This window comes from Carcharodon carcharias, chromosome 5 (assembly GCF_017639515.1).
Source record: "Carcharodon carcharias isolate sCarCar2 chromosome 5, sCarCar2.pri, whole genome shotgun sequence".
NCBI lineage: Eukaryota > Metazoa > Chordata > Chondrichthyes > Lamniformes > Lamnidae > Carcharodon > Carcharodon carcharias.
The window spans coordinates 74,540,976-75,627,443 of NC_054471.1; the positions used below are offsets into that span (position 1 = coordinate 74,540,976).

At 44.2% G+C, this 1,086,468-nt stretch overlaps 5 protein-coding genes, 2 long non-coding RNA genes and 1 pseudogene across 13 annotated transcripts in view; 4 read left to right on the plus strand and 4 right to left on the minus strand.

Annotated features, from left to right (window-relative positions):
* Window positions 1-59,238: 59,238 nt before the first annotated feature.
* msh5 (mutS homolog 5) lies at window positions 59,239-62,174 on the minus strand. The gene has a single exon (XM_041187355.1). It carries the CDS (start codon window positions 62,172-62,174, stop codon window positions 59,733-59,735), a length of 2,442 nt encoding a protein of 813 aa, XP_041043289.1. The 3' UTR covers window positions 59,239-59,732.
* Window positions 62,175-283,264: 221,090 nt separating this feature from the next.
* dst (dystonin) lies at window positions 283,265-859,400 on the minus strand. 4 transcript variants are annotated; one of them, XM_041188904.1, is made up of 101 exons: window positions 859,200-859,400; window positions 753,267-753,328; window positions 691,408-691,497; window positions 690,582-690,617; window positions 684,622-684,699; window positions 682,981-683,073; window positions 624,346-624,512; window positions 607,723-607,835; window positions 607,401-607,507; window positions 607,141-607,260; window positions 606,866-606,961; window positions 604,624-604,751; window positions 598,540-598,633; window positions 598,280-598,434; window positions 596,157-596,616; window positions 595,301-595,429; window positions 593,435-593,512; window positions 593,161-593,322; window positions 592,434-592,538; window positions 592,179-592,274; window positions 591,953-592,078; window positions 590,162-590,314; window positions 587,108-587,262; window positions 583,151-583,277; window positions 580,305-580,488; window positions 579,015-579,172; window positions 576,893-577,068; window positions 576,578-576,716; window positions 575,587-575,780; window positions 575,099-575,255; window positions 574,006-574,089; window positions 572,443-572,550; window positions 569,663-569,761; window positions 564,549-567,275; window positions 540,600-540,752; window positions 532,905-532,993; window positions 531,578-531,713; window positions 523,115-530,839; window positions 521,814-521,963; window positions 518,042-518,248; window positions 515,920-516,069; window positions 512,354-512,587; window positions 509,416-509,571; window positions 505,002-505,235; window positions 495,349-495,624; window positions 494,106-494,651; window positions 489,551-489,727; window positions 489,328-489,451; window positions 486,486-486,694; window positions 484,260-484,577; window positions 476,014-476,180; window positions 469,139-469,295; window positions 465,824-465,950; window positions 464,061-464,114; window positions 458,291-458,526; window positions 454,418-454,547; window positions 445,824-446,023; window positions 443,442-443,937; window positions 440,584-442,055; window positions 389,410-389,571; window positions 389,145-389,315; window positions 387,175-387,341; window positions 384,648-384,807; window positions 384,137-384,463; window positions 383,874-383,958; window positions 382,281-382,522; window positions 379,739-379,945; window positions 365,640-365,759; window positions 359,490-359,597; window positions 357,844-358,062; window positions 346,435-346,638; window positions 338,499-338,730; window positions 337,632-337,858; window positions 336,315-336,437; window positions 334,821-334,922; window positions 331,691-331,792; window positions 331,357-331,530; window positions 330,499-330,654; window positions 328,650-328,847; window positions 327,407-327,535; window positions 324,388-324,549; window positions 323,493-323,648; window positions 323,183-323,389; window positions 321,842-321,961; window positions 321,056-321,225; window positions 313,185-313,344; window positions 311,395-311,589; window positions 310,482-310,610; window positions 307,566-307,709; window positions 305,917-306,105; window positions 303,868-303,994; window positions 300,586-300,746; window positions 299,414-299,576; window positions 297,865-298,019; window positions 297,536-297,610; window positions 292,036-292,053; window positions 291,546-291,663; window positions 289,618-289,811; window positions 289,008-289,118; window positions 285,828-285,951; window positions 283,265-284,544 (listed from the first exon to the last, which is right to left on the minus strand). In XM_041188904.1, exons 1-101 carry the CDS (start codon window positions 859,297-859,299, stop codon window positions 284,270-284,272), a joined length of 27,747 nt encoding a protein of 9,248 aa, XP_041044838.1. In that variant the 5' UTR covers window positions 859,300-859,400; the 3' UTR covers window positions 283,265-284,269. The 4 variants fall into 4 exon arrangements, with proteins under 4 accessions (XP_041044838.1, XP_041044840.1, XP_041044839.1 ...); XM_041188906.1 differs by lacking the exons at window positions 564,549-567,275; window positions 690,582-690,617 and having other exon boundaries at window positions 859,200-859,385; XM_041188905.1 differs by lacking the exons at window positions 564,549-567,275; window positions 682,981-683,073; window positions 684,622-684,699; ... (2 more) ...; window positions 753,267-753,328; window positions 859,200-859,400 and adding an exon at window positions 659,666-660,604.
* A 117-nt stretch (window positions 859,401-859,517) lies between these two features.
* LOC121278458 lies at window positions 859,518-863,578 on the plus strand. The gene is made up of 3 exons (XR_005943152.1): window positions 859,518-859,551; window positions 861,251-861,359; window positions 863,522-863,578. It is a non-coding gene; the product is annotated as an uncharacterized LOC121278458 (long non-coding RNA).
* Window positions 863,579-863,583: 5 nt separating this feature from the next.
* On the plus strand, window positions 863,584-874,495 carry LOC121278459. The gene is made up of 3 exons (XR_005943153.1): window positions 863,584-863,628; window positions 870,652-870,696; window positions 874,227-874,495. It is a non-coding gene; the product is annotated as an uncharacterized LOC121278459 (long non-coding RNA).
* A 29,264-nt stretch (window positions 874,496-903,759) lies between these two features.
* On the plus strand, window positions 903,760-983,647 carry znf451 (zinc finger protein 451). Of its 4 annotated transcripts, none has more exons than XM_041188167.1 (15): window positions 903,760-904,316; window positions 906,283-906,367; window positions 911,453-911,536; window positions 918,448-918,564; window positions 940,914-941,025; window positions 953,154-953,301; window positions 954,908-955,034; window positions 956,555-956,714; window positions 960,739-960,886; window positions 966,094-967,703; window positions 972,543-972,707; window positions 977,003-977,133; window positions 979,773-979,959; window positions 981,801-981,887; window positions 982,725-983,647. In XM_041188167.1, the coding sequence occupies exons 2-15, from the start codon at window positions 906,299-906,301 to the stop codon at window positions 982,769-982,771; spliced, it is 3,192 nt and encodes a 1,063-aa protein (XP_041044101.1). In that variant the 5' UTR covers window positions 903,760-904,316; window positions 906,283-906,298; the 3' UTR covers window positions 982,772-983,647. The 4 variants fall into 4 exon arrangements, with proteins under 4 accessions (XP_041044101.1, XP_041044103.1, XP_041044104.1 ...); XM_041188169.1 differs by having other exon boundaries at window positions 906,283-906,361; XM_041188168.1 differs by having other exon boundaries at window positions 903,761-904,316; window positions 972,546-972,707.
* On the minus strand, window positions 925,060-925,178 carry LOC121278489 (annotated as a pseudogene).
* Window positions 983,648-990,235: 6,588 nt separating the features above from the next.
* Window positions 990,236-1,003,436, plus strand: bag2 (BCL2 associated athanogene 2). The gene is made up of 3 exons (XM_041187301.1): window positions 990,236-990,487; window positions 993,714-993,823; window positions 1,000,250-1,003,436. Exons 1-3 carry the CDS (start codon window positions 990,366-990,368, stop codon window positions 1,000,642-1,000,644), a joined length of 627 nt encoding a protein of 208 aa, XP_041043235.1. The 5' UTR covers window positions 990,236-990,365; the 3' UTR covers window positions 1,000,645-1,003,436.
* Window positions 1,003,437-1,011,542: 8,106 nt separating this feature from the next.
* Window positions 1,011,543-1,086,468, minus strand: part of rab23 (RAB23, member RAS oncogene family) — a 99,306-nt gene continuing 24,380 nt past the window's right edge. Inside the window, exons 2-7 of the mRNA XM_041188485.1 lie at window positions 1,029,852-1,030,116; window positions 1,024,973-1,025,058; window positions 1,023,948-1,024,104; window positions 1,020,291-1,020,373; window positions 1,016,923-1,017,015; window positions 1,011,543-1,012,617 (exon numbers count right to left, since the gene is read on the minus strand). Of these exons, the coding sequence (XP_041044419.1) occupies window positions 1,012,478-1,012,617; window positions 1,016,923-1,017,015; window positions 1,020,291-1,020,373; window positions 1,023,948-1,024,104; window positions 1,024,973-1,025,058; window positions 1,029,852-1,030,006 (714 nt within the window). The 5' untranslated portion in view covers window positions 1,030,007-1,030,116 and the 3' untranslated portion in view covers window positions 1,011,543-1,012,477. The remainder of the gene's footprint in view (window positions 1,012,618-1,016,922; window positions 1,017,016-1,020,290; window positions 1,020,374-1,023,947; window positions 1,024,105-1,024,972; window positions 1,025,059-1,029,851; window positions 1,030,117-1,086,468) is intronic.

Genomic DNA, 1,086,468 nt, shown 5'->3' on the forward strand with positions numbered 1-1,086,468 from the left:
TTATTTTCAAACTGTGTCCCTTCTAGTCTGTCCCACAAGGGGAAACATCTTTTCAGAATCCACCCTGTCAAGCCCCCTCAGGATCTTATATGTTTCAATAAGATCACCTCTCAATCTTCTAGACTCCAATGGATACAGGCCCAGCCTGTTCAACCATTCTGCATAAGATAACCACCCCTCATCCAGGTATCAGTCAAGTGAACCTTCTTCTAAACGCACTTATATCCCTTCTTAAATGAGGAGATCAAAATTGTACACAATAACCTAGATGTGGTCTCACCAATGCTCTGTATAATTGTAGCAAGACATCCCAACTTAAATATTCCATTCCCCTTGCAATAAGCAATAACATTCTATTTGCCTTCCTATTCACTTGCTGTACCTGCATACTAACTTTTCCTCATTTATGTACCAGGACACCCAGATGTCTCCTGTACCTCAGAGTTCTGCAATCTCTCTCCATTTAGATAGCATGCTGCTTTTCTATTATCTTAGCAAAGTGCACAACTTGACATTTTCCCACATAATACTCTATCTGCCAAACTTTTGCTCACTCACTTATCCTATTTATGTCCTTTTGCAGACTCCTTATGTCCTCTTCACAACTTACTTTGTTTCCTATCTTTGTGTTATCAGCAAATTTCGCAACCATACATTTGGTCCCATCATTTATGTCATTGATATAAATTGTCAATAGTTGAGGCCCCAGCACTGTCCCTATGGCACTAGTCACTGGACTAGTACTCCAGAGATACAAGCAAGATACTGCAAATGCTGGAAATCTGAAACAAAAGCAGAAAATACTGGAAAATCTAGCAGGTCTAACAGCATCTGTGGAGAGAAATACAGAGTTAATGTTTCGAGTCTGTATGATTATTTTTCAGAGCTAAAGAGAAGTAAAAATGGGTCTCACAGACTAGTCAAGCAACAGTCTGACATAGTCATCTTCACGGAATCATAACTTACAGATTATGTCCCAGACACCACCATCACCATCCCTGGGTATATCCTGTACCACTGATAGGTCAGACCCAGCAGAAGTGGGGGCACAGTGGTATACAGTCGGGAGGGAATTGCACTGGGGGTCCTCAACATTGACTCTGGACCCCATAAAGTCTCACAGCATCAGGTCAAACACAGGCAAGGAAACTCCTGCTGATTACCATGCCTTCTCTCAGCTGATGAATCAGTGCTACTCCATATTGAACACCACTTGGAGGAAGTACTGAGGGTGGCAAGGGCACAGAATGTACTCTGGGTAGGGTCTTCAAGTCCATCACCAAGAGACCAAGAGTGGCTAAGTAGCACCACTACTGACCGAGCTGGCCAAGTCCTAAAGAACATTGATGCTACACTGGGTCTGTGGCAGGTGGTGAGGGAACCAACAAAAGTGAAAAACATACTTGATCTCATCCTCAACAACCTGCCTGCCGCAGGTGCATCTGCCCATGACAGTATCAGTAGGAGAGACCACTGCATAATCATTGTGGAGACAAAGTCCCGCCTTCACATTGAGGATACCCTTCATTGTGTTGTGTGGCACTACCACCGTGCTAAATGGGATAGATTTCAAATAGAGCTAGCAACTCAAGACTGGGCATCCATGAGGTGTTGTGGGCCATCAGCAGCAGCAGAATTGTACTCGAACACAATCTGTAACCTCATGGCCTGGCATATCCCCCCCACTCTACTGTTACCATCAAGCCAGGGGATCAACCCTGGTTCAATGAAGACTGCAGGAGGGCATGCCAGGAGCAGCACCAGGCTTACCTAAAAATGATGGAACATCACCACCTGGAAGTCCCCTCCCAGTCACTCACCATCCTGACTTGGATATATATTGCCGTTTCTTCACTGTCACTGGGTCAAAATCCTGGAAATCCTAACAACACTGTGGGTGTTCCTACACCATGTGCTGCAGCGGTTCAAAAAGGCAGCCACCACCACCTTCTCAAGGGCAACTGGGGAAAGGCAATAAATGCTGGCCCAGCCAGCGAAGCCCACATCCCATGAATGAATAACAACAAAATTCACATCTCTTCACTGCTTGGAGTCATAGATTATACCTAGAACCAACCATCTTCAGCTGCTTCATCTATGAAGTTCCTTCCATCACAAGGTCAGAAGTGGGGATTTTCATTGATGATTGCACAATGTTCAGCACCATTCATGACATCTCAGATGCTGAAGCAGTCCCTGCCCATAAACAGCAAGATCTGCACAACCTGATAAGTGGCAAGTAACATTTTTAAAATTCATTCATGGCATTTATTGCCCATCCCTAATTGCGCTTGAGAAGGTAGTGAGTTGCCTTTTTGAACCGCTGCAGTCCCTGTGGTGTAGGTACACCCACAGTACAGTTAGGGAGGGAGTTCCAGAATTTTGATCCTGTGACAAAGAGCAGCTATATATTTCCAAGTCAGAATGGTGAGTGGTTTGGAGGGGAACTTCTAGGTGCTGGTGTTCCCATGTGTCTGCTACCCTTGTCTTTCTAGATGGTAGCAGTCGTGGGTTTGGAAGATGCTGACTAAGGAGTCTTGGTGAGTTCAGCATTTGACCAAGTGTGGCATTGGGGAGCCCTAGCAAAAATGGAGTCAGTGGGAATCAGGAGGAAAACTCTCTGCTCATTGGTGCCATACCTAGCACAAAGGAAGATGGTTGTAGTTGTTGGAGGTCAATCATCTCAGTTCCAAGACATCACTGCAGGAATTGCTCAAGGTAGTGTCCTAGGCCCAGCCATCTTCAGCTGCTTCATCAATGGCCTTCCTTCCATCAATAGGTCAGAAGTGAGGATGGGGATATTTATTGAGCCTCCTCCTACAGTGAGTTGTTTAATTGTCCACCACCATTCACAACTGGATGTGGCAGCAATGCAGGACTTAGATTTGATCTGTTGGTTATGGAATCATTTAGCTCTGTCTAATGCTTACCGCATATGCTGTTTGGTATGCAAGTAGCCCTGTGTTGTCACTTTACCAAGTTGACACCTCATTTTTAGATATGTCTGGTGCTGCTCCTGGCATGTCTTCCTGCATTCTTCATTGAACCAAGTTGATCCCCTGGCTTGGTGGCAATGGTAGAGTGGGCTATGCCGGCCTTGAGGTTACAGATTGTGGTTGAGTACAATTCTACTGCTGCTGAAAGCCCACAGCACTTCATGGTTGCCAAGTCATGAGTTGCTAGATCTGTTCGAAATCTATCCCACACAACACGATGGAAGGTATCCTCAAAGTAAAGATGGGACTTCATCTCCACATTGCACCACACAAGCACCAGGCAATGACCATCTCCAACTAGAGGGAATCCAACCACCTCCTCCTGACATTCAATGGCATTACCATTGTTGAATTTCCCACTATCAAAATCCTAGGGGTTACCACTGACCAGAAACCAAATTGAACTAACCATACAAATACTATGGCTACAGGTCAGAGGCTAGGAATTGTCTGGAGAGTAACTCACCTTCTGAATCCTCAAAGCCTGTCCACCATCTACAAGGGACAAGTCAAAAGTATGATGGAATACTCTTCACTTGCCTGAATGAGTGCAGCTCCAAAAACACATAAGAAGTTCAACACTATCCAGGACAAAGCAGCCCATTTGATTGGCACCCAATCAATCACCTTCAACATCCATTCCCTCTACCACCGATGCACAATGGCAGCAGTGTGAACCATCTACATGATGGGCTGTAGCCACTTACCAAGGCTCCTTCGACAGCACCTTCCAAACCTATGACCTCAACCCAGCTAGAAGGACAAGAGCAGCAGATGCATGGGAACACCTCCAAGTTCCACTTTAAGCCACACACCATTCTGACTAAGAACAATGTCACTGTTCCTTCCTTGTTGCTGGATCAAAATCCTGGAACTCCTCCCCTAATAACACCACATGAGCTGCAGCGGTTGAAGAAGGTGGCTCACAACCACCTTCTCAAGGGCAATTAGGGATGGGCAATAAAAAGTCCTGGCCTGGCCAGTAATGCCCACAAATTGAACAAATAAAAAAATAATTTAAAAAATCTTGCCAACCCAAAAAAGACCATTTCTCCCTACTTCCATACACATATGCAGTTGTAACAATGGAGGATCAGATCTTCATTGAGACATCATACTTCACAATTCCAGTATGAGTGCTCAGGTACAACATGCTTTAAGATTCCAGTATAGGTACAGCACAAGAACATAGGAACATTAGTTGGCCATTCGGCCTGTTGTGCCCATTCCACCATTCAATTAGATCATGGATGATCAACTACCTTAGCACCAATTTCCTGTGCTATCCCCATATCCCTTGATGTCATTAGTATCCAGAAATCTATCAATTTCTGTCTTGAACATGTTCAGTGATTGAGCTACCACAGCTCTTTAGGGTAGAAAACTCCAAGGGTTCACCACCTGTTGAGTGAAGAAATTTCTCCTCATCTCATTGCTTGGTGGTCCTCATCTCAGTCTTAAATGGCCATCCCCTTAATATGAGACTGTGTTCCCTGGTTCTAGACTCACCAGCCAGGGAAAACATCCGATCTACACCTACCCTGTCATGCCTGTGAGGATTTTGTAATCTTCAATGAGATCACCTCTCATTCTTCAAAACTCTAGAGACCACAGGCCCAGTTTCTTCAATCTCTCATAGAAACATGGAAACTAGGAACAGGATTAGGCCATTCAGCCCTTTGAGACTGCTCCACCATTCATTATGATCATGACTGATCATCCACTCAATAGCCTGCTCCCGCTTTCTCCCCATACCCTTTGATCCCTTTCACCCAAGAGCTATATCTAACTCCTTCTTGAAAGCATACAATGTTTTGGTCTCAACTACTTTTTGTGGTAACGAATTCTAAAGGCTCACCACTCTCTGGGGAAGAAATTTCTCTTCATCTCAGTACTAAATGGTCTACCCCATATCCTCAGACTGTGACCCCTGGTTCTGGACTCCTCCAGCATCGGGAACATCCTTCCTGCATCTACCCTGCCTAGTCCTGTTAGAGTTTTATAGGTTTCTATGAGATCCCCCCTCATTTTTCTGAACTCCAGCAAATATAATCCTAATCGGCTCAATCTCTCCTCATATGTCAGTCCCGCCATCCCAGGAATCAGTCAGGTAAACCTTTGCTGCACTCCCTCTATAACAAGAACATCTTTCCTCAGATAAGGAGACCAAAACTGCACACAATATTCCAAGTGTGGTCTCACCATGGCCCTGTACAATTGCAGCAAGATATCCCAGTTCCTGTACTCAAATTCTCTGGCTATGAAGGCCAACATACCATTTGCCTACTTTACCGCCTGCTGCACCTGCATGCTTACCTTCAGTGACTGGTGTACAAGGACACCCAGGTCTCGTTGCACATTCCCTTCTCTCAATTTATAGCCATTCAGATAATAATCTGCCTTCCTGTTTTTGCTACCAAAATGGATAACCTCACATTTATCCACATTATACTGCATCTGCCATGCATTAGCCCACTCACTCAGCTTGTCCAAATCACACTGAAGTATCCTTCCCTCAGCTCACCCTCCCACCCAGCTTTGTGTCATCTGCAAATTTAGAGATATTACATTTAATTCCCTCATCTAACTCATTAATATACATTGTGAATAACTGGGGTTCCAGCACTGATCTCTGCGGTACCCCACCAGCAACTGCCTGCCATTCGGAAAAAGACCCTATTATTCCTATTCTTTGTTTCCTGTCCGCCAACTAGTTTTCTATCCATCTCAATACATTACCCCCAATCCCATACACTTTAATTTTACTCTTATGTGGGACTTCGTCAAAAGCCTTCTGAAAGTCCAAATAAACCACATCCACTGACTCCCCCTCATCAACTCTAATGGTTATATCCTCGAAAAATTCCGGTAGATTTGTCAAGCATGATTTCCCTTTCATAAATCCATGCTGACTCTGTCCAACTCTGCCACTGTTTTCCAAATGCTCAGCTATTAAATCTTTTATAATGGACTCTTGAATTTTCCCCACTACCGACATCAGGTTGACTGGTCTATAATTCCCTGTTTTCTTTCTGCCACCCTTTTTAAATAGTGGGGTTACATTAGCTACCCTCCAATCTGTAGGAACCGTTCCAGAGTCTATAGAATCTCGGAAGATGACCACCAATGCATCCACTATTTCTGGGGCCACTTCTTTAAGCGCTCTGGGATGTAGATTATCAGGACCCGGGGATTTATCGGCCTTCAATCTCATCAATTTCTCCAACACCATTTCCCTACTAATACTGAGTTCTTTCAGTTCGTCCCTCTCACTAAACTCTGTGTTCCCCAACATTTCTGGTATGTTATTAGCGTCCTCCTTTGTGAAGACAGAACCAAAGTATGTATTTAATTGGTCAGCCATTTCTTTGTTCCCCATTATAGATTCCCCTGTTTCTGACTGTAAGGGACCTACATTTGTCTTCACCAATCTTTTTCTCTTCACATACCTATAGAAACTTTTACAGTCAGTTTTTATGTTCCCTGCAAGCCTACTCTCGTACTCTATTTTCCCCTTCTTAATCAATCCCTTGGCCCTCCTTTGCTGAATTCTAAACTGCTCCCAATCCTCAGGTCTGTTGTTTTTTCTGGCCAATTTGTATGCCTCTTCCTTGCATCTAATACTATCTCTAATTTCCCTTGTAAGCCATGGTTTGGCCACCTTTCCTGTTTTACTTTTGCGCCAGACAGGAATAAACAATTGTTGCAGTTCACCTATGTGCTCTTTGAATGTTTGCCATTGCCTGTCCACAGTCATCCCTTTAAGTAATGTTTCCCAATCCATCATAGCCAACTTGCACCTCATACTATTGTAGTTTCCTTTATTAAGATTCAGGACCCAAGTCTCAGAATCAACTACGTCACTTTCCATCTTGATGAAGAATTCTATTATATTATGGTCGCTCATCCCCAAGGGGCCCAGTACAACTAGATTGCCAATTATTCCTTTCTTATTACACAATATCCAGTCTAGGATGGCCTGTTCTTTCAGTGGTTCCTCAATGTATTGGTCCAGAAAAACATCCCGTATACACTCCAGAAATTCCTCCTCTACGGTATTGTTACTAATTTGATTCGTCCAATCTACAAGCATATTAAAGTCACCCATAATTACAGATGTTCCTTTATTACATGCTTCTCTAATTTCCTGTTTAATGCCATTCCCAACATCACCACTACAGTTTGGGGGTCTATATACAACCCCCACTAACGTTTTTGCCCCTTAGTATTTTTCAGCTCTACCCATACAGATTCTACATCGTCGGAGTTAATATCTTTCCTCACTATTGTGTTAATTTCCTCGTTAACCAGCAATGCAACTCCACTGCCTTTTCCTTTTTGTCTGTCCTTCCTAAATACTGAATACCCCTGGATGTTCAGTTCCCACCCCTGATCACCCTGCAGCCATGTCTCCGTAATCCCGACTATATCATACCTGTTTACATCTATTTGCGCAGTTAATTCATCCACTTTATTGTGAATGCTCCTCCCATTAAGGCACAAAGCCTTAAGGCTTGTCTTTTTAACATTACTTGCCCCGTTTCCACTATTTTTCACTGAGGCTTTGTTTGATTCTTGCCCTTGATTTCTCTATTACTTTTCTTATTCCGCTTTCTGTCTTTTATTCTTGTCTTTGATTCCCCTTCCTCTGACTCCTTGCATAGGTTCCCAACCCCCTGCCATAAGACAACACTGCCATCCCAGGGTTTAGTCTGGTGAACCTCCATTGCACTCCCGCTATGGCAAGTATATCTTTCCTCAGATAAGGAGACCAAAACTGCACACGATACTTCAGGTGCGGTCTCACGAAGGCTCTATACAATTGCAGCAAGACATCTTTACTCCTATACTCAAATCCCTTTGCAATGAAGACCAAAATACCACCTTCCTCCCTAATTGCTTGCTGTGCCTGCATGCTAGCTTTTAATGACTCCTAAACAAGGACAACCAGGTCCCTTTGGACATCAACATATCCCAAGCTCTCACCATTTGAGAAATACTCTGTCTTTCTGTTTTTTACTATCGAAGTGGATAACTTCACACTTACACATTATATTCCATTTGCCATGTTCTTGCCCATTCACGTAGTCCATCCAAGTCCCTTTGAAGCCTCCTTGCATCTTCTTCACAACCTACATTCTTAACTAGTTTTGTGTCAGCAGCAAATTTGGAAATATTACATTTGATCTCCATATCCAAATCATGGATATAGATTGAGAACAACTGTTGGCACAGCACTGATCCTTGTGGCACCCCTCTAGTAACAGCCTTCCATCCTGAAAATGACCCTTTATCCCTTTTCTCTGTTTTCTTTTTGTCAACCAATTCCCAACCCATACCTGTATATGACCCCTCAATCCGATGTGCTCTAACTTTGTTTACTAACCTCCTGTGTGGGATCTTATCAAAAACCTCCTGAAAATCCAAATACACCAAATCCACTGGTTCTCTTTTATTTATGCTACAAGCACCATCCTCAAAAAAGTCCAACAGGATTGTCAAACATGACTTCCCTTCCATAAATCCATGTTGACTCTGCCTAATCATATTATTTTCTAAGTGTCTAGTTATCACATCCTTTATAATAGATTCTAACATTTTTCCTACTACAAGCGTCAAACTAACTCCATTCTTAAATAGCAGGGTTACATTTGCTCCTTTCCAATTTGCAGGAACCTTTCCAGAATCTTTGGAATTTTGAACAATAAGCACCAATGAATTCACTATCTCTATAGCCCCTTCCTTCAACATTCTGGAATGTAGCTCATCAGGTCCAGGGGATTTACCAACCTACAATCCAATTAATTTTTTGAGTACTACCTCTTTACTAATACTCATTTCTTTCAGTCCTCGTTTTCACAAGCCCCTTGTTTCCCTAGTATTTCTGGGAGACTTTTTATATCTTCCTCCATGAAGACAGACACAAATTGTTTAATTTCTCCACTATTTCCCTATTCTCAATTATAAATTCTCCTGTCTCAACCTGTAATGGACCCAGATTTGACTTTGCTAATTTTTTCCTTTTCACATACCTAAAGAAGCTTTTACAGTCCACCTTTACGTTTCTCGCCAGCTAGCATTCATATTCTTTTTTTCCTTTCTTTATCAGTTTCATGGCCCTCCTTTGCTGGATTCTAAATTGCCCCTAATCCCCAGGATTACCACTTTTTCTGGCAAGTTTATAAACCACTTCCATTGATCTAATGCAATCCTTAACTTCTTTTGTTAGTCATGGTTGATTCATCTTTCCTGTTGAGCTTTTGTGTCTTAGAGGAATGTATATTTGTTGTAAACAATGCAATACTAGCCATTGTCTGTCTATCATCAAGTTTTTTGGTGTAATTTCCCAATCCACCATACCAACTTGCCCCTCATAGTTTCCTTTATTCAGATTTAAGGTCCTTGTTTCAGAATGAACTATATCACTTTCAAACTTAGTGTAAAATTATATCATATTATGGTTACTACTTCCTAAAGCCTCCTTTAGAACAAAGTTATTAATTAGCCCTTTTTCATTACATAATACGAAATCTAAAATAGCCCAATCCCTAATTGGTTCTTCAACGTACTGTTCCAGAAATCCATCTCATACAAAGTCCAGGAATTCATCCTCCACAGCGTTTGTGCTGATTAGGTTTAGCTAGTTTATATGCAAATTGAAGTCACCCATTATTACTGTATTACCCGTGTTACATGCAGCTCTTGCTGTTTCTTAGCTCTACCGAAAATGATTCAACATCTTGATCCTTCATTCTAAGATCCTCTCTCACTAACATACTGATCTCGTCCCTTATCAACAGCACTACTCCACCTCCTTTTCCTTTTTGCGTATTCTTTCTAAATGACGAATATCCTTGAATATTCGGTTCCCAGTCTTGGTCACCCTGTAACCACATCTGTGTAATGACAATTAAATCATACTTATTTACTTCTATTTGAGCCTTCAAATCATCTACCTTGTTGCAGGTGAGTGCTGCATGCATTCAGGTAGAGTGTCCTTAACTGTGTCTTTTTAACATTATTCCGCATTCTGATCCTATTAGATGCTTACCTTCGCTTCATTAGTCTTCTAATTTTGCTTAATACTTTTCTACTTCCTGGTACCAGTTTTGCTTCCCTCCAATCTATGCTCCTTCTCAGGTTCCTATCCAATGCCATTCTAGTTTAAACCCTCCCCAACAGCACGAGCAAATCTTCCTGAAAGGATGTTAGTTCCAGTCCTGCAAAGGTGCAACCTCTCCATGTATTCCATGCACGTGTTCCACCAGAACCAGTCCCAATGCCTCAGAAATCTGATGCTCTCCCTCCTACATCAGTTGTCCAGCCACGTGTGCAAATGCTCAATTTTCCCATTCCTATGCTCACTAATATGTGGCACTAGGAGCAATCCTGAGATTACTGCATTTGAGGTCCTGCTTTTTAATTTCTTTCCTAAATCCCTAAAACCAGCTTTCAGGACCTCATTCCTCTTCCTGCCTATGTCATTGGTACCAATGTGGACCACGACCTCTGGCTGTCCACCCTCCCCCAAAAGAATGTCCTGCAGCCGCTCTGTGACATCCTTGACCCTGGCACCAAGGAGGCAACAGACCAGGCTAGTTTCATAATTCCAGATTTTTTATTAATTGAATTTAAATTCCACCAGCTGCTGCAGTGGTGGGATTTGAACCCATGACCCATTAACCAGTTGACATTACCACTATACCATCTCCTCAAACAGTCACACTCACAATTTCACACTTCTTATATCAACTTTAACTGTGATTTACACATTCCATACACTACCAATAAATCATTGTAAATCAAAGTACAAGTGACATCAGAATAACAACATGGAGCCAGTAAAATGCACTTAGCATTACTCAATCTTTTCTAATTATTCTGCTGCAATAGTTATATTCTTAAGCATTTCCCATCATTTTATTGCCATTAACATGAGTGATCAAATTAACATATTCCAGTCGATCACAGATATGACTGAGTGACTTTTACTCATTCCATGATCCTCCTTTTCAGAGGTATCCTTGCCTTATGCGCACTTACTCATCCCATACTCAGCAAAAAGCTGATATAACTCATTGTGTGCTGATCCCATAAACGGTTCAGGATATTGAGCAACTCGGTAGTGGTAGCACCACTTAAGGCCCGCCTGCACAGTTTAACATTCGCCTGCGTGTCTTAAAGGGGAGGTACACTGTGGCTTAAGTAGGTGCCATCAGTCATGCAGGAAGTGAATCTGACCTGCAATATATTGAAGATTGCCACAACATGGGGTACAGCAGGCATTAAGGTTTTTGGATGCTGTACTGGAGGCCTTGGTAGGGGGAGAGATTTTCTATATTCACATGGGGCCAGAAGGTCCTCCAGACACATGATCATAAGGGAAGGGGAGCAGAAAACCATGGAGATTAATAACCGGACTCAAGCTCTGAGGATGCTGTGCCACAGAAGTTCATTGACCTATATGAGTGGTCAAGGTCAAAGAATGCATCCTCAAAAGCCATATACGATTAACATCACCAATAGTCTCAACCACTGCTCAAATCAACATAACTCATCACTCAGCTAACCAGCAATCTCTATCAATCAGGCTTCATGCCTAACATTCATTTGTTTCACCTGACCCTTACTTACTTGGTACTACTGCAAGCCTCAAACACGCATTTCTGAGATTGCACATACTGCCAGTGATTCAACCAAGACAGCCACATCACCCAAACACATTGCAATGACACTCACTAACACACTTCTCTCTCTGTTGCAGGGAAAAGTTGCACACAACCAGAAGCAGCAGGGAGTAACTGGAGGAGGGCAGGTGTGCCTGACTGTCCTAATCCCCATGGAGGAGACAGTGCTGGTAATTATTGTGACGACCACTGTTGAGAACATGACCAGCCGAGTCACTGAAACCACTGAAGATAATGGTATCCTCATATCCAATCCTCCTTCTAACAACCTACTTCTCCCTCATCCCAGACTCTTCTAATTTACAAGCAGCAGATAAGTAAGTATGTACCTGTTACTTTCTCCACTCTCATCCTGACACCATAAACTTACCCTTGTGCTTTTCACCATTTTAAAAAAATTCATTTTTGGGATGTGAACACCACTGGCAAGGCCAGTATTTATCATCCATCCTTAATTGCCCCGGAGATATCCAAGAACTGCAGCTTGTAATGATGAAGATGCACTGTCCCTGAATTTCACATTCACAGCCACCAGTTCAGGCACTAACATTGCATGTAATTTAAAGGATAGCCTAGAAGTGGGATCTGCACAAAGTGAGACACCAAGCAAGACAGACTGCAGCCAGGGAAAGGGACAAGGGTAGCACAGATGCCAACACATCAGAGAGCAAATTGCAAATGAGTTGTTCTTAGATACAAAGATGGTGCCAGAGGACTGGAAAATTGTTCAAAAAAGGGTGTAAAGATAAGACCAGAAACTACAGGCTGGTCAGTGGTGGGGAAACTTTAAGAAACGATAATTCGGGAGTAAGTTAACTTGTCACTTGGGAAAATATGAAGATTTGTTAAGAACAAAACGTGTTTAAATAACTTGCTTGAGTATTTTCATGAGGTAACAGAAAAGGTAGATTTGGGTAATACTGTTGCTGTGGTGTACATGAGTCCAAAAGATTAAACTGCCACATAACAAACTTGTGAGCAAAATTATATTCGTGGAATAAAAGGAATGATAGCAGCATGGATACGGAACTGGCTGAGTGACAAGAAAAAAAGAGTAATGGTGAACAATTACTTTTTGGACTGCAGATGTTGTTGGAGGAAGGTTTCTCCAAACGTCAGTGCTAGGAGCCCTGCTTTTCTTCATAAATATTAATAGCCTAGACTTTGGCGTACAAGACACAATTTCAAAATTTGTGGATGACAAAAAACTTAGAAGTATTGTGAACTGTGAGAAGGATAGTATTAAACTTCAAAAGGACAAAGGCAGACTGGCGAAATGGGTGAACAAGTGGTAGATTAAATTTAATTCAGAGAAGTATGAAGTGATTCATTTTGGAATTAAAAGGCAACATAACATAAAGGGTACAATTCTAAGAGGGTGCAGTAGCAGAGGAACCTGGGGTATATGTGCACAAATCATTGAAGGTAACAGGGCAGGTTGAGGAAATTGTTAATCCTGGGCTTTGAAATAATGGCAGAGAGTACAAATGCAAGGAAGTTCTGCTAAAACCTTCATAAAACACTATTTTGGCCTCAACTGGGGTATTGTGTTCAGTTATGGGCACCATAATTTAGGAAAAATGTGAAGAATTAGACAGGATGCAGAAAAAATTCATGAGAATGGTTCCAGGGGTGAGGAACATCAGTTACATGGATAGATTGGAGAAGCTGGAGCTGTTCTCCTTGGAGATATGAGAAGATTAAAAGGAGATTTAATAGAGGTGTTTCCTTTGGCAGAAGGATAGAGAACCAGAAGACACCTATTTAAAGTGAATAGCAAAAGAATCAACAACTACAATCGGATAAATCTTTTTATGCAGTGAGTGGTTAGGATATGGAATGCACTGTCTGAAAGTGTGGTGGAGGCAAATTCAATTGAGAACTTCAAAAGAGAATTGGATAATTATCTGACAAGAAAATATTTGTAATGTTATGGGCAAAACACAGGTGTGGGATTAGGTGGGTTGCTCTTGTAGGGAACTGGCTCAGACACAGATGCAGGCAATGGTCTTCTGTTCTGTAACCATTCTGTTATTCTGAGATTCTATGAGTGTGCTGTCAAGCACTCAGATGAGTACTTTGATGGATCAACCTACAGAAGAACACTATTAGTTATGCACAATGAAATGCACAGTGCATTTCAGTGCCAGAAATCCTGCAGCCAATGTCAAAGAACATAGATGAGTCCAGCACCAACTTGGCACAAGCTGGGAGCCCATACTTTCCAGTGTTGAAGTGGTGGCCAATTCCACTTGCACACTTGCAGACCCAATTATGATGCAACATCTAATGATCAGTGACACAATTTCCAATGCAGCACAAGCAAACTGACCACTGCAGTAGAAGCTCAGAATGTTGTCATGTAAGGTGAGCTTGCTACTTTGTAAGCCCAGACTGCTGTCATCATGGCTGTGGATTAGAGTGTGCAAAGAGGCTTGCAGGGTGTCATAGCAGCCCAGAAATCTGTCTTCCAAAGATTTCTAAGATTGCTGAGCCCCACCCCAGGGGTGTGACACTGATGCCATGAAGCATGAACCTGATGTCCTCTCTCAGGATAACGGCAATCGTCTTCCCACCTCTGCCACTTTGACGATGCCCTTGCTATGGCATATCAACTAGCCAGCCCAGACTGACACCAGCCAAGATGGTGTAGTCACAGTCACACCTTCTAGGGCCAGAGCTGCTTGAGGATATCCTCCAAGGCAATATTCTTCCACTGATAGCCAGCAGCCTTCCACCAGCCATGTTGCAGCCAAGGAACACAGAGCAGGCAAAGGCTCAAAAAAGCCATGAAAAAATTGGCACAGGACACTGTATGGAACTTGGACCCCATCCTCTCTGTCATGGAAGTGGTAGCTAACTTCACGAGAACACTTGTAGACCCATCCATGATGCATTCCTCGATGGCTGATGACTGAATTTTCATTGCAGCATAAACAGAAAGCACCCAAAGTTTAAGTGCTGCAGCAAAAGCTCAGACTGAAGTCATGAAAGCTCAACATGCTGCCATGCAAGCTCAGACAGCTCTCATGCAGGCTCAGACTGCTGCCATTATAGCTACAGATTACATTGTTCAAAACAGCTTGTAGAGTTTCACAGCAGTATGCAATCTGTTATTTGATATCTTGCAAGCGTTGCTGAAGCATTATCCCAGGGGAGTGGCAGTGAAATGCAAACCTGTTTTCCCCTCTCAGGATGATAGTATTTGTCCTCCCACTATTGTCACTTTTCCAGTATCCTTGCTGTTGCCTGTCAGTCAGCTAGAAAACACTGCTGCTGTCCATGCTGAGGTGGTGCAGTCAAAAGCCAGATCTTAGAACCAGAGCTGGTCAAGGCCACTTGTAGTCTCCTCAATTAAAAGTCAGCAGCCTTCCAATAAATTTTGGTCCTCTAGAAGGAGGGAAAATTACCATGGGAAATGAGGGCATGGCAGAGATATTGAACAAATGTGTCGGTCTTCACAGTAGAAGACACAAGTTATATACCAGAGATGGAGGGTAACCTGATGGCTTACATCCCAGGTTCTGAAAGAGACAACTACAGAGAACATGGATGCACTGCTAATAATTTTCCTAAATTCCCTAGATTCTGGAACGGTCGCAGCAGATAGGAAGTTAGCAAATGCAACTCCACTCTTCAAGAAAGGAGGGGGAAAGAAAACAGGGAACTACAGGCCATTTAGTCTGACATCAGTCATCGGCAAAGTGCTGGAATCTATTGGGGTTTGGAGTACATGAATTTGGAAGTCTTGCTACAATTGTACAAGGTTTTGGTGAGACCATACATCGAATTGTATGCAGTTTTGGTCGCCATATTTAAGGATTGCATTAGAGAAAGTACAGCGAAGGTTCACTACATTGGTCTCTGGGATGAGAAGGTTGTCCGATGATGACAGACTGAGTAAATTGGGTCTATATTCTCTGGAGTATAGAAGAATGAAAGGTGATCTCATTGAAACATACAAGGTTATCAAGGGGCTTGACAGAACAAACACTAAGCAATTGTTTCCCCTGACTGGGGAATCTAAAACACAAGTGCAGTCTCAGATGAGGAGGTGATTACTTAGGACTAAGGTGAGGAGAAATTTCTTCACTCAAAAATTTGTGAATCCCTGCCACAGAAAGTTGTGGATGTTCCATCGTTGAACATATTTAAGATTGAGATAGACTGACTTTTGATCTCTCAGGGAATCAAGGGATATGGGGAGCAGAAAGCAAAGAGGAATTGAAGCCAAAGTTCAGCTATGATCATATTGAATGACAGAGCAGGCTCAACCATCCACATGGTATACTCTTACTCCTATTTCTTATTCTGTACTTATTAATATGTTTCACAAGACATGCTGCATTCATTGGGTTGGCATTCCATAGGAGCATAAGAATATTCAAAGGCACGTGGAAGTTAAGCACTAAGAGAATGCATGAGTGTGATAAGTTGACTTTCAAGTGCAATATCACATGAATATATTTATAAATTTGGTTTGGAGTATTTATTTTGTGGTGGATTTTATTTTTTCAGTGCAGTCAAGTGGTCGCTGTGATGGTCAGTTTCAGCAGGAAGGTAAGGCGTGGGACTGTTAGTTCACACTTGGATGCATTATTTACGGATATTCGTGGCCAGAAAAGAACTGTCCATGTTGTCTCCCGCCATTTTTTTCCTCCTCAGCTACTCACCATATAGCTGGTGGCAAGGGCTGACTCTTATAATTGCAAGGTTGTGCAGTACGCACAGACCACCACATGTTTTGACACCGTCCCTGCAGGGCTCCTCCAGAGCGGCCCTGGCTGCCGAAGCATTGTTTCAGCTTGCCAATGGTCTGCTCTATTGCATGGCTGCCACTATATTTTTGCTGTGGAAGGAATCATGACTTCTGTCAGGACGCCAGGCAATGACCCGCATGATTCTCTGCCCATGGTCACACATCAGCTCGACATGGGGTGTTGAATCCCAGTTTCATGCAATAAATGGCACCCTGCAACATGGGGAAATTTTCAATCCTAGCAAAGAAACATGCTTGCTTTTCTCCAGTAAGAGAGAATGAAATGTAGTTATATCTCAAAGAATAGACAGTTTCAGTGACATCCTTTACTCACTATTGGATGACAAAGTGCAAATGGCCCCTGTTCCAGCCTGGAAGGAGCCAGATGCACAAAGTTGCAAGGCAACGGTCACATTCACAGCATCTGACAATGCAGTCTTTTCACTACTCTGGGGTTGCATTGTGTCTGCAGCAGCTGGCAAATTTCAGGGAGGATGTCCTTCCTGAAGTGCTGATGTCTCACATAGTTTTCCTTGCTGAAGTTCAGACAGGAGAATTTCTCCATGAATAGTGTGGGCAAAGATGACCTTCTGCTGAGAGCCCTTCTTCCTCCTTCCTCTTCTAGCAGCTTGTCCTGCTTTGCATGCTCTTTTTTCATTCTCTAAGTGAAGTTGTATTCCAAGGGAAATGGCTACCAGCACATCTTTGGGAGCAACAGGTTTGTACGGAGGCCTTGAAATCAGCAAAAACTCCTTGAGCACTTACCATACCACTCCCTGTAAACTTTTGCCGTTATCAAAAACACCAAATACTTGTAGAATCATAGCCAGAAGAAATGAACCAACTTGTAAGTAATTGGTGATCCAGGGTCCTTCTTGCTGGTGAACATATGTTCAGCTGTGCGAGAATAAGAGAGGGTGTTAGCTGGAGCGTTTAGCTCCAAAATGGCACTGATAGTGTTAATTCAGTGTTACACAATCATTAAGATCTAACTACTCTGGGTACTTGTGGCAGTCATTTACTCACTACTTGCGCTAATATTCTCGCCAATATGGCATCCAGTGAGATTCACCCCAAAAGCCTGTGCAAGTGCCATGGACACAATTTTAGAACTTTAAAGGCACTCATAAGACAGGATTTTTAGGTTGGCAGGTCCAGGATCGGCCGGGGAATGGACCGCCGACTGTGATTGGCCCCTGACCGCGAATTCACACTGGCTGGGCAATTAATGGCCAGCCAGTGTGAAGTGCGCGCTGAAATGCTCAGCGCTGCCAGGGTGGGGGTGGGAGGAGGGCAGACACTAAAGTCAGTGCGGGTGTGGGCAAGTGCTCACAGAAAGTTCCTGAAGGCAGAGAGCTGCCTCAGGGAGCTGAAGACCTGAACAGCTTAAAGTAAAGGTCATGGAAACCTCAGAAAAGTGTCCAAGCTTCATAGTCAGTCGCCTGAAAATGTAGGTAATGAAAATGTTGCCCACAGAAATTTAGTTTTATTTTAATTTATCATGGAAACTCATCCCACCTGTGGATGAGGTTTCATGAAAAATGCAAAGGTCACCTGGCTGATTCATCCACCCACCAACCGTAACATTAGATGGGCAATGAAAAATCTCTGTTAATTGCACCGTTAAAGGGCTTAATTGCCCTCTTAATTATTGGCGGGCACACTTTCGAGTTTAGCGTGCGCATGCTGACCAAAATATCGCACGAGTGCGCGATGATGTCGCCAGATGTCATCACGCGCTATTTTATGCTCGAGCAGGTGGGGCGCGCACCCAACTGCTCAGCGAAAAATTCTGAGCATAATCTCCAAAAAATGGGCATAAACAATTCCAATTTCTCAACATAAACGCCTTCTTTTCTTTGTATTTTATTACTATACCAATCTTTTTTAACTTCCATGATTATGGCAATTTAAGTGCATGCAAACAAATGTTAAATCACGGGCCTGAAAGAAACAAAAGTTTACCTAGTAAATTTGAACCCTGGCTGCAAAATCAAGGACTGAACTGATTGAGTAACCATATTTTTATGTATGCTTCTGATAAAGTTACTCAGGTTCCAATGAGGCTACCTTGGCAACTCAGAACAACAAAATTCAGAAATAGATCAACTAGTCAATTCCACCCCAGCCCCCAAAATTGATCATGAGTTCAGGAATTGGAGCACTAATAAGTTATTCTAGTAAACACGTAGAGCAGAAAATCAGGCACAGGAGGCAAGGTAACAATAGCCCTTATTTCTGCCAACTGAGCAGAATACAGGGATCAGAGTAAAAGACAGCATTTAACCTGAAATGACCCCACTGAGCAACCACTTCAAACACCTTCTCCTTCCAAATGGTCTCCTCTACTTGGTCATTTCTCCAACTAGCCATCTGCTTTTCTTCTATTTGTTCTTGGGATGTGAGCTTTTATTTCTCATCCCTAACTGCCCATGAGAAGATGGCCGCAGCCCATGTAGTGTAGGTACATCAACCAGTGCCAATAGGGAGGGATTTCCAGGAGTTTGACTCAGCATCAGTGAAAGAATGTCAATATAGTTCCAAATCAGGGTGGTACGTGACTTGGGGGGGAGCTTGCAGGTGGTGGTGTTCCGATGCATCCGCTGCCCTTGACCTCCTAGGTGGTAGAGGTTGCAGGATTGGAAGGTGCTGTCGAGGGAGACCTGGTGAGTTGCTGCAGTTCATCTTGTAGATGGTACAGTGTTCCCACTGTGTGCCAGTGGTGTAGGGAGTGAATTTTTAAGCTGGTGGATGGAGTGCCAAGCAAGTGGGCTGCTTTGTCTTGGATGGTGTCAAGCTTTTTGAGTGCTATTGTAGCTGCACTCACCTAGGCAAGTGGAGAGTATTCCATCGCACTCCTGACTTGTGTCTTTCAGATGTGAACAGGCTTTGGGGAGTCAGGAGGTAAGTTAATCGCTGCAGAATTCCCAGCCTCTGATCTGCTCTTCATTTTTAATCTTTCATGGGATATGGGCATCACAGGCCAGGCCAGTATTTGCTAACCCTCACTAATTGCCCATGAGAAGGTTTGTGGTGAGCCACTTTTTCGAACCGTTGTAGTCCATCTGGAGTACATACACTCACAATGCTGTTAGGAAGGAGTTTCAGGACTTTGACCTAGTGACAGTGAAGGAAAGGTAATATTGGCCAGGATTTTATGGCCACTCTGCGGCATCTTCCCCCGGCAGATGTGGCGAGCTAATTAAATCTCCATTCAGTTCGGCGGGACCGTAATATCCCGCCGGGCAGGAAGGGCTGTAAAATTCTGGTCATAGTTCCAAGTCAGTGTGGTGTGTGGCTTGGAGGGGAACTTGCAGGTGCTACTGTTCCCATGCATCTGCTGTCCTTGTCCTTCTCGGTGCTGGAGGTCATGAGATTGGAAGGTGCAGTTGGAGGAGCCTTGGTGAGTTGCTGCAGTGCATCTTGTAGATTTCAGTTTGTTTCATACTGCTGCTACTATGCATCAGTGGTGGCAAGAGTGAATGTTTAAGATGAGGAATGAGATGCCAATCAAGTGGGCTGCTTTGTCCTGGATGGTGTCAAGCTTCATGAGTGTTGTAAGATTCCAGGCAAGTGGAGAGTATTCTATCACACTCCTGACTTGTGTCTTGTAGATAGTGGACAGACTTTGGGGAGTTAGAAGGTGAGTTACTTGCCACAGAATTCCCACAGTATTTATGTGGTTGGTTTAGTTCAGTTTCTGGTCAATGATAACCCCCAGGATGTCGATAGTGGCGGAATTCAGTGATTGTAATGCCAATGAATGTCAAGAAGAGATGATTAAATTCTCCCTAGTCAGACATGGTCATTGCCTAGCGCTTAAGTGGCATGAATGTTACTTGCCACTTTTATGCCCAAGCCTGAATGTTGTCCAGGTCTTGAAGCCACAGTATTTATATGGCTGGTCCAGTTTAGTTTCTGGTCAATGGTAACTCCAAGAATGTTGATGGTGGATGATTCAGTGATGGTAATGCTGTTGCACTTTAAGGGTGATAGATCGATTCTCTCTTGCTGGAGATGGTCATTGCCTGGCATTGTGTCGTGTAAAAGCTACTTGCCAATTATCAGCCCAAGCTTGAATAAATTCCAGGTATTGTTTCACGTGTGCATTGTCTGCTTCCGTATTTGAGGAGTGGCATATGATATAAACACTGTGCAATCATCAGTGAACATCCCCACTTCTGACCTTATGATGAAGGGAATGTCACTAATGAAGCAGCTGAGCATGATTGGAACTAGGGCACTGCCATGAGGAGCTCCTGTAACCATGACTTTGAACTGAGATGATTGGCCTCCTACAACCACAACCATCTTCCTTTATACTAGGTACAACTCCAGCCAGTGGAGAGTTTTCCCCTGATTCCCATTGACTTTAATTTTGCTCAAGCTCAGTCAGATGCTGCCTTAAGGCAGCAAGGGCAGTCACTGTCACTTCGCCCCTGGAGTTCTTCTGTCCATGCTTGGACCAAGGCTATAATGAGGTCAGGAATTGAGTGGCCCTGCAAACTGAGCATCGGCGAACAGGCTATTGCTGTGTAAATGCCACTTGATGGCAACGTCAGTAACATGTTCCATCAATTTGTTGATGGTTGAGAGTAGACTGGCAGTAATTGGCCAGATTGGATTTGTCCTTTGTTTGTGTGGACAGGGCATACCTGGGCAATTTTCCACATTATCCAATAGATGGCAGTGTTGTAGCTGTACCAGAACAGTTTGGCTAGGGGGGTGGCTAGATCAGGGGTCTCCAGTACTACAGCCAGGTTGCTGTCAGGCCCGTTGCCTTTGCTGTATCCAGTGCTTTTTGCCATTTTTTGCAATCAGGTAGCGCGATTCGAATTATCTGATGACGGATTTCTGTTATGGTGGGGAGCTCAAGAGATGGCCGAGATAGATCATCCACTTGGCATTTCTAACTGAAAAGGGTTGCAATTGCTTCAGCCTTGTCTTTTGCACTGACGTGCAGGGCTCTCCCAACCTTGAGGATGAGGATGTTTCGGAGCTTCCTCATGTTAGTGCTTCAGTTGTCCACCACCAATCACAGCTGGATGTGACAGGAATCTATTGGTAGTGAGATCCCTTAACTCTAACTATAGCTTGCTGCTTCCTCAGTTTAGCCTATGTGTAGTCCTGTTTCAGAGCTTTACCTGATTAGCACCTCACTAATGTTGCTCCTGGCATGCACTCCTACACTCCTCATGGATCCAGGGTTGGTTGCCTCACTTGATGATAAAGGTTGAGTGAGGGAAATGCTGGATCATGAGATTACAGATTGTGGTTCATTGTGTTATCAAGTCACTTTTGGTGATGGGCATTGAAGACCCCCTTTGGACAGAATCACCTGTACCCGCTGGTGTCAGGTATCATGGCGGGCGTGAGTGGACTATACTGCGGGAAGGCTAAAAACCAGTTTCACACCATTGTGAAACCAGTTTGCAACCGTCTGCTCTGCCTGTCAATGGCAGGTCACGTTTCCTGCCGTCAGACATCGGGAACGTCATTGTAATATGCCTGTACATCATTATAAATCCACTTTGCCGGAGTCATCCTCCCACGCTGGATCATCCAAGCAATCACGCCAATGTGTTTCAGAAAAGTATTTATAAGGCATGCACCTGGCAAGCTGCATTTCGAGGGGTACGCAGAGGTGAGTGCACAGTAATGTTGCGCAGCGCTTGTGACGGTCACCTGTTGGACCTCAAGGTTGAGGCGCCATGCATTCAGGCGAGGGCACAGGCAAGTTGCTTTTTCCTGGTTGGCTGACAGTGAGGTGCCAGGGCAAGGGCTGCCCCGCGGTTGAGGTGAGTTGCAAGAGGCTGCACTCCTGTTCAGGTGAGTTTGGTGGGGAAGCGGGTGGAGGGGGGGGGGCAAAGGTTGATGGTAGTGCACAACAACATGCGCGGGGTGGTGGGGAGGGGAGAGGCCACGCATTAGGGAAACCTTGTATAAAGTGACCATGCATCCCCAGCTAAGACAGTTCAGGCTTCATTAGAGCTATTTCACACACTCCTGTTAGATCTTACATGGCCTTCTCCCACATAGCCTTGTATTCTCCTTTATATATATTTCTCTCTTTTTAATATGTAAATTCTATTGTTCCATACGTCTTTGAAACGATATGTTCATCACAATATAAAAACTTTCATGTTGCCAATATTGTCAGTAACTTTTGGGAAAAATAAACACACTCCTTAGCCTTGCTTGTCTGGCTAGTTGTAAACGGACTAAAATCCCTTTGAAATCCAAATCCCTTCATTTATCTAAAAATGCAAATTCCCTTCATATCTTACATGCTAAGCCAGCGTCCATGTTTACTCATTACCATATCAAGCACCTAATTTCTTTTGATGATTTTAAGCTTGCAGTTTACTTGACTTCAAATGTAATTAAAACACACTGAGACAGACCCAGCTATACTTACCCCCATAAACCTACTTCACAATAAACATAAAAATATCATGAAAATTAGTATACTTTTGTTGTAAGCGTCAGCAGTAAGTGCAGAACCCTGAAGACTCAGAAGCATATTTATCAGTGGTGTGTTAACACAGCATTAGCATCTGAGTTTGTGGCCAATTAGTATGAGTGGGCATGATGACAATGTGCATCAGTCCAGTTCAGTTCAACTATTTTAAGGGACACAGCTAGGATAAAACTTGAAGCATTGTACATGTTCATACAGAGCAAGAACCTGAAGCAAGGGATTGACAACATCACACTCCTTCACTGATGAGTCCTAGAGGATTGGGAAGGGGAGCTTGAAATAAAGGCAATGTAATAATTGTGGGAGACTTTAATTTTCTTATAGGGCAGAATTTTTCCCTTGGCGTGAGGGCTTGGCAGGGCAGGTGGGGGCAGTCGGGAAGCCAACTGCCACCCACAATCGGGTCCAGAAGGCAATTTCATGCTGGCGGGCCAATTAAGGCCCACCCAGCTTGAAACGCGAGCAGAAGCGCTCCACACTGCCTGTGTGGGCAGGGGTAGTAGTGTGAGCCAGACAAGCTCGACCTTCGCGCATACTTGCGAGTGCGCGATACATATTCTCCCTGAGGCAGAGAGCTGCTTCAGGGAAGTGAACTGATTTTAAAAAAAATTAAAGATTTTATTAATGTTATGTAACATGTCCTCTCATGTGACTATGTCACATAAGCAGGGACATGTTATTAATGAAAAAGTAAAGTTTTTGTTTGATTTTTATTTGCTTTTGGAAACCTCATCCTGCCTGTGATGAGTTTTTGAATGTTTTTGTGACAGCTTCCTGGAGCAATGCATGGTGGAACCAACTAGGAATAAAGCTATCTTAGATCTAGTATTGTGTAATGAGGCATAGTTAATTAGTAATGTCATAGTAAAACATTCACTGGGAATCAGTGATCATAATACCATTGAATTCCATGTTCAGTTTTAAAGTGACATATCCAATTACAAACAAAAACCTTAAACTTAAAAGCCAATTATAAAGGTATGGCTAAGATTGATTGGGTGAACAGCCTAAAAGGTATCGTGATAAATGAATAGTGGGGAACATTTAAAGAGACAATTCAAAATGTTCAACAAAAATACACTCCATTGAAAACTAAAAACTGAGCAAGAAAGACACGTCGGTGGCTCATTCAGGAAGTTAAGGGTAGGTATTTAGATTAAAAGAAGAGGCTTATAATGTTGCAAAGAACAGTAGCAAGTCTGAGGACTGGGAGTGTTTTAGAAACCAGCAAAGAGACATGAAAATTGATAAGAAAAAGGATAAAATAGCATGAGAGTAAATCAGCCAGAAATATAAAAACAGATTGTAAGAGCTTTTATAAGAATATAAAAAGGAAGAGAGTAGCTCAAGTAAATGTTGGACCCTTAGAAGCAGAGACAGGAGAATTACTATGAAGAAATGGCAAAGGCATTGCACAAATACTTTGTGTCTGTCTTCACAGAAGACCAGAAGTTGCATACCAGAAATAGAGAGCAGAATTTCTCCGTCAGCGAGCTGGGGGCAGGGCCTGTTCACCGACGCGAACATGACACGGGATGACGTCAGGGGGAATCCCAAATGTCATCCCACCCCATTTAAATATTCAGGAAGGCTGGAGGACAGTGCGATCAGCTGTCCGCCCGCTGACCTGTCAATGGCCAATTGAGGCCATTGAGAGGGTAGTTAAATCAATTAAAGGCCCTGCCCATCCAACCTTAAGGTTGGTGGGCAGGCCAGGAGCCCCGGCGGGCTTCTGAAAAAACATGAAACCTCATCCACCGGCAGGATGAGGTTTCATGTCAGTTTTAAAAAACTTTTAAGAAAGTTTCTGTGAATGTATTAACATGTCCCATCTCATGTGGCATTGTCACGTGAGAGGGACATGTTAATATTTTTTTTATTTTTCTATTTTTAAACTTTCAAAAACTTTCAGCGCTCTCCCTGAGGCAGCACTTAGTCTCAAGGAGATGTGTGCTCTTTTGCGCACATACGTGAAAGAGCGCATTCTGGCAGTTGGGGAACACCCCACCCCCGCCCGCACAGGGAGCACATAGCGCTTACCGCCTTATTGGCGGCAGCGAGCAGCTGCCCGCCCGCCCATCAAGGGCAAAATTCTGCCCAGAGAGTAACCTACGAGCTAAACGAGTGAGGAAATTAAGATAATTAACACCAGGAGAAAAATATTATTGGAGAAACTTAGGGGCCTGAAATCCAATAAATCCCCGGGACCTGATGGCCTACACCCTAGGGTTCTAAAAGAGACAGCTGCAAGAGATAGTGGATACACTAGGTATGATTTTCTAAAATTCTTCAATGTTCAGGAACGGTCCCAGCAGATTGGAAGTTAGCAACACTACTTTTTAACAAAGGAAGGTGAGAGAATTCAGAACAAAGTTAATAGTCACATGGACTAATGCGGATTAATTAAGGAAAGTTAGCATGGCTTTCTTAAGGAGAAATCATGACCAGAATTTTATACTCCCCCACCAGTGCATTTTTAGGTGGAGGTGGGAGGAGGGGGTGGGGGGGGTGTTGTGGAGCAGGAAATTGAAGGGACGACATTCCTTCTGGGTTCCTGCCACACAGCGATTTGACGCTTAGGTGGGCAAGGCCTCGGGCAGGAAATCCGTCCTTGCCCCAGTTGAGGCCCTTAAGAAGCAAATTAATGGCCACTTAAGGGCCATTTTCCACCCAGCCTCAATTTTTTGGTTAGCGGAAAGATTGAACCTCCATGGAGGAAACCCAAAAAACAACAAAATTACATCTAAGGCGGGAAGTTGGGGTGGGGACACCTCCATCAGAAGCTCCCTTCCAAAGTCGGGTGCTCCCCCCCTAAATGTCCAGTGGCCTCCAAACCTTACTCCCCCCAATCTCTCCCCCAGACCCCGATTACCTGTCTCACGATCCCCCCCAAGGTCTTCCCCTACCCTCTCTGGCTTGGGACCCCTTCAACTTACCTGCGCCTCTGGTTCCAAATTAGCCTCTGACGTCTTCTTGAACCTCCTCTTCTGTCCACTGTCAGTGCAGGTACTGGAGAGTTGCTAGCCAATTGGATTGGCCAGTAGATTTCTAAGGTGGCACTTCCTCCTGGCTGAGAGGCGGAAATCCCACCTGCAGCCAATTAACGCTGTTGAAGCATAAATTGGCTGCAGCGCAGTCAGTGTCAGCGTTGATCTGTTCCCCGCTGACTCTTCAGATAGTGGAAAACAAGACCTGCCATCCAAAAAATTCAGGCCAATGTTTAACTAACTTGGAGTTTTTTGAAGAGGTAACAGAGAGGGTTGATGAGGACAATGCTGTTGATGTGGTATACATGGACTTTCAAAAGGCGTTTGATACAGTGCCACATAACAGAATTATGAGCAAAATTATAGCCCATGGAATAAAATGGACAGCAGCAATATCGATACAGGAATGGTTCAGTGGCAGAAAACAGAGAATCGTGGTTAATGGATGCATTTCAGGCTGGAAGAAAGTTTGCAGTGGAGTTCCCCTGGGGTCAGTGTTGGGACCCATGCTTTTCCTGATATATACCAATGACCTAGACCTTGGTGTACAAGGCATAATTTCAAAGTTTGCGCATGATACAAAACTTGGAAACATTGTGAACTGTGAGGAGGATAGTGTAGAACTTCAAAAGGACATAGACAAGTTGGTAGAATGGGCAGACAGGTGGCAGATGAAGTACAATGCAGAGAAATGTGGAGTGACTCATTTTGGTATGAAGAACATGGACAGACAGTGTAAAATGGAAAGTACAAGTCTAAAGGGGGTGCAGGAGCAGAGGGACCTGGGTGTATATGTGCAAAAGTCATTGAAGGTGGCAGATCAGATTGAGAATGGTTAATAAAACATACAGTACCTTGGGCTTTATTAATAGGGGCATAGAGTACAAGAGCAAGGAGGTTATGTTGAACTTGTGTAAGTCACTAGTTCGGCCTCAGCTGGAGTGTTGCATCTATTTATGGGCACCCCTCTTTAGGAAGGATGTGAAGACATTGGAGAAAGTGCAGAAAAGATTCACAAGAATGGTTCCAGGGATGAAGAACTTCAGTTATAAAGATAGATTGGAGAAGTTAGGATTGTTTTCCTTGGAGAATTAAAAGTCTAATGATGATCATGAAACCATTGTCGATTGTTGCAAAAACGCATCTGGTTCACTAATGTCTTTTAGGAAAGGAAATCTGCCACCCTCACCTAAACAGGGCAAGGGGCCTATCATTTGGAACTGAGATGATGAGAAATTTCTTCACTCAAAGGATTGTAAATCTTTGAAACTGTCCACCCCAGAGGGTTGTGGATGTTCCATCACTCAATACACTTAAGACAGGGATGGACAGATTTTTGGTCTCTCAGGAAATCAAAGGATTTGGGGAATGGGCGGGAAAGTGGAGTTGAAGCCCAGATCAGCCATGATCATTTGAAGAACGATGCAAGCTTGACAGGGTGTATGGTTTATATCTACTCATATTTCTTGTGTTCTTATGGAAATGATGCTGCTGGTTGCAAGGACCTGCAGGTAGAGTCTCTTCCATACCAACAGTGGGAAGAAGCTGCCATAGAGAGCAAGGTGTGGTTTGAAATTGCTGAGGAGGTCAGCACTAGGTGTGTGATGCCACGCTACTCCTGGATACAGTGCTGGAAGAGGTTTAATACTTAAGCAGGGCAGGATAGGTCATAATCCTGGGTAATCCCTACTTTAGATTTTCTTGCTAATTGACGAGAAGCAACTAAATACCATGGCTTACTATACACTTCTTTAATTTAATTGTTACATTGAACTAAATTTTGAATGCTACTATTTAATGCACATGGGCAAGAGTAGTTGAGAGGAAACTTAGTGGGAGAAATTTGGTTTTGGCCTTCGCTGACAAAAAAAACTTCAGAAGAAATCATGCAGTGTGAGAAAAGACAGTGTGGGAACTAAAAGGATAAGAACCTCCCAGATGCTGAGATGCCAGCCCCAGCATTGAAATGTTTCCAAGCTGATATAAGAACGCATATGAAAAGGAGTTCTTGGGTTGAGAATTATTCAAACCTTCTAACAGAGAATTCGCACGTGAATGTTCCCCTTTGACTGGTACAACCAAAATGATTACATGGTGATCAGGCTCCTTTCCAGGATGCAGTGACAAAGCTACTGTGCTTTAATATTGTTATTCAGACATCAGCATGTGTCAAGTTTTATTTGTACTGAATAAAATATAGTCATTGTCACCAATAACAGTTATCATGTCGAATTACTCAGAGTTTGGGAAAAAGAAATAAAGGGTTAATTAACTCCCTGAACTCTATTTTTCAAACAGAGTGGCACAGAACATATACTTAAATATGCTGATCTGCATTTTACCCCAACCCTCCCGATTCTGTCTTCCTAAGCTTCTTCCTGTACCTCAATTCTCATGCCAATTTGCAGGCGCAAGCATCCCTCTCAGTGACACTCACTTTCACTTTAATGCAATGTCACATCTAACCCTTTACAGTGACCTTTGTTATGACCAATAACCGATCTTAAATGCTACTCAAACCAAATCCCAGAGGGAATCTCAGCTTATGAGCCCTAATTTCTTTTTGCATTCTTAAAACAAGAAGAAGATGTACCTATCTCAGCAGGAAGACATCCAGTACCACTTTTGGGATTTTAAAAATTAAAAATAAAAGTTTTATTAACAAGAAGAAAAGAAAACTTAAGCACACAAGATTACAGTTGCACAATTAAGGTTAGTCTTACAAACATTCCCCAAAAAAGACTCTCCACTTGGTCAGACCCACAAGTAAACGCCTTCCAGACAACTCTTCCTTCTAGGACATGTCTGTCCTTGGCTTGCTGCATTGTTCCAGTGAAGTGCAACGCAAACTGGAAGAACAACACCTCATCTTCCGACTAGGCACTTTATAGCCTTCCGGACTGAATATTCAATTCAACAACTTTAGGCTTGAGCTCCCTCCTCCATCCCCACCCTCTTTCTGTTTCTTCCCCCTTCCTTTTGTATTTTCCAATAAATTATATAGATTTTTCTTTTCCCACCTACTTCCATTATTTTAAAATATTTTTAAATCTTTTATGCTCCCCCCACCCCCACTAGAACTATACCTTGAGTGCCCTACCATCCATTCTTAATTAGCACATTCGTTTAGATAATATCACCAACTTTAACATCTATGTGTTCTTTTGTTCTGTTGTCTGTGACATCTTTTGATGATCTGCTTCTATCACTGCTTGTTTGTCCCTACAACCACACCACCCCCCTCCACTTCTCTCCCCCCACCCAACCTCCAACACACACCTTAAACCAGCCTATATTTCACCCCTTCCTTGGATTCATCTAGTTCTGTTGAAGGGTCATGAGGACTCGAAACATCAACTCTTTTCTTCTCCGCCGATGCTGCCAGACCTGCTGAGTTTTTCCAGGTAATTCTGTTTTTGTTTTGGATTTCCAGCATCCGCAGTTTTTTTGTTTTTATCTTCCTTCTAGAAATTTAACTATAAGAAATCCAGTAATATTACCCAAGGCAAACTGCTGTAGCTTCAATAAAGGCATACCGCATGACCTGTAACTCTCTTCCACTCTGTTGTGAAAATTTCAGAATAAAACTGTTTGTTGTAGCCTGACTTTTCTGGCTTGACTGGATGGCTGGTTCAAATGGCATCTTCTCCCAACAAAGAGCTAACAGCTCCCAACTCAACAGTTCAAACAGCTCCAGCTGCTACCTCAATGGCTCAAACAGCTATCTCCCCAGCTCAACAGCAACTCTAAAATATTTTTTCACCACTTTCATCTCAGGTTCCATTGTTTTCACACCTCTTTGAACCCTTCCAAATATAAGATCTTTCATGTTTCCATCTTTGTTTCAGGTCAATAAAAAATGACATCCCTCCTTCTATTTACCTATGGAACTCCTGCAAGATGCAAACATGTTTCGTACTACCACTGACTCCCCTTTGATATTCAAACAAACTCTCCACTTATCTAAAAATGCAAATGTTGGATCTAACTTATTTATTTCTACTTCAAATCTAACATCTCTATCCTTTTCATGTTTTAAATCACCCCTCCTCCAGACAATCTATTAATCTCTGCCCTACTTAATTAAATCATATACATACACACACAGACACACATAGCATTTTCCACAGAATAACACAATATCCCAGTTTTGAAAGAAAATATCCATTTCTGACACCACCCTCCTTGGCAAAAAATGACTTCCAAAAAGATAGTTTCATTTTCCAACCCATTTCTTATTCTTTACTACATTTTACTTTACAACCAAAAGTTTATGCTATAGCATACATGCATTAACCGGGAAAATATACACAAGTCTTTTGCAAAAACAGAGTTCATTCCAGTCCATTCTCCACATGCCAATATCCAAATTCTTTTGAACTTTAAATTCTTTACAATGCATCTGCAATCAAAGTTTCTCATCCAGCCACACAATTTATAAATTGAATGGTTGCAATAATAAACTCCACTGAAACAGTCTTGGTGTTTTTGTTCCGAAACTTTTCCAGAAACTTCAAAGGATTGTAGTCCATATATATATAAAACTATCTCTGAATAATTGTTTGCAACATATACTTCAAAATGCTGCAAAGCTAACACCAAACTTCAAGGGCAGAATTTTCTGCCTGTCGGGTGGGTGGGCCCGACCCAATCTCTGGCAAGCAGGTAGCCGATCCCTGCCAGCGAAGCGGACCGCATCGCCATTTTACATGAGCGCAAATCTCCCTGAGGCTAAGTGCAGCCTTAGGGAGATTGCTTCCACTTTGAAAAATATTAAAAATAGAAAAAAAAGAATTCCCTAACATGTCCCCTTCAGGTGACAATGTCACATGAGATGGGACATGTTCATAATTTACAGAAAAACTTTGTTAAAATTTTTAAAAACCTGCATGAAACCTCATCCCACCGCTGGATGAGGTTTCATGTTTTCTCTATTTGCCACCTGGCCTGTCCACCAACCTTAAAGTTGGACGGGCAGGTCCTTTAATTGTTTAAATGATCCTTTCAATGGCCTTAATTGGCCATTTTATGCGTTGGCGAGTGGGTCCCGCACCCTGCTTGCCAACGGCAAAATTCTGCTCCAAGTCTTTTTCTCTGTAGTTGAATATTTCTTCTGGTGTACATTCAGCTTCCATGAGAAATGGCCTACCAGCTTCTTAATTCCCAGTTCACTTTCTTGTAGTAACACAGCACCAACCCCCACATCACTAGCATCAATAACCAACTTAAACTTCTTTGTATAATCAGGTGCTGATAGAACAGGTGTAGTTGTTAGGACAGCTTTCAAGCTGTCAAATGCATTCTGACATTCCTGTGTCCATTGGAATTTTTTGTTCCTTTTTAACAATCCAGTCAGGGGAGCAATTACACTGTTGGGGCAGAATTTTCCCCCCTATCCGGGGGGTGGGGGAGTTGATGGCCGGGCGCGGTGCCATTTTATGTGAGCAGGCCAATTAAGGCTTGCCCAGCGTGATGTCCACAGGGAAGCACTATGCGGTCCCTGTGCGGGCGGGGGGGGGAAGCCTAAAATTGGAAGTGCGCTCTTTCACGCATGCGCATGAAAGAGCACACTCATCTCCCTCAGTCTAAGTGCAGCCTCAGGGAGATCGCCTCTACTTTTAAAAATATTAAAAAAATATTCCCTTACATGTCCCCTCATGTAACAATGTCACATGAGTTGGAACATGTTCATAATTTCCAAGAAAACTTTATTAAAATTTTTAAAACCTACATGAAACTTCATCCCGCCTGTGGATAAGGTTTGATGTTTTCTCTAGTTGCCACCGGGGCTCCTGGCCTGCCCGTCCAACCTTAAGGTCCACTAATGACTTTAATTGATCTGTCAATGGCCTCAATTGGCCATTGACAGGTCAACGGGCATGTAGCTGATTTTGCTGCGCCCCCGCCTTACTACAAATTTAAATGGGGCACGGTGACATCAGGAGTTCTGCCCGACATTACCACGCATCATTTTACGAGTCAGCGAGCGGGCTCCGCCTCCGCTCGCCGACGGTAAAATCCTGCCCTTGAAGTTTGGCACGAATTTCCAATAAAATCCCCATATGCTTAGAAATCTCAAAACTTCCCGTTTTACTGCAGGCACTGGGAATTCCACAATAACTTTTATTTTTGCATATTGTGGGGTCACTTGGCTATGTCCAACAGTATGGCCTAAATATGTAACTTGCACTTTCGCAAATTCACTTTTAGCCAAATTTACGGTCTGAATTCTGCCCATAGTCTTTAAAGTCTGATGCCACCTTTCTAATGCACCTTGTGATTCAAGGTGATAGGCTGACAGCCTAAACTGTTTTATAAGGAAAGGGGTGAAATATAAGCTGGTTTAAGATGTGGGGGTGGGTTAGGGGGAGAGAAGTGGGGTTGGTGTAGTTGTAGGGACAAGCAAGCAGTGATAGGAGCAGGTAATAAAAAGATGTCACAGACATAAGAACAAAAGAACACAGAGGTGTTGAAGGTGGTGATATTATCTAAATGAATGTGCTAATTAAGAATGGATGGTAGGGCACTCAAGGTACAGCTCTAGTGGGGGTGTGGTGGAAAGACGGCAGGGCATAAAAGATTTAAAAATAATGGAAATAGGTGGGAAAAGAAAAATCTATATAAATTATTGGAAAAAACAAAAGGATGGGGGAAGAAACAGAAAGGGGTGGGGATGGAGGAGGGAGTTCAAGATCTAAAGTTGTTGAATTCAATATTCAGTCCGGAAGGCTGTAAAGTGCCTAGTCGGAAGATGAGGTGCTGTTCCTCCAGTTTGCGTTGGGCTTCACTGGAACAATGCAGCAAGCCAAGGACAGACATGTGGGCAAGAGAGCAGGGTGGAGTGTTAAAATGGTAAGCGACAGGGAGGTTTGGGTCATTCTTGCGGATAGACTGTAGGTGTTCTGCAAAGCAGTCGCCCAGTTTATGTTTGGTCTCTCCAATGTAGAGGAGACCGCATTGGGAGCAACGAATGCAGTAGACTAAGTTGGGGGAAATGCAAGTGAAATGCTGCTTCGCTTGAAAGGAGTGTTTGGGCCCTTGGACGGTGAGGAGAGAGGAAGTGAAGGGGCAGGTGTTGCATCTTTTGCGTGGGCTTGGGGAGGTGCCTTAGATGGGGGTTGAGGAGTAAGGTGTGATGGAGGAGTGGACCAGGGCAGAACACCTGCGGTCTGTCCGCAAGAATGACCCAAACCTCCCTGTCGCTTGCCATTTTAACACTCCACCCTGCTCTCTTGCCCACACGTCTGTCCTTGGCTTGCTGCATTGTTCCAGTGAAGCCCAACGCAAACTGGAGGAACAGCACCTCATCTTCCGGCTTGTCCCTACAACCACACCACCCCCACTTCTCCCCTCGCCCCCCCAACATCCCCACCTTAAACCAGCTTATATTTCACCCCTCTCCTTATATTCACTCAGTTCTGTGGAAGGGTCATGAGGACTCGAAACGTCAACTCTTTTCTTCTCTGCCGATGCTGCCAGACCTGCTGAGTTTTTCCAGGCAATTCTGTTTTTGTTTTGGATTTCCAGCATCCGCAGTGTTTTATTTTTATAAACTGTTTTATTCCTAGGCTATTCATTATTTCTTTAAATAGCCGTAACATGAAATTCGATCCCTGATGCGACTGTGATTCTTTTGGTAATCCATATCCTGTAAAGATTTTGGTTAATTCCTCTACAATCACCTTTGCTGTAATTTTCCTTAAAGGTAGCGCTTCTGGAAATCTCATGGACACATCCATGATTGTCAATATGTACTGATTCCCACTTTTAGTCTTAGAGAGGGGTCATACACAATCATTTAGGACCCTGTTAAAAGGTTCCTCAAATGCTGGAATTGGAATTAAAGGTGCAGATTTAATTACTGCTTGAGGTTTTCCTATCAATTGACATGTTTGACAGAATTTGACTATGGCTATGATTTTCCCCTTGGCAATTTGGGGGTGGAGCCCATTGCCGCAGGGAAAATGATGCGGGATGACGTCAGGAGGAACCCCTGTTGTCATCCCGGTCCATTTAAATCTTCAGAAAGGCAGGCAGACAGCGAAATCAGCTGTCCGCCTGCCGGCCTGTCAATGGCCAATTAAGGCCATTGACAGGTTAATTAACCTTGTTAATGACATTGCCCGTACAGGCTTAAGGCAGGTGGGCAGGCCAGGAGCCCCAGTGGGCTCGAGGTTATTCATGAAACTTCATCCACTGGTGGGATGAAGTTTCATGTCCGTTTTTAAAAAATTTAATAAACTTTATGTGTTTCTTATTAACATGTCCCATCTCGTGTGACATTGTCACATGAGGGGGATATGTTAATTTTAATATTTCTCTATTTTTTGACTTTTCTTACCTGTCAATGCAGTTGGGGATTCCACCACCCACCCCTCCCCCCCACCGCACAGGAAGCACATAGTGCTTCCTGTCGGGCAGGCCACTGGGCGGGCCTTAATGGGCCCGCCCACTCAAAATGGTGGTGGGCCCCATTTCGGCGGCGGGTGTTGGTTGCCCACCCGCCGCCAAGCCGGTGAGGCCCGCTCACCCACCAAAGGCAAAATTTTGCCCTATGTCTTTATGTAGTCCAGGCCTATAGAAATGTTTTTGTACCTTAGCTTAAGTTTTCCTAATTCCCAAATGGCCAATCATTGGAATTTCATGAGCCACTCTCAAAATTTCATTCCAGTGACCAGATCGTATCATTGTTTGGTGCACCATTGCATATTTTTCATCTGCCAGAACATAAGGCAGTCTCCATTTCCTCATTAACACATTGTTCTTAATGTCATAACACTCTGGAATGTGTTCTGCCTCTGCTTCAGAATAAACTGTCTGAATTAAATGCTTCAAGTCTGAATCCTGCTGTAACTCCACTAACTTCCTGAAATAAACACCTCAACCTCATCCTCTTTAATCTTCTCCTGAGTAATCTTTCCAAAAATTGATCCAGCCAACTGAATTTCAGCATCCTCCCCGTCTTTTAGATTCCTCCTTTTCCTGCTTAAACTTGTGCATTTGTGATCTCGTCATCCACACAATCTGGAAACAACCCAGGATGCTCTTTCTGTAAAACCTCTGTTGATAATGTCTCAACAGGCTGCTCTACTACAGTAGGCATAGTCAATATCGGTGCTTTAGCTATATCACTCCCTAGAATAAATTGAACCCCTGTGATGGGCAATTTCTCTGCTACTCCAACAATCATCTCTCCTGTTTTCAAATCACTTCTTAAATTCAAATTACATAATGAAATAGGTTTGACTTCACCATAAATTCCCTTAATTAATATTTTGTCCTGCAATAACCCTTCTGGACAACAGGTAGCACTATCCCATAATATTAAGGACTGGCTAGCCCCAGTATCCCTTAAAATTTTGACATTCTTTCCTGTTCTTCCCTGTATACAAGGATACACTCTCCCTTCGCATATAAAATCTTTAAACATCTCTGCAACCTGCCCTTCAGAACTCCCTTGGTATTTTGTGAATATTCCCACTTCCCTAGCTATTACTGATTCTTCCTGCTCCACCTGTACGAAAGCCACTGGTTTATCTTGCTTCAGGATCTCAGCCCACAGTACACTTACTTCCAGAACTTTTCTGAGTTCCTACCAGATCAATCCGGTTCCCATTTAACCTCCAACAACTTGATCTTGTATGACCTGCCTTATTACAATGGTAGCACATCAGTTTCCTTCCTTTAACTCTGCATTCCACCTTTCCATCTTAAATAGGCTGGAGTCCTTCAGCTTGATCCTTATTATTAACATTTTTATCATCACTAGGTTTTCTAAAACTCCAATTTCCTTGCTGATTTCCATATGACCCTTTTCCTACGAATGACTGTGTGAAATATCATGCTAAAACAGCAGCTTCCCAAAACTTTCTGCTTTGTCTTTCATGTTTGCTGGAATGCTTTTTCTAAATTCTTCCATAATCATAACCTCTCTTACATTTTCAAAAGTCTTATCTAATTTTAATGCCCTGAATCATTGATTGCAGATAATTTTGTCTCCTCTTTCAAACTCTACAAATATCTGATGGGGTCCTAGCCTTAAAGTTCTAAACTTCAACTCATAAGCTTCAGGGACAAGCTCATAAACATTCAATTTTGCCTTCTTTACTACCTCGTAATCTGCAGACTGTTCCTCTGATAAGCTTGCACACACATTCATTACTGTAACTGAAGAAATACTTTGTAACATGATAGTCCAAGCATCTCTTGGCCAATTCAATTTCATAGCTATTGTTTCAAATGAGGTGAAATATCTTTCAACTCCATCCTCTGTAAATTTAGGCACTAACCAAAGATTTTTAATTAAATCAAACTCCTCAAAGGAATCAAAGTCACCATCTGAATCACTTTCTTCCTTTATTCCAAGTTTCACTTTAGACAATTCATATTGTCTGGCTTCTTTCTCTCTCTGAAGCTCTCTATCTCTTTCCGTCGCTCTTTCATCGATTGCTAATTTCTCTCTCTGAAGTTCACGTTCAAGCTTTTGCATTTCTATCTCATGTAATATTTTCTTTCCCTTTTCCTGTTCCTTTCTTTCCCATTGAAGATTTTATATTTCTATTTCTTTTAATCTGTCTTTTTCTTTTTCTGGTCTTCTCATTTCTCTTTCTTTCTAACTCGAGTTTTTTCGTTTCTCTTTCTTCCAATTCAAGCTTTTGCCTCCCTATCTCTTTCTATATCAAGCTGCTTCATTTGCAACCGAAGTCTTACTAAATCCAGCTGTGACACACTAGGTTCAAGTTATCCCTTCCTCCAACTTTAAATGCTGGTACTCAAACCATATCAGCCTTACGAAATTCCACTTTTATCTCTACCTGTACTTGATCTGCTAATCCTTTCAACTGAGTTTTAATCAGAGATTTCAAATGCTCCACTATATTTCCATCTTAACAGTAACTCCAAAATACCTTTTTTTCCCCCTTTCATTTCAGATTCCATTGTTTTCACACTTCTTTGAAACTCAAACCCTTCCAAATGTAAGCTCTTTCATGTTTCCATCTTGTCTTTGCTTTTGGTCAATAAAAAATGATATCCCCCTGCTATTTACCTATGGAGCTCCTGCAAGATGCAAACATGTTTATCATCTCTGCTGCCCCTTTGATATTCAAACAAACTCACCATTTTATTAGATGTTAGATCTAGCCTATTTACCTGTACCTCAAACCTAACACCTCTATGCTTTTCATGTTTTAAACCCCCCCAATCTGCCTCCTATTAATCTCTGTCCAGCTTAATTAAATTACGCATGCACGCACATACACACACACCCTTTTCCACAGAGCACACAATATTGCCCAAAATATTTTAAAAACACATCCATTTCTCACTCCTTCCAAAAATGTTGTCCACCCATCCTCTCAACACATTCCATTTCTCATACTCATAGATCTCTTCTTCCACTCCTTGCAGAAAAGAGCACTGAGCATCAGGGAGAGGAACAGAGCCAAAAGTGATCCTCTGGCCATCTTCACACTGATAGCCGTGGAGGAGAAGACGCTGGATGTGGGGATTTCCAAGCTACTTTGTGATAGAATTAAATAATTCTCAGTGACATTTTTTTCTTTATTCTTTCATGGGCTGTAAGCATTGGTGGCAGGTCAGCATTGTTGCCCATCCATTATTGCCCTTGAGACTGAGCTAAGCCACTTCAGAAGGCATTGCTGTGAGTCTGCATGAAGGCCAAACCGGGTCAGAATAGCAGATTTTTTCCCCTAACAGACATTAGTGAATCGGATGTTTCTTTTTTTCAACAATCAAGAGACTGGCTTTACGTTCCAGATTTATTAACTGAATTTAAATTCCACCAGCTGCCGTGGTGGGATTTGAACCCTTGTCCCCAGAGCATCAGCCTGGGCCACTGGATTACTAGACCAGTGACATTATCACTACGTCACCATCTACCTTATGGCATCACAGACTCATGCATATTATCTAACAGCACAGATACTCACACCTTTGCGGATGGGGATGGGGGAACACCAAAACAGGCGGTTGGCTTCTCATAAGTGAGTGAGAGCCGGTAGTGGAGATCGATACTGCATTCAAGTGTTCCCGGCAGAGGGTGCACTGGATGAGACGCTAAGCAGTCAACAAGTACGATAATTCTAAAGCAGGAGTAGAAAATATGTTATGTGTGATCAGCCTTTCAGCCACCCGGTGCGCAACTGGAGAAAGATTGGAGAGCTTTCTAACATGAGTATTATGTTGTCTCAAGCCGTTGCGCTGCTGTTTTTGCCCATTGTTATGATGTAGCAGGTGATTTGTGCCAGGTGGACCAAATCCACAAGGGAAAGTGGCCACACTATTCCAACAGTTTTACAATATGTATTTATTATGAGAAGATATGTGCATTGAATTCAGAAGTAATGAGTCCACTAAGACCTTTAGAAATTTTAAAAATTAAACCAACATATTTATTAACAAAAGAAAAGATTTCAAGCACATACATAAGATCACAGTTACTTAATACTGTAACAAATCCTAAAATTCTAAGTGACCTAACTCCCAACAACACACCCCCTTTAAGGCAAGTCCAAAATAGATTTTAAATTTAAAGAGCAAGCCATCAAGTTACCACAGCTTCCACTCGGTAGTGGAATCCCAAAGGCTTTTCTCCAACTTTAGTTACTGCACACAGCAGGCTTTTGCAAAAATGGCTGGAGGCTTCTTCAAGGCTGTTTCACACACATCTCTCAGATCTTACTTGGCACCCCTCAGCATGGTCTTTTATTCCCCTTTATATATGTTTCTCTCTCTTTAATCTGTAATTTTCATTGTTCTCTTTGCAAATTTACTTTTCCCATAATATAAGAATCTTTCATGTTGCGGAAAAATAAACATGCTGCTTGGCCTTGCTTATCTTACCAGTTGTAAACAACCTACTATCCCTTGAAATCCAAACAATTCCTTCACTTACCTAAAAATAAAAATTTCCATCACACCTTATATGCTAAGACCTCACCCACATTTACTCGTTAGCATTTCAGGTACCCTTCTACACCCAACTTCTTTTGATAATTTCAAACTTGTAGCCCCGCTGATTTCAATTCAATTAAATCACACAAAATCATCTATACTCACCCCTATAAACCTACTTTACAATAACCCACAATAATATTATGAAAATTATTATAGTTTCATAACACTGCCCTTCTCAAAAAATGTACCGTCATAATTTTAAAAGAAGTATTAATTTTCTAAACACAGCTTACATTACTTACTATATATCTATATACACAAACCATTACATTACCAGGTGCATGCATTAACACAATATACACAAATCCTTTGTATCAACAGAGGTCATTTTCGTCTAGTGTCCAGGTTTTAAATCTTCAATTTCCTTTGAGTTTTAAACCCTTGACAATGCATCTACAATTAGATTTTCTCATACAGCCACATGTATAATCTGCAAGTTAAATAGTTGCAGTAATGAACTCCATCTGAACAATCTTGCATTTGGTCTTGAAGTTTGTCCAGAAATTTTGAAGGATTGTGGTCTGTATAAACAATTGTTTCTGATGCAAAAACAGAATTACCTGGAAAAACTCAATTGTTTCTGATGAATCATTTGCAACATAAACCTTGAAATGTTGTAATACTAACACCAGACCCAGAGTCTCCTTTACAATTGAATATCTTTTCTGATGTACATTCGGCTTTCGTGAAAAATATCCTATTGGTTGCTCAATTCCAGCTTCATCTTGTTGCAACAGTACAGCACCAATGCCTACATCACTCGTGTCAACTGCCAACTTAAATTGCTTGCCATTATTAGGTACTACAAAAACTAGTGTCATAGTCAATACAGTTTTCAAACTGTCAAATGCCTTCTGACACTCCTGTGTCCATTGAAACTTCTTATTCTTTTAATAGTTCAGTCAATTGAGCAACCACCCTGCTAAAATTTGGTACAAATCTCTGGTAAAGTCCACTCATGCCCAGAAATCTCAAAACTTCTCATTTTGTTGTAGGCATGGGGAAATTCACAATGGCTTTGAAATTCACATCTCTCAGAATAATCTTACCAGAAGAAGAACAAGAAGTTTCAACGGACACAGGAGTGTCAGAATGCATTTGACAGTTTAAAAACTGTACTGACTATGACACCAGCTTTGGCAGTACCTAATTACGCCAAGCAATTACCATGTCTTAAAGTATGGCCTAGATATGTAACTTGCGCTTTTGTAAATTCACTTTTAGCCAATTTCATCACCAAATTAGCTCCTTGTAATAAATTAAATAATTCTTCCAGGTGTCGTAAATGTACCTCCCACTTTTGACTGAAAACTATCAAACGTCAATATAAACAGCACAATTGCTCAGTGCTGCAATTACTTTGTTTGCCGGTCTTTGAAATGTTGTTGTATTTTGCATACCAAATGGCATGACTTTAAACTGATATCATCCATCTAGCCTCACAAAAGCTGATATCTCCTTTGCTCTCACTCTGATAACGGTACTTGTCAATATCCTCTCAGCAAGTCAATCTTTGTGATAAACTTTGATTTTTCCAAATTCTCAGTGCAATCTTCCAACCATGGTTTAGGATATTAATCTGCTTTCGTCACTGCATTTACTTATTGATAATCCACACACAGTCTTTGTGTTCTATCCAGTTTCGGTACCATCAGAACAGACCAACTCCAGTTACTACAACTAGATTCAATGATATCATTTTGAAGCATGAAATCAATTTCTTTCTGCACTTATGATAATTTTGCTGGACTTAATGTATAAGGATATTACCTGATCAAAACTTCATCACCCACATGTACATCATGTGTAGCTAAATTTGTCCTCCCCAGTTTATTCCCAAAAATAGCGTTGTGTGGCTGCAATACTTCTCCAAATCACTTTGACACTTGTTTGGAAGGTAACCCACTGTTGTATTTACATTTTTAAGTACCCCCTCATTATCCAATTTGATTAGCGGAAAATCAATTTCAGAATCCTCCATTCTTTCTCCTCTTTCTCCTTTTCTACCACCACTAATACCTCATTTTGGCCATCTTCCCTGTCAAAGTACTTTTTAAACATATCTACTTGGCACACCCTCTGCTTCTTTCTTCTATCTGGAGTATTTATTAAATAATATACTTCACTCAGTTTCTTTTCAATTCTGTAAGGTCCACTAAACCTTGCCTTTAACAGTTCACCCAGCACTGGTAATAAAACTAACACCTTTACCCCAGCAACAAAACTACAGTCTGTGGCTCCCTTATCTGCTTTCACCTTCATGACCTGCTGTGATATCTTTAAATGTTCTTTAGCTAACCCACTGCTCTGTTCAATTTTTCTCTGAAGTTTGTCATGTAATCCAGGAGAGTAGTTTCCGAATTTTGACCCACTAACTTCTCTTGAATCAACATAAATGGTCCCCTTACCTCATGACCATAGAGTAATTCAAAAGGAGTAAATCCTGTTGATTCATCAGGAGCATCCCTAACAGCGAATAACAAGGATGGAATTCCCCTATCCTAATCCTGTGGATGTCTTGACTATAAGCCCTCATCATAGCTTTTAAAGTTTGATGCCATCTTTCCAAAGCACCTTTGATCAGCTGTTGACTTAAACCGTTTTATCCCCAAACTGTTCATTAATTCCTTAAACAGCTGTGACATGAAATTTGAACCTTGAAGCAATTATATTTCTTTTGGCAAACCAAATCTGGTAAAGAATTTAGTCAACTCTTCCACAATTCTCTTTGCTGCATTATTTTGCAAAGGTGTCATTTCCAGAAACCTTGTAGAAACATCTATTATTGTTAACAAGTACTGATTTCCACTTTTAATCTCAGAGAGGGGCCCTACATAATCATTCAGGACCCTCGTAAAAGGTTCCTCAAATGCTTGAATCAGAATTAAAGGTGCCGATTTAATCACTGCTTGAGGTTTTCCTGTCACCTGACATGTGTGACATGTTCTACAGAACTTGACTACATCTCTATGCAGTCCAAGCCTTTAAGAAATGTTTTTGTATTTTTGCCTGACTCTTTTTAATTCCTAAGTGATCCCCTATTGGAATTTCATGAGCTCCTCTCAATATCTCATTTCTGTATCCAGATGGTATAACTATTTGATTCGCTACGATCCATTTTTCATCTGCTGAAACATGGGATGGCCTCCACTTCCTCATTAACACATTGGGCAGAATTTTCTGCCTGGCGGGCAGGCCCGACCCAATCTCTGGTGGGCGGGCAGCCGATCCCTGCCAGAGAAGGGGGGCCCGCCGCCATTTTAAGGCCTTAATTGGCCCACCCAGCGCTTCCTATGCAGGTGGGGTGGGGGGGGGTTGGGGGGGGGAATCCCCAAATGCGAGAGTGCGCTCTTTCACGCATGCGCACGAAGAGTGCACATCTCCTTGAGACTAAGTGCTGCCTCAGGGAGATCGCTGACAGCTGTATAAACATTAAAAATAGAGAAAAAAAAATCCTTAACATGTCCCCCTCATGTGACAATGTCACATGAGGTGGGACATGTTAAAAATTTTTATTAAAACTTTATTCAAATTTTTAACTCCCTACATGAAACATCATCCCGCCGGTGGATGAGGTTTCACGTTTTTTCTAGTTGCCGCTAGGGCTCCTGGCCTGCCCGCTAACCTTAAGGTTGGATGGGCAGGTCCTTTAATTGTTTTAATGATCCTGTCAATGGCCTCAATTGGCCATTGACAAATCGGCGGGCCCGCAGCTGATTTGGCTGTTGGGCCGCCTTCCTGAAGATTAAATGGGGCAGGATGATGTCGGGGGTTCCCGCCAACATCATCCCGCGTCATTTTGCCGCCCTGCTCACCGACAGCAAAATTCAGCCCATTGTTTTTAAGGTAATAACATTCTGGAATACATTCTGCCTCTGTTTCTGAATAAGCTTTCTGATACAACTGCTTTATTTGTGGATCCTTCTGTTGTAACTCTACCAATTTAACTGAACTAAACACTTCAGCTTCATTCTCCTTCAATCTCTCTCCTTGAACGATCTTATTAAAGATAGTATCAGCTAATTGAATATCAGTATCTTTTCCCTGCTTTTTAAATTCCTCCTCTTCCTGTTTTAAACTGTGAGCTTGTGATCTCGTTACTATACAAGCTTGAAACAATCCAGGATGCTCTTTCTGCAACACCTCTGTTGCATGCACCTCCACAGGCTGCTCGATTACAGTAGGCATTATCAACATCTGTGATCCAACTATATCATTACCTAAAATAAACTGAACCCTGCAATGGGCAATTTTTCCACTACTCGAACAATCACCTCACCTGTTTTCAACTTACTCTTTAAATTCACCTTACACAATGGAAAACTTTTTGTTTCTCCATGAATTCCCTTTACTTTCACTTTTTCCTGAAATACTCCCTCTGAACAACAAACATCATCACTATCTCATAAAATTAAGGATTGACTAGCCCCATGTCTCTTAAAGTTTTAATATCTTTGCCTACACATGGAAAGACTTCCCTTTCATATGCAAAATCTTTAAACATTTGTGTAACCTGCCCTTCAGCGCTCCCTTGGGTAAATTGTGAACACATTCCCACTTCTTTACCTATCACTGATCATTCCCAATTTACCTGTATGCAAACCACTGGTTTTTCTTGTGTCTGGATCTCAGAACCCATAGTACTCTTATTTCCAGAACTTTTATGCATTCCAATTACTGCAACAGATTTTCCGTGTGTTAGAGGGAAATTAAAAATGCTAACAGAGAATACTATGAGAAAAACCCTTAAAATCTCCAGGCAGACATGGCTGTTACCAGATGAACATTGCACAGCCTTGAGAGTCAGACTGGAGACAAAAGAATGATATAAATTAGATTAAGTGTACCCCCTCACGCATAGGGAAGAGGCAGATGGTTTTAGCTTAGATATGGGAAATCGAACAAGGGACAAAGAGGGGGCTTTGATGCAATACAAACAGTCTTGAGCTGTAAGAACCAAGGTCTTTGCGTATGTGTTTTAATTTTGATTGGATAATATAATTATGTATACATCCTTTAGAATAATTGGTTAGCAAAATTACATGTTTATGTACTCAAAAGGATTGAATTAGCATGAGATCAGTGTGTCAGTTACCAATTGGATGTATTCAAATGTATTATGATAAGAAAAAGTACCAAAGTAATGAAATGTAATCCATCTGGGCGCAGGGTCTTCATTCTTAGGAATGATTGCAGCTCCCTTGCATATACTTGAATAAAACCGGTTAAAAGGGAGCCTGAGTCTCTGTGGTCGTTGCAGGACTGGAGAGTGTACCATCTTAACCTGGAACCTCTAACACATTGACTAGGTATTGGACACCTTATTACAATGAAAGTACCTCAGTTTTTGAGTGTCACTTCTACCCTCAGCACCTGCTTCGTCTGAAAAAATACTTCCTGAGAATTTCCAACTGCTTCTTCTCTTCCCTGACTACCTACCTTCCTTTCACCTTCCCACCTTTGATCCTTCTCTGATTTAAAAGGGTGATGAAAAAAAGATTTAGATCTATGAACTAATTCCTAATCATCAACTATCTCTGCTGCTTGCCTTGCCGTTTTAACCCTTTGTTCCTCCACATGAGTTCTCACTACCAAAGGAATTGAATCTTTAAATTTTTCCAAAAGAATTATTTCTCTAAGACCTGCATATGTTGCCTCTATCTTTAATGCCCGTATTCACCGGTCAAAATTACTTTGTTTTAAACTCTCAAACTCAGTATAAGTTCGACTAGGCTGTTTCCTTATATTCCTAAATTTCTGCCTGTACGCCGCAGGAACCAACTCATATGCAATCAAAATAGCCTTTTTTTACTGCATCACAATCCACAGATACTTCTTCTGACAGTGAAGCATAAACCTCATGAGCTCTACCCACCAACCTAGATTGCAAAAGCGATGTCCAGATTTCCTGTGGCCATTCATCTGCTTAGCTATCCTCTCAAATGAAATAAAGAATGCCTCAGTATCTCTTTCCTCAAACTTTGGAAGAGCCTGCACAAATTTAAACATCTCCCCCAATGGGCTTTAGATTAGAAGTGGTAATTTCATCCTCAGAACCTCCATCAGCATCTGAGATCTCTTTTTTAACTTCCAGCTTTTTAAGCTGGTATTGTCTCTCCCTCTCCTCTCTTTCCTCCCTCGCTAGTTTCTGCGATTCCAATTACCTTTCCTGTTTTCTTTCTTCCTCTTGCCTTATTGCTTGCTCCCTTTGAAATGCCTTTCTCTTTCCTTTTCCTCTAACCTTTTCAATTCCAGTTGTTCCATTTCCATTGCTTGTTCGTGTTCAAGCTTCTTCATTTGTAACTGAAGTCTCACTACCTCCAGCTGTGACTCACTAGTTTCAGGTATCCCTTCCAAATGCAAATGCTATGCTATCACTTCAATTATGTCTTCTTTCTTTGCCCTGCAGTTAACCTCAACTGCAACTTATCTGCCAATTCTACTAACTTACCCTTAGGTACTTTTTGTAAACTAATCAGAGTTATGTCTTTTACTCCCAGAAAAGTCTTGGCTATTGATAAAGCCATTTTTGCAGTGTCACCAGTTTAAAATTCCTCAACACCAACTCCTGAGTTCAATGTGCTTTTTGTACACATAGCCTTAAGATTCACCAACCCCAAGCCAATCAAGGAATTCCAAATATCCCACGAAGAGTCCCCAGTTATTATGACATGGCAGGTGATGTGTGCCAGATGGACCAAATTCACAAAGGAAACTTGGCCATGATTTCAGAATGGTTTTGCAATTTGTATTTATTAAAGAAGATGTGTGCATTGAATTCAGGAGTAATGAGTCCACTAAGACCTTTAGAAATTTAAAAAATTAAATTATTTAACAACATTTCAAGCACATACACAAGATTACAGTCACTTAATACTTTAACAAATCCTAAAATTCTTAATTAACCTAATTCCCAACAACACACCCCCTTTAAGGCAACAGTCCAAAATAGATTTTAAATTTAAAAAGCAGGCCAGCAAGATATCACATCACCCACTCGACTGTGGAATTCCAAAGGCTTTTCTTCAACTTTAGTTACTGGACACAGCAGACTTTTGCAAAAAATGGCTGGAGGCTTCTTAAAGGCTGTTTCACACACTCACCTTAGATCTTACATGGCCCCCTCAACATGGTCTTTCATTCCTCTTTATATATGTTTCTCTCTCTTTAATCTGTAAATTCCATTGTTCCATGTGCCTTTGCAAATTTACTTTTCCTATAATATAAAAATCTTTCATGTTGCCAATATGAACTATTCCTTTTGGGGAAAAATAAACACACCGCTTGGCCTTGTTTATCTTACCAGTTATAAACATCCTACCATCTAAAAATGCAAATTTCCTTCACATTTTATATGCTAAGGCCTCATCCTCATTTACTCATGAACGTTTCAAGAACCCTTCTACACCTAACTCCTTTTGATAATTTCAAGCTTGCAGTCTAGCTGACTTCAAGTCAATTAAATCACACAGGCAGAATCATCCATACTCACTCCTATAAACCTACTTTACAACAACCCACAATAATATTATGAAAATTATTATAGTTTGTAACACCATGAAAAGAATGGCCCCCTGCACGAAACATCAGACATGGCAGGTGATCAAGTACTTCATCCACTAATCCTGCACACTCAGAATGCCACCTCCTGCCGAGACAGCATAAAGAAGAAAAATATCTAAAAGAAATTTATTTCTCTTCCATATTCTCTTGCTTAAATTGTTTTTTTCAAATTGGACAAATGGTTGGTGTGATAAAATGGTCACCACTGATCACATGATGGTACTTCTGAAAGTTTCTGAGCAGTTTAAAAATGGACAAAGGCTAACAAACGGAACCCCTGGAATGTAATACTCTTTGTATTGTACAAACATTCCAGCTAAGCCAACACAAAGGATAGTGAACAAGAATTCTGTACCAGTCAGCTATGGACAAAGGCCGAGCTATTGTTGACTCCTCATCCCCAACATTGTGCTAATGGTTCTACAGTTAGCTGCTTGAAACACAATGGGTTTTAACCTCGTTAGCCAAATAGCTCGACCCAAAACCTGTCACATGACCAAGACTTGAGCTGTTTGAATTGCTTTAATTATACCGCTTTTAGGTTTTACAATCAGTCACTGTTTAACCTCAGGAGAGAAACAAGACTCCAGACTCTGCCATTTGCCACCTAACAAAACAACAGAAACAGGGATCTACCCAGGTTTTAATTTTTTTTAACTCATTCATGGGATGTGGGTGCCACTGGCTAGGCCAGCATTTATTGCCCATCCCTAATTTCCCTTGAGAAGGTGGTGAGCTGCCTTCTTGAACCGCTAAAGTCCATGTGGTGTAGATAAACCCAGATTGCTGTTAAGGAGGGAGTTCCATGATTTTGACCCAGTGACAGTGAATGAATGGCAATATACATCCAAACCGGAATAGTGAGTGGCTTGGAGGGGAATTTCCAGGTGGTGATGGTCCCAAGAGTCTGCTACCCTTATCTTTCTAGATGGCAGTGGTCATGGGTTTGGAAGGTGCTATCTAAGAAGCCTTGGTGAATTCCTGCAGTGCATCTTGTAGATGGTACACACAGCTGCCACGTTGGTCGTGGAGACAGTGAATGTTTGTGAATGAATCAAGCAGGCTACTTTGGCCTGGATAGTGTCAAGCTTCTTGAGCGTTGTTGGAGATGCACTTAGAGGCAAGTGGAGAGTATTCCAACACACAACTGGCTTATGCCTTGTAGATGGTGGGCAAGCTCTGGGGAGTCAGGAGGTGAGTTACTTGCTGCAGATTCTAGGCCTCTGGCTTGCTCTTGTAGCCACAATTTTTTTATGGCTGGTCCTGTTCAGTTTCTGGTCAATAGTAACCTCCAGGATGCTGACAGTGAGGGATTCAGCGATAGTAATGCCATTGAATGTCAAGGGCGATGGTTAGATTCTCTCTTGTTGGAGATGATCATTACCTGGTACTTGTGTGGCGTGAATGTTATTTGCCACTTGTCAGCCCAAGCCTGGATATTGTCCAGGTCTTGCTGCATTTAGACATGGACTGCTTCAGTATCTTGAGGAGTTACGAATGGTGCTGAACATTGTGCAATCATCATCAGCGAACATCCCCACTTCTGACCTTATGATGGAAGGAAGGTCATTGATGAAGCAGCTAAGTTGGGCCTAGGACACTACCCTGAGGAACTCCTGCAGTGATGTCCTGGAACTGAGATGATTTACCTCCAACAACCACAACCATCTTGCTTTGTGCTAGGTATGACTCCAACGAGTGGAGTTTTCCCCCTCATTCCCATTAATCCCATTTTTGCTAGGCTACTTGATGCCACACTCAATCAAATGCTGCCTTGATATCAAGGGCACTCACTCTCACCTCACCTCTGGAGGCCAACTGTTTCGTCCATGTTTGAACCAAGGCTATAATGAGGTCGGAATCCAAACTGAGTGTCAGTGAATAAGTTGTTGCTAAGCAAGTGCTGATTGGTAGCACTGTTGGTGACCCATTCTATCACTTTACTGATGATGGAGAGTAGACTGACGGAGTGGTAATTGGTCAGGTTTTGTGTACAGCACATACCTGGGTAATTTTCTACTTTACTTGGCCCTCGTCTACTCTGTGTACTACTGGAACATCTGAACTTCTATATCTGTGCCTGGAAGACTAACTCATTTCTACATGCCTTCTTCCATTGTGGAAGTCATCGCTTCTGAAAAAGCGGATCATCCTGCAACAGTCTCAGCCTACTAAACCCTGAAGGAATGCACCATTGGACTTTTTGATTCTGGGCTCAAATGAAACAATAATTCTTATTTATTTTTGTTGTAGTCTTTGCCTTGAACCCCTTTCTTTCCCTTATCCCTCTTATTGTATGCATGAAAAAGGGGCAGACGTTGCAAAGCCCCTTCCTGCGTTTTGTGTATGTGTAAAATAAACTACCCCTCTTATTTTACCTTACCTCGAGTTTACTGTGGGGTTATTAATAGAGGGTTAGATAACTCCAAAACTGAAGGGCTTGGGAAAATACTTATAAAGAGGGAAATCAGAAACCAAAAACACCTTTCTGTTTACAGACAGTTAGTGAGTGGAGAAATCAGAGCTGTTCTAAATTAACCCCTTCCTGTCCATAACACAGGACTGATAAAAACCTGGCCTTAGCCCTTCAGTGCCTCACTGAAGTGTAACAAAGTACACTCTAGCTCATTGCTAGCAGGGAAGTGAGGGTGGGCTATGAAAAGGGAAGATTAGAAAGGGGAGATGGAAGTCGGGATTCCGCTCAAAGCACTTTCCCTTCTGACCCGTTTCCAACACTATCACCATCTCCTTCACAGACCCACATGCTGCCTCATGTCCCGATGGCCAAGTCTTCCCTTGCACAGGTGCAGAGGGGACAGTCTTTGCCCAGGCCCGCATGGGCTCTAAAGCTCAAAGTACATTCGTGATGAGCATCTAAGTAGTCTATCCAGGGCTATGAACAGCCTGCCATTACCTCTGGTGAAGTCACATGTGTGACAAGTAGAAGTAATAACAAAAGGAAGAGTAAGGAATTGTGGTTGCACAAGGGTATGTGCTTGGGTGTTGAAAAGTGTTGGGTTAATTTTCCGCTCAATTCTTCTGAACAATAAAAATTATTTGTTTGCTTCATTTCCAATTTTTATCTGCTGTCTGGTAAATGGCCTTCTGCCTTGTGAAGAATAGTAAAAAAGAGTTAAGGATGTGCAGTGAGTGTCTGTGAAAGGCATGGATTGGTGATTGTAGGATTACTTCGTGCTGTGGGTGCTGGGAATGCATGGGTGCTTAGTGTGTTCAGAATTTGGTTGTCAGATGGGACCAGTGCCTCACCCTAAGTGAATTCTGCCTGAACCAGGCTGTCGTACACATCCCAGCAGATATGTGTGCAGCTGCTGGTGCCCTTGTCACATCATGTTCCTTCTCCTCTGAAGGAACAGCGCATTCAGCAACTTCTTCCTCCTGAAGGGTCAGTCCTTGCTGCCTTACAATGTCTTACAAGGTGCAGCAGACTACTATCATCCTGGATATTCCAGCTGATGTATACTGAAAGGCGCTCCCAGATCTGTCGAAACACCTAAAGTGCATTTTAATCATCCTGGTTGCTTGCTTGATGACAACTCTAGTGGTCAGCTGGCTTCTATTTCACTTCTCCTCAGCATCATTCTCTGTATTCTTAACAGGTGTCATCAGACACATCTTCAATGGGTAGACCTCATCTCCAAGGAAACATCCTCTAACTCTGCTTTGAGATGTCAAGATTTCAGGGAGGCTCCAGTGGCTAGGATGAAAGCATCATGGCAGCCCCTGAGAGTCTTGGACTGGCACATGAGTGAAGCCGATGAATGTCTGGACCTGTGGGAAGCCAGCCAAAGTCACAAAGTTGAGTGCCTGCTTATTCTAACTGGCTTCATCTGTTAAGAAGTGCACATAATTTCTGGCCCTGGCAAGCAAGGCATCGGTCACCCACGAGATGCACTTGTGGACAGCAAATTGCAAAATTCTGCAAATATCACATGCAGAACCCTGGAAGGAGCCAGAAGTAAAGAAATCAAGGTCAATGGTGACCTGCTTGGGAGGAGATCTTCCTGGATGCTGCTAATGTCTATGACCACCTGACACAATATGCTAACCTTCCTGAGGCACTGTTGCTCAGTCATGACCAGCACATGTATCCCTAATTGTAAGCTGTGTGTTGGGGGCATTGCTTCCTGTGAGCTGGATCTTTGTGCTGATCCCCTCTCTCCTGTACAGTGGAAGATGGTTGGGGAGAAGATTGCTGCTACTCCTGCTCGTGATGTTCTTGTTGCTGGTGCTGTTGCTGTTGCTGTTGCTGATCTTGCAAAGCTGTGTAAGTGACAACCTTGCTGAATTGAAGGTTGACAGCTGGCAAGTATAGTTAAATTCCAAAGTAATAGAAATAATTTCCAAAGTAATGGAAATCACCTCTAAACAATGAAAGCATACTTTCAACACAAGTCCTGTGAGCAAAAGCCTTTCATCTAGGTAAAGAAGTAGGTGTGAAGCCTCAGTATTTAAAGCATTTCTTGCCTACCAATTGTTCAGTCCCCTCAAATCCCATTATCCTCTTGAATTGATTTCCCTGGCGAATTACATGAAGCCCCAGAAATCTGCAAAGTTAAATTCAAATATTCCAGATAAAAAGCTGATAATGAGTTTGTTGCATATTATAAATATGACAGGATTTTCCCAAGCACATCAGGCCATGGTGAGGTTAAAGGTACAGATCAGAAGGTTGCTGCTGGTCTGTCTGCAGACTGTCAATTTCAGTTGCTCATTCACAGTTTAACCAGTTGCTCATTCACAAACTCACTCACTCTTTCAGGTTAAAATTCCCCTCTCAAAATAATTTATGTATCCTGGATCACCAGATGCTTCCAAGTAAAACTGGTGTTAGCTCCAGCTAGCAAAAATACAATCTCAATATCAGTAAGGGCATCTACCTGCTTTGCATTAGATGCTAGGAAAAAGGAAAGTGATGTAATACCTAATTTGAAGTCCTGTCCTTCATTAAACTTTTAAGATCTGGCAATTATAGTTTTCAATTTATGTGTCAATTTGAATGACAGTTTGCAAAAGGACCCATTGGCCCAAAACTTCTGAGATCCAGAGCAGCAAAATCAGAACTTAAGTTGTAGTTGCAGGTCGGACTCTGCGGAAATCCTGATACACACATGCGCTGAAATTGCCTGCTAAGTTTAAACTTGCTATGAGCTGATTTGTGTTGCCCTGGACCCTCTGTGAATGTCTCCAAGACTGCTCAAGGCTAGAGGCTTGGGCCAGATCTGTGGGATTTCCCTGGATACTTAGCCTGGAAATGCTACACTGATTAATATCTGGTAAAACTCAGTGATTAGCCAGCATAACTGAACTAAGCACTACAACTGATGCACCACCGAACCCCCGCAACCAATCACCCCCACAATCTGACTACCTGACCTGACCCAACTACCTCCTTGACCTGACCACCCCTCTGACCAATCCAACTGTCGACCCAACCTGAATACCCCTGAGCTGACTACCCCCCAACAAATCCGACCACCAACCCCCTCCCCCACCAGCACAACCCTTTTTCCCAGCACCCAGTGCAAAGCAGATAAACACCCTTTCCGATTTTGAGCTTGTTCCAAGCTCCTCTTTGGTATTACCATTTTCAGTTCGGCAGGTTGAGGTGTGAGCTTGTTCCAAGCTCCTCTTGGGCATTACCCTTTCCTGTTAGGCAGGTTGGGTGGGCAATCGGGTCAGTGGGTGCAGGGATGCTAGTCAGGTCAGATCAGGGCGATAGTCGGGTTAGGTAGGGACGGGGGTTGGTCAAGTCGGGTCAGGAGCGTAGTCAGATCAGGTCCATCATAGTAGAGTCCGGTTAAGAACATACTTGGGTCCAGGGGTAGTCAAGGAGGATCAGGGTTGGTGGGGGGGTGGTTGTCAAGTTAGGTCTGGTGGAGGAGTAGTTCTGTTGGGTCATGGGGTGGAGTTAGGTCATGTGTGGTAGTCGGCTCCGGGGGTGGGGGGTGGGGGGGGGGATGGGTAGTGAGGTTGGGGCTAGTTGGGTCAGAGCACATGATAGAGACATGCGATTATGCAGGGGGGCAATGTAGGTTGTGGTGCTCAATTCAGATATGTGCAAGTAAATGATGTTAGTTTCTACTAGCAAAAATACCTAACTAGCTCCTCCCAACCCAACTACCCCTCCCGACCTGACCCAAGCACCCACCCTCCCAACCCAAAGATCTTCCCCGCTATCCCTCGACCAGACTACCTCCCCACTGACCTGACCCAACTACTCCACAACCTAACCCGATACAACTAGCCCCACCCAACTCAATTACCTCCAACCTGACTACACACTCCCATCCCAGTACCACTGACCCACCCACCTACTCACTCATTAACATACCCACTCATCCATGAACTCACTGACCCACTCACTCATCCACTTACTAATCTACCCACTCAGTCACTCACTAACCTACTCATTAACCCACAAAAAGACTTGAAACCTTTAAAAACTTACCTGAAAATGGCATCCATTGTCATAAAAGGGGTCCTCTCTTTTTCTTTCTTCCCCTGCACTCACCGGTCTTCTATGGGCATAGCTGTGCAGCTGCAACTGGAATCAGAACTCCTGGCTGAAATTACGCAATGGGCCGTAACTTCTGAGCTCTAGTGCAGTATAATTGGGGGCGGGGGGGTACCCAAAAGATGAGCTGGCAAAACTCCCCCCTTCCCCCACGAATTTTCCAGGTAAGGAATGCATGGCAATTGCCTGGGAAGTGCAAACTTCCGATGGGCCATTGCCCTGCACTGGGATCCATCCAAACATGCAATTTAAGTCACAAACTTCGGATGGTTCCAATTATATTACGTAAATAGTTACCCAGAAAAAGTTAGAAGAATTAAAACCACTTATAACTTCTGGGTAACTATTGTACAGACCCACACCTAAGCCCCCACAGGTCTCCCCCCCACACCCCTCATGGACTCCCCCCACTCCCTGACTACCCTCAAATGGGACGCCCCCAACTTCTCATCCCCGGCTACCCATGCCCCAAGGGACTTCACCCCCCCCTCCCAATCCTGACCACCCCCACACCAATGGGGGCTCCCCGCCTCCACAGGATTCCCTCAACGTCATGGAATCCTGCCCCACCCTCTCTCCTCCCCCAATACCACTTTCCGGCTCTTACCCTCCAACTATGGCCTGACCTGACCCACCCAACTCCCAACCTGACTCTTCCCCACCAAAGCCCAATCTAACACCCCACTCCCAAAATCCCACCCCCATACCTCCCAAATCCTACCCTCTTACCTTAGACACTCACCTTCTCCCTGGCTTGTCAAATACCTTTAAACTTGGCTGGACCTTTAACTTACCTGGTTTACAGCAGCTAATGCCTCAAAAAAGAGGGTCTGGCCTCCTTATATCCAACTCTGCAGCACTCAACTGAAGGCCTCAGGAGCGTGCTGCACTGCACAGGTCTTGCCCAACCTGAGTCAGAGGGTCGAGCAAGAGAGCTGAAATTTTTTCGATCCTAAGAAAATAGGAGCAGAGTGGCAATCCAACTTTGATTGCCGCTCCGTGGAAGTTCAGGTCCAATATGGTCGGGATGCAGAAATCTTTGTGGGCAGCAACAATGCATGCAGCACTGATAGTGACTGGAAGATCTGTGTCTGAATTGTGGATAATGGTAAGTCCCTAAGGATCACATCCCTAGGTGTGATACCTTCGATGGATTTAAATATTAACTGCAAATTGCCCACCAAAAGAAAAATCAGAAATTCTTCAGAGATAGAAAGAAGGTAAAGGAAGTGATGAAGGACTTTTTAAATAATACTTTGCTACTTTAGTTTAATGGCTTATGTTTCTAAGCACAAAGAAATAAAATAGTAAAACAATATAAAAATCTAAGTACATGCAAGATTAATCAAGCTAAGATGAAAAGGCGAGTGATGTGGTAAGGCAAGTACTGTACGTGCTGTGCAATAACATACTGCAGAGATCCCTACAGGCAAAGCCTGAGCAACCCAAAGAGAGGCAGTACCATCAAACACCACAACAGTCAACCTTCTACGAATAAGATCGTATGAGATACATGCATGACACATATTGCCAGCCACAATTTTGGAAATTTATCAATACATTAATAGCAGACTGTAAACTTAACCTTGCTAAAATACTGAAATCTTGAACATTGCACAGTTATGCTGTGACAAAGCAAAGATGTTACGATATTCCTAAATTATTACATTGTTAATACAGATTTAGGCTATTAATAGCAATTATCCAATTATTTCTGCAATTTTCAACACCTAAACTTGTGATTATGTTATTTGTGCTATCACAGATGTTAAGTAGTTCATGTTAGTTGATGCAGTTCTGATTCTAGCTTCATTTTTGATGATTCTGCAAGTAGAATTTAATTACACTTCACTCAGTGCTGTACTGTAGTCCTGTTGAAATAAAACTAGCCTAGATAACTAGCAATATATTTTGACCAGATTATGTGAGATAGTCCACAGGTGAGGTCATTTCAGCATCTAATAAACTTCAAACATTAACAGTTAATCCCACACAATGCAAACTCCCAATGTATACATGCCACAAAAAATGTACAAGATTCACCTGATACTCTTTGCTGAGATAGTTAATATATTTGAATCCTGGAGGGATATTTCTTGTATATTACACCAAACACAATTCAAGAACTAGGTTAAAATGTCAGATTTATTCTTGTACAAAAGGTTGTTGAACTCATTTCGATTGTCTTCAGGGGTTGAGGAATTTTGCAATTTTTTCCCCTGCATTAGCTTACTTTTTCTAAATCTTCTTTAGCTGCCCCACAAGATTACCTTTCTATAAGTGTACGGGTACACTGGGAGTCATGATGCTAGGTTGCATTGTGATTGTTTCAGATAGACTTGTCTTTTCCTGTCCACTTTTTCATATGTTCATATGTTTAGCACTTGCCTCATCAACATTAACATGGATGCACGAAAAGATGAGATAATGATGTTTGCAAAGCAACATAAAGACCAGAGTGGGAATTTTTCCTATGGCGGGCAGGCTGGGTGGGAGCAGGCAGGGGTGGGCACGGAGCCGCCATTTTATGAGGCCAATTAAGAACTGCCCAGCGTAATGCGCAGCTGGTAATGCTCAGCACTATCTGTGTGGGCAGGAAGAGAGAGAGTTGCATGCACGCGAAAGAGCGCAGCAAGAGGAGCTGCCTCAGAGAGATTAAGCAGAGAATAAAACTTTTTTAAAAATAAAGTAAAAAATTATTTAAGCATGTCCTCTCGTGTGACAGTGTCAGATGAGCTGTGACATGTTTGTGAAGTTTGCAAAATTTATTTAATTATTTTTTAAAACTTTCAGGAAACCTCATCCCGCCCGTGGATGAGGTTTCCTGAAAAACACGATGGCCGCTTGGGCTCTTTGCCTACCCACCAACGTTAAGGTTGGATGGGTAGCATTGTTAATAAGTTAAATTACTTTTTTAATGGACTTAATAGGCCGTTGACAGTTTGGCGAGTGCGCAGCCGCCTCCTGCGCGCGCTTGCCGATTGAAATATTGAAATGACACACGATGACATCAGGACGCATGCCCGACGTCATCTCGCGTCATTTTATGTGTTGGAATGTCAGCCCCACCCCCGCACACCAATGACAATATTCTGCCCCAGATCACAAGTACAAAAATTAAGCACATTACTTCAAACTTGATCCAGTTCATTTGCTTCAAGAAATCAGATAACAGAAGAGGGAGTAGTTTTTGGGAAGTATTAGCAGCTGATTGGATTTTAAGAAAAATCTTAGCTCTTCCTCAACATTTCTAGATCCAAAGATTTGAGCAATTTGAAACTGTACCATTGGACTGATAAAAATTACAAATATTTGAAATAAATATTTTACTGAATAGCAATACTCCAAAAAACTAAAGTCAGCGTTAGACAAGCAGTCTGTGGGAGCTGAGTGATAAGGGTGTGTTTGAATGCCATTTCTCCCCATGATTCTAGCTGGATTTAAATCTAGGGAAGTTAGAAATGTACTTAAAGGGGTTGTGTGAAGCCAATAAAATGATTCCCAACTTATTTTCCTAGATCTGTAAATGAAAGAATAATGTTTGATTATGTATTTTCCATACCTGGTCCAAAGACGTTCTAATTTAAATAAAATTTAGCAATTTACTTAATAAATGGAACAAGTTTGCAAAATTTATTTAATTATTTTTTAAAACTTTCAGGAAACCTCATCCCGCCCGTGGATGAGGTTTCCTGAAAAACACGATGGCCGCTTGGGCTCTTTGCCTACCCACCAACGTTAAGGTTGGATGGGTAGCATTGTTAATAAGTTAAATTACTTTTTTAATGGACTTAATAGGCCGTTGACAGTTTGGCGAGTGCGCAGCCGCCTCCTGCGCGCGCTTGCCGATTGAAATATTGAAATGACACACGATGACATCGGGACGCATGCCCGACGTCATCTCGCGTCATTTTATGTGTTGGAATGTCAGCCCCACCCCCGCACACCAATGACAATATTCTGCCCCAGATCACAAGTACAAAAATTAAGCACATTACTTCAAACTTGATCCAGTTCATTTGCTTCAAGAAATCAGATAACAGAAGAGGGAGTAGTTTTTGGGAAGTATTAGCAGCTGATTGGATTTTAAGAAAAATCTTAGCTCTTCCTCAACATTTCTAGATCCAAAGATTTGAGCAATTTGAAACTGTACCGTTGGACTGATAAAAATTACAAATATTTGAAATAAATATTTTACTGAATAGCAATACTCCAAAAAACTAAAGTCAGCGTTAGACAAGCAGTCTGTGGGAGCTGAGTGATAAGGGTGTGTTTGAATGCCATTTCTCCCCATGATTCTAGCTGGATTTAAATCTAGGGAAGTTAGAAATGTACTTAAAGGGGTTGTGTGAAGCCAATAAAATGATTCCCAACTTATTTTCCTAGATCTGTAAATGAAAGAATAATGTTTGATTATGTATTTTCCATACCTGGTCCAAAGACGTTCTAATTTAAATAAAATTTAGCAATTTACTTAATAAATGGAACAAACACATTCCAGTAGCTATTGACGTGTTGCATTTATTGCAACACAAATTACCCAGGCAGCCAATAAAGGAGTTCTGAAGCAATTTCACAGGATGAAACAACTCAAAATCCCCTATGACATAACACTGCTTCTTTAGATAAAATTAATTTTCAATTTGATCCAGGTTTGAGAGTCAAATAAACAGATCTGTAATTAACAAAATAAAAATTCAGAAGACAATGGTTCCGTACCTCAGAGACATTTGTGGGAGATGGAACTATTCTATTTAAGCATGTTATGGCCTTATGCTGATATCAATATCCCAAAAGAAATTTAACCTAACTACCTTTTCAGCAACAAAGCTAATTTTCTCCCTCCTACTCTCCTGAAAGTACTAAATTCTGCTGGGTACAGTTCCACAGTTGCCTGGTATCCTCTAGCATTCTGTCTGTTTTAGGCTATTGAATGTAATTAATTGTAACAGTACTTGCAGGGTCAATTTCAGTGTAGTTTGAGAGTTGTTCCTATATGGTGTAAAAATTATTTTATTTAGGTAGGTGAAGCAAACAGGTGCCCTGATGAGTGCACGATGAAAAGCTTTGACATGTCTCTTTTCTCAGCAATACTCAAGTTCTGTACTACCAAAGGACTGACTGTATGTCAATTACAGGCAAAATTGGAACCCTGACCTCTGTTGGTTTGATACGTTGTAAAAGGCTTGTAAGTTATTAAATGCATATGATTTTACACAGAATATTGTTCATTTCCCTGTTCTAATTTAGATAAATTACTGATTTATAGCCCAGTCTGATAGGATTTATATCCAACCTACCCACTGAAAGTGTAGCAAATAATGCATTCTACTAAGCCGAAATACTGCAGCGGAGGTCTCCGCATGATCTCAAAATCCTCAGTATTGTCAACCTAAATATAGTGCAGGTAAAGTCATATTCTGGTTTATAGGGGACACAAAGTCCACTTACAGGAGTAGTCTGTAATACCATACTTTGGCTTGCTGGAATATGTCATTTGCCATGTCTATGGCATGGCAGACTGAATATAGACACGATCAGATCACGGTTCAGACAACAAACCAAAAAATTTACCATAAAGCAGGTAATTCAATTCTATTCAGTACATATCTGTATTTTTATATATAAATGGGTTGATGGACTGAAAGGCCTCCTTCTATGTTATAATAATTCTATGCCATTTCAAAAAAAAAATCCTAAACCCAAACAGTAACAGTCCAATACTTTGCCCAAAATGCAGTTTTTCTTGTGTGGACAGTGTGTTAAGAAGGCTATTTTACCACAATGGACAGCATCTGATCCTGCTCTCATATGTTCACACTCATGTAATTTTTAGCAAGGTACATTATATATGAATCTGAAGTAGGACTCTCACGATTCAGCTATCTTTTACAACTTTATTCCACAAAGATTTTGGGAAAGAGCGAAGTTTAAGTGTTGTGTTTTAAAATTAAGTGAGTTCACACAGGTTTAAAAATCCACCTGGGAACAGCTGCAACAAAATTCAGTCCAGTGTTGTCTAGGAAGGGAGCATGGTCTAGCAAGAAAAAAAATCCTCATCATAAGCTGAGGGTTTGTTAGAATCAGAAGCGTAACCAAAATAGTAAGGTGAGTAGGACATGTCTTTCTTCTGATTCATGAGTATCAGTTTGAAGTTAAATGCCGAGTTTTTAAACTGTCATTTTTATAGATTTACTTACTATCTGTAAAAATAAAATACTTTATCAATTACTAACTGGCCCCTTTTCACTTGGCTGAGGGAGGGTTTGGAGAAGTTGAATGAGGCTATATGTTAAATATGTGACGTTCAGCTCAAGGGGGTACCACTTGCTTTTGTATTCAATAGTGGATTGTACAGGCAGAATACTGAACTCAAGATTCATGAACTACTTACAGGAGTAACCAAAACAATAATTTAGACACCCCCATAATTTTTAATGGAAACTCGACTGAATTTTCCATTCCTTACACAGGGGTGCTGGAGCCATCTGTAGCATCATGACTGTCACAACGCTGAGATCAACTAACCAACACATTGGAGCAACAAAGATTTTTTCATGTTATCAGTGCATTTTTGATAGGCTCACCTCAAACCTTGGGCAACTATCAATCCCAGAAAAGGCTGCTGTTTAACCATTACAAACCACTGGGAAAAAGGATAAAATTCATAGACTCATCAGTAAGTTATCCAATTTGCTTTTCACCTCAGGCTTTATCCTGATGAATGTAGTTCACCACAAGTAATGTTAAAGCTCAGATGTTGCAAATGACAGCACCTCTTTGTTCAAAAATTCCTGCAAATCCATGCTGGGGTCACTGAGGTCCAACTGAAGAAACTTATCAACAAATGCCTTATACCCCTCAAATTGGTTTGCTTTTGAAGGACAGTCAACACGATGAATAGGTTCTCCCCTGCGGTACAGCTCAGAAACCTGTATCCCTCGCTGCACCACTTGTGGTGGCATCCCAGCTAGTATAGCTATATTGGCAGTTTGGCTGTTCGTGGACACACCCTCTTTCAGCTGGTAGAAAAACACCAGTTCCTCTCCATCCAGGATGGTCTCTAGCGTTAGGTACCGTATAAGGGTACTAGAAGGGAGGAGATTAAGTTGGACCAAACTGTGAAAGTTGGTAGAGAGAAAGATGTGGGGACACTTCACATCTTCCTGCACCCAGTGTCTCAAAACAGCTGCAAGGAGGGACAAGCCATCAACACTATTAGTTCCTTTCCCAAATTCATCAATTAGCACCAGGGCTCTCTCTGTAGCATTGTTAACTGCAGCTGCCAACTGGTTCAAGTCTATGATGAAGGTTGAGAGTCCCACAGACACAGATTCACGGCTTTGGATCCTTGTGTAAATTCCATCTATTAGACCAATATCTGCCTCTGTAGCAGGGACATAACTACCTATCAGTGCCATGAACACTATTAGCCCAATCTCCTTGAGATATACACTTTTGCCACTGGAATTTGGACCAGTGAGAACTCGAATCTTTCCATGTTCCTCACCGCTACTGATGGGGTTTGAAACAAACGTTCTTGTACACAGTTCCATTAGAGGATGTCTTCCATCTTTGATATTGACTATATTCTTGTTGGTTAGTCTTGGCCTTGTGTAGGTGTTCTCTTGGGCTACAACAGCCATGGCAATTAGACAGTCCAACTGGGCTGCATACTCCATCACATCATAAAGGACTGCAGACTTTTCTAAAATCTTTGCCTGCAATTGATACATAACAGCTGTCTCAAGGTCCCGGATTTCGCAGTGCAAGTCTCCCAACATTGTATCAAGCTCCTTAGTTCTAGCACTTCTATAATGAAGTCTATCCTCAGAGAGAAACATGAAATCTAGTCCTTCTATCTCAAAATCATTCTTGTTTACCATGCTTGGAAGACGTGGAATAGTTAGAAGAAATCCAATCAGTGGGATGTAGATAACACAACATGAAGGAATCCTGTTGTCCAATAGTGTTAGTTCATTTCTTGCTACTTCAGTTAAGAAATCTGACAGCCCCATCAGTTTACGCTTTTTTTCATCTATGGCTGGGTCCACATTTGGCTTAACTGTGAATCTGTTCTCTGTATTACTACCTTCAAAATCCACCACTTTATTGATGAGACTGACAATATAATGAAGATCATCTGTGAAAGTCTGAGAAACCTTTGCAAACAGTTCCACAGACCTGGAGAGGGACCTGCAAGTATCTCCAATGCACACAGCATTGTACACAGTCTTGTAAAGACCTTGCCAATCGTTCACTTTGGTGTAAGATAGCGTCATCCTCTTCAAAATTAGTGGGATATTTTTGATGTGCTTTAAGCAATCTTGAAGTGTGTGCATTAGCTCGGTGTTTCTGGCCAGCATGAAAAACTGGATGACATCCAGCCGTTTGTTCAACTCGCCCAGGTTCTTGGTAGGACGCATAAACCATAACCTCATCAGCTTTGTCCCCCACTGAGATTTGCAGCGATTCATAACTCCGAACAAGCTGAGCCCCTCTTTCAATCCAGATGCCAGTTTGTACACGGATGGGTGCACTTCTGACTTGAAAATCTGCAACACGCAGTAGGCGTCCTGGTCAATGTGCACGATGTCATTCAATGCAAATTTCCTTAGTGCCAAGATGGGGACGCTCACGCTGGGATCTTCCAACTCCACTCCAACCCTCCTCCTCTCTAGAAACTTCAACAGGCCCCCAAGGGCTCGCAACATGGTGGCGCACTCGAATGGTATAACTGACGCCAGATACATGATTCTTTCTGCTTCGGTCAGGTGCGTGGGGATACAGGGCAGGTTCACCGACAGCACCCGCTGCTTGCTGATATTCAGCCCGAAGTCCACATTGGGGAAGATTGCTATTTCTGGCTTCCCATCCTCTCCGTTGTCGGCGGTCCCCGCCGCCTTGAGGAAATCGGCCATGTTACGGTCTTGCTTTGCGCTTGTTAAAATGCACCGGGGCTGCAGCTCTTCTATCGCCTTCCTCAGCAACCTGAGATCCTGTGCGTCTGGGGCATCCGGCATGAAGTAAACGGCGCAATCGTTGGCGCTGTAGTAAGCGAGCCCCAGCTGCCCGCCATGCCACAATACACTCGCGTACACGTCGGGCTGAGAGGGAACATCCGCATCGCCCGCCGCCCCATTCACAGCAGCTAACTGCTGCTGGGCCGGGGTGGCAAAGTTACTCATTAGGCTCAGTGAACTCTCGCCATTGCCATAATAGCCCTCCCCCGGATGTTTAACACACCCCAGCCTCCCTCAACGGTTTTTATTTAATCGCGCCATTTTTGCGCACAATCCCCCATTTCCCGCTCGAGGCGGCGGTTAGCAGCTGCCCCGTGCGGCTCCGATCTCCCGCTCGAGGCGGCGGTTGGCAGCTGCCCCGTGCGGTTCCGATCTCCCGCTCGAGGCGGCGGTTGGCAGCTGCCCCGTGCGGCTCCGATCTCCTGCACGAAGGAGCGGTTAGCAGCTGCCGTGTGCGGCTCCGATTTCCCGCTCGAGGCGGCGGTTGGCAGCTGGCGCGTGAGGTTCAGCTCCTTTAGACATAGAGCAAGAAATTTGCCAGTGACTTTCATTCAACTCAAAAGACGTGAAACTGTGTAAAACAGTAGTTTCAATCTCATGACAGGAAGGTATAAATTTCTCAACTTTTTTTCTTAAGGTCTGGTTGGAGTTTAAGAGCCTGGGCAAAGTTGGTGCCAAGGAGAAGAAAGCAATGAGAGTTGTATTTCCTTTTTGCCGATAAATGCACCACTGCTTTTTTGGCCTGGTGCTTGGGATCCATGAAATAATTTTTGGCCCAAATCTTCCGAGCATCGGAGATTGGACATACGATGGAATATACGCGTCAGGAACTTGCAGATGTCCTGAGGCACAAGTCTTTGCAGGAATTACCTGGGATGTTTAAACTTCGGATGGACTGCTTCCCTACCGCTCGGGACCCTGCATGAATGTTTCCAACTCTGAGCTGAGTTGGAGACTAGGGACAGTTTCCCTGTGACTTAGCTTGATAGTTATGCAGGAAATGTTAGACAGAATAAACCTGATCTAACACTTGGAAAACTGCAACAGCCCCCCCCCCCCCCGCCTCCACATCGCGGCACCCCCACCCCCACATCCCCACTCATGTTCTCCAGACTAGACCTGACCACCCCAACCATCCCTGGCTACCCCCTTGCAGCCTACCCCATCAACCAATCCGAATTAACCCCTGTCCAATTCCACCCCCCCTGCCACCAATTTGACCTGACTACTCCCGGCGACCACCCAACTAGCCCCTGACGCAACCACCACCCAATCCAACCTGATTACCCCAACCACCCGACTTCCCCCGGACCCAACCAAACTACTCCCTGACCATCTGACTAGACCCCCCACCCACCCCGCCAACTCCGTTCTCCAACCTGACTACCCAATCACCCACCAACCCACCTCACCATCTTCTCACTCACATTTCAGGAGATTCTGGCAGAAATGCACAGTAGTGTCGGATTGGGAAAATCTTCATGGAGCAATGCCACTAACTGGAGGATTCAGACTAAGGTCTCATAGTTTGATTTGATCATGGTGTGGGTGCCAGATAGTATACATAAGATTGCAGCTATTGCAGAACTTGACAGTGAAGTTTACAAAGAGGTGACCTTTAATATTGCTGATGAAGAAAACCCAGATATACAATTTTAGAAGGGCCAACTTCTAAAAAGAGTTCAAACTGATAAAAATTGTTTATTGGTGTAACAATCCAAAACTTATTGAACGCTTTTGAAGCTACTGGAAGAGCTTGCAAGGTAATAAAATTATATACAGGTATATACACGCGTATAAGTCTAGCAAAAATAATTGCAATCCTAAATGTTTATGCAAGATCTTTGAAAATAAAATAACAACTTGCCTTTATATGGTGCCTTTAATGTGGAAAATTGTCCCCTTGTTCATTTCAGGATATTTGACTGGCCTACATGAGATTTTGTTTTGGAACTTTAAATTGATTATGATATGATTTTGATGGCTTTATTCCCAAGAGCCCAGCATTTTAACAGCTGGAACTGTCTTAATGCTCTCCTGAAAGGTAAGTGAGCAGCCATCAAACTGTTATCCTTATTAATTTGAGATAAAAGGCAGATTCATTGTTTACACATTCCAATATTTCCAGCAAGCATTCGCATGACATTAAGAGTTGTATTTAAGTGGACTTACCATGGGGTTGGCACTCAGATGACAGTAACTTTGGCTGTCAGCTGAAATGGCCATTTCCCCAGCATAGAGAGTCTGAGGAAGATTAGCACCCATGCTTTAGTTTTCTTGTCCAGCTAAGAAAGAAATGTAAGAACAGCTGTTCAACATTTTGAGCTGTTCCACCTTTGAATCAATGGGTGATCTGCAACCAAGGACGGAATCGTCCGTGCCCGCTGGTGTCGGGCATGCTTGGGGTGGCGTGAGCGGACAATATGATGAGAAGGCCAAAAATCGGTTTCACGACGTCATGAAACCAGTTTGCAATCGTTTGCTCAGCCCATCGATGGCGGGCCACGTTTCCCAGCATCAAACGTTGGAAACCTCATTGTAATACATCTGTATATCATTATAAGGCCATCCTGCCAGAATCATCCTCCCCTGCTGGATTGTCTAACATGTTTCACAACAGCATATATAAGACATGCACTTAGCAGGCTACACTTTGAAGGGAACTCAGAGGTGAGTACACAGTAATGTTGCACCATGCTCATCCAGGTCACCTGTTGGACTTTAAATTGAGCCACATTGGAAGTGTAGGGGCAAGGGCTGCCCTGCGGCTGAAGGTAGTGCACAGCACGTACAGGGTGGGGGGAGGGAAGCAGCTATGCATTAGGGAAAGCTTGCAAAAAATTACAATTCCTCTGCAGCTGAGACAGTTCAGACACAGCCACATTGACATGCATGGAGTCGGGCCTCCAGTTTATCTGCCCACTCAAGCAACACAGAGGCATGAAAGTGCCACCAGAGCTTTTCGCCCATTGGGCACAAACTGGAAACTAATGAGCGTTTTAGTGGAATGCTGAACAGTTGGATGACTGGACACATTGTACAATCTCCTTGCGAAGTCACTGGTGGAGGCACTCATAGCCCCATGCAATGTCATCATCCTGGTTTGGACCAGCCTTCCTCATGGGAGCTAACCGTGAAGCCTTGCAGTGTGGGCTAGGAGAATGCCTACACCTGAACAGAGAGCACAACATGCAGTCCAATGGACAAGGCTGCTGCCAATTGGTCAGGTGGGGTGGAGGTGGTTGGGGTTTTGGGCAGCCATGCAGCGGTCTAATCTCTGGCTATCCAAGTGGCGGCTAGCAATCTCCGGGATGCGTTAAGGGGCCTTCAGACAACCAAGAGGGGTTCTTAATATGCCCAAGCGAACCCACGCTTTTCTCTCTTTCATCCTGCAGGAGGAGTACATCAGGAGCATGGAGCCTGGTGAACTAGCTGTATGCCTCGTGGCGTACAGAGAGCGGAGACAACGGGAAAGAGAGCGACAGAGGCGCCTGACTGCGTAGAGGGAGGAGCAGCACCCTCAGGGAAAAGGGGAGGCTTGGGCTCCCGCACATGCTGCTCAAGAGCCACAGTGTGTCATCGTTGGTCGGCGCCTATCTAGACCCAGGGTCTATAAACACACTTTTCATCCCTGCAGCTGTCCAAGAACCAGTGCTGCTGAAGAACGTGTATGTCTAGGGAACTGGTCGGTCACATCTGCCAGCTACTGCAGGGAAGTGGAGGACATCCAATGCCAGTGGCTCCTTTCAGGGATCCACAGGTGACCCCTGTGGAATATCACAATCTTCCACCCACAATTGTATCCATGAGGCCACGGATTCCATATTTGCGAGTGCACACAACTTTGTGCATTTCATCCGGGACCAAGAGAGCCAGGGATATTAGAGTGATTGGATTTGCCCGGACCTCAGGTTTTCCTACAGGTGCAAGGTGCCATCCACTGCATTCACATGGCGCTCAGACCTCCGTCGCAACAAGGGGTCAACTTTGTCAACCACAAGGGCTTCCATTTGCTGAATGTGCAGCTGGTAAGTGACCACCACAAACACATCTTGCAGTTCTGTGCACGGTTTTCAGAGAGTGTGCACAACTCATAGGAACAAGGAGCAGGAGTAGGCAATTCAGCCCCTCGAGCCTGCCCTGCCATTCGATATGATCATGGCTGATCTCATTTCAGCCTCAATTCCAATCTCCCACCTTCTCCCCATAACCTTTCGACCCGTTACTAATTAAAAATCTGTCTTAAATTTATTCAGCGTCCTGGCATCCACTGCAGTCTGAGATAGTGAATTCCACAGATTCACGACCCTTTGAGAAAAGTAATTCCTCGTCATCTCTGGTCTAAATCTACCGCCCCTTAGCCTAAAACTATGGCTTCTCTTTCTAGAATGCCCCATAAGAGGAAACATCCGCTCCACGTCTACTTTGCTGATGAACAGAACAGAACATACGACCTCAAGCAATCCGACAACCTCAGCATCCCCTTTAGCATCTTATATACCTCAGTTAGATCTCCTCTCAACCTTCTAAACTCTAGTGAGTACAGGCCTAAACGGCTCAATCTCTCCTCATAAGACAAGCCCCGCATCTCTGGAATCAATCTAGTGAACTTCCTCTGAACTGCCTCCAATGTAACTACATCCTTCTTCAAGTAAGGGGACCAAAACTGTGCACAGTACACATCTCACCAGTGCCTTGTACAGTTGCAACAACACTTCCCTAGTTTTATACTCTATTCCTTTAGCAATAAATGCCAAAATTCCATTTGCCTTCCTTATTACCTGCTGTACCTGCATATTAGCTTTCAGCGATTCATGCACAAGGACACCCAGATCCCTCTGCACTGAAGCATTCTGAAGTTTCTCTCCATTTAAATAATAAATACGCCTTTTTATTCTTCCGACCAAAATGGATAACCTCACTCTTATCCACGTTAAACTTCATCTGCCAAATTTTGGCCCATTCACCTAACCTGGCCATATCCATTTGTAAATTTTTTATTTCTTCATTGCAACTTACTTTCCCGCCTATTTTGGTGTCATCTGCAAATTTAGTGATAGTACCTTCTATCCCTGAATCTAAGTCATTAATATAGATTGTAAATAGTTGGGGCCTAAGGATCGAACCCTGTGGCACGCCACTAGTTACAGCTTACCATCCAGAAAAAGACCCATTTATCCTGACTCTCTGCTTTCCATGGGCTAGCCAATCCTCTGTCCAAGCTAATATATTACCCCTAACTCCATGTGATCTTATCTCCTACTTTCTCAGTTGGTCAAAGATCCCTGACATCTTCTAGGGTCCACAGAGGCTGCAGGGATGGCTCATCAGGGACAAGGGCTACCCGCAGAGTACGTGGCTGATGACACCCATGCGGTGGCCTAAGGCTGCAGCAGAGCGAAGGTATAGCGGGGCTCATGCTACAACTTGCAACTTGGTGGAGCAAACCATTGGGGTGCTGAAAATGAGGTTCCGGTGCCTGGACTGGTCTGGTGGAGCCCTGCAATATAGTCCACAGAGGGTGTCACGCATCGCTGTCGCCTGCTGCGAGCTTTACAACCTGTCACTGCAATGGAGAGAGAAGCTGGCTGAGGAAGAGATGCAGGAGCTGGAGGTCTCCTCCAATGAGGAGGACATTGATGACGATAAGGGTGAGGACGTCCTCGAAGGCAGTGATGGGGCCCTCACACTGGCCAGACGAGGCAGGCGCGCTTGGGAGGCCCTCATAGCTGCGAGATTTGTGGAGGATGATGACGACACGCGGTGAGGAGACTCCATAGATCCTCACATTGCATCCATGAATATTTGACTCGAGTCTGGCTAATGGCAGTGCACATACCCTCTGTGATAATGCTCCTGTCATGGAGATGCAATGGAGGCCCTAATACTTGTTCGATTGCAGAAGGATGATAACGACATGCAATGAGGACACTCCATAGATCTTCACGTAGCTTCTGAGAATGTCTGACACCTGTCTAGTCAAGGGCAGCTCGCTTGTGCTCTGTGATCAGGGTCATGAAACTTTAAAAGCGTCTGATCCTTTTGTCTGCCTTCAGCACCTGAGCCCTTCAGGAGCACAGTTTCACTGGTCACAGATGCAGATGAAATGGGGGCCAGCCCCACCTTAATGGTGCTGACAGCACACAGAGAATGACAGAAGTCTATGACGCCTGCCCATGATATTCTGGCAGCAATCACAAGCACTGTTGGGGTGCAGGCATCTGTAACGTGCCCAGGGAGTGTGAGGCTGGACCGTCACTTTTGTCTGAAGGCTGCACAAAGCACAGGGAAGAGGCACTGGACTGAGACAACTGCCTTTATCTTGTGCAGAAAGGTTTCACATCTGAGTGACACGAACACTGCTCATCAGAAAAGGAGCCATAGGCAGGGAGACATTCTTGGGAGTTCATTTACAATAGTGTACATTATGTACAAGTGATTAACACCTGTGCTCAAGCTGTGCAACTAATTCTTCTAAAACTTCCTAATGCTGCCGCTACGTCTTGGTGCTCCCCCGCCATCCACAGTGGAGGTGAAAGCAGCCTGCTGACTGCTATGCTCTGTTTGTGATGACCTTGGTAGGCTTCTTCTGGAGGGCTGAGACCTGGAGGGCCCCAACCTGCTTTCGGAGTCCTGCTCTGTGGCAGTAGCACCCTCCTTGGCCCGTTGAGCCAGGGCTGCTGAGGTCACAGGAAAATATGATTCGGATGGGCTGAACATTTCTGGAGTCACCTGAGTGGATGGCCCCGGGATACACCTGCTGATCCTCTTCCCTGTGGGTACCCAAGTGCCCCTGGCTGACTCCTTGAGAAGAAGGGGTAGCTGGAGTGAGATCAGGCAGCCCTGCACCCCTCTCGTGTAATCACTGTTGAAGGCAAACTATGGCGTCGACAGTGGAGTTCAGCCTTCGCAGAAGTGCAGGAGCGACGTCCTGGACTAAGTTCTCCATGGCGGCCGCCATTTACCAGTATTGACCTTAGTGTGTTGGCATGCTGGCGCTATCACCTTAGCCTGAAGGCAGACGAACTTCTCCAACGTGCCTTGCAATCTGAGGAGTGCAGCAGACATCCCTTGATGTTCCCGAGCTTGCCTTTGCAGCTCCAGCAATTGTGACATGACCAAGTCCACAGGCTCGTCACCTGACTCGGATTCAGCAAATTTCTGGCCTCCAGCAGTCCTCCGAGTGCTGGACAGTTGGGAAGCCCCTGCCGCCGCCGCCTGCTGTCGATCAGAAATGCGATGTGCTCACCAGATTGTGATCCCCGAGCTATTCTAAAGCTAGGTCTCACCGAGGTGTGTGTCTGGCTCACTCTGCCTGGCTGGCCTCATCTGTACAGTAAAGAATAAATGTCAGTATCTGCCTGAACAGCGCTTCTGTCACCAGCTTGACATAACTGTGGACAGCTGGTTGGGAGACTCCACACAGATCCCCCACCGACCCCTAGAAAGAGCGAGAGGCATAGAAGTTGAGGGCCACTGTGACCTTCACAGCCACTGACATGGGATGTCTATCCACACAGTTGGGGCTGATCTCAGTCCCAACCATCTAACAAACGGAGGTCACTGTCTCCCTTGAGAGGCGGAGCCTCCTTCAGCATTGCACCTCCGACATATTGAGGTAGCTGCATCACCACCTGTAAACCCCAGCAGCAGGATAGTGCATCTTCTGCAGCCCCTTCTGCCTTGGATTTCCTGCTGACCCTGTGCACCTTGTGCTTGTGCCTCTCCCTTTGGCCCCTCTCTTCCTCCTCAGAGGAGGTGCCAGCAGCAGAGGCCACAATCCCCATTACCATGGTAGCGGAAGGCAGTCTGACACCTGAAATGGTCCACATGATCTGAATCCTCCAGGGGCCTTGGAGACGCCAATAAGTCCTGAAGTGAAGCCTGGAAATGTTAACAATAAAGCCCTGAACAAGGATGAAGCTGCCAAGTACTAATAAGCAACCAGCAGCAAACTATCTCCAAACTCCTCACTACTCACATTGGCAATGCTGCGGACCCTTTTTATCCCGTCCTTGGATGAGGTTTAGCAAAATATCGGCTGCACCGCTTGTCCTTTATGCCGTGCGACAAGCGCAAAATCGCACAAGAAACGTAAAATTTAATTTAATTGCCTTTTTAATGGCCTTAACTGGCCTCGTAGTTGATGGTGAGCGCGGCTCCAACTTCCACGCAGGCCCACTGACCGAAATATCGCACAAGTGCGCAATGACATTGGGTCGCTTACCCAATGTCATCATGTTTGACGTTTGCAATTTTATATAACTTTAACCACTCAAACAAAAATGTATTTGCAGAACTTAGTGAAACAGCAATTTCTCAAAGGAAGTTTGGTGTTGCTAACAAGTTTAAATTGTTGTCATAAAAATAGTTCAAAATATTTTCAGAGATTGGCTGCCTTGTTTCAGTAACAGCTCCATCTTTTTCTGTTGTGCTAGCAACAAATTAAATTTAGGAAAAACACTAAATGGAGTTTGCTTCTGATCATTTTTTCCCTTCCCTCCCTTGGTATTGGCACTCAGAAGATATAGCCTTGGTTCTTGAGAGGAAAACAATACTGTTCTGAAATGCCCTTGAGGATGTGTGTAAGAGCAGTCTGGAAATTACTACATCCAATTTTTTTTCTTTAAGTTCACTCTCAGCTTAGCTTTTTCCCACAGCTGCAGAGTTTAGATCCAGGACTCAGCAGTGTGGGGAAAATTGTGTTGTGCAAATCTTATGGAGCAGAACTTGAATAAGACCTGAAAACAGGCACATGGATCACAGTGTGCAGTTAACCTATGTCTGGTTATAGTATTGCGGGCAGCATGTTAAAATCCTGGGGCAGCATATTACAGAGGGGTGGATGGCTCACAGCTCACCCCCCCACCACCACCACCACCACCACCTCTTGGAATCAAAGTCGGCATGGAGCCAACTCACACCACGCCAGCCAGCCTTGCAGCCATAACACTCTGCAACACGCTAAATAGTCTGCCAGTGGGACTGGGGAGGAAGTTCCACTCTTGGAAGCTGCTGGCCAATCCAATTGGCCGGCAACTCCAGCAATCCTGGCAGCACCAAGAGCGCATTAGTGGGCACTGCTAGGGCTTGCAAGCAGGCCCAAGAAGAAAGCTCCTAGATCCCAGGACCAGCTAAGTACAGGGTATTAGATATGAAGGGTTTGGGCAGTTTAGGGAGGATATGGGGGCACTGAGTTTTACTGAGCAGGCGGATAGGAAGAAAGGGCTGGTACTATCTTATGGGGGCTGCCGCGAATGCACATAGGGCACCCCCCAAAGATAGTACCCCCTTTCTTACTGCCCTTTAAAAAAATGCCCTATCCTCTCCTACCTGACTGCCCACACCAACCTATTATGGTGTGGGCAGCATATTATCAGGGTCAATTGGTTTGTTAACAAGCTCAATTAACCCTTGATTATTTATTTAAATATAGCAGGCAGGCTGCTGATTTCAGCACCTGCCCACTGCCCGTATTATGGGGGTGAGCTCAGGTGTGGGCAGGAAGGTAGTGGAGTTGGCACCCACCCTATTTTATGTGCCCTCTGCCAAAAACACATCTGGCATAAAATGCAGCCCCTGCTGCCTGCTCTTCTAAATTTTCTGTGTGCACATTATTCATTGGCCAGAATTTTTAACTTGTCGGGCAGGTGTGCACCTGACCCGAACGAGTGTAAAAATGACATTGGGCGAACATCCTGACGTCATCGCGCACTCTCGTGATATTTCGGTGGGTGGGTACACACAGGAGTCGGCAGCGCGCCCACCAACATTTAACAGTCCATTAAAGCCATGAAAGTCCCAACTGAATTAAATTTTTTGCTGCCCATCCAACCTTACGGTTGGCAGGGAAGTGAAAAGACCAAGCGGCCTTTGGATTTTTTAGGAAACCTCATCCACAGATGGGATGAAGTTCCCAAAGCAATTAAGAATAAAGTAAGAATGTAAACATTTAATTAATAATGTGTCCCTGCTCATATGACAGAGTCACGCGAGGAGACATGTTTTTTAACAGTTTAAAATTCTTTAATTTTAATTCTTAAAATCTTCATCTCCCTGAGGCAGCTCTGTGTCTCAGGGAGCTTTTCTTGTTCACACCCACATGCATGTGCAAAGTTCCCTGCTCGCCCTCCACCCCCGCTCCCTGCACCTCCACACAAGCAGCGCTGAGTGCTGCAGCATAAATTTCACGCTCTGCTGGCCTTAATTAGCCTGCCAGCATGAAATCACGGTCAGGCCCCCATCACGGGCAGCAGGCAACTTCCTGACCGCCCCCGCCGACCCCGCCCCGACGAGGGCAAAGTCCTAACCATTGGCTGCACACATCAACAGGCTGCCCAATATCCCAAGTGTCTAAAGCTGCTTAAAGGCAGCCTGCACCTTTTAATGGGGTGTGCATTATGGCTGCAACAAGTGGTGGGAGTTTTTTCAAAACTGAATTAGTTCTGTGATATTTTGAGAAATGGCTGAACATGCAGAGAGAGCACACAGCATGGTTTTCAGAAAATGAACTGGAAAGAGTGGAATAGGTGAAAAGGAGAGATGCACAGCCAGGGTTGGGGGGGGGGGGGGGGGCGGATTCCTCCAGGTACATGCTCAGCAGGTAATGGGAAGGAATAATGGTGAATGTCAATGAAAGAAGTGTTACTCATCAAACACACACAGAAACAGACCAGCCTGAGTTGTAATGTGGCTGGCCTAAAGGAGAAAGCTAAGTTTCCTGATATGTGACAGCCACTTCTACCTAAACATTAGATATGACACACTTTTCTCTTTCTTGCAAGAGAAACTGGAGGAGGACTAGCAGCCTTCAGTTTTAACATCCATGCAGGAGACAGTGCTGGCCATCATGGGAAGGGACATCACTGAGCCTGTGGCCGCTGGTGGCACTGAAGTACCCAAGCACCTAATCCTTCCTCATTCCTCGTTCTCTTCATCACAAACAAACCCTCCCCTTTTCATTTCCCAATAACTAGAACCATCTCAGGAAATGGAGGAAGACAGTGAAGATTAATAAACACCATCATGTGATTTTACAGTAGCAGCTACCAGCTCAGATACTGATATTGTGTTTCTTTTAGAGGGTAAAATAGAGAAGTATCTGCATATGGTGAAACACCGGGCACACATGTGCAGGGACAGGCCTGGGAAAGGATAGTGCAGGTGCCAACTGACCAGAGACCAAGGTCACACACTTATTCTGCTTCAGGGAACTCAGATAAAGACTTTGATGGACCAAGCTTATAACCAGGGTCATGTTATGAAAGTTGGACCTATATCCATTCGAGTTTAGAAGAATGAGAGGTGGTGATTTGATTGAAACATCTAAGATCCTGTGGGGATTTGACGGTGGATGCTGAGAGGATATTTCCCCTTTTTAAGACAGAGATGAGGAGAAATATTTTTGCTCAGAGGGTCATTTGTGGAATTTTCTTCTCCAGAGAGTAGTGGAGGCAGGGTCATTGATTATTTTTAAGGCTGAGTCAGATAGATTCATGATTGACAAGAGAGTCAAAGGGTATGGGTGTAGACAGGAAAGTAGAGTTGAAGCCACAATCAGATCGGCCATGATCTTATCAAATGGTGGAGCAGGCTCGAGGGCCAATGGCCCACTCCTGCTTCTAATTCGTACTTATGTATGTATTTATATTTAGGCTACTAAAGAAGACTGATGGCCTTGGTTTGATGTAATTATAGACCAACTGATAATAGGGTATTTAAGGAAAGGCCAACAAGATAGTCTGAGGGTGAAAATTGAATCATTTACATGGGTGTTTAAGGGGGTCACAGAATTATAGCTCAGGAGAAGTGTGTCTCTTTGAGTGACTTGCATGCCTCCCTGGCAGTTAAGTCAGTGCACGCTGACAGTGGTCCCATAGTAGATTGCCATTGTCCCCTTGGTCTGCAGGCCCTTCTAAGTATTCCTCCTCCTCGGCAGCTCACTCAAAGGAAGTCCACACTCTCTGAAATTTCTCCCCTCCGGAGTGCCAGATTGTGCACAGCACAGCACACCACCACAAGGCTCCCCTATTCAATCTAGGAATCAGAACTGCATTTTCAGAAGATCTATAAACTGTTCAATGGTTGTCCTTGTTGACGCATGGCAGCGGTTGTAGGTGTCCTCTGCCTCTGGCGTGGGTTTGCGCGCAGCCATTAGTGGGGGAGGCAGTGGCATAGTGGTATTTTCATTGGACCAGTAATCTGACCCAGGGTATTACTCTGGGAACCAGGGTTCGAAACACACCATGGTGGATGAGGATTGTATAAAAATCTGGAATTAAAAGTCTAATAATGACAATGAAGCCATTGTTGTTAAAAACCAATCTGGTTCACTAATGCCCTTTAGGAAAGGAAATCTGCTGTCCTTACTTACTCTGGCCTACAAGTGACTCCAGAACCACCGCAATGTGGTTCACTCTTAACTGCCCTCTGAAGTGGCCAAGTAGCCATTCAAATGTATCAAACCCCTAAAAGGAATGAAACCAGCAGACCACCTGGTCTGAACCAAGGCACCAGAAACAACAATGGCAACTGTCAACCCTGAAAATTCCTGTGCCAAAATTGGGAGAGCTGCCTCACTATTTGTTTCTGTGAGTATGACTATGTCAAGCAACAGCCTAACATAGTCATACTCACAGAAACATACCTTACAGACAATGTCCCAGGCACCACCATCAGATCCCTGGATATGTCCTGATTCACTGGCAGGACAGAGGTGGTGGCAGAGTGAAACACACTCTGGAGGGATTTGCCCTGGGAGCTCTCAATATCAACTCTGGACCCCATGAAGTCTCATGGCATCAGGTCAAACATGGGCAAGGGAACCTCCTGCTGTTTAACACGTACTGACCCTCCTCAGCTGAAGAATCAGTACTCCTCCATGTTGAACACAACTTGGAGGAAGCACTGAGGGTGGCAAGGGCACAAATTGTACTCTGGGTGGGGGACTTTAATGCCCATCACCAAGAGTGGCTTGTTAGCACCACTACAGACCGAGCTGGCCAAGTCCTAAAGGACATAGCTGCTAGACTGGGCCTGTGGTAGATGGTGAGAGAACCAACAAGAGGGAAAAACATATTTGACCTCATTCTTGCCAACCTGCCTGCCGCAGAAGCACCTGTTCATGACCGTATCGGTAGGAGTGACCACCGCACAGTCCTTGTGGAGATGAAGTCCCGTCTTCACATTGAACATACCCTCCATCGTGTTGCGTGGCATTACTACCATGCTAAGTGGGATAGATTTTGAACGCAAACTAGAAACTCAAGACTGGGCAATCATGAGGCACTGTGGGCCATCAGCAGAAGCAAAATTGTACTCAACCACAATAGTAACCTCATGGCCAGCATAATCCTCACTCTACCATTACCACCAAGCCAGGGGATGAACCCTGGTTGAATGAAGAGTGCAGGAGAGCATGCCAGGAGCAGCAGCAGGCATACCTAAAAATGTGGTGTCAACCTGGTGAAGCTACAACACAGGACTACTTGCAGGCCAAACAGCATAAGTATCAGGCGATAGACAGAGCTAAACGATTTCACAACCAACAGATCAGATCTAAGCTCTGCAGTCCTGCCACATCCAGTTGTGAATGGTGGTGGACAATTAAACAATTTGCTGGTGCAGGAGGTTGCACAAATATCCCCATCCTCAATAATGGGAGAGCGCAGCACATCAGTACAAATGATAAAGCTGAAGCATTTGCAACAATCTTCAGCCAGAAATGCCAATGGATGATCGGCCACAACCAGAGGTCTCCAACATCACAGATGCCAGCCTTCTGCCAATTTAATTCAATTCACACAATATCAAGAAATGGCTGAAGGCACTGGATACTGCAAAGGATATAGCCTTGGACACTATTCCAAAAAGCAGGACAAATCCAACCCTGCTAATTTTTGGCACATCAATCAGTCTACTCTCAACCATCAGTGAAGTGTTGGAAGGGAGTCAACAATGCTATTGAGTGGCACAAAAAAGCTGGACTCCAGAGATGAGATGAGAGTGACTACCCTTGACATCCAGGCAGGATTTGACCGAGTGTGGCATCAAGAAGCCCTAGTAAAACTGGAGTCAATGGGAATCAGGGGGAACCTAGCACAATGCTGGACTAGCCAGTGGCGCCCACATCCCATCAATGAATTTTTAAAAATGGGCCATGCCATGTCAGCGGCTGCAAAGGTGACAATTTCCCTGAACTTCTTTGCCTCAGACTCATTTTGAGATGCTACTGCAGATATCTCACATGCTTTACAGTAGCTGGGTTGAAGAAAGTGACATTTATGATTTTAAATTTGGATTTTACAGGTGACAGAACAGGAAGGAAAAGTGCCTCTATTTCTCTCCGCCAAGCAGTGTCAGATGGGAATTCTACAATCTATTCAGATCTCAGGATTTGAAAGAATCCATATGCTCTTTTAAAAAGCCTGCTTTTAACATGTAGATGTAAAGCCATTCTTGTGGGAGATTTCAAATATTGGTTGGAATTTTAGCAGCCCTGGGAGATCTGATAAAATGGTGGGAGAACTTGTTGGAGTGGAAGCCCGACATGTTCCTGATGTGTGAAAGTTTCCCAGAGGTGACTGGACTGCAGGGTCAAGAGCACACATAGTGGTGGCAGGCAGACAATTGAACTTGTTAAGAAGCCAACTGACTGATTCTGATCACTATCTCCATATCCCTTGATCTCATTGGTCTCCATAAATCTATCGATTTCTCCCTTGAACATGCTGAATGATTGAGCTTCCACAGCCCTCTGGTATAGAGAATTCCAAAGATTCACCATTCTCTGAGTGAAGAAATTCCTCCTCATCTCAATCTTAAATGGCCAACCCTTTTACCTGAGATTATGTCCCCTGGTTTTAGACTCACAAGCCCAGGAAACATCTCACCTACATCCACCCTGTTGTGCCCTGTAAGCATTTTGTAAGTTTCAATAAGGTCACCCCTCATTCTTCGAAACTCTGGGGAATATAGACCCAGTCTCCTCAATCGCCCCTCATAAAACAATCCACAATCCCAGGGATTAATCTGGTGGACCTCTGTTGCACTCCATCTATGGTAAATATATCCTTCCTTAGACAAGAGCACCAAAACTGTGCACAATGCTCCAGGCATGGTTTCAGTAAGGCTCTATATAACTGCAGCAGGACCATCTTACTCCTATACTAAAATCCCCTTGCAATGAAGGCCAACAATGCATTTGCCTTCCTAGTTGCTTACTGCACCTGCATGCTAGCTTTTAGTGACTCATAAACAAGGACACCCAGGTCCCTTTGGACACCCGCACTTCCCAACCCCTCATCATTTAAGAAATACTCTGCCTTCTTTTTTTACCAGAGTGAATAACTTCACACTTATTCACATTACATTCCATCTGTTGTGATCTGGCCCATTCACTTAATCTGTCCAAGTCCGCTTGAAGCCTCCTTGCATCCTCCTCACAATTTACATTCCCAACCAGTTTGGTGTCATCAGCAAGTTGGAAATATTATGATTGGTCCCCACATCCAAATAATTTATACAGATTGTGAACAGCTGTGGACCTAGCACTGATTGGTGCAGTACACCACTAGTACCAGCCTGCCATCCTGAGAATGATCTGTTTATTCGTACTCTCTAACTTTCTGTCTGATAACCAATTCTCAATCCATTCTTGTATGTTGCCCCAATCCCATGTATTCTAATTTTATTTACTAACCTCCTGTGTGGGACCTTTATCAAAAACCTTCTGAATATCCAAATACACCAAATCCACTGGTTCTCCTTCATCCATGCTACAGGTAACATCCATAAAAAACTCCAAGTTTGTCATGCATGATTTCCCTTTCATAAATCCATGTCGATTCTGCCCAATTTTACCTTTCCTTTCTAAATGTCCAGTTATCACATCCTTAATAATAAATTCTAACATTTTCCCTACTACTGACGTCAAACCAACAGGCCTGTAGTTCTCCATTCTCCCTCTTCCTCTGTTCTTAAATAGTGGAGTTACATTTGCTACTTTCCAGTCCACAGGAACCTTTCCAGAATCTAAAGAATTTTGAAAGATAACCACCAATGCATCCATTGTCTGTGTGGCCACCTCCTTCAACACTCTGGGATGAAGTTCATCTGGTCCAGGGGATTTATCCAGTTAACTTTTCAAGTACTACCTCTTTACTAATACTAATTTATTTTAGTTCCCAGTTTCACTGGTCCCTTTGTTGTCTAGCATTTCTGCGAGATTTTCTGTATCTTCTTCCATGAAGACAGACGTAACTGTTTAGTTTCTCTGCCACTTCCCAGTTCTCCACTATAAGCATCGGGGTTAGCGACAACTACATCTGTCCAGGGAAGCTGTCATGGGGCTTTGTGCTATGCTGGAGAAGGATCTGAGCTCAAGTGATATGCAGGCCATCTATTCATTGCCTGAGGCAGTGAAGGTCACTATGGCACTTAACATTTATGCCTCAACATTATTCCAGGGATCATATGGAGACATCTGTGGGATATCCCAGTCCACGGCCCATCGCTGCATCAAACTGGTTACACGCTACTACAAGAGGAGCAGCCAATACATATAGGGCAGGATTTTATGCCTGCAGGCGGGCAAGCGCCCAACCCAATCAAGCAAACGTCCTGAATTCATTGTGTGCTCATGCGATATTTTGGTCGGCAGATGCGCATGAGAGTTGGCAGCGTGCCCACCCACAATTAAGAGGCCTATTAAGGCCATTAACATATTTATTATAAGTTATTTTTCGCTGCCCAGCCAACCTTACAGTTGGCGGGTGGATGAATCGGCCAGGGGGCCTTTGGATTTTTTAGGACACCTCGTCCAGGCGTCAGATGAGATTTCCACAATTAAGTAAAAAATACATAAAAATTTTTGGGCAGAATTTTTATTCTGTTTATGTGATTGTGTGTGACTCCTATGTTGGGACATTTTTTCCAGCTTTTAAAAATCTTTTGTTTTGAGTTTAAAATTGTTTAGCTCCCTGAGGCAGCTCTGTGCCTTCAGGGAGCTTTCAGTGCATGCTCCCCCACTCATGCGCAGACTTTAGCGCTCGCACTCCTCCCGCCCCCACCCTGGCAGTGCTGATCTTCTCCACTTTCCTGGATGAGTACAACTCCAGCAACACTTAAGAAGCTAGACTCCATCCAGGATAAAGCAGCCCACTTGATTGGCATCCCATGTATAAACAATCACACCTCATTTTTAGGTATACCTGATGCTGCTGTAGGCATACCCTCCTGCACATTTGATTGAACCAGGATTACTCCCCTGGCTTGATGGTAATGTTAGATTGGGGGATATGCCAGGCCATGAGGTTACTATTGTGGTTGAGTACAATTCTGCTGCTGCTGATGGCCCAAAGTGCGTCTTCATGATTGCCCAATCTTGAGTTGCTAGATCTGTTTGAAATCTATCCCATTTAGTACTGAGATAGTGCCACACAACACGATGGAAGGTATCCTCAACATAAAGCCAGGACTTAGTCTCCACAAGGACTGTGTGGTGGTCACTTCTACTGATACTGTCACAGACAGATGCATCTGCAGCAGGCAGGTTGGTGAGGATGAGGTCAAATATGTTTTCCCCTCTTGTTGGTTCCCTCACCATCTGCTGCAGCCCAGTCGAGCAGCTATGTCCTTTAGGACTCAGCCAGCATGGTCTATGGTGGTGCTACCGAGCCACTCTTGGTGAGGGACATTGAAGTCCCCCTCCCAGAGTACATTCTGTGCACTTACCACTGTCAGTGCTTCCTCCAAGTAGTGTTCAACATGGAGGAGTACTGATTCATCAGCTGAGTGGAGGGGGGGGCTGGCAGGGAACAGGGGGGCAGTACATTGTAATCAGCAGGTGGGTTTCCTTGCCTATTTTTGACCTGATGTCATGAGCCTTCATGGGGTCTGGAGTCAATGTTGAGGACTACATATCACTGTGCTGCCACCTATGCTGGTGGGACAGGACATACCCAGGGATGGTGATGGTGATGTCTGGGAAATTATCTATAAGATACCATTCTGTGAGTATGACTATGTCAGGCTGTTGCTTGACTAGTCTGTGAGACAGCTCTCCCAATTTTGGCACAAGCCCCCAGATGTTAGAAAGGAGGTCTTTGCAGAATCAACAGGGCTGAGTTTGCAGTTGTCATTCCCGGTGCCGAGGTTGATACCGGGTAGTCCATCCGGTTTCATTCCTTTTAGACTTTTTAGCAGTTTAAGAGAACTGAGTGGCTTACCAGACATTTAAGAGTCAACCACATTGTGTGGATCTGGAGTCACATGCAGGCCAGACATTGTAAGGATGACAGGTTTCCTTACCTAAAGGACATTAGCAGTCTTCTTGCAGGAGATTGCAGAGTTCAAAACAGCCTGCCTCGACAAAGAAAACCTCCTCAAGCACTGGCCAGCAGAAATACCTAAAAATGTAACCCTTGGCCTATAGACTCTGATGGTTGTGTAATACCTTCTGCAAGCAGGCCCTCTCACCTTCTCTCTTCTCAGCAAGAGTGCTGCTCATCATAAGTTGTCACTGCTTATTGAAGGTTATAAAGCAATAGAAAGTATTACAAATAAGCAATATGGAAAGTGTCAAATTAGTCTGACTCCCACAAGCTCATTAGCACACAAATGCCAATGATCCATGTCCCTGGAACTTATGAAGCCTTTAAATCCTGCTGGCTCTGGAACCAATGCCATTGGATTTTACCTACGGGTTCCTGATGGGAGGGACTTATGATTTTTTGTTGATATTGCATTGGGGTCCTAATTGCATTATGGAACCTGTTACAATCCAGTTAGGGACCATTAACATTTCAAATGAATTCTGAATATCTTGTTTTAACCAATAGAAATATGCCACAAGATTTCAATTTTTAAAAAAACAAAATACAAACTTTATTGTAGAAAACAGATTTAAACAAAACAAGAACTATTAACTTACAGTATGGTTCATAACTACGTATGTTATGGACTTAGGTTTAATTCTTACTTCTACCTAGAATTCTCTTATAATAACATCATTGTTAAAAGTTATTTACATCTGTAGGGACCAGCCTTAAGTACACCACAGCCCTCTGGAGATTTCTCCTCAGGTCCCAGAGGTAAAAGTTTTGTTTGCCATTTCTTAACTTAGGAAGCCTTAGTTCCTTGTTCTGGTTATTTTTCAATACTTTCAAGGAAGTTCATCTGATTACTTTTGCAATAAGACACTGTGAGGCCCATTGTAGATTCTCCCACTAGCTTCAAACTATGCAATCTTTGAGTTTCTGGGCCCTCACAAGCTTCAAACTGAGATTAAGCTTCACCTGTCTTCCACCCAGTCAATGATAAAGTTAGTGTTATACTCTGCTTACAATAGAAATATATCTAACTGCCATTTACTTTGGCTAACTCCTCTCTTAGTGAGCTGCAAACTGCACACCCCAGTCCCACGCTGCAACTAACTCTCAGCAAAAACACCTAGATAACTTGAAACCAGAGAACTTTCTTAAGCTCCACCCATCTCCATGACAAATTAAGATAAAAGCAAAATACTGCGGATGCTGGAAACCTGAAACAAAAACAGAAAATGCTGGAAAAACTCGGCAGGCCTAGCAGCATCTGTGGAGAGAGAAAGTTAACATTTTGAGTCCGAATGACCCTTCTTCAGAGCTGAATTCTGAATTTATTAAACAAACATGGGCCACCTTTTGAACTGCCATTTCTTTAAGTGTTCTGGCAATCTCTAAAGCCCAGCATTTTAATTACCTTTCTTGCTGTTAACCTCTTATGGCAACATGGCCCCAACCTTTTAAGTGTAATATGCCCCAAGGCTGCTTTAGTTACATTTATCCCATTTTCTACAGTTAACCTTTAATTTCTAAAACTAAAGTTATATGCCAACATGTGAACCATGAACTAGATATTTGCAACAAACCCTAATGTCTGAGAGAGATCTGTTGTACAGCATTGATTGCAAAACTTTCATTGCAACACAGATCCCTCTTTTATTACCTCACTCAAAAAGCTGTCTGTTCGGCCAGCCAATTTTACATTTCCATGTTTTGACAGAATAATTCAGAAGGGTGACTCAATTTCTAATCATTCAAGCCTCTAGGGTTTTTCTCCAACTCTAGTTTTTAGTTGCCTCATTTTAGCAATTCATTAACTATTTTGTAGTGTTGTAATGGTCCTTTTATTTGCTTTTAACCTTGTAGTTTCACTTGGGACTTAATACTGAAATGAGGAAATACCAATGTCCTTCTAACTATGTGGTATTAATACAATGCTGTTTTTGCATTTTAGAGGATAGTCCTTTACCCATATGTTTATGCCAATTGATAGTATTTAGTTAGTACACAAATTTGAATTATCTGTCAAAAACAAAATCAATCAAACAGCAGAATGTAATTATGGAAGGTCATGGTTTATACATATACTGGACCTGCTGGAAGATTGACTGAATGAGTAATGAGAATCAGGGGGTGGTAATATCATGCAATGTTGCTGAACTAGTACTCCAAAAACCTGGACTAATGCTCTCGAGGCATGAGTTCATATCCCAACATGAGAGTTGACGGAATTTAAATTCAATTAATTACTAAAAGCTAGTCTTAGTAATGATGATTATGAAACTACTTTTCTTGTCTTAAAAACCCATCTGGCCTATTTGACTTGAGGTCTACAGCAATGTGGTTGACTCTCAGCTGCCCTTTGAAATGACCTAGCAAGACACTCGGTCATGTCAAGCCACTATGGAAAAGATAAAGAAGAATAAAACAGGATGAACCACCAGGCATTGACCTAAGCATCAGGAATGACAAAGGCACTGCCCAGTCAACCTTACAAAGGCCTCCTCACTAACATCTGGACAAGGCACAAGTCCCACGGATTAGTCAAGCAACAGCCTGACATAGTCATACTCAAAGAATCATACCTCACAGCCAATTTCCCAGACTCCTCCATCACCATATGTCAATGTGTCCTGACCCACAGGAAAGACCTACTAGGGTAGAGGCACAGTGGTATACATAGATTTGCCAGCCATCCCGGAATGGCAGGGACTTTCCTGGAATTGGCATCAGTCTCTCAGTGGCCAAAGAAATCCTCCTGGGAGATTTTAAAACAGTATTTTATCCTGACACCATTGGATGAGTTGGGCCAGTTTTCTCCACAAGTATCAGCCCCCCAAATCAGGAATGAGAATTCCTGCAGTGCTGGCTGGGAAATGTCTCTCTATCCCTGTGTGGAGGACAGCAGGGAACTGGGCGCGGAGCAGACTACAACTCCCAGAGGACACTGCGGCCAGCGGGGAGATGGAGAGGTGTGAGGTGGTGGGGGTTAAGAGCAGTGATGTGACTTATTAAGTGAAATGCTAAAAGTTGAGATATAGGGTGAGAGTAGTGGCTGAATACGGCTGTGACGGAAAGTAAATAGTTCAATTGAGATTTTCCTGTTGCTGATTTTTCCAGTATCCCTTTACCTCCATCCCCAATTATTACACATCGACAACAGTAAGAGGAGGCGGGGCAGGAATCATATTTCAACTCTTCCTTGGACTCGAACTCAAGTTCTGTCGAAGGGTCATGAGGACTCAAAAAGTCAACTCTTTTCTTCTCCGCCGATGCTGCCAGACCTGCTGAGTTTTTCCAGGTAATTCTGTTTTTGTATTGTATTTATGTACCTCTGTTCAGAGCCAACTGATACACCTAGAACATGCAAGTGCCATGGCGTCGGATTCCATGACATCACTTCTGCCAATATATCCAGCCAGAGTTGGCTACCCTAGGTATACAGTGGGGAGTGAGTGGCCCTGGGAGTTTTCAACATTATCTCAACATGAAGTCTCAAGGCATCAGATCAAACAAACCAAAGAAACCTCCTGCTGATTATCACATACCGTCCTCCCTCAGCTGATGAATCTGTGCTTCTCTATGTAAAACACCACTTCGAGGAAGCACTGAGGGTAGCAAAGGTAGAAAATGTACACTAGGTGGAAGACTTGAATGCTTTTTTTTAACTCATTCACGGGATGTGGACATTGCTGGCCAGGCCAGTATTTATTGCCCATCCCTAATTGCCCTTGAGAAGGTGGTGGTGAGCTGCCTTCTTGAACAGCTGCAGTCCATGTGGTGTAGATACACAGCACTGTTAGGGAGGGATTTTCCAAGATTTTGACCCAGTGACAGTGAGGGAACAGCAATATATTTGCAAATCAGGATGGCGGGTGGCATGGAGGGAAACTTCCAGGGGGTGGTGTTCCCATCCATCTGCTGCCCTTGTCCCTCCAGATGGTAGTGGTCGTGGGTTTGCAAGGTGTTGCCTAAGGAGCCTTGGTGAGTTTCTGCAGTGCATCTTGTAGATGGTACACTGCTGCTACTGTGCATCGGTGGTGGAGGGAGTTAATGTTTGTGGATGGGGTGCTAATCAAGAGAATTGCTTTGGCCTAGAAGGTATCAAGCTTCCTGAGTGTTTTGGAGCTGCACTCATCCAGGCAAGTGGAGGACATTCCATCATACTCCTGACTTGTGTCTTGTCGATGATGGATAGGACTTTGAGGAGTCAGGAGGTGGGTTACTCACCTCAGGATTCTTAGCCTCTGACCTGCTCTTGTGACCACAGTATTTATATGGCTGGTCCAATTCAGTTTCTGGTCAATGATAACCCCCGGATGTTGATAGTGGGAGATTCTACGGTGGTAATGCTATTGAATGTCAAAGGGCATTGGTTAGATTCTCTCTTGTTGGAGATGATCAGTGCCTGGCACTTGTGTGGCGCGAATGTTACTTGCCCCTTGTCAGCCCAAGCCTGGATATTGTCCAGGCCTTGCTGCATTTGGATATGGCCTGTTTCAGTATTTGAGGAGTTGCAAATGGTGCTGAACATTGTGCAATCATCAGTGAAGATGCCCACGCCTGACCTTGTGAAGGAAGGAAGGTCATTGATGAAGCAGCTGAAGATGGTTGGGCCTGGGAACCCTGAGGAACTCCTGCAGTTGTTGGAGTTCAAACTGAGATGATTGACCTCCAACAACCGCAGCCATCTTCCTTTGCGCTAGGTATGACTCCAACCAGTGGAGAGCTTTCCCCTGTTTCCCACTGACTCCAGTTTTGCTCAGGCGTTTTGATGCCACACTTGGCCAAATGCTGCCTTGTTGTCAAGGGCAGTCACTCTCAGCTCACCTCTGGAGTTCAGCTCTTTTGTCCATGTTTGAATCAATTTGAGATCAGGAGCTGAGTGGGCCTGGCGGAACGTAAACTGAGGTCAGTGACCAGGTTATTGCTAAGGCAGTGCTGCTTGATAGCACTGTTGATGACCCCCTCCATCACTTTACTGATGATGGAGAGTAGACTGATGGGGTGAAAATTGGCTGGGTTGGATTGTCCTGCTTTTTGTGTACAAGACATAACTGGGCAATCTTCCACACTGCCAGATAGATGCCAGTGTTGTAGCTGTACTGGAACAGCTTGGCTAGGAGCGCAGCAAGTTCTGGAGCACAAGTCTTCAGTACTGCCAGAATATTGTCAGGGCCCATAGCCTTTGCAGTATCCAGTGCCTTGATATCATGTGGAGTGAATTGAATTGGCAGAAGACTAGCATCTATGATGCGGGAGACCTCCAGAGGAGGCCAAGATGAATCATCCACTCATCACTTCTGGCCAAAGATTGTTGCAAATGCTTCAGCCTTATCTTTTGCACTGATGTGCTGGTCTCCCCCATCAGTGAGGATGGGGATATTTGTGGGTTGTTTAATTTTTCACCACTACTCATGACTGGATTTGGCCAGACTGCAGAGCTTAGATCTGATCCATTGTTGTGGAATCGCTTAGCTCTGTCTATCACTTGCTGCTTATGCTGTTTGGCATGTATGGAGTCCTGTGTTGTAGCTTCACCACATTTTTAGGTATGCTTGGTGCTGTTCCAGCACTCTTCATTGATCCAGGGTTGATCCCGTACCTTGGAGGCAATGGTAGATAATGGTAGAGTGGGGGATATGCCGGGCCATGAGGTAACAGATCGTGTTCGAGTACAATTCTGCTGCTGCTGATGGCCCACAGCACCTCCTGATAGCCCAGTCTTGAATTGCTAATCTGTTCAAGCCCTATCCCACTTTGCACAGTGGTGATGCCACACTGCATGATGGAGGGTATCCTCAAAATGAAGATGGGACTTCATCTCCACAACGACTGTGTGGTGGTCACTCCCACCAATACTGTCATTGACAGATGCATCTGTGGCAGGCAGGTTGGTGAGGATGTTTTTCCCTTTTGTTGGTTCCCTCACCACCTGCCACAGATCCAGAAAGCAGCTATGTCCTTTTGGACTCGGCTAGCTCAGTCAAAAGTGGTGCTATCCCTCCATCCATGGTACATTCTGTGCCCTTGCTGCCCTCTGAGATTTCTCCAAGAGGTCTTGAACATGAAGGAGTACTGATTCATCAGCTGAGGGAGGGGGTGTGGTATGTAGTAATCAGCAGGAGGTTTCTTTGCCCTGATGCCATGAGCCTTTATGTGGCCCAGCATTGATGTTGAGGACTCCCAGGCCAACTCCCTCCTGACCGTATATCACATTGCTGCCAGATGGTGGGTCTGGGACACTGTCTGTAAGGTATGCTTCTGTGAATATGACATGTCAGGCTGTTGTTTGACCAGTCTGTGAGACAGCTGTCCCACTTTTGGCACTAGCCCTCAGATGTTAGTAAGGAGGAATGAGTTTGCCATTTTTGTTTCCAAAGACCTAAGTTGATGCTGCATTGTCCGTCTGGTTCCGTTCCTTTTAGGCTTTTTAGCAGATTGATGTGACTGAGTGGCTTGTTAGGCCATTTCAGAATTAGCCACATTACTCTGGGTTAACAGTCACATGTAGGCCAGACCAGGTAAGATTTCCTTTCCTAAAGGGACCAGATGGGTGTTACGACAATTGACAATGGTTCCATGGTAATCATTAATTCCAGACTTTTATTGAATTGAAATTTCACCATGTGCCATGGTGGGAGTTGAACCCAACTCCCTACAGCATTACCCTGGGTCTCAGGATTACTAGTCCAGCGACAATACCACTATGCCACTGCCTCCCCTCATCCATTACCAAAGCTGGTTCAGTGGCACCAATACTGACAAAACCTGCTGAGTCATGAAGCCATATCTGCCAGACTGGGCCTGTTGATGAAAGAACCAACAGCAGGGAAAACTTACTTTAGCTCATCCTCACTAATCTACCTGTTGTAGATGCATCTGCCCTTGACAGAATTGGTAGGAATGATCACTGCACAATCCTTGTGGAGACAAAGTCCCATCTTCATACTGACGGCATGCTCCATCATGTTGTTTGAAACCAATTTGGTTAGATTCAGACCAGATTTAGTAGCCCAAAATTGGGCATCCAGAGGTGCTCTGGGCTATCAGCAGCAGCAGAATTTTATTCAACCACAGTCTGTAACCTCATTGCCTGACATTTCTATCACTCTACCATCAACCAAGGGACCAACCCTGTTTCAGTGAAGAGTGTAACTCTTTTGAGTACAAACCCGTTTCCATATGTTTCAGGTGAAGTTATATTGTTTCATAGGTTACCATTGTGAGATTTGAACTCTTGATCTTGGGGTTACAAACCCAGTACCATAACCACTTGGCTATTTAGGCCAAGCAGTGAAGAGTGTAGGCGGACATGGCAGGAACAGCACCATGCTTACCTAAAAATTAAATGCTAACCTGGTGATGCTACAACACAGGACTATGTACATACTAAACAGTGGAAGCAGCATACTATGAGTCGAATCCAAGTGATCCCACAACAAATGGATTAGGTCAAAGCTCTGCAGTCCTTCCACATCCAGCCATGAATGCTGGTGGACAATTAAACAACTAACCAGAGGAGGGGGGCCTCCAAAAACATCTGCAATAATGGTGGAGCCCAGCATTGTTAGAGTGAAAGATGGACTCAAGCATTTGTAACTACCTTCAGCCAGAAGTGCCAAGTGAATGATCTATCTTGGCCTGCTCCTGAGGTCTCCATCTTCACATATGTCTGTCTTCAACCTATTCTTTTCACTCCATGTGATATCAAGAAATGGCTAAAGGCACCGGGTACAGCAAAGGCTATGGGCCTTGACAACATTCTGGCTGGAACAAGCCATGCCCCCAGCCAAGTTGTTAAAGTGCACAACATTGGCGTCTACCCGGCAATGTGGAAAATTTCCTAGGTATGTCTTGTCCGCAAGAGCAGAACAAATTCAATCCGGCCAATTATTGACCATCAGTCTGCCTTCAATCATCAGTAAATTAATGGAAGCTATTGTTCACAGTGCTATCAAGTGGCACTTACTCAGCAATAACCTGCTCACCAGTGTTCAGTTTGGGTTCCACCAGGGCCACCTGGCTCAAGACCTCATTACAGCCTTGGTCCAAATAGGGACAAAAGAGCTGAATTCCAGAGGTAAGGTGAGAGTGACTACCCTTAACAATGTCCTAGGCCCAACCATCTTCAGCTGCTTCACCAAAGACCATCCCTCTTACATAAGGTCAGAAATGAAGATGTTTGTTGATGTTTGCATGGTGTTCAGTACCATTCACAACTCACACAGAATCACACAGTGCAGAAGAGGCGGAAACACCTGACCTACCTACCTAATCCCATTTACTAGCACTTGGTCCATAGCCTTGAATGTTATGATGTGTCAAGTGCTCATCCAGGTAATTTTTAAAGGATGTGAGGCAACCCACCTCCGCCACCTTCCCAGGCAGCAGTCCAGACTGTCACCACCCTCTGAGTAAAAAGGTTTTTCCTCACATCCCCCCTAAACCTCATGCCCCTCACCTTGAGCATGTGTCCCCTCATGACTGACCCTTCAATTAAGGGGAACAGCTGCTCCCTATCCACCCTGTCCATGCCCATCATAATCTTGTACACCTTGATCAGGTCGTCCCTCAGTCTTCTCTGCTCCAATGAAAACAACCAAGTCTATCCAACCTCTCTTCATAACTTAACTGTTTCATCCCAGGCAACATCCTGGTGAATCTCCTCTGCACCTCCTCTAGTGCAATCACATCCTTCCTATAATGTGGCGACTAGAACTGCACACAGTACTCCAGCTGTGGCCTCACCAAGGTTCTATACAACTCCAACATGATCTCCCTACTTCTGTAATCTATGCCTCGATGGATAAAGGCAAGTGTCCCATATGCCTTTTTCACCACCCCACTAACATGCCCCTCCGCCTTCAGAGATCAATGGACACACATGCGAAGATCCCTTTGTTCCTCAGAACTTCCTAGTGTCTTGCTGTTAGCATTTGCCTTCTTTATAAGTCTCCGATGTGGGACCTTGTCAAAGGCTTTGCTGAAATCCATATAAACTACATCAACTACACTACTCTCATCTACAAACCTGGTCACCTCCTCAAAAAATTCAATCAAATTTGTTAGGCATAACCTCCCTCTGACAAAGCCATGTGACTATCCCTGGTCAAACCTTGCTTCTCCAAGTGAAGATAGATTCTTTCTTTCAGAATTTTCTCCAATAGTTTCCCTACCACTGACGTGAAACTCAGTGGTCTGTAGTTCCGTGGCTTATCTCTACAATCCTTCTTAAATAGTGGAACCACATTAGCTGTTCTCCAGTCCTCTGGCACCTCCCCCATGGCCAGAGAGGAATTAAAAATTTGGGTCAGAGCCCCTGCGATCTCCTCCCTTGCCACCCTCAGCATTCTGGGACACAAATCATCCGGACCTGGAGGTTTGTCCACTTTTAAGCAGCCAACACCTCCAATACCTTGTCACTCTCAATGTCAATTTACTCATGATCCTCGCAATCTCTCTCCCCGAGTTCCATACCTTCATCCTCATTCTCTTGGGTGAAGATGGATGTAAAGTATTCATTCAACACTCTACCGATGACCTCTGGCTCCACCCATAGATTGCCCCCTTGGTCCCTAATGGGCTCACTCTTTCCCTGGTTATCCTCTTCCTATTGATATACTTATAGAATATCTTGGAATTTTCCCTACTTTTACCAGCCAGAGCTTTCTCATATCCCCTCTTTGCTCTCCTAATTGCTTTCTTAAACTCCACCCTGCACTTTCTGTACTCCACTAATTTGCTTCCCTTGTACCTGCTAAAAGCCTCTCTTTTTCTTCTCATCGTAACCTGAATATCTCTGGTCATCCATGGTTCTCTGGGCTTGTTACTCCTTCTTATCACCCTAGAAGGAACATGTTGAGCCTGTACCCTCCCCATTTCCTTTTTGAATGCCTCCCAGTGCTCCTCTGTAGATTTCCCCACAAGTAGCTGTTCCCAATCTATCTTGGCCAGATCCTGCCTTATTTTACTAAAATCTGCTCTCCCCCAATCCAAAACATTTTTTTGCAACTTGTCTATTTCTTTGACCATAACAAGCTTAAGTTGTAACATGTTGTGGTCACTATCACTAAAATGCTCTCCCACCACCACCTCAGCCACCTGTCCTGCATCATTCCCCAGAATTAGGTCCAGCACTGCACCATTCCTTGTTAGACCCTCTACATATTGACCTAGAAAGTTCTCCTGTACACATTTCAAGAAATCCACTCCATCCAAGCCCTTAACACTATGTCTATCCCAATTAATGTTGGGAACGTTGAAATCATCTAATATAATTACCCTATTGTTATTGTTTTTACACACCTCTGCGAATTGCGCACATATTTGCTCCTCAATTTCCCGCTGACTATCTGGGGGTCTATAATAAACCTAGCAATATGGCTGCCCCATTTTTATGCCTAAGCTCTACCCACAAAGCTTAGATATTAACTCTTTAATGTTGAAGCTGTCTGTCCCCAGATGCAGCAAGACCTACACATCATTCAGGCTTGGGCTCATAAGTGACAAATGAGATCATTAACAATTGGCAGGCAATAACCATCTCCAGCAAGAGAGAATCTAACCATCTCTTCTTGACCATCACTGAATCCCTACCATCAATATCCTGGAGATTACAATTGACCATAAACTTAACTAGACTAGCCATATAAATAATGTGGCTACAAGAGTAGGTTAGAGCCTGGGATTTCAAGTAATTTACCTCCTGACTCCTCAAAGCCTGTCCACTATATACAAGGGTCAAGTTAAGAGTGTATTGGAATACTCCCCACTTGCCAGGATGAGTGCAGCTCCAACACTTAAAAAACTTGACACCATCCAGGACAAAGCAGTCCACTTAATTAGCACCCGGACCTTCCACCCTAAACATTATAAGCCCGTGACCTCTACCACCTCAAAGAACAGGGCAGCAGACGCATATAAACACCACCACCTTAAATTACCTTTCCAAGTCAGTTATTTGTCCAACCAGTGAGCATCTCCAGATATTTGATTAGTAACAATCACATTGCATTTTGCCAAATATAAAATTTTGTATCATTCAAGAGTTTGACCTCTGAGGAATTATTAATCAGCTCTAGGGTTCAATCAATGCATACTTCAATAATTCTTTCTTTCCTATTTGGGAATGAAACAATTGATGTGAAACAATATCATTGCCGTAATTGTGATCATCTTCAAAAAAGGAGACAAAACTGACTGCGGTAACTATAGAGGGATATCTCTGCTGTCTGCCACAGGGGAGGTCATTGCAAGAGTCCTTCTCAATCATCTTCTCCCTGTGGCTGAAGAGCTCCTCCAGGAGTCACAATGCGGATTCAGTCCATCGAGAGGCACAGTGGACATGAACTTCACAGCAAGACAAGTCCAAGGAAAATGCAGAGAGTAGCAGCAATCTCTATTTCCTGACCTCACAAAAGCCTTCAACTCTATCAACTGGGAGGGATTGTGGAGCACCCTCCTCAAATTTAGCTGCCCGCAGAAATTCGCCACCGTCCTTCGCCTGCTGCACAATGACACGCAAACCATGATCCTTACCAGTGTGTGTGCAAACTGGATCATTGCTCCAACACTCTGCCATCTTCCTCGCTACAATACTCATCTCATCTCCATGAAGCTCCCCACCAGAGTGGTGCTACTTGGAAAACAATGACAGAATCGGACAGAGTCAGCATGGATCTACGAAAGGAAAATCATGCTTGACAAATCTACTGGAATTTTTCGAGGATGTAACTAGTAGAGTTGATGAGGGGGAGCCAGTGGTTGTGGTTTATTTGGACTTTCAGAAAGCTTTCGACAAAGTCCCACTTAAGAGATTAACGTGTCAAATTAAAGTGCATGGGATTGGGGGTAGTGTATTGAGATGGATAGAAAACTGGTTGGCAGACAGGAAACAAAGAGTATGAATAAACAAGTCTTTTTCCGAATGGCAGGCAGTGACTAGTGGGGTACCGCAGGGATTGGTGCTGGGACCCCAGCTATTCATAATGTAAATGATTTAGATGAGGGAACTAAATGCAATATCTTCAAATTTGCAGATGACACAAAGCTGAGTGGGAGGGTGAGCTGTGAGGAGGATGCAAAGATGCTTCAGTGTGATCAGGCCAACGTCCCTAGCACTGGTTATGGTTAATCAGCTATGTTGAGTGGCCACATGGTCCACATGCCTGACACAAGACTCCCAAAACAAGCTCTCTGCTCTGAACTTCGTCACGGCAAGCGGTTACCAGGAGGACAGAGGAAACATTTCAGGGATGTTCTCAAAGCCTCCCTGAAAAAATGCAACTTCCCCATCAATTTGTGGGAATCTTTTGCTCGAGACAGCCCAAACTGGAGAAGAAACATCTGCGAAGGTGTAAACCATTTCAAAAATCTCCAACAGGCCCAGATGGAGGCCAAGCACTAACAGCAGAATGTGTATACCAAAATCCAAGCATCCCACACAACCGTCACATCAAACACTACCTGTCCCACCTGTGCGGTGTGTGGATCCAGCATTAGATTTTTTAGTCACCTCAGGACCCACAACCCTGGAGTGAAAGAAAGGCATCCTCAGTCCCAAGGGACTGCCTAAGAAGAAGAAGAAGACAGTAGCAAAATCTGCCTGCTTTTATAGATAGTTGGCAACTCACACCCAATTCCCAACTGCTAAATCAATTTTCTGCTGCAATAATTAACCTATTAAAGTAACCACTTTCAATTGATTGGCAGATAACTGCCAATAGCAGGCAACTTCTGTTAAACTCGTCTTAGAGTATGACTGTTAATTTAAATTATAACTTGAGAAAAACTTACCAGAGATATACAACCTCTACCAAATGCCCAGTTTAGCACTCATACATTGAAGCACTCTGTCCTTGGCTCATTCCATGCTCCCACACTCACTGAAATGTTTAGTGCAGTTTGTTTAGAATTCAAATTCAAACCATCTGAATTTTGACATTGAAAATCTGGATAGATCCAAATGTTAATTCCTTCGAACAAAAGTGCATTGTCAGAGAATGGAAGACAAATCCCAGCACCTAACATCAATTATATAATATGCTTTACTCTGTTCATTCTATTGCCAAAGGACCATGCATGCATGAGTGAGTAACAGATACAGGTGAGGTGGCCCTTTTGACTTTAGGGTAACTAATTAGTGTAACACATTGGCAAACAAACAGTCAGTTACATCAGGCTTGTGGGCTGTGGGGTGCCAAGGAGCCTTATGCAAATAATCGATAAAGTGCCAGATTAAGGCTTGCCAATATCAAACTACCATCAGATTAAATGTGTGGGGGGTGGTGGGATGTGTTCCCAGGCAGGGAGTGGCTCAGATTATTTTTGTGGATCCCAGTTGGTGATTTGCTCAAGATCCCATATATCATGACCTTTTCATCTCTAGCAGCCCTTGAAATAATCAGGGCCTGCACGGTGCACAGCCTGACAATTGTCAACATAAAGTGGCTGTCAAGGAAGAAGAGGGGGCCCAAGGAAACAGATTTGCATATTTGAAATGAACTACGCCTGAAACAAGAGGGGACTTTAGATGCCCAGTGATATAACGATTTCAAAAGGGCACCAGCCACACCAGCATTGTTAACTGGGATGTGAACGTTATCAACTCCATTTTGAGGCCTCATAACACAAATTAAAACTGGGCCTGGATCACTATTACAGAAGTTGGCTAAGTTATTTTGGTTTTGTTCTTTCCATACTTCTTCACGATATTTCCTGGGCTGGATAATTCAGATCCAGGCACATGGTTTCACTATACTTACATTGGTTCTTCTGTGACACCTATGCCTTAGGGATTACTTTCACAGTCCACATGCTTTTGGATAGGTTTGACATGAAGCCATATCTCTGGAATATGGCAAAAGCAGATGATTTTTAAAATTTGTTTTTAAGTGAAAAACTGTAATAAACAATAGGGCTAATTGACTGATAATGCACCCAAGTTCATACATGTGTGTACATTACAGAGTCAGGGAGGTAGGCCTGGGCGCTCTCAATTCACTATATTAAAATTTTAACTTTACTTGGGGACCACACTGAAGCTATGCAGATGTCATTACCCCTCCAAATTTTAAGCTGCAATTAATTGGTCTCATAATGAATCCCATTTGCTCTCTGCCTTTTTTCCTACTATAATACTAAGTCTCAATCTAACTTAAGTGCTGAGGGGGTTCCACACTGTGCAGGGAGGTGGTGACATAGTGGTATTGTCACTGGGCTAATATTCCAGAGACCAGGGTAATGCTGTGGGGACCTGGGTTTGCTTCCCATCAGGGCAGGTGGTAAAATTTGAATTCAATAAAAATCTGGAGCTAAGAGTCTGATGATGACCATGAAACCATTGCTGATTGCTGTAAAAACCCATTAATGTCCTTTAAGAAAGGAAATCTGTTGTCCTTACCTTGTCTGGCCTACATGTGACTCCAGACCCACAGCAGTGTGGTTGACTCTTAAATGCTTTCTGAACAAGGGCAATTAGGGATGGGCAATAAATGCTGGCTGATCCAGTGCTGGCTACTTCCCATGAATGAATAAAAAGAAAATCAGAATTTAGATTGTGAACTTTGAACTGACAGATTGTTAATAATTTGGCTCATTAGTTGTTTGTTTGAGCTGCTTTATTGACATTATTTAATATTAATTCTTTCTGTTTACTGCTGACTGTTTTCAGCTTAGGACTCGTTGCAATGCCCCAGCATTGTTACTGCCAGCAGCCACAAACCAGAACTCAAAACACATTGCTATGCATGGGCATTCTACTGGGCCTCCTAATGACTGTAAAGAATTTGGAGGAGGCAGAAGAGCACAAGCAGAAGAAAGAAAGGCAACTGGCACCCGCTCAGAATTGGCCCAGAAATTAAGTAATTCAGATCCAGGCACATGTACTTGGCCATGTCTGAGAAGAATTGCTTTCACTATTTCGGCTTCACACGGGAGGCTGTGAGTGAGTTACGCCACCTACTGGACCTGAATTGCATACAACGCCCACACTGGACAACCTTGTTCATTGTTGTGAAGGCTACCACAGCATTAAACCTTAACACAATATCCTCTTAAGGCACCACTGGTGACACTTGCTTTGTTAGTCTTATTTCAGTCCACCAATGCATCAAACAAGTGGTAAAAGCCTTGCTGGTTGGGGCAATACCACTGTCCATTTTCCTATACACTGACAACATCAGCCCGAGAGGATGTAGCACTTTTACCAAGTGGTAATTTCCCTAAAGTCAAGAACCTCATTGATATCACAAACATCCACCAAAACCCCCATCAAGAATCCCACAGAATTTGTGAAGAGGAAAAGCTTCAGTTTCGTCAACTTGCCACTTGGGCTGACAAGTGGCAGGTAACATTTACACCACACAAATGTTAGGCAATGACCATCTCCAACAAGAGAGAATCTAACCATCACCCCTTGATGTTCAAAGGCATTACCATCACTGAATCCCCCACTATCAATATCCTGGGGGTTATCATTGACCAGAAACTGAGCTGGACTATAAACACTGGCTACAAGAGCAGGTCAGAGGCTAGGAATCCTGCAATAAGTAACTCACCTCCTGACTCCCCAAAACCTGTCCACCATCTACAAGGCACAAGTCAGGAGTGTGATGGAATACTCCCCACTTACCTGGATGAGTGCAGCTCCCACAACACTGAAGAAGCTGGACACCGCCCAAGACAAAGCAGTCTGCTTGATTGGCACCACATCCACAAACATTCACTCCTTCCACCACCAATGCACAGTAGCAGCAGTGTGTACCATCTACAAGATTCACTGCAGGAATTCACCAACGCTCCTTTGACAGCACCTTCCAAACACATGACCACTGCCATCTAGAAGGACAAGGGTAGCAGATAGATGGGAAGGTCACCACCTGGAGGTTTCCCCCAAGTCACTCACTATCCTGACTTGGAAATATATCACCGTTCCTTTATTGTCGTTGGGTCAAAATCCTGGAACTCCCTATCAGCACTATGGGTGTACCTACACTACATGGACTGTGCGGCTTAAGAAGATAGCTCACCACCACCTTCTCAAGGGCAGCTAGGGATGTGCAATAAATGCTGGCCCAGCCAGCGAAGCCCACATCCCATGAATGAATTTTTAAAAAACTAGCCTCTACTCAACACCACACTGACCTCTGGTTCTGGGTCATGTGCCTTCTTACATCACTGTGCGGTTAGTACTGTACTTAATCCCAGATTAACACTGTATTTGCCAGAACCTTATACAACACATACAATAGCATATTTAGGAGCTTAGCTGAATGCAGTATCAGTGTTGAAGTTATTGCCTTTTTGAGAAGCAGTTCCGTATATCTTGAACTATGCGCTATATTACAAAACTTTCAAAAGGTCTTATTGATTGTTATGAAAAATTATGCTTTACTGAGAAATGTAAATACTCTTTGGATCTGACATCAAGGACATAGTGATAAGGGCCATAGAATGTATACTACAGAGGCACCATATAGAGTTAAATTTATTATGTTTTACTTTCACCTAAACAACATTTGTACATTATGAAATCTACTTGCTGAGAATGTGGCAAAGGCCCAAATTACCTTTAAAAACTAGAGTCCCAAATCTACAGGTTTTTAATTATGTTTATATTTTTAACACAAATAGTGTCATAATATCTGCCACATTCAGATAGAAACAATGATGTTATAACAGAAACTATTTAAAATTACATTCTGCCAGAATGCATATTATAATGGGGCATAGTATTTGGTGAACTTTATTCAGATGTACTGGGGTAAATGTTGGATGGTTCCACTTTTTGGCTGTGGGTCACGATTCACAACCTGCCAGTTTGAAACAATGGACGGAATTTTACAACCCCGTCACACAGGGCAGGGCCAGAAAATGTGGTGAGCCATTCAAAAGTCCACTGACTGTGGCAGGACCGGAAGATCCCACCAGCGGGAGGGGTTGTAAAATTCCGCTCAATGTGGGTAAGTCATAACATTGGTGTATCCATCTCATCTTCATGATTTTAGCATGGTCTTAAGTAGCCCCCGTGTTAATCTAAGGGATGTTCATCTTAGTGAATCCATGTGGCCTTTCAATGAAGTTCATCGTAATTGCAGTGAAGCCCTACTATGTGGTCTCTCAATCACTCTGTCCAGTTACATGTGGTGAATGTGACCTCCTCCCTCCTCCTCTTCCTCCTTCTGCCAAGATGGCCTTTGGATCCCAGGAGGTCGTGGTGGGCCCTCAGAAATTCTATGTTGTGGAGGATGTAACACATCACCACAAGCAAATCACCCCGAATAATCTAAGCAGAGAAACTGTTGCTGAGACAGCCTTTAACTTGCTCCACAGTCTTGCGGTAGGTTCATGGCTTTCACTGAAGGCCCTCCGACCTTGCGTGGCTGGATGACCGAAAAAGTTCATGAACCATGTGTGGAGGGATAGTCCTTATTACCATGAAGCCATCTTGCAGTGCATTTTGGAAGCCCAAAAATGGTTCATATTGTAGACTGGTACATGATAAAAAGATCCATGTGCGAGTTGAGTTGAATGGGATATGAATGCTACCAGAACATTGGTTATTTACTGAGGTGAACCTCTCGGTGTGGTCACACTCCAACTGCATGTTCAACAAGTGATGGTTGTGATATGGCTCCCCATTGACTTGGAGGCCCAATGAGCTTTGTGCATGCAGTCAATTGCGTGCATCATTAGGAATCCTATTATCATAGTGAATCTATGTGACCTTTCATCCTGATGTTCCCCCCTCAGGGAGAAGAGGATGAAGTGCCCTTTCCTTGCTTGCAGTACCTCTGTGACAGCCCTGATACACCTATGCAAGACAAAGATCTTCTTGCTCCTTAATGCTTGTTTCAGGACTGATTAACAAAGATACTGCCTGCACATTTGTTGACTAAATTTGGTATTCTACCATTGCAACAGCCACCTTGGATCACTGACACCATGGCAGTGTCCATTTGAAATCCTCAGGAGCAAGGTGGCAACACACATGCGTGCGCCATTCCATTTGTAAATGCTGCATGGGTCACACAGGAAGCAGCCAGCACAACATCATAGAAATGGGAAAACCAGGTAGGCCTCTGTTCAACTGAATTTCTTGCCCATGTGATTCTGATTCAGATTCAAAATGATTCAGATTCAGATTAATTCAGAATAAAATTGAGGTTGATTCAGATTTCAAATGATGGAGATTGAGATTCAGAATGATTCAAACTCAGATCAAATTGATTCAGATTCAGAGTGATTCAGAATCAAAATGATTAAGATCCAGATTCGGACTGATTCAGGTTCAGATTCAGAATGATTAAGATTCTGAATTATTTAGATTGATTCAGATTTCAAATTATTCAGGTACAAATTCTGATTCATTCAATTTCAGAATGATTCAGATTCAGAATGATTCAGATTCAGAATAATTTGGATTCTGTATTACTCAGATTTAGATTCAGATTTAGAATGGTTCAGATTCAGGAAAAGAAGGATTGTCCAGCATGGGGAAAGCAGTGTTTTAACTGCAAGAAGCAGAATCATTTTGCACACAAGTGCTTGGCCAGAAAAAAAGCAAAACAAGCCTATACAGAAGGCCACTGGAGAGATATCAGCAGATGAATCTGATGAAGAACTATACACGATACAGCAGATTGGATCCGTCAAGTTCATAGGCGACGAGTAATATGTGACTGTTACAATGATTAGCACAGAGCGAGAGTATCAAGCGAACATGAAGTGTCAGATACAAATTAAAAATACCTGGAAAAATTGAGCAGGTTTGGCAGCATCTGCGGAGAGGAACACAGTTAATATTTCGAGTCCATATGACTCTTCAACAGAACACACTGGTACACCATGCAATATAATGACCTACACAGACCTGTGCAAAGTGGCTCAACATGGCAATCCAAAAATGAAGCCCTCAAAAGTAAGGTTGAGACTATATGATAGCATGATACTTATACCGCGAGGACAAATTAGTTTGAGAGCCCAATGCAATCGCAAGAAGGAAGATCTGGAGTTCCAGATCATGGATGGGTCACAATGGCCACTCATTTCAGCTGAAGCAAGTCTAAAGCTTGGACTAGTAGCCCCGAACAGAGATTCACAATGTGTCACAGCGCACAAAACCATTGACGGCTGAACAGATCCGCGAGGAATACAGAGCTGTGCTTACAGGGTTGGGATGCCTAACAGGAGAATGTCATCAATAAGTGGATGAGAGTGTAAGACCAACTCAGCAGCAGCCTCGAAGACTTCCAGCTGCCCTCAAGTCAAGCCTAAAAGACAAGATAGAAGAGCTGGAAAAGAGGGGAGTAGTCAAAAAATTTAAGCTAAGACTGGATTAACAGCATGGTAGCAGGGAAACAACCTGCAAAACTGTGAGTATGCTTAGACCCAAAGGATCTAAATAAAGCGCTGAAGAGATTTCACTACCCTATTCCAACCATCGAAGGAATTCTACCGCAACTTACCAAGGCAAAGATATTCACTACACTAGATGCGAAGGATGGTTACTGGCAAATGAAGCTAGATGAAAGCTTTCTCATGAAATTCTGGATGCATTTGGGAGATGCAGGTGGTTGCGCATGTCATTTGGCATTTTCACGACTCCAGAAGAGTATTTACACAGACAACATGTGATCTTCCCAGAGTGGAAGCCATAGTGGGTGATCTGCTAGTCTATGGATATGGAGACACAATGAAAGAAGCCTAAGCTGACCACGTTCAGAATTTAATATGACTGCTAGAGAGAGCTTGCCAGATGAATCTGAAGTTGAACAAGAACAAATTGTAACAGAAAATACCTGAAGTCAAGTACATGGGCCAGGCACTGACAGCAAAAGGTTTTTGCCCAGATCCTGACAAGGTGAGAGCTGTAACAGCGATGCCACGGCCATCAGATGTGAAAGCAGTGCAACAATTTGTTGGATTCGTGAACTATTTAGCTAAACATTTGCATAATTTGTCAGCTGAATGTGAACCATCATGCGAGCTCACTGCCAAGGAGGTGCAGTGGTATTGGGGAATAGAACAAGAAACAGTGTTCACTAAAATGAAACAACTAATCATAAGACCATAAGACATAGGAGCAGAAATTAGGCCATTCGGCCCATCGAGTCTGCTCCGCCATTCAATCATGGCTGATAAGTTTCTCAACCTCATTCTCCCCGCCTTCTTCCCGTAATCTTTGATCCCCTTACCAATCAAGAACCTACTTATCTCGGTCTTAAATACACTCAATGACCTGGCCTCCACAGCCTTCTGTGGCAATGAATTCTATAGATTCACCACTCTCTGGCTAAAGAAGTTTCTCCTCATCTCTGTTCTAAAAGGTCTTCCCTTTACTCTCAGGCTGTGCCCTTGGGTCCTAGTCTCTCCTACTAATGGAAACATCTTCCCCACATCCACTCTATCCAGGCCTTTCAGTATTCTGTAAGTTTCAATCAGATCCCCCCTCATCCTTCTAAACTCCACCGAGTATAGATCCAGAGTCCTCAAATGTTCCTCATATGTAAATCCTTTCGTTCCTGGGATCTTTCTTATGAACCTCCGCTGGACCCTCTCCAGGGCCAGAACATCCTTCCTGAGATACGGGGCCCAAAATTGCTCACAATATTCTAAATGTGGTCTGACCAGAGCCTTATAAAGCCTCAGCAGCACATCCCTGCTTTTATATTTTAGTCCTCTCGAAATAAATGCCAATATTGCATTTGCCTTCCTAACAACCAAATCAACCTGCAAGTTAACCTTAAGAGAATCCTGGACTAGGACTCCCAAGTCCCTTTGTACTCCAGATTTCTGAATTCTCTCCCCATTTAGAAAATAGTCTATGCCTCTATTCTTCTTACCAAAGTGCATGACCTCACACTTCCCCACGTTGTATTCCATCTGCCACTTCATTGCCCATTTTCCTAACCTGTCCAAATCCTTCTGCAGCCTCCCCGCGTCCTCAATACTACCTGTCTCTCCACCTATCATTGTATCACCTGCAAACTTAGCCCTCAGTTCCTTCATCTAGATCATTAATGTATAAAGTGAAAAGTTGTGGTCCCAATACTGACGCCTGCGGAACTCCACCAATCACCGACCGCCATCCTGAGAAGGACCCCTTTATCCCAACTCTCTGCCTCCTGCCAGACAGCCAAATCTTCTATCCATTCTAGTACCTTGCCTTAACACCATGGGCTCTTATCTTACTGAGCAGCCTCCTGTGCGGCACCTTGTCAAAGGCCTTCTGGAAGTCCAAGTAGATAACATCCATTGGCTCTCCTTTGTCTAACCTACTCGTTACCTCCTCAAAGAATTCTAACAGATGATAATGTCAGTGCTGAAGTACTATGATGTCAATGATGAAGCCACCTTGCAGTGGGACACTAGCGAGACAGGCATGGAAGCAACTCTGATGCAGCAAGGGTTACTGGTTGCATTTGCATCCAGGGCAGTAAGGCAAACAGAACGATGCTGCGCTCAGATTGAGAAAGATGCCTGGCTATTGATTTTGCCTATGAGCATTTTCATCAGTACCTGCTTGGGCGACCCAAGTAACAGTGGAATCTGACCACAAGCCCCTTCAAAGCATTTTTCGCAAACCGCTACTATCTGCTCCAAAGCGTTTGCAAAGAATGTTACTTCGTTTTACCAGGATCTCATCTGGATGTGATATACAAGCAAGAAAAACAGATGTACATGCTGTCGAGAGCAGCACTCCCTGGGCATGATTTTCGGGCCAGTGGGCGGGTGCGGCGCGGCGGGCCTGGGAGTGGCCTGGAAACTGCCTGCCACCCACGATCGGCCCCCGTCCGCAATTTCACACTGGCTGGCCAATTAATGGCCAGCCAGCTTGAAAGCTGTGCTACGAAGCTCAGCGCTCCTGGGGTGGGGGCAGGAGGAGGGTGAGCACAAAGTCTGGGCACGCATGAGGGAGCGCGCACTGCAAACTCCCTGAAGGCAGAGAGCTGCCTCGGGGAGCTGAAGAATTTTAAAATGAGAAAAAGATTTTGAAAATCCAAAAATAATGCCCCCGCATAGGACTCACTCACATGAACAGGAACGTAATAAAAGTTATGTCAAAACGTTTTAATTTTTTAAAATTAATGCCAGAAACCTCAACCCGCCTGTGGATGAGGCTTCCTCAATAATGCGAAGGCCGCCTGGCCAATTTGCATGCCTGTCAACCATAACATTGGACGGGCAGTGAAAAATCACTGTTAATTAATACTTTAATGGCTTTACTAGGCCTCTTAATTGTTGGCAGGCATGCTGCTGACTCTCGCACGTACTGGTCGACTGAAATATTGCACGAGCAATGCTTGCCCAACATCATCGCGCACTATTTTATGCCTAAACAGGTTGGGCGCGCGCCTACCCACAGGATATAAATTCTGCTCCGAATGAAGAAAGGCTGAGGAGGCTACAACAGAATGTGACATCTTCCAGATTCAATGTGAAGCAGCAGCTAGACATCTTCTGAAAGCCATGATGACTATGTGAGGGTTAGGATTAGGGAGTTTGCAGATGACACAAAGATTGGCCGGGTGCTTAACAGTGAGGTTGAGTGTCTTGGGCTACAGGAAGATATAGACGGGATGACCAAATGGGTAGATAAGTGGCAGATGGAATTTAACCCTCAAAGGTGTGAGGTGATACACTTTGGAAGGAGTAATTTGACAAGGAAGTATTCAATGAACAGCATGATACTAGGAAGTTCTGAGGAACAAAGGGACCTTGGCGTGTGTGTCCATAGATCTCTGAAGGTGGAGGGGCATGTTAGTGGGGTGGTGAAAAAGGCATATGGGACACTTGCCTTTATCAATCGAGGCATAGATTACAAAAATAGGGAGATCATGTTGGAGTTGTTTAGAGGCCACAGCTGGAGTACTATGTTCAGTTCTGGTCCCCACATTATAGGAAGGATGTGATTGCACTGGAGGAGGTGCAGAGGAGATTCACCAGGATGTTGCCTGGGATGAAACATTTAAGTTATGAAGAGAGGTTAGATAGATTTGGGTTGTTTTCGTTGGAGCAGAGAAGACTGAGAGGCGACCTGATCAAGGTGTACAAGATTATGGACAGGGTGGATAGGGAGCAGCTGTTCCCCTTAGTTGAAAGGTCAGTCACGAGGGCACACAAGTTCAAGGTGAAGGGCAGGAGGTTTAGGGGGATATGAGGAAAAACCTTTTTACCCAGAGGGTGGTGACAGTCTGGAATGCGCTGCCTGGGAGGGTGGTGGAGGCAGGTTGCCTCACATCCTTTAAAAAGTACCTGGATGAGCACTTGGCACGTCATAATATTCAAGGCTATGGACCAAATGCTGGTAATGGGATTAGATAGGTAGGTCAGGTGTTTCTCAAGTGTCGGTGCAATCTCGATGGGCTAAAGGGCCTCTTCTGCACTGTGTGATTCTGTGATTCTCCCCCCTACTCCCGCCCCCACTCCACCCCACCATGTCTCTCTGTTCCTGCACCTGATTTAAAATTATACTGTTTAGTTTATATTGCCTTTTATTCTCTTTCCTACCAAAATGTAACACTTCACACTTCTCTGTGTTAAATTGCATCTTTCAGGTTTCTGTCAATTCTGCTAGTCAGTCTCTGTCCTCCCGAAGTTACTATCCTTTTCACTGTTTATTATCATTCCTGAGTTTCCTACCATCTAAAATTTTGAAATTACCCTTATATGAATAGGCCCATGACATTAACATAAATCAAAAGAGTAGTGGTCCCAACATTGACCCTCAGGAACCCCACTGCATACTTCCTTGTAATCTGAAAAACAACAAGTCTCGACTGCTTTCTGCTTTCTGTTGCTAACCCCATTTTCAAGCCAGGCTGTCATCAGTCCTTTAATCCCATGTGTTTCAATTTTGGTAACATATTTGGTATGTGGCACTTTACGAAATGGTGTTTCAAAGGATAAGAAAATTGGGAAAGCACGGGCAGGAACAAACATAAATCATCAAATAGAACAGCACCTAAGGATTTAATTTGGCCCGCAGAGCCTGCATTGGCTTTCTCCTTGGCTATTTCCCAATATGCCTGTATTTTTCTCCTTCAAATATTTATCCAGCTCCCTCTTAAAAGGAACTATGAAATTTGATTCCACCATCCTATTAGACAGTGCATTCCAAATCCGAACCACTTTCTGTGTAAAAATAGGTGTTCCTCACGTAACCCCTGCTTCTTTTTCCAATCACCTTAAATCTGTGTCCTCAGGTTATTAACCTCTCAGCCATTGGAAATAGTTTCCGTTTATTTACTTAATCAATGCTGAACACCTCTATCAAATCTCCTCTTAATCTTCTCTATGGAGAACAACCCAGCTTCTCCGGCCTATCCGTGTAACTGTAGAACCCCTCCTCCCTGGAACATTCAATAGCCTCTCCTAGGTTTTCACATTCTTCCTAAAGTTTGGTGCCTAGTATTGAACACAATATTCCATGTGGGGCCAAACTAGTGGTTTATACAGGTTTACCATAACTTCCTAGCTTTTGTAGCTGTACCTCTATTTATAAAGCCCAGGGTCTCATATGCTTCATTAACAGTTTTGTCCACCCGTCTTGGCAACTTCAGAGATTTTTGCACAAATACTACAGGTCTCTCTGTTCTTGCATTCACTATAAATTTGGACCAGATAACTTGTATTGCCTCTCCACATTTATCCTCCTAAAATGTTTTACCTCACACATCTGCCATTTCAATTAAATAGACTGAAGCCATTGTTTTTTTTATCCCACTCCAAACTCTGTTTCGAAGCTCTCAACTCCATCCTTCTCCCTGGCAACTGTCTGAAGCTGAACGAGATTGTACACAAACTTGGCATCATATATTCACACCATCACTAAGACCAATTATCTACACCTCCATACATCTCCTGACTTTAACCCTTCCTCAGCTTTTCACTGCTTGAATCCTCTTCCATGCCTTTGTTACTTCTAGACTTGACTATTCTAACATTCCTTGCTGGTTTTCCACATTCTGCCCTCCATAAACTTGAGATCATCCAAAACTCTGCTGCCCATGTCAAAATTCGCAGCAATTCCCAATCACCTATCACCCTTGTGTTTGCTGGCCCCCAGGCAAGCAATGTTTTGATTTTAAAATTCTCATCCTTGTTTTCAAACCCCTACATTGCTTTGCCCATCCCTATCTCTGTAATCTCTTCCACCCCGATAATCCTCTGAGAGTGGCTCAGTAGCACCACTACTGACCGAGCAGGCTGAGTCCTAAAGGACATAGCTGCTAGACAGGGGCTGCGGTAGGTGCTGATGGAACTAATCAGAGGGAAAAACCTACTTGACCTCGTCCTCACCAATCTACCTGCCACGGATGCATCTGTCCATGACAGTACTGGTAAGAGTGACCACTGCACAGTCCTTGTGGAGACGAAGTCCTGTGTTCACATTGAGGATACCCTCCATCGTGTTGTGTACCACTGCCATCATGTTAAATGGGATGGATTTGAAACAGATTTAGCATCTCCAAACTGAGACATCCATGAGGAACTTTGGGCCATCAGCAGCAACAGCAGACTGTATTCAACCACAATCTGTAATCTCATGCCTTGCGTATTTCCCACTCTACCATTACCATCAAGCAAAGGAATCAACCCTGGTTCAATGAACATTGCAAGAGTGTATGCCAAGAGCAGCAGCAGGCATACCTAAAAATGAGGTGTCCACCTGGTGAAGCTACAATACAGGACTACTTGCATGCCAAACAGTGAAAGCAGCATGCAGTAGACAGAGCTAAGCCATGCCACAGACAATGGATCAGATCAAAGTTCTGAAGTCCTGCCACATCCAGTCTGAATGGTGATGGACAGTTAAACAACTAACAGGAGAAGGAGGCTCCACAAGTATTACAGTTCTTAATGATGGGAGAGCCAAGCACATCAGTGTAAAAGACAAGGCTAAAGCACTTGCAACCATCTGGAGCCAGAAGTAATGAGTGGATGATCCATCTCAGTTTCCTCCGGAGGTCTCCAGCAATGCACTTGACAGTCTTCAGAAAATTTGATTCACTCCACATGATATCAATAAATGGATGAAGGCATTGGATACTGCAAAGGCTATGGGCACTGACAACATTCTGGCAATAGTACTGAAGACTTGTGCTCCAGAAATAGCCAGGCCCCTAGTCAAGCTGTTGCAGTATAGCAACAAAACTGACATCTACCTGGCAATGTGAAAAATTGCCCAGGTATGTCTCATCCATAAAAAGCAGGACAAATCCAACCTGGCCAATTACCGCTTCATCAGCCTACTCTCTATCATCAGCAAAGTGATGGAAAGGGTCATCGACAGTGCTATTAAGCAGCAGTTACTCAGCAATAACCTGCTTACTGACATTCAGTTTGGGTTCTGTCAGGACCATTGAGCTCCTGACCTCATTACAGTCTTGGTCAAAACATGGGCAAAAGAGCTGAACTCCAGAGGTGAGGTGAGCGTGACTGCCCTTGACATCAAGGCAGCATTTGACCGAGTGTGGCAACAAGGAGCCCTGGCAAAGCAAGAGTCAATGGGAATCAGGGGGTAAACTCTTCAGTAGTTGGAGTCATACCTAGCACAAAGGAAGATGGTTGCGGTTGTTGGAGGTCAATCATCTCAGTGCCGGGACACCATTTCTGGAATTCCCCAGTGTAGTTTCCTAAGCTCAACCATCTTCAGCTGCTTCATCATAACTTTCACTCTATTATAAGGTCAGAAGTAGAGATGTTCTGCTGATGATTGCACAATGTTCAGTACAATTCTGATACTGAAGCTGGGATCTAAATATTGAGGAAGTAACAAGCAAAGTGGATAAGGGGGAACATCAGGATGTGGTGTACTTGGATTTCCAAAAGGCATTCGATAAGGTGCCACATCAAAGGGTACTGTACAAAATAAGAGTTCATGGTGTGGAGGGTAACATTTTAGCATAGATAGAGGATTGGTCAGGTAACAGGAAGGAGAGAGTCAGAATAAATTAATCATTTTCAGGCTGACAAACTAACTATTGGAATGCCATAGGAATCAGTGTAGGGGCCTCAAGTATTTACAACTTATATCAATGACTTGAATGAAGGGACTGATTGTATGGTGCCTAAATTTGCTGAATGCACAAAGATAAGTAGGAGAGTAAGTTGTCAAGAGAACTTTCGGAGTCTACAAAGGAATTTAGATAGGTTAAGTGAGTGGGCAAAAATTTGGCAGATGAGTATAATGTGGAAAAATATGAACTTGTCCACTTTGGAAGGAAGAATAGAAAAGCAATATATTATTTAAATAGAGACTGCAGAACTGTACCCTACAGTGGGATCTGGATGTCCTGGCATATGAATCACAAAAAAGTTAGTAATCAGGCACAGCAAATAATTAAGAAGGCAAATGGAATGTTGCCGTTTGTTGCAAGGGGAATCGAGTATAAATGTAGGGAAGCATTGTTACAGCTGTAAAGGCCCTGAGTGAGACCGCATCTGGAGCACTGTGCACAGTATTGGTCTCTTTACTTAAGAAAGGACATAATTGTATTCAAAGCAATTCAGGGAAGGTTTGCTCAACTAATTCCTGGGATGAGTGAGTTATCTTAAGAGGAAAGGTTGATCAGGTCAGGCCTATATTCATTGGAGTTTAGAAGAATGAGAAGTAATCTTATTGTAATATAACACCGTGAGGGGATTTGACAGAATGAGACGATGTTTCCCCTTTTGTTGGAGCCTGGAAGTAGGGGATAGAGTTTAAAAATAAGTGGTCTCCCATTTAAGACTGAGATAAGGAGATTTTTTTCTATCAGAGGGTCATTGGTTTATGGAATTTTCTTTCCCAGAGAGTGTAGGATGGGTCATTGAACATTTTTATGGCAGAGGTAGATAGTTTCTTGTCCAACAATGGAGTCAAAGGGTACAGGGGTATTGAAGAGTGGAGTCGAAGCCACAATCAGATCAGCTATGATCTTATTGAATGGCTCAGCAGGCTCAAGGGGCCAGATAGCCTTCCCTTGCTCCCATGTCCTGTGCACTTGTATGTTCTTGTGCAACCCGAAAGTAGTTGATGATCTCTTTAAAATAACGCTGGTGGCAGGTGAGCTTTCTCCTCCTGAACATGTGTCAGCACCATGTGTGCATTACAAAAAGAACATTTTGGAGTTGAAATGGCACCCGTGGTGCTGAAAAAATGGATGCTAAGCATTCGAGTTTTGTGGGCCCTCTACTTTCTTCGAGTGTTGGATTGGAATTGGAAGAGTACTTCTGCCCGAGGATGGGAATATTCAAAGGAACACCTAAAGTCTCTCATTTACTTATAGAATGGATGCTAAATTGAGTATTACTGCCAGCAGAATTTGAATTGGATCTCTTCTCCTGTGTTTTTCCAGTCATACACTAAAGACATGGTGATGTTTGTTGTATTTTTGCTTAGGGCATTATTAAGGGTTGGTTAAGGCAGAACATAAAAATTTGAGAGTAGGTGGTGACTATGACCTAACTTTCCAAAATTTGCCACAAAAAAGGTTAATCATTTAGCAGGAAATGGAAAACAATGTGCCAACAGTAGCTTATTTAGTCACTTTTAATCACTTTGCACTTTGATTCTAGAGTCTCTCCTTCACATATAGCTATGCAGTTAGGCCTGTCGACTACTGTATCTGCATTAGTTTTCAATATATATGTAATTTACCATGTATACATGTAAAATAGTTATCAGGTTGATATACTCTATAAATTTTTCAAGACAAATTGAGAACCATGAATAGATCATTTAAGACAACATTTTATTGCTGCATTTCAAAATGTTTATTTATAGAATTCCTGACATCAGAACATTGGTTTTTGATTTATTCTTTTTTTGCCACTGACTTTACATTAATTTATAATACACAGAAACATAAATAGCTTTTAAATCCAAATGCTAGCACGTAATTGAAAAGAGGATTCATGATAAAAATATTTAAATACATTTATTTGTTTAGTTGCTTCTAAAAATGCTCTTTTTCTTGTTATTTAAACATACTCTTCCTGATCAATGAAATTCTGTGGGAGTGGGATACGCTGTGGCTGAAGGCGCTGATTTTCAGTATTAGGAACTGGTGCACTAGGAACACCATTCCAGTCACATGCTGTTGCAATACATACACCTGGAGGTCCCCTGTGTCCTTGATGTCCTCTTAAGCCTGGTTGTCCTGTTTGACCTCGCGGACCTTGTTGCCCTGGTTGTCCGGGTATGCTGGATCCAGACTTTCCACGCTCACCTACATGGAGAGCAACAAAAATAATTTTAGAAAACACACAACCACTAGTAAAATGCATATTAACTAATCTATAATACACCTTACCTCTTGAGCCTTGTGCTCCTATAAATCCAGGGAGCCCAACACCTCGAGAACCTTGATCACCTGTGTCTCCACGTTCACCTGAAGTAAGAAATGCAGCAATACTGTGAAACACTTTGCAGGAATTTTTTTGCCGCAAACACTTTAGTTAATATGATTAACAAACAGCAGCTATCTTTCTTGTTCTTATAATATTGTAAATAGTTCGTCTCTTTGATCAAGCAGTTTGAGTAAACAACACATGGATGTGAAATTTAATCACCTGGCTTTTCTCAGGCTTACCTCCATGGTTGTGGGAGGTGCTACTGGCCTTTTCTCATGACGTGCTACACACTGTGCACCCAAAGACATTGAAAGGGCAAGATCATGATGTCACAGATGGGCTGATTCAACACACAAATAGTAAAATTGGCCAACAAATGTGCAGGGAATGCCTTCCTTATTTGTTCCTCAGACAACAAGCATTAGCAAACAAGCTGGGATCTGTTCCAGGGCTATTTAAAAGGCCACTCAATACATTGCAACTGAGGAGTTTTTGACTTATTTGTGCTCAGGCTAAGTTGGCGGAAATGCGACTGAGAGTTTCTGGAGGGGTGTGAAGGTTTCTGTTGACCCCAGGAAGACTGAGAGAATTATGTAACTTTGATAAAAATGGGAATAGTAGTTGCAGTGTTATTTGCTCTCTTGCATGAACTGGACAGACAGAGAAGGAGGAAGAGAAAGAAACTTCTGTGAGGAGAAGAAAGGCTGTCCTTAAAAGGCCTTATCCTGAGAGAGTCTTCCAGAAGCATCACTCTCAGCTTGGGATGAACCAAGAAGATTGCCTCAGGAGGCTTCACTTTACTAAGAATGGAGTTGTTTCACCTCCATCATAAAGACTGGGAGACTCAAACCAGATTGAGGATACCCCATCCCCCACCCCAGTACCAGTGAAGATCATTATCGTCCTTTTCTTAAAGAACTAAAATAGCCTGGAGGTGACAGAACCGTTTGAAAGTAGAAAAGGGGACTTCATCCTCTTCTTCCGGAGGAAGGAAGATCAGGCTGAGAGGGCATGTGGATTTGCCAGGATGGTAGGTTTCCCAATAGTGGAGGGGACCATTGACTGAACACATATGGTGCTCTACAGCACCCCAACCCCCAACTACCATGACCATTCAACAAATGTGCAGTTGAATGTCCATTGGCAGCCTCAGTGCTTTCATCCATTGACAATCTGCACTATGAGATGTGTTCTTGGAGACAAGGGATATCCCCTCCACATTGGCTCATGACCCACTTAAGATCATAAGGTCATAAGAAATAGGAGCAGAAGTAGGCCATTTGGTCCATCAAGCCTGCTCCACCATTCAATAAAATCATGGCTGATCTGATTGTGGCCTTAACTCTGCTTTCCTGCCTGCCCCATCATCTGTGGCTTCCTTTTTGATCAAAAATCAATCTAACTCAGCCTTGAATATATTCAATGATCCAGTCTCAACTGCTCACTGGGGAAGAAAGTTCTAAAGTCTAACAACACTCCAAGAGAAAAAATTGCTCCTCATCTCCATCTTAAATGGAAGATACTTTATTTTTAAACTGGGCCCCCTAGTTCTAGACTCCCCCACAAGGGAAAACGTTCACTCAGCATCCACCCTATCAAGTCCGCTCAGAAACTTATACATTTCAATATGACACAGCAGAACACTGGTCCCAGTGCAGTTCAATACACTTCTGCCATCCCACTATGCAATGAGAGCCACGGATCCACACATAAGACCGTGAAGCAAGACATTGGTGTGCTAAAGCAGAGATTTTATTTCCTATGTCACTCCAGGGAAATCTCTGCAATACACTCCTGAGGGTCTCTGCAATCTTGGTAGTGTGCTGCTACCTCCATGGAGGGAGTAGCTTTAAGGAGAAAAGAAAGGCAGATATAGGGCTGGGAATTCTGGCTCAGAAATCCAGCCACCAATTCAGTTCCAGGTCTTGACCTCATCTCATGTACAAACAAGGAGCAAGAGTAGGCCATTTGGCCCCTTGAACCTGCTGCACCATTTAATAAGATCATGGCTGATTTGATAGTAATCGCAAATCTCCATCCTGCCTACCCCCGATAACCTATCACCCCTTTCTTACCAAGAATTTATCCAGCTCTGCTTTAAAAATATTCAAAGACTCTGCTTCCACTGCCTTTTCAGGAAGACGGTTCCAAAGACTCACCACCCTCAGAGAAATAATTTAGCCTCATCTCCGTTTTAAGTCAGTGCCCCCTTATTTTTTTAACAGTGTCCCCTAGTTCTGGATTCTCCCACAAGAGGAAATATCCTCTCTATACCCACCCTGCCAAGACCCTTCAGGATCTTATATGTTACAATCAAATCACCTCTTACTCTTCTGAACTCCAGTGGATGCAAGCCTAGCCTGCCCAACCTATCCTCATAAGACAACCTGCATATTCCAGTTATTAGTCTGGTCAACCATCTCTGAACTACTTCTGACGCATTTACATCCTTTCTTAAATAAGGAGACCAATACTGTAAACAGTACTCCAGATGTGGTATCACGAGTGCTCTTTATAATTAGAGCATAACCTCCCTACTTTTGTATTCAATTCCAAGCTCTGCAATCTCTCACCATTTAGATAGTATGCTTCTCTTTTATTCTACTTGCCAAAATGGACAATTTCAAATTTTCCCACATAATACTCCATTTGCCACTTACTTAACCTATCTATATCTTTTGGAACCTCCTTATGTCCTTTTCACAACTTACTTCCCAGCTTTGTGTCATCAGCAAATTTGGCACTCATCCCATCCATCCCTTATCCAAGTTATTAGTATAAATTGTAAATAGGTGAAGTCCCAGCACTGATCCCTGTGGCACACCTTCCCAACCTGAAAAAGATCCATTTATGTCTACTCTCATTTTCCTGTTAGCCAGCCAATATTCTATCCATGCCAATATGTTACCCACTATACCATGAGCTTTTATTTCCGCAATAGCCTTTGATGTGGCACTTTATCAAATGTCTTCTGGAAATCTAAGTACAGTACATCCACCATTTCCCCTTTATCCACAACATATGTTACCTCCTTCAAGAACTCCAAATAGTTGGTTAAACAGGATTTCCCACTGATACTGACATCACTGAAAAACACAATTTTCAAACATAAATGGCCAGATTGGCCCGGGATGGGTTTGGCGTCCAATCGGTGGCACTGAAAGCAGCCTGGAGGCAGGACACAGTCATTAAGGGCCCTTTGAAAAGGTGAGTGGCAGCCAAGACTGTGCTTGCCACTCACCATGGAGACGGCTACCCAGGGAAAAGCACAAAATCAGGCCAGCACTGCTCTGAGGAAGAGTCATACAGGCTCGAAATGTTAACTGTTTCTCTCTCCACAGATGCTACAAGACCCGCTGAGTTTTTCCAGTATTTTCCATTTTTATTTCAGTTGTGGGCAGTCCACTTCAGAAGTCTGGGTACAGACACAGACATGCTCTGCAGGAGATGCTGGGCCTTGGGTGTCACAGACAAAGAGGGTCAGAACATTAAAGGCAGATGAGAGCCCAAATGTCGGAGGTCCCTGAGTCACTGCAGAGTCATGGGCAGTCAGTGGAGGAGTCCATGCAGTACAAGTGCTCTGTCATGGCTCGGGGATATGAACACATGAGCTCCTCCATTGGGACAGTGGCCAACCTCATGGAGAGCCATGTGCAGCGCCACTCTGAGTGGGTGCAGAAGCAACACGCTGACATGCGCATAAAGAGTTAGACTTTCAGCATCGCTAATGGTGCAAAGATGCAAGGAGTGGATGCCAGCTGCATCCCAAGCGGTGGGCTGGTCTGGCAATTGATAGTGCCATGAAGTAGCTGAGGAAGTTGCAGAGGCTGATAAGGGAGTGCTCCTCAGGGAGTGCTGTTGTTATCTCTCACTTCCTCAGCCAATCCAACCCAGGAACCATCCCTGCTGCAAGGCCCTGTTACAGAGGCTGCCTCTGCAGGCTCAGAAGCTTGTGGAGGAGCCCCCGCAGGCAACTCGAAGACACGGATGGAAATCAAGGGCATCTCACCCGGATGCAAGTACAATGAAGCAGGCTGCCTCATCTTCAATTACAGGGGGGCATCATGTAGGAGTGGGCTTGAGCACAAGGTGCCGTGCTATTAATTTCACTTTCTGGATCACTGTGGGGATGTTGACTCTGAGTTTTGTCATTGATTTGCATAGTTATAAAAATATTGTTTGCTGGTTATCTACTCAGACCTCTGTGTGCTAATGGATTATGGTGGGACTGAGAAGAAAGCTCAGAGAGAAGGGGGAATGCAAACAATGTGGGGGGATGGTGTTAGTGGACTTATGGATGTCAGATCTGTGAACTGGGACGATGATGGTGGCAGAGACTTCGTGCTCCATGGCAGCTGGTGGCAGTGGGGTTATTCAGGTATGTGTACTGGCTGGAAAACTTGTCTCGGTGGTTCAAGTTCAGATTGGGAGTCATGTGACATGGAACTGGGAGTCATTCAGGTGAAGCATTGACAAATCCGTGTAGTCTTTGCGGCCATGGCAGTGCACTGAGTGCCATGAAGCTTAGGTTGGTGTTGGAGATCTCCCTTCAATATATGGCGTCGGGCCCATTTACTGCATCAGTTTACAGCCCCCACTTTGCTTTCCTCTTCCTGATCCCCATCATCCTCCAAGGAAGAGTGGTAACTCAGTCCCTCCTCCTCATCCAGCTCCAGGCTGCTTTGCATAACCATGTTGTGGAGCCCGCAGCAGATGGCCACAATACAGAAGACCCAAGCTGGTTCATACTGGAGGGCACCACCTTACTGGTCAAGGCAACAGAACAATGCAGTTCGTGTAAGTTGATGGCTCTGGTTGTAGCATCTGCATCTCTCTGTATCTGTGTCTAAGTACCGAATGGGTGTCAGGAACCAGTTCCTCAGAGGATAACCCAGCAGCCACCACAGAGTCTGGAGGTTGGCCTGAAGAGGTACAGCACATGGGATTCTCGCAGGATGAAGGAATCATGGCAGTTGCCTGGGAACCGAGTGCAGACCTGCAAGATGTGCTTCCTGTGCTCACAAACAAGCTGGGCATTCAATGAGTGGAATACTTTTCTGTTGAGAAGTCTGGCTGACTTGTCCATTGGTGAGTTGATAGGTGGTACAACTGATGACACCCTTGATCTGGGGAAATCTATTTATGGCAGCAATGACCAATGCCCTCTGCCTGCCCTGGCCCTTCTATGTCAAAATGAATGTAATCCTCCCCCGCATTGGACTAGGGTATCCCTGATCTGCCTGACAGTGTGATGAGCTGCCGAGTGCAAAATGCCACCGAGGTCCATGGCTAATCCCTGGAATGAGACAGATGCATAAAAATTCAGCATCACATTGGTCTTGATGGTTGCAAGTTGGGGACTGCCATGGGACCATGAGGCACCATGTCAGTGTGCACTCTGCGATTATCTGCCTGGATAGGATCAGTCTCCTCTGGCACTGGCGCTCTGTCATCTGCAGGTAGCTGATTCTTGTGTGGTACACCCAATGTCATGGGTAGCACATTTTTGCAGCCTCCCTGAGCTCTTCTGGCCTTCTCTTGACCAGTAGAATACCTCTGCTGAGGCTCCTCCTTACTGCTCTGCCTGATGTCAGAGTAGCCTTCCCATTGCCTATCCCTCAGCTGCCAATGGTTTGTGTCTGTTTTATCTGCCAACCACTGCTGCCCATGTGATGCCTGACGCCACTCTCAGGACTCCAACCTCTCACTAGTGAGAAATATACAGCACCAACAATGGCAGCTCTGTGCCACTGGTTGAGCAGCATGACTGCCCATCATTTATGAGCCCCGGTGCCTCCATTATCCCTGAATGTTCCCTACCATGTGCATGCCAGATTCACCTTGACATATTCTAAACACTGCATGCTCCCCATGCCTGCCAAATGAAAATCTCAAACTGAACAAGTGAGGCCTTTTAATTGGCTTCTTACCTTAAGAGCCATGTAATTGTTGTGTGGCAGGTTTCAAACACCACTACCCCCCACCCCCCCAAGCCCCCCATTGAAAATTGCATTGCACACCAGGCGCAGTGGGATCCAATGCCTCACTCCAGGAACAGGATTTTAAAATCATGCCCACGTCCATTCCCACCCCCAACAGCAATTGAAAATCTGCCTCAATGAAAGGGAATTGCAGAGCATGGAGCCCAGGTAACTAAAGGCATGGCCGCCAATGATGGAGTAATTAAATTCAAGAATGCACAATAGGACAGTATTGACGCAGGATAGAGATCTAAGGAGCTTGTATAAGATTCTGAAAGAGTTTGACAGGATAGATGCTCAGAGATTGTTTTCCCCTGGTTGATGAGTCTAGAACTAGGGGCATAGTCTTAGAACAACAGAATGGGCATTTCAGACTAAGATGAGAAATTTCTTCACTCAGAAGGTCATGAATTTTTGGAATTCTCTATCCAAGAGGGTGGTAGATGCTCAGTTTTTGAGTATATTCAAGGCTGAGATTGTTAGATTTTTGAACTCTAAGAGAATCAAATGATCAAGTGGGAAAAACTCAGGTAGACTTAAGGGGCATACAGCCTGCTCCGGTTCCTATTTCTTATGTTCTTTCTGTCTCTTTAGATCATCACTGCTTCTATCCTTCTACCACTGTTATTCTGATCTATCCTTTTTAGGTCCAAAGCAGGTGACATATACTTGCCTATATTGAAGACCACTTACCACAGCTTTGCCCATTCACATAATTTTTTTAATTCATTCATGCGATGTGGGCTTCGCTGGCTGAGCTAGCATTTATTGCCCATCTCTGATTACCCTTGAGAAGGTGATTGTGAGCTGCCTTCTTGAACCGCTGCAGTCCATGTGGTTTGTGTACACTCACAGTGCTGTTAGGGAGCGAGCTCCAGGATTTTAACTCAGCAACAGTTAAGGAACGGCGATATATTTCCAAGTCAGGATGGTGAGTGACTTGGAGGGGAAATTCCAGGTGGTGGTATTCCCATCTATCTGCTGCTCTTGTCCTTCTAGATCGTAGCGGTCGTGGATTTGGAAGGTGCTGTCGAAGGAACCTTGGTGAATTCCTGCAATGCATCTTGTAGATGGTACACACTGCTGCTCCCTGCATCGGCAGTGGAAGGAATGGATGTTTGCAGATCTGGTGCCAATCAGGTAGACTGCTTTGTCCTGGATGGTGTCAAGCTTCTTGAGTGTTGTGGGAGCTGCACTCATCCAGGCACGTGGGGAGTATTCCATCACACTCCTGACTTGTGCCCTGCAGATGATGGACAGGCTTTGGGGAGTCAGGAGGTGGGTTAGTTGTCGCAGGATTCCTAGCCTCTGACCTGCTCTTGTAGCCACAGTATTTATATGGCTAGTCCAGTTCAGTTTCTGGTCATTGATAACCCCCAGAATGTCGATAGTGGGGGATTCAGTGATGATAATGCCATTGAACATCAAGGGGCAATGGTTGGATACTCTCTTGTTGGAGATGGTCATTGCCTGACACTTGTGTGGCGCAAATGTTACTTGCCACTTGTCAGCCCAAGCCTGGATATTGTCCATTTACTGCATTTGGACATAGACTTCTTCAGAATCTGAGGAGTCGCGAATGGTGCTGAACATTGTTTAATCATCAGCGAACATCCCCACGTCTGACCTTATGATGGAAGGAAGGTCATTGATGAAGCAGCTGAAGATGGTTGTGCCGAGGACACTACATTGAGGAACTCCTGCAGTGATGTCCTGGAGCTGAGAGGATTGACCTCCAACAACCATAACCATCTTCCTTTGTGCTAGGTATGACTCCAACCAGTGCAGAGTTTTCCCCCTGATTCCCATTAACTCCAGTTTTGCTGGGCTCTTTGATGCCACTCTCTGTCAAATGCTGCCTTGATGTCAAGGGCAGTCACTCTCACTTCACCTGAGGAGTTCAGCTCTTTAGTCCATGTTTGAACCATGGCTGTAATGAGGTCAGGAGCTGAGTGGCCCTTGTGGAACCCAAACTGGGTGTCAGTGAACAGGTTATTGCTAAGCACATGCCACTTGATAGAACTGTTGATGATCCCTTCCATTATTTTACTGATTATGGAGAGTAGACTGATGGGGCAGTAATTAGCTGGGTTGGATTTGTCCTGCTTTTTATGTACAGGACATAACTGGGCAATTTCCCAAGCTGGGTAAATGCCAGTGTTGTAGCTGTACTGGAGCAGCTTGGCTAAGGGTGCGGCAAGTTCTGGAGCACAAGTCTTCAGTACTATTGCCGGAATATTGTCAGGGCCCATAGACTTTGCAGTATCCAGAGTCTTCAGCCATTTCTTGATATCACATGGAGTGAGTAGAATTGGCTGAAGACTGGCACCTGTGATGCTGGGGACCTCTGGAGGATGCCGAGGTGTATCATCCACTCGGCACTTCTGGCTGAAGATTGTTGCAAATGCTTCAGCCTTATCTTTTGCACTGATGTGCTGGGCTCCTCCATCATTGAGGATGGGGATATTTGTAGAGCCTCCTCCTCCAGTGAGTTGTTTAATTGTCCACCACCATTCATGACTAGATGCGACAGGACTGCAGAGCTTAGATCTGATCCGTTGGTTGTGGGATTGCTTAGCTCTGTCTATCACTTGCTGCTTATGCTGTTTGGCACACAAGGAGTCCTGTGTTATAACTTCACCAGGTTGACACCTCATATTTAGGTATGCCTGGTGCTGCTCCTGGCATGCCCCCCTGCACTCTTCATTGGAATAGGGTTGATTCCCTGGCTTGATGGTAATGGTAGAGTTGGGGATATGCTGGGCCATGAGGTTACAGATTGTGTGCGAGTACAATTCTGCTGCTGCTGATGGCCCACAGCGCCTCATAGATGCCCAGTCTTGAGTTGCTAGATTTGTTTGAAATCTATCCCATTTAGCATGGTGGTAATGCCACACAACATATTGGAGGCTATCCTCAAGGTGAAGGTGAGACTTTGTCTCCACAACAACTGTGCGGTGGTCACTCCTACCGATACTGTCATGGACAGATGGATCCATGGCAAGCAGGTTGGTGAGGATGAGGTCAAGTATGTTTTTATCTCTTTTTGGTTCCCTCACCACTTGCCGCAGACCTGGACGAGCAGCTATGTCATTTAGGACTTGGCCAGCTCGGCCAGAAGTGGTGCTATTGAGCCACTCTTGCTGATGGACATTGAAGACCCACGCCCAGAGTATATTCTGCGTCCTTGCCACCCTCAGCGCTTCCTCCAAGTGGTGTTCAATATGGAGGAGCACTGATTCATCAGTTGAGGGAGGGCAGTATGTGATAATCAGCAGGAGGTTTCCTTGCCCATGTTTGACCTGATGCCAGGAGACTTCATGGGGTCCAGAATTGATATTGAGGACTCCCAGGGCAACTCCCTCCCAACTGTACACTGCTATGCCATCACCTCTGCTGGGTCTGCTGGGACAAGACATACCCTGGGATGGTGATGGTGGTTTCTAGGACATTATCTGTAAGATATGATTCCATGAGGTTGACCATGTCACGCTGTTGCTTGACTGAGACAGCTTTCCCAATTTTGGTGCCTAAGTCGATGACAGGTGGTCCGTCCAGTTTCATTCCTTTGTTGTGACTATTAACAACACTTCGTAATTTCCATCCACACTGCTTACAGTGTCACCTATCTTTGTGTCATCAGCAAACTTGGATATGTAGCTTGCTGTCCCATCATCTGAGTTGTTAATAAATAGTGAAATGTTCAGGCCCCAACACAGATTCCGGTGGGATGCCACTAGTCATACCCTGCCAATTGGAGCACCTGCCTATTATCTCTCTGTCTCCTACCAATCTTAGTAATCTCCTAATCAAATCAATACTTTGCCCTCAATTCCATGAGCTCCAACCTTAGCTAACAGTTTCTAATGAGGAACTGTATCATCCTTTTTCTGGACACCCATATAAATAACGTCCATAGACATTCCCCAACCACTACTTTAGTCACCTCTTCAAAATAAACATAATCAGGTTTGTAAACCACAACCAGCTCTTTACAAATCCATGCTGGCTCTCTCTGATCAGCTGAAAAATTTCAAGGTGTTCAGTCACTCCATCCTTAATTAATCACTCTTTGTTGGCAATATTACCATTATCAGTTTTCAAACAGCCCACATTGCTCTTAATTACCCACTTTTATCTGTTATATTTGTAGAAATTTTTACGTGAATTTTTTTATATCCCTTGAAAATTTCTTTTCATACTGCCTTTTTACAGTTTTGTGGTACTTTTGCATTGTTGTATTTTTTTTTCTTGCCTTAGGAGCAAGAGTTCCATTTGTCAAAAAAACAACCATGGTCAAACCAAAAAGGTAAGGTACAACAGAAACTAAAAAAAAACATACAACAATGCAACATCTACAACATGTGTACATTCCACATCTGCTATTATATAACAAGCAGAGGTAGCAGCAGACCAGAGGGAACCCTTCCAATTACTTATTGACTAGAGGACAGTAAAGAGGAGCAAGCCAGAGGCTTTCCATGAGGTTTGGGCTAGTACCACCTATTGAAAATTAGTGTTTTTCCCATTATTCACTGCACTCAATCATTGGTACTGCACTGCAGCATAATATGCAATCATCTTCGTGTGCCTTTTGGCCTTTACACTGGTGGACATGTGACACACTGGAAGTTGCACTCATCGCAAGGATGCAGTATAGAGCACTATTATTTTTCCATATGGCAGGTTTTTCTCAAACTGCAGGACTTTATTGAAGGCCATATTAGTCCCTACACACAATCCCAGACTTCATTCTTATAAGGGTTTCATTATATTAATGTGCATAGATTATGAGAGAATGCATGCTACTCTGGAAACCGCTATAATGCCTTTATTCTATCATGCCACTACTGTTTGAAGGGCCAAGAAGAAAAACCATCTTGAAACTGTAAAGAACAAGAGCTGAACAATGCCATAATGAGGTGCATATAACCACCATCAAATGGAGAAATGTACCATGTTAAAATAAAAGTTTCAATGCTTGGATAGTTATGGGGATATTGTCATTAGAAATTGAGAATCAAAAGCGCAAAAAACAATCAAGCAAAAAGTGAATTAGAATGAGAAATAGGAGTTGTCTATACTTGCCTATATCAAAAATTCCACCAATGAGTGTGAGCCTAACAACTTGCAACTATATTGGCCACTTCAATGTAACCTCATAACATCGCAACATGGTACTTTCCCCTTTGCTGTCCTTTTCTAAAATACATACACCTCAAAAAAAAATCTTGTTTTTTTCCCATTTCACTACTGCGGAGGTGAACTTTCAACTCACATCCAAAAAGGGACTGAAGTAGGCCAAGAGATTGCCCCAGTTGCTGGGGACCATCAGCAAAAGGCATGAACCCTTTTCAGGTTAATGTTTCATTTAAATTTGAGATTTTGGGTGTACCTATCATAGGTTCCTGGTGGCCTACGCCTCTTAAGTATTCATCCTGGAGCTGAGTTTGTTTGATGAGCATATGATGATTGCACAATAGATTAGAAATATGGTTCCATGCTATTCAGGTACTTAAGTGTTCAATATGGCAGGCAGGAAGCACTTGAATAGAATGATTAGAAGTAACACCCGCAAAATTAGAATAGGCCAAAAAAAGGTGCCCAGGCTCTGGGCTTGTAACAATTGTTAAACTCATTGCATAAGCAAATAAGGGGTTTTGCATATGTTTGGGTTTCCCTCTGCAAAATGGCATTGCCTTGGAGCAGCCAGCTGCATTTAGTAAAACTAGTTTTATATGCGGCCAAACAGGCAGACTTTAAAAGAACCATTGCAAGCCACCACTGAAGAGGTAAGTTCATTAAAAATGCTTTCCTGAACATGGAGCCGGGAGAAGGAGTGCTCCTCTTAAACTCAGATTATAACTGTGGGCTATTGATGGCCACTGTTCATCCCACCCTCCCCCTCCTCCCCATCCTGGTTGCGATCTTGACTTGCCCCCCATCTCCTTCTTCTGCCCCCCACCACTGCCCCATCTCACTGTGCTGTACCTCAGAGAATATTTTTCTCATGAATAGGATTAGGCATTTCATTACTACCATGTGATTGGGTAGAACTTGGTTGGTACAATATGGCTGGGAGGAAATTGAAAAGGGCGGAGGGTGTGGGAGAAACATTTTACTTAACATGATTGGTGATTGAAGAAAGTAAAAAAAAATTACCAAAGTAACTGATTAGAAAAAGGAAAACAGAAAAAACTCATCTAATGAAAATAAAGAAAATTGAAACAGAGAATCGACTATCGCAGCAAATGACATCCAGCATGGACAAGAGATACAGCAAAAAAAGTGTCCGATCTTTTTAATCATTGTCATTAAGCAGACCTTTCAGCCCTTGCAATCCTGGATCACCCGGTTCTCCATAAAATCCTTCAAGGCCTTGTTCTCCATCTTGTCCATTGATTCCTGGTTTACCCTTAAAAACAAATTGAGATTTAATCATAGTTAAAAGTCTTTTATCCAGATTAAACCTACCAAAAATGACAAATAACAAAAATTCGTTAACACTTCATGCAGTGATGTATGCAGAGAACGATGCAGTTGGCTAAATTTGATTTTTCATATTATTTAATGGCTCAGTTTACAAAATTGCACAACGTTCATAAGTGAGAATAACTAAAACATGGGTGTCCTGTAAGGGTAGCTGCTGTTGAATTAATATATTGTATCACTGCAATTCTACACACAGCGGGTTGCCAGGAACTTTCAGAGGAGCTCTTGGGAGCAAAATGGATCTCACTCTTTCTGTTTTTTACCCAGAAAAAAGTCCAATTTGTTTGGGGGGTGGGGGGGCAACCTCCTGAATCTGAACAATGTTGGAAAGATGCCCAATGTCATATTGGTTTGAGTGTTGTAGAGCCATCTTTGGTAGCTGCAAAAAACAGGCATCAAACTCCATATTTATGCCAATAAGGGGCCTTACATCTGATTCAGAACCAAAACCTAGAGTTTTTTTTGCCCTGTATGCAGCAGTGTCAGGACCTTCATGTTTATCTGGTTTAGCTGCAACCTGACTAGTTATTCAAAAAGGGATTTCTGGAGGCCATTACCAAAAAGTTAGATTCTTTTAAAAGATGCTTACCTTAGATTGGCATCACTAGGTTCTACATCAAAACTGCCAATGCTGCCACCACCACTTCTACCCTTTCTGACTGCATTCCCCTTATTTGACATACCTTAGACCCTCCTTAGTCTTGCTCCCCTGAGTGAGCTGTCTCTCTGGCCAGATGATGCTCACAGCTTGCTGGTACTCCCATATGAGGCCAACAGATCAATTTGTCATTTTCCTGCCACCAGCCTCATTAGGCCTGTCCAGCATGCCCTGTACCAGGATCATGCCCCATTTTGGGTATGATTAAATTTCCAGGCTACTGTGCAGAAAACAACTACAGGTTGAGTCATAAAAACAAAAAAACTGCGGATGCTGGAAATCCAAAACAAAAACAGAATTACCTGGAAAAACTCAGCAGGTCTGGCAGCATCGGCGGAGAAGAAAAGAGTTGACGTTTCGAGTCCTCATGACCCTTCGACAGAACTTGCAAGTTCTGTTGAAGGGTCATGAGGACTCGAAACGTCAACTCTTTTCTTCTCCGCCGATGCTGCCAGACCTGCTGAGTTTTTCCAGGTAATTCTGTTTTTGTTACAGGTTGAGTCAGCTTGCTTTGCCCTAGGGCATCTCCAGGCAGCTGGTTCAACTGTAGCATAAAAGCCTGAGAATAGAATAATTTTTGCTGCCTTAGTCAAAATAGAGCATGATGTTGAGAGAGTGGGAGAAAATAACATTAAATAAAGGGCGGGGAATGATTTTTTTAAAAAATCATTTTTTGAAAACCAGGAAGGAGATCTAAAATCCAGAGAGTTCAAGTGTACTTAAGCAAAGAAATAAAATCACTTGTTAAAGAAAATGAAACCAACAATTTTAGTTAAAATGTACAGTTCCAGATGTCTTGACTTTTACACAGCTAACAGTTATTATGATTTGTAACTCAAAAGGCGAGATAATTCCCATGTGTTAATGAATCATGGATCCATGCCAAAATGTGTTCAGTAGTTGAAAGCAGGAATGAGTTCTGAACTGAAGTTAATATTAGAACCAATAAGTTTCAAATACATTTTGGAAGGATCAAATATTTGACCTGAGAAGAATACTGGTTTTATTGCCTATCCTGCTTGTTTGCATTATACTGACAGAAACACGGCAGTGCTGGTATCCTGTGATTTCTGTGTGACCGTCTGGTGTCAGCAACAGAAGACAGGAGCATGTATATTGCTTCTGAAATAACATACAATATGATCTTGATCTCCTTATCAGTGCATTGTTTGTATGCTAATAGCATCTACTGTAATCTCTCGGTTGTATTTTCAGAGTGACTGTCAAATTTTTGCAGTAGTCTACTCCATCTAAGCTACTTAGCAAAATAAGGATCTGTAAATTGAAAAATACCAGTTTCTGCAATGACCTGGTGGTTATATGTCCAAGGAACCCACTTTCTTAGCAACTCATGAAAGATCTGTATATTCAAATGACGATTTTGGTTGTTGGATATCTGATTTTTATAAGGTATCCACAGGGTCATCACTCAACAGCTTAGGGAGGCTTCTTCCTCCTACCTCTTTCATGCACTGAATGACACCTACCCTGCCCCTCAACTTTATCCATTATAAGGTCTGCTAAGATTACTAAACTACCATTAAAGCTGTGGCTCAGTTTGGCTTGGAGTCAGAAGGCTGTGGGTTCACATACTATCCCAGGACTTAAGCAAAAAATTCTAGGTTGACTCTCCAGTGTAGTACTGAGGAAATTCTGCACTGTCAGAAGTGCTGTTTTCAGATGAAATGTTAAACTGAGGCCCTGCCTGCTCTCTCAGGTGGATGCAAAGATCCTTTGGCACTATTACAATGAAGAACATGAGGGTTATCCCCAATATTCTAGCCAATATTAATTCTTAATCAACATATCTAAAATAAACAGATTATCTGATCATTATCTTAGACTTAGAAAGCTTCCCAAATCTAAAGACCTGAGGCAGACAAAGCATATGCTTACATTTGTTTACAGAGCTCATGTTTCCTGGAACAGGTTGCTAGCATGAAGGCAGACACTATAGCTTGAGGGATGCCACTACACATCAAGTGAGATTGACTGCTCTTACTGCCTGCCGTAGGTATATTGGAAGTATTGATTATCTTCCTGTAAAAAAATCTGTTGGGTCATGTTATAAATGTACCTTCCATAATCATTAAGTCCTGGAGTGGGACTCAAACCCAGAGCTTCTGGCTCAGAGGAAGGGATGCTAACCACTGCGTCACAAGACCTCCTGGTTATTATCCCAGAGCTGTTTAGTGGATAGGGTCAGATGCAATTAGCCATAGAGGAAAGCAGTGTCTTATCTTGCTCTCTTTTGTCCTTGCAGGAGAAAAGGGCACATAATGCCCATGAAACGATGCAAACAGAGCAGTGGAGTGCTGTGCTTCCAGAGGATAATGCCAATGGAAGGCTGAGCGATGGGGATAACCAGGATTCTGGATGAAGAGGACAATGGCCCTGACAAGATGGGAGCTTATGGTCTAAATTACAGAGCACAGAGCGCTCATTAGAGGGTTGCCTCCCACAGGTGCAAGCATCCACCCAATGCTACCCCCTCCCTTTTTGGTCACAGAAGAGCAGCATGAAAACAAAGAAACACCAGATTTGGCAAGTGCACCGACCACCAGTCCAGATACTCTCAACTCGGTCAGTCCTGGCGTGCATATAGATATGGTGGCACTGGAAGAGAAGCTTGGTACTGGTGGGCAGGAAGAGGTGCCAGAGGCAGTGGCAGAGCAGTGCTGGTCTATAAGAAGGGAGGACAGACACAGCTTTAGTTAGCTGAGCACAGATGCAGGACCTCAAATCACAAGAAATAAAGCTCCACCTAGAACAGCAGCAGATGTGCTCCCATATTACAGAGTTTCCTGAGGCAGCTGCAGGTGTTAGTCACAATAAGAGGTTATGGTGGAAAAATTAATACAGGCGGGTCTCTTGGTTAAAGCCAGTTTATTTCCAAGACAATTTCTCAATGCCACTAACTTCCTAGTAACTTCTACACAAAGTATTCCAGCTGTACCTTTTTATTCTATTCAGTTGGAATAATTAATGCCCATCACCTGTTTACCTACCAATTGGTTTTAACAAGATGATTGCCATATTAACAGGAGGGAAATGGGCAAAGGATGAAGGAGCCAAGGCTTCCACAACAGTACTTTCCAAACACACGACCTCCAGCACTTAAAAGAACAAAGGCATCAGACACATGGCAACACCATCGCCTGCAAGTTCCCCTCCAAATCACTCACCATCCTGACTTGGAACTATATCACCATTCCTTCACTGTCGCTGGGTCAAAATCCTGGAATGCCCTTTCTAACAGCATTGTGGGTGTACTTACACCACATGGACTGCAGCAGATCAAGGGTGTGGCTCACTACCACCTTCTCAAGGGCAATTAGGGATGGGCAATAAATGCTGGCCTAGCCATTGATGCTAGCAATGCTCACATCCCAAAAACAGATAAAAAATGTATGCCCCATGGCTCAGGCAGAGCTATGGGTGCATGAACTCCTCCACTGAGAGTGGCCAATCTCATGGAGAGTCATATGCAATATCACTCTTAGTAACTGCATGAGCAGCACATTGACATGCAGAGCCCACACTGTAGAGGCTGGAGCAGTCAGTGATTCTAGGGGGAGTGGGGTGCAGAGATATTTGGAGTTGATACTAGTTGTACCCTTCCAGCCATCCAGTGTGCCTGGCAAGGGCTGAAGAAGTCATGGAGGAGGTTGAGAATGCTACCCCTCAAGGGATGCTATCATCATCCTCAGCCTTATGGCTCCTATGTTTGTTGGAGCCTTGTGCAGGGGCAGCCTCCATCACTTGGCCATGGTGCAATGATACAGGTGCAATAGTCTGGAGATACCACTATGACGAGGATGACTTCCACATGCATCTCAGGCACAGGCAGAGACAAATGAGAAACTGCCTCTATCTTTTCTGAGACAACCGCATACGAGTGGTGGAGTACAGAGGCCACCACTGAGTGGGTCACTAATGTGTCTTCTTACTGTCTTTGTGTGCTTACCACTATATAAGTAATGACACTTCAATGCATAGTCTGAGACCACTTTTATTGCAGGTGTGCAGAACTTATGAGGTGGTGAAGGAAATCAAGGCTTTCTATACCATGATGAGGAAAGGCCCTGGGCAGAAGTGCATCCTTCATTGGCGGTGAGAGAGTTTTGACGTTCCAAGCTGCATCTTCAATGGATATGTTGGCGCAGGTATCTCAGAGTGGCTTTCATTCCATGCCCTTCATCCTGGGTCAGTAGGAATCAGTTGAAACATTCTGAATCAAATGCTCCCTGACATCATGGCATCCTGATGAGGTCTTCATACCTGATGCCATGCTCAGCCACTTCCCTGTGCAGCCGCGGCACCTCAGTGTTCTGTTCCCTCCCCTTCCACCTCCACTAGCTTCTCCTCTCCCATCTCCTGTTCCTCCTCTTCCTCTGATTAGCTACCTCCTTCCAGCATATCACCGTCCTCAGGGTACAAACCTCTCTGGAGCACCTTGTCATAGAGAGCACAGCAGACCACCACAAAGACCAAGACTTTTGCAGGAGGGTATTGAAGATTGCGACCCAACTGCTGCAGGCACCGGAACCTCAACTTGGGGAGCCTGATGGTCTGCTTAATGGTTGCCCTAGTTAGCAGATGGCTTTTGGTTATTGCAGAAGAGTCAATAGCCATGTCTTCAAGGGATATCCTTTGTCTCCTAGGATCCATCCATGCACTTTGGGGGTTGGAGTGAAGATCTGTGGCAGCTTGGACTGCCTGGATTGAAGGAGTCATGGCAGTTGCCAGGAAAGCAAACGCATACATGAGGAAGTCCTTGTGGTCGCAGGTCAACTGAGCGTTTAGTGAGCCCTTCCTGTTGAATTTTACTGGCTCATCACTAGGTGCCTTGATGACTACAGGGCACAATAATAATAATATAATAATAATTAATGATAATTCATAACGCCTGGGGGAATCCAGCAACATTTTCACTCCTCCAGAGCAGTCACCTAAGACAAGCCTTTTAATGCAGGGTCTCATGTTTTGTGTCCCCTTTGAGAACTTGGGCTACTTTGATTGGCCCTGCTTTGCCGGCAGGATTACATAAGCATATTTATCAATTTGGATGATTACAATGCTCCCTAGTCCATGGCACTTCTGACAACTGAGATCACCTTTCTACAGCCCGCCACCTCCCCACACTTACACACTTCTGGGATTTACACAAGGGTCTCTGTCCTCAAGGCAGCCGGCCCCACAGCTTGCAATTATTTTGATGAGGCTTCCTTAAGACTCTCGGACCTCCACGTTTGGGCACGGGGAATCATTTCCTGCCCTTATTAGCTCCTTGAAAACTGGCCTTAAAACCAACAGGCTACTGAACAGTAGTACTGGTCTACAATTAGATTCTTTCAACAAATATCTGATTACTCACAGATTGCCCAGATTGTCCATTCTCACCCACTGGTCCAGGAGGTCCCATTGGAACATTTCCATAAAGAGGGCATGCACTGGAACACTTTCTTCTCACTATACTTGTATATAGTGATATTTGTTCAAGCACGAGTCTTTTGCAGACATCAATCACATGACTGGCTGGCAAAATTGGACCCTAAAATACAAATAAAAATGGACAAAAGGATGGTCCAAATATTTCAACTGCTGTGTGATATGCTGAGTCAGATCTGTGTTAGATTATGAACTTGGATGATAATGTTCCAATCATGCTCAGTGACATGTTGAAAATATCAGTTAAGATTTTTTTACATTTTAATTTATAAAACACCTATTGCTTTCCACCTGAATAAAAAAGCAGATTATTGTTTTCACAAGACTCTTTCAGAAGATATTCACTTGGCTGAAAATTTTGCTGTCATCTCATTTGTTATTGTAAAATAACTTTTGTAATGTACACGTATTGTTGGATCTCACATTTAGTAGCTACTTAAAATATAACTGCCCACATTTATAAGATTATTAGGTTACTAACAAAAATACTAATTGTTAAAATCTGACTTTATTTTAAGAAACTAACATCTAACTTGGTGGTTTACTAACACTTGACTTTATAGGTACCTTTCTTTGTAAGATAGTAAAGTGAAAAAACTAAAAGTAGGGCACAGTATAGAAAAGATGCCAAGGGAGAGGGGTTCTGGGATTTTATGTCAAGTTATAAAGAGCTTGCTCGCGGAAAAAATAGATGAGATTTTGAAGGCTGTCTGTGGAAAAACTGTTTGTGTGAAAATGGAATGTAGATGTCTTTCTCCACCAGTTAAGGAACCACAGCATATAAAAGCATAGAGATTCAGTATTACGTACAACAGACATTACTTACCTAAAAGTGAGGTTAGCAATGGCCACATAAACTATTTCTGGTTGGTCAAGGAAAGTGTCCTCATACAGGGCTGAAGATGATTGGGATCAGGGAGGTGTCAATTGGATAACAGCCAGAATAAAGGATGTTTGCCTTCTTCACGGCAGAGAGAAAGACCATCCAGGGACAAGAACAAGACAAGGCAGAGAGACAGAGGCTCGAAGACCAAAAGACCAAAGCTGTGAGAGAAACTATTTTGTGCGCTCTGCTGTCCAGATCTTGACATGGGAGTAGATTCTGCGTTAAACTGTAAATCATCGTCCAGGTTTGTTGACGTATTTTATCTGAGAACTTAATAAACTTATTAAAACTTTATCTCAATAAAGTCAATTCACAACAAAGCTTTGCTGCCAAGTCTGAAAGACCCCCAAAACCTTACACTTTGCAAACTTATATTTCTGCACCACTAGGATTTCTTCTTATATTAATTGGCATTTGTAGCAGAATATTTTTAGATCCAAAAAGCACCAAAGATGATTATATTTACAGTGTGAATGCACATAGTTTTGTACATCACATTTCATTTTACTTACAGGAGGTCCAGCAGCTCCAAAGGATCCAGCCAGGCCTGTATCACCAGTTATACCCTGCTCTCCAACTGGGCCCCGATCACCTGGTTCTCCAGGAGGCCCTGGTTTACCTTTGAGACCCTCTGGCCCAGGATCCCCTTCATCTCCAGGCTAGAAAGTAAAGTGAAAGGCTTCTGAAGAAAAATACAAACTTAAAATAGTAATAACTTGTAATGATATTGTGCATTTAAAGTAGAAAGTGTCTCAGGCGTAATCAAACAAAAATTAATGCTGAGCCAAAGAAAGAGATACTGGGGAGAAGGAACAAAAGGTTTGGTCAAATAGCTGGGTTTTTAACAGGGTGGAGAGGCGAAGGGACGTAGAAAGGAATTCCAGAGTATGGGACCTAGCCATCAATTATGGGGTGAAAGGAGGCAAAGAAGGCTCTACTTCCCAAAGAAACAGAGCAATGAATACAGAATCCCCCATTTAGAACATCATCTAATTTTGTATTAGACTCATTTTGAAAATAGGAAACTTTCTCGAATAACGCTGCTGGCTACAACCTCGATTTTCAATTTAGTGCAGTTGCTATGCATTAAGAAATATGCATGCGTTAAGAAATGCGCCAAAATTTAGTTTCAGTTTCAATACTTTCAGCTTTCACAACTATCTTAATTTTTGTAAAATACTGGATAGTGCACAGTGAGCTGCTGATCCCCCAAGGTTGATGATATCCCGTCTTCCAGTAGCTGGCCTGGCTACACAATTTTCACTCAGAAGGAAAAAACAGTTCAGACCAGCACTCTTATTTCCCAGTTTTTACTGGTATTCTGTCTTAAGGTGTTCAAGACCAGTTCAGACCAGTATTCTTATTTCCCAGTTTTTACTGCTTTTTCCTTCTGGGCACCATGTATCCACCAGCTGGGCTGTGGCCTCCTGCTGATCTTCCACTTGCTCAACCAGGTTATCGTCTCCAGGTTTTCCCCTGGGATAGGGCCACAGCACAGTGCACAGCCACACTCTCAAATTGATGCAGACCGCCAGAACGGTCAAAGTGGATGTGGGTAGCGATGGTGAGGAATGGCAGGAAGCCAGCCAGGCCAACTGGTGTAGGTGCTCATGAAGGCTGTTCAGGCCCAGGCTTATGTCCACATCCAGGTTCTGGTGCAAGTCCTGAAGCAGGTAGATGCTAACCCAGGTACTTGAATCAAAGAAACGCTCAAGAACATTTATAGACCATCCCACCAGCTACTGCTCCACTCCCAGTCCTGTAAGTGTGTTCCCGCCCTTATAAGAAATATTTTTGACAGCTTCCTTTGCGCTGTGTTGGTTCAGATGTCATTCAGGTTTTTTTCAGGTCGTGTTTGCAGTGTCTGGTGTGGTTGAAATTAGTAGGTAGGAAGCAGGCAGCACTATCCAGGGCAGGAACTAAGCCAACTTTTTTACATGTTTTCTTATATGAAAAGATTATTTTTGTTTGGCTTGTTTTCATTGAGCACGCCATTTTTAGGGAACATGTTAGTCACACTAAATGAAAGATAGCTGTATCACAGAGGAGACAGGGCTCTTTTTTGCTATATTTTTCTCCAAAGTAGGAATTAAGTTGCAGAAATAACCACAGGGAGGATTTTTCCCTCGTCAGGTGGGGTCTGCGGGGGCGTTCAGGAAGCCAACCGCTGTCCGGGATCGGGGCTGGGCCATGATTTCAGTGCTTAGCGCTGCCTGTGTGAGGGGGGAGGAGGGCGAGAGCGCAAGTTCATGTATACACGCAAGTGCGCACTGGAAAAGCTCACTGAGGCACAGAGCAGGGACATGTCATGAATTAAATGCTAAAATTTTTATTTTATTTTTATTTGCTGTTGGAAACCTCATCCCACCTGTGGCCTTTTCGCCTGCCCGCCAGCCATAAGGTTGGACAGACAGCGAAAATTTTAATTCAATTACTTTTTCAATGTCCTTAATAGGTCTTTTAATTGTTGGCAGGCACACTGCCAACTCCCGTGCATGCCCGCCGACCAAAATATCACGCGAGTGCGCGATGATATCGGGATGCTCGCTCGACATCATTGCACGTCATTTCACGCTCAGTCGGGTTGAGCATGCTCCTGCCCAACGAGCATTATATTCTGGCCCACATTTCAAATATGTGAGAATATACATTCATCATAGGTATTTAGAAAGTAAAAAATCATGTTGCACCTACAATAGGGATCTTCTAATACTTCTCAAGCATTTAACAAGCCATTTAACCAGTATGAATGCCAAGTTTAATAATCCCATTCAGTAGCATGCACCTACTTAAAAAAATACTTGAATACGAACAAAATAAGTTGTTATATTAATATACATTCTGTGATTTGGGGGAGGTGATGGCACAGTGGTATTGCCAGTAGTAATCCAGAGACCCAGCGTAAAGCTCTCAGGATCTGGATTTGAATCCCGCCACAGCAGATGGTGGAATTTGAATTCAATTTTTAAAAAAATCTGGAATTAGAAATCTAATGATGACCATGAAGGCATTGTTGATTGCTGTAAAAACCATCTGGTTCATTAATGCCCTTGAAGGAAGGAAATCTGCTGCCCTTACCTGGTCTGGCCTACATGTAACCCCAGACCCACAGCAATTTGGTTGACTCTTAAATGCCTTCTGAACAAGGGCAATAAGGGATGGGCAATAAATGCTGGCCAAACAGCAATGATGTCCATATCCCATATGGAATAAAAAGAAATTCACGCAATGTTACATCAGCTTTTTTGCATGCATTCATTGACAAAACCACACCCAAATGGTATGCTTATGTAATCACAATGCACCATTTGCCACTTTCACAGTGCAAGGAGAACCATCAAAGAGTATTACATACTTGAGTGCCAGTCATCAACATATGCACTTGAACCAAGCAGCAGCACAGATGCAGACATGGGAAAGAAGTAATTAATTGTATTGAAAAAAAGCACAGAGTAAGTAACAATTCTTGGTGAGAAAGGGGTGGCACTAGTGGTTGATGAGGAACATGGAACTGTCTGTGGATGCAAACTTTAGTTGGTCTGCTTTTAAGTAAAGATTGGCACAATAGCTACCTTGACTGAATTCACACTGATGTAATGTTTGAACTGCAGTTCATCATTCAGCACATGGTAACAATAGTGGCCTCTGCACTGGAAACTTTGGGCAAAATTTTAACAGCCAACGGGTGGAAGCAGGCAAAGAATTAAATCCCTGAAAAATACCAGTGTATCTGAAACCCAACATGATCCTGCTCACTGCTGGATTTTACTAGGGCATGGTCCAAGGTGAGTAGAAAACCCCAGTGGAGCTGTCAGGTCAGTCATTTAAATATTTAAATGCCCTATTAATTGAGCTGTTAACCCAGAATTCTGGCTTTAACAACCAATGCATGACTTTCCCGAGCTGTATATAACTCGCCAGGATCAAAAAGTTGAGAACACAGCAGGGAGTCATTGATAGATGAAACTGACAGGCTGAAAAGTCTTTAAACAGTGAAACTTTATAGCTGCTGCCCATCATTTATGAAAGACGTGTGCTCGCAGTATTTCTGAGAGGATGCTTTCATTACTTAACAGATGATTTCCAACTTTTCACCTACCTTGGACTTTTATTCATTTTGATCTGCATTTCCCTGATGTCTGCTGTCACTGCAGATTGGGAGCAGCTTATGCAGCTATACCCTGGGCTTCTGTTGAGGAACAACTGGGGCAACCATACCATCACCAACAGCAGGATGAGAAACAATTTCAACATCAGGAGCAGCAACAACAGCACTAACAGGAGACACACCAACACCAACAGTAGGAGCAGCAGCCTTCTCTGCAACTATAGGCCACTCTGCAGGACAGAGGGGATGGACACAGATCTCCAGCTTTAAGGAGACAATATCCCCCATGCCCTGGGTACACAGAGAGAGGATCAGTTTCTTCAACACAACAGAGCAACAGTGTCTCAGGAGGCTAAGGCTTTTGTAATAGGTTGTTGTTGGCACCTATAGCTTCCTGGAACAAATTCCTTCCAGAAAGACCAGGTGGGCTTATATTGCCCACCCAAAAATATTTTGCCCCCCAGTTCCTTCCAGGGATTTACTAGTGACATCTGATACTTTCATTCTGCAAAAGTTACATCTCCCACAGGTATTTGCACCTCCACACAGAGTGAGCAGATGGCCCTGGAGACAAGGGCTATCCTCTGAGAACCTAGCTAATGACATTTGTGAGGAGATCTACCACTGATGAAAAGGAAAGGTGCACAAGAGTCACATTAACTCAATGTCAATCATTGAACAAGCCTTTCAGTTGCTGAAGATGCAATTCAAGTGCCTGACCAGATCTGGGGGCACCTTTCAGTATGCAACAGTGAGGATTTCAAGAATGGTAGCATCTGCTGTGCCTTGCACAACATGATACTGCAGAGAGCAATGGAGATGCATGAGCACAAAGGTGCTGACCGTTTGGTATCCTCTGAAGAAGAAAGAAGGTGGAGGAGCCAGCCGGAATTGGAAACAGTTCCTGCAGCCAATTATCTGATTGCCAGGGAGGCCTGCAATGGACTCCTGCAGACATGGTTCAGATAACCCCAACCCCCTCCTCTTCCAACACAAATCATTCTACTGTCATAAAACCTTTAGTCACATTCACACTCTTTGCTCACTCTCCACTCTGGTCATACCATTCTGAAGGCTAATGTCTAATTGCAATTTGGGATGAAATAATGGAGATAATAGGACAATGGAGATTTCAAAAAGTTCTTGATTCATTTAAATTTCTATAGAAGTAATGACATTGAAATTGTTATAGACAGATAAGTGAATCCTGCTGTGCAACTAAGAAGTCTTCCTCTTCTACTTTCTATTACTCCAATGTGGTGCTCAACCAGGGCTTCAACAGAGCTAGAAGCAGGTTGCTCGTTCCTCTGCTCTGACAGCTGAGATGCCTGTGGCAGACATCATTTGGGCTTTGGAGCTCATGAGGGCCTACCACAGACTATCCCACCCACAGCAGTGTAGGGGCAGACTCGGTCATCAGGGCAGGAGACAGCATATAGGACTGAATTTGTAGCAGGAGGGAAGGACAAGGAATAAGAAGTGGGAGCACTTTGAGATGAGTCCCACTTCCTTGTGCTCTTTCTCCATTGTCCCTCGAATCACAGCAAGAGTGTATTCCCTAGAATATGAATACAGTGTCACAAGAGGTTCAATGACCTCATAAAGGCAGGAAGGGTGAGAGGCATAGTACTTTCAGGTGCCAACCTCCCACACTCTGCCTTCCACAGCATTCTCCTGCACAGAACATTCCTCTCTCTCAAGACGCCTCCTCCAAATCCCCATCTGGACACCCAAAAATCACCCTCACCTTATTGCCATCTTGCACCCATCCATCACAGCCACCATCACAAATACTGTCATTCCATCCTCTCCACATGTTCCATTTCTTACACTCATTACTCTCTGTTTTCTCTTGTTGCAGCAGAGTGGACAGAACTCCAGGGAGAGGCAGAGAACTTGGTGTGATTCTACAGTCATAGTCACCCTGATCGCTGTGGAGGAGGTGCACTGCACTTTCCTGCTACTCGAGTTGAAGAGCACTTCACTGGGCTTCAGTGAGGTGTTGAGCAACCAAAGCGAGACTTCCCCTCATTCTGTTTAAAGCAACAGGCTGAGTGTGCAGGACAGTGGTAAGGGCAAGTATGTATGCCACGTCTGATTCTACATGTGGGTGGCCTCTCTTTCCATGAAGATGGACGTCAGCACAAATGTCCATGGAACTCTTGCCAGAGATGGACTCCTCCAATCTCTCTTCAAGAGTGCACAATGCCTCTGAAAATGGACCATACATATTTCCCGTTGCTGCTCCAGAATTATCCACTTCATTGATGACCCTTGAGGGTCAGCATCTGCGTCAGCTAAGCAAAACTTAGTGTGCCTGCCCCTTCTAATGGGGGTTCTCCAGCATCTGCTCCAGCACCTTCTCACATATAATGTATGTGCCTCACCATGTGACAGACCAGCTATCTTTATTGGAGTCTCCACTGTGGTGTGTAATGCAGAGCTGGTGGAGGGTATGCATGAGTCCTGTGATGGTGCTCCCTCAGTATCTGCACTTGCCTCTGAAGGTTCATCAGCCTCCTCCTGCTCCAGCCACTCTTTCACATTTGGGAGATTAAAGACATGAATTGGAACTGGCATGCAGTAAGGATTCAAAGTCTACATTGTGCAGATATTGATATTCCTGCCAGTGGTGACAGCAAACCAACATGAGTGTCTGTTAAATGCCAGGTGACAGCATAATATCTAATTCTGTCACCAGGTATCTGGGAAACTCCCACCTCACCATCACCTACGCCATAGACTATGCTGCCTAGCTAATATCCAACACCTCCTCCACAGCGATCAGGGTGGCTGTGACTGCAGAGTCACACCAAGTTCTCCGCCTCTCCCTGGAGTTCTGTCCTCTCTGCTGCAACACGAGAAAACAGAGAGTGGTGAGTGTAAGAAATGAAATGTGTGGAGAGGATGGAATGACAGTATTTGTGATAGTGGCTGTGATTGATGGGTGCAAGATGGCAATAAGGTGTGAGGGTGAAAGTTGGGTGTCCGGATGGGGGATTTGGAGGAGGTGTCCTTAGAGAGAGGAATGTTCTGTGCAGGAGAATGCTGTGGAAGGCAGAGTGTTGGAGGTTGGCACCTGAAAGTACTATGCCCCTCACCTTTCCTGCCTTTACGAGGTCATTGAACTTCTTGTGACACTGTATTCATATTCTAGGCAGTACACTCTTGCTGCTGATTGCTTAATTCAGAGATTTCCATACTGACTTGCTTAATTTTCATGGTTGGCCTCTTTCCTCACACTCTCTGCAACCAACACATCACTTCAGGCCCTCACCACCTCCAGCATCGCCTCCAAGGAAGAGAACCAGAGGGCAGCCTTCCCACATGTCTCACTTCCATCTTTTTTCCTGAAGCCGTCAGAAACAATGTTGGATGCAGCCATTCTGACCTCCACCAAGGTCCTTCTTAAATATAAATCATTTTATTGACAAATGTGGATCATCACCACACTGATTGGTCAGGAAAGCAAAAATTGGATACTAATGCCATGATTGAGTTAATCAGCCATGGCAAAGTCTGATGTTGCAGCAATCAGGTTCCCAACTCACTGTCAGCAACTCTCCCTGCTTCCAGGCGTATGTTTTGATTCCATTAAAATATTAAAATTCTGCCCTTCATCTTTCACTGATGCTACACTGCCACAATAGAGGCTTTGAGATCCAAACATCAAGATAAAATCATGTCTGACTTTAACTTATTTAGGGAAAAGTTATATGCAAATAATAGTGATCCTAAAACTTCATTAGTGTTCACATTTCAATATTTATACAGATCAGGAGAAGATGCACCAGGAGAAGATGCCTCCATAGGTACAGGGTCTGCTAGTGGCAGTCATGTCAGTAACAGTTCTGTGCCATCACATAATCCTGCATGCTGGCACATCTCTATGAAATGAGCAATATAAATCCCTGGCACTAATACAGGTCTATTATATTAGCCTCAAATATAAATAGCAGATATTCTGTAGGTCATGAAGCTTACTAGTTGGACATCTACCATGGCAATACTTCAAGAAAGGATACAAAGCACACAAGGTACATTTTTTTTATCCATTCATAGGATGCGGGCGTCGCTGGCTAGGCCAGCATTTAGTGCCCATCCCTAATTGTCCTTGAGAAGGTGGTTGTGAGCTGCCTTTTGAACTGCTGCAGTCCATGTAATATAGGTACAGCCAGAGTGCTGTTAGGGAGGGAATTCCAAGGTTTTGACCCAGTGACAGTGAAGGAACTGTGATATATTTCCAAGTCAGGATGGTGAATGGCTTGGAGGGGAACTTCCAGGTAGTAGTGATCCCATGACTCTGCTGCCCTTGTCCTTCTAGATTGTAGTGGTCGTGGGTTTGGAAGGTGCTGTCTAAGGAGGCTTGGTGAATTCCTGCAGTGCACCTTGTAGATGGTACACACTGCTGCCACTGCATGCCGATGGTGGAGGGGATGAATGTTTGTGGATGGGGTGCCAATCAAGTGGGCTGCTTTGTCCTGAATGGTGTTGAGCTCCCTGAGTGTTGTTAGAGTTGCACTCACCCAGGCAAATGGAGAGTATTCCATCACATTCCTGACTTGTGCCTTGGAGATGGCGGACAGACTTTGGGGAGTCAGGAGGTCAATTGCTCACTCCAGGCTTCCTAGCCTCTGACCTGCTCTTGGAGCTATTGTATTTATGTGACTAGTCCAATTCAGTTTCTGGTCAATGGTAACCCCCCAGGATGTTGATAGTGGGGTATTCAGCGAAGGTAATACTATTGAATGTCAAGGGGTGGAGGTTGGGTTATCTCTTGTTGGAATTGGTCATTGCCTGGCATTTATGTGGCCTGTGAATGTTGCTTTCCACTTGTCAGCCCAAGCCCGGATATCATCCAGATCTTGCTCCATTTGGCCATGGACTGGTTCAGTATCTGAGGAGTCATAAATGGTGCTGAACATTGCGCAATCATCAGCGAACATTCCCACTTCTGATCTTATGATGGAAGGAAGGTCATTTATGAAGCAGCTGAAGTTGGTTAAGCCAAGGACATTACCCTGAGGAACACCTGCAGTGATGTCATGGAGCTGAGATGATTGACCTCTAACAACCACAACCATCTTCCTTTGTGCTAGATATGACTCCAACCAGTGAAGAGTTTTCCCCCAATTCCCATTGACTCCCAGTTTTGCTTGGGCTCCTTGATGCCACACCCAGTCAAATGCTGCCTTGATGCCAAGGGCAATCACTCTCACCTCACCTTCATCATTTTCTTTTGTTCCTAAAATGTCACCACTCATTACCCAAATTTACTCTTTAAGTCAGCTCTGAAGAAGAGTCATACGGACTAGAAACGCTAACTCTGTCTTTCCACAGATACTGTCAAACCTGCTGATTTTTTACAGCATTTTTTGTTTTGTTTCACATTTCCATCATCTGCAGTATTTTGTTTTTATCTTACTCTTTAAAGTGCTAAGTGAGCATAAAATTGTAAGGCCCATGATGTTTTTACTTACTTCTCCTTTTGGTCCTTTTTCTCCCTTTTCACCCTCAAATGTGGCAGCAAAACCAGGAGGAAGGGAAGAGAAAAACCAGCTAACCGTAGACATCAACACAATGTCAAATATGGAGAATTTTCTGGAATCAATCATCAAAGACAGAGTGCCTGAGCACTTGATCAGTGAGATCAGCACAAATTTGTGATGGTCATTGAACCTTTTGTGGCACTGCATCCACTGGGGACCATACTCCTGCTGCTGGCCGCTTCCAAGATTTTCAACCACACCTAGTTTGTCATGTGTGACTAATCTAGTTTAATTTTTTGAGGGGATTACTGGCATGGTGGATGGGGGACTGCTGATGGAAGTTGTCAATATGGACTTCTGGAAGGCATTTAAGAAGTTTACACACATGAAACTATTAACGAAAGTTAGATTTGAGGTTAGCTTGTGATATGGATTGCTAATTGGTTAGGAAGTAGGAGATCGAACTCTAAGCCTAATTTTAAGATTTTGCTCTCATGTTTGGATTCCTGCGTGAAAGGAAACAGTTTTTCAGTATCCTTCAAATCCCTTTATCATTTGCTTTTGTTCCTAAAGTGTCACCACTCACTACTCAAATTTACTCTTTTAAATGCTAAGTAAGCATAAGAATAGGCCCATAGGACAAAATTTTACATTCGTCGTGCGGGAGCAGGCCCAACACGCTGGAGCGCAAAATGTCACATGATGACATCAGGCATGCTGTTTCGCAATATTTCGTTTGGTGGCCGCGCGCCAGAGTCGGCTGTGCGCCCACTGATAATTAAAAGGCCTATTAAGGCCATTAACATACTAATTAACTCCAAATTTACGCTGCCCGTCCAACCTAATGGTTGGCGGGCAGGCAAAAAGGCCAAGCAGCCTTTATGGTTTTCAGGAAACCTCATCCATAAATGGGTTGAGGTTTCCTAAAGCTTTTGCAAATTGAATAAAAACTTTTTTGAAAAACAAAAACGTGTCCCATCTCATGTCACATGAGGGGACATGTTTCATTAAATTTTTAATATTTTTAATAATTTCTTTAAAGAGTGCTTCAATCTCCCTGAGGCAGCTCCATACGTCAGGGAGATTGAAGCGCTATTTCAAATGCATGCGCGAAAGAGTGCTGGACCCGACTCTCCCTCCTCCCCCCGACCGCACAGGTCAGCATTACCGCTCGCAACACATGCTGGGTGGACCTTAACTGGCCCACCCACGTGAAATCGCAGTGCCAAGCCGATCACGGGCGGCAGTTGGCTCCGCAACCGCCCCTGCCCGCTTCCGCCGAGCCCGCCCGACCAATGCAAAACCCTGGCCATAATGTTTTTACTTACTTCTCCTTTTGGCCCTTTTTCTCCTTTTTCACCCTTAAACCAAAATAAATTGGAAAATGTCATTAATATAAAGATTACTCACTGTTATCCTTCAAATAAAATTTTAAAATGACATTTTTATGTTACCTTTAGACCTTCAATACCTTGTATTCCATCAGGACCCATATCACCCTGACAGACAACAAATGGTTAACATTCAATATCTGGTTTTTCAGTCTTACAGAAAATAAACAGTACATTGAAAAATCTGCATTCATATCAATAGCAGCAATATTTACTATTTCAGATCTTTTACATAAACATTTACCATATGATTTTTATGTCCTTACAAGGAATGTGTGCTAAAATTCAGCTTTGACAATAGTGTGACACTAGCGGTAATGAATCAGCCATCTGTTACACACGTCACCCCATTTTCCTGTTCATTAGCTTTAATGCAAAAGAAAATTGGGTGATGTGTATAATAGGTGACCAATCCAAGACAAACTTGTGTCCCTGCCAAAGTTGAATTTTAACCCCAAGATATCTAGCTTAACATGTTGGAAGCTAATATTAGTACCAAGTAACATTAATAAGAGAAAAGAAAGGATAGCATATTCTTAGATCCTTGCATTTCCCAAAGCCTTTTACAATAAATGGATTACATTATTTTTATTCATTCATGGGGTGTGGGCTATTACCCATCCCTAATTGCCCAAGTGGAGATGGCGGTGAGCTGCCTTCTTGAACAGCTGCAATATGTGATTTGGCATACCCACTGCTGTTGGGGAGGGAATTCCAGGATTTTGACCCAGCAACAGTGTAAGAACAGTGATATAGTTCCAAGACAAGATGGTGTGTGATTTGGAGGGGACTGTGCAGATGGTGGTGTTTGCATGCATCTAGGTGGTGGAGGTCATGGATTTGGAAGGTGCTGTCAAAGGAGCCTCAGCGAGTTGTTGCAGTACACTGTATAATGGTGGAGGAGTCAATGTTTAAGGTGGTAGATGGGATGCGAATCAAGCGGACTGCTTTATTTTAGATGTTATTGAGTTGCTTGAGGACTTACTGATTACTTATGAAATTCACTATTGTTGTATAGGCAAATACGGCAGCTAATTTGTACATAGGAAGGTCCCACAAACAATAAATCATAAATGACTAGGTACTTCTATTTCTCTGAATGTTGCTTGAAGGAGATTGGTCAAGACAATGCCATGGAACCTTTTAGTGTCATCTGAGCAAGCAATGAGGCTCAATTTAACAGTTGATCTGGAAGACAGCACTTTCAACGGTGCAATACCACTTCTTCAGCCAAGATTATGCATTCATGTCTGCAGTGAGGCTCAAATTTAGAGCTCTCTAACTCAGTGTTGAGCGGTTTAACAATTTAGAGAACAGGAGCATAGTGACAGTGTTCCTGGACTAGTAATCCAGTGCCCGGGGCCAATGCTTTGGAGACATGAGTTCAGATCCCACCATGGCAGGTGGGAGCATTTAAAGTCAATTAATAAATCTGGAATAAAATGCTAGTCTCCATAATAATTATCATAAAAACCCATCTGGTTCACTGATATCCTTCAGGGAACAAAATCTGCTGTCCATACCTGTTCTGGCCTACACGTGACTCTAGGTCCATGGCACTGTGTTTGACTCTTAACTGCCCTCTGAAATGGCCTAGGAACAATTCAGTTCAAAGGCAATTAGGGATGGACAATAAATGCTGACCTTGCCAGTTTTGCTCACATCCCAAGGATGAATACAAAAAATTAAGCTAAGACTATAAAATGTTTTGTTAATGCTGAGGTGCTTCAGCACAAGTCAAACAAAATCCATACCTTTGATCCATTCATTCCTGGGTATCCTATATGACCCTATAGGAAATTTAGATTCATCAAAATAGGTAGATACATAATAGATGATGTAAAGTAAAATTACTGCACATTAGAAAGATTAATATTTGGAGGTCACAATAAAACTTACATGAGTTCCAGGATACCCAACAAACCCAGGCCAGCCAGGTATTCCTGCATCCCCCTTCTGGCCTTTTGGTCCCTGTATGGTGGGTTTATAAAATCATGTAAAAATTAACATATAATTCATTAAGAAGGAATTCAGAAATTATTATAACTTTTGTTAAATCAAGGAATATTTTAATGAGTGCCTTGTATTTTTCAAACATGGTGCTTTTGCAATTGAGCCTTAATTTTCTATAACCTTGTGTTGTTTATCTCCAGTTCTAGACTGGATTCAGGAATGACTTCATCTTTATATTTTGATCAGGTTCAATCCAATCCTACATCTAGTTGAATCACTTTAATCTTAATGGTTTAAATTTTAGCTCATCAGGCATAACTTCAGCAGTGGAGCTATGGAAATTCTGGAGAAGTGCTGCAAACATTGTCGGCAGGCATTTCTCCACTGTTAATGTATCATTTGCCAAAGTTTCAGCAGATGAGTGGAAAAGCCCCACATGAATTCTATGGTAACTATCCACATTTTACCTTCCCAAAACTGACAATTTATATTTAAATAAGTATTGATTTAAATTTACTGAACTTAAATGGCTGTTAGGCTAAAAACTGGCATTTATCAATAATTTTATATTATAAAACCAGCAGCACATTAAGTATCATCTGGTATAGATATTATTGTTAATCACAATATCAGTGTACAGAGGATAGTGACTTCTGACAAGAGTCATACCAAATTAAAAAATGGATCTTTAAGACAGTATGGAATTTTTTCATCCTGAATCTGAGCTGAGAGGAGCAATACAAACTCCACAGTAAAAAAGTTATAAAGGAAATTGTTTGTATTTGCTTTTGGATTATGTTTAAATTTTAGAGTTTGGAGGTTCACTAGTAGTTAACTAATACCTCTAGAAACCTGTTCCTACAATTTAATTTAATTTCCTTCTCTAATTTCAAGCAACATATCTACATAAGCTGGAAAGTAAGTCATGAGGTATAAGCTCAAATCAATATCAGAAAATTATCCTTCATGCAGAGTTATTAACACTTAGAATGAATTTATGGGTAGGAGTAGTGACGAAAAAAATGAGTGCACAAAATTGAGCAAGTTATTTAACTTGTTGAGTTGTTGTGATATGAGGACTATGTTATTCAAACCAAGCTGGCCCACACTGTCTTCCTCTTCGATATTGTCATTCTGTACTGTTACATTAACTACAATAGATTTCCACCTCTGAACAGGCAAAGGCAGTGCTGCATTACCTAAGTATATTCATATAAGTATCTAGAAAAGAGAATACAAGAACATAAGAAATGAGCCTGCTATTCACTATGATCATAGCTGATTGTCTGCCTCAACTCCACTTCGCTGCCCGCTCCCCATATAGCTGGATTCCCCAAGAGACCAAAATCCTGCCTATCCCAGCCTTAAATATATTCAATGATGGAACACCCACAACCCTCTGAAGTAGAGAATTTCAAAATTTCGCAATCCTTTGAGTGAAGAAATTTCTCCTCACCTCAGTCCAAAATAATTGGCCCCTAACCCTGAGATTGTGCTCTTGTGTTCTAGATTCTGCAGCCAAGGGAAACAGCCTCTCAGTGTCTACCCTGTCAAGCTCCTTCAGAATGTTGTATTTTTCAATGTTTCAGGAGACATAAGAGAGATCTTTAAGATTATAAAAGACTTTAATATGGTATATGTAGAGAAGCCATTTCCACTAACAGGGGAGAGAAAAACTAGGGGCTGGAAATATAAGATAGTCACTAATAAATCCAATAGGGAGTCAGGAAAACCTTGTTAAGAGTGGTGAGAATGTGAAACTTGCTACCACAAGAACTAGTTTAGGTGAATGGCATTGATGCAATTAAAGGAAAGCTTAGATAAATACACAAGGGAGAAAGGAATAGAAAGTTATGCTGGTGGGGTTAGATGAAGAATGATGGGAGGTGGCTCGTGTGGAGCATAAATAGTACGGTGCAGTTGGACGAAATGGTCTGTTTCAGTGCTTAAGCTCTGTATAATCACTGTATAATGTGGAACTTGCTGCTACAAGTACTGGAGGCAAGTAGCATAAATGCATATAAGAGGAATCTAGGCAATTACATGAGGGAAAAAGGAGTGGGATATGCTGACAGGAATTGATGAAGAAGGTGTGAGGAGGCATGGATGAGTTGGGCTGAACAGTCTGTTTCTGTACTATACATTCTTTCTAATTCTAAGTACCTCTGTGCTTTTCACAGGTGCTAGGTGGGTAAAAGCTGCAAAGCAGCTTGCTCCTTATCATCTTTTATCATCACTTGTTATATCAAATAGAGAAGTTCTTCCTGCATTCTAACAAAGACTTATTCAACACATGGGGCCAGATTTTCCCATTCAAAGCAGGGCCGAAGTGTGTCAGATGGGCTTTAAAAATGGCAGACAGGTTCCAACTCCCAAAAGTGCGTGAAAGAGCGCACTCATCTCCCTACGGTTAAGTGCTGCCTCAGGGAGATCGGCTCTTGTCTGAAAAAATTTTAAAAACAGGAAATAAATTTCCCTGACATGCCCCTCATGCGACACTGCCACATGAGTTGAGACACGTCCATCACTTTCATTGACAATTTTATTAAAAATTTTAAAGCCTACATGAAACCTCATCTCGCCCGTGGCTGAGGTTTCATGCTTTTTCTTAAGCCCGCCAGGCCTCCCGGCCTGCCCGTCAACCTTAAGGTTGGACAAGCAGGTCCACTGATTACTTTAACTATTTTGTCAATGGCATCAATTGGCCATTGACAGGTCGATGGGTACACAGCTGATTCTGATGAGCCCCCGCCTACCTGAAAATTGAAATGAGGCGGGGTGACGTCGGGAAATCCTGGCCTTAATGTTTTTAATATGTACAAGTTTATCGGTCTCATTCTTGAATATATTCAATGGCTAGAAGATTATGGCCAGTGTCTCCAGTTTCCTCCTTTACTGCCCTCAGTATCCTCAGGTACATCCTATCTGATCCCAGTGACTTAGCAACTTTAAATACAGCCAGCCTTTCTACCACCTATTCTGTATGAATTTTAGCCCATCCAGTATCTTAACTACCTCCTCTTTCGCTATGACTTTGGCTTTGTGAAGATAGATGCTAATTTAGTACTTCAGCCATGCCCCCTGCCCTTCATGTGTAGATCCCCTTCTGGATCCCCAACAGGCCCCAACCCTCCTCTTACTACCGTGTTCCTATTTCTATGCTTATAGAAAACTTGCGGATTCCCTTTTATGTTAGCTGTTGCTCTCTTCCCTACTCTCTCTTTGCCTTGCCTATTTCCATTTACATTTCCCTTCTGAACTTTTTATATTCAGCCTGGTTCTGATTTGTATTATTAACCTGACATCTGCCATATGGACATTTTTTCTGCTTCCTCTTAATCTCTATCCCTTTCATCATCCTGGAAGCTCTGGTTTGGCTTGCCCGACCTTGCCCCCTCATGGCAATATACTTTGACTGTACCTGAACCATTTCTTCTTTAATGGCCACCCATTGTTCCATTACAGTTATGTCAATCAATCTTTGATTCTAAATTGTCTGGATCAGGTTTTTCCTCATCCCACTGAAATTGGTCATTCTCTAATTAAATAGTTCTAAACTATCTTGCTCCCTCCCCTTTTCCACAGCTAATCTAAACCTTATGATACTATGATCACTGTTGCCTACATGATCCCATACTGACACTTGATCCATTTGACCCACCTCATTCCCGAAATCCAACAATGCCTCCTTCCTCACTGGGACAGATACTTATAAGAAAATTATTCTGAACATGGTCAAAACCTCTTATCTCTGTCTGCCCTTTACACTATTATTATCCCAAACTACATTAGGATAATTGAAGTTCTGCAGTATCTCTTCTATAGTGCTTTCTGTACTTCTCTAATTGCCCTGCAAATTTGCTCCTCTATATTTTTCACATGAGTTGGTGGCCTATAGAATATTCCCCATAGCGAAACACTACCTATATTGTTTCTTAACTCTAACCAAGTAGATTCTGTCCTCAACCCTTTAGAACATCCTCTCTCTCCAATGCTTTAATATTACAACCAATAAGTCCACCTCTCCTCCTGTCTGTCCTTCCCTATCTTTCATGAACAGCTTGTATCCAGGAATGTTTAATATCCAATTCTGGCTTTTTTGAAACAGGTCTCCATTATTATCACAAGATCATATTTGCACTGTGTCTGCAGCTCATCAACCTTATTTACTATGTTTTGAGCATTAACATAAAATACTACCTCACATTTCCTTTTACATTTTGAATATTATTTGAAATATTTCTTTTATTTTTCTGCCTTGAGTTTTTCCTTGTTAGCACTACAAAGGCAAACTGCTCATAGACCTCTGACATGTGCCATTGTGATCTAAGATGATTGATATGTTAATTATCCCTAACAAAAACAGAATTACCTGGAAAAACTCAGCAGGTCTGGCAGCATTGGCAGAGAAGAAAAGAGTTGACGTTTCGAGTCGTCATGACCCTTCAACAGAACTAATTATCCCTCCCTCATTGTAAAGTGTATGACCAGTAAATGATGTTTCTCACTGACTAATCAGGGATGTTTTCTCTGGTTGTTCACCATTAGTTACAACATAAACATTGAGCAGATTTCTTACTTGTTCAACATTTCTAGCAAAACCTAAATCTAATTTTTTCTGGTTACTGCACTCAGTAACCAGAAAAAATATTCATTCACACATGGAGTTGAAATGATGAACCAACATCACAGTTGTTTTGTGCTCCACTTACATATTTTTATTAATATTAAATCATTGAACAGATGGGAGTTAAAACACAAGGATCACAATTTACCACAACAAGTAATCAAACTCCAGTTTTAACTACTTACAAATTTCCCCATTGGACCCTCATGACCTCGTGGTCCTGGAAATCCTTTCTCTCCCTTTATAAAAATAGAGAACTCACAATTATTAAAGTCCTGTTGTTTGCAGCATTGTTCAAATTATCCAAAAACATATACTAATGTTTCATTAACCTTGGGTCCGATAATGCCTTGTGGCCCTTGTAGTCCCTGTGGTCCTTGATATGCCTGAAAATAAGAAATAAGATTAATTAATACAATCTACCTGTGCATTTAATGTTCAAATACAAATTGAATGGCATATTATTCACTTATGTATTCACTAAAGTATACCTCAATGCCTGTCCCTCCATCCCTTCCTGGTTGACCTGGATCTCCAACTATTCCCTGCAAAGGAAATAGAATGTATATGCTGTAAGTAAGAGTATACAGTTAGGATTTAGAAAAGTTGATGTAAATAGCTATGACAGCACTCCAATAAAATTGTACCTTATGTCCAGATTGTCCCTTTATCCCATAAACTCCTGGAACACCCTGTTGAAGGACATAATTTTGCTTATTTTTGACAACACATTGTTATGGATGATCTCAAGTTTCAGAGGATATACTTTTTGTTTTAAATTTGGCTATATTGTAGTTATTATTAGTTTTTTCTCCTTCAACACATTCTATGTCACGTTACAAACAAGTTTAAAAGATTGTCAATAATAATTTTATTATTAATTCTGATCATTGTGACAACAGGACAGATTTCCTCAATCAGGATGTCCCAACAAAAAGCCGAACTCATAGCTGGTTAGGAAATTGCTGCCCTTTAAATCTTCATTTTCCATTCATTTAAACCAATAATAGAACACAGGACACTAGCAACTTATAACATCCTGGTCAGCACTCCCTGTAAGGGTTGCTTCTCACCAGGAATGTTGGATCAGAGAATCAGCCCTAACACCTCAAAGAACATGTTTGCATGTTGTCTTAACTATCCATTGTCCATAACAGTAAAACTGTGGAGTTCAACACTAACTGCGAGAGTCAATGGAAACCATGGAGATGGCTGACATAGAAAGGTAAAATGCCACAAAAGTAGGCTTGCTATCTGAAGCTGAAGTTAAAGATTAATTAAGGAGACATGGTACGCAGAGCTTGATTCTGCATCTAATATATCCGATACCTGTTCCGGAATTACTTTATACTGACAGTAACTCTAACATAGAAAAATGTTCTTTTCTTGAGCATGGGCACCCCTCACCTCAAAAATCACAGAAGTTTAATGAAATAGTTAAATAAATTATTATACATAATGTTACTCACAAGTTTTCCTTTTGTACCTTTTCTACCGGGTAACCCTGGATCACCCACAAGACCCTGCAAAATATGTTAAGTAATGTTGTAGAAACCAAATTATTTTAAGTAAATACCAAACTTAATAATTTTAGATATTAAGAAGATAATAGAAAAATTACTCACTCTGGGTCCTTTCATACCAGTTCTGCCTTCAATACCAGGGAATCCCTTATCCCCCTTAAGATGTGAACAGTTAAAATTACAAGTGAAAAGAAAAAGTGTAATTAGCATTTTGAGGACTGCATTAATGTTTTCTAGTCACAATGAGAAAAGGATACAATTGCATACTTCACTTTATTAAGGGAATAGTGTTTAAGCAAATCTACAATTTGGTTCTTAAACATTTATTTCCTCATCATTTGCTTATGATTATGTTTTACTCTCACACTTGACTGAATAAAAACACTGGTGACTTAGCCCTAAGCCTTTTCCAATGTCTGAAATCAGTTGCTGTGATTTTGTCAGTGCCGCATTTTGGGATCTTCTGACCATTTTCTACATAGAATTTGAGAAAGATAACTTACTTTAATATTGTTAAGAACATAGGACTTAGGAGCAGAAGTAGCCATTTGGCCCTTTGAACCTGCTCCACCATTCATTAAGATTCTGGCTGATCTGGTTGTGCTCTCAACTCAGCATATGTTGTACAGCATATTTTGGTGAGTAAGGAAGAAAGTGATCTGAGATAGTTGATATTGAAGATTTTAATTAAATAAGATGTTTTTGGTAGTGCTGCAAATAATAAGCCATTCTGAGGCTTGATTCTGTAGTCTGCAATAGACTGATACCTCATGCTCATCGTGTTGGATGATCTTTGATCTCTTGCTGACTGTGAACAGTGATAAAACAGAATATTTTTCATATTCTTTCATGGGACGTAGGTGTCTCTGGCAAGGTCAACATTTATTGCCCTTCCCTAACTGCCCTTGAGAATGTGGTGGTGAGCTACCTTCTTGAACCACTGTGGTCCAAGTGGTGCAGGTACACACACAGAACTATTAGGAAGGGAGTTCCAGGATTTTGTCCCTTGAGCTTTCTTTGCTATTCAATAAGATCATAGCTGATTTGATTGTGACCATAACTTCATGATTTTTGCCTGTCCCCCACCCCCTATAACCTTTGACTCCTCTGTCAATCAAAAATCCATCTAACTCAGCCTTGAATCTATTCAATGACCCATGTCTCCACTGCTCCTGGAGAAGAAAATTCCAAAGATTAATGACCCTCTGAGAGAAATTCCTCCTCGTCTCTGTTTTAAACTTATTTTTAAACTGTGCCTCCTAGTTCTAGATTCCCCCACAAGAGGAAACATCCTCTCAGCACCTACCCTGTCAAGCCCTCTTTTGTGTTCAATAAGATCACCTTTCACTCTTCTAAGCTCCAATGGGTATGGGCCAAGCTGCTCAGCTTATCTCATAAAACAGCATCTTCATCCTAGGAATTAACCTAGTGAACATTCTCTGAGCTGCTTCCAGTGCAAGTATATTGCTTCATGGGCAGGACTTTTAGGTCGGCGTGCGAGCGCGATTGGTGGGCCCAGGAGCATCCGGGTAACAGACTGCCGACCGAAATATCACACGAGTGCACGATGACATCGAGACGTTCGCCCAACATCATTGTGCATCATTTTATGTTCATTCGGGTCAGGCATGCGCCCGCCCAAAGAGCACAATATTCTTCCCTTAAGATGGGACTTGATAGGATACGTACTGGGAGGATGTTTCCACTTGTGGGGGAGACTAGAACTAGGGGCTTGGTAAATGAACAAGAGATCTCCCTTTTAAGACAGGGATGAGGAGAAATTTTTTCTCTCAGAGGGTCATTAATCTATGGAATTCTCTTCCCCAGATGGCAGTGGAGGCTAGGACATTCAATTCATTCAAGGCAGGGCTAGACAGGATTTTGACAGACAGGGGAGTCAAGAATTATGGGGGGCCGACAGGAAAGTGGAGTTGAGACCACTACCTGATCAGCCATGATCTTATTGATTGGTGGAGCAGTCTTGAAGGGCTGAATGGCCTCCTCCTGCTCCTAAGTCCTATGTTCCTATGATGTTGGGGAATGAGGTGGAGTCAACCAAGTGTTTGTGGGTGAACATTTGTGTAAGAATGATCATCTTATCATATGATTTAGGCTAATAATGGGGAAGAACAAGGAGCAATCTAACATAAAACTTCTAAATTGGAAGGGGCCAATTTCAATGTGGTGAGAAGGAACCTAGCCAGGGTAAAATGGAATGAAAGGCTGAGGAAAAACTGTAATGGAAAAATAGGTAATCTTTAAGGAAGAAATACTTCAGGTTTTCACACAACAAGTGTGAAAGGTAGGACAACCTAAAACAGGGCTCCTTGGATGTCGAGGGAGATAGAGATTATGATGAAACAAAAAAGGAGGGTCTATGATACATGTCGGGTGAAATCTACGAGTGAAAACCAGGTCACATACAATAGGTTGAGAGGGGAGATGAAGAGGAAAATTTGACTGGTAAAGAGAGAGTATGAGAATAGAATGGCAGCCCAATGTCAAGGAACCCAAAAACCTTCTACCAGCATGTAAATAGTAAATGAGTAGTAAGAGGTGGGGTGGGGCCTATTCAGGATGAAAAGGGTCACATATGCTTAGAGGCACAGGGTAAGGCTAGGATGTCTAATGAATTCTTTTTATCGGTGTTTAGAGGGATCTGACAAAATATCGGTGAAAGCAGAGATAGAGCAAGCAATAGATAGTGTGAAAATTGAAAAGGAGGCGGTACTAGAAAGATTGGTTTTGTTAGGGTCGATAAGTCACCTGGTCTGGATGGTTTACATCCCAGGTTGCTTAATGAAGTGGGGGTGGAGATAGCAAAAGTACTTGTCATAATCTTCCCTAGATGGGGCAGGTGCTAGAGGATTCTGGTAAATCTGACACCCTTATTCAAGAAAGGGCTTAAGGACAGTCCTAGCTATTATAGTTGGTTTAACAATAGCAGTAGGGAAGATTTTGGAATCTATATTTAGGGAAAAAATCAACAGGTACTTGGCGAGATTTGAATTAATTAAGGAAAGCTAGCTTCAATTTGTAAAAGGCAGATTGTGCTTGACTAACCTCATTGATTTTTCTTGATGAGATAACAATGAATGTTAATGATGGCAATGCAGTGGATGTTGTCTTTACAGATTTTAAGAAAACATTTGACAAAGTATCACATAAAAGATGGTTAAATTGAGGCTCATGGAATAGGATGTTCAGTGTCCTATTGGATGAAAAAATTGGCTTAAGTATAGAAAGCAGCGAGTTGTGGTAGATGGTTGTTTTTCAGACTGAAAGATGGTAGACAGTGATCTTCTTGAAGGGTCAGTGCTAGGACCATTGCTTTTTTTGCTATATATAAATGACTTGGATCTTGGAATATGGAGTAAAATTTCAAAATTTGCTGATGATACCAAACTTGGAGGAGTGGCAAACAGTGAAGATGATATAAATTGCCTGCAATAGGCTAGTAGACTGGGCGGAAAAATGGAAGATGGAATTTAATACAGAGAAGTATGAGGCGATGCACTTTGACCTAAGGGAGAGGGAGAGGCAATAAAGACTTAATGCCACAATTCTAAAGATTGTACATGAACAGAGGGACCTGGGGATTCATGTGCATCTATCTTTAAAGAAGGCAGGACATATTGAGAGTGTGGTTAGCAAAGCCCATGGGATCCTGGGGTTCATAAATAGAGATATTGAGTACAAAAGCAGGGAAGTTATGCCGAACATGTATAAAGCACTGATTAGACCCCAGCTAGAGTACTGCTAGAGTACTGAGAGGGTGCCATAAATGTAGTGTAAAGGGTTAACCGATGAGATATGCTGATGTATAACAGAAATGATGATATACCATTGACATCAGTCAGTCATGTGTTAAGACTCTCTTAGAGAGACCTAGGAGCAACATGCCTACTGTGTAACCTCTTTAGATGTAGTACTAATAACCAAGTGTTAAGCAGATACCAGAGCATGTCTATAGTCTGTCTACGAACCAAGTCCCATGGCTAGGGTCCAAGAGAGGACGTATCTCAGAACAATAAATGACTCTATTTAATGTAGGCAACAGGGATCTTGCCTGTTAGCTGGAGAAGCTGGCAAGAGCCCCACATCACCTACTTTCGGGATGGCCTGCCAAATTAAGTTCCAATTTGGCACTTAAATAGGCAACGGCAAGCCTTCCCTGGAATCAAGGATGCCGATGGCAGAAATCCCACCCCTCCCACCCATCCAGAGGCTGGCAGCTATGCATTGCTGGTCAGTGCCACCAGGGGAGTAGTGGCTGCTGCCAAAAATGCACTCACCCAATGCTCAATATCACCAAGGGACCCAGGCCATAGGTTAGTGCTGGCGGGGGTCGGGTATGGGGGGGGGTAGGAGGATCAGCAGCAAGGGCAGGGAGTTGGCTCATAGCAGGCCCCTCCCACCCTGGAAGCTTGCAAGAAACCCTAACAGGGTTTCCTTTCCAGACTCCCTGCATGGAGAGTCCTCTGCCCGCTGCTGGGTTAATACCAGTGGCAATGGGTTCAGGCCTTTAAATGGGCATTAATTTCCCACTTAAGGACCTCAGTTGCCAACGGAATGAGATGGTCATCCATGAGCATTCCCACCAGGAACTTAACTGGGGCAGAGACAAGGAGGGGGAGCTCCCTCCCCCCACCCCCCTCACCTTCCCACCTGATTAAAAGCCCTCCTGTCACCAAACAGGAGGACATTAAATCCCGCTCCATGACTCTATGACAACAGACACAAATAGTAACCTGATAAGTTAATTACTGAGTATAAAACTGAGTGCTTAACACTTTGAGTGCCACAGACAAGATTATTTTTCTGGCTGTGTTTGAGCCAAGGGAGCCACAAACAGCATCTGTATGTCCTGATCACAGCTTTCACATCATAACTTTACTTGATTGTATCTACTGGATGATCATATTAAATTTCAACTATTTGTTGGGAAATTAACATTTAAAGCTCAATTCTAGACAACACAAAACTTTTTGAGGGGAGATTTTCCAGTTAGCTGCCAAAAGGGAAAATATTTGCAGTGAACCCATCACATCCAGGAGGCTGAACCATTTTCAGTTTTGGGTTTCATTAGCATTCTTCTAGTGAGCTATGGGTGACAGAAGGGCAATCTGAAAATTATCCATTGGTAACATGCAGCCAGCCAACAGATAATGCTTGTTGGGAAATGCCAGGAAGGAGATTGTAAATAGACCTGCTGCAGACCTGAAGAGTTTTGTGGGGCACTCCTGCTCATCTAAACCCATAAAAACCCTTTGGGCTGAATTTTGCCGTCAGCGAGCAGGGGGCGGGGCCCACTCGCTGACACGTAAAATGACGTGGGATGATGTCGGGGGAACCCCCGACGTCATTCCACCCTATTTAAATCTTCAGGAAGGCAGGCCTGCAGCAAAATGAGCTGCGGGCCCGTCGATCTGTCAATGGCCAATTGAGGCCATTGACAGGATCATTAAAACAATTAAAGGACCTGCGGGATGAGGTTTCATGTAGGGTTTTAAAAATTTTGATAAAGTTGTTATGTAAATTATGAACATGTCCCATCTCATGTGACATTGTCTCATGAGGGGGACATGCAAAAGATTTTTTTTCTCTATTTTAAATGTTTTTAGAACTGTCAGCGATCTCCCTGAGGCAGCACTTAGCCTCAGGGAGATGTGCACATGCGCAAAAGAGCACACTCTCGCTTTTGGGGAATCCCCCCCGCCCGCACAAGAAGCGCATAGCACTTCCCGGCGGATGTCACACTGGGCGGGCCTTAACTGGCCCACCCACATAAAATGGCAGCTGGACCCGCTTCTCTGGCGGGGATCGGCTCCCTGCCCACCGGAGATTGGGTCGGGCCTGCCTGCCCGGAAGGCAGAAAATTCTGCCCTTTAAAATAAGCAATAAACATATTTTCAACATGACCACCAGTGCTTTCTATAAGGGCTGTCAGTTAAGCCCTTAGTTTTAGCTGCTAACACCTCCAAAACTGAAGCAGAGAAATACAAATTATTTTGGCAGGACTTGAGTATTGTTGAAAAAAGAGAAATACTACTGAAGCTGCACCCATCAATACAGTTATGTAAGACAAACCAACAGTAAAGGGAACAACAATTTATAAAGCATGAGAAGAGAGTGCTATAGGTTGGCAAGTGGTCTCTGAGTGGTAGAGGTGTTGCCAAGGAGAATGCAGCTGAGAACAATTAACTGTTAACTGCCAAGCTTTCATTTCAAATTCAAATCAGGCAGGTCGACTCTGATTGGTCAAGGCATTGCCATGGGGAATGAACCAGGGAATAGTGGTCCCCAAACTTTTGTTTAGTAGGAAAAGGCTGTGTGGACATGCTCTTTGTGTTTGCAAAGACAGGGCCCTGTGTGTGAATATATGTTGTTTCTAGTAAGCATAAGTGAGCCACACTGTGAGCTCGACTGTTGTTCCCTTAACTATTGAGTTTATCTTGCATAGTTGTCCTGATGAGTGCAAGACGAAAAGTTTCAATATTATATCTTTTTTCAGAATTACTGATTATTTTTATAGCACAAATATTTAGAATTTTCTTTTTTATTTTTCAATGCTTTACGATCCATATGTTAACAAAGACACAGCTTAATTGACCTGGCTATCACAATCCATTTTGCCAATTTCATTGGGTCAATTATCTTAGAACCCCCCTTTCCATCTCCCTTTCTTCAAAATTGTATAATTTGTATTCCATATTTGTCAGATGCTTTAAAAATATAAGCAATATTGAAGAAGACAACTTACTTTTTACTAGTGGATCTATGTTAAAATTGAGGCCATTGACAGGATCATTAAAACAATTAAAGGACCTGCTTGTCCAACCTTAAGGTTGGCGGGTAGGGTAGGAGCCCCAGCGGCAACAAGAAAAAACATGAAACCTCATCCACCGGCAGGATGAGGTTTCATGTAGGGTTTTAAAAATTTTAATAAAGTTGTTCTGTAAATTATGAACATGTCCCAACTTATGTGACACTGTCACATCAGGGAACATGTAAGGGATTTTTTTGTTCTATTTTTAATATTGTTGATAGTAGAGCTGATCTCCCTGAGGCTGCACTTAGCCTCAGAGAGATGAGTCCGCTCTTCCATGCGCATGCTTGAAAGAGCGCACATTCGATTTTAGGCATTCCCCCCACCCGCACAGGGAGCGCATATTGCCTCCCTGCGGACATCACACTGAGCGGGCCTTAATTGGCCCGCCCACATAAAATGGCACCATACCTCCAATTGGGGGCGATCGGAAGCGTGCTGGCACGCACCCACCCATCAACATCCCCCCCCAACGGGGGGAAATTTCAGCCCTGACAATTTACTGGATCCAGCATTGGTTTGCACAAATAAAACTCACCAGGTTTTGAAACAGAAATTGTCATTACCTTCACTCCCTGTAATCCCCATATGCCTTCATGTCCTGTTTCACCTTTGGTTCCCTAAAAATTATAAATAATAATTCATTATTTTATCAAAACATCTTCTGGATCATAAAATATTATCAATTTACTTGTAGATGCTATGTCAGTCATTGTGTCGTTTTCTATTCAAATTTGTATTACAGTTCAAAAAGGCTATTTTTTCATGTTATTTCACTCAATGACAGGCATAATCCGACGAATAGTAATGTCTTCAGTTGTTTCTTTCTTGTGGAAAAAATCCTTGGGGGGTAATTACCACTTAACTTACCCAAAAGGAAGCTAACAGGATTGCCTCAGGCACATCTTTTTACAGATCCAACCAGTGGAAAGTAATATTTCAGCAGGGTATAAACCGTGCACCAAAATTGATCGTTAGGTTCGATTAAAACTTATCCCAGTCTTGATTTTGGAAAATTCTTTAACTGATCTCAATATTTATTGTTAAACTCTATAAACATTTCAATCCTTTTCTGTTATGAGTTTATTCATTCTTTCATCATTCCCTGCCAATACAACTCTGTAACTGTTGGCAGGTATGATCAAGTTTGAGGATGACTTCTCTTCTATTTGTATTTTGTCTCCGCTCAGTGCTTAAACCATGAACCTGACTGAGATCTGAAAATTGATCAATTGTGGCTACATACTGATTCCAGTATTCCAAGGTAGGCCATACTGGTAAATGCCATACAGCACCAGTATTCTTCACCCATAAACATTTAATTCCTTGCTTAAACGTACCTTTTCACCTTGTGCTCCTGTCTGTCCTCTCAGTCCAGGTGGTCCTGAAACTCCCTGAAACAAAATGAAATCATTTCTCAGAATTGTTTTTTCTATTCAAACTTAAATAACAAAATTCTGTGTGTAGAAACCTAAATCATCTACCATGAATTCACCTTAAATCCCATGGATCCTTGCAATCCTTTATATCCTTTAGGACCATCTATACCCTGAGAGGATGAAAAATGTATTCCATGAATATGGAATAAGTGCAATCTCAGTAATTATTTAGGAAACAAAAGAAAAGTCAAGCATTATAAAATTGGATGGAATGTTTAAAATTTATATACCCTTTGGCCTGGCCTTCCTTCTACTCCCTTGTTTCCTTTTGTTCCAGCTATACCCTGAAACAAAGGAAAAGTAGATACATGAGCTAATTTAAATAGTTGTACATACTCAATGCTTAAGGTGAAGTAAAATAATGAAAGTCTTACTGAAGGTCCGGTGTCACCAATTCTTCCATAGGAACCAATGCCACCCCTTATACCCTAAAACAACAGTCACAAATCAACAAGCAAGAATGCACAAAAATAGTTCAATATATTAATCATTTTCAGAGCTCTTAGTTGCTATAAAGATGTTAGATTATTTTTCCAATCTTTTCATGCAAAGTTTCACGCTGGCAAAAGCTATTTAGGCACTGGCCACAGCACACATTTCCTATTACTCCCAAAACGATAGATTTAGTCAGTTATAGAGTGAAGGAAAATGAAGGAGATGACACAATAGGCACAGGGTTTTATTGCTGCACAGGGATCCCCGTAGCCCAAATTTGCCAGAGAAAAGATAAAAATGTGCTGAGAAAAGAAATTACATTTTATCCCTGGGCTCACACAAAATATTGCTCTGTGTGTATTTGAAGAGGCCCCACCAGTATTCAAGGTTACTTTGTTCTTTTCTGCTGATTGATGGATGCTGAGTGCCTGGACGTAACAGGACCTCTTGTTTCATTGTTCAAACACAACAGATAGCAGAAAATACAGTGGAGGCCATATTTCCATTATTTAAGCATCCTTTTCGTGAGTCTGCCAGCAACTGAGTGGGCGCATTTTATAGGAATATGGAGGGTGGGGAAAATAGGTATGTGGCAGAGTGTGTCCCCAAGCTAGTTTCTCTCTGCACCCACACCACATCTGCTAAGAGGCAAATCTATTCCAAGATATGTTTGTGCACCCTTGGACTAAACTTACAAGAAGAAATTATTGCAATCATTTTGCACAAATGAGCCTATTTTCTGTAACATATGAATGGTAAAAGTCATCTTTTTTCCCCCATGCCACAAATTATTAAAGACAAAAGTCTACTGATAGCCATTTTCAGGTATTGCTTAGATGCATTTTCTTAATGTGGGACTTATCCTTCAGACACTCAGAGATAACATTTCAATTTAAGGATGTTATAAGCCGGACTACTTTGTTTTTACCTGAGACCCGGGTCTCCCAGGCTCTCCAGCTGTGCCTTGTTCACCTTTCTCCCCCTGGTGTGGAGATGAAAATATTTCAAATTACTTGTGTGAATGAATTTTTTTTTATTCATTCATGGGATGTGGGCATTGCTGGCTAGGCTAACATTTATTGCCCACCCCCAATTGCCCTTGAGAAGGTGGTGGTGAGTTGCCTTCTTGAACCACTGAAGTCCAATAAATGAAGTGAAAGATACAGGTCTACTGTGACACCCCGTGGATGGATGACATCCCTGCTCCTATCTCCACTTCCTGCACCAAGGCTTCCAGTGCAGGCCATGAACACCAATAACCCCTGAAAATGGACATAAGAATCATGATGTATGGGTATCCCATACATGTTGTTTCCAAAACAGGCAACAGGAAAACTTCGTGTTGCCTGCTCATTGATGTGATTGTAGTGTGCAACAAGTGGTGAGTGCGCTTTTGAACAACGGCATGCCTGAGAAGGTGGTGCAAAATTGTGAGAGGTTAGCAGGAGAGTTTGTAAGCCTTTGCTGCCTAAAACCAGCTTGCACCTCTTAAAGGAGAGGTGCATTTTGGCTGGAGCTGGAGTTGGAAGTCACTCTAAAAGTGAGTTTGACCTGAGATCAGTGCAAGAATGGCACAACAATGGCAGAGAGCAGGCTCCAAGATTTTCCAACTTTGCACTGGAAGACTTGATGCAGATGGTGGAGAGGAGCAGGGATGTCATACATCCACAAGACGCCATCCAGACAAATCTTGCAAAGGAAACAAATAACTGTAGCAGTCAATGCCAGAGCTCTCGGCTGTAGACCTGAATGCAGTGCCACAAAAAGTTCAATAACCTCATACAAGCACAAGCAGTCAAGATCAGTGAATATGGATTTTCGCGGAGTCAGAAGGACTCCAGGATGATTTTAAAATGATGGATAGGTCCTGATTCCGGCATTCCTGCCCCCATTCCCTGCGCCCCCCATTCTCACTGGAGCAGGATAAAGGTGTGGGTTGTGAGCCCATGCCCTGCATTCTGAACCTGACCAGCCCCATTGCAGGGGTAGGCACTCCTGCAATTTTCATGGAGTTGGTCGAGCTTCTCCATGGCTCGTGGCTCATGGATCTCAGAGGAGTTGTGAACCATAGACTGAATTCAGGAACCCTTAGAAAGGTGAGTTCCAAAGGTCTTACCCATGGCCCCTTCCAAGCCAACTCAATTCCAATTTATTCCCCCCACCCACCTCCAATGAGCCCTTATAGCCCCAAGCCAACTCATAGCCCCTCGATGCTGATTCATCCAGTTTACACTATGTACAGAACCAATGAACCCAAAGTAAACAATGGCATGTGTGAAACTGCTTAGAAAAGAAACACCAATTCATAATTCTTTGAGGAAATAAAACTGGTGTCTTACAACTGTATGCAAGTGTTCATTAAACAGACCATTAAAGTATCAAAAACAGAAGCATTAAGCACTTCATACCTCTTAATTTTGTGCAAATAAACATTGAGACATTGACAAAAGCAATCACAGAAAAAATAAATTATTATAACCACATAAAGATGTCAATCAAGCTAAGCCAACATTTTTTTCCAGCTGTGTAAACAACCTCCCACTCACATAATTATTTTACGGATCTCGGCTCTCAGCCAAGCATGCATAATGTGATGGGAAATTTCCGGGCTCAAGCTATCAACCTCAGTAGTGAAAATCCAGGCCAATATCTTCAAATCCCATATCCCTCCAACTTAGCTTCACACTTTGTTCAATGCACCATATCCATCTCACCAACAGTCTCCATCGGTCATGATTCATACCTAACACCTGACCCTCACACAATTACTCACACTGCCATTTCACACCAATACCCATTGTCAGATTTTCAACTGTGGCACATTACCCAAACACATTGTAACACACTCACTGAAACACTTCCCCTTCTCTAGCAGGACAATATTCTGCATAATTGGAGGCAGCAGTCAGCAATCAGTAATGTCCTTACTGTATGGAGGAGATGGTGCTCATCATCATTGGAACAGAAAAGACTGAGTCTGTGGTCAGCGGTGGTTACTGGAACCACTGAAGATGACAGAATCCTTGTATAAAATCCTCCTTCTCATATTCCATTTCCCTCTCATTCCACAATCTCTTCTGATTTATGAGCTTCAGATGGTTGAAACATGCACCTCTTACTGTCCCTCCCTCCCCTCACTGTAACCCTACCCTTGTACCTTTCTCTGTTCAAATACCCAAGAACTACAAACTGTCCAGGCGATAGTGGAAAAGCAAGAGGTGGAAGAATAGGAAGACAATGATGAAGAAGAAACACCATCACATACCCTCAAATCTCAGCCATCACCTCAGATACTGACACAGTGCTTACTTTACAGGATAGCTTGAACGTGGAATCAACACATTGTGAAATGTGGGGCAAAAGTGACCTGCAGCCAGGGCAGGGGCCACGAGTAGCACCAGTGCCGGATGTTGAGGTCTCACACAAGTTCTGCTGCAGAGGGCTCAGGTGAATACTTCGATGGAGTGGCCGATGGGTTTGTATGATGAAATGTTTAGTGCATTGGGAAGCCTGCGAGAAAACTATGGTGAATGTTAAGGACCATGGGGGAGTTTGGCACCAGCTTGGGATAGTGCTCTGTGTCAGGCCTGGAGCCCATCCTTTCTGGAATTGAAGCAGTAGCCAACTCCATAAGGACACCTGTGGACCCAACTATGATGCAGCACCTGATGGCCCATATCTCAGTTCCCATTACCGCATAAGCATAAAGCACCCAATGTCAGGATGGAAATTTAGACAGCTGTCATGCAAGCTCAGCTTGTTACCACACAGGCTTAACTACTGCCATCAAAGCTGTGGCTATCAAAAGGTCTTGCAAAGTGTCACTGCAGTCCAGGAATCTGTCCTCCAATGCATTGCTAGGATTGCTGAGGCACTGTCGTTTGGGAGTGGTGAAAGCACCGTGGAGCAAGAACCTGTTTTCCTTTGTCAGTATGACAGCAGGAGTCCTCCTTCCACTGCAGCTACTCCAGTGCCCTTGATGTTGCCTATCAGCCAGCCAGTACAAACTGCAGTTACCTAAGCCAAGGTGGTGCAGCCAAAGCCAGGTCTTTTTGGGGCCAGAGCTATTCAAGGTTGCCTCAAGGCCTTTGCAGTCTGCCCTCTGAAAGGCAGCAACCTTCCACTAGGCATGTTGTGTTCACTTGGCAAGGATTGCATAAATGTATAGGAGCAAAGGACAGGCAAAGGCATAGATGACAGGGACTAGGGGAATGCACAAGAGTGATTAATTGACATTTTTATGCAGTGTGGCATGGTTTCAATTAGAAATTGCTTCGTATTTTTTTGTGGTGCCTTTGTTCCAGCATTATGTTCATGCAGATACCGTGGTGGTCAGTTCAGGAAAGGTGAGGACTGTTGGTGGATGTGGAATAGGGATTGCGTTTACTGCTATTCAGTCAGGGGAGATGATCATAGCCAGTCTGGCCAGAAAGGGGTTATGATGTTAGCCCTTTTCCGACTTCCTCCTCCTGCTCCTTCTCAGCTGCTTTACCATATAGCTGGTGGCAAGGGCTGTGTCCTCATGATGGCGAGGTTGTGCCACATGCAGTATACCCATATGAGTTTTGACATGCTTTCTTGCCAAGTACTGCAGGGTTCATCCAGAGCAGTCCGGATTGTAGCAGATCTCAGTGCTGATATGTGCCATCCCGCAAAGCAACATCAATAAAAATCTGCAATCCTGCAAAGCCATGTGCTTGTTGCACCTGCTTCTCACTGGTAAAAGAGAATAATGTGTTCAGCTCTCTTTGAATACAGAGCCTCAGTGATCTCCCTTATGCATTTAAGTGTATTTAAGACCAAGATAGATAGGTTCTTGATTGGTAAGGGGATCAAAGATTATGGGGAGAAGGCGGGAGAATGGGGTTGAGAAACTTATCAGCCATGATTGAATGGTGGAGCAGACTCCATGGGCCGAATGGCCTAATTTCTGCTCCTATGTCTTATGGTCTTATGGTCTTATACAGGGGGATGGCAAACTGAGAGATGTTGCAAATGTTGCCTGCTCCAATCTGGAAGGAGCCTGTCACATAAAATTTCATGGTGACATCACCTTCACAACCACCAACAATTCCACCCTTGCCCTACTTTGAGGCTGCATTTGTGGCTGCAGTAGGTAGCAGATTTCAATGAGGATGTCCTCAGTGAAGCAGAAACTGTTCCTGCACCTGAGGTTGGAGAATTGCCTCCTGAACATTCAGGGCAGAAATGGCCTCTCACTGTCAGCTCTTCTCCCCCTCCTTCTTCTCCCTTTCAAAAAAAAGTAGCTTGTCCTTCTCTGTGTTGCCTCTGCTCATTCTTCCTGTCCTGCTGTAGGCCAAGTGGGTGCTTGCTTCCCATTTCTGGAAGCAAGTAGATTACACAGAATCCCTGAAGTTAGGACAAAGCTCCTAATATGTCCAACACCAATCCCTGTAAACTTCAGTATCTTTAAACCAACAAACCGTTCTACAATCACAGCAAGAGCCAGTAGAAATCAATCAGCAACTAACCTGAAAGAAATTGATGATCCCTTTAAATAGCACTGGTGTGGAGGTTTTCCTCCCTGATGCTGAACATGTGTTCAACTCTTGGGACAGTGTAAGCTGGAATGTTGAGTTTCAAATGGTATGTGAATGGCATTATGTGCTGATTAAAGTCACAATTTGCCAATGTTTCAATCTTCAGGTTGATGTCCTCCGCGCATAGGTGTCGCTAGGACCAAAGCTTGCCACAGAGTTATTTAGGAGGCAAATGGCACTTGTTGCACTGAGCACTATGGAGGCAAATTTTGCAGCCGTAATCTATAATAATGTAATTGTGAAGAAGAACAGTTTACCTGCGGGCCTGTGTTACCCTGCTGCTCTGGTTGTCCATGGGAACATTTGCAATGTGATGGATTCCCAGTAAGACTGTATTCTGCAGTTCTGTCACACTGAAATAGATCAATTGGTTATTTGTATTCTAAAATATTAGATGGATCAGAATAAGCAGAAAGGTTAGATTGCAGTTTACACTAAATGTTTACTTTAGTTATACAATGAACACAAATAAACAGCACAAAGCAAAAATATCAGAATATTTAAAATGGAAAGCAGCAAAGAAAATTATGTCAAAAGTAATTCTGACAATAGTAATACACTGCAAATAACTGAAATTCCCATTTTCCTTAAATTGCTAGCAAGTGAGGGATTCATTTTTGGAATAGAGTTCTTAATGTTTACTATCTTCAAAAAATTAATTGCTATTGTTATGTTCTTTGAAGTAAACGTATCAAACATTTGATCAGGATTGTTGAAACAATAATGTGGGTTCTTTCTTTGAAGATAAGACAATGTACAGATAATGTTCACTGGGAGATTGCGAGGAACAAGTCTGACCTCAAACACTGCTGTTTGCAGAATGAACATAAGTCATGGGACTAATATATGGTGGCAGTGAGTGAAGCAGTTTAAGATACGTGTCTTTAAAGGTATATATATCTCATATTACTACAGCTATACAGAGTGTATGTCACCTTTTCAGCATTATAGCAATGCAATATGATTTATGATACAGGAAATCGTGTCTTTTTTCCCACTTTAATAGGAACATAAGAACACAAGAATTAAGAGGAGCGTAGGCCATTTGGACCTTTGAACCTGCTCCACCAGTCAATAAGATCATTGCTGATCTGATTTGGCCATAATTCCACTTTCCTGTCTCTCCACCACAACCCTTGACTCCCTTGTCAATTAAAAATATGTCTAACACAGCCTTGAAAACATTCAATGACCTAGCCCCTACTGGTCACTGGCAAAGAGAATTACAAGCATTAACAACACTCTCAGAGAAGAAATTCCTCCTCATCACAGCCTTAAATGGGAGACACCTTATTTTGAATCTTCACTCCCTAAGTTCTAGATTCCCCCATGAGGGGGAAACACCCTCTCAGCACCTACCCTAACAAGCTCCCTCATTATCTTGTATGTTTCAGTGGAGTGAAATGGAAATTATTGTATGTACACAGCAGGTTAATCCACCTCTAAAAGACATGTTTACAAGTAGGGTAGGACTCTTCATTGATTCAGATTCAGAATCCTACCTTAAGAGTTAACCTTTCAACTCTGTATACTTCTAACATTTTCTATCATTTCAAACTGGATTTTACTTATATTTTTGAAATTGAACAGAAACTGGCATTTATCTGCAAGGCTGTTACTTGGTTGTTCCTGCCTAAATATTGAATGTTTTGCAAAAAAAAACTATAGCAAAAATCAATTATTTTTCATTATTTTACTGAAAATGGGCAGAGGTAATGTTTACACCCCTGATTGTCTATAAACAATATATCTCAAAAACTAGCAGACTGGTTTCACCAAAACTTGGTACAAGAAAGGGTATGGCCCAAGGAAGAACTGATTAGTTTTTGACAAAGATGCAGATCCAGATCCTGAAAGTTTTAAAGGATCTGTTAAGATTGGGAGATAGGGCGGATTTACTCCTTTTTTTAGAATGTTGTGAGTTGTTTTATTCAGAATGTTGTTGATTGTTTTAGAATGTTGTGGATTGTCTCAGATGGTGATGTGGAATTTGTCACAGCTGTCAAAATGTAAGCAGAGTTTTCAGAGCAGCTTGTTGGATGGGGATTGGCCTGGAGCCTCCTCAGTAAGATGGAAGCTTTTAATAAAAATATTCATTTTCAGCTGCAAAGTTATAGAGCATCAACTAGGCAGGGAAAAGCCACATGGTGGAGGTATGCAGTCTGCTGAGTGCCCTCTTCACTTTTTATTGTTAAGTCTCAAATTTGAATACTAATATGCTGAATTGTGCTTTCTCAGTTGAAGAGGTTTTCTTCACTTAACCCCCCAAACTCCACCCAAACAAGTGACAGGTCATACCTATCACAATACCTTTCTCTGTATTGAGTGTATTGCATGGTCATAATGCTGAAGCAGCACATATAACTGGAATGTTGTTGCTGTATGTCATCAAATGGATTGATTTAGTTTTCACTGATATTTTTCTCATAACTGAATACAACGCTATTTTAACATGTTTATTCTCCTATTTTTAGAAAATACTTTTTCTAAAAATGAAACTATTTTACCTTTTCACAAATAACTTGCCCTTTAATTTGGATAAGCAATCTCTAAATATTATGCTTATGGATTTAATCTCATTTGTGAAACATGTCAGGCTGGTGTAAAGTAGTGTAAACACAGCACACTTACAAGATCAGATAATTCACAGCATCCTTCCAAAAAGGCTTTGTCTGGATCACAATGTAGCTCTAGTTGTTGCAGATCAAGCTGATGTATAAAAAAAAGGCTTGCATTTATATATCATTTTTCATGACCACTTGATACATACATGATGTATCAAGGCACTCTACAGCCAATGAAATACAGTCACTGTTGTAAATGCTGGAAATGCACAACCAATTTTGCACACAGCAAGCTCCCATAAACAGCAATGGGATAATGACCAGATAATCTGCTTGTGTCATGCTGATTGAGGAATAAATGTTGGCAGGACACCAGGGAGAACTACACTGCTCTTTTTCAAAATAGTGCCATGAGATCTTTTACATTCACCAGAGCAGGCAGATGGGGCCTTGGTTTAACATCTCATCAAAAAGACAGCACCTCTGACAGTGACATGCTGCTTCAGACAGTGCAGTTATGCCTCAAGGGGAGGGGTCAGCAGGGCACACGTAGAAGGCTACTGCAGCAAGAACTTGGGAAGGTGAGGGGATATTGCAGGGAGCAGGGTGGGAGGAGGATAGATTTAGGGGTGGACGAAGGTGGTGGGGATGTTACTAACCTGTTTCCCTGCAACCACATACGCACCTACATATGATCATACACACACTGTGCTAATGTTTCACAGCAGAGCCTGGCCTCCAATTGTCTTGGAATCCCTTTGCCACTCGGCTCTGCTGAGACCATGTGGTGATCAGTGTATAATGACCAGGCTACATTTAAAAAATCATGCATAGGCACCTTCCACTCATCAAAATTGAAATTTGGGACCTGGAACATCAGGACAATCCCTAAAGTGACATACTGAGTGCCACCACACCATCATAGCTCAGCAGCTCAGGTTCCTTGAGATCAACATTGCCAACATTCGTGATCTCCATTTAGAAAAAGGAAATAAAGGCACTGGAGAAGGTCTCACATAGATTCACAAGATCAGAAAGCATTTAACTCTCAGGAAAGGTTTCACAGCTTTGGGTGCTTTTCTATAGAAAAGAGAAGACTGAAGGGTCACCTAATGGAAGTCTTTAAGATTATGAAAGTGTTCAATAATTCAATAGGGATTTCATGAGAAATCTCTTTACCCAGTGAATGGTGAGAATGTGGAACTCGCTACCATGGAATGGTTGAGGTGAATAGCATGAATATGTTTAAGGGAAAGCTAGATACATACATGATGGAAAAGGGAGTAGAAGGATATGCTAATGGGGGGAGATGAAGAGGGGTGGGTGGAGGCTCATGTGGAGCAGAAATACTGACATAAACCAATTGAGCCGACTGGCTTGGCTCTGTGCCATAGGGCAGCATTTTCCAGTCTGCGAACGGGGGCGGGGCCCACTTGCCGACACGTAAAATGACGCAAAGTGACATCGAGCACCCGTTGACCAGTCAACAGCCTATTAAGGCCATTAAAAAAGTAATTAAAATGATTAATGGACCTGCCCATCTAACCTTAAGTCCAAAAAAGCATGAAACCTCATCCACGGGCGAGATGAGGTTTCCTGAGTGATTTAAAATGTTCGGAAAATGTTTAAAAAGAAGTAATGGACATGTCCCAGCTCATGTGACACTGTCATATGAGCGGACAGTCAAGAAAATATTTTCCTACCTTCAATAAATTTTTAAAAGTTCAGGTTGTAGAAGCAATTTGCCTCAGGGAGATCTGTGCGCTTTTCCATGGCATGTGCGAAAGAGTGCACAGACCCACTCAGGGAATCCCCTCGCCCGCACAGGGAGCGCACAGTGCTTCCAGGCGGATGTCACGCTGGGCTGGCCTTAATTGACCTGCCCATGTAAAATGGCGGCGTGCCCCCAACTGAACCCGCCCGCTCGCACCCGCACAACACCCCCCCCCCCCCCAAATGGGGGGAAAATGCTGCCCATTGAGTTAATGGAACAGAGACAAATGTATTTAATTTAGATCTACCTATAATAGTAGGAAAAACACTAATTACTGATCAGGATATCATGACGTGCAGGAGAATGTCGCTGAGGATGTCAAGTGAGACGTGCAGGAGAAAGCCAACTGACGGAACAAAGCAGGGGATGCACCTTTTTCTGAAAAGGCCTTCTGCTTGGAACTTGGCCATAGCAGAAGACACTGAGGAGGACAGCAGAAATGCTTTAGGGATGTCTTTAAATCATTCCTGAAGAAGTCAAACATCCCCGCTGGCTCATGGGAGTCCCTGGCTGGTGACGAACCAGAATGGAAAAGATTTATTTGGAAAGGCAACAAACACATCAAGAGACTTCGTCAGGAATGTGTAAAGTCAAAGTCGAGGCTTTGGAGTGAGTTCACAAACCTCCAAACAGCCCATCCACCCGACCCTCCAAGCACCATCTACCATCTGCCACACACGTGGCAGAATCTGCAGATCATGCATTGGACTTATCAGCCATCTCAGAAACCATCGAACTGGAGTGGAAGCAAGTCATCCTTGATCCCGAGGGACTGCCTATGAAGGAGAAGTGGAGGAGCCTAGTTTTTTGTGCTCAAGCCCTGGAGAGGGACTTGAAAACAGAACCTTGTGACTTCGAGGCGAGAGTGCTACCAACTGAACCACAGATGACAAAAAGATGAACAAAAGGAGTAACTTAAACAGAAGGTGACATTTTCCAGTGTGATTTGTTCCTATTTTCAGTACAATAATGGCAAATATTTTGGTGCTTCAGAAAGGTGCTGAATCTGGAATGAAGAGATTTTTCACTCCTGCAGTCACATTTTATAAAGCATTGAAATGATTGCCAAGGGTATCAATATAAAATGCCATTAATTTGGAAACTGTAGTTTAGTAATGTTAATATGCAGAGAGAATTCTATTGTCAATTACTCGTGATATAGTCACAGGAAATTATATCCTGTTGAAACACACAATGTCAAGCAGAAGATAGGATCTAATCTGTGATTTTAAAGTTCAAGGATTTGTGGTTATGTTCATTAGGGTGAGTTAAAAGAAAACTATTCTTCTCTGAAATATTTGTCAAGTTAGTATATTAACTGATGGTTAAGTTATGCTGGAAAGGATTCCTACACTGTATTTGGGCTTTCCTTTAACTTACTGAAACCGTGGAATTGTCCAGCACCCTTTTTGCTATTGAGGTGTAACCATTCCCATTAATCGCCTGTTGTTCACTAATCAGAATCTTGCTGGCTTGCATACAGTCAATTAGCAATTTGGCCTCTTTTCCATTTACACTAAGTGCTAATTTGTGCCAGGAACCATCAAAAAATATATCCACATTGGTGAATGTTTGGAACATGATGGTATTATATGGAGTTCTATAGAAAAGGTCTAAAGATTTTGAGTCTCCAAAAAAACGAATGCCAACTTGTTCTCTTCCATTGGTATCACTGATTTCCCATAGATTCCAAATGCTTTGTGAAGTGTCTCCCAACATTTTGAATGTAGCGATGATTGAATATTCAGAAGGAATTCCATTTGGATGCACATCTCTGAAATAAACATTTGGAACATTGCCATTTCAGAATCTGCTTTTATTTTATAGAGTAGCAAAACAATAATATTTAACAAATTGGCATATTAAATGCTTACTTACTTCAGATCTTAAACAAAAATTAACACTAAAGGTGAATCACTTCTAGTTATTTAATCCGTTCTGGAATCAGTTAAATACCTTTTATTATTAAAACAAAGAGATAATTAATGTTCAAGATCAACTGTCCAAATTGAACCAGTACTTGAACACTAAGGAACTTATTTTTTATAGGATGTGAGTGTCACTGGCAAGGCCAGCATTTGTTGCCCATCCTTAATTGCCCTTGAACTGAATGGTTTGCTAGGCTATTGCAGGGGGCAGTTAAGAGTCAATCACATTGCTGTGGGTCTGGAGTCACATGTAAGCCAGACTGGGTAAAGATGGCAGATTTCCTTCCTAAAAAACATCAGCGTAGGACATGGGTTTTTATGATCAATGATAGTTTCATGGTTACCATTACTGAGGCTAACTTTATGTTCTAGATTTTATTAACTGAGTTCAAATTCCACCAGCTGCTATGGTGGGATTTGAATCCATGGCCCAAAAACATTAGCCTGGGTCTCTGGATTACCAGTGCAGCAACATTATCACTATGCCACCATCTCCTCCTGGAACCACTTGGCTTCTATAAATTTTTAAATAGTTATTGGGCATACCTATTACTTCAATAGGGAGACACAGCAAAAATTCATCCCTAGGAAGTAGAAGCATAATAAAAGGAGGACGAGGCAACCATGGCTGACAAGGGAAGTCAAGGACAGCATAAAAGTTAAAGAGAAAGCATACAATGCGACAAAGAACAGTGGGAAGCCTACAAAGACCAACAGAGGACAACTAAAAGAGAAATAAGGAGGGAGAAGATTAAATATGAGAGTAAACTAGCCAGTAATATAAAAGAAGATTGCAAGAGTTTTTTTTAGATATATAAAGGGTAAGAGAGAGGCAAAAGTGGACATTGGGCTGCTGGAAAATGACGCTGGAGACGTAGTAATGGGGAACAAAGAAATGGCGGAGGAACTGAATAGGTGCTGTGCATCAGTCTTCACAGAGGAAGGCATGAGTAACATCCCCAAAATTCAAGAGAGTCAGGGGGCAGAGGTGAGTATGGTGGCCATTACCAAGGAGAAGGTGCTAGGAAAACTGAAAGGTCTGAAGGTGGATAAATCACCTGGACCAGATGGATTACACCCCAGAGTTCTGAAGGAGATAGCTGAAGAGATAGTAGAGGTGTTAGTGGTGATCTTTCAGGAATCACTGGAGTCAGGGAGGGTTCCAGAGGCCTGGAAAATCGTTAATGTAACCCCCCTGTTTAAGAAGGGAGTGAGGCAAAAGACGGGAAGTTACAGGCCGATTAGCCTGACCTCGGTCATTGGTAGATTTTAGAGTCCATTATTAAGGATGAGATTTCAAAATACTTGGAAGTGCATGGTAAAATAGGTCAAAGTCAGCATGGTTTCATCAAGGGGAGGTCATGCCTGACAAATCTGTTAGAATTCTTTGAGGAGGTAACAAGCCGGTTAGACAAAGGAGAGCCAATGGATGTTATCTACTTGGACTTTCAGAAGGCCTTTGACAAAGTGCCGCACAGGAGGCTGCTCAGTAAGATAAGAACCCATGGTATTAGAGGCAAGGTACTAGCTTGGATAGAAGATTGGCTGTCTAGCAGGAGGCATAGAGTGGGGATAAGGGGGTCCTTCTCAGGATGGCGGCCGGTAACTAGTGGAGTTCCACAAGAGTCAGTGTTGGGACCACAACTTTTCATTTTTTATACATTAATGATCTAGATGAAGGAAGTGAGGGCATTCTGGCTAAGTTTGCAGATGATACAAAGATAGGTGGAGGGACAGGTAGTACTGAGGAGGCGGGGAGGCTGCAGAAGGATTTAGACAGGTTAGGAGAATGGGCAAAGAGGTGGCAGTTGGAATACTACGTGGGGAAGTATGAGGTCATACACCTTGCTAGGAAGAATAGAGGCATAAACAATTTTCTAAATGGGGAGAGAATTCAGAAATCTGGAGTACAAAGGGACTTGGGAGTCCTAGTCCAGGATTCTCTTAAGGTTAACTTGCAGGTTGAGTCGGTAGTTAGGAAGGCAAATGCAATTTATTTCAAAAGGACTAGAATATAAAAGCAGGGATGTGCTGCTGAGGCTTTATAAGGCTCTGGTCAGACCACATTTAGAATATTGTGTGTAATTTTGGGCCCCGTATCTCAGGAAGGATGTGCTGGCCCTGGAGAGGGTCCAGAGGAGGCTCACAAGAATGATCCCAGGAATGAAAGGCTTAACATATGAGGAACGTTTGAGGACTCTGGGTCTATACTCGATGGAGTTTAGAAGGATGAGGGGCGATCTGATTGAAACTTACAGAATACTGAAAGGCCTGGATAGAGTGGATGTGGGGAAGATGTTTCCATTAGTAGGAGAGACTAGGACCTGAGGGCACATCCTCAGAGTAAAGGGAAGACCTTTTAGAACAGAGATGAGGAGAAACTTCTTTAGCCAGAGAGTGGTGAATCGATGGAATTCATTGCCGTAGAAGGCTGTGGAGGCCAGGTCATTGAGTGTATTTAAGACCAAGATAGATAGGTTCTTGATTGGTAAGGGGATCAAAGATTACAGGGAGAAGGCAGGAGAATGGGGTTGAGAAACTTATCAGCCATGATTGAATGGCGGAGCAGACTCGATGGGCCGAATGGCCTAATTTCTGCTCCTATGTCGTATGGTCTTATGGTCTTCAGATTCTCAACTAGATGGAGTTTCAAATTCCTGTCTTGATGACAATTGAATTTGATCTCCCAAATAAGGCCATTTTCCTGCTTGCTGTCAAGGCTTCCATTTCTTTATGGGTGGTGGTCCTTCCTCCAAGGTCTGCTGGCCAATCAGAGGGCCACTAGCTCCTGGTCCAGCAGGATCATTGGGAGCTAGAGGTGGTAGTGCAGTGGCCTGGACCAGCCATGATAGAGGATGCGCACATTAAAGTGAGTTAGCGGAGATTGCTGGGGCCACTCAGGGGTGTGGGGTATCGATTGTTAGGGTGGGGTGGTGTTTCAGCTGGGGCAGCCCTTGCTGCTGCGTGGGGGATGGGGAGGGGCCCACCATGGGCCACTGCGTGCCCGATCTGGATGGCCTCTCTCACCCGCTCTTGAGCCCACAAGGAGATTGCCAGCTTTTACTGGGTGGCCTCCCATGTGCACACACCCCTTCCCCACTCCAAGCTGTTCCTAGAACACCAGCAGCGGCAGGATGAGGCCCTTAAGTGGCCATTAATTAGCCAGTTGAGGGCCTTAATTGGCCTCCAGGTGGGAAGGCTGTTATTAACCTACCCCACCCCTGACTTACTCATGGCAGCTGGGAAGGTGACGGGGTCTCCAATCCTGACCTTCCCTCCTGATTCTTTGCACCCTCCCCTGGTCCCACCTCCTGGACTGTTTCTGTTTGTGGAATTGAACTCTGCCCATGAAGTGATGCATTTTGGAAGGACAAGGGAGGAGAGGTATAATGCAAACTATATGGTACAATTTTAAATGGAATGCAAGAACAGAGTACCTGGGTCTATATATATAGGGCAAAATTTTATGAGTCGGCGAGCGGGAGCGGTGCCCACTCACCGACGTGTAAAATGATGCATGGTGACGTTGGGGGGAACTCCCGATGTCACCGCATCTGATTTAAATTTTCAGGAAGGCAGGAGTGCAGCAAAATCAGCTATGTGCCCACCGACCTGTCAATGGCCAATTGAGACCATTGATGGGGGTCAATTAAGTAATTAAAGAACTTGCCCGTCCAACCTTAAGGTTGGCGGGCAGGCCAGGAGCCCCAACAGGAAATAGAAAAAACATGAAACCTCATCCACAGGCGGGATGAGGTTTCATGTAGGCTTTAAAAAATTTTAATAAAGATTTTGTAAAAATTATGGACATGTCCCAACTGACATTGTCACATGAGAGGACATGTAAGGGAAATTTTATTTTTCTATTTTTATCTTTTTTACATTTACAGCTGATCTCCCTGTGGCTGCACAGGGAGATGAGTGCACTCTTTCGTATGCATGTGTGGAAGAGCGCACTCTCAATTTTGGGATTCCCCCCCCTCCCCCCCCAGCCCGCACAGGGAGCACATAGCGCTTATGTGCATATGTCACACTGGGCGGGCCTTAATTGGCCCGCCAATGTAAAATGGCACCGCGCCTCCAATCAAAGGCGCCAATAGGAAGCGCGCCCGTATGCGCCCACCCATCAACTTGCCCACCAAAGGGGGGAAAATTCAGCTCATAATCTTTGAAGGTGGCAAAATAAATTGATAAGGCTGTTACAAAGCATATGGGCTCCTTAGATTTGTAAGTTAGAACATTTATAAATCACTGGTTAGGCTTCACTTAGAGTATTATGGCTAATTCTGGAGACACCACACTTTAAGAAAGTATGAAAAAGGATGTGAAGAGATTTACCAGAATTACACGAGAGATGAAGGACTTCAGTTATACGGTGTGTTTTGTGAGAGGCTATTTCTAAAGCATCCCTTTTGGACCCTCTTGATGACATCGTCATACCCACCTCTTTCCTGTATGGGGCTGAGCCAGGTCTCTAAAGTAGTCAAAGCACCTTCACATTCTGAATCACTGTGAACCTTCAAACTGATTGTAATGCTGATAAAAAAGGAAAAATAATGGAGTGCTCCCAGTCCTGATTATTTTCCAGTTACCCCTACTATATTATGCATATGTGGGTCTTGGAAGGAAAGCAAGCTCTGACTGGCTATGGCACGCTCCATAGATGCATATCTTATTGTAACTCACTCTACTGAATCATAAATGGAACAATTTTTTTGGAAGGGTGCTGATGTTACTACTAGCACTTGTTGAACCATATTGATTACTGATTTCAGAAGAAAATAGGGAAAAACATTGATTTAAAAAGCTTTTTTTTTTAAATGTATGTGAAACAGCCAATTTCTACCAGTCATCTTGTGATACCATTAGGCCGTTGTTGTATATTCTTTCAATACAAAATAACCTACCTCTTTGGCCAAGCTTTTGGTCACCCATTCTGCTAATTCTTTAAATGACTTGGTGACATATTTTGTGTGAAAACACCTTTGAGAAGCACCTTGGGACATTGTATTATGTGCTAAAGGCAATATATAAATAGAGTTGATATTGCTGTTGAATATATACCTCATCTCAACAATCACAACAGGTTTTCATATCTGCCATAGCAGATGACAACTGCTTCTACAGTTTTAAATCTTAAATTCAGCCTTTGTAAAGTGGTCTCCCTTAGGGGGAGACTCAGCATCTGTTATCTGTTACCATTGCAAGATGTTACTGGGTGTGACCGGAACCCCATTTTGCAGCAATGAAGGACTAGTGTCTTCATTGCACAAACTCTGCAATTAAGAAGGCATAAACATAATTGCTATGCAGGGTATGAAATACCATACCCTATTTCCTTTTTCAGCTGTACTGAAGGATTAAGGCGAAAGGCTGAGCTATGAGGCTGTGATCCTTCCACTTCTGCTACAGCTCCTGATGATAGTACTTGGAATTCTTTGAGAAAGTCAATTCCTGAGTAGCAAACAAAAAACAATTTTTAACCTAAAAAAAAGGTGATTTTCCTTTTTGTTTCTGATTAGTGTGACCCATTCTTAAAAAAATAAATATCCTTGAGTACTCTAGATTAATCATCATTTTCATTATTTCAGTCAAGGAGGTTTTATTAACAAAACTGAGATATTAGAGGTAAAGCAGAGTTTATCACCTTGCTAAATATCAGCTCATATATTCCTTTCCAAATTGCACTGGAGAATAAAATTTTATATTCTTTAAGTTATATTTTTATTTTTTGATTTAGTGTATGGAGATAAAATTTAGTTGCTCTAAGACTTCAAAACCACTTTGGGGAAACATGAGAACATTGTGAAGTAATATTGTTATTAAACTAATTCCATTTTGAAGTTACACAACACAGCAATAAAGACATCAGAAATAAAACATACATTGGCACACAGACACCAATTGTGCAGAGAAAAACTAATGGCAAATATGTTAGTTACATATCTAGTGTACATTGCATGCAAACTCAAAGATTCTTTCTGCACATTTCTAAAAATGATCAAGTTCTTACACTGAAGAAAACTTACATTGTATGAGTAAGTAAGGAAACAAAAGGCAGAAAATGTACAATAAATTCATTTTGTCCAGAGAAGACAGACCACAAAGTTACAGTAACAACCTTTGCAATGTCAGTGAACTGGTCATGCAATTAAGTAGTACTAGTTTTGGAAAGGAGTCCAATAGCACTTGCAAAGACATCCAGCTGAGAAAATATCTGAATTATTCTCTCTTGCTATGGGTCTCCAACATATGCTTTTCTTACAGCTGATGTTCATGAGTTGTAATTTGGGGTTTTACAACAAATGAAAGCCATCAGCAATATATAAATAAAGATTATGTGGCTTGGAAGCCATTGTATGCAATTCTGCCTTAGATATATTCTCAGTAACATCAATCATGAACAAATGGTGTCCAGCCTCATGCCCAACACAAGCAGATGCTATAAAGTCATCCGCTGATTGTCCATCTGTAAGTACAAAAGCCCCTTTGCACAACACAGACTGGGTTATCTGGCACCTTTGTCCCTTGAGAAACTATTTAGAATAAGATGTCTAAAGCTCCTGCTAATGGCTGTCCCTTACTGCATGTGTGAAAGTCTTCTCACTACAGCTTTGATCTCTTCCTTGGTACCATACTGGTTCAGTGTAAGCTCGGTCTTCTCTTTACTGCTGTACTGGACAAATGCAACTCTGGAGGCTCATGATCCAATGTCAATGGCATCAATGCCATTGACAAAAAGTTTGATTTTCTCTAAGTTGTGAGGGAAAACAGTCTTCAACATATCCAATAAAAAGACAAGCTCTGCAGTCATCTAAATTCCCTCCAAATATAAAATATGATTAAAACAGAACTTTAGACATGAATAATGAGAAAATAAACTTTCAAACATTTCAACCTGTGATTTAGAAAATATTCCCAATCTGCTCAATAGTGGGAAAATATTTTAATTATACTTCTAAAATTTAACATTGTAATTGTCATTGCATTTATTTTTTGAAAAACAGTTCATTAAAAATTCAGATGAAAGTATCATTTAACTTGTGCACTGGGAATTCCCTCCGGGGAGTCTCCTACTCCACTGCCATAGAACAGGTGGAATTTTGGTGGAAACCCCTTTTATGTGCAGAAAAAGGTCTCAGAGGGTTGTGTGACTTTGGAATTCTCTGCCTCAGAAGGTGGTGGAGGCAGGGTCATTGAATATGTTTAAGGCAGAGGTAGATAGATTTCTGTTAGGCAAGGGAATCAAAGGTTATCTGGGTTAGATGGGAATGTGGAAATTGAAACACAAGAAGATCAGCCATGATCTTATTGAATGGCGGAGCAGGCTTGAGGGGTCAAATGGTCTATTCATGTTCCTATTTCTTATGTTCTTATGGTGGTGGATTAGGAGAAACCTCAGGAAGTTCAAACCCACAGTCAAGAGAGGACAAGATGAACTAAGACCAAGGGCTGAATTTTCCTGTCAGGGGTGTGAAACATAAGTCAAGCCCTTTCCTGAATTCCAAAATGCACAACTGATTGATGACTGAATTTGCCCAGGATTTTCATTTTTTCACAAAGAGTTTCAGTTTATGGTGCAGTTTGCAAGCCATGATGCAGTGTGGGTGTGGACATGGGCTGGGTAGAAAGCCTGCCTTTGTACTTGAAGACTACAGTCCAGCTCCCAATAATGTTTATATGCCCCCTAAACCTCACCCCCTTATACCCCCATGCTCCCTCCATGTCTCCGCAGTCCCCCATGTCATCCTATACCCCCTATGGCCCCTTATACCTCCTCCATGCTCCCTCAGATTCCCATGCCCCCCACATATCCTCCACTCACCTGGTATTCACTATGCACAGTCCTTAGGAGACATGCAATAGCAATGGGAACTCTTTTAAATACAGGTGTAAAAAAATTAAACCTGTAACAATCTAATAAAACTCTCATTTAAACCTCTGTCATTGATACTGCAAAGGAAAAAAGATCTGTACTCCTATTGAGAAAAGTCTGATCCCTTTAGTGTTCATTAAGCTGTTTAAGTGGGTAGTACTGCAATAGCTTTTGGAACTCAGCCAAATATTCATAATAGCTACAGGTATCAAAACATTATCTTGCAGCTACAAGGCCTAAAATTGAAAGAACGGATGGTGTTACATTTCTATTTCAAAGCAGGTCGCCCATCAATTAATGGTGGGGGGGAACAGGTGCTTAGATTTTTTTTAACTTTCAAAAACAGGAATTTTTTTTTCCAAAACCAGGGCTATCTGTATATTTAAATCACAGTACCAAACATGACAGGAGTGTTTACCAACACATTTTTGGACAATTTTAAATGTATTATGGCACTTTTTCCAATGGAAAAAGTACTTCAACACATGTCAACACATACACAATGCTTGTCATTGTAACATTCAACTTACCTTTGCAGAATGATGAATCAATCCATTAAAAACACATCTACATTACAATATAGCATCTAATAGTGATATTTGAAGGTGTCAAAACATTTTACACTTACCTGTCAGAATGTTCCTGACTCCTCAGCAGGCTTCTCCCAATGGTCATGAACACTTCAGGGAGTTGAATTTTGGGGGGGGGGGTGCTTGCAAAACCTGTACCAGCACATGAAATCAGTGCGTGGGATAAACAATTTTCCTCTGGTCTCACAGTGGACCTTGAACTTGAAAGAAGTATGTGTGTGTTTTGCAACCCGCAAAAAGGAGGCATAAAATAGTCTGGGGTTGGGAAGGCACAGGAAAATTGTTTTCCTTGCAAAAAAAACTATGTTCTGCATTTTGTGAGCTGATTCCCACCTCCATGAAGAGATAAAATTCTTACTCAAAGTTTCTAAGTCACTAAGAGATTTTGTTAAAGAGGATTCTTCATTCAGGAAATTGGATAGTCTTTTTTTGTCAAATTGACCAAAAAGGATGAAAGTCAGAATGATCCATATTGAAGAAAGGTTAGAAAGGATAATGAAAGGGAGAGGAAGAAGTGGAATGGTGGTACTCCCAAGTATTATATAAGAGGTTTAAATGTCTCCTACACAATAATGGTCACTCAATTCAAAGATAAGGGATGCATTGTAATGTTCTTTATTGTGATTCCAATGTTTAGAAAAGTTAGAAAATTTACCAAGAAAATTGAGGATGCAAATGAATGGTTGGAGTGTGAATAATGTTGTCCTCATAAATAACTAGGAATATTTTCAGAACAAAATAAAGGCTGCATCTAAACCAATAGGAGTAACATTGACTTGCTGAAATGGGGAGAGTCTAATGTCCTAGAGCCAGGACATTCCAGGCTGATATCAGGAAGCATTTCTTCACACAAATGTTAGTGGAAATCTGGAACACACTCCCTCCAAAGTTCATTACTTTGAGTGATGAACTAATATCGGAAAATAGACTTGTTCATCCATAAGTATCTCATAATATTGGTCCAAATTTTCCTGTCTCCAAATCATCAGAGATGGGACTTACGTCAAAATGGAATATACATTGGGTTATGCATGTCAGGACATTGTGGAAGTTGTGACGTGCATATGTGGGAATTGCCCAGGAAGTTTAAACTTCTGATGGGTTGATTTACTGCTGCCCAGGATCCTCCACAAATGTCTCCAACCCTGAGCTTAGGGCAGAGATGTGGGCTAGCCACATGGGAATTAGCTGGATACTTATCCAGGAAATACAACACCTTGGCTTCATGATCAGTACAAGGAAAACTAAAGTAATGTATCAGCCTGCTCCAGAAAAGCCCTATCTCAAGCTCAAGGTTTCAGTCCATGACCAGGATCTGTTGGCAGTGAATAAGTTCACTTATCACAGCAGCACACTCGCTTGAGCTGTCTTTATTGACAATGAGACACATACAAGAATTGCCAGTGAGCGTAGCCTTCGGCAGACTTTGAACGTCAGTCTGGGAATAAAGAGGAATAAGTCTACCTGCCAATTGAAAGTTTATGGAGCAAACAGTCCTGTCAACTCTGCTCTACACATGCAAGACTTAGACTGTATAAGCATTATGTAAAGAAATCACTTCCACTTGAGTTGCCATTGAAAGCTTCTGAAGACCAAATGGCAGGACAAAATACCAGATACTGAGTGGTTCACTGAACTGGCATGCAAAGCATCTACATATATTGGTACAGTCACAATTGAGTTGGCCTGGTCATGTATTTAGAATGCCTAGCACTCACTTACAAAAGCGAATCTCATATGGAGAGCTCGAGTCTGGGGTCATAGTGGTCAAAGGAAATGCTACAAGGACACATTGAAGGCTTCATTTAGGAGCTTTAATACCAATTTTGGATCCTGGGAGAAGCTCACCCAGGATTGCTGTACCTGCTGCAATTAAATAAATAGTGGTGCAACCTCCTCCGAAAGCAAGTGGCATATCAGAGGCAGAGAGAAATTGCAAAGGGAGGAAATCCTGACCCAGCAACTTTTTCAAAATTCAATCATCTGCAGTATCCTGTCCTTTTTGCAGCAGAAGCACCAGGGTGCAGATTGGCCTTAGCAGTCACCCACGCATTCACTGGAACCCTACCAAATGCTCCAGACAATGAACATGGTCATCTTTGCCTCGAAGGATGAACAAGACGAGGATGTTGCTTGGACTGGAGAGTTTTAGTTATGAGGAAAGATTGGATTTTCTTTGGAACACAGGAGGCTGAGGGAGACCTAATTCACAGAATCACAGAATTGTTACAGTAGAGAAGGAGGTCATTCAGCCCATCTTGTCTGCACCAGCTCTCCCAATGAGTAATTCACTTAGTGCCGTTCTCCCAAAGTGTATAAAATTATGAGGGGTCTAGATAGGAAGCCCCATTCCTTCCATTCTCCTTGGTTGAGTTGTCCATAACCAGATAAGAGAAAGGAGGATGAGAGCGAATTTGAAGTGAAATTATTTTAGCCAGATGTTGGTGGGGATCTGGTACGCACTGCCTGAAAGCTTGGTAGAGGCAGAAACCGTCATCACATTCAAAAAGTACTTGGATATGCACTTAAATGCTATAACCTACAAGGCTACGGATCAAGAGCTAGAAAGTGGGATTCGGCTGTATGGATACTTATCAGCCAGCAGAAACATGGTGGGCAGAATGGTCATCTTCCATGCTGTAAATTTCATTCATTCAAACTTGCACCTTTTAAATCTGCATTTTGACTAGAGCAGATGTTGGAATTGATTGCAGAAGTGATTTTGACAGAAAAGACACAGGGCGGAGTTTTCCAAGAATTGAACTGAGTGCGGTAGCGGGCGGGTAAAATGGAGTCCCACCTGCTGACAAAAATGGCGGGTTTTCACACTGTACCTTCCCTAGCCTGTTAAATTATTTATTCATTCCCAGGGAGCATGCAGTTTCCATAGCGGGTAGGCTCTCATTCGCCCGCTTGCCATCACTCCGCTGTTGCATCATGCCAGCCGCCATCTTTAAAAGTCAGCCACCCAGCAAAGCGCTCATTGCCACCAGCTCACCACTGCTGCCCGGGAGACATGGCCAGCAAAGGAAAAAATGCTGCAGCCCCTCTGCTTCAATTTGGGGTCCCTCCAGTGACAGCTGGATGCCGTGGAGGCCCGACAGGGTGTTCTCTATCCCCACCCTGGCCACAGGATGGGCAGCAATGTCACCAACCCGGCTTGGGAGGCAGTGGCAGTGGTGGTCAGTGCAAATGCCCTGCAGAGGAGGACAGCCACCCAGTGCCGCAAAAGGATGAATGATCTCCGTTCCACCAGGGTAAGTCACTCTTTTCATCACTCCCAACTCAACATAAACCCATCACAAATCCACAGGGCACTCACTCACTGCCATTTCAAGGGACATCACTATTCACCCTTTCACACGCACCAATATTGCCCTCATCCCATCTATGGGACCACCCACCACCCACACAGGCCAGGCATACTTATCATCTGGCCCAGCAGGCGTCCTGATACACTCTCTCCCTCTCTATCCATGCTGGACAAACTGACACACAACAGGAGGGAAAGGTCCCAGGCAAGTGGAGGGATGCTGGAGATCAAAGTTTTGATAGAATTCGAAAACAGAGCCTTCCAGCTGGCTGGCAATGACTGGGACCAGTCCTGTGCTGACAGTGAGGTTGGTGCTGCTGCACCAAAGGAGGATCCAGCAGTGCAACATTTATCAAATAACAATGCCGTGAATGATGTATCTTCTTTCACAGGCCACTGCCATGCACTAATTATCTCCCCTTGCTTTTGCAGGCACTTCTGCCAAACAGCCAACACAGCCTCCAGCCAAGCCCTGAAGAAACCTCTGAAGAGGAATCTGAAGGTACCATCCCTGAAGTCCCGTCATAGCCGCTCACCCACACCCTCCACCAGTGCAGAAACACACACCTCGGTGGGACCTAGCTTTAGTAGCCTTGAGATCACACTCTGGAGAGCACTTTCTGATCCATAGCAGGCGGAGGCAGGGACTTCCCTGGTCCCCGGCACTCAGAGGACTTCTGGAGGCCAGAAGGTTGCTGAGTCCAAGTCAGATGGTGACCCTCTGGACTCGATCATGTCACAGCTGCAAAGGCAAGCAAGGGAACGCAGGAAAGTATGTCTGCTTCACTCCTCGGATTGCAAGTCATGATGGAGGAGTCTGTATGCCTTCACGCTGAGGTGATAGCGTCGGCATTGCAACACACCGAGGTCAACACTGGTAGAATGGCGGCTGCCATAGAGATCTTGGTCCAGGACGTTGCTCCTACACTGCTGTGCGGGCTCAACTCCATCGCCGATGCCATAGTTGGCCTCCAACAGTGTGTACCCGAGAGGAGTGCTGGGAAGCTCGATCTCACTCCAGCCACCCCTTCCGCTTACGGAGTCAGCCAGGGGTCCTCAGGCACCCATAGGGAGGAGGATCAGCAGGTGCACACTCCGGGGCCATCCATCCAGGTGTTCTGGGATTGTCTGGCCCATCCATATCCCCAAGATATTGAATGCTTGGTGGCCTCAACGTTGCTTGCTTGGGTAGGCAGGCAGTCTAGGAGCCCAAGCCCAATCATATCACTGTGGCTGCGCCTGATCTGTCTCAGTTGCAGAGGCATGTTCAGTTTATACGGGTGTCCCTGATGCAAGGCCACTTCCCTCGCTTACCCTGACCCCCACCTCGATCCTCTGTGCACGGGATGCAGTGCCAGGGCAGCACTTGAGCACCCTCCTCACCAAAAACAGTCACCTCTGAGGCTGGCCAGCACTGCCCCTTCCCCCGGTGCCCCTGAAGCCTGGAAACAACAGGCAAGCTCTGGAGAACGCTGCTGCTCACTCACCCCAGTTCCCCCAACGTGAAGGCCGCCAAGTGCACGTCACCTGTGTGCTGTTGTGAAACGGACGATATGGCAGAGTTCCAAGAGCCTGGCAGGATGGCCTTTTAATTATGCTGATATATTACAATTAACTCCCTGCCAACCGATGGCAGGAAACACGGCCCTCCATCGGTGGTCTGAGCGGAAGATCGCGACTTGCCTTCACACCATCATGAAGCAGGTCATGCCATTTTTTCCACACATGCCATCTGTTACGCCCACCGCCATGGGGCTTGGAAAATTCCACCCACAATGCGGGAGACATTAGTTTTCAAGATTTTCCGACACAATATGTACATCCCAATTCTTCCCCACCCACAATCTCTTCTGATTTCCAAGCTGCAGATAGTGTCAGCATATGCCACTTGCTTTCCTTCCTTCCCTCGCCAAACCTTTCCTTTATGGATTCTTTTCTTTCAGATACCCAAGAGCTGCCACCTAGCCAGGCAGTGGGGCAGGAGCATGAGGTGCAAGGGGAAGAAGAGACTGACAATGATAAAACAGCATCACTTGATCTCACATTCGCAGTCACCAGTTCAGATACTGTGCATACCTTATAGTATAGCATAAAGGCAGGATCTGCATGTGGTGAGACACTGGCTACAAGGTACGGCCAGGGTTGGGGGAAAGGATAGCACAGGTTCCAGCATTACAAGTTGCGCACAAGGGGCAGAATTTAATTCCGCGCTCAGGAGCGGGCTGAGGCTGGGTGGGTGATTGAATTGGGAATGAAGATAAGGATGGAGTCTCCATCGCCTTTCTGATTCCCTCCAATTCAGACAGAGGTGGGGAAGGTTAAGTTTGACCCTCCCGCCATGGGGTCAATTGAGGCCCTTAAGTGGCCAATTAGGGAATTCCACCAGCATTGGGGGGGTTACACCACATTGGGTGTTCACCCAGTAAAAGGTGGTAGCCTCTTTGTGGGCTCAGGAGGGCCTTCCTATTCAGGCAACCTGTGACCTATAGAAGGCCCCCTGCCAGCAGCAAGGGCAACCCCCTTAGAAAGAACCCCACTTTCCTCAATAGAAAAGCCCCTCCCTCCACCAGGGCTTGCCTGACTGGCTTGGGTGAGCCCAACACACATCTCCATTCCAGCGTCTTCATTGTTGCTGATTCTGGGCAGTTGCAGTGGCCACTGCTCCCAGTGGCACTGCTGGGACAAGAGCTGCTGGTCCTCTAATTCTCAGAGGTGGATCTTTGCCCAAGTTCTGCGGTGTATTCAGAAAATAAAATGGCTGATATGTATGCAGAATAAAGTGCTTGCTGCATTGGTAGGCTTGCAAAAAAGCTGCAATCACTGTCAAGGAGAATGAAGAGCCAGCGCCAATCTGGCTCAGAGTTTGAAGAGCATATGTAAGTGGTAGCCAACTACATAAGAAGACTTGCAGTCTTAACAATGATTCAGTGCCTGATAGCTGATGTTTCAGTTTCCATTGTAGCACAAGTAGAAACTACCCAACAGCTAAATGCTGTAAGGGAGTTCAGACTGAAGTATGCAATTTCAGTGTGTTGTGATGTAAGCAAAGCATACTGAGACTGTTTCCATCATGGCTACAGACTCCGGTGCTCAAAGGGGCTTGCAGGGTCTCACAGTGGTCCAGCAAACTGTCCTTCAGCAGATTACTAGGAATTTTGAGTTGCCGCCCTTGGAGAGTGGCTTTGACTCTGTGGAACACAAACCTGCTATCCACCTTCAAGAAGACAGCATTTATCCTCCAACCACTGCCAGTATGCAGTGCCCTTGCTGTTGCCTGTCCAGCAGCCAGCCCACTCTACTGCTGCCCATGTCAAGGCAGTGAAGTCTGAAGTTGGGCTTTCAAGGCCCACAGTTGGCCAAGGTCATCCTGCAAGGCCATCTGCAGCCTTTCCCACTGAAATTCAGCAGCCATTCTCCAGCCTGATGCAACTATTGGGGTGGCACTTCCTTGGAGCACTAAGATAATCAAAAAGCCAACTAAGTATTGTCTTGACCTTTAATTCAGCATGAACAGGGTACTGTTTCCCAACATGTCAGCAACTCACCAGGGTAATTGAGGCAAGTGCACAGCGGGAAGAGCTCCTTCACTGAAACTGAAGAGTTCCAGCCATGGCCATTGAGAGACTGCTGTTCATTGCACGTCTTCTCTCAGAGAGTGCTATCCTTGCCTGCCAAGTGATTGTCAACTAGTTAGAAGGCACTTCACTCCCGTTCAATCACAGTTCCCTACTGTCAGCCTTCACCACAGCATAGGAGCAACTTTTGCAGCTCAGCTTTGTGCCTCTGATGAGGGGCAAGAGTATAAGTCACACCAATGCCAGCAGCAGCAGGAGCAACACTAGCAGCAGCACCAGCTGCCTTCCCCTCAGCCATATAGCCCTCCAAGGTGCAGGGGGGCTGGGCACCGAGATCCAACTGGAAGGACACAACATAGGATTTACAAGCAGATGATCAGTTCTGTCATCATGAGCACCAGTGCCCCAGGCTCTCACAACAGGTTGCTGCTGACATCTGCAACCTTCGGGAACAAGCCTCTTTTCCATTGGAGCTGGTGTACTGCCAGTGGCTGAAAAGGTGCCTGTCACTGGAGGGTAAATTCCATCCATACCTGCTTGGTTGTAGAGGTTGTCCTCTTCTCCCTTCCTTGGAAGAGCTCACCTCACTGTAGCCACTCAGATCCCACAGCACAACCTTCAGGTAAGAATGAGATACCTGCGGAGCAGTCTTTCCAGGTCTCCTCTCCATTCCGTGGTTACTGCAGCCTCAAAAATCCAAGTGCTGGTGAGCCCTTGAAACCCATGCCATGCTCATTTTGCCAAGGAGAAAACAGATAAGAAGGTAGCGTGGATTCATTATTGCCAGCAATGACAAATGGAAGACAAATAAGGAAGAAGTATATCGTTTGCAGGAAGGAAACAACAAGCAAAGTCAACTCAAAAGCCAAGATTTCACTGGAATGTGCAGGCAAATGGTGGGACCAGAGGAGGCCAATTAAGAGGTTCCTGCTGGGACTGCTGTCCGATAAAGAATGGCTGCCTGCCTCTCTGAGCTAACAGCTGGCAGATTTTCAGCCTTGGCAACACTGCCGATTGAAGTAGCTATCCATGACGGTAAGACAGTCATGGATGCAGCAAGGCCAAGCAGGCAGGCCCTGTTGATAAGATGGGTGAACACTCCAGCAGTAGCATCGGGTCGCAGGGGTGGCCATTGCCACTGGAGGGTCCCTACGTGGACCATGGAGTCTTAGAAAAGGAAGGCCCACACTCCCTCCGAGAAGCTGCTGGGAGATCATCTCGATGTAGCTGGAGGTCACACCATGTGGTGGGGGGGTGGGGAGGTGGGCTGATTCCAGGCTCATAAAATGGTGGTCAATAGGCCAATTAATTGAGCTGCTTAGATCAGGGGAGCAAAGGCATGGTAGCTAAATTTTCAGATGACACAAAGGTAGGTAGGAAAGTATGTTGTGAAGAGGACATAAGGAGGCTGGAGATGGATATAGATAGGTTGAGTCAGTGGGTAAAAATCTGGCAGATGGAATATAATGTGGGAAAATGTGAAGTTGTTCACTTTGGCAGGAAGAATAAAAAAGCAGAGTATTACTTAAATGGAGAATGACTGCAGAATTCCGAGGTGCAGTGGGATCTAAGTGTTCTAGTGCATGAGTAACAAAAAGTTAGTATGGAGGTACAGCACATAATCAAGAAGGTAAATGGATTGCTATCCTTTATTACAAGAAGAATTGAACATAAAAGTAATACTTCAGTTATACAGGGCACATGGGAGATCATATTTCGAATATTGTGTGCAGTTTTGGTCTCCTTATTTAAGGAAGGATGTAAGTGCATTGGAGGTGATTCAGAGGAGGTTTACTAGATTGATACCTGCACTGAGCGGGTTGGCTTATGAGTAAAGGTTGGACAGGCTGGGCTTGTCTCCACTGGAGTTTAGAAGAGTGAGGGGTGATTTGATTGAAGTATATAAGATCCTGAATGGTCTTGACAAGGTGGACGTGGAAAGGATGCTTCCTCTGATGGGTGAGTCCTGAATTAGAGGGCACTGTTTTAAAATTAGGGGTTGACATTATAGGACAGAGGTGAGGAGAATTTTTTTCTCTTAGAGGGTTGTGTGACTTTGGAACTCTGCCTCAGAAGGCAGTGGAAGCAAGGTCATTGAATATTTTTAAGGCGGAGGTAGATAGATTCTTGTTAGGAAAGGGAATCAAAGGTTATTGGGAATAAATGGAAATATGGAACTCGAAACACAAACAGCTCAGTCATGATCTTATTGAATGGCGGAGCAGGCTTGAGGGGCTGAATGGCCTACTTCTGCTCCTATTTCGTGTGTTTGGATGATCGTATGTTTCTATTAAGTAGCTGGCTGTCTCCAGCTAGCAGACAACCAATCCACTGTCATTTACACCATTGGGAATATCCGTCCCCAAAGGGCTGGCAAAATTCTGACCAAAATCTTATAAAAAAACTGAAAATGCTATCAGTATCCATCAGATAAGAAAAAATAGAGTGTACCAGATAACAGCCCACTTTATTCCCTGATCTGTTGTAGCACAAACTATTCTAATGCAGTTTTTAATACCACCTTAATTTTAGTTGACTGTTTGAAAACAATGGAAGTGTTTGACAGAGTCACAGTGAGTTATCACATCATCAATGACATTGTTCAGTATTTTGTTTAACAAATAAATGGTAAAATATTGTATAATTACATAAATATGATAAAGGTAGCATATTTATCAGGCTAGTGGCTTAAATTGACTTCAGAGTTCACCATACCTGAAGGTTTTTCACTTTCTTGAACTAATGTTTCACTAAGTGGTTTATTTAAACTTTCTTCATTTTGCCAAGAGGCTGATGTCATTGGTGGCCGGGTTGTTGTGTATATCAAAACTGATGGAGGTGCAGTCATTGCCATTTCTGGAATACTATCTGTTGACATCATGTTATCCTCTAGAAGTGGCTGCTCACTGCTTTTCCATGATACATTGTCAGGTGTTTGAAATGATGCAGCAGTTGGATATTGATTGAGGAGTGGTCGTTCTGATACATTCTCAAATGAAAGGACGTCTGAAGAGCCAGAGATAATGGCAAGTTCAAAATAAGCAGTTGGGAGCTCAGTGGGTGGAGAAATTTGTGGCAAAAGCCCCAATGTTGTGCCCGTGATATATGGAGCCTCAGTCGCGATGACACTGTGTATGTGTTTTAATTTTTCACTCCCAGCTGAGAAAGACTCAGACACTTCATCCACTATAACAGTAGGTGGACTTGTTGAGATAAATTCAGACAACACTTCACTCTCTTTGACAGTAGATGGACCCGTTGAGCTAGACTGGGATAACACTTCACTCTCTTTGACAGTAGATCGGCCTGTTGTGCTAGACTGGGATAACACTTCACTCTCCGTGACAGTATATGGACCTGCTGAGGTAGACTGAGATAACACTTCAGTATCTGCACTATCTGTTTGAGTAGTAGATTGAGCTGTTGAGCTAGGCTGTAATAATATTTCATTTTCATTAGGAGTAGGAGATGAATTAGTTGAAGTAGCCTGCAATATTTCACCAGGTAAGACTGTGGCAGATGGTTCTGTTGGAGGAAGACGTGATAACATTTCACTGTCTTTTAGAGTATCAAATGAATCTATGGAAACAGTTTGCAGTAAAATTTGGCTATCTGTGGGAGTAGGAGATGTCTGTGTTGATACAGACATTGACATGATTTCACTAGCTGCGAAAGGAACAGCTGGATCTTTGGAGATGGACTGCAATAGTACTTCACTATCTGTTAAAACAACAGACAGATTTGTAGAGGTAGAAGGCAATATCTCAAAGTTATCTGCTGGTTCTTCATGAGGTAACGATACGCCATGCCCTGTGAATAAAATAAATCTTTAAAAGCAAGCACAATTCAAAAAAAGAGGATATATTACAATGACAGTTGTTCAAGTAATGCACTGTTCTGGATAACATTTCAAATAAAATGAGCATTTATCTTGAGATGATGAAGACGTTTTGGGCCTGTCTGTGGGCTCTCTACATGTGACAGCACTGAGTATGGAAATTAGCCTACAAGGAAATTTTAGTTATAAATTTTGTTCTCTGAATCTGTGTGAGTGAACTATGTAATCAAATGAACATTTTACCTGAGGTAAATATTAATTTAAGAGATGTGCTCTGCATTTATCTTTAGGGCAACCTCTAGACAATGCAGCACATTTTAAATTGAAGTAACATTTAAAACAATAAACTATTGACCTCAAAAATTGGCAGCAATACAGAGGATTATGGCGTAGTCATAACTGTGATATTTAGAAGCTGACCAGCTAACTAAATGGTGACAAATTTTAAGTGTACAGAAAACTTTGTGGTATCCAGAGCTCTACCAATGGGAATTCTCTACTAACCGGAATTTCTGATGTTCCCCTAATATGAATCATAATTTTGCCAATTAATGAAGTTATCAGGAACCTATATCAGTATATTGTAGCATTTTAAATATTAATTTATGTTTTAATATACTGTTAAAGATTAGAAGTAAAAAGAATACTGTATTTTACTTCCTGAGTGCTCACATGTTAGTTCATGCTACAAGTATTGCATGCTATTCCATTGGTAAATGGAGCCCTTCATTAATGAAGGTGGGCATGGAAAGGATGTTTCCTTTTGTGGGTGAGTCCAGGACTAGGGAGCACAGTTTTAAAATTAGGGGTCACCTTTTAGGACAGAGATGAGATTTTTTTTTCCTCAGAGGGCTGTGTGACTTTGGAACTCTCTGCCTCAGAAGGAGTGAATATTTTTCAGGCGGAGATAGATAAATTCTTGTTAGGCAATGGAATCAAAGGTTATCGGGCATAGATGGGAATGTAGAATTCGAAACACAAGAAGATCAGCCATGATCTTATTGAATAGCGGAGCAGGCTCGAGGGGCAAAATAGTCTACTCTTGTTACTATTTCTTATGTTCTTATTTCTTATGTTAACTATTTCTTATGCTCTTATTTTTATGTTAATCTTGGTGAAATATAAACAACCAACAAACTGACACAACACCGCCATTTCAACTGATGACTTTCAGCTATTAAACCTCACTAATGGACTTATCCACTTGAATATATTTCTGCAGGTGTTATATTATAACCATCAGTGTTATAGACTGACTATAATATCATACAGCTGTAATATCCAGCATGAGCTGGGAATTGGTGGTGCCGGTTAATCAAAATTTTTTGATTAACTGGCCCCACCAATTCCCAGCTCATGCTGAATATTACAGCTGTACGATATTATAGTCAGTCTAATTGGATGGAATGTGCAATGGGCAGCAAAATACCAGCCTGTTTTGTGCTGCGCCAGAGTAGAATTTTAATTCTAATGGATAGTACTTTTTTATTGAGCATTTTATTTTTATCCAGCATTCCAATGTGCTAGCAATCTTCCACAATCATTTGTATAGCCAAATCAAATTATCAAACCAATTTAAAAAAAGTAGTGACTGTTTTGTTCTTCACTAATGGCATTTTCTACTGTCCAGAAAATTCTGCCTTTCATCACTATATAAGCAATAAAACCATAGCTACAGTACTTTTCAGTTGTATTTTGTGCTTTTTTTTTGTCAATTTATTTCAAAAAGAGGTCGTTGGCTTGATTGTCTCTTTTTCAAATCAGGTACATTCTTTTTATGGTGTGTTTGCTTTAGCACATACTTATAGCAGCACCAAGCCAGATTTTATAAATTCCTAATTGAAAAAAAATCCAGAAAAATGCAGGGCACAAGAGTCCCAAGAAAGAAAGCTCAACCCCTCAAACCTGTTCAGTTACTTATCAATGTGGGTATGGTACAGTGCTTAGTGGACACTAGGCTTTGTTGCGTTTCGGAACCGTTTGATCACACCCCACCCATCACCTTGAACATGCACGCCTTCCACCACCATTGCATCTACAAGATGCACGGCAGCAACTTGCCAAGATTTCCCTCAACCCGCAAACCCTACCATGTAGAAGGACAAGGGCAGCAGGCACATGGGAACACCACTGCCTGCAAGTCCCCTTCCAAGCCACACACCATCCTGACTTCAAAGCACAATTGCGTTCCTTCACTGTTGCAGAGTCAGAATCCTGGAACTCCCTGCCTAACAACAGTTGGGCATCACATGGACTGCAGCAGTTTAAGAATGTGACTCATCACCACCTTCTCAAGGGCAACAAGGGATGGGCAATAAATGCTGGCCTTACCAGCTGTGTCAACATCTTTTAAATGAATGAAAATAGGAAGAAAGGACAATCAGTCAAATGATCATCTTAGGGGCTGTTCAACCACAGCCAATTTATGATGCCATTAATGGTCACCCGAAAGTAGTTTGTTCACCTTTCTGTGTTCTGTCTAGCGCATGTTGAATTTTGCAAGTAGGTCAAGGGAATTGGAAGGAAAGAGGAGGAATTGATACTCTCACAAAAAATCTTTTTAACAGTTTCTGCAGCCTGAATTCGAAGTAAAATTATTGAGTTGTAAGAAAATCTGAGGATAGTTAGAAGAAAGTGAAGAGGTATAATCCAGGTTTGTGCCACTCTGCTAAATTTCTTGTTTACTTGTCAGATAGCCACTTTGCCTCCCATTAGGGTTGTGCCTAATAATCCAGGCAAAGTTGTCAGCTCAAAGCCTCAAAAGAAATGTCATAATTAGATCTGCTGAATATGAAGAAACATTTTCCTGCTCTTAACAGTGTGCAACTACTTCTCCTCTCAATATACACAATGCATTTACATGGATGTAGCTTTAAGCATTTATTTTCCCATTTTTGGAGCTCCAATTTAAAATTAATGCATCCAGTACATCAATATATTGTTTCTAAGTTTCAAAGATTCTTATACGAGCATACTTTTCCCTTTAATCTCCGTTTCTGCCCTCGTTCCTCTTTGTAATATGGTACTTGCTTCTTCAGTTTTTGTTATAGTATGCCTTTAAAGTATAGCAGCATGACATCACTAGAAGGGAAGAATATCATGCAATCCAATCTTAGTTTCAATTTTGAGCTGAGCACACACACACGCACACACACACACAGCTCTGCTGCTGATGTCTTCAAGCTTTCTATTTATGTATAAATGTTCCCATGTACCTAGTTTAAATAAAATAACCTACAACATGTTTAAATAATCCATTATGAGCAATTGGTGCCCTTTTCATTATAAGAACACAACACGGTACTCACAGGTGGTCAAACAGCGTGCCAACAAAATTAAGTACAGGTACGACATGATGAACAGCCTTAGTTCATGCTACATGGCATGAGACAAACCTTGATTTTTGGCCAGACCGCAACAGAATCACAGCATTGGAGAATGTTGAAATTGCAGCATTGTGACGAAAAGCTTTGGGATAGTGCTCAAGTAAAGAACTGATAAACAGCTGGATCCCTTGAGGTGAGATTGCAGCACATAATACCTGGATGATTGCAGCTCCAACAACACTCAAGAAGCTTGACACTGTCCAGGACAAAGCAGCCCGCTCAGTTGGCACCACATCCACAAATATTCACTCCCTCCACCACCGACGCACAGTGGCAGCAGTGTGTACCATCTACAAGATTCACTGCAGGAACACATCAAGGCTCCTTAGGCAGCACCTTCCAAACCGACGACAGCTACCATCTAGAAGGACAAGGGCTGCAGATACATGGGAACACCACCACCTGGAAGTTCCCCTCCAAGCTACTCACCATTCTGACTTGGAAATATATTGCCGTTCCTTCACTGTTGCTGGGTCAAAATCCTGGAACTCCCTTCCTAACAGCACAGTGGGTGTACCTGCAGCACATGGACTGCAGCGGTTCAAGAGGCAGCTCACCACTACCTTCTCAAGGACAAATAGGGATGGGCAATAAATGCTGGCCCAGCCAGCGAAGCCCACACCCCATGAATGAATAAATAAAAGTTCACCAAATGGGACAGCTCATCAAGTGGACCATCACCGGGTTATCTCAGTCAGGAAAGGCGAGAGGCCAGGGTGTAGGCTGGATCAATAGTGAGCAAGGGAGAGTCAAACAAAAAAAAACTAAAACCATCATAAGATCGGGCCAGAGAAGGTTGCTATTATAATGGGTGGCTTTGGGAGTTGCTAAACGATAAATTGAATAAAACAAGAAGGAAGGTGAAAGGAATATTGTGAATATTCAGAAAATCCCCCAGTTTGAATTGGGTTGCAGCTGACCTACTATCCAAATTCAAAATGTTTAAACAGCATACAGAGCTATGGTTTCTTGATTCAGGTTTTCTGAACCAGACAAGCAAGCCATAAAAATTTGCCTAGCAATTGGGAATGAAGATCTACACAGGCTGAATACATGAGGGTGAACAGAAGAAGAGCTAAAGGTTCCCCAAATGATATGGGCCTGAATTTTACCCTTGGCAGGCAGGCATGATCGGTGGGCCCGCAACTGGTTGGGAAACAAGCCGCCGCCCGCAATCGGCTCCGACCGCAATTTCACGCTGGCTGGCCAATTAAGGCCTACCCAGTGTGAAACGTGTCCTCCCAATGGTCGGGAAGGAGCAGGCAGGGGCCTGTTTGGCACCGGGTCCAACAGCGGCCAGTTTGAAAACAGCAAAGGCAGCTCCTTGAAGGCTGCCAGGGATGCGTTGTGATCATTGAAGTTATGGCGTCAAGTGTGGTGGAGATGCCAGGCGGGAGGACAGGTCGGGTGGGCACTCGTGTCCCCAGTTTGTGGTGCCTCACTGTCCTCCTGGAGGAGGTGGCTGCCAAGAGGAACACCCTTGTCCCCAGAGATGGGAGATGGAGGCCACTGCACCTAACAAAAGTAGCTTGGGAGAAGGTGGCAGCGTAGGTCAGCAGCTATGACGTTGTGCGGCACACATGGGTGCAGTGCTGCAAAATGCTTAATGACCTGCAGTGCTCAGGAAGGGTGAGTACCATGTTGGCATGGATCACTGTGGTGAAGTGTTAAGGTCTGGCCGTGCCCCCATAGAGCTCAGGGGTGTTAGAACCTGAGTGCCAAACGTCAATTATGCTGGAGCTGGCCAAGGGGGTGAGCCCTGGCTCTTTGGACTGAGAGCCTTGTGGCCCGAGGGCCACAACTCTGGTGTGCCCTCTAAGGTGCTCCTCATGTGGGGTTGGACTGGCTGCAATGGCGCTGCAGTTAGAGAGGGGACTAATCATTGCTCCTCTGTCCTTTCAGGAGAAGACGACTGTTGACAAACGGACCACAGAAGTCTCAGGTACAGGTCTTGATCATTTATTTGAGCAATTGCAAGGAGAACACCATCTCAATACAGCTTGAGATAGCACTCTGCTAAATTACAAGTGTTCAATATATTTATACATTATTGGTCACATACAAGAACAATTTTCAGATTCTGATCTCGTCAACATATAGGTCTACATTACATTAAACAGACACCTCTGGTAACAGGTATATGCATTGTATGTCCCTATTTTTCACCCAGGCAGAGACCTTCCCTCCTACCTAAACAAGGACCATATGTTCTTCCCCTATCTGCTGAAGAGCACACTTAATCTTAGTTGTTACTGCCAATGCTCTAACTGCAGTCCAGCTCCCAAGGCCTTTCTGTTGTTTGCGGACCCTAAGGCTGTGCAAGGTTCATCTGGTAACCTTTAACTGCCAATGTGCTTGGTAGCCCTGGTTGCCTGGAGATTTTAAGTAATTCATTCCTTTTCAATAAATTCTCGCTAACCATAAATTCTTACTTATTTTCTTCCCCCTAACAGTCCCCCCTTTTGGCCCTTGGCCTAGCCCAAGGTAGCCAACTATACTCACTGCCGCCCATTGATGCTGGCCAGTCATCCAGCTTTGGGTTGTAAAAGGTATCGTCAGACCACCTGTATCATCCGGCCATTCAATTCAGGCCTCTGGCTTACAAAATTTCATCCCCACTGCTTCTAAACTGTAGGGGCAATCTTCCCCAAATATCCCCTGGGCACTTTGCCTTCACCAGTATGTGGATATCAATGGGGTGCATTGCATGGAAATATTGCATTTCCCGCAGTTTGGTCCAAAAATCTGGGTTGCTATGCCAAGTTTAAGCCTCAGCAGTTCTTTAAGCAAAACTTACTTCTCCCCCAGGCTGAATGGTACGTGCTTAACTTTCTCCGTAACCCTCTCAATCTCCTCATCCTCCCCCCATTCCTCAGCCCCCTTTCTCCCTTCGGTTTTTAATTTGCCTTTCCTGACTTTACTTTTCCTAACAGTTACTGCTATGGGGGCCATGGGATTCAACGGGCACAGTGGGGTGGTTGGTTCATATGACGGCGGTTTTGTCCCAGCTTCATCATAGGCTTCTCCTTTGGAGCTCTCCTCCCCTTGATCAGTATCACTACAAGCTGCTGCCACTATTCTGATCTGTCCTGTATCTGACTTTGTCTCTCTCTCTCTAATCGATTGGAACTTAGTATTAACCTGTCTGCACAACTGCAGGTACAAGATAATAATAACCATCACCCCTTTCTTTTCCTTATCCTTTTTCTGCTCTATCCACCACGTTTTTGTTCTCCGGGGGCTCCCTGTGGATTCTACACCTCCTTCTGCATTTTTGTGATTAGTCTTGACTGTTGTTCCACTATGAACCTCGTAATGAGTCCGCGGTTCCCCAATCAAGTTCCATAGCACTATTCTGTTTCCCTGACAGCATTCTGTTCTTATTCCCGTCTATCTTTGTGCGGTACATTCACACGGCCCTAACAACTTAGTTACTTGCGGTATGTACGGTTTCACTTATTGCACTGGGGTCTGGCCTTCCTGCGCAGCTTTGATTATGGTTATATTTCAAACTGTAACCCCCCAGCATGGCTCCGCCTCCTCTTAACTGGGGTTTGGCCTTCCTGCGCGGCTTCGGTTATGGTTATATTTCAAACCGTAACCCGCCAGCATGGCTCTGCCTCCTATTTTCAGTAGTGGTCTGGCCTTCCTGCATGGCTTCGGCACCACTAGCCCACCTGCGCGGCTCCGCCTCCTACCCTGGCACCTCCTATCTCCTGTCCTGAGTCCTCCTCCCGATTCTTTGATACTTGACTGGACCGTTCTCGGGTAGGCTTACTGCATTAATTATGGGTGGTAAATAAATATACTCACCCACTTTGCAGAGCTGCCCCAAGGATCTGATCCAAATATCCTGCCAACTACGCCAAACTGTTGTGGTCACTTTGACAAACGGACCACAGGAGTCTCAGGCACGGGTCTCGATCGTTTATTCGAGCAATTGCAAGAACACCATCTCAATACAGCTTGAGATAGCACTCTGCTAAATTACAAGTGTTCAATATATTTATACATTATTGGTCACGTACAAGGACAGTTTCCAGATTCCGATCTCGTCAACATATAGGTCTACATTAACAGGTACATGCATCGTATGTCCCTATTTTTCACCCAGGCAGAGACCTTCCCTCCTACCTAAACTAAGACCATATGTTCTTCCCCTATCTGTTGAAGAGCACACTTAATCTTAGTTGTTACTGCCAATGCTCTGACTGCAGTCCAGCTCCCAAGGCCTTTCTGTTGTTTGCATGCCCTAAGGCTGTGCAAGGTTCATCTGGTAACCTTTAACTGCCAATGTGCTTGGTAGCCCTGGTTGCCTGGAGATTTTAAGTAATTCATTCCTTTTCAATAAATTCTCCCTTACCATAAATTCTTAATTACTTTCTTCCCCCTAACAATGACCCACAACAACATTGAAAGGTCATGGACATGCAGAGGTCCCCCAAACCTCCTAATCCTATCCAGATTCCAGCAAGATGCCTTGGAGCTGGAGAGGCACCACACATCTCGGTCAACTGGCCACAGAGAGATTGGGATGTCAGGCAAAGGTAAGTGTGTAGTGCACAGAGATGGGAGTTTCAGATGGTGCAAACATTCTTGTGTAGTCTCATCATTGATGGGAGCCTCAAAACTGGATTCTTCTTTGATTATTGAAAGATGATGGCACCATGATGCAGACCTCCATTGTCTCACCAGGGTTACCTGGCATGCACAGTGTCAGTGTGATGACTTAAACTAAAGACATGTTAGATTTGCCAGCGCACACTCAATTGCAGGACCCTGAAGAGCCACTCCTCATGCCAGAGGACTGCCAGGCTTCACATGCACCTGCGTCACAGCTGCTCTCTGAACCAGGCACCAGCACAGATATCAGCATTTCAGTGGGCGTCCATGTACCTGGCAACTAGCTGAGGTGACATGGATTTGTTCGGAACCAAGGTCCTATGAAGTCATTACACACAAAGGTACAATGGTGAGGCACAGCAGAGAACAAATCAGATCCATTCCAGTTCCTCAACCACTGTGCAGTCCTATTGCAACCAGCAACAACATCCAAGAATTACAATCCCATAGATCACTGTGAGCAATTAAAGAAACCTCCAGACAAGGTTAACATTACAAGATCTAGGTGTACCAGCAGATTACTTCTACGCCTTATAGAGCCTCACATATTCATCAGTTCTATACTCTCTTATAATGATAACTAAACATGAACATGTATTAGAGCTGTACTTCTTTAGAAAGGGGGAAAGCAACTTTAAAAAGCAGGGGGCATGTTGTAATATGTCTTTAAGGGATAGCAGCATAACATCACTGGAAGGAAAGTGTGTCATATGATCCAGGATTAGTTTCACTGTTGCTTTTGAGCAGAGCACACACACACAACACTGCTGCTGATGCCTTCAAGTTTTCTACCCATGTATAAATGTTCTCTGTGCCCAGTCTAAATAAATAAACCCACAGCGTGCTTACACAATCCGTTATGAGTGATTTGTGTCTATATCGTTATAACAACTTAAGAGTTTTCAGCTATAGCTTGTTGCATCTGAACCTCAAAGTAGGACTGCAAAATTCAATGCAATTGACTAGATAGTTTGCATCTGATTACGTGAAATAGTGAGATTAGAAGCCCTGAGGGTGTAATTTTGGTCATGGGTGATAGTTTACACCAGGCAATATAGATCAGCCATGTATTAAACACAGCACTTGATCGTCACTTCTATTCCATTGCAGTCAGTGCAACTGCTGCACACAACAAGTGGCTGATCTGACGTCGTCTGGTACAACTCCAGGGGTGGAATTTTTACAGTCCCATCATGGCGGGGGCAGGGCCGTAAAATGTGGCGAGCCAGTCAAAAGTCCAGGAACTTCGGCAGGATCATAAAATCACGCTGGCATAAATTCCGCCTCAGGCTTCTCTCTCTTAGACAAAGGAAGGAGATTTGGGTTAATTATAAATCAAGACCAGAATTAATTTTTATTTGCTAAAGCAAAGAAATACTGGGGAAAATTTTTACCCTAAAATCAGGTGGGTTTAGAGTGGGTGACATGTAAAAAATGCAAAAAATTTCAAACCTGATCCCAACCCAGATCCAACCTGCCCACTTTCGGTTTTAATGGAGGCAATGCAGGGAATTGGCAACCAACCTGCTCACAGGTAATAGGTTGATCATTTAAATATTATAATGAGGCTGTGTGATTCAGAATTAACTATCTTTTAAAATTTAACCCTGTTTGGCCAAATTTCCCAGGCTTCGGGAAACCCAGCAGCTAAAGGGAGCTGAAGATTGCTGGATCCAGAAGGGAAGTCCCTTTCCACTTACCTGCTGGAGTCCAGTTTACCTGTTTCATCCACACTCCCAAAATCAGATATCTTCTGACCCTTCCAATCTCCCCAACTCTTCCCTGCGACCCCCGCCCTGAGGCCTCTGAACTGCATCACCCAAGGCCTCCTCCTCCTCCTCCTCCACTGACTCTTCTCATTTATCCCATGAGGCTCTCTCATTTTTCCCTGCTGAGGCTCTTGTGATCTCCAGACACAGATGCTTCTCATCTCCCCTCCCCCACCATGCAGAGATCCTCAAACTCTGTCAAGGTCCTCAATTTCTCTCCTCCTCCCTGACCTGGGGCCTCCCATCATCCCCAAAGCCAATCTTTCTGATCTACTGATAAGGCCTACTCACCAGGCTGTGCTAGGGGTGAGTATCCTTACAAATTGCACAACTAGGGAAGTAGAGAGGGCCTTAAACTAAACAAGAGGAGTGAGAGGTAGCAATTCAAGGTGTAGAGTCAAGACAGGAGAGCAAAATATTAATATGAGAAATGAGAGTCAGAGAATGGCAGTCAGGGACAGAAAGGAAAACCTAAGAATACATCCACAGTCAAGACTAGATGTTACAAAGGTAACAAAAAGACAAAACTGAAGGCTCTCTAGCTGAATGCATGTGGCATTCATAACAAAGTAAATGAATTGATGGTCCACATTGAAGTAAATAAATATGATCTGGTAGCAATTACGCAGATGTGGCTATAGGACAACAAAGATTGGGTCCTTAATATTGAAGGGTACATGGCATTCAAGAATAGGAAGCTAGGTAAAGGTGGAGGAGTAGCACTGTCAATCAAAGAGGGTATTGGTACAATAGTTAGAGATGACCTTGGTTCAGGAGATGGGGATGTGGAATCGGTTTGAGTGGAGATGAGGAATAGTAGGCGAGAAAAGTCATTAGTGGGAGTGATCTACAGACCCCCTAACAGTAGCCTCAATGTAGGACAAAATATTTAAGGGAAAATATTGTGTGCTTGTGATAAAGGGATGGCAATAATCATGGGTGATTTTAAACTACACATAAACTGGAAAAATCAGATTGGCAGTAGCAGCCTGAATGAGGAGTTCTTAAAATGCTTTTGAGATAGTTTCTTAGTGCAGCATGTTCTGGAACCAACCAGAGAGCAGGATATATTAGATTTGGTATTGTGTAAGTTAACAGGATTATTTAATGACCTCAGAGTAAACACACCCCTAGGCAGCAGTGACCACAATATGATTGAATTTTACGTCCAGTTTGAAAGAAAGAAGAGTAGGTCTAAGACTAGTAAGGGCAACTATATGGGGATGAAAGCTAAGCTAGCTGAAGTGAACTGGGAAACTAGGCTAGAGGATAGATCAATAGAGAAGCAGTGGTAGACATTTTAGGGGATATTTCAGAGTATTCAGAATAAGTATATTCCTACTGGAAAGAAAAATTCTTAGGAGAGGACCTACCATCTGTGGTTAACTAGAGATGTTAAGGAAAGCATCAAACTTAAGGAAAAACATACAACTCCACAAAGGTGAATGGCAGGATAGATGATTGGACAGAATATAAAGAATGGCAGAGGATTATAAGGTTAATCGGGAGAAAGAAATTAGAGTATGAGAGGAAGCTAGCTAGAAATGTAAAAATGGATAGCAAGAGTTTCAACAGATACATAACAAGGAAAAGAGTTAGTAAAGTGAGTGTTGGTCCTCTAGAGAATGACAGTGGGGAGTTAATAGTGGATAATAAGGAAATGGTAGAAGAAATGAACAAACATTTTGCTTCTGCATTCACTATAGAGGATGCAAAAACATTCCAGTAATAGCTGCAAAACAGGAGGTTGAATGGGAGAAAGGAACTTGGTGAAATTATAATCACTAGGGAAACAGTACTGAACAAACTGATGGAGCTGCAGATTGGCAAGTCTCCAGGTCCCAATGGACTACATCATGGGGTCTTAAAAGAGGTGGCTAATTAGGTACTCAATGTGCTGGTGTTAATTTTCCAAAATTCGCTAGATTCTGGAAAGGTTCCATCAGATTGGAAAGTAGCAAATATAGAAAGGAAGGTGGCAGAAAACAGGAAAGTATAGGCCAGTTAGCTTGACATTTATCATGGGAAAGTTATTAGAATCAATCATTAAGGTGGTTATAGCTGGGCAATTAGAAGAGCTCAAGGCAATTGGGAAAAGTCAACATGGTTTTGTGAAAGGAAAATCATATTTAACCAACTTATGAGAGTTTTTAAAGGAGTAACATAAGCAGTGGATAAAGGGGAGCCTGTAGAAGTACTGTACTTGGATTTCCAAAAGGCATTTGATAAGATGCCACATCAAAGATTATTACAGAAAATAAAAGTGGTGTAGTGGGTAACATACTAGCATGGATAGAAGATTGCCTGGCTGGCAGAAAGCAGAGAGTATGCATAAATAGGTCTTTTTCGGATTGGCAGGATGTGATGAGTGGCATCCCACAGGAATCTATTCTGGGGCCTCAACATTTTATGATTTACATCAGTGACTTAGATGAGGGTAGTGAAGACATGTTAGCTAAATTTGCAGATGACACAAAGCTAGGTAGGAAAGTATGTTGTGAAGAGGACATGAGGAGGTTGCAGATGGATATAGATAGGTTGAGTGAGTGGGCAAAGATCTGGCAAATGGAGTTTAATGTGGGAAAATGTGAAGTTGTTCACTTTGGCAAGAAGAATAAAAATGCAGAGTATTACTTAAATGGAGAACAGCTGCATAATTCTGAAGTGTAGAGGGATCTAGGTGTTCTTGTACATGAGTCACAAAAAGTTAGTATGCAGGTACAGCAAGTAATTAAGATGGCTAATGGAATGCTATCCTTTATTACGAGAGGGATTGAATATAAAAGTAAGGATGTTATGATTCAGTTATACAGGGCATTGATGAGAATGCATCTCAAATACTGTGTGCAGTTTTGGTCTCCTTATTTAAGGCAAAATGTAAATTCATTGGAGGCAGTTCAAAGGAGGTTTACTAGATTCATAACTGGAATGAGGGGGTTGTCTTATGAGGAAGGTTGGACAGACTGGGGTTGTTTCCATTGGAATTTAGAAGAGTGAGGGGTGACTTGATTGAAGTATACAAGATCCTGAACGGCCTTGACAAGGTAGACTTGGAAAGGATGTTTCCTCTTGTGGGTGAGTCCAGAACTATGGGGCACTGTTTTAAAATTAGTGGTCACTCTTTTAGGACAGTGATGAGGAGAAATTTTTTCTCTCAGAGAGTTTGGAATTGTCTGCCTCAGAAGGTGGTGGAGACCTTGAAGAGGGTCATTGAATATTTTTAAGGCAGAGGTAGATAGAAATCTTGTTAGGCAAGAGAATCAAAGGTTATCGGGGTTAGATGGGATTGTAGAAATCGAAATGCAATAAGATCAGCCATGGTCTTATTGAATGGCAGCGCAGGCTGGAGGGACTGAATGGTCTACTCCTGTTCGTATGTCTTATTTTCTAAATGTTAATCAGGTCCTGTCATTCAGTTTAGCAGGTATTGAGGGAAAGCCCTTCTTCTGAATTTCCCAACCCCAAAATAGCCCCTGCACCCTCCCCACCTCTGAGATAATAATGGGGCCACTATTTCAAGTTTTAAAAGTACTTTATGTGAAAGGGTTCTTATCAACTTAAGCACTGCTAAGCATTAATGGCAAGATAGAAGTGAAGACACAACATTAGTAAATTATAGAAATTAATTCTCTGTACTAATTAAAGTGTTGCTCACAACCAAATCCGACTTTCCTCAGCCAAGCAAATCATCTTTGAACTTGTCTAACCCCTTTACTCATAAACTCATCTGTTATGCAGCACAAGCTTAAGAGCTTTTTTAGGTCTGGATCAGATCTGTGCAAAGTTATTTTAATTTTCTACAGATGTGCTTCCTTAGATATGTAATGAATCTGACTTATTAAATTCAAAATGGATATATATAAATGGATATATATATATATATATATATATCTGAATGGATATATAGTGACAGGTACCTTCCATAAAGTTGATACTATCAAGGTCCAGACAATTTCTATTTTCCTAGCAAATTCTAAAGGCACACTTGCACCGCTGTAACCAGCTGAAATTAGTTTGAGTTCCGTCTAGACATCACCACATTTGCATTGCTTGTCTCCTGCTTGTCTGAAACTGCTGCCCAGGAGAGAGCTCTGCACATACCTGCAATAGGAACTTATTGAGAATGCACTCCCAACAGTTTGAAATTTAAAAACCTAGAGTGTAGTGAGAAGGAGGCACTTGTTCCCTAACATTTAAACTACTCTTCTGCACTGCAAGGCGGAAATCACTTTACACCCACATTGGACTAGCGGTACCATGTAAATGTATAGGTTGTTCTTTCACAACTGTCTGATGTTTCACAAGCCTTTGAAAGTGGATTTCTATTCTTTTAACTTTTCTGTTCTGAAACTGTTATTCTTTGTGGATTGAAGTCAACTCAGCCATACATTTCAGTAAGAACTTGTGGAATTTTTACAGCAAGTAGTATAATCACAGTGCAACACACCTACCAAATTGTTACTAGCTTTAAGTCCATCCAATCAAAAAGTAACATGGTTCAAATCTGACCTGGAGACCAACACCAGATTAATTGTGTATGTAGGCTCAGCCTTGTCACTGTTTCACACTTTCTGTATGGATCACTGCTTTTCTTATTATAAGTTAACCAACAACAGGTTGTGTGCACTTAAGCCAAACTTTACCTAGATGGAGTTGTATAAAACAGAAACAGCTACCTTAGCAATATCAAAAATAATGTTTTGTGCAGTTTTAAAATGGTCTGTGTTTGTTACAGTTGTTGTGCTGAAGGAGTTCCAGTTCTTAGTCTGAAGCTATCATAAGCTGTCCACTACATGGGTCTACCTACTTGCATGAATGTCATTGAGCCAGCAGAATTAAGTTTATGGGCTTTGTCAAGAAGATATAATAATTCTCATAATCTTATTGTAATTTATTGTAAAATAGAGTAATAGTGGGATATGTCTATGGGTAGAATTTAGCCCTTGCCAGGCGGGCTCAGTGGGGGTGGTTGGGATGCTGACCGCCAGCCGCTGCCCGCAATCAAGGCCAGAATGCGATTTCACACTGGTGGGTCAATTAAGGCCTGCCCAGTGTGAAACGTGAGTGGCAGTGCTCAGCGCTGCCTGTGCGGGAGGGGGGAGGAGGGCGAGCGTGGTGAGGGTGAGCCTCGTGCTTGCACACAAGTGCTTGCTTGAGAACCTCCCTGAGGCACAGAGCTGCCTCAGGGAGACGAAGAGTTTTTAAAAAGAAATAAAGATGTGAAAAATGTTATGAAACATGTCCCCTCATGTGACTCTCAGTTTTATTTTATTTTTATTTGATGTTGGAAGCCTCATCCCGCATGTGAATGAGGTTTCCAAAAAAATGCAAAGGCTGCTTGGCCTTTTCACCTGCTCACAAAAATTTAACTTAATTGATTCCTTAATGGCCTTAACCGGCCTTTTAATTATTGGCGGGCACACTGCTGATTCCTGTGCGCACCTGCCACTCAAACTATTGTGCGACTGCACATTGACGTTGGGATGCTCACCCGACATCAAAATGCATCAATTCATGCTCAAGTGGGTCAGGCACACACCCACCCATCGAGGTGAAAATTCTGCCCAGTGTGTTTATTTTTCCCAAAAATTACTGGTAAAACCTAGTGCTATGAGAGGGTTTTATTATCAGGGAGATAAAGTCCAAAGACATAGTGAAACAATGGGTATTTGCATTCAAAGAGGGAATATGTATAAAGAAGAGAAGGCTGCTTGTAAAGGAAGACATTTTTAAGATCTTACAAGTGTGTGAATAGCCTTCAGCACCTATGCCTCAAGCTGCTGTCTTCAAAGGGGTGAAATTAAGGAAACTCATTTGGAAGTCAACTTGTCAGGGTATTATGTTTCTTTGCCTTGGTCTTTTAAAATCTATGTGTCTTACTGTTGCCTTAACAAAAGTGTAACTGGGAGTTAGATTGATGAAGGGGATTTAGAAGCTATCTAAATAGTAATTTGTAGATTTATGTATGTATTTAAAATCACTTCTCTTATTAATAAATGTTTAATCTAGTTTTATAAAAACCTATAAGACTTGGTGGTCTTATTACTACTGAATTCAAGGCACACATCTCGAAATTCATACAAATTAAAAATTGGTTGTGACAGTTGTTTCAAGTTTCCCTCTGGGATATGAACAGCTCAGCATTTACCATCGGCTGTGTCTTAGCAGCTTTGTTTGTTCCATATTACAATTTTTGCATTAAATATATATCAATATAGCTATAAGCTAAGCCTAATTTATGTCATAACATAAAACATTAGAACACCAACACAATCAAACATCTATTGAAAAACAACCTGAAGAATTGGAGAAAAAATTAAAAAGTTACCATCATGAATAAAGTTACTGTAAACGCTGCATTTTTAAATTCAGCAGCAAAACAGATGTACATATAATTCCAGTTTCAGTTTTAGCTAACAGTTCCCCTCCAAACTACACACCATCCTGACTTGGAAATATATCGTCGTTCCTTCACTGTCACTGGATCAAAACCCTGGAACTCCCTCCCTAACAGCACAGTGGATGTACCTACTTACTTAAAGTGCCTGATCAAGGTGCCTAGCATCGAGAAAGAAGTAGGCCTGCTGAGAGCCAACCCCTTGCCCGGCAACTTGCCCACCCCCCTCACCCCTCCTATCCCACAACCCCCTTCCCGCTATCATTCACCTGTGGCCTGGGATTCAGCGATAATCCTATGCCTTGGGTGGTTGTTGTACCTGCAGCAGCCACTGCCTCCTTCTCTGATTGGCTGGCAACTCTTGGCGGATAGCCAATTAATTGTTCGAGTGGCACTTAATTCAGCAGGTGATTTGGGTTCTTGCCAGCTCACCAGCTGACAGGCAAGACCCCCATCGCCACCATTAAAAATGGCCCTATAACTTGCTTTTGCATCACATTCTTTGCCATTTGCCCATTCTGGTCCAGTCTGAACTCCTTGCCTGTACAGTAGAAATGACAAGGTGCAATGTAGGAAGGAGAGTAATGATCAATGTTTTGCCTCATTCATGATTTCATTTGCAATGAGATGGGGCTAAAAATCACATCTCATTGGTGCTATGTAGCTGAATGTACACTATGTGTTGGGTGGGCCGCTGTGTTAGGAGGAGTCAGAAATCAGGATAAAGCTGAAAGCAAAGCCAATTTCACTTAACCCAGCTTTGTTCACGATATGGGATAGCAGGAGAAAGGCCGTCATGTTCTCCATTTTGGAGTTTCCATTACTTATATCCTCTGTACATTGAATCAATACAGAGCCTTCAGCTTTCTATTAGAGTGTGAGAACTATTCCTGATTAGGTAAAAACAAAAACAGAATTACCTGGAAAAACTCAGCAGGTCTGGCAGCATCGGCGGAGAAGAAAAGAGTTGACGTTTCGAGTCCTCATGACCCTTCGACAGAACCAGAACCTAGTTCTGTCGAAGGGTCATGAGGGGTCGAAACGTCAACTCTTTTCTTCTCCGCCGATGCTGCCAGACCTGCTGAGTTTTTCCAGGTAATTCTGTTTTTGTTTTGGATTTCCAGCATCCGCAGTTTTTTTGTTTTTATCTCTGATTAGGTAATATGTTCTTGGTTACTAACTTATTACCATTATGTCAATCTTCTGATTTGAAGGCTTTATGGCTGAAATCAGAGTTATGGCGGTAGACCCGTGGGCCCCCATAGTGGAAATTCAAGGTAGAATGTTTGTATTAAGGAAACTTAGGAAAGAATAATCAAAACAATTTTGAAAGGAGCTAATAAAATACTTTAAATAAATAATAAAATCTTGCAAGGATCATTACAAATTCTAAAAGGAATCGTGCATCATTATCTGCTTCCTCAGATTTTCTCTACTTATGGAAATTCATTCAGCTATCTTCACAGTACAGGTGATTAATGGTTTCGTTAATGGTGCATGCTGGATAGAGTGAAGCCTTCACCAAACAGAATGGGGAAAAAGTTAATGTTCTTCCCATCAGAACTGCAGTATGTCGACGTTGACATTTGCACTTTATCCAAATTTAACTATATATCTTTCAAATTAATCTTTCATTGTGAGTTATTACAGCTTTTAAACCAGATTGATTTTGTCCCAGAATCAGGTTTATTATTCACACCTATGTTTAAAATTACTGTAAGAAATAATAAAGTAAATATGATCATTGTGTTAGTTCTTTTCAAATCTTTGATCTGTTCTGTTCAAGCAATTGATGTTGCTTCCTATATGAATTTATCATAGTGTATAGTAGAATGATTGAAATTCTTACAGAGCAGTAGTATTTTAATGTAATTAAGGCCTAAGAATCTTAAGCAAATCTCTGTATTTGAAGTTCAAAAAATGAAAATATGCAGGTCAGATATAGGAAACAGATCTGGGATATGCCTGAAGGCAAGTGACATTTTGCATGGCTGTGACCCTCAGTTTAAGGTAAGAATAGATATTGTTTTAAGTCTTATACACAGTGAAAAACTGGATTAATTTATTAACTCAGATTTATTACAATTAGGAAAGATTGGACAGAGATGGATGTTGTAGCTGAAAAATGATGACTTGATGGGAAAAAAACCATGCACGGTATAGCTGAACTATTCTCATCAGAAGCCCTTTATTCCTGGTACTCCATTCAACTTACCCTATACTGAGAGTATGGCAACTTCATGTTACAAACCTGGGTCCTGAAAAATGTTTAAATATCAAATTAAAATGTTAATACTCTTTATTAATATTTATTATTACTTTTGCATTTTAGTCAGCTGAAGAATTAATTATTCCCAACATCTGTCTTACAGAATAACACATTTTAAAATTTCTTTTCAGATTACACTCCCACTCACAATCATTAATGCTACAAATAGTAGTAATAATAGGCATGTACTGACCTTCAGTTGGAAGCAAACCTTGGCATCTTGAGATAATGAGAATAAGAAGAAGGCAAATGAGTAGGTCACCTCTATGTGGAACTTTCATTGTTGGTTGTATTGGTTTCATACACATCTGAAGAAATTAAAAAAAACAATATATTTAATGCTACAACAACCACCTGAAAGACTTTCAATAAATTTAAATAATTTATCATTGAGATTATTTATGAGTTATATGAAGTTACAAATTTATTTCTATAGATTTAAAGTGTGGATTTTAGGAAAGATGCGTTCTAGGTGATATGTGTATTTTAGTCAATTTCATCCTAATTTCAATGAAAGAAAAACCACATTGTTGCTTGAATTTTATCTGTTGATTTATTATTCTCTTTTTCAATCTTTGTCTTTCTATTCTCTCAGCACTTGTTTATTCTCTTTTGCTTACTTGCTTTATTTGGTTAAATTTTGAATTTATGTGACTATTAATCAATGCGTCCTACAATGGCCAGAATCTTTGGGTCGGTGAACGGGGGTGCACACCCACCAAACTGTCAAAGGCCTATTCAGACCATTTAAAAACTAATCAAAGTTATTAATTGAGCTGCCCGTCCAACCTTAAGGTTGGCGAACAGGCGAAGAGCCCAGGCAGCCTTCCCATTTTTTATGCAACCTAATCTACGGGCGGGATGAGGTTTCATGAAGGGTTGATAAATTGAATAAATTTTTTTATTAAAGTTTGTTTTTTTCTTTATTAAATTTTTAAAAAATCATGCTAATCCCCCTGAGACACCTCTGTGCCTCAGGGAGATTTCTGCGCTGTTTTGCGCGCATGCGTGAAAGAGTGCAGGCCCTGACTCAGCTTACTCCCCCCGTCAGCACAGGGAGCGCTCAGCGCTTCCGGACGCGCGTCACGCTGAGCAGGCCTTAATTGGCCCACCTACGCCAAATGGTAACGCGCAGCCAATTACGAGCGGAGATCGGCTGTGCGCCTGCGCATGCCCGCTCCTGCCCAACCCCCCTGACAGGGTGAAAATTCTCCCCAGTGCATAGTTCTATTTCAGAGTTTTGGTTCATGTGCATAATTTAAAACATATCAGACCTCATCTACACAAAACTTAAGCCATTCCTGATGTCACTAAGAACAACTCACAATATCCCTTCATTGTCCAAGCATGTTTAGATTCTGTACAACAGCCTGTTCTAAAGATATCAGTTCTCAGTGTCCCTTGCTTGCTGAAGAAGAATTCGTGCCATGGTACCCAACAAGATTGAGGTGAAGTGGTGGCGTCATGGCATTGTCACTAGGCCAGTAATCCGGTAACCCAAGGGTGATGTTCTGGGGTAGCCATGTTCAAACCCCCACCACAACAGATAGTAAAATGTGAATCGAATAAAAATCTGGAATTAAAAGTCTAATGATACCTTTGCCAATTATCATAAAAACACATCTGGTTCACTACTGCCTATTAGGGAAGGAAGTCTGCTGTCCTTACCTGGTCTGGCCTACATGTGACTCCAGACCCACAGCAATGTGGTTGGCTCTTAAATGCCATCTGAGCAAGGCAGTTAGGGAGGGGCAATAAATGCTGGTCTGGCCAGGGATGCCCACATCCCATGAACAAGTAAAAAAAAATGGTAATTTCAGTTTGCTCTTTCCATATGTCATTGTTCCTGTTCCTCCAAATTTACCATTTATATCACAGACCTCATGAGCAAGGTTTTCCCGTTGGCATGCAGGGGTGGGCCCTGCACGCCTGTGCGGTGACATCTGTCGAGTGTCCCAACGTCACCACGCGCCATTGCGATATTTCGTTGAGTGGGTGTGCATTAATTTCCGATGCGCGCTCGCCTTTAATTAACCGGCCACTTAAGGCCCTGGGGGCAGCAATTGACGGCGATTTTTCGGTGACTGTGCAACCTTCAGGTCGGCGTATGGGCGCAATGGTTAGGTGGGTAGGACACATTTATATAAACCTCATCCATGGGCTAGATAAGAGGGCTCAGTGGGATCGCGAGTGTGCTCTGTCAAATATTGATTTCTCAAAATTACTGATACCTGTGTGAGCTGCAATACCTCAAAAAGCACACCAGCTGCTTGGACAGGACTCACAACCTTCAGGTCAGCACTCTGCAGTGAGGAATCTTTTTTGGGCCTGCAAGTTTCAGGAAGCCTTCCCTTAGCCTGGGAATGGGAGCTGAACTCTCCACTTGAGGCACCCCTTTTGAGGAGGAAGGGAGGGCTGGAAGATGAAGGAGGCCAGGAGTGCACAATCAGCCTCCAGGGGAGCCACCTTTGGGAGGACAGGCGCAGGCACAAGGGGCGGAGGGCCAAGAGGTAGTCTAAGGTGAAAAGGGCAGCAGAAGATGCCACTATCCTTCTGCCAGGGTATACAGGCGGTGAAGCAGCTACCTCAATATGTCTGAGGTGCAGTGCTGAAGGAGGCGCCGTCTCCCAAGGGAGGCAGTCATCTATATCTGTCAGATGATTGGGCCTGACTGGCCTAACTGTACGGTTGGACACCCCATGCCAGTGGCTCTAAAGGTCACAGCTGCCCTCAATTTCTATGCCTCTGGCTCCTTCCAGGGGTTGGTGGGTGATCTTTGCGGTGTCTCCCAATCAGCTGTCCACAATTGTGTCAAATAGGTCACAGATGCTCCATTCAGGCATGCATTGACCTTCATCCTCTACCATTGGGATCAGGCAAGCCAGAGGCTTCACGACCATTGCTGGCTTCCCCCGCATCCAGGGTGCTATAGACTGCACACATGTGGCCATCAAGGCACCAGCAGGTGAGCCCAGTGCCTTCCTCAACAGGAAGGGCTACCACTCCATGTACATGCAGATAGTGTGTGATCACAGGATGCAGATTCTGCAAGTTTGTGCAAGGTACCCAGGCAGCTCCCAGGAAGCCTACACCCTCAGACACTCCCAGGTGTCGGGGCTCTTCAGTGCTCCAGCCTGGCTTGATAGATGGCTGCTGGGTGACATGGGTTATTCCCTCAGAAGGTGGCTCATGACGCCTCTCCGCCATCCAAGAACAGAAGCTGAACAGCGGTACTGTAGGAGCCACGCCTCCACAAGGGCTGTGCTGGAGAGAACAATTAGTCTTCTCAAGATGCGCTTCCGATGCCTGGGCCGCTCAGGGGCGCACTCCAGTACCCCCCAGATCGTGTGTCACTGTTATTGTTGTATAGCTGCACTCTCCACAATCTTGCGCTGTAAAAGGGGGGTACTGTGGATGATGAAGATGTTGACGCAGTGGCTGCAGCTGCACATGATGAGTCCAGCAGTGAGTCCAAAGATGAGCATGCATGGGGAAATGCTGAGGGGGGTAGATGCTGACCCGGGCATACTCCAGGGAGGCAGGGACACCCAGGAGGCTTTAATCCAATGAACCTTCAGCTAGCACACCACATATGGACCTCCAGGACAAGCCTGGGCTGTATGCTCCATTTTCATTACCTAAGTGCAAAATCTGCCTGGTTAGGAACATTAACTGAGGTCCTTGTTAATAAAGCTGAATGTCCCATAAAACACTCATAGCATTTTTGGAAACCAGCCACCTGCAGAAGAAAAGAGGCACCCTCACCCATGGTGACATGTCTGAATTTAATATTACAACCAAAGAAACTTAAGGATACAAAATGACAAAGGTGTTAAAAATCACACCAACTCATAAAGACCTCATTGCGGGCAACACAAAAGCACCAGTGATAAACCCGTAGTGTTCCTTATGTTTATGTTTTTGGGTACTACGTCTTGGTGCTGATCCCTCGCTGGGAGTAGCATCTGAGACTGCCTGCTGACTCTGCTGTCCTGTTGGCCTCGATGACCTTGGTGGTTGTCCTCTGGTCTGTGGAGCCTGTGCTGGTCCCACCTGTGCAGAGAGCATGAGGTTTATAGAGGTTCATTGTGAAATGTTCTTTTCATGCAGAGAAACTAAGTGCTGTTCTTATTTTTATGCGTAAGTGCCTTAGTTTGGTTTATTGCCTTACAGAGAATTAGTCTCCTTTTTGTTTTTTCCAATAATTTATATAGATTTTTCTTTTCCCACCTATTTCCATTATTTTTAAATGTATTCCACCGATCATTTATCTATACCTTTTATGCCCTTTTATTCTTATTTCACCCCATCCCCACTAGAGCTATCTGTACCTTGCTTGTCCTGCTATCCACTCTTAATTAGCACATTCTTTTAGATAATATCACCACCTTCAACACCTCTTTGCTCTTTTGTCTGTGACATCTTTTGGTTATCTCCTCCTATCACTGCTTGCTTGTCCCAACAACCACCCCCCCACCTTCTCCCCCTCCCCCCCATTTAAACCAGCTTATATTTCACCCCTCTCCTATTTTTACTTACTTCTGTTGAAGGGTCATGAGGACTCGAAATGTCAACTGTTCTCTTCTCCGCCAATGCTGCCAGACCTGCTGAGTTTTTCCAGGTATTTCTGTTTCTGTTTTTGTTTTGGATTTCCAGCATCCGCAGCTTTTTGTTTTTATCTCTGTGTTTAATTGACTGCCACTTGTCTTCAAGAAATGCCTACCTTGAAGAAGTTTTATTCTACTCTCCGTCAGGATGTTCGAATCTCTCTTTGGCCTTGTTCACCTTCATGCTTTCCATTTCTCTCCTGGTGTTTGACAAGGTGGTTACTAAAACTCGCTTTCACAGCCATATTTCCTTTCTCAGTGACTGTCTCCGTCTCCGATTTACCCCATGTGGATTTCAACTGAAATTCCATCCCTCATGTTTCGAACCCACCCAGGATTACAGGTATCTCTAGGACATGCAACGTTCCTCAGATTGCTGTTCCCGTCGCATTCTGAGATCCTCAGTCAGTGCCATGCGCTGCCATATGAACACACTCGACCTCGCTCTCCAGCAGTACCACCGCACCCTTTTTCAAAGCTGAGCGTGCCCCCAGTTTCATTTTATTCTTCGTCTCATCCGACGCCTCAACAAGAAACTTCTCTTTCTCTCAAGTGTTAAGGAACGCAAGCTCCAACAACTCATCGTCACCAACACCCATCCAGGCCCCTCCACCCCTGCCTGTCCCTCTGTCCCCATCCAACTTCCAATCCCAGTCCCGGTCGGGTATTCACTATACCCCCTGACCTTCCCCTCTCTGACGCTGAACATTCAGTGCTCAGCAAAGGACTCAGTTTCATACCCTTATGCCTTCATCTCAATGAATTTCGGGCTCGGCACGATGCTGAACTCTTCTTCTGCCACCTTCGTCTCCGTGCTCACTTCTTTGGGCAGAGTCCTCTCCCCATTCAATGGATCCTTTTACCCACCTCCAATATTCTCCCTCCACCTGGACCCCTCCCTCTGGATTCTTACCTTCTCTTGATCTTTTCATTGAGAACTGTCGGCGTGACATTAGTAGTCTCAATTTCTCTGCTCCTCTCACCCATTCCAACCTGTCTCTCTCTGAATTTACTGCACTCCGTTCTCTCAGGTCCAACCCTAACATTGTCATCAAACCCGCTGACAAGGGTGGTGCTGTTGTTTTCTGGCGCACTGACCTCTACCTCGTGGAGGCTGAACGTCAACTCGCAGACACTTCCTCCTACCTCTCCCTGGACCATGACCCCACCACTGAACATCAAGCCATTATTTCCAGGACTGTCACTGACCTCATCTCCTCTGGAGATCTTTCTTGCACAGCTTCCAACCTGATAGTCGCCCAAGCTCAGACTGCCTGCTTCTACCTCCTACCCAAAATCCACACACAGGACTGTCCCGGTAGATCGATCGTGTCAGCCTGTTCCTGCCCCACGGAACTCATTTCTCGCTATCTTGACTCCCTTCTCTCTCCCCTTGTCCAGTCCCTTCCCACCTACATCCATGATTCCTCTGACACCTTACGTCACATCAACAATTTCCAGTTCCCTGGCCCCAACCGCCTCCTCTTCACCATGGACGTCCAATCCCTCTACACCTCCATCCCCCACCGGGATGGTCTGAGGGCCCTTAGCTTCTTCCTTGAACAGAGGCCTGAACAATTCCCATCCACCACTACTCTCCTCTGTCTGGCTGAACTTGTTCTCACACCGAACAATTTCTCCTTTAACTCCTCTCACTTCCTCCAAATAAAAGGTGTGGCTATGGGTACCCACATGGGCCCCAGCTATGCCTGTCTCTTCATGGGGTATGTGAAACATTCCTAGTTCCTGTCCTACTCTGGCCCCCTCCCACAACTCTTTCTCCAGTACATCGATGATTACTTCGGTGCTGCTTCATGCTCTCGTCGGGACCTGGAAAAATTTATTAATTTTGCTTCTAATCTCCACCCCTCCATCATTTTCACATGGTCCATCACTGGCACTTCCCTACCCTTCCTTGACCTCTCTGTCTCAATTTCTGGTGATAGACTGTCCACCAATATCCATTACAAGCCTACCGACTCCCACAGCTACCTCGACTACAGCTCCTCACACCCCACTTCCTGTAAGGAATCCATCCATTCTCTCAGTTCCTTCGCCTCTGTCGCATCTGTCCTGATGATGCTACCTTCAAAAACAGTTCCTCTGACATGTCCTCCTTCTTCCTTAACCGAGGTTTTCCACCCACGGTAGTTGACAGAGCCCTCAACCGTGTCTGGCCCATGTCCAGCACATCCGCCCTCACGCCTTCTCCTCCCTCCCAGAAACATGATAGGGTCCCCCTTGTCTTCCCTTATCACCCCACAAGCCTCCGCATTCAAAGGATCATCCTCCACCATTTCCACCAACTCCAGCATGATGCCACCACCAAACACATCTTCCTTTCACCCCCCCCCCGGTGGCATTCCGTAGGGATTGTTCCCTCCGGGACACCCTGGTCCACTCCTCCATCACCCCCTACTCCTCAACCCCCTCCTAAGGCACCTCCCCATGCGAACGCAAGATATGCAACACCTGCCCCTTCACTTCCTCTCTCCTCACCACCCAAGGGCCCAAACACTCCTTTCAAGTGAAGCAACATTTCACTTGCACTTCCTTCAACTTAGTCTACTGCATTCGTTGCTCCCAATGCAGTTTCCTCGACATTGGAGAGATCAAACGCAGACTGGGTGACCACTTTGCAAAACACCTTCGGTCTGTCCGCAAGCAGCACCCAGACCTCCCTGTCGCTTGTCATTTTAACACTCCACCCTGCTCTCTTGCCCACATGTCTGTCCTTGGCTTGCTGCATTGTTCCAGTGAAGCCCAACGCAAACTGGAGGAACAGCACCTCATCTTCCGACTAGGCACTTTACAGCCTTCCGCACTGAATATTGAGTTCAACAATTTTAGATCTTAAACTCCCTCCTCCGTCCCCACCCCCTTTCCGTTTCTTCCCCCTCCTTTTTGTTTTTTTCCAATAATTTATATATTTATATAGATTTTTCTTTTCCCACCTATTTCCATTATTTTTAAATGTATTCCACTGATCATTTATCTGTACCTTTTATGCCCTTTTAGTCTTATTTCACCCCACCCCCACTAGAGCTATCTGTACCTTGCTTGTCCTGCTATCCATTCTTAATTAGCACATTCTTTTAGATAATATCACCTCCTTCAGCACCTCTTTGTTCTTTTGTCTGTGACATCTTTTGGTTGTATCCTCTTATCACTGCTTGCTTGTCCCAACAACTACCCCTCACCTTCTCCCCCCACCCCTAAACCAGCTTATATTTCACCCCTCTCCTATTTTTACTTAGTTCTGTTGAAGGGTCATGAGGACTCGAAACGTTAACTGTGCTCTTCTCCACCGATGCTGCCAGACCTGCTGAGTTTTTCCAAGTATTTCTGTTTCTGTTTATGTTGTGGATTTCCAGCGTCCGCAGTTTTTTATTTTTATAACGGAATTAGTCTCAATGGTTTCAACTTTGAAAAGAGCTTTCTAATATAGTTCTGTTTTTTGTAACAACACACTACACAGTGACTAATGAGGATTTGCTGCAATGCTGTAGTTTCCTGCTGTACTTTATAATGACATATTACTTTCTCACTGTTATTTTGTTGTCATCACTCATAATGAATAGACAAAGTGTTCTCACTCCTGGCAAAGACCAATCAACTGCCTCTCATTTTTCCCATTAGTTCACTGTGACTATTGGGAGAATTTTGTTTCTTTTTGTTCATTTTAATGCTCTAATATATATTATGGATACATTGTTTCTCACTGGCATCTCATTTTTAAAATTGCATTACCACAAGGCTTTAATTTATGAAGGAGAGACCCTCGATGCTAGGTTGAGATGTTTTTCATGATTTTTCTCTTTGATGCAGGTATTCAGCATCGTGTTCATGATACTGTAACTGCTAGAAATTATCTGTGATGCCGCCCTTTAGTCACAGGAATTCTCTGCATTTCTCTTGATGCTTTAAGGGATTGGTACCACTCTCTTGCTTCTTACCAGGACTTTCCATGGCTTCTTCAGTTATTTCATAGAGGGTGAGATTTGAATTCCAGGGTTGGGAGCCTGGGGATTGTATTCGTTTCCAGTCCCGACCCCACACCCCGTCATTAATGTACACTTATTGCTAATTCAATTAAAAATCAGCTTAATTGGCGCACAGTCGCTTTTGCCATCTGACTAACAGCAGTGGGGGTGGCAGGAGATGGACACAGAAAGCAGTGAGCTTGATTTAAAGGGTGAATGGCAGTAATTTCTGTGGTTGCCATTTGTCTTAATAATAGCATGATGAACTGAGCAGAGAGCAGTGGAAAGAGAGGGCCCTCATGACAGGGCAGCTTCCTGTTTTTCTTTCACCTCACTTGAGGTGCTGTTGGAAGGGGTGACATGTAAAAATATCCAACTCCTTGTCAGCCGATAAGAACATGCAAGGCAGACCAAGAAGGCATTGCTGGAGTTGGTTCATGAGGTTGGTAGCAGAGGAGTGGTAAAGAAGAACCGGATCCAGTGCAGGAAATGTTTCAATGACCTAATAATGTCTGGTAAGGTGAGTCCAAAGATAGACTTAGGTGACATGTATCCTGATCAGCAGTCAGCAGAATGCAAAAGAAAGGTGCATAGAGTCCTCCTCTCTCTCTAAAAGCACTATGGATGTACCTACATCAATTGCAGTGGTTCAAGAAGCCTACTCACTTCCCACTTCTGAAGGGCAATTAGGGATGGGCAATAAGTGCTGGCTTGCCAGCAAAGCCCACATCCTATAAGAAAAAAAAACCATAGGTGAGACGTAAACACAGCAGCATCGATGACCCATAGGCATAGTACATAACCCAAGCTCTATTGGACTGTAGGCTATGGTGAGGACTGCAATCTCTTATACAGACAAAAAGCTGAGTGGTGAGGGAGAAACAGCACTTGTCTTCACCTCGCAGGCCAACTGCAGAACAATACCAGAGAGAGGAAGTGGGCACATTTAAATAGTGGGGTGCACCACCTTGCATCTTGAGGAACTAACACTTGGTCTGGCCTGAGTGGCAAACCACTGGCTTTTTGGAGATGGAAAAATAGGGGTCCAACATAGACATGGTGATAAGAACTTCCCACCTCCAGGTTCAGGACATGGCAACCCTCCCCATGCCACCTGCTGTCAATGAAAAAGCTGCCATCTCATTATCTTTAGCAGCAGAAGCATTTGTCTACTGTGCCAACTTATCGTGGCAACCTTCTCCTTTGTGTCCCACAGGGCCAGCTGCAGAGGGGAGTAGTTGACACACCGCCAACATGTTTGGGAGGAGTCAGAAATATCAGAACATTCATTGTCACATCTTTCATGTGCGCCATCCATCAGCGCACACAGTCACATCTTGATGAGTCTTTGCACATTGTTAGGAATGGTGGCACATGGTGAAACATGCATCACTTCAGAGCAGGAGGGAATGGGGCGGTACAGTCGACTGTGGCCAGTCCACTTTGGAGGATGGAAGTCAGGTGAACCCTGCTCAACAAGGTGGAAATGCAGAGCCTTGGAGTGACAAACAAGTGGCTCTACCTGAAAGGACCAGCAAGAGAATGTGTGCCCACATGTCAGAGTTATCTGTGTCTCTGTGGAGCCATGGGTGAGAACGGAGGAGATTCTCCTGGTGCTCCACAATGTCTGTGAGTTCCTCCATTGAGAGAGTGGCCAACCTCATGGAGAGCCATAAGTGGCATCACTGAGTAGATGCAGGAACAGCACACTGACATGCACAGGATGCATGCCACAGCCTATGGCCTTGCCCAGTCAGTGGCGTGAATGGCGCAGAGTAGCATGGAGTGGGTGCCAGCTGTGCCTCAGCTGGTGGTTCCATTTAGTGTTCAGGGTAACTGATTGAGGAAGCATCTGTAGCGTGACGCTCTATGACAAAGTTAGTGATGTCCCCCCAGCACCTCCGTGACAGGTTCCAGACAGACACCAGCAAGCAATGTGCCTCCACCTCACCCTCAGCCACATGGGGACCAGCTCATAGGAGTGGCCAGTGCGTCTGTGATGTTACTTTGTGAGTCACTTGGGTGTTTCTGTGGTAAATGTGATAATTCACCAGCCATGCTGTTGCACTGTGTGGCTCCATTTCATGATGACAAACGACAGGAGAATGAAAAATGAAGGTTAGCAAAGTCCCAAAGCGCCTGCAATTGCCAGGGGATAAAGGTGTCACAGCAGCTTCCAGGACATCATGCATACACCTGCATAAAGCACTTGCTTGCGGTTGCATACCTGCTGAAATGCTCAGGAAGTGGAATCCTTTCCTATTGAGGGATCTCCCTGGTTGGTCAGTTGGTGCCTTGATGGTGCATGGGTACAATCGATGATCTCTACAGTATAAGGGTCTGGCACATATAGGGTTAACATGGAACTGAGTGCAGTACCAACCACACAATGAAGTAAGAGAATACATGACCCGCACCTAGGAGTCAGTCTAGTGATGAACAGAGCCATGTGTACAAGCAAGCATGGAGACAGGTCCTAGCTTGAACCCTTTACTCTATATATGTACATAGTTCTTGTCGTTAATAAATACATACAGCTAACCTATTTAAGACTATGAAAACTTCATTATGACATACCAAATGGTAAACAACACCCTATAAGATGGCAGCAGCAAATGGAACAACTCAAAACTTTACAAAAATGGCAGAAGAAAATTAAAATCCTGGAAAACTGAAGGAAAAATCAAAAAAGCATTCTGACCTGAAGAAAAGCTTGAGAAGAAAATTAAAATCCTGGAAAGCTGAAGGAAAAATCAAAGAAGCATTCTGACTTGAAGAAAATCGTCAGAGAAGAGCTCCAAAGAAGGGCTTGGAAGCTGAAGGCAGAAATTAAATCCCTCACTGTTGCAGAAGACTCCTTTGAATTCCATGGAAGCTCAACTTCAATAGCCAGAGTGTGCAGAGTCAGCAAACCTAACTGTTGATCTAAAACTTTTAAATTCCAGGATAAAGCAAGTCTTGAGAAGCTTCTAAATAGTTCAGTGTTCAGAAATTGCCGTTTAAAAAGTCTGTCGATAAAACCAGATTATCAAATTGGCGCCCGAATGGGTGACTGGGGAAGAAGAAAGAACAAGGGACCTAAAGAAAAATGTTAGACGCACCATGCTTACTAAATCAAAAGTGAAATGAGAGTGGGCAAGAACAGGGGCTGCATAGGGGTGTGATCAGTTGGCGGGCAGAGATGCAGGTCAGCTCAGATGGACAACTGAAAGCAAACTCCAGCAGGAAACATTGAAACTGCTCAGGACATTGAGTTGAAGGATCCGCGTGTGTGGGAGAGGTCTTGCACGAGGCTCCGACAGGCCCTGCCACACACACTTTTCCTGCCAGAATCACTAGTGGGTTAGCTGTGTGGAGCTGAACTGCGGGTGGGGTGGGGGGAGAATGCAATGGGGAGGTTTCACGAAGCCTGTCAATGAAGCTGAAAGACATCATTACACATTATTCAGTGAAAGTGAATGTATTTTCAGATTGTAAAATGACAAAATATGTTCACCCATGCAACCAACTGTGATCTGAATTTCTTAACTTTTGAACACCTTAGACTTCTAGGTGCTGCCCTGACATCCGCAGCAGGGGTGGAGACAGCCTGTGTAATGGTTGGCCCTGCTGCTTCTGATGACTTTAGTGTGGGTTCTCTGGAGATCCGAGATCTTGGGGGCCCCGGCTTGCTTTGGCTGTCCTCCTGTGGGCCAGCTGCTTCCTCTGTGATGACAGACAATGAGGTTGAGGGGGTCACAGGCAAAGTGGATTCCGAGGGAGAGGACAACCTCCGAGTGGATGGCCCAGGGATGTCCAGCTACTGCTTCTCCTCCCTTAGGGTGCCCATGACTCCTTGAGAAAAAGGAGTGCCTGGAGGAACATTGAGGTGCCCCGTTTCCCTCTTAGATTGCTACTGTAGGAACTCACCCATGGCTACCGCAATGGTGTGCAGGTCTGCATGCATCTCCACGTTCTGCTGGACCATGGTCTCCATGGCATCCGCCATTCTCCCCATGAAGACCTCCATATACGCACATGTGGGGACCACTTCATTAGACAGTAGTCCTCTGAATAAAAAGAAGCTCTCTGTTGACGGCTTTCAACACCTCTGTATGATGTCCCCCCACCTTCTGCTGACTCTTCAAGATGATTTGGAAGGCCAAATCCAGAGGCTCATCATCTGACTCCGACCTCACAGATGTCTCTTCTCCAGCAGTCCTCCGAGTGCCAGGAAGCTCAACTGAATCTGCCTCCTCCTGCTGCGGACACGTGTCCATGTGGTGACCACCAGATTGTGAACCCAGACCTGCTCTAAATCTAGGTCCCACAGAGGTGTATGCCTGCGCTGGTGGAGGGTGTGGGTAAGCACTGTGATGGGTCTTCCAGGCTGCTTATTTCCAGCTCTTTGATGGAGGAGGTACCTTCTTGGCTGGAGGTGAGGACATGGATGGATCTGAGGGACTGGCTGGCTAAGGGTGTCGTTCAGTTGGCAGAGCTCCCTGTGAACCAAAGTAGAAATAATTAATGCGTGGCAGCAGAGTCAAAAACAGGAGAGAGAGCACTCACATTTATATTGACGGAGGGATGATGTGGTGTAGGATCCTCACGAGGGTGTTCACCACTGACATCAATGCCGCAATAGGCATGGTCCACATCCTCATCAGTCAGTGTGATGGCACACCCCTCAAAGTGAGTGAGGGGCCTAATGTGGGTCACTCTACTTCCGGTCTGAGACCTGTCCCTGCTGTTGTGAACCAGCTTCTCCTACATGAAAACAGATGGAGAGTGTGAGAACAGGACACATGGCGTGGAATGTTTGTGTAGCAAGCAGAGCCATGGACGGGATGAGGACGCGAGCTCTAGAGAATATGAGCCTGATGGAGATGTGAGGGTGTGTGTGAGAGTTAGTGGTGTTGTCCCTTGAGGTGTGAGATCCATGTGGATGTGTGATGGGTTTAGGAGCGTGTGAGTTGAGATTGATGAGAAGAGTGACTTGCCCGGCACAATGGATGAGACCATTCACCCAGTTGTGGCACAGGGTGGCTGTTCTTTATTGCAGGGCATTGGTGCTGACCACCATTGCCACTTGCTTGCTGGTCTGGTCTTTGCCCAGAGCGGGGGTAGAGGACATCACCCCGGGCCTCCACTACATCCCAAAGGTGTTGGAGGGACACTTTATTATACTGGGGGGGGTGGGGGTGCTGCAAACTTCATGCCTTTCAGGGCCATCTCTTCCATGCAGCAATTGTGGGCTGGAAGCACTGAGAGATGCGCACATGGCTGCACTTTAAATATGGCGCTCAGTGTGATGAAGTGGCGAGGTGATGGTGTGGTGGGCATGTTTCCTGGGAAGGCTTAATTAATAAGGTGGGATTGGGATGGTATGGAGTGAAAAGCTAGAAGATTCAAAGTAGGCTCAAGGGTCTCAAACTAACAAATTCCTATGTACAGATGGGATTAATCTCAGGTGACGACATCTAGCCTGGGAACTCCAGACCCATCGGTTTTACATTAATAACACGGGTCACGGTGGGTGGGAAAGAGGGTACAATCATCAGGAGTAAACTTGAGGATTATCCTTACAGTAAAACACTATAAAATAGCAGCCAACATGGGTTCAAAAAGGGGAAAATGCTACTTAACTAATTTCATTCACTTTGCTTAATAAGGTTAGAAGTGGAATTTGGGGAACCTAACTATATGGTAAATCCAGGTTTGCCCAAAGGTTTTTAATTATTTAATGATGTGGGCAAGGCCAGCATTTGTTGCCCAACTCTAATTGTTCATGACTCGAGTCCCTTTTGCAGAGGAGGATTAAGAGTCAACCACATTGTTGTGTTCTAGAGTCACATGTAGTCCAGCCCAGGTAAGGATGGCAGATTTCCTTCCCTGAAGGAACTAGATGAATTTTTACAATAATCGATGATAGCTGTCATGGTCAAGCTAGCTTTATATTTCATCAGCTGCCATAGTGAGTGTGGTAAAGTGAGGTACCCTGTCCCTTTAAGAGAATGCAACTGTACTGATCATGTGACAGCACTGATGAATCTCTGTACAGTGCAGGCAACTGGGAACTGTATGTCTAGTTCTGGAGGTTTCTGATTGAGCATGTATGATCTGGTACTCTGCCCTATGTTTCAATAAACTATCACTGTTTATTCTTACATCAGTCTCTCCCCATTATTGATTGCAAACAGCAATTGATGAGAACATAGGAAACCGTGCAGTTAGCGTTCTTTTGGCCAACAAACTCATTTACCCAAGACATAAAAGTGGCGATGAGGATAAAAACATTGCAAGACCCCTGAGCATGAGTCCATGAGACTGGTGAGCAAAGCATTAGAAAGAGCATCGGTGCTTACTTGTAAAATAGGCGTCAGCTGGCAATCAGAGCAGAAAGCAGTGCTGCAATTTAAAATTTTTTTAAAACCCTGCAGAATTGCAACAGCGGAGATCCTGCCAAAACTCAAAAAGAGCGAGAAAAACTGACAGCTGCAGAGATTAAAAAAACGTTGACTGCTCTTAAAGCGGCAATGCATTTAAAAGGGTAAATACATGAAAAATGGCTAAGGACAGAAAATTATAAGAGACCCCAGAGAGATGGCAACTCCGCAGTAAGCCAAATACCTTAACTCATCATGGTCTTGAAAGCCTATCAGAAATGTAGTCCCCTTGCAGTTGGTCATGATACCACAGTTTGGGCGCATTGAACCATTCAACCTCATTTCAGGTGACTGGTCTCAGTATGCTGAACACCTAGCATTCTTTTTTACGGCTAATGACATCGCAGGGGAGGAAAAGAAGAGGGCAATTACTTTGTCCTCATACGGGAGCAAAATGTACAGGCTGATCCTCAGCCTTACTTCACCTAGTGCCCCAGACTCGAAGGCTTTCAATGAGTTAGTAAAAATTGCACAGATCCACCTGAGACCAAAGCCCTCAGTTACTATGTAGTGCTTCAAGTTCAATTCAAGGACCAGGCTTCCAGAGGAGACAATAGCTGACTATGTGGCTGTCTTAAAGGCATTAACTGAGTATTGCAAATTTTGAACGTCTATTAGTGATATGTTGAGAGACCGGCTGATATGAGGCTTTGGAGATGATACTATCCAAAGGTGTATGCTAACCGAACCCAGTCTAGACTTCAAACTTCAATAAAGCATTAGAATTACCTACCACGATGGACAATGCTGGAAATTCCGAAGTAATAAAAGATACACAAAATGGCGCCATCCATCTGGTCAAGTGGGACAATCCAGCAACAAAAGGTGCGAAAACTTTGGACTCCACAGAAAAGCGGGAAACCATTTGGCTGCAGACCATTGAAAAACAACAGCAGTGAGAACCCACAAAATGAATGAGAGAAATATATCCAGGCCTCCAGTAAGAAATGACAACTCAAACAAGTCGAGTGCTTTATCTGCCACCGCTATGGCCACATAAGGCAGCACTTCAGAGAAAGGCTAAAACAACATTATAAAGGCAGAAGGAAAAATCTGAAATATGCCTCATGGAAGAGCCAGAAGAAATAGAATCAGACATTCATTCATTATATAACCTCAAAGTGGGTAGAACCAAGCCAATCCAAGTAATCACAGTTAACAGACAACCCATTAAGATGGAAGTTGATACGGGAGGGTCGACGTCTGTCATCGGAGAGCATATATTTAGATATCTGCGTAAAGGAACCCATCCTTTGAAGTTAGAAGTCTTGGATACAAAGCTGAGGGCATACACAAGCAAAGAAATAAGACTGAAACTGTTATGTCAAGTCTCGGCGACGTATGGAGATCAATCTGAAAGGTTGCCCTTGTTACTGGTAGCAGGAGAGGGCCCCAGCTTAATAGGCCACAACTGGCTCAAAAATATTAAATTGAAGTGGGCCGAAATTTTTAAAATTACAAGGAAGTAATTGTTGCAAAAGTATGCTTCCATTTTCAAAGACAAGTTAGGAAGGATTCGAAGGCTACAGGCCAGAATCCATGTAGACCCAAACGCAACTCCCAGATTTATAAGAGCCAGTCTAGTCCTCAACGTTCTATGGGACAAAGTTGAAACAAAACTGGACAGACTGGAAAAATTGGGCATCCTACAACCAGTGCAATTTTCTGAGTGGGTGGCACCTGTCATACCTGTACTGAAGCCAGAACAAAGTGTGCGTTTATGCGGTGACTATAAGCTAACTGTCAATAAGGTGGTCAAACTTGATAGACACCCGATATCCAAGATTGAGGAATTGTATTCAAAGTTGGCAAGGGACACCACATATTTGAAATTAGACATGAGCTATGCCTACCAGCAGGTAGAGTTGGAAAAGAACTCTAGGGAATGTGTCACCATTAACACACACCGAGGATTATATTAATACACACATCTACCCTTTGGAATCTTCTTGGCATGTACTATTTTTCAAAGAACGATGGAAAACTTGCTCCAAGGATTGCCCCATGTTATTGTTTATTTGGATGACATATTGGTCACAGGATTGACCAACGATGAACACTTAGCAAATCTAGAAATGCTTAAATGCTTCGCACAAGCTGGGATATATTTAAAATGACAGAAGTGTCAGTGCCAAGCTAAGAAGGTAGTTTACTTGGACCACAAGGTTGATGCACAGGGCCTGCATCCTGTGGACGAAAAAGTCCAGGCCATTCACGAGGCACCTGCCCCGAGAAATACCACAGAGTCTAAGGCCTTCTTAGACATGGAAAACTACTATGGCTGATTCCTCCCAAACCTCACAACTGTACTGGCCCTATTGTATGGCCTGTTTCAGAAGATTCAGAAATGGAGTTGGCAAGTCCTGCACCAGGATGCCTTCCAGAAATTGAAGCAGTTGTTAAGATCGTCGGCCTTGTTAGTCCACTTTGACCCCAAGAAGGAATTGATTTTAACATGTGATGCATTCCCTTATGGAATAGGGGCTGATCTTTCACATCAGATGGTGGATGGCTCCGAACGACCCATTGGTTATAGACCTTGCACACTCAGTGTCGCAGGGGGACAATATTCCCAGATTGAAAAAGAGGGCTTATCTATTATGATCGGCATCTGGAAGTTTCATCAATATCCCCACAGTCACCATTTCCATATTATAACTGGCCACAAGCCCCTGCTGGGATTATTTGGAGCAGATAAAGCGATACCACCTATCGAATTGGGTCACATCCAGAGATGGGCACTAATATTAGCTGCCTACAAATACATTTTTGTTCACTGTTCAGGAACTCAAATCGCACATGCCGACGCACTAAGCCGCCTTGCCCTGCCAGCTAATAACGAGGATGCCCCAATTCCCCAGGAACTGGTCTTAGTGTTAAATTTTCTGGATTCCTCCCCTGTTCAGACCAGATTAATCCGTGAGTGGACAAGCCGGGACCCACTATTGTCTAACATCCGGGAGCAAGTCTTGAATGGTTGGTCAGTGGATCTAAATCAGAGGAGATGAAGCCCTATTCTGATCGCAAATGTGAACTCTCTTGCCAGAATGGCATATTACGCAAGAATTATCATGTCCCCATGGGGGCAAAAGCTATTATTAGCCGAGCAAAATAGCACTCATCCAGACATTAGCAGAATGAAGATGCTCACATGCAGCTATTTGTGGTGGGCAGGCAAGGACTTAGTTATAGAAACCCTGGTCAGAAGCTGTCCTTAATGCCAGCAGGTGCAAAAGCACCCAATTGTTAGCTCCATTGTACCCATGGGAATGGCCGGGGCGGCCTTGGGTGCACCTTCATGTCGATTACATGGGACCATTCTTGGGCACAATGTTCCTTTTACTGATTGACTCCCACTCCAAATGGATGGACATCTATGAAGTCCAGTTGCCCATGTCGGCTACCACCATAGACCGTTTGCTGCAGAGTTTTGAAGCGCGTGGGCTGCCGGAGGTCCTCGTGTCCAACAACGGGACCGCTTTTGTCAGGGAGGAGTTCCACAGGTTCACGACCCTTAACGGCATTACCCATATAAAATTGAATAGCATCGAACTGGGTGGCTGAGCGGACAGTTCAAATCTGGGATGAAAAAGATGGAAGGGGATTCCATCAGCATGAGATTGTCCCAGTTCTTGATTGTACACCATACCATGCCACACACAATGACCAGTATTGCCCCTGTAGAACTACTAATAAAGAGATATCTCCCTGCCTGACCCTTATCTGGCCATATTTAAAGAGGAGGGTGGAGAAAAGCCAAGAGGCACAGAAAACCAGGCACGATGGTCATTGTTGCGAAAGAACTTTCACAGTGGGAGATGCGGTCCTCACGAAGAACTTTGGAGATGGGCCCAACTAGCTGTTAGCTGAGGTGAGTGCAGCAACTGGACCCCTCTCTTATAAAGTATCGGTAAATGGCTGAATAATTAGATGACACATATATCATCACCACAAAAGAACGCCTGTCCCACAAGAAGAAATGTAGTCTTCATCTACGTTTGAATTTGTGCTGCATGTAGCGGACAGGTCCCATGATTTGGAAGCATCGTTGAGACCTGTGGGACCCGAGGGGGTTGGAGAGACAAACCTGCCAATTTCCACTGAGGAACCTAGTGGACAACTATCTCCTGAAAAGGAAGTCTTAGAAAAAGCAGCTGAGGTTGTTGAATTGAGATGCTCAACATGTCCAAGGAAGCCTCCTGAGAGACTTGACCTGTATAAAGTTATTGTGTAAATAGTTAATGTGTTTTAAGCTTGTTAGCTGTACTTTTAAGTAAAGGGGGAGGGATGTGGTAAAGTGAGGTACCCTGTCCCTTTAAGAGAATACAACTGTACTGATCATGTGATAGCACTGATGAATTTCTGTACAGTGTGGGCAACTGGGAACTGTAAGTCTAGTTCTGGAGGGTTCTGAGTGAGCACATATGATCTGGTGCTCTGCCCTATGTCTCAATAAACCATCACTGTTTATTCTTACATCAGTCTCTCCCCATTATTGATTGCAAGCAGCAATTGATGAGAACATAGGAAGGTTGCAGTGAGAGTTTGGTTGGCCAAGGTACTCATTTACCCAAGACGTAAAAGTGGGATTTAAACCCATGACACCAGGGCAGCCTGGGCCTCTGGATTATTGGTCCAGAGACATTACCACTATGTCACCATCAACCCTTATGCTACTGCCTAAGATTGAGGTACTGGGACTTCAAGGTAAAACCTGGAAATAAATATGGAACTGATTTGAAGGATAGGAGACAGATAGCAATGATGAGACTGATGCCAAAGAGTTGGGAGCATGTTAGAAGGTGGGGGTGCTTATGGGAGAGAACTGAAATGAGTGTCACCTAGATAAATACTGGGATCTTATTTGGATTAATTATTTAGATGCAGGAACTCAAAGAAAATTAGTCACTTTGTAAATTATATCGAACTAATGGGGGCAAGTGAGTTCAGGCGGAATGATGCAGCCAAAGATTGTATCTTCTAAAGGTAATTAATGAAAAAGTTAATGGCGGGGGGTGTGGGGATTTTAACCCCAATATCCACTTCCCCACCCATACTATTCCCTCTGGTTAAGATGGTAGGAAGGGGCTCGCCCTGCATTTTCCCTGGACATTTTTGCCCACCTTATGTTACTGTCCAAATTCTGGCACTAGAATATTGGTGGTCTCATTTAAATGAGGAACTCAGATGCTGGCATCAGTGCAGCCTGTACACCATTTTAACTGTAGGCCTTACAGATGCTTGCACAGCTTCGAAACTACCATCCAAAGCTAGCAGCAGACATCATCTTGTTGCAGGAGGCCATGGTAAATTCTTTTATTTAACTGTTATAGGATCCAATCTGGAGGTGCAGGATTTTTGCTCATAGCCTCACAGGACTATTTGGTGCTTTTCTTGCCCTGAGCTTCCCTCCACTCCCAGTTGCAAACTTAACCAATTCTCTTCTCCTCACTTACCTTGCGGAGACCATTCTTTGGGCCCTCAGTGAGCCATCCTTGCAACCAATTTCAGTTCTAATTAGCCACAGGTAACGTCAAGCCACTGGCTTTGTGCAGAAGTCAGTGTTAGCGATGTTAAAATCGCCCAGGCCCCATGCTCCAAAGGGGAACGGATTCATCACCCCCTTCTTCAGCTCCCATTGCCTTCATCCCCAAACCCCCTCCCTTACTCACTACCCTTCCACATCATGTTAAGGTCATGTTAAATAGTTAAACATTCCAATTAAATAGGATAATACAGCACATTCGGCCCAATTGGTTTATGCCACCAATTATGCTCCATACGAGGCTTTAATTTGTATGTTACAGTTCATAGAATTACATAGAGTATATGGCACATAAACAGCCCATTCAACCCAAACAATCGAAGCCAGTGCGTGTGCTCCACACAAGCCCTCCTCCCATCCTTGCACATCTAACTCTATCAGCATTTCCCTCTATTCCTTTCTCTCTCATATGATTATCTAGCCTTCCCTTAAATGTATCTATACCATTCAACCTAATGACTCCCTATGGTACTGAATTCTACATTTTCACCATTCTCTGGGCAAAGATGTTTCTCCTGAACTCCCTGTTTGGTTTCTTTGTGACTATTTTATATTGATGGTCTCTAATTTTGCTCTTCTCCACAAGTGGAAACACTTCCCCGTGTTTATCAAAATCTTTCATAATTTTAAAGATCTCTGTTAGGTCACCCCTTAGTCATCTCTTCTCTCTTCTCATTTCTGCTATCACTCCCATAAGTCAATTTTGTACCTTCCCCAGTGCATCTAAATCATTTTTACAATTCCAGGGAATAAATATTTGTAATAGCAAAGCATAGGATAAAACATCATTCTGATCTTGTCAAAAATACGTAATCTCTATTTCCATTAATGTAGTGGACAAAACAGCTTTGTTACTTGGTTTCCCTCTGAACTAGTTATTTAAGATTTGTATCTCTCAAGTTAGCTTTATTTTATTGTCAATATTCATATTTTAAATATGTTTTTATATGTAACTCAGCAATTAAAGAGCCAAATTAATTTATTCTGGTTACATTGTCAGAGTATTATGAACAGAAATGAGCAAACCAACATTGGTTTTGAGTTTGGATTAAAGTTGATCCTGTAGATCTCAAAATCCAGTTCAACTCTTGGCATTGCCCAACTAGAATGACGTTTTGTGATTTCTTTAAGCTGTCAGTTTATACTTCTGCTGTAGTTATTTTTTTTGATCTCATGAGACTGACCAAATGGGTTGGTTTAGGTCAGCAGTCTGCTTGTCACAATTATGGGTTAAAAATTGCAAAATCTTCCAGAATCTTAGTCACACATTACTACACAGACAAGTTGCTCAATATTGGATAGGTTGAAACCTTTTCATATCATACATGGATGTTGCATTCTTTTCCCAATCATAAGCAACACATGGCACTAGATTTATTCCTCTAATCAACAGTAACTCAAAAGATAAGAGTACATATGAGCAATTCCATGTCAAATGCCCTAAGCATAGTTAGCTAATGACAGAAAAAATGAACTGCAAGCATAGGGGCCCTTTCAGAAGTTAGGTGACAAACATTTGCTACTTTTAAACATCCCTGCCAAAACACAAATTCAAATTTTACATGGTAAAAATTTTCCTGTTCAACAATTTCATTTTTTTTAAACCAAAACCTGCTGTCACACTACAGTAAAATTTCACACTTCAAAATTCTCATCTCTCAGACACATTTCACATGCAGAAGATATTTTCCTATCACTTGAGTAGCTTTGTAGCTTTTAAGTTTGTATGGAGAAAAATTTCTAAAGGATATAGAGTATCATTTTGCTTTTAAAATTCTGTTTGATGTCTTAAAACTGCACTCTGATTATCTTAGCATCCTCAAAAAAGCCTGTATAAAATAGACTAGTATTCACAATTAAATGACGCCCTTATTACTACCAACTATCCTTTTTTTCTGTAATACCTTCATACTCTGAAAGATGTAATCCATGCTTCTCACATAAAGACCACCTCTTCAGCCCACTTGCCCTGTTCGATATCTAAAAAATTAGTTAGGCTCTGTCTTTATGTTAAAGTTAATATAATAATAAAGAATTCTAAAATAAAGGAGGTTTATCTCAGTAAACTATGTCTGTTTCCCTTACAAATATTGTCAGTAATTAGACAAAAATAGTTACAATAATGATTGCATTGCATCTCTATTACATTTTAAAATTTACATGTCTTATAAAATAATTTAAGTTTGATACATTATTAAAAAATTGAATTGTACAAAATGAAGGACAGAAAATAACCAAGCAAATTTTAGAAGAGAGTATTATTGTGGGACCAATACTTCCAATAAAGCAGACATATTCATGGGTGTTTCAAAGAATTGACTTTTACAATATATTTTATGAATGCAATTTTTTTGTTTCTCAGACATATTAAATGGTCAAAAGTATCTATTGTGCAACAAACAAAATGAGAAAAACAACTTACATATTCCTTGGCTCCAACTATGCTTTTCTGAACAAGTTGGTAATTCTAGCAGAATCAATGGGGAGATGTACTTTGTAAAAGATATCACAGGGGCCTGAGTGGAAAGCCCAACTATGGTTACAAAGACTTTTACTCCCAAGCTATGCACTGCCCCTACTTAATGTTCTCAAAGTACTTAAGCAAATTGTGTGCTTCTGGTACAATGATTGACATGGGCCTTTCTAGCCAGTCAGTGTGTACATTTCTGTCACAAGCGATGTCATTTCTGCAAAGGACAAGAAGACTTTCAAAATGGTGGATTCAGAACTTATTCATAAGTTAGGGACGCACTACAGATGCTTCTTAAAATTTAAATGTCTATCTTCTTTCCAGATTTTTCATAGAACCTCCTAAATAAGGAATAAAATTTATTGATGTATGTTTTAGCAGAGTCAGGGTGGATGTTTCTTCATGTTTGTGACAATGTTCATTTACAATTTGAATCTGTTATAATTATAGGCCAGCCAAATGCAGCCTACAGTGGCCAAGCCATTCACATATGAGCTGCTGATGTACATTTATCAGGAATAAACATCTATCAAAAAAAGATTAAACCAATTATTGATCTTTATTCTGTTCGTAGAATCTTGTGTGTAACATGGCTGGCATTATGGCTTACTTAATAAAATGCTGATAATCCATTGTACAAGGCACTTTGAATTGCTTCTGAGAAATGGAATAAGCTGCTATATAAGTGCTGTTTTTTCAAGCGTACACTTCACAATATTATCAGAGCATGTTTGGTAGTGTGAGGTAACCAAATTACAAAAAAATTATGCACTTTACCTCCTAGTTTTCTTTCCTCTTCTAGGCACATATTCATATTATTGTATGAACATTGGCAATTGCTCCAACTCTGATTGCAAGTGTTTACATACAGTAAGAACCCGCTCTTCATTGTCTCACTTAAAACTGTTTCACTTTACTATCAATAATAAAATAGTGTCAATACATCAGTTTAATTTGCCAGTTTCACTTTAACATCATTTGCCACAGACTTCATCTTCTAAGGCCTGTCTGCTCAGAGGATTTTTACCACAGTGCTTCCACCCTCACCCTCAGTCCCTCTTCCTCCTGCTCCTGTCCTTGCCGATATCCACCCTTTCCTCTTGACGCCTTGCTAATTCCTGGCCTTGCTGATTCACAGCCCCTGTTCTTACCTTAGTTCTTGGCATCTGTTCTTCAGCAGCTCACAGCTTCTGACTCTGCTTCTAGCTTCGTTCCTGAATTTTCACTGAAGTTCTGGGCTCCATCCAGTAGCAGGAGTTGATCAGTGCAGGTAGTTCTGGGACTTCTGCTGCTACCTCCATCAACCAACCTCTGCCACTAAGTAAAGCCCGGTCAATCTAAAAGTACTGTACTGAGGTGAGCACTGTAATTTTTAAAACAATTTAATTATGTAGTGTACTGTATTTCTCTTATATTTGGTGATGTATTTTAATTTGTAAGTTATTTCAGCTAGAAATGTACAGTGCTATACATGTGTGGCACAGCATTTCAACTTGTACATTTTTTTTTCCAAGTGAGAAATATCCGAAAGAACATAACTCTGACTTTAACATTGATTCAAATGGGAACCTATGATTCACTTAAAGTCGCCATTTTCAGAAATGCAACCACAGCACTAAGTGAGGACTTACCGTGCTATTTGAATTTGGAAATGTTAGGCCTAAGCACACTCCTGCATTAGCCTACAGTTTACAGAAACAGTTTCAAACAGAGATCACTGCATAACAGTCAATATACCCTCTCAAAACAAAAACAGAATTACCTGGAAAAACTCAGCAGGTCTGGTAGTATTGGCAGAGAAGAAAAGAGTTGATGTTTCGAGTCCTCATGACTCTTCAACAGAACTGAGTGAATATTAGGATAGGGGTGAAATATAAGCTGGTTTAAGGTGGGGGGGGTGTGGCGGGAGAGAAGTGGGGGTGGCGGCGTGGTTGTAGGGACAAGCAAGCGGTGATAGGAGCAGATAATCAAAAGATGTCACAGACAGAAGAACAAAGAGGTGTTGAAGGTGGTGATATTATCTAAACGAATGTGCTAATTAACAATGGATGGCAGGACACTCAAGGTCCAGCTCTAGTGGGGATGGGGTGGAAAGGCTAACAGGGCATAAAAGATATAGATTTAAAAATAATGGAAATAGGTGGGAAAAGAAAAATCTATATAAATTATTGGAAAAAACAAAAGGAAGGGGGAAGAAACGGAAAGGGGGTAGGGATGGAGGAAGGAGTTCAAGATCTAAAGTTGTTGAATTCAATATTCAGTCTGGAAGGCTGTAAAGTGCCTAGTCGGAAGATGAGGTGCTGTTCCTCCAGTTTGCATTGGGCTTCACTGGAACAATGTAGCAAGCCAAGGACAGACATGTGGGCAAGAGAGTAGGGTGGAGTGTTAAAATAGCAAGCGACAGGGAGGTTTGGGTCTTTCTTGCGGACAGACCGCAGGTGTTCTGCAAAGCGGTCGCCCAGTTTACGTTTGGTCTCTCCAATGTAGTGGAGACCACATTGGGAGCAACAAATGCAGTAGACTAAGTTAGGGGAAATGAAAGTGAAATGCTGCTTCACTTGAAAGGAGTGTTTGGGCCCTTGGACGGTGAGGCGAGAGGAAGTGAAGGGGCAGGTGTTGCATCTTTTGCGTGGGCATGGGAAGGTGCCATAGGTGTGGGTTGAGGAGTAGAAGGTGATGGAGGAGTGGACCAGGGTGTCCCGGAGGGAACGATCCCTACAGAATGCCGCCGGGGGGTGAAGGGAAGATGTGTTTGGTGGTGACATCATGCTGGAGTTGGTGGAAATGGCGGAGGATGATCCTTTGAATGCGGAGGCTGGTAGGGTGATAAGTGAGGACAAGGGAGACCCTATCATGTTTCTGGGAGGGAGGAGAAGGCATGAGGGCAGATGCGGGGGAGATGGGCCGGACACGGTTGAGGGCCCTGTCAACGACCGTGGGTGGAAAACCTCGGTTAAGGAAGAAGGAGGACATGTCAGAGGAACTGTTTTTGAAGGTAGCATCATCAGGACAGATGCGACAGAGGCGAAGGAACTGAGAGAATGGATGGATTCCTTACAGGAAGCGGGGTGTGAGGAGCTGCAGTCAGGTAGCTGTGGGAGTCGGTAGGCTTGTAATGGATATTGGTGGACAGTCTATCACCAGAAATTGAGACAGAGAGGTCAAGGAAGGGAAGGGAAGTGTCAGAGATGGACCATGTGAAAATGATGGAGGGGTGGAGATTGGAAGCAAAATTAATAAATTTTTTCAGGACCCGACGAGAGCATGAAGCAGCACCGAAGTAATCATCGATGTACAGGAGAAAGAGTTGTGGGAGGGGGCCAGAGTAGGATTGGAACAAGGAATGTTCTGGCCTTTATTACTAAATTACCCACAATAGAATCATTGAAAGATTTATGGCGTAGAAAGAGGCCATTTGACCCATCCCGGCCGAAAAGAGGCTACCCAGGCTAATCCCACCTTGCAGCTCTTGGTCCATAGTCCTGTAGGTTATGACACCTCAGGTGTACTGTAAATGCTCACATATAAGATGATTACCAAAATATGACCATAAGCCTCAGAAAAAGTCTATGACATTAGGATCAATATTACCTACCTCTTACCTACCTACATTTTGGCAAGTGTCTGCAAACTTTGTGTATTTTCTCACTTGAACCATTCCTATTGGCTATTGCCTCATTCTTCTTACTCCATGATATTTAACCCATAGAACTTCCTCCCAACTTCAGTGCTAGTATGCACAGCTGATTTTAAATCTCTTCCAGTATTGATTAGCTGGGCTGGCCCTGATTTTAAATCAGCAGGAACCTGAATTGAAAAGGGGCTGCGTTCTGGGTGGGGGTGTTGCGTGTGGGGGGGGGGGGGGGGGGGTGGGGTGGTGGGCAGTGCAGTAAGATGGCAAGTTAATGTGGTGGAGCTGCATGGCAACAGTTAAATGGAAACCACCACTTTTTTGCTACTGCTACTCAATCCATCATTTTAGGTGAAATTGTTCCAGCGACAGAGAAATCAGCCAGAAAAGGAGAGTTAAAATCTGTGTTAGACAACCCCTTTAGCTTTAGCTGTAACGTTACATAATGCACGAATGTGGTGTGCAAGACTGAGCCACTGAAGTTGCCAGCTCACTAACAGTATTAAAATAAGATTTTAAAAAAGCACAAGATAAGGAGCAGGTATCTGGATATGAAAATAGGAAAAAATGGGTTAAAATGGGTTTCAATGTCAGAAGCTGAGCTCCATAATGCTTCAAGCAGCAACATTTCCATACATTTTTTATAGGACCCCAGCCTGGCAAAATATTATGAACTTAAAATGGATTTTAGCTAGCTATGTCCTTAAAAGCTTTGCTTTTTATGGAGAAAAGGGACAGTGAAAAAATATATCTACTTTTCAATGAGAACTATGTGTTTGTTGCAATGTTCTGTCTGCATTTACAAACTGATTGCTTCAATTGCCTGCAAACTTTCAAACTTGTATTGATTACACAAGGATCATTTTTTTCAGAGTAAGTTTTGTGAATGTACATTCCTGGTGTGTTTTACCCCATTCACCCCAGTGAACCATAAAGGACAAAGGCAGGCTTCTTCTGACCTATTCAGATATGCATACCAATGTCCAAGTATGCGATCTTCAGTTGTGAGATGCAGTCACATCTGCCTTTCTTTCCTCCACAGAATATGGGAGTACCACAGGAATGCTCAAAGGAATTTTCCAATGTATTTGCTGCAAATAAAATAGCAGCTGTCAGTAAGATTTTCTGGGGCAGAACATGGGAAAATCAATTTTGCAATTTTTAAAAGCATGTCAGACACTATCAGGATATAATGTAACAAGGAGAATGCAGGTACAGAGATCCAAACAGCAATAAACCTTTATTGTCAATACAAAGCAGTCAAGCACACTGTTAAGAAACAGACCTCATAGATTAAACCAAAAATACCAGCAGTCTGCTTTAATTAGGTCAGCAACATTAAAGGAGTGACCAGCTCGGCAAAACACATGAAGTCAATGTGAGACCAATTTGCACATGAAATTGTCTGAAAATAAGAGCAGTGCTGAAGCACCAGGACTCCTGTTGCAAGGCCTCCAAAAAATGTGATAAATCTTTGGTCACTGAACTCAACAACGTGCGAAATGACCTGCCCAGCACTACGAGGGAGAATACTAGCCTACTGCTGAATTGGCACTATAGAGACCAGAAGAAACTTCCCTGTTATATATACAATACATTGACAATATTAATTGAGTTTATTCTCACATGGAAACAGTACAGTTGGAAATTGGCCTGCACTAGCATTGGAAAACCCATACCTTGGTCAATGGATTCATGACATAAAATCATATACCACACCCCTGAGCTAAGCATACGTTTTTCTTTAAGGATGAACACAACTATGTCATGCTAGAAATCCTATGTTATTATTATACCACTTTCAAATCTAACCATCGTGACATGGAACGTGGCAAGTGATTCTTATGCGATTGTCAGCATACACCAAGAGTCAGGCTCTCCATATTATTTCTATGTTGTTTCTGTCCTCTAACTATGTTGAGTAATCCCCCTCACTGTCATCCAAAGTAAGTTCCCATGCAGATGAACTCTTTTAGATTCTTTGTGGCAGCCATATTGCTTGGAGCTGGGATCCTCCACCTTTCCGCAGAAATATAGGAGTATCACAAGAATGCTCAAAGGAATTTCCATACCCAGGAATATGTTTGTTGCAAAGCAGTTGTCGGCAAGATTTTGTGGGGAAAGAATTTGGGAAAATCTATCTTTTAACCTACGCCTAGAAGAATAATTCATATGTATTCCCCTTACCTCTATGTCTCCTTGAGCCTCAAACCACCTCATATACCCTGCAATCCTCTGTCACCAATATGCTTCTCACCATTAGCAGGCACTCCTTCAGACACCTCTCTCTGCAACTTCTCTCAACATCTCCACCTTGTCATCTCCCACCCTGCCTTCAAAAAGTTCTCAGTTCTTTTCCTGTTTTGTCTTCTGATCAGTGTCCACTTGCTACTTATTTGTAAATCAAAGTGCGGCACTCTTCTAGATGTAATCAGCCCCATTTGAAATTTCAGTTATTGCTGTTGGGAAGTGCTTATTTTTCCAATGAACATACAAAATAGGAGCAGGAGTCAGCCATTCAGCCCCTCGAGCCTGCGCCGCCATTCAATAAGATCATGGCTGAACTGAATGTAACCTCAAACCACATTCCTGCCTACCCCCGATAATCTTTCGCCCCCTTGTTAATCAAAAATCTATCTAGCTCTGCCTTAAAAATATTCAAAGGCTCTGCTTCCACCACCTTTTGAGGAAGAGAGTTCCAAAGACTCACAGCTTTCAGAGAAAAAATTCTCCTCATCTCTGTCTTAAATTAGTGACCTCTTATTTTTAAACAGTGACCCCTAGTTCTAGATCCTCCCACAAGAAGAAACATTCTCTTCACATCCACCCTGTCAAGACCCCTCAGGATCTTAAATGTTTCAATAAAGTTGCCTCTTACTTTTCTAAATTCCAGTGGATACAAGCCTAACCTGTCCAGTCTTTCCTCATTAGACAACCCACCCATTCCTGGTATTAGTCTAGTAAACCTTCTCTGAACAGGTTCTAACACATTTATAATCTTTCTTTTAATAAGGAGACCAGTACTTACACAGTACTCCAGATGCGGTCTCACCAATGCCCTGTACAACTGAAGCATAACCTCCCTACTTTTGTAATCAATTCCCTTCACAATAAATGAGAACATTATATTAGCTTTCCTAATTACTTGCTGTACCTGCATACTAACCTTTTGTGATTCATGCACTAGGACACCCAGATCCCTCTGAATCTCAGAGCTCTGCAATCTCTCACCATTTAGATAATAAGCTTCTTTTCTATTTTTCCTGCCAAAACGAACAATTTCACATTTGCTGATGGGAAGTGCTTATTTTCTCAATGAACATACAAAATAGGAGCAGGAGTCAGCCATTCAGCCCCTCGAGCCAGCGCCGCCCATGCACTTAACATATCTATGTCACTTTGTAGCCTCCTTACATCTTCTTCACAATTTACTTTCCTACCTATCTACCACAGTGGAGCCATCAACTCCTTATCAGTGTGAACAGTGATTCCATAAGAGTAAGAGAGAACATTTCTAGTTCAGGCATTGATCAGCCTTCCAATTCCTCTGTACTACACCACATGGACACAGTTCTGAGAAACATCAAGGTCAAAAAATATATTAGGTCAGCTTTTAGTGCAGATTGAATCTATTAGCATGTGATTCGCCCTTGCATATTTAGGTTTTTATAGTTTTTTTGCATGGAAAGTTACTAAAAGTGCAAGCTGATAACATTACAGTGAGTGTCTACAAAAAATTACACTACAGAAAAGGAGGGATAAAATTAGAGTGACCATGTTCTATAAAATATGGAATGGATTGGTGGGGATCGATGGAAAGAAGTACCTGGGACTCTCTGGCAATGACAAATGCTAGGTTGTCATCCACACAAAGCACAAACTGCAAAGACCATTTGCTTCCAAGACAGTGTATCAACAATCTTTTTTCCCAAGGACAATCCCACAATGGAACAAACTGCCAAAGGAAATAGTCACAGCTCCATCACTTGAAATCTTCAAGGCCTATCTTTAGATTATTTCAAATTAGAAGTTTTCATTATTGGGATTACCATCTCAGCAGGTCGAGCATGGTTTAGCCAGCAATAACCATATAAATGTTGGTGGAAAGCAGACATTAGACTGTAATGCTGACACAACTAAAGCAGAAACAGAAGAGAATATGGGGATTAGGGACTTGAGTGAACATGGCAAGCAACTGTGTATATCTTTCAAACATCACACTAAAGGATTGTGAAATAAACAGCACAAGGACTAAAAAAGGAAGGGAAAATTAGGGTGAATCAATCCATTGTCAAATCTGGCACAGAAAGAGAAATAAAGAGAGGGAAAGAAAAAATGGATTAAAAGAGAAAGAAAAAATGGGTAAAGCAAATAAAAACATTAAATTTGACATTTTAAATTCTCTAACAGCAATTTAAAGAGAAATGAAACTCCACTTTCTCATAGTTAAAATTTACAGCAGCAGAAATGTTGATTGGCACTAATTAACAATGATCACATTGTTCAAGTGGAATGGACAACACTTACCTTTCAGTGGTGAGTTCATGCCTCACCTTGCTTCACATCATTCAATACAATTGAATGGTGGGGCAGAGAGTGAGATGCCATTTTCCTGAAGTGAACAGTGAATGATGCAACTCAGGCAGCAACTTTTGGATTTTTGATTTACCCCTCACCTGAAATCAGGGTACTATTTGTGCCTAAATAATGACAGATGCCATTAGCCTCACTATTACCTTGACAGGAAAATTTGGGTCGTTTTCTCATGTGACTTAAATTTTTTTACATAGAATGTATAGCACAGAAGCAGGGCATTCACTTCAACTGGTCCATACTGGTGCTTATGTTCCACAGAAAACTCTACCCGGCTTACTCTCACTCTAACAACATATCCTTCTCTTTCTCCTTTGTGCTTGTCTAGCCTTCTTAAATGCATCAACACTATTCACTTCCACTACTCCATATGGTAGTGAGTTCCATATTCTAACCATTCCCCAAAGTTTCTCCTGAATTCCCCTTTAGATTTATTAATGACTATCTTATATTGATGGCCCCTAATTCTGGTCTCCCTACAGGTGGAAATAGTTTCCTCATATATTCCCTGTCAAAAGATGCCAATGACATTGAACGTGGTTGACTGTTCAATGGGCAGACTGAACTGTGGGAGATGTAAGCCAACAGTTGGGTGGCAATAAATCATTTAAAAGAAAAATGTGGAGGTTAGAAATAGGATTGCAATTGTAGAGCATTCTCCATACTACAAAAATAAAATACTGCAGATGCTGGAAATCTGAAGTAAAAACAGAAAATGCTCAAAATCACAGCTGGTCTGGCCAGCATCTGTTGAGAGAGAAACAGTTACTGTTTCAGGTCGGTGACCTTTCATCCAACCTTTCTCTTGCACTATGCTTTACCTGTCCTGTTAAGAGCCCATGAAATTATTTTCATAATTCTCCCTTGTTTATCCTTGATCCATGTACTGATGAACAAGGCCCTTATGAGGATTTATAGTTTATATGTTGCCGATTAATGTGAAATTATTATTCATAATAGCTGTCACTAAAATTAGGAAATCAGATTTTGATTCCTTAGGTAATGCAGCAACTATAACTACTGTCAATATCAAACATGAGCTAAAGCAGCTCCAGATCACTAGAACAATACAGATTCCTATGAATAACCAACCTACTGGCAAGTGGCCAGACTCAACCGCTACACTCAGCTCTGCCCAATCCTTTTATTTCCATTCATATGAAAATGGGCTTCAAAAATTGCATTAAGTGCCATAATCTGGAACAGCATCTTTTACAAAAGCAGTTAACAACAGAAGACATTTGATTCTGGTTCTTGTGTTTATACTACATAATTGGGTTGTATTTCAAAGCTGTTGAAATTGAACACACAAATTCTACTTTTTGACTTGTTTAAAAGATATGTAAATTGAATTTGATGATACTCCTGTGAACTGCTTTGGGACATTTTACCATGTTAAAGGCACTATATAAATGCAAGTTGTTGTCATCTCCTAAGTATTGACCTCCACCCCCCCTTCGAATCTGTCGTCATCACGTATCTCCTCAAAAACCCACCCCTTAACCCATTTGCCCGTGGAAAACATCTCTTGCCCCAAATCAAACCCTCTTTTCTCTTCAAAGCCCTTGAACGTGTTGTTGCCTCCCAAATCTCTGGTCCTTGCCACAAACTCCATTGTTAGTCCCTGTCCTAGCAATTATCTGAGGTTGAACCAGATTGTTCACAACATTGATGTTGTATTTGATCCCAAGATGAGCTTCCGATCATATACTTGCTCCATCGCCAAGACTGTCTAATTCCACCTCTGTAACATTGGCTGACTCCACCCCTGCCTGAGGTGATCTGCTGCTGAAACCCTCATCCATGCCTTTGTTCACTCTATGACTAATCCAATGTTCTCCTGGCTGACCTTCCATCTTCCACCCTGCAGAAACTTTGCCTATATCTTAACTTGCACCAAATCTCATTCACCCATCATCGCTGTGCTTGTTGACCAATAAAAATTCCCAATCTGGCAACACCTCAATTTTGAAATTCTCATCCTGTTTTCAATCCCTCATTGACTTATTCATATAATCCCATTTGGAAACCCACGATTGAGTTTGCCTTCACCACTCACTCATGCAGTGTATTCCGGATTCTAATCCTTCGATGCATAGAAAGTTTTTCCTCATGTCACTGTTGGCTCATTTGTCATTCATCTTACATCAGTGTCCTCTGGTTCTCAGCCATTCCGCTACTGGTACCGGATCTTCCCACTATCTACTCTGTCAAGAACCCCCCTAATGATTTTGAAGACCTCTATCAAATCTCCTCTCAACCTTCTCTTCACTAATAAGAGCAGTTCCAGCTTCTCCAATCTATCTAATTAACTGAAGTCCCTTATTTATAAAAAAACAGAATTCTGTATGACTTTTTAAGCACTTCATCAAAGCGCCCCGCCACCTTCAATGATACTCCCAGGTCCCTCTGCTCCTGCACTCCCTTTAGAATTGCACCCTTTATTTTATATAGCTTCTCTTCATTTGTCCTACCAAAATGTATCACTTCACACTTTTCATCCTGCCAGTGGATGAGGTTTCGTAAAGGCTGCTTGGACTATTCACCCGCCTGCCAACCATAAAGTAGGACGGGCAGGGGAAAATTCAATTAAATTAATTAATCAATGGGCTTAACAGCCCTCTTAATTGTAGGTGGGCGCGCTGCCTACTCCCACATGCTCCCACTGACCAAAATATCGCGTGAGTGTACAATGACAACAGGACATTTGCCCGACGTCATCGTGCACTATTTACCTCCCATTCAGGTCAGGCACGCGTCCTCCCAATGAGAGAAAAATTCTGCCCAATGTTTCAACTATATCCCCTTTCAATAGGGTCTGAATCTTTGGCTGGCGGGTGGTTGTGAGGTCCGCTCACCAAGGCATAAAATGACGCATGGTGATGCTGGGCATGCATCCCAACATCACCGTGTGTCATTTAGATTTTCAGTTCGGCTGGTGCGGAGCCGGCTCGGCTACGCGCCTGCCGATCTATCAAAGGCCTAGTAAGGCCATTTAAATATAAATTAAGCTAATAAACTGAGCTGCCCGTCTAACTTTAAGGCTGGCGGGCAGGCGAAGGACTCAGGCGGCCTTCGCACTTTTCATGGAACATCATCCACAGGTGGTATGAGGTTTCATGAAGTGTTTATAAATTGAATAAAAAATTTTATAAAAGTTCATTGACATGTCCCAGCTCATATGACATTATCACATGAGGGGACATGTCTTAAAATGTTTTCTTTTCTTTATTAAAGTTTTGGGAGCTTAAAGAGCATGAAAGAGCGCAGGCCCCGACTCAGGGAACCCTCCTCCACCCACACAGGGAGCACTTAGTGCTTCTGGTTGCATGTCATGCTGGGCGGGTCTTAATTGGCCCACCCACATAAAATGGTGGTGCGAACCCAATCAGGGGCACTGATCGTGTCTGCGCCCGCCCCCGTGCGACACCCCCGAAGGGGGGGACAATTCTCCCCTAGGTCTTTGGCAGCATCTTCTTCGTTGGTAAAGACAGATGCAAAATACTCATATAGCATGTCAGGCATGCTCTCTGCCTCCATGGATAAAATTTTTCCTATGGCGGGCGGACTGGGTGGGAGTAGTTGGGGGAGGGCATGGGGCCGATCGCAATCAGCTGTGCGCCACCATTTTACACGAGCGGGTCAACTAAGGCCCGCCCAGCGTAATGCACGGCTGGTAGCGCTCTGTGCGGGTGGGGGGAGGAGGGAGAGTTAGGGCCTGCAGCAATCTCCCTGAGACACAGATCTGCCTCAGGGAGATTAAGTTGTTAATAAAACTTTTTTATAAATAAAGTGAAAAATTATTTAAACATGTTCTCTGATGTGACAGTGCCATATGAACTGGGACATGTTTGTGAATTTTGCAAAATTTATTTAATCATTTTATAAAACCATCAGAAAACCTCCCGTGGATGAGGTTTCTTGACAAACGTGAAGGCCGCTTGGGCTCTTCGCCTGCCCGACAACTTTAAGGTAGGACGGGCAGATCTGTTAACTTTAATTACTTTTTTAATGGCCTTTAGTGGGCCATTGACAGTCCAGTGGGCACACAGCCACCTCTGGCGTGCTCCCGCCAAATGAAATATTGAAATGACACGTGATGTCAGGACGCATGCCCGACATCATCGCGCGTCATTTTACGCATCGGCCCGTCCCCGCATGCCGACGGCAATATTCTGGCCCATGTGTAAGTCCCATTTTTGGTTTCTAACTAGCCCCAGCCCTACCCCTCCTCTTACTAACCTTTTACTGTTTTTCTGCTTTTTATGTCAGCTGCCTGTTTCTTTTCATACTCTCTCTCTTTGCTTCTATTATTTCCTTTTTCACTTTGTATATTCAACCTGGTACTCACTTGTATTATCAGTCTGTTATCTTTCATATGCACCCTTTTTCCTCAATATTTAATGTTTTATCCTAGGGACTGAAAGGGGAATGGAATACTTTTGCAAATCAAACTCTAAAATTCAAGCAACTGTTAGAAGTTATTTTGTGGAGGGAGGAACAATATTAAAGTGTTAAGAAGGATGTTCTGAGTTGGTTGAATCTCAATGAATCAGGTTCTGATGTGCACAGCTAATCTAGTCTGCTAATGTTACGTGTGCAGTGACAGCTACCGTGATAGGATAGATGAGGTATTTGAAATTTCTTGCTAGAATATGTTACATGTACCACTTGTGGTGCCATTCAAGTGAGTGCAAATATTACTGAACTTAATAAGTTCAGGCAATGCTTATTAAAAACAGAGATATAAGGGCAATTTACTTTTTGGCTCAAGATCAGGACAAATGTTCCCTAATATCTGAGATTTTAGCTTTTGCACAAATGGTAAAAGATTACAATTTAAGTAGGAAAATAATCAAATTTTCAAACAAAGCAATTGCTCTGCATTAATTCTTGCTATTCATGTCATATGTGCCAGTTGATTGAGCAGATAACATTTGGACAGTTTTAATGTCCTTGTTATCCCCTAGAAGCTGCATGGAGTGAGAATGAGAAGTTTCTTGTTTTACTCACCAATAACTGCAATACATACAACGGCCAGTTACAGCAAAGACTAAACACTGAAACAAATGCGGAGTAAATCATTCTCACAACATATATTTCTCCCTGCTTTAGTTGTGGCTGCATTTCCCTAGACACATGCCAGAAGGTGTATATAATACTAACACCATCGAAATCCTATATTCCAAACAGCTATGGAAGTTATATCAGGCACACATTTACCTGGAACTCAGTGAAGGCTCCTGAACAGGATCAACTAAACCTATTCAGTCTTTTGCTCATCCCCAGTTTGGATACTGATGTTACTTCCATCTCAAGAGTCCTGCTTACTGAGAGGATGGTGTGATTCAACAAATACTCTATTTTAACCTTAAGGAAATCGATATCAGTAACACATGTTAGCTCTGGAAATGTCTCAATTTTTAAAACTTTCAACCTTTTTGTCAAATAACTTCCTGGCCTCACCCTTCCCAATCTCTGTAAGATCCTCCAGTCTTACAACCCACAAAGATCTCTGCGCTTCTCCAATTCTTACTACTTGCGCATCCCCGATTTTCATTGCTCTTCTATTGATGGCAATGCCTTCAGTTGCCTGAGGCCAAGGCTCTGGAATTTCCTCCCTAAACCTCTCTCCCTCCTCAACAATGGATTCTAGCTTTTTCCCAATGACAGATGTTACACTTACTGGTCTATAGCTTCCTGCTTTCTGTCTCATTCCTTTCCTGAATAGCGGTGTCACATTTGCTGGTTTCCAATCCACTGGGACCTTTCCAGCATCTAGGAAATTCTGGAAGATTACAACCAATGCATCCAGTGACTGAGCCACCACTTCTTTTAAGATGCTCAGATGCAGGCCATCAGATCCAGGTGACTTGTCAACCTTTAGTCCCATTAGTTTTCCCAATACTTTTTCTCTAGTGGTTGTGAATGTTTTGAGTTCCTCCCTGTGTTTTGCTTCTTCATTTTCTACAATCCTTGGGATGCTTTTTGTGTCTTCTGCTGTGAAGACAGATACACAATACTTGTTTGAAGCCTCTGTTGTTTCCTTGTTCCTCATTATCAACACCTCAGTCTCATCCTCTAAGGGACCAATACAGTTTAGCTATTTTTTTCCTTCTTATATACTTGTAGAAGCTTTTACTGTCTGTTTTTGTATTTCTTGCTAGTTGCCTCTCATACTCCAATTTCACACTCTATTATTCTCTTAGTCATCCCTTGCTGGTTTTTAAAATGTTCCCAACCTTCTGGCCTACCACTAATCTTCACGGCATTGTACATCTTTTCTTGCAATTTGATACTTAACTTCCTTAGTTAGCCCCAGATGGTATTTCCTTCTCATAGAGTCTTTCTTTCTCAATGCTAAACGTTGGGCAGAATTTTCCCATTGGCATGCGGGGGTGGGCCCCGCACATCCGCACGTAAAATGATGTACAGTGACATCGGGCGCGCGTGCCGATATCACCTCGCGCCATCGCAATATTTCGCTGGGCAGGCGCGCGATGATGTCGAACGCATGTCCCCAATTAATTAATGGGCCACTTAAGGCCCTTGAGTGTTCAATCGATGCCGATTTTTCGGCACCCATGCAATCTTTGGGTCGGCGCACGGGTGCAATGGGCAGGCAGGTAGAACACATTTGTATTAAACTTACCACTGGAGTCCTGAATGTGCACAGTCAAGTATTTATTTTTGAAAGTTTTTCAAACTTGCCTGTGTGATCTGCAGTACTCCAAAACACATTCCAGCTGCTTTTTCTGGACTCTTAACCTTCAGGTCAGCACTCTGCAGTGTGGAATCTTTTTTGGGCCTGTAGGTTTCAGGAAGCCTTCCCTTAGCCTCGGAATGGGAGCTGAGCTGCCTACTGGAGGCACCTCTTCTGAGGACGAAGGGAGGGCTAGAAGGGGGAGGAGGCCAGGAGTACACATTCAGCCTCCAGGGGAGCCACCTTTTGGAGGAGAGGCGCAGACACAAGGAGTGAAGGGCCAAAGGAAGTCCAAGGCGGAAGGGGCTGCAGAAGATGCCACTATCCTGCTGCTAGGGTATACAGGCGGCAAAGCAGCTACCTCAATATGTCTGAGATGCAATGCTGAAGGAGGCTCCGTCTCTCAAGGGAGACAGTCAACCATATCTGTCAGATGATTGGCCCTGAGATCTCCCCTAACTGTGTGGGTGGACACCCCATGCCAGTGGCTCTAAAGGTCACAGTTGCCCTCAACTTCTATGCCTCTGTCTCCTTCCAGGGCTCGGTGGGTGATCTTTGCGTTGTCTCCCAATCAGCTGTTCACACTTGTGTCAAGCAAGTTACAGATGCTCTGTTCAGGCATGCATTGACCTTCAGCCACTTCAGTTGGGACCAGGCAAGCCAGGCACAGTGAGCCAGAGGCTTCATGGCCATTGCTGGCTTCCCCTGCATCCAGGGTGCAATAGACTGCATACATGTGGCCATCAAGGCACCAGCAGATGAGCCCGGTGCCTTCATCAACAGGAAGGGATTCCACTCAATGAATGTGCAGATAGTGTGTGACCACAGGATGCTGATTTTATAAGTCTGTGCAAGGTACCCAGCTCCCATGAAGCCTACATCCTCAGACATTCCCAGGTGCCGGCGCTCTTCAGTGCTCCAACCCAGCTGGATAGATGGCTGGTGGGTGACAAGAGCTATTCCCTCAAAGGGTGGTTCATGACGCCTCTCCGCCATCCAAGAACAGAAGCTGAGCAGCGGTACATAGGAGCCATGGCACCACAAGGGCTGTGGTGGAGAGAACCATCGGTCTTCTGAAGATGCACTTCCGATGCCTGGACCGCTCAGGGGCACTCCAGTAGCACCCAGATCTTGTCTCGGCGATAGTGATTGCATGCTGCGCTCTTCACAATCTTACGCTGGAAAAGGGGGGAACTGTGGACGATGAAGATGTTGACGCAGTGGCTGCAGCTGCACACGATGAGTCCAGCAATGAGCACGAGGATGCGCATGCACAGGGAAATGCTGAGTGGATAGGCGCTGACCTGGGCATACTGCAGGGAGGCAGGAACACCCGGGAGGCTTTAATCCAACGAGCCTTCAGTTAGCACACCACAGATGGTCCACCAGGACAAGCCTGGGCTGTCAACTCGATACTTGACACTTAAGTGCAAAAATCTGCCAGGTTAGCAACACTAACTTAAGGGCCTTGTTAATAAAGCTGAATGTCCAACAAAGCACTCATTACAGTTTTGGAAACCATACACATGCAGAAGAAAAGAGGCACCCTCAGCCATGGTGACATGTCTAAATTTAATGTGCCAAGCAAAGCAACTTATTACAAAAAAAAGACAATAGTGTTACAAATCAAATAAATTCATAAGGACCTCATCTAGGGCCAACACAAAAGCACCAGTGAAAAACCCATGATGTGCCTAAGGTGCCTTATGCTTTCGTTTCTGGGTGCTTCGTCTTTGTTTTGCCCCCATCGCTCAGAGTGGCACCTGAGACAGCCTGCTGACTCTGCTGTCCTGTTGGTCTTGACAACCTTGGCAGTCATCCTCTGGCCTGTGGAGCCTGTGTTGGCTCCACCCAGGAGGGAACTGCCAGTTCAACAGCTGGAACCTTCCCAGTCGTTGCAGCCTCACCAGATAATGTGGTCACTGGGAGAGGGACAGAGGATCTGCCACCCTCATCCTGAGCGCCCTGAGAGGAGCTCGCAGTGACGACAGGCAGCTGCTGTGCTGATGTGAAGTCGCATCAGACCTCCCTGCTTACTGTGGATGGATGGGCACCGAGCTGGGAAACATGATGCCCACACCATCTCCCACAGTGGCACTGACCATCTGAGGTCAATGCCAATGTGAGGGCTTGCTGGTCAGAACACATCCCCAGGAAGCCCTGACAGGTGTCCTGGAGGAGCCTCTCCACGAGAGTCACCATTCTCTCCATGGAGTACGCATGGTGCTCGGACATGAGGCTCATTGCTTCTGTGAGCGTCCGTGTAGACTCCTTCGCTATGGAGACCAAGCCAAGCATTGCCTCATGTATCTCCACCAGATGCTCTCGCACACCCGGCCGCATTTCCTGCCCGTGCTGTGTTGTAGACGACTCCAGAGGTATATCATCACGCAACGACTGAGCATGTGCCTGGTCCCTTGCAGTCCTCCAACTGCTGGTGCCATTGGCACTCTCTGTCTCTGCCAGTTCCTCCAGTGGCTGTGAAGTGCCCTCACCGCTGTGCCCTGGGACACTAGCCATTGTTCGAACTCCCACCGAGGTGCTGGTATCTGCGCTGGTGCCTCCTGGCAGAGATGGTGAGACGCTGGTGAGACTTCAGGGCACTCAGGTGTGAGAGGGGGTATCTGCTGCTTCTCCTCCCGGCCCTGCTCCGATGATGCTGAAAGGAACAACAAGGACATTGGATCACTTAGTGCGGAGACAATGACAAAGCCCATCCCTGTCCCCTGGATCATTATGCACTCATCCTTCCATAACCAGTGGTCAAGCCATGTTGGAAAATTAAATCATTTAAACATTCGGCACTGCTATGGATGTTGGGAGAACAATGCTGATCTCACTGCTGGGCGTAAATACCTGGCCATGGCACCCCAGCCTCACTGACACCAGTAGAGCTGGGCTCGTGGTGCCTCTCCAGATCCAGGGCCTCCTGCTCAAAGCGGCTAAGAATGGTGATCTGCGCCTGGCTGCCGCCAGTCCTCACACGCTCTGCCACGTTATGAGCATTCATCTCCTGAAAAGGAGAGAAGAGCATTGATTAGTGCAAATTGCACATGGGCTTTGTTCGCACACAGCCCACCCCAACCAGAGTGGGACATATCAGGGCTCCAGTGCCTCCTCACCCCACCGCTGCCAAACACTTACACAAAGATGCTAGGCCTGCTCCCCAACACCCCAACCCCCTCCGCCCCCTCCTTGGACACATGCTGCCTGCATCACATTAGTCACCATATAGTATATCCTTCCATAGCAAGGAGGAGCAAGCACATGGAGCACAGAGAGTGGCAGATGGTTCGTTGCCATGCCACCTTGAAGCTCCCCTCCCAACATCTCATCACCCTGACTTAGACATGTCCTAACACAGCATTAGGTGCAGCTCCTCCATGTTGCCCCCACATCAATCATGTGGGATTCAGTGTACCACGTGCTGCGAGGGCAGAACCCATCTCTTCATCACCCTCTCAGCCTGACCTCAGCATGGGCAATATCTGCTGGCCCACCCAGCAAAGGACAAATGCTGTCAATGATTCAATGCATTCACTACACTGAGACTTGGGGGGAGGGGGGAGGAGTGGGGTGTAAGCCGCCCTGCTGGGATAAATGCCCAATGCCAACATGGTACTCACCTTGCCAGCGTCTAGCAAGTCATTGAAGCACTTGTGACACTGGATCCAGGTGCATCACACAATGGAGCTCATCATCTCCACCACCTCTTCCCAGGCACGTTGTGTCATTGGGGGGGGGGGGGGGCGGGGGGGGCCTCCTCCTCCCATCCTGGGGAACCAACACCTCCTGCTGTGCTGCCCCTCCTCCACCATTTGAGCTGGCAGTCTGTGCACACCTGCAGACGCCCGCCCTCTCCCACTATCCTCAGGAGTCGAGAAATACGTTAGGCGGGTCTTAATTGGCCCACCCGCGTAAAATGACGGCGCAGACCCAATCGCCGCCTGCGCCCACTCCAGCAGCACACACACACACACACATACACACACACAAACACACACACACACAACCCCACCCCCCACCCACCCCACCCCCCCGCCCCAACCCCAGACCACCAACCAGAAAATTCAGGCCATTTGCGTTTATTCAGATTGGTCAATGAATTTCAGTGCAAAGTGGTTAAGATAAAATTTTATATAGAATCAATGATGTCACATGATAAGATAATTACTCAGCACGGAATGAACTTCTGAAACCTGCCAACAATGTAAAATTTCAGTTATTGTAACTTAATTCTGCAATGCTTTCTCCTTTAGTTTGGAGGTACTGGGTTGCGCGACCTTTTTTAAACAATGCAGTGGTTGTTTCTAGCCAGGGATGTATCACTGCTTGCCCCGGTCATGCACTTCACATAAGAATCTGATGTAATATGTCACATACATACACTAGACTTTATGTAAACATGCCTGGAGAGGGGGATGATTGTAAAAGTATAACCAGTACAAAGAGACCAGGAATACCATAAAATACACTGAAGCCATTCAAATTCCACTCGAGCTGTTGAGGATTTGAAATCGGATTTTTAAAAACCAGTAAATAACAAGCTAACATCGGTGAAAGTGACCATGAATCTGCTGATTGTTTTAAAACCCCAAATGGTTTCTCCTTCCCTAATCCAAGAACACTGAAACCATGAGCATGATTGTAAATCATTGAATCTCTCAGCACAGAAAGAGGTCTTTCAGTCCATCAGATCAGTGGCAGTTCTTTGAAGGACTTTTTCCATAAGTTCCACTCCTCTGCTATTTTCTCCCATTGCCCTGCAAATATTTTCTTTCCAAGTATTTCTCCAATTTCCTTTTGAAAGTTACTATTGAATTTGTTTCCACCACCCTTTGAGGCAGAGCATTTCAGGTCACAACAACTCGCTGCTTAATAAAACATTTCATCTCATCTTCCTTCTTCTGCCAGCTGGTTACTTCCCCCAGCCCAGCCAAGATTAGCTAACTGAGCACTGAGAAGGGGCTTAATTGGGATACCTACTGAGCAGGGAAATGGCGAATTGCTAAGCTGTCAGGAGATTCTTGAACATGGAGAGAGAGGTAGCAAGGCACAAGGGCTGAAGAATTGTAGGGTACAGGAAAATGATGGCTGAAGTTTCTGTCAGTCAACTGAAGTGGAGATGGAGGTAGGGGTATGAAGAGTAAGCCAGAGTTGGAAGTGCATTCAGGGTTGGATCAAAGTCATGGAAGGATTTGAAAACAAGGACAAGGACTAGGACCACAATACACAATGGTTATATCCATTGGCTTCACTTCGAAACAAATTGTGCTAATTATACCTTTTTAATTCTCCTTACCTTTGGCTGATTGAGATCAGAATGCAATAATTCTGAAATAAAAGCACCTGTGGAGAGAAAAACAGAGTTTCAGACTGATGATCATTTCATCAGTATTTTACTTCTGTATTAAGTACTGTTTCCCTATCTATATAGAGGAAATCTGTAGGAATATACAGAACTATAAGACTTCTTTCACATTTGATATTCACTGAATAACTAAAATCGCAGAAAGATCTAACTTACAAATAAATACAGAACAGACTTGATTAAGATAGTTAATAGCTGAACTGTACAGATCCAGAACATCCCAAGTCTATCTCTCAATCTGTAATGATGGAGTGGTGGTCAAGATGCTGTAGTCTCAGCCCTTATGAATTAGGGATAGGCTTAGTTCACTGAGACAAATCATCAGCTGGATGATGTATGGGAGGGGTGGCCAGTGCCAATGCAACTGAAATTCCACCAGGTTTCAATCGATGGGGATTTCCTTTGATTTGCATACACCCAGCCAATATAATTTAGCTGAAAGTGTGCGGGAAAACCAGCCTGTGTCAGTGTAGTGATCTGAAGAAAATTGATGGAGAAGGGAGGATACAATTACCATTACCAGAAGAATCCTCCAAGTAACCAGATATAATTTTAAAACAACCAATCACAGAGATATAACAAATAATGGGACTAGTGAACTGTGACGTAGATCAGCAAGATGAAGGTTTGTGTCTGCAATTTCCCACACAATAAATTTCTGGTCTCAACTTTCCCAACATTTTGAGGATGTTCCACCTAGGATTTGAAAGAAAATTGAACAATTGCTCATGTATATCTCTAAATAGCTGATTACAGAAGAGCAGCATCTTTCTGGTCTTTCCCTTGGGAAGGAGTGTTTTGTAGTTTTGTATTATTACAGAGATTACAAAATTGAAAAAGACAGAAGAAAAGCATTTTTAACTTAATTTAAACATTTCCAGGAGGCAGCACATGAAAGAAACTAAATAAAGCATTTTTCTGAAATCTAGTCTGAAGCTATTTCCATTTCTGATACCAGAATATACCTTACATTGTGTGTTTATAATGTGAAACCTCTTGTATTAAAAGTGGAGGCCTACCAAACGGAATCATAAAATGTCACCACAAGAGGGCATGGAGCTATTTTTTTGTTTGTCAGTAGATTTAATGAAATACACATCTAAACAAATTAAATACATTCTATTGTGATGATATTACATGAAAATGTCAAACTTCTGTTTTTATTTAATTCATTTTCAAAAGAAGGATGGATATTTTCCACAAAGTTATCTTATGTACAATGTCACCAATTGAATAGAAAGCTCTGCCTTCATTCCTGGCTTGGAATGGCAAGAGATTTGAAGATGAGTTACCAGTTGGAAAGGACTGGCCATGTAAAAAGGGGTCAGTTTTATATTGAGATACATCAGGGATCTGGTTGCTTTTCATGTTGGACCAGATTTTGCTGGAGTGAGGTTCTCTTTTAGTTAGACTCTTCTATCACCCTTCAGCTCAAAATTATTTTTGCACACAATTTGAATGAAGTGTGAGCTGGTGAACATTGGGACCAACAGTCTGGGCCAAACCTTCCGATCTCCAGGTCGTCAGAGACCGGACGTATGACTGAGATGCACATCAGGACCCTGTGAAATTCCTGCTGCGCAGACCATTGTGGGAATTGCCCGGGAAATTTCAACTTCCGATGGGCAACTCCTTTGCTCCCCGGGACCGCCGTGATTGTCTCCAACTCTTAGATCCAGAGACTTGTAACAATTCTGCAACACTTAACTGGGTAGTTACCCAGGAAACTGACTTAATGGGAGGCTGATCTAGTGTGAAACCTGCCAGAGAAACTTAGCCATGATGGAGTAGAGTGGCCACAAGAGGTCGGGCCTCATTCAGAGTTTTTGTTCTTCAGTTGGAACCCTTTGGCTGAAAACTTGTGCTCTCATGATGGCAAGCTTGGAGGCAGGAAGGGCCTTTACTTAGGTGGGATGGTGGCGCACCAGAAGTAAGTTTTGGGCAGCAAGGCCCACGGTTGACCTTCTGGCCCCATCCTGCCGCTGCTGGTACTAACCCAGTTGCAGGCAGGCCTGTCGCCATGCGGTATACATGACAGGTAAAACCATGCAACTTGTCACTTCCCGGGATGGGGCGGGGGGTGGTGGGGGCTGCGTGTGTGTGTGTGTGTGTGTGTGTGTGTGTGTGTGTGTGTGTGTGTGTGTGTGTGTGTGTGTGTGTGTGTGTGTGTGTGTGTGAGGGGGAGTGCGTGGGAGGGTTGTTGGGGGGGTCTCGCGATTAAACTTGCTCAGTGCCTGATTGGAGCTGTACATTGGGTAGGGGGTGGGGGGGGTGGGGCAGCGGCGGTGGTAGTGGCGGGTGGAGGCCGCTGAGAGCCAACCCCCTGTCCCCCTCTCCCTGCGACTACCAAGCCATGAAAGCAACACATCCTCCTTCCTACCACTCCCACCCCCATTTCTTCTCTGTGGCCTGGGTCCCTTGGTGTCTGAGCTTCCAGCAGCAGCCATGGCCTCCCTCGTGGCACTGCTGAGCACGAGTTACCAGACTCTGATTGGCCGGCACTCCTCAGTCGGCGACACCTCCATCCCCTGGGGTCTTGATTCTGGGGAAAGCCTGCTGTTGGTCTTTCAACTGCCTGATTGGCTTGTGGTTCAGCATGCCTTCCCAAAACCAGGCAGTTCTCGCTGGCTCTCCAGCTGGCAGGTGAGACACCCGATGCCCCAACAAGATTCCACCCGTTGCGTAGGAAGAAATCCTGAGACTCCTCTTGCCCTGGCACTCCCTCTTACTCCCCACACAGGATCCTTTTGAGATGATTACCCACCAGCGCTTACTTCATGTCGAGCCTGATCCCCTTGGCTCCTGCTCACTGGATTTGACACCACTCCCGTCAACTTCGAGTGGGACACAGCCTTTAAATTTGGCTGTTCAGTTACAATCAGCTGGGCCTCCATGTTCCTGAAGTCTCAGGGATCTGCACCCAATTTGGGGCTTGCAAGTCTCATAAGGCCGAATCCTCCACTAAAATCAGGAGCAGTGTCTCACAGAGCAATTTACATTCTAGCAACCCAAGAAACAGAATTTACACGTGATAATTCTGTGACTGAACAGTTCCAACAATAATTGTAAACTTAGCTAACTAAGTCATGACTCAATAATTGCCCTTCAGTTTTGAAGTACCACTTTCTGGACAATGTCAAATTGGTCTCAAAGAAGACATGTGCTTATATGGTAAAATTGTTTCAAAATGTTATAAATACCCAGCAGAGTATCTCTAACACAAAAGTTAGCTCCCCGCTGTTGCCAAAGCATGAATCAGATGTGGTGTAAGTGTCACAAGCAGATTCCATTTTTCCATTTTCTAGTATATCTGCACCAAGCAATTGTAATGTTCATGGTAATTAAAATGATTGGAATAGTATGCACTGGCGGGAAGTAAAGACTTAGCTCATCTATGCTTACAAGCCAAAATTGGTCAGTTACATCAGTTTCTAGTATATATGATGGAAGAGTTTAAAATGTCAAGGGAATAAGGCTATGACATCAATTACAGAGCACATAAATTAAAAAATCAAAATTTAACTCTCCCAAACAGAATAAAATAGTTTGTGGGTAAAGATTGTCATTTAAAATGTACTGGTTGCAAGCACTGTAAATTTTACTTACAGGTTTCTTCAGAAATACTGAGACTCTGGATTGTGTTAAGGAGATTGTATCATCTTTAAAGACAGAAAAACTATACCGGGCCAAGTTGGGGATATCAAGTGTGATTGTAGTGATGAACCTGCTATTCTGGTGCTTTTATGGTACAAGTACTGGTCTCAATAGCTGTGGATTCAAATGCACAGCCTGAAGACCCTAACTATACTGGCAGCACACAACACCTCAGGGTAAAAGGAATACTTTTCATATATGCGCACGCAGACATAGGCTTAGCTCTATTTATCAGTTACATTTTAATGTTGGGAAAGAAAGGTTCTAAAGGGGAATTTTCCACTCCAGAGACTAAGCGCAGTGACGGGCGGGATAAGCAGGGTGGGGTATCACACCCGATTTTATGCTTGGAATCTCATTAGTTATGCATTGACAAGCAGCTCTCTGAATCATGTGGCTGGGTGAGCTCTGATTCGTCCACCCAACCATCACCTACTGGAGTCCAAGGTCCTGATGCCATATTTGAATACCACCCGAACCCATACTTTCACTCTCTGCAACCCAGTGCCAACTCTGAGATGGTCCCCAGTATAAAGAAGATCGTAGCCCCGAGGTTTAGCCAAAACTCCCGGGGGGGTTTAATGAAAGGTGTTTGCCAACACCATGATCTTCTCTACCTGAGGGTTAATTCTAGGAGGTCCACCATCCTTATCTCGTTGGCCTCGGAGGTGGCTACAAAGGAGGCCTGTGCCGTGGGCAACCATCAGCAAAATGCCCTGCAGTGCAGGAAGAGGATGAATGATCTCATCCTCACTGGCAGGGTAAGTCAACCTTCAGCTCATTCCAAACTGTCACTCTCATAATGGCATCATGCACTCAAAGGGTTACGTTGCTCAGGAAGCTCACACAATATTAGCGGCTGGAGATATCAGCATTGAATGTCTCTCAGACACTTTAACATCACCAGCGTCTCATCTCTCATGCTGCACAAACAGCATCCTCAGCCCTTACTGGAAAGGGCTCAGCACACAAGTAAGCATGCTTGCTTCCCAACATCTCTTCCATCTCTTCTCATCACATTCCATCCATTTGTCTTCATGCAGGCCAAGCTTGCCCAGGACAAGAGGGAGAGATCCCAGACTGGAGGCGGGACGGCTGACATCCTGGAGCTCAGTCATTTCGAAGAGGATGCTGCCAAGTTGCATAGGAGGGCAGGGCAAGATCTGCCTCTCCCAACAACACAGTACCGATGATCCCTCCATGAGTTGATCACATCCTGACAATCACAGTGAGTGACATGCAATGTATTCAGCCTGCTCATGGAGAGAGAACCTTTCTTCTCTTTTTCTTACAGGTACCAATAGGTCCAGACAGGACACCAGGGTTACCATAAGCCCCAGTTCCCAGGTCACCTCAGAGGGGAATGCTGCAGAAGCTTCAGATGAAGTTCCGTCACTGCGTTCACCTGCACCCTCCACCAGTGCAGAGACACACAGTCCGGTCTGTCATAGATCTAGATTAGGCTCGGGGTCACCTTCTGGAGAACACCTTACTGACACATCTCTGCAGCAGTCAGAGACAGTGACAGCCCAGGGCCGAGGTTTTCCAGCCCTGTTGTGGCCGAATCCGCCACGAGTAATTTGGCAGCCCAGCCACAAGCCCATTGACTTTCAGTGGAAGCATATGATCCTGGCTGCGGGACTCAGAGAACTCCTGGAGAACAGGCTCCCACTGAGTTCAAGTCAGATGATGGGCCTCTGGAAGTGGCCATATCACACATGCTGGAGATCCAACAACAGGCGGCAGAACATCAGGCAGAGTTGCAAAAAGCAGTCAATAGACTGGAGTGGAGGATGGAGAGGTCCATTCGCGTCCTGTACAATGTTGTAGCCCCAACATGCAAGCGCCTTGAGGTCTCCATGGGAAGGGTGGCGGCCACCTTGGAGACCTTGGTCCAGCAGATTCTTCCAGATTTAACCAGGGATTTAACCAGAATAAGGGTCTTATGCTTCAGTTATACAGGGCATTGGTGAGACCGCACCTCGAATAGTGTGTCCAGTTTTGGTCTCCTTATTTAAGGAAGGGTGTAAATGTATTGGAGGCGGTTCAAAGGAGGTTTACTAGATTGATATCTGGAAGGAGCAAGTTGTCTTATGAGGAAAGGTTGGACAGACTGGGCTTGTTTCCACTGGAGTTTAGAAGATTGAGGGGTGACTTGATTGAAATATACAAGATCCTGAACAGCCTTGACAAGGTGGATGTCGAAAGGCTGTTTCCTCTTGTGGGTGAGTCCAGAACTAGGGGGCTATGTTTTAAAATTAGGGGTCACCCTTTCAGGACAGAGATGAGGAGAATTTTTTTCTTTCAGAGGGATGTGCAACTTTGGAATTCTCTGCCTCAGAAGGTGGTGGAGGCAGGGTCATTGAATATTTTTAAGGCAGAGGTAGATAGATTCTTGTCAGGCGAGGGAATCAAAGGTTATCTGCATTAGATGGGAATGTGTAAAGCGAAACACAAGAAGATCAGCCATGATCTTATTGAATGGTGGAGCAGACTCAAGAGCCCAAATGGTCTACTCCTGTTCCTGTTTCTTATTACACTTGGACCTGTACTCCATCGCTCTAAGCAAAGGTGGGATCCATCAGTGGCTAGGCAAGACGGGGCCAGGGTATGACTACCCTCCAGGTGCCCCTTCTCCTCAAAGAGTCAGACAGGGCCCCTGGGTACCCAAAGGAGGACCATCAGCTGGACACTCCAGGGCCATCCACTCAGGTGACTCTGAGATGTCCAGGCAATCCCAATCCCCCCTGCCTGTGACCCCATCACCCCCAGCTCTACAGGCTGAGAAGGGTGCACCTGTCTCACAGCAACATACCCAAAGCAGGCCGGGCCCCTCCAGGCCTCAACACTTGAGAGGACGTCTATCAAGGTTATCACAGACAACAGAGTGTAGCAGTCAGCAGGCTGCTTCCACCTCTGCTGCAGATGTTGGGAATGCACCAAGATGTAGCAGTGGGGTTAGAATAGTAAGAAATTCTGAGGTCAATATGAGGACACAGGTGTTCTCTCATGGCACATATAATGCACCTTCGTAAGTATATTTCCTGTTCATGATAATGGTCTCATGATTGGAAAGCATCGTTCATATGCATCAATGATTCCTCTTATTGCAAAGATGACCCAAGATCCCAGTCTGTGATTGCCTCCCTTTGTGAGCCTCAGGTTAATGTGATGTTTAACAGACTCATGTTAGTTATTCTCTCCTTGTGTAATGTGAGGGCGATATGTCAAGCTCTTAGCTGAAAGTTTCTCCACCTTGAGTTTGGAACCTTTAGGTTTTAAAACACACCATAGAGTTATGTGTGCTCATGTGTCTTGGAGCATTCTAGGTTGCGTTGTTTAATCAACATGGGAGCTGTATTTGTAGTTTGATCAAAAGAACAGGACCTCCAGCCAACATAGTTCACATCTCTGTGTCTCATTCAGGTGGCCACGGCTGCATCAAGTGCAGTTCATGTGGGGCTTGGGCTGGTGTGCTGCCTTTCACTTCCCACATTGGCTATATACTTTGGCTGCTGATCTTTCCAGAGATGAAGACCTCGTGATCCTTGAGGGCTGCAGGTTCAAGGCCGATTGCTGGCGCTGCTTGCAATGTTACTGGTTGTAAAGATCTTTCTGATCACTGGCATGGCACTAAGGGACAGGAAAAATACACTTGGGTACCCTTGTCTGGATCTTACTCCTGCTGGGATCTTGTGGCTATGAGAGTATCGTGGGCACATCTTCTGCGTCGTGCCACTGCGAGGTCATCCTCACATGAAAGCTGACCATCAACATCAGGTTCCCAACCTTCCAGGTCTTCATCATCCAAGGAGTTCTCAGCCCCCTCCATGTCTCCCTCTGGCAAGTGATCTCCCTTTGAAGAACCAAGTTGTGCAAAGTGCAACAGATCACGTTGATATGGGATACTTGTCCTGGAGCCCCACCTGACGGGTCCAAACATCAGACGCGCATCTTCAGGATGCCAGTGGTTTGGATATTGTCACAGCATGTTGTATCTCTCTTCTGAGGCACTTTGAGGACGACACAGAGGTGTCATGAGCCATCTCTTTACCCTTGTCATCCAGCAGTGAGCCCTGTAATCCTTTGAATATCTGTGGTACCTCGGAGTGACTCAGGATATAGGGGTCTTGGGAACTCCCAGGGTACCTGGCACAGACATGCATGATGTCACAGAACGTTGATGTAGACTGTCATCCAGTGTGAACTTTATAGAGTGATGTACTTTAATGTACAGGACATCCGTCACCTCCTGTTAATGAAGGTCAAGGTTGCTGTCAGGCAGCTCTTAAAGCAGCATTTTTAAAAAATTCGTTTATGGGATGTCATGGCTAGGCCAGCATTTATTGCCCATCCCTCACTGCCCTTGTTTAGATGGCATTTTAAGCATCAACCACATTGCTGTGGGTCTGGAGTCACATGTAGGCCAGAGACCAGGTGGATGGTGGATTTCCTTCCCTAAAGGGCATTAGTGAACCAGACAGGTTTTTACAACAATCGACAATGGTTTTATGGTCATCATTAGACTTCTAATTCCAGGTATTTATTGAATTCAAGTTCCGCCATCTGCTGTGATGGGATTCCATGAGGGCATTACCAAGGGTCTCTGGATTACCAGTCAAATGACAATATCTCCCCCTGTCTGCAATCGATTGCACACTGCACTCTAGGGAAGACTGAGGTTGCTGCAAATCCCAGGAATCTAGCAACCTGGCAAATGTCATCCAGTGTGAACTTTATATAATGATGTGCCTTAATGTACAGGGCATCCATCGCCTCCTGTATACATTTATGTGTGGAAGACTGAGAGATGCTGCATAGGTCCCCTGAAGATTCCTGGAACGAACTGCTTGCAAAAGAATTGAGTGTGGTGGTGACCTTCAGGGGCATTGGCAAGGGTGGCTAGTGCCAGACCATGCGGTGTTAGATGCTCCCAAAGAATGTGGAAGATATGAGCCCTCGACAATTGTGGATGAGCGCGGCTCTGTCTCTCGCTCATCTCCAAATAGGAAGGATGTCTTCAGTCATGCAGGCCGCCTCTGCTCCTCTGCCTCAAGTTCTTCCTGGGGTTCCCTGGGACCATGCACCTCAAGTCAGGGCTCCTCAATAAGCTCTGCTATATGGCACCAGGCCCTTCTTCTCCTCCTCAATCTGAACACTGCCATCAAGAGGGCAGCATTGAGCACAGCCTCCATTATTAAATCCTCCTTCTTCCTGTGGACAGATATTTCCAATAGATGAAGTGAGATTGACCAACTATAGTAAACCTCCCACTCGCAGCCAGAAACCCACTGTTATGCCCTAGTGCTGCGCCTGCACTACTCGCCACTCCCAGTTCCTGCCTTGTATCTGAGGCACTACCTCAACATCCTGACATTTCAAGTCCATAGAGGTTGGAAGAGGCTTGAGCACAGCCATGCCATGGTCATCCTCAATGAAGGCACTCATACGATGCCTGATTTGGATTATAGATTAAGCCTGCCTTGCACTTCTGGAATGGCTGGATCCCTTTTGGCCCCAGTTGGACAATGCACTTGACAGGGTTTAATTTATTATCTTGCAGATATCCAGCAGTTGTGCTCCCTTAATGGCTGGGTGCCTCTTCCCTTCTCATATTCCTAATGATTAAATGTGTGCAACCCTTCCTCTTGTGCTCCAATAACCGCTTCACTTCCCTACTCTAGAGTCTGTGTGCATCCCCTCCCACTCATGCCATACTAAGCCCACCCACCCCCCTGTTATGTCAGCCTTTACCCCTTCCATGTCGGGCTCCAGCACCCCCACCTTCTCCCCCAATCATCCCTCTGCCTGCCATCTCACCCGCCCCCCCCCCCACCAACCAACAACTCTCCCCTTGCTGGTTGGTAGAGTGCAGCCCTGCCTGAGACCCACAGTGCACACAGAGAAGCACAGCACCCACCGCAACATCAATCAGCAGGCAAAGCTGATTTGATACCAGCGGTGCCATTTGGATCTCAATGTTCAAGATAAACCTCTTTTTTAATTCTTGCCCAGCTGAACATGTGCTCAGCAGATCAGAAGGACAACCCCACACCCATGTCCCCAACTCCACCAGTGCTATTTAAAGGGATCACCAGCTACTTTCAGGTTAGTTTCTTCAGGCCGTTACTTTGATTTTACATGTGTTTGGTGCTTGTTATTTAAAGTTTCATGAGCCTACAAGGAGTGGTATTGTAGGTTTTGAAGGAGTTTTTCTGACTTCAAACTTTTGTACAAACCAGTTCTTCCCAGACATGGATATACTTGTCGCCATTCTCCTTTGAATACAGCATGACTGGGAGAAAGAAGAGGCCACCTAGAGCAGGACAGAATGCTGGAAGAGGGAGGAGGAGGAAGGGGAGGAGGGGTTTCAGCAGGAGATCATATCCCCATAGGTGTTCAGGAACCAATTCTTCAACCTGAACCTCGTTGAGGAACAACACGTGATATGTGTGTATTTTAGTAAGGACAGCCTCACTGAAAGCTGCCACCTGCTACAGCCAAGACTACAACTTCAGAACAGGGCGAGGACCACATTGCCAGTGGCAATGAGGGTGACATTGACAATGAACTGTAATGTGGCTGGCTCCTTTCAGGCTAGAGCTGGAGGTATTTGCAACATCTTGAAGTTTGCCATCCTATTGCAAAAGAGAGGTCACTGAGGCTTTCCACTCTATGACAGCTAACTATTTTTCACACTCACTTGCCAGAAAGAAGCAGGCAAAGTGATCATGCAGTTTTGCTCAGATTGCAGGCTTTCCCGTGACACAGGGTGCTACTTACTACACACACACTGCTTTGTGGATGCCACATGGCAAGTCTGCCTTCTACTGGAACTGAATGGGATTTCATTTCCTCATGCTTTGTGATCATAGGCAGCAAATCATTCAAGCCAATGTTCAGTACCCCAGGCAGCAGTCATAACCTTATTCTGCGGCTGTCCACTGTGCCAGCTGCATTTGAGCCTACAGAGCAATCCAAAAGTGGTCACTTGCTCACAAGGACTATCTGCCAATGACATAGCTCATGACTCCAGTGCACAACTTGCTCACAGATGCCCAGCATGTTTAGAATAAGAGCCTTTGAGCCACACAAAATGTGATAGAGTAGACCATTGGCAGGCTGAAAAATTTCTTGCGCTGCCTCGAGCACTTTGGAGGAGCCCTGCGGTATCCAGTGGAGCGAGTGACAAGATTTGTGGTGAGCTGTTGCATGTTACACAACCTCACCATCATGAAGGATAGCTCTTGCCCTATGGCAAGCAGCTAAGGAGGAGGAAAAGCATACAGAAGAACATGGGATGAACATGAGAATGAAGAGGAAAAGGAGGAGGAACAGGAAGAGGCAACCTAGACAGCCCCTTTTTGGCCAGTTTTTTTTTAACTCCTCTAAGCATGATACTAGTAGCCATAACCCCAATTCCCCATTCACCAAGAGTCCACGTCTTTACTGTCCTCTGTCACTGACCATAAGAGTGTCCACCTGGCCACAATGCAAAAAATAAAAACCAGCACAAGTATTTCAAATCAAACTTAAAAATAGAATCATGCCAAATTGCGTATAAAAATCAACTAATTTCCATTGTGCATTCTCCTGTTGCCTGTCAGGTGGGTGTTTTTGACTGTCCTGGCGCTCCTACACAGTGCTACACTAGTCGTTGCAGCATGGTTGGTGGAAAACTGCTGACTTTCACTGGGGAAGATTGCACATCATTGAGGTGTGGGTGCGAGACTTGCAACAGTGCCATGTGTGTGAAGATGCAATGTAGCATATGAATGGGAGGTATGAACCCTAACTGATAAAGATTGCTTGTAGGTGAGTAATGGGGTCATGGTGAATTGAGCAGTGTCTGAGGCTAGTAGTAAAGTTGGCAGGACATGCCTTTTGAAGATACATTCACTCACCTTAATCACTTATGTTGGATCATTGAACTTCCTGCGGCAATGCATCCAGGTCCTTGGAGCTTTACTGTTTGTACTGTTCTCCAAGGCTCTCTCCTGATTGCCTTCTGCGCATGCATCTGGAAATCCTCCCGGCCCACTGAGGATATAATGCTCTTTTTGCATTTCATCTTCTAAAGGCTGCAGTGCAGCATCTGAAAACATTGAAAATATGCTGTCCTAATTGTGCCATTCACAATGGTTCTCAGGTCAAATTCACTTCCCACACAACTGCCAGCACCTGTTCCAACCACAATGCACCTCTCCTTGAAGAGGTGAAAACCAGCTTTAAGTAGTGCAGCCTAGCTTTGTTTGCTGCTAGTCATTCATGATTTGGCTCCCTGCAGATGCAATATCATGGCTGATGCTGGCTGGACACTGAAGTCATTGAAATGAGCAAGAAGCACAAAAAGTGCTGCCTGCATCATAATCAAGAGATGCAGGTTAATTGCGCACTGCAATCCCCACACATTTTTGGGTGCTACCAAATTTAGCCTCCCTTTACATAGCATCTTATTACATCTTTCTGAAATGTACTTCATATGCAATGAATTTTGAAGTTCAATCATCATTGTTTCATGGGAGAACATGGCAGGCATTTCACAACAAGTCACAAACTATAATCTATTTTATTTGATGGTGTCAGTTGAAGAAGCAGTCTGGAGATCCCTGCTTTGAAGAGCCTGCCTCGATAATGTGCTCAACTCATGATGTGCAGATTGAGCATAGAGTCTTCTAAAATTTGAGATGAAATACCCACTAGAATGAGGTTTTTCTTGGTGTGGAGCCTCTGCTAACATGAAAATTTAAATTTAAAAGACATTTCTCTGTTATCTTTGTTGTGGGTCTTAGATGGGGTTGTGAAGTATCTGTACTTACTGATAATGCTGCAGGCAAGGCTGTTGATTAACTTTACCTTTTATTGAACACTATACAAATGATGTACAATACAAACTCAGCACGAGGCTCTACATAGAATTCTCTCTCTCTCTCCATGCTCTGTTATCATGTGACCTTACATCACTGATGATGTAGAGATATATTTACATATTTAATATTAACCCTTTATATTACAATTTCCAAGCAATACAATGAATATCCTGTAAATTTCTGAAACTGGAAGTTGTGTTTGGCTAGAGTTGCATTAATTCCTAAGAGAAGCTTGAGCATATAAAACTGCCATCTCTTGCCTTTAGTAGGCTTGGGAGTCAGTCTGATAACCAGCCACACTCATGCAGTAGCTTTGGTGTCTGAGCCACTTTAGACCAACTCAAGAGTACTAATATAAGGGATTTAACTAACATCTTTCAGGCATTTAAAATAAAATACTTACTGACTTGGTGATGTTAATTTTGAGGATTGAACTACAAAGATTTTTATTCATTGAAACTTTGAAAGAGACAGGGAGCAGAAATAAAAATGTAAATTATCAACAGAACTCTGAAAGCGCTCAGCAACCTGCATGAGTGTGGCAAGTTATCAGACTGACTCCCAGGCATATGAAAAGCAAGAGATGGCAGTTTTATAATGCTCACGCTGCTCTTAGGAATTAGAGCAACTCTAGCCAAACACAACTCCCAGTTTATTATTTGAAGCTGTGATTAATCTGGTAAATCACCATTTCCAGGAAAGGAAAAGAGCCTTTACGTATCCAAGGTTTTCTTGTTGCTGTCCTCATACTTGGCGTCTGGAACCTGCAGCTCTGGAGTCACACGTGGCAATTTGGCATCTCACTTGCAGCCCCCAACCTTTTCCAGTTGGATTGCATGAACATGAGAAAAGCTTTTTTTAAAAAGCCAAGATAAGTATGAGCTGTATTTTTATTGTGGGGATAAAAGGCTAATCATTATGCTACTCTTTATGGTTTCAAATGATTATTTTAATCAATAACGTCATTATGCTCTAAATAAACCTGTGTGTTTAGCTATACCATGATTATAGATAATGCCTTTAAGTCGAGGAACAGGTTTTAGATTATGACCATTGTTGCTTCTAATATAACTGAGACAATGGATTATTCTGAATGTGCTATTAAAAGTGTTTTTTTAAATCATGAGAATCAATGGCAGAAAAAATATTTTAATTCTATGCATCTTATGTTAAAATTTGTTTTAAAGAAAACTTTACTGACAGAATTAGTTAAAAGTTAAAAAACTACAATAATTCAGGAGTTAGGTGTATTTTAATTTCTTTTTTTCCTTATTGATACAGAAATTCAGTTCACGTGTTTTATTTATTATATATGCAAACTCATTCTATCAGAGACAGCTGTCAATTTGCCCAATATTTGGTTTAGAAATGCCCAGATTTTATTTTGCGTCTCCCAATGGTTTTTATTTTAGGCAATGTTTTTTTAAAAAGGCTCTTCAGTTTAAAAAAAAGATGTTGACCCCTGTCCTTGTATCTGAATAACATAGCGATAGTGAATTAGTAACATACAACCTAAAATCTGTGATACGGGAACATTTCAACTAAATCCCTCATGTGCCCAAAATTAGTAGCCTGGCTTATGATGAAGTATAGTGATCATGTCACTGGACTAGTAACCGAGAGGCCCAGGCTAATGCGCTGGGGACTTGAGTTTGAATCACACTACGGCAGCTGGTGGAATTTAAATTCAATTAATAAATCTGGAATATAAAGCCAGTCTCAGTAATGGTGACCATGAAACTATCACTGATTATTGTAAAAAACCCATCTGGTTCACTAATAGGAAATCTGCCATCCTTACCTGGTCTGGTCTACATGTGACTCCAGCCCTACATCAGTGCAGTTGACTCTTAACTGCCCTCTGAAATGGCCTAGCAAGCCACTCAGTTTAAGGGCAATTATGGATGAGCAATAAATGCTGACCTTGCCAGTGACGTCCACATCCCATGAAAGAATAAGGAAAAAAATAGAAAGTGCTAGGAATCTGTTAAGGAACAGGAGAGCTGATTCAATATTGAAGGCTTTTGGTTGGCAGCCAGAATATGTATCTTAACACAAACAATAAAGGGCATACAAAGTATTGTAAGGTGTAAGCCAAATGTATATATGTGCTTGTTGATAGATAACAGATGCAGACGGTTCCCAGAAGTGTAACATTATATCTGCAGCATTTAAATATGCCAACATCCACAGGCATAAGACATAAGAAAGCCTTAATAGAGAATAAAAGCCTCCTTCCTCCCGACTGTGTACAATTGTTCCAATTCTACGATGGACGGTAGTGAATACAATTTGATGCACCAATACCTGTGCAACTTAGTTTGAAAATATTAAGACAAATGAGACTTTGTCAGGCATGTGATGAAGCATGTGCTGAATAAAGAAAAGAGGGTCACTGCTGCTGTATTGTCTCAAAGCTGCTAGTCTTTATCCATGAAAAGTGATTGTGCCTTTTGGAGGTTAAAATCTCAACTAGCCAGTGAACAAACTGCTATGCAAGTTAGTTCTGAATCATGTAGAGAAGTCGTAAGTATGCGTCAGCTGAACGGTTATAAACATTTATGCAGCACGTGGACTAAATGGTAACTTTTGCAACAGCTGCTTGCCATGCAGGACATGTACAGCGTTCATCCACGAGTGAGTTCCAATAGACAGAAGCTGCAAGTTTGGTGGAATAAATAGCGGTGTTGAGTAGGGATTGGCATGGTGTATAGCATTCCACCAAATACGTTTGATGAACTCAACCACATTTTAGGTGAGAATGAAAATTTAGAGCAAGGAATATTCGTAATGGCAATTTATATAAGACCCATGAACAAAGCTTGGAACTGCAGGAGAAAGGAGCCATCATGGTGAACTGTCAAAATAGACATTCATAGATGAGGCAGCAACAGTTTCAAAAACGGCAAGTTTCAAAGGTAGTATAAGACTCACTAAGGAAGATGTGCATGTCTAATGCTAAGCAGAATTTGCATATTTAAGTGATATTTAATGTTGCATTAATCAAAAGACATGTTTGCAGCAAATTCCACATCTTTTAATTTTCATGGCATGTGTTTGTAGGATGAATGGACCACTGTCATTTTGTTATCCATAATATAAAAGGTATGAGAAGGTTGCTGGTAGGATTATTGATGGGCAGTTTGGCATTTGCTGTGGTAAAGGAAATGTGGTTCAGCCTTGTCCTGCACTTCCCTCAGCACCTTTTGATGATCATTTGTGCAGTATTTCTAATACATCAGATGCTGCTGTGGTGTGAAGTTTCAAAGCATAATTCTTCCACGCTGTTATAAGAGCCTGGGACATTCATGTCTCATTCCAGAACATAGCACATTGTGGTAAAATGTGGCACTGCACGTTGTGGCCAAATTAAACCATATGATGTTTGATACTGCTGTACAAGACTCAATTATTAAGGATAGAGTAACTGAGTGACTTGAATAAACATGACCTGATCAGAATAAGTGTTGTATCCTTGGTCACTAGTTTAGTTGGACTAATGGATCCAGGTTGCACACTTGTTTTGTGGTGACCGAGTTGGTACCATAGACGGAGTAGATCAGTAGACAGTTCTTATGTAGAACACATTCTATTTATTTACAAAGGAACTCAGCAGCTACACTTGTGTACTTATAACTAAAACCCTAGCTCTACATTACAGACTCTTAATTTAGACTACTTACTGCAGACTACTAACCACAGACTACTAAGCTAGCCCGCGCTACTCTGTCATTGGATAATAAGATTATGTGATCTTCCATTATAACATTCTTCTTAAAGGTATATTACACATCAGATTACTACATTCCTCTTCCTTTACTCAGAAATACATTTTACAGTTACAATTACAATTTTCCTCAAAATATCAAATTATTTACACAGATAAGTAATTTACAAATTCAGTCTTTCTGGGGGTTTCCTTATGTTGTAGAACATCTCAGCTCTACAACTTCAGATGTTTTGTCAGGAACCTACTTTCCTGGTGTTATCCAAACCTCAGATTTTTTGGTAAATATTTCCAAATCGGTTTCCTCAACTCTTGCAGGTACAGCCAAACCTTCAGAAACATCTGTACTCAGTTGAGTTCTTTCAACAGGAGATGTTGATGCAGTCGTAAACACTGGAGGAATAATTTCCTGATACTTTGTTTCTCTCCTCCTTATATAGTCTATATGTCGCCGTAAGACTCAGTCTTCCACTTTCACGTGGTAAGAAAGAGGCCCAGTGACTGCACCTATTTCACCTGATAACCACTTAGATCCTTCACCAAAGTTTTTCACATATACCATCTCTCCTCTGATAAAATTTCTGTCATGACTACGCCAGTCATGTCCAATTTTCTGATGTCCCTGACTCCTTTCCATCTTCCCCCCTAAATTTGGCACCACTAAGTTCAATCTTGGTCTGAGACAGCGATTCATCAACAATTCTGTAGGTGCGACACCTATTGTCGTTTGAGGGGTGATTCTATAATAGAAAAGAAAACGTGCTAACTTGATTGCTGTGGAGTCTCCAGTTAATTTCTTCAAAGCATTTTTGAACATTTGAACTGCTCGCTCAGCCAGTCCATTCAAAGAAGGGTGGTACAGTGAGGTTTTTACATGAGTAACACCATTGATGCTGATAAACCATTGAAACTCAGCATTCATAAATGCTGTGCCATTATCTGATACAACCACTTCTGGTAGTCTGTTAATGGCAAAACTGCGATGTAGTTTGTCAATTGCAGCAGAAGATATTGGTGACTTTACCTCATATATGCCCATCTATTTTGAGTGAACATCAACAATAAGGAGAAACATTATTCCCATAAAAGGTCCCACATAGTCAATATGTAATCGCACCCATGGCCTTCTTGGCCACTCCCAAGGGTGTAACGGAGCTGCTGGAGGCAACTTTTGTACTTGCTGACACTGCATACAACTTCTCTCTAAGTTCTCTATTTCCCCATCCATTCTAGGCCACCATAGGTAGCTGCATGCTATTGTCTTCATTCGGCAAATACCTGGATGTATTCTATGTTGTTCAGTTACAAAGGCTTTTATTCTTTTGGAGGAACAATCACTCTAGCTCCCTACAATAAGATACCATCCTGGTTGGTTATCTATATCTTCTGTGAAAGTACAATTTAATTTCATCAGATTCCTGTTCTTGTGACCAACTGTGAAGAACTTGTTCTCATACTTTGGATAAGACTGGGTCTTGACTTGTCCAATCTCTGATCGGTCTAGCTCATACCAGTGATGAATCTAAGAAATTCAATAATAAAACGAGCTCTTGAGGAACTGGAACATCCTCATCATTTTCTTTCAAAGGCAAATGAGTATTCATCAGTATTTGCAATCTGATTTCCAGGCCTGTGGATGAAAGTATACTCATGTGCTACCAGAATCAACGCCCATCTCTGTCTTCTTGCTGAGGCTTTAGGTGATAAAGCCTTGTCCTCGCTGAACAACCCTAACAAAGGCTTGTGGTCCAAAATGATAGTAAAATGATGACTGGGTAAATACTGTTGAAATTTTTTGACAACAAAGATGATTGACAAGCCTTCTTTTTCTATCTGTGATTATCTCTTTTCTGCTGTGTTGAGCATCCTTGATACATATCCAATAGGTTGCTCTGAGCCATCGTTCATTCGATGGGAGAGCACTGCTCCCACTCCATAAGGAGATGCGTCACATGTCGGAACTAACTCTTTTCTTTGGTCAAAATGTACTAATAGGGTGGATGAGTGTAACAGTTGTTTCACTTTTGTGAAAGCTTCTTTCTGTGATGTTTGCCAAGACCAATGTTGGTTTTTCTTGAGTAGGTAATACAGGGGTGCCAGTTCTGTCAATTAAATTAGGCAAAAAGCGTCCATACTAATTTATCATCCCTAAGAATGATTTTGACTTGGAGGTGTTCCTTGGTGCTGGTGCCTCTTTAATGTCTCTCACTTTTTCTTCAACTGGGCAGAGGCCCTGTGCATCTACCCTTAGATCTAAATAGATAACCTCCTTCGCTTGGAATGTGCACTTTTCTTTTTTTAAACATACTCCCACCTGTGAAAAACACTTCAAAACTTTTCCAAGTTTGCTCCTTTTCGGTGAGTCCTGTCACTAGAACATAACCTAAATAAACTACAACGTGATGTAATCCCTGCAGTAAACCTTCCATTGTCCTCTGGAATATGGTGCATGCAGAGGATACACTAAAAGGCAAATGGGTATATTGGTACAACCCTTTGTGTGTATTAATTGTGACAACCTTCTGGGAGGCCTTCTCTAGTAGGGGTAGAGTCTGGATCTCTTGGATCTTCCTGAGTTCATCTTGGAAAACTGAGGCGTGTTTTTGTAGCAGCTCAGGTAACCCAGTGGCTCTGAGTTGGGAGATCTCAGTCTAATCCAATTTAATTTCTTTCACCCAGTTTCATCCAAGGAGACTTGGCCCTTCACCTGCTACCACCATCAATGGTAATTTTACTGATTGACTTCCATACTGTACATTAACCCTGCTTATGCTTTTGATTTTGAGGTCTTCTCCTGTGTAAGTTTTCAATTTGGCATCTGTATCTTCCAACTTTCCCAACATTAATTGGGATAGACATAGTGGTAAGGGCTTGGATGGAGTGGATTTCTTGAAATGTGTACAGGAGAACATTTTAGGTCAATATGTAGAGGGTCCAACAAGGGACTGCGCAGTGCTGGACCTAATTCTGGGGAATGAAGCTAGACAGGTGGCTGAGGTGGTGCTGGGGAAACATTTTAATGATAACAACCACAACATGGTACAATTTAAGTTTGTTATGGTCAAAGAAATAGACAAGTTGCAAAAAATTGTTTTGGATTGGGCCAAGGTAGACTGGGAACAGCTACTTGTGGGGAAATCTACAGAGGAGCAGTGGGGGGGGCGTTCAAAAAGGAAATGGGGAGGGTACATCCCAGGCAACATCCTGGTGAATCTCCTCTGCACTCCCTCCAGTGCAATCACATCCTCCCTATAATGTTGCGACCAGAACTGCACACACTACTTCAGCTGTAGTCTCACCAAGGTTCTATACAACTCCAACATGGCATCCCTACTTTTGTAATCTATGCCTCGACTGATAAAGACAAGTGTCTCATATGCCTTTTTCACCACCCCACTAATGTGCCCCTCTGACTTCAGAGATCTATGGACACACACGCCAAGGTCCCTTTGTTCCTCGGACTTCCTAGTGTCATGCCGTTCATTGAATACTTCCTTGTCAAATTACTCCTTCCAAAGTATATCACCTCACACTTTTTAGGGTTAAATTCCATCTGGTACTTATCTGCCCATTTGACCATCCCGTCTATATCCTCCTGCAGCCCAAGACACTCAACCTCACTGTTAACCACCTGGCCAATCTTTGTGTCATCCACAAACTTACTAATCCTACCCCCCCTCATAGTCATCTATGTAATTTATATAAAAGATGAATAATAGGGGACCCAGCACAGATCCAGCCTTTGGGAGGTATGGCCTCCATACCTGGCATTACACCGACACTGAAATTCATATATCACATTACTCATTTGTGTGAGAGGCAGAACGTCCTTTTGGCTTGAGGCAGCATCCCATTCGTGGTGAATACCACTCATGTTGCTATTACGTGGTAGCCTCATGAAATGGCTATCTTCACCTGTTGCTCAAATTGTTTTGCTCAGATATTCTTGCGAATCTGTCCTGATAGGGCAGAATGAAAAGATTCAACAGCATGTCTCCTTTTTTCAGCAATAACCTGTTTAGTGGAGAGCTGCTGTTTGCTGGTTTTGGATTTGAATTGATTTGGAATAATTGATTAAATTGCCTGATTATTAAACTAGAGTTCTATGGATGGCAACCACCTACAGATGGTAACATAAATTGTGTGAACAGTCCTTGTGTGGACAGAAATTTGGCATTGACCCATTACAGGGATTCATGTTTTTAAAGCGTATGAAAATGTAAATGCTTGTGTGTTCATTTTGATTTAATATTGTATCTCCAGGATATGGGAGAGATAAATTAGTAAAATAAGGGGAAAAAACTTTTTGAAATATGTCTATATATTTTAAATTTAGTCATTTGGTGGTGCAGAACTGGAGTATTGCTAAAAAAAAAGAGATGTATTGGGCCATAACTTTTGACTAGCATTGGAAAGTGCTGGCCCTCAGAAATTAGAAGAAATGAATGCCTACCTGCCTGGCCTTGAAAATTACATTGCCACTTCTGTTCGGTGGAGCTGCTTGGAGCCTGCATCACAAAACTCCTCGCAGGCCCCAGTGAAATGCAGCTCTGGCAGATTCAAGGAGGCCACTCCCCCTTTTTTACGGCACTAGCAGCCGCAAAACAGTAAGTTTAAAGGGCCAGAGAAATTGACAGGCCAGGGGAAGGTAAGTAGATAGGATTTGGGTGGTGGGGCGTATGGAGGCGGTCCGGGATCAGTCAGAAGTCCAAGGGGTGAAGGGGCTGGTCGGAGGTCCAGGGTGGGTTGCTCAGAGGTCTGGAGGGGGTGGGGGCAGTCGGTTGGAGGTCTGGGGGGTAGGGGCAGTTGCGGTTTAGGGGAGCGGGGGGTTGTCAGAGGTTGAGCGGGTCGGGGGTGTTGGAGGTTTGCTGTGTGGGGTGTTGGAGGTCAGGGGGTGGGGATAGGGGGGTGTCGGTGGTTAGCGGATGGGGTTTGGGGGTGTCAGAGGTTAGGGGGTGGGTGTCAGAGCTCAGGGGTGAGGGAGTTGGGCATCGGCGGAGGGGTGAGGATGGAGTTTGTCGGAGGTCAGGCGGGCAGCAGGTGTCAGAGGTTGGGAATGGGGATGTTAGAGGGTGGGGGGGTGGGGGTGGTGTCGGAGGTCAGTGGGGTGGGGTTTCCTGGTGTGTCAGAGATCGGGTGGGGGTTGTCGGAGGTCGGGGGAGGTGGGTGGTGTCGGAGGTCAGGTGGTGGGGTGCGTCGGAGGTTGGAGGCGGAGGATGTCGGAGGCTGGGGTGTGAGGTGCGTCGAATTTCGGGGGGATGAGGAGTGTCAAAGGCCAGGGGTTGGGGGTGCTGGAGGCCAGGGAGTGAAGGGTGTCGTAAGTCAGGGAGTGTGGAGTGTCGGAGGTCGGGGGATGGGGCTGTCGGAGGTTAAGGGGTGGAGGGATGTTGGAGGTCGGTGTGGTGGAGGTCAGGTAGTGGGGCGTGTCAGGGGTAGGGGCTGGACGGTGTTGGAGGTTGGGGGGTGGGGGTTGGAAGTGTGTCGGAGGTCAGGGGGGGATGGGTGTCAGAGTTTGGAGGGGTGGGTGTCAGGGTGGGGGGGTGGAGGTTGGAACTGTGTCAGAGATCAGGAATGGGTGGGTGTCAGAGGTCAGGAGGATGTAGAAGATTGGGTGAGGGGCTGAGAGGGTATTGGAGGTCGGGGGTGGCGGGGTGTGGGTATGTCAGAGTTCTGGGGGGGGTGGGTGATGGAGGGAGACCCGTGGGGTCAGTTTGGGTCTTTACAATAGTTACTTAGAATTTAGAAGGGGTATCAATTCTTCTGACTTTTACTGAGTACAATTGGTGTAACCCTGGCAGAATCACACAAGGTTTGCAACTTAAACTGCATTTTCGGATGTTTCCCAATGCAGCGCAATTGTCCAGAGGAAATGTGCACTTCTGGTCAATTGCTGTGCCAACCCTTACCTGGGATTCCCAGAGGGATTCCCCAGCGCATCTTTGGGGTTCCCCTCAAATCCAAAGCTGGGGAGCTTGGAAGTTATGGGCCATTATCAAAGCTTTTCATCTTGCACTCATCAGGATAGCCCACAAGAAATTACCAATAGTAATGGGGGAAGAACTTATACTTCATGAGAAGAGAGTGCTGATTTGTTGGCAAGTGGACTCAAATTGGTGGAAGCATTGCCACCGAGACTGTAGCATGAAACAGTTAACTGCCCAGCTTTGTTCAAATTCAAACTGGACTGGTTGACTCTGATTGGTCAAGGCATTACTGTGAGGAATGAACCAGGGAATGACTGTTCCCATAGCTTTTGTTCAATTGAAAAATGTGCAATGCGTGTACCTTTTGTCGGCAAAGAACAGATCCTGTGTGTGAATATAGGTGGCTTCTAGCATGCCTAAGTGAGCCACACTGCAAGCCCGACTGACAATCTTAAATAGGTTTCCAATGTAATTCTTGGTACAATCAGGATTGTTTAGCAAGTGTTGTCCAATCACGGTATCACACCTAATGTTGGACACTATGTTCTTGAATTTTGCAAGCACGGGTTCGTTGGGTACGATCAATACTTGCAAACAGCTGAAGGGACGTACTGTTTGATATGATTCGCCAATTGTTGGGACATATGGCCTATACGCCTGGCATCACATGGCACTGAAATTCATAAACCACTTTGCTCATTTGTGTGATAGGCACAACATCTTTTCGGCTTGACGGCAGCATCCTGTTAGTGGAGAATATCACACATGTTGCTATGCCATAATAACAGCGTGCAATGACTAGCTTCACCTGTTGCTCAAATGTACCTTTCCAGGGTAGTCTGAGGTAGACTGGGCACTTTTCAGGACTGAAAGTGGCGGCCTTAGGCCCATTCATCAGTTTGTGCAATACACAGTGAGTGATGATCTGATCAGGGTAGCCATTATCCAGCAGGATGACTTTGATGCATCCTATTTCAGCATCAAGCTTGCGTGGTGAGCAAATGGCTCGGGTCCTATTTACAAGGTTACGAACATATAAAATAGGAGCAGGAGTAGGTCATTTGGCCCCTCGAGCCTGCTCCGCCGTTCAATATGATAGTGGCTGATCCGTTTGTGTTTCGAGTTCTACATTCCCGTCTATCCCCAATAATCTTTGATTCTCTTGCTTAACAAGAATTTATCTATCAACCCCAGCCTTAAAAATATTCAGTGACCCAACTTCCACCACTTTTTGAGGTTGCTGATAAGGCCAATCCTATAGTGCGTGGAACTGTAGGAATGCCAACAGTTTCTGGTTGATGGAACAGCTTAATGATCTGATTAGAACAATTCATATAAGCCTAGAAAATAACTGGAACAAGATGAGGTAAAGCATCACATTTCAAAAAATGATCACGTTGAAAGCATTAAAGAGAAAGTTGTTGAAGAACATGTCTATCTGAATGCTAACTTTATTGATGTGAGCTGAGTTGCTCAGTGTCGAGTCAAGTTTTTTGTGATGAAACCAAATCTTTTATAAAATCAAGTTATAGCATTTCCCTATTACCTCACACTTCATGTGAAATTTTAGATAGGCCCATATATCATGAATGTAAAGTGAAGCCCAGCAGGGTTCTTTCTGGACTTCATTCAGTTTTTTTCTAGAGTAACATCAGTTAAAACAATACTCAAACAGTCTCTACAAGTTTATATATTTCTGCAGGAGATAGCTAACCAGCCAGCCTCCTGGAGGAAGAGGCAGAAACTCATTATAAGCTAACAGCATCAAAGATTTTCCATTGGCTTTGAAATACTGGTTGTATGAAGAGCTCGTGGATATGTAAAACGCAAAACAACAAGTTGCATTTGATTTGGAACTTTCAACATAGGAAGATGCCCCGACTACTACACAGGAGTGTTAGGAAGAAATAGGACACCAGCCCAAAGTAGGAGATAGTAGGATTGATCAAAAGCTTGATCAAGGGGATTTGGTTTTAAAGAAGAGGGAGTTACAGGTTCAGAGAGACAATTCCTGAGCATGGGACTTAGGCAGCTGAAGTTACAAGATGTCAATGGTATTGTGAAGGAAAGGAGGAATGTACAAGAGGCCAGGGTCAGGAGAACAAAATGTTGAATGTGAGGATTGCTGAGCAGGAGGAAAATGCAGAGATAGTGAGGTGCGAAACCACAAAGAGGTATAAAATAAAGGATGAACATTTTAAAATTGAGGCGCTAGGGGATTGAGATTTTTGGCGTGTAAATGCAGAGTTAAAATGCAAAATGCTCAAAAGTTTGCTTGAAGGCTGAAATTGATTAAAATATGTTTGCATGTATAAGATAAATGTTCATTTAACCTGTAGCTTAAAGTTTGTGGTGGTGAGGTGCGAGTATGAGGGTGGTTGGCAGTCCCTCTTTTGCAGTTCCAATTGTTTTCCTGATACACATTTGCTGCTGATGTCAGGATGGTGAGACTGGACTCTGCAGAATGATCATAAAGGATTCAAATCTAAAGCTTCTAAGATATTGAACATTTTGTTCTTTGTGAAATAGTTTATTGTTAAACATTTGTATTGATTGGTTATCCTGCTATATCCCTTTTGACGCTGTTTAATGAAATAACTTGTAAATAAATTTGACTGCAGATTATCCCAAGAGCCACATGCCAGTGAGTACAGAAATAGGAGGAAATAAGAAAATGAAAGTTAGGAAAGGAAGAAAATGGGAGGGGTAGCAGTATTGGTTAAGGAGAGCATTGCAGTGCACAAATCCAGAGCTCCCTGGATGAAAAAAGAGATAGAAATTAAGATAAGGAAGAAAAAGTGCGCTTATGACAGGTGTCAGGTAGAAAATACAATTGAGAACCAAGCTGAATACAGAAGGTTCTGAGGAGAGTTGAAGAAGCAAATAAGAGAAGCAAAGAGGGATTTTGAGAAAAGACTGGCAGCCAACAAAAAGGGGAATCCCAAAGTCTTCTATAGGCACATAAATAGTAAAAGGATAGTAAAAGGACAAGTAGGGTCAATTAGGGGCCAAAAAGGGGATTTACATGTGGAGGCAGGGGGCATGGCTGAGGTGATAAATGAATACTTTGCATTTGGCTTTAGCAAGGAAGCAGATGCTACCCAGGCCATGGTGACAGAGGAGGAAACTCTGGGACCCTTGCTTTTCCTGATATATATTAATGATTTAGATCTTGGTGTGCAAGGGACAATTTCAAATTTGTGGATGATACAAAACTTCAGCATTATAAACTGTGAGGGGGAAAGAATCTCAGAAGGACATAGACATGTTGGTGGAATAGGCAGATATGTGGCAGATGAAGTTCAACGCAGAGAAGTGTGGGAAGATTCATTTTGGTAGGAAGAACATGAAGAGACAATATAAAATATGGGGTACAACTCTAAAGGTTGTGCAGGAGCGGTGGGACCTGGGTGTATATGTGCATAAGCCATTAAATGTGGCAGGACAGGTGGAGAGAGCAGTAAATAAAGCATAACATATCCTAGGCTTTATTAATAGGGCATAGAGTAGAAGAGCAAGGAGGTTATGCTGAATTTGTATAGGACACTAGTTAGACCTCAAGAAGAGTATTGGGCGGAAATGTTCTAGATTTGCACTAAGTGCAGTTGTTGGGGCGGAAAAAGGACATTTAACCCGTTAGCCGCAATAATGGCTTTTCACATGGTATCATTCCAATCCCACCTCATTAATCATGCATTCCTAGGAAACACGCCATTTTGTTGGCGGACAGGTTCCGATTTGCCCGCCATGCCTTCACCTTGCCACTTCTTCGTGCCAAGTGCCACATTTAAAGTGCAGCCGCATGCACACCACCCAGGACTGCTGTAAAGGAGCCTGTCCCAAAAGTCAAGAAAACTGCAGTCCCCTGGGTTTAGTGATGCGAACTTGAGTGCCTTTTGGACACTGTGGAGGCCTACTGTGATGTCCTCTACCCCTGCTCTGGCTGCAGGAGAGGCAGCAACATTAGCACTCCAGCTTGATAGTGGTGATCAGTGGCAATGCTGCATAGAAAAGGTTGGACTTTTTTTATTATTCATTTACAGGATGTGGGCTTCGCTGGCTGAGCCAGCATTTATTGCCCATCCTAGTTGCCCTTGAGAAGGTGGTGGTGAGCTGCCTTCTTGAACCACTGCAGTCAATGTGGTGTAGGTACACCCACAGTGCTGTTAGGAAAGGAGCTCCAAGATTTTGACCCAGCGACAATGAATGAACGGTGATATATTTCCAAGTCAGGATGATAAGTGACTTGGAGGGGAACTTCCAGGTGGTGATGTTCCTATCCATCTGCTGCCCTTGTCCTTCTAGATGGTAGTGGTCGTGGGTTTGGAAGGTACTGGTGAGTTTCTGCAGTGCATCTTGTAGATGGTAAACACTGCGGCTACCGTATGTCCGTGGTGGAGGAAGTGAATGTTTGTGAATGCGGTGCTAATCAAGCAGACTGCTTTGTCCTGGACAGTGTCTAGCTTCTTCAGTGTTGTGGGAGCTGCATTCATCCAGGCAAGTGAGGAGTATTCCATCACACTCCTGACTTGTGCCTTGTAGATGGTGGACAGGCTTTGAGGAGTCAGGAGGTGAGTTACTCATTGCATGATTCCTATTCTCTGACCTGCTCTTGTAGCCACAGTATTTATATGGCTAGCCCAGTTCAGTTTCTGGTCAATGGTAACCCCCAGGATGTTGATAGTGGGGTATTCAGTGATTGTAATGCCATTGAACATCAAGGGCGATGATTGGATTCTCTCTTGTTGGAGATGGTCATTGCCTGACACTTTTGTGGTGCGAATGTTACTTGCCACATGTCAGCTCAAACCTGAATATTGTCCAGGTCTGCATCCAATGTAGATACAGGGTGAATGATATCATCCGTGCAGCCAGGGTAAGGCAACCATCTCATCATTCTAAACCAACACATTTAAGTCAGTCACACATTCACTGGCATCTCACTCACTAGCAGCTCAAAGGACATCACCACTCACTCTCTCATACACACCCTCACATCTCCACCTGGCCTGATCTCCTCTGCAGACTACATCCTCAGCCCTCACCATTTTGAGACCACTTGCACAGATCAACCTGTGTCCCACAGACACCTTGGGATACCCCCCTTCCCCAGTACAGCCCTCGTCCTGCAACCATTTAAAAGCCACCCTCGCCTTATGGCTGATCTGGTAGGTAGATACCTGCCCATGAGCCCCCCTAAAAGTGATGTGGTGCTGTCTGCGAAGCCTGGCGCTGATGACTGTGAGCAAAGGTAGGCAAACAAACCTCAAAGTCCCCAGTAAAATGCAGCTTGCCAGGTGCACATCACTTATGTGAAACACGTCGACGTGGCTCGGATGATCCAGTGTGGGGGGGAGATTCCGGTGAGCTGGGCTTATAATGATGTGCAGATGTATTACAATGAGGTTCCCGATGTCCGAGGTTGGGAAACACAGCCCGCCATTGATGGGCAGGGCGGACGACTGCAAACTGGTTTCATGACGTTATTAAACGTCATGGCCTTTTCGCCATATTGTCCACTCACACCGCAAACATGCCCGACACCAGCTGGCATGAAAAATTGCATCCATTGTGTACAGTTGTGACTGAGAAGGAACAGATTTAAAGTGACTTATAAAAAAAGCAAATATGATTTGAGAAAAAAACTTTTTCACAGCAAGTTTTGGAATGCATTTCCTGGAATTACGGTGGTGGCAGGTTCAGCTGGGGCAATCAAGAGGACATTGGATGATTAATTAAATAGAAACAATGTGCAGGGGTACGGAGAAAAGGCAGGAGAGCCGCTTTAGTCCCATCTGGGCAAACAACATTCTTTAAGCTCTCTCTCCTCTGAATCTTTCCCAAGGCCACTACATCACCCATTTTGTGAGGGGACCAAAAATGGGCACAGTCCTCCAGATGCAGTCAAATCAACATAATGGTAGAATGGCTACCTTTGATTTGTACTTTCGCCTCTGAGTCACAAGGCTGAGGGTTCAAGTCTCACTCCAGGGGCAGAATTTTGCTGTCGGCGAGCAGGGGTCATGATGTCATCCCGACCCATTTAAATTTTCAGAAAGGCGGGGGTGCAGCAAAATCAGCTGCGTGCCCGCCGACCTGTCAGTGGCCAACTGAGGCCATTGACAGGATCAATTATACAATTAAAGGATCTGCCCACCCAACCTTAAGGTTGGCGGAAAGGCAAATAGAGAAAACATGAAACCTCATCTACCGGCGGGATGTGGTTTCATGTAGGGTTTTAAAAAGTTTAATAAACTTATTATGTAAATTATGAATATGTCCCATCTCATGTGGCATTGTCACATGAGGGGGACATGTTAGGGAATTTTTTTTTCTATTTTTCATATTTTTAAAAGTGTCAGCAATCTCCCTGAGGCAGCGCTTTGCCTCAGGGAGATGTGCGCTCTTTCGTGCGCATGCGCAAAAGAGCGCATTCTCGCTTTTGGGGAATCCCCCCCACCTGTACAGGAAGCGCATGCTTCCCGCCGGACATAACGCTGGGTGGGCCTTAATTGGCGGCGGGGCCCACTTCTCCGGTGGGGATCAGCTCCCCGCCCGCTGGAGATTGGGTTGGGCCCGCCCACCCGACAGGCAGAAAATTCTGCCCCAGTACTTGAGCACAAAAATCAAGGCTGACACTCCAGTGCAGTACTGAGAGAGGGCTATATTTCAGATGAGACATTAAACCAAGGCCCCAGCTGCCAAAGACATAAAAGATCCCATGTCACTATTTCAAAGAGCAGAGGAGTTATCCTAGTATCCTGACCAATGTTTATCCTTCAATCAACATCACAAAACAGATTAATTGGTCATTATCACACTGTTGTTAAAATTAGCTGTTGCATTTCTTACAACAGTGACCATACTTTTAAAAAAAGTACTTCATCAGCTGCAAAGCACTTGGGGACATCTGGTGGTCATGAAAAGTGCTATATAAATGCAGGTCCTTTTTACTGAATGGTTCTATCAAAATACCCCAATACCCTGTTCACTTTGGCTAGAACTTCCCTGCATTAATTGTATTTATGCAGAGTTTCTTGACATTGAATTTTCTGCATTGGTCGTGAACTTTTGAGTGATTTATGCACAGTAACGTCTTTCTTTCTCAAGCACTTTCAGTATACTTCCCTGTAAATGATAGGTTTCTTCTGTGTTAATACATATCCACATGTATTATTCTGCACTGATCTGGTTTAATTGCTATTATCGTTTGACCCATTCCCTCGGCACATGCGGAAAATTGCACTCCAGAATTTTAACCCTTGCATAAAAATATCAACAGCACCTCATCTTCTGACTAGGCACTCTACAGCCTTCCAGACTTAACATGAGTTCAATAACTTCAGATCATGAACTCTCTCCTCCATCCCCACCCCATTTCCAATCCCCCCTTTTCCAATAATTTATAATCTTTTAAATGTTTTTCTTTTCCCACCCATTTTAAAATTTATTTCGATCTATTGTTTCATTTCCACCTTTTAGCCCATTTCGATCCCTCCACCTCCACTAGGGCCATCTGTCACTTGCTTGTCCTGCTTTCTACCCTTAATGTCACCATTAGCACATTCCTTAGATGATATCACCACCATCAACACCTCTTTGTCCTTTTGTCTTTGACATCTTTGGCAGTCTCTTCTTTGCCTCCACCTATCACCGGCCCTCTATCCAGCTCTACCTGTCCCACCCCACCTCAACCAGCTTATATTTCACCTCATTTCTATATTTCCTTAGTTCTGTTGAAGAGTCATACGGACTCGAAATGTTAACTGTATTCCTCTCCAGACCTGCTGAGTTTTTCCAGCTATTTTTGTTTTTGTTTCAGATTTCTAGCATTCACAGTATTTTGCTTATATTTTTTATAAAAATATTATTGCTGTCAGCAAATTTACTGTTCATTCCCCCCTGCCCCAGCATTACTGTCCAGGCCATTAATAAACACGAATAGCAGTGGGTCTAACAACGATGCTTAGGGACACCACCATAAATCTAACATTATGATCCACAACCACTGACTACAACTTTTTGCCTGCAGGATTGGAGCCAATTCCTAATCTAACATAACAACTTCCCACTGATAGCACAAGGCTCTATCTAATCTACCGAAGGCTCTCTGTAAGTCTAGATAATGTCAACTGCGTTAATCTCATGACTAACCTGGTATTCTACAAACAAGATGCAATAAGTGTCAAAAAACTATGCACAAATGGGTCTGTGAAGTTTGAGCCAATTCTTGATTGGAGATGTCTTTCAACATCATGGGGCCACTGTGATGAAGCCCATGAAATGTCGTGTGGTTGAGAACATTTAGGATGACAGTACATTCCTGCGTTATGGCCTTTGTCAACTTGCAACTCATTTTATCTTGCTATCTGGCATGATAAGCAAGTTGCAGATGGCTCACCATGAACCTCTTCTTTTCTACCCCACCCCTTCCCTCATTCCAAAGTTAAAGCAATATTTGTTACCAGTTCGCTGGAAGGTGAGCTTGCTGATGAGTTCTGTTACAATGTACTCAGAAGAGAACCTCGATGGTATGTCATACTGAGGATGGACATGCACAGAGGTGCTGGGTGCATTGGCTGGTCTGCCAGACTGTCAAGAAGCATGGAGGAGACCAGCTCCAAATTGGCAAAGGGGATCGCTCTTGTCCTCTCTGCAATCTCTATTCCATCTCCCTGTTGTGTAGCAGACCCAGAGGAACTGCAGATACAGCTGCCTTTACCTGTTGCGGCCTCTGTGGCCAGTGCACCAGATCCCTCACCTTTCCTGTGAGGATGCAGTAAGCCTCCCGCCAAATCCTGGAACTCACCTGAACACCTCCAAAAATACTCCACGGCACTTTAAGACATTTTGCATTAGAAGTTCTTCAAAATTACTTGCCTGCAAGTTTGTGCCTCGCCACTTATGTAACTGCAGATCCCATCTTGCAGCTGAACACTTGACCTTCTGTGAGTGACTTGCGAATTGAATGGTCCTGTGTGGTTTAAATTTGGTAACTGTTGTCACATCAGCCAGTAGCACTGTGTGACATTATGGCAGTAAGCACTCAGTTGTTTCCAGTGTTCGGACAGCCCATGCAGACACCCCTCTCTAGGTGGTGCACCATGCAGGCAGTACCCAGGTGGGTAGTGGCGTAGCAGACACCCCAGGAGAGCAACGGGCTTCAGGAGAAATGCCTCCAGCAGTGCTAGTGGCCTGAACTTCACACCCCACCTATCCATATCTTGAAATATATGCAAGTTAATAGAAAAACTGATTTAAACTTTTTATGTCTGTCAATGGCGTCCACATAAGCAGTGGGCGAAGATAAAAATCATGGATAGACATGTTCTGGGAATGCCTTATGTCGGCCGATCTGGAATCTGATGTCAGTTATAGTCAGTGGCTAAGGCAGGCCTGTCCAACGTATGGCCCATTGGCCCCTCTATGCGGACCCCGGAGCTAGTTTCCAAAATGCCAGTCAAACATGGAGCTGCTCCTTCAATCAGTTTCTTTTCCACGTTTACTGCTAATGCAGCCTAATTGTGGAAGTGAAACAAACTGTGACTGGAGGAGCTATGAAAACCAGCAGCGGTGAGTTCAGGGCCCGGGGTGGGAAGGTTTCGAGGAGCGTGGGGACAAGGCAGTGGAGGTGCCCGGGAGTGTGGACAAGGGAGTGAAGGTGCTGGGGGAGATTGAAAAGGGAGTGGGGGTACTGGGGAGTGGGGCCAGGAGCCCGACAGAGCAGGGCGTAAGGCAGCCATAGCGGGGCTTGAGTTGTTCAGAATGGGGCTCAGGCAGCAGAGGTGCCAGGGAGCAGCGCCTGGTGGCCCTGAATAGGGCCCAGGGGGGCCAGAGTGGGGCTCAGTCATCCAGAGCAGGGTCCATGCGGTGAGACAGCTGGAACGGGGCTCAGGCAAGTTCAAGTGGGGCCCAGGCGGACTGAAGTGAAACATGAGGCAGAAGAAGCAGTGCTCAATGACATCTGAGAAAGTGAGTGGCTGGAGACAGTGTGTGTGAGAGAGAGTGTGTGAGAATGGGGGGTGTTGCGAGAGAGAGTGGTGGTGTTGTGAGAGAGTGGGGTGTGAGAGAAAGAGTGGGAGGGGTGAGAGAGAGAAACAGCGAGTACGAAGGGAGAGAAAGCATGCGAGTGTGTGCATGGGTGGAGAGTCCATAACTCCACCTCACTTCCAGTATCAGGGTTCTCATTCACCCTTGCTCACACACACCATCATGACTCTCATCCACTCTTTCATTGAGCGGGGGTTATTGAGTGAGCAGCCTGAGACTGGGAGTGAGCCGATTATTACTCATTGTTCTTTTGCTCAGCAAGTTGTTTCTTTTTATACCTCAGTTTTATTTTGAAATTCATGTTCATTGTTGTGCCAAAGTTTATCCTTCTGAAATTTGAGTGAGAAAAATTTTGTAATGTGCCCCCCGCCCCCAACCCCGTGTGAAAAGGTTGGACAAGCCTGGGCTAAAGCCATCCTACACCTTCTGGTGGAAGGACAAGGTATCGCAACACTGAACTGCATGAGGGACGTGCTGCCCCTTCACATGGGACCAGCTCCCATATTTGTGCCGATGACATCCAGCTCCACATATCCATCACCTCTCTTTGCCCATTCACTGCCTCTATCCTGTCAGGCTGTTTGTCTGACATGCAGTGCTGGATGAGTACGCTTTCTCCCTGTCACAAATTCTATTCACTTGACTCAATCGCTGTCCTCCGCAGCCATGGTCTTAGACTGAACTTCATTTTTCCATATGATTCTGAGCTGAGCTTTTGATTCTCTAATGTATGCATCAGAAAGACTGTCTACTTCCACTGTCTACTTCAACTGCGTCCACCCCCTACCTCAGCCCATCAGCTTGTAAAACCCTCATCCTTTGTCATCGCCAGATGTAAGTATTCCAATGCTTTTCTGGCCAGTCTTCCATCCTCCATAAACTTCACCCCATCCAAACTCTGCTGCCCAGGTCTATTCTTAATGGCCTCCATCCTACCAATTCCAGCCCTACAACTTGCTCTTCTCAACTCCTATTTCTCTGACTCCAACGTCTTTTGCGCTCCTCATTTCTTTTACCCCACCACTGGCAGCCATGCCCTCAGCTGCCTAGGCCCTCACTCTCTCTGGAAGTCGCTCACTAAAACCCTCCATTCTTTAATACCCTCAAAGTTGAGGTAAATTTTCTGGTCACCCCTTCCAATATTTCCTTTGGCCTTGGTGTCACTTTTTCTATTCTTAGCTGCTTGGGGATTTCTCCATGTGAAAGGTGCTATATAAATGCAAGTTGTTCTTGTTTTACATTTACATTTTTAGGTTGCTAAATCTGCAATCTTGGCACGGGTGAAGTGAAGTAACAAAAGAACATAAACCGGCATAAGTCTGAAAAGAATGCTTTAATAAGCATTTGGAGGAAACCCTTCAAAGTCATTCATTTTACTGCCGTAAGCCTACATTAAATTATCATCTACTTTGTTAAATAAATAAAGAAATAGTCTTGCATGAAGTATTGCTGTTAAGTAACAAGTAGGGATGATTCAGCTTGTGACTTACCGCAAGCACTTTGCTTTAATACAAAATGGGATCAATGATACAATTTATCTTCCACTCAAGCAAAAGAAAATTTCACATTGACATCAACACACTTCATACTTATATATTAATTATTATTAGTATAAATGACTTGTGGGAAGGGCAGGGGAGTTTTAACAATGGCAGTTTGATCTCAGCTTAAATGAAATGGCACAAAAATGCTGCAGGAATTTTTTTTAAGTGTCTTCTTAACAGCCGGCATGTATGTTAACTAAACATTCGTGAGTAAATTCAAATTTGCTACATTAAGTTAGTGCTGATCGACTTCTTACATCCCTTTTTTTATCACCTGGGACACAGACATTTGCTTCGTCTTTAATTGAGAAAAATCAGCTCCGAGCAAAATAAAGATTATTTCCTAAAATCCAGCATGGCCTCATTGAATTATGCATGAGGTAATCAGAGCTGTTAGCAAATCATGGAGTCATCTGCCTGCTTATTGACATGTTCCTGGGATTTTTTATGTTTAACAGTACATTCAGAAACAGCTTTCAGAGATAGTTACCTAATTCCACATTATCATGTAAAAATATTAGTTTAACTTACATCTTTCTTAAAAGCTCTTTTTAATTTTCCCTCCAGAGGATATGGCATCAACAGAAAAAAAAATGAACAAAATAATTATTCACATAAAATAACATACCTTACAAGACAAACACACAAATAAGGCCATTCTGCAGCATCAAAAGTCCACCTCTTGCAATATTTCACAACAGATTCTACAGAATATTTTACATCCCAAGGACTGTACTATCAAACGACTTCGGAGTTCTCCACTGGGCTGATCGCACTATCTTTTGGAGGCCTTGCTCAGTTTGCTAGCTGCTGGGGACCTCCTCGAGGGTGTTGGGATTTTTGAAGGTTTCGCTGAAGATGGCCGAGATCCTGCTCGTGACCCTGATCTGCTAGTGTCAGGTACTGTCTCTGAAACATCTGAACATACAGACTGGATATCTGAAATGTCAAAATCGGAAGCATCGCTCCCACGACGACTACTGGTTCTGCTGCCGGTCTTGCTTCCTGCTCGGCTTGTGGGTCGACTTCGGACTTTTCTTGACTCTAGGGCTAGAGATAGATATTTTTTTAAAAATATATAAATATACATAAACAAATACACACAGCTCAAATGTATGAATATACACAAACACACACAGTTCAAAAATATTTATATCTATAAAAACACACAAACACACGCACAGCTCAAATATATAAATACACACACAGCTTAAATATAATATACAAACACATACAGCTCAAATATGTAAATATACACAAACACACACAGAGCGCAAATGTATACAAACAGTTCAAATATATATATACACATACACAGCTCAAAAATATTAATATACATATATACAAACACACAAACAGTTCAGATATATTAATATATAAATATATATACACACACACCTCAAATGTATAAATATATATAATATATACAAACTCAACACAGCTCGAATATATAAATATACACAAACACAGCTCAAAAATAAATATATACATACACACACATACACATACATGTGCACACACAAACACACAGCTCAAATATATAAATATATAAACACACACACATATACAGCTCAAGTTAAATAAACCCATTTATCTACGATTATTAGATTGAAATAATCTTGCACTAGATTGTTGCTGACACGTCTGATCACCAAAGTTTACACAAAGGGTACAAATTCTACACAAAAGATATTTCTGCAGATATTGAGATTAATTTCAGAAAGTTAAAATGGAGATTGTTTTTCCATTTGACATTTTCCAGGAACACGTAGCAGAATGTTGCACAATCTTAGCCCACAATTTCCTGACAATGCTTCGAGTTCTGCCGGGAATGCAACCACACCTCCCCACCACTACACTCCCATTTCAAGGTGTACACTGTTGCTAAGGATTGATTCCACAGGCACTAGTCACCCACCAGTAAGATGCTCAAATGACCACTGTTTGCTTGTGCAGCAGGAAAGGGGGTTTCAGGACCCAAGGGCAACCTATTTCCATTCATGTGCATTTTTCAACATGTGTCACAGGCAGTAATCAAAATTGGGAGCCTGGGCTAATACCCTCCCCTTCTGCACCCCAACCACCTTCTCTGTCTTTTAGTTCAGTTGCTCTCAGGCCTCTTGCAATACTTTTGTCGTCATTTTGACTGAGGTCAAGTAACTCAAAGTTCAAGCCTGGGATGTTTCAACTCAGCTTTGTATCATCCTTGGCAATGAAGTTATCCAGTGAGACACAAAAGGGTCTTTCTACAGCATTTCCTTCCCTCGGACATTTCCAAGTCTATTCTACAGACACAGTAAATGATAAGATTACAATCACAATAGAACACTCACTTGGTACTTGTGACCTCCCCCTGGAAGGTGGAGTTGATGTTAAATTGCTGTCGTCTCCAGAGTGAAAACTTTTTCCTGACAGATACCCTGGTGGTCGCAGTTTGCTTCCCTGGATGGGAGTTACCTAGATCACATCATATAGAGAAATGGATTAATGTTTTCCTACTGAGGCGTAAGTGTCTTTGAAATGTAGTTGATAATGCAAAGGACTGCTTAAAATGTTGATCCATTTTCCAAAACTTTCCTCGGTATATCAGGCTTTTTCTGTTGTCTTATCTAGACTACACCACAAGCACAATTTAACAAGAGTTATATACACATCAGTTAAATTTGGCACCTGGCCAACTGGCTATATCCAATATCTGAATGGATTGGTTGTCAATTTCCTTTCTAATTTAATGCATGTTGAACGTTGGAATAATGATTTGCTTGGGTCAGAGAGGATGGTAATATCTTCCTGTTGCTTCAAAGGATTAATCTTTACATCTGGTTAATCAACACAGTAAGTAAATTACCTCTAGAGATAAAAGGTCATTCTTGCGAGAATATTGCTGTTCACTTCTCTCAACATCAATGACACCCTGATATAAAGGAGTGGAAGGGCAGGGTTGCTGTGTAAAGCACCTTGGTGAATTTAGTACACATGAGGAATGCAGAAATAACTTGCTCAAAGATTGATTACTGGCCAGAGAAGAAGTAATTGGTAGGATAAAAATTCATTCAAAGGATGATGGTGAACCATCTGTTTTTTATCAACTTATCACTATACATCAAGTAAACCTACACAACTTATACAGCGCATGCCAAGATTTAAAACATGCGATCCTGAAGTTCTGACTGATTAATCGAACAATCTAACTATCTACCTTGTTGTGAACTTTGCTTGTAGTCCCAGAGATAGACCCAAGTGGCAAAGTCCTTTTACTTCAGAGATAAAAGAGCAGGAAAAGAAAAAGCTCAATACCTTCAATTATTTATTAATTGTGACCATATCTGACCCATAATAGAGGCTGCTTTCCCATTTTCCTTTCCTGATATTTTCACATATGGCATAGTCACGATGGAGAAAGCACCAGGAATATCATTTTGCCACACTTCAAGGATCTCCCCAGTATAATTCCTCGGACTTGTTTTATAATGCCTAAAGTAAGTGGAAAAAATCCATGGAGCTCATTTGGAGTGTCCTGATCTTTGGTTAGAAAAGATTCTCTGGTTTGGAGCAGATGGGACTGGTTATGTTTAATAAACTATGGGTGACCACTAGGGGGCATCCATACAGCACAGGAAGAGAAAGAGGAGTGGGTACGATCCAAGCACCTCAGAAGGGATGATGCAAAACACCCTCACCTAATATTACCGTATGTTAACACATTAGAACATCATTTGCAGAACTAGATGAATGTCAATTTGGCAAAAAAAAATTTAAACCTCATTTTTATTTCAACACACTCTTCAGAGGCCACAGACTAATACAGAGTACACATATGTAAATTTTATACACACATACATGCACACCTGACAGGTGGCTTTGATTCCTACTTTCAAAAAACAAAGCACCAGTATCTGCAAAGGCAAATGGCTGTCACTGGAGCTACTTGCTACGTGATGGGCTATTTTAATCTGTTACGTGTGGTCTGCACTCAAAGCCTAGCCCAACAGTCCAACTACATGTTACTATTGCTGATCTGTGAAAAACTTTCCCCAACATTGCAGAGGTCTGCACACACAACTGGTCAACTCGGCACGGACTGAATCTGGGTCCTGCCTGGTCCACATACAAGAACACCAAACACTGATGCTTAACTTAAGTTTCAAAAATGAATGAAGATTTTTTTTCGACACTCGTGCCTGGAATTTTCATGGGGATTCTCTCGATCTGCTGATGTAACATTTTGACAGAGAACTGGTAGAATCCCAGCGAAATGGGTCAAATGGATATATGCGGCCATTTACACTGTCCTCCAGGGTTTCTGCGTTAGTTACAGTGGTAGATCGGGAGAACCCTTGTGGAAATTCCTCCACCGAGTCCTACATGATCTAAAGTATAGTTTTGTATAGTTTTAATGGTGCTGGTTTCAGGAAAGAAAATACTGGTGCATCCGAGAACACTGCAATCACAGAAGCCATGTCAGAAACTGCAACAGTCGATTATGACCCTGTGTGAATTGCATAGACAGCAAACAACTCCATTACGCACAAGATAATAGGTGAAGCTTTTAAGATAAGGAAAAAAGTACTTTGGAAAGACCAACTCAGTCACGCGTTTCTTTCTGGACGCTGAAACAAGATGAAATGAATGAAGAGGAATGAATATTTGTGGAAAAATCAAGGGCATTATAAGGAGAGAAGGCTCTGAAGATAAATGAACATTAGGATCTCAGAGGTCAGGATGCATAAGGAAGTGCTGAGCAGAAGTGTGGAAAAAATGTCAACTATTTTCTAGTGTTACAGATTAAGTAAAAAGTAACAATTCAAAAGTAATCAGGGCCTTTTTTTTCAGGATTCAACATTTTAGATATTCTTCAGCATGGACCCTGGAATTCAGACTGCACCCACTAATGATATTAAATTTATGTAAACTATTAATTGATGATAAAACTCCTCTATATTGACTGATTAAAGCTGTCAAATCCTCCACCCCGCCCACCCGACCACCCCTCCCCCCAAAAAGAATGTTTAATTCGCCCGTAACTGCTTTGTTTTTATTACAAAGTAAAGTTTAACCATAAGCTTAACTTCAGTTACTGAATCTAGCAATCCAAAACATTTATTTCCAGCAATAAATCTTTAAAAACCGATTAGTGAAGTGCAATCAGACTGCCGTCACTGCATCTTTAACGTGTGCACTGTTGCTGTCTAAACTGGTTGAACCAATCTTATTGAAAGACAATGTAAAATTGCAAGGGGCTCACAAGAGTCTTTAAAGTTCATCATTTCCCACCGTGTTTCAGTCTCACATTACAAACGAATATGTAGGGGGGGAGAGCAAGAGAGTGACAACGAGGGAAAAAAAACATTTTGAATCCTGAAAAACAGTACAAAATTCTTCCCAGAATTTTCCAAGCAACAAAATTTTGTCCCAGCCCTCGCTAAGACAGCTAGCTAAACTCACGGTCAAAACAATGTTTGACCACTACCAACACTTGTTTCTTAGACCGGGAGTGCTTCACCGTACTATACCTCTGGAGATGGGATTCGGCGTTCAGGGGACTCTGGTGACTTATAAGGAGTTGATGTTTTGCTGTTTGTCAACCATGGTTTATCATAATTGCGGATTAAATGTTGGGGTGTCTGCATGAAACAAGGATACATTGAAAATGAATGGAAATTAAGACAATAAAATAAAATGATCAGGAATAAACAGTGTCATGGAGGAGGAAATGTTAAGTATGGAGGAGTAAAATTTAAAAATACAATGATGAAGATCCCCTTTGTGACTCCCTTCATTTGAAGAGTCAAAAGTGAGATAGATTAGTACAGCAATCTATAACATCTGGCATGCATTTAGCTTTCTGTGATTATTGGGTTATAGTGAATACCTCTTGATAATTCTTCACAACCAATTCCCAACACAAAACCGGAAACCTGAACCAAATGTTAAGGTAGCTATGGCAGTATAATTAGATAATCAGCAATGTAATAAAATAGCAGGCTAAAAGGGAGATTGCTACAACAATGTAATTAAGCAATGCATAACTGCTGAACAGAAGCACTGGGTTAAAATAACTGGCTTGCTAAAATATGCTGATCGCAGGATACACTTGGAATTAATGGTGCTGCTCAACGTTACCTTAGGAGGAGTATTTGTCGTAGCTGGTGGAACTGATACACTCTGACTGGCACTGGAGGTTGACCTGTTGGGAGAAGCAGCCCTCGACGATGGCCGTGACCTACGACCCCGTGATCGGAAAGCAGCCATGGACTGACCAGTGGTCTCAGGAAGCATGAACTTCTCACGCAGTTCAACATTCGTTCTGCCCTTGGCTAAGAAGAAGAAATGAAACAATAGTTCAAATTTTAATCATTGGTGTTTTAATCAATGATCCAGCACCAAACTTGCAATGACAAGGTGAAGTGTGGAAAAAAGTGTACAGGAGAACTAAAAGGTGGTAACAGGATGATGAAACAATACCAAAATCTGAATTGATAGCCTATCCATACCAGCAACAGAACTTGCGACAGCAGCACTCAACATTTGGGCTGGAGTATTGTATGCAGCATGACATGAATTAGCCCAGCAAAATTCAGAAAGCTTAAATGGAAATAAAAATTAAAATTTCTGATTGTATCAAAGGTTTCAGTTCAGTTTCACGTTGTGAACTATGCAAGAGTTCAGACTCCATTAACATCATGCAGTCAGTTTAAGGAAGCCTAGGGACCCACTAAAACAAACCCAACTCCAAAAAACTTGTGCAGAAGCTCAAAACAGCACACCACTTTCAGGCAGAACAGATATTTACATTCCACTTAGGAGGATGCTACAATATCAGACAAGGTGACCACTTACTTGCAGTGAGTATTACTGCGGGTAAAAGAAAAAAGTCATGTAAGCAACTTCACATGCATTTCAAAATGGGCGATCATTCTGTATTTGGTTAAAAAAACTAAAAGCGGATTGGATTACAGTTCTCGTTTTTAAAAAAAAACATGAAAAGCCTGCTGTAAGCTGCTAGGAGGGTTAAGCCATACAGAATAGGAAAGCACACAGGGGAAGGAAAAGAGACAGAGGATTGCCAACCTATAGGAGACTGACTGGTAATTGAAGAGTTTGATTCCGAACGCAACATTTTACTCCCATGATGATGAACTAGAAGAAATGATAAAGGGATCGCATCACATCAAAGGAAATGGAGAAGAAACTTTTTGTAGGAAACAGGACCAAGCACAGGACTGATAAAACCAACACGCGAGAGATCATTTAAACTCCTTTTAACATATAAATAAACGAATATTAATTCCACAGAACTCAAGTCATTTGTGCAACAAAAGTTTCTATTTTTGCTGATAAATACTTTCAATTCAAGTTTTTGCAACATATTTGTTTAAAAATCATTAAATTCTCACCACCTCACCTCACCCCCAGTAAAGTTGGTGATTCTTGGCTATAGGGCAAGGCAACACTTGAGGACATTCTTTAAGTTAGAGCTTTCTCTCTCTCTCTCTCTCTGACTGATTCTTTTCCCCACCACGGCCTGTTAGGGCTGAGGTCAATTCTAGAGCCCGAAAAATATTTCTGAAGTCTCACGGAATTAAAGATTAACATCCAGCACACTGCTGTGAGAAAACTGAGGAGAAATATCATTGATACTTTAAAAAGAAACTGTTATGTTTTCATTTGCTTTCAAAGTTTATTAGTTGTAAAAATATTGGAGATAAGCTGTTTGACTAAATCATTCAGTCGGGTAACTAAGAGTCCGTGACATTACACTTGGTGAATGCATTATGAGAATGGGATAGGTTGTGTGACCAACAGTAGAACTGTAGAGGTGGAAAAGTTGGAGACAAGAGATCAGCAATGGTACATTACTCACTGGTCCACTGTTGACATCTGTTTTAAGCCACATTTGACTGTGAGTACCCCTCTTGCACTATATAAATGGCTAAAAATTCCACTAACAAACAGGCAAATGTATGATTATCTTGTGGAGATATTACACCATACAAGAGCTAGTGCTGTTGAAGCAGGTACAGCCAACCAAAGTACATTTCACAACTTACCTCTGCAGGGGTCGTTTTTCACCAAAAACTCATCTAATGCCATCCAGCCTCCTCCAACACGAACCATAACTGTACTGCGCAGGATGCGGACTAGCCGCAACTGCTGCGAGTCACCAAACTGCAAAAAAGGTCAGCAAGAAACACTTCAGCGGCAGATTAACTTATTGAGTGAGAATTTTAAAAATGATATTGCTAGTGATTTTCTCTTCCAACTCGCAATCATTGATTTACATCAAGCATTTAATTTTTGCAGTTGCAAGCCTTATTTTCACCCAGTTTACACAGCTGATTTGAACAGTTAAAAGAAAAGGAGCAGCAGAGATTTTTGCTTTTATACCCAACAATCAAAAATAAACCATTGAACAACAGGCTGGAAAAGGTCCTCAGTGTCCAACTGGTTTAAATTTGGAAAGCCACAAAGCAGCAATTACTGGCTTTTAGCACATAGCACAACAGGTAAAACACATCAGACATTTATGTTGTTCTGTACCTGATTTCCCAGGAAGAACTAAGTCATGGAAGAAATATGAAGAAAAAGAAAATTAGTTACAACAGCTTTGGTTTTGAAATAGAACAGTGTTTTTCAATGACTGTTTGTTCATTTGCAAAGTTGAAGCTGGAATTTCTAATTTTTGTACAAGGCAAGTAAGGCCAGTACAGAACTTGCTAAGGAGTGTGATGACATTCCTGTATTGTAACAGGGTACAAAGCTATTTGTTCTTATTCTTTTGATCATTTTGTTTTTGTTTGTTTTCTCCCCTTCTTTTCTGAGCTAATGGTTTAAGCTGGGCTACAGTTCCACAGATGTTGGCAACTCTCCAGTGCCTCACTCAAAGGTTTTGTTCTGTATGAAGCCAGGCAATAATTGTCGACAGGCTTCTCGATTGTGAAAACTTTCACCGATGATCCCATCCTCACCGGACATCCATACACAAATATGTCCCCAGCATAAGTCACTGGATAGCTATCAGGAGTTGCAAGTTCAGGTGATTTCTCACCATGCCTTCTTGATCCAGGAAATACAAACCCAATTGCCTCGGCTGAGATTGACTCAGCACAGGCTAGAAATTGTATGATATGGTACCGCAATGGGTGGGGCATTTTATCACTGGCATTAGTTAACTCAAGTGCATTATGAAAGGAAATGGATGTGATTTGTTTTTTTCAACTGCCATCTCATTGAAAAATTACAATGCAGAATTGTTTTCTACATATATTCAACAGCAATGAAGGACAATCAATGAGTAAATCTTGGTTAGCTTTGTTACTATCTTTTAGCAATACCTTTTAGACAACACAGGCTAGCAGGGCACATGAAGTGATAACACCAAATATATTGTAAGTGTACAAAACTAGGCAACTATATCAGTTTCAAATGCAACCTACCTCCAGTTAATGACACAATTGAGGAGTGCTTGCTGAATTTTATTTATTCCTAGCATATCTGGAAGCTATATTCAGTTACATTGCACTGAGTAGGGCAATATTGAGTTCTGGCAATGACTATAATTATTGCTCATACTGCCACGTATGAGGCAGAACCCCTCACTAAAAGACATTCAGAGCTTATTGCACCTGTCTACTAGTGGTGAAATTTCTATGCAAATATGCATGAAAACAGTATAGCTGAAGTCCTTTTTTGCATTAATATATTACAGGCAATGTACTATATATACAAGGAGGTGCAAGACAACTCTTTTTCATGTAGCCTCATCCCCAGTGCCCAATTGTAAAATCTGTACCACACTATTGTATGTTCAGTGTACAAGATGGTGGTACAAAATGACATATGCAAGGTAACTGGAACATTTATGGAGCATCGGTTAAGGTTACAATTCTTTTTCTGTAATTAAGAGATTTTCAAAGAACTTTGTGAATAATGACATTATATTTAACACAAGAAACAAAAACATGTGTGCATTACATTTAAAACCAAACTAAAATATTGTGGATGCTGGAAACCGACCCACAACGTTAACTCTGTTTTTCTCTCTCCACAGATCAGCATCAGGTTGAGAGAGTAGTTAATAAAGCATACAGGATCCTGGGCTTTATAAATTTGGCATGAAAGTATAAAAGCAAGAACGTTATGATAAACCTGTATAAAACGTGGGTTCAGCCTCAGCTGGAGTATTCTGTCCAGATTGGGGGACCACACTTTAGGAAGGATGTGAAGGAATTGGAGAAGGCACAGAAAATATTCACAATAATAGTTCCAGGAATGAGGAACATCAGCTACATAGACAGATTGAAGAACTGGGGCTGTTTTCCTTGGAGAAGAGAAAGTTGAGATGAGATTTGATGGAGGTGTTCAAAATCATGAGGGACCTGGACAGGCTAGATAGGGAGAAACTGTTCCCATTGGTGGAAGGATCAAGAACCAAAGGGCGCAAATTTAAGGTGATTGGTAAAAGAAGCAATGGTGACATGAGGAGAAACTTCTTGATACAGCGACTGAAAGTATACTGTCTGAAAGTGTGCTGAAGGCAGATTCAATTGTGGCTTTCAAATGATAATTGGATCATTAGCTGAAGAGGAAAAAATTGCAGGGCTTCAGGGAAAAGGCAAGGAAGTGGCACTAGGTGCAAAGTTGGTGTGCTGTAGTCGTTCTATGAGTTGCTGACTGATCTGCTGAGGGTTTCCAGCATTTTATGTTTTTATACGTGGCATATAAAAACCTATTCTATCCTCAGAATGTTAGATGAATTATTAATTGATTTGCATTTCAGAACAGGCCGACTAATCGAGAACATGGTCGCTCCGCACATACAAAGAGAGTGATAGGATGGAAAAAGAAAACTGAAAAAAATCTTATCGCAACTAACAATGGAAATGCAGCAGCTTAGCAAGGCTGAGGTGCGTGGGATTTTCTTTCCTGAATAATATTAAGTATTTAATCTGAGAAGTTACTGCAAAACTTACAAGTAAAACATTTACTTTACCGAATGATGTTGAGATATATAAATTAGTATGCTGAAAAGTAAAGTTTTCAAATCTGAAATCAAGTAGGGAGCGTGATAAAAGATAGTCTGGGCACAAGTTGGAATCATGGTCTCAATTCGAATATTAGCTTTGCTGAGGATTGAGGAGTTTAGGGGCTGAGTAACTTGGGTTCTGAAAATAAAATTTTTGAGTTCAAATAAAATTATTGATGTAATTGGCTCCACAGAATGATTTTGCAAATGGATTCAATTAAACAGAAGACCTCATGTAAGACTTTAAGAAGAATTGAGGAAAGGAAACCTCAAAAAAGAGACATGAGAGCAGTGAGAGAAAGAGATTATCTCATATAACGATAAAAGGAATTTAGCAGACAAGCAATGATATCTGGTGTTCACATGCATCTCTGAGTATCTGTTACAAAAGTCAAATCTCAAGGGGAAAACAGAGAGTTTTCAGGGGGATTGTTAACATTCTTATTAATAAAGCTGCAGTAAAAGCACTAGAGTTTTAAGTTGTGTATAAAGCATAGTCTAATGATTGGAATACTGGGATTCAAGGCAAGGTGGGTGTGGAACTAAACTATGAACTATGGGAGGGTAGGCTGAGATGCCTTGGCAGCTAAACTAATGTTTAATCTCACAATCACTCAGCAGGTATCAATTATAAGTATATAGCACCAGATTAGACATTTGTTTCATGAACACAGTGCCCTTTAATTGTCACCATTGTTAAGATTTGGATAGCCACAGCTGCTTTCCACGATTCATTTAAAATTTAAGCAACTTCTTATTGAAATATGTAGTTACAGGAACAGCACACACAGATACAGTGCCCAGTGCAGCAACAGCAGATGGAAACTGTATAATCCCTCGGTTATTTCCCTGCATCTTTGAGCTAGGAATTGGCTGGGAGATGGGAAGACAGAGGGCTGAATATCATGGGGTGAAATGGGGGGGAGGGGGTACCCCCATTTCCCAGAAACAAAGCCAGCGTGGAGCGACTTGCTCCACATGGCCCACCCCACAGCCATAACACGCTGTGGGCGGGCAAAACAAGGGCCAAGTGGGACTTTCGCCCCTCACTAGGGAGCAAGTCCTGCCTCGAGAGCTGCCGGCCAATCCGATTGGCTTCAAGAGTGCTGCTGGAACTGCAGGAGCACAAGGATCCCATGGATCTCCTGAAAGAGGTAAGTCTTGGGCAGGGAGGGTTTGGGCAAGTCAGGGAGGGGAGGGGTTTGCAGTGGTGAGGTGGGTTTAAGGCTGTGGGCAGGTAGGGAGAAATGGTGTGTCCTATCTTGGGGGGCTACCTCCCGATTGGCAAAGGGCAATCCCTGAAGGTAGACACACTCATTCACTTCTCTGCTGCCCTTTGAAGAGATTAGTTTTAAAAATCAGACTGCCCACTCCCGCCTTACTGCCCAGACCAAACATTAGCTTAGTAACAAGCCTAAATGACCCTTTATTATCTATTTAAATATGATGGGTGAGCTGCTGCTTACAGCTCCTACCCCCGTATTATGGGGGTGAGAGCTAGGGGTTAATTGGGTAGGTGATTGGATGGGCACTCGCCCTATTTTATGTGTCCCACCCCTGTTGAAAACACATCCAGTGGGTGCATGTAAAATGCAGCTCCGAGAGAGGGATAAAGGGCATATATCCTGATTATGGGATGTTCACAAGATTAGCACAGACTGCAATTTAAATGGAAATATATATAGGAAAACTAGAAGTCTGAAATAGGACAAAACCATTCTGGTGAAAGGATACTTCCATAACCTGCCCTTTCTCCTTCCAATGCTGATTAATTTGCTATACATTACCAGTGTGCTGTGCTTTGATTAACAAGTTGCCTCATTTTAAATATGCTCAGTAAGGATGAAGGAGAAATTGTTTCCACTAGCAGGGGTTGGTAACCAGGGAACATGGATTCACAGTCATTGACAAAATAGGGAGATAAGGAGAATTTGATAATGATTTGCTATGATTTGGAATGTACCACTTGAAACAGTGGTGGAAGCAGATTCAATAGGAACCTACACAAGGAAATTGGATAAATACTTGAAAGATAAAATATGCAGGGCAATGGGAAAAGAGCAAGGGTGTGCGACTAGTTGGAAGTTCTTTCAAAGAACCATCACAGAAAATATTGGTTGAATGGCCTCCTTTTCCGCTGTATGATTTTTCAGTAGTACCACGCCAGGCTGATTACACAAGCGAGGTGAATTAAGAAAAACAAGGTTTTAATTCTATTTTTCCTGAAGACTCGTCATCTTCCTTGCTTTCCAATATGCTTCAACAGCTTTTCCAAGTTTATTTATAACCGTAAAGCTCCATTGAATTGCGGTGAGTGATTAAATATTTCACGCTACAAGGAAAGGGTGGATGTCAATTTGAAAAGATTAATGGGTATTTGGGTCTTTTCCGAGTCTCTATACAGGACCCATTCTCCCCAGCTCTGAAGATATTAGTTCCTGATGGAATCAGATTCCAGGGATGTCAGGTCATCTGTGCCATCCACGGCACACTTAGGACAAGTGTTTCTGCCCACTGAACTAGTTACTAAATAATGTGGCACATAATCTTATAAACAGGCAGGTGCCAAACCTTTTCTTTAAAAAAAAGTTGTAATAATATGAATCAAAAAATGCATCTGACATTTTTAAAGGCGTAAATGCCCAAGATATCAGCAACATTTCACAGTTTTAATTATTTCTTTAAATACAGTTTCACAAACCATCCAAATTTGTAGCAGTTGGCACTTAACTCGAATCTGTGTTTACATTGTTTCCAGATTAAAGCTGATTACTTGCTATCAGTCCATAATGTAAATGTTTAGTCATTTCCTTCCACTTTGCCATTTAGAATGCAAGATAGGAATAAAATTGTTTTAGTCGGAAAGTTGTTGCATTCATAGACTTGCTGGCTAGGCATTAAGTGAAGCTACCTTTAGCCTCTAATTTGATCTTTAACAACCCAAAGAGCTGAAGCTTACAGTTTTCATTACCGCTCAGTCTCAGCCCGTGATACGGTAAATATTGCAACACTCACCCTGTATTTGTTCTCCCCAATCTGTTCCACCTGAAACCGCTTTGCACATTTACATTTTGCTACTTGCCGTGTCACCTTACAATGAAGTACAAAGTGAGGCAGTATTAGCAAGTTGAGATTGAAAGCATTTCAGTGCATTGTAAAGATCACACAGAGAAGCACTGGCAGTAAAATCAGATCCAATATCAGTATATAAATTAAAGCAAATATAATCAGATGGATTTCTTTAAGAATCAGAAAGGGATTGACTGTCAATATTAACTAAAATGTTCCTGTATCAAGTGATTCCAGGATATAAAGTTTATATTCTATGCACAATCATGGTATACCTCATCCTCTATTTTGTCGGCGTCAGTAAGTGGCTTGTAAGCATCCTTGTTTGGATGAAGGGCTGCCACAAACTCGTAATAATCGATGTAGCCATCTCCATCTCGATCAAATATGTCTGCCACCGCACTCATCTCCAGGCGGCTGGTAGGAAACTCTATAGAGCAATTCAGTAAACAATCCTTTTAGTTAAATATTGTTATGATGTTCTTCCCCCAAGTTAAACTTATGAACATAACTAAGTGACTATATAACAGCACAACAGAAACCGTTCCTTTAATTATTAACTTTCTACCAGTTCAAGACTTTGTTCAATTCAGGCTGCCAATGGTTCAACACATGGTATCATACAGGGCCCAGTAGTGCAGGAAGGTCATTAAGTTCAACTCCCAGTCTGTGATGAGCAGTCAAATGTCCGCCAAGGTGGCAGAAGTGTGTTAAAAATAATCGCAGTGTCTCCGGGCTAAGTGAAACACAAAGGTCAATTGGGACACTTGCTCCCGAGTGTATCAGATAGCCCTTGCTGGAAAAGATATGCACATGTGTATGTGCGTGTGTAAGCAAGTTGTGCGTGTGACAGTGTCAAGTGAAGAGAAATCAGGTCCAGTTGTGGTGTACAGTAATCACGGTCTGAATCTTCGGCTCGCGAGTGGATGCGGGGCCTGCTCTCCGAGGCATAAAATGATGCACAGCGACATCGGGCGGGCGTCCCAACATCACCGGGCATCATTTAGATTTTCAGTTTGGTGGGCGTGCAGCCGAGTTGGCTACGCGCCCACCGAATCGTCAAAGGCTTATTAAGGCCATTTAAATATCAATTAAACTAATAAACTGAGCTGCCTGTCCAACTTTAATTGGGGGCGCCATTTGGGTCCGTGCCCACCCCTGCACAACACCCCCTCGACGGGGGAAAATTTTCCCCCAAGTAAATCAGAAGGTTACATATAGATGAGAGACAACAAAACAAACTTTTAATCAAGTTTTACTTTCACTGCAGATTATCAGGATGGAGAGGAACTGGTATCCACGACAACAGGGAGGGAATTTGACAAAAAAGATTCAAGGTGAATATGTTGGAAATACTCAACAAGCATCAATGGAGAGAAAGGACAGGCTATATTTCAGCTTCATCACGAATAGTTCACTTCCCATTTTTGCTCTAGATTTTGAGCACTTGCAGTTGTTACTTACATTCAAAATTTCAAGGGGTTTTGATAAGTTAAACAAGAAAAAACAACATCCATTGAATGGCAAGTCAGTGGCTAATGGCCTTAAGACATAAGATTAGCAGCACAGTAACGAAGGGTGAGGATTGGAGGGATTTGTTCACTTTAGGCTGAAGATTGTCAGGATGTGGAATATCCTACCAGGGGTGGAAGAATAATGTAACTTGGTGGGTAAATCTTACCCCCTTTTTCTGCTATCCAGGAATATGTAAAAGGTGACATATAAAGATGAACTGTTACTCTACAGGAGTATGATTTTAAGTGACTTGGGAAATATAGAGTGGTCTCTTTCAGGAGACACTGGAAGAGGTTTCTCAACACTCACTTGAGGAAAGGATTCCATCAATAAATTCTTGTCTTGTGATCTTCCCGTCCTGATCTTTGTCAATGCGCCTGAAGAAATCCATTACTCTGGACTTCTTGTGGTTCATCCATCGCATGTACCTCTTTCGCCAAACGTCAAAATCAAAGTTGGCAAACTCCCTCAGCTTTAAGAGAAGCAAGGTCACAGTAAACTTCCAGCAATTTTACTTTTGGGAAAAAAAAATCTCAGTAATATCACTTTGGCCAAGTTTATTGGAGAGATCCACAAATTAGCACCTTCCCTCTCCAGATTAAAAATAAAATCCCACTAGCACAAATACTCTAGAAAGACTTGAATGAATAACAACTGTTTGAGATACTATCAGAAATACAGAGCAAATTCTAGTCGGAGCAGGTTAAAACATCATTTGAAAAATTCCTTAAATATTTAAGGCACAGAAGTATTTAAATGTATAATCTTGCATTTGAAGGAAACAGCTGGTTTGCCAAATAAAGTAAGCAAGCCCAACAAAACATTTTAATTGCTCACTTATATCAGCATTAAAATATTCCAGTTGCATGATTAGACATTTGGTATGAATAATTAAACCCGGTTATTTATCAGTTTTAATCTTTGCGAAAGTTCTGCGAACATAAATTAAAGGGAAAACATTCACTCATTGGGAAGTTATCGTGGTGTATATCTATGCTAATATACTTTACAAATGTAATGTTCATTGGAAAACATTGCACATAATCAGAAAAGCAAGCCACATTCAGGGTTTATACAATCCTCTTGACAAAAAATGTAATAATAAAATAAGCTCAGGGAAAAACATCCAGGAGCTTCAAGTACTACTTATGTGGTAAAAACTAAGGGCTCCCCATGTGGTTCATTTGGTGATGTACTGGGGGGGACCATTATGATTCATTTGGCAAAATCCATGGCTTATTTCAACATGCAGCAAGTTACTGAAGCAACGAATTGTTTTTACCATCACTTAAGAAATGATGCCATTTCTGCATTCAAAAGTCTGGATTTCACATTGGAAGGATTATCACCAATTGCATTCCTTTGTCAATGTAAAATCTTCAAGATGATTTGATTCCATTTGAGAGAATGCAGGCTTAATAGGAATTTACTGGTTGTCCTTCCATTCAACTTTTGGAACTACAAGTTTAAAAAACGTTTACCTCCTCCAGCCTGTCGAGTGCATCATTGAGTTTCCGCCTTCTATCCAAAGCCAACAACCAGACCTGCTGCCACTTACTAACGAGGAGGTTAGCACGTGGATTTTTTGTCTCAATGGTCTGCGTTGCAGGTGAATACAGAGCCCGTGCTGGGAATCTTTTCCCTACAAGAGAAGCCACACCACACAATCAATATAGTTTAGTGGTAGGATGATTTCAATTTGGGATTTGGCTTGATGTTTACACTTACAAAATGGGACCTCAGTTACTGACCATAATCATGGGACCCCACCCCAAAAGTAACAAACTTGGCAGACATGAGTCCCACAAAATTAAACTTCAAACGGATAGAGCAGCACCAAAACAATCTCAGCAACCATACAAGACCACATATGGCAAAGATGTAATTTTCTTTTCAAAAGTACTTAATTTGTAAAGCTTTGAGAAATCAATTTATAAAAAACACTTTCTATTGCTGAAGTACTGTATGCAGATGAAACACATCAACATGAAATTGCTGTTATTACTGTACACACTTCTTACATGCTTTTAACATTTAACTGAAAAGCTCTCAGAATCTAGAATAAACCATAGGGCTCAATTTATTCATTTCATATCATTCTGAAACCCACTTCCAATGTAATATAAGCTGATAATTAAATCAAATTAATAATAAAAACTTTGGGAGTATCATCTATGCAACAGGGTCCCCAATTAACATAAATTTGAACTTCCCGCTTTGATTTAACTCTTGTACTGCCTAGTTTCCGCTGGTTGGAGTGCATTGGAATACTCCCTATACTGAAGGGTAGGGTGGAGTGGTTCTTATTCTGCATTGTGTGTGACCTGGGGACTGCTTCATGCCAACACTGAATGCTGAGGGGGAAACTGTTCCATTTAGCACTATTAACATCCCTCACTTAGTTAGGCAAAAAAAAACCGGAGTGATCTTTTATTACATTTCTTGTGCTCCAAGGATCAGGTTAATATCACAGAAAATTGTGAATTATTGCTGAGTACAATCGCTGCTCATTCATTATTAGTCTCAATCCCAGTGCCAAAACAGGCTGGGTGACACTTTCGTATTCTGATCACCCCAACTCAAGATCTATCAAGTCATACCCTATGCCTTAACACCCACTGAAATAATGAGGACCTATTTCACATCTGTGAGTTTACATAACGTTGACCATAAACTATGGTAATTAACCTGCACTTGGCTAGCCAGACTGAGCGGGCTCTTTCTTTTTAACTCTTTTATGGGATGTGAGCATCACTGTCGAAGCCAGCATTTAGTGACCATCTCTAATTGCTCTTGGGAAGATGGTGGTGAGCCATCTTCTTCAACTGCTGAAGTCCATGTGTTGTAGGTACACCCACAGTGCTGTTAGAGAGTTCCAGGATTTTGACCCAGCAACAGTGAAGGAATAGTAATACAGTCCCACGTTAGCATGGTGGGTGACTTGAAAGAGAACTTGTAGGAGGGGGTGTTCCCATGTATTTGCTGCCCTTGTCCTTCCAGGTGGTAGAGGTGGCAGGTTTGGAACGGGCACTGGTGAGTTCCTGCAGTGCATCTTGTAGATGGTACACACTGCTGCTACTGTGGTGGAGGGAGTGTAGGTTTAAGATGACAGATGTGGTGTCGATCAAACGGGCACTTAGCCCTGGATGGTATCAAGTATCTTGAGTGTTGTTGGAGCTGCACTCAGTCAGGCAAGTAGGGGGTACCTCTGTCACATGACTGACTTGTGCTTTGTAAATGGTGGACTGTCTGTGGGGAGATCATCCTTCAACTTTCAACCCTGGTTCAATGAAGAGTGCAGGAAGGCATGCCAACAGCAGCACCAGGCACACCTAAAAATGAGGTGCCAATCTGTTAAGGCTACAAAGCAGGATTATATGGATTCTAAACAGTGGAAGCAACACGTGATAGACAGAGCTAAGCAATCCAAAATCCAACAGATCAGATCAAAGCTCTACAGTCTTGCCACATCCAGTCATAAGCGATGATGGATAACTGAACAACTAAGTGAAGGAGGATGGTGGGAAGACAGGCTTGTAAAATAGGTACTCACCCCCCACTGCCACCACTACCCTCCACCTTGTCTGACCTCAGCCTCAGCAGTGAGCCTGCTGGGTTGCACACTTGGTGTGGGCATCTCTTGTCGTGGGTTAAATCCCAGCAACAAAAGGGGGTGGCCCTTAAATGGCCATTAACTTTGCCACTTGAGGACTTTAATTGGCCCACAGGTGGACAGGCAACACAACTCCACCCTGTTGCTGGTAAAGTTGCAGCAGGGGGTAGATGGGTTGGCACAGAGAATGTCGCCCATGGCATGATGCCCAACTTTATGGCACCCCTCCCCCCAACCTGCCAACCCACCCCGAAGGGGTTGTAAAATCCAGCGCATTAACTTAACTTCTCTGGCCACAGATGCTACCTGAACTATTGCGTATTTCCAGCATTTCCTGTTTTTATTTCAGATTTCCAGCATCTGCAGTATTCTACATTTGTGCTGAGGAACGGACAGCTCTGCGAACAGTGACCCAAATCTGCTCCAATCTGCAGCATCATCACATTGGACCAAAATTTCCTATGGCATGGCACCTGCCATTAATGAGACTTGCTCATGGCTGTTTCGGTTTTTTAATTTTTTTGCAAAACAAGTTGTTGAAAATGCAAATTAGTAACATTGCGGAGAGGGAAACTGGGCATCTGGGAACTGAGTGAACAAAGCAAGCAACTGTGTATCTCTTCCACCAATCAGACTGAAGGACTTGCGAAACTTCACATTTTTTTTAATCTTCAGGGACAATTAAAATCTGGGGGACTGAGACTCCGCACTTGTAATAGTTCATTTTCAATGCTAGTGAGATTGACTGCTGGTAATGACCCCTTAGCACATCATTAAAAGAGTACCCAGATGTGAAAATTCTACTTTCTGTGAGAAGTTTACTCCATATGTAATGCACACATACAGCAACAGATGCCATTAAGTATATTCCAATGGTGGGCCAGACAGGGAGATGCCACTTTCACAAAACTAATTGCAGAATGGCACAACTGGGACACCAACTTTGCTTTAATCTTGTCTCTGCCTCTTATTGAAGTCGCTGTACAATTTAAATAATGGCAAATGTCATTAGCTTCACTGTTATATTGACAGGAAAATCCTGGCCCATTATTTTATTTCATGTTACATTCAAGCCCAAAATGGAAGTCACTGAAAATGAGCAGATGCTACAACATAAGATTATTTAGATGGAAACTCGATCACCACTTACTTGACCTTCCTTTATCAATGACAGGAATTTGGGACGCAATCTGGGTTGGCTCTGCAGCTTTCCTCTTGTATGTTTTTGTTACTTTATCCACATCTGGCTGCTTTCTGGTCATTTCCTCCATGAAAGACTAGGGTTAAAATATCTTATTTATTAAAATATAATGGCATTATTAGCAAGAGAACCTTTCTCCCCTCTCAATATTCTTCCCTCTTCTTATATAGGAGTAATGTTCTACTTCTCTGTCTCCATTTCTGGGGATAGGCTAACAATTAATCTTCACTACTAGCCCGTGAGATCCAACAGCTGCCTTGACTAAATTTCCTCGCACCGTTTCTTGCAAGGATCCATTCCATTCTTCTGGTTTCTCCGCCTCTACTGCATCCATCTGTTGAGATGATGCAACCTTCCATATCAGTGCTTCCGATATGTCTTTTTCTTTAACCAAGGAACCCCCCCACCCCAGCATGGTTAACAGGGCCCTCGACCATGTCTGATCCATTTCATGCATTCTGCTCTCACCCCTTCCCTCCCTCCCAAAACCCTTGTCCTCACTTTCCACCCAACCAGCCTCTGTATTCAACAAATCATTCTCCGCCATTTCAACTACTTCTAGCTTGATGTCACCACCAAACACATCTTCTCCTGCCCTCCCCTTTCAGTATTCTGTAGGGATCTTTCCACTCTGCCATTAGTTTTGTTCCCTAATCCATTCCTAAATCACCTCCAACACCCCTCCCTTTCCTACAGCACCACTGCGTGCAAGTGGAGGAGATGCAACACCTGCCCTTTTACATGTTCCCTTCTCACTGTCCAAGGCTCCAAATACTCCTTCCAAGAAAAACACTGATTTACTTGTACTTCATCATATTTAGTATACTGTATTTGTTGCTTAAAATGTGGCCTCCTCTACATTGGGGAAACCAAATGCAGACTGGGTGACTGCTTTGTGGAACATATCTGTTCAGTCCACACTCATGAACCTGAGCTTCTTGTTGCTTGTTATTTGAATTCTCCACCTTGCTCCCTTCTCTGACCTTTCTGTCCTTGGCCTGCTACAGTGTTCCAAACTCAAGGAACAGCATCTCATTGCTCAACTTGGCACACTATAGCCTTCTGGACTTAACATTGAGTTCAACAATTTTAGATCTTAACCTCTGTCTCTATTACATTCCATAGTTTTTTTTGCTGGTTTGGTTTTTTCACGCTTATTTACTTTACATTCTGAAGCTGTTATCCAGCTCCTCACACTTCATGTCGACATGTCTTTTGTTTCTTTACTATATCCATCACCACTCCCTAGGGCTTTTGTCATTTAACCTATCCAGCCTCCAACCTATAACAGACCTTCCCTTTTGTTCTTACTCCCCTTCCACTGGTTGAAAAGCCTATTACATTCCTACCGTTCCTCAGTTCTGATGAAGTGTTATCAGCCTGAAACGTTAACTCTGTTTCTCTCCACAGATGCTGCCATAACTTGCTGAGTACTTTCAGCATTTTCTGTTTTTATTGCATATTTCCAGCATCAGGAGTATTTTGCTTTTGTAAGGTTACACATGGTGGGTTAGGTGCAGCTGTACATCAGCAACTCATTCAAGAGGCTAGTCTTCACATATGAGCCTAAATTGTGATTGCTATCAAACTACCTGATCACAGGGAATAGGAGTCGATTCACTATTTCCCAGCCAAATCCTGCTCTTATTGGACATCCACACATACTTGTTCCAACAAGCATGCCTGCATGGGAAGACACTTTGGAAGATTTTGCCCCTCTCCAACTCAATTAGACAGATTAAATGACAAAAGCAGAAGCAGACTACATAACTGAGCACAGCCTAGATTTCGAAGCTTTGACATTCCTGAACTGTATGTCTCAGCTTCACTTCCTAGAGACTACCAAGGAACTCTCATATAATAAATGAAGAGGAATACTGCAATGTGTCAGCCAGGTGAAATGTATATAAATTTTTATACTCTTTTCTAAACGTCTAGTGTAGGCATCTGAATATTATTACATGAACAAGCTCAGATTCCAATTTTAGTGACGATTACCTGGTGCTCAGCAATAAGTGTTTTGACTTCTTCAATCTCCTGTGGAAGTTGTTCTTGGTCTCTCTGGGTGAGTATTGTCTCTGCCCACTGTAACCAGCCTAACAGGTTCTCCAGTAACTCCTGATTAGCAATAACATCGGCAAGAGCTGCTTCAAGTCGCAGCTGATGCTGTTTAGCCCATGCAGTTACCTGATTTTTACATAAAAAAGAACAAAACATTTGTAAAAAATCTCTCAAGTTTGAAGTATTCTTTGGAAAGGTGCACTTTTCTTTTTTGCCCTTCTGCAACAGCACTTAAACAGTATTAACAAGCCAACGTACTTTGTGTTCAGAAAGCTGGGAGTCTGGTATATTGTGCTGTATAACATAAGAATGGAAAGGGAAATAACCGTTTAGCACATTGGCCCGGTCCTTCCACAAACCACATACAAAGCACTCACTGCAGCCTTGACAGGTTATCACAGTTATTAGGCATGCCTACAGCCCCCAAAGGTTGGTAACTATTTTCATCGCAAAAAGTTGAATCATCTGCCTCTGTTGTAGTTCCCTCATTGTGTTGATTACTGCAGCATTATCTGCTTGGAAGGGTTGGGGGCTGGGGGGGTGTGTGTGTGGTGGTAAGGAGAATGGTCTTCACTGTCACAATTCACCACACAGCAAGCTTCTTTTCTCGGCCAATGAGCAGAAGGGAATAACTCCAAAAAATATTGTCAAATTGCCCCACATCGCTCCTTCACACCTCTCAGCAGCATGCTGAAGAACAGCACTGGGAGTTTTCTGGGAGCAGGCTGCTCCTGGATCAATATACACACGAAGAATGGGGTGGAGAAGGACAAGGAAAAGTGAAGGCTAGAACTTGAACCATAGACACAACACTGCAGCAGGGAGAGATACTGAGAAAAGAGTATCTCCATATCAATATTATAAACACTTGTAGTAAAGGAATAGATTGCAACTAAGGAGTTAATATATTTCATAATGGTCTGGTGACTAAAGCCTAGAACAGTCCATTTTTCTGCCACATTTAAAAATGATTACGCAGCTACGCAGTTACATCTCTTGTTTGAAGTTAGTCACCTCTTCGAATCTGGCCTGGATTATTGTGATCCAATGCTTTATGGTTGTGATAGAGTCTGGATGGCAGATTGACAGGATAGCCTCTCCCACACCCACTGCCAAGTTCAGTTCAATCATCTTCTCATCCAGTTTCCTCACAACTCCTTTAAAAAAAGGAGAGCAAGTATTTCTCTTTTTAAGTGTCCCTATTTGGGGGATTGATTGTGCTCACCTCCCCAAATTACAAAAGGTGGGATTGCCACCAATGATTTCCACAAGGAGAAATAATCCTGGGTCTGGGTTGGGTGTGTAAAACAGACGGGCAAACCACTACTGAAACCTGCCTTTTAATTGCATGTACATCCTCACAGCATGTGTGTTTTATTATTCACATATGTGTGTGTGATATATATATGTAGTATATCTCCACATGGATATTATATCTACATGTAGTAAATGAATAAATTGCAACTAATGAGTTAATATATTTCATAATGGTCTGGTGACTAAAAGCCTAGAACAGTCCATTTTTCTGCCACATTTAAAATTGATTACACAGCTATGCAGTTACATCTCTGTTTGAAGTTAGTCACCTCTTCGAATCTGGCCCGAATTATTGTGATCCAATGCTTTATGGTTGTGATAGAGTCTGGATGGCAGATTGACAGGATAGCCTCTCCCATACCCACTGCCAAGTTCAGTTCAATCATCTTCTCATCCAGTTTCCTCCTAAACTCCTTTAAAAAAAGATAAAAGCAAGAGTCCAATCAGTCAACGGTGCCAGATTAAAGATCACCAGCTGCATTCATCAATAAAGCAATTTGGAATCCAAATTTTGCATTTTCAGATAAAATAGGATAATCTATACATATGCAGAAGACCAAATTTAGAAACAAGTTTCAGTGTTTATACTATTTCCATCACAGTGTATCTGCCGTGGCTCAGTGGTTGCACTCTTACCCACTGACTCACTCCAGCCACCTCAGCATTAAATATCTAGACTGACACAGCAGGGAGAGGGTGCTGTACTATTGGAGGTACCACCTATTGACTAAAAAATTAAACTGAGACCCCATCTGTCCTCTCAGGTGGACATAAAATGTCCCGCAACACTGTTTCAAAGTACAAGAGCAGGGCAGTTTGCCACAGGATCCTGGTGAATAATAATCCCTCAACCAACGCCATTAAAACAGATTATCTGATCATTATACATTGCCGTTTGTGGAATCTTGCTGTGCGCAAACTGACTGCCATGTTTTCCAACACTGTAACAGTGACTACACTTCAAAAAGGAGGATACTTCATTGGCTGTGAAGCTCTTTGGGACGTCCTGAAGTTGTGAGGGGCTCTATATATAGATGCAAACCTTTCTTTCTGCTGTCAGTCTTTATTCGCTGATTTCATTCAACTCTTCCAGTTGGGGCCTTAATTACTACAAGTAGTAATACTAGCACCAGCACAATGGGCCAAATGGCCTTCTGCTGTACTATAAGATTGCTGATTCAGTGCACAGTGCAAATCATAGCCACCATTAGTTATGTGCAAGAACGTAGTTTGCAATGTTGCTGTACTACCTACTGTGATAGACTCACTGCAGTACTGGGTAACTTTTTCAGTAATACAGTGGTGAAAGCTCCTTTGGGACCTTTTTAAGAATTTAGCCAATTAATGCAAAACCAGCCCAAAATTCAGACAATTTGCTGTGAGATTTCCCAATTTGCTCTCGCTCGTATTGCACTTTTTCCTTCACAAATCACTGAGTCACTGACATCTCAGCTTTGCTCTTCCTCCTGGCATAGAGGAGAATCACGCACCTTGTCAAGTGTGCTAATAAGGGCATCGGATTCGCAAACTGGTTTTACTGAATCAAATATTCTTTTTTGAAGAATAGTAAATAATTCAACATCGGCAAACCCACCCAGGCTGATGTTCTAATCCAAACCTTGGGCAGAGAGCAAAAAGAGTTTGGATTTCTACTCGCAAATAAGACACTGCATTGCAAAGCTCATGTGGTACCACCATGTCACCGATTTCTGCCATTGTTAACCACCCAGCACCTTCACACTATTTCTCCCCCACCAACAGCTTGTCAGAACTGGCTAAACATTTTAAAAGCACAAAAAGCTGGGTGTGCACAATGCTTACACACTGACTGGGGGAGGGTGGAGGGAGGTGGAATTCTCTGGCCCTGCTCACTGCTGGAATCGTCCAGTCCCGCTAAGAGTCAATGAATTGTAGCCTCATTTACTCCAAAAGCTTAACGCAATGTGCTCCCTGTTATCCAGGTCCCATCAAGGCTCATCAGGTATTAATGGACTTTTGGCTGGGCCGCTGAATCTCCCACGGCAGATCCTGCCACATGGGGCTGGAAAATCCTGGCCTGGGACAATGCTACATTTTCCAATGAGTTCTGGAAACTTGCAGAAGGTTAAATAATGAGATTTTAAGGGTTTTTAAAAAAGAGACTTTAAGGGTTAAACAATAAGGGGGTTTTATTACCAGCAGATACAAGGGTGGAAAATTCTAAACCAAATGCAAACATCCTTTGCTGGGACTAAAAAAAACAGCATTAATACATCCAAATCAGTGAAAGACTTCACCAGCCCTAAATGGAGGACCAAATTCCACTGACTCACTTTATACTCAATGTAGGCAAAACACACAGAGAAAGCTGGAAGCACTCAGGTCAGGCAGCATCTGTGGTAACAGAATATGAGGTAAGACGGGAACCTTCATGGGTCCTGGCTATCCCTGACCTTTTGTGGGATACATAGAACACTCTTTGTTCTAACCCTACTCGGGCCCCCTCCCTCATTGGTACATTGATGTGGTGCCTTGGTGCTGCTTCCGGTTCTCACATCAAACTGGAAAATTTTTATCAACTTTTTCAATTTTCACACTTCCTCAACTTCATGTGGTCCATCTCCACTCTTCCCTTCCTCAACTTCTCTATCTTTATTTCTAGGGGTAGGCTTAGCACAGTGACGCATACAGTTACCTTGTTTAAACTTCCTCCCAAGCTGCTTCCAGTATGAATTCTGTTCCATTCTCCCAATTTCTCCATCTACCGTTAACTCAGTTTTTCTCTCCATGGATACTGTCTGGCCAACAATTTCAGTTTTTTATTTCAAAATTCCAACATCTGAAGCATTTTGCTCCAATAAAGGTATGTTTAGCAAAAATCTCAATTGCCATGAGGCCTTTATTGGCCCCTTTATCTTCTGCTTTTCACCAGAGGGAGACAGGGAAAAACCCCAATTCCCTAATTAAAGAAAGACTTTGCATTTATATAGCACCTTATGTCCTCAGTTTATCCCAAAGCATTACAAATGGAACCTCACTATCATTATGAGCTACACAGATTTTCTGCAGCAGCAATTTAAGTTATGTCTGTAGCCTCATTTACTCCAAAATCTTAATGCATTGTGCTCCATTATTCAGGTCCTGTTAAGGCTCATTGGGTATAAATCATTTTAAAAGCTCATGTATCTGCTCAGCTTCTTTCCAACCTTATGCTGCTCTATAAGCCCACTGAGGGCCTCCTTGTCATCTGGAAGAACGCCATGGAAACGAAGGGTCTGTTCAGCTTCAGCCAACCACTCCAGCAACACATGAACAGCAGAGCGGAATTCCTCAGCCTGTAAGTGCAACATATATCTATCAAGACCAGTCACAACTTGGCAGCCACAAGTTAACATGGATTTTTAAATCATTTCAATTTTGAACAAGGACAGGATGGAAGAAAAATAAATGAATTTCAAGAAAGCTTGCTTCAAACTGAATGCAGAGTTGGCCAAGGGCTCAGGTGATTAAACGCACTGTCTTGGGTGAAACTTCAGGAAAGACTGGAGGTTCATTCTTTGGACAATAATAAAGTTAGCTGATCTCGGGGCAGTTGGGGTGTGACATTTGCCCTAGGTGCTCCTAGATTAAATAATGGACAAAACAAAAATCAGCTAAATTCAAGAAAGGGAAAATTATGGAAGACTATGGGGAAAGTGCAGGGCAAGTGGTACTATTTGAATAGTTCTTTCAAAGAGCTGACACAGACATAATGGGCCAAATGGAGTCTGAGTTGTAAGAATCTGATTCTATTGCTGCTACTCAGTGACCCCCCCAGTGGAAGTGTGTGGACATGCTTGGCAGTTGAGGACATGATCAGCGCTCACCTGTAGCGTCCTCTATGGAGAAGAAGCTAGTGAGCACACGCACACACACACATATACATAGAGACACACACACTTTCTTGGTTGACATGTAGTAAGTGACCACCTGGCTGACATGCTGAAGATTGGGTGACTCTCAAATAATGATGAGACTGCCCTCAGGAGGGCAGAAAAGCACGAAAGAAATTATTTTTCAATATAAAGAAAATGAAAAACTTTCATTTTATTGTATTCTAATTCACATGGAATCTTTTACCTGGTTCAGGGCTTGCTCCAGACGGGCTTGTTTACAGACAGAGAGCGCACACACAGTCTCCCAGCGAGTACTAAGCTCTTGCATTTGCACTTTGACCCAGGAGGAATCGTCACGACTGGCCTCCACCAGTTCACGGGCAGAGCGTTTGAGGGCCTGGACACCGCTGGTCCGTTTGCCCAGCTCCTTCTGGAACACCTGCAAAGAAAATGATTCTGTTCCATTATACATTCAGAGTGACTCTTCTGGATTGAACATCGTATCCTCAGCACAGTGCAATAGGGCCAGGGACATTGGGAACGGTTGCATAAATGGTATATGAAACGGAGCGATGCAGCCAGTGTCCCAAATACAACATGGACATTGTTGAAAAGTGAATGAATTTTATAAGAATTCTGGCATAGAAATAGGCCATTTGGCCCAACAGTTCCGTGACATTGTTTATGCTCTACTCAAGCCTCCACTCACTCTATCAGCATATCCTCTATTCCCTTTTCCCTCACTTTCCCATAAAGGTATCTATGCTACCTAGCTCTAGTCCTTGAACACCACCGTGTGTACTGACCACCCTTCTCCTCCCTCTCTACTTCAATCCCGCAACCATGCTTCCTGATTTTCACCACAGACACAGGTTATTCATTAGCACTGTGATACAAAATACAAATCTGCGATGCACACTAAGAATATTTCAGTCGACAGTTTGTCTTCTAAGATTGCTGAGTCTGTAAACCATTCCTAATTCAAAGTTCTCAATCTTATTTTCAAATCACCCAACTGTCTCAGCCATTTGTATCTCTGTAATCAGCTCCAGCTCCACAACCCTTCAAAATCTCTGTGTTCCTCATATCCTGGCCCCTTGTGCATCCCCGATTTTAATCACTTCAACAATGGGGTAGGCCATTTTTTTTATATATAAACTGACTTGGCCTTAATCTCTGGAATGCCTTCCCTAAACCTCGTCACTTTTCCATGTCTCTTTCCTCCTTTAAGAAACTCCTTAAAACTACTTTTCAACTGTCCTAATATCGCTTGTGGCTCAGCGTGGCCAACTTTGTTTGATAATCGCTCATGTGAAAGTGCCCTGGGACCTTAACTATGTTAAGGTGGCCATACAAATGCATACTGTTGTTGTCATGGGAGGGGTTTCTCAAATTTTAACTAGGATTAGGTTATTCGTGCTACCTGTACTAAAGCCAAAACAGCAGAGTACCCTGTGGATACAACAACCCCTCCAATCTGCACAAAAATGAACAGGATCTCTTCCCTGTGTCCACCTCATCTCGACGGTCCCTGTGAAACCAATCATAGAGAGATCGACAGTGGGAGTTTCCATCTGATCCGGCCTGATGTTGGGGAGGGTGGGGTAGCAAAGAGTGGGTGGCGTTTGGCCGGGGGCGGGGGGGGGGTGGAAATTGCTTTTGCTGGCACGCTCAGGATTTCATGGTTGATTTTTTAAGATATAAACATAGGGCCTACTGTCCTTTCTGTAGGTACCATGCTTTAAAAGATCTAAAGTAAAATTTCATGTACATCCACTGGTAAATGTGAGCCATCTGAGTTTGGACTTTGAGCAGCAACTGAAAATAAAGTTTCGGAGACAGACACAATACACTGACCAAATTAACTTGTTGAATAAAGCACAAGCGAGTCACTCAGGGGAGATCTGGACTCTGTAAATTATCTTGGATGTATTATTTCAGACAATCACAATGTAATTTGTAGGACTTGGTGGGAGGTGGAAAATAAGAGGGAGCTTTTCAGGGTTTAACTTTGACAGAAGCAGTTAACATTACCTTGTGAGCATCAATCAGGTTCATCACCAGGTCAATGTCCCCATGCACTGGCTGATCTTCAGCCAGCATGGGCTCAATCTTGTACAGCCAATCAATGAGAGCTTGCAAGGCATCTGTAAACTGGCCTGAGAAAAGCAGCGCTTCCTCCAATTTGTTCTGTCTGAAATGGAAACACAGAAAGTATACACTCAAGATTAGCCAGTGACAGACATATCTGAATCATCTTCAAACTTAAACACAGACACAAGGTTGGGTTGCTAGTTTGAAAATTCACTCCTGTTGCCTCGAGCAACACTTGCAACATGGCTGCAAAAATATTTGTTAACAAGTGTGAACGTCCAGGAGTGATGCTAATTAAAAATCTAAACCTTAGGCTCTGAATCGGTCACTGTCTTAAGGCCAGGTGTGACATTAAGCAACACAGTCCAGGAAGATCCAAGAACCTAACTCCAGACCTTGCTGATGGAATACCTCAGCCAGGTTCGAAGGTGGGATCCTGGAATTGGTCTCCATGATCTTGAGCAGGGAAGGAGTTTTCACTCTCAAAAACAATCCATAGTGGTCCTTGTGGTGAAGTGCACATTCAGAGTGGACGTGGATCAAATGCAATCTCCAGGGTCTTGTGAAGAACTCCTACTTGGGTGGGACAACTGGAAGTTTCCTACTCACATAAGGAACAATATTTCAGCAATATTACTGAAAACTTGTGCTCCAGAACTTTCTGCAGCCCTAGCCAAGCTGTTCCAGTACAGCTACAACACTGACATCTACCCAGCTAGGTGGAAAATTGCCCAGGTATGTCCTGTACATAAAAAGCAAGACAAATCCAACCCGGCTAATGTCCCATCAGTCTACTGTCCATCATCAGTAAAGTAATGGAAGGGGTCATCAAAAGTGCTATCAAGTGGCACTTGCTTAGCAATAATCTGCTCACTGATGCCCAGTTTGGGTTCCGCCAGGGCTACTCAGCTCCTGACCTCATTATAGCCTTGGTTCAAACATGGAAAAAACAGCTGAACTCCCGAGGTGAGAGTGACTGCCCTTGACGTCAAGGCTGCAATTGACAGAATGTAGCCCTGGCAAAACTGGAGTCAATGGGAATCAGGGGGAAAACTCTCCGCTGGTTGGAGTCATACCTAGCACAAAGGAAGATGACTGTGGTTGTTGGAGTAAGTCATCTCAGCTCCAGACATGACCGCAGGAGTTCCTCAGGGTAGTGGCTTCAGCCCAACCATCTTCAGCTGCTTCATCAATGAACTTCCTTCCATCATAAGGTCAGAAGTGTGGATGTTCACTAATGATTGCACGATGTTCAGCACCATTTGTGACTCCTCAGATACTGAAGTAGTCCATGTCCAAATGCAGCAAGACATGTCCCCCAAGTCTGGATGTTGTCCAAGTGGCAAGTAACATTCGTGCCACACAAGTGTCAGGCAATGACCATCCCCAATAAGAGAGAATCAACCATCGCCCCTTGATGTTCAATGGCAATACATCACTGGAATCTCCCAATATCAACATCCTGGAGGTTACCATTGACCAGAAACTGAACTGGACTAGCCATATAAATTCTGTGGTTATAAAAGGTCAAAGGCTAGGAATTGTGTGATGAGTAACCCATCTCCTGACTCCCCAAAGCCTGTCCACCATCTACAAGGCACAAGTCAGGAGTGTGAAGGAATACTCTCCACTTGCCTGGATGAGTGCAACTCCCACAACACTGAAGAAGCTGGACACCATCCATAGCAAAGCAGCCCACTTGATTGGCACCACATCCACAAACATTCGCTCCCTCCAACTCCGATGCACAGTAGCAACAGTGTGTACCCTCAAAAGATGCACTGCTGCAATTCACCAAGGCGCCTTAGACAGCACCTTCCAAACCCAAGACCACTACCACCTAAAAGGGCAAGGGCAGCAGATAGATAGGAACACCACCACCTGGAAGTTCCTCTCCAAGTCATTCATCATCCTGACTTGGCAATATATCGCCGTTCCTTCATTGTCACTGGGTCAAAATCCTGGAACTCCCTCCCTAACAGCGTTGTGGGTGTACCTACATCACATGGACTGCAGCGGTTCAAGAAGCTCACCACCATCTTCTCAAGGGCAATTACAGATGGACAATAAACGCTGGCCCAGCCAGCCACATTGTGGAAATGAATTTAAAAAACTGTTTATCATACAGTCAATGGGCAGAAGTTTCAAGTTCCTCAGGAGGAAAAAATGGGCAATGTAAGATCGCCTGCCCATTATACACTCTGCCATTGGAAGGTAAATCAAGTGTGGCATGTAATGGGCAGCCAATCCCCTAACTGCTCCCAACTACAACCCCACCCCCTGATTTTTCAATGCATCAAACTTGTAAGCTCCGACTACTATGTTCAGGAGTGGGTAAAATTATGGGAAAATTAACTGATTCAGTTGGTGTTGTAGACTTTTTTTTATACATTCATGTGATGTGGACGTCGCTAGCATTTATCACCCATCCGTAATTGCCCTTGAGAAGGTGCTGGCAGGCTGCCTTCTTGAACCGCTGCAGTCCCTGGTACACCCACAGTGCTATTAGGGAGGGAGTTCCAGGATTTTGACCCAGTGACAGTGAAGGAACGGCAATATATTTCCAAGTCAAGATGATGAATGACTTGGAGGGGAACTTCCAGGTGGTGGTGTTCCCATCTATCTGCTGACTTTGTCCTTCTAGATGGCAGAGGTCATGGGTTTGGAAGGTGTTGTCGAAGGAGTCTTGGTGAAGTCCTGCAGTGCATCTTGTAGATGGTACACACTGCTGCTACTATGCATCGGTGGTGGAGGGAATGAATGTTTGTGGGTGTGGTGCCAATCAAACAAGCTGCTTTGTCCTGGATACCACTGACCATCAAGGGGCGATGGTTGGATTCTTTCTTGTTGGAGATGGTCATTGCCTGACACTTGTGTGGTGCAAATGTTACTTGCTGCCGGTTAGCCCAAGTCTGGATATTGTCCAGGTCTACCTGCATTTGGACATGGACTGCTTCAGTATCTGAGGAGTCGCGAATGGTGCTGAACATTGCGCAATCATCAGCGATAACCCACACTTCTGACCTTATGATGGAGGGAAGGTCGTTGATGAAGCAGCTGAAGATGGTTGGGCCTAGGACACTACCCTGAGGAACTCCTGCAGTGATGTCCTGGAACTGAGACAATTGACCTCCAACCATCTTCCTATGTGCTAGGTATGACTCTAACCGGCAGAGAGTTTTGCCCGATTCCCATTGACTCCAGTTTTACTAGGGCTCCTTGATGCCACACTGCCTTGATGTCAAGGGAAGTCACTTGTCCACATTTGAACCAAGCTGCAACGAGGTTGTAAGACCGCAAAGAATGAAATCATAATCTTATGAATCCTGGAGTCAAAATTACGGTCTTCTATATTTAGTGGGTTTTTTCTGGATACAGGATTAGTCTGCACGGTTTTCAATCTATAACTGAGCAGTTTGTTTTGTCAGCAATTATCTATTGTACACATGTCTTTGATGGATGGCATTCACCAAAGGACATTTAAGTGACCTATTACTAAAATTTAGCTCATACTATGAGACTACCGGGACATATCTTAAAATTCAACATTACTCTGATGTTACTTATTTCATATGAACCACTTCATAATATCAGAAAAAAATATACATTACAGAACATGAGAACTTTTGCCTCAGTCACTTTTGGAACATATCATCTTCAATTGCAATAGGAAACAGCTTTAAGTACTTGGCATCAACTATTATGGTTGTTAAACAGGAAGGAATCATTAATTGCAAACATTTTATGAATGGGATACTAATTCCACTTGCATTTTAAAAATGAACTTGGAGAACTGCACAATGTAATCCAGACCTGTAATTTTAATGCAGAGCAATGTGATAGCAATTGAATTAGAAGCTTAAGCAAAATAGACACTCCATTCATTGTCCGTTTGGAGCCATCAGTATGGAAATAACTCAGTGTTACCTTTGGTACTTTAAACTTTAACCTCTAATATAGCAGGGTCACAATTGCTTCATTTTCACCGTCATCTTTCGTGCTCGCAAGTATTTTGCGTATGTTTACTTGTGATACTTTGCAAATCGCATAACCAAGGACAAAGTACATTTAACACATGACATGGCAGAGTTTAGATTAAGTAGACTGAAGAAACCACTACCCATTCAACCAATTGCTACCATGTCACCTGAGGCCAGTCAGATCCCAGACCAACTCTGTACAATCATTCTAATGTGCAGTTTTGTGACTGAATTAATCATATTTTACTAAAACTATTAGTGCATATGATGGTTCCTCATCCATCCCACTATTTACCCTGAAAAATAAAATATCACACAAATAACACAAAAAAATTACAAACACAAATTGCAAGTTCAGCTGCAAATGTTGTAATTCCCTCTTCCAATTCCTTTGTTATCTTTCTCTCTCCATGACACAATTTAACAGTTTTGAACCTATATCCCCTCCTCCTCCATATTCAGGGCCAATATCCTGAAGCCTGATGTGAACAGCATAAATGCAACAAACCAAAGTTACAAATATGCTGATGACAACATCCCTTCCCATCTCCCATTGCCATCTGCAGTGGTTTTACAATCCCCCAAGCTAACCCTCCTGCAGGTCTCCGCCAGCACAACCTTCACTGTGACACCATCATTCAGTTACCAGCTCCCATGCTTGGACCTGACTGCCTCTGCTGCGCACTGATTCTCGATTCACTGGGCCGGGAAAGAAAAAGAGAGTGAAAAAGCAGAAAAAATAGGTAAAAGGAAACAAGCAAACAACCAGGCATAAGTTTAAAGAAAGAATTACAGAATGGAAGAGTAGCAGAGAAATAGTTACACGGAAAGCTATTAACTTTTTTTTAATGAATAGGTGCAGGAGCACGAAACATCGGCCGAGATTTTCCGGCCCCTGTCACGGGCGGGACATGCTGCGGGCAAGACCTCGCCCCAGCCAGAAGTCCAGTGACTTGCGGCGGGACCGGAAGATCCCGGCGGCGGACAGGTGCGGAAAATCCCGCCCATCAACTGGTTTTACTTTGAACTCAGAGTGGACCCCGCTGTGACATTAGCAGATATGCGACAGTGACAGCATCAGTCAGTGGTTTCTGGAGACAATACTGGAAAAGGAAATACAATGAAGCAGAGATGGGCACCGCACTCAGGACAAAGTCCGAGGCTGGTACCACGGATTTTATTTAAACTGAGGCAGATACTCAGGCTTGTTTAGGTCAGGTAGAAAAACTAAAACAAACATAGGGTTCTTAGTAACTGCCAACCTTGAAAGAAAGATTTCATCTGTGAAAGATTTCATGGGGCATGGCACATACCAGCGACTATAAATCAGTGAGTTTGTGATCTATGAACAGGGATGTAAAGGTGCTTCAGCCAAACAAATTCCTGAAAACAGGATCCAAGAGCATACTAAGAATCTGCAGCAAAGTGGTCAAATATTCTTACTGATAGCTACACTGGAGGGTGCCCATGATAGTTGCTTGTGCTGTGCTTGATCTAAGCACACCCAAAACAATGCTCCAACTCCAAGGCTAACTTTGAAAAACACTCAGACCTAAAATCACAACTGAATTGTTCAGCTTTCAGCAGCTAAAATCGGACTTACAAATTTTCATGGTCCAAAAGGATATGAAACAGCCACATTTTTAAGCAAAACTTATACTAATACCAAAGCTTAATTTTACAACCTCCATTCCAATACTAAAAAGATATTCACCCAGCTCATTTTTGAAGAGTCAACTGACCTGGTAACAACCGCTTTTGATAGAATCCTGCTTTACGTAACTCAGGCTGAGAATGAGGGCTAGGAAGATGGGTAGGCTGGAGAGGCAGAAGAAAGAAAAGAGAATCTAATCTCTGAACCTCTGACAGTAATTCTGGCTGTTAGGCTGGCAGTCTGAAATCAACAAAACAAGTTCTGATTGAAACTATTTGTGGCACCTCAGAGGTGAGGAGCTCTTGAGTCAACAAATACCATTTTAAGCAGGTTGCTGGTCCAGCCAGGAAGAACTGAGATGAGATTTCAGTTGACCTCCACGAGCACACCCATTCTTGCAACCCACTCCACACCCCCACCCCACAGCCCCGACCATCCAACATTTCAAGAGCAGAGGCCCACTAACACAAGGAGTTAATCAAACACTTGAGGATGAAAGCTGGGGAAAGACTAGCTGAGCCTCAAACATCAGTGCCTCCAAATTCATCTGTTCCATTACCAAGTGCAACAATCATCAATATACCAGGAGATTACTTGGCTGTGCGATGGGTGGGTGGGAGGGAAGTGTTTAGTCACAATGCTTCAGCCATTATGGTATGAGGTAGGCTTGATGGACCAGTTGGCCAATGTTGCATATTGGTAGTATTTGATTATTCTCAGAATTTAAGTGTCTGTACTTGAGCTTATATTTAAACTGCAGTCCTAGGAGCATCAGACAATAATCTACTGCCTGCAGGCACAGAATGAAACAAAAGCTGACAAAAAAATTGCAAACCATATTCATCAAATACAATAGCAGGCATCAAAATGTGCTCAAAGCTGTAATCAGATCTCGACTAGTTTGCTTCAGTTGAGAGTGCCATTTGGAATCTTTGGACATGTAATAAAGTAATAAAAATGTAAAATGAGTTTTTTTTAAAAAGGTCAAGAAAAATGAAAGCTTCCTACATCATTTTCAAAGCAACTCATAAACAGAATCAACTGAAATTTAAGACGGCTGGTACTGAGGCCAAATGAACAAAATCGACTCAGGAACAATATAGCTGCAGAGAAGGAAGTGAGAATGTTTTAATTCTAAACCCTTTGTATATATTACGGTGGTGACCATATTTGAACCACACCTGTGAACTAAGCTAATTGGTTTTACCCTCAATTACATTAGTATAATCTATTTTCTAGAGAAAGTTTAAGATTAATTGGTAATGTCTCTTCTGCATTAGCAGTTTTATATACATATGTATGAGAGGTAATACTCCAACAATTATCACAACAGGACATCTTTGGCTAATTCTATTTATTGTCTTCCAATGAAAAATATTACAATCCTTCTTAACGGTCCAAACATTTCTGGCTCATTATAAACAATTCCTAGTGTGCTTATCATTAGATAACTAAATTTTCTTGTACTTCCACAATGGAATTTCTTCCCAAAGCAGCTGTAACAGACAGTAAGACAGACACTCACATTGTACAAGGGCAACATGGATAGCTGGTCATGATAGGGGGTTAAGTAATGACTTACAAAATGAGCAGGAACGTGAGGTCTACAAATGGGTCTTCCTAGTAAATCATCAACTCAACCACATGTTGATTAAATCAAAGATTCAACTTGCAGGCACTGAAGTATTTATATTTTGAAGGGGAGATTTCAAAGTCAGGCCTGAACTTGCACTGTATGTGGATATTTGTGGCCATTTTATAGCTTATGGGAAGGTTCACATGTTAACAACTCTTGGGGCAGGCAGCAATTTAACATCGCACAAAGACTCCACTCAGAAATGACAGCTTTTCTCACCTTTGAAACTTTCAAAGAGAAATTATATTTTAGCAACAAATTTTTTAGAGCAAGAGAAGGGATCAAGTAAGAACGAAAGTAAAGACACAGTATGACAAAACTAATTCCAATTCACATTCAAACCCTGTATTTAACATCTGAATGCCAACAGTAACTGCTGCCACGTTCGGGTATTTATTCACTGTTGTACTCAGGGGTAATGATTCCCAGTGTCATTTACTCTTGTTTCAAAGACAACCTAATGAGCTACTTTTGACTTGTAGCCAGATTCAGAAAGTGCAATTTCCTTTGGGTTCAACGCTTTCTGGGTTGATTTTGTTACCTTTCCACTGACTTTCCACACACCGTGTCCCACTTGTCCCTAAGCTCACTCAACATGTCATCGAGCTTCTGGTGGTCATCAGCCAAAGTTGTCTTCTCTTTTAAAGAGCGGCCAGTTCTTACTGTGGTGTCATACACGGAATGTTTTGCTCCAAGCGCTTTCTGGAACTCCTGTGTTTAGAAACAGATAAAGGCTGTGTTAAATGGAAAAACATTTCAATTGCCAACTGTCCCTTTTTCCTTTGAGTTGGCAGTTCAAAAATCCCGAAAATATAAAATGTCAATGAAACTTCTCCATAGAAGATAGAAACTATAATGTTACCACTGTTTATGGGACTTGACTGAGATGTTTGCATTTATAATCATTCTGGCTGCACTTGAAAAGTAGTTCATTGGTTGCCGGAAACATTCTAAAAATGTGAAAGGTAAATTATGAATGCAAATACCTTTTTCTATTTGAAACTATTAAAAAGTGGCAACCAGGCATCCAATGAAGATGGAAAGAAATAATTTGCATTTATATGGTGCTGTTTACAACCTCAGCACATCCAAAGCGCTTTACAGCCAATTAATGACTTTTGAACTGCAGTCATTGGAGTAATGTGGAAAATGCAGCAGCCAATTCGCACAACACTGATCCCACAATCAGCAATGTGATAATGCCTAGATTATCTGTTTTTGTGCATTGGCTGAGGGAGTTAGTTTAACATCTCATCTGAAAGATGTTTATGTGTATACATGGGTGATACTTGTGAGCCTAAAGTGAAATATTTGACATATATATTACCTTGTGATTTACAAGTTGCATTTTCACTTTGTCTGGATCATTAGCTATTTCAAGATCTGAGTCCAGGTTTTTTTCTGAATCCTCTAACCATTCCATCAGTTTCTTCCAGGCCTCTTGGAACTATTGCCAAATGATAAAAAAAATCAGCTACATTGAATTGTCTTAAAATGACATCCTATTTTACTTGAAAGATTCCTGTTATTTCCAGATTACACCATTTTATGCAAGATTTGAAAGAACAAACAATTAGCAGGAAAATTAGAATAACTTTGGCTAACAAATTTAAAAATATTCGAAAATTATAATCTGCAAGAGAAAACAATCCTATTACTTCATATTTTAATTCACTATTTCCTCTCCAGTTTATTTAATCTTCCTCCATGCCATGCTAAAAGATCAGATGTACAAGAAGTCAAACTGAAAGGTCAAACCAAAAGATCAAGCATACAAGAGATCAAACTGAAAGGCCGAATGAGGAGCCTGGTCCCAGGTTGCTATTGAGAGCAGCCTGATTAACTCATCCCGTGATTTTGCTTGTTTCCCTGTAGGCATCAAGTTTGTTTGATACTTTTCTCCTTCATTTCCCCAAAGATCCCTAAGAAGCAGGATGTTGGGTTTGGACTCCGATTCTGCTTCTGAACAGCCATCTGGCCTCTGCCTTTAAAATTCTTTCACTGCATGGATCCAAATAGGAAGTTAAGATGTGTGTAAACTTTTCAGGTTAAGTTTTCCATTAAGTAGCAAAGGTACTTCATGGGCTTTGCTTTTTGGCAATTGTGACTGCATCCATAGTCATAAACATAAGGTAGTCACTAATAAATCCAATAGAGAATTCAGAATAAACTTCTTTACCCAGAGAGTGGTGAGAATGTGGAAGTTGCTACCACGTGGAACGGCTAAGGCAAACAGCATAGGAGTATTTAAGGGAAAGCTAGATAATTGTGTGAAGGAGAAAGGAATAGAAGGTGATAAGGTTAGATGAAGAAAGTGGGAGGAGGCTTGCGATGAACTTTGGGTTGAACGACTTCACAACACAGAAACAGGCCAATGTAAAAACTGAAGCTGCAGAGAGCAAGAAGATCTCCTGCGTACTTCAGGGGCCAGTTAGTTAATGTTATAAGACCAAAGTGACAGCAGTTGATAACAAGGAACATTTAAACCCTATACTTCTAAACAACTTTAGGAGAACACACCTCTAAAAATTTTGATTTAATTACCACACATGTGGCAAAAACTGATATAAAAATGCTCACAGAGTTTGACATCAGAACTTTATCTTCTGCTGATACAATCACACACATTTTTTGCTTTGTTATTTTCTGTAATGACAAGTTCCTTTACCTGCTTAGCACGTTTCCTTGCATCATCTAGTCCTCTTCCTCTATCAACAGAACGCTGAACAACCTTCTCCCATCGAGCTTGAACACTGATCAGCAAATTCTTAATGAGTACCACATCCTGCTTCTGACTGAAGTATTTCAGGTGGGTCCCGGTCTTATCCAGTTCAATTATTTTTTCACGGTGCGAGTTGACCTCGTTGGCAAAAACCTGAAAATTTGGAAACGTGATAGCAAACACATTTATTCAATGTAAGAAAGATTAGTATGCTTTGATATTTCCAAATTTCTAAATGTCACTTCAGGCCAATTACCTTGTGTTCGTCAATCTGGAACATAATGGTGTCCAGAATAAGACTCGGTGATGAAGCTAAAGTCAAAGTTTGCTCTGCTTGGGTTAACCAGTTGATGAAATCTTGAAGCGAATTGTGGAACTCGGTGGCAAGATTGAGGGCCTCCTCCAACTTAACCTGCACACGACAAAATGGTTGTCAGCTGTTTTAACCTTAATGATTGCTACACATTCACTGAAAGCAATCATTATTCCTTCCCCAAATTACAATAGGGAAAGCTCTTCAAAATTCTGCCTGTGAGGCACCTTGAGATATCCTGAGGTTGAGAAAGGTGCTGTGTTAATGCAAATTTGTTTGGTCTTTCTTTGTGAGTTCTGTGTTTAAAGTGAAGGGCATCAGTGGTAGGGATTATAACATTTTCTACTTTGCGATCCAGTGTCAGTACTCTCAGGCTTGGTACGGTAAAGCTCCTTCTACTTTGCTCCAACCCAATCATCAGAAAACCACTATTTCTCTCTCTCTCTCTCTACCCCTTTATTGTGATACTTTTCCATTTCCCACAGTCATGTTATGTCCGTAGCCTCTGACTGAAATTACCCACTTAATGCCAACTTTTGACAATCACCATCTTTGGAATGTCCACTCGTCCATTTTGATCCCAGCATCATTATTCAGCATTCACTGTCCTTTCTCATGTTCATGTTTTCTTATGTATCAAATTTTGCCAAATAATGCTTTGGGATGTTTTACAGTGTTAAAGGTGCTAAATCAATGCAGTTGTTGCTGTTCTTCTAGCTGGACTTGCAAATTATTTAGCAAAACAGGGGCTAATTATCTGCTCCAACCTATTAAAAGTTCGCAAAGATATTAAAATATTTTTACAAATTTCACTTTGGAAAAATACACAATGTTGTACCTTTCGTTCATTTAGTTTTACTTCAACAGATTCCCATCTTTCTTTCAGGTTGTTGATGCCTTGCTCCACATTACTGTCATCAGCCTCCTCACAGCTCAGCTGCCCTTTGTTTATCAGATTCTTGTAGATCTCCTCTTTGCTTTCAAATGCAGCGCAAAGTTCCTATTGTGAACAGAAATGTCACTTCTTTGTTAACTGTGAGTGTTCACACACATTCATACATTGACATTTAGCAACAACAAATGATTGGGGACAAGGTGGGATATCTCAGCTACCCTATCTGTGTTCAGTTCTGGCCTTGAATGGGGTACAGCACAAATTCACAAGAATCATATCAGAGCTTAAAAGGTTAAATTGGGCAGGAAGGTTGTGTAATGTTAAATTGTATTCCCTCAAGTTTAGAAAGCAGAGGAGTGATTTTAATTGACGGTAGGTAGAAATAAACTATCTGCCTCTGTAGGGGAATCCAGGAGGGGATGTAATCTTCAAATTAGAACCAGACTATTCAGGATCGAAATCAGGAAGCATTTTTCACCACGCAAAGTATAGAAAAAAATCTGGAACACACTTTCCCAGGAAGGCTGTGGATGCTGGGGGGTGAAATGGGTAGAATTTTCTTGGGCAAGGGTAAGAAAGGATATGGATCATAGGTAGGTACATTGAATTGAGGTACAGATTGTCACAATCTAATTGAATGGTATAACAAAGAGTAGGAATAAATGGGTCTTTTTTGGAGTGGCAGGTGGTGACTTGGGCCCCAGCTATTCACAATATATATTGATGATCTAGATGAGGGAACCAAATGTAATATTTTCAAGTTTTCTGATGACATGAAACTTGGTGGGAAGGTGAGTGGTGAGGAAAATGTTAAGAGGCTTCAAGGCAATTTAGACAAATTGAGTGAGTGGGCAAATACATGGCAGATGCAGCATAATGCAGAAAAGTGTGAAATTACCCACTTTGGTAGGAAAAACAGAACAGCAGAGTATTATTTAAATGGTGGTAGATTGGGAAATATTGATGTACAAAGGGATCTTGGTGTCCTTGTGCAGCAATCATTGAAAGCAAGCATGCAGGTGCAGCAAGCAGTTAAGAAGGCAAATGGTATGTTGGCCTTCATTGCGAGAGGAATCGAGTACAGGAGCAAGGATGTCTTACTGCAGCTGTACAGGGCTTTGGTGAAACCACACCTGGAGTAGTGTGTGCAGCTTGCCATAGAGGGAGTGCAGCGAAGGTTCACCAGACTGATTCCTCGGATGTCAGGATTGTCATATGAGGAAAGGTTGAGTCGACTAGGCCTGTATTTACTGGAGTTTAGAAGAATGAGAGGGGATCTCATTGAAACTTTTAAAATTCTAACAGGGCTGGACAGATTGGATGCAGGGATGATGTTTCCTCTGGCTGGGGGGGATCTAAAAAAAGGGTCACAGACTCAGGATACAGGGTAGACCATTTAGGACTGAGATGAGGAGAAACTTCTTCACTTAGAGGGTGGTGAACCAATGGAATTCTCCACCACAGAAGCCTATGGAGGCCAAGTCAGTGAATATATTTAAGGAGGGAATAGATAGATTTCTAGACTCTAAAGGCATCAAGGGGTATGGGGAGAGAGCAGGAATATGGCGTTGAGACAGTGCATCAGCCAAGATCATATTGAGTGGCAGAGCAGGCTCGAAGGGCCGAATGGCCTACTTCTGGTCTGATTTCCTATGTTTCTATGTAACAGGCTCATGGGGCTGAATGTTATGCTCCTGTTCCTAATTCAGTAACCAACTGGTATATGTACTGTGCTGCTACTGCAATGATCTCAGACTAACACCAAATTTCTCCACTGCCAATGGTAACCTGGACACTAATTGTAAACCTGGCAAAGTAAAGGTTGGTTTTGCAGTGCCCATGTGGGCAGCTCCCCCACAGTGCATCTGTCTGTATCTATGAGCTGCAACATAAACGTGAAACAGGATGCCACTAGGTGCATTTCTGGCTCTGGCTGCTGGCAGGTTGAGCTGATGAAGTGTTAACACCTGCTACATAAAGACCAGTAAAACTGTTTGGCATTCCACTGGCCTGAAAGGAACTCCCACATCAAATGGAAAACTGTCACCAGTAGTGAATAAAACAACACTTTTAACAAGTTTCCTGATATTGTAGGAGATACCTTATTATAAAACTAAGAAAAACTCCCACCTGGGCAGGGTGGACTCAGATTTAACTGCGGCTCGTTTGCCTGGGTTGTGTGGGGACGGGCCAAGAGGTGTCTATGGCTGTCATTGTTCTGGGAGACATGGCAGCTAATTTACCCATAGCAAATTCCACAAGGACAGTGAAGGAAATGACCAGACAATTTGCTTTAAAGACGCTTAAGGATAAATATTGATCAGGATGCCAGGAAAACTCCCCTGATCTTCTTCAATATTGTGCCATAGGGTCTTTCACATGGTTTAACATTTGTTCAGAAGATGGCACCTCCGACAGTTCGGCACTCACTCAGTACGCTACTGGGAGTGTCATCTTAGACTTGTGCACTCAAATCTCGGGAGTGGGCTTGAACACATGACCTTCTAATCCAGAAGGTGAGAGTGTTATAAGTAACACCTTGGGCCCCGGTCCTGCTGTTTTGCCAGGATACAATAAAATGATGTAGGTAGGAAATGCATTTGTATACAATAAATGTTTCAGTTTCTGCAGTAACAAGAATTGTAGCAGACTTTGTAAGGTTGTATAAAAGCAATTTAAAAGATAGGGTTCAACTGAAGCCAGTGCTTGGCTTTCCTTTAGGAAGATCATTAGTCACAAGTCAATAAGATGCTTGAACATTCATTGGGATTCACAAATCCAATCAAAGATAATCACCAGAACAATGGGCCACAATTTAACTGAAGCAATATTCTCAGCACAAGGGCCTTTTGTTGTCGTTAAGCAATCCAACTTTGTTCCTGTTCATTACTTTGACACAGAAACTTCTCCTAGTTCTGTCACTAAACCATCTGAGCAGCCTTTGTCTTTGAACAATACATACCAGATGAACATTAAGCTGCTCCCTGGCAGTTTCTGGCAGACCTCCAACAGGTTTTGATGCTGACAGCTGACGTTCAGTTTCCACCAGCCACCGCTGCATATTTTCAATTTCACTCTGGAAACCTTGAGCCTACATCATACAGAGAAATGACATTATAATCGTGTGCTGATCAGAACAAGGGTAACTCCCCTCCCCCAGCTTTGGCTGCATATCCTTCCCAACCAATTTAATTAAGGACATCTCATCCGAGCTTCCAGGCACTGGGGCAATCAGGCCCAGTAAATGCAACATTCATTAAAAGCTCAGCAGCACGCAAATACACTGAGCAGTGTCACATTAATGGACAACAGGTTACCTCATCCCACTTCGCTATTTAGAGTCAGGCTATGCAGGGAGGCCTTTCAGCAGGGAGGGAAGAAAACTTGACTCACAGGAATGTGAGGAAGAACTTTATTTACACAGCGAGCAGCACTTACCTAGAATCCATTGCCCATCAGGGTGGTGGAAGCGGGAGACAATCAGTGGTTTCAAAAGGAAATTGGATGGGAAATAAACTGGGAGGGCTACAGGGATCAAGTGGGCGAATGGGGCTGACTGGGCAGCTTTGCAGGCAACTGGAATGGACTCGATGGGCTGAATAGCCTCCTTCTGTACTGTAAATGACTCTATGTTGCTGTTGTAGATCTCAAGTAAGTGAACAGCACCGACAGAGGAAAGGGAATAGGCCACTGCCATCTCCTGCTCACTCTCTCAGCCAAGGTTCTTCGAGTGGCATGGGAAAACCCTCAAAGGGTCTGGTGAGAAGCAGCTGTATTGCTGTTCATCCTCAAACTACAAAGGACATCTTTGATAATGGGGAACCAAAGAGGGAAAAAAGAAAGAAAATTCCTGGGCAGGAAAAGTTAACACCGAGACATTCAACATTTGTCCTCATGCAAGTAATTTTAATTCTTTAAATTTCTTTCAGCCACTATTTCCCGATTGACTCCAACACAGTGGCAGCTCTGAAATGCAACATTTTGCTCCTATTTGGCACAGGTTTACTGGCGAAAAACTGAGGCCTACAAATTAATTTTGATTTGCATCAGTGTTTCTCATTTATACTATCCTATTGTTCTCCATCATGTTGATCTGTGAGGCTGGATTCCAGAAGGCCCTAGTAAAGACTCTCGCCATTGCAGTGAGCTGCATCTTTCAGTATGGTTGTAAGCAAGCTTGCGACAAATTCTCAACCCTGCTTTACCTGGATGAGAGAGCGATGCAGCTGCTGTTGCCGTTGCTCGGTTTGTTCCAGAACATTCTTCCAGCGTTGGTTCAGGCTTTCCAGCTTGCTCTGTAGGCTGCTGGCTTCCTCCCCATCACTGGACTCGAGCAGGTCATTTCCAGCTTTGTTCACAGTCTCCACTGTGGATTTGTGGGCTAGAACATCATTCTGCAGAACCTAAAGTACAAAAGATACTTTTAGAAGATTTTGGTTAAGACTCTGGCTGCCCAGTGAGAAGGTGAGTCATGGAAATGAAGAAAGGCAACAGATTCTGTGCTGAGTTGGCTGCTTCTAAAGTAGGGCAGTGGTAGGGATGATACAATTGGCCTCCATAAAGGGGAAAAACCAGCCAAGAACCCTGATCACCATCCAGTAATTCCTCTCAGATGTATGTGTGGTTCACTAGACTCCAAGGAATTGGGCTCTTTGGTGACCAAATAGCCCATAGCCGCTGAATGCCAAGATACACATTAAAAATGTTCATTTGAAAACAAACTCTACCAATGGTAGAAAAGTGATGAAAACTAGTGAGCAAGTAAATGACAGGCTGTCAATTAACTAGGGTCCACTAGGGGAATAGTCACACCACTACTGGGAAGCAGCTTTAGCTTTGCACATATATTAAACTTGTGCAGTGCAAATTGAGTCTTAAGGTCCGAACTGAATCCAAAGTAAAGCACAATAATACCACTTCTTGCAGGGAGTCTCTCTTCCATACCAATCAGGCCCAATGTATAGCTTCTGGTAGCATTTACGCTGAAAGCACAGTGGTGGTGTGGCATAAAAACACTGCATCAACACTGCAGCTGGGAGTGTAAATGGAGTGTAAAAGTTATTTCATGTAAATATAATGCAAGCTATACTGATTAAGCTTACTGAATCTCTGCGCACTAAGTGGGGAATTTGTTGCAGAAATTCTGCATTTAAAAAAATTACCCTGGCAGATGTTTAGCAATGCATAGTTGCATTCTCCCTTCCTACCCTAAAACTGAGGCGTTAGTCTGCCTCATTAAAATACCTATGCTGAAAATTTGCATTACCAAAACATCGTTGATAGAGATCAGAAAAAAAAGCTTGCAAATGCAGGTCAGTCAGCAGCCAAACATGAAAAGGTTTTGTATGGGATTCCTTTTTAGCACTCTCAGTTCTTGTGGTGTTGGTACGCTGTGTCCTACCCAGTACCTCAGCACTTCCTCTTTCAAGTACTGACTGACCTGCTGAGCATTCCCAGTGTTCTTTTATTCTCAGCACTGATCCTTACATCCATTACCAGGCAAACCCTTCAGGTGATTGTCATGTTGTTTGTTTGAAAATGGAGGGAAGCAACACAATTTTAATCATTGAGATCACGAATCAACAGCTTGGATGTTAGACAGTATCCTTATTAAACTTATCAACAATCAGATTTCCGGTTTTAATAAGCTTAGTGAAGGGGAGATGGGCTACGGCGGAAAAAAGCAGAGGCGAGTGAGAGCAAGCACTGAATGTCTTCCTCCTGTGTTGTATGATTATGTAAATTGCATGGATCTAAATTGCATGTTGGGAGGGCCAGTTAGCTCATTTGGCTTGATGGCTAGTGTGTGGATCAGGTTTACACCAACAGTAAGGGATTCGATCCCTGTTCTGGCTGAAGTAGATTCGGGGCCTGCCACCTCACCCTTTCCATGGTAAATAATCATGACACTTTGCCACGGTTCAGTGAATAATCACCAAGGACCTACCTTCAGACAGAGAACTCAAAAAGAAGAAATTTTATGTCATCCCTAAACTTTAAACTTTAAGAAGCTGAACTGAGAAGCCAACGGTACAGAAATGTGGCATTACATACGTGATGTTTGGCAATTGCGATTTCAATAGCTTTAGGATCTCCGCCAACAGCTTTTTGTTCATTTAACAGCTCTTCGGTGTGGGTTAGCCATGTCATCAGCTCATCCAAGGCATGCTGGAACTGTCCCAGAGCTAACAGAGCACCTTCCAGTTTATGCTGCAATTACAAATGGATTAGGAATTTTATTTAAGATGGAATAAACACAATTTAAACAATGGAATCATTAAAATCAAAGCTAACATGTCCAAGTCCTCTCTTCATTTAATTGAAGTAGGTGCCATTTCAAGGGTAACTATTTTTTTCTTTATTCTTTCATAGGATGTGGGTGTCGCTGGCTAGGCCAGCATTTGCTGCCCATCCCTAATTGCCCTTGAACTGAGTGGCTTGCTAGGCCATTTCAGAGGGCAGGTAGAGTCAACCAAATGGCTGTGGATCTGGAGTCACATATAGGCCAAGCCAGGTAAGGATAACAGATTTCCTCTCTCGAAGGATATTAGTGAACCAGTTGGGCTTTTACGATAATTGACGATCACCGTTACTTTGAATGGCTTTATATTCCAGGTTTATTAATTGAATTTAAATTCCACCAGCCGCCATGGTGGAATTTGAACCAGAGCATTAGCCTGGGCCTCTGGATTACTAGTTCAGTGACATTGCCACTAGGCCACCTTCTCCCACAGAGATATATCTTTTCGCTTGCTAAATCACTCATATGAGGAGAAAAGTTAGTGATCACTCTGGTTTCTATTTAATGGCCAATTTAAAAAAGCTGAGTTTGGCAATCAATCAAATATAAGGCAATGCCTTTTATGGGGGTGTTGGCATACACAGGTCCTTCGGCCATCACAGATTTACTACCTGTCTGTTGACAATTTTCCCATCCAGATTATCCCAGAGATGTTTCAGCTCGTGAAGAGGTTCCTGCGCAACACGTTTGGCACCATCTTCGTTCACCTTTTTCAGTAATAACTCTCCCTGATGATTCAGTCGCTCCATCTCTATTTGCTGCTGATATGCCTCGGTCTTAAATTGCTGTTAAAAATCAGAAATACACAAACATCACAGGATCTGTGCCGGCAACACTCCTTTCAAATTCACACAAATTTAGTGGCCACCAAAAGCCATAATTGACATTAATCTTCAATTCTGCTCCTCCGCATAGCTTCCAAAAAAAAAATGCAGATTTACATACCTTGAGTTCAGCAATTTGTTGCTTGACTGTTTCTAGATCAGTACCAATTGGAGGCATAGTATTTAATTTACTCTCTGCAATGTCCATCCAGTCAAACATAGCCTAATTTAAAGTAGAAAAAAAGCAGACATGATATTTTTTTGTTATACAGCACATCCAACATAGCATCCAGGGCAAAAACAGAATTACCTGGAAAATCTCAGCAGGTCTGGCAGCATCGGCGGAGAAGAAAAGAGTTGACATTTCGAGTCCTCATGACCCTTCAACAGAACTGATGCTGCCAGACATGCTGAGTTTTTCCAGGTAATTCTGTTTTTGTTTTGGATTTCCAGCATCCGCAGTTTTTTTGTTTTTAGCATCCAGGGACTCCTGAAAACGACACGAAATACCACTAAGCTATTCATCATTTAATATTTGGTTGCTTTACATTAATGGGTATATGCAGTGGAGTTGTTTGAAGTGTCACTACCTACTCAGGTTGCAATACAGATGTTGAAATTAAATAGTTTGCTAATGCTCAGGCTGGGATTTTCTGGTCCCGCCATTGGCCAGCCAGCAGGGCTGGAAAACACCAGCCTCAGTCTTTGGAAGTGAAATTGGAAATGGGCGGGGACACAAAACAGGTAGAATCACTCTGGCTGCCCCTTACGCCATACAGCCAATTCTTCAGTTACATTAAAGGTGCTGAATATAGGGCAGGGATTTTAACAGGAGACCGATGTCACACCATCTGCCTACATCCAACTTCATCTTGTTTTGCATTCCGCGTGTTACTGGATGATTGTTCTTGACTTTCCCACATTATGTTGTACTATGCTATGGAATGCTCACTGCAGCACACCTCATTAAAATCATGCTGAAAACTAGTCTCCCAGGGATTGAAAGAAAAGAACAGCACAGTGTGATTTTTTGCAATGTCTGACCTATGTGAAAATATTAAATACTCCAACTGAGTTTCAAATGAACACATCGCTTGATTAGCGAGGACATGATTATCTAAAGTTCCTTTGTCCTTAGATGCAGTTACTATACCCAAATAATCTGGTCCAATAATTTCTATTTCACTTACTCTTCTCCTCATCAGTTACTACTTTAGAGGTTTTCCTGCTCCCATTTAAGTAAAAGTCATTGAAGTTGGGAGATGTGAAACCGTTGGGAGATGTGAAATACCCATTGTTCACATGTTGATTACAACACCCAATTTTCAACTTTAACTGACAATATTACTTGCAGAGTTTACTCTGAAGTCCTGATGCCTCAACCAGCTGTTAGAGGGGCTTTTTAGAAGGGCAACTTGCAAAATTGTTGCCCTTAACTTGCTATCTGCTCATTTAAATGAACACAAGAATCAAGGGCAGTGGGCAAATCATGTCCTAACTATGTTTATCTAAGAGCGTCATTCCTGTCCCAGAGTGTCTGGCCAGGACATTAGCTCCCGGATTTTCGTTTCGGCTTAGAACAGGGAGGACATCTGGTTGGTTAAGTTTTAAATTGTATCATACAAAAACTAACTGTAGTAAAATTTGTTTAGATTTATTAACTGCACTGAGTGCAGAAAACCCTTGGAGCAATACTGATAAAATGTATAGTCCTCACTAGCTATAGCATGTATATCGTTGGTCTGCCCACCATATGTGTTGGACAGCTTATAGGGAATCGTTACAACTGCCAAGTGCAGAGTGATGACTGAGCTCACAAAGTGAGCACTGGGGTGTGGGGATCTCCCAGAGTTCTCCCCCAGGTCTGTATTCCTGGATTTTGCAGAGGTTGTCTACAAAGGCTCAACAACAATCTCATCATGTCTGGTAGCTGAGGTCCCACTCTGCAAGTCCGAGTGGAGCAAAAACATTTAGATCATAGAGGAGGAGTTGGTTACAGAGAAGAGCAAGATAAATGGGCATCTGGAGGTGAGGAGATTCCTCAGAAGCAAGGAAACCACAATTGTTTGGGGAGAGTGGGAATGGGGGTGAATTAATCAGAGCCAGGAGAAGGGACAGAGGTCTAAGAGGTGAAGGGCTGAACATATCCAAACTATATTGAATAAATCATCAAACAATGTTATTAACAAATCACAGTCACCACCCCATCAACCTTAATTCAAGAAGCTTGTTTATTGGAGTAATCAACAAGTGAGGGAACATCTGTTTCTCCACAAAATACACAAACCACCTAACATAGTGTAAGCAGTAATCGACTAGAATGGAGTGTGAAAATGGTTAGCTATTTTTGGTCGAGTTAAATCATTGCCTGGTTTAGATAGGTCTTAAGCATTGGACATTGTTGTTTTTTATTCAACTAACTTCCAATGCTCCTATACCCAGGATTATACAACAAAGGCGAGTGTATTTGGAAGAGCCAAGCAAGTTGATTTTTGTCTGGCTTCAGAATTGAATCAAAATCACCAAGAATTGAAAATGAACCCAAATGTCAGCCAGGTTTGTCATCTGGACCAGGACTCAATTTTCTCAGTGGTGCAGTGTCCTTGATGTTCTTCCAAATTATCAAAAATCTAAATTGGGCTGCCTTATATAAACATAATCAACTAAGTCAGAGAAACCAGTCTGCACTCACTATCATGGCCTCAGCTTCTGAATGTTTTAGATATTCAATAATTAAAGCCCATCCAATGAAAGGGTGCAGTGCAGACAATGGGCTGGATTTTCCTGGCACTGTGTCTATGAGTGTGGTATTAGCTGGACTAAAATATGCAGAGGCAGATTCCAGGACTGTAAGAAAGTCACCCAATTTCTGTTTCATTAATTTAGATGGATGGGAGGTAGGTTAGACTTCAATACCAGTCCTGCTCACTGGATTTTCCTCTGTGATGTGCCCAGGGATCTCATATGTTCATAGCAAGATCAGACAATAAGCACTCACTGCAATTAGAAATTGCAATTCAAAAGCTACAAAAAGCAAATATTTTTAAAGTGTTAGCCTGTGACAAAGAATTATTCCGAGCCACCAAGAAAAAAACCAACACTTTCATTTGAATGCATCTGAGAGGTAGTTTATCTCTCTATCCTGTTAGATTACCTTTAACTTGATAACTAAATGGAAAACTATCTTAAGTCAGGTGGTCAAGTGTCAGGCTACAAGCTGTAGAAAAGAATTTAAAATCAGAACATGATACCTGTAGTGCATCCTGGAACTGAACAGCCTCCTGCATTGCTTCATCCAACCTGTCAATGCGATCTTTCCATGCCTTGTTCAGATTGTCCCAGGTGCAATTCAGCTACAAACAGAAAATAGGAAATAAGTTCAGCCTTAACATATGCATTACAAATGAAAAAAGCATGATCCTCACTTAAAAACCAAATCAAAACAGTCAAAAAGCTTGCAGACAATGACCCTTCATCAGTTGGGGCTATAAAATGTTCACAATTATATTACTGCTCAAAAACTAAAGGACACATTTTTCTTCCCATATTCTACCCTAATCCAACCTCCTGACAATGCTGACTCTTGCTGGGGACAATTCACAGAATCTTAGCAGCCCTACCTGTAGCTTACCCTGTTCATTCTCAATGTAGGAGCCTGTTGCAGTGAATGTTAATGAGTTATTTGAACATCATCGCTGAGGCTTAGCCTGATATGGAGGCAAAAACCTTGCAGCAGTGGTCATGGATACTAATCAGGAGTGGAAATCCTGGCTTGTTTTGCCTCTCCCTAGAACGACTGAGGTCAAGTGTACTGGCCTCGACCTGCTGAAAGGACCTGGCTCAACTTGACCAACAATTGTGTCTGGAAATGTACCAGGGCATATTTGGCACAATGGCATAGTTATTCACTAAGTAACCAGCGGAGTAAATCAGCTTAGGATGTTTTTACATCAATAAAGTGTCGGCTGTGGCTCAACGCGTAACACCATTGTCTTTGAGCCAGGAAGTTGTGGGTTCAAGGCCCACTTTAGAGGCATGAACAGTCGCCAGGCTGACACTGCAGTCCAGCACTGAAGGGAGTGCTGCACTGTTGGAGCTGCTGTCAAGGTGCTTGACAGGGTAGATGCAGAGAAAATGTTTCCACTGGCTGGGGAATCTATAATATGGGGTCACAGTCTCAGGATAATAGGAGTCAGACATTTAGAATTGAGGTGAGGAGAAATTTCTTCACTCAAAGGGTTGTGAATCTTTGGAATTCTTTACATCAGACAGCTGCGGTTGCTCATCTGTTGAGTATACTCAAGGCAGAGATTTGCAGATTTTTGAGTACTAAATGATAAAGGGTGGGAAGGTGGAGTTCAGGTAGAAGATCAGTTGTGATCCTATTGAATGGCGGAGCATACTTGAAGGGCGAAATGGTCTACAACTGCTCCTATTTCTCATGTTCCTACGTGACATGACCAAGGAGGGAGCCATTCATAGTTTGTGGACTCCAACTTGAGTTCTGCCTTCAGTCATCATAATAAACATAAAAGTGACTATTTTAAATGTTCCCTTTTACATGTGAATGAACCTAATCTCAACATTCAAATGAAGATGTTGATAACTAGCCTTCATCCATCATATAGCATTATAAAGTGTGTACAATTTCACACTCATTACTAAACTAACAGTCACATTTTGAACTAGGTGGTTTCAAACAGATTCTGTGGGTTTAACTATCTGAGACACACATGTTTGCACACCTCATCTATGTTTTTCTTCACAACGGGCTTATCGGGCTCTCCACAGGCTGAGGTCAACTCAGCTCCAAGGTTCTGAACAATCTCCAGCTCCTCCTGAAGCCCATCTACTTCTTCTTTGATTGTCTAGAAAAGAAAATGAAGTCAAATAAAAACTTAAAAATCTATATTACAACTGAACCAAGAGAAATATTACAGAGTAGGCAATGGTCGCTGTAATAATTAGAACTACTCCTCCTGAGATGCCCTACATTCTCAAACACTCTTCTGTAAAACACTGCAAGAGAAACATTTTTGCCAATCCCCTCCTGAAGACTAGATTATGGCTCCACAGGTCAACTTGTGGTACCCTGTCCAGTTGCCCATGCCAGACTCTGTCATGAAAACGGACTGGTTGTTGGAATTTATCGTCATTATCCTTCTTGATTAACACTACAGCCCACAGTTCTCTCTCTCAACTGTCCAGCTGGGTATCTCCACATGGTTGAAGACCAATTTAAATCTTTCAGACTTGGTGCAATTCCAAAACAATGTGATTGTGAATTAAGATTGGGGTAATCCAAAAGTTATACAGGGATCTAATCTTCCCCAATGGCAAGAGCAAATGCCATCAGTGTATAGTTCCAGGATGTGAAGCATTAGGATTATCATGTAAACTTTGGGCTTGGAGAGAAACCCAGGCTGAGTGTCACAGCAAGTGACAATCATCAATCTCACTCCCAGTGAAGACCCTTGAGTCAAGTCTATAGCATCTACATAATCTTCTGTCTTACAGATCTACCATCTCAATTTTTAGGGAATGGAGAGCTAAAGTCCAGCCATAGTTCAGGAACAGTAATATTAATATATCATTCTACTGTATTCACTATGGCTGCCTAAACTACCAAGCATCAACTTCTTCTTGAGCTCTCTGTCCAAAGGCAGGTCTTTGGTGAATATTCACCGAACCACGGTAAAGTGTCTTTTTTTTAACCACAGGTAAGGCATGAAGGCAGGCCCCCAAATCTATCTAAGCCGGAATGGGAATTGAACCCTGTGCTGTTGGTGTTAATCTGATCGACACGTCTGCCATCTAGCTAACTGAGTGAACTGTGTCCCTCCTCCACTACCAAGTCACATGTTCTAAAAAGAGAACAAATTCCTCTGTGTGAAACAAGTATACACAATTAGAGAACATGTTTACATTTTCAATATTTATACATATACATACATATATATATATATATATATATATATATACAGAACACCCAAGGCACCTTCCCAATGGAGAGTAAAAGAACCTGCAATACCAAAGGCCAACAACACAATGGGTTTCCTGACCTCTAGAGCCTCTTGCTGTTCTTTAACAACAGATGGGTCTATTCCGGGTTCCTCCAGTTCTCGGATTAAGTCCTGGGTGTCCTTAATAGTGACAATAAGGGCGGAATGATCACACCAGAATTTTTCTGCCAGATCCATCACATCAAGCAGCTTGGCCTCCCATTCCTCCGCCCGAGCTTTGATGTCAGCCCAGTAGAAAATCATTTTGTCCAACTGATCTTGAACAGCTGAAAGGCACAATAATCTCATCAGAAACAAATTGTCTATCAGTCCAGTCATGTTAATTTACAGGTGAGATACTGTGCTTCTAATGGTTATGTCAGTAGACATGTAATCCAAAGGCCTGGACGAATGATCCACAGAATACAATTTCAAATCCCACCATTGGGGAATTGGAATTCAGTCAAAAAAAAATCTGGAAATGAAAAGCTGTCACCAGTGAACATGACCATGTTGTAAAAGTCTGACTTGTTTACAAATGTCCTTTAGGAAGGAAACTGGCTGTCCTTACCCAGCCTGGCCAATATGTGACTATGGTCCCTCACCTGTCTTAACCAGTGGGCCTTGTGAGCCCCTCAGTTGCATCAAATCTCAGAGGATGGACAATAAATACTGACCTTGCCAATGACACTTGCAACCTAAGAATTAATTTTAAAAACTCTGGCTGGAAAAGCTAGAGTATTAGCATTGTATTATTTTCATTGTCATTTTTATTTAAGACTTTCATTTTAAAATGGATTGGTAACAAACTGAATGTATATCATCGCTCAGCACACCTTACCAGCCAGCATTCAATGCAACGTCTTGATGAATCACAAGTAGATAAAAATGAAAATGCTTTTTCTACCGCTGTCAATTCAGAATTACCTTTTGCACAGAAATCTTTGTCAGTTCCTTCAGAACGCCCAATCAGGTCGTCACCTCGTTGTTTAAGGGTTTCAAAAGCAGGCTGCAGCTTCTCGAGTTCCATGGTCACATTTTTGTTTTCACTGATTTGCTCTCGGATTTTTTCTACCTCAGCTGAGATGGAAGGTGGTTGTTGTAATCGGACGGCGATGCGTTCCAGTGCCTCGAGCATGGGGCTGATCTTGTCGTGAAACTGCAAGAGGGTGGGAATATCAGGGTCATCTGTAATGCATGTCACAGTACACATTGCTAGGCACAAAGAGATGTTTGCCCTGTGTGCTCTCTCCTAATCAGATCTTACCCATGGAGCTACATTCTCTTCAACACCACTTGCCTTAATTTTTGCAATGTCTTCTATCAAATGCCTTTTAAAACTCCATATATAAAGTATCCACCGCATTCCCTTAACCAGATGATTTGCTGAAAGCACAATGTCCTTTTAAAACCTCATTCTGACTCAGCTCCAACTTGTTCCGGCCTTCTGAAGTAATTATTAAATCCATCCTCTATCACAGGCTCTGGAGCGCACAACTTTCTGATGTTTTTGTGATGTTGCCATGTTTAGGAGCCAGGATTTCAGAGGTTGTGCTCCTGAGGAGTGCTGGCCTCATTAAAGGTTTTAAGGACATTTTAACTGATCCCATGCTGGACCCTGCAGCTGTCTCACTGACCACGATACACACCTATTTCTGAGGGAGTAAACTGTGGCTTTATGTCATTTGGTGGTAGAGCTACACACCTGTTGCTCATCTTATTCCTTTAATCTTTATTTTAATGGAACATTTTTTTGTTGTTGTTTAAGCTTTTTCTGTTGCATTGCAAGACTTTGAATTACAACTCTTGCTAGCAGCAACCAAAGAATGGGTACTCCTATAAGAGGTGAGGAGGGATTTAAATATGGAGGAGCTTCGACAGATATTGAATATATGGGAGGAAAGATGTGACTGTAGCTTAGACACTGTGGACATACCTATGCTAAGTCCAAGACACTAACTTGCTAGCCAGTGGGCACTGCTGTTCTTGTGCATACCAGAAGAAATCAGTCTTCAGCATCTCTGCTTTACAAAACAGACAGTTTAATAGCATACTCCTGAAGACCAATTCAGAAAGCTGGCTATTCCATTTGACATTAGGGTCACCACCATCGACACGTGCTAAATGAAGGCAGTTGGTAAACTGCAGTTGCAACAAAGCTGAGTGATGGAGGCAATAAGGGGCCCCAATTTTTTAAAATTCATTTATGGGATGTGGGCGTTGCTGGCTGGGCCAGCATTTATTGCCCATTCCTATTTGCCCTTGAGAAGGTGGTGGTGAGCTGCCTTCTTGAATTGCTGCAGTCCATGTGGTGTAGGTACACCCACAGTGCGGTTAGAAAGGAATTTCAGGATTTAGGCCCAGTGACAGGATGGTGAGTGGCTTGGAGGGCCAGGTGGTGGTGTTCCTGTGTATCTGCTTGTCCTTCTAGATGGGAGTGGTCATGGGTTTGGAAGATGTTCTTAAGGAGCCTTGGTGAGTTCCTGCAGTGCATCTTGTAGATGGTACACACTGCTGCCACTGTGCGTCAGTGGTGGAGAGAGTGAATGTTTATGGATGGTGTCAAGCTTCTTGAGTGTTGTGGGAGCTGCACTCATCCAGGCAAGTGGAGAGTATTCCATCACATTCCTGATTTGTGCCTTGTAGATGGTGGACAGGCTTTGGGGAGTCAGGACATGAGTTACTCGTCGCTCGATTCCTAGCCTCTGACTTGCTCTTGTAACCACAGTATTTATGTGGCTAGTCCAGTTCAGTTTCTGATCAATGGTAATCCCAGGATGATGATGGTGAGGGATTCAGTGATGGTAATGCCATTGAACATTAAGGGGCAATGCTTAGATTCTCTCTTGTTGGAGGTGGTCTTTGCCTGATACTTTCGTACTTCCATGAATGTTACTTGCCACTTGTCAGACCAAGCCTGGATTTTGTCCAGGTCTTGCTGCATTTAGACATGGACTGCTTCAGTATCTGAGGAGTCGTGAATGGTGCTGAACATTGTGCAATCATCAGTGAGCACCCCCACTTCCAACCGTATAATGGAAGGAAGGTCACTGATAAAGCAGCTGAAGATGGTTGGGCCTAGGACACTGCCCTGAGGAACTCCTGCAGTGATGTCCTGAAACTGAGACATTTGACCTCCAACAACTACTAGTTATGACTCCAACTAGCGGAGAGTTTTCTTCCTAATTCCCATTGACTCCAGTTTTGCTAGGGTTCCGTGATGACACACTCTGTCAAATACTGCCTTGACGTCTGGAGCTGTCACTCTCACCTCACCTCTGGAGTTCAGCTCTTGAACAAAGGCTGTAATAAGGTCAGAAGCTGAGTGACCCCGGCAGAAACCAAACTGGGTGCCAGTGAGCAGGTTATTGCTAAGCAAGTGCTGCTTGATAGCACTGTTGATGACCCCTTCCAACACTTTACTGATGATGGAGAGTAGATTGATGGGGTGGTAATTGGCGGGTTGGATTTGTCCTGCTTTTTGCTTACAGTATATACTTGTGCAGTTTTCCACATAGCCAGGGGGTAGAAGCTAGTGTTGTAGCTGTACTGGAACAGTTTGGCTAGGGGCGCAGCAAGTTCTGGAATACAAGTCTTCGGTGCTTTTGCTGGAATATTGTCAGGGCCCATAGCCTTTGCAGTATCCAGTGCCTTCAGCCATTTCTTGATATCATGTGGAATGAGTCAAATTGGCTGAAGAATGACATCTGTGACGCTGGGAATCTCCAGAGGAGGTTGATATGGATCATCCACTCAGCACTTCTGGCTGAAGAATTGCCTTGTGGAACAGCTCAATAGGGCACAGGATTCTTCCTGGTGGCGGGGGTCTACCATTCAAGACGGCCAGCACAGAAACTATTGTTTGGGGATGGGTGACAAAAAGAGTCCCATAGAGACCACACCCACCCCTCTCAACTGGTCCCCTATGCCATAAAACAGAAATTATTGGAAATACCCAGCGCGCCTGACAGCATCTATGGAGAGAGAATCAGGTTTAGCGTTTCAGATCAGTGACTTTTTGCCAGTTCTGCTTTCTCTCTCCACAGATGCTGTCAGGGCAGTTGGGTATTTCCAGCATTTTCTGTTCATATTTCACATTTCCAGTATCTGCAAGATTCTGCCATTGTATTATTTCTCACTTTGCTAGCTGTTTTCCCTGGGAAAGGGGGTATCACTTGCTACGGAATTGATCCACAGACTCTTGATGCCTTCACATTAGGTTTTGTTTCATGTGCGTTTTGCTGGGGTTTCTCTCTTCCACATCACTGCCTCTAGACTTGTTCAATGTTGAAGAGGTATTACAACTCAGTGAATAACAGCTGAGACTATATTCATTTCACATGCAGCAAAGAACTAGCAACATCCTTTTAAATTTAAGAACACTAGTCAGATGTTTCACTTTCCCCATTTCACTTTGCTCCCTTCCTAACAGCACGGTGGGTGTTCCTAAAACACATGAACAGTGGCGGTACAAGGAGGCAGCTCACCACCACTTTCTCAAGTGCAATTAGGGATGGGCAATAAATGCTGGCCTAGTCAGTGACGCTCACATCCCATGAACGGAAAAAAAATTTAAGCAAGCAGCTAGAACAAGGCCACGGCAGTGCTTGGGGTCAGTGCCAATTATTTAAAAAGCCTGACTAATGCATTATAGGCTCCCCCACCCCTTGCAGCCAAATGACCGCCATGGCTGCATTTTGCCAACATCACAAGGTTGGGACTTGGCTGCTTTTCCACCAATGATATATGACTGACGGCTGATAATTTCCCAGTTTATTCCCTCTCCTTTTGTCTTTATTTTGATTTTATTAATTAAAAAACCTTCCTTTATTTATCACCTTGTGAAGACTATGACTCATACAAGGATACACGTTGATACAACTTTTTATCAAAAGAACTCCACATTACCTAACAGCTCTCGATTCAGCTACACATGACCTAGCAGCTCTTGATACAGCTCCACATTACCTAGCAGCTCTCGATACAGCTCCGCATTACCTAGCAGCTTTCGATACAGCTCCGTGTTACCTAGCAGCTCTTGATACAGCTCCACAGTACCTAGCAGCTCTCGATACAGCTCCACATTACCTAGGAGCTCTCGGTACAGCTCCGCATTACCTAGCAGCTCTTGATACAGCTCCACATTACCTAGCAGCTCTCGATTCAGCTACACATGACCTAGCAGCTCTTGATACAGCTCCACATTACCTAGCAGCTCTCGATACAGCTCCGCATTACCTAGCAGCTCTCGATACAGCTCCGTGTTACCTAGCAGCTCTTGATACAGCTCCACAGTACCTAGCAGCTCTCGATACAGCTCCACATTACCTAGGAGCTCTCGGTACAGCTCCGCATTACCTAGCAGCTCTTGATACAGCTCCACAGTACCTAGCAACTATCGATACAGCTCCACATTACCTAGCAGCTCTCAATACAGCTCCACATTACCTAGCAGCTCTCAATACAGCTCCACATTACCTAGCAGCTCTCGGTACAGCTCCGCATTACCTAGCAGCTCTTGATATAGCTCTGCGTTACCTAGCAGCTCTCGATACAGCTCCACATTACCTAGCAGCTCTCGACACAGCTCCACATTACCTAGCAACTCTCAATACAGCTCCACGTTACCTAGCAGCTCTCAATTCAGCTCCACATTACCTAACAGCTCTCGATACAGCTCCACATTACCTAGCAGCTCTCGATACAGCTCCACATTACCTAGCAGCTCTCGATACAGCTCCACATTACCTAGCAGCTCTCGATACAGCTCCACATTACCTAGGAGCTCTTGATACAGCTCCGCATTACCTAGCAGCTCTTGATTCAGCTCCACATTACCTAACAGCTCTCGATACAGCTCCACGTTACCTAGCAGCTCTCGATACAGCTCCATGTTACCTAGCAGCTCTCGATACAGCTCCACGTTACCTAGCAGCTCTTGATACAGCTCCACGTTACCTAGCAACTCTCGATACAGCTCCGTGTTACCTAGCAGCTCTCGATACAGCTCCACGTTACCTAGCAGCTCTCGATACAGCTCCACGTTACCTAGCAGCTCTTGATACAGCTCCACATTACCTAGCAGGCCTCCAATACCAAGTGGATGATTAATGGAGCAGCATTCTGTGAGGCCATTCATCCCACTGTTCCTATGCTGGCTCTTTGAAAGTGTTATCCAATTAGTCACACTTATCTGCTCTTTTCCCATTGCTCTGCAAATTTCTTTCCAACTGAATAGCTGTTGGCACAGATTACCTTGGTTTCCATGTGAGCCATAGGATTGAATGCCAGCTCCTGCTGAATTTTTGGAGTTGGCACAGCCCAGCCCAATCCTGCTTCCTGCCAACTTGCACCCAATATTACTTTTCAGCAAAAGGTCACCAAGAGCAAGTTTGCGAAACTAAATTCAACAAAATCCAGTTGTTTTAGGGACTGCATCGGAAAAAAAAACTACAGTTAAAGGAAATTAAAGATTTGGAGAAATTGAGACAGGGAGAGAGAGAAAGACACACAGAGAGAGAGAGAGAGAGACACACACACAGAGAAAGAGAGAGACAGAGAGAGTGATAGACACAGAGAGAGAGACAGACAGAGAGAGAGAGAGACAGACAGTGAAAGTGAGAGAGACACAGAGAAACAGAGCGAGAGAGACAGACAGAGAGAGAGAGACAGACAGAGAGAGAGATACAGAGAGACAGAGCGAAAGACAGAGAAACACAGACACAGAGAGAGGGAGAGACAGAGAAAGACAGGGACAGAGAGAGAGAGAGAGAAAGACAGAGAGAGGCAGAGAAAGCTAGAGGCAGAGAAAGAGAGAGCGAGACAGCGAGAGACAGAGAGCGAGACAGCGAGAGACAGAGAGAGCGAGACAGCGAGAGACAGAGAGAGCGAGACAGCGAGAGACAGAGAGAGCGAGACAGCGAGACAGAGAGAGAGCGAGACAGCGAGACAGAGAGAGAGCGAGACAGCGAGACAGAGAGAGAGCGAGACAGCGAGACAGAGAGAGAGCGAGACAGCGAGAGAGAGAGAGCGAGACAGCGAGAGAGAGAGAGAGAGAGCGAGAGAGCGAGACAGCGAGAGAGAGAGAGCGAGACAGCGAGAGAGAGAGAGAGCGAGACAGCGTGAGGGAGAGGGACACGGCAGGAGAGAGACAGCGTGAGGGAGAGAGGCACGGCGGGAGAGAGACACGGCGGGAGCGAGAGACACGGCGGGAGCGAGAGACACGGCAAGCGAGAGAGAGAAACACGGCGAGCGAGAGAGAGAAACACGGCGAGCGAGAGAGAGAAACACGGCGAGCAAGAGAGAGAGACACGGCAAGCGAGAGAGAGAGACACGGCGAGAGAGAGAGACACGGCGAGCGAGAGAGACACGGCGAGCGAGAGAGACACGGCAAGCGAGAGAGAGAGACACGGCGAGTGAGAGAGAGAGACACGGCGAGCGAGAGAGAGACACGGCGAGCGAGAGAGAGAGACACGGCGAGCGAGAGAGAGAGACACGGCAAGCGAGAGAGAGACACAGACAGAGAGAGATAGATACAGACAGAGAGAGATAGATACAGACAGAGAGAGAGAGACACAGACAGAGTGAGAGAGACACAGACAGAGAGAGAGAGAGACACAGACAGACAGTCAAGACACAGGCAGACAAATATAGACAGAGAGGCAGAGAGAGACAGGGACAGAGAGAGAGATAGTGATTCAGAGCAAGACAGAGACAGAGAGACAGGGGGAGGGGGTGGCTGACCAATAGGAGGACGGCGACAGACAGGAAGGCGGCAGCAGACAGAGTTTGGGGAGGGTGGCGGCAGACAGAGTTTGGGGAGGGCGGCGGCAGACAGAGTTTGGGGAGGGCAAGAGACAGATATGCAAAACGAGAACAGAAAAAGTATGTGTTGGGGAGACCAATGGGCTGGACCAGGTCTGGGATTACAACCTGAGTTTTGTTTCCTGCATCATAGATTATGCAAATTTAGCAGTAACTTCAATAACATCAGTAACTAATGCCCCATGATACGCAATTGGGAAAAATAGAATTTCAAATTAAAAAGCCTTTGGTATCAGGTGTTCAGCAAAGAAATCCCCAGAAGGCCTCTTCTTAGGGCTAAATCATGAAAGGTGGAAACCTGAACAGAGATTCACATTGGGGATGAGCAGGTACTGGTACAGGACTCGTAGAATAGAGCACACATGTCACATTTTCCACTGCTTTTCCAATATCTTTCACCACACACATTCATACAGGCAGCTTCAAATGTTAAATTTGTAGGTTAGCAATTTGGAAGACAGGGAGTTAGAAAGCAGTAATTGAATCTTGTGGCCTATTTTGACAGGCAATCTACCATGTCGGCAGCTAATTTTCAATGCTAATCAATCACAATAGTGCCATGTAATTTTTAAACAAAAAAGCTATAAACTATAAGCAAAAATATTAAAGCCAGTACGGGTAATGGGAACAAATGCACACACACCCACAAATCTGTAGGCTCACCTCCAAGACCTGGATGATCATTTTACAGCATAACACAATTTTCGGGAAGGTTAAAGTTTTATTGATGACACGGGAGCAAAAAGGTGACAGTTCAGATGAAAGACAGAAAGGAAAATGGTTAATGTCAGAAATTTGTATTTTAGAGAAATGGGGAGGAAAAACAAATGAAAAGCTCAGCAATGTTAACTGCTCAAAACACACTGAAAGAGTGTTTCCCTTACAACATCTGCTGCAGCTTTCACACTATGTGGCGTAATAAACTGCTAATTGTACCATTTTGATTTTATGGTAAGTGTTAACTGGTTACACCTTGCAGATTAATAGAAAATTATGATGTGGAAGCCAACAGCAAATTTAATTGTTAGGCAGTTTATACCTGAGTGGATTGAGAAATGGCTTCATCCAGTGAGGTGGCTCTTCGCTTGACATCCTCTTTGACCTTACTGTAAAGTGCATCGGCTGCTGTGTACTTCTGCTGAATGGCCAGGCCTTCCCGAGGACTTAGCTCTAGTAACTGAGGCCCAGTTTTATTCATCTTATCTATGTGGGGCTTGTGTTCGGCTATCAGCTCCCGCAGTTGCTGCAATAGGGAAGAACATTTGTCAATATTAAAACAAGCACATTCCCAATAAAGCTGCTCAATTCTGTAAGTGGTATATGTCACCACCTCAAGTATCAAAGCCAGAGCATTACAGTATCTTTCCATATACAGATGCGAGAATAAGCTGGATTTCAATACTAACAAAGATAGGATAATATCCCATACAAGATAGAGAGATTAATTTTCTCAGTAAAGTGCAAACAGTTTGTGTCAAGTACTTACATTATGTTTCCACAATTCAGTATTCCCTTTAGATTTATATTGCTTACATGGAGCTAATGTATAGTACAGCATTTGGCCCAACTGGTCCTTGCTGATGTTTATGCTCTACATGAGCCTCCTCTCAATCCTCTCCATCTAGCCCTATTTGCATATCCTTCTATTCCTTTCTCCATTTTGTGCGTATCTAACTTTCCCTTTAACACATCCATGCCACTTGTCTTAACCACTCCTTGTGGTAGTGTGTTCCACATTCTCACCATCTCTGGGTAAAGAGGTTTCTTCCAAATTTCCTACTGGCTTTATTAGTGACTGTCTTATATTGATGATCCTTAATCTTGGTCTCCCCTACAAGTATGGTGGCATAGTGGTATTGTCACTGGACTAGTATTCCAGAGGTCCAGGGTAAGGATCTGGGGACCTGGGTTCAAATCCTAATGTGGTGAAATTTGAATCCAAAGTCTAGAATTAAAAGTCTAGAGATGACCACAAAACCATTGCTGATTGTCATAAGAAAACTACCTGGTTCACCAACGCCTCTATGAAATCTGTCGTCCTTACCTGATCTGGCCTATATGTGACTCCAGACCCATGGGCAATTAGGGATGGGCAATAAGTGTCCACATCCCCTGAACGAATATAAAAAAGTCACCAGCTGACATGGATCCAGTTAACAGTATCTAATTATTCAGCAAGATACCCAATTTTCTGTTTAAATAACGTGGATTACTTAATAATGTATGACTATATTTCAATCACATCCCCAAAAATCAGAAGGTCAGAAACACTGCTCAATGTGCAGGAAGCATATTTTCTAGCATGAATGTTTAAGTATTGTTTGGCTGGACCAACAATAAACACATAATGTAGTGTAAAGGGTTAATGGTAGTTATGTAAATAGGCAGTTTTAATCATCAGTGATGTAAGATCACAGGTCAGACGGACCTTGGTTTGCATATCCACAGATCCCTGAAGGTAGCAGAACAGGTAGTTAAGGTGGCTAAAAAGGCAGATGGGACACTTGCCTTTATTAGCCAAAGATGTAGGATACATGAGCAGGGAGGTTATGCTGGGACTGTATAAAGCTCTAGTCAGGCCACAGCTGGAGTACTGCTTGCAGTTCTGGTCACCACATAATAGGAAGGATGTGGTTGCACTGGAGAAGGTGCAGAGGAGATTTACCAGGATGCTGCCTGGACTGGAGGGTCTTAGCTATGGGGAAAGATTGAATAGGCTGGGGTTGTTTTTCCTTGGAGCAACGAAGGTTGAGAGGGGCCCTGATAGACATATATAAGATAATGAAGAGCATACATAGGGTCAAAAGGAAGGCATTTTTTTTCATTAGTAGAGGGGTCAATAACCAGGAGGCATAGATTTAAAGTAAGAGGTAGAAGGCTAAGAGGGGAGTTGAGGAGAAATTTTTTCACCCAGAGGGTGGTGGGAGTCTGGAACTCACTGCCTGAAAAGGTGGTTGAGTCAGAAACTCTCGTAACATTTAAGAAGTATTTAGATATTCACTTGCGTTGCTATAGCCTCCAGGGCTATGGGCCAAGCACTGGAAAATGGAATTAGGGTAGTCAGATCTATGTTGGCCAGTGTGGACATGATGGGCCATATGGCCTCCTTCTGTGCTGTAAAAGTCTGAGAGACAACAGTATATCCTGAGAGAGAGTTCATAATTATTAGTAATCCAATAAAAGGTAAAGTTTACCAACAGCCTTGCCTTCAGCAGTCTCTATAACTCCTGACCAAGAACAACCTCATCCAATACCCACAACGATGTTGACAGACCTAACTGCTGCAAAGCAATAAAATATCTTTATAAAATGTACACAACGAACAAATTGCCCTCGAGAAATCTTTACTCAATATTCTCAGTGTCCATACTTCCACCACATTACTGACCAAAAAAGACTTGCATTTCTATAGCACCTTTCATGATCATCAGATGTCCTAAAGCACTTCACAGACAAAGAAGTACTTATGAAGGGTAGTCACTGTTGTGATGTAGGAAACCATTAGCCAATTTACACGCAGAAAGCTCCTACAAACAGCAACTTGAAAAATAACCAGATCATCTTGTTTTTTGTGATGTTGATGGAGGGATAAATATTGGCCAGGACATTGGGGAGCACTTCTTTGAAATAGTGCTATGCGGTCTTTTACTTCCACCAAAGAGGTGAGACAAGGCCTTGATTTAACATCTCATCCGAAAGACAGTACCTCTAATAGTGCAGTGCTCCCTGACAGTCGTGTCAGGCTTGACTTGTGTGCTCAAGTCCTGAAATGGGACTTGAACCAGCAACCTTATGACTCAGGGGTGGTGTGCTACCAACTGAGCCACAGTTGACTCCTAACCAGCAGATCAATGATTTTAAGCTCATACATTTAGCTAGTTATACGTACATGTCAGTTTCAATTATGCTATCACTGAATTATGAAAAAATAAATTGGTAATGAAATTCAATAAAGGATAGAAATAGCAGGACTATGATGAAATGAACATAGGGGAATGGCAATAACTGAGCAGCTCTTTCAAAGAGATTATGCAGGCATGATGGGGGGAATGGCTTCCTCCTGTGCTTTCTGATTCTTTGAGCCTTTAGTAAATGCTGTAAAAAGTAGTTGCAATTGTCCACTTGAACTTACCTACCATAAAGTTAAAAAAAGACATATGTCCCATCTGGGAACTGAGAAACAATTTGGGAAACAAAATGAAGAGATGGGAATGGGAGTAGGCCAGATGACCTGAGTGAGCTCCACCGTTTTGTTCACATGGCAGCTATCAATTCCAGCATCCCCCAAAGAGGGGGATAAGTTTTACTTAAATGTATAAAAATTGGAATAGAATACCTTCTGGAAGAGCAGGCAACATGATTCCTAAACCCCAAATAGTAAAAGCAGTATTTAGAAAAAGGGACTTGGCAAGTATCATTCAATTTGTGTATTCAAGTGTTTTGTTGGCCAAACTAATTCTACATATGCAACTTTGCTGATCTTTGAACTGACTGGTGTAAACATTCTGGTGGAACAATGAGGACAATTATAGCTTGGCAATGATCCAGTTTCTGGCCCAGTGAAATGCAAAAAAAGAAATTCAAATAAACAAGCCCTTTGAAGATGACATCATGGGTGAAGGTTTTACCCTTGAGCCTAAAATCCGAAACTGAGTCATTTCCTGTAACATGCACTGAAACAAGAGTTATCCAATTAAGTCGAAGCAGAGAAAAGTATTATATTGTGAAGAAAACAAAACCGATTCATTAATATGGGTAGACACACATATAGTACTTCTGTAAACCCCAAATGCTTTCTATATATCAACTTTAGAAAAGATAGATATTACTTCAAATCTTTGGATATTTTGTAAATTCAGATGATTTTTCGAGTGGTTATAGCTTTAGATCAAAAGGGAGAAATGATCTTGTTGAGTACAGAATCAATTGTGCTCTCTATCAAGCAACTCAAAGATATGTCAAAACTCAGGAGGATAAGCGTAAAAAATAAAATGAACTGCAGACAAAATTAAATAACCATGAATATTGTTCTAGTTGGAGATCAGATGCTAGTACCTTATTTAGAAGTGCATTGTGCCAATTCTTTCCCGCCTTTCTGAGATCCAAAATAATAACAAACAATTCATTGAGGTCTTCAAGAGCAAGAATTCGAGACACGTGTAACAGGGGTCTGAAAATCATTGATAAAAACTGCACTGACACTCATGGGTCAACAGTTGAAAAGGGTAAGAGAAAATCACCTTGCTCAAGATGGCATCAAGAAGCAAATTTCCAAAACAACAGCAAGATGGACTGACAGCAAGAGATTGAAGAGTGCACAAAGAAAGATTGCATAGACAAATCATTCACTCGGTGCAGAAGATGTGATGGTCTACAAACTGCTAATTCCAAAAAAATGGACATTTTCAAGTTAATGTAAATCAACTTCAATGGCTAATTAGGTCCAAAGGGAATAATGGTGTTAGAACATGTGTATACTATTCTCTGGTTTAAGCAGGCATGCACGATGCACTCATTTGAGGACCACACAAAGGATAGGAGCTTTGGCGTTCCAATTTTTAAGGCTTCTCCAGATGTTTCTTCTCAAACCCAAGGTAAAGCCCAGGTCTTACAAGCAAACCTCCACTTTCTGTGAACTAGAGAGGTATCGGGCTGAATTTGTACTCTGTGCAAGCAAGTGGTTTTTGAATCAATTAAAACTTTGCCCATTGCATGAAGAATAACCTGTGTATCTGTGTAGATAATAAACCCAAATGCTGTCTGTTCTGGGTTACATGGAGGATTTCTGTGACATGCTGCAACACTTCAACAGCCAATTAATACCAATCCATACCAGATACTTTCATAGCAGGCTAAACAATCACAACAGGTTTCAGCCACATCAGCAGTAACAATAACATAAACTAATTAAACTCACACTGTCAGTTGCCATCTTGCCAATGAAAGAGTTAAACACATAAATCATTAGTTTCTTTGACTGGTTTAATGTGCAGATATTTCAAGCAAAAGACAGAGTTCTTCAAAGGCAAGTAACCATTCACTCCCTATCAGTTACAGTCACTCAGAATGGTATAGGAATCTTAGCCACAGAATGACATTTTACTTCCAACTGTTAAGTCCATTCATATACCCACAGAAATGTGAAACATACTCCTGTTTTTGAGAAGCCAATAGATCAGAAAAGGGCATTTTATTGAAACAATGAAAAATAAGCTTCACACACACCATGGTCACCTGTGGTATCAGACAAGCATTGTCTATACTCTAACTACCTTAATTAAATTGTCAATAGTTAAAAGTGATGTAGGTAAATTCCGTCTTGCTGTATTCCAGACTAAGGATCTGTTAGCCATGGTGGAGATGGTGCCCAATGTCAGTCATAGAGGCAGACCATAATGGAGCAATAAAGGATGGAGTTATTTTAAACAAGACAATTGAGACTGGAGTTGAGTGAAGAAAGAAGAGATTTTTCATTGAGCTGAATGGATAAAACTCAAACGTATGCATTAAATTTAATGGTAATTAGAGTTTCTGCTTGTTATTGCACCGGCAGCTTGATATTGTTGTCAGTCTCGATGTCTGCACATAAGAGTGCTGAACACACTATGAAGTTGTGACAAATAACACATGTAACATGACAACTCAAACTGCTCTTCATCGTAGCTCACTGCAGATTTACAAAGAAAACATCTTCATTCAAAGAGATGAGCTGATAGTGATCAGAACACATCAGTAGAAATTACACTGAGTGCTTAACAACTGCACTGAACTTGACACTTAACAAAATTGAGTTCTCTGCCTCCAAAACATTTAGAGGAAATCAGGGTTTCACTGGAGACAGCAAAAGAACATTTGGCAATCTGGAATACTTAGGCTCATAACCGAAGTAGATGAAACCTGAACAGTTTGGGAGAAACAGCATGGGGTCGATGTGGAAAATAGTTCATCTTTTTAAAATCTAAACATTTCACAAACTGTTGTGAAATGCACTGATCTTGACGCCAACACTTTTGTCTGAGCCAGACTAAAGTCAGCCCAAGTTCAGGCAGAGAAAGACCATGTAAACCAGTTGCAGGCTGCAGTCGCCCACGCCTGTGTTAGACCCGCAGTAACATCCTCTCCTTCATTAAGAGGATCTTATTCAACACATAATCTATACATTTGAAAATGCTGGAAAATGACAGAATCCATTGTTAAGGAAGTAATAGCAGGACATTTAAAAAATAACAATGCAATCTGGGAGAGTCAACGTGGTTTTGTGAAAGGAAAATCGTGCTTGACAAACTTACTAGAGTTCTCTGAGGATGTAACCAGTAGAATGGAAAAAAGGGAACCAGTTGATGTAGTGTGTTTTGATTTTCAATAGGCATATGATAAATGCCAAATTAAAGGTTACTGCACAAGATAAGAGCACATGGTGTTGGGACTATATATTAACTTGGTAGAGGACTGACTAACAGGAAAGAATCAGGATACATTTCAGGTTGGCAAACAGTAACCAGTGGAGTGCCACACAGGTCAGTGCTGGGGCCTCAACTATTTATGGTCTATATTAATGAATTTGATGAAGGGACCGACTGTATTGTAGCCAAATTTGCTGACGATACAAAAATAGATAGGAAAGCAAGTGGTGAGGAGGATACATAGAGTCTGCAAAGTGATATTAGATAAAGGAAAGGCAGTGGCATAGTGGTATTGTCACTGGACTAGTATCTTGGGCTATATGACTCCCACTGAATGTATGCAGGGAATATTACATGTGTCACACTTGTATTGAAGCACCTCAGAGTGCAACATGATCTATAGAGACAACTTAAACACCATTGTACTTTCTGTAATGACCATTTTGAAATGTTTGTAATCTTCCATTGATTATATTGAAGCACCTCAGGGTGCAACATGATCTATGTAGAAAGCTTGAATATTATTGCACTCTCAGCGATGGCTAATTTGAAATGTTTTGTAATGTTCTTTTAGATATTTTATGAATAAAGTATATTTTTGCGAAAAAAAAAGTATTCCAGACACCCAGGATAATACTCTGGGGACCAAGGTTGGAATCCCACCACAGCAGATGGTAAAATTTGAATTCAATAAAAAACCTGGAATTAAAAAGTCTAACGATGACCATGAAACTATTGCCAATTGTCATAAAAACCCATCTGGTTCACTGATGTCCTTTAGGGAAGGAAATCTGCTTTCCCTACCTGGTCTGCCTACATGTAACTCCAGACACACAGTAATATGGTTGACTCTTAAATGTCCTCTGAACAAGGGCAATTAGATATGGGCAATAAATGCTGGCCTAGCCAGTGACGCCCACATTCCATGAACAAATTTTTAAAAATTAAGCGTGTGGGCAAAAATTTGGCAGCTGGCGTATAATGTGGGAAAATGTGAGGTTGTCCACTTTGACAGGAGGAATACAAAAGTCATATAATATTTAAATGGAGAGAGAATGCAGAATTCTGCAATACAGAGGAATGTGGTTATCCCTGTACATGAATCATAAAGGTTAGCATGCAGATAGAGCAAGTAATTAGGAAGGCAAGTGGAATGTTGCCTTTGTGCATGTCCACAGGTCCCAGCAGGTGGCAGGACAGGTAGATAAGGTAGTAAAGAAAGTATATGGAACGCTTTCCTTTATTGGACGAGGTACTGAATATAAAAATCAGGGATGTAATGCTGGAACTGTATAAAATGCTGGAATTTTGTCTATAGCGCTGGTCGTCACTTTACAGGAAGGACATAATTGCTCCACAGAGAGTACAGAGGAGATTTACAAGAATGTTGCCAGGGCTTAAAAATTGCAGCTATGAGGTAAGATTGGATAGGCTAGGGTTGTGTTCCCCAGAAGAGGAGGATGAGGAGTGACTTAATTGAGGCGTACAAGATTCTGAGAGACATAGATAGACAGGGATGCCCTGTTTCCCCTAGCAGAGAGGTCAATTACCAGGAGGCACAGGTTTAAGCTAATTGGTAGGAGGATTAGAGGAGACATGGGGAAAAAGTTCTTCAGCCAGAGAGTTGTGGGTGTCTGGAATTCGCTGCCTGGTTTAGTGGTGGAGGCAGAAACCCTCAGCTCATTTACAAGGTACCTGGATCTGCACCTGAAGTGCTGTAACCTGCAAGGCTACGATCAGGTGGCGGAAGATGGGATTAGCTTTTTTATTTTTTATTTTTTGGCCAGCGCAGACATGATGGGTTGAATGGCCTCTTTCTATGCCATAACTTTTCTATGATTCTATGCGAATGGAATATAAAAGTCGTGAAGTTTTGCTACAACTGTACAGGGCATTGGTGAGACTGCACCAGGAGTACTTTGTATCGTTTTGGTCTCCTTACTTGCACTGGAAGCAGTTCAGTGAAGGCCCACTAGGCTGATTTCTGGGATGAAGGTGCTGTCTTATGAGGAAAGATTGGGCTGATAATCATTGGAGTTTGGAAGAATGAGAGGTGATCTTATTGAAACATATAAGATTCTGAGGGGGCTTGACAGGGTAGATGCTGAGAGGACATTTCCTATCATGGGTGAATCTAGAACTAGGGGACACAGTTAAAAAATAAGAGGTTTCCCATTTAAGACAGGGATGAGAAGGAATTTCTTCTTTCAAAGGATCGTTAATCTTTGGAATTCTCTTCCCCAGAGAGCAGTGGAAACTGGGTCATTCAATATATTCGAGGTTGAGTTGGACAGATTATTGATCAACAAAGGGTCAAGGGTTATGGGGGGTAATCAGGAAAGTGGAGTTAAGGCCACAATCAGATCAGCCACAATCATATCGAATAGTGGAGCAGGCTCGAGGGGCTGAATGACCTACTCCTATTTCTTACCATCCAATGACTTAAATGAGCTCAGAAAGAAATTTCTCAACAACACAAAACACGATACACTCCAAATTTACAAAGGACCATAATCCAGTTATTTTTTTCTTAAAGGGCTGAAAAGGAATCAGCCCCAACCTTTCTGGCCATGGTGCCTTCTACAAGTACCAAAGAAAGTAGACATTGAGTACAGGGCTGGTCTAAATTTCACCTCAACAATGCTAAGCAGAAAGTTGGTGCTACTTTCACTTTGCACCCCTTGAAACCAAGGTGGGGCGGATAATATCATTAAAGGTTTGAGGATTTCAGCACTGGGAAATAGAATACATTTTGCATCTAAAGCTGGAAACTGCTACTCTATTCCAAAGGCAAGCACAGTGTCAGTGAGTTGCAAAGTAAACCTCTTCTGAATGAGCCCACATACAACACACCACTCTGCCCTGTGGAACAAATATAAATTGCAAATTGATTGAATAGTGGTTACATGCTGTATACAAACATATAACTAAAAGGGACAGTGCAAAGCAGGCACTAAATCATAATGCTATGGTTCTCACATTAGCAATTACAGTGTCCATCCTGAGGAACGTCACCAATCAGTGCCAAGTTTAATGAGACATGTTGGACTGGTGCTATTGCAGCCAGATTGAAGCTACAATTACAATTGGATTAACACATTTCCTGAAAGCATACTTTTATTTGTCTTACACCCAATGTTTAATGTAAGAATTGTGTTAAACGTATTATGCATGAATCACAATGCTGGACATTCAAAACATGGAAAAGCTCCCGGAAATTTTGTTACATTGAAAAGTAGTGTGAAGGAACAGTGTATACTTAAACATACGAGTGACCCAAATATTGCCTTTTAGGGGTGTGGAAATATCAGTACTTACTGTCATTAAACAATCAGCTTTTCAAAAAAATAAAACATCCTTCATTCTGTTGGTTACAAATGATAATTGCAGATCATTTGTCTTTCTGCATAACTTGCAATAATTCAAGCTTCTGGTAACTGGCCAAATGGTTCAATTGGATTCCAAGAACGTCATTGGTCATCTTGATTTCACTTTCTTAAATTCTATTATTATTTTCCCTAACTTACTTTCTTTTTCAACCGAGGTATGACCTCATGCTGGGGATAGGAGGGCTAGTTCACTGCCCAGTCTCCCACTGGGGAGCCACACTCAGAGGGACAGCAAGTCAGACAATCAGCACTGCAGTATTGGAGCACCAGCATCAATCCACTCCTGCCAGGAATCGGGAATTTGTTGAACCCAAGAGTGCAGACTTCTCGTATCTCAACCTAATGATCAGCCTTCACATGAGCTGTGATAGTAGGTGTTCATGGGCTATTTCATGCATTTAACCAGGGTGGGGGTGGAAGTTGGATGACACCCACACATTCACATTCCAGCTAAAATCACTACATAGCAATCAGAAATGAGAACCTTGGTCAATTTCTTCTCTCTTTAGTCTAGGAGCAGTATTGGACCACTGGTCCAGTTGAGATTAGCAAACAGCACAGACCAGGAGTTGAAATGGGACCATCTTGATCTGTACAGTTCAATATCACAATGTGCAGTGCATTTATCCAGGAAAAGCTACCTAGGGAGCCTTCATTTCATGGAATCATACAGTACAGAAATAGGCCACTTGGTCCATCATGCTCTTTGAAAGAACTATCCAATTACTCCCACTCCCCCAATGTTTCCCCATAGCCCTGCAAATCTTTCTGCTTCAAGTATTTATCCAATTATCTTCTGAAAGTTATTACTGAATTTACTTCCACCACCCTTTCAGGTAGTGCATTCCAGATTATAAAGAAAGTTCCCTAACTGCAAATCTCTCACCCCCCCACCATGTTCTTTTATCAATTATTGTAAATCTGTGTCCTCTGGTTACTGACCCTCTTGACAGAAGAAACACTTTCTTCCTATTTACTCTAACAAAACCCTCCACTATTGCACACATCACTATTAAATCTCTTCCTAACCTTCTCTGCTTGAAGGGGAACAATCTCAGCTTTTCTAGTCTCTCCACATAAATGAAGTAATTTTGCTGATTATATAACATGAAGGATAGCTACAAAACTTTATCTATTATTAACTCATCCCCAGCATCTGGTGCCCTTATTGGTGGGCAGCTGTTACATAATTCAGCTGAATATTTTCTCTTTGAAATTTAAGGATAACAGCTATATTACTTCTGAATATTACCAGTGGTATGTCTCATATGCCTGTCAGAATTCACTCATCTCTGATTTATGTATTTCTCTCACTTAAATAACAACAACTTGCATCTGTATAACGTCTTTAACATAGTAAGATATCACAAGGCACTTCACTGGAGTGTCATTAAGCAAGCTTTCACATAAGGAGATATGGGGACAGGTCAAAGGGGTAGTCTTAATGGAGGAGAAAGAGGGGTAGAAACATTTAGGGAGGAAACTCCAGAACAACAAGACCTTTAGGTCAAAGCACATTTCCAACCGCTACATTGTACTTGTACAAATGGTCAAGACACGGGACTCATGTACATTTGCCATGAGCTAGCACAGGCTGAAGAAAGTTTAGTTAAGAATGGTACCGTACACAGAGGACCAATGCACCCGTTTCCTTACCCGAAGTTCTTCCTGCTGTTGCTTTAACATCTCAAATTCAATGGCTGGAGTGGGTAACTGTGTAATTAGCACCCGGGTCTCTTCAAGCCACGGCCATAGCTCTTCATAGGTCTCACAAAACTGGCTGACCAAAGACTGGGCCCGTTCCAGCTGCAGGTATCTCTCTGCATTCATCTGGCTGATCACCTCATACTGTTTCTGAAGTTTGTCCAGCTTGTTCTACAAAAAAAAAGCATTTTCATTAAAAGAACTCAGTCATCTTAAATAAATTAATATTGTATTCAAAAGAAGAGCTTGAATTTATATAGTGATTTTAACAGTGTATATCATCTCAAGGTGCTTCACATGAGTATTATCAAACAAAATTTGACATTTGACTCCAAGTCACATAAGGAGATATTAGGACAGCTGATCAAAAGCTTGGCCAAATTAATTGGCTTTAAGGAGAGTCTTAAAGGACAAAAGAGGGGATGAGAGATGGATGGGTTTAGTGGGGGGGAATTCTGAATTTAGGGGCTTTGGAGCCGAGGATGCCAACTCATTTGGAGTAGAAGCTGAGATGAGAAAGCAGTGAAAATATCTCAGTGAGGACATTTTTAACATTCTTGTGTGGATGGTGAAGAACGAAGATTTCAAATGAGAGGTCAGAGAGGTGGAACAAGATGAGATGCTCAGAGGAGGAGAAAGTGCCAGAGGAGTAGGCGGTTAGGCCAAGGTTTGTTCTGGTGATAAGTGCCACACCGCCACCGTGACAGAATTGACAGGGTAAGTGGTGGAAGAAGCAGCCAGAGGGAGGCTTCATCAAAGGGGAAAGTGTCACCATCCTTCAGCGAGGTTTTCGTTAAGGCCAAGTGTTGATATAATTATCCATAATAAGCTCATGGATGGAAAAGGCCTTGTCAGGAGTGAACAAATACTCTAGTGGGGGTGACGGGGAGGAGATGCAGAGAGGCGGGTGACAGCTGATCCACTAACAAGAGTCCACAGGATCAGCAGTGGGATGGGTGAGTTGTATAGGGAAGCATTTTGCAAAGTTATCCCCAAACAGGCAGCTGGCAAGAAGCCCAACGAGAGCGCGGAATTAGGCGATTGGGGCTGCTGCTCAAAATGAGCTAGCGCTGAATGCTTTGATGGGCTGTCAAGAGTGACGCAGAGGAAAGTTGTAGGCTTAGTCAATGAGTACTTAATGCATAGGAATTTAAGAGGGCAGGGTGCCTGACAGGTGAGAGTTGAAAGGAGGCATATTGACAGGAGACAGGGGTTGAAGAGCGGGGGGAAATAAAGGGAAAAGTGGTAAACAAAAAAGGAGAAAAAATGGAAATGCAAGTGATGGGCTTGAATCTGGAGCGGCAGGTGAAGTGTGCATGTGAATGGATACAGAGAAAACTGAAGTTATGTAGATCTGCAATAATTAGGAGATATATAACCTGGTAGTAAATGCATAACAGAGAAAAGGCAACAGTAGGGAGTACAGAGTTAAAGTCAGAGGTCCTGTGGTGGGATGAAGATGTAGGAAGGGTGGAGCCAGCATGGAGCATCTACTCCTCTTTCACATTTCATTGCTCAAATAAGAACATTAACTCTGCATAGGCTGTTGGGACTTACATAAGATAATTAATACTTAATTGCTTTGTTCATTATTGTACCTTCAGGGATGCTTTCTCCTCTTCAGTGCAGGAGTTCATAATTTGATCTCCATTTGCAACAAGCTCATCAATTGTATCTTTGTGTCGCAAAATGTCCATTGAAAATGCCTTAAAACACAAGGGATAACATGTCAGCACCAATCAATAAATGACCCTTTTTTGATTCCAGACACACAGTACCACTAGAAGCAGCATTTTGACATGTTAACATATTGCAGGTGTGATTTGAAAATTATGGGCAGAATTTTTCCCTTGCTGGTGGGCGCACGCCCGACCCGAACGAGATTGAAATAGAATGCCGAGCGTCCCAATGTCATCATGCACACCCGCCAACAATTAAGAGGCCTATTAAGGTCCTTCATCAATTAAATATTTTGAATTTTTCGCTGCCCGTCCAACCGTTTGGTTGGTAGGCAGGCGAATAGGCCAAGCAGCCTTCACATTTTTAGTGAAACCTCATCCACAGGCAGGATGAGGTTTCGACCACTGATTTAAAAAAATAAAAACTTTTAAAAACTAATTTTTAACATATCCCTGCTCATGTGACTCTGTCACATGAGGGGATATGCTTTCCTTACTTTTTAATTCTTTATTTTTAATGTTAAAAACCTTCAGCTCCCTGAGGCAGCTTTGTACCTTCAGGGAGCTTTTACTATGCACACTTCAGCTCGCCTTCCTTCCAACCCCACCCCAGCAGCACTGAGGCTCTGAGCGCATCTTTCAGACTGGCTGGCCATTAATTGGCTAGCCAGAGTGGAATCGCAGTTGGTGCCCGAGCGAGGGCACCAACCGTTCCGAACAGGTCCGTTCGCAGCCGCTCCTGGGCCTGCTCGACATGTCAGTCCGACAAGGTAAAAATCCTGCCCTATGTTCCCTAAGGGTAACACTGGATTCAGCCACCTCCAGAATAGTTTGCAATTTCCAAAGGGCCTGCAGAGGGGAGGGAATGGGAAATCTGCTTGTGTTATAGAGTTGATCTTCAGACAATTTTTCTTAATGGAAACATTTAACTTTATTTACAAGACAGCAGCTGCAACTACATGTAGGCATTAAACTCCAAAACTAAAGAACTCACCTGTAGAGATTCACTGCGCTGCTAACATATTGGTTTACATAGATCATGTGATCTTACAACACAGGATTATTCTTAAAGCTACACTCTAATGTTACCCAAAACTATAATTACTACATTCCCTCCCATTTAACTTTTCTGTACATTTTGTATTTACAAAGATATTTATCTCATGACATTACAATATTTACCCAGGTCATAAAATTACAAATTCAGTCTTTCAGGTGGTTTCCTGATCTATGTGGAACATTGCAGCTCCACAACTTCAGAATCTTTTGAAGGAACCACATTCTCTGCAAATGCATAATCAGGTATCTCATTAGGCACATGCAATTCACTGTTTTCCACTCTGACAGAGGCATCAGGCATGCCTATCCTTGGTTGAGTAACTTCAATAGAAACCACTGGCTTGATAATGGTTACAGGTAGAATATCATTTTGTTGGGGTCTCTCTTTTTTCTTAAATGATCCACGTTTACAGGTGATCCGGCCCTCCACTTCCATGTGGTATGACAATGGTCCAGTCACAGAACTCACTTTACCAGGTAACTGCTTCGGCCCTCCACCAAAATTCTTTACATATACTGCTTCTGCAACAGTAAATTGTCGCTCACGACTATGCAAATCATGAATCACTTTTTGGTTCCCTTGGCTTTTCTCCACCTTCCCCTCACAATTGGGAAGTATTAGGCTTAATCTTGTCCAAAGATGGTGCCTTGGTAAAAAGATAGAGGCATTTTCAGAGCTCTTGAGTAAGCAAATGGCGCAAACTGGTACTTGTATCACTGGGTTGACTTGTGTTTGACCAGCATTTGTGTATGGTAATTCCAGCAGTTGCAAGTGAACAAATGGCACAGTCATGGGTTGCCTCTGATCCAGAGTTCCAGAATGATTCACAAAATCAGGATGTTGAGCAATGCTGAATCCCACAAAGTAATACTTTTTTTTAATAAAAAGTCAGTGCCTTATCAGTAATTCTGAATCCTCTTTCTACATGTCTTTTTCTTTCTACCTCAGAATTTAGGCTCGGCCTTCTTTTTGATTTCACTGTCAGCCAGACTTCTCAACTTGTCTTAGTTCAGTAGTTGTGCTACCAATGATTTCATTATCTACTCGCATCTTCGAAAATTCTACGACTTTTGCTTTTAAAGCCTCTTTGGCTTCATTTAGCTGGTTCTTCAGCTCTTCTGTCTCCTTCTTATATCTGTCTGTTTCCTCCTGGAATCTTGAACATTGCTGCTTCTTCTCTGCCAAATGATTCTTCGGTTTGTTCAGAGAGGTATTAAATTCTTCCCGTTTCTCTTCATACATTTCCAGAGACATAAACTTTGACCTGAGGGAATCTTGTGGTGCGTGAACAGGTTTTCCTTTACTTTGCGAAGCTCACTCACTTCGTCTTGAACTCTGTCATTCAGCAGAGTCTCCTTGAGTTTCTTTTGGTGATTTTGCATGTCACTGTTTAAGACAGTCTTCATTTCTTCAGGTTGTTGAATCCTTACACAGTCCTTTTTTATCCTGTTGAATTACCTTGCTTTGTTCATTTTCCAAGACAGGGACTTTTCCTGCTTTGTTTTGAAATCTCACTGGCCAATCAAGGTTAATTTCCCTCACCCAATTTCAACCTAGAAAGCTCGGTCCTCTACCTTCTAATACCATCACTGGTAGTTGTGCCAATTGGTGTCTATAATAAACAGGTGTTCTGGTGATACCTTTTACTTTGATTTCTTCGCCTGTGTACGTTTTCAACTTGGCAGATGTTTGTTCCAAATTTAATTGTTGATCACCTTTAATTAAACATCTGAAAGTGTGTTCTATTACAGTTGTGGAAGAACCCGTGTCCACTTCCAATTTTAATGGTTTACCATTCACTTGTACTGTAACAAATACTAGCTCTGTCTTCCCAGCTTCCATGTTGAATAATGAATAACTGTTAGAATTGGTTGTTTCTGGCTCTTCGACATCATAAACAGGCTTCCAAACAACAAACAAAGTCCAATAAAGTCTAAATCTCGCTTTGCACTATCTCATTATGTGTCCACTTCTGTGACAAAAATCACACTCTACTTTTCTAAATTGCTAACCACTAGAAGACTGATTGTTTCCACGTTGATGAAAATTATTCTTCAGTTTAGTTGCTAAGTTGTTTCCTCTAATTTTTCCGTTAGCGGGGGCTGTTTCCTGCTTCGCGGCAGAGTCCCAGCTTTTCGCACCACTTCCGGCTGACTATTCCCGTCCAACGAGGAGAAAGGCGCCATTTTGCGCCCCTTGAATTGCTTGTGAATCCTTTACCAGCACTTTCCATCACCAGTGCTATTTCTAACGCTTTCTTAAAGTCAAGATTCATTTGAGCCAGCAATCCTCACTGAATAGTGTCTTCTTGCATGCTACATACTAAACGATCTCTGAATATGTCATTCAGGGTTTCACCAAAATCACAATATTCTGTTAGTTGCTTTAATTTCACCACATAGGTTGCAATTATCACCCCTGGGAGTCTATTTAATGAATTGAACTTGAACCTCTGCTTTGTGACTGAGGGCATGGGTTGAAAATGTCCCTTAATAAGGTCTACTAATTCACTGAAAGTCCTCAAATCTGGGGCACTGGGGGCTATCAAGCTTTGAATTAAACTGGAAGTCTTGCTCCCACAAATATTCAGGAGAATTGCTCTCTGCTTTTCCTCCCCCATGATTTTGGTTGCTTTAAAGAAATATTGAGACCAGTCATCTTTGGTTGGCTCAAAGGGATCAATTCTGCCAAACTGTGGCATTTTGGATGAGTATATCTCCTTTTGTTTTTAATAAACTTAGATCCTCACAATTGCTGGGCGAGGTACAGCACCGAATCTGATTTATCCTCATCGCTTGTTTGTTATAAAGTTGATCTTCAGACAACTTTTCTTAGTGAAAACATTAACTTTATTTATAAGACAGCAACTGCAACTACACGTGTGCATCAAACTCCATAACTAAAGAAGAGCTCCCCTGTAGAGGTTCTCTGAGCTGCTAACATATTTGTTTACACAGATCATGTGATCTTACAACACAGGATTATTCTTAAAGCTACAGTCCAACGTTTCTCAAAACTATAATTACCACAGCTTGCCACCAATTAATAGCCCTTTAAGCTCTCTAAGGAGCTTGTCAAGAGGCATGCTCAGAGAAGAATGGGATTTTCAATCTTTTTTTCCAGACAAAGGCAAACAAAGACACAGCAGTAAAGGTTACTCCAGGGCAAAAAAAAGTTAGCATTTTTTTGTGAAATTTGAGGGATCAACTACGCTGTATCTCGAATTGGTGTCTACAGCCGTTTTGCGCCATCTTTATTCTCTTGGTCTTTACATGAGCTTTCAGCTCTCCTTGGCAAGGCAGGGGAACCCCGATCATGGCTACCATCTACCTTTGCTGCTGGCGCCAGACAGGAAGCTCCCACCTCCTGGAGATGCTCGATACCTCTAATTGGATGCCAAGCTCGCTTCCTGATCAACCAATTAAAAATAGCATCTCCAGAGTAATGCAGTTCAGGTGTGGTGTTGGGACCCAGAATTCATCTGGGGGTTGGGTTCCCAATCCAGCTATGAAAATCCGGCCTGAGGCAACAGAAATTCCAGTGGTGGGCAGATTTCGAAAGCATTGGTCCAAAGTTACCTGTACTTCCCAAGCTTATTACATTCACCATGTCAGGTCTCCAATACCTCACCTAGTACATGAAAAATATTATTTTCTGAAAGAAATCTAAAAGGTATTTGAAATAATCAACACTAATTGCTTCCACTGTCTCCTTAGGGAGCCTGTTCCATAGACTGACCAATCATTCAATTGAATATTTTTTTCTACAGATTAGTTTTTCAATCTATCCCCTTCAAACGCAGTTGTGTTCTCTTGTTCTTTGACTGATTTCTGCCCAAATCAGGCTCCTACAATAATGGAGTGCGTGTAGCAGACACATATTGTGTCTGTGGCAAGTGAAACATTACTTTCCTTGGTTCATTCTATCCTTGAAGAAACTGTTTTGCAGGCCATTCAATGAGATTTGATCAGGTAAAGTTCGAAAGTTCAGAATTAATATCCAGTGTGCGATGGATGGGTCAGGTATCCACTGCACAATACAATAAAATCGAGTGATGAGGGAGGTCAGTACAGCGCATTAGCCTGCCATGCTGTAACTCAATATTATTACACTTACATAGCTCTTCCTTGAGGCTTTTCCCTGACTAGTTGATGCTCTGTAATATTTTTATTAAGCCTTTCCATCTTACTGAGGAGGCTTCAGGCCAATCCCCAACCAACAAGCTGCTCTGAAAACTCTGCTCACATTCTGACAGCTGTGACAAATTCCACTACAGCAGCTGAGGCAATCCACAACATTCTAAAGCAATCAACAACATAATAAATAAAACAACCCACAACGTTCTAAAAAAAGAGTCAATTCACCCTATTTCCAAATGCTAACGGATCCTTTAAAAAAAAATCCAGGATCTGGGTTCACATCTTTGCCAAAACTAATCAGTTCTTCCTTGGGCCATACCCTATCTGTGTGCCAAGTTTTGTTGAAATCAGCCTACTTGTTTTTGAGAATTATTTTAAACAAACAGACTAACCAACAGAGGTGAAAGCATTATCTCCACTCACCTTCAATGGCAGAGGTGATAACATTTGTCAATCCTGAAGAGCACCACTTGTTAGTTAACAAGTGTTAACTAACTTGTTAACTAACAAGCGTGAAAACTCAAAACATAACCCTGCAAGCTGTAGCAGGTTGCTGGGATGACCAGTACCCCATACACACGTGGTGCTAGGCAATAGGCTGAGATCACCAGCACCTTTCCTGGGGGGGCACTGGGCAATTGGCATCAAGACTCTAGCATGCATATTTTTCACCTGATACAATCTAGATCTACCAAATGTCAAAACAAAAGATTGAACTGTGCTCATTCAAAAAACAGCATCCTCCAGAAGGATTGCAATGTTTTCCTTCTATAAAAGCCCATAATAGACCCGAGATTATACTATAATAATATAATACATAGACATTTAATGCAAGGAGACATTTACTGTTGAGACATTGTGCCACATTACCTTTTGAACTTGCAACTCAGCAGAGGTCTGGTCTTGCTCAAGCCTTATGTCACCAAGTGATTTGAGCTTCTTCTCTGTTTCTATGATCCAGGCGATCTCTGCATCTGCTGCTTGTTCAAACTGGTAAGCAGGAGGAAAGAGTATAGTCAGTTATAGAGTGCAGTCACTTCTGAAAATCCCAGCAGTCACCTCAAAACCAAACAGCAGTTTGTATTTATATTTTACAGCCAGCCAGGCTCCCTCAGCATTCACTCACTGTGATGGGGTTGGGGGGGTGGGGGGTCATTGCTACATCCAAACAACAGGTTGCAGGATGGCAAAAGGAAGCAGCATAGCCCTGTTGAAATAGCCTTTCATTTAATTCTGCCCAATCTTAACAACCCTGCCACCACTCTAGTTGTAATCACCATAGGCCTAGAATCAAGGCTGATACTTCTCGTTTGTGTCTTTATAGATAACACTTGGTCCACGGGATCCCTGGACTGGTTTCCAATGCCTGAGAGGGTCAGAGAAAAATTATTCCAGAGTATTTTTTCACTAAGTACCCTGGGTTTCTGCTCTGGTTTTTGCCTCTCCCATAAATTACATGGCTGACGGTGTAGGAAGGGTTAATACTATGTTAATTATATTGTTAAGATACACAGGTGAAGGGGCATTATTTACTTAATTACTTGGAGCACATATTAATAGGGGACAGCTGGGATACTGGGTATGTGTGAGGAGTTTGAAATTGAACTAAGTCAATAAACTCTTCTCAGCAAGAAAAAGCTCTGCGTCTTGGTTTTGACTTCGACAGTCTGCTTGGATCCTTTTAACAGGGAGGGATGATGGATCAGCTGGTTTACTCCTAGCTGTCAACTTGTCCTGTCCGTATCCTCGTACCATGTCTCGGACACTCGCTGCTTGAACCACCAATGGTTAGCTGACAAACAGAATTCCAGTACAAAGTTACACACTGTAAAATGTTACAGCCTCTAAAAAGACATATTGCACTTTTAAACATTCACTGTATCTTCCAAACACAATGCTAGTTATACTCAGGAATCTCTATTGCTGATTATCGGGTAGAATCAGCAGCTCTTTAATTTGCACCAGTCATGGAATAAATGATTGAAGAGCTCTGGTTAAAAAGTTATTGTGTAGCTCATGAAATGTGTAAAATAGAAGATGACTTTGGTTAGAACCACAAGTGGCTCTACCCCAATAATCAAGTTCAAGGAACATGGACTCTACATTCTATATGACGAGATCAAAATTATAGAATCTTACAGCGTAGATGGAGACCATTGTGACGGGGCCAGTTCTTTGAAAACCTGTCCAATTAGGCCTCAAACCCCAGCTTTTCCCCCATAGCTTTACAAATTAATTCCCTTTGACTGTGTGTCCAATTGACTTTTGAGAATTCCTTTGGAATCTGCATTCACCACCCGTTCAGGTGGTGCATTCCAGTTCTCAGAAACATTGTGTGAAAAAAAATTTTCCTCATTTCCCCTCTAGTTCTTTTGATGCTTATTTGAAGTCTATACCTCTGGTTACCGACCCACTAGCCAGAGGAATGATGTATGACTAAATCATTTTTTCAAGCACAGTCACAAGTGAGGACTGTGGATTGCTATTGGAATATTGCAAATTAAAAACCTCATGAATTTAAAATGTTCTTTCAGTAACTGATAGGTACTAACATGGACGCTCCAAGACTAGGGTAGGTTCACCTGAAAGCAATTGTTCTGTTCACATGAGCGATTCCTAACCTGGACATACTGACTTCCCATATCTGACTCTCTCTTCAATGAATTAGGTATTCTGGGAAATCATTCCACTTATTGGCCCCCACAGAAGAAAGAAGTACAGAAGCACTTCCTGGCACCTGTCAGAGGGCTGCTTTCACAGCATTTGGCCAACTGCCTTGATTTATCTTTACCTAACTAAGTACCTTACATAGCTACAAGTCCCTTCTATCTCCTGGCATCTCCTTTGGAGGCTCAAGAGTCCTAGTTAGCCGTTCCTATGACTCATTCTCAAACAATGGGAGTCAGTCCTAGTGCTCAGGTTAACACCAGTCTTGGAATATGGGATACCTCTTTCTTTCTTAACAATGTGCACATGGAGCCCAACTAGAGCACTGTGTACCCTCAGCATATCTTCTGGAAACATAAACTCAACTAATCTGGCAGCACACAAGAATATAATACTGTCAGTTTTCTGAGGAATGATCCTTTAACCTTTAGTAATCTGCTTGTATTTCAGCTTTCAACAATGCTCAAGCAGCTTTGTTTCACTGTAGTAAATAATGTGGCAACACTATTATAAACAGGGGGTGTTATTAGCATTGCCAGTAGACCCAACATATTGATAGGTCAGGCTGATATATGTCCTACCCAAACACAATTAGTTTGTCACACACCAGCTGTCAAACTGAAATTGCAGCCAATAATGTAATATATACTAATAGTGTAAATAAATGGTCTTACTACTCACCTCTGGCCTCATCTAATGTCCTAGTAATTCAACATTCCAGAAAGAAAAGAAAGGCTTGCATTCATAACCTCAGGATGTCCCAAGGTGCTTTACAGCCAAAAAAAAAACAATGATTATGGTCCCATATATAAAAAGCGGAAAAAATGTGATTGGACTCATCAATCTCCCTACATTCTAACAGTGACTACACTTCCAAAGTATTCCATTGGCTGTGAAGTGTCATAGGACATCCTAAGACCATGAAAGGTGATCTATAAATGCAAGTTCTTTCTTTGGCAATACTCAGTCATATTTTCTATTCTGGGTTTTGTGTTTTTATTAAGTCTCTTGGTGCCCTATGGTTTGCATATCTGTTCAAACGTGTGTTCATAGATTGGCTGATCTATCAGTAATCACCGTGTATTTACATTTCATAGTGTCAGACCACAGTTAGGCAGCTATAATTGAAATTAACTTGTATTAAGACAATAATAAATGAATTCACTGTAAAGAACTGTAATCCCCACTCAGCTCCAAACCAAATGATGCTGTATAATTTTAGTCAATTCTTGCTTAGTCAATATTTTTTTAAGAATGTACAACTTTAATTTCTGATGTTGCAGCTTGCCAACAAAGGCAGATTTTGTTTGAAACATTGGCCCTTTGTGTTACAGTGGTTTTGCGATATCTGATAAATGTTATAAGGGGTGATTCCAAAGTAAGGTGCTTCCAGCACTGTGTTGTGTGTCTGCAATTTTCCCAAGATCTTTCTCTGAAGTTCCACTCCCTGAAGTGCAGTTCTGCCAATTCACCCCTTTGGTATTGATGTAAGAATAATTAGTTGAAAGGGTTAACTGAACATCTGACTGAAATAGGGTAGTCATATAACCTGTACACAGTCAGCTGCAGGAACAGAGATCCAGTATCATCACAAAAACAAAAAAAAAAATTTGCAAATCAAATAACTAAGACCTGTATCCCACCAGCAGCGATAGGGAGTGAGGGGCTCCAGGTGCAATGCATTAGAACATCAGGCTCTCTATAATTCACGTTGCATCGAACAGTAGTGCCACACCTAATGAGTTACATATGACTGGGGCACCTATGCAGACAAAACCTGGTGCTTGTAGGACTCAGAGTAAGTTCCCTGATAAACTTCAAAAGGTTCTGTGTTGATGGGATTTCAGAGCGCATGAAGAGTCAGGATTTACAATATGTTTTCCTTTCTATTCAAAACTTTTAGAATTTAGGTGAAGTGAAGATGATAAATGATAACCAGCACTTTCTGAAGCCCCAAATTCTGGCCCTTCCGAGAAAATTCTTGGCAACAAATTTAAAAATTTACTCAGAATATAAATCCTCACATTTTGAGACAACATTAAAATTGGGGTCAATACATAACAAAAAAAAACTCATTGCATATTAAGTTTTCCAATTTAACAGATCCTGCAATAAATGCTGAACTGGTAAGATTCAATTGTCTTAATGTGCAAAAATAAAGCCAAAGTTTATTCCATGGGACTGAATCCAGCAAGGTTTGCTTACCTTTAGAGTAGTCAGTCAACCATGTCAACAGATAGCTAGGAACGGAATGTAAGAGCTGATTCACATCAAGGTTGACTGAGCTCTATAAGCCCAACCACAAATGACTAGACCAGTGTAATATAAGGAATGGAGGATATATTTCATACCAATTAAGATTTTATTTACAACTGGCAGAATTCCAAGGTATTATTCATGGTGAGACAAAGAATTACAGAAGCTTATAGCAGAGTCATTTGGCCTGTGGTGCCTGTGCTGCCTCTTTGCAGAGCAGTCGCACTCAATTCTACACTCCCACTTTGTCCGTAATCTGTAAGTTTCTCATCCTCAAGTAGCAGTCTCCTGTTTTACCAATTTTCATGAATTCAACTTCCACCACCTTCTCAGGTAGAGCATTCTGGATCCCACCAACTCTCAGTGAAAAAGGTTTCTCTTCGTCCCCCACCCTTGATTTTTTTGCCAATGATTTCAAATCTATGACCTCTGGTTATTGACCCCACTCACAAATCCATACTGGTTGCTCTTTTTCACCATGATCCGATCAGCAAATCCATGTGTCATGGACGCTTTTCCATTCCCTCTAGACATGAATCAGGTGCAAAACCTTCACTAAGGTGAAGAAATTAAAACAAAATGGGATGCCCTTTTCAATAACAGTGCCCAACAGATCATTTCCCCTCTACCTCCTTGCCTCCCCATTTTTAATGAACAATTATAGATCATGCCGGAATAAAAACAGAAAATGCTGGAAATACTCATCAGGTCAGGCAGTATCTCTGGGGGGGAGAAACAGTTAATGTTTCAGGTTGATGACTTTTCATCAGAACTTAATTTTTCATTCCAGATTTCCAGCATACACAGTATTTTGCTTTTGCTCATGGTGAATTGTTTTACCATATGTTGGACTAACAGATGGGCAGAGGATCAATCTGATGAATGTGACAGAGCTCTCAACAGAAAATGTTTGCTGAACATTACTTTAAGAAAGTGCCCTGCTAAAATCAGAGCAACTCTCCCCACCTCCTCACTCTCGCTGCCTCGGAAAAGAACGACTCATAGCTTTAACTGAAATTTGCACTTTGCAAAAGGAACCTCTACATCGCCCACAAAACCCAAGATTTATGCAGGCACTGACGAACGAGAAAGAGATATTACAGCAAATAAAGTTCAGGCAATATTTGGTGATTTTGTTAATCCTTGAAGAGTACAGGAAGCTAAAAGCAACATTTACAAATACCTCAGGAATGAAATAGCTTCACGTGGAGCTATTTGGCCGTCTGTCTACCCATGCTTTTTGGCTCTGGCTGTTTCCTGCACCATCCACGCATCATTAAAGAAAGAAAAGCTTGCATTTGTGTCGCGCTTTACAGGGCCACTGGACATCTTAAAGCATCTTATAGGCAATGAAGTGCTTTATGAAATGTAATCAATATTGGAAATTAGGAAATGTGGCGGCTAATTTGCGCTCAGCAAACTCCTCTAAACATCAATGTGGTAATGACCCGATAAACCATTTTTACGATGTTGATTGAAGGATAAATATTGGTCAGGACATTGGGGCTATCTCCCGTGCTGTTCTTTGAAATAGTGACATGGGATCTTTTACAGCCACCCAAGCAGGCCTTTGGGTTTAATGAAAGATGGCACCTTCGACAGTGCAGTGCTCCCTCAGTAACGCACTGAAGAGTCAGCCTTGGTTTTGTGCTCAAGCCTTGGAGTAGGGCTTGAACCTGGAACTTTGCGATTCAGAAGCGAGAGTGCTACCAACTGAGCCACAGCTGGCACGGTACGTTGCTATGTAAGGAGACTGGGGTGTCCTCTGCGTGCATCCAATGACCTTGAATGAAAGTAATAACGATCTCATACAGCTCCACCAGCTGATGTGATGCCAGCGTTTGAAATTTGGTCAACGAATATCAGACAGCCTTTTTGTTGTTCACTTTGCGAGCAACAAGTGTGAAACTGCAAGATGAGGCCTGCACTGTTTAAAGGGCCAGGTGCTTAACTTGCAGATAAGGTAATTCTTTTGTAACTTTCTCTATTGCAAAGTGTTAGGAAGTACTCTGGAGTGTTTTTAGAGGTGTTGTGGTGAGTTCCTGCAAGCGCCAGAGAGTGCAACTGCATTTGCACAGGGAGAGTCAGAGGGGGAGGAGGCCTGTCCACAGCTGGGCTGCAATAAATATGGGGGGAGCAGCGGCAGTGCCTCTGGATCTGCAGCATAACAGGGAGATGTAATAAAGGTTGTGAGAAAGGTAAAATCTGCGCTACACCCTCTGCCAATGTGAATCCTGACTCCCCCATGCTCCTCCACAGTGACAGGAAGCTGTCTGGCAGGTCAGCCAAAGCACCCAGAACTCAGCAGCATGCCCATTCAGTGTTCCTCTCTATTCTTCCCAAATGGGCACCAATGTGTAGTTGTGGTATTATAGATTTTGTAAAAAATGCTCATCTTCCTTTTTAAATGGACACAAGGAGCCTTAAAGATGGCTGCCAAAAGTCACCTGGCCTCTTCAACTGCAATGTGGTCAAGCTTCTAGAAAGCTTTAAATGGATTTCAGGCAAGAAAAAACTTTTTGAAATTCGAGGGGTCCTCAAACAGACAATGAAGGAGCGAAAACCTTGGCCCCTTTTGAACACTTCAGCTGATAAGGGGACTTCGGATTGGTAAATGGGATTATCACTTGCCTTACTTGGAAGATGACATGGCATTTTGTCCAGAGTACATGATAGCAGTCATTTTAAGTTTTTGAATTGTATAAAGACAGGCTGAAAACAGCCAATTTGTATGCAGAACCCCAGGAAGAATTCTGGGAAACAACTTCAGAAATGGTTCTTGGCCAAAGGGCAGGTTTCTTTAAGAAATCAACTGCTGTTTCTGACGAAAAACTCCAGGCAATCTGCAAGTGCCGTTACCACAGGATTAGTGAGGAATAGGAAACCTTCTCCCACTCCTGCAAAAACCTGACCTGCTGAATCCACCAGAGAAAGACAAACGCCAACTTGGTCGATTGAAGAAGCCATTGCAGCTGTAAACCGAACCTCAAGTTTCAACCTCTTCACTTCGGAAAGATGGAATTCAAGCAATGGACCCACAACATTATCTCACAGAGGCTGATCTGAAATCTCATCTTTAAGCATTTTTATAATATCTGCTTTTAATCTTTGTATCTGTATTTTAGTTTACAACTTTATCACTTTTACCAAAATAGCTTTCAGCGGTCGTCTTTCCAATAAACTAACCTTTATCTTGTTTAAGACTAAAGCTTTACTGCTGGGTTATTTTTAATTGAATCACTCATAACAAAAGAAGGCTACATACATTCACACAAATTCTTAGCTCATGGACCACTTTAAGGAAACATCTTTCACGTGGTCGTGACACATCGAGCTCATCCAGTGAGTTGGCAACCGAACCATCCTTTCCCCCTCCACCTCAGCCTGGCTGCAGCTCATTCATGCTCAATGACTCACAACATGCTGACCCCAAATCTATACTGGCCTCCAAGATAGGTGGAGAGCCAGTATCTGAACTGGTAACTGTGAGCATCAGATTAAGCAATGGAATCTCTTCAATAGTTCCCTTGTTCTCTTCCTGCTCACTTGTGGGGTAGAAGCTCATGGGTGACTGAAAGCAGGAGCTCTGAAAGGGAAGGTTGACGTGAGGGAAGGGAGTTGGGGTGGGAAGCAAGAAGTCCATGGTCACACCGTCAGCAGCTTGCTCATCCTGCCAGAAAGCAGGATGAGAGTGAGCTGGCAGCTGCTAAAGGGAATAAAGCAGGGAGATACCATTGCCATGAATGTTCTCAGTGACACGGGATGCCACAGACTCTGTCACAGCTGCCACCATGATGCTGAGAATCATCTCCTCTGTTGGGCTCAGGAGATGTAGGCATCCTTATCCCTCGCTGGTTCTGCTCCCTTCTACTGTACACAATTTTGCCCTGCAGAAGAAGGGGAAGAAGGTCAGTGATTGTGTTGCAATGCGTTTGGGTGATGTGCATGCTATAGCTGAATAACTGGTGGTAGTGGAGGCAGTGAGAGGTGGGTGTGAGGTTGGCAGCATCAGTATGTGTGCGAGGGTGGAGTGGGGTATCTGGATGTTAGCTGTGAGTCTTGAGCACCTGTGAGTAATGGGGCTGTGCTGCTTGGAGCAATGTGACAGGTTGGAGCAGTAGTGAGTAGGAGATGTCTTGAAAATACATTCACTGACATTGACCATCTATGTGAGGCCATTGAATTTCTTTTGGCACTGCAGCCAGGCTTTGGGTCCTGACTTGGCAAGTTGATCTTCGTGGCCATTTTTGGAGGGTTGCCTTGAGGGCTTTCTGCCCCCACCCACAGTATCTCTCCTTTTGCCCATCTTCTCCACGAATGTCTCCATCCATTACTATAGAACCTCTCTTTGCCCTGGTATACATTTTGCAATAATTTACACTGCAGCAGTATTTTTGTGCAGCTTCTCCTTAATGTGCAGCCTGCCTTTTAAAGATCAGGCTGGTTGTTACACATATTATGCTCACAACTTCGCCTGTATCCCCTTTGTTGTGCAGTGAGCAGAGGTGGCTCGAAAGAACAAACTGCACTGTAGGACCCAACTGGCCCTAAGCTACATTTATGTAGTTGAGATGGATACACAAAATGTCTGTGTTGCCCACCTCGATCTGCATGGGCACAGGCAGGTTGAAAATTGGGATCCCGCACCTAAGGAAAAGGGCTATCCAATTTCTAACCCCTCAAGTCTAAACCTGGTTTTAGTTGGCTTGCAGTAATCATTGTCCCATTGTCAACTTTGCTTTCATGTGAAATAAAGTCACATATTGGAATGACAGGAAATAAATATCTCATTATGGAAGCGCTATAACACATGAAAAGCCGATTTCAAACAAGGCAACAGATGGAACTTTTCTTACTGCCCTCCCATTGATTATCAACGGAGGCCAGAAGGAGAATTCTGACCTTAGTGCATTATCAACAGTATTCTTACCTCAAAGCAAAGCACATCAAAGCAGCAGCTCACATTACAAGAATTTTCTGGAAGGGTAAGTTGAGCTGAAGACTGGAAATGATGGCTGACTTTCAGAACAAGTGTGTTGTTTACAAAGCACTTGTAACCAATCATGTTTTAAAGTGTGAGATTGCAGGTGCAGGATATGGAATATAAAGGGGCGCAGTGTTCAAATACAGAACTTATAATGAACAAAGTTTAGGTTTTGCCTTTAATGAAAAAATTTTTTGTTCATACAAACTGTGGTCAATGGTCAAAGGGAGAATGGCGTTTAATGGGACAAATGCCTTTTTCAGTTTCCATGCTTTATGTTCGAGCCCAAGAACAGACATTATATTGAACATTAGGGACAGGAAAAGGTTATTCAGTCCCTCAAGCCTGCTCCACCATTCAATGGCTGATCTCAATTCCATTTACCTGTTCTTGCTCCTCATCCCTGATAACCTTACCGCAATAAAAGTCTCCCATTCTCAGTCTTGAAGGCTCCAATTGTTTCTCCCAGCTGTTTTTGGGAAAGAATTCTAGATTTATGAAGAAATGTTTCCTGATATTGCTCCTGAACAGCCTAGCTCTAATTTTATGTTCCCTTTGTCTCAATTCCCCGACCAGAGGAAAGGTAACTCTATATTTAGCCCATTGACTCTTTTTAACATTCTAAACATCTCGATCAGATCACCCCTCAATCTTCCATACTCATGGGAATCCACAGTAGGTTATGCAACCTGTACTCATAATGTAACCTCTACTCCCTGCTATGAAATCAAGTTTTGCTCTGATGTCACTAATGGTCAGTGTGAGCCACTACACATCAATCACAAACACAAATAATGTAACAAGCTCAGAACATTATATCTCATCATGGGTAATTCTCCAAAAAATTGTTGAGCAACTGGAAGCCACTAAAAATAGTGACTAAAGCACACTGAATCTAAAGAAAACATGGAAAAGGAAAGCTCCCTGCTGATTACCACGCACTGCCCTCCCTCAGCCGATGAATCAGTGCTCCTCCATGTTGAATATCATTTGGAGGAAGCACTGAGGGTGGCAAGGATGCAGAATGTACTCTGGGTGGGCAACTTCAATGTCCATCACCAAGAGTGACTTGGTAGCACCATTACTAACCGAGCTGGCTGAGTCCTAAAGGACATAGCTGCTACACTGGGTCTGCAGCAGATGGTGAGGGAACCAACAAGAGGGAAAACATACTTGACCTCATCAACCTGCCTGCTGCAGATGCACCTGTCCACGACAGTATCAGTAGGAGTGACCACTGCATAATGGTTGTGGAGACGAAATCCCGCCTTCACACTAAGGATGCTCTCCATCGTGTTGTGCGGCACTGCCACCGTGCTAAATGGGATAGATTTCGAACAGATCTAGCAACTCAAGATTGGGCATCCATGAGATGCTGTGGGCCATCAGCAGCAGCAGAACTGTAGTTGAACACAATCTGTAACCTCATGGCCTGGCATATCCCCCACTCTACCATTACCATCAAGTCAGGGGATCAACCCTGGTTCAATGAAGGGTGCAGGAGAGCATGCCAGGAGCAGCACCAGGGTTCCCTAAAAATGAGGTGTCAACCTGGTGAAGCCATAACACAGGGCTACTTGTGTGCCAAACAGCATAAGCAGCAAGTGATGGTCAGAACTATGTGATCCCACAACCAATGGATCAGATCTAAGCTCAGCAGTGCTGCCACATCCAGTCGTTAATGGTGGTGGACAATTAAACATTGGAGGAGGAGGCTCCACAAATATCCCCATCCTCAATGATAGAGGAGCCCAGCACATCAGTGCAAAAGATAAGGCTGAAGCATTCGCAACGATCTTCAGCCAGAAGTGCAGAGTGGATGCTTCAACTCGCCTTCCTTCAGAGGTCCCCGGCATCACAGATGCCAGTCTTCAGCTAATTTGATTCACTCCACTTGATAGCAAGAAACGGCTGAAGGCACTCGATACTGCAACAGCTATGGGCCTTGACAATATTCAGGCAATGGTGCTGAAGACTTGCCGCGCACCCAGCCAAGCTGCTCTAGTACAGCTACAACACTGGCATCTATCCGGCTATGTGAAAAATTGCCCAGGTATGTCCTGTACACAAAAAGCAGGACAAATCCAGCCTGGCCAATTACCGCCCCATCATTCTACTCTCCATCATCAGTAAAGTAATGGAAGGGGTCATCAACAGTGCTATCGAGCCACACTTGCTTACAGGCGCCCAGTTTGGGTTCTGCCAGGGCCACTCAGCTGCTGACCTCATTAAGCCTTGGTTCAAACATGGACAAAAGAGTTGAACTCCAGAGATGAGGTGAGTGACTGCCCTTGACATCAAGCTGTATTTGACAGAGTGTGATATCAAGGAGCCCTAGCAAAACTGGAGTCAATGGGAATCGGGGGGAAACTCTTCACTGGTTGGAGTCATACCTAGCACAAAGGAAGATGGCTGTGGTTGTTGGATATCAGTCATCTCAGCTCTAGGACAGCACTGCAGAAGTTCCTCAGAGTAGTGTCCTTGGCCCAACCATCTTTATCTGCTTCATCAATGACCTTCCTTCCATCATAAGGTCAGAAGTGGGGATGTTCGTTGATGATTGCACAATGTTCAGCACCATTCGCGACTCCTCAGATACTGAAGCAGTCCATTTCCAAATGCAGCAAGACTTGGACAATATCCAGGCTTGACAAGTGGCAAGTAACATTCATGCCACACAAGTGTCAGGCAATGACCATCTCCAACCACAGAGAATCCAACCATCATCCCTTGATGTTTAATGGCATTGCCAACATTGAGTCCCCCACTATCAACATCCACGGGGTTGCCATTGACCAGAAACTGAACTGGACTAGCCATATAAATATTGTGGCTACAAGAGCAGGTAAAAGGCTAGAAATTGGGTGACAAATAACTTACCTCCTGACTCCCCAAAGCCTGCCCACCATCTACAAGGCACAATTCAGGAATGTGATGGAATACTCCCCACTTGCCTGGATGAGTGCAGCTCCCACAACATTCAAGAAGCTCGACACCATCCAGAACAAAGCAGCCTGCTTGATTGGCACCACATCTACAAATATTCACTTCCTCCACCACTGACACAGCAGCAGCAGTGTGTATCATCTACAAGATGCACTGCAGGAACTCGCCAAGGCTTCTTCAAAAGCATCTTCCAAACCCATGACTACTACCATCTAGAAGGACAAGGGCAGCAGATAGATGGGAACACCACCACCCAGAAGTTCTCCTGCAAGTCACTCAATCCTGACTTGGAAATGTATTGCCTTTCCTTCACTGTCGCCGGGTCAAAATCCTGGAATTCCCTTACTAATAGCACTGTGGGTATACCTACGCCACATGGACTGCAATGGCTCAAGAAGGCAGCTCACCGCCACCTTCTCAAGGCTAACTAGGGTTGGGCAATAAATGCTGGCCCAGCTAGCAAAGCCCACATCCCTTGAATGAATAATAAAAAAATAAATAAGGAGAAATGGATTACGATAGCTAAGTTAAGAACTAGCACCAGCATAGGAACAAAGGGCCTAATGGCCTCCTATGAGTCTTGATTCTACCATTACATCTCTTAAAGGACATCACCTCAACATTATTAAGTGAAAGGAGTGAAGTAAATCAATTAAATCTCAATATATTCAATACCACCTCTGGAATGCATATGAAGTAATGGTTCTGCTCCCACATCCATTGCTGAACTAACTGACTCGACTTTCATGGAATCGGACAAACTCCACAGGACATTAGAAACGGCTGCCAGGATCTGACTCCAGGGTCCCTGGCCCCATTTTTGGCACCCCCAATTTTCCTCAGTGCAGGAAATGGGTGCAGGCTGCACCCAAGCTCCTGGAACAAAAATCTTATCCTCTTATCCTTACGGCCACTTTCTCCTGAGGTGGGCGTGCCGAGCTGGGAAATTTCCCAACCCCCGCTACCCGCCTCTAGGATGAAAACCCTGCCCAACATGACTGAGTCGACAAGCTGCTTAATTTTCAGACATCATAATATTGCTAGAAAATGTCTGCATAAGGGCTGGCCTGAACTTTACATGTGGAGAGTAGACGTTCATTGTGGAATCCATAGTGCAGAATATCTAAATGGTAGTCAATGGCATTTCACCTAAGAATTTATACCCCCAAATCTTGCCAAGAAACTCATAGAATCATAGAATTGTACACCACAGGAGGCCATTCCACCCACTGTGCCTGTTCCAGCTCTTTGGGAGATCTTGCGAATCAGTCCCATCCCCCTGCTCTTTCCCCACAACTCAACAGAATCGTCCTCTTCAAATATTTATCTAATTCCCTTTTGAAAGTTACCATTTAATCTGCTTTCAACACTCTTTCAGGCATTGCATTCATAACAACTCATTGTGTAAATTATTCTTTTCCTCATGCCACCTCTAGTTTTTTTGCCAATTATCTTAAATCTGTGTCCTCTGATTGCTGGTCAGTCACTGAAAACAGCCTCTCCTCATTTACTCTAACAAAGTCATTCATGATTTTGACCATTCACCAAATCATCTCTGCTGTAAAGCAGTTCAACCGCAGCTTCCCTGGTACCATTCCAGAAAAACTGAACCCTCTCCAAGGCCTTGACGTTCTTCCTAAGGGCAATTCTTCTCACATGGGAATCCAGAAACAACACAGGTTGTCCATCACCTCACATTAGCACCAAATGACCCAAGGCCAATTATCTTTTTAACATTCTGTTCCTTAAAAAACACTAACACACACCAGTTTTGAAATAGTGGAAATGATTGTAGCTGCTGTCGATGAGTTAACTGCCCCTTCTATTGCATAAAGCATTTGTGATGGATTTCCTACTCTTTAAGTATCCAAATAAGACAATTGATGGATCAGACAGATGGCTTTAACAATGAACAACTTAGCTCTGCTTCAGCTTCCACACGCCACTTGTAGCCACATCAAGCTGTGCCTGCGATGCATATTTAAACCCACTCCAAGCACTCCCTTTGTCACTGGAGAATAATGAAGTGGCAGCACTTTTTGCATAAATATTTATCAAATGCACATCCAGTTGTGAAACTTTCCCTGGTGTAAGAAGAGAAGAGAGTGTGACATACCTGCTGTGATCTTTGTATAGCAGCATCTATTTCGTCCACCTTCTGTGCTATAGTGTCGCTCACTAATCTGTAACGCTCGTTGTCATCGGACACCAGTTTGTCGAGTCCTTCTCTCGCCCTCCATGGGACCAATTCCAACAGAGCACTGCTGACCTCATTAACTGTGTCCAGGCTTACCCTGTGCTCCATCATCTCTTTCCTCAGCTCCTAGGGATCAGCACAGAGAGTTCTCTCATCACACAATTCTTGGGTTTATTGCAGGGCTGCGTTGCAGAACTGGACATTGCATGATACAATAAAAGCAACATACCATCTCCTACACCTGGCACAACGAGTGACCACACTTTCCTTCCTCTCCTAAAATTGGTTATCCCCTGTGCAACCTCCCTATGCAAACCCTTTGAGACACCACCCGTAACACATGCTGACCTGGAGGTAAATAACACAACTGTACCAAAACTTCTGCCACCAGAATTATTGAGGGCAATTTTAAAATCAACCCACCAACTGGAAAACTGTCCAACTTGGGTGTAATGCTGATTTTACACCTCACCCGATTTGAAATCAATGGAGCATAACATTAGGCAGTGGGGGGTGAAAGGTTCCACATGATGCAGTGGATTTCCCAGCCATGAGTAAGGTTAATATTATCTCCCACTATATCAGTCCAGGTTTCTGTACTTATATGTAAATGCAAAAGGTACAACTAAATATAAATCAGGTTAAAATTCTGGAGAAAAAAAATTGATAAAGGAATATAAGAACATTTTAGGTTTCATTTGATCAAAAGTAACACAATTTTTTAAAAACTGAGACCAATTGTCAAAAGCAAATTTGAAAAGTATACTCTTGTTATGTGAAGGAGGCAGTTTTTATCATATACGTAATGAAATACCAAATAACATATATCTGTGATTGGGCTGAATCTTGGTTTTGTGCGATAGTGTAAATTGGGTGATAAGTGAGTCAGCAGCCCATGTTACATCTCTCCCCATGTTTAATCCCAATGGAATGAAGATGCAAAATGAGCTGCTGAATCACTCTTGTCCAAAATCGATGTTTGCCCCATTGAATATAGTCACTTTGGATTAAAACTACATTAACCAAAGGTTCAAGTGGTTCCTAATCATAATCCTCACTTTGTTATTAGGCAGCAGCCCTGGTCACTGCTTAACTATCTAAAATGCTTTATTTCAGAGAGGTATTTCCTCTGACGTTATTCTCCTTGGCTCTTAAGTGGCTATCAGGGTGCTCCTGATGTGCTGTGATGTTGACAAGCAAATTAGCAATTGCGCCAATACAGCATTTTTTGAAGAAAATAACCTGCAGTTAATGACTGAAATGTTCTTAATTCAGTAAATAAGATGTAAGACAAAAACTGCAGTCAATATATAAAGTTGACATGAGCACAAAGACATACCTTTTATTCCCCAGAAAAAAGTGAAGACATATTTTTAAAAACACCCAACTGTGATAATTTTATAGAATTTCTGATAATCACAAAGTACTATCCTGTCCGTTAATAATGTTTCTGTACACTGATGATGCATTAGTGAGAGGACTGTATATCAGTCTCAATCAGCCACTGACAATGGCTGCTGCCCTCAATACAAACAGAGATGAACTTTACCCTTTCAAAAGCATCAAGCCTTTTTATGCCTTCCTAGAACAGCTGCTGGAAACAATGGAAAACATGGGTCTCCATCCTATTGGCTCTCTAGTCAGTGACACCCTAGCTAGAAACACAGGGAGCAGTCACTCAGAGGTCATGAGTCCGCTTGAATGATTTACTGATGCTGTACTGACAGTGTTCATCCAACTATTGAAGTGCAAGATTACATAGAAAGCAAACTAACAAATCAACTGTTCATCAAGGTGGTTCAATTGCCAACCCTTTTACTCAAATGCGTCACTAAGTGATCTAATATATCCACAGTAAAGCAGCTAAAGGTAGCAACTTACTAAAACTGGCCATCACCAAACACAGACACGAGTGTGCATGGACACACTAAGATGTGCACACACAGTCACTGCAACATACACAGATAAACATATTAATGTGTGCACACATGATTGAACATTCACTAAAACACACTCAAACACACTAAGGTGCACACACTAACATACACAAACATACATTAACATACATTAACATGCTAAACTGCACACACACCCCCACTTATGCGATGGAAAAATCCCATTCGCCTCACCTGAATGAATACAAGCACACACTTGAATGTGCACAGAATCACTGACACACACACATCAACTAACATGATGGAAAAATCCCAGCTGTAGGGAGACAGGGCTAATGCACGCGCACGCACTCACACTAACATGCACACACACATGCACAGACAAATTGCATGCACACAAACATTCACTAAAGCATACATGCTCACTAACAAAATGGAAAAATCGCATTTGTGAAGGCTAAACTAATGAGGAAGAAATATGATCAGATAAAAATAAATTTTAATATGTTAGAGTAAATGAGCACATGCACGTGCACACATAAGTTACAAAGTGAAGAACCACTTACCTTCTGTCTTTCCTGTGCTTGAGCTAGCTGTTCTCCTGCAAGTACCTCAGAAGCATATGAGGTCAATTCAGCCTCTACCTTCTCGAGCCAGGTAGCTAAAATCTCATGAGCAGACTGAAACTTGGTAGCCAGCTGGAGGGCCTGTTCTAAGGTCTTCAAAACTTTACAACTGGTAGTGGCAATTTCAGCATAGCGAGCTTTGATGCCATCTAACCTTTCTTGAATGATTATAACTTCATCTCCTATAAAAGGAAAGAGAGAGAGTTTAAGATTCTCCAAGTATTGTGTAAACCAATACACGATAAGCAAGGGGAGAAATAATTTCAGATTCTGTTGGGAGCCAATCAGCTGTTTATCCATGCAACTTGCCAGCCTGCCAAACCTGATTTCAATCTGAGTACAAGCTCAAACACTGTTCAACACACTTCAGAAAATCCAAAGAGAAAGTCTCACTTTCTATTGAGGAAAAAATGACAGATCTGCACAGCGCCTTCCACAACCTCAAGATAATCCAAAGCGTTTTAAAGTCTATAAAGTACTTTTGGTGCTGCAAAAATGGTGCACAGTTGGTGGCCCTCTTTGCCATTGCATAGCACCATCCCATCATCGACAGGTCAGTATTGCAGCATGCCATGCAAATCTCTGCTGCCCATATCCTAACTTGCACAAGTCCTGTTCATCCCATGGTCACTGATCTCCATTGGCTCCGAGTCTAGTGACACTTTCATTTTAAAATTCTCATCCTTGTTTTCAAATTCCTGTATGGTCCTGCCCCTCCCTATCTTTGCAATCTCATCCAGCTCCTCACAATCCTCTGAGATCTCTGCACTCCTCCAATTCTGGCCTCTTGTGCATCCCCGATTTCCATCATTCCACTGTCGGCAGCCATGCCTGGGCCCTAAGCTTTGAAATTCCCTTGCTAAACCTCTGTGCATCTCTCTCCTCGTTTAAGAATTGCCTTAAAACCTACTTCTTTGACCAAGCTTTTGGTCATCTGTCCTAATGTCTCCTTCTTTGGCTCACTGTCAATTCTTGTCTGCTTAGGTTTCTATGAAGCACCTAGTGACGTTTTATACTTGATCAAAGAAGCAGGTTTTAAAGTGCCTCTTAAAGGAGAGAATCAATGGTAAGCAGGGATTTCAACTGGAAAATGATTGGTGACATCAAGTTGGTGGATGAAAATACAGAGCAATTACTGCAAAGGATCTTGACATCATAAAAGAAATTTACACTGATGTCTCCATAACCTTGGACCACCCTGCCCCTTCTATATAGACATGATTACGATCTAAGGCTGTACTAATGCAATGGTTGCAAAATTACAATTACATGTGTTGTCACTTTTTAGTCATTTGAATATCTTAAAGACACTTATGACTCTGTCCAATGGGAGCTTCCGCACTCTGGATTCAGGCTCACCAGAAATTCATGTAGGTGCAAAAGAGGCATAAGGCCCATAATGCTGGCCCTCCACTCCTGATCCCCATCCCAGTGAACTGCCACAAACTGGGGTGGGGATTGTCATGGAGAAGTCAATCATCACCACCCTCTCGGCACACCCTCCGCCCTGCCTCACATAGCCCGACTGCTTACCTGTTGTCTGTTTCAGGAGAGCTAATCCGTTCTTAACAGCCTGATCGACATGCTGCTTCCGAAGCATGATGTCCTCGTGAAGGGCCTGTTATCGTAGAACAGGTTGGGTTAACAGAAATTGGTGGATGCAGAAAACCCAGAGATTCCGGCAACATTTTGAGTCAATCAAAATAGAAACAACAAAAAAAAATGCACAAAAGGAACATTACATTTTAAAAAAAATTAATGTAGAAATGAAAATTAAAGCATAACAAAAAAGGTACCAGATGCTCGGAATGTTGTTTTTGAAGATGATCAGGATTGTAGTCTTGAATGGCCGCATTGTTGAGTCTGTCCTGCACTTCAGCCAACCAGTTCAGAACCTCTACTTCCTCCTCTCCAAAGATCCAGGCATTGGAGAGGGCCTGCTGGATCAGGGCGGCTTTGCGGCCATACCTGTCCTGGATCTCAATGTACCGAGTCTGGGCAGAATCCAGCCTTCCCTGCAACATGTCTTTATCATCTCTGGAACTCATAGTCTTTAGCAACTGGCCAATGCTAATAGCCTGGTGCAACTGTTTACCGTGACTGATGACATCATCTTCCATGGCCTACGCAAGGTGTACAAACGAATGAGAAAAGATACTGGGAAAAAATAAACTGAGGCAGAAAACAAAGAATGGCAACAGAAAGCACTCCCCCCAAAGATCAAAAAAACTAAAATAATGATTATGCAATGTTGTAACTTAAAAGTGAAGGAAGGGAGGGCAAGCATACGCCTGGCTCAATACTCACTTTATGCTGGGAAATCTGCTCTTGCAGTCTGGTAGTTTGAGTGCCAATAGGTTCAGAGTTTGCAACCTTTTTCTCAGCAGCAGTGAGCCATTCAATCAAAGGTTCCACAGTCTCGTGGAACTGCTGAGCCACTACCAATATGGCCTCCAACTGCCGCTGTCTGTGGAGAAGATAAGAAAAGAGACCTCGCTATAAAGAAAGGCTTACATTTGTACTAGCAATTTTTTTAAAGTCAGGGCATAACAAAATTTTGTACAGCCAATGAAGTACTTTGCACCAGTGACTTACACTTCAGATACATAGGAAAGTTGCAGCCAATTTGCACATAGCAGGGTCCCACAAGCCATAATGTGATAGATAATAACCGGATTTCTTTTTAAAAAAGTGACATTGATGAGAGATAAAGTGTTGACCAGGACACCTGTAAGAACTATTCTGCAGCTCTTGAAATCGAGACATTGATAAATGCAAAGTCTAGCTAACTCCTCGCATTTTTGGTTTGTGAGCTCTAAAATACTTTTGAAGAAATATTTGACAATCTTCTATATATGCATCCATATCAGCTTCAACACTGTTCCTAACCTGGTACATGGATAAGCCCCTCATTAACTGTTTCAGTTATGGTTGACATTATATTATAGTGGTGTCCAAACAATATATTTTATGAGAAAAGTTACTTCACATAATGGCACAGGACTGAGCCTACTGTCTCTTGTCTGATCTGGACATAAGATACAGATCAGCTGTGATGTAAAGTGAATTGTTTTTTGGGTGAATTATCTCCTCCTGTTCCTATGATGCAATGAGTAACTCAAGAGAGGGAAAGGCAGGAGAGAGCATTCACTCATTGAGCCATCATTGCCCACTGTGTAACCCACGTGCTTAGGGTTGCGCTGCTCTATGACCAGTGAAATCACATAATGAATGTACAGTTGGTAAACAAGAAGTCAAACCAAAACAGGTAAATCATTTAGATAGAAGATGTCAGACGTTAAGTACAGAAAATTGTTGGAAAACGCAGGCAGTGTCTTCAAGTGAAAAATCTGTATTTCAGACATGATCTTTCATACAACAGCATGGCAGTTTCTGATTTATATTCTTTCTCGCACCATCTGATGTTTTTTCACATCACTACTTGAAAGTATGGGCATAAAACACTATGGCACTGAAAGGGATGGCTTGCAGAAAAAAACTTTGGGTCACTGGAACAATTAACTGCTGGCTTATTTTTAATATTGCATCTGCCATATGACAATATGATCCATTAGAAATCAACTAAACCCCAAGTCACAGAAAATGAAGCCTTTGCGACCACTTCAGTCTATTTCAATTATACTCAATAACTGAAAGTAGTAATTTGTACAAGTCTTATATTTTTGTTCATATAATATAAAATGGTTAATTTCCAAGTATTATTTTAACAGCAAGAAGCTGGGAACAGTGGAGGTCCAAAGAGATTTGGGGTTCCACATCCACAGAACAATGAAATATACAAAAAGTAATCTAAAAGGCTATTGGTATATTATTTGCATAACAAGAGGGCTAGAATTTTTTTTTCTTTATTCCTTCATAGGATGTGGGCATCACTGACAAGGCCAACATTTTTTACCCATCCTTCATTGTCCTTGAACTGAGTAACTTGCTAGGCCATTTTCAGAGGGCAGTTAAGAGTCACACACATTACTGTGGGTCTGGAATCACATGTAAGCCAGACCAGGTAAGGAAAGCAGATTTCCTTCCCTAAAGGACATTAGTGAACCAGGTGGGGTTTTTACATCAATCGGTGATAATGTCATGATCACTATTACTGAGGCTAGCTTTCAATTCCAGATTTTTATGAATTAAATTCAAATTCCACCAGCTGCCATGGTAGGATTTGAACCCATGTCCCCAGAGCATTAACCTAGGCCTCTGGATTACTAGTCTAGTGTTATTACCACTATGCCACCATCATAAAGCAGAGGAAGTTTTGCTACAGTCAAACAATACCCTTGTTAGATCACGTATGCAGTACTGTATAAAGTTCTGGGCAGCACACTTTGCAAGGAGTACGAGCCAGATTTACCAGAATGTTATCGGGGCTTTAAGGGTTAAATTATGAAAAGAGGGTTAATTATGAAAAAAATAATTAAGCTAGTAATAAGGAATATAGAATATTAAAAGAGTGACTTGATTGAGCTTTTGAGGAACTTTTTCTGCTGGCCAGTGAATCGAGAATTTAATATTTGATCCGGGCCATTCAGGGGAGAAGTTAGGAAATAGTTCTTCACTCAAAGGATTATAGAAGTATGGTACTCTCTTCCACAAAAAGCAGTACATGCTAGCTCAATTAATAATTTTAAACCAGACGTCGACAATGTTTTTGCCAGCCAAGGCAGGAAGGGTTAGGGAATTAAGGCAGGTGGATAGAGTCAAAATATAGATTAACCATGATCTAACTGACTAATGGAACCAGTTTGAGGGGCAGAATGGCTGCCACCTTCTTCTATGTTTCTACGTGGGTGCACAGCCACAGATCCCTGTGTACCTGTTTTCAGCCTTGGTCAGCAGGGAGTTCCATCTACGACTCAGGCCTTGCAGTTGATTCAGTGTCTTCTCGCGGTCTGTCAAATCGGCCAAACCAGCAATCTTCTCTCCTTCTCGTTTGATCATCTCCACAGTTGGTTTGCGATCATCCAGCAAGTGTTGGAGAAGCTTCATCGGCACAAATATTTAAAATCAGAATCATGACAAACAGAATACTCAGGCCATGCTACTCATTCCTATAATATGAGTGTAGAAATCTATGCTGTCTAACTTTGAGATCTATTTTCATCATTTTTTTTCATTGGCCAATAGCATTGGTATTTTTAAAAAACTGCTATACTGGAACTCTGTGCCTGAATGGATAATGGAAGTAGATTCAATAATAACTTTAAAAATGAATTGGATAAACACTTGATTGCAGGACTATGGAAAAGGAGAAGAGGGATTGAGAGTAATTGAATCCAGCACAGGCACGATGGGCTGAATGGCCTCTTTTGTTGTTGTATTGATCTACAATGTAATTGTCTGGCTGCAATGAGTAAATATATCCTGTTTTGACCTTAGATGTTAGCATCTGCTTGCCTGGCCAGAGACTAAAGTGAGTTCGCAACATACCCAATCACCACTAACCACACCCCTGTTCCACACTGAAGGCTCTTTTTTTTTTTAAACAAGCATTTCCAGTACTGGAAAAGAAAGACAACTGAAACTACCTTTACCTCCTCTCCCCACACAAACTGCCCCTCTCCCCATTCCTTCTCCCTCTTTACACACAACCTGTATCCCTTCCCCACATAAATTGACCCTTCCCCCTCCTCACATACACTACCTATCACAACACTACTCCCAACACAAAGTGTCCTTCTCCCCCCTCCCCCCATATAAATTGACCTTTACCCCTTCCATAAATACACGTTTATTGAAATGAGGGACTGCCATCAGATTTTAATTCATTCACTGCAGGATTATCTGGCAACAAGAACATCCAGCTCTTACTGACGTAATTTGTCTAGAAAACTGATCATTCAAAACCAGCACTATCGTGTTACAGTATCTCCCATTATTGTTTGGCCTGTCAACTTTTCACATTTGGATTGCATAACTCTAAATCCAACAAAAATATACATAGCTATGAAATATAAAACATATAGCATGGAAACAGCCCATTCTGAGATTTATGCTCCACACAAACTTCTTCCTACCCGTCTTCATATCTGCTGATATCCAACACAATTTTCTATTCCTTTCTCCCTCATCTGTTTATCTAGCTTCCTCTTATGCATCGAGTTCAACATTATAACCACTCATTGGGTAAAGAAGTTTCTCCTGAATTCCCAACTGGATTTATTGGTAAACATCCTATATCTATGGCCCCTAGTTTTGGGTTTGTAACAACATTACACACAAATTCACACATACATATTTTAAACTGCTAGATTTGGGAGGCCCTCACGGAACCATCTCCATCAGCTCTACAATGATAGCAGTCCACAGAGTGATTAGAACAAGCCAAGGCAATTTAAAAGGAACTTTTGTGAGAAATTCTTGTGGGCATCCAGAGGAAATTCTTGTGGGCATCTGGGGGAGCAGGGAGCTCGGGTGTGAAGCTCCATTGATTTCTTCATCCCAGCAGTGGGATCTTCATTCCAATCCCCTCCCTCAGCACTAGCTTCACACTGGGAACCAATCCCCTAGCCTCCTGGGCAACCTTGGGCAACTGACTGTTGTGGGTTTCAGGCATGAAGCAGCAGTGGAGTGTTTAAATGAATCCCAGGAGGTAAAGTGACCCAGGACACATGATGAACCCTCAGCAGGAGCATCCCTCTTCTCCTTCCCCCCTCCCTCCGTCAACCCACCCAAGTTAAAAGTGACCCCCTTATGTAGTTTACAATGAAAGAAAATGCTTGCTTAAAATGTCAAACTTTGGCAGGGGTCTCCTACAAATTTACAATTTGTGAAGCACTAACTTACCTTTTGTTCTTGAATCTGAGCCTTCACTACTTTGAACTCAGCTGAAGGTGGCTTTTGGTTCGCTACGAGTTCCTCGGTATCCATTAGCCAGCTGATTAATGATTCGAGCGCATCCTGAAACCTCCCACAATGCACGAGGGCTTCCTGCAGCTTGGCGGCTCGTTCTGCAACCTATTAAACAGAATACACAATCCCAATTAACTGGAGTGCACACAGCAGGCAGTGAGCTACCTGTTTAACAATGAGAGAAAGAAAGAAAATAAACCTTTGTTGTTAAGGTGTTCCATCGTGTATTTGCTTCTTCAAGGTTGTGCTCCAACTTCTGGATATTGGTGTTTTTAGCAGCACTCTGGATCAATCCTTGTCCAAGTCGGTTAACTTCTTGGAGCAAAGTCTGAAGTGGTTCAATTTCTTCCTTCTGAAATACCTGTATTTTGTAAAGGGAGGGAGGAGGATTACAATATACACTGGATTAGTCAATTAGATGTGCCCTCCCATGGACGACTATACAAAAATAAAAGCAGGGAAAGTTTCAAATCAAATAAATAGAAAAGTACAAGTCCGATGTCAAATCATTTTTGTGCCCTCATGATACAGTCCCCACGATTTACAGTCAATGCTTATCCCATAGTCCCATTTATATTGGGCAAATTACATTAATTGCTTGCTAGTGCCATACATGTCAAGTACAAAGATGCTGCTTAAACCACATTAATAGTTCTTCTGATATCACAAAGGCTCAGTACACATAGTGACAGAATGAACAATGTGCGGAAGAAACAAAGGAATTCATTTTAGCAAACCCTGCAGCCAGATTTTTTTCCCCAATTTAAATTAATCTCAACCTGATTAATTTCCACAGTTATTCTGGTAAAAACTAAAGTAAATCCTTTAATGGGCATCGAATCCAATCAACTTTTAGTCATCTCAGCTGGAAAATACAACATTTGAAAATAGTTGCTAAGCCAAGAACAAAACTGAATATTTAGCTGAATGCATGATGAAATTCTGCGGTTCATTAAACTTCTTGCACTATTCAAAATAAAACTGAGCTTATTTACAATGTTCTATACCACAGAGCCATCAGCAAACAGATTGTTAGCTGCTCTTCAAACATCCTTTCTTCTGTCCTTAAATTCTTTAGAGCTCCTTTAGGATCATGCATCATCTGCTCCACAGACCCTGTGTACAATCTTGCATAGTATCTCTCCTCTAAAACTCCTGAAGTAGGTGACCAACCAAAGACAAAGTTCCCTGGGCCTTCCACCTCATTCCAAGCTCCAAACCCCAGCCCGAACAACAAAACATTTAAGATTTTTTTCTACCACCTCGAGCAAAACTTCATCAATCTAATCCCATTCTGTTCGCTATTAATGTAACCTTCAATACTATTCCTAAGCTGTTTAAATTGACATCTCAAGTGAACTAACATGAAATCCGTTCTGTCCACCACCATTCTACAGGTGGAAGTGGTGAGAGGAAGTCTCATCACCATTTCTACTTGAAGAGCATTCACATGGGCCAAGATTTTAGGGCCCCGCCGTGGTGATGTGGCCAGCCATTTAAATCTCCATACAGTTCGGCTGGGCCGTAATATCCTGCCGGGCAGAAGGGGCTATAAAATCCTGGCCATGGTGTTCATGCAAACTCTCGGTTAAAGAATGTACTGTACTGGATAAATAATGGTCAAATGGGCCATTCCCTTCCATTTGATAAACCTGGAGGATGATTTCCCAATCTTTGCTTCCTCAATCAAGGCAAGCTCTGTTCAGCCAATGGCCCACTATAATGCAGAGTTCCATTACCTTGTCCTTCATTGTTATTTTAATCCTCTGTCTCACTTCCACTCTGACTGCCCTGTCCTCCGTTTCTTACATTAGCTCAGTGAACGCTCGAGGAACAGTACCTCAGCTTTTCATCAGACAATTCAGACTCATTTCAACAATTTCACAACCACTGCTTCTTTCTTTGGAGGACAGGAACTGGTAATGACTCACTTTTGTCATTTACACCTCCTCTAGACATCTTTTATTTCTGTACTTGTCCTGCTGTCACCCACTTTTGCCTTGCACCATCATTTGTCATTGAATGTCTCCTACCTTCTGACCAATCCCAATCACAGACCTCCCCTTTGTACTCCCCACTCCCCCCACCACCCACCCCTCCCCCCCACCAATTCTCAGCCTGTATTTGATTAAAACCTCTCACATTTCTAACTTTTTCCAACGCCAATGAAAGTTCATTGACCTGAAACATTTCTCTCGCCACTTGTGTTGAGTATTTTCAGCATTTTCTCTTTTGATTTCAGATTTCCAGAATCTGCAGAACTTTGCTTTTAAAATGCCTCATTTGAAGATTGAGTACATCACATTGCACTCTATTTGCTGAGTGCAGTTAATCAGTAATCATTACAATGTACAACCAAATTTAACCTTGTGGAGAACAGCTTCAGTCACCTCTTAATTCCTTTTCTTTTTTCACCTTTGTTAATGGAACATGGATTATCTTACATTTATTCCTGTTGTAATGTGCCACAACAGAGCACAGACAATCAAAGGATCTAGAGAACTGAGCTGATCTTTTCATGACTCACATGGCCATACAGTTCACTCTCAGCAAATTTATAATTAGTCACTCATATTATTTATGAATCCTCTATACAGCAGGAAACACAGAACAGATCTGTTCCTGACTCCATTAGTCAATGCCCCTCATTACTTTCTAATGTCAAAACTATTTTCAACCCAACTAGTTAATTTACCATTAATTCCACAAATGTTTATCTTCTTTAAAGGCCTTACTGTGGAATTCAACCAAATGACCTCTTGAAAATCAATGTCAATGTCTGTCCAATACAACTTGACTATTAACTTAGGTCCTCAATGATTCCAGGCTGCTAATCAGAAACAAAGTCCATGTGGCTAGTATGTGACCAACAGAAATGATGGTTTGATTTTACAAAAGACAGTTTGTTATCATTAACACATCATAAACTATTTTTCCATCATACATCACTGTTTCGCATCTTCACTCTTTAGTTACTTTAGATACTATTTTTGGTTTGCCTGTCCCAGGCTATTCTATTAGGTTAACCCTTTGTTCCCACATCCCAAAGAATGTTTACACTTGCGTAGGTGTCCAAGTGAACAAATAGTGTGCAGCCCGTCATTGAAAAGAACTTGACACTGAATTTACTTTGTCAGAATGTGGAACTTCTATCAGATGGAATGGCTGCAGCAAATAGAAAAGATGCATTTAAAGGGAAGATGAATAAGGACATGAGGGAGAAGGAAACGGAAGGAAACACTGATAGGGTTAGACGAAGTAGGGAGGAAGCTCAAGTAGCACATAAACACTGGCATAGACCAGCTGGGCAGAGTGGCCTGTTTCTGTGCTATAAGTATTACATACTTCAGCAGTTCATTCTATTACATGCTTCTTCACATTTTCAGAATGTGACAGAACAACACTACAATAGACTTTAACTGATGAGGAAGTTAACTAAATAGTGAATTTAAAAAAAAAATTGTTCATGGGATGTGGGCAGCACTGGTTAGGCCAGCAATTATTACCCATCCATAATGCCCTTGAGAAGGTGGTGGTGAGCTGCCTTCTTGAACCACTATGGTTCATGTGGTGTAAGTATACCAACAGTGCTGTTAGGGGGGGGGGGAGTTTCAGGATTTTGACCCAGCGACAGTGAAGGAATGGCAATATATTTCCAAGTCAGGATGCTGAGTGGCTTGGAGGGTAACTTGTAGATGGTGGTGTTCCCATGTACTGCAAGGTGCTGCCCTTGTTCTTCTACGTGGTAGCGATCATATGTTTGGAAGGTACTATATGAGGAGGCTTGGTGAGCTCCTGCAGTGCATCTTGTGGATGGTACACACTGCTGCCACTGTGCGTCAGTAGTGAAGGGAGGGAGTGTTTGTGGATGTGTTGCAAAGAACTTATATACAGTAGCAAGAAAATAACATGCATTCTTTCCACAGTAGTAGTCAAGCTTAGTCATCGCCTCCTGTAGTAGAAAAGGATAAATAATTTGCAACTGCTGTGGTGAACTCAAATATATGCAATATTCTTAATTAAGGATGCTTTCTTTGCACTCCCCATGGAAGCTTTCTCTCTGAAGGCTTCAGATAGGGTCCCCACACGTTAAAAGCAGCTTCAGAAAGTGAACCAAGATCAAGCAGATTTAAATAACAAATATTAAAATTAACACTCTCAATCAAATATTGAAGGAACGCACAAAATCTTTGTATTCAAGTTGAATGGCTTGACCGACTTCATCCGTGTCCCCACTCCCCTCCATTTGACGTAATTCTCAGGCAACCTAACACATTTTCTAACAGTTGTGGCAATGTAATCTGTGATATAACTCCTGTGAGAGGAGCTAGACTTTAATCCTTTATGTAGTGCGATGCCATTAAAAAAAAAAGCCCATACCCTGCTAAATATGAAAATGCTTCTTTCAAAGCAACTATCACTTGTAAACTATCATTGTCTCCAACCCTCAAATTTTAGACATTATTGCCAATTTAATTAAATAATACCACAGAGCACAGAAGTCTGGTGTCCATGCTGTGCTACATCTGAATCCAGCGCAGAGGAAATGCCAACTGCCTGATCAATTTTAAATATCTGCTGGTTCATTTCATGGAATCCAACAGCTCATTTAAATTAATATATAAATTGGATTGTCTGGCAATGTCACAAATTTAAAATTCTCACCCTTGTGTTCAAATCTCTTCCTGGCCTCATCTCTCTCTAACTTTGTCACCTTCTCCAGCCCGACCACCCTCCACAACATAGTAAAGGCTATGGGTCCCAACATCCTGGCTGTGGTGCTGAAGAATTAATTGTGCACCAGAACTTGTCACACCTCGAGCCAAGCTGGCATCTAACTGATAAAGTGGAAAATTGCTGTTATGGCCTGTCCACAAAAAAAAGGACAAATCTAAACTGGCCAATTACCGCCCTGTCAATCTACTCTCATTCATCAGCAAAAGGTTGGAGGATGTCATTGACAATGCTATCAAGAAGCACTTAATCTCCAATAACCTGGCCACCTATGTTCAGTTAACTGGACCAGACTAGCCATATAAATATTGTGGCCAAAAGGGCAGGTCATAGATTGGAATTCTGTGGCAAATAACTCATCTTCAGACTCCCCAAAAGTCCACTATCGACAAGGCACAAGTCAGGAGTGTGGTGGAATGCTTGCCACTTGTTTAGATGAGTGAGCTCCAACAATACTCAACAAGCTTGATGATCATCCAAGAAAAAGCAGCTACATGATCGGCACCCCATTCATCATCTTAGACATCCACTCCCTCCACCACCGCCCCACAGTGGCAGCAGTGTATATCATCTACAGATGCATTACAGCAACTCATCAAGGTTCTTTGACAGCACTTTCCAAACCATGTCCTTACCACTAGAAGAACAAAGACAGCAAGTACATAGGAACACTACTGTCTCTGAGTTCCCCTCCAAGTCACACACCATCCTGACTTAGAACTATGCTGCCACTCCTTCACTGTCACTGGGTTAAAATCCTTGAACTCCTAATCAGTACTGTGCTTATACCTATGCCATACAGACTGTAACATTTCAAGGAGACTGCTCAACATTACTTTCTCAAGGGCAAGTAAAGATGGGCAATAAACGTTGGCTTTACGAGTGACACCCATGTCTCATGAGCAAATAAGATAAAATCTCAGCGTTTCTTCAATCCTGGGTTCTCTCTCACTACCAATTTTCATCAGTCCACTAATGGTGCCTGTGCTTTCAACTGCCTAGACTCTAAACTCTGGAATTCTTTCCATTAACCTCTCCAAGCTCTCTCAAGCTTACTATTTGACCAAACTTTTGAACCCCTCTCCTAAAATCTCCGTACAGTACATGTCAAATTTTGCCTGATTTCTTGTGAAGCACCTTGGATGGTTCTACTACATTAAAGGTGCTTCGGAAATGCCAAGTTGTTGTTGAGTTGTAATTTTGGAAAGGAAACATCCGTGAATCTATGGAACAGATTGATTTAGCACCCCTTGGGTTTGACATCACATGGAATGTTTGTCCCATTGCAACTGCTGCTGTCTTCAGTCTCAATGTATCTATATTCAGCGGCTGGAAGCAGGACACCCTTCTTCATCCAACAGCCCAAACTGCAGCCAGGTAGCACAAATAACATGCAGCCATCTGCAAATGGATACTGAATGCACTGGTCTGAGATCAGTAGCAAAAGAGTGAACTGTATCCTCAGTTACTGCATCACAATCTGACTCTTCAGAGAACACAAAGTTACAGAGTTGAACAAAGTATTCTGTTCATACAATTCTGACAAGTTGCCTGCTCCCAGAGTGAAGATGAACAAACGCAAAGGACACCCCAATTCCACCCTGAATTACAACAAATATAGGACTTGCAACAATCTCACCTCAGGGTTTAAACAGTTGAACACAGTATAAACTTTAACCTGACAGATAGGGGAGATGATTTTAATTCCTCACTGGCAGGATTGGTAAACAGATGACACAGGTTTAAAGCAATTGGTGAAAAAGAGGGGAGATGAGGAGAATAAAAGCAAAGGGATACTGCAAATCTGAATTAAAAATATAAAGTGCTGGAAAAAAACTCAGCAGGTCCAGCAGCATCTGTGGAGAGAGAAGCCAAGTTAATGTTTTGAGTCAATATGAGTCTACTTTGGAAGCTGAGATGAGGAGAATTTTTTTAAAGACACAACGAATGGCCATGATCTGAAATGCATACCTGAAAGGGGAGCGGAAACAAATTCAATTGGTAACTTTCAAAAGTAAACTGGATAAATTCTTGAGAGAAAGGAATTCACAGGGCTACAGGGAAAGAACAGAAGAGTGGCATCAACATATGCCCAACCATCTTCAGCTCCTTCACCAATGACCTTCCTTCCATCACAAGGTCAGAAGTGGGGATGTTCGCTGATGATTGCACAATATTCAGCACCATTTGCGACTCTTCAGATACCGTAACAGTCCATGTCCAAATGCAGCAAGACCTGGACAATATCCAGGCTTGGGCTAACAAGTGGCAAGTAATATTTGCACATTCACACAAGTGCCAGGCAATGACCATCTGCAATAAGAGAATATCTAACCAGCCCTTGGCATTCAATGGCATTACCATCGCTAAATCTTCCACTATCAACACCCTGGGGGTTACCATTGACCAGAAACTGAACTGGACTAGCCACATAAATACTGTGGCTACAAGGGCAGGTCAGAGGCTAGGAATCCTGCAGCGAGTAACTCACCTCCTGACTCCCCAAAGCCTGTCCACCATCTACAAGGCACAAGTTAGGAGTGTGATGGAATGCTCTCCATTTGCCTGGATGAGTACACCTTTAACAACACTCAAGGAGCTCAACACCATCCAGGACAAAGCAGCCCACTTGATTGGCACCCCATCCACAAACGTTCACTCCCTCCACCACTGACACATAGTGGCAGCAGTGTGTACCATTTACAAGATGCATTGCAGGAACTCACTATGCCTCCTTAGACAGCACCTTCCAAACCCACAACCACTACCATCTAGAAGGACAAGGACAGCAGATAGATGGGAACACCACCGTTGGAAGTTCCCCTCCCAGTCACACACTATTCTGACATAAAACTATATTGTCATTCCTTCACTGTCGCTGGGTCAAAATCCTGGAACTCCCTCCCTAACAGCACAGTGGGTGCACCTACATCCTGCGGTTCAAGAAGGCAGCTCACCACCACCTTCTCAAGGGCAATTAGGGATGGGCGATAAATGCTGGCCTAGCCATATTCCATGATTGAAAAAATTAAGAAATTGGGTGTCTCTGAAAGCACAGGTACGATGGGCCAAATGACCTCCTTCGCCATTATTTGGTTCTGGGATATCCCTTTCTTGTATCACTGCGAGATATCCACTATCTCCCATATAAAAGACTGAGAAGAAAGTTTAAATTGCTTTCTTCTGAAATAGCTCTGAATTTCTTCTGAAGTAGCAAGGATTGAAGATCCGACCTGCTTCAAAAATTACATAAAACACATCATATATATTTTTTAAACATGCCTTATTTCATAGGATGCTGGTGGTTGGCCAGCTTGTGGTCACTTCAGTTTGATTACTGCCAGCTGGAAGTAGCCTGTCTGTGTGTACAGAAAATACACATCATTTGTCTCACTCTGGTGCCACCTCAAAGGCGATGACCCTTTCAAGGGACTTCATAATGAGCTTTAAGCTACAAAATCCATCCAAGCATTAATGATGCTTCACAGTGGCTGTCAAGGTGCAAGGTGATAGACCGCATTACTCGAGATTACCAACTTACCCAGAGGGCAGGTCTCTGTTGCAGCAGGCAGTGCAGCTAGGCTATCACTTGCTGGCATTGGAGAACAGCTCCATGTTCACAGCCTGTTTGCCTGCCTGCTGGAGTCTTCTCCCAGGTTGAGTGCCCCATAGCTTTCTACTGCCGAGCTCCAACCTCTGTCTTTGCAGCCTCCTCACAGTCACATAAACTCCACTTGCTTCCAGCCTCAAGTCCTATTGTGTCTGCATTCCTTCTAGACCCAGAGAATCCAAGCCCACTAGTCTCAGGACCTGCTACCTCCCTAACCAAATGCACCCACCCCATCTACCACCAGCACCCCCCACCCCAACCCCGCCTCCCCCCACCTTAGCACAGATCTCAACACAAGATCTACCCCAAGGTTTTGTCCTTCACTCTGTAACAGTAGCTCCAAGAGAAGACCTCTTCTCCCACACTCATCCTGACTCTCTTCCACCTAGTCCGTCAATCCACCTCCAACAGGCTGCAATTCTGGTGCATGCCTAGAGTTTTAACCAAGGTAAGGGATACATACAGAATAGATCAAAGCAACATGAGTGAATTACAAGGACTGCAAGATATATAGGAGACTGGAAATGGAGCAAAGGGGGAAATGTGTCTAAAGATAGATTGATGAGATGTCAGGGATAGAGATGGCAATGGTGTTAAAAAAGAATGTGAAAGCATGAAAGAGAAAGAAAATGAGTGAGAGCGAGAAAAAGAATGAGGGAAGAGAAAGAGTGAGAAAAAAGAGGGAGAGGAGAGAGAAGTGAGAGGAGGAAGGGACAAGAGATAAACAGAAAGAAAAGCACGAGGTGAACAAGGAGAGTTAATGGGGAGACTTGTTTTATCAATCAGCAACACCATTGGATATCGTCAATATTAATTGTACTACACAAGCTGCTAATCTTGAAACTGCAAACATTTTGAACATTTACTGGTGGTGTGCTTAGGTGGTGCATTCCCAAATTAAAGCAGGATTCTTGCAGAGCAGGGACAGAACTTTACTTACTCAGTTTCTCTGCTGAAAGAACTGTGAAAATGTTTGCTTTTCTGCGTCATTTAAGTTGTGGATACGTCAGATGGACAGGGGATGCGGTGGGAATGGGGTGACAATACTATGTCTCTGTGTTGCATATTTATCAAAAATATCAGCAACGTTAGGTTGGTGGCGAAATTTCTTTTAAGGTACTAAAATCAATCAACTCAACTAACTCAGTGAAAACCTGTGGCACTGAGACAATAGCTCAAGTGAAACCCAGCCCAGTAATCAATCTGTGTCTGTCGTTTTTTTTTACCTTGAAACGTCTGCCAAGTTCTTCATTACTCTGAAAGCTAAGAGCGACTAAATTGCATTGTACTGTGATGACATAACCCTTCGGTTCCATTTCTGACGTACAGGCAAAAAGATTAAAAGGGCCTTTTCAAAAAAAAAGACATCAGCTCAAATCATAGTATTTCCCCCAAACCGCAAAATGCCACAAAGTCATGAAGACCTTTAGCCAGTGAGGTTTGAGAAATGATGATTATACAGATATGAATGACGCTGTGGGGAGACATGCCACCACAATCCCCGGTTTCTGTTAAGTGAAATATGTTAGTGTAAAGGTACACCAGGACATGACGAGTAACAGACACCAGCTGGTTAATAACCACACAACAAACAGCTGGAACCTATCAGTCATGTCACAAGCTGCCTCCAGCTTACAAAGCCACATTGCTCACCCAATCTAATTCAACCATATTGAAATTTAATATTCTAAAGGTTGCTAGGAAACCGGTTACTCGGCAGTGCTGAAATAAAACAAAACGACGGAACTTCAGAAAGTGTCATCAGAAATCCTTTCCCAGCGCCTTGTATGCGAATACACCCTGTTCTTCACACAACTGTTATCGTTACCTTATCAGTGAAAACCCCACTGCTGTTCGCATCAGACTTTTCTATCACTGGTAACATCCTACAGTCACACACCTCATCCATAACTGGAGTGTTCTCATAATAACCCTTGCTCTCAGAGTTCAAGCTTTCAATAGCAGGAGTCATTTCCTCAGGAACAGATAATAGGACATCTGGTTCCACCAGTGCCTGCATATGGTCACATTCTGACAGTGTTTCAGATTGACTTTCGACCACCGTATCCCAGTAACATGTTTCTTGGGTGGATGCATTCTCCTTTCCATCCTCTGTTGTTGGTTTTTCCAGGTCTACCTGTTGTATCTCCGAGAACTTGGACATTATCTCTTCTGGTGTCGATGTGAAGTTGGATCTGCCATCAAGGATTTGTCTGCCAATGCAATTTCTCTCATTGTATTCCACAGTCTTTGCATTTCGCTCAAAAATACAGTCTCCTCTTGCATTACATTCAGAAACCAACTCCAAGGCCATAATGAGCTCTGCCTCTTCAGTTGAGGAGACTCCATAGTCACTCTTCGTGATAGAGGGCATACTTTTGGGAGCTTGTGATAACATTTGCTCTTTGTCAGAGTTGGACCCAATTCTTTTGGCTTCATTGTCCCTTGTTAAATGTACCCCATCTGTGGAGGACAAGCTCCTAAAACGGATTTTATCACCGTTCGCCAACTGGTACCTTTGCCCTTTACTTGCAGATGGGCTGGACAGCCCAGAGTCCTCCTCTGAAGTGAGGGAACCAGTGGTCCCCTTGCTTCGGCTCCAGGTGGACAAAGTGGCAATGTCCGCATTTTCAGAAGGCGAAGCTTCCGCTCTGCTGGAGTAGTCTGCGAAGGGCGGGACAAACGTTCTCCAGGATCGCCGGTTCTCCTTCCTTTCTGCCACAGCTTTCATCTTGGGAGCACCGACTGATCGGACAGCATCACTGTTGAGTTTCAGGGCGTCGAAGATCATTTTCTCGTCCAGTTTGCTGCTCTCCCTGGCTCTCAGCTCGAGGGCACTGGGGACCGATAGCGCTCCATTGCCAGAGAAGGTGGCAGATTCCAGTGTCCTTTGGCTGTATGGGAGGTAACGCTCTGTCAAATGCCTCGATGCCAGGCTGCCCTTTGAGCCCGAGTCTATCTGTTCATTCAGTCTCACCGTATCATAAATGGATCTTTGGGGAACATAGCAATCTTCTATATTAATGTCCTCTTCCTCAGTCATCCCGACACAGACTGGATTTTGACGCAAGCAATCAGGCCTACTAAGTGGTTTCCCCATTTTGTCGTCTTTTTTTGTTACAGCATTATGTAGTTGCTCCAAGTTTTGAAAAAGAAAATCCTTTCACAATTTTAAAGGTAGCCAAATAAAATCAAATCTACAAAAACATGGAGATTCCCAGTTAAAGCACGTGTACACTTTTTTTCCATTGTAAAGTGTTCTATCCACACTTAATAAAATAATAGAAATTTCATGCATCGAGACTGGATTTAAGGACGATTTTTTTAAAAAAAATCCAGTGCAATCGTGACTGTTTAACTTTACCTGATTGTAATTTGGTGCAAAGGAGAAAATCAATTCTGCAAATAAAGTGCGTAGACTCCTCTCAGTTTGGCAGATAAGTTAAGTTCAGAAGGTCTTTCAGTCAAAGATTCCATGGCATTTTTTTCCTCTTTCAACCCCCCTGTCCTCCCACCCCCTGCCCCCTCAATTCTTTTTAGCAGCAAGAAGGCATGGAGAGAGGCACTGTAATTTCATCTGATCTCCATCACCCCAGGAACTTTTCAAAGGAAGGAATGTTTAGCTGAGCACAATAGCTCTGCTGATGTCTCAGTGATTACGCTCAGTACACTTGTAGGCAAAACAATTCACAGTAACAACAAAAAACACCCTTTGCATAAGAAAACGAATTCCAGCAGTGTATTAATCAGTGTATTAGCTTGTGTTCAAACCAAACGTCTGGGATGAAGGAATACGATCAGATAAATCAAGTCGTTTTTTTTTTAAAAAAGGGAAACCACATTTTCTGCTGAAGACAAAGCCACAACAAAATACCAATTTGTTTTTTTTATAACACGTACTCCTTCTGTATATTATTTAAGGATTGGCTTCTCTCTCATATTAAGGCTCGGTCTGCAGTCTTTCTGTAAGTCTGAAGCAGAGTCCGCAGGCTTTATTGTGATAGCAAATCTTCCCCACTGCAGCCAACTCAGTGCAAACGTTTGAGAACAAACACTGTAAGAGAGCTCTTTAACACGCTCATCGCAGTAGAAAAAGTTCCAGTCGTGCAGCCGCTGAGGCAGAGTTTCCAATCGAGGGCAAAACCTGTCATCGTTCTCCAAAATAATCTGTTTCAGTCACAGACCCCAGGTACGGACATTGGGAGTGCGAAGCTGCTGTTGCAGCTGACTGTCACTGACGCTCCCTCCGCACAGGCACACACACATCGCCTCTGGAGAGGGGAAACATCGGAGCAGGCGGTTTGTTAAAGGCTGAGCAGACATGTACCGTTCAAAGCTGATGAAAGAGCTGTCCAAGCTCCCTCCCTCCGCAGCTGAGAAACCTTCAAACAGCCAGTTAAGTGACGCCCCTTTCTCATCCTTCAGCCAACATCTGCCGCACTCCGGGTTAGTGCAATCTATAAACATGGCTCGCTGCTTTGACTCCAGCAGCCTCTCCTGTCCGTACCCGCCCCCACCAATAACGTGCAGGTTTTCTTTTGTGTGCACGCCGGAATCTCACCCTCCTCGTTCCTTCCGTTTTCCGAAAAACGCTGAACTATTTTAGATGCAAATCTGGTGAATCCTGGGCTCTAGCTCAGCTCCCCACTCCCGAGCTGCTGCTGCTGTCCACACAGAGAGAGCAGCGATACAATGCCAACCTCAACAGAATCACAGCCCATCACCCTGCTCAGCAATGGCTTTTTGGAGGGGGATGGGGAAGAGAAGAAATGAGACCCAGTATGGGGCACTCCTGATCTTGGGTGATTGTGCAGCTTGGAGAATCTTAGATCAGCCTTATTGTACATTGTTCATCATGGTGAGTCAGTGGGAATAAAAATAAGGGGGAGATGTACAACGGACGGCAAATCCGACCCACACAACTGCCCAAAAGTCAACATTAGCCCCAGGGAATCATAGAGGCTTACAGCACAGAAGGCGGCCATTCAGCCCATTGTATTCTTGGAAACAGCTATCCAATTAGTCCCAGCCCCTCCCATCCCCTCCCCACACCTTCCCTAGTACCCTACAGATTTTTCTTCTTACATACTTAACTGATTCCACTTTGAAAGTTACTACTGAACAGGATTTTTAAAAAAAACACTGGAACCTACAGTGACCTAAAACACTATTTTCAGAGGGAAAGGGAAGGGGGGGGGTGTTGTGGTCGAGTGAAGGAGAAACACGGAGATGGTTAACAAGGGAGGGGAGGGAAGGGGAGGGAGGAATCTTTGGCTTTAAAATCACACTGACTGCTTCCTCAGCAACAAGACAATGCAACTCCACTCCAGAGCTAGCTGTGATTGAAAGAACCTGCCTCCTAACAGGTGACAAGGAACATCGCACTGATCTGTCGACACTTGAAGCAACCTCTCAGGTTTCAAGTTAACATTTGCTTTTAACTGTGATCGCCGTGCCTCACTGTGGATTTGTGAAACACGGGGTAGGTTGTTGTCCAGTACTCCTTTCTGCCCTCAAGTCATACAGTTTTCACTGTGCTGCTGCTCCCATCACCTGTAGCCTCCTCATTAAACAGGGGAATGGCAATGTCTACAGTGGCTCCGCGGTGGCCACTTTTAATTAGCTCCAAGATACTCCTGTTGTCACAAAAATACAACCATTAGTGGTGCAAGGTTACTCAGTTCCTGACATTCCAAAGAGTGAGGCAAATCAGAGCAGAAAAATCACATCCAATCTTTATAAATCACTGGTTCGGTCCCAGCTGGAATCGTGTGTTCAAGTCCAGGAACCACACATTAGGCAGGATGTCAATGCATTGGAAAGGTTGTGCAGAAGATTTACTAGAATAAGACCAGGGTTGTACAGAGACGGGAGAAGCTGGGAATGTTCACTATTCTAAGGCGAACAATAAGAGGAGATATAATAGAGGTGTTCAAAATGAAAGGTTTTGATAGAGTAAATAAGGAGAAACTGTTTCCACTGGCAGTTGGGTCAGTAATCAAAGATAATTGGCAAAAGAACCAGAGGTGAGATGTAAAGAACTTTTTATGCAGCGAGTTGTTGTGAACTGGAATGCTCTAACTGAAAGGGCTGTGGAAGCAGATTCAATAGTAACCCTCAAAAGGCAATTGGATAAATACTTACAAAGGAAAAAAACTGGAGGGAGAAATCAGGGGAGTGGAATTAATTGGATAGTCTTTTGAAAGTTCTGATACAGGCACAAGGTGTCAAATGGCCTCCTTTTGTGCTGTATGATTCTTCTCTCCTCTGCAAAAGACACAGGAGTTGACTTTCAACTTTGTTGTGGTGTGTAAAGCTGGCCGCTAATTTTATACACCACCCATTTGGGTGAGGATGTTCAGGTAGGATTGTAGAGCAAGAAGCTGATGCTTGGTTGCCAGTTTTAAACCACTCACTCTGCCCCCCTGAGTCCCCCCCAACAAATTTTAAAGATAGCCCCACAGACCCTCACTGGTTATAATTCTTCAGCTGCCTTCTGATACCTGCCACATTTTCAATTAAAAATTTAATTGCTGTGTTTTGGTGGGCTATTCCTCCAAAGGAGGAATCACATTTGAGCCTAGTATTGGCAATGTAGTGATCATTGGTACCTGACAACCATGCCAAAGTGTGAAACTGGCGTGAGATCTGGCAATTTGTGGGTGAGCAACAGCTGATACGATAACAAAGGCTGACAAATTGTTGCAAAGACCCAACTTTTCACTCATTCTCTCCACAGAAGGGAACTCGACAGATCTATCCAGGCTTTAGTCGAGCGCTATGTGATAGTCTTTTAATGAAATAACCCAGCAAGTCACAAGTGCCTACTGAAGAAAATGGCCGACCAGCACCATCTTAAGATAGCCAGTGATAGGAGGAAAGAAGAGAACCAGTTTTAAACACAATGTGCAATCTTATCTTTCATAGCTCAGAGGAAACGATTCCTGTGCTTCTGCGGAATAAATGGTGCACTTCAGCCAAAACAATAGATGAATGTGAAATCTAAACGCTGAGATCTAACTTGACTCGTCAATCCATCTCATTAAGATAAAGATCCCTGATGCAGAACTCTCATTGGTCATTTAAAAGGCAGAGTTGACTCTCCTTTATGGTCCAAGTAGCTTAATGTTTCTCTCCAAACCAAAAATGGTGCTTCAGTAACACATCATTGCTTCTAAATGTATATCTTCTAACTTTCTATAACCTTAAGATATTAATTTCTCAAACACTGCATTTACTTTAATGTCAGTGAGCAAATAATCACACATCATAATCTGATCGTTCCTCCATACCTCAGCAACAATAAAAACTATTTTTTTAAAAGGCAGTTTGAAAACATTACAGGGCTGTAGTTACAGCCCCAATAATAATTAGACTGAAGTGCTCTGAAGGCAGACAAAACCAATTAAGGACTTTGTAACCAGTGTCTGAGAGAACAGAGGCCAAAGTAATGCAATAAATCAACACAATGTTAAATCCCTAGCAAGATTAAGTCATTATTAAAAATACCCCAGGCCCCAGACATCCCAGAGTTGGTTAAAAAAAAACTTTTATTTAAAACCGGTTGTCCAACTGCAACTGCCTTAGAGGGGGTTGGGGGAGCTGGAGAAGGGAGGTTGGAGATGACAAACTGTCTCCTGGCAAAACTATGCACTCCTGAGCTCCATTTCAAAAATTGTTAAAACAAACATATTGGGATAACCATACAAAACAATTACTACAAATACTAGTCAGTCAAAAAAAAGAAAATGCACCAAAGGAAGTTCAGATAAGCAAAACACAATTAAAAGGAAGATTGTTCTGGGCATATTTTAGCAAGGGTTTTTTTTTCTCTATTGCATCGGAATAGATGCTGGATCGCATCTGTTTCCTGTTCAGCATCTCTTCCTTGAAACAGCTAAATCTCAGGGAGGCACAAACACACATGGGATTTAGCAAACGTCAAGGTTGAGTTTGACAAACATTCACATTCAAAGCCAGGTAGAGGCTCTACTCTGTGGAAGTTATTAAAAGAAGAACTTTCATTAATAATAGTGTCTTTCATAACCTCAGGATGTCCCAAAGCGCTTTACAGCCGATTAAGTACTTTTTGAAGTGTAGTCACTGTTGTAATGTAGGAAGCACAGCAGCCCACAAAGAGCAACATGATAATCTGTTTTTAGTGATGTTGGTTGAGGTGTAAATATTGGCCAGGACACTGGGGAGAGAGAACTCCCTGAAACAATATCATGGAATCCTTTCACATCCATGAGAGGGCAGATGGGGCCTTGGTATAATGCACCTCCAGCAGTGCAGCATTCCCTCAGTATGATAATGGGAGTGTCAGCCTAGATTATGTTCTCAAGCCTCTGGGAGTGGAGCTCGAGTCCACAATCTTCTGACTCAGAGGCTAGCGTGCTACTTATTGCATCAAGGATACCTCTCTTCCTCTGGAAAGCATGCATCTATAATAAGTCAATAGTGGCCCAGATGAAATAGCAGTAGATATAGAAACTAGCACTGCACTGGAGTGAGTATGAGCTTAAATTATGTGCTCCACTCTCTAGCTATTCATACTTGTTTTGCAGCAACACAAAAGAAAACAACAACTCTTCTTCAGTTTATTCAGCGAATTACATTGCAACTTAAAGAACAGGAAATATATGCATGAGAACACTACAGTCCTAATATCACAAAATTGCTAATCTTCACAATCAGTGCTGACTACCAAAATAAACCCAAAAATTCAGTTTGCAATTGCAATCAGCATAAGCAGTCCTTCATTTAATTGCATTGTACAAATGACCAGGAAATGTGAAACGTTTAGTAGTAAACATTTCGTGGACACGTATGGTACTACTTCAGTCTTTCACAAATTGCATCTGTTTTCTATACGCGTGTTGCAGATGCAAAGAGAACAGATGCCAGATCCCACCGGTCATGGTAAAGTTCAACCTTGGCTACTGATTTTCATTTTGCATCTTATAACAGAGTCCCCATGTCGGGATCACAGTGAACACATTGCCCACCCGCCCCACCCCTACACTGCACCCCACCCCACAACAAAATACATTCCTTGACATGAACATAATGGAGGGATTCATGTCTCTAAAATCTTCACTTCCTTTCATTACTAATAATGATCAAATATAAAAAAATAAATAGGAGCAAAGGTAGGCTAGGCAGTCCCTTGTGCCTGTATCCCCATTCAATAAGATCATGGATGGTCTGTTGTCTCAACTCCACCCTACTTCCATGTACCACATCCTTTTGTGTTCAGTACAATGGGCTGTATCATTAACTACTATACAACTTTCGTACAAAAATCTAAGATGTGTTGGGATGTTGGATTCAACCTTGTAATACCATTTTAGGATTAGATATTTTTCTTTCCTTCCCTTCCTCCCACTCCACCCTGCTTTGAATTTACCTTCTCACCCTCTCATTTTCTAAAGGTTTTTAACCTTGGTCAAGAGACCTACCACAGACCGAGCTGGCTGAGTCCTAAAGGATGCAGCTGTTAGACTGAGTCTCTGGCAGGTGATGAGGGGACCAACAAGAGGGAAAAACATACTTGACCTCATCCTCACCAACGTGCCTGCCGCAGATGCATCTGTCCATGACAATATCGGTAGGAATGGACCACCGCACAGTCCTTGTGGAGACAAAGTCCCATCTTCACATTGAGGATACTCCCCATCGTGTTGTGTGGTGCAAATGTGTTAGATTTTGAACAGATTTAGCAACTCAAAACTGGGTAACCATGAGGCACTGTGGGCCATCAGCAGTAGCAGAATTGGACTCAACCACAATCTGTAACAGCATATCCCCCACTCTACCATTACCACCAAACCGGGGATCAACCCTGGTTCAATGAAGAGGAGCAGCACCAGGCATACCTAAAAATATGGTGTCAACCTGGTGAAGCTACAACACAGGACTACGTGCATGCCAAACATTATTAGCAGCAAGTGACAGAGCTAAGCGATTCCATTACCAATGGATTAGATCTAATCTTTGCCATCCTGCCACATCCAGTTGTGAATGGTGGTGGACAATTAAACAACTCGCTGGAGGAGGAGGCTCCACAAATATCCCCATTTCAATGAAGGAGGAGCCCTGCACATCAGTGCAAAAGATAACAATCTTCAGCCAGAGGTGTCGAGTGGATGATCCATCTCAGCCTCCTCCTGAGGTCTTAAGCTAATTCGATACACTCCATATGACATCAAGAAATGGCACTGAATACTGCAAAGGCCCTAACAATATTCCAGCAACAGTACTGAAGACTTGTGCTCCAGAACTTGCCGCACCCCTGGCCAAGCTGTTCCAGTACAGCTACAATACTGGCATCTACCTGGCAATTTTCTACTTTGTACACAAAAAGCAACACAGCCAATTACCGCCCCATCTGTCTACTCTTAATCATTTGTAAAGTCATGGAAGGGGTAATCAACAATGCTATCAAGTGGCACTTGCTTAGCAATAACCTGCTTACTGATGCTCTGTTTGGGTTCTGCCAGGGCTACTCAGCTTTGACCTCATTACAACCTTGGCTCAAACATGGACAATAGAGCTGAACTCCAGGGGTGAGCTCAAGAACGTTTTGACATCAAGGCAACGTTGGACCGAGTGTGGCATCAAGGAGCCCTAGCAAAACTGGAGTCAATGGGAATCAGGGGGAAAATTCTCCACTGGTTGGAGTCATATCTAGCACAAAGGAGGATGGTTGTGGTTGTTGGAGATCAATCATCTCAGTTCCAGGACACCACTGCGGGGGTTCCTCAGGGTAGTATCCCAGGCCCAACTATCTTCAGCTGTTTCATCAATGACCTTCCTTCCATGATAAGGTGGGGATGATCGCTGATGATTCTACAGTTTTCAGTACCATTCATGACTCCTCAGATACTGAAGCAGTCCCTGTCCAAATACAATAAGACCTGGACAGTATCCAGGCTTGGGCTGACAAGTGCTAAGTAACATTCGTGCCACGAAAGTATCAGGCAATGACCATCTCCAACAAGAGAGAATCTAACCATCGCTCCATGACTTTCAATAGCATTACCATTGCTGAATCCCCCACTATCAACATCCTAGGGGTTACCATTGATCAGCAACTGAACTGGACTAGCCATTTCAATACTGTGGCTACAAGAGCAAGTCAGGAGCTAGGAAACCTGAGGTGAGTAACTCATCTCCTGACTCCCCAAAGCCTGTCCACCATCTACAAGGCACATGTCAGGAGTGTGATGGAATATTTTCCATTTGCTTGGGTGAGTGCAGCTTCAACAACACTCAAAAAGCTTGACACCGTCCAGGACAAAGCAACCCACTTAATTGGCACCCCATCCACAAACATTCACTCCCTCCACCACCGATAAAAAGTGGCAGTAGTGTGTACCATCTACAAGATGCACTGCAGAAACTCACCAAGGCTCCTTAGGCAGAAGCTACCAAACCTGAGACCACTACCATCTAGAAGGACAAGGGTACCCAGACACATAGGAACACCACCGGCTGCAAGTTCCCCTCCAAGCTACACACCATCCTGACTTGGAAATATATCACCGTTCCTTCACTGTCACTGGGTCAAAATCCTGGAACTCCCTCCCAAACAGCACTGTGGGTGCACCACATGGACTGCAACAGTTCAAGAAGGCAGCTCACCAGCACCTCCTCAAGGGCAATTATGAATGGGCAATAAATGTTGGCCTAGCCAGTGACACCCACATCCTGTAAATTAATTTTAAAAATGTCATGTCACCAGTTGTCACCTTGGACGTACAACTGAGCCCAATCATAGCCTCACTTGATCTGCACACACAGACATTTTTCAGCAGGTGTTACTGGATAATCTCTGATTTCCAAAGTTCTCCATTGACTGTTATGATTAGTCACCAACTCCATCAACACTGCACCATGATACCACCAGGACGGTAGAAGGCGAACTAGGTGGACACTGGCCTTTTCTCAGCCAGCAATTTGTGTTCCTATGACAATTATGAAACTTGACTGATTTTCCCCCTCCCTCGCCCAGAGGCACTGATTCCAATTGTTGGGGACTTAACACTAATCTGACAGCTTCACCAGCTCAGCATGACACTTTTGGGCCCCTCCTGGAATATCTCTTCCTGGTCTATTGGGCAAAATACCAAACTACATGGTGTATGTACTCACTAAATCATTGAGAAAAGCTTTTGCAGTATTACAAACTGATATTGTTTCACTCAGTTTACACCCTCAGAAGCTCTACATTAAATTGCAGCCTTACAACAGGTTGCTGTATGGGTGAAACACAATAGTTTAAAGAACAGAGGTTAGGATTCATGTATTATCCAATTCAGTATTTTGTTCATGCACAAAGGTTTTTCTAAATGTTGGGATACCAATTTTGGAACAAACTGTTCAGTCTCATGTTGTACACCATAAATCACTTTTATTAACTGGATTTAGTAAGTCTCCATCACAATCCACATGACCCACTAAAAACATGGCTTCAAATCATGTGTTTATTCTCAGAAGGGTGGGATTCTCCCACTCAGTTCCTATCAGAACACAGCCAGAATTTCTCTTGAACAGTTAAGATTCCTTATCCACTGATAGATGGCAGCAGCAGCCACAGTCACATGGGTGAAAAAAAAATCCCTATTTGTTTACAGGAGCACGGAAGCAGAAGGCAGCCATTCAACTCCTTGAGACTGTTATACCATTCAATTAGATCATGGCCGATCTGCACCTCAACCCCATTTACCTGCCTTTGACTCATATCCCTTAAAACCCTTACCCAACAAAAATCAATCAAATTGTGTCTTGTAAGCTCCAACTGTCACAGAATCCACAAGAAGAAAGAGTTCCAAATTTTACACTACCCTTAGTGTGAAGAAGTGCTTCCTGATTTCACTCCTGAATGGCCTGGCACTAATTTTAAAATTGCAGTGAGATTCTTACAACATAGCTCCTTTAAAACATGTCAAAACAGCTACCACAGAACAGGGAGGAACATCTCTCCTCAAATGAACACATTTGAAACTGTACAGATGAACAGGAAGAAATGTGAAAGCTTCCACAATTCCCTTAGGGTTAGCCATGACTCAATGGGTGACATCAGTGCTTCTCAGTTAGGAGGTTCTAGGTTCAAACACCACTCTGGAGACTTGAGCACATAAAACAAATTTACGCTCCCAGCGCAATACTGGGAGCATAATCCTTTGGATAAGACAATGGATGGAGTCGCCCAGACCCATTGGCAGCAGGCATCAGGGTGGGTGTGAGCTGGCAAGAAGGCAAGTTGCTTTTTCCTGGGTGGGTTGCGACGAGAACAGCAGTCCGAGGAGCGTTGTATGTCCTGGTGATACCTGTAATCCTGGGTGGGAATCCTCGTTGTTTTTTCCCGGCTGACTTTCAATGTGGTGCCAGGGCAAGGGGAATGGTGCCAGTGAGATTGAGGGTGGCAAGGCAGCATAGACTGAAGGAAGTACACAAGCACATGCTGGGGGTGGGGCAGTGGTGAATGAGGGAAGTGGCCATGCACTTGGAAAATCTTGTCAGAAATGAGCACTCGTCCACAGCTGAGACCATTCAGCAGCAGTTCCATTGACATGCTTGGAGTCAGGACTCTTGAAGCTTTTCTGCCCACTCAAGCAACGCAAAAGCATGAAAGCGCCACCAAATGCTCCAGAAATTTTTACCCCTTGGGCCCAGGCTTTATGTGCGTTTTAGGGGACTGCAAAACAATTGGCTGACTGGGTAAATTTTACAATCCCCTTGCAAAAGGTGGCTATGGCACAGTCACTGGTGGAAGTGCTCATGGCCCCTTGCAATGTTTTTATTAAGGTTTGGACCAGTATCCCTCATGGTTCAAGCTAACAGTGCAGCCTGGCAGTGCGGCTAAAGAGAATGCCTGCGCCTGAGCTGAGAGCACAGAATGCAGTACAGTGGCCGAAGCAGCCACCAATCAGTCAAGTTGAGTGGGGCGGAAGCTGGGTGGGGTTTCGGACAGCTATGAAGCGCACAACACACTGGCCATCCAAATGGTAGCCAACACTCTCCTACATGTGTGAAGGGCCTTCAGACTTAACCAAGAGAGGTTCTTAGGACACATACACTAACCCACACATCTCTCTCTTTGATCCTGCAGGAGGAGAACATCAGGATCATGGAACCTGGTGATTTAGCTGTGTGGCTTAGCAAGGAGCAGGGAAGAAGGAGGAGTGTGCAGAGACACCTGGCTCAACAAATGGATGAGCACCTCCCTCAAGACAAAGGGGTGGCCGGGCCTGCTGCACACACAGTCACTCGTAGGCACCTCGCTAGGCCTAGGGTCTATAGATGGCAACGGTCAATCCTGCAGATGACTGAGAACCAGTGGCGCTGAAGACTGCGTATGTCTAGGGAGCTGGTTGGTCACATATACCACCTGCTGCAGGATTTGGCGCCATGGGGATTTGGAGGTCATCGACTGCCAGTGGCCATGAAAGTGACTGTGGCGCTCAACTTTTATGCTAGTGGCTCTTTCCAGGGCTGCATAAATAACCTGTGCAGGATCTTACAAGCCTGCACACACAAGTGTATCCAGGAGTTTGTGGATGCCATCTTCACAAAGGCACAGAATTTTGTGCATTGCGCCCAAGAACAAGAAAGCCAGGAAGCAAAAGCACTGAAATTTGTGTAGATTGTGCAGATCTGTTTTCCAAAGATGCCATTGACTTCACTCATGTGGAGCTTGGATCTCTGTGGCAACAAGCAGTCAACTACATCAACCACAAAGGATTCCACTAGCTGAATGTTCAGCTGGTCCGTGACCAACAGGAAAATTCCCAGGGAACGCCCATGACTCCTACCATCCTTAGCATATCTCAGATCCCTGACATCTTCCAGGGTCCAAAGAGGCTGCAGGGTTGGCTCCTCGGAGACTAGAGCTACCAGAGGACCTGGCTGAGGAGGAGATAGAGGAGCTGCACATCTCCTACGATGAGGAGGACGCCAAAGGGGATGATGGTGATGAAGTCCTCGAAGGCGAGGATGCCGGCGACAAGGCCATTGCGCTGGCCAGGCGAGGCACGCAGGAGGCCTTCATAGTCACAAGATTCATGGGGGATGATGACAAGATGCAGTGAGGACAATCCTGACATCCTCACCTTGTATCTATGAATGTTTAACTCCTATGTGGCTGATGGCAGCGCACATACCCTCAGTGCTCAGGCTTATGTCATGGAGATGCAGCAGAGGCCCTAATAGTCACTAGATTGCAGGAGGATGATGACGGCATGCAGTGAGGACACTCCACAGATCTTCACATTGCCTCTGTGAATGTGTGTCTCCTGTTTGGCCAAGGGCAACTTGCTTGCATTCTGTGATCAGGGTGATATCATGGAGATGCAGCCATGCAACTTTAGATGCATCTGGTCCTTTGTCAGCCTTCAGCACCTGACCCCTTCAGGAGCACAGCGTCACCAGACACAGATGCTGAAGAGATTGGGGGCCAGCCCCATCTCAAGGTGTTGAGGGCACACAGAGAGAACGATGGAACTTTGTTATACCTGCTCACAACATTCTGGCAGCAATGCCAAACAGCTTCAAGGTGCAGGCATCACAAATGTGTCCAGTTAGTGTGAAATCGGACCATCACTTTGCTCTGAAGGTTACGCAGGGAAGAGGCCCTGGACTTTGACACCTGCCCTTATTTTGTGCACGAACCAAGGATTCACATCTGAGTGACACTGCTCATCAGAACAAGGAGCCGTAGGCAAGGAGACATTCTTGGGAGTTTATTTACAATAGTGAACATTATGTACAAGTGATTAATACCCATGCCCACACTGTGCAACTACATCTTCATACCAAGTGGTTATGGTACTGGGTTTGCAACCCCAAGATCAAGAGTTCAAATCTCACAATGGCAAACTATGAAACAATGTAACTTCATCTGAAACAGATGGAAACGGGATTGTACTCGAAAGAGTTACATCTTCATGCCAAGTGGTTATGGTACTGGGTTTGTAACCCCAAGATCAAGAGTTCAAATCTCACAATGGCAAACTATGAAACAATGTAACTTCATCTGAAACAGATGGAAACGGGTTTGTACTCGAAAGAGTTACATCTTCATAACCTTCTTAACTATGTCACTATGTCTTGGTGTTCCCCAGACATCCATAGTGGAGGAAGAGGCAGCCTGCTGACTGTGATGACTTTGGCATGTATCCTCTGGGGGGCCAAGACCTGGGGGACCATGGCTTCTTTGGATGTCCTGCTGTAGACCAGCTGCAACCACCTCGGTCTGTGGAGCTGGAGCTGCTGGGGTCGCAGGAAGAGGGGATTTTGATTGGCTGGACATTCCTGGACTCACCTGGGTGGATGGCCCCAGGATGTCGAGTTGCTGGTCCTCCTCCCTATAGGTGCCTGACAACCCCTGGCTAACTCCTTGAGGAGAAGGGGAAGCTGGAGTGAGATTGAGCTGCCCCACAGCCCTCTCACTGCTGGAGGCCAACTACAGCTTCAGTGATGGAGTTCAGCCTGCGCAACAGTGCAGAACTGATATCCTGGCCAAGGTCTCCATGGCAACCGCATTCCTGCCAGTGTTGACCTCGCTGCATTGGCATGCTGGTGCTATCACCTCAGGTTGAAGGCGGACAGACTCCTCCATCGTCCCTTGCAACCTGAGGAATGTACCAGACATCCCTTCCTGATGTTCCCCTGATTGTTTTTGCAGCTCCACCAACTGATTGAGGACCAAGTCCAGAGGCTCATCATCTAACTTGGACTCAGCAGGTTCTTTGCCTCCAGCAGTCCACCAAGCGCCAGCGACCAAGGATGTCCCTGCCTCCACCTGCTGTGGAATAGATTGTGTGGTGTGCTCACAATCCGAGGCTACTCTACTGAGGTCCCATTGAGGTGTGTCGCCGTGCTGGTGGAGGGTATAAGTGAGCATCATGATGGGTCTTCAACAGTGCTGCTGTCAGGGTCCTCATTCGAGGTGCTCTCGGTGCTGGGATTGTGGTCAAGTTTGCCCCAGGGTGATGTGTCAGATGTGCCTAGGACAGAAAGTGGAGATTATTAATACTTGGCAGCCATGTTGAACACAGAGCAATGGACTCAAGTAGTTTTGAGAGAGGGATGATGTGGCGCAGGACCCTCATGTGGGTGTTCGCCACCAATCTCACTATTGCCGCAAAATGGTCCATGTCCCCTTCGCCCAATTCCAATGCATGACTCTCGAATGGAGCGAGGAGCTTGATGTCCAGCGCTCCATCTCCAGATTTGTTGACTGTGTGCAATCCTGTCCTGCATAAAGACAGATGGAGAGTGTATGAACAAGGCACATACCAGGCCAAGTGAGAAGGATGCAAAGCATGCATATGTGCTGACTGGCGCCATGGACGGGATGAGGAGGCAGTCTCCAGAGATGAGATGAGGCCAGATGGAGATGTGAGGGTTTGTGTGAGAGAGTGAGTGGTGATGTCCTTGCGCTGGCAGTGAGTGAGATGCCAATGAATTGTGATGGGCTTGTGATTGGGTGAGTTGAGAGTGTTGAGATTGTTGACTTAAACTGGTGGCATGGATGAGAACTTCATCCATTATCTGCACTGGATGGCTGATATCTTGTGTGCAGCATTGGCACTGATCATCTCTGCCACCACCTCCCAAGTCCGAGTGGTGAGACTGACAAGCCTCCTGTGGCCAGAGCACATTACGACGGGTCTCCACGGTGTCCAGAAGGCGTCCCAGGGATGCATCACTGAATCAGGGGGCTGCAGTCTTTTTGGCTTTCAGGGCCATGTCTTCACTGGAACTGTCCCGGGCTGCAAGCATTGAGAACTGTGAGCGCGGCTGCAGTTTAAATATGTGCCCGGCATGAGGAAGCAGCAAGGTAACGACATGCTGGGCCAATCGGAGTCTGGCCCTTTGCGATCTGGTGTGTTTCCTGTGCCTGCATAATTTATGAAGTGGGAATGGAATAATACGGCCGGCAGGTAAAACATCTTTTTTCATGCCCGCTATCACACTTAGTGCAAATCTGGGATAATTCCGCCCGTTAACTTGAGGCCCCGTCAGGTGGATGCAATCGTCAAAAAAGAGCAGTGGCGTTCTTTTCAGTGTCCTGATCAATATTTATTTCTTAACAAATTTTTAAGCAGGTCATTATCTCTTTACTCTTTGTGGATGCTTGCTGGGCACAAATTGTCTGTCATATTTCTAACAACAGGGATTACACTTTAAAAAAATTACTTCATTGGTTGGGACATTCTTCTGGTTGTGATAGGAGCTCTACAGTCGGAGAAATGCAAGTTCTTCCTCAGTAAATATTACAACTGTGGCTCAAAAGGCCAAATCAGCTCACAATGACAAAGCATGGGACAAAATTAGTGGTAGTTTGCATAGTGCAAGAAGTTAAAATGCTGGCTAACTCTCAGGATTGAGAATACTTGAATCTGGGCATAAAAATAAATTATCAGCAAAGCTATTGTTTGAGATCACTGGTTACATCAAGTACTCAGCGCGAATCAAAAAGTTATACACACCAGAACAAACCACTATGATCTCATCTACCATCTGCGTTAGTCTACAGACATTGAACTGTGCTGAAGGTAAACCTTACGTAAGGAAACTATTCTCTGTGAAGTGTTAAAGAATTTAGTAAAACTTCTTAAATGTTCAATCAATATGAGAAACACACCATTAGGGAAATAAAGGACTAATTAAAACCTGCTTTCACATCTGGCCCAATCGTGTCTGTTTACCAATGTGCTCAGACGCACTTTAAGTGGATTAATCAGAATTTTAAAAAAAAATCCATGTTTAATTTTCTATTAAAAGCAACAGGATATGGAAATTATTACCACATTAGCCTCTGGTCTTAGAGGAAGCAACAACTTTTGGCTATCTCCCTTCATTCCTTTTAAAATCGCCATCCTGTTGCTCTATTTCTTAGCTCTTTTCTAACAAATATCCTGGTTTAAGGGCAAGCTCCTCAACAGCACAACTCTGTAGATTTTCTTTTCCCCATTAATTCAAACATTTGAACTTCAAGAGGTTAACAATGCAAAAAAGCAGCAGAACCAAAACAACAAAAGGATTTAAACCAAGGAGGAACCAAATACAAAAAAAAGCACAGGAGAAAAAATAAAGGAAGACAACGCAGGGTTGGAAGTAAGAAAACTACATCAGAGACCTGATAAAGCACAAATATATGCAACTTGTGTGGGTCAGCTGTGACTCAATGAGAAACACACTCTCCTCTGAGTCAGAACGTGGTGGGCTCAAGTCCCGTTCCAGAGGCTTGAGCATAAAATCCAGATTGACACTCCAAGTGCCATACTGAAGGAGTGCTACACTATTGGAGATGCTGTCTTTTGGATGAGATGTTAAAATCAAGGACCCATCTGGCCTCAAATAGAGGTAAAAGATCCCTTGGCATTTTTTGAAGAGGAGCAGCCTGGTTCTCCTCAGCATCTTCCAAACCCACAACCACTACCATCTGGAAAAACAAGGGCAGCAGACACATGGGAACACCACCACCTGGAAGTCCTCCTCCAAGCCACTCACCATCCTGACTTAGGGATATATCACCGTTCCTTCACTGTCACTGGGTCAAAATCCTGCAACTCCCTCACTCACAGTACAGTGAATGTATTTACATCACAGGGACTGCAGCAGTTCAAGAAGGCAGCTCACCACCACCTTCTCAAGGGCAATTAGGGATAGGCAATAAATGCTGATCTTGCCAGTGATGCCCACATCCTGTAAGCCAATAAAAAAATTCTGGCCAATATTTGGCCAATTCTGGCTCAATCAACATTGCTTAAAAAAAAGCCCACCTGACCATAGGCACACTGTTATTCGTGGGAGTTTGCTGTGTGCAAATTGGCGCCACATCTCCTGCATTACCTCATAAGTATTTCATCGACTTTGAGGACTTCCTATTTTATATTTTATATTTATTGCTTTTATACGTCACCCTCAATTAACATCAAGAGAATAAAAGGCAAAATAAAAATGGGGTGAGCCGGACCATTTTTTTTACGTAGTGAGTTGTGATGATCAGAAATGCTTGCCTGAAAGGGCAGTGGAAAAAGATTCAATAATAACTTTCAAAGCAGAATTGGATAAATATCTGAACAAGTAAAAAAACTGCAGAGCTACGGGAAAGAGCAGGGAACATGAGATTAATTGGGTAGCTCTTTCAAACAGCCGGCACAGTCACAATGGGCCAAATGGCCCCTTATATCTATGAATGGATAGAACAGGGTGAAAGTTGTGGGAAGAAGCCATAAGTGGAGTTGGGAAGAAACAACAAAAACAACATAACATACTTGAAGGGGAAGGAATGGGTCAGTGGATTCCTTTTTTCTAAAATGTCTCAGCATGGAAAACATAAGGCATTCGTTATTTTAGGCGTTTGTAGAAGCAGCAATTTGACCAATGGTGCTGAGTCCGTTGATTGAGTCATTCATCCTGATTAACTGCCCCGGTTAGCTCACCGATTACATCATTGCTCCCCTGAGTGAACCCAAAGGAAACAGTGGGGGTGGGGAGGGGTTATTAAATTGTGAACTGGTTGGAGCTGCCAGGCACAGGGAACCTTCGCAACCGATGGAATATCCCCATCCTCCAAAGGTGTTGTTGCCCTGGGCTCTTGAACAAGTATGAAGCCATGCCAATAGATGACTTGACACCCACACCAGTGGCAAGGCTGGTCTCGCTATAAAGTCATCATAATCTAATCATGGTCAACCTATTCTTCCTCTACATGAATGTGGATAGTACTATGAACAAAAAACAATCCCTCCCAGACCATCCTTTACCCTTTAAGGATATGTCGTAAGGCGAACCTTGGAAGAAAGAATTCGTTTACTAAAAATATCCTTCTGACCCATGACTTCACAATCCAGAAAATCCAAGTCTTGGGAAGGAACCTCTTCCTTTGTAAGGCTTGAGTTTCAGCCAGGGATCAAGTAAGGTTACTGAAAACAAATTGTCAGCACATATTGTGCAGCAAGCTCTCTTTGAAATTGTCTACTGGATATTCTGAGGGAATTAGAACTTCCTGTACAATGTATCCCCATATCGACACAGGCCAAGTTAATTGTGGGAACTAGTTATGTCATATATAAGGTCAAGAGCAACATTCTTCACTCACACACACACACAACACACATACTCCTCATCTCTCCTGAAGTTATCTAATCTTGATGTGCTGCTGCTCCGCAGGTACCAGAACCCTCCAACACCTCAGCCAAGTCATCACCCTTGACATGTAAGGCCAGTGAATGTTGGCAGACTATTGCACTTTGCTGGCATCACAGCAGAATCCGAACCTGGTCTCAATCAATTTCTGTACATGAGGACTTTCCAACACTGGTCAATAATTTTTGACCAGGAGTCAGAATCCTTGTTTTTCATGATGGGTCTCATTCTCCCATTCTCAATCTGTACTTAACTTGAGTGCTAGTGGCCTATATATACAAAAGAAGAAAAGTCTGGGAAAGTACAGTGAAGCTCACCAATGCATACATAGTGCAGCCGCAGACATTTATGCCTCACTCTCTGACCTCAAACACAGCTTCCTAGGCGAGTTAAACCTCCCAACTAAAGCTACGACTGCAAATTAAGACAATGACTATTTTATTCTTTATTAAATATGCTTGTGTACTATGCCTCTTTATTTTAAAAAATCTCCATCAGAATTACATCCAGAAATCATTGTGGTGGCTGATTAAATACCAAAGCATGATTGTATTTTAATCCCAGGAGAGGACACTAAGCACTGAAAGTGATAATAAAAATATTTATTATGCAGAGCCTGGCTTTCATTCCAAAAATGAACCGTTCAAGAAGACTAAATTATTTTCTCTTCTACTCTGATTTGTCCTCCCTACTCACTTAAAGATTCAGTGGAATACAGTGCAATACTCAGCCCAAAGGTCATTACCCCTGAATGAGCACAGATAACAACTTGCATTTATATAGCACCTTTAGTAGTAAAACATCCCAAGGTGCTTCACAGGAAGTTATCAAAAAAAATTGGTAGCGAGTCACATAATGAGCTACTACGGCTGATGACTACAAGTTTGGCCAAAGAGATAGATTTTAATGAGTGTCTTTAAGAGTGAAAGAGAGGCAGAGAGGTTAAGGAAGGAAGTTACAGAGCTTAGAGTCTAGGTAGCTGAAGGTACGGCTGCCAATGGGAAGTGATTAAAATCAGGGAATTGCCAGATGGGAGAACTGGAGAAGCACTGGTATCTGGGAGGTTTGTAGGGCTGGATGAGACTACAGAGATAGGGGAGGGCAAGGCCATGGAGCGATTTGGAAACAGGAATGAAAATTTTAAAATCGAGGTATTGTGTAACCGGAAGCTAATGTAGGTCAGTGAGTACTGGGATAATGTGGGAACGTGCCTTCATGTGAGTAAGGATATGAGCAGCAAAGTTTTGGATGAGCTTAAGTTTATGGAAGGTAGAATGTGGGAAGCCAGCCAGGGGTGTGTTGGAATCTTCACCTCTGGAGGCAACAGAAGCATGGATGAGGGTTTCAGCAGGCGCACTGAGGGGTGGTGGGGGGCAGAGTCGGGCGACATTACAGATGTGGAAGTAGGTGGTCTCAGTGATGGCACAGATGTGTAGTTGGAAGTCTATCTTGGAGTCAAATATAACACCAAGGCTGTGAACAGTCTGGTTTTGTCTCAGACAGCTGCCAAGGAGAGGGATGGAGTCGATGGCAAGGGAGGTAGTTTGTGGCAGTGGCAGAAGACAAAGGCTTTGGTCTCCCCAATATTTAGTTGGAGGAAATTTCTGTTTATCCAGTACTGAATGCTGGATTATGGAGCGTCAGCAGATTACTGATACATTGGCGTGGGCGCAGGGTGGGTTGACAGTGGTGTTGGGGAAAAACAGTCCGAGCCTAGTCATTCCCTTACCTAATATTCTCCCACCCACTGTTTCCCAAACCGGGAATGTTGTTGCAAACAGCTGACATCCCACCATCCTTCCTACTGGAGACCATTTAAGTTAACATGTATTTATCTAGCAACTTTGATGTGGTAAAACATCCTCAGAAGCTTCACAGGAGTGCTATCAAAACAAAGTCAAGTAAGCAAACCTGGCAGCCAATATATGCACAGCAAACTCCCAAAAACCACAACAAGCTCATCTGCTTCAGTTGAGTTGAGAAATAAACATTTTTGGGGCATTAGAACTCCTTGATGAATACATCCAACTGTAACAAAAAGACAGGACCGCAAAAATACAGCACTCATTCAGGATTTCACTGCTTGTACTGATCACGAGTGTCACGTCATGGCTCAGTTGGTAGTGCTTTCACCTTTGGTTCAGAAGCTTGCAAATTCTGCTTGATTCCCACTCTAGAGAATTGAGCACAAAAATCCAGACTGACACTCCCAGTGAAGCAGTGAGGGAGTACTGTACTGTCAAAGATGTTTTCTTTCAGATGAGATATTAAACCAAGGCCCTGTCTGTCCTTTCAGGTGGGTCTTTGTCACCCAAAGATCCCACAGCGCCATTTTGAAAAAGCGCAGGGCAGGTTTTCCTTAGTGCCTTGGCCAATATTTATCATTCAACCAAAATCACTAAAAAATGCATTACCTACAAGGCAGAAAGTGAAATTCAGTTTCCCCAGCAGATTCAAGATTAAGTGGAGAGCCAATTTGGCACGATCCTAGGAAAATATTTACCTTAGAGGTTCAGACGTGCAAAGTAAGCTGAGTATTCTACTTTGTCAATCAATTAATGTTGAACTTGTTGGCAGAGGTGCTGGCAGGACCTTGGGAGCAGGAAGAGTGCGTGGGGGCAGGGGTCACCCGCAGGCGTGAGGTTAGGGTGACACCCATGTAACACAAACCAGACATCACACGGCTGACTAACCCACACGCACAAACCACAAACTGACACGGCCGACTAACTTGTACACAAACCATAACCTGACACGGCCAACTAACCCGTATACAAACCACAACCTGACACGGCCGACTAACCCATACACAAACCACAAACTGACATGGCCGACTAACCCGTACACAAACCATAACCTGACATGGCCGACTAACCCATACACAAACCATAACCTGACATGGCCGACTAACCCATACACAAACCACAACCCGACACAGCTGACTAACCCATACACAAACCACAACCCGACACAGCCGACTAACCCATACACAAATCACAACCCGACACGGCCGACTAACCCGTATACGAACCACAACGTGACACGGCCGACTAACCCATACACAAACCACAACCTGACACGGCCGACTAACCCATATACAAACCACAAGCTGACAGGGCCGACGAACCCATAAACAAACCACAACCCGACACGGCCGACTAACCCGTACACAAACCACAACCTGACACGGCCGACTAACTTGTACACAAACCACAACCTGACACGGCCAACTAACCCGTTTACAAACCACAACCTGAAACGGCCTACTAACCCGTATACAAACCACAATCTGACACGGCCGACTAACCCATACACAAACCACAACCTGACACGGCCAACTAACCCGTATACAAACCACAACCTGACACGGCCGACTAACCCGTACACAAACCACAACCTGACTTGGCCAACTAACCCACATACAAACCACAACCTGACACGGCCGACTAACTTGTATACAAACCACAACCTGACATGGCCGACTAACCCGTATACAAACCACAACTTGAAAGGGCCGACTAACCCATACACAAACCACAAACTGAGAGGGCCGACTAACCAGTATACAAACCACAACCTGACACGGCCGACTAACCCATACACAAACCACAACCTGACAGGGCCGACTAACCCGTACACAAACCACAACCTGAGAGGGCCGACTAACCAGTATACAAACCACAACCTGACACGGCCGACTAACCCATACACAAACCACAACCTGACATGGCCAACTAACCCGTATACAAACCACAACCTGACACGGCCGACTAACCCATACACAAACCACAACCTGAAACAGCTGACTAACCCGTATACAAACCACAACCAGACACGGCCGACTAACCCGTATACAAACCACAACCTGACACGGCCGACTAACCCACATACAAACCACAACCTGAAACGGCCAACTAACTTGTAGACAAACCACAACCTGACACGGCCGACTAACCCGTACACAAACCACAACCTGACATGGCCGACTAATCCGTATAAAAACCACAACCTGACTCGGCCGACTAACCCATACACAAACCACAACCTGAAACAGCCAACTAACCCTTATACAAACCACAACCTGACTCGGCCGACTAACCCATACACAAACCACAACCTGAAACAGCCGACTAACCCGTATACAAACCACAACCTGCCACGGCCGACTAACCCACACACACAAACCACAACCTGACACGGCCGACTAACCCGTATACAAAACACAACCTGACACGGCCGACTAACCCACAAACAAACCACAACCTGAAACGGCCAACTAACTTGTAGACAAACCACAACCTGACACGGCCGACTAACCCATATACAAACCACAACCTGATAGGGCCGACTAACCCATACACAAACCACAACCTGACATGGCTGACTTATCCCTATACAAACCACAACCTGAAACGGCCGACTAACTTGTACACAAACCACAACTCGACACGGCCGACTAACCCGTATACAAACCACAACCTGACATGGCCGACTAACCCGTATACAAACCACAACCAGACACGGCCGACTAACCCATACACAAACCACAACCTGACACGGCCGACTAACCCGTACACAAACCACAACCTGAAACGGCCTACTAACCCGTACACAAACCACAACCTGACACGGCCGACTAACCAGTCTACAAATCACAACCTGACAGGGCCGACTAACCCATACACAAACCACAACCTGACACGGCCAACTAACCAGTATACAAACCACAACCTGACACGGCCGACTAACTTGTACACAAACCACAACCTGACACAGCCGACTAACCCGTATACAAACCACAACCTGATAGGGCTGACTAACCCATACACAAACCACAACATGACATGGCCGACTTAACCCTATACAAACCACAACCTGAAACAGCCGACAAACTTGTACACAAACCACAACCTGACACGGCTGACTAACCCATACACAAACCACAACCTGACACGGCCGACTAACCCATACACAAACCACAACCCGACACGGCCGACTAAACCGTACACAAACCACAACCTGACATGGCCAACTAACCCATATACAAACCACAACCTGACACGGCCGACTAACCCATACACAAACCACAACCTGAAACAGCCGACTAACCCGTATACAAACCACAACCAGACACGGCCGACTAAACCGTACACAAACCACAACCTGACACAGCTGACTAACCCGTATACAAACCACAACCTGACACGGCTGACTAACCCATACACAAACCACAACTTGACACGGCCAACTAACCCATACACAAACCACAACCTGACATGGCTGACTAACCCATATACAAACCACAACCTGACACGGCCGACTAACCCATACACAAACCACAACCTGAAACAGCCGTCTAACCCTTATACAAACCACAACCTGACACGGCCGACTACACCATACACAAACCACAACCTGAAACAGCCGACTAACCCGTTTACAAACCACAACCTGACACGGCCGACTAACCCACACACACAAACCACAACCCGACACGGCCGACTAACCCGTATACAAACCACAACCTGACACGGCCGACTAACCCGTATACAAACCACAACCTGAAACAGACGACTAACCCATACACAAACCACAACCTGACACGGCTGACTAACCCGTATACAAACCACAACCTGACACGGCCTACTAACCCATACACAAACCACAACTTGACACGGCCGACTAACCCGTACACAAACCACAACCTGACACGGCTGACTAACCCATATACAAACCACAATCTGACACAGCCGACTAACCCATACACAAACCACAACCTGAAACAGCCGACTAACCCTTATACAAACCACAACCTGACACGGCTGACTAACCCGTACACAAACCACAACCTGACATGGCCGACTAACCCACACACACAAACCACAACCTGACACGGCCGACTAACCAGTATACAAACCACAATCTGACACGGCCGACTAACCCATACACAACCACAACCTGACATGGCCAACTAACCCGTATACAAATCACAACCTGAAACAGCCAACTAACCCATACACAAACCACAACCTGAAACAGCTGACTAACCCATACACAAACCACAACCTGACACGGCCGACTAACCCGTATACAAACCACAACCTGAAACAGCCGACTAACCCGTATACAAACCACAACCTGCCACGGCCGACTAACCCATACACAAACCACAACTTGACACGGCCGACTAACCCGTACACAAACCACAACCTGAAACAGCCGACTAACCCGTATACAAACCACAACCTGCCACGGCCGACTAACCCACACACACAAACCACAACCCGACACGGCCGACTAACCCGTATACAAACCACAACCTGAAACGGCCGACTAACCCATACGCAAACCACAACCGGACACGGCCAACTAACCCGTATACAAATCACAACCTGAAACGGCCGACTAACCCGTATACAAACCACAACCTGAAACGGCCGACTAACCCGTACACAAACCACAACCTGACACGGCCGACTAACCCGTACACAAACCACAAACTGACTTGGCCAACTAACCCACATACAAACCACAACCTGACACGGCCGACTAACGTGTACACAAACCACAACCTGACACAGCCGACTAACCCTTATACAAACCACAACCTGACATGGCCGACTAACCCGTACACAAACCACAACCTGACTTGGCCAATTAACCCACATACAAACCACAACCTGACACGGCCGACTAACTTGTACACAAACCACAACCTGACACGGCCGACTAACCCGTATACAAACCACAACCTGACATGGCCAACTAACCCTTATACAAACCACAACCTGATAGGGCCAACTAACCCATACACAAACCACAACCTGACATGGCCGACTTATCCCTATACAAACCACAACCTGAAACGGCCGACTAACCCGTATACAAACCACAACCTGATAGGGCCGACTAACCCGTATACAAACCACAACCTGACATGGCCGACTAACCCGTATACAAACCACAACCTGATAGGGCCGACTAACCCATACACAAACCACAACCTGACATGGCTGACTTATCCCTATACAAACCACAACCTGAAACGGCCGACTAACCCACATACAAACCACAACCTGACATGGCCGACTAACCTGTACACAAACCACAACCTGAAACAGCCGACTAACCCATACACAAACCACACCTGACACGGCCGACTAACCCGTACACAAACCACAACCTGAGAGGGCCGACTAACCCATACACAAACCACAACCTGACACGGCCGACTAACCCGTACACAAACCACAACCTGACATGGCCAACTAACCCGTATACAAACCACAACCTCACATGGCCGACTAATCCATACACAAACCACAACCTGAAACAGCCGACTAACCCGTATACAAACCACAACCTGACAGGGCCGACTAACCCATACACAAATCACAACCTGACACGGCCAACTAACCCGTATACAAACCACAGCCTGACACAGCCGACTAACCCGTACACAAACCACAACCTGAAACAGCCGACTAACCCATACACAAACCACAACCTGAAACAGACGATTAACCCATACACAAACCACAACCTGACACGGCTGACTAACCCATATACAAACCACAACCTGACAAGGCCTACTAACCCGTATACAAACCACAACTTGACACGGCCGACTAACCCGTATACAAACCACAACCTGACACGGCCGACTAACCCGTACACAAACCACAACCTGACACGGCTGACTTATCCCTATACAAACCACAACCTGAAACGGCCGACTAACTTGTACAGAAACCACAACTTGACACGGCCGACTAACCCGTATACAAACCACAACCTGAAACAGCCGACTAACCCATACACAAACCACAACCTGACACGGCCGACTAACCCATACACAAACCACAACCTGACACGCTGACTAACCCGTATACAAACCACAACCTGACACGGCTGACTAACCCATACACAAACCACAACCTGACACGGCCAACTAACCCGTATACAAACCACAATCTGACACGGCCGACTAACCCATACACAACCACAACCTGACATGGCCAACTAACCCGTATACAAATCACAACCTGAAACAGCCAACTAACCCATACACAAACCACAACCTGAAACAGCTGACTAACCCATACACAAACCACAACCTGACACGGCCGACTAACCCGTATACAAACCACAACCTGAAACAGCCGACTAACCCGTATACAAACCACAACCTGCCACGGCCGACTAACCCATACACAAACCACAACTTGACACGGCCGACTAACCCGTACACAAACCACAACCTGAAACAGCCGACTAACCCGTATACAAACCACAACCTGCCACGGCCGACTAACCCACACACACAAACCACAACCCGACACGGCCGACTAACCCGTATACAAACCACAACCTGACACGGCCGACTAACTCGCATACAAACCACTACCTGACACGACCGACTAACCCGTATACAAAACACAACCTGATAGGGCCGACTAACCCATACACAAACCACAACCTGACATGGCTGACGTATCCCTATACAAACCACAACCTGAAACGGCCGACTAAATTGTACACAAACCACAACTTGACACAGCCGACTAACCTGTATACAAACCACAACCTGAAACAGCCGACTAACCCATACACAAACCACAACCTGACACGGCCGACTAACCCACACACAAACCACAACCTGACACGGCTGACTAACCCGTATACAAACCACAACCTGACACGGCCGACTAACCCATACACAAACCACAACCTGAAACAGCCGACTAACCCTTATACCAACCACAACCTGCCACGGTCGACTAACCCACACACACAAACCACAACCCGACATGGCCGACTAACCCGTATACAAACCACAACCTGACACGGCCGACTAACCCGTATACAAACCACAACCAGACACGGCCGACTAACCCATACACAAACCAAAACCTGACACAGCCGACTAACCCGTACACAAACCACAACCTGACACGGCCGACTAACCCGTATACAAATCACAACCTGACAGGGCCGACTAACCCATACACAAACCACAACCTGACACGGCCGACTAACCCGTACACAAACCACAACCTGACTTGGCCAACTAACCCACATACAAACCACAACCTGACACGGCCGACTAACTTGTACACAAACCACAACCTGACACGGCCGACTAACCTGTATACAGACCACAACCTGACATGGTCGACTAACCCATATACAAACCACAACCTGACACGGCCGACTAACCCATAAATAAACCACAACCTGACATGGCCGACTTAACCCGATACAAACCACAACCTGACACGGCCGACTAACCCATACACAAACCACAACCTGACACGGCCGACAAACCCGTCCACAAACCACAACCCGACACGGCCGACTAAACCATACACAAACCACAACCTGACATGGCCAACTAACCCGTATACAAACCACAACCTGACACGGCCGACTAACCCATACACAAACCACAACCTGAAACAGCCGACTAACCCGTATACAAACCACAACCTGACACGGCCGACTAAACCGTACACAAACCACAACCTGACATGGCCAACTAACCCGTATACAAACCACAACCTCACATGGCCGACTAAACCATACACAAACCACAACCTGAAACAGCCGACTAACCCGTATACAAACCACAACCTGACAGGGCCGACTAACCCATACACAAACCACAACCTGACATGGCCAACTAACCCATATACAAACCACAACCTGACACGGCCGACTAACCCGTACACCAACCACAACCTGAAACAGCCGACTAACCCATACACAAACCACAACCTGAAACAGACGACTAACCCATACACAAACCACAACCTGACACAGCTGACTAACTCGTATACAAACCACAACCTGACACGGCTGACTAACCCATACACAAACCACAACTTGACACAGCCAACTAACCCATACACAAACCACAACCTGACATGGCTGACTAACCCGTATACAAACCACAACCTGACACGGCCGACTAACCCATACACAAACCACAACCTGAAACAGCCGACTAACCCTTATACAAACCACAACCTGACACGGCCGACTACACCATACACAAACCACAACCTGAAACGGCCGACTAACCCGTTTACAAACCACAACCTGACATGGCCGACTAACCCACACACACAAACCACAACCCGACACGGCCGACTAATCCGTACACAAACCACAACCTGACACAGCCGACTAACTTGTACACAAACCACAACCTGACACGGCCGACTAACCCATACACAAACCACAACCTGGAACAGCCGACTAACCCGTATACAAACCACAACCTGTCAGTGCCGACTAACCCATACACAAACCACAACCTGACACAGCCGACTAACCCGTACAGAAACCACAATCTGACACGGCCGACTAACCCATACACAAACCACAACCTGAAACAGCCGACTAACCCGTATACAAACCACAACCTGACAGGGCCGACTAACCCATACACAAACCACAACCTGACACAGCCGACTAACCCGTACACAAACCACAACCTGAAACGGCCGACTAACCTGTACACAAACCACAACCTGATACGTCCGACTAACCCATACACAAACCACAACCTGACACAGCCGACTAACCCGTACACAAACCACAACCTGAAACGGCCGACTAACCCGTACACAAACCACAACCTGACACAGCCGACTAACTTGTACACAAACCACAACCTGACACGGCCGACTAACCCATACACAAACCACAACCTGACACAGCCGACTAACTTGTACACAAACCACAACCTGACACGGCCGACTAACCCATACACAAACCACAACCTGGAACAGCCGACTAACCCGTATACAAACCACAACCTGACAGTGCCAACTAACCCATACACAAACCACAACCTGACACAGCCGACTAACCCGTACAGAAACCACAACCTGACACGGCCGACTAACCCATACAAAACCACAACCTGAAACAGCCGACTAACCCGTCTACAAACCACAACCTGACAGGGCCGACTAACCCATACACAAACCACAACCTGACACAGCCGACTAACCCGTACACAAACCACAACCTGAAACGGCCGACTAACCCGTACACAAACCACAACCGGACACGGCCAACTAATCCGTATACAAATCACAACCTGATACGTCCGACTAACCCATACACAAACCATAACCTGACACAGCCGACTAACCCGTACACAAACCACAACCTGAAACGGCCGACTAACCCGTACACAAACCACAACCTGACACGGCCGACTAACCCGTACACAAACCACAAACTGACATGGCCAAGTAACCCACATACAAACCACAACCTGACACGGCCGACTAACATGTACACAAACCACAACCTGACACAGCCGACTAACCCTTAGACAAACCACAACCTGACATGGCCGACTAACCCATATACAAATCACAACCTGATACGGCCGACTAACCTGTATACAAACCACAACCTGAAACGGCCGACTAACCCATACACAAACCACAACCTGACACGGCCAACTAACCCGCATACAAACCACAACCTGACACGGCCGACTAACCCGTACACAAACCACAACCTGACTTGGCCAATTAACCCACATACAAACCACAACCTGACACGGCCGACTAACTTGTACACAAACCACAACCTGACACGGCCGACTAACCCGTATACAAACCACAACCTGACATGGCCAACTAACCCTTATACAAACCACAACCTGATAGGGCCAACTAACCCATACACAAACCACAACCTGACATGGCCGACTTATCCCTATACAAACCACAACCTGAAACGGCCGACTAACCCGTATACAAACCACAACCTGATAGGGCCGACTAACCCGTATACAAACCACAACCTGTCATGGCCGACTAACCCGTATACAAACCACAACCTGATAGGGCCGACTAACCCATACACAAACCACTACCTGACACAGCCGACTAACCCATACACAAAACACAACCTGACACGGCCGACTAACCCATACACAAACCACAAAATGAAACAGCCGACTAACCCGTATACAAACCACAACCTGACACGGCTGACTAACCCATACACAAACCACAACCTGACACGGCCGACTAACCCATATACAAACCACAACCTGAAACGGCCGACTAACCCGTACACAAATCACAACCTGACACGGCCGACTAACCCGTATACAAACCACAACCTCACAGGGCCGACTAACCCATACACAAACCACAACCTGACACGGTCAACTAACCCATATACAAACCACAACCTGACACGGCCGACTAACCCATACACAAACCACAACCTGACTTGGTCAACTAACCCACATACAAACCACAACTTGACACAGCCGACTAACCTGTACACAAACCACAACCTGAAACAGCCAACTAACCCATACACAAACCACAACCTGACACGGCCGACTAACCCGTACACAAACCACAACCTGACACGGCCGACTAACCCGTACACAAACCACAACCCGACACGGCCGACTAACCTGTATACAAACCACAACCTGAGAGGGCCGACTAACCCGTATACAAACCACAACCTGACACGGCCGACTAACCCATACACAAACCACAACCTGACATGGCCGACTAACCCATACACAAACCATAACCTGACACAGCCGACTAACCCGTATACAAACCACAACCTGACATGGCCAACTAACCCATACACAAACCACAACCTGACACGGCCGACTAACCCACATACAAACCACAATCTGACACGGCCGACTAACTTGTATACAAACCACAACCTGACACGGCCGACTAACCCGCACACAAACCACAACCTGACATGGCCGACTAACCCGTATACAAACCACAACCTGACAGGGCCGACTAACCCATACACAAACCACAACCTGACATGGCCGACTAACCCCTACACAAACCACAACCTGAAACGGCCGACTAACTTGTACACAAACCACAACCTGACACGGCCGACTAACCCTTATACAAACCACAACCTGACATGGCCGACTAACCCATATACAAACCACAACCTGAAACGGCCGACTAACCCGTACACAAATCACAACCTGACACGGCCGACTAACCCGTATACAAACCACAACCTGACAGGGCCGACTAACCCATACACAAACCACAACCTGACACGGCCAACTAACCCATATACAAACCACAACCTGACACGGCCGACTAACCCATACACAAACCACAACCTGACTTGGTCAACTAACCCACATACAAACCACAACTTGACACGGCCGACTAACCCGTACACAAACCACAACCTGAAACGGCCGACTAACCTGTACACAAACCACAACCTGATACGTCCGACTAACCCATACACAAACCACAACCTGACACAGCCGACTAACCCGTACACAAACCACAACCTGAAACGGCCGACTAACCCGTACACAAACCACAACCTGACACAGCCGACTAACTTGTACACAAACCACAACCTGACACGGCCGACTAACCCATACACAAACCACAACCTGGAACAGCCGACTAACCCGTATACAAACCACAACCTGACAGTGCCAACTAACCCATACACAAACCACAACCTGACACAGCCGACTAACCCGTACAGAAACCACAACCTGACACGGCCGACTAACCCATACAAAACCACAACCTGAAACAGCCGACTAACCCGTCTACAAACCACAACCTGACAGGGCCGACTAACCCATACACAAACCACAACCTGACACAGCCGACTAACCCGTACACAAACCACAACCTGAAACGGCCGACTAACCCGTACACAAACCACAACCGGACACGGCCAACTAATCCGTATACAAATCACAACCTGATACGTCCGACTAACCCATACACAAACCATAACCTGACACAGCCGACTAACCCGTACACAAACCACAACCTGAAACGGCCGACTAACCCGTACACAAACCACAACCTGACACGGCCGACTAACCCGTACACAAACCACAAACTGACATGGCCAACTAACCCACATACAAACCACAACCTGACACGGCCGACTAACATGTACACAAACCACAACCTGACACAGCCGACTAACCCTTAGACAAACCACAACCTGACATGGCCGACTAACCCATATACAAACCACAACCTGATACGGCCGACTAACCTGTATACAAACCACAACCTGAAACGGCCGACTAACCCATACACAAACCACAACCTGACACGGCCAACTAACCCGCATACAAACCACAACCTGACACGGCCGACTAACCCGTACACAAACCACAACCTGACTTGGCCAATTAACCCACATACAAACCACAACCTGACACGGCCGACTAACTTGTACACAAACCACAACCTGACACGGCCGACTAACCCGTATACAAACCACAACCTGACATGGCCAACTAACCCTTATACAAACCACAACCTGATAGGGCCAACTAACCCATACACAAACCACAACCTGACATGGCCGACTTATCCCTATACAAACCACAACCTGAAACGGCCGACTAACCCGTATACAAACCACAACCTGATAGGGCCGACTAACCCGTATACAAACCACAACCTGTCATGGCCGACTAACCCGTATACAAACCACAACCTGATAGGGCCGACTAACCCATACACAAACCACTACCTGACACAGCCGACTAACCCATACACAAAACACAACCTGACACGGCCGACTAACCCATACACAAACCACAAAATGAAACAGCCGACTAACCCGTATACAAACCACAACCTGACACGGCTGACTAACCCATACACAAACCACAACCTGACACGGCCGACTAACCCATATACAAACCACAACCTGAAACGGCCGACTAACCCGTACACAAATCACAACCTGACACGGCCGACTAACCCGTATACAAACCACAACCTCACAGGGCCGACTAACCCATACACAAACCACAACCTGACACGGTCAACTAACCCATATACAAACCACAACCTGACACGGCCGACTAACCCATACACAAACCACAACCTGACTTGGTCAACTAACCCACATACAAACCACAACTTGACACAGCCGACTAACCTGTACACAAACCACAACCTGAAACAGCCAACTAACCCATACACAAACCACAACCTGACACGGCCGACTAACCCGTACACAAACCACAACCTGACACGGCCGACTAACCCGTACACAAACCACAACCCGACACGGCCGACTAACCTGTATACAAACCACAACCTGAGAGGGCCGACTAACCCGTATACAAACCACAACCTGACACGGCCGACTAACCCATACACAAACCACAACCTGACATGGCCGACTAACCCATACACAAACCATAACCTGACACAGCCGACTAACCCGTATACAAACCACAACCTGACATGGCCAACTAACCCATACACAAACCACAACCTGACATGGCCGACTAACCCACATACAAACCACAATCTGACACGGCCGACTAACTTGTATACAAACCACAACCTGACACGGCCGACTAACCCGCACACAAACCACAACCTGACATGGCCGACTAACCCGTATACAAACCACAACCTGACAGGGCCGACTAACCCATACACAAACCACAACCTGACATGGCCGACTAACCCCTACACAAACCACAACCTGAAACGGCCGACTAACTTGTACACAAACCACAACCTGACACGGCCGACTAACCCTTATACAAACCACAACCTGACATGGCCGACTAACCCATATACAAACCACAACCTGAAACGGCCGACTAACCCGTACACAAATCACAACCTGACACGGCCGACTAACCCGTATACAAACCACAACCTGACAGGGCCGACTAACCCATACACAAACCACAACCTGACACGGCCAACTAACCCATATACAAACCACAACCTGACACGGCCGACTAACCCATACACAAACCACAACCTGACTTGGTCAACTAACCCACATACAAACCACAACTTGACACGGCCGACTAACCTGTACACAAACCACAACCTGAAACAGCCAAATAACCCATACACAAACCACAACCTGACACGGCCGACTAACCCATACACAAACCACAACCTGACACGGCCGACTAACCCGTACACAAACCACAAGCTGACACGGCCAACTAACCCGTATACAATCCACAACCTGACGGGTCTGACTAACCCATATACAAACCACAATCTGACATGCCAACTAACCGATACACAAACCACCAATCTAACACGGCTGACTAACCCGTACACAAACTACAAATTTACACTGCCGACTAACCCAGACAAAATGTGTCCCGGGAAAGCCTCACTCAGGATGCAGAATCAAAAGCCGAATTACGGGATAGTCCTGGGACAGTTGGTCACCCTGGATGAGTCTTCTCTCTGTGCAATACACAACAGAAAAATGGCACGAGGCTGGGATGGAATTTTTTTTATGTCTCATTTGACAAATTAAGGGCTGAAGAACGTTGTGGCATATTTTTTGGAACTCAAAGATGATTTGATGATACTTGAGTGATTTGTAATATTGTTCCGTGTGCACATAATGTTTAGGTATAGCTCAGTAAGTCGGCATGGTACATAATTGAAAAAAATGACACTGAAGGTATATTTGGGTACAAGGAGGGAATTCAAAGCTAACAAAGAGAACTGGTCTAATTACAAATTAAAGTTTCAGGTTTGGTTGGAAGTGAATTAAATAGGAGATGAATAAAGTAAATGTTCTCCTCTCCATGATAGGGTCAGATGATGTGGTATCTAACCAATATTGTCCAAGAGACCCCAGTGCTACAGAATATGCTGAAAATAATGAGATTCTGGACTCATATTATGGCATGACCAAGAATGAAATTGCCCTGACAGTTGCATTCTGTCAAAGGAAACAGTTGTCAAGTGAGACTGTTGGAGATTACTTTCTCGAGTTAAAGAAACTCTCTCGTCATTTTGGGTATGGCGTGAACTTAGGAATCAATCTGACAGACACATTCATAGGAGACCTAAAGAACAATAAAATTCAGGCCAAGCTTTTGAGAAAAGGATACAAGCTGATGTGGAAGGAGACCTGCAATGAGGCCACAGCCATGGAAATGGCATAAAGAGATAGTGGCAAACTGCAAACAAATTATTTCCCTGAAACGGCAGGGGAGAACCACAGAGTTTCAGCAGGATCCAGGTCACTGCAGCCAAGTTCACAATCACAGAGTTAGAAATTTAGATGTTACTGCTGCCTTGGTAGCCACCAACCATCTAAATGCTTCAATTTCCAGTCAAAGTACGATGCCTGTGAGAAAGTCGGCTATATCCAGACGGCATGCAGGAGTAGAGGAAACAGTAATGCTCCAAGGTCGCAGTCAAACACCTGGTCACGGTCATGTACCAGGTCAAGGTACTGGTACACCTAAAGCTAGTTCAGGAGCCTGGAAGTCCTTGAATGAGCATATGATAGATATGGAAATAGAGACTGATGTTGTGAAGAAGAAAAGTCAAGAGTTGTACTCAGTTAGCAAGGAAAACAACACATGGAAGATGAGAGTAATAGGGTGGAAGATAGGATTCCGACGCCCACAGTAGAAATGAAATTGGAGAGTCACAACTTACTTTAATAGTTGATATAGCTATAGCTGTGTCTGTTAACTCAGAACGAGAGAAGAAATCTCAAAGTCACATTCCTAATGCAAAACTTGTGCGAAACTGGATAGTTATTCCAATAACAGTATTCCAGTATTAGGTCAAGTTAGTGTTAGGATGGAATATGAAGATGCATCCTATTACTTGCCATTGGTAGTAGTTGGAAAACCAAAGTTTCCCTGATGGGAAGGGAGTGGCTTAAGACACGGTTAAACTGTGCCAAATTATTTATAGTAGGGATCAGTAAGAGTACGTCTGACATTGAGGAAGTGCTTAGTGAGCATAAAGTGGTCTTTGAACAAGGGTGACCAAGTGATAAAATTAGGTGTCACAAGGTTGGTGAAAAGTTGTGAAGTGCGCCTCAGAATGAGAAATGGTTCCTTTCCTTTCCATGGTCAAACACAAGAAAACTGCAGGAATGAATACATGTCAATTTTCTTTGAAGTGAAAGGGGTAGAGTACCTTGTTTTGGTCAATAGTAGCAAGTGGATAAATGTTGAGTCTATGCCCAACATCACAGGGTCAAAATTGTTGAGATTTTGAGAAATCGGTTTGCAATGTATAGGCTGTCAGAGGTGTTGGTGTCAGACAATGGTCTGTAGTTTAGAAGAGTTTGAAATACTTCTGAGCAAGAATGGAGTCAAATACACTCTAGGAGCACCATATCACCCAGCACTGAATGGTACTGCAGAAAGAAAGGTACAGATTGTGAAGGCATCTTTGAAGAAGTATTTGCTAGGTAACAAGCTAGGAAGTAATTTCTATGTTTTTCTTCAACACAGGCTAGACAATTTTCTATTCTGTACAGAATAACCTCACAGTTTACAACAGGTTGCACATCTTATGAATTAGTTTTAAACATGCTCCTAGGATAAGGTTTACATTGCTTGAGCCTGACATTAATAGCAAAGTAAGACAAAAACAAGACAAAGTGAAGATGAGTCATAATACATCAGGTATGAAACTTAGAGTTCAGTGCTGGTCAGAAGGTCACGATGAAATAACACTGAGGGGATAAGAAGTATGTGATCGGAGTTGCTTTAAAGTGACTAGGTACATTCACATATCTAGTGAAGACTGGGGAGAGATTCCATCAGTGTCATCCAGATCAATTGCTTGAAAGAGGAAATCTGATAAGAGGAGAGCATGATAAACTTCCTTTAGCCCTAATGCCTCCTACCGTCCAAAATGAAGGTCAGAAAGAAAGTGAAAATCACAACAAAACTGAAAGTTTGCCGGTATCACAGAATCCACTGGTAGAGCAAAGTGAGTCAGGATCTTTGATTAAGATAAATCACTGTGACATTGATTTAAGTCCGACTATTAAGTGGAGTTTGTAGTCAAAGTTCAGGGTTTACACAGTCAGAGATGTTGAGAGAGCAAAGTCAAGGGGATGTGGTGGTGTAGCGGTATTGTCACTGGACTAGTGTTCCAGAGACTCAGGGTAATGCTCTGGGGACCTGGGTTCAAATCCCATGGCTGACAGTGGAATTTGAATTCAGTAAATATCTGGAATTAGAAGTCTAATGATGAAACCATTGTCGATTGTCATAAAAACCCATCTGGTTCACTGATGTACTTTAGGGAAGGAAACCTGCCATCCTCACCTGGTCTGGCCTACATGTGACTCCAGACCCACAGCAATGTGGTGACTCTTAAAAATGCCCTCTGAACAAGGGCAATTAGGGATGGGCAATAAATGCTGGCCTAGCCAGTGATGCCCATATCTCATGAATGAATTTTTAAAAAGCTAATGGAATAGGAAGAAGACATCCAGACAAAGTATGTAGGAAGGAAATTGCTCTTTTTATTTCTTCTTGTAGAGTGATGATATTTTTGTTAAATACATATATACATACTGGTTGTTTTTCCTTAACATGTAAATTACTCTGATAGTATCGATCATATATTTTCTGGTTGTGATTAAAACAAGTAAGCAATCTAACCATTTAAACTTCAGGTATTGTTGATGTTGGTTTAGTCATATTATATTCTGGGAAATTATGTTCATGTACCATTTTACATTTTAAAATTTGTAAAAGTTGTTTCTTTTTAGAGTGGGGAGGAAGTGTAGTACTATATATTGTAAAAGCTGCCCTCTGTTTCTGTTGGGGAGGATTTAAAAATGTTAGTTCAATAATGACTCCTTACAGTTAATCCATATCTTCTCTCAGTGCAATACATACCAATTATTACATTGGTTAACAGATGAAAATTGCGAATGCAGGAAACGAACCCCTTCTGATGTACAAAACAATTGAAACTGAAGCAAAGGGGTCTGCAGAATATACCCTTGTGAGTAAGTGCACTATGGTATGTTGACCAAGCCAAATAAAGTTCAGTGCTCCACCCATCTATTACATAAGATTATAACAAACAGAAGCTAGAGTAGAAACAAAAACAAAAATTGCTGGAAAAACTCAGCAGGTCCGACAGCATCTTGGAGGGAAAGACAGGGTCAACGTTTCGAGTCCGGGTGACTCTTTTTTCCAGCAATATTTGTTTTTGTTTCAGATTTCCAGCATCTGCAGTATTTTGCTTTTATCAGAAGCTAGAGTAGGCCCCTTAGTCCTTTGATCCTGCATGTCATTGAATTAGGTCATGATTAATCTTAAACCTCAACTCCTCCTTCCTGCAATATTCCCATATCTCTTGATTCCTGTAGTACCAAAAAAATCTATCAATTGCTGTCTTGAATGTAGTTAATGACTGAGCATCTACAGCTTCCTGAGGTAGAGAATTTCAAAGATTCATAACCCTTTGAGTGAAAAAGTTCTCCTCATCTCAGTTCTAAATGTTTCAAACCTAATTCCGAAACTGTGACCCCATGTTCTAGACTCCCAAACCAGGGGAAACATTTTATCAGCATCTACCCTGTAAAGCATCTTAAGAATTTCATATGTTTCAATTAACTCACATCTCATTCTCCTAAGCTCCAGGAAATATAAACCTAGTCTATTCAGCCTCTCCATTGAGGTCAATCCCCTCAACCCAGGAACCAGTCTAGTGAACCTTCATTGTACTCCCTTTAAGGCAGTACAGTCCTTCCTTAGTTAAGACAAAACTACATAAACTACTCCTGCTGTGGCCTCACCAATGCCGTGTGTAGTTGTAGTAAGACTTCTTTACTCTTATACTCCAATCCCATTGCAACAAAAAGTGAACATACTATTTACCTTCCTAATTGCTTTTTTTATACCTGCATGTTAACTTTGTGGTTCATGTGCAAGGACACCCAAGTCCCCTTGAATATAAACATTTCCCAGTCTTTCAATATTCAAAAAATATGCTGCTTTTTTACTTTTCATGCCAAAGAGATAACTTCACACTTTCCCACATTGTATTCCATATGCCAAATTCATGCCCGCTGAACTACCCTGTCTTGAACACTTTGCAGTCTCTTTGCATCCTCCTTACTGCGTAGTTTTCCACTTTGTATTGTCAGTGAAGTTTGGTACATTATATTCAGTTCGCCTAACTAAGCCATCAATATAAATTATAAAGAGCTGAAGTCTAAGTACTCACCACAGTTGTAGCCTGCCGACCCGAAAATGCCTGGTTTATTCCAACTCTCTTTTCTGTTCATTAACCAATCTTCAGTTCATGAGTCATCAATACCCCAATCCCATGAGTCCAATTCAGCAGAGACTGTGCACAGGTCTGAATACGTGGGCAGCTTACTCCATGGGGGAATAGCCCTTAGGTACTCAAAGCTGAGATGGCATGAGGACTTCAAGTGCTGTAGATCCCTACCCACATTATATCCCCAGCCTTTAGGAAAGAAGGGGAGGGAAGCAGAGAAAAATGGAGATGGAAAGCGGAAGTAGTGTTTTCAGAGCAGGGTTGAGGGGTTGGGGGGGGCGGGGGGGGCGTGAATTTGGAGAGATCAGCTGAGCAAAAGCTCTGACAGAGCACAACGTCCAATGTCACCTCCTCTCAGCAGAAGACAGAAATCTCGATTCTGGAAACCCATACAAACGAGGTAATTTAATTTTCGACTGAATTTGGATCAGACATTGCCCCAACCATATCTAGCAAATGTGCAGACACTTCAGCTGACTATTCGCCCATTAACATTGCAATATTCCCCTCCACGTATTCAGCAGGGGGAAAAAAAATCCCTGATTTCAAAGACCACAAATCCATTCATTAATGGTGTGGAGCTGCCAGCACCCACAACAGCTGTTTGGCTCAATTTGGAGCCATTACATCAACATGAAATTGAATTTATATACCATCTGTCACATAATTAAACATTACAAGGCACTATTATGCAAAATAACCTGCAATAAATAGGGCAACTAACCGGCGTCAAGGCCAAGGGAAATATTGAGAAACAGCATCGTACCTTGAATGATTCCAGTTGTTGGTTGATGACATCTGTTTCCGTCCCGACGCTGCCCTGGCTCTCCTCATGCTCCTCAGCAATTTCCATCAGCTCGTTGAGCGTCTTGCATCTACTGTCAAATTCCTCAACCCGAGCAAGGTTGGTATCCACCTGCTCCTGTCTGATCATTGCCCTGTCCAGCAGTTTATTGCACTGTTTGCTTAAAGCATCCAAATCCCGTTTTAACCCCAGTAAATCTGGAGAACTTGCCGACTCCAGCATCTGCTTGCCCTCTTTCTTTGCACCTTCAATGCTTGCTGTCAGCTCCTGAAGTCTTACAATGAACTCTCGGATGCCATCCTTCTGGACATGTAGACAGCCCAGATCCCTTCCCACAGGAGCCATGCTGTCCAATTCATCGTCGAGGTCAGCAAATAAGGAAAACATCTCCCTGATATTGTTTTGAAACTGCCCGATGCCTTGGAGCTTGGTCTCCAAGAAGCAGCACCTTTCCCGCACTTGCTGGCTCACTGATCCATAATCTTCTTGCAAGGTGTTGGCCTGCTGTAGGATCAAGGACGTGCCTGCTCCATCTGAGGTACCAGCAGCCAATCTCTGAGCAAGGCGCTTGACATTTTCCACTTGTGGCGTCAAAGCCTGAAGAGCCTTCTGTTGGGCATTCATGTTGGTCAGGCACTTATTACTGTATGCCTGGGGTCCTAGGGCATCATGGTATTCAAGTTGCTGCTTAGCTCCGTCTAGTTGCTTCTTGGCATCTTTGAGAGAATTCTGAAACTCCTTCATGCATTTTGCCATCTCGTCCAGGGCATCGATTTTGAGGCGGAGCTGTTCATTGATCAGATCAACCTTCTGATTGACTGAAGCCTTCTCACTCTGGATATCACCTAAATCAGCCTGACTAGCTTCAATCAAGCTATCGGCAGCATTATTTAGAGACTCTAAAGCCCTACGATGTTTGTCCACATCATCTTGTAAACCTCTAATGTTTGTCAATGAAGACTCGATTTCTGTGGCATCACTGCAGACTGGTACCTGAGAAGCCTTTGCTTCACACTCTTGTATCCATGGTAGTAAGTGTTCGAAACTTTCTCTGTACTTTTGGGATTTCTGGAAACAATCCCTCAGCTTTTCTTGTCTTGCTTCTACGTGCTTGGCCAGTTCTTCCCAGTCGGCTCGGAGGGTTCCCAGCCGACCCTGCAAGGCAGTTTTCTCAGACCCGGGCTGCATATTCTGAAGGAGAGCCTCACCTTCCACGAGGATCATCTCATAGGACCCAGCTTTCTGGGCCAAGGATTTCTGAAATTCTGCCTGCTCATCAATCAGCAAGTGCAGACGCTCGAGTTTGGCAGATATGGGAGCTCTTTGGTCCTGCTCACTGCGCTTTCTACCCATCCAGGACTGAAAATCATCGAACATCTGCTGAAACTGCTCGGAATTAGCAAGTGCTGACTGTAGCTGATGGACTCGGTTTCCTTTACCAAAACAAAATTACGGCAAAATATTATTTTATAACATCTATTGATTCTCCCACCTAAATAGAATATACTGCACAGGAGGAGACTTGTTAGTCCACCATGCCTGTGCCAGCTCTTTAAAAGAGTTATTCAATTGGTCACATTCCCCTGTTCTCCTACACGGCCCTGTGAAATTTTCCTTTCCAAGAATTTATCCAATTCCCTTTGGAAAGTTAGCAGTGAATCTGTTCTGCTGGTCTGTGCATCCCAGGTCATAATTACTCACTGCATTAAAAACAAATCTCAACTCCACCTGCATCCTCCCCCAGTTCTTTCCAATTACAATAAATCTGTGTACTCTGGTTACCAACCCTCTTAACAGTTTCTCCCCATTTACTGCATCAAAACACCTGATAATTTTGAATATCTTTATTAAATGGCCCCTTAACCTTCTGTGGTCTAAAGAGAACAGCCCTAGCTTCTCCAGTCTCTCCAGGAAGTCCCTCAGCCCCAGAACCATTTCAGTAAATCTCCTCTGCACCACTTCCAAGGCCTTAACATCCCAATTCCTCAAGTGTGATGCCCAGAATTCAATACAGTACTCCAGCTGAGGCCTAATCAGGGTTTTATAAAGGTTTAGCATAACTTCCATGCTTTTGTACTTTATGCCTCTAATTATAAAGCCAAAATCCAATATGCTTTTCAAAATAGTCTGATCAACAAGTAATTCCACCTTCAAAGATTTGTTCACACCCAGGTCTCTGTTCCTGCACCCCTTTTAAAATCGTACTATTCAGTTTAATGTTGCCTCTCGTCATTTTTCCTTCTAGATGCATCAAAAATCATGTATACTCTTATTTTAACATCAATTTTATTTAGGCTAACTGGTCATTAAGCCAACGAGGTTTTTGTGGTCTCTGTGCAAAATAGTTGCCATGTTTGTCTATACGAGACCTTTTTCACTCCATTAGCAATTCATTGATCACCAGTAACACGAGCCTTCTGAAATAAAGAAGGCAGAACCATTCCAAACCGCCCAGTAGAATGTAGTGTTTTAAAATAAAATAAAAATAGCAACTATAAAATATAGAGGCAATTTATAGTTAGGCTCCACATCAACTTAAAAAATAAGAAGTTAAAATGAACCCAAAGTAAGAAATTGCAGGGGTTAACAAGCATGAGAGAAATACAGATCAACATTTCAGATATGTCCCTGGGTCACTGTAGTTCAAATTAAATTGTTAACTTTGTTCTTTTTCTGATCCTGTGTCCTTCCAGTACTTGCCATTGTAATTTTAGATTTGTAGTAGCGGAGAATTTTTAAACTCATTGAGCAAATGAGTTTGAATGCATTCTCGTAACACACGTTCTCTGTTTATTAAATGCTCAGATTAAACCGCTCACCTGCTCTTTCCTCCAGATCTCGGAAGGGCTTCAAGACATTGTCCAATTGCCTGCTAAGCTCGGCTTTCAGGTACTGCTCACCAACGAGGGTTGCGATCTCCTCGCAGAGTGTCTGGGCCTCCTGCACGCATTTCTCCTCCTGCTCCACCTCCGACCGGATTTCACTGGCTGCCTCCAGTTGGGATTTCACAGCTTGGAGCTGGGAGCCGATGGGTGGCTGACTGGCTAGCTTAATGTCCAGGGCTCTCAGCCTGCCCGAGAGGTCACAAACTAGGTTCTGGTACCGGGTGCTTTTGATGATGGCCCTATCGATGAGGTCGGATCGGTCAACCAGCTGCCCTGTTAAGCTGTCCCACTTTTGCATCACGGCAGCCAACTGGTCACTCACAATTTTGCAGGCCGGAGTAGGGACATCTGACCGACTCAAGATGCCGCCGGCCGCTGTTTTCAGCTGTTCATGTTGTGGTTTTCGAGTCTCAAACTCCTTGAGCAGTATCTGGGAACAAGCGAGAGAAACATCAACACAAAAGGAGCAAGTCGTTCGAATCACAGTGAAGTATCGAGGCCAATCTCAAGGTGTCAACCTTAATAACAGTTTTGAACGATATGGAATTGCAAGGGTGAAGTTTAAGTGGTTTTATTTTTAAAGTCATACCTGAGCCCAAACTTATTCTAGGGTATGTGTTTGTTATTTGCAATCTTATGGGGTACTGGTGCATTCACATCATCCATCTGTCTGAATCACACACTTCTAAAATTGAGAAATAGTCTTGTATTATATTTCTTTGTTTAAACATTTGAGCATCACTGGCTAGGCCAGCAGTTATTGCCCATCCCTAATTACCCTCGAGAAGCTGGTAGAGAGCTGCCTTCTTGAACCACTACAATTCATGTAGTGTAGGAATGTGATAAGGGAGGAGTGTCTCAAAGTCATAATGGCACAGAATGAGACCATTCAGCCCATTGAGTTTGTGCCAGTTCTCTGTAGAGCAATAGAGTCAGTCCCATTTCACGACTCTATCCCTGAAGCCCTGCGCTGTTGAACCTTTACATCATCTTGGAAAGGAATTCCAGAGGTTGGCCCTAATCAACAACACTTTAGAAAGTGAGCTGGATACCCCCAGGAATATGGAATGCTGCTTCTTGACTTCAACAGAGATCTTTGGCATTGTTAGTGTCAGGACTTTACCCTCTCCAATGGTCACTGGAGACAAGGTAAGCATTTGCACTTTGGGACAGCTCAAGGGGCTGTCATCAGAGATGTTAAAGGCAGTTTTTCCGGTCAAGAGGCAAGATCAAAGAAACCTGAGGCTCTTTTTATTGCAGTGAAGGGTAAGAGATCTGATGGATATGTGGAAAATCACAACGGTTTTATAGAAGGAAAGTAGGGAAAAGCCAATTCAATTGGTCAGTGAATTAGCAGCTAGAACCCACACAGTTTAAAGAGAGAAAGGTTAGGATAATTAAAAAAAATATATATATGTCGGGGATTAAAAGAATAATGGATGTCCTACCAGAAACAATAGTGAAAACAGAATTCTTAATGGCTTTTTAAAAAGGAAGTGGATAAATATCTGAAGGAGAGTTCACGAAGAAATGGAGAAAGGGCAAAGTAACGGGAGTAAGTTGAGAGCTCTTTTCAAGAGCATCACATGCATGATAGCTGAACACCCACCTTGTGTGCTGTAAAATTCTGTGACTCTAAAATAAAATTAAAATCTGGCATTCAAAAGGTACACACAAATCATCAACACAGTCTCTGGGACCAGCACGTGCTAACACACAACTTCCCTTGCTCACCGAGAATAAAGAGCTCCTCCTGTTAACATCATAACAAAACCAGGGAAGCTTTGGTTGGCCCTTACTTTGTATGGTATAAAAAATTTATATCATTCCACCTGACAGTCATTTTAGCCAATTTTCACATTCTTCTTGCTCCCAGTACATGGAGTTAGAAAATATGATTGGAGATATTTAATTCTCCCAAGTTGTTGAATGCAAAAAGCCACTTTTCTGTTTTTATCTCATCGCTGATACTTTGATCAGGTTAAAAAAAATACTTTTAAACAATTCATATTTCCCCACTGGCCAGTAACTTAGAACCTTACAGCACAAAATGAGGTCCTTTGGCCCATTTGAAAGAGCTGCCTAATTACTCCCAATCCCCCCCTCTTTCCCCACAGCCCTCTAAGTTTTCCTCCTTATCCAATTCTCTTTAGAATTTCTGAATGTGCCTCTCCACCCTTTCAGGCAGTGCATTCCAGATCACAACTCACTGCGTAACAAGAAAACTTCCTCAACCTCTTTGATTTCAACAGAAATGTTCACCCAAAGAACCAACATCATTTGTCAAGAACACCAGTGGATAATGTTACTCCTTACCTGAACTTGTTGTTTTTGATTATTCAACATATGTGGATCGATGGAGAGTGGTCCGAGCACGTTCATCATTAGTTCCTTTTCAACAAGCCACTGGCTGAGCTGCATCTCTGCTGTTTCAAACTGAAGGAGGAAACTGGACGACTCCTCCAACTTCTGCTGCCGTTCAGCTGCCGACTGGCTGACCTGTTGCCATTTTGAATCTAAAAACAATATAGAAAATGTAAGTTTTTAAAAAAACTTTTCTTCGCCAACCAATTTTTTACAAAACAAGTGTTGTGAACATAATGACATAATTAATGTTTAACAGGTCACTGTTCTAGCTGGATGAAACTACTCATAGAAACATTGCGCACACACACAGGAGTAAAAACAAGGGTGTGAGCAAAGAGTAAGTGGGTGAGAACAGGCAGAAAGTGACAGAAAGACAGTTAGAGTATACAGAGAAAACGCAGAGTGAGCAGAGAGTAGAAGAGAGCAGATGCAGAAAGACAGCAGGATAGAGAATGCACAGAGCGGGCACGGTGTAATGCAGAGTGAGATAGAGCGTACTGAGTGAGATAGAGCGCACAGAGTGAGATAGAGCGCACAGAGTGAGATAGAGCGCACAGAGTGAGATAGAGCGCACAGAGTGAGATAGAGCATACAGAGTGAGATAGAGCATATAGAGTGAGATAGAGCATAAAGAGTGGAATAGAGCATACAGGGTGAGATAGAGTATAGAGTGAGATAGAGCATAGAGAGTGAGATAGAGCATACAGAAGAGTGAGACAGAGCATACAGAGTGAGTGCAGAGTGAGTGCAGACTGAGATAGAGCATACAGAGTGAGATAGAGCATACAGAGTGAGTAAAAAGTGAATTAGACCATACAGAGTGAGAGAGAGCATAAAGAAGGTAGAGCATACAGAATGAGGTAGAGCATACAGAGTGAGATACAGCATACAGAATAACACAGAGTAAGAGAGAGAGATAAAACACAGGCAGGGAGGAAACGAGAACATGCAGAGGGATAGAGCACGTGCAGAGAGCTCATGGGAGCTAAGAAGAGTGCGTGGGCTGAGAGCACACACATGCAGAGGGAGGAGGTGAGGAAGATGTGGAATGCACGTGCAGTGAGAGAGAGAAGTTAGACACACAAAAGCAGAGACCACAGAAAGAGAAGATGAGAGAGGAAACGTGCATACAGCATAAATATGCCATACACCTGGTGAATGGTGAAATTATTGGTGCCCAATGTAATAAAGAGCGAAAAGGTATACAAGAATGCAGTAGTAGCAAGAGAGAGCAAGAATAAGTACGTCCATTGTATATTTCCCTAATTATTTTTGAAGTATTCACTCAAGATACGGATTTCACTGATAAAGCCAACATTTTATCCATTCCTAGGCACCCTTGAGAAGCTGGTGGTGAGCCTTTTCGGCTGCAGTCCATGTGGTGAAGACACACCCACAGTGCTGCTTCTGAATGTCCTCAATAAATCCAATGTTGCAGAACAGGCACTATCGTGCAACTCACATGATGAACCCAAGAATTTCTCTCAACAGTCTCTGAATACACCCGTTGGGAACAGTGCTGAAAGACAGTACAGTGAATCAAGTTGACAGGGGGCATCATCTACCTACCAAGGGAGAGGCAAGCTCTCCACAGAAAGCAAATGTTTCCTGCACTAAGTTAACCTCTACAACAAATGGAAACAGGAGAACTGAGGCACTAAATAGTGACTACTTTCACCAATGCAGGTAGGTGTAGAAGATTGGTGTGAACTTAGAATGGGAACAAATAGCTAGGACATTAAAAACAGGAGAGCAGTGAGTGCCACTGGGCTGGTACTCAGCACCATTATGTCCCTGATCCCAACATGTCTATAATGGGCTTTGATCGCAAGATTTTCCCATTTAGTAGTCCAGAGTTACCCAACTGCTATGTGAAGAACCATAAATGAAATTGCTTAAATAATCTGCATTATTTCTCTATTTTGCTGAATAAAATATTGACATCATGCCAGACTAAGAATTTTCTCTATCAGAAACATTAGTATTTGGTGTCCAATAGCTCTCAAGTAACAGTTGGTATCTCCCAGTGCCAGGTTGTACATTGGTATAACTCCTGGTGTCTAGTGCTGACAATAGATGCACAGGTCACAAAATTGATCCCATATCCCAGCTTAGCACAGTGCAATAACTCATCAAAAAGTAACATGTAGGGAGAAAACTGCACTAGTTTCAGAGGCTCACCTGTTTTGTGTCAAGTTGACTTTAGGTTTAGCACACAACCGACTCACAGCAGAAAATGGAATCCTGCTCCACAGAACATATTTATAGCTTCAAACTATGTCCATTTATAAATTTCAGCAACAGGGATTAGAAGAAAACCAAAGCTTTCAAAGTCCCTGGAACTGCTGGTGACAGATTGAGCTGGCGGTGCATCTGGTAAATATTTACTCCAAAATCAAACGAGGAGCATTAACGTTACTTAGCTGAATGGCAAGGCAAGTTGAAACACCAGAAAACTTGAATTTGTGTTGCAATGGGACAGCAGACTTGTGCACGAAAGGACTTAATCCATAAATGGGGTCCTCTCGCCCAATATTTTTTAAAAGGAGCTGACTCAATCGATAATTTCATCGTACCATACATGGAAGGAGCATCACTAACTTCCCAGGATGAAAAAGACAGTAAAAATTTGGAAAAAAGGAATACTGGTCCGAATTGTTTTTTTCCTTCTGGGTTGCCTGACCTCATCAGTCTAAAAGAACCAACAACAATTTTAGGGACCACTTAGGAGAGATTTCTTTTTAAGAAAAGATTTTCCTTTCATACATTAGGGTCTGTGTTTTTTTCTTATTCTTTCACAGAATGTGGGTGTTGCTGGCTGAGCCTTCTTGAACTGCTGCCGTCCATGTGGTGTAGGTACACCCACAGTGCTGTTAGGAAGAGAGGTCCAGGATTTTGACCCAGTGACAGTGAAGGAACGGCGATATATTTCCAAGTCAAGATGGTGAGTGGGGCTTGGAAGGGAACTTGCAGGTGGTGGTGTTTCCATGCATCTTCTGACCTTGTCCTTCTAGTTAGTAGATGTTGCAGATTTGGAAGGTGTTGTCGAAGGAGCCTCGCTGAGTTGCTGCAGTGCATCTTGTTGACGGTACACACTGCTGCCATTGTGCATCAGTGGTCAAGAGAATGAATGTTGAAGGTGGTGGATGGGGTGCCAATTATGCAGGCTGCTTTATCCTGAATGGTGTCAAGCCTTGAGTGTTGTTGGAGCTGCGCTCATCCAGGCAAATGGAAAGTATTCCATCACTCAGGGAGTCAGGAGGTGAGTTACTTTCCACAGAATTCCTAGCCTCTGATGTTGATAGTTGGGGATTCAGGGATGGTAATGCTATTGAACGTCAAGGGAAAATGGTTAATTTTCTCTTGTTGAAGATGGTCATTGCCTGGCACTTGTGTGACACAAACATTACTTGCCACTTATCAGCCTAAGCCTGGATATTGTCCAGGTCCTGCTGCATATGGACACGGACTGCTTCAGTATCTGAGGAGTTGCAAGTGGTGCTGAACATTGTGCAATCATCTGTGGACATCCCCACTTTTTTTTAATATTTCATGGGATATGGGCATCACTGGCAAAGCTGGCTTTTGTTGCCCATTTCTAATTGCCCTGGAACTGAACATTTCAGAGGACAGTTAAGAGTCAACCACACTGCTATGGGTCTGGAGTCACATGTAGGCCTGACTGGGTAAGGATGGCATATATCCTCCCTTGAAGGACATTAGTGAACCAGATGGATTTTTATGACAATTAATGATACTTTTATGGTCACCATTACAGAGACTAGCTTTCAATTCTAGATTTTATTTTATTAATTAAATTTAAATTCCACCAGCTACCATGGTGGGATTTGAACCTATGACCCTGGAGCATTAGCCTGGACCTTTGGATTACCACCATCTACCCCCCTGAACCTTATGATGGAAGGAAGGTGATTGATGAAGCAGCTGAAGATAGTTGGGCCTATGACACTACCCTGGGGAACTCTTGCAGTGATATCCTGGAATTGCGATGATTGACATCCAACAACCACAACCATCTTCCTTTGTGCTAGGTATGACTCCAACCAATGGGAGTTTCCCCCCTTATTCTTATTGATTCCAATTTTACAAAAGCTCCGAAATGCCATTCTCAGTCAAATGCTGCCTTGATGTCAAGGGTGTCACTTTATCCTCATTTCTGAAGTTCAGCTCTTTTGTCCATGTTTGGACCAATGTTGTAATGAGGTCAGGAGCTGAGGGCTCTACCAGAACCCAAATTGAACATCAGTGAGCAGGTTATTGCTAAGCAAGTGTCACTTGATAGCACCACTGAAGACACTTTCCATCATTTTACTGATGATCGAGAGTAGACTGATGGGACGGTAATTGGCTAGGTTGGATTAGTACTGCTTTTTGTGTACAGGACATACCTGGAAAATTTCCACATAGCCAGGTAGATGGCTGTGTTGTACTGGTACAGTTTGGCTAGGGGCTGGGCTAATTCTGGAGCACATGTATTCAGTACTATTGCCACAATGTTGTGTGAGTCTTGAGATTCTAACTGCTCAGTCAATCCAGGTGAAGATTGTGGAACTGATTGTCTTCCTAATGCTGAATTCTTAATAGTGCCTTTCTTTTGTCAAGCTTATGTATTGCTGCCAATATACTTATGTTAAATAACCAAGCTTCAGGCATAATATCTGGGCACAAAAGAGGCATTACAGCTTATTCAGGAGGAGCAGAGTGGATTTCGACCTTGTCTTGATTAAATAAAGGATAAAATTTTAAAATGAGCAGGCAGCTAACATGCTGAGCAATTTGGGATTTGGATTTAAGGCTCTGCCAGGATATAAGAAGCAAAAATATTATTTAACAACATTTTTCACAAAATAAATAAATGGAAATAATGACATGTAGGGAGTGCAATGTCGTAACAAATGAAAATGTCCCATTGCATTGGATTTGGCAGTGGTTTTGACGACTTTACAGATGGAAGAAAAAGAGAAATCACTATAGTCGGTGCTCCTCACATGCTGAACTTTCATCACTCGATTTGAGGTCTTTTGTGGTACATTTTGCAGCTACAGATATAGATCTTAATTTTCTCTGCACAACTTCATCTTTCCAACATAAGATTGCAGAGAAGAGATTTGTTGGACTTCTACGAAGTCTGGGGAAGTGGGAGGGGGAAATGGGGGCGAGAGGAAAAAGTGGGAGGGAAAGATGGGGAGAGGGTGAAAGTAGGAGGGAAGGATGGGGGGTGGAAGTTTGTGGCCCCTCCCGCCAGCGGGATCTTCCGGTCCCACCGAAGGCAATGGACTTGTGAACAGCTTGCCTCATTTTCCAGCACTGCTCCCGCTGCACTGGGAAGAGGGTGAAAGTGGGAAGAGGGTGAAAGTAGGAGGGAGAGATGGGGAGAAGGGTAAAATGGGAGGGGGAGCTGTGGGGGTAAAGTGGTGGGGAGGTGGTAAGTAAAATGGGAGAGGAGCTCAGGTAAATTGGGAGGGGGAGCTGGGTAAAGTACAATTGAGAGTTGGGAAAATGGGGAAGAGGGATAAAGTGGTGGGGGGGATGGGAAGAGAGAGAAATGGGATGGGAGATGGAAACAGTTAGAAGTGGGGAAGGTAAGAAAGAAACTATGGATAGAGTTTCTTGCTTCCAACATTAATTTTACGGCAGCCAGCTTTGAAGTAGGTTATAGATTGAGCTAAGCACTTTCCACAGAATAATATGAAGTAAACAGAGATCCACTTGGGGAACAGACATTGTAAAAAGTGTAGAACACAAACAAAAATGCTTTCAGGGAGTAGCTCAAAAGAGAGATACAGATACAAATGGAAGGTAGGTCAGGCATTCAATACCAACCATTCATTAACTGTACAGCAGAGGAAAAATACCCTTTTCATAACAATAAGCATTTCTGCTGCATTCAACTTTCCTACAATTCTCATTTATGTTTTGTGCCTATTTCCTTGTGTCAACAGCTTTATTCTTTTTGCAACAAGTTACATTTTGCTGAGCATTAGCGTTTCACTGAGAAAATGAGCATACAATTCGTCATTTTCAATGAAGAGACAAGGAAACTATTTAGTGTAGAGTTAATCTTAAAAAGATTATAAGAAGAATAATGAAGAGATTGCATTAAAATGGCCACATAATGGTTGCATTTAAATTAAGGACACAGGTTTGTTTGTGCATTGAACAGAAAGGTCAGCACTTTCTCAAAGGTTTTGTTTCATTCTACAATTAAGTTTGTGTGTCTCAGCAACATTCAAATCGTGCCTTCACTCCAGATCAAGCTTCCTTGACCAAGTAATGCGTTTGTTAATAATGTAGTAAACTAACTAGCAAGCAGACAAACCTTACATATGTGGAAAGGATGTTTCCTCTTGTGGGAGAATCTCGAACCGGGCTGTTTGAAAATAAGGGGTCACCCATTTAAGACAAAAATAAGCAGAATTTTTTTTTTGGGTCGTGAGTCTTTGGAACTCTTCTTCAGAAGGCGGTGGAAGCAGAGTCTTTGAATATTTTTAAGGCAGAGCTGGATAGATTCTTAATAAGCAAGGGGGTGAAAGGTGATGGGAGTAGGTGGGAATGTGGAGAAATCAGATGATCTTATTGAATGGTGGAACAGACAAGTGGGGCCAAGTGGCCTAATCCTGCTCCCAATTTATATATTCATATGAACTCTTTCTTCCTGTTCCTGTGTTAATTCTTAAAGTAAGGCTATTATAGTTCATTGGCTGTAAAGCACTTTGGAGCATCTCAACGTTGTAAAAGGCTCTTTATAAATCAAGTATAGTACTTTAGTATAAAATGCTAGAAATACCAAGCAGGTCAGGCAGCATCTGTGGACAGAGAAACATTTAAGAGTTAACATTTCAGATCAGTGCCCTTTCATCAGTTCTGATTCTGTATCTCTCTCCACAGACGCTAGTCCTCAGTACCATAAACAGTATAAATCGATCCCATTTCTCCAGCCCCAAAAATCATGTTTTTGCATTTGCTCAGTGTATAAGTCGGCTCCCCCTTTCCTTTTTCAGCCAGGACATGTTATTCTTGCATTAGTAGTCAGCCTTAATTTTTCACCCCACAAAATTGCATGTTTTACTTACTAGCACCTTATAGCTGGGCGTAAGGGATCAAGCAGGTGTTGCAAAGGTGCGTGCGAGTTTAAGGCAAGGCTATTCTGTGTCAGACAGTGATGATATTTCAAAGTGGCCACCACCCATGCCCCTTGCAGGTAGTTCAATTTTATAGTCAACGTACAAGTCAAAATCCATTTTTGGAGCGATTTTGAGGCTTCAAAGATCAACTGATACGCTGACATCAACGGTGTTTCAGCATTTTCTGTTTTTATTTCAGATTTCTAGCATCTGGGGTACTTTTCTTTTCTGCACTCTTTTGGCCTTTCTTCCATATATCATAAAAATAAGTCTCCACCACAAAGCGATTAATATATATTTTGACTCAATTTGAACACTCAGGAGGTTTGAAGTGTTAAGCTCTCGAGAAATGGGCTTTTTTCAGTTCTATGCATCCAAAGACTGCATCAAGGAAAAGAATAGGCATAAAACCAGCCTTAAACTAAGTAAGAGCCCATCCAATACAACAAGGTATCAAGCTCAGAACTGCCCTAATCTCCGAACCAACCATCTTTTTGGCCTCCAAGTGAGGTTGACAACTGCTGTTGTATTGTGCAAAATTCAGTGTGCTGGATCTTAAAATTAGAACTAGACCATTTAGGAGGGAAATGAGGAAGGGTTTTTTTTTCACACAAAGGATACTGGAAATTTGGAACTCTTTCCCCCAAAATGCTGTGGAAGCTAGTAGGTCAATTTCAATTTTCAAGACTAGGATTGACAGACCTTTGCTGGGTAATGGCATTATGGGATAAAAGATGTGTAAATCAAGATGAGGCACAGATTAGTTATGATCGGACTGAATGGTGAAACAGGCTCGAGGGCTGAATGAAGGGGCTACTCCCATTTCTACATTACGGTATCCCAGATTGATTCCAAAGGTGAACAGGATGCAAAGTTTTAATCCACCTTATCATACCAATGGGAAATAGTGGCATAGTGGTAATGCTGCTGGACTAGTAATCCTGAGACCTGCTAATGATCTGGGTACCATAGCAGCTGGTGGAATTTGAATTTAGTTAATAAATCTGCAATATAAAGCTACTCTTAGTTTCACGGTCACTATTACCATCATCGACTGTCATACAAACCTATCCAGTTTACTAATAGGGAAGGAAATTTGCCATCCTTACCTGGTCTGGCCTACATGTGACTCCAGAGCCACAGCAATATGGTTGACTCTTAAATGCCCTCTGAAATTGCCTAGCAAGCTACTCAGTTCAAGGGCACTTAGGAATGAGCAACAAGTGCTGGTCTTGCCAGTGACACCCATATCCCATGAAAGAATAAAGGAAAAAAAATTCCAGTGGTTTTAACTAAGAGAATAGATGACATTTTAGCTAGCTAACAAACATATCAAAAAGCTGATATTAAAAATAACTACTTCTAAATGGTTGTCCAATAAATAAATTGACACATTACTTATATCATCCAACATCTGCCTCCATTTCCCAGCTTCAGGAGCGTCTGTGTTCTCCTCCAGCAACAACGTCAACTTCTCTTTTACCTGTCCAACTTTGCCAGTGTTTTGGTTCAACTCGGCTTCAAATGCCTGCAGCAAAAGGAAATTGCTAAGATAAATTGCTAATCAAGATCTAGATGCCTTTATTTTCAATTCACCATTTAAACCCAACAACAAATGAAAAGCAAACAAATCAAAACACTATTTCTTACAGTTCAATCAGACAGATGGCAAGAAGCTAATACATTGCTTACCTAATATACAGTCACTGATTATTTAGTAGAATGAAATACACTTGCTTTAATTAAGCACATTATTCTATAATTCCTCACAAAACACTAAAAACGTGAGGCACAAAATAAGAGGGTAGTGGAATATTTACAGCGAACAGTTCCATTTTTCCATCACGTGCCTAACTGTTTTGGCACATTTTTGGTATCTGAAACACCTTTTTATGTTTCTGCTATTTTTAAACTTTCTTCTTGTTATCCTAAATATAGATAAATACTTGTACTTCAAACATTTTAGTGACAGTGATGTCACTCAGTGGATGGGAAACCAACACCAATTAGAAAGGAGGCAGACCTTAGCATTAAAGAACAAACTCAAAATGTTTGTATCACTCTACAGAAACTTAGCAATCACTCCTCATCGCCCAACCCAATGTCCAGACCACTGCATCACCCACTGTGAAATATGCCACAATCAGCTTCTTACAGGGCACCATAATTGGTGACTTTCTCCAAACCCAGTGGCGTAAAAATGGAGAGTTGCACACTTCAATAAAACCTTTCGCCTGCACCTCAGGGTGGAAAAAAGAGGCTCACACATAAGCTGGGAATTTATAGCCACTGGTTTGAACTTCAGTCTTCATCGCACTCAACAATTGGTTGGTGTGAGGAGACTTTTTATTCGACTACTTACGGGCATGTATTCCTTATACTGTTTTCTCAACCACCTTTCATGTTATGTTGTTCCCACATGTGACCTAACCATTTTATTGGTGCTGACTTGACAATTTGGCTAGTTGATCTTTCTTGCCTGTTATTTTTGTACATTTGTAATCAAGGAAGTATGTGGATGGCCTCTGCCTTCATTATTTAGTTAGGGTATCAGCAGACAAGGAAGAGTATCGTAACTCGACGTCATAGAATCTAACAGCACAGGAGACCTTTCAGCCCATCATGCCTGTGCTGGTGCTTTGAAAAAGCTGTCCAATTAGATGCACCCCTGCTCTTTCCCCAAAGCCCCGCAGAATTTTCTTTTTTGAAGTACTTATTCAATTCCCTTTTACAAGTTACAATTGAATCTGCTTCAGGCAGTGCATTTCAGATCATAACAACTCACTATGGAAAATACAATTTCTTTGCACCTGATGCTTTTGCCAATTGCTTTAAAGATTCCTCATCCTCGCATTTCTTGTTTCAGCCCTTCACCGACCAACCAAATTAGAAGAGCTGTATTAACTCCACTTTCTGATTAAAAGGTGGCCTGAAAGAACCTCACAAACTGAGGAACTAACATAGGTGAGAACTTATACCACTTTCATCAGCACAGCACGCCGGTTCAATGTGCTACACTGCCTGGTCCTTTAAAATGTTCATGCAATTTGAACCAAGAATGCTTGGATAATAGGCAATAAACTAGCAAATTTTGATAATTGGCTTCTGTCCAGCTGGACTAACAGGATTATTAGCAGCTTGTACATCATAGCCAACTCTAAAGGGTCATTCTGAGTGAACCCTAAATGGCAATTTAAACTCATGGAACAGCTAGCTCAATTTCTTTTTAAAAAATCATTCTTCCTGGGGGCGGGAGGGGTGGGGTGAGAGTAGGGAATTGTTTTAGTTTACCCTACTAATTACAAGGATAATCTGTTCATGTTTCCATCATTATTAATGCAATGTCAGATGCCCAGTACTGCCTGGAGGTATTAGCCATGAGTCAGTGGTAGACTTTCACCTCAGAGGCAGCAGGTCCTGGGTTCAAATACACAAAATCTCTGCCAGGACTTCAGTGCAGTGCTGCGGGAGTGCTGTACTGTTAGAGGTGCCACACTGAATTGGGTGAGATGTTAAATCAAGGTCCAATAGACCCTCTTGGATGAGTGGAAAAGATCGTGCAGCATTAATTTGAAAAGCAAGGAAGGCCCTAGCCTATATCTAAACTCAACCAACATCACTAAAACAGACTATCTGGTCATTATCACATTGCTGTTTGTGGGAACTTGCTGGTGTGTCCAGGTTGGTTGTTGTATTTGTACTTTACAACAGTGACAACACTTCAAAAATGCTGCATTGCCTGTAATGCATTTTGACATATATGTATAACTCCTTTCTAAAAGAACAGCCAATTCACTACCACGTTATGAGGCAATGGAAAAAAAAGTTCAATTGAAAAAAAACTTTTACAGCTTCCGAGCAAGATCCAAATGAGCAGATTTTATTGGATGGTGGCTTGATAATATTCTGCTCCTTACAACGGTCCTGTCACATTGTAAGTTCTCCCTCCTTCGTTATACTGCAACATAACTGGTCCTACCACTTCCATTTCTTCAACTTCACTTTGAAGATCATGAGTGCAATGACACTGTTATCACAAGCACAACATTGCTGACAAAAGGAGGACCAGTCACAGCAGATCTCATGGTGGAACTTGAGTGCATAATAAGCAATGATCAATGCTCAAATGCTGTAATGGATTCTTCCCCAACCACCTCCATTGTAGTACCCGTACCAGTACAAGATCAGAAAATAACTTAATAGAAAATTGTGTGAATCCAAATCATGGCTGCTTTGTGCCAGCACCCTGATTTTCAACACCATCGGCGCATCACAATTCATCATATCCCATTGCAGGTTAACATTACTGCAGGTCAAAGGTGATCAAACTACATTAAGAAAAGGAAATAAACAAATAATTAGCAATAAAGTATTGGGCTAGATCTTTCTGGAAAAATAACTGTGTTAACAATGCACGTCGTTACTGATGTGCAAATTGGTCAGCAAATTCAGGGGATTACGGGATATGCCGTGATGTACCATAACTTCCAAATCTTCCTGGTAGATTGACGCCATTCTTCTGTTTGATTAGCACAACCAACATTACACCTTTAGCCTCCTCGCTACTTTTAAGAACTTGCTGAATTTGCACATTAATTGCTCATTCATCTCATTGCAGAAAATTAGGGCTGGTACTAAAGAATTTAAATACCTCTTTAACAATATACTAATTGTTAATGCAATGCCAATCAATCTTTAGTCCAGAAAGGGAACAATTTAAATGGTTCAATCTCATTCCTGTAGGTAGTCAAATATTCGAGGCTTTTAAAATGCCAGATTTTACCTTTTGTCTTTTTTTTACTTATTTTTTTCATTTTGTCTCTTTTTCACCTTCTTAATCTAATCTTCCATTGCCTCTCTCTATTTCTCTCTCAATTGATTTGACTCTAATTCACCTTATTTCCTTCTCCACTGCTCCTGTTACTTTCTCAGCCTTAAAACTCATTGGTTGGGGAGATGGACTGTTGATTCTGCCATTAACCAAGATTCCAGATGCCTCCGTTGTCCTCACTGTACTGTTACTAGCTCACACTGCAGGCAACTGATGGGGCAAGAAATTAAGTTGAAAGATACAGGGAAAAGTCCAACTAATGATATAAGTTGTGAGATGCTCCACCTTAGCAAGATCCAACCTAATAAGGTTTATTGTAAAGTTTATCTTTAAAAAGCCTTTTTTAAAAAAAGGTTAATGTTAGCCAGTAAAGTTTGGCACTCCATTGACATATTTAACCAGGACAAACAAATTTTATAAAACATACACAACACACACACCTTATGTTGCTCAACTTGTTCCTTTATAGCTTCAGTCTCAGTTGGTAATGTATCCCAAGATGCTGTTTTCTTGTCCATCGATTCCAACCATTCCTTGACCAAATGGGCTTCCTCCTGGACTTGCTGCCTTTGAATCAGCATGGATTCCAGCTGGCTCACCTTGTCTTTCAGCAAGCCTCCCACTTCTTCATATTGATGATTCACATCTGCAATGTCTTGTTTGATAGCAATCAGATCTGCAGCCAGGAAACATACTTCAGCATCTCATTGATGACAGTTTTTTTTTGTAAAAAGGCATTCCTTAAATCAAATACTCAACAAGTTATAAAGTTCATGTAAATTCAACAAGTGTCTGGTTTAAATTTTATAGTTCCGAGCTCCATGACTCCAACAAATTTGGAAAAGTCAAGTGTTATTTTCATTCTTACAACTAAAGCAAATCCTAAGTAGTTCCACTGAAGATTAAGAGGCATTATCCCAAATATAGCTGTTCTTGTTTATATCCAATTCCTTTTTTCAAAAAAGCTGAAAGCAAACTAGTCCAGTTATAGTGCTGGCTTTTGAATATATTATAAAGCTGGTCTCTAATGAAGTGTGAGGAGTTTTTCTTGCTTTATTACAGCTGCAGTTTCAAAAAGGAAGCAAATAATCTAGTTTTTAACATTGAGGGTTAGAACTGAAATGGCCTTGTGTTTAATGATCATTCTCAGCAATGCTCCATCACATCAGTGACCATACCTAGATTTGCCCTTGATTTCAATCATGTTGGGGTATGAAAATTCCCCCTGGGAAGGAGGAAAATAAATAAAACTGATAGTTTCCAGAGACCCTCTCAATCCTATAACTTAGCAGAACTGCAGAGAGTTGGATTGACATGTGGGGGGTGTCACGTTTTTATAATGATATAAAGGTACCAATCACACATAAGGGATGGTGTAAACATGTTGTGGGTTAATTTATTGCAACTAGGCACATGAAGATATTTATACATGGGTACAAAGCTTAAAGACATCAGAGCTGTGTGTGCTGTGTTTTGCTCACAGCCAAAAGTGAAACTGAAACTGGATCACACGAAACACTTCCTTTCTGGTATTGACATGTTGCTATCTCTTAAAGGCATATCGCAACAGAGAGAAAAAGACTATGGGTAGAATTTTCTGCCTGCCGGGCAGGCGGGCCTGACCCAATCTCCGGTGGGTGGGGAGCCGATCCCCGCCAGAAAAGCGGACCCTGCCGCCATTTTACATGGGTGGGCCAATTAAGGCCCACCCAACGTGATGTTCGGTGGGAAGCGCAATGTGCTTCCTGTGCGGGTGGGGGAGGATTCCCCAAAAGCGAGAGTGCGCTCTTTTGCGCATGCGCATGAAAAAGCGCACATCTCCTTGAGGCTAAGTGCTGCCTCAGGGAGATTGCTTACAATTCTAAAAATATGAAAATTAGAAGAAAAAAAAATTCCCTAACATGTCCCCCTCATATGACAATGTCACATGAAATGGAACATGTTCATAATTTACATTATAAGTTTATTAAACTTTTTAAATCCCTAAATGAAACCTCATCCCGCCGGTGGATGAAGTTTCATGTTTTTTCTATTGCCTGCCGGGGCTCCTGGCCTGTCTGCCAACCTTAAGGTTGGACGGGCAGGTTCCTTAATTGTTTTAATGATCCTGTCAATGGCCTCAATTGGCCACTGACAGGTTGGTGGGCGCACAGCTGATTTGGCTGTGCTCCCGCCTTCCTGAAAATTTAATTAGGGTGGGATGACGTCGGGGGATCCCCCCAACGTCATTCCGCGTCATTTTACGCAACGGTGAGCAAGCCCCACCCCCTGCTTGCCGAAGGCAAAATTCTGCCTTATGTCTCCTGCACTTTGAAGCTACATTGTGCCTTTGGGCATATTCTCTTGGCTGGCTGATGGAGACTCTGACAAAGGCCTTCCCAGTGACACTGAGGAGTGAAATGCCCAGGCAGTTATATATTTTGCATTTTCCATGGAAGGATAGAATTAGAGGAGCTCAGCCATCTTGGATAGTTGTGGGGCTGGAGGACATCACAGAGATATGAAGGGGCAAGGCCATGGAGGGATTTCAAAACAAGTGTGATCATTTTAAAATCAAGGGGCAGAATTTTACGGCCCCATTTCAGCAGGGACGTGGCTGTAAAATGTAGCGAGCCATTATAAACCCCATTGACTTCAACGGGAACGTAAAATCCCACTGTCGTAAAATTCTGCCCAAGATGTTTCTTGAACAGGGGCCAGTGTAGGTCAGCGAGTACAGGGGGTGATAAGTGAACAGAATTTAGTGCTTGTTAAGATATGGACAGCAGAATTTTAGATGACCTCGCATTTATGGAGAGTGAAATATGGGAGGCTGACCAGGAATGCATTTGAGTAGTCAAGTCTCAGGTTAACAAAGGCATGGTTGAGGGTTTCAGCAGCAGGTGAGCAGAGAGAGGGGCAAAGATGGGTGATGTTACAGAGGTGGAAGTGGGCAGTCTTAGTGATAGCACGAATGTGTAGTTGGAAGCTCATTTTAGGATTAAATATGGCCAAGATTGTGAACAGTCTGATTGAGTCTCTGACTGTTGCCATGGAGATTGAGGTGTGGTGTTGGTAGCTAGGAAACGGAGTTTGCAGCGGGGACCACAAACAGTGACTTCACCCTTCCCAATGTTTAATTGCAGGAAATGTTTGCTCATCCAGTACAGAGGCATTTAAGAGGAAGGCCATCTGGACTGCATAATGGGAAAAATTTTCCCACAAATTAAGGCCCATCCAGCGTGGCGTCCACCAGGAAGCGCTATGCGCTCCATGTGCGGATGGGGGGGGGTGGTATTCTCTCAGCCGGGGATGTGCTCTTTCGCACATGCATGGGGAACAGCGCACAGATCTCCCTGAGGCTAAGCGCTGCCTCAGGAAGATGGGCTCTGAATTAAAATTTGCAATAAAAATGATAGAAAAATTTCCTTGACATGTCCCCTCATGTGACACTGTCTCTAGACTTGGGACATGTCCATAACCTTAACTGAAACCTTTATTAAAAATTTAAATACCCTCATGAAGCCTCATTCCGCCCGTGGATGAGGTTTCATGCTTCTTCTCAAGCCCGCCAGGGCTCTCAGCCTGCCCACCAACCTTAAGGTTGGATGGGCTGGTCCATTAACGATTTTAATTAGTTTCTCAATGGCCTCAATTGGCCATTGACAGGTCAGCAGGCGCACAGCTGACTTGGCTGTGCCCCTGCCGACCTGAAAATGGAAATGATGCCAGCTGATGTCAGGAGTTTCATCCGACATAATCCTGAGTCATTTTACGTGTCAGCGAGCGGGCCCCGCCCCCACTCACCAACCAGAAGATCCTGCCCAATGAGTATCGCCATCTTCTTTAAGCATTCAATATATCAACAATATTCCATTTGCAAGAATTTGGTTCTAAAAGTTTGCTACACATTGAATGCCTGACCATACCAACATCAACAAGGGAGTGGAGATCTGGAAATCGCTCCCCCAAAACGCTGTGAGTACTAAGCGTCAATTTTAAAATTGAAATTGATGGGTTTTTGTTAGACAAGGTATTATGGTTCCAGGAAAAATCTGGATAAATAGCATTAAGATACAGAATAGTCATGATCTAATTGAATGGCATATTTGAAAGTGCAGCTCCACGAATGGCCCAGCCAGGAATAACCAAAATTTCACATTTTCAACATCAGCATTAAAAAGCTCAGCTGAGGCTAGATATGATGAAATACCATAAGGGTGAACCACGTGTGGATTCCATTGCTTTAATCTAAAGACAATAACTTATTTTAATGGAAAGTTTGCATTCTTCCTCCTACCCCCTTCTCATCCACTATTCCAGTCACTTATTTGATACAGTAGATCACTTAATCCTCCAGGATTGTCCAGGAATCTCTAGGAATTTCAACTTAATCTCCAGGGTTTTTTTTTTCATTTTCTTTAAACACTCTTGTTTATTAATTCTAAAAATCTTGGAAATGGGGATGGCGGCATAAATGCTGTTTGAGCTGAAAGTGAAGGTTCATTCAATCGAGTGAGAAGAAACTATTCACTTTCTGTTTGATATGAGAAGGAGGGGAATCGCGAGGATTCATGGTCAATAACAGGAGTGTGGGGAGTGTGGCAATAATGTCATGTGATAACTCTAGGACTACACCCAATCAGGGACCCCCAAAACTGACCACAGTGAATTCAGTCGAACATCACCTCCTAGAAGTAAGGACAACACAACCAAGAACCCTACTAGGAAATGGCATCTCATGGCCCAATCAGAAGAGCACCTACCATCCAATTCAATGATTCAAGCTTCACCACAGCAAGATTCATAGGCCAGGATTTCCTGGTTGGTGAGCGGGGTGCGGGGTCCGCTTGCTGATGCAGAAAATGATGTGGAATGACGTCGGGCGGGACTCCCAACGTCACCGTGCCTCATTTCAATTTTCAGGTCAGCAGAGGCTCAGCAGAGTCAGGTATGCACCCATTGACCTGTCAATGGCCAATTGAGGCCATTGACAAAGTAGTTAAAGTGATTAATGGACCTGCCTGTCCAACCTTAAGGATGGTGGGCAGGCCGGGAGCCCTGGTGAGCTTAAGAAAAAGCATGAAACCTCATCCACGGGTGGGATGAGGTTTCTTGTAGGTTTTCAAAGTTTTAATGAAAGTGTCAATGAAAGTGATGGACATGTCCCAACTCAGTGTCACATGAGGGGACATGTCAGGGGAATTTATATATTCTGTTTTTAAAGTTTTTTCCACACAGGAGCCGATCTCCCTGAGGCAGCATTTAGCCTCAGGGAGATGATTGCGCTTTTTCATGCGCATGCATGAAAGAGCGCACTCTCAGCTCAGGGTATCCCCCCCCCCACCCATCGGCCACAGAGAGCACATAGCACTTCCTTGCGGACTTCACGCTGGGTGGGCCTTAATTGGCCCACCCACGTAAAATGGCAGCACGTGCCCGAACGGGGGTGCCAATCAGAGGTGTGCCTCCACGCGCCCACTCCTAAACTTCCCCCCCACCCTGCCGAACGAGGGAAAATTCTGCCCATAGTGTGGCCAAAGGAGGCCATTCAGTCAATAATGCCAATGGAGCTTTGAAAAAGAACTTTCAACTAACTTTAGACTTAGGTTTAGATGTAGGTAACCATTTTTCCCCACAGCTTTCTTCTCGACATGGCACAAGAGACAATTTTGTCTCTGACTCTGGGGCAGCCAGTCGCTCAGGTCAATTCACCAAAGTGTGAGTGACCCATGGTACACGTAGCAAATTTTCCTACCTCACTATTATCTTTGCAGATGAATTAACCTCAAAAAATAAAGCCACATTAAAATGGAGGATGAATTTATACTATTTATTTGAGATATTTACAGAAAAAGTGAATTGCACACTTGACCTGTTTTAACACAGCTTCATACTACAAGGAAAGTAAATCCTTGTTTTGCAAATGATTAATCAGAGATAGTAATGAACTAAAAATACTTGAAATTTGGGATTTTTCACAGAAGTGTTTTTGGCCACGTTAATACATCATTTCATGCACTATATTAACTTCTAACATGAAAGAAATTCAGAAGTTGACATTGGACCCATGTCCCATTTTGATATTGTAATAACAAAACTTGTGTGGTTTAAATTCTTTTTGAACCCATTTTCTTAAAAACAGCAAAACTGTCAAAAAACCCATTCAAGTATTTCATTAGAAGATTGGACTGTACTCAGATTATGCAACTTGTAAGGTGATTTCCTTACCTTTGGAATCACAGACTGCAGAGTCTGCTCCCCCACCGTTTATCACTTGTGTGTCTGTATATTGGGCAAAGAAAACATCATTAGTTGCATCAAACACAAGGCCAACACTCATGTAACGTTCTCTCTGACCTGTTATGCACAAATGAAACTCAGCAAAAGACTCAACAAATAGGCAGAGAACAGCTTCTTGAAACTATTCAGATTAAATATTTCTAAGCAGAAGAGAAGTTATAGGTGTAACTTTCACCAACTCAATTTGGAGTACCAGGTGATATTGGACCACAGGAACAGAAAGAGGCCATTCTGCCCCACAGATCTATTCCACTAATCAATTAGATCATAGCTAATCTGTATCATAACTTCATTTGCTTGCCTTTGTTATATAATCCTTAAAACCTAGCAAAAACCTTGCAGTACGTAAATTTTTAATTGACCCCCAACCTCAACAGCTTTTTTGGGGAAAAAGTTTCAGATGTCCTCTACTGTGTGTGACAAAGTGCTTCCTGACATCACCTCTGAATGGTCCAGCTCTAATTTTAAGTTTATACCCCTTGTGCTGGATTCCCCCCACCAGAGGAAATAGTTTAATTCTATCTAACCTATTAAATCCTTTAATCATTTTAATCACCTCAATTAGATCATCCTTTAATCTTCTATACGTGAGAAAATTGAAGCCTAGTCAATGCAACTGATTCTTATAATTTAATCCATTCGATCCAGTTATCATTCTGGTGAGTCTGCACAGCATCCTTTCCAAGGTCAGTCCTTCCCAGGTGTGGTGCCCAAACCTGAATGCAGACCATCCACTTGACCCGTATCTCATTGCACAATCCTACCATCCTTTGGGTGAAAACAGTTCTGCCCAATTTCCCCCATAACACGTACTGAGCTTTAAACTGCATATTCGCTTCCATGAATATGCTGCACAGCCTCCCATTTGAAATTGTAGTTTAGCAAAATGATGTTCTTGCTGCTTATTTTAAGTTTTTTCACCTTAACAGCCTTCCATAAGAAGGACAACCACCTGTGAATATATCATCCAGTGAAATCTCCTGTGACAACAGCATCAACCCAGGTTACGCTTGGTCAGTTTATATCAAAGATCATTCTACAGAAAGAATACTATTAAATATGAAGCCATGAAAAGGGAGCAGAATTACAAAAACACGCGTGGAAACCCCTGGCGAATTAAACTTTTATATTTTATGCTTAATCACAAGGATATTTGTGTTACAGTAATGACTCGTTTCCATGTTTACTTAAAATAACTTTTTTTTTAAAAAACTGAATTACAGCAGCTCTTTAAACCACCAACCCACGAAATGAAAAAGCTGAACAAATATGTCTAATATCTATATTGCATTGTAGAAATGTAGGGGATTCTGCCTGGAAACATTATTCACTTAAATATATGAGCTTATTGACAGACAGATTGTAGAATGTAGGTCCATTTGGAAATAGTGCGGATTTACCGCATTCCAATAAATCTTTTATGAGCTATTGTGGCAAGAATCCATTCACTTGACTTCATACATCACTGATTAAAATTTGTCAAAATAGCATATTTTTCAATCTGCTGCGCTGGTATACAAAAATAAAACTGTAATCAGGTTGAAAATTCCAACAAACAATTTTCATTCCAATCATCAATCTCTGAACTGTAACTATTAAATAATTTAGGTTTTAACAAGAGAACTACACTGACTAAAATATCTGCCAAAACAATGTATGTGACATTCAGCCAAGATACACAGACTGCCTACCTGATTTGAATATCGTCCTCGGGTGGGCTGAAGAAGTCAGTGTATTGATTAGGTGACATAAAGCTGATCCTTTCTGATTAATTTCCTCAACCTCGGAGGCTTTCGATGACCACTCATTGAGCATGACCTAAAAAAAATTCCAAAACTGTATTTAAGTAAATCATCTTGCTGCACAAATGGTTTAATTCCTTGTGCAACAAAAAAAAAACTGAATGAGGAAGAGGACCAGAAATATCTGCTTGCATTTCTCATGGTCACAGTTCCCTCTGTGGTAATGATGAACATAGAAGAGCAAAATGGTCGTTTCTTCACAAAACTTGTCTTTACCAAGAAGGCAGATGCTACCCAGGCCATGATGACAGATGAGGAAACTCTGTCACTAGAAGGGTTCAAAATTGATAAGGAGGAAATGTTGAATAGCCTGACGGTACTTGAAGTTGATAAGGCACCAGGACCGGACGAGATGCATCCAAGGATACTGAAGGAAGTGAGAGTGGAAATTGCAAGGGCACTGGTCATAATTTTTCAATCTTCCTAGACTCAGGGGAGGTGCCAGAGTTCTGGAGAATTGTAAACATTACACCTTTGTTCAAAAAAGGTTGTAAGGATAGGCCCAGCAGTTACAGAGCAGTCGGTATAACTTCAGTGGTGAGCAAGATTCTAGAATCAATTATTCGGGATAGAATTAGTAGTCACATAGAAAAATATGGGTTGATAAGGAAGAGCCAGCATGGATTTCTAAAGAAGCAATCATGTTTAACTAACTTGCTGGAGCATGTTAAAGAGGTAACAGAAAAGGTTGATGAGGGTAATGCCGTTGATGTGGTCTACATGGACTTTCAAAAGGCATTTGATGCAGTGCCACACAACAGACTTGTGAGAAAAGTTATTGCTCATGGAATAAAAGGGACAGTAGCAATGTGGATATAAAATTGGCTGAAAAATAGGAAGCAGAGAGTAATGATTAATGGATATTTTTCAGGCTGGAGGAACGTTTGTAGTGGAGTTCCCCACGGGTTGGTATTGAGACACTTGCTGTTCCTGATGTATATTAATGATCTAGATCTTGGTGTGCAGGGGACAATTTCAAAGTTTGTGGATTATATGAAGCTTGGGAACATTGTAAACTGTGAGGACAGTGTAGAACTTCAAAAGGACATAGACAAGTTGGTGGAGTGGGCAGATAGGTAGCAGATTACATTCAATGCGGAGAAATGTGAGGTGATGCATTTTGGTAGGAAGAACGTGGACAGACGATGTAAAATAAAGGATGAAATTTTGAAGGGGGTGCAGGAGCAAAAAGACCTGGTTGTAAATGTGCATGGATCATTGAAGGTGGCAGGACAGATGGAGAGAGCAGTTGATAAAGTATATAGTATCCTGAGCTTTATTAATACGGATATAAAGTACAAAAGCAGGGAGGTTAGGCTGAATTCATATAAGATACTTGTTAGACATCAGCTGGAGTATTGTGTACAATTCTGGGCACCAGGTTATGGGAAGCATGAGAAGGAACACATTGGAGAGAGTGCAGGAGGTTTACAGAATGGTTCCAGGGATGAGAAACTTCAGTTATGAAGATAGATTGGAGAAGTTGGAACTGTTGTCCTTGGAGAGACGGTGGCTAAGAGGAGATTTAATAGAGATGTTCAAAATCATGAGGGGGATGGACAGAGTAGATAGGGAAAAGCTGTTCTCACTCGTAAAAGGATCAGGAACGAGGGGGCACAGATTTAAAGTGATTTGTAAAAGAAGTAAATGTGACGTGAGAAAAAACTTTTTCACACAAACATTGGTTCAGGTCTAGAATGCACTGCCTGGAAATATGGTGGAGGTAGGCATTCAAGAGGGCATTAGATGATTATTTGAATAAAAACAACATGCAGGGGTACGTGGAAAATGTAGGGCAATGGCACTAGGTCATAATGCTCGTTTGGAGAGCCAGTGCAGACAGGATGGCCGAATGGCCTCCTTCTGTGCCGTCAAAAGTCTGTGATTCTGTGAATCTAACAGGGTGATTAATGACGAGTGTCCTGATAAGAAAATTGAGGGAATTGTCTATATTATCACAGAAGGGATTACAAAAGAGAAAGATTAACATTAAGCTTTGTTAGTAAAAAAATGAAATATTTGCATTCTTTGGAACTTCCTCAAAATCATACAGCACACAGAAGTAGGCCATTCAGCCTCTGTCAGCTCTTAGAGAGAGCTATCCATTAATCCCACTCCTCAGCTCCCCCTCCTAGCCATGCAAATGTTTTCTTTTTAAAATATATCAACAATTCCCTTTTCAAAGTTACTGCTGAATCTGCTTCTGCTCACCAATTCAACTTCCACAATGGTCGCAAACATTTAAAATCATGTCTGGTGTGATACATGCTGGATTCCACATCTATATGTTGTCCATTCTGCTTCACATTCGCCATTTCACTTCTAAAATTACCAAAGCCTCTTTAATGGGCTGAAGATGGGCACTAGGACAATGCAAATGGTCAGAGACCAAGTATGAAATTCAGCGGCTGTAACTTATTGACATCGCCTGATCCCTGATGTCAAATCTCCCACTCTAGAAAGATTGCTGGGCGCGAGTGGTCATGTGCGCATAGAACCTCCCTCAACATGACATGACATTTTTGAAAACATGGGTGAGGCAATCCACACTCTTGGAGGAGGTTTTTTTGCCTCAGGCCTCTTGCACATTCCCAATTTCCAACTCTCCGCCTGTGGCGGTTGTGTCCTGCTGTCTAGCTCCAAGGTCCCCTAACTAAATCTTTCCACCTCACTCTGCTTCTTTCAGACCCTCCTTAAAACCTATCCCCCTGTCCAAGCTTTTGGGTCACCTGTCCTAATGTGTGTAGCTCAGTGTAAAATTTTGCTTGACAAAACGCTCCTGTGAAGTGCCTTGGCACGTTTTATCATGTTAAAAGATGCTATATTAATGCAAACTGCTGCTACTTTTTAAACTGGATGGAAACCAAATTATACTTTATGCAGTGAGAAGTCAAAGCATGAAGCCCGCCTTTTCCAAGGAATTCCGCCGCATTTCAATCCAAAACACCAACTGGAGCCAAATCCAAGTGTAGTCTAGGAGATGAGCCCTTATAATAATATTTTACTTACTCATTTTGATATAAAGGTGCCCTTGGGCACAGAAACATTAAATAACAGAGCATTCAAGCCACTGGATAATAGAATAAAATATATAAAGAACCTGGGGATAAGAGTTGTCTTTAAAGAAATTTGGTTAATTTGCTGATTAAAATTACCTGTCCTTAAAGGCACAATGCACAAAGTATTTAGCCTAGGATTCCTCACCTGAGCATGGGACAAATGCCCCTGAAGAGTTTCTGTAGTTAGGTTTGGCTCTATAACTGGAATCCTTGAGTTCATCCCCTCCACCCACTTTTTGAACAACATCAGCAAGGTTTTAAATTGATCCGTCTGATTTTGGCAACAGGATAATTTTTCCTCTCTGCAAATCAAAAATAAAAGGAAAGTGAGTGAGTGGGAATAGAAAGTTGAATAAGTCTGTTTTTGGGATGTCCGTATTTCTCACCTATATTTGGCCTTTCAGAATGGAGGTTGTAATGCCATATAACCGGGAGCCAAACAGATCCTTGATCTCTATATGTAACATAATTTCTGATTGATTTAAACCAACAACATTCTACCAAAACATTTCACACAGTATAACTCCTGTGAATCTTAGCCATTTTTTTCAGGTGGACCATTGCACCAGTCACGGGACATCCATCAACTTGTCCACAGGGACCTGGAGCAACAGCAATACTACATTCACTCATTTCCCATTTGCTGCTGATCCAGAAGGGAGTGAGGGTGTGAGTGCTATAATGTAAACAGGGGGTGTAGGCAAGGTCAGCCGATAGGAATAACCGCACCTTTAGTGGATTGAGGTTTGCAGCCTGATTGAGCAGAGATTCAGCACAGATTTGGAACAGATGAATGGGAAATCATTCAATTTTATGGGAATGACAATTTTACGGGAAGGAACTATGTACATTGGGGTTAATCAATGTACAGGAATGCAATGGGTGTTAATTGTATAGTAAATGAGTGTTTAATCATTTCAGGTGGAAGGCACCAACTGGGGATTGACTTGTGCTCCAAAATATCGGAACAGACTGAAACTGTGGTTTAGTTTGAAGGCTCAGGTTTGTAGTTTGCACCTCTTTAATTAAAAGCTTGTAAAATGTGTAAAGATTAGTCTTCACTGCTTGGCAGTGTGATGAATAGACGCATGGACATACTCCTCAGTCCAATGGAGACACAAGATCATTTCTACAGCTCATAGAAGGTCCTGAGTTTGCTCCAGATTTCCATGAGAGAAGAGAAATGTGACAGAGAGACAGAGGCCCATAGCAAAAGAAGCAATGTATATGAGAAGCATAGGGAAAAAATGGGAAAAATACATGGGAAGCATAAGGGAAAAATATAGTGGTAGTAAGATTTAAAAAAGAGAAACAGTTAAAAAAGAGATCCAAAGAATCAGGCAAAGATTTTAATGCGTGAGTCAGCAGAGATCAGAACACAATTAGGAGAAAGAGGAAACATTATGGAAGAAAAGATTTACAGAAAGATGGAAAGAAAAATTGAGAAAAATCAGAGGGTCAGAGATGACAAGAGAAAATGTATGGAGGTGAGGACCGTGAAGACAAAATGAAGAGAGGTGAGAGAAAAAGAAAGGGTGAGATGACAGGGAACACCAGGAGACATCAAACCATTCCAGCATAAAAAAGGCCCATTCTCCCATATCTAATCTTCAGTTCCTCTGGATCAAGGATGATTTGCTTCCACTCAGGTTTGATGGGTTCTGAGATGGCTGATAAGGCCAATGTGTGATCTGCAGGCTCTGCCACACGCGGTGCAGGTGGTGCTCGAAGGATTTGGGAAATGAGTTGTTTGGAGGTTAATGTGTTTTCTCCAGTCACAAACGAGTTCCGAGTAGAGCAGTTGCTTGTGAGTGTGGTGTCAGGCATATGCACAGCATGTCCTGCCTAGCTGAACTGGTTTTGACTGATTAGTGCCTCAATGCTGGGAATGTTGGCTTGGGAGAGGGACGCTGCTGTTGAACCACCTTCCTTGCCACCGAATTTGGAGGATCTTGTGAAGGCACCGCTGATGGTATTGCTCCAGTACTTTGAGATACCTGCTGTAGTCTGTCCGAGTCTCTAAAGCATATAGGAGCACGGGGATCACTGCTGCCCAGTAAACCATGACCTAGTCTTAGGTTTGAGAATCCTGGTCCTCAAATACGCTTTTCCTCAGTTAGCCGAAGGCTGAGCTGGCACGTGATGATGAATTTGTCATCTATTTCTGCCTTTATCAAGAGGAGGCTCTCACAATACAGAAAATGGTCCACATTTTCCAGGATCTCGTAGCTGATCATAATTGATGAGGGTGGGGGGTCTGATGCGCTGTGGGAGCTGATTGGTAGAGGACATTAGTTTCCTGGCTATTCAGTAAGGAGTCAACAATGACCTGGAGCTCAGTTTCTGAGTGAACTCACACACAAGCATCATCTGCATATTAAAACTCAATGACTGGAGTTGGAGTGATTTTGGTTTTGGATTGAAGGTGGTTTAGGTGAAGAGTTAGCTGTTTGTTCTGTAGATTATTTCCACGCTTGTGGGTAAATTTGCTTTGAGGACATCCCTAAAGCATTTCCGCTCTCCTCCTGTGAGTCTCCTGTCATGAACGAGTAGAGCAAATAGAACAGTCACTTCGGGAGTCTGATGTCAGGCATACCAACAACAATTGCCTCCCAGCAAGGCTGGTTTTGAGCCGAGGTGCAGTATTGCATAGAGGAAAATGGAGAAGAGAGTTGGTTCAATGACACAGTCTTGTTTGACTCCAGTCTTTACTGTGATAGGATCTCAAGTGGCTCCACTGGTGAGGATTACCAAGTACCATGTCATCGTGGAGTAGGTGGTGGATCGTGACAAATTTCCGAGGGTAGCCGAATTTGAGTGCGACACTCCATAAACCTTCACGTTTGACAGAGCCACAGACTTTCGTGAGGTCAAAAAAGGCCATTTACAGTGGTTGGTGCTGTTCCTTGGATTTTTCTTGAATTTTTCATGCAGATGTGCTATGGTGTTTCTCGATAGGCAAAAACTGCACAGCAACTCTGGAAAGAGTCCTTCAGTCACTAGGAGCAGGCGATTAAGCAACATAGGAACATAAGGAACAGGAGCAGGAGTATGCCATTCGGGCCCTCAAGCCTGCTCTGCCATTCAGTAAAATCATGGCTGATCTGATTGTGGCCTTAACTCCACTTTCCTGCCTGTCCCACATAACCCTTGACTCCTTTGTAGATCAAAAATCTGTCTAACTCAGCCTTGAATATATTCAGTGACCCAGTCTCCACTGCTTTCTGGATAAGAGGATTCCAAAGATTCACAAACCTCAGAGAAGAAATTCCTCCTCATCTACGGCTTAAACAGGGGGCCCATAATGTTGAAACTGTGCACTCTAGTTCTAGATTCCCCCATGAGAGGAAACAACCTCTCAGCATCTACCCTGTCAAGCCCCTTCAGAATCTTGTTTCAATAAGATCATCTCACTCTTCTAAACTCCAATGGATACATGTCAAACATACTCAACCTTTCCTCATAAGACAACCCCTTCAACCCAGAAATCAACTTAAGTGGACCTTCTCTGAAATGCTTTCATTCAAGTATAACGCTCATTAAGTAAGGATACCAAAACTGTACACAGTACTCTAGGTGCAGTCTCACCAATGCCGGTATAATTGTGTCAAGACTTACCTACTTTTATACTCCCATCCCTCTTGCAACAAAGGTCAACATTCCATTTGCCTTCCTAATTAATTGCTGTACTTGGATACTAACATTTTGTGATTCATGCACAAGGACACCCAGATCCCACTGTACTGCAGCATTCTGCTGCCTCTCTATTTAATTATATTATAATATTCTGCTTATCTATTCTTCCTGCCAAAGTGGACAACCTCGCTTTTGCCCACATTACACTCCATATGTCAAATTTTTGTCCACTCACTTAACTTATCTATACCCTTTGCAGACTCTTTATAGCCTCCTCAACTTAATTTCCTACCTATCTTTGTATCGTCAGTAAATTTGGCTACAATACAGTCGGTCCCTTCCTTCAAGTTATTAATATAGTTAAGGCCTCAGCATTGATCTTTGTGGTACTCCACAAGTTACAGCTTGCCATCATGAAAATGACTCATTTATTCCTCCCTTCTGCTTCCTGTTGGCTAACCAATCCTCTATCCATGCTAATATGTTACTCACTACACCATGAGCTATTATTTCGTAAAGTAACTTTTGATGTGGCACCTTATCAAATGCCTTGGGATGCCTTTCACGTCTTCTACCGTGAAGACAGATACAAAATACTCATTCAAAGCCTCTGCTATTTCCTCGTTTCCCATTATTAATTCCCCAGTCTCACCCTCTAAGGGACCAATGCTCATTTTAGCTACTCCTTTCTTTTTTATACGCTCGTAGAAACTTTACTGTCTGTTTTTATATTTCTTGATGTGACACCTCATCAAATGCCTTTTGGAAATCCAAGTACACCACATCTACTGGTTCCCATTTTTCTCCCCTGCATGTTACAACCTCAAAAAACTCCTTTAAAAAAAAAGTCAAAAAAAATTTCCCTTTCGCAAAACCATGTTGACTCGTCCTGATTGTATTATGATTTTCTAAATGTCCTGCTCTTTAATAATAGACTCTAGCATCTTCCCAATAACATATGTCAGATTAACTGGTTTCCTGCTTTCTGTCTCCCTCCTTTCTTGAACAGATGCATTACATTTGCAGTTTTCCAATCAGCTGGAATTTTTCTAGAAACTAAGGAATTTTGGAAGATTACAACCAATGCATCCATTATCTCTGTAGCCACCTCCTTTAAGGCCCTTAGATGCAGGTCATCAAGTCCAGAGGACTCGTCAGCTTTAAGTTCCAATAGTTTTCACATTACTTTTTCTCTAGTGATCATGATGGTTTTAAGTTCCTCCCGCCTTTTTGCCTCTTGATTTTCTACTATATTTGGGTTGCTTTGTGTGAAGACAAGTACAGAATACTCATTCAAAGACTCTGTCATTTCCTTGTTTCCCATTAACAACTCCCTAGTGTCACCCTCTAAGGAACCGACGCTCACTTTAGCTATTCTTCATTTTTATATACTTGTAGAAGCTTTTACTGTCTATTTAAAATATTTCTTGCTAATTTTCTCTCATCCTCCAATCTCTCCCTCTATTTTTTTTTTAGTCATCCTTTGTTTGGTTTCTAAAACTTTCCCAATCTTCAGGCCTATCACTAATCTTTGCAGTATTGCACACATTTTCTTTCAATTTGATACTACTCTTAACTTCAGTAGTTAGCCACAGATGATGCATCCTTCTGGAAGAGTTTTTCTTTCTCAATGGAATATATATTTGCAGAGAGTTACAGAAGATCTGCTTAAATGTCTGCCATTGCTCCTGTATTGTCTTCCCTTTTAACCTATTTCCCCATTCCACTTTAGCTGACTCTGTCTCCATATTCTTGTAATTACCTTTATTTAAGTTTAAGGCACTAGTTATGGACTAGTGATGATCAGGATCCTTACAATGATCTTGCCTTTGGTAGCGAGCAAGGGGACTCCTCTGTAGCTACTGTAATTGTTAATAATAGTGTTAGCCTCAGCGTCAGATTTCAAAGTATTGTAGAAGCTTAAATATTTAAGCTAAAAGCTTAAATATCATTTGTGAAGTCCAAGATTGCAGGAAGGAACTTTTCCTTATCCCATCAGCAGTAATGTCCAATACCACTGTATCATGTGGTTTCTGATTCATTGGGATTGGAATGCAGTAGTCATACAGCTTTCCATTAATTAGTCACATTGAACTTTGATGGGGGGAAAAATGAGGTAAATCTTTCCTAATGCTTCTCATTTAGTAATGGTGGATGAGAGTTGACCAAAACCACCAAATTAGGAAACAGAGACTGGTGATTATTGGCGAGGCCTGAAAGACTGCAAACTGCTCCAATCCATCATTTAAATGAGGGCTTGATGGACTCAACTTCATATCAGTAAATAGAACTGTGGCATATGTCCACACTTTATTCAAACTCTGATAGGTTATGCTGGCTTCCACATCTTTCACGCTTGTTTGTAGCTCTGCTGCCTGCTAATGAGATTTTCAGGAAATTTTGGCACAAGTTGACATCGGAAAGAAAAAGAGTCATATGGACTTGAAACGCTAACTCCGTCTTTCTCTTCACAGATGCTGTTAGACTTGCTGAGTATTTCCAGCAGTTTCTGTTTTTGTTTCAGACTTGCAGCATCTGCAGTATTTTGCTTTTATCTTTTGACATCGGAAAGGTTGGTGTAGAGACTCACCTAAATTTCTTTGCATGTCAGACTGAGGAAATTCTGGCCCAACGTACAAAATATACAGCAGAAATACTCACCTGAATATTTAATATGGGGAAAGAAGAAACATTGCACACAATATGTAGGACAAGTTGATAGGACTTGACAGGTTGAACCAACATTTTTTAAAAGTGCAATAGATAAAGGCAAATGGCAGGGGGGGGTGGGGTTTAGAAAGGACCGTGCGGGGAAGATTGTGGAAGTAAGAGAGAACACAAAAGTGAAAATAAATGAGAGGGAAAATGAGAGATAAAGATTGAAAAAGAGCAAAGAAGAGCAAAAGAGTAAGGAGAGAAAGGAAAGACAAGGAAAATAAAGTGACAGAGACACAAATATGGAGTGGAAGTGAGTCGCATGTTAGGATTAGGAGGTGAAAAGAGAGAGAGAGAGAGAACGTGAGTACATACTGAGTGCATGGGGTGGGGTGAGTACAGAGGAGAGACCCTCAAATATATATCCAAGAAAAAAACCAGATCCAAGACTGCTCCAGCTTGTTGCGAACTTCAGCCGATTCCATTGTTTATTTTCGAAAGACTTGTTATGAATACTGATAAACATTGTGAGATTCTATTTAGAACTTGCCAAATAATGAGTATAGATTTCTGCAGTTCCATTTAATCAAAAACGCCCAGTGGAATACATTTGTGAAAACAAAATATTGACATAATTTGCTGACTCATTGTCCAACAAAAGGAATAAACAATGCATCACTGTGGCAATGAGGAAAATTCAATTGCAAGAATTAAATCTTAGCTACTCACTTTTTCTTGGTAGCTTCTTCCAGTTCTTGAAAATTCTTTGACAGAGTATTGACTTTGTTGAGGATCCGTGTCCGTTCTTTAGCTGTAGCGCAACCCCCCAACTCCTCAGCCAACTGGTTTAATGTGTTCAGGTCTTTATTTTGGTCCAATAGCTCAGCATTCATTTCCTGCAACAATGAGGGTCATGATTATAACTAACACCGGCAGCAATACAAGAAGCAGATAAACAGCACAGCTCGGCCAAAACACAAAATAGTCCTCATTATATGAGCAGGTGCTTCGGTGTTGACCTGATTTGCCGGCTATAAATTGGTGGGTGATAAAGGCAAGAAAGTTAGATAAGCAAAATATTTTTCTTAAAACACAGGACACCCACACTTGCTAACTGCCTCACTTAATTATTACCCAATTGCAACCAGAATCTCATCACTTTCAAAATGGCTAAATACAGGCTACATACTTGCTGAAATGCCTGAAATGGTCATCATGATTACTATGTTTTGAGCAGTGCCTTTGTAATTGGCTTTTATGGCACTGGAAAATGGTTAGGATTTGTCCAATAAAAGGAGCAGTCTGGCATAAGTGTGGATGGTGTAAGTGGTGGGGACTGTTATCCATGTGTGGAAAGAAAATTATTTTAGGAAAAAAATAAACTTCTTTTTATGTAGTGCTTTTTGTTGTAGAAAAGTGACTCAAAGTGCTTTGCAGAGAGGTAATAAAATAAAATGGATACTGAGCTAAAGCACAATGCAATAGCTTGGACTAAGAGGTCGGACTTGAAGGAGGAGAGAGAGCGAGAGCTTGAGAGAAAGAGGTGAAGGAGTTATGGCAGGGAACTCCATAGTAAAGGACCTAGGTCACTGAATGGCAAGCCATCAAAGTTGTTTGCAAAGAACAAGGGGATGCAAAAAAGGCCACATTCAGAGGTAGAGAGAGTTGGGAGAGTTTTGTGGGACTGGAGGAGGTTAGGAAGACAGGGTAGCATAAAGTCCTGAAGCGGTTTAGATTCAAGGAGAAGAATTTTAAATCAGAGTCGTTGGGAGATGGGAAGCTAAAGCAGTTTAAAGAAAAGAGGGCTGCTGGGCCAAGTAGACCAGGCAAAGAGTTTTGGATGAGCTGAAGTTTACGGAGGGGAGAGAATGGGAGCCAATGTAAATATGGGTGAACATAGCAGCAACAAAGGCAGAAATTAGGGTTTCGGCAGCACTTGGGCGGAGATAATGGCAAATACTGACAATATTATAGAGGTACAAGGCAATAAATATTTTGCTAGTGGAGGTGAGAGTTGTTAAGCAAACTGACGTGTATTTTGGCAAATGGAGAAACAAGGACCAGGCAGTTGGGAGTTTGAAAGTTAATTTGTTGCTAACTTGGGTTCCCAGAAATAGATATAAAAGGAAGTGGGGTTAGCAGAGAGTTGTGGGTAATAAATACAATGAAGTGGTCAGAAAGCAATTATTACTTATCTGAAACCTGGTTGCATACTAATCTAGTTAATCTGATATTCTACAGGCCACTACAAATATATTGGGTAGCAAAAAGAAAATGCAGTTCATTAAAGCTGGGAAATATATAGGAAGAGAAGGTGGTATTTAATGGAGGCGATGGGGGTCTTGCCTGCGCCGGGAGAGCCAGTGGGATAATGATGTGTCCCTCTTTTGGGAAAAGCATTAAGAATTAGGCACTTAACTGGGCAGTAGCATGCCTTCCCTGGGACCAAGGGCCACTGGGGTGGAAGTCCCACCCCCCCCCCCAAGTGCTGCCAGGCCAATCAGACTCCTGAAGGGAATGATAGGTCTGGAACTGGAGTTTACTTCTTTTATTATGGGCTTGATTAATCTTAAGAGTTATTTCGCTCTATCCCATGATTTTCTCTCCATATTAGTTCTATCCATTTCTTCCCTGTTTGTCAATTAGAACTTCGGTAACGGACTGATTCTTCCCAATGACATGACAATCTCAATCAATCACTAAGTGTGCTTCAATCATTCATTATTCAATCACTGGTGAACACTGTGCTGCTAAAGGTAGGCTCTTTCTGTTAACCCAGTATTTAGTCCATTCCTTTTGAGGCGAAAAAATGAGGAGGGTTGTTGGGTTTTAAAGGACACAGAAGTGTCAATTTATAACTTTGTTACCCAACTGCACACTTTCTTTCTACCCTGCCGCCACCAACCACCACCACCACCACCACCACTATCAAACTCACTGAGCTGCTGAGCAACTTGGAACCTAGCTCGAAAATGGAACCCTATCCCACCAGGAGCTATGTTTCCAGCTATATTTTCAAACATGGATTGAAACGCAAGTTTTTGAGACATTTTGCAGCAAGTTACAAATACTGCTGGGAACTCTGGAATAGAAATAGGCTGTTTGCAACCAAGGACAAACTCAGTGACTTGAAGACTTAGTCATTCTGAATATTCCTATTCTTGGACTTTATTCTGCACTGTTCCTCGAATGGGCATTACAGAACAGTGGGTCATGTGAGCAATGAGTTGGAAGGCACAACAAGGAAGTTCTGCTAAACCATTTTAAAATCATGGGTTAGGCCTCAGTTGGACTGTATCGCCCAGTTCTGGGCTGAATGTCAAGGCCTTGGAGACGGTGCCGAGGAGATTTACTAGAATAGTACCAGGAACCTTCAGCCCTCTCCTTCAGTTACGTGGGACACTAGTGAAGCTGGGATTATTCTCCTTGGAGCAGAGAAGATTAAGGGGGTATTTTACAGAGGTGTTGAAAATTATGAATAGTTTTGGTAGATTAAGTAAGGAGAAACTATTTTCAACAGCAGAAGGGTCAGTAAACAAAGGACACGATTTAAGAAAAATCAGAAGAGCTAGAGATAAGATTTAAAAAAATTCTTTTTTTAAAATGAAGCATGTTAGGAACATCTGGAATGCACTGATTTAAATAATTGCATAGGATATACAGCACAGAAAGAGGCCATTTTGCATAATAAGGCTATGCTCCATTCGAGCTTCCTTCTATCTTTCCTCAGATAACTCTATTAGCACAAACCCCTATTCCCTTCTCCCTCAGATGTTTACCTAGCTTCTCCTAAAATGCATCTTCCATATCCACTTCAACTAGAGATAAAAACAGAAAAACTGCGGATGCTGGAAATCCAAAACAAAAACAGAATTACCTGGAAAAACTCAGCAGGTCTGGCAGCATCGGCGGAGAAGAAAAGAGTTGACGTTTCGAGTCCTCATGACCCTTCGACAGAAGTTCTGTCGAAGGGTCATGAGGACTCGAAACGTCAACTCTTTTCTTCTCCGCCGATGCTGCCAGACCTGCTGAGTTTTTCCAGGTAATTCTGTTTTTGTTTTCCACTTCAACTAGTCCTTGTGGTAACAACTTCTATATTCTCACCACTCTCCAGCTAATGAAGTTTCTTCTGAATTCCTTTCTTTGATTTCCTGCGGACTATCTTATATAGTTTTACTTTTCCCTCGGCCTCTAGTTTTACTCTTCCCCATAAATGGAAACATTCTCTCAATGACTAACTTATGAAAACCTTTCATAAAATTAAACACCTCCATTAGATCACCCCTCAGCTCTCTCTTTTCAAGAGAAAAAAAGATTCAGCCTGTTCATTCTTTCATCTTCTTTTGATGGGCGACTCAATGGCCTGAATATTACAGGGGTGGGGATGTGGAAGGTTTGCCTAGCGTGCTGTGGGCGGGCTAAACCAGGGTCATGTGAGTCTTCTGCCCCTCACTGGGGAGGAAGTCCCGCCCTCCATCCCGGCAGTGCCATGAGTCTATTAGTGGGCGCTGCTGGGTCTGCAACAGAGGACAAGGAGAAGGAGCAATGGATCCCCAGAAACAGGTGAGTTTGGGGTCTTGGGCAGGGAGAAAATGAGCAGGTTAGGGAGGGGTGAGGGGGATGGGGTAGTGGGTTTAAGGCTGCAGGCGGGTAGGAAGAAAGGGGGGGTTCTATCTTCAGGACGTTGCCCCCAATCCACAAAGAGCAACCCCCAAAAGATAGAAACGCTGTCCCATCCCGCCCTTTGAAAATTTATATTTTAAAAATCCCACTGCTGCCCAACTGCCCATGCCAAACGTTTTATGATGTGCGCAATGTAAGATCAAGGTCAATTGGCTTGGCAAAAAGCCTAACTGACCTTTGATTGCCTATTTAAATATGGCAGGCAGGCTGCCGATTTCGGCGTCCACTCACCCACTGTATTATGGGGTGAGCACAGGGGTGGGAGAGAAGGCGGCACCTGCCAAAAACACAGCCTGCAGGGGCACATAAAATGCAACCCTATGGGCAGAATCTTCTGCCTGTCGGGCGGAGCGGTAGGGAACAGACACGGGCGGGCGTGGAACCAATTGCCACTCGCGATCGGCTGCGCGCTACCATTTTACATGGGTGGGCCAATTAAGGCCCGCCCAGCGTGACGTGTGTCCAATAGCGCTCAGTGCTACCTTTGTGGGGAGGAGCAAGAAGGAGAGTTGGGGCTTGCGCTCTTTTGCACATGCATGTGAAACAGCACAGAAATCTCCGAGGCACGGAGCTGCCACAGGGAGATTAAGTTCAGTTTTAAAGTTTGCAAAAAAGAAACAATAAAATTATTCAGACATGTCCCCTAATGTGATAGTGTCACATGAGTTGGGACATGTTTATGAATTGTCCAAAAAAATTTTCCTTATTTAATAAAACATTCATGAAACCTCATCTCACCCATGGATGAGGTTTCATGCAAAACGCAAAGGCCGCTTGGGCTCTTTGCCTGCCTGCCAGCCTTAAGGTTGGATGGGAGCCCTATCAATTGCTTAAATTGGTTCATTAATGGCCTTAACAGGCCTTTGACAGTTTGGCGGGCGCGCAGCCGACTCTGGCGCATGCCCACCGAGCAAAAAGGCCCACCCCCGCACAACGACGAGAAAATTCTGCCCTTTTTTTTTATAGGACAACCAGAATTGTGCACAATACTCTGGTTGTGGTCTGATCAAGTTTGATACAAGTTTAGTGTAACTTCTTTATTTTTCAATTCAATTCAATTTCCTCCAGTAATAAGGCCTAGTGCCTGGTTTGCTTTTTTTTTAAAAAAAAATGGCCTTGTTAACCTGTGATGTTGCTTTGTGATTTGTGCACATGTACTCCCAGATCCCTTTGCTCCTCAACCCCATTTAGATCCTTCGGGCAGAATTTTGCCATTGGTGGGCGGGCTTGGCGGAGTCGGTCGGGAAGCCGACCACCACCCGCGATCGGCACTGGTCCGCGATTGGCTGTCAGGCCAATTAAGGCCCATCCAACATGAAACGCAAGTGGCAAGTGGCGGGGTGGGGGAGGACGGCGAGCGGGCTGAGCACAAACCTCACGCATGCACAGAGCTGCCTCAGGGAGATGAAGGGATATGGAGAAAAAATAATTTTTAAAAAAATGTAATGAAACATGTCGCTGCTCATGTGACTCTGCCAATGAGCAGGGACATGTTATTAGTGTAAAATTAAAGTTTTTATTTTACTTTTATTTGCTTTTGGAAACCTCATCCTGCCCCTTTTCGCTTGCCACTCCAATCTAAGTTAATTGATTACTTAATGGCCTTAATGGGCCTTTTAACTGCCGGCTCCGGCACGCGCCCACCGACTGAACTATTGTGTGACTGTGCATTGGTGTCAGCATGCTCGACTTATGTCAGCGTGCGACATTTCACGCTCAAGAGGGCCGGGTGCCCGCCTGCCAAGCGAAAATTTCTGCCCTTATTTTCTAAGCAATGTCGCCTCCTCAGTTTTCTAGGCAAAATCTATTACCTCACGTTTATCTAAATCAAAATTAATTTGCCAATTATTTGCCCATTCTGCAAGTTAATTGATGTCCTCCTGTAATTTGTTGCAGTCCTCCTCAGTATTGATTATCCCCCTACAATTTGATGTCATCCACAAATTTAAAAATGATGTTTTTAATTCCAAATTCAAAATTGTTATTAAAAATTGTGGACAGTTGTCCCAGCACTGATCCCTCTAGAACACCACTTCCAATCTTCTGCCAGTCTGAAGAAACATCCTTTATTCCCACTCTCTTTCTATCTTATAACTAGCTAGTTACTATTTTGCTACTGGTCCCCCGCCTCCACATTTCCTGACCTAATTCACTAGTTTATTATGGAACACCTTATCAAAAGTCTTCTGAAAATCTAGGTAAATTACATTTACTGCAATAACCTTGTCTGTTTCTCTGTGTTACCTGTCAATAAATTCAATAAGGATGGCTGAGCAAGGCTTTCCTTTTTGAAATCCATGTTGACTATCCATTATTATATTTTTAATTTCTAGATGTTCTACTATTCTCTCCTTTGATTGGGATTCCATTATTTTTCTAATGTTAAGCTGACTGGCCTATAGTTCCCTGGAGATGTTCTAACTCCCTTTTTAAATATAGGTATTAGGGTGGTGGAAGCAAATTAAATAGGAACTTTTAAAAGGGAATTGGATAAATAATTGAAAAGGAAAAAACTGCAGGTCGATGGAGGAAAAGCAGGGGAATGGAACAAACTGGCTAATTCTTTCAAAAAAGCCGGCACAGGCACGATGTGTTTCTGTGTTGCAAGATTTATAAATGAAGAAAGCTATTACAGGCACTGAAAGGAAACGCTTGATTGTAGTTCATCCAAACCTTGAAGCCAAGACTTCACATGAACTTGGCCCAGCAATAACAGCAAAGTAACAATACTGTTTAGATCATTTTATTATTTTTCACTTGTCAGATCAGTGCATTTCCAACTGAGTGATGGACATGAAACAAAAAGAGATGGCAAAAGGCCACCATAGTGGGTCAAGAAAAGGACATCAACTGTGGTGCTGCAAGACATTAAAAAAGATAGGCACTGTGCAGCATGTGGATAAACCAATAAAGAAAATAAATTTTAGCGGTCTCTCTCACTAGGGTAGGGTTGCCAACCCTCCAGTATTATCCTGGATTTAAAGATTCATTTCCTGGGCATGCTGTGAGCAAACCCAGGAGATAAAGTATAGGCGCGTTAAAGAAATTTTTCAGTTTTGTTTGAACACATTTATTTATTGGTGATGGGTGGGGGAGGGGGTTTGATAGGGTTGAGCTGTGTAAATCTGGAGATAGTATTGAAACCTTCAGGAATACATACAACCAGAGTTGACAACCCTACACTTGGGGCTGGGAGGGAGGGAAGAAGATCAATAAGTCAGCTAGTTGCTGGAGTTATAGCTAAAAATTGAAGGGGAATTCCGTGGATGGAACAAATAAAGCAGGACATATTAGTGCGGAGAGGAGACAAATGAATGTTCGTGTGAATTGGACATTTGACTCAAAATGAAGAGAAGGACCTCACTTCACCTACCCAAGGGAATTTCTTTAACTCTTCACTCGTACACCAGCTCTAAAAGTCAGGAACAAACCAAATTAATTTGCATTACCCATTATTCGGGTTTGTTTTTTAACTCCCCATTCCTTTCTGCTGATTTTTTGTCACAAGCAGCAAGGGCTGAATCATCGGTTGTACTTTAACATAGATTGCAATGTTGAGCCTCACTTTTTAAGCATTCAATTTTTTTGTCTTAATTGAGACAAATAGGGACAGATTGTTAGTGGAGCTCTGAAGTGATACACAGCACATTGCACCAATGGGAACTAACCCCCAAAAAGGTGTCCTTTCTGATGGTGCCCTGCCTCTAGTTCAGATTATATTAGATACACTGCCGATGCAAATCACATCAAGAGAAAATACAGATCAAGTAGACAAGGTGCCAAGGCTGGCTTTTACATCAAATAGAAACAAAGGAATTAATGGATGAAAAGGGCAAGGTCCATCTAGTTCACCTTCTACCTTCTTGGTGTTTGTAGGATGCAATGATGATGGATTTATTGACTAATCATAGCAATCAATTTCTATCAATTAGTCTATAACAGACCCAGACATGACGTGAAGAAAACCCAGGTGATGGTTCTGTCTTTTTATGCAATTTTAAACTGCTAATAAATTTAAAACAATTTTCAAGTAGATAGTCTGTAAGTTAATTTATAAATAGGAAGATTTCCTTGGATCTATCAGCTGATCAGTAACCTCACATACTAAAATCTTACACAGGAAAATTTGTTTACCTTTATCCAAGCAAAATATGCTTTTAAATGGGATTTTTAAAAAAACGTATGGATACAATTAACAAACAATGTGAGACTATTATGTTAGTGGACATTCCTCAGCTATAGAAACTGACAGTTCCCTCTTGCCATAAGGGTACAAATGAACACTCTCCTACCTGCATGTGCTGCGAGAGTTCAGTGACATCTTTTCCCGGGCCATCAATTTCAGGGAGAGACAGAGATTTCTTGGTTACAAATTGCTCGATTTTTTGGTAAGTCTTCTCAAAAAGCTCTACTTTATCTCTGAGTTTTTCCAGTTTGGCTGTTCTTTCCTTCTGTCGGCTGCTGGCTGAGGTGAATCGTTTGGCGAGGTCGTCCACTTTTGCTTGTAATGCAGAGGCACTGGACATGTCCGCTGTTGCGATGAACTTGTTTGCTTTCTCTTTAATTGCACTGATACTGCTTTGGCGACTGGCAATGTTCTGTTCTAGTACCTGAAAGAAAGAGCACAAGTGTTTAGTTATATGAATTGGCAGTTATTTTAAGCACTATAAATCATAACAAATGTTGATAATTGTGCTTCATTAATCCACTCAGCACAGTTAGCAACACAATGCTGTCTCAGCCACAGAGAACATGATCGGCATTGTAGAATGGAGGTGATTATACCATGCCTGATTCACATAAACACTACAGGATCATCATGGAAAACAAAATTCCATTGGAAGGAACAACTCGGGAAATAAAAGATTTCGACTATATGATGATTAATTTTGCGCAATAATATTAAGAAAGACTTCATTTCTATTGGGCCTTTCTTTGTATGAAATATATTCCTTAGGGTGTTTAATGGGAGTCCCCAATAGAGATCCCATATTGGTGTAGTATTCCACAACACCACTTCACACGAAGAGTAGTGGAGATATGGAATTCTTTTCTGCAAAACCTATCGAGGCTAGAAGGTGTGAATTGAACATCAAAACTGGGGCTGAAATTTTTGTTAGGCTATTAAGGAATATGGAACCAAGGCAGGTACATGGAGTAAAGATCAGCCATGATCTAACTGAATGGTGGAGTAGGCGCGAGAGGCTGAATGGCCTCCTCCTGTTCCAATGGGTCGAATTTTCCCCTCGTCGGGAGGGTTACGTGGAGGCAGGAGGGAGCAAGCGCGAACCCAACTGGCGCCCCCGATCGGGCGCACGCCGAAGAGTGCAGAGATCTACCTGAGGCACAGAAGTGCCTCAGGGAGATTTGTTTAAGGTTCAAACATTTAAATAAAGAATTGAAAATATTTTAAGAATGTCCCCTCATGTGACAGTGTCACATGAGCTGGGACATATCAAGGAACATTAATTTAAAAAATTATTTAATTTATAAACACTTCATGAAACCTCATCCCGCCTGTGGATGAAATTCAATGAAAAATGGCGAGTCAGCTATGCAACACCAAACTGAAAATCTAAATGACGTGTGATGATGTCAGGATGCCCGCCGATGTCACCGCGTATCATTTTATGCATCAATGAGCAGGCCCCGCCCCTGCTTGCCGACTGGAAAATTCTCCCCATGTATCAATTTGTAAACAACTGCTTCTATTCTTCTAATGAAAAGGGAAACCAAGTTTCATTTTTCAGACTCAAGCCGTTGATTACTAACCTGATCCCTCAAAAAATTTCCATGGAGTTCAAGCAGTTGGTAAAGACCACCACACACCTCTTTATAAAAGGAGTAATTTGAGGACTCATGTCATGGCTTCCATATCTAACACAAGCATGATTGAGCACAAAGTGTAAATTTGTGTGCTTTCATTTTAAAAAAAATTACCACAATAAAATAAACTCCCAAAATTGACACCCAAAGCAAAAATATCCATTATGGCTGGAGTTTAGCATTTCATGTCTGACAATTTCATAATTTATGGCATTTTACTTTGAGCTAAACTCTTAATGAATAAAATTATACCCTGTGAAATCTTCCACAGTCGGACAGCCTGCTGACACTCTTTGTCAAATAATGGAGCCAAGGTCTTTAGAAAAGGAAAAGCAGATCGATACTCAATTTGAAGCTTTAATTTGGATCCCTGTAATTTAAAACACATCTGAAATATTACTATGGTGTAATGCTCAGAAGAGTTTTGTCAAGTGGAAACATCAAGCCTTGTACTGGGAAATTGACCCTAATCACTTCTGCTCTCTTTTACTGAAGCTATTTTTGGATTAATGAAAGCTTTGAACTTTTTATTTTCAATTCAAATTTTTGTCATTGTTATTCACGTGTATCTGAACAATGTTGAAACACTGTCCAGTGATTAGAGTGAAAAGATGAACACTTAAATGCCTTGTGGCTGATAAATCACTTTTGTTAGTGTTTACCATGTTTCATTTTTAGGCATTTATACTCACAGCATTTTTATTGAAGGCCTCTTGAATGGCAGGAGAATTCAAAGGCATCTCTTCTTCATCTTCTAGGCTCCTTTCAACACTTGCCATCCAGTCAAGCATTTCATCCAAACCATCCTGAACACTTAGGGACCGCGTGAGTGTCATCCGTAGCTTTTCATTGCGGTCACTGGTCGATTTGGATAGATTCTCGTATCTCAACACAACATCATCTATTGAGAGGCAAACATTGGTAATATTTTTGGTAATACTGTTCACCATTATTGACCAGTGAAGGCAATCCAAATGGTTATGAGTATTGAAAGCACATTTCCAATTCTTTGCTAAATAACATCCAAACAATTCCACACATGATTTAAAATTGACTGGCTGCATTTTCACAAATACTTTTCAAAGGTTTATTTCCTTTCTCTTGCACATCCACCATTTCCATCACTCTTCCGTTGATGGGCCCATCTGCAGCTGCCTGGGCTCGAAACTCTGGAATTCCCTCCCTAAACCTCTCTGCCACTCTCCCTGTGTTTAAGACACTCCTAAAAATCCACCTCTGACCAAGCTTTTTGTCACCTGTCCTATTATCTCCTTACATGGTCCCTGTTTAAAATTTTATTTGATTACATTCATGTGAAGCACCTTGGAAGGTTTCATCAGGGTAATGCCCTATATAAATGCAAGTTGTTGTTTTCTTGTCCTTGTCAGGGGATATCTTCCTGGGTCCAGATTACTAGAAAATATCAGCATGATAAAAGAACCACCCAGTTTTTCTTCTATTCAAACAACTGAAGGAAAATTGGGTGGACTCCTTTACAAGTCAATTCTCCAAAATTCACTGTGCTTCTGCAATCCCATTCCCAAAGGATCAAAATTGCAGCTTTTCCACATTGAGATTGACTTGAAGGACTTGGGATGACAGTTCCACGAAGGGAGCAAGTATTTCTTTTTATTGAGAGCAATGCAGCTCACGTGTTAGAAGGTATTTTCGCTCATAGCTCCACACATTTTCTATGAGGCAAATGTTGACTTTTCTTCCAACCCCACTTCCCCTTCTCAACACCATTTACTTTCAACCACTCCACCATAGCATCATGACATGAGAAACTGGATGCTACATGATAACTGTAAATGAAAATTCCGAACACATCACTCTAACTTTCAGTAATATTCCCGATTGTTTGTGAAACGTTTGCAAGTCAAGAGCAAAATAAGAAATTAAGAGCTTGCATTTTTATACTGCCTTTCATGCACTCCTGATGTCCAGAACTATTTTATAGTTAATGAGGTATTTTTGAAATGTAATTACTGCTATAACCTAGGAAACACAGCAGTTTGCACACAGCAAGCTCCCATAAATAGCAATGTGATAACGACCAGATCATTTGTTACAATTATGTTGTTTGAAGATTAAATATTAATCAGACAGCAGGTAGCCTTCCCTAGTTTTTTTCTTTGAACAGTGCTATGTGGGATCTTATTCTTCCACCAAGTGGCACAGCGACTATCAGCTTAGATTTTGGGTTTAAGTCTCTGAAGTGGGACTTGAGCCCACAACCTTTGCGTCAGAGGAGAAAGTGCTGCCAACTGAGCCACAGATGACATCTAGGGCAAAAAGGTACAGAGGAAAGTTAGATTGTCCATTTTTGGATTGCTCAACCCACACTTTGAATGCCCCTCAAAGCCATTTGCTCAAGAGCTTCATATAGTCAAGTGAATTTCCTCCAATCCCTCACTGTGCAAGAGTCATAACTCCAGACCAGCTCTCCCTTTTTCTTAGAGGAAACCTAATTGCAGATTTAGCTCACACGGCTAAAACCATTTTGGGAAAAAAATAAATCAGCCAATTCTAACAAATGCTTTCATCTGTCTCTGACTCTTTCCTCCAATGTCTCCAATTTAAATTTATCATAATCATTGACTTCTACAAAAAGAGAAAATCATGTGGGATATACAATAGGAATAGGCCATTCAGCCCATTAAGCCTTTTTTGCCATTCAATTAGATTATGGCTGATCTTTATTCTATAACATTCATCCACCTTTGCTCCATGATGCTTGATATCATTACTCAACAAAAAGCTATTGTTTTCAAGCCTTGAAAGGATCAATTGTCCCCCAGAATCAAAGGGAGACAGTCCCAGCGGTCTACTGCCCCTTGGATGAAGAATTGCATCTTTGGGCAACGTTGTCATTACTGGCACAATGGGCCAAAATGCCTCTTTCTGTGCAGTATATGATTAGACAGGTTGGTCATCCACTGTCAGCGGTTTTCCCTGACTGCCAGAAGTTAAAATCATCTCAGTAAGGAAGAAATGCTTTAGATTACATACATAATTCAGATTTGATTCTGACATTAAGGCAGACAAAAAGATTGCTCTTTCAGGGCCATTTTGTGAATTTGAACACCAGGGACACTCTCTCCTGTTCCTTTTCCATCTCCACAAAGTTCCTAAGCTGAATTACCAACTAGTATGGAGCCTGCTTTGAAGCGCTGATGAAACAAATATTGGCGATAAAGAAAGGCTATTTGAACATTAAGGTCAATGGCCTTTAATTAATAGACTGCTGAGAGAGAGAAAGAGAAGCTAGGGAGGATTATTCTATCTATTAATGATTACAATATGGATCACATTACCACAAGGAGGTGAATAGCATAAATGCAGTTAAGGGGGAGCTGGATAAACAAATGAGAGAGAAAAGAATAGGATATACTGACAACACAGATGAAAGGTGGGGGGGGGTGGGGGAGAAGGTTGGTGTTAGGGATGGCTTGCATGCAGCATAAGCGTTGGCATTGGCCTGTTTCTGTGCTGTAAATTCTATGCACTAATGTATTTGATCTGAAAACATACCCAAATTATCTTGGATTTCATCACGATTCAGTAGGAGATCCCCAGCAGTACTGATAAGTGCATCAACTGTTTTCCTTAGCTTCTCAACAACACTTTGGTGTCCAGACATCTGATCCTGCAGAGACTATTCACGACAAAAAAAAAATTAAACACCATTTGTACAATGAAACACCACGACGCTGGGAAATTGTGAGCAGTTATTGGAGAATGCATAGGTTTTAACCTTGACTTGCTCCAGTTGCTTCTGAAGGTTTTTGGGATCGGCAGCAATGGCCTCAGTCAACTGGATTTTTGCAGTTTCCTCGGTGGTTTGAAGCCATGGTAGAAGGCTGGCTGAGATTTCTTGGTATTGGCTGTAATTATCCACCATATCTTTGAGATTTTTACCCAAGGCATTGCACTGGAGGGAGGAAACAAAATCAAACAGAATGAACCAAGCACAGCTTCTATTCAGAAAGCAAGAAGTAGGAGGAGTAGGCCACACAGTCCCTTGAGGTTGCTTTGACATTCAAGATGATCATAGCCACTATTCATCTCACCTCCTCTTTCTGGCCCAATCCCCATATCCCTTGATAGCCTTAAGAGTCCAAAAAGCTATTTATCTCAGTCTTGACTATAGTCAATGATGGAGCATCCACAGCTGGATGTAGTAGAATGTTCCAAAGACTCACAGCATTAAGTGAGGAAGACTTTCCTCATCTCAATCCTAAATGGCTAACCTCTTATACAAGACCACGGTTCCTAGCTCTAGACTCTCTAGCATGGGGAAACAGCCTCTCAGCATCTACTCTGTCAGAATTTTATATATTTCAATGAGATCATCTCATTCTTCAAATCTACAGAGAGCAGAGGCCCATTCTATTCAACTTCCCCCTACAGGACAACCCTCTCATCTCAGGATTCAATCTTAGTGAGCCTTCGTTGCAACCCCTCTAAGGCAAGTGTATCCATTCGCAGATATGGAGGTCAAAAACACACACAGTATTTCAGTTGTGGTCTCACCAAAGTCCTGTACGATTGCAGTAACACTTCCTTATTCCTGTGTTCTAAACCTCTTGTAAAAGTGGCCAAAATACCATTTTCCTTCCTAATTGCTTGCTATACCTGAATTTTAACCTTGTTTTTTGAGTACTGAATTCCTTATTATACCTGAAAAACATTTATGTGGGCTACTATTTGAGACATTGATGACAAAGTATGGTCCTGAAGCAAGATATAGATACAGAAATTATTAGCCAACTATATGGAAAGGGGGTGACACATAGCTGTAGTTATCAAAAGGGGTTGAGACATAGTTAACTCAAAACCGAGACCTGTTTAAAATCACAAAGAGGGCATGACCACTGTAATATATGTGAAGCAGAAGCTCGTTTAACTTTAAAACGAAATGATTGTTGTAAGCAGATAGAATGGAAACCTGTTTTAAAACACAAAGAGACGTGACCACTGTAAAATGCCTCAACCAGAGACTAGCATAGTTTCACAAAGAAATGCAAAGTACTGTAATAGTTCTGCATAGCTTGTAATCATATGATAATCAGAACACCCAAGTAACCGACATGATTGTAAAGTGAATAAATGTGTAAACCAAACTACGATCGGGGAGGCAGTCTCTCCACGAGCTGTGTCCCCTATGTGCACACTTGTAATAAAGCTGTTGACTTGTTCAGACCTCCACCTCCTCCATCTCTAGCGTCGCTTGAACACTACAACAATCCACACTGGCTGTAGCTTTCCCACATGTGCTCTTGCCAGCATTGTAGCTATAAATCAAACAGTCTAACAATGAAACCATTTTTCATGCTGCTCTGATTTGAGGGTAATGTCAAAATCTAATTGATTTGTTTTTACTTTCCTTCATTCTCATGGGCAAGTGTCTGAGATTAACAATGTCTGAAAATCAAAGGCACCAATACAAAATGACTCAACAATGAAACACATGATCAAACACATTTTAAATGATGGAGGAAACCAATCCAATAAGAGAATTGTTCCAGGTTCGGTAGTTCATTTTGGTTAGGTGTAAACGTCAAAAATACAATATTTCATTTCAGAGGGAGTAGGTCGGAAGGGAATTAAGATTAATCGCAACAAGCATCTGTATAGCATTCTTCTCTTGAAACACATGCAAGTTATGACACAGAAACAAGCCTTTTAGTTCAACAAATCACATGCAAGCAAATAGTTTTTATCACGTTTACCCAATCTGTTCCCATACACCTTCAACCTCCTTTCTTTTATCCACCAGTCCAATCTAATGTTCAATGTTGACATTGTTTCTGCTTCAAGTACTCCTGGAATTCAATTCCAGCTTCACAATTCTACTTGTGAAGAAGTTTCAGCTGCCTCCGTTATAAGTCTTATATTTACACTGTACTTACAGCACAGACACGGGACATTCAGCCCAAAAGGCCTATTCCAGTGTTTAACCTCCACACAAGCTAATTTATCAGCTCAGTGAACCATGCAAAGTCCTCCTTATTAACATCTGGGGGCTTGTGCAAAATCTGGGAGAGTTGTCCCACAGGCTAGTCAGGCAACAGCCTGACATAGTCATATTCACGGAATCATACCTTACAGACAATGTCCCAGACACCCCCATCACCATTCCCGCCCAGAAGGAAAAAAACAGTAAAAATTGGGAAATAAGAGTACTGGTCCAAACTGTTTTTTTCTTCTGGGTGGGTATGTCCTGTCCCACCGGCAGGACAGACAGTGGTATACAGTCAGGAGGGAGTTGTCTTGGAGTCTTCAACATTGACCCCAGACTCCATGAAGTCTCATGGCATCAGTTCAGACATGGGCATGAAACTTCCTGCTGATTGCCACCTACCGCCTCCCCCCACCTCCATCCCCACCCCTCCCCTCAGCTGACTAATCAATATTCCTCCATGTTGAACACCACTTGGAAGAAACACTGAGGGTGGCAAGGGCATATAATGTACTCTGGGTAGGGGACTTCAATGTCCATTACCCAAGGCCAGCAAGAGAAATCATGAATCCTATCCTGTTTCAGGCATTTTATCTCCCCCTCACCCCTTTAACCCTCCTCCTTAATCAAGTATGTTATCTATTTCCCATTTTAAGATTCACCAATTTTCTTTCATTTAAGCTCTTCATGCTTCCACGCCATAGCCTCCATGTATTTCAAATGTTTGCAATTTTTATTCATCCATTACTGATATCATGCTTTTGTGGCTCGGTTTTTATGACAGAGTGAATGTACTTAGCAAGATTCGCAAAAAGACAGGACCAGATGCTGGGGACAATTTTTGGCCTTGCAAGGTTTCTTTAAAGTTCCGAAATAGAGATTGTGGCACATGCACGAACTTCTGGAGAAGCAAGCCCCGCTGCCATTTTAAGTGGGCGGGTCAATTAAGGCTATGCGCTTCCTGTGCAGGCGGGGAGTGATTCCCCAAATATGAGAGTGCGCTCTTTTGCGCACACATCTCCCTGAAGCTGAGTGCTGCCTCAGGGAAATTGCTGAAAGTTGTACAAACATTAAAAATAGAGGAAAAAAATCCTTAACGTGTCCCCCTCATGTGACATCGAGTGGCCTTATATCCTGCTAGACTGCAAGTTTAAGTGCAAGTGAAAGAAAAAGAAGCTTGCATTTATATAGCCCTGTGTGACGTGTCAAAACGTTTCACAACCGATGAAGTGTAATCAATGTTGTAATGTTGGGATACACAGCATTCAATTTTCACACAGCAAGCTCCCACACAAACACATTGAAGAACAGCATAGAATCTTGTAGAGATTTGTAACCTCTGTCTGAAGAAAGGCACCTTGAATAGTGCAACACTGGAGTGTCAGTCTGGATTACGCGGTCTCTGAAGTGGGGCTTGAACTCACAACCTTCTGACTCAATAGGTGAGAGTGCTACCCACTGAGCCAAGACTGACACCTAAGAGTGGACAATAGTTAACCATCACTACTTAAACTTGTTAAATTATCTAGGAAAATAGACTTCTGTCAAATTTCTGTAACTGAAAGCTTTTTCTCAAATAAAATACAGAATATTTATTTTGCTCCATGTTAAGTATTTCCTTCAATAATGAGATGGTTAAATAAGATTTAGTAAATTGGTTACAGTCTGGAAATGAGGGTAATTAGGAATTTACCTCCAATATTCAGTACAATGTACACAATATTTAACATGAGTATGGTGTAAGGCTTGTGTGTCAAGATTAAATCTACTATTCAGTCTTTATGTAACAATTCGTTTGACAAATTAATCCTAAAAACATTTAAATCCCCATTTATACAAGTAGACAGCAGCCTCAGTTGTATGTGCTGTGACATGATGTTATACTTGATATGACTCAAGAATGAGACAATCTGTGAGCTGCTAAATGTTCAAGTCACCAACAAAACATGATTCCCCCTCACCAGTGAAAGTGAAGCTAACAATGGCCAAAAAAACAGAATGAGACAGACCCGGCCTCCGTGATCTCATTTAGTCTTTACCAGTACAGTGTTTTCCATCTATAGTAGCAGTGTAGGGGAGTCGGTTAATAGAAATAAATAGATGTTATATGTATGTGTCTTGCAAACATTGTGTTTCTTTATCCCGCATTTCACCTGATGCTGAATAAACCTGGTACAAAACTGCTGTTATACAAGGCGAGGTGGGGCTCTTTCCCATCTGATGGCTTCTCCCTATCGCATGCAACCGATCATCATCCAGTGGCCAGAGGTTTGCTGCGTCACATACATAATTACAAGAGAAAATATTGCAAAAAGTATTAGAAGCACATGGCTCAGTAAGAGGTTACCTTAGAGTACAGCAATTTATAACCGTCACTGGCCACCTCCAGTTGCCTCTGTACCAGGGCACAAGTAGCAGACGTATCAATGCAAGGCTTTGCATCTTTGTCCAGGTCCAATTTACCACAGGATTTAGCAGCATCGAGGACTCTTTGCCCTGAGATGGTGATGTACCTTAAGTCGCCTTTGTGAGAGATGACATCTTCAGAGAAGCTTTTCTGCCTTTGCAGCTTGCCAACAAAAGTTTCGACATCAGTGGCACCAGATTGGAGATCGCCCAGCTGCTGTTCGGACTGGTGCAACCAGTTTTCAAATTCATTGTAGTCGGCGGAAAACTTTTGCAGTTCATCCTGTACGGTCTGTATCAGTTTCAGTCTGGTTTCCGACTGCGCCAGCGTGGTCTCATATTGAACCTTCAACTCGTTCAGGTCCTGCTCCAATTTCTCTCGCTCCTCTGCAGAAATACTGGAACCTTGCTTCTTCAGGAAGTCCTGGACTGATTGTGTAGATATAATGTAGGACTGCTGTTTTGACATAACTTGTTGGTGAAGAAGCTGTTTTAAACAAAACCATGACAGGAACAGTCACTGAGTGGATACACAGGTTTTTTACATCGCAAGAAGAATCCACATTTCCCACACAATGCAAGAGCAAAGAACCATTGATTTTCATTTATATAGCACCTTTCACAACCTGTGGATGCCCAATCTCCCTAAAGTCAATGAAGGACTTTTGAAGTGTAACTGCTATTGTAATATAGGAAACACATTAGCCAGTTTCTGCACAGCAAGTTCCCACAAACAGCAATGAGATCTGTGTTGGATAAGAGATAGATATTGGCCAAGGTACCAGTGAGAACTCTACTGCTCGTCTTCAAAATAATGGCTGAGAGATCATTTACATCCACCTGAGAAGGCAGATGGAGTCTCAGTTTAACCATCTCGGGAGATGGCAGCTCCAATTGTGCAACACTCCCTCAGGACTTAAACCCACCCCAACCTTCTGACTCTGAGGCATGAGTGTTACTCATTAAGCCAAGGTTGACACTCTCACAATTTGTCTTGTGTGTAGGTATGGAAGACTTAAACGTTAACTGCCTTAGATGTATAATGCTTTCATAAAGAACAAGTCTCCATGTTTACTTTTGTTGTGTTCAATTTAACATGATCATTGCATTCAATGCTGGAATAAATACTTCAAAAAATTGTGTATCATTAGCTTCAAAATAATTTAAATAACTTCAATCCACACCTTGGCTTTTTGGTACTGATAATTCAAATCCCCATCAGATGTTGGTTCCATTGTTTCATCTCCTTTAGTCTCACTCAAGTCACGAGGTAGGTTTCCATTAACCGTATCCTCATTCTCCAGTCTCTTCAGTCCATCCACAAAAATGGTGTTGCCATTCTGCTGCACTATCTCATTTCTTTTCTGTTCAATGGCTGGCTCCTGTCCCATGCTGGACAACCAACCCAAGAGTCCTTGAATTTTATTCTCATTTTCCTTCAATTGTTCAACTGCTGCAGCCTGCAAACCAAACTGCAATGAGTACCTTAACACATTTCAAAAATAAAAACTACTTAAAACAAAAAATCAGAATTTTCTTGAGCCAAATTAGACTTCTATTCAAGTGACACACTGTCCCAACCTGGATTATTGTTCCTTCAAGGGTCAAAATTGTGGAACTCCCTTCCAAACACCACATGGGCTGCAGATGTTCAAGGTTGTGGGTTCCCCCTTACATATTCTCAAGAGCAATTAGGGCAATAAATGCTGCCAATACTCATAGCCCAAGAATGAAGAAAATACAATATTTCTTAAATTAGCGTTGTGATGATATAAAGCGGTGTACTGTCACATGCATTACTGATCAAAAGGGCCAAGGTTTCATACATAGATTTCCCAATAGAGTGAGCTGAAATATCAACTAAGTGTTGGGAAGAAGCACCAAGCAAAGCAACGTACAGGTGGGGAGCAAGTTAGTTAACAATACCTATATATTTGCATTGTCAGTGATCAGTTCTACAAAACTGGACATCTGCCCACTATCTAGGCCTCTTGAGTGGCATAAAAGGAGAAGACGAACATCAATGGTTAACTTATTAATTCAAACGTTTGTCCACCAACAAAAATAAAGCTTTCCCTCAGTTTTATTAAATAAAGATAACTAGCATAATTAGAAAGCAAGCAGAAATGAGACAACAAATATTCGGGATTTGTATTAAAAAGGCTGAGTACTACAGGCCACTTAAGGCAAAGTCTTATATTCCAAAAAAAAACCTGATCGCAAAAATTGTTTTGGCCACAACCCGGTAATGCTTTTTCCAAAACTTAGGTTCAGTCACTGTGAACACAAGTTTGGTATGCTAAGGCAGAAAGCAAAATATTTTTCCTGAGCAACTGAGTGTGGGTTAATCTTGTCCTGTTAAGGCCAGAAGTTTAATCCCTCAATGATGTCATAAAATATTAGTGCTTTACAAATGCATTAAAAAAATGGATCAGGTCTGAGTGATCAACAACAAAAATTTATCTTATCTCGTGGTTCAAACAAGCAATTAATCAATCTTCATTTTGTGGTTTATACTGCACTGACAGACAATCCCATGAAGGGTCTACAGAGAAAAAGCATTCTCAAGATAACATGGTACACAATGTCTGTAAATTGTAAAGCGATATTTACTCATTCAGCATCAAACATCAATGTGCTGAAAATGGGATGGAGCTGTTCCGATCACATAAATCTTTTTCAAAACCACAAAACCAATATCATTACCTGAACCACACAAAGTTGCTCCCTCGCATTTTTGTTGCTGTTCGTGAAAATAATTAGTTCAAGAATAAGGTATAGCTACTTTCTGCATTTCTTCACAGAAAGGGCAGCAGAAATCTTGAACTCCAAATGATGTTGAAAGTGCCAGGGCTTGGAGCAGGGGTGGGGGGGAAAGGCGGGGCAGGTTAAGATACAGGGCAGCTATGATCTAACTGAACAGGCTCGAGGGGCTGAATGCCTACTCAGTTCCTACGTTCCCTATATTTCAAAGGCTTAAGGTATGCGAACATCATAGTAAATCAAGACACTTACACATGATCTTGATTGAAATTGTTATGCGAGAGAGCAAGAAATTTACCTAAAAGGCTGAACAGTATCATTGACCTAAAGTACAAGTGATCTTAAAGCTGACCTCCTGCTCTGCATTAAACAAAGTGCTTTTGCACATTAGGTAATACTAAAGTGAAACATGTTTAATTAATGTGAATTGTATTTTAAAAAAAGACATAGCACTTCATACCAGTGAGGAAGCACTCTAATATTTGGAATCCTAAGGCAGGATTTTCCCATCGGTGAGCAGGGACAGGGCCCGCTCGCCAATGCGTAAAATGACGCGCGGTGATGTCAGGCGGAACTCCCGACGTCACTGCACTCCATTCAAGTTTTCAGGTCGGCGGGGGTGCAGCAAAATCAGCAGCGCACCCACCAACCTGTCAATGGCCAATTGACAGAGTCACTTAACTAATTAATGGTCCTGCCCGTCCAACCTTAAGGTTCGCGGGCAGGCCAGGAGCCCCGACGCAAATTAGAAAAAGCATGAAACCTCATCCACGGGTGGGATGAGGTTTCATGTAGGTTTTTAAACATTTTATTAAAGTTTTTTAAAAAATTATGGAAATATCCCAACTCATGTGACAGTGACACATGAGGGGACATGTCAGGAATTTTTTTTCTCTATTTTTAATATTTGTGACAGAACAGCTGATCTCCCTGAGGCAGCACTTAGCTTCAGGGGGATGAATGCGCTCTTTTGTGCACTTGCGCGAAGGAGCGCACTCTCAGGTTTAGGGATTCCACCCCACCCGCACAGGGAGTGCATAGTGCTTCCGTGCGGACATCACGCTGAGTGGGCCTTAATTGGCCTGCCCACGTAAAATGGCGCTGCACCCCCGATTGGGAGCATCTGTGTGCGCCCGCACTTCAACTTCACCCCCGATGGGGGGAAAATCCTGCCCATAGAAACTTATAGGACAAAAGGTGGTTTTTTGGCTTGTAACGCCATATCTCTTTTTTCCTTTTGAAACTGCTGTCATGCTTAATATAGCACACCCACTTTTTGCCCATAACTCTGCAAGTTCCTCATCAAATGTCTGCCGAACTCCCTCTAATTATTATTTATGGAATCAACTTCCACCACATTTTCAGGTAGAGCATTCCAGGTCCCAACAACTGAGTGAAAATATTTCTCCTCACCTTCTCCCTGGCTCTTATACCCACGATTTTAAATCTATGACCTTCGATTAGTGACTCACTCAACAGAGGAAGCAGTTTTTCTTTAGTTGTTCTAATGAAACCTCACATCATCTGGAAAACCTTTATTTGGTTACAGTGTCATGAAACTATTAATGTATATATTATTGGAAAATATTTTTCTTTTAAAATAGAGGTTTAGTCTGTGGGTGTCATAGTCATAGAGGTCTACAGCACAAAGAAGGCCCTTTAGCCCATCGAGTCTGCGCCAGTCAAACAAACACCTAACTATTCTAATCCCATTTTCCAGCACTAGGCCCATAGCCTTGTATGCCATGGCATCGCAAATGCACATCTATATACTTCCTAAATGTTATGAGGGTCTCTGCCTCTACCTCCCTTTCAGGCAGTGAGTTCCAGATTCCCACCAGCCACTTGGTGAAAAAATTCTTCCTCACATCCCTTCTAAACCTCCTGCCCCTTACCTTAAATCTATGCCTCCTGGTTATTGGTCTCTCCAACAAGGGGAAATGTTCCCTCCTGTCTACCCTACATACGCCCCTCATAATTTTATATACCTCAACTATTTCACAGAATCACACAGTGCAGGAGAGGCCCTTCGGCCCATCGAGTCTGCACCGACACACCTGACCTACCTACCTAATCCCATTTACCAGCTCTTGGCCCATAGCCTTGAATGTTAAGACGTGCCAAGTGCTCATCCAGGTACAATTTAAAGGATGTGAGGCAACCCGCCTCCACCACCCTCCCAGGCAGAGCATTCCAGACTGAAATGCGGTCACCACACTCTGGGTAAAGAGGTTTTTCCTCACATCCCCCCTAAACCGCCTTCCCCTCACCTCGAACTTGTGTACCCTCGTGAATGACCCTTCAACTAAGAGGAACAGCTGCTCCCTATCCACCCTGTCCATGCCCCTCATAATCTTGTACACCTCGATCAGGTCACCCCTCAGTCTTCTCTGCTCCAAAGCAAACAACCCAAGTCTATCCAACCTCTCTTCATAACTTAAATGTTTCACCCCTGGCAAAATCCTGGTGAATCTCCTCTGCACCCCCTCCAGTGCAATCACATCCTTCCTATAATGTGGCGACCAGAACTGCACACAGTACTCCAGCTGTGGTCTCACCAAGGTTCTATACAACTCCAACATGACATCCCTACTTTTGTAATCTATAGCTCAATTGATAAAGGCAAGTGTACCATATGCCTTTTTCACCATCCCATTAAGATGCCCCTCCACCTTCAGAGATCTATGGAAACACACGCCAAAGTCCCTTTGTTCCTCAGAACTTCATAGTGTCATGCCGTTCATTGAATACTTCCTTGTCAAATTAATCCTTCCAAAGTGTACCATCTCACACTTTTCAGGGTTAAATTCCATCTGCTACTTATCTGCCCCTTTGACCATCCATTTATATCTTCCTGTAGCCCAAGACAATCAACCTCACTGTTAACCACCCGGTCAATCTTTGTGTCATCCGCAAACTTACTAATCCTAACCCCCACCTAGTCATCTATGTCGTTTATATAAATGACAATTAATAGGGGACCCAGCACAAATTCCTGTTGTACGCCACTGGACACTGGCTTCCAGTCACTAAAGCACCCTTCTGTCAGCACCCTCTGTCTCCTACAACTAAGCCAATTTTGAATCCACCTTATCAAATTACCTTGTATCCCATGTGCCTTTGCCTTCTTTATAAGTCTCCCATGTGGGACCTTGTCAAAGGCTTTGCTGAAATCCATATAAACTACATCAACTGCACTACCCTCATCTACACACCTGGTCACCTCCTCAAAAAATTCAATCAAATTTGTTAGGCATGGCCTCCCTCTGACAAAGCCATGCTAACTATCCCTGATCAAACCTTGCCTCTCTAAATGGAGATAGATTCTCTCCTTCAGAATTTTCTCCAATAGTTTCCCTACCACTGGACTTAAGACTCACTGGTCTGTAGTTCCCTGGCTTATCTTTACAATGCTTCTTAAATAGCGAAACCACATTAGCTGTTCTCCAGTCCTCTGGCACTTCCCCTGTGGCCAGAGAGGAATTAAAAATTTGGGTCAGAGCCTCTGCGGTCTCCTCCCTTGCCTCGTTCAGTTGTCTGGGACACAAATCATCCAGACCTGGAGATTGGTCCACTTTTACTCCTGCCAACACTTCCAATACCTTGTCAATCCCTATATCAATTTGCTCAAGAACCTCGCAGTCTCTCTCCCTGGGTTCCATACCTTCATCCTCATTCTCTTTGGTGAAGATCTCTGGCTCCACCCATAGATTGCCCCCTTGGTCCCTAATGGGCCCGACTCTTTCCCTGGTTATCCTCTTCCCATTGATATACATATAGAATATCTTGAGATTTTCCCTACTTTTACCAGCCAGAGCTTTCTCATATCCCCTCTTTGCTCTCCGATTTGCTTTCTTAAGCTCCACCCTGTACTTTCTGTACTCCATAATGCTTCTGCTGATTTGCTCCCCTTGTACCTGCTAAAAGCCTCTCTTTTCCTTCTCATCATATCCTGGATATCTCTGGTAATCTATGGTTCTCTGGGCTTGTTACTCTTTCCTATCACCCTAGAGGGAACACCTGCCCATTTCCTTTTTGAATGCCCCCCACTGCTCCTCTGTAGATTTCACCACAAGTAGCACCCCAGTCAACCTTGGCCAGATCCTGACTTATTTTACTGAAATCCACTCTCCCTCAATCGAAAACATTTTTTTGCAACTTGTCGATTTCTTTGTCCATAACAAGCTTAAATTGTACCAAAACAAAAACAGAAACAGAAATACCTGGAAAAACTCAGCAGGTCTGGCAGCATCGGTGGAGAAGAGTACAGTTCACGTTTCGAGTCCTCATGACCCTTCAACAGTTCAGTTCTGTTGAAGGGTCATGAGGACTTGAAACATCAACTGTACTCTTCTCCGACGATGCTGCCAGACCTGCTGAGTTTTTCCAGGTATTTCGGTTTCTGTTTTTGTTTTGGATTTCCAGCATCCACAGTTTTTTGTTTTTAAATTGTACCATGTTGTGGTCACTATCCCCACCACCACCTCAGCTACCTGTCCGGCTTCATTCCCCAGAATTAGGTCCAGCAATGCACCGTCCCTTGTTGGACTCTCTACATATTGACCTAAGAAGTTCTCCTGTACACATTTCAAGAAATCCACTCCATCCAAGCCCTTAACACTATGTCTATCCCAATTAATGTTGGGAAAGTTGAAATCACCTAATATAATTACCCTATTGTTATTGTTTTTACAGACCCCCACTAATTGTGCACATATTTGCTCCTCAATTTCCTGCTGACTATCTGGGGGTCTATAATAAACACCTAACAATGTGGCTGCCCCTTTTTTATTCCAAAGTTCTACCCACAAACCTTCATTCGATGCCTCCTCCAAGATATCATCTCTCCTTACTGCAGTAACTGACTCCTTAACTAATAATGTAATGCCTCCTCCTCTTTTAACTCCTCCGCTGTCTCACCTGAAGATTCTATATCCTGGAATGTTCAGCTGCCAATCCTGCCCCTCCCTCAACCACGTCTCTGTGATGGCTACTATATCACAATTCCACGTGTTAATCCTCACCATTAACTCATCCGTTTTACCTGTAATACTCCTGGCATTAAAGAAGAGGCCATCCAGCCTTGCCTTATTCCCTTGAAACTTAATGCAGCTGTACTCCCTCTGACTTAATTGTTTTACTATATTGTGATGTGTCCCTATTCTGCTAACATTCTGTGTTCCCTCCCCCTGCTGATTTAGTTTAAACTCCTTCCAACAGCTCAAGCAAACCCGCCCACAAGGATGTTAGTCCTGCTCTGGTTCAGATGTAGATCTTCCCATTTGTACAGGTCCCACCTTCCCCAGAAACAGTCCCACTGATCCAGGAATCTAAAACCCTCCCTCCTGCACCAACTCTTAAGCCATGTATTCATCTGCACTATTCTCCTACTTCTGTGCTCGCAAGCACATGGTGCTGGGAGTAATCCAGAGATTACAACTCGAGAGGTCCTGCTTTTCAGGCTACTGCCTAACTTCCTGAATTCTTGGTGCAAGACCTCATCCCTCTTTCTAACTATGTCATTAGTATCAATATGTACCATGACCTCTGCCTTATCACCCCCCACCAACCCCCTTCAGGATGCCCTGCAGCCACTCAGTGACATCCCAGACCCTGGCACCAGGGAGGCAACACATCATCCTGGAGTCACGTTGACGGCCACAGTAGCACCTATCTGTTCCCCTGACTGTAGAATCCCCTATTACTATTGCTCTTCCTCCTTTCCTCCCCTCCTGTACAGACAGGCTGCTTGTGGTGCCAGAAGCTTGGCTCTGTCTACACTCCCTGGAGGAATCAGCACCCTCATCAGCCTCCAAAATGGAATACCGATTTGCGAGCAGGACCCCAGGGGACTTCTGAACTACCTGCCTGTTTCTCTTGGACTGCCTGGTGATCAACTATTCCCTTCCTTCCTCAAGTCCCTTCAGCTGCGGTGTGACCACCTCTCTAAATGTGCTATCCACGATGCTCTCAAACTCATGGATGCTCCATAGTGTCCCCAGCCGCCGTTCCAGCTCTGAAACCCGAGCTTCCAGGAGCTGCAGCTGGACACACTTCCTGCAGACATGCTGGTCCCGGGCACTGGAAATGTTCCCGGCTTCCCATATGGAGCACGAGGAGCACACCATGGCTTTGAGCTCTTCTGCCATGACTTATCCCTTTAAATTAATCCTTTTAAATCAATTACTCTAGGGCCATTCTTTCCAGATCCTCATTACTACAGAATATACAAACTATAAACCACAAAAAGACCTTAAACTATGAGCGATAAAAGTAGTAAAAACTTACCTGACCTTACCCACTACTTACCAGTCATTTCCCTCCCTTGTAGCCTCTACTGCTGCAGCAGGGCAAGACCACTCTCTGAAGATTTAATAAGTTGGATAGCAAAGAAAAAATGTAAAGAGTACCTCTTCCCCTATGCACCGAATTCCCACTGTGCACTAAATTGCCAATACCCACACTTACTCTGGCTGTGTCTCACTCAGGATTAGGTCTCTCCCCTGCTCGTGTGCAAGCTTAATCTCCTCTGCTCCAAGGAAAATAACTGCAGTCTATCCAATCTGTCCTCATAACTAAAACTACCCAGCCCAGGCAACATCCTGGCAAATCTCCTCTCTCTAGTGCAATCACATCCTTCCTATAATGCAGTTTCCAGAACTGTATGCAATAATCAAGCTGTGGCCTAACCAGTATTTTATACAGTTCCAGCATAACCTCCCTGCTCTTATATTCTATGCCCCGGCTAATAAAGGCAAGTATCCCATATACTTTCTCAATCACCTTATCTACCACCTATCCAGCTACCTTAAGGGACCGGTGGACATGCACACCAAGATCCCTCTGATCCTTGGTACTTCCCAGGTGTGTCTTAATTGGATTAAAGCCAGCTAGTCTGGGTGCTTTGATGTGTACTAATTTTGAAATTTAGGGTAGAATTTTCAGCCGATCGGGTCCGCCCCACCATATTATGAGGGCGGGCCAATTAAGGCCCAACCTTTAGGTTGGACGGGCAGTTCGGATAATTGCTTAATTGCCTTTTTAAATGGCCTTAATAGGCCTTCGACAGTTCGGCGGGCACGCAGCTGAGTCGGCTGCATGCCCACCAAACTGGAAGTCTAAATGATGCATGGTGACATTGGGACGCACACCGGATGTCACCCCGCATCATTTTACACCTTGGCGAGTGGGCCCTGCCTCACTCACTGAGCCGAAGATTCAGGCCTTAAACTGAGAGGTAGTGTGCATTTTCATTTTTTGAATAGAGCATTCAAGAAGTGGGGTGAAAACTACCACCTAGCTAGCTGATACTAAGCAATATGTTTATATTACTAATAAAATTGGTACTATGAAAAGGGTTTTATGCATACAAGGTGGAGTTCAAAGAGGCTGGTGATACAATGAGAATTTACATTCACTGGGCTGTGCTAGGTATAACGTCAGCAGTTTTGTGTATGTAGAGCAGAGGCAATGTGAGATCAAAAGCAGCTGTAAGATTCCAACTGTCTCCACAGGAACCAAAGTGAAAAGAAACTCATTTTAAATTTGTAAGGTGAAAATGCTTTCCCTGGTGTTTGGTTAAGTCTATGGGTTGCTGTTGCCTTAATGGAGATTAGTTTGGGAATTTGTTAAAAGTTATGATTGTAGAAATTTGTAGCTATGTGTATATATTTAACTTGTGTAAATTAATAAAATGTTTCATTTAGCTTAATATAAAACCTATCCAGACCTGGGTGGTATGATTCCTGAATCTAGAGTTGTATCTCAAACATAACACTTAAAATTATAGGTTATGACAGTTGCTTAAAGTTTCCCTCTGGGATTTAAAAAAAAAACTAATCTTTACCAACTGTTTGTTCATAACACATATCTTAATAACCTTCTCTGTTCCAAGGAGAATAATTCTACTTTTCCAACTGCTCCTTGTAACTTGGGTCCCTCATCTACGGTAATATATTTGACTATGTTCAAAGAAAATACAAAGCATTGTCTGCAACATTACATTCTATGACCAGAGGTTGGCATCAGGACTAAATTTAGTCATAGTCAGATGTAAGAAAGTAATCATCTGCACCTTCTCAGTCTCCTGTTTAAGAGCAGTTGTTACAGCATTGTCCAGATTCTTGAGCTTGGAATCTACTTGCTCACTTAACATACTGAGCTTCGACTTGGCTTCCTTCAGCTTCTTGTCCATTGCTGCTTTTGCTTCTGGTTGCAGTTTGTCCCCATTCTTCTCCAGGAACTGTTCAGTTGCACTAACCACATTTGCTAAAGTGGCTGCATTAGCCTGGATTTCCCTTTGCAAGGACTGAAACACATGGGAATAAGATACAAGTTAGAACAAGTGTTAGAATAGTCAAGATCATTTAAATAAAAACCTGTTATGATAATTTGCCAGGCTGACCAAATCCACAAGGGAAACTTGGTCACGCTATCACAATGGTTTTGCAATTTGTATTTATTACGAGAAGATTTGTGCACTGAATTCTGGAGTAATGAGTCCACTAACACCTTTAGAGATTTTAAACATTAAATTAAAACATTTATTAATAAAGTAATAAAACATATATACAAGATTACAGTTACACAGTTACTTAATATTATAACAATTCCCCAAATTCTTAGTTAACCAGGCTCTCGACTACATAGTCCCCTTTAAGGCCACAGTCCAAAATAGATTTTAGATTTATAGAGACAATCCAGCAAGGTTACCACATGCACCCGCTCGGCGGTAGAATTCCAAAGGCTTTTAATACAACTTTGGTTACTGAAACAGCAGGTTTCTGCAAAGTGGCTAGAGGCTTTTCTCCAAGTCTGTTTCACACTGTGTACCTTGCAGGTCTTGCAGGGCGACACCCTTCCACAGCCATCCATCCTTCTTTAAATATATTTCTTCCTCTTCAATCTGTATAATCCCATTGTTCCCCCATGTCTTTGGAATTTACTCTTCCAATAATATAAAAATCTTTAATGTTATCATTATGGCCAGCACTTTTGGGAAAAATCAACGTAATAACCTTGCCCTATTTATCTTGCCAGTTGTAAAAACCTTATCATGTCTCTTTGAAAATCCAACTTTATCTAAAAATGCAACCTCCCCTTTACTTATCTCACCCATTAACATATCAAATACATTTTTACACCTAACTCTTTTGATAATTTAAACCTTGCAGTCCACCCGTCTCTAATTTAATAAAATCAGACACACACACGCACACACCTACTTTACAATTTCCCACAATAATATTATGAAAAATAATAGTTTTGTGACAAATCTGATAAACAATACATCGGAGGATAAAAGCACTAGGCACAATTCCCTTTTCTCTCTTTTCCAGTGGTAGCTCTCTCTGTTAAATGAAAGAAGGGAAGACTATGGCCGGGATTTTCCAGCCCCGCTGTGGGGTTTACGGCGGCCCAACCAAAAGTTCATTGATTTTCGGCGGGACCGGAAAATCTTGCCCTATATCTATGCAGCAATTTTCAGGAACCAGGACATCCCAAAGCACTTTAAAGCCAATAAATTAATTATAATGCAGGAAATGCAGCAGCAAATTCGCATTGTCCCACAAACAGCAACATGATCATGACCAGATACTTTTTTTTTAATGACATTGGTTGAGAAATGGGAATGAGCTCAGAACCCTAGGAGGAACTCTTTTTCCAATTGTCATGCCCCAGTATAAGATGAACTTTCAGTCAATTTTTGTACTTTTAAAACTGGACACAAAAGGCAGCAAAATGGCTGCCTGCAGAGTGAAACCACTCTCCTGTTTTAAGGGGGAACAAAAGGAACATTCCAGGTTGGCAGCAATCAATGCCTTTCCCTGAAACCAATTCAAAAAAGTATTTGCATCAAATTGAATGGGTCATTCAAACACAAAGGCACTGCCTCAAACTCTCAAGGTGTTAAAACAACGCAGTATGTGCAAACAACATAATTATCCACCTTATTTGGAAAAGGACTTTGAATGTATAAAAGGTCACATGATGAGACAGCCACGTCTGCTTTTAAAATCAGCAGAAGTTGTTTTGCAGACAGTTTCACCAAAAGCCATCAAACTAGCTGTAAATCACCAAGCATGCAAGGTAATTAATAGCAATACGTTGAAAGCTGGAGATCCTAATAAAGCGGACTCCCCCAACCTATTCCACTTAAAGTCCACCTGAGAACCAAACTCCTATAAATTTAACCACAGGAAACTTCACAGCCTGCTGAGAATCCTTCATTTTACAAGACCCTCACTTTAACTTTAAAGCATCAACTTCATTCAAGAACCCAGGCCTGCCAATCGGGACAAGAAATCGTAAACTCGTCATTTTTGCGTCGCTTGCTGACGCAAAAATGAAGCGGGATGACGTTGGGGGGAACCCCCGACGTCATCCCACCCCATTTAAATATTCAGAAAGGTGGGGGCACAGCGCGATCAGCTGTCCGCCTGCCAGCCTGTCAATGACCGGAGGGATGAGGTTTCATGTCTGTTTTTGAAAAACTTTAATAAAATTTCTGTGATATTTATTAACATGTCCCATCTCGTATGACATTGTCACATGAGGGGGATATGTTAATAATTTTTTTATTTTTCTATTTTTAAACTTTCAAAAACTTTCAGCGATCTCCCTGAAACAGTATTTAGTCTCAGGGAGATGTGCACTCTTTTGTGCGCATGCGCGAAAGAACAAACTCGGGCAGTTGGGGAATACCCCCCCGCCCACACAGGAAGCGCATAGTCCACTTAAAATGGCAGCAGGGCCTGTTTCGGCAGCAGCGATTGTCTGCTCGCCCGCCGCCAAGTCGGTGGGGCCCGCCCGCCATCAAGGGCAAAATTCTGCCCATGGAGAATGTTTGGTCAAGAAACACTCTCAAAAGTGTTTTTAAACTTCAAGCAGAGCGAGAATGTTTCAGCCTTCTAGTTTCACTCCAATTATACAATACCTTGATTTCATCTGTCTTGAATATGAGAGACTTAGAATTAGTTTTAATTATTTGACAATGATTTTGGGCAATTTCAATCCACTTCCCAATGAGCATAGGGATGTATGAAATGTATTATATAACACTTGCTTAGCATAGAAGTGGGATTTGGCTCAACAGGTCCATGCCAGTGTTCATGCTCCCCCTCTGCATCTAAACACATCAGCATAACCTTCTATACCTCCCCTCCCTTGTTTATCTAGCTCCACCTTAACTACATCTATTCTATTCACCTCAACTAATTCCTATGGCACATTCTCACAACTCTACGGGCAAAGACATTTATCTTGAATTCCCAGTAGGATTTAACAGTGACTATCTTATATTTATAGCCCCTAGTTTTGCTATCACACATAGGTGGAAACATCATCTTTACCTCTAGAGGAAAAAGCCCCAGCCTATTCAATCTTTCCTGATGCTTATAACTTCTCAGTTCTGGTATCATTCTTGTAAATCTGTTTTTCCACCTTCTTCAGCATCTCTAAATCCTTCCTGATTAAAAAAGTTTCATTCATACAGTCTGGGCTTATGCCTGAATAACAGAGGGTGTTTTACTTTGCGTCTAATAGTTGATGTCTCCTTAACCAATGAAGGATACACTTACCTTAGGAGGGCAATGAATGTTCCCTAGATAGATTTCTGAGATAAGAGAGTTGTCCCATGAGGTGAGATTGAGAAGAATATTATTGTGTGGGTGAATATTACAGGACTGCATTTTCCTTTTTGCAGAAATCGGTAAGTTGTAAGCACGAGAAAAACCTTGCACATCTGTTCCCGGTGGTGTGACAGGTCAAGACAACTGGAGGTGTGGTTGATTGCAGTAAATTGCAGTAACTTCTGTGCCCGAGTGATGAACTTTGCAGCTGTCCACACAGCTCTGCTGCTATGCTTTCAGTACCAGTAAGAGAATACCATTTCCTTTGCTACATCCATCAAGGCAACCTTTCTTTTGTGCACTGAGAAAGGGTGATAGGTGTTTTCTCTCACATGTGGACAGCAGCTTGTACGCTAACCTCACCTGGTTTGGCCTGAGAATCAGACCAGTTATTGGGTGTGGCTGTTGCCGGGCACAAACAGCTATGTGGAGCCACTGGTGAAAGCTGGGTCAGTGTCAGGGACCAGGTGCTGTTATTCATCCAGCTATGGAGTAGGAAACAGCTGACTCCTACGGAAGGGACTACCTCTGACACAAACCCCACACACCTCTGAATTTAAAGTATATAAAGTAATTGTAGCATCAATATGAGAAACAGATTTGAGTGAGGATTCAGTTGGCGGATAAGTCATTAAAGCTGCAAGTCATTAATGATGGTCTACTAAAGGATAATTAATGCCTCGGTGCTTGAAATATTAGGCGCAATGTGGCTAACTATCCCTCAATGGATATGTTCAGCAGAACCTCCCCATGCCGACTTGGGGGATGTGAGTGGGTTAGATGTTTAAAGTTACTTAGTTTACCCCATTTACATCCTTCTAACCTATTAAAACACTCACCATGCACTGTATCACTAACCTGGTGTTCCATCTGATGCTGTTGTAAATCAGCTAAGTCATCAACAGTAATGGACATCCCACTCTCATAGTCAATTATTTTATTTTCAGTCACCATCAACATATCACACATCTCCTGAAGTCTCTTGTTACATTCTCCTTGCTTTTCTTCGAAGGCCTGTTTTTTCCAGCAAAAACACACCATTTCAGTTACTTTGCTCTTACTTCTTTGTGAGACAGTCTTTTCTCTCTATACAACAAAGTCCTACACTACTTCACCAGTGTATGCTGCAAACATGATAGCAGTTGGCAATCAAGTGAACAAGATGGGTTACGATAAATCGGATTAAACAAAGGATGCATCTCACGAAGGAGTTAGCTCCATCAGTGTCACATCTGCACAGATGTCATGCAAGGAGGAAGATAACAGCTGCCTTTTGATTGTTTTCAGAGGGCCTTAGATTCAGGCTTTATTTCTCTCGAGAGATTGCAGGTGAATAATGCAGCAAGCAGTCATCTGTAAAAAGGTCTACAGAACAGTGTTAGTCACATTATGCAAAGTCTTTGAATTTCAAGCAGTGCTTTTTTAAACAAGGACTATTTTGAGTGCTCATCAACTTCATGGAATGTTATGTAAATAGTGAACCCATGCAGTGGCATGCTGCATATTACTTACAAAACATGTTACCATTTCATTAAATTGTTTCATTTGATTAAATAATACACTTCACACAAATCTCTTTTGAAATATACTTCACACTGCAAAAACCAGAAGCTCAAGAAGATTACGCTGGTAGTAACCCAGGTGGATGGGGGAGTCACAATCTTCAGACAGTGGCATCAAACTCCCTGACACTTCATCATTGAGTGAATCATACCAGAGTTACCCTTTACATACAAGGTCAGACAATAGATTAGGCACCTGATACATATATGGCTCAAAGACACATACATGACCTTCTGAACAGCCTTTGGCTAAAATAGGATGCAAGGCATTAGTTAACATTGGTCCTGAGAAAAGGTCATCAACCTGAAACGTTAACTCCCTTTCTCCCCACAGATGCTGCCAGATCTGCTCAGAATTTCCAACACTTTCTGTTCTTACTCAGATTTCCAGCATCCATGATATTTTGCTTTTGCATTGGTTAACACTTCTTGGGAAGTTCCAATCTTGGCTCCAAGACAGCCCTCTCAACATACAGACAATGACAGAGGGCAGGAGGGGCAGACAAAGGATCAGAATTCTATTTTTGTAAACTCAGTGAGCTCTGGTCTCAACTAATATGCAGCTCTGTGAAGATTTTTTGCACTGAGCATGCATCTCATATGCATAAGCAAAGAACTTAAATTTATGCCCATCACTTGTTCTGTGAATCAAATTATATAACTAGGAGAACACTCAGCCCATCATGCTCGTGCTGGCTCTTTGCAAGAGCTAATGGATTAGTTTCACTCCCCTGCTCTTTTCTCGTAGTGCTACAAATCTTCTGTTTTCAAGCATATATCCAACTCCCTTTTATTGTTACATTTCCTTCCACCATTCTTCCAGACAATACATTCCAGATCAGAACTCATTGCATTTAAAAAAGAAATGTCACCTCTGGGTCCTTTGACACAATTATTGTAAATCTGTCTGTCTGCTGGTCAGTGGAAACTGCTTTCAACCACCATAAATCACAGCATATAAGTCGACCTGGCGTATAAGGCGACCCAATGTACTCAGCGTACAACGTGTCAGAATCGTATGAGTAGTCAGCCTCAATTTCTCATCCCACAAATGCCCATTTTACTTACCAGTACCTTATAACTGGGTGCAAGGGATCAAGCAAGTGATACGGGCTGTGTTGTAAAGATGTGCAGGAGTTTAAGACAAATCCATTCTTTGTGTCAGATGCCAATTACATTTCAAAATGGCGACCACCCACACCTATGCCAGCTGTTATACTGTTTTATACTCAGTGTACAAGTCCACAACCATTTTTGGAGGAATCTTTCTAGACGCTGAAGGTCTATTTATATGCCGATATCTATGGTGTCTACTTCCATAATTTTGAATCTATCTAGCTCTACTTGTTTCTGAAAAAATGTTCTAACTTCTTTTTTCTAAGCTGATGAAGCATTTTTAACAAATGCAAAATTTCTGCCATAACCACAGTCATTATGACCTCAATACTGGTGAGCATTATTAGATAATTGATAGGCATTTGGAGATCTTTGAGGCTACCTATTGAAATGTGTTTTGATGGTGAGTATGGAAGATGGAGGCACCAAATCAAAGCAGGGGCTACCTACACCACCCGTTTTTGCTGACCTATATTCGCTCCGTATGAGCAATGCCTCAACTTTAAAACTTCCACCCTTGTTTCAAAATCACTCCATGGCCTCGCCCCTCCAGATTTCTTGTAACCTCCTCATCTCTACAGCCCTCCAAGATATCAGCATTCTTCCTATTCTGGAGTTTTTCACTCCCTGGTTTCCTTTGTTCCACCACTGGCAGCCACACCTTCTGCTACCTTGGCCCTAAGCTCTGGAGTTCCTTCCCAAAACCTCTCCTCCTCTCTACCTCTCCTTCCTCTTTTATGGTACTCCTCTCTGAGGAAGCTTTTGGTCACCTGTCCTAAAATCTCCTTATGTAGCTCAGTGTTAAATGTTGTTTGATAACACTTCTATGAGTACCTTGGGATTAAATTAAAGGTGCTATATAAATGAAAGTTGTTGTTAGTATTAACTCTAGAGATTGATGACAGAGATCAATGTAGGGCCTGTGTGCCATCATAGTTTAAAATGGACCAACAGTTGACTTGACTTTAGGGCTACAGATTTCAGAATTGCCTCTAGTATCAGTGTAGAGTCTTCCAGTAATGTTGGTAAAAGAACAAATTCAACAGACTTCACAGATGCAAGTTATAGATAATTTTGTTATGTATCATGCCAACTGTCCACAATCAAGCAACTCAAACCTTCTGATTATCTTGCTCTAGTCTGGTCTGCAACTGAAGACTCAAAACCTCCACCTGCGCTGTTAGCTTTTCCATCACACTTTTAAAAGATGTCTGAGTGCTATTCAAGAGTTTGAGCAGTTTCCTGTTCTCCTGAGGGGCAAGATCCAGTGCGTGCTCAGAGACAAAGAACTGTACGTCAAATGCGGTGGCTTCCAGCTGAATTTTCAAATCACTGAAGGTTTTCTGTAAATCCTGCAGGAAGAAAGAAATAGAATCAATGGATAGTCAACGCCACAGAATAATCAAATCAAAGATTTATTGGCCCAGATTTTGTGTTGAGAATCACAGTGCCCACTGTTATTGAAGAGTACATTGGACAGCAACTTCCTGTAACTGCAAATGCATGGTTAAACCTGGAAACGAGGAAGCTGCTGTCAGATTTGAACTGCTCCTCCACAAGGTTCACTACATCGGTTTCTCACTGAAATACTCGGCATGGAAGCATATGGAAGGGCTTGAAACTATGGTATTTACTCACAAGGTTAACCATTAAACAGGCTAGAAAAAGTTAGAGCTTGTCTACTCAAATGTAAGTGAATGTTTAATAGCTTGATAAGTCTTAATTACTGTCAAACAAACTCCTTAACACTGAAAATTCACCTTTAAAAATGTGGAGTCTCACTCCTTCAGATTTAAATTAATGTTGAAGATTTAAAATATTTAAAATTTAAATCATTTAATTTTTTAAATTTCTGTCTCTTGAATTTCTCTCTTTTAGACCCATCTTTCTTTGCCTCTATAAAAGCAAGGACAAAAATACAAAACATTAAATTAACTATTCTAACTTTCCGTCCCGGTTTAGATTCTACATGACTCAGTAAGAATTCTTCAATTTGATCGACTGAGGAGAGACACCATTGCCTGCCCTGTTTACGCAGGTCCCATATCCGCTATAGAGAGCACCACACTGTCCTGACTCTCTATTTACCATAGGCTGCAGCGTAAAAGCCCATGGAAAGCCCATGGGCAAGAGTAAGAATCACGAACTGTGAGCACTATTTGTTCACTACTGACCGCAAAATCGAGCCACTGTCTTTTATAAAGCAGCACACACACAAAGGACAATTCTTTACCGAAGACAGAAACCAAAATTCCAGAATTAATTGAATTTAAGAATAGCAGGGGATGACCATCTAAAGTTCAAGCATCCCACTCTGTTGGATGTAAGTGCAATTTGATTGGAGTCGCACAGAGATCACGTTAGTAGAAATCTCCTTACTCAAACAAGCATATTAAGTTGAAACCTTTAAGATCCTGATGGATGTGGAGAGGATGTTTCCTCATGTGGAAAAATCCAGAACTAGCGGTCACTACTTAAAAATAAAAGGTTGCTCATTTAAGAAAGAGATGGGGAGAACTTTTTTACTCCCAGAGGCTTGTGAGCCTTTGGAACTCTTCCTCAAAAAGCGGTGGAAGCAGAGTCTTTGAATATTTTTAAGGCAGGGCTAGATGGATTCTTGATTAACAAGGATGTGAATGGTTATGGGGGTAGACGGGAATATGGGGTTGAGGTTGTATTCAGGTCAGCCATGTTCTTATTGAATGGCCGAGTGGCCTACTCCTGCTCCTAATTCATATGTTCGTATGTACGTATATTCGTATATAAGTGGGTTGGTTTCAAAAATAACAAACACCAAACCTACTCTCGCCATTCACTGAATCAATATAACTGATCTAGCAAACCAACTCTTCCAGCTCAGGTAAATTTGGTGCTAAGAAGCTGACGTGAAAGCAGCAACAATTCCAATTAACATAATTTCTTCCTAAAACACATCACAAAACAGTTCTAACATTTTTTTTTACTGTTATTATTCAACACATTTGGCACCGGTTTATGGGTTAAACCATTCCTACACCATGTAGAACTAAGGTTAACTACTGCAGAGTGTTATATGCCAGTGCATAGGTTTCAGGATCGAAGTCTCATTTTCAATCAGATTATTACATGGTCAGTTTGAAATTCGTCCTGGGCTGTGATTTGGTACATCTTACTGAAAGTATTTGCATGGTGTATAATCTCAGTTCACTAAATAGAATTTAATCAAAACTAAATAGAACAAACTCCAAACAAGAGAGTCACTGCTTTGTCAGCTATGACTCAGTGGGTAGCACTCTTCGCCTCAGAGTCAGGATGTTGTTGGCTTAAATCCCATTCCAGGCACTTGCTTCCATAATCTAGGCTGATACTCCCAGTGCAGTACTGAGGGAGTGCTGCATTGTTGGTGGTGACATCTTTCAGATGAGATGTTAGATTGAATCCCCGTTGCTCACTCAGGTTTTTTAAAATTTATTCATGGGATGTGGGCTTTGCTGGCTAGGCCAGCATTTATTGTCCAAATCTAATTGCCCTTGAGAAGGTAGTGGTGAGCTGCCTTCATGAACCGCTGCAGTCCATGTGGTGTAGGTACACCCACAGTGCTATTAGGAAGGGAGTTCCAGAATTTTGACCCAGCAACAGTGAAGGAATGGCGATATAGTTCCAAGTCATAATGGTGTGTGGTTTGGAGGGGAACTTCCAAGTGGTGGTGTTCCCGTGCATCTGCTGCCCTTGTCCTTCCAAGTGGTCGAGGTTTCCGGTTTGAAAAGTGCTGTCGAAGGAGCTTGGTGAGTTGCAGTGCAGATGGTACACACTCCTGCCACCGTGCATCAGTGGTGGAAGGAGTGAATGCTTAAGGTGGTTGATGGGGTGCCAATCAAGCAGGCTGCTTTGTCCTGGATGGTGTCAAGCTTCCTGAGTGTTGTTGGAGCTGCACTCATCCAGGCAAGTGCAGAGGTGGATGTGAAAGATCCACGGCACTAGTCAATAAAATGCAGGGGCGTTCTCCTCAGCATCCTGACCAACATTTATCCCTTAACCAACTACACAAAAAGCAATAGGTTACAGCAAGAACAATAAATATTTATATAGCCCTGCAGTGATGTTGGTTGAGGGACAATTTTTGTTCAGGACACTGGGGAGAACTTCCTTGTTCTTCTTCAAATAGTGCCATGGGATCTTTTATGTCCCGCTGAGGGAGCAGACGAAGCCTTGGTTTAACATCTCACATAGACAGAACAAGTGGTTTTGTGTCATGGATAAATGTTTCTGAGGAATTAGATTTAAATTGCCCAAACATTCCTTCTATTGGGCAGTTACAGGCATCAGGAAGGTTCAATTTTAATCCCATCAGTCAGGACTGAATTCAAAGCAAGTTCCATAAGTGAAAAGTTCGTATCAATCCAACAGTAAACATGTCATTGCTTTCCTCGCAGATATCTAATTCAGCAGCTAAATACTCCAACCTCAAGACTGAAAGGTCACAATCTTTCAATGTGCCCTTTTATCTGATTACACCCTGCGAATCACATTGGGGCATGCTAAGTATATTAAATCCACCATAAATCCAAAATGCTATCATCATAGTTTACATTTGAAAGTGTTAGTTCGTTGTAAAATTACACTATTTCAAAATTTAAAAAATTTTTTAATTTTAGTGGGAATACAGCCATTTTCTAGAGTTCCTGGAGCTGTCCGCAACACTTGCCTTGTGCTGTTGCATACGACTTTTCAGAGCTTCCAGATCACCAGCAGTGTCAGTGAGCAGCGTTTCTAATATAACAGCATTTTCTTGAATGTGTCCAGAAAGCTGATCCAGTGCGACAAAGAGTTCCCGATGTGTCGACTTGATCTTAAACTGAAAATGAGCAGAAAAATTGCAACCAGTTTGTATTCATATCACAGAATAAGACAGCTCAAAAAGGGAGCGTTGTTAAAATGGGCAATCACCGAAAACGGCCAAATGCAAAAACCATTAACTATTTGCATTAATGTCAATTTCAAAGCTGCGAATTATAACATCTTGAAGTGCTCTGTTTATTTTGAGTAGAAACAGCTGGAGGCCAGTGTTTTATTGGAAAGTGATTGATGTCAGCAGACAACATGAGGGGGAACAGACTTACAGGCCAGAATTGTGGGCAGGATTTTCAGGTCATCGGGCGGACGCAGCGGGCAGGCCCGGGAGCGGCCGGGAAACGTGCCGCTGCCTGCGATCGGCCTCCGACCACGATTTCACGCTGGCTGCCCAACTAACAGCCAGCCAGCATGAAACGCACGCTGAAAGGTCCAGCTGGGGTGGGGGTGAGTGCTAAAGTCAGCGCGGGCGCGGGGGGAGCACGCAATGAAAGCTCCCTGAAGGCAGAGAGCTGCCTCAGGAAGTTGGAGAATCTTAAGGCTAAAAATGAACGTTATTGAATTCCGAAAAAAATTTCCACCCATAAGAATCACTCACCTAAACATGCCAATAAAAATTCTGCCCGAACATTTTTTTTCTAATTAATATCGGAAATCTCATCCCGCCCTTGGATGAGGTTTCCTCAAAAATCCAAAGGCCACCTGGCCAATTCGCCCACCTGCCAACCGTAACATTGGACGGGCAGCGAAAAATCCAGGTCAATTAATACATTAATGGCCTCAGTAGGCCTCTTAATTGTCTGCGGCCGCGCTGTCAGCTCTCACGAGCATCCGCAGACCGAAATATCGCACTCGCTCAACGTCATCGCGCAATTTATGTCCGATCGAGTCAGGCGCACACCCGTGGGATGTAAAATTATGCTGTGCGGGGAAATCAGGACTGCTGCCGTCCCATGCATACATAAAATCTGGGGTGATGATAACAACACGTGGATTTCCCATCATATGGTATTTGGGTAGGCGCCCAAATTGGCAGCCCGCCCGCCATTTAAAAAAATTCACTGACAGGCAATTGGGCTTGTTAACAAGCCAATTAACCTGAATATTATGCATTCCATGCTGTAATGTGGTCGGTCGGGGGTAGGTGGGCAAGAGTGGGCAACTCTGGTGAAAAAGTGAAAAGGAAGAAGGGGCACCTCCTTGGGGGGGAGGGGATGCTGCCCTGTGCGCATCGTAGGGCACCCCTGGCCACTTCCCCCTTTGCGCTTCCATTGCCGGTCCAATCCTTCCACACCCAAAAGGCCTCCTTGCTCCGGCATCCATGCTGCCCTCTTCCTCATCGAACCACTTGCCGGAGCGGCCTTTTTTAATGTCAGTCATTTTGCAACCGACTTTTCTACTAAGGAGTGGTGGTGGGTGGGGGCTTATTGCCCCATTTGTAAAATTCAACCCACATCTACAGAACACAAGTGTAATTCCACCAGCTACTTTTATACAAAATCATAATGCTGAATGAAAATCACTGAACTCAACATAGTGCCTTGTGTAAAAGGCACAGGAACATTAGGAACAGGAGGAGACTACTTAGCTCCCCCTCACCTCCTCCCAGCCCTCCAAGATTTCTTCATCATTTGATCAAATCTGGGCAGATGTGCACCTCAACTCCATTTATCCACTTTTACTCCATATTCCTTGGTAGCTTTACCTAACAAAAATCAATTCACCTCAATCGGGAAAGCTCCAATTGTCCTTCGGCTTTGACGGTTTTTTTTTTGGGAGGGGATGGGGGAGGGAGACAGCATTCCAGATTTACAGAGGGTCCCACAGAGAGTGTCTCAGGAGACAGTTCAACATGAATAAAGTGCTACTTTTAGTTTTTGAAGTAATGCAGAGATTACAAAATTGTTGAAGTGTTCGCTTTGACAGAAAAAAGAGGAGAATCATTTGTAAAATATTTGAAAAACAGGACAACAGACCTGTTCTATTTCAATGGCGCTTGACAAGGTCTCGACCCTGCTCGTACAAACATCAATCATGTCCCCGAGAGATGTTTGTAAATCTTTACAGTCAGTTTCCAAATTCTTCAGTAATGGTTCATCAGGGTCCAGGTGAACGTCCTCCAGGAATCTCTCTGCTGCTCTCAGATCGCGTGTTACAGGCTCCTCCAGCTCACACTTCAATAACTGGAAAACATAGGTTTACAATGAACCATTCCAGGCTATAGGCTTATACAGCTTACTCACTTATAGTACAACATCTGGGTCCGATCAAAATATGTTCAACAGGTACATCAAAAATCAGATGTTAATGGGAAAAAGAAACGAGGACAGGGGAGAGAGAGAGAAGCAGTGGGGAGGGGAGGGAGAGAGAGAAACAACAAGGAAGGGAGAGAGAGAAACAGCAGTGAGGGGAGAGAGAGAGACAGAAATGGCGGAGAGGGGAGAGAGAGAGAAACGGCGGGGAGGGGAGAGAGAGAGAAACAGTGGAGAGGGGAGAGGGAGAGAAACAGCAGGGAGGGGAGAGAGTGGGAGAAATGGCAGAGAGGGGAAAGAGAGAGAGAGCAATGGTGGGATGGGACAGAGAGCGAGAAATGGAGGGGAGGGGAGAGAGAAAAATGGTGGGGAGGGCAGAGACAGAAACGGTGGGGAGGGCAGCGAGAGAAGGGAGAGCGAAGGGGCGGAGGGAGAGGGAAGAGGGAAGAGAATGGGACGAGGTAGAGAGAAGGAGGGAGGAGGGAAGGGGAGAGAAGGGGAGGAGGGAAGGAGCGAGAAGGGGAGGAGGCAAGGGGAGAAGGGGAGGAGGGAAGGGAGGAGGGAAGGGAGGAGGAGGGAAGGGAGGAGGAGGGAAGGGAGGAGGAGGGAAGGGAGGAGGAGGGAAGGGAGGAGGAGGGAAGTGGAGAGGAGAAGAGGGAGGAGGGAAGGGGGAGAAGGGGAAGCAGGGAAGCAGGAGAAGGTCGAGGAGGGAAGGGTGGAGAAGGGGGAGGAGGAAAGGGAGGAAAGCGGAAGAGGGAAAGGGTAAAGGGAGATAGGGAGAGAGAGGGGAAGGGGGAGAGGGGGAGAGGGGAGAGAGAGGGAAAGGGATAGAGAGAAAGGGGGAGAGAGTGTGGGAGTGTGCAGCTGGTATCGAGCAGCAAGGACAGGCAGAAGCAGGGACATGCACACGGGCATGGGAAGAAACCGAAAGAGACAGAGGAGAGAGAGGAAAATATGCTAAAACATATCACCTTTCATGATCCAAGGACTTCTGAATGAAATAATTTTGAAGTGTAGTCACAATTATTGCCATAAACAGCAATGTGATAATGACCAAATAATCTGTTTTAATGAGACAAATACTGCCCAGGATATCCAGTCACCTTGTGAGGGTACTGAACATCATTGTACCCAGGAGAATATCTCATGCAAGACGCTAAACTTTTAACAGCAACAAAAAGTGCTCTCGCTTATAAGTTTACTCATATATGCTTTCTACTTTCTTAAATTTATGTGGACTGTACAGCACAGAATTAGATAATTCGGCACATCAGGTCTATACTAGGAGTTCTGTCGAAGGGTCATGAGGACTCGAGACGTCAACTCTTTTCTTCTCCGCTAATGCTGCCAGACCTGCTGAGTTTTTCCAGGTAATTCTGTTTTTGTTTTCTATACTAGTGTATATGGTCCACCCGAACCTCCTCTTCTCCTCAACCACTCCGTGTGGTAAACGAGTCCCCCACTCTCACCACCATCTGGATTGAATTGACTACTGGGTTTAAGTGATTATTTCTATATATAAGGCCACCAGGTTTGGATTCCTCAACAAGTGCGAACCTCTTCTACCCAAGTAATCCCATTTAATTTTGAAGATTTCTGCTATGTCATCCCTCATTTTTACTTAAGTGGCAACAGTTATGATACAACAATCCAACACAAGTTATTTGAAAAAAGATATAATTGCATTGGAAGCAGTTCGGAGAAGGCTCACTCGAATCATTCCTGGGATGAGGGGATTATCATCATTAAAAAAAGGTTGAACAGGTTGGAGCTATTGGAGTTTAGAAGAATGAGAGGTGATCTTATTGAAACAAATAAGATTCCGAGGGTGGTTGACAGGGTGGATACCAGGAGGATGTTTCCACTTGTGGGAGAGACTAGAACCAGGGAGCACTGTTTAAGAATAAGAGGTCTACTGTTTAAGATGGAGATGAGAAGATTTTTTCTCTCCAAGGGTCATTAGTCTATGAAGTTCTCTTCTCCAGGAAGAAGTGGAGACTGGACCATTGAATTTATTCAAAGATGAGTTAGATTTTTGATCGACAAGGAAGTTGAGTGTCATGAAGAGCGGACAGGAAAGTGGAGTTGAGGCCACAACCAAACCAGCCATGACCTTATTGAATGGTGGAGCAGGTTCGAGGGGCCAAATGGCCTACTCCTGTTCCTAAGTCCTATGTTCCTATGCGTTCAAAGTAACATTAGAATCATTGCTGTGCATTAGTTACGATAAGTCTCCACTTAACATTGTCCCATTTAACGTTTTTCACTTTAATGCCAGTGAGCTTATGGGGCCTGTATTCTTGTTTAGCATTGCGAGATTCATTTTAAAGGTATTTCCTGTTGGTCTGACGTAGGCTCACGAGACCCAATTGGTGCCATTTATGAGTGGCCTCTGCAGCTCCTTAACCACCATCTTCTGCCAACCCTCCGACTTGCGGCCTCTATTGCTCCCTGACCCACCCTCGAGGGTCAGAGAGTGGAATGCGTGGTGGGCAAAGTTTCTGGAAGCAGGATTGGCAGTGAGTGGGAGATACTGTCAGTAGGGAGTGACTATATTTCTTTTATATTTTTAAATTTTTTTATTTTAGAAGTTATTTCATTTACTAATATAGGAATTTAGCAATGTGAAGTATATCAACTTACAGGGTATAAAGTTTTAACATTTTCTTTCTGGTGAGGAAGGACCTACACAGCCTAACTACGGCTTTTACGTTGGTTTTAATGGGAAAATGTGATTCGACTTCAACTTTAAGTGAGGACTGATTGTACTCCTTCAGCCTGCACTCAATGAGACTGTAATGTCATCCCAGCTACACAGTGGCAAGACAGCTGCTTCATAGGCTCCCCATGTATCTGCCCACAACTGAACTGAAGTTGCACCATAATCTTTTACAATACAGCAGAAGGCCATTTAGCCCATCTTGCTTGTGCCAGCTCTTTGAAAGAGCTATCCCATTATCCCCACTCCAATCTTCTCTCCTCATAGCTCTGCAATTTTTTTTCCTTTTTAGATACATGCCCAACTCCCTTTTGAAAGTTATGACTGAATCTGCTTTCATTACCTTTTCAGGCAGTACATTCCAGATCATAACAGTTCATTGCATAAAAATTCTCATAATTTCTCCCTTGGTTCTTTTGCCACTTATCTTAAACCCATGGTCTCTGGTTACCAACCTACCTGCCAATGGAAAGTTTCTCCCCTATCTATCAAAATCCTTCTTAATTTTGAATACCTCTGTTAAAACTCCTCTTAGCATTCTCTGCTCTAAGAAGAGCAATCCTGATGTCCCTCACCTCATCACGTAACTTAAGTGTCTGGTATCACTCCAGTAAATCTCCTCTGTACCCTCTCCAAGGCAATCCTATATGTCACTGCATTGCATAAGTGTATCCTTAAAAGGATTACAACGTTCCGCAGTTGTGAATCTTACTTTAGAAAAACGTTAATTGTGCTTTGAATTCAGTGAGCTCGTCCCATAAGAAACACATTACTTACATTGTGATAATCTAGTTGTTCTTGAAGGATTTCCAGGTTGCTGTCAACAGGCTGCAGACTCTCCAGCTGAATCTTCCTATCTTGGAGCAATGTCAAGTGTGCTCGCAGTTTCTCCGTATGTTGCAAACACTGCTGTGCAATGTTACAAGGCTGCAATGAAAATCCAATTAACACTATTTTAGTTCTGGTCTAAATCTTTGCAATATTGTGAGGAAACAGTGTATTTCCAAGATAAATATTAAATTGATCAATTTTAAGCTGTGAATTTTCATACTACTATCGAGTCTTGACAACATAAATAATATTTGTCACAAAATACATCAAAATAAAGTCCATGAAAAATTGTCTCTGACAGCTTCTATTATTTGGCCCAAACCCAAAATAGTGCACTAAGTGGTAGGAATGAGATAATTCAATAAATATTTCCTTTTAATTTAATGTTCTTGAAAAGACAAAAACACCAGAGTTGAATTCAAATAAGTCGAATACTCAGGTAGTTCTACTTTCAAAGTATACAAACAGGGTCCATTTAATTGACCATTCAGCCCCAGAGAGGAGAAAAAAAGTTCTTGCATTTATAGTACAACTTTCACGACCTCTGGATGTCCCAAAGCACTTTACAGCCATGAAGTACATTTTCTTTTGAAGTGTAGTCACTGTTGTAAAGTAGGAAACGTGGCAGCCAATTTGTGCAAAACAAGCTCCCACAAACAATAATGTGATAATGACTAGATAATCTACTTCAGTGATGTTGGATGAGGGATAAATATTGATAAATATTGATTTGGCCAGGACAACGGGGAGAACTCCCTTAGCTATAAATTTGATTATAATTTTCCCCTCCGCTGCTTCATTCAGGAAAACAAATTGGTTTGTAAACTATAATGTTTACCCAACTTAAAGGAGTTTAAAAAAAAGCCCTTGACGGCAGACAACAGATTCAATCCCACGTTCAATTAAAGGTCATGATTTGGAATGTTGCACAAGAGCGTGGTGGACCTACCAAAGACCTTCTTAAACTATAAAATCTACAAAGAACTGATTCAATATTACTGCTTAACTGTATTGAGAGTAAAGTATACAATGCTGACTGCAACACAGCAGAATAGTAAGTGGATCATTTAAAATAATCTATCTATAGCATTAAGATTTTCCTCTCATATTACCTAATTAGCATCAGCTCTGTTGTGTGAGGAGTGAGAATGTTAATAAAGATGTGGACAACATTATGATTCAACTAATTCCTGGTTTTGCGCTTTTATAATTGAATTGCATGAAGGCACAACTCAAGGACTACTAACCTGTCCATCTCCTTCAACAATCTCATGGTCCTCATGCTGTTCAGTTTTATCAGTGGTCTTCTCCCCAGTGCCTTCCAATGGTTTCATTTCAGCAGATGCATTGTGAGACTGCAGCACTAAGTCCTCAATTTTGGCTTCATTTAGATTTTGTCCATTTGTTCTTACTTCCTTTAAGTCATCTTTATTGTCGTTAGTCCACACGCCGTTTGGTGCATCTTCAAAAGTGATTTTCTCCTGAATGTCCTCCATTGGTGATTCCACTTCATCGGGATTACCAAATAACATTGCAAATGAATCTTCCTTAGTTCCCTCATCTGTACTTTGTCCATTTGATTGAATTTCTCTTTCATTCATCATATTTGTATTCCAGACATTATTTGAAGCATTTCCTTGAGTGCCTTTGAGAAATTCCTCTTTGTCACTGGAAGGAGGAGAGTGCATCAGCAAATCCTCATTTTTGCCCTCATGTATATTTTGGCCATGCAGCATCTCTATCTTTCCCTTCACACTGCCACCTTCATTGTCTTTAACACAGAAATCATTCAATGCTAGTTTGGAAGTGTTCCCCTGAATATTGCTTAGCAAGTCCATTTGATCAAGAGAATCAGATTGTATTTCCTCATTTTCTTTCTCATTTATACCTTGTCCACCTTTCCTGAACTGCAACACTTCCTTCAATTCACCAGCACCTTTGTTGTTAATCCAAATGTTATTTGATGTATCCTCCAAGGTGCCTTTGTCCTGAGTATCCTCCAGTGACTCCATTTCATCAAAAACAGCAGATTGCCTTACTGAATCAACTCCTTGTCTTTCTTGTTTTATTTTTCTCATTCCATTTATGGTATCACCAATTTTATCATTATTAAACACATTAACTTTTGATGGACTGTCACAAATAACTACATTCTCAATACCTTCTCGTGATTCCAACATGCCAGTACTGGAACCAGAATGAGTCACTGGATTCCCATTTTCATACCCAGCTACACTTTCTCCATTTGCTTTCACCTGAATTATTTGATTCATGTTATCCCGTTTCTCCTTGGTTGTTTGCTGCGATACATCTTGAGGAGTTTCTGCAGTGCTGAGTAGCACCAGAATTCTTTCACGAAGCATTTCTTTCACTTGCCTGTTTAAGAACCTGTCCTCCATCGAACCAGGCACTTCATTTTTTATATAGTGGAAAAGCTCATCAGTCAGGCTGCTGATCATTTCCTGACTTTTTACACTGCCAGGATCTTGCTCCTCAGATAAAGCATAAAGCATTTCCTGCACCTGTGCACTCATCATTTCAGGCTTCAAACTAGCAAGCAAATCTGCTATTTTTGATGGCTTATCATCCTTCAAATCAAATTCACTAAACTCTTCATTAAGAAATTCTTGCTTCAGGCAGTTAAGGAGAAGTTCTGATTTTTTCATAGCAGCCTGAGCATCACCACATGTCACCACATCCTGAACAACAGGCATTGCAGCACCACCTTCCACCTCTCTACTGCATTCCATTAAACTGGAGAGGTCTGCTTCCTTATCATCACCAGTTTCAATATTTACTTCAACTACCCTTTGAACATCTGTATTTTCGACAGGCTCATCTTCACCAATTGTGAAACCAAGCACATTCTCTGAATGGACAAGACTTTCTTCTTCTATAACCAAGTTGGCTTTTTCTTCAAGTTCAAATGAATCCAATGACTTCTCAAGCTTCTGACCTCCTTTAACATCCTGGTCTTGCATTTCTTCATCAATTCTTTCTTGACACAACAGATTTTCAGATTCCACCAATGAATTTTGACTGCCATAGGCTGACACCTCTCCCTCATTTCCTCCTGCTCTGGGCATTTTGTTCTCCATTTCTTTCACCCTTTGTGCAAGTTCTGCCATTGCTTCTAAATCTGCATTATCATCATTTAATGTTGCAACAACCTTTCTTTCTTGTCTGCTACCATTCATCACTGTAGCCTCAGTTGAATTTTCCTTATCATCACTTGGTCTGCTTTTGAATGCATCACTGAGTTTCATGCACACAGCTTTCAGCACATTCCCCACAGTCATAGCTATATTTACATTTTGTTCAAACCCTTTTGCACGGTCACCACATTCGGAATTTTGTGTACCTTGATTACTCTCTTTGAAAATCCCATTTAATTGCTCTTTATTGTGTAGGCTGAGCTTCACACTAGGGTCTCCTCCCTCAACATCTCCTTCCAAACTACAGTTTCCTTCGGTACTCATTAGATCTTGGGCCTTGGTGCTGCTTGGAGGATTATTCAGCTCCAACTCTTCTGTACCCGTTCCTTTCATAAGTGTTTTCACAGTCAGTTCTCCAACCTCTTCATTCAGCTCCCCCTCTTCACTTGATAAAGCATTTTCTTTTTCAGCCAATTCAACCTCCAGCTCAATATCTGATGTACATTCTCGAATGTATGAGAAAAAGTCACCTTGTGGTGAATCTTTGACATAAGGTGATTTGGATGAAAGGTAGTCCAGTTTACCAGGCAAATCTTCCTCAGAGGTTTGAGTTGCAGGAGAAGGCTGGACAATGTGGAGGGAACTATCTTGGTTACTTTCTGGAACTGAGGAACTAGAAGGTGAAGAACTTATCTGAAGGTTCTGATCACTCCTTGTTATGAAATCTTGAACAGTGATTTCATCTTCTTTGACACGTATCAATGTTTGATCATTTAACTCCTTTCTGAGAGTGGTACAAGCCATAGCCAGATGTACATCTACATCTTTCAATTTTGACATTGATTTAACATTTTTCACATTCAAAATTTCTTCATGAGGTTTAACTGCCATGTATCTTCGCCCAGTGTTTATATCTATTTTACTTATCCTCACCAAATCGGAGTAAGGAATAATGTTCAACTGACTCTCATCAATATTGTTCTGGCTTTCATAAAGGTTCATTTCTTTTTTCAAACTGTCATCAAATAATTTTCCTTCAACAGATTCTATTTGTATTGCTGATTTTCCATTTTCAAATTCAGTGACGAGTTCATTCAATTTCTGGTCCCTTTCAACTTCCACTGGAAAATTTAAACTCTGTGCAATATCCTGAGAACACAAATTCCTCCCAGCACTTGAAGTGTGAATACTTTGGCATGATGCTTCCAACTCAAACAGGTCATCAGCTAAGTCTTCATTAATTAAACCATGCCTTAAAGCATTAGTTACAGAGAGGCGAAGCCCTGATTTATGCTGAATGATACCACCATCTTCAACTTGCTTACGAAGAACACTTAGCATGACATCTCTTTCCACAAGCCCTCTGCTGACTGCTTCAATCACAGACAAAGGTTGTTTTGTTTGTGGATCTAATATGCCATTCATTTCAAACTGGTAGTTTAGTGCCCTCAATTTGGTCACCTCATCGACTTGTCCTCCACTTTTTGCCTTTTCTATTTTGATCAATTGTTCAGCAGTCTTTTCATCTACCAGAAAAAGTGTTGAGATCTCAGCCACTGATAACCTACCTTCTTGTTTAAGATCTACAATGCCACCAGAAATAATTTGGCCTTCTAGCAAATGCCGAGCCGCACGAGAGTTCAAAATACCAAGTCTTAGTGCATCCTGAACATTGTGTAGTTTGTTGGTCTCTGGGTCAATAACACCAGAGACAATTTTTTCAGAAAGCAATATCTTTGTCAGGAGGTCATCATTTATTAAATGTTCTGCAACATCTGCCACTTCCATTATTTCGCCTGTACCAGAATTATAGAATCCTCCTACCAGTCCAAGCTTATCTAATACTTTGATGGCAACATGATTTTTTAGACATCCCTTTGCCACTGCTTCACTAAGAGTTAAATTTTCACCACTCTCTTCAAAAAGGATTCCTCCATCTTGGAACTGTGAAACTAAAATATCCACGACCATCTCCTCATCCAAAAGCCCACGTGCCAAGGAAGCTTCAAGTGTGTACCTTTTACCAGTAACAGGGTCAAATATTCCACCTGTTTCAACTTCTAATTTGCGCTGTTTTATCAAAGCTGATCGGTCCCATTTCCAATCCCCAACTGCCTCAAAACAAATAATTTGCCTATTGTTTTCCTCATCCTCCTCTTCCAAGACGTACAAATTTCTCCCATTAACTCTTTGAATGTCTTCAGCATTCTTCAATGTCACTGCACAGTCACTTGGTTCCACTTGCAACATACATCTTACATCGACACAGCAATTCTTTATCATCGTATCTAGCATTGTTAGGTTACCTCCTGATGCATCCTGTTCAAATGCTCCACAACTCTGCATGGCTTCCTCCACAGACTCAATATTCACTTGCATTTGCTCTTCCTGCTCACCTTTTATTATTCCAAAGTCTTGGTGATATATCTGATGGTCCTGGTTTTGCTCATTGCTATTTGAATTAAATTCTTCATCATTTAGAAAAACCACTTCACCACTTGCCATTTGTATGGAAGGTTCAAATACACCCTTAATGCCTTCAATTCCAGAAGGACTAAACATTTGAGTTTCTTTTTTTCCTGTAAAGTCTCCAACAAACCATGACATTTCCTGGGTCTCTGCAATATCCTCCAATCCTTTCACACTCATAATTGATTTGTTCCTCCCATATTCAGCATCTGTATACTGGTGAATGCTGTCACCTTCAACTAAATTAGTGGGTCCACTCAATCCATTTCTGAACACATCTTCGCTGTAATCTTCATTGGAATATGGCTTCTCGTTCTTTAATGAACTTATAACAATAGGTTCTTCAGCAATCTCGACTTTATCTTCTAAGTCCCCTATGTCATCTAGTGTTTCAATGATCCTTATTACTTTATATTTTACATCTTCATGGCTCTCTGTACCATCTGTAGAGTGTGCACTTTTGTTTCCATTTTCTGTAGGGCTCAAACGCAAGATTTCATTGGTTACAGTGAGATGCTCTTCCACTGATGGACCAATTACATCCCATATTTCCTCCATGCTGCCTTGTATAATTGGGGAATCTATGTTTGTTTCTATGAATTTATGAAAGCTGACCTGGTTTTCAAGTTTGGTATCTTCTAGTGTATCTTCATCAGCAGGTATATACTTGCCATCTTTAAAATACCATTCTTCACCCTTCGCCTTCATTGCTTCATCTATCTTAACATCTTCACTTAATTGCTCTGCATTAGGAGTACCAATGAGATACACCATTTCATGTGCAACTCCAATGTCTTCTAAAGTTTCAACTGTCCTTATTTTAGTTTTTCCACATACAAGCTCTTTGCTTGTTCCTGCAACAGTTTCCAATGGATGTAAAATAAATTCATCTTCCCCAGTTGGAAGCTGTAGTTCCAAAGGAATTGATTGCACAGTTTCATCTGCCATGTTATTCTGATGGTCTACTGACGGCTTAGCAATACTTTGTCTTCTGCTTACATCATTAGATTCTTCCATTTGTGAAGCTTCCATAGATTGTTGAGCATTCCAATTGTTTGCAGTTTTGTTAGCATGTTCTGCGTAGATCGCGAATGTGTCTTTAAAATCTTGGGTGCTGTTGCCAATATTATCACCACCTTGCAGACCTGGCGATCCATCAAAACCCAGCATTTTACTCAGGTCTTCTCCAAACTCACTTTGGAGGTCCATATCCAATGGAAGTGGGCTGAGCTTCCTACTTTCATGTGCTGGAAACAATTGCTCCATTGGAAACCTATGCGTGACTTCAGCTGCCGGCTGTTCTGCTGAAGACAAGGTGATAGCCACTTTGTCCCCTTGGTACAAACCTGCAGTTTGCAAAGCTGTAGTTACCACTTGTGTAAGTTTATCATCTTTTGGAGCTGCCATACTTTTTCTCAATTCGTTTCCTAAATCACTTTCAACAGGATTAATGTTGCCAGTTTGCTTGGCCAATATAATACTTTCATTAAGGTCTGGATGCACACTCAAATTTCCATTAAAAGTCGGTGCTTCAAGAGAATCCGCAAAATTGTCCAACATTTCAATTGCCTGAATTGCTTCAGCCCCACCCTGTTCTTTGGTGTTAATTACATGATTTCCTGGGCTATCCATTCTCTGAGAATAAGCAAACTCTCCAAGTTCATTTGTTGGAAACTGTTGTGCACCGGGCATCCAATATAATGCTTCACTACTGATATTCCCACAATGTTCACCTGGTGCATCAATGGTCTGCTTTTCTTCCATATCATCTGGATCCCACATTTCAGAATTAGTATGGCTTTTAAGGATGCCAATATTTTTTGAAATTTCTTTGGCCTCCAAGTGGTTTTCAAGTCCACTGACATCTTGAATATGAAGATATTCTTGCCAATTTTCTAATGGAACATCTTCACCACTTGCTTCCATCACCATTTTAACCTTTTCATTCAAGTCACTATTGGCCAACAGTAGCCTCCTTCCTGAACCTGCATCCATATAGCTGTGCATCATTAAGTAAGATATGAATTTCTGTTGCACCTCCATCTGACTCTGAGTTGAATTCTCATTTTTTCCTCTTTTTTCAACATCAGTAGTGTCAATAGTAGCACAAGTTTGGACTTCAGGATTTGATCTCCAGTTTGAGATATCTGCCTGCAAAGACTGAAAGTGTTTGGCTCCAGGCATTAAGTCAGGCATTGTTGCTGTGCTTAGAATATGTGCTGCCTTCTTGTCAATTATACCTAGCCTGCTAGCCTCCTCAGGTGTGAGCACTGATGAGCTTTCAGGGATGTAAAGAGCTGCTATTTTTTGCCTGTTGTTCAGGATTTTGTGGGCTAATTCATTTGTTACCACTCCTTGTTGCAAAGAAGTATCTATAGAAAATATTTCTCCAGAATCAGGCCAAATGAGTCCCATAAATACCCTCTGTGATTCTAGGACTAAAAGTGCACTACTTGGCGTTATTAAATTGCACTGCACAGCTTCATCCATGGTTAACCTCCCGCCAGTGGCTGGGTTGATTATGCCTCCTGTTTGAACTTGATGAGCGAGGAGGCCAGAAGCTGTTTCGTGATCGATGAGGCCACATTCCAAAGCTTCATCTACTGTTAGTCGAGCTCCTGTTTGAGGATCAATAAGCCCGCCAGCAAACAGCTGAGCTCCGAGAAACCTGATCATCACTTCCCGGTCTATGTGACCTTCATGGACTGCCCGGAAAACACTGACCTGTCTGCCAGATTTCAAGGTGATTGTGCCCCATTCTTGTTGCTTCACACGAAGCAACCTTAGACCAGTTTCTTTGTCCACAACGACTCTTTGCATTAATTCCATTAATGATACTTTCTCGGCCATATTTGGATCAATAAGCTCCTTGCACATCTTCTGCCTCTCTAGCAGTTTGAAGTACAGTTGAGCGGTGATGAATTCTCTCTGAAAAGCTTCCTCAAGACAGAGTTTTTCACCTGTAGCTGGTACTCTTAAGCCTCCAGTGGCAAACTGTGCCTCCAGGACTTTAATGACTGAAATCTCTGAGACTGTATTGTGATCATTAGCACTGACAACAGAATGGACATCACTTGTTTCACACAAGGCGCTTGAAATAAGTTTGGCAGAATTACTCAATTCCTCCAGTTGATTGAAGATCTTTCCATCTATTAACTGACATCTCAAAGCTTCTTCCATACCAAGGCACTGTCTTGTTTTTGGAAGAATAAGGCCTGACACAATGACCTGAGCTTCCAGCAAGATCATCCCTGTGTCATAATCAATAAGACCATTACGTATTGCATGGAAGACTGGATAAACCGTCCCAGTTGCCAGGTCAATAACACCTGCAATGGTTTCATAGCCCTGCAAATCAAAAGGGGAAAGAAGAATAATTACAGAAGGCAAAAAGATGCCACCAAAATAATAAAATGCACACACCAAATAATCATTACCTCCAAGCACTTCAGAACCCGTTCATGCAAAATATACTCCAGCTGTGCCCACATGATACAAGAATGTGTACTTACCAGGGAGGTGAATGTTAGCGATGCAACTGCAAAAGTGAAGCCCAGTATTGGTGTCGATAGAAGCAATAATTTTTTTTAATGTCCTGCATGCACATCCTTTAATGCAAAAGTATCATCTATGTATTTAAAAGGGTTAGTCATAAGAGGAAGCAAAAGAGGGTTATTCTTAGTCTTAAACACCACTCAACGTGTACTTATAGAGCTTAAGCATCATGCTTCTGTTTACAGAGAAAGGAAAGAATTATATATTCAACATTATGGTGACCATGCTATGCATGTTTACAGCATACAGTAGCTTGATCGCTTTCTACAACTAAAAAAAAGCTTTCCCTTTCTCAGTCAAAGAATAAGATAGTCCAAATCTCAGAGACCATCACAATTTCAGTTATAAAAATAAAATGAAACACGCACATTTGTCGAAAGTCTGACTGCATTAATTTCTTTTGATTGAGGTTATGTGTGAACAATCTGACTGATTTTTGGATGGTTAATGACAAGATACCCCTGTACTCAAATCCTGCTCTGCTGCAGAAATTCAGCTTAAACATCTCCTGAACCCAGAGTCACTTATTACCTTCTCCACTGCCTCTTCAGCTAGTGTGCTCTGTGCTTGCTGGAGGTCATCAGAAGTCTCCTCACACAACTTATCATAAGCTTCCTGAAGAGACTCGAGCTGTTTCTCCATTTGTTGTTTATCTTCTTCCGATATCCTACGTTTAAAAAAAAGAGAGAGAAAACTGAGTTTTCTATCAGCATTAACAATCCAGTAAATAAAACTCAGTTATAAATCACCGCAAAACCAAATAATTATGACCTTGTCATTTGGAGGATTTCAAACAAAAAGTGATCATTTCAATCCAAACTCCTTACAATCATGCCCTTGGAGGTAGGTGATAGTCAATGAGAAAAGTGTTGCTCACCAGATTTAAAGGAAGTTTGCTTGCACAAGCAAATGCATTTTATCGGTTTGTCGTGAAGTGAGGAAGCAGATAGCTATCTCTTGGCTGATCACTAGTTACCACGTCTACAGATCAATGTTTCATGGCTTTAGGCAAGAAGCTTCAGTGGCAATGTGCCTCAGGGAATCTGGTTCAGCACTAACCATATAGTCGCTTACCACCAGACGGAAACCCACAAACAGTGTTACTGGCAGAGATCCTATTAATAAGGAGACCCTGCCCAAATGGGCTGAGAGTAATTGCCAATAAAAGTTACTGAGATGCTGCACCTGCTCCAGTTGGCATCTACTTTAAATGAAAAAGGAATCCCAACCTCACCATGATTGTTTCAAAAACCAACACGGCAATAGCCTCAGCAGCATTTTGGGAAAGTGATTAAATAAGAGCTAAACATGAAGATATAATATTCAGATAAGACTGGCACCAGTGGTAACCCTGTCTTGCCATACTGAGAGTAATAAAAGGAATATAAGATTGGAAGTTTACTTCTGTTGCATTAAGAACAAAAGTGTTAAGGTGCCACAACAGAAGCATGGAGATGTCCAGAACCAATTCAACTGGGGCTGAATCAATAATCAGAGAAGACCAAGATCAACAGAGGGTGCAAAGTTAGCTGAGATATTTGTTGGGTGGATGGTTGACTCCACAACCTGTACTGCAACAGTGAAAACACTTAAAAAATACTTTATTGGCTGTAAAGCACTTTGAAACAGTCCTAAGGTTGTGAAAAGGTTCTATATAAAATGCAAGTCTTTAATTTTATTTAGCGAATGAGCATTAGAGAATAACTTTTGGAAGTGGGAATGATTGTAACTTGTCTGATTTCTGAAAAAAGTGCCATAAGTTATTGACCTCCCACATACAGGACATATGATTTAAACCCACTAACATCTGGTTAAAAGGGTTAGTCTTGAATATAACTAGAGGGGAAAAAAAACGAACTTGTCACTGTGTTTAGCCAAGAAGATCTGTGTCATTTGGATAGCTTCAGCAATCTGGTCTTTCTTGTTCGACAATTCCACACAAAGCACCTGGAACAAGTAAGAGATAATGTGAGGACAATCATGTCATTCAGAAAGTTTCTGTTTTATCTTGGGATTTTCTAACATTCACATATATTCCTCAAAGGCGTTCATATTAAATCCACATAGACCATTCAAGGGTGATGTCAGGAAACACGTCTTCACAAAAAGCGGTGTGGAAATCTGGAACTCACTCACTTAAGAATCTGTTGAGTCTGGGGGTCTACTGAGCATTTCAAAACTGAGATTAATACCCTTTCCAAACAAAAATCTATCAAATGCTATGGAACCAAAATGGGCAACTGAATGATGGAACAGGCTCGAGAAGCTGTATGGCCTCTTCCTGTTCCAAGTTAGGGGAGATGGGGAGAAATTTTTCTCTGAAAGTGAATTGGATATATAAGTGAACAGGAAGAGGAGCGGGGTTAACTGGACAGCTCTTTCAAAAAAAGCACAATGGATTGAATGGCCTCCTGTGTTGTACAAGTCTATAGCATCACCAATCTAAAATTGCAAAATATTGTACTCATTATTACTGAAGATATTCTCCACTGAACAGTGTAGGATGCAAACCTACATGATAGCACTTAATGCAAATTATCCCTGTCAGCACACATATAATCAGCAGCAATAGAGTTGATTAAAGATTTCCTGAAGAACCTATCATGACCAGATTTCAGAAATAAATGTGGTGTGTGAAGTAGGTGGAAATCTTGGCAGGAACTCCATTAGCAAGCATCTCCACTGATTAAACAGACATTACTATCCTTTTTGCTTTGAGCTATCAAACAAAGGATTTAACATTTGGCTTTTTATAAAAACCAAAACCAAACACTGGTTCCTCACAGAGCAGCTACAGCCCAATGGCAGACTTCTGCCAATGTTACTTTGAGCTGGTCAGTAGGGGGCAAAAGACCATCTGAGGACCACTTGCCTGTGCTTGTTTTTTTCCCTCCCTAACTTGACCATTGGGAGGGGTTTTTCCTGTTTGGTGGTGGAGAGAAGAAATTGAACTAACACCCCCTTACTCCAAAAACTCAATGTTTACATAGTTTTTTTTAATTAATCCACTCAGGCTTATACGGCTAAAATGGCAGCAAAGGTGGGGATCTATGCCACTTCAAATAAATTTAAGACATGAGAGAATGAGATCACAGGGTGATGCAGCACAGCAGGAAGCCACTTAGTCCATTATATCTCTTTGAAGGAGATATCCCACCACCCTACTCTTTTTCCATGGCCCTGCAAATTTGTTCCCCTCAATTATTTATCCAATTCTCTTTAGAAAGTCATTTTCAAAAGGTGGGAAGTCAAAATAGAAATAAGAATCTTATTCCCAAGATCTATATGTTATTATTTACTTCCCAAATGCCACTTACTTCACTCAATAGTCATATTCGACATTGAGTAGACATATATGGTGAGACATTTAAGATGAGAGCTGAATTTCCTTTGGAACTATCTCCAGTTTATTTATTTTGTTGATTCAGTAGGTTTGTCTGATTTGCACAAACACATCATCGCACTTAAAGGCACACAAGGATCTTTTCATAGACACAAAGAGATAATAATGTAACTGCAGCATGACTCTTGAGTCAGAGACTGACCTGGAGCAAATTGGAGTGAGATGCCTGCTTTGTTCCAACAACAACTTCCATTCATATACCACCTTTAGCATAGCAAAACATCTCAAGGCACTTCACAGGAGTGTTTTCAAATAAAATCTGACACCGAGTCACATTAGGAGGTATGAGTTGATTGTTCCATCAGCAAGGTAAGTTTTATGGATGGTTTTAAAATGAGGAAAGAGAGATGGAGAGCTTTATGGAGGAAATTCCAAAGCTTAGGTCTTGATCAATTGAAGGCATGGCTGCCAGTAGTGGGACACAGGAAGTGCAGGAAACATGAGAACGAGTATTTACAAATCAAGATCCTGGTCCCTGAATCAATTAGGAAGGCAAATGGTATAACAAAAACAGAATTACCTGGAAAAACTCAGCAGGTCTGGCAGCATCGGCGGAGAAGAAAAGAGTTGACGTTTCGGGTCCTCATGACCCTTCGACAGAACTTGAGTTCGAGTCCAAGAAAGAGTTGAAATATAAGCTGGTTTAAGGTGTGTGTGTGGGGGGCGGAGAGATAGAGAGACAGAGAGGTGGAGGGGGGGGGTGTGGTTGTAGGGACAAACAAGCAGTGATAGAAGCAGATCATCAAAAGATGTCAACGACAATAGTACAATAGAACACATAGGTGTTAAAGTTAAAGTTGGTGATATTATCTAAACGAATGTGCTAATTAAGAATGGATGGTAGGGCACTCAAAGTATAGCTCTAGTGGGGTTTTTTTATATAATGGAAATAGGTGGGAAAAGGAAAATCTTTATAATTTATTGGAAAAAAAAGGAAGGGGGAAACAGAAAGGGGGTGGGGATGGGGGAGGGAGCTCACGACCTAAAGTTGTTGAATTCAATATTCAGTCCGGAAGGCTGTAAAGTCCCTAGTCGGAAGATGAGGTGCTGTTCCTCCAGTTTGCGTTGGGCTTCACTGGAACAATGCAGCAAGCCAAGGACAGACATGTGGGCAAGAGAGCAGGGTGGAGTGTTAAAATGGCAAGCGACAGGGAGGTTTGGGTCATTCTTGCGGACAGACCGCAGGTGTTCTGCAAAGCGGTCACCCAGTTCACGTTTGGTCTCTCCAATGTAGAGGAGACCACATTGGGAGCAACGAATGCAGTAGACTAAGTTGGGGGAAATGCAAGTGAAATGCTGCTTCACTTGAAAGGAGTGTTTGGGTCCTTGGACGGTGAGGAGAGAGGAAGTGAAGGGGCTGGTGTTGCATCTTTTGCGTGGGCATGGGGTGGTGCCATAGGAGGGGGTTGAGGAGTAGGGGGTGATGGAGAAGTGGACCAGGATGTCCCGGAGGGAGCGATCCCTACGGAATGCCGATAAGGGGGGTGAAGGGAAGATGTGTTTGGTGGTGGCATCATGCTGGAGTTGGCGGAAATGGCGGAGGATGATCCTTTGAATGCGGAGGCTGGTGGGGTGATAAGTGAGGACAAGGGGGACCTTATCATGTTTCTGGGAGGGAGGAGAAGGCGTGAGGGTGGATGCGCGGGAGATGGGCCGGACACGGTTGAGGGCCCTGTCAACGACCGTGGGTGGAAAACCTCGGTTAAGGAAGAAGGAGGACATGTCAGAGGAACTGTTTTTGAATGTAGCATCATCGGAACAGATGCGACGGAGGCGAAGGAACTGAGAGAATGGGATGGAGTCCTTATAGGAAGCGGGGTGTGAGGAGCTGTAGTCGAGATAGCTGTGGGAGTCGGTGGGTTTGTAATGGATATTGGTGGACAGTCTATCACCAGAGATTGAGACAGAGAGGTCAAGGAAGGGAAGGGAAGTGTCAGAGATGGACCACGTGAAAATGATGGAGGGGTGGAGATTGGAAGCAAAATTAATAAATTTTTCCAAGTCCCGACGAGAGCAAGAAGCGGCACCGAAGTAATCATCGACGTACCGGAGGAAGAGTTGTGGAAGGGGGCCGGAGTAGGACTGCAACAAGGAATGTTCCACATACCCCATAAAGAGACAGGCATAACTGGGGCCCATGAGGGTACCCATAGCCACACCTTTTATTTGGAGGAAGTGAGAGGAGTTGAAGGAGAAATTGTTCAGCGTGAGAACAAGTTCAGCCAGATGGAGGAGAGTAGTGGTGGATGGGGATTGTTCGGGCCTGTGTTCGAGGAAGAAGCTAAGGGCCCTCAGACCATCCTGGTGGGGGATGGAGGTGTAGAGGGATTGGACGTCCTCCTATGGCACCACCCCATGCCCACGCAAAAGATGCAACACCTGCCCCTTCACTTCCTCTCTCCTCACCGTCCAAGGACCCAAACACTCCTTTCAAGTGAAGCAGCATTTCACTTGCATTTCCCCCAACTTAGTCTACTGCATTCGTTGCTCCCAATGTGGTCTCCTCTACATTGGAGAGACCAAACGTAAACTGGGCGACCGCTTTGCAGAACACCTGCGGTCTGTCCGCAAGAATGACCCAAACCTCCCTGTTGCTTGCCATTTTAACACTCCACCCTGCTCTCTTGCCCACATGTCTGTCCTTGGCTTGCTGCATTGTTCCAGTGAAGCCCAACGCAAACTGGAGGAACAGCACCTCATCTTCCGACTAGGGACTTTACAGCCTTCCGGACTGAATATTGAATTCGACAACTTAAGGTCGTGAGCTCCCTCCCCCATCCCCACCCCCTTTCTGTTTCCCCCTTCCTTTTTTTTCCCAATAAATTATAAAGATTTTCCTTTTCCCACCTATTTCCATTATAAAAAAAAACCCCACTAGAGCTATACCTTGAGTGCCCTACCATCCATTCTTAATTAGCACATTCGTTTAGATAATATCACCAACTTTAACTTTAACACCTATGTGTTCTATTGTACTATTGTCGTTGACATCTTTTGATGATCTGCTTCTATCACTGCTTGTTTGTCCCTACAACCACACCACCCCCCCACCGCCCCCACCTCTCTGTCTCTCTATCTCTCCGCCCCCCCACACACACACCTTAAACCAGCTTATATTTCAACTCTTTCTTGGACTCGAACTCAAGTTCTGTCGAAGGGTCATGAGGACTCGAAACGTCAACTCTTTTCTTCTCCGCCGATGTTGCCAGACCTGCTGAGTTTTTCCAGGTAATTCTGTTTTTGTTTTGGATTTCCAGCATCCGCAGTTTTTTTGTTTTTGTTTTTAAGGCAAATGGTATGTTGGCCTTTATTGCAAGATGGTTTGAGTGCAGGAATAAAGATTTCCTTCTGTAATTGTATACAGCCTTGGTGAGAACGCACCTGAAGAAGTGTACAGTTTGGGCTCCTTACCTAAGGAAGGATATATTTGCCCTAGGAATGCAACAAAAGTTCATCAGACTGATCCTTGGGATGGTGGGATTCTCCTATGAGGAGAGATTGGGGAGGCTAGGTCAGTATTCTCTAAAGTTTAGAAGAATGACAGATGATCTCATTGAAGTATGCAAAATTTTTACAGGGCTCGATAGGGTAGATGCAGGAAGGATGTTTCCCCTGCCTGGGAGGAGGTTCTAGACCTAGAGGACACAGTCTCAGAATAAGAGGTAGGCCATTTAGGCTGTGAAGAAGAAATTCCTCCTCATCTGAGGGCGGTGAATCTTTGGAATGCTCTACCCCAGCAGGCTGTAGAGGCTCAGTCATTGAGAATATTTAAGACAGAGATCGATAGATTTCTAGATATTAAATATATCAAGGGATATGGGCATGGTGCAAGAATATGGCACTGAGGTAGGAGATCAGCCACGATCTAGCTGAAAGGCGGAGCAGGTTCGAGGGGCCGAATTTTTAAAAAATTCTTTCACAGGACTTGGGCGTTGCTGGGCAGCCCAGTATTGTTAATTACCCATCCCTAAATGCCCTTGAGAAGGTGGTGGTGAGCTGCCTTCCTGAACCGCTGCAGTCCATATGGTGTAGATATACACACAGTGCTGTTTGTTGGGAGTTCCAGGATTTTGATCCAGCGACAGTGAAGGAATGGCAATATAGTTCCAGTCAGGATGGTGTGTGGCTGGGAGAGGAACTTGGAGGTGGTGGTGGTCCCAATCATCGGCTGCCCTTGTCCTTCTGGGTAGTAGAGAGCGCATGTTTGGAAGGTGCTGTTGAAGCAGCTTTTGGTGAGTTGCTGCAGTGCACCTTGTAGATGATACACACTGCTGTTACTTTGCATTTGTGGTGGAAGTGGATGTTTGAAGTGGTGGATGGGGTGCCAATCAAGCAGGCTGCTTTGACTGGATGGTGTTGAGCTTCTTGGGTGCTATTGGAGCAGTACTCATCCAGGCAAGTGGAGAATTTTGCCTCCTGACTTGTGCCTGGTAGATAGTGGTCAGGCTTTGGGCAGTCAGGAGATGAGTTACTTTCTGCAAAATTCCCAACCTCTGGCCTGCTCTTGTCGACACAGTATTTATATGGCTGGTTTGTTCAGTATCTGGTCAGCGATAATTCCCAGGATGTTGATAGTGGGAGATTCAGTGATGGTAATGCCATTGAATGTCAAGGGGAGTCTGGATTCTCTCTTGTTGGAGAAAGTCATTGCCTGGCACTTATGTAGCACAAACGTTACTTGCCATTTTTCAGCCTAAGCCCAAATGTTGTCTAGGTCTTGCTGCATATGGGCATGGAGTGCTTCAGTATCTGAGGAATCAGAAATGGTGAACATTGTGTAATAACCAGCGGACATCCCCACTCTAGCCTTATAATGGAATGAAGGCCATTAATGAAGCAGATGAAGGTGGTTGGGCCTAGGATACTGCCCTGAGGAACTCCTGCAGTGATGCCCTGGAGCTGAGATAATTGACCTCCAACAACCACAACCATCTTCCTTTGTGCTGGGTATAACTGCAACCAATGCAGAGTTTTGCCCCTGATTCCCATTGACACCAATTTTGCTAGGGCTCTTTGGTGCCACACTCGGTCAAATGATGCTTTGATGTCAAGGGCAGTCACTCTCGTCTCACCGTTTGAGTTTAGCTCTTTTGTTTATGTTTGGACTAAGGCTGTAATGGGGTCAGATTTTGAATGGCCCAGGTGGACCCCAAACTGAGCGTTAGTGTGCAGGTTATTGCTGAGTAAATGCCATTTAATAGCACTGTTGATGACTCCTTCCATCACTTTGCTGGTGTTGGAGAGTAGACTTAAGGGGCAGTAATCGGCCGGGTTGGATTTGTCCTGCTTTTTGTGGACAGGACATCCTGAGCAGTTTTTCATATTGCCGGGTAGATGCCAGTGTTGTAGCTGTACTGGAACAGCTTGCCTAGGGGCCTAATCCTGCTCCACTTTCCTATATTCATATGAACGAATACCTGGGTTATGCTATAAGAGGTTAACCAAAACCTAGACATCATCTGAGCAAACTATTGAACGTGACACAAGCTGAGCTCTTTCCTTAACTTGAGAACTGTCAATCTGCCTCGTTTTTAAAATTCTCATCCATGTGTTCAAATCCATCCATGGCCTCGCCCCTCCCTATATCTGTCATCTCCTCCAGCCCTACAAACCTCCAAGATCTCTGCACTCCTCCAATTCTGGCATGTTACCGATTTTTCATTGTTTCACCCCCACATAGGGATTGTGCATTCAGCCACATGAGCCCAAAGCTCTGGAATGCCCTCTCCCCTCCTTTAAGACACATTGACGTTTGAACAAGCTTTTGGTCACTTGTCCTAATATCTCCTTACATTACTCTGTGTCAAATTTAATTTACACTCCTGTGAAGAGCCTTGTGATGTTCTACAGCATTAAAGGCACTAAGTAATAGCAAGTTATTGTTGTTGTGTGTGCCAGAAGGTTCAATCTCTGATGACCAGCAGGCCATTATACAGCTAATTCAACTGCCAACCTGGCTTCACCCATCCACTAAGGAAAGTGATTCGACTTAAAATGTTGCCTTCAGTTAATAACCTAAACTTTTTATTTCTTCAAAAGCTTCTTGTGTACTAAAAGGACAGAACTGATTTTACCCTCCCTCCCACGTAGATCCAATGGGATGTTCCATGTAAAATATAAACACTGATATGTGTGTGTGATCTACAATACCTGTTTCTCAGAAAGCGACGTTTCCACTCCACCTGGCTCAGCTGCTGGAGATTCGAGCTGTCTCTTAGCTAAGCTCTTGCTCTTCTCGGACACCCACTTCAACAATTCGCCAACTTTATCAACATGCTCTTGCTTTGCTTCTTCTACCGATTTCTAGCAGAGTTAAAAGATGTATTCAAAACAATCCCATTCGCTGTAATGAACCCCAATTACTTGCCACAAAGTGGTAATCAATCATAATTACAAAAGTCATCACATTTCAAAACACTTTTCACCTCCTCTTTCCCAAATTTATTGATCTGGAGCTTCAAAGCAAATTGGCTGATGAATCAATGATTTGATATACAATCAGATATTGAAGGCATTTCTGAGCAAGAAAACCAAAACTTGAGCTTTTCGGGAATGGACAACAAGCCATAAATGCACAGAATTAAATATATTGCTTACAGAATGAAATGCAGTGTTTTCTACTTGGTGCGACTCTCAGTTTTGACTCTGATGTAAAGGTTATACCCCAAAACATGAAGTTGCTCCTACAGATGCTGCTTTGGTGAATTGTGCACCTCAGGCATTTTGTGTTTCCATTTCCAAATTCTTAACGTTTCCCCTTCAAATATTTCTTGTGCTTAATATTGCGGCAACACAAGAGCAAAATCTACATGGTACAGCTCCAAGAATATGCAGAGTATACAGTTAAAAACAAAAGGACTGCGTGCGACAAATGACTTTTCAAACAGAAGGCAAGGAAAATTGTCAAAAAGAAAAGCATTATTTTATTAAGAAGTAAGTTAATAACTTAATTACAAACTGTGAAGAGTTTTGTTCTAAATAGTGCTCAAACACTACTATTAGAGAGATCCTTCAAAACTTAGTGGAATGCTACAGTAGCTGGAAAATATCTTCTGAAGTCATTCTTCAACAAGATTTGAGAGATATGGCTGAAAACTACCATTTATACACTGATGAGCTCACAGAGCATTTTTCTTATCCAGCTAAATAGTTTCATGTTGACAATGGCAAATAAGTCCACTCATGTTGGCACCTCTCAAATTTGAAGACTTGAAGTATCTAGTTGCTTCAGTGAAATCTCTTTCTTTCATTTAGAGATGAACAGCTGTTTGTCTAAAGTGCTGGAAAGCATCATCAAAGAAGTAGAGAACCAAACGCTCACCTCTGTTTAAAAAAAAATTTGAAGCGATGGGAGAGCACCAATTATCTAGATATCGGCTCAGACTTCCAGTATGGGTTGCTATAAACTGGCCCTCACCTTCTTGTTTAAAATGTTCTATCTCTACCCCTGCACCACCTGCTCCTGCCCAAAAGACATTCACTGGAATGGGAAAGTAAATCCAGCCGGCTGTTTAACCAGCGGCCAATCCAATGTTGCCCATTTTGCATCCATTCCAAGATCAATGGCTTAGTCCATTGATATCTTGGTCTTCCACAATTTCACAGATACAACTCACCTTCTGTTGCCCCCACCCAGCGCCCATTCATTATCCACTAGCTTAATCAGTTGAAGGTGACAGGCTATTTGACTGAAGCATCAGACCTGAGCCTAATCCTATTCCCCATTCAGCACTGACAGAGGATTTTGCAGCAAGGGTTCATTGGTCAGCATTTCAGGAGCAGGAAGCCTGGGCAATGAATTCCCTCCCTAACTGGACCACATTGAGGCCTGTCGCATACACCCTACTCAGAACAAACCATGGATCATTGCTGGACGTTCTTGGTCTGTACAGCTCAGCTAGTCCTCATTCTTCTCAGCCTCCTGCAACCTTTGACACAGCTGGCCACACCATCCTCCTCCAACACCTCTCAAATGTTGTCCAGTAGGACTGCACTTGCCTGGTTCCATTCTTATCCATCTAATCACTGCCAGAGAATCACTTGCAATGGCTTCTCTTCCTGCTCCCACACTGTTACCTTTGGTGTCCCCCCCAATGATTTATCCTTGGCCACCTCCTATTTCCTATCTACCTCAGTGACATCATCTGAAGGCACAGTGTCATATATAAGCTGATAATACCCAGCTCTACCTCACCACCACCTCTCTTGACTCCTCCACTGTTGTTAAATTATCAGACTGCTTAACCGACATCCAGCACTGGATGAGCAGAAATTTCCTCCAATTAAATTTTAGGAAGACTGAAGCCATCATTTTTAGTCCCCATTTCAAACTCTGCTCCATAACTACAAACTCCATCCTTCTCCTTGGCAACAGTATGTGATATTCAGCCAGCCTGTACGCAACTTTGGTGTCATATTTGATAAATTTCCGACCTCATATTCATGCCATCATTGAGACACTTATTTCCATCCCTAACATCGCCCTTGTCTGCTGCTGAAACCCTCATTCATGCCTTCGTTACTTCTAGATTTCATTGCTCTCCTGGCTGGTCTCCCATATTCTACTCCCTGTAAACTTGAGGTGATCCAAAACTCTGCTGCCCATGTCTTAACTCACAGAGTCCCATGCCCCCTTCACCACTGACCTACATTAGCTCTCAGTCAAGCACATCTTGATTATAAAATTCTTAATATTTGTTTTCAAATCCCTCTCCTCTCTCTATTTCTGTAATCTCCTCGAGTCCCACAACCCTCGGATATCTGCCCTTCTCTTATTCTGGCCTCTTGTGCATCCCTGATTTTAATTGCTCCACCACTGGCCTTTAGTTGCCTAGGTCCCAATGCCCTCCCTACACCTCTTGATCTCATTTTCTTCCTTTAAGACACTCCTTAAAACCAATTTCTTTGACCAAGCGTTTGGTCAACTGACCTAATATCGCCTTATGTGGCTCAGTGTCATACTTTGTTTTATAATGCTCCTATGAAGCATCTTGGGACATTTTATTATGTTAGACACAATACAAGTCATTGTTATGTTGCTGGTCAGATAAGCCATGAGAGAAACCCCTGAGAATGCAAACCTGATTATATGACAATTATCATTATAAACAGAGACCTGATCAGATCAAGGAGACTGGTAAAGTTTATTAAATTCACATTTTGTAGCATGTTTTAAATATGTTCCATTACAGGTATAAGATAAAATGATAGAAAGCACAGGAGGAGGCAAAATTGAACTTAATGGGAATCAGGGGAAAACTCTCCACTGGTTGGAGTCATACTTAGCACAAAGACAAACAGTTGTGGTTGTTGGAGGCCAATCATCTCAGTTCCAGGACATTACTGCAGGAGTTCCTCGGGTAGTATCCTAGGCTCATACATCTTCAGCTGCTTCATCAATGACCTTCCTTCCATCATAAGGTCAGAAGTGGGGATGTTCACTCAGGATTGCACAATGTTCAGCACCATGAAGCTGTTCATGTTCAAATGCAGCAAGACCTGGACAATATCCAGCTTGGGCTTACAAGTGGCAAGTAACATCTGCATCACACAAGTACCAAGCAATGACATCTCTAACAAGACAGAATCTAACTATTTTCCCTTGATGTTCAATGACATTACCATCACTGAATTCCCCACTATCAACATCCTGGGGGCTACCATTGACCAGACACTGAACTGGACTAGCCATATAAATACTGTGCTACAAGAGCAGGTCAGAGGCTGGGAACTCTGCACAGAGTAACTCATTCGCCTCCTGACTCCCCAAAGCCTGCCCACCATCTACAAGGCACAAGTCAGGAGTGTGATGGAATACTCTCCACTTGCCTGGATGAATGCAGCTCCAACAACACTCAAGAAGCTCGACACCATCCAGGACAAAGAAGCCCCTTTGTCAACACTCCCTCCATCATTGATACAAGTAGCAGCCATGTGTACCATCTATAAGATGTACTGTAGCAACCCACCAACACTCCTTTGACAGCACCTTCCAAACCCACGACATCTACAGTAAGTCCTCACTTAATGTTATGGTTCCATTCTTGAAAATCACAACTTTAAGTGAAGCAACTTTAAGGGAATCATAGATTCCAATAGGAATCAATGTTAAAGCCAGAGTAAGGTTCCTTCAAAGAGTTCTTGCCCAGAAAAACCAATGCACAAGATTAAATGCTGTACCGTAGATATGCAGCACTGTGCATTCCTGGCTGGTATAGCTTACAAAATTAATCACTGAATAATAGAAATACTATATAAATTCAAATTATAACACTAAATCACCCAAAAACGCTCCAAGTAGCACAACTTCTGTGTCTCACCCCCAGCCCTCCTGAAACTCAGCTCAACATTTTGCTTGCTTTCCTCACCCACTCATGCCCCTCTCCGTCCTGCTCTCTCCTCTATCCCACTGTGTCACTCTCTTTCCCCTATACCACTCTCTCTGTCTCTCTCTCCCCTATCCCGCTCTGTCTAACTGTCTTCCTCTCTCTCGCTCTCTCCTATCCCACTCTATCTCTCCCTCTCTTTCCTATCCCATTGTCTGTCTGTCTCTCTCCTATCTCACAGTCCGTCTCTCTCTCTCTCCTATCTCACTGTCCGTCTCTCTCTCCTATCTCACTGTCCGTCTTTCTCTCACTCCGTTTCTCTCCTATCCCCAATCTGTCCCTTGCTCTCTCCTATCCCCACTGTCTCTCTCTCTCCGATCCCCACTGTCTCTCTCTCTCCGATCCCCACTGTCTCTCTCTCTCCGATCCCCACTGTCTCTCTCTCTCCGATCCCCACTGTCTCTCTCTCTCCTATCCCCACTGTCTCTCTCTCTCCTATCCCCACTGTCTCTCTCTCTCTCCTATCCCCACTGTCTCTCTCTCTCTCCTATCCCCACTGTCTCTCTCTCTCTCCTATCCCCACTGTCTCTCTCTCTCTCCTATCCCCACTCTCTCTCTCTCTCTCCTATCCCCACTCTCTCTCTCTCTCTCCTATCCCCACTCTCTCTCTCTCTCTCCTATCCCCACTCTCTCTCTCTCTCTCCTATCCCCACTCTCTCTCTCTCTCTCCTATCCCCACTCTCTCTCTCTCTCCTATCCCCACTCTCTCTCTCTCTCCTATCCCCACTCTCTCTCTCTCTCCTATCCCCACTCTCTCTCTCTCTCCTATCCCCACTCTCTCTCTCTCTCCTATCCCCACTCTCTCTCTCTCTCCTATCCCCACTCTCTCTCTCTCTCCTATCCCCACTCTCTCTCTCTCTCCTATCCCCACTCTCTCTCTCTCTCCTATCCCCACTCTCTCTCTCTCCTATCCCCACTCTCTCTCTCTCTCCTATCCCCACTCTCTCTCTCTCTCCTATCCCCACTCTCTCTCTCTCTCCTATCCCCACTCTCTCTCTCTCTCCTATCCCCACTCTCTCTCTCTCTCTCCAGTCCCACTCTGTCTCTCTCTCTCTCTCTCTCTCTCCAGTCCCACTCTGTGTCTCTCTCTCTCTCTCTCTCTCCAGTCCCACTCTGTGTCTCTCTCTCTCTCTCTCTCTCCAGTCCCACTCTGTGTCTCTCTCTCTCTCTCTCTCTCCAGTCCCACTCTGTGTCTCTCTCTCTCTCTCTCTCTCCAGTCCCACTCTGTGTCTCTCTCTCTCTCTCTCTCTCCTATCCCACACCGTCTCTCTCTCTCTCTCTCTCTCCTATCCCACACCGTCTCTCTCTCTCCTATCCCACACCGTCTCTCTCTCTCCTATCCCACACCGTCTCTCTCTCTCCTATCCCACACCGTCTCTCTCTCTCCTATCCCACACCGTCTCTCTCTCTCCTATCCCACACCGTCTCTCTCTCTCCTATCCCACACCGTCTCTCTCTCTCCTATCCCACACCGTCTCTCTCTCTCCTATCCCACACCGTCTCTCTCTCTCCTATCCCACACCGTCTCTCTCTCTCCTATCCCACACCGTCTCTCTCTCTCCTATCCCACACCGTCTCTCTCTCTCCTATCCCACACCGTCTCTCTCTCTCCTATCCCACACCGTCTCTCTCTCTCCTATCCCACACCGTCTCTCTCTCTCCTATCCCACACCGTCTCTCTCTCTCCTATCCCACACCGTCTCTCTCTCTCCTATCCCACACCGTCTCTCTCTCTCCTATCCCACACCGTCTCTCTCTCTCCTATCCCACACCGTCTCTCTCTCTCCTATCCCACACCGTCTCTCTCTCTCCTATCCCACACCGTCTCTCTCTCTCCTATCCCACACCGTCTCTCTCTCTCCTATCCCACACCGTCTCTCTCTCTCCTATCCCACACCGTCTCTCTCTCTCCTATCCCACACCGTCTCTCTCTCTCCTATCCCACACCGTCTCTCTCTCTCCTATCCCACACCGTCTCTCTCTCTCCTATCCCACACCGTCTCTCTCTCTCCTATCCCACACCGTCTCTCTCTCTCCTATCCCACACCGTCTCTCTCTCTCCTATCCCACACCGTCTCTCTCTCTCCTATCCCACACCGTCTCTCTCTCTCCTATCCCACACCGTCTCTCTCTCTCCTATCCCACACCGTCTCTCTCTCTCCTATCCCACACCGTCTCTCTCTCTCCTATCCCACACCGTCTCTCTCTCTCCTATCCCACACCGTCTCTCTCTCTCCTATCCCACACCGTCTCTCTCTCTCCTATCCCACACCGTCTCTCTCTCTCCTATCCCACACCGTCTCTCTCTCTCCTATCCCACACCGTCTCTCTCTCTCCTATCCCACACCGTCTCTCTCTCTCCTATCCCACACCGTCTCTCTCTCTCCTATCCCACACCGTCTCTCTCTCTCCTATCCCACTCCGTCTCTCTCTCTCCTATCCCACACCGTCTCTCTCTCTCCTATCCCACTCCGTCTCTCTCTCTCCTATCCCACTCCGTCTCTCTCTCTCCTATCCCACTCCGTCTCTCTCTCTCCTATCCCACTCCGTCTCTCTCTCTCCTATCCCACTCCGTCTCTCTCTCTCCTATCCCACTCCGTCTCTCTCTCTCCTATCCCACTCCGTCTCTCTCTCTCCTATCCCACTCCGTCTCTCTCTCTCCTATCCCACTCCGTCTCTCTCTCTCCTATCCCACTCCGTCTCTCTCTCTCCTATCCCACTCCGTCTCTCTCTCTCCTATCCCACTCCGTCTCTCTCTCTCCTATCCCACTCCCGTCTCTCTCTCTCCTATCCCACTCCGTCTCTCTCTCTCCTATCCCACTCCGTCTCTCTCTCTCCTATCCCACTCCGTCCTCTCTCTCTCCTATCCCACTCCGTCTCTCTCTCTCCTATCCCACTCCGTCTCTCTCTCTCCTATCCCACTCCGTCTCTCTCTCTCCTATCCCACTCCGTCTCTCTCTCTCCTATCCCACTCCGTCTCTCTCTCTCCTATCCCACTCCGTCTCTCTCTCTCCTATCCCACTCCGTCTCTCTCTCTCCTATCCCACTCGTCTCTCTCTCTCCTATCCACTCCGTCTCTCTCTCTCCTATCCCACTCCGTTTCTCTCTATCTCGTCTCTCTCTCTCCTATCCCACTCCGTCTCTCTCTCTCCTATCCCACTCCGTCTCTCTCTCTCCTATCCCACTCCGTCTCTCTCTCTCCTATCCCACTCCGTCTCTCTCTCTCCTATCCCACTCCGTCTCTCTCTCTCCTATCCCACTCCGTCTCTCTCTCTCCTATCCCACTCCGTCTCTCTCTCTCCTATCCCACTCCGTCTCTCTCTCTCCTATCCCACTCCGTCTCTCTCTCTCCTATCCCACTCCGTCTCTCTCTCTCCTATCCCACTCCGTCTCTCTCTCTCCTATCCCACTCCGTCTCTCTCTCTCCTATCCCACTCCGTCTCTCTCTCTCCTATCCCACTCCGTCTCTCTCTCTCCTATCCCACTCCGTCTCTCTCTCTCCTATCCCACTCCGTCTCTCTCTCTCCTATCCCACTCCGTCTCTCTCTCTCCTATCCCACTCCGTCTCTCTCTCTCCTATCCCACTCCGTCTCTCTCTCTCCTATCCCACTCCGTCTCTCTCTCTCCTATCCCACTCCGTCTCTCTCTCTCCTATCCCACTCCGTCTCTCTCTCTCCTATCCCACTCCGTCTCTCTCTCTCCTATCCCACTCCGTCTCTCTCTCTCCTATCCCACTCCGTCTCTCTCTCTCCTATCCCACTCCGTCTCTCTCTCTCCTATCCCACTCCGTCTCTCTCTCTCCTATCCCACTCCGTCTCTCTCTCTCCTATCCCACTCCGTCTCTCTCTCTCCTATCCCACTCCGTCTCTCTCTCTCCTATCCCACTCCGTCTCTCTCTCTCCTATCCCACTCCGTCTCTCTCTCTCCTATCCCACTCCGTCTCTCTCTCTCCTATCCCACTCCGTCTCTCTCTCTCCTATCCCACTCCGTCTCTCTCTCTCCTATCCCACTCCGTCTCTCTCTCTCCTATCCCACTCCGTCTCTCTCTCTCCTATCCCACTCCGTCTCTCTCTCTCCTATCCCACTCCGTCTCTCTCTCTCCTATCCCACTCCGTCTCTCTCTCTCCTATCCCACTCCGTCTCTCTCTCTCCTATCCCACTCCGTCTCTCTCTCTCCTATCCCACTCCGTCTCTCTCTCTCCTATCCCACTCCGTCTCTCTCTCTCCTATCCCACTCCGTCTCTCTCTCTCCTATCCCACTCCGTCTCTCTCTCTCCTATCCCACTCCGTCTCTCTCTCTCCTATCCCACTCCGTCTCTCTCTCTCCTATCCCACTCCGTCTCTCTCTCTCCTATCCCACTCCGTCTCTCTCTCTCCTATCCCACTCCGTCTCTCTCTCTCCTATCCCACTCCGTCTCTCTCTCTCCTATCCCACTCCGTCTCTCTCTCTCCTATCCCACTCCGTCTCTCTCTCTCCTATCCCACTCCGTCTCTCTCTCTCCTATCCCACTCCGTCTCTCTCTCTCCTATCCCACTCCGTCTCTCTCTCTCCTATCCCACTCCGTCTCTCTCTCTCCTATCCCACTCCGTCTCTCTCTCTCCTATCCCACTCCGTCTCTCTCTCTCCTATCCCACTCCGTCTCTCTCTCTCCTATCCCACTCCGTCTCTCTCTCTCCTATCCCACTCCGTCTCTCTCTCTCCTATCCCACTCCGTCTCTCTCTCTCCTATCCCACTCCGTCTCTCTCTCTCCTATCCCACTCCGTCTCTCTCTCTCCTATCCCACTCCGTCTCTCTCTCTCCTATCCCACTCCGTCTCTCTCTCTCCTATCCCACTCCGTCTCTCTCTCTCCTATCCCACTCCGTCTCTCTCTCTCCTATCCCACTCCGTCTCTCTCTCTCCTATCCCACTCCGTCTCTCTCTCTCCTATCCCACTCCGTCTCTCTCTCTCCTATCCCACTCCGTCTCTCTCTCTCCTATCCCACTCCGTCTCTCTCTCTCCTATCCCACTCCGTCTCTCTCTCTCCTATCCCACTCCGTCTCTCTCTCTCCTATCCCACTCCGTCTCTCTCTCTCCTATCCCACTCCGTCTCTCTCTCTCCTATCCCACTCCGTCTCTCTCTCTCCTATCCCACTCCGTCTCTCTCTCTCCTATCCCACTCCGTCTCTCTCTCTCCTATCCCACTCCGTCTCTCTCTCTCCTATCCCACTCCGTCTCTCTCTCTCCTATCCCACTCCGTCTCTCTCTCTCCTATCCCACTCCGTCTCTCTCTCTCCTATCCCACTCCGTCTCTCTCTCCTATCCCACTCCGTCTCTCTCTCTCCTATCCCACTCCGTCTCTCTCTCTCCTATCCCACTCCGTCTCTCTCTCTCCTATCCCACTCCGTCTCTCTCTCTCCTATCCCACTCCGTCTCTCTCTCTCCTATCCCACTCCGTCTCTCTCTCTCCTATCCCACTCCGTCTCTCTCTCTCCTATCCCACTCCGTCTCTCTCTCTCCTATCCCACTCCGTCTCTCTCTCTCCTATCCCACTCCGTCTCTCTCTCTCCTATCCCACTCCGTCTCTCTCTCTCCTATCCCACTCCGTCTCTCTCTCTCCTATCCCACTCCGTCTCTCTCTCTCTCCTATCCCACTCCGTCTCTCTCTCTCTCCTATCCCACTCTGTCTCTCTCTCTCCTATCCCACTCCGTCTCTCTCTCTCTCCTATCCCACTCTGTCTGTCTGTCTGCCTGGCTCTCTCCTATCCCAATGTCTGTCTCTCTCTCGCTCTCCAGATCCTGGACCCCTTGCTGACAATCAGCCGAGGCCGAGCACCTGTCCATAAGTGGGCCATGGATAATGCTGGGAGGGGCTGTGGAAGATGGGGGCGTGGAAGAATCCATGGGAGTGTGACCATGCAAGGAGCCAGGTGTCCGCTCCCTTGCCTCCCATCTCAGGTTACTCACAGTTCGCCACTTCATCAGTGGCGGTTGCTTCCCATCCCTGTGTTCCTGCTCCCAGGTCCAAGGCCTCACCTCTCCCCACAGCCTGGGCCTCTGGTGACTGCGATGGCTGCTCCAGCATCATGACGTGCTGCTGGCTGGTCCAAAGTTCAGCACATGGGGAGTCAGGGCTGGGACCAGAGTGCAGACGACATAAAACCAAAACGGTGACATAAATTAGGAAAAAAGGATCCTGTATAATTAACAATGTTAAAGCGAAACGACTTTAAGCAGGCCTGCTTAAAGAGAGAACTTGCTGTCCCACCTAGGGTAGTTGATGCACAAGAGCATTATTAATTGCAAGTTGCCCTCCGAGCCACACACCATCCTGATTTGGAACTAAATCATCGTTCCTTCAATGTTGCTGGACCAAAATCCTGGAACTCCCTTCCTAGCAGCTCTGTAGGTGTTCTGGCACCTCAAGAACTGCAGCGGTTCAAGGCAGCGGCTAACCACCACCACCTGAAGGGCAATTAGGAAGGGGCAATAAATGCTGGCCTAGCCAGCAACACCCAGGCCCCATGTATGAATGATAAAAAAGGCCAAAGGGCCCAATGTACAGAATCAGCTCTTTGGAAGAGCTAGCCAATTAATTCCATTCCCCTGCTCTGTTCTCGCCAAGTATTTATCCAGTTCCCTTTTTGAAAGTTCCTAATGAACCCACTTCCATTGCCCCCTCAGGAAGTACATTCCAGCTCATAATAACTCGCTAAATAATCACCAAAAATCTATCAGTAAATTTTGTGGAAGTTCTCCCCACTCCCCCTGTGTCCCAATACATTTTCTCCATAAGCAGAACATTCCTTTTCATAGAGGGAAGTACCCGTCCAATTTCACAAGCATTTAGGAAGGCAAATGGTATGTTGGCCTTCATTGCAAGAGAATTTGAGTGCAGGGGCAAGGATGTCTTACTGCAACTGTATAGGACCTTGGTGAGACCACAACTGGGTGGAGTACACGATAAGGTGTAAAATACTACCTTGTGGTCCTTCTGTAGATGTTGTGGTTGGGACACTGTGGCTCAAGGTCATTTGTGTTCCTTACCAGGACGTCAGCTAAACATGACAAGGGGGTGAGCTGAACTTCACAAGGTTTCTGCACAAGCCACATTTCACCAAAACAAGGCAAGCGAGAGCTAAGAAAACATGACACTTGCAAGGCACTATTTGCCATTTTAGGGCAAAAACTTACTGAACTAACTAACATTTTACAGTTTATTTCTGAATCACATTTTGAGCAACAACCACTTGGAAAACATGCATTTCTAGTGACAAAAGCAGAAAATGCTGGAAAAGCCCAGCAGGTCTAGCAGCATCTGTGGAGACAGAAACAGAGTTAACGTTTCCAGTCTGTATGACTCTTCTTCAGAAGAAGGTTACAGGCCATGGTTGCAGCAGCAATCAGGCTTCAAGGAACAGATATTTAAGCATACCCACCATAGAGAAAAAATACGGGGCAGAATATTGCCCTTGGCTGGGGGCTCAGCAGGGGCAGGCAGGAAGCCGACCGCCACCCACGATCGGCACCAGACCGCAATTTCATGCTGGCAGGCAGCGTGAGATGTAAACGGCAACAGTCAGCACTGCCTGTGCGGGAAGATGGGAGAATGGGAGGAGGGCGAGCGGGCCAATTGTGAACTTCGTTCATGCACGTGAGTGAGCGCTTTATAATTTCCCTGAGGCACAAAGATGTCTCAGGGAGATGAGGTGCTGTTAAAAAAAAGCAAATAAAGAAAATAAAAATGTCATAAAACATGCCCCCTCATGTGGCTTGGTCACATGAGCAAGGACTTGTTATTAATTCAATTGCAAAACTTTTATTTTATTTTTATTTGCTTTTGAAAACCTCATCCCGTCCGTGCATGAGGTTTCCAAAAAAAATGCAAAGGCCCCTTGGTCTTTTAGCCTGCCCACCAACTGTTAGGTTAATTGATTATTTAATGGCTTTAACAGGCCTATTAATGTCAGTGGGCACGCTGCTGGCTCCAACGCATGCCTGCCAACCAAACTATCGTATGACTGCGCGTTGACGTTGCCATGCTCGGCCGATGTCAACAGGCGTCATCTCAAGCTTCAGCAGGTTGGGTGCTCACCAGCCCACCAAGCGAAAATTTCTGCCCATGAAAATTTAAAGTGGCCTCACAGCCGTCAAAACACAGTCTGAGCTCCACTGTCACCACTGCTGCCTCGGGGCTCGCGACCCCAAAATCTCGTCCTGTGACCCCAATGAGAATCACAACCCAAAGCTTGGGAACCCCTGACTTCGGATATTAGAATATAAAACTGCTAAGTAATATTTGTGACTCAACTGGGGGAACCTAATCACATAATTGGTGCTCTAATAAACAACAATGTGGGAGAAAGCAACTACCATGAGGGAATAACCTACTTGACCTCATCCTCACCAATCTACCTGTCACGTGTGTATTTCTCCATGACAGTAAAGTAGAAATGATAATTGCACAATACTTGTAGAAACTAAAACTCTTCTTCACAAATAGAACACCCTCCGTCGTGACATTGACACTACCAATGTGTTAAATGGGAAAGATTAAGAATAGATCTAAAATTTAATCACAATTCCTAGTTCATATCATTGGCACTATTGTGAGGTCCTGAGCAGGATTCTGCACGAATGCAGGGATAGTCACACAAATTGCTCTCATTTGTATCCTCTTTGGTCAACTAAGAGAAAAGCGAACTGAATTTGGGCTGTTACAGCCAAGTGGGGTGGCACTGAAAGAGAAGGATAGAGAGAAACATGGGACATGAAACTAGATTATACTTTGCAACAGTTCAGTTAGTAACCAGATTACTTGCCAGGATAACTCATGTAGACCAGGAGGCTCCTAGGGTTAAGCCCTAGCCATACTAAGTTAATAGGCCTGTTAAAGCCATTAAATAATCAATTAACCTAAATTTTTCGCTGCCTGCCCAACCTGATAGTTGGCGGGCAGGCGAAAAGACCAAGCGGCCTTTGCATTTTTTTTTGGAAACCTCATCTGTACCTTGCTTGTCCTGCTTTCTACCCTTAATTAGCACATTCCTTAGATAATATCACCACTTTCAACACCTCTTTGTCCTTTTGTCTGTGACATCTTTTGGTTATCTCCACCTATCACTGGCCCTCTATCCAGCTCTACTTGTCCCACCCCACCTTAAACCAGCTTATATTTCACCTCTCTTCTATTTTTACTTAGTTCTGTTGAAGGGTCATTCGGACTCAAAATGTTAACTGTGTTCCTCTCCACAGATGCTGCCAGACCTGCTGAGTTTTTCCAGGTATTTTTGTTTTTGTTTTGGATTTCCAGCATTCGCAGTTTTTTGCTTTTATCTCGGTTAATAGATCTCAGCTGGAATGGTGATGGGAGCATTACAATTGGGCTCAGCATCCCGAGATAAGGGGGGGCAGGGGAAGAAAGAAAAAGCTGCCAGAGCAGGTGCTGCTGAATTTCATTTCCCTATGGAAATTGTGCAAAAATGGGATCAATTTCAGGTCACATCTCAATACTTACTGACTAGACTAGCTTGTGCAGAATGGCCAATGGGACAAGGTATTGGAGGACTGCCAAGTGTTTAAACCCAAATTATACCTTGGGGCATAATGTAATTCAGCCAAAGCTTTACACAAGGTTGCGACAGCATATACATAAATAGAGAAGCTGTTTGGTAAAAGGAGATTGTGTGGGGCCGGGGTTGGGCAGGGGTGGTGTGGTGGTAGTGAGCGGGTGAAATGGTGAAGTAATTAACCAAGTGTATTAGGATGTTCAGCTGCTTCCAGGAGTCTCAAACCTGTGTGGCAGTCAAATGTAGCTCTGGTCAAAGCCTCTTTATACGTGATCTTCTGTTTGGTTTTTGGGCAAACCAAATTCTTGGCATGCATCTTTTCATCCTTGAGTCTCTGAGCAGTCAGGTCATCAATGAGACCCTTTCTCAGAGCATCCTTCAAGGAAATCCTTCCCTGCAAATTTGGATCCACCAGCCCACCGGTCACATACTGCAGCTCCAGGAATCGATGGCCTAGGTCACGACTCAAGAGGCTGCCATGCACAGCTTCTGCAGTTGATAATGTTGCCTGTGTCCCTGGCAGAAGGAAACCTCTGTAAGCCTGCTGAGATTTTTGGATGTTGGCAGCAATTTCACTGTCAATTAAATCTCTCTGCAACGCTTCTGAAATGGAGTATTTCCTCCCAGTTGCTGGATCAGTTATCCCACCAGTACAAGCCTGCGCTTCGAGCAATCGAGTAGCTGTCAATCTTTCCACTAAATTCTGACGCATGGCTTTCAGCACAGAAATTCTCCTACATACATTAGGATCCCAAATGCCTGCAACTGGACTATTGAGATTGGCAGCTACGGTTGTCCGACTCGTCAACATGTCAGCCAGCTCAGTCACTGTGATATGTCCATCTCGGTATTTTTTAAGATCTGTTTGGCTAATGTTACCCTGAGTTAAAGCATCATTGATGCTGAACTGCCTTCCTGAGCTACTGTCAGTAAGAAAACACTGCGACTCATCAATAGTCTCCCTCCACTGGGACTGCAGTGCTGAAAGTTCAAGGTAGGTCTGCTTCTCAATATAGTACTTCAGAAATGCATCATATAAAGTTATTTCTGATTTTGTGCTGGTATCAACCACTGAAATAGTGTTAGCCCTTGCAGGGGAGGGAGTGGAAATCTTCCGTGTCCCAAAGGGAAGAAGCAGATAGTTCCCTTCTAAATCCACCACACACAATCTCATCAATTCCGCATAGTGCATAGCTCGCGCTGTATTGTTTGGGTCCTGAAAACCTTTCACGTTGCCAAGCACCTTGGAAAGGTTTTGGATAGTGTCACGATTGAGGAGACCTTGCTTGCACGCAATCTCCAGCGGTAATCTAATACTCCGCACTGGGTCAATGATTCCCCCAGTCGCTATTTGAACTTCAAGCAGCCGCCTTCCAGTTTGTCTTGGAAGCAGCTTGCTCTCCATGGCTTGGAATATGGACAAGGTCTTACCGTAATGAAAATACCCTGTGACTCCTTTCTCTGCCTGAAGCAGTCTCCCCTTGAACTCTAGAGGAATGAGGCCTTTCTCACTTGCCTCCTGAACAGTGCACTTTTCATTGGACAGTGTGTGGACAATATAGCCCGTTGCAGCTTGAGCTTCCAGGAACTCAAGGGCTACAGAGGATTCAATGATTCCTTCTTTCACTGCCTCACAGAAGGACATTTTCCGTTTGCTGACTTCCAAGTACAGGCCAGCAATTGAGTTAATTTTGTTCAGATACTTGCCAAGGGAATTTTGAACTTGCGAAACGGTCTTGATTCCTTTCTCAAGTTGTTCAGCAATATTTTTGTTCAAGAGCTCGGCCTCAACCAAGTCCTTCAATGTCACTTGGTGGCGTAGGCCCTGAAATTCCAGAATTTGAGCTGAAGGAACAGATTTGTCTTGGACTTTACTCAGGCTGTTTTGGTTGCTGCTCATATGATATTTGTCACCAACTTGCATAGCAAATGTTGCATTATTGTTTTGGTTTGAATGCTGCTCACCTGTCTCATTGTAGTGTTTCACTGGCGCACTCTGCGAGAACAGTTCAGTACGAGAAGAAATACTCATTTTGCTTAACCTATTTCCCACAAAATCACCCTCATCTTTGTGCCGTGCCCTCTGATCACTGCAAGATACAGGAGCATCCCAGGTGTTCAAACTCGGTTCAAAGGCGCTCTGTTCGGCTCCTAAATGCTTGGCATTATTATTTAAACTTTCATTTCCAAACAAAACAGTCTCTTTCTCCTTTAAAGTTTTTCCCATTTTGCCACACGATTTGCTGAGTCCCAGTTCTGTCATCTGTGAAAATTAATAATGTTTACAATGAAAAAAAAGAGCTGGATCGCAGCAGAGATGGGTCAGCACCAAGAGCAAGCATGTGAGAGCGAGAGAGAAAGAGAGAGAGGGAGTGAGAGTGTGAGAGAAAGAGAGAGTGAGAGTGTGTGAGAGAGAGAGAGAGAGAGAGAGAGAGAGTGTGAGAGAGAGAGACAAAAAGAGCAAGTTCACAAAAACTAAGTCCCTCAAAGAATGAACTGCAGGATCGAAAATCCTGTGAAAAATCAAGACTAGGAGAGTAATTGCTGAAATGATACCACCTGTAACCATGGCAGCAAAGTAAATTCTCATAAGGAAAGATGATATATGAAGACCAGGTTCTTTAGTGGACTAGAATCATGGTAACTCCACCCCTCCCCACCCCATCACAAATCATTTCTCCCCCTGTGAAAGTTTAAAATATTTTGATAATTCTGTATTAAAATTGGATTATTGGGTGACAAACTTTGATTCTTCTTAATCCAAGATATAAACAGTCGATTGTTCCCACACACCCTCACGGGAGACCAGCCAATTCTTGGGTAAACTAACTCAATTTTTTGTGTACTTACATCTGCTCAGTGATTTGGGAAGAGTTTAGCTCACTCTCCTTGGCTTCGTGGGAGGGAGCACTTCATTTCCTGACTAACATGCGGCACAAATGCAGCAAAATCAGTTCATTAGAGAATGCCATCGCATCCTTGCAGAGTTTACGGAGACCAGAACTGGGTGTTATAAATAGAAGACAGTCACTAATAAATCCAATAGGAAACTCAAGAGAAACTTGTTCCTCTCGAGAGTGGGGATGAGAATGTTGAAGTTGCCAGCACAACAAGTGGTTGAGGTGAATAGCCTAGAAATGTTGAAGGGGAAGCTAGGTAAGCCCATACTGCTATTAAAGGGTACATAATTGTTTTTATTAAAGGGAACATAATTGTTTTGGTTAAAGGGTACATAATTGTTTCGGTAAAAGGGTACATAATTGCTTTGGAGGGACTTAGAAACATTTAACAATTCTGTGCTTTGTAACTGCCAGAATGATTTGTCCTTGATGAATTCCATTTTTCCCATTGGCAGAAGGATCAAGAATCAGAGGTTGCCAATTAAATGTGATTGGCAAAAGAGCCAATGGTGACATGAAGAACTTTATATAGTAAGTGGTTAATTCTGAAAAGCATTGCCTGAGTGTATGGTGGAGATTCAATTGTGGCTTTAGAAGAGGAAATTGAATGAACACCTGAAGGGGCAATTTGCAGGGCTGTGGGGAAAGGGTGAGGAGATGGGACTAGCTGAGTTGTTCTTGGAGAGAGCTCCTTCTGCACTATAACCATTCCACGGTTCTATGAGGGAGCATAGTAGGATAACTTGATAGGGTTAGATAAGGAGGAGGCTCATATGGAGCATAAACACTGGCATAGATCAGTTGGGCTGAATGGCCTGTTTCTGAGCTGTACATTTTATGTAATTCTACATAAAATCTGCCAGAGACTTTTTTTTATAATTAACCATAATGAGTCTAGCAGCTGATCTTTACATTTATTCACCTGTTTACTTTCGCTCACTTGCAAGGTTCCCAAGCCAAGAATTGGATTTCTATTGTCCACCCTCCACACAGCTTCCCCCCACTACACAGCACCCCGCCCCCCCCCCCCCCAACAACACAGCCTCTCCCACCCCCGATACAGCCTCCCGATTACTGACCCTCCCCAAAACAGCCTCCCCATTAATGATCCTTCCCAATACAGCCTCCCGATTACTGACCTTCCCCAATACAGCACCTCCCCCACTGACCCTCCCCAATACGGCACTCCTGAGTGACCCTCCCCATCACTGACCCTGCCCTATACAACCTCCCCGTGACCCTCCCAAATAAAGCCCCCCACCACTGATTCTGCCCAACATGGACTCCCCCCATAACACAGCCTCCCCTGACCATGACACTGCCTGCCAGCACCCGGTACGGCCTCCCCATCACTGACCCTCCCCAATACAGCCTTCCCCTCAGTGACCCCCATCACTGACCCTCCTCGACACTGCCTCCCCCTCAGTGACTCTCCCCAACACAGCATCCCTCTCACTGGCCGCTCCCCAATACACCACCCCCCCCCACCCCCCAATGACCCTCCCCAATACAGCCTCCCGCTTACTGGCCCTCCTCAACGCAGCCTACCCTATGGACCATTCTGAACAGGCATGGTGGCTCTCCTGCAATTTGAACCAGTATGGATATTTTCTCCTCTAATTTGCGATTGAACACAGATTTGTAGCTGGTGAGACAAATCCCCTATCAGGTTCTGGGTGGGCAGGGGAGATATGGATGAGGTTTATAATGATAGCTATTCAATGGTAACTTCCATCTGATTGAACAGTGGAGTGGGGGTTGGATGCCATGGGATGGGTGACTTTAACCATGTTTCCAAGAAACCACTTCTTTTATCAGATGACAGTATCTTCAGAAAGATCTTAAAGCCCATGATGACAGGGAATTATGTTCTTATAACACACACAGATTGCAAAGCCTATTTTCCTTTATGATTCTTTGGTGTGCTCAGCCAGCTCAAATTCCTCCAAACTAGCTTTGGGGTAACAACATTGACAGAATTATTTCGGGTCAACCATGGTAGTGGGGCAGGGTGATGCTGATTTGTTTCACTCACTCCAGGACCTAGGATCCAGGATATGTAAAAGCACCATCGAATATAACACAAAGCAAGATGCCCACATTTGATTCTCTTTCTTTGATCTTAGCTCACATCAGGCAGGACAGGATTTAGGGTGCAGCTTCCTGCAGAATGCAAGAAAATTGAAAACCATGGCATGTTGAGGACAGAAAACTTGATTTTAGAAATATTGGCAGAAGGGGAAGATGGTACGGAGTCCCACCTCTTTAAGGATCTTGGAAAAGAATGAGAGCCAGAGATTTGATTTGAAAAAAGTAAAGATTTAAAAAGGGGCATTACAGAAGGTAAGATATATTTGCAGACAAAGATCAAAGAGCTGTGGGTGCTGACTAAATCAGAACAAGTGAATTACGACAAGGGGATAGGATTGGGAATTTTTGTTCCTCATCTCACATTCAAGAGTTGAAGAGATCAAGAGGAGTCTAGGCATTCGTGCAGTGTTCAGAACTTGAGCCTTTTCAAGGATTCATAATTTTTAAGAGAAAACAAGGACAAAAAAAGGCTTAAATATTTAGGAGTCAGCTTTGGCAATCAACAAGGTGCATGATTGTAACATGGGCTCAAAGGGAGACCATAGGGTGACAACTGTCAATAGGCAAATCAGGTTTAGGTGTGGAGCAATCAAGCAGCAGTTGCACTTGGGGGAAATATTTGGAAATCAAGTTTTTAAGGGAATTGTATTAATTGGATGCTCAGGCAACCTCAGCTATTATTATATATTTTTTAAAATCAATTTGGGCCAAAAGAACAAATCTGAAATTTATTCTGCTGTTAAAAAGATAACAACAAATAATTAACCCAGCAATTGAATTAGAGGTAAAAACAAAAAAAAACTGCGGATGCTGGAAATCCAAAACAAAAACAAAAACAGAATTACCTGGAAAAACTCAGCAGGTCTGGCAGCATTAGCGGCCAATTGAATTAGAGGGTCTGATTTTTCTGAATGTGTATTCTGAGCATGGAGCCTCACCTAACCAGTGGGGCCTCACCTACCCAGGGGTACTCAACACACTTATAAAACCCACTTCCATCATGATCTGGTCCACCATCAACCGAGAGCCAACAGTTAAGCAAGCAGTTCACCACAAAAGCTTCCCCAAGCAAGATGAGATTTTTCTCAAGCCAACTTTAGACTGAAATGTACCTCCGAAGGCTGTTTCAAGCTTCTTAATGGTGTAATATTTTGCCTTCTTTCTCCAACTGGTGCAGACAGCCTTGCTTCCAGTGATTTGTTTCGAATGGTGCTATATTTTGTTTCCACCCGCCCTGGCACTTTCTGCATGGCCGTCAACTTTCCCGGCACAGCAGTGTGCTGGGTAGTCAGGATAGATTGTTGACTGCACGGCTCACTCTCCGAAAACTCCAATTCAATTAAAGATACCATTGGCCTCATACCTCCAGGTTGGTATTGGTTTTCCTCCAACATGACTCTCTTCTGGTCCTTCGCTTCACTCCATTCCAAATAGTACTGGCAGTTCCTCGCTTGCCTGATTAAATCCTCTGCTACATGATTAGATTGTTCGACTCTGCTCCCTAGCTGTATGTTCCAGTTGTTTCGATGCTGGTTATTTTCCTTCCTCATCTGCTGCTGGGCTTGGTCCAGTTTGTCACTGAATTCCTGCATCTGCAGCTGTTGCATTTTGACCTCCTCTTCCAGGACTCCCTTCTCCATTTTAGCAACAGAGAGCTCAGCTTGGAGTTCCCCAATAGTTCTTGCAGCCACTAAGTTAGCCTCGGTCAACTCAGTCAGCTGAAGCTTCAAGTCATCCATCACCTGCCGGCCACTGTCCACCTCCTCCTGCAGGTTCCATGCCCTGAGCTCTTGCTCCTGCACCTCTCTCGCTCTCTGAATTAGGTGCTCTTGGGTTTTCTTAAGCTGCTCACTCAAGCAGTCCACCTGCATTCTCTGAGCGTCAACTCTCTGCTCCACCAACTTTTTCTCTGTCTTCACAGAATGAAGTTCGGACTTTATGCTGATCACAACTGCATCTGCTCTTTGGTTCACAGACTTCAGGTCATCAGCCTTTTGGTTCAATTCAGTGGTTGTCTGTTTGTGATGTGCTAACTCATCTTCCAGTTTTTTAACTGTCTGCTGATACATGAACTCAATGTTTACCTTCTTCTCCAAAGTCTCTTGTACCTTTCTCAATGTCTCTTGTAACACATTGTTTTCCCTTTTCTGAAACTCCATCCTTTCCTCGGCCAATGTTTTATCATTCAGAAGATGAGTGGATTCAGCCTTTAAGCTTCTCGCAACATCATCAGTGCGACTGCAAGCCAGAGTAAGTTCATCCACCTTGTGTTCAAGTTCCCTTGATATGCATTGGCTGTTGGTCAACTTGTCCTCCAACTCCCTGGTTTTTTTCTCCCAGTCTTTTTCTCCGCGGCTCTTCTGCCTCTCTGCCGCTTCGAGTTTCTCTTTTAAATCGTCAGCTGCTGCCTTGTAGGTCGACGATCGTTGCTCAGCAAGGCTACTGTCCCGACGAAGTACCTCAATTTCCTCTTCCAAACGTTGGACACGGATACGAGCACTCAAGCAGTCCTGGGAAAGTGCCTCAGTGTTCAGTCTGAAATCCTCATTCCTGCACTGGCTGTCCTTCAGCTCATATTCCAGGTGTGCCAGCTTCTGTCGATAATCCTCCTCTTTCTCATGCATCTGATTCAGTCCCATCTGGGCTTTCTCAAGTTTGAGGCATAAGCTGTTTAACTCTACCAAGCGCAAGGAAGCTTGATGCTCCGCTACACTCATGTTCTTTTCGAGACCCCTCATCTCAAGCAGCAAGCTCTGCAAGTCCTTATAGGTTCGGTCATTAATTCGGTGAAGTTCGGTGACCAACTTCCTCAGAATCTCTGCTTCATTTACTGGGGTACCTTGTTCCACCAGTGTAATTCCTGCTCCCACCACATATTGCATTTCCCTGATATAAACATGCATCTGATCCACAATGTGTTTTATTCTCACTACCTGTTCCACGGTTTCCAGGTCAAAGTCGATCTGTCCAATAGACTTACAAACAGTGGTTTGCTCAGAGAATGGTTGCACCGGGCTAATTTCATTCTGAATCTCCTGTCCAGGAAGGTGTCCTTCTGACTGCCACCTTCTTATATGGGCATCGTTAATCTCTCCTCCCAGCTTGTGGAACTTGGACCTGAGGATCACCAGCTTCAGGCGTTCCAATTCCTGCTCTAACCTGGCTTTTTCCCTCAACATCTCCTCCAACTTTACCCTGTACTGGCTCACCTCCAGGTCGGACATGTTCCTGCCACCCACAGCTTCGCAGTGCCTCCATTCTTTCTCGAGTTCTGGCCGTGAACAAGCCAACATCTGCTCGAGTAGCAGCTTCTTCTCAACAGTCTGTCTCAGTTCCACCCTCAGATCATCGACCTTCTGTATTAAGGACGAGTTCTCAGTAACAAGGATGGTCAGACTTTGCTGCTGACTGGGACCACCCATGTCGGCAGAAGCTCCCGAAAACCTTTTCCTCTACAAACAAAATTAAGTGCTCAGTCATATATAAGTGGGGGTGGACTGCGTAATTTAGAATTTTGTGAATTGTTCATTTATAAAATGAGAAAATTCTACATACTTACAGAAGCGTTCTTAGTAAATTGGCAAAATCCAGAGGAACCACTACTGCCATTAAGCTGTGCCCCATCACCTTTTGCAAAAAGCCTCAGGAAAAGTGTTTTGTTATTGTTAAATATGGCAAGAACCTCCACCAGAGAAAAAACAGCAGCACAAGAATGTTTTGCGCACTTTGGGAAAAGCAAGAAAACAGAAAGAATGCATCTAAACAATAGAACTCCTTTAATATTGTGGACAATATACCCTGTATATCAACTGTGTGCAACCGTGATTAGATATTTTGTTTTTTATTTATTCCCAGGATGAGAGCATCACTGACAAGGCCAGCATTTATTGTCCACATCTAATGCCCATGAGAAGGTGCTGGTGAGCCATATTTGTGAAGTGCTGCAGGCCATCTTGTGTATGTACGCCCACAATGCTGAGAGTGTTTCAGGATTTTGACCCAGCAACAATGAAGGAATGGTGATACATGTCCCACACTTCAACATACAAGAATTGTATAGGGTGTGTAAAGTTGTTTTTGTGTGTGGAATAGCTCTAATAGGAAGTTTACAAGCAGCTCTTACCTGAACCTGTTACTGTTTCCAATCGGGGGAAAATAATCACAACCTAGTAAAGTACCATCAGCATTGTACCTTTGATACATTGACACCTACTCTGAATGAATGCAGATCTCTCTTTTATCCCCACAAACATTGTGAGACTCTACTCCTTCTGATCATGACAAAAAAGCATTTTATCACAAATATCATAATCATACTTGGCCAACATTTGGTTTGTAAAATCCATTGAATATTTTTTCTGCGTTCTTGACACCAATGTTACAATGGATGGCATCCCATACAATTGGGTGATCAGACCTACACATCACTCAGTACAGCACAGCACACCACACCGCAAGCCACAAACACTTGGAACAGCCGATGCATCAACTGTGCCCAAAGGTCATTGAAATCTGGAGTCTTTGGAAGTGAAGGCAACTCCTGAAAAGTGGCCCACCCATTTTAGGCAGGCACTCCACAAGGCAGCAGAAATAAAATATTACCTTTGCTCCCTGGGCGTCCTCTCCACCTATCTGGGCTATCCTTCACAGATGCACTTCCATTTTTGGTCTCCACAGGCCCATGTATAAGGCAGTTCTGTCCCCTGCTATGTCTACCCGCAAGGGTCCAATAGCTTTACTAGCAGCCAGTGGCCCTTTAACAGCTGCCTGTCTACAACAGCTCCTGCAGCACTTCCAGTACATAATGTGCTAAGCACTGAGAGGACCACAAAACCATGTTAACTAACATTGCTTTATCGATCAGCTACTTGGGGCAGGAATTTCTACCCCGGCCCGCCGTCGGGATTGTCCAGTCCTGCCGAAAGTCAATGGGCTATTGGCTGGGCCACCAAATCTCCCGCAGCGAGTCCCATCAAAAATCCCTGCCTTAGTCACAAAGTACCCGATAAGCTAAAAACAGATTGTGTACTCCACTTATTATACTGATGAAAGGAATTGCTCACAACTAATGAAACCTACCTTAAAAATGTTATCTTGTCTGATTTCAAGGGCTCTGCAACAATAGTTTAGATTGCCTTACATAGATCAGATGGATTTCAATAACAAACACGTACCTCTTCAACTTGTCTTGGGAAACTTCCACTTTTGCCATTGCTTCTGGGCCTATTTTTCAGGCTGTATTCCACTTCACAACATTCTTCCATCATCTGCCCTTTCAACAATGCCGGCACTCTGACCACCTCCTGCTGGGCACTTCCATCCACTTCACAACATATATCCACTTCAGCGCTCAATTCCATTGGTGCTTCCTGATTTCTCGGAGACTCTCTTTGGAGTCCAGTCATGCCTTCCCCCTGATCCATCCCATCAGGAGCTCCTTGCATTCTCGGGCTTTGCTGGCTTCTGACAGGGAGCACTGGGTCTGCTGACGCCGGCAGGTTCTGGAGGTGCCCCACTGGCTTGGTTTCACTTTGGTTGGATTGAGCTGGCCTATCGCTATCTATCTCCATCACTTTTTCACCAGCATTCCTCTCAGGCTGTATGACCATGCCGGTTTTATCAGTGGCAGTGGATGGGGCAATCTTCACCTCGCCAGTCTTTGGCGGTTCACACATGATGCTGTCGGCAAGTTCCTCCTGCAGTTTCTCCTTTTTAATCTGGAATTTCCTACCTTGATAAACGTGCTGCGATGTCACGCTTCTTTCTTGAATGTCCATGGTGCAGTCCTGAATTAAAAGCTTGGATTTAGGGAAGTGTTCTTCATGCAGCTGAAACTGATCTTCCACAGTTGGCTCCACACTAAATTTAGACCCTTCAACAGCCCACTGGTTACCTTCACTGCAAACTGACTGGCCATTAGGAACCAATTTAATTGTAGCTTGCAAAATGGAGTCGCTGGATTTTGTTCTCTCATTCTCGTTACTCTTGGGTTTTTTAATCTTCATTCTGCCTTCAGCACTTTCTCCTAATTCTTCCTCACTTTCGCCAGATTCAAGTGGTGTCTCAGCAATCTCAAACCCATGGCAATTCACTGCTGCAAATACGTCAGGTCTATCTTCCACGAAATGAGGTTTCACAGTGGAACTGTTTTCCTTCATGCGTTTCACTTGTTCTGGAATCTTCTTCCACATGCTCCCAAACTGGGCAATCCCATCACATGCATCTCCCAATTCTTCAGCATGGCAAACAGGTATGTGTTTATGAAGGCCATCAACACATTCATCGAATGGAATGGGTCGGCTGACATAGTCAGCATCTGATAACTCATGTCTCCGAGGTGGTTCAATGCCTGCAGTTTTGGAGAAGGAGTCAGTTTGATCAGTGCCTTTGAGCATCTCATATTTGCCTTCAGCGTCTGGCGCCAGTGAAATAGATCCTTTATCTTCTAATGTCCTTGTGACTCCCTTACAGGAAACTTGGTGAACTAAACGCTTCACCATGTCTCCCCCAGCCATTTCCTCAGCTCCGCTCTGCTTTCTCACGTCTGCTCCCTGCTCGGAATTTTGTTCAAATGCCAATTGGTCAGACTTAACCAGACATATTGGTTTGTTCACAAGTGGTGAGTAAAATTCCAAATCTGTTGGATTTGCCAACAAATATTTGTCTTCAACAGCTGGCCTCACATTTACTAACAACTCCTCCACATGCTGCAAACCCTCCTCCACATAACCCTGTAGCCCTTCACTGTGCTGGGCTGCTCCATCCAGCTTCATTTTAAGGTTGTCTGACTGTCGTTCTTTCCAATCATGCAGAATCCCATGGGGCACAGAATTGGTCTTCTCCTCCACAGCTAGCTTGTGTGTTCTCAGCCCATGAACTGAGAAGTAAACGGTTTCCTCTTTCAAAATTTCTGACCTTCCATCGACTGCTGCTTGTATGAAGCTTGCACGCCCTTCCTCCAGCAATTTTCCAGGTTTTATCATGGGATGAAAGTGATGTAGGTTTTCATTGGTATCAGCGCCAGTGTGGTCCGCACATTGCCATTTAATCTCATTCTGTTGCATTTGACAAGTTGGCTCCTCTCGTTCCTTATATTCGGTTTGTGGTGAAGTTACTTGTTGGGCTGAAGCACTGTCTTTGGTTTTATGCATTGGCTCTCCCATCAGATTTGCATTCTGGTCTTCTACATGAGTTCTATGTTCTAGGACTGGATTCTGTCCAGAACAGCTATTTGTGACATCCCCAGGGTTGCCCCGATTTTCTGTACTGAGTTGTCCTACCTCCATTCTGTATGATCCTTGGACATTTGGGCATGATGCATCTATTTCTTCACTGGCTGATTCGCTAGCAATTTCAGTACCATGCCATTTTAGGATATTGGACTGCGTCTGATCTCCAAGCTCTTCTGCTTGCCAATCTTCCCCTTGAACAACAAAGGTACCATCCAGGAATCTTGCTGCCCCCAAAGGAACAATTGATTTGTCCTTTCTTTCCTCTTCACTTTGTGACTTTTCCTTGTCACGGCCAGCTTTCTCCCCCTCAACATCATGCACTGCCTCCTTTGCAAAGCATGGGTTTTGAAGTAGAAGCTGCCCTCTCTCTGGTTCAATTTTGGACACACTCTCCCAACCGTGTCTATCAGATATATCGTTTGACCTTCTCTCATGGTGGAACGATTTCTTCAGGGCCTTCACTCGCCTTGTAGTTTTGTCATCTTCTTCTGCAGTTTCATTGCTCAAGCATTGGCCTTCCCTTCCCACTGTTTGGGTCTGCAGAGACTCCGCACCCATTCCCAGATAGGCTCCCCTTCCTTCACCCAATGCAGCTTCAATCCAGCCTCCTGCTCGGTCAGACTCAGCAGTATCCTTCACCAAACAGTCCTTCCCATCTTCAGCTGAACTCTAAGCGTATGAGTACAGGTCAGCATTAATATTACACGCTGTACACAAGTGGCAGTGTTAATTCTTTGAAAGGAAATCAATTTGGAGAAGGGGTAGGCTGAGAGGACCCTCTAGATTGATTATTGTCCAGCCAGACCGGTAACGGAGCAGAGAGAGATTTATTGACTGATTTCAAGGAGCATTTCATTGATGGTTTCGGAATATCAAAAATCAATTCTCCAATCATGGAAGAGAAAACAAATCAACTACAGCACCAAGATAGATCATTTAACCTTTTACTGCCAACTCGGGGTTTAGTCAATTCAGGGGAAGTGCTCATCCTAAATTTATAAGCCGAATTAATAACTGATCATTTTAGGGTTTACGTTAACTGTCATCCACCAATGTAACTAAGTTGAAATGTCAGCCTAACAAGTTGGCAGTGATGAGATTAACAAAATGAAGGAAATCACCACAGAAGGTGAAAATGATTTGGAATGCAGCCATATGGATTGGATACAGACACACAGACCCACACACACACACACACACACACAGACACACAGACCCACAGACCCACACACACACACAGACACACAGACATACAACTCATCTTTAGCCTGTTTAAGATGCAGTTCTTTGGCAATAGGTTCCATTTTTCAGACTGCACCAATTCAAAGTACATATGTCTTTTCGCAAATGGCAAACATGTATGTGAAATTGATCTCAGTATTTAAAGTGAGTTCAATCAGAGATACAAAGAATAATAGGTGGATGAGTGTGCATTATAGAAACAGGGAGGAATCAATTAAAGCAGACAGCAGTTCCTTAATATTACTGCTCGTCTTTTTAAAATTCAAATTATACATCGCAGAGTATCAAAGACTCAGATTATTTTACATATCTCAATATTGGTCAAATGTAAAGGTTTGCAATCTTTGAATAAAATGTTATAAATACTTAGATTGTACGTAATGATTTCTGTACAAAAGGCCAGTTTTAAGCCCTGTACCAAATAAAAATAGGACAAGGATTGGCCAGATTTATTTCAAAGACCCAGCAGTAATCACAAGTAAATACTATCCCACAGTAGCTAGTAGTAATGTAGCACTTGCTCTCATTGCTAATAGTTGTGGCACAATCACAGATTCTGTGCAAAGCTCCCCGCTTCCCTTTGGCAAGAGACATCTGCCAGCACTTGAAGCACCACCACCAATACTTGATGCAAAAGAATTCGGAAAGGCAGTTATCACCATTAATGACAGCAGGTGGCAGCAGCGCACCAGTAACATAACATTCTGATCACAGAGCTCACATCACAAGTTACTAACACCATCATTTCACCCACTCAATAGTGCCCCGAAACCCCGCCCACACTCCTCCATTACTAAAACCAATTCTTTCTGGAATTATTTCATATCCATCACGCTATATGGGATGGTGTTCCATACATTGATCACTATTATTGTAAAGAACTCCATGATACCGGCCCTAAATTATACTGAATCTGAACCCATGTCCCCTCATGCTGAAATAGTATTTTGGATTTACATAGTCCAGCCATTACTCAGAACCTTCTTGTAATCTAGATATAAAACATCACTGAAGTGCCCTGACCATTATTTACCCTTCACTTAATATCAGTGGAACAGATTATCTGGTTGATGCTGCTTGTGGGATCTTCCTGTGTTTTTTTTACATTACAACAGTGATTACACTTTAAAATACTCACATTGGCTGTAAAGCACTTTGGAACATCCTGTAACTGTGAGAGGCACTATAGAAATGCAACTGTTCTTTTTTTTTTATTCACTCCCTCTCTCAGGCTGGATGGATAGTTACTTGCAATGCCTATTACATTTTTTCCAGTTCTACTAATTAACTTATCTTCCAATTCTGACCAGACCAAGGGCTGTACCAGTCTTTGCACAGGTGTGGGCTAACTCATTCTTTCTGCTATTTCCCGCATCTTCAGTTCTTTCTATTTGCGTGTCAGGCTGTAAGTTGCCCCTCCTGTGGAGTTCCCCAAGTCATGTCTTTGCACAGCTTGTATATTTTACAGTACAGGAGGAGCGCAAGACAGACCAACCTCTCCCAGTCTCACAGCCCTCAAGTCAATGCTCCTCTCAAGCTGGCTGCTGTAATCCATGCAAAAATGGCCTTGGTGACAGCTCTCCCTCAATTCCTCCCCTTGCCGCCCATGGCAAAAGGCCTGAAATCTCTTTCAGTAACTAAGCAGGCAGGATCTAATCTATCCAATATCCCTGGTACATGGCCATGAGTGTCTAAAAAGCCTGAGCACTCACTCTCTCTTTCTCTCCCTTCTGAACTCAATCCTATTACACCCAATTTGCGGCTTTGAGAAATCGAACACCATTCATAGGATATTAATTTGTTGAAGTTCTTACCCCTTCCTCCTCTGATCTTTTTAAAGCATCACTGGCAAATTTCACATACTGGGTCATCAGGGTCACCAAGGCCGTGTAGCGTGTGCGAAGGTCCATAAACTACAGCAGAGACACAAAGGGAAGTGGGATCAAGGTTAGCACAAGGCCCTGCATTTTAACCATCACACACTATGAGTACTTTAGAAAGACACCTATCTGGTGTGAGCTGTAAGGGAATTGTCACAAGGTTATGCCTTTTGTTTTTATTTTTGAAAACCTAACTTTTCAACTGATTGGAAATTTTGCAATTTTAAATGAGACAGAACAAAATTCGAAATGGGATAGAACAAACTATTTAGAAATGCAAGGCTGCCTTCCAAGGGGAAGGTGAAAAAGCAAACAGGACACGCTCAGGGGAGCGTGAAGAGAGGAACATTTCACAGACCTGTCGAAACTCGCCACTGTTGAAGGAAGAGATAGTAAAATGCAAAGTGCTGGATATTGGACAATAGCTGCCATAGATAGACCTAGCCAAAAACCCTTAGAAATACACATTGGATGCTCTGTCTCTGTCTGTCTCTCTTTTAGAACAGGCGTATTACCCAGCTCAGAAACCAACATTACTAGAAATCTACCAGCAAACCAAGATCGCGTAAAAATTACAACATCTTCTACATCTGACCACATCCATGAAACCAAATATTCCAAATCAGCTGCAACATTTAAAAATCTACGCCTCAAGGGCACATGACAGTATTTCCTTTAAACAATTTTTATTGGATTCTAACTTCCCTTATCTCTGATACACGTGTGTGTGCACATGTGCATGTATGGGCCCCAATGACTGTGTTAGGGCCAAATACCTGATGTTGCATTTTTATTATTTTTCTCTGGTTTAGTGGTTAATTAATTTGTTCTTTCTTTGACTCAAGAAAACCTTGTTTGATTGGCTCTTTATTGCTCAATGCATAAACAGTTAAATATATTTGGATTCAGAAAAGGAAAAGAAACTTTAACCTTTGCTGTGAGCAACCAAGGAGATTGAATAGGGGGGAGCCAGTTCACTCCTTTTCACCTGGTCATAACAGAATGGTTAATTCTTCCAGCTTTTGCCTGCTGAGTGAGCTTGTGTGAGGAGGCTGGGAAAGTCAGCTTTGTTTACCAGGTAGAGATTTCAGCTGATAAGCATTCAGCTACAAGCTCTTTTTACCTTGGCAACTGTCTTCCCCCATATTAAGCCCTCCAAGGAGACATCTGCACAGGCATGTGATAATTCATCCAAACAAATGATTTGATTGGCAAATCAGTCAAGATGAAGGCCTTGATAAGATGTATGGGGAGGTGACTCTTCCTAAAACTGAATTCCAGTTAATTGGATGAGGCAAGATGAAAACATGTGGAATCTCACATAGCCAGAATGAGAGAAAAATATAAAAAGAGAGGGGATAAAATAGATACGTTAGAATCCAACAAAGTTTGGTCAACCATTCCCAAATGGCTTGTGCCCTGTGAGGTGGTGAATTCTCCAGCAATTCATTTTTACCCTAAGTGTCTGAAGTTTATGCATAATTATTAGCAACTATCACTGTGTGTGTAATTGTTATTAGTAATATGATCACTTTATATGTAAAATTATTAGTATTTGTATAATTGTTGCCGATAATGGATTTCATTATATTCTTAATTCCTATGAAAGCCTTTACACATTATTATTGTATGGAAAAACTTATGACCTGATAAGTAAAAACATCCATTCTCTAAACAACAAACTCTAATTAGCCAATTGTCAGATTGTCCATATCAGGCAGTGACAAACAAGGACTGCTGTAGATATACTGGGAGTCCTCAGGGCATCATAACATTGACCTTATTCTGCAAAGCAACACTTCTGTTCTAGAGTCAGAAATAACAAAACTTCTTTCAAGATCACTGCCCTGTTCATTGCAAAATAAACTTTTGCCCAAAGCCCTTCTATTTTGAAATGCATCTGCCCATGTTCTCTCAACATTTCTTTATATAGAATCAAACAGCAGAGAGAGAGAGGTCATTCTGTCCATTGTATCTGTGTCTTTGAAAAAGCTACCCACTAGAAAGTCAGGCCACTGCTTTGCTCTCTCTCCATTGCTCTACAATATTTCTCCCCAAGTTTATATATCCAATTCCCGTTTGATAGTTAATATTGAATCTTATGACTCTTCTTCAGAGCTAAAGAGAAGTAAAGATGTGATGAAATTTATACTGTTTAAGGGGGGTGGAGTAGGTGAAGCTGGATAGAAGGCAAGTGATAGGTGGAGGCAGAAGAGAGATTGCCAGAGATGTCTTGAGCAAAAGGACAAAGGGGGCCGACGGTGGCATTAAGGTCAGAAAGCAGAATGCGATGTTAGCAGGGTGATGATGTGATGATTAACAGCCCTTTGACCTTTTGTTTATGACATCTTTGGCAATCTCTCCTTTGCCTCTGCCTAACACTGGCCTTCTATCCAGCTTCACATGTTCCACCCCCCCTTAAACAGTATAAGTTTCATCATATCTTCACTTCTTTTTAGCTCTGAAGAAGAGTCATACGGACTCGAAACGTTAATTGTTTTTCTTCTCTCCACAGATGCTGTTAGACCTGCTGAGTTTTTCCAGTATTTTCTGTTTTTGTTTCTGTTGATTCTTTCTCTCTCCACAGATGATGCCAGACCTGCTGAGTATTTCCGGCACTCATGTTTGTACTCAGTTTAACTTTCTCTGTTCTAAGGAGAAAACATTTTAGAATCTTCATATTTAATAAGATTTATAAAGTTAATATTTGCCACCTCTTGCACAATGGCATCTGAAGAGCTCTGCATTCTGCGCCTTTTGACTGGGGACTTCTGCTGGGAGTCAACCATGGCTTTGTAGGTCATCAGCTGAAGCTCATATTCCTGTGAGTGGAGGAAGACACAACTGGTCATTATTATGTTATTGACCCATTCAAAGCACTGTCAACAAAACCCCACCAAGAAGTACCAGTAGTATCATTGCTCATGCTTCATACTTGTTCGAAACCTCAGTAGTTCCACCAACCATAAAAGAAGCCAACTACTGAGTAGTAGTGCATTCTTAATATTCAATAGGTATCAGCCATAGTTCATTGGTAGCAGTCAAGCCTTGGAGTCAGAAGTTTGTGGGTTTAAGTCTCACAATAAAAACATGAGCATACAATCCAGGCCGACACTCCCAGGTGCTTTACTAAGGGAACGTTAGGATCAGGAGGCCATCCAGCTCCTTGGGTTTGTTTCACCAGTTAGATCATGGCTGATCTGTCCATTTCCATTCACCCGCTTTTACCCCATATTCCCTGATATTCTATCGACTTCAGCATCCACAGGATATGGGTGGTGGGGGATTGGGGGCAGGGGGAAACAGTTCCACATTTCTGCTACTCTGTCTGAAAAAGTGCTTCCTGATTTCACTCCCGAACACCCTAGCTCAAATTTTAAGATTACAACCTCCTGTTCTCAATTCCCCCACCACAAGTTTTGCCATCTCGACTCTAGTGCACCCTTTCAACATTTTAAGTACTCCCATCAGTTCACCCTCCTTTACTTAATGGAATACAAGAAAACTCTATGCAACCTGGTCTCATAATTTAATAACTTCTTTCCTCCCCCTCACACCCTGGATTCATTCGGCTGAGTCTGCACAGTTCCCCCTCGAGACCAATATATCTTCCCTGAGGTGCGGCGCGGTGCCGAGAACTGAACGCAGCTCTCTGGCTGGGGTCTGCGCAAGGCTCTGTACAACAAATATTCAGCATTAGTTTATTTGTCAGCTTTCATCAATGAGATTCCTATTTGGGTGAAGGTTGTTTTATAAATCACAAAAGCCTCAAAAGGTACTGTTTAATCAGAGAAAGACACTGGAAGAGATCATGACCAGCCTTGAACGAACTGACAACTGTAGAGCCATGGAGTGATATATCATAGAAAGAAGCTATTCAGCCCATTGTATGTGTCCTGGCTCTTTGGTAAAGTTGTCCAATTCATCCCATTCCCTCTGCTCGTTTCCAATGTAGGATTTTTTACCATTCTTGTGTTTATCCAATTCTTCATATGAGAATTGAAGTTGCTATTGAATCTGCTTACGCCACCCTTTCAGGTATTGCATTCCAGATCATAACAACTCAACTGTGGCAAAACAATTCTCCTCGTCTCACCTCTAGTTCTTTACCCAATTACCTAAAATCTATATCCTCTGGTTACCCACCAACACGTAACTGAAATCTGTTTCCCTTCATTAATTCTGTCAAAACACTGCACAATTTAAATTAAAAAACTACTTAAAATTATTTAAAATGAAATAAAAGTATCTGACTCCAACTGAATTTCCCAACTTACCTTTACAGCAGAGGAATATTCGTCGGAGTATTTCTGACATTCGTCCATTCTGCCCTGTTTCATCTCAACCTGCGAAGCCAATACCTGGAATAAAATGAGAATAACTGAACTCATCAGGCCTTTTGAACTTCTCAATGTTATTGAATAGTTGCTTCAGAGATGTCTTCCATAAATTCTACGCTGATAGGCCTTTCAACAAATTTGTTCATAAGACTTGACGGCCCAACATTTACAATTGTAACTTCAAACACTTCCAAGTTTGGTCAGTTCACATTATCATCACTATTTTAAACCTCTAGGAAGATTCAGATCAGCATTGGCGGCAAGGGGAAAAAAATCATGCATTCAGAATATTATCTTGGCAGTTTAAGAAAAAATTTTCATGGGATGTTACAAGGCCAGCATTTATTGCCCATCCCTAATTGCACTTGAGGTGGTGATGGTGGTGAGCTGCCTTCTTGAACCACTGCAGTCCATGTGATGTAGGTACACCCACAGTGCTGTTAGGGAGGGAGTTCCAGGATTTTGAACCAACGAGGGGGGATAGCGATATATTTCCAAGGCAGGATGGTGTCCGACTTGGAGGGGAACTTGCAAGTAGTCATAAAGCTTGGAAGGTGTTATCGAATAAGGTGTTTGCTGATAAGAGAAGGGTCCAGCACTGAACCTCCTCTCCCCTGGCAGATGTGGGAAATGGGTCATATGGAAGAACTCTTTCTCCTGGCCTCACATAATTCTGCTCACGGTTTAGCCTGTGGATGTGAGGCCAGTGGTAACCTGTGGCTCATCAGGATCAAGCATTCTCAGAATCAGTTTGCTTGTGAATATCATTATCTCAAAACAAAAAGACTTCCATGACAGATAATACTAAGGGACAGAAAATATGTCTCAGAATTTGCTGGGTCAGGATATCTTGTGGCATACCCCATTAGTTAGGGGTTAACCTCTCCATTATTTTGGCACCAAATTCTGGCCCATTAGGTTCATGTCTTCATATTGAATTATGTTCATTATGCCCTCTTAAGTGCAACAAGTGTCCATTGCTCATACATTATTAGTGTAACCCAATGTGAATCATTAACAAGTGAGTTACCTTTTGTTGGTTGAGTTCATCAGCAAGGATGTCTTCTGGCTGACGTTCTTGCATCTTCTGTTGCATGGCTTCCATTTCTCGGATCCACTGATCAAGATCGTTGTAACAGTCTCTGTACCAATTCAGAGATATGCTAATGCTCTCAAGCTCGTGCAGCCTGAAAGCAGAGAGGAAAGCTTTCTAACCCTTGACTACTGACTTTGTCTCTTCATTATTATTGCATCCCAATCCTCCCCTCATTATAATTCAAGTTGAGTAGAGATCAATCTTGGTTCTAGTGTTTGATATAATGATATGTTCCATATTGGTTTGTTTCAGCACCAGCCCACAGTTATCAGCCTACAGAATAGTGGCATTGTTACCCAATGCCCTGCAACATTTATACATGAAATGAATTCCACTTATGGGGGGCCCCATTCCTCTCCCAGTAATAGGTTCATCCACAATTCACTTGTTTTGGGGGACATGCAGTGAGAAATGATACAGACCTGTTGTCAATTTGGGAATGGATGTTTTCCCATCTCTCAGCCAACTGAACTGCCTTTTCCTTGTGCCAGTCCATGTCCATGTCCCGCTCGTTGTGTGCCCTCAGCATGCGTTCACTGACGGCCTTTCCTTTCTGAAGTTCATCTTCTAATGAATGGAAGACAACACGCCTCTCATCCACTTCAGTTCGCCATTGCTGTTAAGGGAAGAAGTGTAGGAGGGTGAGAGTGTGTAAGGACTGAATTCTCCAGAAAAAAATGGATGAGGGCTGACCTGAGAAAGATTGTTACAATTATGAGGAGGTTCGATTGGCTAAATATAGAGAATATTTCTACTCGTGGGGGAAGCCAAAACCAGGGGTTATAAATGTAACATAAATAAATCCAATAAGAAAATCAGGAGAAACTTTTGTGCCCTTTTAAAAATTATTTTATGGATCTGGGTGTCGCTGGCTAGATCAGCATTTATTGCCCATCCCTAACTGCCTTTCAGAAGGCGGTGGTGAGCTGCCTTCTTGAACCACTGCAGTCCATGTGGTGCAGGTACACCCACAGTGCTGTTAGGGAGGGGTTTCCAGGATTTTCAACCCGCAACAGTGAAGGGACAGTGATATGGTCCCAAGTCACAATGGTGAGTGACTTGGAGGGGAACTTGGTGTTCCCACACATCTGCTGCCCTTGTCCTCCTAGGTGGTAGAAGTCACAGGTTTGGAAGGTGCTGTCAAAGGAATGGTGAGAATGTGGAACTCCCTAACGCATGGAGGGTTTTAAGCAAATTGCATAGATACATTTAAAGGGAAGCTAGATAAGTACATGAGGGAGAAAGGAATGGACAGATATGTTGATAAGATTAAATGAAATGAAGAGTGGTGGAAGGAGGTTTGTGTGGAGAATAAACACCAGCATGGACCAATTGGGCTGAATGTGGTAGAATGTATGTAATTCTATGTAAGCCTTTCTAAATATTGAGACTTAAGAGGAAAATCTTCGTTACCTTCAGTATATTCTGGAGAGAATGAATAGCCTCTGTGTCAGGTGGTACTGCATCTTCCTCACCCAGTTTAGTTTCATACTGTTTAACAAGAGCCTCTGCTTCCTGGGTATTTTTAACAATCAAATTGACAGTCTTTAACCTGCAGTTGGAAACAAAGGTTACTTTAAGCTTCTTCCGTTAACTAAGATAACATTGCAAGAGTCCCCAAGTGGTCCATAATTTACAGGTTTCACGGTATCGGTTACATTTCAACCAAAATATCTATTGCATTTTTATTCACTGAGAAAGATCCATTTATAAAGACTGATTCCTTACTTATCCAAATAAATGGAGGATAACGAATATACTTGATTGAGATTCTGAAGCACCACATTCAGCTCTGTGCGTAGGGTTGGGGCTGAAGATGAAGAGGCTTGTCCAAAGAATTTGTCACACTTTGCAGTCACTTTCTCCAGATCCACAATAAGCACCTCCAGTTCGCTCTTCAATTTCTGGTGAGAGAAATTTGCTGGAGCATTCAGCATGATACGGTGATGTAGTGGTTATATTGTTAGATTAATAATCCAGAGAATACGAGTTCAATATGAACATATGGAAAAGGAGCAGATGTAGGCCATTCAGCCCCTCAAGCCTGCTCTGTCATTCATTAAGATCATGACTATCTATTTGTGTTTCGAATTCCACATTCCCATCAACCTCCAATAACTTTTGATTTCCTTGTCTAATAAGAATCTATCTAGCTCTGCTTTAAAAATATTCAGTGACCCCGCCTCCACTGCCTTTGGGGGCAGAGTGTTCCAAAGTCACACAACCGTCAGAGAAAAAATTTCTCCACACTTCTGTCCTAAAAGGGCAACACCTAATGTTAAAACAGTGCCCCCTAGTTCTGGACTCACCCACAAGAGGAAACACCCCTTCCACACCCACCTTGTTAATACCGTTCAGGATTTTATATACCTCAATTGAGTCACCCCTCACTCTGCTAAACTCCAGTGGAAAAAAGCCTAGTCTGTCTAACCTTTCGTCATACGACAACCCACTTATTCCAGGTATCAATCTAGTAAACCTCCTCTGAATTGCCTCTAATGCACTTCCATCCTTCCTTAATTAAGGAGACCAAAACTGCACACAATATTTGAGGTGTGGTCTCACCAATGCCCTATATAATGGAAGCATAGCATCCTTACTTTTGTGTTCAATTCCTCTCGTAATAAAGGATAGCATTCCATTAGCCTTCTTAATTACTTGCTGTATCTGCATACTAACATTTTGTGACTCATGCGCTAGATCCCTCTGCAACTTAGAATTCTGGAACAGATCTCCGGTTAAGTAATGCTCTCTTTTTTATCTTCCTGCCAAAGTGAACCACTTCACATTTTCCCACATTATACTCCATCTGTCAAATCTTTGCCCACTCACTCAACCTATCTATATCCTTCTGCAAACTCCTTATGTCCTCCTTAAAATGTACTTTCCTACCTATCTTTGTGTCAAATACAAATTTAGCTACCATGCCTTCACTCCCCGCATTGAAATCACTAATATAACTTGTAAAAAGTTGGTGTCCCAGCACCGACCCCTGCAGGACTCCACTCATCGCATCCTGCCAATCAGAAAAAGACCCATTTATGCATGCACTTTGTTTCCTGTTAGTTAGCCAATCTTCTATCCATGCTAATATGTTACCCCCTACACTATGAGCTTATATTTTCCATAATAACCTTTGATAAGGCACCTTATCAAATACCTTCTGAAAATCCAAGTATAGCATGTCTACAGGCTCCCTTTTATCCACAGCTCATGTTGTGCCTTCAAAGAACTCCAATAAATTGGTTAAACATAATTTCCCTTTCAGAAAACCATGTTGACTCTTCCCGATGATCTTGAGTTTCCCCAATTGCCCAGCTATAACTTCTAACACCACTAAAGGTGTCAAGCTAACTGGCCAATAGTTTCCTGTTTTCTGCCTCCCTTCCTTCTTGAATAAAGGGGTTCAAATCCCACTGTGGTAGTCTGAGAATTTGAATTCAGCTTAATGAAAAAAAAATGTCTAAGTAAAAGGCTAGTGTCACTAAAAATTGATCATATTGATTATCATAAAAACCCAACTGCTTCCCTTATGTCCTTATCCAGCCTGGGCAAGTATGTGACTCCAGTTCCACACCAATGCGGTTGAGGTTTAACCTCCTTCAGGTGTGGTCTAGTCATCTCTCCGGTTATATCAACTATGAAATTGGCTACAAAGCTGGCCTTACCACCAACAACCACATCCCAAGATTGAACTTCTTTCAAAAAACATTCTACTATGCTCCAATGGAAAGTTAGAATAGAATTACTTTGAACAGTAATTCTAATGTTTATTGAGGTATTAAAAAAATGTTTTGCAGTGATGGAATTTAAAATACAGGGGATGGGGGTGGGGTTTTCTAAAACTGACCTCTTGCTCGGAGATTCTTTGCACGCTCTCCTGTAGATCATCCCGTTCCAGCGGTGTGCGGATTTGACGAATCAGTCGCTTCTCACAGTTCTCCACACGAAGTCGAATGTTCCGTACCTCTGAGATGAACCGATTGCAAGCAGATTCCTCTTGCTCCTCTGGTTTAATGGGAAGAGATCAAAAGGTTTGAATGTACAATCTCTTGCTAAAAAGGGGAAAGGTCATCAGGCCTCCAAACTCATTCATTTCTGACGAAAGGCACGAAATGGTAGCTATATGGTAATGTCACTGGACTAGTAATCCAGAGGCTCAAGCTAACGGTTTGGGGTCATGGGTTCAAATCCCACCACAGCAGCTGTTGGAATATAAATTCAATGAATAAATCTGGAATATAAAGTTAGTCTCAGTAATGGCAACTATGAGAGCCATCACTTATTGTCATAAAAACTCATCCGGTTCACTAATGTCCTTCAGGGAAGGAAATTGGTCATCCTTACCTGGTCTGGCCTACATGTAACTCCAAATCCACAGCAATGTAATTGACTTTTAACTGATCTCTGAAATGGCCTAGCAGGCCATGCAAGGGCAATTAGGAATGGTCAGCAAATGTTGGCCTTGCCAACGAAGAAAGAATAAAGAAATAAAACAAAGCATTTTTACCCTTAGCCCCCAACCTTTCATGCTCCAGAAACGTATTCAAGTTCTGCTCAATCCTGTTTACACCATTCATTTCAATCACCTTTCCTAAAAGTTATTGTTACTATTTATTCTTCCTTCAGTGAAAACATACCGTGCGAGTTTCAAAACATGTACACCCTCAAGGTATTCAAACTTTTTGCAACCGTGAGCAATTTGCTTGGGCAAATTCAACTTAAAAACCAATTTCCAAATATAATTTGCATCCAGAATGTGTTGCCGTCTGTTGTGGATGCTGATTCTGCTCATCTTCAATAGGGAGCTGAATGGGGCAGTGATAGCATCATATAGAAGACAAGTGTCTTTAACAATAACATCTGGTCCACTCGATTCCAGGAGAAGAATTTGTTGAATGTCTTAGGGCAGGTGTGGGAAAAAGCACAGTTTCACGATTACCTGGATTTTCCAATATTCTCAAGTTGTGAGGAGTGGGAACAGTCATTTGAAAATCAGAATGACTGCACCTCAAGTGCAGTTTCCAACAGGTGAGAATCTCTTCACCTCCTGCCTTTTTAGGCTCTAGCCTTCTATAACCCATTTGAGTGAAACATACACACTTTGACATTTTTTACTGGCACCACCTTGTTCTGTTACCTCTTTCAGCTGATTTGAGCAGATCTTCATAATACTGCTTACAGAACTTGACTTCTCTCTCGAGCTGGTTGCCATCATTGGCCAAGAAGACCTCAGACTCCTGACTAACTTCCAAGAAGTCCTTGAGGTGCTCCTGAAGACTGCTTAGCACCTGCTGGTGTTCCCCAGGTAGCATGGTCTTTATCTGTGTAAAGAAAGCATAGTGTGAAGACCATGAAGCTTAAAATGTCCAGAGCTTATCTAACCACTTCAGATACAGAAAACCAGGCAATCATAGTTACAACACAGAAACAGGCCATTCAACTCAACTGGTCCATGCCAGTGTTTATGCTCCACATGACGGAGACGATAGTGTAGTGGTAATGTCGCTGGGCTAGCAATCCAGAGGACCAGGCTAATTCCCTGGGGACAGGAGTTGAAATCCCACCATGGCAGCTGTGGAATTTAAATTCAATTCAGAAAATCTGGAATTGAAAGCTAACATCAGTGGTTGTGACCATGAAACTATTGTCGATTGTTGTTAAAAATCTATCTGGTTCACTAACGCCCTTTAAGGAAGGAAACCATCATCCTACATGTGAATCCAGATCCACAGTAATGTAGCTGACTTTTAACTGCCCTCTGAAATGACACTCAGTTCAAAGGCAATTAGGGATGGGCAACAAATCCTGACCTTGCTAGCGATACCCACATCCCATGAAAAAATAAGGAAAAATAAATGAGCCTCCTCCCACCCCTCTTCATTTATTCTATCAACAAACCTTATTGATTTCTCCATTCAATAAGTTAAATCTCAAATGGAGAATCGTAAGGCTCTATCATTTCTACTTAAAATGCATTCCTGAAATTTCAGAATAATTCACAGATAGGATCAGCTTCCTTGCACCTGTGAATCAAGGGATTAATTGTGTTCCTGAGAGTCTTGAATTAAGTGTGAACATGAGTGCTCATTAACTTGACAAATAATTTTCATCCGACAGCTAGATAGGACCAGGCTACGCATATCAAGGTGAGACAACAACTTCCAATTATACCATCCAAGGCGTTTCATAGGAAAATTGTCAAAATTTATCACAGGGTCCTAGAAGACACAAGGCCAAGTCACCAAAAGCTTGATCAAAGCGATGGGTTTCAATGAGAATCTTAAAGGTGGAGGGCCAGAGATTAGGGAATTCCAGACCTTTGGACTTGGGCAGCTGAAGGAATGACCACCAATGCAGGGGCGATGGAAATCCGAGATGCAAAAGAGGCCAGAGATCTCGGAAAGTTGAAGGGCTGGAGGAGATTACAAAGATTGGTTCAAACAAGGCAATGAGGAGATTTGAAAGCAAGGATGAGAATTTTAAAATTGAGTTGCTGGGCCGGTAGCCAATCTAGGTCAGTGAGCACAGAGGTGATGGGTGCAGGGACTTTGTGTGAGTTAGGGTACGGGCAACAGAGTTTTGGATAAGTTGAGCATTTGATGGGTACAAGATAGGAAGCCAGCCAGGACAACATTGGATTAGACAAGTCTGGGAGGAAATGGAAGCATGGATGAGGGTTTCCGAGGCAGGTGAGGGGTGGAGTTGGGGGGTGTGGGTGATGTTACAGATATGGAAATAGGCGGTCTTAATGATGTAGAGGATATGTGGTTGGATGCTCAGCTCAGGGTCAAATAAAATGCTAGTGTTGCCAAAAGTCTGGTTCAGCCTAAGAGAATTCCCAGGTAGAGGGAAGGATTCATTGGCAAGGGAGCAGAATTTGTGGTTGGGGCAAAGGCATTAGCCTTCCTAACAGTATTCAACTGGGAGTTAATTTAAGCTCATCCAGTACTGAATGTCAATCAAATACACTGACAACTTCAAGGAATCGAGAGAAGTGGAGGTACTGGGTACTGTCAATGTACATGTTGAACCTGATGATGTGTTTTGGATGATGTCACTTGAGAGACAGCATACAAATAACAAATAGGAGACCAAGGATCATTACCATTGGTAATGGTACAAATGAAGAATAAAATTAGAAGTTACAAATACAGCAGGTTAGTCCACACCTGGGAAGAGAAAAAAAAGGCAGGTACAGACTCGTCAGAATTGAAAATGAAGCACATTTCTTCGTAAGGTTAGGATAAAGGAATGGAAAGAAATGAATAGTCCAGGCACAGAGAGGATGTTAACAGGTTGAGTGAACCACAAGCTGTTCAACAGAAAAGCAAGAAACTGTTAATGACACAGCAGATCCTCTCAGTGAGACATTGAAAAGAGTGATACAATGAAAGAGATAAAAAAAAAAGACACAGGGGCAAAGTTCATCCTTCTCCCCACCATGACAGAGCTGCATTGTGACAGTCTACATCCAAACACTGGAAACTGCCTTGCCCTCTCCCAGATATGGACAGTCCACTCCGCAAGCTACCACCTGTTTGTGAAGGAAACAGGGATTAGTGAGAAACGCTCCATGGTAGAAGTGCTGGATCGGAAGATTCTTCCTGAAGATTGTGTTGAACCTGGTTTGGAAAAGGATGAAGAATTTGCAGCGGGGATGGGAGGAGAAGTGTAAAATAACGAAAATCACAGGCAGATTTTTGTTTGGTTTCTACCCAAATTGAGGTAACGACAATCAAAAATGTCAGAGCTGAGATTGGGAGATTTTTGTTAGCTAAGAATGTTAAGGATTATAGAACCAAGTAGGAGAAATAAATTTAAGGTACAGATCAGTCATGATCTAAATCATGGAATGACCTCGAGGGCTGAATGACCTACTTCTGTTCCAATGTTCCTAACTTGTAATGAAGCATTCCAATCACAATCAACCTAAGAGCAAATTGGATTCATGTCATATTTTATGCACACAAGAGAAATACTTACTGAGGAAACATTCCAAGCGCGAATAGTTGAAATTTCACTCATTAGATAATGCCAGGATACAACACTCTTCATGTTTATGTGTGACTGGTGCCAGAGTGCAAGAACATTCTGATAGAGCTGCTCAATTCTGGGAAGAGAAAACAGTGGACATTTCATGAATTTTTCTACTTTAAAACAAGGAGCACTGAACTCATTGAGGTAGAACATTCCGGCTCTGGGGAAATGGACCACTTCCACTGCCACCTCACAGTCACAGCATCAAAGCATTACTGGATCATGTCAAGTATAACTCTGCTTTATGGAGCATCAATGCTCCTCAGTTGTAACTGTGAGATTCACAGGTTCAGGTAGGCACTGCCCCATTGTACCACCTTCCACTTCAGTGTAATGATCAAAGAACACACCATTATCAGAGCTACCATCTGTATATGGAACATTGTACTCATGGTCCCATGGTCTCTTCTATTCTATAACACACTGGCTGTTGTCCTTCCCTCTCTAACGTCACAGACTAATTGCTTCCTCATGCCAATATTACACATCAAGTATTGTTGTGTGCAAAAGGACTGCCACCTTCAGCTATCTACTGCCATGACTGTGCACCAGTGCTATTTGCAGCACTTTGATCAGCATGTCAAAGATGCAATCAAGTGTTATATAAACGCACATATATGTTATATAAATTCTCTCTTTAACAGGCAGTTTTGTCCTGTTAACATACATTATGTGATGGGCAGAAACTGGCAAAACTATCCCCTGTGACATTCTTACAGCCAGTGAAGATCAATGACATTCATCCCAAAATAATCTAGGACCCAAAATGGAGAGAATATGCACTACTTCATTGTCCCACCCAGCCCCTGACAGGTGCACTACCTCACTGTCCCACCCAGCCCCTGACAGGTGCACTGCCTCGCTATACCAGCAAGCATTTGAAAGGTGATATGTCACGCTCTACCACCCACCCCCTTACAATTGCCAAGTATCAAATTAACAAGGCAACACAAAAAGGGGGTTGTTAACCAACCAGTTAAATGGTTTGACAAAAGTGGAATCATATTTGAAAGTTTTTTGTGGATGCAACTAGTAAGTTGGATAAAGGGGAACCAGCAGATGTGTGGTATACTTATATTTCCTAAAGGCATTAAATATGGTGCTCCACAAGATAAGGGCTCGTGGAGTTGGGGTGATATTTTAAACACGGACAAAGATTGGTTAATGGACAGGAAGCAGAGAGCAGGGAAAAATGGAGCATTTTCAAGCTGGCAGGATTGACTAGTGGAGTGCCTCAAGAATCAGTGCTGGGGCCTCAGCTATTTATAATCTATATTAATGACTTAGACCAAGACACAGAGTAACGTATTGAAGTTTGCTGATAGTACAAATCTAGGTGGCTATGCAAGCTGTAAGGAGAACACAGACAGGCAGCCAAGGCATATAGACAGGATAAGTGAGTGGGCAACAAGTTGGCTCATGTAGTATAAAGTGGGAGAGTACGAGGTTATTCACTTTGGTCATGAGAATAGAAAAGGAGAATATTTTTTAAAAGCGTAGACCTTGTAAGCGTTGATGCTCATAGGGACTTGGGTGTACTTGTGCAAGGAACACAAAAAGTTAGCATGGGGTACCGTAAACAATTAGGAAGGCGTATGGTATGTTGGCCTTATCGCCAGGGGTTTGGAGTACAAGAATAAGGAAGGTTTGCTCTACTATATGGGGCTTTAGTGAGACCACACTCAAAACAGTGTGAAGTTTTGGTCCCCATATTTAAGAAAGGATACATTTGTATTGGAGGGAGCACCGTGAAGGTTCATTTGATTGGCCCCTAGGATGAAAGAGTTGTCGTATGGTGAGAGGCTGAGTACATTGTGCCAATATTCTCTGGAGTTTAGAAGAATGAGAGGTGATCGCAGTGAAATATACAAGATTATGAGGCGGCTTGACAGAGGAATCTAGAACAAGGGGGCGCAGTCTCAGGATAAGGGGCTGATCATTTAGGACTATAAGGAGAAATTTCTTCACTTAAAGGTTTGTGAATCTTTGGAATTCTCTACCCCAGACTTGTGGATGCTCGATCATTGATGATACTTAAGACTGAGATAGAGACAAATTTTTGGTCTCTCAATGAATCAAGGGATATGGGGAGCAGGCAGGAAAGTGGATTTGAGGCCCAAGATCAGTCATGATGAAACTGAATGATGGAGCAGGCTCGATGGCCTGTGTGGTCTACTCCGGCTCCTACTTCTTGTGTTCTGAAATGGTGAGTGGGATTTCATTGGCGAGTTTGCACAGTCTTCAGTCAGACCACAAGGTGGCCTACTTCCCCATGCAAAAACGGATCTTTGGGTTTTTATAGTAGAACTCGTGCTTCTATAGCATCTTTCACATCCGCAGGATGATCCCCAAGTACTTCACAGCTAACGAAACATTTTTGAAGTGTGGTCACTGTTGTCATGTAGGAAATGCAGCAGCTAATGCGCACGGAAACAGCAAGGGGGTTAATGACCCGATAATCAGTTTTACTGATGTTGGGGGAGGGATTAATATTGCTAAAGACACAGGGGAGAACTCCCTGTCCTGCTTTAAAGTAGTGCAGTGGGATCTCAGGCATTCAATTGAGAAGGCAGACAAGGCTCTACATCTCATCCGAATGAGCCAAAAGATGGGAGGACTACTAAAAGCAGATCCCCACAGTACACCCAAAATCAAATCTTCAGCTGGTCAGGCTGGAGAATGAACAAACAGCAGACAAAATATTGCTTTATTTCTGTATTTTTATGGGTTATAAATGTAATGCATGTATTTTTAGTACTTTGGTGCAGCAAAACACAAATGAAATAGGATAATGCTCATCATAACCTAGTCTTATTAGCTAGTTCCATCAAACTATTGGAGAAAAAATTGGCCAGAGCATAATTTGACTGTTAAATTTGAAAACGTAATCAATAAAAACTGCATAATGGAAGGACTGTGAGACAACACAAGACTAGTTGCAACTGGGAAAAATAAGAGGAGCTAGGGCTACTTTGAGGCTGAGGCTATTTAAATAAAGTCAGAAAGCTGTCAATTACGTACAGATTTGATAGTTGACCATTTAGGGGAGAAAGGAGTGGGGTTTGCAATTGCAGCGGCTCATTCTTGTAGACCTTTCTTGCTCTTTCTGGCTCCATGAACATGATTTAAGATGCACTTCCTAGGGGTGTCTTGCTAATATCTCACTAAGAGGATAGTGCATGGGCTGCAGCTCCAACTGGCTCTTGCCTAAAATAGCAATCAGCATCCAATGTTCCAGGGCCCAACCACCTGAAACAAGTAAGTGGCTCAGCCATCTAGATATAGGCCCTTCAAACTGGCAGCAAGGAGTGTGTTAGCATTAACAAAGCAATTATGATTAACGACCCCATTTTGACGCTGGAAACCATCCTTCTAATGCCCTTTTCAGTTGTTGATATTAGTCACTCTGAGTCTCCCCTTCTCCTACATGTTTATACAATCCAAACTCAGCACCACCTAATCATTCTTCATCTATCCACTGTGCTTCTTCACCTTGCTGCTGTCCTTCTGTAAAGCGACTTGGTTTTTTTAAATCTTGGTTGCTCACTTCAGGGAATTAAAAAATATCACCATCAGCTGATGAATGGGAAGTAGGATAGGACTTATGGGAGAATTTACAGCAAACAGCGAACAAATTCTATTTAAAGTCTATTTAAAAAGCCTACCTACAAACTGCAAACAGAACTCTTGACCAAAACTGTAGCAATGTCCCCTGATAAATGCATGGATTGGAAGATGGTTATACTCCCGGTCCCTTACAGCAGTGCAATCTCCAGGTGTGATTGATTTTCCAATCATCTACCTTTTGACTGGAAATTGCACTGTCATTATATGCAGCCATATAAAAGAAGGTCACAAACACACAGACACACAGGCACACACACAGACACGCCTCCTTACTACCTGCTTGCCATCTCGATGGCTTCCTTGTTTGGAGGAGGAACTGAAAAGCAAACCGAAGGAACCATGGCCTCATTTCCCGTGGGACTGATGACCTTCCACTTGGCTCGATGTGAGCTGTTCTCCAACACACATTCATCATCCTTGTAGATCGTTATCTGTTAAAGAATACAATTAGTGTGGAAAGAACACAATTAGTTTGGAAATCAAAGAAACTTTACCACACGGAAAGAGGCCACATGGCCTATCGTGCCTGCACCAGCCAAAAAACAAGCCACCCAGCCGAATCCCACTTTCCAGCATTTGGTCTGCAGCCCTGCAGGCTACGGCATTTCAGGTGCACATCCAGACACCTTTTAAGTGACTTGCAGGTTTCTGCCTCTATTACCCCTTCAGGCAGAGAGTTCCAAACACCTTCAACCACCTGGGTGAACAAAAGCTTTCCTCATCTCCCCTCTAATCCTTCTACCAATCACTTTAAATATGTGCCTCTTAGTCACTGACCTCTCTGCTAAAGTAAATAGGCCACTCTAGCTAGGCCCCTCACATTTTATACATCTTTTGGAAATTCTCCAAACTCTCAGTTCACTCACACAGTTGGGAGAAATTATGAATATTGACAAAATCAAGAACTTTTGTTATATGTAGCAGATTCCATGTAGTAAAATCATCCCAAGCTGTACAAGAATGTTATCAAATAAAATTTGACACTGAGCCACATAGGGCGATATTGGGACAGGTGACCAAAGTGTGGTTAAAAATGTAGGCTTTAAGGAGTGTTTTAAAGGAGGAAAGAGAGGTAATGAGGCAGACAGGTGTAGGGAGGGAATTCCAGACCTTAAGGTCTGGGTGGCTGAAGGCACAGTCACCAATGGTGAAGCAATTAAAATTAGGGATGCCCAAAAGGCTAGAATTGGAAGAATGCAGATAATCATCAAACTTGTACAAAAGAAAATAGAAAGAACAAATGTTTTTTTCTTAATGCTTGTGATTTTTCACCTGGGTTGCTAGTTGGAGATTTGGCACCTTGCCACAAAAAAATTCTGTTGACATCAGAGAAAATCAATCAAAAATGATACTCTTCCAAAGAAAGTCAAAGGGTGATAGAAACAGATTCAATAATAACTTTCAAAAGGGGTTTGAATTTATAATCGAAAGGGAAAAAATTACAAGGCTATAGGGAGACAGCAGAGGAGCAGGACTAATAGGGTCGCTCTTTAAAAGAGCCAGCACAGGTATGATGGGCTGAATGGACTCTTCCTGTGCTGTGAGATCCAACAAAAAAAAATACAGGTGCAATATACTTTCCCCCCATTATTTCAAGCTGTATGAGGATAGGCTTGGACTCAGGTGGTTTAAATTATCAGTCTATTGTTCTCCATTACACTATCGCTCCTGTCAGCACTCAATCTCAGTAGCACTGCTGGATGAATAGAATTCATGAGATGTCCGCATCAACTTCCCTTCAGAAGAGGGGCAACAGATCAGGATTTGTCTTGAAAGTCCTCATCATACAGAGTAAAAGTTAAGCCGTTACTAGTCTTGAGACCCAATGGTAACAACAAGTCAGTTCTAAAATCCTTAATTATCCTGGCAATGGACGCAGTACAATTACATCAAAATCACAGCACAGAAACAGGCCATTCAGCTCGAATGATCCACCTCATACAAGGATGCTCCCATCTAACTTCATCTCACACTATCAACATAACCTTCTATTCCTTTCTGCTTCATGGACTTTCCCAGCTGCCGCTTAAATGCATCTTTGTTATACACCCCAATTCCTCCTGTGGTAGCGAGTTCCATATTCTCTCCACTCTCTGGGTGAAGGGGTTTCTCCTGAATTCCCTTTTGGATTTATTCATGGTTATCTTATATTTATGGCCTTTTATCTTGGCCTTCCCCACAGTGGAAGCATCTTCTTTACATTGATCCTCTTGAATCCGAGTATAACATTAAAGATCTCGATCACGTCACCCCTCAACCTTTGTTGAGAAAAGAGTCCTAGCCTATTGAGCTTTTCCAGATAGTTATAACCTATACAACACATTGGGCAGCATTTTATGTCCTACGGGCGGGCGCACGCTCGCTCGACTCGATCAGGCATAAAATAATGCCTGGTTTGTGCTTTGTGCATTTAAAGGTGAGTAAATGTTGAGATTCTCTATAAATTCACTGTAATCATTTTTTGTTTATTCATGGCGTAATTCAGTCAATAAGTCCTAAAAGTCTCAACGGAAAGTTTTAAATTCTCAATTTATGACAAATTCATGGACACAACTTGTATTTCCTTAGTGCTCATTACATACAAAAAATAAGCCCCAGAGCATTTTCAGGACACTGGGTACAGATTGAAGGCAAGTGTGGAGAAAAGAAGAAAGATATTCAAAGGTAAAAGTCTAGTCAAAGAGGGGGGGTCTTCTGGAGGTTCTAGAGAGGTGACAAAGCAGAGATTCTGAGGGAGTGAATTCAATCAATAGGTTTTGCCAGATCACTTCAGATGGCATAGACCAGTCAACCATTTAGTATGGGGTTATGTTCATGTGTAGGGAGACTGGGTGTGGGAGGAGGGGCTGGACTCTCTAGTGGGTTTTAGGACAATCTGGGTGCTTCAGTGTTCATAGAATTACCAGATTTATGGAACTCAGTTTCATGCCTTGACATGGTGGGATTGTCAATTCAACACCACAAGCCCTACACTAACCTACCTATTCATAAATCAGTCATGTTTATAATTACATAGAATATATAGCACAGAAACACCCCAACTTGTCCACACTGGTGTTTATGCTCCACATGAGCCTCCGCCCACCTTTTTTCATCTCACCCTTTCAGCATATCCTTCAATTCCTTTTTCTCTCACATGTTTATTCAGCTTTTCCTTAAATGTAATCATGTTGTTCACCTCAACTAATCATTGTGGTGGTGAGCTCCATGTTCTCACCACTCTGAGTAAAAAGGTTTCTCCTGCATTCTCTAATGGGTTTCTTGGTGAGTATTTTATATTTATGGCCCCCAGTTTTAATAAAACATCTCCTCCAATACTTGATGTCCAACCTCAATTTGTTTGTAGTCACAGATGGCTTTGATGGGGATAGAGATCCTTGTGGGGTTTTCAGGGTTCCTGGGTTTGAGTTGCACAATGTTCTTCGCCCGGCTCATGAGGCCAGCTATGTTACTCCTATACTGAAGAAGTTGTTCTTTTTCATCCTGAAATGCATTAAAGAATAGAAATGTTCTTCAAACAAATTGGACAAGCACAGACACCTTTAGAAAAAATAACCCAACCCTAATGGACACCTCGTACATTTGCCTGCAACAGCTTGTATAGCCTATACTTTACAGCACCAACAGCAATCGAGCGCTTTGTCTAGATTCCATTGTACAGTAACAAGGGCCAACAGCACTGCACAATTGAGCTGATAGATTGTCTATCACAAGCCTTGTGCCAAAATCTTTACCAGTGACAAGCTCATCGCATGGGACACATGCAACAACCTATGATATTAATAGTTTTCACCACAGCTTCCTCACCTATTGGATTGGTCCGCTTTCTCTCACCAGAGATCAAGGGAGTGCAAGGGACCATGGCAGAGGCAAGGCTGCACAGACTGCAGCTTTAACAAAGGGCTCTCACTAAGTGCTGAGAGCAGCTCCAATAAACCCGTAGAGGGGCCTCTTATTTTCCAGTGGTAGAAAGCAGAAGTGAACAACCCAAAGGCACCGGCACTGAAGCAAAAGGGTTAGTCCTGTGAGGTGTTCTCATCAAAAGCAGAGGGAATTTGCAGGGCTGCATTAGCGTATCACTTCAATTAACTCATCCAAAACAAAATATTTTCAACTCAAAGAATTAGGAATAAAAAGAAACTTTCACGCAATTTGTTTATTTGATCTAACATCTCAGAAACATGTCAATGGAGAAATCAAAGTACTTCAAAGGTAGCAACTGCATCTTAGAGTTCATTCACCACTCAATATACAATCTCACAGCTCAACCTATTACTTTCAAATAGTTCAAACAAATCATAGAGTATGATCCAACACATTCATGGTTATTTGCCAACATAAAACACTAGCCTCTCGCTCCAACACACAAGTATACAATTTCTGATGAAACTTACATTTGTTATAACCCTCTGCCTCTCATTAAGTTAGCAAAGAACTAGTTCAAGGTCATCAAATTGCTAAGCAGAGACTACCAGGGTTCATCTAGTTTGCCTTCTACCATCCTAGTAGCCACTTGACAAAGCGATAATGGAGTTGTTGACTAATCTCAGCAATCAATCTCTGTCAATGAGTCTACGACAGATTGAGACATGAGGTGAGGAAAACCCCTATTGGTGGAGAGCTTTGGGAACCAAAGGTCGAAAGTCACCTGTTCTGCCCAAGCATGGACCACATGTGTCAAATTACTCATACACTGTAACTAACTCACCTGAAAGAAATCTATCCATTTGCATTTGTATGAATCCATATTAATTGGTTCACCATCTCACTCAGCAGCCTATTCCATTGATTGGCCACTTGCTCACTGAAATACTATTAATGCAGACTGGTTTTGAATAGCCCCCTATCATGCGCAGGCCAAATCCTCTCGTTCTACTGTTCTGGACAAGGTGAAACAGCTTGTCATGGATTACATGATCTAAAGTCCCTTTAGAATCCTACAAACAGCTGGGACTACCTCATACTTGGAGATTTCTTGTTTATGCTGTTAACGTATTTATTGTGAAATGCCCTTCATTAAACAAATTTCTATTGAAAAACCTGCTGGAGGCAATCCTTTCCTGCTCCAATTCCCAAACTGAGCTTTGAAACCTGCCCCCCCTGTGTCAGTTTGAGTTTTACCATGGAATCCTGAACCAGGTCCTCTAGCCTCACGAGGCTGCTGGATTTGTCACAATTGTACTTCCTCTTTATTGTCTCCTGCAGGTTTTTCAAGTAATCCATAGATTCTTTGGCATCATTGTAAAACTAGAGGTGGAAAAAAAAAACAAGGGCAATTAGAGAGACTGCACATAGCATTCTACAAGGACTCTTCTATCAACTCAGATAGAACCAATCAGACAGATACCTCGAAATATGCTGTATTTTCTTTCAAATGTTTTTCAACGCAGTAGCAGAGCTGTAGAATCCAGCTCCACTGTGTTTGCATAGCAGCTTTGAAAGCCTGAGGAAATAAAAGACAAGAAATTCAGTCTCACCTCTGAAAGGGATTAATATGAGCACCATTATTAAGCTTCATACATAATGTCGCACCAGCAGTGGAATAAACAGCTGACCAAAGCCCCGCAAGAGGACAACACTGGAATAAGTTCACTGCACTTACCTCGACGGTGGGTCGAGCAGGATGACGATTTAGGAGGAGCTGGTCTGCCATCTCCTGGACCGATCTCATGACTACATCTTTTTCTTCAAGCTGTCGCATCAAATCCTATCACAAACGGTGAGGGCAAGAAAAAAAATAAGAATTCAGGAGTTGAAGCCCAGAGAAAAAAAAATTCCAAATCATCCACAGAACAGCAGACATTGGTTTACAGTTAACCAATTCTATTTTCAATTGTTGCATGGTATCAGCTCAGTGGATAGTGCTCTTGCAACAGAGTCAGAAAGTTGTGGGTTGAATTGCCACTCCAAAGGGAGTGCTGCACCGTCATTAAAATGAAACATTAAAATGAAGGCGCTGTCAGCCCCCTCAGGCGGTCATAAAAGGCCCCATGGCACTATTTTGAAAGAACTTCTCCCCAGTGTCCTAGCCTATATTTATCCCTCAACCAGTATCGCTTAAAAATCAAACGATGATTTGCTCATTATCACATTGCTGTTTCTGGGATCTTGCTCGGCATAAATTAGCTGCTGTATGTCCGACATTATAGCAGTGACCACGCTGCAAAAGAACTTCATTGGCAGTGAAGCATTCTGGGACATCCTGGGGTCATGCAAAGTTTCTCTTTTATTTTTATGTGAGGTTGGGAAATTTTTAAACGCTTCTTTTGGTAAGGTACCCTTCGAATAATTAACTGCAAGCCATTAGTTTCACCCCAACTGTTACATACAGCATGATATTCTTTCTTTCTCAACATGCTGGAGTTCCTGTCACTCCAGTCATAAGCCACCTCCTCCTCCTCCTTCTCATTCAGCCAGATAAGCTCATTGGTGGCTCTGGTCACAAAATTCTGCAGGTTGTCAAGGTGCGAGGCTCGATCCCTGGAAGTGGCCTTCAGATTTAGAAAGGAGGAGAAAAAAAATTCACAATCAAAACGAGTCATTCGGAATATACACGGTAACACCTGTACAGGCTTGAAGATGGAAGCAGCAACATGATCTCACCAAGAGCTTGATGTACTGACTCTCCAGTGTGTTTAGCTTCTCTGAATAACTCTCACATAGAGGTGGGGTCATCTGTCCCTATTAAAAGAAGAAAATCTTCACGTTATAGCTGCAAGAGGAAGGTAACAATTTAAAACAAAATTATATTTGATTTGATGATTGAAGAGTACATTTGATCAGGTCCTCAGCAAAAGGCCCAGCTTCATCCCCTTACCAAAATTTTCAGGATCACTACACAGACGGGTAAAAAAAAAATTGAAAAAAGCTAATAAAATGCTGGCCTTTATTTTAAGGTGGGGGGGCAGAATAGAAATTGTACAGTTGTGTCTCTGGTTAGACCTCATCAGAAGTGACTGTGTTCAGTTCTGGGCATCGCAACTCAGCAAGATTATATTGGCATTGAAGTGGGTGGAAAGCAGATTTACCAGAATGATACCCGGGATAAAATGTTTAAGTAATGACAGAGCATTGTACCGACTAAGTTTGTATTCCCTTGGATACAGAAAAATAAGGGATGATCTAATTGAGTTGTTTGAGGTGATTAAAGGAATGGTAAATTATATAGAAAGAAACGATTTCCTCTGGTGGAGAGTCCAGAACAAGGGGGCATAATCTTAAGTTAGAGTTAGTCAATCAGGGGTGATGCCAGGAAGCACCTCTTCACACAGAGGGGTGTCAAATTTCAAAACTGAGATTGATAGCTTTTTGTTAGGCAAGGATATCAAGGGTTATGGAAGCAATACAGTTAGATGAAGTTAAGATACAGATCTGCCATGACTTGTACAGGCTTGAACAAGCATGGAGGGTCCAGTGGTTTATTTCTTTTTCTACAGCAGAGGTTGGAGTCCTCCCTGCGGAGTCTCTGATGCCTCCTTCTGCTCGGCTCTAGGTACATAGGTGGCAGCCAAGAAAGGAGGAGTTAGCCAACCAGCTCAGGTAGAAGTTGAAAGCCAGGTGTAGTACAGCAACAGGCCATTCAACCCAACTGGTCCATGCTAGTGTTTATGACTCACACGAGTCTCTCCCATTCTAATTAATCAAACCCTATCAACCTTTCAATTCCTTGCTTCCTTACACATTTATCCAGCTTCCCCTTAAATGGATCTGTGCTATTCTCCTCAGCTATCAGCTGGCATTGGGGTCCACTTTACAACCACTCGCTTGGTGAAGAAGTTTGTCCTGAATTCCTTGTTGGATTTATTAGTGACTATATTATATTAATGGCCCCTAGTTTTGGTCTCCCCCACAAGTAGAAACATCTTAACTACCTTCTGTGAAACCCATTTATAATCTTAATGACCTTTATTACCTCACTGACCAGCTTTGTGTTTTCTCGAGAAAAGAGCCCCAGCCTGCTCAACCTTTCCTTACAGTTACAGCCTCCCCAAAAATCAATCAAAATGGGAATAAAATGACAAGAAAAAGTTACTCCCCAAAAAAGTGCATGAAAATATTAAATAACATTTCCAAACAGTAGCCAGGATATGTTTAAAGAGTGATATTTTTAATGGTATTCATCACTCAATAAGGTGGTGCAATGAGCAAAGTGAGGCACTGACAACAAACTATTTCTTAACCATCCTAAGGACATACTCCAGAGAATTACAACATAAAATGTTACTGCACAGAAGGAGGCCATTCAGCCTATCATGCTTCTTTGAAAGAGCTATCCAATTAGACCCATTCTCTCCTTCCTGCCACCACCTACCCCCCTCCCCCCGGCCAATGCTTTGCACCATAGTCCTTCAATGAGACCGAAATAAAGGAGCTATTAACTGCATTTATAGGAACTGGACAAATGCTACTTTCAACAAAGTCCAGTTCGTTGCGAGTGAATCAAAAATATATGATTCTCAGGTTAGTTACCTCAGCAGCTTTGGCTTCTCTGATGCTTGATTCAAAGTCTTCAATTGCTCTCTGGACATTTTTGTGATTTTCTAAATGACTGTCGATGCTTGGTAAATCAGAGCCCCACTCAGCACGGTCAAGCTGCACCTAGTTTTAAAAAAAGAACACGAATAATCAGAAACCTCTTAACCAGTGCGATTAAAACTCAACTTCGCCATACTGCGGGAAGACCTTCTAGCCCAGTCAGTGTGTAGACTCTTTGCCAAAGCAACTACTGCCAATCTCTAGCTTCGTTGTCTCACTACAGCTGAAGTAGGGTGTGATATAAATACAGATTTTAGGCAGTGCTCTGAGATAAAACATGGTGTTAAAGAAATACAGATCTTTCTTATGTTTTAAAAAAAAAACAGTATGACAATTCCTGCTGTCTTAGAAGGAAAATGTTCTAGCTACCTGAAACCACACTGAAAAAGCGTCTGCTATGCAGACAGGCTGGAACATCTGCTCCTGTTGAAATGCAATTCCATTTGGCTGAAAGATATGGCGCCAGCCAGACATCAGGAGGGAGTTACTAGGAATTCAGCTCACACCATTGAAACAATCCAAGTAATATTAATTCTCTGACAAGTTGCAACAACATTACTTTCCTGGAAATTCTCAGGTGCAAAATCTGATGAATTATTTACAGTCAAAGTCCTAACTCAAAAAATAATTTTTTTTAAAAAAGGTTCAAGTTACAGAAAAAATTTTAATCACTATCTGGTCACACTAATGAAGTCCTGATATTACAAAGTAAATAAGCACAAATGCCATAAAAATTAAGACGTTGAAAAGAAACAAAACCCAATAGCAAATGTTTTACTGCATTGCTTACCTGCACATCTTCCACCCAATTTAACAGGTCCTGCAAAAAGTTCATGTTGATCTCCTCTTCTGTCAGAGTCGGGTCAATGATTTGCGATTTCATCAATGGTTTTCTGATCTGCATTAGTTTCACTGTCATGATTTTGTCCGTGTCCATACAGGGAACAAAGCCTTGAATGAACCCATGTGTAAGGACAGGTTTTAAGCCAGAGGATAGTGTCATTGACAAGCCTGGGGTGTGAACTGGGGTCAATCCATGTGTCAAGCTTGGCGTCAAGCTCCGAGATAAACTGGAAGTCAAGGATGGTGTCAAACCCTGGGAGAAGCCGGAGGAGAAGCTCTGATTCAGGCTCTGATTTAACCCTGCTATCATCAGCTGGGTCTGCTCTGTGGATAAGGAGCGTCCTTTACTGTACACCGATGAATAATCAGACTTCAGTGATATCAGCTCATCACGGAGCTTTGTGACTCTGCAGAAAGAGAATCACCTTATATTCATTCCCATTAATCATTTTGCCTTAAAATTTTCTAATTTTCTACCTTCCACAAAGGTTAAAGTAATTCAATGGCTCATTAAAAGATGATTTTTAAAATTGAAGGAATATTGCAATATGACACTTGTTTCAGCTCATCAATTTAAGAAATGCTGCTTGTGGGAAAATAAATATTTCCCAACCCTTTGCAAGCATCAATTACTGCAAAGAGAAAAGAACAAACTTACATTAATATAGCACTTTTCACAGGTTGTCAAGCATTTTAGATCCAAAGAACCATTTTTTGAAATGTTGACACTGTTGCAATACAGGAAACCTGTCAGCCAATTTGTGCACAGCAAGCTCCCACAAACAATAGAGTAATAATGACCAGATAATCTGCTTTAATGATATTACGGGTTAGATATCGGTCTAGGAAACTGGGAAGAATTTCCCTGCTTGTCTATGAGGTAGTACTGGGGAATCTTTTACAGCAGAAGCTAAGTTAGGTTCAGGATAAAAAAGTCTTTGTGCTGACCCAACAAATGTAGCTAAATGCCCAGCTTAGAAGAATGCCTCCCATTGCTCTGGAATGACATCACTCAGATCTTTATCATACATCATTGGAACATCTCTGAATGGAGCTGACAACTTCCTGTGAATTGGTCTCCAGCTAGCATCAACTCAGTGTAGAATTTACAGCAGAAATCACCATTCCATTATGTCCGCTGTTCTGTTCCACACAAGCCTCCTCTCAATCTATTTACTTCATCCCTAACTCTATTGACATACCTTGCATTTCTTTCTCACTCATGTACTGATCTAGCATTCCTCTAAATGCACTCATACACTAAGATGTAAAGCCATTTTGTTACTAAGCAGTTGCTTTGATGCATCCCACGCCAACGTTGCCCTCCAAATAAATTCTTCTCTTCTGTCAAATCCAATATTGATCTCTCAACCTATGGCAAATTTTCACAGTGAATTTACACCTACTAGAATTTGGAGTGAATTTCATTGAGGAAAGTTATGCAAGAATTCAGAAAGAATTTGTTTGTTCTCTATTGAGGTAACTGATCTCAGCTGGAGCAGCAACTGAGGCCCTACATTTGGCCTCAGTACCTCTTGGATTTAAGGGGGCAGAGGTGGGGATGGAGGGGAGGGGTATTAGATGCGAGATCTGCAAGAGCTTTAACATCTTGTCCCAACGACCTCATCTGGAAGTTCAGACCAAAAGTGGATATGAATCTGCCACATTGATTACAGCAACTGAACAGCTTGTTACTACATTCCATTAGTCCTCAAACAGCAATGATTTCCAACATTACAACAATGACTGCACTTCAAAAAGTACTGAATTGGCTCTAAATCACTTTTAGATGTCATTAAATGCATTATAGAAATGCAAATTTGTTCTTTCTTTCTCATGGACTTTTGGGAAGATCATTGAATGCCAGCCAGCACCTTGTGGAACAAACAAGGAGGAGAGGAGAAAGCCTTTTAAAAGAAAACATACTAAACAAAAAATATTCAGGCAAAACAAGACGTGATTTTCTGAAATTTCTAATTCGTATTTTAGTTCAAGATTAATTGCAGGGAAATTCTAGGATTATTCCTGATTGCAATTTTACAGTGTTGCCTGCGAGACCCAAGATCCTACCTTTGAACGAGTTGGTCTGCCTGATAATACTTTCCATCAAATAGAATCTGGGCATCAACGATCTGTTGGCGGATGAGATTTTCAGATTCCAACAGGTATCCTTCAACCTCCTGCTCATTCTGAAACTGAAGTCCCGATTCCAACCGCTGAACATCCTGAAAACAGAAGCTCGGTTATATGCAGCCTTCACAGAATTCAATATCAAAACACCTGGTTGCACGATCAAATCACACAGATTGATTGAACAGGATGTTACTTACGAGTTGGAGTGAATTTCGTGCTCGTAACAATTTATCTTCACATGCCACACTATCACACTGAAGTCTGCAGGCGATTTGCTGCAACTTTTCAAGTCTAGAGAGAGAAATTTTTTTTTAAGAAAAATAGGTGAAAATAAAACTCACACTACAGGGACAATTTTAACTTCGGGTTGTAATGTAAAATTAATGATATCAATTCAGCTGCACATTCATTTCTCTTGACTTTTATTTATAGTGACTTCAACAGAAATGAAAATCGGAGAGTGATGCATAACGGTGGTTGGTGAGATATCACCTATTTTACACTATTGTCCAATCAAAATGATCTCCTCTGTTACTCTGACTAAAACTCAGCTTGTTGTGATTCATTTATATGTCCCTTTCTTATTTCACACAGGTACTAAGTGGCCCCTTTCTTCACTGTAATGACTTAACTGTGAGGATCTGATTGCTTTACATGACATGGGAGTACTTGATGCAGACAAAACAGTTTGCAATTCCCACCATTAACAGTCTCAGCTTCAATTAGCATTAAATGACAAAAATAGAAAGTGAAAAATTCCTCTACTGCAAGTATAAATGTATATCTGTTTCACTCAACATACCAGCGTAAGGAGCTCCTGGCCTTCTTTCTCACTAAGACTGCGTCCATTTGATCAGCTGCCTCTGCCTTTTCCCTCCCTTATCCTAGCCCACTGAGGCAATCTTCCTCCAAGGTTCCCCTGTCCAAGCCCTGAACTCACATCTTCCTCTAATTTCTCTCCTCTCTCCTATCATGCCCTCTCTGAGCTCATCTTGTCCATGACACCACCTTCTGCTCCCTTGACCCCATTCCCACTAAACTGCTGACCACTCAACTTCCTCTCCTGGTCCCCATGTTTGCTGATATTGTTAACGGTTCTCTCTCTTCAGGTACTGCCCCTCTCACCTTCAAATCTGCTGTCATCAACTCTCTTCTTAGAAAATCAACCCTGAAACCATCCGTCCTTCTAATCTGAACACCTGTCGGTTCCCAAATCCATGCCCATCTTTCCTGGAACTCCAGGCTTGATTCCCTCCAATCAGATTTTCACCCCACCAGAATACTGAAACAGCTCTTATCAAGTCATAAATTGACATCCTGTGTGACCATGACAAAGGTAAACTATCCCTCCTCATCCTTCTCAATATGTGTGCAACCTTTGACAGAGCTGGCCACACCATCTTCCTCCAACACATTTCTAATGCTGTCCAGCTGGGTGGGGCTTCACTTGCCTGCTTTCATTCTTATCTGTGCAGTCATAATCAGAGAATCACTTACAATGGCTTCTCTTTCCGCTCCTACAGAGCTACCTGCAAGAATCCCACAAGGATCAGTCCTTGGCTCCGTAATATTTGTCATCCACATACTGCCCCTCAGCGACATCATCCAAAAACACAGTAACAATTTCCACATGTGTACTGAAGACTCCTAGCTCTACCTCACACCACCCCTCTCAATCTCTCCAATGTCTCTAAATTATCAGACTGCTTATCTGATGGCCAGAACAGGATGAGTAGAAATTTAATTTGATGGCCAGAACAGGATGAGTAGAAATGAGTAGAAATATTGGGAAGCCACATTCTTCAGACCCAACCACAAGCTCCCTTCCCTGGCCAGCAACTCCATCCCTCTCCCTGGTAATTGTCCTAGGCTGAACCAAACTGTTTGCAACCTTAATGTTAGATTTGACCTGAGATAGCTTCTGTCCACATAACTGCACCATCACTAAGACTGCCTATTTCCACCTTTGTAACATTGTTCGACTCTGTCCCTGCCTCAGCTCAGCTGCGACCAAAACCCTCATCCATGCCTTTGTTATCTCTCAACTTAGCTATTCTAACACACTCCACATTCCACCCTCTGTAAACTTGAGATCATTCAAAACAATTTTGCCGCCCATGTCCTACTCATATCAAGTCCCATTTACCCATCACCACTGTGCTTGCTGACCCACACTGACTTCTGATTAAGGAACTTCGATTTTAAATTTCTCATCCTTAAATTTCTCATCCTCCAAATACCTCCATGGCCTTGCCCTTCCCTGTCCCTGCAACCTCCTCCAGCCCTATAACCCTCCAAGATATCTATGCTCATCTGACCAACCTGATTTTAATTGCTCCAACACTGGCGGCCGTGCCTTCAGCTTCCTGAGCCCTAAGCTTTGGAATTCCCTCCCTCAACCTCTCTGCTTTCTACCCTCCTTTAAGACACTCCTTAACTAACCTCTTATCCATTGTTTTGTTCACCAGTTCCAATATCTCCTTATGTGGCTTAGGTAACACTCCTGTGAAGTGCCCTGGGATGGTTTACTACCATAAAATTGCTATGTAAATGCAAATTTCTGCTATTGTTGTAAACCATGTGAACAAAGTGTAGTCCCTTTAGCCAGGACCACCTCTGGAAACAATAAGGCAAGGTTGAGACCCCAGGACCCAGGAAAGAGGAATGACAATAGGTGCAAGCAAATAGAAATTAAAGTGCAGCAACCTTAATACAAAAGCACAGTATCAGAGTGTAAGTTAGCGAGTGCTGGTGATGGGGGGAGTGGGAAAGAGGGAAGTATAGAATGGAATTCATAGAATCATGGTACAATACAACACAGAAGATCATTCATCCCATCATGCCTATGCCATTCAAAGCGTTTGTCAAGCTGTATTCAGTCACATCTCAGAAATAGATACCACAGGTTAATGACATACATTTGATAATATTATTTATCTCATGTAAAGCAATACAATCATAGACCGTTACAGCACAAGAGACGGCTATTTAAGCCATCATGCTCATGTCAGCTTTTAAGAAAAAGCTATCGAATTAGTCCCACTCCACCCGTTCTTTCCTCATAAACCAGCAAATTTAATTCTCAAGTATTTATCCCTACTGAAAGTTACTACTGAACCTGTTTCCACTGCCTGTCAAACAGTGTGTTGGTACCGTTTAGGAGACATGATGCATCAGTGCACACTTTGACAATGCAAACCATACCTCGTACTATCCATGTCACTGCTGGAGGATGTCCAGGAATTAACAAAGGTTCTCCCTCCAGAGCTGCCAGGTGAGAAGCTCTCGATGGAGTTGGTACTGTTGCTGTTGCACAGGGAGTAGGGGACGTTGCTCCTGAAGACTATTGCCTGCTCGTTCATTTTCAACATGATCAGCAGCAACCCAGCTGTCAAACCAAACACTCCACCTGGTTGCTGCCACCAATACAGCGAAACAGCAGAGCAGCCTCTGCAGGTATGCCGTTGCCTCGCATAGAGCAATGCTCTCAGCAGCTGGCCACACCAGTACAAGTACAAGCAAGACTTCACCTGCAGACTAAATCAGACCTTAATAATCTGATCAAGCAATCAGGAATGTGCTGCTGGGCATGCATACTTGTTGTGTCATTTAGTTTTTTATTAATACCTCTGGGACGCTCCTTTTCACTGCCCAACCCATATCAAAAACCACAAAACAAACTTTCCAATTCATGGAGACCCAATGAAGATTCTCTTTCAGTGATGAAAGAAAGGTACGGTTTTAAAACTGTCCCACCAAACCCATCCCAAGGCACGCAGGTAAGATCTTTTAAAATTAAACTCAAATTGTTTAACCATGAAAAGGTACTATAAAATTGTCACTGCTCTGATCAAACTCATTCTATATGAAAAGGCTTCATTGTTCAATACTTTGACTGTGCTGCCTCTTCACTTTTATAGCTTTCTTGACATTTTGGGAACATATATTCTTGCTTGCTTATCCTCAACTTTTAAATGTCTTCCACACTTTATCAAATAAAGATGAAGGGAACCATTTCCAGGTCACAATGGTTTAGTCAGCATCAGCCTGCCATCCCATTAATTTATTAGTTTATTTTTAGATTAAATGTTCTCCCTTCCTTTTATTAAGGCAGCGAATGAGAATAAATTACTGTTCACAAGTAGGGACCAGTTCTACAATACCTCACACAAGCAGCCAATCGTCGTTACAAGTTTACACAGGGAGAGACAGTTGCACCATGGAAGGCATTGCAATGTGCGACATTCTCTCACACACGCACGCACGCTCCAATAAATTCGGTATCCAAAACAGGGCGAATGCCTGGTTTCGCCATTCCCTCAGCCCTGTGGCACTGAGGTCAATTGCAATGCAGTCTGAAATCAGCTAACTTGTAACACCCAAGGAACCAACCTGTTGATTCATTGGTTTCTCGGTTAGTACAAACAAGGTTGCACATTAGCTCTGAAGAAGGGTCATATGGGCTTGAAATATTAACTCTGTTATTCTCTCCACAGATGCTGCCAGACTTGCTGAGGTTTCCCAGCACTTTTTTGTTTTTATTTCAGATTTCCAGCATCCGCAGTATTTTACTTTCAACTAAGTGCACATTTACCCATTGGTTCTTCAAAATACTACAAAAATAGCCTAACTTTCAGTGCAGCATTTAATAACAGGTTGAGAGAATAATGGGTGTCAGCCACGGTAGCACTCTTGCCTCAATCAGAATGATGTGGGCTGAACTCTCACTCCAGATGCTCCAGCATACAATTCAGGTTGAAGCTCCCAGTGGAGTACAAAGGGAGTGCCACACAATCAGAGGTGCCATCATTCAGATGAGACATTCAATCAATCTGGCTCATAATTCATTGGTTCTTTGGGACATCTTGAAGCCGTGAAAAGTGCTACATAAATGCATGTCTTTCTTTCGGAACAAACTTGGTTCTTATCCATCACGTTTGAAAAGCCGAACTGGCTAATTCAGGGCAATTAAATCTCACTTCAATATTTAATATCTAATTGCTGATGCTTTTCTCACTTGCAATTTTCTGCACAAAGGCAACTTTCTGCATTGAATTCTCTACCAAGATTATCCTACAATTTATGAACTTGAATCTGAAACTCATATTTGCATTCCCCACTTCAGTTCAAAAACCCTTCTTCACTATTTGATGAAATCACTAATGCTGAAGAGAGCTCAAGAGATGTAAGCATATTATCGAGGGTAAGGTACTTAAGAGTAGCAAACAAGAATTTCTGTTACAAATACACCAAGAAAGCTACAAAGATGAACAGACAGTATATTCTGGAAAGAAAATAATTTCCACATAGAACACATTTGATCAGGGCAGAGACAATTTTGTCATAAAGTGCATTTAACTATTAAACTTTAACAATTCAAGTTCAACTTGAAAGATTTAATGTGTATGTCTTCAGACCATTTGGTGGACACATGAATTCAAAGAAGCCATGATGAATCGGAAGACTGAACACTTAAGAGAAAAACGGTATGTGATTTTTCAGAACTACCTTGTTGTACATTCTTGAACGAAACTTCACTACCCACTACCTACTATCCAGTTGCTGTTATTGCCATTGCATTGGAGGTGGTACAGTGAAGGTTCACTAGATTGGTTCCTGGGATGAGAGGGCTGCCCTATCGCTAAGTAAATTGGGTTTATATTCTCTAAGTTTAGAAGAGTAAGAGGTGATCTCATTGAAACATATTAAGTTCTGAAGAGGCTTGATAGGGTAGATGCTGAGAGATTGTTTCTCCTGGTTGGGGGAGTCTAAAACATGGGGGTATAGTCTCAGGGTGAAGGGCTGATCATTCAGAACTGAGATGAGGAGAAACTACTTCACTCAAAGGATTGTGAGGGTTTAGGACCTTCCATAACTCAATACATTTAAGGCTGGGATAGACAGATTTTTGGTCTCAGTGAATCAAGGGATATGGGGAGAGAGTGGGAAAGTGGAGTTAAAGCCCAAGATCAGCAATTAACGTATTGAATGGCAGAGCAGGCTCCTGGTCCTAATTGTGTTTTTGTGACTAGCCAAACATCTAAAGATCAAACATTAAGCATGCTGAATCCCCCAGCATTAAACAGCACAAAATGACAGGACACACAAACTGATCCTGGCACACACACACACACACACACAAATTTCAGGCTTGATATTGTCACTGTGTCTCTAATGGAGGCCAGAGGTAGAAACCTGATTTAATTCAATTGATAAGCCATGCTCAATTACACACAAAAAATAACTGTATTGAATCATAACAAATCCCAATGTTCACAAACCTTTCCACTTCTGGCCGTAAACTCTTTTCCCTCTCTAACATTGCGATGATTAATTTTCCCCACTCCTTTTCCACATCATTTGGATGATAGCCTTGAGGAAGTTTAATGCGACCGAACTCTATCCACACCTAGGAAACAGTATTTGTTGTGGATGAAATACAGATCTTTTATTTTCTGAACAAGTTTCTAAAACAGGTCAAATCCAAGGATGTAATGCAGACACTATGAAGCACTGTGGAGGGAGGGAGTGAGTGTGAGTGAGTGTAGTAATCACCCAGGCTGGTCACTTCACTGACAGAAAGCAAAGAATTGAAAGTGGAAATGGTTCAAAGCGAGGCACCAACTCTGGGAAGTTTGAATGAGATGGTACGGGGGAAAGAACAGTATCTGCAAGTCTCAGTCACAGGTAAATATGGAGAAAGTCCAATGAACAATGAGAAAAAAGAAAAAGTGTCAGGTTCATAAGGGTATTACCTAAAATAACATAGCTGATCGATAGGGTGAGGAGGTGACGGTGAAGTGTGTGGGGGGTGGGTGGGGGAGAAGAACTGTTAATATAGAATGATAATTCCATGTCCTTTTCAGATGTCTCCGAGTGTGCCACTAAGAGTTAAAAGATGGCATATATTATCTTTAAAAGAAATCAAAGGATAGATCCCATATTCACTAGGCATAACAAAGGGATAAAGACTCATTCAGAAAACATCAAGGGAAATGAAACTACCATACTGAAAGGGGACCTAAATAATTGTGCAAGTTGGATAGACTGAATGCCTTTTCACAGTCTGCTTTCTTTGGCTCTCTTATCTGTGAAGCCATTACTTTCAAATTTCTGTTTTAAATATGTTGCCATGGTGATATAATATGTTTGGGTTACCAACACTCAATGACAAATGACAGCAAACAACTGCAGATTATTTTCCTGGGTCAAAATCCTGGAATTCCTGCGCCCCACCACCATCCACTAACAGCATTGTGGGTGTATCTACACCACACGGACTGCAGTGGCTCACCATCACTTTCTCAAGGGCAATAAATGCTGGCCTTGCCTGTGATGTCCACATCCCAAGAATGAATTGTAAACATTGCCCCTTCAAGTTTACTCCTTCAGAAGATCAAAACACAGCACAGCAAACAAACTGATCAATTTCCAGCCCATAAAATCATTTCCCCCTGCCCCAATCACAACCTCCTCATTAAAATGAGAGATAAGAAACCAAGATCCAGTCTCCAATTACGCCAAGTGGCCAGTGATATTCAGCATTAGTTTGGGAGGGGAAGTGTTTAACAGGTAATCTTCTGGGCTATGAGTGGTTCGTGACCAGGGGCTATCAGTAGAGGAGACAAATTAGGACTCAATATATATTTGTTTTTAAACTGTAGACATGAGCAGGCTGTGGCCAATAATGAAATGCTCCAAATATCTCCAATTATCAAACTCATCAAAATTCTGGAGCAATTCTTGCAAATTATGCAGTTAGCCTCATTTGTGAACATTCTTACTGAACAATACTGTTGGCTATGACATATTTACATTGGATTTACAACACTTAAACAGTCCAACTAGTCCATGCTGGTGTTTATGCTCCACACAGGCTCCTTCACACCCTAACTCATCTTACACTATTAGCATAACGATCTATTTCCTCTCTCGCCCTCATGTATTTGTTTAGCTTCTCTTTAGTGTATCTATGCTATTCACCTCAACTACTCACGCATGTAGTGAGTTTCAAGAAATTTCTCCTGAATTCCCTATCGCATATGTTAGTGGCTATCTTTTGGCTCCTAGTTTTGTTCTCCACCACAAGTTGAAATATTTTCTCTACATCTACTCCATTAACCCTTTCATTAGCTTAAAGACCTCTAGCAGGCCACCCATCCGCCTTCTCTTTACTAGAGAAATGACCCAGGTCTGTTCAATCTTTCTATGATGTGTATAATCTGCTTTAATACACTGCAGAATTCAGCAACATGCTTGACCCAGGATTTCCAAATAGAAATGCATTGAAAGTAAGTATAAATATAGCCATTTAACAAAATTATTATGCAAGGCTTCTCTAGTGAGGGAAAGGGAGAACAAAAACAAACATAGCATGTCCTATCAGAGATCAAACAGATTTCAAATTCAATTTTCTCATTTATTTCAAAATGAATTGTGAATTTTCATTTCTCTTTCACTATTGCAGTGCTAACTAGAGGTAATCTAAGTGTGCAATAGGCAACTTAACTGAGACACACTTACCTCCAAAAGTTTATACAGCTGCTTTATTTTAGCTTTGTCCTTCTCTTTTGGTGGGATCTCTGTGTCTTTAAACTGCATGTACTGGTTATAAAGTGCCTGAAGAGGTTAACAATTGACAAGTTAGAAATTGTCCAACCATTCCCAAAACTAAATTTCAGAAAGAATTGTCAAAAGTGCTAGAATGTCAAGTCAGACTATTCCAGACTTCCAGCAACCACAGTATTCTGCTTTACATTTTAGGGAACAATAAGTCCTTTCATTCTGCAATGTCTTACCTTAAGTTCTGCAGGATTGTTCGAATAGCTCCGATCAGACATAACCGTCACGTGATGCTTGATCCATTGAATGAGGTAGTTCACCATATTCTGGTATTCTATCCACTTGACATCAACATCCTAGCAGAAGCCCAAACAAGTTTAAACAAGGTCATTCCAATTCAAGAAACAGGTACACCATCTTCAAAAGCAATATCTATTTTGACTTTCAGGATGAAATGGATCGTCATCCAATGAGTAATAACATTTCAATGCCTTACATTTGCATTGATGCCTTCACCGCCTTCTGGGACTTTGGGAAAAACATCATACAGTGATGACACATATGTAATCACAGACTTCTCATCAGGGGATGGAACATTAATATCTAAGGAAAGAGTAAGCATCATTTCATTTGAGAGTCAACTTATGGTGAAATATTCAGAGCATTTGTCACATTGCATTTGGTGAAATCACAGATTACATCAAGAAACAGATAGAGCAACTTAATAAAATTCACCAGATAATAAGGAACATTGAGATTTAAAGAGAAATAAATAAAGTGACAGGAGATCGTGTTTACCAAATGGCCAACAAGTTTACCTTCAGGGTCCAACAGCCGAGTGACACCAAGTTTTTCAGCTACACCAAAGGCTTGTTCCAAATTGCTCACATTATTCTGAACTGCGACTTGACTCATATCTACCAGGTCCGGCCTGCAATTCAAAACAAAACATCAAATGATGGGTAAAGGGCTTTAAGGAAATGGCTATTCTTGTACTTAACTATACAGATCAAAAATGTGGTTAGACACCAGCTAGAGCACTGTGTTCGGTTCTGGGCACTGCACCTCAGGAATGTTACAAAGGCTTTGGAAGGGGTGCAGTGCAGATTCACCAGAATGATGAAAATATGAATTAAATTATGAGAACGGGTTGCATAAATTAGGTTTGTAATATAATTGAGATGGAAGAGGGGGTTGGTCAGGGGAGGGGGCGGAAATCGGGTTGACAATTGAAAATTTCAAAATGGGGATTGATAGAATTTTAAGTGTTACGATCCTTTGCCTGGCCCCGGGTTGTGCGGCCGCGGGGGGGAGTGATTAGAGGCCAATAATGTTTTGTTTAAAGCAGACGAAGTTTGAGATTCAAGACACTTACTAAGTGAATAAAGCCACAAGATTCCTTCCTTCAAACTAAAATAATCATTACTATACAAATTCAGAAAGATCAAACAATTTACAATAAGAAGATATTGACAACATTCCCCCATCCACCCCCGCCAATCTTATTCTCTACTATTCAGGATAAGTACCAGGTACATGAATTAACAGCAAAACTGTGGTTAGACACACCACACAACACAATAGTTGACAAATGCAACCAAAACATATTCCATGGATTTCTCAACAACCCACCCAGACATTTGTCACATTATGAGCCAACCAATATCACTGAAAGTTAGACTTTCTCACAAGGGTTTCCAATCTTCACCTTTGAAGATCTCACTTCGGTTCTTTGAAGATTTGACAAGCAAAGTAGATAATGGGGAGACTGTAGATATGGTATATCTGGACTTCCAGAAGGTTTTTGATAAGGTGCCGCACAAAAGATTAATACACAAGATAAGATCACATGGAGTTAGGGGTAACATATTAACTTGGATAGATGATTGGCTGACCAACAGAAAGCAGAAAGTTGGGATAAATGGGTCTTTTTCTGGATGGCAAGCTGTAACTAGTGGGGTGCCACAGGGTTCGGTCCTTGGGCCCAAACTATTTACAATCTTTTTAATGACTTGGATTCAGGGATAGAAGGTACTATAGCTAAATTTGCAGATGACACCAAAATAGGTGGGAAAGTAAGTTACAATGAAGAAATAAGAAATTTACAAATGGATATGGACAGATTAGATGAATGGGCCAAAATTTGGCAGATGGAGTTCAACGTAGATAAGTGTGAGGCTATCCATTTTGGTCAGAAGAATAAAAAGGCGACTTATTATTTAAATGGAGAGAAACTTCAGAATTCTTTAGTGCAGAGGGATCTGGGTGTCCTCGTGCATGAATTGCTGAAAGATGGTATGCAGGTACAGCAGGTAATAAGAAAGGCAAATTGAATTTTGGCATTTATTGCTAAAGGAATAGAGTATAAAATAGGTAAGTACTGTCACAACTGTAAAAGACATTGGTGAGACCGCATCTGGAGCAGTGCACAGTTTTGGTCCCCTTACTTGAGGAAGAATGCAGTTGCTTTGGAGGCAATTCAGAGGAGGCTCACTAGATTGATTCCAGAGATGTGGGGCTTATCTTATGAGGAAAGATTGAGCAGTTTAGGCCTATGCTCGCTAGAATTTAGAAGGATGAGAGGAGATCTATAAGATGCTAAAGGGGATAGACAAAGTAGACGAGGAGCGGATGTTTCCCCTTATGGGGCATTCTAGAACGAGAGGCCATAGTTTTAGGCTAAGGGGTGGTAGATTTAAATCAGGGGTGAGGAAGAATTATTTTTCTCAAAGGGTCATGAATCTGTGGAATTCACTACCTCAGAATGCGGTGGATGCGGGGATGCTGAATAAATTTAAGGAGGAGATAAACAGATTTTTAATTAGTAACGGGTTGAAAGGTTATGGGGAGCGGGCGGGAAATTGAAGTTGAGGCCGAAATGAGATCAGCCATGATCGTGTTGAATGGTGGGCAGGCTCAAAGGGCTGGGTTCCCTACTCCTGCTCCTAGTTCTTATGTTCTTAAGTTCTTGGAATTCCCTCCAAGTCAATCCCACTCAGATGGCTTCAACAATGACCCAACTCGCAGGGTTTTAATCTCGCCTTCCAAAATTCTTTTTCCTTGGGTCGCCAAGAACACTCATGCTTCAACCTCCAACTGCAATTTCAGATCTTCGGCCATGCTCAGCAGAACACCACTGTTCCAAAGGGGTACCTTTGCTCAAACGGCCCACAGAATTGAGTCACCAACCTTCAGTTGCCTTCTTGGAACTTCAGGGCTTCTCTTGTTCCCACATCGCTTAAAGTTTGCTCCCTACAGCTCTTTCTCTAAGCTGGAGCTTATGACGCTGCTCCTTTCTTTTAACTTGGCTTAACAGGACCTACTTCTGTTCCCTATCTTTTATCCCTTGCCTGGGACTTCCTTTTGGGAGCTCTCCCTGTACCCCTCCAGTGTCCTGCTCCCTGGAACACTCACTTGAATAATGACACTCCATCTCAGGTCATCTGACCTGCCCTTTTTGCATTGTTTTTCTTCTTTTCTTCTGTGCAAGTGCACAGGGCCTGAACAGCATTAAATAACTGAACTGCGCATGTGCAGCCAGTTCCCAACCAGCACATGCTTGGGAGACCCGAGGTTCATCAGCAACTAGAATTCCTGACCTCCAAATTTCAAACTAAGCCAATTATTGGAATTCATCACACCTTTCCTTGGAAGAAAAAAGCTTCATGACAGTGAAGGTTTCTTTACAAGAATTTATCATCATAAACCTCTGAACTTCAAACTAAGGTAAGTATTGGAATTCATCATGCAAGGATATTAAGGTTTATGAAATCAAGGCAAATGGAATTAAGATACAGATCAGCTGTGATAGAATTGAATGACAAAACAAACAGGCTGATTGCCTATTCTTGTTCCACGTTACTATGACTACGCTCAAAATACAGCAATTTATAGAAATATCAAATGTATAATTGGAAAAAAATTGGAGAACAACAAAGAGGCAACACGGACAGGGCGAGTCAGTTGCCATGACAACAGTGAAAGCTTCAATCGGAACTATTGGTATATAGTTTTAAGCCAAAGATATATGGAAGCCAATTTGTACTTAGCAATGTTGCATAAATAGTAATGAGATAATTGACCAGTTATTCTGTTTTGGTGATGCTGATTGAGGGATAAACTTTGGCCAGGACACCGGGGAGAACTCCCCTGATCTTCTTCAAAATCGTGCTATGGGATCTTTCATCCAACTGAGAAGGTGGGCAGAAGGGACCTTGGCTTAACATTTCAACTGGAAAATAGCATTTCAGACAGTGCAACACAGGGAATATCAGCCTAGAATGGGTGTTCAAATCCTAGAGTGAGATTTGAGCTTCCAACATTCTGATTAAATAAAGAGTGCTCCTTAAGGAGCCATGGTCGACAACAATTGTTAATACCAGTTGCTGCTTATGTCAACAGCATTGATTTTTAACAAGTAAAAGAAACGCAAATACTGTGGATAAACCAAGACAATGATTTTGGAAATCGAGGATAGGAGCTCGGATGCTGTACAACAGGCAGATTCTCAACATTTTCTTAGAATTTACTTCTGTGCGGAACAGATTACCTAATCAAATTCTTTTCCCAAGTTCATATAAAGGATCATTTCTAATGAAATCCAGATGTACCTTGTGTCATACTTCAGTTAACATTTGCTCAGTCTCCCTTTCATCGCTTCACAGTCCACAAAGCATTGGCTGTTTAGCTATCTCTCAAAATCTTTCATCAAATTATGTAACTTAATAAGGGAGCGCGAGCATGGGAGCTGGGGAGGGCATGGACGAGAGCGGGGAACAAGCGTGCAGGGAAGGGAGTGCATGCGAGAGCGGGGGAGGGGGCGTGTGGGGGTGGGAGCATGCGCGAGAAGATGTGACAGCAGCAAGAGAGGGCGAACACAATAGGGTACAACAGTGGGAGACAGATAGCACATGCAAGAGGGTATGCTAGTGGGAGAGATGGGCCAGCAAGGGGGTACAACTGTGGGAGAGAGAGCACAAGTGAGGGAGTGCAACACTGGGAGACAGAGCACACATGAGGGGCTGCAACAGTAGCAGAGGGAGCATGCATCAGGGGATGTGACAGTGGGAGAGAGACAATGCGTGCGACAGGGTGTGACAGTAGAAGAGATGGGCATGCAAGAGGTTGGGACTATAGGGGAGAGAGAGCGCACGTGCAAGAGGGGGTGATAGTGACAGAGAGAGCATGCAAGGGGGTGTGATAGTGGGAGAGGCGTGCAAGAGGGTGTGATAGTGGGAGAGGGCATGCACGAGAGTGTGATAGTGGGAGAGGGCATGCACGAGAGTGTGTGGCAGTGGGAGAGAGTGGGTGTGCACAAGAGGGTGCAACTGGTGGGAGAGTGAGAACACACATGAGGGCGTGCAACAGTGAGAGAGAGACCGCATGAGAGGGTGCAGTTGTAGAAGAGATGGGCGCGCAAGAGGGTTCAACAGTGGGAGAGCAGGTGCAAGGGGGTGCGCCAGTGGGAGAGAGACAGTGCGTGAGAGAGGGTGTGACAGTGGGAGAGGGAGAGGGAGCGCGAGAGGGAGTGACAGTGGGAGAGAGAACACACATGAGGGGGTGTGATAGTAGGAGAGAGAGGGCATGTGCAAGGTGCAACAGTGGGAGACAGCGCACATGAGAGGGTGCGACAGTGGGAGGGGCAGAGAGAGAGTGAGAATGAGCAAGGGTGTATGAAAGTACAGGGAATGGGAGAGAGGGAGATAATGATGCACCTGTGAAGTGTAATCACATTTGTATTGTAGGAAACCAGATAGCCAATTTGCACACAGCTAGCTCTCCCCAATAGTAATGTGATAAATAAAAATGTGAAATACAGATGTTGGTGGAGGGTAAATATTGGTCAGGAGGCCAAGGAAATATCCCCAGTTCTTCTTTGAAATATTGCTATCAAAATCTTTACTTCCATCTGAGAGGTCAGACATTGGTTTAATATCTCATGAGAAGGTCAGCGTCTCAAACAATGCAGTACTCCCTCAGGATTGCACTGGCGTGACTGCTTAGTAGATTCTAAGTTTGGTACCTAAGCTCTCGAGCCAGCAAATAAGGAGTAAAATAAGGCAAGTTATTTTTAAACAGGATAGAGCAACTAAATTGGCTTGGAATTATCAAAATATCAAACTGTCCCAGTGTTTAGGAGCAAAATATGGAGTCCAAAATTCCTTTTTGATTTAGTAATGTATTTTGGCTCACTATTGCAAAGGAAACATGCCATCCGTCCAAGTTCAATCTCTGTGACTCCAGTCCACACACTAAAGTGGCTGACTCTTAACTTCACTCTGATGTGAGCAAGCTACCCCTTTCTATCAAAGCTTTTCAGAGGATGACCAGATTAAATCAAATGGACCACTCAGCCTTGGTCTAAACTTGGGACAGAAAACCAGAATTCCAAAAATGAAGCAGGAGTGGCAACCCTCAACATGGTAGCATTTCAGCGAGTGTGACACCAAAGGGACCTGGTAAAACGGAAGTCAATGAGGATTAGGAGGTAACTTCACTAGCTGCAATCATATTCAGAGCAAAGGATGATGGCCATGATGAATGCAGCCAACTCTCTCAGTCCCAGGACATCACTACAAGAGTTCCACAGGCCAGTGCTCCAGGCCCAACCATCTTCAGCTGCTTCAGTGATGACCTTCTAACCATCAGAAGGTTAGAAGTGGAGATGTTCAATGATGATTGCACAGTGTTCAGCACCATTTGCAATTCCACAGATACTGAAGCAGTCCACGCCCACAAGCAACAAAACGTGGGGAACATCCTAGTCCTGGCTAAGTAGCAAGCAACATTTGTGCTGTATAAGTTCCAGACAATGATTATCTCCAACAAGAGAAAGTTAAACCATCTCCTCTTATAAGAGGACACACAGAGAGGAGATGACGCTGGAGTGTGAAGCAGACTGAGTCAAGAATTTGGTTCATGAGGGAATTTCAGATAAGTTTTTCTCAAGTTTAAATTTAGATTATGAGCCAGACTCTGACATAGAATCTACAAGCTAGTTATGTAGCTAGTTAAAGGAGCTGCCTGGCAATGGCAGTTTTCTGTCAATTAGCTGAAAATGGTTGCCTTGTTAACCATTGTAGCAGGAAACAGAGCGAGCATTGCAACTTGGGAGTGACTCATCAGTTCTCTGTAAAAGCAGCCAGGTTTGCAAACAGCATGGAGGAAGGAGACACATGGAGAGGAGACTACATCTGAGTGTGACGTAGGCTGAATGTGAAGTTGTGAATTTGAATCAAGTGGGAATTTCTGTTAAGTTTTTATCAAGTTTAACTTTGGGTTAAGTGTTAGTCTCTGACCGACTGCAAAATTGGGAATTTGATTCACATGAGAATTTCTGGTGCAGAGGGGTAAGAGATGCTCCTTTTTCTACCTTTTTTCTGTCTCCAATAGCTGGTGATTTTTCTTCCTTTGTCTCCAAGCTAGGAGAGAGTAACTTTCTATTACCTGGCTGTGTAAAGTAATAAAAGTTAATTAACTAGTTGAATAAATAAGAATAAACAGACATGGCAGAGATGGTGGTGTGCCATGACTGCAGCCTGTGGGAATCTGGAATGCAGTGCAATCCCTGATAACCATATCTGCATTAAATGTCTGCAACTTACACAACTTTAACTTAGAGGTGCTGAGGTGCAGTCAGAGTTGCAGACAATGAGGAGCATCAGCGAGGGAGAGTTACTGGGATGCTTTGTTCCAGGAGGCAATCATACCCCTTAGATTAGATACAGCTTCAGAGTTGGTCAATGGTAAGGGACAGGAGGGTGTGACTGTGAGTCAGGCAGATAGCTGGGACCAGCATGTAATGATACAGGAGCCTCGACCCCTGACTTCATTTAACAAGGTGTTCGCTACCTGTGTGGATGAGAGGAAGCTGAGTGGACTGACCATGGCACCATGGCACAGGATGCCTTCAGGGTTTGGGTGGGTGGGGGGGGGGTGTTGGGCAAAGGGCGAAAAGGCAAAAAGGAATGTGGTAGCATTAGGAGACAGTGTGCTACTAGGAGACAAATAATGTACTCTGCAGCTGCTACAGGGAGATCCAAAGTTCGTGCTGCCTGCCTGATACCAGGGTTAAGGGCATCTCTTCACAGCTGGGAGTGTGGAATCCAGTTGTCGTGGTCCACGTGCAAGCCAATGACATAGGTAGAATCAGGAATGATGTTCTGCTAAGAGGATTTGAGGAGTTTGGGTCCAAATTAAAATGCAGAACATCTCTGGATCGTTATTGCGCCACGTGCCAATTAGCATAGGGTCAAGCAGAGTAGAGAACTAAATTGTGGGAAGAATGGATTTCAATTCATGGGGCACAGGCATCAGAACAGAACTATTCCATCAAGATGGGTTTCACTTAAACTGGTGTCACAGATGTTTTAAAATGGTATTTCCTCAAAGTCACCTGTGAACATTGTATTTCTATGTGAGTGTGTATATTTTAACCCTGGAGTGAGAAATTCAATTTAAAATTAGCCCAGCAACAAAACCTTTTTACTTAAAAGGAAAAGGTTAGCTTATGTCACGCAATTGGTCTGGAAGTTCCTTAGGAAAAAACAAGTTACAGACACATGTAAACTCGCAAAGTTTAGTTCCTGAGGAAGATTTTTAAAAACCATACTTATAAAAAATGAAACAATTCAGTTTATATTCGGCATAGGCCTGATATGTTTTGAAGTTGAAGCGAAGGTCTTGAGGTTGTAGGGTTGCCTCTGCAGGTGGGATGGCTACCGCAGTTAAATTGCTGGAAGTTGCTTTCGTAGGTGAGCTTTAAAGGTAGAATCAGGTTTGCAGGGAGGGGAGAAAGTTTCTTACTTCTGTTCTGCAGGCACGGCATTTCTAGCTGCCTAGTTTACTTAACAGCAGACCAGTGACTATTTTAGATGCCTTTCTCTGTCTCTCCCTGAGTTGAAGCTTCTTTAAGATGGTTCTCTGTGCTTTTTGTAGGTAGCTTGCCCACCATTTCTATGCTTTTATTGCAAGCAAACCAGGATGGCCATTGTCTCAACAATGCTCAATCAAGTTCCAAAAAAGGAAACTAGTTAGCCCAATCCCTATCTTAGTCTGTTTTGAGGACCCACTGAATTCCAACTGTCTTTTGTGAATCCTCTTGAGGTAAAGAGTTTGGTCCAAATCTGCATGATAGGGGTTGATTCCACAAGAGAAGTCACATGACCTTCAGAATCCATTTTGTTCCTCTTTAAAAAAAAGTTCAAGGTTTTTAAAGGCAACTCTTAAAAAATGTGTAATGTCATAACTGTGCACTGTAACAATGGGCTGGGACCAGTGTCCTGGCTGATTGTATAACTCGGCTGTGGCCAGGGCATTAAACTAACAGTGATAGGAGAGGATTCAAGTGAAGAGAGACTTAGAAGCCCAAAGAGAAAGGTTGAGGCAATGGAACAAGGTGGATAAAGACAAACAGAGTGGGACAGGAAAGGAGACAGAGTTTAACATAAATCATACATGAGCTAATGTGGTCAATGTTGGGAACGGTGGTAAAAAATGAAATTAATGGTTCTTCATCTGAATTCATGAAGCATCTGCAATAAGACAGATGAACTAGTAGCACAAAGACATAAATGGTTTTATATTTAATTTCCCTCACAGAGACATGGTTGCAAGGCGATCGAGGTTAGGAAATAAATGTTCCAGGGCTAACAATATTTTGGAAAGACAGGCAGAATGACAAAGGAGGAGAGGTAGCACTGATAGTAAAGGATGACTTACGGACATTAGTAAGAAAGGATCTGCCTCTGAAGATCATTGCAAGACTCAGAAGATGCTGGTGGGAATAGTTTAAAGGCCCCGAACAGTAGTTATACCATTGGACAGAGCATTAAACAAGACATCATTGGAGCTTGTAACAAAGGTAGTGTAATAATTGTGGGGAACTTTAATCGTCATATAAACTGGGACAATAAAATTGGCAGACTGGTCAAGAACATTAGTTTGTGGAAAGTCTGTGACAGTTTCTTGGAGCAATACATTGTGGAACCGACTAGGGATGAAGCCATCTTAGACCTAGAATTAGGTAAAAGACAGAGTTAATTATTAACGTCACAGTGAAAGATCCACTGGGAAATAGTGATCATAACACCATTGAATTCCATGTTAATCTTGAAAGTGACATACTACAATTATAAACAAAGCCAATTATATAAGCATGAGGGGAGAACCAGGGTTGATTAGGTAAATATATTAACAGGTATGGCAGTAAATAAACGATGGGAAACAGTTAGAGAAATAATTCAAAATGTTCAACAAAAATACATTCCACTGAAAAACAAAAGCTCAGCAAGAAAGATCCATCCGTGGATTACTAAGGAGGTTAAGGATAGTATCAGATTTAAAGTAAAGGCTTGTAATGTTGCAAAGAACAGTAGCAAATATGGGGGTTGGGAGTGTTTTAGAAACTGGTAAAGGGCCACCAAAAACTTGATAAAAAGGGATAAAATAGAATGTAAGAGTAAACTAGCCAGAAATATAAAAACAGGTTATAAGAGCTTTTGTAGATGTATAAAAAGAGAGTAGCCAAAGTAAACATTGGTCCCTTCGAAGCAGAAACAGGAGAAATTATCATGGGGAATGAGGAAATGGCAGAGATATTGAGCGAATATTTTATGTCTTCTATTGTGAAAACAGACACAAATTGCATACCAGAAATAGAGGGTAACCTACGGGCTAAAAAAATGAAGAAACTAAAGTAATTAATATCAGCAGAGGACAAGTATTGGAGAAACTCAAGGGACTGAAATTCCACAAATCTTTGGACCTGATGGCTTACACCCTAGGGTTCTAAAAGAGATAGCTGAAAATATAGTAGTTTCACTAGCCATGATTTTCCAAAATTCCTGAGAATCGGGAACAGTCCCATCAGGTTAGAAGTTGGCTAATATAACACCGCTTTTCAAGAAAGGAGGGAGAGAGAAAAGAGGAAACTACAGGTCAGTGAGCTTACCATCAGTCGTTGGGAAAGTGCGGGGGTCTATTATGAAAGGAAATCTTAATGCACTTAGAAAAGTATAATATGATTAGAATAAGTCAACATGGTTTTACAAAAGGGAAATCCTGCTTGACAAATTTATTAGTTTCTTGAAGATGCAACAAGTAGGATAAAGGGGAACCAATCGATGAATACACCTGGATTTTCAAGTGAGCCATACAAAAGGCTAACAGGCAAGGTGAGGGCTCATAGAGTTGGGGGTAATATATTAGCATGGGTAGAAGATTGGTTAATGTACAGGAGGCAAAGAGCGGGCATAAATTGAGCATTTTCAAAAGGGCAGGCGATGACTAATGGAGTTCTGCAAGGATCAACGCTGGGGCCTCAGCTATTTATATCCATATTACAACTTCACAGACAAAGAGTAATGCATCTAAGTTTGCTGATGACACAAAGCTAGGTGGAAAGGTAAGTTGCGGGGACGACACAGAGACTGCAAAGAGATATAGCAAGGTTAAGTAAGCGGGCAACAGGATGACAGATAGAGTATAATGTGGGAAGCATGAAGCTATTCTCTTCAGTTTGAAGATTAAAAAGCAGAGTTTTTATTAAAGGTGTGAAACAGGTGAGTGTTGATGTTCAGAGAGACTTGGCGTACTCGTATAAGGAATGCAGAAAATTAGCATACAGGTACAGCAAGCAATTGGGAAGGCAAATAGCATCTTGATCTTTATTGCAAGGGGGATTGGAGTACAAAAACAAAGAAGTTTGCTACAATTGTACAGGATTTTGGTGAGACCACACCTAGAATACTGCAGTTTTGGTTTCCATATTTAAGGGAAGATCTCCATATTTGGAAGGAATACAATGAAAGTTCGCTAGGTTGGTCCTCGGGATGACGGGAGGCTGAGTAAATTGGGGCTATATTCTCTGGAGTTTAGAAGAATGCAAGATGATCTCATTAAAACATACAAGATTCTGAAGGGGCTTGATAGGGTAGATGCTGAAAGATTCTTCATGCTGATCGGGGAATCTAAAACATGAGGTCGCAATCGCAGGATAAGGGGGGTGATCATTTAAGACTGGGATGAGGGGAAATTACTTCACCCAAAGGGTTGTGAATCTTTAAAATTCCCAATGCCAGAGGGTTGTGGATGCTTCATTGCCATATGATGTACTCCTGCTCCTACTTCTTGTGCTCTTGACATTCAAACCATTGTCAAGTTCCCCAACATCAACATCCTTGGGAGTTGCCCATTAAAGAAACATATTGGGCCAGCCATATAAATGTCTGAGGAGGGGAATTATGCAATTTATTCATCTTCTGACTCTGCAAATCCTATTCACCATCAACAAGACACAAATTAGGAGTGTGGTGGATTAGTCCCCTCTTGACTGATGAATGCAGTTCCAACTACACTCTAGAAGTTCGACATCAGCCAGTAGAAAGCAATCTGCTTGATCAAAATCTCTCCAATTGTCTAAATATCCACCACTCCTCTGCCACCAGTGTACTGTTTCTGAAGTGTACTGTCTGCAAGAAGCACCATAGCACAAGCAAAAGCTTCTTCATCTACAACTCCAAAACGCTCAACCTTCACCACCCAGAAGGAACAGTACTGAAAAAGTGCTGCACTGTTGGAGGTGGCATCTTTCAGATAAGATGTTAAACCGAAGGCCTGTCTACCCTTCCAGGCAGGTGTGAAACATTCCATGACATTACTCGACGAAAAGCAAGGGAGTTCTCCCTGGCATTCTGAGCTTACATGTCTCCCTCATCAGTAAAACAGATGATTTGGTCATTAATTTCATTGTCATTTGTGGGGGCTTGCTGTGCACAAATTAGCTGGCATGTTTCCTACATTATAGCTACCAGAACACTTCATTGGCTGCGAAGTGCTTTCAGACATCCCAAGGTCATGAAAGGCCCTATATAAATGCAAGCTCTTTCTTTTCTATCTGCACGCTACAAAGAAGAAAGCAACAACAGGGTACGGTCTCAACTGAATGGCTGTAATGAATCTGACTCAACCAAGAACGAGCATCCCAAAAGCTCACCTGCTTAAATAAATCACCATTTGGATGGTCTCACACAAACAGCTTGAATCAAAGCTTGAAAATTGGGATCACCCAAATGCCTAACACCACTTATTATTAAACACATGGTGCAACATTTCACCATGAGCTGCTTTAAGGGGTCTTCAGGTGCCAAATATTATAAACCTGGGAGATACACTCAGGCATCTGCTTGAACAAGCAATGAAGCAATTAGATACAGTGTAAAAAAATATCTGAGTGTTCAGCCTAGCCAAGGATGAAGCAAGTTTGGGCATATTATAGCAAAACAATAAGCCTCCTTCAACACATCTGTCACAAAATCAGAGAATTCCAATTGTGTTGCATGATTACATTGTATAAGGGGGTCATATTTAAATACTTCCTATAAGCTAAATTCAATGGTGTAAGAAAGAAAATCGATCTAAAAAGCAAACAGAATTTGCGTTTATATATTGTTCACAATCTGAAGAAGTCTCAAAATACCGCACGGCCTCCTTTAGAAATGTTGCCAATGCTGTAATTAGGAATATATGGCAGACAAATTGCTGTTTGTAAGATCATGCTATGCACAATGGGATAAATGACCAGATAATCTGGTTTAGGATAAATGAGGGCACTGGTAGAATTCCCCTGCTCTTCTTCGATTAGTTCCTTGGCATCACAGCGAATTCCCGTGAAGAGTCATTGAAACGTGAGGATGAATAAATATTCTGGAATATCCTTTTCTTGTCTTTTGAACCAGAGAGTTTTTACGCAGAACTTTCAGATGAGTCAATGCCAGGTGACATTTTCTCATTCTATACTTGGGCTCCAGTGTAGGAGAGATGATAGAAGATTGAAGACAATTACACTAGGTATACAGATCAGCAAATCAGAGCTAAAGCTGAAATGTGCCAGCAATTACAATGTATGACAGACCTACCAAAGAATCCAAAACTAAATATGTGCATATATATGGATTATGGAAGGATTATACTGGAGTTCATAGCACCTTATGACATATGCTGGCTCTTGGAAAGAGCTATCTTATTCATCAAACTCCCCTGTTCTTTCCCCAAAGCCCTGAGTTTTTTAAAATCTAATTCCCTTTTTGAAAGTTACTATTGAATTTGCTTCCTCCACCCTTTTAGGCATCTTCCAGCTCATAACAACTTGCTAAACGAAAAAAAAATTGCATCGCCCCTCTTAAATCGGTGACCATCTTTCAGTGGAAAGTTTCTTTATTTACTCTATTAAAACACTTCATGATTTTGAATGCCTCTATGAAATCTCCTCTTACCCTTCTCTGCATTAGGGAGAACAAGCCCAGCTTCTCTGGTTTCTCCACATTACTGAAGTCCCTCATCCCTGATATGTTCCAGTAAATGTCCTCTGCACTCTCTCTAAAGGCTTGACAGCCATCCTAAAGTGTGATGCTTTGAATTGGACAAAATACTCCAGCATAAACGATCTTTTAGAACTTCACAATCTTTGCTCTTCACTTGTACACAAACCATGATTCAATGGCATGAACTGCACTGGAACACTATGCAGTTGCTTATGTGATGTTACCATGTAAGAAAGGATCCAGCTCTTTAGTCACAAATCCTCTCTAAACAAATAAACGTGGCTTGCACAACGTCTTCAAGGAGACTCGGTTTGATTTTTTGTTCATCAAGGTGAGGAATGCTCACACTCAGATGCCAAATAATTCCAACTTCACACATTCCCAGCTGAAAGTTTCCAATGCTAGTTGCAGGAACTCAGACACAAGGCACATTGCACTTTTAATCCCTCAACGTATGCTTGGAACCTACGCTGGTCATTTATCTAACTAAAGCTTATGGAAGCTTTGCGCAAATTGTCTACAACGATTCCCTACAGTGGCTACACTTCAAAGGTACTTAATTGGTTGTGAAGCAATTTGGGACATCCTGAGGTTGTGCTAAGGTGCTTTATGAATGGGAGTCTTTCTTTGATGGGCAAGGGAACACAGTTTAAAGTGAAGCATTTCCAATTAAAAAGAAATTGAGACAACAGAATTTTTTCTTGAATAGGAGGGAGAAAAAAAGGTGGAACTGAAAACAATGCAGATTTCTTTATAAAACAAACTGGATGAATTTCTGCTGGTAAAAAGGATCCAGGGCTATCAGCTGCAGAATCATATTAAGAAACATTATGGGGGGTTTCAAATGATTGACTGGATGGGCCAAAGCATGTTAATGTTGGTTTCTGCCACCCCCAATTGTGCGTCTTTGCATCATTGCAAGGTTCTTATGCAATATTTTAACCAGATAATTGCCTGACAACCATTTCTTGTGTGCCTCACATCATCTGAAAACTGTACCTTCACTGCTAGATCTAGCACACACCCAGGCAGAAACAATTATTCCAACTGCAATATTACTAACAACATCAATCATAAAAACCACCGATTACCCAACCGTGACAATTTTACATAACACAATTATTGTTTCTGTAACGAAAAGGCAATTTATGGAATTCCATCCCACTGACACTTTCAAAACAGAACTCAGAGGAAAGGTCTTACGAATAAACAAAATTCCCTTTAACTTTCCCTTGGAAGGATAGTGCAGGTATTCTTTTACATAGACATAACAAAAACAAAAGAAAAAGTAAAATTTCACTTTGCAACAGTTCGCCATGTGAAGTATTGTTTCAGGGAAGCTCATTTTTTTAAACACAAAGGGTCATAAAATTACTGTGTTCTTCCTGTCTCAAGAGTGGAAGACAGGCAAGAGGTCAGAATTGGAGGAATACAGAGATCTCGGAGGGTTTGGTTGTAGGTCACAGGGATAGAGATGGACGAGGCCATGGAGGAATTTGAACACAGGGATAAATGTTTTAAAATTCGAGGCACTGGTGGACTAAGTTTCAATATTCATAAGCGAGCACAGGGGTGATGGGTGAATGGGACTTGGTGCAAGTTAGGATTTTGCCAGCAGAGTTTTGGGTGAGCTTAGGGTCATGAAAGGGGACATCGAGGTACTGACCAGAGGAACGCTCGAATAAGTCATTCCCTCCTGAAGTCACAGAAATTTAGCTTCAATTGGGAATGGCTTGGTCAACCAACAAACATAAACACTGTAAAATAAAGCACTGAAAACAGGAATGCTATATTAGGGCCAGTGCAATTGACAAACTTCAGATCAACAATCCTTGCCCTTCAAATTAGCACTGAATTTTCCTCATAATGGTGCGGACTCATGTGGGCACTGTTTCATAATGCCAGCTGCCCTTTTCTCCGTCGAAATGACCCTTCTTAAAATGTGACTTGGATGCGAAATGCTAGCAAACCTTTAGGAGGCCAGCAGAGGTGAGCAAGATCCTGTTCTCACCTGCCACCACCTTTGCCCTCACCAGGTCAAGATTGCAGAAATTAATTGTCATTTCTTACCATATCCTTCTGAGATCAGAAAATCCAGAATAGACCAGGGACCTTCCTTCGCCAGATGTGATGTCTACCCTAAAGGTCAATCTAAAAGTACAATTTCTAAACTTGCATCAAAGTCCAAAGTCCATTCCCAAATCTTTAATTATTTGTAAGCATGAACAGATTGGGTCACAACTGCTTTACTAAATGATAGCTTTATTAATCTAAAGCAGCAAACACACCCAGCACTTCAATACTTACTTTGGATTTCTGGCATTGCAGAATTTTGCTTTTGCTTTAGTGTTTAGTTCATGACCAATTCTCTTCCAGGGATGCATACTTTGAAGTTCTGATCTTTTCTCCAACGGGATCGCTGTTTCTCTCTTTTAACTTGTTCATCTTCATTGCTTTCTGTTTCCCTTCTCTTGTCTGGCCAATCTTCCCCTTTGTTCTTTCCTCCTCTCGTTCTCCTTTTCCCTGCCTCTACTTGCTTTCAAAAAATCAGCACTCTGAAACGTCAACTCTGTTTACTTCTCCACAGATGCTGTGTAATCTGCTAAGCTTTTTCCAGCATTTTCTGATTTCACTACACTGGCACTCGTTGAACTTTGTTCGAACATTTCACCAGGTTCATATCATTTATACAGCACAGAAACAGTCCATTCAATTAACTGAGCTTCACTGGTGTTAACAATCTACAAGATCCTCCTCCCACCTTAGTTCAACTCTCCCTATCAGCATTTCTCTCTCAAGTACTGCATTCATCCAGTTTCCCCTTAAATGCATTTATACTATTTATCTCAATTACTCCTTGTGGTACTGAGTTTCATATTTTTGTTATTCTCTGGGTAAAGAAATTTTTCCTGAATTCGCCATTGAACTTATTATCTTATATTTATGACTGATACAAGTATAACAAGGAAAAGTGTCCTGTATTCTGGCCTTGCCAGCAATGCTCACATCTCAGGAACAAATATAGAAAAAAAGGTTATACACTTCATATTCTTAAATTGAAACATGAAAAAGCTATGAAAGCAAAGCAGTATTTGCCTCCCAGATATGCGAAAGCAGTACCTGTATTTATGAATGATTGCATTAAATAATCTGCCATCTCTCCAGCATGAAGTGAAGTTCTCACATCTGACTCCAGCATAACCCTCCGTTGTCTGTTGTGACCACAATAACAACTTCTCCTTGGCCGACATGTCCTCAGACTCCCCAGTAACATGGATGTCAGAGATCTGAAGAACAAAGTCTGATGTTAATAAATAGTATCCAGAGATGAGAATGGGTGAAGGCGAAAAGGTCTGAAAAATTTTTGTGACAAAGAATCATGAACACGTTATAGTACAAACTGGCGAAGTCACAGCAGCATGAGGGACAGGAAAAGTTAAAGCACTTATTATGACACAACCAATGGTAAAGGCTGAGTTGTTCAAATCCCAGAGGGAAACTTGAAACAACTGTCATAATCCATTTTTGCAATTTGTATGCTTCAAGATGCAGGTTTTGAATTCAGTACTAATAAGACCATCAAGTTTCAAGAGGTTGTTTTATAAAACTAAATTAAACATTTATTAATATAAGAAAGATCGTAAGCACATACATATGTCTACAAAATTAGTACTGTAATAACTACAAAAATCCTCCAATTAATTTGACTCTCAGACTCCCGGTAAGGCAATAGCAAGATACATAGATTTAAACAGACCTCTGGCAAAGCACACCCTGGACAGTCACATTCAAAATGAGTTTCTTTGAGCTGTGAGTCCTTGCAGACAGACTTGAGGCTTACCGGCTGGAGGCTCTAGATTTTAAAATCTCTTCTCCTTTTACCAATAGCCTTCTCTTCCTTTATACATATTTCCCTCTTTGAATGCAAATTCTCATTGTCACTAGGGTTTTTTAAACTTTAAATCTTCTAACAATAAACCCTTTCATGATACCCACTTTACTAGTAAGCTTCTAAAAATAAATACATTGTTTCTGAGCTTCACCTGGTTAGATGTAATATTTCACCCGCTCTTTTGAGTGGCCTATTTAAAAATGAAAACTGTCCCTTTTGCACCTCACCTTCTATTTCCTTAAGTTTATCTATTTACTATTTCAAACCTACTTCTCTTCTATACATTAAAGCCTCTCAACCAGCTGGCTTTAATCCAATTAAGATACACACACATAGACACAAACACCACTAAACGCTATTTAAAATAATTTCCAATTACATTATGAGCATTATTATATCTTCTTGACACACTTTTTATGATCTGTAGTGAATTGCAAATGCTTCTAGGCTACTTCAAACGGGCAGAATTGAGTGGGTAGAAGCATTAGTTTCCCCTTTGTTTACCTTCTATTACCGTCAAGCCTGTGGGCCAATACACATATATAAAATCACCAAAGTGACCTCAGCATTTCAATATTTCAGCATTTAGTGCAATTAGTATTTACTCCATCATATATTATATATGTACTAACACCAGAACATGACTGTGAAAATTTATTCATAGACTTGTGTCAAAAGTTGTACAAATGTTGCTTTGATGACTGGTTCAGTTTTTCTTTTTAGCAGATCCTAGGAGTAAAGGGATCCATTCAAAATCCATCATGCCACTCAAGAACAACTCGCACCTATGCCTTTAATGTAGATAAGAGCGCTTCACGGAAGCAAGAAATATTAGGATGGGTGACTAAATGCTTGGTCAGAAGTAGTTTTTAAGGAGGGTCATAAAGAAAGAGAGGAAGAGGTGGAGGCACTGAGATTGAGGGAGACTTACCCCTTTAAAGTATTAACATTCAGCGTGCTTTCTATTGGTGGGATAAACAGAAGCCATCACACACCTAAGGGAGATAACTTATCAGGTAGGCAAGATAGCAGTGCATGTTTAAGTCCTAGGGCAGAGATCTTTATCTTGACACTGTAAACCTGTGCCAGGTTGCGCACATGTGAAGTGATGCAAAGAACCACGCAGAAAGCGCCGGTGGTTGGAAAAACACTTTAAAAGGTGGATTCCATAATCCAAAAGTCAGAATTCTGTCAAAAGGCAGAAATTTCTCATCCCTGATCAACTGTCATGTATCATAAATATGTCAGGTTCCACACGTACACTGCTGACAACACCCAGCTTTACCTCAACAACACCTCTGTCAACCCCTCCACTGTCTCTAAACTCACAGACTACTTGGTCAATGAATAGAAATATCCTCCAGTTAAATGTAGGGAAGATTGAAGTCATAGGCCAGGATTTTCCGGCCTTGTCATGGTGGGGCCCACCGCAGAGATTCGGTGGCCCAGCCAAACATCCAATGACTTTCGGCAGGACCAGGCGATCCCGGTGGCAGGCGGGGCCAGAAAATCTCACCTGTTGTTTTTTAGTCCCCATGACAACTCTGTTCCCTAACCATCAATTTCATCCCTCTCTGAGGCTGAACCAGATTGTTCAGACCCAAAGATGAGTTTCCAGTCAGGTATCTGTGCCAACTGATCATCTACTTCCACTTCTATAACATCGTCTGTCTCCATCCCTGCCTCTGCTCATCTGCTGCTCAAACCCTCATTCATGCCTTCATTAACTCTAGATTTGACTATTCTAATGCAGTCCTGGCTGGTCTCCCACATTCTATCCTCCATAAACTTGGTCATCCAAAACTCTGCTACCCATATTCTTAATCACAACAAGTCCTGTTCACTTATCCACGCCTGTGTTCACTGACCTACGCTGGCTTTTAAGCAACACCACTGTGTTAAAAACTTATCCTTGTCTTTGAAGCCCTCCTCCATGGCCTCACCCCACTCTGTGAATGTAAAATCCTCCTGTGCGCCCCCCCCCCCCCGTCAATCCTCAGATATCTGTGCTCCTTAAATTCCAACATCAAGCATCCCCAATTTTAAATCGCTCCACTGCCAAGGCTTGAAGCTCTGGAATTCCCTCTCTAAGCCCCTCTACCTCTCTACCTTGCTTTGCTCCATTAAGACACTCCTTAAAATCTATCTTTTTGACCAAGTTTTTGAACATCTGACCTAATATCTCCTTCTGTGTCTCGTCATACTTTGTTCTATAATGTTCCTCAGCCATTTTATTACATCGAAGCCCCTTTCTTAATACAAATTGCTGTTATGTATATAGGAACTTTTAATCATGTAACTAATTTCTCCAAACTAATTTAAACTATGTTACCAAAATTCATATTTTTTGCCTCATTTTGCAAGGTTTGCTAAAACAAAATTACAAATTTAACACTCTGTCTTCTGTCAACGTAGTTGTTTACACTAATTTTCAATGACGTGGTCGTATTTAATTTCCCTTGCTGGTCAATAAAGCGAAGCAGTTTTAGATAATAGAACTGGGGGTACAAATAGAGGAAAGGCCTGCTACCCAGTGCTTTATAACCAAGAAAATTAGGTTGGCACACGCAAGTTCATCAAAAATATCCCCCACCCCTAAACTCTCATATACTGGTCCGAGAGAGAGGGGAGCCATCAAGCCAAGGGTGCACAACGGTCTGAAAGGGAACTCTCATCAGTTGTTGCCTATAGGGAGTCTGGGGTTAATGGGGAGGGAGAAAAAAGAAGTTTGCCCAGGGCAGGCCGGACCTGAAAAGCAGCTGCCATCGGCAGGGGGAAAGGGGAAATAAAAGTTCCTCTGTTGTACCTCTGCATGGTGCTTGCAAACTGCGCTCTCTTGAAGTCGCCTGCCAGCTGCCTGATTTCTTCCCATCCAGCAGCCATGCTCAGGGATGTTCCGCCAGCTGCCTCACACTCTGGGTCACATTCTATTTTAAAGCTATCCCTAGAATCCACACTTTGAAACGTTCACATGTTGCATTTAATCCCCGCTCATCCGGCAGCTCACATCCAACAAAGCTACACGGTCAACACGTTGCACAGGCAGCCGGGGCAGTCCCACTGCACACACTCCCTCCCTCCTCTGCCAGGATCATTAGCAAGCCTATTCCCTTTCTGCTGTTTGTAAGCTCAGAGTAGCATTGTGTTCTTTTCAAAATGTTTAAAGCGTGATATATTTCAAAGACAACTCTGCCATAAAAACTAGACAGGGAGGTAGAGGTCTGGAAAAACATTTCAAAGGGTGGGATTCCATAATTGACAAGGCAGAATTCTACCAAAGGGCAGAAATTTCTCATCTCTGAATTTCGCTGGTATTTCCTGGACAGAAGCTGTCCAAACTCTTCCCTGGTGCACATCACCACCAACTCAAAAGAAACTTGCCTCTTAAGATTCGGAAACCCACCAATTGGGTCAACCTGAGGCCAGACCCAACATCTGAACAGCTTGACATAATGTCGGTTAGTTTTAATGGTAATTTACAGCCAACCATATATTCAGTACAACAGTTACATTGTGAAAATGATAGGCCCTACAATAGCTGAGCCTGGTTCACCTGTAAGAAATAATAAAATGTGCATTGGGTACACAGACTTAAATCTGCTCGTTGGCAATGACACAAGGATGCATCAGCTGTGCAAATGCTGTAAATGGCTGCTTAAGCCGTTCAGCCACAGCTTATGCCAAAACTCCCACCCCATCTGCTGCACTCTATTTACCACATTATGTAGATTTTTTGTTAACACTGATGTTTTAGTGAGCTGGAATGCACTGCCTGAAAAGAGGGTGGAAATGGATTCAGGATTAACTTTCAATAAGGAATTGGAAATATACTTTAAAACGGCAGACTTACAGGGCAATGGGGAAAACATAGGGGAGTGGAACTTAACTGAATAAGCTTTACCACTGAGTGGGAAGTGGCATGATGGGCCAAATGGCCTCCTTCGGTGGAATAATCCTGCAATTGTACTGGCAACAATCATTTGCTGAAATGACAGTTCATTTCCCAGTCAGAATTGTGGTTTGTGATGTGAATCTTGTTTTGCCAAGACAGAAGCCACTATTTGCAATTTCAACAATGCAGGACAGCAACTCAGCGCCCAGCCACCTCTCCAACAATTCATGATCTGCTATCTCACCATTGGGTCCAACAATATTTCAGAAGAGCTTCAACACAAAACATGGCTATACCTGGCCCATAGGCAGGGCATCATCTCAGTCTAACAGAAAAGCAATCTAGACCAAGTACTGAGCAAGAACCAGAAGTCATGGCTTTTTGGGTAGCACTTGCACCACTGAGTCAAAAGTTTGTGGATTCAAGTCCCACTCCAGACATTTGAGCGCAAAATCCTTGCTGACACTTCCAATGCAGTACTGAGGGAGTGCTGCACCATCAAAAGGGCCTTTTCCAGATGAAACATAAAACTGAGGCCCCCCCGCCCACCTCCCCATTGCTCTCTCAGATGAACGTAAAAGATCCCATGGTGCTTTTTGAAGAGGAGCAGGAGAGCTCGCCCCAGTGCCCTGGCCAATATTCATCTCTCAACCAACATCACAAAAAGAAACAGATTACTTGGTCATTATCACATTGCTTTTGGTGGGAGCATGCTGTGCGTAAATTGGCTGCCATGTTTCCTACATTACAACAGTGATTACACCAACCCTACGTCAATTGGAAAGCAAAAAGACTAATCATTTTTTTAAAAAATTCATTCAAGGGATGTGGGCTTCGCTGGCTGGACCAGCATTTACTGCCCATACCTAGTTGCCCTTGAGAAGGTGGTGGTGAACTGCTGCAGTCCATATATGGTGTAGGTACACTCACAGTGCTGTTAGGAAGGGAGTTCCAGGATTTTGACCCAGCAACAGTGAAGGAATGGCGATATATTTCCAAGTCAGGATGGTGAGTTACTTGGAGGGGAACCTCCAGGTGGTGATGTTCCCATCTATCTGCTGCCCTTGTCCTTCTAGATGGTAGTGATCGTGGATTTGGAAGGTGCTGTCTAAGGAGGCTTGGTGAATTCCTGCAGTGCATCTTGTCGATGGTACATACTGCTGCTACTGTGTGTCAGTGACGGAGGGAATGAAAGTTTGTGGATGCGGTGCCAATCAAGCAGGCTGCTTTGTCCTGGATGGTGTCCAGCTTCTTCAGTATTGTGGGAGCTGCACACATCCAGGCAAGTGGGGATTATTCCATCACACTCTTGACATGTGCCTTGTAGGTGGTGGACAGGCTTTGGGGAGTCAGGAGGTGAGTTACTCGTCGCATGATTCCTAGCCTCTGACCTGTTCTTGTAGCCACAGTATTTATATGGTTAGTCCAGTTCAGTTTCTAGTCAATGGTAACCCTCCCAGGATGTTGTTAGTGGGGGATTCAGTGATGGAAATGCCATTGAACATTAAGGGGCGATGGTTGGATTCTTTCTTGTTGGAGAAGGTCATTGGCTGACACTTGTGTGGTGTGAACGTTACTTACCACTTGTCAGCCCAAGCCTGGATATTGTCCATGTCTTGCTGCTATTGGACATGGACTGCTTCAGTATCTGAGGAGTTGCGAATGGAGCTGAACATTGTGCAATCATCAGTGAGCATCCCCACTTCTCACCTTATGATGGAAGGTAGGTCATTGATGAAGCAGCTGAAGATGGTTGGGCCAAGGACGCTGCCCCGAGGAGCTCCTGCAGTGATGTCCGGTAGCTGAGATGAATGACCTCCAACAACCACAACCATCTTCCTTTGTGCTAGGTATGACTCCAGCCAGTGGAGAGTTATCCCCCCCGATTCCATTGATTCTTGGAATGGCAGGACTGACATGTGAGGTGAGATTGAGTCAGTCAGGATTATATTTGCTGGAGTTCAGCAGAACGAGGGGGGTATCTCATAGAAACCTATAAAATTCTAACAGGGCTAGACAGGGTAGATGCAGCAAGGATGTTCCCAATGGTGGGGGAGCCCAGAACCAGGGTTCACAGTCTGAGGGTACGGGGTTGACCATTTAGGACTCAGATAAGGAGAAATTTTTTCACCCGGAGAGTGGTGAGCCTGTGGAGTTCGCTACCACAGAAAGCAGTTGAGGCCAAACATTGCATGTTTTCAAGAAGGAGTTAGATATAGCTCTTGGGGCGAAGGGGATCAATGGATATGGGGGAAAAGCAGGAGCAGGCTATTGAGTTGGATGATGAGCCATGATCATAATGAATGGCGCAGCAGGCTCAAAAGGGACAAATGGCCTACTCCTGCTCTTATTTTCTATGTTTCTATGACTCCAGTTTTGCTAGCGCTCCTTGATGCCACACTCGGTCAAATGCATCCTTGATATCAAGGACAGTCACTCTCACCTCACCTTGGGAGTTCAGCTCTTTTGTCCATGTTTGAACCAAGGCTGTAATGGGGTCAGGAGCTGAGTGGCCCTGGCGGAACCTAAACTGGACATCAGTGAGCAGATTATTGATAAGCAAGTGCTACTTGATAGCACTGTTGATGACCCCTTCCATTACTTTACTGATGAACAAGAGTAGACTGATGGGATGGTAATTGGCCGGGTTGGAGTTGTCCTGCTTTTTGTGTACAAGACATACCTGGGCAATTTTCCACTTGGGTAGATGCCTGTTTTGTAGCTGTACTGGAACAGCTTGGCTAGGGGCACGGCAAGTTCTGGAGCACAAGTCTTCAGTACTATTGCCGGATGCTCCTTGATGGTCAGCTAAACAGCTTTTTCCCTTCACTGGTTCTAAAGTGCTTTGCTTCATCCTCAGGTTGGGAAAAGTGTAATATGAGTAGAAGTCTTATTATTTTATCTATTTATCTGGGCCTCTTCTTGCTGTGATCCTGCGGCTGCTAGCTTTAACTACTGAGTTTAGAAGAATAGTTTGGGCCTTAGTCAATACAGGGTTACAATCGCAATGGCACCACCACCAGGCCATGAATTTGCCTCTGCAATCAGGCCCCAGTTATCTAGGGTGAGCAGCCATTCTGAAGCCAGAGAATGACCATTTAAAATGCCATGCATCGTGAAAAGTGCCTGATGCCTCCCGACATGACGGTAACACCCCTACAACCAACCCCTCCCTCCCCTTAGGGTTGCCAACTGTGATTAAATGTATTCCTGGAGGTCTCATCACATGACTTGCCCCTATGGTCCAACGCAGCCATCCTTGTTATGTCAATTGGAAAGCAAAAAGATTAATCTAATTGGATGTTCCTTGACCGTCAGCCAAACAACCTATTTCTTCTCATTTTCAATATTTTTATATCAGGTAAAGAAAAATGTTCAAAGAAAATGACAAAAACAAAAAATCTTTTTGAATGTCCCGATAATTTTTTTCCAGGATTGCACATAGCAGTGGCCTGGAGATTGATGTTCAATTCCTGGAGTCTCTAGGCCAATCCTGGGGGGTTGGCAATCCTACCACCTGTTTCTCCCAAGGTCAAAATTGTGACTTTGCTGTACATCTGATCTCCCTAGCAAAAATAAATTAACTCCTTGTGAATTGTTTCAATGTCCTTTATATATGTTTATTATGCTGTGTAATATTGACTGATGTCATGGCTTCTGTAAATTACATTAGATGGTTATTTTAAACACTATGGAAGAAACTTCCTTTTCTTATCTGCAGATTTACGTTTCAATTTCAGTTCCATTCCAGATCGTGTCGTCTATGTCCCATTTCCATCCCTGGTATAGCCAGAATCCTTCACTCCTGCTTAACTGTTCTCCAAAGACAGCCCCACGCATTAGATATGGCAACACAATCAGATCAGAAATGGAATTTAGTTTTACAAAGTGATTTAAAAAGGTGCAGAACTTATTTATCAGAATGGTACAAGGGATAAAAAGCTTCAGTTATGTGGAGAGACTGGGGAAACTGGGATTATTTTCTTTAAAGCAAAATTATGATGGGCTTTGAAAGTAGCTATGGAGAAACTGCTTCCACTGACAGGAGTATTGATTATTAGATTTAAGATAACTGGCAAAAGAACTTGGGGTGGGAAAAGGGGCAAGAGAAGGTGAATATGTCTCACATAGTGAGTTATGTTCTGCAATATGTTGCTTAAAGACTGGTGGAAGCAGATTCAATAATAAATTTCAAAAAGGAACTGCATCTAACTTTGAAAAGGAAAAAAAATTGTCTGGTCTATGTGGCAGAGGGATTAATTGGATAGCTCTTTCTAAGAGTCAGCACAGGCACAATGGGCCAAATAGTCTCCTCCTGAGCTGTAAGATTCCATGAATTTTACAAATATGAGAAGTCTTTTTCAATCAGCGAGTGGTTCAGAGACTGGTTTAGCCTTTTTCCTGAAACAGCATTCTCACTCCTTGAAGCCAACGACTGATAGTGAATAAAATTACGGCAAAGGCTAAATATGCATCTTCATCATGGGAACAGGAAACCTGGCAATAACTCAGTTCTAGTTGGTGGAGCTGGAATGGGGTAAGGCTCTTGCAAGCTTTTGGGGTGTTCACTCATAACCTCAGTGTAAATTGGAAGTAAAACATAAACCAAACAGGGAGTGTCTGAATGAGAACATTCCAACAAATTCACCTCTGACACACTTGTGGTGGTTGGGGAAGAACTGATGAAAACACTCTGAACTGATTAACACTAGCTTTGACTCAACTGTTATTAGAACATGGGAATTGGTGGATGAAAAAGGATCAAGGTCTAGCTACTTCCCCTGCTACCATCCTGATAGCCGCATGACAAAATGACAATGGATTTGTTGACTAACCATAGCAATCAATCGCCCTAAAACAGTCCCAGACATGACACGAGGAAAACTCCAGTGGTGGAGAACTTTGGAAACCAGAGGTCCAAACTCACCTAATCCCCCCCCAAATAGACCACACTTAGCACAGGTCAAGTCTCAAATTACTCACATACAGTATCTCAATTTTCTGAGTGAAGTCGAATTTGAATGGATCCTGACTAACTGCTCCCACCATTTCCTTAGGAACCCTGTTCCACAGTTTGTATACCAAAATACTATTTTCTTAAAGATTACCATTTTATTTTTTTTCATCTCATTGGCAGCATGATATGTCCAGGTAGGAATGTGAACTTTTCTCCAGCCGTTCTCCTCACCTTTCTTAAAACTCACACTCTGAATTCCACCATTGTGTTTTGAATCAGTAATAGAAATTTACCCACACCTCCCCTAGTTCTGAACATTTGCTAATTTTGTTAGTGTGCTTTTGAACATCCCCTTCAAGCTTGCCCAGAGGAAGGTGGATCTGAGGCCACCTGAATGCCCACTTCCTGTTTAACAGGGACGTGAACTGCTGCAAATTGTCCATTTGGTGCACATGCATAATCCTGATGTATGATATCCAGCGGTGCATGAGCTGAATCCACTGTACAAACAGACAGCTTTGCATTGTATATGCACTCACTTAATTGTACTTGTCGCAAACTCTTCTGCCACCACTGCCACCCCACCGCCCCACCCCCACTTTCAGCTGGCTGAACCTTTGTCAAATCAGTTGGATAAAACCAACAAACTTGACAAACTCATAGCCTGAAGAGTGCCATCCATGGCATTCATACTCCTAAGGCACCCCTGCTTAAAGAGTCAGAAACCAGGGGAGGACATGTTGTTCCAGGATAATGCTGGGAGCCAGGAGAAAAATCATAGGAGGCAATAAAAAAAAAACATCTTTCAACACTTTAGGTTTATTCATAATAATGACTTTGAGGACGGGAAAGAAGAGGTTGTTTGACTAACAAGTCAAGAATCGGGCAACAAAGACTTGGCTCAATTTCCAATTGGCTTGGGATGGTGGGACATCCTGAAGATGGACAGGTCAAGCGAGCTATAGTGGGAGTGTGGGGGCAGGGAGGTTAGGGGAAGGAGGTCATGTGGTGAAACTTTCAGGAATACATCAAATCAGAGTTCTCAGCCTGACAAGTGAGTTCCAGAGAATGGACACTCAGTCGAAATTTACACAAGTAGGCAGAATAAAAGCTGAGAGGAAGATTCAAAGGGAAACCCTGGCTTAGAATCAAAAGTACAAGAAGTTTCAATGTAAATGATGTTTTGTGCCAGGAAGTTGCAATTCCATACTCCTTTCAGAGGGGCAGCTGATGAACTTGCAACACTATAGCTGACGAGAGAGACAGAGGAAAGAGAAAGAAAGGAGTCTGAACATTTCAGAGTTAAACCTCGACTATTAACAGCATGGAGGTTCAAAGGGAGCAAACATCCGCCATCCCACTCTTGGACCCAATGTCACTGGTCTTTTGGTGACTCTGTGGACCTGAGACTCAGTAAAGTTTGAGCTGAGGCCAAGATAAATAAATGGAACTAGGGAAAAAAAATCCTTAAATAAACACAAAACCAGTCTCCAGAAAATTGAAACTGACTAAGCTTGTCTTAACATTCCAAGATGTCATAATTTTGTACAGATAGAACTGTAGCCTTATCATCAGTAGATCAAAGTAGTGAGGGATGAAGGTGTCTATCATTCTGTAAACAAATCACACAATTGAAGTCACGTGATCTTTTTTGTGCAAACACAAACACTGGTGAATCTTCCCACACACTTAGAGCTGTCATCCTCCAGCATTTGCCAGGAGCATCCAAGAATTCAAGATAATTCACCAGAACATTGCTGGGAACACCACAGCAGAAAATCCGGAGGGGCCATTAGAAAGAAATGTACTTCTTAATGTTTTCTTTGAAAGTAATCATTTATTATTTATTAAATGTTGAAGATGCAAAAATAAAGTTCTGATTGACAATCAAGAATTATCCAATCAGCTTTCTGGTTGAGGTGGGTCAGGGGGGGCGGTGGTGAGGGATAGTCAAGTCAGGTCAGGTTGGGGGTCAGGAGGAGGTGAGGCGGTCAAGGTCCAGTTGGAGTTGGGGGGTTAGGGCTGAGTCAGTTGGTGTGCTCAGGCCAGTCGGATCAGGGGGAGGCGGGTGATGAGGTTGGATTAGGGGGTGGAGTCAGGTCAGAAGCTAGTCAGGAGGGGAGTTAGGTGGTAGGGGCTAGTCAGGTCGGATCACGGGGAGTTGGAGAGTCAGAAAGGAGTAGTCAGGGGTCAGTTGTAAAGTTACCCAGGGGTTAGACTAATAATTTTCTGTCTAACATTTCCTGGGTAATTATCCAGCTAAATAATTCAGAGCCAACCAAGGTCTCAGAGTAAGAGATTTTTTCGAAGGATGCTGGAGAGTTGGGGAATTGCCATTGGAAGTTCAAACTTCCCAGGAAATTCCCACAGAGGAAGTCTGTTGGTGTTTCTGAGGGGTTCCAGAGCGCATCTTCTGGGATACGTCGGTTTCCAACGATCCAGAGACCAGAAGATCTGGGCGATAATATTGGCTTGACACTGCCAGCGTACCACTGTCCGAGGTGCCCTCTTTCAGATAAGACATGCCCCGTTTGCCCTCTCAGGTGGACTTAAATGATCTTGGAGCACTATTTGACAAGAGCCGGGAAATTCAGCCCAGTGTCTTAGCCAACATTTCTCCCTCAACCAGCCTCACGAAGAATAATTATCTGGTCAGTGTTGTTTCCTGTATTACAACAGCAATTAATTGGCTGTAAAGTTCTTGGGGATGTCATGAGGTCATGAAATAAGCTATAGAAACATATGTTCACTTTCTTTCCCCCCAGCATTTCCACCAACAACAGGCACAAAGTCGGTGGTTTTGTGTCACTGTTAGTAGAATGTACCACAGCATAAAAGTCAGTAAACAAAAACAAAAATACCTGGAAAAACTCAGCAGGTCTGACAGCATCTGCGGAGAGAAACACAGTTAACGTTTCGAGTCCGTATGACTCTTCAAAAGTCAGTAACCTTGATGACTTTACTGGCTACGTCTTCAATTTAACAGGAGTGCTAGCTTCAATGAGACTGTTTCTTTTTTGAAAGACTAAAGGATCAAGTTTAACCTGATGTACAATTACAGTATTTTCAGAAGCATCACAATCATCATTCCAAATCACTTCTCTGAATAACAGAGATAAGACGGCCGAATTGTTGGAGGTGTCACCTTTTGCATGAGACATTAGAAGGAAGCCTCGTGTATTTGTTCAGGTCGTCATAAAAAAAACCCTAGGCCACTACATGAAGAGGAGACCAATCATTCTTCCTCGATGCACACGTTTTACTGTTTGTGGGATCTTGCTATGCCCTATGAGCAGCTGCATTTGCTTGCTTAACTGTGGTTCAAAAGCAATTGTTTACAAAGTGCTTTGGAGCATCTGAGGACATGATATGTTAATTCTTTCTTTTACATTAAACAGATTTATGTATTTAACTCCAGCACGAGGAGCATTTGTTTATATCCACAGCGAGTGAAGATTGGATTATTTACCTAACAATTTGTCCAAGAGCAACATATGGAAGATCTCTCACTTCATATTTTACATTGAATTTACAGGACAGAAACAGGTCATTCGGCCTAACGGGTCTATGTCAGCGTTTATGCCTCAAATGGTCTCCTCCCACCCCACTTCTTCTATCAGCATATCTTTGCATTCCTTTTTCCCTTGTACTTATCCAGCTCCCCCTTAAATGCATCTATGCTATTTACCTCAATCACTCCCTTGTGGTAGAGTTCCACATTCTTACCACTCTCTGGGCAAAGATGTCCTGCAGCCACAGGTAAGAGCCCAACCAAATACAGGAACCAGTAGAGTCTGAAGCAAAAATTAACTACTGGCAAAAGAATCAGAATGAGAGAGGGGAGGGGGCGGGCATTGGTGGTGTTGTGGTGGAGTTCTAGGAGCAGAGAGGAGAAGAGGTTTCAATTAGGATTAACCAGGGAGTGAGATTTTTAAAACTCTAACACAGCTCTATGTCATAAAGGTAAGTCAAGCTGATCACGTACCAATAGGCCATCACTCTATCAGGTCAGCTATGCAGCACTGATATAATAAAAAGTATTCTGGGGATGTGGGCGTCACTGACAAGGCCAGCACTTATTGCCCTTCAGAAGGTGGTGACAGGTGTTCTCTTCGAATGGCTGCACGCCACAATTTGAGCCAACTTGCTGGCAACTTCAGAGGGCAATTAAAAGTAAATCATGTTGGCCATGGGGCTGGGGTCATATATTAGCCAAGACAATGTTAGCACTGCATGTTTCCTTCCCTAAAGGGTGTCCGTGAACCTGTTGTGTTTTTACAGCAGTCTGACAGCTTCGTGGTCACACGTACGCAGATGCCAGCTTTTTATTTCCACAGTTTTGTTAGTTCTCAAAACTGGCTCGGTGGGGTTTGAACTCAGGGTCTCTAGATTATTCATCCAGTAATATGACCATTACATCAGCATATCACATTTCATGGCTCTACATTATTCCTAGGGGAAATGCTAATCATTTATGGGTATTTGATCTTCTTAGTCCTTTATGCAACCAGAGCTTCTCAGGCAACACCCATTTCTTCAAAGGGCTTAATTGTGATATTATTGAATAGAGGAAACAAGATTAAACTAATGCACTTTAATTTTCAATGGTGACACCCAGAATTATTCCACATGCCTTAAGGCGCATTAGTTAATATATAGAAAGTTACAATAGCTCACATTTCCATTACAACTGACACTTATTGAATCCCAGAAGTTAGCTGTTTGAATTAGTGCATGACATCATTCGCATAGAAACAATTGCTTGAAAAAACATGTTAAAATGAGTAATATGTTCCATTATCGAGGATCGTAATTTAAAGAGAGTTCTCGTTTTAATGAGGTTTGCATAGATCTTAATCACTGTTGACTTAATGGACTGATTGGTTAACCTTAGAATCGTGAACCATAGAATGCTACAACATGGAAAGAGGCCATTCAGCCCATCATACCTATGAAGGAATTAAAATGCATGAAACTTAACATCCAGGGTGACTTGGGTGAAATGGTACAAGGAACACAAAATTAGCCTGTAGATACGTCAAGCAATTAGGAAGGCAAATGGCATGTTGGCCTTTATTGAAAGGGGATTGAAATACAAGAATAAATAAGTCTTGCTACAGTTGTATATGGTTTTGAGAAAGGATATACTTGCATTGGAGATGGTACAGCAAAGGTTCCTTAGATTGGTTCTTATGATGAGAGACTGAGTAAACTGGGTATATACACTCTGGAGTTTAGGATAATGAGAGGAAATTTCAGTGAGACATTATGAAAGAGCTTGACAGGGTAGAGATGGTGTTTACTCTGGCTGGGGTATCTAAAACAAAGGGGCACAGTTTCAGGGTAAAGGGCTGATCATTTAGGACTGAGGAAGAGAAATGTCAAAGGGTTGTCAATCTTTGGAATTCTCTACCCCACAGTTTTGGATGCTCCATCACTGATGATATTTAAGGCTGAGATAGAGACAGATTTTTGGTAGCTGATGGAATTGATGGGTATGGGTAACTGGGGGAAAGTGGAACTGAAGCCCAATGTCAGCAATGATCAGACTGAATGATCGATTTTCTTGTGTTCTTATCCAATTAATCACACTTCACTGCTCCTTCCAGAGTCCTGCAAATTTTTCATTTTATGAATTTATTTGATTTCCTTTTGAGACGAATTATTGAATCTGCTTTCACTGCCCTTTCAGGCTATGCATTCCAGATCATAGCAACTTGCTGCATTTAAAATAATGTCTCCCTGTCTCCTCTCTTGTTCTTTTGACAATTACCTTTATTCCGTTTCTTATGGTTACTGACACTTCTGTCAGAGGAAACAGTTTCTCCTTATTTACTCTATCAAAACCATTCCTGGGCGCTGATTTTCCATGCCCACTGGCGTCGGGCGTGAACGGACAATATAGTGCAATTGGTTTCACGTTGGCATGAAACCAGTTTGCATTCGTCCACTCAACCTGCCTATGGCAGGCTGCATTTCTCACCATCGGACTTCGGGAACCTCATTGTCATATATCAGCATACCATTTTATGGCCAGACCACCGGACTCACCCAGTGCCTCCACCCCCACCCGTTGGATCATCTGCCAGCGTCAGCGGCAAAGCAAGCCAGCGTGCTTCACAACAGCACATAAGCAACGTACACCTGATGGGTTGCACTTCACTCAGGACTACAAGGTTTATTTGCCTACTTTGCTTCGGTCAGCACTCGCAGTCATCAGCGCCAGGCTTCACAGGCAGCACAACATGACTTTTAGGGGGGCTGAAGGGTAGGTCTCTACCTACCAGATCAGTCATATGTGAGTGGCTCTTCAATGGCTTCAGGGCAAGGTCTTGCTTGGGGAAGAAGAAGTAGCCTCACACAGGGGAAGAGACAGCAGGACAAAGGCTGTACTGGGGAAGGAGGGTATCCCAGGGTGTGTGTGGTGGGGGCACAGGTTGATCTGTGCAAGTGGCATCAAGATGGTGAGGGATGAAGAGGCAGTCTCTAGAGGAGATGAGGCCAGATGTACATATGAGGGTATGTGTGTGAGAATGGGTGGTGATGTCCCTTGAGCTGGCAGTGAGTGAGATGCCAGTGAATGTATGATGGGCTTGAGTGTGTGAAATTACAGTGATGAGATGGTTGCCATACCCTGGCTGCACAGATGAGATCTGTATTGGATGGCCAACCTCTTCTGTGTAGCATTGACACAGACCACTGCTGCCATCACCTACCAAGCTGGAATGGTAATGTAGCTGCCCCTCCTGCGGCCAGAGCAGGGGTAGAGGACATCATAGCGGACCTCCATGGCATACAAAGGGCGCTCGAAGGGTGCAGTCTTCCATGTCTTCCAGTCTTTCACGGCCATGTCTTCTTTGCTGCAGTCCTGGGCTAGAAGCACTGAGTGCAGCTGTACTTTAAATGTGGTGCCTGGTGTGATGAAGTGGCGAGGTAATGGTGTGGTGGGCGAATGAGAGCCTGCCCGCCATGGAAACAGCGTGTTTCCTGGGAACACACATGCAATGCGGCAGGTTTGGGACAATACAGCATGAAAACCTGCCATCACGGCCAGCGGGCAAAATGTTTTACCCGCACTTAGTGCAAATCTGGAACAATTCTGTCTATTGTTTGTAACACCTCGATTAAATCCCTCCTTAACATTCTCTGCAATAAGGAGACCAATTTCCATTTCTGTAGTGTATCCAATTAACTAAATTTCTTCCTCCCTGGTACCATTCTAATAAATCGCGTCTGTACTCTCTCTAGGTCTCGCCACACCACTACCATAGTAAACTCCCAGCAAGTTGCACCACTAAAAATAGTAGGACCTGAAGGATAAGAAAAATAATCCAATTTATGGGGTTCATGGGCAGATGCTTCATTCTAGCAAATTCTTGGCCAATTATTGTCGCGTTCTACTGTTGTACCATTTATCAAACTAGTTCAGGACCATTTTGTCAGCAATTTACTAATCAGTAGCGCACTTCTTTTAACGAACCAATGAGATAATGATTGCCTATCTAATCGATTGAACTATCCAAGAAACAAATGCCAACAACTCACTTTAATCCCCCCAGACACCACTCAAGTAACTCCATCATCATCAATGTTATCAATTTTTGAAATTATGGTTGTATAAGACAAAAAGAATAATTAGGGAGATGAAAAGTTGAGGGGGGAGGGTGGTTTTGCAGGGAGGGAAGCAGAAATCAAATCAAGCAGCAGACTATGGTTGTTAACCCTTTAATGTTGTCTTGGAAGCTCCAGGACTTCGAGGTTAATTGCCTGGGTACAGCTACGAGCAGCCCAAGAGAAAAAATTCATAAGGATCTAAAAACAAAGGTGAGTTTCTTTCCTTTCTTATTAAAATCTTTCCAATATTTTCAAAACTCACAAGTGATACAAGGAAATAAGACTGTTTGGGGCAGTTGGAGGCTGAGGCTCATGTGAAAAAACATCCAGAGATGTGTCCAAATAGATTTGGCAACTCTAGTTCAGACAGGAGGTGACCAGATAGTATTTCTATTTAACACAAGTATAAATTCTCTTTGTTACCCTTGCTACCAAGAGCACATACTTGAAGAATAACACACATGGCAGTAAGTATGCATTTCAGTTACATAATTTGTCCAGACTGATGGTTTCAACATGCTGGCAAAATGCTGCAACTGTCTCTACAGTTGGTGCTGAAAGTCTCTGGAATACAGTTGACCTTTTTTGGCCAAGGGACAATATAAATAGTTTTGAGCTTTCATTACTGGAAAGAACGAGGAGTTAAACGAGGACAACAGTTTGACTGCTACGTGGTATAAACTCTGACCCCATCATATGGAAGGTTTCTGAGCGGAGAGGGGGAAGGAGCACAAAGGGAGAGGGAGGGAGGGAGGGTGGCCCAGAGAGACAGAGGGTGTGTGAGTGTGAGAGCGAGAGAAGGCCAAGAGAGTAGGAGGAAGTGACAGAGAGAGAGGCAGAGACAGAGAGAGAGTGAAAAAGAGGCAGACAGAAAGAGTGCGAGAGAGCATGAGAGGGGAGGGGTAGAGAGCACGAGAGGGGGGTAGGTAGGTAGAGAGAGGGAGGCAGGCAGAGAGAGGGGCGAGGCAGAGAGAGAGAGAGAGGGGCGAGGCAGAGAGAGAGAGAGGGGGGCGAGGCAGAGAGAGAGAGAGAGAGGGGCGAGGCAGAGAGAGAGAGAGAGAGGCGAGGCAGAGAGAGAGAGAGGGGAGCGAGGCAGAGAGAGAGAGGGGAGCGAGGCAGAGAGAGGGGCAAGGCAGAGAAAGAGGGGGATGAGGCAGAGAAAGAGGGGGATGAGGCAGAGAAAGAGGGGGATGAGGCAGAGAAAGAGGGGGATGAGGCAGAGAAAGAGGGGGATGAGGCAGAGAAAGAGGGGGATGAGGCAGAGAAAGAGGGGGATGAGGCAGAGAAAGAGGGGGATGAGGCAGAGAAAGAGAGAGAGAGAAGGCAGAGAGGGGGGAAGGCTGAGAGAGAGAGAGAAAGGAGGGAGGCTGAGAGAGAGAGAGAGGGGGAATGGGGGAGGCAGAGAGAGAGAGGGGGAGACAGAGAGAGAGAGGGGGCAGGCAGAGAGAGAGAGGGGGAGGCAAAGAGAGAGAGAGGCTGAGAGAGAGGGGAGACAGAGAGAGAGAGGGGGCAGGCAGAGAGAGAGAGAGAGAGAGAGGGGGCAGGCAGAGAGAGAGAGAGAGAGAGAGAGGGGGGGCAGGCAGAGAGAGAGAGAGAAAGAGAGAGAGGGGGCAGGCAGAGAGAGAGAGGGGGCAGGCAGAGAGAGAGAGGGGGCAGGCAGAGAGAGAGAGGGGGCAGGCAGAGAGAGAGAGGGGGCAGGCAGAGAGAGAGAGGGGGCAGGCAGAGAGAGAGAGGGGGCAGGCAGAGAGAGAGAGGGGGCAGGCAGAGAGAGAGAGGGAGCAGGCAGAGAGAGAGAGGGGGCAGGCAGAGAGAGAGAGGGGGCAGGCAGAGAGAGAGAGGGGGCAGGCAGAGAGAGAGAGGGGGCAGGCAGAGAGAGAGAGGGGGCAGGCAGAGAGAGAGAGGGGGCAGGCAGAGAGAGAGAGGGGGCAGGCAGAGAGAGAGAGGGGGCAGGCAGAGAGAGAGAGGGGGCAGGCAGAGAGAGAGAGGGGGCAGGCAGAGAGAGAGAGGGGGCAGGCAGAGAGAGAGAGGGGGCAGGCAGAGAGAGAGAGAGGGGGCAGGCAGAGAGAGAGAGGGGGCAGGCAGAGAGAGAGAGGGGGCAGGCAGAGAGAGACGGGGAGGAAGGCAGAGAGACGGGGAGGAAGGCAGAGAGACGGGGAGGAAGGCAGAGAGACGGGGAGGAAGGCAGAGAGACGGGGAGGAAGGCAGAGAGACGGGGAGGAAGGCAGAGAGACGGGGAGGAAGGCAGAGAGACGGGGAGGAAGGCAGAGAGACGGGGAGGAAGGCAGAGAGACGGGGAGGAAGGCAGAGAGACGGGGAGGAAGGCAGAGAGACGGGGAGGAAGGCAGAGAGACGGGGAGGAAGGCAGAGAGACGGGGAGGAAGGCAGAGAGACGGGGAGGAAGGCAGAGAGACGGGGAGGAAGGCAGAGAGACGGGGAGGAAGGCAGAGAGACGGGGAGGAAGGCAGAGAGACGGGGAGGAAGGCAGAGAGACGGGGAGGAAGGCAGAGAGACGGGGAGGAAGGCAGAGAGACGGGGAGGAAGGCAGAGAGACGGGGAGGAAGGCAGAGAGACGGGGAGGAAGGCAGAGAGACGGGGAGGAAGGCAGAGAGACGGGGAGGAAGGCAGAGAGACGGGGAGGAAGGCAGAGAGACGGGGAGGAAGGCAGAGAGACGGGGAGGAAGGCAGAGAGACGGGGAGGAAGGCAGAGAGACGGGGAGGAAGGCAGAGAGACGGGGAGGAAGGCAGAGAGACGGGGAGGAAGGCAGAGAGACGGGGAGGAAGGCAGAGAGACGGGGAGGAAGGCAGAGAGACGGGGGAGGAAGGCAGAGAGAGGGGGAGGAAGGCAGAGAGAGGGGGAGGAAGGCAGAGAGAGGGGGAGGAAGGCAGAGAGAGGGGGAGGAAGGCAGAGAGAGGGGGAGGAAGGCAGAGAGAGGGGGAGGAAGGCAGAGAGAGGGGGAGGAAGGCAGAGAGAGGGGGAGGAAGGCAGAGAGAGGGGGGAGGAGGCAGGGAGAGGGGGAGGAGGCAGAGCGAGGGGCGAGGCACAGAGAGCGAGGGGCGAGGCACAGAGAGCGAGGGGCGAGGCACAGAGAGCGAGGGGCGAGGCACAGAGAGCGAGGGGCGAGGCACAGAGAGCGAGGGGCGAGGCACAGAGAGCGAGGGGCGAGGCACAGAGAGCGAGGGGCGAGGCACAGAGAGCGAGGGGCGAGGCACAGAGAGCGAGGGGCGAGGCACAGAGAGCGAGGGGCGAGGCACAGAGAGCGAGGGGCGAGGCACAGAGAGCGAGGGGCGAGGCACAGAGAGCGAGGGGCGAGGCACAGAGAGCGAGGGGCGAGGCACAGAGAGCGAGGGGCGAGGCACAGAGAGCGAGGGGCGAGGCACAGAGAGCGAGGGGCGAGGCACAGAGCGAGGGGCGAGGCACAGAGAGCGAGGGGCGAGGCACAGAGAGCGAGGGGCGAGGCACAGAGAGCGAAGGGCGAGGCACAGAGAGCGAAGGGCGAGGCACAGAGAGCGAAGGGCGAGGCACAGAGAGCGAAGGGCGAGGCACAGAGAGCGAGGGGCGAGGCACAGAGAGCGAGGGGCGAGGCACAGAGAGCGAGGGGCGAGGCACAGAGAGCGAGGGGCGAGGCACAGAGAGCGAGGGGCGAGGCACAGAGAGCGAGGGGCGAGGCCACAGAGAGCGAGGGGCGAGCCACAGAGAGCGAGGGGCGAGCCACAGAGAGCGAGGGGCGAGCCACAGAGAGCGAGGGGCGAGCCACAGAGAGCGAGGGGCGAGCCACAGAGAGCGAGGGGCGAGCCACAGAGAGCGAGGGGCGAGCCACAGAGAGCGAGGGGCGAGCCACAGAGAGCGAGGGGCGAGCCACAGAGAGCGAGGGGCGAGCCACAGAGAGCGAGGGGCGAGGCACAGAGAGCGAGGGGCGAGGCACAGAGAGCGAGGGGCGAGGCACAGAGAGCGAGGGGCGAGGCACAGAGAGCGAGGGGCGAGGCACAGAGAGCGAGGGGCGAGCCACAGAGAGCGAGGGGCGAGCCACAGAGAGCGAGGGGCGAGCCACAGAGAGCGAGGGGCGAGCCACAGAGAGCGAGGGGCGAGCCACAGAGAGCGAGGGGCGAGCCACAGAGAGCGAGGGGCGAGGCACAGAGAGCGAGGGGCGAGGCACAGAGGGCGAGGGGCGAGGCACAGAGAGAGGGCGAGGCAGAGAGAGAGGGGCGAGGCAGAGAGAGGGGCGAGGCAGAGAGAGAGGGGGGAGGAGGCAGAAAGAGAGAGGGGGAGACGGAGAGAGACGGGGAGACAGAAAGAGAGGGGGGAGGCAGAGAGAAGGGAGGAGGGAGAGAGTGGGCAGAGGAGGGAGTGGGGGAGGAGGCAGAGGGAGGGGGAAGCAGAGAGAGGGGGAAGCTGAGGGAGAGGGAGAGAGAGAGAGGCTGAGAGAGAGAGAGGGGGAGGGAGGCAGAGAGAGTCAGAGAGAGAGAGAAGGGGGCAGAGGGAAGGGGGAGGCAGAGAGAGAGAGGGGGAGGCAGAGAGAGAGAGAGGGGGAGGCAGAGAGAGTGAGTGATGGAGAGAGAGAAAGAGGAGGGACACCCAGGTGTACTGACGTCTGACTGTTGATATTGGTAATGTGTTAGCTCGTGCTGGTGTCTGCGGTATTATTACTCATTTGTGAATGGAGGAAACACTTAAAGGCTCATCAAGTTTCATGTCATGATTAGAATAATTACTGAATGAATTTTCCATACTCCGCGAGCCTCAGTTGGGTCCCAACAGATCTGTATCTTAACTTTATTTAATTGGAATCCTCTTTTCCTATTTGTATATTGCTACAACAGCTCATAATATCCAAATGGGAATTTAAATGTGCATGCAAAATAAACTCAGCTAAATGCAAATTGAGTGCTTATGAAACACCCTCCAAATCAGTGTGGAAAGTAATTGGCACGTCAGGTAGTATTGCTGGGAACTGAATCCAATGTTCTTCCAATTGCATTCACTTACCCTCATCTCTGTTCAACTTGAGATACGGTAAATGGCCGACACCACCCACGAATGAGCACATACACAACTTATAAGCAAACCTTTTCAGTTAAACCACTGAGCCAAATTGAACAATCATCATTAAAACCCCTCCTGTCTTGCCAATGTTCATTCTCACTGTGGTGGGTATACACGCCCTTAACAAGCATTTCAAAAAAGCATTTCAAGTATGAACAACTACTGACTTTAATGGAGGTAAAACACCCAAGTTTCTGACCAACAATTCTTGCCTGGTCTGCTCTGAGGTAGAGGGAAATATCACTTGCCTGTAAGCAGAACCATCCAGTTTGTAATCTTTAGATTTTCTCTGATTTTTCCACATTTTGCAGTGATGTTTCAATGCTAATAAAAGCCAAGATTTGAACAATCATATTTCATCACTTTAAGACTGTCCACAGTCAATGCCAAAACTAACAGCAGCCTTGTGAGATACCAACAAAGGCAACAATAAAACAAGCTTAGGGAAATAGGAAAAGGGATGATCATTCTGCTCCTTCCCGAGCCTCAGTTAGGTTGTGACTGATCTGTATCTAAACTTTATTTACCAACCTTAGTTCAAAACCCTTAACAACAGAATAAAAATATATCTTGGTCGGTTCTGAAAATTTTAATTGACAACCAGCCTTAACAGCTTTCTGGGGAGAGAAAGTTCCAGATTTCTACTAGCCTGTGTGTGAAGAAGTGCTTCCTGACATCACCTCTGAACAGCCTAACTCTAATTTTAAGGCTGTGTCTCCTTGTTATGGACTCTCCCACTGGGGGAAATAGTTGCTCTCTATCTACCCTATCAAATTCTTTAGTCATCTTAAACATCTTAATTAGATCATCCTTTAATCTTCTATACCCAAGGGAATACAAGCCTAGTCTATGTAACCATTCCAGAACCTTCCAAGTTCCAGTATCATCCTGATGAATCTGCACTCCCAGGCCAATATATCACTCCTGAGGTTCGACACTCATATCTGATATTCAAGATGATTCGTTTAGATAATATCACCAACTTTAACTTTAACACCTATGTGTTCTATTGTACTATTGTTGTTGACATCTTTTGATGATCTGCTTCTATCACTGCTTGTTTGTCGCTACAACCACACCAACCCCCTCCACCTCTCTGTCTCTCTATCTCTCCGCCCCCCACACACACACCTTAAACCAGCTTATATTTCAGCTCTTTCCTGGACTCGAACTCAAGTTCTGTCGAAGGGTCATGAGGACTCGAAACGTCAACTCTTTTCTTCTCCGCCGATGCTGCCAGACCTGCTGAGTTTTTCCAGGTAATTCTGTTTTTGTTTTGGATTTCCAGCATCCGCAGTTTTTTTGTTTTTATTCAAGATGATAGTCCTAATTTTATTTGGAGGTGGTGTCCTCTCCACAAACCGAAGGTTTCACCAGTGGCAGACCCCAGCAAGGGAGGCAAAAGTCCGGGTTCTTCAGGGCGGGGGGGTGGGGCACAGAGTGCCTGAACAGGACGCACACCCCTCCCCACCCTGGCAACAAGGCCTGCAGGTAAAATTGCAGCAGTAGGAGGAGGCCATTAATTGGCCATGAGTTGAACAGGCAGTTCGACACCTGCCCCTCCACAGGTAAAATCTCACCGGTGGCAGGATGGCAATGGGCACAACACTGGCATGGCACCCAATTTTATGCCCCTCTTGTCTCCCAACACACTCAGTGGGGTGGGGGGGGGGGCGTGTGTAAAATTCCAGCCACAGGAATGAGGGACTAAATTACAGCCTCCTGTGCTGTACTTTTGATGATTCCATTGCCAGCAATACCATGTTTCAAGAGGTAGGCAGCAGAATTACTTCACAAGCCGGTATTCTACTTCTCCAGTGCAGTCTTTCTGCTAACGACATCACCTCCGACCCTCTGCTATCCCTACTGAAGAGCTACAACATAGTGCAAAGGAACTCCCACCATTTAACTTGGAGATGCCAGCACCAAAGTAACCAGAATCCCTCAGTGTGTCAATGTACACCACCCACAAACACCATCCAACCAAAATGTAGACTGCTCTGTAAATGCGCATGAATTAAACTCTTGATTTTTTTTTTGAACTTCTATAGCTTTATCAATAAGACCTGCCACTTGTCCAGTGGATTGCCCTGTGATAGGTGCACATCATCAGAAGGGGCATGCCCCACTTTCACATTATTATACCCCACCCTCTCCCAGGAATGTCGATAAGGAGCAAGAACATAAAACTGAAAAAAAGATTTACAACTTGCAAATCAATTTAATAGTAACCATATTTGAATTATATTTAATTATATTTTGTTTGATATTCACAGCATTTTAATCATATTAAATCATACTTTGATATTCAAACTAGTCAATTAAAATTCAAATTATATTTTAATTTATATTCACAAGTTTCTTTTTAAAATAATCCTCATCTGCTACCAAGTCAGGTTAGACTGTTATATTAAATCTCAATTTTTTTAAATCATCTTAAAAGTCTCAGCATTAAATCTGTAGGTTACAACATCTTGCATTTATATAGCACCTTTAACATAGTAATACATTCCAAGGTGTTTCACAGGTGTTTTTCCACCACTGGGCTTTTTCTTGCCTCATGTTTAGGTATGTTGTAGTCCATTTATAGAGATTAATTGCTAATTAGTCAGCAGTTCCATAATCATTGAGTCATGTAACCACCAGGACAGGAGAGGTTAACTTGATGGACTTTGGTCTTTCTTTAACTAGTAATTCTTATATTGGTAGTTTCTCTTCGCATTGTCCATCTGCTCTTTCAATTAGCGATAAAGGAGGTGCAAAATTAACTTAAAAAACTGGAACGACTTTCCAAAAGACGCAAGTACAGAGCTAGATCAAAGCCAAAGATTATTGTGGGGAGACTGATACAGAATTCTGCTCATCAGGAGCAAACATGGGAAGGACACAGAAAAATACAACAAGAATGATCCCAAGTCTAATGGCAAAAGTTTGTGAAGGAAGATGAGAAACTCAACCTCTGTGCTCTAAAGGTGAAGGGGATTCAACTGAAATATGCCTGCGCACATGATCCTTGCTGATACTCCTGCGCAGTACTGAGGGGGTGCTATAGTGTTGGAGATGCTGTTCTTCAGCTTAAGAGTTTAAAAGGATGCTCAGTCTTCCCTCTCAGGCGGACATAAAAGATCCCATTGCACTATTTCAGAGAGGATCAGGGGAGTGTTTCCTTTGTCCTGGCCAATATATACTCCTCAACCAATATCACCAAAACAGATTAGCTGGTCATTATCAGATTGCTGTTTGTGGGACTTTGCTGTGTGCAAAATTGGCTGCCATGTTTCCTATATTACAATAGGGATTACACTTCAAAAGTGCTTCACTGCAAAGTGCTTCATTACCTTAAGATCAAGCTGTGCTACCAAATCCACCTTTTCTTTCTACCATGTGTTAAGGATGGTGTAGCTCAATTGAACTTGATTATTAGGTTGTAACATATGGACATATTTGGAACAATGCACCAGGTAGTGCAACTGTAGTTGTTTTGAATGTGCAATATGCTAGGCTGGGTGAGTTAAAACACTAAAAGGAGGATCAAAGTGAAAAACCTTTACTCACCAATGACCTAATCTTATGCTGGTCCCTCTACCCCTGGAAAATTTCAGAGAAATAGAAGACAGAGATAGGCGAATAGGTTGAGCAAACCTTATACAATATAGAGGATTCAGTATTGCACAAGAGAGAAAAAAAAAAAGAGGAAAACTGCTGAACATATTCCCGTAACAGCTTGCGGGATCAAAGATCAAATTCAAATGCTGGCTGCCAGAATAATGTTCTCCTCAGGACTTGAGAAATGTGCAGGATGTTAACCATATTTCATGCATGCTGCACGTTTTGAAGAACATGAAACCCACATTCTAACTAAGTTTAAGTTCCTGTAAAGTAGGAACCATGTATTGATTTGTAATTCCAGTATAATTTCAATTCAACACTACCCTCCCTTTAATATCCTACCAATTCCTTGTCACCTGCTGAATTTATTTGTCTAATTTTGTTACCACATGATTGTTACATGTTTGCATGTTTTTAACCTGATTACTTAATCTATAAATGAATTGTTGGTGCAGACTCGATGGGCCAAAGGGCCTCTTCTGCACTGTGTGAGTCTGTGATTCTGTGATTCAATGCAAGTCACACTGCATTTGGCCCGTGAACGTGTTTCTTAAATAAAATATTAAGTTGGCTTTGAGACACAGAAAGGGGTAAAATTTGGCAGCAGTGAAAAAAAGGGGGACTTGAATAGAAAAACATGTAAGATGGGTAGCCAATCCACTAATGCCCATGTTGCAGTGCTGCAAACTTCAGCCTTTAGATAAACTCTAAACTGAAAGCAGCCAGTGTTGGATGTCATGGACTATGCACTGATACTCAAGTTATCTTAGAATAACAATGAAACGAAAGCATCGTTAATCCATCCCCAGATATCCTAACAAGAAATATTTGCATTTACATAGTGCCATTAGCATAGTAAAACATTCCAGGAGGACGCTTCACAAGTGCAGCATCAGGCAAAATTTGACAGAGAGTCATATAGAGTTATAAAGGCAAGTGGCTAAAAGCCTGAACAAAAAGATAGATTTTGAGGAGCTTAAAGAAGGTGAGAGCAGTAGAGGGATTGAGTGAGGGAATTCCAGAGTTTATGGCCTCAGCGAGTAAAGGCTTGGCTGTCAATTGTGCAGCAGAGGGAGTGGAGGATGCACAAGAGTCAAGGAGTTGGAGGAAGAGTTCGAGGAGGGTTTTAGGTTTAGGGAAGGTTGCAGAGATGAGGTGGGGTGAGGAAACCTGGGGATTTGAGTACAGTACTCAATCACTGTCTGAAACATCTCCAATAGCTAACGTAGCAAACTCCTAACTCATGAGTGAGTCATCAGCTTGATAAATCCTGCCTTATACGAATTAGAAGCAACATGGAATTGGGGACCTAATCCGTATCATCTTGGAATTGACCATCCCATTTAGAAAGTGGAACAGCGTCATACGAAAACCATTTTGTTTTTATTCATTCATGGATGTGGGCTTGCTGGCAAGGCCAGCATTTATTGCCCATTCATAATTGCCCTTGAGAAGGTGGTGGTGAGCTGCCTCTTTGAACCACTGCAGTCCATATGGTGTAGGTACACCCACAGTGCTGTTAGGGAGGGAGTTCCAGGATTTTGACCCAGTGACAGTGAAAGAACGGCGATATATTTCCAAGTCTGGATGATGAGTAGTTTGGAGGGGAACTTCCAGGTGGTGCTGTTCCCATGCATCTACTGCTACTGTCCTTCTAGATGGTAGTAGTCGTGGGTTTGGAAGGTGCTGTATAAGGAGCCTTGGTGAGTTCCTGCAGCGTATCTTGCAGGTGGTACACACTGCTGCTACTGTGCATCGGTGGCGGAGGGAATGAATGTTTGTAGATGGGGTGCCAATCAAGTGGGCTGCTTTGTCCTGGATGATATCAAGCTTCTCGAGTGCTGTTGGAGCTGCACTCATCCAGGCAAGTGGAAGGTATTCCACCACACTCCCGAGTTGGGCCTTGTACATGGTGGACAGGCTTTGGGGAGTCAGGAGGTGAATTACTCGCCGCAGGATTCTGAGCCTCTAATTTGCTCGTGGCCAGAGTATTTATATGGCTAGTCCAGTTCAGTTTCAGTCAATGGTAACCCCAGGATGACGATAGTGGGTGATTCAGTGGCGGTGATGCCATTGAACATCAAGGGGTAAAGGTTCGATTCTCTCATGTTGAAATGGTTATTGACTGATACTTGTGTGGCGTGAATGTTACTTGCCACTTGTCAGCCCAAGTCTGGATATTGTCCAGGTCTTGTTGCATTTGGACATAGACTTCTTCAGTATTTGAGGAGTCACAAATGGTGCTGAACATTGTGCACTCATCAGCGAACATCCTCAACTCTGACCTTATGTTGGAAGGAAGATGGTTAGGCCTAGGACACTACCCTGAGAAACTCCTGCAGTGATGTCCTGGGACTAAGATGATTGGCCTTCAACAACCACAACCATCTCCCTTTGTGTTAGGTACAACTCTAACTAAGGGAGAGTTTGCGCCCTGATTCCCATTGGCTCCAGTTCTGCTAGAGCTCCTTCATATCACAATCTGTCAAATGCTGCCTTGAAATCAAGGGCAGTCACTCTCATCTCACCTTGGGCATTCAGCTCTTTTGTCTGTGTGTGAATCAAGGCTGTAATGAGGTCAGGAGCTTAGTGGCCCTGGCAGAACACAAACTGAGCATCAGTGAGCAGGTTATTATTAAGTAAGTGCCACTTGATAGCATTTTTGATGACCCCTTCCATCATTTTCCTGATGACTAAGAGTAGACTGATGGGGCAGTAATTTGCCAGGCTGGATGTGCCCTACTTTATGTGGACAGGACATACCTGAGCAATTTTCAACATTACCGCATAGACACTAGTGTTGTAGCTGTACTGGAACAGCTTGGCTCAGGGCACAGCAAGTTCTGGAGCACAGATCTAAGCTATTGCCGCAATACTGCCAGGGCCCACAACCTTTGCAGTATCTAGTGCCTTCAGCTGTTTTTTGATATCACGTGGAGTGAATTGAATTGGCTGAAGACTGGCATCTTGATGCTGGGGACCTCCAGAGGAGGCCGAGATGAATCATCCACTTGGCACTTCTGGGTGAAGATTATTGCAAATGCTTCTGCCTTATCTTTTGCACTGATGTGCTGGGCTCCTCCATCATTAAGGATGGGGATATTTGTGGAGCCTCTTCCTCCAGCGAGTTGTTTAATTGCTCACCTCCATTCACGAATGGATGAGGCAGGACTGCAGATCTTAGATCTGATCCCTTGGTTGTGGAATTGCTTAGTTCTGTTTATTGCTTGCTTCTTATACTGTTTGGCATGCAAGTAGTCCTGTGTTGTAGTTTCACCAGGTTGACATCACATTTTTAGGTATGCCTGGGTCTGCTCCTGGCATGCCCTCCTGCACTCTTCATTGAACCAGGGCTGATCTCCTGGCTTGATGGTAATGGTTGAGTGGGGCATATCCATACATACGAAATAGGAACAGAAATACGCCGTTCGGCCCTTAAAGCTTGCTCTGCCATTCAATAAGATCATGACTGATCCATTTGTGTTTTTAATTCCACATTCCCATCTACCCCTGATAACCTTTGATTCCCTTGCCCAACAAGGACCTATCTACCTCTGCCTTTAAAATATTCAATGACCCCGCCTCCACCGCCTTCTACGGCAGAGCTCCAAAGTTGTATAACCCTCAGAAAAAAATTTCTCATCTCTGTCCCAAAAGGGCAACCCCTAATTTTAGAACAGTGCCCCCTAGTTCTGAACTCACCCACAAAAAGAAACACGTTTCCACATCCACCTTGTCAATACCATTCAGGATCTTTTATATGTCAGTTAAGTCACCCCTAGCTCTTCTAAACTCCAGTGGAAACAAGCCCAATCTGTCTAACCTTTCCTCATTCCAGGTATTAATGTAGTAAACCTCCTCTGAACTGCCTCCAACGTACTTACACCCTTCCTTAAATAAGGAGACCAAAACTGCACACAGTATTCAAGATGCCATCTCACTGATGCCCCGTATAACTTAAGAATAACATCCTTACTTATATATTCAATTCCTCTCATAATAAAGAATAGCATTTCATTAGCCTTCTTAATTACTTCCTGCACATGCATACTAACTTTTTGTGACTCACGCCCTAGAACACCTATTTCCCTTGGCAGCTCGGAATTCTACAGCCGTTCTCCATTTAAGTAATATTCTGCTTTTTATTCTTCCTACCAAAGTGAATAACTTCACATTTTCATACATTATTTCCTACATTACATATGACAGGGCATGAGGTTACAGATTATGGTTGAGTACAATTCTGCTGCTACTGATGGCCCACAGCGCCTCATGGTTGCTCAGTCTTGAGTTGCTAGATTTGTTTGAAATCTATCCCATTTAGCATGGTGGTCTTGCCACACAACACAATGGAGGGTATCCTCAATGTGAAGACCAGACTTTGTCTCCCCAAGCACTGTGCAGTAGTCACTCCTATCGATACTGATGCATCTGCAGGAGGCAAGCAGATTGGTGAGAATGAGGTCACATATGTTTTTCCCTCTTGTTGGTTCCCTCAACACCTGCTGCAGGCTCAGTCTAGCAACTACGTCTTTTAGGGCTCGGCTAGCTCAGTCTGTAGTGGTGCTACTGAGCCACTCTTAGTGATGGACATTGAAGCCCCCCTCCCAGAGTACATTCTGCGCCCTTGCCACCCTCAGTGCTTCCTCCAAGTGGTGTTCAAAATGGAGGAGTACAGATTCATCAGCTGAGAGGGAGACGGTACGTGGTAATCAGCAAGGTGTTTCCTTGCCCATGTTTGACCTGATCCCATGAGACTTCATTGGGTCCAGAATCGATGTTGAGGGATCCCAGGACAAGTTCCTCCTGACCATATACCACTGTGCCGCCACCTTTGCTGGGTCTATCCTGTCAGTGGGAATATGACTATGTCAGGCTGTTGCTACATAGAAAGAAAGATTTGACTAGTCTGTGGGACAGCTCTCACATTGACAAAGAGATATTCCATTTCTAAAGATTACTTTCCATGAAAACAAAGTGCATACAGAAGTGAGAAACTTATAGTTCATATAAGAAATTAGATAAAACTGTTACAAAAAAGTAATATTTTCTTTACAACGTTTTAAGTCTCATCCTGTTGTGTGAAACATATCGGCAACACTTGAACTAACATCTTCAAATAGGTTGAACATTCCTGCCATCTGTTGATCAAATATGGATATCACAGTGTATATGTGAATATTATATGATCTGGTTTAACAACAAAGAATAAAAAAAGTTCACTTCATTAATGGTAAACGTCCCTGCGCCCAGTTGTATCTGTACAACTTTCATTGACAACAACTTCTCTATCCTCATTAATAAGATTTTTTTTAAACCATCCAGGCCAATCTTCTCTAGCATTGCATATAGAAAGCCACAAAATGTAATCTCTCCCTTACCTATGCTCCTCTCCAACATCACTAAAATCAGATTAGCTGGTCATTATCACATTGCTGTTTGTGGGAGCCTGCTATCCACAAGTTTGCTGCCATAGCTCCTGCATTACTACAGTGACTACAATTCAAAAACTGCCTATCTGGCTGCAGAGCACTTTGGCAAGCCCTGAGGTCGTGAAAGGTTCTACAGAAATGCAAGTTGCTCTTTCTTTCTATCTCTCTTATGCTTCTCATTCCTCAACTCTTAAGTTTGCCTCTCTCTGTCATTTTCTTTCCTTTTGAGTGCAAGGCAGGTGTTTTAACTAAGAAACAGCTCCACTAATAGTTGCCAGTAGGGTTGCCAACCCTCACATTGTCCAGGAGCCTCTCAACATGGATAATGGATCCCGTTCATGACCTGGACACTGGACCCCCTCACTATCAACCAGTTTCCCTTCTCCCCATCCCTTTACTCCATCTTGTCTTCCTATCTGATTCTCTCAAAGAGCTTCTATTTGCTTCCAAAATTTACCTCACATTCAAAAGGAATTAAAATAAAATGAGGAAAGAAACTGCGTCTGTTTGCCAGAGATGCACACAATTGGCAAAAACATTATCCAGTTGTCAGCGAAACACAGATGAGGTAATCATCTTCCCTTGGAAGGCAATTTCTTGCTTTGAAAACTGAAGTAAGATTACATGAAGAAAGACACTCTTAATTCCTCTCCCTCTGCTTGGAACTACACACATACTAAAAGTTTACAGAACACAAAAGAAAAGGATAAAATAGGAGAGTATTCAGTACAATTTTCTCTCTCAAGCACACAGACTCTTTTTTTAAAAAATAACCACGGATATTTTTCAAATAAAGCTTAAAAAATTTGTGCTGAAGTCTCTCTTCCAATACTTTTGTAAAACTTTAGTGAAACCACCAGAAGTTAAAAAGGGGAAGGGGGAAGATCCTCACTCCTGCAGACTCAATGGTGCCAATCCACCCTGGAAAATTTGGGATACCGCACATGCTCACACTCTGAAATCCAAATTCAGCTCACATAGCTTCACAGCTCTGAGCAAAAACATGAAGGCCAAACCCAGACTTCTGGGCGCGGCTGAAACCCTAAAGTAAAATTTTTAAATGAAGACATTAAAGAACACAAAAAGGTTATTATTTCAGAAGAATAATTGTGCTGATATGAAATATTGTTATTGATTAATTGGTTAAAGCCTTATGTTGGACAATAAAAACGTCAGTTACAGAACGGGGAAAAGAAATTCAAAGAACGTTGAGGGAACTGTGGAACACAATTGCACAGATTGCACATGACTACAAAGCTAATTTCCATTTTTCAATTTGGAAAGAGGATCTATAAAGGAATCGAGGAATGTGGGGATGGGGTGGAGAAGTGGAGTTGAGGGTGAGGGTCAGCCATGATCTTATTGAATGGCGCAGCAAGCTCGAGGGATGCAATGACTTGCTCCTGCTTCTTTTGTTAATAGGCACAAGAACAACAACAGTAAGTGAAGTGGTGCAGGAAAAAAAAAATGCACGCGGACGGAAGAGATGGGTGGTTACAGGAAAAACATTCTTTCTGCAATGCATTTTTTAAATTAGTTTTTCCCATCTTTTCAGGTTCATTCAAATTAAACTCAAAACAGGCAAATGGTGTGAGATATTACATTTTGACAAGAAAAATAAGGAAGTCACACATTATTTGGAAAATAGGATCAAAATGACATAGAAGGGCAAAGGGATCTGTGAGTACAAATGGACAAATCACTAGAAGTTGTGACAGAGCACAGTAAGGCCAAAACAAAAACAAACCAAGCACTGCGGTTTATCTTCAGAGGGACAAAATTGAAAAGTAGAGACGTTATTTTAAACCTTAATTAGACTACATTTGTGCACCCTCTACAAGATGCACTGCATGAACTCACCAAGCCTCGTTAGACCACACTTTCCAAACCCACAACCATTATCATCTAGAAGGACACATGGGGACACCACCATCTGCAAGTTTCCCTCCAAGCCACTCAGCATCCTGACTTGGACATATATCGCTATTCATTCACTGTCGCTGGGTCAAAATCCTGGAATTCTCTCCCTAACAGTGCTGTGGGTGGACCTACACCACATGGACTACAGTGGTTCAAGAAGGCAACTCTCCACCACTTTCTGAAAGGCAACTGGGGATGAGTAATAAATGCTGGCCTAGCCAGCGATGCCGGCATCCTATCAAGGAATTTTTTAAAAACCATGCATCGTTCTGGTCGCCATAAGGATATGGAGGTGCTACAGCGTATGCAAAAAAAATTGAGAAGGATAATAGCAGAACTGCAAGGTTATATTTATCAGGACAGGATGAACAAGCTGGGTTACTTTTCTTTTGAACACAGAAGGCTCAAGGTTGAGAGATGAGGAGTAACCTAATAGAAGTCCTAAAAATTAAGGAAGATTTTGATACAGCAGACCCAAGGACTGGGCCTGAGTTTTCCAAGGCCTGCAGAGCAAAGCTGGAAAATAATATATCAGGTCGGCTACCCAAACATTCCCAGCTCCAAGCACTCTTGCTGTAGGTGAGATAAACACAACAGATGCTATTCATCCAGCAGCGTCATATTGTAAATAGGTACATTAATGGACCAATGTGGGAACACTGATGGTGCTGTCGGGACCTTCCTGACAGCGAACAGATTTCCCGCCCCCCGACCCCCTGTAGAAACACACTCAGGGAAGCTTCTTGGTCAAACAAAATGAACTTAATCTACACAAGAGCCTCTGTGGCTGTTTATATCTAACCAGCCCCTCAAATAGCCCTCTTTCCCTAGGAAACCCCTCCCTAAAATTTATTCCCCTGCGCTAGCCACACATTGGTTGAATAAATTGCGTGACCTATACTCAGTTGAACAGGTCTTAAAATGACAGTCATCACATCCTCCACCGCTGAGACCAGAGTCCTGCAGGTAACTAGTGGTGGCCTTTAAGACATCATATCACTCACCGCAGCAGCATGGATCCACTGGAATGTGGCTTCAACAGCCTCGACCATAAGCTACCTTCAAGAGGGATCCCCCTGCACAATGATGGCCAGACATTTGTGGCCATAGCTGATTTTTAATGTTATAAACAGAGGGCGGCCCCACTTTGAGGTGCCCTTATGATCTCCTGCCTACTTCGACAACGCTTGCCTCTCCAACTGGGGCTGCCAGCCAGGCATCACTTTGGGTCCTCTTATTGGGTCTCCTGCTTTTCTGGTCTGCCCCATCCTTAATTGGACAGGAATCCCAGAGGCAGATTTATAATTGGCTGCCTCCAGGAAAATCGTGACCAATGTCCCGCCACGGTCAATTCTGGGTTCCTGACCGGGAATTGAGATCATAACCCAACTGGGATAAGTCAGCCAAATGTTTCCACTTGTGGAGGCTATCAATATAAGACAGTCGCCAAGAAATCCAATAGGAAATTCTTTACTGAGAATGTGTAACTCACTAACACAAGGAGTAATTTGGCTGAAAAGCATAGATGCATTTAAGAGAAGCTAGATAAACACCTGATGAAGTAAACAATAGAAAGATAAGATGCTGGGGGAAGACTGGGAGGAGGCTTGAGTGGAGCATCAACACTGGCACAGACTGATTGGCCGAATGATGTGTTTCTTGGGGTCTCGTGTAATTCTGTGCTAACCGTACAGGCTGATGTGCTATCAAACCATATAAGTTAATGCATCATAAACTGTATGGGGGATGGGGTTAGATCAATTGGTTAGATGGCTAACAACATATTAGTTCAGATTAATGCACAGGGTTCAATCTCTGTTCTGCCAGAGATAGGCTCATAAAACAATATTGTTGTTACATAAAATGATGTAGATTGAGATACCATTATGCTATATTTAAATTAATGCATAGACATGAAGAAAACTGCAGCTCCATTACCTTCCGTATATAAAAAAAAATCACTGCGGAGACCACTACTCAACAGGTATATGTAATAAATTAATTTCCTTAATCATTTAATCAAAATCCTTTTGTTGTGGATGGGAAGGGGGGAGGGAAGGAAAAAAAATCAGGAACTCATTACCTCATTGAGCAGCGATGTGAATCTATTAGCAGCTGAATGTTTATGTCTGCTCATCACCGTTTCCCTGGACATTTTTCCAGACAGAGGTAGCAGACTGTTTCTCGGTGCTGAGGGAGACGAATCACTGCAGTCAGCAGCCCCTTGCTGCCTCTTTGTTGGGGGTCTGAAGTCCGTTAATGGCAGTTTATGATGTGGCAGTCCAGGTTGGTCTGCAGCGCTGTAAAGCGTGCGATCGAGAATATCGCCCAGACTTTTGGATGGCCAACTGTCAAACTGACCTTCCACCTTCGGGCATGGGACAGGCCAAGCAACGGTGCTCAAACTGGCGGCTTTTCTCGTCTCAAAGTCCAGGCAATGCTGGTCAAACAGGTCATCCTGGACCCCGCTGCGCTTTGACCTTTTTTTCTTCTTCTGCTTCTTCACTCGGGAGAGCTCGTTGCAGTCAGTTACACATTCCCTGCTTGCTCCATCTGATTCCACGTCCCCTTCAGACTGGTACAGGACGCAGCTGCCCGAAATGGAGAGGGAGGAGGACTCTCCGACATCGCCGAGCCTGCCAGTTAGTGCGTTGGTTGAATAAGTCCTCTCACCGTTGGGACCGGTGCAGCTTGCTCCTTTGGTACTGTCGCTGTGATGGTTTCCATTATCCAGAAGGTACGGTACCACTTCTCCGCTGAAATCTTCCACTGAGGTCCCCCCTAGCGCTGAAATTCTGGCTGCGATCTCTTGGCACCCCTCCGCATCACTCTGCTTAGCAAATTCTTGTTGAAATGGCAGTTCCTCATTTTTCTTCTTCTTTCTCTTCAGATAAAGTTTGCTGCGGGGATAAGGAGAGCGACCCAGAGGGGCCTTGGCAGGGTCTACCGCACATTCTTCTTTCTGCGCTCTCACACATCCACAAGTGTTTCCCATTCTTTTCACAAAGAGCAGGAGGTAACCTTCTGGAGCAGAACCAGCCTCTTGCAAATGTTTTTTATCAAGTCAAAATCCTGGGCAGCAGACTTATCCATAATCCGAAATTGTTCTCTCTCTCTCTCTCCCTCTCTCCCTCTCCCCCCTTCTTTATCCTGTCTGTTTGTCTGTCTCCCTCTGTCTCCTTCACACACACTCTCTCTCCCTCTCTCTCTCTCTCCCTTTCTCTCACACTGGCTGTCTGTCTTTCTCCTCCACCCTCTCACCCTCTGGCTCCCTTTCTCCTTCACCACCTCTCCCTCTCTTTCTCTGTCGTTCTCCTTCACCCTCTCTCTCTCTAACTGGCTGTCTTTCTCTCACTCCCTCGATGCGCAGCCATTTTGCATTTGTGAAATGTTCATGCAGCCAATGATGGCATTTAGCCCAGAAAGGGCCTGTGTCTGATCAGTCCATAACCAACCATGGTTACAGCAGTGGAGAATGCTCGGAACTGAACTCATTCAGCATGTGTACAGCAGAAGCACCCAGCGACCTTGTTGAAACTTAGCAGAGACTCCACACCACAAGATAATAAACGGAAAACTCCCAGATTAGTCACAACTTGCTCCACTTAAAACTGCAACACCAAGTGAAGTAAGTTTAAGTAATGCTTAAGGAATCTGCAGCAACCTTTGAAATCATTAACCTATGTACATACTGAGAGCAAACAGCATTGTGCTAATGAAATACAGTTGGGTGGGGGAAGGGATATATGCCACCTTCGCCAACTCAAGACCCTCAGTGTAGAGAAAAATGTGCCCTAATATAACTAAGTTGTGATTTTAAAAAATCCTCCTTAAAACTTTTTAAAATTATGATTAACATTCCAGAATCCTAATTATAATGTTATCAGTCGTTTTCCAGCTGTATTGACACTTGCTGCGGTCAGGAAGCAACCGGACTTCAACTTTATTGCCCAGTCTGACTTATAATACGTACTTATATTACTTAAAGGGGAAGGACAGTCAACGGAGCAACATTTTTGGCTGAAAGCATTCTCCATCCTGCATAGAAACAGGTTCACAATTACTCTTTGCTGATTTGTTGTGTAAAAATTAACTTCTCTCCCAATAGGCTACACTGATAACAGCTCTGCTGGGAGAGTCCTGGAGAGACTCCATAAAAATTAACCACAGAGTGGCCCCAGAGACAGTCAGGCCCTGGGAATGCAAGCAACAGGCAGATGATGCAGGTTTCACATCGATGTGACCCCCCCACACCCAACCTCCCACAGCTCACAATCAGTTCCTGCATCTGGCAGAAATCCCCATTATTTGCCACACTGCTCACCACAAGGGAAATACATACAACCACCACCAGCAATACTGAGTGCCCCCGCCTCCCCCCCCACCGCCCAACATCATGACATGCCGCTCTGACCTGCTCCACCTCATGCTAACCCACATAACCATGGCAACCCACCCTATCATCATATGAGCCAAGCATGCTGACACTCAATACACTCAGGCACTCCCACCACACTGCCCTTTCATACCACTCCATCTCCCACTGATCCATCTCACTAATTTACCCCAGGCTCTCACAAAAGGCACTTATATAAATAAAAATATTTCTGTATTTTTCTTTCTGCCTTTCTTCCAAATGCAAGCTTCGTCCTAATAAGTCCATCACTGAAAAAGTAAAACAAAAGACTTGCATTTATATAGTGCCTTTCACAATCCAGATGACCCAAAGTGCTTTACAGCCAACGAAGTACTATCTTGCAGTGTAATCACTATCGTAATGTAGGAATATTGCTGCTGAAAGTTAATGGCAAAAGGAATGTCTCTATTTTGTAATTTCTTTTTGGAAAAATATACTTGATTCATAAAATATCTGGAAGAACATACCAAACCATTTCAAAATCACCATCACAAAGGTACAATCAGGTTCAACTTTTACAAAATGTATCACGAAGTGCATCAATACAATAAATGAATATTACAAACATTTGCAGACATGCATTTTGAGCTGTACAGCCCGAGGGGCTCTAAACAGTTCCCAGTTCCTTGGTGCACTGTGGCAGAAAGGTCACAGACAACAACCTTTCCCCACTGCGCCTTTGCGGCGGCTGCCCCAAGCTTTAGTGTGCCCCTCAGCACATAGTCCTGGACTTTGGAATGTACCAGTCTGCAACAGTCGGTTGGGGACAACTCTTTGCGCTGGAAGACCAACCAGATTCGGGCAGACCAAAGAGTGTCTTTCACCGAGTTGATGATCCTCCAGCTGCAGTTGATGTTTGTCTCGGTGTGTGTCCCTGGGAACAGCCCGTAGAGCACAGAGTCCTGTGTTACACAACTGCTCGGGATGAACCTCGACAGAAACCACTGCATCTCGCTCCAGACCTTCTTTGCAAAGGCACAATCTACAAGAAGGTGAACAACGGTCTCGTCCCCACCACAGCCACCTCGAGGGCAATGTGCCGAGGGGGTGAGACTCCTGGCGTGTAGGAAGGATCTGACGGGGAGGGCTTTTCTCACCACCAGCCAAGCTATGTCTTGGTGCTTGTTGGAAAGTTCTGGCGATGAGGCATTCTGCCAAATGACTTTGACAGTCTGCTCAGGGAACCATACCACAGGATCCACCCTCTCCTTTTCCCGCAGGGCTCTAATACGTTACATGCCAACCACTGCCTGATGGACTTGTGGTCAAAGCTGTTTCTCTGCATAAATTTTTCCACGAGGGACAGGTGTTACGGCATGGTCCAACCACTTGGAGCGTTCCGCGGCAGCGTGGCCAGACTCATCCTTCGCATCACCGGGGACAGGTAGAACCTCAGCACATAGTGACACTTGGTGTTTGCGTACTGAGGGTCTACGCACCACTTGATGCAGCCACACACAAAGGTGGCCATCAGTATGAGGGCGATGTAGGGCACGTTTCCCCCTTTATCAAGAGGCTTGTACATCGCGTCCCTGCAGACATGATTCATTTTCGACCTCTAGATAAAGCGAAAGATGGCCCGGGTGATCGCCATTGCGCAGGAGTGTGGAATGGGCCAGATCTGCGCCCCGTACAACAACAGCGAGAGTGCCTCCCACCTGATTACCAGGTTCTTACCCGCACATGCTCAGTTTCCTTTTCACCATAGGCACTTCCTCCTTCCAGTTTCTAACGCATACCAACCATAATTTGTGTTGTGTGGCAAATCTAACAATGAGGGAGGAAGTTCTGTGGACATGGGGATGAGCTCGATCTTAACCACCTTTTTAAAAAAAATCCCAACTGCGCTGCATCCAATTTAAACCTTAGAGTACGTTGACTGGTTCAGCAGCACTCTGCTTCTGTTGAACCAGCTGAATCACTCTATAAATAAATAATACTGCCAACTCTCGTTAGGTCTATTACTGGTGGGGGGCTCATCACATGACCTTCAGGCCCAGTCAAACAGACTCAATCTTCCATTTCCAATCTGAGCGTAACCAAGAAGGTAAAGCATTCAAAGGAAGTGATTGTGTTTTCAAAAAAATCATCATTTTTTGTTTAATTCCCTTATAATTTATACAAGCTAATGGTAACTGTGTCCTGGAGATTAATCGTTAATTCCTGGAGACAACCCTGGAGGATTGGCAACTTTAAATACAGCTTAAAACCAACAAATCTGCAGAGGCCAGATGTCTGAATTTGTCAATTTTTGTTAGAATGCGGGGAACAAAGTGCTTTTACTAGCACAATTTCGAATAGCAATGATATTTATTGAATTTCTATTAAAATCAGAGTGCACATTTTAGTGAAGAGAGGTCAGTTTGTCTCAGAAATAGATGTCTGCTTGTTTCGTTTCCCATTTTGCCTGGCAGGAATTTCTCATTTGGTGGTGCCAATTCAGTGCAGGGTGCAAGACTGCCAGCGCAATAATGCGGGCGCAAGAGTGGCCCTCTGAACCTGCAAGTGCCAGCCAACATTGCTCGCTGCACATTGCCATCCTGGACAAACTATCCCTTCATGTTTCCTTTAGCGGGTGAGGGCTTCAAGCTCTCCCACATCTATTACAGGTAGCAGCAACCTCATCCGCTACTATATTAACCCCTAATGATGGGCAAACTCTTAGTCCTAACTCAAACAGCACAGAATTTGCATTCCCCACTCAAGCCATACTGGTGACATGGAAGTACGAATGAATGTCACTTTGCACTGAATTACAGGTCGTTTAGTTATCCAGACTCCCGCTCACAGAGAACAGGCTCCAAATAATCCAAACCCAGAACTCAGATGAAGTTCAATGCAAAGGAGTGTGAGATGATTTATTTTGGCAGGAAGAATATGGAGAAGCAGTATAAAATAAAGGCAGGAGCTCAAAAGGGAGGTGCAGGAACAGAGGAACCTTAGTGTATGCGTACATAAGTCATTGAAGATAGCAGGGCAGGTTGAGAGAGCAGTTAATAAAGCAGATAGTATCTTAGGCTTTATTAATAGGTGCATTGAGTAAAGAGTAAGGAGGTCATGTTGAACTTGTATAAGACACTAGTGGGCCTCATCTGGAGAACTGCGTCCAGTTCTGGGCACCATACTTGAGGAAGGATGTGAAGACATTGGAGAGAGTACAGAGGAGATTCACAAGAATGATTCCTGGGATGAAGAACTGTAGCTATGAGGATAGATTAGAGAGGTTGGGACTGTTTTCCTTGGAGTAAAGAAGGCTGAGAGGAGACTTGATAGAGGTATTCAAGATCCTGAGGGATGTGGACAGGGTAAATAGTGAGAAACTGTTCCCAAGCAAGGAAGCTTCAAGAACTAGAGGGCACAGATTCAAAATAAGGGAGGGATGAGGTTTCCATTATTAAATTAAAAATTAAATTAAATTAAAAATAATAAAAACGTTTGGACAGAATTTTATCATCTATATGTTCAGGTGACCGATTCTGATGCGTGGAGATTTTTTTCTGGATTTCAAAATCTTTATTGATTGCTTTTAAATTCTCCAGCTCCCTGAGGCAGCTCTCTGTCTTCAGGGAGCTTTCGTTCCGAGCTCCCCCATGCCCACGCCCTCCTCCCGCCCCCACCCCGACATCACTGAGCATTTCAGCCGTTAATTGGCTGAGCCAGTGTGAAATCACGGTCAGGGACCAATCGTGGTCGGCAATCCGTTCTCCAGCTACTCCCGGGCCCGCCAATTGCGCGTGCTGCCAAACTAAAAGCTCTGCCTAGTAAGTTAGTAAGGGTGTTTAAGGGTATTTTTGGGCCAGTGAGATTCAAGGCAGCCAATAAATTTTTAAATGTGAAAGGAATGTAGCCTACCCTTATATGCTTTCTTACAGGAAAATGATCTTCATTGAGCACATTTTTTGTTTAGCACGCCGTTTTTTTATGAACACATTAGGAGTGCTAAATGACAATAGCTGTATCTCCAATATTAGTTTAAAGCTGTAGTTCTTTGATTAAATGCTCACACTGTAACTTGGAATCTCATTGAAGCCTGACACAAGGCTTCAACACAAGGTAGGGGAGGGTCACCTCACCTTATAGCTGTGTTTTTCTTGAATAAGCAGTGCCCTTTGTGTTATCTCCTCATAAACAATTTAAATATCCCATTTATGTATGAAGGTTGAAAATAAATAATATTTATATCATACCTTTCAAATCCTCAATTTCTGAAAGTTATTTACAGCCAATTGAGTGCTTTTTTTAAGTACAGCCATTCCTATGTAACAATGTACGCACAGCAAGATCCCACAATAATGACCAAGTTACCTTTTTTTTAAGGTTTTGGGTGAAGGATAAATATTGGCCATGGCAATGGGGTGAATCCTCCTGCCCTTCTTTAAAACAGTCACCGCCTGCGATCTTTTACATCCACCTTACAAGGCAGACAGGGTCTTGGCTTAATGTCTCATCTGAAAGGCGGTACCGCCAAAGATGCTGGGCACTTCCTGTACTGCACTGTATTGTCAGCCTAGATTTTGTGATCAAGTCTCTGCAGTGGAACTTCAACCCATAACCTTTGGACACAGAGGCGAGTTAGAGGGAGCAAGAATCAACTGCGCAAATGATGTTATTGCTGGGGAACAAGGCAGCTGCTGCTATGTTGTTTTGTTTAAATGAGAGATCACATAATATGTAATGGTTTTATTTTGGAATGATGGTAATCTAGACATTGCCACATTTAACAGCTTATGTCATGATTCCAAGCTATGCTACAATGAGTGATTCCCTCACCAATGGCATCCCATCTTAACCACTGAACCTTTTAGTCCTACTGGACTTGAGCACTAATGCTCCAGGTTTGTGAGGGCATCCAAAACTATGGGCTAAAATATAAGCTGGTCACCAATAAATCCATAAGAATTACCCAGAAAATGGTGAGAATATGGAACTCACTACCACGTGGAGTAGTTGAGGCAAACAGTATACATGCTTTTCAGGTAAATCTAGATAAACACTGCAGGGAGAAAATAATAGAAGGATATGATGATAGGGTGAAATGAAAAGGGTTGGAGGAGGTTTGTGTGGAGTATAAACACTGTCATCGACCAGTTGGGCTGAATGGGCTGTTTCTGTGCTCTAAAATACTCTGCACTTGGGTAATTCTACGTACAAGATCATCTCAGGGGAAGGTGATGGTGCACTAGTAATGTCACTGGGCTAGTAAGCAGGCCAACGCTCAGGGGACACAGGTTCGAATCCTACCAAGGCAGCTGGTGGAATTTAAATTCAGTGAATGGGCGTGGAATATAAAGTAATGGTGACCATGAAACTATCAATTGTCATAAAAACCCATCTGGTTCACTAATGCCCTTTAGGGAAGGAAATCTGTCATCCTTACCCTGTCTGGCCTACATGTGACTTCAGGCTCACAGCAATATGGTTAACTTGTAACTGCCCTCTGAAATGGCTCAGTGAGCCACTTAGTTCAAGGGCAACTAGGGATGGGTAACAAATGCTGGCTTTAGCAGTGATTCCGATATCCCATGAAAGAATAAAGAAAGCTGCAGCACCCATATTTACACATTCAGACTGTCATTATTGGTTTGCTTACATTTCCACTAACTAGCATTACCTAAACCAATTACAATCCCGCTACTCCTTGAAGATAGTATTGAAGGTTTAGGGAGGCGATTTTATTCCTCTTCGAACAGTGACAGAGCACTCAGGTGCATTCGTTATTTTTAGAAACCTTCAAAGCTACAATAAATCCAGTTCAACACCACTAGGCCTGAACACATGACACAAAAAGGTAGAAAAGGAGTTACAGACAGCCCCTGAGAACATGTTGTGGTCACTTTGCAAAACAGGAAATTAATTTTGCATCTCTACCTTCATTTGATAGCCTGATTTAAAATGGTTACCCATCTGGCCTTGGTTAAGGAAGAGATAAAATAAACTTCTCAAAGCTAACTTTATCAATGGTAAAAAGAACACATATAATTACATTATTTTGCATTTATATAGTGCCTTAAACCTAGTAAAATACTCCACGATGCTTCACAGGAGTGTTATCAAAAAAAGATTGACACCAAACCAGATAAGGAGAAATTTACATAAGTGACCAAACACTTGGGGACAGAGGTTACTTTTAAGGAGCATCTTAAAAGTTTGCTGATGATTGACATTTGCAACTCCTCAGATAATGAAGCAGTCAATGTCCCCATGCAACAAGACCTGGTCAAGACTCAGGCTTGGACTGATAATTGGCAAGTAACATTCACACCAAACAAGTGGCAAGCAATGACCATTTCCAACAACTGGGAATCCAACCAATCTCCCTTGGATGTTCAACTTCATTATCATCACTGAATCCCCCACCATCAACATCCTGGGGGCTCATGACTCTCCAAAACCTATCCACATCTACAAGACACAAGTCAGGAGTGTGTTGGAATACTCTCCATTTGCCTGGATGAACATGGCTCCAATAACACTCAAGAAGTTCGTCATCCAGGGCAAAGCAGCCTGCTTAATTGGCACCCCATCCTCTAGCTTGAACATTCACTCTCTCTATATCTGGCACAGAGTGGCAGCAGTGTATACTATCTACAAGATGCACTCAGCAACATGCCCGGGCTTCTCCAAAAGCACCTTCCAAACCCACGACCTCTACCACCTAGTAAGACAAGGGCAGCAGATGCATAGGAACACCACCACCTGCAAGTTTCCCTCCAAGTCACACACCATCCTGAACTGGAATTATTATCACTTCCTTTGCTATCACTGGGTCAAAATCCTAGAACTCCCTACCGATCAGCACTACAGTTGTACCTTTAGCACACTGACTGCTGCAGTTCAAGGAGGTGACTTGCCACCATCTTCTCAAGGAAAATCAAGGATGGACAATAAATGCCTTGTTAGCACACCCACAACCCATTACAAATAAAGAAAAGGTCAATTGTAAAGGTAACAAAGAGTTTCTACAGCAGCTGAGCTGGGCCACTATAAAAAATGTAAGAATTAGGAGCTGCAGTACACCATTTGGCCCACTGAGCCTGCTTTGCCATTTAATAAGATCATGGCTGAATCTCAACCTTGGCTCCACTTCCTGACATCCCTTGTTTCACTTCGAATCCGAAAGACCTATTAATCTGAACCTTAAATATACTCTGGGGGTGCAGAATTCCAAAGATTCAGAATTCTTTGAGTGAAAAAATTTCTCCTCATCTCAGCTCTAAATGGCCAACCCCTTATTCTGGCACTGTGATTCCATGTTCTAGACTTCAGTGAGGGACCTCGCAACATCAAACCCTCACTGAATCTTCTGTTTCAATGAGCTCACCTCTCACTTCTCATGGTAAATAGTTTATCAAATCATTGACCAGTTAGTAAATTCCTTCACAGTTCATTATCAGAATAAAACTAAAGATGCCAAAAACTGATATTCAGCTCTCGAGTTACTGAGTATCCCTGAACAGCACTTCTTCCACTAATCCCTTATTTCCTCCTTCACACTCATGGCTGATGCGATGATAAACTCTGCCCACGTAAGGAAGCCAGGGCCAAAGCCAGGAACATGGACAAAGTTCTTGACAGAAAATGTACTTCCTCAATTTATACAGCAATCCCTGCATCAGGCCAGTGACTACTGTAGCCATGAGTTGGAGTAACTGGGTGTTTACTAGCTGCGCTTGAGAATGGAAGGGTCAAGGTTATAGGGCAGGAGGAAAGATGGGGAAATACAAACCAGTACTGGATTCATAAACCATTAACAAAGATTCAGGGGAGATCCGGACTTAATGTACAGTTTCAGCCAAGTGCAATTACCCCATGCTTGGCTTATTCATGCTAGGCTTTTGTTCATGTTTAGTCAGTTGATGATATCCACTTTACTCACAAAGCAGTAGATTTCCCACCCCCACAAACTCAGCTACATTGTAGGTCTGGAAACAAGCTTTTCCACTCTTTGCTCAAATGGGGAGCTGAAAAGAAAACTGACCACATGGAAGGCAACAATGGCAACTATGACCTTGAAACAGAAAGTGGAGAAAATACACAATCGGTCAGACAGCAACTGTCGAGACAGACAGAGTTAACCTTTCAGGTCAATAACCTTTGGTCAGAACATAGTTTTGGCAACTATGAGTGAAACTTTACATTTCACCACCCCCCAACACCTCCACCTGGGGAGAGGGCAGGCAGGCACAGCCATGTCTGACACCTTCTGCACCTATGCTGCTATTTTAGCAGTGGCAGGGTTACTTCAGGTGGCCCATATGCCCGTGGGCCAATTGAGGCCCTTAAGTGTCCAATTAAGGGCCTCCTCTGACCACTGCTGATATAGGCCTCTTGCCCTGCCATGCCCAAGCTGGTCCCCCATGCCACATGCAGAACCCACCACCTGCCCACCCCCTTACCAGGGCCTACCAGCCTGGTCCCGGCAAAACACAGGGCTGAACTCAATGTCCGACTCCATGGCTCCTCATCCTGCAGTCCCTGCAGTGGCCACTGCTCCTGGTGGCATTGCTGTGATGAGAGAACTCCTGGCCATTTAAATTGACCAGCAGCTCCCAGAACCTGCTCACTCAGATTGGTTGACCAGCTTTAAATTGATATCCCTACAAATTTGCCCTGAGGTAGTGAAAGGTGCTATATAAATGGAAGCTTTTTGTTTTACATGCATGCTTAGGTACCCAAGAAATGCATGCGGTAATAAATCAAAAAACCTCAAATCAAACAGAGTCATGAAGACATTCTGTACTTTAACGCAAATACTGAGTGACGTCTCTTGTGTCTGTGTGACATATATTTAAGCACTCAGAGCTTTTATGAGCCAAAGCACATCTTTCCTACCCACTGGATGGAATATATATATAATCAATGGATAATACCTTACTGTCACATCCTAATCCCAGCATAAAATTATCAAATGTTTATTTTGGATCCACTGCAAAGCCATGCCTGTGTGTTGCAGTCCATTTTAGAATTCTAAACGCTATAAATTTGCAGAAATACAATATATTTGCTTCAGATTAAACTGCTGGGTGAGCACAGATCTCCTGGAGTCTCAGTAGATAATTGCACCTCATGACACCGAATGACCATCTCTAAAGTCACCTAATTTTAACCTGGGGGAGGCTGAGCGCAAGTTAAATAAGCAATAGGTTCTCGGTGTCCAAACTTGAGGTAGAAAAGAAAACAAGCTTCCTACTCCAAATTCTTTTTCCGTGACTCCTGCAGGGGGTGTCTAACTGCAGGATGTGGCGAGGAACTGACAGTAGGAATAAACTAGTCATTTTCAGGTTGACAAACTCTTACTTAAACTTTAACTCTTGGATACTTTAAATCTTCAAAAACTTTAAGTCTTCTTAAATCTCTCTTCATCTGTCTCTTCCACCCTCAGCTCCACCAATTGCAAGGAGCTCAAGGACTTGGTCATTAAGATCAAGGCCAGCTGCTTATACTGCTTCTCTCCCTTTCACTAGCCCACCTGGCCAAATTTCCTCAGCATTTCTTCACCTGAGCCTTCAACTCACATCTTTCTCCAGTTTCTTTCCAATTCCCCCACAAGCCCTCTCCGAGCTTATTTTGTCCACGAGACCCACCTCCTGCTCCCTTGAGCCTCTTCCCATGAGGCTACTGACCACCAAAGCTCCCCTCCTGGCTCCCATTAGCTAATATTATTAAGAGTTCTCTCCCTTCAGGTATTGTCTTTATCTCTTTAAACCCATCTCCTCAAAAAAACTTCAACCTCACTATCCTTGCAAACTACCAGTGGCAGCCTTCTGCCACCCTCAATCATTTGTGCCGTGCTGAGCTAGGCATTGGCTGATGTGGCTCAGGAGTCCCACTCTGGCATGGCAGTCTCTGCCACATTTGCTGCAGAAGGTTGAGAACGTGCAAGTATCACTGGCCTCTGTTTTCTCTGGGTCCTCTTCTCGGCCAGTTGAGCTTTTTGTTTCTGCTCACCTCTTCCAATGTCCTTCTAAACAGTCAGCCTCCAGAGGTCATGGCTGTCAACAACCCTCTCCCAGATATCAAGGTCCATGTCTGCCATTTTCATATCGCGCTTGCAGGTGTCCTTGTAGGGGAGGAATGGATGGCTAGGTAGTCCAGGACAAAGCAGCCCGCTTAATTGGCACCCCATCTACAACCATTCACTCCGTCCACCAATGACGAACAGTAGCAGCAGTGTGTACCATCTACAAGATGCACTGCAGGGACTCACCAAGACTCCTTAGACAGCATCTTCCAAACCCATGACTGCTACCATCTGGTAGGACAAGGGCAAAAGATACATGGGAACACAGCCACCTGGAAGTTCCCCCCAAGTCATTTACCATCCTGACTTGGAAATATATCGCCATTCTTTCACTGTCTCTGGGTCAAAATCCTGGAACTCCCTCCCTAACAGCACTGTGGATGTACCTACACCACATGGACTGCAGCAGTTCCAGAAGGCAGCTCATCGCCACCTTCTCAAGGGCAATTGGGATGGGCAATAAATGCTACCCTAGCCAGCAACATCCACATCCCGTGAATGAATGAATAAAAAAAAACTCGCAAAGCCATCACACATTCACTGGCATCTCATTCACTGCCAGCTCAAGGAACATCACCACCCATTCTCTCACACACCATCACATATCCATCTGACCTCAGCTCCTCTGGAGGCTGCCTCCTCAGCCCTCACCATATTGAGGCCACTTGCACAGATCAACATGTATCCCCACACACTCCCTGGGATACCCCCAAGCAAGCCATAGCTCTACAGCCATTGAAAAGCCATCTGTGCCTTAGGGCTGGTCTGATAGGTAGAGACCTGCCCATAAACCTCCCTAAAAGCAATGTGGTGCTGCCTGCGAAGCCTGGAGCTGATGACTGCCAATGTTGCCTAAAGCAAGGTAGGCAAACGAACCTCAAAGTCCCAAGTGAAGTCCCAGGTGCAACAATAGTTTACTAGACTAATCCCTGTCTCAGACAGGAAGAGAGGATTTTCCTAAGAGCAGAGATTGAGTAGAATAGGCAGGGCCCAGGAGAGGGTGGGATGCAGGCGGTGCCAAACACCGAGGCCCTGTGGGGGCCCAGGCTCAGTGTTTCAAACAGAGTTTTATGTCATCCTTCAAATGAGCTTCAGACCTGAAAGGCTGGCTTTAAAAACAATATCACAGCCTTCAGCTTGATGGTTCAAATTTTCTCAGCCTGTCTTTCAGGTCAGTTCCACCAAGTTGCTGCACTGCTTTGGGCAGCTTCATGGTTTTGATGGAGAAAAAGAAAAAAATTAACGTTTCAAGTCCATAGGACTCTTTTTCAGAGTAATATGGACTCAAAACTTTAACTCTGTTTTTATTCTCCACAGATGCTGTTAGACCTGCTGAGTTTTTCCAGCATTTTCTGTTTTTGTTTCAGATTTTCAGCATCCACAGTATTTTGCTTTTACATTCGTGGTTTTGAAGATTTTTTTAATCCCACCAGAAAACCACGAAGCTTCCTGAAGGTCAGCAGCAACGCGGTAACTGAGAGTGTTCTTGGTTGAAAAATAGTAAACTGAATCTCTAACTATTTTAGAGCCAATTGGATGTTCTGAGAGTGGGGGGTTGGGGAGGTAGTGTAGGGGAGAGAGGTAGAGAGTGTTGGAGGAATCGGGGGGAAGTTAGGGGTGGGTGCCACTGTTAAGGTTTAGTAATTGGTGAATCCTGAAAGGGGAAAAACATCAAGCAAGATTGAGGTGGAGGGTCAAGTGGCGGTGGGGGTAATAAGGGGCCCGGAAAGAAGACAAGCACTAGGGCCCATGAATTCTCTCCCTGGTCCTGAGAATAGATCTAAACTCCCTGGAGTTTGGAAGAATGACTGATTATCTCAAAGAAACATAAAATATTCCGAGAGGATAGATGCTGAGAAATGGCTAAAAAACTTGGGATCACAGGGTCAGGATAAGGGGACGGCTATTGAGGAGTGAGATGAGCAGAAATTTCTTCACTCAAATGGTTGTCAGTCTTTGGAATTCTCTACCCCTAAGAGAATAGGGTAGTTGGGTATATGCAAGGCTAAGATCAATGCCAGCCCACTCCAAGGGCACTCATGTTGTCTCCGACACCCCACCCTTTTCTCCATAGCCCTGCAATTCTTTTTTCTTCAGATAATTGTCCAATTCTCTTTTATAAGTCAAGATTGAATCTACCTCCATAAGCCTCAAGCAGTGCATTCCAGATCTTAACCACTTGCTGCGTAAATGTTTTCCCTGCTGTCACCATTGTTTCATTTGCCAATTCTCTTAAATCTGTGCCTTCTGGTTTTCAATCTTTCCACCAATGGGAACTGTTTCTCCCTATCAACTCTGTCCAGACCCCTCTACATTTTGAATATCTCCATCAAATCTACTGTCAGTCTTCTCTTCTCCAAGAAGAACGCTCCAACTTCTCTTATCTATCCACATAACAGAAGCTCCTGATCCCAGGGACGATTCTCATGAATCTTTTATGCGCTTTCTATCATGCCTTCACATCCTCCCTAAAGTGTGGTGCCCAGAACTGGACAATACTCCAGTTGAGGCCAAATCAGTGTTTTAAACAAGTTTAACATAAGTTCCCTGCTTTTGTACTCTATGCCCCTACTTATAAAGCTAAGGATCCCATATGCTTTGTTGACCACTTTCTCAACCAGCCACCTTCAATGATTTGTGCACATATACCATTAGGTCCTGCATCCCCTTTAGAATTGTATCCTTTATTTTATATTGCCTTTCCTTGTTCTTCCTACAGGTACAGTGTCTCAAAGATGGCAACCTTGGGACCAAGTCCGTGCCGGATTTCGGATCTTACTAGTTTTTGGGTCAGGCTGTTCGGTCGGATCAGGGGTCACTCAGAGCATGGGAAAAGATAGGCGCATGAAGCCATTAGCTAGTCAGCGAGCCATCACACGAATGCAGCACCTATGCCATATAAGCAGTTGAGTTATTTCATTCATCTAATAATAATAAAAAAATCATGCATGGCTGCTTAAAAAGTTTAATTTTGGATAGCCAGATTTGAGACACTGTACCTGTACCAAAATGAATGACGTCACACATCTCGGAATTAAATTTCATCTGACATAGGCCCACCCATTCCACCAGCTTATTTATGTCCTATTAGAGTTTCATTATCCCCTTTACAGGTCACAATACTTTCAAGATTTGTGTCATCTGCAAATTTTGAAACTGTGCCTTGCACACAAAAATCTAGGTCATTAATAGATATCAGGAAAAGCAGGGATCCTAACACTGACCCCTAGGGAACCCCACTGTACACCTTCCCCAGAATGAAAACAACTGTTTACCACTACTGTTTCCGGTCATTCAGCCAGTTTTGTATCCATGCTTTTATTCCATGGGTTCTAACTTTTCTGGCAAACCTGTCATGTGGCACTTTATCAATGACTTTTGGAAGTTTACGTACACCATAAAAGCAGAAGAGTCTCATAAAACGTTTCTGTTACCTCAAAAAACTCCAGCAAGTTAGCTAAACACGATTTGCCCTAAACAAATCCAGGCTGGCTTTCCTTAATTAACCCACATCTGGCCAAGTGACTGTCAGTTATGTCCCAAATTCTTTTTTCAAAAGCTTTTACCACCACTTGGGTTAAACTAACTTCTACGTAGTTACTTGATTTATCCCAATCACCCATTTTGTACAAGAGTTTGCAATTCTCTAGTCCTCTGGTACTACCCCTGTGTCTAAGGAGGATTGTAAGATTATGGCCAGTGCATCTGCAATTTCCACCCTTACTTTCCTTATTATTCTTGGGTGCATCTCATCCAATCCTGGCAACTTATCAACTTTAAGTGCTGTCAGCCAATTTAATACCTCTTCTATCAATTTTTAGTTCATCCAGTGTCTCAACTACCTCCTCTTTTATTATAACTTTGCAGCATCTTCTTCCTTGATAAAGACAGATGCAATATACTAATACCGAAGCTATGCCCTCTGGCTACACATGCAAATTCCCTTTAAGGTCCCTAATTGACCCCACTCCTCTTTTTACCATCCTTTTACTATCTATATGCCTATAGAAGACTTTTGTATTCCTTTTTATGTTAGCTGCCAGTATTTTCTTATACTCCCTCTTCTTTTCTCATGTTTTTTCACATCTCTTCTGAACCCTTTATTTGAGCCTGGTTCTCAATTGTATTATCCACCTCACATCTGTCAGATTCAGTCTTTTTCTGCTTCATCTTACTCTCTATCTCTTTCCCCCTCGGGGGAATGTACCTCCACTGTGCTTGAACTATTTCCTCTTTACCCATTGTTCCTTTACAGTTTTGCCTACCAATCTTCGATTTCAATTTACCTGGGCTAGATCAATTCTCACTCCATTGAAGTTGGACCTCTCCCAATTAATTATTTTCATCCTGGCTTTCTCTTTGTCCATTTACATTGCCAAGCTACCATGTCCCTAAAAGTTCCCTGACTCACACTTGATTCACTTGACCCACCTCATTCCCCAGAGCCAGGTCCAGCAATGCCTCCCTTTTTTGCCAGGAGGTAAACTGATATCAAAAGATTCTCCTGAACAGGCTCTAGAAACTCCTGCTCCTCTCTACCCTTTGCACAATTACTATCACAATCTATTTTAGGATTAATAAAGTCCCCCATGATAATTACTCTACAATTCTTGCATTTCTCTGTAATTTCCTTGCAAACTTGCTCCTTTATATCTTTCTCACTAGTTGGTGGTTTATAGAATATACTGAGCAATGTGATGGTACCTCTACTGTTTCTTAGCTCTAACCAAATAGATTCTGTCTTTGACCTCTCTAGGACATCCTCTCTCTAGAGCACTGTAATGTTCTCCTTAATCAATATTGCTACTCCTCATCCCTTCCTTCTGTCCTTATCTTTCCTGAACACCTTGTATCTAGAGATATTTAATGCACTGTCTGGTCCGCTTATGAAGCAGGCCTGCATTAATTGCTACAATATCATAATTTTATGTGGTTATCTTTGCCTGAAGCTCACCAACCTCATTTGCCACACTCTGTGAATTCACATCCATGCACAGTAGCCCTAATCTAGACCTTATTACATTCCCTCTTACTCTGACTGCATTTAATACACTACTATTTCTTACCCTATTGCCATCGGAGCACCTTGTTTTGCCTCCTCTCATGTTACCTCCTGGTTCCCATCTCCCTGCCAAGTTAGTTTAAGCCCCCTGCAATAGCACTAGTAAATCGCCCAACAAAGGCAATGGTCCCAGCTTTGTTCAGGAGCAAAACAAAAACAAAAATACCTGGAAAAACTCAGCAGGTCTGACAGCATCTGCAGAGAGGAATACAGTTAACGTTTCGAGTCAGTATGACTCTTCAACAGAACTAAGGAAAAATAGAAAAGAGGTGAAATATAACCTGGTGTACGGGTGAGTTGGGGGGGGGGGGGGGGACAGGTAGAGCTGGATAGAGGGCCAGTGATGGGTGGAGATTGCCAAAAGATGTCACAGACAAAAGGACAAAGAGGTGTTGACAGTGGTGATATTAGCTAAGAAATGTGCTAATGATGACATTAAGGGTAGAAAGCAGGACAAGCTAGGTACAGATAGCCCTAGTGGCGGTGGGGTGGGGGGAAAGGATCGAAATAGGCTAAAAGGTAGAGATAAAAAAATGGATGGAAATACATTTAAAATAACAGAAATAGGTGGGAAAAGAGAAATATATATAAATAATTGGAAAAGGGGGGATCGGAAAGGGGGTGCAGATGGAGGAGAGAGTTCATGATCTAAAGTTGTTGACCTCAATATTCATCCGGAAGGCTGTAAAGTGCCTAGATGGAAGATGAGGTGCTGTTCCTCTAGTTTGCATTGAGCTTCACTGGAACAATGCAGCAGGCCAAAAACAGACATGTGGGCATGAGAGCAGGGTGGAGTGTTGAAATGGCAAGCGACAGGGAGGTCTGGGTCATGCTTGCGGACAGACCGAAGGTGTTCCGCGAAGCGGTCACCCAGTCTGCGTTTGGTCTCTCCAATGTAGAAGAAACCGCATTGGGAGCAGCGAATGCAGTAGACTAAATTGAGGGAAGTGCAAGTGAAATGCTGCTTCACTTGAGAGGAGTGTTTGGGCCCTTGGACGGTGAGGAAGGGGAAAGTAAAGGGGCAGGTGTTGCACCTTTTGCAGTTGCATGGGAAGGTGCCATGGGAGGGGGTTGAGGAGTAGGGAATGATGGAGGAGTGGACCAGGGTGTCCCTGAGGGAATGTTCCCTGCGGAATGCTGCCAGAGGAGGTAAAGGGAAGATGTGTTTGGTGGTGGCATCATGCTAGAGTTGGCGGAAATGGCGGAGGATGATCCTTTGAATGCGGAGGCTGTTGGGGTGATAAGTGAGGACAAGGGGGACCCTATCATGGTTCTGGGAGAGAGAGGAAGGTGTGAGGGCAGATGCGTGGGAGATGGGCCGGACACGGTTGAGGGCCCTGTCAACCACTGTGGGTGGAAAACCTCGGTTAAGGAAGAAGGAAGACAAGTCAGAGGAACTGTTTTTGAAAGTGGCATTATCAGAACAGATGTGACAGAGGCGAAGGAACTGAGAGAATGGGATGGCGTCCTTACAGGAAGCGGGGTTTGAGGAGCTGTAGTCAAGGTAGCTGTGGGAATCGGTAGGCTTGCAAGGAATATTGGTGGACAGTTTATCACCAGGAATGGAGACAGAGAGGTCAGGGAAGGGAAGGGAAGTGTCAGAGATGAACGATGTGAAAATGATGGAGGGGTGGAAATTGGAAGCAAAATTAATAAATTTTTCCAGTTCCAGACAAGAGCATGAAGCAGCACCGAAGCAGTCATCGATGTACCGGAGAAAGAGTTGTGGGAGGGGGCCGGAGTAGGACTGGAACTAGGAATGTTCCATACCCCATAAAGAGACAGGCATAACTGGGGCCCATGCACGTACCCATAACCACACCTTTTATTAGAAAGAAGTGAGAGGAGTTTAAAGAGAAATTGCTCAGTGAGAGAACAAGTTCAGCCAGATGGAGGAGAGTAGTGGTGGATGGGGATTGTTCGGGCCTCTATTTAAGGAAGAGGCGGAGAGGCCTCAGACCATCCCGGTGGGGGATGGAGGCGTAGAGGGATTGGACGTCCATGGTGAAGAGGCGGTGGTTGGGGCCAGGGAACTGGAAATTGTTGATATGATGTAGGGTGTCAGAGGAATCGCAGATGTAGGTGGGAAGAGACTGGACAAGGGGAGAGAGAATGGAGTCAAGATGGCAAGATATGAATTCCATGGGGCAGGAACATGCTGACACAATCGGTCTGCCAGGACAGTCCTGTTTGTGGATTTTGGGTAGAAGGTAGAAGCCAAGGTTGGGAGACTATGAGGTTGGAAGCTGTGGGAGGAAGATCTCCAGAGGAGATGAGGTCAGTGACAGTCCTAGAAACAATGGCTTGATGTTCAGTAGTGGGGTCATGGTCCAGAGGGAGGTAGGAGGAAGTGTCTGTGAGTTGACGCTCAGCCTTTGTGAGGTAAAGGTCAGTGCACCAGACAATGACAGCACCACCCTTGTCAGTAGGTTTGATGACTATGTCAGGGTTGGACCTGAGAGAACGGAGTGCAGCAAGTTCAGAGAGAGACAGGTTAGAGTGGGTGTGAGGAGCAGAGAAATTGAGATGACTAACGTCACACCAACAGTTCTCAATGAAAAGATCAAGAGCAGGTAAGAATCCAGAGGCGAGGTTCCAGGTGGAGGGAGAATATTGGAGGCGGGTAAAAGGATCTGTTGAACAGGGAGAGGACTCCTGCCCAAAGAAGTGAGCACGGAGACAAAGGCGGGGGAAGAAGAGTTCAGCATCGTGCTTCCGACTAGGCACTTTACAGCCTTCCGGACTGAATATTGTGTTCAACAACTTTAGATCATGAACTCTCTCCTCCATCCACACCCCCTTTCCGATCCCCTTTTTCCAATTATTTATATATATTTCTCTTTTCCCACCTATTTCCGTTATTTTAAATGTATTTCCGTCCATTGTTTTATCTCTACCTTTTAGCCTATTTCGATCCCTTCCCCCCACCCCATCGCCACTAGGGCTATCTGTACCTTGCTCATCCTGCTTTCTACCCTTAATGTCACCATTAGCACATTTCTTAGCTAATATCACCACTGTCAACACCTCTTTGTCCTTTTGTCTATGACATCTTTTGGCTATCTCCACCTATCACTGGCCCTCTATCCAGCTCTACCTGTCCCACCCTCCCTGTAAACCAGCTTATATTTCACCACTTTTCTATTTTTCCTTAGTTCTGTTGAAGAGTCATACTGACTCAAAACATTAACTGTATTCCTCTCTGCAGATGCTGTCAGACCTGCTGAGTTTTTCCAGGTATTTTTGTTTTTGTTTTGGATTTCCAGCATCCGCAGTTTTTTGCTTTTATTTCTTGTTCAGGAGCAACCTGTTTCACTTGTACAGGTTCTATCTCCCCCAGAATCAGTTCCAAAGTCCCATGAATCTAAAGCCCTCCCTCTTACACCATCTCTCCAGCCAACATTCAGCTTGTCTATCTGAACTCATTAGCACATGGTATTGGGAGTAATCCAGAGATGACTACTTTTGAGGCCCTGTTTGCTAGTCTCTTCCCTAGTTCCCTAAACTCTGCCTGCACGGCCTCATCCCTCTTTCTACCCATGTTGTTGGTACCATTGTAGACTACAACCACTGGTTGTTCACTCTCCTCCTCAGTCATCTTTTATTCTGGTATCAGGGAGGCAACATACCATTCTGGGTTCATGTTTACAGCCATGGAAACACCTGTCTGTTCCCCTAACTATCGAATCTCCCATCTTAATGTCTTTGCCCCAACTCCTCAAGATGAAGCATAATAAAATACATCACAAGAAAATTCAGAACAGTGGCAACAATCTCCAAATATTAAACTACAGAGCAGGAAAAGCTGTAACCCCAGTGAATTCCATAGAGGTTCTGCATTTTACTGTATTAAATTGAAAGGATGCTCATAAGCTGCTGACACAGGATCTTTATAAGCATTGGAGAATCTGTGGTGACTCCAAATCAAAGCAGCTCTCTGACCATTCACCATTCATTTGACTCTTCTTGGCCTCCACCTATCACTGGCCCCCTATCAAGCTCTACCTGTCCCACCCCTCTCTACCAGCTTATATTTCACCTCATTTCTATGTTTCTTAGTTCTGATGAAGAGTCATACGGACTCGAAACATCAACTCTCCGCAGATGCTGTCAGACCTGCTGAATTTTTCCAGGTATTTTTGTTTTTGTTCTAGGTTTCCAGCATCCACAGTATTTTGCTTTTATCTTTGACTATTCATGACAATTGATTTTATTTTAAAGCTAAATTCTGATCAGGAGATCGCAGAGAATGGTGTGGGGATGGGTGCAGAAAGAGAGAGAAGGTATAGAAAAGAAAATGGTGTTAAGATAAATGATGTTCAGCAGTTGGTTATTGTTTCCAATTAATGATTAAGGTGGTCATTAATTCTAGAATCATAAAAACACAGGAAGAAGCCATTCAACCTATTATGCCTGTGCTGTCTCTTTGAAAGAACTCTGATTAGTCCCACTCCCTAGACTTACCCCATTACCCTGTAATTTTTCCCCCCTTCAAATGGATAGCAAATTCCCTTTAGAAAGTTAAGATTGAATTTGCTTCCATCGCTCCATCAGACAGTGCATTCCAGGTCACTGCATAAAGGGCATTCAAAAATCCTGCTTCGAAAGCCTGACTGACTAATTTCACAATTCAATACCAACAAGACCATGGTCTCAAAACAGGTCACTACCTGAAAACTCTCCATAAAAGGGGGTTTGGAGGAAAACACAAAACACTGGGCATTACTGTTATATTTTAGAAAGCTGGTTGGAGAAGGATAGAACTGGAACCAAGCTTGGCATTTTTTTATATGTATTTGCCACGTTACATAATGCAAGCATACGCTCCTAACCCAACAACCATAGTTTTAGTCTGTGTCCATTTATAGGTATTCAACTGAATCACCAGATGCTGCTCACCATCTGTATACAATTAAACCCAATTAATATAAAATAACTACATCAAACTTTTTTTAAATAAAAACTGGTAATACATTCCTTGGGCAGAATTTTTCTGTCAGTGAGCTGGGGGCGAGGCCCGCTCGCCGACATGAAAATGACACAAGATGACGTCAGGGGGAACCCCCCGATGTCATCTGCCCCATTTAAATATTCAGAAAGGCGGGGGCACAGTGCGATCAGCTGTCCGCCAGCCAACCTGTCAATGGCCAATTGAGGCCATTGACAAGGTAGTTAAATTAATTAAAGGCCCTGCCTTAAGGTTGGTGGACAGGCCAGGAGCCCCAGCGGTCTTCTGAAAAAACATGAAACCTCATCCACCGGAGGGATGAGGTTTCATGTCTGTTTTTAAGAAGTTTAAGAAAGTTTCTGTGATATTTATTAATATGTCCCATCTCATGTGACATTGTCACATGAGGGGAATATGTTAATTTTTTTATTATTCTATTTTTGATATTTATAACACTGTCAGCTCTCTCCTTGAGGCAGCACTTAGTCTCAGGGAGATGTGCGCTCTTTCGTGCACATGCGCAAAAGAGCACACTCTGGCAGTTGGGGAATCGGGAAGCATAGCGCTTCCCGTCGGTCAGCCCACTGGGCGGGCCTCAATTGTGGCGTGGCCCATTTCGGCAGCAACGATCGGCTGCCTGCCCACCGCTGAGCCAGTGGGGCCCACCTGCCCATCAAGGGCAAAATTCTGCCCCTTGTGTCTATTTTATTCCAGTCCAAATATGGATCACATCCATTTCACAAAACAAATATGTCAAATACTAATCATGAAAATGCAACCCAATCACCATCCTGATGCTGTTCAAAATCCTCGACTAGGAAACCTAACATAACACGCAGAATACAGCAACTTAAAAAAGAACAAGTTTTCCAGCAATACTTCCAGCAATCAATGCTGGAAGTTAAATTGAGCCAGCACAAACATATTGAAGAGAAAAATAAGAAGTGTACCTGAAAGTGCAAAATAATGGTCCAGATCAGCCCCAAAGTTAGCTTAGGATTCCCATCGGTTATGTCGTCATTTCTTATATTCACCAGCTTGACCTGTTAGCCCAGAAGAACAAAGTGATTCAACAGCTTGCCAAAATGTAGTATTAAAAAAAAAAAGAGTATTATTGTTATTATCACACAACTCCAAAAGTAAGTTCACCAAGTCCAGAGAATTCTTTGGGTGCCGTGGTTTTATAAGGGGTGGGAGTTTGCTGTCCTAAACAAGTTACCATTTCACCTGCACCAGCTTGGACAGTGCCTGCAGGTTGTTAGCTGCCTTGGTACTAAAAGAAAATCAGTCAGAATCAATGCTGAGGACTGCAATTCATAGCCTGTTCTCAACTGATGCCCACATACATGCACTTTGACCAGGGGGATTGCTGAACATCAATTAGGAGTGTCAGATATCTTTCTCACCCAGAGCTAGGGACACACTTCCTGAAGACATAGAATGACATGGCGTGGCAGGCCATTCAGCCTATCATGCCTGCACAGACCCTTGAAAGCAGCTATCCAATTAGTCACACTCCCTTGTAGTTCTGCAATTTTTTTCCTTTTTATGTATTTATTCAATGCCTTTTTTGAGAGTTATTACTGAATCTGCTTCCATTATTCTTTCAGGCAGTGCATTTCAGAGCGCAACTTCCTACAGTAAACTAAATTCTCACCTTCCCCTCATTCTTCTGCCATTTATCCTCAATTTATGTCCTCTGCTTACTGATCCACTTGCCAATGTAAACTGTTTCTCCCTATTGACTCAAATAAAAGCCTTTAGAAGCACTCTTAAATCTTTCTTTAACCTTCTCTGCTCCAAGGAGAATTCTAGCTTCTCCAGCCTGTCCACAGAACTAAAGTCTCACATCCCAGGTAGCGTTCTAGTAAATCTTAATAAATGTTCTCTATATGCCCTCCAAGGCTTTAACACATCCTCCCTTCCTTTGTGCCCAGAATGGATACAATATTTAAATTGAAGTCTAACCAATGATTTATAAGGATTAATATAATTTCCTCACTCTGTACTCTGACTTCTAAAGGCAAGGACTTGTAATCCCTTAACAGCCTTGTTAATTTGTTCTACCAATTTAATCTGGCAGGCTGAACATTTCCATACTAACATGTGAATAATCCGAAATGATTTATATTTAAGAGTCAGTTTTAGGAGGTAGAGCCCAGAAACAGGTAATTTGACCCTGAAGGTCCCTGCCAATGTCTGTGCTCCACTTCTCCCAGTCCTCTTCACCTAACCTTATCTCAGCAAAGCTTCTATGCCTTTCTCCCTCATGTGTTTGTCTAGCTTCACATTAAATGCATCTATGATATTTGCCACAACTGTTACAACCGGTAGCCAGTTCCACATTCAAATCACTTTCTGGGTAAAGTAGCTTCTCTTGAATTCCTCCTTAGATTTATTAGTGGCCATCTTATATTTACAATCCCTAGTTTTAGACTCGCTCAGAAGTGGAAATATTTTCTTTACTTCCACATTCTCAAACCATTTCATAATTTTTGAAAGACCTCAGACCACCATTAGCCTTCTCTTGTCTAGAGAAGTAAGTTTCAGCCTGTTCAATAATTCTTCAGACAAGCAAACACACAACTTACCTGCCGACGTTTTAAGTAGTCCAATGCAATCTGTACATTCTGTAATCTGTGAAAGCGCATACGCCCTTTTTCACGGGGCTGTGTTTAGGGAAAAAACAAAACAAGGACACTTTATTAGTAACTTTCCTCAAAACAGACAATAGAAAATTCACCAATTAAATCAGAAAACTGCATTTGAAAGACTTACTGGAGTTCTGTGAGGCTTTGCATGCATTGTTGCAACTGCACAGCATGCGCACACTGTTGGAGAAATGCAATCGGAGAAAGCGTGGTAGGCTGATGCATTTAACCGCAATCCCGAGAATAGCTCCAAAATTTTCTCTTGGTCAAATTTAATTCCTCACACTAAAAGTTAAAGTTAAGCCTCCGCCCCGCCCTGTAAACCCCGAATAACAGGAAAAAAGCTCAGACTGTCCCAGAGCATCCATCAAATGCCCAATACCTTTTTCCATGGGCAGATTTAATTCTGGTAACCATCTGGCATCTACACAGATGGGGGCAGAATATGTATAAAATGTCAAGCACAGCAAATTGTTTGGTATAGCATCAGACTGAGGTTTGAAGCTGCTTTGTCTGAATTAGATTATTTTTTATAGGAAGGTGAGAACATTTAGGAAGTACCATAGTGGTTCTGAACATCTCAGAATCAAAGCGTAGTCCCAAAGAGTAAGAGGACGCACCACCACCATACCCTGGCCAAAAGGAGGTAGCCAATCTCCTCAAGTGGAAAAGTCAAAGAACAAGAATATTTATATATTTTTAGGAAAAGATCTTCCCTTAAAGCACATCTCCTGTTCAGTGTCCAAAGAACAAGGCAAAGGCTGATGATTTTAAGCAGGCTTATGTCACCCCTCTCAGTAGCAGAAAGTGCTGTCAAGGAACTGTCCAGTTTGTGGAAAAAGGAAAGCATGACTTTCAAATCAGCCAAAATCTTTTCTTTTAAAAAAAATGTCAAAAGGACCATTTTATTAGTCTGCTTTTACCCACGCCGTTTCTGTGATCTGAGAATGGAAACAACCACTAACAGTAAAAGGTAGGGAAAGCAGTATCAAAATATCAGTGATTGACCCTTAACTGCCCTTTGGAAGTCAAAGTCTCTATTGATATCAGTGTTCAGCCAATGATTTGGAGACGGAACTGAATTTACAATGGGACTCACAGAAAACCATTTATCTTACAGTAAACTGAATCTATTTATTCAGCAGTCTATTCAAATAGTGCACTACAGCAAACAGTCTACAGAGTCTATTTAAAAAGGCCTTTACAAACTACAGCAACAGAACCTACGATAAAACTAAAGCAATGCCTCTTATTGAAAGCAAGATGATTTTTTTTGTAGCAAAATGGAGTGGAGCATCGTTGTATAATACAAAGCATACACATAAAATCAATCCCAGTCACTTACGGCAATGAAGTCTCCAGCATGATTGACAGGAGGGTTACCCTATCATCTCCATTCTGGCCAGGAATAGTGGTACACTAGGTGCAGCCACAAAATTTTTCTTTACCGTTTAGTTAGAAAAGTCTGGCCACAACCCACAAGAACAACTGTAGCTCAGCAACATAAATCCTGTAGTGTTACATATGAAGTGGGTCTCTGGGCTCATGGAAATTTAGCCAGTTCTGCCTTAAAATGTTCATTATTGGCTTGTTCTGAGAATAGTTCTTAAGGATTTGATAGAAATCTTTTGATATTTAGCATTAAATAGGACATTATCAAAAAGCAATCAACAGCAAATGCAGTTACTGTGGTCAGTTGCCAGTGTTTCCCTGTGTGGATAGCTTTGCTACACTACAAATTTAAAGAAAAAAAGGTTCTCCATATCTGCTTGTGATAGGTCCAACAAGAGCGAAACAGAAGGGATCATGTTTCGACTTTACTAATCTCAGGAAGGATACCCAAAATTCTCATCAGTGCCCCCGAAAGTCATAAGATGGCCCCTTTCTGCAAGTTTGCAAACATGCAATCTTACAGAATAGAATACAATGTTAGATGCAACTTGTATTTATATAGCACCATTAACAGTGAAACATCCCAATATTCACAGGAGCCTAATCATACAAATATCACACCAAGCCACATAAGAGATTAAGATCGGTGACCAAATACTTGGTCAAAGAGATAGGTTTTAAGAAGTATCTTGGATAGGGGAGGCAATGGCGTAGTGGTATTGTCGCTGGTCTAGTAATCTACAGAGCTGTGGTAGTGCCCTGGGGACCCAGGTTCAAATCCTGACGCAGCAGAATTTGTATTAAAAGTCTAATGATGGCCATTGTCAGTTGTTGTAAAAGCCCATCTGGTTCACTAATGTCTAATGGCCTTACATGTGACTCCAGACCCACAGCAATGTGGCTGACTCTTAAATGCCTTCTGAACAAGGGCAATTTGGGCAATGAATGCTGGACCAGCCAGCAATGCCCACATTCCATGAATAGAAAAAAAGAAGAGAGAGTTAGAGGATTTAAGAGAAGAAATCCAGAGCTCAGGCAATTGAAGGTACAGCCACTAATATTGGGGCAAGGATGTGGTACATGTGCCTAGAGGCCAGAGGTAGTAGAACTGGGAAAGCTTAGAGGTAGCATGGAGTAAGGTCATGGAAGGATTTGAACATGAGAATTTTAAAATCGAGCTTTTGCTAAATCTGGAATCAATGTAGATCATTAAACATAGGGGTCATGGGTGAACAGATCTTGGAGAAGTCAGAATGCAGGCAGGAGAGCTTGGATAAGTTTATGTTTATGGAGTGTGGAAGGCAGTGGGCCAACCAGGAGAACATTAGAATTGTTACTTCCAAGCTCGATAAAACCATGGATGGGGAATTGCAGCAGATGAGCTGAGGTGGAGATGGAAGCAGGTGGCCTTTGGAAGTAAGAGGAGAAGTGGGGTCAGAAGCTCAGCTCAGGTCAAATAGGATGGTAAGTTTGCAAAAGGTCTGGTTCAGCTTCAGACAATGACTGAGGAGATGAATGGAGTTAGTGGCTAGGGAACAGAGCTTGGAGCAGGAGCTGAAGACAATGGTTTTGATCTTCCCAATATTTAATTGGAGAAAATTTTGGATGATCCAGGACTGGGCAATGGACAAGAAGTCTGATGACACAGAGACAGTGTGGGGATCAAGGGAACTGGTGGCGAGTGTCGTCAGTAGACATACAGAATTTGACACCACATTTTCAGATGATGACATCAAGACACAGCATGTAGATGAGAAAGAGGAAGGGAGGATGGCCCAAAGCTAGATCTTTGGGGGCATCCAGAGACAGCAGGAAGAGGAGCCATTTTGGGAGATTCTCTTGCTATAATCAGATAGCTAAGAGTGGAATCAGAAGAGGAAAGTCCCACTAATGAACTACTTATTCCTCTCCCTTGAGTATCTTATGAATCTTCCCCTCCATTAGCATCCATGTCTTTAGATGTCTGGGCCTTGTACTGTGGAATCCCCTCCTTAAATTCCTCAATCTTGCCATGTCCCTCTCTACTTTCAATATCCTTCTTAAAATTCACTTATTTGACCAAGCTTTCGGTTGTCCTGCTTTTTGATCTATGTTCATATTTTTCTTATGACTCTGAAAAGCAGTTTTTTAAAATTTATACAAAGGGTGCAATTTAACTGCAAGTTTTTGTTACTGTTTCAACACTAATGCAATGTGAATTTTACTGCGTTATGACCCAATATCTCTGAAAACGCAACTCCTGCCACCTACTGGAAAGGTGTCAGGGACAGCTATATCCACATACTGTGGCTACTGAAATTTTTGCCTGGACAATTACCTTGATTTTGAGATAGTTTAATTAGGAACTGAAAGTGCCCCCTACACAGAAACCAATTAACTTGCCACAATCCATAATTAATCAGACTATGAAAATAAAAAATAAACGCGTTTATTTAAATATTTTTGAATGCTACTTTTGAATCTCGTTTACTAAAGTTTCCTGATTACATATCCTCATCGTTCACAGAATTATCAAAAGCATTTTTTTTTTACAGGGGTAACAGTTGCTAAATGATAGGTAAACTCAATACACGAATTTGCAATTGTATCTAAATGGGTAACTTGAATTTTATTGTTAGTCTGTGTCAAGCCAACTTGTTTGTTTTAGTGCAGGCAGCTGATGCTGTGCACATGCAGCAAGTGCTCCTTATAGTGTTGCAGCACAAATAAACACAATCTTCTGAAAAACATCCAGTGTGATTGAAGATGGAATTCATTTGAACTGCTCTCAGAGTACCTAATGCACTTTAAGATTGGAATTGGAAGGTTAGGAAGGAAATCACAAAAAGCAATGGGCTTCCCTGGTTGGAGAAGCAGCAAAGGATGGTAGGGTGAGAATAAAGAAAGGTTGGGATCAGAAACAGAAAATTCACTGAGGCCGTTGGAAGACCTGGGTGAAACATTATCAAACATTAAGATCTTCTGTCTCAATACCACTTGTTTGCAGAGATGGGATACTGGGTTTCACATCAGAGAGTTACCTGAAACATATCCCCACTTACTCCCTTTCCAGCAGTTTAGAGTACCAGGTTACAGGTACACCAACTAGGGAAATCACCTCAGGTTGGATGCATTTCTGGTGGTTTCATCACATGACCTTCCATCTCCAATTACTCCACCCAGGTAAATAGCCTTCTCTTCATCTCTACAATGTTCCTAACTAATAAGCAAAGTATTCAAAGAAAATGAAAGATGAACAATTTGCTTTGAATAACCTTATGATTTTATTCCCGGGTTTCTAACAACAGTGTCCCGGAGATTAGTTGTGAAAACTTTGACACTGTAGGGGATTCCTGGAGTATTGGCAAGCCTGGTGCTGAAATGTATTAACAGTATCAGATGGTGTGCAATCACACTTTTATGGAAATAAAATTAAACTAAACTCCACACCAATAGTGCAAGCTAGGAACATGTTACAAAAGGTGCCTGTGGGAGCCAACTCAAATGACGTGCAAATTTAAACAATGAGGCAATTGAGCCTTCTCCTGACACTGGAGACCAAGTGTGGAAGCCTTCCTCACCATACCAAGCCCCCAACCCTTACCCTTTTCAGATCAATGGATAGACGTAGCGAGGGATCCTCCCGCTACTTTTCCAGGATTGTGACTGATCTCCTGCCAATAATTACAGAAGATCAGAAGAGCTCCCATGGGAAATTCAATCCCCAGATTAATAACTTCAGCAAACAGTACAACTTCTGATCGAGTTCCACCAAAAAAGTTTGACAGAAGCAGTTGCCTGAATAACAAATACTTAAAACCCACTGCAAATTCCCAGTGATTTCCCAGCACCCCCAGCCCTACTCCTGATTTCCACCTCCACTTTTAGTAACTTAATCTGAAACTGATGTGACTGTATGATAAACTCTGGGTCTACATCTTTTTTCCAAAGATAGCTCCTTGGAAATATATACAGAACACGGAAAAATGAAGCTGGTTTCAACCATCAAGTTGAATAATAGGAAGGAATGTACTTTTCTCCCCCAGTGAAAATATGGCTTTCAAATAATAATTTTTTCCCCTTTTTTGCAGGGGAGGAAAGAAGCCTTACTTTTTAGGTAGGCCCTCAGGTTCAAGGGTGACTTGCTTCCACGCTGGTTCAATGGGCTCTAAAATGGCTGAAAAGTCAAATGCACGGTCTAATTCCAGCAAACAGTTTGTGGTCAAACAAGAACTGAATTTTGCAGGGAGTTTACAGTTAAAACTACCACTGTTCCCAGCTGGTATCAAGTTGGATGGCACAAACTTTGACACCCTTGGCAACAGGTTGCCCCATACCACATTGTCTCTACCAGGAAATTAGTGTGCGTTACTAGAACACTTTTTAGTTCTATTTTTGTTACACAATCTCTCCACCAATCAGCACAAGAAACATTAGTACAGTCACTGGGGGCTAGTCGAGCAACCTACCCCCTTATCACCATCATCATCCTCATGCTGGTCACACGCGCATGCTTCTGCTGCACTCACCAACCGTAACGTCTTCAGTATATCTCGCTCCCTTGGCTATCGAACCATACAGGAGGTACAGGGAAAGAAGGACAAAAAGGCACAGGGCAGACGAGAAGTGAAGAAAAAAGTTGTATGAAATGAAAACACCAAGGAAAACATAAAACAGAGAAAAGCAAACAAAAGATAAAGGAAGTAAGGCACATACAGAAGAGACCGAACAGCTACTCGGCAATTTTATACCTCAACAAAGGACATGGGCGGCAGCAGGTGCATGGCAACACCTTCACCTCCAAATTCCCTGCCAAGTCACACACCTTCCTGACTTGGAAACGTAAATCATTCGTTCCCAACAGCAGTGTGGGAGCACTTTAACCAAGTGGCAGTGGCTCACCACCATCATCACCACAAGAGCAACTAGGATGGGCAATAAATGCTGGCCTTACCAGCAATACACACATCCCAAAAATGAATAAAACACCACGTCCAAATCCCTCTTTCTAAGGCTGAATGAACTACATAGAATACTTCAACCTACTTCTATTTATCTCCACACACTCCCTCCAAAATTGGTCTAAAATGATTTAATTTCCAGATATGCAGAGATAATTGCAGCAGGAGCTGTAAATATTCCCGGAAGAGCACAATTTAAAAAAGAATGGGGGGAGGTGTATTTTGAGGCGTTAAGAAAAAGAATAAAAATAAATCCAAAATTGCAAAACCGACTATTCAGCATCTTTAGTGTGAAAAAAAAAAATACAGGAAAGTGTGAAACACATTTGAAGTGAAGTTCCTGCTGAACCGCCAAGGGTTAAATTGTTTCACGTTGATGCACAACTGGACTTACCAGAGTGTCCCCAGAAAGAGCTTCCAGCAGAGAAATCAAGTTGTGTCCATCTCGTAAATCTTCATACAGGTCATTCACATGTTTCCGAACCTGCAGAGAAGGACGACACAATTGAATTACAAGCAGTGTTCAACCGGATCAGTTCCAGCTCTTACAAAGGATGACCTGGTAGTTTCAGCAATCATCAGGAGGAGAGACACGACCCATGACACCATCTCACTATCTTTTCATTGTCACTGGGTCAACTGCTTTACCCAAAACACTGTGGGTGTACCTTCACCTCACAGACTGCAGGGGTTCAAGAAGGCACCATCAACATCTCAAGGGCAATTAGGGGTGGGTAATAAATGCTGACCTTGCCAGCAAATCTCACGTTCTGAAAATGATTTTTTTATTAATTAAAAGCAGATTTCTTTAATGACAGAGTTTCCCAGGTCTCAGTTAGCCACTGGCAGCTCCAATCTGACCCAAGGCAAGCAGCATATGATCTGGGTTTTAACCTACAGTTCACAAACATGGCACTCCACAGAACCAGCTGAAACTAGGTCCTCATTAAATGACTCAGCTAGGCCTTTTGTGTTAGGAGCATGTTGGTTCAGTTGTGTTAGTTCAGCTAACAAGCTCAGCTTAACCTAGAACTGAGTGCAATTGTTGGATAAGAAAGTCTAATTTTTTACTTTGTACAAACCTAATTAAGTTTGTAGTTGGCATTAATCTGAAATCTACAGTTTAAATTCTGTAGTTGCCACTCTTAAACAGGGTTTTTTCCAGTGAAAGAGCAGCTTAATTAAGAACCAGCTGAAACTCTCCTCATTAAGTGACTCAGATAGGCCTTGTGTGTTGGGAACCAATTTACTGCGACTTAGCACTTGAGAGTAACTTACAATAGATTGCTGGAGTTGAGCGCTTCAGTGGACTTAGAATAAAGTGTCGGAACGAAAACAGAAAATGCTGGAAAAACTCAGCAGGCCTGACAGCATCTGTGGAGAGAGAAACAGAGTTAACGTTTCGAGTCTGTATAAGCTTTTTCCAGAGTCATTCGGACTCAAAACGTTAACTCTGTTTCTCTCTCCACAGATGCTGTCAGGCCTGCTGAGTTTTTCCAGCATCCTCAGTAATTTGTTTTTTTAATAGAGTGCCGGAGTTGAACACTTCAGGGAGTACAACTTACAATAGAGTGCAAGGAGTTAAACACATGGCTCAAAGATTGGCGTGGGAGGAATGGGTTTCAGTTCATGGGACACTGCCACCGGTACTGGAGTAGAAGGGAACGGTTCCGGTGGGACAGGCTTCTCTTGAATTGTGCTGGGACCAGTGTTCTGGTGAATTGAATAACTAGGGCTGTAGAGAGGGCTTGAAACTAAATACAGGGGGTTGGGGGGAGGGAAGGCTCTGGAAAGGGGATACATAGGCTTACAAAGCAAAAGGATATGGCAGCATTGCAGGGCAGTTATTTAGGTAATAATACCCAGAGTGTGACAGGAAGGGACAGTGTGTGCAAACATTAAAAAAAAAAGCTGCAAATAGGGTCAAAGGGGGAAAAAATGGTAAAAAGGCAAAATTAATGGCGCTTTACCTAAATGCATGTAGTATTCAGAACAAAATAAATGAAATAGTAGCACAAATAGAGGTTAATGGGTATCATTTTATAGCCATTACAGAGACATGGTTACAAGGAGATCAAAGCTAGGAACTGAATATTCAGGGTGCGTGACTTCTCCCACCAGTGTTGCTTTCCCCTTATTTTTTCTTACCTCCTCCCATATAGATTCTACAAATTCTGATCCAAGATCATTTCTTGCTATCATACTTATTCCATCTCATACTAACAAAGCTACCCCAGCCCCTTTCCTTCCTGCACGTTCTTTTGAAAAGTCATGTACCACTGAATATTTAGTTCCCAGTTTTTATCTCCTTTTTATCCCAAACCGTTGCTATACTGTAGGACAGAGAGTAAATCAGGACATAATGAAGGCATGTTAAAAAAGCAGTACATTAATCATGGGTGACTTTAATTTTCATGTAGATTGAGAAAATCAAATTGGCAGAGGTAGCCATGAGCAAGAATTCACGGAGTGCATTTGGGACAGTTTCCTAGAACAATATGTTGTGGGTCCAACGCTGGATCAGGCTATTTTGGGTCTGGTAATGTGTAATGAGGAAGGTTTAATAAATGACCTCATAGTAAAACATCTCCTAGGCAACAGTGACCATAACATGGTAGAATTTAGCATTCAGTGTGAGCGAGAGAAACTTGGATTGGAAACAACTATGCCAAACTTGAATAAGGGTAATTACAAAGGAGTGAGCGCAGAGTTGGCTGGAGTGGACTGGGAGAGGAGTTTAGCAGAAAAGACGGTTGATGAACAATAGCAGACTTTTAAGAAAATAGTTCATGACTCACAGCAAAGATATATCCCAGTGAGGAAGAAGGATTCTAGGAAGGGGATAAACCAACCATGGTTAACCGAGGAAGTTAAGGGCAGTATCAAATTGAAAGAAAAATCATACACTGTGGCAAAGATTAGTGGTAAACCAGAGGATTGGGAAAGTTTTAAAAAACAAAAGATGACCAAAAGAAAAAGAGGGGGAAAATAAACTTTGAGGGTAAGCTAGCAAGTAATATAAAACAGACGGTAAGAGCATCTTTAAATATATAAAAAGGAAGAGAGAGAGACCAAAGTGAGCATAGGCCCCTTTGAGAATGAGGCTGAAGAAATAATAATGGGGAACCAGGAAATTGCAGAGGAGTTGAATAATTACTTTGCATCAGTCTTCACAGTAGAAGATATTAATAGCATTCCAAAAATACTAAATAATCAAGGGGTAAAGGGCGGGGAGGAAGTAAATACAATAACTATCACTAGAGAAAAAGTACTAGGGAAACTATTGAGGCTAAAGGCTGATAAGTCACCTGGAACTGATGCATCCTAGGATACTAAAGGAAGTAGCTACAGAGATAGTGGATGGATTGGTAGTAATCTCACATAAGGCTACTTAATAAGACAAGAGCCCATGGTGTTAGGGGTAGTATATTAGCACGGATAAAGGATTGACTAACTAATAGAAGACAGAGAGTTGGGATAAGGGGTGCATTTTTGGGATGGCAACCTGTAACGAGTGGAATGCCACAGGGATCAGTGCTGGGACCTCAGTTATTTACAATATATATTAATGACTTGGATGAGGGAAATGAATGTACCATTGCCAAGTTTGCAGATAACATAAAAATAGGTGGGAAGGCAAGTGGTGAGGACGGCACAAAGAGCCTACAGAGGGATATAGGCAGGTTAAGTGGGTGAGTGAAAACTTGGCAAATGGAATATAATGTGGGACAATATGACGTTTTGCACTTTGGCAGGAAAAATAGAGGAGCTGAATATTATTTAAATGGAAAAAGGCTTCAGAAGGCTGCAGCAGAGATGGATTTGGGAGTCCTCATGCATAAATCACAAAAAGCTAGCATACAAGTTCAAAAGGTAATAGGGAAGGCAAATGGAATGTTGGCCTTCTTTTCAAAGGGAATGGAATATAAAAATAGGGAAATCTTGCTAAAACTATACAAGGCACTAGTTAGACCGCACCTAGAATTACTGTGAACAGTTTTGGTCCCCTTATCTAAGGAAAGATATACTGGCATTGGAGGCAGTCCAGAGAAGGTTCACTGGGTTGATCCCAGGGATGGAGGAATTTTCTTATGTGGAGAGGTTAAGTCGGTTGGGCCAGTACTCATTGCAGTTTAGAAGAATGAGAGGCAACCTTATTGAAACATATAAGATTTTTAGGGGGCTTGGCAGGGTAGCTACTGAGAGGTTGTTTCCCCTTGTGGGAGAGTCTAGGACCAGAGGGCATAATCTCGAGAGTAAGGGGGCACCCATTTAAAACAGAGGTGAGGAGAAATTTCTTCTCTCAGAAGATAGTGAATCTGTGGAATTCCTTACTGCAGGGAAGCTGGGTCGTTCAGGATATTCAAGGCTGAGATAGACAGATTTTTAATCAGGAAGGGAATCAAGGGTTATGGGGACAAGGCAAGAAAGTGGAGTTGAGGATTATCAGATCAGCCATAATCTCATTGAATGGTGGAGCAGACTCAATGGGCCAAATGGCCTACTCCTGCTCCTACATCTTATGGTCTTTACGCCAATAGTAAACCAGTGCTCAGCATTATGCACTTAATCACATACATCAAAGAAAAAGAAAGTAAGGCACATACAGAAGAGACCGAACAGCTACTCGGCATTCTTATACAGGTGCATGACAACACCTTCATCTCCAAATTCTCCGCCAAGTCACACACCTTCCCGACTTGGAAACATAAATCACCCGTTCCCGCTGGGTCAAAATCCTACGATTTCCTACCCAACAACACTGTGGGAGCACTTTAACCATGTGGCAGCGGCTCACCACCACCACCACTATCACAACAAGGAACTAGGATGGGCAATAAATGCTGGCTTTGCCAGCAATACACACATCCCAAAAATGAATAAAATACCATGTCCAAGAATATTCAGTCAGAACCTAAAATGGAGTTTTGAAATACATCTGCATTTGATAAACTCAAGTGTAACAATGTAACAATGTGTGTTATAAAGGGGCCATTCCTTGTCAAAGTAATAACAATTTTGAATTAGTGAGATTTGACGTAACCTTTGCAAAATGCATATGTAGCATACAAGTTACTGAAGAGAAGCAGCATTAAACACAGGCACATTGGTTATCCTATTCATACTTACTTTCATTTACAAAACAGGCCTCAGGAAAAACATAACCACTTGAAGAGTTATTACTCAACATGGTTCTCCACAAGACCTGCCCTCTCTAACCAACTAGATCAACGGTAACAGGTGAAGGGTTTCTAAGGCCTTCACAAACTGCTACAGATCCTTATGGTCTACATTTTGGCCCTAATTAAGCATTCATGACATGAGTTATTAATGAACACACAGCCACTCTGCACAGAATAACCAATTAACTCACGACGGTTTGGCCCAATGGTTTTCAACCCTTCTACTCAACGTGAACTTGGCAGATTAATGCTATGCTCCAAAGATGTTTTATCCAAGCATTGAAACATGTGAAGGCATTACTTAAAAATGACTACACTTGTAGGTAATTTGAAAATAATTTATTTTTTAACACAAAAAGAAATAAAATGGTTTCTTTGCTAATAACTTGAGTATGTGTGGATCCATGTGCAATTCACAATCTCAGTCCTACTCTGGTACTCCATCATTAAACCCCATAGTTTTTTCGATCTATCTCCTGACCATTTGAAACTTCTGCCTTGCTCTTTATTTTCCCACAATGATTCAATGTTCACTCCCTTACATACTCCCTTCGATATTGGGGTATTTCTACCCAGCACAACATAAATGCAAGGCACTTATTTCTATATCCTTAGTCATGAACAGCAGTTTCAGAGCGAACTGACGACAAATCCCTACTCCTTTTATGGCACCCATCATTTGCACTTCTTATCCCGGCCATTCCCCCTTCCTTGCCATTCACTTCTACCTTTCACTTCCATTATTCATCTTCTTTCACCATTGCCTTTACCCTCTCCATTGTCATCCATTTCTTCTTCCCCATCTTATCATCCATTTTCTCCAAGAGTGGTTATCCATTTCTTCTTTTTATCATTAGCATCTATTTGCCTCCCACTTATTTTCTCTCCTCCTGACCTCCTCATGGTGCTCTCTTCCTCCTTACCTCATGTATTTAATGCTCCCGAAGCTGCTGCTACCCCTATGTTGCTAGGATAGAGCTGCTGTGTACTGTAGGTGGGAATTTCTGATCACATCAGAATTGTACAGTAGCAGGCACATCACTTCTCCTAGTAAGGCGAGTTTTGGAATGGCACAGAGAGAAGGGTCTAGTTCAGGCTGGTTCAACCTTTTCGCCTGGGGGGGCAGGGGGTCACATTTCAATATTTTTCACTCAAGGGGCTGGTGAGCAAATTTCAGAAGGAGAAACTTTGGCACAACAATAAAGATGAATTTCAAAATAAAACTGAGGTATGAAAAGAAACACCTTGCTGAGCAAAAAAATAGAGCAATAATAGGGTGAGTCTGTATGGCCAGGACTTCCCGGTTGGCGAGTGTGTGGGGGGGGGGGGGGGCACTCGCCAACGTGAACAAAATAACATGGGATGACATCAGGTGGAACTCCCAACGTCACCCCGCCCCATTTCAATTTTCAGGCAGGTGGGGGCTCAGCAGAATCGGCCAATTGGGTCCATTGACAAAGCCGTTAAACTAATTAATGGTCTTGCCCATCCAACCTTAAGGTTGGCAGGCAGGCCGGGAGTCCTGGCGGGCATTAGAAAAAGCATGAAACCTCATCCATGGGCCGAATGAGGTTTCATGTAGATCTTTAAAAATGTAATTAAAGTGTATTTAAAAGTGATGGACATGTCCCAACTCGTGAGACAGTGTCACATGAGGGGGCATGTCAGGGACATTTTTTTTTCTATTTTTCAGATATTTTATTGAGGAGCCAATCTCCCTGAGGCAGCATTTAGCCTCAAGGAGATGAGTGCGCTCTTTCATGCGCATGTGTGAAAGAGTGCACTCTCGGCTCAGGGAATCCCCCCCACCCGCACAAGGAGCGCATAGCGCTTCCTTGCCTTAATTGGCATGTAAAATGGTGGTGCCAATTGGAGGCATGCCTCCATGAGCTCGCTCCTAAGCTTCTCCCCAAGCAGGGGGAAAATTCTGCCCTGTATGCGTCCAGCTCACTTCCAGACTCAGGCTGCTCACTCACTCACCCTCACACAGAGAGGATGAGAGTGCATGACCCAACAAGAGGAGATGCAACTCTAGACCTAGTCTTAGGGAACAAAGAAGGGCAAGTGGGTGAAGTGACAGTTGGCGACCATATCGGGGATAGTGATCACAATTCAGTTAGATTTAGCATTATTATGGAAAAGGACAGAGATAAGGCAGGAGTAAAAGTCTTGAACTGGGGGAGGGCAAGTTTTGCAGAAATGAGAAGGGACTTGACTAAGGTGGACTGGACAGCACTGCTGGAAGCTGGAGGATAAAACAGTGGAAAACCAGTGGAAAGCATTAAAAAGCAAGATCCTAATTGTACAAAGTAGACATGTCCCCTATAAAAATAAGAGTGGTACTACCAAATCTAGACCTCCCTGGTTGTCTAGAGGAGTACAGTGGAAGATCAAACAGAAAAAGAAAGCGTACGATAGGCACAACGAACTAAACACTGCAGATAGTCTAGATGAATACAGGAAATGCAGGGACAAAGTAAAAAGGGAAATAAGGAAATCAAAGAGAGGGCATGAAAAATGATTAGCAAGTAAAGTTAAAGATAACCCAAAGATGTTTTACCAATACATTAATGTTAAAAGGTTAGTTAAGGAAAAAGTGGGACCTATCAGAGATGAAGATGGAAACTTGTGTGTAGATGCAGAGGCTGTGGGAAGGGTTTTGAATGAATATTTTGTCTCCTTGTTTACAAAGGAAAGGGAGGATGCAGATATAGTAGGCCAGGAGGAACACTGCGAGATATTGGACGGGATAGTCATAAAGATAGAGGAAGTACTCAAAGGGTTGAAATCCTTGAAAGTTGATAAGTCACCAGGGCCAGATGGATTGTTTCCGAGGCTGCTGAAGGAAGTCAGGGAGGAGATAGCAGATGCTCAGAGGGTGATTTTCCAATATTCACTAGCTCCAGGGGAGGTAACAGAGGACTGGAGAAATGCAAACATAGTTCCATTGTTTAAAAAGGGATCAAAGGAAATGCCAAACAATTATAGGCCAGTTAGTCTTACATCGGTGGTGAGCAATTTAGTAGAATCAATCCTGAGAGATAGGATTAACTGTCATGTTGAAAGGCATGGACTAGTCAGGGATGGTCAGCATGAATTTGTTAAAGGATGGTCTTGCCTCACAAATTTGATTGAATTCTTTGAGGAAGTGACAAGAAGGGTTGATGAAGGTAGTGCAGTGGATGTTGTGTACATGGATTTTGGCAAGGCATTTGAAAAGGTCCCACATGGCAGTTTGGTTAGGAAAGTAAAAGCCCATGGGATTCAGGGTAATGTGGCAAACTGGATAAAAGCTTGGCTTTGTAACAGGAAACAAAGGGTAATGGTCAATGGATGCCCTTGCAAATGGAAAGTTGTCTCAAGTGGTGTCCCACAGGGCTCGGTGTTGGGACTCTTACTGTTTATGTCATATATTAACGATTTGGACGTGAACGTGGGGGGCACGATTGAGAAATTTGCAGATGACACAAAGATTGGTTGAGTAGTGGATAGTGTAGAGGGTATCCATAATCTCCAAAACAATATAGATGGGTTTGTGGAGTGGGCAGTAAACTGGCAGATGGATTTTAACAGAGAAGTGTGAGGTCATACATTTAGGGAGGTCAAACAGTTACAGGGATTACAAAATAAATGAGAATATACTGAGAGGGGTAGACGAAGTGAGAGATCTTGGCGTACAAGTACGCAGGTTCTTGAAGGCAGCAGTTCAAGTAGACAAGGTTGTAAAGAAGGCATATGGAATGCTCTCCTTCATTGGCAGAGGTATAGAATATAAAAGTAAGGATATAATGTTGGAATTGTATAAAACACTGGTGAGGCCACAACTGGAGTATTGTGTGCAATTCTGGTCACCACATTACAGTATGGACGTAATAGCTCTGGAGAGAGTGCAGAGGAGGTTTACAGGAATGTTGCCAAGGTTAGAAAAGTGTAGCTACAAGGAGAGATTGGAGAGGTTGGGGTTATTTTCCCTGGAACAAAGAAGGCTGAGAGGTGACTTGATTGAGTTGTGCAAAATTGAGGGGAATAGATAGAGTGGACAGGATAAAATTGTTTCCCTTGATACAGAATTCTAGAACCAGGGGACATAGATTCAAGATAAGTGGCAGAAGGTGTAGGGGGGACATGAGGAAGAACTTTTTTACGCAGAGGGTAGTGGGTGTCTGGCATTCATTGCCCAAGTTGGTGGTAGAGGCAGAAACTTTAAACTCTTTTAAAAAGTACCTGGATCTGCACCTAAAGTGCTATAAGCTGCAGGGCTATGGACCAGGTGCAGGAAGGTGGGATTAGAAAGGGCACTTGGGTGTCCTCGGGCTGGCATGGATATGATGGGCTGAATGGCCTCCTTCTGTGTTATAACTTTTCTATGGTTCTATGATGGTGAGTCTGAGCAAAGGTGAATGAGAATCCTGATACTGGGAGTGAGACATACTCTGTGCCCGTACACACACTCCCCTCACACTATCTCTTCCCTTGCTTCACACTCTCATTCAACCCCTGCCATCTCACACTCTCGTTCGCAACTCCCCACCATACACACTCTCCCCAACACCCTCTCTCTCTTACACAGTCTCCAGCCACACACTTTTTCTCAGACATCATTGGGCACTGCTCCTGCTACCCCTATGTTCCACGATTAACTCTTCTGGATACCACTCTGGACGCCGGAGCCCTGTTCTGGCTGTCTCATGCCCTACTCCAACCATGCTCCCCAGCACCCACTCGGCCTTGTCCATGGTCCCCGGCACCTGCCCTCCCTTGTCCACGCTCCCCGGTGCCCTCCCGCCCTTGTCCACGCTCCCCGGTGCCCGCCCTCCCTTGGCCACGCTCCCCGGTGACCGCCCTCCCTTGGCCACGCTCCCCGGTGACCGCCCTCCCTTGGCCACGCTCCCCGGTGCCCACCCTCCCTTGTCCCCGGTGCTCACCCACCCTTGGCCACGCTCCCCGGTGCCCACACTCCCTTGGCCACGCTCCCCGGTGCCCACACTCCCTTGGCCACGCTCCCTGGTGCCCGCACTCCCTTGTCCACGCTCCCCGGCGCCGCACTCCCTTGTCCACGCTCCCCGGCGCCGCACTCCCTTGTCCACGCTCCCCGGCGCCGCACTCCCTTGTCCACGCTCCCCGGCGCCGCACTCCCTTGTCCACGCTCCCCCTCCGCTCCTCATGCTCCCCCTCCACTGCCCAATCTCCTCGAAACCTCCATTCCCTGAGCCCCACTTGTATAAACCTCCGCTCCTCTGGACCACGCGCCCCAGACCCCAAACTCACCACTGCCCACCTGTGAGCCTATCAGCAGCAAACACGGGAGAGAAAATGCCTGCAGAATCTTCCATTCAAACTCAACTGTTTTACCAGCATTTTGAAAATTAGGTACAGGGGCTGCATAGAGGGGTGTGGCCTGCGGGCCCTATATCGGAAAAGTCTAGTCTAGTCCATGCTGGCACGTTGCCATATGGACCAATTCTGACTCCCCGAAGAATGCTGAACAATTAGTGTGAGGTTATATAATCAACTAAGTGTTTGTGAATTGCTGAAAAAAGACATTTTGTCAAAACTTTTCATCTTGCATTCAGGACAAACACAAGATTACCAACGTCTGGGGAAGTAACAACTTGATACTGTATGAAAAGAGAGCGCTGATTGGTTGGTAAGTGGACTCGGATTAGTAGAGGCGTTGCCATGGAGAATGTACCAGTTAATAATGGCTGACAGTTAACTGCCAAACATGGTTTGAAATTTAAAGCAGACAGCATGACTGACTGGTCAAGGTATTGCACTGAGGAATGAATCAACTAATGGCTCTCATCTACTTTATTTAGCTGAAACAGGCACAATGTCTATACATGTTCTTCCTTTCCGCATGGTCTACTGCAAGCCCACCTTCACAGGTCAATGGACGGGTATGGAACTGTAAGAATATCAACACTATAAGTTTGGCCTTACTGGCACCCTCGTAAATAGGGCCCAAGCCATTTGCACATCATGCAAGTTTGATGCTGAAATAGGGTGCACCAAAGACATCCTGCAGGATAATGACTATCCTGATCAAATCATATCACTCAAACACATGAACGTGCCTAAGGCTGTCACTTTTGGTCCTGAAAAGTGCCCAGTCTACTTCAGATTACCTTGGAAGGGCAAGGTATCTCAAAAAGTAAGCAACTGGTGAACTATGCAGTAGCTACACGAGTGGTATTCATCACCAACAGGATGCTGCTGTCAAGCCAAGAAGGCATTCTGCTAATCACACAAATGATGTGATTGCACTGGAGGGGGTGCAGAGGAGATTCACCAGGATGTTGCCTGGGATGAAACGTTTAAGTTATGAAGAGAGGTTGGATAGACTTGGGTTGTTTTCGTTGGAGCAAAGAAGACTGAGGGGCGACCTGATCGAGGTGTACAAGATTATGACTGGGTGGATAGGGAGCAGCTGTTCCCTTTAGTTGAAAGGTCAGTCACAAGGGGACATAAGTTCAGGGTGAGGGGCAGGAGATTTAGGGGGGATGTGAGGAAAACCTTTTTACCTAGGGGGTGGTGACGATCTGGAATGCACTGCCTGGGAGGGTGGTGGAGGCGGGTTGCCTCACATCCTTTAAAGAGTACCTGAATGAGCACTTGGCATGTCATAACATTCAAGGCTATGGGCCAAGTGCTGGTAAATGGGATTAGGTAGGTAGGTCAGGTGTTTCTCACGTATCAGTGCCGACTCGATGCGCCAAAGGGCCTCTTCTGCACTGTATGATTCTGAGTGATGTGGTATATGAATTTCAGTGCTTGTGTGATGCTAGGTATGTAGGCCGTACATCCCAAAGACTGGTGGATTGCATCAAACAGCATGTCCCAGCTGCTGTTCACAAAGGGTACAGACCGTACCCAACCAGCCGTGCTTACTAAACTCAAAACACAGTGTCCAACATTAGATATTTTTGCGCAATTGGACAACATTTGATAAATAATCCTCAGTGTGCTAAAAATGATGCAGACAACCAATTTAAGATTGTCAGTCAGGCTCACAGTGTGGTGCATTTGTGTGTACTGGAGGCTGCATATATTAATACACAGGGCCCTATTCTTTGCAGACAGAAAGAACATGTACACACATTGCATCTGTTTCAGCTAAACAAAATAAGTGATAGCCATTCATTGGTTCATTCCTCAGGGCCATGCTTTGACCAGAGTCAAGCTGCCAGGTTTAAATTTCAAACAATGCTTGACAGTTAACTATCAGTCACCATTTACTGGTACATCCTCCATGGCAATGCCTCTACTAGAGTCCACTTGCCAATCAGCACTCTTTTCTCAAGCAGTAGCAAGTTCTTGCTTCCCCTGATATTGGTATTCTTGCGATTGTCCTGATGAGTGCAACATGAAAAGCTTTGACAAAATGTCTTTTCAGCAATATTCAAGTTCTGTACAACAAATGACCATTTGAGTATTGTTTTAAAAAAAGAAAGCTGTTGAAGCTTTTCATCTTGTATGCATCAGGACTGTTCACAAGAATGCCAAATCTCAAAGGGAACAACGCAAAGCTCAAAACATAATGCCTAACATTAGGCATGATTTCGCATTTGGACAGCATTTGCTTAACAATCCCGAGCATGCTAAGAATTACAGTAATAACCAATTTAAGATCATCAGTCAGGCTTGCAATGTAGCTCACTTACACTTGCTAGACATTACATATATTCACAGGCATGGACCTCTGCAGGCAGAAGGAATACGTCCAGACCTTGCACCTTCTTTAAATTAAAAAAAAGCATGGGGACAATAGCTCCCTGGTGCATTTGACATGGCAACGTCTTGACCAGAGCCAACTTGACAACCAATCAGCACCCCATTTCTCATGCAGCATAAATTGTTGTTCACTTTGAAATTTTGCATTCTTGCATCTGTCCTGATCAGTGCAAGGCAAGAAGCTTCAACAACATGTCTCCTCCTTCAGCTATACTCAAGTTCTGTACTGCTGAATGACTATTTATAATCAATTGTCATAGCCAGTTTGCACAAAGCAAAGACACGAATGACTAAGTTAATCTGATTTTAACATTGTGGGTTTGAGGGAGAAGACTGGGAGCAAGGACAATGAAACAACTCCCCAGCTCTTTGGAATAGCGTCACAAGATCAGGACAGACAGATGGAAGCTTAATTTGACATCTCATTAGAAAGATAGCCTCTCAAATCATGCACGTCCTTAACTGGCACTCCCTTAGTTACTGTACTGAATTGTTTGCTCAGTTCTAGGAGTGGTGTTCGAGTCCCCAACTTACTGGCTCAACAGCAAGACCATCTGTTATCATGATAACACCTACATTGTGCCTTTTGTGGAAGAGAGTTCCAAAGACTCACGGCCGTCAAACAGAAAAAAGTTTCTCCTCATCTCTGTCTTAAATGAGTTTATGAGGAAAAGTTGGAGGGGTTAGGTTTGTATCCACTGGAGTTTAGAAGAGTAAGAAGCGACTTGATTGAAACATTTAAGATCCTGAGGGGTCTTGAAGGATGGATGTGGAGAGGATGTTTCCTCTTGTGGGAGAATCTAAAACTAGGGGTCACTGTTTAAAAATAAGGGGTCACTCGTTTAAGAAAGAGATGAGGATAATTTTTTTTCTGTCAGAGGGTAGTGAGTCTTTGGAACTCTCTTCCTGAAAAGGCAGTAGAAGTAGAGTCTTTGAATATTTTTAAGGCAGGGCTAGATAGATTCTGGATTAACAAGAGGGTGAAAGGTTATTAGGGGTAGGCAGGAATGTGAGTTGAGGTTACAATCAGATTAGCCATGATCTTATTGAATGGCAGAGGAGGCTTGAGGAGCCAAATGGCCTACTCTTGTTCCTAATTCGTATGTTTGTATAAACCCTTATTTTTAAACCATGGCCCCTGGTTCCAAATTTTCCCACAGGAGGAAGCATCCTCTCCACATTCTCAGGATCTTAAATGTTTTGATCATGTGACCTCTTACCCTTCTAAATTCCAGTGGATACAAGCCTAGCCTGTCTAGCCTTTCCTCATAAGACAACTTGCCCATTCCTAGTTTTAGCCAAACAAACCTTCTCTGAACTGCTTCTAACGCATTTACATCTTTCCTTAAAGAAGGAGACCAATACTGTACACAGTGCTCCAGGCGTAGGCTCACCAAAGTCCTGTGCAACTGAAGCACAACTTCCTTACTTTTGTATTCAGTTTCCCTCTCAATAAACGATAACATTCCTAATTACTTGCTGTACCTGCATACTTTTGTACAGCATTTTGAGATTCATGCACTAGGACTCCCAAATCCCTCTGGATCTCAGAGCTCTGCAATCCCTCACCATTTAAATAATATGCTTCTTCTTTATTCTTCTTTCCAAAATGGACAATTTCACATTTGCCCACATTACACTCCATTTGCCAGATTTTTGCCCACCCACTTAATCTATGTCACTTTGTAACCTCCTTACGTTCTCTTCATAACTTATTTCCCTACCTATCTTTGTGTCATTAGCAAATTTAACAACTAGACCATCCGTCCCTTCATTCAAATCATTTATATAAATTGTAAATAGTTGAGGTCCCAGCACTGACATCTGTGGCACACCATTCATCACATCCTGACAACCAGAAAAAGACCCATTTATGGCTACCCTCTGTTTCCTGTTAGCTAGCCAGTCTTCTTTCCATGCCAATATGTCACCCCCTAGACCACGAGCTTTCATTTTCTGAAATAACCTTTGATGTGGCACCTTATCATACACTTTCTGGAAATCTAAGCACAGCACATCCATCGCTTCTCCTTTATCCTCAGCACATGACTCCTTCAAAGAACTCCAATAAATTGGTTAAATATGATTTCCCTTTCACAAAACCTTGTTGACTCTGCTTGATAGCCTTAAACTTTTCTCAGGGCCCTACTATAACATCTTTAACAATAGCATCTAACATTTTCCCTAGGACAGATGTTAAGCTAACTGGCCTGTAGTTTCTTGCTTTCTGTCTCCCCCCCCCTTTTAGAATAAAGAACTTACATTTGCTATTTTCCAATCTAATGGAAACTTCCAAATCTAAGAAATTTTGGAAATTAAAACCAATACATCAACTATCTCACTAGCCACTTCTTTCAAGATCCTAGGATGAAGTCCATCAAGACCCGGGCACTTATCAGCCCACAGCTCCAACAATTTGCTCAGTACCCTTTCTCTGGTAATTGTAATTTTCCCCAAGTTCCTCCCTCCCTTCCATTTCCTGTTTTACACTGTTTCTGGGATGTTGCTTGTATCTTCTACAGTGAAAATCAATGCAAAATACTTGTTCAATTCATCTGCCATCTCCTTACTTTCCATTAATAATTCCCTGGCTCACTTCCTAAAGGACCAACGTTCACTTTGTTAACTCTTTTTTTTATTTGAACACCTTTAGAAGTCCTTACCAACTATCTTTATACTTCCTTCTAGCTTTCTCTCATACTCTATTTTTCCCTCCTTATTAATCTTTTAGTCATTCTTTGCTGTTCTTTATATTCTGTCCAATCTTCTGACCTGCCATCCAGCTTTGCGCAATTGTGTGCTTTTTCTTTAAGCTTGATGCTATCTTTAACTTTTTAGCTAAGCACAGATGGTGGATTCTTCCCTTGGAAGTTTTCTTTCTCTTGGAATGCATCAATTCTGTGTATTCTGAAATATCACTTTAAACGTCTGCCACTGGATCTCTACAGACCTATCCCTTTTCAGGCATGCACAACAGTGGGAGTTCAGGTTCACTGAAATAATTGTCCAGTATTTCTAAATAATGCAGTCAAGTTCATAAATTGGAAACAGGAAATAGCATCATTGCTGCCTACTCCTCTATATAAACTAAAATTAGATAACTTCTGGCAAGCAGTGACTGTATTTCTCAAAGCTGAATATGCCACGTTCACTAAAACCTAGCTATAGCACTGATGCTGGAATTCTTAGCTGAGTTGTGCAGTTTGAAATGAACACAAGTAATGTCTTGCTGTCCTTCCAAAACCAAGTGATGCTCAATTTTGTGATGATTATGTAGTTTATATGATGCCTAGGTAGAAGTAGTAACATAAATCATTAGTTGTACATCAATGTGCATTCAAATGCAAATTAGATAGTTTTATTCCACAAAATATTGTGAGATTCAGTGTATAAGTAACTTGAGGCATGACATGTGCCAAGGGCAGCAGGCTCGGGAGTGACAGGTGACTCTGGACCGAGTGTTCCATAAGTTCTCCAACATTGGCTCTGGGTCTGTTGTAGACTCATATGATAGAGGCTAATTGCTGTGATTAGTCAACAGCTCCATTATTGTACAACACAACTACCAGGAATGGTAGAAGGCAAGCTAAATGGAGCTTGGCCTTTCTTTGCCTAGTAATTCCCATATACACACAACTGCCCCTTGTTCAGTCATCAACATCGATGAATGAGCCGAGGGTTAACTGGGCTCTTGTAACAGAGTTCTTTTTGACTAATGTGGGAAACTTCAAGAAGGCGTCAAAATTAAGCAATGCACAATAAAAATCCTATAAAAATCCTAAACCTAATTCTGTCATTCCCACACATCTCAGTAACAATTGACTAGTTAAGCAGATGGTATCATTCAACACGGGCAATTCTTCACACTTTGTTGAAACACAACAAATGGTGTAAGTGGAAGTGTGAATGCATTGCTTTAACCCCACATGAAATATTCTCCACAGAAAAATAAAGGTACAATCTATCTCAAAGCATTGCAACAATCTATTTAGTTTCTGAAGACTCAGCCTTCACAGATCTTCCAATGTCACGTGTATTACAGCTGAGAATTCCTGTTCACTAAAAGGAGATGAAGAGATACAGAATTCTTTGTCTCTCTCTCCCTGCTGCACCCGACCTTTCTTCCTCCCCAACCCCTCCCCAATGATACAATGGAAGCTTTCAGTCTATTCATTGAAAGTTCAGTTCAAAATAGTCTGGAAGGCTGGTTGGGGACGTGAGGGCGGGGGCAAAGTACTGAAATCAAAACTTCCATCACCAGAAATGTGCTAGACAGTAGTGTGTTTTATAGCAACCACAATTTAACCCTCTGCTCCGAAGAAGGGTAAATATCTCATGGATGATGTGATGAAATAGAAAACATTGTGAAGCCCATTATGGTCAATGACAAAACACATTTCATCACTTGATTTCATGAGTATGAAATTTGCTATCATTGCACCAAATACATTATACAATTGCACACAGATTTACCTTCGATAGTACATTTTTAGCACCACTTATAAATCCCAAGTGTCACATCCAGATTTTGCTTAAGGTCAGTACCAAACTGCTAACATTATGTGAAGTCCACTTCTACTGCCTGGGATTACATTTGCAGCTAACACATTGGTTAGTTGGCCTGTCAATCAACCACAACATTGAAACTTCAAGTTTCCATTCAAGGGCAATCAGACTTCTGCAGAAGGCAATCCCATGAAAAACGTGCACACAATCAGATCTTTTGTAAAAAAAGAAACTCGAATAGATCAGCAAAACTTCAAAACCGACCTGTTCAACCCTTTAACAAGACAATCCATTAAAAACGAGCCAGTTTATTATCCAAATAAATTACGGGATTCAAATTTATTCCAGATCTCCATTTAGATCAATCAGTCACACCCCCAACTGGTTGTAAAATAGGGAGGGCTTGGCTTTCAAGGCTTTAAGCACTGAATAACCCATCACGTATCTACCTCCCCCTGCCATCGCTTTTAACTACTTCAGCGCCACAGTCACTTCCGGTAGCACAAGCAATCCAAAAGAAACATCAGCAGAAAATGTTGGAAATATTCAACAGGTTAGCCTGCATTCAAAAAGAGAAAAGACAGGTTGTGATGTATCCTTCAACAGAGCAGCACATAAGGAATGTACAAAGCTCACTCCGCATCTCGAAAAAGGCGTTGACCATGGTTCAGTGGTTTTCACTCTCACCAGTGAGTCACAGGTCGTAGGTCTTGTGCACAAATTCTAGGCTGACATTCCAGTGCAATACTGAGGGAGTGCTGCACTGCCTTTTGGATGAATCACTAAACCTGTTTTCCCTTGCAGGTGCATTTAAAAGAATCCTATGGCACCATTTTGAACAGCAGAAGAGCACTTCCTGGTGTTCTGGCCAATATTTATCTCCCAACCAAACACCGAAGCAGATTATCTGAACTGCTCATATAGGATCTTGCTGTACACAAATTGGCTGCCACATTTCCTGTATTATAATAGTGCTGAAAACATTTTGTCAAAGCTTTTCATCTTGCCCTCATCAGGACAATCGCAAGAATACCAATATTAGGGGAAGCAACAACTTTATACTGTATGAGAAGCGAATGCTCATTGGTTGGCAAGTGGACTCCGATTGGTAGAGGTGTTGCCAGGGAGAATTCACCAGTTAATGGTGACTAACAGTTAACTGCCAAGCATTGTTTGAAATTTAAACCAGACAGCATGACTGATTGGTCAAGACATTGCCCTGAGGAATGAACCAGCAAATGGCTATCACTTATTTTGTTTAGCTGAAACAGGCGCAATGTGTGTACATGTTCTTTCTGTTTGCAAAGAACAGAGCCCAATGAAGCTTCCAGTACACAAAAATGTGCCACACCACGAGCCCAACTGACGACCTTAAATTGGTTGTCAGCATAATTTTTAGCACACTGAGGATTATTTAACAAATGTTGTCCAATGTCGCAAAAATATCTAATGTTGGACACTGTGTTTTGAATTTTGCAAGCACGGCTGGTTGGGTACGGTCTGTACCCTGATCGTTGCGAACAGCAGCTGGGACATGCTGTTTGATGCAATCCGCCAGTCTTTGGGACATACGGCCTACACACCTAGCATCACACTGGCACTGAAATTCATATACCACATTACTTATTTATGTGATCGGCAGAAGGTCTTTTTGGCTTGACGGCAGCATCCTGTTAGTGGCGAATATCACTCGTGTTGCGACTACATGGTAACAGAGTGAAACAGCTGGCTTAACCTGTTGCTCAATTTTTTGAGATACCTTGCCCTTCCAGGGTAATCTGAGGTAGACTGGACACTTTTCAGGGCCAAAGGGACAGCCTTAGGCCTGTTCATGAGTTTGTTTGATATACAACTCAAAAATGACCTGATCATGGTAGCAAATATCCCACAGGATGTCTTTTCAGCACAAGCTTGCATGGTGAACAAATAGTTTGGGCCCTATTTACGAGGTTGCCGATAAAGCCAATCTTATAACACATGAAACTGTAAGAGACCCAACACGTGTGTTGACCAGTGAAGGTAGGCTTGCGGTAGACCGTGGTAGAGAATCCCCTGGCAGATTTCTCAACTAGTACATCAATGAAAGGGAGTTTATTTGACTGCCCCACTTCAAAGGTGAATTTGAGTGCAAGATGGAGCCCATTTCTCACTGCATTAAAAAAAAAAATTCTCCTCATGCGCCTCTGTTTATTTTGCCAATGATTCTAAATCTGTGTCTGAGCCTCCTGCCAGTGGAATCACTTCCTCCCAACCTACTCTGACAAAACCTCCCTTTATTTTGCACACCTCTATTCAATCTCCCTTTAACCTTCTCTGCTCCAAGGAGAACAACCCTAGCTGCTCCAGTCTCTCCACATAATTGAGGTCCCTCTTCCCTGGTATGACTTGTTCAAGAAATATGGGTATGAAATAAATTACTAAAAAAGCACAACGCTGGAAATCTGAACTGTGTAGACAAATCTCAAAGCATTGTGTACAGTCCTGGAATTCCCCTGCATAATGACATCAAATCTCTGAAGGGAGCTATTTTGCTGACACTATTTACGAAGAAACATAAATCCATTCTTGATGGCCTAAAATTTTGGCAATGGGTAAATCGATGTTCCAGCTGCTTAAAAATGGAAATGTATTGTTCCATAAGACCAACAAGAGCAAATTATATTCATATACTGTAAAGAAACAACCAAAGGCATTGCACAGGAACATTTTAAATAAAGTATGATACTGAGCCACATGAGGAGATTTTAGGGCAGGTAAGTTTAAAAGAGTGTAAAGTGCTTTGAGATACCCATTAAAAGGGGATAGAGAAGTAGAGGGGCGAAGAGATGGAAGGAGGGAATTCCAGAGCTTGGTGCCTAGGCAGCTAAAGGCATGGCCACTATTGGTGGAGCAATTAAAAACAGAGGTCCAAATTGGAGGAGCTGAGATATCTGAGATTGTAAGATTGGAGAGATAGGGAAGAGGAAAGCCATGGAGGGATTTGAAAACAAAGATCATTCCCATTACTGACACCCTGATGGAATCTTAAGGGACATCACACCATTAAGAAGCAAAGTTAAAACTAGCCCTCACCCCATTGCCTGGTGGACTGTTTAAGCTTGTGTCAATTGTGTAAACAGACACAAGCGCATGTGTCATGCCCAACCTTCCCAGTAACTGACTCCACCCAAGTCTCAATATAGATGTCCATATTACAGAAAAAAAATTCAACACAGTCTCAAAGAAAAGATGTGAAAGAACTTTTAGAACACAACCAGTTTAAACAGTGCCTTCATAGCCTAATGGGTATCTCAAAGCACTTTACAGCCATTAAAGCACTTGTGAAGTTAGTCACTGCTGTAATGTTGGAAACACAGTAGCCCATTTGCGATAAAGGGCAAATCATCTGTTTAAGTAAAATAAAAACAAAAATGCTGGAAATATTCAGCAAGTCAGGCAGCAGCCATGGAGAGAGAAACAGAGCTAATGTTTCAGGTCAATGACTTTTCATCAGAACTCATCACTGTCATCGATCTGATATGTAAACTCTAGCTCTTTCTCCACAGATGCTGCCAAGACCTGACAAGCATTCACAGCATTTTATCTTTTTATTTCAGATTTCCAGCAAGTTCAGTGCTTCACTTTTCTATCTGTTTAAGTGATGTTTCTGAAGAATAAATATTGACCAGGAGTAATAAATATGTGCCAGAATTCCCACGCTCTCATTTGTACAAATCCATGGAATTCACCTGAGAGAGAAGGGGCCTTCAGCTGAAAGACAGCACCTCCAACAATGCAATAATACGCACTGGGAGCATCAACCTTGATTTAGGACTTTAATCTTTGGAATGGAACATGAACTCAAGACCTTATGATTCAGAGACAAGAAAGCTACCAACTCAGCCACAGCTGACACTTCGTATCTAAGTATCACATAGGGCGAGTTTCCAGAAAACTGCCTACATAAAAATAAATAATGAGCTGGGTGCAAAACACTTGGGAATATTCTGATGACTTCCATTTTTAAATTAGCGTTCATGACCGAATGCCAAGGTCTTTCTGGACACCTGCACTGTAGCTACTCATGTCACCACTAGAGGGAAATCTACACTGGGAAGTCAGCTGCTCCATTACCGCTTTAATCAAACGGTTGGGTGTCAAGTGCCAGTTGCTGCACAGTGACCTGCAATTTAAAATCTAGATGCTGGAGTTTCCTGAATACTGGTGAAAGCTGCGAAGCTGTGCCATTGGTTTCAGTGATATTCCAAGGATATTCCAGTTGGAAGTGATGTTGAGCTTACAATCTGTCCAATATGGGCAGCCATGTCATAACAAGATGCATGATGGGGTGATGTTATATAATGCATTTCCATTCCTCAGCAACACTTGGCGGCAGGAACAATGCTACTTTCCTGGTGCCTAATGTTGCAGTGGGACAGAATCAAGAGTTAAAATTTAAGTGGCGATATGCAGAAGGCAACCTTGGCTCCAGCAAGGCACTTGAGCAGTGTCCTTCCCTCCTTCCCAAGTTAGGCATCTCAGCATCTCTGTAAAAGGCCACCACTCCATGACTGCATGTTTCCTGACCCAGGAAATGGACCATGACAGGGGCCCACAGGTACTGACTGCACAAATTCAACTATGACTGTAGCCAGCAGAGAAAAAAAAAAGGCAGCATCAGCCCTATCCAGATATCAGTACTCTCCCTGTAACAACACAAGAAACTTCACTTCAGCAGTGGATGAATTGGGTTGCCAACTCTGCTTGCACATATTCCTGGAGGGTCATTCACATCACAACCAATCGCTGTTTGCCAACGTTACTGTGTTTACTGAGTGCCGCAAAATCACTAAAGGCTGAATATTTTAGTCTTTGTTTTATGGAATACAAAGATTTCACTGAGCTGAATGACAACAATTTATAAATCAAAGCAAGTCTGGGTAGCTCATTTCCTGCTTGGAATCATTGCTGAACTTGTTTTCTTCTAACTAGAAAGAGAACCTTTCTGTCTGCCAAATCCTCTTGCCCTCATATATGCTTGTAGTTCTCACGCTCCCCCTTTCCTCTCCCATGCACCCCTCCACGCCCCCAGCTTCTCACATCCCCAATTTTTCCTCCTCACACACTCCCTGTAATTTCCATCACTTCTCATGAAACACAGATGCTTGACCACCAGGCTGTTTACCGTAAGGGAAACAAGCAAAAATATAAAAGGCAACGGTAAACCTACAGGGGAAACATACAATTCTGAATTCACAATGTGATGAGAGCAAAATATAAATATTGGGTATCTACTTAAAAGGGATCAATTTGCAGGGTAATGAGGGATTAGCAGGGGAAGCAGTGTTCATTGAGTTGACAGCCCAGTGGAGTATTTGAGGGAATGCTGAACTGTCGAAGCTGCCATCTTTCAGGTGAGATGTTAAACTGAGGTCCTGCACACCTCCTAGGTGGATGTCAAAGATCCCACAATACTGTTCGAAGAGTTTTCCCTGTAAATATCTCCAATCCTTATCCCTCAAGCAACGTCACTTAAATTAGCTGGTCATTTCTTACATTGCTGCTCATGGAAGATTGTGCAAATTGGCTACCATGTTTGCTATATCACAACAGCGAGTACACTTGAAAATGATTTCACTGGCTGTGAAACACTTCATCAGCAGCTCACCACCACCTTGGCAAGGGCATTTAAGAATGGGCAGTAAAAATGCTGGCCTAGCCAGCGACACCCACGTCCCATGAAAGAATAAAAAAATACGGCACCAAGGTTGTGAGCTGCAAGTTTGTTCATTCTTCCATTCCTTAAATGGGTTGCTCTTTCAAGAGCCAGGACAGCCATGATGGATCAAATGGCCTCCTTCTGTGCTCTAAGACTCCCTAAGATTAATGAGGGATACATAAATGAAGAGTAAAGCACTGACATGCCACGTCTGCTGCAACAGATCCTTTCCACAGTCATTGTGCAGATGTTTGAATAGTTCATTCTTGGTCAAAATGATGTCAGAGGAATGCATTTAAAATCAACTCAATAACACCCTTGCAAGGCAGTGAGACACACACACACACACACATGCCCCATCAGACAAAAATATGAGGAATTTTAATCAGCATCCCACAACATCATTCCAATATTCTAAGCGAGAAACAAATTGCTGACATGCTGTAAATCTGAAATAAAAACAGAAAATGGTGGAATTTCTCAAGAAGTCAGGCAGAATCCACAAAAAGAGAAACTGGAGTTTTAGTAGGTTTTAGACAAGTAGAGGGGAGAGCTGGGGAGGAGAGGGAATAACAATGGAGAAGGTCTGTAAATATTTTGGAAGGCAAGAGACATTAAATGACATAAGGGATGATTGATGCAAGACAAAACCGGGGTAGTAATGAACGAGTAGGGGAACAACAGAGATGGGTCTATAGGAAAGGAGAACAGAAACAGAATCACCACCAAAAACTACTGTCTGAACAAATGGGAGCTGCAGATATGATGGGGAATATTCTAACCTGCAATACAATTAGTACAATTATGTAAGTGAACTATTACAACTGGTATCGTTTTTATGATTGGCACAAAGTAAGACCACCACAGAATGGCACTCAATAAAGTCCTTCGTTGAGGAAGGGAGTTTTCGAAATGCGAAAATTACTGAAAAAGAAAATGCTTTGGAAAAAACAAGCCCATGTTTTGCTCTATGTTTCTGCAGCTCATGGTGATTAGCCACTAATGGTGTTCCAACTTCATGTCCATTAATAGCAAGGTAAAATACAGGATCCAAGTCACAATTTCACTTCGTCTGAGCAAACCCTTTCCCCCAATTGCCTCTGAAATCTAAAAAGGAAAAGGCAAAGGTCCAATGCAAAGTGGTAAGTAATTCCTGGTGGGAATCAGTAGGTGTGCAAAGTATGGGCAACTACCAACATTCCAAAAACATAGAACAAGGAATTGTTGACTCTTGACTACTCCCTTGAAGCAGCAGACCAATTCACACCACTGTGTCAGCCAATGTGTTGGAGGTGAGGGGCAATCACAGCAAAACTCTCAGCAAAAAAAGTTTATTTTCAAAGTATAAACAAAGTCTATTTACTCAGCAATCAGAGTCTATTTAAACAGTGTACAACAGCAAACAGTCTACAGAATCTATTTAAAGAAGAGTTTTACAAACTGCAGCCAACACAACTCATGACCAAAACTAAAGCAATGTTTCCCAGTTAAAAAAATTGTAATTTCTCCAGAAAAATGAAGTGAAAGACAGCTATAAAATACAAATTATGTGGGTAAAATCCATCCCAGTCACTAACAACAGTGCAGTCTCCAGGCGCAATTGTCATTTCAGCAGGAAATAGTGGGGCCCTACAAAGCAAGTCACTCAGTCAAGGCTACTATGGATGGACAATAAATAAAAACTTGCCAGTGACATCTGCATCTTGAGGATGTATTTTAAAAATATAAGTATTGATGCTTTGGCATCAACATTGTATTCAATTTCATCTCATTGATTTGACGGGATTGAAATAAATGTTGTATTGAATTTTCACACAGAAACAGGCTATTCTACCTAGTTGGTCCATGTCAGTGTTTATGCTCTGCATGAGCCTCCTCCCACCCTATCGGTATATCCAATATTCCTTTGCGTATGGCTGAAAAAAACATTTTGTCTGAGCTTTTTGCCTTGCCCTCATCAGGACAATCGCAGGAATACCAATGTCAGGGAAAGCGACAGCTTTACACTGGATGAGAAGAGAGCACTGATTAGTTGGCAAGTGGACTCTTCAGTTACTAATGGGTATCTCAGATTTATGGACCATTGTTTTGGACTACACTAGAAGTAGAAACATCTCTTTCTAAACAGAAGCAAAATACTGCAGATGCTGGAAATCTGAAATAAAAACGAAAAATGCTGGAAAAACTCAGCAGGTTTGGCAGCATCTGTAGAGAGAGAAACAGAGTTAACGTTTCAAATCCAATATGAGTCTTCTTCGTAACCTTAAGGACCTCTATCAAGTCACCCCTCCATTCTCTTTTCCTAATAGGTATAGTCTCTCAGTTCTGATACCATGCTATAAATTTATTTTTGCACCTTCTCCGGTGGCTCTATGAAATGGAGACCAGAACTGTGTATGATACACTGAGCACTGTCAACTTGGAGATGTGTTAGAAGACCAAGGGGAACTAGAGTTTGTAACTTCAGATTAACGTACATGCCTGCTTTAAATATGGGACACCTCCAAACTCAGTGTAAATGAGAGACCGGAAATAAGTCGGAGATGGTCCAACAGTACGAGAAAGTGTGAGACACTGGTCAAAGTGAGCCCAAAAATTGCAACAGGAAGAATGGTGGAAGTAGTGGGGACAGTCGCTAATTCCTGTAATTTTAATATGACAGCTAAAATCGAAGAAAACAATTTATACTAGCTTGCAGAATCATAAAATATTAAACAATCTTTGCTTTACCAGATGGCCTTTTTAAAATCTCATTTTGTATAAAATCTGTGACCTGAAGAAGTCCCCAGTCCCAAGACTTAAAAAAAATGTTTTCTTGATGAAATGGTCTTTGATATAAACAGCCATTTGGAGGCTGTGTACAAGTTAAATTGTAAACAACACAGGGACTGATGACCCTCTCTTGCTATGCCCCATTCACTGATCCAACACCATTCTTCCTGTTGTGATTTTTGGAGTCATTTTAACCAAAGTGTCTCAATCTCTTGTGCTGCTGGGCCAGCTCCAATTCTAGCTTCCTGTCTCTCATCAACAATTACGTTGAATTTGGAGGTCTACCATATTTAACACAATAAAAACCCCTTGGATTACTGGAAGACATGTAAATTAATCTGGAATTACTGCCTCCCTTGGTCTTCTAACATATTTCCAAGTTGACAGTGCTCAGCACACTGTGCACAGTTCTGGTCTCCATATCATGTAAGCACTGGAGAAGCTGCAAAAAAAATTACAAAGCTGATACCAGAACTGAGACTCTTTGCAACTGACATGGGGTAAAAAAAGAACAGACTGGGAATCTTTTCTCTAGAAAAGAGAACACAGGAGTGACCTCATGGAAATCCTTAAGATTAGGAAAGGGTTTGATAGGGTTGATGTAGAAATGTTTTCCCTTGTGGTAGAGTCCAGAACTATAAGCCATTAATATGAAGAAAATAGTCATTAAATAATCCAATAAGGAATTAAAGAGGAACTTCTTAACCCGAGAGAGTGGTGAGAATGTAGAACTCATGACTGCAGCGATTAGTTGAGGCAAATAGCACAGATGCATTTATCAGGGAACCAGATATATAGGTGGAGGGAGAAAGAAATGGGATGATTTGTTGGAAGAAGAGGGGTGGGATGATGCTTTTGTGGAGCATAAAAACTGACATGGACCAGATGGGCTGAATGGCCTTTGCTGAGCCTGTTAATTCCATGGATTTTCTAAAGGAACATAGACACACTGGTGCAACGGGCAGGCATATGGCAGATGTAATGCAACGCAGAAAAGTGAGTGTTAAAATTTTTTGGGAGGAAGGATGAGGCGAGACAGCACAAGCTAAATGATATAATTTTAAAGGAGGCGTAAGAGAAGAGATAAGCCTGGGGATGTTTGTTCACAAAACTTTGAACTTGGCAGAACAATGTTAACAAACAATAAAGCATATGAGATCATTGGTTTTTTTGATAGAAGCATAGAGTACAAAAGCCAGAAAGTTACACTAAACCTATATAAAAAAACGCATCCAGCTCAAGCTGCAGTATGGTGTCCAATTCTGAGCATCACATTCTCAGAAGGATAGGAAGTCTTTTGAGAGGGTATAGGAATTTTTTTTTAAAATGGTTGCAGGGATAAGGAATTAGTAACATGGGTAAACCGAGGAACTCAGGGTTGTTTTTCTTAGAGTCTTAGAGCAGAGACAGTTAAGAGCAGATTTGAAAGATGTGTTTAAAATCATGAAAGAGAAGCTGTTCCCAATGGCTGAAGATTCAATAGCCAGAGGGCTCAGATTTAAGGTGAATGACAAAAGGATCAGAGGCAACGAGTTGTGGGTGGTGGGGGGGTGTGTGTGTGTGTGTGTGGATGCGGGAGTGGAAGAGGTAATAACAACCTGAAAAACAGAACTGGATAAATACTCAAAGGAGCAAATATTGTACGGTTATGGGATGACAGCAGTGTAGGGTAACTCTTTGGAGTACAAACACGTTTCCATCTGTTCCTATTCAGATGAAGTTACATTGTTTCATAGTTTGCCATTGTGAGATTTGAACTCTTGATCTTGGGGTTACAAGCCCAGTACTATAACCACTTGGCTATTTAGGCCAAGCCAACAGTGTAGGGTAATGGGACTAACTGAAAATGCTTCAAAAAGAGCAGCAGCAGATTTGATGGGCCAAATGGCCTCCTTCTGTACTGTACTGTTCTATGTTAAATATAACATCAAAAAGAGACTTCTGCATTTTTATGGAGCCTTACATGACCTCAGGCATCCCAGAGACAACAAAGCACGGTTTTTTGAAGTGTAGTCGCTGTTTCATGTAAGAAACATACAAACATACGCAATAGGAACAGAAGTAGGCCATTTGGCTCCTCGAACATGCTCCACCATTCAATAAGATCATGGCTGATCTATTTGTGTTTTTTATTCCACATTCCCATCTAGCCCGATAACCTTTGATTTCCTTGCCTAACCAGAATCTATATACTCTGCCTTAAAAATATTCAAAGGCCCCACTTCCACCACCTTCTGAGGCAGAGAATTCCAAAGTCGCACAACCCTCAGAGAAAAAAAATCTCCTCATCTCTGTCCTAAGAGGGCAACCCCTACTGTTAAAACAGTGCCCCTTAGTTCTGGACTCACCCACAAGAGGAAACATCCTTTCCATGTCCACTTTGTCAATACAGTTCAGGATCTTACATATTTCAATCAACTCATCCCTCACTCTTCTGAACTCCAATGGAAACAAGCCTAGTCTGTCTAATCCTTCCTCATTAGACAATGCACTCATTCCAGGTATTAATCTAGTAAACGTCCTCTGAACCACCCCCAACGCATTTGCATCCTTCCTTAAATAAGGAAACCAAAACTGCAAACAATATTCGAGATGTGGCCTCACCAATGCCCTGTATAACTGAAGCATAACATCCTTACTTTTATATTCAATTCATCTCATAATAAAGGAGAGCATTCCATTAGCCTTCTTAATTACTTGCTGTAACTGCATACTATCTTTTTGTGACTCATGTACTAGAACACCTAGATCCCTCTGCACCTCCAAATTCTGCAGCCGTTCTCTGTTTAAGTAATACTCTGCTATTTTATTCTTCCTGCCAAAGTGAACAACTTCACATTTTCATACATTATACTCCATTTGCCAGATCTTCACCCACTCACTTAACCTATCTATATCCATCTGCAACTTTCTTACCTTAATTTCTTACCTATCTTCATCATTTGCAAATTTAGTTACCATGCCTTCACTCCCCTCATCTATAAATTGTTAAAAGCTAAGGCCCCAGCACAGATTGCTGTGGGACTCCACTCATCACATCCTGCCAATCAGAAAAAGACCCATTTATGCATATTCTATGCTTTCTGTCAGCCAATCTTCTATCAAAGCTAATATGTTACCTCCTATGCCATGAGATTTTATTTTCCGCAATAACCTTTGATGTGGCACCTTATCAAATGCCTTCGGGAAATCCAAGTACTGCAGGTCTACAGGCGCCTCTTTATCCACAGCGCAAGTTACTCCTTCAAAGAACTCCAATAAATTGGTTCCCTAGGATCAAGTCCATCAGGACCCAGAGGCATGGTTGTCAAATTGTACCAGCAAGGTCCCACAAACAGCAATGAAATAAATAGTCAACGCGATGTTGGTTGAAGGATAAATGTTAGCCAGGACACAGCCGAAAAACTCTCCTGCTCTTTCATGAAATAGTGCCATGGGATTGTTTAAATCCACCCGAGGGGGCAGGCAGGGCCTCAGTTTAACATCTCATCTGAAAGACTGGCCCTGTCAGACAGTGTAGCACTCACTCAGAATTGTACTGAAGTGCCAGCCTCGATTATTGTGCTCAGTACCCAAGATCACGGTGTGGCGTAATGTCACTTCCGGTGCCACCACTGTCAATCAGCCCAGCAAAACCGGCCACATCAGCTCACACAAGAAGAATGGCTAATGATAAGGCAGCAGAGATCCCATTGTTTGGGGAGGGAGGGAGGCAGTGGCATAGTGGTATTGCCACTGTACTGGCATTCCAGAGACCCAGGATAATACTCCGGGAACCCAGGTTCAAATCCAGATGGTGAAATTTGAATTCAATAAAAAGAATCTGGAATTAAAAGTCTCAAGATTGCCGATTGCCATAAAAACCCATCTGGTTTATTAATTTCCTTTAAGGAAGGAATTCCTTACCTGGCCTGGCCTACATGTGACTCCAGACCCACATGTGGTTGACTCTTAAGTGCCCTCTGAACAAGGGCAATTAGGGAAGGGCAATAAATGCTGACCAAGCCAGAAATGCCCACATCCCTTGGATGAATAAATTTAAAAAAAGGTGCCATAGACAGGGAAAGAGGAAACAATCTGTTTAAAAGAAAATAAACGCTTCTCCCTACAGCAGGTTTCCAAATCTTTCAACATGTATCCAAAGCACACCGCCAATCTTTAAAATCAATTGCAGCGCATGCAAGCCATTAAGAAAAGGAAGCTGGTGTCCAGTGCAAAATCTATACCTCCTCTACTGAGCAAGACAGATAGCAGCAGGAGAAAGCAGCAGCAGCAGAAAGATTACGGGCATCAGTAAAACGTTATTGATCACTCTCTGCTTGGAAGCCTCCACAATGTCCTGAGCAAATTTCCCACAGGATTTCATGCTGCTTTAGGTGTCTATTTCTCATTGGTATATTTTGGCCTCATAGAGCAGTGGGAATAATGGAAATGAGGTCACCTGGAGGGGACCCTCACTTTCTTGCCTGTGGCCAGAAGCACAACTGGAGCAAAGTTACAAAATATAATTTTTTAGCCATCTTTTTTGGTTCTGCAATGAAGCAACATTATACAGTCGTCAGGGTTATAGGGCATTCCCATTAACTGTTAAAATATTGCTGCATACTTTGCCAATTTTATACATTCCTTTTGCAAAGTCATTAAGGGAGTCATTGTGAGTATAAGGTTGATAGTCCCTTGCAAGCTACCAAACTGAAATCGTGGAATCATGCAGTGTAGTAGGAGGCCATTTGGCCCATTGTGCCTGTGCTGGACCCTTTGAAAGAGCAATCTAATCAGTCAGATTCCCCTGCTCTTTCCCCAAAACCCCACTATTTTTCCATTTAGATATTTATCCAGTTCTCCTTTGAAAGTAACTATTGAATCTGCTCGCACTGTCCTTTCAGGCAGTGCATTCCAGATCACAACAACTCGCTGAGTAAAATAAAATTCTCATCTCGCCGCTGCACATCTCATCATTCATGAATACAAGTGCAAACCCAAACATTGAAGCTCCCCCAGGCTCTCAGAGGTAAGGGCACCATGTAATCAATGGCATGAAAACAGAAGCTCTCGGGCTTCAATCATGAAATACAGAGAGTGAACACAGCTCAGTAGGTGGCAGTAGTGAGATTACAATGAGCTCCACACAAAACTTGAAGATAAGAAGCATTGCAGATACGAGTGAATAGGATCTAGAATAAACAAAAATTCTATTTTCCTACAAACTAGAGGTTTCCGATTTGTTTGAACTTTACCATGTATTCCTCAGTATTATTTATAATCAGTACCCTTAGACTTGCAGCTCTGCTTCCCAAGGATTGCCCTCCATCCCTCCTCTACTTGCAGGAACAGGATACTGCCAGGCCAGGCAACAACAACTGTCCAACAGCACACTGTAGGAACCAGTGGAGGAGAAGACAGATGAAAGAACGCACAAATCTTCTGCCTGGTACTGCCACTTAACACAGTTGAACCAAAGCTGCTGAACTAAGTTCTTTAACCAATAATTCCCAAAAGTTTAGTAAACCCCCATTACAGATTCACATGGGTTAATCAGTTGAGGTTCCCTATTAAAAATAAGACTTTCCATTGAGGATAAAATGAAGTTTTTGAAACAGATTTAGCAAATCTACTTCTGCTTTAGTTGTGTCGGTATCACAGACTAATATCCATATTCCACTAACATTTATATGGGTAGCACTAGATGAGCCAGGCATGACCTGCTGAGATGGTCATCCTGATAATGAAAACTTTTAAATGGAAATAATCTAGAGATGGATCTTGAAGATTTCAAGTGATGGGGCTGTGACTATTTCTCCTTTGCCAGCTTGGTCCATTGTGGGATTGTCCTTGTGAAGAAAGATTGTTGATTCACTGTCTTGGAAATATGTTGTCTTTGTAGTTTGTGTGGATGGTCACCTATGTTTTGTCATTGCTGGAGGGTACCAGGTACTTGTTCCTGTCAATTCCCACCAGTCCATTCTATATTTTATAGAACACGGTCAGCCTACTTTTCTCCCTCCTTTGCTGTAGTAATTCCCATTCCAAATCTTTAAGCGAGGATGTGACACTGGTATTTCCCACACTGATTTGTGCAGAATCAGGCAACGTCTTTGAATCACTTAAATCTTATTTATATCTCTCACCATTTAAGGATCCCACACACAACCAGGATTGGACAAATGAATGTCTGGTAAGCTATAACTCTGATGCTTTTCTTGCAGTATCAAAAAACTCCTTCAGAAATCCAAGAGCCCTGTTTGTTTTGGACATTATCTGCTGAATGTGGAATCTCCATTGAAGATCGGTTTTAAGATGAACCCCCAGGTATGGTTGTGTTTCTACAGATCATAGTATAGATACATCAAGTGAGACACTATAAGATTCTTGCTACGCTCATACAACAATGGACAGGAAAAGACCCTCCCATCCATCCAGACTGTCTCACACAACTGCCTAGTATTTGGCAATGTATAGACCCGCCACCCCACCAGGAACCATGCCTGGCTTCTTTGCAGGCTTTGTCTTTTTCAAGTGATGAGTATGATGTTTTAAAGGCCATAAACAAATGTCACTCTGCAAAGGTACAAAAGGAGAACAACTTTATATTCATCGAGATTCCAGTCATCAACCAGTGTTTCCAGTGAAATAAATTTTTGCGGCCTGCACATACCTCAGCAACTTTACCTCGAGAAGGTAGGGGTGGGGGTGAGGGGGGTGCTTGAACTTTCTTCTATGTCAATGCCACAAAGTTTTATAAAGACCCTCCTAAGTAATGAGTCAAGGGCAGATGGCCAGGCATTTTGTATAATTATCTGAGTGGCCCCAGGAAAAGGACCAAAACAGAGAACAGGTTAGGCAGATGTTGTCCTTTTCCAACTGCCACACCATAACCCAGTTTGGTCTTCAAGTAGCCTGCCAACCATCTATGTTTAGACATAAATAATGGATGAACCTGTGAAGTATAAGAAGCCTGGCCAGCCCACCACCATCCAACAACCCCGCCCACTCTACCCCACTTTAGATTCTGCCTTCGCGCAGATTCGTATGGAATCACAATCAGCTTATGGAAATGGAAATTGGAAGGAAGGAACTTATATTTGTCTCATGCCTTTCACAGTCTCAGGTTGTACCATAGCACTTCACACATGTATTTAACTCTTAATACAAAGGCAATAATATGGCAGATGCTGGCAAACAGAAATAAAAACAGAAAATGCTGGATATATTCAGCAGGACAGGCAGCATCTGTAGAAAGAGGACTAGAGTTAACAAAGAATTTTTGATGAAAGGTCATCCACCTGAAGCGTTAACTCAGATATTGTTGGCCTGCTTTGCTTAATGTTCCCAACATTTTCTGCTTTTATTACAAGTATTTTACTGTTGGCTAAGTTTCTAAAGCAATTGTCTTTGTATTTTTAATTAGTAACCTTTAACCAAAGTGCCAATGGGCTTATAGGCTGCAATACTTAAAGTTGGGAGAGCTTAAGATTCAAACTAAACTCGCTTATTACCAAAAGCCAGACTTGCATTTCTACATGGGACATCCCAAAGAACTTTACAGCCAAATACTTTTGAGGTGTAGTCATTACTGCAATATAGAAAACGTGGTAGCCAATTTGGACATGGCAAGCTCCCGCAAACAGCAGTGAGGTGAATAGCCAACAAGCAATCCATAATGTTAGGTCAGGAACTAATGTTGCCTAATATACCCAGAGATCTCCTCTGCTCTTAAAAAAAAAGTGCCATGAGAGTCCACCTGAGAGCACAGACAGGGACTTAGTTTAATGTCTTATCAGAGAGATGGCAGCTCCAGTGCAGTACTGAGGGAGTGCCGCATTGTCACAGCGTCACACTGGATTATGTGCTCAAGTTTCGGAGTGGGATTTGAACCCATGACCTTCTGACTCAGAAGTGAGACTGCAACCCATTAAGCCAGGGCTAACATCTGAAAAATGTTATAATAATTTTTATATTTAGATAACACCTTTCACATAATAAAATGTTCTAAGGCATGTCAAAGAAACATTATAAAACTAAAATCACACTGAGCCACAAAGAGATATGATGTCAGATTCCCAAAAGTTTGGTCAAAGAGGTTTTAAGGAATGTGGTGAAAAAGAAAGTGAAGTAGAAATGCAGGAAGATGTAGGGAGAGAATTCCAGAGCTTGGGGCTTAGGCAACTGCAGACACAGCTGCCAAAGGTGAAGCGATTAAAATCAAGTATTCTCAAAAGGTCAGAATTTAATGAGCGCAGAGATCTTGGAGGGTTGTGGAGCTGGGGGAAGGTTACAGAGATAGGGAGGAGCAAGACCACAGAGGGATTTGAAAATGAGGATGAGAATTTTAAAATCAACACATTGCTTGACCAGGAGCCAATGTAGGACAGCGAGCACGAGATGATGGGTGAACTGACTTTCTGCGAGTAAAGATACAGGCAGCAGAGTTTTGGGTGACCTCAAGTTTGGGGAGGTTAGAATATAGTAGACTGGCCATGAATGTGTTGGAATGGTCAGATCTAGAGGCAACAAAGGCTTAAATGAAGGTTTCAGCAGCAGATGAGCTGAGATAGGACGAAGTTGGGACACATTACAAAACATAGAAATAGTTGGTGATGGTGCAAATATCACAGAAGAACCCAGTCATTGGTGCAGGTAAGCCAGTGTGTATCGGGAGTGTTAACAGCAGAAAGGGCAGTCAGCTGTAAAAACCATCTGTTAAATCCATGAATGACGGTTGATAAAAAGGGTGATCAACCAGCATTGTGGTGACTCCACATAACATGTAAAAAGCTGAAAGAGAAAGGAAGGGAGGTTATGGTGTGAACATGTGGCTGGATGCTCATCTCAGAGTCAACTATGACACCAAGGTTGCCAATGGTCTGATTTAGTCTCGGGGGTGTTTTGCTAGAGAGAGAGAGAGAGAGAGAGAGAGAGAGAGATGGAGTCTGTAGCTAGGGAACAGAGTGTGGAGAAGGCATCAGAAACAATGGCTTCAGTCTTCCTAATATTTTATTGAGGGAAATTTCAGCTCATCCAGTACAGGATATTGGTTAAGCAGTCTGATAATTTTGCAACACTGGAGTGGCAAAAGAAGCAATGGAGACAAGAGGAGAAAATTTTTCATGCGGCAAGTAGTTAGGATCTGAAATGCACTGCCTGAGAGTGTGGTGTTGGCAGGTTAAATCGAGACATTCAAAAAGGTAATTGGATTATAATCTGAAAAGGAAGAATGTGCAGGGTTATGGAGGGAAGGCATGGGAATGGCACTAGGTGAATTGCTCATTTGGAGAGCCAACTCTGACATGACAGGCCGAATGGCCTCCTTCTGTGCTGTAATAATTCTGTTACTCTGGGTGGTGCTGCCGTGAGGGAGCATGTAGATGAGAAATAGAGGAGGCCAAGGATAGACCCTACAGGGACACCACAGTTAACTGTGCAGGAGCAGGAAGAGAAGGCATTGCAAGTGATACTCAGGTGACAATTAGATGGATAATGGAACCAGGTAAGAGCAGTCCCACCCAGCTGGACGAGAGTGGAAAGGCATTGGAGGAGGATGCCATTGTTAATCTTGTCAAAGGCTGCAGGCAGGTCAAGGAGGACGAGGAGGGAATATTTCCTTGGTCACAGTCTCTTAGGATGTCATGTCAGGACACACAATGAACAGCTGTAACAGGATTAAGTAAATTGCTTTGAATTTTGGAACAGCTCATTTACTTAGTCAATGTCTTGATATGGTGGGACACTGTTACTGCCATTAACAAGAGGCAACAGAGAGCAGAGTGAAGATTAGGTACACAGGACTTGGAGCAGGAGTAGGCCTTACGGCCCTTCGAGCCTGCTCCGGCATTTAGTAAGATCATGGCTGATCTGGTCATGGTCTCAACTCCACCTTCCTGTCTCTCCCCCATACTCTCAATTCCCCCATACCTGTGTCTATCAAAAATCTATCTAACTCAGCCTTGAATAAATTCAATGACCCAGTCTCCAATGCTCTCTGGGGAAAAGAATTCCACAGACTAACAATCCTCAGAGGAAAAAAATCTCATCTCTGTCTCAAAAGGGAGATCTCTTACTCTTAAACTGTGTCTCCTAGTTCCTGTTTCCCACACAAGAGGGAACATCCTTCAATCTATGAAGTGAACTGAAATCCAGAAGCACAGCATTAGTTTGCATCTTCCTGGTATCCAACTTATCAAGTCCCATCAGAATCTTATATGTTTCAATAAGATCACCTTTCTTACAAGTCAGATTACAATGCGGAGTTGAAAGGAAAATCATGAACTCCAGAAATCAAACTTTACAGGAGTTCGAATCAAATCTGAAAGAGAAAGGGATTGAGACAGAGGGGCGGCCCTTTCTCAGCTGGAAACACACGAGCCCTTGGTCTCATGGAAAATCAATCTTCCATGAATTTTCAACATTTTCAGAACATGAACTGGCCACCTCCTGAAAAAATCCAGAAAGGTAGTCTGCTACAATGTCCTGTACATAACTAAATGGCTACCACACAAAAACTAGAACATACAAGCTATGTGCATTGCCAGCCATGGCTCAGTTGGTAGCTCTCACCCGAATCAGAAGAACATGGGTTCAAGTCCCAATCCAGATGCTGGAGCACAAAATCTAGGCTGACAATCCAGTGCAGCATTGAGTGAGCTATTGCTGCCTTTCAGGTGAGACATTAAACCAAAGCCTGGTCTGCCCTCTCAGTCTGATAGGCAAGATCCCATGGCACTATTTTGAACAAAAGCTGGGGAGTTCTCCATCACCTGGTTGTCACATTGCTATTTGTGGGATCTTGCTGTGGACAAATTGACAGTCATGTTTTATACTTTACAAAGGCGACCACACTTCAACAGCACTTGAGATTGTGAAAGGCATTGCTTAAATGGACATTCGTTATTTTTATGAAAAAACATATCCAGCTGAGAGACCATTTACAATGCTGGAATCTCTGAAGAGAACTCAAAGGGTTAGCGAGTACACATCTTGCACCTAGCACAGAAAAGATCCAAATATATAGATGTTAAATAGAAAATACTATCTTTTCGCTCTTTTTACAAACAGTAAACACAGAGAAACAAAACAACCATTCATTTACATAATCTCACCATAGATTGAAGGACCGAATAAGGTCTGATGTACCCAAGAGTCATGGATAAGCAATAGGGAACAAAAATCAATGTCAATTGATCCATTACTGAAATCAGAAGTGGTCTTACATTATATGAATGCCTTTGTGCACAATTTATTATTTGGTATCAGTAAGGTTAAAGCCCAAGGTTCAGAAGCCAGGTGTCACTGGTGAGAGCCTTGTACAGTATAGAGGATGCTTTTAGACTCATTGCTGTCTCAAATCTGGTCCTATCTCTGTGTTCCTCCTCATCAAGGATTCCTGGTTCTTAATCTCACTTCACAAATATAACTAATACTGCAGCCAAGAAATCCTTCCAAAAGAAAACAAATAAACGTTAACTAGATTTGCTCTCTTGCCAACCTTCCAACATCTATGCACTCAACGCGGGTTTTTAGTTCATTCTTTGAATGCGGGCACTGCTGGCATTTATTGACAAAGATGACAGCAGTAGGTGCTTTCTCAAATGGTGATGGGCAGTTTGATACAAGCATGTGGCTTGCATGGCCACTCCAGAGTTGATCGTCAACTACGCTGGTGTGGGACTGGAGTCACATATAGGCCCGACTGAACAAGGATGGCAGGTTTCCTTCCCTAAAGGGACATGAGTGAACCAGCAGGGTTTTTAATGACAATCCCACAACTTCATTGTCACTTTTTACAGAAACCAGCCCCTGCCCCTTGATGTTATAGGCACACTTCTGGCAAAAAATTCACCAAATAGCTTTCTCAAGAGCAGTCACTGATGTAATGTAGGAAAAATGGCCATCCATTTGCATGTAGCAAACTCCTGCAAACAGCAATGTGATAATGATCAGACAATCTCTTTTAGTCACATTGGCTGAGAGGTCAATATTGGTCAGGTCAGGGGAACAACACCCCTGTTCTTCTCCAAATACTGCCACTACTGATCAGCCAGTAACTGTTTTCACATCCACCCAAAATGGGTGACAGGGTCTCAGTTTAGCTCAGTCACATTTGTAAGTTGGCACCTCTGTAAAGGCACCATACCCTCAGGTTTGCACCAGAGAGATAGTCTAGATTTTGTGCTGAAGTCTCTCAGTGGAGTTTGATCCCAGAACCGTCTGAATCAGGAGGTAAGGGTGCTACTGACTGAGCTACAGCTGACAGCTACACCAACAACTTATATTTCTAAAGCATCTTCAACATAACACAGACAAAATAAATTGGCAATGTGCTAAGGGTTTAGTCAAAGGGGTATGTTTTAAGCAGCATCTTAAAGGAGGAGAGAGGCGGAGAGGATTGTTGAGGGGATCCCAGAAAGATTATTCACAAACATTTTAAACCTGAACAGTAATCTTCCTAACTTTCTAATGTAGCAGATGATGCTGTGTTTTGTTGCGCAGCAGAAACTGGAAATCAAACAGCACCACTTAATTACTGCATGTTGCTCTCAAGCACTTTTGTTTCATTGTTTCTCACTAGCAGCAGTTTTCTAAGCAGCAGCAGAGGTTGCAGAGTACAATCGATCCAACAAAACAGGGGCAGCAACAAATATCAGCTGGAAGGAAGCGATAGAATGAAGGCAGATAGAAGGGAGGAAACACAACAGACATTTGTCAGCTGAAGTTCAGTGGATAGCAGTCTTATCTCCAAGTCAGAAGGTTGTGGGTTCGAGCCCCACTCCAGGAACTGTGAATGTGATAAAACAAATTTTCTGGTCATTTTCACATTGCTGTTCGTGGGAGTTTGCTGTGTGCAAATTGACCACTGCATTTCCTACATTACAACAATGACTACATTTCAGGAAGTACTTCATTGGTTGTAAAGCACTTTGGAACATCTGGTGGTTAGGAAAGGCACTAGATAAATCCAAGTATTTCTTTCATTTCTCCTTCCAGGGTCAAATACCCATTAGGAAAGGCTGAACAGAATGGGGCTCTTCCAGAAAAAGAGAAGATTGATGGTGACCCAATGGATGTTTTTATGATAATGAAAGAACAGATATAGAGAAAACGTTCCCACTTGTTGGTGAATCCAAAACTACTAGCCATTTATAAAAGGTACTCAACGACTGAACAGGGGTAGAAAGTTCCAAAAATTCACAACCCTTTGAGTCAAGAACTTTCACCTCATCTCAATGCTAAATGGCCATCTCCCTATCCCGAGACTGAGGTGGCTATTCCCGACTCCCCAACCAGGGGGAAACATCCTATTAACATCTAACCTTTCAAGCCCCTTAATAAATGTATATGTTTCAATGAGATCACCTCTTAATCTTCTAACCGTTGCAGAATACAGGCCTAGCTGACTTAATTTCTCCCCCAGATAAATTGCCTCATCCCATGAAAACAGTCCAAAGAACCTTTATTACACTCCCTCTAGGGCAAGTTTGCACATAATACTCTAGATGTGGCCTTACCAATGCCCTGTGTATCTGTAGTAAGACTTTTATACATCAATCCCTTTGTTACAGAAGCTGAAACACCATTTGCCTTTCCAATTGCTTGCTGTACCTGCATATCAATTTTCTACAATTCTTGTAATGTTTCCCAGTCTCTTATCATTTTAAAAATAACCTGCTTCCCTATTTTCCTTCCAGTGTGGATAACTATACACTTGACCTCATTTTTTCCATCTGTCATAGTCTTTCCCACTCACAAAACAATCTATATTCCTTTGCAGCCTCTTTACATCCTCCTCACACCTGACTTCCCCTCCTAACTTTGCACAGTCAACAAATTGGATGCATTACAGTCAGACCCCTCTAATTTACTGATAAATCTGTTAGAGTCAAAGACAATTTCCTGTTCAGAAATCTATGGCGACTCTGTTTAATCATATTATCATTTTCTAAGTGCCATGGTACCTTGTCCCTAATAATAGATCCTAGCATTTACCCTATTTCTGATGCCAGGCCTATAGACCCCAATTGTCTTGCCATCCTTTACTGAAGAATGGGGTTACGTTTGCTACCTTTCAATCATGGAAACAGTTCCAGAATCTAGGGAATTCCAGAAGATAAAAAGCAATGTTGCTACCAACTCTGTAGCCACCTCTTTTAAAACCCTAGGATGCGGGCCATCAGGCCCAACAAATTCAACAACTTTTTGTCCCATTAATTTCTCCAGCATTACTTCTTTACTAAAAATAATTTATTTAAATTCCTCATTAATGCCAGACTCCTAGCTCCCCACTAATTCCAGGGGCAGGATCTTTTGGTCCGCAAGCGGGGGCGGGGCCCACTCGTCAACACGTAAAATGATGTCAGCTGGAACTCCCAACATCACCCCACATCATTTCCATTTTCAGGTCGACGGGAGCGCAGCTGAGTCAGCTGCACACCTGCCGATCTGTCAACGGCCTATTGAGGCCATTGAAAAACTAAGATTGACGGGCAGGCCGGGAGCCCTGGCAGGCTTCAGAAAAAGCATGAAACCTCATCCATGGGTGGGATGAGGTTTCATGAGGGTATTTAAATTTTTAAGAAAGGTTCAATAAAATTTATGGACAATGTCACATGAGGGGATATGGCAGGGAAAATTTTTAAACATGTTTATTAAAAGTTTTAAATCAGAGCTGATCTCCCTGAGGCAGTACTTAGCCTCAGGGAGATCTGTGCGCTCTTTCGCGCACTTCGGCTAAGGGAATACCACCCCCCACCCCACCCCTACCACACCCCAGCCGCAGGAACACACAGCACTTCCTGGCGGACATCACACTGGGCGGGCCTTAATTGGCCCACACACGCAAAATGCTGGCATGCCCCAATTAGGGGGCACCCCCGCCCGTTTCCGCGTTTCCCTCACAATGGTGGAAAACATTTTCGCAGAATTTTTTTTGTCTCTTCTACTGTGAAGATAGATAAAAACTATTAGTTTAATGTCTCTGAAATGTCCTTATTTCCCCAGTTTGTTTTCTCCCATCTTTGCATCTAAGAAACCCACATTTACTTTGGCTAACTTCTTCATCTTTACACATAGACTCTTTTACAATCTGTTTTTATGTCTCTTGCTACTTTACTCTCCTCTTTCTTTTCTCATCAATTCCTTGGTCATCTTTTGCTGAATTCTAATCACCTCCCAATCCTCAGGCTTACTATGCGTTTTGGCAATGTTATTAGCCTAATTCCATCTTTAACTTCTCTTAGCCGTGGTTGAACCACTTTTCCCATGGGTATTTTATTCTTTAAAAGAATGTATGTTTGTTGCAAAATATGATTTAATTTTTTAAATATTTGCCATCAATTAGATGAAGACAGTGAGTGGAAACTCCCATAAACACCAACTTGGACCAGTTGGACTGAATGGTCTGGTAGCTGTGAAGTACATTTAATTCCGTGTAAATCCTCTTGACCCATTCCAAGCCAAATTCACATGATTGTCTCACTGAGTGAATCCGTTTTAAGCATTCAATTATTGAATGCTTAAAAATAATGCAAGTAATTTTTAGGCACAAAAAACCTGAACCTTTAGCAACTATAGGCGCATAAACTGGAAAATATTTCCAATCCAACATTCCATAGAGAAAGGAAGTAATTCTTGAGGTAGATCAAAAAGACAAAGAAAAAGTTTAAAATATACATGAATGTTCTACAACAATTTGCATTGATACAGCATGTTTAAGGTAGAAAAGCATCTGAGTGCTTCACAGGAGCATAACCAAACCAAAAGAAAAATGACCTCCCCTCCATCATAAAGTCTGAAGAAGTGGTATTATTCACTGGATTTTAGAGTTTTCAGCTCTATACACAATTGCTCAGATGATAATGAAGCAATCCATACCTGCACACAGCAAGACCTGGACTTGGTCTGAGTAGTTGAAAATAGTATTTGTGCCACACAATGACCAGCGCCAGCCAGAGAGCACCTAATCAACTCCACTTGACATTCAATGGCATCACCATTGTCCATTCCTCCACCACCAATATCCAGGGGATCACTATAGACCTGAATCTTAACTAGACCAGCCACATAACATAAATACTGTGGCTACAAGACTGACTCAGGAGGTTTGATATTCTGTTGTGCGAATATCCCCATCCATCAGTTTCTCCATCACCAGCGCACTGTGGCTGCAGTGTGTACCATTAGGAAATAGAGAAGGCTAGGTCATTGTAGGATGCACCATGTCAGCATTGGACAGGCTGGATAGGCCACTGGGGTTTTTTTGCTATCCTTTTTTCATAAGGGCATATTCCCCCATCAGTTACCTTCCTTGTTCTGAGTTCTTCAAATCAGGCCACTCCTCAATCGTTCCTTTCTTAGGAACATAGCCCAAGTGAAAAAAAGCTGTACAGGAGAATTCAAGTGGTGAACTTGCAAAAAAAGGCAACCGATTGGCGAGCTACCTGGTTAGCCATGATATATGCTGCATGGAACTGCAAAGCTGCAAGAAAGACTCCTTGCTGGAACATCCAAAACACCGTCTGAACTTCAATCTGGGTGTGACCTGCCTTACACTTAGTGTTGCCAACTTTAGTTGGATGCAATTCTTGGAGGTTTGATCACATGATGTGTTGCCTCCAACCAGGCTACCCCCCCCACACTATCACCATTGGCTGTCCAACTTGTCCATCCTTGCAACACTCCTTCCCACATGAAGCGTTCTCGAAATTCCTACATTCTTCATATCATCAACAAAGATATGACTTTTGGACTTTTATGGCAGGGGACCCAACTACTGGGTTAAGTATAGAACCCTGCAGACAGGAAGCTAGGATGAGAGGAGACAGAATACGCATTCTTCCTTTTAAATCAATCAACCCAGAGAAAGACTTCATCTTCCATGAAACTAAAGCCCATCAAAATCTTGTATAAATAATCACTACTAACTACTAAGGCAGGAAGGCCGCAATCAATGTAATTATGCGAACCTATCAATACTCCACATATATAATGGCTTTCAGTTCAAGACTAGTTATGGGGGCAGGAAGACAATGATAAACATCATGCGAGCCCATTAAAAACAACGAGACAACAATCACCTGAAGAAGCCCAAATCAGACAAAGAACTAACCTTGATTTGGTTTCAGATAAGAAATTCAAAAAAACAGTATAACTGGGCCACCAGTTATGAAGGTGAAGCTGAGACAGAAGGGTGAGCAGTTTTGAAAGGGGACACAGGAGGGTGAGCAGAGTTTAAGCAGGGAGCTGAGCCAAGCGGAGGAAGGAGATTCGGAGGTTTGCAGGCCCACAGGCAACATCACGGCGAGGGGCATGGGGTGGCAGGCTCAACCGAAGACAACAAGGCTGCAACCGCAGCCCTCCACGACGGCCCTCCACCCAACTGAAGAACCTTTGCAGATTCCACAGACCAGGACCATGTGGGAATGGAAGAGGACACAAAGAGCGTACCCCAAAACTGCAACTGGCTTACCTGACTGGATTTCGAACTGTCAAGGAACCCTGGTTGGTGAGCATGATCCCTGATCTCTCCTAGTTCAATTTAGTTAGGTTTTGGGGGTGGGACAAGGGTAAGGGGATTAGTAGCGTGACTTTCCCTCGTTATGCCATGTGCTCCCCATTCTTAACTAAGTGTACTTTGTAGGTCTGTATAATATCAGTGTAATCCTAATGTTATAAGTTCATTTATGACTTCAATAAACCCAGTTTTTTTCTTGCACCAAAACCAGTTGTCTGCTGCACTTTGTCACAACCTCCAAATAAGTCCAAGCTCTAGAACCCAGGGAGTGGGAGCAGTTCAAACCGCTCAGAAGTCAGAGGTGAAGCTGACACACACCACCACCCCCTACACCGAGATTAAATTGAATGGATTCTGTTGCACGATGGAATGATTCTTGGCAGTCAAGTAGTGAATATTCCCAACTCCAATGTTTTTACCACCGCCCAATGAAAGATTACAAAAAGCTTTATTTTAAAAAAACGTGAGTGCAATTTTTCTCTTAGATTGCTCACAGCAACATCTTTAATCCCTGGAGACTCCTGAACAATCCTAAAGGGTTGGGAACTTGCTTCTTATCCACCATCCACACCCACTCCCACTCCCAACCCCAAAGAAGAAAAAGAGACAGGCACACAACAATAACAAAAGGTGAAACCTACATTTACAATCTCCAAACTCCCAGTGGGAGTTCACAAAAACCCTCCCTTACAGACAGGGATGCTCAGCTTTGTCTCAAATCACCTTGTTGCATTGAATTCATGCTGCCACACAGCCACATCCACTAATGCCAGGAGAGACCAGTTATTGGCATCCAATCATGAAACTGTCCCCTGGCAAAATGCCACAAACATCACACAGCTGCAACTCCCAGAATAGCTTGGTCTGTGCAGGCACTGGTTCTGTTGAATGTTTCCACTTGTTGGAAAGGATATGAAGCAAAAGCTGTTTAAATAATCATGTCAACTAACCTCCAAATAATTTTCCAACTAACTAATTAATTGTTGTATTTTTATGAGCAAACTAGGCCAACATTCCAATTCAATTTTTTTTAAACCCATGAACCACTTCTACAGTCTTACTTACTTAGCATAAAACTGGTTTAAAAATAGCTGGCACAGCAAGACGCTGACACTGCATTGCCCTGGCAATCATTGCTGGGATGTTTGAACCCATGGCAAATAACTGAAGCTACTGCTCCTCCTCCCAGTTTCATACTTGTTGTGAACTCCTCACCAAAACAGGAGGAGGCCTTACGAACATAAGAAATAGGAGCAGGAGTAGACCACACGGTCCACCGAGCCTGCTCCACCATTCAATATGGCCATGGCTGATCCTGGGCTTCAACTCCATTTTCCTGCCTCCTCCACATATCCCTTAATGCACTGAGACACCAAAAATCTGCATATCTCAGCCTTAAATGTATTCAATGGTGGTGCATTCACAACCCTCTGGGGTAGAGAATTCCAAAACATTCACAACCCTTTGAAAGAAGTAACTTTTCCGCATCTCAGTCTTAAATGATCGGCCCCTTTTTCTGAGACTGTGACTCTGTGTGTTAGATTACCCAGCCAGAGGAAACAATCTCTCAGCATCTACTTTATGAAAGCCCTTCAGAATTTTGTAGGTTTCAATGAGGATGATCTCATTCTTTTAAACTGCAGAAAACTTTAGCCCAATGTACCCAGCCTCTCATCATAGGACAAGCCCCTCATTCCAGGGACCAATTTAGTGAACGATCACTGTACCACCTCCAATGTAAGTATATCCTTTCTTAAATGTGGAGACCAAAATTGCCACAGTATTCCAGATGCGGTCTCACCAAAAACTGTACAACTGGAGCAAGACTTCTTTATTCTTGTACTCCAATCCCCTTGCAATAAAGGCCAGTATGTCATTTGCCTTCCTAATTGCTTGTTGTACCTGCATGCTAACTTTCTGTGTTCCTTGTATGTGTTCTATGTTTCTTTGAACATCAACACTTACAAGTTTTGCATCTTTTTAAAAAATTCTGCTTTCTTATTCTTACAATAAGAGTGAATAACTTCATACTTCCCTATACTATACTCCATCTTTCATCTTGTTGCCCATTCATTTAACCTGTCTAGATCTCTTGGCGGCCTTTGTGTCTTCCCCACAGCTTACCTTTCCACCTAGCTTGGTATCATCATAAAACCTATATAGACAACTCTCTGGCTCTTCATCTAAGTCATTAATATATATTGTAAATAGCTGACACCCCAGCACTGATCCTTGCGGCACTCCACTAGTTGCTTGCCAATTTGAAAAAGCCCCATTTATGCCCAAGTGCTGTTTTCTATCCATTAACCAATCAACCAATCCTCTATCCATGCTCATATATTACCCTCAATTCCATGAGCCCTTATTTTGCCTGTCAACTTTTTGTGCGGCCCCTTATTGAATACTATTTGGAAATCCAGGTATACCACATCCACTGGTTCCCCTTTATCTACCCTACTTGTTACATTCTGAAAAAAATCTAAATTTGTTAAACAGGGATTCCCCTTAGTAAAACCATGTTGACTGGTTCTAATTATACCATGCTTTTCTAAGTGCATTATTAAGACTGCCTTGATTATAGATTCCAGCATGCTCTGGGGACATAGGTTCAAATCCTGCCATGACAGCTGGTGCAATTTAACTTCAACTGATAATTCTGGAATTGAAAGCTAGTCTCAATAATAGTGACCATAAAGCTACCATTGATTGTCATAAAAACCCATCATGTTCACTAATGCTCTTTAGGGAAGGAAGTCTGCCATCCTTACCTGTTCTGGCCTCCATGTGACTCCAGACCCACAGCAACATGGTTGCTTCTTAACCGCCCAATGCAGTGTCTAGCAAGCTTCTCAGTTCAAGGGCATCTAGGGATGGGCAACAAAAGCTGGCGTTTCCAGTGACACCCACATCCCATGAAAGGATAACATTTTCCCAACAACTGATGTTAGGCTTTCTAGCCTATAGTTTGGTGTTTTCTCTCTCCCTTCTTTCTTGAAAAGCGGTGTAACATTTGCAAACTTCCAATCTACTGGGACCATTCCTGAATCTAAGGAATTTTGGAAAATCATAGCTCTCACATCCACCATCTATGCAGCCATCACCTTTAGAACCCTAGGGTGTCAGCCATCAAGGTCTAGGGCATCTGTTGAATTTTAGTCCCTTAAGTTTCTTCAATACTTGATCACTGCGGATGTTAATTTCCCTAATTTCCTCACTCTTTTTAGCCCCTAGATTGTCAATTTCTGGAATGGAACTTGTGTTTTCTATTGTGAAGACAGATCAGACCTGCTGAGTTTTTTCAGGTATTTCTGTTTTTATCTTTTGACGCAAAATATTTGTTCAATGCCTCTGCCATTTCCTCATCCCCCATGATAATTTCCTCTGGCTCTGCTTCTAAGGGGCCAACATTTACTTTAACAACTCTCTTTTTATAAACTGACAAAAGCTCTTACAATCCGTTTTTATATTCCTGGTTAGTTTACTCTCACTCTATTTTTTTTCCCTTTTTAAATCAACATTTTGGTGGCCCTTTGCTGGTTTCTGAAACACTTCCAATCCTCAGATTTGCTACTGATTTTTTGGGCATTGTAAGCCTCTTCTTTTAATCTAACATTATCCTTACCTTCCTCAGTGAACCACAGAGGGGTTCTTCTTGCTGAGTTTTTGTTCTTCAATGGAATGTATTTTCGTAGAATATTTTAACTTTTACTTTTCAATGTTTCCCAGTATTCATTTACCTCCCTACCTTTTGGTCTATTTACCCAACTATCCTTACCCAGTTCTCCCCTCACATTTATGTAATTGGCTTTGTTTAATTTTAAGATTTTTGTTTGTGGAGGAATATGTCACTTTCAAACTTAACATGGAATTCAATAGTATTATGGCCACTATTTCCCAGCAGCTCTTTTACTATGACATTGCTAATTAACCCTGCTTCATTACACAATACTAGATCTAAGATATCTTTATCCCAACTCAGTTCCACTACGTACTGCTCCAAGAAACTCTCAATAACAATCTACAAACTAATTTTCTAGACTATTCTTGCCAATTTGATTGTCCTACTGTATAAGGAGATTAAAGTCCCCCACTATTATTACATTTCCTTTGTTACAGGCTCCAATAATCTTTTGTTAAATGTTCTGCCCAATGGAATAATTACTCTAAAAGTAAACTGTAGAGTTTTCTGACTCTTGCTATTCCTAATTTTCATCCACAGTGATTCTATTTCGTGATCTTCAGAGGCCAAATCCTTTCTCACTAATGTCCTTATGTCGTCCTTTACTATCAAGGCTACCCCTCCTCCTTTGCCATTCTATTTGTCTTTCTGAAATATAGTGTGCCAGCTAGCTCTGCTATTTGATTAGATCATGGCTGATCTGTACCTCAACTCCATTTTTCACACCTTTCCTCCATATTCCTTAATGCTGTTATCCAACCAGAATTGACCATTGTGGTCCTGAAAATGTCAGCTGACCCCTAGCCTCCACAGCCCTTTTGTGAATCTTTGCTCCCACATTTCATTCCTGGATGGCCAAGCTCTAACTTTCAGATTATGCACCTTTGTTTGGAATTCCACCACTAGAAAAAGTTTATCCTGCCAAATCCTCATCATTTCAAATTCCTTGATTAGATCACCCCACAGCTTTCTAAGTTCAATGGAATTAGTTTATGCAACCTGTTCTAATATTTTAACTCTTTAAGCCCTAGTATCATTATGATGTTTCTGCACCATACTTCTCTCCTAGGCTGATGCATCTTTTCTGAGATGCAGTGCACAGAACTGAATACAATGCTCTAAATGGGGTCTGACCCAGGCTCAGTACAACTGAAGCATCGATTCCTCATTTCTGAATTCCAACTCCTTGAGATCAAGGCCAACATTCCATTAGCCTTTTTCATGATTTCTTGTACCTAGGCACAAGGTTTTAGTCATTTGTGCACAAATCCCTTTCTCCTCCACAGATTCCCGTCTCACCCTTAAGAAAATATCATGATTTGTCTTTCTTAGGCACAAGGTGGAGGGCGTCACACTTCACCACATTTAAGTCCTTCTGCCAGTTTTCCCACTCAATCTGTGCCCCTTTGTAGCATTCTCCTTTCATTCACACAACTTACTGCACCTCCCATCTTAGTGACATCTGCACATTTTGACTTATAACTCTATTACCAAATCCAAGGCATTGATATATACACCGTGAAAAGCTGAGGCGCAGAACATATTCCTGGGGAGCACCACTTGTCACAACCTGACAGAGTGTATTCCCTTTATTTTGGCACTCTTTTTCTGCTATCTCCCCAGCAAGCAATTAACCTCGGGTTGAAAGCATTGGCTCTTGCTGCTTCAGTCTTTCTTTCCCCCTTTACTCTCCCCACCCCAGAGCACTCCCATCTTACAAGGAACTGGAACCTCCTGAGCATCATACTGAGCAGAAATTGGAGAATGGGGAGCAAAACAACTGGAGCTTGCGAACCATCACCCAGCAGCTCAACAGCACCACTAACTTCAAAAGCTCAGTTCTGTTCAAACTGTGCTTCCGAACCTAAGATGAATAAAACGTCATCATTTCAAAATGTTTTCCAACTGTTCTCATACCCCTGATTCCCTATTTAGAGTCTCTATTGAGATCAGACAAATATGCACTGCTCCTTCAGTGGTCTGCTCAGTTCAAATGTCCATGGGGCTAGAGGTAGGTGCTGACCAACTGTGGTTAAATCAAGACACCAAGACGTGTTAGCAGCAGCAGCTTATAATTAAGCAAAAGAACAGCAACAGTGCTTTCAACTTCTACCAGGATCTCTACAAGCTGTATGATGTGCATCCAAGTGTCCCATAAAAGGCAAAAATCTTGGACAATTCTGCCAATTGATAGATTAATTAGATAGAAATAAAAATGTCTTAAGAGGCAAAATGCTTCAGTCACACTCCAGAGTCACAACGACGATAAACGCAGGACAACAGTACAAGAATAAGAAAGCCTGGATTCATTCTTGCAAAAATTCTGCTAGATAGTCTGAAGGTTGGACGACAGTCAAAAACAGCAGCCCCAGCCTCTTTGCTCATGAGCAGTAGTTTTCAGTCCATGACACCAAGCTGCTGTTCTGCTCCTCCCCTCATCCACAGCCCCATCCTTCGCACCCAGAGCCCAGCCCCTCCCTGCCAAGGGCATGAAATTACATTTATTTCTCATTTAGAAATTGGGCACAACATTAACACCAATAGCCAATATACAGAAAATAAATTATAAGAAATCCACAAGAAACAAATGCACAAGGTACAAAATACAGATTCTGCAATAATGCAGTATCTAAGACAAGGAAACAATTTATGACCTTCTCCCAGTAGAAGGTACACAAACAAGTGGAACCCCATTCCAGAGCTTGTGTACTTTGTTTCCCTGCACAATCTGCTTCTTCTATACTGCACCAAAACCACAGTGCATCAACACAAAACACTTTAATTTAAAGAATCTGGTAAACTTAAAAGTTCACTTTCCAAGATTTGGCAACCATATAGTGGCCAAATTTAGAATGTAAACAGTTAAGTTGGGCACATTCTTCATGTGACAACCTGTTCATTTAAACAAGGTACAAAGGCTGATGCTCTTTAATGATCACACAATTTCCAGAAGGCATTTGATAAGGTGCCACATCAAAGGTTATTGCAGAAATTGAAGGCTCATAGCATAGGAGGTAGTATTAGCATGGATAGAAGGTTGGCTGGCTGGCAGAAAACAAAGTGCATGCTTAAATGAGTCTTTTTCTGATTGGCAGAATATGATGAGTGGAGTCCTGAAAGGGCCAGTGCTGGGGCCTCAACTTCTTACAATTTATATCAATGATTTAAATAAGAGGAGTGAAGGCATGGTAGCTAAACTTGCACATGACACAAAGATAAGTAGGAAGGTATGTTGTGAAGAGGACATAAGGAGGTTGCAGACAGATATAGATAGGTTGAGTGAGTGGGCAAAAATCTGACAGATGGAGTATAATGTGGGAAAATGTGAAGTTGGTCACTTTGGCAGGGAGAATAAAAAAGCAGAGTATTACTTAAATGGAGAACGATAGCAGAATTCCAAGGTGCAGAAGGACCGATGTGATCTAGTACATGAGTCACAAAAAGTTAGTATGCAGGTACAGCAAGTAATTAAGAAGATAAATGGAATGCTATCCTTTATTACCAAGAGGAATTGAACATAAAAGTAAGGATGTTATGCTTCAGTTATACAGGGCATTGGTGAGACCACAGCTCAAATATTGTGTGCAGTTTTGGTCTCCTTATTTAAGGAAGGATGTAAATGCATTGGAGGTAGTTCAGAAGAGGTTTACTAGGTTGATACCTGGAATGAGCATATTGTTTTATCAGGAAAGGTTAGACAGACTGGGCTTGTTTCCACTGGAGTTTAGAAGAGTGAGGCGTGACTTGATTGAAGTATATAAGATCCTGAATGGTCTTGACAAGGTGGACGTGGAGAGGATGTTTCCTCTTGTGCGTGAATCCAGAGCTAGGGGGCATTATTTTAAAATTAGAGGTCACCCTTTTAGATCAGAGGTGAGGACTTTTTTTTCTCTGAGAGTTGTGTGACTTTCTAATTCTCAGCCTCAGAAGGCGGTGGAGGTAGGGTCACTGAATATTTTTAAGGCAGAAGTAGATAGATTCTTGTTAGGCAAGGGAATCAGAGGTTATCGGGGGTAGATGTGAATGTGGAATTCAACACAAACAGGTCAGGCATGATCTTAATGAATGGCGGTGCACACCTAGGGGCTGAATGACCTACTTCCTTTCTATTTCATAATGCTAGCACAAGGCAAATTTGTAGCTTTTCTGATCATGCAATTTCCAAACAACCTTCTCAACATTCCCAAGTCTCTGAGGAACTGAGTAGACTCATACCCTGATCAATAGAAATGTAGAAATGGCTGACCCACTACCCTAAGTAAGCTCTTTTTCAAAGCTCCCTCACCCCCCGTTCCTTTGCACATAGTTTCACCCATTCTTTCCTCCCTCCCATCTTGCTTTATAGAAATAATAATTGCCCAAGCTAGGCTTCCCAAGTTTCCTGCTTTGAGCGGGAGTCTACCGGAATGGTCAAGTGGTTAGCTGCTGGCGCATTAGGAAAATGATCTGTGCAAGTGCAAGCTAGGAGAAGCAGGCAGGAGAGAGAGAGAGAGAGAAAACAAGAGTGCAAGCAGACAACACAAAAGGGGTGGGAAGGAAAGAGAGACACACAAACTAGAGGAAGCAGAGAAAGAGATACACACAAATTGAAGTGAAGGAGAGTTCATGTTGGCCAAGTATAATGAGTTTTGTTCCAGGAGTCAGGAAGCTTTGATGCTCCTCTAAAGGCTGAGTTTCATCTCCCTGAAACTGGGCCTCACAGTTGGGACATGGGAATCAGTGAATTGTATTATATTGCGTTTTATTTATTATTTTTATAACTTGCCATGAATTATAAAATGTCAAATAAACTGTACAAAAACATTAGTTAGAGGTTACTTATATCAATGATGTTCCTGTTGATTCATTAGTATTTATCTGGCTAGGCATTGCACAAACATCAAATTTATTTAAAGCATTACTTATCTTTCTATGTGCCTTTTCTTTTGTGTTCTATCCAATTTATAAATTGTTATTCATCTCACTGTGAAACAAAGTTCAGAGTTCAGTGAAGCTATGACATTGTCACACAATGAAATGTCATGTGACTAAGCATCACAAGTGGTGTCACTAGATTGAATGCTATTATGAGAAGTCACCTGGCCAAAGCTCCAGTACCTTATCACCAGAGTTGGCATCCCTACCTCAAACTATAGAAACAGAGAAACACAGGACCTCTTAAATTAGAGTGTCCAAGTTTGATTGGGCGTATTGCTGGAGATTCTGTCACATGACTTCCCACCTCCAATTGCCCCACCCAGTCAAATAGCCATCACATCCCCATCTCTAATTTTTGATACATTTTGATAAATGAAAAAAGTATTCAAAATGAAATAAATATTGCAACTTGTAAAAAAAATTCTTCCATGACTCTTCTCCCGGATTGCTCGGAGCAATCTCCCAAGAATAACCTTTAATTCCTGAAAAGCCCTGGAGTCCCGGCAACACTGAAACCCTGGAAGCAGCCACAGGCGAATAATTGAGAGATGAGCAGGAAGTATCACATATATCAGCAATCACTTGAAACAGGTGTTAACAGACATGACCAAACAAAAATGTAGAAAAACCAGGGGGAAAAGGTCCTCAAAGGAAAGATAAATTGGATCAGTAAAACCACACAGGAATAATCAATGTATGATAATCACTAATAAATCCAGAGAATTGAGGAATAAATGTCTTTACCCAGAGAGTTGCGAGAATGTGAAATTTGTTACCACATGGAGTAGCTGAGGAGAAAAGCATAGACGCTTTTAAGGATCAGCAGGATAAAACCTTAGGGGGGATAAATAAATAGAAGGTCACATTGACAGATTTAGATGAAGAGCAGTAGAAGAAGTCTCTTGGGGAGCATAAACACTGTTATAAAGCATTTGGGCTAAAACAAATTTACAGCACCAAAATGGACCTCTGTAATTCTATGTAATTAAACTCATCTGGATAAAAATAAGGGATAGGAAGCACAGAAAATTGGTCAAGCAAAGTTGGAGATCAGCAAGTACTCAGGACACTGGATCAAGTGTGGTTCTGACCCATACATACTGATGCGATGCTTAGTTTATTGGTGTCTCTGAAAAAGTCACAACAGCAACAGTGCTGATATTTTCAGGAAGCTTTCTTTCACATTTAAAATTATAAATAGATGCTCACAGTACAAGTTTCTTAAAGCTCAACATTTTGACTCCAGTCCATTAGTGCTCCAAGCCCATTTGTTCTTAATGGTAACAGGCAGCACATTTAACAAAACAGGATTTGAAGATTCAAATGTAAAATTACTTTGATTTAGCCATAGTCACATGGGATGGAGCTATTACGCTTAAAAAAGCCTTCAGTTGACAGGGTGGATGCTGAGAGGATGCTCCCCCTTGTGGGAGAGTCCAGAACTAGGGAACACAGTTTAAAAATTAGGGGTCTCCCATTTAAAATTGAGGTGAGGAGAAATTTTTTCTCTCAAGAGAGCCATCAGTCTGTGGAAGGGTCATGAGGACTCGAAACGTCAACTCTTTTCTTCTCCGCTGATGCTGCCAGACCTCCTGAGTTTTCCCAGGTAATTCTGTTTTTGTTTTGGATTTCCAGCATCCGCAGATTTTTGTTTTTATCTCTATGGAATTCTCTTCCCTAGAGAGCAGGGTCATTGAATATATTCAAGCCTGGGTTAGTTAGATTTTTAATCAATGAGGAGTCAAGGGTTTTGGATGGCAGACAGGAAAGTGGAGTTGAGACCTCAATAAGTTCAGCCATGGTCTTATAAAATGGCAAAGCAATGTCATGGGACCGAATGACCTACTCCTGCTCCTAATTCATATGTGCTTTGTATTCTTGCCTTCACTTAAAAATGAAGCCTCTGCCTCCTATTTGTCAGCCTTGGCCCTGTGGGGACACCCTCACCTCTGGATCTGGAGACTGCGGTTTTAAGCCCCACTCCAGAGGTTTGAACACATAATTGAGGCTGACACTCCAGTGCAGTACAGAGGGAGTGTTGCACTGCCAGTAATGCCACCTTTCGATGTGATGTTAAACCAAGGCTGCGCCTGCCTTCTCAGGTGGATGTAAAATATTGCATGACACAATTTCAAAGAGTATGGAATTCTCCCTGGTATCCGGACCAACATATATCCCTCAACCAACATCGACATCATCGACATATTTATTTGGTCACTATCACGTTGTTGTTTGTGGGAGCTTGCTGTGCACAACGTGACTGCTACTTTTCCTACATAACAGTGAATTGTAAAGCACTTTGGAACAGTCTGCAGTCATGAAAGGGAAGATACAAATGCAAGTCTTTCTTTCTAACAGGCCTCCCAAAAAATGCACCTCTATATCGTTAAGCCTTAAACATGTGTGTGATGAGGAGGTCTCACTGTCTCCCTGACTCTTGCACTGGGCCCCACAGTTACCATGGCGGCAGTTGGCCAGATTCCCCATTGGCAGGTGGTGATGGAAGAGGAGAGCACTTGGGAGAGGAATTGTTTGGCCCTCATGGATGCCTTCCAAGGAGGAGCGGCATCCTCTGCAGGAGGAGCCAGAAGCCCAGAGTACAGGGTGGCGGTGGTGTTATTCCTCACATTCACACATCCCCGATTGGCTAACAACAGAGGGCCGGCATGGGACAGCTTAGGTTTGGAGGTGAGCTCTCGATGGTTTCTCTGTATTTTGGAGTGTTGAACAACATTGTAAAAAAAGTCCATTTCTTTAAGGTAAGTTTTCACATAAGTGTATTTATAGGTTTGATGCCGGTGGAATGAAAGATCACTGTGCTGGAACCTGTGCGTTAAATTACATTTGGAAATGAAAACTTCAACTATGTCATACGTCAAATTTAAACTACAGCAGAAATAAACCAACAGCCACACCTTCTGGGAATTGGGAAACGCACCCAAGGTTAGATTAAGCTTACTGATTAATTCAGCTATCAACAAGGAGGAAAACCTGCAGAAAACATGCCAAAAATAATGGGCAGGATCTTCCAGTCGGCGAGCGGGGGCGAGGCCCGCTGGTCGACGCGTGAAATGACACGGGATGACGTCGGGTGGAACTCCCAAGGTCACCCCGCATCATTTCCATTTTCAAGTCAGCAGGGGTGCAGCCAATGGCCTATTGAGGCCATTGAAAAACTAATTAAGGTAATTAATGAACCTGCTCATCCAGCCTTAAGGTTGCTGGGCAGACCGGGACCCCTGGCAGGCTTGGGGAAAAGCATGAAACCTCATCCAAGGGCGGGATGAGGTTTCATGAGGGTATTTAAATCTTTATCAAATCTTTCAATAAAAGTTATGGACATGTCCCAACTCATGTGACATGAGGCAGTACTTAGCCTCAGGGAGATGAGTGTGTTCTTTCGTGCGCATGTGCGAAAGAGCACACTCTTGGCTCAGGGAATACCACCCTCTCAGGGAATACCACACTCCCCCCTTGCCCGCACAGAGAGCACATAGCGCTTCCTGGTGGATGTCACACTGGGCAGGCCTTAATTAGCCCACCCACGTAAAATGGTTGCGCGCCCCCAATCGGGGGCACCAACCAGAGGCGCACCTGCCCACTCCGACACTTCCCCCTCCAACAGGGGGAAAAGTTTTCCCAATGTATTTTTTATTGAGAGTTACCAATAGCGTACCAGCAGTTCCCACAAAATGGGCCAATCAAATCCCTCAAAACATTTCTCCAAATCCCAGCTGCCATTGAGGAGATAATTATATGCCTGAAAATTGAAAAAATAAGATGCACGTTAAATAATTTGCAAATAAATCACAAAACCTAGCTGAATTCAACAATTACCATCTTCAAAATAACCAGCAATATTTTGCTGCTGTGCACTTGTCTGCTTGGTCCCCTTGGTTCTGCAGACTGGGACTTGAATTACAATCTTTTCCTAAAGTCTGAATTACTGAGCATTTTTAGCACCACTCACCACCTCAGGTGCTTCACAACCCAAAGTACTTTTGATTAAAGCAAAATACTATGGATGCTGGAGTTCTAAAATAAAAACAGAAAATGCTGGAAAAACTCAGCAGGTCTGGCAGAATCTGTGCAGAGAAAAACAGAGTTAACTTTTCCAGTCCAATATGACTTCTTCAGAGGAAGAGTCATATTGGACTTGAAATATGAACTCTGTTTCTCACTCCAAAGTACTTTTGATATCTCGTCATTGCAGCATTTTATGTACAGCAACCTCTTCAAATCTGGCCAAACAATGGTTCAGTAGCTGCTTAAAGCTTTCACAAGCTTGTATTGCTCGTTAAGATGGACTGCCGCACTTGCAGCTATTGTAGGAAATGATGCCCTAATCAAACACAGATCAATTAACGTGCAGATCAAAGACGCTGGATTTTAACATTCTTGGGCAAATTAACATGGACTTATTAACAACTAATCTCATTCTGAAGTTTAGAAAGGGAAAAACTTAACATTTTAAAATCACATTAAATAAAACACAAACTCCTTAATCCAACAGACACAATCCTATCAGGAACCTACGTGGTCTTTATTGATTCCAGGCTGACATCGTATAAAAGGCACCTCAAAGAGTTTATCCAAAAAAAAAAATCCCAAAACGTGAATTACACCCACTGGAACCTGCAGTAAAAAATGATCTTAAATCGACATCCAAAATGACCACTCCAGATTGCAGACTATTCAGCACACATCACACAATAGCAATACCTACTCCACTCCTCACTTCACAGGACAAGAGCTGGACTATTCTGTGTTTCTCTTGTTCTCCATGCTTAACACACTTCACAGCTTGAGGGGCCACTTCATTAAAAACGCTTCCAAGTCTCAAGTCGCTTCTCCTATTCCTCCCATCAGTGGGCCATCGAAAAAAAGCATTTTGCAGTTTTCAAAAAAAATCTACAATACCAACATTGGTTCTGGCCTCTTGCATATCCTAGATTTTCAACAGCCCACTGCAGGTGGCCGTGTCTTCAGCTGTCTCAGCTCTAAGTTCTGGAACTCCCTCCCAAACCACTCCACCTCTTTCTCCTCCCTTAAGATGCTCCTTAAAACCTACCTCCTTGACCAGGTTTCTGGTCACCTACTCTTGTGCCTCCTGATGTGCCTCAGTGTCAAATTTTGTTTAATAATGCTCCTGTGAAGTGCCTTGGGATGCTGGACTCCTACATGCTCTTCCATCCTTTCAACTTCCTTCAGCGTGAACCTGGGAGCTTTCTCTCTTACCCATGTGCTCCATTTGCGCAGCTCCAACTTGTAGCCAAAGTCAATACTGACAATCAGCAACAGTTTCTTCCAATGAGTGCAGCTCCCCTTTAAGAGGGACAAACTGCCTTTAAAAGGAGCAGGCTAGCTGCATCATGTGATATCAGCATGTGCTGCTGGGCTCCCTGCTAAGCACTCAGGCAACCAGCAGCATGGACCTCACTCAGCCTAATACTACAATCATGCAAACGAGGAGGCAGCACAAAGTTTGCATGCAGCCTGCCTAAACAGGAATGGGCGCAGGCAGATGGTGAATCATAACCCTTGGGCCAGAAAACAGACCCTCATGAATTTTCGCACCACATGCTTTCAATAGCACAACCATTTAAACACTAATGAGCTTTAAACAATTACTCAGTAACAAACATTTACAAGGCACTTTTAATGTAGGCAAATGTCCCAAAACACTTCACAGGAGCTTAAATTAGGCCAAAATTAACATAGAACCAGAGGAGAGGGCATTAGGACAGCTGGCCAAAAGCTTGGTCAAAGAGGTGGGTTTTCAGGAGAATCTTATAATGAGAAAGAGGTTTAGGGAGAGAATTCCAGAACTCAGGATATAAACAGCTAAAGGTACAACTGTGAAAGGTGGAGAGAAGGGGGGAAGAAATGCTTGGAGGGCCAGAGTTAGAGGAACAAAGAGGATGGATTGATGGATTGTAGGAGGTGGCAGGCGATTACAGAGAGAGAGGGAAGGTTGTAGGGGCTGGAGGATGTTACAATGACAGGGCTGTAGGGGCTGGAGGAGGTTAGAGAGAGAGGGAAGGTTGTAGGGACTGGAGGAGGTTACAGTGAGAGGGAGGGTTGTAGGGGCTGGAGGATGTGACAATAACAGGGCTATAGGGGCTGGAGGAGGTTACAGAGAGAGGGAGGATTGTAGGGGCTAGAGGAGGTTACAGAGAGAGAGAAAGGGTTGCAGGGACTGGAGGAGGTTACAGCGAGAGAGAGGGTTGTAGGGGCTGGAGGATGTTATAATGACAGGGTTGTAGGGGCTGGAGGAGGTTAAAGAGAGGGAGGGCCTATCGGGGCTGGAGGAGGTTACAGAGAGAGAGAGGTTTGTAGGGACTGGAGGCAGTTACAGAGAGAGAGGGGGTTGTAGGGACTGGAGGCGGTTACAGAGAGAGAGGGGGTTGTAGGGACTGGAGGAGGTTACAGAGAGAGGGAGGATTGTAGGGGCTAGAGGAAGTTACAGAGAGAGAGAGGGTTGTAGGGGCTGGAGGAGGTTATAGAGAGAGGGAGGATTGTAGGGGCTAGAGGAAGTTACAGAGAGAGAGAGGGTTGTAGGGACTGGAGGAAGTTACAGAGAGAGGGAGGATTGTAGGGGCTAGAGGAAGTTACAGAGAGAGAGAGGGTTGTAGGGGCTGGAGGAGGTTACAGAGAGAGAGAGGTTTGTAGGGACTGGAGGATGTTATAATGACAGGGTTGTAGGGGCTGGAGGAGGTTACAGAGAGAGAGAGGATTGTAGGGGCTAGAGGAAGTTACAGAGAGAGAGAGGGTTGTAGGGACTGGAGGAGGTTACAGAGAGAGGGAGGATTGTAGGGGCTAGAGGAAGTTACAGAGAGAGAGAGGGTTGTAGGGGCTGGAGGAGGTTATAGAGAGAGGGAGGATTGTAGGGGCTAGAGGAAGTTACAGAGAGAGAGAGGGTTGTAGGGACTGGAGGAGGTTACAGAGAGAGGGAGGATTGTAGGGGCTAGAGGAAGTTACAGAGAGAGAGAGGGTTGTAGGGACTGGAGGAGGTTACAGAGAGAGGGAGGATTGTAGGGGCTAGAGGAAGTTACAGAGAGAGGGAGGATTGTAGGGGCTAGAGGAAGTTACAGAGAGAGAGAGGGTTGTAGGGGCTGGAGGAGGTTAGAGAGAGAGGGAGGATTGTAGGGGCTAGAGGAAGTTACAGAGAGAGAGAGGGTTGTAGGGACTGGAGGAAGTTACAGAGAGGGAGAGGGTTGTAGGGGCTGGAGGAGGTTAGAGAGAGAGGGAGGATTGTAGGGGCTAGAGGAAGTTACAGAGAGAGAGAGGGTTGTAGGGACTGGAGGAAGTTACAGAGAGAGAGAGGGTTGTAGGGGCTGGAGGAGGTTAGAGAGAGAGGGAGGATTGTAGGGGCTAGAGGAAGTTACAGAGAGAGAGAGGGTTGTAGGGACTGGAGGAAGTTACAGAGAGAGAGAGGGTTGTAGGGGCTGGAGGAGGTTAGAGAGAGAGGGAGGATTGTAGGGGCTAGAGGAAGTTACAGAGAGAGAGAGGGTTGTAGGGGCTGGAGGAGGTTAGAGAGAGAGGGAGGATTGTAGGGGCTAGAGGAAGTTACAGAGAGAGAGAGGATTGTAGGGGCTGGAGGAGGTTAGAGAGAGAGGGAGGATTGTAGGGGCTGGAGGAGGTTAGAGAGAGAGGGAGGATTGTAGGGGCTAGAGGAAGTTACAGAGAGAGAGAGGATTGTAGGGGCTGGAGGAGGTTAGAGAGAGAGGGAGGATTGTAGGGGCTGGAGGAGGTTAGAGAGAGAGGGAGGATTGTAGGGGCTAGAGGAAGTTACAGAGAGAGGGAGGATTGTAGGGACTGGAGGAGGGGTGAAGCTGCAAAAGGATTTTTTATGGCTCTTGTCACATTTTCTTTACCAACATATTTCTAAGCAGAATACCAGTCCACCAGCCATGGATTCTTCATTACTGTGGTTGTACACAAATTGAGGGACTGACAGACACTCAAGTTTATATTTTACCTTCCACCAAGCTCCAAATGTTATGGCTGACTCTCTGCTGTATCCCTGTACATTGCAACTCCAGTGTTTGCACTCTTAAGACTTCAACTCAATTGCCACCTCAAGAAATCCAGTAGTTAAACTCTCAAAACACTAATTCACCGCAGGAACATCTCTCCCAATTGCCCAATAACCTGCAAGAAATAGACTTTTGATACATTCAAGCCACTGTTAATTGAGCTTTGAGTCTATCCTCCAACATTCCAGAGATGGTTTGCCCACATTACAACTGTGACTACGTTTCAGAAGCTCTTCATTGATTTAAAGTGCATTAGGATGCCTTGAGGTCCCAAAAGGCACTACATAAATGCAAGTATTTTCTTTGCTCTCTCTTTTTGGCACCTTACAGCGTGGTCAGTCCAGCAGCCTGCCAAGTTGCATGAACAAACTGTTCATCAATTCAACCATCATCTCTTTTAAACGTTTGACTCATTGAATTGCTACCCAGATCTGTCAGTGCAGTGCATTTGATTTTCACATACTTGCAACATAAGGGAGTGGTTTCTGCACAACCAATTTAACTGGTCGCTAATTCACCGCACAAATATGAACAGTTCTGATAAATCAAACTGATTTTCCATTTAATACAGAGCTTGGCAGGCGTCATGATACATTACGATGTGCATAGTTCCTTCAAATTACTTTCTTCCACACTGAGAATTCAATTTTACAATGTTGCCCAATATAAACCTAAAAAGAGAGACTTGCATTTATATAGTGCCCATCACTACCTCAGATTGTCTCCGAAGCACTTCAGGGCGAATTGTTTTGAAGTGTCGTCATTTTGAAGGCAAACGCAATGGGCAATTTACACACAGTGAAGTCTGACAAACAGCAGTAAGATGGGTGATCAGTTAACCTGTTCTTGGTAGGGTTGTTTAAGAAATAAATCAGAACACCTTCAAAAAAAAAACTCTTAATATTTTACTTCTAAGTAAGCAGGCAATTGAAGCCTCGGTTTAATGTCTCAGTAAATTGCATCTTTTTTCTCCAAAAAGTTCAAATTACTTAACTTCTGTTTCTTTACGTGCATTCTCGAGATATGGGGGTCGCTGGGAAGACCAGTATTTATTGTCAACCCCTGGTTGCCCTTGAGAAGATGGACTTATTCTTAAACCACTGCTGTCCATGTGATGTAGATACACACACACTGTTGCTAGACAGGGAGTTCCACGATTTGGACTCAGCGACAAAGGAGGAATGGTGATATAATTCCTAGTTAGGCTGGTGCACGACTTGGAGGGGAACTTGAAAGTGGTGGAGGTCACAGGTTTGAAAGCCTTCCCTCTGATACCTCCCCAGGCTATAAGCATATTCCACTTCAGTTTACAGCTTGTACACATTTTTATAACCAACCTGAAATCATTCAGTTTCCTGTAAATGAAGTCATTCCACTCCCTCCAAATGTTCAATGTCCTCCCCATATCTGCTATCCACTGACTCCCTTAGCCTTTGTTTATGGCTTCTAGATGTACTCTGATATCCACTGGCAAATTTTAGCCCTTCCACTAGGTGGGGTGAGGGTGAGGGGGGAGCGGTGGTGGGAGGCTTCCCACAGCAACGGCAGCAACTTCCTCGCACCATCAGTGGTCGAGGATTTCCAGTGCACAACTGTTATCACGTCCAACCTGGAAAAACACCTCCAACGCGAGCCTGCACCATTTCTCCTACTGCCAGCTGTAACACCACTCCAGTCTCTGGTCCACATTTCACAATGGTACCAACCAACCTCAACTATTGAAAGGTAGACTTCAGAGCATAAGGAGCCCAAGGTCCACTAACTGGATGACAATGTCCCCCAGAGAATATTTATTGCAATACAAGTGTGACAAAGGATTGTTCCATCAATAAGCGAGAGAGCAGTTAGATAATGTAAGGCTGCCTATCCAGTATCTGCTTTAATTCCAGAAAGCCTGTTGGCTACAGGTATCTCAGCTTCAATTGTAGCTGTCAAAAAAGGTGCACCTGCTTCAGTTTCTTCCCAACTTTCCCAAGGTATTTATGAAGTGCAAACACTAAGGGAAATTTTGATGGGAAAAATTGACTTTAAAATAATCTCAGGGGGAGGAGGGGGGTTCAGGGTAAATGATAAAATTGTTATTTTGTTCAGCAAGAAAAGGAGATGAAATACATTAAATGACATGGCATCTTGCATTTAAATAGTCTGTTGGATAATCTGATAATAGGAAGTTAAAAAATAAACTGACGACTGTGGAAAATGCCCATAGAAATCCCACCGACCTTAATGAGGTGCTTATTGATCCATTTTGTGAAGGTCTTCTTCTGAACTTTGTCCCGTTCATCTGAAAAAAGAAAAGGGAAGAAGTTGACAGGCGAAGCTCACAATTTACCTTACAAAAGTCTTTGCTCCAAGTTACTGCAAATGTTATGATCCCAGCTGAGGTTCCCCCTAGATAAGCCTGATCCAGCTTAATAGATCTTAACTTGTATTGTTTGTTTAGATACATGGAGAGGGGCTACTGAACAGAGTCGCCGGAGTCAGCCAACGAACTTTTAACAAAAACATGAAACATTTATTAAGCAAGAAAAGATTAACCATATTACAATACAATTACAACCACATTCACACATAACTATACCTTGACAGATATATACAGATTTGTAAGGATAACACAAGTTACAAAAGCGATCTTATAGTCTAATGTTCCCAGTAGATGCACAGTCCACATAAACCTATGGCGACCTATGGTCAGGCACACCACACTCTGAAACCAAGTGACACCTCAACCAGATGCTATGGATCTCTCATCAAATCCCTCCTCAGATGCTTGTTACACCGTGAGCCAACCGGTCTCACTGAATTCCATCTTTCACACTGGGGTTTCTAATCGCCACTCTCAAAGAACTCGCTTTGGAGTCTTCTCCCAAACCGACTTCTTCCACAAGGGTTCACCTCCAGGGTTTCGAACTCCCCTTCTGATGTTCCTCTCCCCTGGGTCACCACATGCATTCAAGCTGTCTTCTACGCACTCACTCTCACTGACTCAGCTATCAACAGTACCACTGCTTCACATGCCCATAGCAAAGAGTTACAGACCTTCAGTTGTCTCCTTGTACCTTCTTGCCTCTTGCAAACTATTCTGCTGCTTTCTGCAGCCTTTGTTTCTTTAAATCTGAAGCTTGGAGCCTTTCTCTCTTATCTTCAATTAACTTCATTAATAGGGCCTTTTCCAGGTTCCTGTTCTTCCTTTGACTAGAAGGTCTGCTTGGGACTTTCCCCTGTTCCACTCCCTTGGATTTTGGGGTCTTTTTTTTTTGTTGGGACTGGCTATCTGTGCCCTTTGCTCCAGTCGCTCCTGGCAGCTACTTTCAAAACCAACTGAACTCAAACAGCTTCCAAAATCAAACTGCTGTTTTTTTTTCTTCTGGGTGTATGTCTGTGGAAGGGACCTATCTCTCTGGAACTCTGTTGCTAGGCAACAGCACCAATTTTTCTACTCTTTTTTGCTTAGTTTACAGTTGTAAAACTCACATTGGAAATGCAAGCACCTTTTTAAAGTGAAACTAAAACTCAATTCGACCTTTTCTTAACATACAGATACAGAAATATAAATCAAACTTAAGCTTTAAAGGTAAAGCTCATTCCTAACACCCACAAATATAACTTGCTTAAACTCTTTCTATTTCCTAACACAAAGTCGGGGATGAGGGAAATATTCAGCCTTAATAACTGGGAAATGAGAAGAGTTCTCTCAGCTGCTTATAATGCCCTTATTCAAAAAGCTGGGGAGACAGAAAGTAGGAAACCATAGACCAGTTAGTTAAACATCTGTCATTGGAAAATTGTTGGAATCCATTATTAAAGAAGTAGTAATGGGGCATTTGGAAAGTCAAAATACAATCCATCAGAGTCAACATGGTTTTATGAAGAGTAAATCGTGTTTGATTAATTTGCTAGAGTTCCTTGAAGATGTGACAAGCAAAGTGGATAATGGGGATCCTGTAAATGTAGCATATCTAGACTTCCAGAAGGCCATTGATAAGGTGCCACACAAAAGATTAATACACATGATAAGATCACATGGAGTTAGGGGTAATATATTAGCTTGGATAGAGGATTGGCTAACCGACAGAAAGCAGAAAGTCAGGATAAATGGGTCTTTGTCTTGATGGCAAGCTGTAACTAGTGGGGTGCCACAGGGTTTGGTCCTTGGGCACCAATTTTTACAATCTATATTAATGGCTTGGATTCAGAGATAGAAGGTGCTATAGCTAAATTTGCAGATGACAGCAAAATAGGTGGGAAAGTAAGTTGCAACGAAGAAATAAGAAATTTACAAATGGATATGGACAGGTTAGGTGAATGGGCCAAAATTTGGCAGATGAAATTTAACATGGATAAGTGAGACGTTATCCATTTTGGTCGGAAGAATAAAAAGGCAACTTATTATTTAAACGGAGAGAAACTCCAGAATGTTTCAGTGCAGAGGAATCTGGGTGTCCTCGTGCATGAATTACTAAAAGCTAGTATGCAGGTACAGCAGGTAATAAGGAAGGCAAATGGAATTTTGACATTTATTGCTAAAGGAACAGAGTACAAAAATAGAGAAGTGTTGTTGCAACTGTACAAGGCTTTGGTGAGACTGCACCTGGAGTACTGTGCACAGTTTTGGTCCCTTTACTTGAGGAAGGATGTAGTTGCATTGGAGGCGGTTCAGAGGAGGTTCACTAGATTGATTCCAGAGATGTGGGGCTTGTCTTATGAGGGGGGATCGAGCAGTTTAGGCCTATACTTGCTAGAGTTTAGAAGGATGAGAGGAGATTTAATTGAGCTATATAAGATGCTAAAGAGGATAGACAAAGTAGACTTGAAGCGGATGTTTCCCATTGTGGGGCATTGTAGAATGAGAGGCCATAGTTTTAGGCTAAGGGGTGGTAGATTTAAATCAGGGATGAGGAGGAATTATTTCTCTCAAAGGGTCGTGAATCTGTGGAATTCACTACCTCAGAGTGCAGTGGATGCCGGATGCTGAATAAATTTAAGAAGGTGATAGACAGATTTTTAATTAGTAACGGGTTGAAAGGTTATGGGGAGAGGGCGGGAAATTGGAGTTGAGGCCGAAATGAGATCAGCCATGATCGTATTGAATGGCGGGGCAGGTTCGAGGGCTGAATTGCCTACGCCTGTTCCTAGTTCTTATGTTCTTATGCTGTTGCACACAGACCATCTGCCATTAGTTTAACAAAAAACAAACATTTCCAAAAATTCAAAACCAGTGGTGGTTTTAAAGTATATCACCCATTGATCAGGAACATTATTCTGTCTGCAGCCTGCATTTGAAAGGTGGAGGAGGTGGGTAAAAGGAGATAGGATCATTCATGCTCTTTAGTACAGAATCATACAGCATAGAAGTAGGCCATTCATCCTATTGTGTCTGTGCAGGCTCTTTGAAAGTGCTATCCAATTAGTCCCACTTTCCCACCCACCTCCCCATAGCCCTGCACTTTTTTCCTTTCCAAGGGCAGGTCCAATTTTCTTTTGAAAGCTATTATTGAATCTGCTTCCACCGGACTTTCAAGCAGTGCATTCTAGATTAAACCAACATTTTATATAAAGGAAGCCTGGTTCTATTGCCAAGTTTCTCCTTATTTACTCTATCAAAACCCCTTCATAATTTTTAACAACTCTATTAAATCTCCCCCTTCTAGGGGGAACAATGCCAGGTTTTCTCTTGTCTTTCCACATGATAGAGGTCCCTCGTGTCTGATACTATTCCGATATATCACCCCTGGACACTATTAAGTAGATTGTTACCAGGTAGCTACACTTGGCAGTAGGATTTCAGTGATGGAGACAATAAATCTTCATGTCATTATCCAATTCAACATTGAGAAACACCCAGAAAAAGTTTAATTCTGTACTAATTCACACCAAGTTCCACCCGTAAATCACCCGTGAAACTATTCTTCTACATTGGCTCCTGTCCAGTAACACCTCAATTTTAAAATTCTCATCCGTGTTTTCAAACCCTTAAATGGCCTTATCCATCCCTATCTCTTTAACCTCCTCCAGCTCTACCACCCTCCGAGATCTCTGCCCTCCTTGAATTCTGGTCTCTTGAGCATCTTCTGATCCCAACAGTCCATCGTTGGCATTCTTTCCTTTAGAAAGCTTAGGCCCTAAGCTCTGGAATTTCCTCCTCAGCTTCTCTGCTTCTTCACCTCACTCTCTTCCTTTCAGTTGGTCTTTAAAACCTCTCTCTTTGGCCAAGGTCTTGGTTGCCTCTTGCAATATCTACTTATGTGGCTTGGTGTCAAATTTTGTTTGATAAAGCTCCTGTGAAGCACCTTGGGACATTTTACTCCATTACAGGCAGTGCATAAATGCAAACTATTGTGTTATAATGAGAGTTACATTGCCTCTGGAATACACTGGTGGCTGCTGAGTGCTGATTCACTGGTCACCTTCATGAGGGAACTGGACAGTTTGCTGAGAGGGGCAGAGATTACATATTAGAAGGTAAGTGTCTTTATAGCTAACACTTGGTCCATGGGATCTCCTGGACTTTCCATTGTCTGAGAGAGTTGGAAAGGAGCTTTCCAAAGTGGAAGAAGTGGGGGTGGGGTGGGGTGTGGGAGGGGGAGCAGTGGGGAAAGCAGCAGGCAGGGTTATATCTAGTTGTGGTACACCAACCTTCACGAGTGTGGAGCAGGCTTGATGAACCAGCTGGTTTTTGCCTTTCAATTCTATTCATAACATTACAAAGAATAACAAACTTCCATTTATGTAGCACTCTTCATAACCTCTTCAGGCCCAAAAGTGCGATATAGCCAATGCAATGCTTCTAAATGTGTATTAGTCACTGTTGCAATGTAGGAAAAACAGCAGCCAATTTGCACACAGCAAGTTCACACAAACAGTAACAAGGTAAATTACTAGAACACGTGATTTCCAATGGTGTTTGAGGGAGGAATGAGCAGGGCGCCGAGGAGGAGAACCCCCCTGACTCCTCCTTTACATACGCCTGGGAGAGAGGAGTGGGCTTCTCGTTTGATGCCTCATCCCAACAGTGCTGCACTCCTTCAGCACAGCAATGAACTGCCAACCTGGATAATGTGCTCAAGTCTTTGGAATGGGAGTTGAACTTAACTTCTTCTCATGACTTCATACAAGGAGGCTCAGTGAGTCAAGCTTCATTTTTCCTGTAGAATATCAGTGCCAATTTGCCAAACAATGGCAGCACATAGGCAGGCAACACCTCTGCCAGAAACCAACTGTTTGTTATTTGTCTCTCTCTCTGGTTATTCTTTGTCCTTCCCTTAAAGAGACACACCTTAAATTACCAAAGCATGACTGACAGAGAACATCAACTCAGTCACGCACAACACACCAAACAAGACAAAAACACAATGCGTTCTTTAAAATAATGGAGTTAGTGGGACATGAATTGAGTGTTTGTATGAAGAAGATTGGTGGAGGGGTAGGTGGGTTACCTAACTAATTATGTGAGTGAATGGTCTTGCAAAAGATGTTTAGAGGCTGCAGTTTGGTCAGGTTAGTTTTTGTGCAATACAGAAGAGGAGAAGCAATCACCAATTCAACAGGCATTATGGGCTGTTTCAGGTTAACATGGTGGTCTGTTCTTTGACTGGGTGAAAATCTGACTTTATTTTTTCATGACTGAGAAAACAGTAATGACCTTGTCACAATGTTTAAAATGAGTCATCTTTTAACTCTGACAACATTTTGAAAGAAGAGTCATATTGGATTTGAAACATTAATTTGTTTCTCTCTCCACAGATACTGTCAGACCTGCTGAGTTTTTCCAGCACTTCCTGATTTCAGATCTCCAGCATCCACAGGATTTTGTTTTTATCTTTTAACTCTGACCTGCCAAGTATTTCCAGCTAACTTAAAATGAGATAATCATTCCCTAAGGAATTACCTCTTTTGTGTCTGTCAACACAACAACAACCTTTTACAAGCTGTCTTCAATCCTTCAAACACTCCTCTGGATGCAATCAATCCTTTTAGCAGCAAGTCAACTGTTAAGAAGGCCATGTCTGGTTTATATTTTGAACAGTGCTGCCATGGCAACCAACCTCATGACAAACTATTGGTTTCAAATCTACTAAGCGACTTCCAGTTTTGAAAAATTCTTCATTAAAGGAAAACAGGGAAGAAATCGAGCCCCAAGGGTTTCTCCCTTGCATGAGATTGAGAGCGAGAGAGAAGGTTATGGGGGGGAGGGAGGCGATGGTGGGAAGAGGAAAAAAAAAATCGATGTTGAAAGCAGTGTTTAAATAAAGCACACTAAAATTAAAATAAAAACAGAAAATACTGAAAAATTCAGCAGGTCTGACAGTATCTGTGGAGAGAGAAACAGTGTTAATCTTTTGAGTCCGTATGATTCTTCTTCAGAAGAAGAGTCATATGGATTCGAAACGTTAACTCTGTTTCTCCACAGATGCTGTCAGGCATGCTGAGTTTTTCCTGCATTTTCTGTTTTTATTTCAGATTTCCAGCATTTCTAGTATTTTACTTTTACACTAAAATTAGAACTAGGTGTGTAGTATCATTATGCATTCACTTCCCAAGTACACAGCTTTATCAATTACAAAGAAGTGTGGAAGATAGCAAATAGGTGCCGTGCCAACAGGCAATACATTGCAGTTAATAAATGACCAGTTCATCATTCTTGGCTGTGTTGACTGGGGAATAAGCGTTTTCCAGGACACCGCCAACCTCAAATAGTGCTAGCTAATCAGTAAGTTCTTTGGAACAGCCAGTCAGGGCCTGGGCTGAGTAGTTGATTCAAAAACCAGGGCATCTCTGAGTGCAACACATCCACTGCAGGTGCACTGAGGTATCAGCCAAGATTATGTGCTTCAGTAGGGGCATGAACCCATGACCTGCTGGAGTTACAGGAAGGTAGTGCACAGAAAGGACCAGACTTTCAGGTTTATTCTTGCACACCTCAGAAGACTCCGGCATCAACAGGGAGTGTAAGCCAGTTAAATTCTTGGCCTAAGAAGATGCTTAGCTCAGCAAATTCAAAAAAGGAGGGGGGTGGGTGAGGAATGGGGTGGGGGGTGGTGGTGACGACACAGGGGCAGAAAGAGAAGAAAGAAAACACTGTATAAGTGAGTTAAAAAGATTGACAAGCATTCTTCTAATTAATCATATTAGGAACACAATTTTTCTCATCCACCCTACCCTGTGAAGCCAGGGTGCAGTGCTTATGATGTGCTCAATCAGTGGAATACAGGAGAAATCAAGATTACAGCGGTGGTCTTTTTTTAAAATGCATGGAAATTTCTAGAGCAGGTTTGTGAGAATATGCTTTTAGAGACGGGATTGAAAGCACAATTTATACTGTCCCCCGGAAGAGAAGAAAACAGTTAAAACATTTCTATGGCACTTTGCATTCTTTCAAAAGAATGTATGTTTAATGAGCTGAACTTCAGCCAAAGCTTCTATTTCAGGGTTAACACAAACTGCCATTGCAACTCTGCTGCTGCTGCAAATTTTGTTTGGTAGATTTAGAATATGACCACAATTATAGTATACAGCTCCTTAAAGAAATGTCGCCTCAACTCTTCATCACTACTGTTATTTTTCTTTTGTGCCTCGTTAGTAAAAGATGTCAGGGTAGCAATAACCATTCCACCCCAGTCTCAAAAGAAGACAGTAATAGTTGGTTGGCTGTAAGTGGGTGGGGTGGGTGGGGCAGCGGTGAGATGAAAAATTAATCGACATTATCGATCCATACCCACAAGTTGTTGCACTGCAGTAAGCTCAGAGCCTGAAGGTTCCAGTCCTATTCCAGACACTTGAGCAAATAATCTAGACCAACACCGCCCTGGCCCAGCCGTCACCACCATGGCCTGGCCCGTCACCCTTACAGCACTGCACCATTCCCCCCTCCGCCCAGCACGAACTCCCCACTCTCATGCCTGGTCCTCCAGGTGTCCCTTATTTTTTTCTCTCAACAGTTAGCCACCCTGTCTTTGACCAAGCTTTTGTTTAATTAGGGGAAGGTAGTGGCATAATGGCGATGTCACTAGATTAGTAATCCAGCGCTAATGTTCTGGGGGCACAGGTTCAAATCTCGCCATGGCAGTAGGGGGAGTTTCAATTCAGTCAATAATAAATCTGGAATTGAAAGCTAGTCACAGTAATGGTAACTGTGTAAACCATCATCATACTCCCCTGGTTTACTAATGCCCTTTAGGGAAGGAAAATCTGCCATTCTCTCCTGGTCTGGATTACATGTGACTCCAGGCTCACAGCCATGTGGCTGACTCTTAGCTGCCCTCTAAAATTGCCAATCAAGCCACTCAGTTCAAGGGCAATTAGGGATGGGCAACAAATGCTGACCTTGCCAGCAACGCCTACATCCCATGCAAGAATGAAAAAAATACACATCAGAATATCTCCTTGCATGTCTCAGTGTTAACTTGTGTCTGAAAACGGTCCTGTGAAATGCCTTGAATCATTCAGGTTAAAGGTCCCCTCCCTCCTTTATCCATCAGAGCCTTTGCAAAAACCTATGGCTTTAATTGGAAAGGCAAAGGATTGGGGGCTGCCATATTCATTTAAAAAAGGGGGAAAAGGTGATTTTGTTTTAAATTGATAGTTCACTTGTAAACAAAAGTTTGAAAAAGACTTGGGGACTGACCCCTATCTGTCGAGTAGAGGGCAGAACGGGGTCAAACAGTGCACAACAAGTCTAAATTGGATACAAGATAAAGTGCAGTGCTTTAAGAAATCAATCTCCAGTCTTCCATGTTAAGAATTATCATTTTTCAGTGGGGTTAATTCCAACCAAAGGGATCATCCTTATCTTCACTGAACAGTGCTTTTTTTAAAAGAAATAAAACTTCTAAAGACTCTCTGACACTATTGCAGTGTCTTTGGAAACTAACTGTTTAGACAGGTCAAGAGTTAGTTACAGTTCAGCTTAGCCATGAGGAACACTGAATGTTCAGGGAACAATATGTTCTTACGTCTGCTCCCCTCCTGCACTATTGCCTTGAGAGAGGGCCACAGTGTGGCAGCAAGGAGTAAATTAGAACTGGATGCAGGATGTTTGAACTACTGGGGTGGGGCGGGGGAAGACGATGGACAAGGTGGGGAGGAGGTGAGAGAGAAGTGAAAGGAGGATGATGGGACAGGGAGGAATAAAAAGCGGATGCAGTTGAGAGAAGGAGAAAGACACTGGAAGAAATCCTCTTCAAAACAGTGCCATGGGATCTTTTACCTTCACTTGTGAGGGCAGATGGGGCCTCTGTCTAATACCTCATTCAAATACACAGCATTTCTGACAGCACAGCATTCCTTCAGTGTAGTGTCAGACTACAGTTTGTGCTCAAACCTCTGTAAAGCAACCTTCTGGCTCAGAAAGAAGAATGCTACACAGAGCCTTGGCTCCGTGCTGGGGTATGGTTCTAGGGAACACTGGCATCTTCCAGTATCTCACTATCCATCATTAGTAACATGAGAACCTCAGTAGCAAATGTCAGCAGGCAACACTATTGCAGAAGAGGGGCAGTGGGGGGGATGGAAGTATCTAAACTGATCCAGAGACTCTCCTCATTACGCATCCTGGTAGAAACAGCAGAAACCTACCAGGTAATCAAAAGGAGGGTGGACCTTGATGAGATTAACAGGGGCAGCATCATATCTGGAATACCTCAATCACTCATTGATTGAGTTGAAAAGATCAGCTGTTATGCAAAAGATAGGGATGCCTACAAACATAGATAGGCACATGCTCCCCAATCATGAAACTAAAGACTTTAGTGAAACAGGACAATGAGCATCAGTGTACATTATCACTGACCACTGATCACCTTGAACAGAAAATCAATACACCAGTACAATGAAAAGGACAGATACCAGGCAGGAGTTGGATCATGCTCAGAACACTGACTGGAATCCTCATTTAGCACATTGTGGAGATTTCAGTTCTGTGCAAGTCCCGGAGGCAGCAAAAATGCCAATTCATGAGCCGTAACAATTTGTTCATTACAGCTCACTTGGCCTAGGTTATGAGGCAATTTACAATAAATAGTCAACTAAAAACTTGTATTTATATAATACTTTAACATCCCAAGGCGGTTTACAGAATTTGAAACCAAGTCAGCAAGGGAGATGTTGGGACAGGTGACCAAAAGCTTGGTCACAGAGGCAGGTTTTAAGGAACAGTGTCAGTAATAATATCAATCCACACACACACACACACTACAAAACACAGAAGCGTGGCCAGCTAACTGGAAAGAGCCAAGGAGAAGGAGAAAGGGGTTACAAAAACTGCAAGTGAACTAACTTTGGATCTCAGCTTAAGATTTGATGTCAACATTCATAAGCTCATATAGCACAGAAGGCAGCCATTTGGCCCATCATGTTTGTGCCAACCCTTTGAAACAGCAATCCAATTAGTCCCACCACTTGTGCTCTATCCTCAGGACCTGCAGATTTTTATTTTTCTTCACGTATTTATCCAATTCCCTTTGAAAGGTACTTTTGATTCTGCTTCCATCACCCTTTCAGGCAGTTCATTCCACATCCCTTCTCGTTCTTTTGCCAATTACTTCAAGAGGACAGAGGTTCAAAGTGTGAAATGACTAAAGCAGCAATCCGTTAAAGGAATAAAGAAGCACAAGCATTCCAAGTTACAGCTTATTAATGGAATAGCATTTAACTGAAGCAGTGCCTGATTTACAACATGAGCTTGAATCATTTACACTGTAACTGAGCCAAAGCTATAAGTGGGACATACAAGGTACTAACCCATACAACACATCCGGTTCACCAGCCGAGCATTCAGCTCTCTTTCACTGGGGAAAAGGCCCATCTCTCGTCCAGGCTGCACAATGCAAGGTTCTGACATTTCCATTTTCAGTGCTGAGACATGCAAAAGTAAGGGAGGCGGACTTACTAAAGAAACTCCTCCCACATAGCCTCAAGAACAACCACTCCCCTGCCCACTCCTATAGGGCAGGAAGGAAAGCAAAGCCGGCACACCTTTTCTCCAAAATATAAAAGCATTTCTTTCCAACAGTTATCACAATAAAATATGTATGGCTGAAGAGAACATTGAATCATTGCACAACCACATATTTCGTGGTGCACTCTGACAACAAAAGCCAACAGTTAAAAAAGTTGTCTAAATCATCATGGAGCAAAAATGTAAAGGCAGAAATGTGAGCGGCGTTAAGAGTGACTCAGACTTGCCCAAGTCATTCTGGTGTAGCGTTTTGTTAAGATTTTGCTTATTAAATGGTTCACTGTAAAAATAAAAGACACTTGCTGAGCAGGCGCGCACACACACACACTCTCTCTCTCTTTCTACTTGTTAAGTCCCTTCAACCAAAAAAGGAAACTGCTCAAAAGCAAGGCACAGGCACAGACCTGCACCTACAGGGGTGTCTCCCTAATAGCAATACATGTTGCTTTTCATTACAAGCTTCTGCAATCACTAGGAGATTAAGAAAATCTTATTCAAGATTGTGTACAGTGCTGCTTTGCAATTATTATCCAAACTACATTTTTAATAGCCAGACACGTAGAAACATAATCTCTAATTCATGCTTCATAAGTCCCATCACTGAAACAAAGTAAAGATTTGACCACACAGAAATGGTAAATAGTCACCCCCACTTTGCAGCTGCGAGTGGGAGATACAAGGACACTACCATAATCTTTTAACCCTCAATAATTTTAACAGTAAACTTGGTAACTTGTCCAATTTGAGCATGACATGAGGAGATTCTCCACATCAGTGGCTGCAAATCCTTTTGGACAGTACAGAAGCAAAAATGTCAAACACCCAACAGAATGCTTGCTTTATGAGTGGAGTATGTTGGACTGCCAGACAGAAGATATTATTTTCGTCATCAGCGAACTGGAGTCTTGTGGCGGTTTGTGTGTGCTGATTTTCCAGTGCTGACTTGGAGGCCTGGCACATTACTTGCCTCCCTCAAAGCCAGAAGAATTGAAACTGTGACCCCTTCCACCACTTAGCCACTTCAAAAATAGCAGCAATTACACCACAGACCACTGAATGGAGTACAGATGACCTAGGCAAATAGTAATGTCCACCTGTGCCAAGGCTGTCATTTGGGAGACATAGTAATTGGAGAGGGTAATTCAGCCCCCAAGCCTGTTCCATCATTCAGATCATGGCTGATTGGTGACCTCAGCTTCATTTACCCACCTTAACCCCATATCCCTTGACACCCTTCTCCAACAAAAATCCACCAATCTCAGGCTTGGTTGCTCAAATTAATCCCCAGCATCAACAGCTTTTTGTGGGGAGAGAATTCCAGATTTCTACTAGCTCTTTATGTGAAAAAGTGCTTTCCGATTTCACTCCTATGGTCTAGCTCTAAATTTAAGGTTATGACCCCTTGTAGAAGAATCATTGAATGGTTACAGCTCAGAAGGAGGCCATCCAGACCATCGTGTCCCTGCTGACTCTCTGCAAGATCAATTTAGATAGCCCCACTCCCCTGTTGTTTCCCTGTAACCCTGCAAATTCTCTCTCTCTTGGGGTGCTTATCCAATTCCCTTTTGAAAGCTACAATTGCATCTACCACCACCCACTCAGTCTGTTCATTCCAGATTTTAACCACTCACTGTGTGAAAAAGTTTCTCCTCATGTCTGCTTTGGTTCTTTTGCAAATCACCTCAAATCTGTGTCCCCTGGTTCTCAACTCATGGGTCAGTGGCAACAATTGCTCTCCATCTAGATACCCACCACCAGAGAAAATAACTTTTCTTTATTGACCCTATGAAAACATTCCAAACTCTAAACTCAAGGGAATACAGAATAGGCGATGCAACCTGCCCTCATAATTTAACCAGTTAATGGATTAGGAATAATCAAGTTCATTGAGTGCATAGCAAACAGTTAATTAAATTTGTGATCCTGAAATCCCAGTGAGTGATATTAGTTACTAAGGTTAAACCCTCAACATTTCTCTGACCATGGGGGAATGTTTGCAAGAGTGCTTTCATTATTACAATAGTGACGATAATTCAAAAGGTACTTCAGTGATTGCAAATCCCTTTGGGACATTCCAAGTTCCTGAAAGACACTATGGGCTGAATCTCCGGCTTGGCGAGCAGACCCCACCCCGCCGAACTGTCAAAGACCTATTAAGGACATTTATCTCAAATTAAAATAATTAACGGAGCTGCCCGTCCAACCTCCAGGTTGGCGGGCAGGCGAAGAGCCCAGGCGGCTTTCGCATTTTTCACGAGCGTGATGAGGTTTCATGAATGATTTTAAATTTTGACAAAAAGTTTTATTGAAATTAGTGCACACGTCCCAGCTCATGTGACAGTTTCACATGAGGGGACATCTCATAAAAATTTTCTCACCGTTTTGTTAAACTTTTTGCACTTAAAACTAATCTCCCTGAGGCACCTCTATGGTGCAGAAATCAGGGAGATTTCTGCGCTCTTTTGTGCACATGCATCACATAAAATGGCAGCACAGACCCGATCGGGGGCACCAATTGAGTCCGCGCCCACCTGTGCCCGCTCTCGCCCAGCCCGCCCGACAGGCAGGAAATTCTGCCCTATATAAATGCAAGTCTTTCTTTTTCTATTCATATTTTTTAGGAAAGTCACTCCACTTTCATTAACAGAGCATGAACATTTTGTAGGCTATTAAAGAGAAAATGCAGAGTATAATCAAAGGCTCCATTTTGGTAAAGTATGTTACCATGCAGTTAGGCAATAAATTCTCCCAGTGGTACGTTTTGTTTATAAGAACATTTCAAACAATAAAAATCTAGCCATGAGAGTATATGGAGCTCTTTTTTAAAGAAATTACACATCTGCTGCATAAATTTTTAAGGCTTCAAAAATCTTTCAGCAAAATGCACACCCACAAATGATGGCAGCCTTATCGATCCATACTTTCAATGGGACATCCACAATAAAGAGCAGCTTTGCACAAAATCCATTTCCTTCTGCTAAAAGTTACAGTTAAAGCTCCCAGTCCCACCCAATTCCTAAGTAGTGTCAAACATCCTGAAACTGACTCATTTAAAGAAATACAAGCAAGAATTAAGAAATATAAACACAACATGAATAGACATGACCCATGATAATTTGCAGTGTTAGCTGTGGGTCAGTAGTAACACACACAAACAGCTTCAGAGTCAGAAGGTTGGAGGTTGGAGGTTTAAGTCCCACTCCAGAGGCTGACACTTCAGAGCAGTCCTTCACCGCTTCAGATGAGATATTAAACCTGTCTTCTCAAGTAAACGATCCAACAGCAGTATTCACACATGAGCAGGAGATTTCTTCCAATGTCCTGGCCAATATTTACCCCCATCTAACACCAGGACATGTATCATGTTGGTATTTGTGGGATATTGCTGTGCACAAATGGGTTGCTGAGATTCCTACATAACAACAGTGACACTTCAAAAATACTTAAATCCGCTATAAAGTGCTTTGGGACTTCCCAACATTGTAAAAGGTACTGATTAAATGCAAATCTTCCCCTTTATCTAATGAAGTCAACATCCTCCCAGAATCCATTCCATACATCTTGGAGACCCAAGATGTTAAGCTCTGGCCTCCAGCCTTGATGACTCCCACGAGGCGAATGGGCTATAACTTCCACAGTATGCATTAATTTTGAAGCTATGGGTGTCGCTGGCAAAGCGACATTGCCCTAATTGCCTTCAAGGTGGTAATGATGAAGATCCTCCTTGAATGTGACCAAGTGGCTTGCTAGGCCATTTCAGAGGCCAGTCAAGAGACAACTACATTCTTGTGGGTCTGGAGTCACATACAAGCCAGGCTGGGTAAATTTCCTTCTCTAAAGGGCATAAGTGAACGAGATAACAATTGGGTAATCTCAAAGTCTCTGTAACAGAGACACTCGCTTTAAATTCCAGGTTTAATTTAATTTAATTCCCCATTTGCCATGGTGGGATTTGAGCTCATATTTCTGGATTATTAGTCCAGACCTCAGGATTGCAAATCCAATAACATAAGCACTATACTACTGTGCCCCAAGCTCCTCCTCACTTCCTGGAAGAGACTTAAAGAGGATGAGGGGCATGGGGGATGTGAGGGACTAGAACAAGAGAGAAAGGAGGGTGACAAGAGGGCATTGTTGGTTCTATTGAGAACATCAGGAGGGTGCTGTTGGAAATGAACAGGCCCATGTTAGGGTTAGAAAACTAACCACATAATCACAGAACATTGTCCATATTTTTTAACCAGGAAGGAATAATGATTCAATAAACTACAGATCAAGTTGTCTGAGATTCTTAGAATCAGATAAACTGTACCTTCAATGAAGGATAGAATAATTACTTTGAAGATCATTATCAGTACTCAACCATACCTCATGATCAATAACCAAAAACTAATGACCATTCATTTCAACACTGGCACATCATGCCCTGGAGGTGGAGCAGTAATATAATATTCAGCCTAACTGGGGTTAGATGCTGGTACAGGCGACTTAAAGGCCAAACCTTGCTGAGCTCTGAGTGTTAGCCAAGCTGCGGCAGGGAGCTCTGACTAGAAAGAGAGAGCATTTCTTTGAAAGTGAGGAGTGGCAAGGGTTATAAAAAATATAAAAGCACATGAAAACATGTCAGTTCAAAATTAATTCCAACAAGTAACAGGTTGGTGCTTTGCAAGATAATGATTTTGATTGTAGACCTTTTGTTATTGCTGAAAAAAACATTTAGTCAAAGTTAGTAAAACAAAAATACCTGGACAAACTCAGCAGGTCTGACAGCATCTGCGGAGAGGGATACAGATGACGTTTTGAGTCCGTATGACCCTTCGTCAGAGCTAAGACATATAGAAATGAGATGAAATATAAGCTGGTAGAGGGGGGTGGGACAGGAGAGCTCAATAGGGGGCCAGTGGTAGGTGGAGGCCAAGAAGAGACTGCCAAAGATATCATAGACAAAAGGACAAAGGGGTGTTGACGGTGGTGATATTATCTAAAAGGTGTGCTAATGAGGACATTAAGGGAAGCAAGCTAGTGGCAGATGACCCTAGTGCGGGTGGGGTGGGGGGAAGGGATCGAAATGGGCTAAAAGGTGGAGATGAAACAATAGATCGAAATAAATTTAAAAATAGGAGGGAAGAGAAAAAAATAGTTGTAAAAAAACTTAATAAATTATTGGAAAAAGGGGGATCCGATAGGGGGTGGGGATGGAGGAGGGAGTTCATGATCTGAAATTGTTGAATTCAATATTAAGTCTGGAAGGCTGTAAAGTGCCTAGTCGGAAGATGAGGTGCTGTTCCTCTAGTTTGCGTTGAACTTCTCTGGAACATTGCAGCAGGCCAAGGATGGACATGTGGGCATGAGAGCAGGGTGGTGTGTTGAAATGGTAAGTGACAGGGAGGTCTGGGTCATGTTTGCGGACAGACCGAAGGTGTTCCGCAATGCGGTCACCCAGTCTGCGTTTGGTCTCTCCAATGTAGAGGGGACCGCATTGGGAGCAGCGAATGCAGTAGACTAAATTGAGGGAAGTGCAAGTGAAGTGCAGCTTCACTTGAAAGGAGTGTTTGGGCCCTTGGATGGTGAGGAGGGGGGGAAGTAAAGGGGCAGGCGTTGCACCTTCTGCGGTTGCATGGGAAGGTGCCGTGGGAGGGGGTTGAGGTGTAGGGGGTGATGGAAGAGTGGACCAGGGTGTCCCAGAGGGAACGATCCCTGCGGAAAGCCACCAGGGGGGGTGAAGGGAAGATGTGTTTGGTAATAGCATCACGCTAGAGTTGGCGGAAATGGCGGAGGATGATCCTTTGATCGCGGAGGCTGGTGGAGTGATAAGTGACGACAAGGGGGACCCTATCATGGTTCTGGGAGGGAGAGCAAGTTGTGAGGGCAGATGCGCTGGAGATGGGCCCTGTCAACCACCGTGGGTGGAAAACCTCGGTTAAGGAAAAAGGAAGACATGTCAGAGGAACTGTTTTTGAAAGTGGCATCATAAGAACAGATGTGATGGAGGCAAAGGAACTGAGAGAATGGGATGGAGTTCTTACAGGAAGCGGGGTGTGAGGAGCTGTTGTCGTGGAGTCGATAGGCTTGAAATTAATATTGGTGGACAGTCTATCACCAGAAATTGAGACTGGGAGGTCAAGGAAGGGAAGGGAAGTGTCAGTGATGGACCACGTGAAAATGATGGAGGGGTGGAAATTGGAAACAAAATTAATAAAATTTTCCAGATCCAGACGAGAGCATGAAGCGGCACCAAAGCAGTCATCGATGTACCGGAGAAAGAGTTGTGGGTGGGGGCCTGAGTAGGACTGGAACAAGGAATGTTCCACATACCTCATAAGGAGATAGGCATAACTGAGGCCCATGCAGGTACCCATAGCCACACCTTTTATTTGGAGGAAGTGAGGCGACTTTAAGGAGGAATTGTTCAGCGAGAGAACAAGTTCAGCCAGACAGAAGAGAGTAGTGGCCGATGGCGATTGTTCGGGCCTCTGTTTGAGGAAGAAGCGGAGTGCCCTCAGACAATCCCGGTGGGGGATGGAGGTGTAGAGGGATTGGATGTCCATGGTGAAGAAGAGGCGGCTGGGGCTAGGGAACTGGAAATTGTTGATATGATGTAGGGCGTGAGAGGAATCACGGATGTAGGTGGGAAGAGACTGGACAAGGGGAGAGAGAATGGAGTCAAGATAGCAACAAATGAGTTCTGTGGAGCAGGAACAAGCTGACACGATCGGTCTGCCGGGACAGTCCTGTTAGTCAAACTTGTTCATCTTGCACTCATCAGGACAATTCCAAGAACAGCGATGTAAGGGCAGCAAAAATTTTATGCTGTATGAGAAGAGAGTGCTGATTATTTGGCAAGTCTATTCTGTTTGGTGGGGGCATTGCCATGGAGAATGCACCAGTTAATGGTGACTCACAGTGAACTGCCAAGCATTGATTGAAATTTAAACGACGCAGCTTGACCCTGATTGGGCAAGGCGTTGCCCTGAGGAATGAGCCAGCGAATGGCTATCACTTATTCTGTTTAGTTGAAATAGGCGCAACGTGTACACATGTTCTTTCTATCTGCAAAGACCAGGGCCCTGTGTATTAATATATGTAGCTTCCAGAACATGCAAATGCACCACACTGTGAGTCTGACTGACAATCTTAAATTGGTTATCAGCGTAATTTTTAGCACACTGAGGATTATTTAGCGAATGTTGTCCCATCGTGGAATCATATCTCATGTTGGACACTGTGTTTTGAGTTTTGTAAGCACAGGCTGGTTGGGTACGGTCTGTACCTTACCCATTGCGAACAGCAGAAAAGACATGCTGTTTGATATGATCTACCAGCCTTTGGGATGTACAGCCTACATACCTAGCATCACACAAGCACTGAAATTCATATACCGAATTACTCATTTGTGTGATAGGCAGAACGTCTTTTTGGCTTGATGGCAGCATCCTGTTAATGACCAATACCACTAATGCTGCTACTGCATAGTAACAGCGTGAAACAGCTGGCTTCACCTGTTGCTCAAATTTTTGAGATACCTTGCCCTTCCAGGATAATCTGAGGTAGACTGGACACTTTTCAAGACCAAAAGAAGTGACAACCTTAGGCCCATTCAGGAGTTTGCACGATATATAGCATGAAATGATCTGATCAGGGTCACCATTATCACATAGGATATCTTTGATGCACCCTATTTCAGCATCAAGTTTGCATGGTGAGCAAATGACACAGGTCCTATTCACGAGGTTGCCAATAGCTTATAGCGTGAGGAACTGTAAGAGTCCCAACACGTATATTGACCAGTGAAGGTAGGCTTGCAGTGGAACGTGGTAGAAAATCCTCTGGCAGATTTCTCAACTAGTGCGTCAAGGAACAGGAGTTCATTTGACTGCTCCATTTCAAAGGTGGATTTGAGGACAGGATGGAGCCCATTAAGAAATGCAAGGAAATTATTACATGCTGCTACAGATTTAAATATAGCAAACATATCATCCACATATCGGAAATATGCCTATGTAACAAATTAGTAATGTGGTGTATGAATTGGTGTCATGTGTGATGCTGGGTATGTAGTCCATACATCCCAAAACTGGCAGATGGTTTCAAAGAGTATGTCTCTTCCACTGTTTGCAACAGGCGAGATACAGACCACACCCAACCAGCCCGGACTTGCGAAACTCAAAACACAGTGTCCAACATTAGATGTGATTCCATGATTGGACAACATTTGGTAAATAATCCTCAATGTGTCAAGAACTACGCTGACAACCACACACACACATGGAAAGAGGCTATAACTCTTTTGTTGACATGTTGACATATTCATCATACCAACCAGCAAAAGTAATTACCTCGAAGTATATACCCAACCAGTTGGGCCCAAATGGCCCATTTCTATACTGATGTTTGAGCTCAACACAAGCCTCCTCCCAAACATATTGATCAAACTCTGCAGCATACCCTTCTATTCCTTTCTTTGTTTCATACTTGTCTAGCTACCCCTTAAGTTAATGTACAAGTTGCCAACATTTGAAGAAAATTCGATTTGCAAAAAACGTTGGTAAACTGCAGGTTCAGCCAATTCAATAAACAAAAACTTGTTCATGGCATTTGTTCAAAAGGCAGAGGACATTGACCCTGCTCTGTCTAATAAAGAGAATGAAAGTAGATACCACCTCGCAACAAGGAAGATTACAGTCTGTTTATCTGGCACGAAACTTTATTTAATTGTTTCTGCACAAAATCATGCTAGAGGTTTGTGACCAAATGTTCTCCCTTTGCTGCATGGGTGTGTGGTGCTGCAACAATCAGGAACACATTACACAGGGGGACAGGCAGGCTGCATGCAAGCAACCTTCCCTTTAAGTTGCATGCATGCACTGCAACAACCTAGCTGCACACAGCAAACAGAAATGTGAAGAAATTCTGGTTGTGTAAAAGTTTTAGTTGCAGGTCAATCAACAAGCAAAACCTGGATAAAGTATGCGGCTCTGCCTGGCAATTCAGCAATCCACAACCAAACGAGGGCAATAGAAGTGAAAAGCAAGCAAGTTATATAGAACCTGTATTAAACCTTGCTTAGACCACACTTGGAGAACTCTGCACAGTTCTGGACTTCATATCATATTCAATGGAATTGTCATTGCTGAAACACCCACCAACATCATTTAGGAAATACAGCAGTCAATTTGTGCACAGCAAGCTCCCAAAATCAATGTCAATATGACCATGTAATCTGTTTCAGCAGTGGAAAAAAAATACACAATATGCTAGAAATACACAGGTCATCGGAAGAGAAAGATTGATTGTTTTAAGTGGGGCCTTTTGTCAGAAAATTGATCAAAAAATGTAAGAAACTGACTGTAATGTGAAATTTATTTTCACAGAATCACAGTGCAGTAGAGGCCCTTCAGCCCATCGAGTCTGCACCGACACATGAGAAACACCTGACCTACCTACCTAATCCCATTTATCAGCACTTGGCCCATAGCCTTGAATGTTATGACGTGCTAAGTGCTCATCCAAGTGCAACTCGCCTCCACCACCCTCCCAGGCTGTGCATTCCAGACTGTCACCACCCTCTGGGTAAAAAAGTTTTTCCTCACATCCCCCCTAAACCTCCTGCCCCTCACCTTGAACTTATGCCCCCTTGTGACTGACACTTCAACTAAGGGGAACAGCTGCTCCCTATCCACCCTGTCCATGCCCCTCATAATCTTGTACATCTTGATCAGGTCGCCCCTCAGTCTTCTCTGTTCCAACGAAAACAACCCAAGCCTATCCAACCTCTCTTTATAACTTAAATGTTTCATCCCAGGTAACATTCTAGTGAATCTCCTCTGCACCCCCTCCAGTGCAATCACATCCTCCTATAATGTGGCGACCAGAACTGCACACATTACTCCAGCTGTGGTCTCACCAAGGTTCTATACAACTCCAACATGACCTCCGTACTTTTGTCATCTATGCCTCGATTGATAAAGGCAAGTGTCCCATATGGCTTTTTCACCACCCCACTAACATGCCGCTTTGCCTTCAGAGATCTATGGACACACGCCAAGGTCCCTTTGGTCCTCAGAACTTCCTAGTGTTATGCCGTTCATTGAATACTTCCTTGTCAAATTACCCCTTCCAAAGTGTATCATCTCACACTTTTCAGGGTTAAATCCCATCTGCCACTTAACTGCCCATTTGACCATCCCGTCTATATCTTCCTGTAGCCCAAGACAGTCAACCTCACTGTTAACCACCAGGCCAATCTTTGTGTCATTCGCAAACTTACATATCCTACCCCTCACATCGTCATCTATGTGGTTCATATAAATGACAAATAATAGGGGACTGCGCACAGATCCCTGTGGCACGCCACAGGATACTGGCTTCCAATCACTAAAGCATCCTTCTGTCATCACCCTCTGTCTCCTACAACTAAGCCAATTTTGAATCCACCATATCAAATTACCCTGTATCCCATGTGCCTTTGCCTGCTTTAGAAGTCTCCCATGTGGGACCTTGTCAAAGGCTTTGCTGAAATCTATACAAACTATATCAACTGCACTACCCTCATCTACACACCTGGTCACCTCCTCAAAAAATTCAATCAAATTTGTCAGGCATGGCCTCCCTCTGACAAATCCAAGCTGACTATCCCAAAACCAATCTTGCCTCTCCAAGTGGAGATAGATACTCTCCTTCAGGACTTTCTCCAATAGTTTCCCTACCACTGACGTGTGACTCACTGGCCTGTAGTTCCCTGGCTTATCTCCACAACCCTTCTTAAATAGCGGAACCACATTAGCTGTTCTCCAGTCCTCTGGCACCTCCTCCATGGCCAGAGAGAATTAAGAATTCGGGTCAGAGCCCCTGTGATCTCCTCCCTTGCCTCCCTCAGCTGTCTGGGTCACAAATCATCCAGACCTGGAGATCTGTCGACTTTTAAGCCTGCCAACATCTCCAATACCTTGTCACTCCCTGTATCAATTTGCTTAAGAACCTCGCAGTCTCTCTCCCAAAGTTCGATACCTTCATCCTCATTCTCTTGAGTGAAGACGGATGTGAAGTATAAATTCAACACTCTAAAGATGTCCTCTGGCTCCACCCAGAGATTGCCCCTTTGGTCCCTAATGGACCCTACTCTTTCCTTGGTTATCCTCTTCCCATTGATATACTTATCGAATATCTTGGGATTTTCCCTCCTTTTACCAACCAGAGCTTTCTCATATCCCCTCTTTGCTCTCCTGATTGCTTTCTTAAGCTCCACCATGCATCGTTTGTACCCCACTAATGCCTCTGCTGATTTGCTTCCCTTGTACCTGCTAAAAGCCTCTCTTTTCCTTCTCATCGTAACCTGAATATCTCTGGTCATCCATGGTTCTCTGGGCCTGTTACTCCTTCCTATCACCCTAGAGGGAACATGTTGAGCCTGTACCCTCCCCATTTCCTTTTTGAACACCCCCCACTGTTCCTCTGTAGATTTCCCCACAAGTAGCTGTTCCCAGTTTACCTTGGCCAGATCCTGCCTTATTTTACTAAAATCCACTCTACCCCAATCCAAAACATTTCTTTGCAATTTGTCGATTTCTTTGTCCATAACAAACTTAAATTGTACCATGTTGTGGTCGCTCTCACTAAAATGCTCGCCCACCACCACCTCAGCCACCTGTCCGGCTTCATTCCCCAGAATTAGGTCCAGCAATGCACCGTCCCTTGTTGGACTCTCTACATATTGACCTAAAAAGTTCTCCTGTACACATTTCAAGAAATCCACTCCATTCAAGCCCTTAACACTATGTCTATCCCAATTAATGTTGGGAAAGTTGAAATCACCTAATATAATTCCTTTATTGTTATTGCTTTCACACACCTCCACAAATTGTGCACATATTTGCTCCTCAATTTTCTGCTGACTATCTGGGGGTCTATAATAAACACCTAATAATGTGGTTGCTTCTTTTTTATTCCTAAGCTCTACCCACAAAGCTTCATTCGATGCCCCCTCCAAGATATCATCTCTCCTTACTGCAGTAACTGACTCCTTAACTAATAATGCAATGCCGCCTCCTCTTTTACCCCCTCCCCTGTCTCACCTGAAGATTCTATATCCCGGAATGTTGTGCTGCCAATCCTGCCCTTCCCTCAACCGCATCTCAGTGATGGCTACTATATCACAATTCCACATGTCAATCCTCACCCTTAACTCATCCGTTTTACCTGTAATACTCCTGGCATTAAAGTAGAGGCCATCCAGCCTTGCCTTACTCCCTTGAAGCTTATTGCAGCTGTACTCCCTCTGACTTGACTGTTTTACTGTATTATGATGTATCCCTAATCTGCTGACATTCTGTGTCCCCTCCCCCTGCCGAATTAGTTTAAACTCCTCCCAACAGCACTAACAAACCCATCCGCAAGGATGTTAGTCCCGCTCTGGTTCAGATGTAGACCGTCCCGCTTGTACAGGCCCCACCTTCCCCAGAAACAGTCCCAGTGATCCAGGGATCTAAAACCTTCCCTCCTGCACCAACTCTTAAGCCATGCATTCATCTATGCTATTCCCCTATTTCTGAGCTCGCTAGCACATGGCACTGGGAGTAATCCAGAGATTACAAACCGAGAGGTCTTGCTTTTTAGTCTACTGCCTAACTCCCTGAATTCTTGATGCAAGACCCCATCCCTCTTTCTACCTGTCATTGGTACCAACATATACCATGACCTCTGCCTTATCACCCTCTCCCTTTTGAACCAAAAAATGCAGCTATTGTCCTTCACTACGATAATGATATCCACTATAACAAATTAAAAATGCAATTTTAAATCACTGATACAACTATGAAAATATACACTAATTTCAAAAGAATGTGAATTACTGTGGTGTTCATTATATGTACGCTGCACAGCTTTCATGATGGAGATAAATATTGGCCAGGACACCAGCTAGAACGCACCTGCTCTTCATGAAAGTGGTATTGTGGAGGCAGACGGGACCTTTGTTTAAAGTCTTATCTGAAAAACAGCAGCTCTGAGAGTGCAGCACTCCTTCAGTATTGCACTAGAGTGTCAGCTTAGATTATGAGCTCAAGCCTGTGGAGTGAGACTTGAAGACAGTTGGATATTAAAGATCCCATGCCATTATTTCAAACAAAGTGCTCCCAGATGTCCAAGGCAACCTTTGCCGCGTGGTCAACACCAAAAATTAAATTATCTGCTCATTTATTTTGTGCTATTTGTGGGATCTCACAGTGCAATAAATTGGATGCGTCGTTTCCCTACATTACAACAGTGACTGCACTTTGAACGTGCCTCATTAGCCACAAAGCATTTTCGGGCACCCTCAGGCTGTGAAAGGCACAATATAAAAGCAAGCCTTTTTTCCTTTGACACTCATGGTATCTTCTTTCTCAGGAGTTTAATCAGGACATATTCTAAAATCAGAACAGCTTAATTATTGCTGTGTATTGGCCCATGGTCAAAGGTTACTGATTTAAAATACAGATGGCAATTGCATTAGGAATTAGAAACCCAAAACAGCAAAATACTTGTTCCAAAAGTCTGTTGGCTGTCTGAAGTGTTGTTCCATTGTGGAGTCAGCAAAATCTACATCCACACAAGAACCAAACCACTGCTGTAGATGGACTGCCAACCTCCAGATGATAACCCAACCCAGCTGGCAGACGCCTGGATTCCCTCAGACAAAATTCACTCCTGCAGCAAACTCCATCAACACAGAAATATTGACAAGACTGGCCAACTACAATGAGCCATGCATCACTAGTCACGTACCAAGCGCCTTACAGAGGATGAGATCAGACATTGTACACTGAGGGTGCACTCAATAGCTGCCTTTGAAATCCGTGCATGGAAATAGTCACAATGAAACAAAAATTCCTCAACGTTTGAAATCTGAATGACAAAAAAAATACACAATATGCTAGAAACACAGAGGTCAGTGGAAGAGAAAGATGGATTGTTTTAAGTCAGGACATTGATCAAAAAAGGAATAAACTCTTGACTGTAATGTGAAGTTTATTTTAAACAAAAAGAATACAATTATTGTCCTTCACTAGCTACAAGGATATCCATTAGAACAAATTAAAAATGCAATTTTAAATCGCATATACAACTATGAAAATATGCACAGAAATCTCAAAAAATTGTGAATTACACTGAAGCAGCTGCTGAGGAGTTTATTGTACAGATTCTGCACATCTTTCATGATGGACCATAGCTCCCTCCAATGGCAGGAAAGTTATCAGGTGCAGAAGTCTTCAAATGGATTTGAGCAAACAAAACAATGTAGCCTCATTAAAGAATGGAACTCAAGTGATATGATGCAGGTCACTCTGCTGGTTACAGCTGGAATAGATCCAAGGAATTTCAATGATCTTTGACCTCCTGGGAATCAGTCCACAATTCTCCAGCTCCAGCTAGCTGGGTGATAACAAGAGGTGGGTAGCATCTGTGCTGCTGCTGGGTAGAAGCAGGGGGATATCTTTTCAACTGAGCGCAGCAAAGACAGCATCCAAAAATGACTTTGGAAAGTGAGTGAACATGGAAAGCCAATTCTATTCCACAGCGCCATAGGATGTCAATTGTTTGCTGAAACCTTTGTTACCTCTAGACTTAACTATTCCAATGCTCTTCTGGCCAGCCTCTGATCTGACGCCCACACCACATGGACTGCAGCGGATCAAGAAGGCAGCTCACCACCACCTTCTCAAGGGCAGTTAGGGGTCGACAATAAAAGCTGGCCTATACAGGGATACCCACATCCCATGAATGAATTTAAAAAAAGGCCTACCTCTTTGCCCAAGCTTTTGATCATCTATCCCAATATCTCCTCACATTACATAACTTCAAATTTTGTTCAATAACCATAGAACCATAGAACACTACAGCACAGAAAACAGGCCATTCGGCCCTTCTAGTCTATGCCGAAATATTATTCCGCTAGTCCCATTGACCTGCACCTAGTCCATAACCCTCCAGACCTCTCCCATCTATCTATGTATCTATCTAATTTATTCTTAAAACTTAAGAGTGAGCCCACATTTACCACGTCAGATGATAGCTCGTTCCACACTCTCACCACGCTCTGAGTGAAGAGGTTCCCCCTAATGTTCCCCCTAAACCTTTCCCCTTTCACCCTAAAGCCATGTCCTCTCGTGTTTATTTCTCCTAATCTAAGTGGAAAGAGCCTACTCGCATTTACTCTGTCTATACCCCTCATAATTTTATAAACTTCTATCATATCTCCCCTCATTCTTCTACGCTCCAAGGAATAAAGTCCTAACCTGTTTAATCTTTCCCTGTAACTCAACTCCTTAAGACCCGGCAACATCCTAGTAAATCTTCTCTGCACTCTCTCAATCTTACTGATATCCTTCCTGTAGTTAGGCGACCAGAACTGCACACAATACTCCAAAGTTGGCCTCACCAATGTCTCATACAACCTCACCATAACATCCCAACTCCTATTCTCAATCCTTTGATTTACGAAGGCCAGTATGCCAATAGCTTTCTTTACAACCTTGTCTACCTGTGACGCCACTTTCAGGGAACTATGTATCTGAACTCCCAGATCCCTTTGTTCCTCCGCACTCCTCAGTGCCCTACCATTTACTGTGTATGTCCTACCTTGGTTTGACCTTCCAAAATGTTACACCTCACACTTTTCCGCATTAAATTCCATCTGCCATTTTCTGGCCCATTTTTCCAGTTGGTCCAGATCTCTCTGCAAGCTTCCTAGCTGTCCACAACGCCTCCAATCTTAGTGTCATCAGCAAACTTGCTGATCCAATTCACGATATTATCATCCAAATCATTGATATAGACAACAAACAACAATGGTCCCAGCACAGATCCCTGAGGCACACTGCTAGTCACAGACCTCCAGTCTGAGAAGCAATCATCCACTACCACTCTCTGTCTTCTCCCACACAGCCAATTCCGAATCCAGTTTACAACCTAACACTCCTATGAAACGTTTCACTACAAGGTGCTATATAAATGCTGTTGTCTTACATTTCTGTAACCTCACCAGTGTTAGAACCCTACAGAGATCTCTGCTGTCCTCCAATTCTGACCCCCTGTGCATCAAGTTTCCTTTAACCCACCGTTGACAGCTGTGCCTTTGGTTTCCAAGTTCTTGAAGGCCCTCCAGAATGCCTCTCCTCCTTTAAGTCACTCTTTAAAACCTACTTCTTTGACCAAGTGTTGGATCACCTGACTTTATGTCACTTTTATGATGCTCCTGTGAACACCTTGAGATGCCTTACTTCATTAAAGGTGCTATATAAATGCAACATGTTGTAAATTGTTTTCAAATATTGGCATTTCTGTGCTATATTCTTGAATTCCCAAAGTGGAACTCAGGTGGAAGAGGGGAGCAGTGAGTGCAATATTCAGCCGCCATTGGTTATCAAAGCTCTCAATGTTACCAAATGCATTACTGCTCTACCACAGATTTCCCATCTTAGTCACAGCTCTAAAAAGCCCTACTGATTAAATTTAGATCAGGTTTCCGGTGCTAACCTTCTTTTGGAGTTGCCCATAAACGAACAAAACTAGACAGGAATAGCACTGAGGGAGTACTGCACCATCAAGGTGCTGGTTTTCAGAGGAAACATTAAACGGAGGCTCCATCTGACAGCTCAGGTGGATGTAAAAGATCCCATGGCACTGTCCCAAAGAAGAGAATGAGAGTTCTCCCCAGGGTCCTAGCTATTATTTAGCCCTCAACTAATGCCAGTTTAAAAAATCTACTACCACATCGTTGTTCATGGGAGCTTGCTGTGCACAAATTGGCTGCCACACTTCCTACAGTACAACAATAACTACACTTCAAAAATATTTAATTCACTGAAAAGCACCTGGGAGCATCCTGAGGTGCTGAAAGCAGATGAATAAATGCAAATTATTTCTTTTGTCTGGCTCTTGAAAGAAAATATAGTCTAATAGCATATTGAGTGGACACAAGGTCATCACAGCATTAAGAGCCAATCAGCAGCAGTTGGTTTTTTGTACTCACAGGAAGGGGCAAGTCAACAAAATTCCAAAGACTTGAATGAAGCTTTCAGGTTTCAAAATAAAATCCAATCTGGCAATAAAGTGGTGCCATCTTAGTTACAGAAGAGCGTTGAATTCCTTTTTATGCAACATCATTCTCTCTTCGATACTACTTTTCTTTGCTGCTTTTCCCCAATTATTTCACATTTAAATTACTCAGAAATATTTTGAAAATGGAGTCTGAAAACATTGTTGAAAACTTCCCTCCATTTTTAAGACGTGTAAGATAATGAAACACCGTTCCAATTATAGAAATGCAGCAATAGTGTTGGCATACACACGCTCTCAAGATATTAGGTATCAGATAAACGAGGGAGCAACACAGAGACACAGAAACAAACAAACACACACGATAAACATCCAACCCAATAAAGTGTTGTTCAAATATAAACTGTCAATGAACTCGTGGAACCATCTTTATATTTATGCTATCGAGCATAAATTTCTTGTTTGTAGTGCAATATTTGAGTCATACACTAAAAAAATCCTGATGTTAAATACACTGAAACTATTGATATCACCTTGGATACTTTTGAAAATAGTTGAAGAACTTTCAAAATGTTTTCAGAGACTGTCTATGAACCCATCTCTGATAAGTGTTCAGGGAGCAATTCTCCAAGCTGAACCTCAGCAAAGAACAGTGAGTGCAACAACTGGACTTCAGTAAAAATGTTTGCACTGGGATCTGCCATCTGCTGCAGCCTCAATGCAACCTCAGAGCAGGACAAGAGCAGCATTTCCAGTGGCTGTGAAGGTCACCATGAATGTTTATACATCTGGCTCCGTCCAGGCTAGAGTTAGAGATATTTGTAACATCTTGCAGTTTGCTGTCTGCTGTTACATAAGAGAGGTCACTATGGCTCTGTATTATAATAGAGCTGACAAGATTTCATTTGTTCTTACCCAAGAGAAGCAGATGGAGCAACACGTGGCTTTGCTTGGATTGCAGGTTTTCACACAGCACTGGGTGCCCCTGACCGCAAACATGTTGCTTTGCGGGCACTGCATGTCTACTCTATACAGGAACCAATCCCCTTATCGTCCAGCTGCTGTGCAGCCATAAGCAAACAATCATGTAGGTCAATGCCTGGCAGCCTTCATGACGTCTTCTGCAGCAGCCTGTGCCAGCTGCATTTGAGTCACCGTGGCAAACCAAAGGATGGTTGCTAGACAACAAGGGTTATCTGCAAACCACATGGCTAACGATTCTGGTGTAAAACACACGCATGTGTGCGCGCAGCATGCGTACAATGAAAACCACGCTGCCACATGAAACATGAAGAAGCAGATCATTGGCAAGCTGAAACAATGTTTCCTCAAGCTGGGCTGCTCTGGAGGAGTCCTGCTGTATTTGGTAGAGAGGGATGTCAGGATTCTGTACAAGTTGTGCAACCTCACCATAAGGGAACAGCCCTTGCCATGGGCTTTAGGGCAAGTAGTTTGGGACAGGAGGAAGAGGAAGATGGATGACAACATGGACAGCCCTTTCTCATCAGGATCTTCAGGAAGAACCCAGAGCCTAATATCAGGAAATGCGGACACAATTCCCCATTCATTAACCTTCCCCATGTGTCACTGTCCTTCACAAAGTCCTCTTGGCCACAATGCTGAAATAAAAGCTTCACAAAATAAATATTCCAAACCAAATTTATAATTTAGATCATGCAATATTGCAAAAAAAACAGCAACTAATCATCCTTATGCATTCTTAATGCGTGTCTTGCCCGTGTTCTTGTACTCTTCTGCAGTGTTACCAGTGGCTTCAGCATAGCTGGTGGAAAGCTGTGGACTTTCACTGTGGGAGACTCCAGATGGCATTGGAGGCTGACCTACAACAACTCTGGCCCTAGAAGGCCTAGTTTCATACTGTACTACCTCAGCATGGTGGCAGTAGTCTGGGCTGGCTGGCTAAGAGACAACAAGGGCACTGGCAGAATGGCAGGTGTGGGAGGACAATTTTTCCAAGACTGGAGAGCAGGTTTGCCCTCCACAAAGGCATGATCACTACCTAGGAGCAGTGCCTCAACAAACCTAGTAATCTGTTGAAGGACAGATTGCTGGACTGGTGTGATTTTCTTTATTCGTTCATGGATGTGGGCGTCACTGGCCAGCATTTATTGCCCATCCCTAATTGCCCTGGAGAAGGCAGTGGCCTTCAGAAACCATTGTAGCCCATGTGGTGGAGGAAAACCCTTGTAAGCTTCTTTGCATCCTGCATAACACAATCACAATTTTAACAGTCTGAACTTGCATGACTTCTGCTTGTACTACAATGGAAATTGAGACACCAGCCAGCCAGATGCTGTACCATGGGTGGATCCATGAGTGGCCACCATATCAATTCTAGAAAGAATTGCTGCGCCAAGCCCTGTGCCAAGCTGGCGCTGAACCCTTCCACGATCCTTGACATTGATCACAGCCTTTCTAGTAGACTTCTCAATGCACCAAGCACCTTGGTACCTGTCCATCAGCCTTCTACCGTAAAGCGCTCCATCTAAGTCCCCACCCGAGTCCTGCACACAGAATGTGTGTGCAGCCTCGTCGTGCAGTGAGCAGGCATCTGCGGGATCCTTCCCTTGCCATCGTGCACCTGTGCCTGATGCATTACCACATGCAGATCCTGCCTCTAATGCATACAAAGTGTCAGTATCTGGGCTGGTGGCCTGTGTGCGTGAAACCAAATCACAATTCTCAAAAGGAGAGAGACACAAAGGCGTGGCTGTGATATGGGGAGATAGGGAAAGAGGTGCATGCTACCACCACCTGCAGCTTTGAATCAGAAGAGAGTGTGGAATAAGGGGAAGGTGGGATGCAAGGAGGAGGAGATATGAGGGTACCATTATCTTCAATAGTTTCAGCTCTGCTGCTGACCAAGGTCTCAGCAATGGGCATCCCAATCATGGCCAGCACCATCAACTCCATGGGAGTCAGGCAATGCATGTGCATCTGTCACCCTCGGTTAGCTCCTACTGTCTCAGATACTGTCTCTGAGAGGGGAAAGTGTGTCAGTGAGTGTTGTGCAATGTGTATGACTAATCTGGCTATCATTGTTGAATGGCTGGCAGTGTGTGCAAGCTGAGAGATGTGGGTGTGTGGTTGGCAGCAGTGCCAAAGTGAAGGTATAGTGCAGGATATGAATGTTAGGCATGAGTCCTGGTTGTTAGAGATTGTTGGTAGTTGAGTGATGGGGCTGTGCTGAATTGAGCAGTTGCTGAGGTTAGTGGCTCAGTTGGAGGGATATGGCATTTGAAGAAACATACACTGACCTTGACCACTCGTATGAGGTCATTAAATCTTTTGCGACTCTGCATCTAAGTCCTTGTGGTTTGACTACTAGATTTCACTCTACACCTATCTGTTCCCACTGCCTTCTGAGCATGTGACTGGAGGGCCATCATTGGTTCCCTCTAACTTCTTCTAGTTCTGACGAAAGGTCATTGACCTGAAATTGCAATGCTATTTCTGTCTCTCAAGCTTGCTGAGTTTTCGATTTTCATTTCCAACTGCATTGTTTTCCAAAATTAGTTTTCTTTGAATTTGCATGCTTTTTTGGCACAATTAGAAGTAATAAAATCTTACATTCCAATGATCCAAGCCTAGCCAAACTGTGAAGCTCGTGTCATTCCTAATCCACCTAGCAACCGAGACCTAGTCTCTGTTCTGTACCCTGATGGTACACCGACAAGGTACACTGTGGAGGCTGACCTGTGCGTTTAAAGGTCTCAGTTGAGCTTTTCTCGGTCTGTAACCTACAGTTCTGACTATAAAACCTTGGCAAATTAACCTGGAATTCTATCAGCTAATTCAATTGCTTCATTAGAATGAGCACTCAACAGGAGCTGGCAGGAATAACAGCTGCAGCAATTTCAACATCCACACATTTTGTAAAATGGATTACTTATTTATCAGTGTTAACCATTGGATGGGATAGTGTTTTGCAGTGTTGTCAAATATATAAGCCACTGGTCATGTAGCTAATTTTATTTCTAATTTTTAAATAAAATTACTATCTTTGGGCATGATCTGTATTTGTATTTGCATGCTGTGCTAAAGCATTTGTTGCTAAAATGCTAAGATGGAAAACCAAGAGTGGGAATGATTTTTGGTCATTGCGAGTGCTTCACTTCCTTGGTTACTGAATGGTGGCAGTTATTTGTTCAGTAAACATGAGATACTTTTACCAATATTGTTATCAGCAATTTCTATTTCTTCATTCAGTCATAGGATTTGTGCATTGCTGGCTTGGCTAACATTTATTGCCCATCCTTAATTGCCCTTGAGAAGATGGTGCTGAGCTGCCTCTTGAACCGCTGCTATCCATGTGGTGCAGATACACCCAAACTCTGTGTTAGGAAGAGTGTTCCAGGATTTTGACGCACAGGGAGCAGCGACATAGTTCCATGTCAGGATGGTGTGTAGTTTGGGGGGAAACCTGCAAGTGGTGGTGTTCCTATGTGTCTGCTGCCCTTGTCCTTCTAACTCATGATCTCTACCACCTAGAAAATGGAAGGTGATCTTGAAACATAAATGAACCTGAGAGGGCTTGACAGGGTGGATGCCAAGTGAGTGTTTCCCCTTGTGGGGGAGTCTAGAATGAAGAGACGCAGTTTAAAAATTAGGGGTCTCCCTTTTGAGGCAGAGATGAGAGTTTTTATTTTCTCTTGAAGGTCATTAGTCTGTGGAATCCTCTTCCCCAGAGAGGTCACTGAATATATTCAAGGCTGAGTTAGATTCTTGATCAACAGAAGTTACTCATCTCTACCAAATCATGACATGATCCAACAACTCCATGGAGGCACCCTGACCACGCAAAGTGCTGCTGCTCAGTGGGGCAGCTCACAAACATCTTCTGAAGGGCTACTAGAGATGGGTAATAAATGCCAGCCTCACCAGTGATGCACACATTCCAAAAATAATAAAATTTCAAATGTCATGTATATGATGTCTCATTGATCTAAGACCCGCACAAATGTTTTTCTGCACCCTCTCTCTCTCTTCACTATGCTGTCCCTTTAATTTTTCATTTTTCCTACAGTATACAGGTTTTAAATCCCAAGCTTAGTGCATTGTTTGATTTACTCTGCTGTCCTTGATCTCAATGGCATTCTGCTACACCTAGACTGCCATTTCAAAACCAACTCACTTATTGGGAATGATTCATCGCACTCACATTTAATTTATATGAAGTACTTTTAATATTTATAGGTTCATACAGCACTGAAGGAGGCCATTCATCCGATCAATCCTGTGTAAGCTACCAAATTACTTCTACTGCACTGCTCTTTCCCCATAGCTCTGCACATTTCTCATTTTCACATATTTACCCAATTCTCTTTTAAAAGTTACTACTAACCCTGCTTCCACCACTTCTTTGGGCAGTGCATTTTAGATCATCATAACACACTGCATAAAAAAAGAGATTCTCACCTTCCTTTTTTTTTTAAAACCGAATTATATTAAATCTGGAGGTCTTGTGGTGCAGTGAGAAGCGTCCATACCTCTGCCGTCAGAATCTCCCAAGCTCAAGTCCCACCCCAGGACTTGATGCAAGTGCATTCAAAACATGGCCAATTAGGTTGAACATCAACCTGCAAATTCTTCCAATGCACCTAGGGCAGGTGGTTAAAAGCAGGAGAGATTCCTGGTCAGCAATCTGCAGAAGGCAACAGCAAACCACTACAGTACCTTGCTAAGCATAAGCATGGGCCAACACAGAAGCCCACGGTCACCAATTATCTTTCAGGGCACGGTACCTGAAGAGAGTGAGATATTATATTTGTGTCCTCTGGGTATCAACCCTCCTGCCAGTGGAAACTGTTGCATCTTACTTATGCTATGATTATAATTTTGAACACCTCAACCAAATTTCCCCTTGACCTTCTCTTCCCTAAGGAGAACACTACAGGTTTCTTCAGCCTCTCCATGTAACTGGTATGATTGTAAATCTCCCTTGCATCCACTCCAAGGCCTCAACTTCCTTCCTAAAGTGTGGTGCCCAGATTTGGAGACAATGCTCCAGCTGGGGCCTCCTTACCAGTGATTTACAAAACATTTAACATAACTTGCTTGCTTTTGTAGTCAATGTCCCTATTTATAAAACCCAGGATCCCGTGTGCTCTTATAGACATCCAGGCGTGCATATAAATAAGGCAGGATGACTTCGAGATGTCTTGCACCTCATTTCCCTAGGTCTCTGCTTGGAGCGTAAAATGAGTGAGGCAGTGGGTGAAAGGGCAAGTCAAGGTTTGTCAACTTGAAGTGGGCCAAATAATTCATGTCCAAATTTACTATGAATGGAGGACCAGAGGAGAATAAGGCAGAAAACTAACAAAGGTAGAAAATGGTTTGGATTAAATTTGAATAACACAGTTTTCGAGCATCTCACCTCCATTTTCTACTCCTTTCCTATATTTTTTAAACAAAAGCAAAAGAAGCTTGGATTTCAGAAGCTTTCACATCAGTCCCACAAGTTACTGGGTAATTGTAGCTTTAATTATGGGTGAGGCAAATGTTTAAAAAAATATATCTTTTTTTCCCCAAATTAATTGCAGGTCTAATTATAGCTCCATTCCTGGAGGGAAATCACCAAGTCATTCACAATCCATTTTTCTGTTGCTATCTGGCCTATTGTTTTCAGCATTTCCTATGTTTGGTTCAAATTTATATTTGCCACTTCCATATCATTTCTGCAAGAAAAAAGTAACTCAACAACCATAAACATTACTGCAGCCTCCTAAATCACTCAGATCATGTTCTGAGCAAAATATTTCTTATTTCAAGAAAAGACTCTTAGGAAATGTTGTGCCTCTCATGTGCACAGATGTCTGCAAAGCCCTTCACAGCAAATTACTTCTTGCAGGCTGTGCACAGCAACATCCCATTATCATGAAGCTAGTTATGTATATAACGTTATTTTTTTTTAAGTAGAGGATTAGTCTGTGGGCGTGTCTTAATCGGATTAAACCCAGCTAGTCTGGGTGCTTTGATGTGTACTAGTTTTGAGATGTAAGAGGTAGAGTGCATTTGCATTTTTTGAATAGAGCATTCAAGAAGTGGGGTGAAATCTGTTACCTAACCAGCAGAGACCAAGCAATATGTTTATATTACTAATAAAATTGGTACTATGAAAGGGGTTTTATTGTTAGAAGAGGTGGAGCTCAAAGAGGCTGGTGATACAATGAGAATTTACATCAATGAGCTGCACTATCAGCAGTTTTCATGTCTGCAGAGCAGAGGCAATGTAAGATCAAGGCAGCTGTAATCCTCCAACTGACTCCACAGGAACCAAAGTGACTGAAGCCTCATTTTGAATTCGTAAGGTGTAAGTGCTTTGCCTGGTGTCTGGTTAAGTCTATGATTTGCTGTTGCCTTAATGGAGATTAGTTTGGGAATTTGTTAAAAATTATGACAGTAGTAGTTTGTAGCCATGTGTATATATTTAACTTGCGTAAATTAATAAAATGTTTCATTTAGTTTAATATAAAACCCCTCGAGAACTGGTGGTCTGATTCCTGAATTTAAAGTTGCATCTCAAACATAGCAATTAAAAATAGAGGTTATGACATCTGTTTAAAGTTTCCCTCTGGGGTTTTTAAATAGCTCAGCTTTACCGAAAGGCTGTCTCATAACACCATAAACAGCAAGCCAAGATAAATAAACTGCTAATCTTTTGTTAATAAGGGAGAAATTTTTGCCAAGGCAGCAGCTGAACTGTATTCTTCCTGGAATAGGACTAAAGTCCAGATAAATGCACTCAACTGTTTGTTTTAGGCAGTGAAGGTTGTGAGTTTGTAGATGGTACACACTGTCATCACAGTGCGCCGCTGGTAGATGGGGTGCCAATCAAGCAGGCTGCTTTGTCCTGGATGGCGTTGACCTTCTTGAGTGTTGTTAGAGCTACACTCATCCAGACAAGTGGAGAGTATTCCATTACGCTCTTGACTTGTGCCTTGTAGACAGTTGGCTATGCTTTGGGAAGCATTTTCAGCTGTTTCATCAATGACTTTCTCTTAGGATCAGAAGTGGGGATGTTCATTGATGACTGCACAGTGTTCAGTTCCATTCACAACTCCACAGGTAATGAAGCAGTCCATGCCCATATGCAGCAAGACCTGGACAACATTCAGGGCTAATAAGTGGCAATAAAATTTGCATCACACAAATGCCAAGCAATAACCATCTCCAACAAGAGAGAATCTGACTGTTTCCTCTTGATATCCAACAGCATCACCGTCTCTGAATCTCCCACTAACATTCTGGAGATTACCATTGACCAAAAACTGAACTGGACCAGTCATATAAATACTGTGGCTACAAGAACAAGTCAGAGACTGAGAATTCTGTGGCGAGTAACTCACCTTCTGACTTTCCAAAGCATAGCCAACTGTCTACAAGGCACAAGTCAAGAGCGTAATGGAATACTCTCCACTTGTCTGGATGAGTGTAGCTCTAACAACACTCAAGAAGGTCAACACCATCCAGGACAAAGCAGCCTGCTTGATTGGCACCCCATCTACCAGCGGTGCACTGTGATGACAGTGTGTACCATCTACAAACTCACAACCTTCACTGCCTAAAAAGAACTGGAGAAGAAGACATATGAGAACCCCACTACATGCAAGTTGTCCTCAAAGTCCTGCCTTGGTAACATATCATTCCTTCATAGTTACTGGGTCAAAATCCAGGAACTCCCTACCTAATGACACTGTGGGTCTACCTTCTCCTGTGGGTCTATGGACAATAAAGCTTCAAGAAGGTGGTTTACTACCACTTCCTCAATGACAATTAGGGATGGGAAATCAATGCTGGCCTTTCCAGCAACATTCACATACCATAATCAAATAAAAATGTCTCACCTGAATGACAGCACCCTTCCAACAATGTATCACTCTAAGCTCAAGAGGCGTAACTTACATGGTCAAGTCTCCAGAGTGGGTCTTGAATCCATTACCTCCTGATTCAGAATGTGCCTACATTACAATAGCAACCTTTCAAAAGTACTTCATTGGTTGCAAAGCACTTTGGGATGTTTGAGTTTGAGAAAGGCGCTATATAAATTCAAATTCCTTCAAGGGAATTATGCTACCACTGAGCCCCATACTAAACATCTGATACAACATGCCAAGAAATACAAAACCACCACAGTGAATGCTGAATTTTAACCATTTTACCTATTGCGGAAAAAAGAGAGACGTCAAAGCTTTTCATCTTGCACTCATCAAGACGCTTCGCAAGAATATCAATGTAAGGGGAAAATAACAATTTATACTGTAAGAGAAGTGTGTGCTTGGCAAGTGGACTCTGATTGGTAGAGTTGTTGCCATGGAGAATGCACCCATTGATGTTGAATGACAGTTAATTGCCAAGCATTATTTGAAATTTAAACCAGGCAGCTCGACACTGATTGGTCAAGGCATTGCCCTGAGGAATGAGTCAGCAAATGACGACTGTCATTTATTTTGTTTAGCTGAAACAGGCACTTTGTGTGTACATGTTCTGTCTGCAAAGAACAGGGCCCTATGTATTAATATATGTAGCTTCCAGTACATGCAAATACACCACACTATGAGCCTGACTGACAACGTTAAATTGGTTGTCAGCATAATTCTTAGCACACTGAGAATTATTTAGTAAATCTTGCCCAATTGTGGAATCACATCTAATGTTGCTACTGCACAGTAGCAGCGTGAAACAGCCAGCTTCACCTGTTGCTCAACATTTTGAGATACCGTGCCCTTCCAGGGTAATCTGATGTAGGCTGGACACTTTTCAGGGCCAAAAGTGACGGCCTTCTGCCCATTCATGAGTTTGCGTGATATACAGTGTGAAATGATCTGATCAAGGTAGCCATTATCCCACAGGATGCCTTTGATGCACTCTATTTCAGCATCAGGTTTGCATGTTGTGAAAATGGCTTGGGCCATATTTACAAGGTTGCCAATAAAACTAATCTTATAGCATGTGGAACTGTAAGAATCCCAACATGTATATTGAACAGTGAAGGTAGGCTTGCGGTAGACCATGGTAGAGAACCCGTTGGTAGATTTCTCAATTGGTGTATCATGTAAGGGGAGTTCATTTGTCTGCTCCATTTCAAAGGTGAATTTGAGTGCAGGATGGAGCCCAGGACATGTAAGGAAATTATTACATACTGCTACGGATTTAAATATAGCAAACGTATCATAACCAGATACTGGCAATATGTGAGGAGGGGGAGGTTAAGGGTCATTCCATTGTTATGATCCCAGCTAATGATATTACTGGACAAGTCAGATCCCAGGGTGGAACTGGCTTGATAGACCCTAACTTATTTTTTGTTTAGAAATGCAGAGGGCGGCTACTGAACAAAGTCACAGGAGTCAGCTGATATTCTTTTGTTAAAAGTTCAAAACATTTATTAAACAAGAAAAGATGTATTATATTACAATATCCCTTCACTCATAACTATACCTTTACAGATGTATTATCCTTATGAATCTGTATATAAGTTAAAAAGGCTGTCTCATACTCTCATGTTCCCTGTAAATAAACAGCCCATGTAAACCGATTGGCAACTTGTGGTCAGGCACACCATTCTCTGAAACCAAGTGACAGATGCTCTCATGAACTACCACACCCCCAGCCCAGGTGTTTATCACACTGTGAGCCAATCGGTCTCACTGAACTCCATCTTTCACATGGGGGTTTCCAATTTCCACTCTCGAAGAACTCACTTTGGGATCTTCTCCCAAACAACACTTTCTCTCTGATGCCTTCCACAAGGGTCCACCTCTAGGAGTTTGAACTCTTCTTCCAATGTTTCTCTCCCATGGATCACCAAGTGCATTCAAGCTTTGCCTTCCACGCACTCTCTCTCTCTCAGATGCTCAGACATGCCAACAGAACACCACTGCTCCACATGCCCATAGGAAAGAGTTACAGACCTCTGGCTGTCTCCTTGGGTCTTCTGGTTTCTTGCAACCCCTTTTGGCCTCAAGTCTGCATCCTGCAGCTTTCTCCCTTAAAGCTTGGAGCCGTCCTCTGCTCCTCACTCTTAACTTCACTTAACAGGACCTTTTTCAGATTCCTGTTCTTTTCCTTTGACTAGAAAGCCTTCTTAGGACCCCTCCTTTCTGTCTCACTGTTTGGCTTTGAGACCTTTTGCTTCCTTTGGGAAATCTGCTCTCTCTGCAATTCCCTCTGCTGTGTCCAGCTTCTCCTGGCTTCACCTGAACGAAGAAACTACTTATCTGTTTTTCTCTGTCTCTGTGTGGGCCTTCTCTAGCTAGGCAACAGCCCAGTTTTTTTTTCTACTTTGAGTTAACTTCCCTAAACCACTTCAAAAGTCATAAAACCTCACTAAAAATGCAGGTACACAAACAGAGCCTTACAGCTGCTGCCTCCACTCAAAAATGAAACCGGATCCCTTTTTAACCAACAAATAGAAAAATACTAAACTTAAAGCTAAAACTTAACTTGAAGCTAAAAGCTTATTCCTAACACCCACAAATACAAATACAACTGACTTAAAAATATTGCTATATCCTAACACCATTGAAGACACATTTATCATGTAACCCAAAGATGTTTGCGAGAACTAGGCCTCGGGGGCATCCCAAGGCAATACCATCTATTTGGGCATACATGGTGTCATTAAAACTAAATTCAACTGCGTGAGTTGCCAAGTTTTTAAGTTCAATGAATATTGATTCACACAATGGTGGCAGGTCTAGATCGCCAGGATATACTGCTGCAGTGCAAATATCTATGGCTTCCTTAAGTGGAACATTGGTGATTAGGCTAGCAATGTCAAATGGGCACATGGACACAGTATTACTATCAATATGCAAGGCATCTCGAAAATTTGAATAACAGGTGAAGCTAGCTGTTTCATGCTACTATGAAGCAGCAACACGAGAGGTATTTGCTACCAACAGGATGCTGCTGTCAAGCCAAAAAGACATTCTCCTATCACACAAATGAGTAATATGGTGTATGAATTTCGGTGCTAGTGTGATGCTAAGTATGTAGGCCGTACATCCCAAAGGCTGGTAGATGAAATCAAACAGCATGTCCCAGCCGCTGTTCGCAACAGGCAAGGTACAGACTGTATCCAACCAGCCCGTGCTTGCAAAACTCAAAACACAGCGTCCAATATTAGATGTGATTCTGCAACTGGACAACATTTGCTAAATAATCCTCTGTGATCCGAATTACGCTGACAACCAAGTTAAGATCATCAGTCAGGCTCGTAGTCTGGCACATTTGCATGTAGTGGAAGCTACATATTCAGGGCCCTGTTCTGTACAGACCAAAAGAACATGTACACACATTGCGCCTTTTTCAGCTAAACAAAATAAATGACAGCCATTCGCTGACTCATTCCTCAAGGCAATGCCTTGAGCAATCAGGGTCAAGCTGCCTGGTTTAAATTTCAAACAATACTTGGCAATTAACTGTCAGTCATCATCAGTTGGTGCATTCTTCATGGCAACGCCTCTACCAATCAGAGGCCACTTGCCAACCCATCAGCATTCTCCTCTCATACAGTGTAAATTTTTGTTTTCCCCTTGTCATGAAGCTATTAATATATATATATATATATATATATATATATAGGAAAATATTTTTCTTTTAGAATAGTGGTTTAGTGTGTGGTTGTGTTTTAATTGGATTAAAGCCAGCCAATCTGGGTGCTTTGATATGTACTAGTTTTGAGATCTAAGAGAGGTAGAGTACATTTGAATTTTTTGAATAGAGCATTCAAGAAGTGGGGTGAAATCTGGCACCTAGCAATATGTTTATATTACTAATAAAATTGGTGCTATGAAAGGGGTTTTATTGTTAGAAGAGGTGGAGTTCAAAGAAGCTGGTGACACAATGAGAATTTACATTCAATGAGTTGTGCTGGACATAACCAATAGCAGTTTTCGTACATGCAGAGCAGAGGCAATGTAAGATCAAAACAGCTGTAAGCCTCCAACTGTCTCCACAGGAACCAAAGTGAAAAGAACCTCATTCTGAATTTGTAAGTTGAAGATGCTTTGCCTGGTGTCTGGTTAAGTCTATGGTGCTGTTGCCTTAATGAAGATTAGTTTGGAAATTTAAAATTTACAATAGTAGTAATTTGTAGACGTGGGTATATATTTAACTTGTGTACGTTAATGAATGTCTCATGTATTTTGATATAAAACTGCTTGAGAAATGCGGTCTGATTCCTCAATTTAGAGCTGCATCTCAAACATACAAAAGGAAAAATATAGATTATGACAGTTGTTTAAAGTTTTCCTCTGGGATTTTTAAAATAACTCCGCTTTAACAACTGCTGGGTCCTAACAACTGGGGGCTCATTCCAGGATCCAAGCATTTCTAATTCCTTGATTAGCTTGAAATTGGTATCTTAAGGTTACGAGTATGAGAAGCACTTTGAATTCAGGAGTTGGTGAGGTAGTTTAGAAGTGGTGAGACTGCAAGATGGCTTTGGCAATTGCTAGAGCCTGTCTGGGAGTAGAAGAGATAACTCCGATTGGGTTGGAAAAAATAACCAAAAGTAAATGAACAGAGTTGGCAGATAAGTTAAAATTGGGGTTACCTGAGGGTACTAGAAAATCAAATATAATTAAAAGTATAGCACATCATCTACAGTTGGAAGTGAAACCTGACACTAGTGAGTCACAGCTGGAGGTAGTGAGACTTCAGTTGCAAATGGAAAAACTTGAATTAGAAGCAAAGAACAGAGAAATGGCGTTTAAAGGGGTATTAGAAATTGTGAAGATAGAGGAGGAACGAGAAAAAGAGAGAGGGAGAGAAAGAATTCCAACTGAAAATGTTGGCAGTTAAAAGAAATGCCAGTAGGTGAGGAAGGATTTATCTCTAGAGTAGACCCCAGTGGGGAGATGTTTAAATTTATACAAGCTCTTCCAAAGTTTGAGGAAAAAGATATTGAAGCATTCTTTATTTCATTAGAGAAGCTAGCTAAACAGATGAAATGGCCACAGGAAAACTGGACGGGCACTTGAGGTATATGCTTCGCTATCAGAAGAAATGTCAGTGAATTATGATGTGGTGAAGAAAGCTATTTTGAGTGCTTTTGAGTTGGTTCCTGAAGCATACAGGCAGAAATTTAGGAATATGAGAAAACAGCCTGAGCAAACTTATATTGAGTTTGAAAGAGTAAAACAAAGTAATTTTGGCCCATGGATATGGGTGTTAAAATTAGAAACTACGTATGCAGCTCTTAGGGATGTAATTCTTTTGGAAGAATTTAAACATTCAATCCCTTCAGTAGTGAGAACTCATGTGGAGGAACAAAGGGTTGATTCTGCAGAGATAGCTGATGCTTATGAGTTAGTTCATAGAGCTAAAACTTTTTTTCGTCACCCTTTCAAATTGGAAAAGGACAAAACGTGGGAAGGTGAAAGGAAGGCAGGTAGTCAGGAAAGAGGAGTTTTTTTTTCCTCAGGAACAGGAAGTTTTTTTTCTTAGAATAAAAAAGGTGAAGATAGAAGTGACATTCAAAAATTGAGGTGTTGTCATTGTAATAAAGTGGGACACAAAAAGTCAATGTGTTGGAGATTGCAGGAAAAATATGTTGAAAATTTTGGGGTACAGAAAAGCTCTAGAAGTAAAAGTACTGTGGGTTCTGAGGTTCAGGCACAGGAGAAACCAATGGTTTGTGTACAGGTGAAAGAGGAGAATCAGTGAAAGGTAAAGAAGTGGGAATGTATTCACAGTTTACTCAAGAGAATTCTGAGGAGCAGATTGCAGAAATGTTTAAAGATTTTGTATGTGAAGGAAAAGTCTTTCCATGTGTACAGGGTGGAGTAGGTAAAGATGTTAAAATTTTAAGAGACACAGGGGCTAATCAATCCTTAATATTGTGGGGTAGTGATATTTGTTGTTCAAAGGGAGTATTGCAGGAGAAGGTAATAGTAAGTGGGGTTCATGGAGATGCTAAATCTATTCCATTGTGGAAGGTAAATTTAAAGAGCAAATGGAAGACAGGTGAAGTTATAGTTGAAGTGGTGGAAAAATTGCCCATTGCAGGGGTTCAATTTATTCTGGGTAATGATATAGCTGGATTGCAAATGTGGGTGATGCCTATGGTAGTTGAGCAGCCTGTAGAAGTGTTTTCAACAGTAGTGTTACAGAAGGAACATCCTGGATTGCTTCCTGATTGTGTTGTAATGACTTTCAAAGGCTCATCGTGAAGAACAAGGCAAACAAGATAAGCAGGCAGTTCAAAGGCAAGACGAAGGTGTCGAAATCCAATTTGCTGGCGCTGTATTTGATAATTTTGTTCAGAAGGAAAGAATGCTGTTCAGAAGGAAAGAACGCAAGACAGTTCAGTTGAAATGTTTAACTCAAAGAGGTTAGTGAAATTACAGAAAAGTGATTTGCAATTAAAACGGTTATATCAGAAAGCTTATTCAGAAACAAAAGCAAAATGTATTCCAATATGTTATTACCTTCGGGAAGGTATTCTGATGAGAAAATGGCGGTCAGATCATGTCTCAGCAAATGAAAGCTGGAGGGAGGTGCATCAGATTGTTATCCCATTAGGGTACAGAAATGAGATTCTGAGGATTGCCAATGAAATTCCAATGGGGGCGACATTTAGGAATTAAGAAAACACAGGAGAAGATGGGGTGTTTTTTTTTGGCCAGGATTGCATAAGGATGTAATCAATTCTGTACAACCTGTTATACATGTCAAATAACCAGGAAAACTACAAGCAGTGGTTAAGCCAGCACCTTTAATCCCAATACCAGCATTTGAAGAAGCTTTTACCAGGGTCATGACTGATTGTATACAACCCCTCCCTAAGACTAAAATTGGAGATCAATATCTACTGACAATAGTGGATGTGTCCACCAAGTTTCCTGAAGCGATGCCTTTTAAGAAATATTGCAACGAAGATGATTGAAGAGGAGTTAATTACATTTTTTTACAAGATATGGTTCAACTAAGGAAATATAATCAAATCAGGGGTCAAATTTCATGTCACAGCTATTTAAGGAAGTAATAAACTGTTCTATCTCCAAACTGTTCAAGTCAACAACTTTTCATCCAGAGTCACAAGGAGCTTTGGAAAGATGGCATCAAACTTTAAAAACTATGAAAAAAACATACTGTCTTGATTTTGCACAGGATTGGGATACACGATATTTGCTATTAGAGGCGCTCCTAATGCATCAACTGGTTTTAGCCCTTTTGAACTAGTTTATGGTCATGAGGTAAGGGGACAACTGAAATTGATTCATGAGAAATTGGTCAGTCAAAATTCAGAAACTACTCTCCTGGATAACATATCAAATTTCAGGAAAGAGCAAACAGAGCATGTGAGTTGGCTCGGGAACATTTAAAGATATCACAGCAAATGATGAAAGTGAAAGCAGATAAGAAAGCTAAAACTCGCAGTTTTGGTTCTGGAAAAAAGGAACTAATTTTGTTACCAGTATTAGGTGATTCATTAAATGCAAGGTTTAGTGGGCCTTACAGGATTGAAAAGAAGTTGAGTGAAGTAAATTATTTAATAAATACTTCAGATAGAAGAAAGAAGCAGAGGGGGTGTCATGTAAATACTCTTAAAAAGTACTTTGACAGGAAAGAGGAACAAAGAGGTTTTAGTGATGGTGGATGATGAGAAAGGGGCCTCTGAAATTGATTTTCCTCTAATCAAATTGGATAATGGGGGAGGTGCTTGAAAATTTAAATGAAATATTGAGTTACCTTCCAAGCAAGTGTCAAAGTGATTTGGAAAAGCTATTGCAGTCACACAAACCTATTTATGGAAATAAGCTGGGAAGGACAAATTTAGCTATACATGATGCATGTATAGGAATATCACCTTCAATAAGGCAACAACCTTATAGATTAAATCCAGCAAAGTTATCGCAAGTACAAAAAGAAATTGATTTCATGCTTCAAAATGATATCGAGTCTAGTTGCAGTAATTGGAATTCACCTATTGTACTGGTACCAAAACCGGATGGAAGACAAAGGCTTTGTGTGGACAATCAAAAGGTGAATGTGGTGACAAACGTGGTTTTGTATCCCCTGCCATGGTTGCAAGATTACATTGAGAAAGTGGGACAATCAAAATTTATCATAAAGATTGACTTGCTAAAAGGATGTTGGCAGGTACCATTGTCAGAGATAGCAAAGAAGATATCAGTTTTTGCAAGCCAAGTGGACCTTGTTAGTTTGAAGTTATGCCATTTGGTATGAACAATGCACCTGCGACATTTCAAAGCCTGACAAAGAAATTAATTGCAGGTCTAAGCAATTGTGCTGTTTATATTGATCTAATCGTTTTCAGTCAGATGTGGGAGGAGCATTTGCAGCATCTGGAAGAATTATTTACTCGACTACAAGAAACTAATTTGGCAATGAACTTGGCTAAAAATGAATTTGCAAAAGTGCAAGTTACGTATCTCGGCCTACTATTGGACATGGTAAGGTGGCTCCGAGAGATGCAAAAGTCAAGGCTATCGTGGATTTCCCAGTGCCTACAACAAAATGAGAAGTTTTGAAATTTCTGGGTATGAGTGGGTTTTACCGGAAATTTGTACCGAGTATTTGTCAAGTGGTTGCACCACCGACTGAACTATTAAAAAAGAACAGAAGTTTCAATGGCCGCTGGAATGTCAGAAGTCATTCGATAGTTTGAAAACTGTATTAACTACGACACCAGTATTGGTAGTGCCCAGTTATGCCAAGCAATTCAAGTTGGCCTTGCGATATAGGCATTGGGGCTGTACTGCTACAAGATGATGACACTGGAATTGAAAAACCAACAGGGTATTTTTCACAGAAGCTGAATGTACAACAGTGAAGATATTCAACAATCAAAAAAGAGACTTTGGGTTTGGTGTTAGCATTGCAGCATTTTGAAATTTATGTTGCAAACAATTCATCAGAAACAATTGTTTATACAGACCATAATCCTTTGAAGTTATTGGATAAATTTCGAAACAAAAGAGCAAAGCTTTTCAGATGGTGTCTATTATTACAACCATTTAATCTACGGATTATACATATTGCTGGACGAGAAAAACTATTTGCGGATGTGTTATCAAGAGTTTGAAGCTTAAAGGAAAATGGGACACTTTTTAAAAAAGAATCCTAGACACTGAACTGGAGTGATTTCTGTTTATACCAATGACTTGTGTGTATATATTATGTTAATACATGCATCTGGTAATGTAATAGTGTAATAAGTATAGGATATAGTGTGAGATGGGTTATTAAAATGAAGCCGTCTTTTAGAATTATGATGGTTCAGTTCTCGATAGGGAGGGGGATGTCATGAAGCTATTAATGTATATATTATTGTAAAATATTTTTCTTTTAAAATAAAGGTTTAGTCTGTGGGTATGTCTTAATTGGATTAAAGCCAGCTAGTCAGGGTGCTTTGATGTGTAGTTTTGAGATGTCAGAGAGGTAGAGCGTATTTGCATTTTTTTGGAACAGAGCATTCAGGAAATGGGTGAAATCTGGCACCTAGCTAGCAGAGACCGAGCAATATGTTTATATTACTAATAAAATTGGTACTATGAAAGAGCTTTTATTGTTAAAAGTGGTTTTATTGTTAGAAGAGGTGGAGTTCAAAGAGGCTGATGACACAATGAGAATTTACGTTCAATGAGATGTGCTGGATATAACTGATAGTTTTTTGTGCGTGCAGGACAGAGGCAATGTAAGATCAAAGCATCTGTAAGCCTGCAAACTGTCTACAAAGTGAAAAGAACCTCATTTTGAATTCATAAGGTAAAAATGCTTTGCCTGGTGCCTGGTTAAGTCTATGGGTTGCTGTTGCCTTAATGGAGATTAGTTTGGGAATTTGTTAAAAGTTACGATAGTTGCAATTTGTAGACATGTGTATATATTTAATTTATGTACATTAATGAATGTCTCATGTATTTTGATATAAAACCTCTCGAGAATTGGTGGTCTGATTCCTGAACTTAGAGCTGCATCTCAAACATACAAAAGTAAAAATATAGGTTATGACATTTGTTTAAAGTTTCCCTCTGGGATTTTTTAAATAACTCAGCTTTAACAACTGCTGGGTCATACCACTTCTTGAATTGATATTCTTGCAGAGTCCTGATGAGTGCAAGACAAAAATCTTCAACATGTCTTTTGAGCAATACTCAAAATCTGAACTACCAAACATCCACTTAATTTATTTATCATTAGCCTAGGCATTGCCAGCAATAGATTCATGTCAAAATTTTGATCAAATTACCCCTTGACCCTGTGAATTTGGGGAAATACAACACCAGCCTGATTAGGATTAGGCATTATCCTCTGGTAACTAGTACAGGTTACGTCTCAATAGGTCAAAGAACATCCAACAGCAAAGCTATTGCATACTTAGGTAGGGTAGGAAATAAGCTAACATTGTAAAATTGTGCGCTCAATGATTAAACCACCAATAGATTAATCAATTCATGGAAAAACATTCACCTAGAAATTAAATTGGGAAGCCACTGTACTTAAAGCAACTCACCTAATGATTACTACTTCTGGTCTAAGTTATTGATGTGACACCCAGTGTTTAAGTCATTCATTCATCAGCAGCTGTATCAACAATTGATTTGTGACCAATTATCGCAGTGACTTATTCAATATTACTTGAGCAAATAACTTCCGTATTGACTGAAAGAGTAGTCAATTTACTCAGGACGAAGTTATCCTCTGAGTCAATAAGAAATCAAAAAAATTACAATTTCCAACTACAATTAATTTATGCAGCAATTTACAAAATCCCACTAGCTCGTAAGGGAAGATTTACAAGAAAATACAGGCAAGAGACACTGAAAGAAGCTCAAGCTTTGGTGAGCTAAGAGTTGGAACAATGTTGGGGCCTCCAAATTCTGAGGTACAGGGGTTACATTCTCCATCACTAAAACTGGACCTGCCAAGTGCAGCACTAAACAGGGCAAAAAATCAGAACCATGAACCACAGTACTGTCATTAAAAAAAGTTGACAGCTATCCAGTCAGGTGTGTTTCATGGTCAGCACCCCCCAGGTGTTCCATGGCCAGCTGCCAGATCTCAATAAGATGGAAAACTGGAATGCTGTTGCTTATAGGGACCAGGAAATCTCAACACAAGATGCCATTAAATACAAGGCCAAAACCACAGGCAGTATCAGACACCAGACTCTGATTTGGAAACAGAAAATGCTGGAAAAACTCAGCAGGTCTAGCAGCATCTGCAGAGTGAGAAACAGAGTTAACATTTCAAGGCTATATGACCCTTCTTCAGAGCATAAATGTTGCAAAAGGTCTGTTGGGCTTAATTGCCTGTCTGTGCTGTAATTTCTATAATTAATACTTCAACACTTCTACAGGTGACAATTGTACACACAATCCTCAGGTAACTACATACTGTAGACTTACGAATTCATCTCAGAGACAGTCACAACACCTTCAGATCATTGTGCCTACCCTAACTCCTGTCATTGCAGTTACTTACACACTAACTCGGGCATGAGCTAACAAGTCTTCAATATAATTGACTTTGATTGAAAGCTCTGGGATTCTGAGAAAAAGAGTTTATGTTCTCCTGAAGAAGAGGCCCGTAAATGATGAAGTTGGATGGATTTTAGTTCGTTCCATTGCAAGCACAGAGGCCGATACAGAACTTCAAAATAGAACAGCCTTGTCCAATACAAAATTGCTGACCATCCACAAACGTGGTGACGGCGACACCATTTTACTACAACTTTTAGTAGAAAATGCCACAAACACACACACTTATCAACTTTCGGTAACCCAGGAACTAAAGTACTCAACAAAAAAACTTCGCACTCTTTGCTTTTAATTAACATACAGAAAGGTTACAGGTCACATGCATACACTGTGCAAATATGAATACAGATCAAATGCCCAAAGGCAGTGCTCATCACTCCAATTTTAAATTTACCATAAATACAATTAGTCACATTGGATGCCCATGCCAATCCCACGGCAGATGGTGAAATTTGAATTGAACAACGTCATGAAGTTAAAAGTCTTATGATGACCATGAAACTATTGCCTATTGTCAAAAAAACCCATTTGGTCCACTAATGTCCTTTAAGGAAGGAAATCTGCCGTCCTTACCTGGTCTGGCCTACATATGACTCCAGGCAATATGGTTAACTCTTAAATGATCCCGAACAAGGGAAATTAGGGGTGGGCAATAAATACTGGCCTCACCAGTGATGCCCACATCCCATGAACAAGTAAAATAAAAACTAAAAACAAAAACAGAATTACCTGGAAAAACTCAGCAGGTCTGGCAGCATCGGCGGAGAAGAAAAGAGTTGACGTTTCGAGTCCTCATTGACCCTTCAACAGAACTGATCTTTCTTTACAAGGAGAGGGAAATATAAGCTGGTTTAAGTTGGGGGGAGGGGGGGGAAGTGGAGGGGGGGGTTGTTAGGATAGGAGCAGATCATCAAAAGATGTCACAGACAAAAGAACAAACGAACACAGAGGTGTTGAAGTTGGTGATATTATCTAAACGAATGTGCTAATTAAGAATGGATAGTAGGGCACTCAAGGTATAGCTCTAGTGGGGGTGGGGGAGCATAAAAGATATAAAAATAATGGAAATAGGTGGGAAAAGAAAAATCTATATAAATTATTGAAAAAAAACAAAAGGAAGGGCAAAGAAACAGAAAGTGGGTGGGGATGGGGGAGGGAGCTCAAAACCTAAAGTTGTTGAATTCAATATTCAGTCTGGAAGGCTGTAAAGTGCCTAGTCGGAAGAGGAGGTGCTGTTCCTCCAGTTTGCGTTGGACTTCACTGGAACAATGCAGCAAGCCAAGGACAGACATGTAGGCAAGAGAGCAGGGTGGAGTGTTAAAATGGCAAGCGACATGGAGGTTTGGGTCATTCTTGCGTACAGACCGCAGGTGTTCTGCAAAGCGGTCGCCCAGTTTACGTTTGGTCTCTCCAATGTAGAGGAGACCGCATAATAAAAATTAGCCCCATGTGGTTGTAGGTAACATTTTGGGCAGCAATGAAATAGAATACGCTGCCTTTAAAATAGGTCATAAAATGTTTGAAATTGTCAGCTTGCATTGTAATTGAGAAGTGATTGCTCACAATGAAGTGCCATCATCATTCTCCCAACACTTAATTTAAATGTTATATTAATCCACTTATATTACAGGTACACAAAAATCAAATTATTGCAGATACTGGAAATAAAAACAGAAAATGCTGGAAATAGTCATCAGATCTGGTAGCATCTGTGGAGAGAAACAAAGTTAACTTTTCAGGTTGATGATCTTTCATTCCATTTTGCGAGATAGCAGATGCTGGTAATAATTCTGCTTTTCCTATTTACACCACTTCGAGACCCATCTTTTGTTTCTTTCCTGTCTCATTACCATCCCCTTTTGCCTTGTACTATTATCCCTTTTGTCATTTAATCGCTCCTGTCTTCCACCCTATCAGAGACCTTCCCATTCATTCTATCATCCTGTCTCCTCTTTCCCTGCCACTGCACTTGCTTAAAACCTACTACATCTCTAACTTGTTTCGGTCCTGACAAAAAGGTTAGCGAACTGATACATTAGCTCTATTTCTCTCTCCACAGATGCTGCCACACCTCCTGAGTATTTCCAGCATTCTCTGTTTATATTTTTTATTACATGGATGCTTGCCACCAACCCCACCCACCAAACCCCACTTTCTGTGATGTAACACCAGCAGGCCACAAACAAGCAGCTCACTAGTGAGTGTTCCATCCACACAAAAAATGAAGTGTCATGAACTATGTGAAATGACCAGAGCTGAATTATAGGTCAGAGGTTACACAGTAGGACTGGCTCGACACCAGGATGAGCATCAAGTTCAATCCTACCACAAATAGCATAACCATAACACAATTGACCTTTGAAATTCAATTCAGACACAAACGGCAATTCTGGTTTCACATTTATGTTCTAATAGGTTATTAATATCACCCTCATACACACAGATAGACAGCTGAATCTTTGCATCAGTCTAGACCAACAGTAGCTGTTCAATGAAGCAGAATCTGCAAGATTTGTTCTTTTATTTAAAAAAAATTATTCATGGGTTGTGAACATTGCCAGCAAAATCAGCATTTATTGCCCATCCCTAATTGCCCTTGAGAGGGTGGTGGTGAGCCACCACCTTGAACCACTGCAGTCCATACATCTGTCTAAACATCAGCTGTCACAGGGCAACTATTCATTCAAACAAGTCAAAACAACCTATGATCAGTGCTCTGGTGCTAAGAAATAAACCAGTCCTCAGTACACATGAGTTAATCAACACGGTGCAATAAAAAACTGACAAATTCCAGGTGCAAATAAATGAACCAAGCTGAAGCCACAACAGATACAAGCTTGCAAAGGTGCAGCAAGTGTAGAACAGCAATAAAAAAGCATATGCAATGTACTGCCCATAATGACATCAACATCTCATTTTTGACGGTAGTTGAATATAAGAATGTTGCACTACAGACACCTAAAATCAGCTTTTTGGAACACAGTTGGAAACCTTAATTTCTCAGAGAAAGTCTTTTGAACAAATTAATGACATTTACCCTGTCTTGGCAAAAGTCAGCCCATATTTAGGTTTGTTTTCAAAATCAAATGACACCCAGAGAACAGGGAAGGAGAAAAGGATTCCAAATAAATATTCAGCTTTGCCTCTTGCTTTGAAGAAGTTCTTGGGGGAATGAGAATTAGAAGCTGGAATTTGAACAGTAATCTACACAGAAAAAGGTTACACATTCCCCTGTTACTGTTACAGATTGCAGCAATGTAAATAGAGTAAACTGCCCAAGCGAATATCTCTTTTATGACAAGAATTTGGAAACAAGTCTTACCCACTGATGTAATTGAATAATGGTTGCTGTTTCTGTCATTAAATACTTCAGCCTTGTCCACAAAACAGCAACCCAAAATTAGTTGGCTTTTGGTTGGCTGCACTTGAAGATACCCAAAACTAGGATGCATTTTCTAGTTGTTTTACAGTTCCCGATATAAAAAAACGTTAATCACTGGAAATGTCCCAAGGACCCTGATGGCAAATGTGAGATCTGATGAGGTTACTGAGACTTGCAGGACAGGAAGATCCCTGTTCTACAGCAAGTTAGCTATTGCAGGCAAGAGCGGCAGCACACTGGCTAGAAGGACCAAAGCAACAACACCTAATCACTGCGCAATAAATCAATAATTCAATTATTTGATGAACACCTAAGGTTCTCTGTAACCTCCTGCAGCACTCAAGAGATATCTGTATTCCTCCAATTCTGGTCTCTTGAGTATTTCCAGCTTCCTTCGCCCCACTATTGATGGGCATGACATCAGCCATCAACGCCCCAGGCTCCAGCATTCCCTCCCTGAAAACCTCTGCCTTTCTTTCCCTTCTTTTGTGGTATTCCATAAAACCTACCTCCTGAAACAAGTTGCCCCCTTGTGAATCGGTGTTAAGTTATGTTTGACAATCACTCCTTTGAAGCACATCTGAGGCATTTTTACCACATGGAAGGTGCTATATGATTAGAAGCTATTGTTTAAGGATACTTATTCAAGAGATTGTGGGGTTGCTTGGGTTGCAAGAGGGTAAGAAAATTGGAAAAAAGAGAAACCAGAAATTAATAGAACAGAAAAATGGCCAGGTAAGCACACGCAAGACAGCGCTTCACTTGACTGAAACGTACAAAGTCCTGAGCAGCCTTATAGGGTGGATGTGGAGAGGATGTTTCCTCTTCTGGGAGAATCTAGAACTAGGGGTCACTGTTTAAAAATAAGGGCTCGCCATTTTAGGACAGAGATGAGGAAAATTTCTTTTCCCTGGGGGTTGCGAGCCTTTGAACTCTCTTCTTGAAGAGGCAGTGGAAGCAGAGTCTTTGAATATTTTTAAGGCATGGTTAGATAGATTCTTGATAAATAAGGGGGGTGAAAGGTTATGAGAGGTTGGTAGAAATGTGGAGTTGAGGTTAAAATCAGATCAGCCATGATCATATTGAATGGCGGAGCAGGCTCGGGTGGCCTGCTCCTGATTCATATGCTCGTATGCTCGTCACTTCAAGTGAAAGCGTTAGACAGCACTTCACCAAGTGAAACGCCTTGATAAGAAACAAGCAGCCTGGCAATCTATTTGAAAATATGGTCATGTGGGTATGTCAAGACAGTCTAATCATTCACAATTGCTCTTTAAGAGCCGAAAACCTGCCCCTGGCTCATGTAAATACTGGAAACCTGTCAACAAAGTGCAGGGGACAGTTATTTTCATGCTCAGCACAAAGTCCCATTATTAATATCCCAGAATAAAATCAGTGTCAGAGGATCATTTGATCACATGGAAGATGCTTTTACACACTCTGTAGATAACAACGTAACACTTGTCAGAAAGAGAACATTGTTTTTGCTGAAAAGCAGAGTTTAAAAATGCAGCGATGCCTAATTATGGAATAACAGCATTAAGCTAAAGGAAAGGACCAATCAACTCAAAGCAATAGTGTCACAAATGAGCTGGGAGCAATATGGTTGCTTTGACGGGAAACAATCTGTATAACATGGCAGTGTGATTCATTAATGCCAAGAAAAAATTCTTTTGGGGAACAAAGAATGTGCAAGGACTGGGCAACTGATTACTGGAAGGTGAAAGACTTCCTTCCTTTGGTCCAGTACAATGGATATTTCCTATTGCAAGCCAGCCAAATGCATATACAGCAAATAGAAACACAGAAAATAGGAGCAGGAGTAGTTCATTCGGCCCTTCAAGCCTGCTCCACCATTCAATATGATCATGGCTCTATCTCAACAGCATATTCCCATACTCTCCCTCTACATCTTTAGAGTCCAAAAATCTATTTCCTTCTTAAATATATTCAGTGACTTGGTCTCCACAGCCTTCTATGGTAGAGAATTCCACAGGTTCACCACCCTTTGAGTGAAGAAGTTCCTCCTCATCTCAGTCCTAAATGGCCTATCCTGTATCCTGTGGCTGTGAGACCTTGTCTGCACCCAGTCTGTGCATTCCTGTTAGAATTTTATATGTTTCAAAGAGACCCTACTCATTCTTCTAAACTCCAGTGAATACGGGCCTAATCAGCCCAATCTCTGCCCAAACAACAATCCCGCCTTCCCAGGAATCAGTCTGCTGAACTTCGCTGCACTCTCCCTATGGCAAGTATATCCTTTTTTAGGTAAGGAGACCAAAACTGCACACAATACTCCAGGTGGTCTCACCAAGGTCCTGCACAGCTGCAGTAAGACATCCTTGCTCCTGTACGCAATGAAGGCCAACATACCATTTTCTTCTTAACTACTTGCTGCACCGACATGCTTGCTTTCAGTGATTGGTGTACAAGGACACCAAGGTCCCCTTGTACACCGTTTCCCAATCTATTACCATTTAAATAACAATCTGCCATTCTGTTTTTCCTACCAAAGTGGATAACTTCACATTTATCCACATTATACTGTATCTGTCATGAATTTGCCCACTCACTCAACCTGTCTAAATCGCCTTGAAGCCTTTTAACACCCTCCTCATCATTCACATTCACAAGTTTTGTGTCATCAGCAAACTTGGCAATATTACATTTTGTTCCCTCACCCAAATTGTTGATAAAAAATTATGAATAGCTGAGGCCCAAGCACTAATCCCTGCGGTACCCCACCAGCCACCGTCTGCCACTCTGAAAAAAACCCATTTATTCCTATTCTCTGTTTCCCGTCTGCTAACCAATTCTCAATCCATGCTAAGGCTGATCCTTTCAGGCAGAATCACAATTAAGGCATATTTTGGTGACAGACAACTGCAGGACACAGATTACAGGTTGAGGCTCATCTCAACCTGTGTTTAAAGAACGAGTACTGTACTTGGGCTGCTCTAAGTTAGCAAAGAACACCACAATGTGAGCCTGATCTGCCTGGCTGAGAATACTTGTTTCCAACGAGCACATGGGAGCATAGCAGCATCTGCTTCAGTTACTAAAAAGCAAAACTTGGATGCCCCATTAGCAGAGAAAAATCAGCCCTCTCTCATCCCCACCACTTTTCATAAATAATGTGGTTTGTATTAGAGTTGGTCGTTAAATTGTATCAGCTACAACATAGTTAAAAGCAATAAGTCAAAACAGGTAAACAGTTAAAGTTAGGATTAAAAAAATTGAAAGAATGGAATTATCCAATTGACAGTTCAGAAATGGCTAACAGCATTGTTCAATACATCTGATTTTTGATGGATTTGAAGTCAGCATTTCTCAATCATTATTATTTCCTATTTAGCCTTAACATGTGACTCAGTGATCAAGGTCAGATTTACTAATGGATACTTCAATTCAATTTGATCTCAGCCTGTTTATTATTTAATGTAATTCACTGTCTGCCAAGGTCATTATAGGACCATTAAAATTTAATGAGGCAGCAACTTAATGCTTGCTCAGATTTTAATGTTTATGGATGAGTAGCACATCCCTGATTTAAAGAGATCTAATGATCAGCCAGCAGATGATGTTGTGCTGAAAACAAATTTTAATTAGCAGATGTGATGAAACAAGCTTAATGTTTCAGGTGAAGGGGGCATATTACAACATAAACTCTCTGATCCTTATTGAACCCACAAACCATGAGCACTGAAATGTTAAATGACTAGTGACCAGATGATAGCACCAGAAAAATCCATGAAATGCAATATAAACACAAATGCTATACGGGCATGATTAAAGTTTCATTTTATAGTAAAGGAGGAGAGTACATAATGACTAATTACTCTAAAATGCAAAATCATTGTCATTCAACAAAAACCATAGATTTCTGGCTTCAGTGAAATGCTGCTGATGGTGGGACTATGCGATATATTACTGAATCTCTGAGTACTATAAGTAGTTGCTTGGTAGTACAGAACTTGAATATTGCTGAAAAGTGAGACAATGTTGCAAAGCTTTTAGTCTTGCACTCATCAGGACAAACACAAGAATGCCAAATTTCAAACTATGACAGCAATTTATACTACAGAGAAAAGGGTGCTGCCTTGCTTTTGCTCTGATGGGTACCATAAGTCTTAAAAAAACAATTTGGAACATAACTACTTACATCAAGAAAAAAGAACAACCAACATTTATGCAGTCTTTTTGATGAACTCAAGACGTTCCAAATCATTTTTACAGATAATTAGGTGCTTCTTGCAGTATAGTCACTGTTGCAATGTAGAAAACATTGCAGCAAATTTACACACAAGATTCCACAAACAGCATGACAGTTTTCTTTTATTTGTTCATGGGATGTGAGCTTCGCTGGCTAAGCCAGCATTTGTTGCCCATTCCTAATTGCCCTCGAGAAGATGGTGATGAGCCCTGTTCTTGAACTGCTGCAGTCCATGTGTTGTAGGTACACCCACTGTGCTGTTAGGGAGGGAGTTCCAGGATTTTGACCCAACAACAGTAAAGGAACGACAATATACTTCCAAGTCAGGATGGTGAATGGCTTGGAGGAGAACATGCATGTGTTAGTGTTCCCATGCACCTGCTGCCCTTGTTCATCTCAGTGACAGAGGTCACGGGTTTGGAAGGTGTAGAAGGGGCTTTGATTAGTTGCTGCAATGTATCTTGCAGATGGTACACATTGCTCCAACTGTGTGCCAGTGATGGAGAGAATGAATGTTTAAGGTGGTGGATGGGGTGACAAGCTTCTTGAGTGTTGTTAGAACAGCACTCACCCAGACAAATAGAGAGAATTCTGTCATACTCCTGACTTGTGCCTTCTAGATGGTGGACAGGCTTTGGGGAGTCAGGAGTTGAGTTACTTCCAACAGAATTCCCTGCCTCTGACCTGCTCTTGTAGTCACAGTATTAATATGGCTGATTTAGTTCAGTTTCTGGTCAATGGCACTCTGCACCCCCTCCCCCCCACCTAACACCTCCCAAAAATGCTGATGATGCAGGATTCATCAATGGAACTCCTGCAGCGATGTCCTGGGACAGAGATGAATGACCTCCAACAACCACACCCATCTTCCTATGTGCTAATTGTGACTCCAAAAAATGGAGCATTTTCCCCTGGATTCCCATTGACTTTAATTTTGTCAGGGCTCCTCAATGCCACACAGTCAAATGCCTTGATATCAAGGGCAGTCACTCTCAACTCACCTCTGGGATTCAGTTCTTTTGTCCATGTTTGGACCAAGGCTGTAATGAAGCTGAGTGGCCCTGGCAGAATCCAAACAGAGCATCAGGGAGCAGTTTATTGCTGAGTAAGTGCTGCTTAACAACACAGTTGACAACATCTTTGCTAATGAGAGTAGATTGATGGGGAGGTAACTGGCTGGATTTGAATTGTCCAGCTTTTTGTGGAAACAACATAACTGGGTGATTTTCCACATTGTGGAGTCAATGCCAGTGCTGCAGCTGGACTGGAATATTGGACAGGGGGAATATCTCATTCTAGAGCATAATCATTTCCTACTACAGTCAGGATGTTGTCAGGACTTATAGCTTTTGTTGTAGTCAATGACCAAGTAATCCATTCCATGATGTTACAAGATAAATACTGGCCAGCAATCTGGGAAGAACTCCTCTGCTCTTCATCAAACTGGTTTCCTGAGACTTTTCATACCCATCTGAGTGTAGTATAATGAGTTAATAGAATAGTTATGGTAAGGAATGATGAAGACCATGATGTAACAGTGACATCAGTCATGTGCTCGAGACTCCGGACAGCAGGTGGAATAGTCAGCACTCAAGAGAGATGTGCCTACCTAGTAGCTCATTAAGTATATAGTGTAAATATTGTTTTTATTCATTAATGGGATATGGGCCAGCATATATTGCCCATCCCTAATTGCCCTTGTTCAGAAGGCATTTTTAAGAGTCAACCACATTGCTGTGGATCTGAAGTCACATGTAGGCCAAGTAAGGACCATAGATTTCCTTCCCTAAAGGACATTAGTGAACCAGGTGGGTTTTTACAACAATGGACAAGGATTTCATGGTCATATTTCATGGTCGTCATTGGACTTTTAATTCTAGATTTTTATGAATTCAAATTCCACCATGTGCTGTGGCAGGATTCAAACTCAGGGCTCAGAACTCGGAAACTCCCCAGAGCTTTACCCTGGATCTCTGGATTGCTAGTCCAGCAACAATACAACTATGCCATCGCCTTCCCTTGTGTAAATAAACCAGTTTGAAGTAACTATTGGAGTCACACTACAATCTCTCCGGATAAGATCGGCCACACAACCAGTATATGAAACATGGTAGCACCGGTGGTGACACCAATCTAACAAAGCATTGGTGTCATCGATGAAACATGCAAAACTGCAACAAAACCTGATCAAAGTCACAATTTGCAAGCTTACCTAAGGAGAAGGCAAACAGGAAAGTAGTCACTGCCCCTACCCTGCCCGTTCTAAAGTCTCAAGGGCACACACAGTGGCCAACATTGAAAGTTGCAGCGAGATAACTTCCTGAGATATCGAGCAGCCTCAGGTCTTCTTACCAAAGAGCAGAAGGACCAGGTTCATTCATTCCTCCAAATCATAGAGCCTTTCATCATTGAGATCCTCCTGAGACAGGAGATAGAGACTTCAAATCTGTCCTATAAGCCTTCGACATGTATTTTACTCCAAAACAGAACCCCACTGTTGAGCTAGTGCAATTCAGAGATCCCAAGGACCAGAGGAATCCATTGAATCATTCCTTACTGACCTGTACAAGTTAGCTAGTTGTTGCGAGCATAGGGCAGTGAAAGACAACCTCACACTTTGAGCTCCTTAATATATTAGCCGGCCGAACAAAGGAAGCGAAATAGGCCTCTCATCTGCCAATACACCTCACGGAGATGTTCACTAATTGCTTAGGTCCAAAGGCGGTAGCCCAGTCCACTCAAAATGGCCAAAAGGGAGGGAAACGCTACAGCAGCCATGTTGAAGTGCTCATGCTGCAGGGCAAAGAAGCAGCACCAATGGCAAGACTGCCCAGCGTGGAGCGCTGAGTGTTTCCAATGTGAGAAGACAGGGCGGTTTAAGCGGTTCCGTAAATTTAAAATCTCCACTAAAGGAAGAAAGCAACAAAACAAATACGGCACACAGGTCACTTCAAAAATGAAGCATAAACAAATAAATGCCATCAAATTTGCTGGGAGAAGTAAAGGAACTTGAACAAGACTTCTGGTCCATCATTTAAGAAGTTAAATATTTTAAAACCGACTTTAAGCTCGATACTGGCTGATCACATAGCATGGTTCAACAGTTCCTGTTCAGCAATCAAACATCGAACTTCAAGGTCCAGGAGAAATGAATCTGCAGGTGACAGAGATCACAGCCACTCTTTGCCACAAGGGGCCACAGATCAGAGAGACCTTATGTGTTTTGCACAAAGCATCTTGTTACTTATCAGAAATGCATGCACACAACTGGGCATTCTACAAAAAGTAGACAAAGTCCTACAATGAGACAACAGGGCTGAATGCTGCCAAGAATCCAGGGGTTTGCTAAGTTCCAACATGAATATCACATAACATTGTTTCCAGATGCTACACCATTGTGCCTATTTACCCCCCCAGGAGAGTACCATATCCACTATTGCCAGAAGTCAAAGAGGAACCTGACTGAATGCTGCACAGAGGAGTCACCTGTAACGGAGCCAACCTGGTGGTGATCGGGGCCGGTAACAATCTCCAAACTGAATGGCCAGCTCAAGCTTTCATTGACTTCAAGCAATTAAACAAAGCAGTCCAGAGAGAAATCCATCCTATGTCATCAGTTGACAACAGCTTGGCAAAACTTGCCAACAGCATCCTCTTCACTAAACTTGACACGAATAGTGGGTTTTGGCAAATACTCCTCCACCAGGAGTTGAGGCTATTAACACTCTTTATCACGCTGTTTGGGCGCTTTTGTTTGAACCATCAGCTTTGGAAATATTCCAGCCAACCATATCCAATATTCCAGAAGGTAAACAAAAGGAGTTATCTGTCATATGGATGACATCCTTATCCACGGGGCCACAAGACAGGAGAATCACCACAGGATTCGGGCGATTCTCAAAAGCCTACAAGAGACAGGTCTCGCCTTAAATGAAAAATGAGAATTCACCATAATCACAATCAGATTTCTGGGGCATATCATCCAAAGACAGGGTATCATGGTAGAGCCTCAAAAAACGAAAGCCAACAATGATTTCCACAACTCAAGTGTGTTACTGATATCCAGAGGTTCCTTGGAACGGTCAATCAGGTTGGTAAATCTGTTTCAAATCTAGCCCCATTACAGAACCTTTAAGAGATCTTCTGCAAAACGGTCAACAGTGGCTCTAGGGCATTGAACAAACCAATACATTTCAACTTATCAAGGAAAGGTTGGTCTCTTCAGATGTGCTGGCACATTATGATCCAACATTGCCCACAGTGGTGGCCGCTGATGCATTATCGACACGTCTTGGAGCTGTGTTAATTCAAGTCCAGAAGAATGACAACAGCAAGCCCGCATAATTTGCCTCCAGAGGGTTAACAGAAATGGAGCAATGTTATTCACCTATAGAGAAGGAAGTGATATAGGCAATAGAGAGATTCTCCAACTAAGCGATGGGCTTACCTTTCCAAATCGAGACTGACCATAAACCATTAATCCCTTTTGAATTTCACAGAGATGATCAAAATGCCCCTTCGCATTCAAAGGTTCAAGTTTCGGTTAATGCGCTAGAAGTACACAGTTGTGTGTTTGCCAGGGAAGTTGCAGACCACAGCTGATGCCACATCCAGAGCTACAGTGGACCAAGCTGTTACCCAGGACGTCATTAATGGTTTCCAAGATGAAAGCCTTCTCATCAACCAGAATGAATTCTTTGCCAAAGTCTGACAAAAAGCTGCAAGACATTTGAAGAGCACAGGAGGAGGACATGGTGTGTGCCCAAGCCCAAGAGTTTTGCCAAGGTGGTTGGTCCAAATACAATCCTGCTGATCCCTGCTGCACTACAGAGCTACACCTTTAGCTAATGGTTTCTCACTGGAAACTGCTTATAGACCGATGGCTGAAGAGGCATAAGTCCCTCTGCTGCCACAGAACCTCCAACCTAACATTAAGCTAGCTGACCACAAAAGGGTGAGGAACATGGAAACTGGCCTACATGAGAAACAGAAGCACTGGTACAACTCCAGACATAGGGTCAAGACTCCAGCCCCCTTAACACGAGGCCAGAGGATTTGGATTCAGAATCGAAAATCTGAAAGCGTGGTCCTTCAAAGATCAGAGCACCTACGATCTTACCTGGCGCAAACACAGTCAGGCACTTTCAGACGCAACAGGAGAACCCCAATTTCATTGGTGCCTATGAGAACATAGGTAGGGCAAATGCAATGTAAATAATCTAAAAAATAGTTTAACATCGCAATTAAAGAAGTTGATGGTATACTTGGGGAAGGTGTCGTATCATGGGTTAATAGAATAGTTACAGTAATGAATGATGAAGACCATGATGTAACAGTGACATCAATCATGTGCCAGTAACAATCATATTTTAGAGACTCTGTTCAGCAGATCAAGCAGGCAGCACTTAGGAGAAATGTGCCTACTTGGTAGCTCATCATGTATATAGTGTACATAGGGTACATAAGCCAGTTTGAAGTAACTAGCTGAGTCAGATTACAGTCTCTCCAGATAAGATAGGCCACACAACCAGTATACGAAATACTGAGTGGGCAGATGAGGCCTTGGTTTAACATCTCATCTAAAAACACTTCCCATAGGGCCACACTCACTCAGTACTGCATTGAAGTATCAGCCTGGATTATATGCTCAGGTCTCGAGAACGGGACTTGAATCCATGAGTTTGATTCAAGAGAGAGGACTCCCACTGAGCCATGGCTCACAATTAAACTTTGTTCAATTTACTGAACCTTTGCACTAACGGCTTTATGTTCCAATAATCGGATCATATTTACTTTATGATCAGAAATCTCAGGATTAAAAATCTGAACATAAAAATTCTACCATATATCCTTGTAAAAGTCAAATTTTGACACCAATTTTTTAGGCAGAAATTTAAGGGTTGATTTTTACATGAGTACATGAGTTCATGCTGTTACAAATGCGAGGTTTTATAAAAAATAGTTATGGTTTAAACTGTCCCTTTAATTCAAGTTAATATGGAACATGGGACTTTTTAATACTTCTACCCAATAATAAGCTGATGTGACCTGGCTGCCATGGGGACCAGGGATGCAAGTAAAGTCCTCCTGCGACCCAAGTGCTAAATTTAACACTGGATCACAAAGGAAGGAGCATCTGGCCTTGTCTTTGCAACCTCACAGACTCTCAGTCAGTCAGACTCAAGAGTGAGACAAAACAAAAACAGAATTACCTGGAAAAACTCAGCAGGTCTGGCAGCATCGGCGGAGAAGAAAAGAGTTGATGTTTCGAGTCCGAAGGGTCAGGAGGACTCGAAACGTCAACTCTTTTCTTCTCCGCCGATGCTGCCAGACCTGCTGAGTTTTTCCAGGTAATTCTGTTTTTGTTTTGGATTTCCAGCATCCGCAGTTTTTTGTTTTTATCGAGAGTGAGACACACTGCTGGGTCAAAACACAGGGAAGCTATTGCTGTGAAAGCACAATGCTGGTGAGAATGGATTCCCTATTGGAAGAAATGGACATTGTATAGGTTTAAAGATTGCGAAGTTGCCAAACAGTGCCTTTTTGCTAGAAGTCCATTCAGGCATGCTCAGGGGATTTGAGTAAAGGGACTTTTAAAAGGATTCTGGAAGACTTTTCCCATGTAATAGGGAGAAGGGAGCCTGCTTGAAATGCCAGGAGGATTAGGACTTTAAAAACAAGACTACAGTTCGACTGAGAGTGCTGCATAATCAGCTGGTCCATCAAGCCTGCCCCACCCTCTAGATGGCCAAAGGATCAAGAATAGGCACATGCGCTCTCCTCTCTCCACCCCGGCAGCCATTTGTCTCCTGGGGGATACAAAAGAAACAAAAAACTCTGATCCAAAAACATCTGGAATGTCCCTCCCCAACCACTGACACCACCCCGCCCCCCCCCCGACCCCCAACAATTCAACTGCAACTCATCCATGAGATCACATTGACCACGCATATATTAACTATTAATCCACTTTTATACCAAATGTACTTCTTTGACTTGTGTGTTAACAGCAGGATTCATTTTTCAACAAACAAGTTACTTTGATAGCATTATGAAAGTTCAGCTTGTCACCGACAGACAAGTTAATGCTGACCAAAGCATTAAAAACGAGCCCAATAACTAAAATAAGCTTACATTTGTAACTGCCTCCCATCTTCCACAAGCCACAAGCTTGATTTCAACCAAAAGTCTTCTGCTTGTATCTTAACACATGGTAAACTGGGAACCAGGATGATAGATGAAGGTGACCAACATCTCAACCTCAAAAATTTCATCGTGTTCAAATCCCTCCATGGTCTCACCTCTCTTTATCTCTGTAATCTACAGCCCTAGAACCCTCCAAGATTTCTGCATTCCTTGAGTTTTGGACTCTTGTGCATCTCTCAACCTTTTACCCCACCTGTGGCTGCCGTGCCTTCAGCTGCCTAAGCTCCAAATTCTGGAATTCCCTCTTTAAACCTCGTCTCTCCAGCTCTCTCATCTTCTTCAGGATATTCCTTTAAATTTACACTTTGACAAAGCTTTTTGATAGCATCTTTCCGAAAGCAACTGTGAAGTAATCTGGGACATTTTGTATTAGGCACCATATAAATGCAAGTTGTTTATCAGAACAAATTTTCAGTGATTTCTGAGCCAAATCACATCTCCCATGTCATCTGTTCAGTTCATTGCAGTAATGTAATGACTTGGGTTAAAATGTTGTTGTGATATATAAACATAAAATAGCACTGAAACAGGGGTGAAGAAGATTTAGGAGGCCAGGGATTCACATGAAGTGAGAGCGCTCAATGGAATCATTTAAATACCATTGTACTGAATCATCAGAAATGGGAAAATTTTCATAGCATCTGCAGGAAATTAAACCCCCAGACGATGCACTCGGGAGGGTGAGGTAAGAGTATACAAGTGAAACACAGATTATGAGCCCATAGCAACGAGCAGCTGTTTTGCTTTTTAAAAAAAAATGAGAATATTCCAAATCATAAAGGTAAATTTCATCTCAATCAAAAGCATTAGAGTTTTGTCAGCCCAGCAGCATAATTCTGAAAATTTGTACCATGGTAAAGGTGCATCTACAGCATCGTCCAATAATTTGGTCCTCAAGGCCCAGGAAATTATGGCGAAAGTAAATTTTGTGATTACTTCTGCCACCATGTGGTTCCCTGGGATTTTTAGACTGCTCCTCCCCAACCCACCCAACTGCCCCTGAAACCATCACCCAATATAGTCCGAAGTTAATTAGACTTTCCCCTCACCCACCCCCCCAAACCTATGGCCAAGAGCACTCGCTAACTTGCTGAGATTACTCTACTCTGACCAACACAATGGCACAGCAGGGAGACAGAGGACAGGAAAGAACTACAACAGGGTACTGGTGGGGCCGAAGTTTCATACTTAACTCCAGATTTGTAGCGTCTACTACAGGGACAGTGTGGGCTAGTAGCCCCAGGGTTTAGAAATAGATGGGGAATAAATACAGCCAGATCACTTGGCAAAATATCCTCAAAATAAGGTGTGATCAAATCAATAATCAATTATTGAATCAGGTCATATGTCAATGATTCTCAGCATCTCCCCTTGCAAAGGTACCAACTTAATTGGGTAGAGTCTATATTCTTGAATGACATACCAAGTGATACGACATGCTGTCTGTAAGGATTCAATCTTGAGCACATCCAAGCCACACTGTTCAGCCCGGTCGGACATTTGAGAGAGGGTGGGAGGGATCAGATATTCGAAAGGGGTCAGGGTCGGACATCAGGCAGGTGGGGGTCTAGTTGGACCTCGGCAGTGAGGAGAGTGTCCGGTCGAGAGGGGAGGGGTCAGACATTCAGGGTGGTCGGACATTCGGGAGGTGGGGGGGGGATAGGACATTCCGGGGGAGGTGGGATTTCGGGGGCGAGGGGGCGGCGGTGGGAGTCTGCTCAGACCTCAGGTTTGGGGGTCCGATCGGGCTGAGGAGGACAGTGAGAGTTGGGTCCATGGAGTGGGGGTCAGATGAGGAGTCCTGTGTGCAGGTGGAGTGGAATCCCATGTGGGGGGAGGGGGGAGGGTGGGTCAGGGGGCGGGGAATGATGGGGGCGGGGGGGGGTTGGTTAGTCAGGGGCGGGGGAGTCCCCTAGGGAACGCGAGGTTGGGGATCTGGCTCTTTACAATTGTTACCCAGAAGTTAGAAGAGGCTTTAATTCTTCTAGCTGTTTCTGGTTAACCATTGGTGTAATCTTGCCAGAGCCATTCGAAGTTTGCATTTTAAATCACATTTTCGGGTGGTTCCCAGTGCAGCACAATTGCCCAGAAGAAGTGTGCACTTCTGGTCAATTGTCTTGCAAAGGCCTAGCTGTGAAGTTCCAAGAGGGATTCCCCAGCACATCTTTCCGACGCTGAGGAGCTCAGCAGTTATGGCCCATTATCACTTTCACTGAAATAATTCATTCACACTCCCACCACTTACCCACCAGCCCATGCTCAGTGATCTACATTGCCTCCCAGGCCAGTAATGCATCAATTTTAAATCCTCATCTTTGTTTCTTTATCACTCATTGGCCTCTCCCCACTTATCTCCTCTTTCAGCCCTACAGTCTTCCAAGATCTCAGCACTCCTCCCATTCTGGTCTCTTACAATTCCAGATTTTCATCTCTGCACCAATGGCAACCCTGCCTTCAGCCTCAGAATTCATAAAAACATAGAAAATGTTTGGGATGGAATGATTTCCTCCATCAGTGCATCCTCTGATACTCTACCCTTCAAATAGTTTCTGGACTTTAACGAACCGTTGTCTAAAGTCCGGAGGTAGGTGTGGTAGGTGAGTAATGTTTCACCTATCTACATTTACTTTTACCCATCATAGGACTAATGGCCTGAACTCTTGACTCTCTCCTTTTGTTTCCTCTCTATTCCCCACTTGCTGCTACCTCACTTTGCTCCTTTTAGACTCCTCTTTAACCAAACCTTTGTTCATTTGCTCTAATGTCACTTTCTTCAGCTTGGTGTCATATTTTGTTTCATAGCACCTACATCAAGCACCTTCTGACATTTTACCGCATTAATAGTGCCACTAAAATACAAGTTGTCGTTTTTGAGGCCATTTGGCCCATCATGGAAGTGCTAGCTGAGAAAGAGCAATCCAGCCCAATCCCACTTTCCAGCTCTTGATCTGTAATCCTGTAGGTTATAGTACTTCAAATGCATATCCAAATACTTTTTAAATGCAATTTCTGCTTTACCACCCTTTCAGGCAGTCAGTTTCAAATCCCCACCACCTTCTCGGTGAAAAAATTTTCAACTTCCCTCGAATCATTCTACCAATTAAAGACTATGCCCTTGGTAATTGTCCTCTCTGCTAAGGGAACTAGGTCCTTCCTTTCCATTCGATCTAGACCCCTCAATTTTATACACCTCAATTAAATGTCCCCTCAGCCTCCTATGTTCCAAAGAAAACCACCCCAGCCTATCGAATCTGTCCCAATAGCTAAAATTCTCCATTCCTGGCAACATCTTCGGAAATTTGCTCAATACTCTCTCTACAGTGATCATATCCTTCCCATAATGCAGTGACTAGAACTGTATAGTGTACTCTGGCTGTGGCCTAACCAGCATCTTATACAGTTCTAACATAACCTTCCAGCTCTTATATTCTGTAGTTCAGCTAACAAACAAAAGTATCCTATATGCCTCTTGCACACCTGATTTACCTGTCCTGCTAACTTTAGGAATCTGTGGGCATGCACTCCAAGCTCACTCTGATCCTCTACATTTCTCAGTATCCTACCATTTATTCTGTATTCCTTTACTTTGTTTGCCCTCCCTAAATGCATTCCCTCACACTTCTCTGGATTGAACTCTATTTGCCACTACTCTGCCCACCTAGCCAGTCCACAGCTTTCTTCTTCAGTATTAACCACAGCCAGTTTTTGCTTCATTCTTAATCAGGTGTCCTACATTTAAGTCTGAATCATTGATATATACCACAAAAAAAAACAAGGGACCTAATACCCAGCCCTGAAGAACCCCAATGGAAACAGCCTTCCAGTCACAAAAACATGCATGGACTATCGCCTTCGGCTTCCTGCCATTAATCCAATTTTGGATCCATATTACCACTTGTCCTTCGATCCTGAGGGATCTTACATTTCTAATCATTCTGCCACATGGGACCTTGTCAAAAGCCTTGCTAAAATCCATGTAGACCGCATCAAATGTGCCAACCTCATCAACCCTCCTTGTTGCCTCCTCAAAAATTTCATTCAAGTTGGTCAGATATGACCTTCTCTTAACAAACCAATTGCGACTATACCTGATTAATCAGTGTCTTTTTAAAGGACAATGTATGTTGTACCTCTGAAATTTTTTTCCCAATAATTCGCCCACCACCAAGTTTAGGCTGACTGGCCTGTAATTACTCAACCTAGCACTTCCTCCCTTTTTAAACAATGGTACAATGTTAGCAGTCCTCTAGCACCCTGTCTGTAGCCAGAGGGGAACCGGAAAACTATGGTCAAAGCCTCCACCGTTTCCTCCCTTCTCTCTTAGCAGCCTTCAACACAATTTATCCAGACCTGGCAATTTATTCACTTTCAATAAGTGCGAAACTGCTTAAAATTTCCACTCACTTTATTCTGTCCACTATTTCACATTCTTCCTCCTTAACTACAATGTCTATATCATTCCCTTCTTTTGTCAAGACAGGAACAAAGTCTTCATTAAGCACCATGCACATCTCCTCCGCCTCCACACACAATTACTTTTTTAGTCTGTAATTAGCCCTCAACTTTCCTCAGTTATCCTCTAGCTCTCTAAGATTTGAGCTTTACTTGCCAACATTTTTTCACATCTTCTCTTCGTTTTCCTAAGTTCCTTTATAACTTTACCGTTACACACTCTACATTCCTCTGGCACTGAATATAGTATGGAGTTCACTTGCTCCCCCTTTAAGACCCCCCTTAAAACCTACACCTTTAGCCAAGAACAAAGAACAAAGTACAGGACAGGAACAGGCCCTTCGGCCCTCCAAGACTGCGCCGATCATATTGCCCGTCAACTAAAACATTTTGCACTTCCAGGGTCCGTATCCCTCTATTCCCATCCTATTCATGTATTTGCCAAGCTGCCTCTTAAACACCACTATCATACCTGCTTCCACCACCTCCTCTGGCAGTGAATTCCAGACACTCACTATCCTCTGCGTAAAAAACTTGCCCCGCTCATCTCCTCTATAGTTTTCTCCTTTCACCTTAAATCTATGTCCCCTAGTAATTGACTCTTCCATCCTGGGAAAAAGCTTCCGACTATCTACTCTGTCCATGCCACTCATAACTTTGTAAACTTCTATCAAGTCGCCCCTCAATCTCCATCACTCTAGTGAGAACAATCCAAGTTTCTCCAACCTCTCCTCATAGCTAATAACCTCCAGACCAGGCAGCATCCTGGTAAACCTCCTCTGCACCCTCTCCAACGCCTCCATATCCTTCTGGTAATGTGGCGACCAGAATTGCACGCAATATTCCAAGTGTGGCCTAACCAAGGTTCTATACAGCTGCAGCATTACTTCCCAGCTTTTATACTCAATACCCCTGCCAATGAAGGGAAGCATGCCATATGCCTTCCTGACTACCTTATACACCTGCGTTGCCACTTTCAGTGACCTGTGGACCTGTACACCCAAATCCCTCTGCCCGTCAATGCACTTAAGGGTTCTGCCATTCCTGCCTGTATTAGACCTTCCAAAATGCATTACCTTGCATTTGTCGGGATTAAACTCCATCTGCCATTTCTCCGCCCAAGTCTCCAACTGATCTATATCCTGTTGTATCCTTTGACAATCCTCTTCACTATCTGCAACTCCTCCAACCTTAGTGTCATCTGTAAACTTACTAATTAGCACAGTTACATTTTCCTCCAAATCATTTATGTATACTACAAACAGCAAAGCTTTTAGTCACCTGTCCACATGGTTCCTTATGTCGCTTGGTGTTAATTTTTATCGGATAATACTTTGGTCAAGGGCTATGGAATGCTTTTACTAAGTTAAAAAAAGTCCTTTTTATATTAAAAACTTGATGGTGATCGGACTTTCACAGAATGGGTTCTGACAATGTGAAATCAGTTGAGTTCATTTACTGATGAGACAGCAATGAAATTAACCCAACACTAGGATTAGCAACAACAATGAGTGGCTCTGGATTTAACAGAGCCAGTCTCTATCCATTTGCGCTGTCCCAATTACAACCAATGACAATTAGTTATAAAAAAAATGCAAAGAAACTCGCATCTATTTTATTACCCGAGTTAACAATAAATCTTTTTAACACATGCAAATGGGGAAACTGGCTGCTCGCCTACGGTTCTGGAAGCATTAAGCAACCTATTCCTTCATGCTGCATCCGGGCCCCAATACCTTCAATGTGTTTCAGGCGTTGACTTTACTATGACTCGATACGGCCTATTTTGATCAGTTGTTCAGCAAATTTCAGTGTAAATTCGTCACTGGAGGATCAAGGAGCAGAACTTGTGCATTTTTCGTACAAGTCACCTTGCAGCAAATACTGAGTTGTCGATAAATCTTCAGTGAAAAGTCTTTGCTGCTGTCTGATCACCCCACATTTGTTCCCTCCATGAGTGGCAGAAAGTAACCATCAGGACTACACCCTAAGCTTAGTGCAACTCAAAAAGTTTCATCCAACCCAAGTTTGGAAGAACAGTGCCTAAAATTGGAAAAACTCAACCGGTCTGGCAGCATCTGTGGAGAGGAGCACAGTTAACTTTTCGAGTCCGCATGACTCTTCAAGGCCACCTCCCACAACTCTTTCTCCGGTACATCGATGATTACTTCGGTGCTGCCTCATGCTCTCATCTGGACCTGGAAAAATTGATGAATTTTGCTTCCAATTTCCACCCCTCCATCATTTTCACATGGTCCATCTCTGACACTTCCCTTCCCTTCCTTGACCTATCTGTCTCAATTTCTGGTGATAGACTGTCCACCATTACAAGCCTACCGACTCCCACAGCTACCTAGACTACAGCTCCTCACATCCCGCTTCCTGTAAGGACTCCATCCCATTCTCTCAGTTCCTTTGCCTCCATCGCATCTGTTCTGATGATGCCACTTTCAAAAACAGTTCCTCTGACAAGTCCTCCTTCTTCTTTAACCGAGGTTTTCCACCCACAGTGGTTGACAGGGCTCTCAACCGTGTCCAGCCCATCTCCCGCGCATCCGCCCTCACACCTTCTTCTCCCTCCCAGAAACATGATAGGGTCCCCCTTGTCCTCACATATCACCCCACCAGCCTCTGCATTCAAACGATCATTGTCCGCCACTTCCGCCAACTCCAGCATGATGCCACCACCAAACACATCTTCCCTTCACCCCCGCTGGGCAGCATTCCGTAGGGATCATTCCCTCCGTGACACCCTGGTCCACTCCTCCATCACCACCTACACCTCAACCCCCTCCCACGGCACCTTCCCATGCAACCGCAGAAGATGCAGCACCTGCCCCTTTACTTCCCCTCTCCTCACCGTCCAAGGCCCCAAACACTCATTTCAAGTGAAGCAGCATTTCACTTTCACTTCCCTCAACTTAGTCTACTGCATTCGTTGTTCCCAATGTGGTTTCCTCTACATTGGAGAGACCAAATGCAGACTGGGTGACCACTTTGCAGAACACCTTCGGTCTGTCCGCAAGCATTACCCAGACCTCCCTGTCGCTTGCCATTTCAACACTCCACCCTGCTCTCATGCACACATGTCAGTCCTTAGCTTGCTACATTGTTCCAGTGAAGCTCAACGCAAACTGGAGGAACAGTACCTCATCTTCCGACTCGGCATTTTGCAGCATTCTGGACTGAATATTGAGTTCAACAATTTTAGATTATGAACTCTCTCCTCAATCCCCACCCCCTTTCCAATTTTACCCCTCCTTTTTGTTTTTTTTCCAATAATTTATATAGATTTTTCTTTTCCCACCTATTTCCATTATTTTTAAATGTATTTCCATCCATTGTTTTATCTCTACCTTTTAGCCTTTTTCAATTCCTTCAGCTCACCCCACCCCCCCCAGGGCTATCTGTACCTTGCTCGTCCTGCTTTCTACCCTTAATTAGCACATTCCTTTGGATAATATCACCACCATCAACACCTCTTTGTCCTTTTGTCTGTGACATCTTTTGGTTATCTCCACCTATCACTGGCCCTCTATCTAGCTCTTCTTGTCCCACCCCCCCTTAAACCAGCTTATATTTCACCTCTCTTCTATTTTTACTTAGTTCTGTTGAAGAGTCATACGGACTCGAAATGTTAACTGTGTTCCTCTCCGCAGATGCTGCCAGACCTGCTGAGTTTTTCCAGGTATTTTTATTTTTGTTTTGGATTTCCAGCTTTTGCAGTTTTTTTCTTTTATCTTAGTGCCTAAAATTGCCCTGAATATCTTGCACAGTTCAAATGGGTGTAGAGCAATAAAGCAATCTACTTAGCTGAAACAAAAATGAAAATATCTGGAAAAACTCAGCAGGTCTGGCAGCATCTGCGGAGAGGAACACAGTTAATGTTTCGGGTCCTCATGACCCTTCAACAGAACTAAGTAAAAATAGAAAAGACGTGAAATATAAGCTGGTTTGGTGGGTTGGTGGGGGGGTGTGCGTAGAGCTGGATAGAGGGCCAGTGATAGGTGGAGATAGCCAAAAGATGTCATAGACAAAATGACAAAGAGCTGTTGAAGGTGGTGATATTATCTAAGGAATGTGTTAATTAAGGGTAGAAAGCGGGACAAGCACGGTACAGATAGCCCTAGTGGAGGTGAGGTGGGGGTGAAGGAATCGAAAAAGGCTAAAAGGTAAAGATAGAACAATGGATGGAAATACATTTAAAAATATTGGAAATAAGTGGGAAAAGAAAAATCTATATAAATTATTGGAAAAAACAAACGGAAGGGGGAAGAAACAGAAAGCGGATGGGGATGGAGGAGAGAGTTCATGATATAAAATTGTTGAACCCAATATTCAGTTCGGAAGGCTGTAAAGTGCCTATTCGGAAGATGAGGTGCTGTTCCTCCAGTTTGCATTGAGCTTCACTGGAACAATGCAGCAGGCCAAGGTCAGACATGTGGGCATGAGAGCAGGGTAGAGTATTGAAACGGCAAGTGACAGGGAGTTCTGGGTCATGTTTGCGGACAGACCAAAGGTGTTCTGCAAAGCAGTCACCCAGTCTGCGTTTGGTCTCTCCAATGTAGAGGAAACCGCATTGGGAGCGCTCAATGCAAACTGGAGGAACAGCAGCTCATCTTCCGACTAGGCACTTTACAGCCTTCCGGACTGAATATTGAGTTCAACAATTTTAGATCATGAACTCTCTCCTCCATCCCCACCCCTTTCCGATCCCCTCCTTTTTTTCCAATAATTTATATAGATTTTTCTTTTCCCACCTATTTCCATTATTTTAAGATGTATTTCCATCCATTGTTTTATCTCTACCTTTTAGCCTATTTCGATTCCTTCACCCCACCCCACTAGGGCTATTTGTACCTTGCTCGTCCTGCTTTCTGCCTTTAATTAGCACATTCCTTAGATAATATCACCACCTTCAACACCTCTTTGTCCTTTTGTCTATCTCCACCTATCACTGGCCCTCTATCCAGCTCTACCTGTCCCACCCCCCCTTAATCCACCTTATATTTCACCTCTCTTCTATTTTAACTTAGTTCTGTTGAAGAGTCATACGGTCTCGAAACGTTAACTGTGTTCCTCCCCGCAGATGCTGCCAGACCTGCTGAGTTTTCCCAGGTATTTTTATTTTTGTTTTGAATTTCTAGCATCCGCAGTTTTTTGCTTTTAATCTATTTGGCTGCTTCGCTAAAATTTAACTGATGACACCACAACAAATTATATCCAACCAAACATATAGACATGGATGCAGCATCTGTCTAAAATGTGGTCTATGGAACTAACTCCCAAGGGAGTTGGTGGAAGCAGTTATCATTGAATTAATCAGGTGCAAATTAGGGAGAAGTGAGAGATTACTTTCAGAAAAATACACTTGAGGAGTAGATAATAGTGATTTGAGGCATGACTTATTGGTTTACTATGGCATGATTGAGAGGATCAGGTGACTGTGGATCAGTAGTTTCCAAAGTTCCCCACCACTGATTACTTTGCCTCATGCCTGGGTCTGTTGAAACCCTGGAATGATACAGCACAGTAGAAGGCTATTTGGCCCATCTTGCCTGTGTTGGCTTTTTGAAAGAGTTCTCATTAGTCATACTCCCCTGCTCTTTGCCCATTGTCATCTAAATACTTTCACCTTCAAAATAAAATAAGATAAATACTTGAAAGTTATCATTAAATCCTGCTTCCACCTTCCTTTCAGGCTATGCTTTCCAGATCATTATGACTTGCTACCTTCTTTTTCATGTTGCTTCTGTTTCTTTGGCCAATTATCTTAAATCTCCATCTTCTGGTTACTGACCCTTCTGTGATTGGAAACAGTTTCTCTTCATTTACTCTTATCAAAATGTTGATGAATTGATGGCGATCAATTGCACTTCATGAGCAACTCATTATATCATATGACAACCAGAATAATAGAAGGGGAACCAGATGGACTCTGGTCTTTTTCATCCAGCAATTTCCATGTCCCTAAAACACCAAAAGTGAGTTTTCACATGGACCCAGTGAACCAATCATCCCAATACACACCCATACCAAAAATAAAAGATTATAGAGCTGTGTCCAGCTGAGCAAAGTGCTGCTGTGTGAGCCAGCAGTCAGTTTTTGGTGGGCTCTTGGTTTCTTCATTTTCATTGCTTCTTAATCTGTCAGTGGCATGAGGGGGTTGGTGGGGTGCATATTGCATTTAGAGAGAGATGTGAATCTGAAATTAATGAACTATTCCAAAGTCAGGGCAGCATGGATTCCAACACCATGCCCCCCACCCCCTGAGTCCCTATGTGCATCGCTAAAGACAGATATGGAAAGGCTCCAATGGTGGAGGTCCACTAAGTTAGCATCTTCTCTATTGCCAAGTAAATTTATTGATTGCTATTTTGACTTTTAGACCTGAATACATGAATAAATCTTCACCAGAGCATTCTTTTCATACAGGAGAATGGTGAATAATATGAATTTTTGCTGCATTGACTTAGTTTTGCTGAAAGTGCAAATCGGTTAAACTGGAGATCAAGTTGGATCCAATTTGGATGCTGGCAGTCTCAACTGGTTGATGCTATTTTTAAGCAATGAAGGTTGAGTGAACTCTAACTGAAGAGCATTTCCATAAACATTGAACTCAATCTAGCTGATTGTATTAAAGAAGAAAAATCAATAAATCTCTGACGTCATGGAGGCCATGAAATTGATGGTATTCAGCTAGTCAAACTCGTGGCTTAATAAAGGGAGATATAACAGGTCAGCCTCTGGGCTAATCTGTATTACCGGAGGTCACAAATGTTTTTCTCGTCTGCAGAACAGGCATCGGTTTATTTTACATCTGACAAGGGAGATCATGTTGCATATGGGGTGACATGTGAACTAACAGGAAAAAAAACACAAACTAAACACTGAAATGCAGTGAGGCTGCATCTGACGTTTAGTGAAAGGAATAATATAAATTTCATTGTATCAAGATCAGAATTTTTATCATCTCTCTGCTCACATGGAGACAATAAAAAGTGAGCCACTGTATCCTCCTCAGTAAGAACAATAGCATAGTCCATGCACGCTCCCAATATTGCCTGTTATTTTTCAATCGAGGGAAATAGGCATCACTAGCAAGGCCTGCCTTCATTTCCAAAAACAATTTGCATTAAACACAGTAAAACACCTCAAGGCACTTCACAGCAATGTTAACAGAATTTGACACCTAGCCACTAAGGGAGAGCAAAAAAGGAGACAATGAGCGAGAACATGAGAAAAAGTGAGAGCAACAGCGCAAGAAAGAGAGAGAGAGAGATAGAGAGTGTGGGAGAGAGATAGAGAGTGCAAGAGCAAGAGTGGGAAAGTGAAGCAAGACAGCATGCGTGTGACAAAAAAGGAGAAAGCAAGAGCATGAGAAAAAAAGAGAAAGAGCTATCGAGTGAGAACACAAGAAAGCAAAGAGTGAGAGAGCATTATTTAGGGAGGCAATTCCAGAACTTACAGCCTAGGCAGCTGAAAGCACAGATAGCAATGAACATTAAGAGAGCACAAGAGTCCAGAATTGGAGGAACCCAGAAATCTGAGGATTTTTAGGCTACAGGTTAGAGATAGGGAGGGCAATGGATGGTAGTGAGCCTCCGTTTTTAAACATTCATTCACAGGATGTTGGCTTCTCTGGCTAGGCCAACATTTAATGTCCATCCCTAGCTGGCCATGAGGAGGTGGTGGTGAGCTGCCTTCTGGAACCCCTGCAGTCCATGTGGTGTAGGTACACCCATTATGCTGTTAGGGAGGGAATTCCAGGATTTTGACCCAACGACAGGGAAGGAGCGGCAATATATTTCCAAGTCAGGATGTGAGTAACTTAGAGGGGAACTTCCATGTGGTGGTGTTCCCACCTATCTGCTGCCCTTGTCCTTCTAGATGGTAGTGGTTTGGAAGGTACTAAGAAGCCTTGGTGAATTTCTTCAACCACTGTAGTCGGTGTGGTGTAGGTACTCCATAAAAGCTGCTGCATATAGAGTTTCTACACCTGAACACAGCAACTATGATGGAACTGTGATGTCCTGCCAACTCAGGATGGTGTGTGGTTTGAAGGGGAACTTGCTGGTGGTGGTGTTCTCATGTGTTTACTGTCCCTGTCCTTCTAGGTGGTGGAGGACATGTGATTGAGAGGTACCGCTGAAGAAGCCTTGACCAGTTGCTGCAGTGCAGCAATTCCCAGCCACAAACTGGTTCTTGTAGCTATACTATTTACATGGTTGGTTCAGCAGTATTCTGTGATGAGTAACTAATTTCCTGACTCCTCAAATGTTTACCATCTAAAAGGCACAAGTCAAGAGTGACGGACTACTCTCCACTTTCCTTAATGAGCATAGTCCCAAAAGCTCAACGCTAAGAAAAGCAGCCCACTTGATCAGCGCCACATTCTCTACTTTAAGTATTCCCTCCTCCCACCACCAAGGGCAGCAGCGTGTGCCATCTACAAAGTGCACTCACTGAAACTCCTTCCAAACCCTTGGACTCTATCTAGAAAGAAAAGGACAACAAGCACATGGGAACACCACTAACCACAACTTCCTGTCCAAGCCCCACACCATCCTGACTTGGAACCATATCTCCATTCCTTCACTGTCATTGAGTCAAAATCCAGGAACTATATCCTGAGCAGCATTGTAAATGCCGAATGTGGGCATAAATGCCCACAGAATTTTGTATGCACATACACCAAATGGATTGCAGCAGTTTGAGGCATTGGCTCACCACCATCTTCATGGGCAATTAATTCCAGGCCTTGCCATCGATGCTGAAATCCCATGGATCCAATATATTTTTTTAAAAATGTAAGTTTCTGGTCACTGGTGACCTCCAGGATGTTAATGGTGGGAAAATGCAGCAATGGTAATGCCATTGAACACGATGGGGAGATGGTTAGATTCTCACTTTTTGGAGATGGTCAGTGCCTGGCAGTTGTGTGGCATGAATTTACTTGACACTCATCAGCTCAAGCCTGAAAGCTGTTCAGATCTTGTTATGTGGAAGCACAGACTATTCCAGTATCTGAGGAGTTAAGAATGGTGCTGAAAATTGTGCAATCATCAACGAAGATCCCCATTTCTGACCTTATGATGGAAGGAAGGTCACTGATAAAGCAGCTGAAGATAGCTGGGCCCAGGACATACCCTGAGGAACTCCTGCACTGATGTCCTTGAACTGAGATGATTGACCTCCAACAACCACACCCATCTTTCTTTGTGCTAGGTATCACTCCAACTAGCAGATGGTTTTCCACCTGATTCCCATTGACTCCAGTTTTGCTCTGGCTCCTTGATGCCACACTCAGGCACATGCTGCCTTGATGTCACCTCTCATCTACTCTCAACTCACCTCTGGAGTTCAACTCTTTTGTCCATGTTTGGGGGAAGGCTGTAATGAGGTCAGGAGCTGAGTGGGCCTGGCGGAGCCCAAACTGAGCATCAGTAAGCAGGTTATTGCTGTTTAAGTGGCGTTTGATATCACTGTTGACAGTACCTTCCATCACTTTGCTGATTGAGAGTAGAATAATGGGGTGATAAATAGCCAAATTTGATTTGTCCTGCTTTTTGCGGACAGGACATGTCTGGGAAATTTTCCACATTGTCAGGTAGATGCCAGTGTTGTAACCATATTGGAACAGCTTGGCTAGGGTGCAGCTAGTTTTGAAAACAATAGTATTACAGCTGGGATATTGCCAAAGCCCTTAGACTTTGTTCTATCCAATGTCTTGAGATCACATGGAGTGAATCGAATTGGCTGAAGACTGACATCTGTGATGTTGTGGACCTCAGGAAGATGCTAAGTTGGATCATTCACATGGTACTTCTGGCTACGGTTGGTTGCAAATGCTTCAGCTTTGTTCTTTTGAACTGATGCGCTGGGCTCCAGCATCATCAGCTCTGTCTAGAGCATGCTTATTCTGCCATTCAACATGCAGCAGTCCAATGTTGTAGCTTTACCAAGTTGGCATCTCAATTTTAGGTATGCCTGGTGCTGCTCTTGGCATGCATGCTCTCCTGCACTCTTCATTGAACCAGGGTTGATCCCCTGGCTTGATGGTAATGGGAGAGTGGGAGATATGCTGGACCATAAGGTTACAGATTGTGGTGAAATACAATTTTGCTGCTGCTGATGGCACACAGTGCCTCATGGATGCCCAGTTTTGAGCTGCTACATCTGTTCTGCATCTCAGTTTAGTGCAGTGGTAGAACCACACAGAATAGGGGATGCCCTCAGTGTGAAGAACCGTCTCCACAAGGACTGTGCGGTGGTTACTCTTACCAATACTGTCATGGACAGATGCATCTGCAACAAGCAGATTCATGAGCACAAGGACAAGTAGGTTTCTCCCTCATGCTGGCTCTCTTACCAACTGCTGCAGGCCTAGTTTGGCAGTTATGTCCTTTGCCTGCTCAGTTAGTACTGGAGCTTCTGAGCCACTCTTGCTGATGGGCATTGAAGACCCTCACCTAGAGTACATTCTGTGCCCTTGTCACCCTAAGAGCTTCCTCCAAGTGATATTCAACATGGTTGAGGACTAATTCAGCAGCTATTTTGGGGGGGGGGGGGGGGCAGTGGGTGGCAGCAGGAGATTTCCCGGTCTATATTTGACCTTATGCCATAAGACATCATGGAGCCTGGCGAAAGTATTGAGGACGTCCAGGGCCTCTGCCTCCCAACAGTATAGCACTGTACCATCATCTCCGGTGGGTCTGTCCTGCCAGTGGAACAAGACATACCGAGGGATGGTGATAGTGGTGCCTGGGACATTGTCTGTAAGATAAGATTCTGTGAGCGTGGCTACTTCAGGCTGTCGCTGACTAATCTGTGGGACAGCTCTCCCGATTATGGCACAAGTGCCCAGATGTTAGTGAGGAAGACTTTTCAGTGTCTACTAGTCGGGGTGTGCCTTTATCATATCCGGTCCAGTTTTATTCTTATTTGACTTTTCAGTAGCCATTTGATACCACTGTGTGGCTTCCCAGGCAATTTTAGTGGGCGAGTAGGAGTCCAACACAAAAGGAGGAGGGTGGAAACAAAGAATTAATAGGTGCACAACACTATTATCAACGTCTTCTGCCCAACTGGAAGGCAGCCTGGCTTCTGTTTAAATAGAAAATACTTTAGAGGTTCCCGCAAAAGAAATTGGAAACCAGAAGAGTACAAGGGACTTCAGTTGTGCAGATAGACCAGAGAAGCAGAAGTTGTTTTCCTCAGAGCAGACGTTAAGTGGGGACCTAATAGAGGTTTTCAAAATCATATGGGCTCTTGAAAGAGGCATGAAGTACCAAATGGTCTCCTTTTGTGCTCTATGATCATATCAACTACCTGCTCCATAATGGCTACCAAGAGTGACTAAACCGATCAACTATAACTTGGTGTAAACCTAACATGAGCTAGAGAGAGCAAAAGAGAGAGAAAGAGAGAAGAGAGAAAAAGAAAGCGAGAAAAAAAGAGAGAAAAAGTGAGAGAAGTACTTGTAACTGCTCGAGCCCTAGCCCCTCAGGATATGCATCCCAAACTACAAGTACTTAAGCACGTTATATAATGCAATTGAATGTGTATTTATAGAGGAACCCAGTGAAGAAATATCACAGTCAGCACAGGCCCCAAAGGAGGCAACAGACTGGGCTAATCACCACAACAGTGGGACACTGTAGCCAAATCAAGAAAACAGTATTATCGGTGCAGTATTAAAGAGATACAAGGAGATAAAGGAAAAAGGGAACAAAAAGGCTTGCATTTCTATAGCACTTTACAATCAATAACATGCTTCTGAAGTGTAGTCACTGCTGTTATGCAAGAAACACAGCAGCCAATTTATGCACAGCAAGTTCCCACCAACAACAGTCCAATCATCTGCAGGTAATCTGTAATATTGGTGGAGGGATAAATATTGGCCAGGACACCAAGAAGAACTCCCCCGTTCTTCAAAATAGTGCCATGGGATCTTTCCCCTCCAGCTGAGGGGGCAGACAAGGCCTCGGTTTAATGCCTGACCTGAAAGACAGCATCTTTGACAGTGCAGCACTCCCTCATTACTGCACTGGAGTTTTGGCCCAGATTGTAGTGCGCATGTCTCCAGAGCGGGACTTGAACCCACAACTTCTGATATGGAAGCAAGACCGCTGCCAATTGTACAACAGCTCATAACAGGTTCCATGAGGTAATTACCTGTTGCTGTGTTGTTAAATGAGGAACAATTATTGGTCCTGGCACCAGGAAGAACTCCTCTGGCCTTCTTTTAAATAGCAGTACACACAATCAAGTTATTTATCAAGGTATGGGGTTCCAATGTTCATGTGACATGTAAGCTTACTGTACCCAAATGAATTTGCTCACTGTTATGCCCAGAAGAGTATCCATAACTTTTCAAACATGAACTATAATCAGTTTGGAATCTTCTGGAACTAACTTTTCTTTTTAAAAAATAGACATTAAAAGGCTACAAAAAAATGGTCACCAAGAATCCACCAAACCAATTAAGCTGGCTTGTGGATTCCAGCTACCACACTGTCTTGAGAGGACAACCTTCCAGCCTAAGAAGTGTCAATACTCATATCTTGAAACCATCCATGGCTTGAATGGGTCTTTTCAGAACTAAAGATGGTGATTATCTCAGACGCACCACCCCACTTCCGCCGCCAAGGGTGAATGTCTGCACACAAAGACCAGGTTGTGGCAAATTAACTTAAGCCCATATTTGGAAGGGAGTTGTGAAGGGCTGCATGGTAAAGCAGCCATGTTGGTCTCCCTTTTAAAAATAAGCCTTAAGTGCTGTCTACAGAACACAAAACAAAAACCACAGAGTCAGCAGCAGCAGAAAGGACAACAACATCTGTGCCTCTAAAAACTGGAGATCGCAACATCTTATGGTCTCCAAACCTGCTCCTTTTCAAGTCCACCAGTACAGAAAACCAACCTCCTGGTAATGAGACTACAAGTAACTAAATTTGTGACCTGCTGAAAATCCATCTCTTTAATGAAATCCTGCAACAATTCTGATATACAATGCTGGCTATTGAATCCACCATAGACTACCCTTCAGGAGTGAAAACACCTTAACCGGGCTTGCAACACGTGTTTTTCCCCCAAGGTGAGCCAATCATGTGAATTACAAACTACTCTTTTCTTTACCTTGTAAAAGTGCACTATTCTCTATCACCATATTTAGATGAGAGCGCGGGAACCAAACAGCATGCGAAACAAAGTGAGCGAGGGGTATATGTCATGGCATTAGACTATCGGGATGAACACATGAATAATTAAAAACAGAATTACCTGGAAAAACTCAGGAGGTCTGGCAGCATCAGTGGAGAATAAAAGAGTTGACTTTTCGAGTCCTCATGACCCTTCAACAGAACTGAGTGAATATTAGGAGAGGGGTGAAATATAGCACCTTAAATCAGCTTATATTTCACCCCGCTCTTATATTTCACCCCTCTCTTAATATTCATTCAGTTCTGTTGAAGGGTCATGAGGACTCGAAATATCAACTCGTTTCTTCTCCGCCAATGCTGCCAGACCCACTGAGTTTTTCCAGGTAATTTTGTTTTTGTTTTGGATTTCCAGCATCGGCAGTTTTTTATTTTTATCACATGAATAAATAATCCTCTTTACTTAAATGCGGTTAAAGCTTACTGCTGGGTCAAACTGCCAACACACTGAGGGATGAAGAAACAGACACAACTTCCTTATCAAAAACACACTGATTACAGACAGTAAAGGAAGGGATCAGATGTTTCAGTTCTCTCTCATCCCTGTCCATAAGTTACATACTCTCATGCAATTCATAAATCGAAAAGTGTTTTTTGAATACCTAACAATTCTGTTAATTAAGGACAATTAGTTTTACTTGCATAGCATTTTTGACCATTATCATTCTCGACTCACCACGCCCCACCATTCTTTTGAGTGTTTCAAATAGCTAGCATATGTAGAGCACCTTTCACAATCTCAGGACATTCCATTGTGCTTTACAGCCAATGAAATGAAGCTACTGTTGTAATGTAGGAAACAAGGCATCCAATTTGCACACAGCAAATTTCCATAAATAGCAATATGACCATGATCAGGTAATTTGTTTGTGATGTTAGTTGAGGGATAAGCATTGACCAGAACACCAGGAAGAACTATCCTACTCGTTTTTCCCCAAATTGTGCCATGGGATCTTTTACATCCACCAAGACTACTGTTAAATATCTCATCTGAAAAGATGGATTGTACCTTCGTTATTAAAACTAGCACCACAGAAGCAGGCTTCACAGGCAAAAGCCAGTGGCTCATCAATGGTAGGAAGTCCTGCCTAAGAGAATAATTTATCATTTATAACATAGCTTTACAGGGTCAAACCAAGGTTTTTTTGTGGCCACAAATCTACCAGTTATCAATGTTGTGAGTTGGGTCCTTCTACCTTGGACTGTAGGCATGGGACTTGGTTCTTTAACAGATTGTAGACATATTCTGGTATCTGCTTAACACTTGTTTATTAGTACTACATCTAAACAGGTTACAGAGTAGGCACTACCACTACCATTAATGCTCCCTTTGTCTTTTTGTCCATGACACCTTTGTCAATCCCTCCTTAGCCCCCACCTATCACAGGCCTTCTATCCAGTTTCACCTGCTCCACCCCCCCCTTAAACAGTATAAATTTCATCACATTTCTGCTCTTTAGCTCTGAAGAAGGGTCATACAGACTCAAAATGTCAACTGTTTCTTTCTCCACAGATGCTGACAGACCTGCTGAGTTTTTTCCAGCGTTTTCTGTTATTATTTCAGATTTCTGGCATCCGCAGTATTTTGTTTTTCTCTTTTATATTATGATACAGAGTAGGCACATTGCTCCTAGGCGTGAATCCAACCTCTCTCTTGAACAAAAACAGAATTACCTGGAAAAACTCAGCAGGTCTGGCAGCATCGGCGGAGAAGAAAAGAGTTGACGTTTCGAGTCCTCATGACCCTTCGACAGAACTTGACAGTAGTTCTGTCGAAGGGTCATGAGGACTCGAAACGTCAACTCTTTTCTTCTCCGCCGATGCTGCCAGACCTGCTGAGTTTTTCCAGGTAATTCTGTTTTTGTTTTGGATTTCCAGCATCCGCAGTTTTTTTGTTTTTATCTCTCTCTTGAAAGTGTCTAACACTTGACTGACTGACGTCAGCAGTATGTCATCATCTATGTCATATATTATCATATCCCATCTGTCAACCCTTTATACTATAGTCAATTAATTTGAATAGAATATAATCCACATGGCATGGGGCGGCCAACAAGTCACTCATGGAAACATTCGAACACAAGTTCTTTTAACTTAATAGGTTAAACCACATTTGCAGCTGGATAGACAAAATTATGTAGCAACCTGGCAGCTTATTAAAACACCACATAGTTTCAGTAACATGCTGTATTCATTGCCAGACTATTTTAATGAAAGTCAATGCTTTCTGCAGAATTCCAATGGCCAGTTTTAAATCGTCATCATCAATCACAAAGGTTGCTTGCTTGGGGTTACATTCCTGCAAAGCTATCGCACTGTTTACAGGGGTCCCCTGGTGCTGCAGTTATCCAGCTGGACCATAACACCTCAAAGTCCCAGTTCTGACCTCAACACTGTTCCCAATTACTTGATAATAACTGGGGTGATGGCAGAAACAGGAGTGGCCTCTGCAAACAGGGTTAGGGATGAGTGAAAAGAAAAGAGAGATTTGCATTTCTAAAGTGTCTTTCACAACCTCAGGACATTGCAATGCACTTGAGAACTAAAGAATTTTCTGAAGTCTAGTCACTGGTATAACGTAGGAAATGGGGCAGCCAATTTACACATAGCACGATCCTACAAAGCAGCAATGAATTAACAGCATAATCTGTTTTAGTTGTGTTAGTTAAGGAATAAATATTGTACAGAACTCCCCTGCTTTTCTTCCAAATCATGCCAGAGATCGCTTACGTCCATTAGAAAGGCCAGACGGACTTTGCTTCAATGATTCATGTATAAGACGGTACCAGACAGTGTAGCACTCCTTCTGTACTGCACTGAGTTTGTAGTGATCTGCCTAAAGACAGGTCCTCTGTTCATTCCTCCATGCCTATCAGTCTTGCACCTTTCCCTTTTCAGTTGCTTGTTTTCCTCACGAGCTTAAAGAAAAGCAAAGTCCTCCTCCACCTGTAAGCAGCCATTGTCCCTCGAGATACTAGTTCTTCTGCCAATACCACAGAAAATGTGCTGGTTCTGCCATTGGTCATGGCTCAATCCTGAGTATAGGACTCTTACCTGGGCCTCAGGCAACCTACAAAAGAGCAGAAATGACCACCCCGAGGTCTCAAATGACCCTGCTAACACTACTGCAATGAAGAAGTGTTAAACTTGAGCACAAAATCAATGCTAAGGTGTGGGGCTTGAACCCACAATCATGACTTAAGAGGAAAAGGTACTACTCACTGAGCTGTAGCACCTCCATTATTGACCTGTTGGCTTGGAATTGCACACCAACAGTTTCTGCTCCATGTTGGTGGTCTTTGGGAGGAGGAAGAGTTGAGGGAGTGCAGGAAAAAGGTCAAGGAAGCCTGGGCTTCCTAATAATCTTTCAAAGGATAGTAGTCTGACCAAAAAGGTTCACAATCACTTAAATTTTATGTCACAGATACTTGTCACAGATGAGGGAAAATAAAGGAGTAAAGTTATTGCACTGAGATTCCTTAATAGCCCACCCAAAGAAACCTTCAGCTATAGAACTAGCACTGTCAAACAAGATGATGAAGTGAGGACCTCTACATACAAACAACAGTTGTGAATTGTGAAATTCTAGCACCGTGTCCATGACTTTAGCTATGAAACAGATTGGGTCAAAAACAGCAACACAAATATATCATCACTAAAAGTGCCAACCTCTTCACTGCACACCTCTACTCAGTGTATGTGCATTTTAATTTCCATTAATGGATTAACCAGCTGATGAAAATCTAAAAATACATTTTAGCTATTCCAACCATATCAACAGTCTTGGTTTGAACGCCGTCAGAGCAGTACAGCATCATTCATGTTGTGTGCCTCATTGAAGGGAGATTAAATCAGGACTGGCAAATAACTGCAGGAGCATGACTACATCCCTTCCTTGACTTAGAGGGGAACTGATTAGATGACTCTAAAATTATGGGTTGGACAGAGTCGATGTAGAGAGCCATCAAAATTAGGTAACATAAATACAAAAGTTACAAGTAACTACAACAGGGAAACAAGGGAAATTTCTTTGCTCAGAGAGTGGTTACAAAGTCGAACTCGTCCGCAGGAAGTGGTTGAGGCAAATAGTGAAATGCTTTCAAAAGGAAATGCAGACGAGTACCTGAGAGAAAAAGGAATAGAAAGTTATACTGAAAGGGAGAGATGAGGGGTAGATGGAATGGGAGGAGACTCGTGTGGAATATAAACACTAGCACAGACTGATTGGGCCAAATGGCTTGTTTCTGTGCTGTATATTCTATGCAATTCCATCCAACATTCAGCAGTCAAATCTCAACTTCAAAAGGCATGCAAATCTGCGGGTAAATGGTTGGATACAACAATTCATGGTAAAAAGAATTCCATTCCCATCAAGAAAAACCATGAAACTGGGGAAAGCAAAGACACTGTTAAAAAAAGGTATTGGTGAGAGCAAATACCATGTTCCCAAAAGCATGGAACGGTACTGGTAACAGCCTCTTTCACACATTTCCTAACTCGCACCAAGCCCAATTCACCCATCACCAGTGCTCACCGCCCTACGTAGGCTTCCAAATGGCAATGCCTCAATTTTAAAGTTCTCACCCTGGTTTTCAAATCCTTTCATGGCCTTGCCCCTGCATTTCTCTAACCTCTTGCAAGCCTACAAGCCTCAGATCTCTATGCTCTGATTCTAGCCTCTTGCATATCCCCAATTTTTAATCACTCGATCATTGTTGGCCATGCCTTCAGCTGTCGAGGCCCAAAGCTCAAATTCCTTCCCAAATTTCTCTCCTCTTTTAAGACACTCCTGAAAAAAAATTACCCTTTTGATCAAACTTCTGATAATCTGTCCTAACACTGTCTCACCTTGTGTGGCTCACTCAAATTTAGTTTGATAGTGCTGCCTTGATGTTTTACTATTTCTAGATATTATAGAAATACTTTTATTATTGAGATTTTGACACCAATGCATCTGAGGGTTGACGTTGATAGGTCACAGATGGAAGATGATGTGTCTTTTCAGTCAATCAATTTGAGTATTAAAGTAGAGGCAGAAAGCACATAGCAGTAATATTGGGGAGTCCCATAAAGTCAAGAACATTTCACAGGGACTAGACATATGCAGTTTAGGATCTGTTTTTACTCAAGTCTCGGTAACAACAAGGACCAACAAAGCTGAGAGAGTCATCTACTACCCTGAATCAAACCCACACAGATGCAGTGCAGATGAACCATCCTCACAAAGTTTTCCAACATATTCAGGCCAGACTACAATGTTTTGTTTATTATCTGGTGAGGGGAAACCCCACCTTGTCTCTGAACGATATGGGTGGGTAGGTGTGTTTCTAAGTAATCATGAGGAAGAAGGTCGAGTTAGATGATTTCACTGCAAGGGTTTTCGATGACATAAATAGAACCAGTCGTACATCAAATCCAATATGTTATTGGCTAAACAAAAGACTTATGATAGTGTGTTTATTGAGAGGCCTTTCACACTGATCATTCCTCTCCATGGAATTTTAAACACTGCAGACAGCACAGCAAGTCAGACAAAGGAATTACAATGAGGTCTCTCTGTACATGGAGCAAGTAACAACATTCACTGTGACATTGCAGCATCAAGTTAACCAGAACATTTCATTCAGATTAAATCCACAGCGCTCTGAGGAAGTTAGTGGACTGCTGGATTTTTAATGGCCCAGAATTTGCAGGGTTTTTGATGGTGAGCTGTCAGCATTCACCATCATTAACCCTCTGAAACTGACCACAATGTTTTGGATTTAACACGGGACGCAGATTAAAAGGGAAATCCTACATTTGCAGACTTTCATTCACAGCATTGTGGCATGCCACCCTCCACCGCCAGTAACAAAATCAGTTGATATGGTGAAAATTCCCCCTTTCCACTCTCTTAACACTGTTAGAAACCCCATGTAAAGTTAAGCCTTGTTCAACGAGGTGTATTTGGGTTATTAAAAACCCAACTACTGCTGAACAACTGATCTGTCACTGAAAAAATAATTTTATTTTTGTGGAACATTGTTAAATGTCTCAGTTATGGTTAGCTACAATTTTTTAATACTAGATCTTTTAAAGAATTAATTTTGTTTTAGTTTGTTATTGATATTTTAACTTCCAACTCCACATATGCAAATGCACCAATCCTTATTTTCCTCTATGCAAATATAGGTCGAGTATCCTTTATCTGAAACCTTCGGGGCCGATTGCATTTTGGATTTCAGCTAATCTCGGTTTTTGAATACCGCATATAAATTTACATTGCAATAGCCTAAGCCTAGGCTAGCTACCGTCGAAAGTAAATAAAATGTTAGAAAAGTAAGATGCGTCACGGAATAATAAATGCAGGGTAGCTGAAAAGTTTCTTTCTGACATGTTCACCACACGAAAAAAATTGTAAGGTAAACAGTGCAGGCTAACAACTAGACTTCCCGCGTTAAAGGTTGATGAAGCTCAAAAACAAAGGTGTGGTTTTTGGATGTTTTCAGTTTTCATATATAAGGATAAAGGATTCTTGACCTTGTTTCAAAAGTAATTTATTAGTGCTTTTCACTTCCTGGTTGGCTGTCTGTGACAATATTTTATTATGATTGGTGCTTAAACAGCTTTGATGACATCACTGCAGCTCGACACTGCGAATCCCCATTAAAGAACACTTCAAGAGAGTTAATGTTCTAGCCAGAGATTGCTCAATCCCCCAGTGAGGCTTTCTTGGAGATCAGTGGCCACCAGCCTAGCTCCACTGCTGACTGCAAAATCTAGGCCAAAATAAATTTCAAAATTTCTTCAATAGGATTACACCATCCATAAACTTGGATTTATACAGTCTTTCATGACTTCAGGACATCCCAAGCTGCTTTATGGACAATCTTTGAGCTTCTTCCACAGCACCTCCCAAACTTGCAGCCTCTACCATCCAGGAGAACATAGGTGCACCACAACCTGCAAGTTCGTCTGGAAGTCACACCTGGAAAATCGGTCATAGTTCCTTCTCTGTTACTGAATCAAAACCCTGGAAGTCCCTCCCTAACAGATTTGTGGATGCATCTACACCACATGGACTGCAATGGTTCGAGTTTGCAGCTTACCGTTGACACAACCTCAAGGGCTTTCAGGGATGGGAAATAAATAAATGCTGGCCTTGCCAGCAATGACCACATCCCCTGAATAAAAAGTCACTTTTGGCGTATAGGAAATGTGGCAGTCAACTTGCTATTGGTGGGAACTTGCTGTAATCAATGTGATAATAACCAGATAATCTGTTTTTGTGATGTTAGCTGAGGGATAAGTATTAACCAAAGCCTGGAAGAACTCACTAACTCTTCAAAATTGTGCCATGGATCCTTTATGCCTACCTGAAGGGGCAGACAAGACCTCAGTTTCCAGTCTCATCAGGGAGCTGGCACCTATAACAGTGCAGCACTCCCTCAGTACTACATTGGAGTCTCACATCTGAATTGTGCATTCAAGTCTGTGGAATGGGATTTAAAACCACAAACTTCTGACTAAGGTGAAGGCCATACTCACCAAGACACACAAAAATCATTTGGGCAGTGGGAAAATTATCTCCATGCTCAGAAAGCACCAAATCAATAATTTAGTCAGAGGCTGACAAACATTTGGTGCAACACTGCACTGTAAGGGTTGGAAATGTTCTTCATTTATAAATCCATATTCAGCTCTTTGGCTTAGTGGTAACATCAGATTTGCAGCAACTAGTAACAACTAGATAAACAAGTGGGAATTCCCCTGAGTACTCAACTCAAGTAACCATCCTCATCAACTTCTCTCTCCAATAAAGCCAGCACCTATGCAGTGGCAGAATACAGTGTGATGAGTCCAGGGTTTGCAGCCACTCTCAACAGGTTCACCTACTGATTAATAGCCAATAGTCACCCGCTCCTCTTACTGTGACCGCCCCTTACGGTGCACTGTGGGTCTACTTACTGTCTGTGCCGCACAGCCATGCTTTCCCTGATGCCAAGTGGACTGCTCAGTAACTCCATGAGATTTTTGCTGAGATCTTTTTAATGTGTAATTTATAGTTTATATTGACTACAATTTGCCTGCTAATTCAGGTTTAATTGGTTGATTTTACTTTGATTCTTAAAGTATAAGAAGTGAAATCTTGTCCATTGGTTTTCTGTTTGGGAGGGTCGCTAGGTAAATACTTTTAGTTTGTTGATCTCCATGGGGATCATCATAACTGCAGCTACATGAGGGTGAAGACGGAAATCTCCACCTTGTGCTCTTGGATGCAATGCAGTTTGTAGGTCCGTACATCAGTAAACACCAAGCATGACCAACCCCCTGCAAGACTCCACGTTCCATGACAATAGACAAATGGTTAGTTGTCAGCACCATCCAGGCTCACAACAAAAAGCACCTCGCTTTTCTTGCTAATGGCATCAGCCATAGCTCAGTGAGCAGTACTTGCGTAATGTAGTCAGAAGGTCATGGGTTCAAGCCCCATTGCAGAGAGTTGAGCACAAAAATCTAGGCTGACATTTCTGTGCAACATCGAGGGAATGCTCTGATGTCTACAGTGCTGCCTTCAATGCAAAAGTTGAACTGAGGTCCCAGCTTCCCTTTTAGGTGGGCATAAAAAGACCCGGCAACACTATTCTAAACAAGTTGAGGGGAGTTCTCCCAGATGATCTAGTCAATTTTTAGCCCTCCACCAACATCACAAGCTAATTATCTAATTATCTGGTCATTATGCTGCTGTTTGTGGAAGCTTGTTGTACACAATTTGGCTGCTGTGTTTCCTATATCACAACAGTAACTAACTACACTTCAAAAGTAGCTAGTTAGCAGTGAAGTGCTATGGGAGGTCCAGAGGATGCAAAAATCATTGTGAAAGCTTGTTCTTCTTTCATTCAACTTAAGGCCACCAGGAGTCTCATAAGTCTCATAACATATTATTCTCCAAACACTCAGCACATAACACCATCGGCAAGAGCTTCACACAGTGAACCTGCTCTTGGAACTCTTCCAGAACATGTTACCACCTGGAAGCTGTTTTCCCTTTTGGCAGCTAATTATCTTTTCCGGATCCAAGGTTCCTAAAGGATTTCTTGGGCTGTTCAGAAATGCCCACCTGCAACCACATAGACAAAATCCTATACAACAGGCCATCAATACAAGATCCTCGCCAATATAGCCAACAGAGAATTCAGAAGAAATTTCTCTACCCACAGAGTGTTGCGAACTTGGAACATGCTATCACAAGGAGTAGCTAAGGCAAATTGAATTGTTGCATTTAAGGGGAAACTAGATAAGCATGAAAGGAATAGAAGATTATAGAGAGGAAGTGAGATGAAGATGGGTGGGTGGCGACTCATGGAGCAGAAACACTGATTATAAATCTGCTGGGCCACATAGGTCTGTTTCTACGATATAGGTTGGAGATAATACTGTCCCAAGTCTAAAATAGCTCAAATTCTAGGAGGTATCCTGGGAGAAGACATTCCCAACAAACAAATCCCCCACTTACACATACCTGCAAGTTTCCAAGACTGAAATGCAGAATGTTAGGGTTGAATAGATCTTCAGCAACCCACCCAAAGGATGCGTACAAAGAGCTATAACTATTGATTGTTGCCTTGTGCCAGACTCTGTAGAGAGCCACACACACACACACACAGACAAACTTAGCTTTCCACACACATTCACAGAACAGTATTGTTATTGATTGAGTCTGTTTAAGATTTATACTGGATAAGGGAACACTCAGTGGAAGAGGTCATTTGATACATATTGTCTACGTATGCAATGCAGTGAAAGTCAAAAATTGGAATCAAAGTAGGAAGAAAAAGCGACAGTGCATTATTTTCTCATCTATATATGAAACCAGGTCATGTCTTAAAAACCTGGAAAAGATATCCAGCAAGCCAAGGCAACCAGTGATATTCATTACTGAAATATTTTAGGTGCACCTTACTATTGAAAACACCACATCCATTAGCATCAAGCATGTGTCATATTAATTCCACCCCTCACCCCGCCAGGTTATTGAAATGAAGAGAATTTCTTCACAAATCATTTGTCCTTTTAAGAGTATTCATGTACGGCTGAAGCTAACATGGAGGAATGATCTGCAAGCACCCCAAATATAGTGAGCAATTCCTCCTCTAATGTTGGCAATTCGCATTTTAGTGGAATGCCTTCACACAATACAGACAAATGTGCTCCACGTGTGAAAACTTAATAGCAACGATCAGTTACCAAGGAAGTTAAGCACTCAGCCATTAAAAAGACTTTCACATTCCATTTTTCACCTCAAGGGATCAGTTACACAGGCACAAGTTTTGCAAATATGACTCATGATCACAAGTCCAATGACTGTCGATCTTCTTAAATTGTTTGGTCCATGTGATCTTGGACTGGTCTCCAGCACTTGAAGGGCTAAGAGAGAAATTTTACAGCAGTTTTTTCCATTTTATTGGCCTTGGGTTTTTTTTGTCTGCACATTTGTCTCTCCCAGGACATTGCAAGGATACAAGCAGAGGAGGGTGAAAGAAGAGAGGCAGAGAAAATGTCTAGTTATGCTGCTTCAGCCGCATCAGTTTTTATTTTCTCCTGACTCGGAAAAGACTGCAAAGATTTTTATTTTCAATCCAAGTATAAAGGGGTAATAAAACAAGGTAACAAAACTTCAAAAAACCATCATGCTGTGATCTTCAAAGGAAAGAAGGTGAAACATAAGGAAAGAAGATGGAGCATAATGAAAAAAACAATCAGTTGCAGATCTGAAACAAGCCCATTTTGTGCTGGTGTAAATCAATTTCACCCGAGGGGTGTAAACCAAGGATCGACATTCACTCCTTGCAAAATTGGCCTATAGCCCTCAGTTTCGGTCATGGTTCAAGCCACATAAAGAGCAAACCTTCGTGAGAGATATATCTGAAAGGGTTTGTATTTAATAAACAAGCATCATGGGCTAGATAAATAATGCTTGAAAGCTTTGCAAGGGCTCTTGAGATAACTGCACCCCAAACACTGCAATACAAAAAAAAAGGTTAACAAACATAAAGAGGACTTCAACTAACTTGACAAAGTTGTGATGGGATTCCAAATTACTGTTCAGATATCTGGCCCTACATAGCAGTTGAAACTTCTAATCCACATATCTCCATTTTGATTTTATTAATCTTGTACTGAGTGGTGAGAACATGGATCTCGCTGCCAGAAGGAGTAGTTGAGGTGAATACCATGGATGTATTTAAGGGGAAGTTAGATAACTACATGAGGGAAAAAGGAATAAAAAGATATATTGATAGGTTTAGATGAAGAGCGGTGTGCCAAGAAGTGAGTAAAGAATAGTTAGAAGGAACCTTCAAAGATGAGATTTTAATTGAGTGACAACTTGAATTAGTAAAACCCTTATGCTTCCTATCAAATACTTAAGAAGTCAAAATCCAACTTCCTCAATAGATAGCTGGATACAGCTATACAGATGATACAATGGAGCAAAATACCTTTATTGCACAGAACAAAACAAAGTGCTATCAATCAAGTTTCCTATCAATTCTTTAAGATCAGGATTCATTAAAAAAAATTTACTCAGAAACCTCACAGACACAAGGTATCATCTGTGGGATTTTCCATTTATACCATGGTAGTTGCTCTCAACAGTAGCTGAGATTGGGTTGTTAAAATGGGTCTCAGCACCTCCAGACTAGGAATAGGAATAGTCAGTGACAGCTTCTATTCCAGATTACTATCCAATGGCCCCTGCTGGAAAATGCAGGCACGTCAGCCACGCCATGGTGGCCTCCACAGCTGAATATCCTGCTGACTATCACCACTGAGGCTTATGCCTGATGAACAGCTTTTTTGAGGGTCGCTGTCATCAGCATCACTGGAAAAATTGGCATGAGCTTGTGCCCCAAGAAGGTGACAGAAAGAAACCAAAAAAACAAATAGTTATCAGCCATGAGTCAATGGGTAGACCTCAGAGCCAGCAGGTTGTGGGTTCAAGACCCAGTCCAGAGACTGAGCACAAAATCTAGGCCGACACCCCAGTGCGGTACTTTCAGGTAAAACATTAAACCCAGGCCCTCCAAGCTGCAAGTGGCATCATTGCAAAAAAAAAAGAACGATTTCCCTGCATCCCGGCCAATATTAAACACTAATCAACATCACCTAAATAAAAAACGCACACACTAAAACATTATCACATTGCTGCTGTGCACAAATTGCCTATTAGAATTCCTACATTAGTGAGTACACTTCAAAGGTACTTCATTGGCTGTTAAGTGCTTTGGGATATCTTGAAGTTGTGAAAAGGTGTAGAAATGCAAGGTCTTTGAAACACTGAAAAGACTTGGGAAGGAGGGAGGGTGGAGATAAGGATTAAAATTCAACACAAGTAAACAATCACTGCTAAATAATAGAATTATTAAATAGAAAAGACAGGGGTTTATTTTAAAAAGGCGGTGAAGTAGATGAATAAATGGCTTTTTGTGTATGTAACCAAGTCCACTTGAGTGCAATAAGTATACATGTCACTCAGAAACAATGAAATCCCACACCTCTGTAAACAACCTTTTTTGTGCACCACCCAGTAAATAGTATTAAATTGGTTTATGTTACATCAAATTTGGTAGTGATTGCTTTGTCAATAATAAAATGGGTTTGGTTACCAACTTCATTGTTAAGGATACTACCACAGGTGAAAAGGGAAGGTGAAAAAGGCAGGGAAAGGAGCCAGTGAAAGAAAACCTTGGGTTTTAACCAGCCATAGATTGTCAAAGAAATAATTGGCTAAGGCAGAGATTGCCACCGCTAAGGGATCTTGGCAAAGAACAAATTAGATTAGGAAGCTGTGCTGCAATTCTTTGCTTCAAAACAATGAAGATGCATAAAGTAGTAGGGCTAGAGTTTCCACTTTGGGTGTCAAATCCCAATCGTGAGCCAGCGGAAAAGTATTGGAAACATAAGTACACATAGTTTTAGGTATACCTCACTTATGTTTAAAATCCCCGATCTTTTGCATAGATCAGTCGACATGGCCTGATTTGTGGTGACATTATTTGTGTAACCACTACCCCAATGTATATCTGTTCATTAGTATTTTTGAAGCAAAGGAACAAAGAATAGAAATAATTACCACTCTAGCACTGATAAATAGAAGAAAAGACAAAAACACAAGAACAAGATAGAGAGAGCACGAGCAAGAGAAAACAACCATGAAGAAAAGAAAACCATGAGAGAGAAAAAGAATGGGGGGGTGGAAATGAGTCTACAGACAAGAAAAAGGAGAGAGAGAGAGAACAGTGAGGAAAGAAACAGAAAAAAAATAAAGGTAGCAAGGAAAAAAGGGATGCAAATCAAAAGCCATACAGAAACACAAGCTCTACAGTAAATAAACTCTACTTAAACAAGTTTGGGCAGTGTGTTGGGAGCACTTTTTGTGAACCATTATACAGCAGTTGGCCATCTCTTGTGAGGCATCTGTAGGAAATGGAAAAATAATCACAATACTCTGGAGGGCTTATTAAGATTGAGGGAGCAGAGTAATAACAGCTGCCCCCTACCTCTATGCAATATGTTGGATTTCAGAACACACAGCAAGTCAGTGTGCAAAAAGTGTGCCTGCACATTAAAATTCTGTACATTGGTAATCACAGGGAAATATTTAAATTCCAGACCACCAACACACACGCACTTGAGCTTCCATAACATTTTAAAGAATCAACTGGCACCCTTTATGGGCAAGGAATTTCAAACAACTCAGACTAATGGGACATATAAAGTGAAATATTGTGACATCTTGGACTGAACTTGCGTGAACTGAGCATGTCCCAAACTCTTGTCCTCTCGGGTCACACTGCTGAACAAAGAAAAGTGCAGGACAGGAACAGGCCTTTCGGCCCTCCAAGCCTGCGCCGATCATATTGCCCGTCAACTAAAACATTTTGCACTTCCGGGGTCCGTATCCCTCTATTCCCATCCTATTCATGTATTTGTCAAGCTGCCTCTTAAATACCTCTATTGTACCTGCTTCCACCACCTCCTTGGCAGCGAATTCCAGACACTCACTACCCTCCACGTAAAAAACTTGCCCCGCACATCTCCTCTAAAGTTTTCTTCTCTCACCGTAAATCTATCTCCCCTAGTAATTGACTCTTCCATCCTGGGAAAAAGCTTCCAACTATCTATTCTGTCCATGCCACTCATAATTTTGTAAACTTCTATCAAGTCGCCCCTCAATCTCCATCGCTCTAGTGAGAACAATCCGAGTTTCTCCAACCTCTCCTCATAGCTAATAACCTCTAGACCAGGCAGCATCCTGGTAAACCTCGGCACCCTCTCCAATGCCTTCATATCCTTCTGGTAATGTAGCGACCAGAATTGCACACAATTTCCAAGTGTGGCCTAACCAAGGTCCTATACAGCTGCAGCATGACTTCCCTGCTTTTATACTCAATACCCCTGCCAATGAAGGCAAGCATGCCATATGCCTTCCTGACTACCTTATCCACCTGCGTTGCCACTTTCAGTGACCTGTGAGCCTGTACACCCAGATCCCTCTGCCCATCAATGCACTTAAAGGTTCTGTCATTTACTGTATAATTCCTGCCTGTATTAGACCTTCCAAGATGCATTACCTCGCATTTGTCCGAATTAAACTCCATCTGCCATTTCTCCACCCAAGTCTCCAACCGATCTATATCCCGTTGTATCCTTTGACAATCATCTTCGCTTTCTGCAACTCTTCCAACCTTAGTGTCGTCTGCAAACTTACTAATTAGCCCAGTTACATTTTCCTCTAAATCATTTATGTATACTACAAATAGCAAAGGTCCCAACACTGATCCCTGCGGAACTCCACTAATCACAGCTCTCCATTCAGAAAAGCACCCTTCCACTTCTACTCTCTGTCTTCAATGACCAAACCAATTCTGTATCCATCTTGCCAGCTCACCTCTGATCCCGTGCAACTTTACCTACTGTATCAGTCTGCCATGAGGGACCTTGTCAAAGGCCGTACTGAAATCCATGTATATAACATCCACTGCCCTTCCATCGTCAATCACCTTTGTCACTTCCTCAAAAAACTCGATCAAGTTAGTGAGACACGACCTCCCCTTCACAAATCCATGCTGCCTCTCACTAATACGCCCATTTGCTTCCAAATGGTAGTAAATCCTGTCACGAAGAATCTTCTCCAATAATTTCCCTACCACTGACGTAAGGCTCACAGGCCTGTAATTTCCTGGATTATCCCTGCTACCCTTCTTAAACAATGGAACAACATTGGCCATTCTCCAGTCCTGTGGGACCTCACCCATAGCCAGTGAGGATACAAAGATTTCTATCAAGGCCCCTGCAATCTCCTCCCTTGCCTCCCTCAGTACTCTGGGGTAGATCCCATCTGGCCCTGGGGGCTTATCCACCTTAATATTCTTCAAGATGCCTAACACCTCCTCTTTTTTGATCACAACATGATCCAGGCTATCTACACACTCTTCCCTAGACAAATCGACCGCTAAGTCCTTTTCTTTGGTGAATACTGATGAGAAGTATTCATTTAGTATCTCTCAAATTTCTTCTGGCTCCACACACAGATTCCCATCTCTGCCCCTGAGTGGGCCTATCCTTTCCCTGGCTACCCTCTTGCTTTTTATATATGTATAAAAGGCCTTGGGATTTTCCTTAATCCTGGTTGCCAGTGACTTTTCATGACCCCTTTTAGCCCTCCTGACTCCTTGCTTAAGTTTCTTTCTACTTTCTTTATATTCTCCACAGGCTTCATCGGTTCCCAGCCTTCTAGCCCTTACGAATGCTTTCCTTTTCTTTTTGACTAATCTCACAATATCCTTCGTTATCCAAGGTTCCTGAAACTTACCATGTTTACCCTTCATCCTAGCAAGAACATGCCGGTTCTGAATTCTTATCAACTGACGTTTGAAAGCCTCCCACATGTCAGTTGTTGATTTGCCCTGAAACATCCGCCTCCAGTCTAGATTCCTCAGTTCCTGCCTAATATTGTTATAATTAGCCTTTCCCCAATTAAGCACCTTAACTCGAGGACTCCTGTTATCCTTATCCACCAGTGCCTTGAAACTTACTGAATTATGGTCACTTTTCCTGAAATGCTCCCCTACTGAAACTTCAACCACCTGGCCAGGTTCACTCCCTAATACCAGGTCCAGTATTGCCCCTTCCCTAGTTGGACTATCTACATATTGTCTCAGGAAGCCCTCCTGGCTGCACCTTACAAATTCTGCACCATCCAAACCCCTAGCACTAAGTGATTCCCCGTCAATATAGGGAAAGTTAAAATCACCCACAACACCCCTATTGCTTTTACATCTTTCCAAAATCTGCTCAGAGACTCTAGAGTGCACACAAAATCAATCGTAACAATTATTTGCATATAATCTCAGTATGAAGAAACCTTGATATTCGGTTGCAATTTATCTGAAAGTGAGGCAACTGTGCTAATAAATAAGGCCTTTTAAAAATCTTCAGGGCCACAAAAATATATAAACAAAATTGGTCATCTGTTGTCTGGACTTCCAAACTCAGAAGACTAGAGTATACAGATCACACTAGCCTTGGGGTTGAACAATTTTGTGCTAGAACATTGGAAAATACTGGTTTGTAAAAGAACAAGTCTATAAGGATCCAACAGGATGTCCAGTCATTCTCTGAAACCCCTCTCAACTGCCCACTCAAGCGTCACCAGTTCAAACTCCTGCTAGGAGTTCAATTTTTTTTTGTCATGAAGATTGAGATCATCCATTCAGCTGCCTCTGGCACAACACTTCCCTTTGTCAACCGAGCAAAACTTCCCAGATCATTAACTCCTGCCAAAGCTTTACATACAAACATATAAAATGGGAGCAGAAGTAGGCCATTCAGCCCTTGAGCCTGCACCACCATTCAATAAGATCATGGCTATTCTGTTTGTGCTGAGTTCCACATTCCCACCTACCCCGATAACCTTTGATTCCCTTGCCTAACAAGAATCTATCTACCTCTGCCTTAAAAATACTCAAGTGACCCTGCCTCCACCACCTTCTGAGGCAGAGAGTTCCAAAGTTGCACAGCTCTCAGAGAAAAAAATTCTCCTCATCTCTGTCCTATAAATGCAACCCCTAGTTTTAAAACTGTGCCCCTTAATTCTGAACTGACCCACATAAGGAAACATCCTTTCCATGTCCACCTTGTCAATATTAATCAGGATCTTAGCTACTTCAATCAAATCACCCCTCACTCTTCTAAACTCCAGCAGAAATAAGCCCAGTCTGTCTAACCTTTCGTCATGAGTATATGCTCATTCCGGGTATCAATCTAGTAAATCTCCTCTGAACCACCTCCAAGGCAGTTACATCCTTCCTTAAGTAAGGAGACCAAAACTGCATATAGCGTTTGAGACGTAATCTCACCAATACCCTGTATAACTGAAGCATAACATCCTTATTTTTTTGTTCAATTCCCTTTGTAATAAAGGATAGCATTCCATTAACCTTCTTAATTACTTGCTGTACCTGATTACTAATTTTTTGTGACTCGTGCACGAGAACACCTACATCCCTCAGTTCCTCAGAATTCTGCTATCATTCTCCATTTAAGTAATACTTTGCTTTTTTATTCTTCCTGCCAAAGTGAACAACTTCACATTTTCCCACATTTTGCTCCATCTGCCAAATGTTGCCCACTCACTCAACGTATCTATATCTGAACTTCAAACCTGCATCATTTTCCAATTCTTCTCCTATCTCCATCCACACCCAGCTCAATTTTTCAATGAGGTCCACCTCCTGCTTCTTTGGCCCTATTCCCACTATACTGCTGACCACCTAACTTCCCCTCCTGGCTCTCATAGGGATGACATTGTAAATATGCCCTCTCCTCTATTTGTCTTCCTCCCTTTCAAAGCCACCATTCATCACCCCTCTCCAGGAGGAACAAACCCTCAAACTTTCCACCTTTGTAAACTCTCACCCAGCACCAACTGCCCTTCCTGTTACAATATCCTTGAATGTACTGTCACCTCCCAAATCTTTTTCTTTTTCCCACAACTCGGTGTTTAATCTCTCCAGTAAGGCTTCCACCTGACATCCTCTACAACTGTTGTGCACTATTGCTCCAAGTCCTTTATCTATCTGCAGCTTTTGCCCCATTGACCACACCTCCCACCTCAAATGCATATCCTCTATTGTCAAGGTCAATGGAGAGCCCTCATTTTAATCCACCATTACTTAACCAACCATTGTAATTCCTCCTCCCATCCCCATACTATTTGTTTTCCCCTTCCTCATTTATATGCTACCCTAGAGTGACATCATCCACTGATACGGGGGTCAGGTTCCACATTAACACTGTCGTCATCCAACTCTATCACTCCATCCACTTTCTCAATCCCTCCACTACATGTGTTATCAGGCTGCTTGTTCAACTTCAAGTTCTGGATGAGCCACAATACCAACCAGTTAAAGAGTGAATAATTGTTTTGGTCTTCCCAATGAATCCATCACAAACTCCGTACCCCTGTCATGGATTTGATTCACCTCCGCAGATACTATCTTAAATGGACACTGGCTATTTACAAATATCAGTATTCTATTTGAGTCCAAGCTAAGTCCTCAACTTCATACCCTTTCCACCACCAAGTTTATCCATGCCAATCTCCACCCAAACTCAGTCCATCTTTTTCTGAAAGTTGGTTTGAGGGAGATATTGATTAAATTCAAAGCAGACTAAAATTCCATTTAAGAATGCATCTGATTATTAGATTGGAGGAGAATGACCAATACAAGTGTGTCTGGCAACTTAGTGTGAAAACAATCTTACTTTTATAAATAAGTGGCAGCACTTTCTGAATAAAGCAGACCAGTCCAACCAGTGAGCTGTACTTAAATACAACAGCAACAAAGACCTGGGAAGAGCACTGAATGAGCAAGCTAGGGATTATTCTAACCAATTGGTGTGGGAGAAGAAGGCGGGAAGTTAAGTCAATCAGATTTGACTGATAAGGTAGAAAGTAGTTAGCGGGAGGGTATAGGCAAATGAACTCAAGGACATGAGTGAGCATCACACCAGGAAAAGGCAGACATTTGATGTCCTGAAACAGTTACTGCCCCACTGTCTAAATTTTGCAAATGCCTTTTCTTTAACCTACATATAGTAGGAGCAAGCAACTCCACAAAGTGGTTTGCACACGTTTGTTGTGGAACATAAAAAACTGAATATAAAGACAATATTTGGTCATTTAGTTTCTGCTGGCTAAATGTGAGGTAATAAATTTATTGCACTGGAAGATTTAAAAAGATTTAAGAGAAAAAGGTTCTGCATTTATACCATGCCTTCCACAACTTCAAGATGTCCCAAAGCATTTTACAGCTAATGAAGCACTTTTGAACTGTAGTCATCGTTACAATGCAAGAAACAAGGCAGCGTCTTGTGCACAGCTAGGCCCCAACAACAATGACCAATTCACATGTTTATTTTTAGTAACACCGGTGAGGGGATAAGTATCAACCAGGATACTCTGGAGAACTCTCCTGATCTTAAAATAATGCCATGGGATGGGAGGGCTGACAAAGCCTTGGTTTAACATATAATCTGAAAGAAGGGACCTCTGATAGTGCAGCACTCCCTCAGTACTGCACTGGACTGTCAGCGTCTCTGGAATGGGAGTAGAAGCCATGACCTTCTAACTCCAGAGGCAAGTATGCTATCCGCTGACACCACGGGGAAAAGGGAGAAAGAGAAAAGAAGAGGAAGAGTGCATAAAACATATTACATCATGGAACATCCCAGAACAAATAAATTCAGTGTTCTGTGGTTTGACCCTTGCTTTTCAGCAAGTTCCCATGTAGTAAAGTCATACATTTCAATTTACTGGGACAGCTTTCACTTCAAGTCTGCATTGGAGGCGGGAGACTGTAGGAAGGTGCCTCTAAATAGAGCTCATTATGGAGCTAGTCTAATGAAAAATTCCAATCATGCTGCCACAAAAGGAGGTGGATTCATATGTGACATTTAAAAAGCTTTTAAGGAATTTTAGCTGTTTCAGCCTCATGATAAAATTTATTCAGTGGCACTAACTCAGAAAACACATAATCTTTGGACTGAAGGCAGTCATTTTACCCCTGACCACAAATAAACAAGAAGTAACACATTAATGTATTTAGACATTCAATCTGCTTTCAGACTTTAAAACAGGATTAATTAAAAGTGAGCAAGTGATCAATGGGAAACTTATACTTATTCCATGGGAATTATTTTTAAATCCACTGGTTACTTTAAAGTCAGCTCCACCCAAATAGAATCACAAGACACTTAAAGTTAGTTACCTCATAGAATTGGATACAATCAAATGATCTCATATGGATAACAGGAACCAACTTGGACCAACTTGTTAAATATATAGTACCTTCAACATAGGAAATCATCGCAAGGCACTGTTATCAGACAAAATTTGGCATTGTGCCACATTAAAAGACATTAAGGATAAGAGACCAAAAGTGTGATCCAAGAGGTAGCTTTTAAAGAAGAAACATAAAAGGAATGACAGGCAAAGAGGTTTCAGGGAGGGAATTCCATAGCCTTAGCAGCTGAAGGCACAATCTCCAATGTTAGAGCAATGAAAATTGGGCATGTGCAAAAGGCCAAAATTGAAGGAGCACAGGGAGATCAGAGGGTTACAGAAATAGGAGAGGGGTAAGGTCGTGGAGGGATTTGAACACAATAGATCAGAATTTCAAAACTTGTGACATTGACACAGCTGGAGTCATTGTAGGGCAGTGAGCACAGAAATGATGGTGAGCACAGTTAAAATACAGGTAAGAGAGTTTTGGTGGAGCTCGAGTTCACAGAGGATGGGGAGGCTGGAGGCTGACCAGGAGGGCATCAGAATAGTACAATCTGGAAGTAACCAAGGCATGGATGTGGATTTCAGCAGCAAATGAGCTGAGGCAGGGGTGGACAGCAGCTATTAAAACCAGAGTGTCTTTAAAGCTTTAACTTGCTCCCAGCATAAACTGACAGTGGCAATAACTGAAACACAATCCTAAATGGAAATGTGTGGGCTGAAGTCCAGCAACACTACATCACTATTCCAACATTCCAACACAGTTACGACAGGCCATCATAGTCCTGTATGGAGCAGGCCCTGACATTTCACTGGCTATAGAGGGGCACACCAAGGGAAGTCTCCAGGCTGCCTGGTCACTGCAGATGAATTGTGTAGATAAAACAAAACATAAAGATTGCAAGGTGATGGAAATGAACATTAGGAGTCAGCACATTAAACCGACTGCCAACTAGCATTCCATATTACTGTATGCAAAGAGTACATTGGGGAACCAAAGAGAAGAGCTTCAGGAAAGGTTGCCTCAATGCAGAAGCCAATTTCAGCCATAGAACTGGCATGCTAAACATTCTAAATCATGGATAATTTTAACAAAGAATCAATTCTTCAAAGCTTGCCCTGTAATGTGGAAATGGGGCATCCAGGAAGGTAAATATTGCCTTTTATTGAAACCACATCATCACTCACATTGGCTACATTATTATTACTGGTGCAGATTGTATTTTGGATGGACAATAGGACAAGCCAACATGGAATACTTTGTCATCATTTCAATTGATTGAACAGTGTAAGGTTTTGCAGGAAATTAGTTGCCACTTAATGCAAGTATAATACACAAAATTAAGACTGCTTTTGGAACTTGTATAAATTTGGGAGCAAAATGGCCCACCAAAATTTCCAAGTCTGACAGAGCTTGTATCCTATACTAAAATTCAAAGTGAAGTCTACTTATAGCAAACTTTAAACAGAGGCTGCTCACAGAATCTGCATTACCATTTTTCAGAACACATTGTTAATTTCATATAATGTATGGTAAAAACAAGGATAACTCAGATTCACAAAATTAGTGACTGCAGAATATCAGTTTTATGAGGAATACCTCAAAGTTAGAGTCATAGAGACATTTACAGCACAGGACGAGGCCATTCAACCCATCGAGTCCATGCCAGTTCACCACTGAACAATGTAGTCAGTCCCAATCCCCTGCTTCATCCCTGTAGCTCTGCAGATTTATTTAATCAAGTACCCATCCAACTTCCTTTTGAAATAATTGAATGTTTCCACATCCAGCGCCCTTGTGGGCAGTGAGTTACAGGTCATTACCATTTGCTGCATAAAAAAGTTCAATGATACGTTAACATTGGAAAATGCTGCATGGGACAGAATAGATGGTCTATTAACCCTCAAAAATGATCAAAACAGTTAACAGTAAATGGAACAGGTATCTTTAAATAAAGTTGTGCAACAGTTGCAGGCATTAAGTCCCAAAATGTTGGTGAGCAGTGTTAATCCATCACGAGGGATAAGCATTATACAGAAACAAGAGATACAGAAAGCTTTTTATGCTTTGTGCCAGATAATCTAAACAGTTGCCTACTAATTCACCTAATATGGGACATAAATGGACTGTGGGATACCTGTAGCCTCAGTATTATTTGTTCAAGCTGAATTGAATAGCACCAGTTTGAACATTTCAGAAAATTCAAGTTTAAAAGCAACATCAAATTCAATGAAGCATGAAGAGGAAAGATAACTCTTGGAACTCTGGAGGGAAAGGCACTTTAGGACCAGACTTATTGTGATATGAGTGCATCAGAACAAAGAGCCAAGATTCCACTACTGATGCATCATATGATTCTGGTCCCTTGGCGAGTGCAGCAACTGCTACTTTCACAGCTGACTCTCTACTAGTTACATTATGCAACAGCTGAGATAAGATCTAATTTTATTCATTTACAGTTTAATCTTGTTTAAAACATGGATTAAAATAGTGAACACGCCCACAACAGACAATGCCAATACACTGTGCAACACTGCCAGGTTCTGACAATCTACAACAACTTCCATTTATATAGCACCTTTAACATAGTAAAGCATCCCAAGGCACTTCACAGGAGTATTATCAAACAAAAACTGGCACCAATCTACATAAGGAGGTATGAGGAACTACAGGTGAACTACAGCTTGGGTAAAGGATAAAAAATATTCACAATGCATCCCAAATATGTCAGAGGTCAGTGATATTAACTTTATTTATTAAACACAATATATCAACTTTGACAAAAAGAACTGAACCATTCATCAGTTTCTTACATGGAAATTTTACTTAACATTCCTCAGAAGGCTCAATGAGTAGAGATACCAAATTGCTGTATGATAGTTTTTTTTAATATTCATTCATGAGATGTGGGCATTGCTGGCTTGGCCAGCATTTATTGCCCATCCCTAATTGCCCTTGTTCAGAGGGCATTTAAGAGTCAACCACATTGCTGTGCAAGTGGAGTCACATGTAAGCCAGACCAGGTAAGGATGGCAGATTTCCTTCCCTAAAGGACATTAGTGAACCAGATGGGTTTTTACAACAACCGACAATAGTTTCCTGGTCATCATCAGACTTTTAATTCCAGATTTTTTTTCATTGAATTCAAATTTCACCATCTGCCGTAGTGGGATTTGAACCTGGGCACCCAGAGCATTACCCTGGGTGCCAAGGTAATGCCAGGGAAATAAAATGCCAAGGAAATAACTCTAAAATGGGTGGGACAAGTGAACCCTGCCTTGGAAAAGACGTGGAAGTACTAATCCCTGATCACCAGTGACCCTGGTCTGTGCACAAGCACCAGTGCAGGATACAATCAGGGAGAGCCATAACACCTTACAGCCAAAGCTATGCTTATACAGAATAAGCATTTGGTCTAGATACCAGAGGCCTGTTGGTTAGAGTAGCACTGGACCCTGCACAAGCCAGCAGCTTCAGTGGAAAAGGGTGTGGTAGAGAGAGGGAAGGAAGAAAGAGAAAGAAGAAATCATCTCCTGCTCCACAACAATCCATGGAGTGTGCTACAAAAAAAAAAATCATAGGACTGCTCCCAGTGTAAAACAATACTCCTCTGTTAATTAAAGCCGACAGTTCAAATGATACTTGTCAACAGGATGAGATTCTGTTACTAATGAACATGCTGCATCCATTCTTATACATCATCCAGAAATAAATAAACAAGCAGCGCACAAAAATGATATTTGTTTAATTCCAAAAAAATTCATCAAGAACCAAAGGCAATGCAAGACTTTTTTTAAAAATAAATGCAGCAATTGTTACGATCTATGATGTACTGTGTGAAAGGGCAGTGGAAACAGATTCAATGGAAGCTTTCAAACAGGAAACTGGATTAACACTTGAAGGGGAGACAACTGTTAAACTCCGGGGGAAGAAGGTGGGAGTGGGGCTCATTAGATAATTCTTTCAAAAAGCCAGCACAAGCATGATGAGCCGAATAGCCTCCATCATTGCTGCAAGATGCTATTCTATATTGTTGTCATCAATCTGCCAATGCAGTTACAATACTGACTCAATTGTTCCCTGATCTGCACTGGGTAGCACTTCACTGCACTAAGGGACAAAGGTATCCTCATTTCTTCATAACTGCTTGGCAGATTTAATTCCCTGTTGAAAAAAAAAGTCGTGTCATTTCGTCCTCAGCTATCTTCAGAATTGATCCAATGACTAAGCAGAATCATCACCTCACAGAACAATTCCAGTCTCTTTGGAAGATGAACACACACACAAAATGCAGCAGTTTGAGATCCCTTGCTGCTGGCATACAATTCATTTACAGCATGTGTGTCACATCAGACGAGCAGTGTTAAGGCCATTTGACTGCTATCAATAAGAGCCTCAAGTGTTACACATCACAGGCCAAGTAATGGGCACATCTCTCAAACTAATCTGATTTGAAAGTGGGAGGGAAGTAAGGTCTGGCCAAATTGGGACACATGATGTTTGTTATTATTTATAGCAACTTAGATATTAAAAAAACTAATAAAAATCCAGGCAGGCATCAGTAGGCAGGAGGACTGTGAAGATAAATAAATCTGTCTCTGGATTTATATTTCTGCTCACACACTGCACATCCTCATAAAAAAAATCTGTGCATCAGTGTCTGGATCAACCAGGGGAAAAATCGACTGCAGTGCTGACAAAACACTTCATTTAGTCGTTATTATGGTCCAATCATTTGGGACAATACGCGGGCCAAAAGAAAAGGGAGAGAGAGAGCGAGAGAGAGGCGAAACCGTTAGCTTAATGCCCAGTTAAAGCGGATTTACCTTTGTACCGTTCCAAGACGTCCTCATAAGCCTGCAGATACTCCAGTTCATCGGCGTAATAGTAAGCAGCGGGTGTGAAACCCGGGGTGTAGCCGGCCATGGGTGCTGGAAGGAGCGGTCTCCAGCTCTCCTTTAACTTGGAGAGAAGGTCTGACACACACACACACACAAACACACACAGAGGGCTGGGAACTTGGCAGAGCCAGGCGCCGGGGGCGAGCTGTCTGAAGGACCGCCCCTGAATTGACAGCACCAATAGCTCGAGTTAGCCCTACCCTTATCCTTTCGCATGAATCCCCTCCCTCCCAACTGGGTTGGCAGAGAGAGAGAGAAGCCATGGACGCCGGCTCTGGTCAGTGCTTCCCCCTTGCTTCCTCTCCCTTTAAAAACACAATCTACAGCGACCGACTGCAAATCACTGCCTCACTTCTCCTTCCCCACCCTCTCAGTCCTGACCCACAGACACCCCAGCCTGAACTCTGATCCAGACTGACCCCCACCACCACGACCACAATCACCCGCCCCCCTCCCCACACACATCACCGATCAGAAATGTTTGAAGTACATTGCTTTGAATGTTATTTGTTAAACAGACTGCAGAAGATGGCGTGGGATCTCTTGTGCATAATAAACTGCAGTGTTCGGTATTGTCTGAGGATGCAGGGAGAGGAAGGGAGTAATTCCATCACATAAAAGTCTTGACCAATGCACATTTACATTAAAAAGGCATTTACATGGAAATATGTTAGAATGAAGCAAAAATGCTAAAAACTGGTTTTCAAAATGGTCCGATTTATAAATTAAATCCAACATTATAGCTTGCAACTATGATGGGTGCAAAACACGTACACCTCGGTTGGACACCTGGTTATTCGGGAAAGAAAGGTATCAAAACAATTAACTCTTAAGGCACAATCTGTGGAAGGGAATTCTTCACATTGCAACAAACTCAAGCAGTTCTTAATTTATATCATAATGTTACAGTAATTAGTATATTGTATTCTAGTATTTTCTTAGTGCATAATATAGCGTCAGTAGTAGATGCGATGTAAATATCAATGCAGAAGGGATGAACTCGTATCAATCAGACCAAATCGGCACATAATCATTATAATCAGATAACTTGGTGTGATTGCTAATGGGAATAAAATGAAAGTAAAATTATAATGCAATGCTTGTCGGCCTCACACACCGCTCTCAATTAAATCATCTCTCCAGTTCAATAGAACAAATGATAGCTTTCAGCTCAAAAGGAAATAGTGAGTAGAAGGCGTCCACCTTGTAGAGTCCTGCGGCTCTAATGCATAACAATAAGAGTCCTCAATGTGCACGGTGCAGGGCGTTCCAGATTTTAAAATGATAAATCATGAAGAAAACCTCACCGGCTATCCTGAGAACTGCTCTCTCTGCCGGGTCCAGCACCGAACCTCCATGAATTTTTCTCTTGGACCTCTCGTGTTTCGGCAGGTTCCACGGCAGTGTGTCGCCGGGAGCTGGCGAGACAGCTCCGGATCTCTGACCAGAATCATCCTCTTCGTCTGAGTAATCGGCAGAAGACATGGAACAGGGGCGAGAGCTGCTCCCCACACTCTGTACAGAGAAAGAGAGAGAGGTGGTGGTGGGGGGAGGTGGGGGGGGGGGGGGGTGGAGGCAGACAGACAAAAGATCAAATGAAACACACACACAGACACAGACGTCTACTGGCCCGCAAGTGATGAGTAGGACATATGATTTCAACAAACACATCTTAAAAAATCCGGCGTCAACCACTCACCTATAATCTTTATTTTCCTCTCTAATTAATAGACTTTCACTTTTATAAAGGTTCCAAAACACATGACTGATTTCTTATTACCGACCAACACACACAAAAACCATGAACATTAGGTGGGTTTTCTGCCGACAACAAACTGTATTTGTCTCCCCCATCAGGGCTAGCATATACTTACCATGGTTCGCAGGAAGCGATTCCTTCACCAATATTTCCTTTGTTGATGATGCAGATTTCTGGTTGATTTTAAATAGTTATATTATTTCCATTGTGCACACAGGGGAAAAAAGGATCACGCCCAGGCAGTGGTACTCCGCTTCTGTCTCCGACGCCTTTCTGAGCACCAGGTGCTGCTTGCAAACCCTCCCCAGAGTATGCAGGCTGACGAGGTGAGTGCTCTCAAATCATCCCGTGGTACATTCAGATGAAGCTCCGCGCTGGTCAAATGAAGCCAGCAGCCGCTTTATCAAGCCGCAGTTCCGGCTATAGGGGACTTCGGGTTCAGTGCATCATTCGGTGATTTGCTAGCCTCTTCTAAGTTCTTTCTTCCCTCTCTAAGCCACACAATAATGCCTTTTGTTTATCCAAACGTTGAGACACACAACATTATTATTTATAAGGGATGCTCTGGCCTCCTGGTACATTGCGAAAATCCCCTTTCTCGTCACATCCAATTGAGGAATTAACCAACTCCTGCTTTTCCGACAGACCATCCCCAACCCCAACCCCTCCTCCAGCGAAAGCCCAATGGATTTCAGGTCAGCAGCGATTGGCTGAACCTTGCAGTCAATCTCTCTAAGGGAGACTGTGGTTTGGTACACTGACAGTCAACGGTGGCATCCTAGACATTTCCCTGCATCACAAAGACAATCAATGTATTCAGGGAGGCTATAAATACCCGGAAATGATTGCAGTTTCAGGAGTGAACCAAATTTATTATTGACACTCCTAGCCCAAGAGAAAGAATGGTCGTGATCCATTTAAACACAGGAAGGTGATTTTTTTTCTTTTGCTGCTATAGGGGAAGTAGGACTAACTGGATAGCTCTTTTAAATAGGTATCATTGGCATGATGGGCTTAATGACCTTCTTTCTGTGCTATATCATTTTATGATGAATCAGTTCCACCCCCCACTTGGCCCATTGACAATAGAACATCCCAGAGTCAAAGTTCAATTCGATCAAACAGATATTAACATCTAGTCAACTTAACAGAAACAGGCCATTCACACTGGCCGGCCTTGTGCTCCTGTTTGTTTCACACGAGCCTTTTCCCACCTCTCTTCACCTAATGGAGTTGGCCAAAAAAGTGGAATTGAGGTACAAGATCAGCCAGTGGCAGAGGATGGGCTTGAGGAGACTCATGGCCTACTCCTGCTCCTACTTCGTATGTATGTTCTTAACCGATCAGCATAATCTCCTATTCATTTCTACCTCACGTGTATATCAAGTTTAACCATAAAATGCTTCGAGCATATTTTCTTGAATATCAGTCAGTCTGAATATATATATTTTTGAACGGGGGAATTAAAATCAAATTCTGCCATTCAAATCTGCATGAGAAACTGCAACATATCAAAATCACAGATGGAAATAACTTGAAGAGAATAGTTGACACGAGATTTGTAATAGTTTTTATGAAGGCAATCTGGTTTATGATTGAAAGCATTTACACGTGTAAGTCAAAATTATTTGATCCTCAGTGTTACTCAAAAGGTCTAAAAAATCAGAACACGTTTCGCTATCCAGTTTAGGATAGTACCACAATATATACAATTACCGGGTACGCTCAGAAGAAATTACATCCGAGATTCTGTTAGCTGGTTACACAAGAGGCCATTCAGCCCATCATGCCTGTGCCAGTTCTTTTAAAGAGCTAACCAATTAGTCCCTATTCTATCCCCAGAGTCCTGCACATTTCCCACCACAAGTCTTTATCCAATCCCCTTCAGCAAGTTTTGACCAAATCCGTTTTCACCCCACTTTCTGACTCTTAATATATAATTCAAATATATAACAATTAAATTGTTCATCGTGTTGTATTATTACTATTTCAAACTTTGATTTCCAAATTAGAAACGTCAGCCGACTTTTTCCCCATTGAGATTCATTGAGGGCATAAGACAGTTGAAAATATAGTTAAAAGTGGCCGATAAAGATGTTCACTGTGCTATTAAGAAACACAAAAGAAATTACACAAGATGCCAAGAGCAGGCCCAACACCATCGCCCAGAGGTGTGAGTCTCATCAATAAATTCATCAAACACAACCCTCTATCCGGAGCAGTGGAAAATATCTGGGGGAGTGGGGAGTGTTTGCTAATCGACGAGAAACACCAATGTGTTTTGATGTTAAAATGACACTCACACTCTTACAGGCTGCACAGAGATCCACAGCACCTGGTAGCGATATTAGTTCCCTTGGTCTGAATGAGATAACACTCACCGCTCTGCGTGTTGGAGTTCCCTGCACAGAGTGATAAAACTCTGCCTGCACTCGACTGTTCCGCTTGATTTTCCGTCTTCTCACCAGATGTTCCTGGTCACTCTCAGGTATCTCCACCAGAGGTTTGGACTCATCCGACACTCGCAACCTGCTGCTCCTCCGGCCATGTCGCGGGCTGTGTCTAAACCCCTGTTAAAAAGAAACAGGAACATAGGTATGTGTGTATCTTTAAAGTAAAGCGTTTGCCTTGCGCCAATCCGCAGCATCACCTGGCGTCACTGCGATAAGCACACCCAATTACTAAAGTGCAGGGGGCGGGATTTGAGCTTTGTATGGTTCCTAAGCAACATCTTTATAGGATATTAATTACACAGCACAGGAGAAAACGTGGAACGAGAATTAGGATGTTGGGTCCATCAAACATGACACCTCCTATACATTCCGTTTTCTCAATGCCCAATGATAGCAAATTGAATGGCACAGTAAGTTGTGGCAATGAGAGGAGAAAGTTGCAAAGGGACACTGGTAGATTAAGTGAGTGGACAAACCACTAAATGGCATTCAGGGTGGGGAAATGTGATCTCATCTACTTTGGACCCAAAAAAGATAGATCAGGGTATTTTCCAAATGACCACAAGCTAAGAACTGTAGAGGCGCAAGGAGACAATTAGATGTCCATGTACAGAAATCACTAAATACTATTGGACAGGGACAAATTAAATGAAATGTTGGCCTTTTCATCGCAGGAGGGCTGGTATACAAAGGAGTGCTCCATCAGTACAAAGCTCTGATTAGGCTGCATCTGCAGTACCATGTGCAGTTCTGGGTATCACTTCAGGAAGCATACATTGGCCCCGGAGGGAGTGCAGCACAACTTCACCAGAATAATACCAGAGCTAAAGGGTTGTTATGAAGACATAGTCACCCTCCTTTATTGTCCAATGTTCCTATATCTCTAAGGCAAAGCTTATGGCATGTTACCGCTGACAATTCAAGCATTCATTGACCTTCCTCAGGTCAGATATTGTACAGTCAGCTCCCTTTATACTGACCCATCCACACTTATCAGACCTATCCTCAGAAAAGCACCCCTCTATTGCATTAAAGGTCAAAGATCCAGCCTCTGACCTTCTCACAGAGATTGAAAATTCATGTCAAATTAACACAAGTCTTATGTTGTGGGTTTGTGTTTATTAGGAACTAGATTGAGATAGGTCCAAAGCAAAATACTGCAGATGCTGGAAATCCAAAATAAAAACAGAAAATGTTGGAAATACTCAGCAGGTCAGGCAGCATCTGTGGTGAGAGAAGCAAAGTTAAATGCTTCAGGTCAATGACCTTTCATCAGAATTATAAAAAATTAGAAATGTAATAGGTTTTAAGCAACTGAAAGGGTGGAAGGGAGAAAGAAGAACAAAAGGGAAGATCTCTAATTGGGTGGAGAACAGCTAAGATTAAGTGACAGATGGTTCATGGTGCAAGACAAAAGGGAGTGATAAAGGGCAGGTAAAAAAAAAAGATGTAAATGGCAGAATGATGAACAACTGCTACCCAAAAGCAAGAGAAAAAGAGAGAAACAAGAGAGAAAAGCCAAAAGCAGTAAAGAAGAAAAGAAACAAAATGGGGGCTGAGATTATGATCTAAAATTGTTTACCTCAGTGTTGAGAATGTCAGTTGTAAAATATATAGTCAAGAGGCACGCTTCTGTTCCTGGAGTTTACATTGAGCTTCATAAGAACATAAGAAATAGGGGCAGGAGCAGACCATACAGCCCCTTGAGCCTGCTTCACCATTCAATAAGATCATGACTTATTTTTTGTCTCAACTAGACTTGCCTGCCGGCTCCCCAAATCCCTTGATTCCCTGGGAGATCAAAAATCTATCGGACCCAACCTTTAATACACTCAACAGTGGAACATTCAAAATCCTCTGGGATGGAGAATTCCAAAGACTCACAACCCTTTGAGTGAAGAAACTTCTGATCTCCAACTTCTCAGTCAAAAACTTTCATAGTCTTATACGTTTCAACGAGATCACCTCTCATTCTTAAACTCCAGAGAACATAGCCCCAATTTACTCAGCCTCTCATGAAAGAACAACCCTCCTAGCCCAGGAACCAATTTGGTGGACCTTTGCTATGTCACTTCCAAGACAAATATATTCTCCCTTAGATTATGGAGACCAAAACATACAATGTTCCAGGCGTGGTCTTACAAAAGCCCAATACAGCTGTAACAATTCTGCCTTATTTTTGTCCTCCAACCTCTTTGCAATGATGTCTAACATTCCATTTGCTTTCTGTATTGCTTGCTGTACCTGCATGCTAATTCTCTTTGCTCCCAATACAAACACATCCAACCCTTTCTGAATATCAGCATTTAAAAGTTCATGCCTATTAACAAATATTGTGTTTTTCTATTCTTGTCACCAGAATGAATTACATGACACTTCTCCACATTATACTCCATCTGCCACCTTGTTGCTCACTCACTTAAGTTGGTATATCGTTGCAGCCTCTTTGTGTGTCCTTCTCATAGCTTACATTCCCACGTAACTTTGTATCCCCAACAAATCTGGATACATTACTCTTGGTCTCTTCGTCTAAGTCATTAATATAAATTGTAACTAGCTGTGGTCCCAGCACTGATTCTTGTGGCACTCCACACATCACACACTGCCAACTTGAAAATGGCCCATTTATCTTTACTTTCTGCTTTCTGTCTGTTAGCCAATTATCTCTGCTAATATATTACTTTTTGTGTGGCACCTTATCAAATGCCTTTTTGAAATCCAAGTATATGGCATCTACTGGCTGCCCTTTATTTAGCCTACTATAATTACGTCCTCAAAAAAAATTTTGTCAAACACAATTTCTCTTTCATAAAATCATGTTAACACTGCCTGATCATACTATGATTTTCTAAATGAATTGTTAAGACTTCCTTAATAATAGATTTCAGCATTTTCCTGACGATTATCAGGCTAACTGGACTGTAGTTCCCTGTTTTCACTCTCCCTCCTTCTTGAATGGAGGTGTTACATTTGCTCATTTTCAATCCACCTAGGACCGTGCTGGAATCTAGGGAATTTTGGAAAAAAAAACATAACCGGTACACCCACTATCTCTGCAGCTACCTCTATTAGAACACTAGGATGTAGACCATCAGGTCCTGAATATTTGTCGGCTTTTAGTTTCTTAAGCTTCTCTAATACGTTTTCTCTGCTGATATTAATTACTTTAATCCCCTGACTCTTATTAGTCCCTTGGTTATCCTTTATTTCTGGTATGTAACTTGTGTCTTCTACTGTGAAGACAGGCACAAAATATTTGTTCAATGTTTCTGCCAATCCTTGATTTCCCAGGATTTTTTCTCCCGTCTCTGCCTCTAAGGGACCAACATTTACTTCAGCTGCTCTCCTCTTCCTTTTCGCAAAACCTCTTACAATCTGTTTTTATATTCCTGGTTTGTTTAATCTCATAATCTAATTTTTCCCTTATCAACTTGTTGGTCACCCTTTGCTGGTTTCTAAAATACGAACAATCCTCAGGTTTACTATTTTTCACAACATTATAAGCCTCCTCTTTGAACCTAACACTATCTTTAACTTTCCTAGTAAGCTACTGATGGATCTTCCTCACTGAGTTTTTGTTTTTAATGGAATGAATTTTTGTTGAACATTTTGAAACATTTCTTTAAATGTTTTCCCACTGGTTATTTACTGCCATAACTTTTAGCCATTTTCCCAAACAACTTTAGGTAACTCTCCTCTTATACCTATCCACTTGGCTTTGTTTAAGTTTAAGATCCTTGTTTTGGATTCAGGTATGTCACTCTCAAAATTAAGGTGGAATTCAGATATATTGAGATTACTAATTAGTTCTGCCTCACTACACAATACTAAATTAAAAATAGCTTTGTCACTAGTTATTTCCACAAATTATTCTTCTAGGAAGCTGTCCTGAAAGCATTAAGCTAATCTTCTAGACTACCTTTGCCAATGTGATTTGCTCATTCTCTATGAATGTTAAAGTTCTCGAAGATTATTACACTAACTTTGTTATTTTATTTCCTTATTTAATTTATTGCTTAATAGTTTGTCCAATTGGATAACTACCAATTGGGGGCAGGGTTGAAAATCTACTCCCTTCAGCATTTTCTGACTTTTGTTATTCTTAATCTCCACCCATACAGATTTTACTTCCTGATCTTCTGAGCCAAGATCCTTTCTTATTACTGTCCTTACATCATCCTTTTATTATCAGGGATAGTCCTCTTCCTTTTCAATTCTGCCCGCCTTCCTGAAATGTTGTGTATCCTGGAATGTTTATTTCTTCAACCTTGGTCACCTAGCAACCATGTCTCTGTCATGGCTATTATAGCAAGCTCATTTCTCTCTTGGTGCCTCTAGTTCTATTTTGTTATGAAGGCTTTGTGCATTCAGATAAGGGGCCTTTAATTTTATTTTTTTTACCACTATTCTTTGTATGGACCTTATTCACTAATGCACTATTAGTATTAAACTCTCCATCCCTTCCTGCCCCACTCTGCTTGTCCTTACCCACATCACTACATTGCTCTTTCACTTTAACTTTTCTCTTCAGATTTCTAATCTTCCTTTGCCTGACGTCTCTCCCACCTCTTCTAGTATAAAACCCTATCCACAGCCCTAGTTATATCATTCATCCGGATGCTGATTCCAGGCTGGTTTAAGTGGAACCCATCCCAATGAAACAGCTCCATCTTTCCCAGTACTGCTGCCTGTGACCCATGAATCAAAACCCCTTCTTTCCACACCACTCTTTCAGCCAAGTGTTTAATCCTCTAATCTACTTGACCCTATGTCCATTGGTACATGGCTGAGGTAACAATTCAAAGATTATTCCCTTTAAGATTTTCAGCAGAATATCATTCCTCATTCTACCAATGTCATGGCTTCTATTGTGGACCATGACACCTGAATTCTCTCCCTCTTGCTTCAAATCTTCTCCAGCCACAAGCAGATGTCTTTAACACTGGCACTGGGCAGACAATACAATCTTCATAACTCCTGGTCGCAGCTGCAGAGAACAGTATTTATCCCCCTGACTATATTGTTCCCTTTCACTACCTCATTCCTTTAAATAGACTCCTATATTATTGTGCTATTGCCAGTTTGCCCAGCCAGACAGCTGTCCTTGTTCTCATCTGCGTCAGTAGCAAATGCCTCACACCTGTTGGTCCAAATCCAGGGCCAAGGCTTCTCCATCATTACATGAAGGTACTCTATACCAGCCAGACTCGCAGTCAAACTCTCCCTCTCCTGACCACTGACCAATTCTGAAGTTGTACTTAACCCCCTAGAACAAAAGGTCCAGATAAATGTCCCACTCCCACGATGTCTGCAGCTTGACTCCAGCTCAACAACTCTGAACTGAAGTTGCTTGAGCTGCAGATGCCTAACGCAAATATGGTTGTCCAGCATTGGAATGCTCTCCACAAGCTCCCACATGTTGCCCTTATGGCACACCGCTGACCCTGCTTGTCTGTCTAACCATATTTATATATTTAGTTCCTAATTTAGTAAAGTAATAGTACATTGCAGTTTCTTAGCTTAGTGACAAAACAGCTGCAAGTGATCAAACGAGAAGAATAAAAGGGTACGTCTCCTTTCCCCTTTGCACTGAATTCCTGACTTCAGCTCTCTATTCAGTGGGGTGGCACGGTGAAGCAGTGGTTAGCGCTGCTGCCTCACGGCTCCAAGAACCCAGGTTCATCTCTGACATTGGGCGTCCATCTGTGTGGAGTTTGCGCATTCTCCCTGTGTCTGCGTGGGTTTCCAGGTGCTCTGGTTTCCTTCCACTGTCCAAAGATGTGCTGGTTAGATGGATTGGCGATGGTAAAATTGCCCCTCAGTGTTTCTGTCTTTCTGTACGCATATGAGGGTGCACCCTGTGATGGACTGGCACCCTGTCCTGGGTATACCCTGCCTAGCACCCATCTCCTGGCAGGATAGACTCCGACTCCCCGCAACACTGAATTGGATAAAGCAGCTCTGGGAAAGTGAGTGAGTGAGTTCTCTATTCGCAAAGCACTCAGCTCCCTAATCACTCTGTGATTCACACTCTTTGCAATAACACTGCAGGAGGCCAAGGAAAGAAAGATCAGAGTGAAGTATGATGAAGAAATAAAATGACAGAAAATTAGACCCCACCCCCCTCCCACCCCCCCACTCTCTTTCCCATGCAAAGCATAGCTTTCTTCTCACCGTCCAGGATTCTAAAAACTCCTGCTGGATTTACAGTGATTTACTTGTACACTGTTAATTTTAGTATACTGTATTTTCTGTTCATGATGTGGTCTCTACATTGGGGAAACCAAACACAGACCCCAACCGTCCAGTCGCCTGTCATTTTAATTCTCCATCTTGCTCTCACTGTGACCTGTCCTCAACCTCCTGCATCGTTCCAATGAAGCTCATCATAAGCTTGAGTAATAGCACCTCATCTTTTGATTGGTCTCAACAAGTTTAGATCGTAACCTCTTCTCCCATTTTGATTCCTTTTTCTTTGTTGATTTTGGTTTTCATTCTCATTTCTCTCTCTTGTTTCTTTTTCTGCTTTCAGATAACAGCTGTTCAACATTCTGCCATTCCTACCTCCTCCAGATCTATCTTTTGTTTCTTCACTTGTCCCATTACCACTCCCTTTTGCCTTGCACCATGATGTCATTTAATCTCTTCTGACTTCCATTCTGTCACAGGCCTACCCTTTTGTTCTTTTTCCTACCCTTCCCCCTTTCACTTGCTCAAAACCTATTACATTCTTAACTTTTCCCAGTCCTGATGAACGATCATCGACTTGAAGCATTAACTCAGCTTCTCTCTCCACAGATTCTGCCTGACCTGCTGCATATTTCCAGCATTCATTGAAACTTATTTCAAACCAGTCCCTTGCAGGTGGAGGAGGGTCTTAAACCATCAGTCTTAAGAATTATACTTCTGACAATGCAGCCCTCTTTCAGTGCTGCGCTAGCCTCTGTGATCAAATCCTGGTCTTGGGGCCTAAACTCATGATCCTGTGTCTGTACAATTAGAGTGCAAAGGCTGAGCCAGACTGATCATTGCAACTTGTGGAAGCATATAACTGCATGTATGTACAGCTGTTAACTATTTTATAATATCAACATGCCCTGCGGCTCAGCTTAATATGTTTTATTTTACATTTTTAAATATAAAATGGTTTATGGTGGTGCTACAGATCAAAATATGAAGTCTGAATCTGTTTTCATCTTCAAATAATGAGGTAGGAATTTCAATTACCAACTATTGGAAATGTATGTTGCCTGGTTGTACATTAAACCTAGCACCAGTCTTGTTCACCTAAGGCTTTGTTCACCTAGGCTTGATGACCTGTACTAACCAGAGCTCAATGTTAACATCCATATTCCTCCTTGCTCCTCTCTATCTCCATAACCTCCTCCAGTCCTACAACCCTCAGAGATCTCTGCACTCCTCAAGTTCTGGCCTCTTGTGCTTCCCTGATATTCATCTATCAACCATTGGCAATCATGTCTTCAGCTGCCAAGGCCCTAAGCTCTGGAATTATTCTCCCTCCCTAACAGCTCTGTGGGTGTACCTCCAGTACATGGACTGCAGTGGTTCAAGAAGGCAGCTCACCACCACATTCTCAAGGGCAATTAGGGATGGACAATAAATGCTGGCCTGGCAAGCAATGCTCACATCTCATGAATTAATAAAAAAAACTCCCATGCCTCCTCGCCTCCAAACCTTTCCGCTTCTGTTTCCCACACAGCTCTTAAGTCACTTCTCAAAACATAACTCTTTAACCAAGCTTTTGTTTACTTGCCCTAGTATCTATTTATGTGGCATGGACCAGTAGTGTGCAATAAATTTTTAAGCCACTTCATAGATACCTAGGCCCTTAGTAACTTCTGCAACCTGGATGAACCTGACAGTGCTGGTCTTGGCGCACTGATTAGGACTCTTGCCTTTGAGTCAGAAGGTTTTAGGTTCATGCCCCATTCCAGAGACTTAAACACAAAAATTTGGGTGCATTCCAGTCCAAAGGAATTCTGCACTATTGAAGGTGCTATCTTTCAGATGAGACTTTAAACCAAGGTCCTGTCTGCTCACTAAGGAAGTAAACACTCAGAACTCCAGTTTCATCCATCGCTTGCAAATGAGGACTCAGCTGGCTTGGTCATGTCACCCAACTTCTATCATCACAATCTGCCCATCAAATCATGCAATGGGCTCCTGCTGAACGTAGAAGAAGAGGGTGACCCAAGATAAACTGGCATCACACCTCCTGCAGAATCTCAACAGACCCTGGAGTGGTGTGGAAACACTGGCTGTGGACGGGAGAGAATGAAGAGCTTTGTCTGCTTCATGCACCTTGAGATGCAGGAGCTACGAAGTCAAAATCAATGCCAACATCACTAAAAACAAATCATCTGGTAATTATCACGTTGCTATTTGTGGGAACCTGGTCTGTCAAATTGGTTGCTACATTTCCACAGTGACTATATTTCAAAAATTCTCCATTGGCGTAAAGTGCTTTGGTGTATCCTGAGATCATGAAAGGTGCCTTATAGATGCAAGCCTTCAATGTTTTTGTGGATTGTTGCAGCCCAAAATATATTATTTGAGGAGGCTGCTCCTGAATTCAGGGTTGCAGTGCAGCCCCACACCTGGCCTTCAATCACCTGGAGTTTGTGGAGGGTGGGGTGGGATTTATGCACACATTGGAGGACCTTCATGTGGGCCAGCTCTTGCACCAAACAAACATTCACAGGTCCAGCATTGATGAGACCCATGGGATGGTCACTCTAGTTTCCAACCAAGTTTCTGCAACCTTGTCTGTGTTCTCATGGTCCTGGAGAGGGAGCATGCCGTGTCCATAGATCACCCACGACCAGTGTACACCACAGGGTATAGATTGACTGATGGCCACAGACACTAATATTACAATTTAGATTAGAAGATTCTTTTGTATTTGTTCAAATCAGCTTTTATGTTTAAATTGTTCTATTGGCTGTGTCTCCTCACTAGAGGGCTCTTGCATATTTTATCTGTGACAGTGACTGACACAGGCATAATGGACTGAATAGTCTGAGCAAGATCATTCTATCACCCTATGTCAATGGGCAATCCAATGGACATCCCTTCTGGATCAACCACAGAAAGCATTCCCCCAAACTTATACTGTTCTGAAAGGGATGTGCAAAGGGAACTTGAAAAAGCATATACTTTCCACACCCACTTATTTGCAGATGGTGAATACCATAATACCTTTTTCCAATGTCCGTTCTCACCTATTGGTCAGGTAGAAAACAAGAAAGACTTGCACTCATTCTACACCTTTCATGTCCTCAGAATATCCCAATGAAGTACTTTTGAATTGTAATCGCTGTAGGAAACATGGCAGCCAATTAAAACACAGCAATAAAAAAATAGACTTGCATTTATATGGCACTTTTCTCGATCTGAGGGTGTAACAAAATGTTTTACATCCATTTTGAAATGCATTCACTGTTGTAATGCAGGAAGCACAGCAACTAAATTGTATTCAGCAAGGTCCTGTAAACAGAAATTAGATAATTTGTTTTTAGGTCTTTATCGTTGAATAGCAGCCAGTGGAATATTTTATGTCCATTTGAAAGGGCAGACAAGGTCTAAATTTAATGTCTTATCCAAAGAGTGCCACCTCCAACAGTGCAGCACTCACTCAGTACTGCGCTGGAGTGTCAGCCTAGATTTTTGCTCGAGTCTCTGAGTGAAGCTTGAACAAACCATCTCATGATTCAGGCAAGAGTACTATCCACTGAGCCATGGTTGACATTTGTGGAAGTGGTTTCAATGTTTTTATCTTTCTGTAGTTTACTTGTAAATTGTACATCATATATGTTCCTAAAGCAGTAATTCATATCCTCATTTCTGTGATTGTATCCTATATTTATCTCTTTGAACAAGGAAACAGTAACTGTAAGCAATCAAAGCGAACATTGTCATTGTTATATTACATATTTCTATCAGGACAGAAGTAAAGTATTGTCGCTAATATGCTTTCTTACAGGATAACACATTTAGTCATCCAGCTGTTTTTGAAAGCACATCTTATTGAGCAGTTAATCATTTTATCTCTTGTGGGCTTTCTGTGCTAAAGGAAGACATGGAAGATATTGCTGTAGAAACCTTTGCCTGCTTCAGTGAATATTGGCCATGTGATTTGGATAACATACAGCAATCACTTTCTATATGGGTCGGTGTTGTTTCTGAGATAAAGCTGGGAGAACAGGATTGGCTGGGCTTGCAATCCTAGCAAATCCCTTAAAGGGGATCGATGCTGCAACCCACTAAATGAGGTGATGAGATTGGGGCTTCTGTGAATGACACGTAATTACAAGTAGACATTTATGACCATTCTCTTGTGCTTCTTTGCCACCCTATCTTTGGGTAAGTGGGTCAGAGTCTAATCTGTCACAAATCAGAAAAGCAGTTGATGCTACTTTGTAGCTTTTATCTGTGAAAGCACTGGCCAATAGCAAAGTCAGCAGCAACTGCAGACACAAGTCTCATTTTCTCTACCCAGACATAGCACTTACTGATTACTGGGCAGTAGAACAATAAATATATTCATTATTTTGTGCAAAATAGCAAATATTTTAATAATAACAGATGGGTAATTTGGAGGTTCTGTATTAAAAATGAAACATTGTTTAAAGAAACCTTTTGAGGGTAGAAAAGCTGCTTTTTATTTTACTTTTGACATTTATATTCTGATAATCCTAACTGATTATTATTTTTCTGCAGGGATTTAGAAAAGAAATCTGAAAAGTTGGAAACCAGTCAGAAGAGACATCAACAGGAAAAATAAACTAGGTTCAGGTTCATTGCAGTGAGAAATGGCAGTGCTTGTGGATTGAATAGAATCAATATTCAGCCTTGCCCTCATTGGATTTAACAGAGGCCAAAGACATGATAAACATTCTTTTACTAGCATCTACTATACATATTGATCTGAACCTCAAGTGTGTACCCAATCATGTGTGCCAATGTGAACTCTTCCATTTTGTCCACACTTGCAACCCTTATGGCTTCTTTGGTGAGCCTGCTAATAGTATCAATTTGTGCTGAAGTACATCTAGTTTGTGTTTTTTTTTGTCTAGAGAATGCAGCACATAATCTATGTTGACAGTCCCAGTGCAATATAATACTGAGGGGTAACACTGTCTTTCAGATGGGACATTAAATCAAGACGGCCTCTTGGGTGAACATAAAAGAATCCAACTTCAAAGAGCAGCAGAGGAGTTCTCCCTGTTTTGCTCGTCAACATTTACCCCTCAAACAATTAAGGGAGTGCTGCACTGTCAGAGGTGCCATTTTTCAGATGAGATGATAAACCGAGGCCCAGTCAGCCCTCTCAGTTGAATGTAAAAGAACCCACAACACTTCTTCAAAGAGCAGGGGAGTTATCACTGATCTTCTGGCTAACATTTATCCCTCAAACAACAGCAGTAAAAACAAATTGTCTGGTAATTATCACATTGCCACAATTCATACAGCAATGACTACAATTTAAAAAATGGTTAATTGGTTTTGAAGCACTTTGAGATGTCCATAGGTGGTAAAAGGTGCAATATAAATGCAAATCCTTTCTTCTTTCTTTATGGCCACATATCCAATAGGATTTAACTGGAGACTTCCTGAAACAGTTTCACTTTGGACACTTACAGCGGGTGGAGAGGAGACACATTCATCCCATCTGTACAGACTAGAATTAAACCCATGTTCAAGAGGTGAACTCACTGAATTGTTGAATCCCTCCTACATTCCTTTATAATGGGGTAACAGCTAGGGAGAGATGGTGGCCCAGTGGTACCATAATGTCATTGGACTAGTATTCCAGAGGTTCAGGCTAATGCTTGAAGGACAGGCGTCCTGGCAGCTGGTGGAATTTAAATTCAATTAATAAAATCTGGAATTAAAAGCTAGTTGCAGTATGGTGACCGTGAAACTATCACCAATTGTCATAAAAACCCATCTGGTTCATGAATGCCTTTTCGGGGAGGAAATCTGCCATCCTTACTTGGTCTGGCCTACATGTGACTCTGGACGCAATGTGGTTGATTCTTAACTGCCCTCTGAAATGGGATGGCAACAAATGCTGGCCTTGCCAGCGATGCCCATGAAAGAATATTTCAAAAGTCAGAAGTCAGGTGAATTTTCATGCAACCTCACAGAGTGGTTCAGCTGCTTAACACACCTGTAAATACTTTTGGAACATTTATAAAGAGAGGGGCATTTTTTATTCCATTTATCATTAACCTTTTATGGTTTAGGGGTGGCATTATTGATAATAAAACCTAAATTGACATCCTCCTGACTGACAGAATATAATGTGGAATGTGAAATCTCCTCCCAGTGACGTGTCACATGTAGATATTGTCTATGTTTCCTCGGAAAGGGAAAACTTGTCACCAGAATGGAAGTAGTAAAGGTAAGTGTGTTGTGTGAAGGAGGCGAATAGAAAACTGTGGTTCCGTGTCCCACCCACACATAAAGCCACCAAAATTGACTGCAAGTTTGTCTAATCCCTTAAGGCCTGCTGCAAACACTGATGACACAGTGCTAAGAGCCACCGCCAGTTCAGCATGAAATTGGCAGTCAAACGAAACAGGGATCTCTGAATGTTGGAAAGTCAATGTAAACCTTCTGACATTGTCATGTTTACTCAATTACAGAATTTTTATTGTTGTGAAGTCAGGGGACTCACAGACCAAGAATGAACCCCAATGTTATTAGAAGAAATCTAAATCTCGATTTAAATGGGGGGTTTATTCCTTCTGCTCCAAACAACAACTTGCATTTAGATAGTGCCTTTTAACATACTAAAACTTCAGAGATGCTTCACAGCAGCATTATCAAACAAAATCTGACGACAAGCCATATGAAATGTTGGGACAGGTGACCAAAAACTTGATCAAAGAAGTAGGTTTTCAGAAGCATCATAAAGGAGGACAGAGAAGTAAAGAGGCAAAGAAGTTTGGGGAGGGAATTCCAGAGGTTAAGGCCTAGGCAGCCAATGAGGGGGCAAAAGAAATCAGGGATGCACAAGGGGTTAGAACTGGAAGAGTACAGATATCTCAGAGGACTTTAGAGCTGGAGGGGGTTACAGAAATAGGGTAGGATGAGACCATGGGAGATTTGAAAACATTGCATCATTTTCTACCAGACTGGGGGAAAACATTCATTATTGTCTAACCTAATCTTTGCATGCAAAGCTCTAAGAGGTTTATATTGAGGCCAATTATCACAAACTTATGATGTTTCCTTTCTCGCCGATCAAGGGCTCTGGTGGAATTGGTGATATAGTAGAACAAGTCACTGGAAGCAGTGATATGAGTTTCCGAGGAAGGTGCAGGTGAATTGATTCTGCATTTCTGGTGATTGTCAATAACAATCGGTCTGCCCAAGGAATCTCCCCCATTACAGTAGCCTCAGTGCCTCAAAATAATGGCCCCAGTCATATGTATTCAACTTCAAATGTATTGATTTTAATCTAAACGTATTCTTAACAAACATGAAGTGCTGTACTAGGCCCATTTTCCATAGGATGATCATACTTAGTTACAAGCACCACCCTCCAAACCCCCACCCCCACTCCGCCCAAAATATACTAAGTTGCTGGATTTAATGGGGAGTTCACAATTCAATGCTAACCAAAGGCTGAGTTGATTACTACTGGAAGGCTGTGTAAGTAACTTTGCATGACCTTGAGTTCAGAAAGTGACAACAGAATGCTGTACCTCAGAACGGAAGTGCGATCTCATCCCTGCATCTGGGAGAAAATAAGGGGAAACAAAAAGATTTATTGCACAAAAGCAAATCACAACACAAGTTACATAATAATGGTAATGTTACATTTGATTTAGTTTAGTTCGGGGTCAGAACACAGATATAGTTTAATAGCAACAGTGCACTTGAGTCTCCATGTCACCTCATGCAAATATCTATATGATTATAACCTGCTAATGACTGTCTTGGTAAAAGTCATCTTCTAAAAATATAATTTAACCCAGTCCTTTTGCACCTCCGGTCGGCATGTCAAGTGGGAGGGGCCAAGGGTGTAGGGAGGGGATGAGAGGTAGGGAGAGACAGGGGTAGGAGAGGACAAGTGGGGCAGGGAGGGCGGGTGGGGGGGTACGGAGGGGACCAGGGGGTAGGGAGGGACAGGGGTAGGGGGCCAAAGCGGGTTGGTGGGAAGGGGGGGGGCAAGGAGGTTGTGGGAGGTAGGGAGGGGGTGAGGGTGGGGTATGAAGGGGGTGGGGTCAAGGGGGTGTAGTGATGGAACAAGAAGGTAGGGAGGGGCAAAGGTGAGTGGGGGAGTCAGTGTGTGATAGAGAGGGGGTAGGTAAAGAAGGTTAGGGCAGGGAGTGGAGGGAGTAGGAAGGGAATAAGGGGGAAGGAGGAGATGAGTTGGGGAGGGAGGGACAGGTGTGAGGGGATGAAGGAGGGGATGAGGGGGTAGGAGGAGGAGAGGAGGGAGGGCATGAAGTCAGGGAGGAGAGGGACAAGGGAGGAAGAGGGAGGCATGAGGGGTGGAGGGGAGAAGAGGGAGGGATGGGGGAAAGGAAGAGGGGAGGGAAGTCCAGAGGAGGATGGAGGGGAGGGGGAATGAAGGGAGGAGATGATGGGACGGATTTGGAAATGGAAAGGCTAGTAGAGGGGGGAACGGGGAATATGTGTCTGGTGGGGCACTGGGATGAGATGGAAGCAGAGATGGTCATGCGGGGTGAAAGAGGAGGGAATGGCATTAGGGTGTGGGGCGATACCAGGGGACAAAGCTGAGATGGTGAGCGGGGGGTCCGCAGATGGAGAGCGCGGGGCGGGTGGTGGGGGGGGTGGTGTCCGCAGATGGAGAGCCGGGGGGAGCGGGTCCGCAGATGGAGAGCGGGGGTGGGGGTGTCCGCAGATGGAGAGCGGGTCCGCAGATGGAGAGGGAGGGCTCCGCAGATGGAGAGCGGGGGCGGGGGGGGGGCTCTGCAGATGGAGAGCGGGGGATCCGCAGATGCAAAGCGGAGGTGGGGGGTGTCTGCAAATGGAGAGCAGGGGATCCGCAGACCGCTGGGGGAAACCGACGGGAAACGCTGCTCACCTCGACTCCTGGAGCGGCCCGAACCGGCCGACTTGATGGGATGCCGAGCCTTGCGGAGTTTACGGTGCCAGCAGCAAAAGAACAAGATGGTAGCGATGGTGCCCAGCAGCAGCAGCAGGAGTAGCAAAACGCATTGGACGCTGTAGGGCTTCAGCAGGACCAGAAATGCCGCTGCTATCATTGTAGGTGGCTGTGTGCAAATGCCTCTTCTCTGCTACAACATTACCTGGATGTGAAGATTCAGGGCATTTATAGTTATACATAAATCAATGTCCAGACCTCATCACGCACTTTTAGATATACAAATATATGTCTTTCTCTCCCAGGAAGTCGGGGGAAGGTCTCTTGATATTTTGGAAGCCCTGCTTCCACTGCAGACAGCCATCCTGGGACATATGGGAAGGAAGGCGGGGGGGGGGGGGGAATTATTGATTCGATATAAAAGTGGAGGGCACCAGTCCATGAGTCAGCATGATGCAAAGCAGCAGTCTCACCATCCTGCACTTGCATCCGCAGTCCCCATGAATTTGAAAAAAAAAAGCCCAGGGCATAGTCTAAAATGTGCCATTCACAATTTCCACCTAATGGCAGACAGGATCGAGAGAATTCACGTTGCAACCAACATGACCCATCAAATAATAGTCCTAGTTTCAGGATGTTAGATCAGGGTGTTCGGATCGTGCTGGATCAAACGAACAGAAGCAGCAGCAGGGTTTGAGGGACGAGGCAGGTTTTTCTTACAGTCTTGACGCCTCCCAGCACCAACTCCCGAAGAATTCTGTCCCATGTCACCCCCACCTCCCCCCCACCTCAGATATCCGACACAGCATTCTCACATCATCACTAGGACTTCATGTGCAGTGGGGAGATGGTGCATTTAAACCAGACGTATTGCATAATCCATTTAATACCCGGAGCATTGCAAAGCACCAGCCAAACCGCAGCTAATATGAAAAAGCACATATAAGAACAAAATGTCCTTTTAAAACAGGATTACAGTTTTATTTTGTTTACCCTTACAATTCGCCGTGGACCACCGTTTTGCTTATGGTACGTGGTAGGAAACGTTGGGGTTAAACAGTGAGCGAACTTCTCAGAGGTTGTTCATTTTGCACAAAAACTTGACTTGTTTAAGTTGCGTTTTCTGCAGTACACGAATAGAAAACCAAAAGGCCTGGTTTATAGTTACCGAATATCTAGTTACACCCACTTAATTACGTCCAGAATAAATAGATGGTTGGTTATTTTTGCAGACATGGAATTACGTCGAAATTACAGCACAGAAATACCAATTCTATCCAAGTGCTCCATGTCGGTGTTTCTGCTCCACACGAACCTCCTCCCACTCTACCACATCTCACCCTATCAGCATATCCTTCTATTCCTTTCTCCCACATCCAGTTATCTACAGACGTTATCTGGTAACTGCATTTCAAGAACAGGAAAGTTTAATCACTTGATTATTAGAATCTTGCATTTATAAAAGGCGGAATCAACCTCCATCTATCCTCACAGTAAATGAAAGAAATCTAAGAGTGTGGTTTGAGCTAAAGGCCAATGACAGAGGGACATTCGTTCAAGAGGCCATTCAGCCCCCTGAGCCTGTTCAGTCATTCAGTTAGATCATGGTAGGTCTGTATCTTAATTCCATCGAACTGTCTTGATCCCACAACCCTTGCCCAACAAAAATCTATCAATTCCAGTTTTGAAATGTTCAATTGACTCCTGGCCTCAACAACTTTCTGTAGGAGGGAGTTCAGGATTTCCACTGCCCTTGAAGAGGTGCTTCCAGACATCAGGACAGTAATGTGTCAAACCCTTCATCATGATGTATCCAATCCCATTTTTTCTACTCTTTCTATGAGTGTGGGCATCGCTATTGCTCATCCCTAATTGTCCTTGAGAAGGTGGTGGTGAGTCTCCTTCTTGCGCCATTGCAAGCAATGTGGTGTACGTACACCCACAGTGCTGTTAGGGAGGGAGATGTCAGAAGTTCTTTAAATGTGAGCCAATGATGTTCTGCAGAGCTGGTCAATGTGTTCAGGTTGTGTTGCCATAGTTATTCCAGTTGGGAGCAATCTCCCAGCTCTGATTTAGAAAGTTACAATGGGTTTAAACCCCCTATCAATGATACAGCAAGCACCCAGAAACCAAATGGAGGTTTACTGAAATAAAGTTTTGAAGGATTTAGATAGAGTGAAGAGTGAAAGGCTATTTTCTCTGGTTGAGCATTAAGTGAGGAAAACTCATCAGTTTAAAATTGTATTGTCACTACAAAAAGAGATGAGAAGAAATCCCTTTATGTGCAGAATTGTTGGAGGATTGAATTCCTTGTCCAGGTAGCATTGGGAGCAGAGATCATAGCATCTGTTATGGGAAAAGTGGATCAACATTTGAAGCAAAGTAAGATATGAGGCTAAGGACAGAGAGAAAACAGACTTCGATTTTGATAGCAGTGGCAGCCAATAGTGGAGTAATTGGAAAATTGGAAATGTGCAAGAATTGGAGGAGCGTGGAGATCCCAAACAGTTATAGGGCTGGAGGAAGTTACAGAGATAGGGGTGAGGGTTGAACACAAGGATGAGACGTTTAAAATTACACTACCACTTTCTCAAGAGGATTTCAGGGTATGAAATAAATGCTGTCCTTACCAGCAATGCCCACATGCCATGAATGAATAAAATAAATTAGAGGGGTTGCCCAACTAGGAACCAATGTAGATGAGCGAGCACATGGATGATAGATGAATAGAACCTGGTGCGAGTTAGGATAGCACAGAAGAGATTTGGATGAACTCATGGTTATGAAGGATGTCAGGTAGGAATCTGGTCCAGAGAGCATTGGAATAGTAGAGTCTAGAGGTTACAAAGGCATGGATAAGGATTTTAGCAGCAGATGAATTGAGGTGGATGGAGATGGGGGATGTTAAGGAGGTCAAAGTAAGAGGTCTTGTTGATGGAGAAGCTTTGAATCAAGGTTCATCTCAAGATCAAATAGAATGCCAAGATTGAAAACAGCCTGGTTCATCGACAGTGACCACAGGATTTCAAAAACTGTCTATTACAGCAAGACATTAATATCAAAAAAGAACAATCCTCCTTACAAGCTGCGAGAGCTTATTTCACAGGTCTGTCTATAACATTAAATATTTATTATGATAAAAATTAAAGTATAAATCTCTTGAATCTTCAGTTCTAACAGGCTGAACTCCACAAGGCAACCGATAATTGCATCTCCCACATATAATGCTGTACTTTGAAGGTCTAAAAAGCCCATTTCATCCAAAAATCCTGCAATTTAACAATTCCTGTAAAAAATAAGCTTTGAAAAGGAAATTTTACCTCGATATTTGTTGAAAATGGCCAAAAATGTTCCTGCATCTGAATATATAAATTTCATGTTATCGTATGGCAGCTGTTACCTGAGAGCAAAAAACACACTCTTTGAGAAAGATTCACTATAAATTTCACCTCAACAATGCTTCCTCTTGGCTTTTCAAAATTATTTGAGGAACATGCTGATCAAAATGTAAGAAGAAGAATATTCCATCAGTACAGCGGACTGAAAGGTATTGATTCATCTTGGGAAATTAGGTACACTGCACATGCTTAGAATGCCTGATCAAAATTCAGTCTCTGGGTAAAAATATCAAATCCAAGCCTGGCCTCCGAGTAAAGACCTGTATGAAGACACAGGAAGACATAAAAGAGGATTAATGTAATGGGAAATAGGTAATTTAAAATTATTAGTCGTATCCTTAATTTAGACATGGACATTTTAGTTTATGACAAATGAAAATCATTTTTGGGAAGTTTATTCAAAACAATTTGAAAATTTTATTAAAGGATAGGGAAGGTAGGGAGAAACTATTTCCTCTGATGGGGGGAGTCCAAACCAAGGGGGAATAAACTTAAAATTAGAGCTAGGCTGTTCATAGGGTGATGCCAGGAAGCACTTCTTCATACAAAAGGGTGGTGGAAATAAAGAACTCTCTCCCCTACCCAAAAAGCTGTTGATGCTGGGGGTCAATCGAAAATTTCAAAACTGAAATTGACAAATATTTCTTAGGCAAGGGTATTTACAATTATAGAGTCAATTTGGATCAGTCATAGTCCAGTTGAATGGCAGAACAGACTGGAGGGGATGAATAGCTGACTCCTGTCTCTATGTTCCTAATTTAGAAGAAACTGTGCAATTGTGTGATTGTAGGATAATATATTGTCACAATAAAGGAGCAGCTGCCATGTCACACAGATGACAGGTAGAATTGGCATATCCTTAACACTGAAAACAGCTATCATATAGCATAGACTTGGATTTCATATTTTTACCCAGAGGCTGAATTATGCCTATAATGGGTATTGCAGGCACTCATATATTATGTTACCACAGGAAGAGGTTTATAGAGGATTTTCAATATATTTTGAAATGGAATGGGGAAATCTGCAAACCAAATTTAATATTTGCTCCAAGATAGCACTAATTGTCAGACAGCTGATATGATTCATACTGTGACAGACAAGCTGTGATACTCTATAGATTGAATACATCTATCGCTGTACCATCTAGGAAGTCATAAATGCTGCAGGTATTTGTAATGTGTTTTGCAGAGCACCGATAACAATTTGCATATATATTTGCATATATATTTGCAAAATAAAACTTCCCATTGTACTTCACAGGAGGCTGATCAAACAATATTCAACACCGAGTCACATTAGGGTACATTCAGACAAGCGCAAAGCCTGGTTGAAGAGGTAGCTTTTAAGAAGCATCTTAAAGGAGGAGAGAGAGGCAGAGTGGTTTCGGGAGGGCATTTCAGAGCTAATGGCCTCGTCAGCTGAGGGCATGACTTCCAATGGTGGTGAAATAAACCCGCGATGTGTAAGAGGCCAAAATTAGAGGAGTATAGATATCTCAGATGGTTGTAGGCTGCAGAAGGTTGCAGAGATAGGGAGGGGTGAGGTCATGAAGGGATTTGGAAACAAGGAAATAATTTTAAAATTGAGGCATTAACAGAGGGAATCAATGTAGATCGGTGAGCACCAAGGCAACAGGAATTTTCTATGGAAAGTACACCCTATGCATCAAATTCAAGATAAAATGTATTTCTTCCTCTTATTTACATCCCACATTCTATCTGTCATTGTTTGGTTGAATAAATGGACATGTGAATTGCTCATAGTCCTCTGCTAATGCTGCTTCAGACAGCTGATGGGAATTGCATCACAGTTCCCTGAATTATTTTACCCTCCAATTTTCTCTCACTCTGAAATGTTAACTCATTATCCATTTTGCACTTATATCTGGTTCAGCTAAGGATGGGAATATCTTTGGAATGTCCAAACACAATTACAGACAGCTTCTTAATTCAATAAACTGCGCAGGGACCAAAGAGGAGGGGAGAAATGAAATATTCTTGGTATGCTCTATAGAAATCCATGTGTTAGTCATAAAAGTATTCTGTTAAGTACTTTGTGACTTTTTCCTCTGATAAATACACTTTTTTTGCAAGGGTATGGTTGGGCTAAGCCTGCAGAAGGTGGTGAGAGAGCCAACATGAGGGAAAAACCCATTTGACATCATCTCCATCAATCTACCTGTCACAGAATGGACCTGTGCATGACCTTAGTTGCAGGATTGACAACTGTACAGTCCTCATGAAGATGAAGCCCCATTTTCACACTAGGGACACCATTCACCATGTTGTGTGGCATTATGACCATGCTGAATGGGATACATTAATAGACACATGGACAAATGCCGATTAATTAAGGAAAGCCAGCTCATGGAATAAATGGGACATTTGCAACATGGATACGAAATTGACTGAGTGACAAGAAATAGCAAGTAGTGGTTAATGGATGTTTTTGGGACTGGAGGAAGGTTTGTGGTGGAGCTCCCCAAAGATCATGCTTGCAGACTGAATGGAGGTGTTCCACTAAGTGGTCACCCAGCCTGCATTTGGTCTCCTCAATGTAGAGCAGACCATACTGTGAACAGCAAATACAGAATACTAAATTGAAAGAAGTACAAGTAAATCACTGTTCCACTTGGAAGTACTATTTGGAGTTTTGAATGGAGGAGGTAATAGGACAAACAATGCATCTCCTGAGCTTGCACAGAAAGTTACCTCAGGGAAGGGAGCGGGTGTTAGGAATAACTGTGGGGGACCAGGCTATCGTGTAGGTAATGGTTCCTTAAGAATGCTGAAAGGGCAGGAGAAGATATGTTTGGTAGTGGCATCACGCTGGAGATGGTCAAAATGGTGGCAGATGAGCTATTGAATACTGGAGGCTGGGAGATAGTGTTTTGTAGTTTAGTTTCCAATTTGAAAACTATTTGGATCTCTCTTTGGGTAACTTGTGACCTGTTCTGGATTGGGAAGGTTTTTCACTACTTAAGAGTGACTTTGGTCTAACTCTAGTATGTTTCTTCAAAAACTCCTTTATCTACGCTACAGTACATTCTAAGCTTGTAGGTAAGTACATCTCTCTCTTGTACAGAATATTTAATCTCTTCTCAGTCTCTTGCACATGACTGCTGATGTTACTGTTACATAATGATATGCATCACCATCTCATTACCACAACTATTAACCCATTATTCTACAGATAGAAAGTGACCATTCTAGTAAACCGCTTCTGCATCCTCTCAAAGACCTTGACATCTTCCTGAAGTTTGGTCTCAGAATCAGAAACAATGCTGCAGCTGAGGCCTAATCAGTATTTTATCACAAAGGGCTAGCATAATTTCCTTGCTCTTGTATTCAGTGGCTACATTTATAAAGCCAAGGATCCCTATGCTTTTTTAAAACAGCCTTCTCGGCCTATCCTGCACCTTCAAAGATGTGTGTACATATACCCTGAGTCTCTCTGTTCCTGTTCCTTTTTAAAATTGTACCCTTTAGTTTATATTGCCTCTCTTCATTTTTCCTACCAAAATGTGTCACTTTGCACTTCTCTACTTTAAATTTCATCTGCTGTGTATCTGGCCATTTCACCAGTCCATGTCCTCTTGAAGTTTGTTCCTATCCTCCTCATTATTTATTACATTTCCCATTTTTGTGTCATCTACAAATTTTGAAATTATGAACAAAGTACCCTTGTCAAGGCCAGAGTAGTGCTTCCAGTAAGAAAGCCTGGTGAACACCATTGTATACCTCACTCCATTTCACTTTCTGTCTCTTAGCCTATGGTGCACCCAAGCTGCCATTGTCTCATTAATCCCATGGGCTTCAATTTTGCTAAAAAATCTGTTATGTGGTACTTTTCCAAATGCCATATGAAAGTCCATGTACAACTGTATTAACTTCTCTGTTTCTTCATCAAGGAACCCAAGCAAGTTAGTCAAGTGTAATTTTCCTTTTAACACAGCATGCTGGTTTTCATTTATTAACCAATACTTTTCCAAGTGTCAATCAATTTTTGTCCCAGATTACAGCAAATCCTCACTTTAAGTCTCTTCGGCTTCACATTGTTTAGTTTTAAAGTTGTTTATTCTTTAGGGCCTGTTTTTTCGATTTATGTCACCATTTTTGTTTTTATGTCATTTGTGTTCGTCATTGGTGTCAGTGTTGTATGTCGGCATCGGAGTTGCACATTACAAAGCAACCTAACTTCGGCTTTAACACTGATTCCTATGGGAACCTGTGATTCACTTAAAGTTGTTTCATGAATGCAACTATAACTTAAAGTGAGGACATACTGTACTGCCACCAAATGTTTCCCCACCAACAATGTTAGGCCGACTGGACTGCAGTTACTGGGTTTATCCATCTTTGAACAAGGGCGTAATATTTGCAGCCCTCCTGTCCTCTGGCACTAATGAGGATTGAAACCAGAACCTCCGCAATTTACATTCTTCTTCCCTCAGTAACCTAGAATGCATTCCTTTTGGCTGGGCGACTTCTCTACTTTAAGTACAGCCAATGTTTTAAGTACCTCCTCTTTAACCATTTCCAATATTTCTGTTACCTCCTCTACTGTGAGATTGATAGAATTCTCTTCTTTACTGAAGGCAGATGTAAAGTACTCATTTAATACTTCAGCCATGCTCTCAGCCTCCTCAAGAAAGTCTCCTGTTTGGTCCATAATCGACACCACGCTTCCTTTGATTCCTTTCACTACTGTGAGGGAATCTATATTTTTTAATTTCTAAGTCAGCCAACAGCAATGCACAACCAACCCAAGTTCAACAGCATGCTCTTCAACACAAGTAGCACACATCTGCAGAACCTACTCAACTCTGGATGGTGTGGTTCCACTAACGTTATCTTCAAGTAACAGAAGCAGTTGCAATAACTTATTCTCTTTGTTTATTCTCAGCTTCTATATTTAGCGTCTTCTTCTTGGATCCTCTTCAGCTTGTATGTTGTGCATCAATGGACTAAACAAGTGCTACTGCACAGTGTGGATCCTACCTCAAAACAGAAGCTGAACTGAAAATGAAACTGAAAGCACAGCAGAAAAGATGAACACAGAAATGAAACTGAACTTCCCAGTCTCTAAGGAAATCAGGAAAAAGCTGAGGTTGGGAAATTGAAACTAAAACTTGTTGAAAGATATAAAAGTATGCCCTTTTATCAGCCCACACTGTGCAGTAACGCTTGTTGAGTCACTTTGTATACTCACAGGAAGCTGGAGGAATAGAAAAAATTCCGGCTTTAGGGAGAAGGCAGGAGCTGTTTCAGTCAATAAATGATAGTACGGAGGATAAAAGTATTTGAAAGAAACCATTATGTTTTCATTGCCAGAAGATGGGACATATAAAAGCAAATTGTTGGAAGCTGAAAGGTAAATCAGTGGCAGTAATAGGAAAGCCTAAAAAGTCTTCTGAAAAGACTGTACCAGTAAAGGAAACAGGTGATAGAACAGCAATAGCACAATTGCAAAGTGATCCGGTGGAAACATGATGGGCCAAATGACCTCCTTCTGCACTGCATTAATCCTGTGATTCTGATTCTGTGATCCATCAGAATCAATGAGAGTAGTGGCTATTGTTCAGGATAGTCACAGGGTTCATCCCTGGATACTGATGAAGTGAGTCAGTTTACTGGAGATTATAGAGGTTTCATCTCTCATGGAGAAGTGTCCCTTTATTCCTCCAACAAGGAAACAAATTCATATTTTGAGAGATACTGGGGCAGTTGTCATTGATCATGACTAATAATACAATTTGTGTTGCAGGTGGTTTGATGAAAGGAAAAGTATTAATGGGCGTATTCATGGGATTTATTAACCTGTTGCCTTGCATTAAGTTAATTTACAGAGTGACTTAGGAAATGGAGCTGCTACTGTGGGAATTGTTCCGAGTTTTATTTATTCATTTACAGGATTTGGGTGTCGCTGGCTAGGCCACCATTTAGTGCCCATCCCTAATTTTCCTTGAGAAGGTGGTGGTGAGCTGCTTTCTTGAACCACTGCAGTCCCTCTGGCATAGGTACACCCACAGTGCTGTTAGGAAGAGAGTTCCAGGATTTTGACCCAGCAACAGTGAAGGAATGGCAATATACTTCCAAGTCAGGATGATGAGTGACTTGGAGGGGAACTTCCAGCTGGTGGTGTTCCCATCTATCTGCTGCCCTTGTCCTTCTAGATGGGAGCAGTCGTGGTTTGGAAGGTGCTGTCTAAGGCGGCTTGGTGAGTTCCTGAAGTGCATCTTGTAGATGTTACACACACCTGCCACTATTCGTTGGTGGTAGAGGAAGCAAATGTTTATGAAAGGGGTGCCAATCAAGAAGGCTGCTTTGCCCCAGATGATGTCAAGCTTCTGAGTATTGTTGGAGCTGAACTCATCCAGGCAAGTGGGGAGTATTTCATCATACTCTTGACTTATGCCTTGTAGATGATGGACAGGCTTTGGGGAATCAGGAGGTGAGTTACTCGCTGCAAGATTCCTAGCCTTTGACCTGCTCTTAAGCCACATTATTTATATGGCTAGTCCAGTTCAGTTTCTGGTCAATGATAACCCCCAAGATGTTGGTAGTGGGGGATTCAGTGATGGTAATGCCATTGAATGTCATACAGTGATGGTTAGGTTCTCTCTTGTTGGAGATGGTCATTGCCCGGCACTTGTGTGGCATGAATAATACTTGCCACTTGTCAACCCAAACTTGAACATTGTCCAGGGCTTGCTGTATTTGACATGAACTGCTTCAATATCTGAGGAGTCGCGAATGATGCTGAACATTGTACAATCATCAGTGAACATCCCCACTTCTGACCTTATGATGGAAGAAAGGTCATTGGTGAAGCAGCTGAAGATGGTTGGGCCTAAGATGCTACCCTGATGATCTCCTGCAGTGACATCCTGAGACTGAGATGATTGACCTCCAACAACCATAATCGTCTTCCTTTGCGCTAGGTATGACTCCAACCAGCCAGGAATTTTCCCCCTGATTTCCATTGACTCCAGTTTTGCTCAGGCTTTTTGATGCCACACTCAGTCAAATGCTGCCTTAATGTCAAGTGCAGTCACTCTGACCTCACCTCTGGAGTACATGTTTGAGCCAGTGCTGTAATGAGGTCGGAAACTGAGTGACCCTGGTCAAACCCAAACTACGCATTAGTGAGCAGGTTATTGCTAAGCAAGTCCCACTTGATAACACTGTTGATGACCCCTTCTATCACATTACTGATGATTGAGAACAGACTGATGGGGCAGTAATTAGCTGGGTTGGATTTGTCCTGCTTTTTGTGTGCAAGACATGTCTGGGCAATTTTCCTCAATGCCGGGTAGATACCTGTGTTGAAGCTGTACTGGAGCAGATTGACTAGGGGCATGGCAAGTTCTGGAGCACAAGTCTTCAGTACTATTGCCAGAATATTGTCAGGGCCCATAGTCTTTGCAGTATTTAATGCCTTCAGCCATTTCTTGATATCACGTGAAGTGAATCGAATTGGCTGAAGACTGGCATCCACAATGCTGGTGACCTCCAGAGGAGGCCGAGATGGATCATCCACTCGACACTTCTAGCAGAAGATTGTTGCGAATGCTTCAGCCTTATCTTTTCCACTGATGTGCTGGGCTCCTCCATCATTGAGGAGGGGGACATTTGTGGAGCCTGTTCCTCCATTGAGTTGTTTAATTGTCCACCACCATCACGACTGGATGTGGCAGGACTGCAGAGCTTAGATCTGATCCGTTGGCTGTGGAATCACTGCCAACTCTGTTTATTGCTTGCTGCTTATGCTGTTTGGCATGTTACAGAATGGATTTTTTAAAAATATTTTTGGGGAATATTGTGTTATTCTATAAAGAATGCTATGTTGTGTGTGTGTATAAATGATTTAGTTAAGCTGGGCTTAAGGATAGAGGCATTAGGTTTGAGGTACAAGTGAATTGGTTGGATCCAATATCTGTATTTTTGAATAGTTGAGAGCTTGTTTGAATATCAAAGGGAAGTCAGAGATGACAAGAAACATGTTGTATCTTGCAGGAATTCCATAGCTAAACAGAAGAGGGAATAAGACCCAGAAGCAAAGACAAAATAGAGACATGAAAGATTTCATATTTGGAAAGATTTGAGTTTCAAAGTGGTGTAAGAACAATGGAACCTGAGGTGAAAGGGTAAAAAGGTATTTTAGAGGTACTGTGGAAAGCTTAAGGTAGCTGCTGGAGCTGTGAGATGTAGCTGTGAGCTGGAGCTGAATTGGGAACTGCTGGAGCTGGTAGCTCTGGTCTGGGAGAAGATGCAGTTTGAGTCAGCCATCCTGTCAAGCCAGAAAAGTCTTGGGTTGCAATAAGTAATTTTGTTCTGGTATCTTGGATTTCCACAGTAGAGAGTTAGAGGTCATGTGGCATGCCTTTATTGAAGCAGTTTGTCCTGAGTAATATTATTGGATTTTGATAGTTAAACATCTATAAGGGAGTGTTGCCTGGAAGGTGTTTACTTGCCAGTCTGACCAAATAGAGATTCTTTTTGAGGAATGCTTTGTAAGACGAGTTTAACTGTGTAACTATAATCTTGTATGCTTAGGTTTCTTTTATTCTTGTTAATAAAACTTTTGGGATTTTAAAAATTAAATGTGAAAGTGTTACTGGACTTCTTGCTGCTGAGATCAGTATGCCTTCTTCTCATTTTCAGGATACAAAAAAAGCCAAGTTTCCCTTTGGGATTTGATTTGTGCAGCAATTAACACCAACTGTGGTCATAACACATGCAAGTCGTGCTGTGTTCATTGAACCAGGGTTTATTCCCTGGCTTGCTGGTAATGGTAGAGTGGAGGGTATGCCGGACTATGAGGCTACAGATTGTGGTTGAGTACAATTCTGCTGCTGCTGATGGCCCACAGCGCCTCATGGATGCCCAGTCTTGAGTTGCTATATCTGTTAGAAATCTATCCCATTTAGCACGGTGTTGGTGCCACACAACATAATAGAGGGTATCTTCAATGTGAAGACAGGACTTAGTTTCCACAAGGGCTGTGTGGTGGTCACTCCGACTGATGCTGTCATGGACAGATGAATCTGCAGCTGGCAGCTTGGTGACGATAACGTCAAGTATGATTTTCTCTCTTGGTTACCTCACCACCTGTCGCAGACCCAGTCTAGCAGTTATGTCCTTTAGGACTCGGCCAGCTTGGTCTATGGTGGTGCCACTGAGACACTCTAGGTGATGAACATTGAAGTTCCCTACCCAGACTACGTTCTGCACCCTTGCCACTCTCAGTGCTTCCTCCAAGTGGTATTCAACATGGAGGAGCACTGCTTCATCAGCTGAGGGACGGCGGTATGTGGTAATCAACATGATTTCCTTGCCCATGTTTGACCTGATGCCGTGAGACTTCATGGGGGCTGGAGTAAATATTGAGGACTCCCAGGATACTCCCTCCCAACTGTATACCAGGACATACCCAGGGATAGTGATGGTGGTGTCTGGGACATTATCTGTAAGGTATGATTCCGTGAGGATGACTACATCAGGCTGTTGCTTGACTATTTTGTGAGACAGCTCTCCCAACTTTGGCACAAGCCCCCAGATGTTAGGAAGGAGCACTTTGCAGAGTCGACAGGGCTGGGCTGGCTTTGCTGTTGTCGTTTCTGGTGCCTAGGGTGGTCCATCTGGTTTCATTTCTTATTTCTAGCATTTTAGCAGTTTGATACAACTGAATGGCTTGCTCAGCCATTTCAAAGGACATTTAAGAGTCAACCACATTGCTGTGGATTGGAGTCACATGTAGGCCAGACCAGGTGAGGACGGTAGATTTCCTTCCCTCGGACACTAGTGAATCAGATGGGTTTTTAATGAAAATCAACAATGGTTTCATGGTCATCGTTAGACTTTTAATTCCAGATTTTTATTGAATTCAAATTCCACCATCTACCATGGTGCGATTCAAACCCAGGCCCCCAGAGCATTACCTTGGGTCTCTGGATTACTCATCCAGTGACAGTACCACTATGCCACCGTTCACAGAATGTGTGTATCACTGGCTAGGCCAGCATTTATTGCCCATCCCTAATTGCCCTTGAGAAGTTGGTGGTGAGCTGCCTTCTTGAACCGCTGCCGTCCATTGGTGTAGGTACACCCACAGTCTGTTATGAAGCGAGTTCCAGAATTTTGACCCAGCGATAGTAAAGGAAAGGTGACATATTTCCAAGTCAGGATGGTGTATGTTGTGGAGGGGAACTTGCAGGTGGTGATGGTTGCCATGCATTTATCATGCCCTTATCTTTCTAGGTGGTAGAGGTCATGAATTTGGAAGGTGCTGTCGAAGGAATAGTTTATCTGATGATTTGTAAGGTTTGAATGTATTAGCATCTCCGAGAATTTTGAGAGAGTTGGTTGAAGTGAAAGAAACTGAGAATTTGCCGCACAATCATCCTGGTTTGTTCCCAGACTGCAAGGAAACTAGAGTCCAAGCTTGTAAGGCTTTGCAGGATGAAGTGGAGTCAATTAAGAGGGAAAATAATTCAGGTGTTTGGCTGGATAGGACATTTATCGGGAACTTGAATGAGGATTAAGGCCCTGAAAATGGCAAAGCTAAATTATTTAACTGAATTTCGTTGACTGAAGCGCTGCAGACAGATCCCGATTTGCAGGAGATTGCTTCAGACATCGCATTCTGAGGAGGAATCAGAAAGGGTCCCTGAAATTTATTATTTAAAAAATGACATATTGATGAGGAAGTGGCGATCTCCTCAGTGACCAGCTGATGAGGAGTGGGCAGTAGTCCATCAAATTGCTGTCCCTCCTGGCTATTGCAGTGATATTTTAAGAATTTCCCAAAGAGATTCCAATGGCAGGTCATTTCAGAATAAGAAAGACTCAGGCTAAAATAATGAAGTGCTTTTATTGAACAGGACTGCATGGAGACGTGGTTGAATTCTGCAAGATATGTCACGTGGGTCAACTAGTTGGGAAACCTCAGTCATTGATTAAACCAGCTCCACTGATCCCAATACTCACTTTCAATGGACCATTTAGTAGGGTTCTGGTGGTTTGTGTGGGACCCTTACTGAAAACCAAAGCAGGGCATCAATTTCTTTTAACCATTCCTTAATGGCTAATTTGTCTACCCAATTCCCAGAGGCAATACCCTAAAGAAATAATTACTGCAAAGGTGGTAATTGAGGGGCTCATTCAGTTTTTCACCAGCTATTGGTTTCCCAGAGAAGTTCAGTCTGATCAGGAAACCAATTTTCTGTCATGAGTATTCCGGGAGGCAATGTGCAGTCTGGGAGTAGAGCATATTAAATCATCTGCATACCACCCACAGTCTCAGGGGGCATTGAAAAGATGCTATCAAACCTGAAAAAAAATGGTTAGAGCTTGAATATCCCAAGAGCGGGGATAAGGAAATTTCATTTTTATTATTCACCATTAGAAATGCACCTAATGAGCCAACTTGGTTCAGTCTCTTTGAGTTGTCCTGTGGACATGAAGTAAGGGGACACTTAAATCCATTAAAGGGAAAATTGTGGCCCAAGAAGAAGAAATTACTCTTGTTTCCAAGTTTTGAGAAAGACTGTCAAAAACATGTGCAGTAGCTCGGGACCATCTTAAGGTTTCCCAACAAATAATGAGAAACCAAGTGGACAAAACAGCTGAAACCTGAACTTTTAAACCTGGGAATAAAGAACTAATCCTTTTGCCTTTTCTGGGTGAACAAATAAAGGCTAGGTTTAGTGAACTTAATGATGTTAAAAAGAAACTAAGTGAGGTAAACAATATAGTATCTCAGACTGAAGGAAACATCAACAAGTGTGTCATATAAATATGCTGAGACAATATTATGACAGGGGACTTGTCAACCAGTTATTGTACTCCAAGTTGTTAAGAAGGAAAATGGTGATGTGAATATATTTGAAGTTTCAAACGATGAGTCAGAGATTGAAAGTAATGACATCAGCCAACACAGAGGTGTTAAAAAATTTGGAGAGAATATTACATCATCATCCAGAAAAGTCTCGAGGAGACATAGTCAAACTGCTTATAAAATGAGTCAGTGTGTATTGATAAACCAGGGTGAACGTCTATAACGACGCATGACATTGGTGTGGGAAATGCTACACCAATCAAGCAAAACTCTTACTGATTCATATCCTGGAGAATTGCCCCAAGTAAGACAGGAAATTAAATTTATGCTGGACAATTCAATCATTGAATGGGGAGGTGGTGGGGTAGTGGTAATGTCACTGGACTAGTAATCCAGAAGCCCAGGCCAATGGTCTGGGGACATGAGTTCAAATCCCATCATGGCAGTTGGTGGAATTTAAATTCAATTAACTAAAACATCTGCAACTGAAAGCTAGTCTACTGACCATGAAACCATTGTTGTAAAAACCTATCTAGATCACTAAGACCCTTTAGGGAAGAAAATCTCCCATCCTTACCTGGTCTGGCCTACGTGTGACTCTAGACCAATGTGATTGACTCTTAAATGCCCTCTTGTACCAAAGTGCCACAAAGCCTAAAAGGAATAAAACCAGATGGACCACCCTCATCATCCTTGGCACTGGAAACAACAACGGCAAACCCAGCCCTGTCAACCCTTCAAAGTCCTCGTTATTAACGTCTGGGCCAAAAGTGGGAAAGCTGTTACATAGACTAGTCAAGATACTACTCATGGAATCATATCTCACAGACAATATCCCAGATACTACCATCACCATCCCTGAGGCGGCAGTACAGTGGTATACAATTGAGAATGAACTGACTGGGAGTCCTCAACATTGACTCTACACCCCATGAAGTTTCATGGCATCAGGTCAAACGTTGGCAAGGAAACCCATTGCTGGTTACCAACTTTTGTTCCCCCATCACTCGATGAATTGGTACTCCTCCATATTGAACACCATTGGGAGGAAGCACGGAGAGTTCCAAGGGCACAGAATGTACTCTGGATAAGGGACTTCAAAGTCCATCAGCAAGAGTGGCTTGGTAGCACTACGACTGAATGAGATGGCCGAGGCCTAAAGGATAGCTGCTAGGTAGGGTCTGTGGGACCTGGTGAGGGAACCAACAAGAGGGGAAAACCTACTTGACCTTGTCCTCACAAATCTACCTGTTGCAGATGCATCCATCCATGACAGTATTGGTAGGAGTGACCACCACACAGTCCTTATGGAGACAAAGTCCCATCTTCATACTGAGGATGCCCTCCATCATGTTGTGTGACACTACTATCATGCTAAATGGGACAGCTTTCGAATAGATCTTGCAACTCAAAACTGGGCATCCATGAGGTGCTGTGGACCATCAGCAGCAGCAAAATTGTACTCAACTGCAATCTGTAAACTCAAGGCCCTGCATATTCCCCACTCTACCATTACCATCAAGCTGAGGAATCAACCCTGGTTCAATAAACAGTGCAGGAGGGCATGCCAGGAGCAGCACCAAGTATGCCTAAAAATTAGGTGTCAACCAGTGAAGCTATAACATGGGACTACTTGCGTGCTAAGCAGCGGAAGCAGCGTGCAATAGACAGCGCTAAGCAATCTCACAACCAACGAATCAAATCTAAGCTCTGCAGTCCTACCACATCCAGTCATGAATTGTGCTGGACTATTAAATAACTAACTGAAGGAGGAGGCTCCACAAATATGCCCATTCATTATGATGGGGGAACCAGCACATCAGTGCAAAAGACAAGGCTGAAGCATTTGCTACAGTCTTCAGCCAGAAATGCCAAGTGGATGATCCATCCTCAGCCTTCTCCGGAGGTCCCCAGTCTAACAGATGCTAGTCTTCAGCCAATTCAATTCACTCCTGGTGATATCAAGAAACAGCTGAAGCCACTGGATACTGCAAAGACTATGGGCCCTGACAACATTCCAGCAATAGCACTGAAGACTTGTGCTCCAGGTCTAGCTGCCCCCTAAACAAGTTGTTCTAGCACAGCTACTACACTGTCATCTACCCGGTAATGTAGAAAATTGCCCAGGTATGTCCCGTCCACATAAAGCAGGACAAATCCAACCTGGCGAATTACCACTTCATCAATCTACTCTCGATCATCAGCAAAGTAATGGAAAGTGTCATGGACAGTGTTATTACGCAGCCCTTAATCAGCAATAACCTATCATTCTGGCGCTGAATGTGGGTTCTGCTAGGACCACTCAGCTCCTGACCTCATTATAGCCTTAGTCCAAATATGGACAAAAGAGTTGAACTCAAGATATGAGGAGAGTGTGGTTGCCCTTGACATCAAGGCAGCATTTGACTGAATGTGGTATCAAGGAGCCCTAGCGAAACTGAAGTCAATGGGAATCAGGGGAAACTCTCCACTGATTGGGGTCATACCCTAGCACAAAGGAAGATGATTGTGGTTGTTGGAGGTCATATATCTTAGTACCAGGACATCACTGCAGGAATTCCTCAGGATAGTGTCCTAGGCCCAAGCATCTTAAGCTCTTCCATCATAAGCTCAAAAATGGGGATTTTCAGGGATGATTGCTCAATGCTCAGCATTAATCGCAACTCCTCAGATACTGAAGCAGTCCATTCCCATATGCAGCAGATTCTGGACAATATTCAGACTTGGGCTGATATGTGGCAAATAATGTTCGCACCGTACAAGTGCCAGGCAATGACTATCTCCAACAAGAGAGAATCTAACCATCTCCCCTTGACATTCAATGGAACCACTATTGTCAAATCCCCCATGATCAACATTGTGGGGGTTACCATTGATCAGAAACTGAACCGGATCAGTCAAATAAATACTGTGGCTACAAGAGCAGGTCAGAGGCTGGGAATTCTGTGGAGAGTAACTCACTTCTTGACTCCCCAAAGCCTGTCCACCATCTACAAGGCACATGTATGATGGATTACCTTCCACTTGCCTGGACACCATCCAGGACAAAGCAGCCCGCATGATTGGCAGCCCATCCACCACCTTCAACATTCACAGCATCCCCCACCGGCACACAGTGACAACAGTGTACCATCTACAAAATACACTGCAGCAATTCGCCAAGGCTCCTTCAACAGCATCTTCCAAACCCGTGACTTCTACCACCTTGAAGGACAAGGGCAGCAGATGCATGAGAACACTGCCACCTGCAATTTCCCCTCCAAGCCACACACCATCCTGACTTGGAGTTATATCGCCGTTCCTTCACTGTTGCTGGGTCAAAATCCTGGAACTCCCTTCCTAACAGGACTGTGGGTGTGCCTACAACAGATGGATTGCAGCGGTTCAAGATAGCAGCACACCACCACCTTCTCAAGAGCAATTAGGGATGGGCAATAAAAGCTGGCCTAGCCAGGGGCACCTACATCCCATGGACGAAAAAAAAACTGAACCAAGTCAAAGCAGTTGGAGTCCTCCAGTCATATTGGTTTGAAAGCTAATGGGTCACTTAGAGCTCTGAAGAAGAGTCATACAGACTTAAAACATTAACTCTGTTTTTTTCTCTCCACTGATGCTGCCAGACCTGCTGAGTTTTTCCAGCATTTTCTGTTTTTATTTCAGATTTCCAGCACCTGCAGTATTTTGCTTTTATCTTGAGGATTGCATTGATGGAATTGGAAATTCAGACTTTGTTAGCAAGATTATTTTGCTTAAAAGTTACTGGCAAGTTCCACTAACAGATCAAACCAAATAAATCTTTGCTTTTGTAATCCCAGATGGCCTGTGTAAGGTTATGCCATTTGGAATGAAGAATGCACCAGCTACTTTTTAAAGATTGACAAACCAAGTAATTGCTGGAATACACAATTAAATTGTATATATTGATGATCTATGAGTCTACACTAACACTTGGGAAGAACATGTGGAACACCTAAGTGCACTATCTTACTGATTTGGTGATACATTTGGCAAAAAGTGAGTTTGCCAACGTCAAAGTCACCCATTTGGGGCATGTTTTGGGGCAAGGTCGAGTGTTGCCAGAGAAGCTAAAGTTAAAACAATTATGGACTTTCCACAAAAAACAATAACAATTTTGATTCCTAAAACAAAATGGGAATCCACACTTCCTTGGAATGTGTGGTTTCTACCAGAAGTTTGTCCTCCATTAACAAACCTGTTGAAGCAAAATATAAAATTTGATCGGATGGAGTCTTGTCAGACTGCCTTTGAGAGGTTGAAGGCAGTATGAATAAATGATCCTATTTTGACTTCTTCTCATTTTGATAAACCATTCAAAATAGCTATTGATGTCAGCGATGTAAGCATAAGAGCAGTATTGCTACAAGAGGATGATACAGGTATAGAGCTTCCAGTTTGCTATTTCTCAAGAAAAAGTAATACATGCCAACAAAAATACTCCATAATTCAGAAGGAAATGTTAAGTCTTGTCTCTTCAACAATTTGAAATACACGTTTTGAATAATCAAGGAGTAACTTTAATTTACACTGATCACAATCCATTGGTGTTTTTGAAAACATTCCACGTGAAGAATCTTCCGTTGTTTCACTGGAGTTTGATGCTGCAGCCCTTCAACCTAAAAATTGAGCATGTTGCTTGAAAAGATAATGTAATTACTCATGCTCTGCCCAGAGTTTAAAGAAAGAGTATAGGAGAAATGACAGGCTCTGAGATTTGACAATTCTATGATGTTTAAATCCTGCTAACCTTCCTTGTTACATTTACTTGCTTTTGCTAAGCCCTTATAACTTTGTAAATATGATATGTATAATTGTTAAATATGAAAAGGTTGCCTGTACAGTATCTAACAAGGTATTTGTTCACCTGTCTATAATGATGAGAACTTGTTGTATTTCAAAGCTATTAGCTATTATAAAGAAACCTTCACTATGGTAAAGCTTTCTTTTTCCCAATGACAAGTATGAGGGAACCTATATTTTTAAATTTATTTTGTATGTTTTTGAGGCAGACCCTTGAAAGGAAAGCAGAAAAGGTAAACACAGAAATGTAACTGAACTTCCCAGTCTCTAAGTAAATTAGGAGCAGGCTGAAATTGCAAAATCAAAACTAAACCTTGTTGAAATCTATCAAAGGACACATCAGTCCAAGCTGTGCACTAGCAGTAGTTGAATTTGCTGATGCAGAACAGACACGCTTAAAAAGACTCAAGAAGGAGAGGCTAAATCCAGAAGCTGAAAATGTGCAAACAGAATAAGTTGTTGAAGCTGTTTTTATTACTTGAAGATAACATTAGTGGACCTATATCACCCAGAATGAGTTGAGCAGGTTCTGCAGATGTGTAACACTTGTGGTGATTACCATGCCCATGGAACTCAGGTTGGTTGTGCAGTCCTGTCGGCTGGGGTCTTGTTCCTAGAAGGATTGGGGCTGAAAGTTCTCATGAGAAAGGCAGAGTTTGAAGGACTTTGTAACTCACTGTGATCACTAAAATTTGAGTGGACTGCTAAGCCAATTCATAAAGCCTGTTTTAGTTGTATCGAGCCTTTCATGTGCAATTTGTAGCTAATTTTCAACCATATTCAACCTGTTAGTTGATGTTTAGCTCATGTTAGTTCTGGATGTTAAAGTATAGGAAAGATAGTATTTGGTATTTACTTTGTTGATTATTGTATAGTAAAAATTCTTCTATTTTAAACCATGGAATCTTGTGACTTCATTCTCTGTGTAAATAACTGGGATTTCAAATATTGTCTACTTTAAAAAAAGTTACTGGTCTCTGCTAAGATTGTAACGCTATTTATATGTTTATAAAAGAGGTTTATATTCTCTCCTGTTCACTTCTAATTTATTCTCGTGCTCCCTCTTTGCCTCACTTATTTCTAATTTTAGATCTCCTCTGTATTTTCTGTATTCCCCTTGGTTTTTTTACGGAATAATGAACCCGAAATTTGTCACAGGTCTCCTTTATCTGTTTTATTTTAATAGCTATGGGCCAGATTTTCATGGAGAAGGTAGAAAGGTCAAGTTGGGAAACTTGCTGACATGGCAGACCTGTCTCTTTTATAAAGGCCTCTGCCTGCAATATTTTCATTCTGGGGAGGTGGGGAGGCAGAATGGAGTCAGGCCTGCTGCCTCCGGAAGCAGGCACAAGGCAACAATGAAGGCAGGAGGGTGGCGAGACTTGAAGGCTGAATGTCTACCTGTTTACTGGGACATCATCCCAGTCTTAATGATGAATGCCAAGCCCTCAAACCCTCACCTACCCCACATGCCTCCCATGGCTCTTGATGCTATCCTTCCATGTCTCCATGCCCCTCAAACCTCTATGTCCACTCCATGCCCCCATTACCCCATGTATTCGCCATAACCACTCACCCTGTATCCAGTATGGGCCAGCCTTAGGAACAATGCCTTTGAAATGGACTTGAAAAACAATTAAGCTTAACAATATAATCAAGCTTTCAAACAGACATACCACGCTGAAAAAAATTCAAAAAAAGTTAAATTCCCATAAGTGGTCAATCTGTTGCAAAAACTAACCACATCAAAGACAGATGGTCCTTTAATAACCTCTGAAAACTATCCACACAGCCCTCTGCTGAGATAACTGTTTCTGGAGTTTTTGAAGCTCAGCTAAGCATTCATGATGACCTCAGCAATCAAAACAAACAATTACAGCTCCAAACAATGAAACCCATTGAAACTACAAAAAACAGATAGCTAAGATTTTCCTAATCTATGCCAGATGGCCTGTTTATTAAAGCACTCTAGGAGCAGGTGTCCTTTTTCTAAACTGCAGACGGTTTGTTTCCATATTTAATGGGTTGTAAACATTTATTTCACTTCATATCATGATACTTAAGAGTTCTCAAGCAGTACTTTCTTCACTTTTGAATAGATAATAGCACTTCTCTCAATGGGGAAGTGCTGTAATGCAACTCAACAGTTACACAATGCTGATCAACCTAAAGGTCAACTTACAGGACAGACCCCTATGATAAACCACTGCAGTAAAAACACATCTAACTTACAATATAGCACCTAACCATTCAAACAGTTTTTTTTCTTGTGTCTCAAAGACGATAATTGGAAGAATTCCAAGAGCCAGTGACTATTTTTATATTTGGTTCCCCAATGGGCTCCTGTATCCTGTGAGGTGAACCATGCTCTTTTATAGAAGGAGCCTGACCCACAAAAATTGAAGGGGGTGGGGTTGGACTGCCCAACCCGGCAATGGAGTTGGCAAGGGTGAGAGTGCAGTATGCAGATAGCCCACACACACCCTTATCCTGGGTTAGCAAAAATTTCTGGAAATTGGGCCAGGAATCCCAGAATTGGGTCTCACCCACCATTTATAAAGGACTCCCACGTAGGCCTGACTCAGTTAAATTCTGGACCTACATCTTTATTCGTCCAGGCAGCTGTTGTTTTGAATGCCCTTCCATTCCCTCTTGTCTAGTCTGCACTTGAATTATTTTGAACACCTTCCATTACTGGCTCAATTACTGTTTTGGCTGCCAATCTTTGATTCAAATGTACCTAGGCAAGAATCCTTTTCAAATCACTGAAAATAGCCTTCCTCAAAGTAATCGTTTGTGTATTGAATGTTCTTTTTCCTTTTCTGGGTCTAATGCTCATGTGATCAATGTGACCCAAATGCTCTCCAACTGAAAATTTGCTTCAATTTATTTCCCAGAACTGGATCCAACACTGCTTAAATAAAGGCAAAATACTGCAGATGCTGGAAGTCTGAAACAAAAACAAAAAATGCTGCAAAAACTCAGCAGTTCTGACAGCATCTGTGGAGAGGGTGACAGAGGTAACATTTCGAGTGCATATGACACTGCTTCCTCTGTTGTTGGGCTGGAAACACGCTGATCAAAAATACATTGTCATCAGGAATTTTAAGTTCCCAATCCTCCCCTTTATTGAGCCAGGTCTTTGTTGTTGCTGCTGTATCATTCTCCCATGTGGCTACTTGTGCTTGCAGCTCCCCTGCTCTTCCACACTAATGCTGCATTCATTTTTCTTTTCAATTATATATATAATTAAATATAATTATATATTATATATATTCTTTTTTGAAAGCTATTGAATCTGCATTCCAGATCATCATAAATCACTGCATAAAAATATTTCTCAACTCCCTATAGTTCTTTTGCCAGTTATCTTAAATCTGTGCCCTCTGGTTTCTGACTCTACCAGTGAAAGCAGTTCCTTCCCACCTATTCCATCAAAACTTGTCATGATATTGAGCATCTCTGTTGAATCTTCTATCCTTCACTGCTCTAAGAACAACCCTGGTTCTCTAGTCTCTCCATGTAACTGAAGTCCCTTATCCTTGGTACCATTCTGATAAATCTTCTCTGCACCTCTATATTTCTGTGGTGTAGGGTCTGTGTGTTTATGTAGTATGTGTCAGTTTGTGTCGATGTTGTTGTGATATGATGACAGGCACCTTTAAGAGGGTGTACTTTAACTATCGTTAACCATTACCCAACTCAACAGAATATGACATATTAGTCTGATGTATTAGTCAGTCTGCAAGCAGCAGGACTAGGAGTAAGGTGTGTGTATATAGTAGTCTTTCAGTTGATTCTGAGTGAATATAGTCTTATCTTCAAATAAAGCATTATCGTTTCACCAATCCTTGTGAATGATTGGTATGTTTACGTTAAAGTGAAGAACAATGTAACAGGTGTATTTCTCTGGGTAAATGAATCATCTCTGAAATGCACATGCCTTAGCCTATGTTTACATTTTGGGGGCTTTGCCCATATTGCCTGGTTTGTAAATGAAAGGACTTAATTTATACAGTGTATTTTGCTTCCTTGGGACTTGCCAAAGTGCATTACAGCTGATTAAGAGCATTTTAAGTATTGTCACTGGTGTAAAGAAGGTAATAAAGCAGCTAATTTCACACAAAGAATATGCTGAACTGTCAGAGGTGCTTTTTTAGAGGACATAAAATATTCCTCAGCACAAAGAAGTGCAAGGAAATTGTCCTATCCCAGTTTACCCACAGATGCTGCAAGGCCTGCTCAGTATTTTCTGCTTTTAGGCCCTAGTCAATATTTATCCCTCAATCAACATTGCTGGAACAAACAGATTATTTGATCATTATTGCATTGCTCTTTGTGGATCTTGCTGTGGATAAATTGAGTTTCCTACATTACAACAGTGACGAGTTGAAAAGTTCTTCATTGGCTGTAAAGCACTTTATACCACTCTGCAGTTGTAGAAGGCACTGTGTAAGTGCTCATTTTTTTAAGCAGCTATGGAATTCTGTGTCTCCATCTGAGAGTGCCTTGGTCCTTGCTATCACATCAGAGCTGGCGGTCAGCACCTGTGATCGTGCAGCACTCCCTCAGTGGGAGTATCAGCCTCAATGAGATCCTCAAATCTCTGGAGTGGGGTTTTAAACCATGGCCTTCAGAAGTGAGACTGCTACCCACTGAACCATGGATGACACTTATAATAAATATTTTGGTAGATTTTTATCCCTTAGGAAAAAATGGAAATATCTCAGCAAATTAACTCATTTCTTAAACTGGGCTGAATTTGCATGAATTTTCTTGCTACTTTTTAAAAAATAAATTTCCAGTATTATTTATGTTAAATGTCTCCTCTATACCTGTGCCACACCTCCTTACTGTTGATGCAGACACACCTGACGTGGACATTGTGAGTCAGGCAGCAGCCGCCCCGCCCCCCGTGTGTAGTACCGGAAACGACAGCTCTGGCGCAGTGAGCAGGGGGCGGGGAAACGGAGCGGGCTGACGCTGTGCGGCAGCACTGAAGAGGACGGCGCAGGCGCAGTGACCAGGGGAAAGGGGGGAGGGAAAATAGGGCTAAATACGGCGGCGCAGGCGCGGTGACTAAGGGAAAGGAGGGGACAGGGCTAAGACGGCGGCGCAGGTACAGTGTCAAGAGGGAGACGGTAACGCAGGCGCAGTGACCAGGGGGAAACGGCAGCGCAGGTTCAGTGACCAGGGAAAGGGCCGGCAGACGGTAGCGCAGGCGCAGTGGCCGAGGAGACGGCGGCGGTGCAGGCGCAGTGAGGGACGGCCAGTTGGTGGGGCATCCTGGCGCGCTAATGTCAATGTTAGGAGTTGATTGGTGTCTGCGCGCCTGGGATCATTTTTTTTACCTCGGTTTATAATTAATGAATTCAGCACTCGGCAAACACATGCACTGCGGCCTAAATGCAATGCTGAGAAGAGTGGGCATTCGAGCAGCAGCAGCAGGGCATTGAGTCTCTCCTGGACTGGGAACAAGTTTGCAAGCTGTGTGTGGGCTGCTGAAGAAGGAAGGTGGTGTTGTGCTGGAGATTGGTGTAGAGATTAAAGCTGAGCTGGGGAAGGAATGCTGGATTGCAAGAAGACAAGCTACAGGGGGCGGGGAGGTTCAGTATTTTGACTTACTCTTTTACAAAAAACAGGTGTTTGTTCCATCATCATAAGGTAATTGCCTCTCAAGTACTTATATTTGTAAATAATGACTCAAAGTGTATTTCTATAACTTCCTATAGTTCTCCAAAAATTCTGCTGCTGCCCCAACTCTGGCCGATCACCCCACCATTGGCAGTTATACCTTCAGTTGTGTGCCCCAGGGTCTAATAAAAGGGCTCAGAAGGCTACACAATGAGGATCAGTTACCTTGCTGTGTATTTCCTTGAGTACGGAATATGAACCCAGTGAACATTCAGAGAAAAATGGGCAATTGAGCTGATGCTGTAGCAATTTTTATCAATTTATTGAGATGTTCAAGATGAGTAAAGGAGTTGAGGTGGGCCATTCAGGGATGCACTTCTTCACACAAATCTGGAAATTTCAAACCAAAAGTAACAGTTGAGGTTAGGAATTAATGAAAAAAATTTAAAACTGAGGTGGATAGATTATTAGGCAAAGGTATTAGGGTTACAGAATCAAGGTGAGTAGATGAAGTTAAGGTACAGATTAGCCATGCATGGTTTAATTGGTTAAGTGAGTTTAAGGGGCTGAATGGGTCGTCATCTTCCCCTATGAGCACTTTGGCAAAAGGATCCAGGTCCACAGTAGACGATGCCAACAGAGTCTATCAAGCACGAGGTTTAAAAGCCCATGGAGTTTTTTTTTATTCTTTAACTGATGTGGGCATCGCTGGCTAGGCCAGAAATTACTGGCCATCCCTCATTGCCCTTGAGAAGGCGGGGGGGGGGGGGTGAGCTGTCTTCTTGAACCGCTGCAGCCCATCTGGTGTAGGTACACCCACAGTGCTGTTAGGAAGGATGTTCCAGGATCTTGACCCAGTGACAGTGAAGGACATAGTTCAAAGTCAGGAAAGTGTGTGGCTTGGAAGGGAAATTGCAGGTGGTAGTATTCCCATGCATCTGCTGCCTTTGGCCCCCAAGGTGGTCGAGGTCACAGGTTTGGAAGGACATTAGTGAACCAGATGGGTTCTTACAACAATCAACAATGGTTTCTTGGTTGCTGTTACCAAGACTAGCTTTTAATTCCAGATTTAGTAATTGAATTAGAATTACACCAGTGTTTGGATTCGAGATCATGTCCCCAGATCTTTAGCCTGGGCCTTTCGATTACTGGCCTGGTGACATTACCACAATGCCACCACCCTCTAAGAGGGAGTCTGAGGGAGAGAAAGCTGAGGGTGGTAAAGCGCTCCACATCGCAGAGGTCCTGGGGAAAAGTTAGTTTCATTAGAAGATTTTGTGCTGGATTTTGGGACAATGCATGAGCACAGTGGGGAGATGGTGGCATAGTGGGAATGTCACTGATCTAGTAACCAGAGATCCAGGCTAATGCTCTGGTGACACTGGTTCAAATCCCACCATGGTAGTTGGTGGAATTTAAGTTAAGAAATTCAGTTAATAAATCTGGATTTGAAAGCTAGCCTTGGTGCTGGTGACCATGAAACTATCATTGTCATAAAAACCCATCTGGTTCACTAATGTCCTTTTAGGGAAGGAAATCTGCCATCCTTACCTGGTCTGTGTACCTACATGTGACTCCAGACCCACAGCAATGTGGTTTTCTCTGAAATAACCTAGCAAGCCACTAAGTTGTACCTACAGCTGCAGAAAAATCATACCCAGATGAACTGCAGCAGTTCAAGAAGATGGCTTAGCACCACCTCCTCAGTTTGGAATTGGCAACAAATGCTGGACTTGCCAGCGACATTTGCATCCCAAGAAAGAATTTTTTTTAAAAAAGCTGTTTCATGCATTGGTTTGGCAACCTTGTACAAAAGATAATGTTGCTGACTCAGAACCAATTTTCAAGCAGCTATTTCTCTTTTTAAGCTTGCATTAGCACTGCTGTTGCATAACTAGAAGGCAGGTTTTTCAACAAGCCTGCAAGATAGCTCTCTGATTTTCAAAGATGTTTGAAAACATCTTGCCAATATTTTTTGTGGTCTTTTTCCCTGTAGATCCCCATTTTCTATCATGTCGTCCAGTGATGGATTGATGCCAGCAGAAAAACGTGAAAGTGAAGAAGAAGTAATATTTGTGAGTGTACGTATTCTAATGTTGTATTTTTTCTGCATGGTTGGTAATTTTTCTCTGATCGCTTAGCTACAGGGCAAACTTTGGGAAACCTCTACAATTTGTCCAAGTGGAGTTGAGGCAGCTCTTCCCATGTATCTTTCTGTGTTTTTCTCCTCCAGTGTGACATCAATGGACACAGCACCCTTTGAGAAGATACATAGTACAAGAATGTGGGCTGGCAGGGTATACAGCGCTACATTTGCTCACAGTCACCAGAAATGACTGAGGTGCTAGAGATCATTCTCCTGTGTTATGATATGGCAGGTGGTATTTGCCAGACTGACCAAAGCCCAAAAAATTTGGCCAAGCCATCACAACAGTTTTATAATTTGCATTTATTATGAGAAAATTTGTGCACTGAAGTCAGAAGTAAAGAGTCCACTACCACCTTTGGAGATTTTGAAGATTAAATTAAAGCATTTATTAACAAAAGAAAGGAAAAAGTTAACACACAAGATTCCAATTTTGCAGTTAAACTGATCTTATATCAATTCCCAAAAGATTTTTACTTAACTAGACTCCCAACTAGACATCTCTTTCAGGCAAGAGTCTAAATAGATTCTTAATCTATAAAACATCCAGCAATATTACCACAAGCACTCACTGTTGCTATAAGGGAGGTATTTCACAGCTTCTCTCCCTCTCATTCGAAAATGGAACTCCAAGGCTTTTAACAAAACCTTACTCTCTGGAGCAAGCAAACACTTCCCTGAGGTGGCTAGAGGCTGCTTTTTCATAGGTGTTTCACACAATCCACCTCTCACAGGGCCACTCCCATGCAGCTTTTCATCCTCCTTTAAATATATTTTCTCCCTTTTGATCTGTAAATTCCGTTGTTTCACCCATGCTTTGGAAGTTACTTTTCCCAGAATATAAACATCTTTCATATTGTCATTATGGCCAGCACGTTCAAGAAAAATACGCTTAATAACTTTGCCTTATCTATTTTGCCAGTTGCAAAACGTCTTTATCATATCCCTTTGAAAATCAAAACAAGCTCTCAACTGTTCCACAAATGCAAATTCTATTCACACTGCTGGGACTTCATCTAAGCCTACCTATCTCCATTTCAAAATGCTCTTTTTTTTTACACTTAACCCATTGATGATTCAAGCCTTGCAGTCTGTGTGTCCTTAGTTTAATTAAATTAACACAAGCACAAACATACACACACAACACAGCCCCCCACAAACCTGGTTTAAAGTATCCTACAGTAATATTAGGGAAAAAATATTTCCTTTACACCTGGTTATTCTCTGAACCACCTTCTAGGCGCTGCACATCCTCCTTATGACTTAGTAAATAGATTTGGACACAGTGCTCAAGGTCCAGTCTGACCAGTGGCCTATACCCTGTTGTTATGGCAATAAAGCAAGAAGAAAACTGTCTCCCTGGCTTGATTGACTTTGTTCCATTTTTTGCCTCTGCCACCGAGAGAGGTAATTTTTTTTTTCCCCTGGTAGTCAGTTTGTTTGTAAACAGTTTGTCACAAAAACAAATGGACAGATTTCATTGAAACTTGGTACATAAATAGGGTATGGCCCAAGGAAGACCTGATTAACTTTTGGTGAAGATGTGGATCCAGACCCTGGAATTTTTTTGAAGGATCCATTAATATTAGGAGATAGGGGTGGATTGACTTTTTTTCAGAATGTTGTGGGTTATTTTATTTGGAATGTTGCTGATTGTTTTCGGATGTCATGGATTGTCTCAGCTGCTGTGCTAGAATTTATCACAGCTATCAAAATATGAGCAGAGCTTTCAGAGCACGTTGTTGGATGGAGATTGGACTAAAGCCTCCTTGGTGAGATGGCAGTTTTTTTTTCAGTGAAAGATTACTTTTTTCAGCCTTATAGTTAGAGGATCAGCCAGGTAGGGAAGAGCTAATTGTAATATAATTGTAATAACGTTCAGTTAGCAGTGTGGCAGAGCTATATGCTCTACTGAGTGCCTTCTTCATTTGCGTTTATTCAGGAGCATGTTTCTTAATGGTCTGTACATTTAATTTTGCCTCATCTCTCCACCACCCACCCTGCCCCAGGACAGGAGTGCATAACCTGTACGCTAAACTGACTTATCAGTCCCCATGCAGCTCGGTCATTTCAAAATGACTTGAGGTGTTAGGGCCCTTGGAAGGCACAAGTCCATTAGATGTTTTAATTCTACCTTGAATCTTGAAGGCATGCCCTCTGGATGCCTGAAATGCAATGGAAGAAATTGTAAAGCTGTACAAGGACTTGGCATTGCTGAAGGCTTGCCAGTACATGCAGTAATGGTATTGTTGGCTAGTCTTTCCTTAGCAATTTGCTTTCTTTGTGCTATTTTCTCCTGCCTTTTATTCATCCTCACAGATCCTCCGTAGGATGTAGAGAATGGTGAGCCTGGTTATCACTTCCAAGAATGGTGCACTGTTGTCCACTGGGGAGGGTGCCCTGAAGTACCACATAAGGGAACCCTTCTCTCCTGGCCTCATACTGTGATATTTCAGTTTATCCATTGGAGTTCTGTACTATGCCATCACTTGCCCATGGGTTTTGTTTTCTCCAAATGTAGCTTCAGTTGCCTGGAAGCCCTGGAATTCCCTTCCTAAACCTCTTGGTTTCTCCACCTCCTTTTCCTCCTTTAAGACAATCCTTAATACCAACTTCCTTGTCCTAATATTCCCTTGACATGACATGGTGTCAAATTTTGACTGATAATGCTCCTGTGAAGCACGTTTGGTTTGTTCTATGATGTTAAAGGCACTATATAAATGCAAATTGTTTATGTTTGTTTGGGTATGTCTGGCTCATCATTCTACTCTTCTCTTCTCCTCCTGCCCACCAACCTCACCAGAAGTTGGCAAATAACTAACAGAATCCTGACTGGAGGGATTCAAACCTGGGGTTTCAGGGGCAGATGAACATGGATTTGGGAGGGGACAACACGTTCAAGGGTAAAAGTAAAATACTGTTGATGCTGGGAATCTGAAACAAAGAAGTGCCAGAAATACTTAGCAAGTCTGACAGTATCTGTGGGGAGAAAAGCAGAGTTAATGTTTCACATCAATTGAGACTCTTCAAGGACTTTGGAGTGGAAAAGGAGGTTGCAGATAGAGTGGTAGTTTGTAAGGATGGAGGGGTTGAGGGTTTTTTTGAGGAGATAGGGACAACATCTGAAGCGAGAGACCTGTTTACAGTATTGGCTAAAATTGGACCCAGGAGGAGAAGTTAGATGGTCAGCATTTTAGTGGAAATTGGGTCAAGGGAGCAGGAGGTGGGGCATATGAACAAGAGGAGCTCAAGAAGGGAGAGGAACAAGAGAAAGATATGATCTCAGAGCTAGCGCAATGGGGAACCTTCGAGGAAGTTTGTTCAGGGGGCTAGTGGAAGGGAGGGACGAGGCAGAAGCACCTGATTGGATGGTCTCTATCTTGGTGACAAAGGTCCATGAGCTCCTCGCACTTATTGGGGAGGTGAGGGTGGAGGGAACGAGGTGAGGGGCATAAGAAGTGGGTTTTAGTAGAGAAAAGAAGCTAACAGTTATCTTTGCATTCCAAGAGGATCCTGGAAGAGTGAGCAATTTTAACAGTCGAGAGTTGGACCCAATAGTGCTTTTTGTAATCCAGCTGGATCTAGCAGTGGATCGCTAAACCAGCTATCTGGCATATCCATACAACTTTACGTTCTTTGGACTGAAAGGAGTGGAAATGAGGCCTGTAACAGGGAGAATGACCTGGCTGAGAGAGAGTAATGATTTTTTTGTGAACTAGGGCATCCAAGGTGGTGGGGGTTGGTTCAGCAAATCAGTAGCTGCAGAAATGTTGTGGTGAATGAGGGCCAGAGACAGTTGGGAATTCAAAAGTGCAGTTGTAATTGAATTGGAGGAGTTTTTTTTTAACCTAGGGTAAATATAGAACTTGGTTAAGAGTTGTATTGTGTAAGGGTGAAGTAGGCGAGAAGTGATACAAGGAAGTGATCAGAGATGGCCTTGTAGGTGATGGATGTGATGAGGGTAGCATGTTAATGTGGGATGGCCATGAATATGGGTTGGAGTTGTATGGAGAGAGGGCGAATGAGGGCAGTGAACTCTAGAGGAGAGAGAGCTTGATGCGTTGAGATTGAGGTGTGGACAGTACTCTTAGTCTGGTCTAACGAAGGTTCTATGCAAGTGCAGCATAACTTCTCCACTTTTCAGTTCTATCCCTGTAGAAATGAAGCTCATTGCTATTTGCATTTTTTAATGGTATTATTAACTGCATTGCTACATTTAGTAATGTTTGTATCAGTATCCCTACTCTGATCTCTGTGTTCCTCTACCTCATTTAGACACTAATATTCCAAGGAGTATGTGACCCAACTATTTCTCACTGATATTGAATTTAATTTGTCAATTACATGCTCATTCTGCAAAGTGAATTAGGAACAGTATGGGGCTAAGCTGATTTTCAGTTTTGGCTTTTGGGTTCCTGCCCTATTTTATTGCTTATTTTTAAGAAGTCTTGCTATTAAATGTTGCTATGATTATACTGTTTCTCAGGTGAAGTCCCATATGGTTGGCCAGGTGGGAGGGGAGATAGAAGTTTCCCAACTGATCACCACCTGGTTTTCTGGTCCTGCGATGGAGCCAGTGACACAGTTGTACAAACTGAGATTGCAATAGCTGCTACATTATAGATACTCTTTTTTTATTTAAAGAATGAAGACTTTTAGTCAGCTAAGTTACTTCTAATGAAATTGTTAAAAAATTCTCTCTCTCTCTTCCATTTGTGAGAGAGGATGGTACAATGTGGCTAAAGACTCCAGCTGCTCCTCACTACTGGTATTACTGAAATGTCCTAATAGGGAGCACTGACTCAGGAGCATCTCTGTGACAGCAGGAAACTGGATTTTATTTTTTGCTACCTCAATGTGCTCACTTGTTTTGCAGCTCTTTTGCCTGAAAGATTGACTTCGTAGCAGTGCAGTGCCTTCTGTCTGGGAATGGGTTTGGCATTTGCAATACAGAAACTAAGAGGGAGCTAGCATAAGAAATTTGTGTTGAGAATAATTACTCTTTTCTTTGTGATTAAAGGAGCAGCCATTAAGGCCTGTGTTGGAATGTATTGATCTATTGAGTGATGAAGATAGTGAAGGAAACACTGCACAGCACCACAGGGTGAGTACTTGATTATACTGATGATTATAAAGGGGCTTAATGGATAAACATCCAGAAAGTGCTTTCACTTATGGAGTGTTCAAAAGTAAGAGAATATTAGTGACTGATGAATCTAATAAGAAATTCAGGGGAAACTTCTTTTAACCAGAAATTGGTTAAAATAGGGGACTTGCTACAAGGAATAGTTGAGACAAATAGCAGAGATGCCATTATGGGGAATCTGGATAAGCACATGAAGGAGAAAGAAATCAAAGGGTATGCTGATATGGTGAGGTGAAGCAAGATAGGAGAAGACTTATGTGGAGCAGAAACACCATCAAGACGAATTGGGACGAATGGCCTGTTTCTGTGTAGTATATTCTGTGTGTAAATCTCAGATCTTGTGCACAGACTCAAACACCTGATGACTTTCTGTTTGGGAGGTGATAATCTGGTAACCAGAGACCTTTTATGTTATACATCAGAGGTGAAGGATTAAGACCTGGCCCTTGATTTTGTATGATGGCTGTAAGGAATCTGCCTAGATGATAATAGTGAAAAGATTTTGTTGGAAATCATTCAGACGAGTAATGTCAGTTTTATGGTACCTGCTTTAAAGATCTCTGGTGCGAAAGTGCAACCTTTATTTTCAAAATCACTGCTCCTTAGTCATCCTGAGCTGTGACTTGATAGCTAAGTTCTAATCATAGAATGATTTAGCACAGAAGGAGGCCATTTGATCCATTGTGTCTGTGCTGGCTCTTTGTAAAGATACCCAATTAAACCCACTCCCCTGCTTCTCTCCCCATACCCCTGTGAATTCTCTGTGCTGAAATTCTCTAAATGCTAAAGCACAAATGTCATATAAATGATCCACAGCTGCTGATGGCTGTGCTAAATACGATTTAAAGAGATATTCCCATAATAACACCTTACAATCAACTTTTCCTTTTTTGTATTGCTGAAAGACAGTCTGCTTTGCAGACAAAGAACATGTACACACATTGTGCTTGTTTTAACTAAACAAAGCAAGTGACAGCCATTTGCTGGTTCGTTCCCCAGGGCAATGTCTTGACGAATCAGAGTCATGCTGTTTGGTTTAAATTTGAAACCATGCTTGGCAGTTTACTGTCAGTCACCACCAACTGGTGCATTCTCCATGGCAGTATCTCTACCAATCAGCGCTCTTTTCTCATAGAGTACAAAGCTGTTGTTTCCCATGACATTGCTATTTTCTTGCAAATTGTCCTGACGAGTGCAAGACAAAAAGCTTTAACAAAAAAATCTTTTTTTCAGCAATAGTCAAGTTCTGTACTAAAAAAAACTGTTTTCTTTTTTTAACTCTTTATGATCATTGAAGTTGCCTGTTCCGTGGCACCACTGTTCAGCATCATCTCAATGTCATTGGATAGTTTGCTTCCTATTTCCTGGATCTTGACTCAAAATAAAATCCATCTTGCAATCTGCAGACACATCTGGGATCTGTTGCAGGAGATATTTATTCAGTGAGTAGGATTTCATAGCTCTGGTGTAAGCTGGGCTAGTGAAAGCGCATTCACTTGAGTCAAAAGCTTGTGCGCTCAAAACCCGCTCCTGGGTTTGAGGAAATGCTGCATTGTCAGAAGCACCATCTTTTCGATGAGGCATTGAATCAAGGCCTGTCGTTTCGATTGACTAGTGTGTGGTTCAGAATAATGCCAACAGCGTGGGTTTGATTCCCATTCCAGCTGCGGTAGAGTGAGCACCAACCACCTTGCCCTGCCCCTGACATTAGAAGGCAACAACAAACCACCGCCAATAGAAACTGCCAAGAAAATAGCTCAAGTTGACACAACACGAACTGAATCAAGAGCCTTTCTTTCCCTATCAGCTGCACATAAGTAATGGACAGGGCAATGTTGAAGGAAGTTATTTATACGGATTTCCAAAAGGCATTTGATAAATTCCCTGAGAAGAGACTGTTAGCTAAAGTTGAAGCTCGTGCATTGAAGGTAAATTATTGACCAGGTTAGAAAATTGGCTGAGCAGCAAGAATCAGAGTGTTAGGAATAATAGGCAGAAACTCAGTGGTAGAATGTGAATTGTACTGTCACACAAGGGATCTGTACTGGGGACTGAACAATTCATTGTATTATTCACAACTTATTGCTGGGATAGAAACATATCCAAATTTACCATGACACAAAGATAGATGGCACTGCAAGCAGCATAGATTGAAGGATAAAATTTAGAAAGCATATTACTAGATTAAATGAATGGGCAAAACTGGCGAATGGATTTCAGTGCAGGCAAATATGTGGTCATCCACTTCGAACCTAGGGAGTTTCTGAAGTGGTGAAAAGCTACAAAGAGTGAAGTTTAGTAAACATTGAGGAAATGTTAAAATAACAACTTTTGTTTATATAGCACCTTTAATGTAATGATATGTCTCAGGTGTTTCACAACAACAGTTACCAAACAGAAGTTAGACACCAATCCAGATAGTTGACCAAAAGCTTTGACAAATAATTAGGTTTTTAAGGAGTATCTTGAAGGAGGGGAGAGAGGCAAAGAGAATTTGGAGTTTAGGGCCCAGGCAGCCAATAGTGAAGTGGTTAAAATTGCAGACGCACAGGAAGCCAGAATTAGAAGAACACAGATATCTTGGAGGCTTGCAGTGCTGGAGGAGATTATGGAAATAAGGAGAGGCGAGGCCACGAAGGGATTTGAAAACAAGGGTGAGAATTTTAAATTTGAAGCTTTGTTGGACTGGGAGCCACTAGGTCAGAGAGTACAGAGGTGATGGATGAATGGAACTTGCTGTGAGTCAGGAAATGGATACAAAGTTTTGGATTACCTCACGTTGACAGAAGGTAAAATGTGGGAGACGGTCCAGGACTGCATTGTAATAGTCAAATCTAGAGATAACAAAGGCATGAATGAGGGTTTTAGCTGCAGATGAGCTGAGGTGGGGTGGGGTCAGGTGATGTTATCAAAATTGGTGGTGTTAGTGATGGTGCAGTCATGTGATTGAAAGCTCATCCAAGGGTCAAATACAACACAGAGTTACAAATGGTTCAGCCTCACAGTCAATGGCAAGTGAATGGAGTTTGTGGTGGGGACCAACAACAATGGCTTCGGTGTTCCTGATATTTAGTTGGAGTAAGTTTCTGCTGATCCAGTACTGAATGTCGAACAAGCAGCCTGATAAATTGGAAACATTGGAGTGGTCAAGACAAATGTTCGTGAGTTTGAGCTGGTTGTCATTTGTGCAAAGATAGAATCTGACGCTAAGGGGCAGCACATAGGTCAGAAATATAACTGGGCAAGGAATAGACACTTGGGACTCCCAAGCAACACAGCAACTTCAGGAGTACGTAGACTAGTGAAATGGGCAGCCACGTGGTTAATTAAATTTAATGCAGTGCAAATGTAAAACGCATTTTAGTTGGATGAATGAGTAAAGGAGAAGAAATGAAGGGGTGTAGGAACAGAAGGTATATGTACACAAATCTTTGAAGGTGGCTGAACAAATTGATATGGCTGATTTAAAAAAAATGCATGGAATTTTTAATTTTAATGGAGTACAAAAAAGTTATGCTCAACCTTTATAAGATACTGGTTAGGCCTCAGCTGGAGTATTGTGTTCAATTCGGGGCACCGTGCTTTAGGAAGACTTTGGAGAAGATGCAGAGAGAATTTAACTAGACAAGTACTAGGAATGACGAGGCTCAGGTATGTTAGAGAGATTCGAGAAACTGGTTCTCTTTAGAGCAGAGAAGGTTAAGGGGCGATTTAATAGAGGTGTGCAAAATTGAGGATTTAAAGGGGAAACTGTTTTCCAGCAGCAGAAGGATTGGTAACCAGAGGACATAGATAAAGGAAATTGGCAAAAGAATGAGAGATGGCATGAGGAAACTTTGCTTTTGAGCAGTAAATTATTTTAATCTGGAATGCACTGCCTGAAAAGATGGTGGAAGCAGATTTCACAGAATCTCACAGTGCAGAAGAGGCCCTCCGGCTCATCGAATCTGCATCGACACATGAGAAACACCTGATCTACCTACCTAATCCCATTTACCAACACTTGGCCTATAGCCTTGAATGTTATGATGTGCCAAGTGCTCATCCAGGTACTTTTTAAAGGATGTGAGGCAACCCGCCTCCACCACCTTCCCAGGTAGTGCATTCCAAACCGTCAATACCCTCTGGGTAAAAAAGCTTTCCCTCACATCCCCCTAAACCTCCTGCCCCTCACCTTGAACTTATGCCCCCTTGTGACTGACCCTTCAACTAAGGGGAACAGCTGCTCCCTATCCACCCTGTCCATGCCCCTCATAATCTTGTACACCTCGATCAGGTCTCCCCTCAGTCTTTTCTGCTCCAATGAAAACAACCCAAGTCTATCCAACCTCTCTTCATAACTGAAATGTTTCATCCCAGGCAACATCCTGGTGAATCTCCACTGCACCCCCTCCAGTGCAATCACATCCTTCCTATGATGTGGCGACCAGAACTGCACACATTACTCCAGCTGTGGTCTCACCAAGGTTCTATACAACTCCAACATGACCTCCCTACTTTTATAATCTATGTCTTGATTGATAAAGGCAAGTGTCCCATATGCCTTTTTCACCACCCCACTAACATGCCTCTCCACCTTCAGAGATCTATGAGCACAAACGCCAAGGTCCCTTTGTTCTTCAGAACTTCCTAGTGCCATGCCATTCATTGAATACTTCCTTGTCAAATTACCCCTTCCAAAGTATATCACCTCACACTTTTCAGGGTTAAATTCCATCTGCCACTTATCTGCCCATTTGACCATCCCGTCTATATCTTCCTGTAGCCCAAGACAGTGAACCTCACTGTTAACTGTCTGGCCAATCTTTGTGTCATTTGCAAGCTTACTAATCCTACCCCCCACGTAGTCATCTATGTCGTTTATAAAAATGACAAATAATAGGGGACCCAGCACAGATCCAAGTGGCACGCCACAGGACACTGGCTTCCAGTCACTAAAGCATCCTTCTGTCATCACCCTCTGCCTCCTACAACTAAGCCAATTTTGAATCCACCTTATCAACTTACCCTGTATCCCATGCGCATTTGCCTTCTTTATAAGTCTCCGATGTGGGACCTTGTCAAAGGTGTTGCTGAAATCCATATAAACTAAATCAACTGCGCTACCCATTCTACACACCTGGTCACCTCCTCAAAAAATTCAATCAAATTTGTTAGGCATGGCCTCCCTCTGACAAAGCCATGCTGACTATCCCTGATCAAACCTTGCCTCTCCAACTGGAGATAGATTCTCTCCTTCAGAATTTTCTCCAGTAGTTTCCCTACCACTGACGTGTGACTCACTGACCTGTAGTTCCCTGGCTTATTTCTACAACCCTTCTTAAATAGTGGAACCGCATTAGCTGTTCTCCAGTCCTCTGGCACCTCCCCTGTGGCCAGAGAGGAATTAAAAATTCGGGTCAGAGCCCCTGCAATCTCCTCCCTTGCCTCCCTCAGCAGTCTGGGACACAAATCACCCAGAACTGGAGATTTGTCCACTTTTAAGCCTGCCAACACCTCCAGTACCTTGTCACTCCCTGTATCAATTTGCTTAAGAACCTTGCAATCTCTCTCCCCGAGTTTGATAACTTCATCCTCATTCTGTTGGGTGAAGACGAACATGAAGTATTCATTCAACACTCTAGTGATGTCCTCTGGCTCCACCCATAGATTGCCCCCTTGGTCCCTTATGGGCCTGACTCTTTCCCTGGTTATCCTCTTCCCATTGATATACTTATAGAATATCTTGGGATTTTCCCTACTTTTACCAGCCAGAGCTTTCTCATATCCCCTCTTTGCTCTCCTAATTGCTTTCTTAAGCTCCATCCTGCACTTTCTGTACTCCATTAATGCCTCCACTGATTTGCTTCCCTTCGTTCCTGCTAAAAGCTGCTCTTTTTCTTCTCATCGTAACCTGAATATCTCTGGTCATCCATGATTCTCTGGGCTTGTTACTCCTTCCTATCACCCTGGAGGGAACATGTTGAGCCTGTACCCTCCCCATTCCTTTTTGAATGTCCCCTACTGCTCTCAGTAGATTTCCCCAAAAGTAGCTGTTCCCAGCCTATCTTGGCCATATCCTGCCTTATTTTACTAAAATCCACTCTTCCCCCAATCCAAAACATTTTTTTGCAACTTATCTAATTCTTTGTCCATAACAAACTTAAACTGTACCATGTTGTGGTCGCTATCACTAAAATGCTGGCCCACCACCATCTTAGCCACCTGTCCGGCTTCATTCCCCAGAATTAGGCCCCGTACTGCACCGTCCCTTGTTGGACCCTCTCTGTATAGACCTAAAAAGTTCTCCCGTACACGTTTCAAGAAATCCACTCCATCTAAGCCCTTAACACTATGTCTATCCCAATTAATGTTGGGAAAGTTGAAATCACCTAATATAATTACCCTATTGTTATTGTTTGTGCACACCTCCGCAAATTGTGCACATATTTGCTCCTCAATTTCCCGCTGACTATCTGGGGGATTATAATAAACACCAAACAATGTGCCTGCCCCTTTTTTATTCCTAAGCTCTACCCACAAAGGGTAGAGCTTTGGTGATAACTTCTGAAAGGAAATTGGAGAAACATATGAAAAGAGAAAAATTGCTAGGGCGAAAGAACAGAATAATGTTTCTACCCAAGACTTGGAACAGACATTCTGGGCAGAATGACCTCCTTCTGGATCATTCTATGAAATCGCTGTGGTTTAATAAAGACCACCAGCATCTCAGAAATTGGGGCATGGACAATAAATGTCTGTGATACCTATGTCACAATGAATTTTGAAACAGTACATTTACTTTGAAATTTTGGAACAATTGTTTCCAGTTTTTGTAAAAACATTGTCATCAATTGCTGTTTTGTCATGCTTTTTTGCAAATGAAACAGAAACCAAAAGATCACATTGATTGGCAAAAGGAAAGAGTTCTGTCAACGTTGGATCGATTGGCACGTCACGTGGAAGTTGAAAAACAGTTGAAAGAAGAGAAATGTAAAGCTTTTCAAGTAAGTTGCTAACAGATTAATGCATTGATCAATGTTTTGGAGGAAGTTTCTTTTTTTTCAATACTCATACTAAGGCCATGAGTGCTTTTGGCAAGGCCAGCATTTGTTATCCTTCGCGAGTTACCCTCAAAGAGGTGGTGTTGAGCCTCTGCCTTGAACTGTTGCAGTTTGTATGGTGTGGGTCTCCTGGATTTTAACCCAACAACAGTGAAGGAATGGTGATATAGTTCCAAGTTAGGATGGTATGTGACTTGGAGAGCGGCTTTGCAGAGGTGTTGATGTTTCCACAATCCTGTTGCCCTTGTTCTTCTGGGTGGTAGAGGTTTTGGTTTTGGAAGGTGTTGTCAAAGGAACCTTGGCGAGTTGCTGCAAAACATCTTGTAAATCAGCACTTCCCAAACCGTTTTCTGCTGTGACCCCATTTTAATGCTTCACACTTCCACATGACCCCAGAGTGAAAGTTGTAGGGGCAATGGGGAGGAGAGGTGTTGAGCTGGTTGAGGGTTAAGACAGCATGGATACAGGCATAAATAAAAAAATACCCAATATACCTACCATTTTGCAAGCTGTGTTGATGGCAGTGATCAGGCTCAGAGTTCATTGGATTAGGCCATTCCCACAGGCAAAAAAAAAATGTACTCATTCAAAGGGGCCTCATAGCTGATCCCAGGACGGTCAAATCTCAGTCTCAGCTCCACAGCAACCATTGGTCCCTCGGAGTTTGTGACCCCGAGTCGCGACCAACAGTTTGGGAACCCCTGTTGTAGGTGGTGCACTGTGGTGGAAGTGAGTGGGGATAGGCACGTAGCTGAGATGCTGATCAAGCAGACTGCTTTGTACTCAATGCTGAGGAGATCTTAACCTGACTCTCTAACTTGAAGAATAATTAATTACACTATTTTGTAATGGTTAATTGGAGAGAGCCTGCGAGAAACCAAAACCGGAGGATTTGGCCCCTGCTTGTAGTTGGGCGGGATTATTTTGATTCATTTCCAAGTGAAAATGTCTTCAGAAAGGACAGGGAAATTGGAAAAGGAGCAGAAGTATTAATGTTGATAAAGGGATCCTATTCCAGCCATTTGAAAGAGAGGCTATCAGTAAGGTGAGCGGGCAATATGGACTTTAGGCAGAACTTGTTAGATGGATCCCAGCCAGATGGTCAAGTATGAAACAAGACGCAGATCTTTTCCTTGATAGTAGATTTATTCACAGGATGCAGCAATACAGATCTCTACCTCCTTGCTACTATTCTACCCAGTGTCCTAACAGTCCCTTCTTATACTCTTTTACACCCAAAATAAGCTAATTAACAAATTAACCAATTGGCCACCATTTAAAGGGGTCCTGTGACAGAAAACAAAAAACTTTAAGGGAAACAACAAATTAAATTAAAATGTCATTCTAGGGTTTGATGCTGTACTCCAGCCTCTGCAGTACCCACCAATCGCAGATGGCCTCAAGCACACCATTGGACACCCAGTTGCGAACATGGCCACAGTCCATTTTTAAGAAACCAATGAATCAGTAAAATAGTGGTGACAACCCCTTAAAGGGTCAAAAATAAAACTTGCAAAAGAAACCAAAATATCATTCCTGGGGCTGATGATGCACTCCAGCACTCACGAAGCCCATCAGTCACGGAAGGGCTCAAGTGTACCAACAGACACTATGTACTTCTCTCTCCAGGGACACCTGGGCGCAAACGTAAGCCACAGACAGTCCCTTTTTATACTCGTTTGTTTAATTTATTGATTTTTATTTTACTAAAAGTCAATAAATGAGGGGACGACAACCCCTGGTGGGAAAGTCCACTGCACCTGATATTCCCAGGCGGTCTCCCATTCAGGTACTAACCAGGCCTGAGTTTTCTTAGCTTCCAAGATTAGACGAGATTGGGTGTTTTCACAATAGCCAGTCCCTTTTTATAGTTTCTTTTAGAGAACAGAATTAATAGATTAAACTAAAATCAATAAATCAGTGGTGGTTGGGGTGGTGAGGGGGGGGCGACAACTCCTGATGGGGCACTGTAACTAAAACAAAACATCAAAGGAAACTTAACTAACCAAACCAAGATGTGGAGGTAATGATGTACCCCAGGCCCCCATCCTGGTGCCCACTGATCACAGAAGGCTTCTAGCGTACCAGTGGACGCCGTGTGCGCCCTCTCCAGGGTCACCCGGCCACGAACATAGCCGCGAGATGGGGGCAGACAGTTTGGCTGGACGACCCCTCGACCACCCGTTTCCTGGACTGTTGATGGCCATCTTGGTCAGGCCCAGGAGCAGGCCTACAAGGAGGCCCCCCCCCCCCCGCGGCGCACTAGGTGACCAAGGATCATGGGGTTGAAGTGCAACCAAAAATTGAGGGGCAGCTGCTTCAAGTAACGATAAAGGGGCTATCATCTTTGGCAATCTGTGCACACGTGGAACACGGGCTCCCCTTGGCCTTAGAAAACACAGCAACACATGCAGCCTAGTCCGTGAACCACCTTAATATTTGATTGCATTGCACTGCTGCACGCAAGGCCCTCTACTCTAGGCCTCAGATAGAGAAAAAGAGGACTCCCACCTAGAGAGCCCTCCACTAAGGACCTCCCCCACTGTCAGACAGCAGGACAGAGCGCCACAGCGGGCCTTGACGGTGGGGGGAGGCAAGGCAGTGGAGGATGTGCAGCAGCAGGTCATACAGGAAACCCCTTTGTGCCGAATGGAAAGGGACGGAGGGAATTTCTGCGAGACAACGCAAATTGTGGGGTTGCGGCTCCCAAGGGAGATGTTGGGACACCGGAGCAATGTGAAATTCCGTCCGAATGTCAATTTAGACTGAAGTCCGCCACACGCTTGAGCCACCCCGACACCAGGAGTGCCGTTGGGTGCCAGTCACACTGTGGATGGTTTTGGCCGCAAGCTGGACATTAACAAATGCACAACAAAAACAGAATTACTTGGAAAAACTCAGCAGGTCTGGCAGCATCGGTGGAGAAGAAAAGAGTTGACGTTTTGAGTCCTCATGACCCTTCAACAGAACTGAGTGAATATTAGGAGAGGGGTGAAATATAAGCTGGTTGGGGGGGGAATTGGGGGTGGGGGGGTGTGGTTGTAGGGACAAGCAAGCAGTGATAGGAGCAGATAATCAAAAGATGTCACAGAAGAACAAAGAGGTGTTGAAGGTGGTGATATCTAAACGAATGTGCTAATTAGCAATGGATAGCAGGATACACAAGGTACAGGTCTAGTGGGGGTGGGGTGAAAAGGCTAACAGGGCATAAAAGATATAGATTTAAAAATAATGGAAATAGGTGGGAAAAGAAATATCTATATAAATTATTGGAAAAAACAAAAGGGAGGGGGAAGAAACGGAAAGGGGGTGGGGATGGAGGAGGGAGTTCAAGATCTAAAGTTGTTGAATTCAATATTCAGTCCAGAAGGCTGTAAAGTGCCTAGTCGGAAGATGAGGTGCTGTTCCTCCAGTTTGCGTTGGGCTTCACTGGAACAATGCAGCAAGCCAAGGACAGACATGTGGGCAAGAGAGCAGGGTGGAGTGTTGAAATGGCAAGCGCCAGGGAGGTTTGGGTCATTCTTGCAGACAGACCGCAGGTGTTCTGCAAAACGGTCGCCCAGTTTACGTTTGGTCTCTCCAATGTAGAGGAAACCACATTGGGAGCAACGAATGCAGTAGACTAAGTTGGGGGAAATGCAAGTGAAATGCTGCTTCACTTGAAAGGAGTGTTTGGGCCCTTGTACGGTGAGAAGAGAGGAAGTGAAGGGGCAGGTGTTGCATCTTTTGCGTGGGCATGGGGTGGTGCCATAGGTGGGGGCTGAGGAATAGGGGGTGATGGAGGAGTGGACTAGGGTGTCCCGGAGGGAACGATCTCTACGGAATGCCGCCAGGGGGTTGAAGGGAAGATGTGTTTGGTGGTGGCATCATGCTGGAGTTGGCGGAAATGGCGGAGGATGATCCTTTGAATGCGGAGCCTGGTGGGGTGATAAGTGAGGACAAGGGGGATCCTATCATGTTTCTGGGAGGGAGGAGAAGGCGTGAGGGCTGATGCGCGGGAGATGGGCCGGACACGGTTGAGAGCCCTGTCAATGACCGTGGGTGGAAAACCTCGGTTAAGGAAGAAGGAGGCCATGTCAGAGGAACTGTTTCTGAAGGTAGCATCATCGGAACAGATGCAACGGAGGTGAAGGAACTGAGAATGGGATGGAGTCCTTACAGGAAGCGGGGTGTGAGGAGCTGTATTTGAGGTAGCTGTGGGAGTTGGTAGGCTTGTAATGGATATTGGTGGACAGTCTATCACCAGAAATTGAGACAGAGAGGTCAAGGAAGGGAAGTGTCAGAGATGGTCCATGTGAAAATGATGGAGGGGTGGAGATTGGAAGCAAAATTAATAAGTCTTTCCAGGTCCCAACGGGAGCATGAAGCAGCACCGAAGTAATCATCGATGTACCGGAGAAAGAGTTGTGGGAGGGGGCTGGAGTAGGACTGGAACAAGGAATGTTCCACAAACCCCATAAAGAGACAGGCATAGCTGGGGCCCATGCAAGTACCCATAGCCACGCCTTTTATTTGGAGGAAGTGAGAGGAGTTAAAGGAGAAATTGTTCAGTGTGAGAACAAGTTCAGCCAGATGGAGGAGAGTAGTGGTGAATGGAGATTGTTCAGGCCTCTGTTTGAGGAAGAAGCTAAGGGCCCTCTGACCATCTTGGTGGGGGATGGAGGTGTAGAGGGATTGGACGTTCTTGGTGAAGAGGAAGCGGTTGAGGCCAGGGAACTGGAAATTGTTGATGTGACGTAAGGTGTCAGAGGAATCGCTGATGTAGGTGGGAAGGGACTGGACAAGGGGAGAGAGAAAGGAGTCAAGATAACGAGAAATGAGTTCTGTGGGGCAGGAACAGGCTGACGTGATTGGTCTGCCGGGACAGTTCTGTTTGTGGATTTAGGAGGTAGAAGCGGGCCGTCTGAGGTTGGGCGACTATCAGGTTGGAAGCTGTGGGAGGAAGATCTCCATAGGAGATGAGATCAGTGACAGTCCTGGAAACAATGGCTTGATGTTCAGTGGTGAGGTCATGGTCCAGGGAGAGGTAGGAGGAAGTGTCTGCGAGTTGACACTCAGCCTCCGCGAGGTAGAGGTCAGTGTGCCAGACAACAACAGCACCACCCGTGTCAGCGGGTTTGATGACAATGTCAGGGTTGGACCTGAGAGAACGGAGTGCAGTAAGTTCCGAGAGAGACAGATTAGAATGGGTGAGAGAAGCAGAGAAATTGAGACGACTAATGTCACACCGACAGTTCTCAATGAAAAGATCAAGAGAAGGTACGAATCCAGAGGAAGGGGTCCAGGTGGAGGGAGAATATTGGAGGTGGGTAAAAGGATCTGTTGAACTCCTGCCCAAAGAAGTGAGCACGGAGATGAAGACGGCGGAAGAAGAGTTCAGCATTGTGCCGAGCCCGAAATTAATTGAGATGAGGGCGTAAGGATATGAAACTAAGTCCTTTGCTGAGCACTGAACGTTCAGTGTCGGAGGGGGGAAGGTCAGGAGGTATAGTGAATACATGGCCGGGGCTAGGATTGGAAGACGGGGTGGGGACGAAGGGACAGGCAGGGGTGGAGGGTCCCAGATGGGTGTTGGTGTCGATGAGTTGTTGGAGCAGATTAACAAATGCACGCCTGGCAAGTTCTTGTGGCATCATCCAGGCCACACCTCAGGCACGCAGCACGTCACCGATTCTGGTCACCCCAGCAACCCGAGGCCCCTCTTTCACCAGCCATCGGAATCCATATTGATAGAGGTGTGGATTCCTGAGCAGCGGCTATGACGATAGCCACTACTTGTGACGGGAGCGAACTCTAACATGAAGCAATCATGTTGCAGACCTTAACAAAAACAGAATTACCTGGAAAAACTCAGCAGGTCTGGCAGCATCTTCGACAGTTCTGTCGAAGGGTCATGAGGACTCGAAACGTCAACTCTTTTCTTCTCCGCTGATGCTGCCAGACCTGCTGAGTTTTTCCAGGTAATTCTGTTTTTGTTTTGGATTTCCAGCATCCGCAGTTTTTTTGTTTTTATCTATGTTGCAGACCTTAATCAGTTCCCTATAGAAGACAGGCAACTCCTGCAAGGACACATAGAGCCCTCCCAGGTCAATAAACAGGAGCTGCAGTTCATGGTTGAGGCCATGCATCTGACAGAAAAAAAGCCTCCAGGGCATACCCTCGGGGAGGGGGCTCAACATAGAGGTATCGTTGCATGGTCTGGGGATGGAAAGTCATCACTTGGGTGTGAAGGCACACCGACGCCTGACTCCCCTCTCTAAGCGGAAGATTGCTGGAGTAGCTGAATGTCCTGACAAACTCGCCTCGCTGTCTTCTCCCTGCAAGCAAATGAGCCGAGGAATGCCAACGATGCAGAGAGCAGCAAAATGATTGCCCATCCGTTGTGTGGCAGAGTGAATGTGGAAAGTGGTGATGTGAGCATCCTCTGCTGGCTGCAAAAGCTTACTGCACCTGGTATTCCCAGGCAGTATCCCATCCAAGTAATAACCAGGCCTGAGTCTGTTTAGCTTCCAAGATCAGATGAGATTGGGTGTTTTGAGAATAGCATGGCCGTAGGCTGGTCCCTTTTTATAGACTCTTTTGAGAAACAAAATCAATAAATTAAACTAAAAATCAATAAATTGGATGGGGTGACAGACCCTGATGGGGCATTGTAACTAAAACAAATTTGTGACAGTTCCTTTTTATATGTGCTCAAATTAATTAATTAATACCAACACATGTTTACCCTTAACCTTAACAATATAATTGACATAACATCAACAGAACTGAGAAATAGAAAAAGATGCAAGAAGTTGAGAATTGTGTAGAGACTTACTGATGAGGTACCAAAAATGGAACTGGACACTAGAACTCCTCTGACTTGCCTAAAACCAGTATCCATGGTATCTTTGTGCTGGCTTGATCTCCGCCTCTTTTCACAATCATAAAGATATAGTCCTAAAATTACTGCTATTATAAAGGGCCTTGGCGAGACCACACCTGGAGTACTGTGTACAGTTTCAGTCTCCTTACCTAAGGGAGTATATATTTGCCTTAGAGTGCAATGAAGGTTCTCTAGATTGATTCCTGGGATGAGGGGATTGCTCTATGAGGAGAGATTGAGTATACTAGGCCTACATTTCCTAGAATCTGGAAGAAAGGGGTAACCTAATTGGAAAAATATAAAATTCTTAATGTGTTTGGCAAAGTAGATGCTATTTGCCTCAGTTGGGGAATCTAGAACATGAGATCACAGCCTCAGAATAAGGGTTCGCCATTTAGAACTGAGAGGAGGAGAAATGATCTCACTCAAAGGGCTGTGAACCTTGAAATTTTCCATCTCAAAGACCTAGTCAGCTATTGAGTATATTCAAGACAGAGGCCAATAGAGTTTCGGTACTGAGGAAATTAAGGGATGTGGGGTTAGTGTGTGAAGGTGGAGTTGAGGTAGAAGATCAGCCATGATCTTATTGAATGGTGGAGCAGGCTCAAAGGCCTAACTCCAGTTCTTATTGTTATGTAATTGTCAGGTGGGTGATCTTGGGGCCGCCTTGTCTGTATGGCTTAGTTAACACCTATTTCTTAAGCTTTTTCATCCTTAAAATGTTTAATCTTTATTGTTCAGATGCTATCAAACCTACTCTGCATTTTCTGTATTAAAAGCAAAATGTTACGGATGCTGGAAACCTGAAACAAAACAGAAAATGCTAGAAAAACTCAGCAGGTCTGATAGCATCTGTGGCGAGAGAAAAACAAAATTAACGTTTCAAGTCTCTCTATCTTTGCAGCTTCCTCCAGACCCACAGTCGTCCCCTGTGGAGGACAATTTCTGATCTTCTCTCAAAGTTCTCCAATTCTAGCTTTTACTCATTCCTGATTTTCATTGATCCACCATTGACAACCATGCCTTCAGCTGTGAAGGCCCAAAACTCTGAAACCCTTGGTTACCAAATCAATAACTTCACACATTCATTTATTTTGGGGTGGTGGGACTCACTTTCCAGTGGGTTAGGCCAAAAAACATAGCCTTCTCTATAATTGCAGGACATGTAGGTGCAGACTCGATGGGCTGAAGGGCCTCTTCTGCACTGTGTGATTCCGTGATGTCATGGTCCTTGTCTCATGGCCCTTTTTTAAATCACCCCTTCTATCTCATTTACTATCCTTCCTTCCCCCTGCCACCCCATTCCCTACAGGGCCATCTGTTACTTGTTCCATTTTGTTCTTTCACACAGTGCTACCCTTGTTCTGCTATTATCACATTCTGCTTTCTTACCTTTATGCCACTATCAGCACCTTTTTTAGCACTAACCACTACCATTAATACTACCTTTGTCTTTTAGTTCATGACATATTTGTCAATCCCTCCTTCATCCCCACCTGGCCTTCTATCCAGCTCCACCTGCCCCATCCCCCTTAAACAGTATAAATTTCATCACTTTCCCACTTCTTTTCAGCTGTGAAGAAGGGTCATATGGACTCGAAACGTTAACTTTGTTTTTCTCCCTCCACAGGTGCTGTCAGACCTGCTGAGTTTTTCCACCTTTTTCTGTTTTTGTGTCTGCATTTTCTGTATGTAGGACATTACATGAGAGAAGGCTGAGGGTTAACCCAATAGGTTTAAAATATTTAAAGTATTTGGGTAGACGTCAAAGACTGTTAACCATAGAAAAGTTATACCAGAAAGAGGCTATTCAGCCCATCATGTCTGTGCCAGCCAAAAAAGAGAGAAGAAACTAGCCGCTCATTTTAATCCCACCTTCCAGCACCTGGTCCATAGCCTTGCAGGTTACAGCACTTCAGATCCAGATCCAGGTACCTTTTGAAATGAATTGAGCATTTTTACCCTCAACCACCAACTTAGGCCATGAATTCCAGATGCCCACCATCCTCTGCATGAAAAAGTTTTTCCTCATGTCCCCTCTAATCCTTCTACCAATCACCTTCAATCTATGCCCCCTGATAATTGACTCCTCAGCAAAGGGAAACAGATCTTTCTTGTCTACCCTGTCTAGGCCGCTCGTAATTTTGTACACCTCAATTAGGTCACTCCTTAGTTTCCTCTGTTCTAAGGGAAACAACCCTAGCCTATTGAATCTCTTCTCATAGCTGCAATTTTCAAGTCCTAGTAATATTCTTGTAAATCTCCCCTGTGCACTCTCCAGAGCAATTATGTCCTTCCTGTAATGTGGCGGCCAGAACTGTACTCAAAATTCCAGCTGTGTCCTAACCAGCGTTTTATACAGTTTCATCATTAAATCCCTACTTTTGTATTCAATACCTCGCCCAATAAAGGACAGCATTCAACATGCTTATTAGACCACCTTGTTCAGCTGTTAAGAGGCTAGATCATAGAAATTTATGACACAGAAAGTTGTGACATATTCAGCCCATTGTGTCTTGTGTTAGCCAAAACAAGAGCTGACCAGTCAAATCCCACCTTCCAGCTTAGTCCATAGCCTTGTGACTTGGGGCACTTCAAGTGGGTAGATGCGTTTAAGAGGAAGTTAGATAATCACACGAGAAGAAAAGAATAGAAGGATACGTTAATAGGTTTAGATGAAGAGGAATGTAAGGAGGCTTATGTAGAGCACAGACACTGTCATGGACCAGTAGGGTCAAATGACCTGTTTCTGTACAATAAAAGTCAAATCTAATTACATGCAAAAGCCTTCCTCCCCATCAATATCATTACAAAGTATACATTTAAAAATGGTTGGTTGCAAAAGTTTCGCTGCTGCTAATTTCCTGTCATGCTGTGGGTTGTAAATTTGTGAGATATCCCTGCAGTGAATGTAGCTGTCAATGCGGCCACCTCTGGTCCAGGGACATCTACTGCACCAGATAGTTTGACTGCTTAAGCCTAAAGAGCAGGCAGTTGGGGATAGTGCCCAAGGAATCCTGTACCCATATTAGCTTTAAGTTTTGGGACAGGAAGAGCAAAAATCAGACAGGTATAATTCAGAAGACGCTGATGCAGGAGGAGAATGAGACTTGTTTTTAAAGTAGGGGCTTTCATGACCCCAGGAGGTCCCAAAGTGCAAGATAACCAGTGAAGTGCTTTTATTGAAGGGCAGTGACTGCTATGGTAGAAATTAAAAAAAGAGCTGGAGGAGTTATCCCTAGTTTCCTGGACCAGCATTTGTCCTTCAATCAGCATCAATGCAAAACAAGTCATCTGGCTGGTATAACATTGCTGCTTGTGGGATCTTGCGGTACACAAATTGGATGTTAGGCTTCCCTCCATGATAATAGCAAAGACAAAAGTGCTTAATTAGCAGTAAAGCATTTTGGGACATCCTGAGATTGTAAAAGGTGCGACTATAAATACATCTCTGCTTTATTCTTTGCTTTTTCTTCCTTTCTAAAGATTCCCCCGTTTGAAGTTTGTAGACCTTTAGGTTTGAGTAGGATCATTTTAAGTGATGTTGCATCATTGTTGGCTAAATCCTAAGTCAGAGTACAAAGACCTGTTAGTATGAGCAACTCTTGAGATTCATATGATTGAATATGAGCCTGGATTTGGATTTTAACTGTGCTGCTTGAGACTCTTGTAGTGTGTACTGATCCATCAGAACCAAAAGCGTGGATACTCATAGATTATAGAATGGTGGAGCTTAATGTGAATAAATATTAAGTAATGCACATTGATGTTGAAGAACAGGATGCATGGTTTTCTTTAAGAATACTTGAGTAATGGGATGCATCTTAGACTACTGATTATACCCAAGACATTGATGAACTTATATACTGGAGTGCAATTGGTAAATTAATTTCCATATAGATAAGTGAGGATTTTCAATTTGATAGGAAGAATAAGGAAGCCATATTCTGTTTGAATAATGTGTAGCAAGCCAAGGTGACCTCAGGGTACAGATACACCAGTGACTAAAAGTTGTGACACAGATTAATAAGGCCATTAAATAAACAAACAAACCAAGCATTGGGTACAAAATAAAAATACTACAGAATACTGGAAATCTGAAAGAACAAAAAATGCTGAAAATTCTCCACGTCAGGTAGCACCCATGGAGTGAGAAACAGCTAATGTTTCAGGTTGATAACCTCTGGTCAGAACTGGAAGAGGTCAGAGATGTAGCAGGTTTTAGGCAAGTGTGGAGGGACGCAAAGAACAAAAGCCAAGGCCTTTGATGAGGTCGTAAATAAGAGATTAAATGACTAATGGGCTAGGATGGTGGACAAGACAAAAGGAAATGGTAACACGACAAGTAAAGAAACCAAGGAGGTATAAATGGAAATATCAGAATTATCAACAACAACTGCTGTTTGAAACAAATGGTGGGCACAGGTTATTATCTCAAATTGTTGAACTCAGTATGTAGTTTGGGAGTTTGTAAAGTGTCTAATCAAAACGACGGTAAGGTTCCCCTTGCCATAAGACCATAGGAACATAAGAAATAGGAACAGGAGTAGACCATTCGGCCCCTCGAGCCTGCTCCGCCATTCAATAAGATCTTGTGTTTCGATTTCCACATTCCCATCTAACTCCAATAACCATTGATTCCATTGCCTAACAAGAATCTATCTACCTCTACATTAAAAATATTCAGTGACCTCCATCTCCACCACCTGAGGCAGAGAATTCCAAAGTCGCAAAACTTTCAGAAAAAAATTCTCCTCATCTCTGTCCTAAAAGGGCGACCCCTCATTTTAAAACAGTGCCCACTAGATCTGGACTCACCCACAAGAGGAAACATCCTTTCGATGTCCACCTTGTCCAGGCTGTTCAGGATCTTGTTTACTTCAATCAAATCACTTCTCACTCTTCTAAACTCCAGTGGAAACAAGCCCAGTCTGTCCAACCTTTCCTCACAATACAATCCACTCATTCCAGGTATCAATCTAATAAACCTCCTTTGAATCACCTCCAATGCATTTACATCCTTCCTTAAATAAGGAGACCAAAACTGCACACAGTATTTGAGGTGTGGTCTCACCAATGCCCTGTATACTGAAGCATAGCATTCTTACTTTTATGTTCAATCCCTCTTGTAATAAAAGATAGCATTCCATTAGCCTCCTTAATTACTTGTTGTACCTGCATACTAACTTTTTGTGACTCATATACTATAAACAACTTGATCCCTCTGCACCTCAGAATTATGCAGCTGTCCTTTGAGGGGTAACTTTGAGGGTAAATTAGCAAGTAATATAGAAATGGGCAGTAAGAGCTTCTTTAAATATATAAAAAGGAAGAGGGAGGCCAAAGCCAATATAGGCCCCTTAGAGAATGAGGCTGGGAAATAATAATGGGGAACCAGGAAATGGCAGAGGAGTTGAATAAATACTTTGCATCAGTCTTCATGTAGAAGACACTAATAGCATACCAAAAATAGTAATAATCATGGGTCAAAAGGGGGGGAGGAAATAAATACAATAACTATCACTAGAGAATAAGTACTAGGGAAACTAATGGGGCTAAAGGCCGATAAGTCGCTTGGATCTGATGGATTGCATGTATTAAAGGAAGTAGCTACAGAGATAGTGGATGCACTGGTAATAATCTTCCAAGAATCCTTAGATTCTGGAAAAGTCCTAGAGGATTGGAAAACTGCTAATGTAACACCCTTATTCAAAAAGGGAGGGAGACAAAAAAACAGGTAACTATAGGCCAGTTAGCTTAACATCTGTCATTGGGAAAATGTTAGAGTCTATTATAAAGGATGTAATAGTAGAGCATTTAGAAATGCATAATATAATCAAGCAGAGTCAGCTTGGCTTCATGAAGGGGAAATCATGCCTGACAAATTTATTAGAATTCTTTGAAGAGGTACAAGCAGGATAGATAAAGGGGAGCCAGTTGATGTAATATATATGGATTTTCAAAAGGTGCTCGATAACCTATGCACACATAGGTTAATAATAAGAGCCCATGGTGTTGGAGGTAGTATATTAGCATGGATAGAGGACTGGGTAACTAATGGAAGACAGAGAGTTGGGATACAGGGGGCATTTTCAGGATGGCAACCTGTAACTAGTGGAGCGTTACAGGGATCAGTGCTGGGGCCACAATTATTTACAGTATATACTAATGACTTGGATGAGAGAAATTAATGTACTATCGCCAAGTTTGTGAATGACACAAAAATAGGTGGGAAGGCAAGTGTTGAGGATGACACAAAGAGTCTACAGAGGAATATAGACAGATTAAGTGAGCGGGCAAAAACATGGCAGTTGGAATATAATGTGGGAAAATGTGAGATTGTGCACTCTGGCAGGAAGAATAGAGGAGCTGAATATTACTTAAATGGAGAAAGACTGAAGTTCAGCAGTAATAGTTAAGGTAAGGCAATTGGAATGTTGGCCTTTATTTCAAAGGGAATGCCGTATAAAAATAGGGAAGTTTTGCTAAAACTATACAAGGCACTAGTTAGACCACAGCTAGAATACTATGAACAGTTTTGGCCCTCTTATGTTAGGAAAGATATTCTGGCATTGGAGGCAGCCCAGAGAAGGTTCACTAGATTGATCCCAGGGATGGAGGGATTTCCTTCTGAGGAGAGGTTGAGTAGGTTGGGCCTGTACTAATTGGAGTTTAGAAGAATGAGAGGCGACCTTATTGAAACATGTAAGATTCTTAGGGGGCTTGTCAGGGTAGATGCTGAGAGGTTATTTCCTCTTGTAGGTGAGTCTAGGACCAGAGGGTATAATCTCAGAGTAAGGGGACGCCCATTTAGAACAGATGAGGAGGAATTTCTTCTCTGAGGGTAGTAAATCCGTGGAATTCTTTACCGTAAAGGGCTGTAGAGGCTGGGTCGTTAACTATATTCAAGGCTGAGATAGACAGATTTTTAATCAGTAAGAGAATCAAGCATTATGGGGAAAAGGCAGGAAAGTGGAGTTGAGGATTATCAGATCAGCCATGATCTAATTGAATGGTGAAGCAGAATTCATGGGCGAATGGCCTACTGCTGCTCCTAAGCCTTGTGATTTTACGGTCCCATTTAAGTGATACTCTGCTTTTTTGTTCACCCTGCCAAAGTGAACAACTTCACATTTTCCCACATTAAACTCCATTTGCGAGATCTTTGTCCGCTTACTCAACCTATCTATATCCATTGGCAACCTCCTCATGTCCTCTTCGCAAAATACTTTCCTGTCTATCTTTGTTTTATCTGCAAATTTTGCTACCATGTCTTCACTTCCCCATCTAAGTCATTAATGTAAATCGTAAAAAGTTGAGGCCCCAGTACAGATCCCTGTGAGATTCCACTCATCACACCCTGCCAATCAGAAAAAGACCCATTTATGTATACTCTCTGCTTTCTGTCAGCCAGCCAATCCTCTATCCATGCTAATATGTTACCCCTACACCATGCACTTTTATTTTTCGTAGTAATCTTTGATGTGGCACCTTATCAAATGCCTTCAGGAAATCCAAGTATAGTACGTCTACAGGCTCCCCTTTATCCACTGCACATTTTACTCCTTCAAAAAACTCCAGTAAATTGGTTAAAAATTGATCCTCGTCAATCGTCACATTAACCTCCTCATTCAACTGATCATCCTCTGGCATTTATGCCATATCTAGCATGATGCCACCTTGAAACACTTCCTCTTACTTTCAGTATTCCAAAGGATCTGTTTCCTTTAACACCCTGATTCAATCACTCCCCACTCTATCTCTTTTCCCACTCAAGTGTAGGTGATGCCTGCAATTTTAACTGTTTTCTTTCCACCATGCAAAGGCCCAAACACTCCTTCCAGGTGAAACAGCAATTTACTTGTACTTCTCTCAACTTCGTATTTGCTCCTCTGCATTGAGGAGACCAAATGCAGATTGAGTAACTGCTTTGCGGAACACCTCCATTCAGTCCACATTTGTGATCCTGATTCAGTTGCCTGTTTTATTTTTAATCCTCTACTTTGCTCCCACACTGATGTCTCTGTCCTCAGCCTTCTACGCTGTTCTAATGAAGCTTAGCAGAAGCTTGAGGACAAACACCTCATCTTCCTATATTAAGCACTTGACAGCTTTCCAATCTCAACATTGAGTTCAACAATTTCAGATCATATCCTCTGTCCCCATTTTTTCAGATGGCAGCTGGTGGTAATAATCCTGGCTAGGCCCATTTGTACCCCCTCTAGACTTATCTTTTCATCGTTTGTCCCATTACCATCCCCTTTTGCCTTCCACCATCATTTAATCTTTCCTGTCATCCACCCTATCACAGTGGTTCAGTTTTGTTCTTCCCCTTCCCTGCCTCTGTACTTGAAACCTGTCACATCTTGAACTTTCCTGGCAAGAGGTCTTTAATTCTAAATGTTAGCCATGTTACTCTCACCACAGATTTTGTCTGACCTGTTGAGTATTTTCTTCATTTTCTGTTTTTAAGCCTAATCCTGACGTTTTTTTTCTAGAGCTGTAGAAATGAAAAGCCGACGAGTTTTGGTAAACTTGTATTGAACCTTTGTTTATACCACCCTCAGCATATTGTGAACAGTTTTTACCAACAGGACATAAAGGCACTGGAGAAGTTGGTAAATAGATTCTCAAGGATAAGAGTGGAGAAGGTTTGGTTATCAGGAAAGATGGAAAAGGCTGGAGCTCTTTTCTCTTGAAAAGCCAAGGCCAAGGAATAATCCAATAGAGGTCTTTAAAATTATGGAGGGATTTGATAGGATAGACATAAAGATAATGTTTCCATTTATCCGGGACCAAAACAAGGGGTCATAAATATCCAGTCATCCCTAATAAATTCAATAGGGAATTCAAGAGAAACCTCTTACCTAGAAGATGGTTATAATGTGGAATTTATAACCACGTAAGTTAATGTGGTTATATCATATAACCACATGATTGTTATATCATAACATAACAAATGTTATGGAGTGCTTGAGGCAAATAGTATCACTGTACTTAAGGAAAAACTAGATAAATGTGATTGTGAAAGGAATAGAAGATTATGCAGGTAAGGGTAGATCAAGAAGGGTGGGAGGAGGCTTTGTGTGAGCTTGCTGTGTGCAAATTGGCTGCTTCGTTTCCCACATTACATGTGTGACCAAACTTCAGAACTGCTTAATTGACTATAAAGGGCTTTGGAACACCCTGAGATTTTGAAAGGTGCTATATAAATACACAACTTTATTTTATTTCCAATTTCCCCAACTGGTGAAGGAGTGTTTAAACAGCTGAATGAGTCAGCAGTTATACTGTTTGAAATATGCAACCAGTGCACATTTGCTAAAAGATTCTGGATATTCGTTCCATATCCTTTGAAATATTTACTTAATAATAATCTCTTGATGGTATGGTATGTGTGCGCTGCCTGAAGGCAGGTCCTTGGCTCATTGTCCACTGGTGCTTCATCCTGAGCTTTTTTCTTGACGGTTTTCATCAGTGATGGTTTGCCAGTGCCTTCCACTCTCAGGGGCAGGTCTGAAGTCTATCTCAGCCAGGACGGGAATCGAGCCCTTGCTGTTATCATTATTCTGATCCCCACACTAGCTATCTAGCCAACTGATCTAACTGGGCCCAACCTGTTGATGTCAGTGTTTCAGTTGACCCAGCATTGAATGCTTTCGGATTCCTACTGCTCTTTGCAAAAAGTGCTTCCCAATTTCACTTGTAGATTACTGAGACCTAGTTTCAGAATTGCGCCCCTCATCCCTATTTTGGATTCCTTCATGAGACCGAGTAGTTTCTTTGTAGCTATCCTAACTAATCCTTCGATCATTTTAGACAACACCATTAAATTTCCCAAGAACTGTTTAAACTCCAAGGAATATTTAAGCCTTTACTATTTGTCAGTCTGACTGAAATCCTCCATGATGTTGCAATAATGTAAATTCATTGAGCGATTAAATAACCCTGAAGAGCTGGGCTGGGTTTGAACAGGCCTGTAAAATATTCTCAAGAACGTTGTGTTCAGGTCAGTACTCTGGAATGGAATTGGAAGAGGAGGGGGCCATTTGGCTCATCAAATTGGAAGAAAGAAACCTGTACTTTGAGAAGTAATGTTTTATGTTCAAATTATAGCCTGCTTTGAGGTATTAACCTTCTAAATATGGCAAGATTGCTGTTAATAATCATTTGGCCAATAGCACTTTGTATATATGTGATCTGTGAACTGATTCTGTCTGTACGCCAGTAATATAGGCGGTCTTTAACCACTTGTCAAAGCAGTTCAGTTGGTGTGCTCGAGCATGTTAGTGCATCTGCAATTATCCTTTTATCCCTTGCTTTGCCTGGTCTGTTTTGTTACAGTCTTTACAGTTTGAGGGCCATTTCACTGATGTAAACAATGTAAACTTGCAGGGCTATGGGGATAAAGCAGAAGAATAGGACTGGTTTCCTCTATGGAGAGCTGGCACAGATTTGATGAGCCAAATGGCCCCCTCCTCTGCCATAAGTGACTCTACAGGACGCAATAGTTCTGGAGAGAGTGCAGAGGAGTTTTACAAGATTGTTGCCAGGGTCAGAAAAGTGTAGCTACGAGGAGCGATTGGATAGGTTGCGGTTATTTTCCTTAGAACAAAGAAGGCTGAGAGGTGACTTGATTGAGGTGTGCAAAATTGAGGGGAATAGATAGAGTGGATAGGATAAAACTGTTTCCCTTGGTGGAGAATTCTAGAACCAGGGGACATAGATTCAAGATAAGTGGCAGAAGGTGTAGTGGGGACATAAGGAAGAACTTTTTTACGCAGAGGTTAGTGGGTGTCTGGAATTCACTGCCCAAGTTGATGGTGGAGGCAGAAACTCTAAACTCTTTTAAAAAGTATCTGGATCTGCACTTTAAGTGCTGTAAGCTGCAGGACTATGGTCCGGGTCCAGGAAGGTGGGATTAGAAAGGGCACCTGGGTGTCCTTGGGCTGGCATGGACAAGATAGGCTGAATGGCCTCCTTCTGTGCTGAAACTTTTCTATGGTTCTCACTGCTATGCTTCTAAGTAAATATCTGTTTTCTTAAAAACCTTATTAAAACACTATTTACATGCAGCAGATTGTATTATGAATATGGCATAATTTGGATGGGGGTCTGTGGTTACTCATCCTTTTGAAAAAGGGCCCTTTGACTGAAAAAGTTTGAGAAACGCTGTGCTGATGATGAGATTTGCAGTGTTTGAAAGGTGAAACTTCAGATGCTTTTTATTCACTTTGTGTGAATTATTTATATTTTACAGTGGAAGATTAGTGAAAGATTTGTCAGACCAGTGGTGTACATATTTTGAAGATTATTTAGTCAGCCAGAAAGCCCTAATATTTCGTTAGACTGAGAACTAGCCCCTTCAGAAGAAGCTGTTTGTGCATCTTGCTTTTAGCTATCTTTCCAGCTCTGACTCCTGTTTTTTCCAGTTCAATGTAATCTCCTCGTTGACAGCATTTTCACTTGTTAAGTAGTGTCTAGATTAACATAGTGTTTAGTGTTTTTTCCTGGGCGTCAAATGAGGTCATTGTTCCTATGCCATTTAATATTTGACAGGAGATTACAGGGAGATATATTTCCTTTTCCTTTTTGTTAATTCTGTGTCTTTTTCAGGTTCTTTTCTTTACTTGTTTATGTTTGGAAAAAATATAGCAACTTATGATTTATATACCAGACAACTTGATTTTTAGAGGTTTGTTTCTTGAGAGTGAGGATGGTATTACGAAGGTAGGCAGGGGCAATTTCATCAAGGGATTGGAAACGAAGGTGAAGATTTTAAAATGGGTCGTTGCTTAACCACGAGCAAATGTAAATCAGCGAGCATGGATAATGGGTGAATGGGACTTGGTGCAAATTTGGATACAGGCAGCAGTATTTTGGATTAGTTTGTGTTTGTGGATTGTAGAACATGGGACCCCAGCCTGTGGTGCACTGGTATAGGCAAGCCTAGAGGCAAGAATGAGGGTTCCAGCAACACATGAGCTGAGGCAAGGTGGAGTCGGGCGATAATGTGGAGGTGGAAGTGGGTAGTCTTGATGATGGCATGGATATGTGGTTGGAGCTCATCTTGGGGTCCAACATGACACACAAGTTGCTAACAGTCTGGTTCAACATTAGACAGTTACCAGGGAGAGTCAGTGGCTAGAGAGCATCAGGGTGGGGTGGAGCGTGGGGTCGGGGTGGGGGGTGGGTGGGGGGCGGCCACTGAAGGTAATGGCTTCAGTTTTCCAATATTTAGTGGAGGAAATTTCTGCTTACCCAGTACTGGATGGCTGACAAGCAGCCTGACAACTCAGAAGCAATGAACTTGAGTCTGAGTGTCAAGTTGACCCCTGCCTCAGCTTGCTGCACTGTTTTGATTACATTGCAACATAGAAAGAGCTGCTGTAATTTTTTGAGACTAGCTTTCAGCTGTTCCTGTTGGAGTCTTTTGCTGCTAGCAAGTTTAAGCGTGACCTAGAAGGTTTACCAAGAGCTAGAGTCCATTATTGAAGAAGAAATAGCAGGACATTTAGAAAAGCTTAATGCAATCAGAGTCAATGTGGTTTTGTGAAAGGGAAATCATGTTTGAAAAATTTGCTAGAGTTCTTTGAGGATATAACAAGCAGAGTTGATAAAGGGGAACCGGTAGATGTAGTCTATTTGGATTTCCAGAAGGCATTTGATAAGGTGCCACATAAAAGGTAATTGTACAAGATAGGAGCTCATTGTATTGGGAGTAATGTATTAGCATGGATTGAGGATTGGTTAACACATAGAAGACAGAGTTGGGATTAATGGGTCTTTTTTCAGGTTGGAAAGGTATAAATAGTGGAGTGCCACAAGGATCAGTCCTAGGGCCTCAACTATTTACTATCTGTATTACTGACTTGGAGGAGGGGGACAGAGTGTAATGTATCCAAATTTGCTGACAATACAAAAATAGGTAAGAGGGCACGTTATGAGAACATAAGGAATCTGTAAGGGGATATAGACAGGTTGAGTGAGTGGGCAAAAACTTGGCAGATGGGGTTTAATGTAGGAAAGTATGAGGCTATGAACATTGGTAGGAAGAATCAAAAGTCAGACTATTATTTGAATGGAGAGAGACTCCAAAAAAAGTGCAGCACAATGGGATCTGGGTGTTCTTCTGCATGAAACACAAAAAGTTAGCATGCAGGTGCAGCAAGTAATTAAGAAGGCAAATGGAATTTTGGCCTGTTTTGCTCGAGGGTTGGAGTTTAAAAATAGGGAAGTCTTGTTACAGTTGTACAGGGTGTTGGTGAGGCTGCACCTGGAGTACTGTGTACAGTTTTGGTCCCCTTATTTAAGAAAAGATATACTGGCTTTGGAGACAGTTCAAAAGAGATTCAGTAGGCTGATTCCTGGAATGAAGGGGTTGACTTATCAAGAATGGCTAATCAGGTTAGGCCTTTGTTCATTAGAGTTTAGAAGAATGAGGGGGATCTTATTGAAATGTACAAGACCTGAGGGGGCTTGACAGGGTAGATGTTGAGAAAATGTTTCCACTAGTGGGGGAGCCTCAAACTAGGGGACATAGTTACAGAATAAGGGGCCACTCATTTAAAATTGAGATGCAAAGGAATTTCTTCTCTCAAAGGGTAGTAAGTATCTGGAATTCTTTACCCCAGAGAATTGTGGAGGCTAGATCACTGAAAGTAGACCCCTTGTTACAGTCTCCCCCACAAGTGGAAAACATCTGCTCTGTGCCTAACCTGTCAAATACTTTCAATCCTAAAAGAGTTCTGTAAAGTCACCTCTCAATCTTCTCTTCCATAGTTAAGAGTCTGTCATGACTCAGTGCGCTGTCGTATCAAGCCCTACTGCTCCCCAAGCTATGACAAATGTGAGAAATTTAATCAGCCCACAAAAGTGCCCAATTCTGCCTAGCTGTTTAAGTTAAAAGAATACAAGCACCAGGTTTGTAAACTTAAGTAAATAACTGTTTATTAAACAAATTGACTTTAACCAGTGGCAAAAGAAAGAAATATGAGCTGCTAACTTTTAACTCTATAACTTAAACTCTACCCCTGCTTAACCCCATACACACGCACACATAAGACACACAAAACATGGATTTTAAGGGTGTGATAAAACAGTTCAATAGCACCAATCTGGAGATCAGGATTAGATGGGTTGACTTTGATTGCTTTCTTCCAAATTTCTTGCAGGCTGTTGCGTCTGACATGAGGTGGTCTCCCAGGATTTGCAGTCTGTGGCTCTCTGGTTGAAACTTGCTTTTAATGCCTCTTCTGGTGATCTTCCCCCTTTTCCTCCTGACAGGGGTTACTGAAAGAAAGCAGGATACAGCAATGTGAAGAATAGCCAGCTAGCTACCAAGACAGGATTACTGGAGTTTTACAAAACTACAGGCCTTTCCTTTTTTCAGGCTAGGAGCTGATCTACTGCACTATCTTCACATAGATCCTGGCCACTTGGTCAGGAGCCAATAAAAACGCCGTTGCTAGACAGTTCCCTCTTAAACCAGGTCTCCTTACCAGCACCATTCTGTCCAACCTGGAGCACACAGTTCCAGGATAGTAACATTGTAAATTTTCTTCTCCCTGCTCCATTGAACATCTCTTCTAAACTGCATCCATGGTAACTTTTAAAGCCACAGTCCAAACAATAAAAATATGCTCTTTAAAAGTCCCAGACTGTTCACTTTTCCCTGATCATTATCTCCTCGGTCATGGTAACATTCTTGTGAATCTTGTTTGCACATTTCCCTAGTGCCTCAATAACCTTTTCATAACATGGAGACCAGAACTGTGCACAGTACTCCTACGTGTGCTTTAATCAAGGTGTATGTATGTATGTATATATAGGAACATAAGAAATAGGTGCAGGAGTAGGCCATTCGGCCCCTTCGTATTTGCTCTGCCATTCAGTAAGATCATGGCTGATCTGATTGTGGCCTTAACTCCACTTTCCTGTCTATCCACTACCCAACCCCATAACTCTTCACCCCCAGTAGATCAAAAATCTGTCTAACTCGGCCTTGAATATATTCAATGATCCAGCTTCCGCTGCTCCCTGGGGAAGAGAATTCCAAAAAAGAATGACCCCCAGAGAAGAAATTCTTCCTCATCTGTCTTTAATGGAAGACCTCTCATCTTGAAATTGTGCCCCCTAGTTCCAGATTTCCCATGAGAGGAAACTTCTCTCGGCATCGGACACCACACGTTTTCAAGTGGCTCAAGACCATGAGTTCCCATAAGGATTGCTGTTGAGTAACACTGAATTAAAATGTTTCTTCTGTGGGAGACTTTAAATCATTTCATAGTAATGTCATTACATTGGATGTAAGTCTCCCTCTGCTATCATTATTATTTTTTGTACCATAACCTGCCCTGTTGCTGCAAGCTGTTAGCTATTACTGGTGAATTTGCATGTTAGGTTTTTATTCTGTGTTTTTGTGCAGGAGAAGGTGGATTCGCAACATGCTCATGGCATGCAGGAGTTGGAATTCATTCAGGGACAGCCAGCTACAGAAGAAGCGAGAAGATGTGTTGACGGATGGCTGAAAGTACCAGGTATAATTTCTCCTCCATTTCCCTTCTAAATTATGATTTTTGTTTGGTTGCATTGTGGATCTCTGAGTTATAGGGAGATGGAGGTAATCTGGGTGGTTGGGGGCAGGGGAACCTATCCATACTCGTACACAAAAGTAACAGGCAGGAAAGGCCAGCTGGACCATTATGGCTAATTGCTTCTTCCCACCCTTTCCAGCAGCAGCTGTGGAATCACCTGGAGAGGCAAAAACAAAAATAGAGGAAAAGAAACACTTGTGAAAATTCTTCTCTGATTTTCCTCCCTTAGGTGATGGAAACCAATCCAGAAAAATCACATAGACCAAGTATTACCTCTAAAGAAGTTAATTTTTATTCATTCATGAGATGTGAGCATTGTTGGCAAGGCCGGCATTTGTTGTCCATCCCTAATTGTCCTTCAGAAGGTGGTGGTCAGCCGCCTTCTAACTGCAGTCCATATGCTGTTTGGGAGATCCAGGATTTTGACCAAGCAACTGGAAGGAAAGGCAGAGTTCCAAGTTAGGATGACTTGTGGCTTGGAGGGGAACATGCAGGTGGTGGCGTTCACAGCCATCTTCAACTGCTTCAGGAATGACTTCCCACCTTCATAAGGACAGAAGTGGGGATGTTTTCTGATGATGTACTAGACTGCTCAGATACTGAAGCAGTCTGTGCCAATATGCAGCAAGACCTAGACAACTTTGAGGCTTAGGCTGATGTGTGGCAAGTTAGATTCACCCCACACAAGTGCCAAGCAATGACCATCTCCAACAAGAGAGAATCTAACCATCGTGCCTTGACATTCAATGGCATTACTGTTGCCATCAACATCCTGGCGGTTACCAATGACCAGAAGCTTCACTGGACCAGTCATATAAATACTGTAACTGGAAGAGTAGGTCAGAGGCTGGCAGTTCTGTGGCCAGTAACTCGTCTCTTGGCTCCCCAAATCTCCACAATCTACAAGGAACAAGTAGGAGTGTGATGGAATACTCTCGCTTGATACCATCCAGGACAAAGTTGCCCACTTGCTCAGAAAATGCTGGAAAAACTCAGCAGGTCTAACAGCATCTGTGGAGAGAAAAAAAACAGTTAACAGCATCTGTGGAGAATCCTCCGCCATTTCCTTAAACTCCAGCATAATGCCATCACCAAACACATCTTCTCTCTCTCTCTCCTTCTCTCTCTTCTCTCCTCTCCTCCTCCCCACCACCCCCACTACCCCCACTCTGTCGACATTCTGTAGGGACCGTTCCCTCTGGAACACCCTGGCCCACTCCTCCATCACCCCCAACACCTCATCCCCCTCTCACGGCACCTTCCCATGCAATTGCAGAAGGTACAATACCTGCCTCTTTACATCCTCCCTCCTCACTGTCCAAGGGCCCAAACACTTCTTTTGGGTGAAGCAGTGCCTTCACTTGCACCTCCTTCAATTTGGTCTATTGCGTTCGCTGCTCCCAATGCAGTCTCCTCTACATTGGAGAGACCAAATGCAGACTGGGTGATGCTTTGGTGGAACACCTTCGGTCTGTCCGCAAGCATGACCCAGACCTTCCTGTCTCTTCAACACCCCATCCTGCTCTCATGCTCACATGTCTGTCCTTGGCCTGCTGCAATGTTCCAGTGAAGCCCAACGCAAACTAGAAGAATAGCACCTCATCTTCCAATTAGGCACTTTACAGCCTTCCGGACTTAACATTGAGTTTAACAACTTCAGACCATGAATTCTCCCCTCCATCCTCACCCCCTTTTTTAAAGTCCCCTTTTTTTCAATACTAATTTTAATTTTTTATCCGCTTATTTTTATTTATTTTTAGCCATTGTTTTATCCCCACCTTTTATCCTATTTTCAATCTTTTTTCCCATTACTGTCCCCTCCCCCACCCACCCCTACAAAGGCCACCTGTCACTTGTTCATGTTGTTCTTTCCAGAGTGCTTACCCTTGTCCTGTTATTATCACATTCTGCTTTCTGATTTTAATGCCACCATCAGCACCTCCTTTAACCAGTACCACTATCATTAACATCCTTTTGTCAATGACATCTCTGGCAATCTCTCCTTTGCCTCCACCGATCACTGGCCTTCTATCCAGCTTCACCTGCTTCACCCCCCTTAAACAGTATAAATTTAATTAAAGTTTTGCTTCTCTTTAGTTCTGAAGAAGAGCCGTACGAACTCAAAATGTTAACTTTTTTTTTCTCTCCACAGATGCTGTTAGACCTGCTGAGTTTTTACAGCATTTTCTGTTTCTGTTTCAGATTTCCAGCATCCACAGTATTTTGCTTTTGCCTGCTTGATTGACACCTCATCCACCACTTTAAACATTCACTCCCTCCACCACTAGCACAAAATGGGAGCAGTGTGTAACATACAATAGATGCACTGCAGCAACTCGCTAAGACTTCTTCAACAGCACTCTCCAACCTGCATCCTTACCATCTAGAAGGATAAGGGCAGCAGATCCATGGGAATGCCACCACCTTCAAGTTCCCCTCCAAACCACACACCATCCTAACTTGGAACAATATCACTGTTCCTTCACTGTTCCTGGGTCAAAATCCTGGAAATCCCTTCCCAACAGTAGGTGTACCTATGCAAGATAGACTGCAGAGGTTCAAGAAGTTGGCCCAGTACCACCACCTTGAGGGCAGTTTGAGATGGGAAACAAAGGCTGGCCTTCAGCCCAAATTTCAACCAGGACTGTAATGGGGCCTGGAGGTGATTGGCCCTGGTGGAACCTTCGATATGATATTATCTCTGCCTCAGTACCCTCCTTGAATGCACCCATCTGCTAATACCTTGGCTGAATTCATGACTGAACAAAGATTGTTATTAATTGGTGGGAATGCCCAACTGAGGCCTCTTCAAGATCTCAGCTATGCAATGAAAGGGCTTTCTTTGGCCCCTGTGTTCAATGTGGCAAAAGGCTGGGGAGGGGTAGACTAAGAGATTTACCTGGGGTCAGGGCACAACTACCACATTTTGCCAAAAGGCTGTGAATCTGGATTAAGCCTTTGGTGATGAGTAAATTTGGTGCATGTTGCTCGACTTTCATGTGTTAGATACCAGAGTTGCGGGCACTTCACAACCTGTTATATGTAGCTTCTTGTGTTCACCTGAAGGTGGATCTCCATCAGATTGTTGACAGTGAAGCTCTGACCCATGGGGTAACTGGGATGGGAGATTATTACCTGGAAGCTAGATTTGCAAATATGGTTGCTGTTTTCTGTGATCAGGCCTATCTGTGTCACCTTGCGTGTTGAATCTGGGGGCGGTCAGGATGCTGGTTTCTGAAATATTTTCCTCCAACTTTTACCAAGGATTGAATTGCTTGAACTTTATGTAGAATTACAAAGAATGTATAGCATAGAAATGGGCTGTTGGCTGAACTGGTCCATGTTGGTGTTTATGGTCCACGTGAGCCTCCTTCCATCCCTCTCCTCCTCACCTCATCAGCATTAGCTTCTATTCCTTTCCCCCTCATGTGATTGAATATATAAACTTGGCTTATATTCCCTTCAATTCAGAAAATAATCGGAATAGAATGTTAAAATAATTCAATATGGTTGATAGAAAATCCTGTGAGGAAGATTCAAGAACATTGGAGCAAAATCTTGAAATTAGAGTTTGGCCATTGAGGTGGGAAATTGGGGAATCACATGTTCACGTAAAGCATAGCAGAAGTTTGGAATTGTGGAAGCTGGGATAATCTGAGCTTTTGAAACTGAGATCGATAAGTTTTTTGTCAGGTCGAGTATCAAGATAGGGAGCAAAGGTGGATAAATGGAGTTGAGGTACAGATCTGCCGTGATTAACTAGCGCAGAACATGCTTGGTGGTGAATGGCCTACTCGTTCATGATGTTAAGACTAGAAACCAGGTGGTATAAAATTACAGAAAAAAATTATTTATTTGGTAACATCAATTTGCCTTACCATAAAATGCCTCAAGGCATTTCACACGAACATTATAAAACAAAATTTGATGCCAAATCACAAGGTGATATTAGGGCAGGTGGACAAAAATTTGTTTAAAGCTGTAGATTTTAAAGAGAATGTTAAAGGAGGAGAGAGATTAAGTTGTTAAGGGAAGAAATTCCAGAGTTTCGGGCCTAGGCAGCTGAAGGTATGCCTACTAATGGTGTAATCAGGAATGGCAAGAGGCCAGAATTAGAGGAGTGTTCTACAATTAAAAAATCTAAAGTATTGTGTGATTTACAACATATCAAATATTCTCCAAAGGAAAGAGTTATATTTCTATTGCACAAAAAATATATTAAGGGAAATAATTGACCCGGTAGCTGTAAAATTGCAGAGAATTCCCTTCTGCTTTTTCCCAGTGGTTTAAGACTTATACTTTGCTGTGTTGTTATCTGTGTTGACGCATATGGTTTGATGCAAGGCTGAACCATACAAACAAGGAAGGCTCCAGGTTCAATCCTTGGCCAGTAGCTTGAGTTCCTGTTGGCTGCTCATCATGAATGGGGCCAGGGAAGGAAACCCATCAGCTGTGGCCCTTCCTCTGGATCCCTATCCGATTTAACCTCCTCCAATCCAACAACTGTGCAAGAGCTAGGCGTCCCTGCAATTCGGACCTTCTGTGTATTCTTGAATTCCTTCATTCCTTCCGGTGCCTTCGGCGTCTAAGTCATAAGTTTTGGAGTTCACTCCCTCAATATCTCCAGTGCCCCTTAAAGCTTACCACTTTGAAGAAGCTTTTGTTCACCCTTCCTGATATCTCCTCCTTTGGCTTGGTGTCAAAATATGTTTTACTGTTAGAGATGCTATATAAATGCAAGTTGTTGTTGACTCTTGCTGGTTGTGGTGCTTTTGGCTGAGGATTGGAACTAGTCACCTGTGAAGCATATTATTTGGATGAAATACTTAAAAGCTGGCTAGCAGCCATGCAATGTCATTGCTGCAATATTTTTACAATACAAAGCAGACACCAAGTACTATCTTAGGTAATCACCTATTCTCTATAATCCAAAATCAACATAAGTTAAACATGAATTAACAGACAAATTGCAGTTGCTTATAAACTATAAATTACACATCAAATAGCAGGTACAATTAAGATGGATCCTATGAATTAGTTTGGCTGCCCAATCAGCCATCAGTCTCAGTCACAAAAGTCCTTCAAAACTCTGCCTTTCTCATGAAGAATTTCAGCTCCTCTTCTAGGATTTAGCTTGATTCCCAGCTGACAGCAGTGCACAGCCAACCTGAGCTGCACAGGCACAGTCTTCACCAAAAATGGTGCGCATCTGAAGAACTGCCTCAATTCTGCTTATGGATGGAGTAGATCCACCAATTTTATCTTCAAGTAACAGAAACAGCTGCAGCAGCTGTATACTTGCCTATTCTCAGCTTCTGGATCTAGCTTCTGTCTTCTTCAGCCAGCCTGTACCGCACCACTGGAATCATCACCTGAGCTCTGGCCCTGCATCCTTTTATGTGGTTTCAACTAGTTTCAGTCTCCCCAGAAGTTTTGGTTTCCAGTCTCAGTTTCAGTCTTACCCTTCCTGTTTCTAAGGAAACTCAATTTCCTTTCTGCATTTCCCACTTCAATTACGGTCTGTCTAAAAAAAATACAAGCTTTGAAACCATAGATTCCACCACACATCCCCCTCCCCCCCATCCTCCCTTAGAAAAGAGTAAACGTTTTCTTTACAGCAGTTTTGATATATAACAAATTCTAATCATACTGAACTTTTTAACAAATAGCTTATTGCGTTAATTTCGCAATTAACTCATGTCTTATCTATTAATTATAACGGTTCAACCAAAGCAAGTGAATGTGACAATAAGGATTAACAGGATTCAAACATCATAGCCTTTAAGTTATGGTAACCTGCCTTCTCTCCTACACCCCTTCTTTAAACTTTGGGCAGAGTATCAGCAATCGCATTGAACATGTTTCTGAGAAAAACAGTTTTTAGGTTGAAGAGCTGCAGCATCAAACTCCAGCGAAACAACAAGACTCTCCGTGCAGAACTTCTCCAGAAACACCAGTGGGTTATGAGCAGTGTAAATTGGTCATTTCCAGAAAAGAGTCATATTGGACTCGAAACGTTAACCCCGTTTCTCTCTCCACAGATGCTGCCAGACCTGCTGAGTTTTTACAGCACTTTGTTTTTATTAGATATCGCCAGCATCTGTGGTACTTTGGTTTTGTTTAAATTAAAGTGTCTCATTGATTATTCAAAACATATACATTTTTGTTGGTATGTACCAAGTTTGCTGGAGAAGTAGCTGACTGGACAATCTATACCAGTGTCCTCATCTTGTAGCAACACCACTCCTACATCACTAGCCGTTTTGATTGGTTTATTGAAATTTAGAGCAGCCAAAACAGGTTCATGTATTAATTTGGTCTTTAACCTCTTGAAGGTGGTCTGACAAAACTGTCCTTAACTTTTATTTATTTTCAAATTTGCTAATGAAGCGACTAACATGCTGAATTTTGGGACAAACTTCAGTAGAACCGAAATAACAGAAAATGCTGAAAAATCTCAACAGCTCTGAAGAAGAGTCATACAGACTCAAAACGTTAACTCTGTTTCTCTCTCCACAGATGCTGTCAGACCTGCTGAGTTTTTCCAGCATTTTCTGTTTTTGTTTCAGATTTCCATCATCCACAGTATTTTCCTTTATTTCAGTAGAACTGACACATTCTGAGGCACTGTAGTATTTCCTGTTTTGTTTCAGAGATTAGAAAGTCCATAATTGCTTGAACTTTAACTTCTGTGGGAAACACTTGATCTTGCCCCATGACATGCCCCAAATAGGTAACTTTGGCCTTGACAAACTTTGCCAAATTTATCACCAAATCAGCTTTTTGAAGCCTATCAAATGGTGAACTTAGGTTTTCCACATGTTCTTCCCAAGTGTTACTGTAGACCAATAGATCATTGATGTACACAACACAGTTGTGTATTTCAGTGATTACTTGGTTTGTCAATCTTTGAAAAGTAGGTGGTGTATTCTTCATTCCAAATGGCATAACCTTACATTGGTATAGGCTGTCCAAGGGTTACAAAAATGGAGATTTCTTTGGCTTGATGTGGGACATGCCAGTAACCTTTAAGCAAATCTATCTTACTAGCAAAGTCTGAACTTCCAACTCTATCAATGAAACCCTCAAGTTGGCAAATTGAATAAGAATCAGTTGTCATTGCAGCACTAACTTTCCTGTAATCGATGCAGAATCTTAGTCATCCAACAGGTTTCATTTGGTACCAGCACGACTGGAGAACTGCAGCTACTTTGACTTGTTTTAATTATATCATTGGCCAGCATAAATTTAATTTCCTCTCTGATTTGAGCCAATTTTCTAGGATTGAGCCGGTAAGGGTTTTGTTGATTGGTGTAGCAGTTCTCACATCAATGTCACGCGTAGCTAAAAGCATCCACCCTGGTCTATCTATACACAATGAGTCATTTTTAAGCAGTTTGACTGTCACCCTGAGGCTTCTTTGGGTGATGGTATAATATTCAATCCAAATTTAACATCATTACTGGGGGTTCAGCCTGAGAACTTTCAAGCTCTGACTCATCATTTGAACCCTCAAGTGTGCTCACATCACCATTCTTTGCGACCTGGAGTACATTCACTGGTTGACTAGCTTCCCTGTCTTATGACACACACATTAATGTTTCCTTCTGTCTGGGTTCCAAATTATATAGGTTACCTCATTTGGTGTCATTTTCACATCATAAGTTCCACTAAACCTAGTGGTTCACCTGGCATAGGTAGTAGAATTGGTACTTTATCCCCAGGTTTAAAAGTTCGCGTTTCTGCTGTCTTATCTGCTTGGTTTTACCTTATTTGTTGGAAAATGTTAAGATGTTCCTGAGCTACTGGTAGTGTTTTTGACAGTCTCCCTTGAAACTTGTGCACATAGTAGTTTCTTCTTTCGAGGCCATAACTTTGTCTTTGAATTTAAGCTGTCCCCCTTACTTCATGTCCACAGACTAACTCAAAGCAACTGAACCAAGTTGACTTATTAGGTGCATCCCTAATTGCAAATAATAAAAATTAAACTCCCTTATCCCAGTCCTTGGGATATTCAAGGCAATAAGCTCAAATCATAGTTTTTAAGGTTTGATGACATCTTTCCAGTGCTCCAATATGCAGATGATTTAATTTGTATTATTCCTAAGATACACTTTGCCTCCTGGAATACACATGACAGAAAATTTGGTCACTGGTGAGACTGACCTTCCCTGGAAAACCCGTAGCTGGTGAAAAACTTAAGTAACCCATTGATCACCACCTTTGCAGTAATTTTTCTTAAGGGTTTTGCCCCTGGGAATCGGGTAGACAAATCCATGATGGTTAAGAGGTATTGATACTCCATTTTGGTTTTAGATAGGGGTCCCACACAATATGCTAGAGCCCTACTAAATGGCTCATTGAAAGATGCTTTTGGGATCAGTGGAGCTGGTTTAATCGATGCCTGGGGCTTCCCAATCAGTTGACGACTGTGACATGTCTTGCAGAATTCAACTACATCCCCATACAATCCTGGCCAATAAAAGTGCTTCATTATTTTAGCCTGAGTCTTTCTTATTCTGAAATGACCTGCCATTGGAATCTCTTGGGCAATTCTTAAAATATCCCTGCGATAGCCAGGAGGGACAACAATTTGATGGACTACTGCCCACTCCTCATCTCCTGGTCCCTCAGATCGCCACTTCCTTATCAATATATTATTTTTAGGTACTAACATTCCACCCTTTTTGATTCTTCCTCAGATCACGCCTTCTGAGACATTCGCCGCAAACCAGGCTCTGCCTGCTGGGCCTCAGTCATGGAAGCTCACTAAATAATTCAGTCTTGCTATTTTCAGGGTCTTTATCCTCATTCAAATTTCTGAAAGAAGTCCTATCTAACCGATCACCTGAACCGAACACTTTTACATGACCAGGTTTACACAATGGAAGCAAGTTTGGCAAGGCTCTTCCTGACTTTTAAAAGTTGGAGAACTGTCTCTTCTTCCTACCCTATTCTCCTTCTCCTTGGAGGTTTTCCTCCTTCGCCTTCTGCCCTTCCCTGCCATCCCACTTACCACTATTCTCTCACTTTCTGTCCTTCCTGGACCTCTGGAGGTTACTTGGGAAAAGTTTTCCTGCATTAAAAGATCTGGGCCAACTCGTAATCTGCTCTGATAGCAGAGTTTCCCCAATCTTGTAACTCTTTGTTCCTCAATGTGGGATCTTATATTAACTGGGATACTGTTTTTAAATTCCTCCAATAGAGTTATTTCACCTAAGTTTTCATAAGAGGGATCTAATTTTAGGAATCTTACCCAGCAATCAAAAGCCACGTGTTTCTCTTTCAAATTCAAGGTAGTTCTGGGCAGGCTGTTTTCAGAAGTTTTTGAATTTGTGGCAGTAAGCCTCTGGCATTAATCATTGGCATTTAAAATGGGAGATTTCATCTGATCATAACCCAGAGAGCTTTCTTAATATGGAATAAGTTTCCTGAGCTCTTTGAAACTAATTCACCATGTAAGAATAGTGTCCAAGACTCTTTTGGCCACTTTAACCTTTTTGCAGTTTCCTCAAAGTAGGACTTGACTTCCTCTTCACCGGATTTGGGTACCAGCTGTAAATGCTTCAGAAAATTGAAGCTCTGCTCTGAATCAGAATCAGAATTTCTAGTGGCACCTGCACTATCTAATTTTAGATTTTCCTTTTCCAGTTCAAACTGCTTGATTTCTCTCTCCCACTGCAATTGCTTTTCTCTTTCCTCTTTTCTTTCTGTAAAGAACATGCTTTTTATTGTTTGTGGACTGTGACTTTAAGATTGGACTGTGGTTTTTAAAACCTACAGTGGCTGCAATTTTTAAAAAACTTGTTCCCTGAAGCAGGAAGAGAAAATCTACAATGTTGCTACTTGTTGGTGTGCTAGGTTGGATGATGGTGCCGGAAAGGTTTTGAGAGAACTGTCTAGCAACGGCATTTGATTGGCTGCTGATCACGGTTTTGTGATAGTAGTAGCCAACAGAAGGATCCCAACCTGCCAAGAGGAAAGACCTAAAAAAAAACCCTCCTGTGTTTTTATTAAAATTCCAATAATTCTGCCATAGTAATTAGCTGGCTATCCCTCACATCTCTATATCCTGTTTTTTTGAGAAGCCCCTGTCAAGAGAAATCACTAGTAGAGACATTTTAAGTAGGTTTTCAACTAGTAAACCACAGACTGGAAGTGCTAAAAGATCACCTGGTGTTAGCAGTACAAGTCTGCAAGGAGCTTGGAAGACTTCAAGCAAAATCAACTTATCTAACCCTGTACTCCAGATTGGTGCTATCGAACTGTTTTTACTTCACCCTTAAAATCCTTGTTTTATGTGTATGTCTGTTTGTGTATAGGGGTTAAAAAGGGGTAGAGTAAGTACTGGAGTTAAGAGTTAGCAGTTCATATTTCTTTTGCCATTGGTCATTGGCTAAAAACAGCTTGTTTAATAAACAGTTGTTTACTTGTTAAGTTTACAAACCTGGTGCTCGTATTCTGTTGATCTAAATTAAATTAAATTACACAGTTATAATTGGGGCAATTTGGTGGCCTGATTAAACTTTCTTATTTTTGTCACATTTCGGGGAGCAGTGGGGCTTGACACCACAGTGCACTATCCCCCAGTGAGTTGTGACATTTTCCCTTTCCTCTCGCTGTCCCATTTCCCTTTGGAATCCTAATTTCATTTTCCTCTTGGCAATTTACCCCCTCCGTTTGTATTTTAGCTAACACGACTTCATCAATTTCTGCTCCTAAGTTTGCTTCTCCTATATCTGATTCAGTACCAAAGCGTTTAGCCAAGAGTTAGACGATTTTGCCTTTTTCCACTTTACTTCTTATGCTTCTGTCTATCTACTTAACTATAACTCTTAGTTCTTCAATATGTAATGCTATGGTGCAGTCCAAGTTACCTCACCCTGATCTACAAAAGTTTTAGCGTCAGATGTGGCTATTTTAAATGCTTAGTACTGTGAACCCACGAGAAAGTCTGCTAATTTAATTTTTTCCCTTTTTTTCCAGTTCCAGTAACCAATTTTAAACTTCCTGCTTCCAATTTAATCACTGTCAAATGGTTTCAAATCCGGACTTGAAGCCCCGAGTCTTTAATGGATGTTGCTCACATTCTCAAAAGCCTCCTAAATATAACCATCAGTTAAATAGAAGTTCTTTCCCTGCAAATTACTGTTGATTATAAACTATAAATTACACATTAAATGGCAGACACAAATAAGACAGATCATCTCAATTGGCTTGGCAGTCCACTCAACTGACAAGTCATTGGCCTCAGTCACAAAGTCCTTTAAAACTCTGTTGTCTTCACAAAGAATTTCAGTTCCTTCCCTTCTTGGATTTAGCCTAATCCCCAGCAACAACAGCGCACAGCCAATCCATGAGCATGGTCTTGACCAAAAATGGCGCATGTCTTTAGAACCTTCTCAACCCTGCTTATGACAGTGGATGATCCACCAATGTTATCTCAAGTAACAGAAACAGCTGCAGAAACTGTATGTTTGCCTATTCTCAGCTTCTGGATGTACCCCCTGTCTTTATCAGCCTGCCTGTACTGCATCATTGGCCTCATTGCCTGAGCTCTGGCTCTGTGTCCTTATATATGGTTTCAACCAGTTTCAGTCTCTCCGGAAATTTTGGTTTCCAGCCTGTTTCAGTCTTTCTTCCATTTGAAACAGGAAAGGTTAATTTGCTTTCTCTGTTTCCCTTGACAACTGGGGTCACTGTCAAAAAATACAAGCTTTGAAACCACAGATTCCATCACACAAAAATATTCAACAAAAGGAAATCCTGTACATTTGGTCCTATATTTGGATCCCTCCTTCTGACAATGGCCCTGACCATATTCTTTAGTAAACAACTGTAATTTATTCAGTGCAAAATTATGTTCTAAGGATGAGGAAAGTTTCCAAGCCCTTCCAAGTCAGTTGTGAGATTAGGAGCAATTTACGTGGTAAATCCACAGGTTAATTTTATTCTGGTTCTCCTGACCAAGTTAACAAGTTTTATATCTTCTTTTGCTCTTGATTTCTTACTTTCCATGTTTTGTTCTCTTCTCCTCTGCTCCCGCCTCCCCCAATGTATTTGCCAAACAGGGCCAAAGCCTGGGGTTGTCAGTTTTGGCCGTGGAGGATATAGAAGACACACAAATGCTTCAGTGACACCTGATCCCATTGACTGCCCAATAATGAACTGCAACAGGAAGTTTGACAATAGACATCTGCTTTTGGGGCACTTGAAAAGGTAGGCATTTTCGTTTAAACTTGATAGCACTAAAAGTAATATCAGTAAATGGCTGTATAAGACTTCTTCAAGAAATCAAAACGCTGCAGAACAGCGACTAAGCAATTGGATAAAAACTGTAAATTAACTCCTTGTCAACTCAGACTTCTTAAAGTTTTCCTGTTGGTACTGAATGGCTGCAGTGATTACTGAATTGTTACTGTCTAATTCAGAGATACCTGTGTATAACTCTATTGACCTGTTATAGTTGAGTTTTGATGTTTCTTCCTCGGGTCATTGCATGCAGTTCCTAATATATGACCTCAGGAAGGATATATTGGCCTTGGAGGGAATGCTATGGCGATTCACTGGAATGGCACAAGGCTGAAAGGGTTAAATCATGAAGATAGGACATATAAATTAGGCTTATATTCCATTTGATTATCAAAGGTGAAGGGTGACCTGGAGGCCGTACCTCTGGGCCAGAAGCTCCGGGTTCAAATCCCACCTCAGCACTTGATGGCCACGGAAGGTGTGTTCATCAGGTGGCCAAACAGGTTGACTATCAACCTGTAAATCCATCCAATGTGCCTGATGGCATGCGGTAAGAGTGGAAGAGTTTCCTGGTCAGCCACGCTGCAGAAGGCAAAAGTAAACCACTGTAGCACTTTGCCAAGCATAATCATGGACCAGTCAAAATCAGTCCATGGTCGCCAACACCCTCTAAGGGCATAGTCCTGAAGGAGGAGAAGGGGTGATCTAATTGAGATGTTTAAGATGATTAAAGGAGTTAAGATAGATATAGGGGAAACTATTTCCTCTGGGGATAGTCCAGTACAATTGGGCACATCCTTGAAATTAAAGCTGGACTGTTCAGGGTGATGTCGGAAGCACGTCTTCAAACAAAGGAAATCTGGAACTCTCCTTCCTGCAAAAAGCTGTTGAAGCTGGAGGGCAATTGAAAATGTCAAAACCAAGATTGATATATTTTTTGTCGGTTATGGGTGTTAAGGAAAATGGGACCAAGGTTGGTAAATGGAATTGGGATACAGATAAGCCATAGTCTAATTAAAAGGCAGAAGAGGCTTGAGGAACTTATTGGCCTTCTCCTGTTCCATTATTCTCCACAGAAGGAGCACAAGGGCCACTTAATGGGTAACACATGGGGTTCTGTTTTAGCTACTTGCTGGAAAGTCAGTGTTGGAATGGTGTGAGTGGCCTGTTGTCACTCCTCCAAAAGACTGGCGTCGAATATATCCAAGGCACAGTTAAATAGATTTTTGATCTACAGTGGAGTCGAGGGTTCTTGAGAACAGGCAGGAAAGTTGAGTTAAAGCTACAATCAGATCAGCCAAGATCTTATTGAATGGCAGAGCAGGCTCGAGGGGCCAAATGGCCTACTCTTATTTCTTATGTTTAATTACTTATGCCAGACCGTTATAGACATTCTAGCGAAATGTTTATATTTCATGTGATGGGTGCAGAAGCTTACAGATGGAACATGATCACCCTAAGAATCTCCCTCAGGAACTTTTTTGTTGGAAGCTGTGCTCTTCTAAATCTTTGCTATTGGCTGGCTTGGAGGAGTTCATATACTGGTAACTTTTGAAATCTTTTTTTTTAAAAGGTTTGACCATTCTCCCTGTGATCCCACGATTACACTTCATGGGTCTCCATCTACTTGGTATATTTGTGTTGCATGCTGTCAACGATTCATAAACCTACAGAAATATGAAGAGCATTTGGCTTCAAAGGTACATTATGACAAATGCAAGATGAATAAAATTCATATTTAATATACCTATGTAATTATTTTTCCCTTTTTAAGTTAACCATGGTAGCCATTGCTTGTGTACATGCTTAAGTATGCAAGTTCCTAAATTATTGATGAATTCGCCCAAGTGCTTTACCTCTTTTCCTCCTGTTAATGTTTTTTGTCTTCCCTCCCAGCCTGCTCTTCTCTAGTCTTCTTCGTCCTGTCGCGCTCTCTCCTTTCTCCACTCCCCTGTCCACAACACTTCTTCAAAACAGTGGAATCTTTTGTGTTTACCCGAGAGGGCAGATGGTCTCTTAGTTTAATGGCTGATCTGAGTGCAGACTTCCTCAGTCCTGCATGGGAGTGTCAGCTTGGATTATGTGTTCAAGTCTCTGGAGTGGGATTTGAACCCACGAGCTTCTGATTCAGAGGTGAGAGTGCTACTGAGCCACAGCTGACGCATTTTGTCCAGGACTGTCATACACCGAGTCCAGTGGTATGCTTATAATCATGTTGGAACACTGTATCGTGCTCTTCAAACTAACCTCAACAAGTTTGTTTTGAATTGGATGGTTATGCAATTCAAATGACTACAGTTAAGTAAAGCTTCAGGATTGTTTGCTTTGTATTTCTTCAAAACTGAAACTTCACTGAAAGCAAATAACACACATTGCTGCTACTCCCTAGAATCAGTTTGTGATGCCAGCCATGATCTAAGACACTGTATAAAGCACACCTGCTGCTTGCATCTTGCTCCTATCTTATACCTAAGCTAGTCAGAACGCTACGACTGTCACTTGGTAACCATGAATGACTTGTAGTTACATGGTACCTTTATCGCAGTTCTCAAACAAAAGTGTTCCTCTTCAAACCGTAAAATGAGCTACTTTGCAGTTTGATGTCTGTTAGCTAAGCAAGCTTTAGAGCCGCTTTGTGCACAGCAGGATTCAACTGAGATGAATGACCAGTGGTACATATGAATTTCAACCAGAAACTCGACCTCTGGGCATTGGGACATGTGCTCATGAAGACCCTTATGTACCTGCACTTAGTGACACCCCATTAATGTGCAAGCAACTTGAGCCAGTTTTGTTTCTGTGATGGGGAGAATCTGTTTCCACTGGCGCGTTGGTCAGCAACCAGTGGATACTTAAGATAACTGGCAAAAGAACCTAGGGGAAGAGGATAAGAATTTTTATTTATCCACAGTGAGCTGTTATGGCCTGGAATGCACTGACTGAAAGGGTGGTGGAAACGGATTCAATAATAACTTTCAAAATGGAATTGGATAAATACTTGAAGCACAAAACTTTCAGGGCTTTGTGGGAAGAGCAGGGGGCGAGGGACTAATTGGATAATTCTTTCAAAGAGCTGACACAAACATCATAGACCAAATGGCCTCCTGTGTGCTGAACCATTCTATGACTTACTGTCCACTGCCAGTTAATGAAGAGCATGTAGTTCTAATAGAACAATGTGTTGGTGAAAGGATTGCCCTTTTTTTCTTTCATTTTGCAGGTTAATACACTGGACCACGAAGGCCATCAGCGTGATCTTGAGCCACAGATTACTCAGTGTTTCGCTTGCCCAAGCTGCTACCTCCTTTTTAATTTGAGGGATGAATGCTTGCAGCATATGGCCAAGACAAACCATTTCCTTCAAAGGCACAAATTGAGTGGTAGGTTTTGTGGAGTGAGGGTTGGATACGAAATCATAATTTGGTGAATGGAGCTTTTACCACTGAGTGACAAACTGGAAACAGCTATTTTATATGCAGCACCTAAAAAGAAGAAACTGGGAATGCACATCAATGGTCAAATAGATCTTTGCTGTTGTATATCAAAATTGTTACATTAACCCACAGAGAGTAAAAGCAGATGATAATATGCAGAGGACAATAGTTAGTGTATGTATGTATATGTGTGTATGTATGTGTGTGTATATAGATAGAAGGAAATATTTAGGCCCATTGTGTCTGTGCTTTGAAAGAACTATCCAATTAGTTCTACTACCACTGCTCTTTTCCCCATAGCTCTGCACATTTTTCCTCTTATAAATGCATATCCAATTCCTTCTCCAAGTAATTATTGAATCTGCTTTCACCACCCTTTCAGGATTGCATTCCAGGTCACAACTCAGTGTTAAATAAATAAGTTTTCATCCCTGTCTCCGATTCTTCTGCCAGTTATCTTAAATCTGTGTCATCTGTTTACTGACTCTCCCACCAGTGGAAACAGTTCCTCCCTATCTACACTAACAAAGCCCCTCATAATTTTTCAACACCTCTATTGAATCACCCCTTAACCTTCTCTTTAAAGAGATCAGTATCTGCTTCTCCAGTTTCCATGTTGCCTGTGGCCCCTCATCCCTAATACCATTCTGGTAAATCTAGAACATGTTTTTTTGTATAGCTAAATCGTTTGTTTCAGTAAATAGCACTGAACTCCTCTGCATGTATATTTAAAACTTTACACTATCCAATGGTTGCACTAATCTTAGCCTGGGACTTTCCTGGTATGCATGAACTTTTGATAAACCTCATTTCAATCACTTTGTACATCACCAACAAAGCAAATGGCTCCAGTCGGCACAGAAAAGAAGCAAAAATTTCAAGTTATGAGAGGGGCAGTCATATTGAAATTCACTGGGGATGTTACATCCCCTGTGGATTTTTCCGGTGTAGCAGTTTTTAATTGACAATTAGGAGCCTTGTGATGAATGATATATTTACACAATATGAAACATGAAAGTGATTAGTAATGATTGCACATGGGTGAAATCTGTAACTGGTGGAGTATCCTGGAGTTCAAATAGTCATCAGTGTTGTCGCAACACTGCTGAATGAAAATCTAACAGTTCTACTATCCTCAGCTCTATTCAGCAATTTTTAAAATTCATTTATGGGATGTGGGGGTTGCTGGCTAGGCCAGCATTTATTGCCCACCCCTAATTGCCCTTGAGAAGGTGGTGGTGAGCTGCCTTCTTGAACCGCTGCAGTCCATGTGGTGTAGGTACACCCACAGTGCTGTTAGGGAGGGAGTTCCATGATTTTGACCCAGCAACAGTGAAGGAATGGTGATATATTTCCAAGCTAGGATGATGAGTGGCTTGGAGGGGAACTTCCAAGTGGTGATAGATGTGTCTGCTAGATGGTAACAGTCGTAGGTTTGGAAGGTGCTGCCTAAGGATGCTTGGTGAATTCCTGCAGTGCATCTTGTAGATGGTACACACTGCTGCTACTGTGTGTCGGTGGTGGAGGGAATGAGTATTTGTGAATGGGGTGCCAATCAAGCAGCTGCTTTGTCTGGATGGTGTCAAGCTTCTTGAGTGTTGTTGAAGCTGCACTCATCCAGGCAAGTGAAGAATATTCCGTCATACTCGTGACTTGTGCCGTGTAGATGGTCGACAGGCTTTGGGGAGTCAGGAGGTGAGTTACATGCCGCAGGATTCCTAGCCTCTGACTAGCTCTTGTAGCCACGGTATTTATATAGCTAGTCCAGTTCAGTTTCTGGTCAATGGTAACCCCAGGATGTTGATAATGGGGGATTGAGCAATGGTAATGCTATTTACTGTCAAGGAGCGATGGTTAGATTCTCTTGTTGTAGTTGGTTGTTGCCTGGCACTTGTTTGGCTCGAATGTTACTTCCCACTTGTCAGCCCAAACCTGGATATTGTTCTGGTCTGGCTGCATTTGGACATGGACTGTTTCAGTACCTGAGGAGTTGCAAATGGTGTTGAACATTGTGCAGTCATCAGCAAACATCCCCACTTCTGACCTTATGATGGAAGGAAGGTCATTGATGAGGCTCTGATTTCTTCACTCATTACCTGTCTGTAAACAAAGGCGTTTTGGATTTCTGATGTCCCCCTTTATAAGTGGTGGCGTATTTTCGCCAATCCTTCAGCTTTGGAATGATCCAATCCTCTAATAATATCTGCACAACAAACTCGAGAAAAGGTAAAATAAGAGGGTCGGCTTATTTTACTTGCACGCGCCCCTGCCCACTGCGCGGGAGAGGGGTTTCGCACTGTCTGCCCCTTTTTGCACTCATACATTAAAAGAAAGAAAGGGGTTCAGGCAAAGACAATGATTAAAAATAAGACCTGTGGTTTCACGTGAATCCAGAATCAATGCCCAAGCAAGGTTCTTTCAGGTACCTTGTCTGGCAGATTTCCTGGTCTTGGTTCTAGCAACTCAATTACAGGTTGAGTCTGTTGAAGATGATGCAAGTATTCTTGTATCCCAGCTATTAGAAATTAGACTTGGAGAGAGATGGAGGTCAAAGGCAGGCTGCTAGCCTGGAGTCTGGTTCCCTTCAGAGGTTAAACTGCAACTGAAGATAAAATTCAAAAGCTGTATAATTAAAGGAATTTGAACAGCTCAAGTCTCAGTCGTGTGATGGTGGTTTCGAGTCGAGCTATTCAGTTAATGAGGCACACTTGTTAAAACCCGTTGTTTTGAAGCAGGTAACAGTGGGACCATTAGCACAACATTGTAGATTAGGAGTCACAAATAGCTCTACCTTTGTGCATAGTTGGCTGGTTCAGACTTATCATCTACAAATCCTTTGTGTTGGCTTGGCTGGAATGTTTATACAAGTCCCATTCCAGGAGGATGATGAGGTAGCCTTTGCCATTGTAACAGCTTAGAATCTTCCAGAAATACAAAGATCAGCTGCAGCCATTTTATCAGCCCAGCAATTGTCCATTTTGAAAAACTGAAAAAAAAATAATTTCATAAAATAGCCAGGACAACATAGATATATATTTATATTTTCCTTCCTGTCTCCTGAATGGAGCAGGTTTGTAGAGTGGGGCATGAATCCATAGCCTTCTGATTCCGAAGCAAGAGTACTACTACTGAGCCATGGCTGACACTATAAAAGCCCTAGGTGTAATATATATAGGACAATATCGTTTGTAATAGAATGAAAGGTAGTTGAGTTAAGAGCTGAACATGATCCTAGTGTCACCACTTCACTGTTCACTAGGTCAAAATGTTGGAACTCCCTCCTTAACAGCACTTGAGTGTACACAAACCCCATGGACTGCAGCGGTTCAAGAAAATGACTCACCACCACCTTCTCAAGGGCAATTAGGGTAGGCAGAGAACGTCAGCCTTACCAGTAGCACCTGCATCCCAGAAGAGAATTTGTTTTAAAAAGCAGCAATTGCTGGATAGCCATCTTAAGTGAATCCTTGCCTCACCTAGGAATGCTCAGGACCAAGCGAGGCATTGCTCCCTCCCCACCCCTCAAAATATGCCAGGCTGGTTGAAATTAGCTCACCCTGCACAAAAAGGGTTGAACCATCGACCTTCCTGCCTATGTGCATTCCAAAAAAAAATTGGTGATCTGCAGGCAATTGCTAACCTGGATGAATCGGCAAATAGATTCTGGAAAAGATCCAGCAGGTCAGGTATTATCTGTGGCGAAAGAGAGAGAGTTACTTTCAGTTCAGTGACCTTTCATCAGAACTTGAAGTTGAAAGTTTTGGCAAGAAGTCCCTTGTGCAGCTAATGAATTCTTCTTAGCTTTAATTCAGCATTAAGCACTTTTTTAGCCCCATTAGTTGTATTTATAAAATCTCCAGGGTTTTGTTATTCACTCGTTTGAAGCCAAAAAAAACTTAACTCAAACTTTGGATGTTGTCTGAACACTAATCCTATTTTCCTTTGCCCTTTCCCCTTGTTTCTCTAATAGGTGAGCAGGGAACACGCTGCCCTCTTCCATTCCCTAACTATGCAAAAAAGTTGTTGATTTCTCTGTGCCAGGAGATTCCTTTCCAGGTTAAATGTACAGCTTGCCAACAGATGCTCCGTACCCATATAGAACTGACGGCGCATTTCAGGTGGGTGTGTGTCTTTGTTCCTCTCTCGCTCCCTTCATCCGCCTTTGATGCCTCCACTGCCTGTGTCCTAACCTTTGAAATTTCCTCCCTAAACCTTTGCTCTCTTTCGTCTTTAAAACCTTCCTGTGTGACCAAATTTGTACTCACCTGTCCTAATATCTCCTTATTTGGCTCTGCCAATTTTTGTCTGATTAATGCAGTAAAATGTTGTAGAAGTGTGAAAGTGTTGTGTAATTGAAAGTGGTTTATCCAACAATTTGATAATGGAAATATTTATTTTTCCTTCATTTTAAGTTAATTGGAAAGGAGTGTTGGTCCTGGTTGCATTAGATTAAATCACTGGGTTATTTTCTCCTCTCATCTGCCCACCATCCTCCTCCTCCTCCCAGAGGTTGTCGAGTACATAGGCATGGGCACTGGAAGTCTCCCCCACTGACAGAGCATCTTAGCTGGCAATCTGACTGTGAGAACAGTCATGGTCGGGCCGAATTCTGTGTCTTCACCTTTTATCCAGACAACATCAAAATAAGAACATTTGGGAGTTGAAAGACTGGCTAATTTTTTTCCCCCCAGGTATGTTGAAATCCGTCATGGTACCTCAGCTGAAGTACATGACCAGCATTGTCAAACTGAGACCCACTCTGTGTACAGTTACTCACTTCAATAACTGAGCTACATTGATCACTGACATTCTCACAAAGCTATTGAGGGAAACTTCAAGCATCCAATATCTCCACAATTTAATTTTCTTTCTCCAAAGGGTAATATTGTCTTCAGAAGTTGCTAAGCAGTGAGTTATAATTTGAAACTGCAAGTATAGGCCCTATCTAAAAATTTAACTTTAGCTTTGCAAATGGAGTAAAACATGACCTTTCACTATTTGAATAGGAGACCAACATTTATTCAGAAAACTAGGCTCATGGCAATGCTCCCTCTAGATTTTTATTGAACACGGCCTGTTTATTTGAATAGAACCATAGAAAAGTTACAGCACAGAAGGAGGCCATTCGGCCTATCTTGTCCATGCCAGCCCGAGGTCACCCAGGTGCCCTTTCTAATCCCACCTTTCTGCACCCGGACCATAGCCCTGCAGCTTACAGCACTTAAGGTGCAGATCCAGATACTTTTAAAAAGAGTTTAAAGTTTCTGCCTCTGCCACCAACTTGGGCAGCGAATTCCAGACACCCACTACCCTCTGCATAAAAAAAGTTCTTCCTCATGTGCCCCCTACACCTGCCACTTATCTTGAATCTATGTCCCCTGGTTCTAGATTTCTCCACCAAGGGAAACAATTCTATCCTGTCCACTCTATCTATTCCCCTCATAATTTTGTACACCTCAATCAAGTCACCTCTCAGCCTTCTTCGTTCTAACCTCTCCAATCTCTCCTCGTAGCTATATTTTTCTAACCCTGGCAACATTCTTGCGGAACCCTCTGCACTCTCTCCAGAGCTATTACGTCCTTCCTATGATGTGGTGACCAGAACTGCACACAATACTCCAGTTGTGGCCTCACCAGTGTTTTATACAATTCCAACATTATATCCTTACTTTTATATTCTACACCTCTGCCAATGAAGGAGAGCATTCCATATGACTACTTTACAACCTTGTCTACTTGAACTGCTGCTTTCAGGGACCTTTGTACTTATACGCCAAGATCTCTCACTACATCTACCCCTCTTAATATATTTCCATTTATTGTGTAATCCCTATAACTGTTTGACCTCCCTAAATGCATGACCTCACACTTCACTATGTTAAAATCCATCTGCCACTTTACCGCCCACTCCACCAACCCATCTATATCGTTTTGGAGATTATGGCTATCCTCTACACTATCCACTACTCGGCCAATCTTTGTGTCATCTGGCACCTTGAATTTTTTTCTGTGGCTGGACGTGCGTAGTATCTTAAAGGGAGCAACTTGTGAGTAGCCTGCACGATATCTTTACGGTTGCTGCGTGACCATGCATTCAGCTTAGCGGGAATATTGGCTGCAGGTTAATTTGTTTTAAACAACATAACTGACACTTAGTGAGAGTGTAGTGGAGCTGTGGGACGGGCCAGTCTCCTTGATTTTGAATTCGATGTCAAAGCTTTATTTGGTCCCTTTATAGAAACAGGAGGAGAACGGTTCAGCCTTTTGAGCTTGTTCCACCATTGGGTTTGATTGTGTATCTTAACTTCATCTCTCCATTTAGTTTTCATAACCTTCAATACCCTTACCTAATAAAAATCTATCAGTCCCAGCTTTGAAATTTCAATTGACCCCCTGCTTGAATAGTTTTTTGGGGGAAAGTGTTTTGGATTTCCACTATCCTTTTTTGTGAAGACGTGTTTCCTGACGTCACCACTGAATGACCCATCTCCAGTTTGTAATTATCTACCCTATCAACTTCTTTAGAGCACCTTTCAGTGCTCCAGGGAATACAAGCCATTCCTCCTGGGATGTACAACAGTGATGATACTGCTCACTCACTATTTTATTACGTCAAACGCTCTTGCCTCTTCCATTATCATTAAAAAAAAAAGTGGGCCAGTTTTCCCAATCTACCCTATTTTCATAGTTCCAACAAAAGTTGAACTTTTTCCTGAGAATTGAATTTCCTCTACGGGTTTAAAGTAACTTGACAGGGGTATAGGAATGAGGAGATAGCATTATGAAGGATTAAAAGGTGCATAAAGGATTGGGAGAAGTAGGTAGGGCGAGAGTAAGAACTATAAAGCCTAAGGTGAGGTTAGATTGAGGCAATGCAATAGGGTCTAAATCAGGTTTCGAGAGGATATATTTCAATGCAAGCAGTGTGATAAATAAGGTTGGTGAACTGCAGGCCCAAATTGCCAAATGGAAATATGATGTCATGGTGATAATGGAGACCTGGCTTAAAAGACAGCAGGATTGTGTACTAAATATTCCTGGATATAAGGAGTTCAGGAAAGATAGGGAAGGAAAGAAAGGAGGAGAGGGTGGCAGTATTGATTAAGGAGAATATTTTAATGCTGGAGAGAGGATGCCCTGGAGCAATCAATCGCTCAACCTACCTGGCTAGAGTTAAGAAAAGAATTGAGCTACCATTACACTATTGGATGTATTCTATAGGCCACCAACTAGTGGGAAAGAAATGGAGAAGCAACTTGGCAATAAGTATACAGAGAGGTGCAAAAACTATAGAATAGTAATGATGGGAAACTTTAATTATCCTAATACAGACTGGGCTTGTAATGGTAAAAAGGGAAGAGAGAGAGAAGAGTTTCTGGTGTGTTCAGGAAAATTTTCATTATTAGTATGTTTCTGGCCCAATGAGGAAGGAGGCATTGCTGGATCTGGTTCTGGGAGAGTGAAGACAGTCAAGTGGATCAAGTGTCATGTGGGAACATTGATCGTAGCACAATAAGGTTTAGGTTAGCTTTGGAAAAGGACAATGTGCAATCAGGGCCGACAGATCGGCCCCAGGTAAATTGGAATCCAAAGTTGCCAGATAAAACCGAAAAAGAACAATGGGCTGCCTTTAAAGAGGCAATGATTCAGGTGTATCCCCAAGAGGGGGAAAGGTAGGACAAGCTCCCTGGCTGGGAAAAGAGAGCAAATTTAAGCAGAGAAAGGGTTGTATAACAGATGTCAGTTTGATCATACAGATTTGAACCAGGCTGAATATAGAACGTGTTCTGACCACAGCCGGTGCTAATTGCTGCGCAAACCAAATCCCAGAGGGAATGTTAGCTTGCGGGTCATAGCCTTTTTTTTATATTCTGAAAATAAGAAGATGATGTACCGATCTCAGCAGTAAGAGGTCCGGTAACACTTTTGGGATTGTAAAGGTTAAAGGTAAAAGTTTTATTAACAAGAATAAAAGAAAACTTAAGCACACAAGATTTCAGTTAGTCAATCAAGGTTAGTCTTATAAAACATTCCCAAAAAAAAATGCTGTACTTGGTCAAACCCACAATTAATCACCTTCCAGGCGACACTCCTTTATAGATGTTTACTATAAAAGAAATTCAGTAATATTACACAAGGCAGACTAGTGTAGCTTCAGTAAAAGCATCCCACATGACCTCTACCCTCATCCATTCTGTGGTGGAATCCACTTCAGAATAAAACTGCTGTTGCAGCCCAAGACTTTTCTGGCTTCACTGGATGGTTGATTCAAACTGCACCTCCTCCCAGCCCAGAGCTAACAGCTCCCATCTCAGCTCCTATCTCCACCTACCTCCAAAGTACCTCTTTTCCCTTTCCTCTCTGGTTCTATTGTTCTCTCATCTCTTTGAAACTCAAATCCTTCCAAATATGAAATCTTTTATGTCTCTATCCTGTCTTTGCTTTCAGGCCAATAAAATATAACATCCCTACTACTGTTACCTATGAAGCTCCTGCAAGATGCAACCATGTTTCATGTTACCTCTGACTTCCTTTTGATATTCAAACAAACACTCCACTTATCTAAAAATGCGAATGTTAGATCTATCCTATTTACTTGTACCTCATACTTAACACCTCTATCCTTTTCGCGTTTAAAAACCCCAGACATATTGACTCCTGTTAATCTTTTGCCCATGTCTTAATCTTCATTTCCAGCCTCCAATGCTGCCCTTGCTGGTCTTGCCAATTGGACCCTTCGCAGATTGTAAAACTTCGTCACCCAGATCCTCTCTTGTACCAAGTCTTGTTTCCCAATAATCCATGTTATCAATGGCCTTCATTGGCTCCCAAGCTTCCAATTCAAATGCTTTTGAAACCCTTACCCTCTGGCACAAATGTCATGCCACTCATTACCCAAGTGTAGAAGATTGAGGAATGATCTGATCGAGGTTTTAAAATATTAAAAGGATTTGGTAGGGTTGATGAGGGGGAAAAAACCATTTCCTCTGGTGGGCGGGAATTAGGATTGACGGGGCATAAACTTAGAACTGGGCCATTTAGGAGAGAGATCAGGAAACACCTTTTCATATGAAGAGCTGTGGAAACCTCCCCAAAATGGCTGTGCATGCTGGGGATCAGTTGGAGATTTAAAGACGGTATGAAGAGATTTTTGTTGGGGTGAGTTATTGATGGCCATGGAGAACAAGTGTACTTAAGTGGAGTTGAGGTGCAGATCAGCCATGATGTAATTGAATAGGAGTAGGATTGAGGGGCTATTGGCCTCCTTACTGTTCCTGTGTAAGTTGTTATAAATTCTTAATTGTCTTGGTTTCTTTCTTTGCAGAACGCGATGCAGAAGGGCTGGCCCTGTTGCTGTATCTGCAAAGGATATTAGCCAAGTTGCTGCAATATTCAAAGTGAGGGGAAGCTGTCTGGACTGCAGTAAGCTATTTGTGGATGACAATCAGATCAATCAGCATACTCAGCAAACCATGCACAACATCAGATGGATTCGCACCATGGAGAAGGCCATCTTGGAGTTTTGCCACTTCAATGAGAAGAGCAAGACTCCCTCTGACCTCCGGATGATATTGGATCAGTCAAAAGCCAAGAAGAACTCTCCATTCAAAAGACCTCTGGCTGAGACATGTTCCAATGAGGCTGCTGTGCCCACCTCCAGCAAGAGGACCAGGAGAGAATGCAACAACGTGCAGGTGAAGGAGGAAAAGGTGGAGTGTGACATCCACCTGGGGGCCAGGCTCTGGTTCTGTGAATGCCACCAACGGTTCGACAACGAAGAGGCTGTGGAGAAACATGTCATGGCAGTCAATGGAATCCGCCACAAGTGTTTGGTGTGTGGCAAATTGGCGCTCGATGCCGGGATTATTGGCTTGCATATGAGCCGTAGTCACGGGGGAGCTCACTTGACCAACTACCGTTTGTGGTGTGAACGCTGCCATGCGGAATTGCGAAGGAAAGAGGATCTCATGGCCCACATTGTGGAGTGTCACAGTGGTCATGCTTACTATTACGAGAAGCAAGTGGACAAAGATGAGTTGTTGGCTTTTGAGCCTTCTTCATCCAAATCAGCATGGAGCTTGGCAGATTTGGGGGGCAAAGAAGGTGAAGGGAAGCAGCTGGATCCAAACAGCCCCGAAGTGGAAGCTGCCGTGAGTGATGGCTCCTGGCAGTGCAGGTTGTGTGAAGAGATGTTTGATTCGGAGGAAAGTGTCGCCCAGCACTGCAGCTGCCTAGCAAACCACCAGTTTCACAAATACAGCTGTGGTTTGTGTAGGAAACACTTCCACAGAGTGGAAACCCTGTACCGCCATAGTCGCGATCAGCACGACAACGAGCTAAGCGTAAAGTATTTCTGTGGATTGTGTGACGACATCGAGTTCAATTCCGAAGATGAATTTCTTGAACATTATAAGACTTTCCACAGCACCGATTATGTCTTTGTGGAGCATGGGGATGCAGTAACTGAGAAAGAAGTGGACGAGGAAGCTCCAGAGGAGCATTTACTGATGTCCTGTGGGTGTCGACAGCATTATAAATCCAAAAAATTAAGGAAGGAGGACAACTGCAGGTGCTTGAGGAACCTGTTTGAGCAAGGGAAGCTGTGGTTCCGCTGCTCGTGTTCGGCGACAGCCCAGTCAGAGGAAGACATCCAGAATCACATGGTGGAATGTCATGGGGCAAGAGAGACAGGCTCCAGGTCCTTTACAATCAAATGCATCTGCAGCAAGGCTTTTAATGATGGCGAAGGTGCCCAGATGCACTACCACAGTAAGCACTGCACTTCACAGGAGGTGTGGCCGGCCCCATCCTTGCCAGCTGAGAACGAGGCCACCGCCCCTCACGTGGCTGCGTTCTGCAGCAATACCAAGCAGGTGCCACAGGACGACGATACTGAGGCTTCGACCAGTCATGAGATCTTTCCAACGACCGCAGGTAGCCTTCGTATTACACTTGCCCAATCCTTGCCAGCAAGTAGGTCAGTGGCAGCTTTTCCTCAAAAAGGCGGGGATGTCACCCATTGTGCCAAGAGACTAAAGAGAAAAGGTAGTGGGCTATGGATTGAGCTGAGCAAGGGCAAGTTTAGCACAAAATTGTTAAGTGCTAATCCTGTAACCTGTTTTGCAGCTGACATTGTTTAAAGGATCACTCGCTTTGAAGCTCTCTGTGTCTACAGTTAAATCTGTTGCATACACTCACTTTGAGGACACTAGGATCAAGTGTCTCTTTTGCAGGTGTCCTTATTTTCATAACAACAACTTGCATTTGTATAGTGCCAGTAACATTATAAAACCACCTAGAATACTTCATAGAGCTGTCATAAAACAAAATAACCCAGCATCCATTTTGACACAAGCCACAAGAACTCCGTGCCAGAGAGAGGGGTTTCTCTGCTGCTATGGATGCTGGGTAAAGGGCTCTCCATTCCCCAAAAGCTATGTTTCTCAAAACCTACTGCTTCTCACTGGCCAGCATACACAATTTGGGGGCAGAAAGGAAGTAAGTTGTAAGGGCAAGTGCCAGTGATCGCAACTCCAAATTTCCAGATGTTGCAGCTTTGCAACAGGCTCTATCGCATGTTTTAGTGTAAAAGGGCTTTTTAAAAATTCATTGATAGGATGTGGGTGTTGCTGGCCAGGCCAACATTTATTGCCTTTGATGCATTGAAGGCTGTTTTTGTAGTTAATTGCTGCTTCTGGTTTCATACTGCCTTGTATATATTTTACTGTGCAAGTTATTTGCAACTGGTATGGGTGAATCACACATCCATTTGTACAGGTTTCACTGTGGTGTCAGTGTTTTGGAGTTTGAAGGAACATGGACTGGAGTTTTCCATTCTGCAGCTGGAGATTCACTGTAGTGGCTGGAAGATCCGAGCTGGTGATTGCAGAGATGGAATAACGCTGCCCATAAAGTGGAGTAGTAAATAGAGGCAACAGTTAGCTTCAGTCTCTCTATCATTTCAGTTAGCAATATACTTGCAATATTCCTTACTAGTTACAGGATAAGGAGAAGGCTATTCAGCTCCTCAAACTTGTTTTATCATTCAGTTAGATCATGGTTGATCTATATTTCAACTTCATCTCCCCACTTTGGTGTTGTCACTCTTTCCTAACAAAGATCTATCAATACATTTTGAAATTTTCAATTAGCCTCTATTCCCTGCCACCAATGCCTAAACAGCTTTTTGAGAGAATGTTCCAAATTTCCACTATCCTGTGTGTGAAGAAGTGCTTTCTAACATCCCTAAATGACTTGGCTCTAATTTTAAGACTATGTCGTCTTGTTCTGACTCTCCCACTGGAAGAAATAGTTTCTTTCTATCAACCCATCAAGTGATTTAATCATCTTAAACACCTCAATTAGTTCACCCCTTGATCTTCTATATTCAATGGAATATAAGAGTTCCATATACTGTACCTTTATAATTTAACCCTTTTTACCTCTGGCATCATTCTGGTGAATCTGCATTGCACCCCCTCCAGTATATCCTTCCTAATGTATCATTCCTGTAATGCCCAGAACTGAATACAGTTACTCCAGATAGGATTGATATTGACTTAATTCAAAAGCAAAATACTGCAGATGTTGGAAACCTGTAATGAAAACAAAAAGTGCTGGAAATACTCAGCAGGTTAGGCAGTATCGGTGGAGATTGAAACAGTTGACGTTTCATCAGAAATGGGTAAAAGTTATTGACCTGAAACATTAACTGTTTCTCTCTCCTTAGATACTGCCTGACTTATTGATAGTGACCATTTATGTGATCAATGGTAGCCACATCTTTTGGTTTCAACTTTGTTCCGAACTGTTGAAAATTAAATATACCCAAAGCAGTTTGAAATCTCCAATCAAACGAATACTTATTCAGAACCTTTCTCAGCTGTATATCTTTTATACTAACGTGGTTTAAAAATTAGGGTGGATTATTGTTGCATATGATCAACTAAACTGGCTCATTCATGCTTCATAGATATCTTTTGCTTGAACAAGTGTATGTGCTAAAGTAAGCTTCAGCTGAGCAAAGCAGCATGTACATTTAATGGAGCAATTTAATTAAACATTCCAGTGAAACAGGATTTACTCACTTGTGTTTCCGATCAGTTATTTAACTATTGGGAAGACCTAAGCCATTTAACATGTCTCTTCACCATCTGCACACCTCCTATAGCCACTATCAGAGGCTGAATTAGACTTTTTTGCAATTTTGATGACCTGTTTTACCATGAGCTGAGATCCTGACCCCATATCCACTTCATCATCAAGACCACCATCTCTCACCTTAATATGACTCGCCTCCCACTTTATTTCATGCTGTTGGTTGCTAAAACCCTCACCCATGCCTTTGTTACCTCTAGACTCTACTACTCCAGTGCTCTCTTGGCCAGCTTCCGCTCCATGAGCCCATCCAAAACTCCCATTCCATTCGCAGATCACCCATGACTACTAACCTGAATTGGCTTCTGGTTGATAACCTGAGGGCACAGATTTAAGATGATAACCAGAGGCAAAATGAGCAAATACTTTTTTATATAATAATTGGTTAGGATTTGAACTTCACTGCCTGATAAGGTGGTGGATACAAATTCAATAGTAGCCTTCAAATATGGATAAATATTTGAAGGAGAAAAGTTGCAGGGATATGGGGAAAGAGCAGGGAGTAGGATTAACTGAACTGCGCTTTGAAAGAGCCAGTGAAGACTCGATGGGCTTAATGGCCATCTGCACCAAGATTGTGAGCTTCCCCAGTGGGGCATTAGTAAGTGCCAGTGTCCTGACGTACACTGCCTCAGCACATTGAAGTGCATGATCCCTATAACCTCTACATAGAATGGTGGAGATTAAAACACAGTTCCCAGATTACATTTAAAGCAGGACTTTGGTTATGTTGACCAAATTATTCCATTGCATTAACCAAATTTCAAAGTTGTTGGTTATAGTGTCCTGAGTGCTTGGTTTGTTTCAAATAGAAACAACTGTACTTATTAACTAGTCAATTTATTTCCATCAAGGTTTACGTTGGATGTACAGGACAAAAAGGACATTTAACCCAACCAGTATTTATGTTCCTCCCCTCTTTTCTTATCTAAATCTACCATTGTAACCCTCTATTCCCCTCTCCCTCAAATGCTTGTCTAGCTTCCCCTTAACTGTATCTATAACTATTCACTTCAACAACTCCATGTGGTGGCAAGCACTGCATTCTCACCACTGATTGGGTAAAGAAGTTTTTTCTGAATTCCCTATTGGATTTCTTGATGGCCTCTCATTATGCTCTTCCCCACAAGAGGAGGAAGCATTTTCTCTATACCCACTATATTAAACCCTTTCATAATTTTGAAGACCTTGATTAGGTCAGCCCTCGGCCTTTTTTCAAAAGAAAAGACACCCAGCCTGTCATTCCTTTCCTGATATGTATACCCGCATCTTTCTGGTATCATCCTAGTAAATTGCCTCTGCACCCTCTGCAGTATTTCTGTTCTTTTTATAAAATAGCGACCAGAAATTCACACAGTACTCTTAGTGTGGTCTAACCAAAGTTAGATATAGGCTCAGCATAACTTCCCTGCTTTTCAATTTTATCCCTCTGGAAGTAAACTCAGTTCTTGGTTTGTTTTTTGTTATGGCCTTTCTGACCTGTGGCACAGCTTTTAGTGATTGGTATGTTTTTACTCCGAGGGCCCTTTGCTCCTTGATACAACCTAGACTTCCATCTCCAAGTATTAAGTGACCTCCCTATTTTTCCTACTAGAATGGATTACCTCACATTTAACTGGGTTGAACTTCATTTGCCAACTATTTGTCTATTTTGCAAGGATAATGCCCTCTTGTAATTTGTTTGTCCTCATCAGTATTGACTATCTTCCCCCATCCCCCTTCCCATTCAGTGCCCTGACGTGCGCCGCCTCAGCCCATTGAAGTGCTGGCAGGCTGCATGACCTCTATAGACTCTACATAGAACTGCTTCATTGATGGAGGTTAAAGCACAGTCCCAGATTATAGTTAAAGCAAGAATTCAGTTATGTTGACCAAATTATTCCTTGCATTAACCAAATTTCAAAGTTGCTGCTTATAGCGTCTTGAGTGTTTGAGTTTGTTTTAAACCAAAACGCTGTTAAAATTCAGCAAATTTAGAAATTGTTTTTTTGGATACTAAAGTCCAAAGTGCTGTTGTAAATTGTAAACAGCAGTGATCCCAGCACTGATCCTTGTGGAATGCCACTTCCACCTTCTGTCACTTTGAATAACTGGCCTTTAATCCTACTCTCTGCTTTCTGCTTGAAGACAGCTAGCAACCCATTCTGCCACTTGTCAACCGACTCCACATTCTCTGACCTTATTCATTAGTCTGTTGTGGAACATTTAGACTTCAGTCTTTTATGTTCAGATGAGACACACTTTTACCTGACCCATGATTTCTTGTATGTCACCACGTTCATATATTTGTAGAGAATTGGATGAGCTTTGATTTGCTAGAGGGTGTATTTTTATGGACAGAGTGGATCATTCCCCATCTGGAATTTTATGCTTATAAATGAGTGTGAGAAAAGAAATAGAAAAAGCAAGGTAAAAGTATAAAATTTATGTTTAAAAAATGGAGTGCATTGTTAACACACCATTATTGTTTTAGCAAGGCCTGTCCATTTGAATTCAATTTGGTGCTCTTGGCACAGTCTAGTGCACTCTTTTATTTTATTCAAAGGACTTATTGAAGTTGTAACTTTGCAATCATTTATAAACTTTTTTGTCTTTTTTCCCCCTTTCTCTAATTAGTAGAAAAGGAAGCCATAAATCAGGAAGAAGATATAGAGTTGCCTGACTTAGACCTGCTCCGCACAATGACTCACCTTGTTTTCATCGATTTGGATAATTGGGCGGGCTTTTTCAACCATCTACCGGGACATCTTAACCAAGGCACATTTTTCTGGGGATTTCAAGGTTAGTTCAATACACTTTAGGTATTTTTTTGAAGGGTAAAAAACTGTCTTGGATTATGGCGATAATCTGAAAAATATATAGAAGTTACAACATGATACCAGACCATTTGGCCCATCCAGTGCTGATGATAGGTTTTGAGGCAGCGTTAATTAGTAATGTCATAGTAAAAGATACACTGAGAAATAGTGATCGTAATACAATTGAATTCCACAGTAAGTTTGAAAACAACAAATTCCAATCATAGACAAGCACCTTAATCTTAAACTAAGCCAATTAGCTGGGTATGAGGGGAGAATTCTCTACGGTTAATTGGGTAAATAGACTAAAAAGTATGGTGCTAAATAAACAGTAAGAAACATTTAAAGAAACAATTCAAAATGTTAATCAAAAACATACTCCACTGAGGAACAAAAACTCAGCGAGAAAGATGCATCCGTGGCTTTCTATGGATGTTAAGGATGGTCTTAGATTAAAATAAAAGGCTTATAATAGTGCAAAGATTGGTAATAAGTCTGAGGATTGGGAATGTTTTATAAACAAGCAAAGAGCCACCAAAGAATTGATTAAAAAAAAAGTAAAAATTAGAATATGGGAGTAAGCTAGCCAGGAAGATAAAAACAGATTGTAAGAGCTTTTACAAGTATGTATAAAAATGAAAATGGTAACTAAAGTAAATGTTGGTCCCTTAGAAGCAGAGAAAGGAGAAATTATCATGGGAATGAAGAAAAGGCAGACATTGAACAAATATTTTGTGTTTGTCTTCACTGTAGGCACACAAGTTATGCACCAGAAATAGAGCGTAATCTAGGGGCTAATAAGACTAAGGAAGTGAGTAAAGAGTAATTCATCTCAGCAGAGAAAAGGTGCTGCAGAAACTCATGGCACTAAAATCTGACAAAGTTCCAGGACCTGTCCTAACGTTCTAAAAGAGATGCAGTGCTTTGTTGAAGCATTTTTCACACTGCATTTAAATATTTTGCGTTAAAAATTTTAATTTAGTTCAGACTGCACAACAAACGGAAATCAGGAGGATGTACTTTCTGATTCTGCAACAGCCCCAGCAGATGGAATTAGCAAATGTAACACCGCTATTCAAGAAGAAGGGAGAGAGAGAACAGGAGACTTCAGGCCAGTTAGTTTGACATCCGTTGTCAGGAAAGTGCTGGAATCTATTATTAAAGAAGTTTTAATGCACCTAGAAAATTAGATTGGCAAGGAAATAGGAACCTGAACAGGAAGACACGAGAGGAAAAGAAAGCTCAGAATGAAAGACAAAAGTAGAAAGCAGAAGTGGGAGGCAGAGGAAATGAGGGCGAGCAGCAAATAAGTTCTTAGTACAAAGAAAACGTTAAAAAGGCACCCCTAAAGGCACTATCTGAATGCACAGAGCACTTGCAATAAAGTAGACTAATTAACAAATAGATGTAAACGGGTACGATATTATTGCGATTACAGAGACATGCCTGCAGAGTGACCAAGGCTGGGAACTGAATATCCAAGGGTGGTAGATATTTATAATGAACAGGCAAAAAGGAAAGGAAGGTGGCGTTATTAGTTAAGGATGGTTCAGAAAATCTGGATGTAAAAAGCTAAGGAGCAACAAAGTAGAGAAAATATTTGTGGAAGTTGCCTATATGCCTCCAAACAGTGGTGATAAGCTAGGAGACGACATTAAACAGGAAATTAGCGATGCATGTCACAAGGGTGCTACAGTAAACATAGGTGCCTTTAATTTACATATAGACTGGGCAAACTAAATTAGCAATAATACTGTGGTGAATGAATTCCTGGTGTGTATGAGGTGTTTTTTTTTAGACCAGTATGTTGAGCAACCAACTAGGGAACAGGCTATCCTAGATTTGGTTTTGTGTAATGAGAAGGGTTTCACTAATAATTTTATTGTGCAGGGTCCTTTAGGGAACAGAGACCATAATATGATAGAATTCTTCTTTAGGATGCAAAGTGAGGTAGCTCAATCTGAACCTAGGGTCTTAAATCTTAAGAAAGGAAACTACAAAGGTGTATGAGGCATGAGTTGGCTAAGATAGATTGGCGAACTTCATTAAAAGGCATGACGGTGGATAGACAATGGTTAATATTTAAGGAACAAATGTATGCATTGCAACAGTTATACATTCCTTTCTGGTGCAAAAAACAACAGGAAAAGCAGCCCAATCATGGTTAACAAAAGAAATTAAGGATAGTATTAGATCCAAAGAGGAGTTATTTAAAGTTACTAGAAAAAGTAGCAAGGCTGAGGATTGGGAGCAAGTTGGAATTCAGCAAAGGAGGACCAGAGATTGATTAAGAGGGGAAAAATAAAGTATGAGAGTAAACTTGCAAGGAACATAAAAGCAGACTGTGAAACCTTCTATAAGTATGTAAAACGAAAAAGATTAGTCAAGACAAATGTAGGTCCCTTACAGTCTGAAATGGGAGAATTTATAATAGAAAACAAGGAAATGGCAGAGCAATTAAACAATTTCTTTAGTTCTGTCTTCACGGAGGAAGACGCAAATAACTTCCCAGAAATACGAGGAAACCAAGGGTCTAATGAGAAGGAGGAATTTAAGGAAATTAGCATTACTGAAACAATAATGTTGGAGAAATTAATGGGACTGAAAGCTAATAAATCCCCAGGGCCCGATAACCTACATCCCAGAGTACTAAAGGAGGTGGCTGTGGAAATAGTGGATGTGTTGGTTGTCATCTTCCAAAATTCTGTAGATTCTGGAATAGTCTCAGCAGATTGGAAGGTGGCAAATGTAACCCCACTATTTAAAAAGGATGGAGGGAGAAAACAGTGAATTACAGACCAATTAACCTAACCTCAGTAGTAGGGAAAATGCTAGAATCTATTATAAAGGATGTGATAACAGAACACTTAGAAAATATCAACGGCATTAGACAAAGTCTAATTAAGGTTTACCATTGAATCATTATTATCTCTTGGTTTTTATAATTCTGTAGCTCATGTGATAGAATTTAATTGACTGTTTTACAGCCTTATAAACCTAGGGCAAGAAGAAAGACTTGAATTTACATGATGCTTTTCATGACCACCACATGTCCTAATGTCAATGAAGTACTATTGAAGTATAGATACTGTTGCAATATAGGAACTGGTGCAGCCAATTTTGTGCACAGCAAACTCCTACAAATGGCAATGTAATAACAACCAGATAATTTTGTGATGTTAACTGAGGGATAAATATTGGCAAGGACACCAGAGTAAAATCTCCTCCTCTTTGAAATCATGCCATGGGAATCTTTTATGTCTACATGAGAAGGCAGATGAGGCCTCTGTTTAACATCTCATCCAAAAGACAACATCTCTGACAGTGCAACACTCCCTCAGTACTGCATTGGAGTACTGCATTGGCTAGATTGTCAGGCGCGAGTCCTGAAGAGGGAGTTGAGCCCACAACCTTTTGACTGAGGCACGAGTACTATCCACTGAGCCAAGGCTGACATTAATCCTACTATGGGCATGTACCTGTGAATCTCTGCTGTTCCACCTACTTTTCAGTCAGTATTATTACTCCTGTTTGTATTGTAACTACATAAAAAACCTCGCCTTTCACTCAGTAACATTGAATCCTTTTTTAGCCCCATTTCATCAGCTTATCAATATCCCTTTGCAACTTCCTCCTGGTAACTACAACTCCTGTTTTGGGATCACCTGAAATGTTAACATTGTTCACGCTGAGCTTATATCTATAACATTAATATATAACAACAACTTGCATTTATATAGCACTTATAAAGTAGTATAACATCTAAAGGCGCTTTGCAGGAGTGACATTGAACAAAACTTTTCACTGAAGTGGCCTTGCTGAATCCTCTTCAGTGATACCTCTTCACTTCCAACCATCTGAAAACCAGTCAGCTCTGTTTTGTCCCTTCCATGCAAATGTTAACTTTATTTTCTCTCCTCCCCACTAATATTATATCCTTAAGCTAAACCCACATAATTACTTTAAAATAAATTGGAGCTGGTTGGGAGTGGGCGAGGGTTGGGTTGGATGGGAGTTGATGAAAGGGAAGGATGTGTTTAACTTGATGGAGATGATATTTAAATATGTTGTAGGGGAAGAAGTAATATCCGTTTGCTTAGCGAGCAAAAGTTTCTGAGATATACAAAAGCAGCTGTAATCTTTAATTGAGAGTTGCAGGATTACGAGAGGAGTGAATATCGGCATCCTCTCCTTATCCTTGGCTTTTGTGCTTTTTTAAAAAAGATATCGTGTTTTTCTACAATTCACCATTATGTTTTTAATTTATTTTTCTCTTAGGTGGAAAGAACCACTGGAAACCACCAGAAAACTGTCCTGTCTACAATTTTCTTGTCAACACTGGATGTTTTTTCCTTCATCCACGGTGCAGTACTAGGAAGGATGCTGCTGATTTTGCCATCTGCATGCATGTTTGTGTTCTTTGCTTTTTAATCTGGTTCTTTTATACAAATCAATGGCTATAGATGGGGGCTAAGTGGGGAGTGGCATGGATGGTGTAGTGGTAACATTACTGGCTTAGTAATCCAGAGCCCAGGCTAATGATCTGGGGGCATGGGTTCAGTCCCAACACGGCAGCTGGTAGAATTTAAATTCAATTAATTAAAAAGAAACTGGAAAATGAAGTTACTCTCAGTAATGGTGACCGTGAAAATATCATCAGTTGTTTAGGCAAGGAAATCTGTCATCCTTACCTGGTCTGCCCTGCATATGACTCCAGACCCGCAGCAACATGGTTGACTCCTAATGCCCTCTGAAATGGCCTAGCAAGCCATTCCGTTCAAGGACAATTAAAGATGGGCAATTAGGGCTGGATGAAAGAAGGAAAATAGATAACTGTTCATGTGTAGGGATGAGAGAAAAGCCAGGTCTTTTAATTGAGGGCCACAAACTTACATCGATGAATTGGATTCTGAAACTTAAATACCAAGTAGTAAAGATATGTAGATGACAACAAACTTTAAGGGGCAGTGGAATGCACGGAGGAGCTCGGAAATTATGGAATGATTTGGGACGTAGCTACGTCCATGGGTAGAACAGTGGCAGATGAGAGAAGAAACTTTTATTTCTATAATGCCTTTCACAGTTTTGGGACATCCCAGACTGTTTTACAACCAAAGAAATACTCTTAAAGTGTAGTCAGTGTTGTAATGTAGGAATTGCAGTGTCCAATCTATGCAGAGCAAGACTCCACAGACAGCAATGTAATAATGACCAGATAAATCTATTTTAGGTGTTGATTGAGGGATAAATATTTTGACCAAGACACTGGAGAACTTCCCTAGCTGCCTTGTTGCATATGTCCATGCAAGGTAGATGGAGTCATGGAGGTTAAATCCTTGCAATGTTTTAAGAAATCAGAAGGTCATTAGCCATAGCCCACGATGGACCTTGGCATCTCTCACTCCATTATAGAGAGACAAATGGGTTTTATAAATAGTTTGAAGGGCACCATTTCACGTGCCTGGTGGCAATGCAAGGGGGCAGGCCTCAGTGAGCTACCACAGCTGGTACAGGGATTGAACCCGCACTGTTGGCATTGCACTCTAGCTATCTAGCCAACTGAGTTAACAGACCCCAGTAGGAAGCTGCAATGGGGCAAGGAAGGGAAGTGCAGGTCACTTTCTGGGTGATGAATTAAAATGGGCTGAATGGTCTTCCTCATCCATAATTATCCCATGATCTTTGACCATAATTGTCAGAAATCTTTTTGGCCCTGCTTATGTCATTGCCTTATTATCATAAATAAACAAAAAAAATGGTCCCTATTGCTCATTCTATCCACCCTCATACTGGAAACTGCCTATATATAACAAGTAGCACAAACCATTTTACAGTACTGCAGGAGCCAATTACAAAAACTTCGCTTGTAATGTATTAAGCTCACCAGCTATTTGAGGTAATCCAATAAGTACCTTCTCATTTTTAAAAAGCTTTGCTATTTTAAAGAAAGACTTGCATTTATGTCATAGTTATTATGACAACAGGACATCTCAAAGTGCTTTACAGCCAGTGAAGTACTTTGAGGTGTAATCGCTGTTGTAATGGGGGAAAAGAGAGTGTTGGGTCAGTTGTTCACACCTTGTTAAAGTGCAGTTAGCCTAGTCATGAGCATCTGGATGCAACTTGGGGGTGATCTATATGTAAATTTGGATACTTTTGATTTAACTGTATATGGCAGGCAAACTGCATAAACACTAGTGTACCCTCTCTACACAGTGGAGACTGTCATTGAAGTTGTTACATACACTTCAGTGTGGGGGAGCTTCAGCCCATGACCCTGCCAATGGAGATCCATTGAGAGAAAGGGCAGTTAGATAACTACATGTAATTGAACAGTCATTTTGCTAATTCCTATGCAAATCTCAGATTAGCTATCTTCTGAATTCCTTCAATCAATCTTAGTTACCAGTAGGGGGAGAAAAGAGCATTAGAAGTCACAGAATAATAAAACACAAAAGGAGGTCATTTTGACTCATTGTGTCTGGGCTGACCTTCTGCCAATTTCACCTGATTGACTATCAGAGCCCCTCTAATTATCACTTGATCTTTTCTGCTGTAAGGAGAACAACCCCAGCTTCCCAGTCTAAAATTAACTGAAGTCTCTTATTCTTTTACCATTTTAGTAAATCTCTTTTCTACCCTCCCTAAGGCCTCAGCATTCTTCCTTAAAACGCAGTGCCCAGAATTGATGATAAATCTGTAGCTGACTCCTAACCACTGATTTATAAAGATTTAGCATTACTTACTTTTTTTTACTCTGCCTCTCTATTTATAAAGCTAGGGATCCTGTGTGCTTTTAACAGTTTTCTCAACTTCTCCTGTACCTTCAAAGACTTTGTATGTGAACTCTCAGGTCTCTGTTGCTGTGGCCCTTGAACATTATACCATTTAAATTATAACATTGGAGAATAGGGAAACTGCACCTCTGGCAAATGGTAAAAATGTAACATTTTCTTTTATGTTCTCTCCTACAACTCCACTTCTGTGTCCTTCCCTCCCCTCTTGCTCTTATTGTTCCTCCTCCTCTCCCCCACTCTCAATTTTACAGGCTGGGCGTATGGATGAACAGTTGCCAAAGCATATCCCTTTCACCGTACTCTCTGGAGACAAGGGCTTTGAGGAGTTGAAGAATCAGTTGAAGAAAACGATGCGTCCGGGCCACATTCTGAACCCCCACCAGATGGAAGGGGAGCTGATGTGTGCCTTACTGAATAGTATATCTGATATTGGGAAAGGTGGGACAGAAGCATTAAGATGATTGAAGAAAGGTTAAATCCCATGACACTGCTTAACTGGAATAAATGCGTCTATGATTCCTACATTGATGTTAGATGTAATTCTTTTACTTTTGACAACTGTAGCATTTTTTGAGATGCTTTGTTGAAGGCTTTTAAAACATAACTCTCGGTGTGGATTTCTCCATTTGGTTGTTCAATTAGAAAGCAGCCACCCAACAAACTGCGGAAACAAAAGCGAAACACAGCAGCTAATTCTGGAAATCTGATATAAAAACACAGTAAATGCTGGAGATACTCTTGAGTACTTATGGCAGAATCTGTGAAGCAAGAGCGAAAGAGGTTTGATGTTTCTGTTTGATGAGCTTCTGTTAGAATTGGGAGATGTCCGAAATGTAAAAGATTTTAATCAAGTACAAAGGCAGAGAGAAAAGAACAAAAGGAAGAGGTTTGTGATTGGGAGGGTAGGAATGATTAAAGCACACCGGGGCGATGGCGGAAGCTGTGGTTAACTAACAGTTGACACATGCTGCCTTGTTATCTGTAATTGGATGAAATATAAAAGACTAAATTTCAACATCTTTTTGCTGCTGTGCAGTTTTTAGGCATTAGTTTGGAGATCCTGAACTTTATTATTGAATTTGAAAGAGGAGAAGAAATTTGGAACTTGCCAGGAAAATGGCTCCAAATGTATGCCTGCTACTTGCTGCTATACCCCAGTGGGTAATACTCATGGTGAGCTGGGCATCTCCTACCTTCCTGTACAATTGTTCCCTACCACAACAGCCTGGGCTAATGTTCAAGAAATTAGCTAAAGAGATACAAGTAGTGTACAGGCTACTAATTGAGTGAGCAAAGAGGCTGTGATCTTGATGGCCATGCTTTCTGAAGTTTGGGCAAGATTTCTGGATGGTAATTTTATTTTTGGGAAAGTTGTCGACAGTCATTATTGTCTTATTTTTGATGGGAGGAGGGGGAAGAAACCTCCAACTCGTGTTTCTTGTCTGGTTGTTCAAAACGAACTAAGACATTTACGAGAAAACATGAGGGATGTTATATGAGGTTGATGGAGAAACTGGAGCTGTTTACCTTAGAACAGAGATGGTGAAGTGGAGATTTGATGGAGGTGTTTAAAGTCATGAAGGACTTGGAAACAATTTCTCCATTTATTCTTATCTAAGGGCTGAGAAGACACAAATTTAAGAAGAATCAGAGGTGGCATGAGATTATTTTTACGAATTTTGTTGTGATGTGGAATGCCCTGCCTGAAAGGGTGGTGGAAGCAGATTCAATGGTAATTTTCAAAATGGAATTGGATAAATTCTTGAAGGAGAAATAATTTGGGTATATGGGGAAAGAGCAAAGGCAGCCTAGGCTGATGGGCTAAATGGCATCCTGAGCTTTACTGTTGTTCAGTGTAGTTGTCTAAGACAGCAGAAATTTCCTGTCTCCATCTCAGATGCTGTTCACTGCTATCTCTCTTCTGGAATGGTGTCACTATGTTGAGCACTGTGGAGAATCAGACAGCACAGAAAGAGGCTATTTGGTCCATCATACCTGTGGCAGCTATTTGAAAAATCTGTCGAATTAGTTTCTACTGCTCTTACCCCATAACCCTGTAGTTATTTTTCTTTTCAAGTACTTATTCAATTCCCTATTGTAATTTATTATCGAATTGAAGTGGAACGATGTAGAAATGTTCCTTTCTTTTGATAGAAGGTGAATGAACGTAGCTGGAAGTTTGTCACTGTCTAGTTAGATATTAAACAGTTCTGGTTCCTCTTTGGCCTCTCTGCTGCAGTAGTTACACTGTTGACTTTCCTCTCTTTCTTGGATTCCAGACAGTGATGATGAAGATGAAGTTCTCCAGAAAACACTGGTGTTGAGCTTGCAAGAGGCTACGGAAAAGCAGAAAACAGTTGATGAAGGTGCTCTCTTTGTTTTTGTAATTTATAGCTTATTTTATCTGAAGTATTCTTCACTGTCTGTCTTAAAAGAATCTTGGGCCTAGTTATTGCTCTCAGAACTTGAGCACATTAGGAATAAAAGCAATCCTTCACTGGGCCTAGAACAGGAGAGAGGGGAATGGGGTTTATCAAAGAGCTGAAACAGGCAAAAAGAGACTGAGTGAAAGACATTATTGATTCAGTTTGAATGATTTATGGAGAAACAGCACACCCTGATGACCCAGCCAAGTTTAGGAACTGTGAAGAATTGGTTAGGCCATAGCTGTAGTATTGTGCTTAATTTAGACACCATGCTTTAGGAAAGTTGTCAAGGCCCTGGAGAGGGTGCTGAAGAGATTTATTTAGAATGGAAACAGTGATAAGGAACTTCAATTTGTGTGAAGAGACTAGAGAAACAGAGATTGTCCTGGGGCAATTTGATAGAGGTGCTCAAATGCATGAAGGGTTTTGATAGGATAAATATGGGTGATCAGAGGACACTGGTTTAAGGTAGTTGGCAATAAAAAGAGGCAACTTGAGTAGAAGTTTGGTTCAGTTACAACCTGGAATGCACTGCCTGAAAGGATAGTGGAAGCAGATTCTATAATAACTTCCAAAAGGGAATCGGATAAATGCTTAAGAAAGGCTTCTTGTATGGTTTTGGAGAAAGAGCAGCGGGAATGGGACTAATTGGATAGCTCTTTCAAAGAGACTGCATAGGCATGACGGGCCGAATGGCCCCCTTCTGTGCTGTAGCTTTCTATCGTTCTATTTTACCAAAAGCATTAAGTTTCTTGATGCCTGTATTTTTTGTTTCAGATGCCAAAATTGAAGAAGCCATTTTGCAAAGCCTGGAGGAACAGTGATTAGGGCGCAGAGATGGAAGAGAGGAGTGAAAATTAAAACCCCAGTATATCAAATCCACAAGAGTGCAGAGGAGGCAAACAAACCATGAGGAACAGATGGAAAAATGCACAAGCATTCATTCTAAGCTGGATCTTTCCTTTCCTGATCTCTGCCACTGGGAAGAAATGTTGCTTTTGGTGAGGTGTTTAACGGAGTGTTTTGCAGTCCCTGAAAGGAATAAGGACAAGATATCTTTTACATGGCAGGAGAGTAGAGACAGAGTGGCAGAGGTGCCAGCGTGAGCGCATTTAAAATATGCAAGGTTAAAATGCCTGGTTGCTATGGCAGCTGAAGCAGACAGCTTGCTCAGAACAGGAGAATTGGAACAAGTGGACTGACCCAACACAATCATAGCAGTAACAACTCTGCAAAGTTTTTTATGTTCTATTATCATGGGTACCCTTTAGAATGCCATAGCAACCAAGCATGATCGGCACTTTGGGTGCCTTAGAAAACATTTCCAACTTTACATGCAGAGAGAAGATTAGGCAGGATTTGTTTGAGGGTACGGCCATAGAGGTGAGCTCAAATATATCCAGATATTCTGCACGCTAAAAACAAGTGTTTTGTCAAACAAAATGGGGCATGGCACAAAAATTTTATTTTCCAATCAATGCCAAAATGACTTCACAAATTAGAGCAGTTTTTGAACATTTACCACCATGAAAAAATATATGTTTATATTTAAAAAGACTTGTTTTCGTAATTCACAATGTGAGAGGTTAGGAAGCCGAACAGGGCAAGCCGAGAGAGCAGTTGTTGTTGCGGATTTCAACATAATGAACCAATTGTACATTTTAACAACATAAATTTCAATAAAGGAAACAAAATACAAGCAATCCAGTGAATTGTGTAATCGCTAATCTGTGCAGAAGCTAAATAACCCAGCAGAGAAGTTGCCCTAACATGAGTTGAACAAGGAGGGGACTGATGCGACACAAAACAGTAACAATTCTTTGATACAAACAGTTTTTAATGTTCTATCGTCATCAGCACCCTTTAGAATGCCATAGCAACCAAGCATGATTAGCACTTGGGTTTCAATAGAAAACACTTCTACCTTTTACATGCAGAGAGGTTAGACAGGATAGGGAACCCCTGATAGCTGTGGGCGGTGGCTTTTGATGGTCAGGCAGAATGTACTGCCTGAGTGTAGCGGAGGCAGAATCAATCAAGGTCTTCTAAAGAGAACTGGATACTTATCTGAAGAGAATTTGTAGGGTTATGGGGAAAAGGCAGTGGCGCAAAATAGGTGAATTGCTTTGCAAAGATCCAGCACAGGCACAATGGCCCGAATGGCCTCCTGTGCTGTAAATATTCTATGATTCTATGCATGGGTAAATGTCTGGTGTGTTTTAAATCAGCTCATCTCAGTCAGGGTACTAGTAGTAACATCATTCCTTGCTGGAAAATAATAGAGCTTGCTTTTATGTTGTGCCTCTTTTGATCTTAGATCCTGCCCTCCCAAAGTGCTTTCCAACCAATTAAGTAATTTTGATGTGTAGCCACTGTAATGTAGGAAATGCAGCAACCAATTTGCCACACAGCAAGCTTCCAAAAGCAGCAATGTAATTAAATCTATTGTATTGATGTGGTTGTGGTATAAACATTAACCAGGATACCAGAGTGAATTCCATTGTTATTTGAAGTTTGTATTGGGATCTTTCTACATCCACCTGAAAGGAAGGTGGGGCCTTGGTTTATGGACTCATCAGAAAGACAATGACCCCTCTGACAGTGCAGCACTCCCTCAGTACTGGCCCTTGGAGTGTCAGCCAAGAATAAGGAGTAAGAATTTGGAATCTCATGTACATACAGGATCTGATCTGCTGGCTCTAATAGAGGCCAATTCCCGAAGAGGAATCAAACACTTGGGTTAGAAGATTAAACAAATGTGAATTTCCAGAAAGCAGCTAGTGCTAAATGGTGGACATCCATCCCAAAATATATCCCAGAAATATTACATCCCAGCGATTTTTGTTGTGCTTGCTGTCAGCAGGCAATTTCCTCCTTTCTCTCTGGTTCACAACACACCAGGAAAATATGAGACACTTTATAGTGTAGCGTACAGAACAAACTGTTGACACAGGATGAGGGGTCAGTTCAATCTGGGTCAGTAACTTTTCAGCTTCAACTTTTATCTTCAGTGCCCTTTGAAGAACTGTTAAACACCATGCTCCTTTATACACCATACCCTACCTATTATCAAAGGTACACCTCATGACATCCCCAATCGCAAATCCTTTGAAGGCAGTATTGATGTAAATAGTAGCTGTTTACTGCAAGGCTACTTTCTTCAAACAAGACTTCCTGCCTGTTATTAAACTCTGAAGAACAGCTTTAATTAACCGTGATCTTAATATACGATAGCTGCTGGACATTTCTACCTACATTTATTATTCTCGCCAGGAAAATTACACTTTAATCACTCATACCTAAGTCATTGCTATCATTTATTTCCATGTCAGAGCCATCCTTTTATGCTGGAAAGCCTGTTGTTCCAAGATACAAGGAAGTTTGATTATTAACCCTTAACTCTGCAGAATGTCCAACACTCAACAAAGCTGCAGGATCCAAAATTCATGAAGAAATTATGTTGCGGCTCTCTGACTACAATTTATCCTTCCCAAAGGCAAGTGATATCAGTTGAACTAAGTGGATCTGATTGTAACTCTTGCTTTGTATGTACAGTATATTTTAATAAAGCAAGAGCAACAATTTGAACCAAGTCTCTCCTCATTTAGTGTCCATTCAGCCCACCATCAGAGAGATTGAAGAGATATATGTGTAAAGTACTTGTTTATCTGGTTCTCATCACAAGGGATACTGCCGTTAGTCCTGTGGAGCCCACTATCGTATATTTGGCCGTACACAGAACAAACTCCTGCAACCATATGACTTGAAGGTGGTATGTATGGCTGACTTAAATTCATAACAAAAACAGAATTACCTGGAAAAACTCAGCATGTCTGGCAGCATCGGCGAACAAGAAAAGAGTTGACGTTTCGAGTCCTCATGACCCTTCGACAGAACTTGAGGTCGAGTCCAAGAAAGAGTTGAAATATAAGCTGGTTTAAGGTGTGTGTGTGGGGGCTGGGGGGAGAGAGAGAAGTGGAGGGGGGTGGTGTGGTTGTAGGGACAAACAAGCAGTGATAGAAGCAGATCATCAAAAGATGTCACCAACAATAGAACAAAAGAACACATAGGTGTTAAAGTTGGTGATATTATCTAAACGAATGTGCTAATTAAGAATGGATGGTAGGGCACTCAAGGTATAGCTCTAGTGGGGGTGGGGAGAGCATAAAATATTTTAAAATACTTAAAAATAATGGAAATAGGTGGGAAAAGAAAAATCTATAATTTATTGGAAAAAAAACAAAAGGAAGGGGGAAACAGAAAGGGGGTGGGGATGGAGGAGGGAGCTCAAGACCTAAAGTTGTTGAATTCAATATTCAGTCCAGAAGGCTGTAAAGTGCCTAGTCGGAAGATGAGGTGTTGTTCCTCCAGTTTGCGTTGGGCTTCACTGGAACAATGCAGCAAGCTAAGGACAGACATGTGGGCAAGAGAGCAGGGTGGAGTGTTAAAATAGCAAGCAACAGGGAGGTTTGGGTCATTCTTGCGGACAGACCGCAGGTGTTCTGCAAAGCGGTCGCCCAGTTTACGTTTGGTCTCTCCAATGTAGAGGAGACCACATTGGGAGCAACAAATGCAGTAGACTAAGTTGGGGGAAATGCAAGTGAAATGCTGCTTCACTTGAAAGGAGTGTTTGGGCCCTTGGACAGTGAGGAGAGAGGAAGTGAAGGGGCAGGTGTTGCATATTTTGTGTGGGCAAGGGGTGGTGCCATAGGAGGGGGTTGAGGAGTAGGGGGTGATGGAGGAGTGGACCAGGGTGTCCCGGAGGGAGCGATCCCTATGGAATGCCGATAGGGGTGTGAAGGGAAGATGTGTTTGGTGGTGGCATCATGCTGGAAATGGCGGAGGATGATCCTTTGAATGCGGAGGCTGGTGAGGTGATAAGTGAGGACAAGGGGGACCCTATCATGTTTCTGGAAGGGAGGAGAAGGCGTAAGGGCTGATGCGCGGGAGATGGGCCGGACACGGTTGAGGGCCCTGTCAACGACTGTGGGTGGAAAACCTCGGTTAAGGAAGAAGGAGGACATGTCAGAGGAACTGTTTTTGAAGGTAGCATCATCAGAACAGATGCATCGGAGGCGAAGGAACTGAGAGAATGGGATGGGGTCCTTACAGGAAGCGGGGTGTGAGGAGCTGTAGTCGAGGTAGCTTTGGGAGTCGGTGGGTTTGTAATGGATATTGGTGGACAGTCTATCACCAGAGATTGAGACAGAGAGGTCAAGGAAGGGAAGGGAAGTGTCAGAGATGGACCACGTGAAAATGATGGAGGGGTGCAGATTGGAAGCAAAATTAATAAATTTTTCCAAGTCCCGATGAGAGCATGAAGCAGCATCGAAGTAATCATCGATGTACCGGAGAAAGAGTTGTGGAAGGGGGCCGGAGTAGGACTGGAACAAGGAATGTTCCACATACCCCATAAAGAGACAGGCATAGCTGGGGCCCATGCGGGTACCCATAGCCACACCTTTTATTTGGAGGAAGTGAGAGGAGTTGAAGGAGAAATTGTTCAGTGTGAGAACAAGTTCAGCCAGACAGAGGAGAGTAGTGGTGGATGGGGATTGTTCGGGCCTCTGTTTGAGGAAGAACCTAAGGGCCCTCAGACCATCCTGGTGGGGGATGGAGGTGTAGAGGGATTGGACGTCCATGGTGAAGAGGAAGCGGTTGAGGCCAGGGAACTGGAAATTGTTGATGTGACGTAAGGTGACAGAGGAATCACGGATGTAGGTGGGAAGGGACTGGACAAGGGGAGAGAGAAGGGAGTCAAGATAACGAGAAATGAGTTCTGTGGGGCAGGAGCAAGCTGAGACGATCGGTCTACCGGGGCAGTTCTTTTTGTGGATTTTGGGTAGGAGATAGAAGTGGGCCGTCCGAGGTTGGGCGACTATCAGGTTGGAAGCTGTGGGATGAAGATCTCCAGAGGAGATGAGGTCAGTGACAGTCCTGGAAACAATGGCTTGATGTTCAGTGGTGGGGTCATGGTCCAGGGAGAGGTAGGAAGAAGTGTCTGCGAGTTGACGCTCAGCCTCCACGAGGTAGAGGTCAGTGCGCCAGACAACAACAGCACCACCCTTGTCAGCGGGTTTGATGACAATGTCAGGGTTGGACCTAAGAGAATGGAGTGCAGTAAGTTCAGAGAGAGACAGGTTAGAATGGGTGAGAGGAGCAGAGAAATTGAGACGACTAATGTCGCGCCGACAGTTCTCAATGAAAAGATCAAGAGAAGGTAAGAATCCAGAGGGAGGGGTCCAGGTGGAGGGAGAATATTGGAGGTGGGTGAAAGGATCCGTTGAATGGGGAGAGGACTCCTGCCCAAAGAAGTGAGCACGGAGACGAAGACGGCAGAAGAAGAGTTCAGCATCATGCCGAGCCCGAAATTCATTGAGGTGAGGGCGTAAGGGTATGAAACTACGTCCTTTGCTGAGCACTGAACGTTCAGCATCGGAGAGGGGAAGGTCAGGGGGTATAGTGAGTACACGGCTGGGGTTGGGATTGGAAGAAAGGGTGGGGACGGAGGGACAGGCAGGGGTGGAGGATCCTAGATGGGTGTTGGTGTCGATGAGTTATTGGAGCTTGCGTTCCTTAGCACTTGAGAGGAAGAGAAAAAGTTTCTTGTTGAGGCGTCGGATGAGACGAAGGATAAAATGAAACTGGGGACACGCGCAGCTTTGAAAAATGTTACGGCGGTGCTGCTGGAGGGAGAGGTCGAGTGTGTTCATATGGCGGCGCATGGCACTGAGTGTGGATTTCAGAATGTGACGGGAACAGCAGTCCGAGAAACGTTTTATGTCTGGAGATACATGTAATCCTGGGTAGGTTCGAAACATGAGGGGTGGAATTTCAGTTGAAATCCACGTGGGGTATTTCGGAGATGGAGACAGTCACTGAGAAAGGAGATATGGCTGTGAAAGCGGGTTTTAGTAAACACCTTGTCAAACACCAGGAGGGAAATGGAAAGCAATGAAGGTGAGCAAGGCAAAAGAGAGGTACTGTAATCTTGTCGCAGAGAAGAACAGAACTTCTTCAAGGAGGTAGGCATTTCTTGAAGAGCAGTGGCAGTTAATTAAACACAGATAAAAAGAAAAAAACTGCGGATGCTGGAAATCCAAAACAAAAACAGAATTACCTGGAAAAACTCAGCAGGTCTGGCAGCATCAGCGGACAAGAAAAGAGTTGACGTTTCGAGTCATGACCCTTCGACAGAACTTGAGTTCGAGTCCAAGAAAGAGTTGAAATATAAGCTGGTTTAAGGTGTGTGTGTGGGGGGGGGGGGGGGGGGGGGGGGGAGAGAGAGAGAGAGAAGTGGAGGGGGTTGGTGTGGTTATAGGGACAAACAAGCAGTGATAGAAGCAGATCATCAAAAGATGTCACCAACAATAGAACAAAAGAACACATAGGTGTTAAAGTTGGTGATATTATCTAAACGAATGTGCTAATTAAGAATGGATGGTAGGGCACTCAAGGTATAGCTCTAGTGGGGACTTAAATTCATAGTTTGTTCTCTTAAAGTAAACTGCAACCAACATAGCAAATCTTTTAAATATACTTCCCTGAAATGTAAGTATATTTGAGGCTGATTGCCCCTCCCTTTCTCCTCACCACATTGCTGTTTATGAGATCTTTGCTGTGTACAAAGTGACTGCTGTATTTCCTGCATTACAATAATGAGGAACATTCTAGTGTTTCATTGGCTGTGAACTGCTTTGGGACATCTTGAGGTTTTAAAAGGTACTATACAAATGCAAGTTTTTTCCCTTTAGCTAATGGGAGACCAGCCAATCTACACCATTTTCTCCAGTAATTTATGATCGTTCGAAATTTGGTGTTCTTGCATTTGGCTTGATGATTGAAAGATGAAACGCTGCCGCAACGTCTATCTTTTCAATAATATTCAAGTTCTGTGCTATCAGGTGATATTTATGGAGAAGGAAATCGAATGCAGTCATATCAGATACAGAAAGAGAAATAGGGAGGAACAGTGGATTCGGAGAGAAAACGTGAGAGGAAAGTAAGATTTTAAAAAACCCTGACGTTTCCATTCTCCACCAACAGTTCACTAGGTGAAACACTGAGGAAAATGCACCTTGCTAAAAGTGTTTCTAGTCTCTTGTCAAGAGTCCTTCTTTCAGAAGCGAGTAAGAACTCCCGCCTGACAGGAACAAATCCAAGCAGGAGGCTGTTTCTGTGTCCTGCTTGGCTGTGTTCTGGATCTTTCTTTCCCCTGAGCAGAACGATTGGCCCCTAGGCGGGGGGGGGGGGGGGGGGGTTCCTCACCCTATTTGGAAATCTTCATCTCCTGCAGGGTGACGAACAGATCCTGCAGCAAGTGGAGCCCAAGTGTCCCAGAAAAGGAGAAATTAAGGCAGCGAAGGGCAGAGATAGAGAAAGTAAAAACAAGACAACAGCTTGCAGCTTCTCAACACCATGGCCCAAATTAAGGTCAATCAGGTCAAGGGCAGCGATGCAGAGAACAAGTTCCTTCGCTCTCTGTCTATGGCAGACCAATCCGGGCGATTACTGGAAACTCTCGACAACTTAGAGCTGAGGTAGGACACCAGTCACGTCTCTTCAAGCGGCTGATATAGTAACAAAAACACAAGTTAAACAGGGAACTTCTTTCCTCGTGCCAGTGCTTTCTTTAAATGAAAATTATTGCCATTGGTTATATTCTAGAACTGTTCTTTGCCCCATTGTCAGGAATCCTAAAAATAGCCCGGAGGCCAGGATAGGTTTTTAACGAATCGGATAGTCTTCTGCCTTTCTATTTTTAGACGAGATTTTCTGTTTTTTTTTCTCCTTTGGCCCTCTCTTCCCCTCTCACTGAGGAGCTGGCAAATCTTAAAATCCAGACTTCCTATTCTCACTCAGTGCACGTTAGCAGTTCACCTCTTTTTAATATTCAATGCATATTCTCATCTTGCTACAAGCAGTGATTTTTGTTCTGCTGCCCTCCTCTTGTCAAACCCTGATCTAAACAGCTGCATTCTATCTCCTTGTGTGGCAGAGAAGATTGGGGCAAGATCTAATAGGGGTGTTCGAAACCATGGAGAGTTTGGATAGGGTAAAACTGGCAGGAGGGTGGGTCCGTTATCAAAGGGCACAGAATTAAGGTAATTGACAAAATAACTCCTGCAGAAAGTACACAAATGAATTGACACTAAGTGTGAACTTTTAAAAAATTTCATTTACAGGATGTGGGCTTCACTGGCTAGGCCAATGTTTATTGCCCATCCCTAATTGCCCTTGAGAAGGTGGTGGTGAGCTGCCTTCTTGAACCGCTGCAGTCCATGTGGTGTAGGTACCCCCACAGTGCTGTTAGGGAGGGAGTTCCAGGATTTTGACCCAGCGACAGTGAAGGAACGGTGATATATTTCCAAGTCAGGATGGTGAGTGACTTGGAGGGGAACTTCCAGGTGGTATTGTTCCCATGTGTCTGCCGCCCTTGTCATTCAAGATGGTAGTGGTCGTCGGTTTAGGAGGTGCTGCTTAAGGGGCCTTGGTGAGTTTCTGCAGTGCATCTTGTAGATGATGCACACTGCTGCTACTGTATTTCTGTGGTGGAGGGCGTGAATGTCTTTCGAAGAGGTGCCAATCAAGCGGGCTGCTTTGTTCTGGACGGTGTTGGGCTTCTTGAGTGTTGCTGGAGTTGCACTCATCCAGGCAAGTGGAGAATATTCCATCACGTTCCTGACTTGTGTCTTGTAGATGGTGGACAGGCTTTGGGAAGTCAGGAGGTGAGTTACTCACTGCAGAATTCCCAGCCTCTGACCTGCTGTTGTAGCCACAGTATTTATATGGCTAGTCCAGTTCAATTTCTGGTCAATGGTAACCCTCAGAATGTTGATAGTGGGGGGATTCAGCGATGGTTATGCCATTGAATTTCATGGGGCAATGGTTAGATTCTCTCTTGTTGCAAATGGTCATTGCCTGGCACTTGTGTGAATGTGCGAATGTTACTTGCCAATTGTCAGCCCAATCCTGGATATTGTCCAGGTCTTGCTGCATTTGGACATGGACTGTTACAGTATCTGAAGAGTCACAAGTAGTGCTGAACATTGTACAATCATCAGCGAACATCCCCACTTCCGACTTTATGATGGAAGGAAGGTCATTGATGAAGCGGCTGAAGATAGTTGGGCCTAGGACACTACAGTATATACTGCAAGTTTTTAACTGTCAAAACTTGAAGACCCATTTTGATGCATGGTTGCAAATTATTATTTATTAGTGTAACCCCAATTGCTATTTATTCTGAGTCATTGTTCCGAATGACTCCCACTATACATCCTGGTTATTGTTACATTCCATACATTATAACAGTTTCAGTGTTGCAAAAAGAACTTCATTGCTAGTTTTGTGGCTTTGGGAGGTCTTAAGGTCATGAAAGCCATGACATAAATGCAAAGTTCTTTCTTTCTTTCTAACTTTACATTGGCATCAATGTAAAGTTATATTTCAATTTGCTTGTGTAAAGTATGCACAGTCTAATAACTGATGCAAGTTGTTGTTGTCTAGACACATGCCAAAACTTATTATACCCATTGTGTTAGCAAGCTGCAACCTTCCATCAGATGGCCCAGACACACCAGAGAGAATTTCCGTGTCACTACCATTTATTGCCTCCATACAGAATTGTACATTTTCCTTTACGGTCGGCTATTGAGGCAGAAGGGAAGGTCAATCTTATCAGACACAGCAGACAGGGCTGCCATGTCAAAGTCCTGCTACCCTGACCTCGGTCAAATCCATGGCGAAAAGCTACAACATGTAGAATGTCTGTAAGCAGCAGGCTGCAGCATAAATTGGTGGAAAATTTATTTGAATCAGTTGATTTGTTCTGGATTGAAGAATCTGTATGAGTTGAAATGCAGAGATCAGAGAAGCTGAGATTGTTTTCCCTAGCAGAGAGAAGGCTAAGGGGAAATTTAGTAGAGGTGGCCAGAGTGATGGAGGCTTTTGATGGAGTGGACGTGGAGAAACGAGCAGGATGGTCAGTAACCAGACGACACAGATTTAAGATAATTGGTAAAAAGATCAGAGACGAGATGAGAAGGATTTTTTTTGTACAGCGAGTTGCTGTATCGTGAATGCTCTGCCTGAAAGGGCGATGGAGGCAGGTTCAATCGTAACTTTCAAGAAGGAATTGGATAAATATTTGAAAAGGAAGAAGACGCAGGATTGAGGGGAAAGAGCTGTGGTAATGGGACTAATTGGATAATTCTTTCAAGAAGTACGCAGAGACACAATGAGCCAAATGGCCTTCTCCTGTATTTTATGATTCTATGAGGTGATCGTTCAGGAGGATGATGTACAATCAACATATTGGAGTCATTTACTTTCTCCTTTCTATTGGGGTTGCCAACTGTGATTATATCTAGTCCTGGAGGCTTCATCACATAACTTTGCCCCACACTCCAGTCATTAGTCAGCCAACATTTCCACCCTTGTGACGTACTGCCTTCCTAGGCCAATTGAAAAGCAAAAAGACTCATTACCCAATTGGATGATGCTTGGCTGTTAGTCAAACAACCTTTTTCCCCAATTTTCAATATTTTTATATTTGGTAAGGAGAAATGTTCAAAGAAAATGACAAAAAACCCACAATCTTTTTTAATATCCCGATAATTTTTCTCAGGGCTGCACTGTACTGGAGATTGATCTTCAATTCCTGGAGGCTCTGGGCCAATCCTGGAGAGTTGGCAACCCTGTTTTCCATCCATGTCACACCCTCTCACTCCATTGCACATAGAAATATTAATGTTTTCATTTTAGGGTAGAAGCTTTGCGGGAAGCAGCAGCTTCAATGGAGCAAGAGAAGGAGACCCTACTGGAGTTGATCCAAAGTGTGCAGAACAGCCAGGACATGAAGCATATCAGCGATGGTGAGTCCTTGCCCTGTTTTGTTACTTGAAATGCGAATTGAAAAGATTGTGTGAAATTTTGCATCTGAGGGAGTTCCGGGGGTAAAAAATAAGAGTTGTAATCAATATCTTTTTATTCAGCAAACCTTTTGGAAAGAGCTTTATGTCATCTGCCAACATCGGTGACTGTTGTTCCTGTATTTCCAAGGATAATAATTGATTTGCTTGCCTCACCAGGTGAAAATGGGGTCTCTTTATCTTTGAGCAAAAAATCTCTATAGCTTTCCATCCTCTGATTCATTGTCTCAGTGAATAAGATGGAGACTCCCTGCCTGTTGTGAACTTTATTGGCTTGGACATTATCATCTGGGGGAACACCCCTTGACTGGACAAATTCAACAGGCTAGGTTTTTAACTTTCAGCATTCCGCCTTCACATGCCCTTTTTTATGACAAAAGTAACATGTCGGTCGGTCCCCTTGAACTAAAACTGCCCACCAAACCTTCACTTCCACTAACCTGAGAAGATTCCCCTTTCCACCTTTCTAATCAGGGCCTGATCTCTGCTCACCAGCGGCCTTCCTCTCATTCCAGTTTCTCTGGAAGGATCCAAAGTGGGGTTGTTATTAATCATTTAATGAGTTAACTCAAAATCATCTGCCATTACCGAGGCTCCCCTTATTTTATGAACTTTGTGGTCTCCCAGGTGAGACCTTAACCCCAGAGGGACATCTTTGGGTTCCTCCACCAATATCCTCTCTCTAAGGTTATCAAAGTTCTCTTCCACCTTCAAAAGTTGTTCGCCAAATTAAAACTAAGAGTTCTCTCTGAGGTAACCACTTCTCCTCTTTGACTCAAATTTGCATAATCAGAACTCATGCTCCATTTCATTTTGAGTTTTTTCATCTCTCTCTCTCTCTTTCTTTCCCTATCTCTTTGCTTATTTCTTTCCTTTCTTGCTAATTTCTCTCTCTCTCTCTCTCTCTAAGTCAATCTTTCGTCGTTCTATTCCTTTTTCAATTCTGGCCGGTAGTACTCAGTCACTAACAGAACTGGTCTTTTCTTCCTTGTGTCCCAGGTGCCTAGCAAATTCTACCAGGGTCCTGCCCCTCATAGGTCTTGATCTTATGTTAAATCAAGCATGCTTGCTGCAACCTGTAAATCTTCTTTTCACATCTGTTTCATGTCTCTGAGAGTCAGATTGTCTTTCTCAAGAAGCCTCAGAGATATACTTTATTGGGAAATCAACATGGGTAACAAAAACAAACTTGAAATCTTGTTTGTTTAAATGCTGGAAAATTCCAGTGAACCTGTGTTACACAATCTCTGTGTTCCATCCCAGACTCAAGCCCTGACTGTTGTTACAATCCCCGCGGGGAAACCCGTAAACCAAAATAACCAAATGACCCCCAAATGAAGAAATTACCAACACAATTTCACTTTTCGTACCTTTTACTTTAGCATGAATCAAAATCCATGTAAAATAAACATGAATTAACTGGCGAATTATGGTTGGTATGAATTATAAGTTACAGAGGGAATAGCAGATACAACACATACTATCTCAGGAGATTACAAGCATTTCTATCACTTCCTGCACAAATGTGGCAACATATGCAATCTCACAGTCTTTCCAACTCATCCTCTGGAACATAGGATCTCTCACTTTTCTTTCTCAATGGATTTAATTCTCAAGTCACTTGAAACAGTGGCTCCATTCCATCCAAGTCCCCCAGAAACAGTCATCACACAAATTGCGCACACCTGCCTAACCTCCTGAGATAGATTCACAATATTCTTGATGGCACAGATTCCCCAGGGACTCCTTTATCTGACTCCTTTAGTAAACTGCCTAGTCGGCTCTGGCAAAATTTAAGTATAGCTGTAGAATTTTCCAATTCACAACTTCTGTTCTAATCCTGTTTTCAGCTTTCAGTCCTTTTAAACTGCATTACATGTGCAACTTCTTGTAAGTGTGCCTTCTCTGTTCTTCTCCTGCTGCAGTCCTTCTTGGTCTCTGCCTACACAGTTTCTGTATCTTAACTTCCTTTCTGTTGGCACTGCTTCCAGATCAAGGATTGGCAAGTCACATGGGCCAGTATTTATTATTTTTCAAGAAAATTGCAATTGATTCCCTAACAATTGATGCAAAGTCCTCTTCAAATATTCTTAAAAACAGTTATAGGTTCCACAGACAGTTTAAAGAAATTACAAATTTTCCTTACCATCCAGCTTCTGGGTCAAAGCCGTCACAACATTGTATGACAATTAACAAAAGAAGCTTAATAAGCTTGTTTGATTAGCTTTAGCCTGTCAGCCTGCTGTTAGCTAAAGTAGTTTGATAGTGTTGGTTGAGGGAAGACCATGGGCTAGGATCTTCTGCTGTTCTTCAAATAGTATGAATGAGAATCAAAGCAAACACACAGCAACTCAGCTTAGTACTTTCAGGAAGAGAGCACTCCCTCAGTCCTGGACTGAAGTATCAGCCTAAATTATGTATTCAGGTCCTAAAGTAGGTCTTTGAACCTACAACCGCCTGACTCAAAGGTGAACGAGTTACCCACTGAGCCACACTAATATTTGAGACGAAATCAGTTGTCTTCAGCATCCCTTTTCTCTGGACTTGTTCATGATTTTCCTCTTCAGAAGATAAACAAAGCTTAGCTCTTATTAAACATTCTTTTAAATTCCTTAAAATTCAGACTCTGACTTGATAGCCACATCATTTCAATGCATATTTTCTATTAATAATTTTATTCTCCCAAACTTATCATTAAAACATATGAATAATTTACAGAAGGAGGCCTTTCAGTGCATTGTGCCTGTTCTGGTTATTTTAAAGAGCTATCCAAGTAGTCCCAGCACTCTGCTCATGTAACCCTGCAAATTCGCCCCTTCAAATATACCCTCCAGTTGTCTTTTGAAAGTTATTATTGAACCAATATCCTTTCAGGCAGTGCATTCTAGATCATTATTCACTGCATAAAGATAATTTTCCTCATCTTGCCTCTGGATCTTTTGCCAATTCCCTTAAATATATGACCCCTCGTTACTGATCCTCCTGCTAGTTTCTCTCTATTTTCTTGATCAAAAACCTATTATAATTTTGAACACTCCTATTAAATCTCCACTTAACCTTCCCCTGCCCTAAGGAAGACAAGCCCAGCTTCCATCGTTTCTCCACAAAGCTGAAACACCCCCCCACCCCCCCTTCCCTGCAATCATTCTCGTGAATGTCTTCTGCAACCTTGCTAAGACCTTGACATCCTCTCTAAAATATGGTGCTCAGTATTTGATAAAGGTTCAGCATAACCTTGTAGGCTGATTAACTCAGTTGGCTAAATGGTTAGCATGTGGTCGAGAATAATGCCAACAGTGTGGGGCTTGATCCCCGTTGCGGCTGCAATAGACCTGGGCCTACTTCCTTGCTCAGCCCCCTAGTAAAATCATGGCATAAGCTGCGGTTCAGTGATCCTTGAATAATAGAGGCTAATGAAGAAGTATAACCTGTTTGCTCTTATACTCTATGCCCCTATTTACAATATAAGGATCCCATATGCTTTTTCGGCAATCTTCTAAACTTGTCCTGCCATCTTTAAAAATTTGTGTACGTGTACCCCAGGTCTCCCTGTTCCTGCGCCCCCCCCTCTAAAATTGTACTTTATTCACAACAGTAGCTGCTGTGAAAGAAACAAAAGTTCAAGATTTGAATAACAAAATTATTCTTTTGCCGTCATTCTTTGCAGCTTCCATGCTCTCTCTCTTCTGCACCGTTTCCTAATTGTGCATCAGATAGCATTCCCGGTCTCCTCAGGAAACCCCTGTTTCCCAGAGAATGAATGCAAAGACTTTTGCACCACTTCATATTTTTGAAATATTATTTTTCTCAAAACTTGGCCATGTATATTGAAGATTGGCCATTGTAACTAAAATTCAGTTCTCTCACAATTTCATCAACATTTATCGAATAAATTAAAAGCTGACAATTCAATATAAAATTGGACACCAGGGGGCAGGATTTCCCATGAGTTTTTATGTGCAGAGAAATTAAATGGCTTTTCAAGGATACCATTCCCGTTATTACAGGCACAAAAGAGTGGTGAGAATGTGGAACTCAGTCAGAGTAGTTGAGGCGAATAGCTTAGATACATTTAAGGGGGAGCATGAGGGATAAAGGAACAGAGAAGTATTCTGATAGGGCGGGAGGGGGCTCGTGAGGAGCATAAACACCATCATGGACCATTTGGGCCGAATGGCCTGTTTCCACTGTGAATTTAATTATATACCTGAAGGCTTACAAAGTGGCACTGCTTCCTCCTTATTTTGTTTGTACTTACCTAACCATTTTTTATTCGGGAGTTATTTTAAGGAACATGAGAAGGAACATAGGAACAGGAGTAGGCCGTAGAGCCCCTTGAGTCTATGACAATCTGCACTGTATTTGAACTCCATCTACCTGCCCAGTTGCGTAATCCTTAATTTAATACTTATCTAATAAAAAATGATTAATCGCAGTGATAAGATTTTCAATTGACCCCCAGTCTCAACAGTTTTACCAGAGAGAAGATTTCCACTGTCCTTTGTGTGAAGAAGTACTTCCTGACATCACTCCTGAACAGCCTGGCCCTACTTTTAAGGTCATATCCCTTTTGCCCTGGACTCACCCCATCAGAGGAAACAGTTTCCCCATATCTAACCTCTCAAATCCTTCAATCATCTTCATCATCTGAATAAGGTAGCCCCTTAATTCTATACTCAAGGGCTCACAAGCTTCATTGATGTAACCTGTCTCCATTGCCGAACCCTTTTAACCCCAGTATCATTCTGATCTGAGCCTGAAGGTGGGAGAGGGGTAATGTACACAGTGGCACAGTGGGGACTCAGGCAAGGAGATACAACACAAGATGGTGTAGGAGAGAAGCAGGTCAGAAGTCAGATAAAGTGTTTAGCGATTGCAAAAATTAATTACATTGTTTAAGTGACATTTTGAGATTTAGAATTTGGTTTGACTTTGGACCTCTGGTTGTCAAATTGGTCCACCACCAGGGGTTTTCCTCACCTCATGCCTGGGCTGTTTTAAACTCATTGATAGAGGTTGATTTCTATGATCAGTCAACAATTCCATAATTGTTGGATCGTGTGACTACCAGGACAGCAGGGGGAGGCGAATTAGGTGGGCCTTGACCTTTTCTAGTTTAGCAGTTCCCATGCTCCTACAGACCATTTCAGCAGCATTATGGGACTAAACTCTGTTCCTCTATATTAATGAATTGGAACTCAAAAATGAGAGCAAGGTAGCAGAAGAGTGGGGGCTCAGGTGAAGAGGATACAACACAACATTAGTAGCCTGTGTGGAGAGAGAAGCAGGTAAAAAATAAGATGTGGAACTGAGTTAGATAAAGTGATTCAGGATCGATCTGTCAACTGCAGCATGTACAGACTTAATTGGAAAAGGTAAATATACGTACTAAGTATATCAGTATCGATTTTACTCCTATCATTTTAACAGTCAAAACATTTATATTTATGGAAGCATCCCTGATTGTTTAATTGATACGTAGCACTGTTAACATAGTAAACCATCCCAAGGTGCTTCACAGACACTAATTTACACCAAGCCCAAGAAGGGGATAGGTGATCAAAAACTTTGTCAAAGGTGGTAAGTTTTTAAGGAGCATCTTAAAGAAGGAATGACAGGTGGAGAGGTTAAGTGTGGGCATTCCACAGCTTACAAAATGCCCACATTCATAACTCATAGACTTAATTACCATTAACATCATCCAGATGTTGTAAATTGTCTTGGCCCTAATCTCTGGATTTCCCTCCCTAAACCCCTTGGCCTCTTCACCTCCTCCCTTTAAGACACTCTTTAAAGCTTACCTCTTTGACCAAACTTTCAACAACCTGTCCTATATATATCTCCTCCTTTGATTCAGTGTCAATTTTTGTTTAATTACGCACCTGTGAAGTGCTTTGAGACATTTCACTGCATAAATGAAACTTCTTGTTTTTAATCAAGTATGAGTTAAACCACACATTCGAAACGCCACAGGGAATGGCCGAGATAGAGACAACTGTATCTCTTAAGGGAGAATTGGATCAATATTTATAAATACTTGTTTGAAACAGAGGGAGAGAGCAGAGGGGTGGAATTAATTTTGGATTGTTCTAGTAAATGGCCGGCATCAACACAATGGGCTGAATGGCCAGTTTCTGTGCTGTAAACGACATTTTGTTGTGTCATGGATCAAAGATTGAAAACTACAATAATAATTAAAGGAATGAGTTATGTTTGATCAGTTTAATTTGCAGATGTTTCTCCCTCTTTTTTTTTGACAGTGGGTGAATCATGATCTTTCGTACCTGTGTGTAGATATGAACACAGATGGAAGCATGAGTTATAATTTTATAGCGTTTTGTTGCTCAGTTTATTCCAATCTTTACATAGGGGAGCGGGAAGAACTCAATTTAACAGCCAATCGCCTCATTGGCCGAACCCTGACTGTGGCAGTTTCCGTGGAGACGATCCGGAACCTTCAGCAGGAGGAAGCCCTCAGCAAAGCCATGATGTTGATTGATGAGGTGGTCAACAAGGTCCTGCAGGATTTAGGATGCGCCAAGAACTGTTTGACAGCTCTCTATAATGCCTGCTCCTCTGAGGCACCTCAGGGCCCGATTGACCAGAGATTTCAATCCATCATCGTAGGCTGTGCATTGGAAGATCAGAAGAAAATCAAAAACAGGCTGGAAAGGCTGATTAGAAATGTTTCCAATGCTGACAGATCAATCACCCTCTTGGACCAGCAGAAAGCAAAGCCTGGTAACTACAATCATATATACTGAAACACTCCGTGCCTGTGCTACTCAACGAACAAAATATATTTAACAAAGTGAGTATTTACACCAAAGTGTCAGTCAATGAGTTGGAGGTGTGATGGGACCTGTGGAAGGACTCACAACAAACAGTTTATTTTACCCAGCAAACTGTCTATTTAAATAGTATACTACAGCAAACAGTCTACAGAATCTATTTAAAATGAGTCACTACAAACTACAGCAAATAGAACTCATTACCAAAACTATAGCAAAATTTCCTGATAAATGCAGGGTTACATCTCTTGAAAAATGCAGTGAATGGAGGATAGTTACCTAATATAAATTATAGACATAAAATCAATCCCAGTCTACTAACAGCAGTGCAGTGTCCAGGCATGATTGACGAAAGGTTTTATCCACCATTTCAAATCTAGCTGGGAATTGTGGTGTCACTACATGCAGCCAGTTGTGTTACTGCCTGTGCTGTACTTGGGGCATCCTCCCACAATGTAAAAGTCTGCTGGAAACACATCTAACACTTTGGGGTTGAGTTTCTGCTTTTATACCGTTTCCGCATTCAACAATCTGCACATTGCCTTCAAAATGGTGCTAGTTTACTAAAGTGAAGTTATGCTTCAAGTTTTCAAACTAATTTGCACATTCTCAAACATGAAATCTCCCACAAACCAGTTCAGTTGGGCAGCATTTTAGAATGTAATTGTTTGGTTTCCCTTGTATTAAAAAATATTCCTTGATATATTTAAAGTGATTAAAACAGGTAGTTTTATTACTACAACTGAAAGTACATTCATCACAAAAACGTAAGCATTTTTAACCAGAATCCATCACTTCTGAGTAACCCAACTTAAAAAAACTGAAGTGACATTAAAAAACATACACAAACAATTACTAGTTTTATTGGTGCCCTGTAAAGCAGTACATTCAGTTTCTTAGTATTATTTTAATGTTTAAAAAATGTTTAAAGCATTCCTATCAGTATTCCTGCAACTAAAAAGAACTGTTTAATTTTAAAAGGTTTGTTGGAGGCCCCTAAATGGACATAATTAATCAAAATGGTCCCTGGAGATCAGTTGGATTTGGGGTGCGGTTGGCTTCAAGAGCAGTGAGTTTTAATATAGTGCAAAAGATAGCGGAAACTCTTCTGCATAGGTTTGATTGATTTTGGACGAATAAAAAAAATGTCTGATTGGAAACACTGCCCCATTATGTTTAACTTTTTGTCTCAAAAATTTTAGGTAGTTATTTACTGACTGAAATGGAGGGTGAATGTTGCATTAGCATTTCTTCAACTAAGCAAAAATGATGTGTACTTTCTTCCAAAGGTACAAGGCTGAATTATTACTGTACACCTGAGTTACTCACTATGAACAGAACAGGGCTTTTCTATAACATTGTTCTTTTAGTCTAATTTCACTGCTAAGTAAAAAGTCTCCAAATTAGTTTTGGTTCCAAAGCTGTGTTTGAACAAGGTTTTTTATTTCTGATTTATTTTCAGTCTTAGAGATCTGCAGATGCAAAATGAAAAACAAGCTGCATGTATTGCTTTGCGGATCAGACAAAATAATGATGAGGCTGTGACCTTTCTTGAATACAATATTAAAAAGCTGATGAAAATGTAAAATCTCAATGAATAGCCTGCATAAGTTTGCTTGCTGTTTGTCACAACTTTATTGCTAATGTAACAGTACAACTGAGCAGAGTTTGGCACCTTGATGAGGGTTCAGCCAATTTTTTAAGTAGAATATATTTTCCAACTCATGTCACATTTCCCCATAATATCAGTTCTAACTATAAGACTCTTTAACATTTACCCCAACCTTATTTTATATGACTTCCTACTGGTGGAAAAGGTGGCAAAAAATGATTGATTGGCAAGAACAGTAAATAGACAACTTCTATTTGGTATCATTATTGCACAGAATGACATAAAGCCTTTAGCCATTCAGCCCAACTGGTCGGTGATAAAAACAAAAACATAAAAACAAAAAAACTGCGGATGCTGGAAATCCAAAACAAAAACAGAATTACCTGGAAAAACTCAGCAGGTCTGGCAGCATCGGCGGAGAAGAAAAGAGTTGACATTTCGAGTCCTCATGACCCTTCGACAGAACTGTGTTTATGCTCCACACAAGCTTCCTCCCACCCTTCTTCATCTCAACCTATCAATACATCCTTTTATTCCCTTCTCACTCACGTACTTACTTCGATTCCTCTTAAATGCATCTTTATTATTTAGCTCAACTACTCCCTCTGATAGCGAGTTCCATATTCTCACTGTTCTTTGGATAAAGAAGTTTCGCCTCAATTCCATGTAGGATTTATTGGCGGCTGTGTTAGATTTATGGCCCCTAGTTTTGGTCTCCTGCACTGAGTGGAAACATCTTCTCCATGTCTGCCCAATAAATCCTTCACAATTTTATAGACTTTGATTAGGCCACCCCTCAGTTTTCTCTTTCCTAGAGAAAATAGTCCCAGTCTGTTTATTGGAAGGATAAAACTAGTGATTAAAGTAGTGTGAAAGAAAAGGGAATAAAGAATTGATTTAAAAGCCATTGTTTCAGGATAAAGTTAGGATGGGTATTGTTGGAAATAAAGTTCACAGGATGATAACTTGTGTTCTGCTATGCAGTAAGCCCATGCAGTACGTCACGGTTACAGTTGTTTGCATAAATCACCTTTTACATTCCTGTCTAAATTCTCAGGATTATTTTTTAAAACAATTCTGTTACTGTGAAGACATATAGATATCCTTGTATGATGCACATTTTCATCAAATTGGAATAAAGTGAGGAAAATCATGTTTGGTACGATTAATAAGGTTTTTTTTGCCTCCAGACTCCAGTTCCTTTGGGTAATTTGAAAATTGGTATTGGCACAGTGAAACAGTTTTCTTCTTATACAGTGAATGTACATCTACATTTCGAGAAACCATCTTTTGAAAATTAGTTTAGAGTAGTTTTGTGTGCAAAAATACAGAGGTTTGCATGATGAGCATAAAATTGTTTTGGATCACACATAACCTACCTGATTCCTGTTCAGAACTAGTGAAATTCTATAATGTCTTAATCTATAAGACATCCATTTTCAATTCAAATGAGTGAAATCAGGAAGCACCTTGTCCACACAAAGGGCAGTCAAATCTGGAATGCTGTCGCCCAAAAAGCTGTAGATGCTGGAACAATTGAACCTTCAGGGCTTAGATCAATAGGTTCTCATTTGGTAAGAGGGATATCCAGAGAAGTGTGAGCTAATGCATTTTGGGAGGGCAAACAAAGCAAAGGAATACTCAGTAAACAGGAGGAGATTGAGAGGGGTAGAGGAAGTGAGACACCTTAGAGTGCATGTCCACAGGTCCCTGAAGCTGGCAGGACAGATGGATAAGGTGGTAAAGAAGTCATATGGAATATTTTCCTTTATTGCATGAGATATTGAATTCAAAAACAGGGATGTAATGCTGGAACTGTCTAAAACACTGGTTAGGCCACAGCTGCAGTTTTATGCAGTTTTGGTCACATGACAGGAAGGACATAATTACTCTGGCGAGGGCACAGAGATGATCTACAAGCATGTTGCCAGGGCTGGAAAATTGTAGCTTTGAGAAAAGATTGGGTAGGCTAGAGTTGTTTTCAATAGAACAGAGGTAGCTAAGGGGTTGACTTGATATAGGTGTACAAAATTATGAGGGACCTGGAGAGAGTAGACAGGGAAGACTTGTTTCCCCAAGTGGAGAGGTCAATTACCAGGGGGCACAGGTGATTGGTAGGATTAGAGGGGATATTAGGAAAAGCTTTTTCACCCAGAGGTGGTAGGTGTCTGGAGTTCACTGCCTGGATTGGTAGTGGATGCAGAAACCCTCAACTCAATTAAAAGTACCTGAATCAGCACCTGAAGCGCTGTAACCTACAAGGCTATGGACCAGGTGCTGGAAAGTGGAATTAGAATGGGCGACTAGTTTTTTTCCAGCTGGCGCCGACATGATGGGCTGAGTGGCCTCTTTCTGTGCTGTATCTTTTCTCTGGTTCTATATGACGCTTAGGTGGGTAAATAGAGTGGAGGCACAAAATCAGCAGTGATTTAATTGAATGGTGATGCAGACTTGAGGGACTGAATAATTTCCTCCATTCACTTTTTCATTTCAGCAAAATACCAAATTGTAAGGTTGCTTTATTTTGTTTATCTAGAGGTTGTCAACCTTGCAGAATTCAAGATCAATCTCCAGGACACTGCTGTGAGCAGACAGGAAAAGTCATGGGATGAATTTTTAAAAAATTGAACATTTTCATTGATTTAATTGTAAAAATACCTACTAGAGGTCGGAAAATAATTGGCTGTTTGCCTGATAGTGAAAAATCATCCAGTTGAGCAACAGAAACTCATTTTACACATGTTGGGTGAACAATGGCAGGAATATGGGCTGAGATTTCTTGGAAGTAAGAGAACATAATGATGAGACCTCCAAGAGTGCATCAATCCAGAGCTGGCAAACCTAAAGCTGTGCCATTAGCTAGTAGTCCTGGCAACAGGGTATATCTCTGCAGCACTGGTGCTCACAAGATCTCAAAATAGCTTCAGCTGAAGATGACACTTCAACCCATTCACATGTCCATCCTTCCAGTATACCAAAACCCGACTGTTAGATTCCCGCATCTAGCTGGGGCCTTTCTTCACACCGTCAACAAGTCTACCTGTCATCCTTTCCCATTTGTTGACCTCCCTCTGAGATAAGAAGTGATCCTTCCTCACATTGATTTGCTGATCTCAATCATTCTGTTCTGGCGAGCTGCTATGCGCAGGCCAAAGAAAGATCAAAGCAGTGATGACGTTAGAGACTGTCGTGCCTTCCAGCAGCCAGCTGGCCAAGCAGTATTGGAGAAATTCCAGAGCAACTGCCTAACTAAGAATGTTATAATGGCACATTACTTGGCTAGTTACCTTCTCCCCAAAGCACCAAACAATTGTAAGCCCTTGCACGTGTTTCACGGGCCAAAACCAACACACTTAATTGTAAAATTTGAAATCAAAAAGCAGAGAATTTTGGTCTTTGTACTTTCATTTAGACTGATCTCGGATCATTCCCCCAGGAAAAGATTACCAGGCATGGCATGACTCCAGGTTAAAAAGCACCACCCTGGCATTTACTGTTTAGAAACACTGTAGTGTCTTCAGAGCCCATTAAGACATATTTATTGTGCAAGTTTAGCATAAAATCCATGCCACAAGTGCTAAACTTGTACACTTAGCACATGTGACATAGATTTTGTGCTAAACTTATTTCGTGCGAATGTAGAGTTAAGCACTGGTCTGACTCTGGAGAAAGTGCTGTCAATTCACATGCATCTGTTCAGCCATTATAATTCTACCCGGCCCTCAGTAACTGATGAAACAAACAAATCTATTTATTTCAGCTGACAAATCTGTGCTAGAACATTTCCACAGTAATGACTATCTGCTTCCCAAGTTAATCTGTTAATGTCAGTTGGCATCTAAACTGTTCAGCAGACAAGAGAGAAAAATGTAAATGTAGTTTTAGAAATAGTTGGTGAACTGCTTTAGTCTGTCTTGGACCATAAAATGAGATATCTGTCCATGAGAATAATAGGTTGGGGTTGGTCAATGTGACTTACGAAGAGTGAAAACTAGCAGCGGGCAGAAGAACGGCCATAAGGAATAACATCAGGACAACTCAAAAGTGTGAGGACGTGAGGCACTTTTACTTCAAGTACAGAAACCACAGGCTTTATGTGCAATGCCTTGCTGCCTGTGCCAGTATGAGTTTGGCAAACGGAAACAGCAAAGATTTCAAAAGTCAAAGAATTGTGTGATTTTCTTTTTATTAAGATTATTACAGTTATGACAATAAAAAAAACTGCTAAAATTGTAGTATGATTAGTGTGGCACTATGTAACAGATACATACATGCATATCAGCAATTGGAGTAAAAGAATAAGGAACACATTAAATAAATCATGTTGCCAGCTACAGCTGACCACAAAAACTGGATTGATTACACACCTGAAAATATAAAGCCAATAACAAATTTCCCATGACTGATATGTTGGGAGATATTGATACGCATCACAGAGGAAAGGTGTAAAGTCAATCCATACATGTTTGAACAATCACATCAGTATAATCACGTTGTCAAAGTGAATTGGCTCCAATGCAGATGGAGCAACTCATTCTGAAAACGCTATTGAAGTTCTCCCTTTGCGAAAGCAGAGCATAACTGTACCTGATCCCTTGGCAGTACATCAAAACTGGGAGCCCAAAGCTTCAGAAAATTTAAACCAATATGATATACAGTGCTTTTATAACTGGATTTAGTTAGCAAAATATATACAGCAGCAATTTTGTTCCATGACTTCATTTACTGGGATTCTATTCATATTTACCAAACTCTACCCAGCTTAGAAAGTATGCTAAGCATGTGGATACAGTCTATTTTAAAACCAGAATTAAAGGCCATTTTGGCTTTTATTCGGAGTTAAACTGGTAGAGTATTTTAGGGATGCGTTGCTTCCTGTCTGCATGCTAGCATGCAATATGGCTCTTAATGGAAATGACTAAAAAAATCAGAGGCACTTCATTTCTCTACAAGTTCCAATAAACACTTTCAACAGGAAGGGTCCTTGCACAGAGCAAGAGATCAGAAAATCATTGCTGTAGTCCCAACAGGGGATTAGCTGCTGGATCAGATCCTGAGAGGAGGAGTGCACTCCTTGTGCTAATCTTGTGTTTCCCTTTAGGGGAGCTCCAGTGGCTCCCATTGCAGATCAGCTAGAAAGACAGCATTTGCATACAAACCAGAAAAATGCCAGGAGTGACTTCCCACTATGTATTTCTGCTTTGGTTGTGCCAGCATCACAGACCAACATCCATATTCTGCCAACATTTTTTTTAAATAAATGTGGTTAACAGCATAATAATAGCCAGGCAATCTGTTTTTTGTGATGATGATTGAGGAATAGGTATTGGCCAGGACATTGGGAATAACTCTCCTGCTCTTCTTCGAAATTCTGCCATAGGATCTTTTATATCCACCTGAACAGGCAGATGGGACCTTTTTTAACGTCTCACCCGAAAGAATGCACTGGAATGTCAGATTTGAAGGGCTAATAACCAGAAGCATCAGATTTAGGGTGATTGGTGGAAGACCCAGGGTGAGATGAGTGTTTTTTAAATATATAAATGAGTGTCATAATGGTCAGGAATGAACTGTATTAAAGTGCAAAGGAAGAAGATTCAACAACTTTCAAAAGGGAGGTGGATAAATACTTGAAAATGGAAAATATTGCAGAACCATAGGGAGAGCTGAGGAATAGGACTATTTGGATAGCTCTTTCGAAGAGCTGCCAGAAGCATGGTGGCCTCCTTCTGTGATAACTAATCTATGCTAATACATCTTCTGATTTAGTTTCCTCACCTCCACAGGAGGGGGAGAAAAATATCCAGGACTGAACTACGCAAGGGGAGATGAGAAGTAGTAAAGGCAATCTGGGTGAGGCCAGTATGTTTTTAATACCTCCCTCCTCTCCTAGTCAAACATCACATTCATCCCCTCGCCTTACTGTGTCTTTGTGGGGTGTGGTTAAACAACAATAATGTTCATTTATATAGCACCTTAACATAGTAAATTGCCCCAAAAGGCTGGGAGAAATGGGAGCCAAACAGCAAATATTATAGCAGAAAAGGAAATGCTTCCTCAGTACTACACTGGAGTGTCAGCCTTGATTTTTGTGCTCAAGCCCTGGAGCGGGACTTGAACCCAGAACATTGTGACTCAGAGGTGAGTGCGCTACCCACTGAGCCACAGCTAGCACACGACCTGAAATAACGAGTGACGCATCACAAGAACCACTAACCAAAAATAATGATGACTGCACGATACAGAGCAAGTGCTAGGTGTACGCAACTTTTGACACTTGGGATATCTTGTAATAATACTCGTACATTGACAAACTCTTAAACATTTCAGGCTTTTCAGAATAGGAGACAGTTACAGAGAATTGCCTACACCCTGTATATATGTTATCTGAAAACGCTGACTCGCAAATGCTCCCACTAGCTGCATCAATATGCTCAAATGAGTGGTGATCTGCTTGGGCTTGTGGCAGATAATGACTGGTTTTCATAGGATTTGTAAGAGCAGAGGTGGCAGGAAAGCAAGAATAGAATTGAAACACCAGGCCAACCGGTCCCCTCGCTTGAGCAATGATGTAGAATACAGGGGGATGGGAATGGGGAATCGATGCACAAAAATCAGCTGCCTGGAAATTCACCAGGTCAAGAGTTAAAAGGAAGCAACAAACCTCCAGGACCAGATGTATACAGCCACAAGTTGTATGCAAAAGTTTTGCTTGCCTAATTGCACCACACTCCACACTTCCTACCACCAAACCATTGTTCCCCACAGAGGTGGGTTAGGGTACTTTGTGAGGCTGTAACACGTCAAACAAATTGGACATTGCAATACTACAACTCCTCCGTATTGAACAGAATTCTGGAGGCTGTTACTTAAAACTCACTCTGATCCATCTATGCTTTAAGTGCTACAGCATTCAGTCCCCATACACCACTGCATTCAGACTGGCTGTCAGGAGGTGCATCGCCCTGCTGGCAGGCAGTGCACTGACTCAACTATGTGCACGCCAAATAGTGGATTGGTAGCGTGTAAGTACTGTGACAGCAGTTTTTGCATCATGCAATGCGAAAACGAGCATATATTGGGTAAAGTTTGTGGGTGAGAGAAAGGGTAGGGAAGCAGGACTAGCTAACTCTTTCAAAGAGCTTGTACAGGGACAATGGTTTGAATGGCCTCATTCTATACTGTATCATTGTATGATTAGATAACATAAGGCTTCCATTGACTGAAAGGCACAGCAGTAGGTAGAGAATATTACATACTATATTGATATACAGCAGTAAAGTTGACAAATTGCACAAAATATCATAGCAACAACATCAAGGAAACCAGGGCTGATTTTCTCAATACACATTCCCAAGCATGGTGCCCTTCACTGGGAGATTGTGGACATGCTCATGATTTATTATATTTTCAGGCAAGGCTGTGCACATCAGGGAGTGTATATTCGGAAGAGCCAACCCTCATAAAACCAAACCAGGATATTCTGGAAACACAATGGGGAAAATAAGCACATGAAGAAAGTTCTGGCTAAACCTCGCATGCAAGACTTTTCATCCTAATGGCCCAAATCTCAACCCTCCTCCTTTTTCAGGCACCAATTTTTATGAAATGTATTTATTCATTCACGGGGTGTTGGCATCATTGGCAAGGCCAGCATTTATTGACTTGTGTTTTTTATTTAATCTCTCCAGTATTTGCACTTTGTCCCTGCTCCTTACTACATATGCCATCGGTTCTCTAGCACTGTACAAAGTGACCCCAAATAAACATGAAACACAGCTTGGAATTTCAAAACTGCAATAAACCCACATTTTGGACCAATGCATAAGGTTGGCTTTAAAACAACTTGCATCAAACTTCAGTCTACATTTTATATATATATATATATATATTATATATTACACACACACATATATATATATATATATATATATACACACACATACAGACACACACACTAGCTTTTTTAAATAAAATCTATTACAAAAAATAAATCTTTAGTAGTGAATGATACTTCTTGCAGTGTTTATGGTTGTGAGAGTATAAACACCAGCAAGGATCAGTTGGGTTCAATGGTCTTTTTCTGTGCTGTAAAATTCTTTGAGAAAATGGCAGCTAAATGTTTTATATTTAACCATCAGGACACAAGAGACATGCAGCTTTCAAAATGCACATTTCTTTTGGCAAGTGCTATTTTCTTGCAAATTTCTAAACTGAGTGACACTGAGTAGAATCAGAAAAATTGATGTCTTATTTGCTCCAAATGGTAAGAATGGATAAGCACAGATGGCCAGTCATCATGTGTTGGGAGAAATCTAAATTTGCGTTTTAGTTCAACTCATTGCAACTTAAAAGTTTAACCCATCCGTGTTCTTGTGAATAGTAGAATAATTCATTTGGTCTCTTATTTCAGCTATTTAAATATTGAACAATCCTGTCTAAGATTGTGAAGACCTCCTCTGTAGTGATGCAAGTCAGCAGCACACAATTTTATTCTCCTGACAGCACCACAAGGGAAGATATTTTATTCAAAGTGCCTGTTCCCTGGCAGTGCCTTTAATTGCAGATTTAAAAATCTGAAACTTAATTGGGTGACTGAAAAATAAATATCAGTCCACACCAGCTTTGGACTAGTTTTGATTGCCTGAGGAGGGTGAAGAGGAATTTTCCCGGAATATTTTTCCTCTAGTTAGCCCAGGCATTTTTTATTTCTCTTCTAGGCAATTACGTGGCTGTGGGGAGAGGTAAAGTGAGAGGGAGGAAGTGCTCAGTCATGAGGACCTGTCCATCATGTAAAACAGGCAGGCTTGCTGGACCAGCTTATCTTTTCCTAACCGTCAATTCTGTACTTTTGCAGTTAGGTTTAGTGTGCAGCGAAAATGGAGATTACGTCAAAATCCACAAAACCTTGCAGCAATATAGTGTCATCCATTAACTGGGTGCTATTACTTGGTTACTACAGGCAGCTGCAAACTGAACACAACAGAAACCCTGGACTTGGGGGTGGGGGGGTGGGGGGGGAAGTATAGCAACTTTTAATCTGCATAATTTAAAAATAAAAATCATGCAGTCAGTAATGTGCGATCTCTAGACACACAGTACCGTATAAAAACTAGTGTTAACAGGTAAAGCAACTTTAGACATGGGCCCCTGCTTAGGCTCTTCTTACCATGTCATTTAGAATCCTGGTGTGGAATTTCTTATTTACTCACTAGAAACAATGAAAGACAAAGGCAATAATTGCAGTACTGAATTGGCACTCATGCAAGTCTCTTGTTCTGAATAATAAGGCTTAAGAAGAAAAATCTTACATGCAAACAATCGACACACATGATTACACATTCTTAATAGAAAAATGTCTTAAGTGTACAAACAGCAAATTTATGTCTACAAACATTAAAATATCAAATGCCGATTTTTTTAAACACCTATCTAAACAGTACAATCAACTCAAACCATCTGAATATGAAAAAATACTACTCCTAGTAGCAAAATATCTCGCTTCAACTGCGTCCAACACTGAAATATTGCACAAGTCATTAGTGTTAGTTCCATCAATTAACAATCACAAATGTAAAGCACAAATGGCAATGTTTTCATTACATCTGTTCAAATGACAACATAATTTCATAATTACAATGCTTACTTTTTTTTAAAAAAAAGGGTTTTTAGTAGATTCCCTAAAGTAAAGTATTTTAAGCTCAGTCTGGTGATTCTTGGTCCTGGTAACTGGGCTACTCTCTCACTTGAAGAAAGTGCTTTCAAGGATTAATCACACTGCATTCATTACTGCTTTCCTTTCAGATAATGCCATAGATCTGGCCGAATGCAGAAACGCTGCACAACTTGAGCACATTGATTTTCGGAATAAAGCAGGTGACTAACCTGTAAACAAACCTAATATCTCTGAACCAATCCACACAAAGCTGTAGCAAATCGGATGTGCCAGTGATCGCGTGTTCCGTTTACAGCCAGGCATGGCTCCTCTTTTACACTAACACAACCTTCAGCCGAATTTGGACCGAGTGATTTGTTTTCCGAAGCCTCTGCACTAACCGAACCGTGGATAGTCAAGTACTGCAGTGTCCACAATTATAACCTACTGCTGAAGTGTCAAATATCTAAATTAAAGACCCTTACTGATCTGAACAGTTGCACAGACAGTACACATTGACATGGTGCTGCAATGGAAGGCTAGAGTTTTCCACAGCGGCCCCCTAAGCTTCTGCTTTTCTTGGTCCTCTGCTTGTTTGGCCGAAGGCTGATAACTGCTCCACCGTTTATCAAGCTGGAATTCTGGCCAGAGTGACTGCCGCCAGCTGTGTTAAATACTCCTGGGAGAAGAGAATAATTTCAATGATTTAATGTGAAACACTTTAATTCCAGTTAGTGCTAACAGTTCTTAATGACTGCCTTTGTCTCATGCCTATTCTAAAATTATACATACACAGACTTGCACTAAGGTTTAATTTTGGCTGCAACTTCATATGTATTTTTAAAAATAACTTGTGCAACTTACCCATCAACACAATTAATCTTTCGTCAGCTTCCCTATGGAGACTGGATGGAGTTTCCTCAAACAATAACTTAAAACCGGCAGCGTAAATCCAACACTTTCAATGTCCCTCACCCCGATTAAATGAAACAACTCTGGCTTGGCAGTTCTGAGATGCTGTGCACTGTCCCTGCCCCTGCAGCTAGTTTCAGAGAGTTTCTGCAACAGCAGCTTCAACACGTGCGACAGGAAACAAGTAACGCTGGTTTGGACAAAACAAAAACAGAAATACCTGGAAAAACTCAGCAGGTCTGACAGCATTGACGGAGAAGAACAAAGTTGACGTTTCAAGCCCTCATGACCCTTCAACAGAACTAAGTAAAATTAAGAGAGGGGTGAAATATAAGCTGGTTTAAGGTGGGGGGAGAGAAGTGAGGGGGGGTGGTTGTAGGGACAAGCAAGCAGTGATAGGAGCAGATAATCAAAAGATGTCACAGACAAAAGAACAAAGAGGTGTTGAAGGTGGTGATATTATCTAAAAGAATGTGCTAATTAAGAATGGCTGGCAGGACACGCAAGATACTGATAGCTCTAGTGGGGGTGGGGTGAAATAAGACTAAAAGGACATAAAAGGTATAGATTTAAAAATAATGGAAATAGGTGGGAAAAGAAAAATCTATATAAATTATTGGAAAAAACAAAAGGGAGGGGGTAGAAACGGAAAGGGGGTGGGGATGGGGGAGGGAGTTCAATATCTAAAGTTGTTAAACTCAATATTCAGTCCGGAAGGCTGTAAAGTGCCTAGTCGGAAGATGAGGTGCTGTTCCTCCAGTTTACGTTGAGCTTCACTGGAACAATGCAGCAAGCCAAGGCCAGACATGTGGGCAAGAGAGCAGGGTGGAGTGTTAAAATGGCAAGCGACAGGGAGGTCTGGGTCATTCTTGTGGACAGACTGAAGATGTTCTGCAAAGTGGTCGTCCAGTCTGCGTTTGGTCTCTCCAATGTAGAGGAGACCGCATCGGGAGCAACGAATGCAGTAGACTAAGTTGGGGGAAATGCAAGTGAAATGCTGTTTCACTTGAAAGGAGTGTTTGGGCCCTTGTACGGTGAGGAGAGAGGAAGTGAAGGGGCAGGTGTTGCATATTTTGCGTAAGCATGGGCGGTGCCGTAGGTGGGGGTTGAGGAGTAGGGGGTGATGGAGGAGTGGACCAGGGTGTCACGGAGGGAATGATCCATACGGAATGCCGCTGGGGGGGGGGGGGGGCTGAAGGGAAGATGTGTTTGGTGATGGCATCATGCTGGAGTTGGCGGAAATGGCGGAGGATGATCCTTTGAATGCGGAGGCTGGTGGGGTGATAAGTGAGGACAAGGGGGACCCTATCATGATTCTGGGAGGGAGGAGAAGGCGTGAGGGCAGATGTGTGGGAGATGGGCCGGACACGGTTAAGGGTCCTGTCAACGACCGTGGGTGGAAATCCTCAGTTAAGGAAGGAGGAGGACATGTCAGAAGAACTGTTTTTGAAGGTAGCATCATCAGAACAGATGCGACGGAGGTGAAGGAACTGAGAGAATGGGATGGAGCCTTACAGGAAGTGGGGTATGAGGAGCTGTAGTTGAGGTAGCTGTGGGAGTCGGTAGGCTTGTAATGGATATTGGTGGCTTGCTGCATTGTTCCAGTGAAGCACCTCATCTTCCGACTAGGCACTTTCTGGACTGAATATTGAGTTCAACAACTTTAGATATTGAACTTCCTCCCCCATCCCCACCCTCTTTCCATTTCTTCCCCCCCTTTTGTTTTTTACAATAATTTAGATTTTTCTTTTCCCACCCATTTCCATTATTTTTAAATCTATACCTTTTATGGCCTTTTAGTCTTAGTTCACCACACCCCCACTAGAGCTATCTGTACCTTGCATGCCCAGCCATCCATTCTTAATTAGCACATTCATTTAGATAATATCACCACCTTCAACACCTCTTTGTTCTTTTGTCTATGACATCTTTTGATTATCTGCTCCTATCACTGCTTGCTTGTCCCTACAACCACCCCCCCCCCCACCTTAAACCAGCTTATATTTCACCCCTCTCCTATTTTTACTTAGTTCTGTTGAAGGGTCATGAGGACTCAAAATGTCAACGTTGTTCTTCTCCGCCGATGCTGCCAGACCTGCTGAGTTTTTCCAGGTATTTCTGTTTTTGTTTTGGATTTCCAGCATTTGCAGTTTTTTGTTTTTATCACTGGTTTGGACAAGCTGTGGAACCAGCCCTAGACCATCTGCTTCCAGCAGCTACCTGATAAATTTTACATCAACCAAACATGATTACTTCTGCTGCCATGAGATCCATCACTTTACCAGGGTCTCGATGGGTAGCACTCTTGCCTCCGGGTCAGGTGGTCATGGATTCAGCCTCCACTTGAGAGGCTGACACTTCAGTGCAGTAGAGAGGCCAGAAGTGTCACCTTTCAGATGAGGCATTAAACCAATGTTTCCATTGGTACACAGCCACATAGCTATCTTCAACACACCATGCGGTGTGATAAACAGGCTGCACGCTGACAAACATTAGAGGGAACATTGCCTTCCCGCCCTCTCAGATAGATGTAAAAGATTCCAGGGCACTTTCTTCTTTCTTTCTTGTAGTGACTAAAAATCCACTACAAATCAACCCAATTACAGCAGAGCTTCAGCATTGGGTATCCCTCAGCCTCTTCTCAGTACCGTTTGTCTCTGTGCAAAGGAAATCTCTGCAGCTTCTGGGACTGGGGCCTTGGCTATCCTTTCTCCCAGGGGAGTATGGATAGAGGGACAAAACTGATCCTCTGACAATCCAGAAGAGATTTACCAGAAAATACTAGGGATGAGGGACTTCAGTTACATGGAGGAACTGAGGTAGTTGTGGTTGCTCTCCTTAGAGCAGAGATTTGATGGAGGTGTTCAAAAATGACGAGGAGTTTTGAGAAGAAGAAACTGCTTCAGTGACAGAAGGCTCGATAACCAAAGGGGCCAAATTTAGGGTAATTGGCAGAAGAACCAGAGGTGTCATGAGGAACTTTTTAAAAAAAAAACAGCAAGTTATGATGATCTGGATGCACAACTTGTAAGGCCAGTGGAAGCAAATTCCACAGTGACTTTCAAAAGGGAATTGTAAAAATACTTGAACAGGAGAAATTTGTATTTCTTGTCTACCAAAAGTTAGAAATCTTTGCGATAATGTCAAATTGGAGAATTTGGCTGTAAGGAGAAGAGGATCGGTATTGTGTCAGCTGTGGCTCAGCTGGTGGCACTCCCATCTCTGAGTTAGAAGGTTATGGGTCCCACTCCAGTGACTTGAGCACAAAAATCTAGTCTCTCAGTACAGCACAGAGTGCTGCAACGTTGGAAGGGTAATTTTTTGGACGAGACACTAAACTGAGGCCCTGGCTGCAGTCTCAGGTGGGTGTAAAGAGACCCCATGGCATCATTTTAAAAGACAGTGTCTTGACCAATATTTATCCCCAAATCAACAAAACAGATTATCTGTTCTGTATTGCATTGCTGTTTGTGGGATCTTGCTGTCACATTTCTTACAATCACAACAGTGACTACATTTCAAAAGCACTTCATTGGCTGTAAAGTGCTTTGGGACACTAAGATCCTTAAAGGTATTAAATATATGTAAATCTTCCTTCCTATCGCTTGAGGTAAACCTAGTGAACAACCAAGCCACTAACTGAAGAGGTGTGGATTGTACCAGGGCAACAGTATAGATGAGCAACTGAGGGGTTTGAAGGGGTTAAGGGGAAAGAGAGACACAAGCAAGTTATTGAATAGACCAACATCTGCAATTGTGTTGTGGTGCAGAGGAGACTGAGGGAGAAGAAACTGCAGGTTAGCTATTTGCTGGGGTGCAGTCTTCAACACAAGAGCTTCTCACAAGAAATTGGCTTGTTTTGCGCAGGACCCTTATAATCAACAGCAAGAGCAGACTTTCATCCCTCAATTTGAAGTTCCACATGTCAGGTTTTCATCTCACCTACAGCATCTGGTCTCAGAAAGTTCCCTTTCCAACACTCAAATTCTGACACCTCAGATGTACATGGCACCCAAGGCCATGGAAATCACAACTCTGAGGTATTTTTATGCGTTAATGAGACACAAAGTACCTATGCGATTGCTTGTCGTGAGGGCTTGATCCTTTTCTTCAGTGGTGTGCTGTTTCAGTCGCTGAAGGTACTTATCGGCCAGATACTTGAAGACTGTGGAGACAAAATAACTCGAATTTAGATCTTCCCACCATCGTGTACATTTTCTAAAATCATTATTGGATATACTGGATCTGGTGTGATGGTGAAAGCCCTTCAACTAGAGATATTGAAACAATGGTTTGTTTCAACACAAACTGCTAAAATGTAATTAATTTCAAGAATAAATTAATTCAATATATTTCAATACATTCAAAGAACAAAATAAAAGTATTCCTCACACAATATGAAACATAGCCATTCTCACAATGAATTGCAACAAAACATCTCTGTGTGATAAACACACCGAAAGCAATGGGGATACTGAGTACTCAAGAGGTACCACCGCTCAATGTAACATCTCCAACACCGCTAGCCTGGTGCTCTTACTGGATATGACACACAGCTGATCAATGGGTTGGGATTTTGGGAATGGACTTGGATGACAAAAATTAGGAACCGGATAAAAGTATTCAGTCGCCACCACTAGGTACTGACCGCCACAGCTCCCCAATCCTTATTCAACTAAGGAGCAGAATTACCACCCTTAGTAATCCCTTTTCTCCGATCTTCCAGGTGATTCATCGTCTCTACTGATCTAGTTGTTGGGACCTACATCACAGTCATCCAAAACAGCCAAATCTTCCCTCATGAAAGCTTCAATAAATCCCCAAAAACAGCCAGTAAAAGTGCTACAACACCACACTGTCCACCCAAATCAAAACTGGAAGGACCATTTTAAATACTGTGAGTTACAAAGGAAGAAATGTATAGTTTAGTGAGCAACAAGCAGGGAGAGTGGGACTATTTGAAAAGCTTTTATACAGAGGTGGCACAGGCACAATGGGCCAAATGGCCTCCTCCTGCGCTGTATGATTTTGCGCCATTGCAAACACTTCTTAAGCAAAAAGCAGAATGACGAAGCTCCCAAAAGCAATTTTGGTCAAGATGGAAACATTTCTGGAAATGAAGACCATTATTAAATAAACATAGGCCCAGATCTTCCAGTCTGCAGATTGTCGGAAACGAGAGTACACAACAGGACCCCATGGAATCACAATGCACCTGGCTTCCTTGGAAATTGCCTGGGAAGTCTGAACTTCCAATGGGCAATTCCCCTGCTCCCTAGGGACCGCCATAAACATCTCTGACTCTGAGATAGAGTCAGAGACTTCAGACAGTTCCAATTTACTTACCCAAATAGTTACTCAGGAACTGTTAGGCAGAAAAATCCTAGTCTAATTCCTGGCTAATTACAGAATTGACCCCCCAATCACTCCCACTGACCCTTGACTACCCCCGACCCGACTATCCCTCCCAACCACCCATCCTAAATATCCTGCCTCACCCACAACCCAACTCAGCCACCTCTCCTCACCACACTAACGACCTGACCGCCCTGACCTACCAGCCCACCCACCCTATCCAACTACAACCTTACCCACATGCCATCCTATCTACTTACCTTACCCAAATACCCACTCTACTACCCTGCCCATTCACTCAGTCATTCAAACATTTATAAACATTTGCACTGGATACTTAAAGACACATTACAGTAGCTATGGTTCAAAAAGGGGCCATGGTTTGTCTTCTCCCTGATGCTCCAGTGCTGTAATGAAGCTCTTTGTGGGACTATACACACTGCATTTCTGAAGAAACTGGGCTTGGAAGACCTAGCCAGAAATGCGGAACAGAGTCGAGGCACAGAAAAGGAAGAGTGTAGTGGTAATCTGACAGTGACTGCCACTTCATGAAAGATTCGAGCCATAGATTTTATAGCTAAATACTGTATGGGTTTCAACTCTAATGGTATCTTGGAAATATCAACTGTGCTTTGCACAGAATAAGATACAAACATGTATTGCCTTGTTACATTAAAAAAACCTACCACTGACTTGCTCTATGGAGGTAAGGTGAGAAGTTGGCTTAATGTCTTGAACTTTAATTGTTGTTAATCACCTTCTGCAGGAGATTAATCAAATTTGGGAGGTTCAATCAAACTAATAAATTCGATAGGAAACAGCAGGACAGGTGAGCTAAATAGTTTTGTCATGAACATGGTAAAGATAGACTTTGTTTTCTTTGCTTTAAAAATATACATGTTGCACATACAACCTTAACTACTGGTTTTAAGCAAGCTTCCATAGATGGCATTATTGTGCTTGCATTTTTTGACCGAAGAAATGCACCCTCTAACTGGCATTTCAGCTTAAGGTTAAAACAAGTATCATATTATAATTATACACAAAATTCTGACAAATGTATCCAAACACCATAAGCTATCAGCATTTAAACAGTTATTAAAGCCTTCTTACAAGAACAAATATTCCTGACATGCAGATAAATAAGGGTTTGTTTTAAAAGAAAAATCAAGTACATAAGATATGACTATGACCGCTGGGATAGGTGAACCTTCTAATTGCAGAGCTACGCACAGACATAAACTGGAACCAACATGATAAAGGATCTTTCTGCTCTGTCTAGACATCTGAAAAAACAATTACCGTTGCCATCCTTTGGGACCTCAGTGAAATTATGGGTAGTTTTGTGCGGCAGACTCAAACACATTCTGAGCAGTTTCAAACTACCCACTTTATTGTGGTTGGGATGTTTACAGCCAGAAACTGGAGGATGTCATCTCACCAACTCAGGCTGGATTGAAAGTGTCAAGTTCTGGGTGACAGTACACAAACACATTGCTCAATTCACAAAATTCAGGGGAGAATATTAATAGTTTTTGGAGAGTCCACTACAGCAATCAACAATAACTGGGATTTATATAGCACCTTTAACCTGGTAAAACATTCCAAGGCACTTCACAGGGGTGTTTGCGGACTGAAATTTGATGTCAAGCCAGTTAAGGTGATACTAGCACAGTTTGGTAAAAGAAGGTTTTAAAACACTTCCTTAAAGGAGGAAAGAGATTTTAAGGAGAATTAGGAATTCCAGTGCTTAAGGGCCTAAATTGAAGGCATGGTCACCAATGGAGGGATCAAAAGCAATTTGGATTGCATAAGGAAGCCAAAAATGGAGGAAGAGAGTTTTCAGAGGGCTTTAGGACTGAAAGAGGTTACAGGAAAAGGAAAAGCAAGGCCATGAAAGGATGTGAACACTAGGATCAAAATGGAGACTAGACTCTTTGGTTATTTTTATGATATAATCTATAATCAATGTAAGCAAATTGTTGTAAGCTCCAATATGAACAAGACTAAATTTTCAATCGATAAATAAATATTACTGATAAAATAACTGACAAAATACAAGGGAGATTCGCTAGGTGCACTCACCTTCATTGACATTTAGATCCTCCTTCACAGAAGCCCGATAAAACCTAAGTTTCAGCTTTTTAGCTAGTGCCTCTGCCTCTTCACTGCATTTCAAAACCAAAGAAAACATAAAAATTAGCACCCCATTTTTAAAGATGCACTTTAGCAGCTTATAGAGTATAAGTTACTACTGTTCCTACATAGATGTATATCGATTTACACTAGTTCTGTAAATTTATTAGTCCTCAAAAGCAAGGTGCCTTTTATCTCTGCAATAATTGTTGCTTTCGCACTGCTAAGATTGCTGATTTTAACAAGCACTTCTTCACACAACGGGTAGTGGAAAGCAGGAACGTCCCAAGAAGCTATTGAGGCTCGGGATCAGTTGAAAATTTCAAAAAAGAGATTGATAGATTTTTGTTAGTCAAGGACATTAAGAGTTACAGATACAGTTAACACAAAGGACGGCCATGTTCTAAACTGAATGGCAGAACAAGTTCAAGGGGCCTGCTAATGCTCGTATGTTGGTGGCTTGTTGTTGCTTGCTATCCCCACATTGCACCTTTGGTTTATCCTGTAAAGGACATATTCTGTCCATATTGTTAACGTTATGAAAATTATACTTACTTTGCTGAGAGTGGAGGTCAGGAACTTCAACTCCCAATGGGCCTTGGAGTATTTGCGCACGCGCACACCGGGAGCAGGCTACACATGCACGGTTCTGCAGTTTTTACGTACTTTCGGCCCAGCACGCCTGTGCAAGAATAAAACAAAAACCAACACAATAGCCCAGGTCAGGTGACTGGGGGCAGAGCACCATGGAAGACTAGTGTCCCAGGCAGGGGATGGGGAGAGGTCCCAAAAGAAGAGTCCCAGAGAGGGGACAGGTCTCAGTTCAGCTCAAAGAGAGCAGCAGAGAAACAGGTTCCAAACTGGAAAAGGACTGGGTGGAGCAGACTTTAAGTGAAGAGGGCTCAGAAGAAGTCTTGAAGATCCAAGAAGGCAGACAAAGGTTGGTGACTCCATACTGTGGGCCATTGGGGCAAAGGCATCCCTTTGGAGCTGTAGTGTTCTGCTTAGCACAGCAAAAGATCTGAAGTTGTGCTTGTGGGTTGGTGCTCAAATGCAGACTTGGGAATCCAGGGTAACAGAACCTTGGGAGACGAGATTGAAACCCTGTGAAGTGGGCTGTTGTTGATGTTGTCCAAGTTGGAGTGACTTTTGGAGAAAATTCCAAGGTTAGATCTTTGAAGGTGAAGACTGGAACCCCTCATGAGAGGGACAGAGCTTCAGTGAGATTAGTTGACACTCAGTGTTACTGATGTCTGGCTGTGCTGCTGAGAAATCCGTGGACTGTGTTTTGGTCGTGTTTGGCATTTATTATGTTCGACCACAGTTTGCCTGTTAATTCACATGCACCTCATATGAACCCTAAATGTTAGAGTACAGATATTGTAAATTATTTTTATCTTTCTGACTACATAAGTTTATTTTTGTTTGTTCAAAACCCATGGAGTCTTGTGGCTTTATTCACTGAGCAAGTGTCTTGAAGTGTCTTGTCCACTTTAAACAAAACATTTCCAAAACAGCTCCTCTGACATGTCTTCCTTCTTCCTTAACCGAGGTTTTCCACCCAAGGTGGTTGACAGGGCCCTCAACCGTGTTCGGCCCATCTCCCACGCATCTGCCCGCACACCCTCCTCTCCCTCCCAGAACCATGATAGGGTCCCCCATGTCCTCACTTATCACCCCACCAGCCTCTGCATTCAAAGGATCATCCTCCGCCAACTCCAGCATGATGCCACCACCAAACACATCTTCCCTTCACCCCGCACTTCGGCAGTGAAGTTCAACGCAAACTGGAGGAACAGCACCTCATCTTCCAAGTAGGCACTTTGCAGCCTTCCGGACTTAACATTGAGCTCAACAACTTCAGATCATGAACTCTCTTCTCCATCCCCACTCCCTTTCCGATCCCCCTTTTTCCAATAATTTATATTTTCTAAATTTTTTTAAATATATATTTTTCTTTTCCCACCTATTTCTATTATTTTTAAATGTATTTCCATTCATTGTTTTATCTCCACCTTTTAGCCCATTTTGATCCCTTCTCCCCACCCCACCCCCACTAGGGCTGTCACTTGCTTGTCCTGCTTTCTATCCTTAATGTAACCATTAGCACATTCCATAGCTAATATCACCACCATCAACACCCCTTTGTCCTTTTGTCTATGACATCTTTGGCAATCTCTTCTTTGCCTCCACCTATCACTGGCCCTCTATCCAGCTCTACCTGTCCCACCCCCCTCAACCAGCTTATATTTCATCTCATTTCTATTTTTCCTTAGTTCTGATGAAGAGTCATATGGACTCGAAACGCTAACTGTCTTCCTCTTCGCAGATGCTGTCAGACCTCCTGAGTTTTTCCAGCTATTTTTATTTTTGTTTCAGATTGCCAGCATCCGCAATATTTTGCTTTTACCATTAGTCCCTAACCGGATAATAACAACAACTTGTGGGTCTCGGCTAGGATCACAACGTTAATAAAGATGATTTTTTAAAAAAAATCTGCAAATCTTCATCTTTACCATCTTAAGTTCTTTCTTCCTATTCTCCTGTTGGTTGGTGTTGTTGGTTCTTTTCAATAGGATCCTATGGCCTTTCACAATGTAGCGAAACAGCAATGGCTAACAGATAGTTAGATTGAATGTCAGTTAAACTCTCATGTCTCTTCCTTTAAGAGTATTTAGGAAAATGAACAAGACCAAGAATGGAATTGGGTCAAGCAGTGATACCTCTTCCACAAAAGCAAAATGTAACTTTATTTGGCCCATGTACCAAATCGCTTAAAAGAACACTTTCAACTGCTTGCTGGCTCCAAAATACACCCCATAACAAAAGTAACTTCTTACAACTCAGGATCACGACTCCCACCTCCTGCTATTATAATCTTTCCAGTTTTACAACTGTAAGCAAATTTGTCACACCAACTTCAACCTCCTTACCTGCATCAGTGAAGTTGTACAGAGGGTCTGTTTAAAGCTGCACTTAGATTTTTAATTGCAGAAGTGCTAAACAAAACCATCACAGTTTAGGAAGCCCAGCTAATATGTCAACAATATTCTACCAGTGGATAGGAATCCTCTCAATCTATGCGCAAATGATTCATTTTGTTATTGTCTGCAGCTCCACAGTATTCTATTTTTCCATTCACCTTTCAAAGGTCTTGCTCTTTCTCTCCCCCACACCACTGGCCTCAAGTTTCAATCCCTCCAGAAATACCCTCATTGCATTTTATATCCGAGATTTTGGTGCTTCTCTAAATTCTGGCCTCTTGCGCTCTGAAAATTTTCTTCACTCTACCATTTGTGGCTGTGCCTTCAGCTACCTAGGCTCCAAGTTCTGGGATTCCCTCTTTAAATCTCTCTGCCTCTCTCTCCTCCTTTAAGGTTCACCTTAAAACCTCTCTCTTTGGCCCAGCTTTTGGTCACCTGTCCCAATATATGTTATGTTGCTCGGTGCCAAATTTTACTTAATAATGCTCAGTAAAATACCTTGGAACATTTTATGATGTTAAAACTGCAAGTAAATTCAAATTGTTGTTGTCTCTCTTTTGAGTGAATAAAGCATTATTTACGAATCAGTCAACCTGAGTTGAATATAACAATATCCACATACTTTTTAAGTACAGTTTCATCCAGGAGGTCAATTTTGTTCTGTACCAGGACTGTAGGGATATTTCCGACTTCAGCCTCAACCTTCTCTTTCCAGCTTGGGATAGCCTCAAAGGACTCTCTGTCAGTCGTGGAGAACACCAGCACGCATGCCTGAGCACCTGTGATAAAGCACCAAAACAATCAAATTAGAATTGCAACTGACCTTTTCTTTGATGAATATTGTAACATATAGCTACAGCAATTTGAATTCTGTCCCATTGAAAATGATCAGTGATCTAACTTTGCACCAGACTACTTTAACGACTAGCTGGAACTGGGGCACTGCATTACCAAAGCAGCCAGCACTTTGGGGCAGAATAAGAATAATGCTAGGAGAAAGCACACAGACTGTTCCAGATACCTTCAAGGAATTCTCTACACAGCAATACAGGAAATATCCATGCTGAACGAGAAGCAACACCAACCTTTTCCTGGTAAATCCTGCACCACTCTAGTGCGACATTCTAGAGCACAAATTATGGCTCAGTAATGTGGTTTACACAGCGTTTCATCAAAGCAGAGAAAACTCATGGGACTAGTACAAGTCAACAAAGTGACATTTGTTTCAATATCAGGGATCAGAGATAGTAGAATTAACACATCCATTTGCTGAAATAAGTAGCTTTCAGAGATTGATGCTATATTTAAAACAATTTTTCCAGCTTTTGGTGCTTTTTGACACTTGTTATTTAATCCACCCAGTATAATTACTGTGCAACAGATCAATTCTTAGGATCCACTAACAGAAGATGTATTGTCGATTTGTCTGTACCAATTGCGTACAATATGCTATTCATTCTATAAAAGGCCAAATTATGAAATGTCCTTTTTATGTGAAAGGGTAAAAAAAAAGTTCCTTTTCTAAATAATTATTTTCATCTGGATTCTGTGACAAGTTTAAATATCTGAGTCAGAGAACAAACTAGAGGAAAATTCCAATTGGCATCCTCTTATGGATGTATCCTATTAACACTTAACTAGACTCACCCCGATAGTAGGCTTTCGTTATAGCATCAAACTCCTCTTGGCCTGCCGTATCCCATAACATTAATCTGACATCCTCATCATTAACTCTGAAAGATAAATGTGACACTTGAGATCAAATCATTTGTCTTGGAAACTCCTAAATTAGTTTGTGACTGCTGTTCATGCAGAACACTTAATGGAGTGTTTATTTAGTCTAACCATGCTCAATTACAGACAGCTCAGCTTGGCCTAAATAGCCAAGTGGTTATGGTACTGGGTTTGTAACCCTGAGATCAAGAGTTCAAATCTCACAATGGCAAACTGTGAAACATGTAACTTCATCTGAAACAGATGGAAACAGGTTTGTACTCGAAAGAGTATCAGGAGTTCAAATCTCACAATGGCAAACTATGAAACAATGTAACTTCATCTGAATAGGAACAGATGGAAACATGTTTGTACTCAAAAGAGTTACAAATGAAAGACAAGTTGACATCAGTGATGCCTATTTCTAAGGGAAGGGTGAAGTTGTCTTCATCCTCAAGAGGAATCAAGAGTTCAGATCTCACAATGGCAAACTATGAAACAATGTAACTTCATCTGAATAGGAACAGATGGAAACGTGTTTGTACTCGAAAGAGTTACAGACAGCTCACCACATCCAATCAGCCCTGGTCTCACAACGACAGCTGCTCAGCATCAACAAGAACAATCACATCACATGCTCAGACTGGTATTTTATAACTGCCTTCTATCGTTTGCTGCATTATTATACGTCAATTCGCTTGCTTGTTACAGTGGTTACTTTCAAAAGATAACAGATTGAGAACTCTTGTGCTTAATCAAGCTCAAAGTAATTACCAATAAGTGGAACATTTCTCCTTAATTAGTAACTGATGCCTTATTATAGAGTTATTTATGAAATGCAATTTGTTCCCTTCAACCATTTTATTGCATCTCTTCTAAAGATTGTTCTGCGCAATTGTTCCTTTGCTCAGAGGGCAGGTAAAAATAAACTCTGCCAAATGCTGGCAGATGTACAAGAGCAACACAAATGAACACTCCTTCAACTGCCCCTCTAGCAATTCAGGTGAGGGATCCTCGTCTCCAAATCGTAACTTGTTGAAACACAACATGTAACATCACCGTTATTACCTCATGAATATTTTACTACTCATCAACTTGTCTCAGTTACTCTTGACTTTGAACCATAAGGTTGTGGGTTGAGGCCTACCCAGGGCTTAAGCATCTCATTTAGTCCAAGGTAACACTGAGGGAGTGCAGCACTGTCAAGGTGCCATCTTTCAGATCAGGTATTAAACAAAGTGAGGCCCAAGTCAAATTTAAAAATTGTGCAATGCCATTGCTCACAGAGCAAGAGGGTTTTCCAGGAACCCAAGGTAGTTGGTCTTCTTCAACAAACACCAAAAAAAGTAAAACTAGTCAGACATCTCATTTGATGTGGTGGGATCTTGCAGTGTACAAATTGTTGCCTCTTTTTCCCCATAAAACAACTTCAAAAGCAACTCATTGAATGAGCAGCACTTCCGGATGTTCTGAGGAATATAAAAGAAAACCATTTTCAAAACAAATAAAAATGTCAGTTTATTTTAAAAGTTATAATTTTTCGTGCATTTTTGTGCTTAAAGATTTGTACATCAGTGTTATGGGGCAGATGATGTTTCTGTTTTGCTGCACGTGGCAAATTGAAAGGATTTCTAAGTCAGTTATATTACAGAAACATAGAAAATAGGAGTAAGTCATTTGGTCCTTACAGCCAGCACCACCATTCAATATGATCATGGCTGATCCTCTATCTCAATGCCATACTCCGGCTCTCTCCCCATACTCCTTGATGCTGTTAAAGTCCAGAAATCTATTTCCTTTTTAAATATATTGAGTGACTTGGCCTCCGCAGCCCTCTGTGGTAGAGAATTCCACATGTTCGCCACCCTCTGAATGAAGATGTTTCTCCTCATCTCAGTCCTAAATGGCCTACTCCATATCCTGAGACTGTGACCCCTTGTTCTAGACTCCCAGCCAGGGAAATATCATCCCTGCATCCAGTCTGTCCAGTCTGTCAGAATTTTATACATTTTGATGAGATCCTCTCTCATTCTTCTAAATTCCAGTGAATAGAGGCCTAGTTAGCCCAATCTCTCCTCATATGACAATCCTGTCATCCCAGGAATCAGTCTGGTGAACCATCGCTGCACTCCCTCTATGGCAAGTACATCCTTTCTTAGGTAAGGAGACCAAGGCTGCACACAATATTCCAGGGTATGGTCTCACCAAGGCCCTGTACAGCTGCAGTAAGACATCCTTGCTCCTGTATTCAAGTCCTCTTGCAATGAAGGCCAACATATCATTTGCCTTCTTAACTGCTTGCTGCACCTACATGCTTGCTTTCAGTGATTGATGTACAAGGACACCAAGGTCCCTTTGTACATCAACATTTCCTAATTTATTTAAATAATTCTCTGCCATTCTATTTTTCCTACCAAAGTGGATAATTTCACACTTATCCACGATATACTGCATCTGCCATGTATTTGCCCACACACTCAACTTGTCTAAATCGCCTTGAGGCCTCTTAACATTCTCATCACTCACATTCCCACCTAGTATTGTGTTGTCTGCAAACTTGGAAATATTACATTTAGTTCCCTCATTCAAATCTTTGATATATATTGTGAATAGCTGGGGCCCAAGCACTGATCCCTGCGGTACCCCACTAGTCACCGCCTGCCATTCGAAAAAGATCCATTTATTCCTACTCTGTGTCCTGTCTGCTAACCAATTCTCAATCCATGCCAATATATTACCCCCAATCCTACAGCTTTAATTTTGCACATTAACCTCATGTGGGACTTTATCAAAAGCTTTTTGAAAATCCAAATACACCACATCCACTGGTTCTCCCTTATCTATATCTTCAGTTCGACCTCAAAAAAACTTTAGTAGGTTTGTCAAACATGATTTCACTTTCATAAATCCATGTTGACTTTGTCTAATCCTGTTGATTTTTTTTGTAAGTGTCCTGTTTGCACATCCTTTGTAATACTCTAGCATTTTCCCGACTACTGATGTTAGACTAACTGGTCTGTAATTTTCCCTCCCTCCTTTTTAAAATAGTGGGGTTACATTTGCCATCCTCTAATTTGCTGGGGCAGTTCCAAAATCTACAGAAGTTTGGAAGATGACAACCAACGCATCCACTATTTCCATGGCCACCTCCTCTAGTACCCTGGGATATAGATTAGCGGGCCCTGGGGATTTATTGGCTTTCGGTCCCTTTCAGTCCCACAAGCCACGTGTAAATTGTGAAAGTGCTCCTCAGCCACAATAAATTATTTAAACCCCCAAATACAGCAGTATCCCCTCTTCTGATGCTGTGACTTTCACACCCAATATCCTCATAATTCCTCCCTCCTTTCTTGAGACATTTTCTCCCCTTCTTTATCCCCTCCTCTCCTGAAATTTCCAGGATAGAGAATGCTAACTGCCTGCCACCGTTATCATTTTCATACTGTGGGCCAGTATCCATTAGGAACTAAGTAGAGATGAATTAATTGCACATTGGACCTTCTTACAAGTGGGACAAAGAGGAAACTCATCCTTCGAGTCTGAATTTAAATCAAAGAATCAAAGGAAATGCAAAACTCACCAAGTGACTCCAACTTTCAGGAACTGTTTTCCAGAATCATTTTCCTTTCCCCCTTTTCTCTTGAAATCTCCCCCATCCCGTCCAGAGATATTTTCTTCTCTTCCCTCTTGTTCTTGGATGCAGCTCTACAATTGAGGTCTTTCCTCCAGTATCTGGGCTAAATGGGATTTCTTCATGTCTAAGTCTCAATAGCAATTGGCAGACGACTTAACAGGGCAAAGTGAGAGATCCTGCTCTTGCTGGGTTAGATAGGGGGAGGCAGTGACATAGTGGTATTGTCACTGGACTAGTATTCCAGAGACCCAGGTTCAAATCCCACCACAGCAGATGGTGAAACTTGAATTCAATAAAAATCTGGAATTAAAAGTCTAATGATGACCACAAAACCATTGTTGATTGTTGTAAAAACCCAACTGGTTCACTAATGCCCTTTAGGGAAGGAAATCTGCCGTCCTCGTCTGGTCTAGCCTGCTTGTGACTCCAGACCCACAGCAATGTGGTTGACTCTTAAATTCCCTCTGAATAAGGCAATTAGGGATGCCTAGCTAGTGACGCCCACATCCCATGACTGAAAAAATAGCCATCTCCAGCAGCAGGACCCAGAGCTTTGTCAGTCAGAGAAAACCTGGCCACCTTCCCATTTCCTAAGCTAGGGGTGTCCAAGCCAGTTAACTCAAAGACCAAAGCTGGGACTTAGCAAGTCTATAATGCCCCCAGCTGTTCACTATCTTAACCAGCCATGTCATTGAGAAACGTTTCAAGATAACTGGCAAAGAGAGGTGAGGGCAGAATCTTATTTGCTCAGCAAGTGGTTGCAATCTTTGACTTTCAAAAAGGGAATTGGGAAAAAGCAGGGGCAGAGAGTGGGCCTAGTTGGATAACTCTTGCACAGATCTGGCACAGGCAAGGTGGGTCTGCTGGCTGCCTCCTGTACAGTTGGGTTTTATGATTCTATCAAATCAAAGTAAACTCATTGCAACAGCAGTGAACTGCATTAAGTGAACAGCCAAAAGTGCATTGTCATTGGCACACATTACTAACATAGAACAGTACAGATAAATCCTCTAGAGTACTGGATTTTTTGAAACTTGCACTTCTGTTAATTGCTAAAATTGTTTTTTCATTCTAATGAATCTATTGCCACCTACCCCCCCCCCCCCCCCGCCACAAATATCTGGAGTGACTCAGAAATTACAACAAGTTGATCCTAAATGCATTACAGTCTTCACTCACTGAATCTGTCTTTCCAGGAAATCCACTCCAATGGTTTTCTTGTAGTCCTTAGTGAAAATCCCCTTGCAGTACCGCTGAATCATGCTTGATTTACCAACTGCACCATTGCCAACCACCACCACTTTGATGGCCACTTCAATATCCTCTTCCAGCATGGTCAGAGTGCATGTATGGATCTGACGTAACACACTTGTTGAGGGGATGCTGTCTTGTGGCCAAACTATCTGTAGTTAGAAGCAATGCTGCCTTTCTCTAGTTCATTAACCTGCAATGGAAACAAGAGAAATTACTTGACCTCATGTTTTATAAGCATTAGTTCGTTCTCGCAGTAAGCACGTTTTGATCTCTGTAGGAAACGCAACCTTTTGATAGAAGCTATATTACGTTGTCCATCCGCAATGAAACCAAACCAACGACAATGCATTACGCACATCATGAAAAATTCAACAGGTCCTTCCATAACACTCACACATCATTACCTGGCTGACAACAGAGCTGTCAAGCTGCTTTTCAGAAACTCTTGCCTTGGAACAAGCTATTAGTTGGTCAAGAGTAGCCAGGATTACCAGTGCTTTCATTTTGTCTGCCTCTTAGATCAGACAATACCTAACTAATATTCTATCTTCCAAAGCCACTTGCAAGATCTTGCACAACCATCCTAACAAAGCACAGCAATCTGACGGCTGTTTTATCAGCAGCTGAAGTCTGTATAATTCTATGTAATCTAGTAAATTTAGGCCATTTTGCTTCCTCATACTACAGATAACTTTTACACTAGTTTATGGCAAAAACAAAATCTGAGCAAAAAAACACATTGAGCAATTATAAGTATCTTTTTCAATGCTGAAAGTCACTGTCCAATTGTTTAAAATCCCAAATTAACAGAAACAATGCTGATTACACAGTTTTGTTTTTTCATATGACCCACTGGATGAGATTATAAATTGAATAAATGTAAAATGCACAGTTGAACTTCAGTTACTGACACCCATAGCATATCCAGTGAAAGCAAGAGTGACTGTACTTCTCCCTTCTTTTTCTGAATGCAGCCTCTTCATTGGGGTATGGTTTCAAGGGCACTGTGACACACCTCGTCCAACTTGCAACTGGACATGAGCTGTGACTGGGGGCTGTTCAACCATGTCAGGGAAATTACAGTAGTATCAGCTGCTATGACATCCACACATGTACACTTCAGCAGAGGTGGTTGGATGTTGATTAGGATGTAGAACAATGAAGGAACCTTGAATACTGCTGCCCCGGCAGAGATAAAATCATCAAATGATACAGCACAGGAGGTCAATATGCCCACTGTGTCTCTACCAGCCATCCATTTAGTAACATTTGTGCCACACAAATCCCAGGCAATGACCACCTCCAACAAGAGAGAATCTAACCATCGCCCCATGACATTCAACAGCATTACTATCGCTGAATCATCCACTATCAACAGCCTGGGGTTTTCCATTGACCAAAAACTGAACTGGACCAGTCTCAAGTACTGTGGATACAAGAGCAGGACAGAGGTTGGGTAGTTCTTCGGTGGGTAATTCACCTCCTGACTGCCCTAAGCTTGTCCACCATCTATAAAGGCACAAGTGAGGAGTGTGATGGATGCGTGCACCTCCAACACTCAAGAAGCTCAACACTATCCAGGATAAAGTAGCCCGCTTGTTCCCTCCACCACTGATGCACAGTGGCAGCAGTGTACACCATCTACAATATGCACTGCAGCAACTCACCAAGACTCCTTCAACAACACCTTCCAAATTGGTGATCTCTACCACCCAGATAAAGGCAAAATGCTGGAAATCTGAAATAAAAACAGAAAATGCTGGAAAAACTCAAGAGGTCTGGCAGCATCTGTGGAGAGAGAAATAGAGTTAACGTTTCGAGGCCATAAGACTTCTTCAGTGCTCCAGCTCCGAGTCATACAGACTCTTCTTTAGAGCTCAGCTATTTCCCTCTCCACAAATGCTGCCAGTCCTCCTTAGTTCTTCCAGCATTTTCTGTTTTTACCTCTGCCACCAAAATGGACAAGGGCAGCGGATGCATGGGAACACCATCTGCAAGTTCCCCTCCAAGTCACACACCATCCTCACTTGCAACAATATCACCACTCCTTCACTGTCACTGGGTCAAAATCCTGGAACTCCCTCCCTAACAGCACTCTGGGAGTATCTACACCATTTGGACTGCTGTGATACAAAAGCGGCAGCTCAGAACCACTTTCTAAAGGGCAATTAGAGATGGGCAACAAATGCTGGCCTTGTCAGTGATATTCACATCCTTTTAAAAGAATGAAAACAATTTAGTCCCACTCCCTTTGCGCACCCTTTTCGCCTGTAGCCATAAATTGATTTAGTTGGCAGAGACCTGAAATTTGCCTAGACTGTATGGCTCAGCTATTTGGGGAGATTGAAAGAGCACCTGGCAAATGTCAATTTGACAAAGTGTTGGATTCTAAATATGACACAAGGTTTTAAATCAGGGTTTGATTACTTGGTAATTTGTTAAATTACTGCATTTTCTGTCCATTTGATGTCTTTTCATTCTGGTTATGTGTTGCCAAGTGTCACTAGCAACAGGATCTTTTAGGATGCAGCTGCAATACAGAACAGAATTGAACAAAGAGATAATCATTTAATCTACTGTTGTGAGTAAAGTCAATCCAAACACAAATGAAATCTTTGGACAGGAAGGCAAATAGCTTTAAAATCAGAAATACTGTTTGCAGATTTAAGATTTCTTCTTAGGCAGTCCCTCGTAATCGAGGATGACTCACTTCCACTCTGGTTTGATGGGTTCTGAGATGGCTGATACACCCAATGCATGATCCGCAAACTCTTCCACATGCAGGGCAGGCTGTGCTTCAAGGGTTGGGTGGATGAATTGTTGGAAGGTTTATGCACTCTCCGATGCCTCGACTTCGCCACTGCGTGTTCCTGTCAAAATCTCTCGGTGTGTTTATTGCCTTCCAGAATGAACGTTCTCCATTTGGTTGGTTACAAGCCAGGGTGTCCCATGAGTTGGCGGGATGTTTAACCTCTTCAGTGATGTTTTGAAGACATTCCTAAAGAGCTTCCACTGTTCTCCCGGTAGTCTACTGCTGCGACTGCATTCCGAATAGAGTAGCTGCTTTGGGAGTCTGGTGTCAGGCTTACGAACAACAAGTCCAGCCCAGGTTTTGAGTGATTAGCACCTTGATGCTGGGCAAGTTAGCTGGGGAGAGGACGCTGCAGTTGGACAACATTTACTGCCATTGCATTTGGAGGATCTTGTGAAGGCACCGCTGTTGGTACTTCTCCAGTGCTTAGACGCACCTGCAATAGGTTGTCCAAGTTTCTGAAGCACATAGAAGCACAGTGATTATTGTTGCTTGGTAAACCATGACCTTAGTCTTGGATAGGATTAGTATAGCGGAAGGCACTGAACAAGGCAATGAGGAAATGTTTAACAGGGTTTGTACAAGTTAAAATTAAAGCCATCCAGTTCCTCTGGAGGAAGGTAAACAATTATAAATTGTCAGAAGTAGAGTTAATAGTCCAGCTTTTGCAGTTAGCAGTGAAGGAAAGACACTTACCCTCCACTACACTGATGGTTACCCAAAGAGTTTTCATAGGCTTCTGATCATAGACTTGTTCTAGTTGGACTTCTGACCCAGGAGATTTGCCATATGACAGAACACGGCAAGCAACACTGAGGCTGTTCAACAACTGGACTGAAGAATCCTTACAGACACACAAAGTCTAAACCAGGAAGCATACATTAGGCTATTTAATTCATTGTAAAATCATGCACAGAAAGCAAAGCAAAGGGAGGGAAGAAAAGATGGGATTTTGAGAGAAAGAAAGAGAGAGACAAAATTTTTTTTTTGTAATTGTCAAACGCTAATTAAATTCTGAAGGAATAAAATGCCACACTTTAAAAAATTAAATATTCAGGGTCAAAGGGGTTGTTTGACAGGAATTAAGACTCACCACACCATTAAAACTTCATTTATACCTGAGTGCACCCACCAGACTTAACTTTTGCTGCCATGTTTCATGGATATGTACCACGTCTTCTTACCCTTAAATTAATTTCAATGCCGAATCAATCCGCTGGTTACTATTTTAATGCATCTGTGGAAGATCAGGGTAATTCGGACTGCAATTTCCAGATTCCCCCTTTAACTGTACATATAAGGTCTCTGGAGATTACTGTCCGATTTACTCCATAGTAATGGTGAATGCTGATTGCCTCGCTGTTATTTGCGATGCAGCAATCTGGGCACTGTTAAACAAAAGTATGCCAGTGTCAGAATTAAAGAGCAAGTACACAGCACAAAGTTTAAAGAGTAAATTCCCATGCTAATTGGTCAAAGACAATGTTTCATTGACATAAATGGAATTCCTAAGACATTCCAATGTTGAGTACAGTACTAAAATGTATGAGAAAAATCCATCCTCAGACAGAATGACAAATGGAATAAATAACTAGACCACATGGACTGCAGCTCACTGTCACCTTCTCAAGGGCATTTAGAGATGGGCAACAAATACTGGCCTTCCCAGCAATGCTTACAACCCATGATAGAGTACCAGTTCCAAACCATCTTTTGAATGCTGAGGCAAGGTCATTCCCTTCAAATTACCGTGTAGTTCCTCATTGTTTTAATGAAAATAAATTCATGGTACTAAGGCAACAAGATGAGAGGGGCCAAATTTTTACATTACTTTTTTTTGAGAAGGCGGCTGATAATTTTAAAAATGAGGGCCGTGGTCCCTGAAGAGAGGGAACTACATATAATGTCAAGCAGAATGGGACAAAGAAGGGAAGTTGGGTCGTCAGCAATTAAGTGGAAGTGGGAATGGGGTCAAGGAAGCAAGAGGTGGCCGTCATGGATGATATGGACAAGATGGCATGAGGGGGTGGGAATGGCAAAAAAAAGAAAAGTTTGAGGCTAGGGCATGGGGGATGCCTGGGGTGTTTCATGGGCAAGGGCAAAGGGGGGAAACAGAACAAATTTAAGTTTAATTTTTAGAAACAGTATAACTGATGCAGCCTCACATGGGGCAATGTCAGCACTTGGGGAGTTTGAAATGCATCCGATTTCTCAATTCTGACTTGTTACAAAGCACCAGGAGCAGCTTTAGATTGGTTGGAATTGAAGATTGTTGAACAATGATGGGCAAATCTCCCTAATCATTCCTGTCTGAAGACAATAACCCCTCGCATTTATATACAGTGTTTAAGCAGCAAAGTGAGTCAGTGCACCTCTTAGGAACAGCAAAGCCTGACAGTGAGCCACATAATGAATTACTTAGCTGGGTGATTAGAAATTTGGTCAAAGAGGTAGGTTTTAAGGAATAGAGTCATAGAGGTCTACAGCACAGAAAAAGTCCCTTTGACCCATCGAGTCTGGGCCAATCAAACAGGTACCTAACTATTCTAATCCCATTTTCCAGCACCAGGCCCACAGCCTTGTATGTCATGGCATCGCAAGTGTACATCCAAATACTTCTTAAATGTTTTGAGCATTTCTGCCTCTACCTCAGGCAGAGTGTTCCAGATTCCACCACTCTCTGGGGTGAAAAAATTCTTCCTCACATCCCCTCTAAACCTCCTGCGCCTCTACCATAAATCTATGCCCCCTGGTAAGTGACCCCTCCACCAAGGGGAAAAGTTTCTTCCTGTCTACCCTATCTATGCCCCTCATAATTTTATATATCTCAATAATGTCCCCTCTCAATCTCCTCTGCTCCAAGGAAAATAACCCCAGTCCATCCAATCTCTCCTCATAACTAAAACTCTCCAGCCCAGGCAACATCCTGGTAAATCGCCTCTGCACTCTCTCTAATGCAGAGTGTCATAAAGGAGAGAGTAGCACAGAAGTTTCGAGAATTAGGGAGATGAAGACACAACCTCCAATGGGGGAGGAGTGAAAACATTCAATTACATTTGAGAAGACATAACATCCCATTTTCAACTTTGAATTGAGGGGCACAGCCTGCATGTAAATTCATACATTTGCAACAGAAACTCAAGAATAAAATAGACGTTCCAAATCATTTTAAATGTTGTGGAGTGGATTCAGATCTTCACTCTTGTGGTATATGTGCTTCGAATATCATCATCATATCATCATAGAATAACCTGAAGCTGAGTGTTACTACATCTACATTCTTTTTGACAGCTGTGTTCATGATTTCATTGGTTGCCTATGATTCATTCATTTAGATTTAATCACCCACAAGGGCCAGACAATCACCATCTCCAACAGGAGAGAATCTAACCATCTCCCCTTGACATTCAATGGCGTTACAAATGCTGAATCTCCCACTATCAACATCCTGGGGTTACCATTGACCAGAAACTGAACTGGGCTAACCACAGAAATACCGTGGTTACAAGAACAGATTAGAAGTTGGGAATTCTGCAATGAGTAACTCAGTCCAACTCCCAAAAGCCTGTCCATTACCTATAAGGCACAAGTCGGGAGTGTGACGGGATACTCTCCAGTTGCCTGGATGAGTACAACTCCAACAACACAAGGTCAACACCATTCAAGACAAAGCAGCCTTCTTGACTGGGACTCCATCCACCCACCTTAAACATTCACTCCTTCTACTGGTGCACAGTGGCAGCAGTGTGTACCATCTACAAATGCACTGCAGCAATTCACCAAGGCTCCTTCGACAGCATCTTCCAAACCCATGATCCCTACCATCTAGGACAAGGGCTGCAGATACATGGGAACACCACCATCTGCATGCTCTCCTCCAAGCCACACACCATCCTGACTTGGAACAATAATTGCTGTTCCTTCACTTTCGCTAGGTCAAAATCCTGGGACTTCCTTCGCAACAGCATTGAGGGTGTACCTACACCACATGGACTATAGTGGCTCAAGAAGGCGGCTCACCCCACCTTCTGAAGGACAGTTCGGGAGGGACAAAAAATCAGAAATGCTCACGTCCCATAAAATAATTTTAAAAAGTGTGCATTTAAGTTTCTCAAAATGCATTTTTTTAACCCTAGGAACATGCTTGGTGGTCTTCCACTACTCGCTATCTGAAATTGCTACACCTTTGATGCAAATCACCATTATTGGCATAATAAGGAAGAGATTTAAACTTTAGTACTCAATATGCTGCTCGCAGGAATTTTTATGCAACTTGTTGCTGATTTGACTGCTTGATGTGGAATTGCAAAGCTTTAAAGGGACACCATGTCTTCTAATAGTATGCAGAATTAAAGTAATAAGGAAAAACTAATATTCCAATTCAATGCTGTAGCAGTCATGGCAGAAAGAGAAATGCTCAAGAAGGCTTCCCAAAGGTAATAATGAGGGAATTTTTGGGGGTGAAGTGGGGGAGAACGATTGTGTTCTTACAGGAATGGCCAATCAGAAGTGTTTGTCAAAGGCTTTTGATGACAGCAATGATGATCCAGGAGAAGTGAAGTGATTTTTGGAAAGAATTTCAGAGGCAGGATCCCAGTGATGGAATGAAGAAAACAAAAACAAACACTAACCTGTTCAAACTGTTACAGCCACAGCTGATGTCAATGCTGACCAAGCCAGATCTCAGATTGAAATCATCTCGGTTGATTGTAATGTTTTTTTTTGGAAATGTGGAGGGATAGTTACTGAACACAGAAGCACAGCATTTCAGTGATAGCTTTTAAAATTTGAGTTAAAATGTTTATTACAAGAAAAGATAAAACTTAAAACACAAGATAAAAGAATAGAAAAGATCTTACAAAATAACCCCCAAAACATCTTATCAAAGTCCACAATGAGACTATCTTTCTGGCAACAGCCCTTATAGATTCTTAACTGTAAAATCCAGGAAATATTACCCAAATCAAGAAATTGCCTTTCACTGCAACCGGAAGTACAATCCATGCTTTCCCAGAACCAAAACACACTGATGTGTTTTTCCAAAGGCAGCTTCAATACAGACTGTTTCACAGGACAGATATTCTCCTGGCCTAAGACTGAGTTGCTTTCTTCAGTGAGACATCCCCCACAGCAACTCCCTCCAGCTGAAAAGTGGTTCACATAAATACTGTTTTTCCTTTTCAGCTTCACACATTGTCTTCACAAATCCCTTTAAACTTAGGTTCCCCAAATATTATGAACATGCAAACTAGGAGGAGTAGGCTACTTGGCCCCTTGAGTCTGCTGTCATTCAATAAGATCATGGCTGATTTGATTATCACCTCCTGCCCACCCCGATAACCTTTCACTTACCTGTTTATCAAGAATCTATCTAGCTCTGCCTCAAAAATATTCAAAGACTCTGCTTCCACCGCCTTTTGAGGAAGAGTGTTCCAATGACTCGCGACCCTCAGAAGAATTTCACCTCATCCCTGTCTTAAATGAGCGACGCTTTATTTTTAAACTGTGACCCTAGTTCTAGATTCTCTCACAAGAGGAAACATCCTCTCCACATCCACTCTGTCAAGACCCCTCAGGATCTTAAAGGTTTCAATCAGGTCACCTTTTACTATTCTAAAGTCCAGTGGTTACAAGCCTAACCTGTCCAACCTTTCCTCATAATACAACTTGCCCATTTCTAGTTTTAGCCTAGTAAACCTTCTCTGAACTGTGCTTGACGCATTTACATAATTTCTTAAATAAGGAGACCACTGTATTCCAAATGTGTTCTCACCAATGCCCTGTCCAACTGAAGCATAACCTCCTTACTTTACGTTCAATTCCTCTCGCAATAATTGATAACATTCTATTAGCTTTGCTAATTACTTGCTGTACCTGCTTACTAGCCTTCTGTGTTTCATGCAACAGGACACCCAGATTCTTTGCTATCTCAGAGCTCTGCAATCTCTCAACATTTAGATAATATGTTACTTTTTATTCTTTCTGCCAAAATGGACAATTTCACATTAGACATATTATACTCCAGGTCTTTGCCCACTCACTTAACCTATGTCACTTTGTAGCCTCCTTAAGTCCTCTTCACAACTTACTTTCCTACCTATATTTGTGTTGTCAGCAAATTTAGCAACCATACCATCTGTCCCTTCATCCAAGTCATTTACATAAATTGTAAAAGGTTGAGGCCCCAGCAATAATCCCTGTGGCACACTATTCATCACATCCTGACAACCAAAAAGAGACACATTTAAGGCTACTCTGTTTCTTGTTAGCTAGCCAATCTTCTATCCATGCCAATATGTTACCCCCCTACACCATTATTTTCTGCAATAACCTTTGATGTGGCACTTCATCAAATGCCTTCTGGAAATCTAAGTACAGTACATCCCTTTATTCACTGCAAGTGACTCCTTCAAAGAACTCCAATAAATTGGTCAAACATGCTTTCCCTTTCACAAAACCATGTTGACTTTGCCGGATTGCTTTAAAATTTTCTAAGTGCCCTGCTATAACCCCTTTAATAATAGCTTCTAACATTTTCCCGATGACAAGGTATTAAGCTGACTGGCCTGTAGTTTCCTGCTTTCTGTCTCCCTCCTTTTTTGAATACAAGAAATACATTTGTTATTTTCCAATCTAATGGAACCTTCCCCGAATCTAAAGAGTTTTGGAAAATTAAAATCAACGCATCAACTATTTCACTAGCTACTTCTTTTAAGATCCGAGGATGAAGTCTATCAGGACCTGGGGATGTGTCAGCCTGCAGCTCCAACAATTTACGCAATACCTCTTCTCTGGTGATTGTAATTTTCCTGAGTTCTTCCCTCCCATTCCCTGATTTAAAGCTATTTCTGGGATGTTACTCATATCCTCAATAGTGAAAACCAATGCAAAATATCAGTTCATCTGCCATCTCCTTACTTTCCATTATTAATTGCCCAGACTCACTTTCCATAGAATCAACGCTCACTTTAACTTTTTTTAGTTAACTACGGATGGTGGTTCTGCCCTTGGGAAGTTTTCTTTCTCATTGGAATATATCTATTCTGTGTATTCTGAAATATCCCTTTAAATGTCTGCTACTGAACTTCTATTGACATATCCCTTAACCTCATTTGCCAGTTCACTCTAGTTAGCTCAACTTTCGTGCCCTCATAATTGCTCTTATCTAAGTTTAAAATATGAGTGCTGGACCCACTCTTCGCTCCCTCAAACTGAATGCAAAATTCAATATTACGATTGCTGCTATCTAGGGGTACCTTCACCATGAGGTTATCAATTAATCCCACCTCATTCCATAGTACAAGGTCTGGTATAGCCTGCTCCCTGGTTGCCTCCAGATTGTGCTGTTCCAAGAAACTAGCCCGAAAACATTCTATGAACTCATCTAGGCTACCTTTGACCACCTGATTTTTCCAGTCTTTCTGTAGATTAAAATCCCCATGATTATTGCTGTACCTTTCTTACAAGCTCCCATTATCTCTTCCCTTTATAGCCTGTCCTACCATGTAGTTACAAGTAAGGGGCCTTTACAGCACTCCCACAAGTGACTTGGTGCTTTTATTGTTTCTCATCTCAACCCAACTTGCTTCTACATTCTGGTTTCCTGAACTTAAGTCATCCCTCTCTAATGTGCTACTACTATCATTAATTAACAGAGCCACCCTCCACCTTTTCCTCGCTTTCTGTCCTTCTAAATGTGACATATCCTTCAATATTCAGGTCCCAATCTATGTCACCCTGCAGCCATGTCTCTGCAATGGCTATCAGATTGTACTTATTTATTTCTGAAAAAATACATTTTGTTGAAGCTTTTTGTCTTGCACTCATTAGGACAATCACAAGAATACTAATGTCAGGGGAAACAACAACTTTATAGTGTAAGAGAAGAGGGTGCTGATTGGTTGCCAAGTGGTCATGGGACCCCCTCTAGGCCCAGCTCTTGCAAATACCCTTGTTGGGTTCCATGAGAAACGTGCCCGTGATGGACAGACAACTAACCTCCTACCCCTCGCATATTTCCGATATGTGGATGATACTTTTGCTATCTTTAAATCCGTAGCATGTAATAATTTCCTTACATGTCTTAATGGGCTCCATCCTGCACTCAAATTCACCTTTGAAATAGATCAGTCAAATTAACTCCCTTTCTTTGACGACTTGTTGAGAAATTAGCTGGGGGTTCTCTACTACGGTCTACTGCAAGCCTACCTTCACTGATCAGTGTGTGTTGGGATTCTTACAGTTCCATGCACTACAAGATTGGTCTTATTGGCAACCTCGTGAATAGGACCCAAGCTATTTGTTCACCATGCAAGATTGATGCTGAAATAGGGCACATCAAAGACATCCTATGGGATAATGGCTAACCTGATTAGATCATTTCGCCCTGTATATTGCATAAACTCATGAATGGGCCCAAGACCAAGGCTGTCATTTTGGGTCCTGAAAAGTGCTTGGTCCACCTCAGATTACCCTGGAAGGGCAAGGTTATCTGAAAAATTTGAGAAACAGGTGAAGCTAGCTGTTTCATACTACTACCATTCAGTAGCAACATGGATGGTATTCGCCACTTACAGGATGCTGCTGTCAAGCCAAAAAGACATTCTATCACCCAAATGAGTAATGTGGTACATGAATTTCAGTGCCAGTGTGATGCTAGGTGTGTAGGCTGTACCTCCCACAGTTTAGTGGATCATATCAAACAGCATACCCCTTCCGCTCTTCACAAAAGGCAAGGTACAGACCATACCCAACCAGCTTGTGCTTACAAAATGCAGAACACATTGTCCAACATTAGATATGATTCCACGATTTACAACATTGGCTAAATAATCCTCAGTGTGCTAAAAATTATCCTGACAACTAACTTAAGATTGTCAGACGGGCTTGCAGTATGTTGCTTTTGGGCGTACTGTAAGCTACATATATTAATATACAGGGAACTGTTCTTTGCAGACAGAAAGAACATGTACACACATTGTGCCTGTTGCAGCTAAACAAAATAAGTGACAGCCATTCACTGACTCATTCATCAGGGTAATGTCTTGACCAATCAGAGTCAAGCTGCTTGGTTTAAATTTCAAAATGTTTGGCAGTTAACTGTTAGTCACCATTAACTGGTGCATTCTCCATGGCAATGCCTCTAACAGAGTCCACTTGCCAATCAGCACTCTCTTCTCATAAAGTATCAAGTTATTGCTTCCCAACATTGGTAATCTTGTGACTGTCCTGATGAGTGCAAGATGAAAAGCTTTGACAATATTTCTTTCTTCAGCAATACTCAAGTTCTGTACTACCAAACGACCACTTAGTTAATTCTATTTGCACCATCAGTTCATCTGTTTTGTTTTCAATTCCATGTGCTGCCCCTTCCTGACCAGTTCTGTTTATCATTTCCCATATCAGTATTTTTCTCTCTTGCCTTGTCATCTTCCTAAATTTGATCCATTGCCCCCAATATTTAGTTTAAAGCCCTCTCCAGTTCCCTAGTTATCCAGCTCGCTAGAACACGAGTCCCAGCATGGTTCAGGTGTAAACCATCCCAACAGTACAGACCCCACTTTCCCTAGTACTGGTGCTTGTGTCCAACAAACCAGAGCTCACTCCTCCCACACCAGTCTTTGAGCCACGCATTCATTTCTCTAATCTTATTTGCCCTATGCCGATTTGCATGTGGCTCAGTTAATAATCCAGAGATTACCACCTTCGAGGTTCTGCCTCTTAATTTGGTGCCTAGCTTCTCATACTGCCTATGCAGAACCTCCTTCCTCATCCTGCTTATGTCTTCATTGGTACCTACATGGACCATGACAACTGGATCCTCCACCTTCCACTTAAACTTCCTCTCCAGCCCTGAACAAATATCCCAAACGCTGGCACCCAGTAGGCAACACAACTCTTGCTTTTTGTTACAGAGAACAGTGTCAATCCCCCTTACTATACTGTCCCCTATTACCGCTACATTCCTGTTTGTTCCCCCCACTTGAATGGCTTCCTGTACCACAGTGCCATGGTCAGTTTGCTCATCCATCCTGCAGCCCCCACTCCCATCGAAACAAGCCGAAAGAACCTCAAACCTATTGGATAATTGCAGAGGCTGACGCTCCTGTCCTAAGTGGTGTGACTGCCTCCTGGAACAAAGCTTCCAGGCAACTCTCTCCCTCTCTGATGTGACACAGTGTCCGCAGCTCAACCTTCAGCTCAATGACTCTGAACCGAAGCTCCTTAAGGTGCAGACACTTACTGTAGGTGTGTTTGCCCTGGATTACCCTGGTATCCAGGAGTTCCCACATGCTGCAGACATGACACATTACCTCTCCAGCCATCTTTATGTTCTTTTATTCGTGGCTTAATTATCTTATTCAACTTTTTTTTGTGTGCGCTTTACAAATGTTACCACAAATTTCTATACTGCTTTGAACCTTAGGAGTAGAATAGATTTAACCACTTAGCAGATACTTACCGGACAGCTAGTTTCTTCCGCTATAGTAGAGCGAGAAACCAATTCCCGCAGGGTGAAAAAATGAGATAAAAACAAAGGGGGCACCTCCCTCCCCTCCTCTCTGAACCCCCTCAACTCACCAAACTCTCTCACTCCATTAAAGTCACACTGAGAATGCCTGAATTTATACATTCTGAAACAAAGGAACTGAGCTCAGGTACAGGACAAACCAGTTCTAGCTAGTTTCCTTAATTAACTATTCAGTTGCTGCCGATGGTAGCTTCTATCTCCCTGCTTAGACTGTTGGATGAGACTTAGAATTTAAACAGGACATGTAGTTAAATGTTAAATCTAGATTTTTAAAAAGAGATTTAAGATTCCCTCAACTCAGCAACACTTTCACACTCTGATGAGGTAATCTTTCATGTTCCTATGTTACCTCTTAATTTAAAGCAATAAAATTTAAAACTTGTTTACTTTGTTTATATGCAAATCTCCCATAAGATGCAAATGTTCCTTGTAGCCTTTGGACCTCTTTTGAAATGTAATAGTTACACATCAATTTCAACATTCAACCCCAAATATAAATTGCTAGTGTTTACTAGTAAATTAAAACCCACCATAAGGCCTCATTACAAATGCAAAGAGACAACACCTTTACTCCAAAAATCTCTCCTTTGATTAGCCCACATACAGACATAAGCTTCCCTTACCTACATATAATATAAACACAAAAAATATACACATATCACACAAAAGGTGCAGATGAAACAAAAAAAAGCCTGTGGTGGCAGAACAACCATTCAAATTGAAGAGTGGGGCCCTTGGAAGGCTTGGAGCTTAGAAGTTGGTTGCTGGGGCAGACAGCATTGGAGTTTGGCAGATTTCAGGAGACAGAAGAACGTGTTCTTGAAAACAGCCTGGACATAAGACAAAAATCTCAACTCAGGAAGAAACAAGGTGCCAGCCATTTAGTTTGATCCAGGGAAGGTATGAGATGGTGAGAGGTGAACCCAGTAGGTTGCTTGAATCAGACCAGAAAGCACGTAGTTTCAAAGCAAATTGATTATTTTTTTGAAAACATTTTCTTCAAGGGCAATGAACATTTGGAGTAATGTAACGGAGGAACAGCTGGATACAAGATTAGAAGGGAAAATTATGAATTATGAAATGCCAAAACACCTTTTCAGAACTATTGGCCTTTTTCTACTTATAAATTAAGGACTGGTTACATCAGTCAATTGTGCCTTTTAACAAAAATGTACACAATACTATTCCATTTCTGATAACTGCACAGGACTCCTATTTTAATTCAGTTTCACAATGAATGTGATTGTTGAAATACAACATGCATATCAATGATTTTGAGGTATTCAGTCACAAGCTACAAGAGTACAGCTAAACATTAAAAACTCCACCCAAGCAATGTGTTGTTGTTAGTTGCTTAGTTGCTGTAGAAATTGCATCATGTTTCAGAGCTGTTTTGTCTGCAGTCATCTGGTATGAAAATGTGATACCACTTCTACAACAAACCCAATATTAAATCACACCAGAGTGTAAGTTTTGCATTCCACCAAGTGATCCCTTCTCACTTACACTGCTTTCCAGCAAATGGAAAAACATGACCGAGTGCAGTGATCTTTGAGAGTCTGCTAGACATTACCATTGCATAAAGCATGCAGAATTGGCAGACCACTCAAGTTACAGAAGCCAACATGACAATGACCCATGTGCTATTGTTAAGCACAATAAAGTGCAAGTCATTACAATCTTGAGGAAGATTTGAATGCCAAGATTGCACCAGTATATTTTTTTAAGATTATATACATAGATGAAACAAATTTCATTTCATAATTCTCTGACTGTGACCATGGTACTCATTGCCTTTCACAAAGAATGTCTACATCCACCTCCACTCCTATCTCAGCTTGTTTGCTCACTGCAATCCTCAGCCATGTCTTTGTCACCTCTAGACTCAACTCAGTTTCCCACCCTTCACTCGTGGTAAGTTTTAGCTCACCTGAAAGTCTGCTGCCTGCATCTGGTGTACTTGCCCCTGTCCTCATCGATCTACAATTACCACCTTCCTCTCAATTAAAATTCTGGTCTTTGTGTTTCACTCCCTCCTTGGCCTTCTCTCTCTCTTTCTCTGTTGCCTCCTCTGAATTTCCTTGGGATCTTTTTACCACATTTAAGACATTATGCAAGTGTTTGCTGCGGTATGTTTTAAATGTACAATGGTGGGGATTACTGTGGAAATATAATCTGTTAACCTTCTTATCCCCTTCAAGAAGAGTTGCTCCTACCCAGCATACACAATAGCACTCCCACAATATTACATGACTGGGTAATAGAGCTGACAACATTTAGACCTTCAAACTGCCGGTGGCAGAATTTCTCATGTCCATCTCACTACAAAAACTGTATGACTATTACCAGTCAGAAACAAACCTAGAAAGAAAAGAGAAGGGATTCTTCCTACCATTCTGCCACCCTCTCCGAGATTCAGCTCAAATGACTCCATTTCTTCCAGTTCAATGTTAGTAAAATTTAAACCATCTACTTCAGTTTCCAGCAGTTTTCTGCTCTGGAGTAAATCCAACTCTCAGCTGAAGCCTTAAGATGGCTGGGCTGTCAGAAAGCCCCAGTGTCTTACTCGATTCAATCTTCATCAGCCCTTCCAGATAGTGTTTCCTTTCACCTCCCTCAGCAACAGTGATAGCTGCAGGTTTGCTATGCTGATTGGGTTAGATGCAGAGCGGAGTAAGGAGGCTCATGTTGCATTCAAACTTGTGCCCATACAGCCTGTCTTTGTGCTGTACATTCTATGGAAGTCTACGTAGCTCCCGGTCCGCCTCAAGGCTGGACAACTCAAATATTCTTATTGCCAGCTTCCAGCTTGTGCAAGTTACGGGTACATACTGCCTTTATAACCATTATATAAAAACAACATTGCATTAGGAATGTTTCTTTTATTGCTAGATCTACATCAATCTTCATCTAAAACAAGCCTGCCACACTTGCAAGTGTTAGGAGTATTTTAAAGGGGAGGAGAAAAGCAGTCATTGTGCACTGCTTTCCATTGCCCAGGGGCTGGTAAATTTACAAGTACCTGCCAATCTATAACCTTCCAAACAAACAGTGAGCAACCTGTAACGGACTCAAAGCAAGGCTCAACTACAATTAAACTTTATCTTAAAAGAACCAGTCAAGATGCAGCAGAATGATGCATTGTACATGATGTGGAACAGCAGAATTGCTGCAGGAAAAGACCGACATCCATCCAGTTCACCTACCATCCTGGTTGGCGCATAACACAACAATAAAGCAGATAAAAGCAAAAAATTGCGGATGATGGAAATCCAAAACAAAAACAAAAATACCTGGAAAAACTCAGCAGGTCTGGCAGCATCTGCGGAGAGGAACACAGTTAACGTTTCGAGTCCGAATGACCCTTCAACAGAACTAAGTAAAAATAGAAGAGGTGAAATAAAAGCTAGTTTAGGGGTTGCGGGGGGCGGGGGGGGGATATGTAGAGCTGGATAGAAGGCCAGTGATAGGTGGAGATAACCAAAAGATGTCACAGACAAAAGGACAAAAAGGTGTTGAAGGTGGTGATATTATCTAAGGAATGTGCTAATTAAGGGTAGAAAGCAGGACAAGCAAGGTACAGATAGATAGCCCTAGTGGGGGTGGGGTGTGGTGAAGGAATCGAAAAAGGCTAAAAGGTAGAGGTAAAACGATGGATGGAAATACATTTAAAAATAACGGAAATAGGTGGGAAAAGAAAAATCTATATAAATTATTGGAAAAAACAAAAAGGAGGGGGAAGATCGGAAACGGGGTGGGGATGGAGGACAGAGTTCATGATCTAAAATTGTTGAACTCAATATTCAGTCCAGAAGGCTGTAAAGGGCCTAGTCAGAAGATGAGGTGTTGTTCCTCCAGTTTGCGTTGGGCTTCACTGGAACAATGCAGCAAGCCAAGGACAGACATGTGGGCAAGAGAGCAGGGTGGAGTGTTAAAATGGCAAGCGACAGGGAGGGCAGGGGGCACCCCGTCCACGGGGTGAGGGGAGGGGGCGGGGGCCACCATGTCCACGGGGCGAGGGGAGGGGGCGGGGGGGCGAGGGCCACCACGTCCACGGGGCGAGGGGAGGGGGGGCAGGGGCCACCACGTCCACGGGGCGAGGGGAGGGGGGGCAGGGGCCACCACGTCCACGGGGCGAGGGGACGGGGGGCAGGGGCCACCACGTCCACGGGGCGAGGGGAGGGGGCGGGGGCAGGGGGGAGGGGGCCACCACGTCCACGGGGCGAGGGGAGGGGGCGAGGGCCACCACGTCCACGGGGCGAGGGGAGGGGGTGGGGGGGCGGGGGCCATCACGTCCACGGGGCGAGGGGAGGGGGCCGCCACGTCCACGGGGCGAGGGGAGGGGGCCGCCACGTCCACGGGGCGAGGGGAGGGGGCCGCCACGTCCACGGGGCGAGGGGAGGGGGCGGGAGGGCGGGGGCCGCCACGTCCACGGGGCGAGGGGAGGGGGCGGGAGCCGCCACGTCCACGGGGCGAGGGGAGGGGGGCGGGAGGGCGGGGGCCGCCACGTCCACGGGGCGAGGGGAGGGGGCGGGAGGGCGGGGGCCGCCACGTCCACGGGGCGAGGGGAGGGGGGCGGGAGGGCGGGGGCCGCCACGTCCACGGGGCGAGGGGAGGGGGGCGGGAGGGAGGGGGCCGCCACGTCCACGGGGCGAGGGGAGGGGGGCGGGAGGGCGGGGGCCGCCACGTCCACGGGGCGAGGGGAGGGGGCGGGAGGGCGGGGGCCGCCACGTCCACGGGGCGAGGGGAGGGGGGCGGGAGGGCGGGGGCCGCCACGTCCACGGGGCGAGGGGAGGGGGCGGGAGGGCGGGGGCCGCCACGTCCACGGGGCGAGGGGAGGGGGCGGGAGGGCGGGGGCCGCCACGTCCACGGGGCGAGGGGAGGGGGCGGGAGGGCGGGGGCCGCCACGTCCACGGGGCGAGGGGAGGGGGCGGGAGGGCGGGGGCCGCCACGTCCACGGGGCGAGGGGAGGGGGCGGGAGGGCGGGGGCCGCCACGTCCACGGGGCGAGGGGAGGGGGGCGGGAGGGCGGGGGCCGCCACGTCCACGGGGCGAGGGGAGGGGGCGGGAGGGCGGGGGCCGCCACGTCCACGGGGCGAGGGGAGGGGGCGGGAGGGCGGGGGCCGCCACGTCCACGGGGCGAGGGGAGGGGGCGGGAGGGCGGGGGCCGCCACGTCCACGGGGCGAGGGGAGGGGGCGGGAGGGCGGGGGCCGCCACGTCCACGGGGCGAGGGGAGGGGGCGGGAGCCGCCACGTCCACGGGGCGAGGGGAGGGGGCGGGAGGGCGGGGGCCGCCACGTCCACGGGGCGAGGGGAGGGGGCGGGAGCCGCCACGTCCACGGGGCGAGCGGAGGGGGCGGGAGGGCGGGAGCCGCCACGTCCACGGGGCGAGCGGAGGGGGCGGGAGCTGCCACGTCCACGGGGCGAGCGGAGGGGGCGGGAGGGCGGGGGCCGCCACGTCCACGGGGCGAGGGGAGGGAGGGCGGGGGCCACCACGTTGACGGGGCGAGGGGAGGGGGCGGGAGGGCGGGGGCCACCACGTCGACGGGGCGAGGGGAGGGGGCGGGAGGGCGGGGGCCACCACGTCGACGGGGCGAGGGGAGGGGGGCGGGAGGGCGGGGGCCACCACGTCGACGGGGCGAGGGGAGGGGGCGGGAGGGCGGGGGCCACCACTTCGACGGGGCGAGGGGAGGGGGCGGGAGGGCGGGGGCCACCACGTCCACGGGGCGAGGGGAGGGGGGCGGGAGGGCGGGGGCCACCACGTCCACGGGGCGAGGGGAGGGGGGCGGGAGGGCGGAGGCCACCACGTCCACGGGGCAAGGGGAGGGGGGCGGGAGGGCGGGGGCCACCACGTCCACGGGGCGAGGGGAGGGGCGGGAGGGCGGGGGCACCACGGCCACGGGGCGAGTGGAGGGGGGCGGGAGGGCGGGGGGCTCCCCGTCCCCAGGGCGAGTGGAGGGGGCAGGAGGGCGGGGGGCACCCCATTCCCGGGGCGAGTGGAGGGGGCGGGAGGGCGGGGGGCACCACGTCCCCGGGGCGAGCGGAGGGGGCGGGAGGGCGGTGGGCACCCCGTCCCCGGGGCGAGCGGAGGGGGCGGGGGGGCGGCCCGTCCCCGGGGCCCAGGGAGGGGGCGGGAGGGCGGGGGGCTGCCCGGCCCCAGGGCGAGTGGAGGGGGCGGGAGGGCGGGGGGCACCCCGTTCCCGGGGCGAGTGGAGGGGGCGGGAGGACGGGGGGCACCACGTCCCCGGGGCGAGTGGAGGGGGCGGGAGGACGGGGGGCACCACGTCCCCGGGGCGAGGGGAGGGGGCCACCACGTCCACGGGGTGATTGGAGGGGGCGGGAGGGCGGGGGCCGCCACGTCCACGGGGCGAGGGGAGGGGGCGGGAGGGCGGGGGCCGCCACGTCCACGGGGCGAGGGGAGGGGGCGGGAGGGCGGGGGCCGCCACGTCCACGGGGCGAGGGGAGGGGGGCGGGAGGGCGGGGGCCGCCACGTCCACGGGGCGAGGGGAGGGGGGCGGGAGGGCGGGGGCCGCCACGTCCACGGGGCGAGGGGAGGGGGGCGGGAGGGCGGGGGCCGCCACGTCCACGGGGCGAGGGGAGGGGGCGGGAGGGCGGGGGCCGCCACGTCCACGGGGCGAGGGGAGGGGGCGGGAGGGCGGGGGCCGCCACGTCCACGGGGCGAGGGGAGGGGGCGGGAGGGCGGGGGCCGCCACGTCCACGGGGCGAGGGGGAGGGGGCGGGAGGGCGGGGGCCGCCACGTCCACGGGGCGAGGGGAGGGGGCGGGAGGGCGGGGGCCGCCACGTCCACGGGGCGAGGGGAGGGGGCGGGAGGGCGGGGGCCGCCACGTCCACGGGGCGAGGGGAGGGGGCGGGAGGGCGGGGGCCGCCACGTCCACGGGGCGAGGGGAGGGGGCGGGAGGGCGGGGCCGCCACGTCCACGGGGCGAGGGGAGGGGGCGGGAGGGCGGGGGCCGCCACGTCCACGGGGCGAGGGGAGGGGGCGGGAGGGCGGGGGCCGCCACGTCCACGGGGCGAGGGGAGGGGGCGGGAGGGCGGGGGCCGCCACGTCGACGGGGCGAGGGGAGGGGGGCGGGAGGGCGGGGGCCACCACGTCGACGGGGCGAGGGGAGGGGGCGGGAGGGCGGGGGCCACCACGTCCACGGGGCGAGGGGAGGGGGGCGGGAGCCACCACGTCCACGGGGCGAGGGGAGGGGGGGCGGGAGGGCGGGGGCCACCACGTCCACGGGGCGAGGGGAGGGGGGCGGGAGGGCGGAGGCCACCACGTCCACGGGGCAAGGGGAGGGGGGCGGGAGGGCGGGGGCCACCACGTCCACGGGGCGAGGGGAGGGGCGGGAGGGCGGGGGCACCACGGCCACGGGGCGAGGGGAGGGGGCCGGAGGGCGGGGGGCTCCCCGTCCCCAGGGCGAGTGGAGGGGGCAGGAGGGCGGGGGGCACCCCATTCCCGGGGCGAGTGGAGGGGGCGGGAGGGCGGGGGGCACCACGTCCCCGGGGCGAGCGGAGGGGGCGGGAGGGCGGTGGGCACCCCGTCCCCGGGGCGAGCGGAGGGGGCGGGGGGCGGCCCGTCCCCGGGGCCCAGGGAGGGGGCGGGAGGGCGGGGGGGGCGGCCCGTCCCCGGGGCCCGGGGAGGGGGCGGGAGGGCGGGGGGCTGCCCGGCCCCAGGGCGAGTGGAGAGGGCAGGAGGGCGGGGGGCACCCCGTTCCCGGGGCGAGTGGAGGGGGCGGGAGGACGGGGGGCACCACGTCCCCGGGGCGAGCGGAGGGGGCGGGAGGGCGGTGGGCACCCCGTCCCCGGGGCGAGCGGAGGGGGCGGGGGGCGGCCCGTCCCCGGGGCCCAGGGAGGGGGGCGGGAGGGCGGGGGGGGGCGGCCCGTCCCCGGGGCCCGGGGAGGGGGCGGGAGGGCGGGGGGCTGCCCGGCCCCGGGGCCCGGAAGGGGGCTGGAGGGCGTGTTGGCTACGCGTCCGCAGAGCGAGTGGGGCGGGATCGCGAGAGGGGCATCTCGTCCGCGGAGCGAGGGGAGCGGTGCGAGAGGGCGGGGTGGAACGCTGGCCACGGGGCGAGGGGCGGTAGGGCTTGGGGGCACCCCAGCCACAGGGCAAGGGGCGCCACAGGGTGAGGGGTGGGGGGCAGCGGGCACCACAGGGCGAGGGGAGGGAGGGCGGGCCGACACGGGGCGAGGGGAGGGAGTACGGGGGGCACCCCGTCCACAGGTCGAGGGGAGGGGGCGGGAGGGCGGGTGGACACCCCGTCCACGGGGCGAGGGGAGGGGACGGGAGGGCGACGGGCACCCCGTCCCCGGGGCGACCGGTGGGGGCAGGAGGGCGGGGGGCACCCCATCAACGGGTCGAGCGGAGGGGGCGGGGGGGGCACCCCGTCCACAGGGCAAGGGGACGGGGCAAGGGGCCGGGAGGGCAGGTGAGGCGATGGGTCTGGAGCACCCTATCCACAGGGTGGAAGGGCGGGTTGGCAACCCGTCCGCGGAGCGAGGGTAGCGGTGCGAGAGGCTGGGCTGGCACCCTGGCCACGGGGCGGGATGGCGTGGGGGCACCCCGTCCACGGGGTGAGGGGAGGGGGCACCCCAACACGTCCCCGGGGCATGGGGTGGGGGGCTCCCCTTACACGGGGCGACCGGAGGGCAGGGGGCATCCCGTCACCGGGGCCAGCGCAGGGGGCGGGAGGGGCGGGGGGCACCCCGTCCCCGGGGCGAGCGGAGGGGGCGGTAGGGCGGGGGGCATCCTGTCCCCGGGGCGAGCGGAGGGGGCGGGAGGGCGGGGGACACCCTGTCGCCGGGGCAAGCGGAGCGGGCAGGAGGGCGGGTGAGGCAAGGGGTCGGGAGTACCCCATCCACGGGGCGGAAGGGCGGGTTGGCTACGCATCCGCAGAGCGAGTGGGGCGGGATCGCGATAGGGGCATCCCGACCGCGGAGCGAGGGGAGCGGTGCGAGAGGCCGGGGTGGCAGCCTGGCCACGGGGCGAGAGGCAGGATGGCGTGGGGGGCACCCCGGCCACGGGGCGAGCGGCGCCAGAGGGCGAGGGGAAGGGGGGCAGGGGGTGCCATGGGGCGAGGGGAGGGAGGGTGGGAGGGGGCCACGGGGCCAGGGGAGGGGGCAACCCGTCCACGGGGCCAGGGGAGGGGGCGGGAGGGCGGGGGGCAACCCGTCCACTGGGCCAGGGGAGGGGGCGGGAGGGCGGGGGGCACCCCTTCCACGGGGCGAAGGGAGGGGACAGGAGGGCAGGGGGGTACACCGTCCACGGGGCGAGGGGAGGGGGCGGGAGGGCGGGGGGCACTCCGGCCGCGGGGCGAAACGATAGGGCGGGAGGGCGGGGGGGCACACCGTCCACAGTGCGAGGGGAGGGGGCGGGAGGCACCCCGTCCACAGGGCGAGGGGAGGGGGCGGGAGGGCGGGAGGCACCCCGTCCACAGGGCGAGGGGAGGGGGCGGGAGGCACCCCGTCCACAGGGCGAGGGGAGGGGGCGGGTGGGCGGGGGGCACCCCGTCCACAGGGCGAGGGGAGGGGGCGGGAGGGCGGGGGGCACCCCGTCCACAGGGCGAGGGGAGGGGGCGGGAGGGCGGGGGGCACCCCGTCCACAGGGCGAGGGGAGGGGGCGGGAGGGCGGGGGGCACCCCGTCCACAGGGCGAGGGGAGGGGGCGGGAGTGCGGGGGGCACCCCGTCCACAGGGCGAGGGGAGGGGGAGGGAGGGCGGGGGGCATCCCATCCCCGGGGCGAGCGGAGGGGGCGGGAGGGCGGGGGACACCCTGTCCCCGGTGCGAGCGGAGGGGGCGCGAGGGCGGGCGGCAACCCGTCCCCGGGGCGAGCGGAGGGGGCGGGAGGGCGGGTTGGCTACGCGTCCGCAGAGCGAGTGGGGCAGGATCGCGAGAGGGGCATCCTGTCCGCGGAGCGAGGGGAGCGGTGCGAGAGGGCGGGGTGGAACGCTGGCCACGGGGCGAGGGGCGGTAGGGCTTGGGGGCACCCCAGCCACAGGGCAAGGGGCGCCACAGGGCGAGGGGTGGGGGGCAGCGGGCACCACGGCGCGAGGGGAGGGAGGGCGGGGGCGACACGGGGCGAGGGGCGGGAGTACAGGGGGCACCCCGTCCACGGGTCGAGGGGAGGGGGGCGGGAGGGCGGGTGGACACCCCGTCCACGGGGCGAAGGGAGGGGACGGGAGGGAGGGGGGCACCACGTCCACGGGGTTAGGGGAGGGGGCGGGACGGCGGGAATGCACCCAGGCCACGGGGCGAGGGGAGGGGGCGGGAGGGCGACGGGCACCCCGTCCCCGGGACGACCGGTGGGGGCGGGAGGGCGGGGGGCACCCCGTCCACGGGGCGAGCGGAGGGGGCGGGGGGGGCACCCCGTCCACAGGGCAAGGGGACGGGGCAAGGGGCCGGGAGGGCGGGTGAGGCGATGGGTCTGGAGCACCCTATCCACAGGGTGGAAGGGCGGGTTGGCAACCCGTCCGCGGAGCGAGGGTAGCGGTGCAAGAGGCTGGGGTGGCACCCTGGCCACGGGGCGGGATGGCGTGGGGGCACCCGGTCCACGGGGCGAGGGGAGGGGGCACCCCAACCCGTCCACGGGGCAAAGGGTGGGGGGCGCCCCTTACACGGGGCGACCGGAGGGCAGGGGGCATCCCGTCACCGGGGCCAGCACAGGGGGCGGTAGGGCGGGGGGCATCGCGTCCCCGGGGAGAGGGGAGGGGGCGGTAGGGCGGGGGGGCATCCCGTCCCCGGGGCGAGCGGAGGGGGCGGGAGGGCGGGGGACACCCTGTCGCCGGGGCAAGCGGAGCGGGCAGGAGGGCGGGTGAGGTGAGGGGTCGGGAGCACCCCATCCACGGGGCGGAAGGGCGGGTTGGCTACGCATCCGCAGAGTGAGCGGGGCGGGATCGCGATAGGGGCATCACGTCCGCGGAGCGAGGGGAGCGGTGCGAGAGGCTGGGGTGGCAGCCTGGCCATGGGGCGAGGGGCAGGATGGCGTGGGGGCACCCCGGCCACGGGGCGAGGGGAGCCAGAGGGCGAGGGGAAGGGGGGGCGGGGGGGTGCCATGGGGCGAGGGGAGGGAGGGTGGGAGGGGGCCACGGGGCCATGGGAGGGGGTGGGAGGGCGGGGGGCAACCCGTCCACGGGGCCAAGGGAGGGGGCGGGAGGGCGGGGGGCACCCCGTCCATGGGGCGAGGGCACCCCGTCCACGGGGCGAGGGGTGGGGGCGGGAGGGCGGGGGCCACCACGTCGACGGGGCGAGGGGAGGGGGCGGGTGGGCGGGGGCCACCACGTCGACGGGGCGAGGGGAGGGGGCGGGTGGGCGGGGGCCACCACGTCGACGGGGCGAGGGGAGGGGGCGGGTGGGCGGGGGCCACCAAGTCGACGGGGCGAGGGGAGGGGGCGGGTGGGCGGGGGCCACCACGTCGACGGGGCGAGGGGCGGGGGCGGGTGGGCGGGGGCCACCACGTCGACGGGGCGAGGGGAGGGGGCGGGTGGGCGGGGGCCACCACGTCGACGGGGCGAGGGGAGGGGGCGGGTGGGCGGGGGCCACCACGTCGACGGGGCGAGGGGAGGGGGCGGGTGGGCGGGGGCCACCACGTCCACGGGGCGGGTGGGGCGGGGGCCACCACGTCCACGGGGCGGGTGGGCGGGGGCCACCACGTCCACGGGGCGGGTGGGCGGGGGCCACCACGTCCACGGGGCGAGGGGAGGGGGCGGGTGGGCGGGGGCCACCACGTCCACGGGGCGAGGGGAGGGGGCGGGTGGGCGGGGGCCACCACGTCCACGGGGCGAGGGGAGGGGGCGGGTGGGCGGGGGCCACCACGTCCACGGGGCGAGGGGAGGGGGCGGGTGGGCGGGGGCCACCACGTCCACGGGGCGAGGGGAGGGGGCGGGTGGGCGGGGGCCACCACGTCCACGGGGCGAGGGGAGGGGGCGGGTGGGCGGGGGCCACCACGTCCACGGGGCGAGGGGAGGGGGCGGGTGGGCGGGGGCCACCACGTCCACGGGGCGAGGGGAGGGGGCGGGTGGGCGGGGGCCACCACGTCCACGGGGCGAGGGGAGGGGGCGGGTGGGCGGGGGCCACCACGTCCACGGGGCGAGGGGAGGGGGCGGGTGGGCGGGGGCCACCACGTCCACGGGGCGAGGGGAGGGGGCGGGTGGGCGGGGGCCACCACGTCCACGGGGCGAGGGGAGGGGGCGGGTGGGCGGGGGCCACCACGTCCACGGGGCGAGGGGAGGGGGCGGGTGGGCGGGGGCCACCACGTCCACGGGGCGAGGGGAGGGGGCGGGTGGGCGGGGGCCACCACGTCCACGGGGCGAGGGGAGGGGGCGGGTGGGCGGGGGCCACCACGTCCACGGGGCGAGGGGAGGGGGCGGGTGGGCGGGGGCCACCACGTCCACGGGGCGAGGGGAGGGGGGGGGGGCCACCACGTCCACGGGGCGAGGGAAGGGGGGGCGGGTGGGCGGGGGCGAACATGTCCACGGGGCGAGGGCAGGGGGCGGGAGGGCGGGGGCCACCACGTCCACGGGGCGAGGGCAGGGGGCGGGGGCCACCACGTCCACGGGGCGAGGGGAGGGGGCGGGAGGGCGGGGGCCACCACGTCCACGGGGCGAGGGGAGGGGGCGGGAGGGCGGGGGCCACCACGTCCACGGGGCGAGGGGAGGGGGTGGGAGGGCGGGGGCACCACGGCCACGGGGCGAGTGGAGGGGGCGGGAGGGCGGGGGGCTCCCCGTCCCCAGGGCGAGTGGAGGGGGCAGGAGGGCGGGGGGCACCCCATTCCCGGGGCGAGTGGAGGGGGCGGGAGGGCGGGGGGCACCACGTCCCCGGGGCGAGCGGAGGGGGCGGGAGGGCGGTGGGCACCCCGTCCCCGGGGCGAGCGGAGGGGGCGGGGGGGCGGCCCGTCCCCGGGGCCCAGGGAGGGGGCGGGAGGGCGGGGGGGGCGGCCCGTCCCCGGGGCCCGGGGAGGGGGCGGGAGGGCGGGGGGCTGCCCGGCCCCAGGGCGAGTGGAGAGGGCAGGAGGGCGGGGGGCACCCCGTTCCCGGGGCGAGTGGAGGGGGCGGGAGGACGGGGGGCACCACGTCCCCGGGGCGAGCGGAGGGGGCGGGAGGGCGGTGGGCACCCCGTCCCCGGGGCGAGCGGAGGGGGCGGGGGGCGGCCCGTCCCCGGGGCCCAGGGAGGGGGCGGGAGGGCGGGGGGGGGCGGCCCGTCCCCGGGGCCCGGGGAGGGGGCGGGAGGGCGGGGGGCTGCCCGGCCCCGGGGCCCGGAAGGGGGCTGGAGGGCGTGTTGGCTACGCGTCCGCAGAGCGAGTGGGGCGGGATCGCGAGAGGGGCATCTCGTCCGCGGAGCGAGGGGAGCGGTGCGAGAGGGCGGGGTGGAACGCTGGCCACGGGGCGAGGGGCGGTAGGGCTTGGGGGCACCCCAGCCACAGGGCAAGGGGCGCCACAGGGTGAGGGGTGGGGGGCAGCGGGCACCACAGGGCGAGGGGAGGGAGGGCGGGCCGACACGGGGCGAGGGGAGGGAGTACGGGGGGCACCCCGTCCACAGGTCGAGGGGAGGGGGCGGGAGGGCGGGTGGACACCCCGTCCACGGGGCGAGGGGAGGGGACGGGAGGGCGACGGGCACCCCGTCCCCGGGGCGACCGGTGGGGGCAGGAGGGCGGGGGGCACCCCATCAACGGGTCGAGCGGAGGGGGCGGGGGGGCACCCCGTCCACAGGGCAAGGGGACGGGGCAAGGGGCCGGGAGGGCAGGTGAGGCGATGGGTCTGGAGCACCCTATCCACAGGGTGGAAGGGCGGGTTGGCAACCCGTCCGCGGAGCGAGGGTAGCGGTGCGAGAGGCTGGGCTGGCACCCTGGCCACGGGGCGGGATGGCGTGGGGGCACCCCGTCCACGGGGTGAGGGGAGGGGGCACCCCAACACGTCCCCGGGGCATGGGGTGGGGGGCTCCCCTTACACGGGGCGACCGGAGGGCAGGGGGCATCCCGTCACCGGGGCCAGCGCAGGGGGCGGGAGGGCGGGGGGCACCCCGTCCCCGGGGCGAGCGGAGGGGGCGGTAGGGCGGGGGGCATCCTGTCCCCGGGGCGAGCGGAGGGGGCGGGAGGGCGGGGGACACCCTGTCGCCGGGGCAAGCGGAGCGGGCAGGAGGGCGGGTGAGGCAAGGGGTCGGGAGTACCCCATCCACGGGGCGGAAGGGCGGGTTGGCTACGCATCCGCAGAGCGAGTGGGGCGGGATCGCGATAGGGGCATCCCGACCGCGGAGCGAGGGGAGCGGTGCGAGAGGCCGGGGTGGCAGCCTGGCCACGGGGCGAGAGGCAGGATGGCGTGGGGGCACCCCGGCCACGGGGCGAGCGGCGCCAGAGGGCGAGGGGAAGGGGGGCAGGGGGTGCCATGGGGCGAGGGGAGGGAGGGTGGGAGGGGGCCACGGGGCCAGGGGAGGGGGCAACCCGTCCACGGGGCCAGGGGAGGGGGCGGGAGGGCGGGGGGCAACCCGTCCACTGGGCCAGGGGAGGGGGCGGGAGGGCGGGGGGCACCCCTTCCACGGGGCGAAGGGAGGGGACAGGAGGGCAGGGGGGTACACCGTCCACGGGGCGAGGGGAGGGGGCGGGAGGGCGGGGGGCACTCCGGCCGCGGGGCGAAACGATAGGGCGGGAGGGCGGGGGGGCACACCGTCCACAGTGCGAGGGGAGGGGGCGGGAGGCACCCCGTCCACAGGGCGAGGGGAGGGGGCGGGAGGGCGGGAGGCACCCCGTCCACAGGGCGAGGGGAGGGGGCGGGAGGCACCCCGTCCACAGGGCGAGGGGAGGGGGCGGGTGGGCGGGGGGCACCCCGTCCACAGGGCGAGGGGAGGGGGGCGGGAGGGCGGGGGGCACCCCGTCCACAGGGCGAGGGAGGGGGCGGGAGGGCGGGGGGCACCCCGTCCACAGGGCGAGGGGAGGGGGGCGGGAGGGCGGGGGGCACCCCGTCCACAGGGCGAGGGGAGGGGGCGGGAGTGCGGGGGGCACCCCGTCCACAGGGCGAGGGGAGGGGGAGGGAGGGCGGGGGGCATCCCATCCCCGGGGCGAGCGGAGGGGGCGGGAGGGCGGGGGACACCCTGTCCCCGGTGCGAGCGGAGGGGGCGCGAGGGCGGGCGGCAACCCGTCCCCGGGGCGAGCGGAGGGGGCGGGAGGGCGGGTTGGCTACGCGTCCGCAGAGCGAGTGGGGCAGGATCGCGAGAGGGGCATCCTGTCCGCGGAGCGAGGGGAGCGGTGCGAGAGGGCGGGGTGGAACGCTGGCCACGGGGCGAGGGGCGGTAGGGCTTGGGGGCACCCCAGCCACAGGGCAAGGGGCGCCACAGGGCGAGGGGTGGGGGGCAGCGGGCACCACGGCGCGAGGGGAGGGAGGGCGGGGGCGACACGGGGCGAGGGGCGGGAGTACAGGGGGCACCCCGTCCACGGGTCGAGGGGAGGGGGCGGGAGGGCGGGTGGACACCCCGTCCACGGGGCGAAGGGAGGGGACGGGAGGGAGGGGGGCACCACGTCCACGGGGTTAGGGGAGGGGGCGGGACGGCGGGAATGCACCCAGGCCACGGGGCGAGGGGAGGGGGCGGGAGGGCGACGGGCACCCCGTCCCCGGGACGACCGGTGGGGGCGGGAGGGCGGGGGGCACCCCGTCCACGGGGCGAGCGGAGGGGGCGGGGGGGCACCCCGTCCACAGGGCAAGGGGACGGGGCAAGGGGCCGGGAGGGCGGGTGAGGCGATGGGTCTGGAGCACCCTATCCACAGGGTGGAAGGGCGGGTTGGCAACCCGTCCGCGGAGCGAGGGTAGCGGTGCAAGAGGCTGGGGTGGCACCCTGGCCACGGGGCGGGATGGCGTGGGGGCACCCGGTCCACGGGGCGAGGGGAGGGGGCACCCCAACCCGTCCACGGGGCAAAGGGTGGGGGGCGCCCCTTACACGGGGCGACCGGAGGGCAGGGGGCATCCCGTCACCGGGGCCAGCACAGGGGGCGGTAGGGCGGGGGGCATCGCGTCCCCGGGGAGAGGGGAGGGGGCGGTAGGGCGGGGGGGCATCCCGTCCCCGGGGCGAGCGGAGGGGGCGGGAGGGCGGGGGACACCCTGTCGCCGGGGCAAGCGGAGCGGGCAGGAGGGCGGGTGAGGTGAGGGGTCGGGAGCACCCCATCCACGGGGCGGAAGGGCGGGTTGGCTACGCATCCGCAGAGTGAGCGGGGCGGGATCGCGATAGGGGCATCACGTCCGCGGAGCGAGGGGAGCGGTGCGAGAGGCTGGGGTGGCAGCCTGGCCATGGGGCGAGGGGCAGGATGGCGTGGGGGCACCCCGGCCACGGGGCGAGGGGAGCCAGAGGGCGAGGGGAAGGGGGGGCGGGGGGGTGCCATGGGGCGAGGGGAGGGAGGGTGGGAGGGGGCCACGGGGCCATGGGAGGGGGTGGGAGGGCGGGGGGCAACCCGTCCACGGGGCCAAGGGAGGGGGCGGGAGGGCGGGGGGCACCCCGTCCATGGGGCGAGGGCACCCCGTCCACGGGGCGAGGGGAGGGGGGCGGGAGGGCGGGGGCCACCACGTCGACGGGGCGAGGGGAGGGGGCGGGTGGGCGGGGGCCACCACGTCGACGGGGCGAGGGGAGGGGGCGGGTGGGCGGGGGCCACCACGTCGACGGGGCGAGGGGAGGGGGCGGGTGGGCGGGGGCCACCAAGTCGACGGGGCGAGGGGAGGGGGCGGGTGGGCGGGGGCCACCACGTCGACGGGGCGAGGGGCGGGGGGCGGGTGGGCGGGGGCCACCACGTCGACGGGGCGAGGGGAGGGGGCGGGTGGGCGGGGGCCACCACGTCGACGGGGCGAGGGGAGGGGGCGGGTGGGCGGGGGCCACCACGTCGACGGGGCGAGGGGAGGGGGCGGGTGGGCGGGGGCCACCACGTCCACGGGGCGGGTGGGCGGGGGCCACCACGTCCACGGGGCGGGTGGGCGGGGGCCACCACGTCCACGGGGCGAGGGGAGGGGGCGGGTGGGCGGGGGCCACCACGTCCACGGGGCGAGGGGAGGGGGCGGGTGGGCGGGGGCCACCACGTCCACGGGGCGAGGGGAGGGGGCGGGTGGGCGGGGGCCACCACGTCCACGGGGCGAGGGGAGGGGGGCGGGTGGGCGGGGGCCACCACGTCCACGGGGCGAGGGGAGGGGGCGGGTGGGCGGGGGCCACCACGTCCACGGGGCGAGGGGAGGGGGCGGGTGGGCGGGGGCCACCACGTCCACGGGGCGAGGGGAGGGGGCGGGTGGGCGGGGGCCACCACGTCCACGGGGCGAGGGGAGGGGGGCGGGTGGGCGGGGGCCACCACGTCCACGGGGCGAGGGGAGGGGGCGGGTGGGCGGGGGCCACCACGTCCACGGGGCGAGGGGAGGGGGCGGGTGGGCGGGGGCCACCACGTCCACGGGGCGAGGGGAGGGGGCGGGTGGGCGGGGGCCACCACGTCCACGGGGCGAGGGGAGGGGGCGGGTGGGCGGGGGCCACCACGTCCACGGGGCGAGGGGAGGGGGCGGGTGGGCGGGGGCCACCACGTCCACGGGGCGAGGGGAGGGGGGCGGGTGGGCGGGGGCCACCACGTCCACGGGGCGAGGGGAGGGGGCGGGTGGGCGGGGGCCACCACGTCCACGGGGCGAGGGGAGGGGGGGGGGGCCACCACGTCCACGGGGCGAGGGAAGGGGGGCGGGTGGGCGGGGGCGAACATGTCCACGGGGCGAGGGCAGGGGGCGGGAGGGCGGGGGCCACCACGTCCACGGGGCGAGGGCAGGGGGCGGGGGCCACCACGTCCACGGGGCGAGGGGAGGGGGCGGGAGGGCGGGGGCCACCACGTCCACGGGGCGAGGGGAGGGGGCGGGAGGGCGGGGGCCACCACGTCCACGGGGCGAGGGGAGGGGGTGGGAGGGCGGGGGCACCCCGTCCACGGGGCGAGCGGAGGGGGCGGGAGGGCGGGGGCACCCCGTCCACGGGGCGAGCGGAGGGGGCGGGAGGGCGGGGGCCACCCCGTTCACGGGGCGAGGGGAGGGGGCGGGAGGGCGGGGGCCACCACGTCCACGGGGCGAGGGGAGGGGGCGGGAGGGCGGGTTGGCTACGCGTCCGCAGAGCGAGTGGGGCGGGATCGCGAGAGGGGCATCCCGTCCACGGAGCGAGGGGAGCGGAGCGAGAGGGCAGGGTGGAACGCTGGCCACGGGGCGAGGGGCGGTAGGGCTTGGGGGCACCCTAGCCATGGGGCAAGGGGCGCCACAGGGCGAGAGGTGGGGGGGCAGCAGGCACCACGGGGCGAGGGGAGGGAGGGCGGGGGCGACACGGGGCGAGGGGAGGGAGTACAGGGGGCACCCCGTCCACGGTTCGAGGGTAGGGGGCGGGAGGGCGGGTGGACACCCCGTCCACGGGGCGAGGGGAGGGAGCGGGAGGGCGTGGATCACCCCGTCCACTGGGCGAGGGTAAGGGGCGGGAGGGCGGCGGGGCACCCCGGCCACGGGGCGAGGGGAGGGGGCGGGACGGCGGGAGGGCACCCCGGCCACGGGGCGAGGGGAGGGGGCGGGAGGGCGGGGGGCACCCCGTCCACGGGGCGAGGGGAGGGGGCGGGAGGGCGGGGGGCACCCCGTCCACGGGGCGAGGGGAGGGTCGGGAGGGCGGGGGCGGGAGGGCGGGGGGCACCCCGTCCACGGGGCGAGGGGAGGGGGGCGGGAGGGCGGGGGGCACCCCGTCCACGGGGCGAGGGGAGGGGGCGGGAGGGCGGGGGGCACCCCGTCCACGGGGCGAGGGGAGGGGGCGGGAGGGCGGGGGCACCCCGTCCACGGGGCGAGGGGAGGGGGCGGGAGGGCGGGGGCACCCCGTCCACGGGGCGAGGGGAGGGGGCGGGAGGGCGGGGGGCACCCCGTCCACGGGGCGAGGGGAGGGGGCGGGAGGGCGGGGGGCACCACGTCCACGGGGCGAGGGGAGGGGGCGGGAGGGCGGGTTGGCTACGCGTCCGCAGAGCGAGTGGGGCGGGATCGCGAGAGGGGCATCCCGTCCACGGAGCGAGGGGAGCGGAGCGAGAGGGCAGGGTGGAACACTGGCCAAGGGTCGAGGGGCGGTAGGGCTTGGGGGCACCCTAGCCATGGGGCAAGGGGCGCCACAGGGCGAGAGGTGGGGGGGCAGCGGGCACCACGGGGCGAGGAGAGGGAGGGCGGGGGCGACACGGGGCGAGGGGAGGGAGTACAGGGGGCACCCCGTCCACGGTTCGAGGGTAGGGGGCGGGAGGGCGGGTGGACACCCCGTCCACGGGGCGAGGGGAGGGGAGCGGGAGGGCGTGGATCACCCCGTCCACTGGGCGAGGGTAAGGGGCGGGAGGGCTGCGGGGCACCCCGGCCACGGGGCGAGGGGAGGGGGCGGGAGGGCGGGAGGGCACCCAGGCCACGGGGCGAGGGGAGGGGGCGGGAGGGCGGGGGGAACCCCGTCCACGGGGCGAGGGGAGGGGGCGGGAGGGCGGGGGGAACCCCGTCCACGGGGCGAGGGGAGGGGGCGGGAGGGCGGGGGGAACCCCGTCCACGGGGCGAGGGGAGGGGGCGGGAGGGCGGGGGGAACCCCGTCCACGGGGCGAGGGGAGGGGGGCGGGAGGGCGGGGGGAACCCCGTCCACGGGGCGAGGGGAGGGGGCGGGAGGGCGGGGGGAACCCCGTCCACGGGGCGAGGGGAGGGGGCGGGAGGGCGGGGGGAACCCCGTCCACGGGGCGAGGGGAGGGGGCGGGAGGGCGGGGGGGAACCCCGTCCACGGGGCGAGGGGAGGGGGCGGGAGGGCGGGGGGAACCCCGTCCACGGGGCGAGGGGAGGGGGCGGGAGGGCGGGAGGGCGGGGGCCACCCCGTCCACGGGGCTAGGGGAGGGGGCGGGAGAGCGGGTGCACACCCCGTCCACGGGGCGAGGGGAGGGGGCGGGAGGGAGGGGGCACCATGTCCACGGGGTTAGGGAAGAGGAAGAAAGGGCGGGGATCACCCCGTCCACGGGGCGAGGGTAAGGGGTGGGTGGGCGGGGGCCACCCCGTTGACGGGGCGAGGGGCGGGGGCGGGTGGGCGGGGGCCACCCCGTCGACGGGGCGAGGGGCGGGGGCGGGTGGGCGGGGGCCACCCCGTCGACGGGGCGGGTGGGCGGGGGCGGGAGGGCGGGGGCCACCCCGTCGACGGGGCGAGGGGCGGGGGCGGGTGGGCGGGGGCCATCCCGTCGACGGGGCGAGGGGCGGGGGCGGGTGGGCGGGGGCCACCCCGTCGACGGGGCGAGGGGAGGGGGCGGGTGGGCGGGGGCCACCACGTCCACGGGGCGAGGGGAGGGGGCGGGGGGGCGGGGGCCACCACGTCCACGGGGCGAGGGGAGGGGGCGGGGGGGGCGGGGGCCACCACGTCCACGGGGCGAGGGGAGGGGGCGGGGGGGCGGGGGCCACCACGTCCACGGGGCGAGGGGAGGGGGCGGGGGGGCGGGGGCCACCACGTCCACGGGGCGAGGGGAGGGGGCGGGAGGGCGGGTGGACACCCCGTCCACGGGGCGAGGGGAGGGGACGGGAGGGCGACGGGCACCCCGTCCCCGGGGCGACCGGTGGGGGCAGGAGGGCGGGGGGCACCCCATCAACGGGTCGAGCGGAGGGGGCGGGGGGGCACCCCGTCCACAGGGCGAGGGGACGGGGCAAGGGGCCGGGAGGGCAGGTGAGGCGATGGGTCTGGAGCACCCTATCCACAGGGTGGAAGGGCGGGTTGGCAACCCGTCCGCGGAGCGAGGGTAGCGGTGCGAGAGGCTGGGCTGGCACCCTGGCCACGGGGCGGGATGGCGTGGGGGCACCCCGTCCACGGGGTGAGGGGAGGGGGCACCCCAACACGTCCACGGGGCATGGGGTGGGGGGCTCCCCTTACAAGGGGCGACCGGAGAGCAGGGGGCATCCCGTCACCGGGGCCAGCGCAGGGGGCGGGAGGGCGGGGGGCACCCCGTCCCCGGGGCGAGCGGAGGGGGCGGTAGGGCGGGGGGCATCCTGTCCCCGGGGCGAGCGGAGGGGGCGGGAGGGCGGGGGACACCCTGTCGCCGGGGCAAGCGGAGCGGGCAGGAGGGCGGGTGAGGCAAGGGGTCGGGAGTACCCCATCCACGGGGCGGAAGGGCGGGTTGGCTACGCATCCGCAGAGCGAGTGGGGCGGGATCGCGATAGGGGCATCCCGACCGCGGAGCGAGGGGAGCGGTGCGAGAGGCCGGGGTGGCAGCCTGGCCACGGGGCGAGAGGCAGGATGGCGTGGGGGCACCCCGGCCACGGGGCGAGCGGCGCCAGAGGGCGAGGGGAAGGGGGGCAGGGGGTGCCATGGGGCGAGGGGAGGGAGGGTGGGAGGGGGCCACGGGGCCAGGGGAGGGGGCAACCCGTCCACGGGGCCAGGGGAGGGGGCGGGAGGGCGGGGGGCAACCCGTCCACTGGGCCAGGGGAGGGGGCGGGAGGGCGGGGGGCACCCCTTCCACGGGGCGAAGGGAGGGGACAGGAGGGCAGGGGGCTACACCGTCCACGGGGCGAGGGGAGGGGGCGGGAGGGCGGGGGGCACTCCGGCCGCGGGGCGAAACGATAGGGCGGGAGGGCGGGGGGGCACACCGTCCACAGTGCGAGGGGAGGGGGCGGGAGGCACCCCGTCCACAGGGCGAGGGGAGGGGGCGGGAGGGCGGGAGGCACCCCGTCCACAGGGCGAGGGGAGGGGGCGGGAGGCACCCCGTCCACAGGGCGAGGGGAGGGGGCGGGAGGGCGGGGGGCACCCCGTCCACAGGGCGAGGGGAGGGGGCGGGAGGGCGGGGGGCACCCCGTCCACAGGGCGAGGGGAGGGGGCGGGAGGGCGGGGGGCACCCCGTCCACAGGGCGAGGGGAGGGGGCGGGAGTGCGGGGGGCACCCCGTCCACAGGGCGAGGGGAGGGGGAGGGAGGGCGGGGGGCATCCCATCCCCGGGGCGAGCGGACGGGGCGGGAGGGCGGGGGACACCCTGTCCCCGGTGCGAGCGGAGGGGGCGCGAGGGCGGGCGGCAACCCGTCCCCGGGGCGAGCGGAGGGGGCGGGAGGGCGGGTTGGCTACGCGTCCGCAGAGCGAGTGGGGCAGGATCGCGAGAGGGGCATCCTGTCCGCGGAGCGAGGGGAGCGGTGCGAGAGGGCGGGGTGGAACGCTGGCCACGGGGCGAGGGGCGGTAGGGCTTGGGGGCACCCCAGCCACAGGGCAAGGGGCGCCACAGGGCGAGGGGTGGGGGGCAGCGGGCACCACGGCGCGAGGGGAGGGAGGGCGGGGGCGACACGGGGCGAGGGGCGGGAGTACGGGGGGCACCCCGTCCACGGGTCGAGGGGAGGGGGCGGGAGGGCGGGTGGACACCCCGTCCACGGGGCGAAGGGAGGGGACGGGAGGGAGGGGGGCACCACGTCCACGGGGTTAGGGGAGGGGGCGGGACGGCGGGAAGGCACCCAGGCCACGGGGCGAGGGGAGGGGGCGGGAGGGCGACGGGCACCCCGTCCCCGGGACGACCGGTGGGGGCGGGAGGGCGGGGGGCACCCCGTCCACGGGGCGAGCGGAGGGGGCGGGGGGGCACCCCGTCCACAGGGCACGGGGACGGGGCAAGGGGCGGGGTGGGCGGGTGAGGCGATGGGTCTGGAGCACCCTATCCACAGGGTGGAAGGGCGGGTTGGCAACCCGTCCGCGGAGCGAGGGTAGCGGTGCAAGAGGCTGGGGTGGCACCCTGGCCACGGGGCGGGATGGCGTGGGGGCACCCGGTCCACGGGGCGAGGGGAGGGGGCACCCCAACCCGTCCACGGGGCAAAGGGTGGGGGGCGCCCCTTACACGGGGCGACCGGAGGGCAGGGGGCATCCCGTCACCGGGGCCAGCACAGGGGGCGGTAGGGCGGGGGGCATCGCGTCCCCGGGGAGAGGGGAGGGGGCGGTAGGGCGGGGGGGCATCCCGTCCCCGGGGCAAGCGGAGCGGGCAGGAGGGCGGGTGAGGTGAGGGGTCGGGAGCACCCCATCCACGGGGCGGAAGGGCGGGTTGGCTACGCATCCGCAGAGTGAGCGGGGCGGGATCGCGATAGGGGCATCACGTCCGCGGAGCGAGGGGAGCGGTGCGAGAGGCTGGGGTGGCAGCCTGGCCATGGGGCGAGGGGCAGGATGGCGTGGGGAAGGGGGGGCGGGGGGGTGCCATGGGGCGAGGGGAGGGAGGGTGGGAGGGGGCCACGGGGCCATGGGAGGGGGTGGAAGGGCGGGGGGCAACCCGTCCACGGGGCCAAGGGAGGGGGCGGGAGGGCGGGGGGCACCCCGTCCATGGGGCGAGGGCACCCCGTCCACGGGGCGAGGGGAGGGGGCGGGAGGGCGGGGGCCACCACGTCGACGGGGCGAGGGGAGGGGGCGGGTGGGCGGGGGCCAAAACGTCGACGGGGCGAGGGGAGGGGGCGGGTGGGCGGGGGCCACCACGTCGACGGGGCGAGGGGAGGGGGCGGGTGGGCGGGGGCCACCACGTCGACGGGGCGAGGGGCGGGGGCGGGTGGGCGGGGGCCACCACGTCGACGGGGCGAGGGGAGGGGGCGGGTGGGCGGGGGCCACCACGTCGACGGGGCGAGGGGAGGGGGCGGGTGGGCGGGGGCCACCACGTCGACGGGGCGAGGGGAGGGGGGCGGGTGGGCGGGGGCCACCACGTCGACGGGGCGAGGGGAGGGGGCGGGTGGGCGGGGGCCACCACGTCGACGGGGCGAGGGGAGGGGGCGGGTGGGCGGGGGCCACCACGTCGACGGGGCGAGGGGAGGGGGCGGGTGGGCGGGGGCCACCACGTCGACGGGGCGAGGGGAGGGGGCGGGTGGGCGGGGGCCACCACGTCGACGGGGCGAGGGGAGGGGGGGGGTGGGCGGGGGCCACCACGTCCACGGGGCGGGTGGGCGGGGGCCACCACGTCCACGGGGCGAGGGGAGGGGGCGGGTGGGCGGGGGCCACCACGTCCACGGGGCGAGGGGAGGGGGCGGGTGGGCGGGGGCCACCACGTCCACGGGGCGAGGGGAGGGGGCGGGTGGGCGGGGGCCACCACGTCCACGGGGCGAGGGGAGGGGGCGGGTGGGCGGGGGCCACCACGTCCACGGGGCGAGGGGAGGGGGCGGGTGGGCGGGGGCCACCACGTCCACGGGGCGAGGGGAGGGGGCGGGTGGGCGGGGGCCACCACGTCCACGGGGCGAGGGGAGGGGGCGGGGGGGCGGGGGCCACCACGTCCACGGGGCGAGGGGAGGGGGCGGGGGGGGCGGGGGCCACCACGTCCACGGGGCGAGGGGAGGGGGGCGGGGGGGCGGGGGCCACCACGTCCACGGGGCGAGGGGAGGGGGCGGGGGGGCGGGGGCCACCACGTCCACGGGGCGAGGGGAGGGGGCGGGGGGGGCGGGGGCCACCACGTCCACGGGGCGAGGGGAGGGGGCGGGGGGGCGGGGGCCACCACGTCCACGGGGCGAGGGGAGGGGGCGGGTGGGCGGGGGCCACCACGTCCACGGGGCGAGGGGAGGGGGCGGGTGGGCGGGGGCCACCACGTCCACGGGGCGAGGGGAGGGGGCGGGTGGGCGGGGGCCACCACGTCCACGGGGCGAGGGGAGGGGGCGGGGGCCACCACGTCCACGGGGCGAGGGGAGGGGGCGGGGGCCACCACGTCCACGGGGCGAGGGCAGGGGGCGGGGGCCACCACGTCCACGGGGCGAGGGGAGGGGGCGGGAGGGCGGGGGCCACCACGTCCACGGGGCGAGGGGAGGGGGTGGGAGGGCGGGGGCACCCCGTCCACGGGGCGAGCGGAGGGGGCGGGAGGGCGGGGGCCACCCCGTTCACGGGGCGAGGGGAGGGGGCGGGAGGGCGGGGGCCACCACGTCCACGGGGCGAGGGGAGGGGGGCGGGAGGGCGGGTTGGCTACACGTCCGCAGAGCGAGTGGGGCGGGATCGCGAGAGGGGCATCCCGTCCACGGAGCGAGGGGAGCGGAGCGAGAGGGCAGGGTGGAACGCTGGCCACGGGGCGAGGGGCGGTAGGGCTTGGGGGCACCCTAGCCATGGGGCAAGGGGCGCCACAGGGCGAGAGGTGGGGGGCAGCAGGCACCACGGGGTGAGGGGAGGGAGGGCGGGGGCGACACGGGGCGAGGGGAGGGAGTACAGGGGGCACCCCGTCCACGGTTCGAGGGTAGGGGGCGGGAGGGCGGGTGGACACCCCGTCCACGGGGCGAGGGGAGGGAGCGGGAGGGCGTGGATCACCCCGTCCACTGGGCGAGGGTAAGGGGCGGGAGGGCGGCGGGGCACCCCGGCCACGGGGCGAGGGGAGGGGGCGGGACGGCGGGAGGGCACCCCGGCCACGGGGCGAGGGGAGGGGGCGGGAGGGCGGGGGGCACCCCGTCCACGGGGCGAGGGGAGGGGGCGGGAGGGCGGGGGGCACCCCGTCCACGGGGCGAGGGGAGGGGGCGGGAGGGCGGGGGGCACCCCGTCCACGGGGCGAGGGGAGGGGGCGGGAGGGCGGGGGGCACCCCGTCCACGGGGCGAGGGGAGGGGGGCGGGAGGGCGGGGGGCACCCCGTCCACGGGGCGAGGGGAGGGGGCGGGAGGGCGGGGGGCACCCCGTCCACGGGGCGAGGGGAGGGGGCGGGGAGGGCGGGTTGGCTACGCGTCCGCAGAGCGAGTGGGGCGGGATCGCGAGAGGGGCATCCCGTCCACGGAGCGAGGGGAGCGGAGCGAGAGGGCAGGGTGGAACGCTGGCCAAGGGTCGAGGGGCGGTAGGGCTTGGGGGCACCCTAGCCATGGGGCAAGGGGCGCCACAGGGCGAGAGGTGGGGGGGCAGCGGGCACCACGGGGCGAGGAGAGGGAGGGCGGGGGCGACACGGGGCGAGGGGAGGGAGTACAGGGGGCACCCCGTCCACGGTTCGAGGGTAGGGGGCGGGAGGGCGGGGGCCACCCCGTCCACGGGGCTAGGGGAGGGGGCGGGAGAGCGGGTGCACACCCCGTCCACGGGGCGAGGGGAGGGGGCGGGAGGGAGGGGGCACCATGTCCACGGGGTTAGGGAAGAGGAAGAAAGGGCGGGGATCACCCCGTCCACGGGGCGAGGGTAAGGGGCGGGTGGGCGGGGGCCACCCCGTCGACGGGGCGAGGGGCGGGGGCGGGTGGGCGGGGGCCACCCCGTCGACGGGGCGAGGGGCGGGGGCGGGTGGGCGGGGGCCACCCCGTCGACGGGGAGGGGGGCGGGGGCGGGTGGGCGGGGGCCACCCCGTCGACGGGGCGAGGGGCGGGGGCGGGTGGGCGGGGGCCACCCCGTCGACGGGGCGAGGGGCGGGGGCGGGTGGGCGGGGGCCACCCCGTCGACGGGGCGAGGGGAGGGGGCGGGTGGGCGGGGGCCACCCCGTCCACGGGGCGAGGGGAGGGGGCGGGTGGGCGGGGGCCACCACGTCCACGGGGCGAGGGGAGGGGGCGGGGGGGCGGGGGCCACCACGTCCACGGGGCGAGGGGAGGGGGGCGGGGGGGCGGGGGCCACCACGTCCACGGGGCGAGGGGAGGGGGCGGGGGGGCGGGGGCCACCACGTCCACGGGGCGAGCGGAGGGGGCGGGGGGGCGGGGGCCACCACGTCCACGGGGCGAGGGGAGGGGGCGGGGGGGGCGGGGGCCACCACGTCCACGGGGCGAGGGGAGGGGGCGGGGGGGGCGGGGGCCACCACGTCGACGGGGCGAGGGGAGGGGGCGGGTGGGCGGGGGCCACCACGTCGACGGGGCGAGGGGAGGGGGCGGGTGGGCGGGGGCCACCACGTCGACGGGGCGAGGGGAGGGGGCGGGTGGGCGGGGGCCACCACGTCGACGGGGCGAGGGGAGGGGGGGGGTGGGCGGGGGCCACCACGTCCACGGGGCGGGTGGGCGGGGGCCACCACGTCCACGGGGCGAGGGGAGGGGGCGGGTGGGCGGGGGCCACCACGTCCACGGGGCGAGGGGAGGGGGCGGGTGGGCGGGGGCCACCACGTCCACGGGGCGAGGGGAGGGGGCGGGTGGGCGGGGGCCACCACGTCCACGGGGCGAGGGGAGGGGGCGGGTGGGCGGGGGCCACCACGTCCACGGGGCGAGGGGAGGGGGCGGGTGGGCGGGGGCCACCACGTCCACGGGGCGAGGGGAGGGGGCGGGGGGGCGGGGGCCACCACGTCCACGGGGCGAGGGGAGGGGGCGGGGGGGCGGGGGCCACCACGTCCACGGGGCGAGGGGAGGGGGCGGGGGGGCGGGGGCCACCACGTCCACGGGGCGAGGGGAGGGGGCGGGGGGGGCGGGGGCCACCACGTCCACGGGGCGAGGGGAGGGGGGCGGGTGGGCGGGGGCCACCACGTCCACGGGGCGAGGGGAGGGGGCGGGTGGGCGGGGGCCACCACGTCCACGGGGCGAGGGGAGGGGGCGGGTGGGCGGGGGCCACCACGTCCACGGGGCGAGGGGAGGGGGCGGGTGGGCGGGGGCCACCACGTCCACGGGGCGAGGGGAGGGGGCGGGGGCCACCACGTCCACGGGGCGAGGGGAGGGGGCGGGGGCCACCACGTCCACGGGGCGAGGGCAGGGGGCGGGGGCCACCACGTCCACGGGGCGAGGGGAGGGGGCGGGAGGGCGGGGGCCACCACGTCCACGGGGCGAGGGGAGGGGGGTGGGAGGGCGGGGGCACCCCGTCCACGGGGCGAGCGGAGGGGGCGGGAGGGCGGGGGCCACCCCGTTCACGGGGCGAGGGGAGGGGGCGGGAGGGCGGGGGCCACCACGTCCACGGGGCGAGGGGAGGGGGCGGGAGGGCGGGTTGGCTACACGTCCGCAGAGCGAGTGGGGCGGGATCGCGAGAGGGGCATCCCGTCCACGGAGCGAGGGGAGCGGAGCGAGAGGGCAGGGTGGAACGCTGGCCACGGGGCGAGGGGCGGTAGGGCTTGGGGGCACCCTAGCCATGGGGCAAGGGGCGCCACAGGGCGAGAGGTGGGGGGGCAGCAGGCACCACGGGGTGAGGGGAGGGAGGGCGGGGGCGACACGGGGCGAGGGGAGGGAGTACAGGGGGCACCCCGTCCACGGTTCGAGGGTAGGGGGCGGGAGGGCGGGTGGACACCCCGTCCACGGGGCGTGGGGAGGGAGCGGGAGGGCGTGGATCACCCCGTCCACTGGGCGAGGGTAAGGGGCGGGAGGGCGGCGGGGCACCCCGGCCACGGGGCGAGGGGAGGGGGCGGGACGGCGGGAGGGCACCCCGGCCACGGGGCGAGGGGAGGGGGCGGGAGGGCGGGGGGCACCCCGTCCACGGGGCGAGGGGAGGGGGCGGGAGGGCGGGGGGCACCCCGTCCACGGGGCGAGGGGAGGGGGCGGGAGGGCGGGGGGCACCCCGTCCACGGGGCGAGGGGAGGGGGCGGGAGGGCGGGGGGCACCCCGTCCACGGGGCGAGGGGAGGGGGCGGGAGGGCGGGGGGCACCCCGTCCACGGGGCGAGGGGAGGGGGCGGGAGGGCGGGTTGGCTACGCGTCCGCAGAGCGAGTGGGGCGGGATCGCGAGAGGGGCATCCCGTCCACGGAGCGAGGGGAGCGGAGCGAGAGGGCAGGGTGGAACGCTGGCCAAGGGTCGAGGGGCGGTAGGGCTTGGGGGCACCCTAGCCATGGGGCAAGGGGCGCCACAGGGCGAGAGGTGGGGGGGCAGCGGGCACCACGGGGCGAGGAGAGGGAGGGCGGGGGCGACACGGGGCGAGGGGAGGGAGTACAGGGGGCACCCCGTCCACGGTTCGAGGGTAGGGGGCGGGAGGGCGGGGGCCACCCCGTCCACGGGGCTAGGGGAGGGGGGCGGGAGAGCGGGTGCACACCCCGTCCACGGGGCGAGGGGAGGGGGCGGGAGGGAGGGGGCACCATGTCCACGGGGTTAGGGAAGAGGAAGAAAGGGCGGGGATCACCCCGTCCACGGGGCGAGGGTAAGGGGCGGGTGGGCGGGGGCCACCCCGTCGACGGGGCGAGGGGCGGGGGCGGGTGGGCGGGGGCCACCCCGTCGACGGGGCGAGGGGCGGGGGCGGGTGGGCGGGGGCCACCCCGTCGACGGGGAGGGGGGCGGGGGCGGGTGGGCGGGGGCCACCCCGTCGACGGGGCGAGGGGCGGGGGCGGGTGGGCGGGGGCCACCCCGTCGACGGGGCGAGGGCGGGGGCGGGTGGGCGGGGGCCACCCCGTCGACGGGGCGAGGGGAGGGGGCGGGTGGGCGGGGGCCACCCCGTCCACGGGGCGAGGGGAGGGGGCGGGTGGGCGGGGGCCACCACGTCCACGGGGCGAGGGGAGGGGGCGGGGGGGCGGGGGCCACCACGTCCACGGGGCGAGGGGAGGGGGCGGGGGGGCGGGGGCCACCACGTCCACGGGGCGAGGGGAGGGGGCGGGGGGGCGGGGGCCACCACGTCCACGGGGCGAGCGGAGGGGGCGGGGGGGGCGGGGGCCACCACGTCCACGGGGCGAGGGGAGGGGGCGGGGGGGCGGGGGCCACCACGTCCACGGGGCGAGGGGAGGGGGCGGGGGGGCGGGGGCCGCCACGTCCACGGGGCGAGGGGAGGGGGCGGGAGGGCGGGGGCCGCCACGTCCACGGGGCGAGGGGAGGGGCCGGGAGGGCGGGGGCCGCCACGTCCACGGGGCGAGGGCGGGAGGGCGGGGGCCGCCACGTCCACGGGGCGAGGGGAGGGGGCGGGAGGGCGGGGGCCGCCACGTCCACGGGGCGAGGGGAGGGGGCGGGAGGGCGGGGGCCGCCACGTCCACGGGGCGAGGGGAGGGGGCGGGAGCCGCCACGTCCACGGGGCGAGGGGAGGGGGCGGGAGGGCGGGGGCCGCCACGTCCACGGGGCGAGGGGAGGGGGCGGGAGCCGCCACGTCCACGGGGCGAGCGGAGGGGGCGGGAGGGCGGGGGCCGTCACGTCCACGGGGCGAGCGGAGGGGGCGGGAGCTGCCACGTCCACGGGGCGAGCAGAGGGGGCGGGAGGGCGGGGGCCGCCACGTCCACGGGGCGAGGGGAGGGAGGGCGGGGGCCACCACGTTGACGGGGCGAGGGGAGGGGGCGGGAGGGCGGGGGCCACCACGTTGACGGGGCGAGGGGAGGGGGCGGGAGGGCGGGGGCCACCACGTCGACGGGGCGAGGGGAGGGGGCGGGAGGGGGGGGGCCACTACTTCGACGGGGCGAGGGGAGGGGGCGGGAGGGCGGGGGCCACCACGTCAACGGGGCGAGGGGAGGGGGGCGGGAGGGCGGGGGCCACCACGTCCACGGGGCGAGGGGAGGTGGGCGGGAGGGCGGGGGCCACCACGTCCACGGGGCGAGGGGAGGGGGGCGGGAGGGCGGGGGCCTCCACGTCCACGGGGCGAGGGGAGGGGGGCGGGAGGGCGGAGGCCACCACGTCCACGAGGCAAGGGGAGGGGGGCGGGAGGGCGGGGGCCACCACGTCCACGGGGCGAGGGGAGGGGCGGGAGGGCGGGGGCACCACGGCCACGGGGCGAGTGGAGGGGGCGGGAGGGCGGGGGGCTCCCCGTCCCCAGGGCGAGTGGAGGGGGCAGGAGGGCGGGGGGCACCCCATTCCCGGGGCGAGTGGAGGGGGCGGGAGGGCGGGGGGCACCCCGTTCCCGGGGCGAGTGGAGGGGGCGGGAGGACGGGGGGCACCGCGTCCCCGGGGCGAGCGGAGGGGGCGGGAGGGCGGTGGGCACCCCGTCCCCGGGGCGAGCGGAGGGGGCGGGGGGCGGCCCGTCCCCGGGGCCCAGGGAGGGGGCGGGAGGGCGGGGGGGGCGGCCCGTCCCCGGGGCCCGGGGAGGGGGCGGGAGGGCGGGGGGCTGCCCGGCCCCGGGGCCCGGAAGGGGGCTGGAGGGCGTGTTGGCTACGCGTCCGCAGAGCGAGTGGGGCGGGATCGCGAGAGGGGCATCTCGTCCGCGGAGCGAGGGGAGCGGTGCGAGAGGGCGGGGTGGAACGCTGGCCACAGGGCGAGGGGCGGTAGGGCTTGGGGGCACCCCAGCCACAGGGCAAGGGGCGCCACAGGGTGAGGGGTGGGGGGCAGCGGGCACCACAGGGTGAGGGGAGGGAGGGCGGGCCGACACGGGGCGAGGGGAGGGAGTACGGGGGGCACCCCGTCCACAGGTCGAGGGGAGGGGGCGGGAGGGCGGGTGGACACCCCGTCCACGGGGCGAGGGGAGGGGGGCGGGAGGGCGACGGGCACCCCGTCCCCGGGGCGACCGGTGGGGGCAGGAGGGCGGGGGGCACCCCATCAACGGGTCGAGCGGAGGGGGCGGGGGGGCACCCCGTCCACAGGGCGAGGGGACGGGGCAAGGGGCCGGGAGGGCAGGTGAGGCGATGGGTCTGGAGCACCCTATCCACAGGGTGGAAGGGCGGGTTGGCAACCCGTCCGCGGAGCGAGGGTAGCGGTGCGAGAGGCTGGGCTGGCACCCTGGCCACGGGGCGGGATGGCGTGGGGGCACCCCGTCCACGGGGTGAGGGGAGGGGGCACCCCAACACGTCCACGGGGCATGGGGTGGGGGGCTCCCCTTACACGGGGCGACCGGAGGGCAGGGGGCATCCCGTCACCGGGGCCAGCGCAGGGGGCGGGAGGGCGGGGGGCATCCCGTCACCGGGGCCAGCGCAGGGGGCGGGAGGGCGGGGGGCACCCCGTCCCCGGGGCGAGCGGAGGGGGCGGTAGGGCGGGGGGCATCCTGTCCCCGGGGCGAGCGGAGGGGGCGGGAGGGCGGGGGACACCCTGTCGCCGGGGCAAGCGGAGCGGGCAGGAGGGCGGGTGAGGCAAGGGGTCGGGAGTACCCCATCCACGGGGCGGAGGGGCGGGTTGGCTACGCATCCGCAGAGCGAGTGGGGCGGGATCGCGATAGGGGCATCCCGACCGCGGAGCGAGGGGAGCGATGCGAGAGGCCGGGGTGGCAGCCTGGCCACGGGGCGAGAGGCAGGATGGCGTGGGGGCACCCCGGCCACGGGGCGAGGGGCGCCAGAGGGCGAGGGGAAGGGGGGCAGGGGGTGCCATGGGGCGAGGGGAGGGAGGGTGGGAGGGGGCCACGGGGCCAGGGGAGGGGGCAACCCGTCCACGGGGCCAGGGGAGGGGGCGGGAGGGCGGGGGGCAACCCGTCCACGGGGCCAGGGGAGGGGGCGGGAGGGCGGGGGGCACCCCTTCCACGTGGCGAAGGGAGGGGACAGGAGGGCAGGGGGGTACACCGTCCACGGGGCGAGGGGAGGGGGCGGGAGGGCGGGGGGCACTCCGGCCGCGGGGCGAAACGATAGGGCGGGAGGGCGGGGGGGCACACCGTCCACAGTGCGAGGGGAGGGGGCGGGAGGCACCCCGTCCACAGGGCGAGGGGAGGGGGCGGGAGGGCGGGAGGCACCCCGTCCACAGGGCGAGGGGAGGGGGCGGGAGGCACCCCGTCCACAGGGCGAGGGGAGGGGGCGGGAGGGCGGGGGGCACCCCGTCCACAGGGCGAGGGGAGGGGGCGGGGGGGGCACCCCGTCCACAGGGCGAGGGGAGGGGGCGGGAGGGCGGGGGGCACCCCGTCCACAGGGCGAGGGGAGGGGGGCGGGAGGGCGGGGGGCACCCCGTCCACAGGGCGAGGGGAGGGGGCGGGAGTGCGGGGGGCACCCCGTCCACAGGGCGAGGGGAGGGGGAGGGAGGGCGGGGGGCATCCCATCCCCGGGGCGAGCGGAGGGGGCGGGAGGGCGGGGGACACCCTGTCCCCGGTGCGAGCGGAGGGGGCGCGAGGGCGGGCGGCAACCCGTCCCCGGGGCGAGCGGAGGGGGCGGGAGGGCGGGTTGGCTACGCGTCCGCAGAGCGAGTGGGGCAGGATCGCGAGAGGGGCATCCTGTCCGCGGAGCGAGGGGAGCGGTGCGAGAGGGCGGGGTGGAACGCTGGCCACGGGGCGAGGGGCGGTAGGGCTTGGGGGCACCCCAGCCACAGGGCAAGGGGCGCCACAGGGCGAGGGGTGGGGGGCAGCGGGCACCACGGCGCGAGGGGAGGGAGGGCGGGGGCGACACGGGGCGAGGGGCGGGAGTACGGGGGGCACCCCGTCCACGGGTCGAGGGGAGGGGGCGGGAGGGCGGGTGGACACCCCGTCCACGGGGCGAAGGGAGGGGACGGGAGGGAGGGGGGCACCACGTCCACGGGGTTAGGGGAGGGGGCGGGACGGCGGGAAGGCACCCAGGCCACGGGGCGAGGGGAGGGGGCGGGAGGGCGACGGGCACCCCGTCCCCGGGACGACCGGTGGGGGCGGGAGGGCGGGGGGCACCCCGTCCACGGGGCGAGCGGAGGGGGCGGGGGGGCACCCCGTCCACAGGGCAAGGGGACGGGGCAAGGGGCCGGGAGGGCGGGTGAGGCGATGGGTCTGGAGCACCCTATCCACAGGGTGGAAGGGCGGGTTGGCAACCCGTCCGCGGAGCGAGGGTAGCGGTGCAAGAGACTGGGGTGGCACCCTGGCCACGGGGCGGGATGGCGTGGGGGCACCCGGTCCAAGGGGCGAGGGGAGGGGGCACCCCAACCCGTCCACGGGGCAAAGGGTGGGGGGCGCCCCTTACACAGGGCGACCGGAGGGCAGGGGGCATCCCGTCACCGGGGCCAGCGCAGGGGGCGGTAGGGCGGGGGGCATCGCGTCCCCGGGGAGAGGGGAGGGGGCGGTAGGGCGGGGGGGGCATCCCGTCCCCGGGGCGAGCGGAGGGGGCGGGAGGGCGGGGGACACCCTGTCGCCGGGGCAAGCGGAGCGGGCAGCAGGGCGGGTGAGGTGAGGGGTCGGGAGCACCCCATCCACGGGGCGGAAGGGCGGGTTGGCTACGCATCCGCAGAGTGAGCGGGGCGGGATCGCGATAGGGGCATCACGTCCGCGGAGCGAGGGGAGCGGTGCGAGAGGCTGGGGTGGCAGCCTGGCCATGGGGCGAGGGGCAGGATGGCGTGGGGGCACCCCGGCCACGGGGCGAGGGGAGCCAGAGGGCGAGGGGAAGGGGGGGCGGGGGGGGTGCCATGGGGCGAGGGGAGGGAGGGTGGGAGGGGGCCACGGGGCCATGGGAGGGGGTGGGAGGGCGGGGGGCAACCCGTCCACGGGGCCAAGGGAGGGGGCGGGAGGGCGGGGGGCACCCCGTCCATGGGGCGAGGGCACCCCGTCCACGGGGCGAGGGGAGGGGGCGGGAGGGCGGGGGCCACCACGTCGACGGGGCGAGGGGAGGGGGCGGGTGGGCGGGGGCCACCACGTCGACGGGGCGAGGGGAGGGGGCGGGTGGGCGGGGGCCACCACGTCGACGGGGCGAGGGGAGGGGGCGGGTGGGCGGGGGCCACCACGTCGACGGGGCGAGGGGCGGGGGCGGGTGGGCGGGGGCCACCACGTCGACGGGGCGAGGGGAGGGGGCGGGTGGGCGGGGGCCACCACGTCGACGGGGCGAGGGGAGGGGGCGGGTGGGCGGGGGCCACCACGTCGACGGGGCGAGGGGAGGGGGCGGGTGGGCGGGGGCCACCACGTCCACGGGGCGAGGGGAGGGGGCGGGTGGGCGGGGGGCCACCACGTCCACGGGGCGAGGGGAGGGGGCGGGGTGGGCGGGGGCCACCACGTCCACGGGGCGAGGGGAGGGGGCGGGTGGGCGGGGGCCACCACGTCCACGGGGCGAGGGGAGGGGGCGGGTGGGCGGGGGCCACCACGTCCACGGGGCGAGGGGAGGGGGCGGGTGGGCGGGGGCCACCACGTCCACGGGGCGAGGGGAGGGGGCGGGTGGGCGGGGGCCACCACGTCCACGGGGCGAGGGGAGGGGGCGGGTGGGCGGGGGCCACCACGTCCACGGGGCGAGGGGAGGGGGCGGGTGGGCGGGGGGCCACCACGTCCACGGGGCGAGGGGAGGGGGCGGGTGGGCGGGGGGCCACCACGTCCACGGGGCGAGGGGAGGGGGCGGGTGGGCGGGGGCCACCACGTCCACGGGGCGAGGGGAGGGGGCGGGTGGGCGGGGGCCACCACGTCCACGGGGCGAGGGGAGGGGGCGGGTGGGCGGGGGCCACCACGTCCACGGGGCGAGGGGAGGGGGCGGGTGGGCGGGGGCCACCACGTCCACGGGGCGAGGGGAGGGGGCGGGTGGGCGGGGGCCACCACGTCCACGGGGCGAGGGGAGGGGGCGGGTGGGCGGGGGCCACCACGTCCACGGGGCGAGGGGAGGGGGCGGGTGGGCGGGGGCCACCACGTCCACGGGGCGAGGGGGAGGGGGCGGGTGGGCGGGGGCCACCACGTCCACGGGGCGAGCGGAAGGGGGCGGGTGGGCGGGGGCCACCACGTCCACGGGGCGAGGGGAGGGGGCGGGTGGGCGGGGGCCACCACGTCCACGGGGCGAGGGGAGGGGGCGGGTGGGCGGGGGCCACCACGTCCACGGGGCGAGGGGAGGGGGCGGGTGGGCGGGGGCCACCACGTCCACGGGGCGAGGGGAGGGGGCGGGTGGGCGGGGGCCACCACGTCCACGGGGCGAGGGGGAGGGGGCGGGTGGGCGGGGGCCACCACGTCCACGGGGCGAGGGGAGGGGGCGGGTGGGCGGGGGCCACCACGTCCACGGGGGCGAGGGGAGGGGGCGGTGTGGCGGGGGCCACCACGTCCACGGGGCGAGGGGAGGGGGCGGGTGGGCGGGGGCCACCACGTCCACGGGGCGAGGGGAGGGGGCGGGGGCCACCACGTCCACGGGGCGAGGGAAGGGGGGCGGGTGGGCGGGGGCGAACATGTCCACGGGGCGAGGGCAGGGGGCGGGAGGGCGGGGGCCACCACGTCCACGGGGCGAGGGCAGGGGGCCACCACGTCCACGGGGCGAGGGGAGGGGGCGGGAGGGCGGGGGCCACCACGTCCACGGGGCGAGGGGACGGGGCGGGAGGGCGGGGGCCACCACGTCCACGGGGCGAGGGGAGGGGGCGGGAGGGCGGGGGCACCCCGTCCACGGGGCGAGCGGAGGGGGCGGGAGGGCGGGGGCACCCCGTCCACGGGGCGAGCGGAGGGGGCGGGAGGGCGGGGGCCACCCCGTTCACGGGGCGAGGGGAGGGGGCGGGAGGGCGGGGGCCACCACGTCCACGGGGCGAGGGGAGGGGGCGGGAGGGCGGGTTGGCTACGCGTCCGCAGAGCGAGTGGGGCGGGATCGCGAGAGGGGCATCCCGTCCACGGAGCGAGGGGAGCGGAGCGAGAGGGCAGGGTGGAACGCTGGCCACGGGGCGAGGGGCGGTAGGGCTTGGGGGCACCCTAGCCATGGGGCAAGGGGCGCCACAGGGCGAGAGGTGGGGGGGCAGCAGGCACCACGGGGCGAGGGGAGGGAGGGCGGGGGCGACACGGGGCGAGGGGAGGGAGTACAGGGGGCACCCCGTCCACGGTTCGAGGGGAGGGGGCGGGGAGGGCGGGTGGACACCCCGTCCACGGGGCGAAGGGAGGGAGCGGGAGGGCGTGGATCACCCCGTCCACTGGGCGAGGGTAAGGGGCGGGAGGGCGGCGGGGCACCCCGGCCACGGGGCGAGGGGAGGGGGCGGGACGGCGGGAGGGCACCCCGGCCACGGGGCGAGGGGAGGGGGCGGGAGGGCGGGGGGCACCCCGTCCACGGGGCGAGGGGAGGGGGCGGGAGGGCGGGGGGCACCCCGTCCACGGGGCGAGGGGAGGGGGGCGGGAGGGCGGGGGGCACCCCGTCCACGGGGCGAAGGGAGGGGGCGGGAGGGCGGGGGGCACCCCGTCCACGGGGCGAGGGGAGGGGGCGGGAGGGCGGGGGGCACCCCGTCCACGGGGCGAGGGGAGGGGGCGGGAGGGCGGGGGGCACCCCGTCCACGGGGCGAGGGGAGGGGGCGGGAGGGCGGGGGCACCCCGTCCACGGGGCGAGGGGAGGGGGCGGGAGGGCGGGGGCACCCCGTCCACGGGGCGAGGGGAGGGGGCGGGAGGGCGGGGGCACCCCGTCCACGGGGCGAGGGGAGGGAGCGGGAGGGCGGGGGGCACCCCGTCCACGGGGCGAGGGGAGGGAGCGGGAGGGCGGGGGGCACCCCGTCCACGGGGCGAGCGGAGGGGGCGGGAGGGTGGGGGGCACCCCGTCCACAGGGCGAGCGGAGGGAGCGGGAGGGCGGGGGGCACCCCGTCCACGGGGCGAGCGGAGGGGGCGGGAGGGCGGGTCCACCCCGTTCACGGGGCGAGGGGAGGGGGCGGGAGGGCAGGGGCCACCACGTTCACGGGGCGAGGGGAGGGGGCGGGAGGGCGGGTTGGCTACGCGTCCGCAGAGCGAGTGGGGCGGGATCGAGAGAGGGGCATCCCGTCCACGGAGCGAGGGGAGCGGAGCGAGAGGGCAGGGTGGAACGCTGGCCAAGGGGCGAGGGGCGGTAGGGCTTGGGGGCACCCTAGCCATGGGGCAAGGGGCGCCACAGGGCGAGAGGTGGGGGGGCAGCGGGCACCACGGGGCGAGGAGAGGGAGGGCGGGGGCAACACGGGGCGAGGGGAGGGAGTACAGGGGGCACCCCGTCCACGGTTCGAGGGTAGGGGGCGGGAGAGCGGGTGGACACCCCGTCCACGGGGCGAGGGGAGGGAGCGGGAGGGCGTGGATCACCCCGTCCACTGGGCGAGGGTAAGGGGCGGGAGGGCGGCGGGGCACCCCGGCCACGGGGCGAGGGGAGGGGGCGGGACGGCGGGAGGGCACCCAGGCCACGGGGCGAGGGGAGGGGGCGGGAGGGCGGGGGGAACCCCGTCCACGGGGCGAGGGGAGGGGGGCGGGAGGGCGGGGGGAACCCCGTCCACGGGGCGAGGGGAGGGGGCGGGAGGGCGGGGGGAACCCCGTCCACGGGGCGAGGGGAGGGGGCGGGAGGGCGGGTGGAACCCCGTCCACGGGGCGAGGGGAGGGGGCGGGAGGGCGGGGGGAACCCCGTCCACGGGGCGAGGGGAGGGGGCGGGAGGGCGGGGGGAACCCCGTCCACGGGGCGAGGGGAGGGGGCGGGAGGGCGGGGGCCACCCCGTCCACGGGGCTAGGGGAGGGGGCGGGAGAGCGGGTGCACACCCCGTCCACGGGGCGAGGGGAGGGGGCGGGAGGGAGGGGGCACCATGTCCACGGGGTTAGGGAAGAGGAAGAAAGGGCGGGGATCACCCCGTCGACGGGGCGAGGGGCGGGGGCGGGTGGGCGGGGGCCACCCCGTCGACGGGGCGAGGGGCGGGGGCGGGTGGGCGGGGGCCACCCCGTCGACGGGGCGAGGGGCGGGGGCGGGTGGGCGGGGGCCACCCCGTCGACGGGGCGAGGGGCGGGGGCGGGTGGGCGGGGGCCACCCCGTCGACGGGGCGAGGGGCGGGGGCGGGTGGGCGGGGGCCACCCCGTCGACGGGGCGAGGGGCGGGGGCGGGTGGGCGGGGGCCACCCCGTCGACTGGGCGAGGGGAGGGGGCGGGTGCCACCCCGTCGACGGGGCGAGGGGCGGGGGCGGGTGGGCGGGGGCCACCCCGTCGACGGGGCGAGGGGCGGGGGCGGGTGGGCGGGGGCCACCCCGTCGACGGGGCGAGGGGAGGGGGCGGGTGGGCGGGGGCCACCCCGTCGACGGGGCGAGGGGAGGGGGCGGGTGGGCGGGGGCCACCCCGTCGACGGGGCGAGGGGAGGGGGCGGGTGGGCGGGGGGCACCCCGTCCACAAGGCGAGGGGAGGGGGCGGGAGGGCGGGGGGCACCCCGTCCACGGGGCGAGGGGAGGGGGGCGGGAGGGCGGGGGGCACCCCGTCCACGGGGCGAGGGGAGGGGGGCGGGAGGGCGGGGGGCACCCCGTCCACGGGGCGAGGGGAGGGGGCGGGAGGGCGGGGGGCACCCCGTCCACGGGGCGAGGGGAGGGGGCGGGAGGGCGGGGGGCACCCCGTCCACGGGCCGAGGGGAGGGGGCGGGAGGGCGGGGGGCACCCCGTCCACGGGCCGAGGGGAGGGGGCGGGAGGGCGGGGGGGCACCCCGTCCACGGGCCGAGGGGAGGGGGCGGGAGGGCGGGGGGCACCCGTCCACGGGGCCGAGGGGAGGGGGCGGGAGGGCGGGGGGCACCCCGTCCACGGGGCGAGGGGAGGGGGGCGGGAGGGCGGGGGGCACCCCGTCACGGGGCGAGGGGAGGGGGCGGGAGGGCGGGGGGCACCCCGTCCACGGGCCGAGGGGAGGGGGCGGGAGGGCGGGGGGCACCCCGTCCACGGGCCGAGGGGAGGGGGCGGGAGGGCGGGGGGCACCCCGTCCACGGGCCGAGGGGAGGGGGCGGGAGGGCGGGGGCACCCCGTCCACGGGCCGAGGGGAGGGGGCGGGAGGGCGGGGGGCACCCCGTCCACGGGGCGAGGGGGAGGGGGCGGGAGGGCGGGGGGCACCCCGTCCACGGGGCGAGGGGAGGGGGCGGGAGGGCGGGGGGCACCCCGTTCACGGGGCGACGGGAGGGGGCGGGAGGGCGGGGGGCACCCCGTTCACGGGGCGACGGGAGGGGGCGGGAGGGCGGGGGGCACCCCATCCACGGGGCGACGGGAGGGGGCTGGAGGGCGGGGTGCACCCCGGCCACGGGGCGAGGGGAGGGGGCGGGAGTGCGGAGGGGCACCCCGGCCACGGGGTGAAACGAAGGGGCGGGAGCGCGGGGGGGCACCCCGGCCACGGGGCGAGCGGAGGGGGCGCGAGGGCGGGGCGCACCCCGGCAACGGGGCGAGCGGAGGGGCCGGGAGGGCGGAGGGGCACCCCGGCTACGGGGTGAAACGTAGGGGCGGGAGGGCGGGGGGCACACCGGCCACGGGGCGAGCGGAGGGGGCGGGAGGGCGGGGGGCACCCCGGCCACGGGGCGAGCGGAGGGGGCGGGAGGGCGGGGGGCACCCCGGCCACGGGGCGAGCGGAGGGGGCGGGAGGGCGGGGGGCACCCCGGCCACGGGGCGAGCGGAGGGGGCGGGAGGGCGGGGGGCACCCCGGCCACGGGGCGAGCGGAGGGGGCGGGAGGGCGGGGGGCACCCCGGCCACGGGGCGAGCGGAGGGGGCGGGAGGGCGGGGGCACCCCGGCCACGGGGCGAGCGGAGGGGGCGGGAGGGCGGGGGGCACCCCGGCCACGGGGCGTGCGGAGGGGGCGGGAGGGCGGGGGGCACCCCGGCCACGGGGCGTGCGGAGGGGGCGGGAGGGCGGGGGGCACCCCGGCCACGGGGCGAGCGGAGGGGGCGGGAGGGCGGGGGGCACCCGGCCACGGGGCGAGCGGAGGGGCGGGGGGCACCTCGGCCACGGGGCGAGCGGAGGGGGCGGGGGGCACCACGGCCACGGGGCGAGCGGAGGGGGCGGGAGGGCGGGGGGCACCCCGGCCACGGGGCGAGCGGAGGGGGCGGGAGGGCGGGGGGCACCCCGGCCACGGGGCGAGCGGAGGGGGCGGGACGGCGGGGGGCACCCGGCCACGGGGCGAGCGGAGGGGGCGGGAGGGCGGGGGGCACCCCGGCCACGGGGCGAGCGGAGGGGGCGGGAGGGCGGGGGGCACCCCGGCCACGGGGCGAGGGGAGGGGGCGGGAGGGCGGGGGGCACCCCGTCCACGGGGCCAGGGGAGGGGGCGGGAGGGCGGGGGGCACCCCTTCCACGGGGCCAGGGGAGGGGGCGGGAGGGCGGGGGGCACCCCTTCCACGGGGCCAGGGGAGGGGGCGGGAGGGCGGGGGGCACCCCTTCCACGGGGCCAGGGGAGGGGGCGGGAGGGCGGGGGGCACCCCTTCCACGGGGCCAGGGGAGGGGGCGGGAGGGCGGGGGGCACCCCTTCCACGGGGCCAGGGGAGGGGGCGGGAGGGCGGGGGGCACCCGTCCCCGGGGCGAGCGGAGGGGGCGGGAGGGAGGGGGGCACCGCGTCCCCGGGGCGAGCGGAGGGGGCGGGAGGGCGGGGGGGCACCCCGTCCCCGGGGCGAGCGGAAGGGGCGGGAGGGCGGGGGGCACCCCGTCCCCGGGGCGAGCGGAGGGGGCGGGAGGGCGGGGGGCACCCCGTCCCCGGGGCGAGCGGAGGGGGCGGGAGGGCGGGGGGGCACCCCGTCCCCGGGGCGAGCGGAGGGGGCGGGAGGGCGGGGGGCACCCCGTCCCCGGGGCGAGCGGAGGGGGCGGGAGGGCGGGGGGCACCCCGTCCCCGGGGCGAGCGGAGGGGGGCAAGAGGGCGGGGGGCACCCCGTCCCGGGGCGAGCGGAGGGGGCGGGAGGGCGGGGGGCACCCCGTCCCCGGGGCGAGCGGAGGGGGCGGGAGGGCGGGGGGCACACTGTCCCCGGGGCGAGCGGAGGGGGCGGGAGGGCGGGGGGCACCCCGTCCCCGGGGCGAGCGGAGGGGGCGGGAGGGCGGGGGGCACCCCGGCCACGGGGCGAGCGGAGGGGGCGGGTGGGCGGGGGGCACCCCGGCCACAGGGCCAGGGGAGGGGGCGGGTGGGCGGGGGGCACCCCTTCCACGGGGCCAGGGGAGGGGGCGGGAGGGCGGGGGGCACCCCTTCCACGGGGCCAGGGGAGGGGGCGGGAGGGCGGGGGGCACCCCCTTCCACGGGGCCAGGGGAGGGGGCGGGAGGGCGGGGGGGCACCCCTTCCACGGAGCCAGGGGAGGGGGCGGATGGGCGGGGGGCACCCCTTCCACGGGGCCAGGGGAGGGGGCGGGAGGGCGGGGGGCACCCCTTCCACGGGGCCAGGGGAGGGGGCGGGAGGGCGGGGGGCACCCCTTCCACGGGGCCAGGGGAGGGGGGGCGGGAGGGCGGGGGGCACCCCTTCCACGGGGCCAGGGGAGGGGGGCGGGAGGGGCGGGGGGCACCCCTTCCACGGGGCCAGGGGAGGGGGCGGGAGGGCGGGGGGCACCCCTTCCACGGGGCCAGGGGAGGGGGGCGGGAGGGCGGGGGGCACCCCTTCCACGGGGCCAGGGGAGGGGGGCGGGAGGGCGGGGGGCACCCCTTCCACGGGGCAGGGGAGGGGGCGGGAGGGCGGGGGGCACCCCTTCCACGGGGCCAGGGGAGGGGGCGGGAGGGCGGGGGGCACCCCTTCCACGGGGCCAGGGGAGGGGGGCGGGAGGGCGGGGGGCACCCCTTCCACGGGCCAGGGGAGGGGGCGGGAGGGGGGGGGGCACCCCGTCCACGGGGCGAGGGGAGGGGGCGGGAGGCACCCCGTCCACGGGGCGAGGGGAGGGGGCGGGAGGGCGGGGGGCACCCCGGCCACGGGGCGAGCGGAGGGGGCGGGAGGGCGGGGGGCACCCCGTCCCCGGGGCGAGCGGAGGGGGCGGGAGGGGCGGGGGGCACCCCGTCCCCGGGGCGAGCGGAGGAGGCGGGAGGGCGGGGGGCACCCCGTCCACAGGGCGAGGGGCGGGGCAGGGGGGCGGGAGGGCGGGTGAGGCGATGGGTCTGGAGCACCCTATCCACAGGGTGGAAGGGCGGGTTGGCATCCCTTCCGCGGAGCGAGGGTAGCGGTGCGAGGCTGGGGTGGCTTCCTGGCCACGGGGCGAGGGGCGGGATGACGTGGGGGCACCCCGGCCACGGGGCGAGTGGAGCCAGAGGGCGAGGGGGGGGGGGGGGGGGGGGCGGGGGGGTGCCATGGGGCGAGGGGAGGGAGGGTGGGGGGGGCCACGGGGCGAGGGGAGGGAGGGTGGGCGTGGGGCACCCCGGCCACGGGGCGAGGGGAGGGGGCGGGAGGGCGGGGGTGCACCCCGTCCACGGGGCGAGCGGAGGGGCCGGGAGGGCGGAGGGGCACCCCGGCTACGGGGTGAAACGTAGGGGCGGGAGGGCGGGGTCACCCCGTCCCCGGGGCGAGCGGAGGGGGCGGGAGGGCGGGGGGCACCCCGTCCCCGGGGCGAGCGGAGGGGGCGGGAGGGCGGGGGGCACCCCGTCCACAGGGCGAGGGGCGGGGCAGGGGGGCGGGAGGGCGGGTGAGGCGATGGGTCTGGAGCACCCTATCCACAGGGTGGAAGGGCGGGTTGGCAACCCTTCCGCGGAGCGAGGGTAGCGGTGCGAGAGGCTGGGTGGCTTCCTGGCCACGGGGCGAGGGGCGGGATGACGTGGGGGCACCCGGCCACGGGGCGAGGGGAGCCAGAGGGCGAGGGGGGGGGGGTCGGGGGGGGTGCCATGGGGTGAGGGGAGGGAGGGTGGGGGGGGCCACGGGGCGAGGGGAGGGAGGGTGGGCGTGGGGCACCCCGGCCACGGGGCGAGGGGAGGGGGCGGGAGGGCGGGGGTGCACCCCGTCCACGGGGCGAGCGGAGGGGCCGGGAGGGCGGAGGGGCACCCCGGCTACGGGGTGAAACGTAGGGGTGGGAGGGCGGGGGGCACACGGGCCACGGGGCGAGCGGAGGGGGCGGG

Excerpts from the sequence above, each read along its gene's own strand:
- msh5 (XM_041187355.1), bottom strand. The coding sequence starts at position 62,174 with ATGAGTAACTTTGCCACCCCGGCCCAGCAGCAGTTAGCTGCTGTGAAT.
- dst (XM_041188904.1), bottom strand. The coding sequence starts at position 859,299 with ATGGCCGGCTACACCCCGGGTTTCACACCCGCTGCTTACTATTACGCC. Across the intron at positions 598,435-598,539 it reads CACGAAATTCACTCCAACTC|GATGTTCAGCGGTTGGAATC; the intron begins GTAAGTAACATC and ends TTCTGTTTTCAG. Across the intron at positions 323,390-323,492 it reads TCCAGATTGACGAACACAAG|GTTTTTGCCAACGAGGTCAA; the intron begins GTAATTGGCCTG and ends CCAAATTTTCAG.
- znf451 (XM_041188167.1), top strand. The coding sequence starts at position 906,299 with ATGTCGTCCAGTGATGGATTGATGCCAGCAGAAAAACGTGAAAGTGAA. Across the intron at positions 979,960-981,800 it reads TATATCTGATATTGGGAAAG|ACAGTGATGATGAAGATGAA; the intron begins GTGGGACAGAAG and ends CTTGGATTCCAG. Across the intron at positions 981,888-982,724 it reads GCAGAAAACAGTTGATGAAG|ATGCCAAAATTGAAGAAGCC; the intron begins GTGCTCTCTTTG and ends TTTTTGTTTCAG.
- bag2 (XM_041187301.1), top strand. The coding sequence starts at position 990,366 with ATGGCCCAAATTAAGGTCAATCAGGTCAAGGGCAGCGATGCAGAGAAC. Across the intron at positions 990,488-993,713 it reads CTCGACAACTTAGAGCTGAG|GGTAGAAGCTTTGCGGGAAG; the intron begins GTAGGACACCAG and ends TTTTCATTTTAG. Across the intron at positions 993,824-1,000,249 it reads CATGAAGCATATCAGCGATG|GGGAGCGGGAAGAACTCAAT; the intron begins GTGAGTCCTTGC and ends ATCTTTACATAG.